General features: G+C 43.8%; 1 protein-coding gene and 3 long non-coding RNA genes across 5 annotated transcripts; 3 read left to right on the forward strand and 1 right to left on the reverse strand.

The window, feature by feature from the left end:
- The first annotated feature begins 30975 nt into the window (after positions 1-30975).
- LOC129526043 (uncharacterized) lies at positions 30976-78798 on the forward strand. The gene is made up of 4 exons (XR_010129453.1): positions 30976-31208; positions 74624-77194; positions 78259-78428; positions 78700-78798. It is a non-coding gene; the product is annotated as an uncharacterized lncRNA (long non-coding RNA).
- TMEM132D (transmembrane protein 132D) lies at positions 75070-900280 on the reverse strand. Its single transcript, XM_019039446.4, has 9 exons — positions 899318-900280; positions 702139-703027; positions 533578-533724; positions 342687-342870; positions 214430-214573; positions 87803-88008; positions 85068-85341; positions 81851-82042; positions 75070-78412 (listed from the first exon to the last, which is right to left on the reverse strand). The coding sequence occupies exons 1-9, from the start codon at positions 899394-899396 to the stop codon at positions 77228-77230; spliced, it is 3300 nt and encodes a 1099-aa protein (XP_018894991.3). The 5' UTR covers positions 899397-900280; the 3' UTR covers positions 75070-77227.
- Positions 112537-114847, forward strand: LOC109029258 (uncharacterized). 2 transcript variants are annotated; one of them, XR_008670627.1, is made up of 2 exons: positions 112537-112688; positions 114616-114847. It is a non-coding gene; the product is annotated as an uncharacterized lncRNA (long non-coding RNA). The 2 variants fall into 2 exon arrangements; XR_010129454.1 differs by lacking the exon at positions 112537-112688 and adding an exon at positions 112852-113218.
- Positions 214762-217370, forward strand: LOC129526042 (uncharacterized). Its single transcript, XR_008670626.2, has 3 exons — positions 214762-215176; positions 215266-215958; positions 216871-217370. It is a non-coding gene; the product is annotated as an uncharacterized lncRNA (long non-coding RNA).
- Positions 900281-1153433: the final 253153 nt, after the last annotated feature.

The raw sequence follows: 1153433 nt of genomic DNA on the forward strand, positions 1-1153433 counted from the left end.
TATTAGAATAATTGGCTCAGGCTGTGTTTTGGGGGCTGGGGTTACCTTGCAGGGGTGCTTCACAATTAGTATGAATTAAATCGTGTTAGAATGCATTCTCCTTTTTTTTTTTTTTTTTTTTTTGAGACAGAGTCTTGCTCTGTCGCCCAGGCTAGAGTGCAGTGGCATGATCTTGGCTTACTGCAACCTCTGCCTCCCAGATTCAAGCGATTCTCCTGCCTCAGCCTCCTGAGTAGCTGGGATTACAGGTGCCTGCCACCATGCCAGCTAATTTTTGTATTTTTAGTAGAGATGGGGTTTCACCATCTTGGCCAGGCTGGTCTCAAGCTCCTGACCTTGTGATCCACCTGCCTTGGCCTCCCCAAGTGCTGAGATTACAGGTTGAGCATTAATGCATTCTCATGGAAAGTGTTCCATAATGTTACAGAGTCATCTCTAATGAAGAAGGTAGGATCAAAAGTCATTGAGAACGTGACCTAAGGGCTATTCAGCCTCAACAATTTTTCAGGATAAAAACCACATCCAAGAGGCTGCAAGTAATTTCTAAGAGAATCTTTGTAGAGTAAAGGAATTTCTGGGAAAAATGAATACAAAAAAGGGGGAGAGGTTTATTAAAAGGAATGACTTCATCTGCCTCTGTGGCCACAATCTATTTTAAAGAGATTATTTTATAATTTACTTCTTTCAGACTCATAAATAGTCCTTAAAAATTTAGGCTGAGAGAATTGTCCTCCTAAAATATAACATCATTCTGCTAAATTACAAAAGCTTCAAAAGCTTTCTCCTTAGAAAAGAAGAAGAAAAAAAAACAACCATAGTCATGCCTTTTTCATTAGAGGCCTTTGAAATCACCCTAAGCACTTTGGAAAGCTTCAACTAGTAGAACAGTCATACTTCGTTGAAAACAGATTGTTGTCTTTAGCATCTGTATTTTCATTTTACCATCTAATATAAAAATATGGTAGAAAGGTTAATAGCCAGACGTTTACAAGAATCCAGAGATCGGGGTGCCAAGAAGTATAATTCAGCGGTCCCCAAACTTTTTGGCAGCAGGGACCGGTTTCATGAAAGATAACTTTCCCATGGACTGGGGTTGGGAGTGGATGTAGTTTGGGGATGATTCAAGTGCGTTGCATTTATTGTCCACTTTATTATTATTACATTGTAACATATGATGAAATAATTCTACAACTCACCATAATGTAGAATCATTGGGAGTACTGAGCTTGTTTTCCTGCAACCAGATGGTCCTATCTGGGCGTGATGGGAGACAGTGACAGATGATCAGGCATTAGATTCTCATAAGGAGCACACAACCTAGATCCCTCACATGTGTAGTTCACAATGAGGTCTATGCTTCTGTGAGAATCTAATACTGCTGCTGATCTGACTGGAGGTGGATCGTGGTAACGTGAACAATGGGGAGCGGCTATAAATACAGATGGAGCTTTGCTCACTTGCCTGCTGCTGCACAGCCCTGTTCCTAACAGGCCACAGGCCGGTCATTGATAGTACAGTCAACTATAATAGGTTTCTGACTCAGTATTTGGTGTAAATTCCTTGATTTTAAAAATATATGGAAAAATAGCTTACAGAGTCTAATGACCTGCTGGATTTGGATTTTGTGAAGAAAGTGTCCCTTTCTGTGTTTCTCTGTCGTGTCTCTCCCGATGTCTAAATGCACTCAAGGGCTCAGCCATTCTGTAAACAACTGCCAGTCATGAGAGGATTTGGAACAAAGCCACGTTTATGACTTAGACACCGTCAGATGGGGACAGTGCTCCACTTCTGTCCGCCACAGCAAACATTAACCGAACAGCTTCTGTGTGCCAGGCAGTGCTCAGTGCTGACAACACTGAACTTCCCGAGCTCTGTGTTGCCTGAAAAATACCCGGGTTCATTCACCCGGCGAGTTACAAATGATTCCATCACAATGTGGGTTTTGATCAATAGGAGTTTTACTACTTGACTGAAGTAAGGAGAGCCCTGGGAGGGTTCCTCAAAGCAGCATCTCCGTGGGGGGAAGTGACAGGAGGGCTTATGGGGTCGGGGAGAGGGGAGATGGTGCGTCATTGCATGTAGAGCTTGGGCCCCAGCTGCGAAGACACAGTGAGTCTCATGTCAGCACAGGTCACATGTGATGGTAATGAAGCTGTAGCTGCTCCCGGGATGAAGGCTCTAGCGTGGCACTGAGGAAGGCTCAGTCAGGTTCATCTATAAGTTACTGGGGCTGTCAGGAGAGGGTTCCAACCAACAAGGTGTCCGCATTCCACCCAGAGTCTGGGGAAGAACAGGCTGTGGGGCAGGAGACTGTAAAACTGGCTGATGCTCAAGTGGATTAACTTCCCACAGCCCCTGGGGATGTTCCCTGTCTGCTGACACCTGGAAGACAGCAAAGGTCAGGACACCCCTCACTGCAAAGAGCCCCTTCCCCGAATGGGAGGAGACTCACAGATACCCTTATGTTTACCTGTGACAAGGCCAGATACAGCCCCTTCAAAATCTCAATCTTTGCCTCATCAGTGACTGAGCTGAACTGTACCCCCATGGTGGACCAGAATAAAATGCATGTGAACTAGCCAGGCACGGTGGTTCATGCCTGTAATCCCAGCACTTTGGGAGGCCGACGTGGGCAGATCGTGAGGTCAGGAGATTGAGACCATCCCGGCTAATGCGGTGAAACCCCGTCTCTACTAAAAAATACAAAAAATTAGCCAGGCGTGGTGGTGGACGCCTGTAGTCCCAGCTACTCGGGAGGCTGAAGCAGGAGAATGATGTGAACCCAGGAGGCGGAGCTTGCAGTGAGCTGAGATCGCTCCACTGGACTGCAGCCTGGGCAACAGAGTGAAGACTCCGTCTCAAAAAAAAAAAAAAAAGGCATGTGAACCAAATTTTATTAAAGCTCCTCTCCATCTCCCAGGCCTGCGCCGCTCTCCAGCCTGAGATGCAGATGGCCCCCAGCAGATCCTCCTGGGAGCAGACGGCTCCAAGGCAAAACTCTGGATCTGCTGTCTGGTTTTCGCCACCCTCACCCCAGCTCCTCACACTGCACTGGCTCTTCCTAGCTTGTTTGTGCCTCCCCAAAAAAAGGAAAGTCCAGGCTGCCTGACCCTGGATACTGGCAGAGCTCACAGTTAGAGCCCTCTCCACATTGCCATCTTCCCTTCCTGCCCCCTTAAGGGATCCGTTAGAATAAAGTCCCTTCCAGGGTCCAGATTTGCTTCTTATTGGACAGTGTCTTATCCACAATAGTTCAGTTAATCCTCAAACCACCCCATACATTTACAAGTGAGAAAGCCAAGGCCCTGAACCTGGTCCTGAGACAGGGGGAGGAAGAGTGGGAGCTAGGAAGCACTGAGACAGGGGGAGGAAGGGCGGGAGCTGGGAAGCCTCTCTCTCTCTCTCTTTTTCTTTTTTTTGTTTTTTTGAGACGGAGTCTCACTCTACTGCCCAGGCTAGAGTGCAATGGCACAATCTCTGCTCACTGGAACCTCCGCCTCCTGGGTTCAAGTGATTCTCCTGCCTCAGCCTCCTGAGTAGCTGGGATTACAGGTGTGTGCCACCATGCCTGGCTAATTTTTGTATTTTTAGTAGAGATGGGGTTTCACCACGTTGGCCAGGCTGATCTCCTGACCTCAAGCGACCCACCCACCTCGGCTTCCCAAAGTGTTGAAGTTACAGGCGTGAGCCATGGCCCCCAGCCTACTGTGCTCTCTCATTCTCTCTCTGGTTCTCTCTGTCTCTGTCTCTCTCTCCCCCAACTCTCCTCCCTCATACAGTTGCCAGCTGTACCCTATGATATCCAGTTTGCACATGGGCTAGACAAATGTCCACGTCAGGCCAAAGGAAACCATTAGTTTTAATATTCTCACATTTACTTTGAATGAGGTGCATAGTATAAGCGTTACCAGAAAGGGGTCCTGATCCAGACCCCAAGAGAGGGTTGTTGGATCTTGCACAAGAAATAATTTGGAGCACAAATTATTTCTTCTTGCACAAGAAATACAGTGAGACAGACAGGTGGGAAGGTCTCTGGCAAAACTCCAGCTGGCCTGCATACTGGGAGGAGTGCACACTGGGGTGGAGCCATCGAAGTCTGCACTGTTTGCAGCAGGGAAGAGCCTGGCTCCTCTTCTGTAATGAGCCCCAGCAGGGACTCTGGCTTTGTGGAGGGTCCCTGTTTCCTCTTTTCTTCCTTTTCACCCAATAAAACCCTGCCCTACTCACCCTTCAAATAGTCTGCGAGCCTAAATCTTGTGCTGACCTCCTATCTCATCCTGTGACTTAGAATGCCTTAACCTCCTGGGAATGCAACCCAGTAGGACTCAGCCTCATTTTACCCAGCCCCTGTTCAAGATGGAGTTGCGCTGGTTCAAACGCCTCTGACATAAGGATTGTTATTTGTTGATAAGAGGCACGGAGAAGGAATTTTGATTATTGGGTTCTAAACACAATGAGACTTTATTGGTTTTAGAATGTCTTTAGTAGTCTAGAAATAACTATTCTTTGGATAAACCTCATAAGCTATGATACTGCCTGTATGTAAACGTTTGTTCTGTTTTTTAGTGGCAGAATAATAAACTCAGATATTAACTGGTAAGTATTTTGTTTTGCACACATACACACATACATGCATGTATAATTCACTATGAAAATTAGACCATTCTGAGCTTACTGCGTTTGGGGGTGGAGGTGGCCATCAACACAACCAAATTCAGGTCATCAAGAGTCAAATTCTTGGCTCTGAGTGCCTGAGGAGGCTTTTGAATGTTATGAGAGAGGAAACAATAGTCTTGAAAAACAAAGCTATTGAATGGCAAAGCAGGGTTTTTTTGAGAGAGAATGATTTTAATGTTCAAAATGCAAGGTCTAGATGGGTATTGGACTCAAAATCCTGAAGGACTCAGGCTTAACGTCTGTGCCTTAATTACCAGATTGGAAAGAAAATAGATGAATCAGGTCCCCTGGGTCTATGAGAAGGTGGCCCAGGCTGGGATAGGGGCGAGGGTGGGAGCCGGGAGTGGGATGCAGGAGGGGCAGGGTGTGTGCCACATCCCCTCTGTCACCCTCCCTGAGATCAACTAAACACAGTGATCTGAGAGTAGAGGACACAGCTGGGGGAGGTGTTGGGCCCAGTGACCTTGTGGCAAGAGAGGAAGAGATGATCTTGGTGCTGTCTGTTCTCAAGTACAGAGAATTAATAGGAAATTTTGGTTCTGGCAAGACCAACAGATCTGAGATGACTGCCATTCAAATGATAGCTGTCACTCACAGTTCCCAAGAGGAGGGGACACTTCTCACCCCACGGGATGCACCAGGGTTGCTCAGGAGACACAGAGAGAGGAATATGCAGGGAAGACCCTTTATTATGGTTTCCATGGGCAGGAACAAGTAAGGCTTAGTATTGACTCGCTTGAATAGTTTCAGTGGGCTCTGAGCATAGGGGCTGCCTCTAGTTGTCTGGTACCTGGCTTTGGGGTGATTGGGCAGGTGGATACTGACCTCTAGGGTATGAAAGCCTGATAAGGAAGGTAGTTGTAGATGTGGACTCTGGATTGGTTGGTTTGTATTTGAAAAGTGCTCCTAAGTGGTGGGGAGTGGTGGTGAGGGTTAGGGAATGAGGAAGGCAAGACAAGGCGAGGTAACCTAAGCACCTTAGACATCCTGTCCAGAACCAGGAGTGCCCAGCATATGCTTAGAGGGCAGATGTTAAAGCACGAATTTTACAGAAGGTAGAAGATTACCACATAAGCAATGTTACAAATAGAAATTTCAAAATGTTAAAAATATAATTCTACCAATGAAACTATGTTAAGTTTCATTTAACACCTTAATGAGGGGATCAGTGGAAAACAAAGTCAGTTTGAAGAAGATTGAGACACCAATGTCTATATGCTCAGTGAAGTTTTCAAAAACGGTCAAATAAGACCAATCAAAGCCATAATCTTTGTGGTTGACTGGTCTAGTCATTTGCATCACCATTTGACTAAGATCATGTTTAATATCTAATGTTGCAAACGTTTAAAATGTCTGAATTATAATCAAGAATATATGCATATATATATATTTAGTTATTGATATGGTTTGGCTCTGTGACCCCACCCAAATCTCATCTCAAATTATAATTCCCATGATCCCCACATGTTGAGGGCAGGACCTGGTGGGAGGTGATTGGATCATGGTAGTGGTTTCCCCCATGCTGTTCTTGTGACAGTGAGTTCTCACAAGATCTGATGATTTTATGAGTGTTGTTTGACAGTTCCTCCTATACACTCTCTCTCACCTGCCGCCATGTAAGACGTGCCTGCTTCCCCTTCCACCATGATTGTAAGTTTCCTGTGGCCTCCCCAGCCATGTGGAACTGTGAGTCAATTAAACCTCTTTTCTTTGTAAATTACTCAGTGTCAGGCAGTTCTTTATAGCCTGTGAGAATGGACTAATATGGTTATTAATAATATATCATATACAGCCTCTTCCTCAGAACCCTTCGTCTGGTCACAGTTTGTTGGACCAGGAGTAAATGCTTGTTTCAAGATAACAGGCAATTGGAATCTTTCCCTGACAATTTGGAGCCACAAAGGAGAGAGGAAAATATAATAAAGGTTACAGAAAAAAGCAGAATGTGAGAGAGGGAGAGATCCAAAGGCACTCCAGTCCCTGATTCTGGTCATTCCTGAGATAGTTCTTATCTTTCGGTTCCAACTGACCCCTCTTACCTTTAAAATAAATTACGCTTTTTGCTTACATTAGTATGGGTTGGACTGCAATGAAAGCAGCTTATAATTACTTGAAAGCTGTTGGTGAATGAGGCTATTTGGAAGTCTGGAATGGGATTAGTCCAAGGCACTGACAGGTCAAAGGTAAAGGCTTCCATCTGAGTGCAGTCAAGCTTAGGGTTTGGTGAATCCTGTTCACTAAATCCGTGGGTTTTGCTCTGGCTGTGACTGAGGGTGCTCTCATGCCTCTCTGAACCTGCTGTGAGATCTTCTCACTGGTGACCTTTTCTCACTGGTAACCTTTTTGCTTCCTCTGCGTGAATTCACCCTCAGTGGCAGAGAATGCTAATTGCATACCTAGTACCTACTGTCTCCTTTTTTCTTACCAACTAAACCCCAGTTTTGTTCAAAGAAGGCGATGTGTTCAGGTAACAATACTACATCCCTCCAGTCTGCCTGTGGCCATGAGTCACAGTCCCAGCATATATGTTATAAACAGAATTTACTAGATGTGACATTACCAGAAACAGATGCCTTTTACCCTTTGCCTATCCCTTCTTCCTGTCCAGAACTCAGGTGTGATGGCTGGAGCTCCAACAGCCATCTTGCAAGCATGAGGAGGTAGGGAGGTGGCAGCTGGACCATCTTGCAGGAGATTGGAGCAGTTTGCTGCCTCAGCCTTCTTTTTAAAAAAAAGTCTGTTATATTTTTCTAAACTTTTTGTCATGGAGAATTCTGAACATACATAAAGCATGCAATAATATCATGATATACTCATGTAACCATGCCACAGAAATAGGTGCCCCCATCCAACTTTGAGAAGAGTTTCATACAAGGATTACTTACACAGGTGCAGCAGAGTCTAGGAACATCGCATGGGTTGGTGCATCTCTGGGACTAATAGAGGGGGAAGCTTCAAATCTACAGACCCAAAGAGCAGGGGTGGGAGTGGTTCCCATACCTGGAGAGAGAAAGCTGTGTGGAGAGGGCGCTTTGATAGGAGCTGCAGCCTTGTGTGGAGGGGTGCAGCCTCTCCGGTCCCAGCCACAGTGGGGCCCCTGCAGGGAGGAACACCCACTCTCCTCCCCCTTCCGCTTGGCTGCTGATACTCCCCACACCTAGAAGCCACTGGATGAGCAAGCGGCTCATCCATCCTTACAAGCGAGTCCCTGGTGCAGAATGCAGGACAGGGAAGGTGGGACAGGCATCTGCAGGGGCCACAGGCACATTGAGGGACAGAGAAGGTGGAGTGTACTCAGGAGGCTGAGGCAGGAGAATCACTTGAACCCAGGAGGCAGAGGTTGCAGCGAGCCAAGATCGCAGCACGGCCCTCCAGCCTGGGCGACAAGAGCAAAACTCTGTCTTAAAAAAAAAGAAAAAAGAAAAAAGAAAAAAAAAAGATGTCATCACAACTTGGAAGCTTAAAACAACAGAGATTGTCACCCCACAGTCTGGAGGCTGGAATCTGAAATCAGGGGTGGCCAGGGCTGTGCTCCCTTCAGAGACTCTAGGGGAGGCTCCCTCCTGCCTCTTCCAGCTCCTGCTGACTCCAGACGTTCTTTGGCCTGAGGCCGCATTGCCACTATCTCTGCTTCTGTGTTCACGTGGCCTCCTCCCTGTGTCTCTCTGTCTTCTCCTCTTCTCTCTCTTGTCAGGATCCTCATTCTCAGCTTTAGGGCCAAATCCAGGATGACCTCATCTCAAGATCCTCACCTTGGCTGGGTGCAGTGGCTCACGCCTGTAATCCCAGCACTATGGGAGGCTGAGGTTGATCACTTGAGGCCAGGAGTTCGAGAACAGCCTGGTCAACATGGGGAAACCCTGTCCCTACTAAAAATACAAAAATTAGTCTGGCATGGTGGTGGGTGCCTGTAATCCCAGCTACTCCGGAGGTTGAGGCATGATAATTTCTTGAACCCAGGAGGCGGAGGTTGCAGTGAGCTGAGATCGTGCCATTGCACTCTAGCCTGGGTGACAGAGCGAGACCCTGTCCCCCCAAAAAAATTCTTGCCTTCATTATATTTGCAAAGATACGTGCTCCAGATAAGATCTCATGCTTAGGATTTGGGTAGACATATCTTTGGAGGGCCACGATTCAACCCACTACACCAGTGCAAATACATTTTAGCCAAGCTAAGACCATCCATTTATGTGCCAACCCAGGACCTCCATGTTTCCAGAATAAAATGTGCATGTCACCCTCCAGAGCTTCTCAACGCACCTGGGCCCCCTGCACGAATAAGCTGTCCATTATGTGGATTGCTTAGGCAATTAGCCACTGCTATAGCAGGGGTGGGGGTGAGAGGATGGGGAGTGGGGACATTTTACACCGAATACTGATGAAATCAGTCAGAGCATTTGCTCTCTGCCCTGTGGAATTAGAAGGCAGGTTGTTGGAAGAAAGGAAGACATCAAAGTGCCGGCTAAAGACACAAACACCTTAAAATCACCAAGCTCTCACGTGCTGCTAGGGGGATTGTCATTGGTAGTTTGGCACAAGCTTCCTTTAGAATTACTTGGTATATATATATATACACACACACACACACACACACATATATTTTATATTTATTATATAGAATAGGTAAACATGTATATATATTTATTGAAATGATGAATACATATGCATAAACCAGAGCTTGTAGTGGTACACACGTGTGTATTTGGGTGATAAGGTTATGAGTAATTTTTATTTTCTTATGCATTTTTTTGTAGTTTTTCAGGTTTTCCAAAGTGAGCATTTTTTGGTAGATTAAAAAATGATATTTTAAAATGAATTAAGGGAATGAAGCAGAAAACATAATTACTAAGTTCTGACTCATCCCTCAGTGACTGTGTCTCTGGTTCCTACCAGGTCCAAATGCCAACAGGAGGGGCGAATGTGTCATTTCTGGAGTGAACTAGCTGAAGGCATGGCATAACATGAAGGGCACCTTTCCCTCTTCTTCCCCGGCATCTCACTGGAGATATTTCATCCTAAAAAGTCATGAAATCTTGATCCAAAGCTCAAAACACGTTTTGTGTAGGTATTTCCTGGGCTTCTGGCTTAAGGCTGCGTTTTGGTCTTCTAGCCAGTACTTAATGAAATGGCAGAAAGAAAGAGTTGGACATAAAGGTCGGGCACACTTCAAATACAGCGCTCCAGGATTAAACGTGGAAATGTTCATTTCATACACAGACGGGCACATGACTTTAATCTGTGAGGGTTTTAAGAGGGAGATCGGGAGTAACCTCCCACTCAAATATGGCGTGCTGTTTAACGGATCAATACGGCCATTGCAGTTCTTAACTCAGTTGAAATTAGCTGTTTTGCGGCTGTCAGTGTATCAGCCATGCCAAGTTTTTTGAAGACCCTACAGAGTGAAATGCTGACATCCGGCGGCGAGTGTACTCAGCAGATTAATTGCAGCGATTTGGGATGCCAGCTTTAATTCAGAGTCAACCCGAGTGATCTAAAGACATAATGGCCAGCCTGAGAGTCCCAAATTAACCAAATGTGAATTACTTCTGAGCTCTCAGGGCTAAACTCGCCTTTTCTTGTTTAACAACCTCAGTTACTGAAATTTGAAAATCTCTCAAGAGAGGACTTTATTTTTTGCCGATGGAAGGTGGCAATGCTGAATTACTTGGGAAAAGGAAAACAGCTCTCTTTCTCTATGAGCAATTTATAACTCAAGTCAATTCAAAACATGTAATTAACAGCCCATTCTAATTGGAAGCGAAAGCATAATCCATCTTTGGATGTTCCTGTTCTTCCTCCGCTGGCTGAATCTTCACTGGTGAGCAATGAAGCTCACTGGCAAGGCTGCAGTCAAGGGAGGTCTTCTTGGTTCATCTTTTTCATCTCTAACATTTCTGTGGAAAAATAAGGAACAGTTTGTCACAAGCGATGGAGGCTTCCATGTGGAAATCAACTATTTAATGCCTCAGTGGGAACTGAGAATTTTTCATTAACTTGTCCGGCGTAATTTCATCATTCCAGGAAGTATCCCTCTTTCTCCTGTTCTTTCAGGTCAGATGCAAAGTCACGAGAAAGTCAACAGCTCTATCTGGTGTCCTGCTGAGTGGCCGGGCAGCTTTCTTGGCGTGAACTCCGAGCATTCGTCGTCTCCCGCTTTGGTCTTGGCTGACTCGTCGGTGTTTTCATGGTTTGTTCTTTCCCAGGGAGGTGGGTTATTATCCCCAGGCCCATTCCACCTCTCCAGTGCCCATCCTTTCTGATCTCATGCGTGCTTGCCTCAGAAGGGTTCACTCCTCCAGTCATTTGTTTATTTAACAGCTTTTGAGCACCTATTATGCATCAAATGCACTTCTGCACGTGAAGGAATCTGACATCAAGAAACGCAGGCTCCCTGTCCTCATGGGGGTTGTGTTTTAACAGGTAGAGTCGAACTATGAACCGGTAAGCCAGTACATTTAAAAAAAGATAATTGCAGGTAATGATAGGTTTTATTTATTTATTTTGGGATAGCATCTTGCTCTGTCACCCAGGCTGGAGTGCCATGGTGACCATGGCTGACTGCAGACTCAAACTCCTGGGCTCGAGCGATCCTCCCACCCCAGCCTCTCAAGTAGCTGGGGACCACAGGCACACGCCACCATACCCAGCTAATTTTTTTTTTTCTGTGTTGTAGAGACAGAGTCTTGCTGTGTTAGCCAGGCAGGTCTAGAACTCCTGGGCTCAAGTGATCCTCCTGCTTTGGACTCCCAAAGTGCTGGATTATAGATGTGAGCCACTGCACCCGGCCATGTTGTAAAAAAGATAAAACAGGGCTGGCCGGGCGCGGTGGCTCACGCCTGCAATCCCAGCACTTTGGGACGCCGAGGCGGGCGGATCATGAGGTCAGATCGAGACTCATCCTGGCTAACACGGTGAAACCCCATCTCTACTAAAAATTCAAAAAATTAGCCGGGCGTGGTGGCGGGATCCTGTAGTCCCAGCTACTCGGGAGGCTGAGGCAGGAGAATGGTGTGAACCCGGGAGGCGGAGCTTGCAGTGAGCCGAGATCGCGCCACTGCATTCCAGCCCGGGCGACAGAGCGAGACTCCGTCTCAAAAATAAATAATAATAATAATTAAAAACACAAAACAGGGCTACAGAGTGACTGGGGCGTGTAAGAGTGGGGTGAGACTTGGTCTCAGGTGATGGGAGCGGGTGCTTGGGAGGAGGGGCATCGCATTGAGGTGGAATTGTCATGAGGTCGCATGGGCACAGCTGAGATGAAGCTGTCCAGAGACAGGGAAGAGGAAGTGCAGAAGCCCCAGGCAGGAAGGGCTTGGGCTGTTGGAGGAACAGGAGAAGAAGGGCCTGCCCTGTGACAGGAGTGAGCGGTGTGGAGGCAGGACAAGTGCTCAGGGCTTACGGAGCTGAGACCATGGGGGGTCTGGATGGCAGTGGCCAGTTTGTGTTTCTAACTTACCTGTCGTGGGACGCCATAGGAGAGGTCTAAGTAGGGGAGTGGCTGCTCTGTGGACAGTGGGTTATAGGAAAGTGAGAGCAGCTGGGTCTCAAGTCAAGCAGCAAACGAAAGTAACCGGCTGCTCTCTACTCAGGGAGCATTTATTAGATCTGACAACACACATTTATCACAACGTCGTGCACTAAAGCACTAAGTAGGTTCTTTTTTTTTTTTTTCTTGAGACAGTCTCACTCTGTCGCCAGGCTAGAGTGTAATGGCGCCATCTCTGCTTACTGCAACCTCCGCCTCCCAGGTTCAAGCGATTCCCCTGCCTCAGCCTCCCAAGTAGCTGGGACTATAGGTGTGTGTCATCACACCCGGCTAATTTTTTTTTTTGTATTTTAGTAGAGAGGGGGTTTCACCATGTTGGCCAGGATGGTCGTGATCTCCTGACCTTGTGATCTGCCCACCTCGGCCTCCCAAAGTGCTGGGATTAGAGGCATGAGCCACCACATCCGGTCAGTAGGTTCTTAACAAAACACGGTGGAACTTAGGAATGGTAATAGGAATAGTTTACACTTACTGTAACGTCTCGGGGGTAGGGTAGCAGTGGGGACGCAGAGAGACGTGGGCAGGAATAGATGTATTTTGGGTGTGGAAAATTGGTGCATCCTGCTGTTCAATGAAGTGTGGAGGATGCAGGCAAATGAGCCAGAGGTGCTGCCGTGGTTTTGGCTGGAGCAGCTGGGGGTGCCGTTCATGAGGTGGGCAAGTCTGGGGAGAGGTGGCTTATAGGAGGTAGCTGAGAGAGGAGCGGTTTGGAGGGGGTAGCTGAGAGAGGAGCAGTTTGGAGGGGGTAGCTGAGAGAAGAATGGGTTGCAGGGGGTAGCTGAGAGAGGAGCGGGTTGGAGGGGGTACCTGAGTGAGGAGCAGTTTGGAGGGGGTAGCTGAGAGAGGAGCGGTTTGGAGGGGGTAGCTGAGAGAGGAGCGGTTTGGAGGGGGTAGCTGAGAGAGGAGCGGTTTGGAGGGGGTAGCTGAGAGAGGAGCGGTTTGGAGGGGGTAGCTGAGAGAGGAGCGGTTTGGAGGGGGTAGCTGAGGTAGGAGCGGTTTGGAGGGGGTAGCTGAGAGAGGAGCGGTTTGGAGGGGGTAGCTGAGAGAGGAGCGGTTTGGAGGGGGTAGCTGAGAGAGGAGCGGCTTGGAGGGGGTAGCTGAGGGAGGAGCGGCTTGGAGGGGGTAGCTGAGAGAGGAGCGGTTTGGAGGGGGTAGCTGAGAGAGGAGCGGGTTGGAGGGGGTAGCTGGGAGAGGAGCGGTTTGGAGGGGGTAGCTGAGAGAGGAGCGGTTTGGAGGGGGTAGCTGAGAGAGGAGCGGTTTGGAGGGGGTAGCTGGGAGAGGAGCAGTTTCGAGGGGGTAGCTGAGGGAGGAGCAGTTTGGAGGAGGTAGCTGAGGGAGGAGCAGTCTGGAGGGGTAGCTGGTACTGCTGTTGCCCCACTGGTGTTCCCATGTCCTCTCTTGGCCTCAGAGCCCGGCCTTTCTCAGGGGTGGCAACTTGCTGAGATCAAAAAGTCTGCACCTTCTGGCTTTCCTGGCAGTTTGGTTTAGGCATGTGACTAAGTCCTGGCCAATCAGATAAAAGTGGCATCTTCGGAAGGAACTTCCAGGAAGGGCCTTTAAAAGTTCTGGCTCAGCCGAGAGGGGCCCACCTCTTACCTCTCCTTCTGGCTACCTGGAATGGCTATATGGTAGTTTGAGCTTCAGGGGCCGCTTTGTGACCTTTGGGTAGAAAAAGCCTTGGTCCCTGATTACTTCATGGGGTCTCTGTGTCAGGCCTGAGCTGTCCATCTTTCAATGCCTTTTATGTGGGAGAATAAGGCCCGTTATGTTTATGCAGCTGTTATTTTGTGATTTCTGTTCTGTGCTACTGAGTCTACTCTTAGGGGGAGGAATGAACAGTAGAACAAAAACCAAGAACCCGTGTGGTTAGAATGAGTTACAGGTGCCTTTTAGGTACCCATCCAGAGGTGTGGAATAGATACTTACATACACATGAATGGAGCTTAGGGCTAACTCATTGATTAATTATTAATCCTGTTGCCACACAACAAGAAACAAGTCTCTTTTTCATGTCCTACAAATTACTTTCCTCATGAGCTTGCAAAGCCAAATAACAAGGACTGTCCTTCAAGAAATGTTCCAGACGAAATGTATTTGTACCATAACGACCATTACAAATCAACTGGTCACACCATTTGCATAGGTACAATATCTGCGTGATTTCCATTCCAGCCTTCCACACAGCGCTGACCACAGGGCACCTGAACCCGGGTGGGGGTGAGGAGAAAAGGGCCAGAGGGCAACACAGGGGGACACTATGGTGGGCTCTTCCTGGATTCCAGCAAATGCATGTTTCTCCATAGAGAAGGATGGGCATCCATGGGCACGAGGTGTTTTTATTTTATTTATTTATTTATTTTTTAATGTTTCTAGGTCTACAAGGGCTTTAGGGAGATGGCAACCAATGTGATGTCTAGCCTTTTACATGAAAAAATCTTTTACTTGTGTTACCCCTCTAGATAAAGGCCATCTGGAGTTTAAGCTTAATTCAATCATGTTTTAGTAGGCATCCAACAGGGTCTGAACTATTTTCAGAGATCTTTCATACCATAGAAGGGCCCAAGTTATTACTGGGGTCCAGGGGAAATAAAATAGAAAGCAATAACTAAGATAAGTGATCCGTCAAAAGTTACACATGCTAACAGGCCCACACAACACACACTTGTGCACAGATTGCTAAGGCTTGTACGGAGAAACGCTGCAAACCCAGGTTTGCAGAAGCAGTTGTTTCTTTTCTTCTCTCCTTGAATTTAATTAGAAATGGAGATACATAATACTAACACCAAGAACTGTCTTTCTTCTCAAACTGGTTTTCCGATCCCTAGAAATCAGGACATATTTTTTATACGTGCTGGAAACTGGAAACGCGTTTCATGTATTAATTGGCTAAATCCTTCTATCAGCGCTATGAGGCATGAGTTTGTATTATGCCCATTGTGTAGGTAAGGAAACTGAGACACAGGGGATTCAAATGGCTTGTGTGAGAGCTGGGATTCACACAGGCAGGCTGGTCCCAGAGACACTGAGGACAACCCCTGTGCTGGGCTCTTTCTTGACAGGAGTGGGGAGGCTGAGAACTGATGAGGGTATGCTGCCCCCATATCCATCTGTATTAGTATCTTACTGCTGCAGTGATAAATCACCACAAATCTGGTGACTCTAAACAGCATGCATTTATTATCAGACAGTTCCGAGGTCAGAAGTCCTAACATCAAGGTGTTGGCAGAGCTCCCTTCCTGCTGAGGACTCGGGGAGAATCAGTTTCTTGCCTCCTGCAGCTCCTAAAGGCTGCCCAATTCCCTGCCTTGTGGCCGCTGACGTGGTTTGGATCCATGTCCCTGCCCAAATCTCATGTAGAATGGTTATACCCGATGTTGGAGGTGGGGCCTGGTGGGAGGTGATTGGGTCATGGGTTTGGATCCTCCATGAATGGTTTAGCCCCATCGCCTTTGGTGCTGTCCTGGTGATAGTGAGTTCTCGTGAGATCTGGTGATTTAAAAGTGTGCAGCATCTCCCCCCTTCCTCCTGCTCCACCCACGGGAAGTGCTTGCTCTCCCTTTGCTTTCCACCATGATTGAAGGCTCCCCAAGGCCTTTCCAGAAGCCAAGCCAAAGCCACTCTGCTTCCTGTACCACCTGCAGAACCATGAGCCAATGACACCTCGCTTCTTTAGACATTACCCAGTCCCAGGTATGTCTTCATAGCAGTGCGAGAATGGACTCATACAGCCCCTTCTTCCATCTTTACTGCCAGCAGGACAGTGTCTTCAGGTCTCTCTGACCTCTGCGTGTCCTTGCATCTCCTATTGTTCTGGGACTCTGTCTCCCTATTATAAACATTTTGATTCTTGGGATAATCCCGGATGATCTGCTCACATAATCACCTGATGTGGTTTGGATCTGTGTCTCCACCCAAATCTCCTGCTGCATTGTTACCCCCAGGGTTGGAGGCGGGGCCTGGTGGGAGGGGATTGAATCATGGGGGCGGAGTTCTCATCAATGGTTCAGCACCATTGTCTCCATGCTGTTCTCAGGAGGGTGAGTGCGTGAGTTCCTATGAGATCCGGTTAGGTGTGTGGCACCTCCACCCGCCTTTGGCCCTGCTCCAGCCATGTAAGATATCTGCTTCCACTTCACCTTCTGCCATGAATCAAAGCTCCCTGAGGCCTCCCCAGGAGCAGATGCTACCAGGCTTCCTGTGCAGCCTGCAGAACTGTGCGCCATTTAAACTTCTTTTCTTTGTAAATTACCCACCCTCAGTTATTTCCTTATAGCAGTGCAAGAACAGACTAATACGTCACCCCTACAAAATCCGTTTGGCCATGTCAGTATCACCTCCACAGGTTCCAGGGATTAAGATGTGGACATCTCCGGGGTGTCATTGTATATTTACCACATAATCTAAAGAGTGTGTGTGTGGAGGAGGAGAAGAACATGGAACTAACCTTATTCATCTGCATTCCTGGCTTTTGCAAATCTGTTTACTGCAGGTCCAGAATGTGAATGTCTCACTTAGAAAGTCAAGCAGTGGCCAGGGTGGTGACTCATGCCCATAATCCCAGTACTTTGGGAGGCCAAGGTGGGTGGATCACTTGAGGTCAGGAGTTCGAGTCCAGCCTGGCCAATATGGCGAAACGCTGTCTCCACTAAAAATACAAAAATTATCCGGGCTTGGTGGTGCGTGCCTGTAAGCCCAGCTACTCGAGTGGCTAAGGCACGAGAATCGCTTGAACCCCAGAGGCAGAGGTTGCAGAGAGCTGGGCACCACTGCACTCCAGCCTGGGTGACAGAGCATGACTCTGTGAAAGAAAGAGAGAAAGAGAGAGAGAGAGAAAGGGAGGGAGGGAGGAAGGAAGGAAGGAAAGAAGGAAGGAAGGAAGGAAAGAAGGAAGGAAGGAACGACAGAAAGAAAGTCAAGTAGCAAACAAAAGTGACAGGCTGCTCTCAATGCAGGGAACATTTATTAAATCCCACAACACACATTTATCCCAACATCATGCACTAAGTAGGTTCTTAGTAAAACACTGTGGGACTTAGAAATGATAAGAGTAATAGTTTACACTTACACTGTCCTCCCTTTGTTCTAAGCACTGTTCTGCATGTTACCATGTTAGATTCACACAACTCCACACATTCTAGGAGGAAGGTGGGAAAAGCCTTCTGAGAGGGTGATGGTCTTCATATAGTGCCGAACTTCCGCCTCAGCTAAGGCTATTTATTCACTTTTTTCCTATTACCTTTAAGGTATGCAATCCATAGAATTAGCTCCTGATAGGGTTCAACTTCTAACTTCAGCTTCCTTTGATGACTATTTCGATGGGAATAAGAGCAAACAATAAAATTGGACCTGAATAGTTTGAATTTATCAGATGTCAATGAATAATTTCACTGAATAGCACTGGTGAAAGTTTAATTGTTCCTTTCTAGCCTTTGGCTTTCATTAAAGCAATCAACAAAGTCCTAGGTGCAAAGCTGGGGCAGAGGAGGGGGTAAGGCCACAAAATGAGTGCAGTGGCAAGGAAGTGAGGTTATTTTTGCAGCCTTATCACCTCCCCTGCCTGGGCTCCATGCCTAGGACTTCGTTTTCTATTTCCTCATGCCTAAGTGGAAAACACAGCCTGGTCGCTTGACTTGCTTTTGTTAAGAGCATGCAGTAGAACCAGTGTCTTGTGTGCCATTCTAGGCCAGCCAGCCCCCAGCCGACCAGGCATCTGACCACAGATATATGAGTGAGTCCAGTCACAACCAGCCGAGCATGACTTAGGTCAGCAGAACTGCAGACTCATGAGCAATAGTTATAGTAATTAATAAACCATCATAATAAATTACAATCAATAAACCATAATAATAAGCAAACTGTTTTCATTGTAAGTCACTAAGATTTAGTGTGTTATTTAGTTTTGTGATGCAATCATAGATAAAGAGAGGGTATCCTTGGGTGAGCTCCTCAAGCTGGTCTAAATGAATCACAGAGGGCTGGTAATTTGTGTCAACACAACATTATCTAGTTCTAATTCAGAGGTCATAAGATGATCTACAGTTATTACAATAAGCCGAGTCCATATTTTAAAATTGAGACACTTTATAAAGAAATCCCAAGTTTGAGCTCTTTCCACAAAAAGATGAAATATCTGTTGATGCTGAGGGTGGGTTTTCCAAGGACAGCCACGTGTGGAGCTGCTGCCTGCCGCATCTGCCCTCACGTCCTTGATCCTCACTCTGGTTGTCAGGTGCGGTGTTGAAAATGCAATATGGAATGTCAGGATTCTAACTCCTGGCTGATTTCCTCCACTTACGGTTGTGCATTCTGAACTGCCTTGTATTGAGTTCTGCTATTTTCTAGCTGTAATATCAGGTATTTTGCTCACTCTCCTTGTGCCTCAGTTTCCTCACCTGTAATATGGGGGATATGAAGGTAACCTACTTTAGAGGTGTGTTGTAAGGATCAAATACATTGTGAGGATCAAATACACTGTGATGTGGAAAGTCATTTGGCCAGTGAATTAGTCTGTTCTCACACTGCTATAAAGAATACTACCTGAGACCGGGTAATTTATAAAGAAGAGGTTGAATTGGCTCACAGTTCTGCATGGCTGGGGAGACCTCAGGAAACTTACAATCACGGCAGAAGGTGAAGGGGAAGCCACTTCTGAGCCTGTATGGCACTAGCCTCTCCCATACTGATGTCAGCCACCTGTGTGAGACATTGAAGCACGCAACATGCAAGATAGAAGAGCTGATACTGGGAACGTGTGACATCTCCGATGAAGGTTGTGAAGACATCGCCTCTGTCCTGGCCTGCAACAGCAAGCTGATACATCTCTCTTTGGTAGAAAATCCAGAAAAGGACAAAAGAATGATGTTGCTGTGCCCTGGAGACGCTGATGTTGATGTACTGCTGTCTCATCTGTGTCTCCTGTGAAGACATTTCCCACGTCCTTTTCTGCAGTAAATCCCTGTCCCTCCTTGACCTGGGGTCAAATTTCCTGGAAGATAATGAAGTGGCATCTCTGTGTGAAGCACTGAAGCACTAAGACGGAAACATACAGGAGTTGGTTGTTGATGGGCTGTTTCCTTACTTCCGTTTTCTATAGGGACATTGCTGCTGTTCTTATTTGCAATGAAACACTGAAGACCCTGAAACTTGGGCATGATGAAATAGGAGGCGCTGGTGTCAAACAGTTATGTGATGCTTTGAAGCACCCTCACTGTAGATGGGAGTGTCTTGCACTGCAAACATGGCCGATCACCCGTGCCTGCTGTGAAGACCTCGCTGTGGCACTCACTGCCTGCAAAACATTGAGGAGCCTGAACTTCGACTGGGTTGGTCACCTTGGATGCTGATGTGGTGGTGGTGCTGTGTGAGGCTTTGAGCCACCCGGACTGTGCACTGTGGATGCTTGGTGTCACTGTAGCTGAAAGGAAATTTAACCATCTTCCCTACTTCTGAAGATTTAAGGCTGCACAAATCTGCCTTTGATGAAAAAAAAAAAACTCAGAAGAGGCTGATGTCTGTGGAAGAAAAAAATCCCCACCTGACCAATTCACACGAACCTTGGACCAATGAAGAATACAAGATCAGGGGTGTGCTCCTCTGATGGGGAGCACCCTGAAGTAGTCTTCTCACAAAGGCTTTCCTTGGTCACAATGGGCTCTTCTCCTCCTGGCACCTCTGTCCTATAATTGCACGTCATGGCAGCAGGTCTGTGATTTCAGGGCTACTCCCTGACGGTGTTCTAGCAATATGATTATGGAGAGTGATTCAGTGTGTATGTGCTGGTTGTCTTTGCCTCGGTTCTTTATTCCCTTATCTTTAGAAATCCCATCCTACCTTGCAATATTTGGAAGAACAAGTACATTAAATTAGTGCTAAATGCTCTGGAAAGCTTGGCTTTATTTTTTTAATGGATGTCTTGGTGTGTACGAGCATGCATTTGCAGGCATCGCAATTCTCTGATACTTCTGATGTAGAAGTGATGATAGAATGAATGTGTCTATAGTTTGTATTGCTAGCACCCAAACTTTCTGTTTCCAGTTTGTCCAGATTTAGATTTGATCAGTTTTCTTGTCCAATTAAAAAAAACATTCCCAAATCTCTTATTCTTTCATATATGACACTCCAATAGATTTTTTCTAAAAATTCAGTATTACTCAAATGTATCTACACTGTTTATGTATATTTTAAAAGACAATATTAAACACCTCACTGCCATAACTTTTTTTAAAAAAACCAAATAGCATAAAGTAAACCTATATGTGCTAATATAGAATTCCATGACATACTGTTGTATAAAAAGTCTCCAGCAGTGGCCTGGCGCCATGGATCACACCTGTAATCCCAATACTTTGGGAGGCTGAGGTGGGCAGATAGCGTGAGCCTTGAAGTTCGAGACCAGCCTGGACAATATACAGAGACACTGTCTCTACAAAAATACTAAAATTAGCCCGGCATGGTGGCACACGCCTCTAACCCAAGCTACTCAGGAGGCTGAGGTGGGAGGATCACCTGAGCCTGGGAGGTCAAGGTTACAGTGAGCCAAGATCCTGCCACTGTACTCCAGCCTTGGTGACAGAGCAAGACCCTGTCTCAAAAAAAAAAAAAAATCACCAACAGGTATATTCAGTATATTATCATTTATGTTAATTCCCTCTTCTTTATGTATGTTCCATATAAATTTATAGGGAAAGGAAAGCACCAAGTAGTTAGCAGTAGTTACCTGATAAGGCTCAAGCATTCTTTGTTCATCCCTAAACCTGAATCCTGAAAACCCCCAATCCTCATACCCACCCACAGCCCTGGGACTGTGTTATCAATGTTGTCGTAGTGATACAGAATGGCTCCCAACTAAACTCCACCCTCAAACCTGGACCCTCCACCCTAAGTAAAAACAGCTGATCCTGATACAGAAGGGCTGGGCTCCCAGCTAAACTCCACCCTCAAGCTGGAACCCTCCATCCTAAGCAAAAACAGCTGATCCTGATACAGAAGGGCTGGGCTCATGACTAAACTCCACCCTCAAGCCTGGACCTTCCACCCTAAGTAAAAACAACTGATCCTGATACAGAAGGGCTGGGCTCCCAGCTAAAGTCCACCCTCAAGCCTGGACCATCCACCCTAAGCAAAAACAGCTGATCCTGATACAGAAGGGCTGGGCTCCCAGCTAAACTCCACCCTCAAGCTGGAACCCTCCATCCTAAGCAAAAACAGCTGATCCTGATACACAAGGGCTGGGCTCATGACTAAACTCCACCCTCAAGCCTGGACCTTCCACCCTAAGTAAAAACAACTTATCCTGATGCAGAAGGGCTGGGCTCACAGCTAAACCCCACCCACAAGTCTGGACACACGGCCCTAAGTGAAAGCAGCTGACCCCATTCCAAATGATTGCCTTTTTGGCTCACCCTGCCCCCTGTCCCGTGTACCTAAAAGCCAGACCAGGTGGCAGGAAAAAAAGAAGAGAGCAACACAAGCTGCTGATGGGCCAGGATACAAGCGGCTGAGTGGGGAGCTGAGAAACAGCAACTGAGCACAAGAGAACTTCAGATGGCGCAGCTTTGGAGGGGAGCTCAGCCAGAGACGGCTGGGCTTCAGGGAAAGATCACCTTCTTCCTGCACCATCTCCTTTCCAGTTCCCCTTCCATCAAGAGTCACTTCCACTGTTCAATAAAGCCTTACACATTCATTGTCTTTCAAACAGTTCATGTGACTTGGTTCTTCCTGGACACCCAACAAAAACTGTGTCAAAAAGGGCAGGTGCAGGAGTCTGTCATCCTAACTCTTCACTGAGCTGTTAACACTTAGCTGTCCACAGACTGCAGGCTGAGTGAAATGTACCACTCCGGAAGGGGGTCAAAGTCAAGGGAAAAATCCCATCTCCATAGAGTCTTCAACCTGCTCCCCAAGGGTCCCTGATTCTGGAGTATACTCCATTGGGAAGTTTCCCCCTGACACTGAATAGGGCTGACCTGTGTCACTAATAGGGTATTATAAATAGTGTGTGACATCCAGGGCCACACACACTCTCTCTCCTCTCTCTCTCTCTCTTGCATCACTTGCTCTGGGGGAAACCAGCTGCCACGTTGAAAGGACCCTCAAGCAGCCCAGTGGAGAGACCCATGTGATGGAGAACTGAGACCTTCTGCCCACAGCCAGGAACAGAGGCATCCTTCCAGCAGCCTGTGAGTGACCCACCTTAGAAGTGGCTCCCAAGCCCCATTTGAACCAATAGTGCAGCCCTGGCCAACATCTTGACGGCAACCATGAGGAGCCCTGAGCTGGACCAATGGCTACGCCAGTACCAATTTTTGAGCTACAGCAACTGTGTGCCATAATAAGTGTTTGTTGTTTCAGGCTGCTAAGCTTTGGAATAACTTGTTGTGTGGATGCATCAGTTATCTACTGCTGTGTAACAAATTACCCCCAAACATAGCAGCTGAACACAACTAACATTCAGTATCTCACAGATTCTGTAGGTAAGAGGCCTGGGAGCAGCTTAGTCAAGTTGCTCTGGCTCAGGGCCTCTCATGTTGCTGGCCAGGGGTGAAGTCATCTCAAGGCTTGATGTGGAGAGGGTTGGCTTCCAAGCTTTTTCACGTGGCTGTCAATGAGCCTCAGGCCTCTGTCACCTGGGCCTCTCCATGGAGCTCTTTTGTGATGTGGCTCCTGACTCCCTCTAGAACAAGCAATGACAGAGAGAGAGAGAGCACACCTGTCACCTGTAGGAGCACATTCAGGCTACCATATCAAGACACCATTGACTGTGTGGCTTACACAATAGGAAATCTATTTTCTCCCAGTTCTGGAAGCTAGAAGTCTAAGATCAAGGTCCCAGAGTGTTGGTGTCTAGTGAGGATTCTCCTCCTGGCCTGTAGATAGCTGCCTTCTCTCTGTGTCCTCACCTAGTAAAGAGAGAGAGAAAGCTCTGGTGTTGCCTTCTTTCTTTCTTTCCTTTTGTAAATAGGGTCTTTCTCTGTTGCCCAGGCTGGAGTGCAGTGGCACAATCACGGCTCACTGCAGCCTCAACCTCCAAGGCTCAAGCAATCCTCTGGCCTCAGCCTCCCAAGTAGTCGGGACTACAGGTGTACACCAGCATGCCTGGCTAATTTTTGTATTTTTTTTTTTTTTTTTTTTGTAGAATTGGGGTTTCACTCTGTTGCCCAGGCTGCTTTCCAACTCCTGGGCTCATGCGATTCTCCCACCTTGGCCTCCAAAAATGCTGGGATTACAAGCATGAGCCACTGCACCCAGCCATAATGTTTTAAAAAGTATTTTTAACAGATGGGGGCTCACTATGTTGCCCAGCCTGGTCTCCAACTCCTGAGCTCAAGTAATCATCCCACCTTAACTTCCCAAAGCATTGGGATTACAGAAGTAAGCCACAGTGCCTGGCTTCTCTTCTTATAAGGACACAATCCTGTCAGATTATAGGTCTACCCTTATGACCTCATTGAACCTTAATGAGCTCTGTAAAGGTCCTATTTCCAAATGCATTCACATTGGGAGTTAGGAGTTTAACATATAAATTGTAAAGGGACACATTTCACCTCGCATTGCTACCCAAGGTGGGAGTTACAGCCTTTTTATGACCTAACCTTGGAAGTGACATTTCATCACATGTGACATGTTCCATTTATTAGAAGTGAGTAAGTCCAGCTCACGTGTGAGGAGAGGGGATTACACAAGAGCATGAATGCCAGGAGGCAGGCATTGGTGGGGGCATCATAGAGGCTGCCTACTACATTAGCAGCTAACCAGCAGAAATTGCACGAAACATCTTTCTGCAGTCAACTTCATTTCAGTCTTTTAGAAGCATTCAAAAATGTACCGCAGTTTAGAAAATAGCAGTTCTTTCTTTTTAAGTTTAATCCCTGTAATAAACAATACATTCACATGGTACAAAAATAATACCTTCCCCTTCCTCTCTTCACCCCCAAAGAGGCCATTACATCTCTTCATTATTTGTGTATTATTACATGGTATCTTTATGCGAACACATGCAAATACAATGTGTATTCTTGTTTTCCACACTTTTTAACATAAATAGTTGCCTGCTGTAATACTGTATTGCAACTTGCTTTTTTTCATTGAAATGTATCTCTTTCTACATCAGTACAGTTTTCTCATTCCTCTTTTTCAGATGTGCTGCATTGCATTATTTATTCTGATGGATAGTATAATGTAATTTATTCAGTCAGTCTCCTACCAATAGACATATGAGTTACTTTCAATCTTTTTCTATTACACAAAAAAGCTGCAATGAATATTCTTATGCACAGGCATTCTCACATGTACAAGTATTTGGGTGGGATAAATTTACAGACATGTGATAGATGGGTCAAATGTATTTGTACTTGTAATTTTAATGGATATTGCCAAATTAACCCATATGGTGCTTGCATTGGTTCACATTTTCACCAGCTGCGTGTGAGAGACCTTGGGTCCCCACAGCCTCGACAATGCAGTGTGTTACTATGCTTTGAGATTTGTTCCAATCTCCTAGGTTAAAAAAATGGTATCTCAATATACTTTTATACTTGTGATATTATGAAGTCAGGTTGGACTCTTTTTTCATATGTTTAAGAGCAATTTTTTTTCCTTTCTGTGTACTGTCTATTCATGTGAAAATGACATTTCCAAGTTTCTGTGTTTTTTTCATACTAGGTCGTTAACTAGAGTATCTTAGCCTTCATCTTTAACTCAAATACTGTGGCCCTCAAGACTACCCCCAGGCTCAATGACTTCCTAGAAGGCCCATGATTCAGCAAAGCGGTTATGCTCACAACAACAGTTTATTACGGTGAAAGTGTGCAGATTGAACCCAGCATATGGAAGCAGGGCACAGGGTGGGCCCAGGAGAGTTCCAGTTGTCCTCTCCCGCTGGAGTCACAGGTACTGCACTTACTGCCCCCAGCCATGAAGCATGGCAACACACCCAGACTCCCGCCGGCCAGTGAAGCTCCCCCAGCCTTGGTGGGCAGAGTTCTGACTGGGTGATGGTCCTGTAGACTTACCTGACCACCCTCATGGCTGACCTTATTCTCCAGCCCCTACAGAGGTTGAGCGGATAACTGCATTGTCTAAGACCCCCACCATGGATCACATTGACTAATGTGGGCAAAAGGTCCCAGGTAAACAAAGATGCTCTTGTCAGGCAGGACATCCCAAGGACTTAGAGGCTGGCTGGTCAGGAGCCAAGCCTTTCTTGGGGCAAGGTTAGCCTCTACTGCACAATCCCCACCCATTTAGATTCTGTGCGTGCTTCAAGACCCAGCCAAAAAGAACCCCAAAAACCCACCTCATTCGTGCAGCCTTCTTCAACATCTTCAATGAGCATGAGTAAGAATTAATTTCCGAATTTCTATGCTCCCAAAGCACTTCCATAACCCTCTGCGACAGATATTAGCCTTGCATACTGAGATGTTGTGAAGCAGCCCCTTGTTGATATCGCCCTTTAGGTGTTTTTCATTATCAAAAAAAGTACACCCACCCCACTTTCAATTCCAAATATCTCATCATTCTCTGGTCTCCACTTCTCACCTGTGTAGCTCACTGGCCCCCGTTCTTCAAATCCTTCAGGTCTTTTATTGCACCTGGATCTGTACTCCGTTGCTCCTACTTCCTTCTCACGTTTCACTACTCTCGGGGAGGAAATGTTGACCTCCAATCAGAACACACACAGTTCATCTTCACCTCTCTCTGTGCTGAGCTTAGACACTGTGTTCCACGGTAATCATCGAACTCTTGTCTATACCCTCAGTGCTCTGGGCTCTCTCTTCATCTGTTAGATTCACTTGCAAAAACAGCAATTCCAGGTAAATCCAACTGCATCTACATCGCCCCTGCATGCAGGCAGCTGAAAGTAACTGGGGAAACACCCGCTCATGCCCACTGGCCTCGCTTCAATTTTCTTACCGTGAATTTCAGTGGATCCTCAGTGCAGTCTAGAAACCCCTTTATAGCTCCCAAAGCCATTTGCTTCCTGTTCACCAAGTACAAAAGAAGTAGTAAGAGAAGAATTTTGTGAGCTCTCAGAGCCATATCTCAACCTACAGATAGGTTCCATCCCGTTACAATGGATGAATGGTTTGTGCTCTGATTTAACGTCAACCCTTCTCCTTGGTCAGTGCATCCCATCTATCAACTAACTATGTGAGGACATTCACATTCCAGAAGTAGTTCTCTTGTCCCCTTGCAATATTATGTTTCTTCTCACCACTTGATCAGCCCTGCAATATCTTATAATATCTTTAATTTTTAAGAAAACTGCTATCCCACCTTTTCTCTTTCCTCCCCCTTCTTTATTTTAGCAACACCCATTAGAAAAACTGTCCACAGTATTTTCCTCTCTTCACTCTTGTTAAGCTACTCTTTTGCTCCCAGCACTCAAGAAAAGAAGTTCCTGTCCAGATGACCAGTGATCTCAGTGCTGCTGAAATTCATGTTCAATTCTCTGTCGTCATCTTGATCTGCCTTTAATCAGCATACAGCACCATTTATCGTTTCTTGCTTCCTGAATCAACTTCTTCCTTTGGGGACCCCACTCCCTACTGTTTCTTACCTCCCTCCACTAGCACCTCCCTCCCCATCTCCTGGGCAAGTTCTTTCTCGTTTTTCAATTCCTTAGGTCTTTTTTTTTTTCCTCTCTCTCCTGTCTTCCTTCTCTTTAAATACAATCCACAGGCTGATGACTCTCTAGTCTATGTATCTGGCCTGGACATCTACCTCGGACTCAAGATTTACACATGCAGCATCTTTTTGGATATCTCTCCTCGTATATCTAGCATAGATCTCACTTTAACATGCTTAAGGCAGAACTCATGAGTTAGTGCGCTCACACAGCCATCTTCCCCGTCTCCGTCAATGGCAACTTCATTTATCCCGATGCTCCAGCTGAAGACCCTGGAGTCACCTGGAATCTTCCGCTTCCATCACGCCGCACAGTCAGTCCATCAGCAAACCCTTCCCCACAGTCAGTCCATCAGCAAACCCTTCTGGCTCTGTCAGCCTCTGAGGACTTCTCACCACCCTCATCTCTGGGAATTATTGCACTGATTTTCTACCTGTTTTCCCTTGATCCACTCTTGCCCTGCTCCAGATAAATCTACTAAAAACAAGTCAGATTATGGCGCTCTTCTGCCCCCAAGCCTCCCCGGATTATTGCGATGGTCTGCTACCTGGTCTCTCCTCTTCCGTCTTTGACTCTCTCTCATGTATTTGTTGCAGAGCAGCCAGATTGTTTCTTTTAGGACATCCGCCAGATTGTGTCTCTCCTGTCTTCAGAATCGTCTGATTACTCCCATATCACTTAGAGGGAAAGTCAAACTCGCCCTACCCCATCCTTGGCCCCTGTCTGCTCTCTAATGTCACTTCCCACCGTGTCCTCCTGCCCACCCAGCTCATCACTCTTGCTTCAAACACTCTTTCCTGTGATTCTTTGTGTCTTTCTGCATCATTTCCTTCAGATATCTTGTCAAATACCCCTCTCTGACTACCACGTAAATAAGAGCACCCCTGCTGCAGGCATTCTGCTCGCCTTACTTATTTTGCTTTATAACACTTATCGCTCACACCCATACACACTCACACCCACACACATCCACATGCTCACACCCACATACACTCACCCCCACACCCCCACACACATTCACACCTGCACCCACACCTCACACACAGACTCACACACCCACACACACATCCACACCTCCACACACAGGCTCACATCCCCCCACACCTCCACACTTACACCTACACACCCACACACACTCACCCCGATACACTCACACACCCACACATCCGCATCCCCACACACACCTCCATACTCCCCCACAGACTCACACCCACACACACCCACATGCTCACACCCCCACACGCACTCACCCCACACCCCCACACACATTCACACCCGCACCTACACACCCACACCTCACACACAGACTCACACACCCACACACATATCCACACCCGCACACAGACTCACATCCCCCCACACCCCCACACTTACACCTACACACCCACACACACTCACCCCCATACACCCCCACACCCACACATCCACATCCCCCCACACACACACCTCCACACCCCCCACATAGACTCACACCCACACACTCACACCCACATGCTCACACCCACACACACACCCCACACCCCCACATACATTCACACCTGCACCCACACACCCACACCTCACAGACTCACACACCCACTTACACATCCACAAACCCACACACTCACATCCCCCCACACCCCCACACTTACACCTACACACCCACACACACTCACCCCATATACTCACACTCACACCCACACATCTGCATCCCCACACACAGACTCACATCCCCCAAACCCCCACACTTACACCTACATGCCCACACACACCCCCACACGCACACACACATTCACACCCGCACCCACACCCACACCTCACACACAGACACACACCCACACACACATCCACACCCCCACACACAGACTCACTTCCCCCCACCCCCACACACCTACACACCCACACACACCCCCATATACTCGCACTCACACCCACACATCTGCATTCCCACAGACTCACACACCTCCACACCCCCCACATACACTCACACACACACATCCACACCCCCACACACAGGCTCACACACCCACTCCCTCCCACACCCCCACAACCCCACACACAGACTCACACACCCACACACTTCCACACAGAATCACACCTCCCACACTTTTACACCTACACACACACTCACACCCCCCACATACACACTCACGCCCGCCCACATGTTCACACCCCCCACACTCATCCCCCACACCCCCACACACTGTCACACCCGCACCCACACACCCACACCTCACACAGACTCACACACCCACACACACATCCACACCCCCACACACAGACTCACATTCCCCACAACCCCACACACAGACTCACACACCCACACACACTTCCACAGACTCACACCCCCCCACACTTACACCTACACACCCACACACACATCCCCCCACCCCCACATACACTCATGCCCACACCCACACATCCACACCCCCACACACAGACTCACATCCCCCCACACACAGACTCACACCCCCCCACACAGACTTGCATACACCCACACACTCACACACCCGCACACACAACTCACGTACACATCCCTTGTATTTGTCTCTCTCCATTAGCATGTAAGTTCCAAGAGAGAAGAGACTTTATATACATATATAGTCTTTTTTTTTTTTTTTTGAGATGGAGTTTCGCCCTTGTTGCCCAGGCTGGAGTCCAACTGCACAATCTCAGCTCACTGCACTCTCTGCCTCCCCGGTTTAAGAGATTCTTGTGTCTCAGCTTCCGGAGTAGCTGGGATTACAGGCACCCGCTGCAACGGCCGGCTAATTTTTTGTATTTTTAGTAGAGATGAGGTTTCGCCATGTTGGCCAGGCTGGTCTCGAACTCCTGGCCTCAGGCAGTCTGCCCACCTCGGCCTCCCAAAGTGCTGCAATTACAGACGTGAGCCACCGGGCCCGGCCCAAGACTTTATATTTTTTCCATCACTTTCTTCCTAGCAACCTGAATGGTACCTGGCATGTGGCAGTGTTCAGAACATATTTGTTAAACAAACCAATGTGCTTCATGTTTTTCCTGTGTGTTCTTCAAATTCTTTAAAGGCCCTTTCTTCTCCCTAAGACAGTCAGACTTCTGAAAGAGACTGGCCACTCTAAGGGCAGCAGATGATCAATTCTTGTATACAAGGCCAACGGTACAAGAAAGCAGCAGAGGCACCTTAGCAGGCCAAGCTTTCTCTGCCCCTGTTCTGTGCACAAGGCAGCATGGCTGGGGGAGGAGCTGGCCTAGAAGCATCCTGTACACAGGAGCCAGATGGAGACCACGAGCACCCCCTGTGGCAGAGCCCGGGAGCCAGGGACAGCTGGGTCAGGGCTTGCTTTACTTCTCACCCTTCCAGTGAGGGCCGCTGACCGAGAGACGGTGGTGAGACTCCTCAGCGTGAGCAGTGCCCCAGACAGGCTCAGATGACTTGCAAGATCACCCGATGTGAGGACTCAAGACACTTGGAGGAGTTGTGGTGTGAAAAGAAAGCTTCCCATTCTTGGCTAAAGGGGGATTAGGAGAAAACTGAATTCCAACAGGTGTATGAAAACGTGCTGAACCTCGCTAATCATCAGGGAAATGCAAATCAACAGCAGAGTGAGATGCCACCTCACGCCTGTTAGGTGGCTGATATGGTTTGGCTCCGTGTTCCCACCCAAATCTCACCTCCAGTTGTAATCCCCAAAATCCCCACGTGTCAAGGGAGGAGGCTGGTGGGAGGTGATTGGATCATGGGGGCCTTTTCCCCCAGGCTGTTCTCATGGCAGTGAGGGAGTTCTCGCGAGATCTCATGGTTTCATAAACGGCAGTTTCCCGTGGGCTTCTCTCACTCTCCCCTGCTTCCTTGTAAAGAAGGTTCCTTGCTTTCCCTTCGCCTTCCGCCATGAGTGTAAGTTTCCTGAGGCCTCCCCAGCCATGCGGAACTGTGAGTCCATGAAACCTCCTTGTTTATAAATTACCCAGTCTCAAGTAGTATCTTCATTGCAGTGTGAAAATGGGCTAATACAGTGGCCACTGGTATTAAAACTGTATTAAAATGATGAAAGGTGTGTTGGCAAGGATGGGGGAAAAGGGAACACTTACACATTGTTGGTGAGAATGCAAATTGGTAAATTTGTACAGCCATGGTGAAAAATGGTATGGAGGTTCCTCAAAAAATAAAAAAAAGAAATAGAACTCCCATATGATTCAGCAATTCCACTTCTGGGTATGTATCCACAGGAAATGAGATCAGTGTATTGAAGAGACATCTCTACGCCCAAGTTCACTGCAGCACTATTCACAGCAGCCATGCCGTGGAATCAACTCAAGTGTCCACCAGTGGATGCATGGAGAAAGAAGATGTGGCATCTGTATACACACACGGGAGTATTATTCAGCCTTAAAGAGAAGGTAATGATGGTAATGATGCCATTTGGGATAACGTGGATGAACCTGGAGGACATTATGCTGAGTGAAATGAGCCTGACACAGAAAGACAAACATGGCGTGATCTCGCCCATAGGTGGGCTCTAAAGTAGTCAAACCCATAGAAACGGAGCAGAAGGGTGGTGACCAAGAGTCAGGGGTGAGGGAAATGGGGAGATGTTGTTCAAAGGATACAAACTTGCAGTCATAAGACGAATACGTTCTGGAGACCTAATGTGCTGTGTGCTGATAGAGTTAATAGTATTTGGGAAGAGAATAACTCTCAAGCGTTTTGACCACACAGAAGGTAACTATGTGAAGGGATGGGTATGTTAACTAGCTCGGTTGTGACAATCATCTCACAGTGTATACATATTTCAAAACCTCACGCTAGACACATTTGAATATATAATATTTTTATTTGTCAGTTATGCCTCCATAGAGCTGGAAAAAAAAAAGAAAAAAAAAACCCTGCTGTACTTCCTTCTCAGGAGACCAAATAGGCAAACACAGCCCCTTTGGGTAGAATTATGTCAGTTAAACATGGCCTTGCTGCCCCGAACTGGTGTGTGGACTTCTGGGGCTGAGACTGAGCCCATCTGACAATCTTTGTATACAGTGGCTGCCCATGAGTCTCTATCTCTGTGCCTTGCACCAAGTCGGTGCCCAGTGAATGCTTGATAAACTGCGAGCACTCACAGTGTTTGCTAAATACGTGAAGAGACATATGGTGTGTAGGCTGGTCCAGGTTAGAGGAGTATCTCAATTAGGGCACCTCGGGGGATTCTCCAATGGCTCAACTAAAGACACCTGGAATTTAGTCGGGGCAGCCCTGGGTCAGGGCCATGGTGTTAGGCAAAGTTGACTGCTGTAAATAGCACCTCAACACAGCTTATGTCCTACTCATATAATAGTGCCACTGCGTTGGGGAGCTCCTTCCACACGGTGATTCAGGGACCCAGGTCCTTTCCATCTTGGGACTCTGACCTCCTGTGTGGCTTCTTCATTCAGCTGGCAGATGGTGCAAGGGAGGGATCAGGTCGAGAAGGTGCTTATAAGCCAGGTCTTCATTCAACCATGAATTCACTCCCACTCACATTCCACTGGTGAAACCTCAGCCATTTGGCTTTGCCTAACTACAGGGGGGACTGAGAAATCCTGTTGAGCTGCGTTCCCAAGAGGAAAGGAAGTTGTTTTGGTGGATACCTCGCAGCTTCAGCCACAGCAGTGGAACGAAGCAGGTGCCTCTCCTTACTCCCTATCCACTCCCTGTTAGGTAGGATCCAGGTCGGCTAAGCATGCTGGCTTCAACAGCAGGGATGTGAAGTGAGGGAGGACAGCGATGCAGGAGGAGTGGAGATGCGTCTAACGCGGGGTCAGACGGCAGATTCGAGGGCTCCCTGATGAATGAGCAAACGCTGGCTCCAGCATCTTTACTGCGTCACCTGTAAGTGCATTCCTTGCTGGGCAAACTGTTGCTAAGTATTTTTAGTAAGGCCAGAAGTTCCCCTAAGCACCGTAATTATCTCGGTTGGAGATGTCAGGAGAGTTTACCGTTAAAGAAGGAGGCGGCTGCTGCAAGCGTGATCATAAGGTACACTCAGTGCTGCTTTTATGGCTGCGGAACAGAACATTCCCGCAGCCGCCTTTACATATGGATAGGGGACTCAGGTGTCCTTTGGGGAGCTGTGGAAGGGTAATTTCTCTTCAGTAGACCAGGGTAAGTTATTCTGACCCACACGGCTCACACCTCAGGAGGCAGGAAAATAAATCAGCACTCTGAAAATCTTCCCTCATTAGGCCAGGCTCTGATGAGACCCCGTGGGTCATGCTGGTCTGAAGGCAGCAAGCAGGCTGGCTTCCACAGAAATAGAATCAGCCTCATGTGAGAGCTTTCTTGGAATTGGGGGCAGTGTGAGGGGAACAGACCCTGGGAGCTTGGATCTTCTCAGGAAAGGAAAAGTCATTTTTAAAAAAGTGGGCTCATGGCCAGGCATGGTGGCTTATGCCTGTCATCCCAGAACTTTGGGAGGCTGAAGCGGGAGTTTGAGCACAGGAGTTTGAGACCAGCCTGGGCAACATAGTAAGACCCCATCTTTACAGAAAAAATTATAAAAATTAGCAGGTGTGGTGGTGGGTACCTGTGGTCCTAGCTACTCTAGAGGTTGAGGTGGGAGGATCGCTTGAGCCTGGGAGGTTGAGGCTGCAGTGAGCTGTGACCACACCAATGTACTCCAAGCCTGGGTGACAGAGCAAGACCCTGTCTCAAAAAATAATAATAAAATACCAAATGGGCTCAGAGAGAGGTGATCAAGTGTGATGCTCAACAAAGTATATTTGGGGTGTAGATTCCCCCAAGTCGAGGTCAGGCATCACCAATGACCGGCTTTGTGATCTTGGGCAGAATTCTTAACCTCTCTGTGCCTTAGTTACCTGCATGGAGAAAGGAGGTCATAAGTCCATATCAGTCAATTTAGTTTTATTTGTGCTGCAGAAACATAGGACCAACCCCCCCATCTCGGTGACTCGTCAGAGATTTGTTTCAGGGCCACATTTTGTGTCTATTGTGATATCACATCTTGTTCATTCTGTGAACTGTGTTAACAGAACAGCTCTTGCCTGGAGTGTTGCTGGTCTTATGGGAGAAGAGAAAGAAGGGAAGTGAGGGATCTTTTCATGGCACTTAAAACTCCTGGGAGCAGCAAAAAAGTCACTTCTGCTCCCATTCCAGTGGACTGAGCAAGTCATATGGCTGTGTCGATGTGGGCGGGGCAGTCATGTATGATTCTCCCATAGGGACTGTTGTTAAGGAAGGAACAGGAGTGAATGTTTTAAACAACTGCACAGTCTATCCCAGGTCCACAGTCATTCATTGAAAACCTTGGTGCTCAATTGAGCTTTAAGATTAAGAAATTTAGGCGAGGCGTGGTGGCTCACGCCTGTAATCCCAGCACTTTGCGAGGCCTAGGTGGGCAGATCACGAGGTCAGGAGTTTGAGACCACCCTGGCCAATATGGTGAAACCCCGTCTCTACTAAAAATACAAAAATTATCCGGGTGTGGTAGCAGGTGCCTGTAATCCCAGCTACTCAGGAGGCTGAGGCAGGAGAATCACTTGAAACCGGAAGGTGGAGGTTGCAGTGAGCTGAGATTGCGCCACTACACTCCAGCGTGGGTGACAGAGCGAAACTCCGTCTCAAAAAAAAAAAAAAAGATTTAGAAATTTTAAGTTTTATGCACATACACACGCACACACACACAATCTCTATTCATCTATCTTTCTACACATAGATGGATACATAGTGTATTAATTTATAGTATCATACTCAGGATTACCTCCAATCTGAGGTAGAACCCTATAATATAAAAACAATATTTCTGTAGTAAAACATGTAAGACAGCAACAATAAGTGTGCTACAAAAGCATTTTATATAGTTTTGCATTATTCCAGCAAGTTTTCCCACCAAATATTTTGATGCAAACCTATGAAAAAATTTTGAATTTGAGAGTGATTTTTTTTTCAAAAAAATTTCAGAATTGTGAATAAGATATTGCAGATCTGTTAGGATGATAAAAATACTGTATAAAAGCCCTTACTGCAACTCTGGCGTGTAGCAGGAACTCAGTAAATATCGATATTAATTTTTAAGAGGTAGAAGAGTTTGGAACATCCCCTTAGCAAAATCAACGACAGGTGAAAAGATGATTGAAGTAAGACAATGATGGTCTACAGAACACCGTATCCAAAACCCAGGATGTCCTCAGCTTGACGTGCTCCCTGCCCTTAGAGAAAGTATGATGTCTCTATTTTTCTTTTCCTCTGAACAAGGATAGATGAATTCATCGAATTTGTCTCTACTTTACTCTGGGGTTCTTCTAAATTATTAGTTGTTCAGCAAAGCCCTTTCATCATTACTGGAAAATTGTATCCTCCTTTGGATCTGGGGACCTCCACTGAGGCTTTCCCTTTCTGCTGCCTTTCTCGGCCCCCAAGGTGACCTTCCCAGTCCTCCGTGCCATGTTTCTAAGGCTTGCTGAGCAGTGACAGCCAACTGTATCAAGCTGTTTCAAAAATACTGGCCTAAAGCCGCTCTTCCCTGGAAGGACATTTGCATTCACATAGGACCGGAAGCACCTGAACTTAAAGGAATTTCTAAAGCAGAAATGGCTGGCCTCCAGCTACCTAGATGGAGGGAAGGATCATTTGAGTCTGAGGACTCCCTAAGGTCAGAAAGCTACCTTGGGAGAACATTTGATCGTCAATCAGGTCTCTCAGCTTTGCACAAAGACACATTTGCAGCCCACCACCAATGCCGCCCCCTCAGCCCTGGTCAGTGGCCTGGCTTGCAGCTGCTTTGCCAGGGAACCCTAGGGAACCTGAGAGAGAGGTGATTCTTCACAGCCCCTTTGTCCTACTAACAACCAGAAAATCCACTCAAAGGTCACCTTTGTTTTTGAAAGATGTGACATTTTTTCAGCGAGTTAATGACACACTGGGGAATTGCAGTGTGTAAGTCTGTGGTGCTTGGTTCTGGAAAGACACATGGCTCATATTTGAGTTTCAGACTTTGGGGAAATTAGTAGGATTTTTCACTGCACACGCTCAGTCCTCAGTTTGCCTCTGTGAGTCTCAGCTTGTAACATCTGCGTGTCAGTCAGCCCTTTCCGCAGGCAGCTCCCGGGTGGACAGCTGGGTGTTCCGCTTTCCTGTAGGAATTTTTGTTAAGGTAACGTGCTCTCTCTGGATGCACCTTGCAGACACAGTGCTCATATTCTTCCTCTGCAAAGACCCTTCTCAGCTGGTCTCTTCTTGCTGCCCCTCAACAGTGCATGCCCCCAGCACTCAGAGTGACCTGCAAAGGTTGCAGACAAGGTCCTGCCAACCAAGAGCTTCTTGCTGCACTTACAATAACATTCCAGCTGCTGCTGCTTTTTTTTTTTTTCTTTTGAGATGGAGTCTCGCCCCGGCTGGAGTGCAGTGGCACAATCAGCTCACTGCAACTTCCGTCTCCTGGGTTCAAGCGATTCTCGTGCCTCAGCCTCCCGCGTAGCTGGGATTACAGTTGCCTGCCACCATGCCCGGCTAATTTTTAAAATTTTTAATACAGACAGGGCTTCACCATATTGGCCAGGCTGGTCTCGAACTCCTGATCTCAAGTGATCCATTCACCTTGGCCTCCCAAAGTCCTGGGATTACAGGAGTGAGCCACCGCACCCAGCTGTGTTCCAGCTTCTATCACAGCCACCAGGCCCTCCGCATGTGTCCCTGCCCGTGGCTTCTGTCTCATCTCCCAGCATGGCCCTCCCTGCCCTCTCCTCCAGCCTCACCGGCCTCCCCAGACACGCTGCCCCTGGACCTAGCACTCCTGACTTCCTTCAACAACCTGCATCCCTCTGCTCACAAGGCTGGCTCAAATGTGCGTCCTCCATGCAGACCTTCATCAACTGCCTGTCCCCAGCAGCCACCAGCCCCAGGACTTTTTCCATAGAGCCACTCATCAGTTTTGAGATGACCTTGTTTATTTACACCCTTTTTCATTGTTTGCCCTCACTCCGCCCCTTACAATGGTGATTTCCCCAGAAGCCTCAGCCTCACGTGCTCCTAGTTTCAATCTCTAAAGAAAGGTTCTCTCTTCCTAGAATTCCCATGAAATGTCTAAGGATTGAGCCTTGTTGGCTGACAGAGTTGTGTGCTTATCCCTGAACCAATCACTGTGGCTGTTTAGATTCTATCTTCTGCTTGGACAGGTAGGAGCCACACCTCCCCTCCTGGTGGTGATTTAGGGATCCCATGCAAGAAGGGGGGTTTCCCAAAGGAAGTCCAGGGTGCTGCTACCAAGAGAAGGGGCAATACTGGGTTCGCTGCTGGATCTTGCACCGTGAGTGTTGCTGGGCCTATTGTAGGTGCTCAAGAGAGATTTGAAAGAATGAATAAATGAATAAGCACTCACAGGGTTGCTAGAGAATTGAATGAGATGGCTCATGCAACGTTCTCAGCAAGGCTTTCATGTGAAGCTGGTGTCCCATGAGCATGGACTATCATTATTAAGAGGGTTTACTGGGAGGTAGTGCCTGCAAGCTGGTAGCCTCCGGGTCACATCTGAGCCACAGACCAATTTGGTTAGGATTTCAGAATGTTTTAAAAAATGGAACCAACATGAAAACATTGGAGGGGTTTATGTTAAATCCTGATTTCTAGATAGTTTTCCATAGGCCTGCTATCCTTCAAAATCAGAAATATGTCAACGCCAGCCTCACCTTTCAGATGACCACCACTGGCTGGTGCCGAGTGGCACCTGCTCTTATCTGATGGCAGTATGTCTCCAGCTCACGGCAGCCCCCACACCTGTCAGTACTTTTTTTTTCTTGCCCAGGCTGGAGTGCAGTGGCACTGGGCTCCAGCAGTCTTTTCACCTTGGCCTCCCAAAGGGCTGGGATTAAAGGTGTGAGCCACCACTCTCAGCCTTTTCACTACTTTTTATCTGGCCCCGGTAGCATCTGAGTTTGTATGATGGATGCAGATGTGCCAATCAGAGTAGGACCTTCGATTCTTTCTTTTTTCCTTTTTTTTTTTGACAGGGCCTTGCTCTGTCTCCCAGGCTGGAGTGCAGTGGTGCAATCATGGCTCACTGCAGCCTCAACCTCTCAGGCTCAAGCGATCCTCCCACCTCAGCCTCCTGAATAGCTGGGACTGCAGGAATGCATCACCACACCTGGCTAATTTTGTTTGTTTTGTAGAGAGGGGGTCTTGCTCTGTTGCCCAGGCTGGTTTGTAACTCCTGGGCTCCTTTGTCAGCCTCCCAAAGTGCTGGGATTACAGGCGTGAACCACTGCACCCAGCCCCTTGATTCCTAAATGTTTCAGTTTCTGAAGCAGAGGCTGCCTTGGGGCATGGGGCCTGCAGTAAACCCAGACTCATTTTCTTGTTCCTCTGCAGCCACAGATATATTTTTGGACCCCACACAGCTCTCTATTCTGAGCTGTAGAGCACTGTCCTTTGGGTTTCTTTCTGCTTGAAGCGGCCCCAGTGGGTCCATGGATGTGGTGACGGTGGGTAATGTTGGCCGGCTGCCTCCCCTCCAGGAAGCTGCCAGCCACCAGCTCTCTGCACCCAGCTTGCAAGCGAGATGAGTCCACTCTTCCTGTAAATCCTAGTCGCCTTCCAGCTCTCAGATGCCTGGAAGTCTCCCTACCCGTAAGGAGGCAGCATCCCACCCTGACCTCCAGTGCTCCACGGTTAGCCTGGAGAAGGGTGGGGACAAATATGAGTCTACCTGCTAGACAGGAGGATGAACAAGAAGCTCTTGGGCACTGCTGTTCCCCATCAGCTATGACCAGGACTCGTCACCCCTCAAAGCAGCGAACAACAAAGAACTCCTCATCCCTAACTTCCAGCCCCTAGATCTCCCCCTAATTCCCCACCGTGCCCCACACATGTGGGCCAAGCCAGCCTCTAACAGCCGAATGATGGTTGTAGCCTTTCCGTGCACACGCAGTTTACAGTTCCTGCAGTAACAGTGGAGAGCCCCTCTGAGCAGGATTGGTCTGCAGAGCAATTAGGATGAAAAAGCGTCTGGGCTGCCGATGGCTATGAAGCTTTCTACCTTGTCACACAGGAGAATTTATGTTGCTGCAGGATGCAGCAACTGAATGGCTGGTGCAGGGCTCACCCTGTAACTCTTGGCTTGTTGCAAAGGCAGATAAATTTCTCCCTTTTCTGTGAAAAGCAGACAGGAATGAACAGCTCTAAACAGGCCTATTTTGGCCATGAGTCTTTTATGAAGGGCTAGTTATTATAATTAGCTGGTGTAATAGTCAGAAACCCTTAATGGAGGTGTATTCTTTGCAGATATAGTGGGATAAAGAACTGTTTTGTTTGTTTGTTTTGCTTTTCCCCGGAGTCCCATTCTGTCACCCAGGCTGGAGTGCAGTGGCGTGATCTCAGCTCACTGAAATCTCTGCCTCCCAGGTTCAAGCAATTCTCCTGCCTCAGCCTCCCAAGTAGCTGGGACTACAGGTGCGCACCACCACACCCAGCTAATTTTTTGCGTTTTCAGTAGAGACGGAGTTTCGCCATGCTGGCCAGACTGGTCTCAAACTCCTGACTTCATGATCTGCCTGCCTTGGCCTCTGAAAGTGCTGGGATTACAGGCGTGAGCCACCGTGCCCGGCCAGCACTGGTTTTCAGGAACTGTCTGTGGAGCGGCATTGAGTGCTGCTGGGAGAGGCAGTGTTCCCAGATTTTACTCTGAAATCGAGAGTGAAGGAAAGCACTTGCACAGTCAAAAAAAATGGAAGTATGATTCGTCCTCCTTGATTTGCTACCCTGTCCCCAGACACTCCCCCTTCACACACAGACTTAATGGCAACAGACATGCACACGCGTGCACACACGCACACATACACCCTCTCGGCACCTGTCAGCACCAAGAAAACAACTCGTCAGGGAAATGTCTTTGTGGCTACCAGGATGCAAAGTTCTAGATTGTTGCATTAGTTTCAGATTTTTGTTTGCTCCGTTTTCTTTGGAGTTTCAATATGACTCAGAGCCTGACAGCAGGACTTCTTATGTTTCTTCTGTTCCTCACCCCATACCACTCCCTTGACTACTCCTGGGCTTGTCCCTGTCTGTAATGGGTGGAATGTCATTCCCCCGAAAGTCATGTCCACCCAGAACCTCAGAATGGGGTCTTATTTGAAAATAGGGTCTTTGCAGATTCACTAGTTAAGGGTCTAGAGATGATATCATCTTGGATTTCGTGTGGTCCCTATATCCAATGACTCAGTGTCCTTATAAGAGGAGAAGGCCGGGCACAGTGGCTCATGCCTGTAATCCCAGCACTTTGGGATGCCGAGATGGGCAGATCACTTGAGGTCAGGAGTTCGAGACCAGACTGGCCAACATGGTGAAACCCCCAGCTCTACTAAAAATACAAAAATCAGCTGGGCATGGTGGTGCACGCCTGTAATCCCAGCTACTTGGGAGGCTGAGGCAGGAGAATCACTTGAACCCGGGAGACAGAGGTTGCAGGGAGCTGAGGTTGTGCCATTGCACTCAGCCTGGGTGACAGAGAAGGACTCTGTCAAAAAAAAAAAAAAGAAAGAAAGAAAGAAAAAGTCCGAAGGCCAAAGCCAGCAGGCCTAAGGATAAAAGAAGACACAGAGGGTTACCCAGGGAGAAGGGGGCCATGGGATGGCTGAGGTGGGGATTGGTGTGATGTGGCCACAAGCCAAGAATTCAGGGAGCCACCAGAAGCTGCAGGAGGGAAAGGCTCCCTCCTAGGCCCTTCAGAGGGAGCACGGGGCTCTGCTGACGTCTGGGATTTGGACTTCTAGGCTCCACAGCTATGAGGGAACACATTTCTGTTGTCTGTGCCATTTTGTTATGGCAACCCTAGGAAGCGAATATGCTGTCTGAGGAATAGGAGGAGCCTCGCTGGTGATTGAATTGTCATCCTGGCCCCGCCACCACCCTCCTTCACATGACTGTGTGCCTCTAGGTGGTTCTAATCATGGTGTGAAGCTGGAAGGATTTGGCGTTTGTTAAATGAGTAAGCAAGATGGTGAATGATGAGAGGGGGGTGGCTGGGGGCCTGCTGCACAGGTCATTGTGCAAATGGGGCCACTGACACTCTGCCTCCGTGCCCATCTTTTGGGCTGAGAACAAACAGGGAGAATGAAACTTGCTGCTGGCAGACCCCTTTTTCTTTTCTTTTCTTTTTCTTTAAATTTTATTATTATTATACTTTAAGTTTTAGGGTACATGTGCAGAACGTGCAGGTTTGTTACATATGTATACATGTGCCATGTTGGTGTGCTGCACCCATTAACTTGTCATTTAGCATTAGGTATATCTCCTAATGCTATCCCTCCCCACTCCCCCCACCCCACAACAGTCCCCGGTGTGTGATGTTCCCCTTCCTGTGTCCATGTGTTCTCATTGTTCAATTCTCATCTATGAGTGAGAACATGCACTGTTTGGTTTTTTGTCCTTGCAATAGTTTGCTGAGAATGATGGTTTCCAGCTTCATCCATGTCCCTACAAAGGACATGAACTCATCCTTTTTTATGGCTGCATAGTATTCCATGGTGTATATGTGCCACATTTTCTTAATCCAGTCTATCATTGTTGGACATTTGGGTTGCTTCCAAGTCTGCTATTGCGAATAGTGCCACTATAAACATACGTGTGCATGTGTCTTTATAGCAGCATGATTTATAATCCTTTGGGTATATACCCAGTAATGGGATGGCTGGGTCAAATGGTACTTCTAGGTCTAGATCCCTGAGGAATCGCCACACCGACTTCCACAATGGTTGAACTAGTTTACAGTCCCACCAACAGTGTAAAAGTGTTCCTATTTCTTCACATCCTCTCCAGCACCTGTTGTTTCCTGACTTTTTAATGATCGCCATTCTAACTGGTGTGAGATGGTATCTCATTGTGGTTTTGATTTGCATTTCTCTGATGGCCAGTGATGATGAGCATTTTTTCATGTGTTTTTTGGCTGCATAAATGTCTTCTTCTGAGAAGTGTCTGTTCCTATCCTTTGCCCACTTTTTGATGGGGTTGTTTGTTTTTTTCTTGTAAATTTGTTTAAGTTCATTGTAGATTCTGGATATTAGCCCTTTGTCAGATGAGTAGGTTGCAAAAACTTTCTTCCATTCTGTAGGTTGCCTGTTCACTCTGATGGTAGTTTCTTTTGCTGTGCAGAAGCTCTTTAGTTTAATTAGATCCCATTTGTCAATTTTGGCTTTTGCTGCCATTGCTTTTGGTGTTTTAGACATGAAGTCCTTGCCCATGCCTATGTCCTGAATGGTATTGCCTAGGTTTTCTTCTAGAGTTTTTATGGTTTTAGGTCTAACATGTAAGTCTTTAATCCATCTTGAATTAATTTTTGTATAAGGTGTAAGGAAGGGATCCAGTTTCAGCTTTCTACATATGGCTAGCTAGTTTTCCCAGCACCATTTATTAAACAGGGAATCCTTTCCCCATTGCTTGTTTTTGTCAGGTTTGTCAAAGATCAGATAGTTGTAGATATGTGGCATTATTTCTGAGGGCTCTGTTCTGTTCCATTGGTCTATATCTCTGTTTTGGTACCAGTACCATGCTGTTTTGGTTACCGTAGCCTTGTAGTATAGTTTGAAGTCAGGTAGTGTGATGCCTCCAGCTTTGTTCTTTTGGCTTAGGATTGACTTGGCGATGCGGGCTCTTTTTTGGTTCCATATGAACTTTAAAGTAGTTTTTTCCAATTCTGTGAAGAAAGTCATTGGTAGCTTGATGGGAATGGCACTGAATCTATAAATGACCTTGGGCAGTATGGCCATTTTCACGATATTGATTCTTCCCACCCATGAGCATGGAATGTTCTTCCATTTGTTTGTATCCCCTTTTATTTCATTGAGCAGTGGTTTGTAGTTCTCCTTGAAGAGGTCCTTCACATCCCTTGTAAGTTGGATTCCTAGGTATTTTATTCTCTTTGAAGCAATTGTGAATGGGAGTTCACTCATGATTTGGCTCTCTGTTTGTCTGTTATTGGTGTATAAGAATGCTTGTGATTTTTGTACATTGATTTTGTATCCTGAGACTTTGCTGAAGTTGCTTATCAGCTTAAGGAGATTTTGGGCTGAGACGATGGGGTTTTCTAGATATACAGTCATGTCATCTGCAAAGAGGGACAATTTGACTTCTTTTCGTAATTGAATGCCCTTGATTTCCTTCTCCTGCTTGATTGCCTTGGCCAGAACTTCCAACACTATGTTGAATAGGAGTGGTGAGAGAGGGCATCCCTGTCTTGTGCCAGTTTTCAAAGGGAATGCTTCCAGTTTTTGCCCATTCAGTATGATATTGGCTGTGGGTTTGTCATAGCTAGCTCTTATTATTTTGAGATACATCCCATCAATACTTAATTTATTGAGAGTTTTTAGCATGAAGCATTGTTGAATTTTGTCAAAGGCTTTTTCTGCATCCATTGAGATAATCATGTGGTTTTTGTCTTTGGTTCTGTTTATATGCTGGATTATGTTTATTGATTTTCGTATGTTGAACCAGCCTTGCATCCCAGGGAGGAAGCCCACTAGATCATGGTGGATAAACTTTTTGATGTGCTGCTGTATTTGGTTTGCCAGTATTTTATTGAGGATTTTTGCATCAATGTTCATCAAGGATATTGGTCTAAAATTCTCTTTTTTGGTTGTGTCTCTGCCAGGCTTTGGTATCAGGATGATTCTGGCCGCATAAAATGAGTTAGGGAGGATTCCCTCTTTTTCTATTGATTGGAATAGTTTCAGAAGGAATGGTACCAGCTCCTCCTTGTACCTCTGATAGAATTCGGCTGTGAATCCATCTGGTCCTGGACTTTTTTTGGTTGGTAAGCTATTGATTATTTCCTCAATTTCAGTGCCTGTTATTGGTCTATTCAGAGATTCAGCTTCTTCCTCGTTTAGTCTTGGGAGGATGTATGTGTCAAGGAATTTATCCATTTCTTCTAGATTTTGTAGTTTATTTGCATAGAGGTGTTTATAGTATTCTCCGATGGTAGTTTGTATTTCTGTGGGATCGGTGGTGATATCCCCTTTATCATTTTTTATTGCGTCTATTTGATTCTTCTCTCTTTTCTTCTTTATTAGTCTTGCTATCTATCAATTTTGTTGATCTTTTCAAAAAACAAGCTCCTGAATTCATTAATTTTTTGAAGGGTTTTTTGTGTCTCTATTTCCTTCAGTTCTTCTCTGATCTTAGTTATTTCTTGCCTTCTGCTAGCTTTTGAATGTGTTTGTTCTTGCTTCCCTAGTTCTTTTAATTGTGATGTTAGGGTGTCAATTTTAGATCTTTCCTGCTTTCTCTTTGGGGCATTTAGTGCTGTAAATTTCCCTCTACACACTGCTTTGAATGTGTCCCAGAGATTCTGGTATGTTGTCTTTGTTCTCATTGGTTTCAAAGAACACATTTATTTCTGCCTTCATTTCGTTATGCACCCAGTAGTCACTCAGGAGCAGGTTGTTCAGTTTCCATGTAGTTGAGTGGTTTTGAGTGAGTTTCTTAATCCTGAGTTCTAGTTTGATTGCACTGTGGTCTGAGAGACAGTTTGTTATAATTTCTGTTCTTTGACATTTGCTGAGGAGTGCTTTACTTCCAACTATGTGGTCAATTTTGGAATAGGTGTGGTGTGGTGCTGAAAAAAGAATGTATATTCTGTTGATTTGGGGTGGAGAGTTCTGTAGATGTCTATTAGTTCCACTTGGGGCAGAGCTGAGTTCAATTCCTGGGTATCCTTGTTAACTTTCTGTCTCGTTGATCTGTCTAATGTTGACAGTGGGGTGTTAAAGTCTCCGATTATTATTGTGTAGGAGTCTAAGTCTCTTTGTAGGTCACTAAGGACTTGCTTTATGAATCTGGGTGCTCCTGTATTGGGTGCATATATATTTAGGATAGTTTGCTCTTCTTGTTGAATTGATCCCTTTACCATTATGTAATGGCCTTCTTTGTCTCTTTTGATCTTTGTTGGTTTAAAGTCTGTTTTATCAGAGACTAGGATTGCAATCCCTGCCTTTTTCTGTTTTCCATTTGCTTGGTAGATCTTCCTCCATCCCTTTATTTTGAGCCTATGTGTGTGTCTGCACATGAGATGGGTTTCCTGAATACAGCACACTGATGGGTCTTGACTCTTTATCCAATTTGCCAGTCTGTGTCTTTTAATTGGAGCATTTAGCCTATTTACATTCAAAGTTAGTATCGTTATATGTGAATTTGATCCTGTCATTATTATGTCAGTTGGTTATTTTGCTCATTAGTTGATGCAGTTTCTTCCTAGCCTCGATGGTCTTTACAATTTGGCATGTTTTTGCAGTGGCTGGTACCGGTTGTTCCTTTCCATGTTTAGTGCTTCTTCTTTCAGGAGCTCTTTTAGGACAGGCCTGGTGGTGACAAAATCTCTCAGCATTTGCTTGTCTGTAAAGTATTTTATTTCTCCTTCACTTATGAAGCTTAGTTTGGCTGGATATGAAATTCTGGGTTGAAAATTCTTTTCTTTAAGAATGTTGAATATTGGCCCCCACTCTCTTCTGGCTTGTAGAGTTTCTGCCAAGAGATCAGCTGTTAGTCTGATGGGCTTCCCTTTGTGGGTAACCCGACCTTTCTCTCTGGCTGCCCTTAACATTTTTTCCTTCATTTCAACTTTGGTGAATCTGGCAATTATGTGTCTTGGAGTTGCTCTTCTCAAGGATTATCTCTGTGGCGTTCCCTGTATTTCCTGAATTTGAACGTTGGCCTGCCTTGCTAGATTGGGGAAGTTCTCCTGGATAATATCCTGCAGAGTGTTTTCCAACTTGGTTCCATTCTCCCCATCACTTTCAGGTACACCAAACAGACGTAGATTTGGTCTTTTCACATAGTCCCATATTTCTTGGAGGCTTTGTTTCTTTCTATTCTTTTTTCTCTAAACTTCTCTTCTCACTTCATTTCATTCATTTCTTCTTCCATCACTGATACCCTTTCTTCCAGTTGATCGCAGCGGCTACTGAGGCTTGTGCATTCGTCACGTAGTTCTCGTGCCTTGGTTTTCAGCTCCATCAGGTCCTTTAAGGACTTCTCTGCATTGGTTATTCTAGTTATCCATTCATCTAATTTTTTTTCAAAGTGTTTAACTTCTTTGCCATTGGTTCAAACTTCCTCCTGTAGCTTGGAGTAGTTTGATCGTCTGAAGCCTTCTTCTCTCAACTTGTCAAAGTCATTCTCTGTCCAGCTTTGTTCTGTTGCTGGTGAGGAGCTGCGTTCCTTTGGAGGAGGAGAGGAGCTCTGATTTTTAGATTTTCCAGTTTTTCTGCTCTGTTTTTTCCCCATCTTTGTGGTTTTATCTACCTTTGGTCTTTGATGATGGTGACGTACAGATGGGTTTTTGGTGTTGATGTCCTTCCTGTTTGTTAGTTTTCCTTCTAACAGGACCCTCAGCTGCAGGTCTCTTGGAGTTTGCTAGAGGTCCACTCCAGACCCTGTTTGCCTGGATATCAGCAGCGGTGGCTGCAGAACAGTGGATATTGGTGAACCGTAAATGCTGCTGCCTGATCGTTCCTCTGGAAGTTTTGTCTCAGAGGAGTACCTGGCTGTGTGAGGTGTCAGTCCGCCCCTACTGGGGGGTGCCTCCCAGTTAGGCTACTCGAGGGTCAGGGACCCACTTGAGGAGGCAGTCTGCCCGTTCTCAGATCTCAAGCTGCGTGCTGGGAGAACCACTACTCTCTTCAAAGCTGTCAGACAGGGACATTTAAGTCTGCAGAGGTTACTGCTGTCTTTTTGTTTGTCTGTGCCCTGCCCCCAGAGGTGGAGCCTACAGAGGCAGGCAGGCAGGCCTCCTTGAGCTGTGGTGGGCTCCACCCAGTTCGAGCTTCTTGGCTGCTTTGTTTACCTAATCTAGTCTCAGCAATGGTGGGCGCCCCTCCCCCAGCCTTGTTGCCTCCTTGCAGTTTGATTTCAGACTTCTGTGCTAGCAATGAGCAAGACTCCGTGGGCGTAGGACCCTCCAAGCCATGTGCGGGATATAATCTCCTGGTGTGCCATTTGTTAAGCCTGTTGGGAAAGTGCAGTAGTAGGGTGGGAGTGACCTGATTTTCCAGGTGCTGTCTGTCACCCCTTTCTTTGACTAGGAAAGGGAATTCCCTGACCCCTTGTGCTTCCCGGGTGAGGCGATGCCTCGACCTGCTTCGGCTCACGCACGATGCACTGCACCCACTGTCCTGCACCCACTTTCTGGCACACCCCAGTGAGATGAACCCCATACCTCAGTTGGAAATGCAGAAATCACCCATCTTCTGGGTAGCTCACGCTGGGAGCTGTAGACCGGAGCTGTTCCTATTTGGCCATCTTCGCTCCTCCCGCTATTGTTTATAAGAATGAGCAATCAAAACAAGCATGTACCACAGTTTCTTAATCTACTTGTCCATTGGCAAACACTTAGGGTGTTTCCATGTCTTGGCTAGTGTGAATAATGCTCATTTTTGTTAATAGGAGATCAATTTATGGTATCTTCTCTCTCTCTCTCCTTCTCACTCTTTGCCATGGGGTGATGCAGCAAGAAGGCCCTCCTCAGATTCTGGTCCCTCAGTCTTGGATGTTCTAGCATGATCACTAGGTGAGGTCTCACAATAGGCCATCTGCAAGCTGAGGAGCAAGGAAGCCAGTCTGAGTCCCAAATCTGAAGAACCTGGAGTCTACCTTCAAAGGCAGGAAGCATCCAGTATGGGAGAAAGATATAGACCTGAAGATAAAACTAGTCGCAGCAGACCCCTTTTTCTATCACAAAGTGTCAGATTAGTAACGCTCATTCTTGGGCACAGATGCCCAGGGAAGCCCCTTGAGGTCATTCTATGAATGAAGTAATGTTGCCTGCTGAAATCATGAAAAGCAACCCAGGAGTAAGTATATCTCCCATTGGCAAAAACTGCTCAGACTTCAAAGCACCCCATTCTATCACCATTGCAGAATCTCTATGGGTACGTGACTGCCCCAACCCCATTCAATTCTAAAATTTCCATGGCCACAAGCACCCCTTTTGGTTATTTAGTAAACACCAGATACTTCAGGCATGTTTAGCGGGGACTGGGGACAAAAGCGCAATATATAGTTGATGCTTCATTATTCTCTATTAGTAGATAATGAAACATCTATTATCTACTGCTGTTTACCTCTTTGGACATTTTTTAGCTCATGATTACTTAGATGAGAACAAGTTTTGAAAGGGAGAGGATGAAGGGAGGAGTTGAGTCTTTGGGGAGTGTGGTCCAAGGAGGCAAAGGGGACTAACAGGCAGGTGGGAAGGTGTGGCCGGTGAAGAGTCTCACACCATGGATGGCATTTGCTGTTTGAAGGAAAGGCACTCAGCAGGAAAGGCTAAGGAGAAAGACCCCTTCTGCTGTGAGGATTTCAAATCACACTTGCTTCATTTCACCCAGTTTGTAGGTGGTAGAGAAATAGGGAGATTTCAGGACCAGGCAAAATAATATTTGTTTCTCCTGCTTACAAGAATTATTGGCTAGGTGCGGTGGCTCATGCCTGTCATCCCAGCACTTTGGGAGGCCGAGGCAGGAGTATCACTTGAGGCCAGGAGTTTGAGACCAGCCTGGGCAACATAGTAAGACCCAGACTCTACAAAACATAAAATAAAGAAGTAATTGGGTGTGACGTATGTCTATAGACCCAGCTACTCTGGAGGCCAAGGTGGGAAAATCACTTGATCCTGGGAGGTCAAGGCTGCAGTGAACCATGATTGCACTATTGCACTCCAACCTGGGCAACAGAGCAAGACCCTGTCTCAAAAAAAAAAAAGGAGAAAAGAAAAATAATTCTTTATAAATCCAAGAAGGCGATTGCTAATAAGCCATTTCAGAAATGAACCATAGACCTCTCGTTCTAGTGTGAGGAGAGGCCAGTGGACATTTAAATTTGCCCTTTTTCTTGGTAATAGCATCCTGGCCTTCTTATGGGAAAGCCCTCTTCTTGCATGGGGCCTCTAGGCCACCCCCAGGAGGGGAGGTGTGGCTCCTACCTAACCAGTCAGAAGATAGAATCTAAATGGCCATGGGGATTGGTTCAGGGATGGGCACATGACTCTTGTTAGCCAATGAGGCTCAATTCTTGGACATTTCATGGAAATGCCAAGAGGAGAGAACCTTTCTTTTAGAGAATGAAACCAGGAGAACGTGTGTTGAGGCTTCTGGGGCAATTACCATGTTGGAAGAGGCTTCCTGAGAGTCATGTCATTTCAGAGGAAAGCTGAGCCAGACGACAAAAAGAATCTAAGTCTTGATGCCCTCCAGACACCGTTTTATTTTACATGTGACTATGAATTTCCTTTGCTACTTAAAACAATTTGAGCCAAGATTCTGTCATTTACAACTGCCTAGGTGTATCCTAATAAACGTAGGCATCATGAGTATCATTAATAGGAAGTTGAGGGTTGTTTTCATCAGGAAACAGAACAAATGTAGATAGACAGATGCCTCGAAGTATGATCACGCAAGCCTTTGAAAAATAATTTCTTAATAAAACAAGCAACAGTTTTTCTGCACAGTTCTGCATAAATATTGATTAAATTCTTCCCAGGCCTTATCTGGTCTGAGGCCCACACTTGTGACTCAGTATTGTATTTTCAACAGACATTTAATAACATGTTAAGAGTCTCATTGTTACAGACTTTTCTTCCTAGTTGATGCTTCCTGATGACATAGAGAGGCATTTTAATCTCATCAATAACTTGTCTCCAAGCTGTATTTTCAGGAAGGTTTGCTTTTGGAAGCATTCCTGCAGCCAGTTAATTCCATCTGTGGGATGTAACTTACTATTATCTCATGGATTGACCTATCATTTCTAGAAGACTAAGGGGCTTATATTTTAGGGTTCATCCAAGGTTCTTTGGGTTGCCAGTGACAGAAATGGACTTTGACTAACTTGGAGAGAAATGGGCTTTATTAGAGGGTATCTTACAAAATGGGAAAGTAGAATGAAAACGAGACTTAAAATGGGCAGGAGAAAACCAAGGTAGCAGAGCAGGAATAGGAAATAGAAACCAATGGCTGCTCTCTTGAGGGCACCAAGGAGACATCCTTTAGTGGAGGAAACTAAAGCATCCTGGTTGAGAGCTTCACCAGACTGCGTCTGACAGGGGAAAAGTGGCTGCCCCAAAGGAAATTTGGAATATCGTTGCCAGAAAAAGGCTGAAAAGTTGCTGACAGCAAAACAGGAGCTGACTACTCCATCCTCTTTCACCTCTTGGTTGACAGAGGGATTGCATTCAGAATTTTTAATAACTAGTATGAGCACTGACAAATCAGAATGGAACTGGCCGTAAACATCTGGGATACCCCTGTTGGTGTACGCGAGCTGAACATCAGTCACAACTGCAGGTGGACATAGTTTTCACTCGTAAAGAATTTAGTTTTCTTTTTCTGAAAGCTGGATAAGTAAAAATAAAAAACACTGGTTTCTTATTTACGTTGTCTTTCCTTCCTATACATTCATTTCTGGATAATTTTGGAACCAGTGTGTCTAACGAGGAGAGCCTTGGGCTAGGAATTCTGACATTCTGTCATTTCAATTCTTCTTCTTCAGCTGGGTCCTGCTGTCTTATCTTGGTCTGTTTTCCTACCATAAATGTGAGGCTGGGGACCTTTAAATTCAATGAAATTCAATTCCTGTTTGCCTAGCATATCTCAGCCACAAGTGACAAATTTATTAACTGTAAAAAAGCAACAGTCTCTGAATAAGACAGCTGCTTGTCTTTTGGTTGTTTTGTTAGACTGAGAAGCAAGATCGCCCAGAACTTGAAGATTTCAGTCTCTCACATTGATAAAAGTTAAAAGTACACACATGGGCTTCCTGTTTAGCATTTCTGCTGTCAGAGCCAGCTTTAGCTGGATGAAACCCCTCCCCAAAACAAAGCCAAACACTGTCTCTTTTCATCTTAGGGAACAACAGCTTAATTGCCTTCCCCATTTAGTAACCATTTAGTAACCAAATACATTGATATGTTCATTAATGAAATGTTTTATGCTATTTGGATTCTTTGAGAGGAGAAGAAAAAAAGCTAACCCCAATCTATAAATCAAGTTAAATAATTTCTATTCCCTTCTGCAGGCAACTTTTTCGCACTCTCTGTGTGTTATATTATCTGTGTGAAACAGACTCTGGCAGAGGGAAAAATGACAGGACATTCTAAGCTAATTTAATGAAGTAGCTCCAAATATTGTATCAAAATAAATGAAGTGAATAATGCAAGAGCTCATTGTTGGGTCTCTTTTTACAACAATAACCATTGTGTGAGTCACACACACCAGAGGCAATTCAGACGGATGGCTGAGTTCGAAGGTGCCACTGTAACATTACATAGCAAGAAACAATAGGCAGCCTCAATTGCTATATTTAATTTCAGTAATTATTTGAGTCCAGGAACTGAGAAGAAATGGGAGAGGAGTGAAGAAAAGTTACAACCCTTTCATGTTTAAGTTTTTGCTTTAAATTTAATCAGCTAGCAGCAGACCTGTTTTTGCATTTTAACTCTTCTAGATCTCTTGCTGGACTACCCATGGGAATTGTTTTTGCTCTAGGGAAGGACATTGCTCAGAAGCTAGTGCCTCTCATTCCAGTGGGATTTTGTCATTTTTTGACTGTTGAACACCAGTGATCCCTTTAAAAGAGTTGGAAGCTGAAGGTGGGAGATTCTTCTCACAGCTGGGTCAGTACATGGCTAGGGCTTTGTCAACCTGAGTCTTCTTCAGGAATTCTGATTCTTGAACCAGAAGTGCGGGGAGGCTGGGGGCTATAGGAGGTCACACCCATGGCAGGAACAGAAGTGGCTTTTGTTTCCTCTGCTGTGGTATCCAATATCTCACTCTTTGCTGTTCCCTTGGTTCTGTTCATTTCCCAAGCATTTATCCCCAGTCATTTGTTCTCTGAGCCTCTCATCTCTTTTCAATAATGAGTCAATTTCTGTTGCCCGCAACCAAGAAATCTGGCCATCTCCAACAAGCTTTGTAGTGGCAAATGCTATTTATTTTGGCTCAGACAAAAAAAAAAAAAAAAAAAAGCAAGGTAGCTTATAAACATCCTGAAGGGGCTTCAAGATAAGAAGACAATGTTCAACGACTTCATTTAACTCTTACTTTATTGATCTGTTCTAAATAGTTTATATCTACTCAATCCTCACAACTATATTTTGAGATCGTTCATTATTATTCCCATTTTGCAAGTTAGAAAGCTAAAGCAGAGGGATGATAAATAAATTACTTTGGTATATAGGACTGGAAGGGAAGGGCCGAGAATTGAACCCTGGTAGTCTGGTTCAAGTTTGACCTTTTAAGTGCCACATTCTATTACCTCTACAAAACAATAAAACTACCCAAACTCAAGATGATTGCAAACCACATATCTGTCAGTGGGAAGAGTCTCTTACCGTGTGGCCACAAGAATAGTGGTTGATTTGGTGGATACAGCTGATTTTGGTGCTACTGCGGTTCCCTAGACATCCCCCAAAATAAAATACCTGAGAGTAATTCTACTTCCCTATTGCCAATTGTATTTATACTCCATACTGTAACATTAATATAGCAAAGTAGACTAGATATATTATTTATTTTGGGAATAGTGGAGAAAGTATTTGCTGCTTTTAGCAATAATCTGGTGGCCATGGCAGTTCTGTGTAGGTCCTGGCTAAGCTTGCCATGCCCAGTCCCTCTCAAGCCCTGTAGGATTTGAATTCTTTCTGTCTTAAATAGTTCTTTCTTAAATAGTTGAAGCATAACTTTGCATAGGTGATGCTTTGTCATTTTCATATAATCTGTGGACAATATAGGGAAATACCTATAATCATACTCAAAATGGCATGTGAGATTTAGGAGCTGTGGTTTACTAAAGTCATTTGTGAAACCAGGAAAGGGAGTTATGAGGTTGCTACCTCACAGCTACTTCAGAGTAACATAGCTGGGGCTGCAAGAGCCTTGGTAAACCCCATTTGAGACTACCTGTAATCCTGGGCAGACAGAACACCATTTCCCACGGGGAATTAAGAGACTGTAATTAATGTCCTCCTGACCAGACCTATATAATCCTTTGCTGACAGTATATCATTTGTGCTTCAGAATTTGTAACTAGCATAAGATTTATGCATCAAATTGCTTTTTTTTCTTTTGATCTTCTTTCCTTTTTCTTTCTTTTCTTTTCTTCTTTGGAGGCAGGGTCTTTCTCTGTCTCCCAGGCTGGAGTGCAGTGGCGTAATCATGTCTCACTTCCGCCTCAACCTCCCAGGCTTATGCAGTCCTACCACCTCAGCCTCCCATGTAGCTGGGACTACAGGCATGTACCATCATGGCTGGCTAATTTTTTAATTCGCTTTGTTGCCCAGGCTGGTTTTGAACCCCTGGGCTCAAGCAATCCTCCACTTCAGACACCTAAATTACAGGCATGAGCCTCCAGACACCCTGGAATTACAGGCATGAGCACTGCACACTGCACCCAGCCAAAGTACTTTTTCTTAATTCTTTTTTTTTTTTTTTAATCAAGCCTCAACCTCTGTTCTTCATGGGTCCACTTAAGCCTTGCCTTGCTACCTTCTCCTCAAATACAGCTTTTGGAAAAGCTTAGCCAACTTCACCCTGATCTGGCTGGCTTGAAAATAGAATCCAATTCATCTCAAGTGGTCTTGATCCTAAACTCCTCCTCTTCAGAGCAAGGAAAAATACCAGAGCTTGCATCTAGATGGGCAGGAATAGCCTTGTTTATTCTCTAGTGAGTTAATCAGCACCATGGACAGATCTACCCATCAGCCCCTGCCTTGCTGTGGTAATGACCAAGTTGGGTGACTTCTGGGCTCAGCCTTGGTATCATAAATGCACGGTCACTACTCACCCAGCACAGTTAACAGATTGAGAAGCTGCAATTAATATGATAACTTTTCACACAGGACATTTAATCTATGGATGTAAATGACAGGAAATATGTATTGTTTTCAGCTGTGGAAAACTCTGAATCACTTAGAAGTTGTAGCCTCACTTGAACAGCTGAATGCTTTGTAAACAAAAATGTAAAAAGAGGAAATTAAATTGGGTCCTCTCTGTAGTGGGCATATAGAGATATAAGTTGAGTTTGTTTCCTTGAGGGTGTGTGTGCGAGAGTGTGGAGGCACACCACGTCTGTGCATAGGGTGGGGGTTACGAATGCAGGCTCTGGGGCCAGGTGCACTAATTTCGTAGCCCACATCTGCTGTGTATGAGCTGTATGAACTTGGGAAAGTTCCATGGCTTTTATGAACCTCAATTTTCTCATTTATAGATTAGGAATGGTAACATTTGCCACCATAGGGTAGTTGTGAGAATGAAATATGTGAACTATCCTTGATCAGTGTTTGGCACATAGTGCTCAATACATTTTGCCTATTTTTCTTTTTTTTCATATTTATAACATACAGTTGTTTATAGTTTATTATTATCACTATTGTTGTATTGATAGAACTATAATTTAAGTTTAGGAAAATGCACAGAACTGCATATTTTTATTTTTAATTTGTTAAAATTTGTATTTATTTTTATTTTTGAGATAGGATCTTACTCTGTTGCCCAGGCTGAAGTGCAGTGGCATGATCTTGGCTCACTGCAATCTCAACCTCCTGGGCTCAAGTGATCCTCCCACCTTAGCTTCCCAAGTAGTTGGGACTATAGGCGTGCACCACCACAGCTGGCTAACTTTTGTATTTTTTGAAGAGACAGGGTTTGCCATGTTGCCCAGGCTGTTCTTGAACTCCTGAGCTTCAGAAATCTGCCTGTCTCAGCCTCCCAAAGTGCTGAGATAACAGGCATGAGCCACTGCACCCAGCCTACAAATGTTTAAATATGTAACCACTCCTGAAACCACCATCCAGATTAAGATATAGGACATTAGCAGTACTCCTTGAAGGCTTTCTCATACCCCTTCTAGGCAATATAATCTTAACAGTAACCACTATTTGGACTCATATCATTATATATTATTTTGCCTGTTGTTGACCTTCATACAAATGCAATCATATAGTATATTGCTCTTTTGTGTCTTCTTTTGCTTAACATTGTGTTTGTGAGCACTCAATTCATTTTATCTGTTATTTTTATTTTAACCACAATGTCAAAGAGTATAACCTCCTTCATTTATTATTTCCTACAATCCCAACATGATTTATTTGTTAGATAGCTGCTAAGAATTGCCTATCTGAAGGTTTCACATACAGATTGAAACTTCCTGATTCTCCTGAAAATTTCAAAAGCTTGAAGACACTGGGCTTGCATTTCCACATGCCTGATGTGAAGGGGTGGTCACCCCTTTTGGAAAAACATCTCCTCAGTCCCTACCCCTTTTAATTGTCCTCCTGACACTAAACCCAATTGTCAGTTGCTATATATCATGATGTGTGCACTCATGTGCTTCTTATGGGAGAGTCAAGAGGGAAGCCAGTCATGCTTGTGTTCCAAGAACAATGGTAGAGAGGCTCATTCTCTGTGCACGTAAAGATTCTGTGCACCTGTTTAATATGCAAGCAACGTGCTTCTGTGCTGAAGAAAATGCAGTCAGGTATGACGACTCACACATTTCATTACCTGGCTGGCCCTGGCAGGTACTTGAGTTTTCTGCCCCAGGGGGACAGTATGGAGACAACATTGCCATCCAGATTCCAACCTTGTCTTTGCCATGTATCACCACTGGTGTAAACTGATGACAGTGACTTCCCTTGTAAACCTTAATATCCCCACTGAAAAAGCCGACCACAATGATAGCCACTGTTCTGCTGCCTCTGGATCACAGCTGCCCATGCCTTCTTCCCCAGAGATCATCATAGTGCCAGAGACACTTATTTTGATGATGGTGAGCTCTGAATCTTCTGCTTCTGAGGCATATATGGGGGTCCTGGAAGCCTGGGTTGACTTTATGTGTCCAGAGAAGAGACTCCACAGATCCTTTATACCATGGGACCTACAGAATGCTATGTGATAACAAGAAGCCACATTGACTCTATAATAAAGATTAGGGAACCACCATAGGCCCACCCAGATGTATCAGTTAGCTCCTGCTGCATAATATACAAGCACTAAACCCACAAGTACTAAACCCACTGTTAATAAACATTTATCCAATGCATGCATCTCTGCATTGGCTGGACAGTTCTTAAATCTTGGCTGAGTTTACTGATGTTTCTATGGTCAGCTGGCTGGGCTGTCTTATGTTTGCAGCCTTGACAAGGGCAACTGTTCTACATGACTCATTCCTCAGCAAGCTAGCCTGGGCTTGTTACTATGGAGCCAGAAAGTTCTAAAGAATGAGCAGGAGCATTCAAGGGTTCTTGACACTTAGGTTTGGAGCTGGCACAATGTTCCATCTACTGTATTTTGTGAACTTAAGGCAAGTGGAAAGGTCAGCTGAGATTCAAAAAGTGGAGAAATATACTCCCCCCAACCAATACAGTACAGAGATATATTGAAAATAACTACACAATGTATATATAATATCAAATTATCATGTTGTATGCTTTGAGTACATAGAATATCAATTAAATATTACAAACTGAAAAAAGGGAAATGATGTGCACATGGGGAGAAGAATTGGGGCTCCTCGCTGTAATCAACCCATTATACCAGTCCACACCACTAGACAATAGAGTCCACACTGGCATCGAAGCTTGGAGACACTTATGGGGTCCACACAGGGCCGGAAGAGCCCATATCAGCCCTTTACAGCCTTGGAAGCCAGTACTATGTCCATGGGGACTGAGGTGCTGTCATAACCCCACAGAAGCAGAGGGCCCCATGAACTCCTTAGCTGGCTTTCTACTGAAGGCCATTTAAGTTGTTCCCAGTGTTTCATCACGACAGTAAGCTCTGCAAGAAATACCCTTATGCCTTTCTCTGTTGTGCAAATGCACAGGTCCAATTGTAGGATAAATTACCTCATGTACTTTGAAGAGTCAAGTCTTGCCTTTTTTTCTGGGGGTCGCTTGGTGAGCTATCTAAGTATCTGCATGCAGGCTCCGTACAGGAGCGGAGCTCCTTGCAGCTGGCTTCTGGAGGCTCATTCGTCATCGGTGGCAGCAGTGTCTGCGGCCGGCAGCCACCTTCTGCACTGAATTCATTTGCTCGCCACACCTCTGCAGCATTCAGCACTGGTCTTCCCAACAGCATTCTACTGAGTGTGGCTCCCATCTCACTCTGCCACGCACACACAGAGCAGAGGGCTGCTTTAAATCCAATCGCCGCTGAATGGTTCAGGAACACAGAATCCTGCAGGTCAGCATTATTGTTTAAAGAGAAGATTCTTTGCCCATCACTGACCTTGAGAGCTTGCCCAGTGCATGAAGAGGAGTGCCAAATACTAAGAGGAGAACCATTGATCAGGACTGGAAGGAGGAAGGACGACAGAGAGTCGTAAATGCTTATTAATGGCTTGGGAAGGGACCAAGGCTGGGATTTCCAGCTTGAAGATAAAAGGACAGAGAGTGAAGTTAAAGAATTGGAATATAAAATTTTAGCATTGGAAGGCCAGTTCCCAAACCTGGCTGTACATCAGAATCAACTGGGGGAAGCCTTTACAAATACAAACTCCTAGGCCCTGCCCCTGATCAATCAACCGCGAATTCCTCGGAGAGGGGGGGCTCTTTTTAATCTAGATTTTGTAAAAGCTCTCCAAGTAGGTTTCAGGAACCACTGACCTAGCCCAGTGCTGTAATCCAGCCCTCAGCATCTGTGAAGGACTAACCTGGTGATATTTACAGCTGCGATAACTCCTGTTTACTGAGCGCTTCCTATAGCCAGCCAATGTGCACCATTTCCTCACCCCTCCTCACAACCCTATGATGTTTGAACAACTATCATCCCATTTCACATATGAAATAATTGAGGATTAGAGTGAAGTAAACAAGGGAATAGTCATTAAGGAATAGAGAGTCAGTAAACTTCCTCAGCTAGGAATTGGCGGAGCATAGATTCCAACCAGCGACTGTCCACCCTCAGAACCTCCACCCTTAAAACTTCATTGCGTCTTCTGTGCCATGCGGTTAGCACCAGCAGCAAGCTCAAATCCGTGTCCCTATGAGCCCAAAGCTCCTGCTCTGAACCCACTGGCTTTGCTGCAGCAATGGGGAATATACTTTTGCCCACCAGAGATGATGCCCACTGACTTTTCTTACAACTTCTCTATGTTCTAGGTCCCCCGTCCCTAGAGAACCCAAGAAACAGAGAGTATATATATATATATATATATGTTAAATATGTGTGTTATTTATGCATATAAGTATAGGCGTACGTGTATGCATTATGCACATGGGAGTTTTCTATGTATATATACATGAGTGTAAATACACATATAACAATGTACATACATGTATAATGTATATGTGTGGTATGTTACATAAACATAAGTACATGTATGTGTGCCTGTATTATGCACATGTATGCTTTATATGTGTGCTGTGTGTATGTGTGTTAAACACACATGCATATATAATTATTGCCACATATATCCAGCTGAGATAACCTGAATCCAGGCCTCTCTGCCCTGCCTCTTGTTGATCCCGTGAGAGGGGCATTTACAGTGGTCTGTCAGGACCTGTGACAGACTGCTGTTTGTTTCCAGAGCCTATGACTTCTCCCCGCAATTTAGTAAAAAGACCCCCTGTGCTTTAGCCAGGCCCATGCTGCTCAGCTGGAGGCACCTCCCCACCTCCCCTCCAGCTGGAGTGAGCTGGGGACAAGTTTGTGCTAATGAAGCAGAGGGAGTTGCCTGGCGTAGGCCAGGTCCTAAAGGAGCTTGCTCAGCCACCACTGCCTTTTATTTCCTCCTTTCTCCCTGTGGGTTGGAATGAGGGCACTGAGGTTGTGACACAGATTTGTCCCAATGGCAGGGGTGACTGGCTCTGGTGGGTGGAGGGGGTGACCAGCTCTGGTGGGTGGAGGCCAGGGGTGCTGCTACACACCGTATGATGCACGGGACAGTCCCCCCACAGAGGATCATCCACCCCAAAATGCCAGCGGTGCTGGCGTGGAGCAAGGCTGTAGATGAGGGCAATTCTTGGAGGAGCATCTCGGTAGAAGGAAGTGCATCCCTAGATGAGCTCTTGAGTCAGAGGCAGAGCCTCCCCTGGCCATGGACCATTCCTTTCTAAACTAGCACTTGAAATAAATGTCTCAGTTTTCTTTTCCCTAGAAGCCTGCCTTGTACCCTATCTGATATGGGGCCTTATCAAAATGTAGGGCATCAGAGATTCCCCAGCTGACTGTGGCCTGGATGTCACACTGGGACAACAGACGTCCTTTTCTTATCAGGCAGCATCTGAGAGGAAGACCAGTTTCATCAGATAGGATGTTTAGTTGTAAGCAAGAAATGGACCTCATTACTAAAGTAAAATACGATTTACTGGAAGGCCACTGGGAACTCGCAGAATCAACAGGGAGTTGAGAAATAGACAGGGAACAGGGTGGCTTTGGAGGCTGGAAGACAGACACTGTGGAATGATCCCAAGCAGGAACAACTGGGCAAGTGGCTCCTGGTGGGATGGGCGCATTGTTTTTTTTTTTTAAATAGTATCATTAATTCTTTTTTTTTATTATTATACTTTAAGTTTTAGGGTACATGTGCACAACGTGCAGGTTTGTTACATATGTATACATATGCCATGTTGGTGTGCTGCACCCATTAACTTGTCATTTAGCATTAGGTATATCTCCTAATGCTATCCCTCCCCCCTCCCCCCACCCCACAACAGGCCCCGGTGTGTGATGTTCCCCTTCCTGTGTCCATGTGTTCTCATTGTTCAATTCCCACCTATGAGTGAGAACATGCACTGTTTGGTTTTTTGTCCTTGCGATAGTTTGCTGAGAATGATGGTTTCCAGCTTCATCCATGTCTCTACAAAGGACATGAACTCATCCTTTTTTATGGCTGCATAGTATTCCATGGTGTATATGTGCCACATTTTCTTAATCCAGTCTATCATTGTTGGACATTTGGGTTGCTTGCAAGTCTTTGCTATTGTGAATAGTGCCGCAATAAACATACGTGTGCATGTGTCTTTATAGCAGCATGATTTATAGTCCTTTGGGTATATACCCAGTAATGGGATGGCTGGGTCAAATGGTATTTCTAGTTCTAGATCTCTGAGGAATCGCCACACCGACTTCCACAATGGTTGAACTAGTTTACAGTCCCACCAACAGTGTAAAAGTGTTCCTATTTCTCCACATCCTCTCCAGCACCTGTTGTTTCCTGACTTTTTAATGATCGCCATTCTAACTGGTGTGAGATGGTATCTCATTGTGGTTTTGATTTGCATTTCTCTGATGGCCAGTGATGATGAGCATTTTTTCATGTGTTTTTTGGCTGCATAAATGTCTTCTTCTGAGAAGTGTCTGTTCCTATCCTTTGCCCACTTTTTGATGGGGTTGTTTGTTTTTTTCTTGTAAATTTGTTTAAGTTCATTGTAGATTCTGGATATTAGCCCTTTGTCAGATGAGTAGGTTGCGAAAATTTTCTCCCATTCTGTAGGTTGCCTGTTCACTCTGAGGGTGGTTTCTTTTGCTGTGCAGAAGCTCTTGAGTTTAATTAGATCCCATTTGTCAATTTTGGCTTTTGCTGCCATTGCTTTTGGTGTTTTAGACATGAAGTCCTTGCCCATGCCTATGTCCTGATTGGTATCACCTAGGTTTTCTTCTAGAGTTTTTATGGTTTTAGGTCTAACATGTAAGTCTTTAATCCATCTTGAATTAATTTTTGTATAAGGTGTAAGGAAGGGATCCAGTTTCAGCTTTCTACATATGGCTAGCCAATTTTCCAGCACCATTTATTAAATAGGGAATCCTTTCCCCATTGCTTGTTTTTGTCAGGTTTGTCAAAGATCAGATAGTTGTAGATACGCAGCATTATTTCTGAAGGCTCTGTTCTGTTCCATTGGTCTATATCTCTGTTTTGGTACCAGTACATGCTGTTTTGGTTACTGTAGCTTTGTAGTATAGTTTGAAGTCAGGTAGTGTGATGCCTCCAGCTTTGTTCTTTTGGCTTAGGATTGACTTGGCGATGCGGGCTCTTTTTTGGTTCCATATAAACTTTAAAGTTTTTTCCAATTCTATGAAGAAAGTCATTGGTAGCTTGATGGGGATGGCATTGAATCTGTAAACGACCTTGGGCAGCATGGCCATTTTCACGATATTGATTCTTCCTACCCATGAGCAAGGAATGTTCTTCCATTTGTTTGTATCCTCTTTTATTTCATTGAGCAGTGGTTTGTAGTTCTCCTTGAAGAGGTCCTTCACGTCTCTTGTAGGTTGGATTCCTAGGTATTTTATTCTCTTTGAAGCAATTGTGAATGGAAGGTCACTCATTACTTGGCTCTCTGTTTGTCTGTTATTGGCGTATAAGAATGCTTGTGATTTTTGTACATTGATTTTGTATCCTGAGACTCTGAGGAAGTTGCTTATCAGCTTAAGGAGATTTTGGGCTGAGACGATAGGGTTTTCTAGATATACAATCATGTCATCTGCAAACAGGGACAATTTGACTTCCTCTTTTCCTAATTGAATGCCCTTTATTTCCTTCTCCTGCCTGATTGCCCTGGCCAGAACTTCCAACACTATGTTGAATAGGAGTGGTGAGAGAGGGCATCCCTGTCTTGTGCCAGTTTTCAAAGGGAATGCTTCCAGTTTTTGTCCATTCAGTGTGATATTGGCTGTGGGTTTGTCATAGATAGCCCTTATTATTTTGAGATACGTCCCATCAATACCTAATTTATTGAGAGTTTTTAGCATGAAGCGTTGTTGAATTTTGTCAAAGGCCTTTTCTGCATCTGTTGAGATAATCATGTGGTTTTTGTCTTTGGTTCTATTTATATGCTGGATTATGTTTATTGATTTTCGTATGTTGAACCAGCCTTGCATCCCGGGGACGAAGCCCACTTGATCATGGTGGATAAGTTTTTTGATGTGTTGCTGGATTCGGTTTGCCAGTATTTTATTGAGGATTTTTGCATCAATGTTTATCAGGGATATTGGTCTAAAATTCTCCTTTTTTATTGTGTCTCTGTCAGGCTTTGGTATCAGGATGATGCTGGCCTCATAAAATGAGTTAGGGAGGATTCCCTCTTTTTCTATTGATTGGAATAATTTCAGAAGGAATGGTATCAGCTCCTCCTTGTACCTCTGGTAGAATTCAGCTCTGAATCCATCTGGTCCTGGACTTTTTTTGGTTGGTAAGCTATTAATTATTGCCTCAATTTCAGAGCCTGTTATTGGTCTATTCAGAGATTCAACTTCTTCCTGGTTTAGTCTTGGGAGAGTGTATGTGTCGAGGAATTTATCCATTTCTTCTAGATTTTGTAGTTTATTTGCATAGAGGTGTTTATAGTATTCTCTGATGGTAGTTTGTATTTCTGTGGGATCGGTGGTGATATCCCCTTTGTCATTTTTTATTGCATCTATTTGATTGTTCTCTCTTTTCTTATTAGTCTTGCTAGCAGTGTATCAATTTTGTTGATCTTTTCAAAAAACCAGCTCCTGGGTTCATTGATTTTTTGAAGGGTTTTTTGTGTCTCTATTTCCTTCAGTTCTGCTCTGATCTTAGTTATTTCTTGCCTTCTGCTAGCTTTTGAATGTGTTTGCTCTTGCTTCTCTAGTTCTTTTAATTGTGATGTTAGGGTGTCAATTTTAGATCTTCCCTGCTTTCTCTTGTGGGCATTTAGTGCTATAAATTTCCCTCTACACACTGCTTTGAATGTGTCCCAGAGATTCTGGTATGTTGTTGAATCTTTGTTGTTGTGTCTTTGTTCCCGTTGGTTTCAAAAAATATCTTTATTTCTGCCTTCATTTCGTTATGCACCCAGTAGTCATTCAGGAGCAGGTTGTTCAGTTTCCATGTAGTTGAGCGGTTTTGAGTGAGTTTCTTAATCCTAAGTTCTAGCTTGATTGCACTGTGGTCTGAGAGACAGTTTGTTATAATTTCTGTTCTTTGACATTTGCTGAGGAGTGCTTTACTTCCAACTATGTGGTCAATTTTGGAACAGGTGTGGTGTAGTGCTGAAAAGAATGTATGTTCTGTTGATTTGGGGTTGAGAGTTCTGTAGATGTCTATTAGGTCTGCTTGGGGCAGAGCTGAGTTCAATTCCTGGGTATCCTTGTTAACTTTCTGTCTTGTTGATCTGTCTAATGTTGACAGTGGGGTGTTAAAGTCTCCCATTATTATTGTGTGGGAGTCTAAGTCTCTTTGTAGGGCACTAAGGACTTGCCTTATGAATCTTGGTGCTCCTGTATTGGGTGCATATATATTTAGGATAGTTTGCTCTTCTTGTTGAATTGATCCCTTTACCATTATGTAATGGCCTTCTTTGTCTCTTTTGATCTTTGTTGGTTTAAAGTCTGTTTTATCAGAGACTAGGATTGCAACCCCTGCCTTTTTTTGTTTTCCATTTGCTTGGTAGATCTTCCTCCATCCCTTTATTTTGAGCCTATGTGTGTGTCTGCACATGAGATGGGTTTCCTGAATACAGCACACTGATGGGTCTTGACTCTTTATCCAATTTGCCAGTCTGTGTCTTTTAATTGGAGTATTTAGTCCATTTACATTAAGGTTAGTATTGTCATGTGTGAATTTGATCCTGTCATTATGATGTTAGCTGGTTATTTTGCTCATTAGTTGATGCAGTTTCTTCCTAGCATCAATGGTCTTTACAATTTGGCATGTTTTTGCAGTGGCTGGTACCGGTTGTTCCTTTCCATGTTTAGTGCTTCCTTCAGGAGCTCTTTTAGGGCAGGCCTGGTGGTGACAAAATCTCTCAGCATTTGCTTGTCTGTAAAGTATTTTATTTCTCCTTCACTTAGGAAGCTTAGTTTGGCTGGATATGAAATTCTGGGTTGAAAATTCTTTTCTTTAAGAATGTTGAATATTGGCCCCCACTCTCTTCTGGCTTGTAGAGTTTCTGCCGAGAGATCAGCTGTTAGTCTGATGGGCTTCCCTTTGTGGGTAACCCGATCTTTCTCTCTGGCTGCCCTTAACATTTTTTCCTTCATTTCAACTTTGGTGAATCTGGCAATTATGTGTCTTGGAGTTGCTCTTCTCAAGGATTATCTCTGTGGCGTTCTCTGTATTTCCTGAATTTGAATGTTGGCCTGCCTTGCTAGATTGGGGAAGTTCTCCTGGATAATATCCTGCAGAGTGTTTTCCAACTTGTTTCCATTCTCCCTGTCACTTTCAGGTACACCAATTAGACATAGATTTGGTCTTTTCACATAGTCCCATATTTCTTGGAGGCTTTGTTCGTTTCTTTTTATTCTTTTTTCTCTAAACTTCTCTTCATGCTACATTTCATTCATTTCGTCTTCCATCACTGATACCCTTTCTTCCAGTTGATCACATCGGTTACTGAGGCTTGTGCATTTGTCACGTGGTTCTCGTGCCTTGGTTTTCAGCTCCATCAGGTCCTTTAAGGACTTCTCTGCATTGGTTATTCTAGTTATCCATTCATCTAATTTTTTTTCAAAATGTTTAACTTCTTTGCCATTGGTTCGAACTTCCTCCTTTAGCTCAGAGTAGTTTGATCTTCTGAAGACTTCCTCTCTCAACTCATCAAAGTCATTCTCCATCCAGTTTTGTTCTGTTGCTGGTGAGGAGCTGCGTTCCTTTGGAGGAGGAGAGGAGCTCTGATTTTTAGATTTTCCAGTTTTTCTGCTCTGTTTTTTCCCCATCTTTGTGGTTTTATCTACCTTTGGTCTTTTATGATGGTTACGTACAGATGGGTTTTTGGTGTGGATGTCGTTTCTGTTTGTTAGTTTTCCTTCTAACAGTTAGGACCCTCAGCTGCAGGTCTGTTGGAGTTTACTGGAGGTCCACTCCAGACCCTGTTTGCCTGGATATCAGCAGTGGTGGCTGCAGAACAGCGGATATTGGTGAACCGTAAATGCTGCTGCCTGATCGTTCCTCTGGATGTTTTGTCTCAGAGGAGTACCCAGCCGTTTGAGGTGTCAGTCCGCCCCTACTGGGGGGTGCCTCCCAGTTAGGCTACTCGGGGATCAGGGACCCACTTGAGGAGGCAGTCTGCCTCTTCTCAGATCTCAAGCTGCGTGCTGGGAGAACCACTACTCTCTTCAAAGCTGTCAGACAGGGACATTTAAGTCTGCAGAGGTTATTGCTGTCTTTTATTTGTCTGTGCCCTGCCCCCAGAGGTGGAGCCTACAGAGGCAGGCAGGCAGGCCTCCTTGAGCTGTGGTGGGCTCCACCCAGTTCGAGCTTCTTGGCTGCTTTGTTTACCTACTCAAGCCTGAGCAATGGCAGGCGCCCCTCCCCCAGCCTAGCTGCCGCCTTGCAGTTTGATCTCAGACTGCTGTGCTAGCAATTAGCGAGGCTCTGTGGGCATAGGACTCTCTGAGCCAGGTGCAGGATATAATCTGGTGTGCCATTTGTTAAGCCTGTTGGAAAAGCGCAGTAGTAGGGTGGGAGTGACCCAATTTTCCAGGTGCCGTCTGTCACCCCTTTCTTTGACTAGGAAAGGGAATTCCCTGACCCCTTGCGCTTCCCAGGGGAGGCAATGCCTTGCCCTGCTTCGGCTCATGCACGGTGCCCTGCACCCACTGTCCTGCACCCACTGTCTGGCACTCCCCAGTGAGACGAACCCTGTACCTCAGTTGGAAATGCAGAAATCACTCGTCTTCCACGTCGCTCACGCTGGGAGCTGCAGACTGGAGCTGTTCCTATTCAGCCATCTTGGCTCCATCCGGGATGGGTGCATTCTATCTGCTGCTTTGTCTCTGGGTCATTTGTTTGGGAGTCCCTAGCCCACAAAAGAGCATCTGCCTGGTTCCCCTGGATCAGGCTGCACCCACCTGCTGGCCAGACACCCAGTGCTGGCAGGAAGGCCCCAACCCTTTAACTTTGGTGGCAAAAGCTCAGCCCCTGGTCTTTACTGTTCTATCAAGAATGTGCTCAAGAAGGGCAGGTGATGCCCCAGGGAATTTGTGAAGGTAATAGAAAAGGGGTTTGGCCTGCATGTTGTGCACATGTACCCTCAAACTTAAAATATCATAATGATAAAATTTAAAAAAATGAATAGAAGGAATAAACTAGAAAAAAAAGGGGGTTTGGAAGCTATTGTGCTGTACCCAATAACTGCTGGTTATCCAAAACATGTAGCTTTGCCACTTCCTAGCCATGTGACTCTGACAAAATTCCTTTGACATTTGGAGCCTGAAGATCAAGACTAGAATCTTTAATGGACTAGAATCTCCAGTGATTCATATTCTCCAAAACAAAGTTACTGAAATCTTCCCAAGCAGGTGTATGATATGATTAATAGCTGCTCGTAGCAGATTATCCTCCTTGCCAAGATCTATATATTGACACTTAGAGCTCAGGCTATTTGTCTGTCCAATTATATATCAACAAATGGAAAATTTTAATTGCACATATTGATTATGTCTCAGTTATTTGAGGAGCAGCAAGACAGATGGGGAATTATTTTCAAAACCTTCGTATACTTTAAAGCATCTCAAAAGTTGGGAAGAAGCAGGGATTTGCTAGGCCATGGACCCAGATGATTTTTTGTTGTTGTTGTTAACCATAGTTATTTTCAAATACCTAAGGGACAACAGTGAGTTTTGCATATTCCTTGAGACTTTTTAAAACTGGGAGAACTTAGATTTTGTTTATTTATCAAAGGAGAAAAATATAATTTGGGAAGTCATCTCACTTACTGGTGCCTGAGCTCTGCACCAGGGTCCCTCCAGGCTCAGTGACTATCTTCCCCACGGTAAATCATAGGTGACAGTCATGGCTGGGAGAATGCCCCTTGGGAATGGACAGAACCACCCCAAGGGAGCAGCAAAGTCTACCTCATGTGGTGTCTGAAGCCACTGCAGGTGCCAGGGCAGGAGGATGATAGGAAGGAATCTCCTGCCCCTTAAGGACAGGGGGGCCCAGAAAACCCACCCTGAAGGTGGACAGGGATGGTTCTTTTTCATGGAACAATGGAAATTTTGAAAAGGGAAATTATGCACTGAAATATTTAGCTTAATCTGGTGACTTGAGAGATATTCTTGGTTTACATCCTCCTAAAATGATAGGGATAGAAGAAGGCGCTGGTGATTTTGTCTTCTATGGACCTGCTAGGAAGGACAAAAATATCTATTTTCATTGGCGTTCATCTCTTTTCTGGGGTGTAGCCTTCACTACCCTTCTTGAGGTTGGAAGACCATGATCTGTTTTGTTACAAGGCCTGGAGTTCAAGAGAAACCTGGCTTGAGGCCTTGGGCTTAAGTAACTCCAGCTTCTCTGCAGACCCACCAGGCTAGGGGGAGGCCAAGGGCTGGCCGAGGTAGAGTTGGCTCCTAGCCAGACGATGCCACATAACACAGTCTCAGGGACCCTTGTGTCCACTTCAAGACGGTCACCTCTGCTGAGTGTTTGAACAGCTCTTCCTGCGTGCATGCCAAGAAGAGGCTGCTGCTTGGTGGAGGTCTTGTGACTGCCCCTGTAAGGTCACTCCAGCCACCTTCCTGAGGTGGCCCGGACTTCTGGTGGGATGGGGCTCACCTGCTCTAGCAAAGGCTTGGCACAGGGAAGCAGCGGGCACAGACTGAAGCCGTGGGGCTGAGCTGGGGTCATGGAAGTGGAAGTTGGGGAGTAAAAAATGCTTTGGACATACAGATGAGAAAGGGTGTGTCTTAAGTAGCAGGAGTAACCGCCAACAGAACCACAGGAATTGGGGTCCACAGAGGCATGCTCAGGCAGAGCCGCCGGTATGTTGTGAAAAGTTGGGGGGTCCACACAGACCTTTACTGGCTGCAAGGCCTTTTCAAGGGGTGCACAGTCCGAGTGACATTCTCTGCACATTATAGTGATGAACTGGAGGCTCAGGGACAGAGTGGCTTGTGTTTGTTTCCTGGCTGTATTACGGAATCAACTCTTAACATCATAAAATACTTCAAAAACGAACGGGGAGCACAGGAGCCGTTGGGCAGCCTCCACTTTTCTTTGAGCAGCAGAGGCCACGCTGAGGTTTGAGTTTAGAAGGCAGCTCACATCTGCCACTCTCAGAAGGAGAGGCAGCTGGCACGGAGCTCAGGCCTGCTGTTTCCTGACATTAAGCTGCTTGCAGTGTCCAAGGAAGCTGTTAGGAGGCACGAGGACGTGCAACCCAGAAGAGCCTGACTCTTTGGAGCTGGGTCAGCACCTCCCACGCTAATGCACATCTGCATGGAGCAGAAGGAAGGAGGGCACGCAGGGCAGCTGGAGGACTGACCAGCACAGGGGCCTTCTAGGGAAAGCCAGGCTTCTGGGCAGCATCACTGCAGACAGAGCAAAGCAGACAGTCAGCGGACTAATGAGCTCACACCCGCCACGAGCACAAGGAGCAAGGCACGCAACTGTCGCTTTCCTGCAGCTGCTAATAAAAATCACAATGAGGCCTCTTCACGCTCAGGATGATGCATCTGTTCTGCTCCTTCAGGCCAAGACTTCATGGGCGCCCAGGTCAGGCAGAACCTTAAAAGGGAAAAGTAACCAAGTTTGGCCTGAATCCAACCCTCGCCTTTCCCACCAAGTTCCCGCTTCCACATGAAGACGTGCTTGTTGGAATGCAGCTACTCACTAAGCCGAGCAGCATCTGATAAGTTAATAAGTCTTGTATTCATCAGGTCAGGGGGCGGGCTGCTACAGTAATAAACAACCCAACATACCAGTGGTATTGCAGAACGAGGGTCTGTTTCTTGCTGAAAAGAGTCTGATGTGGACGAGGTGCTCTCCAGATTCCCTCCTGTGATGCCACGTGTCAATGTGCACATGGAGAGCTCACACTGGCTCTTACCTGTTGTCATTGGAAGTGACAGCTCTCATTACTGTTCATGGCCGTTCCCAAGAATTGGCTGCGTGCCCCCTCCTGAACTGCCAGGCAGCTGGGAAATGCACTGGGCAACACTGTCTGTGCCTCCACTCCCAAGCCCAAACATGTATCAAGTGCTGGAGGGGCTACAGAGGAAGAAGAGACCCCTCCCTTTTCGTGGAAACATGAACCAGCCAGGAAAATGTCTGCTTACCAGTAGACTGGAGTTATCAACTGTATGGAATATGACTGGCAGAAACCTGGTTAAGGGGAAGGCTTCCATTAAGTAAGCTTAATCTGAGGAGGAAGGGCTGTTTCTTTTAAACCGTGCTTCATTCACACAGGGCTAGGCCTAGAAAGAAAGCCAGCAAGGTTGCTATAGAAAGAGAGGGCAAGAGGTTTTATTTTCTGTGTCTCTTGAGGGAAGAAATTGCATCTAATTTATTTTTGTCTCCCCTGAAATGACCAGTACAGAGATGATGAAGGCTTGTCTTTGGCCCAGTGAAAGACTCTAGTGTCACGTCCATATAGCAGAGCAATTGGATTATATAAAATCAATCCTCAGGCAGCATTCAGTCTCCTGGTTCTCACTAGGTGGCTCACTTAAATTTATCAGATTGTGCTTTCATCACTGATGCTCTGTAAACCATTTATTATCTATCTGTCCATCCATCCATCCATCCACCATCATCCACCATCTATCTGTCCATCTAATCAAACTTCATCCATCCGTGCATCCATCCATCCAACCATCCAGCCATCTACCATCCATTTATCTAATGAGCCTTCATCCATTCATCCATCCATCCACCCATCCACCAATCCACCATCATCTAGCCATGCAACCATTCATCCAAAAAATGTTTATTGATTGCTGACTCTTTGTAGGCATGACTCTAGTCATAGGGTATATAGCAGGGAACAGATTCAACTATCTCCTTACTCCTCTGGAACTCACATTCTACTAGGGAAGACACACAATAAGCTAAAAGCAAACAGAACAATTTTAGGGCGCTCTAAATGCTATCAACTATATAAGATGATCAGAGTGGAAGAAAGTGGCATGGGAGGGGTGAGGCTGCTCTGATGTGTTCTCTTAGGAATAGAAGTATCAGCCGAGACATGCATGATGGGGAGGGGTGAGACCTTGAGAATCTGGGGGAATAGAGTTCCATAAAGAAGCAGTACGGGCAAAGGCCTTGAGGTGGGAGTACGCTTCTTTCTTTTCTTTTTTCTTTTTATTTTCTTTTTATTTTCTTTTTCTTGAGATGGAGTATCACTCTGTTGCCCAGGCTAGACTGCAGTGGCTCGATTTTGGCTCACTGAAACCTCCGCCTCCCAGGTTCAATCGACTCTCCTGCCTCAGCCTCCCAGGTAGCTGGGATTATAGGTGCCCACCACCACGCCAGGCTAATTTTTGTATTTTTAGTAGAGACGGGGTTTCGCCACGTTGGCTAGACTGGTCTCGAACTCCTGACCTCAGATGAGCTGCCCACCTCGGCCTCCCAAAGTGCTGGGATTACAGGCGTGAGCCACTGCGCCCAGCTGCGAGTGCGCTTCTTTTGACAGAGGAATAGACAGAAGGAAACTGGTGGGGTTGGAGCGCAGTGGGCGAGTGGGTGGGTGGTGGGCGTGAGGGTGGGTGGCAGGCAGCTCTGCATCACATAAGACCTTTTGGTCATATGATGGAGTCCAGACTTTATTCCAGGAATTATGGGCCTCTACTGGAGGGTTTTAAGCCAGGAGTGACATGATTTAAATCATGTTTTTTAAAGGTCACTCTGTTAATTTTCATTTAGAAAACATTGACTGCCTACTTAGAAGATACACCCAGGAGCCTCGCAATGCTCTGCCTGCAGGGGGAACAAAGAAGAGCCTGGCGGAAGCTTTTAAAGTCATGAGACAATCATGGGCCACTGGACTCCGAGTCCATTAGCATAATTGGTGAGTCAGGCTCGATTCAACATCAGGAAAAACAGCTTTGAAAAATTCAAGGTCTGGCTGTCCAAAAAAGAACAGCTACACAGAGTGCTGGCCCTGCGGGGGCGCTCACGGGGACTCGGCCAGACAGGACGGGGTCTCTGCAGTGGCCCCACAGAGGTTTTCTGTGAAGGGGCTGACTCCCACTCTTCACCATGGCCCAGCATTCTCTGGGGTCCCTTAATATTGGCTCAGGAGTCTTCTTGAATGTCTAGAAAGCAAAACTCGTGGGAATGGAATCTGGGGGCACAGAAGCCAGGAGGAGGCAATGAAAGGGCGCCCTGGGGTGCATTGCTTTGCAAGAACAGCATACATCTCCCCAGTTAATGGCAAAATGTCTCCATGCTGCCTTTGGAACCTCTCCTCTGAGTCTCTATGCTGTGGTTTAGATGAGGACTTGCTCCTCATTCTCCAGGTGCCAGGGCTGGGGCAAGGTACTTGGGACCAGGCCTGGGCCATTCCGTCAACAGATCTATGTTTAGCCAGTGACTCATGCCGGCCAATAGGAGGCAATGGAGGACTTTTTCTGAACATGCTGGGAGTTAACTGTCTTTGCTCTGTGATTGTTACCTGCACAACTTTAATAACAAGTCTAGAGCTTCCGGAGGCTGCTACGTAGAATGGGCTGTCCGAGAATGAAGACAAATAGGCAAATATAGAGGAAAACAGAGAGAGGAGAAGAGACAGGGAGCCCCTGGGCCAACCATCCGGGATGGATGTTGGATGCACTGCTGCTTGTTCCATCCTAGAAAGTAACACATCCTCTTCCTCACCCCTGCTATTTTTCCCTTAAGCCCACTTTATTTTTTTAATCACTTGCAATAAAAGGATTCTCTTTAAAGCAAACAGGAAGACAGAACTTCTTCTCTGCCATGGGGACTTCTTTTTCCCTGGAGTGGATGGGAATGTGCCCCCCAGGAAGATATGTTGAAGTCTTACCCCTTAATCCCTGTGAATGTGACCTTATCTGGAAATAGGGTCTTTGCAGATGTAATCAAGGTAAGATGAGGTCATACGAATTAGGGTATATCCAAAATCCAGCAACTGAATGTCTTAAGAAAACTTGGACACAAAGACTCACAGGGAGAGGGCCGTGTGATGACAGAGGCAGGGGGTAGAGTGATGTATCCACCAGCCAGGAGACCCCAGATTGTCACGAGCCACCGGAAGCTGGAAGAGGAGGCATGGAGCTGATTTGGCCTCATAACACCTGGAAGGAACCACCTCTGCCAACACCTCGACTTTGGACTTTCTGCCTTCAGAATGGTGAGAGAATAAATTCCGGTTGCTGTGAGCAGCCCTGTTCGCAGTGATTTGTTATGACGGCCCCAGGAAACCAATACATCTCCCAAAACACAGGTAGCCTTTGTACCCAGGACAGACCCTGCATTCTCCTCTCTCCGACTTTCTGATGAACAGATCAGCATGTTTTCCCATATACTCATATCGTTTGGGGTCAGATGTGGGGAAGGCGTGTCACAGTGTGCTTGAGAAGAAGGACCTGTTGGCCAGGCAGAGATTCCTCTGATCCAAGTCACTACTGCATCGGGCCTCTGGCCTGTTGCACTTCTCGCCTCTGCGTCCCCTCTCCACCCCCCGGATCAGTCATCCACAGTAATCACTGGCTCAGAGGATGCCAGTCTCCACTGGGGGACACCCCGGACTCACCCATCTTCCTGCCAGAGCATCATTTGCTGCTGCAAGGGCAAAACAAAGGGTGGCAAGGAGCTAATAACTGCACCTTGGGAAGCGCCAATTGAGTAACTAATTCACAGTTCTGAGCTTTCCCAGAAGGAAAAAGATAAATTGTTCACTTGCACTCCCAGGGTGTCCTAGCAGAGACTCATTTGTAAAACGGGTGTGAAACCGAGGGTAGGGCGAGGCTCTGAGGGATGAGACGCATTCCTGGAAGGCCAGTGGGCCCCACCAGCCCAGTGCCAGGGCAGTCACAACTGGCTGCCCTCGGCTTGTGCACAGGCTTAGCTGCCCAGGACCTTAGGACCAGAGGCTGGTGTTACGGATTGAACTGTGTCTCCCCCCACCCCAAATTCATAGTGGAAATCCTAATGCCCAGTATCAGAAGACAACCTTGTATGGAAATAGGGTCATTGCAGATGTAATTAGTTGAGATGAGGTCATACTGGAGTAGAGTGGGCCCTGGTTTCCTTGGGGAAATTTGGAGCCGGGCATGGTGGCTTATCCTGTAATCCCAGCACTTTGGGAGGCCAAGGTGGGATGATTGCTTGAGGGCAGGAGTTCGAGACCAGCCTGGGCAACATAGTGAGACCCCATATTTACAAAAAATTTAAAAAATTAGCTAGGTGTGGTGGTGTGTGTCTGTAGTCCCACCTACTTGAGAGGCTAGGGTGGGAGGATTGCTTGAGCCCAGGAGGTCGAGGCAGCAGTGAGCGTTGATCACACAACTGTATTCCAGCCTGGGTAGCAAAGTGAGATCCCTGTCTCACAAAAAAGAAGAAATTCGGACACAGGCACACACACAGGGAGTCTGTCACATGAAGATGAAGGCAGAGATCAGAGTGATGCTTCTACAAGCCAAGGACTACCAAGATGCCAGCAACCGCAGGAGTTGGGAGAGGCCTGGAGGAGTTTCCCCACAAACCCTCCGAGGGAACCAGCTCTGCCGACACGCTGAGCTCAGACTTCAGGCTTCCAGAAAAGTGAGGCAATACATTTCTGTTATTAAAGCGGCCCAGTTTGTGGTATTTAGTTATGGTAAAGTACCTGTAGCCGGAGTCCAGGAAGGGAACTGAGAAGCCGCGAGGGACAGGCCCCCAACGGAGATGCTGATGAGGCCGGCAGCCCTCCAGCTTCCAGCACCATCTTCCTTGGGAGTTTGGGAAACTCAGTGCCTCCAGGGGCCCCGCAGGTGGCGTCAAAGAGCGAACCAGCCAGGTGCAAGAGAAACCAAGCCGCATCACTTATTTATTCACATTCGAAAAGACACCTCGTGGACATTTCAGTTGACTTTCCTATCAGTTCTTTCTCAGATTCTGGGCACATAGATCACATGACGGTTTGCATCATAATGGCATCTTCAGTTGTGTTCTTTAGACATGACATTCTATATTTGCCTAGGAGACACACAGGATTTTTCTTCCCTTTTGTAAAGCAATGAGCTCTTTCTGAATGATCTTGAAAACACACGGCTCCTTCCCTCTCTGTTTCCCCCACTTTTGGGTAGAGCCGTGACTTGGGAGAAACACTTCTGTATTAGAAGAGTGGTGAGAGGCAGCATAAGTGGAGTTGGTCAACTCTGGGTCCAGAAGCCATCGTGGGTGGAGAGGACTCGAAACCTCAGTGCCACTCTGCCCCATCGAGGCCAAAAGTCAGATTGGAAGCCCCATTTCGCCAGTGTCTGAATTCTTAAGCGATGCTAGAAATCTAGATTTCTAAGGTGAAATCATCAAAGTTTTGAATGTTGTTGGCTCAGTTTTCTCCATTCTGCAACCGGTTTCATTGTCTTTTACAAAACTTATGGCTGGCTGGGTTCCGTGGCTCATACCTGTAATCCCAGCACTTTGGGAGGCCGAGGTGGGAGGATTGCTTGAGCCCAGGAGTTCAAGATCAGCCTGGGCAACACAGCAAGACCCCCCCATATCTACAAAAAGTACAAAAATTCACTGAGTGTGGTGGCATGTTCCTGTAGTCCCAGCTACTCGGGAGGCTGAGGTGGGAGGATCACTTGAGCGCTCAGGAGGCAGAGGTTTTAGTGAGCTGAGATTGTGCCACTGCACTCCAGCCTGGGCAACAAGACAGAGCAAGACCCTGTCTCAAAGCAAAAACAAACAAACACAAAAACCCATGACGACTATCTGAAATTATTTTGTTTGCTGTTTACTCCCCCCACCCAAATAGATATAAGTAAGGTTTTTGAGAGTGCATGTGCATTTGCTGTATGCGTGACTCTGTCTCTAGTGCTCACAGCTATTCCTGGTACAGAATAGAGTAGCTGCTCAGTAAATACTGGCTGAATAAATGATTGACCTATCAATCACTTGCTATTGTTTGCGTGAATATAAGGATTCCATGCATCTTCTTGTTTTGTAGAATTGTCTTGGGGCTGCAGTTGATAAAGGAATCGACAATCAACAACTTTTTAACCCAGTCCAGAGTTATTGTATGTACACTCGAGACCCAAAGGAAGGACAGAGAATTTTCCTCACCTCAGCCCAAACGGAGGCTGGAATGCATGCTTGCCTGCCACAGTTTCCACTTACTTACCACCATCAGTCAGCAGGCTTTTAGGAGAGAATTGCACGTGTGATTTAGTTGCAAATGCTTTCAGGTCCTGGAGGAGAGATACTTGGTACACAATGCACTTTGTCATCACGTGTCAACATCCCCTCAGTGCAGAGAGCAGCACTACATGATGTAAAGGTGGAATTGGATTGTGCTGGGATCCTTAAATCAGCATCTCATTTGCAGAGCCATTTGCAATTGATGCCAGCCCCTTGGAGGGGGTCAGCGTGTAGAAGACAAAGGACAGCCATAAAGCCACTGAATGCAAACTTTATATTTACAGTCAGTAAGTAACTTTATAAATATATATTACATTCTTACAATCTACAGTACATTCTACACGCAGATGGATTTGGAAGCGGGCAGCGGCTGCAGTATTCAACAGAACATGACACAGGTAAGAATGGAAAGAAATATGAGGACGTTACTGAAAGCAAAGGATTCTCATGGAAAAGGGGTGACAGCTTAATCACCCAACCAAACAAGGTAGGTAAGCTTGTGGACAGGAGCAGGTGACTTACTGGCTGCAGAAACCTCAGTCTCAAGAGCACCACAGTTGCAGGGGAGAGGGCTAAGGTTGAGAGGGTAAACTGGTGAAATTTACACACACATGATCTAAAGAGAATTCAATTCTATGGAGAGGAAGAAGGAGTAAAGACACACACTCAAAATTACAGAGATGGAGAGGAAGCAGGGAGAAGATAGGTTCAAAGGAGGAGAGAGATACAGAGACAGACACACAGAGAGACTGGAAAACAGACAACTGAAGAGCAGAGAGAGAGAAAGAAAATGACACAGAGGGAAAAATAGAAGATCAATTCAACAGCATGGCCTCTTCTGCCCACCAACCGCTGCCCCCGACCATCTTTCTCAGGATCCTATCTGGCTGGCAATCACCCAACACACCATTCTCTACCTGGAGTGAGCATGAGATGAGGCAGGAATTCTCTGATGTATCCTTGCCCCCATCTTCATAGGCTTCATAAGTGAAGGGATTCAGGGATATCCAGAGTCATGCTGATCTTAAGCAGTGCTGAACCTTTCGGGGCTGACTGCAGGACCAAGTGCTTGCAAACCTGCATCTTCACCACACACACTGATGCCCCTCATGCCTTCGCACCACGAAGATGAAGAAGGTTTCTGTGCTGTCCGGTGTGTGCGAGGCTGGGCTTCCTGCTGGACCCACCACTTTCACACCCAGAACCCCCCAACTCCACACGCCCTGCACGTTCCACACAGGCACCCCGATTTGTCTCAACAGCCTCGAGGCCACATTCTTGGACAGGAGATCTGCCATGAACAGTGAAAGACCCATCCCAAGTGGCCCTGTTTTCTTTCTAGTAAAGCAAGGGAATGTATATCCCCTGGTACGGAATTCACCGTGACTACCGCCCATGCCTAGAGACCAGCCTCTTCAAAGATGGACGGCGTGGGACATATGCCCAGGTTGCCAGGGGAGCTTCTCTACAGAATGTCACTTGGGAGTTGACACAAAACCCAGGGGGAGAAAAAAGACCCAGCAAATACTACAAACTGCCCTCTCCCTCCCCCACCCACAGGTGACCAACGGCTTTGGGGAGGATGGCAATGCAGTGGAGGAATAGAAATGGATACATTGTGAACTTGATATGAATCAAAAGAGCCTGGTTCTTTGAACCTGATTCAAATTCTATGCCCAGTATCCTTAGTTTACAAATAAAGAAGTACCCTGAAGGGCTCAGAGGATTTGCGTCCGTGTGTTTGTCCTTGGCATGTAGTTACAAAGGTATTTGTGGCCTGTTAGCCCACATGTTCCCTTTCAGTCCTTGTCAGCCACTTCCTTGGCCTGTCCATGATCTGAGCCAGCTCTGGCCCAGCCTTTGAGAGACAATGACTCACAATCATGCCTCCCACAGCTGACGGCGGCACTGGCCTGCCTGTGATCGCGCTCACAGCAAGATGTGCTGCTCCAGTTTCGATGACACGCTTCCTCCCATGGATCCATGGATGCGATCCATGGATGCTCCACCTGAGTTGCACTTTTCTTCCATAGTCTGCAATATTGAATATTGGAGCCATGTGGATTTTACAATATCCAAATTGCTTTGATTCGAGCGAGAGAGAGAGAGAGGCTGTTCTTTCCTGGACGCTCTCAGACGCTCAGTGATTCAGAACTTGTTTTTGTTTCAAGTCTTAAAAATCTTGCCATGCATGATAAACCTCTTTTAAGCAAGACACTGTACTCTGGAATGTGTGCGTCGACGCGGACTCCAGGCCTTGCCGCCGAGCCGGGGTCACTGGCTGAGGCTCTATGGATAGTGTCATCCTTATTTTGTCCTGCTGCTTTGTTTCTCTTCCGGGGGCACCGTTGCTACACATCCTGGAATTAAAGGCTGAAAGGTGAGTGAGAACCAATGTCTGCGTGTGTCTGGCTTACACATTTTCATGTAACCTCTCCATGTAGTTGTGCAGCTCTTTGCAGTCCCCAGGGTCCAGATCCTGGCAGACCCACTTAATGTCATCCTCGCTACTCATCACGATGGAGTTCCTGGTGGGGCACTCGTCGTCTGAGGAGACGGCGGTGAAGGTGGTAAATTTTACCCTTTTCCTTTTTGAGGTAGGGGATGTTGGGGGCTCACTTTTCTGATCTTTCCCATCAATGATGATGGGTCCCAAAGGTTTGAACAGCTGCCCGTTGATGCTTTTTTGGGAGTTTGTGCTGAGGAGATATTTACTTTCCTCGAAATCCATGCCCCTGTCAATGGCAGTGATTTGCTCATCTTGCGAGGAGGCAAAGTTGATGTGATTCTCCAACAGCTCTGTCCGGTTGCTTAACCCAACCCAGTCATGAGAGTGACTCATCCCTTCCTGCTCCTCGAAGGGAACCTGTTTGTGTCTGTATTTTAATGCAAAGGTCACACAGTTTATCAAGAAGACCAAAATGGCCAAACAGAAGACTCCCAACAAAGCATACATCCCAATTTCTAAGTCGCTCAGCCCTTTGGATGCCTGCATAAGGTCATTCCCATCCATTTCCCCATTGCTTCTGGGGAGGTCCACCTGGGCTGGGAAGCTGGTGAGGTCGCTGGGGATGGTCTGCAAGTGGCTGCTGTCATCTAAAAGGCTTTCCTGGCCTTTCTTCTTCTGCAGGATGGACCTGTCTGTCGTGGTGCCCCGTCCCTCCATGAGTCCCATGGAAGAACTGCCATAGTACTGTCCTTCCTGACTCCCCCATTCCTGCAAGGGTTTTTTGGGCCTTCTGTCACTGACATTGTTTTCCATGTGAACCCCTGCCCCTGTGTGTCTGCTGTCACTGGTGTTGGGGTTAGCATCGTTTTGGCCAAATTTAACTTTGATGTTTGCCGTTCCAACAGCTAACACGCTCTTCCGCTTGGATTTCTGGCAGGATTCACTGATAACCATTTCCACCTTGACCAGGGCGCCTTGTCCTTCTGTTTCCGCAGCAATGATAGGCCACTTGAATTTGGGGTCTTGGTGGATGGAGACTACCTTCTCATCCAAAGATGTGGCCATCAAGGAGAAGTCTTTCCCATCGTAAATATCCAAGGGTGTGACTGAGCCATCACTGAACTGGACCCAGCAACTGATGGCTGCTTCCTATGGAGAAAAATATGTAAGTTAATCAAATGGGCCAAAAAGCTCATTGAGCCCCAAGTCTTAGTACAGTAGACACACAATGGCAAAAATATTGCTACAAGAACAAAGACAAACCTTTCAAACAGTGTAGAAATAAGTGATAAGAGGTACCAAGAGTATAAAAGAAAATGAATTCTCACAAAGATGCAAAAAAGCAAAATAAAACAAATGACAAAACAGGGCCAGTATTAAACAATCCGTAAGAAGATTTGCTTTTTTTTTTTTTTTTTTTTTTTCTCCTCCTGTAGGTGTTATAAAAGGAAGATGGGCCCTTGGGCTGTTCAGAATCAACTTCTGAACAATAATAAATTGCACGACAAAGGAAATTACTGGTTAGTGGAATCATTTACAAGTGTTACACATTCAAATGGAAAATATTTATTACATTATTTTTAAGTTGTAATACTGAGTCTCCACTGATTACTGGCAATACAGATAAAAGCCTCTGATCTAGATGAGGTCCCACTGCAGGGCTGCAGGCTGTGGTTTTGCCAGCCTTGCCTTTTCTGGGTCTGCAGGAGTGGATCTGTCCTGGCCTCAGGCCATAGTCTTGGCTTGGAGGGAGGAGTTAAGCCTGACAGCAGGAGAGGGAGAAGCATCTTGATTGGAGAGTCTTCATCTCTTCCTCCACCCAACCCAACTGGAGGAAACTGGAAGACCAAAAAGCAGCCAGAGCTTGTTTTCACTTTGTTGATTTAGACCAACTTTCTTTGCAAATAGTTTGACCAGGCAGATCATTGGAGATAACCTCCAATTTCATGCCAGCCTTTAATTTTAGTGAAGATGTCATTATGCTTGACAGCAGTGGCAGATCCATTGCTTCCTCCCTCCCTCTCAGAGAACCTGCTCCGCCCCAAGCCCGAGATGATGAACGGCACTAGGTGGCCCATGACCCTGCCCGCTGGGCCACAGCAACAGCTGATTGGAATGAGACAGCTGCTGCCATTAGAGCCATCAATCTCAGCAATGCTGAGCCAGCCAGCATCACTCTCTCTCTCTCCTCTCTTTCTCTTTCTCTCTTGAATTTGAAACCAGAAAGACAAAACTGACAAAGCTATGCTTGGGAAGATGTGTAGTGGGGGCACATACAAAACTGGGGAACGAAGCCCTCTGATGGACTATGTATAAGCAAATGTTTGGGCATGGCATTTATCCATAGGAAGACAATAATGAATTAGACCAAAATAAAAACACAGGTGAGAGAGAGAGAGAGTGGGCATGAAAGTGTTGACCTTCCCTTTCCTCCAAGGTCTTGCAGCTGGGTTCTGTGAGATCCCTATAATCCTCATAACACATCCTTTGTTATTTAAGCTTTTGCTTGAGTGGATTTTTTTCTCTTATGACCTACTGGCCCCTGACCATGACAGAAGTAATTTTACACAGTTGTTGTTTAGTCTTTGGAAGTAAGAAGAAAGGCTCCTCAAATGTGGCTGGTGGCCTCTGCTCCTTCCTTCAGCTCAGCCAAGAAGTACTTATTCTGTTGGACACTGGCTTGGACTGCCTGCTAAGCGGATAACCTTGCCAAGGCACAGTGCAAAAGCTACTGGACATGACACTGACTTACCAGGTTCTCTCAATCTGCCATGAAATCTGAGCAGAGCATTCAAACGCACAACGGAGTTCTTGAAACTACCACTGTCAGAGCCAAGTTGCAGGCAGGGAGTAAGAGCCCTGCAAACCAACCATAGAGCAAATCTCAGGGTAGTGTGTTTAGCTCTGCATGTCAGGAACGGATTAGCCTTCTGGCCTTCTTCTAGCTGCATCTTATCCTTTCCTTAACGCCTAGCTGGTGGTCCGCTGATGTTATCACCCACAAAGACAGAGAAAAGCCTCAGGTTATTTCTTCATTGCTGTCTGTAACTTGCCTCTCGGCTGGCATCCTTCCTTGAGAAAAGGAGGTTTGCTTTGGCCAAGAATTTGATTCTGTTATTGGGGTCAACCACTTTCAAGTGTTTTCTAACCAAAAACTCTGCAAACAAAGACTGTAGTATAAGGACTAGGAGATTAGCTCATGCCTGAGAGGGAAGCATTATGTGACAGGTGCAGGCTGGGAAAATGGGAAGGCTCTTTGTGCCCCTTAGCAAGTCCAGTGTGGCACTCCTGCCTCCTCTGAACATGGCCACAGCCGCAGCTGGTGCATGAAGGCAGGGCAGGCCTGGTACCTCACCCTGCTGAGGAAGAGTGCGTAGAAAAGGCTCCTGATCCAGAAGGGAAGCAGTCAGAACAATGTCCCATATGGGCTGGAGGGATTCCAGCTGCCCCACATGAGGATGATCCCTTTTCATGGGGCAAAAGAACTAATGACCTGCAACCACCATGTTTTGTTATTAAGCAAGCTTCACCCAAATTCCTATGTTCTAAGAAATAATGTTTATCCACCTCTAATGAGGGAGAACTTACTACATTCAAAGGTCCCCTATAACAGTCCCCTTTGTAAGCCATTGTATCCACATACAAACACATGCATCACACACATATACACAACACACATACATATATACATGCACACAGGCACCTATACAACACAAGCATACACACAACAGAAAATACTCAAGACACACATGCATATACACACATGCATACAGACACACATAAAGCAAAAACATACATACACGACACACATAGACCCACAACACACATATATACATGCATACAGGTGCCTATACAACACAAGCACACATGCAACACACACAACACAAAACAAGCAACACGAAATACTGACACAAGACACACACATGCATACACAGACATACAAAGCAAAAACAACATATATGTACACAACACACATACATATGCACCCAACACACATACAACACACAAAACACACTCTATTAGCTCACACTGGTTCCAAATAAAGTAAAAGAAAATTGTGACTGACATCTCCATGAATTCTCTGTTTCTGCCTTGAGCTGAACAATGAATGGTCTGGAAGCGATCTCCCGCCACAGGCTCCCCACTCAGCAGGTCTGTCACCCTCCGCTCCAGCAGGACCTTGGCATCAGGCTGTGCACCTGCTCTGAGCCTGCACGTGCCCTCATGCCCTCATGGAAGCAGGAAGCGTGTGGAGAGCACAGGTGACCACCTGCATACACTTGCACTATGGTGGATGAGGGGCGGGCCTTTCCTCCAGGGCTCCTGCCCCTTAATGGCTTCTCATTTTTCGCATGTTGCAATCCTTATGTATATATGTATTTATTTTTTTCACCTCTGCATGGGGGAGCTGGGAAACATGAGGCAGAGCAGTCACCTGCTTCAGAAGAGCCCTCTGCAGATGGAGAAACAAACGCCCGATATATGATCCCACTCTATTGTGCAACCCACCTGGCGTGGTGCCTGCCTGGTGTGTGATCCACTTGGTGAGGGACCCTGCTGAAGTGTGTCTCAAGCCCTCCTCCATACCTGTTTTGGCCTCTGCAGAAGTTCCTGAGCCACTGCAGTGGCAAAGATGGCCCTGTTGCTTCCTGGGCTGAGCTGCAAGGAGAGTGACAGCCCTGTCACCAGCTGCACCCCGAGGTCTGTGATGGTCACCTTCTCGTCCAGCACAGTGATGGTCTTTTCAGCGAGGATGGTGTCTGACAGAGGAGACAGGATCTGGAGGGCAGAAGCGACATGACAAGGAAAGGCTTTCTGTGGTGCAGGAGGAAGTGCCGGTGTGCAGGCAGCGGCAGGGCAACATGTGAGCCAGAATGAATGAGAACAGGCCTTTCCCACTCACACCACCTTCTAAATCATATATATTGCTTGAGAAAATGTAATGCATTTTTTGCATAAAGCAAGGTGGTGTCAAGGAGTGGGCAGGTACGGCTTGGCCCTCTCCCCACACCCCACACATCAGCTCCGTTTCCCACCATGCTCCATCCTGGACAGGAGGAACTGACGTTTTCATTCGACTACTAGCTTTGTAATTCTTCTACAGCACAGTGTGCATTTTGTTTAAAATTATTTATTTTACTTAAATGATTTGTTTTTTTCAAAAGCCTTCCTATCACCCGTGAATAACAGGTTGGGTGTACTGGTTACATATTGATAGCTTTCGCTCTTGCACATAAAAACCAATGTGCAACTAGAAGGTGGATCCTGCTGGTCCATCTCAATCACGCGTGTCACTGGAGGCCACACTGTACACTTTGGGAAACGCAGCGCATGATGCCTGGTGATGAGGAATATCGTTGGGCATATTCTGATAAACGTAGGTTCTGAATGTCTACGCCTGATGCCCACAACCCAAAGCCTCATTTCTCCTCTGGACACCTGGAATGACCTGGAAAATGAGGCTTATGTGGAATTTAGACCCTGAGCAGGAAATCCTGCTTTTGAGGAACGTCTGTGGAATCACTTCTTCCTCCTCTCACCCTTCGCCCAAATGATAAACAGCTGTCTTCGACTCCTCACAGCCCTGTATAACTCAACCTTCTAGAAGAGATGGGCTTCATCCTCCATTCTCCTGCTTTCTCAACCTCTTTCTCTTTTCAAGTTTTTGGTGATATTTATGATGTAGGTCAAGACAGCAGTTTTCCCGGGACCCTTTAAGACCAGGAATCAAAGCTCCATACTTCTACCCGAATGCCACCTTCACTTTCTGGTCCGGTTGGGACAATTTAAATGGTGGCGAGCATGAGAGATGTGTCCCCAGAAGAAAGTGAACGAGTGAATTTATGACTCAGGAGGACACAGTGAGAAAAAAGAGAAAAGAACCAAGGCTCGCAGGAGTAGAGGCCTCACCAAAATAATGTTCATGTTTAATGTGTGGGAAGCTGGCCCACTTCCTCTTCCCTGACACCTGGTTTCAGAACGGTATGGCTTTTCCCCTTTGCACTTAAATTATCACGTAAGGGAAGATGTTAATACCAAATTCTCATCTCGCTGTGAGTTTCTGGGCATCAGTATCAGTTTAGCCTATAGATTTATGGTAGGGATTCAGGTCTTTCAACTTCTTAGTCAATTGTGGAGGTTGCAAGCTCTCATCTATGAGGCAGATATGTTTTATCTGACATAAATCATATTTTAAGGTAGAATTAATGACCATCATTTAGAGAGCCAGAAGATTTCATATAAAAACATAGACTTCCAGCTTTTCTGGAAAATTGCAACATATGGCTGCAGTGGACTTGCGTTTCTTCTTGGCAGCTTTTGGCTCTGAGTAAGAGCTTGCCCCTTTTCCACAGGCACCACCACTCCCTGTTGTCTCTCTAACACTCAGAGGAAAATCAGCTGCTGTCTGTCTTTCAGCACACACCCAGCCTACTCTCCTCACTGATGGTAGCTTCTCAGCCTTTAGAGATCATTAGAGCATGTGACTCCTGGTCTATGGCCCAAACCCATTTATTTTCCTCCTTGGATAAAATGAAGTTTTAGATATACCAGCCAATTTTCTAGAATGGATATGTTTTAAATCTTCCACGATCCAATCTAGTCTCAGTTATAATGATTCCTCATGCACAGCTGTTTTAGAAACCTCACAGATTGCCTGATAAGACAATCGCATTGCCTGCAGATGGGGCAGCTGCTGAGTAATACACTCTTCCTTTGGCTACAATGTACACTATTTGGGTGATGGCTACACTAACAAGGCAGACACGCAACATGTCCAGGTAACAAAGCTGCACTTGCACCCCTTACATGTACACAGAAAGAAAACAATCTCTTGCTTTGTTCTCAGCTGGGAGGTAAATGACCAAACCCTTACAAGCCTCCCAGAACACTGTTTGGTTAAAGTGTTTGTTTCAAAACCCAAGTGTTGCCACTGGTCCTCTCCATCACCCGCTCCCCAGCAGAAGGGGCCCACAAGACATATGGAGGCACAATAACTTCACTTCTTCCTTTAGCACATTTCTGAGTTGTTCAGGTTCTCATCAGGCCCGCGGTTGTGACTCGGTAGGGGCGGCCACAATATCCTGAAGCCGTGGGAAGGTTTAGGTGACCATGCTCAGTGGCGGAAAGTGGCTCAGCAGGAAGTTGCTGGCCGTGCCTGTGATTCAGATCAGGTAAGCTCACCTCAAAAGCTTGTTTACCAAGATGGTAACGCCTACCATGGCTTGGGCAAAATAATGTGTTTCAAGTGTGAGCCACCATGGGAGCCAGCCCAGAGTTTCTCACCTATAAGTAATATGCGAGGAATTTTGAAATTCTCATCACATCATTACATGGCTTGTATTGTGGTTTTGTCTGAGATGGGGTCTAGCTCCATCATCCAGGTTGGAGTGTAGTGGCACGATCTCAGATCGCTGCAACCTCTGCTTCCCAGGCCCGAGCGATCCTCGCACCTCAGCCTCCCGAGTAGCTGGGACCACAGGCATGCACCACCACACTCGGGCAATTTTTTGTATTTTTGGTAGAGATGGGGTTTTGCCATGTTACCCAGGCTAATCGCAAACTACTGAGCTCAGGTGATCTGCCCGCCTCGGCCTCCCAAAGTGCTGGGATTACAAGCGTGAACCACCACACCCAGCCAACATCACTTGTATCGCTTACTCCACAATTTCTTTGAATTTACCCATCCTAAAAATAGATACCATTCCCAGCAATGACAAACAGCTGATTTCTCCTCTAGGTAGAGCAGAGGTGGGAAGACAGAGAGATCTTGATTTGGGGATTTTTTTTTTTTTTTTTTTTTTACCTGAATGGTGGTCATCCCAAGCTCCTGCCCCATCAGGATCTGTCCACCTTGCAGCTTGGCGATCCTGGGCTCCTCCACCTGCATGAAGTCATTTATCAGCTCCGTGATGTCCACTTGCCAGTCTGAGCCCAGCAGGTGGGCCAGGTGTCCCCCAGGGCCGGCCGCCTCAGCCACAAACTGCGTCAGGACCCGCACCATGGCGTGCTGGTACTGCAGGGTGCAGCCGCGGCCCCTCCGCTCATCATCCTCCTCCTCTTCACTGTCCCCGGCAGGCCTGTGAAAGAGGCAGTGCAGTTTACAGACAGTTACTTGTTGGTCCTCTGTAAGGGGCTGTGTGTGGAGCCTGGTGGGGGCTGCAGAGGTAAGTAGGCCATGAGACTTCAAGGAGTTTACAGCCAGACATGCAGAGGTGAACTTCAGATACTAACCACTGCTCTGGCACGAGCACTGACCCATCAGCATGGCCGGTGCAGCCAGCAGAGTTTAAAGTGTTCACAGTGGCCCCTCACCTCCTGGTGAGGGGTTTACCACTTTGTGTAAACCTCTCCCCTTGAGTGTGGGCTGGACCTAGTTTCTTTCATCCAATGAAAAAGTTATGGCAAAAGTGATTGAATGGTCACTTTCATGGCTAGACTTGAAAAGCCTGTCTGTCTTGCTTGTGTTTTCTTTCCTTGGTTCTTTGCAGTTGCTCACTCTGATGAAGTGAGCTGCATGCTGTGAGCCAAGCTGTAGAGATTTCCACCCAGCTAGAAGCTGAGAGTGACCTCTGGCCAGCACCAGCGAGGAACTGAGACTAGCCAGCAACCGCACGAGTGAGCCTGCATGTAGATCCTTCCCCACATGAGCCTTGAGATGGGACCCCAGCCCCACTGACACTTGGGCTGCAGCCTGTAAGAGACCCTGCTCAGAAGACCCAGCTCAGCCACGCCTGGATTCCAGATCCACAGAAACTGTTTGATAATACATGTTGTTCTTTCTCTTTTTATGACAGGGTCTTGCCCTGTCACCCAGGCTGGAGTGCAGTGGTGCAATTTCAGCTCACTGCAGCCTCGAACTGCTGGACTCAAGCAATCCTTCCACTCCAGCCTCCTGAATAGCTTGGACTACTGTGCAAGCCACCATGCCTGGCTAATTTTTAAAATTTTATGTAGAGATGTGGTCTTGCTGTGTTGCCCAGGCTCAAACTCCTGAGCTTAAGCCATCTGCCTGCCTCGGCCTCCCAAAGCGCTGGGACTACAGGCATGAGCCACCATGCCTGGCTGGCATGTTGTTCTTTTAAGCCACATTAACTTTGGGGATAAGTTTTAAACCACTAAGGTTTGGGATAAACCACTACGTTAGACAGAATGGATAGCTAACATGACAAGGCTAGGGATGAGTGGTGTGGCTCTGTAACCCAGCACACAAAGCAGGTGAATATGTAACCCAAGGTGAGGCCAAATGTGATAAGAAAGGCAGAGAGGGCCAGGATGCTTGGAAGGAGACAGATGTCAGCTGCTCCCTCAACATCTGGTCCCTTCTGTGCAGTTTGCCCTTTGATGGCACCTTCTCGGTCTCCATCAGAACAGCAGCTGTTCCCTCTCACACTCACTCCACTGCCATGTCTGAACCAGGCAGCTGTGACAGCGTGTGGGATGCGCTGCAGTGAGACTCAGCCAGGTCTTTGGCGAATCTTCCCCTACAGTTTTCCCTCCGCAGCACCAACGGTCATTCTCTAATCCACACCCTCAACTCAATAGCAGAAACCCCAGAGGCTGAGAAAGAAAGAATCATTGCTGAAGCCAGCTCCCAACTGTCCCTGAGACCCACAGCCTTCGTCCTTGAAGCATCCCCTCTCCCAGGGGTCATGGGACCAAAGGAATGAGCTTGCAAGGAAGGGAATATAAGTTATCCCTCAGCTAAGCCCCAATTCTCCACCCCCTGCTGAGTACACAGACTCCAGAAATATTTCCTTGTCTCATAATGCATATACTTTTAGCAATCAACATGTCCCTAATACATGAATTCTTATACACGGTTTCTCTGAGATGACAAAGTCTTTGAATGAAGAGCCTGAGCTCCTACCACTCTCTTTACATGGTACTCATGTGGTTGCCCGATGGTAGATGGTGGAGACTCCTGGGGCTCTACCAAGCACCATCGGGGTAATGTACCAGACACTCAGTGGACAAGCCTCAGACCTCATTTCACCAAGGCAGAGAGCTCAGAGCTTCTGGACTGGAGCACAGAGAGGCAGTTCAGGTCAGGTTGACCCTGTCAGATGTCCTTCTAGGGAACATCTGCTGCCTCCTCCTTTCCAGCATCAATTTTCCCTTCTCCTAGAATTTGTTCATTCGTTCAGCCTTGGTGCACCTCTTCCTGTAGCTCCTCTGGCTCTAGGTGGGGAGTCCAGCCAGCCACTCAGTGTGTTTGAGGGCCTTGGCTACAGTAACTAGATAAGGGAGGCCACAAAATCCCAGTGAGGATAAGACTTAAATCCAGGACTTCGCTGGAACTAGTGGGAAGGAGAAGAGGCACTTTCTGCTGGAGTTGCAGAGAAGAGAGGATGAAAGCCTGGAACCTCCCAAAAAACGCTGATAGAGAATGAAGCCAACACAGGGCAAATCCAAGCTGAGCGGTGGAGGGAGGCTTGGTCCTTAGGGTACCACATGCATCCTCAGACCCAGTCATGCCCAAATTTACCACCCCGTACACTTCCTTCTTAGCCTGCCATGGAGTTTCAGGGACATACCCACCTCCTGCTGGAGATGATGGGCACTCTCCAACCCTTGATCTGATTGAGCTCGGTGTCAGAGACCTCGATCTGCAGCGGAAGCCGGGGCACCCACACTGTCATCTCCAGGGGGCTGCTCAGGTGCTGGTAGGTGAAGTTCACCACCACGTTGACCTTGCCTTTCATTTCTTTCCCATTGACAAAGACGTAGTCACATCTGTCAGAAACCTGTGAAGAGGTGAGAGAGAAAAGGGGAGGGAAAGGTGAGCTTTCATCCCGTTGCATGGCCCAAGGAGGAGGAAAGGGAAGTGCCCTGGCTGGTGGAGGTGCTTCCCTTTCCTCCCCTTACTGTGGGGAGGAGGTCCTGGTATGGAGCAGACATTGGGTGTTGCTTTTGAGTAATAATAGCAGACGCTGTTATGAAAGGTGCTCTCTGAGTACCCAGGCTTCCTGGGGTCCCTGTGGCTAGGTTGGTGGACTCCTCCCCAGCGGCTGCGTGTGTTGCCGACAGCTCCTGCCACATCTTCCGTAGAAGACTGCCCTTAGGTGAGTGGAGCTGTGTCCCTCAGAGTTACCCGGGAGTTATGTCCTGCTCACCCTGCTTCTCTGCCCAGTGACTACCTGGTGGGGTGAGAAGCCCAGGCTGTTTGCCTCAAGGAGGGACCCATGCACAGCACAGCTCATTCTTAAGAGCTCCTCAGGGAGCTGGCTGTGCTGCACCCGGACCTGACCTTGCTTAGCCCCTCTTCTTCCCCTTCTACTGTCTTCACTCCCATGTGGGTGTATCCTGAGAAGGTCCTCAAAAGGGCATGTGCAGACCACTTTCCCCTGCAGGCATGGGGTGGATTCTGAGGCCCGTCCTGCAGAATTCCCTAGAGGGGCTCGATGGGACTTCACAGAAGTTGCCCACCATGCGAGCTAGCTCAATGATGCACCTCCTGCTGGTTTTCCAAAATGTGTCCTGTCTTGCTGCTCACTCCCTCATTCTGCATCCAGAGATCATTCCCCAAATAAAGCACCTGTTCTCAAGTGCACGTCACAGGCTCCGCTTTTCAGGGAATCCAAACGTGGATTCGTTTCATCCTCAGAACAACCACAACGCTAGGCACCACTGCCATTCCCACATTCCAGATGAGGAAGCCGGCAGGAGTGGGGGAGCCTGCCTATGTTCCTCTACCAGGAAGGGCAGAGCCAGGATTTAGCCCCAGAAGTCTGGCTCCAGAGCTCAGGCTGCCAACTTCTACCTGCTGCAAGAGGGCTCCTCCATGCCAGCACTGATGGGAAGAACCAAGTTCAATGTAAGGATTTTGTTCTCCTGTCTTGTCTCCTAGCTTTCCTGGGGGAAGGCAATGAGTCCTTTAGTTTTCATCCTAAACAAGAATTGGGACATGTCTTTGGGAGAGTGTGGGAGACTAAATAATAGCTCCCAAAGGTATCCACATCCTCATCCTTGGTGTCTGTAAACGTTACCTTACTTGTCAAAAGGTATGTGACCAAATTAAGGATCTTTTCCCCTCCCAGCTTTACTGGCAAATAAGTACTTGGCAGGTACAACTGCATCACTCTAGGCTGTACATCTACAACATGATGTTTTGATCTACATGTGTACTGTGAAATAATTACAAGTTAGCTTACATATCCATCACCTCACATAGTCACGCGCGCACGCATGTGTGTGTGTGTGTGTGGTGAGGACATTTCTTAAAATTTGCATATATTTAGGGCGTCCACGTGGAGTTTTGTCACATGGATATAGTGCACAGTGGTGAAGCCTGGGCTTTTAGTGTAAACATCACCCAAATAATGTACATTGTACCTATTAAGTAATTTCTCATCCCTCAACCTCCCCCAACCTCCAACCCTTCTGAACATCCAGTGTCTATTATTCCACACTCTTTGTCCATGTGTCCACTGTATTTAGCTCCCACTTATAAGTAAGAATAAGTGGTGTTTGACTTTCTGGCTTTGAGTTGATTCACTTCAGATAATGACCTCTAGGTTCCACTCATGTTGCTGCAAAAGAGGTGATTTCATTCTTCCTTATGGCTGAAAAATATTTCATTGTATATTTATATATTGTATATTTATTGTATTATATATACATACTATATACAACATATAATATATAATACAAATTTGTATCATATATACAAACTTATTTTATTATATATACAATGTGTATTGTATATTTATATATAGCATTATATACATTGTATATAAATTTGAATCATATATTTATGTATATTGTATATAAATGTTATGAAAAGGTAACGTGTGTATAACATATGAGTCAGGTATTTTTTCAATGTAATGATTTTCTTTTCTTTGGGTAGATACCTGGTAGTGAGAGTGCTGGATAGAATTTTAGTTCTTTGAGAATTCTCTATACTGTTTTCCATAATTAATTTTCCATACTATGTTATATTCCCATCAATAGTGTATAAGTGTGAGAACATTGAAGACCCACTGTCTTTGCAAATCCTAAGTCTACCACACAGTATTATTAACTAGAGTAGCCATGCTATACATTAGGGCCCCATCATGTATTCAGCAGCATAACTGAAACTTTCTATCTTTGACCATCCTCTCTCCATGTCACCCACTTCCCAGCTCCTGGAAACCCCCATTCAACTTTGTTTCTATGAGTTGGACTTTTCCCCACATATAAGCAACGTCATGTAGGATCTGCCGTTTCGCGTCTGGTCTAGTGCACTTAGCATCGTGTCCTCCAGGTTCATCCATGTTGTTGCAAATGCTAAGATTTTTTTCTTTGTTAAGGCTGAATAGTATTCCACCGTGTATATACACCACATTTTCTTTATGCATTCATCCACTGAGAGACACTTAGGTTGTTTCCAAATCTTGGCTGTTATCAGTCATTAAATTAAGGGTCTTGAGATAGATAGGGAGAGCATCCTAGATTACTTGGGTGGGCCCTAAGTGGAGTTGACTGTCCTTATAAGAGGGAGGCAGGGAGAGATTTGACTGCAGCGGGAGAAGAAGGTCCTGTGACCACAGAAACAAGACACTGGAAGATGGAGGCAGAGGCCCAGGAAGGAAGGAGGCGGGGCTGGAAAATGCGAGGAAGCAGAGTCCCCACTAGAGCCTCTGGAGGGAGGACAGGCCTACCAACACCTTGATGTCGGCCCAGTGGAGCTGATTTCAGACTTTCGGCCTTCAGAACTGGAAGAGAATACATGGGTGTCCACCATCTCATAAAGCTGCTGGGTTTGTGGTGTGATGGTTTGTTATTGCAGCTGCAGAAAACAAATTCCAGGAGGGAGAGAATGACACACCGCAGAGCCACGGGGTGTCCTCCATGACCGGGTGTCCCCCCTGACTGGGGTGTCCTCCCTGACCGGGGTGTCCTCTATGACCGGGGCATCCTCTATGACCGGGGTGTCTTCCCTGACCAGGGTGTCCTCCTTTACCGGGGTGTCCTCCCTGACGGGAGTGTCTTCTCTGACCGGGGCGTCCTCCCTGACCGAGGTGTCCTCCCTGACTGGGGTGTCCACCCTGACCAGGGTATTCTCTCTGACCAAGGTGTCCTCCCTGACCAGGTGTCCTCCCTGACCAGGGCTTCCTTCCTGACTGGGGTGTCTTCCCTGACTGGGGTATCCTTCCTGACCGGGGTGTCCTCCCTGATGGGAGCCTTGCTGGTTAAGCTTAGAGGGGGATGTAAGGGGCTAGGACCCCTGCTTGTTGAGCCCCTAACACGTGTCAGGGTTGGAGGCTGAACGCGCTTCCTGCTCATCTCACCTAGTGTTCACAGCCACCCCAGCAGGCACTGTTATTGTCCTCATTTCACGGGTGAGGAACCAGAGCCCGGAGATATAACTTTTCACCAGGACACAGGGGGCAGGGAAGGGGCGTAGACCAGATTCAGCCCAAGTGGGCACCTGTGGCCTCCTGCTCCAGGACAGCTGTCTCTCCTGCCTGAGGGCTCTCTTGCAGTCTGCCTTTTTAGAGGATAAAAACCTCCTTTTAGCACTTAAAGGGGTGTGAGGAAAAGCACAGCAGAAATGACTTGGCTGTCCAAACATTGTAAAGAGCATTTCCTATGCAGGCCCCTTTCACCTTCACGATGAGGCAGTCAATGTATGAGAGCAGCCGCTATGAGCTTCCGTCTCCAGGGTGATCGATGGCGCTGAGGAGAAACGTGGGCCCAGGTCCGGTTATGAGTGGGAGGTGCTTGTGTCTTCAGTATCTACCACCAACAAAAGTCCTTAAATCTGATTGAAAAGCTGAATGGCACATGCTCCAGTGGCTTTATTATCATCTGTGGCCTGGCCACAGTTCTCCTTGCTTCAGGGTCCAGGGTGTCTTTAATAGGAGGCTTTTTCTCTCTCAAGTGTTCCATTTCTAACTCAGGCTGAATCCTCGTAGGTGAGCTGACTTCTCAAAAGAAAGAAAGGGGCTGGGCGCAGGCTCACACCTGTAATCCCAGCACTTGGGGAGGCCAAGGAGGAGGATCACCTGAGGTCAGGAGTTCGAGACCAGCCTGGCCAACATGGCAAAACCCCATCTCTACTAAAAATATTAAAAAAATTAGCCAGGCATGGTGGCATGCACCTGTAGTCCTAGCTATTCAGAAGGCTGAGGCAGGAGAATTGCCTGAACCCGGGAGGTGGAAGTTGCAGTGAGCCAAGATTGTGCCACTGCACTCCAGCCTAGGTGACAGAGTGAGACCCTGTCTGAAAAAAAAGAAAAGAAAAGAAAACGGGTTGCAGAATAGAGAAAATTGAGCCAACATTCAAAACTTTTATGATTTCACCTTAGAAATTTAGATTTCTAGCATCGCTTGAGAATTCAGACACTGGTGAAATGGGGCCTCCAATCTGACTTGGCCCTGATGGGGCAGAGTGGCACTGAGGTTTCCAGTCCTTCCCACCCCACAGTGTCTTTTTGACCCCAGAGTTGACCAGCTTTATTTATGGTCTACCTCATCACTCTTCTAATAGAGAAATGTTTCTCTCGAGTCATGTCTCCACCCAAAAGTGGAGAAAACAGAAGGGGAGGGAGCCATGTGTTTCCAAGACAATTCAGAAAGCGTACATTGCTTTATGAAAGGGAAGAAAATTCCTGTGCGTCTCCTAGGCAAATATAGAATGTTATTGTCTAATGAACACAACTGAAGATGCCATTATGATATTCCATCAGGCTGGTCTCTGAAGACCTTACTTATGCTCACCTGGGCTCTGGGAATCTTACCTCGGTTCACCTGGGCTCTGGGGACCTTACTTCAGTTCACTTGGGCTCTGGAGACCTTACCTAAGTTCCCCTGCCCCTGGGCTCTGGGGACCCTTCCTAAACTCACATGGTCTCTGGGGACCTTATATAGGCTCACATGGGCTCTGAGGACCTTACCTATCCTCACCTGGGCTCTGGGGACCCTTCCTAAGCTCACATGGTCTCTGGGGACCTTATATAAGCTCACATGGGCTCTGAGGACCTTACCTATCCTCTCCTGGGCTCTGGGGTCCTTACCTATGCTCAGCTGGGCTCTGGAGACCTTACCTATGCTCACCTGGGCTCCGGAGACCTTACCTATCCTCACCTGGGCTCTGGGGACTTTACCTAAGCTCATCTCAGCTCTGGAGAGCTTACCTATCCTCACCTGGGCTCTGGAGACCTTACCTATCCTCACTTGGGCTCTGGGGTCCTTACCTACCCTCACCTGGGCTCTGGAGATCTTACCTAAGCTCATATAGGCTCTTGGGACCCAGGTTCCTGAGCCTAGGTGAGCTTAGGAAGACACAAGCCTAGTCCCCCATGAGTGGACCTGGCCCCAACTCCATCCTGGTCTGGAGAGACAATCTGAGATGTGTTCCTCCAACAGCTGGATGGAGCAGAACTTCTTCCAGCATTCTGACATTCATCCTTGCCTTCACAGCTCTGTTCATTGCATTAGATTGTTAGACATTCCAAACTCCCCCTCTGGGAGATGAACTGGAGAAATGTAATGGTCTAGGTGAGCCGGCAAGACCTGTTCATTACTTCTTGTTAAAATATGACTAACTGTACATGTCATATAATTTATTAACTACCACGTTACAATGCTGATGGTTTGAAGGGATGATCTATTAAAACTCTTGAACCCCTTTCATAATCCATTTCCAGCCAGTCACACTGTTCCGTTATAGGGATATAGTTAATATTTCTGACTCTGGTGTGCATAATCCGGCACTTATGTGAATTTAATGCCATTTCCTTCTTTTCTGTTTAAATGCTGTATGAATTTAAATCTTATTTAAATATCACCAACATTCTTGGTTAAATTTATGTTCTAATATTTCTCTCTTTCCTTTTTTTTTTTTTTTGTTCAAGAGCTACAGCTACAGTTGTTGAAATTCTGTCTTTTTTCCCCCTCAAACTTTGCAGAAGTAGACATCCTACAGGAATGCTTGCATCCAATTCTCAAGTTAGGTAGCACCTTTTTGTGCTTAGTCTCTGTCTTGGATTAAAAATGTGGATCACCTGAGGTCAGGAGTTTGCGACCAGCCCGGCCAACATGGTGAAACCCGTCTCTATTAAAAATACAAAAAAATTAGCCAGGCGTGGTGGCGGCGCCTGTAATCCCAGCTACTTGGGAGGCTGAGGAAGGAGAATCGCTTGAACTCAGGAGGCGGAGGTTGCAGTGAGCTGAGACTCACGCCATTTTACTCCAGCCTGGGCAACAAGAGCGAAACTATGTCTCAAAAAAAAAAAAAGATAACATTAATAATAGTGGTAACAATAATAGTAGTGGCTAATATTCATTGTTTGCTACATGCAAGGTACTGTACTGAATGTCGATAACTTCTTCCACTTAATCCTCACAACATATCTATTACATTGGTACCCTTACCCCCATTTGCCAGATAAGAACATTGAAGCTCAGTGTCCTATAGCCATGAGGGGCTTGCCACACTGCGCTAATCAGAGGAGAACTTTAGCTCATTATACTAGGCTTATTTATTGGAAAACAACTTTCCCTAACTCAGGTATATTTGTTAATGAACAACACACCCTTTTCTGTCAAGAGATAAGCAAGTTTTAAATGGACGCACTGGAGGACACACTGGACACAGTTTCAAATGGATGCCGTGGAGGACATGCTGGACCAGTTTCAAATGGACTGGAAGAGGATGTGCAGGGACATGCCACAGATGGGCTTCGGGTCAGCAGGGCTGCTCCATGTACAGAGGGAAAAAGAGGCAACTTGAGCCTATTGTGGGCTGAATTTGGTTCCTTCCCTAAATTCTGTATTCAGATGATATGATTGTATATCTGGAAAACCCCATCGTCTCAGCCCAAAATCTCCTTAAGCTGATAAGGAACTTCAGCAAAGTATCAGGATACAAAATCAATGTACAAAAATCACAAGCATTCTTATACACCAATAACATACAAACAGAGAGCCAAATCATGAGTGAACTCCCATTCACAATTGCTTCAAAGAGAATAAAATACCTAGGAATCCAACTTACAAGGGATGTGAAGGACCTCTTCAAGGAGAACTACAAACCACTGCTCAAGGAAATAAAAGAGGATACAAACAAATGGAAGAACATTCCATGCTCATGGGTAGGAAGAATCAATATCGTGAAAATGGCCATACTGCCCAAGGTCACTTATAGATTCGATGGCATCCCCATCAAGCTACCAATGACTTTCTTCACAGAATTGGAAAAAACTACTTTAAAGTTCATATGGAACCAAAAAAGAGCCCGCATCGCCAAGTCAATCCTAAGCCAAAAGAACGAAGCTGGAGGCATCACACTACCTGACTTCAAACTATACTACAAGGCTACAGTAACCAAAACAGCATGGTACTGGTACCAAAACAGAGATATAGACCAATGGAACAGAACAGAGCCCTCAGAAATAATGCCGCATATCTACAACTATCTGATCTTTGACAAACCTGACAAAAACAAGCAATGGGGAAAGGATTCCCTATTTAATAAATAGTGCTGGGAAAACTGGCTAGCCATATGTAGAAAGCTGAACTGGATCCCTTCCTTACACCTTATACAAAAATTAATTCAAGATGGATTAAAGACTTACATGTTAGACCTAAAACCATAAAAACCCTAGAAGAAAACCTAGGCAATACCATTCAGGATATAGGCATGGGCAAGGACTTCATGTCTAAAACACCAAAAGCAATGGCAGCAAAAGCCAAAATTGACAAATGGGATATAATTAAACTCAAGAGCTTCTGCACAGCAAAAGAAACTACCATCAGAGTGAACAGGCAAGCTACAAAATGGGAGAAAATTTTCGCAACCTTCTCATCTGACAAAGGGCTAATATCCAGAATCTACAATGAACTCAAACAAATTTACAAGAAAAAAACAAACAACCCCATGAAAAAGTGGGCGAAGGATATGAACAGACACTTCTCAGAAGAAGACATTTATGCAGCCAAAAAACACATGAAAAAATGCTCATCATCACTGGCCATCAGAGAAATGCAAATCAAAACCACAATGAGATACCATCTTACACCCGTTAGAATGGCAATCATTAAAAAGTCAGGAAACAACAGGTGCTGGAGAGGATGTGGAGAAATAGGAACACTTTTACACTGTTGGTGGGACTGTAAACTAGTTCAACCATTGTGGAAGTCGGTGTGGTGATTCCTCAGGGATCTAGAACTAGAAATACCATTTGACCCAGCCATCCCATTACTGGGTATATACCCAAAGGATTATAAATCATGCTGCTATAAAGACACATGCATACATATGTTTATAGCGGCACTATTCACAATAGCAAAGACTTGCAAGCAACCCAAATGTCCAACAATGATAGACTGGATTAAGAAAATGTGGCACATATACACCATGGAATACTATGCAGCCATAAAAAAGGATGAGTTCATGTCCTTTGTAGGGACATGGATGAAACTGGAAACCATCATTCTCAGCAAACTATCGCAAGGACAAAAAACCAAACACCACATGTTCTCACTCATAGGTGGGAATTGAACAATGAGAACACATGGACACAGGAAGGGGAACATCACACACCGGGGCCTGTTGTGGGGTGGGGGGAGCGGGGAGGGATGGCATTAGGAGATATACCCAATGCTAAATGACGAGTTAATGGGTGCAGCACACCAACATGGCACATGTATACGTATGTAACAAACCTGCATGTTGTGCACATGTACCCTAGAATTTAAAGTATAATAATAATAAAATTAAAAAAAAAAGGATGAATAGATAAAAATGTCTTCATGTGGAAAAAAAATTCAAATGAATCTGACTGTATTTGGAGGCAGGGTCTTTATGGGTGCTTAAGTAAAAATGAGTCACTAACATAGGCCCCTAACACAATATGCCTGCTGTTTTTTTTTTGTTTTGTTTTGTTTTTTTGAGACGGAGTCTCACTCTGTCACCCAGGCTGGAGTGGAGTGAAGTGGTGCGATCTTGGCTCACTGCAACCTCTGCCTCCCAGGTTCAAGCAGTTCTCCTGCCTCAGCCTCCCAAGTAGCTGGAACTACAGGTGAGCATCACCGCAACCGGCTAATTTTTGTATTTTTAGTAGAGATGGGGTTTTGCCATGTTGGCCAGGCTGGTCTCAAACTCCTGACCTCAGGTGATCTGCCTGCCTTGGCCTCCCAAAGTGCTGGGATTATAGGTGTGAGCCACCGTGCCTGGCCTGGTTTCCTTTTAAGAAGAAGAGATCGGGGCATCAGGGCACACAGGGCAGAGAGACACCAGGGATGCACAGGGGAACGGTCATGGGAGAACACAGTGAGAAGCAGCTGCCCCCAGGCCAGGGAGAAACCAAACCTGCACACACCTAATCTCTGACTTCCAGCATCTGCAACTGTGAGAAAATGAAGCTCTGTTGTGTAAGCCACCTGCTCCTTGGTATTTTTTTTATGGGAACCCTAGGAAACTGCAATCAACTGTGCAGATAAATACAGTCAGCCATTCAGTCCCTAGAGCCTGCTTTCCTATTCCAGGAGGAAGTTGCCAGCCTGCATGGAGAGGAGGCTAGCTGGGAACCCAGGGGAGAGCCAGCTCCTGATGGGGGCGTCATAGATCAGAGGTGTTAAAGCTGCCATCGAGGACAACTGTCTACCTGGCAGCCTTCCCAGGTATGCACACGCAGTGAGTTGTTTGATTCTGACAGTAACCCAGCAAGGTAGGCATTATTACAATCCCCACTGTGCAGATGAGAAACTGAGGCACGATGAGATTAGGTGACTTGCTAAAGTTCACACAGTTAGGATGCCTTGGATCTGGGATTGGAATCCAGGCCGTTCTGGGTCCAGAGTCAGCCCTCATATGCCTCACATGCCACAGTGGGATCGTGAGGTCTCTGGGGAGCAGAGGCTGAGACAGAAGGTCCATTAGGCCGTGATATCTGTGAAGGAGGAAGGGAAGGACCCAGGATGGCAGCGGGAGCTCTTGGATCAAGAGGAAGACCCAACAACATTTCTGCCAACTCACCGGAGGGGTCTGGAGCAAAGACTGGGTGTTCAGGGAGGAGCCCCACTTTGGTGAAAGTGGCCAGACCCTTGAACCACCATCTTTGTCAATAGCTGGGGCTACCTGAAAAAGAGCGGGACTCAGCTCAAAACACAGGGACCCCAAGGAGTTAAGCGCTGGGGGCTGTCTGCTACCAGCACTCCTTGAGGCTGAGTGACAGTGCTTTCTGGAAGAAAGTCTGAGTCTCTTTCCCTGTCAGCCACAGTGGGCCTCTTAGTTATGACACGGAACAGGGATATTCTGGTGTTTTTGGAGTCATCTATACCAGAAGATTCCATATATAGTCTATATTCTATAGTCTATTTTCTTCTAAAATCAGAAATTCAAATTCCCAGGAAGCTCTGTTATTTTTAAATGAAAACAGAACATTTTTACACAACCTCAAATTTCCACTTTCAGTCCTTTCCTGGGTCAGAGGAAATAATGCATTCAGTGAATGCTCTCTTTTCTTTGTCCTCAAAACCGTCCATCATGTGGCCTGGGTCATAAGATCTCAGTTGTCTTCTCACAGTCACTGATGAGCAGTCTGACAGGAAATCATTTTAATAACAAGCCACCCAAGCCGCTCTTGCCACGTGCCAGGCGCTGGTCCTGGCCAGGGTTTCTCTGCTCCTGCCCTGTCCACATTTGGGGCTGGAGAGTTCTTTGCTGTAGGAGGCTATCCAGGGCAGTGTAGGCTGCTGAGCAGCACCCCTGGCCTCCACCTCCAGATGCCAGTAGCATCCCTCTCTCCAGCGGTGACGACCAACAGTGTCTCCAGACATTGCTAAAGAACCCCTGGGCAGCAAGAGCACCCCCGGTTGAGAACCAGTATTCTCAGCCCTGTTTGTAAATGTATTTGTTTAAGCCCCATGACACAGCTTTTATGACTCTCTGTTAGACAGATGAGGGGACTCTCTAAATGAATGCACATTCTTCTGTATGTTTCTTTTTCTTTCTTAAAAAAACAAACATATTTATGAACATTTACATCGCCTATATCCATAGAAGAAACTTAGGAATGAGTAACTCAAAGAGATGACTAAAATTTGAGTATATGTAGCATCTTCCACAAAGAACAATAATTTTATACAGAAATAACAGGAGAAGGGAAATGGCCTTAGGCCTCCAATGGTTGAGAAACTACAGAAAGGTAAATATATGGGGGAAACTAATGGAGAAAGGTTTGTTTGCAGATATTTTCTGTGTCAACTCTGGGCTAATCATAGTGTAGAGTTATCTCCAGTAAAGGAGAGTTTATATCGTCCATTTACATAGAAAAGGAGAGGGTAGACAGAACTTTTCCTGCCTTTGTTTCTTATTAATCACGTTTAACTCAACATAATTCTTATGTCAAAAACACATATTTTTGGGTAACATTCTGGTTCCCTTCAAGCTGAAAGCTTGTATTCACAAACAAAAACTGCATATGCAGAAGTGTTTAATTTTAATAAAGTCCAGGGAATCAATTCTTTCTTTCATGGATTACACCTTTGGTGTTGTATCTGGAAAGTCATCACCAAACACGATGATATCTAGAATTTCTCCTGCGTTATCTTCTAGGAATTTTATCATTTTGCATTTTTACATTTAGTTCTGTGGCCCACTTTAAGTTAGTTTTTGTGAGGATGCAACCCAGAAGAATAAAATCAGAGGATTGACGTGACTCAAGTTCAAGACTGCCTGGAAAACTGTAATAGCCAAGACAATGTGGCATTGCTGAAGGAATAGGTAAATTGATGAATAAGACAGAAAAGAGAGCCCAGAAACAGACCTGCATAAATGTGGCCAACTGATCGTTGACAAAGGAGTAAAGGCAACTCAATGAAGCCAAAGTCTTTGACAGCCTTTTCAGTAAGTGGTGCTGGAACAACTGGGCACCAAAATTCGTAAGAATGATAGTGATGATGATGATGAGATGATCTCAGAGCTTGCATTCTCATGTATTTTGCTTTTTCAAACCATGCAGTGACAAATGTCCTCGTGCCTACCTACTCGGGCACAGATGCCTTTTTTTCTAGGGTCTCTACCAAGACATGAGTCTTACAGTAAGATAAGGCAATATTTTAATTCCACTAACTCCACTGTCCTTCACAACAGCCCTGTGAGGTTGGTGTTATTACATCTCCATTTCTTCTAGATAAAGAACCTTGAGACTCTGGGAGGTGAACGTATGTGGTAGACTGCATTTTCCAAAGATGGCCACAACAGTCTCTCCTGCCTGCTCACGTCCTCGTCAAAGTGACCTTATTACGTCTCCACTGGAGAGGTGGAGTCTAATGCCCTTGCCTTGAATCTGGGCTGGCCTTAGTGAGTTGCTTGTGTTGAGGCTCAGAAACCAACATCTCAAAATATGTTCCCTTGACATGCTGAACTGAATAAGCAGCCTCAAGGTCTCTCTCACCTTCCAACCATCACCCTCCTACCCTCTCTTAATCCTCTGTCTCCCTTAAAGCACAGGATAAAGTTCTCTGAGGTTCCCTTTTCTGCCTAAAATCTGGACCCCACAGGAAGAAAACAATGGCCTCTGGTGCCTTCTCTGAGTTTTTATCCACTGAATTCATATTGCAGGAAGAAAGATGGAAATCTGTCAACACAGCCGGATAGACTTTTGTCACAAAGCATTTCCTGCTGTGCAGGCCCTACAGACTTTGCCCCAGGCCACTGCCCATTCCTCAAGCCCACTGAATTTCTCTAAAAATCATTTACTACCCCTCTAAAATCATCCACATTCTCCCATCTTCCTTTCCCCTAAGAAGAGGGGTCTATAACTGTCTGTATACCTTATTGCGTCAGGTTGGGGTAACAACTCTGCGATTTTCTCTCCATGCACACTGATTAATTTTTATGCCATTTCTCCTATTAACCTGCCTTTTTTGGGTTGATTTTTCAGCAAAACTTCAGAGGGCAAAGGAGAAGCTTTCCTTTGGCCCCCTGCACTCAGCCAACAGAATTTGACAGACGTCTGAGCTTTCTGGTGCCAGGTCACAAAAAAACCTTCCACCTATGCTCCTGGAACACTAGCCCTTCAGATGTCCCCTCACAGAAGCAAGCCTCTGCATCATGGGAAGCCCAGGCCAGACTGAGGAGCCACATGTGGACCCTTCAGGCCACCACCAGCAACTGCTGTTCACACGGGTGGCCGTGATGAACATCAGCACAGTTCCACCTCCAGACGGCTCTATGCAGTCTGCAGGAAAATGAAGGAACACAGGAACTCTCAGCAGGTGCGGGTCAGAAAACCTTCTTCCATGTTCAGTCCCACCTTGGCAGAAATCTGCAACATCCTGGAAAGGACAGATGTTGCATTCCATTAAAAGTTGGAGCGAAACCCACTCGATTTTTTATTTAATTTTATTATCTTTTTTTTGGGACAGAGTCTCGCTCTGTCACCCAGGCTGGAGTGCAGTGGCACGATCTTGGCTCACTGCAACCTCCACCTCTCCGGTTCAAGCAATTCTCCTGCCTCAGCCTCCTGAGTATCTGGAATTGCAGGCACCTACCACCACCCCTGGCTAATTTTTTGTATTTTTAGTAGAGACAGGGTTTCACCATGTTAGCCAGGCTGGTAACTCCTGACCTCAGGTGATCCACCTGCCTTGGCCTTCCCAAGTGCTGGGATTACAGGTGTGAGCCACCGTGCATGGCCAAACCCACTTTAATTAGGTCATTGAAGGTCAAGGTGACCCCAGCAAGTTGCAGAAGACTTGGAGAGCGTCTGAGAGGCTGACGGGTTGGCTCCAGGCCGTGCCTCATGGTGATCTGAGGTCAGTTCAGAGAATCTCCACCGTGGGTTTTTATGTCTGACTGATGCAGTGCAGTCAGCTGAGGATGGCAGTGAATGTGCAGAACTTATCTTTCTGTCTTTCCGAGGACAAAGTTACTTTAAAAAATCATCCAGCCCAATTCTATCTTCCAGCAATGCTTGACATATAATAAGGCCTCAATAATTTTTTTCTTGAGTGAATGAAGGTATTGCCCATGTCTTACAGATGAGGCAGCTGAGGCTAAGTGACTTGGATAAGCTATCTTGCTGGTTCCGTAGAGGTCTCCTGATGTAAAAAGTCTCATTAGTTAAGAAAACTATCATCTAAGACTCCCTTGGCCAGTAACTTTCTTTTATGCAAAGAGAAAAGGTCAATTTACAACTAAACCTAAATGAAATGGAATTCAAATGCTCAGGGTCAAATCCTAGGGGGAGGCACTGAGGAAAGGACAGCTGTCTGGGGGTCGGTGGCAGGGACTGAAGCTGCACAGCACTAGGCGGTGGCAGGGATTGAAGCTCTGCAGTGCCAGTCAAGGTAGGGATCTAAGCTCTGTGGCACCAGTTGATGGCAGGGTCTAAGCTTTGCAGCACCAGGCGGTGGCAGGGATCTAAGCTCTGCAGTGCAGTCGGCGGCAGAGATCGAAGCTCTGTGGCACCAGTTGATGGCAGGGGTCTAAGCTTTGCAGTGCCAGTTAATGGCAGGGATCTAAGCTCTGTGGTGCCAGTCGGTGGCAGGATCTAAGCTCTGCAGTGCCCATGGCCCATTGGTTCATCCTGGCCGAGCCTCCAACAAACAGCCCCGTGCAGCTTCTTTGCCTCGAGCATTTGTCAATTTGCCAATTCCTGTAGTACAAACACTCGTGATTTCATGCCGCCAACCCAAAGTCACTGAATGCAGAGTTGGGAAGAGATGTGCCACCATGGCTTTTGGTAGCTGGTATGACCAGCTCAGTGGTCTCCAGTTACTGGAGTCCCCACCATTCCCTCTTGTCTTGCCACCAGCACTTGAATTTGCAGCCCCTGGAAATGTGAGCACCAAGCAAGAAAAGAATCAACAACCCCAGCTGGCTCCAAATCCAGCATTCCAGGTTAGAAAACTATCTACAAGAGGAAACTGAAACTCCTCACAGTCAGAGCTACACTCTACGTTTCCCAAGGTTGCTTAGTAACTAAGCTGCAGATCTCGGGTTTGGAGGCAGGCTTTCTGGCGGAGGCTTTCTCACTCCAAGGTAGTTGCTTGTTTCATTACCTCATGCTGTTTTTTTTTTTCTACCTAGGCTGTGACAGTTCATTTATCATATATTCCAGGGACAATGGCATTTGTACTGATAGTGGAATCGTAGAAAATAGGAGGAAAAACACTGACAGCAACCCAGGTCCTTTGACGTATTTCTGACTATAAATAAAAACAATTAGATGCAAACAATATTTTTGAAAATATAGAGAAACCACCAGTCTTTTGGACTCCATGATTCATAATCCCCCGCTTCCCTGTGTAGATGATCAAATTTGTGATTCAAAGCTGCTGTTTTTTTTTTTTTTCTCTCTCTCTCTTCATGGAATGGAATGAAAATGGAAACAAGCCAGGTCTATGGACAGCCTACACACTTGGGGAGTGAGATGGAGAAGGTGGCAGAGATGACCCTTGCCTGGGTATTTTTTAGTCCATTTCCCTCTGTGCTGTTGATACCTTTCTAATCCCCAAGGAGCACAAAGGAAAGTAAACAGAGGCTGCCTTCATGAATCAGGCCAGTGAACTGGCAAATGAGTCTTGCATACCCAGAGACTCACTCTTCTCTTTCTGAGCCTGCTGGAAAAACACCCTTACCTTTAATCACACACATACACATGCACACACTTGTACACACTTACACATGCACACACATGCATTCGCATATGTACGCATGCACACAAGCACATGCAGGCACATGCATACACACACAATGCACACATGCATGCACACTCACACACTGGCATATGCACATACACACATGCAGGCACATGCATACATGTACTCACACAATGCACACACATGGACACACACACTTGCATATGCACACACACACGCACACACACAACACACACACATATGCACACACATACACACATGTATGGACAAAAATATAGATAAAGAGGAAAAACTGGAAACCTCAAAAAAATCTCTAAATGGACTGACGTTTCTTCTGCTACCAGGTGTTGAATTTTGTTTCTCCTTTTGCTAAAACTTTCTCTAAGCCTAATACTCCTTGGAAACAAAACCCACAATCCACTTTTGAAAACTGCTGAAGATCTTTTTCTTTTCTTTGGGATCATAAAATATTCTCAACCCTGAACCAGCTGCAAAAGTGAAGATGAAGTTAATACATGCTTCATATTTGGCCCAAATGTCCACTTTCCTGTTTACAGCCCTTGAAACTTTTGCAGAATCAAGGCTATGGTCTTGGGAAGATAGAGGCTGCATTGCCCAGCACATTTAGGGTAACCAGAAGCAGAGTGTGGCAGCACAGGGGAACAACAATTACTGAATTTTGTTTTGTAGAAATGAGACACAGGAGGCATACATATCAGCACATTTACGAAAGTACACATCGTGGAAGGCAGTTATTTGTCTCTGAGCTCCAAATCCACCCTTCCATGCTCTGTTTTGTGACCCTACAAAATCAGCATATGTTTGATTTACCAGCTGTTTTCTTGTAGGCTCTTCCAGGGAGGGAAATTAGAAGGAGGCCTCCAGGCTGGAGGAAGAGGAGGGATTTGCTCCTTCATCTCTTCTTCCTGGGCTCCTTGTCTTCTTGCTGTTCCCATGAGCATTAGGACAGTAATGCTTCACCCCACAGCATCAGTTCCTTCCCACAGCAGCAACTGGATCCAGTTCACAGTGTCTCCAGCACTTGCAGAACCAGCCTCATTTCACTCCTTCATGGACAATACCATCAGCCAGCTCATGCCCACCTCGGAGGCCTGGCTTCCACGCCAAGATTTGGAGGAGCCAGCAACAGCTGAGCAGCAAGCTTTCCTTGGAGGGAGCCCCATCCAGACACACAGGGCATCTATAAGCTTCCAAGTTGGGATAATTCCAACCTACTCTTTGTTCCCTCAGCAGCCGGGATGGTGGCTGCTTTATGCATCAGGTTCCAGAGTGTCACCCAGGCCTCTGCTTTCCCTCCTGACCTCGTGATCTGCCCACCTCAGCCTCCTAAAGTGCTGGGATTACAGGCGTGAGCCACCACGCCTGGCCTAGGTAGCCATCTTTATGCTAAAATATCTCTGTACAAAATCACAAGCATTCTTATACACCAACAACAGACAAACAGAGAGCCAAATCATGAGTGAACTCCCATTCACAATTGCTTCAAAGAGAATAAAATACCTAGGAATCCAACTAACAAGGGATGTGAAGGACCTCTTCAAGGAGAACTACAAACCACTGCTCAAGGAAATAAAAGAGGATAAAAACAACTGGAAGAACATTCCATGCTCATGGGTAGGAAGAATCAATATCGTGAAAATGGCCATACTGCCCAAGGTCATTTACAGATTCAATGCCATCCCCATCAAGCTACCAATGGCTTTCTTCACAGAATTGGAAACAACTACTTTGAAGTTCATATGGAACCAAAAAAGAGCCCGCATCGCCAAGTCAATCCTAAGCCCAAAGAACAAAGCTGAAGGCATCACAGTACCTGACTTCAAACTATACTACAAGGCTACAGTAACCAAAACAGCATGGTACTGGTACCAAAACAGAGATATAGACCAATGGAACAGAACAGAGCCTTCAGAAATAACGCCACATGTCTACAACTATCTGATCTTTGACAAACCTGACAAAAACAAGCAATGGGGAAAGGATTCCCTATTTAATAAATGGTGCTGGGAAAACTGGCTAGCCATATGTAGAAAGCTGAAACTGGATCCCTTCCTTACACCTTATACAAAAATCAATTCAAGATGGATTAAAGACTTAAACGTTAGACCTAAAACCATAAAAACCCTAGAAGAAAACCTGGGCATTACCATTCAGGACATAGGCATGGGCAAGGACTTCATGTCTAAAACACCAAAAGCAATGGCAACAAAAGACAAAATTGACAAATGGGATCTAATTAAACGAAAGAGCTTCTGCACAGCAAAAGAAACTACCATCAGAGTGAACAGGCAAGCTACAAAATGGGAGAAAATTTTCGCAACCTTCTCATCTGACAAAGGGCTAATATCCAGAATCTACAATGAACTCAAACAAATTTACAAGAAAAAAACAAACAACCCCATCCAAAAGTGGGCGAAGGACATGGACAGACACTTCTCAAAAGAAGACATTTATGCAGCCAAAAAACACATGAAAAAATGCTCATCATCACTGGCCATCAGAGAAATGCAAATCAAAACCACAATGAGATACCATCTCACACCAGTTAGAATGGCAATCATTAAAAAGTCAGGAAACAACAGGTGCTGGAGGGGATGTGGAGAAATAGGAACACTTTTACACTGTTGGTGGGACTGTAAACTAGTTCAACCATTGTGGAAGTCAGTGTGGCGATTCCTCAGGGATCTAGAACTGGAAATACCATTTGACCCAGCCATCCCATTACTGGGTATATACCCAAAGGACTATAAATCATGCTGCTATAAAGACACATGCACATGTATGTTTATTGCGGCATTATTCACAATAGCAAAGACTTGGAACCAACCCAAATGTCCAACAATGATAGACTGGATTAAGAAAATGTGGCACATATACACCATGGAATACTATGCAGCCATAAAAAATGATGAGTTCATGTCCTTTGTAGGGACATGGATGAAATTGGAAATCATCATTCTCAGTAAACTATCGTAAGAACAAAAAACCAAACACCGCATATTCTCACTTATAGGTGGGAATTGAACAATGAGAACACATGGACACAGGAAGGGGAACATCATACTCTGGGGACCGTTGTGGGGTGGGGGGAGGGGGGAGGGATAGCCTTGGGAGATATACCTAATGCTAGATGACGAGTTAGTGGGTGCAGCGCACCAGCATGGCACATGTATACATATGTAACTAACCTGCTCAATGTGCACATGTACCCTAAAACTTAAAGTATAATAATAATAAAAAAAAGAAAAAAATAAACTAAAAAACAAACAACCCCATCAAAAAGTGGCCGAAGGACATGAACAGACACTTCTCAAAGGAAGACATTTATGCAGCCAAAAAACACATGAAAAAATTCTCACCATCACTGGCCATCAGAGAAATGCAAATCAAAACCACAATGAGATACCATCTCACACCAGTTAGAATGGCGATCATTAAAAAGTCAGGAAACAACAGGTGCTGGAGAGGATGTGGAGAAATAGGAACACTTTTACACTGTTGATGGGACTGTAAACTAGTTCAACCACTGTGGAAGTCGGTGTGGTGATTCCTCAGGGATCTAGAACTAGAAATACCATTTGACCCAGCCATCCCATTACTGGGTATATACGCAAAGGACTATAAATCATGCTGCTATAAAGACACATGCACACGTATGTTTATTGTGGCATTATTCACAATAGCAAAGACTTGGAACCAACCTAAATGTCCAACAATGATAGACTGGATTAAGAAAATGTGGCACATATACACCATGGAATACTATGCAGCCATAAAAAATGATGAGTTCATGTCCTTTGTAGGGACATGGATGAAATTGGAAATCATCATTCTCAGTAAACTATCATAAGAACAAAAAACCAAACACCGCATATTCTCACTCACAGGTGGGAATTGAACAATGAGAACACATGGACAAAGGAAGGGGAACATCACACTCTGGGGCCTGTTGTGGGAGGGGGGAGGGGGGAGGGATAGCCTTGGGAGATATACCTAATGCTAGATGACGAGTTAGTGGGTGCAGCGCATCAGCATGGCACATGTATACATATGCAACTAACCTGCACATTGTGCACATGTACCCTAAAACTTAAACTATAATAATAATAAAATAAAAAATAAAAAAATAAAAATAAATGCAATCCCTATCCAAAAAAAATAAAAAAATTAAAAAATAGAATATCTCTGTACAAATGACTGATGCAGATTCTGTCTCTTGATTATACTCTGATGAATACAATGGAAACTGCCATTAGCAGGTGCAGTCACCATACCTGAAAGACGTCTGTGGGCTTGGGAGAAGGTTGAGAACGACCAGGCACAGATCTCCTCCCACTTTCCTCCCCTTCTTGGACAGATTGGAGGAGGGCAGGCTCTGCCTCCTTAAGTGTGGTATGGGCGTGTGGCGTGCTCTGGCCAGTGATGTGGGAGTAGAAGTGATGGGTGTCACCTCTGATTGGAAACACTTAAGAGCCAGTGCACACTCTTCTTGTCTCCTTCTCCTGCCCAGGAGGCCCATGATGTAGGTGCCTCAATATGAAGGCCATCTGGGATGCTGAGCCATCACTGCATGGGGAATGCCTGCCTTGGACAGTCACCACTGCTATCTTTGCCTGAACAATAGCGGCATGTTGTGGAAGGATGCTGAGATTCTGGTGCTGTTTGTTACCTCAGCATCCCCTAACTGATCCTGACTAATTGAGATGGCAGGCAAGACCTTAGCCGTTTTGTTTATCTACTGTATCATCTAGAACAGTGCTTGGCATATAGTAGGCACACAAGAAAGAGGTGATGAATGAATGGATAAAAGTGAGAATTCATGTGCAAGAGCTCTAATAGGAAAGATGAAATGGCACCAAATTTCTGAAACCATAACAAGAGAAAAACAAACAGAAAGTTTCTGAAACCAGTGGTTCTCAGTCCTATCAGATATGATATCTCCATTGCTAAATGAATGTTTTAAAGCTCCCCTTTTAGAACACTGAAATGGAATTCACAGATAATGTCACGTACATACAAGGTAATTTTATTAAGATTAATATAATGCTCTAACTGGATATCAAATCAAGTAAAATGCATTTGTAATTTAATGATATATATTTCAACATGCCGTTTGAGCATGACCACATGAGAAAACATCTCTTCCCAGTCATTGTAAATGATGCAGATTGAATGCAGGTTGACACTTAGTAGCTGCTGAAGACATTTTCCAGTGTGGGGAAGAACTCTCTATAAAGTTATAACAAAGACAAAATATGCCCTGATTAACCCTGAGTTTACATTTGTGAAAAATTCATGGTTCTGCATATTAAACTACAGTGCAGATAACTACAGCTTTCCCCTCTAGTTTGATGGGAAATTTACAAGTTGTGAATGACACAGAGCAATTTTTTTGAGACAGTCTCACTCTGTCACCCAGGCTGAAGTGCAGTGGCACAATCACAGTTCACTGAAGCCTTGACCTCCTGGGCTCAAGCAATACCCCCACCTCATCCTCCTGAGTAGCTGGGACTACAGGTGTGCACCACCACACCTGGCTAATTTTTTTTTTAATATTTGTAGAGATGGAGTTTCACCATGTTGCCCAGGCTGGTCTGGAACTCATGGACTCAAGTGATCCTCCTGCCTCAGCCTCCCAAAGTGCTAGGATTACAGGTGTGAGCCACTATACCTGACCAGAACACAGGACAATTCTTTTGTCACAAGAGCCTGTCCTGGACATTGCAGGGCATTTAGTACCTCTGACTTCTGACCATGAAATGCAAGAATATGCCTTGATCCTTGCAAAAAATAATCACTCCTGAAAATGTACCAGACACTTACATGGTGTGGGGACAGTTATGTCCCTACTGAGATCTGTGGCTCTAAATAGAATATTCTATCCCTGAACGTCCCTACATCACACACAGACCTTCCACCCATCTTAGTCCACAGAGGGCAGTGAGCCATCACATCGTGGCCACTGGCTTCTCCATGTTCACCGTGTGGCACCTAGAAAACTTCCTGAAAGTTTTATTTTCCTCCTGATTTTGGCAGGTGGGGCCGAGACAGGCTGCCTGCTTTATTTTCTGACCTGGTTTCTTGGTTGCATTCCTGGGTTTGGGAAGATGACTCAGATCTCAAAATCTTGGGTAGTAGACGACATACTTGCAGACGATGTCCCTGGTCCTGTTTAGGTTGTGGCTGTAATGTTCAGCAGGAGGGAGATGACTCGGCTCAGGTGAATCCTCCCCAGAGGCTGTGGCTGGCTCAGGTACCAGGGAATGTAATGAGCCGCTTGGTTCATTCAGACTCTTCTATCTCCTCTGCCAATTCTGGGGAAGCACTCCCTGGCTCTTATATAGACACACTCAGATGCATGCGGTATTTCCCAAACTTCAGCAGTGCTCAATCTACATGCAGAATTACTGCCATACCCACACATCGTCTTGAGTTCTCAATATTTTGATTGTTTCAAGACTTTATTATGAAAAATGTTAACCAAAGAGAAAGATAAATTGTACAGTGCCTACTCATATAGCCAATGCCTCGCTTCCGTAAGTGACATTCTGCTGTGTTTCCTCTATCGCATATCTGTCCACTTCCCAGCTCTCTATTCATCTTCTTTTCTGATTCATTTTCAAGGAAGTTGCAAACATCTGTTTACCCCTCGATGCTCTAGACTGCATGCTATTAACTAGACTTCAATAATCAATTTCTTGTTTTATGTAAAAAACACAACTTTGTACTATTACCAGAGATGGAAAACTACTATCACCGAACATGAACACAATTAAGTCCTTTTAAATAGGGATGGAAAAAACACAATAGCGTTAGAAGACACCAAGAGGATGTGTTCAGAGCTTATGTGGGAGGAAGAGACCCCAGGCCCAAATGGCCATGTGAGTTTTTCCTTCTAGATAAAGCTGAGGCATTGCTAGGCTCTGGATCTGGATGTCCTGGGTTAACATTGTTCCAGCTCCTTCACTCTCTGGCTGTGTGACCTTGGACAAGTCACTTAACCTCTCTGTGCCTTGGTTGCCTCCTCTGCAAAATGGGGATGGTGATCATGGTACCAACTTCATTGGTCTGAAGTGGTCTGAAGAGTAAATGAGTTAATATATACAAACTCCTTAGACTTTTGCCTGCACGTAGCAAACATCCAATTCATGCAGTCACCCTCTGATACGGTTTGGCTGTGTCCACACCATATCTCAACTTGAATTGTATCTCCCAGGATTCCTGCATGTTGTGGGAGGGACCCAGTGGGAGGTAACGGAATCACGGGGGCTGGTCTTTCCTGTGCTAGTCTCGTGATAGTGAATAAATCTCACGAGATCTGATGGGTTTATCTGGTGTTTCTGCTTTTGCTTCCTCCTCATTTTTCTCTTGCTGCCACCATGTAAGAAGTGCCTTTCGCCTCCCGCCATGATTCTGAGGCCTCCCCAGCCATGTGGACCTGTAAGTCCAATTAAACCTCTTTTTGTTCCCCGTTTTGGGTATGTCTTTATCAGCAGCGTGAAAACGGACTAATACACCCTCTCCCTACCAGCGGGTGTAGTCTGATGAGGTCTATGCGGCAGCGTTGGGTGGCAGCCATGGAGGAATGCTGTTTAAATGTCCCTTCTGTCCTCAGGGGCCTTCAGAAGCCACCTGGTCAGTGTCCGAGCATGGCCAAGGTGCAGGGTGGCTGCTGGGACTCCATGCAAGGCTCCTCTATGGGCAACCTCTGCGGCAGCATTTCCTGCTTGGCTGCCCGAGGATTCCCAGTGCTTCCTGCAGTCAGGCACTTCCTGCCCGGTTCTCCTTCCTTCCCATCCTCCTTTCCCAGGGACCAGACCTGCATCGCATCCTGAAGCTCAGCCTGCCTACTCCTGCTCCATCTTTTCTTTATCCTTCACAACTGCAGTCCTCAATTAATCTCTGGTGCACTTAACTCTGTCTGCTTCCTGAAGATGCTCATAGATTCTGAGGATTCCCCATGTGCTGTGATGTGAGAGTTAGGGGCAAGGGAGGAAAACAGCCAGCTCCACTACCTGTCTACCCTCCCTCCCGACCATTGAGAAAGTTCCCTGTTAGAGATTCATTCCTTTGGACCATGAAGCCTTTTGATTCCTATTAACCTTGAGTGAGTCACGCTTAAGCCTTTTAAAAAATTTTCTGAGTTTTTTGTTTGTGAAATATAACATATATATAAATGGGTTGTATGAATAATTATAAAGCAAACTATATACCAGCAAGCGAAAACATAACACACTGCCCCAGAAGCACCCACAATCCACGAATAATCACCTCCCTCCCCCTGAGGTGCGTAAATAAGGAGAGGAGGGGCAGAGGAGCTGCCAGGGGAAGGACCAAGGATGTGCTCTATAGGTCAGCCCCCTGGCTCTGCCTCTCCTTGTTGGCACAGATCAGCCTGAGGGCCGCGCCGCACACCACAGGCCCATGACCCTCCATCAGAGTCACCGGACGCTGGCTGAACAAGCACCTTCAGTGAACTCTGGATTACAACACAGCTATGAAAAGAAGTCAGCCGGTGCTCTCCCTACCCATATGGAGAGATTGCCAGGCAGATTCCAAAGTGGAAAAGTCAGAGGCAATACAGGAGGGCCTGTGTGCCCAGCTCCCACTGTGAAAACCAACCCAGCTGATGGGGATTCTTCTCTATTGCTTTCTAAGTTGTTGCTGCCCTCAGCCTCCAGATGCAGCCCCCTGCCACCTTCAGGACCCCTGGCTCTCCCCTGGACTCAGTAGCGAAAGGGTTTATGTGCTCGGAGGGAGTCCTTCAGGAATCTGTGCATAGAATGCCATAGTGCAGAGGAAAGTAAGACTATGCAGTTGTATTTGACTTAAAACCTCCAGAAAGATAAATAGGGAAGCAACAAAACCTACAGGGAACAGGGGAGGAAGAGGGATGGGGCTGCAAGCCAGGGGATGCCTGCAGCCACCAGGAGATGGGGGGAGGCAGGGAGGATCCTTTCCCAGAGCCTCTGGAAGGAGTATGGCCCTGCCTACAGCTTGATTTGGATTTCTGGCCCCTAGAACTGTGAGAGAACAACTGTCTGCTGTGAAAAGTGACCTAGGTTTGTGGGAATTCGTTACAGCAGCCCCAGAAAATGGAACAGCTGCTAAGTGAGACTCCTCAGCCAGGCCAGAGAATGTGCATTCTGATGGACTGCTTCTCATTTGCACTGATCACTGTGAGTGTCTGATGGGTGGGCATCCGGCGCCCAGAGAAGGAGTTGCTCTGTTATCCTGGCACTCCATAAAGAACAGGTAGAAATAAGCGCTTCTTACCAAGATGAAATCCACCCATCATTTCTGAATGGCTCAGTTTTGATTTCATCTCCCAAGGTGGGTGATAACTGATTATGAAAACCTTCCTCCCTCTCAGTCTCTCAACAAAAGCCTAGCTTTGCCGGTTGCTTTGAGCTGGAGGGTTCTTTGCTTAATATCTAGCAATGCTAGACAGTAATCTTTACTCAGCTAACAGGAATGCTGTCCAAAACGTGCATTTCGAACACAACCTCATGACATATTTTCAGTCCAGCATTACATATTTAATGCGTGTATCCAGTAAGGGTACCATCCCTGGTGGCACGGAGGTCTTGACCAGCAGTCAGGGGTCCCTGGCACTCTTCATCATGATGCCTGTGTTTTGCTGCTGGTGGAGGGGTGTGACAGTGTCAGGGCTAGAAAAGTCTGCTGTATCTCTGACATCATTCCTGGCTCCGTAGACTCTTTACCTGGTTTTCCACCCCTCTTGGAGATTCATGTTAGTCAATATCCTTTTAATAAATTGAATAAGTTCAATTTCTGCGTAAATCAGCCAGAGTTGCTCTCTGTTGCTTGCAAATGAGGATTCTAACGGTGACAAAGATTGGGTATATTATAGTGAGGCCTGCCTGGATGCATTCTGGGGTGAATGTATGAAAAGTTGGGAAGGACAGGCAGAATCCTCAGGCTTTGAGCCCATGTAGGAACCAGGGTTTACACCCGTGCTGTCCAAGGTAGTAGCTGCTAGTCACATGTGGTTCTATAATTTTAAATTAATTAAAATTAAGTGGCCGGGCACGGTGGCTCACGCCTGTAATCCCAGCACTTTGGGAGGCCAAGGCGGATGAATCACCTGAGGTCGGGAGTTCGAGACCATCCTGACCAACATGGAGAAACCCCATCTCTACTAAAAATATAAAAAATTAGCCAGGTATGGTGGCACATGCCTGTAATTCCAGCTACTCAGGAGGCTGAGGCAGGAGAATCACTTGAACCTGGGAGGCAGAGGTTGCGGTGAGCCAAGATCATGCCATTGCACTCCAGCCTGGGCAACAAAAGCAAAACTCCGTCTCAAAGAAAAAAAATTAAGTAAGATTAAAGATTTACTTCCTCTGTTGCACCAGCTACACTAGGAGACTAGGAGTGCTCAGAAGCCACAGTGGCTGGGGGCTGACATATTGGTCTGCACAGGTTCAGAACATCCCTGTCATCACAGAAGGTCCTGGTGAACAGTGCTAGCTTAGAGAATAAAAGAAAAACCTCTCTTCCTTGTGACCCAAGGAAGCCCTGAACCTCTTCTTGCTGTGAGTGTGAAGGGAGAAGCCACTTTGATTCTACTGTGTGAAGTGTCCCATGGTCCCAGGGTCTTGCAATCTTTGTGCTGTTGCTATTGAGGGCAGATGCTGTAATGATGTCTTAATTGACATGGTTTTCTTTTTTCTTCTGAGCCAAATGTTTTTACTTCTACTCTGAAGGTCTTCTTTCTGAAACCAGCCCAACTTTTCTCCCAGAGAGTATCACGGAACTGAACTTTCAGGATCATGGCATCTGGACGTCGAGAAAACAGAACCCTCATCTGGCCACCTGCTGCTTTTTGACCAATTCCCATATGAACCGCTAACTTCAGTCAGTTGGAGGGATGGATTTGAGATTTGCCTTCTGTCTCTCAGCTGATGTCACCAGCAATAAAGCCTTCTTCCCTGGCAATACTCAATGTCTCAGTGACTGGCTTTCTGTCCAGGGAGCAACTGGAGCTAGGCTGAACCCCTGGTGTTCAACAACACTCCCATTTCAAATAGTTAGCGATTCACTCACTCTTTTAATAAAAACCTCCCAAGAACCAACTATGAGCCAGGATTACATCTGGGCTCTGGAGATACAGGAGGAAACAAAATGGAAACAAAAATATCTGCCTTCATCGAGCTTACACACGGGGGGGGGGGGGGGGGGAATGACAATCAGTAATAAGATACATTAAAAAGACGTATTAGCAACAGATGCTAAGGAGAAAAATAAAGCAGTAAAGGGTGCTAAAGTGTTCTAGGGTGGAGAGTTTGTAGCTGTAGACCCATCGGCCAGCGAAAACCCCACTGAAAATGTGTCCTTTGAGACCAGAAAGGAGACAGGAAGAAAGCAAAGTAAGTATCAGGGGCAGAGATAAGAGTCATCTCCTTCTCGGTGGGAAAGGGCCGGGCTGGGTGGTCTCTGTAGAAGGAGAGCAATACATGGCCTGGGGCATTCTTGGCTCTGACATTCCAAAGACAGAGCCTGATCTTGACAGAAGACCAGGGGCCCACTTGCAGCAAGAGTTTCCAGCAGGTAGATGAGATTGAGACTCTCCCAGCTGGGTAGGGGATGGGGTGGACAGTAAGGGCTTCAGCAGGAGGAGACCTCTGACCACCACCCAAGCAAGCTCTGGGAAGTGCCTGGAGACCATTCATTTTCCCTGCTGTGAGGGCCAAGGAACTGTCCTTTTCTGGCCTCAGGTACAGACATCCGTCAGCAACAGACAGTCCAACATCAGTTGTCCATGCATAGAAGGTACACCTGCCTGATACCTGGGGCTTCACCCAGCATTGCATACACTCTTGGTCAGGGATCTTTGGATGGGAATTATTTGTTCCCTGTTCCCAGCGGACATATGGCAATGTCTGGGGACATTTCCATTGTTACAGTGGGGAGGGGGATGTTATTAGCATCTGGTTAGTAAGGACAGTGATGCTGCTAAACATTCTATAATGCACAGGACACCCCCACCACAAACAATTATCCAGCCTCCATGGTGTCAAGTTTGAGAAACAGTTGCAAACTCCTTCCTTCCTTCCTTCCTTCCCTCCTTCCCTCCTTCCTCCCTCCCTCCCTTTTCTTTTCTCATCTCTTCTCCCCCTCTTCCTCCTTTTATTACTGTAAAAAATCTTTTAGTTTATCCTTATTTAACTTTTTATGGCATAAAGCTAAGTGTACAAATCATGAACGTGCAGCTCAACGACATTTCATGAAGCAAACAAACTTACTTCATGCAGACCCACTTCAACAACCAGAACACTGTCATCCTGCCAGAAGCCCCTCGCATGCCCCTGCAGCCACTACTCTGGCTCTTATCCTCTAAGTAAACTCTAACCTGCTTTCTAATGTCGCCACCTCGTTTTCCCTGCTGTTGACCTTTGGAGTAAATGGAATCACACCAGATGTACGTGTTTTCCCAGTTCCTTTTACTTAATGGAATGTTGGTGAGATTGGTCGCATTGTTGTGTGTGGTTGTATTTTGTTCCTTCTCGTTGCTGGATAGCATTCCATTGCGTGAATATACCACAATTTATTTGTTCATTTTACTATTTCTGGACATCTGGGTGTTTCCAGCTTCTGTCTATGACTGATAATGCTGCCATGAACCATCCTGTACGTATTTTTTGATGAAGACACTTAGGTATTTCTGTAGAGTATATACCTAGGCGCGGAAAGGGTCACAGAGCTCGTATACATCCTCTTTTATTTTCACTCAAGCTGCTTTATTTCTGCAAAAGTGCCCAGAGCATTCCTTTAAAACATGAACTTATAACTACCAGTGAAATCTCATGTCGCTATCCAAAACACCAATTGTTTTCCATTGCTTTAGGACAAGACATCAAATTCTTAGCAGGACCCACAAGCATGATCTGGCTCCTGCTGGGATCTTTGAGCTCAGCCGACACGATTATCCTCCTGGACGATGCAATTCACCTTCTTTAGTTCCCTGAACTTGGAAGGATGGGAGAGTGTCTCTATCAAGACCCCAGGATGTGATGAAATCTTTGGGATGGAGGTCGGGTCTAGGGGAACTAGAAGGCTGTGGATATGAGAGAGGCACTGCTTGTTCAGGTGCAGGCATCAGGGACTCAGTGGAATTGGCTATAAATCTCTTACTAAAGAGGGCTGGCGTCAGGGCATATTCCTATGTTATTAAATAATGATACTCAGAGTATATGAAGCAGAAAGTATGTGTCCTGCCATGATGAAGATATATTTTCAGATGCAGAATAAAAAAGGACAGGGATTGTGAGTCAGGGCTGGGTGGACACTGGGATCCCCCAGGCACACTGGGCAGTCAGGACAAGTAAGCACTGCTCCCATGCCAGTGGAAGCCAGGGCCTGTAAAGCATACGTCACAAGCTCCAGGCAGAGGTGACTCATGGATCTCACCTGGATGAGTGTCTGCCACTTTCTGGCTGGACTGGCTGCAGAGGTCAACACAGGGAGCTCTCAGGGGGCATGTGGTGGTGGCCACATCTCCCCTTGGCCGGATACAGCCTTCTTGAGGACATGGAGGGACCCTCACAAAGGGGACAAAGGGAGCAGTACTGGACACAGGCATTATTCAGAAACCAAGGCACACACTCTTTTGTTTTTGGCTGAATTCAGGATAAAAATGCCTCCGTAGGCCATCTGCAGAGTAATTCCCCCTCATTGCCTCTTTGCAGGCACCCCGTCAGACTCCTGCCTCCAGCCAGGGCCTCCTCCAGAGGAAGACCTTACCCAGAGAAGTCTAGGGTTTGTCTCCATCTATGGAGCTGAGAAGCTTCACCTGGGGAGTCCAAGGTGCTCAACTGGCAGGTGAGTGGAAGAGAGGCTGGTTAAGGTGGGAAGACCTGAGGGAACATGGTGAGACCTTGTGGCATGGCACATGGAGGGAAATGATACGTGGTCACATCTCACTACTATTCTTCTCAGGGAAAGACAACAGCTGGCCAGTCCTAGTCATTTATTAGAGAGAAAGGCACATTAACACTGCAAATCTAAATCTGTATGCCCAGTGGAGAATGATAGTAATAAAAGCAAACATTTAGAAAGACCCTGGGAAGAAAATGTAAACACAAGCCACAGATTGGGAAATAATAGTTGCAAACACATATCTGATTAAAAAAACTAGTATAGAAAACATACAAAAATTCTTAAAACTCAACAATAAGATAACCCAATTAAACAATAGGCAAAGATTTGAACAGCCATCTTACCAAAGAATATATACAGATGGCAAATAAGCATATGGAAAGATGCTCAATGTTGTATATATCACCAGGGAATTTCAAATTAAAACAACAATGAGATGTGATTATATTCCTAGTAGAACAGCTACAATCCAAAATACTGACAACACAAAACGCTGCCGAGGATATGGAGCAACAGGAACTCGTATTCACTGCTGGTAGGAATGCAAAGTGTACAGCCACTTTGGAAGACAGTTTGGTAGTTTCTTATGAAATTAAACATATCTTGCCATTCAACCAAGCAACTGTCCTCCTTGGCATTTACCCAAATGAGCTGAAAATTTCCGCAAAAAAAAAAAAAAAAAAATCTGTACATGAATGTTTAGAGCAGCTTCTTTCATAATTGCCAAAAATTGGAAGCAACCAAGATATCCCTTAGTAGGTGAATGGATAAATAAACCGTGGTGTGCTATATAATGGAACATTATTAATTGATAAAAGGAAGTGAATTGTTAAACCAAGAAAAGACATAGAGGAACCTTAAATACATATTACCAAGTGTAAGAAGCCAGTCTGAAATGGCTATATTCTGTATTCTATATTAGATTCTGTATATATTCTGTATGACATTCTGGAAAAGGTAAAACTATAGAAACATTAAACTGATAGCTGGTTGCTAGGGGTTCAGGGGAAGGAGGGGGGAGGAATGACTAGATGGAGAAGAGGGGATTTCTAGGGCAGTGAAAATATTCTGCATTATATTATAATGGTAAATGCATGTCATTACATATCAATCAAGACCCTAGACTGTACAACACAAAGTGAACCCTAATTTGAGCTTTGGTAAATAAAAAAGGATCAGTTCAGGTCTGCCCCAAAAGCTGACATTTATATAGTATTTACTATTTTCCACACACTAATCTAAGTGTTTTCCACATATCGGCTTACTTAATTTTCAAGACAACCCAATAAGGAAAGCATTATTATCATGACCTTAAGGAAATGGCCCAAGGTCAAAGCTGGGACCCAGCCTTTCTCCTGGGGCTGCACTTTTAGGCATCGTATGACCCTGCCCTGGGTATTGTAACTCAAAAAGACCATTTGGCTCTGCAATGATGATGTGTGATCTCAGACTCTATTGCAGTGGAAGGAAGTATACTAATAACAAGACTACATGTCTCCTTCTAAGGATTTTTTTCTTTAATTCACAAAGCTTTGTCATATTTTACGAATGTGCCATATTTGCTTTTAAAGTCTGAATACCTCACTGGAGGCTTTGTTTTCCATTGTTAATTACTATTTGTCATAAAAATGGGGAGTTGGTATCAACTCATGGCTAAAATGAAATTGAACAGCAGGAAGCACGTGTGGTGACACGTCAGCCCCTCCTTTCCTGGCTAGAGCTCCCCAGCTCCCACCCTGAAAGTAACTATTGCTACTGGTATTTTGTGCATCTGCCCAGAGAGAGTCTATGCATATACCAGCACTTAACCATGTATTTTCCTCTTCTTTTAAAACATAATGGCCACCTTGGTATGTTCTGTGCTTTTCCCCTAAAAATACAGCTCAGAAATATTGCAAAATTCTTCTCAATAAGTTTCAGGATTCTAACATTCTGAAGTTGAACATTCAAAACCATACTTTTGACAATGATAGTTAGATAAATGGAAAATGGATACCAATTTTTCTTTAGACATAAGAGATGGAGATGGAAAAGGTGGTGCTTTGAGTTATTATGAAACATCCCTCACAGCTGGGGTAGGAAGCTGCCACAGGGCAGCCTCTGCCCAGCTCTGCAGTACATGGTCTTAGGCAGCACCTGGTGACCAGGATGCACCCCTCGTCAGCCCCAGCACTCCCTTGGAGCCAGGACAGTGTGTCCCTCTTTCATTGTGTGTGCCTTCTGCTGTGCTAGACTCCAGGGATGGCACCAAGACAGCTCCAGTTTCCATTAAAATGGCACATTTTCTACAATGCCTACATTTAGTGATCAACCCGTGGGACTTTTAGAGGGCACTGAATTAAACAATGCTACTTCCAATTAACATCAAAGCAAAACGTACCTGGCACTGCTGTTTTGATATCAAAAAAAGATCTTTAGTGAAATGCCCTTGGATTAATGGCCATGAAATGAATTGAATTCATTGAATGTCCTGGCCATTCCAGGCAAGAGTCCAAGTCTAACAGAGTGTGTTGCCTTTGCTGTAAGAGCGTTGGATGTGGCTGGGTGCTGTAGCTCATATCAGAGGGCATCTCTCAGGCCCTGGAGGGAAGAACTTCAAGGAAAGCACAGCGTATCTATTTCGGCTGCTCAGCTACTCACATGCAGCTCATGTGTTCTTTCTCCAACAGAGGGCCTTCTACAGGGCAGATTTGATGCTCTGACAAATGGAGTGCACTTAGAAAGGCTTACCTGCCCCCGGAACAGCCTTCTCAAGAGAGGGGCAATGACATCTACGCTGCCCTTGCCTTTTAAGCATTTTCCATTGGCTGTTTCATGAGAGGAGGTGGATACCATGACTAGGAGAATGCTGCTGAGACCACAGAAATGACAGAAAGAACTTCAGCTTATAAAGTCAAAACTTGGAAATGGTTTTGACTTTTTAAAATCTTTTTATAGATTTAGGGGAATGCATGCAGTTGGATTTAGGAGTACACGTGGATATACTGTGTAGTGCTAAGGCGGCACTATTAGTGCACATATCACCCAAATAGAGTACATATCAAAAACACACCCACACTCAGACGTTAGCCACGACACTATTCATAATAGCAAAGTCACAGAATCAACCTGGGTGTCCACCAGTGAATAACGGGATTAGAAATCTAGTGCGTATGGACCACAGAATACTACTCCACCATAAAAAAGAATGAAATCGTATCCTTTTCAGCAACACGGATGGAACTAGAGGCCATTATCCTAACTAAGGAAATGGTGTTTCTTGACCAGGCTTTATACAAAGAGACTTAGTTGCCAAACCTGAAGGTGCTAAAATTAGGAGTAACCTGAAAGTCTGAAAAAGGCAATTTGAATCAATAATATTAATCCAAATTCAGCACTAACTAGAGCTACAAACAAGACTACACAGGTTTAGTGTAGTTTCTTCATCCAACAAATGTCTGATGAGCACCTCAGTGGAGTCAGGCGCTGTCCTTGGTTCTGGAGATACAGCTGTGAATGGTAGGGATGAAGTTTCTGATTTCAAGAAGCTGAAGAAAGCTTAGTCAGGGAAACAGATGTAAATTCAACTACTGGTGGGCTCTAAGAAAAATAAAATAGGGCAACAAACTGCAACGGTATGAGGCAGGGGGTGCTGGCAGGAGGGGAACGAGACGGTGGAGAGAGGTGATATTTTCACTGAGACCCGAATCTTAAGTCACGTGTCAACTGTGAAAACCCTAGGCTAAGGGTATGTAGGAAGAGGAAAAATAAAGGGCAAGAGCAGAGAAATAATAAAAAAAAAGACACTATGGCTGGAGCCAAAGTGAAAGAGAGAGGAAGTTGGAGGGGCTTGATCACATGAATCCTGGACCATTATGGTGAGGAGGTTGTATATTATCAGAAGCACTGCATAAGACCATCAGGGTGTTTTGTGCATTAGAGTGAAATGGCTTGATTTACATTTTTAAGAAGCCACTACACCTACATGGTGAGGTACAGTCTATGGGGGCAAGAGCGAAAGACATCAGCGGATGCTAAATTAGAGGGTCAAAGTCTGAGAAGGAACAGGATGCTTGCATGGTGTCAGATTAATACCACCATCAAGTGATCCAGGCTAATCTCACCAATAATTAGTCATATTGGTGCCACATCTCAACATCACACAGGGATGTTCTTACTGGGAAAGTGTAAGTCCAGTCTAATCATGAGAAAGCACAAGATAGACCCAAACTGCGAGGCATTCCAAAATCTACCTGGCCATACTCTTCAAAAGCACGAAGGTTATGAAAAATTAGAAAAAGTTGAGGGGCTGTCCTAAATTGGAGACTTAGAAGACACAACTACTAAATGCATTGTGGGGTCCTGGATTGGATCCTCAAACAAAAAAGGATATTAAGTGAAAAACCAGCTTGTGGTTTAGTTAATAGTATAGATAGGTAAGTACAATATTCATATAATTCTCCTGGCTTTAACAATTGCATGATTGTTACATAAATTGTCAACATTAGGAAGATTGAGGTGAAAGGTACACATAAACTGTCTGTACAGTTTTTTCAAATTATTTTTTAATTTACACACAGTGCACTTCATTTTTTTTTTGTTTCTGTATTTGTTTTACAACTTTCTATTAGTTTAGAATTGTTTCCAGGTAAAATGCTAAAGAGTAAAATAAAAATGCTGATAAAAACAATAAGGCTTCTGTGGTAGGCAGAATAACGGCTCCCCAAAGATGCCCACATCCTCATCCTTGGAACCTGTTAATATGCTAGGTAGGTTACATGGCCAAGGAGAAGTAAGGCTGCTGAGGGAATTAAAGTTTACTAATCAGCTGATTTTATTTTATTATTTTATTTTATTTATTTGTTTTTTTTGAGGCAGAGTCTTGGTCTGTCACCCAGGCTGGAGTGCAATGGCACAATCTCGGCTCACTGCAACCTCCACCTCCTGAGTTCAAGCGATTCTCCTGCCTCAGCCTCCCAAGTAGCTGGGATTACAGGTGCGCACCACCACGCCTGGCTAATTTTTGTATTTTTAGTAGAGACAGCGTTTTAACATGTTGGCCAGGCTGGTCTCAAACTCCTGACCTCAGGTGACCCACCCCCATTTAGCCTCCCAAAGTGCTGGGATTACAGGCATGAGCCACTGCACCTGGCCCACTAGTCAGCTGATTTTAAAATACGGAGATTAGCCTAAATTATCCAGGTGGAACCCAGGGTCCTTAAAGTTAGAAAGGGGCAAAAGAGTCATTTGGGAAAGGAGACACGAAGATGGATGCAGAGTAGGAGTGAATAATTTTGAGAAGGACTCAACCCACTGTTGCTGGATTTGAAGATGGAGAATGGGGCCCCCGAGCCCAGCAATGCAGAGGGACTCCTGAAATTCAAAGCGGCGAGGAAGCACATTCTCTCCAAGACCCAGAGAAGGAAAATGCAGTCAAAGGAAACCAATACAGTACTACACCACACCCTGGCCACCACGGCACACAGACACAGAAAATATGTGGAGGGATAAAGATGATCAAAAGCCATGGTAAGCATCCAGGACACATTTATGTTGGTGGTTTGGACATTGGACGAGCTGTAGAGATAAAATAGATTTGATATTTTTAGAGGTGGAGTCAACAAAAACTGCAGCTAGACTGGATATTGAGGGTGAGAGAAAGGGAGGGCTCCAGAGTGAGCCTTTGGCTTTTGGCTTTAGGAAGTGGGTGGATGAAAATGGGCAGGTTGAGGGAGAGGAGATGGATGGTGGGCTCATGGAAGCCCGCCGATTCTGGCCCTGTTCTTCCGAGGCAGCCCTAGAATGCAGTCACTCATCTCCATGGCTTCCACCACTGCTGCAGAGCGATGCTGGGTGACCCGCCAGTGTGACTCCATGTGGCTGTCCCTAAGTTTAGATGGCTTTAGTTTAATTGTGTCCTCACTGTAAATTTAGCATGTGGGCCACACGGCCTACTGCCCTTGCAGAGCTCACATTCCTTCCTTCCAGAGCTGAATGTGTAGTGCCCATCTCTGGGCATATTGTGCACACCAGACATACCGGATGCTGTGGGGGAAAGCAAAGTGGGTGACATAGAAGGAAAGTAAAGTGGCTTAACGGAGTTTTTCTGCTCTAGCTGGGTAAAGAGGACACACTGGAAATGTCTTCAGAGTAACATTCAACGCTTACAACCTGGTACTACCATCAGTTTTGGCACCTGTGAATTTGCTGCTAGACACCATGAGCTCCTCAAAAGGAGGGACTCGCCTGATTTATCGCTGTATCTCCAGGACTTGGTATATGGCATTCACTAGATGATGAATAGATATCTATTGAATGATCAAGTCAAACCCCAAGAGGGTAAAAACTGAGGCATCAGAAGCTCGATTCCAGAAAATTGTTCCAATCATGCTCCCTGTGAAATTGGAAGTGGAAGATTCTATTCTCCTCTGTGCTTCGTAAGACATGAATTCCTTCTCATCAAAATTTACTTGATAATGGAGCATATGAAATAATAAATGGACCCTACATTTTCTTTTGTAGTGAGAATTATGCAAAATAGGTTTTATCAGAATTTCTGAGTTTAAATGCCTTACTTATTTGACATGAAATATTGAAGTTAACATAAAACTCATAACACATCACACCAAAGAAACATTGATGACAAACTGGTTATGGTGAATGATTGCCAGGAAAGTATGGAGTATTTAAGATTGGTCACCTTGCATAAAAAACTTGAAAGACCCTGAAATCTTACAGCTTACATATAAGAAAGATACTTGGTACGTTTTTCTCAAATCTGAGGATAATCATAAAATATATGTAACATTAAAAATACGGAGTTATAAAGCAGAAAGGAACTTTTCTAAACTACCAATAATAAAAAATAAATTTTTGTTGACTATGCTAAAATAAAAAATGAGCTATCTTTCAGTTCTTTCATGAATAAAGCAGTTATAAAATCATGGCCATGACTGTTCAAAGCCAATTTAGAAAAAGGTATTACATAGGTGGTTCAAGCTGTTACTTAATAAAGACATTGTGTTATATTTTATATATTTTGTGATGCCTATAGAATTTTCCAGCTTTTGACAGTTTGTAATTAGTTGTTGATTTTTTTTTCAACCTAAATATTCGGTAATTCCGTGTACATAATTTTGTGTTTATTTTCTTAGACATGTGCCCCCAGGTCAACTGTAGAAGCTTCAAGTCCCAAAGAACCTGGGTCTGCCTCCACCACATCCTGCAGTTTCTGGGGATGCTACTCTCCTCCTCTCTGTTCTGTCTATGTGGGGTCTCCAGGGTCCATCCCAAGCCAACTCAGGAAATGATCCTTCAGTGATTTTCGCAAAGGATACTGTGATGGTTGACTTTATGTGTCAACTTGACTGGGTTAAGGGATGCCAGATGCCTGGTAAAACATTATTTCTGGGTGTGTCTGTGAGGGTGTTTCTGGCACAAATTAGCATTTGAAGCAGTGGACTGAGTAAACCAGATTCATCCTCCCCAGTGCGGATGGGCCTCATCCAGTCTGTTGGGAGACTGAATAGAACACAAAGATGGAGGAAAAGCTTCTCTCTCTCTCTCTCCTTTTACTGGGACATCCATCACTGTCTCCCCTTGAACAGTGCCCCTCCTGCTTCTCAGGCCTTTGGATTCAGAATGCGAGTTACACCTTCAGCTTCCCTGTTCTCGGGCCTTTGGGTTTGGATTGGAACTCCACCACCGGCTTTCCAGGTCTCCAGCTGCCGAAGGAGGATCGTGGGACTTCTCAGCCTCCACAACTGTGTGAGCCAATTCCTATAATAAATCTCCCCATCTGTCTATCTATGTGCCGCCGACTGGTTCCGCTTCTCTGGAGAACCCCAACTAATACAGGTAGCCTCATGGTGAGTTTTCCACAAATTGTTAAACTTTCTGCAGATTTACAGGGTTACAGGGAGGGCTCTGTGGCTCCCATGTGGCCTCACACCCTCTCTTTCTCCACTTCTGCCTCTTCCCTCAAAATGAGAAGCCCAGAGCTCTCTTCATCTAATGAAGACTAATCTCACCCACATCCAGGACCCCCAAGACTCACCTTGAACGTAGAGGTACTTCTGTTTCCCAAAATAGGAAGCTGTACCTTAATATATTTATGTGCATAAATCTTAATTGTGCAACTCAGTGAATGTTTATATCTGTGCAGCCCAGTATCGTCTATGAGATCAAAACATGGAACATTTGAGCTCTCCTAAAGTCTCTCTAGCTGCTTACTTCCGTCCTTCCCCCATCCAAGTTAACCATTATTTTGGTTCCTCTCACCATAGGTCAGTTTTGCTCATCCTAGAACTTCACATAGAAGAAACTGTGCCACCTATTAGCTTTTGTTTCTGGCTTCATTGTTCAACTTCTGGCCTGTGAGATGTATCCAGGCTCTTGCCTTCAGTGTAGTTCACTCTTCTGTGTTGCTGGGTAGTATTTCATTGAATGGGCACAGAATGTGTTTGTTCACCTATTGATGGAGATTTGAGTCATTTCCAGCTCTGGGCTATTATGAATGAATTTGCGGTGAACATCCTTGTACATAACTTTTGGTGAGTATATGCCCTCATTTTTTGGAAACTGCTTGGTCTTTGGGAAGACCTATGCATCATCCCCAGAACTTTCAAGAGCTCCCCCTCCCTCTGAGCCAACAAACTCAGTTTCCACTCTAAGAGGAATTCCGGTGCAAGCTATTAATGTAATTACATTTCCCCACCTCATTACAATTAAGCGACTGCCTCTGTAACTAATCCTAAGAGGAAGACATGAAGAGATGGCATGTTTACCTTAGGGATAAAGCCCATTCTGGCAAGGCTGGAGGGGGGATGTCTGGCTTTTATTATTGATGTTTCATGCTCTTCTGCAAGTCTGCGGAGGTGATGATGCAAATACACTCAGAAATAATGTGACATGTTCCTGGAAGTGTGTTCATTTCCAGAGGAATTATGTACTTTAATATTTGAAACATTGAGACCATCTATTAAACACACTTCTGAGACGCTATCTCCTAATAGAAATTGTGTGTGATCAGAAAGGAGAAGTTGAGGAGACATTCTGGATTCCCTCCACCCTTTCAGAATTTCACCAGAATTGGTTCAGCAGTTCTCAGCTATTTTGATGTAAGACACAATTCCCCTAGCTCGAATCTTCTTAATCGTCCTGTGATTAAGAAAAAATTTCCAACCCTGTGTAGACTAACACTTTTGTACAATACAATAAAAATGTGTTTAGGTGATGTGACGATGTCGAATTACTGTGAATTTTTTTTTTTTTTTTTGAGACAGGGTCTCGCTCTGTCACCCAGGCTAGAGTGCAGTGACACAATCACAGCTCACTGCAGCCTCAACCTGCTGGGCTCAAGCTTCCTGTGTAGCTGGGACTACAGGTGTGTACAAACATGTTTGGTCAATTTTTCTATTTTTTTTTTTTTTGGTAGAAACGGGGTTTTGCTATGTTGCCTAGGCTGGCCTCGAATATCTGGACTCAAGCAATCCGCTCGCCTTGGCCTCCCAAAGCGCACTGTGAACATTTCTAAATACTCACTCTTGACTCTGTACCTGCCGCATTGAGCACCAGTCATGAGGAGCCTGCAAACCTGGGCTCATACACAGAGCATATATTGAAGAGCACTGTGATGTCGCCACTTTCTTGGTCAGAGATTTCCTCTTGAAACAGAGTCAACAGGGTGTTCCTTTCTTTTCCTAATTTTCCTGCAAGTTTATATAGCACATGGTCAGGCTGGAGAACATTCCCGGGGGGCCAGCTATGCCCAACCTGAGCACCCCTCTTTTTGAGATAAGGGGCACTTGGGGATTGCATGTGCTCAGATGCTTCTCTGCCTGTAAGTTTTCCCAACACACTTTCCTTTTGTTCAATGTGTCGCTTAAGGTACATGTCTTTAAAATTAGCCAAGGGAAAATGTACAGGGAAGTTAAATCCACTTATGTTAATATCTATAAATCTCTCTATATTTATATCTATGGATCCATATTCGTATCTTATCTGTGGCTTCTGTCTCAGAAGCATTACACAGCCAGTTAAAAATGTTTTGGTGGCTCTGTCACCTTGCAGCTATCACTTTCATTCTCTTGCCTCAGTTTCTCTCTCTCTTTTTTTTTTTTTTTTAGCAATAATCCTGTTTGCATTTTTTGGCCCCTTCAACCTTTCTCCCAGCATGGAGTACATATAAGGAAGAGAAACATCAAAAGCAGTAGAGAGCAGTGTTACAGTGGGTGTCTTCTATCTTAGTTTAATTAGCTCAGATAACATCTCATATACACTAACCCACTCATGGCTGTGAACATCCCATCTGCATTGGAGGGATCTGGCTAACTGAAGAGCAAAAATATGCCTGTGCCATCAGGGTGGGGGGGTGAATGGTATGGGAATAAACAGTAAAATACATATGCGTTTGGCAGGGGCTTATGTTACGTATGGAATTAGCATTCCTTAAATTAATGCAGGGTTCTGCTTTAATACATTTTCCAGGAGTCAGATAAAATGGGGTAGTAATGCGATGGCTTTCTCGTATATTGCTAGCATAGAATTGATCAGTTAACTAGGAACTTTCCTCCTTGTTATTAGCATCAGGCAATTACAAACAAGGGCCCAGTTCTCCATGAAGGGACATGTCATTATTGCTAACAGCTCTGACACTGGCATGCTGAGATGCCCGGAGGGGTAAAGAGCAGCACGTCTTCAGTGACGTTGGGCATGTGATGCCCTGCAGTTGGGGACAATCAGCTGAGAGACAAGGACGCAGTCTGAACTACCTTGTTTGCTTCAGAGAAACCTTTCGAGGGAAAACATTTTGTGCCAAGGAACGACGGACCTGCCCACCACTCATGCAGTCTGAGAGTGAGAGAGAGGGATTCATCAACGGATTGAACACACTGGCTTCAAGGCTGTCCTATCACACTGACACTACATGTACCAAAGCACACATTTTCTTGATTGAGTTTTTGTTTTTTTCAGTCACTCATAGCCAAAGGGCACTTTTCCTCCTCACGTTGTGATCTTTTAAAGAAAGACTAACGCACATTGTGGAACATTGCGCAAACAAACATTTGATACCTCTTTGTGCCAAATGCCTCATTGGCCCCAAATCCAAACAACTCCAGAGCAGCTGAGGCTAATTTCATTATAGTGGCTGGGACTCAATTAACAGTCAGATGTGAGTAGGCTTGGCAACCGCCCATCGCTTCCGGCAGGTCCAGAAGGTTTCCCAAGAGCCAAATTTTGTTCTTTGTTCACATACGAACGAAAGCAAACAAGCCCAATGCACAAGAAAATCTGCCATTTAAAAGACGATGTGAACAGCCCACTCTCTGGGCATTCGCTAAATACAGGGGCCTTTAAAAAACACGTCTCCATTTGTCACCCAGGTTTTTGGACAGGTTGAATGGAGTAGGCCACATAAACACTACTTCTACACCGAGAAAGAAGGAGCACATTCAACAAAACCATGACGGGTATTTGCCTAGATTGCAGCACCTAAGTTTCCAAATGTGAGATGCCTGTCTGACCGAGGAGCAGAGGACAGTGGTTGACACTTTGCACCCGATGCCTCTTGTCTCCCGTCTCACACTCCTGGATTCACCTTCTAACTGCAGTGGTTACTGCCAGGGCCAGCGGCCTGCAGACGAGGCCAGCACTCACCTCTGCTGCCTCAAGTATTTCTTGCTCCGCCCTGAGGCTTCTGTGCAGCTGTCAAATGGGTGCCTGGGGGAAGCTGCCTAGACTGTGACCAACTGTCCTACGTTACCCAGGCATGAAGAGTTTCCCGGGATGTGAGGCTTTCAGTGGTAAAATCAGGTCAGTTCTGGACAAACCAGGACAGTTGGTCTCCCTCTTGCTCAGCTAGAGGGCTGCATGTACAAACTTGGAAGGTAGAGAGTTCACGACTCTAGGCAACCCTGGAGTAGTGGAGACAAGAGCTAGTGAATGGTCACTGCCCATTTTGGTGGCTTGGGCAGACAATTCTTTTCCTTTTTTCCCAAATATTTTTATTTTAGATTCAGGGCTGTATTAGTCCATTTCTACATTGCTATAAAGAACAACCTGAGACTGGGTAATTTATAAAGAAAAGAGGTTTAATTGACTCACAGTTCCACATGGCTAGGGAGACCTCAGGAAACTTACAATCCTGGTGGAAGGTGAAGAGGAAGCAAGGTGGCATCTTACACGGTGGCAGGAGCGAGACAGTGACTGGGGAAGGGCCCCACTTCTAAACCACAAGATCTCATGAGAACTCACTCAGTAACATGAAAACAGCTTGGGGAAAACCACCCCCATGATCCAATTACCTCCCACCAGGTCCCTCCCTTGACATGTGGGGCTTACAATTCAAGATGAGATTTAGGTGGGGACACAGAGGCAAACCATACCAACGGGATACATGTGCTTGTTTGTTACATGGGCATATTGCATGTGGTAGGGCTTCTAGTGTACCCATGACTCAAACGGTGAACGCTGTACCCAATAGGTAACTTTTCAACCCTCACCCCCTCCCATCCTGCCCCCACCCTTGGGAGTCTCCAGTGTTTATTAGCTCCATTTTTATGTTCATGCGTGCCCATTGTTTAGCTCCAACTTATACATGAGATCATGCAGTATTTTATTTTCTGCTTCCTAGTTCACTTAGGATGATGGCTTCCAGCTGCATCCATGTTGCTGCAAAGGACATGATTTCATCGTTTTTCATGGCTGCATAGTATTCTCTGGCATATACGTGCCACATTTTCTTTTCTTTTTTCTACTTTACTTTTAGATTCAGGGGATGCATGTATGGGGTTTCTACCTGGGTATATTGCATGATGCTGAGGTTTGGGATACAAATGATCCCATCACTCAAGTACTGAGCATGGTACCCAAAAGTTAGTTTTTCAACCTTTGCCTCCCTTCCTCCTTCTCCTCTCCAGTAGTCCCCTGTGTCTATTGTTGACATCTTTAATTCCATGAGTACCCAATGTTTAGCTCCCCCTTATAAGTGAGAACATGAAATACTTGGCTTTCTGATTCACTGTTAGTTCACTTAGGATAATGGCTTCCAGCTGCATCCACATTGCTGCAAAGGACATGATGATTTCATTCTTTTTTATAGCTGCACAGTATTCCATGGTATATGTACCATGTTTTCTTTATCCAATCCACTGTTGATGGGCACGTTGGTTGATCCCATGTCTGCTGTTGTGAATAGTGCTGCAATAAACATGAGAGTGCATATGTCATGTTGGTGGAATGATTTGTTTTCCTTCAGATATATGCCCAGTGATGGGATTGTTGGGTTGAATGGTAGTTCTGGGTTAAGTTCTTTGAGAAATCTCCACACTGTTTTCCACAGTGGCTGAACTAATTAACATTCCTACCAACAGTGTATAAGAGTTCCCTTTTTGCACAGCCTCGCCAGCATCTGTTGTTTCTTGACTTTTTAATACTAGCCATATTCTGACTGGTGAGAGATGAAATCTCATTGTGGCTTTGACTTGCATTTCTCTGATGATGAGTGATGTGGGGCATCTTTTCATGTTCTTGTTGGCCGCTCGTATGTCTTCTGCTGAGAAGTGCCTGTTCATGAATGCAACTCTAAAGTGCGCTTTTTACGCCTCCTCAGGTCCTCAGCAGGATCGGGTCCCTGTTCCCCACAGCATTATTGATTAACACATCCTCATATTTGCTTCTCTCATTCCCTGATTTATTCTCCCTAGCCCAACCTATTCTTTGTGATTATTTTCCACGATAAAGTACCTGCATGCAAGCTCAAAAATCAAGGCTCTGCTCTGTGTGTGTGTGTGTGTGTGTGTGTGTGTGTGTGTGTGTGTATTTATGCAGTGGAAACTAGAAAGACATTTGCTGAAGTATTTATTGACCACTGGGGTGTTCACTGTGATGTGTCCCTGGAACCCCCTCTCTAGGAAGGGAGGATGGATTCCTTCAACCTCCAGGAGTTCTGCTGGAGGGTGACACCCTGCAGGCAGCATGCTAGGGATGGCCTCAGCTGAAGAAAACCACCCCACCCAAGGCCCCATCTCCTTCTGGGGATGCCCGTGGAGATAGAGAGGTTCAGCCTCCTCATCCCAGCTCAGGGAGGCTCTGAAGAGACCCCCCGCCCGCCACAGGACTTGCGGAATCCTTGCTCCTGGTGACTGCATGGCCTCGACTTCCCCCTGGATCCCATCCTGACTCTGCCCCTCCCTTCTGCTGCGGAGGAACCCAAGCGCATTCGGGAATGAATGCCCTAGTGCTAACCACCTTCCGGGGTCTGCTGCCTGAGAGGACCCACCTGCCACGTTCTAGAATGTTCTTGACACTTGAGATACAACAGATAAAACAAAAAGTCTTTTTCCAATGGAACTTACATTCTGGGAAGGGAGACAGACGATAACCAGAGACCAACAGGTTCAGAGCATAGTGTCAGGCAGTGGGACACACTATTGAGAAAGGAGAAGTGGATTTGGGGCAGTGAGAGGAGAGACAGGGTGGTCAGGGGAGGCTTTGAAATGCCATGACCTAGAGAAGAATTAGCACATCTAGATCAGGAGTACAACGGTGCATATTACAGAAATTAGCTGGAAAACATACCTATGGATTATACCAATGCATGCTTTGATGCTGACCAAAAATAAGATTATGTAGTAGCTTAGCCCACCAAGTGTGGTTCTCACCCATTGGGATTGTCTGGGGAGCTTTAAAAATGCCAGTTCTCAGGTCCCATTCCCAGAGGTTCTGATTCAACCGGGCAATAGTGGGGCCGAGGCATCAGCACTGTAAGTTACCAAGGTGTTTTTCTGTGCCCCCAGGTTAACACCAGCGACCCAAACACTCATTTGGGAGACCTATTGGCAAGATCATGGCATGCAGATCAAAAAGGGTGCTAATGAAAGACCTGAAAACCAAGTATGTTTTCACATGTAATTAGATATGCACAGTCATATGCATTACATGTATGTATGCATAAGTATGTATGCACACACACACACAAACAGGGCACTTAAGGGAGCATTTTGGACTCCAGTGCATTTTCCTGATTTTGGGGTCCAAAGATGACTGTTGTTGGAGAAAACAAACAACCACATACAAGAAATTATCCGACCAGGTATGGTAGCTCACGCTTGTAATCCCAGCACTTTGGGAGGCCGAGGTGGGCGGATTGCTTGAGGACAGGAGTTCGAGACCAGCCTGGCCAACATGGGGAAACCCCATCTGTATAACAATTACAAATGTTAGCTGAGCATGGTGGTGCATGCCTGTAATCCCAGCTACATGGGAGGCTGAGGCAGGAGAATCGCTTGAACCCAGGAGGTGGAGGTTGCAGTGAGCCAAGATCGTGGCCACTGCACTCCAGCTTGGGTGACAGAGTGAGACTCTGTCTAAAAAAAGAAAGAAAGAAAGAAAGAAATTATCCTAAAAGTTTTACTATCAGGTATGAGAATCCAGCATGCTCAAGATTGTTGAGTGAAGCATAAAGAAAGCTATGATAATGGGATCACCAGGTGATACAGATGACGTCACACTTAAATACCATCACACTCGACTTTTCTGAACTTCAGTGAAACCTGTTAGACCCCAGTAATTCAGTCAAATAATTAAATTCCCACTGAAAGCATACAATATGTGCTCTTGGAGACATTAATTGAAAAAAATTAAAAGCAAATATTTCCTTAATATTTTCCAAACTTTTATAGGAGACCACAGGGTAAACTTTCAGATAGGCTTGACTTGAAGGACTTTTAAACCTAACCCTCCTAAACTGATGAAAACAAGACTGCAGAGATTCACTGGGACAAAGTAATTATCTCTATTTACAAAAGAGTGAATTCTAAGTTTTATCCTCCACCTCACTGTTTTTTTATTTGCAATAAGTAATTTATAAGGCATTTTTACAGGAAAGACAATTTGGTGCAGTTAATTGCTCTAGACATTTTTTCTTTAAATATGCTTGCAGTAACCTGTTTGTTCAAAAGGAGACTCTATAATATCTATCTATCTATCTACCAACCTACCTATCTATCTGTCTATCATCATAAATTCCTAAATATATAAGGAAGATCTTGTTTTGAGGAAACAAGAATATGGTCCTTATGCCTTGCAGAGTATTTAAATTATGAGCAATCATTTCTCTGGTAAGTTCAAAGCAACAATTTCTATTTCAAAGACAAATAAGGGTTTTGTTGTAAACAAAAAAAAAATAGGCCATTTGGGAATGTAAGTAGGATTTACTTGTGAACACTTGAGATCTACTCTCTTAGCAAATTTCAAGTATATAACACATTATTAACTATGGCCATCATGCTGTACATTAGGTCTCCAGAAGGTATTTGTTTTAAAGCTATAAGTTTGTACCCTTTGACTCCAATCCCTGCATTTCACTCACCCTGGCAACTGGCCTTTTACTCTCAGTGTGTATGAATTCAACTTATAACTGTGAGCTGATGGAAATCTTAATTATTAATAGCTTGATTATAGTAATTGTTTTATAATGTACAGGTATATCAGCACACCACATTGTACACCTTAACTATGTACACCTTTCATTCTTCAATCAGACTTCAATGAACCTGGGAAAAAAGTAGCATTTAATTGACCCTGGATTAGCAGGCTTAGGCTGTGGTGGCCATGGGGATATGGAGATGAGGAGTCCCTTGGAGAGAGCTTGCCGCAGAGAGGGTAGCTGACTCCACTTCACTCCAGTTGCCGTCGCGTTGGATTTGACTCAGCATTCAGAATGTTCATGCAGAGATGGCTCTCTCCTCTGATGTCTGAATGTGGCAGATGCTGCCTGAGTGTGCCTCCTCCAAGCTCAGTCTTTGCTCCCAGAGTTCTCTTCTGGGTTCCTGAGACATCCTCAGGCTGTGCTGCAGTCGGGGGCTCCTCCCTAATCCTTCTTGCTTCCTGCTGTCCTTTCCCAGGCAGCAGATCTGCATCTATTTTTTTCTAAAATTGTGATAAGAACACCTAACATGAGATCTACCCTCAACAAATTTTTAAGCACAGAATAAGTCTTGTTAATTGTAGGCACAAGGCTGTAGCAAATGTCTAGGACTTGTTCATGTTGCATAACAAGAACTATACACCTGGTGAACAGCAATTCCCCATCTTCTGAGATCAAATGTCCATCAGTAGATGAATGGACCAGCAAAATATGGTCCACACGTATAATCAAATATTATTCAGCCTTAAAAAAGTAGGAACTATTGGCATTTGCAGCAATGCAGATGAACCTGGAGAGCACCATGCAGACCTGCTTCTTGATCTGAAGCCTCCCCTGCCTTTATCCTGCTCTTCCCCCTTTATGTTCCCAGTAAATCAATTAAACATGGAGGTCTGTCTTGGTATCTGCTTATTGGAAGACCTGAGGATAGATATGGGCTAGGTCTGATTATGATGGTGGTGGTGGACATCCATTGCTTTTGTCTTTCTTGCGTTTATCCCAGTTATTTTTTCAGACATTCTGCTTTCCACTATTTAGCCCAGGAATTTGGTGTGCGGTGGACCCCCAGTCCCTGCGTAGGCACTTGGCTCAGGCCTCACTTAGTGAAGTACCTCATTTCCTTGTACGCTCCAATTAGGTCAGGAATGGGCAACTTAGGCCAATATAAATTATATCCTGGCTATTTTATGAAGTAGTGAAAATAAGGAAATGCTCTTTCCTCCAGAGTTGGTACACTGGTAGAATGCACGCTTGGAGCTACTGAAGACCATCTCTGCCACCTCATGGGGAGGGAGCCCAACTGAGCAAGAAGCTGGCATGTAGGGAAGCAGAGTTAAGAGATGAAGATATATCTATATAGAGATATACAGATATATATAGATATATATAGATATATATAGATATATCTACATAGATATATAGATATATAGATATATCTATATAGATATATAGATATATAGATGTATCTATATAGATATATAGATATATAGATATACCTATATAGATATATAGATATATAGATATATCTATATAGATATATAGATATATAGATATATAGATATATCTATATAGATATATAGATATATAGATATAGATATATAGATATAGCTATATAGATATATAGATATATAGATATATAGATATAGATATATAGATATAGCTATATAGATATATAGATATATATAGATATATAGATATATAGATATATAGATATAGATATATAGATATAGCTATATAGATATATAGATATATATAGATATATAGATATATATAGATATATAGATATAGATATATAGATATATATAGATATATAGATATATATAGATATATATCTATATATAGATATATATAGATATATATAGATATATATAGATATATATATAGATATATATATAGATATAGCTATATAGATATAGATATATAGATATATAGATATATAGATATATATATCCCCAGCAATACCTGAAGCTCATAGGAACCCATAGAGTATTGTGTTGTGTGTGTGTGTGTTGTGTGTGTGTGCGTGTGTGTCTTTGTCTGTGTGTGTCTGTGTGTGTGTGTCTGTGTCTGTGTGTGTGTCTGTGTCTGTGTGTGTCTGTGTGTGTGTCTGTGTGTGTGTGTGTGTGTGCGTGTAAACTAGTTTGATAGTTTGAATTGGGTTTTTGTCACTTGTAAAGGAAAGTGTTCTCAAAACCCAAATTACAAATGACACAATTACATCAGGCACTGGACTTTCTTTATCCACTTTTGGATATGTTTGTTTTCTTTAAGGACATGGTTACAGACAAACAGCATGGAACTGTGGAGGGATGTGATTGATTGTTGTCCCCTGCTCACTTTGTGGCTCAGGGCTGGCTCTTCTTCTTTCTTATGTCAATATCCTCAGCTCAAGGGAAGTTTTATTCATTGACCTCGATGGGGGTGGAAATGATTTTGAGCCCCTATTTCTGTCAGGCATTTTTCCAAGGATCTTGTATATATTATCTTACAGAGGCCAGTTGACTAGTGTGTGAAATAATTTATATTATTCTCCCCATTTAATAATTAAAAAACTGAAGATCCAAGAGAACAATTTGTCCAATGTGATTCAGAAAGTAATTGATGGAGTCCAGTTTCAAAAGACAGACTGGGTTTGAGGCCTGGTGCTGTCACTTGTTAGAGGTGTGGTGTGGGGCACTAGGCAAAGACCTAAGTGATTCCTCTTGTGGCCATGTCTTTAATTCTCCTTCTTTTCCTAAAATAGATCTCATCCCAGGTGATATCTATTGGCACATATCACAAGCAAGGTCAATCATCATGGTGCATGTCATAGGCAAGGCCAATCATCATGCCCAGCATCAGTGACTGGTCTAAGGTGTGCCCCAAACCCACACTGGACCAATTAGAGTCCTCACGTGATATATTATTTCAAACTTAAGTCTCTATTTCCTCTTCCTTGTTGCTGGGGACAGGTGGAGGAAATCAATGGAATTGCGTGTGGTCATACCCCCTATGATATGGAAAAGTCTGTTGAATGTGGGAGGCAGCCCTGTGGGCAGAGACAGAGAGTATGTCAAGATGGAGAGGTTGGGAAGAACCACTGAGGCATCTGGAGTTGGGTTTGTGCATCAGGTAACCCCAGAGACAAACTTCAGATCTCCTCTGCCTGCAGTTTGGATATATAAACCAACATATTCCCTTTTTTCTGTTTCTCGAAGTCAAGAGTTTTGAGTGACATGGGAATGATGGTCATGACCTCATGGGAATCACTGATTAAGGGATGACTCCTCTAGAGTTAGACTCCTCTAGAGCTAGTTACATTGTTACCCAGGTAACATGTCAGAGCTCACAGGATTGACTCCAGGAAGGTGGCATTTCAGGGAGGCACTGTTGGGGAGATCATCTCTGCTCCCCTGATATCAAGGTTAGCAATTGCTGGCACAAGTGGGTGATGCATAAGGTTTTATCTGAGCATAAAGGCCTTTGCTCAGCATGACAGCTTTATAGATTAGTAAATTGTGTTGTATCAGTTTCTTGCAGCTTCTGTAACAAGGCACTATAAGCTGTGTGCCTTAGAACAAATAGTTTTTTTTGCTCCACAGTTGTGAAGGTCTAGAATTATGGAATTAGGATGTTAGCAGGGTTGGTTCCTTCTGAGGAAGTGAGGGAGAATCTTTTCCATGCATCTCTTCTGTCTTCGGGTGGTTTGCTGGCAATCTTTGGTGTTCCTTGGCTTATAGACCGTATCAGCTCAGTCTCTGCTTTCATTTCACGTGGTATTCTCATTGTGTGGGTGTCTGTCTCTCTACACAGCATTCTCTTTTATAAAGACACTAGCCATATTGGATTAAGGGCCCACCTTATTCCAGTAATTAACTAACTATATCTGCAATGAACCTATTCTCAAATATGGTCACATTCTAAAGTACCTGTGATTAGGACTTTAAAATATGAATTTTGGGGGACATAATTCAACTCATAACAGATGGCACATTACAAAACTCCCTCAGAGTACCTAAGAGCCAGGAAATGTCAGGAGCAATTTTTATTAAGTTCATACTTGGCACCACTTTTTATAATTTTGAAGTAATTTTAGAATTAAAGAGGAGTTGAAAATATAGAACAGAGAGTTCCTATATAACCTCTACTCAGCTCCACCCAAATTGATTGAATAATTTACAGACATTATTCAAATGCTGTTAATTGACACACTCATTCCATTACTGTTCCAGGATCCAATCTGAGATTGCCCAAGTGTCTTTACTTGTCAGAGCTCCTTATTCACCTTCAATCTGGGGCTGTTCCTCAGTCTTTCCCTACCTTTCTTGACCTTACCAGTTTTGGTCAGTTATTTTGTAGAATGTTCCTCAGTTTGGATAGTCCAATGCTTTCTCAGGATTAAATTGAGGTTAGGCATTTTTGGGAAGAGTACCACAGAGGTGATTTGCCTTTTTCAGTACATCATATCAGAAGGTACACTGGCACTACTTTAACAACACTATTTGAAAGCTTATGGCTTCTATTTAACTAAAACAAATTATCACCATCATCATAATCATCACCATCACAATCACCATCATCATCACTCTATCAGTACCATCATCACCGCCATCATCATCAACATCACCATCATTAATATCATCATCCCCATCACCACCACCATTATCATCATCACCACCTCCACCATCATCACCATCACCACCATCATCATCATCACCATCATCACCATCACCATCATCACCATCATCATCATCACCATCATCATCACATCAATACCATCATCATTATCACCACCACCATCATCATTATCATCACCACCACCATCATTACTATCATCATCGCCACCATCATCACCATCATCATCACCATACCACCACCATCATCATCATCATCGCCACCATCATCACCATCATTATCATCATCACCATCAACAGCATCATCAGCATCACCATCACAATTACCATCATCACACCATCAACACCATCATCACCATCATCATTACCACTATCACCATCATCATTACTATCATCACCACCATCACCACCACCATCATCACCATCATCATCACCATCACTATCATTGTCATCACTACCACAATCACCATCATCATCATCATCACCATCATCACAATCACTATCATCATCACCATCATCATCATCACCATCACAATCATCATTGTCAACATTATCACCACCATCAACATCACTATCACCATCACTACCATCATCACTATCACTATCACCATCACCATCATCATCATCATGTGCTATGCAAATTACTTCATAGTCACTAACTCAATAAATTCCCTGAAAATCTTACACTACAGGTACTATTACTACCCCCATTATCAAGGGAGAAACTGAGGGTCAGAGAGGCTAAGTCACTTGCTTAAGGTCACACTGGTGGTAAGCGGTTAAATTAGAACTTGAATGCCAGTCTTAGTGAATAAAAATTTCATCCTTCACCCCTCTTTGAGTCTGATGTTCAGTGCTGTGCTGCATGTTTCCAGCTTTCTGTAATCCTTTACAGGTGGTAGTGGCTCCGTGATACCTTCTAGACAGTAGGAAATGGCTTATCATCCATTTCCTGGGAATGTTTAGCTTTTCTGATTTATTATTTGCCCCTTCCTGCTTCATTCTTCATCCTTGGAATGTAGATCTGTGGCTGGAGGCATGATGGCTATCTTGCAACCATGAGGCAACAGACATGAGCAAGAAAACCAACCTGCTAAAGATGGTGCTGCAGAGATTAAAAATGGCCTGGCTCCCTACAAACATTGCTGAGCAGCCACAATAGCCCTGGACTCCTTGTCATGAGCAAATAAGAGGTTTTTTTTTCTTTTAATGCTATTATTGTCAGGTATTCTGGGAAGTATATTATTTTCAGCCATGTGTGGTGCTTACTGAGGCTTAAACACAAATAAAGCTCTCTTCTGCTCAAGGTTCGAAAGTTTAAAATTTTTTTTCTAAAATTTTAGTTTAATTTGGGGATCACAAATTCATACAACTATAGAGGGCAAATAACATAAATAAATGAGTTAAATGTGATCTAGAAGGTACCCTCTCAGGGTAAAGAAGGGCAACTGTTAGATCACCTTACCATTGCCTTGCAAAAAAAAAGGGTTCAGTCCTGCCAGGCATTCCATTTTCTAAGAGAAATGATGAAATCTATTTTTAATGTAAATTTTAAAGTAGTAATTTCAGATTTTCAAATGTTGGCCACTATCCAAAACCTAGAAGACCTAACACAATGTATGTATTGGCTAGATATGACCCAAGGACCTTCAATTTGCAAAGTCTGCAATTGCAAAATCATGTTTATTTATTTTAGGGTTATAGACTAAAGAAAATATTGCAAGAAAGATGGCTAGGACCAGGCATGGTGGCTCATGCCTGCAATCTCAGCACTTTGGGAGGCTGAGGCAGGAGGATCACCTGAGGTCAGGAGTTTGAGACCAGCCTGGCCAATATGGTGAAGAAACCCCGTCTCTACTAAAAATACAAAAATTAGCCGGGTGTGGTGGCAGGCACCTGTAATTGCAGCTACTCAGGAGGCTGAGGCAGGAGAACTGCTTGAACCCGGGAGGCAGAGGTTGCAATGAGCCGAGATCATGCCACTGCATTCCAGCCCAGGCGACATAGCAAGACTCCTTTTTAGAAAGAAAGCTGGCTAGAACTTTTTTGATCTTTGAACTGGTAATAAAAACAAACAGCAAAAACAAGCTGACAAATAGGATTTCCTCACATTGCCATCATTCATCAATGTGGATGCTGGAAACCATGAAACATGGTGACAGGAAGCTGGTTCGCCCATGCTCTGCAGCATCTTTAATTGTAGCACCCACCCCGTGATCCTGCCTTCATTCTGATGACAAATGACTACCCACAGACTCAACCTTGACATCCTGACTTTCAGCTCTGGAAGCAGCAGCCTCGTCAAACTATTTCAGGACAAGCACGTTAAAATCTTCCCTTCCCCCAGCTTTGAAATAGTGTTTGCAAAATTACGTGAGGCACATAGGGAGTAGGAGTGATGAATCCAAATTTACAGATAGGAAAACAGAGAGGGGAGAAAAGTCAACCCTCTCAAGTCTTAAAGGAGGAAGTTTGGTGTTGCCCCAGAGCAAGTGATGGGCTGCCTGACTCTCAAAATTCTTTCTTTCCAGTAGACAGCAAAACATTTCCAGTAGTCTCTGACTTCAAAGAAAGTGTGTGTGTTGAGAGATTTGAATGGTTTTTCAGTTGCTGTCACATGCAGTGGTGATTTACAAAATATTCAACTCTCAGTACAGCATGGGCATCAACCAGTTGAAATGACGGCCTAACCAATCAGACACCGGCCACAAACCCTCTGTTCAGCAGCACCAGTGCAATCCTGCTGAACATCAACCTTGCTCATAGGGTCATAGGGACTCCCAATGGAGTCAGGACAGCAGCAGAGAAAGGGATCTTTTTACCCAACCAATTCCACTGGCCACTAATAGAAAACACCAAGCAAAAGTACATTTCAAATCTTGTGTCTGCTGTGGATCTGGTGCCTGGTCAAATAAGCAGTTGACTACTCTGTTGTCTTTACACACCTATTTTATTACCTGTTGATGTCTGCAGATAAACATACGTCATCATAATAATAATTATTATTATTGAGACAGGACGTTGCTCTGTTGCCCAGGCAAGAGTGCAGTAGTGTGATCACAGATCTCTGCAGCTTTGACCTCTTGAGCTCAATCAATTCTTCTGCACTCAAATGATCCTCCCACCTCAGACTCCTGAGTAGCTGGGACTACAGGCATGTGCCACCATGTCCAGCTAATTTTTGTATTTTTTTTTTTTTTGTAGAGACAGGGTTTTACCATGTTGCCCAGGCTGGTCTTGAACTCCTGGGCTCAAGCTATCCTCCCTCCTCGGCCTCCCAAAGTGTTGGGATTACAGGCATAAACCACCACTTCCAGTCAGAAACACACATTTTTAAACCATCCTTGAACTTTTCCTTCTTTTTCATTTTTTTTAAGATATTGTTCACATACGGTAAAATTCAACAATCTTATGCATATACTTTGATGCATTTGGATAATTATACACAATTCTGTGAATGCTGCAGTCAATTGTATGGTGTACTAAAATTTATCAAGGGAGATTTTAGGCGCTGTTACCACACACACACACACACACACACAAAAGGTAACTATGTGAGAAGAGGAATATGTTAATTTGCTTGATTGTAGTAATTATTCCACTATGTACATGTGTATCAAACTATCATGTTGCACACCTTAAAGATATACAATAGAAAGATATGAGACGGTCTCCCCCCAAAAACGTTTCCCCATGCACTTCTGAGCTTGGTCCCCTCCCCAATCCCTGACCACAGGCAACTACTCGTTTGCTGTCACGGTAGTTTTATTCTTTTCTAGCATTTCATATAAATAGAATTTTACAGTATACAGTCTTTTGTGTGTGACTTCTTTCACATTGCATAGTGTTTCTGAGATTCACCGGGCATGGTGGCTCATGCCTGTAATCCCAACACTTTGGGAGGCTGAGACGGGCGGATCACGTAAGGTCAGGAGTTCGAGACCAGCCTGGCCAACATGGTGAAATCCTGTCTCTGCTAAAAATACAAAAATTAGGCAGGCATGGTGGAAGGCGCTTGTAATCTCAGCTACTAGGGAGGATGAGGCAGGAGAATCGCTTGAACGCTGGTGGTGGAGGTTGCTGTGAGCCGAGATGGTGCCACTGCACTCCAGCCTGGGAGACAAGAAGAAAACTCTGTCTCAAAAAAAAAAAAAAAAGTTTCTGTGATTGATCCATATTGTTGCAGGTATCAATAGTTCTTTCCTTCTGATCGCGAGGAAGCACTCCTTTGTAAGCCTGTGTCAGAACTTGTTTAACTGTCCCTCAGTTATTGGACATTTGAGTTTCTTTCAGGTTTTGGTTATTGGGAATAATATTAAAGGCCCTGCATTTTGGCTTGGTTTTAGCACTGCACACACTATAGATGATCCTGAAGATCTTAAGTTGCATCATTCATATATAGAAATAGAGAAGTGGAAAAAAGCTTTGCTTTGTGCGAACTCAACATTGGTATTGCTAGAACTCTTGCTACCACAAGAAAGTTGATGTCCTCAGCTTGTGGGATCCTTCTCAAGTTCAATGGTCAGCCTGGTCAGATGGGAAATTATTCATTCATCCAAGAGATGTTTACCGAGCACTTTTTATGTCAGGCCCTGTTTTAGACTTTGGGGACACAATTGTGAATTAGACCACGTGTCTAATGCTGTGGCTGTCCATGTGTTCTGATCACATGGAGATTATAAGTTAAAATAAAAGGTGGAACAGCAGATACATAAAGTGAAAAAATAGATGAACAAGATTGTTTTTGGTGTTCTGTATATGATGGAAAAACTCAAGCTGTGTAACATGATGATGAGCAGTGCTTTGTTTAGATTTGGTGGTCCAGGAAGGCTCCTTGGGGGAGTGCCAGTACGAACAAAATGTCAGAGCTTAGTGAACTAAGTTGGCGAGAACCTGTAGACTTTACTGAATTTGACTGAGCATGACCCAGAATAAGTGATTAAAAAGTAGGCCTAATGCAGGAACAGAAAACCAAATACTGCAAGTTTTCAGCTCTAAGTAGGAGCTAAGCATTGGGTACACACATGGACACAGAGTTAGAAGTGATAGACATTGGGGAATGCTAGAGCAGGGAGGGAGGAAGGGCGAGCAAAGTTTGAAAAACTAACTTTGGGGTACTATGCTCAGTACCTGGGTGATGGGATCATTCGTACCCCAAGCCTCAGTATCATGCAATATACACACGCAATAAACCTGCACATGTACCCCCGGAATCTATAATAAAAGTTAAAATTACTAAAAAAAACCCCCAAAACTCTAATACTTTATATATTTATAAAGTATTAGATAATATATAATAATATTAAATATATATATATAAATATATATATATTTTAAAAATAGACTGATATTGGCCTGCATTCTAGACTTTCAAAACAAGTACCCATTTGATGGAAAAGACAACGCTATTAAAAAATAAAAAGATTGGCCACAAATAATGAATCACATATTCCCTTCCATGTGAGTATACCGTATCTATAAAGAAAATCCTGTCCAACTGGTCACAGATTTGTGCAAGACCCTTGGAAGGTACAGCGAGCTTTCTGCCCCTATCTTACGTTGATGACCATCATCTGCATGTATGTCTTCTAACTCAGCTGAAAGCAACCCTGATTCTCTGGATAAGATGAATAAGATCATATCCCCCAAAGAAATAAAAACAGAAATTAGAGATAATGAACACATGGACAGTCACAGCATTAGATCTCATTTATATGCACCCTGGTCATCTATGGGCTGGCTTTATATCCTTTATATCCTTTGATTACTGTGTGTTATGTCTGCTTGTTAAGCTGTTTCAAGCATTTATGAAGATCTGATATATTAGACTTGTGATTCTAATTATATGTTTAGAAAATTATGATTAAGTCTATAATCAACACTTAAATTAAAACTAATCTTTAAAATTTGTTAAATTCAGCAGTTTTAAACTTATTTGTTGTGTGACTAACACATCATTGTTTAGAGAAATGTTCACTGTTTAACGACTGGTAAGTTGGACAAGAGACAAAATACAGGTAGTCGTGAGGACTGCTTTTCAAAACCAATGATGTCATCAGGAAATTATCTCTGTCCAAGCCTTTGTTGTTCTCTGGTCATAGATATTCTCAAGCAGGCAGGCCCCTTTTGGTGGAAGATGGCTACCAGCAGTTCTAGGTACTTTTCCCAAAGCATCCACTAATTTTCCAGATGGAGTCCCATTGGACCCCCTTGGGTGACATGACCATCCCTCAACTACTCATTGTGGTCTACGTAGGAAAAAAATCTCTCCAACCGTGTTTTCCTCTGCTCCAACCAAAACAAGCATCAACACAGAAGATGTTGTTTTTCCCACCCCCAAAGCAGCAGACACCAGCAGGGTAACCTCTAATTCAGTTCTGACACTGTCTACCCAAAGATAGCATCAGATCCCACAGGTTGAGGGCTCAGTCCCATAAGACTGTCCTCTCCTTCCCACCAGTGGCAAGTCTGGTCCTCTAGAACTTCTGATTGACTGGCTTCGACTTGGGGTTTCCACCATCCCCTCTTTGGGTTTGATTAACTTGCTAGAGTGGCTCACAAAACTCAGGGAAACACTTACTTACATTTACCGGGATATTATAAAGGATATTGCAAAGGATACAGACAAAGAGACACATAGGGCGAAGCATGGGGGAGGGGGCATGGAGCTTTCATGCTTTCCCAGGATGCCACCCTCCAGAAATCTCCACGTGTTCTGTGACCAGGAAGCTCCCTGAGCCCAGGCCTCAGAAGCTTCACGATATCAGCATTCCTTCTCCCAGCATATGTGGCAGGACTGTCTCTGGAATGAGGGTCTTTTGACCCATAATCAAGTAGAGTCCCGCCTCTGGGTGGTGAAAAAATGGCAGCAGAGAGATTCTGTTTCCTGAAGCCTAATAGATCCAACATTATAACGAAAGACTGTAACAAAAGCTATGGGAGTGATGAGCCTGAACTTGTAGATAAAAACCAATACATGTATGGGAAACTGAAGAGGAGTGGCCAGGCAGAGTCAATAATCCTATATTTACATAAACTGCAGAAAAAGAGAAAGGAATGCCATTTTGGGGTTGTGAGTTCTGGGTATACATGCAGATGGGAAACCTTTTACTGAATTCCTAAGCTGTGGCCTTGTTCTTGCTTTTCTCCTGAAGGTCGATACAATTTGAGAACTCAAATTGTGCCCTTCAGAATGAGGTGAGCAGATCTGCTAGAGGACCACGATGACCCTGCTCACTTTTGAACTCCCAGAGGAAGTTCCCTGGACCATTCTTGGGCCATTTAATTGGGAGCTGAGCAGCTGCCTTGATTTATTATTTAATATTTTTCTTGCGGGACCCTTATCTGCTCAAATAGTGTATCAGTGACCTGAGGGCTGAGACGTTACATCCTCCCCCACTTCTAGCCCTGTGGTTTAGCTTCAGATTCTCAATTAATGAAGTAAGGTAGGGAGAAACAAAAAAGAAGGGTGGGATCTAGGATGAAGGTTAAGCCCCAAACCGCTAGACCAAGCAGAACATGGAAAATACACACAAGGAATTATGTGCTTGTCACTCTGTGGTAGAGGTAAGTTAATGGTTCCAATAAATCATGTCTCCCAGTATCCAGACCCTTGTGCATTTCCTTCCTATGTTAACTCTGGGTGTAATGTCAAAACGATTTCTAACTTGCTTTGGTGAATCTGACATCAGCAAGCATCATAAGAACAGAGGCTTGGTAAGTGCTTGTTCTTTAGGAATCTAGGTGCCATGTGTTGAAGCCCAAGCTAGTCATGTGGTTAAAGCTCAGGGAGAAGAACTCAGACACCCACCCGACAGCCCTAGCTTAGACAGCCCTAGCTTACTGCTAGACATGGTGAGGAGGCACCTGGGACCATCCAGCCCTAGCTGGGCTTCCAAATGACTGTGGTTACTTGAGTCATCCCACATGAGACCAGCCCAAATTGCCAAATCATCCCTCTCTCTTGACCTATCTATTGAGCTTATCTATCTATCTATCTATCTATCTATCTATCTATCTATCTATCTATCTATCTATCTAGCGACCTACCTACTGACCTACGTATCATTCATCTAACATCTATCTATCCAACTCTATCTATCCAGCTCTATCTACCTACCTACCTGTCATTCACCTATCATCTATCTATCCAGCTCTCTATTGATTATCTATCTATGTATATATCTATCATTCATCTATCATCTCTCTATCTACCATTCACCTATTATCTATCCTGCTCTATCTATCTATCTATCTATCTATCTATCTATCTATCTATCTACCTACCTATCAACTAATCTATCTAAAGTGATTGTTCTTTTAAGTCACTTTGGGGTAGTTTTTCATGCAGTAATATGTGTATATATACACACACATATTCATATATATGTACATGTGCTTCTATATATGGAAACATATATGAACTATTATGTTAATTATTTTATGTATTCATAGATAAGACAGTATACATATGTATAAACACACATAATTAAAAGAAAAGTTATAAAAAGTAAGACTTCCTTTTACCACACAGGATGCCTCATAATAGTTTCGATTCCTTTCCTTTTCATTTCATTGTGTTCTCTCTCTTGCTTCTTCTATTTCTCTTACTAACTCTGATTAATAATCTACCAAGCTTGTTTCACAACTTACTACTGGATTGTTACTCCCAGCTTGAAAATCCCTGCCCTAGAGTACAGGTTTTTTACTTGGTGGGTGGGGGGTTCAGGGATGCGTTTCAAGGGGCAGTTCCTTCAGTTTCTACACAGTTTCTGTGAGCATGGGCAGGTGCATTTGCTAGGAGAGGCCACAGACTTCTGTCAGATGTGAAGAACTAACCACAGCTCCGTGCACTCTGCCTGGGTATGGCATCCGTGATCGCAACATCACAAGCTGTCAGGCGATGATCCCAAATCTCTGTCTCCTGCCAAGATCTTCTGCCTGAGCTCTGGACTCAGTGCCAACAGCCTACCAGACATTTCCATCTGGATGTCCCCAAGGCACCCTAAAGACATTCGTTTTCAAATCTTTTCCATTTTTGTGTTACCCACACCCTCTGCCAAAAACCCAGTTTTTTCAGTCACTTTCCAAGTCAGAAGGCTGTGAAGTCATTCTTCCCCCTCCCCAGCTTTATTAAAGTCTCATTAACAAATAAAAATTGTATCTATTTATGGTGTGCCCAGGGGTGTCCAAGAGAGAGAATACAGTCATGGGTTCTTAGCCAGTAAAGCCCCTTCCTCATCTCTCTTTTCCACTTATCACTAGAGACAGAAACTAAAAACCATGGCTTCAAGCTGCTAAAAGCCTAAAACAAAACAAAACTGAACCACAACAACAAAATAAGGTGGGTACACCATGATGTTTTGGTATGCATATACGTTGTGAAATGATTACATAAGCTAATTAGCATAACCATCACCTCACATACTGATCTTTTTTTTTTTTCTCTTGTGGCAAGAACTTTTAAGATCAACTCTGTCAGTGGTGTTCCAGTCTATCATGTTATTATTAACTGCAGCCATCATACTGTACCTCTCCAGAACATATTAGTCCTGCATAACTAAAACTCTCTCCCCTTTCATTCCTGGTATCTCCTCACCACTCAACACATCAAGGCAGTCACCCAAATTGTGTTGATCCCACTGATTCTACCTGCTAGATATCTTTCACATCCTTTTTTCTGATCTAGCCTTTCTGCAATTTTCCTGCTTGCAATTCTCTCATCTCTTTCCCAAATTGTCACTAGAGCTTCCCTACTGGTTTTCTGGTATGTAATTTCAATTGTCAGATCCATTTCTACCATGGCCACCAAAGTAGTCTTTGAAAATTATGTGTTATGACATCACATCAACCCTTAATGTCACCCAAATCCCAAATATAATCCACACACACTACACAGTAACAAATAATAGAAACTCCTTTGCCTGGGTGAGAGGTGCTTCGTAATCTGGCCACACATTACCTGTCCAGACTCAACACACACTGGTCATTTTCAGCAATATTTCCCTCAGCATACTATGTTCCTATAGGTTTGCACACATTTCCTGCAATGCTCTTACCCTGCTTACCCAGCTGGCAAACTGCTACATATCCTCCAGATCTCAGCCTATGTTTGACCCTTTCTGGGACTAATAACAACAGGTTACGGTGACAAGCATTTGCTGGGCGCAACACACTCTTCCAAAGGCTTCACATGGGTTAACTTGAGCCACACAACAGTCCTTTGAGAGGTACTGCTGTTATCTTCATTCTACAGAGGGGAAACTGAGGCTCAGAGGAATGAAGAAACTGGCCAAAGTTCACATGGTGAACGCGTGGGCATTGCAAAGATTCAAACCTAGCAATTTGGCTCTGGAATCCACTTGGTTAAGAAAAGAAAACTCACGTGAAAATGATTTCAAACCTACTGAAGAGTAGCAAGAATAATGCAAAGAAAAGAATACCTGGATGCACTTGACCCAGATTCAACTGCCATTTTGCCCATTTGCCTTATTTTTAAAATTATTCTCTCTCTCTGTATGAGAGAATATGTGTGTGTGTATATATATATATACACATATATATTTACGTATACGTATACACATATACACATGTGTATGTATATATACATATGTTTATGTATATATACATATGTGCATATGTATATATACATGTGTATATGTGTATATATACATATATGTATATATACATGTGTATATGTGTATATATACATATATGTATATATACATGTGTATATATACATATATGTATATATACACATGTATATATACATATATGTATATGTATATATACACATATATATTTTTTCTGAACAATTTGAGAGTAAATTACATATATCATGGCCTTTTGCCCTTAGAGGATACGTGAGCATAAAAATCCTCTTATGTAAGTATACACTCTTGCATGACCAAGAATAAGTATATTCTTTCATAACTACTGCAGTATAGTTATTAAATTCAGTGAACACTTCATTTAAATGTATCCATTCCTCCATCCAGTTTCCAATGCTGTCAACTAACCCATCATGTCTTTATGGTTTTTTTCTCCCTCCAGTACAAGACCCAGCCTTGGATTGGGTGCTGTATTAGATATCGTATTCGTGTTAGACATTGTATTAGTGTTAGGTACTGCATTGTTCTAGGGCATCATATCCTCAGGTGCAAGGTGTCTATTTGACCTTCAGTCATTTCGTTACTCTTGATCACCTGGTCAAGGTGTTGGCTGCTATGTCCACTCTGTAGTTGCTATTTATTTTTTCTTGTAAGCAGCAAGCTCTTTGTGGGACACACTTAAGCCCACAGGAACTCCTGCTACACCAGATTTCCTATTCCCCACCTTGGGTTTAGCATGAACTGACGAATCTGGCCTAAACCAACTTTCGTGTGATGGCTTCAAAATCAGGACATTCCATCTCCAGTACTTTCTCCGTGTTGGCCATGGGCGCCTGCAGAGCCCATGCTCTTAAACAGGATGCCATGGTTTCCTTCCTTCTCCCAGGTAGGCTTGGACACCCTCACCTACATCTCCAGGCTACCATAATAGTAATGGGCTGTTTTGCCATTGTTTTGTCTACCTCCTTCTCCATGAAGCCTATGAGCTTATTGAGGGCAAGCACCCCATTTTTTTCTCTTTGTATCCATGGCACCTATGAGGAGCTTGTCCTAAAATTGGTGCTCAGTATTTGCTTTTGACTAAGATAAAATCTATAGCCCCATGTGGGTGGCAGAATAATGGCCGCCAAAGAGGTCTACGTCCAAATTGCTGGAACCGGTAAATATGTCACCTTACATGGCAGAGGGGACTCTGTAGATGTGATTAAGGGTTTTAAAATGGGGAGGTTATCCTGGTTTATCTGGGTAGCCCAATGTCATCACAAGGGTCCTTAAAAGAAGGAGGCAGGAGGTCAGAGAAAACGGAGTAGGCTGTGTTGTTGGTTTTCGTGGGAGGTGCCATGAGCCAAAGTAAGTGAAGAGCCTCTGGAAGCTGGGCAAGGTTAGGGACAGAGCTCTCCCTAAGCGCCCCTGAAAAGGACCACAGCCCTGCCAGTGCCTTGATTTATTCCCCATAGGACCCAGGTTTGGACTTCTGACTTCCAGATCTCTAAGATGATAACTGTGTGCATTTTTTAAAAAGCCGGCCTGTGCGTGGTTATTTGTTACAGCAGCAATAGGAATCGAACACACCGACTTCAGTGGGAAATTTTCTCCCCATCCCCTCCTCCACAGCTGCATGCCAGGGCTGGTAAGGTGACAGAGGCTTCCTTGCAGGCCAGGGGACACCCCTCACCCCGCCCCCACCCTCCCCATGAGGACATCCCTGAGGGTTTCTAGCTCTCCAAATTGTCTTGCAGAACATCAGGCATCTGCCTAAACAGCCCCAGATGGGGCTGGCTCCTTTCTTGTAGGAAGGGAGGTGTTCACCAGTGTGGGTCTCCTCAGCTTAGACAAAAAGGGACATTTTTGTCATGAAAAATGCTGCCCCTCATATGCCCCATGGAATACTATGCAGCCATAAGAAAGAATGAGTTTATGTCCTTTGCAGGGACATAGATGAAGCTGGAAACCATCATTCTCAGCAAACTAATACAGGAACAGAAAACCAAACACCGCACGTTCTCACTCACAAGTGGGAGTTGAACAATGAGAACACATGGACACAGGGAGGGGAACATCACACACCAGGGCCTGTTGGGGGGTGGGGGGCAAGGGGAGGGAGAGCACAAGAACAAATATGTAATGCATTCGGGGCTTAAAACCTAGATGACGGGTGGATAGGTGCAGCAAACCGCCATGGCGCATGTATACTTATGTAAAAAACCCGCACGTTCTGCACGTGTATCCCAGAACTTAAAGTTAAAAAAAATGCTGCCCCTGAAAAGTAGAGCTCAAGGCTTTCTGTCCCTGAAACAAAAGCAGGAACATGCATACCCCACATTTTTATGACTGCTTGGGACTGAAGTTAGAAAACAACCCATCGGACAGTCAGACATTGCTGGAGAAGTCAGGAGACGTGTTTCTATTCTGTCCGTCTCCAGTGTGTGCGGCACCTCTCAGGGCACTGGGGACCGTGTAGATTTGCTGACTTTGATAATAAAACAAAAGGGAGAAGAGAAGAGTAAAACAGGGTAAAAGAAGAGATCTGGGCAATAACGGTAGGGCTCCAGCCCCGCTTTTCAATCCTGCCTCACTCACTCCAAGAACAGCTTGAGCTGCCCAACACTGGGGGGGTTGGGAGCCAACCACAGTGGGTGGTCACCTCATTCTGGTGTCTGGCTATGGGGGCAGACAGACAGCAGAAATAGAAAAGGAGTGAGACCAAGCTCCTGTGTGTCCTGAACACTCCTCCTGTAGCTAACTACCGGCTTCTCCAATGTGTAAGACTTTCATGCTTACTGGTTTTTCTTTCTGGGAATAGCCCAGTGCTCTTTGTCTGAAACCTAATGTATGCCCAGCAACAGAGGGGAACGATGACTGACGTATTCATTGCATTTCGTCAGATGTAAATTACAGATGGCAGCAGGCAGAAGCAGCGCCTCCTGCAGAGAAGGGTCATCGTGTCCCAGATGACAGCACAGGCCAGGGGCAAGCCCACATATGTGGGTGCTGGGGCTCACTCCCGGCAATCTGGGAAGGCCTAAGAACAAAAGGTATATTACAAAGCCATCTACTGCAGCATCTATTTGATGCTAGGGGAGCCCCATCCAGAGTGTGCTGGGTGGAGGAGAAGTCACTCCAGCTTCCCAGGACCCCGTGGGTGGGAGCTCCTAGAACAGCGATGAACAGGGGGGCTGACGACAATGCCGACGGCCAACACTCACTGGGGACTCTATTATGCCAGTGATTTTGCATAGTGCTTTACAAATCATCTTTATAATGTATTTGTGTTTTTATTACTTTTCATAAAAATAACTAAGTATGTTATAATGATTTATGGTTTATTACTTGTACATTATTTCATGTAGTCTTCAGAAAATACCCTGAAGTGAGGTGATTTTACTAGCCCCATTTCACAGAAGAGGAGACTGAGGCTTAGCAGGGTGAAGGAAACCTGCAGAGGCCACCCAGGTGACCAGCAGGAGGGGCAGAATTCAAAGCCAGGTGGTCTGATCCCAGAGCTTGTGCTCCTGACCCTGGGCTTCTCCAGTTGAGAGCCACAGACACTGAAGACGTGGCGGGTTCAGTCACAGAGAGGCTGGCAGGCTACGCCTTCAGCCAAGTCTTCACTTCTTTCGTTCAGTGTCCCAGAGCCTTCCCTGCTTCTCTTCTCACTGTCCCCGTGACAGGGTCAGCTGTGGTCCCGGACTAAAGTGATCTAGAGGTGGGGTTTGGCCTGCCAGGGGTCCCTGGGCTCACCCTGTCTCCTGTCCGCCCCAACCCCAGAGTGCCAGCTGGTGTCCTCTCCCCTGGCTGGTGGTGGCCAGGCCTGCCCTGTTCCCCTGCCCTTTGTGGCTGCCGGCTTGTATCTGTCCCCTGGAGGATCCCAGAAGCCCAGGGCTGCTCTCATGGATGTGGTCACGTCACTACCCGGGGTTTGCAGAGCATGCATCTGATTTCCCGACGTCACGAGGCACAACCACCAAGAAGCTGCAATCTCCCCAAGAGAAGACTATCGAAGCCTTTGTCCTAATGCAGGGCATGGACTACGTTGACAAATTAGTGAACACAGCCTGCCTCTGCCACAGCGATCCGGAGGTGTTAATAGTAGAGTATCTCTGGTGTCCAGCAGCATGACTCAGGCGGGGTTATTTGCCTAGGTTATTTCATTAAAGACATTGGAGAGAAGTGAGCCAGGACTCCCTTCAACTGCTGGTGATATTTGTTGGGGTTGCCTTATCCTGGGTTAGATACCCAGTGAGCATGATCAACTGAAGGGGACGTGAGGTGCAGAGAGGGGGCTGGGAGCGGCTGACCCTCGGTATCTCCGAGACCATCACACCCGTCTTGTCTCCCTGACATGCCTCAGTTCCAACCTGCCATCGTGATGCGACGCTCACCACACCCAGGGGTGGCATGCGGCTGGAAGGCACCCATATGGTCACGGCACGTGTAATATTATGGAATATTTCTCTATTAATTGACAAGTAGGCACAGCCCTCCATCTCCCCAAGGACTCCATTCACCTCCTCAGCTTCTTCAGACTCTTTCTTGGGATTCGCTAGACCTTCTCATTACCCAGCAGCTAAAAGGAAGAGCAGAGGGCTTTCCAGATGTTGCCCCCCATCTTCTGTCTGCTTCTCTTCTGATTTTTCTGTGCTCTTCTGGTTCCTCTGCGAATATTTGTATATTACCTGGACGAATCCACATGCCATTCATAATACTTAGTTAATGTGGACCGTGTGATTCAACCTTTTTTTTTTTTTTGAGACAGTCTTGCTCTGTTGTTCAGGCTGGAGTGCAGTGGTGCAATCTCGGCTCACTGCAACCTCTCCCTCCTGGGTTCAAACGATTCTCCTGCCTCAGCCTCCCGAGTAGCTGGGACTACAGGCGCCCGCCATCATGCCTAGCTAATTTTTGTAATTTTGGTGGAGATGGGGTTTCACCATGTTGGCCAGATGGTCTCGATCTCTTGACCTCATGATCTGCCCACCTCGGCCTCCCAAAGTGCTGGGATTACAGCATGATTATGGCCTTCAATGTACTTTTAAATCAACTCACCTAAAACAAGCAACCAAGAGGCTCTATGGCCAGGCTGAAAAGTTTTCTCCAGACTCCATCACACTGGGTAATGGGGGTGTTGTCACAGAGCATTTCTCCACATCTCTGCTAACCTAAAAATTCTCCCAGCCTGGGTTTTAACAAGGCAGAGCCCCACGTCTATCTCATCTCCAATTTGTCTTGTAATCAATGTCAGGGGAGGGAAGGCAGGAGCAGCTGGCTTGTTATCTCACTACTGCTCATCACCTTCCTGCTCAGCAACTCAGCAGCATAAAATGCTGCCCGAAAATCCCCCAGATTTGACCTGACATGAGCCTGGGCTCCTGTTTGGAGGCTTTTTAATAATGAGCAGTTTGCCTGGGCTGAGGGCCATTTCCATAATCTCCACCCGCCCCTGCAGGCATTTTGCTTACTAGATGGGGAGAGAGGTCTCCCAGGTGGAGGGAATTTGGAGCAATCTCAGGGAAGAGTCTGTGGGCCTGGGTGTAGGCTTGTTTTGCTCTTCTGTAATTTAGAGATTATTTCCTGGATGCCTGACATTGTTGGTCATTTGCCCTCACGTTCGTTTCTCTCCCTTCCCCTGCTCCGCTCTGAATCCCAGGCTCTGCAAACCGTTTCCCGGGCTTCCTTGTCAACTGGTGTCCTGGTAGTTTCAGCCAACAGGAGGCACTGGTGAGAGAGGGGAGATGCCAGGGTATCTTTCTCCCTCTTTCTTTCTGTGCTTTGGGCAGTGTCTCTTAGGAGCTGAGTCCTTCCCATCCCTCCAGCTCCCACCCGGCACTTCCTGCCAACTCTTCCGAGCTCTGGCAACACCACCTCCTCCCTTTGTCTTTGCAGCCTGGGCAGTCGTATTTGCTTCCTGCTATGACTATCTCTAGGTTTTCTCAGGCTCCCCTCTTTGTCCTTCCAGCCCATCAACACTGGCTCACATCCTAAATCCCAACCCTTGAGTCCTTTGCTGTCGTTTCTGTTGTCCTGACTGGACTTTGCTCCACACACCTATTTTGCGTGCAGCCCTGTGCCAGACACTGGGAGAGAAGGAGTCAGCCGTGATAGAATGCAGTAGCCGCAAGTCAGAGAGCTATGCCTGTGGTTCTTCGGGGAGTTGGTGCTCACCAAATGCAGAATTTAAGTGTGGTGTTGCTCATGGCATACAAAGGTTGAAAATGATGGAATGAGAGATTGCGGCCTAAATAAATGGGAATAAATGCTCTGAAGGTTTTGCTGTTTCCCTGTAATGCCGGGTCTCGGTGTTTGGGTCATCGTGAAATGTCAGAACACTCCAGGCTGTGCTGTGAAGAACGGAAGGAGAGCAGTACATACTAATTATTTCTACCTACAGCGTTTCTATGCCTCTCTTAACGATTTTCACAAGCTGATCTCATGAGGCATTTTCATACTCCAAAACAAATATAAAATATTCCACCTCAAAATTATATAAGTGACTTTTCAGAACTCCAAAATCAGGAGGGTGGCTTTTCATAGAACCCCAAGCTCAGTGGTTTGGGGTGCCTCCAGCAGTAGGGCCAGGGGCTCAGGTGTGCATCAGTGACAGAAGCAGAAGCATCAGGCGGACGTGATTGCAATGGCTTGCTGGGGTGGCGGTTCTGCAGCTTTTTCTATGTGTCCTGGATGACTCTGCTCTCATTTCAGCTGGGAATCATTTCCCGGCTCTGGAAAGTTTCTCCAGAAGTGCAGTGATCAGGAGCGTGGGACACTTAGATGGAAGGAGATGACACAGCGTGGCTGAGGCTTTTGTCCATTCCAGGCAAAACCATTCACGACATTCCTTCAGTTCCTGGTTCCTCTTTCATTTTCAAAATCTTCTCTGGAAATCACAATTACTCTTTTTTTTTTTCTTTTTTTTTTTTTTATTATACTTTAAGTTTTAGGGTACATGTGCACATTGTGCAGGTTAGTTACATATGTATACATGTGCCATGCTGGTGCGCTGCACCCACTAACTCGTCATCTAGCATTAGGTATATCTCCCAATGCTATCCCTCCCCCCTCCCCCCACCCCACAACGGTCCCCAGAGTGTGATATTCCCCTTCCTGTGTCCATGTGATCTCATTGTTCAATTCCCACCTATGAGTGAGAATATGCGGTGTTTGGTTTTTTGTTCTTGCGATAGCTTACTGAGAATGATGGTTTCCAATTTCATCCATGTCCCTACAAAGGACATGAACTCATCATTTTTTATGGCTGCATAGTATTCCATGGTGTATATGTGCCACATTTTCTTAATCCAGTCTATCATTGTTGGACATTTGGGTTGGTTCCAAGTCTTTGCTATTGTGAATAATGCCGCAATAAACATACGTGTGCATGTGTCTTTATAGCAGCATGATTTATAGTCCTTTGGGTATATACCCAGTAATGGGATGGCTGGGTCAAATGGTATTTCTAGTTCTAGATCCCTGAGGAATCGCCACACTGACTTCCACAATGGTTGAACTAGTTTACAGTCCCACCAACAGTGTAAAAGTGTTCCTATTTCTCCACATCCTCTCCAGCACCTGTTGTTTCCTGACTTTTTAATGATTGCCATTCTAACTGGTGTGAGATGATATCTCATAGTGGTTTTGATTTGCATTTCTCTGATGGCCAGTGATGATGAGCATTTTTTCATGTGTTTTTTGGCTGCATAAATGTCTTCTTTTGAAAAGTGTCTGTTCATATCCTTCGCCCACTTTTTGATGGGGTTGTTTGTTTTTTTCTTGTAAATTTGTTTAAGTTCATTGTAGATTCTGGATATTAGCCCTTTGTCAGATGAGTAGGTTGTGAAAATTTTCTCCCATGTTGTAGGTTGCCTGTTCACTCTGATGGTAGTTTCTTTGGCTGTGCAGAAGCTCTTTAGTTTAAATAGAAAAAGAGGGAATCCTCCCTAACTCATTTTATGAGGCCAGCATCATTCTGATACCAAAGCCGGGCAGAGACACAACCAAAAAAGAGAATTTTAGACCAATATCCTTGATGAACATTGATGCAAAAATCCTCAATAAAATACTGGCAAACCGAATCCAGCAGCACATCAAAAAGCTTATCCACCATGATCAAGTGGGCTTCATCCCTGGGATGCAAAGATGGTTCAATATACGCAAATCAATAAATGTAATCCAGCATATAAACAGAGCCAAAGACAAAAACCACATGATTATCTCAATAGATGCAGAAAAAGCCTTTGACAAAATTCAACAACCCTTCATGCTAAAAACTCTCAATAAATTAGGTATTGATGGGACGTATTTCAAAATAATAAGAGCTATCTATGACAAACCCACAGCCAATATCATACTGAATGGGCAAAAACTGGAAGCATTCCCTTTGAAAACTGGCACAAGACAGGGATGCCCTCTCTCACCGCTCCTATTCAACATAGTGTTGGAAGTTCTGGCCAGGGCAATCAGGCAGGAGAAGGAAATAAAGGGTATTCAATTAGGAAAAGAGGAAGTCAAATTGTCCCTGTTTGCAGACGACATGATTGTTTATCTAGAAAATCCCATTGTCTCAGCCCAAAATCTCCTTAAGCTGATAAGCAACTTCAGCAAAGTCTCAGGATACAAAATCAATGTACAAAAATCACAAGCATTCTTATACACCAACAACAGACAAACAGAGAGCCAAATCATGAGTGAACTCCCATTCACAATTGCTTCAAAGAGAATAAAATACCTAGGAATCCAACTTACAAGGGACGTGAAGGACCTCTTCAAGGAGAACTACAAACCACTGCTCAAGGAAATAAAAGAGGATACAAACAAATGGAAGAACATTCCATGCTCATGGGTAGGAAGAATCAATATCGTGAAAATGGCCATACTGCCCAAGGTCATTTACAGATTCAATGCCATCCCCATCAAGCTACCAATGACTTTCTTCACAGAATTGGAAAAAACTACTTTAAAGTTCATATGGAACCAAAAAAGAGCCTGCATTGCCAAGTCAATCCTAAGCCAAAAGAACAAAGCTGGAGGCATCACACTACCTGACTTCAAACTATACTACAAGGCTACAGTAACAAAAACAGCATGGTACTTGTACCAAAACAGAGATATAGATCAATGGAACAGAACAGAGCCCTCAGAAATAACGCCGCATACCTACAACTATCTGATCTTTGACAAACCTGAGAAAAACAAGCAATGGGGAAAGGATTCCCTATTTAATAAATGGTGCTGGGAAAACTGGCTAGCCATATGTAGAAAGCTGAAACTGGATCCCTTCCTTACACCTTATACAAAAATCAATTCAAGATAGATTAAAGATTTAAACGTTAGACCTAAAACCATAAAAACCCTAGAAGAAAACCTAGGCATTACCATTCAGGACATAGGCGTGGGCAAGGACTTCATGTCCAAAACACCAAAAGCAATGGCAACAAAAGACAAAATTGACAAATGGGATCTAATTAAACTAAAGAGCTTCTGCACAATTACTCTTATTTAAAATTTGTGACACAGGCGTTTCATCATCTTTTCTTTGGTAGCTGAGAACAGCTTGATAGATGGATGGTGGTCCCACAGACCTCATTTGGAGATGCTCTGAGGATCCAGTGAAGGGGAGTGAATGTGAGGTGGTGCATTTGTGGGATGACAGCTCAGTGGGACACAGCTCAGAGGGAGGTGAGGAGAGAGCATCAGGAGAAGAACCAGGCAGCAGACACAAGAGGGCTGTGCACTCTACTCACGTCAGAGTGCTGCCTTCATTCTCATTTTTAGAAACCACAGAAAATATGTTTACATTTCCCCAGTTTTGCAACTCAGGGAGCTAGGATGAGAGGATATTGATGTATTCATTAATTCAACAAATACGGACTGCTTAGCACCCACTGCGATACAAGGCTTCTAGAACTGTATAAAAATCCCCTGCTTTCGGGGAATGTGTCTTTGACATCCAGCATCCTGAGGTCATTTAATGAGTGTTTGGCGATTGAGTACAAATCATAAATTTGTAAATAAGATGTAATATTTTAAAACTGAATAACGATGATACTTATATTCCAAGGATGGATCATATTGTTTGTGATCGTTCCCTGTGATATCTATATCTGGTTCAGTAACAGATGGTTAGTCCCCTAAGCCATTTTTCTCAACCACTTGGTTCCTTTTCTTATTATATCTGTTTTATTTTTTAAATTAGAACTTTCTGACTCCTTAGAGATGGCAGCTAGAGTCTGTTGGTTCTCACAGTTCTAGAAGCTTGAAATGTCCACAGACCCAGAGCATTTGCCCTGGCTTTTAGTTGCCAATTGCTTTCTGAGAATTATGCAATTGCTGTTGATTTCTCTGTGCACGCCACTGAAAAGACACTTTCTCAGTATGTTTTAGATCATGTTTACACTTTTCTGGCATTACAGGATCAAGATCAGGAAACATATTGTTGACTAAAAAATAAAGAACAGAACGTGAAGTCAGCCAGCATTTCTGTTTCATAGATGTACAGTGCACAAACGAGAGATGCTTGGTATAAAGCACACACATCAATGATTCCTTACATTTGTAAAACAAAACATTTGCAAGAATGCACAGATGCCAGTAATTGGTTTCCAACATAGAATGCCATCTGATAAAGGAACTCACTAATACCATATTGCACTTTCTCTGCAAGCATCTCTGGCGTTCAATTTGCACCTGACTTTCCAAGCTTCTCCAGGCTGGTGCGATCTGTACTCATTTTATGCTACAAGGAGTACATGCATCTTGATGGTGATTATGGAGTGATTTTATTTTCTTTACCTTTAACCACAATGTTAGTTTTGTATAAAAAGCATTATTTTTCCTTACTAGAGAGGTACTGTTTTTGAAATGTTGTGAATATTGTCATGACTTTATGCTGGTTTAATAAAATCCAATTTTCAGAGAGTCATTATCATTCTTCCTACTCACTCTGGCTTAGGCATTTTGTGTTGCTATAACTGAAGGCTACAGATTGGGTAATTTGTAAAGAAAAGACATTTATGTCTCACAGTTCTTGAGGCTGGGAAGCCCAATATTAAGGTGCTGTCATCTAGCAAGGGCCTTCATGCTGCATTTTCCTACAGCAGGGGGCAGATGGCCAAAGGCCAAGAGCAGGTGGGAGAGTAAGAGACCGGAGGGGCTTGATGCATCCTTTTATCAGGAGCCCATTCCCATTATAACCAACCCACTCCCAAGATAGCTAACACATGTACATGCCTATGATAACCCACTCCGCAAATAACCAAACCACTGCTGAGGTAACTAACCCACTCCTGTGATACCCAACACACTCCCAATATAATGAATCCACTCCCCCAGTAACAAACCCACTCCCAAGATAACTAACATACTCCCAATATAATGAATCCACTCCCCCAGTAACCAACCCACTCCCAAGATAACTAACATACTCCCAATATAATGAATCCACTCCCAAGATAATCAACCCACTCTCATGATAACTAACCCATCCCCAAGACAACTAGCCCACTCCTGTGATAACAAACTCTGAAAATGACCAAACCACTCCCATGATAACTGACCCACTTCTGACATAACTAACCCACTTCCATGATACCCAACCCACTCCCAATATAATGAACATACTCCCACGATAACCAACTCACTCCAAAGAAAAATAACACACTCCCAATATAAACCAACCTATTCCCAAGATAACCAACCCACTCTCACGATAACTAACTCATCCCCAAGATAACTAACCCACTCCCAAAATAACCAAACCACTCCCATGATAACCCTCTCCTGAAGTAACTAACTCAGTCCTGTGATACCCAACCCACTTCCAATAAAATGAACATACTCCCATGATAACCAACTCACTCCCAAGATAAATAACACACTCCCAATATAATAAACCTACTCCCAAGATAACCAACCCACTCTCATGAGAACTAACTCACTGTTGAGATAACTAACCCATTCCCATGATAACTAGTCAATTCCTGAGATAGCTAGTTCACTCCCATGATAACCAATCCACTCCCAAGATAGCTATTCCGCTCCCAACATAAATAACCCACTTTTGTGGTACTCAACCTACTCCCCAGATAAATAACACCCTCCCAATGGAATGAATACACTCCCAACAGTAACCAGCCCACTCTCATAATAACCAACTCACTCCTGTGATACCGAATCCACTCACGAGATAAATAACACTCCCGAGACAACTATCACACTCCTGTGATAACCCACTCCCTCAATAACCAAATCACTTCCATGATAACTAACCCACTCCCAAGATAACAAACTCACTCCCATGATAACTCACTCTCAAGATAACTAGCCCACTCTCAAGATAACTAACCCACTTTTGTGATAAGGCACTTCTGAGATATTAACTTACTCCTGAGATAAATAACCCACTCCTGAGATCATTAACACACTCCCCAAATAACTACCCACTCCTGTGATAACTAACCCACTCCTATGATAACTAGCCCACTCCTGAGATAACTCATTCACTCCCATGATAATCAACCCACTCTTGAGATAATGAGCCCCCCCTACAATAATTAATCAACTTCTCCAATAACTAGCCCACTCCTAAAATAACTAGCCCACTCCAGAGATAACTATCCCACTTCTATGATAGCTAACCCACCCTTGAGATAACTCACCCACTCCCATCATAACTAGCCTACTCCCAAGATAACTAACCCACTCCTGAGATATCTAACCCATTCTGGAGATAATGGCATTAATCCACTTGTGAGGGCAGGGCCCTCATGACCTAATCACCTCTTAAAGGTCCCACATGTCAACAATGGTGCATTGGCTATCAAGTCTCCAACTCATAAACTCTGGGGGACACATTCAAACTAGAGCACATCCTATTATTTTCAATGCTTGATCATCATACTTGCAGATTCACCTGCCTCAGTACATTCCTATTTACATTTGAGATCTGTCCACTCTTTATGTTCACATCATCATTATGGACATAAAACTGACATCACTATCTTAGTTACTAGTTTTTCATTTCAGTTAACCTGTGTTAAGCCATTGATCTATTTTTATGAATTGAAAATATGATGTAAACGCAATGGAAGCAACAGACACTGCAAACTTTACAAATGCAAATGAAACACAGATTATATAAAATTCCATTAGCTGATAATAATTTTAGCCTGATAACTGAATGCTGGCTGAAAATAAAACCACAGACCATCTGGTCTTTGTAATGCCTACATAACTTTAAAATAGTAATGATTATTAAGAACATAATGTGGCTTCTTTGATAATCGTAATTAATCTTATCTTTCAAATTTATGACATATATAATTTCATTGCTTTTTCCTCTGCAGCTGTCAATCCACTTGCTAGAATGCTAGATATTCTCTATTAGGGAGTGAAGGCCCAATTAGGGGAGTGAATGTTTTAGCATGGCACGCTGGTGGAGGTATTGTTCAGTTTGGATGGAGAAATAGAATTTGTCAGAGGGGTGGAGATGAGATGCGAGATAAAGTAGGGCAACATCATGAAGCACCTGGTGCTGACAGAGGGGTCGGTGAGGTTTATATTTTAGAGAAAGATTACCATATGGAGAGTGGTTTGGGAAGGGTACCATTCAGAGACCAAAAAGTTACGTAGGGAGTTGTAGAAACGGAAGTGAGAGATGACGGTAGCAGGGCTTAGAAGAATGGTGATAAAGATGGAGAGGAGAGGACTGCTCTAAGATGCATAAGGAAACTGAATACACATGTACATTAGACCTAATGGCTGACTCTGTGTTTGCACACACGTGTGCATGCTTTGCAGGGGAGAGGAGGCAAAATGGATAAGAGGGAGAAATCACGAAGGACTCCTTTTTCCAGAAATGGAAAACACAGGTGCATGAGCAGGTTTTTGAGAAAAAAAAATAATGCATTTGCTTTTAGACATCTTGAGTTTAAGTTATCTGTGTGATACCAAGTTGGAATGTGGCACAGACAACTGGAGCTCAGAACATAAAAGTGGTTTGGAATTTCTTATTAGGTAATCATCTGTTGGCATAGAAGTATATCCAGGCATTGATTGAATCTATGCAAATGTACAAAATCCCTCAGGGCATCCTGAGGAATGAAGAGGCAGAGGATGGAAGCCTAAAGGATATCTGTCTTCACGTGTTGCCAGAGGAAGAGCAGCCACATGAAGAAAGTTAGGAGAAACACTGGAAGAGCACATTGGGGAATTTCAGAAAAAAAGAGTCTTTCAAGAAGAGGCAGTGATCAACGGTATGAGTCTATTTTCACAATGCTATAAATATACTGCCTGACGCTGGGTAATTTATAAACAAAAGAGGTTTAATTGACTCACAGTTCTGCATGGCTGGGGAGGTCTCAGGAAACTTACAGTCATGGCGGAAGGTGAAGGGGAAGCAAGTGCCTTCTTCACAAGGCAGCAGGAGAGAGGAAGCAAGGGAAATGGCCACTTTTAAACCATCAGATCTTGTGAAAACTCCTGCACTATCACAAGAATGCATGGGAGAAACCACCTCCATTATCCAATCACTTCCCACTAGGTCCCTGCTCTGACATGTTGGGATTACAATTCCAGATGAGATTTGGGTGGGGATACAGAGCCAAACCATATCATCAATTGTTTCAAATGTAGCTGAGACTTCAAGTAGATGAGGATGGACAACGTACTTCTTGGTTTTAACAGCAAGTATTTGGTTCTGTTACCCCGGGAAGTACAGTTTTAATTCAGTGATAAATAGAGTGCACTAGGTTGAGGCTGAGAGTGGATGTGGATTAGAAGGGACCACATGAGTGCAAGTGATGCATTCATGTTGATGAGCTGTGAAAACCTGAAACCGGGCAGTGGCTGGAGGGACACATTATATAGAAAGTCAATTCGTTTTTTCCTTTAACACAGAGGAAATGTGAACATGTTCATAACTGGGGAAGAAACACACGAAGAGAGATAAATGACATATACATAATAGAAAAGAGAAAACTGACCAGACACGGGCACTCACACCTGTAATCTCAGCACTTTGGGAGGCTGAGGTGGGCAGATCACTTGAGGCCAGGAGTTTGAGACCAGCCTGGCCAACAGGGCAAAACCCTGTCTCTACTAAAAAATACAAAATAAATTAGCCAGGCATGGTAGTGCGTGCCTGTAATCCCAGCTACTTGGGTGGCTAAGGCACGAGAATCACTTGAACCTGGGAGATGGAGGTTGCAGTGAGCCTAGATTGTGCCACTAGACTCCAGCCTGGTGGACAGTGAGACTTGAGCTCAAAAAAAAAAAAAAAGAAAATTGATAAGACAAGAGTAGTGGGGATTCAGAGGAAAACAGATACGGTTCTAAGAGAGGAGGGAGGCTGCCTCCTCCACTGTGATGACAGGGGAGAGTTAGAATGGCTGTGGATACAAGTGGGCAGCCAGGGAATCTGTTTCTGTACAACAGTTTCTCATCTCTCCATGAAGTAAGAGCTGAGATGCTGCCTGAGGTAGAAGAGATCGGATAGTAAAACTAGAAGAGCATGGAGCAAGGATGAAACACCCTCCATTGAAACGGGAGGAAAAAGCTTGTTGAACAGGGATGAGCTCTGATTTGGGGGCTGCAAATCACTTATCTCAGTGGATTGTGTTTCTGAAGGAATCTATGCTTTGCTACTGCATCAACTCCTGGTGTATGTTGGGGTCATATGGACACTTGTTTTGGCCTCAACCAGATCCATTTTGTCTTCTATTTTTCATAGAATTCAATTCACATTTTTCTTGTAGAATCATCTCTCTCCTACTCCCAGGCCAAGTGGGCTGGAATAGTTGGCTTGGGAAGTGGCATGTGGCCCAGGCCTCACCAATCAGTAAATCCCATTCCATCTGGTTGCACTGATTGGTTCAGAGACGGACAAATCACCCAAATTGAGCCAATAAGACTCAGTCTCAAGACTTTAGTTTGCATTAGTAGGTGAAACAACATCTCTTTCCATCGTGTTGCTGACACAGCAGATCATGGAACTGAATCTGCTGACATCCCTCTTGCTTAGGAATGAAACTAACATGAAGGAAGCCAGAGACAAGTGATAGAGAGGGACTGATTCCTGATAGTAGTGTGTGAACCCATGTACCCAGCCATTCTACGTAGCGCTTGACTTTTTAGTTACAAGAGCCAACAATTTCCCTCATGTTTAAGTTTTCTGACCTTACAAATGAAGAGTCTTGGATACTTTAGAAGGACATAGCCTGATAGATAGATAGGTCACAAAAATGGAAAGTTCTTAGAGGTTACTACAAAGAAAAAAGCAACAGGGCTTGGGGACTACTTGAGTATCAGAGATGGAAGACAGGAGTGGTCAAAGGTGGCTTTCAGAGTTTTCATGTGTGGGTGACCAAGATGATGATGATTCCATTTAAAGAAATTTCAGGCCGAGAGCTGAGGGAGATGAGTTTGATTTTAGATGAACTGAGTTGAGATGTGGTTGCATCACTCTCTGCAGAAAAATTCATCCAGCATTTGCAAATACTATTTCGATGGATTCTGCCCAGAGCATACTATGTGCTAAAAATGCATTGAATGAGTAAAAAAGCAATGTGATGAAAAACTCATAAAATAATTATTTAAATATCTCTATCTTCTGGTGTGTATGTGCCTGCTTCCTTCCCCAAACCTGTATGGAAACACATCTGAGGAACAGCAGGAAGGAGGGACGTCATTCTGGCTTCTTCCTGGGAAAGTCCAAGAGGAAAGACTGTGTACATATTTCGGGTCATCATTTATTCTCAATAAATGGTAAAAAGGACCTTGATTCCTTTTGTTTAAAATAATTCTGAAAACAAAATACCTGAGCAGAAGTATTTAACTGAACATCTCAGACTTTTAGAGTTGGTTTCCAAATATCAAAATCCAGGACTTTCCAGTGAACTGAGCTTTCCATGGACATTTAGTATCGTAACTGACTTATCTCAAGAAAATGTTTCAGAGGGCTGGGTGAAAACTTAAGATTGCAGCCGTGGGGAGATGGTGCAGGGTTGGAGTGAAGTACTGATTTACTTTTTGTACCCAAACAGCTATTAAAGTAATTTCCTAAATCTATCAAAATAATTTCCTAGACCCATCTTCTCTATTACGGCTTTCGCCTCTCTCTGAGTCCTTCTGCTGGACAGAGATTAAGTTGGAGAGTCATTGAAATTGTTACCCAACTTGTGCCAGCCTCTCCCCTGGCAAGGTGTAGTAGCCACAGGCCCCCTGGAGGCTGACCTATTTTGCCACGTCAGAATTGCTTAATTCTGAAAATATAGTGTGGGCAGGCACCTATGTCCTGAGAGTGGAGCATTGAAAACGCTGTAGTCTTCTAAAGCAGGATCCTCACACTGCCACTTTGTTGCTGGGGAGGAGGCAGACTTTGAAATCATATCGAAGTGTTGAATGACCCAGAGATGGGGATTCCTCTGGAGTGCAAAGCAGGTCTGCGCTTGCAGACCTGTGACTCTTGCTTAGCACAAAGCCCTGACAATTCTGTTGGGAAACATGAGGTTCCTCCTTTTGCACAGTGTGATGTCTTGGAGAATAATGGGTGAGGGCTATGGGCTGAACTGTGTCCCCCCTCAATTCCCTATGTTTAAGCTCTAACTCCAATCTGGCTGTTTCAGAGACAGGGTCTTTAGGGAAGTAATTAAGGATAAATGAGGTCATAAGGGTGGGGCCCTAATCTGATAGGACTGATGTCCTTACATAAAAATAAAAGAAAGGCCTCTGAGAGCTTGCATGCTCCATGCACTGAGGAAAGACCCTGTGAGGACATGGAGAGAAGGCAGCCGTGCACAAGTCAGGAAGAGAGCCCTCACCAGAAACCAACCCTGCTGATATCTTGATGTTAGACATCCAGCCTCCAAAACCGTGAGAAAATAAATGTCTGTTGTTTAAGCCACCCAGTGTATGGTATTTTGTTATGGCAGTCGGAGCTGACAAATACAGTGAACATGGAAAGTAAAGTGAGCATTAATATTAGCACCAGTGATGAGTGATGCAGTTTGGATGTCCCCTCCAATTCTCATGGTGAGATGTGATCCCCAGTGTTGGAGCTGGGGCCTGGTGGGAGGTATTAGATCATGGGGGTGGATCCCTTATGAGTGCCTCGGTGATGTGTGCTCTTTCTCTGAGTTCACATGAGATCCAGTCATTTGAAACTGTGTGGCACCTCCCCGACTCTCGTTCCTGATTTTACCAAATGATGTGCCATCTCCCCCTCTGCCTTCCACCATGTTTGGAAGCTTCCTGAGGCCTTCTTAGAAGCAGATGCCAGAGCCATGCTTCCTGTACGGCTTGCATAACTGTCAGCCAATTAAACCCTGTTTCTTTATAAATTACCCACTCCCAGGTATTTCTTTATAGCAAGGAAAGAATATTCTAACACAATCTGTCATTGTGCAGACTTGCCAGGGACCTGGGCTAGCACAGTCATCCCCCCAGCATCAGCCAAGTGGCCACCGGACTGCGCAGGACCAGCTCTCAACATTGACACTGTGTGGCTGCAAGGTGCAACAGCAGCAGGGAACCTCCGACACCACGTCCTGGGGGTGGATCCCCAAGACCTTACTTGCACCCTGCAGGCTCCTGAAATTCTTGGGCAAGACACAGAAGGGGTGGGCTTTGTACAGAAGATTCTAGATAAACTGATAAGGCAGGTGTGCCCTTAAGAAATTAGTTTTCAACAATACAAGTTGTAATTGTGTTTGTGTCTCAAAATTGATGAAGCGTTTCATGAGCTAACAATGCTAAAACAGCTGCAGTGATTCTTGTTTGAAATAGCATTTTTCATTTCTCCCTCCTACATTCAAACAACAGCTATTATGAGTTAAATGAGTTCTGGGACTCTGCTGCTTCCCCACCTTCTGCCTCTGCAGATTCATCCTCTGCTGTTCTCTTCCCCCACCTCCCCAAGGAAGCTGACTTCTATGGGTCGAATCACCAGATCCTCTCTTCCCACTAGATCTGGGGTTGGGTTTGGCCACTGGAAGGCATTGATAGGATCAGAGGCGGACAGAAAGGCCGGTGTGTTTGCTGCCTCCCCTTCCCCACTGCTGGACTGCTCCTGGGCAGTGGTGGGTGCCTCTAATTCTTCATGGACAAAGCTTCCCGTCCCTGGGAGGCTTCCCTCTCTGCTATTGCTGTACTGGGGCCCAGCACCAACTCCCGCTCCCTGCCCCTCCAGGCCTTGGGGTGTTAATGGCTTCCCATTGTTATGAATCCCTGGGTGCTTCCCCATCCCCACATATCCTCTGAAAATGCCCCTTCCTTCAATTCTTTCCAGTCACCTCTGTGAGGTTCCTGTCAGTCCAGACTGATACAGAGATAATTGGCTACTTTATTCTAATCCGGGCTTATCTTGTTTACTCCTTCATCCTCCTCAGCTGGAATTGCAATCTACTCCCTGGGAAGAGAAACACTGAGATGTCCCAGCCAGATGGAATTTGATACCAAATTATTGTCTTTTCTTTGTTCAAGTGCGTGACACCAGATGGGTTCCTAGGCCTTCCCTGGTGGGAACTGAGGATCCAAATACTGTGCATGACTTTCTCCAGCTCTTCAAGGAGTTACCCAGTATGCAGCTCGATTTATATGCAAATTCTTCAGAAAAAAACCACAACACAGCCTGGAAGCTGGTGGGAGATATTCCAGCCCCAGGTTCTGTGCCCCGCAGGAGTGCATTTCCCGGTCACTCATGTCAAAAGTGGAACGTGACAGCCTTTCCTCTGACCTTAGTCAAGGCTTAGCCTCACTGGTGCTGACTGCTGTCCATCGGCCTGGTATGACTAAAACAGGCTTGTCCCCAACAATGTGATACCACGACCAACCCACCATAATGGCTGCAATTAAACAGCTAAAATAATCAAATGTTGGCAAGTACTTGGAGCAACTGGAATTCTCAGGCTTTGACAGCATGAAGTCTGACAGTTTCTTGTAAAGTTAAACATATACCCAGCTGTATTGGTCCATTTTCATACTGCTATAAAGAACTGCCCAAGACTGGGTAATTTATAAAGGAAAGAGGTTTACTTGACTCATAGTTCAGCATGAGGAACTATAGTTCAGCCTCAGGAAACTTACAATCATGGCGGAAGGTGAATGGGAAGCAAGGCACCTTCTTCACAAGGCGGCAGGAAGAAGTGCTGAGTGAAGGGGAAAGAGCCCATTATACAACCATCAGATCTCATGAGAATTTACTCAGTATCACAAGAACAACATGGGGGAAACTGCCCCCATGATTCAATTACCTCCACCTGGTATCTCCCTTGACACATGGGGATTTTTGGGATTGCAAGATAAGATTTGGGTGGGAACACAAAGCCTAAACATATCACCAACCTATTCTACTCATAGGTATTTACTAGAGAACAATCAAAGCATATGTCTTCATGAAGGTTTGCATATAGAACGTTCATACCAGCTTCAGTCATACGAGCTAAAAGCTGGAATCCCCTGAGGAAAATAGATAATGGTATATTCATACATGGGAAAATTACTCTGCAGCAAAAAGGAAAGGACTATTGATTCACAAAATAACATGAGAGAATCTCAAAAATATGGCATGGAATGGAAGAAGCCCTCCATATGCACCGAATGATTTGATTTATATGAAATTCTAGGAATAGGCAGACTAATCTATTATGAAGATGTCAAAATAGTGGTTGCCCCTGGAGAGGGTAGGATGGGCTTGGAAGGGAGCTGAAAGAACTTTCTGCAGCAGTGGTAATGATGTACGTCTGGACGACTGTTTGGGATGCAAAGGTGTACATGTGTCTCAAAGCTCATCACTGTGTACTCTTAAGATTTGTGCATTTCATGGTGTGTAAAGTCTACATAAAAATGAACTATAAAAAACTGAACTCTACGTAATGATAGACAAACAAGTGTTTATATATAAAGTGTTGTGATGTCTGCAACTAACTGAAATGGACAAAGAAATGGGTCAGTTGTTTTAGGGATGAATAGATAGGTGTGTGACAAAACAAGCACAGCAAAATGTTCATTGCAAAATAAAACAAAACTTGAGCCTGTCTCTACTCTGTTTCTCTAACACCACTCTCCACATCTGTTCTCCCCTGAACTGGAAATTGACCAGTATTAAAAATAAAAATTTGGCCATGGGCAGAGCAGTGTCAAACACTTCTTCTTCTTTTTTTTTTTTTCCCTACAAAAAAGATACTCTGCCATGTTAAAAACAAAGCATGACAAAAAGTTAAAACATGATATGAAGTGTGTCATCCCACAGAGCCTTGACTCCTTGACTCCTTCTGGCTAGACTTTTTCTAGGTTGTTTTCCTTTGTGTAAGTATAGAAAAAAATAAATCACAAAAAGGATGCTGGCATGACCCCGGGCATGATGCTCACGATAAGAATAATAGTGGCTACTCATGTGACGCTGACAATGGGCTGAGCCCTGGGTTATCCTGTTTATATGCATTATATGCATCTTATTTTAGTCCTCACAACCACCATGGGAAACAGCAGCTATTATTATCGCTGTTTTGTGGGTGATGAAAGTCAGGTTCAGCGAGGTTACATAAGTTGCCCAGTTACAGAGCAAACCATTATGGGAGCTGGGACTTGACAACTGGTCTTTCTAATTTTCACAGCAGGCACCACAAACTCAAATGCCCACAGGGCTCAGGCGGGTAAAAATAAGTAATGTGGGCTCTATGTAAATGGATGCACCCGATGGGACCTGCTAACTCTCATTCGACTGAGTGTTGCGGCTACAATGGGGACGGGGGACTGTGGGAAGCTGGAGAACCCCTGCTCCGTCTAAAGGGCCACGTATATTTCGTCTCCGGCTACTGTTTGACATGCATGAATGTGGGCGGATCTCCGTCTGAAGGGCCACGAATGTTTCGTCTCCGGCCACTGCTTAACATGCATGAATGTGGGCGGAGCTCCATCTAAAGGGCCACGTATGTTTCGTCTCCGGCCACTGTTTGACATGCATGAATGCGGGCGGAGCTCCATCTAAAGGGCCACGTATGTTTCATCTCCGGCTACTGTTTGACATGCATGAATGTGGGCGGATGTGTCAGGCTTTTTAGTATCTCAAGTAAAGGCCAAATTTAGATTCTATACTGAAATGTGTAAGTATTTAAATGTTGTCAACTAATTTAATATTAAGACACTGTAAGTTAGCCAATGCTATGTGATTACTAAAACACAGAAACGAAGTCAAACCAAATGTGTATTGAAGCAGACTATGCAACCTCCAGTAAGAAGCTCATTACATAAACCGCCAGGCCATTCTGGGACTATGCAAGGACATATATATATATATACACACACACACACACACACATATATATATACACACACACACACATATATATACACATATACATACACACACATATATATATACACATATATATATACATATACACACATATATATATACACATATATATATATATACACATATATATATATATATACACATATATATATATATTTCAGTTGTCAACTCGGGAGACACAAGTACATTTTCCTGGGCTAGCTCAGCATCTTAGAAACCACACCAGTTGCTGGGCGCAGTGGCTCACACTTGTAATCCCAGCACTTTGGGAGGCCGAGGAGGGCAGATCACTTGAGGTCACGAGTTCGAGACCAACCTGGCCAACATGGCAAAACCCTGTCTCTACTGAAAATACAAAAATTAGGCGTGTTGGTGCATGCCTGTAGGCCCAGATACTTTGGAGGCTGAGGTGGGAGAATCACTTGAAACCAGGAGGCCGAGGTTGCAGTGAGCTGAGATCATGCCACTACACTCCAGCCTGGGTGATAGAGTGAGACTCTGTTTAAAAAAAAAAAAAAAAAAATCCAGTGCCAACATGGGTAGCAAACAGAGCTCAGGAACCTAGAAGTCTCCTGAAGCACAGAATGCTGAGACGAGGAGGCCTCACCAACTCGCAGCAGGTGGGATCACTGCAATTAGCATCTCCCAGGAACCGGGGGCCCACTTTCCATAGCAGGAAGGGCAGAAACGTTGATTTGCTAGAAGTCTCCAGCTATGTGGCTGTTGGCTTCCCCACGCAACTCATTTAAGTAGCTGGCACCTAAAACCAGACTGTTGGTGCCTGGGCAGTCTATTTGTCTACCAGGTGACAAGGTTGCTTTTACACCTGCCTGGGAAAAAGCTGCAGGAGTGACAGGAGTCAGGGGCCTCTGCAGGAGTACAGGAGCCACTGGTCCCGGCATGGGGTCTCCATAGGATGAAGAAAGATCAGGGGACCTTTGTCTTCTCTTGGTGCTTCTTGATTCATCATTTCCCTCACTGAAGACTATTCCTTAACACATACCTTCTGACACTGTGGAATTTGCACAATACTAGATACAGCTTAGATCTAGAGTATGTACATCTACTTAATATTAAAATAATTTAACAGTGAATTCAAATGGCAGTTTGCCCAATTGGGAGCCCCCCACCGCCACCCCACCAAGCCCCAGATTCAGTGTTTCTAAGATATGGGAGCTCCAGGAAGTGCAAAGAACCACACTTTATTCAGAATCCTAAAGGAGGGCTGCACTGAGCATAAGGACTGGTTCACTGTCACCATCGAGAAATGTTTACGAATGGTTGGAGGGAAGCTTTTAGAGGAAGAAAGCTGTCAAAAAGAAGTCTTTCTCTTCTGGGCTTCCTCTGAGTGGTTTCCAAAACAATCGAGCTTTTTGCAAAAGGTAAAAATTAGAGCCATATTCACTGAGATAAAATGACAAGTTCAGAGTTAATAGAAGGAACAGTCATGATGATTCTTGGAAAATGTGTTCCCTTTTGAAAACAGTGAAGGTATTGTCCCTGGAAAAATTGCAGCTTTCTCTAAGAGTTTTAACTATGGTTTCCACTAAGGAGTCTGCTATTTGGGCTCCTCATTCCATCTCCTCTTTTGGGATTTTTTTTTACCAACAAGAGCTTTATTGATATATGATTCACATACCATACAAATTATCCTTTAAAAGTATAAAATTAAGTGATTTTTAGTATATTCTCAGAGTCATGAAACCATGACCACTATGTAATTTTTGCCACACCCAAAAGAATCCCCATACCCATTATGAGTCACTTTCATTCCTGCTCCTGCCAGCCCCTGTGGACCCCTAATTTACTTTCCGCTCCATGGATTTTCCTATTCTAGACATGTCATATACATGGAGTCATATAAGACATGCCTTTCATGTCCAGCTTCCTTCACCTAATATGACGTCCTCAAGGTCCACCTGTATTGTGGTTCCCAGAGCTGTGATGGACCCTCAAGTTCACCTCCCCCAGGGGGGTTCCACCTGGGCTCTACAGACATTTAAGGTTGGATAATTCTGTGTTTCATGGGGCTGTCCTTTGAGTCATAGGCTGTGTAGTGTCATCTCTGTCCTCTTCCTTCCAGATGCTGGTGGTATCTCATCTTATTTTGATGGGAACCCAAAATGTATCCAGATATTGCCAAATGTCCCCTGGGTGGGGAATCACCCTTGGTTGAGAACCGCTGACCTAACTAACTCTCTTCTCAAACTCTACCCAACTCCCATCACCATTTAAAGAAACAAAACCCTGGAAGGTTGACTGACTTCCTGAAATCCCACAGTTAGCTAGTGGCCGATAGAGGGACTAGAGCCCTAGCTTTTGATATCTACTTTGTATCACTCTAAGAATCTACCTTTCAAATATACCTTTGCTGAAATCAGGCTGCTTTTTACCCAAATAGCATTTTCGTAAAGCCGTTTTTAAACTTCAACCCACAACCAAATCATCCAAAGGGCTTGTTAAAATACAGATCTCCAGCCCCCAGCCCTAGAGTTTGTGATTTTGTAGGTCTGTGGTGGGGCCTAAGAACTTGCATTTCTATTAAGTTCTCAGGTGGTGCTGATGCAGCTGGTCTGGGGGTCCCGCTCTGAGAACAACCACTGGAGCATTCACTCATCCTTTACTTGTCTGTGGACTCGGAGTCTCAAACACATTATCTGCTGTGGCCAGGCAGAAAACACAACTGTGAGACATGATGGTGTGAGGATGTTGTGGCTGGAGCTATGGCAGCCATCATGTGACAGTGAGGACTGAGTCAAAGGAGTTCCTGGGAAGCCAGCCTGGCTCCCCCTGCATGGCACTGCTACATAGCTGTATCTAGGACTGGCAATCTCTGAGCTTGATGTCATGAAGAATGGATGATAACTCCTATTATTATCCACTTTTACTTGGTTGTTCTGTTATCTTCTATCTGATTGCATCTTAAATGACACATTCCCCTCTTAGCATGCAAATACAATGGGACAAGCTACTTCATCGATTTTTTTGTTTATCTCTATATTTCCATCGTCAAGACGAGGGGCTGAGCAGAACTTCATCAATAAGAGGGGATTCAAGAAGCACTTAAATGAATGAATGAATTGTACTGCAGGGGCCATCTCATGCTTTGAGCATCTGTGTATAACATCTTCACATTTATTTTTATTTTTTCAAAATGCCATGTGTCTAAACACCACTTCCACTATTCTACCTTTTATTCTTTTACAAAAACACCCTTAAGCTTCTTCTAAGCAAAATATTTGCAATCCCAGTTTTGATATGTTACTTATATTTTCTAACACATTACATCAAATACACAAATGTTCTATTTCAACAAGATCTATTTAGCACCTGCAATCCTCACGCTTGCTGTGGTTCTGATCATGTCTACACTTTCAGATGCCACACTGGACCACGGCCAGGGCTTAATTGGGCCCAGGCAGTCTGACTTCTTTGTGAATAATCATAAAGTCTCCAACTCCCTTTCTCATCTAGAGCTGCTCCTTCCAGGTCAGGGGTGAGGCAAAGAGGAGGAGCTGTTCCCACATGCTCTTACCATATGCAAACTGTGAATAAATAAAAGATGATGAGATCTCAGGCTGGCAGCAAAGGTCCTTGGAGCAGAAAGTAATTCACCAACAGAGTTGGGGTATGAATTGCAGTGCAGAGAGCAAGCAAATAAGCCCTGAAAATATTTGTTGATACAGGCACACCTTGGAGATATTGTGGATTTGGCTCCACTGCAAGAAAGCTTATATCTCAATAAAGAGAGTTACAGGAATTTTTTGGTTTCCCAGTGCATGTAAAAGTTATGTTAACACTATACTGTAGTCTACTAAGCATGAAATTGCATTATGTCTAGAAAACAACACTCATGCCTTAATTTAAAAATATCTTATTGAGGGCCAGGCATGATGGCTCACACCTGTTAATCCAGCATTTTTGTAGGCCGAGGCAGGCAGATCACTTGAGGTCAGGAGTTTGAGACTAGCCTGGCCAACATAGTAAAACCCAGTCTCTACTAAAAATACAAAAATAAGCTGAGTGTTGTGGCGCACACCTGTAGTCCCAGCTACTAGGGAGGCTGAGGCAGGAGAACTGCTTGAACCTGGGAGCTGAGATTGCACCACTGCACTCCAGCCTGAGTGACACAGAGAGACTCCAAGTCAAAAAAAAAAAAGTGTTATTGATAAAAATGCTAATGATAATCTAAGCCATTAACAAGTCATAATCTTTTTGCTGGTGGAGGGTCTTGCCTTGAGGTTGATGGCTGCTGGCTGATCAGGCTGGTGGATGCTGAAGTTTGGGGCGGCTGTGGCAAGGACTTAAAATAAGACAACAATGAGGTTTGCTGCATTGATTGACTCTTCCTTTCATGGATGACTTCTCTGTAGCACGCGATGCTGTTTGATAGCATTTTACCCACAGCAGAACTTCTTTCAAAATTGGAATCATTCATCTCAAATCCTGCTGCTACTTAATGAACTAAACTTATCTAATATCCTAAGACCTTTGTTGTCATTTCAACGACATTCACAGTATCTTCCCCAGGAGTAGATTCCATCTCAAGAAACCACTTTCTTTGCTCATCCATAAAAAGCAACTCTTCTTCTGTTCAAGGTTTGTCATGAGATTGTGGCCATTCAGCCCCATCTTCAGGCTCTACTTCTAATTCTAGTTCTCTTGCTGTTTCCCCCACACCTGCACTGACTTCCTGCACTGAAATCTTAAACCCCTCAAAGTCATCGAGTGGGGCTGGAAACAACTAAGTTCTTCCAAAGCCCTGTTCATGTTGATATTCTGAGGCCCTCCCATGAATCACACATGTGCTTAATGGCGAATAGGGAATCCTTTCCAGAAGGTTTGCAATTTACTTCGCTCAGGCCCATCAGAGGAATCACAGTCTCTGGCAGCTATAGCTTTACAAAATATATTTCTTAAGTAGTAACACTTGGAAGTCAGAATTACTTTTTGCTTTGTAGGCTACAGAGTGGATGTTGTGTTGGCAGGTGTGAAAACAAGATTCATCTCGCACATCTCCATCAGCATTCTTGGGCGATGAGGTGCATTGTCATTGAGCAGGAATATTTTGAAAGAAATCTTTTCTTCTGAGAAGTAGATCTCAACAGGTAGGCTTAAAATATTTAGTAAACCATGCTACAAACAGATATGCTGCTATACAGGCTTTGTGGTTCCATTTACAGAGCACAGGCAGAGTAGATTTAGCATAACTCTTAAGGGCCCTAGGATTTGGGGAATGCTAGATGAGCACTGGCTTCAATAAAGTTACTAGGTGCATTGCTCCCTGACAAGACAGTCAGCCTGTCCTTTGGAGCTCTGAAGCCAGGCACTGACTTCTTCTCTCCAGCTATGAAAGCACTAGATGACATCTTCTTTCCCTGGAAGGTTGTTCTTGCTTAGTGTAGCCTCCTTCCCCAATGATCTTAGCTAGATCTTCTGGAGAACTTGCTGCAGCTTCTCCATCAGTACTTGCTGCTTCACCTTGCACTTTTATATTGTGAAGATGGCTTCTTTCCCTAAACCTCATGAACCAATGTCTGCTAGCTTCCAGCTTTTCTTCTGCAGCTTCCTCGCTCCTCTCAGCCTACATAGCCTTGCTCTGGATTAGGCTTTGGCTCAAGGGAATGTTGCAGCTGGTCTGATCTTCTATCTAGACCACCAAAACTTTTTCATATCAGCAATAAGGCTATTTCACTTTCTTATCATTTGTGTGTTCACTGAAGTAGCATTTTTAATTTCCCTGAAGAACTTTTCCTTTGCATTCACAACTTGGCTAACTGAGGCGAGAGGCCTAGCTTTTGGCCTATCTTGGCTTTCTATCTGCTTTCCTCACTCAGCTTAACCATTTCTAGCTTTTGATTTAAAGTGAGAGACTCTTCCTTTCATTTGAACACTTAGAGGCCGCTGTATTAATTGGCCTCATTTCTTTTTCTTTTTTGAGATAGAGTTTCACTCTTGTTGCCCAGGCTGGAGTGCAATGGTGAGATCTCGGCTCACTGCAACTTCTGCCTCCTGGGTTCAAGTGATTCTCCTGCCTCAGCCTCCTGAGTAGCTGGGATTACAGGCATGCACCACCACACCCAGCTAATTTTGTATTTTTAGTAGAGACAGGGTTTCTCTATGTTGGTCAGGCTGGTCTCAAACTCCCGGCCTCAGGTGATCCACCCGCCTCGGCCTCCCAAAGTGCTGGGATTACAGTGTGAGCCACTGCACCCGGCCTGGCCTCATTTCAATATTGTGTCTCAGGGAATAGGCAGGCCCGAGGAGAGGGACAATGATGGGGGAATGGTGGGTTGGTGGAGCAGTCAGAAGACACACAACATTTATTAAGTTTGCCATCTTCTATGGATGGGATTTGTGGGGCCCTAAAGCAATTATAATAGTAACAGCAAAGATCACTGATTGCAGATCACCATAACAGGTATAATAAAAAAGAAAAAGCTTGATATATTGTGAGAGTTGACCAAATGTGACACAGAGACATGAAGTGAGCACAAGCTGTTCGAAAAATAGTGTTGACAGACTTGCCTAACACAGAGTTGCCATGAACCTTCAATTTATAACAAATGCAATATCTTGGAAGCAGAGTAAAGCTAGGTAAGCCTATGTAAGATTAATAAGCTTTGGATATAAGCAAAGTCTTCAAAATGGGCTGTTTTCAGCAAAACTACTTTGAGATGAAAGATATGATACTTTGTACTCCCAGAAATATTTCTTACCTTGTACCTAAAATTTATAAAATAGGATATTCCCTAATGATAGGTTATTTCTCATATAGGCTTAAACAGCCTCTGTCTAGCTGGCTCTTTTTGTCCAAAGTCTCGCTTTTTCTCACCAAAGATTTTCAGCCTGAGGGATTCTTCGTCTGATGAGTGGATGATCTTTATAACACCTTCAGCTTCTGACTCTCATATTGCATTAAACCAATCTTCTTTTGTGATTTATGTTTACGCCAGTGTTCAATTCTAGCACCTTCTCCTTCCTGCATTCTCAATTTCCTCTCAGATTCTTTTTATCTCGATAATACCATTTTTGTAGCTAAGTCATAGGCTGTCACTTAGCATTTACGAACTGAGAGGTAATGCATGTGATTACTTTATTTTTGTGAATATCCATAATGACTAATGCATTGATTGGGTCCTTAGGATGGAGTCTCAACTTCTAGCCCACCCATCCCCCAGTTGCCAGCATTTTTAACAATCCGCATGTGCTGAGGAGGTGATGAAAATCTGTAATCCTTTTTCAGGGTTTTCAGATGTTCCGAAGAGAGACAGGAATATCTCCAAATTGCTCAAATTTTGGAGTAATTTTAAGTCGTGGTTCAAGAAAAGAGGGAAATACGAATTTATTTTAATAAAAATTGGACCAGAACAAACGTAGCCTGGTTACATAAATACTCAGCCAACATAATAATTAGGGCATCTGAAATAACCATGCCCTGCTTTTCTTTATTTTATTTTATTTTACCTTAAGTTGCAGGATACATGTGCAGAACACGCAGGTTTGTTACATAGGTATATGTGTGCCATGGTGGTCTGCTGCACTTATTAACCCATCCTCTAAGTTCACTCCCCTTGCCCCCCACCCCTCAACAGGCCCTGGGGTGTTTTGTTCCCCTCCCTGTGTCCATGCGTTCTCATTGTTCAACTCGCACTTATGAGTGAGAACATGTGGTGTTTAGTTTTCTGTTCCTGTGTTAGTTTGCTGAGGATGATGGTTTCCAGCTTCATCTATGTCCCTGCAAAGGACATGATCTCATTTATTTTTATGGTTGTGTATTATTCCATGGTGTATATGTACCACATTTTCTTTATCCAGTCTATCATTGATGGACATCTGGGTTGGTTCCATGACTTTGCTATTGTAAATAGTGCTGCAATTAACATACATGTGCATGTGTCTTTATAGTAAAATGATTTATATTCACTTGGGTGTATACCCAGTAATGAGATTGCTGGGTCAAATGGCATCTCTGCTTCTAGATCCTTGAGGAATTGCCATATTGTCTTCCACAATGGTTGAACTAATTTACACTCCCACCAACAGCATAAAAGTGTTCTTATTTCTCCACAGCCTCACCAGCATCTATTGTTTCTTGACTTTGTAATAATCACCATTCTGACTGGCATGAGATGGTATCCATTGTGGTTTTGATTTGCATTTCTCTAATGATCAGTGATGTTGAGCCTTTTTTCATAGGTCTGTTGGCTGTGTACATGTCTTCTTTTGAGAAGTGTCTGTTCATGTCCTTTGCCCACTTTTTGAGGGGGTTGTTTTTTTCTTGTAAATTTGTTTAAGTTCCTTGTAAATTCTGGATACTAGACCTTTGTCAGATGGGTAGACTGCAAACATTTTCTCCCATTCTGTAGGTTGCCTGTTCACTCTGATTGTAGTTTCTTTTGCTGTGCAGAAGCTCTTTAGTTTAATTAGACCCCATTTGTTAATTCTGGCTTTTGTTGCAATTGCTTTTCACATTTTTGTCATGAAGTCTTTGTCCATGCCTATGTCCTGAATGGTATTGCCTAGGTTTTCTTCTAGGGTTTTTATGGTTTTGGGTTTTACATTTAAGTCTTTAATCCATCTCAAGTTAATTTTTGTATAAGGTGTAAGGAAGGGACCCAGTTTCAGTTTTCTGTATATGGATGCCCCGCTTTTCAAGAGTGATGTGGTACATTGGAGTAAAGGGAGCCCAGGATTCGACACCAAGGGCCAGGGTTGGATACCACCACTTATTGCCAATCTGGTATTGCGTATGTCACTTACAGTATGTATCTCAGTTTCCTTATTTGTATTACAAATATTTTAAGTGAAAAGGTTGTAAGAGAAAATTATTCCAAATCATGTAAAGTTCTTATAAATGAAATCATTATGAAAAGGCCCCATCTCTACTAAAAACACACAAACAAAAATAACCAGGCATGGTGGCACATGCCTGTAATCCAAGCTACTTGGGAGGCTGACGCAAGAGAATCAATTGAACCTGGGAGGTGGAAGTTGCAGTGAGCCAAGATCACACCATTTCACTCCAGCCTGGGCAAAAACAGCGAAACTCCATCTCTAAATAAATAGGCAAAGCCATCTTGCTGTTGTACCTACTTAGCCTGTGTAGCTTACATAATTTATTACTGATGCAAATGCAATGGCACTTTGTCCATCTAACTTCTCAGAGTTAGTGTCCTTAGTTTGCAAAATTTATTTTTTTATGTCCAAAATCCTTCTAGGTTTAGTAGAGTTGAAACTCTTATAGGGTTTAAGACGTGAAGTAAAATGTCTGGCAGAGACCACGTTACCCTTGCATACTCCTTACTCCTCACCCTTGCAAAACATCAAGTGGAGTCTGGAGTAATTCCAACATATGTGTGCTCCCTTCCAGTGAACACACTGGTCATAGTTTCCTTTGGTTGAACTTGGGAGCCACTGAGGGGGCTTATGTTCAAGGACCACGTTGCGTGGAACTAGACATCTTCAAATGCACATGCAGAGAGATGTTCATACCTCCAGAGTTATCTGAGAAGGGAGACTGTCAGGAGGAGAGCAGAATTCAACTCCATTCTTGCCTTTGCCACCAGGTATCTGCTCAGTGTATGAGTGGTGGCAAAATCTCCCTCACTGTTGGGATTATTATTTATCTCCCTGTATATCCCACCCCCCCCCCCAAGCTTATGTAAGCAATTGGATTCCCACAACAAATTTACATACAGTGTGACTCCACCGTACTGTTTAGAAGAGCAGGTGTAATTATTTCACTGAAGAACAGAGGGATGTAGCCACCATTGGGTTGCCATAGGCTGTTGTTGGGACCCGTAATTCTAGCTCCTGGAACTTCAGGAAATTTTCCCTCTGCTTGGCCAAGGCCACAGAGGAAGGCGAATACCAAGAAGATGGTCTTTCCTTCTCTGATCTAGGGAGGGGACTCCTTGCCTCCTGGGATTTGCAGTATCCTCCCCAAATTGCTTTGATGGCTCTCGCTACCACACAACACTGCAGAGAATAATTACAGTGAATTAAAATCCACTTCAAGACTTTTGCCAGGGCCTCTGAGAGGACATGAAATGTCTTCCTGTTGGTAATTAACTTCGCTGAAGGGCAGCCAACGAGAGCAGGCTGGGCATCACTTATCACAGGTGGGAGGACCAAGTTGAGTGATTAACTCCTAAGAAATAGAACTCTGTCCCTGGCATGTGCCATGGGCATTGCCCAGTGACAGCTGTTAAGAAGTAAAGTGCCAGGCATGGAGGTGTATTTAGTCTGAGAACAAATGCTGCGATTTGGGAAAGATCCTGTTGAGCATATTGGAAGGGAAATGCAAACACAGCCAGGACTGCCCCCAGCCCTCTTGACCGCGCTTCATGCTGAGAACCTTCTCTTTGGTTTGGTGCATGGCTTGAAAATTCCTTATGGATGGAGGCACTCACAGTGCTGAAAAGTACCAGGCTAGCACAACCACATAAATTTTAGAAAATGGGGAATTAACTAGACAAAAGAAAAAAATGAAAATATTTATAAGTGGAATTACAAGTAAGAGTATCTCATTCTTGCTTATGACTTAGATTTTGAAGTCAGTGCGTTCATCTATTTTAAAAAATCACCGGCAGTGGCGTGATCTCCGCCCGCTACAACCACCTCCCAGCCGCCTGCCTTGGCCTCCCAAAGTGCCGAGATTGCAGCCTCTGCCCGGCCGCGACCCCGTCTGGGAAGTGAGGAGCGTCTCTGCCTGGCCGCCCATCGTCTGGAAAGTGAGGAGCGCCTCTTCCCGGCCGCCATCACATCCTGGAAGTGAGGAGCGTCTCTGCCCGGCCGCCCATCGTCTGAGATGTGGGGAGCACCTCTGCCCTGCCGCCCCGTCCGGGATGTGAGGAGCGTCTCTGCCCGGCCGCCCCGTCTGAGAAGTGAGGAGACCCTCTGCCTGGCCGCCCCGTCTGGGAAGTGAGGAGCATCTCCGCCCGGCAGCCACCTCGTCCGGGAGGGAGGTGGGGGGATCAGCCCCCCGCCTGGCCAGCCACCCCGTCCGGGAGGTGAGGGGCGCCTCTGCCCGGCCGCCCCTACTGGGAAGTGAGGAGCCCCTCTGCGCGGCCACCACCCCATCTGGGAGGTGTACCCAACAGCTCATTGAGAACGGGCCATGATGACAATGGCGGTTTTGTGGAATAGAAAGGGGGGAAAGGTGGGGAAAAGATTGAGAAATCGGATGGTTGCCGTGTCTGTGTAGAAAGAGGTAGACATGGGAGACTTTTCATTTTGTTCTGTACTAAGAAAAATTCTTCTGCCTTGGGATCCTGTTGATCTGTGACCTTACCCCCAACCCTGTGCTCTCTGAAACATGTGCTGTATCCACTCAGGGTTGAATGGATTAAGGGCGGTGCAAGATGTGCTTTGTTAAACAGATGCTTGAAGGCAGCATGCTCGTTAAGAGTCATCACCACTCCCTAATTTCAAGTACCCAGGGACACAAACACTGCGGAAGGCCGCAGGGTCCTCTGCCTAGGAAAACCAGAGAACTTTGTTCACTTGTTTATCTGCTGACCTTCCCTCCACTATTGTCCTGTGACCCTGCCAAATCCCCCTCTGCGAGAAACACCCAAGAATGATCAATAAAAAATAAAAAATAAAAAAACATAAAAAAAAAACTAAAAAAAAAAAAATCACCAATATTTATTGGCACCTAATGAATGCCTAATGAGATACATCCCCCTATGGGCTATGTCATCAATAAAACAAACAAAAACACAGCTCCAGCGAAGCATATATTCTACAGAGGGCAGGGAGACAATAAACAATCACTGAAATAAATCAGCAAATTACATAGTATGTCAGAAAGTGATAATGATAGGGAAAAGTAGATTAGGATGAGGTGGTTGCCAGTGTTTGGATGTTTAAAAGTATATGTGGCCGGGGATGATTGCTGACACCTATATTCTCAAAACTTTGGGAGGCCAAGGTGGCAGGATCACTTGAACCTGGGAGTTCAAGACCAGCCTGGACAACATAGTGAGACCCCATCTCTACAGAAAATGAGAAAGTTAGCCAGGCATGGTGGTGTGTACCTATAGTTCCAGCTACTTGGGAGGCTGAGGCGGGAGGACTGCTTGCACCCAGGAGTTGGAGACTGCAGTGAGCTATGATCGCACCACTGCACTCCAGCCTGGGCAATAGAATAAGTAAGTTCCCTGACTCTTAATTTTTTTAAATTTTAAGTTCTGGGTACATGTGCAAAATGTGCAGGTTTGTTACATAGGTAAATGTGTATGTACCATGGTGGTTTGCTGCTCAGATCATCCCATCACCTAGTTATTAAGCCCAGTGTCCATTAGCTATTCTTCCTGATGCTCTGCCTCCTCCCTCTTGCACCCTCTGATAGGCCACAGTGTGTGTTGTTCCCCTCCCTGTGTCCATGGGCTCTCATCATTCAGCTCCCACTCATAAGCGAGGACATGTGGTGTTTGGTTTTCTGTCCTGCATTAGTTCACTGAGGATAATGGCTTCCAGCTTCATCCATGTCCCTGCAAAGGATATGATCTTGTTCCTTTTTATGGCTGCATAGTATTCCAAGGTGTATATGTACCACATTTTCTTTACCCAGTCTATCATTGTTGGACATTTGGGTTGATTCCATGTCTTTGCTATTCTGAATAGTGCTGTGGTGAACATACATGTGCATGTATCTTCATAAGAGAATGATTTATATTCCTCTGGGTATATACTCAGTAATGGGATTGCTGGGTCAAATGGTATTTCTGCCTCTAGGTCTTTGAGGAATCACCGCACTGTCTTCCACTATGGTTGAACTAATTTAAACTCCCACCAACAATATAAAAGTGTTCCTTTTTCTCCACAATCTCACCAGCATGTGTTGTTTTTTTTTTGTGACTTTTTAGTAATAGCCATTCTGACTGATATGAGATGGTATCTCATTGTGGTTTTGATTTCCATTTCTCTAATGGAGATCGCTGACTCTTACAAAATTAATAAATTAAATAAAATAACATAAAAGCACATGTGATTTTAAGGAAAAACAAGAAACATAGGCCTTCTTAGGGTGATATTTGGGCAAACACTTCAAGAGGGTAAAAGATGGGGGCAGTAGAAATTACTGCTGAAAATCACTTAAACTGCTTTTACCAATTATAGTAATATGATGTGGTCAATTGCAAAAATGGCCCCAAATTCCTCCATGCCTATGTATACATGCTTGTGCAACCAGGAGCTTTACTGATTCTCCATCAGGAGGTGAAGTCTATGTCTGCACTCCTTGAACCTGGGTTTGGCCAGGTGGCTGCTGTGGGTCAAAGGAACACCAGCAGATGTAATACAAGCAAGGGGTTACAAAGCACATGTGCAGCGGGGCTTTTGCTCTCGCCACACCCGGGACTCTGGGACCACTGTGTGAATGGCCCAAGCTAGGCTTCTTGATCATAAATCATACAGCCACAAATCATACCCACACCAAATGGGGCCAAATGCCAGCTGTGTGAAAGAGGACATGCTGCCTGGGGACTACAGACAAACAGATGAGTGAGCCCAGAGTTCAGAGTAGAACTGCCCATCAGCGTACAGAAACGGGATGTTCAAAGTGTGATCTCAAAGGAGGATGGAAAAAGCCATTTGCAGAAGAAATGGGATGGGCAAGGGGTTAGCAGGAGGAGTGATTATCTATTGTATTGCTCCAACAATGAAATAAGCTTGAGACCCAACTTTGCAGATGTGGGGAAGGGTGGTCCCTCCCGAGGTAGCCTTTTTTTTTGTTTTTTGTTTTTTGTTTTTTTTCTAAGAAGGTCAAGGTGCAAAGCAACAGCTGTAAGGAGATTCCAGAGCCTCCCCAGTTTGGGAGCCAAGAGACAGGGGATCCCTGGTGTCTCTTCTGTGGGAGACAAGGGTGATGGGTGATGGAGTAATTCTCTCCAGTTGTTTCATATCCAGAGCTGCAGGGCGATATTGCTGCTGCTACTTTAACTTTTATTCCACTAAGGCTGGTAGGCAGTTCAAGGGTACTAAAATTGCTTCCCTATGGAAAATGAACTCACAACGAACCACAAAATTCACGGACTTTTCTACTTTTCAGTGCTCACAGAGAAACGTGGTTATTTATTTATTTAATGAAATGTGAACTTCGGTTGGATGATGGCCTGACAGCTTTTATGTTGTCACCAGCTTCAAAAAAGTGACACCGGCCGGGCCCGGTGGCTCACACCTATAATCCCAGCACTTTGGGAGGCTGAGATGGGTGGATCACATGAGGTTGGGAGTTCGAGATCAGCCTGGCCAACATGGCGAAACTCCGTCTCTACTAAAAATACAAAAATGAGCTGGGCGTGGTGGCTGGTGCCTGTAATCCCAGCTACTCGGGAGGCTGAGGCAGGAGAATGGCTTGAACCTGGGAGGCGGAGGTTCCTGGGAGCTAAGCTCGCATCACAGCACTCCAGCCTGGGCCACAGAGCAAGACTCCGTCTCAAAAATAAAATAAAAAAAAAAAAGTGACACCATGGAGGTCAGAGCTGCTGTCATAAATGGCAGAATCTGGCCTGCTGGACACCTGCCACATGCTGGGACTTTGACCACTCTCTATGGACCATTAACCCAGTAAGCACAATTCAACGGGCGTCCAGTGGATTCGTAAGCAGCACAGATAGTGGGGAGGAGGAGGAGGAGGAGGAAGCAGTCTGCACTTCATATTTGTTCTCACTCTGCATGATTTTCCTGGGGAATCAATCCACTCACGTGGTGTCCATAGCCAATTTACAGGATTGCAACGCCCAGCTTTCCATATGCAGTCTATGGTTCCGTGACGAGTCTCTGCCTCACTCACGTACATGGATTCCTGTGTGTGCATTTATTCATTTGCTCACATACTCAGTCATCCATTCATGTGTGTTTTGTTCAATGTTACCTACTGAGCACCCACTGTATACCCTGCAGGGTTCTAGCCATCAGGAATATGATGAATACGAGACAGACACAGTCCTTGCTTTCACAGACCTTACGAGAAACATTTCAGGCAGTGCTAAGATTTGTGAAGGAGATCATGGGGTTGAGTAAGGAGGAGAGTTAAAGAAGCAGGCAGTCAGGAAAGGCCTTTTTGAGAAGGTGACGTTTGGACCCAAATGACACAAAGGAGGCCGTTTCCAGATCTGCAGGAAGAACCTTCCAGACAGGAGAAAGACAGGGCTAGTTCCCTAACTGACTTCCCTTGTCTCCTCGTTCATCAGGAGTTGCCCTCTGATGGCCAGTGTGGCTGGGGCATGGTGAGCAAGGGGAACATGGTACGAATCAGGGCCGGGGAGAGCCATAGGGGCCAGATGATGCTGAGCCTTCCGGGCTAGAGAGAAGAGTCTAGAATGTTTTCTTGGTGGGATGAGAAGATTTAGAGAATTTCAACAGGGGTAGAACATGATTCGATGGAGGTTATGGGGCCAGGAGAGGAGATACGGAAACCAGTTATGAGGATGCTGCCATTATCGGGGATATGAAGGTGGTGGCTGGACTCAGGAGTCGCTGTGAAGATGGGGGATGTGGACAGATCCAGGAAATGCAACTGGCACCTCATACTCAATTCAAACCCAACTAAGTCCAATTTTTCTCTCCAGATTTGCTCCTTCTTTGGCTAAATGGCAGCTACTGTTCTCCGTTCTGTCTTCCAAGCCAGGCTTCTGAAAACAATCTGAAATTCCTCCTCCTCCATTTCTTCCAACATCCAATCAGTCATCAAAGATAGATTCTATTTTCCCCAGGCCTCTAAAACACACCCCCTTCTCTCCATCTCTACTTTATCAACTCTTGCCCAGACAATTGCAATCACATCCGAATTGATCTCCCTGCCTCTGGTTTCACCCTGCCACACTCCGCAGGGCAGGCTGGTAGGAGAGAGACTCAGGAAGAGTGGACGCTATAGTGCCATGCGGAAGGGAGCGTGCTGGCAAAGTCACCTCTTCCTGGAGAAAAGTTGGTTGTGTTTTCTGTGAAGGCCCTGGACTAATTGGACAAGTCCCACCCACCCGATGGAGGCTAACCTGCTTTTCTGAGTCTATGGATTTAAATGTTAATCTCATCTAAGTACACACCTTCCCAGAAATACTCGGGATGATGCTTGACCAAATGTCTGGGCACCGTGGCCCAGTCAAGTTGACACATAAAATTAACCAACACAAGGGAATTGGATCTTCCAGTTGTTTATCTGCTGCGGAGAAACAAATCACCCTAAAGCTTAGCGGCTATAACAACCACCACTGTATGATTTCTCAGGATCATGTGAGTTGACTGAGGCTCCTTTGGGAGGTTCTTCTGCTGGCCTTCGCTGGAGCTGCTCACAGGGTGGTGGTCAGATTGCAGCAGGTGTGGCAGGGATGGCTGAAGGCTGAGGCTTCTCTTTCTCTCTCTTTGGGGCTAAATGAGGCTTCTTCACGTGGCTGCTGGCTTCCAAGAATGACTGCTCCAAGAACAAGCCCCAGTGTGCAAGCACTTACCAAACCTCTGGTTGCATCACGTGTGTTCATATCCCTCTGACCAAAGCGGGCCAGGCCACATGGCCAAGACCAGGGTCAATATAAAGGAGACTCCGGAATGGCACAACCACCAGCAGGCCTGGTTAGTCTGGAACAGCCAAAGTAATAGTCTACCATACCAGTCAACACATGGCTGAGCCAAAGAGTCCTTCATGTCACAGGGGCCTATTACAGGTGAGAGTGGCCACTGTCGAGGGGTTGCTCCTAAAACAAGAGCCTGCTCCTAAAACAAGAGCCTGCTCATCCATCATTATCTTCTGCCTATGGTCAAAGCTCTCTGTGGCCAAAAGCCATTTCTAGCCCTTGGTTTTCAATTCTGTCTTGTGGGTAGGAGCTCAACTCACCCTTTCCTGCAGCCCAGGCGTATTTCCTTCTTCACGCCAGCCGAGCTCCTAGACAACAGGATTTCTAGAAGGAGCCTTGCTAGTGTTTTGGGTCTGAGGTTGATGCCAACGGTCTTTCAGCCACATGGGACTTGTTTTGTTTTTTAACATGCATTTGTTGGGGCTACCTAGAAGATGAGAGGTTTTGCCTGAAAGTCTGCATTTCTGTTTTCTCTTGAAGAGTCCCTAGGTCTAGTAGCACTGGGCCAGTGTCTTGTCAAAGGGACGATTCTTTGGAGCTGGGTGGTGGCTGTCCCCTTGGGTAGGGACGCAGATGATTCTTTGGAGCTGGGTAGTGGCTGTCCCCTTGGGTAGGGGCACGGATGATTCTTTTGAGCTGGGTGGTGGCTGTCCCCTTGGATAAGGGCATGGATGATTCTTTGGAGCTGGGTGGTGGCTGTCCCCATGCTGTCAGTTCAACAGAGACCCAACCACTCACTGTTGTCTCTGAAACAAAGGTGCCTGTCCATTGTTTCTTGTCATTGCAGTAATGCTGTGGCTTCCTTTCAGAAGGGGCAAATCTTTCTGTGGCCATGTTTTTACCACAGTGAGAAAAAAAAAGCTAGGCTGGGAGGACAGTGTGTTCCTTAGGAACGCCCTCTGAAGACCCACTATGTCACCCACTCATGTCACCGGCTCACCCCTGTCACCACCAAGTCTGCAGTTTCCGTTAAGACAACATCTGATCTAGGCCAGGTCTCTGCAGGCCACCCGCAGCAGCCATGCAGGCGGAGGGGCATGGGGAGTCTCTTCTTACTCATGCTCTCACTGTCAGAATTCTTTACCGCTGATAAATTACCAACATCAACCCAGAAATCGGTCACCTTCCAAGAGGGCCTGCCTGTGTGTGCATTTAAATAGAGGCTGGAGTTTTGCAGAGCTGTTCTCATCCACAGGCTGTCCTTCGTGCGGGCTGTTTACAAACAAAACAGAAAAGCACCTGCCTACGGGATGGGGTTGATTTCTGGGCCATCTGGCTGATCTCAGCACCCTGTCGCTCCAGGGCACATTTCATGGGATTCCCATACTCTATGGGACCAGCCCAGAAGGGCCGGGGTGGTGGATTTCGGGCTGGGGTGAGTAGCCCACACCGGATTTAGTCTCTCCGTGGCTATTACAACACGAAGTTCACTGCACTTCAGGCACAATCCACTCTCAGAAGATACAACTTGCGCTCCGGCGCCTGCGGCTGTTTTCTTTGTTCGGTGTTCCTGTCTCTTCCCGGTTGCATGGAGACCATTAATCTAGTTGAGGCGCTGAGCTCTGATCCCATGGGACACACTTTCTCTTTCTTAGACAATCACCTTTGGCTGTTTCATCAGAAATGTGATATTCTGGGTTCCAGGGGAAAGAAAGGACGAGTGTTTGGGGTGAGGGTGGGGGTGGGAGTGTGTGTTTCTGCTTCAGGCTCTGGGCTCAAGAATCATGACCCGAGCTGGCCCCAGAGCTGAGTCTCACATGAGAAGAGAAGGAACTAATTTGTTAAACAAACCAAACTGGACCTAGGTGGAAATTATTTCACTAAATCTCAAGTCTAAAACCAATTATCGTGAGCCGAGCTGAACCTGCGCTGAACTTATTTATTTTCTAAAATTCCAGAATATTCTCTGAATTAAACTTGCTGCTGAACTGAAAGGTTAGAATTTCCAGTTCTCCCTCCAGGAGAGAAGATCCTGGAGACCATCTGTATGACCTCACAGAACTACAGCAGAGATGAACAGACCATCCAGGGCGTGAGGACCCTGGCATTCCAAAACACATCTCTAAGCTTTCAAAGAAATGAGATTTCTGTGATCTGTCATCACCAAGAATAAAAATGTAGCAGTTACAGAAAAAAAGAATCCTATTTTCAATTCAAAAGAACTTTTGAAAACAAAACAAAATAAAACAAATAAAAATGGGTGAAAACAAGTGAATGCATGTTAAATTCCCGACTAATTTGTCCACCTATAAAGTGAATATTTTTCCCAGTTGTTTTGAAAGTCAGTTGTTTACAAAGTCATCAACAGAAGATGATTTGTTCTTTTATTTTTCATCACTTTTATTATTTTATTTTAATTTTATTATTTTTATTATATTATTTTATTTTCATCTGGCCTACAGAACAATAGATAATTTAGTATGACCAATATTCAAAATTGGCTTCTCAAAGTTGGTTATTTTTCTTTAGGAAATGTTAAAGTTTTATGTCCATATCTTATCTATCTGTCTGTCTATCTCTATCTGTCTATCTATCTATCTGCCTGTGTTTTATCCATCATCATGTCTGTCTATCTATCTATCTATCTATCTATCTATCTATCTATCTATCTGTCTATCTATCTATCTATCATGTTTTTCTCCTTACTAGTGAGGTTAAGCCACTTTGCTTTGAAATGGAGTGCATACAGAACTTCTGATACAATCCAGAGCCCTGGAAATGTTCTTGTTTTAATAAAGTTCTTTTGCTCTGACAACACCCTGGAAAACCTCTAGTTTGAGTTGCCAAAAACTATACTTTCTCAGATCTGCTGGAGGGTTGCACCAGAGAGTCAGAATGTGGCTCTGAGCTCCTTGACCCCTGCTGACCACAGACCACAGAGATGTTTGGATTCTGCCAGACCCTTCCATTAGGAGCCTCTGACTGTTCCGCTGTGGGGAGTCCACCCAAGGCCCCCATGGGGATGCTATCGTCTCATCTATTGACAGTGCAGAAGCTTCTGCACATGTAAAATTCAGGTGAGCAAAAGGCCACCTTGGTGCATCTCCAGCTCACATCCTGCTCCTCTGAAGTCCTGTGTAACTTATCCAGGTTGGCAGCTCCCTTGGCAGCCCCTGCAGAGACCCCTCAGCTTTGCCTCCTTCTATGCCTCTGCTGATGCAAGGACTCTGACTGTCATCCCTCCCAGGCCCCCTGGTTTCCTTGAGTTCCACTGAGAGGGGTCCAGATGTCCTCTATGTAGTAGAGGGGGCCCAGGCTTTACTTTCTTGCACCTCCCCACTTGACCTTCTGTACCATTCTCCAGTTTTCACTGGGCCCCTTTCCTGGCTTTTCCTTCCTTTGCCTCCTGGGTCATCAAGCGCTGTGCTTATTTGTGATGGGCAACCCTGTGAATCCTGGAGCCAGACTGCCTGGGTTCAAGCTTGGGCATACGACTTCACTTCTTTGTGCCTCAGTTTCCTCATCTGTAACACAGAACCTACCTCATAGGGATGTTATGAAGATGAAATGAGCTAACACATGTAAGCGTTTCCAACAGTGCCAGGATCAGAACAATCACTCCACAGGAGATTTAGCATTGGAATCATTCTTTGCTAAACGATAATAGCAACTACAACGTCATTGTGAAAGTGACAATTCCATTTTTTCAGAACTGATTTTGTCTAATGCTAACATTTCAATTACGAAATTTAAAAAACCTAAGTAATACATTTTAGACACACTATTTTTGCATATTATAAAAATATGAGGTAAATCATAAATTTCTAACATAATGCATATTGAACACCTATTGTCAATTTGATATAAATAATTAGCTGCTCTGGGCTCTCCTACTTCTTTGATCTCAATCCCCTCCACCCAAGAATATCTGTGTTCTACTTCTTCCCAGGCACATGGCTAGCCTGGGTTTCCCAGCCTCCTTTGCAGGAGCATCAAACACTGTGTGTGGTTTTCCACCAGAGGGCGATAGAGGAGTCCTAGGGGGATGGAGGAGCCATAAGATGGAAAGAGCTTGGATCCCTGAGTCACCAGGTGGAGGAAGACAAAAAGTACTGATATTGGACTGTTATACAAGAGGTAAATCAACTCCAATTGTGTTAGGCCACACACAAAATTGGGGGGATTTATTTGTTACAGAAGCAAGTCTCTCCCTTACAAATACAGGGGGAGGAGGAGGGATGGGAGAACATTAACTCAGGATAACAGCCAAGAACTTGGAGATAAGGTGAGTCTGGGAGGACTTGGCTGAGGGTGTCAGGGATGTGGTAGTGGAAGAGCAGGGGAGAACCAGAATGAAAGTCTGAAATATTATTACTTAAGAGTTACTTAAAAACTACCACAGGTTATCATCCTGTATCACAATTATTAAGCCAGTCATTTAATGTTTTCAAATTGTAATGGACCCAGCTGTGCAATGGGAATGTGTCTTCTTTGTACTGCTGCATAGTCACAGTGAGCAGGACGTCCTATTTCTCACCTCCTGCTAAGCAATGGTGAGTCATTCTGTGGCACTGGAACTTCCCTTGTTCCTTTTCCTGTGGAGTCATCCTTCCAAATAGGACAAAACGAAGCAATCACACACTTCCACAAAGAGATTTACCTGCACTTACTGCTGACAGAAACAGTTTCTCCACTCTTATGAAGTCGTATAGTAAAGAAGTATTTTCTGGCCACTTGTGTGTGACCCTCACTGTCACCCTATCCTGTATTATTACTTACTAATACGTTTCTTTACACCAACTACTTTTACAATTTAGTCTGGCCTAAAAGAAGAATATTCGTGAAATCATAGTTGGATGTACCAAATATATGTTGTCTTAACATGACGCGGCAGACTGACAGCAACAATGGCTGCAGTTTTAATCTCCCTCCCACAACCCACCCATCCTCTTTGCAACAGAACTTTGCAGCTTCTTCCAACAAGAGTTGAAGACTGTTTTCTATCCCTTGAATGTGGACATGGAGACAAATTTTGGCCAACAGACTTGTGTCAGCCCTGAGACAAGGCCCCACAAGCCTATGGAAGCTGTTCTTTCTCCAAGACTCTGCTGTTGCCTTGTTAGCAGGCCCCAGCTGGCCTCCTGGAGGGTACAGCTGAGGGGGCCCAGTCACCTCTCGACACCTAGCCTGCCAAAGCCACCAACGTATGCATGAGGACTTCCTGGATTGGCCAATACTCCAACTGACTGCAGATTCAAGCATAGCCCAGCTGACCCGCAGGCTTCTTGATGAAATAAATGCTCACTCTTTCAAGCCATCAGAGGTTGTGAGTTTTGTTATGTAGCATTATTGTGACAGATACCAGATACACATGGGCAATATGGCATGCTGGCTTCATGTGCTCTGACCCATGCATATCTTGCTAGCCCTGTGGTTTCCAACTAGGGACAGTTTTGGTCCCCAGTGGGCTTGTGGAGACACATACTAGCTGTCAGGCACAGGTGTGTCTGGAAGCAGAGGATGGATATTTGAAGGGCAAAAGATAAAACTAGATGATTGATAGATAGATAGATAGATAGATAGATAGATAGATAGATAGATAGATAGATAATAGAGATAAATGAGAGAGAGAGGGAAGGAGGGAGAGGGGGAGGGAGAGAGAGAGAGAGAGAAAGAGAGAGATCTCAGCTTTTATGAGCTTAATCAGAAATGAAAGTGTTGTTAGGTACTAACTGAGTTCCCATGTACCTTGAGTTGATTAAGGCTGTAGCAGAGTGTAAGGTTCCTGGCGTGCCCCGTTCTGACTTCTGAGTGCTTGAGCGGCTGAGGCCACCCACCTTCCTGGAGGACCCACACTGCCATTTGGTTACAGCAGAATTGATGCTACTCACCCTTTACTGGTCAACAAGGTCAACAAAAAAGTAGGGATTGCAGGATAAGAGAGGCTATTTTACAGGGAGAGGGAGGAATCCAAAAGGGGAAGTGCGTCTGGCCTTCAGGTCCCCATGAGAGAGGAGGAAGTCCCTGAGAGGTGATTTTCCATGAAGCCGTTGGAGGGAAGCCCTAAAGATTTGCTCATAGCCTTTGGAGGTAGCTAAACCACCACCCTTCCGCCTCAGGGACAGGGGACCAATTCCAGTCTGAAAGTTTGGGATCCCAGGCCATTATTGTACCAGACGTTGCCTGGAGATAATGAAGAGAGGGCAAAATGACAGGCTGATGGGAAAGCTCTCTTTCAAGTTTCCAATCCCTGGGAAGTAAGGAAGATGGACCTGGCTCAGCCCTCAGAATCAGGGCCAAGAGATTAGATGACTTTGTGGGGGGGTGAAGACTGCACATGGTGAGGAAAGAGGGCTACCCTCCGGGGTCATTGCCAGTGTGGCTGGCTGTGAGGGCTGCTGTGGCCTGGAGAGCTGTCCACGGCCCACCATGCATCTGACCCAGGGTGTGTGAGGTCCATCCGGAGGAAGGCTGGGCGTCCCCACGGGAAATCACAGGAGAATGCACTTCACATTTCCCTCTCCCATTTTGTCACCTCAAAACTGAAGAAGTTAGTCCACAAGGAAGGGTTCAGGTGGCACAACACCATTTAAATTTCAAGAGAAGCAAGTCTGGTCTGCTGGGATATTATTAAGGGAGTCTGTGGCAGGCAGAGTCAAGCTTGGCAAAGATGTCAGTGTCCTCATCCCTGCAGACTGTGAATGCGTTAGGTTACATGACAGGGGAAAGTGAGGTTGCTGATGGAATTGGAGTCGCTAACAGCTGATGTTGAGAGGGGGAAGCTATCCTGATTATTCACGTGGGGCAGTGTAATCAAAGAGCCCTTAAAAGTGGAAGAGGGAGGCAGAAAATGAGAATCAGAGGGAGGTGAGACTAGAGGAAAAAAGTCAGAGATGCAACACGGCTGGCGCTGAAGATGCAGGGAAGGGTCTTGGGACGGCCTGCAGATGGAGGGAGGGAGTCTCAGGCCTGCAGATGGAGGGAGGGAGTCTCAGGCCTGCAGATGGAGGGAGGGAGTCTCAGGCCTGCAGATGGAGGGAGGGGACTTGGCCTGCAGATGGAGGGAGGGGGTCTGGGGCCTGCAGATGGAGGGAGGGGTCTTGGGGGCCTGCAGATGGAGGGAGGGGTCTTGGGGGCCTGCAGATGGAGGGAGGGAGTCTCAGGCCTGCAGATGGAGGGAGGGGGTCTCGGGCCTGTAGATGGAGGGAGGGGTCTAGGGCCTGCACATGTGGGGGCCTCTGGCAGCTGGAAAGTCAAGGAGAGATATTCCCCTAGAACATCCAGAAAACAAGGCAGCCCTGCTGAGGCCTTGATTTTAGCCCAGCGCAACTCAGGTTTGTTTCTAACCTACAGAACTGTAAGATAATACATTTGTGTTGTTTTAAGCCCCTAAATTTGTGGTCCTTTACAGCAGTGGTGGGAAACTAATACAGATTCCGAGCCCATATCCTAGCTCTCTGTTCTCAATGGAACAGCCCAGAGCTCTTGCTGTCCTGCCGGTGAGACCCCCTCAGACCTCAGGACAGGATCCGGGTGCTGCCTCCGGGTACTGCACAAAAGGTGTAGTCTCAGGTGTGGCCTGTGGTCTCCAGCAAGCTGTTTCCCCTCCTTCCAGACCCAGCTCCAGACGCCCCCTCCGGGTCACTGCCAGTGGTGCTGATCTCTGACTTCTCAGACCTGGCTATTTCCCCTCCAAGGGACGTGGGCCTTACTTCCTGCCACAGTGCCTGAACTCTTCTTCCTTTCTGACCATCACATGACTTGCTCAGTTAGCCTATGTGGAATCTACTCAAAGCCACCTTTCCAGTGAGGCACATATGTTTATAACATATGCTATACATATATGCGTGCATACATACACATATCTTGCCGAAAAGACACAGTGAAGGGAAATAGGACACACACACACACACTTCTACATAGGATATGGGATGTATACATGTATATTTAAAATAGGTTATGTATAAGAAATTACACATATAGAATACAGAATAGAGAGATCTATATGAAAATATCTCCCATTTTCCTTTCTATGGAGGAAACTATATATATGAAACTATTATAAAGGATATATATGAAAATAAAATATATATAAATATAGCTATATATAGGTTATATAGGAGATGAGATATATGTGGATGTATGTGTGTATCCTAGTTTTCTCCTCTGTAAAGGAAACTACATATATGATACTAATTATATGATATAGGCGATATATATGTATATTTATATATATCTCAGTAGGAGATTATACATACATCTCTATATCTCCTATTTTTCTTCTCTAAAGAGGAAGCTATATATATGAAACTGTATCACAGGATATAATGAACCATACACACACACAAAACACACACACACACACACACACACACACACACACAAGAAATATCTGCTGTTTTTGTCTTCCAGTTGGAAACTCACGAGGGGCAGGGACTTTTTTATTACTGCTTAATTTCCAGCACTCTGATCAGTGGCTTGCATGTATCAGAAACTCAATAAACACTTGTTAAATTATTTATGTTTATGCCGAAGACTCTTCATTCAAATCAGTTACAAACATTTTAATTTTGAATTCTGTATGAAAGCCTCCATCATATCTTCTGAACCCTGGGTCTCTGAAGTCTGAACCTGGCCCTGTAGAAAACAAATTCACATCTAGTGGAGGCACAGTGTTCACTTCTGGTCTTCACCAGGGCCTGAGTCTTACTCTTGGCTGGACCTCGAATGGTTCCGACTACCTTGACCTCCGTCTGCACTCACTGGGGAGGTCTGGAAGAGACCCCCGGGGCCTCCATCCTGGGTGACTTGTCATGAGAAATGTTGCTCAAGAACATCAGAATCCAAACAGAAGTTCTCATTTGGAATTTGGAATCCACTGATTGTCTTCCTTGACTGTAGCCATGACCTCCAAAGTAAGAAGTGTATCATCACTAGTTTTACTTAGAAGAACTTTGAGCTTGGTTTTCATCTTGATCACACACACTCATTATGTGATACTTGTTTTTCCTCTCTTCTTGGATCAAAGACCTTCCCATGAGGGGAAAGATGGCAGAAGCTTCTGTAACTGACTCTAAAATTGAAATCAAGATTCTGTGGCAAATTCTTATAAGACACAAACTTTAAGGCCCTGAAAGACTAATCATGAAAAATACCCCTTTTGGATGAATATAATCTCAAATTTGGGTTGTTCACATATTTTTGCCATTGTTGTCTCTTCTTATTAATCTTTATTCTCTTGTATCAGAGGACAGGGCTGGCTGGGTACTAATTATCTATCACTGCCTCCACTGGTGAGATTTTGTGGCACAAATGGGGGGTTTGAATTACAGCGGGTATGTTGCACACTCAGATACATTTTAACTGTGATGTGCCTGGTGGTAGCTGGGTGCCTCGTTTTAGCACCAAAGGAGGTTCAAATCCTAAATCACTATATACAACACTACCATTCTAATGTTGGGCTTCAAAAATTATATAACAGGCCGGGCGCGGTGGCTCACGCCTGTAATCCCAACACTTTGGGAGGCAGAGGCGGGCGGATCACGAGGTCAGGAGATCGAGACCACAGTGAAACCCCATGTCAACTAAAAATACAAAAAATTAGCCGAGCGCGGTGGCAGGTGCCTGTAGTCCCAGCTACTAGGGAGGCTGAGGCAGGAGAATGGCGTGAACCCGGGAGGCGGAGCTTGCAGTGAGCCGAGATCGTGCCACTGCACTCCAGCCTGGGTGACAGAGTGAGATTCTGTCTCAAAAAAAAAAAAAAAAAGATACAACAGCTTTATGCCAATTACATGCACTCTCTACGTGACACACAGTGTTTAATTGCCTGCATGTTTAGTTAGAGGTTTTAAGGTGACATATGGCATATAACTCATGCTTTAATGCAGCTGTTGCCAATATGTTTTCCTTCTTCACATAGCAATGTTTTTTTTTTTGTGGTCACAGAACTGAAAGTAAATAATTCTCCATCACAGAAATGGAGACAAATCAGCACGTTAACCCTTACAGGCAGGTTGGAAACCCAGAAGGTGCTATGCCTGCAATTTGGGCTGCTGCCACCAGGTGGCACCATTGCAAATCCCTTGACCCATAGTATCTTGCCCATCATGCTTTTAGAGCATTTTGCAAATAACACACCCAAAATGGAATTTTACTAAAATAACCTATTAAACACAAAGTATGTGTGTTAAAAAGTCAGTTTAACTGGAAATACCATAAAAGGGAAATGAAGGATCTAATACTTTATATCTCATTGGATGTTCATCAATTTTTAATACAAAGATGGGTTTGTTGTTCATTCATTCAACAAATCATTATTTATTAAGCAACTGCTACATACCAGGACTTCTGGTAAGTCCAGGAATATAGAAATGAGTAAGACATGTCCCCAGTCTTGAATTCCTCCAACGCTATCAGATGTGCCCACTCATGGATAACTGAGGACTACAATGTGTGCTAAGTGCGATGAAGTCACATTTTACCTAAGAGTTAAAGTCTACAGAAAGGTAAAATTTGCCTATAGTGAAGATTTTTCTTGAACATCTCTTAAACTGAAGCTCTTCTGACCATGTCTCTTGTTTGGACTCTAAAGCCTGACTTTTGGCATTTTGACCTTCAGGGGTTGGGAAGCAATCATTTGCAATCCTCATGGTTTGCTTTCATTACCTACCCAGTACCTGTTAAAGGAACCCTTGGTCCATGGCTCCTTGTTTTCATTTAAGCTGATAAAGAATTTCAATTTGCTGTCCCATTTTGTTCCTCTCCATGTAGAAAACAGAAAATATGGAGAAGCAATTAGGGCTGGGCCCCTCTCTTCCTAACCTCACCCCTGTTTTCTTATCTTTACATCCAGAACATTAACCCTGCAGCTATTCTCACCATAGGTTTACTCTTTTCTGAACTGGACTGACAGAGCCATCTGAATATAATCCTAAACATTACCAAACAACAGAAATCCAAATAATGCATGTTCTCACTTATAAGTGGGAGCTAAACTATAAGAACTTATGAACACAAAGAAGGAAACAACAGACCTGGGGGTCTACCTGAGGGTGGAGGGTGGGAGCAGGGAGAGGAACAGAAAAGATCACTATTTGGCACTTGACTTAATTCCTGGCTGATGAAATAATCTGTACAACAAATCTTCATGACACGAGTTTACCTACGTAACAAACCTTCACGTGTACCTCCAAACCTAAAAGTTCAATAAAAATAAAAATAAACATTATCCATTAATTCAGCTCTTGAAACTTCTGCTTATTTTTATTTGGGCCTGGAGGGAGTCTCATCCAACAACCAGGGTATATTTTCACTTTTTTATGTGAAGGTTCAGGAAAAATCCACCGTGCAGTGAGTATACAGGTGTCTCCTTATCCAAATGAAGAAAATGTTCAGAGTTGTGTCTATGTTTTTTTCTACTGAAGAGAGGAGTCTTCCTCCTCCCCGTGATAACCAGAACCCTCTATGTGACAACCAAGAGAGATGGCCCTCTCCATCCTCATCTGCTGTGACTTCTTAGATAAGATCTTTCTTTCAACAAATATTGATAGCCCAGTGGGCAGCAGGCATTTTTCCAGGCACCGGGGAATCAGTAATGATCAAAACCAACCAGTCCTCACCCTTGTAGAGGTGGACAATGAACAGATAACAAGCAAAAAATATAGGAAGGCTTTGGTGATAAGTTCTATGAAAAAACATAGGGCAGGGAAGAAGGATGGGGAATGTCAGAGGTGGGGCACTGCTGTTGAAACTGGGGAGATTTGAGCAGAGACCTGAAGACAGTGAGGGGGAGCTGTGTGCATTCAGTAGGCGGGAGAAAGGCAGGGTGAGGTCTCCAGGCAGGCACAGGCCTGGGAGGTTCCAAGAGTCATCAAGAAGCCCAGTGTGGCCAGAAGGAGAGTTGCAGGAAATGAGGTGAGGATGGTAGGGGCTAAGAGGGAGGGTGGGGAGATGGAATAGGCCTTAGAGGCAGTTGTAAGGAACATAGCTTTCACTGGGCAGGAGACAGAAACCATGGGAGGATTTTGAGTGGAGAAATAATGTGATGTGGCCCATATTTTAAAAGGATCACTTTGACTCTTGGGTGGGGAGTGGATTTTGGGGTGGGGGACAAGATCAAAAGCAACAAGGAGAAGCTCATAGGAAATTCATATTACCTTGTGACCCTGACCCACTTATCTGGTTCTAAATAATTAAACCAGGGAAGGATTTGTGCAGACAGTCCTGAAATTAAGAACATAGCTGAAGGCATATTCCTACTTATAAGGGAATTTAAGCATAATTGAAGTGACTCTAACTGATTAATTTTCCAATGCAACCACATGTGTTTTTTTGTGGTCACAGAACTAAAAAGCTGTTAGAATCAAAGTTTGTCATCTTAAATGGATCATGTCCACTCAACAACAGAAAAAAACTGAGGAATAAAGAGTTTACGGGGGCCAGGTGCAGTGGCTCACAGCTGTAATCCCAGCATTTTGGGAGGCCAAGATGGGCGGGTCACTTGAGGTCAGGAATTTGAGACCAGCTGGGCCAACATGGTGAAACCCCGTCTCTACCAAAAATACAAAAATTAGCTGGGTGTGGTGGCACACACCTGTAATCTCAGCTACTTGGGAGGCTGAGGCAGGAGGATGGCTTGAACCCAGGAAGTGGAGGCTACAGTGAGCTGAGATCGTGCCACTGCACTCCAACCTGGGCGACAGAGTGAGACTCCATCTCAAAAAAAGAAAAAAAAAAGAGTTTATGGGTCTTGCCCTGGTTGTTGTTGTTTATAAATATCAGAGCGAGGATTTAAATCCGTGCAATTTGACTCAGGAGCTAAAATGCCTAAGCAGCATGTTATAATCTTTTCATGCAGCAACAGTCAGGTAGGATGTAGTTGTGGTTTTATCTCTAGAAAGGGCATGTGTCCCTCAGTCTGTGCAATCCTCATGATTCCTTATTGCTTTTACTCATTTAAATTATCTCCTGCCTCTTGTATTCTTCTGGGCTTGTGATTCCTGGTATAAATGTTCTCCAAAATCCTTTATATAAATTCTATATAAGTGGGGTAGCGTGGGGAGGTCATGTGGTTTCTTTCTAGGTCTAAGATGCCCATGATTGGCAGTATTGGGGATTGTCAACCAATGTCTCAGCACAGTAAAATGATGCCGTGTATTTGACTGGTGATGTCTGCCCTGGGTATGGTACTGGGAGGAGTATCTTGTGTGAGGTTTATTTGCTGATGCTGTTCTAGACTAACCTAAGATATACGGTAAGGTTGGTCCATCTTTGACCCATTTTCTCTCATTTTTTGATGTGTTCCTATTTCTCCAGGAGGTATAATCTCTGCTTGTCCAGATTTGACTATCAAAAAGAAAAGTGATCTAAACAATTCATTATGACAAAAATTTCCAGGAATTGATATATACAATCTCACCTAGAAATGCATTAACTTTAATGAAGGATTGTAGGGAGAGATTAATGCCTAATCCAATGGCATGAAGTCTTGCTGGAAGAATTGCAAGCATCTGTGGAGGAGTTACTTTTGGCTGGGGAAGTAGGGTGTCAGTAAATAATCATGTAAGTCACCACCCGTGAAGAAAAGGCCCAGTAGAGTCCATGAGCAGAGACTGGCACTTTCTCTACAGAGGACTGGATGGTAAGTATTTTCAGCATTGCAGGCCATATGATTTCTCTCACAACGGCTCAACTCTGCCCTGGTCACGTAAAAGCAGCTACTAACAAGATGTAAATGAGTGGGTGTGGCTGTGTGGCAATGAAACTTTCTTTATGGATACTGAACTTTGGATTTTATATAATTTTTATATGTCCACTCTGTCACTGTAGCACAAAAGCAGCCATAGACAATACTCAACAGGTAAACATGCCCAATCTCATCCCCAAGCAGGCAGAGTTTGCCGACCCCTATTCTAGAAGATGAGTGATAGAGCAAGATAGAAAAGGGTTGGAAATGGGTACCACGTATGTGATCTCTGATGATGCATCAGAACTCTCTGTGTCTCAATTCCCTCACCCCAAAAATGAGGATAAAAATAATACCACTTTCAATGGAGCAGAATGGAGAGCCTAGAAATGAATCCATGCTTGTAAAGTCCATTGATTTCCAACAAAGGTTCCAGGAACACAAAATGGGAAAGGACAGTCTCTTCAATAAATGGCACTGGGAAAACTGGATATCCACATGCAGAAGAATAAAACTGGACCTTTATCACACACCACATCCAAAAATCAACTCAAAATAAAGACTTAAACACAAAACCAGAAACTGCAAAACTACTAGAAGAAAACACAGGGGAAACACTGTATGAGTTTTGTCTGGGCAATAATTTCCTGGACTTGACCTTGAGAGTACAGGCAACAAAACAAAATAGACAAATGAAATTGAATGAAACATAAACATTTCTACACAGCAAAGGAAACGATTAACAGTGTGAAGATATAACCCATGGAATGGGAGAAAATATTTGCAAGCCATATATCCAATAAGGGTTAACATCTAAAATATATAAGAAATTCAAACAACTCAATAGTAAGGAAACAATCCAATTAAAACATGAGCAAGGGAACTGAGTAGACATTTCACAAAAGAAGAGCTACAAATAGTCAATAGATACATTTTAAAATGCTCAACATCACGAATCACTACGGAATGAAGATTAAAACCATTCCTTGGTTTTAATATCACCTCACATCTGTCAGAATGGCTATTATTAAGAATTGTTAAAATTATAAAATTATAAAAATCATTAAGAATTATTAAAAAGATAGCAAGTGTGGGCAAGGATGTAACGAAAAGGGAACTTTTGTACACTGTTGGTGGTACAGTCATTGTGGAGAACCATACGGAGGTTACTCGAAAAACTAAAATAGAATTACCATATAATCTAGCAATCCCACTTCTGGGTATATACCCCAAAGATCTGAAATTAATATGTCAAAGAGATGTCTCACTTCTATGTTCACTGCAGCACTACTTACAATAGCCGAGTTATGGAATCAATCTAAGTGTCCATCAACGGATGGGTAAACGAAATGCATTACATATAAACAATGGAATACTAGCCAGACATTAAAAAACATGGTATCATTTTTGACAATATGCATGAAATTTGAAAACATTATGCTAAGTGAAATTCACAAGGCCCAGAAAGACAAATACTGCATGTTCTCATTTGTGGAATTTAAACTAAAACAATGGATGTCATCAAAGCACAGAGTAAAATGGTCACTACAGACGCTGAGGCTTTGGTACAAGGCTTCAGTTAGCCAGAAAGAATAAGTTATTTTTTAAAAATCTATCTCACAGTGTGGACAATATCGTTAACAATAGTATATTGTACATTTCAAAAAGTGTCAAGAGAGTAAATTTCAACTGTCCTCACTACAAAAAATAAGTATCTGAAGTGAAGGATATGTTAATTAGCTTGATTTAATTATTTCACATTTTTTTCATAAATCTTAACATCACTTTGTGCTCCATAAATATATATAATTATAAACTGTTAATTTATAAGATAAAAATTAAAACAGAAAATATGTGTTAAACTATAACTGATAAAAATATCTATTTCATGGGGTCGCTGTGAGGATTAAAGAAGCAAATGCTTACCTGCTATGAAGTAAGCATCCAGTAAGTATTAAACATCACAATTTCTATTCTTATTGCTATAACATGTCCATCTACCTTTTTTTTTTTTTTTTTTTTGAAACAGGGTCTCGCTCTGTCATCCAGGATGGAATGCAGTGGTGCCATCATGGCTCACTGCAGCCTCAACTTCCCAGGCTCCAGCAATTCTCCTCCATCAGTGTCCTTAATAGCTAGGATAACAGGCGTGCACCCAGCTAATTTTTGTATTTTTGGTAGAGATAGGGTTTTGCCATGTTGCTGGTCTCGAACTCCTGAGCTCATGTGATCCACCCGTCTTGGCCTCCCAAATTGTTGGGATTACAGGTGTGAACCACCACGCTCAGCTAACTCTAATTACTTTTAATCTGCATCAGGAGTGAAATAATCCACTAACAATTCTAAAATCACACATTAGGTTTTAGAAACAGATTGACATAGCAGAAGAAGAACTTACAAGATGAGCCTACAGATGGGAACCAGAAATGTTGTTTTCTCTAAACTAATATATTTACTCCTGTATTATCCATTTTTAAACTGCTCTAAAGAAATACCTGAGACTGGGTAATTTACAATGAAAAAGAGGTTTAATGGACTCACAGTTCCACATGGCTGGGAGGTCTCACAATCACAGCAGAAGGTGTAGGAGGAGCAAAGGCATGTCTTACATGGTGGCAAGCAAGAGAGCTTGTGCAGGGGAACTGCCCTTTATAAAACCATCAGATCTCATGACACTTATTCACTATCATGAGAACAGCATGGGAAAGACCCACCCCCATGTTTCAATTACCTCCCACTGGGTCCCTCGCATGACACATGGGGATTATGGGAGCAACAATTCAAGATAAGATTTGGGTGGGGACACAGCCGAACCATATCAACTCCTAATCCAGCAATAACAAAAATCCTAACGTTAGGAAGTCAACTTTAGGAAAGAATCACCACTATTTGCTGTCCAAATAGAATGCCGTGATTAAAAATCAATAATAATGCCAGGTGAGTATGCAGAGTTTATGTGGTACAGTTCATCTTTATCTTCCCCTAACTCTCCCTGCCACGAATCCACTTGGATCTCCACTGGATGGAACGGGGACCAAGAAGGCCAATCCCTGTATCCCGCAGGTGGTCACTCCCACTCGTAGCTACAGACTCCTTTCCAATATTGAAGGATTACTATCAAAATGACCACCCTTTGCCACATGATGGATTGAAGAAAGTGTCTATTGGGAGGTCAGTCTAATCCATTACCCCTGCTGAATAAAAGAGCCTCAGAGATACTCCTTCACTAATCAAAAGTGCATCTCTTGTGTTAGTGCATCAAAGGTATCATGCTCATACACGGGGGATGCTATTGTTATGTGGCCAATCTGCTCCCTGAGAACTCTTCCCTGCAGGTGACACAGGGAAAGTCTTCAAAGGAGGCAGCAGGGATCAGTGAGGAGGCGCAATCCCTGCAGCTTCTCCATTCCTTAGCTGAACATTTGAAGCCATTTGGCTAAACTCTTGGGGTGGGGACAAAAATGCTGATCGGGAGTTATAGGATCTGCAGGTGGTGAAAAAAAGAAGGGACTATTTAGGAAACTGCCTCCTGGGGGCTGTCCCTGTGGCTGCGCAGGTTGTCGGGCGCCCAGCTGGATTGCTGAAAGAGAACTGCTGGTAGCCGGCTCTCCACCGCTCTCCTCTCCTCAGGAACAGGCTGCTGGAAGAGGAGCCAGGCCATTCAGGCCCCAACACTGAAGCACTCCACCAGGGATGCTGAAAATGGCTGCAGAAGAGCTTCTCTGATTTTCCACTCGTCTCTTCCTCCCAGTTGTTTACTCAGCTTGTTAAGCGTTGTGCTCCCATCCCCGAAATTACACTCCTTCTCCTCACAGCAGTTTGCTGCACTCACAGAAAGGTTCCACTTTGATCCACCTTAGGAGAACGTGTCAAGCTTTATACACCTGATTTCCACTGGTGTGTGTTTCTGGTGCAGAAGCAAGGGTGGATGTTGATGCTGTTGAAATGCTGTATAATAAAGCAGGTTCACCAAGAGCAGCTGTAATCAGGTAGGGCTACAGCCCCCTTTGATTTTTATCAGTGGACATTTCTGAAATATTTGGTGGGTACTGGTTTATTCAGGACCTGTTAATGAACACTTTAGTCTGTAAGTTGCAACAACAAAAACAAAAACCTCAGCAAATTTTTCAGGAGTAATACTTGAGCCCACGTCAATCTTCCTCCTAGTGTATTCAGTGTGGCTGGCTTTAGGAGAGAGTGGCTCTCCCACCAGCTGATCTGTGTGTTCTTACAATGTCCCCAACCCCGAGGCTATCCCACTCCTAAGTGGCTGCAGGGGACATGGGTTGCTTTTGCTGCAGAGAGTCCACTGCCCTTCTCTGTAGTGACAATACACAGGTTGGCCCTGGGGGACCCTACTCCCCAAACTCCTCATTGAGTTCATGTGCTTTGAGATGATTTAGGGCTTGGACAACCAGTATGTTTGGATCCCTGGGCTGCAGTGCTGGGCTCAAAGATAAGGTGACCTAAATAGGTCCCATAAGAACATATCTCAGGATTTATACAGGAATGTCCTAGAAGACAAATACTCTTTTCTATTGGATGTGAACCAGTTCTGAGGCATCCATCTTGCTCCCACAAGGACAGCTCTGTGAGAATGAAACTCATACAGAAGAAAGAGTGTCTATAAGGAAGAAAAAGAGAGAAAGAGTGGGGGTAGGGGGAGAAAGAGCGAGAAGGAGGGAGGGAGAGGAAGAGAGGGGATGTTCCGGTGATATATTTTGGAGTTCTAAATAAAACATCCTAAGCTAGCGCCAAGCTGGACTTTTCAATCATGTGACAATTTTTTTTTAACTTGTTGATGTAGGTGGCATTTTCCATTATTTCCAACCTCTGAGAATCACAGTGTATATTATTGCAAACATCGGAAATGCTTTCACTGGGGACCTGTTGCCTTCTTGAAAAAAACAAAACAAAACGAGCATCCTTGGGAGGCAGAAGAGAGCATGCCTTTACGCAATTTACAATTCAACGGGAATGAGTTTTCAGTGGATTTCCTGAGAGGAGGTTTTGATGTGGCTGGGGAAGCCCACACCAGCCTGTTGGGCTTTTGGCTGAGGAAAGAAGAGAAAGCAAATAAAAATAAAAAGACTGGGGCCTTTAAAGGCAGACCTTCTCTGCTCAGAGGCTTTCCAGGGGCTGCACAGGTGGCTGTGACACATCTCTGAGAATCCCTTGGCTTTCTTTCTTAACAGCCTCCAAATGACACCAAAACATCACACGTACCAGGTGACTCTTTATCAACATCTGTGATTCACAGAGCACCACAATGACAACTGTGTGAGCTGTGGGTTTTGATTTTTAAGTTGTGCATCGGGCTTTGAGGCTTATTGGTGGATGTAAAATAAATGCTGTGAGGTTTTTCATTTTTCATTGCACCCTCTATATTTCCAAGGGTGGGTTCATGAGTCATTCTCAGAAACAAAGAGAGGAAAAACATTTCTTTCTCAAGAATTCCTGCCCAAGTCTGAAGCCTGCATCTCATTGGCTCTGACTGGATAATGTGTCTATCCCTGAGCCAATGGCATGTCCAGAATTTGCCATGTTCTGATTGGCCACCCTGAATCACATGGCCACTCCCGGAGACTGGAGATGTGGCCACCTGCAGAAAGAACCGCCTCCTATTTCCCTTCCTCATGCCATTCCCTCCGCCAGCAGGGCATACTGGGTACAAATTCATCCTTCAGTTATTACACCTCCAGGGAAAACTTGAGTAATGTAGTTATGTTTTCCCTTCAGTGTTTAAACTACGTGAGGCAGCTTTAGGCTAAACGTTACACTAGGCACATAGTAGTTGCTCAAGAAATGTTTGCTGTCAAACATATTTAAGCAAATGTTTGCTGACAGCAAACATTTCTTAACCACCTACTACATGCCTAGTGTTAAGTTTAGCCTAAAGCTGCCACATGTAGCTTAAGTTTGGCCCAAAGGTTTCTCCGTGCCTACTGAACAGTAACCTAACTGCACGTTCAACCACACTGTACCTGCTTTTGTACCGATCACTGAGTGTCAGCCAAATACAGGTAGCCAACACCGCAAACCATGTTCAAATACAGCAGATGCTGAACTGTAACTAACCCAGCTGCATCTGCACCTCACTCTGTTTTCTGTGGTCCACTTTCCTTTTCCTGTCTATAAATATTATCTGACCACATGACAGCTCCAGAGTCACTCTGAACCTGCTCAGATTCTGGGGGTTCCCTAATTTGTGAATCATTATTTGCTCAATTAAACTCTGTTAAATTTAATTTGTTTAAGGTTTTTCTTGTAACACTAGTGTTGACTGACAGCCAGGAGGGCAATGCTTGCTGGAACTTCTGGTCCAGTGGCCCTGCTTCTGTGGGAACTCAGCCAGTGGGTGCAGCCTCCTGTGGTCCCAGGAAGCATGTGGAGGGCAGGGCAGGCATTGTTACCCACCCCTGCCACTGGTAACCAGGCAAGCCACTCCTGCTAGAGCTTCTAGCTCAATGGTCCTACTTCTGCCTAAATTTGCCAAGGGACACAGCCTCCTGTTGCTCTGGAAACATCTGGATGTCTGGGCAGGGAACTACACCCTCTCTTGCCTCCCATAGCCAGATGTGTCACACCCAGAGAGCTTCCAACACAGCAGTCCTGTTTCTGCCTGAGCTCTAAAGACAGGCGGGCACAACCCCATATTTCCCCAGGGAGCACATGGGCAGCAGATTAGGACCAACCTGGTAAGTATACAGCTTGTCTGCCAATTGTGCCTCCTGCCTGAGGGAGCCTCATGGACCAGAATACTGAACAAAAGAAATGTGGGCATGAAAACAGTAATCAGAGAGGGCTCCTCAGAGACCCAGGGGCAGACTAAAATTGAAGCCAGTCAACTGAACCCACCTTATACCATAATCAAACCCCCTAGAACCTCAAAGAAGAAAAAAGCCAAAAAACCCATCCAAAGGACATCAACTTCATATACTGAAGAAATATCAGCCCACACAAATGAGAAAGAGCAAACACAAAAACTCTGGCAACTGAAAAAGCTAGAGTGCCTTTTTTCTTCTAAATGACTGCACTAGTTCCCCAGCAAGGGTTCTTAACAAGGTTGAAATGGCTGAAATGATATAAATAGAATTCAGAATATGGATAGAAACAAAGATCACAGAGATTCAAGAGAATATCAAACCCAATCTAAGGAAATTAAGAATCACAATAAAATGATAAAGGAACAAAGTAGCCATTATAAAAAAGAAGGAAGCTGATGTGATAGAGCTTAAAAACACACTACAAGAATTAAATAATGCAATTGCCAAGTATTAAAAGCAGAATAGACCTAGCTGAAGAAATCTCAGAGCTTGGGGGCTGGCTGTCTGAAATAATTCAGTCAAACAAAAATAAAGGAAGAAAATGAAGAAGAACAAACAAAGCCTCCGAGGAAGGCTTATGGGATTATGTAAAGGGACCAGATCTACAACTCACTGGTATCCCTGAAAGAGACAGGAAGAAAGCAAGCAACTTGGAAAACATATTTCAGGATATCATCCATGAAAACTTCCCCAACTTTGCTAGATACGCCAACATTCAAATTCAGGAAATGTAGAGCACCCCTGTGAGATATCACACAAGAAGAACGTCCCCAAGACACAATCATCAGATTCTCCAAGGTCAAAATGAAAGGAAAAATGTTAAGGGCAGCTAGAGAGAAGGGGCAGGTCACCTACAAAGGGAACCCCACCAGGCTAACAGTGGACCTTTCAGCAGAAACCCTACATGCCAGAAGAGATTGGGGTCCTATATTCAACATTCATAAAGAAAAAAATTTCCAACCAAAATTTCATATCCAAACTAAGCTTCATAAGTGAAGGAGAAATAAGTCCCTTTTTCAGGCAAGCAAGTGCTGAGAGAATTTGTTACTACCAGACCTGCCTGACAAGAGGTCCTGAAAGGAGCACTAAATATGGAAAGGAAAGACCATTGCCAGCCAATTTGAAAAAACACTTGAATACACAGAACAGTGACATTATAAAGCAACAACACAAACAAGTCTATGGCTAACAACATGAAGACAGGATCAAATCTGCACATATCAATACTAACTTTAAATGTAAATGGGCTAAATGCCTCAATTAAAAGGCACAGAATAGCAAACTGGATAAAGAAACAAGACTTAATGGTATGCTGTCTTTAAGAGACCCATCTCACATGTAGTGACATCCATTGGCTCAAAATAAAGGGATGGAGAAAAATCTACCAAAGCAATGGAAAACAGAAAAAAAGCAAGAGTTACAATCCTAATTTCAGAAAAAAAAAACTGACTTTAAACCAACAAAGATAAAAAAAAGAAGGGCATTATATAGTACATGGTTCAATTCAATAAGACCTAATTATCCTAACTATACATGCATCCAATTCAGGGGCATCCAAATTCATAAAGCAAGTTCTTAGAGACCTTGGAAGAGACTTAGATCCCTATGCAATAATAGTGGGAAACTTCAACATCCCATTGACAGTATTAGACAAATCATTGAAGCAGAAAATTAACACAGATATTCAGGAACTGAACTCAACACTTCACCAAATGAAACTCATAGACATCTACAAAACTCTCCACCCCTAAACAATAGAATATACATTCTTCTCATCACCACGTGGCACATACTCCAAAATCAACCACATAATCAGACATAAAACAATCCTTAGCAAATTCAAAAAAAAAAAATTGAAACCATACCAACCATACTCTCAGACCACAGCACAATAAAAATAGAAATAAATACAAAGAAAATCACTCAAAATCATAAAATTACATGGAAGTTAAACAACCTACTCCTGAATGACCTACCCCTTCCTTACACCACATACAAAATTAACTCAAGATGGATTAAATACTTAAATGTAAAACTCAAAACTATAAAAACCCTGGAAGATAACCTAAGAAATACCATTCTGGACATAGAACTTGGCAAAGATTTCATGAGGAAGATGCCAAAAGCAATTGCAACAAAAACAAAAATTGACAAACAGGATCTAATTAAAGTTAAGAGCATCTGCAGAGCAAAAGAAACTCAACAGAGTAAACAGACAACCTACATACAGAATGGAAAAAAATATTTGCAAACTTAGCATCCGACAAAGGTCTCATATCCCGCACCTGTAAGGAAAATAAACAATTTTACAAGCAAAAACCAATCCCACTGAAAAGTGAGAAAAGGACATGAACAGACATTTTTCAAAAGAAGACATATATATGGCCAATAAGCATATGAGAAAATGCTTAACATCACTAATCATTTGAGAAATGCAAATCAAAACCACAATGAGATACCATCTCACACTAGTCAGATGGCCTATTATTAGAAAGTCAAAAAGTAGCAGATGCTGGTGAGGTTGTGGAGAAAAGGGAATGCTTATACAGTGCTGGTAGGAATGCAAATTAGTTCAGCCACTATGGAAAGCAGTTTGGTGATTCCTCAAAGAGCTAAAAACAGAACTACCATTCAATTCAGCAATCCTATTATTGGGTACGTACCCAAAGGAATATAAATCATTCTACCATAAAGATACATGCACGCGAATGTTCATTGCTACACTATTCACAATAGCAAAGACATGAAATTAACCTAAATGGCCATCAGTGCTAGACTGGATAAAGAAAATGTGGTACATATACACCATGGAATACTATGCAGCCATAAAAGAGAATGAGATCATGTCCTTTGCAGGGACATGGATAGAGCTAGAGGCCATTATCCTAACTAATACAGGAATAGAAAACCAAATACTCCATGTTCTTGCTTACAAGTGGGAGATCAACAAGGAGAACACATGGATACTAGGAGGAGAATAACACACACTGGGGTCTATAGGAGGGTGGAGGGTGCGAAGGGGAGAGGATCAGAGAAAAATACCTCTTGAGTACTGTGCTTATTACCTGGGTGATGAAACTACCTGTAATCAAAGCCCTGTGACACGCAGGTGACCTATTAATATATAACAAACCTGTACATGTACCCCCAAACCTGAAATAAAAGTTAAAAACACACAAAAAGGAAAAAACAAACAAAAAACCCCCTACTACTGTTGTGATAAGAATAGAGCGGCAAACAAAGTGGACCCAAATAGCACCGCCCTCACGGAGCTTAGGTTCCAACGAGGACAGTCAGAAGATGAATACAGCACCACCCTCATGGAGCTTAGGTTCCAAGGAGGACAGTCAGACAATGAATACAGCACTGCCCTCACAGAGCTTAGGTTCCAACGAGGACAGTCAGAAGATGAATACAGCACCACCCTCATGGAGCTTAGGTTCCAAGGAGGACAGTCAGACAATGAATACAGCACCGCCCTCACAGAGCTTAGGTTCCAACGAGGACAGTCAGAAGATGAATACAACAAACAAAAATATATAGTGTATCTGTGAATACATAAACGTATGCTACGTATGACATATACGCATATATGAATAGAAGTTCAGCAGGGATGGGGAAGGCAGTGCTGTGGGTGTCTGTGAAGATTTTGCTGACGCTGCTCAGAAAAGGCCTTGGGGAGAAGATGAGGCGAGGGAGCCGTACAGGCATCCAGGGAAAGAGAGTTAAAGGCAGAGGGAGGAGAGGGGATGCCTGTCCTGTTACAGGAGTGGCCAAGTCTCCAGTGTGGCCAGAGTGGAGGTAGCCAGAGGGGCTGTGCCTAGCGTGAGGCCAGCGTTACAGCAGTTATGGCTGCAAAGGTTTGATTCTGTCTCTGTAAACACTTTGGCTTTTACTTTGAGGAGGGGAAGCCAGTGAATTTTTTTTATATAAAAAACGTATTGATCCATAATTAATGTACATATTTTGGGGTCCATGTGGCCATTTAATACATTCATAAAATTTGTAAAGATCAAATCAGTGTAACTGAGATAGCCTCCACCTAAGATATTTGTTGTTTCTTTATGCTAGGAATGTTAGTATTATTCTCTAGCTATTTTGAAATATGTAATAGATTATTGTAAACTGTTGCACCCAACTGATCTATCTAACATGAGGTCTTATTTCTTCTTTCAAACTGCACATCTGTGTCCACTCATCAGCCTGAGGGGCCGAGCAGAGGAGTGACATGGTCATATTGCCCGTGACCGCCCTGGCTGTAGCACTAAAGAGGGGTTATGGGAGAGGAGGTAAGGACAGGCCCTAGGTCACCAGCAAGGTGGTCAATGCTTTGAGGTGATTGTGTCTGGGATTGGGGTGGTGGCAGGACCCGAGGAGGGCTGGATCCTGGCTATCCTTGGAAGGCACTGCCAACAGGATTTGATGAAGGCTTGGGTGTGCAGAGAGGGGAGAAATGTAAGATGAGCCTAGATATTGGCTGGAGTCAGTGAAGGAAGTTGCCCTGTGCTGATGTGAAGAAGATTCTGGAATGAGTAGGTAGGAGTGCTGTATGATGTCATGTGTTCCGCTGCCCTGTTGCTTTCTGACATCTCTGCCTTCTCTCTGAAACCCATAAGGATGGACGTCCATCTCATTTATGTGGTCCTAGAGTCTTGAACAGTACCTAACACTTAGTGGGGATTTGATTCGCATTTGTTGACTGTGTTTTAAGTGAGCAAAAATGCTCCCTGAAGGTTTGCTTCAGAGCAGAGTGGTTACACCAATTCCTGTCCGGGAATTGTCCTGTGCTCCAGCCATGGCTAGGACTCATGTGGAGGGAGTCTCCCGGAGCCTCGTGAAGCCCTTCTCGCTGTCCCGGGCTTTTGTTGGCAGCCTCCTCCTTTGAGGAGGTGCCTGCTGCATCTGTCACTGCAGCCCTGCCTCTGGAGTGGGCGGTGGCAGCCTGGGGAACCCATTTATCTCCTGCAGGCTGGAAGTGTGCTATGAGGTTCCTGGCAGAGCAAGACTCCATCTCCCCAGCCTCCTCCATCCGTCTCCCAGGGTGCCTTTGTTTTGAATCATTTTTGATTTCAATTTAAGAAGAGAAAGAAGAGGCTGAGATGAAGGAAGGAGGGGTGAGCGCTGTTCAGCCACATCCCTAGCTCATGTGGAATTTTGTGGGCTAGGCAGAGGAATGGAGAGTGATTTCCTCTTCCTCCCTTGGCCAGTACTGTAAATCAAAGCTGGGAGTGGTTGTATACCTTATACCACCGTTGATTTTACACGAATGCTGTGTGCTATAGAATCATCCCGGAGTGTGGCCGCATACCCATCCATCTAGGCTCTAGGGCTCCTTCCCTTCTTCTCCCCTGCCTGGGGTGGGTGGAGGGTAAGCGGGTCCCTGCCTCCCACGACAATCTCCCTGGGGATCTGGGAAGAGGCCAAGGGCATTCGGCAAACACAGAGTGTCAAGGGACAGCCTCCCAGACTCGGAGTCACCAGCCAGAGCACTTTTTCATTCTGTCCAATATTTGTGCCACGGAGAATGTCCTGATTTAAGCGGCAGGATAACCAGAATGGGATGGGAGGGATCCTGTGGGAACCAGAGGTCCCAGAGGTCCCAGAGGTCCCAAGCTGGTCCAGGAGCACAGAAGCTGACATGACAGCAGGTTTCTGCAGGGGCGGGGAGGTGTCAACTTGCCTTAATCACGTCTTCATCAGACGATCTACACTCCACAGACTCCAGCAGCTCTGTCACTGTGCCGTCGTCCTCCACTGAGACCACTTTCACCGGGACGGCCACCGTCTTCCCCGTGAGGATGGCTGTGTTCAGGATTTCTGCCTCCTGGAAGACCAAACACACCCTTCCATCACATCCCCTCCTGAGACGGCCCAGTCCCTGGGAGAATGCCACCTGCCTTTCCTCAGCCTCCCTGCAAACAGCACTGGCCTCTTCTGCAGGCTCAGAAATCCTGGCAGGCAGCACCAGCTGGGTGACCGTGGCAGCCATGAGATAATGTTCTGTCCTCACCCAGATTTCCACAGGGCAACTATGATGGGGAAGGGGTGGAGGACAGAAAAGGTGGCGGAGGAAATTTATTACTAATATTGTGTTTGGCAAACACTTATGTGTCAGGCACCCTTGTAAGTACTTTACAAATATCGGCTCGTCAATCCTCATAGCATCCTGATAAGACAAACATTCTTCTTCTTCCCAGTTTACAGATGGCACAGAGAGGTTTTGTCACTTGCCCAGGGTCACCCAGCTAGAAATTAATGAAGGCAGGATTTGAACCTGGGAAGTCCAGCTCCCGAGTCCATGCATCAGCGAACTCAAATAGGTCTAAACGTGGACATGACGACGGTAGCTTAAGCCGCCGAAGGATGGCCAGAGGGGCCTGGTGTTGTGAAAGAAGCTTGATGAGCAGCACCGCACCACCAGTGCGAGGTATGTGAGGGAGACAAAGGCAGGGAGAGAGCCCTCGCTCTCTGTGCTCTCTTGCTCTGGCTTGCTTTCACTCTGTTTCAATTTTCTAGGCTTTTACTGGGTCCTGGCCTCCAGACGTGTCTGGAATGTTACTGTGGCTCCAACAGCACGCCCACATCCCCACTGATGCGACCCACGATGCACCACACACATCCACACTCACCCAGACATGCATTTTGCTGTAAACCCTTCTTTCATTGAGCAGCTCAAGACATGTGTCTTTAGGGATGTCCCGGCTTGCCCCAAGTATTTGCTTTCAGAATTAAGAATGTCCTGAACCTTTCCCCTTGGTAGCACCTAACAGTTGCTGTTTTACTTTTACTTATAGTTATTTAATGCCTTTATCTCTCTTCCAGACTCTAAGCTCCATGGGGCTGTATCTGCTTTCTGCTCACCAGCACCTAGCGCAGAGCTTAGCTACAGTGAATGGTGTTAATGTCTGTTAAGTGCATAAATAGGCCTCAACAGGGAAAGGACTGGGATTTACATCCTCACCTTCTTGCTCCCCAGCCCCTCACGTTCTATGCATGAATCCCCTTTTTTCAGGCACACCTATGCCTCGGTGGTGTTTCCCAGACATCGAGCATCTCTGGATCTCATGACACCCTGCATCTCTCTCTCCAGTGCACCCATGCTCATCCTCAGTGACTCCTCTAGAATTCTTGTGATTTTTTAACTGGTGGGGGACAGAGAGATCATAGGAGCCCATTTTTCAGATAGAGAAAACTGAGCCTCAAGACCCGGTAAGTGAATCTCATTCTTCTCTGCGGAGATTGCATTTTCTATCACAAAAACGTAGAAGTCCCAATATAACCCCACATCTCTGTATAATACAACTTCCAAGTCCTAGCTCACAATGTTCTTTGCTCAGTTTCAGCTCATCACATGCCAGTGGTGTCCCTAAGAGGTGTTTTATCAACATGCCACGTTGCGTTTCTTCTGTTAACTCTGAACGTATCTCTTTTCCTTGACACAATAACATCAAAAGATCTGGGTGGGTGCTAGGAGCTGGTTAGGGTGGATCTAACACAATTGTCATTTTAGTTTCACTCATAGTTATTCAATCGCTTTATTTTCCTTCTAAGACTGCGAGCTCAGTAGGGCTGTATCTATGTCATTTTGAGAGATGAGCTTGCAAAGATTCTTGTTACTTTGATTCTCATGTGAAATGTAAAATGCCTGTTAGTAGAATGCCAGCAGAAGGAATAGAAGTTTATCATCTTAAAATTACATAACTATTTTCATTATGTTAACTATTTCTTAGATAAGATCTTATTTTTCCTTTATGGGATGAGATTTGTCTATAACCAGCTCACTGGGGTTGGGCTTTGGATGTAGCAATACATATATTATTCATTATTTTAATTCTAAAAGACAAGACTCCAATTTGGAATGCTCCTGAAGTTCAGAGACCATGTTTCAAACTGTTGGAATATGCATAGGCCTTCAAAGTCCCATTATCCATACGCTTTTTCTCCTCTTTGGGTTCCCAGTCTGATTTTATTTTAATTCGAATAAAAACATGGCACAAAAATGAAGGGGCAAAATCAGTGTATGATGCTATTTCCTGCTGCCTCTAGGCAGGAAAAATTAGCTTTAATGGCAAAAATCACCATTACTTTTGCACCAACCTAACTTTTTTTTCTACTCTGAAGGGGGAGGATCAAAAGGAACAAGTGGTACTCTGGAAAAAAGTGGCTTGTGTTCAGGATTTCTGCCTCCTGGAAGACCTGCTGTTTAACTTGCTGGCCGAAACTGGCTCATCACAAAGGAGAGAGACAGACGAGGGAGCAGGGTGGCCACTTCTGACATCAGTCTCAGGGGACACGGTTTCTCACATTCGTGGTTAAAAAGTGAAGAGCATCTCCACTCTAACGATAAAAATCAAAAGGCCTTTCATGTTTTTGCACATTCAGGTTAATATAATGAGAAATGACGCTGGGAATGACTGATGAGCAGCTGTAAGCCCATATGTCTGGGGTGTTGCCTTTTTCTCTGAATAGCATACGTGTTTCTGCCTACCAAGATCTCAGTGTGGCTGAGTGACTGAGCCTTCAGGCTTGGTATTTCCCTGCCTCCTCTGTGTATTTCCAATTCTTTGACGTCAAGAATTTTCTCTTTTGCACAGTTTTGCCTTTTCCAGGAGGTGAATGGTACGGGGATGACTCACAAAAGTCTTCAGATAAGAGGAGGAAAAAAGAGACCCTTGTTCAGTGGCAGAAGTACCTGCAAAGCCTTAGCTTTGCTTGAGATATGACCTATGACTGCTCCAATTTTTGGACCCCAGAAAACCCTTGAAAGCTCAGCTTCCTTATTGCTGTGTGTTCACCTTATCACAGCACCGCAGAGCCTAGGAAATAAAGGCACAGACTCTCTTTAGAAAACATATCTCCTTCCCGTCAGTCAGTCATAATCCTTACTGTCACTTCATACACCCTTTCTGCTACTTGGGCATTATCTGTGTGCCAGTCAGGATCTCTGACAAAGCACTACAGAACTTTAGGCACTCCAGAGTCAAGGAGGAGGTAGAATAGCAGAGAATAGGCTGGATGTGGCACTGAGAAAGGTGTCACCATTAAAGTGAGGCTTCAGATATTTTTCCTGGGGGCTCATTGTCATCCATTATAGGGAAACAATAACAGTCCCTGTCTTGCTAGAGAAATAATGACCCATGTCTTAGTTTGAGCCAGCCTGGAAATAGATCCTGGGACAAAGATTCAAGAGCAATTTATCTGGGACATTCAGGAAACTTCAATAGGAGAGTGTGCAAGTGCCACGGGGAAAAGGAGGCTACTAACAAGTTGTATAGATTAAACCAGTTATCACAGTGGGCACCTGGGGCTGATCCTGCAGGGGATGATGTATATCACGACATATATTGTATATTCTATGTGTGTCTTAGTTCATTTGTATTGCTATAAAGAAATACCAGACTAGGTGCAGTGGCTCACACCTGCAATCCCAGCCCTTTGGGAGGCTGAGGCAGGTGGATCACTTGAACCCAGGAGTTCGAGACCAGCCTGGGCAATACAGCGAGACCCTGTCTCTACAAACAAATAGAAAAAAGTTCATCCAGGTGTGATGGTACATGCCTGTAGTCCCAAATACTCGAATGGCTAGGTGAAAGGACCACCTGAGCCCAGCGAGGTCAAGGCTGCAGTGAGTCGTGATTGTGCGACTGCACCACAGCCTGGGCAACAGAGCGAGGCCTTCTCTCAAAACAAACAAAACAAAACAAAACAAAAAAACCTAGAGAGGCTGGGTAATTTATAAGAAAAAAAGGTTTGCTTGGTTCATGATTCTGCTGGCTGAAAGATTGGGCATCTGGAGAAAGCCTTGTGGAGGAGGGCGAAGGGAGCAGGCATGTGCAGAGATCACCTAGTAGTAGAGGAAGCAAGGGAGAAGAACAGGGTAAGTGCCAGGCTCTTAACAATCCTGAGAACTCCATCACTGCCCCACGCCCACTGCCAACCAGAGAGGGACTTTACCTACTCATGAGGGATTCACTCCCATGACCCAAATACCTCCCATGGCCCTACCTCTGACCCTGGGGATCACATTTCAACATGAGGTTTGGGGGAACAGACATTCCAACCGTAGCAGTGTGTAAATGTGTATGTATCTCAATAGATTGAAATCTATTATGATGTATTTCCCTGCAGGGGATTTCTCTAGAATATACACCTAAGAATAGTTTCATTGAGGGCTGAGGGAGCTGGGGTATTTATACACCAAACCTAAGTGCTGCTCCTAAACGGACCACTGCTTAGCACTTCCAGCCCACTGCATGTGCAGACAAAACAGACTTCTACTGTTTCAAAGGAAGCTCCCGATGGATGGTGACACTGGGACCTGGTCTGGAGAACACTGCTGTGCTAGGGTACAAGGGAAATGTGTAGGGCCCTAACTGAGTCTGCTACAACATAACTGAAGTAATCTGTCATGCAGTGGTCTGATGGATTGGAACCAGAATTAGAGTGTTTTTTTATTTTGATTTTTGCTTTTTAACTTTCCTCATGTTTCTGGTATCCTGATGTTACGCTTCAAGTATCAGCATAGTCATTTATTCATGTTGACCTTTGAAAATTAATTATAAAAGAGACAAGGAAAATAATCGATAGAGAAAAACACTGAACAAGGGAAGTTTTTAAACACCTTAAGAGATTGATCTCTGTGTTAGACAGTTTGTTGCCCATTCAATGTCTGTTCTGCCTTTCTTCCTAACAAAACCCCAATTTCATTTGTGGCTGTAACATGCCTAAATAAAATGACTACAGTTTTTGGCTGCCCTTAATCTCTGACACATTTCTGGCCCAGAAGATATCAATATAAGTCATTTAGTGAGACTTCCAGAAAATTTTGTGAAAAAACAAACAAAAACTCAAAAGAAGACAGACACGCAGCCAATACTCACATAAAAAAACTCAACATCATTGATCACTAGAGAAATGCAAATCAAAACCACAATGAGATACCATCTTACACCAGGCAGAATAGCTATTATTAAAAAGATTAAAAAAACCCACAGATGCTGGTGATGTTGTGGGGTAAAGGGAATACTTACACACTGTGGGTAGGAGTGTAAATTAGTTCAACCTTTGTGGAAGACAGTGTGGTGATTCCTTAGACAGATAAAAACAGAAATACATTTGACCCAGCAATCCCATTACCAAGTATAGACCCAAAGGAATATAAATCATTCTACCATAAAGACACAGGCATGTGCATGTATACTGCAGCAGTATTCACAATAGCAAAGACATGAAATCAACCTAGATGTCCATCAATGGTAGACTGGATAGAGAAAATGTGATACATATACACCATGGAATACTATGCAGCCATAAAAAAGAATGAGATCATGTCCTCTGCAGGGACATGGTTGGAGCTGGAGGCCATTATCCTTGGCAAACTAACACAGAAACAGAAAACAACATACCACATGTTCTCGCTTATACCACATGTTCTTGCTTATAAGTGGGAGCTAAATGATGAGAACACATGAACACATAGAGGGTAACAACACACACTGGGGCCTATGGGAGGGTGGAGGTTGGAAGGAGGGAGAAGATCAGGAAAAACAACCTATGGGTAGTAGGCTTAATACCTGGGTGGGGAAATAATTGGTACAACAAACCTCCCTGACACATTTCCCTTTGTAACAAACCTGCACATGTACTCCTTAATTTAAAATAAGAGTTACATAAAAATTAAATTAAAGTGAAAAAAATAAGAAGAACTAAGCAGATTCTGAAAGTTGTCTTTCCTTTCTTCCTGCCCACAAGGCACAGATAATGCTGGAGTTAAACTGCATCTTGTGACTCAAAGGTGCTGGTATGTGGTTAAAAGACACGTGGTTTCAGTGTAGTGAACTATTAATAGTTAAGTGCAGGGACTCTCTCTTGGATTGTGCATTAGGCTGTTTTCACACTGCTGATAAACAAGATATACCCAAGACTGGGTAATTTATACAGAAAAAGAGGTTTAATGGACTCAGTTCCAGGTGGCTGGGGAGGCCTCATAGTCATGGTGGAAGGTGAGGGAAGAACAAAGGCATGTCTTACATGGCATGGGGCAAAGAGAGAAGGAGAGACAAAGCAAAAGGGGAAACCCCAAATAAAATCATCAGATCTCCTGAGACTTACTCACTACCACGAGAACAGTGTGGGGGAAACCGCCCGAATGCATGATTCAATTATCTCCCACCAGGTCCCTCCCACAACATGTGGGAATTATAGGAGCTACAGTTCAAGATGAGATTTGGGTGGGGACACAGCCAAACCATATCAGACTGCCTGCGTTTGAATCCTGGTTGTGACACTACCAGCTGGGTGGCTCCAAGCAAGTTACTTAACTCTTTGTGCCTAATTCTCTTTGGCTATAACATGAGCATAATGATGGTATGTACCTCTTGGGTTTGCCCTAGATTTGGTGCGTTAATATTTGTAGAGTGTTTAGAACAGCACCTGGTAACTAATAAATGCCCTCCCAAATGTCTGATAAATAAGCACAGATGAATGACGACCATGGTGGGTTGAGTACAAAGTTCATGTCCACCTGAATGTGAGCTTACTTGGAATCAGTATCTCTGTAGATGTGATTAGTTGAGACACGGCCTTAATGGATTAAGGGGGGATTGTGGGTGTCCTTACAAGAAGAGAAAACACAGACACACACACACAGAGGATGGCACGGGAAGATGGAGCCAGAGATTGGGGTCATCCATCCGTAAGCTGAGGAATATCAAGAATTGGCACAACCCACAGAAGCTGGAAGAGGTAGGAAGGATGCTTCCCTAGAGCCTCCAGAGGGAGCATGGCCCTGGTCACACCATAATGTTAGACTTGCAGCCCCCAGAACAGTGACGGAGTGAGTGTCTCTCATTTTTAGCCACCGCGTTGCGTTACTTCATCACTTCAGTACAGCAGCACTAGGAAGCAAACACAGTGACTAGTCAAAAAGGAAGCACCTGGATGCCAGAAGCATGGCCACACTCACCCCAGGCATCCACCTCCAAGCATGTTTGCAGAGAGAATTAAGAGCTTGCTCATTCTAACCATTGATTTCCAAGTTCTGTTACTCACAGATAATCACCATCTTAACTGATGCAACCTGAAAGGGGACTGCCTCATGATTTCTTATCGGTCTTAAGCCAAAACGAGTAAGTTAAATTGACTTATTTTTTGTAATGGGAAAAAACATTTTTTGTTGTTGTTGTTGTTCTTTTTTGTCCCTAAAGTTATTACAGCCTCTTTAGAGACCACTTGCCATTTTAATATATGGTTGTGAAATGATCCCATAAACGTTAAAATAGATGAGTACGGTTAGAAGAAATAAAAATAGTGTAATGTGAGCTGCATCAACTGATTCCTTCCTAAACAAAAGCATCAAAGTGCTTAACTATACACCATGGAATACTATACAGCCATGAAAAAGAACGAGGCCATGTCCTTTGCAGGGACATGGTTGGAGCTGGAGGTCATTATCCTTAGCAAACTAACACAGGAACAGAAAACAACATAACACATGTTCTCACTTATAAGTGGGAGCTAAATGTTGAGAACACATGGACACAGAGAGGTGTCACAGAGAGGACACAGTGCTTAACATCACAGTGAGTAACGCACCCAATCTGAGCACCCCATTGGAGGAGGTTAGAGGGGGCAAACATTCCAAACAGCAAATGAAACGGAGCGCCAGCTGAACCTCCAGCCTTCCCTGCCCTGTGCAAAATTGGCTTGGGGAAGGCATCAGAGGAAGATGGAGGCTTATCCAACCAGAACAGCTCACAGCCCAACACCTCAACCTCCAAGCAGTGTGTTCCCATCACTTAACTCTGTGTGAGGCACATTTGAGAAAGAGGAATTTTGAAGAAATGGACATAAAAGCTAACTGGCCCATTAAGCTTGAAGACTTGCAAAAAGGTAGCATTTTTTACAGGGGTTAGCTGTTAATAGACATGAGACAGTAGGCATAAACTTTCAAACAAACATGATTTGCGTTACATACTGAGACATTTCCTCATAACATTTTTTAAGGAAAACAATGAGTCACTAGGATAGATAGTTTTTGCTTTTCCTACCTCCTTTTGTATAAGAGGACATCCATTTTCCTTTGGGAAGCTATCACTTCTCCTGTGCATGAAGCTTGGTGGGGGCACAATAACTCTCTCCCCTGGTCAAAAGTAGGCAGGCATATCCGGAGCTAGGACCAGCAGCCTCTCTCCCTGGGACTTGAATTACACTCAAATGGAGTGAGGCCGGGTCAAGAACAGCTGAATTTCATTTATCTCATTTGTGGCACCTGAAAAGTCTATGCCCTTTATCCTGATCTATCTCTAGCATTGTCCTGGTTCCTACCTTTTCTGAGGGCTTTTTGTCCGGCTTTTAAATTCATCCTCTGAGAGAGCCCGTATTCTTGCAATAAATTCATTTTTAAAAATGTTAGGTAGTGAGAATCAGTTTATTTTGCTTACAGTGAACAGTTATGGGTCACTAAGGATGGGGATACATTCCAAGAAATGCATTGTTAGGCGATTTCATCGTTGTGTGAACATCATAGAGTATATCCCACAAACCTAGAAGGCAGAGCCTACTACACACCTGGCCATATGGCATAGCCTATTGTTCCTGGGCTACACAACTGTATGGCAGGTGATTGCACAGAATGCTACAGGCAGCTGAAACACCATGGTAAGTATTTACCATGGTAAGTATTTGTGTATCTCAACATAGAAAAGTTAGAATAAAAATACAGTAGCATAATCTTATGAGACCACAGTGGTATACGCAGTTCATTGTTGACCGAAATGTTGGTATATGGCACATAACTGTACCCTATTGAATGAAGTTGACCAGCAAGGTGATTAGATCAACGTATATTGGTTTTTGAGGTTTCATTCTAAACTGTCATTGAGATGCAAACTTCTTGTTTCTTTAGCAACTAGCAATCTCAGTCACCAAAGTGCAACTTGGACATCTTGTTCATTTGCATTCCCCCCAAAACAGGCCTAAGACAAGTTAATCTCTTTGCAGGAGGCGGGAGTGAGGCGTAAGCAGCAGGAGACAGTGACAGGGGAAGCCAATACAATGGTGTGTTGTCAAGGTTGCAGTGGTGCCCAGAGGAACTCGATTTACAGAGGCAGGATTCTCCCAGAATTGTCTGACTAAAGGCTAGAAGCCTGCATTCCTGGGGTTACAGGTTTCCCCGGGTGTGTAAACTCCATGCTTGGGAATGGGCTCCCATGATGTCAGAAAAACCCTGGAGCAAAACATGGAAAGATGTCCATAATGCCTGGAGGTGGGGTCAGCTCAGGTGATATGGTTTGGCTCTGTGTCCCCACCCAAATCTCACCTTGAATTGTAATAATCTCCATGTGTCATGGGAGGGACCTGGTAGGAGGTAACTGAATCATGGGGGCAGGTCTTTCCCATGCTTTTCTTGTGATAGTGAATAAGTCTCATGAGATCTGATGGTTTTATAAATGGGAATTCCCCTGCACAAGCTCTCTTGCCTGCCACCATGTAAGACATGCCCTTGCTTCCCCAGTCATGTGGAACTGTGAGTCCATTAGACGTCTTTCCTTTATAAATTACCCAGTCTTGGGTATGTCTTTATTAGCAGTGTGAGAACAGACTAATACATCAGGGAATGACAAGTCTTCGCTCACATGGGTGCAACTGCCCAGCACGAACGAGGGCCAAGAGGGCGTATAAGGGCACCGGAGACAGCAGCTCTAGAAATGGACTCAGTTGCTCCCATGCAAGGAGAGAAATTCCCCATGATAAAGTAGGGAACAAAAATGTGACTTACTTTTTGAAAAGGGGGCACACTTGGGCCTGCAACTTGCATGGAGATGTGTGGCCAGCATTTACACTGATTTAAACAGCAGGTTTCAGAAGTAATTCTTCTTCACTCATGTGCTTATAAACCTTGGAGAGGCTGAAAGCTCACTTGATAAGATCATATCAAATACTTCATTAAATTAAGTATACAAACATGGTGGTAGCCCTACAGGTCATCCAGAGATCAAGGCTCCACATGCCCTGGATGAAGGCTCCACATCAGTAGGGCTGACACCATATAGGGAGCTGGCCTTGCACGTTTTGGGAGCACAGTTCACCTCTGTCTGCCATTTCCAACATTCTTACTCTCTTCCTGGTATGTGGGAAACTTCTTGAATTGCTAATATATTTGTTTTCTAAAATATGTACTTCATTTCTCATCATATTTACCCATTCTTCAAAACATCTTGCAAATAATATTCAGTTTTAAGAATATTGTATCAGTCAGGGATGTTAGTTGCAGACAACAGAATCCACTCTAGCTCTTTCAAGCGGAAAAGGATTTATTCAGGAATATGGATGGGATTGAAGAAAGAGATTTCAGCTGAGTTCCCAAGAGCAATGCCTGGAACCAGAGAGTGGGCCACCAAGAACCTGCTGCTTGTCATGACTAGAAAGCTTACAAATCAGACAGATGGTTCTAGAACCTCATTGCCTCTCCCACAATCTGAGCCAGCAAAATGGATGCCCACACACTTCCTTTTCCCCACACACTTCTTCGTTTCGTTGGAAACGAAATCTCACACAGGTGCATCCAGTTGGCAGGGACTGGATCGCAAGCCCATATACCCTCACAGACACTTTGCTGCCTTTCAGGAAAATCTGAGCCAAGTAGATTTTTGGAAAGTACCTTGGGGGGATGAGATTTACACAGTGGAGAGAGCTCTCAAAGCTCAGAGAGAGTATTTTGTGGGCAGCTGCAACAGTTTTCTACTACATGTGTCAACATTCCATGGCCTCATGTTCTCCTGATGTTACAGTACAGAAACTCATGTTCTGCTAAGTCTATTCATTCTCTTAAATATTGGAACTATGTACCCTTTATGCTTCACCCCATCTCCCAATGACATAAAGAAATGGTACCTTGTAAGATTCTTTTGTCCACCACAGACTAAATTTGAGGACATTAAATGTCAAACGGATATAAGAATTGTGAATTTACGTTTCATGGAAAAAGAAATAAACCTCTTAAAGACAGATGTCCAGATCAGGTATAAAAAGATTTTTTTCCTCCTGTTATATCATATTCAGATGTAATATTTAAAAATGAAAAAAAAAAAAGCCCAACAACCACCCCTGGGATGGCATAGCCACTGACCAATCAGAGGAGATGCCTGGCCAACCATGCTTGATGGTGTTGGGCCAGCCATGCAAGTGAATTCCAGTTTACAGAGGACAAAGGAATGCTCCGAGAATATGCCATTTGTTCCTTCATATTTTCCAGGTCCTTACAGTTTAGAAGAGACCTGTGAACACTTGTAGCCACTAAAATGTACGGGTCAATGTTGTTTGTTACTTGTGGGTTGAAGCAATACGGCTTTCATGTTCAATTGCCTATTCTTTCTCCTCACCTGACATGGCCACCAAGGAGGCTCTGTGTTCCAGATGATGCAGTGAGGAGATGCTGGAGCCTCCATTAGCCTGGTTACCTGAGTCACGCGTGGAGAAGAGCTTCCTCCTCACCCACACAGGACATATAGCAGGAGGAACAACTATGCTTTTCTTGTCTTAAGGCAATGTGATTTGGGAGCAAGTTTTTATTCCAATATAACCCAACTTATCCTGATTAATACACAACACTTTCCAAATTCAGCTTCAGCAACTCACTCTATACCTAATCATGAAATTCTGGGCTGTCCTTCCGGGCAGCAGGGTAGGTTGCTCAGATATGAAACCTCAAAATTTCCTCCATGGGCTGGGTGGCTAGCCCTTCATCTCCTGGTTACTGCCCTGATTTCTGTTGTAATGAGCTTGGGCAGGTCCAGCCTAAGTTAGTGTGAAGGTCTCACATCCCTTTCTTCCTCAACGTGTCCTCCTAACTGTGGTTGACTTCTTAAAAAAACCTTTTCAATCAATTTCCCAACAAAGATCAGTAACCTAATCAGTAGAAATAACAACTAATCACCCTGTCCTTGTCTTTTGCTTGTTTGGCCAAACTCTGTTATTTGAGCCCCTACTCCTACCCCTGGCCTCCCAAATAAATAGCAAATGCTGCGACAATGATGGGCTGTGGGTTTTTTATTTCTTCCACATTAAACATAAGAGCTATTAGTTGACCATAGAAATACTACATCTAATTAGCAATAATGCCGTGTTGCTATAAATAACCTGTGTGCTTCTTTTGACAAGTGCAGAGTATCAGTCAAATTGGCACCTCCATTGCAAACAGATTTATAAACCGCTCTGTTTCTTAAAGTACATCAGCTCTTGGGTTTCGTGGCTGTGGTATGGTATGCAGAGGGATTGCATTTTGGCACTCACACTAAAATGAAATAAAATAATAAAATAAAATAATTCTTCTACCTTTGGGGAGGCAGCAAGATTTTATGCTGCAGATCCCACATGAGGCTGGGCATGTGGTCATGCCTTCTTCCTGTGAGGCTGGCTTCTCAAAGCCATTGAAACAGCCAAATGCATGGTGCTCTTCCCTTCCTTTTTAACGTAAATTTCAAAATCTTATCAAGGTTATCCAAGCTCATTGTTAAAATGTTACCCTTCCAAAAGCGTTTACAATGAAATGCCATAGCAGGTATCCACCCTTTCTTAACTCCATTTTTGTTTCCTTCAGGCAATTGTTTTCAACTCTTCTATGTTATAAAGGTTTTTCCCCATATATTTAAATAATATGCTATATTCCCCTTTTTTGATATAGCAGTTTTAGACTTTAGCTACTGATTTCCTGGTATGATCAATGAAATTTTATCTCTGACTGCCTTCTATTTTCTCTCCTTTCTCAGGCAATATGATCATGTTCCCCTTTTGATTTCTCTATTGGCTGTATTTATAATTTCAAGGAAATACACCTCTAATCAAAGACAAACACTGCATCGTCTTACTTATAGGTGATATCTAAAGAAGCTGAACTCACAGAAATGGTGAGTAGAAGGGTGGTTGCCAGGAACTGGGTGAGGTGTTGGGGGAAATGGGGAATTTTGGTTAAAGGGTACATATTTTCAGCTATAAAATGAGTAAGTTTTGTAGACTTGATGTACAGCACGTTTAGTATAGTTAATAATAATATATCACATACTTGAAATTTGCTGAAAGCATAGATCTTAAACGCTTTCACTACCAAAAAAAGGTAACTCTGGGAACTAATGAATTTATAAGCTTGATAGTGGCAATCATTTCACAATGTATATATGTATCAAGACATCATATTATACACCTTAAACATACACAATTTTTATTTGCCAGTTATACCTCAATAAAGCTGGGGGGAGAAAGAGATAATGCCTTGGTCCCTGAATAGTTTAAGAACATGTCTGCAGATTCTTTGACATTCCTGCCATGTGGAAGTGGAGTCTGGTTTTCCCCCCTTCAACACAGGCCGGCCTTAGGACTCACCTCTAGCTGTATCACCTTTTGGAACCTAGCCTCGGAAGTAGCAAGCATCACTTCCTCTAGAATGCAGTGGAAGTGATGGTTGCTACTTCCGAGGCTAGGTCCTAAAAGCCAAGACAGTTTCAACCTTGTTTTCTTGCTGGGGGCACTTGCTCTTGGAACTCAGTCACCATGCTGTGAAGAAGCCCTGGCTGCATGGAGAGGCCACATTCAGGTGATCTGGTCAACAGCCCAGACTGTAATCGGCATCCCCCACAGCAGATGTGTAAATGCAGAGGCTTTTCAGAGACCCACGTAGACTCTACCTTGCTGCACTGAACAGGAGACCCTGAGCAGAAGCCACCTGGCAGAGTCCTGTAGACCCCCGGAGCCATGTGGCAGAACATAATATAAATGGCTGTTGTTGTAATAAGGATACTATGGTTTGCCAGTTTCTTGTGCAGCAATAGATAACTGATAACCCCCGCCTCCCGCTTTGCAAGATGAGAATATTAGCCCTGCTAAAGCTCCTCTTTGGTTCATCTCTGGTGTTAGCTTCCTAACTTTTCTCACTTCTAACTTTTACTTTTATACTCTCAAGGATGATAACGTCTACATTGTGTTCTGAAACATAATGAAGTCATCTGTGCTTCGTACAAAGGTTGGATCTCAGAGTTGAAATCCACTAACATATCTATTATACTCTTACAAATATTGTTCACTGTGGAGCAGGCTTTCTCAGACTTGACACTATTGATATTTTGGGCTGCATAATTCTTTGTTATCAGGATGTTCCATGCCTTGTAAGTTGTGCATTGCAGCATCTCTGGCCTCCACCCACTAGATGCCAGTAGCATCCCTCATCCCCCTAGTATGACAGCCCAAAATGTCTCCAGTCATCGCCAATGTCTCCTGAGGGAGAAAAATCACTCTCAGTTAAGAACCACTGCGGTGGGGCGAAGAATTGTCCTTGGATTCTATTTCTTTTCATTATAATACTTTGTGTCTCCTGGAGTTACTCATTGCCTTCCTTTTTTTCCTCTTTAGTTAATATAATTTACCTTGTTCATAATCTTAGGTTTTGCCAAGCTCTTCACTGACCTTGCCATTTTCCCGGGGATCCCCCCACCAGAATATTTTGTCTTCTGTTCCGATGAATATGCTCTCTAGACCTGCTGCGTAGATCAGGACTTCTTTTTACTTGATACAAAATTTGTTTTAAATATACACATTTAAAATGGGAGAAATTTTCAAAACGCAGAAACGAATGCAAAAATTCTTGATTTTCTTGATTTTCTTCATGTCACCAGCAAGTATGGACTCCACTGTATACAGTGAGCTTTGTGCAACCAGAGCTGGCTTTAGGTAACAGACAAACCTTTCAAAAACAGAATATAGTCTATTTAGAAATAATATTTTATTGTACTAGTGGAGCTTGCTATTAAAAATCAGACTAAGCAGGCAGGGCACGGTGGCTCATGCCTATAATCCCAGCACTTTGGACATCGAGGCAGCACATCACTTGAGGTCAGGAGTTTGAGACCAGACTGGCCAACATGGCGAAACCCCGTCTCTATTAAAAATACAAAATTAGCCAGGCATGGTGGCCACGCCTGCAGTCCCAGCTACTCAGGAGGCTGAGACATGAGAATCCCTTGAACCTGGGAGGTAGAAACTGTTTTTTTCTTTTCCATTTTATATTTTTTTTAATTATCCTAAGCAAACTCAAGGCCCAACTCAAATGCTACATCTTCCTTGATCTCCCCAAGTGGAAATAATCAGTGTGCATATTGTTTATATTTTATTAGAGACATTATATAAAATAAATACGGAAACAGGAGAGCTTAGGGTGAGGAGTGCGAGCTTTGGAGCCAGACAGCCTGGCTTTGAATCTCAGTTCCTATGCCGACTAGCTCTGTGACTTTCGGCAAAATAGTGACCGTACTGTACTGCACTGTGTCTGTTTTCTCATCTGCGAAATGGGGACTGGAAAAGTTTCCATGCTATTGGGTTGACGGGAAGGATTTCATACATGAAAGGTGGTTATTGCCATGACTGGCACATGCTAAGCAAAGCTACATGTTCACCATTGTTGGTGTCATCCATGCTGCCTGACTTTAAGAACTCCTCAACCAGCCTGGGAGTGGAGACAGGGACCTGGCCTGAGGGATCTGAGTCCTAGCTTTACACAGCATCAGATGTGGGAGTTTGGCCAAGGTATGTCAGTTCTTGGAGGCCAACTTTCCTCATCTTCACTGTGGAGTTAAATGAGATGCAGGAGAATCGCCACCCGCACAGTCTTTGGACTCGGGTGGCCTGCGTTCAAATCCCAGCTTTGTCACTTCCATGTTTTGTGACTTTGCAAGTTACTGAAACTCTCTGCAGCTCATTTTTCTTATCTGAAAAACAAGGTTCCAAGTAGTATCTACCACAGAGAGTTCTTATGCGGATCCAATGAGTTAACGCAGGCAAAGTGTTAAAGCAGTGCTTGGCATTATTAATTTGTAAATAAGGCTGCTTATTAGTAGTATCCTAACATATGCAATGACTTACATGGATTCAATTACGTTCCTGGCAAAAGGAAAAAGCAAGAGAGAGAGGAAGGGCAGGAGAGGAAGAGGAGGGAAGAAGACATAACCTGCCGTGCCTTTCAATGCACTCAAGTTTGTCCTGCAGTATAGGAGGCAGGAACCTGCTGTTTCCCCAGTGGCCCCCAACCCCCACAGCCACTCACAGTGTGAGCATCTCACTGCAGTCAGTAGCTTTAGTATTAAAGATACATATTTTTCACACCCAGGATCCCTGAGCACAAGCCAACAACTCCACTTGGTGCCCAGCCAAGGAACAATAATGTGTCAATGCTGAAAGAAAGACGGGAAGTTTCGAGCCGTACAAGCTGTATTTTATGAGTGGTTTGAGGGACTTTCAAGGGTGATGTTGATTGTGTGTTAGTTTCGCATCATGTGTTTGCTCTGGAAACTAAACTTCTTTCTGGAATGGGACTTCATTGCCAAGACCTGTGAACTCTCAGTGAAGCATTGCAGGCTTGCGATAAGAAAGGGTGAATGAACTATAGGAACATGAGTTCTTGGCCACCTTCATTTCTATGCAAATTGACACTTGGTTTCTCTCTGGAGGATTTGCCTGGCCAGGATCACAGGGCAATGCCTGTGGGCATGGGCCTTGAGCATCTCTTCTCATGCACACCTACCTATGCATGTGGGTTTGCAGAGCCCACAGGTTAGGACTTAAGAAGCATCTCAAGGGACAGGAAGGTTCTCATACCATTTGCCGCTGTCTGCCGCGGCACCAGACCTTGGCCCAGACAATCATCCCAGGATGTGCTGTCAAACTCCGGTTCTAACCCGGGGCCTTGGAGGTGGTAATGGTAACCTGGTAAGCTAGGACCTCACACCTAAGCCAGAGGGCAAAGTGACAGCTCCAGGTAATTGCTGCCTTATAGGAATGTGAACCAGACTGACCCATGTCCTGATTTTCCCAGAGGAGCCAAGAATCAATACTGGTAGGTGAGATCTCCTAACTTTTACATTTGGCTTACTTTTTGTGAAATGCGCTGTGAAGTTTGAACAAACACATTTGCAGGGTGCACTGGCCTAAGCGCTCCCCTTTGTGACTTCATTAGGAACTCTTGCCCTGTTGTCTGGACTCAACAACGAGGCGAATGTTTTCCCAGGACCCCCGATTCATTTCTCTGGGTCACCCCACAACCCCTGCTGTCTGGGAATAAGGTCTCCTTCATTCTGAGCCGCCTGAAGAAATCTCCTGTATCACAAAAGCACTGCTTCGTTTTGCATAACTAATTTCAAATCTTATTTAGCGTCAAGTTTCAGAATTAAGAAGCTAAATGACAGCTGTTTAACTAACTCCTTAAGCCGATTAGGCAGCGCTACTCAAATTCCCTCAAGGAGGAATTTCTAACTCTGGGGAGAACCTAGGCCATGTTACTGCCTCTGTTTAAATTTAGTAAGCTGCTAAACCCATTGACCACACGTTCCTGACATCCTCAAGCATGTGGCCAAATATGGATTTTTATTTATTATGTTAACTGCTACAGAAGATGCCAAGTGATAATAACAATAACTTCCTTTGATCCACTAAGAAAATCTGTCATCTGTCCTGCGTTAGGAAATATATATATATATATATATGGCGCAAGTCGGAGTTTTTCCGAAGACACTTGATTGTGTTATAAATCCCATGCGTTTCAATGCATTGTGTTAGGAGAGGGGTTTGGATTAACCTTGGGCCCCCACATAATGGGTTGTACATCCTTCTCTTCATTAATAAGAGAAAGCCACATGAATGAGTTTAAGACTTTAAGCCAGTTTTAGTCTTAAGATTGATGTTTTTAAAGTGGAATTTCCAAGGAAGAGGAAACCACAATATTTACCTGATTTTATTTTTATTTATTTATATATATATATATATATTTTATTATACTTTAAGTTCTAGGGTACATGTGCACAACGTGCAGGTTTGTTACATATGTATACATGTGCCATGTTGGTGTGCTGCACCCATTAACTCGTCATTTACATTAGGTATATCTCCTAATGCTATCCTTCCCCCCTACCCCCACCCCACAACAGGCCCCGGTGTTTGATGTTCCCCTTCCTATGTCCAAGTGTTCTTATTGTTCAATTCCCACCTATGAGTGAGAATGTGTGGTGTTTGGTTTTTTGTCCTTGTGATAGTTTGCTGAGAATGACGGTTTCCAGCTTTATCCATGTCCCCACAAAGGACATGAACTCATCTTTTTTATGGCTGCATAGTATTCCACGGTGTATATGTTTATTACCTGATTTTAAATGTGAGGCTAAGGCTGCCTGGGCATCCCAGGACATCGACGCTGTGTACAAGATGATGAATTTGTTTCCCCCTTTATAATCCTTAGCTGGGCAACATTGGGTGGATGGTAACAAAACATGGTGTAGACAGTGTGAAGAAGCATGAGATGTGTGTTTTGGAGAACCTGCCATTGATCTAAGGTTGTTAGAAACCGCAGTTTAACTTTTGAATTGAATTTAGCGGGATGGGTCCAGTAATCCAGTGGGGAGTGGTGCGGAACCCACAGATTTTGTGGGCTGGTTTTGTGTGCTGAAAATGTCAGCTCCTTGCTCAATACCTAGAGGTTTTCCATTTTTGTGTTGTTTTGAGTTTTTGTTTTGGGCAGCTTTATTGAGATAAAATTCATATACCATAAAATTCATCTGCTTAAAGTGTGCAATTCATTAGTTTTTAATATAGTCACAGATATGTGCAGTATTACCACAGTCAATTTTTGAACATTTTTATTGCCTTAAAAAAAATCCTGTGTCCTTAGCTACTTCCCCACCCCTCACCACCACCGTGCTTCAGCCCTGGCAATCACAAATCTACTTTCTGTCTGCCTGAATTTTCCAGTTCCAGATACTCAACCTGAATCTAATCATGTGATGTGTGGTCTTTTGAGACTGGCTGCTTTCACGTACTGTGATGCCATCATGGTTCATCCATGCTGTAGCACGGGTCAGTGTTTCGTTCCTTTCACAGCTGAATAATACTCCTCAAGGCACACATGTTTAATGCTTTCCATTTAACAAAAATCAATTCCAATGCTGTTATGATCAGTTAATCAACTAGGGTTCCAAGGACCGCATCCGGCCCATGGAAATGATTTGTTTGGACTGTACAGATTTAATTCTTTTTCAATGGATCACAACATTTGAAAATGAGAATATCTGCATAAGATCCGGACTTCTGGTTTGTCTTGGAAAATCAGAAGTTCAGCAATTCCGGGGCATCATTCAGTGAAGGTGTCCTTGTGGCCTCTCTCTGCTTCTCCAGAGCTGATTTCTCCATTGAATTGGGAGGTCCAGGATTCTCGGGGAGGGTCTGAATCCAGGCTCCCTTGCTGAGATGCCTCTAGACGAGCAACACACGTGTGATCCAGCTGTGCCAACGTTGTCCAGTTCCAACAATGTAGGCTAAAACTTATAAGAAATGTGACAGGCACAGGGTAAACACTCAGCTTCGGGTGTAACTTTTTAAAATAACAAGCTACTCTTTGTATCAGAAATACTAAATCTGGTGATTTGTCAGTCTCCCTGATAAGAAAAGTCTGACAATATGATAAAAATGCTGTTGACTACACTCAGCATATATCAAAGATCAACAACTACCGATGTTGATAATGAAGGTTCTTTTAAGAAATGTACACTTCATTTACAGCTTCCAAACATCAATTCCATGAAACCCAGCATGAATATTTAATTTGTGTCTGTTGATAGAGTCCTCTTGATAGCATAAAGCGTCTGCTCTTTGAAACTGGGGGAGGTTTTGCCTGCAGCCTCTAAGTAAATGGGTTCTCAGTCCTCTACTATATCACTACAGAAAAATGCATGTCAAATTGTCAAAGGCTACAGAATTTTCCGTCGGCTGGGAGAAGCCTATCAGTCTTATGGGACATGAAACTAAGGAATTAATTCCATTGGTATGGAAAGGACATAGAAAATTGATAAACATCAAAGAGCTGCTCTCAGACGTCATTTAACTAAATCAGTAAACCTAAAAGTGGGTCTTGTTTAGAATTTTAACCCTCCAGAGGCACCGAAAGTGCTTATAAGTCCTTTTTTAACCTGCAAGCCACAGGGATTTCAGCAAGACTTATTGGTGGGCCTGGGAGCCAAGTCTTGATCATCTGTGCTGATGAGGGTGCAGTGGTGTGGCTAATCCCAAATAGTGTAAAACCCAAAAGTCATTTGCAGTTTGGCCCTGGAATACATTAAGTGCATTTTCTTGCCTTCAGCAGACAACTTCTTAATTATGTTTCTTTTAGGCTAATGTAAAAATGAATTTACATGTCTTCTGCCCACACTAATTGAGAAGAGGGTGGATGCAATTAAGATTATTCTGGGAGGCGGGATAAAATCAATCTGGGGTTTTAAATTGGTCGCAGTCACCCATGCATTGACTTAGACTTCATAACCTGCTGACCAAGGAAATGCATCTGAGGTCTGTGCTTCCCTTTCCTGAGAAAGGAAGAACATCAGCAGTCTCTGCTACTTCCCCAGCCTGGTCATCCCCTTCCTCAGCTCCTTCTCTGTTCGGGGGTGCTCCCCAGCCTGGCCATCCCATTCCTAAACTCCTTCTGTGTTTGGGGGGGCTCCCCAGCCTGGCCATCCCCTTCCTCAGCTCCTTCTGTGTATGTGGGGCTGTGATTCTATGATTCATGTCCTGTCCTCCAACCGCACTGATGACAGATGAAAATCATGGGGACTTGGAGAAAATGAAGATGATTATTAGATCCTTCTTCAAAATGTAGCTCTGTGATCAAGATTATGGACACTGGTCTCATTCTCAACTGTCTGAAACTACAGAGAAATTTATGCTACAGCAAAGCAGCTCTGTTTTCGGGGTGTCTACAGGATGGGGTGAAGCCGCACTACTGTGGAGACCACACCCTAGAAGATGATCTCATCCAGTCCCAGGGTGTTGATGTTCTGATCAGTTCCAGATTCAGATCTCCCATCTGGAGTATTCTTCTGCCTAGCTGATGTCTCCACCGGGTGTCTCAGAGTCACTGGGTTCAAGAAGCAACTCTTGACATCCTGTCTCAAATCTGCTCTGCTATCAGTATTCAAATCTCAGCAAATGGGGCAACAGTGCCCTAGTTGCTCAATCTGAAACCTCAGGAGTGATGGCTTATGTCACATCCATGAGATCATCGGGTTAGCACTGTGCTCAATGTACTGCAAACCTGCCAGCCACTTCCCTCCATTCCATGATCATCACCTTCAATGAAGCCACCATGATATGTAGCCAGGGTTAGGAAAAATCTTTGAAACCACTTATCTTGTTTATTTACTCCATAGCATTCATCACTCTCAGAAATCCTCCCTTTTCTTTTGCTGTGAATTGACTGTCTGTTCAACCACATCAGAATATAACCTTTAGAAGGGCAGGTCTTTCATGCTGTTCAACACAAAGCCTAGGGCTAAGTTCAGGCAGCCTCATGCAAGCGCTTCCTGGCATGCCAGACTCAAGCGTGTCCTTGAACATAACACAGGGCTCTTAGGGCACTCCTTGAATCAGCATTGAAGTCTTTTTCAATTAACTTCCATTTGTAACAGAGAATGTGCATTATGGCCATGTTCTCTTTGATATTTTAATCCACGTTGGAAGCAAAATATATTATTGGTGGGTCCCTGTGCATATCTCCAGAGCTTTACATTTCCTGGCTGGAATTGGCAAATCTTGTCCCATTCCTGAAGCTAGAGGTATAAAATGTGTTATATGTTTACAGCAGTCAAATGTCATCAGATTTCCTCTAGTTCAGAGCAAGAAAATAACCAATTGTTCTTTTATTGGTTGGGAGGTCCACGCTATAACCACTTTGTGATACATCATTATTATTTTTTATTTCATTAAGCCGGGCTTTGGCAGAAGCATCCTAACTGACATTCAGCCAAGAAAGCAGCTGTAGCTGATGAGCTCAGCTGGTGGGAGCATGGTGTTAATGAGGATGAGGTCGTGGGTTCAATCCCCACCTGGCTATGGGTTTGTTGAAAATCAGCCAGCTGAAATGGTGACCCTAACTATGGCCAACAGCTTAATAATTACATGAGAAAACATGAACATAGAGCCAAACTATCTTTTCTTCCTAAGGTCCTGGGGCACCTGAGGTTGGTCCAGAGAAGTGGTTCTCAACCAAGTCTATAGAATATACTCCTCCATGGAGCTCTGACAAAATTTCAATGCCTTGGACCTGCTTCTTCCAATTATATCAGAACCTCTGGGGAGTGGGACACAGGCACCAGTATTTCTTTTTCATATCTTTGCAGGTAATTCTCACTCAGTGGTTCTCAAACTTAGCTGTACGTTGGAATCATCTGGGGAGATTAAACAACACTGGTAGTGGGTCTCACACTCTGATTCTGAATTTATTGTCATGGGTTGCAGCCCGGATCTTGGGAGGTTGAAAATCTTCCCACGAGATTCTAATAGGCAGCAAAGTGTGAGCACCACTGAGAGTGAGTTTTGTCCATGAAAAATGGTCACCTTCCTTAGTGATTCCAGAGTGCCTTCTACTCTGCTGGACCTGTGAACACACATGCACTCAGACATGGTTCAAGACAGATGACTGGACAGAGAGGGCAAACTAGTGTTAGGCAACATGTTTTCTGCTCGATGCTTAAGAAATGTTAAAAGACAATTATGGTGCCATAAAGTAAACACAGAAGTAAGGGAAAAACACTCTGCACAGAGCTGAGGTCAGAAAGCACCATGCCAGCTCTGCCTTGCAGGTGAGACTGCCTTCTGGTCCAAGGAGATTCTAAGTTGCCATCCACATGAGACAGGATGCCAGTGCAGAGCATGGCCTCATAGCTCAAATGTCTTCACCTCCCAGGGCCTCTGTGACCACCAAACGATTACTATTTGCCCCAGGTCCCCTGCTCACAATCACATTCTGTATTAGTTTGTTCTCCCACTGCTATAAAGATACCACCCGAAACTGGGTAATTTATAAATAAAAGAGGTTTTTATTAACAAACAGTTCCACGTGGCTGGTGAGGCCTCAGGAAACTTACAATCATGGCGGAAGGTGAAAGGGAAGCAGGCACGTCTTACATGATGGCAGGAGAGAGAGAGATAAAGAGAGAGAGAGCGCAAAGGAGGAAGTATCACACGTTTAAACCATCAGATCTCATGAGAACTCCCTCACTATCATGAGAACAGCACCGGGGAAATCACCAGCCTGAGCCAATCGCCTCCCACCAGGTCGCTCCTCTGACATGTAGGGATTATAATTCGAGACGAGGTTTGGGTGGGGGCACAGAGCCAAACCATGTCACCTCCCCATTCAATCTCCACCACAATGCCTCCTTTTTCATTTCTGTAGCACCTAGTTAGAAATTATCTTATTCTTATGTTAATATATGTATAAGTAAATGCATATTTATTTTGTTTATTTATGTTTAACTTACTTTTAAAATTGTCCATCTCCTGTTTTAGACTACAAGATATACGAGGGCGGGGGCCGTGTGTGTCCCCAGCAGCTGCTGAGTTCATCCCAGTATACGCTATCATCATCTGCACGCAACAGTTCTTGAGTGAATGAATGAATGAATGAATGGTACCACAGTTTCAGAAAATGGTTTCTTTCCCTGAGTTATTCTGCCTTCCTACATTCAAGCCCCTCAAATGATTATTTACCCTTTGAAAATTATGTTCTACTGTAGCAGCTTTGGAAGTTCTTATATCCTGCCGCGTGATAAGATGTATTTTTGGTGAGGTCAGGATTGATTCTATAAAACATGCTCCCTTGTACGTTGGAGGAAGTCTGAAAAGAACAAGGTGATTATGTCAATGGAACATGGAAGCACAGCTTGAAATCGCAAACTCATATTATTAATTTTTATTTTTTAACTTTTAAATTTTATTTATTGATTGATTTTTGAGACAGAGTTTCACTCTTGTTGCCCAGGCTGGAGTGTGGTGGTGTGATCTCAGCTCACTGCAACCTTTGCTTTCCAGTTTCAAGCGATTCTCCTGCCTCAGCCTCCTGAGTAGCTGGGACTACAGGCACCTGCCACCACGCCCGGCTAACCCTGGCCTATAGATGATATTATTATTATTTTTTACACGATTGGGTCTCTGTTTTCAACGGTCAATGGATTCAGTAAAAAAAAGTAAAGTATATATTTTTGGAAAAAATCACAACCTACCCAATTTTTGGAAAGGATGTTCTAAGCAAAAGAGAACGAAAACCACATCAAATGTAAAAACATATCCTGACTTTCAAACCACATCTTTAATGAGGGTTGTAAAGATTATTTCATTTTCTCACCCATTGAGTTAGATATGTGCATAAACACAGGTTTTGAAATGTAAATTCTCCTTGGCAAAATATGACTTTAGAAGTTGACATTTAGAAAACTTCATAAAAGTGATCGCAGGAGAAAATAAGAAATGTACTCCAACAGCTGCTTTAATGCAATGCAGGAAGGATGCTAAGAAATTAGGGAATGGAAATTAAAAGGAGAGAACAGGCATGGAGAATGCACTGCTGGTCATTTGCAAACCGAGGGGTGTTTGAAAATGTGGAACCCGAGAAGCTATTATGAAGAGACATGATCTGTCTTGTAATAAAATTCTTAGAATCGACGTGCAAGTAAAGGATTCCAATCCTGTCTCATTGCAGGCTCCGTAGCAACTGCTAAATAACTAATCTTTTCATACCCGTTCCAGGAGAATTTATGTTAATGCCCACTCTGTGTGTTCAAGAAAATAAATCTAGGCTTGACTTTGGCTTTCAAAGTGTGTGCCTTGAAAAAGCTACATTTCTCCACATCTGATTTATAATGACCTGCAGGCTTGTTCTCACCTGCCCCAAACACAAAACCAGTATATTTTTTCTGCTTTTACAAAAATGAAGCATAGTGCATGAAGTTCCCTGTTTTGTCTAAATCTCGTTAAAATATGGTAAGCTCACAAAATCACAAATCCACACAGGATGCCAATACTAATGACTTATATATGTTAATCTGATAGGTTTTAATAACTGATAGAAATATAAGTACTATTATTGTGGGAGAGTATAATGATTTTCATTCACAAAGGCAATCTATGTGGGTGAAATCCATTATCTTAAAAGTATTTTGATAAGGATAGATGTATGTAGAAAGAGTTAGGCATCTTATATGCAATTGTTAAACTCCATTAAACATGCTCAATAATTAGTTGGCCAAAGAACCTCATTAGATGTACATTAAATGTGTTTAAGCCATATTTGAGACACTTCATTAAAAGTGACACAGTGAGCTTTACTGCATAACTTTAATAAAAATTCTAGTCAAATTCAAACTAGAATTTATGCTACTCTCATTCTGTCTTTGAGGGCGGACTACTATATTGAGTTTTTTTCCACAGTACACCAGCCTCCGCCATGCTATGCATTCCATAACTGCTTTATTCAGGTATAGTTCACCTATAATAAACTCATCCTTTATAAATTGCAGTTCAGTGAGTTTTATTAAATTTATGCATTTTTTCCTTCTTCTAAGAGATCACTTTCAATAAAATAAGAATAAATAAAAATAAATGTACGCAGTTGTGCAACAATCACTATAATCCAGATTTAGAATATTCCATCACCTCAACAAAGTTCATTCACACTCTTTTGTGGGCAATTCTTTCTCTCAGCCCCTAATGGGTTTTTTTTTTATTATAGCTTTGCATTTTCTGGAAATTACATATATGTGTGATCAAACATTATATAGTCTTTTGTGGCTTTCACTTAGCACGATGATGTTGAGATTAATCCTTGCTGTTACATGTATCAGTGGTTGATTTTTGTCACTGAGTAATATTTTATTATGTGGTTATATCACAGTTTGGTTCCATATTCATCAGTTGATGGACATTTAGTCGGCCTCATTTAGGATATTATAAATAATGCTGATTTGAATACTCAACCTATACGTTTCTGTGTAGCCATATGTCTTCATTTCTTTTTGAAGGTGGAATTGCTGGGTCATATGGAAGTTTATGTAACTTTTAAAATCTGCCAAATGTTAGGTAGTGTGACACCTCTGGCTTTCTTCTTTTTGCTCAATACAATATTGTTTGGCTATTTGGGGTCTTTTGTGATCTTATATAAATCCTAGAATTAAAAAAAAAACATTTCTATGAGAAATGCCATTGGAATTTCAAGGGGGACTGCATTGAATCTGTAGATCACTTTGGGTAGTGTGAACATTCTAACAATATTAATTCTTTCAATCCATGAACGTGGAATATCTTTCTATTTATTTGCAGCATCTTCAATTTCTCTCAAATATGTGTTACAGTTCTCAGTGTACAGATTTTTCAACTCCTTAAGTTTATTCCAAAGTATTTTATTATGATGCTATTTTGTGTGTGTATGTGTGTGTGTGTGTGTATGTGTGTATGTGTGTGTGTGTGTGTGTATGAGAGAGAGAGAGAGAGAGAGAGAGAGTCACTAATGGAATGTTTTCTTTCTTTCTTTTCCAGATAGTTCAGTATTGGTGTATGGGCCGGGTGCAGTGGCTCACGCTTGTTATCCCAGCACTTTGGGAAGCTGAGGCAGGTGGATCACAAGGTCAGGAGTTCAAGACCAGCCTGGCCAATATGGTGAAACCCTATCTCTACTGAAAATACAAAAATTAGCCAGGCGTGGTGGCGTGTGCCTGTAATCCCAGCTACTCGGGAGGCTGAGGCCGGAGAATCGCTTGAACCCAGGAGGCGGAGGTTAAGGTGAGCTGAGATCGCACCACTGAACCCCAGCCTGGGCAATAGAGTGAGACTCCATCTCAAAAAAAAAAAAAAAAAAGAAAAGAAAAGAAATGAAACTGGCTTTTGTATGTTAATTTTGTATTTTGCAACATTACTAAATTTGTTTATTAGTTCTAGCAGTTTTTCGTGGCGTCTTTAGGGTTATCTATATATAAGGTCATGTCATTTGCAGAGACAAGTTTACTTTTTCCTTTCCAATTTGAATGCCTTTTGTTTTTTTAAAAAATCACTTCATTGCTCTAGCTAGGAGTTCCAGTACTATGCTGACTAGTGTGATGAGAGTGGGCATCCTTGTCTTGTTCCTGATTTTAGAGGAAATGTGTTTAGATTTTCACCCTTGAGTATGATGTTAGTTGTGAGTTTTTCATATACAGTCTGTATTATGTTGAGGTAAATTCCTTCTATACCTACAGTGATAAGAGTTTTTATCACAAAAATGTGTTGAATTTTCCAATTGTTTTTCCTGCATCTTCTGAGATGATCATGTGATTTTTATTCTTCATTCTGTTAATGTGGTATATCACATTAATTGGTTTGCATATGTTGAAACATCTTTGCATCTGGGGGTAAATTCCACTTGGTTATGTTGAACAATCCTTTTAATATGCTATTGAATACAGTTTGCTAGTATTTTCTTGAGGATTTTTGCATCTACATTCCTCAGGAATATTAGCCTGTGGTTTTCTTTGCTTGTAGTAGTTACCTCTTCTTCGATTTTTTGAAACTCAAAAGTAAAAGAATTCTTATTTTTCTCTTTTTGTCATGTCCTATCTTCCCTGAAGCAATATATATACAATAATCTCTTACCTAAATGTGAAGGATCACAGGACAGAGTTTAATGCATGAAAAAAAATTGATATTGAGTTAATTTTTATACATGCTGTAAATTTCTTTCTGAGCTCCGCTTTATTCCATAAATTTAGATCTATTGTGTTGAAATTTTATTTAGTTCATGATATTTTCTAATTTCCTTTGGGATTTCCTCTCTAAATCACTGGATATTTAGAAAATTATTGTTTAATTTCCATATGTAAATTTCCCAGATTTCTTTCTGTTACTGATCTTAAATTTAATTTTGATGTCATTGATATTATGCTTTGTAGGATGGCAATTTTTAAAACTGTATTGGTATCTGTTTTATGGCCTAGGATATTGTTTAACTGATGTTTTATGTGCACTTAAAAATGTGCATCCTGTCTGGGTGCAGTGGCTCATGCCTGTAATCCCAGCACTTTGGGAGGCTGAGGCGAGAGGATCACTTGGGTTCAGGAGTTTGAGACCAGCCTGGCCAACATGGTGAAACCCTGTCTCTACTAAAAAATTCAAAAATTAGCTGGGCACGGTGGCAGGAACCTGTAATCCCAGCTACTTGGGAGGCTGAGGCAGGAGAATCGCTTGAACTCTCCCCCAAAAATGTGCATCCTGATGTGGTTCAACGGAGTATTCTAAATACGTGAATCAGGTCAAGGTGATTGCTAGGCTCTCACTTTTAGCAAGGAAAGATGATGGGTTTTGCCTCCCCATCTCAGACAAGTTTGTCACTTCTGGCTGATAAAGGGTCTGATCCTCACCATCATCCCCAGATCAAATCTGTCTCTTCCCCTGTCCTAGTCCCTGTGAAATCTGTGGGTTTTGCCCTCCTGATGGTGGCGATAATGGGCACTACAGGTGGATGGGTGCACACAGGCAAGATGGCCCCAGACTTGTTGACATTTTTATTCAATGCAATAGAAGGTTTTTAAGACTAAAATCTTCTGCATTTGATATCTGAGTTTAGTCAATTTCCAACTAAACTTTAAATTATTATTTAAAACAATTTTAAAATTACGATAAAATACACATAAAAGTTTCCAATTTAACCATTTTCAAGTGTATAGTTCAATAATGATAAGTATATTCACATCGTTGTGCAACCTATCTTTAGAACTTCATCTTGCAAAACTGAAACCCTACTCACATTAAACAACAACTTCCCTTTACCTTTTCTCTCAAGCCCCTGGCAACCACCATTCCACTTTTTGTTTCTATAAATTTGCCTACTCTAGGTACCTCATATAAGTAGAGTCACGCAGTATTTATCTTTCTGTGACTAGTTCATTTCACTTAGAAAAATGTCCTCAAGCTTCACTTATATTGTAGCATATGTCCAAATTTCCTTATTTTTAAGGCTGGATGATATTCCACTGTATGTATAGACCACATATTGCTCATCCGTTCATCCACTGATGGACATTTGGGTTGATTCTACCTCTTGGCTATAGTGAATAAAGCTGCTATGAACATGGGTGTCCGAATATCCCTTTGTGACCTTGCTGTCAATTCTTTGGGATATATACACAGATGTGGAACTTCTGGATCATAGGGTTATTCTATGTTCAACTGAGGAATTGTCATACTGTTTTCCACAAAAGCAGTACCATGTTACACTTCCACCAATAGTGCACAAGACTTTCAGTCTCTCCTCATCCTCATCAACATTTGTTAATTTCTGGTTTTTTTTTTTTTGACAGTAACTATCCCAGTGGGTTTGAAGTAATATCTCACTGTGGTTTTGATTTGCTTTTCCCCAATGATTAAGGATGTTGACCATCTTTTCACGTGCTTGTTATTACCCATTTGCACATCTTCTTTGGAGAAATGTCTGTTCATGTTCTTTGCTCATTTTTAAATTTGTTTATCTTTTTGTGGATGAGCTGTAGTTGGAGGAATTGTTTATATATTCCAGACATTAACACTATAATGGTTAATTTTATGTGTTTAAGAAATCCTCGCCAAATCCAATGTCACAAAGCTTTTTCGTTATGTTTCTTTCTAAGTATTTTATAGTTTGAGAGGTTTTACGTTTAGGTCTTTAATGTTGCGTTAAATTTGTAGATGGTGTAAGGTAAGGGCCCAACTTCATTCTTTTGTGTGTAGACATACAGTTCTTCTGACACCATTTGTTGATGAAATGACTGAACAGTGTCCTCGCAAAAGATATGTGCAAGTTCTAACCCTCAGTACCTATGAGTGGGACCTTATTTGGAAACAGGGTCTTTGCAGATGTAGTCAAGTTAAGACCCTAATCTAATGACTGCTGCCCATATAAGAAGAGAGAGATTTGGGAATAGACACGGAAGCAGAGAGAATGCCATCTGATCACAGAGGCGGAGATGGGAGTCATGGATCTAGGCACCAAGGAACGCCAAAGATTGCTGGCAACCACTGGAGGTTAGGAAGAGGCAAAAAGGATCTTCCCCTAGAGTCTTAGGAGACAGAGCATGGTTCTGCTAACACATTGATTTCATTCTTCTACCTTGAGAAATGACAGAGGATACTTTACAATGCTTCAAGTGATTCAAGTTCGTGAAATTTCTAATGGCAGCCCTAGAACACCAATACCTTGGTGTAGAACAATTTTGATTTTAGTTCCCTGGTTCTGGGCCTAGATGTTCACTCTCAATGTCTGAGCAAAAGTGTTCTTCTCTTTGCAAGGAAAAGGGAGAAATGGCTGTCAGTTTTGCAATCAGTGATGTCTGCCTTCCAGTCTAAAGAGGTAGACTTCCATTTTCTAGCATTAGGGATAAAAGTTGACTCAGATTTATTGTAGAACACTTGGAAAATATACACAAGCATAAACAATAAAACAGCAATGAGCAGTAATCCCGCCACTCAGATAGAGCCACTGTAAAAGTTTCGTTGTGTATCCTACAGGGCCCTTTTAACATATGTGTGTAATTATTTGCTTTATGTATAAAATGACCCTCTGCCTCACTTTTATGCCACTGGATACCTTCCATTTTCCAATTTATTGCTAATATAAGTTTGTTCAATGATAGTCTTCAGTTTGAGAAAACTGGTTTAAATATCCCCCCACAGTGGCAATTATTATGATACTTAAGTAGACGCTATATTAAAGGCAGGCTGACATAGCTGGAATATAGTAAAATCTTAGAAAATTTTTGCTGAATGAATAAGAAGGTTAGAATTGTCCCAAATGAGGATGTATCAACTTAGACCATATATTGTTTTCATACTATAACAGCATATAAAGGAAGAATGAAGAAGGTTGTTAGGACCAGCATGCAGAATGATTTCTTTGTGATTTAAAAATCATAAAAAGCTTTATGATTTTGAATGTTAAATTCACTTGCGTTATCATTGTCCTTTTAAAGACATTGTCTTCCAAGACAGAACTCTTTAAGGTGGAGGCGCTGGAACGTATTTATATTTGCACTTAATGTCTAATTCCTAAGGCACTGAGAGCTCAATATACTCATGCCTCAGCCGATGCTCTTCCACCACAAACTTGGTCCACTTCAGGTTTTCTGTCTCAGAGGAAGACAACACCTTCTAGCTAGGTGTTGAAGCCATAGCCTGAGGCTTCTGAGACATCTCCTCTATCTCCCTGCCCATCCATCACCAAATCCTCTTTATCCTGCCTTCTGAATCCCAGTTTAGTCCAAACCTTTCCCTCCATATCCATCATGTCCATCGCAACCCACAAACTCCCTCATTCATGCTGCCATTTTCTCCTGCCTGTGTTTGGGTGATATAAATAGTTTACTAATTGGCATTTCCAACTCTAAATCTTATTCAATAATATGTTATTTATACTCCAGCCAGGAAAAGCCCTTACCATGCTTCAGCCCTCTTCCCTCAAAAAAAAAAAAAAAAAAAAAAGGAAAGAAAAAAACTCCAAAACAACCAACTTTCCAATCAACAAGTGAAGAGACAATCCATAGAATGGGAGAAAAATATTTGCAAACTATCCATCTTACAAGGGATTAATTACAAAAATTTATAAGGAGTTCAAACAATGCAACGGCATAAAACAAATAATCTGATTGCCTTGGAACGGCAAAATTCTTCCATGAGACCCTGAATGACACATATGTTTCGCTCTTCTCCATACACACCGGCACAACACTCTTCTTTGCTCTCTTCTTTGGCCCCACCGACCTGCTTTCTGATCTGTGTCTGCATGCCCTCTCCTACGGCAGATTCTTTGTGTATGCTATTTCCTCAGCCTAGAACACCGTCTCCCTCCCCTGTTATCCTGGTTCCCTCCCATTCATCCTTTACATCTCTGATTAAGCACCACTTCCTTGGAGAAGTCTCCTCTGACTTCTCTTAATAAGCCAACCTCAACGATGATAGTTCTTCTGGTTTTATATCTCTCCTTCATAGCACTTGTCATAGATAAAATTTTATATTTATTTCTGTAATTATTTGATTAAGATCTATCTTTCCTGCCAGATACTGTGCTTCACAAGGGCATAGACTATGCATGTTTTGTTTACATTTTGATAACAAAACAGTAGTCTTCAGTTCCTAATAGAATGCTTGGAGAGGAGATTATCAAAAATACTTGCTGAATGGATGGCACATATTAGGTGTCCATAATTATAAGATGAGTGCATGAAAGGGAGACAAAATTTATTTAAACAACAGAAAAAAATGCACTGGACCCTGTAATTGCACTATTCTGAGGGCTCTTGTGTGTGTGAGAGCAAAAATCCCTTGAATATTAAGCAACTGACCCTAGGGATTCGGCCAAGGGGCACTCAGTGGCATTCATTCTAAGTATTCTCAAGGATCTCCATTGAGACACTAGAGTCCCTAAACCATAATGCCATTCCAAAACTGGCCCTTGGCCCTATTTTCTTAGGTTTCTTGGACTTTAGAAGAATGGGGTTTTACAACTTCTCTCATTGACAATTTCTACAGTTTAACCCTCCATTATTCAACGGGCTTCCTTATGTCTAATAAAGTTGTTTTCAACCAAGAAGAGGAGCAAAGTTGTAGAAGCATATTATTTTGACATTTATGCACACAGTGAGTGCATACAATGCAGGCATATGGATAGATAGCTAGTGACCATCTTTATGTCTACGTAGACTTTTTGCTTTAAAGTCTGATTTTCTTGATAATTATATATTTACACCAACTTTCTTTTGGTTAGAATTTGATTAGTATAGTATATAACTCTCTAAGCTTTTATTTTCAATATTTTTATGTCCTTATTTTTTAGGTTTTTTTCCCTGACAACATTGATCTTTTAAATGTAGAATTTAATTCATTTTCATGGGTTATCACCACTTGTATATTTCAATTCATTTTTTGTGCTTTTCGATTTATTATTTATTTTTGATTTCTATTTACCCAGGCTTTTAAAGCTTAATTTATTTCTTCTCTGTTTTGTTTTTCTTTGGATGAAATTTTTCTCTCTTCCTTCAATTTTTCTTCTTTTTTAAGAAGTTACGCACTATTTTTTCTTATTTTCAGTAATTATCCCTGAGATTTTATTTCTAATGAAGTCCACTGATAAGTTCTTTAATCGTTTAAACTGTTATTGAGCTCTTCCAAAATGCTAGGAAATAAGAATATACAAGTGAATAAAACAACAGGCTTGAGGACGGGTTCAGTCCAGTAAGAGAGGCAGTATTTCTAAGCCAGAGGCAGCAAGTACAGGCTGCGGGCTGCCTGCTCCCATATCTTGTCTGTTTATGTCATTGCTAATGGATCCCATTTTTGCTGCAAAGTCTACATACAGCTTCATAATGCTGTTAAAAACCAGTGGTTGGAGTTAGCTCTCCAACACAAGGCAAAGCAAAGCAAACACGTATGTGTACACACACGTGTGCACACACGTATACTTTAGCCTTCTCAGGTCAAAAATAAATGAGCTATAGTACCAATCATTAAGTACTTTATCAGATGTAATGTAAGCAAATGGACCCTTCTATTTGTAGTGATTGAAAGCATTTTCATTTCATTATTCATTGTAGTATTACTGATTCTATTTTACACGAGGATTTTTAAGTTTGTATTCATGAGAATCAGACCTTGGATTTATGAACAAGTCTATTATTATTATTATTATTATTTTTACTATACTGCAATTGCAGGCTAAGCATACTTTGCATACATTTGCATATGTGGCATAATTACTTGATATTTATGGATATGTTTGTATAGGTTAGAAGCTCTGGGGGTGCAGAGTCCGGCTTAACCTTGTCCTATTCTTTACACATGCATGCAGCATGTGTAAACAATATTTTTTTTTGCAACAGATATATTTTTTGCAAACCAGATTAGAACGACTGGCAAGATTTTGGCCTTTGGCTTATTTCCTTCCTAACACAGGACTTCATCTCCACAATGATTTTGCTGCTTTCATTATTATCATCTGGCAAGATTTGATTTCAATTCTTGTAAAGGCGAATTTAATGCAAAGTAAATTAGATTCTTTAATGGGATTTTCTTTAGCACGAATGAGAAATATAAAACGTCAATATCAAATAGCAAATTATTCTTGATTAACTTTTTATTGGTTTAGTTAACAACTGATTGAATACATCTTAGATAATTACTTCTATTAATGCTACATCTTGGCATTTTAATTAACTGTTTAAGTGTTCTCATTTTCATTGATTTTATTTCCTTTGGTAAATGAAGTGGGTACCTGGCTTAGGTATATACCTAGAATCTCAGGGGGAGGAAGTGCGTTTGGGGGGTTCTGTGTTGGACGGGGGTGCTATGTTGATAGTCATTCTTCCAAGGACTGGAGCAACAGTGAGGGAAATGAGCCCATGAACAATGAAAAAAATTATTCCTGCCAGGTGAGGTGGCTGACGCCTGTAATCCCAGCACTTTGGGAGGCCGAGGCGGGCGGATCACGAGGTCAGGAGATCGAGACCATCCTGGCTAACGCGGTGAAACCCCGTCTCTACTAAAAATACAAAAAATTAGCCGGGCGTGGTGGCAGGCGCCTGTAGTCCCAGCTACTCGGGAGGCTGAGGCAGGAGAATGGCGTGAACCCGGGAGGCGGAGCTTGCAGTGAGCCGAGATCGTGCCACTGCACTCCAGCCTGGGTGAGAGAGCGAGACTCTGTCTCAAAAAAAAAAAAAACAAAAAACAAACAAAAAGGAACAAGGTCTCTTATTCATTTGTTCATTCAGCAAACTTCTTGCTCCTACGGTGCATAGATGACGCTTACGCTATGGCTAGAAAGATAAAAGTTTGAAATTGTAAACACCCATGCAAAGGCCTTGTGAGAGTATTTGTATTTAGCACTCATAAAACCCATCCGACTAAGTGGTGGTGTTTTTTTATGTTTGTTTGTTTTTTGTTTTATTTTTGTTTTGTTTTGTTTTCGAGACAGTCTTGCTCTATTGTCCAGGCTGGAGTTCAGTGGTGCAATCTCAGCTTGCTGCGATCTCCACTACCCAGGTTCAAGTGATTCTCGTGCCTCAGCCTCCCGAGTACCTCGAATTACAGGTGTGGGCCACCACACCTGGCTAATTTTTGTATTTTTAGTAGAGATGGGGTTTCAGCATATTGGCCAGGCTGGTCTCAAACTCCTGACCTCAGGTGATCCACCTGCCTCTGCCTCCCAAAGTGCTGGGATTACAGGTGTGAGCCACCACACCCGGCCTGGTGTTCTTTTGTGAGGACATTAGAGCTCACAGAATTTAATAGGAGCTTAGTTTACTTCAAATTCTAAGCCCATATTCTTTTATTTTAATTAATGCTTATTTTACAGAAAAATCAATCCTGATATATTACTAATAACTAGAGTCCATAGTTTATATTAAGATTCACTCTTTGTAGTGTATAGTTCTATATACACAAAGCATAGTATCATGTATCCATCATTATAGTATCCCACAGAACAGTCTCACTGCCGTACAAATTTGTGTTCCACCTATCCAACCCTCCCTCCCCCAACTCCTAACAACTACCGATGTTTTCATTATCTCCACCGTTTTATCTTTTCCAGAATGTCATATACTTGGATCAATACAGTGTGTAGCTATAGCTTTAGACTGGCTTCTTCCACTTAGGAATATGACTCTCAGTGTCTTCCATGTATTTTTATGGCTTGATAGCTTATTTATTTTTAGTGCTGAATATTATTCCACTGTATGTATGTACCACAGTTTATTTCTTCATCCATTAAGGGACATCTTGGTTGCTTCCAAGTTTTGGCAATTATGAATAAAGCTGCTATAAACATCTGTGTGCAGCCAATATTCTTTTTATTATATTAGAACTTTTTTTTTGGAATAAAGATTGCTCTCTCCCTTGGCAGATTTCTGATATCAGCTGAGACATTAATAACTTCCATTTTTCCTATATTTATGGGTTGTGATGTGTTTGTAAAAGGCAGTGAGAGTGGCCAGCAGGGCAGGCCCCAGCACCGTGGTGGCTAAAAATGAGTGGGAAATCAGACGGTAGAGAAAGAAGAAAACAGACAGAATGCAAACCAGAACGTGAAAACAGACATCCTGGAAAGCAGATCTGCCTGCAGATGTGTTTTGTTTGGTCAGCCTGGTGTTTTAAAAGAAACAGAGTTAGTCGCCAGCCTATAAATAAAGACGTTTCATGTAAAAATACACAATTCTGGCTTTTATGAAAAAACTAGAAAATCTGCCACTCTTGGGTACACTTCTGGCATGACGTCGTCTGTCTGCACTGAGAGGCAGCTGCCCCATGAACTAGAAGACGTAGTTGCGTGGTTTGTCATGTTGGACCCTCTCCCCACCCTGGCCCACTTCACAGCATCCACTGGCTCCTATAAGCACTCGAAGTTTTCCTATCACAAAGTAAGTCAGCACATCCACCGAAAGTTTGCTCATGTGCAGATTGTAAACCGAATATTGCTGCTGTCTTGAGTCACAAGAACAGAACCTGTTCCTTCTACACATACTCAACATCAACTGTGAGTATATAGAAGATAAAAATTTAAAATGAGGGAACAGAGGCAATACTCAAAACCTGGGGAGGAGTGTTCATGAGAAGAGAAAGGCGGAATGACGCATGCTGGCCTAACAGCACCAAGGCTGAGCACCACGGCCGCTCTGCTTTTACACATAAGAGGCCAAAGCTGGTGGAAAGAGAAGCTGAACCTGACGGGAAGGAATGGATTAATAACTCAACAGGTCACAGATGAAAGTGTGCACCTGGGGGCTGGACACAGTGGCTCACACCTGTAATCCCAACACTTTGGGAGGCCGAGGCAGGCGGATCACTTGAGGTTAGGAGTTTGAGACCGGCCTGGCCAACATCGTGAACACCTGTCTCTTCTAAAAACACAAAAATGAGCCGGATGTGGTGGTGCATGCTATATCCCAGCTATAATCCCAGCTACTCGGGAGACTGAGGCAGGAGAGTCTCTTGAACCTGGGAGGCAGAGATTGCAGTGAGCTGAGATCACACCACTGTCCTCCAGCCTGAGCGACAGAGCAAGACTCTATCTCAAAAAAAAAAGAAAGAAAGAAAGTAGGCACATGGTATCAAGAGGATTGATACGTTTTTATATGTAAGACAGACATATCTTCTGTGGCAATAGGAAAAAGTTACATACCCAATGCATTATTCTTCAGCAATATGCTAGTTGAGTTCATTTACTGGAAATGAAGGGCCTTTTTAAGGTTCAGAATAAATTATATACTCATCCAGTCATTTATTTTCTGTTCATTAAGCTGGTATCAAAGGTATGAAAACTGTACCAGCTATAATACGGATTTTCTTGTTATGTTTCTTCCTTCTTAATCAAAAAGATGTTTCAAAAGCCTTCTAAGTAGCTGATTTTATTTTCTGCAAAGTATATATCGGGATATTGCTAAGGTTAAAATTCTGAGAGTCAATGTACAGGTTTTCTTTGGGAAGTACAAAAATTGCTGTCAATTTATATCTTTCTAACTCTTCAAACTTGGGGTTAGTCGTTGGGGTTGGGATTTATAGAGTTTTTCTACATTTCGGGCCTTGGAGCATGAGTGGGCAGTTCTCACATTTGCCATGGTGAGTGTCACGATCTGGTTCCAAAATTGGTGCCATTTATAAGGGACAACTAGACCAACGCCCAACTTGTCCCTCTCTGGCTTTAGGGAATCTCAGCACACGACAGTCTATCTACCGTGGGAAATGGTATTGAAATAGGTCATGCTCTGGATTTAGCGACTACATGACTTTTCCAGCATTTGGATGACCATAAAAGCCAAATCCTCAGCAGCTTTCTCACCTGTAATAGTGTTCTGTGGCTTCTCATTCTGTCTTCACAAAGACAGGAGACAAGACGTTGCTACAAATCATGCTGGTAAGAGTCACACGACCGTGGAACAAACGAGAGACACAGTGTTCTTCAGAATGGAGAGAACAGTCAGGTTCTCAGCCCAACGAGGGTTCTGCTGTCCTTTCCCTTTGTAATGTTAATAGGGGGGTGCCCCCTCACCATCTGAAGTCCAGGTGAGGAGGTGGCTGGCAAGGAAATAGAAAACGATATGCCCCATAGCTTTTAATTCTGCCTGGATAGAAAAGCATTGCTGAAGTTGGAGGCTGCCAGCTTCAATGAGCAGGTTTTTTTTTTTTTTTAATAATAATAATAATAATAATAAAACTTGAAAAAACATGAAACTCGGGTACTTGGAAGGCAACAAAGCTCCCAAATGGCAATTATACCTTAATAGATAAGTAAGGTTGCAATGATTGAATATTTGCATGCCTTTAGCATAAAATTCAAGCCAAATCTATCATTGTTCTCTACCTCGATATCATTAACTAAGTCTTCTACAAAGAGTAGCAAAGTGCTTTCACATAGATTGGAATATCTAATAATTCTCAGTAATTTTAACTCGGAATTTTAAAACTGACTGCTGCTGAGGAATCTTTATTTGCTGAAGAAAATAGCGTTTGTTCACTTAATGCTGAAACCGTGTCATAGGTGGCTGATTTCTCTATCAACTTTATGATAATAAACTCAATATGATCTGCTGATCCCACACTAATTAACTGAACTCTCATGAAAGGACTCTGCAGAAAGTCTTAAAACAGGGATGTCATTCTTCCTTGCAAGTAAAATATCCAAAAAGTAAAACAAAGGTAACACTAATGGATTAACTTTCAAATCCAATGCATAACCTCCTGGTACTGTAGCATGGAAATTTCTGAAATTGCTAGATCCCCTCAATTGCTATTTACTGCTACATAACAAACATAGAAACAGGGGCTGATTTTTTTTTTATTAGAGTATCCACTTAAAATTTTTTTTTAACTTTTAAGTTCAGGGATAGAAGTGCAGGTTTGTTACACAGGTAGACTTGGGTCATGGGGGTTTGTTGTACAGATTATTTCATCACCCAGGTATTAAGCCTAGTATCCATTGGTTATTTCTCCCAATTTGCTCCCCTGCTCCACCCTCCACCCTCTGTTAGACCCTGGTGTCTGTTGCTCCCCTCTCTGTGCCCATCTGTTGTCATCATTGTGAGAACATGCAGTATTTGGTTTTCTGTTTCCACAATAGTTTGCTATAAGGATAACGGCCTCCAGCTCCACCCATGTTCCTGAAAAGGACATAGTCTTGTTCTTTTTTATGGCTGCATAGTATTCCATGGTGTATATGTACCACTTTATATACTCAAAGGAATATAAATCATTCTATTATAAAGACCCATGTAGGCATATGTTCACAACACCAAAGACATGGAATCAACCTAAGTGCCCAACAGTGATAGACTGGATAAAGAAAACGTGGCACTTAAAATTTCTTTTCAGGTGATGTCAGTGATCAGAGGAACTATCTCATCCTCAAAGATCCCAGGATATTGTATACAGCTCATTAAGCAATAATGAAATCAGCTTAGGACCTGCCAGGAGCCTGGGCCAGCGTAGATGCTTTGTAATGTTCTACAATATTGAATGGGCATTGAATTGTAAATTTAAAAAATCATGTTTATAATTGGCACTTCCTACAGATACGCTAAGGTGCCTTCCAAGTCTCCCTTGACTTCATGAGCTCCCATCCTGCTTCATATCTAGGCACCTTGCAGTTGCTTAAAGAATGCTTTTTTAGCACATACTATTATACTATCTGCAATTATCATGCCCATTTGTTAGTTTGCTCACCATCTGTCTTGCCCTCCTAAAGGATGCACAGACAAGAAAGAAGGGAGCAGAGAACACACAGTGAGGGAATGAGGTGGCGGGCACTTGGGTGACAGTTGTGTTGTCCAGGTAAGGTTGACATTCATTCATTCATTCATTCACTTATTCATTTAGTCATTCGACAAATATATATTGAATTCCTACTAAGTGCCAGTCTTGGTAATAGCGTAGGTAGACAGTCAAGGCTCCTGCCCAAGGGAGATTTATCCATTTCCATGTCAGTCAGGGTTCTCAGTTACAATAACAGATATTTACTTCGACCGATGGAGACAGAAAAAGAGTTTAATTGAAAAGACCCCGAGTAGCTCACAGAATCGCTGTGAACATCTGAGAACCACATTTGGAAAAGGAACCATGGATCAGCCAGGGTCCCAGCGGAAACAGACGGCACACTCAGGATAATTTGAAGCAAGTTTAACAAGAGCTTAACAAAAATGTTAGCAGGGTGTGACAAGGGCAGGAACAGCAGGCCCCGTGACCTTAAAGGGCAAGGGGAGAATGTCATTACCAGAATCCAGAGACCAGAGAGAGCCTTGTAGAGGAGGTGGGCGTACCCCGCTGAGACCTCCAATCAGAGGAACAAGCCACCCAGACGAGACTCTGCAAGGAGGTAGGCTGGGTGCCAGATGCCCCAAATGGAGACATCAAGGAGACAGCAATGGAGACGTCAAGGGAAACCCTGCAAGAATGCAGGCAGGGTAGCAAATACCCCAATTACAGCCTCCTCCTGCCCTCACACCTCCTCTGGCTCTTCTCAATGACCGAGCCCAACCGGAAGCCAACAGGGCAAAGGAATTCGTGGCTAAGAAAATGAGACTGACATCACAATGTATGTATCACAATTTTATGCAGATACGTTCTAGGTCCTTCAAAGTTCTCATCTGTTTCCATTAAAGAGAAAGTTATCTATTTTATTGCTCAATATATTCCTGGAAATTCTTCTTTTGGAATTACCTACAGAGTAAAACAATTTATTATTCGTGTAAATTGCGTGGAGACCAGCACTCATTTCAATTTCCTCAACAGCGCCAATCCTTCCTAACTCTGATCCTCCTGTATCTCTGACAAGGCTCTGGGATGAACCAGAACACCCCTGTGCGTGGTGGATAAACAGCTGTGAGGACTTCAACTGTCCTTCCTCTTAGATAGAACATCCACTCATGCTTAATACAATGCGTGATTCACTCATTTTCTCTAGGGGTTTGTTCAAAGTGAATTTAATGACAGAGCTGCCTACACGCATGGGATTGTTCCAGTGGCTGAGTCTGGGGAGGATGACCAAGCCCTCCAAAGACAAGAACATGAGCTCCACTGGAGTCTGGCTCTGGTCTTTTGGGGCAGTTCTTACCTATCCATGCTCACGAAGTGGGAGAATGTAGTGAGATACTAAATCATACTATTTCCATGCCCAGGATTTCCTTGTGCAGAGGAATAATATTTTACATAGAGGCAGTTTATGTCAGCAGGTGCGTACGGTGGTATTGTGTATAATCAAAATTCATTTTGAAGATGTGCTTAGTTGCACATACATTTCATTTTGCATGGTTCACTGTGCAGCCTTGCGCAGCAATCATCATGCATGCTAAAATTTGGAAACACTGAGCAAGACTAAAGAAGAGAAAGCTGGGCGCGGTGGCTCACGCCTGTAATCCTAGCACTTTGGGAGGCTGAGGTGGGTGGGTTGCCTGAGCTCAGGAGTTCGTGACCAGCCTGGGCAACACGGTGAAACCCCGTCTCTACTAAAATACAAAAAATTAGCCGGGCGTGGTGGTGTGTGCCTGTAATCTCAGCTACTTGGGAGGCTGAGGCAGGAGAATCACTTGAATCCAAGAGGCAGAAGTTGCAGTGAGCCGAGATCGCGCCACTAAACTCCAGCCTGGCAACAGAGTGAGACACTGTCTCAAAAAAAAAAAAAAAAAAAAAAAAGAAGAGAGAAAAGGGAAGCTGTTACGGAGACCCTTGGTCATTGAAACTCTTCTGCTTTGAGTGAATTATCATATCCCTTACCCGAGGAAGGATGGATAAAAAACTCTAAAGTGTTCCTGTTTGCCTGCAGGCATCTCTGCATTCAATTTTATACTAAGCCCCTAAACTTTAAAGCTTGTTCAAATTTATTTCTTTGTGAAGACTAAATAGGTTAGAGGAGTTGCATGCAGCATGAGTATTTAAGTGAGTGTTTTTGACAACGTATGGCTCTCAATTAACTCCATGCTCCTCTTCTTTCCGGCCACAAAGTTGGAAAACATTTCCCAGCTTCCTTTGCTGTGGGGTGTGGTCGTGTGTGTAAGAATGGAATAGGAGGGAATAATGTGTCCTATTTCAGAACCAGGGCCTTTCAGAGAGCAAGTGAGTCTACTCCATGTTCTTTTTCTACTTCTGCTAGTTGGACCTTGGATGCAGTGACCCCTTGATCATCAGGCAACAATGAGGTATTGTGGGAAGGCAGAAACACAAGGTGGAAGGAACCTAGGCTCTTGAATCACCCTGTGGATGGGAGTTCCTTGGTAACTGGAACACCCACCCTATACTTTTATGAAAAATAAACCCCTATTGTGTTTGCGACATTGCATTTGGGGACTTACTTGTTAGAGCAGTTTGGTTTAGCCTAGCTAAAATATGTATATTCAAATCATATACATGTTCAATAATAATTTGTGTATCTGGATCTACATGAGTAGTTAAGATCCTTTCTGGCTTTTATATTTCAAATTCACAAAACCTTAGAAATGTAGGACTGTTTAAAATAAAACCAAAAGATGGAGCTGGGACATAAACATACCATCTCAGCCTAATAAAGAAGGAGGAATAATACAGGCTGTGGGCAAAATGTTTTGTCTAAAAGCAGAGGATTGGGTGTGGGCTTTGCTCCTCCCACCTGAGGTGGAGCAGCAATTTCCTTGGGTGTTGGATAATAAAAGAGAGAAGATGAGTTTTGCTCCTCAAGCTTCCTGGTGAAACTTCTTCCTAAGTGGGAAGCAGCAAGAATCCAGATCACTAGCTGGTGGTGAAGCCAGGAAGATAAGACCCAGAATTGTCTCTCAGAAAGATTCTGCATTCTGGCGATCATTAAAAAGTCAGGAAACAACAGGTGCTGAGAGGATGTGGAGAAATAGGAACACTTTTACACTGTTGGTGGGACTGTAAACTAGTTCAACCATTGTGGAAGTCAGTGTGGCTATTCCTCAGGGATCTAGAACTAGAAATACCATTTGACCCAGACATCCCATTACTGGGTATATACCCAAAGGATTATAAATCATGCTGCTATAAAGTCACATGCACATGTATGTTTATAGTGGCATTATTCACAATAGCAAAGACTTGGAACCAACCTAAATGTCCAACAACGATAGACTGGATTAAGAAAATGTGGCACATATACACCATGGAATACTATGCAGCCATAAAAAAGGATGAGTTCATGTCCTTTGTAGGGACATGGATGAAGCTGGAAACCATCATTCTCAGGAAACTATCGCAAGGACAAAAAAACCAAACACCGCAAGTTCTCACTCATAGGTGGTAATTGAACAATGATAACACACGGACACAGGAAGGGGAACATCACACACCGGGGCCTGTTGTGGGGTAGGGGGGAGCAGGGAGGGATGGCATTAGGAGATATACCTAATGCTAAATGACGAGTTAATGGGTGCAGCACACCAACATGGAGCATGTATACATATGTAACAAACCTGCATGTTGTGCACATGTACCCTAAAACGTAAAGTATAATAATAATAAAATAAAATAAATAAAAATAAAAAATAATGTGATAATTGAAAAAAAGAAGATTCTACATTCCTCAGTATTGCCTAGAAACTACCAGAAAGCCTCTGTATCATGTGGCCAAGATGACTGAGACAGTGGTCGTCCAGTAGCTAAATGGCAGACAACTTGAGGACTAGATGTACGTACCCCACCCAAAGCCTGAGCACTATGAGCTCATTCACTTCAACCTTTTGCATGACCTCAGAAGCAAACACAAAGAGACTGAGGTTAATTTCCAGCCATCCCATAGAAAATAGCGTCTTAGAAAAGTAACTAAGTTGAGTTACAGAAAAACAAAGAAATAAATATTTCTTGATCAACTGTGTCTGTCCACTGGGCTTTATACCTACTATTTCTGACACTGAGCAAAGGGGATACCTTAGGTCTACCAGCCAGCAGTGAGTTTTCTCCTCCATGTCTCAACTGAACTCAGCATCTTGCAAAAGAAGCATAGGTTCAGTTGGATCATTTTTGGTGCTATCTGGGGGCTGCCTTTCTCTTTTCTTTTCTTTTGTGGCATGGGGAGGGACCTACTTTCATGTAAACTTAAATATTCCTAACTCAATGGATGCACTTCCAGGGGAGACTGGCTCTGGTGAGTCCTTCCACGGGAATTAACATGGGGAGAAATACAGGCACGGGAGCAAAAAATTAACTTCCTACCAAATCCTTTTGAATCTAAAAAGCTATCTGAAAAGAACTGGAAGTCAGTGAACAACGTAAGAGCCCAAAAGGAAAAAGGAAACCTTTCTGATTCAGAAGTGACCAGGCATAAGGATGCTGACTTCCTTGGATAAAGCAAAAACAGACTTGGTGTATCAATATAACCAACGTCTTAATTTACTGTGGGAGATGCAGGGCCCAAGATGCCTAAATACACGTATCCTCTAGCCAGGACTTTCTCCACATTCGGGGAGTTATGGACAACCAAAAAAATCAGAAAATTGAAAGAATATATCAGAATCAAAATAGGAGAAAAGACGTGTAGTGTTTCCAGAGCAAAGAAAACATAAATGTTGGAGGTGATGGACATCCCGATTACTCTGATTTGATCCTTACACATTGTAAACCAGTATCAATATATCACATGCGTGCCCAAATATGTGCAACTATTATATATCCACACAAAAATTAAGAAGGATTTATAAAACGGTGTCTGTGCTTCTTAGCGTCCTTGAGAAGTGCAGAGTGGTTAAGCAGGAGGTTCAAGTGACTTGGTTCAATCCCAGCTCTGTCACTTAGCAGGACTTGGTCAAGTTACTTAATCCCTCTAAGCCTCAGATCCCTCAGTAATCAAATGGGGATAAATATGAGTATCTAAATTATAGATTTGGGAGAGTATTAAACGAGATTATGTCTGTAAAGAGCTTAACGCCGTGCTTTGGGACATGCTAGGACTCAGTGAATGTTAGGGGGATTTGCTTATCCTTAGAGGGGTACATCTGTCGTGGAGACTGGGCTCTACTGACCACATCCAGCACAGGCACCGCCAAGGCACACTTCTTTGTTTCTCCTTTCTCATTTCCCCCCATAGCCTCATCCTCTTCTGATTTATATGATATTTCTTTACAGATGTTAGCCAGGTTGCATTCCAGTCTTCCTGGCCTTGAATTTTCATCTCACCCTAGGCTGTGCATATGCAGTAGTTAGGTGGTATGATTTGGATCTGTGTCCCCAACCAAATCTCATGTCAAGTTGTAATCCCCAGAGTTGGAGGTAGAGCCTGGTGGGAGGTGATTGGGTGGTGGGGGTGGATCCTTGACAAATGGTTTAGCACCATCCCTTTGGTGCTGTTCTCACAATAGAGTTCTCACAAAATCTGGTTGTTTAAAAGTGTGCGGCACCTCCCCCGCTCTCTCTTCCTCCTGCTCCAGCCATGTGAGACGTGTCTGGTCCCCCTTCACCTTCCACCATGACTGCATGATTGTAAGTTTCCTGGGGTCTCCCCAGAAACAGAGGCCGCTGTGCTTCCTGTGAAGCCTGAAGAACGGTGAGCCAATTAAATCTCTTTTCTTTATAAATTATGCGGCCTCAGCCATTTCTTTATAGTAGTGTGAGAATGGACTAATACATCAGGACTCTTTTTGGGGCAAGACACAGAACACCCAGCTCAAGCTTAAACCGACAAGAGAGTTGATTATTTCCTTTTACTGATGTGTTCATGCAAGGTTTGATCCAGTGGCTGAAGCTGGTGCCCCAGGAGGAATCTGATTTCTCTTCCTCTCATGACTGTGCCTTCTACGGTGTCAGCTTTATATAGTTGCAAATTCAGAAAATAAAAATATAAGATGCCCAGTCGAATTTCAGATGAATAATAAATAATTTTAATGCAATTATGTTCTAAAACTACATGGGACATTTTGCATGGTACATAAACTATTTTGTTTATCTGTGTTTGTACCTGGCAATCTTATGACTTTACGTGTCCTCAACCTTCACCTGTCCCTCACTCCACCCCCAAACCCATCCCATCTCTGTTCTACAGATTCAGCACTCAGCACTCTTGATAGTAAAACAGCTACAGCATTTCCAGATTCTACATTTTCAAACAACACACTTGGAGAGAGAGGGGGAAAAACAGAGGAAGAGGGTTCTCTTTTACAGAAGCATCAGGAGATATCTCCTTATCGCTCATTGACTATCACTGAGGTAAACACTATTCAGGAACCAATTGCTATGTCCTTGGGGAGGGTGGGGTGGCTTAGATCAGTCCAGGACCACCTCTGCAGTGGGCAGCGAGTTAATACCACCAAACCACATGGCTGGTGAAAGAAAGGAAGAAGTGCTATTCCATAAGGAGAGAGATAGATGGGTGTGGTTTCAAACAAAACATGTCAGGGGCTTGACTTGTACTATTGATTGATTGATTTATTGAGACAGAGTCTCACTCTGTCCCCCAGACTGGAGTGCAGTGGTGCAATCTCAGCTCACTGCAACCTCCACCTCTGGGGTTCAAGCGATTCTCCTGCCTCAGCCTCTTAGCACATACGATTATACTATCTGCAATCATCACGTCCATTTGTTAGTTTGCTCACCATCTGTCTTGCCCTCCTAAAGGATGCACAGACAAGAAGGGAGCAGAGGACACGCAGTGGTGGAATGATGTGGTGGGCACTTGAGTGATAGTTGTGTTGTCTAGGTAAGGTTGCCGTGTGACATAGCTGTAGCTAATTCTGGGTATCCAGAGTAAAATCCATTTATTTATTTATTTAGAGACAGAGTCTTGCTCTGTTGCCCAGGCTGGAATGCAGTGGCACAAACTCGGCTCATGGCAACCTCTGCCTCCCAGCATTCAAGCGATTCTCCTGCCTCAGCCTCCCTAGTAGCTGGGATTACAGGATCACGCCACCACACCCAGGTACTTTTTGTATTTTTAGTAGAGATGGAGTTTCGCGATATTGGCTAGGCTGGTCTTGAACTCCTGACCTCAGGTGATCCTCTTGCCTCAGCCTCCCAAAGTGCTGGGATTACAGGCGTGCACCATCACGTCTAGCTAATTTTTGTATTTTTAGTAGAGACGGGGTTTCACTGTGTTGGCCAGGCTGGTATCAAACAGGATCTTGACCTCAGGTGATCCACCCGCTTTGACCTCCCAAAGGGCTGGGATTGCAGGCGTGAACCACCACGCCCGGCCTGTTTATATTGTTTAATTCTCAACCGGAATTTTAGCTTTGAGCCTTACTGAGATACCAGGTACCATAAAAAAGCAATTTCTTGAGCAGATTCTTCAAGAGCCCACTCTGATGTTTTAGCAGCTGGCCAGAGAGCTATGGTGTGGCACATGGCATCAGACTTTCCCTGGTCTATCCGAGTGAGGTATATTAGTCCACACACAACATATCATGGGTGTCTGAGAAGAAGGGTGTTTCCCAGAGAGATAAACTCAAGGTAAACTGAGCTGGCCAGTGGCAGATGAGTCAATTGATCATGGAAGTAGGAGGCATTTTTATGGGCATCCCCTGTTTCTTTTTCTTTCTTTCTTTTTTTTTTTTTGAGATGGAGTCTCACTCTGTCGCCCAGGCAGGAATGCAGTGGCACGATCTCGGCTCACTGCAAGCTCTGCCTCCCGGGTTCACGCCATTCTCCTGCCTTAGCCTCCCGAGTAGCTGGGACTACAGGCGCCCTCCACCACGCCCGGCTAATTTCTTTTTGTATTTTTAGTAGAGATGGGGTTTCACCATGTTAGCCAGGATGGTCTCAATCTCCTGACCTCGTGATCTGCCCGCCTCGGCCTCCCAGAGTGCTGGGATTACAGGCGTGAGCCACTGTGCCCGGCCCATCCCCTGGTTTTAACAATGATTTGCCTTTCTTTCACTCAGGGCACCTGGATTTTCAGCTGAAGAAATACATCCCCTTCCCTTCTCAGTCTAGTCCAAGTGTGAGTGTGTGACTCAGTCCTGGCCAGTCAGGGCTTTGCATTCTTCTAGATGCAGGGGTGGATCTGGGGGTGGATATGCTACCCACGCAGATGTAGGGAAACACAAGAATTTCACTAGGGCTTCCAGGAAATGCCACTGCAGTGAATGTAGGAAGGTGTGAGCTTGACTTACAGCAGGCATCCCGATACCACGTGGGGAGATGCTATCTGGGCACGGAGATAACTCTGAGAAAGGGAGAAAAGCAGACCCTAGCGACATTGCTTGAGCTCCTGGGTCCAGCAACACCTGGTGTCAGAGGCTCCCTGGACAGTACCACTGCATGTTAATTTACATGAGATGTAGAATCACAGAAGCCTTTTTTGCTCAAGCCATTCTGGGTTGGGTTATCTGTCTCTTGCAACTAAACTGATGCAACAATTAAAAGAGGGATGCACAATCCCACCACCTTCCGTCTAAACAGGACCCGTTTGCTCATAAAACTAGACACATGTGCTGGAATTATTTGACTCTAATCCTTTCCGGCTGGCTGATCTTGGGCAAGTTATTTAAATGCCCTGAACTTCATTACCCTCATTTGTAAAGCTGGGCTGGTTCCCACTTCATTTACAGGGTTGTTTCAAGGATTCAAGAAGATAATCTATGTATAGCAGATAGTACATATATAAATATATAAGGCATAGAACATGCTAGCAAAGATAATAATTATTATTATAATCATCATTATCAATAGTAATTGGAGCATCAAGCACACATATTTGTGGAATGATACTATTCTTGATGTTTTCTGCAAAAATAGAAACGTTCCAGTCTACGCCTAGAAGTTGCTTATCCTCAAATTCAGAAATAAATCACTCATAATATACATTGGCTTGTGAACACCCATTGGGAGAAATATCTTTTGAGTGGTGAAGTTATGTGACTGTCCTAAATTAATTCAAATTGACATCTGTGAAGGGAAGGGTAACGACCCAGGCCATGTGTTCACTTTTTACCTTTGTGCCAAAAGACAGGCATTTTGCTAGTCAGTCACGTAATATGTGTGGCTGGCTTTGCATACAGTCTTTTGTTCATTCTTTCGTTTTCCCATGTAATATCATTGTGTACCAAGCACGGTGGTAGGCTTGAAGGGTACTGGACATGGATCACCTACTTTTAAGGAACTTATAGTGAGATAAGAGGACTGAAAATAAGCAAACAAATAAATCTACTAGATGAATTCAAATAATAATACATGCTGTAAAATAAACAAAAAGAAAAGGTGGGTGATGTGTGCCTTTAGTCCAGTTTCTTAGAAGCCTGGTCTGAGGTGGGGATTTGGGTGTGCATGAGTCATTGAGGGAACACTGTCAGGAAACAATTATAAGGATGTGAGATAATGAGGTAAGCCAGGATGTGTCTTGGGTAGAGTCTAGCCGTGGCTGAGCATTAGGGCTTCTGGAGCATTAACCATACAGCAGGGTTGTAGACACCCCAGGCCCTCTTATCTAGTCATCACCTTTCAGCCGCCCTCAGTAAGGCCATTTCCTTCATGGTTAGGTGGCTCCTGAACATTGCGAGTCATCTTCCAGAGAAGGTGGGCAGCTGTGTGCCCTTAACAGCCAACACTCACTGCAGGAGGATCTAGGCTGAGCATCAGCAGTATCCATACAGTGAATGTTGGAAGCTCATCTGGTAATGGTCAGCATCCTTGCCTGGGTGACATCTGAGCTGTTGCCTGAAGGAGAAGAACCAGGCATGAGCAAACCTGGGAGAACTTGTTCCAGGCAAGGGAGGAACCCATTGGTTACTGCAAAAGCCCTAAAGTATAAATAAGCTTGGTATGTTAGGAAAAAAAATGATCAAGGTTGGAGCATAGTGAAGTGCAGAAGATGAAGTTGGAAAGGGAGGCAGGATCCAGACCGTATCTTCCCTGTAGTGCTGGGAGTGTGTTTTTAATCTTAGTGGCAGGTTTAGGCATGAAAGTGCATAACCTATCTTACATATTTAAGGAGAACAGATGGTAATTAGAGTCAGGGATGGAGCTGGGAGCGAGGTAGGAGGCTCTTGCAATGGCCCAGGTGTAAAATGGAGATCATACAGACTAAATTGGCAGCTGTGAAGACAGGAGGTGGGGAAGTGGATAGATTTGGGAACCATTTTAGAAGAAAGGCTAATGTGACTTGAAAAGTCACATTATTTAGGAGCAAAGCTAATGTGACACTTGGGTGTGAGGGATCGGAGAAGAGTTCAAGTTGACTTCTTGTAATTTGACTTGAGCAATGGGGCTGAGGTTGGCGCAATTTACTGAGATGGGAAAGATGAGGGAAAGAGCCAAATTGGGAAGAACTGGAGCCAAGTGTTTTCATTTGTCCATGCTAAGTTTGAGATGTGTTAGACCATTAGACATCCTTAAGGAACTATCAGACAGGCAGTTGAGCCTGAAATGAGTCTGAAAGTCATGGGAAAGTTTGTGCTGGAGATAACATTTGGGAGTTAAAACTTAGAAATGGAAGAGGAAAGAGTCTACCACAGAGGCTTGGGACACTCTAAATTTGGGGGGTTGAGAAGAGATAACCAAGGAGACTAGGAAGTAGTCCTTGAGGTAGGAGAGGAAACAGCAAGAGAGTAGGGTGATACAGAAACTGAGAGAACATAGTATGTCTGACGGATGAGGGAGGAACCACTGGATCATATGCCCCTGAGAGGCGGGCTGAAATGAGCAAAGAGGAGCAACCACTTCCTTCGGCACCCTGGACAGCATTGGTGGCCATGAGAAGGGTGGCTTCAATCAAGTGGCTGGGGTGACAACTAGCCCAGACTGCACAGAGAAGAACATGAGAGCTGAACAAGTGACTAGAAGCTTGTTTTAAAATGTTCACAGGAAAATGGCTGTAGCTCAAAGAAGGAGGGATCTAAGGAGATTTAATTTTTATTTTTTTAATTTCAACAGTTTTTTAGGGTACAGGTGGTTTTTGGTTACATGGATAAGTTCTTTAGTGGTGATTTCTGAAACTTTAGTACATTTTCACTGGAGAAGTGTACAGTGTACCCGATATGTAGTCTTTGTCTCTCACCCCACTCTCAACCTTTCCCTGTGAGTTCCCAAAGTTCATTTTATCATTCTTATGCCTTTGCATCCTCATAGCTTTAACTCTCACTTATAAGAGAGAACATATGATATTTGGTTTTCCATTTCTGAGCTACTTCACTTAGAATAATGGCCTCCAGCTCCATCTAAGTTGCTGGAAAAGACATTGTATCATTCATTTTTATGGCTGAATAGTATTCCATGGTGTATATACACCACATTTTCTTTATCCACTTGGTTGCTGGGCACTGAGGTTAGTTCCTTTGCAATTGCAAAATGTGCTATTATAAACATGCATGTGCATGTATCTTTTTCTTATAATGCCTTCTTTTCCTTTTGGTGGATACCCAAGAGTGGGATTGCTGGATCAAATGGTAGGTCTACTTTTAGTTCTTTAAGGAATCTCCACACTGTTTTCCATAGTGGTTGTACTAACTTACATTCCCACCAGCAGTGTAAAAGGGTTCTAAGCGAGATTTTTTTTAAAAGGGCTGTTTATTAGTTTGCTAGGGCTACCATAACAAATACCATAGATTGTGATGCAGTTTGGCTGTGTCCCCACCCAAATCTCATCTTGAATTGTAGCTCCCATAATCCTCACATGTCATGGGAGGGACCTGGTGGGAAGTAATTGAATCATGGGAGTGGGTTTCCCTGTGCTGTTCTTGTGACAGTGAATAAGTCTCATGAGATCTAATGGTTTTATAAAGGGCAATTCATTTCCCTGCACATGCTCTCTTGCCTGCTGCCATGTAAGATGTGCCTTTGCTCCTCATTTGCCCTCCGCCATGATTGTGAGGCCTCCCCAGCCATGTGGAACTGTGAGTCCACCAAACATCTTTTCCTTTATAAATTACTGAGTCTTGGGTATTTCTTTACAGCAGTATGAAAATGGACTAATACAGACTGGATGATTTGAACAACAGAAATTTATTTTCTCCTAGTTCCAGAGGTTGGAACTTCAAGATCAAGGTGCTACCAGTGTTTCTTTCCTGTGAGGCCTCTCTCCTTGGCTTGCAGATGGCCTTGTCCCTGTGCCTTTGCAAGGCCTTCTCTCTGTGTGTGTCTGTGTCCTAATCTCTGCTTACGAGAACACCAAGCATATTGGATTAGGGCGTGCCAGTATGACCTCATTTAAGTTTAATTACCTCATTAAAGTCCCCATGTCCAAATACAGTCACGTTCTGAAGTCCTGAAGGGTAGTATTTTAACATAATGAATTTGGAGGGGAGACCCATTTTCAGCCCATAACAGGATACTAAAACATATTTTCTTGATAATAAAAAGGGATAAATCGATGATTCAGGAGAGAGGGAGAAATGTCAAGTGGAGGCATCATTGAGAGAGTATGGGCTTGGGGGCACCTACAGAGGGATGGGTCTTTTTTCTGGAAACCCCTGGCTGAAAATTTGCATCCAGAGCCTGCCCTTGGATGCCCCTGCCTGTGATGGTTTCTTGTGTTCTATTTGTAAAAGGATGCACCGATAAAGCAGAATATACGTCAGTTAATTTCTTATGGTAATACCCTCGATCAAGGCAAAGGACTGTAATTGAATAAGCAATTATCTTTGAAAATATTAGTGCACAGAAAAGCATAACAAGTGAATTTGCTAATTATTCTTTCCTGCCAAAAACATCAGCTGATTTAGTCTTTAGTACTAACATTATAACCCTCATAGATAGATCATTAGCTTGCTAGATACCTACTGAGTTTTAGGCACTTTTAAGGAATAGGCAGATGTCCCAAACTCAAGTTTTTACAGGGCTGGGAGGGGAGCATGGATGAGGACAGGCAGCCAGGTAAGAGCTGTGGGACTCTGGAGAGCACGTGCCATGTCTGAAGCAACAGCAGATGTTGTCAAGGAAAAGGTGGGCTCATGGCTGTCTGAGTGGTCTCGCAGGAAATGCCACAAATCTGTATTTTTATGCATAATCTCTTATGTTTTGAATACTGATGAGTAATTCCAACTTTCAAAACAAGGCAACATGGCCCAAGTAAGATGAGACTGTCTCATTGTTGTGACCCTAGAGTCTCCAGTTTGTAATCTCAGACACTGGGTCTTTATTGCTACTTTCGGCAGCCTGCAATCTGTAAGAAGGAGAGTGGTGTGGTCAGAAAGTCTATGCAAGAGGCACTCAGAATATAGGACAAAGGATAACAACAACTCATAGTTCAGTTCTAGATATCTTTTCCAGAACACTCCTACCCTCCCCTACCCTGTTCAATGACCAGGAGGCTGACAACATGAACCATCAATGGCACCCTTGGTCTCTGGCTTCTGGTTGGGGTTGGCCAATGGGGAGCTCCAACAATAGAGCAGACAGGAATGAGAAAGTCGCGTCTGAGAACGTATTCTCCATTTCCCTGAGCACTTACTCTCTGCAGGGTTACCGTGGGCTGGCTGTGACCTTTGTCTAAAGGCCAGAGCTCCCCTCCAGTGGTGCACTTCACAGAGCAATCTCTCTGGGTCAGAGCATCCTTTACCTTTGCTTCTTCAGACCTCATGGTGGGAAGTCTGCTTACTGTTCCTAATCCTGCTGCATAACATTCTCCTTTGTTGTGTCCTGATATTCCTTTACTATACTCTGTTCAAATGACCCAACTTGGGTATCTTTTGGTTTTGTTTTCTGGTAGGATCCAGAAAGAACTTGGACAATAAGGTTGACAATGTTCTAAGTGATTAGCTTACTTCACCAAATGCAATCTTATCTCTATTTTGCAGAAAGTAATACTGAAGTATAAAGAAGGCTAAGAGTTTGCCCAAGATCACCCAAATGTAAGAGGTGGAGCTGAGATTTAAACCCAGGCAATCCAGCTCTAACTTCTGTGCTCTTGACCATATATGGAGGGAAGTTAGGGAGAGAAAGATCTAAGGAGGCCACAGTGATCAGGAGGACCTTAAAGATTAAGAGAAGATCTAAACTGCATCTTGAAGGATGGGCATATAGAGACGGAGGGAGGAAGGGAGAATGGAGGAAGAGCAGATGCCATGAGCAGAGGAAGGCATTTTGGGGATGTGTGGCTACTGAGGCACTTGTGCTTCCAAAGGATTAAAATACACATCCCAAAGTAGAGGAAAAGAAAGCAGAAGGTGAGTAGCAAGCAGAAAGACACCTGCAGGCAGGGTTCTTCAGAATGGAAAGGAAGTGTCTGAATGTGAGACGGGAAGTGTATTCAGTACTGTGTGAGCTGCAAGTGACAAAAAATCAATCAAAAATAGATGAAGCAAGAGAAAAAAGGGACTTGGTTCCTGTAACTGAAGATAGGGGGAAGATGCAGCTTCAAGGATGTTGGCATCCATGGCCAAGGTAAGGTCATCAGGCTCCGTACTCTGTCTCTTGACTGAGTGCTTTCTTCAGTGCTGGCCGTCACCTGCAGGCAGCCCCATACTTCAGATGGACATTATCCTTAAGAACTTTTCTGGTAGGGCAAGATGGCTCATGCCTCTAATCCCAGCACTTTGGAAGGCCAAGGCAGGTGGATCGCTTGAGGCCAGGAGTTCGAGACCAGCCTGGGCAACATGGCAAAACCCAGTCTTTATAAAAAATACAAAAATTAGCTGGGTATGGTAACATGAGCCTGTAGTCCCAGCCACTTGGGAGGCTGATGCAGGAGGATTGCTTGAGCCTGGGAGGTGGAGGTTGCAGTGAGCAGAGACTGTGCCACTGCACTCCAGCCTGGGCGACAGGGCGAAATCCTGTCTCAAAAAAAAGAAATCCTACCCCAAAACCAGTACATTTTGGTGTGGATGCTGTGATCAGGGAACACTTCTACACTGCTGGTGGGAATGTAAACTAGTGCAGCCACTACGGAAACAGTGTGGAGATTCCTTAAAGAACTAAAAGCAGAACTACCATTTGATCCAGCAACCCCACTACTGAGTATCTACCCAGAGGAAAATAAGTCATTATCTGAAAATGATACTTGTACGTGAATGTTTATAGCACCATAATCCACAATTGCAAAATCGTGGAACCAACCCAAATGCCCATCAATCAATGAGTGGATAAAGAAATTGTGGTATATATATGATGGAATACTAATCAGCCATAAAAAGGAATGAATTAACAGCATTTGCAGTGAGCTGGATGAGACTGGAGACTATTATTCTAAGTGAAGTAACTCAGGAATGAAAAACCAAACATTGTATGTTCTCACTGATATGTGGGAGCTAAGCTATAAGGACACAAAGACATAAGAATGATACAATGGACTTTGGGAACTTGGGGGTAAGAGTGAGAAGGGGGTGAGGAATAAAAGACTACAGATATGGTGCAGTGTATGCTGCTTGGGTGATGGGTGCACCAAAATCTCACAAATCACCACTAAAGAACTTACTCGTGTAACCAAGGACCACCTGTACCCCAATAACTTATGGAAAAAAAATCCACCAAAACAAAACTTTTCTTTCATAATGGTTCCTACAAAATCCAGCAATGACCTCTGAGTTGCCGGGTGGGTCACACACTCACCTAGGGGACAATCATGATGGCCAAAGGGATGTCAGGCTCCCATGGACCAGCCAGGGTCATGTGACACACTGGAGCTGGGAAACAGAGTTACTCCCATCAGAACCATGTAGACTGAGGGTGGGAGTAGCCTGAGTCAATAAAGAAAAAGTGGTTTGAATGCTAGGAAGCTAAAAGAACAAATGTCCAGTGTTGTGGTAGATGGGGGAGCCAAGGTGGCTCTTGAAAATGGGCAAAATGTGGGGCAGATCTCCTGGGGAAATGTGATTTTGGTCCGAATTTGGCACATAGAACTATAAGCATGGTAAGTAATCCACCACATCCTCTGAAAGAACTGTCTGCACTTCCTCACCCACACACTCTCCATTGCCCTGGGAGTAAGCCCCAGTGTCCCTCCCGGCCCTCATGGCTGCGCACGGAGGGTCCTGCCGTTTGGGCTCCCCATGGCTTCTGTGATGCCACTCTCCTCTTCTCCCCTCATGTCTTCAACTCCAGCTGTCCTGACCTGCTTGGGGCTCCTCAACACCCTCCCACTTCAGGGCTTTTGCAGTTGCTACACCTTCTGCTTGTAGTGCTCTTTCCCCAGAAATCCACATGCTCAGTCCCTCTCTTCCTTCACATGTCATGTTCTCAGCCAGGTCTTCTCAAACCAGCCTAACCCAAATTTCTACCTCCTCCCCTCCCAGGCACAGCTGTCCCTCTTACAATCTTTCTCTTCTGCTTTGTAGCACACATCCCTCACAGGACTCATCTCATTCATGATCTCTTCCCAAGTATAATATAAGCATTGCAATGGGGGACCTTTGTCTGTTACATTTACTGCCTGGCTTGGCACGTAGTAGGTGCCCAATAAATAGGTGCACTGAGTGACTGAATGAACTCCCTTTTCAATCTGCTCTGAGAGATTTTTGTCTTGGCTCCTCTATGGAGACTCCTCTTGTGAAGGCCACTGATGGCCTTTGTGCTGCCATATTGGATGGTCATTTCAGTACTCGTATCTTTACTGACCAAGAAGCAGCATTAGGCATAGATGTCTCCTGCGTCCTTGAAATATGTTCTTGGCTTAGCTAATGGATGTCCTACGGCCACACTGGGGCTCCTCTCTGAGCCTCCTTGGCTCGCTCCTCCTCCTGTGCACAGCCTGTCAGGGGCTGGGTACCTGTGGATCAGGACTTGGCTCTTTCCTTCTATCCCTCTCCTTTCCTTTCCCCTCTTCCCTCCTCTCCCCTTCCTTTCTCTTCTCTCCTCTTCTCTTCTCCTGTTCTGTCCTTCCCCACTCTTCCCTTTCTTTTCTCACCTCTACTTCCCCTCCTGTTCGCTCCTTCTCTCCCCTCTCTTTTCCTTTCCCTTTCTCTTATCTCCTCTCCCCTCCCCTCTCGTCTCTATCCTTCCCTTCCTCTCCTTTCCTCTTCATTTTCTCCTCTTCCCCTTTTTCCCCTCCCCTCCCTTCCCTTTCTCTCCTCTCCTCTCTCTGTGCCCTCTCACCAGTGACCTCATCCAGTTTACCAGCATTAAACAGGACCACTCTGCCAATGAGACCAACATCTGTTATCTCCTATCTCAACTTTGCAGAGTTCTTATCAGTCAACCTCCCACATCCAATCCATTGCTCAACATTAAGATTGACCTCCTAAATGTACCACAGATCCCTCTACTCCCTCTGTCTCTGCTATCACCACCCAAATTAAAAGAATCATCACATCTCACCTGGGTAAGCAAATGTCTCCAAACAGAGCTCTACCTCCTCTCACTCTTGGACATCCCAGCCCCAGTCTGTTTTTTACCCAGCACCAGAATGGCCTTTAGATGGTTACCACTCCCTGGCAAAAAGTCCTTCAGCTGCTTCTGATCACACCTTGGGATCAAACCAAGGTCCTAGCAAGCCCCACAATCAAGCCCCTTCCTAAGTCTCTGGGCTGGTGCCATTTCATCCCTTCTCTTCCTCATTATACTCCAGCCACACTGGCCTTCTTTTATTCTTTGAACAGGCTCATCTGGTCCCTGTTGAGGGTTTTTTTCTTTTTCTTTTTCAGGCAGGAGAAAGAAATAAAGGGTATTCAATTAGGAAAAGAGAAAGTCAAATTGTCCCTGTTTGCAGATGACATGATTATATATCTAGAAAACCCCATTGTCTCAGCCCAAAATCTCCTTAAGCTGATAGTCAACTTCAACAAAGTCTCAGGATACAAAATCAATGTGCAAAAATCACAAGCATTCATACACACCAATAACAGACAAACAGAGAGCCAAATCATGAGTGAACTCCCATTCACAATTGCTTCAAAGAGAATAAAATACCTAGGAATCAAACTTACAAGGGATGTGAAGGACCTCTTCAAGGAGAACTACAAACCACTGCTCAATGAAATAAGAGGACACAAACAAATGGAAGAACATTCCATGCTCATGGGTAGGAAGAATCAATATCGTGAAAATGGCCATACTGCCCAAGGTAATTTATAGATTCGATGCCATCCCTATCAAGCTACCAATGACTTTCTTCACAGAATTGGAAAAAGCTACTTTAAAGTTCATATGGAACCAAAAAAGAGCCTGCATCGCCAAGTCAATCCTAAGTCAAAAGAACAAAGGCAGAGGCATCATGCTACCTGACTTCAAACTATACTACAAGTCTACAGTAATCAAAACAGCATGGTACTGGTACCAAAACAGCATGGTACTGGTACCAAAACAGAGATATAGATCAATGGAACAGAGCAGAGCCCTCAGAAATAATGCCACATATCTACAACTATCTGATCTTTGACAAACCTGACAAAAACAAGCAATGGGGAAAGGATTCCCTATTTAATAAATGGTGCTGGGAAAATTGGCTAGCCATATGTAGAAAGCTGAAACTGGATCCCTTCCTTACACCTTATACAAAAATTAATTCAAGATGGATTAAAGACTTACATGTTAGACGTCAAACCATAAAAACCCTAGAAGAAAACCTAGGCAATACCATTCAGGACATAGGCATGGGCAAGGACTTCAAGTCTAAAACACCAAAAGCAATGGCAACCAAAGACAAAATTGACAAATGGGATCTAATTAAACTCAAGAGCTTCTGCACAGCAAAAGAAACTACCATCAGAGTGAACAGGCAACCTACAGAATGGGAGAAAATTTTTGCAATCTACTCATCTGACAAAGGGCTAATATCCAGAATCTACAAAGAACTCAAACAAATTTACAAGAAAAAAACAAACAACCCCATCAAAAAGTTGGCGAAGGATATGAACAGACACTTCTCAAAAGAAGACATTTATGCAGCCAACAGACACATGAAAAAATGCTCATCATCACTGGCCATCAGAGAAATGCAAATCAAAATCACAATGAGATACCATCTCACACCAGTTAGAATGGCAATCATTAAAAAGTCAGGAAACAACAGGTGCTGGAGAGGATGTGGAGAAATAGGAACACTTTTACACTGTTGGTGGGACTGTAAACTAGTTCAACCATTGTGGAAGACAGTGTGGCGATTCCTCAAGGATCTAAAACCCAGACATCCCATTACTGGGTATATATCCAAAGGATTATAAACCATGCTGCTATAAAGACACATGCACACATATGTTTATTGGGGCACTATTCACAATAGCAATGACTTGGAACCCACCCAAATGTCCAACAATGATAGACTGGATTAAGAAAATGTGGCACATATACACCATGGAATACTACACAGCCATAAAAAAGGGGTGAGTTCATGTCCTTTGCAGGGACATGGATGAAGCTGAAAACCATCATTCTCAGCAAACTATCGCAAGGACAAAAAACCAAACACCACATGTTCTCACTCATAGGTGGGAATTGAACAATGAGAACACTTGGACATAGGAAGGAGAACATCACACACCGGGGCCTGTTGTGGGGTGGGGGGAGGGGGGAGGGATAGCATTAGGAGATATACCTAATGTAAATGACGAGTTACTGGGTGCAGCACACCAACATGGCACATGTATACATATGTAACAAACCTGCAGGTTGTGCACATGTACCCTAGAACTTAAAGTATAATAAATTTCTTCCCTCTTTTTTTTATTCTGCATTCTGATCTCTGTGTCACTGGTTCTTTCTTTTTACTTGGATCTCAGTTTGTATAGTGATTTTTTAGAGAAAACCTCCAGGCCACCCAGTCTAAGTTGGTCCTTTCTATCCCATTACCTTATGGTATTTTTTGCACAGTACTTTTTCTGATACTTTTTCTCCCTCCCTTCCTCCCTTCCCCTTTCCCTTCTCCTTTCCCTTGCCCTTCCCTTCCTTCTTCCTTCCTTCCATCTCCACTGTTAGATTCCTAGTTACATGAAAGCAGGACTTTTGCTAGCCCTGTCTCAACACTGGCTTAGAATGGTGCTTGGCACATAGACACTCAATAAGTCTTGGATGAATGAATGAGTGAATGTATTTGTTAGATGTGAGGTATGTTCACGGAGGCCGTGGTAGTGAGAGACAGAACTGGGAGACAGAGTATCAGGATAGGATGACCCACGAAGAGGAAAGATGAGCCTGGAGACCTTCTCACTTAACAAAACCCCCCAGTTACCACTGTTCTAGGGTCTGCTTTGTTCCTGCCTGTTCCGCTCCAGCTCACTTGCATCCTGGTCTCTCGTGTCTCATTATTTGGTCGCAGTTGCATGAGCTTCCTCAGAGCAGAGGCTGGATCTCATTTTTCACATTATATGCAGAACCTAGCTACTTGTTAGTAAAAATGTGGGAACAGGGCTTCAGCTATTGCCACTTAATGATGGATAGCAATGCAACCAAGGCGTCTGAAAGGAAAGGCAGTGACGTGAACCTGAGGGATTCCATCTGAGGAGTGAGTGACAGCGGCAGGCAGAACAGAATGGGAAAATCAAGCGAGCCACTCGGGAAAAGCCGCAGGCCGAGGACGAAGGGGTCTCCTAGGAATCTGATAAGCTCTGGCTTTTCAGAGTCTCAATTTGTCAGGTCTTGATTCCTTCATCGGTTCCAGTGTCCTGTATGCAGATAAGGTTGTCCTGCTTCTCCCTTTGTTCTTTTCTCATTTTTCTTCTAGCAATAATTTATCATCTGTGTCTCTGCTGAAAAGGTAAGTGTTGTCAAGAGTAGGTTCCTCTAAGCAAAGCTACAAAGCTCTATTGAGACCATAAGCTCAGCTCTCACAAGTCTGGTCTGGTTACCATAGAAACCCTGTAGAACACAGGGTACCACTTGAGTTTAAATTCTCAGACTCAAGAGTCAAAGATGACTTCTGGAAAATTAAAGTATTTAGACAATTTATTTGGGAGATGACTGTATCGTTATACAGGATGGCATTAGTGTGTAATGTAATCTTTCCACATATTTCCCCTGAAAACAATGCGTGCCAATGTACCGTATGTACACAAATGCTGTTTGAATCACGTCTAGACAAATCTCCATCAATTGGTAGAATGAAATGCAATTGCATATTCCAAGGGCTTCCCTTGGATCTTTGGGAGTGCATTACATCCTTACAGTCAAAGTTCCATATTGTTTGTGTGTGTGTGAGAGTGTGCCAAGAGAATGGCTGTATCAGGCAGCTTGCAGTTCAAGTTAAGTCACAAGAATTAGGCACTTTTTTGTTTCTCTGTGCAACTGGGTTCTAAAGTGTTCCATTAACAAAAGGCTGTGGTGCTTTCAAATCAGTGCTCATCCTCCAATTTGGTACATGTCAAAATATTGGCATCCCTTTGGAATTCATCACAGATAATTACAGTCATGACAAGGTTTAACTTGTATTGTTAAAAAATGGTTGTTGTTGAGTATCTTGCAATGGCATCTCTGTGTCTTGCTTTCTGATGGGCAGGAATGTTCCTGCCACCTGTGGTTGCACCCTGTGACGGCTGCCTCAAAGGCGTTATTGTTAGGAGTAGAGTAACATAACAACGTTTGTGTTTTATGATGCCAGATACATACATACAAAGATTTTTTTGGAGTGCATTTTCCCCAAAGCAATAGGTTTTAAGTAATGTTTGTGAAACTCACTTGAAGAAAAAAATCAGGCCATGTTTTGCTGGGACTGACTGATGGGGATTTGTTAGGAAAAAAAATAAGACACCCAGACAACTTGCTGCCGGAAGACTGGGAGCCCCCTCCATGGGTTTTCAAGATCATTAGTCTCAGCTTCGTAACACCAAAGCTAAAATCAGAACAGAACCCTTTCCTGTGATTCTCTGACTTGAAATCTTAGACCTCTCCTATAGAAGAGACCTCAGAACAGTTTTTCTTTTTTCTTTTTGATTTTTTTTTTTAATTTTACTTTGAGTTCTGGGACACATGTGCAGAACATGCCGGTTTGTTACATAGGTATACATGTACCAGGGTGGTTTGCTGCATCCATCAACCCATCATCTAGGTTTTAAGCTCCACATGCATTAGGTATTTGTCCTAATGCTCTCCCTCCCCTTGCCCCCCACCCCCTAACAGGGCCCGGTGTATGATGTTCCCCTCCCTGTGTCCATGTGTTCTCATTGTTCAACTCCTACTTATGAGTGAGAACATGCAGTGTTTGGTGTTCTGTTTCTGTGTTAGTTTGCTGAGGATGATGGCTTCCAGCTTTATCCATGTCTCTGCAAAGGACATGAACTCATCCTTTTTTATGGCCGCATAGTATTCCATGGTATATATGTGCCACATTTTCTTTATCAAGTCTATCATTGACGGGCATTTAGGTTGGTTTCAAGTCTTTGCTATTGTGAACAGTGCTGCAATAAACATACATGTGCATGTGTCTTTATAGTAGAATGTTTTATAATCCTTTGGGTATATACCCCATAATGGGATTGCTGGGTCAAACAGTATTTCTGGTTCTAGATCTTTGAGGAATTGCCACATTACCTTCCACAATGCTCCAACTAATTTATACTCCCACCAACAGTGTAAAAGTGTTCCTATTTCTCCACATAAGACAGTTTTTCTGCAGCAAAGTGGGGGTGATTGGATGCCAGGTACTAAAACATCTCAAGAGTGATGCTATAATGAAGAAAAGAATACCCAAGCCACACAGTGCTTTGCTATTCCAAGTGTGGTTTTAGGATCGGCAGGGACCGCATGCCCTGGGCACTTGCTAGGAATGCAGGATCCTAGGCCCACCCCAGACCTGCTCAATCAGGGTCTGCATTTTAGACAGATCAGTAATTTGTGTGTGCATCAAATCTGAGAATTACTCCTCCAGCAAGCCAGGGAACCAAGCCATCAGTAAGTCTTGACTGTAATACTGGAGAGTCACCTACAAGCTTCATTGGATGAATTCACTGGAAACATGTTTAATTAAGTTCCTAATCTGAAATTCCACAAATTTTAACAATGCAGTCCCACGAGGTTCTTGATAAATGGGGTATTTCTTTATTTTGTGAAACAATATTGTTATTAAGAGTATTTGCATTTTTTATATGTGTTGGCTGCACGGATGTCATCTTTTGAGAAGTGTCTGTTCATGTCTTCTGCCTGCTTATTTGTTTTTCGCTTGTTGATTTGTTTAAATTCCTTATAGATTTTAGATATTAGACCTTAATTGGAGGCATTAGGGAAATGCAAATCAAGACCACAGTGGAATAGTATCTCACACTAGATGGAAGGCTATTATTAATAAGTAACAAAATAGGCCAGGCATGGCGGCTCACGCCTGTAATCCCAGCACTTTGGGAGGCCAAGATGGGCAGATCATCTAAGGCCAGGGGTTCGAAACTAGCCAGGCCAACATGATGAAACCCCATCTCTACTAAAACTACAAAAATTAGCCGGCTGTGGTGGTGCATGCCTGTAATCCCAGCACTTTGGGAGGCCAAGGTGGGTGGATCACTTGAGGTCAGGAGTTCAAGACCACCCTGGCCAACACAGTGAAACCCTGTCTCTACTAAAAATACAAAAATTAGCTGGGTGTGGTGGCATATGCCTGTAATCCCAGCTACTTGGCAGGCTGAGGCACGAGAATCAATTGAATCTGGGAGGTGGAGGTTGCAGTGAGCTGAGATAGCGCCCCTGCATGCCAGTCTGGGTGACAGAGTGAGATTCTGTTTCCAAACAAACAAACAAACAAACAAACAAAAAACAAGCAAAAGAATAATAGACGCTGGTGAAGCTGTGGAGAAAATAAAATGCTTATTCATTGTTGGTGGGAATGTCAATTAATTTGTCAAGCACTGTGGAAAGAAGTTTGAAGATTTCTCAAAGAACTTAAGGAACTTAAACAGAACTACCACTTGCTCCAGCAATCCCACTGCTGAGTATATACCCAAAGGAAAATAAATCAGCCTGTCAAAAAAAAAAAGCACATGAACTCATACGTTCACTGCAGCAATACTCACAATAGCAAAGAGGTGGAATCAACCTAGGTGCCCAGCCATGGTGGACTGGATAAAGAAAATGTGGTCCATACACACAATGGAATATTATGCAGCCATAACAGAGAACGAAATCATGTCCTTTGCAGCCACATGGATGCAGCTGGAGGTCATTATCCTAAGCCAATTAATGCGTGAACGAAAAACCAATTACCAAATGTTCTCATTTATAAGCGGGAGCTAATCGCCGGGTGCCCATGGACATAAAGATGGGAACAGTAGATACTGGGGAATAGTCGAGTGGGGAGGTAGGGAGGAAAAAACTGTCTATTGGGTGCTGTGCTCACTTCCTTGGTGATGGGATCGATTGTACCCCAAACCTCAGCATCACACAATATACCCATGTAACAGACCTGCACATGTAGCCCCTGAACTTAAAACAAAAGTTGAAAAAAAAAAAGAGTGTTTGCATCTGATTTCTAATTCAGGAGTCAATATGTTTTTATGTTGCTACTTGTAGGTATGTGAAAATACTACTCATTTAGACATACCCTATACTTCCTGCAGTTAAGAAGATACATTCTCTCAGATGTGAGTTTCATAGTTGTAGGAAAAAAAAGATTAAATTGCCAGATTTATTCTAAAAAAATATGGAGCTGAGATGATGCCGGAAGTTTTATGCGCATGAGAGTTAAAAGGAACTGGGAGAGTCTCTGATCCCCCTGTGTCTCCATCCAGCAAGGGCAGTCTTTCCTCAAACCTGCCAGCTCTTCAGCGGATAGGCCAGAACAATGTGTGCTCTGATGTATGGAGTCCCTGCAGCAGCATTCTTGGGTCTAGAGTTTATCAGCAAATAGAATTAGAAGCAACTTTAGTTAGCACATGGATAGTGCATTAAACTAGCATTGAGATACATGGCGAGGTACAGGTCTTCTCTCCCCGATTCCAGCCATGGTTCTGAGTCTTTTACAGAGGTGGTATCAGTCTGGTGCCCATACGGTCTTATAACCCTTTAAACACTGCTCATCCTACCAATCCTACTTCCTCATCTTTTTTTAAACAAAGAGCAGTAGGCCTTTTCCTGGCAAGAAGATGCTCTGGAATTGTTTTACAATATATTTATTTTAACAATTATTTGGCCGGGTGCAGTGGTTCACGCCTGTAATCCCAGCACTTTGGGAGTCTGAGGTGGGCGGATCACAAGGTCAGGAGATCGAGACCATCCTGACTAACACAGTGAAACCCCGTCTCTACTAAAAAATACAAAAAATTAGCCGGGTGTGGTGGTGGGCGCCTGTAGTCCCAGCTACTCAGGAGGCTGAGGCAGGAGAATGGCGTGAGCCCGGGAGGCGGAGCTTGCAGTGAGCCGAGATGGCGCCACTGCTCTCCAGCCTGGGCGACAGACCGAGACTCCGTCTCAAAAACAAAAACAAAAACAATTATTTTACTACAAATGATAACAATAATGAAAGTGATGTAAAATATCTTTGAAAATATATTTATTAAATTAAAAGTTGAGTCCATTGGCCAGATACAGTGGCTCATGCCTGTAATCCTAGCACTTTGGGAGGCTGAGGCGGGACGATTCCTTGAGGCCAGGAGTTTAAGACTAGCTTGGTCAACAGTGTGAGACCCCACCTTTTTAAAAACTTAAACAATTAGCCAGGTGTCGTGGTACACACCTGTAACCCCAGCTAATTGGGAGACTGAGGCAGGAGGATCACTTGAGCCCAAGAGTTCAATTGCTGTAGTGAGCCATGATTGCACCACTGCACTCCAGCCTGGGTGACAAAGCAAAACTCAGTCTCTAAAAAATATAAAATAAAATAAAATAACAATAAAAATAACTCAAGTCTATTTAAAGAAGAGCACTAAGTTTATAACAGAAATAGGAACATAGAACTGCCCCAAATCATGAGACTTATATTTGAATAACTAAAATTTGGGTAATGCTGCTGTGAGGAAACAATGATATATCTATTCACTCTCTAGTAGAGACATATTTCTGTGCTTCTTGCTAACTCTGAAAAGAAACTAAAAACACAAACTACACGCTCAGAAAACTTCATATCCCCTGGAGCTGAGACACACAAAATAAGTCATTCTAGACAGATACCAGGTAGCCCAGACACCACAGTTCAGGGGATGCTGGAATAAGGAGATCAAGGTCAGGGCCGCCTGCATTCCATGTTTGTTCAGCAATCACTTTCTGGCTTCTCCCGGGCTCAGGTCCCATGTGAGTTGCTAAAGCAATGCCTGGAAGCGGGGATCTCACCTGCCTGGAGGAGCACCATCTAGAAGTGTCCCAGAAAAAATAAAGAACGAGAGCAGGTCCCAGAAATAAGAGAGAATAAGGTTGCTACGTTTGGGGTCTTGACATTTTCAGACACCTTCTAGAGTGACCCCACCAAGCAAGCCTAGAGGGCTGTGAGGTCGAGTTGGAAATCAGTAGTTATTTGGTAGATAGGAACAGCGTGGGCCATGCTGCAGTCCAGGCGTGTTTAGCAGGAGTTCAATCTCTTATCCCGCAGTCTGCTTTCCAGGCACGTGGATGCACAGGTTTGTTTGTTTGTCTGTTTTCTCAAGACAGAAGCAGGTCTTCCAATATTAACACATGATAGCCAGGTTCTTCCCCCAAACTAGATTTCACCTTCCACCCTCCCTAACCCCTAAAGGAAATTGCCAAGGATTTGCCCACTTGGGGAAAATGATACTTATGTAATTCATTGACCATTCTTCCACGTGGAATTTCTCTTCGTATTATTACCCAAAGATAAAACGCTTGCCACCTAAGGCACCATTTTCTTGAATAGCAGCTTTCATGGGAAATTCAGTTATCGGCAACTCTGAACGTTATACTGTCAAAGCGTGGAGAGCGTGCCAATTTTTTTCTCAGATAGCTTTCAAGGACACTTACAATAAATCTATGAAAGAGAGCTACTTATAAGCCAGGGATTTATGGAATTTGTCAGTTATTTGTGTCCCTTCCTTTGTCAATAGCATTAAGATTTGCTGTTTGTGCGGAATTATCCACTGACCTAAATCCTAGCAAGCTATCGAAGTCTGTTTCCCAGATAAAGTCGTGCAGGCGTGTGATACATTTATCAGTTCCAGGCATGCAGCCACTTCATGGAGGTGGCTTTTTGTGTCTCCTCTCAGCACCAGACAAAGAGGAAACTACAAATGAATCACAGCCCACTTACACCGATAGTTTTAAACAATTACTAAGTGTTTATTATTTAAAAAGGACAATAACAGGATCCTTGCCTCCTCGTTTCCTGCAAACTTTTAAAGTATAATGACATGCAATTTGTTTACCTAATGCACAGCCCTGAGAATTAATGACAAGGCCAAAGGGATTTATTGTTCTTACATTATGCAAAATGCTCTGGGTACATCATGCCTCATTATGCAAAATCAAAACCATTGCTATTCACTTGAATGTGTCTCAATGTGTCCGCACCAGGTGCCCTTCGTGACTGGCTGCTGTGTCTGTCAGAATCCTGCTGCCTAAAACTTCAAAGAAAGAAAGTAACCCAAGTCTTGGAGGAGATTCTAAGTCTGACCAAAGGCTAAGGCTTCCAAAGCCAGCATAAATGGACGAGCACAAAGGGGCTTAATAATATAAAGGTGAATTTCAGGGCCTTAGAACATGGGTGTGGGTGAGAACAGTGGGTGTGTGGAGAGCAAAAACTATGGAAACAAGCCTGGCTTTTTCCTTTTCTTTTATTTTTTCTCACTAAAGATATTTGTGCTTGTGTGTCTGGGTCTCTTTAGAAGAAGAGATGTATTTTCCTCAACAATGAGATCCAGACTTAGAGGTATTTGTGTCAAATTAAGGCTTCCACTTTATTTTGAAATGTTTGATATGAAAAAGTTGTATTCACATAGAGATCTACTCTTACTGCCACAAAGAATTTCAATATTAAATTTGTCGAGGAAAGAAAAGGATACCATTTCAACGGCTGTCCAGTTTTGAATGCTTGTACAAATGATTTTTAAATTTCTTTATCCCTTACTCATTGCTGCTATCAGGAATTTGAAAGAATTATTAAAAATGATTTGATGTAGCCATTTCAAGAATAAAGCCAGATATTTAAAAGTTGTGCTCAGTCATGCAAACCAAAGTTGCTCATTTAAAAATTTAAAAGATTACATTTGAAAGTTAGAAACAAATTTAGTATCTAAATTTTTTAAATTGCCCGTATTGTGTTTTTCTTATCAGAATCATATCATATGAAGAAAAAACCAACTTTCCCAGGAAGCCTCATAGATTCTCCGGAAGCCTCTCCTATGTCCTCTGGTGACACTCATGATGCGAATATGACAAAGTTTGGAAAATACTGACCCAGAGGATGGATCCTTAGGCTTAAGAACTCCCTGGTTCATCTCATGGCATCTTTTAAAACTCCACTCTCTATACAGAGAGCAGCAAATGTCCTAAATGACCACCAGTCTTCTGGTTGCCCACCTTTCTTTTGCAATGAGAAACTCCAAGCTTGAGTGAGAGATCGGGGAGTCCAGAACCAAGCCAGGAATCAGCAGAAAAGGACTGGGCCAAGGATGAGTCTTCTCAAAGACAGACCTCTCTTCAGCCAGCTAGGGTCTGGTTCTAGCTGCTCATTCCTTTACATAAGCCCCAAGCTCCCAACTCCAATGGAAACGATGAATGTGCATTGATTTGGGTGTTCCCTGTGGCCTCTCTGAGAAATGCAGCAGCCAAGTTCATATCGCGGTGATGGACTTCCTAGGTGCTGGGCAAGGGAGACCCAGGGCACAATCGTTTCCTGGCCTGGGAATTACTCAGTGGTAAATGGGTCACCATGCACATGAAACACAGACCACACTGAACATATACAGTCCAGGCTCTCCTACATCATGCTGTTATGTAGCTGCTGGGGACATCTGGAAGGTCAGTGAAAAATCTGGAGAAGCAAGGAAACGACTGGTTCAGAAAGAAGCCACCATGATCTTATCTCATGCCATGCACTCCAAGGCTCCATCTTAACCCCCGTCTTGCGTCCGGGTCTCAGCCAGGCTTGGTTTCAGGAGGAGAAGACAGAACTCTTGACTGTCTAGGGCCAAGAAGCCATTTGACTGTGTTTGAATTCCTCTTTAGGAAACATGAAATGACTGCTGTTCAAATGAGGTCCCTCCAGCATTAAGAACTTCTGTGGGCTTTGGCTCTGGGAGGAATAAAGACAATTTTGCCTTTTAAAAGGGATCAAGCTTCCTTTCCCTTCAAGGAAACTGCTAAACGGGTCCCAAACTGTCCAGAGAATAAAAGAAATGCAGAGAAATTAGCAGGAGACAGGATACGTGTCATGGGTGTTAACAACTAGCTTAATTTGGGGCAATATTTAGATATCATTTTCTTCTTCTTGTCTGGCTCAAAGGTCACAGACATAGGCCTGGATGGGGCCAAGAATGAAGTGGTTGTGTAGGTCCTGAGGCCAAATGCAAATTATAAGGACTGAATGGGGGTGCTTCTCCAGGCTTCAGGTGGTTGGTATCAAGCAGGATTCCAGGCGGTGTGGCAGTTTCTAGTTTTATAAGAGAACTCAGAAATGCAAACTTTATGTAAATTTTTCTTATGTTAAATTTAGCCATGAAATTTAATTAAAAACAAAACAAAACACACAAAAAGAACCTGTGCAGCCCAAATACAACATTTCTGACTCATGGGACATCAGTCTGCAGTTTTCAATTTAAAGGGAAAAGTTAATATCATCTAATTAATATTTAAGAAACACACATAGGAAATAGGATTTTCTCTTGGAGGATGGCAGTCAGTGCCTAAACTTCAGTGGAGTGATAACACGTTAAGTAAGTGTAACTCTAATGGACCTTGGCAAAATACTAAATTTTGTGGCAAAAGATTCTTTTTTCTACTTCCTCTTCTTCCTAAAGAATTTTTTTGGGAATGAGGACTTTTTTTTTTTTTTTTTTTTTTTTTTGAGACGGAGTCTGGCTCTGTCGCCCAGGCTGGAGTGCAGTGGCGCAATCTCAGCTCACTGCAAGCTCCGCCTCCCAGGTTCACGCCATTAGGGAATGAGGACTTTTTACTTATTTAGGAAAGAACTGAAACTTGCAACAGAAGTAGCAAGCCACATTTTACATTCTTTGAAAAAGAAAGTAAAAATATCGCTATTCTCTAATAGGGATATTCTTTAATATTTGATTTCCTTAACTTGATTTTTTTTTGAAGGGGGTATAAAATCGAAAACCTACAAAATCTTTCAGTGGAGAGATTTGGTAATGAATTAGAGTGAATCCTTTAAGGGAATACACCCATTGGCAATCCCACCATCCTCAAATGTGGAGCTATATTCTCACGAGTGAAAACTGGGAAACTGAAAAAAATCTTCTGTTCATTCTTCTCCCCAGCACTGCTGCACAACTTAGAAAAATCAATAATAGCACAAGCATCCGATGGTGATCTCATTTTTTACGCAGCCACGTGCAATTCACTTCTAAATGACATGACTTCATAAAGGACAGAGTCAGATAATTCCATTGTATCTGAAGTTAAGTACGTTAATGTGGCTGAATTAATTTTCTTGGTGTTAAAGTGCAAACTAGGCTAATAAAAGTGACACATTGACTTTTCCAGAGAATGATGTTCTGCTTATAAGGAATGGCAGCGTAAATGAAAATTAGCCTCAAGACAATGTTAATTACATTTTATCCATTAGTAGGAGGGTAATTGAATCACTCATTTCACAGCAAAGAAAACCCTGCTGTCTTCATAAAGGGAAACTATAGTATTTAATGTTCTAATTAAGGCCTAACAATGTAGCTGAATATAGAGGAAAGAAAGTGAAATACACATAGTGCAGGAGAGATGGAAACCATGAGTGCCATCTTGTTGAATTCTTTTAGTACTCTCTTCATCCCTCTAATTTGTAACTAGACATTTCATAAAAGGAGTGAAAGACAGGTGGGATAATTTTAACATAAAGATTCTGACCTATAAAACATGTGCAATATCCATGACACATGCATTTACCCTGGGAATGCACAAAATGGGTTTATTACTGCAGATACAATTTAAAACAATATAATTACACATAGTGTTTGCAGTGGATTCATAATATAAGATTTGCTTTTTTCCAAAACAAATAAATGAAAATCAGATGATTGTTTCCTTATACAACAGACTTTTCCTTAGGACGTTCACTAAGTCAAAAGCACCTTCCATACTCCACCACAGAAAGTGAGAAGTCAGGAACTATATTATTAGCTCTTATGGGTCTCCAGGTTAGTGACTGCATATTTTGGGATTTCTCAGCCTCCATAAGTATGTAAGCCATTTCTTTGTAATATCTATCTATCTATCTACCTACCTATCATCTATCAATCATCTGTCATCTATCTTCTATCTTAGCTTATCTAATTATCCATTTTGTCTATTCATCCACCCATTTATTCATCTGTCTATCTTCTATTATCTGTCATATATATAATATATATACACACAAACATATATCCTATTGGTTTTGTTTCTCTAGAGAAACCTAATACAGGATTCTAGTACGATGTCAACTTTTGGAACTTCCTAGGTCTCTTGGGGGGCTGGTAATATTTAAGGTCATTTTCTCCACAACATTTTGAAATTTATTTTCTTAAAATGTGGGCCATCCGTACTCTTTACTCCTTTCTCTGGCGAATATGAAACCCCCAGGAAATAAGACCATTTTCTGAGATTCTTCTTACTTCTATAGTACCAACCAGGCCTTCTTTGCTAATCAGAAAATAACTCAGGATAGCAATTGTCTTCGCCATACTCTATTCTCAGAGAAATGGAACAGTCATTAAGGCAGGTCAAGAATTAAGAGCTTTGTCTTTCACTGAATACATACCCAACGGATGCCCCATACTGTCCTGATCCCTACTTTATCTTACCCCCACTTCAGATTTATAATCTTAACCAGGAAGGTGTCATTTGTAACCTCCATCTGGTCAGGATGTGCACACTCACACAACTGCGGCACTTCTATGTTTCAGGTTTGTTTGTTTGTTTGTTTTACTGTCAATCAATAAATATTTTTTTTTTTTTTTTTTTTTTTAAAAAAGAAAGAAAATGAGAAGTCTGCTGAGCAGAGTTCCTGCCAAGGCTGCTTGTGGTTACGTCTTGACATCCCAGAGGCTTGTTCGTGAATTCTGTTGACGGAGAGGCATTTGTTTTGCACTCTTTGGCATAATATGGTTCATCTACATCATAAACTCATGGAGACCAGAAGGAATCTTCCTGACGCCCCCGTAGCCGACCACACTGCTTATCTGTATTCAGTTATCCTCTATGATTGCATAAACAGTATAATTAACTCTTCCCCATCCTCTCTGCATCCACTGTGAAAGTTGGATGATAACAGCTCCCAGCTCCCATTGGCCAAAAGCCAAGACCTGCCTTTGGCCAGCCAGTGGAAGCTGTTTCTCCTGGTATTACCTTGGAGGTTATGGCTCCCTCAAACCTCCCCAAACTACCGCCAAAGCCTGGTTGAAAGGGAAAACAAAAGACCAGGTGTCTTTCCTCAATGGGGCTCAACTCAGTGATGGTATCTATGCTCCAGCCCTCCCTGTGGGGTTGGTGGAGGGTAGACCTCCGTGAACACGCTCCATTGCCTGGTTTCCTGCCTTGCCTGATTCCCTTCCTTGTCTCCTTATAGGTTTCTCCTAAGAATACTCCCTCCATCAATCCCTTCCACAAGAAACCTCATCCCAGCCTCCACTCCTACAAAACCCAACCTAAGATGAAGTCAGAGCTACAACGTCCACAACCAAAAGATGAGATAAGAGTGAGGAAACACTGAGGTTTGCTGAGAAGGCAGCTACTACTTGTCTCAACCCTGGTCTGAATTCTAAGGGGAATAATGGCATCTCCAGGTGGGATTGGGAATATGAGACCAGAGGGAGCTTATCCCTCCCCCCAAGTTCCAACCCAGGCAGAGCCCGGTTGCTGACAAGGCTCATAGTACCCCTGGAAGACAGCAGCTGAGCACATAAAAAAAATCTGCATGAAAGTGAGGTTGGGGACAGATTCAGAGTTTCCTGCAGCTCCCAATGGCATAGCAGTGAAAGTCCTCACATCTGCAGATGGCACAGATCTGAGGTCCAGATGAACACCAGCTATATGATCCGGGCTGACTAAAAACCGAAGACCAGGTGGAACGATCTTCCTGGAGATTTGGCAGCCCTCTCCTGACCTCCATGTGTGGCAATAAGAAAACTGCACTGAGTTTATATTCAATCCTGAGGCAAGTGTGAGTTTGGATTTTGGATCATCTGGGAGGTAGGTGGAATGTAGGTGAAAATGGAAATTAAGTTGAAAATTAGAAAACTCCAGAGAAATTTACATTTCTTGCATATCTGAGTTACTGAGATGACGGTTGTACCCAGGAGACCTCAAGAGTGCTTCAGATCATGATAATCTATTGAAGGACATAGCGAAAAGCACGGGCAATGAAAAAGAAAGAATCTCAACTACGATTGCTGGACTGGTGATGCTCTTCTCACTCGTGGGGCCAGATGAATGCACTCTGGTCAGTAAAGTCTTGTGGTCATCATGTCTGCATTTCTGCTCATCTGTTCCAGAGTGCATGAGTTTTCTGGGTACGACAGGATAAAGAACTTCTGATTCCCAAGTCTTCTCAGGGACTCTACTTATACTAAGTATCTGAGGGGATTTGCCAGGCAGGAGCTGATACCTATAGATCTGTCATTCACTGACTCCTTCATTCATTCATTCACTCATCCATTCAATTTTTCATTTGGGCATTCAGGAATCAAATAACTGCTTATGGAGCATCTACGATAAACTAGGCATTCTTCTTGGCTCTGGGCATTCAGCAGTGATGACAACAGAAAAGGAGTGACTCTTGTAGAAATTACCTTCAACCTTCTCACTGCAACCTCTGCCTCCCAGGTTCAAGTGATTCTCCTGCCTCAGCCTCCCCAGTAGCTGGGATTACAGGTGCATGCCACCATGCCCAGCTAATTGTTGTATTTTTAGTAGAGACAGGATTTCACCATGTTGGCGAGGCTGGTCTCGAACGCCTGACCTCAGGTGATCCTCCCACCTCGGCCTCCCAAAGTGCTGGAATTATAGGCATGAGCCACCACACCCAGCCTTATATTAGCTATTTTTAAACTCTTGTCTCCTAAATGTTTTCTCATGCTTGCATAAATATAAAAACATATCTCTACTGAATTTTTTTCCCAAAGTATTGAATGATTTTCAAGACATGTCTTTGAAAATGGAATTGTCCTCCCTTCGACATGATGGGGAGACAGGGCAGGTGAGGCAGTGACTGCAGATGATTAGGGAGCAGGGCTCCTATACTCCAACACTCTCAGGCCGATACACAAGATGAGAATGTCCACTGCCCTAAGACAGAGGCATTTTGTCCAAGTGCTTCTGTTCTCTCCCTCACTGACACTGTGCCTCTGGTGGAAGTGAGCCTCCAAAGACAGCCTCCAACAATTCCTCCTCTCTGTGTACATGCACACTGTGGGGGAGGAGCTAACTTCCCCCTGACCCCTTGATTATGAACTTGCCCATGATCATTTGACCAATGGAAAGCACTGGGAGTGACATTCAAAACCTTAAGCCAATGAGCAGCTTCTTTCTTATTCTTGAAACTCATTGTTAGAATCCAGCCACGTGGGAGGCACCTGATGGAGGACAAGGCTCTCCTGTGCAGCCTTGGCTCAGCTCACAGCTGGCAGCCAGCAGCTGGATGTGCATATGAGGCCTTTAGACCATCGGGGACATTTCGGCCTAATCTAGTCCCCGGATGCCTGAAGATCCATCTACATCATCTGAAACAGGTGCAGCCTTGGCTCAGCTCACAGCTGGCACCCAGCAGCTGGACATCCACATGAGGCCTTTAGACCTTCAGGGACATTTCGGTCTAATATAGTCCCCAGATGCCTGAAGACCCATCTACATCATCTGAAACAGAAAACCACTCAGTTTGTCTCAGTCAACCTACAGAATCATGCAAGAATAATAAGAGTCATTTTAAGGCACTCAGTAATATTTAGCTAAAATAACTCTTTAATTTCTAGTGATGTCTCTGAACAAACTTGTAGGTTGAGGATTCTTTGACCACAAAACCATGACATCTGCCACACTGGCCTTCAGTGTAAGATGGAATGGAATATGGATTCGTATTTGTCCCCACAATTCCATGACAAGGTATATACCCTGAATAATTGAAAACAGGTGTTCAAACACATGTAAACGTATGTTCATGGCAGGACCATGTACAATAGGCAAGGGTGAAAACAATCCAAATGCCCATCAGCGGATGCATAGATTAACAAAATATAGCATACAAATACAATGGAATATTATTCAGCCATAAAAAAGTAATTAAGTGTTAATACATGCTACAACATGGATGAACCTCAAGGACATTATCATGGCAAGTGAAAGAAACCAGACACAAAAGGTTGCATGTTGTGTGATTCAATTTATAGGAAATATCTGGAATAAATAAATCCATAGAGACTGAAGGCAGATTGGTGGTTGCCAGGGGTAAGGGGAAGGAGTGAGGAAAGACTGCTAAGGGGTGCATGGCTGTACCGTGGAGTGATGGACACGTTTTGGAAAGAGATGTTTGCACAGCATTGTGAATATACTAAATGCCACTGAATTGTTCTCTTCAATGTTAATTTGATGTCATTTGACTTTCACCTCAATAAATTATATTTACAAAAGCAATGGAGGTTTTTTTCTATGCCACTGAGTCAACATCCCCAAGAGGGGATGTGGTCCTTTGTGTAGGAAGGACAGGAAGTGCTGCAATCCAAGATTGAGGCCATCATGCAGAAGCAAATCAACAGGAAGATGAGAGAGAGGCTCTAGGCTGGGTGTGGTGGCTCACGCCTGTAATCCCAGCACTCTGGGAGGCCAAAGTAGGTGGATCGCTTGGGGTCAGGAATTCAAGACCAGCCTGGCCAACATAGTGAAACCCTGTCTCCACTAAAAGTACAAAAAAAAAAATTAGCTGGGCATGGTGGCGCATGCCTGTAATCCCAGCAACCCAGGAGGCTGAGGCAGGAAAATTGCTTGGACCCGGGAGGCAGAGGTTGCAGTGAGCCAGGATCATGCCATTGCACTGCAGCCTGGGTGACAGAGTGAGACTGTGTCTCAAAAAAAAAAAAAAAAAAAAAAAAAAAGAGAGAGAGAGAGAGGCTCCCATTATTATCCCAGAAATGGGATAACCACTTCCAGACCAGCTACCATTGGTGTATTACTTGACTGGGGAAAAAATATACTAAAAGTGGAATGACTAAAATTTACTTTCATCATTGTTTTTTCAAATAAGTTTCTATTTTGATATAGCACAGCCATTTACATTTAAATCAAGCTGCCTAAAATACAGGTGTGAAAAGTAACTTTTTTTTCTCCTTCCATCACTGTAAAACATGTAATTTCAACCCACATCACTCTTCTCACCCCAGTAGTTTCTCCATTCCACTTCCCCCATCAGTCCATCACGACCTGTTGTCAGAGATGAGTCTTCCAATCTAGATTTGCTTTAGTCACAGTGTGTTGACGTAACTTTATTAACTACTTCTCACAGCCTCACATTTCTATTGATTCAGATAAGATGCTTTTTAAAAAAATATGCTATTAAATCCATGATTTTCTTCTTGCTAACAGGAAAGATTTATTTTAGATGAATGGTTTACAGAAGGCTGTGGCAACCAACCTCCTCAGTGTCCAATTCTGGAAAGAAAGTTTCTCTAGTTTTAGGTTCATTAGGAAGGAAGTTAAACTAAAAATAAGACAACTAGAATTTGAGTTTCAGACATACCAGCCTGCCACAATCTACTTTAGATCATTATAGGAAAAATAGCTGACGGCAAAGCAGAAGGAGTACAGAACCCAAAATATACGTGGGCATTGGTGTTTCATGTATGGTGTTTAATAAAATTCAGAAAACATATCACCATGGCTATATCTGAAGCTGTCCTCATCTTCTTATAGTTCAGCTGAGATATTTTTTAAGGACACTGGGCATGGGTAGTCTACTGGGATTGTGACCAAGGAGACAGGTTCAAATGAGTACATTGTAGGATTGTTTTTAGGCATGAAAAATTAAGAGCACAGTATATGGCTAAATAAATAGAAAGGTAATCACACTATGGGATTCTGTTGCAGAAGTGATAATGTTATGTGTTCATCACTGTTTGCCTCTTCCTGGGCACCCAGGAAAATAAGATTCCTCAGCCTCTCTCATTCGTAGGTTGGGAGCATGTGCTGGAGCTCCGGGTAATCAGGAATGTGAGCAAGGCTTGACCCGTCATTTCTGTTCAGAATCCATTAAGAGCAAATGTGTGATCTTAGCATCTAGACCTTAAAGTGTAAATAACATTGGCCAATAAAAGGAGACAGAGAGCCAAGCATGGTGGCTTATGCCTGTAATCCCAGCATGTCGGGAGGCCAAGGCAGGTGGATGGCTTGAGGCTGGGAGTTTGAGACCAGCCAGGCCAACATGGTGAAACCCCATCTCTACTAAAAATACAAAAATTAGTTGGGCGTGGTGGCGCATGCCTGTAATCCCAGCTACTTGGAAGGCTGAGGCACGAGAGTCACTTGAACTTGGGAGGTGGAGGTTGCAATGAGCTGAGATCATGCCACTGTACTCCAGCCTGGGCAACAGAGTGAGACTCTGTCAAAAAAAAAAAAAAAAAAAAAAAAGGGAGAAAAGGGGCCAGGGATTATTTGGAGCAATGGCTGATTCCAGCCTAAAACAGAAAATGTATGTGATAAGCCAGGACCTCTTATAGCACAAAACAAGGAAAGTGCTCAAAAAAAGAATGGTGGCAGAAGATGACTTGAAGTGCTACGAACTGATGAATCTGGGATACTTTGAGGAAGAAAATAAATAATGATAGTAATACTCTATAATCCATGGCATAAAACAAATATCCATGAGTTCAGAGCTGATGTAAGCACAGAATTGAAAGTGTAAATTAATAAACAGGAAGCGAATGATGGTAATACAAAATCACCCTTTGGCAAACAGCACAGCAATAATTGCTTTGGACAAGAATCATCAATAGATGCTAAAATTTGTGGGCAAAATATGGCAATTAATAGGATATTTACATAGCCTCAAAGCATTAGGTTAGTGCAAAAGTAGTTGCAGGTTTTGCCATTACTTTTACAATTATTTTAATTACTTTTGCACCAACCTAGTATCTCCACATTTATTTGATGCATAGGGAAAATAGGAACCTTATAGTGGAGAAATCTGGCAGACAGCACCTGAACCAAATGCTCCAAGTTAACCTCACCTGTAACAGGACATATTGGCATCATATTCCTTTTGATCTGATGCTCCGAGAACTGCCCAGCAAAACTTCCATGGTATTCATGTTAAAAAAGGTTGATCTTTTGTGTGTGGCTATCTACTTTTCCTAGCACCATTTGGTGAAGAGACTATCCGTTTCCCACTGGTATTTTTGACACCCTTATCGAAAAACAGTTCACTGTACATGCGTGTATTTATTTCTGGGCTCTTTGTTCTGATGCATTGGTCTATGTATCTGTCTTCATGCCAGAGACATATGGTTTTAAGCACTGTAGCGTTGTAATATATTTTGAAATTGGGAAGTGTGATGCCTCTAGCTTTGTTCTTCTTTCTCAAGATTGTTTTGACTATTTGGTGTCCTCTGTGGTTCCATGTAAGTTTTTAAAACCTGGATATCCACATGTAAAAGAATTAAATTGGACCATTATCTTGCACCATGCACAACATCAACTCAAAATGTGTTAAATAGTTAAATAGGGGAAAAGCTCCATGACATTAGTCTCAACAGTGATTTCATAAATATGACACCAAAAGCACAGGCAACAAAAGCAAAGACAGACAAGTGGTATTGCATCAAGCTAATAAGCTTCTGCACAGCAAGAAGAAAAATAAACAGAGGAAGAAGGCAATCTATGAAACAGGGGAAAATATTTGCAGGCCATATATCTGATACAGGGTTAATTCTTAAAATGGTAACCTCATACAGCTCAATAGCAACAACAACAACAACAACAACAAACCACTAAGAACCCAATTTTAAAATGGGTTAAAGACTTAAATAGACATTTCTCCAAAGAAGACATACAAACGGCCAACAGGTGTATGAAAAGGTGCTCAATGTCTCTAATCATCAGAGAAATGCAAATCAAAACCACAATGAGATATCATCTCATGCCTGTTAGGATGGTTATTAGTATGAAGACAAAGACGGCAAGCGTTGACAAGCATGTGGAGAAATTTGATCCCTTGTACACTCTTGGTAAGAATGCAAAATGGTGCAGCTGCTATGCAAAACAGTAAGGAGGTTCCTCAAAAGGATTACAAATAGAACTGCTAGGTATTTATCCAAAATAATGGAAATCAGGATCTGGGAGAGATACTAGCACTCCCCTGTTTGCTGCAGAATGTTCACAATAGCCAAGGCATGGAAACAGCCTAAATGTCCATCATTGAATGAGTAGATGAAGAAAGATTAGTACATACACACAATGGGATATGATTCAGCCTAATAAGAAAATTCTGCAACATGTGACAACATGAATAAACCTTAAGGACATTATGCTAAGTCAGATAAGCCAGTCACAGAAGGACAAATACTGTATGAATTGTATTGTACTATTTTAGAGACCTCCTGTGAATGGAGGTCTCTAAAATAGTCAAACTCATGGAAGCAGACAGTAGAATGGTGGGTGCCAGGGATGGGGGTACTGGGGGGAATGGGTAGATGTTGCTCAATAGGCATAAAGTTTAAGTTACGTAAAGTGAATAAATTCGAGATATCTGTAAAACCTTGTACCTATAGTTAACAGGAATGTATTGTGTACTTGAGATTTTGTTGAAAAGGTAGAACTAATGTTAACTGCCCTGGCCGGGCACCATGGCTCACACCTGTAATCCCAGCACTTTGGGAGGCCGAGGCAGGCAGATCACCTGAGTTCAGGAGTTCAAGACCAGCCTGGCCAACGTGGTGAAACTCCGTCTCTACTAAAAATACAAAAATTAGCCGGGTGTGGTGGCAGGCGCCTGTAATCCTAGCTACACAGAAGGCTGAGGAAGGAGAATCACTTGAACCTGGGAGGTGGAGGTTGCAGTGAGCCGAGATGGTGCCATTGCATTCCAGCCCGGGTGACAAGAGTGAAACTCCATCTCAATTAAAAAAAAAAAAAAAAAAAAAAAAAAGAGAGAAAAAGAAAAAGAAAAGGAAAAGCAAAAAGAACTAATGTTAATTGTCCTTGCTGCAATTGAAAAATCCAAAAAGCACAACCTGACTTCAATCACAAAAAAATTAACCAAACTCAAATTGAGGGGTAATATGCTAATTGCTTAGTGCTGATTAAATATGACAAAGTCAGGGGTCTAGCACCTTCCTGCAGTCCCAGCTATTTGGGAGATTAAGGAGGGAGGATGACTTGAGCCCAGAATTTTAAGTCCAGCCTGGACAACATAGCAAGACCTCATCTCTGTCAATCAATCCATCAATTAAGACAAGGCCATAGAAAACTAAGAGTGTAAGAAATTATTCTGGACTGAGAGAGACTAAGCAGATGCAGCCACCCTGCACAATGTGTAGCTCTGGATTGGATCACGCATGCCAGAAAAGGGATAACTGTTGGAATTTGAATGGGTCTGTATTTATTAATAGGTTCATATCAATGTTTATTTCCTGGTTTTGATCCTTGTACTGTGGTTGTGTAACATGTTAACATTTAGGGAAGCTTAGTAAAGGACCTCTGAGAACTCTACTATTTTTGTGACATATATTTAAGCTCAACTTATTTTAAAATGAAAAGTTCACAAGAGAGTCAATGTTTTTCCTCACTTCTTTGTTACCCTTCCAGGTTAATCCTGGAAGCCATGCATTGAGGTGGGAGCATCTTGAAATGGGAAAGCCTAGATCCCTGAGTCACTGCATGGAAGGGCATCCCGACCACCTAGACTCAACTTTACGTGAGTGAGAAACAGGTTTCTGCTGTGCTAAGACACTGAGACTTCAAGTAACAGCATAACCTACACTATTCTAATTAACACACCTGAGCTGCAGCTAGCAGTAATAAGCTAGGTCTTTGTGTACACACATGCATAGATCTCAAGAATTATTGTTGATCAAAAGAAAAGTAAGTTGCAAAACAACAGCTACAGAGGGAAACCATTTATGTTGAAATAAAATCATGAAAATTTGGTATAGGTTTTATGTGTGCACAAATGTGTATAAAAGTATAGAAAAAGGTTTAGAAGAATACACAGTTTGAAACTGTTCATTTCTAACGAGGGGGCAAAGTTTCAGGATGTGGGGTGGTAGCCTTATTTGCAATATTTTAAACATGATAATATATTCAGGAATCATTTCTGTAGTTAACATTCACAATAAAAGCAGACAGTCTGTTAAGTTGTTGACCTCAACTGAATGATTTGTAATCCATGGCAAGGATACATTTTCAGTGTAGACCTCATTAATTTGGTAGGGCCAGATTCTCTATTTACTGTATAATGAAGTTGCATTTTCCCAGAGGATTCAGTCCCAGAGTCAGAGCTTAAGGCAGAAATTGCATAAAGTTCATTACTCTTAAAATTTTCCTTAAATTGCCCATAAAGTATAGTGTCGAAGGTTTCATGTATCCAAAGCAATAAAGTGATTTTCCTGGACATGAATATTAAAGAACTACTGGACTACACTGAAGAGAGACACCAAATGGAATTTTCGTTGCAGGTATCTGGACTAAATCCTCTGATTTTAAGTTAACTATAAACTCCCCATCAGTCAATGGGGCATGGCTGGAGAAATACCTCTGCAGGATTTATTCTATTTTGTTTTAATATTATGCAGCTCTAATTTTAATGCATGCTAATAGATGTGTTCATTACTGAGGAATTCAGTTAAATAATGAGGTTTCATCTTCCTGGGTTTCATTTCTAGAGGCAGCTTGTAGGTTAAAAGTAATTATGGTGCAACTTCACTTTACTAGGCTTTCTTAAAGAGGAATTTATCTTATCTATAATCTTTCCATTTGGCTCCTCCTTACAATGATCTCAAATAATTGCAACTCTCCTGTTTTCTTCTTGTTCTAGATGTCTTTTCGCCTGAAACTGAGCTATTAAACTGAGACCGAGTCCTCCATCTCTTCCCTCTCCACCTGGATGGGTCAACTTTCAAGGAACTTAATTACTTTTGTAACAGAACAAAGGCTATGGAAAATGTCTGTAAAATTTGGAACACAGGCTATGGAATTAGAATCCAAGCTCTCTGCAAGGAAATCTTGATTTAGTTATTGTGACAGCACGTGGTCAACAGGTTTCTCCTCAAGATCCCCCTGCTTCCCTCTAGAATTGTGTATGGTGTGTGGGTGGAGGAGTTGGAAAGGGGAGAAACTCTAGGGGAAAAGGGGTTGGAAATGGCTATGGGGCTATTGAGGTTCAGAGAAAGAAAGCCTGATTTCTGTTCTAAGCAGAGGCTGGGAGGCTGGGGAAGGTCAAAGCCAACATCACAATAATGGAAGAATGGAGAAGGACATAAGGTTTGCTAGGAGCAACCAGAAGGATAGAATACATGGGTTTTAAGGAGGATGGGGGGAGTAAAATGGGAGACCGAACATGGGGCAGGAAAGCTTTTCATATGAGTCCACAGCCCCCACCTCCATGGAAGGGAGAAAGTATCATGGGTTGGTATGATAACGGCATGCCTATCATGTTAGGATGAAATTAATAAGCATGAGCTGGAAGAATATTAATAAAGCTCAACATTCACATCTATTGGCCCTCTTCACATTTTCCCCATGATTTAGCAAAATAAATTCATCCACATCAATAAGAAGATCCCTAAGTCTTCCTTTTTGTTACAATGACGGGCAAGAAGCTTGGTCTTCATAACAATATTTTCTCTGCTCTTTCCAAAATGTAGTCCTAATGTGCTCAGCAGAGAAACAATGGAAGAAGCCCATTAGCTCCCCATTAGCCTATCTGAAGGTAGCTGTAACTGACTCCCGAGGAGCCAAAGATTCTTACAGAGAAGAGGGAGCTATGCAAGCCTTTCATTGCTAATCAAATCACACCCACGAGCGCAAATGAGACTGATCCATCCTTTACGGAGAGTCCTGTAATTAGAGAAGGGCCAGGGTTAATGACCAAAGGAAAACAGACTAGCTCACTGCTACATTCCTCATGAGCATCTCAATTCAGTTTCGGATTTATAAACCTAACCTCTGGTTCCTCCTATCCTGCCACCTATTATTGTTAATATAGATGAGTATGGACACATGCAAGGATAATCACTCAGAAAGTGCAATTGATAATATTGAAGATTACAAAGAAATAACTTTTAATAGCACATAATTACCAATAACACAGACGTATTCATAGTTAATTATGCCATTGCGTGGGATGAGATTTGAGAAAGTAGAGGAGAAAATGAAAAAAGGAGAGAAAGACCTTTTCTTGGCTTTCGATTTCCAAAAGTCTAGAAAAAAGGTACAGGAAATGCTAAGGATCTGAATGAAGACTCAGTGCCTAATAACAAGGGCTGCTCCACATCCACAAGTTAGTCCTCAAACTAAAAGGGAGGGAGGGTAGTCAGTGGAGAAGTAGAGATATTGGTGGATCTGTTTCCCAGAAGGAGCCGAGGAGAGAGAGGATCTGAGGGCAGAGGGGCCCTGTTTTCTGTTCCCAGGGATGTGGAGGGTATCCAGAGAGAGAAATTGACAGAGACTTGACTAGCCTGACAGGGCTTTGCATATCATCCTGGAGATTTCCTGTGCCCTAGGGTGGTACGGAGGCAGTGTAAGCATCCTCATGTGCCCAGGAGTATTGCGGAAGTAGCCACAAGAGCCTCTGGACCCAAAAAGTCAGTTCACCATGTAGGTGGGGTGAAAGAGGTCATCCTGATGGCTTGGGAGCAGCAGAGCCAATGCATTAAAGCCAGACGGACACCTGGGTCTCAGAAGATGCTTTACATGAAGAAGTTATTCAGTCAGATATTTCCATCCCCACATGCTTTGGAAGTGTATTCTGGGGCAGCAGTCCCCAGCCTTTCTGGCACCAGGGACCAGTTTTGTAGAAGACAGTTTTTCCAAAGACGGGTGGCGGGATGGTTTTGGGATGATCCAAGTGCATTACATTTATTGTGCACTTTATTTCTATTATTCTTACATTATAATATACAATGAAATAATTATACAATTCACCATAATGTAGAAGGAGTGGGAGCCCTCAGCTTGTTTTCCTGCAATGAGATGGTCCCATCTGGGGGTGACGGAGACAGTAACAGATCATCAGGCATTAGATTCTCACAAGGAGCATGCAACCTAGATCTCTCCCACGTGCAGTTCACAGTAGGGTTAGTGCTTCCATGAGAATCTAATGCTGCCACTGATCTGACAGGAGGTAGAGCTTGGGTAGTAATGCGAGCCATGGGGAGCAGCTGTAAATACAGATGAAGCTTCACTCGCTTGCCCATCACTTGCCTTCTGCTGTGTGGCCCGGTTCCTAACCAGCCACGGACCAATACTGGTCCATAGCCTATGGGTTGGGGACTCCTGTTCTGGGGCTTCCCAGAGCATAAACACAACCAAAAATGAAGAGGAGAGGGCGGCCCCACAGTAACTGAGATTTCATTCCTGAAAATGAGCAGCATTTAGAAACTTGAAAAAGAAATTGGGTTGCACCCTTGTAAAGTTATAAAACTATTTATCTTGCATTTTTGTGTTTGTGGCACAGGACACTATTTCCATATATGGATCATCAATATTTATATAATTAGAACAGAGGGAAGTATATGAACTAAAGTTCAATGTTTTTACCATGATTCAGAATACCCTTCAAGATTTTTAATGCCTTGAATACAAATTATGGGTATTGGTAATCAATGGCTGGCAGGTCTTTATGTCTGTCCCCTAATCTGTAAAACAAGGTCATTAGATGAAATATGTTATAAAGTGAAACAATGCAATGAAGCTTGTAATAAAATCATCAATTGCCTTCCCTATCTGTCTTGGTGATTTGGGGCTTAAACAAGGAAGTTAGCCTGGGGGGAGAATCTCACCATCATATATGCATCTTTACAGCTGTGCCCCATGCTTAATACAGAGCCTCACCCAGTCTTTCAGCTGGGACAGGTGCCCCTGATGCCAGAACATCTCTCATTTACCCTTTCCAGAGGGCTACCTTCAGTCTTCCAGTGGGAGTTTAGGGGACAGGTGACTGGATGCAAGGGCTAAGAGAGGGGATCCGTGGAGTCTAAAATGTTTCTTACATACACTTCTAACTTGCCTTTCTGTTTTCAGCTCTATCATACACTGTATATTTCCAAGATACCAGGAACCTCCAGGTCCCAAGCATTTTTATTTTCTCTATTTTTTTCAATGTTTGCTCCCATCACCCCCCTGCAGGCAGTTAGCTACCTCTGCTCTGCTAATCTAGTTACCAAATGATAATGTACTTTCCATCCTTCAAAGTTTTCTGAAATATCTCCTATGACTGTGTACTGTTTTCTCCAGTTTGGTGGGATTTTTGATAAATAATCATTTCCTATTGTGATGGTTCATTGTGTCTGTCAGCTGGCCTGGGCCACAGGGTGCCCAGATATTTGGTCAAATGTTACTGCGTGTTTCTGTTAGGGTGTTTTTTTGATGAGATGAACTTTGAGTAAAGCAAATTGCCCTCCATAATGTGGGTGGGCCTCATCCAATCAGTCGAAGGCTTACATAGAACAAAAAGATTGGCCTCCTGCAAGGAAGAGAGAATTCTCAGCAGACTGCCTTTGCATGTTACCTGCAACACTGATTCTTTGTAGTTCCACAGAAGATGACCACTATGGAACACTGCTGGCTAGACACTACGGAGCACTGCCGCTAGACGCTACGGAACACTGCCGGCTACACACTACGGAACACTGCCGGCTACACACTACGGAACACTGCCGGCTACACACTATGGAACACTGCCGGCTACACACTATGGAACACTGCTGGCTAGACACTACAGAACGCTGCCGGCTAGACACCAGGGAACACTGCCAGCTAGACTCGTGCTGCAGATTTTGGACTTCCCTGCCTCTGAAATCATATTAGCCTTTTTTTTTTTTTTGAGATGGTATCTCGTCCTTCTTGCCCAGGGTGGAGTGCAGTGGCGCGATCTCGGCTCACTGCAACCTCCACCTCCTGGGTTCAAGCGATTCTCCCGCCTCAGTCTCCCAAGTAGCTGGGGTTACAAGCGCGCACCACCACGCCCAGCTAATTTTGAGCCAATTCTTTATAATAATTATTTTTGTACACACACTCACACACTCTCACACATAAAAAGTCATCCCACTGTATCCACAAGGGATTGGTTCCAGGACACCATGAATAGCAAAGTCGAGAATGCTCAAGTTCTTATACAAAGGTCTTAATATTTGCATATAACCTATGTACATCTGATTATACACTTTAAATCATCTCTAGATTACTTATAGTACCTAATACAATGTAAATGCTATATCAATACTTGTTATACTGTATTTTTACATCTTGTATTCTTTTTTATTGTTGTACTATTACTTTGTATTTATTTTTCTGAATATTTTCTACCTGTGGTTGGTTAATCCACCAATGTGGAACTTGAAAATACGAAGGGCCAACTATACTCACACACAAATGAGCACACACACATACACTCACATACATATATATGAACATGCACACACATATATACATATATATGAACATGCACACACATGTATATATACATATGTATATTAACATGCACATACACACACACACACACACATCCTGTTGGTTCTGTTTTTCTGGAGAACCCTGACTCAGGCAACTGTAAATATAAGTAAACATTCCACTATGCTTCACTAGCTTGAACAACACTCTTCTGATTGCTTTTTATGCACTGCGTGATTTTGAGTACGTTATCTCATTTAAACCTCCCAATGTTATTATGAAGAGATGCTCGGTGAGGTTAAATGGTTTGCAAAAAGGCAAAATGGAAGAACAAGTATTTTAATCTAAGTGCAGTGTTCTATTCACTGCAACAGAGTTATCTCCCTGGTTACTTCTAAGTCACCTTTAGTTCCATCCTAGAAGCAACAAGATGTTCTTCGTGCCAAATAGGAGAATACTTTGCATTACAGACTTTGCCTTTATGCTCTTCATGATCAGTAGACAAGTGTCAGCAGCTTCTGAACCCTATTCCTGTTTCTTTCCTCGAGTGACAGATAAATCTGGATATAGGCTGTAATTCTGTTTTCCTGAAGTTTCCTACACCTTCCCATCCAAGGTGTGAGATACGTTAAATGCATTCAAGAGAGATGAAGTGCCAGTTTCTCCTGACTAACTCATAAACAGTAGCTCAATCTGTGTTTCCTGGAAAACAGAGCCTGAAGCCAGCAAAGGTTATGTGCTATTAACGTCTGAGGGGGTGTCAGCCCCCAGAGCAGGGACTGGGGAAAGGAGGGGTGAGTCAGGGAATCAAGGAGGCTGGTGTGAGTATACACTACCAAGCTCCTTAGTATTTGGTATCAAGCACCAGACATCGCTCACTGTTGCCAGACTTTCTGGAACACAGTACAAAGGAATGCTTCTCAGAACTCTCCATTTGGGGAGGAATTTATCAACCAGTTTCCATTTTTCAATTGGTCAGTAGTTTGCTCTGCAGGGTGCTAATTCCTCTCTGCCTCTGGGTAAAATGTATGTGCCTGTCCAGAAAAAGTTTCCTGTTTCAGAGTCCACAGGAGAGCCCTAGGGAAGGACAGCCTGGACACGCAGGGAGACCCCCCTCTTTAGTGTCAGAGGAAAGTCCTCAGAGTCAATGTGGAGTTTGTTGCCACAGTAGCAGGGGGCTGGAAAAACTGGCTGAAGGTCCTGGAACCAGGTGGGGCAGAGAGAATCTGAAATAGAGCAAAGATGCATTTGGTGCACGTTCTTTAGTCTGGTTCTCTCATCCTGACCCCCACAGGCCTTCCCAAGTGATTCTGGCCTGGCTAGGCCTCACAGTGGGTTCAAGGCAAGCCATTTGCCGCCAGCAGCAGAAAGCAACTTCGGATCATTTAAGCAATACAGGGATTTACAGGAAAGATATTGGGACAAACTTGAGAATTTGAAAAATAGCTGAGAAAGCAGGTCTGCAGAAGGGCAAGAACCAGGACCAGAAAGGGATTCCAGCAGCAGGTCAAAGCGTCTGCCGTTAGTAAGAATTGGCTTCAAAGCACCCCAGGCTCTGTGGCTTTCCTTTCCAGTTTAAGGTGCTCGGGAGAGAATCTGATCGGGTCAGCTGCACAGGGTGTTTCTATGCCTTAATTACTTATCTGCGGCCAGGGCACGGGATGGCGGATGAAGGGGGTCCCTGTGAGCATCCTGCGTCAGACTGGATAAGCGAGGTTATCAGGTCGTTATCAAACGACCTCATCGCCCTGGTGCTTTAACAAAGGTTGATTTCCTCGTCAGGCTGCACACCTGTCACAGGTCGGCTGGGGACGCTGCTCTCCCCGACCCCATGTTCTGGGACCCAGGCTACTTAAGCAGCCAGTATCTTGAACATCATCAGACACCAAGCCAGACAGAAAGATCACTCTGGAGGCTTTTGAGCTGGTAATTAAATGTTTTTTAGGAAGAACTGGTTATTTGACTTACTCAACCACAAGAGAAAACAAAAGGATGATGCCACAATCTTACTAGGGTGGGGAGACATGGAAAGATTTGAAAAACAACATTAATATATATCACCAACTCATGGGTGGGATTCATACATATCATCACCAACTCATGGGTGGGATTCATACATATCATCACCAACTCATGGGTGGGATTCATACATATCACCAACTCATGGGTGTAGAGGGTAGGATTGTTTCCAGCAGAAGACAAACGAATTACAAGGCAGAGAAAATGATCAATGTCTATCATAAGCAACGACAGGCTTGAGGAAGACTGAATTCTTTATCTCAGAATTTTAGAGCTAAAGTAAACCTACAGCTTGCAAAGTCACACTTCTGCTTTTTAATGTTTTTTATTTTTTAAAATGCATCAACACCTTGCAATTCTATATATTTATAGGGTTCAGTTTGATATTTTGATACATATCTATGTTGTATAATGGTCAAACCAGAGTGTTTAAGCATATCCATCACACATTTATCATTTCTTTGTGGTCAAAACATTCAAAAGCTCTTGTCTAGCTATTTTTTAATATAAAAGGCCTCACTGTTAACCGTCATCACCCCACCATGCAGTAAAACACCAGAACTGCTTCCTGCTATCTGATTGTCACTGTGTACCCAGAACTGCTTCCTCCTATCCGATTGTCACCGTGTACCCATTAACCAGCCTCTCCCCATCCACCCCACAATCTTTCTGTCTGGCTCCCCTATTTCTGGGAACCAACGGTTCTACTTTCTGCTTCTGTAATACAACTCTTTTTATCTTAATTTTAGATTTCACATATGAGTGAAATCCTGCGGTATTTGTCTTTCTGTGTCTGGCTTATTTCACTTAATGTGATGTCCTCCAGGCCCATCTATAGAGACCCAAAGAAGGAGAATGGCCATTTGGTGGCTCAGTGACAGGCACTGAACAAGATGGCCCCGTCAAAGGCTCTTCTTTATGAGCACTCATTATTAAATGTGCTGACGATAAACCTCCTCTTAGCACGAGACTTAAAAGACACGGTCACTGGCAAGGGCTTTTGCCATTCAAAACACTTGTTCTATTAACAACTTTGATGTCAGAACCTCAACTTTCCTTCATAAAACCGACTTCACTGCACTTTCAGGCCAAGCGCTTCAGAAGGAAGTTCCCAAGGTCGATCTGTGACTCAGGTGTGGCTCATCAGAGCCAAAGTGGTTCAGATATGACATCTGATTTAGTCAACCAGAGCCATGAGATGTTGGTTGGAATTCTCGGGAGATAGGTTATTTTGTTTTCTGCAAGGACTGTGAATGGAAAGAATGGTAGGAACTTGGAGGTGCTGGGGTCAGCCTGTGGGTGGCCAAGGCAACCATACAGGGAAATCCAGAGCTAAAATGTGAGAAGAGCAAAACTGGTGCTGATGATACTGTTGGAGCTCCTGGATCAAGCCATACCTGAAATCCATATGCAGACTTTTTTATGGAAGTCAATAAATGTCTCTTTTCTGTTTCACATAGTTGAACTTTTTTTTTTTTTTTTTTTTTGCCAATTGCAAGAAAAAATTTCAACTGTTTTTCATTTAATTGATTTTCTCCAAAGCACATATGGGCTACTAAACGACTTAAAGAATCATTTACAGATAGCTAAGAAAGCCCAGAGAATGTTTTGTATGTGACAATTCATGGGAGAGCCCCACCCCACCTCTCATCAAACTGGACACATTGAACAATCAAGGCTTTTTTTTTTTTTTTTTTTTAACTCTTGGAACATGTACAGACTATTAACAACAAAATATAATTTTCACTGCTTTATTGGTATTAGATTTAATGTACTGCTGAGAAAAAAGGGAAATGACAATTACACCATTTCAGATGTCCTTCAGGGCGTTCTCATGGTGCTAAAAAAGAGGAAGCTAATATTTCTATGAACCTTTTGTGCCGTAAAGTTAAACAGGTCTCTTCAATGAACCATGCTGGACTGAATCCTTTCCAATTACGCTTAATCATTTTCACAGGCAAACTTCAAACCTCAAGGACTTTCCTTGTGCTTTTGAAATCTGATATTATTCAAAGCCATAAATATATCTTTGGTGCTTAAAAGGTTGATTTCTTTTAAAGGCGAAAAAGTGAAGAAATAAACCTCATACCTTTTCTTTTGTGAGTCTCCACATATTTGGAGTTTGGGCACAAAGGAGATTCTTGGAATGGTGGCTGTTCTAATGTGCCATTCAAAATGTACTAGGGAACCAAGTCATCGTAGAGGAGATGGAGAATACTTGATCCAGCTACTTAACTAAGATGCAGGAGTGTGTGGTCTGAATCCAATGCTCTCAAGGCCGACCAACACTCAGAGAAGTGATTAACCTGCAAAGCAAGGCAAGTTGCCACATAGGAACCCTATAAGAGGAGAGGGTTCTGAGAGCCATACAAATGGGAACGTCATCGATCTATTAAGATAAAAAGACATTTGATGACTGCTCAGTGGCCAGGACTTGGGATGAAGAAATGTGACGACGAATATCACTGAGCACCCACCTAACTTAGGAGTCCACACACGTGCAATGCACCTGTTAAGGTTTTTGCTATGGATGCTGTAACATGTTGCCACAAACTTAGTAGCTTGAAACAACAAATTACTATTTTTCATTTTGGGAGGGTAGCAGTATAAAACGGTGTGTTGGAAAGACTGTGTTCCTTCTGGAGACTTCGGGGGAGAATCTCTTCCCTTGTCTTTTTTTCTTTTTCCTGTCAATGCTGAGTATTTATTAACAAAGAGATACTGGCATTTTGACATTTCTAAAGACTTGCTTTGGACATTAACATTTGCCGTGGATGCTTTAAAACATAAACACTTTGAAGCGATACCTATAGAAAAACTAGGAAAATGTAATACAGAAACGAATAATTACATCAATTATAGTTGCTGTTAGAAATATTGTGTCAAATGTACCCAGAGGTTGCCTGAATCTCATAGCTCGTGACCTGTTCATTTCATTCCTCCAATCTGGTGCTTCACTTCAACCTTTCCTTTATCCTCACACTCCCTACTGTAGTTACCCCACTCCTGTCTCCCTCTTATACAAGGACTCTTGTGGTTACATACATACAAATGATCAAGAATCATCTCCTCACGACTCCAAATACCCTGCTGCCATGTAAGTCAACACTCACACGTTCCAAGGGTTTAGGATGCAAACACTTTGAGGGGTTGCTATTTAGTCTATCACTGTCCCGAGAGCAGAAGCTGGAAAGCAATGAACTCTCCCCTTCCAGAAAGGACTCTCCCATTGAAAAAACTTCCTGGTTGTGCTGTCCTGTTTATTTAAGCTTCTTGTTAATGCTCGACTTCTTCCAAGATTTGGTCTTATCTAGTCCCTATATTATAAATGTCTGAATCCCCCTTCAGAAGTTTGTATACAGCACAAACCTTATTAGCTATGGGGGCTCAAAGCTGCATCCTCTCACCTCCTTCTCTCCCTGTGTTTCCTAACATTTGCTCAGTAAATGTTGAACAAAGATGCCATTAGCAATGCTTAAAAAAAAAGAGGCTCACCTAGGAACTTTAAATGTCCATGCTAATTACTTCCTCATGCGACTTGCTTCAAAAGCATAGACATTACTCCAATTTTCCAAATTGGGAACTCATACACATGTAGGCAAGAGTATGAGGCCTTCAGTTTCATCCATAAGGACAGTCACAGCAGCAATCACAGCTGCAACCATGAGCGCAAAAGCTAACATTTATTGAGTACCCACTTTGTCTTGGGCACTGTTCTAGGTGATTTTATGCATTATTTAATTAAAGCCGCCCTCCTCCCCAAGTCTGGTGGGTGGGGGTCATTGTCTCCACTTACAAATAAGGAAACTGAGGTTTAGGGTGATTAAATGAAACGCCCAACACCAGAACAGACACAGGATTCACCATCAGCCTAGTCTGATTTCAAGGCTCTGACTCTTAAGCACCATATTCTATTGTCTCAGGTGGTGATGACACTGAAGGGAACATAATATTTTAGGCACGTACATTGGAAAAGACTATAATAGCACCAATAGGTCTTTTCTTTAAAAAAAATAACAAAACCTATTGTCTACAGCTTCTATCTTAAGGACATAAACTACAGCTACTGTGAATCCTAGTGGTTTTCTGGGCTCAAAATCTTGAGAAGCAAGAACAAGGTCTATCCACATCCACCAGGCTTGTCTGCCACTTTATTTTTTTATTTTGTTTTTTGACGAAGTCTTGCTCTGTTGCCAGGCTGGCGTGCAATGGCACGATCTCGGCTCACTGCAACCTCCGCCTCCGAGGTTCAAGCGATTCTCCTGCCTCAGCCTCCTGAGTAGCTGGGATTATAGGTGTGCACCACCATACCAGGCTAATTTTTGTAGTTTTCGTAGAGTTGGGGTTTCACCATGTTGGCCAGGCTGGTCTTGAACTCCTGACCTCAAGAGATCCAGCCGCCTTGGCCTCCCAAAGTTCTGGGATTACAGGCGTGAGCCACCACGCCCGGCCTCTGCCACCTTTTCTATGGCAAGGCCAGGATATGTCTCCGAGGGCTCTCCATTAGGCAGCCCCTGGCACACAACACGAAGCTCACCTTCCTTCCAGCCCTGATCTGTGGGCCAGCTGCTGATGCTGTGCTGCAGGCTGGAGTCTGTGGGTCAGCTGGGCTTAGAAGGCAGTGGGCCTTAGTTCCAGCTTTTGGGTTGGGTTCAGGCCCATTCCAGATGCTTCCTTTTTCTCCAGGACCAGCAGGCCACTGGAGCGTATTTTTCTCATAATCATGGCAGAAGCACCAGAGGGAAAACCTAACCCCATAAGCACGTGTTCAGCCTCGCCTCCTTTCACATCCACCAACAGCCCCTTGGCCAAAGCAATGCACACAGCGAAGCTCGAGCTCAAAGTCATTGGGAGAAGGAAAGGCTCCACCCATGTGAGACCAAAGCAAAGTTGTGGATATAAAGCAAGGGACAGAGGCCTGGATCCCAAAGACAACCCACTGCCAGCTGTGCATTTCTAGTCTCGTTTTCCTTGCTGTAAGGCTCTCAATCCTACGTCTGCTCCAAAGGCGGAAGAACTAAGGAGTAGAAACCAATGTCTTCTACTCCACTTACAAGCACGGGTCCTTAATTCCACCTCCCCACATGTATTCAATCCATCAGCAAGCATTGATGGCTCCATAGCCAAAACATCAACCGGTGCCACCCAGTTCTCACCATCAGGGTGTCCCTTGCAGCCACCACCATCATCACCCGCCGGGACTCTGCAGAGCCTCCACCATCATCACCCGCCGGGACTCTGCAGAGCCTCCACCATCATCACCCGCCGGGACTCTGCAGAGCCTCCACCATCATCACCCGCCGGGACTCTGCAGAGCCTCCACCATCATCCCTCGCCGGGACTCTGCAGAGCCTCCACCATCATCACTCACCGAAACTCTGCAGAGCCTCCACCATCATCCCTCGCCGGGACTCTGCAGAGCCTCCGTATTAGTCAGGGTTCTCCTGAGAAGCAGAGCCAACAGGATATACACACATGTGTACGAGAAGGTTTGTTATGGAAATTGGCTCATATGATTATGGAGGCTGAGAAGTCCCATGATCTGCCATTGGCAAGCTGGGGACCCAGGAAAGCTGGTGGTGTGATTTGGAAGCAGAAATCCTGAGAACTGTGGGTGGGTGGGTTGAGGGGGCGGGTTGAGCATAAATCTCTGTGTCTACAGACCTGAGAACCAGGAGCTCCAATGCCTGAGGGCAGGAGACGATGGAAGTCCCAGCTCAAGAATACAGACAGGAAATTCACCCTGCCTCCACCTTTGTGTTCTGCTTGCGCCCTCGATGGATTAGATGGTGCCAGCCCACACTGCAGAGGGTGGATCTTTACTTGGTATACTGATTTAAATTCTAGTCTCTTCTAAGGAAGAAACACCCTCATACTCATACCCAGCAATAATGTCTTACCGACTATCTGGCTATCCGTGAGCCCAATCCAGTTGCCAAATTTCAACCATCGCAGTCTGTAAGCAGAGTCATTGACACCACACAGTGGCTGGTGTGATCTTTCAAAATGTCAGCTCCTTTCCTGACAACTCTACACTTGCAACACCATGCAAAGGCCAGGTCATGGCCTGAATGATCCCATATCCTACAATATCATGCAAAGACCAGGTCACGGCCTGAGCGATCCCATATCCTCCAATACCGTGCAAAGGCCAGGTCATGGCTTGAACGATCCCATATCCTACAATACCATGCAAAGGCCAAGTCATGGCCTGAACAATTACATATCCTACAATACCGTGCAAAGACCAGGTCATGGTCTGAACAATCCCATATCCTACAATACCATGCAAAGACCAGGTCATGGCCTGAACAATCCCATATCCTCCTAGCTCTTTCCCATTTATATGGCGGCATCTTGCAAAAGTTCCCCTGACACACCCCTAAATACCAAACATACTTGGATCTTTTTTTTTTTTTTTTTGATGTGGTCTTGCTCTGTCAGGCTGGAATGCAGTGTCGCAATCTCAGCTCACTGAAATCTCCGCTTCCCAGGTTCAAGTGATTGTCATGCCTCAGCCTCTCAAGTAGCTGGGATTATAGGCATGCGCCACTATGCCCAGCTAATTTTTGTGTTTTTAGTAGAGACAGGGTTTTGCCATGTTGACCAGGCTGGTCTTGAACTCTTGCCCTCAAGTGATCTGCCCATCTTGGCCTCCCAAAGTGCTGGAATTACAGGCATGAGCCACTGCGCCTGGCCAAGCTCTTTCTTGGCCCTCAATGAAACCTTTGCCAACTACAATATCTACAAAACCATATATCCATTATACACTTTCCACTAACTAGACTGTTCTTATTTTATTATTACTTGGGGAATGCCAGTACATCCCAAGAAAGAAGTTTAACTGAGAGCAGGGACTTTACCAGCCTGATTCATCACTATATCCCCAATAGCAAGCACAATGCCAGTTTACATTAGCAGCCCCCTAAATATTGGTTGAATTGAAAAATAATCAGAGACAAATGAACACAAACTTCAAATGCACTCCAGAAAGCTGGAGAAAGAAATTGCTCAAGCCTAAAGAATATTGCTGTAAGTATTACTGGTTCAACAAATTCAACACTCTCCTGTATACATATCTGATATTTAGGAAATGGAAGCTTGATTGAGTTTCAGGGAGTCTAAGTGCCACTGCCTGTCCTGAGGCTTGGCAAAGGACCTCATGCCACCTGCAAATAGCAAGACATCAAATTATGTATTAGTTACAATGCAAAGGTAAAGGAATTGAGTATAAATGTATGCCCCCCAAAAACCCCACATGAAATTAGAAAAAGAAGTGGCCTGTTATAAAGCCATCCAAATGTATGGTATACTTAAAAAAATATATGCCCAGCAACAAATAGCTCAAGCAATGTATTGCAATGTTGATGAAAGGCTACATGCTATGAATCTGAGCTCTGGAGCTTGACTGCCCAGGTTAGGATTTTGATCAGGTTTCTTAATCTCTCTGAACCTCAGTTTTGCCATCATTAAGATGCGGATAATAGCAGTGCGTCTCTCACAGGGTGTCATGGACATTACAAGGTCCGGTCCACGCAAGGTCTTTGTGAGCAGTGCTGGGTGCATAGTAAGAATCCATCTGGGTTTGCTATTATTAGTATAAATAAATATTAATTTGGATCAAATTGTAGATACAAAGCAGAGAGAGAAAAAATCATAATTAGAACTGTTAAATAACACTTGTTATAATTTCCCTGTGGTGCCTTCTCAAAATAAGGTCTTCTGTAAATGCCACTTCAAATCTCAGAGCTCAGCAACTCACCCACCAGCCAGCTGTCAGGGAACGGGTTTAACTCAGAGAAGTGGTTCTGTTGAGCCACTTCTTTTTCTCTGACAATGTTATCTCAGGGCTCCCCAGTGGAAAAGTTACAATGCTTATTATAACCACACTATAAACAAGGCCCGGGTTTATATAACACCTCGGTTACCAAAAGCTAAAAAGTACATCTAAGTGTTGTAGTTATGTCTATTTTCACAACATCCATGCAAAATTAAGAAAGTTTGATAATATTATCTCATTTGTAGATGAAGAAATTCAAAAGAAATCAAGTGACTTCTTCTGGCTTATGCAGTAGATAAGTTGGATAGCTAAAAAGAGGTCTGAAGACAAGCCTCAGCATAACAAGCCTTCCATAATTTACCCAACTTAACATTTTAATCTATCTACTTACATTTCACCTCTTTCCAAAACATATTAACAAAGGAATTGGTATTATAACCCATAGTTCAAATATGTTCTCCCAGAATGCATTCCGTGGCACAATACAGATGTTGATTGTTGTGGCTTGGGAAACTAGGAATTCCACTGGCAAATAGGATTTTATGATAAAGAACCCTGTGCAACACAATACTTTAATTCCTCCTATGTGGCAAATGATCATTATTTATGGTTCTGAGTGGTCCTACAGCAGAGAAGTCTGCTGACTTTGGTTAACCCAGCATTTCGCATGCTTGGCAGAGCATTTTTTTAAATACAAAATCAATAATATTCAAAGCACCAGTGTTCTATGTCTCATCCATTTAGGAAATGCTGACTTAGGAAATCACAGGGCAGAGCAAATCTAGACAAGAATGAGAACTCCAGGACCAGGTTAGGGCACTAAAGACAGTCTGCAGACCTGGAAGTGAGTGCCCGACTGGCCAAGGAAAAGCGGGAACATGAGCAGTTCTAGGAATCCGCTAGTGAGCGACGGGTAGGTCTGGAGATTGTGGAGTTTTTGGAGATTTGATGAACCTTTAACTCAAATTGCCTCAAATATTTTAAGATTTGACATAAAGAAGTAACATAGGACAATAGACTGATTTTTTTTTTTTTTTTGTCTAAGCAAATTTAGCAATCCCAAATGTAAGTCATGACATTCTTAGAGGTACTATTCAAATTTGTTTTAAACTTAGTGCTACTAGTTCCAAAATGGGTGCATATGTTAATGCAGAAGGATTTTAAAGAGTTTCTAGGAGATTTAGAGAGAAACTCGAGCATCCTATGAAAAGAGTATAATCCAACCAAGTGACAGCGACTGGGAAACACCTACTGAACCCAAGGAAAAGTGGGAAATCAGTATCTTATTATCACCTGTCGTTATTACGGTTACTATTTTTTCAACATCAGTGAAAATACCACAGCTGAACCTTCTGCCTCATGCTTATTTGCTAATTCAAACCTGGAGATTTCTTTTCAGGCAGTGAACATATGATTTAAATGGAGTTTAAAACCTTAGCCCTTCTATTTCCTAGGCTTCTCAAAATGTACATATCCAAAACAAAATGCTTGATTTCCCCTTAAAACCATCTCATCCCTCTCTTCTCCTGTCCCATGCACAGGTCCTCCATACAGCTGTCTGCTTGAAATCAGACACAGAGGCTTCCTCAGACATTCTCTTCTTTCCCTCAGCACTCACATAACCCTGGAGGAACAAGTCTCCTGATCACTTCCTTGTTGCTGTAACTGCAGATCATTCGAATCTGCCCTCTTCTCTCTGCTGCACCAAGACAGTCCAAGCCACAACTGGCTTCTTAGCTGGACTCTGCCACAGTCTTTGCAAGTGGTCTTGCTGCTTCCATCCTGCTTTCTTTCAATGCAGTCTCTGCTCACAAATGATTTTTAAAAGCATAAAATATATGATTTTCTTATTTTCTCTTGATATCCCCCACATCCTAACTATTACACTAGGAGTAAAGTCTAGACACCATCTCCAAACTTATCTTGAGACATTTCTCTCGAACTCATTGCATTCTGGCCACACTGGTTACTTCCAGTTCTTTCTCTCCTTCGAGCTTCCAAGGTAAAATTCCCTCTATCTGCAACATCCATATCCTTTGCACCTTGCCTGACACCTCTTTAGTTCTTCAAGCCTCAGTTTATAGGCTGACCCTATCTGATCTTCCAAATGAAGGATTCCTCTTTACCTAATCTTTAATTCTCGATCACAATATTGTTATACGTTACAGCATGCTGTTTGATACCTGCAATTTTTACTGACTTATTCATTTACTTGTTCCTTATCTGTCTCCTACATCCTTACTGCTCACTCCATGGGAGTGGGAACCATGTTTTCTTTACCCTACATTCTAGGCATGATACGTAAACATCCATAAAGTATCTGCATGGGTGAATAAAGAAAACTCTACTAAGGATTTTTTGATGTGAAAGGAATCTAATTTGAATTTATGGTACATCGTGTACATAACTTGCAAAGCATCCATGAAAGGGCAACTCATTAATTAATTCCCTTCTATTTCTCTGCCACAGAAACTACTTTGGCCAACGTTTCAATAAACAAGCAGGGCTTACTTCCTATCACTTGCCTTCAAAATACTCGATGACCCGTTGCCTTGTTTAGAAATCATAAATTGAATATAGAGGCAAAATACAATGATCCTTCAGAAAGAGCAGAACACGTCTTAATTCTTAAATGAATACTAAAACACAATAAATAGCACATACCACTGAGATGGTAAATGGATTTATTAACTGGAGTTTGGGAAAAGAAAGAGCCAACATAATTCAGCCAATTTTGGGGCTATTCTTAGATACACACTTATAGAGAATATTTGATGGAATAAAAATGTCCTAGGTAAGATGTCTTTATCTGCCTGGAAGAGGTAAATAGTAGCTGCAGATGGATATTGATCAACTTACCATTTTGGATGTTAAATGACTGGAAGAGGAGCAAGTAACTATAGCTTTTAGTCTAAATTTGCAAAGAAGGGTACCTTAGGGTAAGCTGCTCATGTGAGCAAAACGCCAAACACCCTTGGTCTTCATAATCCATAGGGTACTCTTCACAGCCTCAGTTTGCTCACGCATGTAAAGAGAACTCTACCCTCCCTCTCTTTACCTTACTTATGTAACCTCTTGAACAAACACATTCAAAGGTCACTTATGTAGTTTGGTTCTTGATAGCAAAACACACTGTGAATATCTTCTTTAAATAGATAACTCTTCTTAGGTCTTGTATTATATTAATATATTCCCTCTGGTTCTTTTTGTAAGTTTAGTTGACTTTTCACGTTCTTTCTTTAGTTGTTGGTGGCATCTTTGTTATTGATGTTAAATGCAAAGGGAAAGCATAGTCCAATTATCTATCTAATTACTAGTTCAATAATTACTTTATCATTACTTAGGCACCAAATTATCTAAATAGCTTCTGTCTCTACAGTCCCCTCAGATTTGTCCCTTGAATATATGTTGGCCCTTTCTCTTTTATAATAATACACAAGGGAGTGGGTGAAATCCTTAGGAATAAAGGTATTGTAGGATTGTGATTGCTTTTAAAGATCCTGTGTAGACAGTTATCCAGCCTACAGTCCCATCTCACCAGAACTCCACCCGGATCACTCAGAGGAGAGTTGCACTTTATGCTGGGTCTGTGAAATGGGATCTTCTTTTCCATTGTTGCTGGTGTTCACTAACCAGCCTGCAAACATTAGGAGAGCAAGGTGTCGTATAGATAGAAAAATTTAGGTGTGTTCAATAAAGCTCTCGTTGGAAAGAGAAGCATGGTGCGTTTCAAACTCATTGAAGTTGAATAAGTGTAGGTGGTCAGGCCAGAAAATCGAGGAATCCTGAGGGAAAAAAGCAAAGCTACATTTAAAAAAAAAAAACTATAAGAAAATAGCTATAAAAGCCATGGTAGAGTCGTCCTCTGCAGCTGGAGCATTTCCACAAGACACCTGACTGAGCTGGAAGGGCCCGGTGTGGAAAAGTCATTTGTCACAAAGCATGGTCAGAAAAGGAAGCCAGACTCCTAAGCATTTCCCCCCAAAAAAGTTCTACAGCCAGAAAATCTAGATGAGGGCTGGCCGAGGAGTAAGACTCAAGTTCTGATTCACAACTGTGCGTGATCGCTACAGAAAGAAAAGCCAAAGGACTCCACAGGCCAGTGGTGGCTGTGAGGGCAAGGAGGGTGGGTGGGAGGTGGCAGGAACCAGGTCAGGAGGTAGGATGCCAGGGAACCGGTCAGGGCCTCCCCAGAAAACAGAAGGGCATTGTGAGGAGGATTTATTCAGGAACGGGGGATAGAGATGAACCACAGACATGCTTCAGTGACCTGGAGCTGGCAGCAGCTAAGCTGTTACCAATCCTTGGCCTGAGAGGGAGGAAAGGCAAATAATTTGCTGTTCAGTCGTGGGACAGGCCCAGCCCAAGGGGACCTTGCACAGAGAGAACCGGAAAGGAAAGTACTGTGACCTCACTCTCCTCCCTCCCTCTGAGCTCCTGCTGGGGCTTCCAGAGACTTTTCTTTGGCTGAACCCAGGTGGAAGCCAGAAGGCACTGAAATGCTTTAACAAAGATTGTGCAAGAGAGGGTGGAGAATGGGTGTTGGTAAGCAAAGAGAAGAAACTCAGTACATCCGGTAAAAGGAAGGCTTGAAGAACATGGTATAAACCATCCAACTCCTCATTCCCATTTAATTTGTCAGAGTCATCAGATTAGAAGCAATATTGATTAGGAAGGAATTGGACCCCAATTTAATGAGCAGTCTGCACACCTCAACCAGGCCTTTCAAAGTGAGCTCCAGCCTCCCCGCTTGCATGCATCATTGTCCCGAACAGACAGATGGAATTTGTAGTTGTGCTTATTGAACATGCGAGGAACTGGAGGGAGAAAGAAAGGTCCTAGGATAATTCTCATTGAACAAAAAGGAACAGGACAGAAAGTGATCAAAAAAACTGCGGATCAATAAACCTGAAGTCAGCATAGACACAGGTATATGTTGTTAAAAGTATCACGAGCACTTTAGCAAAGAACTGAAAATTAGTAGCACATGGTATGCTTCCAGTAAGGACACATTACCTATGAATAATCAGTTATTGGTTGCTTGGATTTTATATGTACCATTATGTGTTCATTCAACAAATATTCTGAATGCCCACAATGTTCCAGCTGATGTTCTGGATGTTGTGAATAATGCACTGAGCACAGTGGACAAGCTCCCTGTGTTTAAAAAATTTAGAATCGAGTGCAGAAGAAACTCTTCACAGGTAAACATAAAAATAAAGAGGGTAACTTCAAGTAATTAAAGGCATGAAATCATATAAGCCACATGACGGGAAATACAATGTTGTGAAGAAGTTGGTGGTGGGGCGACACTGATTACCTCATTAAGGAAAGCTTGCAGAAAGAGGATACCCTGAGTGATGAGTGGCTGTGAGGCATGCTGGTAGAAAACCCTTCAAGGCACAGGCCACCACTGGTACAAACACCCAGAGTAGGAGCAAATGTGGCTTGTTCCAGGAATATCGAAGGAGAGAGCGTCTAGGGCTCACCAGCAAAGGAGTCAGTTTTAGGAGATGAGATCCAACAGGCTTGTGGGGACCAGGAAATATAGGGGTTCTTGGGCCTCAGTAAGCACTTTGAATTTTATTCTAAGTGTGGACGCAATTGTGTGCAATGGTCTTCAGCAGAAAAAAAGGCTATGTGACTTGTATTTTGGAAAAGATCACCCTAGCTGCTATAGAGGGAATGGACCAGGTAGTGGAGGGGGGTTGCAAGACTGGCGAGGAGACTTTTTAGATAGTGCAAGAGATGAACATGTGTTAAACTTAGAAAACAGCACAGGAGATGAAGACAAATAGTCAAATTCAAAGGTGTACTGTGGAGACAAAGCAGACAGATGCGTTTATCAGTTGGCTTTGGGGAATAAGACAAATCAGCACCACAGAGAACTCCTATCTTGTTTCAGCAACTGGATGGAGTGAGGGACAATTTGCTGAGAGAATGAAGCCTTAGGGGGAAAAACACTTAGGGAAAATAAAAGATTTATTAAGTTTTAGAATATGGAAAGCATGTTATATCTGGAATAGTGGACAGGCATGTGATAAAATATGCTGTCTCTGTGGACAAAGGGAAGTGAGCTGAATCTGAATGAGAGGACATCTATCATTCATTCATTAACGTATTTATTCATCTGAAAACATTTTTGTACACCTACTGTATATTAAGAATTTTTTAGAATAGTTTTTTTTGTTTGTTTGTTTTTTGTTTTTTGAGACGGAGTCTCACGCTTTCGCCCAGGCTGGAGTGCAGTGGCACAATCTCGGCTCACTGCAAGCTCCGCCTCCCGGGTTCACTCCATTCTCCCTGCATCAGCCTCCTGAGTAGCTGGGACTACAGGCGCCCGCCCCCATGCCCGGTACTTGAACTAAATGTGTGAACAAAACAGACACAAATTCTTGCCCCCTCCATCCCCAAAGGACATACATTCTAGTTCAAGCAAACAGACAATAAGCAGAAAAATAAATAAAATAGATGAAGCATCAGATGTTGGCTTAGACCAGGGTATTTGCATGAGCAATAGTCAGATTTGAGGTATATTGTAAAGGTGGAACTATTAGGATCAACCGAGACTGAATTCATGTCTGAGAACAAAAAATTCCAGAGTGTGGGCCTGAGCAACCAGAGATATATGATTGACTGAGATGGGGAAGGTTCCAGGAATATGTTTGGAACATGAAGATCAACAGTTTGATTCCAGACACACTAGTTTGAAATGCTTACTAGAGAGCCAAGAGGAACTGTTGAACCTGGGGTTCAAGGAAGAGTTTCAGACAAGAGACACACATTTTATTTTATTTTATATTTTATTTTTCCATAAGCAATTTGGGTACATGGGGTATTTGGTTACATGAGTTAGTTCTTTAGTGGTGATTTGTGAGATTTTGGTGCACCCATCACCCAAGCAGTATACACTGCACCATATTTGTAGTATTTTATCCGTTGCCTCCCTCCTACTCTTCCCAAATCCTCAAAGTCCATTGTATCATCCTTATGCCTTTGCATCCTCATAGCTTAGCTCCCACATATCAGTGAGAACATACAATGTTTGACTTTCCATTCCTGAGTTACTTCACTTAGAATAATAGTCTCCAATCTCATCCAGGTCACTGAAAATGCTGTTAATCCATTCCTTTTTATGGCTGTGTAGTATTCCATCACATATATGTATATGATATATATATGTATACCATATATATGTGTATATATGTATACCATATATATGTGTGTGTGTGTGTGTATATATATATAAGTTTCTTTATCCATTTGTTGATTGATGGGCATTTGGGATGGTTCCACGATTTTGCAATTGTGAATTGTCCCACTATAAACATGCATATGCAAGCATCTTTTTCGAATAATGACTTCTTTTCCTCTGGGTAGATACCCAGTAGTGGGATTGCTGGAACAAATGGTAGCTCTACTTCTAGTTCTTTAAGGAATCTCCACACTGTGTTCCATTGTGGCTGTACCAGTTTACATTCCCATTAGCGGTGTAGAAGTGTTCTATGTTCACTGCATCCACACCAACAGGTACGGTTTTATGACTTTTTTATTATCGTCATTCTTGGAAGAGTAAGGTGGTATCACATTGTGGTTTCTATTTGCATTTCCCTGATCATTAGTGATGTTGGCATTTTTTCATGTTTGCTGGCCATTTGTATATCTTCTTTTGAGAATTGTCTATTCATGTCCTTAGCCCACTTTTTAATGGGATTTTTTTCTTACTAATTTGTTTGAGTTTGTTGTAGATTCTGGATATCAGTCCTTTGTCAGATGTATAGATTGCGAAGGTTTTCTCCCCTCTGTGGTATGTCTGCTTTTGGGTACTTGGTCATGAAATATTTGCCTAAGGCAATGTCTAGAAGGGTTTTTCCAATGTTATCTTCTAGAACTTCTGTAGTTTCAGGTCTTAGGTTTAAGTCTTTAATCCATCCTGAGTTGATTTTTTTGTAAGGTGAGAGATGAGGATCCGTTTCATTCTCCTACAAGTGGCTAGCCAATTATCTCAGCACTATTTGTTGAAAAGGGTGTCCTTTCCCCACTTTATGTTTTTGTTTGCTTTGTTGAAGATCAGTTGGCTGTAAGTATTTGGGTTTATTTCTGGGTTCTCTATTCTGTTCCATTGGTCTGTGTGCCTGTTTTTATACCAGTACCATGCTGTTTTGGTGACTATGGCCTTACAGTATAGTTTGAAATCAGGTAGGGTAGTGTGATGCCTCCAGATTTGTTCTTTTTGCTTAGTCTTGCTTTGGCTATCCAGGCTCTTTCTTGATTCCATATGAATTTTAGAATTGTTTTTTCTAATTCTGTGAAGAATGCTGGTGGTATTTTGATGGAGATTGCATTAAATTTGTAGATTGCTTTTGGCAGTGTGGTCATTTTCACAATATTGATTCTACCCATCCATGAGCATGGGATGTGTTTCCATTTGTTTGTGTTGTCTACGGTTTATTTCAGCAGTGTTTTGTAGTTTTCCTTGTAGAGGTCTTTCGACTTCTTGGTTCAGTATATTCCTAAGTTATTTATTTATTTATTTATTTATTTATTTATTTATCTATCTATCTAGCTATTTATTTTTGCAGCTATTGTAAAAGGGATGAGTTCTTGATTTGATTCTCCACTTGGTTGCTGATGGTGTAGAGAAGAGCTTCTGATTTGTGTACATTAATCTTGTATCCACAAATTTTGCTGAATTCTTTCATCAGTTCTAGGAGCTTTCAGGAGGAGTACTTAGAGTTTTTAAGGTAAATGGTCATATTGTCAGCAAACAATGACAATTTGACTTCCTTTTTACCAGTTGGATGCCCTTTATTTCTTTCTCTTGTCTGATTGCTCTGGCCAGGATTTGCAGTACTATGTTGAAGAGGAGTGGTGAGAGTGGGCATCCTTGTCTTGTTCCACTTCTCACAGGGAATGTTTTCAACTTTTCCCCATTCAGTATTATGTTGGCTGTGAGTTTGTCATAGATGGTTTTTATTACATTAAGGTATGTCCCTTGTATGCTGATTTTGCTGAGAGTTTTAATCATAAAGGGATGCTGAATTTTGTTGAATACTTTTCTGCATCTATTGAGATGATCATGTGATTTTTGTTTTTAATTCTGTTTATGTGGTGTATCACATTTATTGACTCACATGTGTTAAACCATCCCTGCATCCTTGCTATGAAACCCACTTGATCATGGTGGATTATCTTTTCGATATGTTTTTGGATACGGTTAACTAGTATTTTGTTAAGGATTTTAGCATCTATCTTCATCAAGGATTTCAATCTGTAGTTTTCTTTTTTGGTTATGTCCTTTCCTGGTTTTTGTATTAGGGTGATGCTGGCTTCACAGAATGAATTAGGGAGGGTTCCTTCTTTCTCTACCTTGTGGAATAGGATCAAAAGGATTGCTACCAATTCGTTTAATGTCTGGTAGAATTCTGCTGTGAAAGTGTCTGGTCTTGGACTTTTTTTGTTGGTAATTTTTAAATTACCATTTCAATCTTGCTGCTTGTTATTGGTCTGTTCAGGGTACCTAATTCTTCCTGACTTAGGCTAGGAGGGTTGTAATTTTCCAGGAATTTACCCGTCTTTTCTAGGTTTTCTAGCTTATGTGCATAAAGGTGTTCATAGTAACCTTGAATGATTTTTTGTATTTCAGTGGTGTCAGTTCTAATATCTCCTGTTTCATTTCTTCGTGAAGTTATTTGGATTTTCTCGCTTCTTTTCTTGGTTAATCTTGCTAATGGCCTATCAACTTTACTTATCTTTTCAAAGAACCAGCTTTTTGTTTCATTTGTCTTTTGTATTTTTGTTGTTGTTCTTTCAATTTTATTTAGTTCTGCTCTGATCTTGGTTATTTCCTTTCTTCTGCTGGGTTTGGGTTTGGTTTGTTCTTGTTTCTCTTGCTTCTTAAGGGGTGACCTTAAAATGTCAGTTTGTGCTCTTTCAGTCTTTCTGATGTAGGCGTTTAGGGTTACGAACACTCCTCTTAGCACTGCCTTTGCTGTATCCCAGAGGTTTTGATTGGTTGTGCCATTATTGTCATTCGGTTTGAAGAATTTTTAAATTTCCATCTTGATTTTGTTTTTGACCCAATGCTCATTCAGGAGCAGGTTATTTGATTTCCATGTATTTGCCTGGTTTAGAAGGTTCCTTTTGGAGTTGATTTCCAGTTTTATGCCACTGTGGTCTGAGAGAGTCCTTGATATGATTTCAATTTTCTTAAATTTATTGAGGCTCATTTTTATGCCCTATGATATGTCTATCTTGGAGAAAGTTCCATGTGCTGTTGAATAGAATGTGTTTTCTGCGGTTGTTGGGTGAGATGTTCTGTATATATCTGTTAAGTCCATTTGTTCCAAGGTATAGTTTAAATCCATTGTTTCTTTGTTGACTTTCTGTCTTGATGATCTGTCTAGTGCTGTCAGTGGAGTACTAAAGTCCCCCACTATTATTGTGTTGCTGTCTATCTCATTTCTTAGGTCTATTAGTAATTGTTGTATAAATTTGGGAGCTCCAGTGTTAGGTGTATATATGTTTAGGATTGTGATGATTTCCTGTTGGACAAGGCCTTTTACCATTATATAATTTCCCTCTTTGTCTCTTTTAACTGCTACTGCTTTAAAGTTTGTTTTGTCTGTTATAAGAGTAGCTACTCTTGCTCGCTTTCGGTGTCCATTCGTATGACACTCCTTTACTTTAAGTTTATGTGAGTCCTTATGTGTTAGGTGAGTCTCCTGAGGGCAGCAGATAGTTGGCTGGGTTCTTATGTATTCTGTGGTTTTTAGTGGAGCATTTAGGACATTTATATTCAATGTTAGCATTGAAATGTGAGGTACCCTTGCATTCATCATGCTCTTTGTTGCCTGTGTACTTTGGTTTTTTGTTGTTTTTGCTTTTTAACTTGTAGTTTTGTTTTATAAATCCTGTGTGATTTATGCTTTAAAGTGGTTCTGTTTTGATGTGGTTCCAGGATTTGTTTCAAGATTTAGAGCTCCTTTTAGCAGTTCTTGTAGTGGTGGCTTGGTAATGGCGAAGTCTCTCAGCATTTGTTTGTCTGAAAATGACCGTATCTTTCCTTCATGTATGGTGCTTAGTTTTCCTGGATACAAAATTCTTGGCTGATAATTATTTTGTTTGAGGGGGCTGAAGATAGGCCCCCAATCCCTTCTAGCTTACAGGGTTTCTGCTGAGAAATCTGCTGTTAATCTGATAGGATTTCCTTTATAGGTTACCTGGTGCTTCTGTCTCACAGCTCTTAAGATTCTTTCCTTCATCTTGACTTTAGATAACCTGATGACAGTGTGCCTAGGTGAAGATCTTTTGGCCATGAATTTCCCAGGTGTTTTTTATGCTTCTTGTATTGGAACATCTAGCTCTCTAGCAAGGCCAGGGAAGTTTTCCTCGATTTTCCCCCAAATATGTTTTCCAAGCCTTTAGAATTCTCTTCTTCCTCAGGAACACTGATTATTCTTAGGTTTAGTCATTTAATATAATCCCAGACTTTTTGGAGGCTTTGTTCATATTTTCGTATTATTTTTTCTTTGTCTTTGTTGGGTTGGGTTAATTCAAAGACCTTGTCTTCAAGCTCTGAATTTCTTTCTTCTACTTGTTCAATTCTGTTGCTGAGACTTTCCAGGGCATTTCACATTTCTAAAAATATGTCCAAATTTCCTGAATTTTGTTGTTGTTTTTTTCTTAAGTTATCTAATTCCTTGAATATTTCTCCCTTCACCTCTTATATCATTGTTTGGATTTCCTTGCATTGGGCTTTGCCTTTCTCTGGTCCCTCCCTTATTAGCTTAATAACTAACCTCCTGAACTCTTTTTCAGGTAAATCAGAGATTTCTTCTTGGTTTGGATCCATTGCTGGTGAACTAGCATGATTTTCGAAGGGGTATTGAAGAGCCTTGTTCTCTCATATTACCAGGGTTGGTTTTCTGGTTCCTTCTCATTTGGGTAAGCTCTGTTAGAGGGAAGGTCTAGGGCTGAAGGCCGTTGTTCAGATTCTTTTGTCCCATGGGGTAGTCCCTTGATGTAATACTCTTCCCCTTTTCCTATGGATGTGGCTTCCTGTGAGCCAAACTGCAGTGATTATTGTCTCTCTTCTGAGTCTAGCCACCCAGTGAGTCTACCTGGCTCCGGGCTGGTACTGGGGGTGGTCTGCATAGAGTCCTGTGATGTGATCCATCTATGGGTCTCTCATCCATGGATAACAGTGCCTGTTCCAGTGGAGGTGGCAGGGGTGTGCAATGGATTCCATGAGGATCTTTAGCTTTGGCTGTTTAATGCTCTATGTTTGTGCTGGTGGCACTTCCCAGTTGTAGTAGTGTGGAGAGGGACCAGCGTGGGCGGGACCCTAGATCTCCCAAGGTTGTATGCTATTTGTCTTCTATTACCAGGGTGGATAGGGAAGGACCATTAGGTGGGGGCAGAGCTAGGCATGTCTGAGCTAAGACTCTCCTTGGGTGGGTCTTGCTGCTGCTGCTGCTGCTGCTGCTGCTGCTATGGGGGATGGAGGTGAGATTCCCAATTATTGGAGTCGTGTACCTAAGAGGATTATGGCTGCCTCTGCTGAGTCACAGGAAAGTGGGGGAAAGCTGGCAGTCACAGGCCTCACCCAGCTCCCACACCAACCGAAGGGCTGGTTTCACTCCCATTGTGCCCTCCGCAACAGTCTGTCTCCAGGCGGAGGGTGAGATGGCTTGAAAACTTGCCCTGGGCTACCTGCCTTCCAGCTGCAGAAAAAAAGGTCTTGGTTCTTCCCCGCCTGTGAAGTCCGCAAGCCCTCTCCCGAGTTCTGGCCAGGAGGCTTCTCGCCCCATTCAAATTGTTACAAAGTTCAGCTAGAGAATTCCTTCTCCATGTGGAGTTTTACCCCCTGCTCCTCTGGCCACCCTCCCCATAGATCCTTGTGGTGCCAGGCAGGAATGGGCTGCTTGGGGACCCAGCGAGCTCCCAGGGCCTTTCTGCTGCTTCCTCTACCCCTGTATTTCGCTTGGCTCTCTAACTTGACTCAGCCCCAGGTAAAGTTAGAAACTTCTTCCACAAACAGACCTTCAGCTTCTCCAGTGGGGGTGTGTGTTTGGGAGAGGAGGGTCTCCCTTTCCCACTTTCACAGTTGGCGCACCCACAGTATTCGGGGTGTCTCCTGATCCTGCAGGAGCAGTCCGCTTCCTTCAGAGGGTCTCACCACTTATGTCCTTAAAGTGACTGTGAGTAATGTGATCACATTTCTGAATTATCAATAAATAGATGATATTTAAAGCCACAAGGAAGGATGAGATCACCCAAGGACTCGAAACAGGCAGAAAATCTGGACTGTTCAGAGCAGTCCAGTGTTTGTGGGATGTGTAGATAAGAAGAAACAAGGAAAGGAGATTTAAAAAAGAGAAGCTTATGAGGTTGGAAGAAGATGTAACATGCACATTGTCCCAGAACCCTTGGTATTCCGCGGAAGGTATTGTCCATTCCTGTTCCGAATGTCAGTTAATAAGCTAAGTGAGGAAATTGATGGCATGCGAATCTCAGTTATACATGATACAGAACTGAGAGTTATAATAAAAATGCTCTATCACAGATCCAAGATCCTAAAATATTTCAACAGGCTGCAATGACGATGGACTGTGTCCAGTGAGATGATATTTTAGAGAGAAATGCCAAATTTAACTCTCAGGCTCAAAATCCTCACTGTACAAGAACAATCACCATGAAGATTAGCTGAGGACCAGCCTGTGAAAAGGACAGAGAGAAACTTAGGAATTGGGAGTCAATAATAAAATGCCCCTTTCCAAGAAGAGTCACAGAGAGTTGGCTGGGGTTAATCAAAATAGGGTGCTTAAAATGATCTGCTAAAGTCTAGTTCAACTCTCTTCTTTGTCAATCCATACCTGGAACACCATTTTCAGTTCTGGGACTACAGATTAAGTTTGGGTCCAAAACTGAGACTGATAGACAATTTAATGCTGAAAAGAAGATAAACCATCATCTCTGAGGATACTAATCAACCCAAGAGTATCTGGAGAAGAATGTGCAGAGTAGCTACAGAATAATAATAATTAGTAGAACCAAGAGTTATTTAAACCCAAGAAAGAGACATTCTATGGGACACTGTGCAGGAGACTACTGTGACTTTCCTAACCCTTTTTAAGGAAGAAAAACTATACTTTCCAGTTGTCTCATAGTTAGGAAGGGCTAGAAAAAGATGATACTAGAAGAGACTGGAAATGTAGGCAGGGGTTAGACCACGTAGGCTAGGTTTTGTTTGCCATGTGAAGTATTCTGGTGTCTCATCTAAGAGCCAAAGAAAGTCATAGATATGTTTTAAGTATGAGATAAGGACATCATCAAAAATGAAGTTATAAAAGATTACCATCTACAGTATAGAAAATAGTGTGGAGAGAGATTAAGAGTAGTTGAAACATTTGTAGTGGTTTACACTAGAAAAAAGAATAGTTTGGAGTACAATAGGGGCAGTGGATACAGGAAGAAAGGGATGGATTTGAAAAATACATAAATCCATCTTTTTTCAGGTAAAATCAACAGGACTTGGTATTGGGTTGGATATAAGGACATGGGAAAGAGGAGTACCAATAATGACTTAAATGAATAATAAAATGAAAGCGAGCCACCCACTAGACATTATTTATACAAATCTATCTATCTATCTATCTATCTATCTATCTATCTATCTATCTATCTATCTACCTACCTACCTACCTAACTACCTGTCATCTATCTCTGTATACATAACATTTATAGCTTTATTATCTTTTTCTCTATCATCTATATTCATAACCATACTTTACCCACATATTTATCTATTATGTCTATTTATATAGAAAAGCATGGGTTTCCCTAAGAGGTAATGCATTATTTCCTGTCCCCAGAGAAGATCAATGAAAGCTAGACAATTTCCCAGTGGAGATGTTATAGAGAGAATTCCATTATATGATGGAAAATTCATAGGCTGTTTTAAAACATATTATCACTGATCTTCCTAACAAAAAGTCAAGAATTCTATTAAGTAGATGGGGTCATTGTGACATTATTTCACAGATAAGAAGAGGCCAATACCAAAATAGTAACTTCCCAAAGTTACTGTGATCGGGGTGACAGAAACATAGGTTTTTCTTCTTGAGAGCCTCACTTATTTTCTCCCATTATTCAGAAAGCTTCTAATATTCCATGTCCATCACTTAGTCATGCCCCAGCTCTGCTTTGCCATCCTCCATTTTGAAGATAAATGTGGTCCTCACGCCTCAGGACCATGGCATGAGGCAGACCTTTTCTTTTCTTTTTTGAGACGGAGTCTCACTCTGTGCCCAGGCTGGAGTGCAGTGGCGCGATCTCAGCTCACTGCAAGCTCCACCTACCGGGTTCACGCCATTCTCCTGCTTCAGCCTCCCGAGTAGCTGGGACTACAGGCGCCCGCCACCGCACCCGGCTAATTTTCTGTATTTTTAGTAGAGACGGGGTTTCACCGTGTTTGCCAGGATGGTCTCGATCTCCTGACCTCGTGATCCACCCACCTCAGCCTCCCAAAGTGCTGGGATTACAGGCGTGAGCCACCGCGCCCGGCCGAGGCAGACCTTTTCAATCCATCCATGCGTGGGACGAATGTTTCTTTCCTGCTCTTTGTCGGACACACAGACATGTCTATGTCTTTTGCTGCATTGGCCCTGTATATTCTTACTAGTATAGTTCCATGCTTAAATCCTGGTGGTGTAAAAGCATCAGTGCTGGAGTCAGACATCCATTTTAGTCATGTGACTTCCAGTAACTTATTTTCTTTCCATCAGCCTTAATTTTCTCATCTGCAAAATAGCCACGATGGCCATTTCTCTTGATGGTAGAGCATTGATACCATGACCTTTTCAATCCATCCATGCGTGGGACGAATGTTTCCTTCCTGCTTTTTGTCGGACACACAGACATGTCTATGCCTTTTGCTGCATTGGCCCTGTATATTCTTACTAATATAGTTCCATGCTTAAATCCTGGTGATGTAAAAGCATCAGTTTTGGAGCCAGACATTCATGTTACTCATGTGACTTCCAGTAACTTATTTTCTTTCCACCAGCCTTAATTTTCTCATCTGCAAAATGGCCATGCCATGATGGCCATTTCTCTTGATGGTAGAGCATTGATACAATGTTTTGTGAAGAGGCTGCATGGTGTGAACCAGGTAGCAACATACAACAACTGTCCAGACACTTAATAAAGAAGACATTCTGTTTATTTTGTAGAGCTGAATCGTTTCTCAGTGGTTGAATTGCATGTTTATTACTATCTCCCAATTTTATTACTACAAGGCAAATTCCTTTAAATCCAGGAAGGATTTTTTTCTAGAAAGATATGGGTTCTAGGTTCCATCATTACACCAAGGGTGTTACACTAGAAGGCTAAATTTGCCACCTGTTTGATATCTTAGGAAAGAATTTAACTTTTCTGTTTTTCAAAGATGAATCTGTTGCATACAGTAAGAGGTGTGTAATACTTAATACTCTCACATTAAGTAAAATAATTAACCGGCTAGTCACACACATTTTCAAAATGAGAATGACAGATTTAATAGATAGGACTCTCAGATCTCTGTTAACATGCTTTGCAAAATCCTTTCCTTAATCATTGCATTGCTTTTCCATATGCTGTCTTATTATACTTGCATATAACTGCAAATTCATGAAAACGAATAGGCTCCATTTCCATTTAAAAATTGTCAGGAAAATAGATCTGCATGGAACCATACAGTGCAGTTTAAGTATTTCCTTCCAGTTTGTTGCTGACAGGTTTAGGAAAAATAAGTTCTGTAAAAAGTCACTTTGAACTGTAACTACCATATCCCTTAGGTAGTAATTTTAAAGAATTCTACTGCAGGGAGGCCTTTCTGTTGTTTAATGATACAGCTACCCATAAGGCATTAAAACGTCCCTTCTTCCCATTCCTATTTACCTTACTCGTGTTTTTACAATTAAAAAAAAAAAGCGTAAATAGCAACTTTTCCCATCGTTTCTGATCTAGGCATAATATTCTCTGACACACACCATCGTTTCATTAGAGAAATTGATATAAATCCACCTGCTATAGCCTTGGGGATTAACACCAAACTCTGTGAACATGCTACAAAAAGAAAAACAAACAAACAAAAATATCTAGCATTAGATGAATTAACAAACCAAAAAACCACTGCTGGTGAACCAAAGAAAATTAAATTGATTCTGAAGAAAACTGCTGATTCTTTAGGAAAATGTGATTAGAGGGAGCCTGGCCTGGAGCTTAAGATTGTCAAAAAACACTGTTACATGTTTGTCAAATCCTTTTTGATGGGAAGTTCACAGGTTATAAAAAAAATACATTTCAAAGCTTTAAATCTTAGCTGAAGCCTAATCCTCAATGTTGCATATCACCCAACCAAGCACTTTGATTTAGGTATCAATGACCAGCTACAATGGACAGGTATGTTGGCTTCATTCAGGGTCACAGTGCTAGCCATGTCATCTTGAAGGCAGGAGTCATCTCTTCCCTGTCTAGCCACGTGTGTTTCATTAATGAGGAATAGTGGGTAGGTCCTTTCTTCACATGCCTCTCTATTATTTTGATTTTTCAAGCACATTTTCTATAGGAAGTAGGTTTTATTTTTTTTGAAGGTTTTAAGATTTGTTTTGTAAATACATGGAAAAGCAGTTACCTCCTTCACCCAAAATTCCATATAACCATATCTGTCCTGTGATTTTTTGGCTGAGGATTTTCTTTTTTTCAAACTTCATGTGTTTCCCAGCTTCTGCTCCTCTCTGTTGGAAGCCTGAATTTATCCAAGTATCCATCTTTTACTGACTGCATTTAGAGGGAGCGGATCTTAGCGAGTTATGGTGATACTGTCCCCACGGTTATGATGAGTTTTGGAAGTCGGTCTTAGCCTGGCCTGGGTATCTGGTGATTGTTACCAGTTTAGGGTAGGTTGATGGCCTAATTGGACAGTCTGACTGTTCGCATAACCAAGCGAATCCAGTTTTAAACAGTGGACCAATAAATTTTGATTTCTGCATAAACCAGTTTGGATTGAATTTGAAAAGGTCCTAACAGATGCAGCATTTTGCCATTTGGTGCCTGCCTGATAGAAGAGTTTAGACTCCACACACACAACACAGCCATTATTACTTACTATGTAAAATATCATAGATTTATTTAGTCTTTTCATCCCTAGAGGACATTCAACGTTACTTTTACCTTAATTTCTTGAAAAACTTGCAGAAGAAAAAAGTGATGGTCAGGGGCAGTGGCTCACACCTGTAATCCCAGCCCTTTGGGAGGCAGAGGTGGGTGGATCACGAGGTCAGGAATTCAAGACCAGCCTGGCTAAGATGGTGAAACCCCATCCCTACTAGAAATACAAAACATTAGCCAGACATAGTGGCGGGCACCTGTAATCCCAGATACTCAGGAGGCTGAGGCAGGGAATTGCTTGAACCTGGGAGGCAGAGGTTGCAGTGAGCCGAGATCGCGCCACTGCACTCCAGCCTGGGCAACAGAGCGAGACTCCATCTCAAAAAAAAAAAAAAAAAAAGGAAAAAAAGTGATAACTACTTTAATTTTTTTGCATGTGAATATCCCCAAACACGTCTTCTTTGTCATTGCTGTTAAGAGCAGCACACATGTATTTACTGTAAAGCCACTGAGTGGCAGACCCCGTTCTACGTGTTTGACTTCCACACTCATTACAATTTACATCACCCTGTGAAGTAGAGGCACCTTCATTATCCCCAGTTTGCAGATGACAAAAGTGAGGTGCAGAAAGGTCATCTACCTCACCCAAAGTCTGCTCAGTCACAGACTTTCAGGCCAGGTATCTGGATTGGCCCCATCTGATTCATTCCCCAGCACCAGCATGGTTACTGAGCTTCTGCCGCAGGATGGACAGCAGTCCAAGTGCTACAAACACAGCATGAACACAACTACCCCTATTCCCTTGGGGATCAGATGCTGGACAGAAACAAGGTTTGTCAGGTGCAAAGAAATACCATGGAGAAAAGGTAAGTGAGGATTAGGGAATACAGAATGTGGCAAGATATTCTTTAGACGGGGTGGTCAGAAAAGGCCTTACTGTTGAGGCTGGATTTTGTGCGCCATGATCTGAACCACACATTACAGAATACCAAAATCAAATTCACCCTAAAACATAAGCCTGGCAAAGCTGGATGGCACCTGCAAATTAGGTGGATCCAAAGGCTCGCTGGAATTTTGAGTTGGGCTTTAGGTGGTTCTTTCTTGTGACAAATACAAGTCTCACAGATATGAGAGAGGACTGTGGGCTTGGCAGCTGGCATAAAACCTGAAATATGAACCCCTCATGCACTCCAGCCTTCGTGAAAGGTGTTTTCACCTTCTGGTAGTTGCTGACAAGATTTTAGATGCTATGGAGTGAGTCAGTCCTTAGAAAGCAATTCAAGAGGCAAGGAATCATTGGCTCTGAGCAATCAGTCACATGAGGAACCCGAGAATTAGTCACAAACATGCCCTTAAATCAGTTTCCAGTTCTCCTTTCAGTTCTGCCTTCAACCCTTATATGAGTTTAATTCAAAGGTCATTGCCAGCTACAGAGCAAACAAGCTCGATGCTGTCCAGTGGACACCACCAAAGAGAAAGACGATGAAGTTCACCAAAGAATGTGGGGAACATTAAGAAAGATGAAGGAAGACTAGGCATCATGAGTGCTGGAGGCCCCCCAGGACTCTGAAAGGATGGAAGGCTACACCATCGGGAGGCTTCGCTCATGACAGGGATTAACAGGCTCGGGGCTGAGCTATCAAACCTGAGATCCCTTCAGAATGATCAAGCGAAAATGCAGCTCAAGCTACCTGCCTTGGTTAAACCCGTGGACACTCTCCATGGGGTGACATATAGTCAGAATTCATCTCTGTTCTCCGTGGAAAATACACTTTTCTCACAAAAACACTACTTTTTTATTTTTAGGGAACCCTTCATTCAAGGAGATAAAAGTTTATATCATAATTGGGGATTGTAGGGGGGGATTTTCAACCTCCAGAATGAGGAACTCAGGCCTGGATAAGCAAAGGCTACACTGACATTAGACCTGGGATAGGCAAATCACAGCCTGCAAAAGCTGTCATTTTTGTATGTCCTGCAGCTACGAATGCTTTATGCATTCATATACGTGGTTAAAAAAAAATCAAAAGAAGTACACTGCTTTGTGACACATGAAAATTATATGAAATTAAAGTTTCAGCTCTCACAAAGTTTCAGCTTTTTATTGGAACTCAGTTACATCCATTTGCTTACATGTTTACGGCTGCCTTCCGGCCCCACATGCAGGATGGAATCGTTGCATGGAGACCATGTGGCTTGCGAGGCTGAAAATATTTCGTACCTGTCCCTTCACAGAAAGTGTTTGCCAGCTCCATTGTTTTCAACTCTATTTGAGCTATGGCTCCTTTTATATAACAAATATTTATGTAACAAATAAAGTAGCACTTACTTTACTGTCCTGAAATAAGAACCATAATTAATGTAATCTACCAATACACATATTTTAAAAATTGGTATAATATTTTCACTGAATTATAAACTATAAATAAAAGAAAATAGTTTATAATAAAATAATAGGTACTCAAATACATAAATTTTTGGGGCAGGAACAGCACCGTAAGTCATAATGGTGCACTCAGATACTTGCGCCTCTATGTAGAAGGGAGTGAATGAGACAGCTGTAAGTGCAGACTGACACACGTGGCCGTGTTGACAACCCAAACATCACAACCGGCAGTGCTGCTGTTGCCTAATGAGAGGGTTCAGTGACAATAGTAGGTGCTTCTGATGGAGCGCACGGCCATCGACAAACTGTGTTTACTAGGGAAGGAACTTCTGTCTGACCTCCTCTCTCCTCTCAGTGCCTTACATTGGCTGAACTCAAGCAGAAGCCAGTGAGCGGGGTAGCCTGTTCCATGAAATCCATAAAGGAAAGACCCCAGGGGCACACAACAGGGTGGAGAACAACAAACAGTGGGTCCGCATGGCAAGTGGAGAGTATACCAACCGCCATCATCTCAGTAAACGATGTGAATTTCCCTGATGCCCCCAGCCAAACTTTTAGACACTGTCTAACCTGATAGCCACTAGCACACATGGCTGTTTATGTTAATATTAATTTTAGAAATTCAGTTACTCAGTGACACAATCCACATTTCTAGAACCCAATAACCCACATGTGGCTGCGGCCACCATACTGGATGGCTTAGATTATAGAACGTTTATATCATCTCGGAAAGTTTCACTGGACAGTGTCTAGCCTAGACTCACATTTGCTCTCTGCTGTTCAAACACACTCCTTGTCCAGTCTATAAGCAAGTGCTGGTACTATACTTAGGAAATACATCCTGACACCTTCCACTTATCTTCACCATCCCCATCATCACCCTATTCCAAGTTGCCATCCTTTCTACCTGGCCACCAAAGGAGCCCCGAAATGGTCTTTCTATTTCCATTGTGGATCTCTCCCTGCAAATCTGATCTCCTCATAGCATTCAGAGTGCTATTAAAAAATAAATCATGATCATATCAGATATAAACATCTTGAACCAGAAATCCCGCTGCATGTGCCATGCCTGATGGGGTCTCTAGTACCCAGCTCCCACCTACCCTGACCTCATCTCCTTGTACCATTTCCCCACTCACTATCTCCAGTTGCACTGGACCTTTTTCCACTCGAAAGCACTCAGGGCTGGCCCCTGCTTTGGGCTTCGGCACCCACTTTTCCTTCTGTCTGGAAAGCCACCTCCTTTCACAACTTCCCAGGCTGGGCCCTTCCTGGAGCAATGTCTGAGCTCAAATGTCATCTCTGCAGGAACAACCTAGTCTGAAAGAGCACATCTCAATGAGTCTTTCCCTCCATGATACCCTGTTCTATTTTCTTCCAAGCACGTATTAATTCTGAAATTATCTTGCTCAATTATTTTTGACACATTTCCCACCTGCTTCCCCTGAGTGGCATGAGCTCTGCTAAATCTCAAGACAAAGGCAAGTGCCCAGCACAAAGTGAGCTCAGGAAATGCTTTTCAAATGGACTGTGCTTCTGCGGTACCTCTAAAATGAGTTACATCATAGCTTATTTGTTCACTGATAGCAACTGGTTGTACAACAGCTAGGGCTGTAATAACCACACGGTGAGCAACAAAAGCAATAACTCTCCTGCATTTGTTTTGTACTATGGGCCTTTAAAAGCATTGAAGTTCAGCCGACACCGCCGTCTCGTTATAAATCACCTCTGGAGAGGATGGTTCGTTAGGGAACATCAGAGGCAACAGAGTGGGCTGAAAAGAAAAGGCAGTGGCTTTGTGCATAATAAATAATTCATTTTCAGATGACTTTTTCTATTTCAATAAGACTTCTCAATTTCATATTTTTATGAGCACACCTCCTTGCATTTGCATTTTCCAAAGATCTTTTTGCATATGGAACTGATCAACAGCCTACGCTCTGTTTCCCGTGTGAGAGGGATGGAGTGGACTGGTTATGAGCTTAGACTCTGGAGCTCATCCATCTGGAATCTAATTTCAGCTCAGCTTCTTGGCTGGGTAGCTTGGGGCCATTCTTCCAACTCTGTGTGGCCTCATCCATCTGTGAAATGGGGATAATAGTCATATCAACTTCACTGGTTCATTGTGGAAATTAAATTCTTTATATATATAAAGAATTTATATATATGTAAAGAATATATATATAAAGAATTTATATATATGTAAAGAATATATATATATAAAGAATATACTTTCATACATCTTGAATCAGAAATCCTGCTGCTGCAGGTACCATGGCTGATGGGGTCTCTAGAACCCAGCTCTTGCCTACCCTGACCTCATCTCCTCCATATATGTGTAGAAGTTCCTAGAACCATACCTGGTACCTAATGAACAGTAAGTATTTGGTGTAATTACTGTGAATGCTGTTTAGGGAGCAATGGCTACTCAACAAACACACAATGCAAGAAGGTGCTTTAGAGAAGAGATTTTTTCAAGGGCTGTCTTAATTTGCACTTGGTTGAGAAAGTATAAAAATGAAAGCCATAGTGTGCTGTGCAGTGTGACTGAATTTTCGAAAAGTCTGAGTAAAACAACAGAGGGTATCTGGCATATTAATTAACAGGCTCTCACAAGAAAAGAATGCTATGAACAGTCAAATAAAAAGAGCCAAGAATCTGCTTTTATACCAAAAATTCAACAAAAATATTATTCAAGCCAGGAAAGGAAGCTCCTTTCCCTAATTTGACAGCCTTTTCTTAAGTCCTGATCTTAGTGGGTGACTGTCACCACACATTACTTGTACTGACTTCAAAACTGCCGGGAGATAGGTGGCCTGGGTTACCATCTCCTCGCAAATCCATGTATATTCCAATGAGGGATAAGGCTGTTCTCTTACACGCCTTTACTGAGCATCTACTATGGGCTGGTCCTGTGCTTTCTGCTGGGGGATATCAGGAGGACAGGGGTTGAGCATAATCACAGCACTGGAAGGATGTAACACAAACCAGGAGAATACGTGTGCCAGGAGAATACATCCCAAAGATTCTGAAGATGAGGATAGAGTATGGTTGGTGAAAAGGAAGTTCATTTTATTTAAGAAGAGAAATGTACTTGATTCAGTGAAGCTTATTTAAAATGTATTTCATCAGAAGATTTACAATAGTAAAATTATATGGTTCTAAAAATATAAGTTTTGTCTGCTAAGATCACAGAAAGGGAAATTTTCTACCAAATCATAGATTTAAAAAACATGCCTTAATCGAGAAGATTTAGGAAGATGCAGGTGAGATAAGGAGGGAAGAGATTCCTTAACGATTACATGATTGTAATCCCAAGAATCAAATAAGGAAGGAACTCAGCATTCAACCAAGTAGGTGGAGGGTCAGGCCAAGAATAATCTGCTTAGCTTCACCTGTAGTTACCTGGGTTATGGAGTCCCCTACTCATGCTAATGAGAAAACAGCATCTGAGTATGAAATATCACACGTCAGGAGGGGTTTACTGGAGTCTAGCAGCTTCCAGTTTGGAAAAAAGGCTTGGAGATTGGACAGGTTTAGGTGGGTGCTATGGTTTGAATGTTCCCTCCCCAAATCATGTTGACACTTAATCCCCACTGTGGCAATACTGAGAGGTGGGCCTTTAAGAGGTGAATGTATTAATCCATTCGTGGATGTGAATTAATCCATTCATGGATGTGAATAAACCCATTCATGGATGAATGGATGAATGGGTTATCATGGGAGTGAGACTGGTGGCATTGTAAGAGGAGGCAGAGAGACCTGAGACAGCACATTAGCATACTCAGCCCCGCACCATACAACACCCTGCTCTACCTCGGGACTCTGCAGAGAGATCCCCACCAGCAAGAAGGTCTTCATCACCTGTGGCCTCTTGATCTTGGACTTCTCAGCCTCCATAACTTTAATACCTAATTTTCCTTATAAATCGCCCAGTTTCAGGCATTCTGTTGAAAGCAACAGAAAATAGACAAATACACCAAGGATCAAAGAATAAAATGAGACGAGGAAGGACTTAGAGTGCAAATCAAAGGGACATACTGAGCCTATGTCCTCCCAAGCTTCTTGGGTATGGCTCCTACTTAAGATGGCTCCAAACACATGATCGCAGCCAGCAAGAATAACTCAACAGTGTCAGAATCCTCCGACTTGCCCGCTGCCCTCATTGCGTGCAAGGAAAACATGTGTGCACAGAGTAGAGGAGTCAACATGGATCCTGTCTGAGCATGAGGATCAAGGAAGACCCTGTGGTGGATGAGGCATGGGAGCTGGGCTCTAACGAGAGAATTCTGAGATGCTTTTTCCCTTTCCATCAGAATCACGTTTGAGAAAAAGCTCAGAATATGATATTGAATTGCACTTCCTAAAGAGCAATGGCACATTTGATTCTTCATGTTTGTTTAAGAGCTCTGCGGTCTTCCCCAGGATCTTCAGGGCTGGGTTTGGCAGATGCGTCTGTATGTATCCTTATGCCATTGTGAATGCCACGTAACACCATCAGCACCAGGTCCCTGTAGGGCTGGAGTTTTTGATTTTTTTCAAGGATAATACAGACATTGTCTGTCCTGACCATGTCTCCTGATTAAGTTTTATCTCAAGTTTCAGATCCATTCTAATAACTAAAACTTAGTGGTCATAGCTGAGACCCAAAGCAAAATGAGAAGCTGGTCAAGAGACCTGCCTGGGAGGGCACGTTCTTAAAATCCCACAGGAGAGCAGAGTCATTCACCTCTACTTCCTGCACTTACAACGGTAACCACAAGTATAATATCCAAACAGCCACTACCCAAGAGGAAGAAAAGAGTTTGTTTTATTTTAAAATGAAGAGGACTTGTTACCATGTTTTAAAGGACTAGCTGATAAGGCATCCAAAAATTGATAAAGTATATACCTATCAGTGCCATGACCCCTGAACACTGGTGTAAACTTGAAACACTTGTTTTAGCCAAAACTCAGGAGGCAGTTAGGAGAGAAGGACGTTGAAGAACTTTGAGAAACGGAGACCTTTCTCCTTGGAAAGCTGAGTCACTACAAAGGGGACTCCAACTTTTCCAAGACATGCAAACACCAGGCCGGGTGCAATGGCTCATGCCCCTAATCCCAGCATTTTGGGAGGCAGAGGCGGGTGGATTGCTTGAGGCCAGGAGTTCGAGACTAGCCTGGGCAACATGGCAAAACCCCATCTCTACTAAAATATAAAAATTAGCTGGGCTAATATCTGGAGAAGAGTAAACACCAGTCTCCAGATTCAGACACTAACGTGGTTACAGATAAGCACTTGATAAATGAATGCTAATGCACCTTTAGTGAGCTTTTCCCTCAGAATTTGCCTCCCTAAAAACAAAACCATATTTACTTACAACATAGTAAGGCATGATTTCCTGAACTGAAAAAACAATGTAATAAATCTCATAAAAACCTACAACTGGATTAAGAAACTAAAAAGTTTCAAGACCCTAGACATTAGGGGAAAAAAAGGCAAAATATTGAAGAAGACTTCAAGAAAAAAATACAAAATATTAAAAAACAATTGTTTCTAAAAAGTAGCTTTCGATGCAAGCACTTGGCGGCATCTCATCCCAGAGCTGTCCTGGAGATGAAATTACACAGCACACAAAGAATGGAGAGGCCACAGCTTCAGCTCAAGTGGACCTCAGATCCTTGACAACAGCTTGAAGGTGCCACAACTGTGCTCCCTTTCAGCATTATTTTTGAAGACTGTTCATCTATTTACTTAGTTGTGCTGTGTGTGAATATTTTAATATTTGAGATTTTATGCCTTTTTTGTCTTGGATATAATTAGAGGGAGATGAGGGATTTCCATTATGGAAAAGATAATGGATTTGACTACATACAAATTACACAAACAGACAGAAGTCTGTGCAAGCCAAAAAAGTTTGACCAGCAAAGTTAGCAAATGGTAAACTAGTAAGAGTACCTGCAATATGTCAATGGAAAAGTTAGGATCACTAATATATAGAAATAGAAATGTGGTTACCAGTGTCTGGGGAGGAGGGAAGAGGGAGGAGGAATTTGTGTTTAGTAGCTATAGAGTTTCAGTGTGCAAGATGAAAAAGTTCTGGAGAGCCATTGCACAACGAGAAAACACTTAACATTACTAAACTATACACTTACAATGGTTAAGATGGTAGCTTTAATGTTATATAACTTCTACCATAATAAAAAAAGATTTATAACAAAGGTCTAAGAATAAATTGAATTTCCAAGGAGAAAAGAAAATGGGCAAAGAACAAATGCTTAATAGGAAATAAACATGTCATCTAAGAAGGGCAAATTAAAACAACATTGAGATATAAGTTTTGCTAAATTTTAATATTTCATGTTGGAGGAAGTTGCAGGAAAATGGGTATCACTATGCATAGCAAGTGGAATTTTAAATTAGTTAAGCTTTCTGGAAGGCAGTTTGGCAAACATTATAAAAAAGTAATACAATATTGCATATCCTTTGATTTGAATTTATTTCTAAAAGTTGACCTGAAGGAGTTCATTAAAAATGTGTGCAAAGATTTTTGTACAAAAATATAAACCATAGGTTATTTTATAACAAAAAAGCTCTTAAATTTTAATCTTGTGTAGTAGTGTCATGGAGATATATGGGGAACTTTTTGTTTGGGACTAAAGCTAGGATGCATCTTTTATTCCTGTGTTTTCTTCACACCTATATCCAATGCATTGGGAAGTCTTGTCTTCTAAGGCAGACGCTGCTGCTCCACTGCTATTATCTCAGCCAGGACAGTCCAGGACAGCACCAGACATTTCTCCATGTGCACTCCCTTCTCCCACTGTTGCATGCTTGCAGCTGGGCATCTGGCTCCTGGAATAGCTCACTCTCTCCAGCCTCCCTTGCAGCTAGATCTCAGCACTTGGCAGAGCTCCTAGACTGATGGGGTGGGAGCAGAGGTGGGGTGCTTGGGATGGAGAGGAGCACACTCTCCCCTTTCCCACTTATAAAATATAAACAATTATAGGCCAGGTATGGTGGCTCATGCCTGTAATTCCAGCACTTTGGGAAGCCGAGGCAGGTGGATCACATTAGGTCAGGAGTTCAAGACGAGCCTGGCTAACATGGTGAAACCCCATCTCTACTAAAAATACAAAAATTAGCTGGGCCTGTTGGCAGGTGCCTGTAGTCCCAGCTACTTGAGAGGCTGAGGCAGGAGAATCACTTGAACCTGGGGGGCAGAGGTTGCAATGAGCTGAGATCACGCCACTGCACTCCAGCCTAGGCGACAGAGTGAAACTCTGTCTCACAAAAACAGAAAATAAATAATGAAAAAAAATTTTAAATAATGTTTGCCTTAACTGCCTTTTAAATAATGTTTGCCAAACTGCCTTCCAGAAAGCTTAACAAATACAAAATTCCACCTGCTTTGTGTAATGATTCCCATTTTCCTGCAACTCCATCAACACGGAATGTTAAAATTTAGAAAATAGCTGCAACGTGGGTATGGTTGTCATTAATTTGGAGGAAGAGTGATTAGGTCAATGTCTCTGGGATCACTCAAAGCAACAGGATGGAAAGAGGCCACACCCTGGCCTGCTGGAACCACCTTATGAGTCCCAGGCTGCTGACATTTAGACAGGGTATCGAGAGCCAAGTAAACGTCAAGCTCTCTAGGTCAGCATTATAAGGTCTTTTTTTTCCAGCAGCCAGAATATAGTCCCCTAATGCTCTCTTAACCTCTTGAATTCATTCTCCACGTACAGCCATACTGATCTTCTTTTTTTTTTTTATTATACTTTAAGTTTTAGGGTACATGTGCACATTGTGCAGGTTAGTTACATATGTATGCATGTGCCATGCTGATCTTCTGAAAACGTAAGTCAGTCCGTGTGGCTCCCCTGCGGACCGCCTCGCGGGGCTTCCCACTGCACGTGACAATCCAACTCCCCATGCTGGCTTCTGAGCTCCCCAGAGACTCTGAACTCAACTCCCTCACCGCCCACCATCCAGGCAGGCTGGCTTTCCTTCTCTTTCTCTTATGTTTCAGGGATGTGTGACATCAATCAATCAGTCAATCAATGGATGCATGGATCTAAAATTTCTTTCACATATTTCTCAATAAAGATAGAATGAACAAAAGCAAAGTAATTTAATAACGGCAACCACATCCCCGGCATGACAACACTCTTTTACCAACCAAGTCAAGGTTAAAATAAGGCACCTTGCTCTGGGAAGACTCAGAACCACTACCAATACAAAAGGTAGATCAGACAGCACTCTGGCTCTCCACTTAGTTCGAAAGGAAGCCGCTCAGAGCCCACTGCTAACAACTCAGCCCACCACGTTTCGTTTTGTTTTGTTTTGTTTTTGAGATGAAGTCTTGCTCTATCACCCAGGCTCGCTCTGTCACCTCCGCCTCCTGGGTTCAAGCCATTCTCCTGCCTCAGCCTCCTGAGTAGCTGGGACTACAGGTGTGAGTCACCAGAGCCGGCTAATTTTTGTAGTTTTAGTAGAGACAAGGTTTCACCATGTTGGCCAGGCTGGTCTTGAACTCCTGACCTCAGGTGATCCACCTTTCTTGGCCTCCCAAAGTGCTGGGATTACAGGCATGAGCCAGTGCACCCAGCCCCACCAAGTTTTAATCCAATACATTTAATTCAGTTCAAGAATCAGTGGGTGCCTACATACTGCCTACCACTCTTCTTATATTGTAAAATATGGGAGCTGTGGATAAGTCCCTTACCTGAAAAAATTTATAACATTATTGCCGGAGTATTGCTTATATTTTAAATTCAGTAGTTAAGTAATCATAATATAGATAACATTTACTGTGTGTTTGCTCTAGGCTGGGAACTCTAATAAGTACTTTTTTTTTTTTTTTTTTTGAGGCAGGGTCTCACCCTGTCACACAGGCTGGAGTGCTGTGGTGCGTTCTTGGCTCACCGCAAGCTCCGCCTCCCAAGTTCAAACGATTCTCATGCCTCAGCCTCCCAAGTAGCTAGGATTATCGGCATGTGCCATCACACCTGGCTAAGTTTTGTAGTTTTTTTTAGTAGAGATGGGGTTTTGCCATGTTGGTCAGGCTGGTCTTGAACTCCTGGCCTCAAGTGATCTGCCCACCTGGGCCTCCCAAAATGCTGGGATTACAGGCATGAGCCACCGCACCTAGTCTAAGTACACTTTAATTACTGTTTTATCCTTACAACTTTATAAGTAGGTATTATCCCTGTAACTCCTTCTACAGATGAGGAAATTGAGGCACAATGAAATTAAGTATGGTTGCATGAATAGCTAGTGGAGACCATAATTTGTTATGTTATTCTTTTTCCTGGGAGACTCATAATGACCAATGAAAAATGGAAAACAGGTACTAAGATGAAGGACCTCTTTGAGCCTCAGTTTCCTCAAGTGGAAATAAAGGAGAATTGTTGCAGATGCTGTTCATTGCCTTAGAATACCTTTTTCTTGTTTCCTTGTAACAGAATTTGAGCAACCTTTCATGCAAAAAAGTAGGTTTCTCAGCCTTCCTTACAGTTAGATGTGGCTATATAACTAAGTTTTGGTGAATTGGATGCAACCAGAAACAGTATGTTGGATTCTTGTAAAGTTCTTTTGAAAAGGAAAAGAGACTGGCCCTGTTTGAACTTTGGCCTTTTTAAGTTTTGCTGGTCTGCAGAATATAGATGTGATGGCTGGCATCCCAGCAGCTATCTTGGACCATGAGGTAATCATGAGGATGGAATCCATGCACCTGACTGCTGAAGTAGAAGGAAAGATGGGGCCTGGGTCTCAGATGTCATGTAACACCAAACCAGCCCTAGATCACTAACCTTAGGAACTTCTTTACATGAAAGAAGAAATCTGTACTTAACTCATAATTAGCCAGAGGGTAAGTTAGGGTGCCTGGGCAGGGAGCTCTGTTGCTCTCAGCCAAATGCAATTCCTAATTGGTACACATGTCAAGGGGATCTCCACTGAGATTTTTGTTTCTAGCTCTACCATTATACATTCTTAGAACATTACATAGGGCTGGGCACAGTGGCTCACATCTGTAATCCCAGTACTTTGGGAGGCTAAGGTGGGTGGATCACGAGGTCAGGAGTTCAAGACAAGCCTGGCCAAGATGGTGAAACCCCGTCTCTACTAAAAATGCAAAAATTAGCCAGGCATGGTGGTGGGCACCTGTAATCCCAGCTACTGGGGAGGCTGAGACAGGAGAATCAACCCCGGACGGCAAAGGTTGCAGTGAGCCAAGATCGCACCACTGCACTCCAGCCTGGGCAACAGACTGGGACTCCGTCAAAAAAAAAAAAAAAAAAAAAAGAACATTACATGTAGCATAGCAAGAAAAGGTGCTGTAGGATGGGAAATGTTTCAGAGGCTGTTGAAGGACGGAGAGAGCAGTCTTGTGGGACTGAGGACTCGTACAGGCCATGAGGAACAATGGGGTTTAGAACAGGCAACAGCAGCATCAGGGCCACTGGAGGCAGGAGAAACACCGAGTGTGGAGTGTAGGAAACAACATGCAGCCAGGCCTGGGCCGAGCGCGCAGCAGGAGGTGCTCAGGGAGAGCTGCTCAGTCTCCTCAGACCAGAGGTGCGGAAAGGAGCAAATTCAAACCACTACTTGCTCGAGACAAACGGCGTTGCCATTCCCAGTGATAGAACCACTAAGAGTCCAAAGCAAAGGGCACGACCGTCTCACACAAAATAATAACCAGGGAGGCTCAGTGCCTCTCAAATAAAACAGTAAGAGCTCTTGTCAACTACAGTAACCCAAACACCTTTACATTTCCTAATGAACAACACAGTAACCAGTTCAGTGTCACCGGGCAGCTGTCCAGTTGCCTCGGACTGAAGACCTGATTTCTGGTGTTCTTTCAGCATGACAGAAGAACACTGGTCAATATTTCTAATTGGTGGTCTGGGGGACCAGGCGGGTGTTTGCCAAATGTCTCAGAACATTTCACTCCTATGCTTGATCTACATGGACTCCCCAGCTGTGTGTGTTCGAGATCCACAGGTGTCTACATCATATGCTACAAACACATCTATCGAGTCGTCAACAATTTTCACACAACAGCAGACCCAAATCTAATACCTGGAGTTTACTTTCTAAATAATACGTTAAGAAGATTGTTTTATATTTGTATAGATATATAGATGATATAGATACACACACGCACACACACACACACACACACACACACACACAACGATTGGCTACTGGCAGTCAACTTTGTGGTTTCGTTTCTCACTGTCCTGGTTCTTGGCTCCCCCACTTTTCCCCACCCAGCCTGGGTCTCAGTGCGGCGCCTTCCCCTCCCCCGAGTTCAGTTCTAACAGCCCAGGGCGGGGCTTGCTTACCATAGCCAGCGGCACAACTCCAATCAAGTCCTTTGGGCTCACATAGATCTTGGACACTCCCAAGTCAGACGTGATCTCTCCGGGGTACTCGACCTGCCACGTGACCAGCTGTGTGGCTGGCAGGTCACCGGGCTCTTCCACCTCCACATCGATCTGCATGACCTCGTAGGAGGCGCCATCCGCACTGGAGAGAAGACACAGAGGAGAACAGCTTTCAGGGACTGATGAGGCATAGCACGCTTGGCAGAGAGTGGGCAGCCCTTGGCCATTTCTCTATGTACCTCCACATGGAACCAAGCGCACACATCTCCGCAAAGAGCATTCAGAGATGCCATTCCAAAATGAACAAAGGAGGTTTAATATGCTCTGCAGCATTAGCCTGGGCTTAGATACTGTCACTCCAGGTTCCAAAGTCTTTCTGTTTGTGGGCTGCTCAGCTGCCCCAGAGCAGGTATTTGTGGATAATTATGGGAAACAGTGATTGCATTTCTTAAACACTTCCTTTCCCACTCTCCATTTAGGAGAACACTTTTCCTCACTCTCACAAATTTCTAGGCAACTTCCATTGGATTTTCCAAAGCCACAGCCAGATTGAGTTGGTTGCACAGAATTTTAAGGATGTCTGAGGGTGACACAGTTGTGTTATTGGCAGTGGTAAGACAGAATTGCAGAGAAACAGGCAACGTGTGCACAACAAACCAGGGTCAAGGGGGTCGCTGTGATGAGCATGGAGAAGTCACCAGATATTACGTGGAGATGGGAGTCACTGCGACAAAGACTGGTTTCTAGACACTCAATTTTCTATAAGCATACATCTAGAAACAAATCCACCTAGGACTTTCTGGATTATTTTTACAGCTATTTAAGTAATTAATTAGCTGCCTGCCTCATCATAGTGATTTTTGGTTTGATGTCTGCTCTTCTCTGTGTCAGGTAGAAAAATGTAGATTTGGTGCCTGCCTCTGCCTGAAAAGGAAGTGACCAGGGTGTAGGTGAGAATGAACAGAGGAATCTACTGAGAGAGGTGCTTTTTAAAACCTCAGTGGCCAAACAACGTCTACGTGTCAGATCTATTTCTAAAAGATTTGAATTTTACACCTTTGAGAAATGATCACTGAACTCTGACATGTAGAAGAATAAGGTTTGTTCTTTTATATGTGACAAAGCTATTGACATTTTTATCACACCATCAATCTCACCCAAGTTTACCAGTAAGAAGCTCAGAGATAAACGGTGGGACTTCCAGGGAGCCTTGTTCTCAATAGGAGGGATGAGATGGAAAACTAGAAGATCAGGGGAGATTCTAATGAACAGAGAAGGAGGGAGAGAGAGACAGAGAGAGAGAGAGAAAGGAGTAGGGAGGGAAAAATGGAAGGAGAGAGAGAAGTAGAAAGAAAGGAAAGATAAAAGCGATCACTTGAAGTCAGGAGTTTGAGACCAGCTTGGCCAACAGGGCAAAACTCTATCTCTACTAATAATACAAAAATTAGCTGGGCATGGTGGCATGTGCCTATAATCCCAGCTAGTTGGGAGGCTGAGGCATGAGAATTGAACCTGGGAGGCAGAAGTTGCAGTCAGCTGGGATCACACCATTGCATTCCAGCCTGGGTGACGAAACGAAAATATGTCTCAAAAAAATAAAAAAAGGAAAAGAAAAAGAAAGATAGAAGAGGAGGAAGGGGAGGAGGAAAAGAAAGAGGAGGGGAAGGAGGGGGCCAGAGAAATGAGATGGGAAGAACTGCAAAAAGAAAGAACCCCAGTTGCAGAGGTCAGCCTTCCACTTAAGCAGCCATCTCTTCCATGGAACGGGGTAGCTGCAATGGGCTGTGAGTAATGAAGGGGAAAAGACGACAGCTGGTTTTTGAATCCTACAAAACGCACTCCCTCTTGGCTCTTGAAAGAAAGTTGTTTAATTCTTTGAGAAGCAGCTGCTGTGATAAAAATCCCCTAGGCCACGGTGGGCTTTTTTCTCCCATACCTTTCTTTTCATAAGAAAAGGATGCCACTGTCTCTTTGAAGCCCCTGACTGGCATTTCTAGTCACAGCTAGAGGGAACTTGGAATTAAGATGCTAGAATGCACCTTTGTTTTTGTATTCGAACTCAACAAGAATTTTGGTATGACTTTCCCATTGATGAAATGGGATAATCTCCGTCTTGTCTGTGGGCCTCGCCTTCTGTTTTTAATCACAAAGAAAGGAATTTATAGAACAGAATTAGCATTACTTGCTTTTGAGCCGTGTGAACACCTGCATAAGCGTAGCTCATTGTACACGATAACTGCCCATATGTCCACATCACATTCTACCCCTATTTCCTTCCAGATTCCTTGACCTCGAATAAAAACCAACAATCCTTGCCTGCAGTAGAATACTGGATGCCTCACACCCCACAGCCCCATACTTCTGTTTTTAGAGTTTGTTTTATCAGGAAAACCTTATACATCTCCTCATATATGTAACTTCTTGCCATCCTAGAAGAGCCACCTATAATATCATTCAATAAATAGAAGGTAATAAGTGCTCTCTTTACTTCATCTAATTTTACTCTTCCTGTAACCTTACGTGATTGTTCTATACATTTAGATTTTCCCTTTTTCTTTAGATCCCTTTCCCAGCCAAGATGTAAAAGCAACAAGGTCTTTTTTCAGCCAACTGCCCTCTCTATGAAGTGGTGATGAGAATATTCTACGTTGGGAATTCTTTTTCTTTTTTTTTATTATACTTTAAGTTCTAGGGTACATGTGCACAATGTACAGGTTTGTTACATATGTATACATGTGACATGTTGGTGTGCTGCACCCATTAACTCATCATTTACATTAGGTATATCTCCTAATGCTATCCTTCCCCCCTCCCCCCACCCCACAATAGGCCCCGGTGTGTGATGTTCCCCTTCCTGTGTCCATGTGTTCTCATTGTTCAATTCCCACCTATGAGTGAGAACATGCGGTGTTTGGTTTTTTGTCCTTGCAATAGTTCGCTGAGAGTGCTGGTTTCCAGCTTCATCCATGTCCCTACAAAGGACATGAACTCATCATTTTTTATGGCTGCATAGTATTCCATGGTGTATATATGCCACATTTTCTTAATCCAGTCTATCATTGTTGGACATTTGGGTTGGTTCCATTACTGGGTATATACCCAAAGGATTATAAAACATGCTGCTATAAAGACATATGCACACGTATGTTTACTGTGGCACTATTCACAATAGCAAAGACTAAGTTGGGAATTCTCAATCCAGGACTATACCAACCTTCAGGAAGGTTGTACCTTGAACTTGTGGGGAAAACGTTGTATGCGCGTGATTTTCTGGAAAGATTCCTTAGCTTGCATGAGTTCCCCAATAGTTCATCTGCAGTACAGTTATGGACCGAGTTCCTGACAATTTCCTTTATAAATTCTGCACATGGTGATCTCGTTGGAATATCTCATCACGTGTATCTTAGTGTGACAGTGGGAATTTGAATTTTAATGCCCCTTTGTAAATATTTAGAACTTAACAGCTTCCCGAACTCTTGCATAGTAGGCAATATTTATCACTTCTCCATGTTTCACTCTAAAGACAAGGACTGTGCCTTTGCAGTTTGTGTGTCTGACAGATGGTACATGTCCTGAAAATGGTGGTCATATTTATCTTGTTGCATTTTGTGCTTATAATAGAGTGTAATTCCTGATATTCATCAGAAAGGAATCTGATGTATTGTAGGAGATAAATACAGTTGGTTAAAGAGAAGTTTATAAAACATATCTGGTTAAAGCAGTGATTTTTCCACCTCCCATGCATTCAAATTGCCTGGAGGAACTTTACAAATAAAGCAATGTCCAGGCATCATCCTTACAGATTTCTGATTGTTCCTCAGTGGAGCCAGGGTCAAAGGTGTTCAAACCAGAGTGACTCCATCCTAAATGAGGGCTGGAAAATGAGGCTGGCCCTTGCTGGGCAGCATTCCCAGAAAGTTAGGCATTCCTAGCCTCTAGATGTTTACAGTTAAGGGAACAAATTAATAATGTTTACTAAACAGACCCAGACTTGGGGGTGTCCAGATATCCCAATAGCTGGAGAAAAAAGACATTACTGAAGTTGCTTACCAGCTTGAGGAGATTTTGGGCTGAGACAATGGGCAGGATACAAAATCAATGTACAAAAAAAATCACAAGCATTCTTATACACCAATAACAGACAAACAGAGAGCCAAATCATGAGTGAACTCCCATTCACAATTGCTTCAAAGAGAATAAAATACCTAGGAATCAAACTTACAAGGGATGTGAAGGACCTCTTCAAGGAGAACTATAAACCACTGCTCAATGAAATAAAAGAGGATACAAACAAATGGAAGAACATTCCATGCTCATGGGTAGGAAGAATCAATATTGTGAAAATGGCCATACTGCCCAAGGTCATTTACAGATTCAATGCCATCCCCATCAAGCTACCAATGACTTTCTTCACAGAATTGGAAATAACTACTTTAAAGTTCATATGGAACCAAAAAAGAGCCCGCATCGCCAAGTCAATCCTAAGCCAAAAGAACAAAGCTGGAGGCATCACGCTACCTGACTTCAAACTATACTACAAGGCTACAGTAACCAAAACAGCATGGTACTGGTACCAAAACAGAGATATAGACCAATGGAACAGAACAGAGCCCTCAGAAATAATGCCGCATATCTACAACTATCTGATCTTTGACAACCTGATAAAAACAAGCAATGGGGAAAGGATTCCCTATTTAATAAATGGTGCTAGGAAAACTGGCTAGCCATATGTAGAAAGCTGAAACTGGATCCCTTCCTTACACCATATACAAAAATTAATTCAAGATGGATTAAAGACTTACATGTTAGACCTAAAACCATAAAAACCCTAGAAGAAAACCTAGGCAATACCATTGAGGACATGGGCATGGGCAAAGACTTCATGTCTAAAACACCAAAAGCAATGGCAACCAAAGCCAAAATTGACAAATGGGATCTAATTAAACTCAAGAGCTTCTGCACAGCAAAAGAAACTACCATCAGAGTGAGCAGGCAACCTACAGAATGGGAGAAAATTTTTGCAACCTACTTATCTGACAAAGGGCTAATATCCAGAATCTACAATGAACTCAAACAAATTTACAAGAAAAAAACAAACAACCCCATCAAAAAGTGGGCGAAGGATATGAACAGACACTTCTCAAAAGAAGACATTTATGCAGCCAAAAAACACATGAAAAAATGCTCATCATCTGGCCATCAGAGAAATGCAAATCAAAACCACAATGAGATACCATCTCACACCAGTTAGAATGGCAATCATTAAAAAGTCAGGAAACAACAGGTGCTGGAGAGGATGTGCAGAAATAGGAACACTTTTACACTGTTGGTGGGACTGTAAACTAGTTCAACCATGGTGGAAGTCAGTGTGACGATTCCTCAGGGATCTAGAACTAGAAATACCATTTGATCCAGCCATCCCATTACTGGGTATATACCCAAAGGATTGTAAATCATGCTGCTATAAAGACACATGCACACGTATGTTTATTGTGGCACTATTCACAATAGCAAAGACTTGGAACCAAACCAAATGTCCAACAACGATAGACTGGATTAAGAAAATGTGGCGCATATACACCATGGAATACTATGCAGCCATAAAAAATGATGAGTTCATGTCCTTTGTAGGGACATGGATAAAGCTGGAAACCATCATTCTCAGCAAACTATCGCAAGGACAGAAAAACAACCACCGCATGTTCTCACTCATAGGTGGGAACTGAACAATGAGAACACATGGACACAGGAAGGGGAACATCACACACCGGGGCCTGTCGTGGGGTTGGGGGAGCGGGGAGGGATAGCATTAGGAGATATACCTAATGCTAAATGACGAGTTACTGGGTGCAGCACACCAACATGTCACATGTATACATATGTAACAAACCTGCATGTTGTGCACATGTACCCTAAAACTTAAAGTATAATAATAATAAAATTTAAAAAAAAAGACATTCCTAATTTTGTTTTACAGATAATAATGTTGCCAGGCGTGGTGGCTCATGCCTGTAATCCCAGCATTTTGGGAGGCTGAGGTGGATGGATCACTTGAGGTCAGGAGTTCAAGACCAGCCTGGCCAACATGGTGAAGCCTCATCTCTTAAAAAAAAAAACAAAAAAAAAAACAAAAAAAAAACCAAATTAGCCGGGCATGGTGGCACATGCCTGTAATCCCAGGGGAGGCTGAGGCAGGAGAATTGCTTGAACACAGGAGGCAGAGGTTGCAGTGAACTGAGATCATGATCGTGCCACTGCACTCCAGCCTGGGTGACAGAGCAAGACCCTGTCTCAAAAAAAATGAAGAAAGATAATAATATTGATTCTTGCAAAACATAGTAATTAAGAAAACTAATCCTTTGTCACAAAACCTTGTAGCAGAACACATTTCTCCATATATACAAGCATTGTTCCTAGGGTGGACGCCTTCCTCCTCTTACTTTCGGGAATGTCCTACTCTGTCTGTGGAGTAGCTGTCCTTTCGCCACTTTACTTTCTTAATAAACTTGCTTTTGCTTTGCACTGTGGACTCGCCCTGAATTCTTTCTTGCGTGAGATCCAAGAACCCTCTCTTGGGGTCTGGATCAGAACCCCTTTCCTGTAGCATATTTCTGGTGACCACAGATGGGACTACAGTGCAGAAACCCTGGTCCAAGGACTACCTTTGGGTAAATGTTGGGGTCCTGTAACCTATTTCTGGCAAACCCCAAATGGATGATCCTGAAGAGACCCCCGCCCCAAAGGAAAATCATCTGCATGCACCAACTGGCTAACTTTGGGTAAGTGGGGTGCATATACCTGGGTAAAGAATGGGATTGGGTTGGAGGCCCAACTTAGGGAAGTCAGTCTCTCCTAAGACAGAGTGGGTTAGAGTACCCTCTTAATAAAAGGCAAGGATGCTTGAGCAACCTTGGGTTAGAGGCCTTGACCTTGGGTTAGGACCCGACTTAGTTGCTTCTAAGATTTAGGGGATTCGAGGCTCCTCTCAGTAAAGTCCCTCTCGGCTAAGAGCAGGTTTGGCACCGCAGGCTCTGCTCTTCATATTAACCTGCCTTTTTCTCTTGCTGCATGAATCAATTTCTTGGTTGCTGTCTCTGTTTCACTGTCATTTTCAGGAGACTTTATTTAACGGGTCTTAGGGATTTTAACTTACTCTTTTCCTATGTGCCTCCCGATTTCCGTCCGTCTGCTTGCAAAACATTGGGAGCAAAAAGCATTGACGGCTCCGTCTCTAAAATTGCTGATTGAGATTTGGTATTTAACAGCTACGAGCAGTAAGATTAGATAGATGTGGTTACGTTTTGTTGCCACTATGCCGACTAGGTGTGATTGAGAAGCACAAGGATGGAAATCAGGGGACTCTTCCCTTTGCTTTTTGTTTCATTTTGCACACCGAAAAAAACTTCTTTCCTTTCTTGGATTTGGGCAAACTGGCTTTGCTCATCCACTATTGCCCAGAACCTGCTTGCTCTGGTCCTTCTCCTCTCAATCCTCTTCATTTCCTTTGCCTTATTCGACATTTTTGTTAAAGTCCATGTTGTGGTTTATCTAAGATTCATGGCTCAGTTCACTTATGTTATTTGGATAATGTGAATAAGAGAATTCAATTTTTGGCAGGGATCCCCTCATTAATGCAGCTGGCCTTCAAAACCTGTCTTAACCTTGTTAGCGGAACTCGGCCAGTGGCAATACAATCTCGCAGGTTTGGAACTTTTCTTTCAGCATCACCTGCTTCCTTCATGGGAACCACAGCATCGATTCCAAAGAACTCACCACTAGAACGTATTCTCGAACACCGGGACCAGTTTCAACAGAATGGGCTTAAGAAGAGAAAACTGGTGTTTCTATGTAATACTGGTATTTGGCTTCAGTATTATTTGGAAAAGCAAGAGAAATGGCCTCCTGCTGGAACTATGGCCTTTAATACTATACTTCAAGTGAGATTTTTTGTAAGTGGGAGGGAAAATGGGATGAAATATCATATGTTCAAGCATTTTTGCTGCTCATTCAGGATAAAAACGTGCAGCAGGCGTGTGCATGTTTGATGAGAGGAAAAGAAAAAGAGCTAGACATGGTTCTGTTTATGTGATGGATTACATTTATTGATTTGAGTATGTTGAACCAGCCTTGCATCCTAGGAATGAAGCCAACTTGATTGTGGTGGATAAGCTTTTTGATGTGCTGCTGGCTTCAGTTTGCCAGTATTTTATTAAGGATTTTCGCATCAATGTTCATCAGGGATATTGGCCTGAAATTTTCTTTTTTTGTTGCGTCTCTGCCAGGTTTTGGTATCAGGATGATGCTGGCTTCATAAAATGAGTTAGGGAGAGTCCCTCTTTTTCTGCTGTTTGGAATAGTTTTAGGAGGAATGGTACCAGCTCCTCTTTGTACCTCTGGTAAAATTTGGCTGTGAATCCATCTGGTCCCGGGCTTTTTTTGGTTGGTAGGCTATTAATTACTGCCTCAATTTCAGAAGTTGTTATTGGTCTATTCAGGGATTCGACTTCTTCCTGGTTTAGTCTTTGTAGGGTGTGTTTGTCTAGGAATTTATCCATTTCTTCTAGATTTTCTAGTTTATTTTCCTGGAGGTGTTTGTAGTATTCTCTGATGGTAGTTTGTATATCTGTGGGATCAGTGGAGAAATCCCCTTTATCATTTCTTATTTTGTCTATTTGATTCTTCTCTTTTCTTCTTTATTAGTCTGGCTAGCAGTCTCTATTTTGTTAATCTTTTCAAAAAACCACCTCCTGGGTTCATTGATTTTTTTGAAGGGTTTTTCATGACTCTGTCGCCTTCAGTTCTGCTTTGATCTTACTTATTTCTTGTCTTCTGCTAGCTTTTGAATGTGTTCGCTCTTGTTTCTCTAGTTCTTTTAATTGTGATGTTAGGGTGTCGATTTTAGGTCTGAACATATCTCACACTAACAAGAGCTATTTATGACAAACCCACAGCCAGTATCATACTGAATGGGTACAAGCTGGAAGCATTCCTTTTGAAAACCGGCACAAGACAAGGATGCCCTCTCTCACCACTCCTATTCAACACAGTATTGGAAGTTCTGGCCAGGGTAATCAGGCAAGAGAAAGTAATAAAGCATATTCAAATAGGAAGAGAGGAAGTCAAATTGTCTCTTTGAAGGTGACATGATTCTATATTTAGAAAACCTCACTGTCTCAGCCCAAAAACTCCTTAAGCTGATAGGCAACTTCGGCAAAGTCTTAGGATATAAAATCAATATGCAAGTATCACAAGCATTCCCATACACTAATAATAGACATGGAGAGAACCAAGTCATGAATGAACCCCCATTCAAAATTGCTAGAAAGAGAATACAATACCTAGGAATACAACTTATGAGGGGCGTGAAGGACCTCTTCAAGGAGAACTACAAACTACTGCTCAAGGAAATAAGAGAGGACACAAACAAATGGAAAAACATTCCATGCTCGTGGATAGAAAGAATCGGTATCGTGAAAATGGCCATGCTGCCCAAAGTAATTTACAGATTCAATGCTATCCCCATCAAGCTACCATTGACTTTCTTCACAGAACTAGAAAAAAACTACTTTAAATTTCATATGGAACCAAACAAGAGCCTCTATAGCCAAGACAGTCCTAAGCAAAAAGAACAAAGCTGGCAGCATCATGCTACCTGACTTCAAACTATATCACAAGGCTACAGTAACCAAAACAGCATGGTACTGGTACCAAAACAGATATAGAGACCAATGGAACAGAAAAGAGACCTCTGAAATAACACCACACATCTACAACCATCTGATCTTCAACACACCTGACAAAAACAAGCAATGGAGAAAGGATTCCCTATTTAATAAATGGTGCTGGGAAAACTGGCTAGCCATATGCAGAAAACAGAAACCAGACTCCTTCCTTTATACCTTATACAAAAATTAACTCAAGGTGGATTAAAGACTTAAAAATAAAACCTAAAACCACAAAAACCCTAGAGGAAAATGTAGGCAATACCATTCAGGACATAGGCATAGGCAAAGACTTCATGACTAAAACACCAAAAGCAATGGCAACAAAAGCCAAAATTGACAAATGAGATCTAATTAAACTAAAGAGCTTCTACACAACAAGAGAAACTATCATTAGAGTGAACAGGCAACCTACAGAATGGGAGAACATTTTTGCAATCTATCCATCTGACAAAGGTCTAATATCCAAAATCTACAAGAAATTTAAACAAACTTACAAGAAAAAAACAACCCCATCAAAACGTGGGCAAAGGATATGAAGAGACACTTCTCAAAAGAAGACATTTATGCAGCCAACAAACATGAAAAAAACCTCATCATCACTGGTCATTAGAGAAATGCAAATCAAAACCACAATGAGATACCATCTCATACCAGTTAGAATGGCGATCATTAAAAAGTCAGGAAACAACAGGTGCTGGAGAGGATGTGGAGAAATAGGCACACTTTTACACTGTTGGTGGGAGTGTAAATCAGTTCAACCATAGTGGAAGACAGTGTGGCGATTCCTCAAGGATCTAGAACCAGAAATACCATTTGACCCAGCAATCCCATTACTGGGTATATACCCAAGGGATTATAAACCATTCTACTATAAAGACACATGCACACGTATGTTTATTGCAGCACTATTCACAATAGCAAACACTTGGAACCAACCCAAATGCTCATCAATGATAGACTGGATAAAGAAAATGCGGCACATATACGCCATGGAATACTATGCAGCCATAAAAGCAAATGAGTTCATGTCCTTTGCAGGGACATGGATGAAGCTGGAAACCATCATCCTCAGCAAACCAACACAGGAACAGAAAATCAAACACCACGTGTTCCCACTCATAAGTGGGAGTTTAACAATGAGAACACATGGACACAGGGAGGGGAACATCACCCACCAGGGCCTGTCGGGGGTAGTGGGTAAGGGAAGGGAGAGCATGAGGACAAATACCTAATACATGCTGGGCTTAAAACCTAGATGATGGGTTGATGGGGGCAGCAAACCATAAGGCACATGCTTACTTATGTAACAAACCTGCATGTTCTGCACATGTATCCCAGAACTTAAAGTAAAATAAAATAAAATAAAGAAAAGAAAAGAAAAAAGAAAAGAAAAGAAAAGAAAAGAAAACTGGCCATTGGGAGAGGGATTGCCCAGCATCCCAGAGGGAGCCATTGGCACCTGAACCAATGATGGCCAAAATAGCCAGGCAATCCTGAGTGACGGGGCCCGAGACCTTCCACCACAGCTCCCATTGGACAACTAGCCACATCTCTGGAGGAGCCTCGGGTAACCCTTGATGCGGCAGGTAAGAATAGTAACTTCCTTCTGGAATGCTTACTCGGTTTTCACCCATTATAATGGGCCTCAGTCATCCCAAAACTGTACGGTCAAGGGGATAGATGGACAAGTCCATGGATGCCATTTTACTTATCCTTTAAGCTGCTCTTCAGGGACTTTGGTTTTCTCCTGAATGCCCCACCCCTTGTTGGGAAAGGATCTGTTAACTCAGCTGCAAACAGTAGTATCTTTTTGAAATTATAAGGCAGACAGAAATTGCTCCTTCTCCTTTCCTGTGAACAAATACCAGGCTTTGTTGCTAGATGCTCCAGATATAACACTTGAAGTATGCCAGACTTTGAATCCAGCTACCTATTTGCCTGAACCCACAGGCACCCTAGGTCATTCTTGTATTCAAGTTATGGAGCAAGTTTACTCCAACCATCCATATTTAAAAGATGGGGCTCTAGATAATCCTGAGGTAGAATGGCTTACAGGTAGAAGTAGCTTTGTGCACCAAGGAAAAAGGACAACAAACTGTTAATACCAGGTGCTAATCAGTGGAAAATAGTTAAGCATTTGCATGACTCTACTCACTGGGGAAGAGAGTCCCTGTTTCAATTAATGTCTTACCTTTTTATAGGAAAAGGCTTATTTAAAACAGCAAAGCAGGTAACTCGGGCCTGTGAACTACGTGTCGGGAATAATCCAAATAACCAACCTTCACCTTCTGCTCTAGTAAGGCCTGTTCAGCACACGGGAACATACCCTGGCAAAGATTGGCAAGTAGGTTATACTCAGATGCTCCCATGTAAAGAGTTTAAATATTTATTAGTATTCATTGACACATTTACCAGTTGGATCAAGGCTTTTCCTATCCGGTCTGAAAAGGCAATTGAGGTTTCTAAACTCTTGCTAAAGGAAATAATTCCTAGATCTGGGCTGCCTAAGGGCTTACAGAGCAATAATGGCCCATCTTTCACAGCGACAATTACCCAAAACGTATCTTCAGCCCTAGGAATTCAGTACCACCTTCACTTGGCATGGAGGTCAGTCTTCGGGGAAAGTAGAAAGAGCTAATCAAACTCTAAAAAGGACTGTTGCTAAACTATGCCAAGAAACATCAGAAATCTGGCTGTCTTTATTACCTGTAGCCTTATTACGGGTTCGAGTGGTCCCTAAGGGAAATCTGCACCTCAGCCCTTTTGAAATAATGAATGGAAGACCTTTCTTAACTACAGGCCTCCTAATAGACATAGATACTTTCAAGCTACAGATTTATGTGATCAACTTAGGACAAGTGCAAAACACACTCCTTGAATATGGAAATCAAAGACTTCTCTTCCCCAACTAAGGAAGAGAACCTTGTTACAACCCAGCAGGGAAGTTGGATCCTATTAAATACTTGGAAGGAAAGATCCCCAGCAGATCAACTTTCTCCCAAAATGGAAGGAACCTATCAAGTTTTCCATAGTACCCCAACTGCGGTTAAACTTCTGGGAATAAATAGTTGGGTACACTTATCTCGAATTCAGCCTGTCTCTTATGAAGTCCCACAGGCCAACGGAACACAAGAGACTGATCCCGTTTATTCCCGTGAGCCAATCAGTGACCTCCGACTCCTGTTCAGGAGAAATGAAGGGGATGGGTAACGTAAATACATGGATTTGTATTCTACTTTTGGGTATAAGTTGGAATCATGCAGAGAGTGACTTATTTACTGAGTGGGCCCAGACTTCAGCCTCTCTGCATAATCAGACAAACTGTTGGGTATGTGGAGAATTGCCACTTTCCTCCACTTCCAGTTGCCCTGGCATATTCAACCAACCGACCCAACTTCATGGGGATTTTATTATGACTGGGAAACTGAACATCATAAACATAATCCCTCTTTTCCCATGTATCATAGCCACACGGGCCTTAGCCCCTTCCCCTCCTATAAAGAGACAAGAAGGCACCTTTTTAGCCTAATTAGAAAACAGCTAAACTCCACCCCAACTTTAGGTTATGCTATACATGACCAATGCGGGCAAATGACAGCTGTTCCAGTGCAGGTATCAGGCAAAGCTCCTGCATGTTTTAAAAGGCTCAATAATAGCCACCACCAGACTGAAACCCACGATATAGGATGGCTGTCACCTCAACAATGTAATCAGACCCTTCTTCTAACAGACCAGATGTGGATGGGATGGCAAGATAATCTGCCAAAAATGGATGACTACCCTTCTCTTCGGGGATGGTTATGGGCTTGTGGAACACATGGCTAGCCTGGCCATACTCACCTTATAACTGGACTGGAAGATGTATGTGAGGTCGTGCTTATCTCCCAGGATGCATCCTCACCAAATTGTACTCTCTCCCATCTAACTGGGAAATGGTAAAAGCTCACCATAGGTGACAAAAACGGGCATCTTAGTGGTTCTATCCGATGGCTATATTTTCCCCACAGGCACCTACAATCAGTATCCAGTTACAAGTTAAAGCCTTAGCCAAGCACACTGCTGCAGCTTTCAATAATACACGCCCTGGCCGTACCTCCTAACTGAGGAAACTTCTCAGATTAGGCAGGCAGGCTTACAAAACCCTATGGCTTTGGACATTTTAACAGCGGCCCAAGAGGGAACTTGTGCTTTGATTGAAGCCGAATGTTGTGTGTATGTTCCAGGCTATTCACATAAGATTACCCAGGCTATGAAAGCTTTAGACACTCACATCTCTGCCATTGCTGCACTATCAGTCAACCCTATCTCAGTTTGGTTCCAACAACTGCCCAGTTCTTGGAATGCCTTTCTGCTTAGTTTACTTGGAATGATTTTACTCATTGTGCTTTGCTGTTGTGGAATATATTGTGGTTGTGCTCTTTGTGTAAGAATGAAAGACAAGTTCACTCAACACTTTCTTAAATTGGACACTTGTTAATCTTCCAGATATCACCTTTTGTTGGAACTTGGAGTTAAGAACAACCCTCACCATACCAGTGCTCTCTGACTGAGCTTCTCTCTACCCTGAATGCAAGACACCCTCGCAGTTAGGCAGGAATATCATCACTCCTATTCAGCCTGAAGAAGTTACAGAAGATGGATCTTCATCCCTCTGCAACTCTTCAGATTAAGGATCCTGTTGTAAAGGGAAGGGGGAGATATGTCAGAGGCGTTCGAACCAGAGCGACTCCATCTTGAGAGAGGGCTGGAAAGTGAGGCTGGGACTTGCTGGGCTGCGTTCCCAGGAAGTTGGGCATTCCCAGCCTCAAGATGTTTATGGGTAAGGGAACAAATTAATAATGTTTACTAAACAGACCCAGAGTTGGAGTGTCCCGATATCCCGATATCTTGAGAACAAAGACATTCCTAATTTTCTTTAAAGATAATAATATCAATTCTTGCAAAATATAGTAATAAGAAAATTAATCCTTTATCACAAACCCTTGTAGCGGAACACACCTCCCCAAATATACAAGCTTTGTACCTAGGGTGGACGCCTTCCTCTTTTTACTTTCAAGAACATCCTACGCTGTCTATGAAGTAGCCGTCCTTTCACCACTTTACTTTTTTTTGTTTTTTCTAGCATCAGAGTGAACAGGCAACCTACTGAATGGGAGAAAATTTTTGCAATCTATGTATCTGACAAAGGTCTAATATCCAGAATCTACAAGGGACTTAAACAAATTTACAAGAAAAAAGCAAACATCTCCATCAAAAAATAGGCAAAGGCTATGAACAAACCCTTCTCAAAAGAAGACATTTATGTGGTCAACAAACATAAGAAAAAAGCTCATCATCACTGATCATTAGAGAAATGCAAATCAAAACCACAATGAGATACCATCTCATGCCAGTCAGAACGGCAATTATTAAAAGGTTAGGAAACAATAGATGTTGGCGAGGCTGTGGAGAAATAGGAATGGTTTTACACTGTTGGTGGGAGTATAAATTCGTTCAGCCATCGTGGAAGACAGTGTGGCAATTCCTCAAGGACCTAGAACCAGAAATACCACTTGACCCAGCAATCCCATTACTGGGTATATACCCAAAGGATTACAAATCATTCTACCACTTTACTTTCTTAATAAACTTGCTTTTCATTTGCACTGTGGACTTGCCCTGAATTCTTTCTTGTGAAAGATCCAAGAACCTTCTCTTGGGGTCTGGATCGGGACCTCTTTCCTGTAACTCCAGGAATCAGTTTCTGTCCTTTTCCCCTCTCTCCCTCCCTCCCTGCCTCCCTCCCTCCCTCCCTTCCTCCCTTCCTTCTCTCTTCTTTTTATCCAGGAAGATTCCAACATGCAAACAGGATTGTGAACAACTATGTTAGAGGTTTATCAAAGCTTAATTATATGGATATCTGTGCTCTTGGAAGTATTCAGTAAACAATAGCATTAGAGGTGGAATGCACTAAGTCTACTTGGGGGAGATGATTGGTAAAATGTAGGAAGCAAGGAAAATTTAAAAAACACGAATTTTAGATGTCTGTGAGAATTAATAAACAGGTGACAAGAACAGAGTTTCAGGCAAGGGGACATAGGGTCTGAAGGAACCCAAACTGTTCAAACATCACTTCCGAACAGTTTGGATTCAGAAACAAGAGTCCCATCCTGCCAGCCCCCCTCTTCTCCTCCCCATCGCTGAGTCAAATAGGTAGCTATCAGGGTGAGCAGGGCTTGATTTGGGGGCTCCATGGAGAAGGCAGCATTGCAGTTGAGGTTGGGCAGGTTTTGCTTGGAGGACAAAGTGCAGTCACCAGGAGAAAGGCACGGGGCTATGTCAGACTTGTGAACCTGGAAGCATTCTGGGAATGGGACCTGCCTGTAGTTTAGTTTTGCCCACAGGTGTGGTTGCTATTTTGTGTTTAGCATGGGTAAACCAAACATTTTCCTTCCCTGACCTGCTTGCCATCATCCATTGTATGGAGGGCAATGAAAAAGGAAGCAGAGTAGGGAGCCCAGCCTCTACATACAGCTCAAACACCTCCTGACTGACTCCACAAGTGTGGATTTGGAGGCATCTCTTGGAGGTCTAATCTTCTCGCACGGAGCCAATGAACAGCTCCTTCCCAACACAGACAGCTCTTCTCATTCCCCAATAATGCTCACTAGTGCAGACTCCTTTGGGCATGGGACTCAAAATCTAAACCTTTCCACCAGAAAGGGATGCACTTAAATAGATGAAGTCAAAACTGTTGGCCATAAGCAACAGCCTGAAATGTCCTTTTAGAAGACAAGGGTCCAGCTCAGCCCAGGCACAGACAAGGACCCTGTCCTTCAGGGCTGAGGCTCAGAGACCTGAGAACAAAAGCTAAAGTGAACCTTGCAGGCCCCCCTCAGCAGACCTCAAGGCCAAAAAGGAATATCTTTTCCAAAAGAATAAGACAAATCTTATTTTAGGATTCTCCTGCATCTATTTCCAGAGTGATGCCAAAACTAAACTTTATTGGGTATATATATATACATATTTTGAGTCAGAGTCTCGCTCCGTCACCCAGGCTGGAGTGCAGTGGCATGATCTTAGCTTACCGCAACCTCCACCTCCTGGGTTCAAGCGATGCTTCTGCCTCAGTCTCCTGAGTAGCTGGGACTACAGGTGCGAGCCACCACGCCCGGTTAATTTTTGTATTTTTAGTAGAGACGAGGTTTCACCATATTGGCCAGGCTGGTCTCAAACTCCTGACTTTGTGATCTGCCCACCTCAGCCTCCCAAAGTGCTGGGATTACAGCCGTGAGCCACCGCACCCAGCCTTTATTGGGTATTTTTTTAATGTGCCAAACACTGCTTTAAAAGCTTTTTATGTCTTACCCCATGTAATCTTCACAGTATTCCAATGAATAAGGTGACATTATTACTCCCAGTTTCCAGGTAAAAAATCTATTCTCCATGAAGCTAAACATTTGTCCAGGGTTACCCAGCTAATAAACGGAGGAGTCAAGAGATCTGACAGCAGAATGTCCACTCTTGATTTCTGCCTAATATGCTCCCACCTCTTCTTCCAGTGCAAGAACGTGCATGCTTATAAGAATGAAGACCACTGAAGCACCTTTCCATCCCCCACTATAAATGTAGGGAAGTATGTTATGCAGAGCTTACGTGAGACCCAGAAACTGATATGAATGCTTCAAATAAATTCTGCAGAAGCAAAGCTGGTACATTTTTGTCACAAGAGACTTTGCAATTAGCTTTGCCTTTAAAATCTTCTACCAACTCTTTAAGTCCAATGATGTGTCTAAAAATCAAATAAAGCTGTGGAAACTACCATATTAGACAGGAAAGCTTACCATTCATTCGGAGAGATCAAAAATAGACATTGTGGACTTTGTACGACAATGTAGACGCTGACCTCTGAGAATAAGAACTCTTTAGAGCTAAGTATTTGAGACGCAAATCAATGCATCTTAAAGCTACCTGTATGTTTTTTTTTCCAGAATAGAAACTCAACATAGTAGGATAGGTCCTTAAAAAGCACACCAACAATCAAACCTCACTCTGCAACCGCCTACGTGGGCAACTGGCTGCCAGCGCCTGTGTGAGTGCTTGGGGTAAGGTGGAGGGGTGGGTGGGGGAAGCAGAGAGTGAAATTCTGTTTCCAACTTAAGTTTTTCCAGATGGTACTCTAAAGCATAAATTGGTAAAATTTTGAAAACAAAAGTGAAGTTAGAGAGAAGGCGAATCTAGTATCTGAACGACCCTTTCCTTGGAGATGTTCTTCCAACAATTCAGAACACCTTCCAAAGGTTATCTGAATGAGAGAATATTTATTTTTAGGCAGCAAATTATGGTGGATAGTGTCAGCATTCCACTCAAATCTCTGCATTTCACTTTAAAAAGCCGTTCCCGTGTTCCTTCACACTGGCTTCAATGTGTGCTTTTGTTCTTAACAATCTGTACCTGCAACTTTCCTTGATGACTCTTTTTAGTTTCTGAAGCCTCCTTGCCCACAAGCGCAAAGAGCCTAAAGTGCCTGAGAGTTCCTGGCCCTTGGAGGGGCCCTCACGCAGAGTCCGATGCTGGAGGTGACAGCCCTGCTCCTGTGCCTCTAGCCGGGGTATCAAAGGCAGCAGGATCGCTTGCCCTCCAGAGCCACCCCCCATGGGATCAGGGTGAAGCTACCCTGCACGCGATTTCATCTGAAACTTCATCTGGGTTCTCCACCCATTCCCGTCGTACTTTCCCTGAGCAATTTACTGGGTTCTCCTGGAAGCGCTTCCTTCATAAATCAGTTGCACACAAATCCCAATCTCAGAGTCTGCTTCTAGAGAAACTGAAGGGATTTTTAAAGTAAGGCGGATGCCGAAGTCAATTAACAAATGCTACACGAAAGGTTCTGGCAATAAATAAGAAACGAGGCTGGGCTCGGTGACTCATGCCTGTAATCCTAACACTTTGGGAGGCCTAGGCGGGAGGGCTGCTTGATCCCAGGAGTTTGAGACTATTCCGGACAACATGGTGAAACCCTGTCTCTACAAAAAATAAATAAATAAATAAAAATACAAAAATTAGCCAGGCATGGTGGCATGTGCCTGTAGTCCTAGCTACTCAGGAAGCTGAGGTGGGAGGATCGCTTGAGCCTGGGAGGTCAAGGCAGCAGTGCGCTGAGATTGTGCCACTGCACTCCAGCCTGGGTGAAAGAGTGAGACAAAGAAAGGAAGGAAAGAAAAGAAAGAAACAAAACAAAGGAAGGAAAGGAAAGGTAAGGAAAAGAGAGGAGAGGGGAGGGGAGGGGAGGGGAGGGGAGGGGAGGGCAAGGCCGGGCCTCATGGCTCACATCTGTAATCCCAGCATTTCGGGAGGCCAAGGTGGGTGGATCACGAGGTCAGGAGATCGAGACCATCCTGGCTAACACAGTGAAACCCTGTCTCTACTAAAAAATACAAAAAGTTAGCTGGGCGTGGTGGCAGACGCCTGTAGTCCCAGCTACTTGGGAGGCTGAGGCAGGAGAATGGCGTGGACCCAGGAGGTGGAGCTTGCAGTGAGTTGAGATCGTGCCACTGCACTCCAGACTGGGTGACAGAGTGAGACCGTGTCTCAAAAAAAAAAAAAGAAAAGAAAAGAAAAGAAAGAAGGGAGGGAGGGAGGAAGGAGAAAGAAACAAAGAAGGAAGGAAGGAAGGAAAGAAAAAGAAAAGAAAGAAAGCGAGCAAGCAAGAGAGAAAGGAAGGAGGGAGGGAGGGAAGGAAGGAACGAAGGAAGGAAGGAAGGAGAAAGAAAGAAAAGAAGGAAGGAAAGAAAGGAAAGAAAGAAAAGAAACGAAGAAAGGAAAGAATGCAAGGAAGGGAGAAAGAAAGGAGAGAAAGAAAAAGAAAGAAGTGAAGTGGCAAGGAGTTTGTCATTATTTCAGATCGAAAGAAAGAGAAAGAGAGAAAGAAAGAGAAAAGAGAAAAGAGAAAGAAAGAGAGAGAGAGAGAGAAGTGAGTGATGTGGCAAGGAGGCCATTATTTCAGGTCCCAAGAGGTGCTAGCTCCACTTTGGAAGAATTTTCCAGACTGCGTCAATCTTCATCGGCAATGGCACTTTGGAAATCTGCATCAGACATACCCATAGGCTACCAAAGGTCTCCCCAGTGGAAGATCTGCTGTCATCCTCTCCCATTCCCGCCTTGACATCTCATTATCAAGATGAAAGTCAAGATGTTACTCAAACAAATTGTTTCCTCTTGGCCATTATCACAGGATTAAAGTTTCCCATTACTGACATCCTTTTTCTGACTTTTTCACCAGCATTTTCAGTATAAAAATTTTTCATTATGAAGTCAAATATGCATGATCCTTTTAATGTACGTACTTTATAATGAGATTTTTGTCATCATAAATTTGTCTTCTCGTGTCCTCTATTTCTACCTTATAATACCCTGAGGTCTGGTAACCAGAGTCATTCTGGAAAAACAACTGGAAAGGTTGTAGCTTGAGCCAAGTCGTGCTGCACATCTTCCTTTTATTTCTGGGTTTCATTGCTTGGTTTTCCTTTATTTTCCTCATTCATTCAATCGTTCAGTCATTCCAATGACATTTCTGGAACGCTTGTTGTTTGTTGGTTACTGTTCTTGGTGATGGAGATGTAGGTTAAAGATGAGCTAAAGAAGATGAAGATCAGGTGGTGGCCTGGGACTGGCTCCTGGGCGCTGATTCTGCACTCTCTCTACAGCTCCACGTGCAGCGACATTACTTTGGTAGTTTGAAATTGGCCACGGTGGAGTATTTATACTATGAAAATTGGCAGACACCACAAATCAGGGCTTCTTCATTCCAGCTCCCAGAGGACACTGCTGAAGACTGTCACTTTTCTAGAGCATACAGTCTGTCGGGGAGGTGGGAAGTGGACATTAAATAAACAATCACATCAACCAACATAAATTGGCAACTGTTAAGAAAAGAAGAGCAGAGGTATTTGGTGAAATAAGAGTCTATCTCAGAGGACCTGAGTGTAGCCAGGGAGGCCAAGGACAGTTTCTCAGAGGAGACCATGCTTGGGATGTGAACCCCAATGAAGAATGGGTAGAGGCAAAGGGAATTCCAGGCAGAAGGAACTGCAGGCACAAATGCTCTGTTGCTGGAGAGAGGAAAATGGACCAGAAAAACAAAGACAAAAAAACCCAGGTGGCTGAACTATCCAGAGGGCTTGGGATTGAGGAAGGAGATGCTGTTGAGCTGTGGGTAGAAGAGATTTCAAGCTTTTTTTTTTTTAAATGTCCATTTTAACTTTATTCACAGTATCATAGTAGCCAAAGGTGAAAACAACCTCTCTATTGACAGATGAATGGATAAACAAAATGTAGTATATCCACATGATAGCATATTATTCAGTTACAAGAAAGAAAGAAGTTCCGAGTCATAGTACTGCATAAGTGAACTTTGTACACATCGTGGGAAGTGAAATACGCCAGACACATAGTACAATATTGTATGATTCCACTAATATGAAACATCAACAATAGGCCAATCCATAGAGACAGAAAGTATATTTAGAGGGGCTGCGTCGGGGGACAATAGAGTTGCTGATGGTTACAGAGTTTCTGTTTGGGGTAATGAAAATGTTTCAGTGGTGATGGTGGTACAACGTTATGAATGTAATTAATTCCACTGAATTGCACACTTAAAAATGGCTGAAATGGCAAATTTGAAGGACATTTCAAGTCTTTTCAAGTCACATTGAGCGTTGTGTCCTTCACAGTCAGCAAACTCTGGCCAGTCAAATCCAAGCCATAGCTTGTTTATGCGCGGTTCCTGAACTAAAAATGGATCTTATATTTTTGAACTTAAAAAGAAAAGAATATGCAGCATAAAAAGTACATGGCTCACAGAGCCTGAAATATTGCTATCTCACCCCTTCCAGGAAAAGCTGGCCAATGCCTGGCCTTAACTGTATAAGAAATGGAAAATTATTAAAACTTCAAAAATAACCAAATAACATTTCCTTCAATAGGAAATGCTTCACTAGGAGACATTATGAGGTAGTCAAATACTTACTCCCACTGAGAATGAATAAGTTTAATTTTAAGAGTTAACTTGAGAGTATTCTGAATAAGAAGAAATGGAAAATAAATGAAAGGGCAGAAGTCACACAGGCACTGGAATAAAAATTGCCATAAGGATAAGAATTCATAGACCAGGCTTATTTGTATAGATAATAATAAGCACAAAATAATCTTAATTTAAACAGGAAAAAACAGGCCAAGCTAAATTATAACCTGTTGCAGTGGGAAAAAAATGAGAAAAAAAAACCCACATTTTTTTCAGATGAGCTATGGGTCCTACAAAACTGTCCATAGGAAACTGGAATGCCACACGGAGTAAGGGACAATTCTTCATGATATGAAACCACTGCACATGCTGCAGGACATCTGTCTACCCAGGCCCTGCCTATCTATAATGGCCAGCAGGAAACCCCGGTGATGATCACAGCCAGAGATACACCCCACAACCTCCAAAGAGATGATCACAGCCAGAGACATACCCCACAACCTCCAAAGAGAAGCTGGACTTGCTTCGTGTCTAAGACCCTTAGGTGAGTTTAACTGTTCTTAGGGGGGTCCTTCTCCGGCCTGGGTGGGCTTCTGGTCAGAAGTGGTCATTTTATGTTCTTTCTTCCAGCAGAAAATGCTACTTTTCTGCACTGAGATCTTTCATGTAAAGACCCAAAGGTGGGTTCAATGAGGATGGAAAGCACCAGGTGGGGAGTCTCCTTGAGGAATGGATGGGTTCTTAAAAGGGGAGGGGAGCAGGCAGGGATTCTTTGCTCTTTTCACAATGGGATGGTGGGACAGGCTCCACATGAAACTTGTAGCCACACCCACCTTCCATCTGATCACCCAGCTGGGGGCTCTGGCCAGGGATCTGATCACCCACCTGGGGACTCTGGCCGGGGATGCTGAGTGGGTTTGCAGCAGGAATGCTCTCTAGATCAGTCCATGGAAGGGTGAAGATCAGGAAAGGCTGCTGTCAGGAAGTCCGTCCAAACAGCGATGAGGTCAACATGGCTGCCATCCTCTTAGCTAAGCCATTCCTGACCCTTTTCCTGGACGTCTCCCACTGTGCAATGGCGGCTTTTTCCTGCCTTGCCCTGATGACGAAGGTGGCTTGTTGAGCCTGTGTCGCGACGCATAACTCCTCCTTGTGTAGGCTCACTGCTGGGGTCTGAAAAGGTGTGGCCAAGCAAGCAGTCAATCTGTGAATGGGAGCACTCTTATCTAGAAACACAAACGCAGCTTCCTGTGTTCACGGCATCCTGGGGTGCACCAGGACACTTCCACCTGCAAAGCAGTCCCCTTGAGTCCTCCATATTCAAAGGGATGTCCACTGAGCAGTTAATGGCTTGAAAACAGTGTTTGGAGTATTGGGAATGTATCAGAGGCAAACCAGAGAGGATGTATGTAGAGCAGCTAAGAAATTCAAATGAAATAAGACTGCGGGAGAGACACAGGTGAGCTTGCATGGACAGCAGGGGAACTGGCAGGACTGATGCTCATGGTGTATAGATATGAGATTCTGTTTAGATCTTTCTAAGCTCCTGTTGATAGAATCACCCTCTTCCTGCCCAGTGTCTCTCTCCACTGGCTACTGCTTACTGCAGATTTGCAAGGGAGCAGACACCACAGAGATATTCACTGTGCCCAGCTCCATCATCACAAAACTTTTAAAGCGTAGAGAGCAGCTTTCCCTGCAGAAATAAAGGGCAAATGGAGAAACTGGAGGCAGGGAAGACATATGAGTAAATACAGGGTTTTCTTGTATCTTAGTATGAGTTATGGAATGTGCCACTGACATAAAGTCAGGCCCCATTTAATGATCTCTTCCCACTTAGTATTTGTAATCCAAATGTCCATCGCAAATGCTATTGTTGACTGCTGCCTCTATACACAATACAGTATCATGCAAATATCACACAACTCTATTGCAAAGGGATATTTAGAATCTTTTAAAAGATGTCATACTTAATAAAAACAGTGAGTAAAATCTTGGAGAAAACCATTTGTACTACTTGATCCCCACATAAAATAGATTGACAAACAAGAATAGGGTAGAATTAAATATGTTAGGGCTCAAAAAAGAGGCAAATCAACAAGGATGATGACAAATTTGGCACTTCAAAACATGCGATGTGCCTGACAAAAGCTCAAGATAAGCCTTTTAGAAAACTTGATGAAGACATAGATTACTTTTTCAAAATCAATCAAAATTGAAGGAGCATTCACCATCTTGTTTACTTATTTATTTATTTTTCTGAGAGGTTGCTTCTCCAACGCAATCCATACTGGTTTCACTTAGTCTTTACCTAGGAATAAACCCATGGTTCTAATTATAACTCTTGTTTACGATAAAATACCTTATCTTTTCAGTTTCAAGTGTCATTTCTAAAGATAAGTCATTTCTAAAGATCGGTTCCCAATCAAATCTTGTTGATTCCTATTTTTATTACACTCTTTCAACTTGTCTTGCATAGAGTGACTTTAAATGGTCTTTCATGGATACCTATTAATCCTGGTTAAAGAGAGTTTCCAACACTCAGAAGTACAAGGCAGTTGGGGCTGTGGTGGGAGGAAGAACTAGGAGCCTCAAAAGAGAGGCAATATTCTATTTAAAAGTGAAATGTCCTTGAAGTCCTCTTGGAGCAGCCCCCACCCACCCACCCACCCCCGTCTGAAAGTGTTTTCCACACTTGAGCTGGAATCTCTGCTACAGACAAATACAGAAAGAAAATAAAGCTAACTCTTTCATCTCCACATCATGACATTAAAAAAAAAAACATATTCGCCTGGAAATGAAGATATATTTTATTTTTATATATTTCTTTTTTGTTGGGAGTCTTTTTCTTATTTTAAAAAAACAATTTGTATGCCACAGACACATTAGCATTCTTGCTAGGGCTGCAGACTGTTCGAGATCACATCCTACCTGCATAAACAGGTATGTGGGATGCCTTAAACTCTTTCTGCTCAGCATCTGTGATGAAGCCCTAGATGAGACTTGGGCAGAAAACACAAAATCAGAATACGGTAGAATTGGCAAGGAAGGTAAGCAAACCAATTACACACAATTAGTTTCTGAATATCTAAATCTCTCCACTTCAGGGATTAGAAAAAGGGTCTGTCTTTGAAGTACCAGCTCTGCCTGCAGACTCCTTCAACCTTCAACTTTAATTGACAATTGCACATGGTACAGCATTTCCCAGTTGACTTAGTTCTCAAGAATTTTTAATCAGAAGTTTTTCATCTGCTACATCTGGCAACTCAGTGCTTCTTCATACACCCCTTCTTCCATCTTTGTTTATTGTGTTAGTATTTTTAGAGAAAACACATTCGGAACAATTTCTCTACACTCCATCTAAGCAGAATACGTCACCAGGTCAAAAGAAGGCAGCTTTGCTTGACAAGCGTCTTTGGTGTCTAGCCTTAGGGAAAGCGACATCACTGACGCTCACATGTGATAGTAACTGGACTGTCTCCAGCAAGCAAGTGAGCTTGTGTCCCCAAACGTCTGCACCTGACAGCTAAATTGCATGTGGCCTCTGAAGCATGTAAAATCTAACACCGTCAGCTCAATACTGAAATAAATGACGAGCAAAGACCATTTTCCTGATGTAGCCACGATCTCTTTAAGCATGCAGTTGAATTGCTAGAGTAAAAGAAATGCTTTACATTCATTTGAAAATGCAAACAGGATTATTAATTGATAGTGATGATCATTGCTAAATCTACTAATGGTTTTCTCAACTCCCATCTGATATGACAAATGAAAGTGCTGAGAGGCTCAGATGTTTGATTCTTTTGTGGTAAAAAAAATAATTCCAATATGTATCTAGTTGATTCCTCATATGAAAGAGATGATTCTGTTTCTTTAGGCTTAGCTGTTAAATTCCCAAGTGAAAAAGCTATGCCACGTCTATGATCAATACATAATTGTGTTTCGGCCTTCAAGTGCTCAAGGTCTGAGGTTGAAGAATTAATTTGCTGGTTGAGGTTAATAGAATGTCAATTAATTTCTTGGTATAAATGTCAATACATTCAGTTAAGCCTTGTGATTTAAATATAATTAAAGATAAACTTTAAGTCAATGTTGCCTTTTTCGTTTTGGGTATGGTGAGTGATTTACTAAAATCTCAGAAAGCCACAGGGCAAAAGGATTTGATCAAGAAGTTTGCTTTTCTCATACAACCAGTTAGGCATGTTTGTTATCAGTTTCATGTGAAGGACACAGAATGAAATGCATCTTCTTTTATCTCAGGCTTCAAACATCCATCTATTAACCTTAACAGTTCATGTCACTCACGAAGAGTTTTTAGTGTGGAAAGTCATTTGTTCATCATGAACACTCTCCAGATAAGATAGCAGAATAAGCAGTGAAATGTAGTGGTTGAGTAAATGGACTTTAGAGTGAATTACACTTGGAATAGAATCCCGATATGGTATTAGTTGTGTTATACAATACTTAACTCCTTGAGCCTCAGGTTTTTAAACAATAAAATGGTCAATAATTGTAACTCTCTTTGAGTGATGGTCAGTCCTCTGGGTATAGTGTGCAGATGGTACACTGAACAACTCTAGGTGGTATCATTCACGTAGTTAATGTGGTACATCTTTAAATTGTTCAGTGTACAACCTGCACAACTGTATGAGGCAGTCCTAGCACTCGCAGTGTTGATGAACTGAGATCATTTATGCAAAGTATTTAGGACTATGCCTATGCAAAGCTTGTAGAGGGATTTGGGGAGACGTATAGTGTAATTTTGTAGTTGCAATCGGGAATCAAGCCTGACATAAGTTTTGTTAGTGTTTATGGGGGCTAAGGTGATGTTAACTGCTATTCCCAGGAAAGTTAGTGCTTTTACCTCACTCTGTCTGGCACTGGATTCTGACATCTCCCCTCACCATGGGCCCTTATACAAAAATGGAAGGAGTAGACCTCTTACTCCTTGAAGAAGGTGCATTCATTCCAGGCATCATTATTGCAGGTGTTGTTCAAGCTGCTGGAATGACCACAATCGGAAAGGTCTCTGCACTCATGGAGACCACATTCCAGTGGATATGAGAACTCTGATGGAAATACACTGAAGGGAAAAACTCAGTCTCACCCAGACTGGAGAGGGTAGCTTATGTTTATACAAACACTTTCACTTTCATTTGTCATGTCAGATGGGAGTTGAGAAAACCATTGTTAGATTTAGCAATGATCATCACTATCAATTAATAATTCTGTTTGCATTTTCAAATGAATGTACAGCATTTCCTTCTACTCAGGCAATTCAACTGCGTGCTTAAAGAGATCATGGCTAAAGAAAATCACCTTTGCTTGTCATTTATTTCAGTATTGAGCTGATGGGTGTTAGATTTTATGTGCTTCGGAGTCCACACGCAATTTAGTTGTCAGGTGTAGATGTTTGGGGACGCAAGCTCACTTGCTTGCTAGAGGCAGTCCAGCTGCCATCACAGGTCAGCTAAGGTATCTTATCTGACCTGTGAACACTAAAAACTTTCTGTGAGTGACATGAACTGTTAAGGTTAATAGATGGATGTTTGAAGCCTGAGATAAAAGAAGATGCAATTCATTCTGTTTTCATTCTCTTAGGTGCCTAATCTTTCCCTAAGATTAGGCACCAAAAACCCTTATCAAGAGAGAATTTGTCTTAAGAGACTTGACTAGTCCTAACCAAAGGTAAGGCCTTAAGAACAAATTGGAGAATAATAAATGCCCATCTTAGGAGGGTTTCTTGAAAGCAGACACTGGGGTGGCATTTTGGATGCAAGGTGTTTGTTAGGGATAATCACACGTCAAAGGAAGAAAGAGGAACCAGGATGGAGCAGGGGGAGAAGAGACCCCTTCTGCACTGAGATGCAAGCCCAACCAAGCCCCTGTCACCCCGCAGGGAGCCTTGGAGCAAGAACTGCGTGTAAGAGGATCCCAGAGGGCGAGGAGGCAGGCAGGTCTTTCTACCTTACCTCAATGTGTCAATCACTGGGTGTGTGCTTCTCTGGAAAGGGCATGACCTTGGATGAGGCAGCTACTGGCACTAGAGGTAGAACTGATGTCTGAGGGGAGCTGAATGGAGGCTGTCTGCTGAGCACACGTGCTGCAGGGGGGCAGCCCAGCCTTCCTGGACAGGGAATCCAGGCAGCGCATCTCCTTCCCCCTGCAATGTCCACCCAGCACTGTCCACCCGCCCCCCACACCCACACCTACCGAGAGAGCAGTCCCTTAGAGGGAACTTCCCTAAACTTTAGTCACTCAGGGCTTGATGTACTCATTCTATATTTTAATAATTCATATAAAAATAATTCTTAAAATAAAAACTTCTTAAAATTACTAAATAAAATAATTAAAATTCTTAAAATAAAAAAAAAAACTCACCCGGATATTATCATATCATCTTGTATATTTTGTTTTAGTAAACACAGTCTTAGGGAAAAGCCGTGTGCTATTGTTTGGTCTGTGTCCCCGCCCAAATCTCCTGTTGAATTGTAATCTTCAATGTTGGAGGTAGGTCTGGTGAGAGGAGACTGGATCACAGGGGTGGATTTCTCATGAATTCTTTAGAACCATCCCCCTGGCACTGTCCTTGCAAATATGAGTGAGTTCTCACAGGATCTGGTTGTTTAAAAGTGTGTGGCACCTCCCTGCTCCCTCTCTCTTGCTCCTGCTCTGGCCATGTGACATGCCTGCTTCCCCTTCACCTTCTGCCGTGATTGAAAGCTTCCCGAGACCTACCCAGAAGCTGAGCAGACTCCAGCGTTGTGCTTCCTGCACAGCCTGCAGAACCACGAGCAAATTAAACCTCTTTTCTGTATAAATTGCCCAGTGTCAGGTCTTTCTTTATAGGAATGCAAGAATGGACTAATATGCGTGTGAGCTCTAGGACCAGGCATCGCTGGGTTGCTCCTGTCATAAGACGTGATTTGACAGGCATTAACTGAGGTCTTCCGGTGTTAAAGGAGCCACAGGTATGCAAAGACAGGGCCAGCATGGCTTTGAGTGAGAGGCAGGGCAGGGTTCAACAGGAGGGGGCTGAGAATCCCTGTGCAGACAACAAATGACCCTCTTTCTCGGGGAACCACACACACAGAGAGATGGGCTGTCAACAGATGGGATGAATCTCTAGGAAGATGCTGTGGTTTTGGGGATTTAGGGTGGAATTCGCACTATGCCCAGTGGCAACGCTTGCCTGCTCACAAAAGAGCTGCAGTCCCGGAGGAAGCACGCAGTGAGAAGACAAGGATCTTCAGCCTCTGAGACAATGAATGGACTGTGCCACGCCATGCTGACAGGCACTGAAAACCAACTGCATGGAGGACAGCGGCTGAGCACAGGGTGGCCCATTTGACGGATGCGACTAGCAAGACCTGCACAAGACGACCCTCAGCCAAGGACGAAACATGGTGCTGAAGCCTCAGAACAATTGACGCCTTCATTTGCTGGTGTATAGAACAAAGTGCTTATTGTTTGTGGGATTTATTTACTTATTTATTTGCACATTATCTGTCTGTCTGTCTATCCATCTATCTGTGTACTTACCACTTTCAGGTGGCTAGTGGCGGGCAGGAAGGTATGAGTGAGAGAGGTGGCAAGAGAATAAACACTACACACATTTGCTTTCTTGAGTGTCCATGGATCCTTTCCTTTAGGGAACTTCCCCTCCCTGATGCATGTGCCTCAAATGCAGCAGCCAATTGCATTACAGGTGTGGGCACGGACCCAGGCTGTCCCAAAGACCCTGCCCCGCCAGTCTTCAGAGTCCCATGGGGAATACGGCACTGGTGTGGGTGCCGGGGGAGCAAGGGTCTTCTTCAGGTGTGACGGGCTGCAAGGTCAAATGGATGGAGCTGCTTGTGGCCATCTCTGTGGCCAAGAGGATGAGTGGTAGCCAGAAGCAGACAGAAAGGCCTGGGGACATAATTTGAATACTTGGATCCAGCCAGAACTGATGCCAGTCCCAGCCCTGGATGTTTTTAGTTAGATAGATAGGTTAAGGTAGCTGTTTCTTTTTCCATTTCTTTTCTTTTCTTTTTTTTTTTTTTCATTTTTTTGAGACAGAGTCTTGCTCTGTCACCCAGGCTGGAGTGCAGCAGTGCAATCTTGGCTCACTGCAACCACCACCTTCCCGGTTCAAGTAATTCTCCTGCCTCAGCCTTCTGAGTAGCTGGAATCACATGCACCTGCCACCACGCCTGGCTAATATTTGTATTTTTAGTAGAGATGGGGTTTGACTAGGTTGGCCAGGCTGGTCTTGAACTCGTGACCTCAAGTGATTCACCCACCTCAGCCTCTCAAAGTGTTAGGATTACAGGCATGAGCCACAGAGCCTGGTCTCTTTTTCCATTTCTTTAAAATTTGGGTTGCTGTTGTTTATAATTAAAATACCGAGTAACACTCCTGTTATCTGTCTGGTGGCTCAAAGCTAAAGAAGTGTAATGTCTGTCATACGCAGTTAAAACTCCAACTGAAGATCTACATATGCAAAATGTGTGTGTGTGTACACATACACAAATACATATGTATACATGCACGCATCATGTATAAATATACCTTACACATACGTCTGTATATCTGTGTGAAATATTCCTTAACCCCTTCCACATTCTCCATCCTTGTTTGAGCTTATAAACTGTGTCCTATAACCACGTCTTTTGCATTACCATTCTGTTCATTTGTTTAATTTAAATACCTATTTGCATATTGGCTTCTTTTAGCAGCGAGTGAATGCTTTGAGGATAGGGAGTCTCTCTCCCTCTCTCTCTCCCCGCCTTCCCTTCTTCATTCCTCTCCTTCCTTTCATCTGAACTGTTACTTATTATTATTATTTTTTTTACACTCAACCATACAGACCCCATAAGTTCTGGGTCCTCCATTGATGAGCATTCAGTGACTACCTGATTCGATGACTGTGGGCAGTGTTGCAAACTGTTGACTCAAAATCGGTTCCCTCTTTCCTCCTTACCAACAGAAACCAATTCATTCAAGTTGTCAACCTTTCCACCAAAAAAAAAAAAACCCAAAAGGCTCTGACATGAGGTCATGTGTATATTTCTGGCCAATCAGCTGTAAGCAGAAATCTACTTCACATAATTTTCAGAAAACAAGTTCTTTGCCTGATAAAGAGGTGCAGTTTTAGAGGACACGTATGCCTCTTATCCTCCCTCTTTCCTTGTTCCCACCTGGAATACTGATGTGATGCAGGAGGCTCAGCCGCCATCCTGTGACAGCGAGGCGGCACAGCAGAAAGATAGGAGGTTGAGACCCTATGGTATCAATCAGCTGTGATACCAGCCAAGGAGCAGCTACCTTCATCTTTTTGTCTGAGATAAACAAATCCCAAAGTTTAAAGGCTATTCGACTTGGACCTTTGTTCTATGCAGCTGACTGACATCCAAACAGCATAGAGGGCACATGCCTCTCTCTGTATCTGTGCATATCTGTGGTGTCTGTGTGCAGACCTGCCAAAATACAGGAAACAAAGCTGGGAAAATAACGTGTGTCTTCCACGACAGAAGGTGACAAAGAGCTCACTGCCCACCTCCCTAATCGATGATCCACCTCTTTAAAATTTCACTTGATTAAATTTATCGGTTCCTCATGCTGTTTTTTTTTAAATTAATTCAGATATCAGTCCTGCTGTATTCACAGTCGGACACCTCAGTCTTGTCAAGTGGATTAGGTAGGAATCATGGCACTCATCCTATGAAACACTACATTCATCTTTGCTGGAATGCTTGGGGATATGATGATAGGAATTGACCATCAGGTCTAAAATGCTCACAGGAAGCTGGGTCTCATCAGTGGAAGCTGGCTGCCCCTCTGTCTTTTATTCTTGAAACATCCCACCTAGCCATTGAGAGGCTGTTTGGGGCAGATTTAAATAGTGGGGCTCTGTCTGCCAGAGGGCTAATTTGCAAAGATTGCTGCGTGATGAAAGTGACATGAGACATGACAATTGGATCTTTCAGCAGCAAAGAGAACAACTGAAGTACAAACTGTCATCTGAAGCTACAAATAGGAAAAGGGAGGGGAGAGGCTTCTCTTAAAAAAGGGATTAAAGCCAGGTGAGATCAAGCAATTTTCGCATGCTTGTAAGCTCTCTGCGTCTTGTCACACATATAAGGATACGGTACCGGGGAAGGGATCTCAAATTCAAATGCTGCGGAAGCCAGGTGGGTCACACAGTGGGAGCACAGCCAGCGTGGGACAGTGGCAGGGGTGGGGGCTGTGGCCAACTGCGGTCCTGATTCATGGGGCTCCCCTACCCAGATCCACCTGTCATTCTTGGATAGAATATAGGGTCGGTGTCTTCTGGTGTTTTTTTTCCAGGAGAAAGTCACAAATCTAGTTCTCAAACATTGAAAGCCTTGATTTTTAAACACTGTTCACAAATTCAAATTTTCTTAAAAACACCATGCAGGCCAAACAAACAAGCCTTCACAGGAATTGACACAAAGTCCTCTGGTGTGCAATGTCTTCAGAGAGACATTGAGAAACATTTCATCCTTTGTTGCCCTGGAGCCATGACAGTTAACGATTTTTAAAGAATTGTCCTTATTTTCACAAATCCTTGGTTCCCAAATGAGGCCAGCCTGTTTGGTCTTTCGTGTGAGTGAATGAATTGCTCCTTCACTCTATAGTGGCAGCTCTGCCAGCTGTGAGGCTTGGTGGGAGGCGGGAGGCTGGGATTCAGAGCCCCTTGCACACAGAACAACTTGTATAGTCAGGTTCATTTATGAAGGGCCTCCATTAGGTTCCAGCCTTAGTGTTGAAGGTATATTCTTTCCCCTCCAGATTTTATATGAGTTCACTTTTCTTCATAAAGACTTCTATTCACAATAGCGAAAATACGGAATCAACCTAAGTGTTCATTAATGGATAAATGGATAAACAGATGTGGTTTATACACACAGTGGAATATTAGCCACAAAAAAAGAATAAAATTCTGTCATTTTCAGCAACATACATGGAACTGGAAGTCATTATGTTAAGTAAAATAAGCCAGGCAGAGAAAGACAAATATTGTGTGTTCTCACTCATGCGGGAGCAGACATAGTGTCTCTCATAAAGGTAGAAAGTAGAATAATAGTCACATGGGGCTGGAAAGGGAAGATGGGAGGGGAAATAAAGAGAAGTTGGTTAATGAATACAAAAATACAGTTAGATAGAAGAACTATGTTTTAGTATTTGATAGTACAATAGAAAAATTATAGTTAACAATAATCAATTATATGTTACAAAATAGCCATAGGAGAAGAATTGTAACATTCTCAACACAAAAAACAGATAAATGTTTGATGTGATAGACCCAATTACCTTGATTCGATCATTATATTGTTGTAGGTACCTCCAAAATATGTACAACTATGACAAATCAATAAAAAAGTACAAAAGACTTACTAAAACAAAGTCACACTGACTAAGTTTTCAAAAATATTACTTTTTAAATTATTGTTGTTACTGTGGTGATGATGATGGTGGCGGTGATGATGATGATGATGGAGATAATGATGATGGTGGTGGTGATAACGATGGTGATGATTATAATGATGGTGACAATAATGATGTGATGATGGTGATGATGATGTGATGGTGGTGGTGATTATGGTGATGATGATGTGATAATGATGAATGATGGTGGTGGTGATTATGATGATGATGATGGTGATAATGGAGATGATGATGATGTGATATTGATGATGGTGGTAATGACGATGATGATGTGATAATGGTGATAAAGATGACAGTGGCAATGATAATGGTGGTGATTATGATGATGATTATGATGGTGATGATGATGATGGCGATGATGGTGACAATGATGTGATGATAGTAACAATGATCATGGCAGATGGTGGTGATGATGATGGTGGTGATGGTGATGGTGGTGGTGATGGTGATGGTTATGATGGTGTTGATGATGATGATGGTGACAATGATGATGTGATGATGGTGATGGTGATGGTGATGATGATGGGGTGTTTAGAACTGGAAAACATGGAAGTCTATACATAGCTTTACATATCTGCTGAACCTAGTTCAGTGTGTGGTGATATCAAGAGACTTTCCAAGTCTTGTCTGTCCCCATGTTTCTTGCTGTGTCACATCCACGAGTTGTGAGGCATGTTCTGGGGAATAAGATACATGCTACAGCCCAGATCCTGAGATGCCAGCATTCTTGTTGTTGTGATAGTTAGCATGTGGACCAGTGTGATGGTAATTTTATATGTCAACTTAAGTTAGCTAAGGGATGTCCAGGTAGCTGATAAATGTTGTTTCTGGGTGTGTCTGTGAAGATATTTCTGGAAGAGATTAGCATTTGAGTTAGCAGACTGAGTAAAGAAGATGGACCCTTACCAGGGTGGGCAACCTCCAATCCAAAGCTGGAAATGCCAAGGAAACAGATTCTTCCTCAGAGCCTCTACGAGGAACTAGCTCTGCCAACAGCTTTCCTTTACCCCAATGAGACTGACTTCAGATTTCTCACTCTAGAACTGCAGGAGAGCAAATTTGCATTGTTTTAAGCCAGGGGTCCCCAGTCTGTGCACCATGGGCCAGAACCAGTCCATGGCCTGTTAGGAACTGGGCCACAAGGTAGGAGGTGAGTGGTGGGCTAGCAAGTGAAGCTTTATCTGTATTTACAGCTGCTCCTCATCATTCATGTTACCACCTGCATTCCATCTCCTGTCAGGTCAGGATCAGCAGTGGCATTAGAGGCCACATGGTAGGAGGTGAGTAGTGGGCTAGCAAGTGAAGCTTCATCTGTATTTACAGCCGCTCCCCATTGTTTATGTTACCACCCGCATTCCACCTCCTGTCAGATCAGGATCAGCAGTGGCATTAGATTTTCATAGGAGTGCAAACCCTGTTGTTTGCACTACAGGGATACTATGCTGTAGTGCAAACTATGCATGTGAGGGATCTAGGTTGTGCGCTCCTTATGAGAATCTAATGCCTGATGATCTGTCACTGTCTCCTGTCTCCCCCAGATGGGACCATCTAGTTGCAGGAAAACAAGCTCAGGGCTCCCACAGATTCTATATTATGGTGAGTTGTATAATTATTTCATTATATGTTACAATGTAAGAATAATAAAAATAAAGTGCACAATAAAGGTAATGTGCTTGAATTATCCCAGAATCATCCCCAAACGCCACTGGTCTGTGGAAAAATTGTCTTCCACGAAACTGTTTCCTGGTGTGGTTCCTGGGGACTGCTGCTTTAAGCCACTAAGTCTGTGGTAGTTACAAAGGTCATAGGAAAAAAACCAGGAACCCACTTGTTGTTAGAGAGACCGACTTCCTAGTTCAAAGCCTGGGATAACACGCTATTGCAAATACTTAGAAAGTCAGGTGCCAAGCTCCTGTGCAGGTGTGTGTACTTGAACAAGAACATTTGAAACAGACCTTTGGAACATGACAGCACTTCATCCTTTACGTGAACAAATCCTTCAAATGGACTTGACTCACCCCCACCCCACCTTCCAACCCTCATTCCAATAATAACTGCATTTAAGTGATAAAAGTTTGGGCCTCATAAAAAGTTAGAAACAGACTAGGACCTTGCTCTGAGAATCATAATTTTGTTTTAAAAAATTTAAGCCAGGCGCGGTGGCTCACGCCTGTAGTCCCAACACTTTGGGAGGACGAGGTGGGCGGATCACGAGGTCAGGAGATCAAGACCATCCTGGCTAACACAGTGAAACCCCGTCTCTATTAAAAATACAAAAAATTAGCCAGGCTCGGTGGTGGGTGCCTGTAGTCCCAGCTACTCGGGAGGCTGAGGCAGGAGAATGGCATGAACCCGGGAGGCGGAGCTTGCAGTGAGCTGAGATTGAGCCACTGCACTCCAGCCTGGGCAACAGAGCGAGACTTGTCTCAAACAAACAAACAAAACAAAACAAAACAAAAAAAACATTTAAAAGTGGCAGGAAGCATGTTTAAAGCAGGCATACACATTTCCTTCTTATGTTCAGTGGTTCCTCTGTACTTCATTTAGGCTAAGTCTGGAGAGAAAAGACCACGTGCATCCTTAAAAACTCCAAGATATAAAATAAAGCCAAACGGCCTAAGAATTTGGTGAAGTAACATTTTGGAAAAACTGATTATCATTCGATTTGCCATTCTTTCCTTTGCTGCACTGGGGCAGAAAAGCTACGTGGTGCTTAGTGCTTCTGGGAAGGCAAGGAAGAAATGAGTCAATCCCTGGCTTCTAAAGCCTAAGGCCTTAGGGAAATATTAACATAATACATAAATGAAAGAAATAAAGAATAAAAAGGAATGTGTAAGAATGAGTTTCCCTCATTCCCCAAAGAGTAAAGATGCTGTCTTAGTCAGTTAGAGTAGCTAATGAAATGCCATAGACTAGTGGCTTATAAACAACGGACATTTATTTCTCAGCATTCTGGAAGATGGAAGGTCTGAGATCAGGGTGCTAGCATGGTCAGGTGAGGATTAAGGCTCTCCTGGCTTGAAGGCAGTGCCTTCTCACTGTAACCTCACACATCAGAGAGAGAGAGAGAGAGAGATTGCCCCTTCTAGTAATGATTCTAATCCTATCATAATACGGTCCACCATCATGACTTCATTTAACCTTAATTACCTTAAAACAGCTCTATATTCAAATACAGTCACATTGAGGGTTAAGGCTTCAACAGATGAATTTGGGGATGGACACATTCAGTGCATAACAGATGCCTTGGGCTGGGAGTGGAAGGGGATTCAAAGGTGAATTTAGAGGGGATTCGGAGGTCTCTGTGGTGAGAAGTGAGAGGCTGGAGCTGAAGGGAGCAGGTGGAGGAACGGAACCACGGCATAGATGTTCAGCCTTGTTTTCAGGAAACAAGGTGCCACCCAAGGGCTGTGCTAGACATTTTCTAGAGGCTGCCCGTGAGTACTTCCCTTGACAGCCACAGCATGAGGCCTTCCACGTGGCCAGCAAGGACACCAAATTTTGCTCCGAGACTGTTAGACACAGCTTGCCTTACTCAACGTATATAACCTGCGGACCCGACAATATGTCAAGAAGCCTCAGAGAAAGAGGATGGAGGCTGGTATGGTGGCAGTGACTTGGAACACACTGGTGGAAAAACTGTACTTGGGTGGGGCCTTAAGGTCACTCCTTGGAGAACAGCCCACCCACAAGCCATGAAAGGTGAAATATTTCTAGCTACAGGACATCAGAGCAGTCCCTACCTGGCACCCTCCCTACCAGGGCACATTTCTCAGGGACCTGACCTAGTCTAAGCACTTAGGTTAACCATGTCCCTGCATGGCTGACCAGAGGAATTTTCAAAGTGGGGTAAATCTCAGCCACAACACTCTGCTCCGGGAACTTGGGCTGCGGTATAGCTTTCTTTATTTCACATCATTTCTTCCACAACAAATTCAACAGGAATGTGCCACTTTATGCAAGGGAGATGATAAATCAACATCAAATATGTTATGCTCAGCCTTATAATAATTCAATAAATTATTCAGTACAGCAGTTAGTAAACACAGAACAATTTACAAACAGCCCATTCATGAGATTTTATGGTTCAGGTTAAACATCTGTGGTTGTGTCTACACTGCAGACAAAATTCGTGTTTAGAACAGTGGTTTATGATGTTGGGTGCATATGCATATTGGGAATCATCTGTGTAATAAGGTGATACTGATGCTTGGAGTGCCACCCTGAATAGAGTTTGACTTAATTGGTCTGGGGTATGCATTGGGCGTGCCTTGGTATTTTAAAAAAATCCTCCTATGATTCAAATGTAAAGCAGTTGAGAACTACTGGGGTTTTGTTTTAGCTGTAAAGGAAATCAAACTGTATGGAGGAGTTAATCTTACGAGATTTGTGGAGGAAGTATGGAGAGCATGCCCTTTAAATCAGTTGTCCTCAACCTGGACGGTCCAGTAGAATCATACACCAGGACATCAGAACATACAGCAAATATATACCATGACTCAGCCTGGGTCTCCATCCCAGAAGTATTGATTTCATTGGTCTGAGATGTTACCTAGCATCAGGATTTCAAAAGCATCTGAGTGACTGCAACATGGAGCTACTGATTTAAACTGTGGTTCTCAGCTCACTCAGCATGTTAAAATAAGCTGAGAGTTTTACAAACTCATGTTTGAGCCCCAGCCCCAGAAGTTCTTATTTTAAATCGATCTGGACTATAGCCTTGACGATAATTATTTTTAAAGCTTCCCAGGGAATCTTACAAGCACCCAGAGTTGGAAACGAGTGGTGTTAAACATTTTTGGGCAGAAACAGTGATGCTTGGTTGGAACTAGGGTGAGAATGTGATGTTAACATTTCAGAGATAAATGTAGGCATCAGGGCTCTGGTTCCTGGAGAAAAAACACAGCTATAACTTTTCAGGGGGAAATACAACAATCCCATTTTTAATAGGGTGGCCAGGAAAGGTGCCATGGGCTCTGTATTAGTCCATTCTCATGCTGCTAATAAAGACATACCTGAGACTGGGTGATTCATAAAGGAAAGATGGTTAATGGACTCACAGTTCGGCATGGTTGGGGAGGCTGCAGAAAACTTAAAATCATGGCAGAAGGGGAAGCAAACCCATCCTTTATTCTTCCCATGGTGGTAGCAAGGAGAAGTAGAATGAGTAAAAGGAGCAAAGCCCCTTCTAAAGCCACCAGATCTCATGAGAACTCACTATCATGAGAACAGCAGGGAGGTAGCTGCTCCCATGATTCAATTACCTCCAACCAGGTACCTCTCACGACACACGGGGATTATGGGAGACACAATTCAAGATGAGATTTGGGTGGGGACACAGCCAAACCATATCAGGCTGAATTTGTAAGTTTAAGCCCTAACCCCCAGTACCTCAGTATGTGATGACTTAGAGACAGGGCTTTTAAATAAATAAGGGTAAAGGAGGTCATTAGGGTAGGGTCTGTTAAAAGTAAATTAAAATGGAGACTAGTCCTGAATAATCCCTGAGCAGACAGAAGTGGTTAGGCTTCATAAGTGACCTTAATCTTACTTGGTTTGCAATCATAAGTGAAACTTAACGAGTTATTTCTTGTAAATGTGTGTTAAAGAAAAACAGAACTTAAGTTCAACCAGTCAGAAGCAACCAATAGATATACAACCTAGGCTTTCCAATGGAATGGAACAAATAAGGCAAGTATACAAATATAACCCATTAAATGTTTCCTTTGCTTTACTTCCTTGTGTGTCCCATAAGTCTCCACCTTGCATTTGCTCAGTGGAATTCCTGAACCACTTCTGGTTTGAAGCTGCCCAATTCATGAATTCCTGTTTTATCAAACAAACTCTTTAAACATTGTATTGTGTCTCAGTTTACCTTTTTAACAAGTCCTGAGCTAATATGACTGGTGACCTTAAAAGAAGAGGAGATTAAGAGATAGATGCACACAGAGGAAAGAACATATGAAGGCATCGGGAGAAGGCAGCATCTACAAGCTTCAGAGAGAGGCCTCAGAAGGATCCAAACCTGCCTGTACCTTGATTTTGGCCTTCCAGCCTCCAGAACTGTGAGAAAATAAACTCCTGTTGGTGAAGCACTCCCAGTGTGTGGTGCTTTGTTTTGGCAGCCCAAGCAGACTCATACAGAAGGCTTCTTTGGGGTTTGGGCATTTCCAAGGTGTCATAATTCAAGATGGGGTGTGAGTCAAGGGGAGGTCTTAGAGAAGAGCATTCCAGGCTTTGAAAAAAGCATATGCAATAATTTCTCCATCTCCATCGAGAAATGCTGTTAAAACAAACAGCAGAATAAAATTAACTGTTCTTCTTACTTGCTGAGATGTTGCCCAGGGGACGGTCTACCATATTCCAGTGTCCCTTTTGTGAGAATCCACAAAAGGAATCTTGTTCTGGTCCTGATATTAAGAGGAACTGTGTATCTCTCCAGGAACCAGTTTGGTTTCATTTTGTGGTGAGTGTAAATCTTTGACTCAATTGCCTTCTTTTGTCTGTTGAGCATGAGGATATTTCCAAAGAAATACGTGGTCCACCTTCCATGACTGTGCAGACCCACATGCTGTGATTTCTGTTACGCATCCTGACTTAGTTTTCCTTTTTCCCATCCATATTTTCCTTCCATGTGAACACCCTTATTTTACTTTTCTATGGTTAAATATGGTAACCTAGTCACTTTAAATCATTTGTGGAATGAAGTCAGGTATAAGCGATAAAAGATTATCTTAGTATTTTTGACCTGGGATCACCATCTTCACAGAAAGTCAACACATCATGTTATCTTGTCATCTTGACAGCTTCTGCTATTGATGAACAAAGTCCTGAAATTTGCACATACCCCTTTCAAAGACATTTAATCACTAAAGCCTCTTTTCTCTTTTAAGGCCATATTGAAATAATCATTTCCTCAAAGTGAAACTTCAAAATATACTGGAGAACAATTAGGTGCCCTGCACCTGAAAGGGGATTGTAATTAAAAGATGAGAAGATGTTTCACTGGTGAGAACATGCACGTGGTCAGCTCAGTTTTGTAGAGGCAGGCGAGCCCAGCCTTTGAGGCATCTTCCACGTCTAACGTGGATATTCCAACGTTGATCAAAGCAACGCTACTTTCAGCTAGGCAGCTCTCTGGGAGCAGTTTCACCACCCAGCACTCTTGAAACTAATTGAAAGCTGTGGTCAGGCTGTGTTCTGAAATGCAGACACTTTTAAAGTTCTCAATAGCTAGGAGTAGATTTCTCAGGAGCTAATCAAAGGTTTTAGGGGGAACCTGAGATGAATAATTTCAAAGTAGTTGAAAGCTAGAGAGCTTTGGTTGAAACAGAAAATTAAATAATGGGGTCTCTCCATGCTTTGCTAGTTCCTTCTCAGGGCTGTCTGCCCTGAAGCACATATGGTCACAGCTCCTGGCTGGTTCTCAATGGAAGAGTGACGCTCCATTTTTCCATTCAGCCACCTGCAGGAATCCATTTACTTGCTATAGAAGCTCGGTGAACTGTGGCAGAGCTGAGTGATTTTAAAATGTAGCCATCAGCACCATTATTGCTTCTTGTACTTTTTCAATGGGGACTTAGATTCCATTGGAAAGTTCAATCAACAGGAATGGCGGCCGTTGACGGTGTAAATTTTGAAATGTCTTAAGCAGCTTCAGAGAGGAAAATAACAAATGCAATGTCTCGGCGTTCTTTTCAACCACAATGTGCCTGCGGATATTGTCAGGAGGTTATCACTCAGGAAGGGGGGGACACTTAATCAGAGAGGCCTCCTGAGAATATGCTTTTAATTCATCAATGGATTAACTTTAATGAACCTGATTATGGGTAATAAATCATGTTAAATATGTTATCCTGGGGAAAGTTCTCATTCTAATATGTGATTTAATGTCATGGAAATACTAGTTAGTCCTGTCTTTCAGTACTGTTTATTTGAGATCTGAATTTGGCCACGACTCTGCTGTCAATGATAAACACATGCACACACACAGAGTCAGGAATATATGGGTGGTTAAATCACAGGCTTAATCACCGTACTCGATAAGAACAGAAAGAAGGAAAGAGACTGCACAGTGTTTACAGCAGTGCCTGTCTCCTAGGAGGCAGCAACCACTAATGAAATATGAATACACGAATGAATGAATGAAACTGTGATAAAGATGTCTCTGTCCGCAGCAAGATATCTGGACTGATAGTAACTGGGAAACACAACTGTTGAGCTATTTGAGAATTAAACGTAAAACCTACATTACCTGACACGTCTGTAGTGGTAATGACCTATGTCCAGATTTCAGTATATCCTGGCCTGTCCTACCCTGGCATAGTTGAGTCTTTAACATCTGAACCTGGCACGATGACGTCTTTGTGCCTGTGTGAGTCTGACTGTTTTTACTGGTGCTGTCACTGGGCAACTATGACCCTTTGACAATGTAATCATCAACCCACTGCAAGGAAACTTTCAGGGAGGAGCACAAGTCCTGGTATGCTCTGAAATCTGTCTACTCACATCTCCTGTTAATACCAATAAAGTGCCAACATCTGACCTGCAGGAGTGGTAATTTCTGGGAAAGAAATTCTGAAGACAATAGTCAAGAATCCTTTTCACAAAATGCTGCCTGTTGAGGTAAGAGGGACACACTTTGGGAAATGGGTCATGATAATTTACAGTTGTGATTCAGAAAAGTTATACTCAGCGTGGAGAGGTTGGAAATGCCATAAGCAATTAACTTTGCTTTTTATTTTACTTTTATGTATTTATAAGAGTGACATATGTTTTAAAAAGTTGATTCTAAATGAGTCTAAAAGAGACCTTTTATTAAGTATAAAAATAAAACATGGTGTCATAGTTGAAATGACATAACTTTTGTCTTATTGGTGATCAAAGTAACAATGCATTTTATTATTGATGGCATTTTAGATTCAATAGAATATGGTAATAACAACATCCATTTACATGAAACTGCAATTAATAAATACAGCCTTAAAAACTTATACAAATGCATACTAAACTGCTCATTAGCCTCAGAATTCACTTAGCAGGCAAACGTCTAGAAAAAAAAACTTCCATTTATTATAAGAAGTGATTTTAAAATGATTGATACTCAAAGTCTCCACTTTCATCATATTGATAATTAAGTTTTTAATTGTAACTTATATTGATATAAGTGTAGTTTCGCATGATCATGTAAGAAATATTAGAAAAAGATCCGTTTGCCCTTTGCCCAGCTTCTCTCAATTGTAACATCTTCTAGAATTGTAGTGCAATATCACAGTCAGCAGATGGACACTAAGATAATCCACAGATCTTAGATTTCTCGGTTTTACTTGCAGACGTTGTGTGTGCATGTGTGTGTGTGTGCATCTCTATTTAGTTCTGTACCATCCCATCACGTGTGTTGGTTTGTGTCTCCATCACCACAGTCGAGACACTTGGCAGTTCTATCCCCACAAGGCTCCTTCCTGTGGCCTTTCCATAGTCACCTCGCCCTCTCCTGTCCCCCATCCTCATCCCTAATCCCTGGCAACCACTATTGTGTTCTCCATCTCTAAAACTTCACCCCATTTCAAAAATGTTACATAAGTGGAATTATACAGTATGTAACCTTTTAGAACTAGAATTTTTTTTCACTCAGCATAACTTTCTGAAGATTCTTCCAAGCTGTTGCATACATCATTAGTTCAATCCTTTTTTTGTTGCTAGATGAAATCTTTTTAAATAAATAAATGGATACTGAATCCTATGAGAATTGTGTCAGATGGCTGCTTGGATAAGTGTGTAAAGAATGTGATTTGTGTGGCCTCCTAAATAATCAAAGACCTCCTTCAAGCCTGGTAGTAGCAACTTTGATACAAATCATTCCAGTCATTTGATCACTCCAGTGAAATGAGAAAAGGAGTAAAGGATAGGGATAAAAATCCAGGTAATTCCAGAAGCCCACTGTATTCAAAGCCATCGTTGCTGGCTCTGCATTTTCTGTTTAAGCCAAAGTTGATATTAAGAGAAACTATGCCAATTAGAATTTTATTTCTTCTTTTCTCCTATGAGCTCTTATAGCTATACAAATAAGCAGTGATAAAGTTGCCAAATAAAACCTAGAAAAAGAGGGAGATTAGGCTCTGAATGACTGATGAAAGGATTATCTACCTTTGAGAATACTGGAAAACACTTCTTTTCACATTTCCAAGCAACTTGAAATTGCAGCTTTTCACTGTAATCAGGTTTGGGACATCCTTTTTGTTTTTAAGGCTTTACTAAAGAAACACTTCCAGAGTGCCTACTGCCATCTCATAGGTAAATTTTTATTGATTCCCATTTTGCATGAAATGTAAACTCAAACACAACCAGGTTGCGAGATTTTCCCCAACGTTCTGTGGCTTTGAAGTGGAAAAGCAGGATTAGATTCCACGCAGTCTGACTCAGAGTTCTCTGCACACTCCTTTGTATTTCTGACTTTTTTCTTTTCTTTTTCCTTTCCTTTCCTTTCTCTTTCTTTCTTTTTTTTCTGAGGTATATTAAACCTACAGGAAGGCACATGTGGTACAGGTATGGAGCTTGACAAATTTGCACCAAATGAATTTCTCTTGTAATCAGCATCTGCACCAAATCACAGGAAATTACCAGGGTTCCAGAGGCTCCTCTCCACTCACTACCTGCTGCCCAGCATAACCACTTCCTCGGCTTCTGAAAGCATCCATTGGTTCTGCCTGTTTTGGTACTTTATGTAAATGATTACACAGACCGTATGCTCCTGTGATTGGCTTCTTTCACTGTACATGAGCTATTGCTGTGTGCAATTGTAGATCATCAATTCTCACTCTACCGTGTCCTTTAAAAAACTGTTGTTGGTGGTACAAGTCTGAAAACCTATTAAATTTCAGCAGCAAGTGAAATTTCCATTCTACTACCAAAAAATAATTTAAATTCAGCAGTCCATTTAAATATCAAATCCTCTCACTTCTATCTGGTAACCAAACAAATTCAGAGACTGGTTTACAAGGCTCTGTCTTTGAAACTTACCACCTTTCAAGCTGCTCCCATTTTAATCAACATTAGAATATGTGATCACAGTTTTTTTAGCACTTAAATTCCTTCCCGTCCATTAAGTTGACAAGGAGTATTCAATTACCAAGTATTACTATAATCGTCACTGGAAAAGCATCTCTAGGCAATATTTACAGCTTAGAGACTTGCTCCAGCAAAATAATAATTGTTAGTTGTCCATCATATTGAAAGACGGTGCCAGATCTGAGGATCCTCCAGCAAGATGGCTTTTAGGTAGGTGGTTTGTGAAAGCTGCAGCCCGTCTACTGCAGAAATCCTGACCATTTGATAACAGACACCATACAGCCCTAAATCTCAAGTGTAAAAGAAAATATTGATCCAAGTGAACCGGCCAAAGAGGGAAGAGGGAGGCCCTAATTCTGAGCACCAAAAGTCCATTTTTACCCCATAGCATCTCATTTGTCTACCTCGCAAGGGATTTAGAAAGCTGGGCTCTTTTTTATGAATCCACAGGCTTTTGAAAAAGTCAAAAGTGAGATTTGAGGTGAACACATGTTTAGACCCCAGTCTATTGCACTGAGAGCCATATACCCGAAGACAGGCGGAGAAGTCCTAGTTTGATTTTACGGCTGGTGGTGCTGTTGCGGTCCGTGTTTCCGCTCAGTCTTTTGGTAGAATTGTTATTCAATCTGTACCTTCCTGTTTGTGTTTTCTGTTGGTCTGGGCTTAGTGGCAGAGGACATAACCCACTCTGTTTGTGGAAAAATATTAATGACACACAGGATCATTGGGTCGCTAGGCTGTTTCTAGCTTCTAGGAGTAAGTCCCAAAGCACACTGAGGAGTTTGCTACTCTGCTTCTGACCCCATTACAGAGCTGTGGAGTCCAGCAGGCTACCCACCAAATCAGGAGCTGCCCATCTGAGCCGCCCACTGTTGTGTGCACCATCAATGGAAGATGTGCTGCCTCTCTCCACATGCAACCTACGTTCCAAATGTAAATTTGTATGTGTGCATCTGGTTGGGGAAATCTAAATCACACCCAGAATGCCTCACTGCAAGGGACCCTGGGAAATGCAGTTCTTAGATGCTCACTAGAAAGGCTGAAGAACCCTAAGCCCACCAGCCCTCAGTGTGCAGGATTTAGACACATAATCAACAGAAACACAGAAATGCCCGTTTTAGCACCTCATGTAAACCCTACACTTTTACATTTCAAGTCAATCCTCTAGATAATCTTTTTGTTGTTGTTGAGGCGGAGTCTTGCTCTGTTGCCCAGGCTGGCATGCAGTGGTGTGATCTTGGCTCACTGCACCCTCTGCCTCCCGGGTTCTAGTGATTCTCCTGACTCAGCCTGGGATTACAGGTGCATGCCACTACACCCGGCTAATTTTTGTATTTTTAGTAGAGACAGGGTTTCAACATATTGGCCAGGCTGGTCTCGAACTCCTGACCTCAAGAGATCCATCTGCCTTGGCCTCTTAAAGTGCTGGGATTATAGGTGTGAGCCACCATGCCTGGCCTCTAGGTAACCTTTTATTTGAAGTTGAGATTTGCCTTGATTAGTACAATGGTTCTTGCCTTCATTGGGCATCAGATTCACATGGATAACTTAAGAAGTACAGAAGACCGGGTCCCAAATCCCAGAGAGCCTGATTCACTCAGTCTGGGCAGGCCCAGGTCATCCCTGGATAATTCCCATAAGGACCTGGAATTGAGGAACACTGGGTTAGACAACACCACAGTCACCCAGTATCCTCTGCCTCCCGAAAGCTGTAGAACCTCATAGACTTTGTAGAAGACTCTCATTGAGCTCAGGACTGAATTGCCGAAAATACATAACACATTGCAAAAAAAGATCCGAGAAATGCTCCGAAGGCTTGCACAACACATGCTCATCATGAGCAAAGAGAAGTTGCATCAACAGTGGAGGACATTTTAATTAGCCAAACCTTATGTATAAAAATGAAAATGCAGCACTCAGCTGCCAAGTCAACTACTGAACATTTAAAAGAGCTTATTGAAACTTTAACAGTGACTTAAACAAAACAAAACAAACAAGTGAAAATAAACAAACGGCGGCTGGCAACAAATTGTGTCACGGATGGATGGGCTCCACCACGCTGTCCGAGGTAAATCACAAAAGACAAAATAAATAAACAAACAAACAAACGAACAAACAACATTAGGCAGAACTCCCAGGGCCGCAGACCACTTTTTAAAGTCTTCAGACAAAAATTAAAAAAAGTCTCAGAACTCAAGGTACTCCATGGCTCCTGGAAAACAAATGAAATAACACTGCTCTGTGCTTTTTTTTTTTTGGCTCCGCAGATTGATGATGAAGTGGCCCAGGAGGGACTTCAACCACGTTGGCATTATTTCAGAAGGGCAAGGAGACCCATTTCACTTCTTCCCAAGCTAAGCCCCTGGCTACTCCAAGTGTGGTCCATGGGCCAGCATCCCTAGACCTGGTTAGAAAGGCAGACTTTGGTCCACTGCAGACCTCCTGAGTCAGGATCTGCATTCAAACACAGTCTCCAGGTGATGCGTTCACACGTACGCGACAGTCTGTGAAGCACAGGGCAACACTCTCCCGTATTCCCATCTGTTTACAGCACATGCTTCCATGTCAAAATCCTAGTTAAGAATTTGTAGTTTAAGAATTTCTAGTTAAGAATTTCTGAGTTTCTATAAAAGGAAGCACCTTTCCCATTTACTAGATTTGAGCCCATCAGCCCTCCTGCAACAGAAATGTTTGTTTACTCACGCAGTCTGAAACAGTCCCATTCACCTCAAATTGTCTATTATAACAAAACATCCTCTGAATCCACAGTTTTGTCCATCCTGCCATCCAAATGAGCATTTTAAACTGTTAAAGTGCTTCTTTTTTTTTTTTTTTTTGAGACTTCATTTTGCTCTTGTCACCCAGGCTGGAGTGCAGTGGTGTGACCTCGGCTCACTGCAACCTCCGCCTCCCGGGTTCAAGCCATTCTCCTGCCTTAGCCTCCCGAGCAGTGGGGATTACAGGTACGTGCCACCATGCCCAGCCAATTTTTGTATTTTTAGTAGAGATGGGATTTTGCCATATTGGCCAAGCTGGTCTCAAACTCCTCACCCCAGGTGATCCGCCCGCCTCGGCCTCCCAAAGTGCTGGGATTACAAGCATGAGCCACCGTGCTTGGCCCTAAAGTGCTTCTTAAACATACTGGATTATACATTTACTAGGACACTTAGAGGAAAAGAGTTTTACATCTTGGTTATTCCCAGTGACCTGAAAATAAACAGACTGTTCATTTACCTCCTGGCCACCAACCAGCCTAGTAAGTGCTATATAACTGGTTGATTTGCAAGATAATAAAATTGGAATTTCCTTCTCCCTTTAAATACGCAGCAAGAATTAGTTGAAAACACAAATCAGATCTTCTGTGTTCTGACAAGAGAGTAAGGAGATAAGATTAACTGCTAAAAATGTCTCTCCACTTTATCTTTAGGTTTAATAATTTAGAGTTTGAACTGTTTGCTCAGAAGGCAAACAATATCTTCTGCTGCATATTTTATGACTGTGAATTTCAGAGAGCAACAAGCCAGCAGCCAAACCCCTGGTGCATACTTAACTTACTCTCCAGAGAAAAGATCTACTGGGGAAGAGGCTGGGGATCAATTCTGACATTGCACACAGAGGCCCCAGAAAGATCAAAACCTTAGAGTGAGTGCTGGGACCTCTTAGCTAACATCCACTGCAGACGGGGCACCGTGTGCTGCACACAGTTCCCCACCTGCTCCTGCTAGCTACTGTCTCTGATTTGTCTTTACAAATGGCTTATTGGGACAGTCACTTTCCTGCTGGCTCACAGTGGTACTGGCCTGAATGACCAGCTAGCTTATGGCAGCATACACCCTTGATCTCATGTTAACATCAGGATATGTGACACTCTTTAATGGAACTGAGAACATTCTCTTGCCCAATTAATGGAAACTGTTATCAGTTACTAAAGTACCATGGAATAAGAACAACATAATTGTCTACTTCTCAACCCTAGGAGGGTACTAACACCAACACCAAAACCAATGCTAACACTAATGCTAATGCCAGCACTAACACTAAAACCAACGCTAAAACTAATGCCAACACTATTGACACTAACAATAACACCAGCTCCAATGCTAACACGAACACTAATCATAATACAAACACAAATACTATATGCCAACCCCAACACCAACAGTAACACTAATACCAATGCCAATGCCAACACTAACACCAACACCACCAATGCTAACACTATCACTAATCATAATACAAACACAAATACTATATGCCAACACCAACCAATACTAACACTAACACCAATGCCGATGCCAACACTAACACCAACACCAACTCCACCAATGCTAACACTATCACTAACACCAACACTAACAATATACTCACACTATACTAACACTGACAGTAGTACTATGTGCCAACACTAAGACAAACACCAAACACCAACACGAACACTAACACCAGCACCAATGTAATACTAACACTGACATGAATGCCAACAGCAACACTAATACTAACACCAACACCAGTGGTATGTGCCAACACTGACACTAACTCCAACACCAACACTAACAATAATACCAACACTAACACTAACATAACACTAACACTAATGCTAACACTAATAATAATACTAACACTAGTGCTGATAGTATGTGCCAACGCCAACACCAATACCAACACTAACACCAATGCCAGTGCTGACACTAACGCTAATACTAACATAAACACCAACATTAATACCAACACTAACAAACACTAACATCAACATCAACCATATCACTAACACTAACGCCAACACTAACAGCAATACTAACACTAACAGTAATACTGTGTGCCAACACTAACACCACTCTAACACTAACGTTCATGCCAACACTAACAATAACACTAACACCAACACTAATACTATGTGCCAACACTAACACCAATGCCAACACTAACACTAATACTAACATCCATGGCAATATAACACTAACACTAATGCCACCACTAACAATAATACTAACGTTAATGCTAATGCCATGTGCCAACACTAACACCAACACCAATACTAATACCGACACCAATCCAGCACTGATGATGATATTAACACCAACACAAATCCTAATATAAACACTAACAGCAACACTAACACTAATATTAGTACAAGCACTATCACCAAGACTAATACATGAACAGTAAAACCAGTACTAAGACCAACACTAATACTAACACCAACACTGACACTATATTAATACAAACCTTAAGGCTAATACTAACACCAACACTAACAAACGCTAATATTAACACAAGTACCAATACTAATACTAACACCAACACCAGAACTACTAACAGTAATACTATGTGCCAACACTAAGTGGAACACCCACACCAATACTAACAACAATACCAACACTAACACTTAAACTAAAACTAATATTAATATGAACACTAACACCAACAATGCTGACACCATGCCAGCACTAATGCAAATGCAAATACTAACAGTCATGCCATGTTATAAATCATAACAGCTAACAGAGATGGACCCTTTCCTGTATGTGGTCTAGGGCTAAGTGAGTATTTACTCACTTCATTCATAAACAGCTCTTTGAAGTAGGGACTATTACTTCTTCCACTAAGAGTTGAAGAGACGGAGGCAGAGAGTGGCTAGGTTTTTGTCCAAGGCCAAATAGCTGACCAGGAGAGGAGTAAAGATTGAAAAACAGTCCATTTGATTCCGTGGTGAGGCTTTTAGTTGCTCTTCTACCACGGGCAGTTTGAGCTGTGCCTTCATCGCACTGACTTGTTTCTAGGAGAGCTGTGATATGGCCGTTCCTGTCGGCGCACACTGGCGTTTTGTTGTCATCCTGTCACAGGACCAGCTGGGGAGGGAGAAGACTGTGTGACAGGGATTGTCGCTATTGTGTCCGGCAATTTCAAGTGCTCCTGGAAGCTCCTTATCTTTCCAGTTGCCAATAGCTTTTCTGTAGATCATGGTCTACACCAGTGGCTGACTGACCTTGGCCCATGGGCCAGTTCGGCTCCTTCGTCTGTTTTTGTGCCTGAAGTTCTACTGGAACACCGCTCCACCCTTCCATTTACAGATCATCTATGGCTCCTTATTACAATGGCCCAGTTGAGTAGCTGAGGCAGGAACCACGTGCCCCACAAAGCCCCAAATATTTACTCTGTGACCACTTCTTGTCTACAATTACCTGGCTGAATGTCCATCCTCTCACCTCCCACCTTTCCTTCCATGGCAAGCTGGAGTCCACACTCCTTACCAGAAACAGGTTTCTGATCTTTCTGAATTTGCTAGAAAGCATATGGATAAAAGGCCCATCAACTCGACTTAAACTGGCTTCAACCATAAAGAAAAACTGAGTGCTTTGTGTTCCTGAGAAGTTCAGGGTTATGCTGATTTTGGATATAGGAGCCAGAAGGTCCCCTGGTCTCCACAAGCCTGCGATTACCTCCTATCTGCTGCTTCCAAAGGCCTCTCTCCTTGGTCCTCCTTCTTCTTGCTGGTGACTCTGGGACCACTCGCTCTGCCCTGTCCATGTCACCTGACCCTACCTTGATTAACCCCCTCCATCCCAGGGCGCTGTATGGAGAGGAGGCCTCAGGAGTAAGGACATGAACTCAAGGGCCTTACTGCATTCTCACCCTGGCTCTATACTATTGGTTGGATGTAGGCTTCATAAGTTTCATTATCTCCATCTTAGTTTATTTGTAAAATATTGAGCTTAATATTCCCTCCCTCACAGGATTTGTGAGATTTAAATGATTTAAAATGCACTAGTACTCATACACACATGCACGTCTAGCACACAGTACAGTATGTACTCTATAACTGTTCATTCTTATAACTATTGAATCATTAGATCCTTATTCTCTTCACAGCTGCTTCCTCCCTTGTTCTAAGTCATTCCCAATCTTTTGTCATTAATGCACTTCTTGCAATTTCATTGTTTTCCTTAAGTGAGCTCGTTCATTCCCCAGCCCTCACTTTTCCTCACACGATGATAACAATAAGGAAATAATAATAAAATGATCAACAGATCACATTTATTGTGTGCTTGCAATATACCTGTTTAAACTTGAGTGCATTAACTGATTTGATTTCCACAACAAACTTCGGGAGATGAGGGAAGGCAGAGAAAGAGACACATGGAATAGGAGGAGAAGGTCCACTGTGCCTCTAACTGGAGTTCTAGAAGGAGAAAAGGCATGTGAAGAGGGACTGAGAGTTTTTAGAAAGTAAAGAAATGGCAATCTTCAGATTTAAGCCAGAGCAATGAGAGACAGAGAACCTCACCCTCGAAAGGTTCTCCCGCACGGGCGATGCCTGGACAAGCCCAGTGAGGTCTCAGAATTCAGAATTTCTCCCCCCGCCCTGTGGACTAAGATCTCATCATTTGTTATACCCCAGTCCAGTAGTTCTCAACACTGGTTACACATTAAAATCATCAGCAGTGCTTTAAAAACAAAAACAAAAACTCAACATATCCTTTTGGGTCCTACTCCAAGAGATTTTGATTAAATTGTTCTGGGGGTAGAGCCCTGGCATCAGTATATCTTTTTTTATTTTTTTTTAATAGAGTCTCGTTCTGTTGCCCAGGCTGGAGTGCAGTGGTGCTATCTTGGCTCACTGCAATCTCTGCCTCCCGGGTTCAAGTGATTCTCCTGTCTCAGCCTCCCAAGTAGCTGGGATTACAGGCACCCACCACCATGCCCAGCTAATTTTTGTAGTTTTAGTAGAGACAGGGTTTCACCATGTTGGACAGGCTGGTCTCGAACTCCTGACCTCAGGTGATCTGCCTGCCTCAGCCTCCCAAAGTGTTGGGATTACAGGCGTGAGCCACCATGCCTGGCCTCAGTATTTCTTTTTTTTTTGAGATGGAGTTTCACTCTTGTTGCCCAGGCTGGAGGGCAATGGCACAATCTCGGCTCACCGCAACCTCTGCCTCCCAGGTTCAAGTGATTCTCCAGCCTCAGCCTCCTGAGTAGCTGGGATTACAGGCATGTGCCACCACACTCAGTTAATTTTATATTTTTAGTAGAGACAGGGTTTCTCCATGTTGGTCAGGCTGGTCTCAAACTCCCGACCTCAGGGTGATCCGCCCACCTCGGCTTCCCAAAGTGCTGGGATTACAGGCATGAGCCACCGCCCCCTGCCTGGCCTCAGTATTTCTTAAAAGTTCCCAGCTGACTGAACAACAAGACTGGGGGAATCAGAGTTCCCTGGAGGCATTTCCAGAACCTGCACACTGGAGACCTTTCCTCTGATCCTTCCTCCTCAAAGAGATTCTGGTCTCATGGGCCTGCACATCCACATGCAGCATGCGCTTGTTGACAACACCCTCCCTGTAAAAAAGCTGAGAGGTCAGTGGTTCACAAAGTGTGGTCCCCGGGCCAGTGGCGGCTGTGTTGCTAGGGTCCTCGTTAGAAATGCTGACTCATGGTGCCCTACCATACATACAAAATCAGGGACCCTAGGCCAGGGCCCACCACCCTTGATGGAACAAGCCCTCCCCCAGCCCTCACCCCAGTGATTTTGATGCACATATATTCTGGGACCATTGTGATGTGATATTCCCATTTGTAAACATCTGCACTACACCCAATATGGCAAACTCGAATGTCTACAAAAACTACCAGGTAATTCAAGTGAACAGACAGGGCCAGATACAAGGAAAATAAAAGACAAGACCCATCGAGGATGCACGGCCCTCTTGTTGTCAATGTCAATTATGATAAACTTGGAGGGTATGCATCCCACCTGGAGAGAGCAACCTCTACTTGCCTCCAATCTACGTTACAGGTGCAAAGATAGTCCTAGAATGAACAGATTTTTTTCCCCTAAGGTGCTAGAAGCTCAGATATTTAAAGGGAAAGTTCCTGATTTTTCAAACAAGGCATGTAATTAACATTTCCAAATGGCTCAAACCACACTCTATAGGCCAGTCAAAGCTCTATCTGTGCAGCAAATTCAGCCCGTGGCTAGAAATTTCTGATTTGAAGGCAAGGGCCATGTCTTCCTTACCATCTTTGCCCAGTGTGTGTGCTTGTGAAGGTTTGCAATACACACTGGTTGAATGAGTGAGTGAATGAGTGAGGTGAGTGAATGAATGAGCCAATGCTTGCCCTATCCAGGATGTTGTTTAAAAGTGTCAATCATCTTTTTTGGGGGGCAGCCGGTTTAATGGATCAAAATTTAGATGCAGTGGCTTCTTGGGAATGCTTTCCTGTTTCTTTCCAGAATCACAGGGGCTGAAGGTGGTGGCTGAGAGTGCGTTAAGGGGTTTGCTGAAGGCACACTTAACCCTCTTCAGTTTAGATAGCAGCAGGCCAGTCTGTGACTTTCCTGTTTTCTTTTTGAGGAGAGCCAAATTCACATAATTGCCTTAGGCTGCTGTTCAGAAACTTGGCTCAATAAGAACCACTCTCTTTCACCTCCCCTAAGAAACTTTTCAAAAACTCATCCTGAAAAGTCCTGAGTGGCTTCCCCTCATGAAGATAAATAAATAAATTCCAGCAAGCTTAAACACTTGAGCAAGCACCTCACGCCAAACTGAGGTTGTTTTCCTCTTGCAGGTAATATTCATCACTCAGAAATGCCCATCAAAACTTGCAGTGACAGGTGTACAACAGAAAGAGCCAAGAAATGTTATTGAAGTTACTGTGGCTGAGACATTCCCTGGGAAACATAAACATCCCCCCAGAAACTCCGCCACTCATCTGTCAGGCTTCTCAGAAAAGACATCCACCACACTGTCAAGTAGAAATATTTTTCCTGACAGGATCATCATTTTAAAATTAATATTTAAAAAAGCAACGATGTTTTCATTGTCACCATTTCCCCCTTAACAAGGCAAAATTAGAAACGGAATTAAACAGCTTCATTCTCAAAGTGGTTTTGTGGCACTGCACGTTTTTCAGCAACAGGCAGAGGATGCTGTGCCATTGATCAAACTGTACAATCCTCAGTGATGGCTGGGAAAAAAACCTGGCCTCTGAGCGAGAGTTGCAGCTTTTACTGTCAATTACAGTTTCTGCTCAGATACATGAAGAGATTTTATCCTCTGCTGTCCACTGTTCCCCTCAATACATTTTTGTAAGAGCTGGGAATACAAACCCTGAACATGAAGGGAGCCCGTGAGGACTGCCTGCCTGGGCGGAAACACTACCCTGAAGCCCAAGTCCTTGACCCAGTTGGTCAATACAATTATTGAGATCAGTTGGCTCGAAAATGACAATAAGTGTTTTTCTCGCTAATCTCTACTAAGGAAACAGCTACACCTCTCCGGGCCGGCATGAGTTCTTAGAGACGATTGTGAGGTTCCTGTGAGAGGTAGAATAAAGAACTCCCAAATATAGGCCATCCTGGAGAAGGGGGAGACAGAGGGACACCCGTGAGGAGGACTGTGAGAAGCAGGGTCTAGCTGCGTAGACACTGGGTGGCGTGCAAGGCTCAGCGGTGCTGGACTGTGCACATACAATGCCCACAAATGAAATTAATGACATGTGACACCACGCCAGCTCCAACACATCACATTAAAAAGACCACATACTGTATGATTTCATTGACAGAAAACATCCAGAAGTGGCAAATCTATCACAGAAACTTTAGTGGTTGCCTGGAGATAGAGGTGACAGATTGGCTGCAAAAGCTCACGGGAATCTTTTGGGGGTGATAGAAAGGTTCTGAAATGGAATTGTGGCAATAGGTACACTCGTCTGTAAATACACGAACAGTCTTTGACTTGTATACTCAGAAGGGGTGAATTTTATGGAATGTAAATTATGCTTTGATAAAGCTCTTAAAAAGAACCACATGGAGGCTATACGTAGTCCTTCCACTATGCCTCTATATAAGTGTTCCTCCAAAAATGTGAGTACCCCCAAATTACCTCAAAAATTCCATCAGCAAATATAATGGGAGACACAAAATAGAAATTAATTTTCATTATGGAAAACTAGAGGTAGCAATTTTTACCCATTAGATGGGTGCAAATGGAAATGTTTGACACTATTAAGGATAGCGAGAATGAGGAATGGTGCTTGATATGAGGCTGATGGGTTTTTGAATTGGTAAAGCCACTTTGGAGAGGAATTTGTCAGTATTTGATAAAACAGAAAATACTCATAACCTGAAGTCTAGTAACTAAGTATATATCCATTTCTTATGGGCATCCACAATTAAATTAGATTTAATTGTGGTCTTGATGCCCAATCTAAATTATTTCTTATGGGTATATATTTGGTTACTGGACTTCAGGTTATGAATATTTTTGTAATGTTCTTATGGAGATTTGCACAAGGACGTTTACTGCAACGTTTTATCCTAGTGAAAAAGGGATAACAACAAAAATGTCCAGACAGGCAAACGTTCAATAAAAGAATGGGTATTCTTTTCTGTGGATTGCAAATGAATATATATATTTACATATAAAAAGGATATGAGATGTACTTATAAAATACTATTATGTCTGTATATGTATATCTACATCTACATACATGTACATAGATATCTATATATCTATAGATAAAATATATATCTATATACTAATCTATATATCTAGATATATTTCTATATAGATATATCTATAACATACTGCTATAGATATATCTATATTGATACACTGATATGTACATATGACTATAAATATATATTTATATAACATTTATAATATACTATATAATATATTATATTATACATATACTATATATAATATATTATAAAATAATATATTATATATCATATAAATATCGTATATATTATATAAAGTATATAATAAACAGTATATAAGATATCATATATAATTATATAGCTATACACTATATAGATATTATATGTCTATATATTATATATCTATTATATCTAGATACAGATATGGGTATGTCTTGGTATGAATAAATCTCAAAACCAAATTCAATAAAAAAAAGTGGAATGATATGTTCACTATCATTATTTATGTAAAATTAGCATAAACACATTTATGTAAAAGATACACATTAAACATACTGGCAGAAGTGCCCAATAGAACAGCGGGTAGAGGAATGGGATTGGAGATGACGGTTGTGGCGGACACTCTTAATTATCTCCCACATTTTATTTCCCATCCTCTCTTTTACTACTAAAGCCCCCACATTGTAGACTGGACACACATGCACTACAGTCACATGGTTAGGGGTGGACCCGTGACCAAGTTCAATGGAAGATGAGAATGAACATTTGTGCAATTTCAAAGTCACATCCATAAGAGAAATTGGCTTGTGTGCTACTTCCTCTTTTCCTTTCCTACTGGCTGCAAGGAAGACTCAACGCTGCTGGGCCATTGTTGTCTATGTCGACAAGGTCACTAAGAGACTGGAGGAGACCCGCAGGATGCAGGGAACTGGGGCTTTGGAAGTGGATGGAGAATAGACATGCTTTCCTTTGGTGGGGGCTTAGCAGCCTGGGCTTCCCTAAGAGACAGAAGTAAACCTGTGATTTTCCTCACTCATTGCTAATGATTCTTTCTTAAAGCACCTAAACTCAACACTCTACATAAAGGCATGGCATGTTTAAAGATGACTTTATACCCCCAATTTTTTATTTCTTAAAAATATCCAAAAGCAAATACAAAAAAGCCATATTCTTGTTAATTTTTATGGAGGCAATCTATGCCTATATTGCCTATATGTTTGCTATGTCTTTAGGTTTTTGTAACCCGACAATGTATCCAAGAAGTATGAAGGCAGTCACATTGCTTGCACACCTGAGATTGTGACTTAAAATTTGTTTTCACTAGGAATATATCACCTAAACATACTTACTTGTTTATGGGTGAATCTATTTAATATCTCATATCTTCTCCTAAGTCCCGAGCAGAAAAAATAACCCCATTCTTAATCTCATAGGCATATCGACAATATTCTCCTGTTTTTCTGGTTCAAAGATGTACATAGAGCCCATTTTCTACCTTCAACAGCTCACCTCTCTCAGAACATCTCAACATAGAGAACTTAAGAGATGTTTATTAATCTCTTCAAATGGTCTTTTGTAAATTCTTCTTTGCCCTGTGAGCTTTCAGAAGAGGATATTGCTTGTCTGGGAGACCGAGTTTGCCATACCCATCACTCACCAAGTGTGCATTTGTCACTTGGGTTCAGAAATTAGATTTAATTGTGGTCTTGATGAACAAGAGTCTTTAAAACATGCCCAGTCTAAAATATGTTATGCATGTAGACTTTCTGACGAACACTGTAAAACTACATGAAATCTAGCTCTGGAAAGCGATCACACTGGAATCCATAAGAAACTTCACATTTTCTCATTTGGGTCCAGATGATTGCATTAAGCCCATCTTTGGATGGAAGACAAGCAGAGAAAGGAAACTGGGAACTTAGAATTCAGGAAAACTATAAGAATGGTATCTTTCTATTTCTTCTCCGATGCCCAGAAATGTGTCTGACATAATCAGTGATTGTGATTGGTTGATTGAATGATTTTCACAAATAATTTTACTGTCGTTTATCTGTCAAAGCTTTTCTTTCCAAAATTTTCCTAGGATAGAACTGAAAGGAAAGTTCCACAGTAGTATCCAGTTTTGAGCATTCACACCTGCACTGGCTGCACTGAACTCTACTTTGATTCATCTCAGGCTGTAGAGCCAGAAAGCATTCAAGATATCAAAAACTCACAGGCAGAGGCAGAACCGACGGCCTTTGCAACTAGGGACTTTTATTTGGGGCCAAAGCCTCTCTACATGGGAAAATCCTAGAAAAACAGGTGTATGTAGCATCTGAAAGTTAGGTGCTTCTGTTCTCTCAGCCAGACCCTACACCCCATGTTGCTTTTATGCCACAAACACTAATTGCATTCCTATTGTTTGCTGAGCACTGTGCTGAGGACAGGAGACACGTTTGTGGGCAAACTGATATAAACTCTGCCCACCTCTGACACTTTTGGCTGCAAGTAAGAGAAAGCACAACATATGGTGGCTTAAATCATAGAGAAATTTTTTGTTTAAAAGAAGTCTGGAGATAAATGGTCTCAGCTCAGTGATACCATCATCTTTCTCTTCCTCTGAACTACTATCTTTAGTGCCTGTTTTCTTCCCCGTGAAGCTTGTCACTTCATGGTTGCAAGATGGCTGCCTAAGCACCAGACATCACTTCTCACTTGATTGTGTCTAAAATTGTAGGGAGCAGAGCAAGAAAGAGCTCTTCCCTGGGGCTCACTTCTCGTATGTGGGAAGCACAATCTTTCCAAGAAGACAATCAGCAGACATGCCTTTATATCTCCTTGGGCAGTACCAGGAAACTTGTTCATTCTATCATAAGGGATGATGGAAAAGTATCTGGGTTGGCCCGAATAATGTGGACAGGCAAAGGAGGAGGGGGTTGGCTATGCGTGATGAGGATCACATCTTCACCTTAGGGAAAGACACACGATATGTAAATTGTAATTGTAGTAAATATTATAGGTGGGGAAGATTGGATGTCCAAATAAAGATCTTCTGTTACATCCTAGCCACCAAGCAATTCATTCCATGGGGAAGCCTTAATTATGAAAAAATTTAATCTGAGAGTTTACTCCTCTCTCCCTAAGGAGAACACTTCTTAGGCAATGCATATCTATTTATGTATTCATCCATCCATCCATCCATCCATCCATCCATCCATCCATCCACCCACCGATTGTCTTAGTCTGTTTTGTGCTGCTATAAGAGAATACTTGAGAATAGTAATTCGTAATAAATAGAAATCTACTTGGCTCATGGTTCCAGAGGCTGGGACATCCAAGATCAAGGGGCCACATGTGGCAGGGACCTTCTTGCTGCATCATCCCATGGCAGGATGTGGAAGGGCAAAGGAGCACACACATGGGACAAGGGCATGGGGACTGAACTTATCCTTGTATCAGGAACCCATTCCAGTGATAACCAACCTACTTCTGCAGTAGCTAACCCATTCCCATGACAACCAACCCACTCCTGCAATAGCTAACCCACTCCAGTGATAACCAACCCACTTCTGCAGTAGCTAACCCATTCCCACAACAACCAACCCATTCCCACGACAACCAACCCACTCCTGCAATAGCTAACCCATTCCCACGACAACCAACCCACTCCTGCAATAGCTAACCCACTCCCATGATAACCAACCCACTCCTGCAATAGCTAACCCACTCCCACGATAACCAACCCACTCCTGCAATAGCTAACCCACTCCAGTGATAACCAACCCACTTCTGCAGTAGCTAACCCATTCCCACAACAACCAACCCATTCCCACGACAACCAACCCACTCCTGCAATAGCTAACCCACTCCCATGATAACCAACCCACTGCTGCAATAGCTAACCCACTCCCAAAAAAACCAACTACTTCTTCAATAGCTTATCCACTCCCACGATAACCAACCCACTCCTGCAATAGCTAACCCACTCCCACGATAACCAACCCATTCCTGCAATAGCTAACTCACTCCTGAAATAACTGCATTAATCCACTTGTGATGGCAGAGCCCTCATGATCTTCTCACCTCTCAAAGGTCCCACCTTTCTACACTGGTGCACTGGGGATTAAGTTTCCAAGACATGAGCTTTGGGTAACACATTCACACCACGGAACATATTTACCTGTCTAATAAAGAATGAGTACGTCTCAAAAAAAAAAAAATTCCAGTAAGATTTTACAAGCAATTTGAGAAAAAGTGGTTATAACAATTATATGCCTGAATAAGACATGCAGTTCTACTAAGAATTACACGAATTTTGAAAATAGAAAGCAAAGAGAGAGGAATTAACACATATTGCAAAGCCATAATAGGTAAAACTGTGTGGCTCGAAGGAACAAATATACACTGATGAACAGGGAAAACAGTTTGGAAAGAGTTGTGTGTGTGTGTGTGTGGGGGGGGTATATACATTTTTCATATAATGAATATTTATATTATAGAAGGTGATATCAAAATTAGTAGGAAAACATTATTTCATAAATATTTGGTAAAGTGTGATTGTGATGATAGATCATTGTGCAAAAAGAAAAATTACAGTTTTCTCAAATTGCATACAACAATACACTCTAGACAGAGAAATGTGGTTTCATCTAGTATTTTCCAAGAATAGGTTCCAAGGAATGAGGAGAGCCCTGACAGCTTACCTTGTGTCCCAGAAATAAGTGAGGCCCCAAATTCAGAATGGGGAAAAGGCCAAGTAGAGGGTGAGGTGGGAAGAAACACAAAAGGTCAAAACTCCAAAAATAGTATCCAGTCGCAGACACATTAGTCAAGAGCATGTCCTCTGAATTTAAAACCTGCTGGTATCTGCTAGGCCTGGCAAACCTGTAGCCTGCCAGTCGGTTTACAGTGCCAAGCTTGTCAAACCCAGCTAATTTTGTTCTTGTTCTGTTTTGTTTTAGGCTTTTAGCAGCCTGAAGCCATGGTTTTTAGTTTCTGTCTCCAGTGATAAGTGGAAAAGAGCAAAGAGGAAAGGGCTTTACTGGTCCAACCAGAAACAGAAACTAAGAACCCATGACTGTATTCTCTCCTCTGGACATCCCTGCCAGATACGGTCCTCCATCCTCTTCACATGGAGAGCTGCCTGGACTATTTTGACGACAAAAACTACTGGTTCTGCCCCTCAAAAATCCAATTAATGAACCTCAGCATCCAATTTACTCAACACCACCATTTTCCAATCAGTATGATAAAAAGAGAGTTGTAAAATTTATACTTTCTTAAAGAAAAATTCTTGGGGAAAATATATAATCTTTGTGCCAAGCTAAATATATAATATTTTTCAAATTAACTATAAGTTGTTCCATTTGAGTGGGAAAGCAACCAATATCTTGGTGTGAAAAATGTGAGTCATATCACGTTGGTCATTTAGAAAGTATTCAATGAAGAAAAATACAGCAACATGTATTCAGGTGTGATTTTGCAAAGGTGAAAAAAGTTTAGCACACACGATTAAGTGTATGTCCATTTGTGGCCCTGGAGTGAGGGGTTGTGAGACTCTCCTCTTCCATTAAACCACTGAAATGCACTCTGAATCTCACCATGCATTTCCCTTTCCCACACTGAGCCTGGCCGTCACAAAGCTGCATGGTTTTTGGCTGCAGAATTAAAGCATGTCATTCTCAAACTGCCATGTGTGACCACTACAGTCTACTGGGAAGGCTACAGTGAAAGGCTTGAGATTCTGCAGAAACCCTCAGAGCAGGTGTTTACATAAACGCAACAGTTACAGGACCACCCCATAGGCCAGCCTTGGCATAAGATGTGGTTTATAAGGACAGGGCATGGTGGCTCATGCCTGTAATCCCAACACATGAAGAGGCCAAGGCAGAAAGATTGCTTGAGGCCAGGAGTTTGAGACCAGCCTGGACAATATAGTGAGACTTCATCCCTACAAAAGGTTTTAAAAAATTAGCCGAGCATGGTGACATGAGCCTGTAAGTCCCAGCTACTTGGGAGGCCGAGATGGGAGGATGGTTTGAGCCTGGGAGGTGGAGGCTGCAGTGAGCTGAGATCACGCCACTGCACTCCAGCCTGGGTGACAGAGCGAGACCCTGCCTTAAAAAAAGGAAAAGAAAAAGAAAAAGGTGTGGTTTACATCAACTCATTTAATCCTCACCCTAACCGTATGAGGCAGGTTGGCTATTCTCCACTTTGCAAATAAGGAAGTGAAAACACAGAGAGGTGAAGCTGCTCCTCCAAGATCACAGAGATAATGAGCTGGGATTGGCGCCCAGCCCTCTCGCTCCAGTCTGTGTGCCCTTCTCTCCACTCCTCAACCCCCACCTCTGTTCTCCTGCCTCCTCACTCTCAGCATCTAGCACAGGGCCCTGTACTCTGGAGGTGTTCGATAACATGTAAAGATTTGAATTGATCCGGCCAGGGCAGCCTGAGGAATGACATGCTTCCTCTCCTCTCCACAGGTCCCCTGGCTCTGTGACAATGAGTGGCTGCAATTCAATACAACCAGGTACATGAGGGAGGGTGGCGCGTTCTCAGTGAAGCCTGGCCACGAGGGCTGCATTTTCTTCCATTTCAACAACCCAAGCTCTCCAAAGGCAAGAAGCGACTCCTTTAGGCTGCCAGGGTGAAATGTGCTGTTGAAGCCTCAGGTTTCCTATGCATACCTCGATAATCTGCTGTCGGAACTTGATGTTGCTGCATGGCTAGAGAATGGCAGAGAGAAAGACGGGGAACTCTTCTGAGAGTCTTGGTTATGAACTTCAGCAGCTTTCCCAGAAGCACGTCCCTGAGGTCTGCACAAAAGAAATCAAATCCAGGTGTTGTCTAGAAACAAACCTTTGTTTGAGCCTGTACAGCTCTGGCTCGACGGCATTTTCACAGGAAAGTAGGAAGATTGGCTGTAATCATCCGTCCCAGTAGGAAGATGGGCTACAATCATCCCTCAGAATCCCTCTGAAAAGGTGTCCAGTGAGGGATGGGTCACTGCATTGTACACGGGTCTGTGAGACTTACTTACTTCAGCACTCAGCTGGAAATGTTACATCTCAGCTCATCAGCATGCCCTAACCCTTTGGTACAAGGACAGGCACCATTTCTTTTTCTTTCTTGTCTTGAGACAGGGTCCCGCTCTGTCACCCAGGCTGGAGTGCAGTGGCGCGATCACAGCTCACTGCAGCCTCAACCCTCTGGACTCAAGTGATCCTCCCATCTCAGCCTCCTAAGTCAGTTTTTTAAATTGAAGGGTAGAGAAATTCTTTCTTTCTCACTGATGGTGATGTCAAGAGGATGGGTGAGGGGTCTGGTGGGACAGCCACCATCTGCAGCAATGGCTTGTGTGAGACTGAGGACTGGGTCCTGGGGTGGGACAACCACCATCTGCAGCAATGGCTTGTGTGAGACTGAGGACTGGGTCCTGGGGTGGGACAGCCACCATCTGCAGCAATGGCTTGTGTGAGACTGAGGACTGGGTCCTGCAGGGTGTTTCTCACAGCACCCACAGTCACCTTTATTTCTGAACTTTGACTTATGTAAAACAGTAAATTCTGCTTTGTTTTGCTTGTTTGGGCTGTGTTTTCAGCCACGGGCCACTGAAGAAGACTCCACTGACAGAAAAGTTTTCCAGGATTGTGGCAGGCACTTTGCAAATTCAAACTCAGTACTACATACAAATAATTCGAGGAATTAGTTATAACCAAACAATATTCTTCATCTGGAACTTTCCTTCCAAACCAACTCAGTGCCCAGAGGAAAGAGGTCCCATTACTTGAGTAATTCCTCTCCATTGATATCAAAGACTTGTCAGCGAAGGTGATTGCTCCAGCCCGCGGAGGTTAGAACATTCATCTAGAATGCCGGAAAACAACAACTGGCTTTCGAAAATACTCCCAGGCATGTCTCACTTAGGAGAATTTAGACACATACTTTAGAATACACACATAACTCGCTGAAAGAAGAGGGTACAGCAAGGACTAAACTTGCAACACAGATGTTAGGGGTGACTGCAAGGCATTCATGTGGAGTGAGTAGGAAACTACATTAATGCATTTAAAACAGATTTTAACCTGGGAAAATTCAGCTCACACACAATTTTGGAGGAACACATCTGTTGCGGAAATGCAATGAACTTGAAATGGCAAAAGCAAATCTCACAAAAGCAAGGACCCTTCCTGAGCAATTTGATAATATTCATGAAATTATCATTCATTGACCCTCTACTTTGTGCCAGGGAAGAACACGGGGAAAACGAGAGCAACAAGGCCCCTGCTACAGACATTCTGTTGACTCGCATGGAGTTAGAAAATTAATTTTAAAAAACTAGTAAATGATAGCAGTACATGTATGAAGAAGAGAATAATGAGGGTGCTTACTAGGAAGGTAGGCAGAGGAGACTCTGCAGAGGTGACATTTAAGCAAAGACCTAAATGAGGTGAGGGGTAGCCAAGGGATATCAAGAAGAGCTGGTTCCAGGCAGGAGGAGTGGCGAGAGCTAAGGCCTTGACGTTGGCATGTGCTTTGCGTGTTGGAGGGTCAGCAAGGATGCCCGTGTGCATGGAGAGAAATGAGAAAATAAGAGATGGATAGGTGATGGGGTCAGAGAGAAAAGGAGCCAGAAATTGTACAGCCTTGAGAAAGACTTAAGGTTTTACTTGAGTAACACAGGATGGGGATGCAGTTGGAGGTTTTTCTTTCTTTTTTAAAAAGAAAATTAGTAGGGAAGGGTATTAGGCCATTTTGCATCGTTGTAAATACCTGAGACTGGGTTATTTATTTATATATTTTGAGACAGAGTCTTACTCTGTTGCCCAGGCTGGAGTGCAGTGGTACAATCTCGGCTCACTGCAACCTCCACCTCCCAGGTTCAAGTGATTCTCCTGCCTCAGCCTCCCAAGTAGCAGGGACTACAGGCACCCACCACCATTTGGCTAATTTTTGTATTACTGGTAGAGATGGGGTTTCACCATAATGGCCAGGCTGGTCTCGAACTCCTGACCTAAAGTGATTCACCTGCCTCAGCCTCCCAAAGTGCTGGGATTACAGGCGTGAGCCACCATGCCCGGCCAAGACTGGGTAATTTATAAAGAAAAGAAAAAGGTTTAATCGGTTTGTTTCTGCAGGCTGTACAAACAGCATAGCACCAGCATCTGCTCCTGTGGACAACTCGGGAAGCTCCCAATCATGGCAGCAGGAGAAGGAGGCATCACACGGTGAGAGTGGGAACAAGGGAGAGATGGCGGGGGGCAGGGAGGTGTAGGGGAGATGCCATACTCTTTTAAACAACCAGATCTCCTGTGAGCTACCTGAGCAAAAACTCATTCATCACCAAGGGGATGGTGCTAAGCCATTCGTGAGAGATCTGTCCCCATGATCTGATCACCTCCCACCAGGCCCCACCCCCAACACTAGGGATCGCATTTCAACATGAGGCTTGCAGGGACACAGATCCAAACCCCATCAGGAAGCTACCTGACTTGCATGCTAAAAAGATCATTTATGTTTTTAACATGAACATGGATGTCAGATAAGCATAGGGCTATAAGATAAACTGACTGCGGGACCACAGGGTGGATGTGAATGAAATGAGGATAGGACTCCTCCATGTATATCTTTCAATATCATTTTAATTTTTGAAAATTTAAATGTATTTGTGTTCTTGTCAGCTCAGGCTGCTATAACAAAATACCAGAGGCTCGGTGGCTTAAGCAACAGAAATTTGTTCCTTAACACCTCTGAAGGCTAGAAGCCCGAGATCAAGGTTCTGCTGATTCGGCTCCTGGTGAGGGCTCTCTTACTGGCCTGCGGACAGGTGCCTTCTCGTTGTGTGCTTTCACAGGGGAGACAGACAGAAAGCTTTCTGGTGTCTCTCCTTATAAGGGTGCTAATCTCATCATGGGGCTCTACCCTCATGACCTTACCTAAATCGAATCACCCCAAAGGCCCTCATCTCCAAAAACCCCACACTGGCGTTAGGGCATCAACATGTAAATCTTGGGGAGACACAAACATTCAGCCCATAACTATTAGGGATTGAACAAATACATAAATATGAGGATCCCCTGGCTGCTGTGGGGCAAGCAGGCTGTGGGTCCCTGACAGAGGCATGGAGGTGGGTCAGGGGGTCCTGAGTGGCCCCACTGCAGGTGCTGTAGTGTGGACTAGGGGTGCTGTTGGGAGGAGATGATGAATGGCAGACTTGGGGTGTCTTTTTGGGAGCAGAAGCAGCAGGATTTTCTGTGGGCTTGGGGACATGGAGTAGTCAGGATGATTCCTTCAAAGACCTCCAGATTTCTTTCTGGTGCCCTTATGAGAAGAGATGGAGGATTTCATAAGGAGGACTAGTCCTGCTTCCATTGCAACCCCCCCCATAGTTCATTACTATAATATTTAGGTGACTGTCCTTGAATCTTAAAAAAACTGGGGGGCAAGATTTCATGAAAGATACCAGGTCTTTTTCTTTAGTAAGCTTTCTTTTGCCTGAAGGGAACATCTCATCAGATTCTCACTCATTTTTTAGATAATAGCATGTTAGACAAATCAATTAAATCCCTCAAACATCTATAAAACCCAATTCATTAATTCACTCCGAAACCTTATAAAAATAGAAGTATTCTTTCTTCATAAACACACATTCATTTCATGATGATTCGATTAAAATAAAATATTGTACATGTTAAGACATAAGTCAGATATTTGCATCTTAGAACAACTCAACTTCAGCTTTACAACATACACCTTTTGAAAACAGCACGTTTGTATACATTCACCAAGTGAATGAGACACAAAGAAAGTTTTGTAAGTAGTCTTCAAGACGTATTTTTTACAAAAATATATCCATATATAGACAAACACACATACATGAGCATATACGTGTGTACACATATGTATATGCAATGTAGATAGGAACACACGTGGGCTGGGCACGGTGGCTCACGCCTGTAATCCCACCACTTTGGGAGGCCGAGGCGGGCGGATCACGAGGTCAGGAGATTGAGAGCATCCTGACTAACATGGTGAAACCCCATCTCTACTAAAAATACAAAAAATTAGCCAGGTGTGGTGGCATGTGCCTGTAATCCCAGCTACTCGGGAGGCTAAGGCAGGAGAATGGCGTGAACCCGAGAGGCGGAGGTTGCAGTGAGCCAAGATGGCACCACTGCACTCCAGCCTGGGTAACAGAGTGAGAGTCCACCTCAAAAAAAAAAAAAGATATGTACAGATGGGTACACACATACACACCATGTACTGGGCAAGCACACGGACTTTCACTAAAGAGATAACAGAAAATGGGCTACTTCGTATGCCTCATAGGCTATGCCTTGTGTAATTAAATTAGACTCCAGTGTGGATGGCAGCCCTGCGCCTCCACTCACCCTGAACTGTGCAAGTGCACGGCTATCCTATAGCCTGTACGCCCAGCAGAAGTATCCCTGGTTATGCACAAAACTTAAAGATTTTGTTTGCAGCCTCTTAATTTTCCTCCCTGTCTCGTATCTGCCTGCTTCCAATCCACCGTGCATATTAATGACAGATTTATTTTCCTTTAACAATGGTCTCTGTTAGATAAAGCAGAAGGTACTTGATCAAAGAATAACCGCTACAGGAAAAGGCTACTCTGAATGAATTTTAAACCAGGTTCCAACATTTCAAAGTCAAAAATGAAAAGAAATTTTTTAAAGCTTTGATTAAGACTTGGACAATGAAGCTAAAATTATTAAATTAGTTTGCTTCATAGCACTTCAGCAACATTAGCTTATAATTACAACCGCAGGCTAATTCTTAGGAAAAACACAAAGACTGCAGCCCAACTCCATATCGAATTAATACAATGAATACAGAGGAGAAAAATGTTAATCTGTGAAGTATAAACCTTTAAAATACAACACAACACTTGTAACACTCTTTGTCACTTCTTCGTCTGTCAGAATTCTGGGATCCTTGGAAATGGGAAGTGGTCCTATCCTCTCTCCGTCTCTGGGTAGCCTAGAGGAAAAGTCACCAGGCGGAGCTTTAACTTCCATTATTTATTTTATCAGAACTAAGTATAAAAATTTCTAAATAACCTTAGTGGAATGACCTTCAATATCACCACTAATAGATACTAAATTATTAAAATACATGAATCTGTTTCTGGATTTTGAAAATCTAAGCCAGGGACCCATTTTTCTTAATCTTTAAGTTAAAAATCAGCTAATTTTGGCCGGGCATGGTGGCTCACACCTGTAATCCCAGCACTTTGGGAGACCGAGGCGGGCGGATCATGAGGTCAGGAGATCAAGACCATCCTGGCTAACACGGTGAAACCCTGTCTCTACTAAAAAAAAAATTAGCCGGGTGTGGTGGCGGGCGCCTGTAGTCCCAGCTACTCGGGAGGCTGAGGCAGGAGAATGGTGTGAACCCGGGAGGCGAGCCAGGATCGCGCCACTGCACTCCAGCCTGGGCGACAGAGCGAGACTCCGACTCAGAAAAAAAAAAAAAAAGCTAATTTTAAGGTAAATGACCACAGATGGACAGTGGTTTCCATACTGGAAAAGACTGGAGAGCTTTCACCTGTAGCCTAACTTCACCCCGCCTCCTTCTTACCCTGGGGCTTCACGATACTTTCACAGTCTTTCTGCTGCCTGTGTCCCTCCCTCTGCCTGTATTAGAATCTAAGTGATCTCGCCCCTCTGGCTTAATATTAGGACCCAGGATAGCACCTGACATGCATTAGCCTTTAACACACATCCACCAAACAGGAGTTTTTCTATCCCTGTATCAATGGCATGAAAGCATGTAGTTTTATAATTTATTTGGAGAAACTGCTTTTTCTTCATTATGTCTATTCTATAACTAATTGTGGCTATTTTAAGCATCTGTTTTTCTAGAGGAATTTTAGAATTATTTTGTTATTTTTCTGAAAACCCTGCTAGAATTTTTTAAAATTGTAGTAAGAACACTGAACTGCTAGCATTTGAATGAGTGTCACATTGCATTTATAGATTACTTCGTGGTGAGTCAATCACTTTTTGATAATAGCTTTTTTTATCATTTCAGAATAGGAAATGCCAATACCGATGTCTTAATCCTTATCCCCTTTAGCAAAGTTGGGGAGTGCTTTTTTTCTACTGTTTTCGAAAAGTTTTTCTTGAAGTTATTCTTTGGTAGTTTAAATTTTTATACAAGGCAATTTTTACATACCATTGAGAGCTATTCAGAAAAAAAAAAAATGCTCCAAGTCCATGGGTCGTACAATTTCGGGGTCATGAACCTATTTGAGAATAAGAGGGTTTACGATATTTATGAACTCTCTGTAATAATAAAGGTATGTATATATCTATCTGTGTTTGTATATACACTCATGTGCACAAATGTGTGTTTGTGTGTCATATTTTGTCAGAGTTTCATGGATTCCAAGCCTATTTATGTACCACACTTAGGTAAATCTGCTGCAATACTTTTTAAGGAGAGAGACTGGGACACATACAAAGAGAGAAATTGTCTCTGTTTTTGTTTTTGTTTTTTGTTTTTTTGAGATGGAGTCTTGCTCTTTCGCCCAGGCTGGAGTGCAATGGTGCGATCTCAGCTCACCGCAACCTCTGCCTCCAGGGTTCCAGCGATTCTCCTGCCTCAGCCTCCCAAGTAGCTGGGATTACATGCACCCACCACCATGCCTGGCTAATTTTTGTATTTTTAGTAGACATGGGGTTTCACGATGTTGGCCAGGCTGGGCTTGAACTCCTGACCTCAGGTGATCCACCCGCCTCAGCCTCCCAAAGTGCTGGGATTACAGGCATGAGCCACTGCACCTGGCCAGAGAAATTCTCTTTTATTTGAAGCGTTCATTATATAGGTCTGTCTGTATTCCAGCCTACTCAGGTCTCTCCTGGGACAAAAGAAAGGCATAAAGCTAAGGTAAAAATCTGTGTGTCGGACCCTCACACAACACTACATTCCCTTATACACACACACACACGTGCATGCACGCGCCTAGAAGAGGAAAAGCCTCTGACGCACTTCTGGAGAAAATGTTCAAAGAATGTGTAAAAGCTTTCTACGTTTTTTAATCATTTCCGTTCTAGCAGCTAAACACACCATGTGAGAGAAATTTTCATCCTGTGGGAGCTGAGAACCTGGTGGGTGAATCACTCGTGTAAATTATGAATTACCACTTTCAGCAATTTGAGAGGCTGATTTGTCACCAACATTATGAGATGCTCCTATATTGTTCTAACTCCTATAAAATAAATAAAAGCATTTCTTTGCATATAGAGTGTGAAAACAGGAGGTACTTATAAACAGGAAAGAGTAAATACACATATTTGAACACAATACTACTTCGTATTGTTATGTTACCGAGCTTCCCCATTGCCTATTCCAGGGAGCGTAAATACCTCGATCTGCAAAATCTTGCATGAGGAAGCTGCACCATGCTTGCATGAGAAAGCTGTTCCATGTCTGCACACGTGCAGACACAGCAGAGACTCTGCTTGATGGGGACTATGAGTTAATGTAGACTTTTGAATCTTAGTATGCGTATGCCTAGGAACGTCACTTAAAGGTTCTAAATGTTTCCTTAGAACATAAACCCTTCTCTAAAGAGAAACATGGATTCCTCTGCCTTGTTCCTTCTGGAGCACTGCTACCCAGTGGAACTTTGTTCCATGATGGGTGTGACCCAAGTGTGCCCATCCACTATGGCAGCCATGAGTTCCATGTGGATCCTGAGCACTTGAGACGTGGCCAGAGCCACCCAGGATCTGAGCTTTTCATTCTAGTTAATTCTAACTTAAATGACCACAGAGGGACAGGGGTTTCCACACAGGAAAACACAGTACAGAGTTTACCGGCATGCAACATTAGTGTATTCGTCCATTCTCACACTGATGTTAAAGACATACCCGAGACTGGGTAATTTAAAAAGAAAAAAAGGTTTTGTTTGTTTTCAGATGGAGTCTCACTCTGTCTCTCAGGCTGGAGTGCAGTGGCACAATTTCAGCTCACTGCAATCTTTGCCACCCGGGTTCAAGTGATTCTCCTGCCTCAGCCTCCCAAATAGCCGGGATTACAGGCATGCACCACCAAACCCAGCTAATTTTTGTATTTTTAGTACAGACGGGGTTTCGCCATGTTGGCCAGGCTGCTCTCAATCTCCTGACCTCATGATCCACCTGCCTCGGCCTCCCAAAGTGCTGGGATTACGGGCGTGAGCCACCGCCATGCCTGGCCTTCTCAATGAACTTCTAACGTACTTGTCTGACTCCAGAAAAAAAATTTGATGTTAATTTTATTGGAAGTGAATTGAATTTATATGTTATATTTTTTTAACTTTTAAGTTCAGGAGTACATGTGCGTACGTTACATGTGCATACTTTACATACATAAACTTGTGTCATGGGGTTTGTGGTATCTTAGGAATTGACACCTTCATGATATTAAGACTTCTAATTCAAGGACATGAATATCATCTCATTTCTAGCAGTTTTGTTGGACATTTGAGGGTATTTTATTAGCTTCTTATATTTAGGCTTTCAATTTTTTTAAGTTTATGATGAAGAACTTGATTTTAAATTTTTTTATCATTTTAAGTGGGGTCTTGTTAACTGTTTTGTTGTTGTTTATAAATATGAATGCTGTTAATTTCATGCTGATCTTTATCAACTCATTATTTTATTAATTTTTCTTTCTGCTTTTTAGTGTTTCCCATTGATTCCTGGCAATTTTCTGGGTACATAATTATGTCACCTGTAAGAGAGAGAGCTTTACATTTCCCTTACCCATTCTTATGCCCATAATTGCTTTTAATTATCTGATTGATGAATTCGTTATCACCAGCACAGTGTTAAATGATGGTGGAGAGAACAGCCATCTTTGTTATGTTGCTGACTTTAGTAAACTACTCTGCTTTAGTTAGTTATCGGTTTAGCTTTGTTTGGTTTGGGTTTGTTTTGTTTTGTTTTGAGACAGGATCTCCCTCTGTTGCCCAGGCTGGAGTGCAGTGGTGTGATCTTGACTCACTGCAACCTCCACCTTCCAGGTTCAAGGGATCTTCCTGCCTCAGTCTTCCAAGTAGCTGGGACCATGCCCAGCTAATTTTTAATTTTTTTTTTATAGAGACGGGGTCTTGCTATGTTGCTCAGGCTGGTCTTGAACTCTTGGACTCAAGCAATCCTCCCACCTCGGCCTCCCAAAGTATTGGGATTACAGGTGTAAGCCCCCATGCCCAGCCTAATTATTGCTATTTTAAACAGCAGATTTCAGCTAGAGGTGATATTTCTGAGCCATAACCTTCTCTGAGGCTCTGAGGGGACAAAACATCTCTCACCTCTTGTCTCCCCTCATTCTGTGACATCATCATCTCGCTTTCATCGGCAGTCCGTCTTCCACAAATATGTCGAGATCACTTCTTCCCTAATGTTCTCACTCCCATTGTTTTCATCGTGTTATCTTCATCGCTTTCTTCCTTTCTTTCCTGTATTGCATATGGTACCTTGGCCGGGTAGGATGTGAATAGGGTTGTTTAACCCTCCTCCTTCAACTAGAATTACCAAATGAAATTTTGACTGTAATGCAATACTCTAATAATCCACATTTTTTATTTTTTTGAAAATTACTCTGTTACCGGTAATCTACGTTAGAATGTTAGAACAATTAGCCAAGATATCAGAAAATCCTATTTCAAAGCCACTCTAAAAAAATACAAAATATTTCTCTGTCATTCAAATTTATTTTAAAAAAAAAAACACCCATTGCTTGTGCAGAGTCCAGATTCCTATCCTGAAGACAATATGACGGGATATGATGGGGCTGTCTCCTGAAGCATGAACAGCTTAAATAAATTGATTTGTTTATTCAGGAACCTTCTGTAGAAGGCATCGCTAGCTGTCTATGCAAAATCCATTTTCTTATTTTCCCCTTACTAAATGAACATTAATTTTGTTTGGGATGGCAATGAACCTAGCCTTAAGAAAAGCAAACAACAAGTGCCCTCTTTATGATGGGGGGTGGGCGTGGCTTTGCCTAATATTTTAAAATTCAGAAGTCTACTGGGAATTTTGAAAACATTTTGCTTTCCTGCTATAAGTGCCACCCCCTCCTCCTCATTCTTCCTACAGAGAAGGAAGAAGAGGGAGACATCTTAAAACCATGAGGGGCCAGGTGCGGTGGCTCACGCCTGTAATCTCAGCACTTCGGGAGGCCAAGGTAGGCAGATCACTTGATCAGGAGTTTGAGACCAGCCTGGTCAACATGGTGAAACCCCATCTCTACTAAAATACAAAATTAGCTGGGTGTGGTGGTGGGCACCTGTAATCCTAGCTACTCGGGAGGCTGAGGCAGGAGAATCACTCGAACCCTGGAGGCAGAGGTTGCAGTGAGCCAAGATCATGTGATTGCACTCCAGCCTGGGCAACAAGAACAAAACTCCATCTCAACAGCAACAACACCAACACATGAGGAAGAAAGCCACACTTTTAGGATGGAAGAATGGAAAGGCAGAGCCAACCTCCAATGACATTGAGGAACTCATGTGCCCGTTCTGAACAGTCCTCACCTGGACTCATTTCTGTGAGAAAAATAATCTTCTCTTAGGATAGAACACAGTAGTCCAGTTTCTGCCACTGAGAGTCAAATAGTATCTAATTAACACATTCTCTAGTAATTATTCAATATTCAATAGTTTGAGATTTAACATTTCTAAGGAACATAAGTGATATGGTCTGGCTGTGTCCCCACCCAAATCTCACCTTGAATTGTAACTCCCATAATTCCCTCATGTTGTGGGAGGGGCCTGGTGGGAGATAATTGAATCATGGAGGCAGTTTCCCCCATACTATTCTTAAGGAGTGAATAAGTCTCACAAGATCTGATAGTTTTATACGGGGAAATCCTTTTCACTTGGCTCTCATTTTCTCTCTTGCCTGCCACCATGTAAGATATGCCTTTTGCCTTCTGCCATGATTGTGAGGCCTCCCCAACCATGTGTAACAGTGAATCCATTAAATCTATTTTTCTTTATAAATTACACAGACTTGGGTATGTCTTTGTCAGCAGTATGAAAACAGACTAACATAATAAGTGACGTCATTTCCAACAATTTGGGCATAAAATGGATTTGGGAGGATGGTGTGATTTTCTCACCCTAGAGAAATATAGGTGATATTGGAGAGAATTAGATACATCCCTTTCTTTTTTTGGCAAGCACCCTCCTAGTAACATTAGTCTTTTGAAAATGATAATACATTTCCTAAGGTTTTGAGTTCCACAAATATTTACTGTGTGCCAGGTACTTTGCAAAATGAGTAAGAAACTCTTACCTTGATCTTGGGGAGCTTACACTCAATTCTAGGGGACAATCAAACCATATGGTAAATTTTATAATAGAGATTGGCACAGTGCACTATTGAAATATCCAGAAATAATATTCCTTTCATGAAAAGTCATACAAAATATTAGAAACAACTTAGCTGGGCATGAACGAACAATACCTCATACTCAGTGTGTGCTCATACAATTAAATGAAATTAAAATATTTGACCCTACTTCCAGCCAGAACACAACCTACACAAATCTATGAGTGCAAGGGCACTGTGGTGCTTTCTTATGCAGAAACAAAATCAGGTCACCAAAATTAAACTTCTTTGCCTTGCTAACTTCAACTCAGTTACCATGTGAGCACCCTGCTGAATCTCTCCGCACAAAGTGGGTGGCTGTGTTATTCTTTCTCTCAACACCATACGCTTTTTTCTTCTTAGCACTTATTGGCAATTTTAAATTATGCATTTGTTTTTGTGATGATTACCCTAATTAAATTGAAACCTTTATGAGAGAGAGAATGAATCTTCCGGCTCATTATGGTTTCCTAGCAGCAAACACATAAGATGCATTCAATAACTATACGGTGGATAAAATGAATTAATTTCAAAGTTGTGAATATGTGATAGTCATTTTTTAACTTATTCAGAAGTCACTCCTTCCTTTGCAACTAGAAGGTCTTGTTTGACACAGAGGCCATTTCCCCCAGCTTTACTAAAGAATGATTGACAAATAAAAATTGTATATATTTGGGTTGGCAATGAACCTAGCCTTAAGAAAAACAAACAAGTGCCCTCCTTATGATGGGGGGATGCAGCATGATGTGCTGATAGACACATATGCTGTGAAATGGTGACCACAATCAGGATAACTGACATAGTCATCACTTCACTTAGTTACCATTTTTCTTTTGGTCTGGTGAGAACACTTGAGATGTCCTCTCTTAGCATATTTTAATTTTACAATACATGACTATTAACTATCGTTACCATGCCACACATTACGTCTCCAGAACTTACTCATTTTATAACCAAAAATTTGCTGGACACTTTGACGAGCATCTCCTTGTATCTGTTCCCCCACCGCCCCCACCCAGTCTCTGGTAACCACCATTCTACTATTCTACTCTCTGTTTCTGTGAATTCAACTCTTTTAGATTCCACATATAGGTGAGATCATGCCGTATCTGTCTTTCTGTGCCTGGCTTATTTCCCTTAGCACAATGCGCTCTAGGTTCATCCATGCTGTCGCAAATGACATTTCATTCTCACTTCATGCTGAATAAAATTCCATCACGTGTGCACACTCCATTCCTTTATGCAACATCCACTGATGGGCACCTAAGTTGTTTCCGTATCTTGACTATTGTGAATTATGCTGTGATGAACAATGAGTGTGGGAGTGGAGGTGTCCCTTCAGCATGCTGATTTTATCTCCTTTGGAAGTCCACCCAGAAGTCAAATTGTTGGATCGTATGGTTGTTCTAGTTTTAATTTTGGAGGTAACCTACCTACCATTTTCTGTAATGCCTGTACCAATTTATATTCCCAGCACCAGTGTACAAGGCTTCCCTTTCCCCACATCGTCACCAACACTTGTTTCCTCTGTCTTTTTGGTAACGGCCATTCTAACAGGTATGTGAGGGGCTATCTCATAGTGGATTGGTATACGGGCCATTTTTGATAGAAAAATTGTCCAGGCCGAAAAGAAGTTCTGTTCCTACCATTTGAAAAATACATAAGAAACACAAGTGAATGGACATAGATATCTAATATTTTCTGCCAGAGACGAGATTTGCCTCTCAAACCACATCTGACCCACAGGAACTGTGACTCACAAGATGCCTGCTGTGATCAGGCCAAAGTGGAAGTGCTTTTCTTTCTCAGCAGTCTACCTGTGCACATCCCATCTGCTCAGGTCAGGGCTTAGGTGGTGCCACAGAAACACCTCCTCTGCAAGGATGTTCTCTATCTCGGTTTCCAGTCAGGTCACAAAGCTCACTGAGGATGGCAGGGAGGGCGAACAATGCCCGTCTTTAAGAACCATCCACACAGGGAAATCCGTTGATCAGACTGGCATGGTGGCTGACACCAGCACCCAACCCTCCCTTTCCTTTTCAACCAGAGCCTGGTTCTCCTTTGGGGAGTTCAGATCTTTGCTCTTCTCTGCTAATTATTGGCTATTCTCAGTTTAGAGGCACATTCTGCTCGGCTTAACACTGCTATTCTTCCCCCTTCTGTACTGAGGTGCATGGTGTCTTCCAAATATTCATGCCTACTCAGGACCTGAGAATAAGGCCTTATTTGAAAATAGAGTCTCGTGAAATTTAAAGTACATTTTTCTAATTCTGTGGAGAAAGTCAATGGTAGCTTGACGGGAATAGCATTGAATCTATAAATTACTTTGGGCAGTATGGCCATTTTCACAATACTGATTCTTCTTATCCATGAGCATGGAATGTTTTTCCATTTGTTTGTGTCCTCTCTTATTTCCTTGAGCAGTGGTTTGTAGTTCTCCTTGAAGAGGTCCTTCATGTCCCTTGTAAGTTGTATTCCTAGGTATTTAATTCTCTTTGTAGCAATTGTGAATGGGAGTTCACTCATGATTTGGCTCTCTGTTTGTCTATTATTGGTATATAGGAATGCTTGTGATTTTTGCACATGGATTTTGTATCCTGAGACTTTGCCGAAGTTGCTCATCAGCTTAAGGAGTTTTTGGGCTGAGATGGTGGGGTTTTCTAAACATACAATCATGTCATCTGCAAACAGAGACAATTTGACCTCCTCTCTTTCTATTTCAATACCCTTTATTTCTTTCTTTTGCCTGACTGCCCTGGCCAGCACTTCCAATACTATGTTGAGTAGAAGTAGTTAGAGAGGGCATCCTTGCCTTGTGCCGGTTTTCAAAGGGAATGCCTCCAGTTTTTGCCCATTCAATATGTTATTGGCTATGGGTTTTTCATAAATATTTTGAGATATGTTCCATCAATATCTAGTTTATTGAGTATTTTTAGCATGAAGGGATGTTGAATTTTATTGAAGGCCTTTTCTGCATCTATTGAGATAAACATGTGGTTTTTGTCATTGGTTCTGTTTATGCAATGGATTATGTTTACTGATTTGTGTATATTGAACCAGCCTTGCATCCCAGGGGTGAAGCCAACTTGGTCATGGTGGATAAGCTGTTTGATGTGCTGCTGGATTCAGTTTGCCAGTATTTTATTCAGGATTTTTACATTGATGATTATAAGGAATATTGGCCTGAAATTTTCTTTTTTGTTGTTGGTGTGTCTCTGCCAGGTTTTGGTATCAGAATGATGCTGGCTTCATAAAATGAGTTAGGGAGGAGTCCCTCTTTTTCTATTGTTTGGAATCGTTTCAGAAGGAATGGTACCAGTTCCTCTTTGTACTTCTGGTAGAATTCGGCTGTGAATCCGTCTGGTCCTGGGCTTTTTTTGTTGGCAGGCTATCAATTACTGCCTCAATTTCAGAAGAGCCCCTATAGCCAAGACAATCCTAAGCCAAAAGAACAAAGCTGGAGGCATCACACTACCTGACTTCAAGCTATACCACAAGGCTGCAGTAACCACAACAGCATGATACCGGTACCAACACAGATACATAGACCAATGGAACAGAACAGAGGCCTCAGAAATAACACCACACATCTACAACCATCTGATCTTTGACAAATCTGACAAAAACAAGCAATGGGGGAAAGGATTCCCTATTTAATAAATGGTTCTGGGAAAACTGGCTAGCCACATGCAGAAAACTAACACTGTACCCCTTCCTTACACCTTATACAAAAATTAATTCAAGATGGATTAAAGACTTAAACATAAGACCTAAAACCATAAAAACCCTAGAAGAAAACCTAGGCAATACCATTCTGGACACAGGCATGGGTAAAGACTTCACTACTAAAACACCAAAAGCAATGGCAAAAAAGCACCAAAATTGACTAATGGGATCCAATCAAACTAAAGAGCTTCTGCACAGCAAAAGAAACTACCATCAGAGTGAACAGGCAACCTACAGAAAGGGAGAACATTTTTGCAATCTATCCATCTGACAAAGGGCTAATATCCAGAATCTACAAGGAACCTAAACAAATTTACGAGAAAAAAACAAACCCCATCAAAAAGTAGGCAAAGGATAGGAACAGACACTTCTCAAAAGAAGACATTTATGTGGCCAAGAAACATATGAAAAAAAGCTCATCATCACTGGTCATTAGAGAAATGCAAATCAAAACCACAATGAGCTACCGTCTCATGCCAGTTAGAATGGCAATCATTAAAAGTCAGGAAACAACAGATGCTGGAGAGGATGTGGAGAAATAGGAACACTTTTACACTGTTGGTGGGACTGTAAATTAGTTCAAACATTGTGGAAGACAGTGTGGCAATTCCTTAAGGATCTAGAACCAGAGATACCATTTGACCCGGCAATCCCATTACTGGGTATACACCCAAAGGATGATAAATCATTCTACTATAAAGACACATGCACATGTATGTTTATTGCAGCACCATTTACAATAGCAAAGACTTGGAACCAACCCAAATGCCCATAAATGATAGACTGGATTAAAAAAAGTGACACATATACACCATGGAATACTATGCAGCCATAAAAAAGGATGAGTTCATGTCCTTTGCAGGGACATGGATGAAACTGGAAACCATCATCCTCAGCAAGCTAACACAGGAACAGAAAACCAAACACCACATGTTCTCACTCATAAGCGGGAGTTGAACAACGAGAACACATGGACACAGGGAGGGGAACATCACACACCGGGGCCTGTTGGTGGGTGGGGGACAAGGGGAGGGAGAGCATTAGGAGAAATACCTAATGCATGTGGGGCTTAAAACCTAGGTGATGGGTTGATGGGTGCAGCAAACCACCATGGCACATGTATACCTATGTAACAAACCTGCACGTTCTGCACATGTATCCCAGAACTTAAAGTATAATAATAATAATTAATAATAATAAAAGAAAGTGGGGCCTCTACAGTTGTAATTAGCTAAGTTAAGATGAGGCCATGCTGTATACGGGTGGGTTCCAAATCAACAGTCAGTGTTCCTATACGAAGGCCAGGTAAAGATGCAGAGATACAGATAGAGACACAGGGCAGAGGGCAATGTGATAGCAGAGTCATGCCGAGTGACAATCAAGTGAAGCAATGGCAGCCAGGACAGGCCAAGGGCTGCCCCACTGCAGCCTGAGGATGCAGGGAAGGAACCTCCCAAGAGCCTTCCACGGGAGCAGAGCCCCGCTGACACCTCGATTTCAGACTTCTAGTTTTCAGAACAGTGAGACACTAAACTTCTCTTGCCTTTTCCCACCCAGTTTGTGGGACTTTGTTATGTAAAAAATGAGTGGAGAAAACTAATACACCCTATTTCTTCTATTTCCTTGAGAGTCCCCAACTCCAAGCTACACCTTCAAGTTTGGGTGGGACTCAGGCTGTCCCCATGTTCTTGGGGGTGGGGTCACCGAACCTCTGCCTGGCCAATCAGTAATGACTGTGATGGGTTCAGAAATGGGAATGTGACCCGTTTCAGCCAGCAAGAGCAAATCCTAGCAATTCCATGGGACCTCCTGTAAGAGGCTCTTTTCCCTGCGTATCGGGGGATGAAGATGAGCGTGCAGGAACAGCAGCAAATATTTTGCCACCATGAGGGAGACAGGTACTAGGAGGGGCACTGTGCACAGTGTAAGGATGAAAACTTTAGCAGGAGGAGGATGGTAAGGGACAGAGGGAGAGAGAGAGACAGACTGTTCCTGATAACATCCTTTAAAATATTCATTAAAGTTTTGCTGGAAACCAGAAATACCACTTAACTTTTCAGTTGCATAAGCTAATAATATAATTTTTTATGACTAATCTGCCTCCGGTTGCATTTTCTGCTACTTACAATGAAGAGAATACTAAATATAATGTCTTTTGAATAAGTCTATATTGTGATGTCTTTACTGCATCTATAATTGAATCCTGCCCCATTGGAAGCAGTTGTCTGCTATATGAATATAAAATGCCAAGTCTATGGCCTTTTGTTTTAGATGTGGCAAGTTATGTTTAGAGATTTCATATAATTGTGTCTCAACTGATTTTAAGGTAAACTAATTTATGTGGGTGGGGGGCGGGTCACTTGAGGCTAATTTATTTTCTAGGAAAGTTTTTAAAATTTTCCCAGTTGACCGTAGCTCATCGTCTGCCCAAAATGAACTCAGAAAATTAACATTATTGTAAATATACATTTAAGGCACATTGGGTGAATCAGTTTCATCTTAAAAGGCCACACTTGGAGCTTGGTACTGAGGTCCCAGAGGGCTGTGTTGAGGAGGACCTGAGCCCACACCAGCTCAGAGGAAAGGTGTGCTGTGGGCAGCTGCTGGTGTCTGCGACAGCATCAGCAGGAAGAATGCTCCCACCGATGGTGTCCCGGCTATAGAAAACACACAGCCAAGACACTGTACCGTGTTTCATATTCTCTAAGTACCCCAAACAACATTATGAAGTTAATTTCAAATTATTACACGTTCTCTGTTTTTTTTTTTTTGTTTGTTTTTTTGCAATATCTGGGCCACTGCCATTTATAAGGATAACTGTCAATCATCTTTCCCAGAAAACCTGCTTCTGACAGGTTTACAAATGAGTGCTGTCCGGTCCCAAACCATCTCAAACACAGTGAAGCACAGTTTCCAGCCAGAGTATCATAGAAGGCTGTCAAATAAATGAAGAAAACAGCAGGGGAAAAATTCTACCCAACAGGACAGCCGCAACAGGCGAAAGGAAAGCAATTTCTTGTGCTGGATTGGTTGTGTGCTTCTCAAGAATCTGAAGTCCTGCAGGAAGTTACAAAGGCAAATAATTAACCCCACTGCCAAGGATGTGTGGCGCCCAACCAGCGCTCAGCAAGCTGGCAAGCGATAAAGACCCCTGGTGAACACCCTCATTTTTTGCTTCACTCTGAAATCTGTCTCCAACTAAAATCACACAAAGTTAACTGCAACCTCTAATACCTTTTGACATTGAACACTCCGTGGGAATGTATTTGCTGGTGAGACAACCCAGGAATGTTTTTGTGTTTCCAATATAGTCGTTAGGTATGGAATTTGATGTGGGTTTTTTATATAATCTCTAAGTAGCTAATTCCCCTCTACTCTTATTTATCTAACAGTCCGAGCTGTTAGTAGATCTACTTTTTTTTTTTTTTTTTTTGAGACAGAGTCTCGCTCTGTTACCCAGGCTGGAGTGCAGTGGCGTGATCTCAGCTCATTGCGACCTCTGCCTCCCGGGTTCAAGAGATTCTCCTGCCTCAGCCTCCTGAGTAGCTGGGATTACAGGCTCCCGCCATCACACCCAGCGAATTTTCATATTTTTTGGTAGAGATGGGGTTTCACCATGTTGTTCGGGCTGGTCTCGAACTCCTGGCCTCAAATGATCCGCCTGCCTCAGCCTCCCAAAGTGCTGGGATTACAGGCGTGAGCCACCATGCCTGGCCTAGTGGATCTATTTTTAAAGTGAGGAGATCATATTATGTATTACAAGAGAATTACATTCAGCATTCATTAAAATAACCAAAGGTTTCTTCATTTACTTCACAAATCAGCTACACTAATCCAGTGGTTCTCATGTGAGGGAGATTTTTGCTCTCCCTAGAGACATGTCTGGATACATTTGTGCTTGTCACACCCCATGGGGGAGCATGCTATGACACTGCTTGGGTGGAGACCAGAGATGTTCCTCAACATGTTTCAGTTCCCAGAACTACTATCCTCCTAACTCTTAGAAACAAGAACTACCTATTTCAAAAGGTCCACAGTGCTGAGATTAAGAAACCTGAATCAATAGATTTTCTACTAGTAGCCCTGATGTCCTAACGTTGACTTCCTAATGGGCTACATTCTAAAATAAACTTTACTTGGCTATATTTTTGATACACTGCTGGATTTGTTTGTTAATGTTTTATATATGGCTTTTGTACCCATGTTTATAAATGACTTAGCAAACATTTTTCTTCATTTTTGAATGATTGCCAAGTTTTGTCATCATGGTAAAGATAGACTCATACAGGAATGGAAAATCTTTCCTCATCTCAAATTTATTTAAAGCAAATTTTAATTAGCATGCAATAAAATTCAGTCTGAGTTGTGGCAAATGCACAGGTGTGTGTCTACCAAAGTGAAGGTACAGAACAATGCCATCGTTCCCCCAGATTCTTTCCTTCTCCTGTGCCTTTGCAGTCAAATCCTTCCCCATCTTCCCTTTTTAAAACTATAGTTTCAATTATAAAATTCACTCATGCTCATTGCAATTAAAACATACAGCAATGTTAAAAAAAAAAAGCTTTTCTACTTTTCTTCTCATCTCCTACTGACACTAATGTTAATATTTAAGGGAATGTTTACATATTTGGGTTTGACGAAACATTCTAAGCAAGAGACAAAAAAAGAATATCCATACAATTTTTAAAATTTTGCTGGCGAAAATTACCATAAACAAAACAGAAAGAGGGGTATATTATTGCCCCTCTTTGCTGAGAAGCAATGTCACAAATATTGCTTCTCACATAATAAGAAGAGAACACCTCCAAAGTGATAAAGATATACAACTTGATAGAACAAAAAATCAGCACACGATGTCATTGGGCAAGTCACAGAGGAGGAGATGCTAAAGGCCAGTAAACATCTGAAGAATGCTCTTTCTCATTAGTGGTCAAATAAATGCAAAATAAAACCACAAAGATAACAGTTCCCTCATCAGATTAGCAAGAATTAGATTAACATCTAGGTCTGAAAAGGTTGCAAATAAATTAGTGTCTTGCCAACAATGTCGGGCAAATAAATTGCATTAACTTTCTGGAAATTAATCTCGCCATGTCTATCAACGTCAACAATTTACATATTCTTTGAGCCATAAATCTCACTTGTGAATTTATCTACACAAAGAAAATCACCAGTAAGTAAGGATAAGTGCAGAATTATTTATACTGATAAAAATATCAGGAAAAGACTACTGTCAACAGGTAAATGATTGAATACATTATGATAAAATAATTCTGTTGATTATTATGCAGGTATTTCAAAGAGAAAGAATTCAATCTTTCTCTATACATACATATATGTGTATATATATGTATACATATATGTGTATATATATGTATACATATATGTGTATATATATGTATACATATATGTGTATATATATGTATACATATATGTATTATGTATATATATGTATACATATATGTATTATGTATACATACATACATATAGAATAAAACGGAGGAAAACTAGCATCAAACTAAGGAAAGTAAGCCACAGTGGAACAACACGGCTGTCTACAACCAGTGACAAGTGTGTCTTCACTGCCTCACCAGAGAAAGCACATATACATGTATATACATATATATATATCTGTACATATTTATATAAATATAGATATTTCTATATATTTACCTGGAAGAGTACACAGAACAATTCCTAAATTAAAAAAATAAATCTCAATTCATATGCACACACATACACACATATACAAACCCACATTTAGAGTCACACGTCTGACATTTTAAGTCTGAAATCTATCACGTGATGATTTCCTTTGTTTTCCTTTTCCTACACATAAACAGGAAACAGTGCTCTGCAAACTAGAATAAAACTAAGGAAAATCAGCCAAGGTGGAATAACTTGGCTGAGTGCCTACAGCCGCTGATAACTGTGTCTGCACTGCCTTGTCAGAGGAAGCCACTCTCTTCTGCAACATCCGGCAACACGCTCATTGGGGATCTGGTTCTTCTAGGGTTGGGTTAGCAAATGGATTTCAAGAGCCAAATCTGGATGATTTGTAGGGGATGTAGGGGTTGTAGGGCTCTATGGAAAAGGACACCATGATTAATTATCAATGTCTTCCACAGGAGGGGAAGGGGACTGGTGAATGAGAGTCTGCGTCACTCACCTAGCCCAAGATGCTGTTCAGGTAGGCATTCTATGATGGGAAAGGGAAGCGCTTGTACTCATGAGTAGAAGAGCTAGTATGCTAATACGGACAGACCCTTAGAAAATGCCTTCCTCAACATGAACTTTCAATATTATTTATGGTAATACCCATTGACTCGGACTAGAAATATGTCACAGCTTTTGACAAGGAAAACTACCACCCACTGCTTCCTAATTTTTAAAAAGCAATGTTTTCCAATCAGAGCAATTTAGAGCATGAAATAAATTTCATTAATGACAAAGAAATTATAAGTCTTAAATTCCTTCAGTTCGTAACAGCCTCATAGGTCAGGCCGCCTGGGTAGCTTTGGCTGAGAAAATATTTGACATTTTTAGAAAATTACATAAAAATTTTCCAGCCTTTTGTTACCCATTCAGCAAAGAAGCCTTTATTGTCTTCTATAAGTACATTTTTTGATACTAATGACAGTTGACTATTATTAATTAACATGTATCATTATAACTATAATTCATACTAATAATTCTAATGAAATGTAGGAGCATCTCTCTGTATGGATGATTTACTTTCAAAGAAGCGATCTGTAAATTTTTTTGTTAAAAAGAAAAAAATCTATGACAAATATCCCATGAGCGGGAAGCATAGTTTTTAAACACTGTTTCTCAATAAAGTATTAGTTTCTCCTTAGTTCACACCAAGAATGTAGGTGGTCACATTCTCTAGTCACGCACTCAAAATTTTTCCCATACATCCTCTTTTCCTTCTCCATGATTTTTGCTTAGGAAGGCATTTTCCACCCATTGGATGATACTCTCTACCTTGCAGGATGCTTTCTGTTTTCAAAGACATCTTGGGAGGCCGACACGGGCAGATCATGAGGTCAGGAGATCGAGACCATCCTGGCTAACATGGTGAAACCCCGTCTCTTCTAAAAATACAAAAAAATTAGCCGGGCATGGTGGTGGGCACCTGTAGTCCCAGCTACTTTGGAGGCTGAGGCAGGAGAATGGCGTGAACCTGGGAGGCGGAGCTTGCAGTGAGCCGAGACCGTGCCACTGAACTCCACCCTGGGAAACACAGCGAGACTCCATCTCAAAAAAAAAAAAAAAAAGACATCTCAACACACATAATGAACTCCTCACTTTGAATCTGTTTGAGGATTATAAAACAAGTGTATTGAGACATATTTAGAACATTATTTAATTATTTAAAGCGTATAAAAAGACTTTAAACTCGTCAACTTGTAAAACCATCATCCTAAGTGAATTTTAGGACGTTTTCATCACCCTAGAAAGATTCCTAATGCCAATTTACAGTCCATCCCTCTCCCCACCTGCAGCCTCAGGCAACCACTAATCAATGTACTTTCTGTCTCTATAGATGTGTCTGTTCTGGACATGTGGTCTCTGGTGTCGGCTTCTTTCCCTTAGGGTAATGAGTTTGAGGCCACCCATGTCAAAGGACGTATAAGTAATCCATTATTTTGTATTGCTGAATAGTATTCCATTTTATGGATATAACATACATCAGCTGAAAAATGTCTGTGTTCGTTCCAGTTTTCAGCTATTACGAATAATGGTGCTAAGGACGTTCATGCGCAGGTTTTTAGGTAGATCTGTAATTTCATCTGTTGTGCAGATATCTAGCACTTGAAACTGCTGGCCCATATGGGAAATTTTTGTATTTAATGTTTTAAGAAACTGAGGAAGCTTCCCAAAGTTGCTGCACCATTTTCCATTCCCACCAGCAACATACGTGGGCTCCTGTTTCCCCAGATGCTTGCACTTTTTTTTTTTTCTAATCCCTGCTTTTGCTTCCATCATAGTAGAAACATTTACAGTCTTCCTGACTTTACATTAATTGACATGACTGGCTTAATGTTCTTTGCAAAACATTTTGGAAACACAATAAACACGCATATGACTAATGAACAACCTGGCAGTCAAGAACAAAGTGGCCACACAACCCCCTAATACATCCTAAAATGCCTTCTGTTTCTGGAGTGGAATGTTGCTCCTATCTGACACAGCCAATCAATAGAGGTAACACTGGAACACTGATGTTGGGGAGAGTATGTGGTATTTGCAGCTGACATTTATTGAACGTTTTCTAAGAGCAGGTTTCTACTGAGGTCATTATCTGCTTCATTGTGTGTAATCAATAAAGATCCATGTGAAGTAGTGATAATCGTCTCTAGTCTACAGACTTGGAGACTAATGTTTGGAAAAGTTGAGTCGACTTCCCAACGCCACATAGGCAATGGAGCAACGAGCCAACATGGAAAGAAAAGCTGTTCTATCACGAAAGCTTTGGCAAGATAGTATGACAAATGGCAGATGCTTTGAGAATAGGATGTTGCTATGTGTAGTGCCCAGTATTTGCAGGACCCGTAACACTGGCAGCAGAAAGATAACCACTTCTCCAGCCAGCTGCACTGAAGATCGCTATTTGTATTAGATGGAGATTGTGTTCAGCTGCCTGTAACTCAAATCAGAGGAAGAACTCATTTTTCTCGAAGGGTCTGCATGGCAGCTCCTTCTGTCTACATGGCCTGCTGTCTTCCCCGCATGGTTTTCATCCCATGACTGCCTCATGGTTATGAGATGGCTACACCATCTCCCTCCCCCTGCCGATATTTAGGAAGGGAGATTATGAGGAAGAAAACAGCAGGAGAAAGGAGGTTCCCTAATCAGACAAGCAAAACCTCTCCAGAAACCGCTGGGGAACTGTTTCCTATGACCACACCTAGGAGCAAGGAGGCTCAGAAATAAATCAGTCTAAAAGCCTGTTATTCTCCTGCACACATTCAGGATTCTGTAAGTAAGAAGAAGGATAGCAGGGTTTGGAGAAAGCAACTGGCAGGGGTTGCCACACTGATGTCTCAGTCAGGTCATCTTCAGGCTCCAAAGGTCCTAGAACTATCTCAGGAATCTCCATCACTGTGCCAAGAGGCTGAGCACACTCCCTCTCCATCATGTCTCAGACGGTTAAGACGCTGGAGCAAGCACTTATTGAGCATAAGGTTCTAAATAATAATGATACCAACAATGGCAGCTGACACACGTGCTTACTGTAAGCCAAACTCTTTATATATATTAACTACATTTAAATCCCACAACAATCACAGGAGGGAAGGATTATTATCACCGTTTTTCAAAGAGGAAAACCGAGGCACAGAGAAGTAATTCCCCCAAAGTCACACAGCTAGGAGGTGGCAGAAGCGGGAGCTGTGGCACTGTGCATGCAGCACGCCTTCAAAGCGCATGTGTTACTCATTCTCACCCGTGGCCTCTCATAGGTGGAATGTGCAGGCTAGCTTAGAGATACACAGCTAGAGAGCTATAGGGCCTTGGGAAAGTCACTTTCCTTTACTAAAGCTTAATTTGCTCCTATAAGACAGGGGCAGTGGAGCCAACCTCAAAGGATGTTTGCAAGAAATAAATACGATCCCATATGGGAAGCACACATGCTGGATGATCCTTGCCTTGTCAGTGCTCATATACACTCTTGTTTTCATGTTTACCATCTATATATATGGATTTGAATCCTAGTTAGAGTTAAAACAAAACTATATGGACGGTAAAAGACAGGAAAACAAATAACAGGGGATGAAGCCTCAGGTGGGGCATCATAATCACGCAGCATCATTCCTTCTCTTTTTCAGATGAAGTCCAATGTTAAGGACGCATCAAGAAAGGAAGCCTCCTTCTCACTCACAGGTGGGAACTGAACAATGAGAACACGTGGACACAGGAAGGGGAACATCACACACCGGGGCCTGTTGTGGGGTGGGGGGAGGAGGCAGGGATAGCATTAGGAGATATACCTAATGTTAAATGACGAGTTAATGGGTGCAGCACACCAACATGGCACATGTATACATATGTAACTAACCTGTACGTTGTGCACACGTACCCTAAAACTTAAAGTATAATAAAAATAAATAAATAAATTAAAAAAAGAAAGGAAGCCTCTGTGTTGAGACTGGTCCTAGTCATTCGGATGCACTATGCATCCCAGTTTTTGTTAGTAAAAGGTAAAACTAAAGTGCACTTCAAAAAATCACATTCCTAGAAGAAAGAAAGTCTTGTAAATTTTCTAGAGGAGGAAAATTAAAAAAAAAACAAAAACAAAATCAAAACCAAAACCAAACCCAAACAAAACCAAACCAGGTCTTAAGGTACCGCAATGCAATAGATATTAAGACTGATTTTACTTTAAGGGAAAATTTTACTTTAATTGCTGTATTAACAGATCTTTCAGGTATTAAGTCCCGCTGAGTTGATCCGAAACACCTTCTCATCTTATCTCTGCTGCAGTTGCTCTGTGTTTTCAATCCTCTCTCGGATAAACAGAAATTTCTCCACGGGAAATTTACACTTCTATAAAAATTCATATATAATAATGAATTATTTCACCTACCCAATAAACAAAAACACAAAATCCATAAAGAGAAGAGAGGAAACAGGGACCACAAGCAAACAAAAACAAAAGAGAAAACCAGGAAGATGAAAGGTCAGAGGTGATGTCCTAGAAAATAAGAAATCTGTTCTTTCTTACAAATATGGAAATCCATTTTAAAATTGGATACTTTAAAAGTTATTGTTTAAATGGGATAATTCAGCATCCAGGTGTGCTTTACATAAAGATGTTACGGCACAACAGCATCTTTTTACTTTTATGAATATTCAGAAAAATCTGTTTGTTGTGTAAAACACCAACAACAGTAGTAACAAGAAACAAAAACCATCAGGGCTGGAGTGTGAAACTGAAAGGCTGAATGCCAAGGCACTGAAGGATTCCAATTTGCATTTTTCTATTTTGCAACTTTGTGTCTAATGTGACACATGTTAAAGAATTCTTAACCTGTGTTATTACTTGGAGGAGGAATTTCACCACTACGTATGCTGGAGAGATTTCAGAGACTTTGATTTTTTATTTATTTGTTTATTTGTAGCCCTGGGACAAAATTCTTATTTTCCTTAGCTGAGAAATATATTAGCAAGCATCAGCTCTCAATTTTACATATTCATGGTAGCTGATATAAAACGGTATTTGGCTTCCAGAGGCATTATGTGTTTTATGTAAATGTGTGTCTTGGGCATTTTCTCAAGGGAAAAGCTGTTTCATCACTTAGTCCTTACTCCCTAGGAAAGCACTTGATGAGATCCATGAATTAATATCACGACTGAGCGAGAGGGGACCAGGGAAAATTGCTTCAGCAATTGCTTGGAAGGCTCCCAGAATTTGGCCTGGGCATAGCTGCAGAAATCTTTGGAAACAGAAGACTCCTTGAAAGTAAATGAGGAAGTGTGAATTTTGCCACTTAGTTGCACTAAGCAGTTTATACTCTCACTGTAGTCCAAAGTCCTTCAAGTTACTCACTGTAGTCCAAAGTCCTTCAAGTTGGCCTGACCAAGTAGTTGTGGATTCTGCTCTGCACTTGGTGGGAAGAGCCTGGATTCAGAGTTAGACGAGCTGAATCTGTCAGTCAGGGGACAGCTGCCATTCACAGAAACCACTCTAGTAGTGTAAGCAGAAAGGGATTTAATAGAGGAAATTGCTTCATAGTTTTTTGTTTGTTTGTTTGTTTGTCATTGGTGTTGAAGAAACAGGCTATGGGTTGGGATTTAGGGATGACTTCTAGAAAAACCCCAAAGAAGAGGCCCCCCCAGGGAGCTGGTGCCTTGGCTTCCATAAGGAAACAGGAAAACTGGGAAACCTTTGTCTCACCTCAGCCTCCCAAGTAGCTGAGACACAGGTGTGTGCCACCACACCCGGCTAATTCTTTCTTTTTTTTTTTTTTTTAATATACTTTAAGTTCTAGGGTACATGGGCACAGCGTGCAGGTTTGTTGCATATGTATACATGTGCCATGTTGGTGTGCTGCACCCAGTAACTCGTCATTTAGCATTAGGTATATCTCCTAATGCTATCCCTCCCCCTCCCCCCACCCCACAACAGGCCCCGGTGTGTGATGTTCCCCTCCCTGTGTCCATGTGTTCTCATTGTTCAATTCCTACCTATGAGTGAGAACATGCGGTGTTTGGTTTTTTGTCCTTGCGATAGTTTGCTGAGAATGATGGTTTCCAGCTTCATCCATGTCCCTACAAAGGACATGAACTCATCCTTTTTTATGGCTGCATAGTATTCCACGGTGTATATGTGCCACATTTTCTTAATCCAGTCTATCGTTGTTGGACATTTGGGTTAGTTCCAAGTCTCTGCTATTGTGAATAGTGCCACTATAAACATACGTGTGCATGTGTCTTTATAGCAGCATGATTTATAATCCTTTGGGTATATACCCAGTAATGGGATGGCTGGGTCAAATGGTATTTCTAGTTCTAGATCCCCGATGAATCACCACACTGACTTCCACAATGGTTGAACTAGTTTACAGTCCCACCAACAGTGTAAAAGTGTTCCTATTTCTCCACATCCTCTCCAGCACCTGTCGTTTCCTGACTTTTTAATGATTGCCATTCTAACTGGTGTGAGATGGTATCTCGTTGTGGTTTTGATTTGCATTTCTCTGATGGCCAGTGATGATGAGCATTTTTTCATATGTCTTTTGGCTGCATAAATGTCTTCTTTTGAGAAGTGTCTTTTCATATCCTTCGCCCACTTTTTGATGGGGTTTTTTCTTGTAAATTTGTTTGAGTTCATTGTAGATTCTGCATATTAGCCCTTTGTTTTTCTTATTTTTTGTAGCGATGGGGTCCCCTGGTCTCAGACTCCTGGGCTTAAGCGATACTCCTGCCTGGAACTCCCAAAGAGCTAGATTACAGGATTGAGCCACCACAGCCAGCCCAGTTCTACTCTTTAACTAGTATGTAACATCCCTACATCCCACTCAGCCTCAGTTTTCTCATCTGTGAAATGGTGACATTAGAGGGTTGATTATGAGAATTCAGTAGTCCCTGACATCAGGCAGATGCATAATAAACGCTGGTGAACTTGGCCTTCCCTGCGCCTCAGAATTCCCCAGTTGCCAATAATTGCAGTCGATGAGATGGAGGCTTACAGAAAGAAAAAGGTGTTCTTTCATTCACTCCTTAATATGGCGGAGGTAGATAGGGAAAGAGCTCAGGAGAGTGGGGGAGGCAGGTACACTTTTAAACCAAATTAGTTGGATACCGGTATCATCCTCTGTCTGGGCTTCCAGGCACATGCCTGGTGGAGGGAATCTGCTCTATGATTAAATATCAATCACAGTCAGCTGAGGCCCATTGGGTGCAATCCCAGAAACGCAGACTTGTGTTCTCTGTCTTGTGCAGGGGGCTTCCAGGAATGGAGATGAGAGCTGCTGCTACGCATTGTTATAACAGCAGCTGGGATGGTTCCCTTCCAGCCTCTACCTCATTTAGTCCTGACAAGTAGCCCTTGAGGTAGCTCCTGCCATTATTCCCTGTTTACCGATAAGGACACGGAGCTTCAGTAACTTACTCGACAGTTCCAGCAGCTAAGCCTGGAGTCTGTGTTGTTCCCACTGCCATGTGCTACATCTCTGGATTTCCCAAATCGTTCTCCCTCTCTGCTTCAGATTTTCCAGAAGCCAAATTTCTTCCCTGTTTCTCTCTCACAGGGGATTTACGGCAAAGACACATCTGTCGTATCTAGGCTGAGAGCCTGCACATCCAGATGCTCGAAGTGTCTCTTGGCTTCTCCAGAACTATGCACATGGGATGCCTTTTGGGGACTGAGTTTCATACTGTGGGCTCTACTTCACAAAAGTAGATCCAGGTTCCAACCACATCGCACCAGCGTTATCACTCCTGCCCTGGTGCAAGCCAAGGTCATCTCCCTCCTGCATTTTACAACAGCCGCCTGCTCATGCTGCTTCTACCTTTGAGCCCAGCAATTTACCGTTCATGCAGCATCCATATATGAATTCTGATTATGCCACTCTCCTGCTGGAAACCTCCATGGGTTTCCCATCTCACTCTGGGTAAAAACTTAAACCTGCACAACCTGCTCAAGTCCCTATAAGGTCTGGTCTTTGCCTATGTCTTTGGTCCACCTCCCCTCATGCCCTGTTGCTCTTCTGCACCCTCCCACTGGCTTTCTTGCTTTCCTTGAACACACCAAGCACATGCCTGCCCCAGGGCCTTTGCACTTGCAGTTTCCTCTGTCTTTAGTGTTCCTCTCCCACATATATGCAAATCTTTTAGATCTCTGCTCAGATGTTGCAACATCAGAGAGAACTTCCCCTATCACTTGATACAACATTTCTCCTGGACCACAATTCTATATCATCACCTTGCTGTACCCATCTCTAGACTCTTATCACTATAATTATGTTGCATATGGATGAATGAATGGATGGATTGGTGGATGGATGGATGGATGGATGGTTGCATGGATGGATGGATGCTTGGATGGATGGATGGATGGTTGCTTGGATGGATGGAAGGATGGATGGATCAATGGATGGATGCTTGGATGGATGGATGGATGGATGGATGGATGGATGGATGGATGATGGGTGGATGGATTTTATTTCCATTTACTATAATGTGAGCTCCACGAGAGAAGAGTGGGTTTTTGTTTGTGTTTGTTCAATGCTGCATCTACAAGTGCCTTAAATCATGTCTGAGACATAGCAGTCATTTGCCAAATACTGGTGTATAAGTAAGACAACTTTTCTTCATTGGCATGGGCCATAAAGGAATGAGAGTGGTCTCAGCATTCCCTTATGTGACTCTGTAGTGGGAGACATCTTTGGCATGAAATTCAAGTAATATATACCAAGAGTAGACATTTGCAGTAACCATTTCTGGGCCACCTCCTTTTAATTAATTTAAAAAATACTCAAGTCTCAATTACCCATAGCCCAGGTAAAAGAAACGTGTATTAATTCTATGTGGGCAAATTAAGGAGGATACATGTTTTCTATGGAAACTTTTCTTTTTGTATAATAAACATATAATGCATGAATCATTAGTGTGCAGATGGATGGGTCAGTGCAAGGTGAACAATGTTACAGACCAACACACATACCTCGAGCTGAACTCTGCCAGAAACCCATGGCCCCTTGGGTCACCTTACAGGTAGAACCTACCCCCAGGGTAACCATTACCCTGACTTCTGGCAACATAGGGTAGTTTCGTCTGTTTAAAACTTTTATAGAAGTGGAATCACATGATGTGTACACTTTTGTATTTCGCTCCTTTGTACTCAACATGATGTCTCTGAGGCTCATCCATCTAGATTCCCATCACTTACACTTCATCTTTGCTGCATACTGTTCTATGCCACAAGTTACTTATTCATTCTACTGGTCATGGACTTTACGTTGTTTCCAGGTTTTAGCTATTACAAATAGTGATACCAGGGACATTCTTGCCCATGTCTTTGGTAAACAAACATACACATTTATCTTGGGTATATATATAGAAGTAAAATTGCTGAGTAATTGAGACTGCCTCTGTTTAACCTTAGTAATTATTACCAAACACTTTTTCAATGTTTAATACCAATTTAAACTCCTAGAAGCAGTGTATGAAGGTTCCAGTAATTCCGCACTCTCAATGAATTGGTAATATTTGATATAAAATTGTTTATTTCCCCTCATTGCTTTCTTTTCCTTCACCTGGTTCAAGCATTTCTCGTTGATCCTCCTTGTGTCAGGAGAGCTTGAGGCATTGGCAAAAAAATAACCCAAATACAATTTTTCCCTTGCTGGTACTTCTTTCTTCCAGTTTGGGCTTTTGTGGAGATTATACTTGTTGCCACTAAAAGAAACATCTAGAGAAGCAAGAGTATCCCCCAGAAATTAAAAATACATTCCCCAGAACTGGGGAAGCAGAGGGAAGACCCTGGGTCTCCAAGAGCAAGGCCAGAGCGTGGCTGCCAGGAGCTGCTAAGGGAGGTGGTGAAACCCCACAAAGGGATGCCCATCAGCAGGAGGGGACACACGGAGATGGAGTTCCCTAGTCTTGGATAACAGCTGCTCATGGCAGGAGTGCATCTGAGAGTTACTGGGCCTGAAGAGACCATATGCCAAACCAAACTGACAGTCAGAGTCTGGAAGCAGAAATTAATTTGAGTTGCAGAAAACAGAGAAATTGATATTTCTCGCACTGTTAAATTTGTGACTTGAGATTCAGAGCTTGTAACTAAGGAAGAAGAGAAGTGTCACTAGGGATACTTTCGCAGGGAAACAGGCTGGAACGTCATTCCTCATATTATTTCTAGGATTATGCAAACATGATCAACATTCTAGATCTCGTTTATAACAGAGGTGAGCGACCTGTAGGAGGAAAAATGTTCTACTTAGGTTGGAAGAGGAGGTCCAGTGACAGAAGAAGATGGAAGAGACAAAGTCCCTCCCTTCCGGGATTTCTCCCCCTAATGAATGAGAATGTTAAATAGACCAACCTGCTTTAATAGTGTACAAGAGATAACATCAGGTAACGGATGAGAACATGAAATCTGGAGTCAGGTAGCTTGAGCACAAATTGTGACTGAATGAACATGGCCGAATGAATATGGACGAGTTACTTAAAATCTCGGTGCCAGTTTCTTCATTTGTGTTTGAGAGTGCCAATAATGATACCCTCCTCATACCTTTGCTGTGACTACTACAAGTTGTTCTACATAAAATTCTTAAAACACAGCCTGACAATAGATGGCATGCTAAGGGGGCGTGTCTCAGTACTGACCCAGGCCACCTAACCCAGGGCTGCAGAGGAGGCTCCCAGAGGAGGTAAGTCCTGAGACGAATCCAGGATTTAGCCATGTAAAAAGGAGATTCAGACATTTTTAAAGTTGTAGTTTTTTAACTGTCGCATAATAATTGCACATATTTATGGGGTACAGTGTGCTGTTTGGATACATGCATACTTTGCACAACGATCAAATCAGAGTAATTAGCATATCCATCACCCATATCCATCACCCCAAACATTTGTCATTTCTTTGGTGAGAACATTCAAAACCTTCTCTTCTAGCTATTTTGAAATATACACTACACCATTGTTAACTATATCACCCTACAGTGCTACAGCACACCAGAACTTATTCCCCCATCTTACTGTAACTTTGTATTCATGGCCCAATAGCTCACCATCCCCCAGCCCCAGTACCCTCCCTAGCCTCTGGTAACCTCTGCCTTACTGTGTAATTCTATGAGATCAGCTTATTTAGATTCCACACAGGAGTGCGAATGTACAGTATTTGTCCTTCTGTTCCTGGCTTATTTCACTGAATATTGAGTGAATGTCTAGGTTTTTCCATGTTGCTAAAGATAGGATTTTATTCTTTTTTAATGGTGGACTAGCATTCCATTGTGTATAATATAGACCACATTTGTTAATCCATTGATCTGTTGATGGACACTTAGGTTGTTTCCATATCTTGGCTATTGTGAATACTGCTGCAATAAACACTGGAGTGCAGATAATCCTTTCAACATCCTGATTTCATTTCCTTTGCATATATACCCAGAAGTGGAATTGCTGGATCTTACGTGCATACCATTTTTTAATTTTTTAAGGTGCCTACATACTAATGTCCATAGTGGCTATACTAATTTACAGTCCCACCAACAGTGTATATGTGTCCTCATTTCTCCACATCTGTGCCAGTATTTGTTATTTTTTGTCTTTTTGATAATAACCATTCTGGGGTGAGACAATTTCTCATCGTGGTTTTGATTGGCATTGCCTTGATGATCAGCCAGGTAACCTCAGCATTTTCTGCTTGCCACCTCCGGCAAAGGAATCCTGCTTCTGCAGTACGATCTTTACCTCTGTTCCAGGATGATGAATCCCAAGCCTAGTTTTTCTCCCCTGAAGATTCTCCATGCTTCTTAACCTTCATTTTATGGTTAAGTCATTCAGTGCTGATATTTGTTGCTTGTACTTAAAATTCTGACCAATGCACTGCATAAAAAGGGAATGCCTATATTATTAGGAATGAGGACAATGCAGAGACTACAAGATGATTATAAAATATCATTTCTTCATGTATTTTCTACTAGGAGAATTCTGATTTTACTCTGATCAGCCAAAAACTACATTTTCCAGTGTCCCTTGTAGCTAGGAACAATTGTGATATCATTTTGGTCAATAAGATACAAGTGGGGAGACCACATTGGATGGATTTTAGGAACAGCTCTTTGAATATGGATGACTCAACTGACATGTGTAATTTACTCTTCAGTCTTTCCCTTTCTTCCTGTCTGAAGTGCAGCTGTGATGGTCGGAGCCACGGCAGCTATCTTGAGGGCACGTGGATAAGAATCTCAGCCTAAATCTGGCAGAGGAAAAAGCCACTATCTTCTCAGAATCTGGTATCCTGATGATTTAATGAAGACCATAAAACAGTCCTGGAATCCCTTGAAAGTTTGTATCCAGACTACTTTCATACGAGAGAATAGTATTCCATCACTCCATTTTCTAAAAAATTGTTATTTGGGTTTTCTGATACATGGTGTCAAAACTAATCATAGCTACCGCATGCATCATCGAAAGGTATGATATTCTCATATATGTAAAATTATATTTTATTTTATACTCAAGAGTTTTTAAAACAAGATAATATGGTCTTATTTGTATTTCAAAAGACCAAGCGTAGCAGTGGTGTGAGGCAGCTGGGTGAGGATGAGCACTGATATGCAAGACGTTTATCTGCAGCATTATTTGTGGTAGTGACGATTCAATAACACTGTAAGTTTCTATCAAGAGGGGACTTCTGAGTGGCATTTAAACAATTTATATAATGGAATACCCTTTAGCAGATGAAGGGAATGAATTAGATGCCTTTGTGTCCACATGAATAGATCTCCGAAACATATTAGGAGGGATGAAAGCAAGTTTTAAAATATTTTAACACGTCACTTATAGAAAACCAAGTGTGTGCGTTTGTGATTTTTCTATAATGGTACACATACATGTATACTGATATAAAAATGAACTTGAAGTATATACATTCAACTTATCATAGTTACCTCCTCAGCTTGGGTCAGGTGAGGAAAAAGCAAGAATGAGATTTAAAAAGTCTTCGTTTTTCCTATAATTTGATACATTTAAAAATAGTAAATAATATATTTACCACATTTATACACAGAACAATTACTGAAGATAAATGTCTATGATAGAGACTGCTCCATCACTAATCCCTTTGTTTCTTTTTCCTTTTCATCATAAAACCTCTTGGATTTAAGTTGGAGACATGTCTTCTAGCCAGAGTCCACATTTCCCAGACTTCTTTGCAGCCAGGTGTGGCTGTTGACAGAGTTAGGGTCAATGGAATGTGAGAATTTGAATCATTTCATGGAAGATAAGGTCCTTTGCCCAGGAAGTTGAGGAGGAAGATGCCCTCTTTCTGCCAGTTGGGAACGGAGCAACTATAATGACTTTGAAGCCACAGGTTAGGAATAGCAGAGCCTCCCCACCATCCTGGAGCCCTGAATACTCCCAGGGAGCAGAGCCCTTGCACCTTCCCCAAACAGCTCCATGACAGAGAAATACACTTTGTCTGCTTAGAGCCACTGCATTTTTAAGTATTTGGGGTATAACAGCCTATTTAAGCACGATGCCTAAATGTTAATAGAGGTTAAGTATGAATGAAGGGGCATGGCCAGTGGTTAATTCTACTTTGCACGTTTTCATACTTCTCCAATTTTCGAAATAAATTTTGGAAAATACCTTCTGACATGACGAAATGTTGGTAAGGATGTGAAGTGATAAGAATTCTCTTACACTGCTGGTGGGAATGTGAACTGGCATAACCACTTTGGAAAAGTGTTTGGCAGTACTAAAGCTAAACATCCCTATACCGCAGGATACAGACATTCCATTCCTAAGTACGTACCTTCAGGAGCTGAACGCTCATTTCTTTTTTTTTTTTTTTTCTTTTTTTTAATTATACCTTAAGTTCTGGGATACATGTGCAGAACATGCAGGTTTGTTACATAGGTATACTTGTGCCATGGTGGTTTGCTGCACCCATCAACCCGTCATCTACATTAGGTATTTCTCCTAATGCTATCCCTCTCCCAGCCCCCCTCACCCCAACAGGCCCCAGTGTGTGATGTTCCCCTCCCTGTGTCCATGTGTTCTCATTGTCCAACTCCCACTTACGAGCAAGAATATGCAGTGTTTGGTTTTCTGTTTCTGTGTTAGTTTGCTGAGAATGATGGTTTCCCGTTCATCCACGTTCCTGCTAAGGACATGAACTTATCCTTTTTTATGGCTGCATAGTATTCCATGGTGAATATGTACCACATTTTTTTTTTAAATCCAGTCTATCATTGATGGGCATTTGGGTTGGTTCCAAGTCTTTGCTATTGTGAATAGTGCTGCAATAAACATACGTGTGCATGTGCCTTTAGAGTAAAATGATTTATTATCCTTTGGGTATATACCCAGTAATGGGATTGTTGGGTGAAATGGTATTTCTGGTTCTAGATCCTGAAGACACATGTGCAGAAAGGTGCAGAGACAAGTTATGCATAGCAGTCCCACACTGGAAGCAACTCAAATATCCACCCACAGAATAGACAAACAATGTGTTGTATATTCATATAATGGATACTATGCAGCAACAACAACAAAATTAAAATACTCATTTATACAAAACACAGATACATCTCACTGATGCTATTTTGATGAAAAGAAACCAGGCACAAAATAGTATGTACTATATGACTTCATTTGTATGAGGTCCAAAAACAGAGACACAAGTCCCTGGATTTAGAGGTCGGGATACTTCTTTTCCTGGGGTGGGTGTAGGTACTGGCTTGGAGGGGACATGAGGGCATCTGTTGGAAAGAAGGAGATGTTCTGTCCTCGGATCTGACACCTGTATAAGTGATTGCATCATATGTTCCATTTCATTGCACTGCATACTTACGGCTTTTGTGCTTGTGTTGTACATGTGATAGCTCAGTGATTAGTAATTTTAAAAAATATCCCTACGTCACCATTCAATTAAGTGTCAAAAAGAAATAAAACTGCAAACAAAACATGAAAAGGATCACTGAGACATAATTTCACAGAGCAATAAATCTATTCATCAGTTCCATGTACAATAGGACACATGGAATCTGCTTTGAAGGTTTCTTATTGCAATTCTCTGCAGGATCACTTTGGCCATCTCTGCTGTCCGTGATCTTCTCATTCTAAGCCTCCAGGTTTTATGCCCAGCATAGGATTAAAAATAGTCCAGTAGCTACAAGATGTACACTTTCCTTGCAAGACTTTCCTCGACAGTCAATGTTGCTGGGAGCCAGGTAGAAAAGAGAGTGAAGGAGCATTTGGGACATTGGGAATTACTCAATAAATGAGAGTAGTCAGAGAGCTTCTGTCTAAACTAAATGCTCATATCTGGTAACAGACAAATCCCAGTAAGAATAGCTCAGCCCAAACATCTGATGGCCAATATTGTTTATATTTTATGATGAGTCGTTATTTTTAAACATTAATTTAGTTTTTCCCTCCTTTTTTTCTCTTTACCCCCTTTCTCTCCTCCATTCAAGCATCAACTATTCTATTCTGTTCTCAATGTCCAGCATAAAGGTGAATGGACATAAACTGTTCTCCAAGCACTGGAGTTGTTTTTTGTTTTTTATTTTTGAGATGGAGACGGAATCTCACTCTATTGCCCAGGTTGGAGTGCAGTGGCATGATCTCAGCTTGCTACAACCTCCCCCTCCTGGGTTCAAGTGATTCTCCTGCCTCAGCCTTCTAAGTAGCTGAGAACAGGTGCCCACCACCACAACTGGCTAATTTTTGTATTTTTTAGTAGAGACAGGGTTTCACCATGTTGACCAGGCTGGTCTGGAACTGCTGACCTCAAGTGATCCACCTGCCTCGGCCTCCCAAAGTGCTGGGGTTACTACAGGCGTGAGCCACTGTGCCTGGCCTGGAGTTTTTTTTAAGTGTAGTAAATTTTACTAAATTTTATTTTCCAAATATGTGCTGACCTTTCTTTGGTAGGATTATCCTTTTCTGCCTTATGGAAATCAGGCTTGGATGTGTGCTTTGCTTTAACCCATGACAGGTGAGCGAAAGTGACGTATGGCATCTGGGGCAGATGCTTGAAGGATTATGGCATGGTTCCAAGATCTCTGTTTTCCGTTTTCCCCAAGACAAACGTGTCCCCAATGGGAGGAGCTACTTTGCTCTCATCCCAGAATGAAAAAGAGGCATTATTTGGCGAAGCCTGACTAAGTATGGGTGTGCAATGAGAGGACAACGCCAACCTCTGTTGTCATGAGCCTCCGTGATTCCAGCACACTTCTTACCTAAACTCACTTTTACCAAAGCTAGTCCAAGAGGAAACAAAATGCTTCTGAGCACAGAAGAAGTAAAAGATTTTGGAGTATCCGTGATAACAAGAGAGTGGGACTTTCTGTTCTCAGGATGAAAAAACACTTCCTCAAAAGGGGCAAGGTGGATATTTGAGAGGAAAACAAGGGGATAATGGAAATGGTGAGTGTCTGAACCAAAAGGCCAGTTCTGTTTCCCTGTGTTCCAGAGAGAGGATGCTGCAAACTCTGAAGAGATCTGGAGAGTGAGAAGACGGCCATTCTGTGACTCACTTTTTCCTTAGAAGTCAGAACTCAGACAGGAAATGATCACGTGGTGCGTGGAGGCAAATAAGATCTTAAACAACAGTGTGGGGTTTCTCTAGGCTCGGTGACCTAAGAGCAGAATATACTTCTCATATATCCCATAATAGCATGGGCATATCTAAGAGGTTATTGGATTTGGTGGTGACTTGTGGATGGGAAATATCCATAGTGTAGATAAATCTGTACCAATCCACAGCTGAAGCCCAGGCAGACACAAGATGCCTGCTGATGTCTGCTGGCTACATGATGGATGCAGATACCCCTTTACTTCCCTCTTGAACGCTGACAATGGCAAGCTCTGCAGGATGTAGAGAGAGTTCTACACACAGGCTTGAAGCCTGGGTTGGCAGGGGGAGTGCGTGGAAGAACCTGAGAGAATGGAGACTGATGTGCATCTGGGCAACACAGTGGATGTTTGCAACAGAAATTAAAAATAACCATGGAAACATCATGTGAAGTCTTGTTCATGTGGGTTTTTAGATCGGATTTGCATCCATTATTATGGCATTTACCAATTATCGTTGAGGTCTCCACTTGTCCAGCTTTGATGAGTGCTTTGATGCATTCGGTGACATATAAGTCAGGGTCTAGTCGAGTTACCATCTAGAGTTCAATAGAGCGAATTTAATCCAGGGCACTGGTTTAGAAGATGCTGGATGTTCACTAAGATTTGCAAGGTTGCATGCACATACCTGTATATATGCAGCATTTCTGTAAAAACTTCCAAACAACCTCTTACCTGAGGTTTCAGCATCAGGAAAGGGTAGAGTCTCGTGACTCTTAAGTGCAGGATCATTTCCCCATTAACACATATGCAAGGAGCCTTCTCCCAAGAGTGAGTGCACTAGTTACCTGGGTAGATGTAGACCCAGGTGTTGCCCACATGGTATTAGAACTAGAAACCATAAGAGGAACCGTTAAGGCAACTTGTGAATGGCGCATCTCTAGTGATGAAGGCAACAGGCAGGAGGTGATCCCAAACCAGAAACTAGAGATGCCTGCGAGGAGCTGAAATCAAACCAGAGACTGTTTGCGGGAGCTGGAGGTACAGAGGAGATACAGCCATTGTGTGAGACACTGTCCAAAACAGAAAGAAAGAGAAATAGCCTGACTTCTGCTTTCTCCTTGCCCTTTAAACTCCCACTCTTTGATCCAGCAATCCCACTACTGGGTGTATACTCAAAGGAAAATAAGTTGTTCTACCAAAAAGACCCCTGTGCCCATATGCTCACTGCAGTACTATTCATAATAGCAGCTATGGAACCAACCCAGGTACCCAGCAACAGTGGAGTAAATAAAGAAAATGTCACACATATACACTGTGGAATCTTACACAGCGATAAAAAATAATGAAATCATCGCCTTTGAGGCAACATGGATGCAGTGGGAGGCTGTTGCCTTAAGCAAAGTGGTGCAGAAACAGAAAACTCAATAATGCATGTTCTCACTTATGAGAGTGGTGCACTGGGTACGCAAGGACATAAAGATGGCAACAGTAGACCTGGAGGCTACTAGAAGCAAGAGATAAGGAGAGAGGCAAGGCTTGAAAAACTACCCATTGGGTTCTATGCTCACTTCCTGGGTGACACATTCAATTGCACCCCAACCCCCAGTGTTACCCAATATTCCCATGTAACAAACCTACACATGTACCCCCAGAATCTAAAACAAAAGTTGCAAAAGAAAAACAAAAGCCTGCAACGCTTGTCTTTCATTGGCCAAATCTTTCCAGCAGCCAGTGGGCAATGGAGCCTGAGAATCAGAGTTTGCATTGACACATTCCGTTAGGTTCAGAGCAGAGAAGGGAAGGTGTGGAGAAGGGATATGTGAGCACCATGCGGGCAACACCTGGTCCTACATCTACCCAGGTAATTAGTGCACTTGCTCTTGGGAGAAGGCTCCATGCGTATGTGTTAATGGAGAAACGATCCTGGACTTAAGAGTCACAAGACTCTACCCTTTCCAGATGCTGAAACCTCAGGTAAGTCACTCAAGAGTCCCGACCTCCTGAGAGATGAAATATGCAAATTAAAGGGGGAAGCTAGGTCTCCGAAAGTGGTTAGTGAGTGGTAGAGTCTTCTGAATATCTACTGCATATGCATCCCATTCTCCTTCCGTCTTGTCACAGAGTATCTTGAGTGGTATGACCAGCATGGAGTGGGATGTGCTAGAAGTGGTTATAGTCTCAAAGCTCAGCAAAATCTAGAAAGACATTTATCTGATGAATAATACTGGAATCCATGCCCAGCCTCATGTAAGTCATACTTGGGTAAGATTGGATATAGCCTAAAACTGGACCAGAAAGGAGTCAAATACATCTAATGGATGACCCAAAGTCCTTCAAACGCCTTATGTGTATTCATCTTGGTGTCTGCAAGAGGTACTGTTTTGGATGCCATGGTGTGCTGCCAAGGTCACTCCTGTAGGAGGGAGGTGATGGTGGCTGACAACCTCCGAAATCTCCCCCAGCTGAAGACAGCATACCTCGCCCAAGATCATGCTCCCTCCCAGGTGAACACATCCTCCAGTGACTCCTCAGGGTGGGGTGGAGAGGCCAGGCACCCTTGCTTCAGGGTGGGGCATCTTTGAAGGGCCAGCCCACTCCAGAGCTCCCCTTGGGGTCGGCTGAGGCTGTTGTTGAAACTGCCTCAGAGTTCAGCTCCTGCCTCTTTCCAATCCGGCTTCCTCCTCTCCTCTACAAGTTGCTTCCAAGGGTAAAACCCCCAAAGCACCCTGCACACAAATCTCCATCTCAGAGCCTGCTTCCTAGGCAACTCCTCTGAAGACAAGTGTGTCTTTCAGCAGTGAGATTCTGAAGGTGAGCCGCCTCCCCGACCGTATCCCACACCTCAAGGTCTATGTCAATCTCTGGGCATCGCAAGTCTCTAGTATTTGAACTGTTAAGTCCCATTCTGATATCATCAAAAACTGCTTTATACACACTCTGATCTGATGATAAATATGAGAAGATAAAAGCTGAGTTTGGTGAGCGATGGCCCACAGCCGAGGAACCGTGACGCAAGGCTGTCCTTGGATACCCTCTCCATCTCCCTCCCTCCCGCTCCTGGACTTGTCGTCCCTGGCTCCAGTTCTGGCTCTCCCCCTTCTCCCTTCCTCTTGCTCTATTCTTTCCATCTCCATTTCCTTTCACCCCTCACTCATCTCTCTCCCAAAGTTAATGTATTTCTTAATTTCCTAAACAACATTGTTCTCCCTTTCCCTGCTCTCAGCTCCCCCTTCTCTGGAGTGCCATCTCTCCCTGCTTCTGTGCACGTAGCTCAGAGGATGTGTGTCCTTCTCAGATCCGAATATGAGTGTGCAAGCCAGGCCTGACCAATACACGTTTCACAGTCTTTGTCGGTAATGATTGTTTTTTGGTATGGCCACGTGGCTCAAATGACTGCAGTCATCAAAACTGCAAATTTTAGTTTTCTGAATTGACAAGGAAAAGATTTGCTTTCTTAAGAATAAGGGTACAACAAGGTTGCACACCTACAACTATCTGATCTTCAGGAAAATTGACAAGCAATGGGGAAAGGACTCCCTATTTAATAAATGATGCTGGGATAACCGGCTAGCCATATGCAGAAAATTGAAACTGGACCCTTTCCTTCCACTGCAGAGAAAAATTCACTCAAGATGGATGAAAGACTTAAATGTAAAACCCACAACTATAAAAACCCTGGAAGAAAACCTAGGCAGTACCATTCAGGACATAGGCACAGCAAAGATTTCATGATGAAGACATCAAAAGCAATTGAGACAAAAGCAAAAATTGACAAATGGGATCTATTAAACTAACAGATCTTCTGCACAGCAAAAGAAACTACCAGCAGAGTAAACAGACAACCTACGGAATGGGAGAAAATTTTTGCAACTATACATTCGACAAAGGCCTAATATCCAGCATCCATAAGGAACTTAAACAAATTTAGAAGAAAAACAGTAAGCAACCCCATTAAAAAAGTGGGCAAAGGACATGAACAGAGATTATTTTATTTAAGTTCTGGGATACATGTGCAGGTTTGTTACATAGGTAAACGTGTGCCATGGTGGTTTGCTGCACCTATCAGCCCATTGCCTAGATATTAAGCTGGGCACGCATTAGCTATTTTTCCTGATGCTCTCCCCCTCCCCGCCCTCCTCTGACAGGCCCCAGTTGTGTTGTTCCCCTCTCTTTGTCCATGTATTCTCATGAACAGACACTTTTCCAAAGAAGACATACATGCAGCCAACATGCATATGAAAAAAGCTCAACATCACTGATCATTAGAGAAATGCAAATCAAAACCACAATGAGAGGCCACCTCATACCAGTCAGAATGGCTACTATCAAAAAGTCAAAAATTAACAGATGCTGGAGAGGTTGTGGAGAAATAGGAATGCTTACACACTGTTGGTGGAAATGTTAATTAGTTCAACCATTGTGGAAAACAGTGTGATGATTCCTCGAAGAACTAAAAACAAAACTACTATTTGACCCAGAAATCCCATTACTAGGCATATACACAGATAAATGTAAATTGTTCTATTATAATGACTCATGCACATGAATGTTCATTGCAGCACTATTCACAAAAGCAAAGACATGGAATCAACCTAAATATCCATCAACGAAAGACTGGATAAAGAAAATGTGGTATATATACACCACGAAAGAACAATATCATGTCCTTTGCAGCAACATGGATAGAGCTGGAGGCCATTATCCTTAGCAAACTAATGCAGAAACGGAAAACCAAATACCACATATTCACACTTATAAGTGGGAGCTAAATGATGAGAACACATGGACACAAAGAGGGGAACAACACACACTGGGGCCTATGGGAGGGTGGAGTGTGGGAGGAAGGAGAGAATCAAGAAAAATAACTAATGAATACTCGGCTTAATACCCAAGTGACTGAATAATCTCCACAACAAACCCCCAAGATACAAGTTTACCTATCCTGCACATGTACCCCTGAACTCAAAATCAAATTAAGTTAAATTTTATAAAAAGGTACTAGACTATAAGCCTCTAGATTCTGGGGACTGTCTTTTCACTGCCTTGTATGTTTGTCTGAGACTGAAGCTAACCTAAAGGAAAGGGAGATGAAGGGGAGAGGTGAAATTATAATCTCATCCCATGAACCCCTGGATCCAGCTGTGCCTGAAGCCCCTCCCTCTGAATTTTTCAGGTCATGGGTCCATTAAGCCAGCATGGGTTGGACTTCTGTCACTTCCATCTTAAAGCCCTGGAGTTCACCCAAATAAACCACCCATAGTCACAGTTCACAGTATCACCTCCATTGGCAATTTGTATTCTTACTTGTTGCAGGTCAGGTTCCCAAGTAGCAGACACTGAGATGCATTTATGTGCAGGAAGTTATTGGGATAAACCTCTGCAGGGGAATGAAGGAAGCAGAACAAGGTAGAGGGAAAAATCAGACCGTGATGCAGGTGCAGCAAAGTCCTCAGCGTATCCCCGGGGAGGTGTAGACCTGAGGTGTCCCTGCAGGGTTACTCCAAATTGGTAGCAGGGGCTGGGACTTTATACAGCTCTACCAGTCGCTGGCTCAGAAAAGGGAGAGAAGCTTGAGCAAGGTGGCTCCCTGCTGTTGAGGGCAAGTGCAAAAGAGGGGCTCAGGTGATAGGTATTGGTTCTCAATGCTTCTAGCAGCTGGTGGATGTAGGGGGATTTGAGAACCAGAGTACTGAGCTGGTGGAACTGGGTGGTCACAAAGCCACTCACCCATGGTACGCTGAGTCCTTGAGGGCACACAGAAGGGGGCACTGTTAGAGAGGATGTGGTGTGACTTGGTTAGCCCTTCCATCCCTAATTCCTAGGAATATCAGGTATCCCTGCAGAATATTGATGTCTGGCTTTTTGCAACAGGTGTTGTGCACTGTACCCTCCAGAGCTGTGCTAATTCTTATGCAGAAACACTCTGGCATATTCATTCAAAGATACTTATGGAGAATACGATGTCTCAGGAATTGGGTCATAGCAGGAATGAGAGAGACAAGATCTCTGTCCTTATGGGGAATAAAGGCATTAAATCCTTACACACATAACCCATGTTTATTAATTGATGTTTAATGTCCATTTTGTCCCGTTAGCACTTCTCAAATCTCTGCTCTTGAAGATCTCAGTCCTCCCTACCTCCTGAGCAGAGATGAATGACAAAAATATTCACAGCATTACTGCTTCCCATGCCATGGTGAGGACAGGTGCTGCGTAAAACTGATTAAAAGAGGGAAATTAAGAGCTGCTGTCAAAAACATATTCCAGGCTTTGATTTTTCACAATTTCCCCCTCTCTTACTTAAAGGAGGAAAAAATGCTGCGGTGGTGATTTCTTTATTAGAAACAGCAATTGTGCCTGCCAAGTTTTAATCAACTCGCCTGGCCGTGAGACCCGGCTGGCATTAACTGTCTTTAGGAAATAAATGCCTCGGATATGGAGCATAGTATTAGCAAGCACACAGCAAAGTCCCCAAGTGGACCACACAGAGCATTATCTAACCATCACTTCAAATCTAAAACAAGCTAATCTGCAGTGTAGAGAATCCTGCTACTCACACCAGAGTCCCCAGAGCAGAACCTGCCCTTCACCAGCCCAAACCAACCATCTCTCTGTCTCTCTCCTCTCATCTTCCTTGACATTGGGAAAGTGACTTGGTGGAGTAGAAACAATTGCAGTCACACTCTCAATTTGCTTTTCCAACCACCGTCCAAAACCCAGCACTTTATCCAATTTTTTTACTGAAGAGGCATTTCTATCTCAGGAAATTGTCTAGGTCAGTCTTCTCACTTCAGTCATTGTAACTGACACTATTATGCAAACGTAACCCTTTCATTCAATTCACTTGCTTTCTTTACTAATACATTCATTTTGAAAGGAAGCATTATTACACTACTGTTAAGTGAAAACTGGTATCATTTGCAATAAATAGAAGGGAGCCCTAAACACAACCAATAAGAAAATAAAGCGAAGTTATTAATCCTAACTACATACTGCCTGCCGAGGGCTCCGCATCTGGACTCGTACTCTCCCATGAAGAATAACGTAAGCAAACATGAGGATTTAAAGACATCTTGTATGGAACAAGCCTTTCTCCTTGAGGAAACCAGAATGATGGGAAAAAAAGCTGAAAAGAGGTTAACTTTCTTACCAAAAGGTTCATTGCTATCTAAGTGATGTCTGCGCACTGTACAAATTAGCTCACTCTCTTTTGAAGAACACTGGGGTAGTAGTGAAGTTTTCTACATATGCAATAAAATAAATGCACGGTCCTTCCGCAAACCAGAGTGTGTGGTGATGTGGAAACAGCACCAGGTTCAGGAGACTTTGGTTCCTTGTCGACTCCACCACTAAGGAGCTTAGTGATGCTGGCTTAATCACTTGGCCCATCTGGGTACTATTTATCTGATTTGTTATAATCTGCAAGGTGTCTTTCAGCCTCCAGCAAACAGTGAGTGCTTGACAACAAGAATTATGTCTTATTTATCTATATCTTCAGGATAAGCAGGAAATGAGATCGTCTGTGGCGTTTTCAGCGTAGTGCTTGGCTTCGTAGATGCTCAGGAAGTTTCTGCAGAATGAATGCGTGAGGTAATATGGCCCACGGACTGTTGTCTATGTCAGACACTTCAGCAAGCACCTCACTCATTAACCTTTTTATTCTTTACAATCATACAGTGTGGTGCCCATAATGTTTGTTTGACGGATGCAGAAACTGAGGCTTAGGCTGGCTAAATGATTTTTTCTTTTCTTTTCTAAGTTATGGGGTATATGTGCAGGTTTGTTACACAGGTAAACTCATGTCACGGGGAGTTGTTGTGCGGATTATTTCATCATCCAGGTACTAAGCCTAGTACCCACTAGTTATTTTTCCTGATCCTCTCCCTCCTCCCACCCTCCACCCTCCAGTAGGCCCCAGTGGGTGCTGTTCCCCTCAGTGTGTCCATGTGTTCTCATCATTTAGGTCCCACTTATAAGTGAGAACATTCAGACAACTTGATTTTCTGTTCCTGCATTAGTTTGCTAAGAATAATGGAGTCCAGCTCCATCCATGTTGCTGCAAAGGACTTGATTCTCGTTCTTTTTCAAAGCTGCATAGAATTTTATCGCATATACATGCCACATTTTCTTTATCCAGTCGGTCATTGGTGAGCATTTACGTTGATTCCAATTTTTTTCAAAGTATATAATAAATAGTGAAGTATATTTTAAAAACATTCTTATTCTAAAAAACTTTAATCGTACAGGAAAAATAGAGGGGCTGATACAATGAACACTTGCCCTGCATGTTAACAGCCATGTGAGTTCTACCATGTTTGCTCATCTGATGCTCTAAGCCTAAAGTATTTTGAAGTAATTTACATGAAGCATATTAGTAATTTCTACACTATATTTACTAGTTGTCCCAATGCCAGTAACGTATCATAAATCAAATATTTTTAAATGCTCAAAAGTAGTGAGACATAGTAGGTGTCCTGGATCTCTGAAAGAAAGATAATGCCTCTTGGAATTCCACCCAGGCATCAGTAGTGAATAAGATAATGGTGAAGACTTTGCAGCTCTGCCTTATCTGCAGGCCACCTTCTTGTTTGTTTTTCTTTTATCTTCCGGATAAAGTGAGATTTCATGGTTCACAATGGGAATGGAGTATTGTTAAAAGGGAAGACCCTATGCATTGGCTTTAGGAGCTCCAGAGTTCAAATGTGAGAGCAGTCACCGCATCAGTGTTTGACCTGGGGAAAACTGTGTAAGCGCTTGGACCCTTACCTACTCGATGATATAAATGAAAATAAATCAACTTCTTAGGAATGCTTTGAGAATAAGTTAGGTGATGTTTAGGGCCGTGCTTAGTCCTGCCTGGTGTTAAGGAATGAATAATTAAGGAATGAGTAACCAACCAGCTCAGCTTCTAATCACCGTGCAGAGTTAGGTAAGGCTGTAGTCTAAGTTTCCACTAAACCCGCCAGACTTTCTGAGCCTGCAGAGCAGGAGTTCTAGGTACTGTGGTGCAACACATATTGACAGCAGAGTTTTGTAGTTCTCTCCTCGGTCAGGCTAGACAGCAATACGGGTACACGGAGTCTCTGCACATGAGTGTTTACTTGTCCAAATTCATCTTCAGATGGTATCGACCACCAAATCATACAACACCAGGAGTGACATGAGGTGGAAGTCATGTCCCATTTTCCAGCGTCTCATTGTGTGAAAAATCTCAGCACACCAAGTGTGAATCCAGTATTTTAAAATTTGTAAGTTTGATATTGTGTGGTCCTCAGGGAAAGCCAACTACTTCCTCAGGTACACACACAAAACACAGCAACCCCGACTCCCCAGACAGAAGCAGGGTCTGCTCGGTGCTGGATGACATATGGATATGTTGGATCAGTGTGAAGTGAGTCCGTGGGTATTGTGATCAAAAGATTTTCAGAAACAATTTTGACTCTAAAAGAGTTTCATTGTGGTTTTGATCTGCATTTCTCTAATGATCAGTGATGAGCTTTTTTCCATATGATTGTTGGCCACAGGTATGTCTTCTTTTGAAAAGTGTCTGTTCATGTCGTTTGCCCACTTCTGCACGGGTTTTTTTCTTGTAAATTTAAGTTCCTTATAGATGCTGGATATTAGACCTTTGTCAGATGCACAGTTTGTAAACATTTTCTCCCATTCTGTAGGTTGTCTGTTTACTCTGTTGAGAGTTTCTTTTGGCTGTGCAGAAGCTCTTTAATTAGATCCCATTTGTCAATTGTTGCTTTTGCTGCAATTGCTTTTGGCGTCTTTGTCATGAAATCTTTGCTGTGCCTGTGTCCTGAATGGTATTGCCTAGGTTTTCTTCCAGAGTTTTTATAGTTTTGGGTTTTACATTTAAGTCTTGAATCCATCTTGAGTGAATTTTTGTACAGTCTGTATAACAAACCCCCGTGTCGTAAGTTTATCTATGTAACAAACCTGTACTTGCACCCCTGAACTTAAAATAAAAGTTTTAAAAAAGAGTTTCAATGATGCTTGGATTTCATAGTCTAATCCCATGTAAGTGAAGAGGCTACATGAAATTTCAAGTAAGAGTAAAATGCACTCTAGTTTCAAAAGAAAAAAACAAGCAGTACTATGCTTCAAAAAATATTGACATTTATGTGCTATTTGCAGCATCAGCTGTGAAACCAGGATTTGCAAGTTCGTTGGCATCCCTGCAACAGGGTACCCATGAGAGCCCATTCAGGCAATCACTGAGCACCCAGAAGGGCATTTCAGCAACCAAAAGTTTCCATCACTTCTTCTTTTTTTTTTTTTTTTTTTTTTGAGACAGAGTCTCACTCTGTCGCCCAGGCTGGAGTGCAGTGCTGCGATCTCAGCTCACTGCAACTTCTGCCTCTCGGGTTCAAGCAATTCTCTGCCTCAGCCTCCTGAGTAGCTGGGATTACAGGTGCCTGCCACCACACCCGGCTAATTTTTGTATTTTTAGTAAAGACAGGGTTTCACCATCTTGGCCAGGCTTGTCTAGAATCCTGACCTCGTGATCCACCCTCCTCAGCCTCCCAAAGTGCTGGGATTACAGGCATGAGCCACCGCGCCCGGCCAATTTTCATCACTTCTTATGAGGCCTCCTTGGGCTCTGGAAGTGTGACGTCTCTTCCTTCCTGATGCACTGAAATCCAAATGACGGCGCTGCCCTCTCAGAAATGCTCAATTCATGGGCTTCCTACAATGTGAAGCTTGGCTAAGGTAAATAAAATGCACAGATGCTAGAAAAGAGTTTTTAAAAAATATACAACAGAAAGAAATCTGCCAGAATTTACCCAGCTGGCAAGTTAGAACTCTGATAAGCAGGCATTAATCATGGTAGATGAGTCGCTAAAGCCTAGGTCTGTGCAACTGCATAGCTGCACCCCTACACGTGTCTTGCTTTCTCATGTGAACATTTTGCTGTATATCTGGTTCCTGCAGAATGAGCATTAGTTACAGTGACTAGATGCTTTATAGAGAAGTTTGGGTAGCAATCACAGGGAAATAAATCATGTAAATTAATGAAATGTTGAAAAATAGAACTAGCATGTGGACACTAAGCAAAAAATCTCATGATAAAATATGTAAAGCCAAAGACTAAATTTGAATAATAAAGCAGAGGTAAAGTGGATTTATTAAAGATGTCAAGAACTAAAAACCTGACCACAGAGGCATGCCCAAATTGAGGTTATTCTCATGTGACAAGAAATCCAGAGAAAAGACAGCCAGGACTGATATGGCAGCTTCATGATATCAACAGAAACCCAGGCAGGAGGAAAGGGCAAAGGCAGAAAGTGTATGCCACTGAAAACTATCCCTCTAGAAGCCTCACCTAGAAAATTCCACCTGCACTTGATTGGCAAGAACTGGGTCACATGGCTATACTAGCTGCAAAGGAACCTGGAAGTTGTTTTACCTGGGAGCATTGCTACCTCTTACAGTGAGTAAGGATGAAGGGCAGAAAGGATGGTGGGTAGGTAAGTAGCAATCTGCCATAGAGACATAAAGCCCAGGATACACAGGACATCTTGAATCTGGGTTCCTGGAGGTCAGTTTAAAGAGATGAAATGCTATTTCTAAGCCTTGGTGAATTTTTCCCAGCTCCTCATCTCCTCTGAGACACCATGCAGGAATCATGATAGATGATACCTTTACACCGTTCCATTTGGCCCACTTTACAGAACAGTGAAGAGAATGATTGGATTTTGCCTGAGAAAAGGGCAGTGCGTAATAGCGCCTGTCTTGGAAAAAATAAATAGCATGCCAAACACTGGAAGAAAGGCATTTCTCTGTTAATTGTGAGAACCACTATGAACGTACTTGGGTTTGACAGATTGAGAACCAAACATTCCAAACCTACTTTCTAGTTGGTCAGTAAAACGTGGAAGCCATCTCTGAAAAAGTAGCTGCTGTTTCATCTTCCATGTTTACAAAGTGATTCGGCTCACATTCCTTTCTCTTAGTTTTAGTGAATGTTGACTTAATTCTCGCAAGGGACTTCATCCTTGTCACACCTCATCAGTGATACTCTGGGAGCCACGTCTACAACTGAGGGTCCCTGTCAATGTACAGGTAAATTAAGGGGGTTATCAGGTCAGCACTAACATTATCCTAATGTAAACATCCTGGGAATTCATAATTTGATAATTGTTCTTTTTCTAAAACCTTTGTTGATCCATGGCTTCTGGTGAGAGTATTTTTAAAAGAAAGGAAGAAAAAAAGAAGAAAAGAAAGAAGAAAGGAGGGGACAGAGAGAGACAGAGAAAAGGGTAGGCAGAAATTTGCAGATTTTTCTGCCAATGTAGTCTGATTTACCCTTCTCCCTGCACTTCCTTCTTGTGCAATAGTGAAATCAGGTATAACATATAGTTTCTTTCATAACATTTAAAAATTATCTTTGTATCCCAAATCTTAGTATAAATCCAGACATGTTGTAGATCAGGGGTCCCCAACCCCCGGGGCCATGGACCCATACTGGTTGGTGGCCTGTTAGGAACTGGACCCCACAGCAGGAGGTGAGTGGCAGGTGAGCGAGCCTTACTGCCTGAGCTCTGCCTCCTGTCGGATCAGGGGCAGCATTAGATTCTCATAGGAGCACAAACCCTATTGTGAACTGCGTATGCGAGGGATCTAGGTTGTGCATTCCTTATCATAATCTAATGATAAATGTAGTGTGCTTGAAACAGTCTGAAACCATCACCCACCTCTCTGCAGTCCACGGAAAAATTGTCTTCCAGGAAACCAGTCCCTGGTGCCAAAAAGATTGGGGACCGCTGTTTTAGATGATCTAAGAAGGCGTGCCTACTAAACGAAGCCCACATCTGCTGGCTTTTGCAGCATGGGCTACTGGCTTTTGCGCAAGTTGTCTCTTTGCCTGGAATTCCCTCCCGCAGGGTCCCATCCTTTCTAAATCCAAACTGCATTCAAAGAAAGGGCTAAGTCTGCTCCTTTCAACTGGAGAGGTCCTTTTCTACTAACAGCACATTTTTTATATTATTTGACTACAAATGATGGAAACCTCACACTCTCTGAAGTCAAAAAAGTAATTTATACAGGGATTTATTGACATGTGATGAAAAACTCTAGCAGTGGCTGGACCCAAAGGTTCTGGTTGTGTTGAGGATGTGCTAATCTTCTCTCCAACTTCACCTGTGCACAAACGCTGACTGCTGTGGGCAGGCCCCGGCAGCTGTGGGCAGGCCCCGGCAGCTCCAGGCTCCACCTTCAGTGATCTTGGATCCAGGGACTGAAGATGTCTCTTCTCTGTTTGCTCCCTAACAGTTTTAGAATTGATTCTCATTGTCTCTCCTTGACTTGGCTTGGGTCCTACGTTGACTCTTTGCCTCTTGAACTAATCACTGCTACTACTGTGTGTGCATCTGCGTGTTCCTGTGTCTGTGTATGAGTCTGTGTGTGATGTTCTGTTTGGTGTCACCTCGCTCTCACATCTGCCCTAAAACTTGTTTAGTGGCAGTTATCCCTTAACCAGATGAACTGAGGTAAGAGAAGGATGGTTTTCCAAAGACCAGTTGGAGTTATCTTCTAAAATGGGTACCAGGCAGCAACTACAGCAATGTTCACGTTATGGCACCACTTGGCTTACACCATGTATTATAAATCTCTGTCTAGTTTGATTATCCTTCTGCCCAGAATTTAATTCTTTGAGGTTAGCTTTTGTGTCCCATTGAACTTTGTTTCCTACCGAGTGCTAAGCAGAGTGCACTGAATACTACGCACTTAACTGAATGACAGGTCCAAGCATTGCTATTGAGACTGCACTATGGAATTATGGAAAATATTAGACTTCAGATTTAGAGGCCTTGGTGTAAGGCACTCCTCTCGGTATCAAAGTTCCATTTCCATGTTAAGGGTGTACAGGGTGTGGCTCAAGTGACAAATGTGGGAACCAAAGCCAACAGGATCAATAATGTCAGAGAGGAAGTCAAGGCGGGGGTTTCTTATTCAGACTTTTCCTTGTGAGAACATCCCATAAGGGGCTGTAACTGGCTTTAAGAAGTCTCCTATTTTTCTTCCAGTTGGGGGATAAAGGAGCTGTCAGATGGTTAAGCTAAGGCATCCAAGACACAATGATACTTTACAGGCAAGTGAACAATATTTTTAACAACATGCAAAACCAAATGGCCCTCGAGTTCGTGTGTAAGTCAAGCTTAAGAAGCCTTGCATTTGCATTTCAAAACAGTAAGAGGTCTCTCTTCAGAAATCACCTCTTTAGCTGTTGCAGGAGCCAAGGACAGCGGGGTCTACAAAAGAACTGATTCCACCATAAGAGGATTGACTTTCTGTCCGTGTCTCTGCCTCTCTCCAGTTTGTCATCACTTAGCTCTGAGCCATCCATAAGTGTCATTACAATCCAAGATGGCAAGCAGTCAGTCTGTTTTCCTTGATGAACTCCATGGCTGTATATCCTGGTAGTGACCTCCCTTCTCTAGTTAAGGACAACCAAATATAAGTGGAAGAAACCCAACTAATTAACAGTCAACCCGAAGAAAGCTTAAAAAGGGTCCATGAGAAAATCAACACTCATGGTTCAGCCCCGTCTCTCAGGACCACATGTGGTACATCTGCAGCAGACAGATGCATGTGACCAAAAGCTCAGAGTGTTCACCAATGAATAATTCTGTTGCTGATTGTGGAGGGGAAACTGCATGTATCCAATAAGCATGCTCTTAGGTTCCAGCATTATGAAAGTGTATTCAAAGACAGGCTATAAAGCCATGGGACTAAGACACTCAGAGCATTGAGACAAGAACAATGCCTTAAAGTAGTAGGAATGAGCAGAGCTCTGGAGGTAGACATCCTGGATCCAGACCCCAGCTCCATCATGTACAGGCTTTGCATCCTTGGACAAGGTACTTAACCTTTCTGAGTCTCTATTTCATCAACTTTAATTAAGGATAATCATAGCATTTATCTTATATCGTGGTTTTGAACCAAATGAGATGATGTATGTAGGATGATAGAGTTACTCTTTTAAAGAACACAGATTTGAGGGGGAAGCACATGTATATAATGTGATTATAATGCAATTTGATGACAAAACATAAATAGTAGTAAAAACATGAAAGAGAATGAAAATAGCTTTGGGAGAGGGAGCTGGGGAAGGCTTCTAAGGAGGGCACCATTTCACTGGGTATTGTATTATTACCAGGAATTCTCCAAGGACAGAAAGGGAAGGAGGGGACTGTAGACAGGAGTTACAGTGTGTGCAAAGGCACGGTGGCTCAGGAGCACATTATGTGTCTTGGAAGAAGCTCAATGTACAGCTGGAGCTTAGAAAGCATAAAAGAGCATGTCTGGAGATGCTGCTTGTAAAATGGGTTTAGACCATATTAGAAGAGACTATGTCTAATAAAAAGGAAGTTAAACTGTGTCCTCTGGGGAGCCAGAGAGTTTTAATACAGGGTTACACACTCACTCCATTTTTTAATTAAAGGACAACCCTACTCTCTATGTGAATAGACTCAAGAGGAGAGACAGTGGAGGCAGGGGGATGATTTAAGTGGCTATTGCAATAATCCAGGCAAGATACAATGGCAGGAGGTGAATAGTTTCAGGACATGTTAGCAGACAGAACCATGTGACTGGGTGGATGGGTAGGTAGGATATTGGAGAAGTTAAAACAAAACCTTTGAAGTAAAATAAAAAATTCTGTTTTAGACTTTGGTTTTGCCACTTGTTAATCGTGTGTGTATATATTACTCTCCCCACTAATGCCATTTCTGAATGTCTAAACTAGAGATAACTTTAGTGGTCCTTTCTCAGGATCACCAATAAGAGAGTATATGAGCACAGTGCCAGGTACATGGACATCATTCGGCAAACGTTACCTGCTGTTAACCACCAATTTTATCACTGTTGTCATTATTATTATAATCCAGTGACCATGGCTGAGGAGACAGAACAGATGGAAGTTGAGTCTCTAGTTCTCCCACTCCTGGTGAAGCTGTCTCCCAGGATGCTATGGCTTGACATTGACCAACCCAAATATCTTCACTTCTTTCTTACCGCTGGCTTCCCAGTGTCTGCCAGATTCTTCCAGGGGCAAATGGAGCTGTCTCTCCATGTGGCTCTCATGATGCAGGTAGAATAAAAACTGTTCTTTGTTCACAAAATTGACAATCTGAGTTTGTCCCAGAAAAGGGAAGTGGCCAAATCACCAAGCCATAGGTAACCATGTCTTCTTCATCTGCTCTCTTTTACCCATAAACGGCAGATGGAACTGTTTGTTTCTCTATTGATTCCTCATCCACCCAATGGTCATCCCAGTCCACTCTTGTTTTCTCTCCTCTACGGGCTGCATCTCTTGGGTTCCTGGTTTTGTGTTTCTGGTTGGTTTCAGCCAGAGGAAAATACTAGCAGGATATTAACAGGTAAAAGAAAAGAGAGTAGGGAGCATTGTATTAGACTTTTCTCATAGTGCTATAAAGAACTACCTGAGACTGGGCAGTTTATAAGTCAGGAAACAACAGGTGCTGGAGAGGATGTGGAGAAATAGGAACACTTTTACACTGTTGGTGGGACTGTAAACTAGTTCAACCATTGTGGAAGCCAGTGTGGCGATTCCTCAGGGACCTAGAACTAGAAATACCATTTGACCCAGCCATCCCATTACTGGCTATATACCCAAAGGACTATAAATCATGCTGCTATAAAGACACATGCACACGTATGTTTATTGCGGCACTATTCACAATAGCAAAGACTTGGAACCAACCCAAATGTCCAACAATGATAGACTGGATTAAGAAAATGTGGCACATATACACCATGGAATACTATGCAGCCATAAAAAATGATGAGTTTATGTCCTTTGTAGGGACATGGATGAAGCTGGAAACCATCATTCTCAGCAAACTATTGCAAGGACAAAAAACCGAACACCGCATGTTCTCACTCATAGGTAGGAATTGAACAATGAGGACACATGGACACAGGAAGGGGAACATCACACACCGGGGCCTGTTGTGGGGTAGGGGGGAGCAGGGAGGGATGGCATTAGGAGATATACCTAATGCTAAATGACGAGTTAATGGGTGCAGCACACCAACACGGCACATGTATACATATGTAACAAACCTGCATGTTGTGCACATGTACCCTAAAACTTAAAGTATAATAATAATAATAATAATAATAATAATAAAGAAAAAAGGTTTAATTGACTCACAGTTCCACAGGCCGTATGTGAAGCATGGCTGGGAGGCCCCAGGAAACTTACAATCATGTCGGAAGGGCAAAGAAAAAGGAAGCATGTCTTACCATGGCAGAGGAGGAGAGAGAAAGAGAGTGAAGAGGGAGGTGCCACACACTTTCAAACAACCAGATCTCATGAGAACTCACTCACTATCATGAGAACAGCAAGGCGGAAGTCTGATCCCATAATTCAATCACCTCTCAGCAGGTCTCCACTCCAACACTGGGGATTACAATTTGACATGAGATTGGGGCGGGGACATGGATCCAAACCATATCAGGCATGGATTCCCCACTTCCTCCCTGGTGCATCGCCTGATCTTGGACAGTAGCTGTGCTTCTCCATGGTTAGAGAAACACCTACCCACGGGCACTTCCTCCAGGCCTCCAGCTCTGATGAGCCTCTGATAATATCGTACTCTCCCCTGTCCTTTCAGACACAAAGGAGACAGCTCCTCTAGTCTCTGGTGCCTCAGCATCCCCTCTCAGGTCTTACATGGTGCCCACATCTCTGTAAATGGTCCCTCCACTAAATTTTCCTCTATTCCCTAGCTGAGTGTCTCTTCTCTTCTCTGCTGAGTTCTTGACTGCAACAACAATAAAAGCAGCAAAAGTCTCAGCTGGGCTCACTAATCTTTGGGTGTAAGTCCTCCCTCTCCACTGCAAAGGATATAAAAAATTTAAAATAAACAATAAAAAATGGTGTTGGCCTTTCACAAGCTAGCATTTGCCTATATCAGAGTGGACAGAGGTTTTTTTTTTTGTCTTTTAGATAGAGTTTAAGTTTACTGATAATGATACCATAAGACACAAGCTAAATTTGTTAAGATTTGCTGCCTTTTCTAAGAAAAGACCTTCTCAAATGGTTTAATTAGATGTGTCTGGTCTGATAAGGATAATTACACAGTGAGACTGTGGGCATCACACAGAGAGAGAAATAGATCTGTAAAAACTGCTAATGAAACTTGGACCTAAGAGGATTTGAACTCACAACCTTACAGCTAGGAATTAAATAGTCCAGGAAATTGGCAGTGTGCTAAACAATGGAATTCAGACAGGGCCCCTAGCAGGTGCTAAATTATTTCCCTGAGCAGGCTCATATTCGGCCGATGCGCCGAAGACAGGGAAGGAACACACACGTAAATCAGCTCTCGATTTCTGACACGGTTTCACCCAGTTGAAGTGGAGAGAGATGACACTCAGCTCACGGGGTGGTATCCAAGACCCATTGAATCTTGGATGTCAGAGCTGGAAGGCATCTCAAAAACCTCAGTCTCCACTCTCTCCATTATACAGAAAAAGAAAAGGCATTTTTCTCAATTACCAAGAAAAATCCTAAGGCTAGCTTTTGCTGAACTAGATTTGGAACATCACATGCTTCCAGAATAAGCACATCAGGGCTCTGTGCTCAGCGGGTTGTAACGGCACCAGAAACACTTGTTCCCTCCTCCCTGAAGGTCTCTGTGACTTTCCCTTCACCTTGGCTCATGGTGAGACCCTGCTTGACTAATGTTCCAGGACGGCTCAGCACTGCACCTGGAAATGAGGGCAGGGTGAGGCCTGGTAATCACTGGACTTTCATGAGAGGAGCCTGTCTGCAGTGAAAATATCAAGAAAGCATTTGTTTTGTGCAGTCTTCAGGTTTAGAAAATCTTTCCTCTTCTGCGATGATTTCTTTGGACACACTTAACAATGAGTCATGCAAAATCAGTCACTGATCTCTCCAATGTTTATGGAGCTCAGAGAACTTCCCAGGAGTTGTTCTAGGTACTGATGCTATGCAGGTAATGAGACAGACAGAGCCTTTCTCTCCTGAAGCTTCCATTCCAGTGAGCAAGACAGACCATAATAAGATGAGTTCCATTTCAGATGGGAATACTTATTTTGAACAATGAGAAAAGTGGGCCAAGAGGAATTCTGGAGAAGTGGTCAGGAGCAAGGCTCTGTGTTCAAGTTAGTGTTTCTGAATTTTAATGGATATAAATATTTGGAATTCAGAAAAGAAAAGGAAATTCCCGGGAATTCTCAAGGATTCATGAAATCATGGGTTATTCGTAAAACATTTTTAATGTTTTTCATATTTTTTACTCACTTTTATGCATGTATAACAGATCGGAAATATTCAATTAAGTTGCGTTTACAAATATCTGTAGCCTATAGTGAACAGGCAAACACTGTAAAACACCAGCACGCATTCAAACACAGTAAAACATCAGTTTCTAGAAAATGTCCGATTAGGATTTCATATTAAGATTAGCAGTAATGCATAGAAGCATAGAACTGGGTGTCAAAATTGCCAATTTAGGGACTTACTTGCTTCCAAGGTGTGTTATTTTTGATACATCCTTCCTGGAATGTGTATAAAGTATACTATGACTGCAAGTGTATTAGCTTTTCTTTTATCAGCAACAATGACTCACTGTTGGCAGCAGACAGAGCCACCAGCAGACATCATAGTACGGCCACAACTACAAGCAAGACTGACCCATGAAATCATACGGGTTCTACTTCTACGTGCTCCTGTCCCAGTGACCCCAAATGTTAACTTTGATGCTCGATGCCCTTCTCTGTGTTCCCTGTGCTTCTGTATTCACGTGATGTCTGTGGATTCTTCTGATCTAGACACATCTCTGTGGATAGTTAAGGTTTCATTCACACTTGAGAACTGCCACACATCTCCTCAATTTCTCCACTGATTATTTCCAGGATTGGAGATTTGAAAAAGCGGATAAGGTCCTTGAGAAATGTCAGGAAGGGATTCCTGCATAGGAACATGAACTCAGGCTGCCTGGGTCTGAGTAGCAGCTGTGACATCTATTAGAACACACCCGCTTTGTGATGATGGGCTTGTTACCTACCTCTGTGTGACTGTTCTCTCATCCATGAGATGGCATCATAATTAGCACATGTGGCATGAGACTGCAGTAGATTAAATTCTCTAATGTATATAAATGAGTTCTAACTGCGTTGGGCATCCAGTTAGCGCTCAAAAAAATGTTAGCTCCTATTAAAAAGTTTGCATTCGGGAGAGCCAAATACCACATGATGATGGCCAGGGATGGATCTCTGAAGACAGAGTGCTATATATGACATGTTTCTCATGTGTTTCTATGTGTGTGTGTGATTAGTCCTTATGCAATTCAGTTAGTTAATGGCTTAAGGGGATCATCAAGAACTTTTTTTTTCCCACTGGGGCACTGATGGGCACCTTCATTTACAGATGACTGTGGATTTAAAGGCAATCCAGACTGCCAGAGACACAGAAGCCAAAGTGCATCTGGGAAGCAAATGTGTGATGGCACATCACTGGATTTCAAGTGTGGATTATGTGGGTTATGCTGATACTGGCAGCCAGAGGTGGACTTTAGTGACCCTTGACATGGGTATAGGTTCCCAGTATGGGTTAGAATTATGGCGGAGCTGGAAGTTTTAATGCTACTCTGCTGATAAGGGTTGAGGGTAGCGGGGGCCACAGTCAACATGAACTATAAAGAGTAGAGGTGCAGAAGGAATGAGCTGGGTGGAGGAGGGGAAGAATAGAAAAATCCACCGCAGAGGCTTGCAGCTCAAGAGATCTTACCCAGGGTGAAAGGCTCAGTCCAGGAAGATGACAAGAGCCAGGAGAAGGACCCAGAAAGGGGACTCTGGGAACCAAGCCCAGGTATACAATTGTACCTGAGAATCTCAGGGGATGCAGATGGCAAAGAACAGGAGTAGAAATGTGGACTGAGAAACCAGACGGAAAGGCTCTGCTAGCCCAGCCGCCTAAGAGGGGAGAGGAAGGGTTTAGTTTGCAGAAAGATGAAGATGGACTGGTATGAAAAACTAAAGAAGACAAAGAGAGCCCAGGAAAACAAGACGGATTATTTTTCCTTGTATAACATGAATAGACTGATCTAGGATCTCATCATTGTTTTGACTTATTCATCTTCTTACAGGTCTCCACATCAAACTGGAAGACTAGAGAAGCTGAACATATGAGTGAGCTCAGCTAAGAGACCAAGGAAAGAGGAGAAAAGAGGAACCAAGTGATAGGTGATTGAAAGATATGAGTAGGCGGGAAGTTAGGTAGAGAGGTGGGTGGGTGGGTGGGTGGATGGATGGATGGACGGACGGGCGGACTGATGGATGGATGGGATAGCTAATTAGTAGATAGATAATCAGCAGGTACATAGATAGAGAAATAGCCACATGGGTACACACATGCATGAATACTGTTACCAAATACGGATAAGTTCAGGAAGACTAAGAAAGAACAAGGAGACATTCTAGGACTTCCACAAAGGTTATCTCCTTTGATGACTGAAAATCTTAGGGGGTAGGTATTATTATCTCATGTTACAGATTTTAAAAATTGGGCAAAGAGATTTAAATAACTCACTCAAGGCCACAGAGCCAACAGGCTGTGAGCTGTGATTTGAGTAAGTTCTAAATAATAGAAAAACCCAGGCTTTTCTACTATAAGAAAAGTCCTTAGACAGGAATGGTGGGAGAGAAGGGGAGAAATAAACAAACTGAGGCAGAGTGAATCTTTGGGGTAAGATTATTAAAGGCGCTTCTTGTTCTGAAGTTATTGATGAAAGGGAGTGTCAGGGATGTGGAATAAACACACACTTAGGAAGCACACTTCATTGGAAGAGACGCTCAGGGAAACACAGAGACAGGGAGACAGACTGAGTCAGAGACAGGAACACAGAAAGAGACGCTCAAAGGTATCCTGAAGAAAGGAGTATGGCTTGATTTTCACCTTAGACTCAGTAAGGAGTTTTAGAAATTAAAATAGTATTACAGACAAAAAAATTGTTACAATCTGAGTTCTAATTTTCACATTTGTAAGATAAAAATTCTACAGTGCTTAGGACAGGATTTTACCACTGCTCCTACAAGGACATTATTATCAAAGCTATGTAGTTAACAAACACTATTCACACTACCACTTTGACAGCCCTCTGACTATTGTGGGGGGAGAAGTATAACATACCCAATTAATTTCACAATGGCACTAAATATTCCTCTTTGTTATACAGAAATTGCTTGCACAAACAAGGCTCTGGCAATTAAATTTTGGCTACCCTTGGGATATGGTAGTAAATAATTATTTTGTCTAATTAATAATTTCAAATTGATTACAAACGGGACTTTGAGAATGGGAGGTTGAGGCAATAGAGAATTAACCCATTGGATTCCAAGCCTTCCACGTAATAAGACTTGTCTTCCATAAGCAGGCCAGTCTCGTGTCTCCCACTGCTTGTATGAGAAGGGCAAAGAGAGAGTGTAGGTTCTTTTGCCTGAGACTCACTGAACCCAGCCTGGGAGTTTTCGGAGCCCACAATAAACTCCAGAGATTTCAAACTGACCCTAACATTCGAAAGTCTTAAAGAATCTGATCCAAGGGACACACACAGGAAAACTGAATCTAGACAGCATCACTTGTTTCCAAGACAGTCTATCAGATTGTTCTGGAGAAGAGCGCTGAACCTACACAGTGCTGTCCAGAATCAAACTCTGCTTTTCTCTCTTATGAGCTTCTGAATAAGTGTATCTACTTAGAAGATGAGGGAACTGTGTGAAGTTGCACAACATCTTGGAGCCTCATTTCCTTATTTTATTTTATTTATTTATTTTTTTTGAGCATTCATGAGTGCCGTTTTATTTTGGGTCTCCAGAAATACTGACAGATGTAGTAATAATCATTATCTTTCAACTTCACATTCACAGGTAAGCCTATCTCAGCTTTCCGTATGGCAAAAAACATAAGCAACCCAAAATGGCCTATGTCCTGGGATCCCTGTCCTTTTTATTTATTTATTTATTTATTATTATTATTATTATTATTATTATTATTATACTTTAAGTTTTAGGGTACATGTCACAATGTGCCGGTTAGTTACATATGTATACATGTGCCATGCTGGTGTTCTGCACCCATTAAGTCGTCATTTAGCATTAGGTATATCTCCTAATGTTATCCCTCCCCACTCCCCCGACCCCACGACAGGCCCCAGAGTGTGATGTTCCCCTTCCTGTGTCCATGTGTTCTCATTGTTCAATTCCCATCTATGAGTGAGAACATGCGCTGTTTGGTTTTTTGTCCTTGCGACAGTTTACTGAGAATGATGATTTCCAATTTCATCCATGTCCCTACAAAGGACATGAACTCATCATTTTTTATGGCTGCATAGTATTCTATGGTGTATATGTGCCACATTTTCTTAATCCGGTCTATCATTGTTGGACATTTGGGTTGGTTCCAAGTCTTTGCTATTGTGAATAGTGCCGCAATAAACATACGTGTGCATATGTCCTTATAGCAGCATGATTTATAGTCCTTTGGGTATATACCCAGTAATGGGATGGCTGGGTCAAACGGTATTTCTAGTTCTAGATCCTTGAGGAATCGCCACACTGACTTCCACAATGGTTGAACTAGTTTACGGTCCCACCAACAGTGTAAAAGTGTTCCTGTTTCTCCACATCCTCTCCAGCACCTGTTGTTTCCTGACTTTTTAATGATTGATATTCTCACTGGTGTGAGATGGTATCTCATTGTGGTTTTGATTTGCATTTCTCTGATGGCCAGTGATGATGAGCATTTTTTCATGTGTCTTTTGGCTGCATAAATGTTTTCTTTTGAGAAGTGTCTGTTCATATCCTTCGCCCACTTTTTGATGGGGTTGTTTGTTTTTTTCTTGTAAATTTGTTTAAGTTCATTGTAGATTCTGGATATTAGCCCTTTGTCAGATGAGTAGGTTGCGAAAATTTTCTCCCATTTTGTAGGTTGCCTGTTCACTCTGATGGTAGTTTGTTTTGCTGTGCAGAAGCTCTTGAGTTTTATTAGATCCCATTTGTCAATTTTGGCTTTTTTTGCCATTGCTTTTGGTGTTTTAGACATGAAGTCCTTGCCCATGCCTATGTCCTGAATAGTAATGCCTAGGTTTTCTTCTAGGTTTTTTATGGTTTTAGGTTTAACATTTAAATCTTTAATCCATCTTGAATTAATTTTTGTATAAGGTGTAAGGAAGGGATCCAGTTTCAGCTTTCTACATATGGCTAGCCAGTTTTCCCAGCACCATTTATTAAATAGGGAATCCTTTCCTCATTGCTTGTTTTTCTCAGGTTTGTCAAAGATCAGATAGTTGTAGATATGCGGCATTATTTCTGAGGGCTCTGCTCTGTTCCATTGATCTATATCTCTGTTTTGGTACCAGTACCATGCTGTTTTGGTTACTGTAGCCTTGTAGTATAGTTTGAAGTCAGGTAGCATGATGCCTCCAGCTTTGTTCTTTTGGCTTAGGATTGACTTGGTGATGAGGGCTCTTTTTTGGTTGCATATGAACTTTAAAGTAGTTTTTTTCCAATTCTGTGAAGAAAGTCATTGGTAGCTTGATGGGGATGGCATTGAATCTATAAATTACCTTGGGCAGTATGGGCATTTTCACGATATTGATTCTTCCTACCCATGAGCATGGAATGTTCTTCCATTTGTTTGCATCCTCTTTTATTTCATTGAGCAGTGAGTTGTAGTTCTCCTTGAAGAGGTCCTTCACATCCCTTGTAAGTTGGATTCCTAAGTATTTTATTCTCTTTGAAGCAATAAAATTCAACAACCCTTCATGCTAAAAACTCTCAATAAATTAAGTATTGATGGGACGTATCTCAAAATAATAAGAGCTATCTATGACAAACCCACAGCCAATATCATACTGAATGGACAAAAACTGGAAGCATTCCCTTTGAAAACTGGCACAAGACAGGGATGCCCTCTCTCACCACTCCTATTCAACACAGTGTTGGAAGTTCTGGCCAGGGCAATTAGGCAGGAGAAGGAAATAAAGGGTATTCAGTTAGGAAAAGAGGAAGTCAAATTGTCCCTGTTTGCAGATGACATGATTGTATATCAGAAAACCCCATTGTCTCAGTCTGATAAGCAACTTCAGCAAAATCTCAGGATACAAAATCAATGTACAAAAATCACAAGCATTCTTATACACCAATAACAGACAAACAGAGAGCCAACTCATGAATGAACTCCTTATTTTATTTTATGAGACAGTCTTGCTCTGTCACCCAGGCTGGAGTGCAGTGGCGCTATCTCAGCTCACTGTAACCTCTGCCTCCCAGGTTCAGGTGATTCTTGTGCCTCAGCCTCCCATGTAGCTGGGATCACAGGCACGTACCACCACACCCAGCTAATTTTTGTATTTTTAGTAGAGACGGGGTTTCACCACGTTGGCCAGGCTGGTCTCGAATTCCTGACCTCAAGTGATCCACCTGCCTCAGCCTCCCAAAGTGCTAGGATTACAGGCATGAGCCATTGCACCTGGCCCTCATTTCCTCATTTTAAAGTGGAGACATTCATAGTATCTACGGCACAGGATTAATGTAAAGGGTGTTTGACACAATGCAAGTAAATTGCGTGGCACATTCCCTAGCACATAACAAGCAAGAAGAAGTCATCACTATAGATTTATTACTGATAATGCTTTTGTTATTGTTATCATTATTTTCTGCAGATTCACTCCAAATAAATGACAAAGAAGAATGTTTCTGCTGTCTCATGCAGGTCACTAGAAAGTTGGTGTTACACGGAGAACTGGTATAACAGTGGCTGGCAGATTTTTCCTTTCTTTTTTTTTTTTTTTTTAGAGATGTGGTCTCACTCTGTCACACAGGCTGGAGTGCAGGGAGTGGCACGATCATGGCTCACTGCAGCCTTGAACTCCTGGGCTAAAGCAATCCTCCCCGCCCCCGTCCTAAGCCTCTCAAGTAGCTGGGGCCACAGGCACGCACTACTGTGCCTGGCAACTTTTCCTTTTTAAATAACAATTATTTTAGCTAAGCCTCAATTAATCATTGCTCCTCATAGCAACTGTTATGAATCCTCTATCACCTATAATAACACTTGCCAATAATGTTCACTCATTAGCTCATTCACTTAACACACACTTATTAGGTACATTCCCTGGAGAAGACACTGTTCGACAGGCACTTCAGGCTCCAAGAGGGAACAGCACACAGTCTTCTGACTAAGATGAATGACTTGCAGTTTCCCATTCACTCTGCTCATTGCTTACTTGTTCTCATGTATTATTTCCTTAGGCTTGAATGCTCTTTCCATCCTTCCCCTGTGGCTTGTTTCCGGAGCTCATCTTCATCCTTCAACACTCAGCTTCAACGTCACCATCTCCAGGAAGACTATGCAGATATATCCAGGTTTGCATGAACAGAGTAAGTTCTCCAAGGTGTCTATTGACCTACTCTGCACTGCTGTAATTATTTACATCTCCCCCTTTGGTTGGATGAATAGTCCTTAAAAGGCAGGAACAATCCCTCAGAGCTGAATCTGTGATCTGACACACGGTAGGTGCCTAATAAAAATATACGTCAAATGAATAACAGAATAAAATTTAAAATATGCATCTGTAATTAAAGTCCAACAGATAAAATAAGTACTGTTTTTGTAAGTACTTGGAAGAAACAGACACTAATGAAACTCTGGCTTAGACCAAAGAATAGTAATTTGTTGGATTATATGACTGGGAAATTCAAAGGGTGGGTCTGGATCCAAACATGGTTGAATCCAGGATTGAAACTTTATCATCAGGACATATTCTTGGCTCTGCTTTTCTCTATCTCAATTTCCAAGCAGACTCTCAAAGATGGTGAAAGGAAGCTGGGGGCTTAAGAGAAACCAGTTCCAGGTCCCCACTGGAAAGATGGGTGGCTTCCCTATAGCTCCAGCCAATGCCCTGGGATGGAATTTCATTGGCCATGCTTGAGTCACATGACCATCCCTGACCAATCACTGTGGCTAAGAGGTTGAGCATTCTGATTGGCTGGGGCTGGGTGACATCACTTGCACCTGCTACTGTGGTGGAACCCAGAGGAGATTAAAAGGGAGGAGGCTCCTCTGCACCCTCGGGTATCACAGGAATTTGGGATGATGACAGAGCAGACATGCCAAGGTCAAGGCATTTGAATTTGGCTTGAAAACCAGAAAGAATTTAGGCACGTGGGGACACTCTGTGTGGGAAGGCATGGCAGAATGACCTGTTCTGTGCTTGAACAGCTGTAATGGACTAAATGTTTGGAAATACAGGTTAGATCCAGGTCCCAAAGGGCCCTGATTGCTAGGCACCAGGATTCCAATTTGCTCAGAAGGCAATGGAAGGCCACTGAAGCTTTTCACTCGGAAGGAGGCAAGCCCAGGACCACGCTTTAGAGGGATTAATCAAGCAGCTGTGTGTAAAATACCCTGGGTAAATATCCGAAAAGCATTTCAATAGCCCAGGTAACAGATAACGAAGCTCTCAATGTGCTGAGAAGAGCACACACGTGACACTTGGATTCAGGAACAGCTGAAGACAGAATTGACACTCCTGAAATATATTTTTCTACCCAGGCCAGCAACTCCACTTCAGCCACTCTGCATCTGAGGCTGGCATTTAGTAGATAAAGCAAAGACATTTTCAAGGGCTATCATTACTGTGCATTACACAAAGCTGTGTCTGTGTGTGTGTGTGTGTGTGTGTGTGTTTTCTCCCCTGGCTTCTGACTCGGAGGAGTGGCTTTTTTCTTTCTGTTGCAGAGAGAAAAGGGGTGGTGAGCAAAGAAATGAGCTCCATCTCTATCTGTAGACTCTGACCCTGGCTGATTCCTTTGTGCACTGTGACAAATGGAGACACAGAAGATGGAAAACCACATTCCTAATTTCTTTCCCTGACAGACAACTATTAGCATTCTGTACTGCAAAGAAGACCTGAAAGACGTGGATGCAAATATCATCAAGGCAGCATCTCTGCATCCACAGGAAGACAATTAAACACACACAAGTTGCCTACACCTCCAGCCTCAGACAAGCTCCAAGGGCTGCCCTGAAGTCCTTCAGTCAATAAGATTTTTTTGTTTTTGTTTTACCTTTTTGTATCCTCAAAATAAAAGTCACAAGACATTAATAAAAAAGCAAGTTGATCCATAAATAGTTCCCCAATTTTATCTCAGTGATTATACTCTTGATGCCCCAAGTGGCCTCTTCTTTCTGTCTCTCTACTTCATAAAATATTTTACACAAGATACTTTGAAAACAACTCTTCCCTCTGACAGCCATATATTTCTAATTGCTCCAAGCTGAAGGTGTTGGTGCCTTTTATTTTGCTTCATTTTTATGATTTGATAAATCAATTTTAATGTCATGTTTTTAAAATCAGGCTTCTTCCAGATGGAAACAGATGTTTTGGTTTCTTGACACTGCTTGTTTTCATATGGCATTCTCTGAAGGAAGCCAAGTGGTAATGACAGGTGGAGTGACAGACACTCTGTCTCCTACACTGTGCCCCAAACCTGCACATCACCTAAGACATTAAAGCAACAACAACAAAATAAATTTTTCTATTTTCAACTTAATGAAGAAAACTGGTACCCAAACCAAGGACCTTCAGATCTAAGAGAAAGAGCACTGCTGTTTGCCTCAAAAGTCTCTACTACCTGCTCAATAAATCAGAAAGCAAGAGTGACGTTCTGTTTTCCATTAGTGGAGCAGCCCTTTATTCACTCCTTGAATCAAGAGATGAAAAGTGTCTTCCATTTTTGGTTTTCATGCATGGTAGACATTTCTGGCTCTGACCCTTAAAACTTATTCATAGGATGCCAACTCTGTGATAACCTTTCTCAAGCTCTCAAGATGTGCCCCCAGTGTCACCTGGGAGCTTGTTAAAAATGCAAGTTCTCCATAACTACTGAATCAGAAATTCTGGAGGTGGGGCCAGCCATCTGTGTTTTACCAAGACCTTCAGGTGATATGGATGAATGTTAAATTTTGAGAACCTCTGCTATAGGGTAACTGAGAATTTTAAAATTAGAACATTCTAACAAGATAACACAATGTACATTCCATCCATCACTCAAGCAATCACTGAGCACCTGCTCTGTCTCAGGTATACAGCAGTGACCACCTCAGCAGACCCAGAGAGTGGGAGCCAGTAACTGGTCATTGCTGCCGCTCTGGTGTGGCACTCCCTCTTTTATAAGGGAAAAAGGAGATTTTAGAAAACAGAATGGACAAACTTTAGCTTCTGTCCTTTAGTTTTGTCCTTTGTGGTCTCTGTTGAAGATCTAAACCCCAGAGGCACCTTCAAAGTGAAATACAAAAAATATTTTGCATTGTGATACTAAGAAACTTGAAGTCAAAACCTTAGGTCTCTGTTGGATTCAAAGTTAACTTCTGTGAATTGCCTGCTCCTTTCCAAAGTCTGCACTGGGGGGTCATAATCCCCTTCAAGCCTTTGTAAGATATGCTGAGTGGAAAAGGTATTGACTATGTAATTTTCCAGAGGGATGGAATATGGCTGCCGGGCCTGTGTACAGTATGTGAATCAACCTAGAATCTATACATGGGGAGATATTGGACGGATCAATCTTTATTCCTAGGCAATCAAGCAGGGAAGCATCTCCAGATCTCCCTATAGACAGCTCATAAAATGGGGGTATTGATCAAAAGGTCTAAATTTGTGGTGTGGACTATAAAAGCGATTTGTTTTGGGAGAACAGTCACATAAGATGAGCGCATTTGGATGATAAACTTCACAGACAATCCCCCTGGGCAACTGTGCAAGATTTTGTAGGAGGTTTCTTTGTAAAGTTACCAAGGCAGCTTCTAAGATTTTGTTTTTTTAAATTTTTGGTGTGGTCGGTTATGTTAGGCAACTGAGGAGACTGCCAACACGTGTAGTGTAGTTTATGTAAGAGAAACTCTGAGGTCCTCGGAATGATCATTTGTGAAGCCCTCCCTACTTTGCGCCAGGCATATACTAGGGGTTGGGCTTATGTTTCCTGATTTACTTCATCCTCCTGGTGATTCTCTGCGATGGGTACTTTTTCTTGTCCTTATCTTTCAGGTGAGGACATCGCTGCTTGCACAAATAAAGTGGCTGTATTTGTGTCTCCAAAACTCCCCATTATTTAAGGGGGTTATAAATATTGTGCAAATCGTAAAGAGTTTCGGCATCATGTCTCATGACAACATGAAATTGACAACATGAAAATTATTTTTACAATTCTATAAACTGCTTCTGACATAAGAAATTGACATTTATGAAACTGGTTGCTCCTCCAAAGGCCTGAAAATGACCCACAAGTTGTCACAGCACCTTTTGTCCCTAGAAACACAGAGGAAGCTTGTCAGTTGTGAGAATTTTGAGGTAACCAGGATGGGCTACGCATAAGTCAATAAATAACCACAAACGTTGGTCTGTGGAATAAGAGGAAAGAAAGAAGTAGAAGAGAGTAGAGATGACATCATGAGAACACAGAGAGGCTCAGATAGAGAAAATAGGTGCATGAGCATTTCTGGGATCTAGGAAAGCTGACCACATGTCTTTGACTCATGTTTATTACCTGGATCTTTGCTCTAAATCCCTCATGGCATAAGCAAGCAGAAGTGAATTTCTCTTCCTTGCAATCAAATCCCACTTAATTAGGAATCCTAATTAGGCTCCAAGAAAAGCACCTCTTATTTTGTTGCACTTCACTTTGTCGTGTTTTATAGATATTGCTTTTTTTTTTTTTTTTTTTTTAACAAATTGAAGGTTTATGGCAACCCCGCATTGAGCAAGTCTATCGGCTCCTTATTCCCAGCAACATGTGCTCACTTTGTGTCTCTGGCACATTTTGATAATTCATGCAATATTTTAAGTTATTATTATTATAGTATCTGTATGGTGATCATTGATCTTCTGTGTCACTGCAATTCTTTGGGGGCACTATGAACTGTGCCCATAAGATGAAGAACTTAATCAATAAATGTCATCTGTGTTCTGCCTGCTCCACCAACCAGCTGTTCCTCCACCCTTCTCCCTCTCCTCGGGCCTTCCTATTTCTGACAAACAACAATAGTGAAATGAAACCAGTTACTGACCCTACAACGGCCTCTAAGTGTTCCAGGGAAAGGAAGGCTCCTCCATCTTTTACTTTAAATCAAAACTAGAAATGATTAACCTTCATGAGGAAGGCATGTCAAAAGAGGTGATAGGCCAAAATCTGGGCTTTTGTGACAAATAGCTAACCAAGTTGTGAACGCAAAGGAGAAGTTTTTGAAGGAAACTAAAAGTGCCACACCAGTGAATACACAAATGATAAGAATGTGAAACAACCAACCTTATTGCTGACTGGAAAAAGATTTAAGTGGTTTGGACAGGAGATCAAACCAGCCACAACATTCCCTTAAGCCAAAGCCTACTCCAGAGCAAGGCCCTAACTCTCTTCAGTTCTGTGAATCTTAGAGAGGTGAGGAAGCTACGGAAGCCGGAAGTTGGTAGAGGTTGATTAATAAGGCTTAACAGAATCAACTGTCTCCATGACATAAAAGTGCAACGTGAAGCAGCAAGTGCTGATGGAGATGCTGCAGCACGTTATCCAGAAGATCTAGCTGAGATCACTGATGAAGATGGCTAAACTCAACTACAGATTTGCAATGGAGAGGAAACTGCCTGCTGTTGGAAGAAGACGCCATCTAGGAGCTTCACAGCTGGAGAGGAGAAGTCAATACCTGGCTTCAAAGCTTCAAGGGACATGCTGACTCCCTTGTTAGGGGCTAATGCCACTAAGGACTTTAAGTTGAGTTCATGTCCTTTGCAGGGACATGGATGAAGCTGGAAACTATCACCCTCAGCAAACTAACACAGGAAGAGAAAACGAAACACCTCATGTTCTCACTCATAAGTGGGAGTTGAGCAATGAGAACACATGGACACAGAGGGGAACATCACATATTGGGGTCTGTCGTTGGGTTGGGGGAAAGGGGAGGGAGAGAATTAGGATAAATACCTAATGCATGCGGGGCTTAAAACCTAGATGACGGGTTGATAGGTGCAGCAAACCACCATGGCAGGTGTATACCTATGTAACAAACCTGCATGTTCAGCACGTGTATCCCGGAACTGAAAGTAAAAAACAAACAAACAAACAAAAAACAACCCCATCAAAAAGAGGACCTGTTTCTCATGCATGAAAAAGGTGGTTTGTGGACATAGTTGAAATGACAACAAAGGATTTACAACATTGCTTCAACTTAGTTGATAAAACAACAGGTTTTGAGCGGATTCTTCAATTTTGAAACAAGTTCTACTGTGAGTAAAATGCTATCAAATAGCATCACATGCTACGGAGAAATCTTTCATGAAAACAAGAGTCAATCAATGTAGGAAACTTCACTGTTGTCTTATTTTAAGACTTTTTTTTTTTTTTTGAGACAGAGTTTCACTCTTGTTGCCCAGCGCAGTGGCCTGATCTCGGCTCACTGCAACCTCCTCCTCTTGGGTTCAAGTGATTCTCCTGCCTCAGCCTCCTGAGCAGCTGGGATTACAGGCATGTGCCACCGCGCCTGGCTAATTTTTGTATTTTTAGTAGAGAAGGGGTTTTACCATGTTGGTCAGGCTGGTCTCGAAAGCCTGACCTTGTGATCCACCTGCCTCGGCCTCCCAAGGTGGTGAGATTACAGGTGTGAGCCACTGCGCCCAGCCAAGACTTTTGAGACATTGCCACAGTCAGCCTAACCTTCAGCTACCACCACCCGGATCAGTCAGCAGTCGTCCATGTCGGGTAAGACCTTCCAATAGCAAAACGATTAGGACCCACTGAAGGCTCATTAGCAGTTTTTGGCAATAAAGTGATTTTAGTTTTTTTTTTTTTTTTTTTTTTTTGAGACCAAGTCTTGCTCTTGTCACCCAGACTGGAGTGCAGTGACATGGTCTCGGCTCACTGCAACCTCCACCTCCCAGGTTCAAGTGATCCTCTCGCCTCAGCCTTCTGAATAGCTGAGACTACAGGCACTCACCACCATGCCTGGCTAATTTTTTGCATTTTTAGTAGAGATGGGGTTTCGCTATATTGGCCAGGCTGGTCTTGAACCCCTGGCCTTCAGTGATCTGCCCGCCTCGGCCTCCCAAAATTCTGGGATTACAAGTGTGAGCCACTGCACCTGGTCTGGTTTTAGTTATTTTTAGCTAAAGTATGTAATTGCTTTTCAGACATAACACTATTCAACACTTGATAAACTATAGAATAGTGTAAACATAACTTTTCTAGGTACTGGAAAACCACACACAAAAAATTGTGTGATTCACTTTAGTATGGTGATCTGGAACTGAACCTGCAGTATCTCCGAGGCATGTCCATAGCAGATCTTTATTTATTCACATGCCTAGCAAAACGCCTGGTGCATAGTAGATGCTCAACAAAAACGTACCAATGAGCAAAATTCATTCATTAAATACACATTTTTGGAAACCACATTCTTGTATAACCAACAAACCAGGCATTTATGAACCCCTGAGCTGTGTTGTTTTTGGAGACTTTCAACAGCATGGCTTGGGCTTTTAAAAATGCAGTGACTGGCAAAGCAGATCACTGCCTTTCACTTGTTCCTTTCTATAATCCCTCGCCTCCGAATAGTTCCAATATCTGTATTAATTCAGGTCAATGAGCAACACAGTCGGTTTTTGGGCACTAACCAATCTTTTCAAAGGCATCTGCATTGTCACAGGGGACTCGGGAACAGGAGTCTCCAAAACCATAGTAATATTTTTACTATTAATAAAGATGTATGCCCTTCTGCTCCCTCCTAACACATTACATATTTATCAATTTATTGAGTGCTTGCTCTGGGCCATGTACAATGGCACCCTAAGTACTTTATTACAATTAATTCTCACATCAACCCATTAACTGGGTGAAGTTATTGTAATGATTCTCAGCTGAGGGTTGAAGAAACCGAAACTCAGAGGTGAGCTATTTTGCCCAAGTTCACAGACCACAAGTGGGATCACTGGTGCTCAAAGGAGGTTCACAACATCGCAGTCTGCAGGCTTGACTTCCAGCCCAGTGTTCTTCTGCTGGGACTAAATCTGCTGTCCCTGACTGACTGACTGTCAGAAGTTGACAAGACCCAGTGACAGAGCACTGAACTGCCAGCCTTCTCGTCCCTTCGTGTTGACAGCTGAATATCCCATTGACTTGGATGCTGTCATCATTAACTTATAGGCCACAGCGTGGGTGAACTGGGGGAGTGCAAAGGTGAGGGCTGAATCATGGGAGGGCTCTGCAGGCTCAGTCTGCCCACTCATCTTGTCCAATTCTGGTCTCTGATAATGATGCCAGCAGATATTTTCTGGAAGCAATGACATTGACCTCCAGAGGATGACAGCATATTCTACTTTCTAAGCATCTGAGAGAAGCAGAAAAAGAGTGAGGCCTGGATGCACAGAAGGCTGGGGCTTTGGCCAGGCTGCATGCCATAATCCACTCACTCTGAATATTTATCCAGGATCTACTGTGTGCCTGAGATGGCCTGCTAGATGCAGAGACACAAAGATGCATAAAAGTCCTACTGAAGCTTGAACTTTGAAGGGGTTAACAGAAAACACACAAGAGGACAAAAACTATATGTATTACTATAAACTGGGCAATTACTATCAAAAGCCACTGTGAGATAGAGAATAGCTGTAGGACATCCAGTAATCTAGGATGATCAGGAAAGTGACATGGAAATTGAGGCCCAAAGAAGAAGTCAGACTCAGCTGAACACATAGTAGAGGTCCTGGTACTGGAAACAGCTGGATGTTTCTGGAACCACAAAGAAGGTCACTGTGGCTGGACCTTACTGGACCACAGTGAGAGCAGTGGGATACTGGACTTAGGCATTCCATCCTTGTGTGAATTTCATGCCTACAATTCTTCATGTAGCAGAATCTATAAAAAAGGGACTCCTTCCACAAACTGCTTCCTCAATCTATAAAAGATAGGAAGGACAGGTCTAAGAAACAGAGACAGAAAATAAAGGAGTCAGGTCTTCTTGAAAAAGAGAATGTGTTTTTAATCTGTCCAAGGCAATATTTCTCAAAGCAGTTGGATCCCATGCCACCTTATTAAAAACAAATATTTTGTTTTGCCTTCTTATGTCTCTACAATGAAATCTGTAGATAATATAATAACCTGCTTACATAATTCAAAAGAGGTATAACTGCTTCATCGTATAATAATGAATGAAAGGAAAGTGATTTATAACGAAGCAATGTGCATCCCACTCTGCAGGCGTCCAGCAGAGCTGCAGGACACAGTGAAGGGTCTGCACCATGTAAAGACAGATGCTGTGAGCACGACCTGGTGTGCAGTGATGGAATTTTCTGGAAAGTTGAACAACTTTTGAAAAAGTTCTAGACAAAGCAAAATACAATCTGACCTCGATTTAACCGGCAATTGCATTCCTTGACAATTTGACTGTATTAAAATTATGCAGAAATACTTCCTATTTATATAGAGAATGGAGTCGAGTCATGCTCACGTATTTGTAAGCGGGTGTTCCCTCTCCATCAGTATCCTGTGGGTGTCTGAGTACCATGTCGGGAAGCAGGACTGTGCTTTCTGTTGAATGGGACTGTCCTCCACACTGTGGGGGTTTAGTATCCCTGCTCTCTGTCTGCTCATACCAGTTGGCAACACCCAGCAAGTGTGGCAATCAAAAATAATGCCTCAGCCATGTTAATAAAATACCCCCAGGCATGTGTGTGTCCATCCACATGGGAATGTACACACGGTGGGAGGAAACATTCTGCACATTTGTAGGGCTATTGCCTTTGCTTGGAAATCACTATGCTGAGAAGTATTGCTGTCAGGGATCAGAATGAAGAAAGAGACAAGAGCAACTTCCCAAATTCTACAAAATCAAGTCATCCACAGCCATATTTAAATATCATTGCTGACCCACTGCACATATGCCAAGTGACTCCCAACAGGCTTATCTCTGTCTGACATTGTTGGTGCCCCACACCTTCCTGAGGTCACAGAGTTGCTTGCGTGTGCCGAGCCTGGGGTCAGGTCACTCGGACACTGATCTTCCCATCACTCCTTGGGTCCAGGGGATGGCCCCTAATGCCCAAGTTCACGCTGAGGCTCAAATTCTCTACATTAAAAAGGAGGACCCACCTGAGCCTGCCAAGTTGAAATACCATAAGGCGCGGTTTCTCCACCTCGACATTCTGGGAGAGACATGCATTTGTGGTGGGGGCTGGAGTGCACTGTAGGATGCTCAGATCCATTAAATGGGGACCAGGCTTGACAATCTCCTGGCAGATAAAACCAATTAGGCAAAGTAAGCAAAGCTTAATCTCGCTTCAATCTCAAATGCCAGGGAAGCCTAACTCAGATTATTTCTTATAAATTCCTCTGATAATCACAAACAAAACTTACGCTGCCTTCCAGTATAAGATGATCAATTTCTACCAATCGCCTTTTGTCCAAAAACCCTGATTGTGACAACCAACTTTTATAAAGGATAAACAACTTCCTCGTTCTTGCTTGATAATCCATGCCTGTTAATCATTTTTGGTTTACGATCTCCTGGTTTCAGGACGGTGCTTTTCTATGCACAAGAACTTTAAAAATTAGTTTCATTTGATTTTATTTTTAACAGGGATGTTTAGTAGCATTCCTGGTCTTCACCCATGAGATGCCAGCAGCAACCCCCTCTCCTCGGTCGTGACAATGAAAAATGTCTCCAGACATTGCTGAAGTGACACAAGCTGAGAAACACAGTCGTAAGATGAGACGTTTGATTTCTTTTGAAAATAAGGTAAGCTGACTCTTCAGTTCCTTTAAGACCCCCCTCCTCATCCTGTGTTTTGTAAGCTAAGCATGTTGAGATACGCCGCTGTCATCTAATGCTCTAGACCCAAAGGGAGAGGCCAACGGCAAGACCAATACACTAGGCATTTGTTAAAGTGTCCCTTTTGCTTTACTTGGTCTCCATGCTCTATTCCAAAAATACCTGCTCTTCTTAAACCTTGGTTTTAAGGCCTAAACTTGGAGAGAATCATGTTAAAAATAGACAAACAGGACTGGGTGCGGTGGCTCATGCCTGTAATCCCAGCACTTTGGGAGGCCGAGGCGGGTGGATCACCAGGTCAGGAGATCGAGACCATCCTGCCTAACACAGTGAAATCCCATCTCTACTAAAAATACAAAAAATTAGCCGGGCGTGGTGGTGGGCACCTGTAGTCCCAGCTACTCGGGAGGCTGAGGCAGGAGAACGGCGTGAACCTGGGAGGCGGAACTTGCAGTGAGCCGAGATCACGCCACTGCACTCCAGCCAGGGCAATAGAGCAAGACTCCATTTGAAAAAAAAATAAAATAAAATAGACACATAACACACACACATATACAGAGAGAGAGAGAGAGACAGAGAGAGAGAGTCATGTGTTGTTTAATGACGGGGACACGTTATGAGATATGTGTCCTCAGGCAATTTCATTGTTGTGTGAACATCATAGAGTGGACTTACACGAACCAAGATAGTCATGTCTACCACACACCTAGCCTATGGCTCCTGGGCTACAAGTCTGTACCACACATTACTGTACTGAATACAGCAGGCAACACAATGATAAGTACTTGTCTATCTAAATATGTCTAAACATAGAAAAGTTACAGTAAAAATATGGTATAAAAGATCTTTAAAAGGTGCGCCTGTATAGGCCACTTACCGTGAATAAATCTTGCAGGTCTGGAAGTTTCTCTGGGTGAGTCAGTGAGTGAGTGGTGAGTGAATGTGAGGGCCTCAGAGATTACTATACTCTACCATGGACTTCATAAAAACTCTACACTTAGGCTACATTACATTTATATTTTAAAAAAGTAATTGTGCTACAACATTAAGATGACTAGGGCATCACTGGGTGACAGGAATGTTTTGGCTCCATTATAACCTTACGGAACCACCATCTCATGTATGGTTGAGCTTTGACAGAAGCATCACTATGCATTGCATGACTATATATGTAGACTCAAGGAATAAAATTAAACAAGGCTGACTTTTAAATGGCCCTTGATTTTTGGAACAGTTCAGAATATCCAGCCAAGTATTTCATTTGGAAAGAGACTGGGGCAGATAGGGGTTTCTCTCCACCCCATATCCCAAACCCTCCTAGATTTGCTGAGAGAGAATTTTGGCACGTAGATTGTCTTGGTTTCAGACTTGGCTAGGTATGTTGCTGTGTTCAGTACATCCTTTTCCGCTCTTTAGATCAGAGGCTGGAATGTGCTCTGATCCCCTCCCTTCAAATCTGGGAGAGGGTTCTGCAGGATGCTGACACCTAATTTTAGAATCCGAGCTTTAGTTCCTTGAAAGGGACTGAAGCTAGAATAAGAAGCTACCTACTTGTCGTTTTGTATGTGTATTTGGCATTTTGCCCCTCCAAACTCACACTGACTTTTAAAATATGTTAAAAATAATTACAAAAAAGACCTACACATGCATGAAGATATATTTGTGGACTACTGCTGGAGCAGAATTAATTGTTCCCTCCTCTTTGTTCTCTTACGTTCTGCGTGGACTTCTAGTGCATGATTTTGTACTTTACACTATAGTTAGTTGAGACCATCTGCAGTACCCAGTGTTCAGACAGAGTTCTTTGAGGACAAGAGTGTTCTCTAAATCATTTTGAGCCCAACACAATTCCCAGTATAGGGCTGATGCTTAATCAATGGGCACTAAATGAATTTGATTTCATTTGTTGAAAGGCATGCTGAAGACCACTTTCTTTTCATTAAGGGGAGTAGAATGAGATTGTGCCATGTGAAAAAGCTTTGGTGAAAAAAAATTGGCATCAAATTTAAGGATCCTGGGCTATTGTTTATATATCCTGATTTCCAGAAGACAGAGAATCTTTATTACTAGTTGGACTTCTCTGGAGAGAGTGTCAGAATCTGGAATTTCTTGGTGGGGGGAATCCTGGCTGGACACGGCTGGCCTTCATTGCTCTCTGACATACGTCCTGAGATCCCACCATCGCAGGCGTGAAACTGAGGACACAGGAGCATATAAAAGAGCAAAATGCAAAATATGATAAAAACCAATGCCTGTCCTCATGGTGATTACATTTTATGAAGGTAAGAGCATAGAAAAGAACATGATAAATAAGTTAACCTTACAGTATGTGAGAAGCTGACAGTGTCATAGAAAAGTAAAGCCGATGTGAGGGTTTGAAGAACGCTGGGGGTGGTGTGAGGTTAAGGGAGGAGTGAAGAAAGTTCTCACTGTGTCCTAGAGATTTGAGCAAGCCTCCTGGCAGAGGAAGGTCCAGGCAGCGGGAAATACCAAGTGCAAATGCCAGAAGCCCTAGTGTGTGCGAGGGAGAGGAAGAAGGTGCATGGAGCTGCAGGGGGGTGCAGGGGGTGCAGAGGGCACCAAGCAAAGTCGGAGAAGGAACAGGGGAGCCATACTGTGCAAATCCCTGTGGACCACTGAAAAGACTTTGGTGCTTACTTTGAGTGCAGTGAGGAATCACTGAGGTCTGGAGCAGACAAGTGTCCTGATGAGAGTTTAACAGCATCCTCTGGCTGCTGTGTTGGGATTCAAATGCAGGGAGCAGACAGGGAAGGACAAAGCTCAGCTAGGCGGTCCTTTGTCATCCGGGTGAGTGATGCTCTGTGAATGAGCAAAATCATCAAAGTGCTCCGGGTAGAGCTTCGCAGCAATGCTGTCCCACAGACCTTTCTGCAGTAATAGGACGTTCTCTAGCATATGACCATCTGGTTCTGAGTCATACCTTCTTTGAAACCCCACATTCCATCTTCCTTAGGGACAGTTGGAGGATGACAGTTTCCAGGGACTCCAGATAAATGTGTTGCAAATATGAGAAAGTTGGGCAATGCTAAGTGTTGGCAAGAACGTAGAGGAACAGTAGCTCTTCTGCGTTGCTGTTGTAACTGGAAGAACTTGCTCGAATAAAGTGCATGTATCCCCTATGGCCCCGCAATCCACTTCTGAGATGTGTCCCAGAACAATTCTCACAGAGGACCAGAGGGCACATGGGCAAGAATTTTCATTGCAGCATCGTTTGTGGAGCAGAGCTTTGGAGACAACCTGGGTCCCTTTGCTGGGGAGCAGGTAAATGAAACATGGTGGATGAACACTATGGAATATTATGCAGCAGCTAGAAGCAACTAACCTGAAATGCACACAGGAATGTGAATCAGCCTGGGAAAGCACAGGGCCACATAAGAAAAGGAGGAAACAGAACAAGGTCCAAGGTGCCTCTTAAGTCCAGAATTCTAGAACAGGTCGTTCCTTTCAAAGTAGAACTTAAGGAAGAGTTTAACATACAAAAAAAAAAAAAAAGAAAGAAAAAATCTGCTGGGCATGGTGGCTCACACTTGTAACCCCAGAACTACGGGAGGCCAAGGTGGGAGGATCAGTTGAGACCAAACTGGGTAGCATTGTCTCTACAAAAAAATTTTAAAAATTAGCCGGGCGTGGTAAAGCACATCTGTAGTCCCAGCTACTCGGGAGGCTGAGGTGGGAGGATCACTTGAGCCTGGGAGGTTGACGATGCTGTGGGTTATGATACCACCACTGCACTCCAGCCCGGATGACAGAATGAGACCCTGTCTCCACAAAAAAAAAAAAAAAAAAAAAACCCACAAAACTGTAAGACAAACTAACCTATAAACAGAGAAAAATACAAAACAATTTACAGAAGAGGAAATGCAATTTACCAACACATACTTGAAAAGATTTTCAATCTTACTAATGGTAAAGGAAATGGGAATTTAAAAGATAGTTTTCATATGTAATATTGTCAAATTAGAAAAAAATAACATTTGCTATGAGCATCAATTTAGGAAATGAGCTCTCTTATACATTACTGGTGATAATGTTAATTGCCACAACCTTTTGGGAGAGTGATCTAGCAGTGTTTATAAAAATTAAAACTGCACATATCCTGGAACCCAGTAACCTTGTTCTTTTTGGCCCTTAATGAATCAAGCACCCCCTATTCACGCCATTAGGTAACCCTCCCAGGCCCCCCCACCGCCACCTACACACACACACACACACACACACACACACACACACACACACACACACACACACACACACACACACACATTGGTATTGGGCTTGGCCGTGAGGCCTGCATTGGCCGCTGGAAGTTTAGCAAGCGGGAAGACTCAGAGGCTTGATTTTCTCAGACCTCTCCCAACTGGAACCCCAAGACCACCATGTTGTTAGGAACACAGAGCCAGCCATGTGGACAGGCCATCTGTTGTAGAACAGAGGTACCCAGCTGACAGCCAGAAGGAGGTCCCAGCCACATGGCTCTAGCTGAGCTGTCTCAGCCAGCCCCCAGACACACGGGCATTCCCAGCTGAGCCCCCAGGTGCCATGGAGTACGGCCAAGCCATCTCCACTGTGCTTATGCGTTTATTGCATCATTGTGTGTAGCGTGGCAAAACACTGGACGTAACCAGAATGTCCCTCGGTTGAGGAATGGTTGAATTAATTGTGGTACATACATGCTATAGAATTCCATGAGAATTACAGTGATAGAAATCTTTTGTCTACCAATCTGAAGGCATAACAAAGCATACCCATGCTATATTAAACGAAAAAGCATATTGCAGCATCATATACAACTCTAGTTTTGTAACAATATGTTTAAATACTTAAGTAAATGGAAAATAAATGTTTGTAGAAGGGTAGAAAAAAATGGAAGACTTCACCAGGTTGTTGACACCATATTAGGAAGGTGGGATGAGGTGGAGATTGCTGAATTTCTAAAGAAGTTTTTAAAGTACTTTACTCATTATATGTACTACTCTGGTAATTAAAGAAAATCAAATGAAGAAAATGGTACAGAAAAATAGCTTTTTAAAAAGATCAGCATCTGAAAACTTGTCTATCAATTTCAAACAAATTCTGAGAATACATTTGAGGGTACTTGCAAAGTTATTTTACTAATTTTAAATACAGCATCTTTTTTTTTTTTTTTTTGCCAACTTTAGATTTAGGTTAATTCTGAAAAGTTGCATTAGCCTTTTTTCACCTGGGTTTTCAAGACTCATTTAATACAGTTACTTGGCTCTCTTCCTAGCATGCTCCTTTGAAAAGGGCAAACATCTGGTTTTATCTCTGAGAACATATTTACTCTGTGTGTGTGTGTGTGTGTGTGTGTGTGTGTGTGTGTGTGTGTGTGTGGAAGAGGATGCATGAGGCATGCCAAATGATCAAATCTTCAAAAACTCCTTTTACTGCGAAATTCAAATGACCTGAGAGCTTAACAAAAAGAAAGAAAATTGTGTTTTCTAAATGCCCTTCTCATTAAACAAATGACAAAAAACACAAAATCTGCTGTCAGATATCTGTCATTATGCTTCTATCGTGAACGTACAGTCTGCATGTCTGATAGAAGCTGGCCAAATTTGTGCCAGTGTGCTTGACTTTTTCTTTCTTTTGTCTAATACTGTGGTTCTCACCTTGGGCTTCCTATTAGAAGCTTCCAGAAGGCTTTGAAAAAGTACAGACGCTTGGGCTCCATCCCAGAAATTCTGTTTTAATTTGGATGAAGCTTACACCTTGCGATTTGAAAAACACTGATTCTAACACACACCCAGGGTTGAGAGACACGGGTCTGAGATGAATCTGAGTAACACGCATTCTCGAGGAACTCTTACAATATTCTAACCCTGTGTCTTCTGAATCAATGTGACACCATCAAATTATATTTCACAGTTTTACTATTAACCATACTTAATTGAAGTTGAGTCATCTGAAAATTGGTAAAAGAAAAAGCCAGTTAATCTGAATATTCAGTTAGCTTGGAACATCATTTTGAGTGAACACAAACGCTGCCAGCAATTGGCTTTTCACAGAGGCTGAAACGAAACGTGTGGCTTCTGCCAAAATACCCACGTCAACGCTCCCCTTCGTGGTGACGCAAATGTCAGGGCAAAACTCAGTGCCCCAATTAGGGGGCATTTCATGGCTGCGTGAGAGCATTTCAGCAGAATTGCAGTGTTTCATTCACAAAATCCCTTCCACAGGGTAATTCTTGATGAAAATATCTGCATTTCTCAATGATTTTGCTCTAATTTAGTTTGCACCTGCCAAAACATATGTATACAAACTATATTTAAAATCTTGAACTTGCTCTGAATTGATCTTTATTCAGTTACTTATTTCTCTTTTTTTTGAGGCAGAGTCTCACTCTGTCACTCAGGCTGGAGTGCCATGGTGTGATTTCAGCTTACTGTAACCTTCACCTCCCGGGTTCAAGCGATTCTTTTGCTTCAGCCTCCTGAGTAGCTGGGATTACAGGCGTGCACCACCATACTTGGCTTATTTTTGTATTTTTAGTAGAGATGGGGATTCGCCATATTGGCCAGGGTGGTCTTGAACTCCTGAGCTCAGATGATCCGCCTGCCTTGGCCTCCCAAAGCGCTGGGAGTCACCGTGAGTCACCGCAAGTCACCGCTCCTGGCAGTTACTTATTTCTAAAATCTTGGGCACTTGCTGTGTTGCATCAACTGTCCCTTAACTCTTCACCTGGACCAAAAACTTGTCCAAGGGTAACTTTATATTCTCTACACGGCTAGGCACACGATAGAGTAATTAAATATCTGCTCCCTTGATTCATATTTTTGCTCAGCAATTTTGTTTGCTATAAAATATCATTTCGTGCTCTAGAAAGGTCGCAAAGATTCTAGCATATTTGGAGAAAAGTCACCCAGCTCTCCATGGATTTGACAAGTGCCATATTTACTTTATCAGTGGTGAAATGGACTTCATTTTGTTACTTATCTCAAAAGATCTAACATGCTCTCTTCCAACACTGAATGTGGAGAAACAATGGAATCTTCTTTCTTCTGTCTTCAGTTTCTGGAAAAGTTAGAGGCAGTTTAGCCTTCTCAGCTCATTTAAGGCATGCTCTCCATGGAAACTTAAAAGAAGATTATTAACTAAAATCACACCCAAACACAGCTGTCTTTTGTTTATTAGAAATAACTGGCATGTATCAGAAAGAACAAAAGATAAGAATTCAAAACATTAAGAATTCAAAACTTTTTTAAGGTAGCAGTGATTACAAAACAATGACATTTATGGGTTCTTACTAAGCGGTTGGGTGGGGCTGCCCCTGGGCCAATGTTTTAGAGGACTCTGTTTCTTCACAGAGGGCCAAAGGGACGTGTTCACCTGCAGCCTCTCACCTCCTTCTAGCCAACATTCCAGGGGCCCAGGCCTGTTAAGACCATGAGATAAGCTTGCAGGTGCAAGCACTGAATTTGGAAGGTGATCCCAGAAACCAGTGCAGGAGAGTGTGGTGGTGAGATGGGAGGCAAACACACATACGTGGTACATTACTGAGCATGGGGGGTCACTGCAGGGTGCCAGGCTTAGTCCCACGGGGAAATCCAGGAGACAGTGGGAAACATACCTCAGACAACCCAACAGGAGGTGAGGAGGCAGGGATATTTATCCACCATCTCCTGTCAGTCACAGGTGGAAGGTGGCTCCAGGAGGCATTACCTCCCCACACTTTCAGCCTGCCCATGGATGAGCAGAATGGATTCCAGCCACCAGGGAAAACTCCCAGGAAAAATCACAGGCACTCGGATTTGGAGTCTGAGGTCCACATTCAGGGCTACAGTGAGTGCTGGGAGGCTACGGGTCAGGCACCATCAGTGTCTGCCATTGCAAGACCCTAAAATGTGTTGTCCAATGGGCCAAACCCACTTCCAAGTCTGTGCATCCCTCTTTCCTGGGTCCACCCACCTGAGGATGAGGCAGGCTGCCAGTGTACTCCCTACAGGAACAAACGCAAGACCAGGTGGCAGCTGTTTGCAGAGGGCACGCCAGAAGCCATCAATGCAGGCAGACCTCTCCACAGGCACATGCCCCTTTGTGTGGCAAGGAGGTGAGGCAGGAAAAGAGGTCAGCTGAGGCTGGTTCTTCTGGGGCCAGCAGGTTCAAAGGCAGAATCTGAGGAATTGAGTCCAAGAATTCTGAATCCTTACCTGGCATCCTAGGTAGTTAGGAAGGTATATTTGTCATGGTGGGAGGACAGAACATCTTTTATCAGTTTGTTAGCCTGATTTATAACTTCTGAGTATCTAGACATGTTGCGTGTAGCAGATGCTGTTGGTGAGCCTCCACATTCCCCAGGCTTCTCCACTTCGGTGCACCCAGCCTGATGTCCAACAGCGAGAGCTGCTTCTCCTGCCTCAGGGCTTCCTGTTGATGCTGCAATCTGCTTTACTGCCAGAACAGCAGGTGGGAAATGTAGAGGAACCAAGCTCGTGGGAGCCACCTCCCGTGGAAGACTGATGGGTGTCGGTATTACCTGTCCTCTTCCTCACCCCCAGGAGGAGACAGCCCTGAGCTGCTCCAGGAGGAGTGGAAGCTACAGCTGCCCGCTGCAGTCCCTTGCTACATCATACACCTTTTATCAGCTACAGGTTCCTTCTTTGTCTTTTTCTTTCCTTTACTGGTATTTTTCTTCATCTCCATAAAAATTTTAAAATCGCCCACTAACACTTGTCTCAGGTCTTTCTTCTGGGTGAATCCAAACCAAGCTGGCAGAGACCCGGTTATGTACTTGCCCAGACCCCATACATGTCAGGGGTGGGCCTGTGTGTTTACCACTTATTCTCCTACTCTTCACTGAAGCCAAATGAAGAGGGTGATACTATGATCCCCATATAAAACCGAGTCTCTGAGCCCTGAAGTCCCTTTTCCAAGGTCCCAAGCTAATAAATGAGATAATAATGATAATAATAAAGCCTGAAATCTTGGCTCTGTCCCCACTCATTGTGTGTTCAGGGATCATACACCCTAAGTCGTACCACGGATGTCAGGATTGTGATGTCCATGTGGACACGACCCCAGCACCATAGAATGAGGTGCTTACCTCCATGCCTGTGGTTCTTCTCACTTGTTTACCAATTCTTTCTTGCATGCTTCCTTCCCTCCCTCCCTTCCTCCTTTCCTTCATCCCTTCCATTATTAAGCACATGGGGGCACCTGCTATGTGGCAGGTCCTGTTCCAGGTGACAGAAACAGCCTTGAACAAAAAAAAAAGGAAGTCCTTGCCTTACAGAGAAATAAATGAGTGAATAAGCAAACAAATAAGAATAGTTAGCTACTGATAAATGCCATGAAGGATACGAGAGGCCTGTATTGCAGCGTGGCTGGAGAGTTGATGTCTGCGAATGTTTGCGTATGGAGGGGAAGGTGTGGGTGTAGGTGTGTGACCGTTGGTTTTGGTCAGATCTCTAAAGAGGTGATGTTTCAGCTGAACCTTGACAATAAGAAGCCACTCCAGCTGTGAGAAGACTAGCAACATTTTACAGGAAGTAAAGGATGTGCAGAACAGCCCCAGCGTGCATGGGAGAGACAAGGCGTGAAACTGTACCTGCACCTCCAGGGCAGAAGGAGAAGCAGCCCCAGATGCTGTCACAGAGGCAGGTGTGGCTGGATCTCCTAAGGCTTCATACACTGTGGTACGACGTTTGGCTTTCATAATGAATGCAGTGGGAACTGCAGGAGGAACTGAAGGAACAAGATGTAATTTAAGTTTTATAAAATCACTCACTGTCATATAAAAATGAGAGCAGGAGTGGATGAGGAAGACTGGTTAGGACAATCACCTCACCCTGGGACATCAATCATCCTGCATTCCCACGCTTTGCTAGGACGGCAGTGCCTGGAACTTCCTACAGAACCTGGTGAGGCCACCTGCTATGGTTTGAATGTGGCCCCTCCAAAGTCAGTGTTGAAAGTGAATCCCAATGTGGTGGTCTTAAGAGGTGGGGCCTTTCAGGAAGTCATGGAGTCATGAGGGTTCTGCCCTCAAGAGTGGATCTGTAATCCCAGCACTTTGGGAGGCCGAGGCGGGCAGATCATGAGGTCAGGAGATATCCTGAGACCATCCTGGCTAACATGGTGAAACCCTGTCTCTACTAAAAATACAAAAAAGTTAGCTGGGCGTGGTGGCAGGCACCTGTAGTCCCAGATACTCAGGAGGCTGAGGCAGGAGAATGGTGTGAACCCGGGAGGTGGAGTTGCAGTGAGCAGAGATTGCGCCACTGCACTCCAGCCTGGGCGACAGAGGGAGACTCCATCTCAAAAAAAAAAAAAAAAAGAGTGAATCTGGCCTAATCAAGGAGGCTTTAGGGAGAAACGGCCCCTTGTTGGCTTTTCCACCCCGTATGCCTCGTGAGGACATGGTGTCCTCAGCACAGCACCCAGGTGCCATCTTGGAAGCGAGAGCAGCTCTCACCACGCACCAATGCCGGCACCTTGACCTTGGACTCCCCAGCCTCCAGAACACTCAGAAATAAGTTGCTGTTCTTTGTAAATAACATGGTCTGTGGAACTTTGTTACAGCAACACAAACAAGCTGAGACTCCATCATGTCTCACCCTATGCCCCTTTCTGGGTTCATGTCCATGGGCCTGGTTTGTCTCCTGGCACCAGCCCTGTAGCTTCCTCTGGATGCTTGCATTCCAATCACTAAACTATATGATGTTAACATGTACTTTCAATTATCTTCTTATTGTCGGGTGTGGTGGCTCAGGCCTGTAACCCTAGCACTTTGGGAGGCTGAGGCAGGTGGATCACTTGAGGTCAAGAGTTTGAAACCAGCCTGGGCAACATGACAAAACCCTGTCTCTATTAAAAATACAAAAAATAGCTGGGTGTGGTGGCGTACGCCTGTAATCCCGGCTACTTGGAAGGCTGAGGCATGAGAATCCCTTGAATTGGGAGGCAGAGGTTGCAGTGAGCCAAGATCACACCACTGCACTCCAGCCTGGGTGACACAGCAAGACTCTGTCTGGAGGAAAACAAAAACAAAAACAAAAACCAGGTATGTTTGGTATTCAGCAGTGTGGCGGGGGAAACTTCTTCAAGATGCGGCCAGACAGGTGGGCAGGGGCTAGGGGAAGGAGGATATGGGATCTTTCAGGCCATGAGCAAACTTTGCATGGTTAAAAAAAAAGCCAAAACAATAAATTATCTTCTTCTCCCCAAAGCACCTTCCGCCTCATTTGGCTCCCTGGCCAGCCTGCCTGGGTGATAGATAGTGCTCATCACAACCAGGCCTTGTTATGTTCAGAGCAGCGGCAGTTCATGGGCCAAGGCTAAAGTTGCAAGCCCTCTTGGGAGTTGTCAGAGTCATCAATAATGTCAATAGTCGTCAATAGCCGTCAATAACAATACAGCCAAATGCAAATCAAAGGAAAATGTAAACTGAACACCAGGGGACATAGTTATTGACTCAGAATTTCTCTCATTCTGAACATTCTCCGAAAATTAAAATTATGTTGAAGGATTCCTTTTTCTCCTTAAGTAAGAGATAAGGCAAATTGGTCTTCTTGAATGACTCTTTTTTCTCTGTGTCACATCAATTGGACAAATATTGGGTCATTCTCCACCCTGGGCTCAGAGCCAATTTAGAACCGTGGAAATAGCAGACATTGGCATTTCTGGTCTCAAAGAATCTATGGGGTCTGGGGAATACATATCATCCTTGATCAATGTTTATTGCGTGTGGGGCAGTGTTTGGGCCTTGTGTTAGTCACTGAAACAAAACAATGGTGTAAGCTTTTTTCGCCTGGGTCATAATTTTGAGATACTGTTATACGCCTACAATAAAATGATAAAGAATACTTGCATACATTAGGCAACACACATTTACTGGGCCCTGTGGTATTGACAATTGCAGCTGTAAATGTTATTTGGCCTTGGCCTTTTAAATAATGTCAGTTTTATGTATTTTATTCCTGAGAGACCATTTGAGGAAAATGGAAATCATTATAGTAGAATGTAATTGTCTCTTTTAAAACTTTTATTATTTTCTAAAATATACAAATACTGTTTCTAAATAGTAAATGAGTTCATAATTACTGATAGCAAGTGGATTTTAAAAATCATTATTATATAATCCTACCATTCACAGATAATTACATTAATATTTTGGTACAGATTCTTCTAAAGTCTTTTCTAGCCATAATACAATAATTTTCCAGACAACTGGTTGACCTACCAATATGAGGAAAGAGACTAAGCTCTCCTGTTCACTATGCATCTGTCAATAACAGAGAGGAAGAGACGGAGAAATTGTCCAGTCAACAGGGACCCTTGGGGACACAGATTAAATCTATATGCCCCATGGAATTAGGGTGAGGGTGCTCTTTATTAAAATGCTCTGGCCTTAACCATATATCCAAAGTATTTTTCCAAATGTATGTCATCACAGCTAATGGACACACTGCATTCTGTTCAATGTAGCTACTATAGTTCATTTAGTCAATTTCATATTACTGGATTTTTAAGTTGTTTTTTTTTTCTGGTACCAAGCTACTCCACACAATACTCAAAACAAAACAAAAACAACAGCAACAAAAAGCTATTCTACATCCATCTCAGTGCACTCAATAATATTTGCCAAACTATTCAGTTTAGATGTCTATGTGTTTGATGTCTGAACTAGAGGTTACAAACTCATAACCCACAGGTATGTCTTGTTTGGCCTTGATGATATTATAAATATTTAAAAATTTCACCTGAACGTCATAATTTCCTTTTCTTTTTTTTTTTTTTTTTTTTTTTTGAGACGGAGTCTCGCTGTCTCCCAGGCTGGAGTGCAGTGGTGCAGTCTTGGCTCACTGCAACCTCCGCCTCCTGGGTTCATGCCATTCTCCTGCCTCAGCCTCCCGAGTAGCTGGGACTACAGGCGCCCGCCACCACGCCCGGCTAATTTTTTTTTTTTTTTGTATTTTTAGTAGAGATGGGGTTTCACCGTGTTAGCCAGGATGGTCTCAATCTCCTGACCTCGTGATCTGTCAGCCTCAGCCTCCCAAAGTGCTGGGATTACAGGCGTGAGCCACCGCGCCCGGCCCATAATTTCCTTTTCATGAAAGAACTCTGGTGACCCATGACCTCAGTCCCAAATAGCAGCAGCTGGCAGATCTGAGTTTCGGCGACCCCTTTAGTCTGTGCCCCATTTGCCACGACGCCATCCTCCCTGTAGCTTCACATCCAGTTTTTTTAATCATTTACATTTCCTGCCTAACCCCTACTCTGATCCGGCATGTTGCTGTGTGACCCCTGCTGGTTCCCAAGGATTTCTTAGTCCTTTAATGACACCAGCTTTACGGCAGCTTTTGAATGCTGGAATCTGGGCCAAAATATGGGGTCCCAACTCTAAACGTACCAGATATACGACTTGATACAATGGAGCCTCTTTGAGACTGAATTTTCCCTTCTGGTACCATCACCTGGTTAGGCTTACTTGCATGGGGCTTGTGAGCATCAAATGCGATAATTCATGATGAGCGCTGAAAAGTCGCCAACGAACATGTGGTTCACTCATCTGCCCAGGGGAGGCTCTTCCTGCACTGCCAGTATGCACAGTTCCATAAAAGGCCCACGGCAACAAACAACAACAACAAAACCCCACTGATTTTATCATATTTATTACACCAAAACTATTTGGCTGTTCACCAAAAACCATTTTCTTTTCGTTGTGGCCCAGAGCTAAACTCCAGTTTCTAGCCACCCTTGCGGTAGAGGTGGCCCCAGGACTGAGACTTGCGGATGGAGGATGGGGTGGAGGGAAGCCGTGCTCCCACATTTAAGTTGTGCCAACCAGCTTCCCCCGGTCCTCCTCGCTGTCTCCTAACCCTTCACTCCATGCGGTCACTTAGGTAACCATGGAAACTACGCATTGAAGACACTGGAACCAGCATTTGAAGAGGAGCTACCATCATCTTGCAGGAGCCTGGGTTTTTAAATCTTTGCTTATTGGGGCCAGGTGCTGTGGCTCAGGCCTGTAATCCCAGCACTTTGGGAGGCCAAGGTGGGCAGATCACTTGAGGCCAGGAGTTCAAGGACAGCCTGGGCAACATGGCAAAACCCTGTCTCTACTAAAAATACAAAAATTAGCTGAGTATGTTGGCACATGCCTGTAATCCCAGCTACTTGGGAGGCTGCGGCAGGAAAATCACTTGAACTCATGAGGTGGAGGTTGCAGTGAACTGAGATCGTGCCACTGCACTCCAGCCTGGGAAAGAGAGAGATTCTCTCTCAAAAAAAAAAAAAAAAAAAAAATTTGGTTATTGGAAAGCTATCTCTAAATACTTGTTTCAATTTTATACAAGTTAGAAAGAAACTTTACTTGGGCAAGTGGCATTATGAATCGGGTTTGTTTATTAACACAGCTAGTGTTCCTTACCTAAGAATTTGTAAGGTCTAAAAGAGTCTCAGGTTGACAAACTTCCTGGATGTAGTTTTAGTGTCTTCTCTTTTTCTTTTTTTCTTAAGTTAAAATTAGTACAGAAAATTAGCAGATGTCAGTTTCAAGCCAATTACAAACAGTTTTGGTTACAAATGCAGTACTTGGAAACTGACTGACTAGGAAATACTTCCTGGGGATGCATCATTTTGCTCAGAGTTTCCTGAATAGCAATTAATTTTTATTTTAAGAAAACATGAGAGAGATTTTCAGTACAAAGCAATGAAATCAAGAAAGAAATTTGTCTATAAAGTGATGGAACATCAGTACACTTAAATATATAGTAGAGAACATCTCATTAGACATCAGATCATTAAATACACTAATAGCATGACAATTGGTGCACAAAATGTAACTACATGTAGCCCCCATTCTCTAAATCACATTGCACACTCCACCCAAGTGGAGTAATAACATCTTGTAATTTTATTTTTGCTGCTTTGCTCATTAGAAGTTCTGTTTTCTCAAAAGAGCAGAGAAAATACAGTATACACACTGTCAAAAGTTGACTTTAGTAATGCTCCTGGTTGAGTTTTTCCCTTTCATCTGATGACAGTACCTTCTTCTTCTTTGTATTTGTTTTGGCAAGTGGGGAGTTTTCTGTTTTCCACTCTCTAGAGTCATGCAAGACTGCTTTACCCTCAAGTCACTAAGGTCTACACATGAACAAAGCACGGGCAATCGGGACTTTCTGTACTCTAAGGCTGGGGTTGGGGAGAGGCATGTGATCCAAGCCAGCTCACAGACATGTGCATCGAGAACTTTCGCTGGGATTGCTGCTAAATAGCTAATCCCCCTTTTCCTAAAATGACTAGATCGATAGCAGCGCCAAGTCACCCCGCGGAACCTCCTGAGAATAATTAAGCTGACAGGAAGAATTCTCAGCTCGGAAATAGGGAACCCACGCCCTCCTAAACCACCTGTGCCCCTGTATCCAGCTGTACTTGAAGGTCAACAAGTGCCTGTCGTTTCCGGGTTCTTGAACCAATAAATTCTCTCTCTCTTTAACTTCATGTCTCTCTCTTAATCTTAAGATTCTGTAACTAACAACTAAAGAATCCAAAAATTAATCCAACAGTTAATGGAAAAATATTTGCTTACAGCTACCATTATTGAGAGTCTATTAACTCATCACGATTAATACAACCCACTTTAATATCTAAGACAGCATTGAAGATGATATTAGTTCACATTTCTGAGACACTTGCTACATGCCAGGTATTATTCTAAGTGATTTACGTGGTTAGTAATAAATACACATTACTAAAATATCCAAACAGAACAAACTGGTGTCCCATTAAAAGTAAGTCAGGAGAAACCTCATTTCCTAGTTCTCTTCTTCAGAATCAGTACCATAACGAGTTACTCTGTATTCTTGTAGGTCTGTACAATAAATAGGATAAATAAACAAATGCTGTAAATAAATATGCATTATAATAATACAGCTATATGTATGCATGTATTGATTTTTGACACACACAATACCAGCTGCCATATGGATGGACTGGTTATCATGTGCTAGGTTCTATTCTAAGCACAAGACAGTGCACCTATTATCTTACTGAATCCTCACCACATGCAGGAGGAAGGTCATCCTGGAGGAAGCTGGGGCTGAGACACCGATTAATCTGGGAAGCCAACCAGGCAGGCTGCCTTCAGAGCATGAATTCTTCACAACCACCCTGCTCTGTTGATATGTTTGGGGATCTATAAATAATCCCAATTCTCCACCCGGGTTTGCAAGAAATTGAGAAAGAGAGAAAAGCATCAGAGACTCGAAGCTCAAACCGTGCTGTGTTGTGATTAGGGCTGGGTGGCAGGATGTGCCTTAGGTATAATGTCAAATGGGCATTCTAAGCTTCTTCCCTTCTGTGTTCCCTCCCACCATCCAGTCAGGAGCTCAGGAGTTCCACCTGGTGAAAAGTGAGCATCCACGAACACACGCTCATCCAACAAGCCTGCCTCACATTCCTGGGGAGTGGAGAGGACACTGAAGATATAAATCCCCATGGGTCAGGCATTTACATGGAAACTTGAACCAGTGGAAGTCAACAACCAAGCATGTTAGAGAGCCGCGCTTCTCTTGTGCCTCTGTGTGGAAACCAGGGTAAGCGATTGGCGTTTCTTTAGCATCATCTTGTTTGGTTTATGAGGAAATAAGGAGCAGAGGACTTAGATATGCCTAAGGTCAAGTGGCAGGATCAGAAAATCTCTGGCTCTAAAACGTGTATTGCTTCTACTGTGATGAGCTTCTTCCCAGAAATGTGCTGCGTGGAAAATCAAGGCCACCTGTAGGCACACTTTTTATTGCTGGCATTACTCATGCATCCAATTTTCTTAACATTACAAGCATATGCCTGCCATGTTGACAAGATATGTAAATTTTATAACATTTACATATTAAGAAATGTACAAAGCAGTGTAAATCGGCTTATATATAATAGATTTTTCAGCTTTGATCATTGGCATTGCCCCAATTTCTGTTCCTCTGCCTCTGCTGGTCTTTGATACTACTCTATAGTAATTACCATCTCCCCTCAAAAAAAGAGAATGGAACATGATATGTCCCTCCTCCAAAAGTTCTCATATCCTCCTACAACTGAATAAAATCGGAAGTCCTCATCCTGGCCTCTGAGTCCCCATGTGATCCAATCTTTACCTACCTCTCTGCCCTCTTTTCCTGCCTCTCTCTCTCCCTCTCAGCTACAATCATCCCGGCCTCTTTGGGATCCTCAAACACTTCAGACATATGCCCTGTACTCAGTAATGAATGCCAGTGTCTACAGCAGTAATGGCACATGGCACATGCTTAACACATCTCAGCTGAGCAAACGAGCAGTGAGCAGGCACATACGCTTGGTGTTGAGGGAAGCCCGGTGAGTTAGGGCTGACAAGAGGCTCTCTGTGCCAGAAACATGGGCTGCCTGATAGGGAAAAACAGAAGGGAGTCTCAGCAGAGGTTGGCTCTGGTCAAATTTTGAGAAGCCTTGTTACCTTTACAAAGGGAGAAGGAGTTTAGCCTTAAGATAATACAAAAGCTTGGCTCATCTATTAGATTCACACAAACAAGAGATCAAAGCCAATGTTAAGCCTTACTAATAATTTCAAGGATATAAGCAACCCATAAGTATCAGCAAAACGAGGTGCAGTTTAGGGCTGTTGGGTAGCTATCTGAGGTCTTCCTCCTTACTCTGCACACACCTGGCCTAGGCTGACAATGGAGACCTCCCAGTGGCGTCCACAGTGATGTCACTCAGATGGAAGGGGGAGATCGGTCCTCAAGCACCTCTGCTTTACATTCAGAGGGTTACACAGCAGATGGGATTTTCCAAGGAGCCATGCCCCATACATTCACACATTCTAGCTGATGGGGATTTGCCATCAGCTATCCTGGGCAACCTGCTAAAAGCATGAGCTAGACAAGGCCACGCCCACCAGCAGGTACAGAGAGGTGACATGAGTGAGCTGACAGAAGGTGACCCTGAGTCACCTCCCTTCCTCCCTGAGCTGCTCCCACCACTCCCCTCTAACACTGGGAGAGAACAGATTGTGAGCAATGGGTATTTCACAAGCCTAAGACAATGGTGAGTGCCGAAGGCTTTGACGGGGCGGGGACGGGGTAGTGATGGGCTCTGACTGTGTTTCGTGGGGATGTCTCTATCACTGCCTGAAGAGAGGCACTGTTTCAGGTTCCTGGAGGGGAGGGCGGGGTTCCAGGTGTGTCCCACTCCGCTGTAGGATTAAAACCACAGCCTCTCCATAAATGTCAGTCAAAGTGATTCCAAAGTAATGGGGAGATTCAGTTTTATTTTTACAAGTCCATTATAAAATAAATAGCAAACTCAGTAAGGCAGGGGGCTTAGAAATTCAATATGAACACAAAGAGAACCTCGCACCCTTTTTTGTGGTGGGAAGAGATTTGTCTGCAGGCTGCATTCATGAAGATATTGATTGGTTTCATTCACTTCACTATTCCTCATAGTGGAGTACCGGATGTAACATTACATGCAATGAATACTTTCTTGAGTGAGTTTATTAAGTGAATACCTGCACAAGTTTTTTAAAGCATACTAAGCTATTTAAGAATGAGAGCTGAGATAGTTGGAAGTATTCATAAGATGGACGGCAGGGGTGAGTTTTCAGGTATATGTGCACTCACAGAAATTACTAAGCACCTTAGTGGGGAATCTTTAAAAGCAGAAGAGCCATTCCAGACTGGTTTTAGAGAGCAATGGGCAGGATATCTATCACTGGCTATGACAAGGCTGGCTTGGTGAAGAAAGAAATGTTTGGCTGACTCAGCTGCGACTCCCTGATGTCTAAAGAGTAAGGGCTTAAGAAGATCATAAAGGAGGAAATTATAATATTCAACGTGGGAAGTGACTCAGGCATGAATAATGATCAAGGTAAGGATGGATTTTGGAAATGTTCCAAAGATGGTAATAGGCAAGTGGACACAAGAAATATTCACATGGGAGGAAAGAGAAATATATGTTTTAGTAGTAACAATATTATTATATTTCCCTATTGCAACTTACATTAAAAAAAAAAAGCATGCAATGAGCCACCAGGAGAGAGAAATAAAAATGCAAAAGGCTTGAATGCCTTTTTCAGAGTGAACACTACCTATGGACCGAACCCGAAGTGCAGAAGATGATTGACAATCACTCGTGCTCACTAATTACCCTGGGCTGCCCCTCACTGAGATTCATCCTCCGCCCTCTTTTGCACCCAGGGAGAAACCCATGTGGAAGACACTGCTGGGTCATACGAACGGGTAATTGGGCCTCCAGCTCCCCATGGGACTCTGCCAGTGGGAGTTCCTGTCAGGAGAACAGAAGGCCGGATGGGCTTGGGTTTTCCTTCTTGCGTCTCTGCATTGTACCATATTGCTGGCCGGGCGCAGTGGCTCACGCCTGTCATCCCAGCACTTTGACAGGCTGAGACGGGTGGATCACCTGAGGTCAGCAGTTGGAGACAAGCCTGGCCAACATAGTGAAACCCCATCTCTGCTAAAAATACAAATATTAGCTGGGCGTGGTGGTGGGCTCCTATAATCCCAGCTACTTGGGAGGCTGAGGCAGGAGAATCACTTGAACCTGGGAGGCAGAGGTTGCAGTGGGCTGAGATGGAACTACTGCATTCCGGCCTGGGCAACAGAGCAAGACTGTCTCAGAAAAATAAATAAATAAAAATAAAACATATTGCTGCTGGTGCCTGTATTCCTCTGAATTCCTTTGAAACTCTAGCTTGTGATAAGTGGCCCCTGCTCCACGACTCCACCTCTTACTGAGCACAGCAACGCTGTTCCCTCCCTTTATCCCTCCAGGCCTCAGGAGTGTAAGGGCTTTCTGCTGCTGCTGACCTCCAGGCACATCCACATGGCTGTTTCTCCTCCTTTAACCTCTCTAATTATTCTCTTTACTAAAATCATGTCTGATCTGGAAATGGCAAATGTCTATCTAGGGCTAAAAGCAGAAATCAGTTGTTCATTGGCTTTGAAAAGCTTATTAGAGCAATCCTGCTATTTGATTTTTTTTTTTTTTTTTTTTTGAAACAGGGTCTTGCTCTTGTCAAGGCTGGAATACAGTGGTGAGATCACGGCTCACTACAGCCTCGACCTCCCTGACTTCAGCAATTCTCTCACCTCAGCTTCCCGAGTAGCTGGGACTACAGGTGCACACTACCATGCCCAGCTAATTTTTTATGTTTTTAGTAGAGACGGGGTTTCACCATGTTGCCCAGGCTGGTCTTGGACTCTTGGGCTCAAGTGATCCACCCATCTCCGCTTCCCAAAGGGCTAAGATTAGAGGCATAAGCTACTGTGCCCAACCTGATTTTATTTTCCCCTTACACAGCCACAAAATACTGACGCATTTCCCAGCTCTGGTTGTTTTTTTCTCCTTTGAGCAGTGAAAATTAAACAGAGAAAAAAATTCACACTAACATCATTCCCTCATGGTTCACTTTCTCACGTGAACCCAGAGAGTAAACAGTACATAGGAAGCTTTAATAATGAAATGTTTTCAATGACTTCTCAGAGGGATACATATCTCCAAGCACTGTCAGAATGAAGAACTGCAGGGGTTTTAGCTCCAAGATGAGACGTATCTGTCCAAAATCTTTTATTTGTTTGTTTGTTTTTGAGATGGAATCTCACTCTGTTGCCCAGGCTGGAGTGCAGTGGCACGATCTCAGCTCACGGCAACCTCTGTCTCCTGGGTTCAAGGGATTTTCCTGCCTCAGCCTCCTGAGCACCCGGGGTTACAGGCTCACACCACCACCCTCAGCTAATTTTTGTATTTTTAGTAGACACAGGGTTTCATCATGTTGGCCAGGCTGGTCTTGAACTCCTGGCCTCAAGTGATCCACCCGCCTCAGCCTCCTAAAGTGCTGGGATTAGAGGCATGAGCCTGTCCAAAATCTTTATGAATAGAAACAATGCTAACTGTAATTTCCAACATCTTTTTTCCTTCTCAGAATTCTCTACTGGTTAACTTGGTCAGAACGCAGAGTTTTGGATAGATGCGTCAAATCCAAATACACTTTGGGGCAAATGAAATATTCCGCTTGGTGTAGGTGAATGTCCGCATTAAGATCCTCCTGTATGTCTTCATCAGTTAAGGTTCTTTGGTTGCAAGCAAGAGAATTCTACATAAAGTTGTTTAAGAAGTCTAACGTGAGAATATAGGACTACTACATTATGGAATCTAAGGTGGGGACATAGGGGCACTCCAAAAACAACTAAAATTCGGAGCTCCAAATGGGGAGGGCTCTCTCCCTCCTCATCTCTGCTCCCTCCAGGGAATCACTTCATTTCTCTCTTTCTCTAGCAGCTCCTTCTGTTACTCTACCTTGGAATAATATGCCTGCCAAATAGGGTAAAGTGCCAGCCTGCCTTCATTCCTTCAGAAATATATATGGATTGCCTATCATGTGCTCTGTAATATTCTGGGAGCTGGAACTAGTATAGGAAGAGAAAAAGGAAAATAACATTATTGCTCTGTGAACCTTATCTTCCAGTGGAAGAGACAGACAATACTGAAAAACAAAAAACATATGCAAAATATTGCACTTAATTTACCCTTATAAAACAAATAACATAATAAAAGCAGATAGTAGCATGTTGAAGGTTCACATGGTCTTTGCATTTGTAAAACCAACATCCCTGGAAAGAGGTGAAGAGGTGAGGGGTGGCATTACTCAGAACAGAAACTTGTTGAACCAGGGGAATGAACATAACAGGATCAGAAATTAGTACATAAAAGGAAAGCCATGAATATGAGATAAAGTATGCATCAGCTACTCTCTGTGTTTCAGTAATAGAAATGTGATATTCTACCATTTGATTTTGGCCAGTGAGATAAATGATGACACAGGTGAGATCAGGAGGACACAGAGTTTTGACCCCCTTTCCCCCACAGGGACACATACACTGAGTACACAGATGGAGTGGAGTCCCAGTGTGAGATTCCCTCCTAGGGCCCCAGTAATGGGCATCTTCCACAAGCTGGTGACATCACTAGGGAAATGAAATTAAACACACGAACAGGTGTTCTGGGACAGTGGAAACATGGCTTGGGAAACTCCAATTCAGAGGGTCTTTAGGTTAAATATGAGGAAGGAATTTAAGTAGAAAACACAGAGTAAGACCGTATGAGGCAGAGTCATGGGGTGATTAAGGAGTTATCCTGGCCTTGAGGGTTCTTAACGTTCCCCCTTCAATCAGTTACCTCCAACACATACTCTGAGCAGGGAGGCAATTCACCTGACCTCATCTGTCCCCCATCAGTCAGTTACCTCCAACAAACACCCTGAGCGGGGAGGCAGTTCACCTGACCTCATCTGTCCCCCATCAGTCAGTTACCTCCAATACATACCCTGAGTGGGGAGGCAATTCACCTGACCTCATCTGTCCCCCATCAGTCAGTTACCTCCAATACATACCCTGAGTGGGGAGGCAATTCACCTGACCTCATCTGTTCCCCACTTCAGTCGGTTACCTCCAATACATACCCTGAGTGGGGAGGCAATTCACCTGACCTCATCTGTCCCCCATCAGTCAGTTACCTCCAACAAATACCCTGAGCGGGGAGGCAGTTCACCTGACCTCATCTGTCCCCCACTTCAGTTGGTTACCTCCAACTACATACCCTGAGTGGGGAGGCAATTCACCTGACCTCATCTGTCCCCCACTTCAGTCAGTTACCTCCAACAAATACCCTGAGTGGGGAGGCAGTTCACCTGATCTCATCTGTCCCCCACTTCAGTTGGCTACCTCCAACTACATACCCTGAGCGGGGAGGCAATTCACCTGACCTCATCTGTCCCCCTTGTCTCCAGCTGGCTTGAGGCGCCTCTAGCCTGGAGGAAACCGCTCAGTCTATGGATGGCTTTAATAAGCTGCCTAGATTGCTAACAATTGTGTAGACTGCATTCTCAGTTGCTCTTTCTCTACCCTTGGCTGCTACCACAGCAGGTAAAACCTGCCCAAAGGGACCTGGATGGGGTCTACCTTAGACAGAATGTGATATTTACATGCCTCGTTCAACTTTTGATAAACAAAACATGGTATTAGGTATATATGGGCATCACTTTAGGCACAATGACCCACTTTTCCTCCTTCCCCCGTCCAAATGGAAAAAGAGAAGGAAAGTGTCTAATTGCTCCTGGGCTGCATTCCTCTGTGATAAAAGAAACTACACATTCAGTTTCTGAACAGCCCAAATGACCCAAAAGCTTAATTGTATTTGTGTTATTATGCATTTAATTCCTGCACCGATGACCCCAGTCCTTTGTAGGTACCTGATAAACCATCCACCAAGCAGTAATAAACTTTTTATGACGGATTCCAGTGGATTACAAGAAAACTGGGCAAGTAAAATGAGCTTCGCTTCAAAACATTGTAATTTCAATTATAACAGTCTTTACATGTTTCCTGGTCTGTCTTTAGTCTCCCCTGTAAATGAGGATAAAGTTTGAGCACCTTTTGTCTATGATACCATACATAAAGAACAGAATCTTGAAACTGCAGCATCAAGACAAGATTTATTCCCAGGCTATAGAAAAAGGTGCAAAATGAAATAAAGCTTCTAGGATTCAGGGGAAATTCATATTTAAAATGACAACCAAAGTGAAAAGCATTTCACAGAGATTGAAGGACTCACGATCTATCCCCTCAGATTAGAAAAAGGAGGCGGGAGAGAGAGAAATGGAAGTTTACTTAGACGATCCTAAAATACAATCTCATGTCTCATGATTTCTGAGGCTGCTAAGAAAAGTAGCTTAGGGAACCACCCTGCAATTTCTCTTTTGAAAAAAAAAAAATCTGATTCTATAGCAGAGATGTGCTCATTTCTCATCTTAAAACTTTCTAAAACTTCCAGATTTCCAGAATATCCTCATAGAAATACATGGGAACAATTATTAAAAGTTAGCAGCAGATTTTTTTTTAATTTTTTTTGAGATGGGTATCACTTTGTTGCCCAGGCTGGAGTGCAGGGTGTGACCATGGCTCATTGCAACCTTGACCTCCCTAACTCAAACGATCCTCCTGCCTCAGCCTTCTAAATAGCTGGGCCTATAGATGCACACCACCACGCCTGGCCAACTTTTGTAATTTTTTGTAGAGATGGGGTTTTACCATGTTGCCCAGGCTGGTCTTGAACTCCTGAGCTTAACCAATCCACTCACCTCGGCCTCCTAAATTTCTGGGATTACGGGTGTGCACCACCATGCCCCGCCAGCAGCAGCTCCTAAATTCAACAGGGGATAACAACCATGTGAGAGCTTGTCATCATCACCATCTTGGGTGTCATCAAAACTGGCTTCTAAAAATCTAGGCTCAGAAGAAAATCCTCAAACCGTTACATATTCAAGTCCTCCATCTGTGAAATGAACATCCCAGACTTATAATACCCATTCCCAATTTCTGTGACTTTTTTTTTTTTCTTTTGAGAGATGTAGTCTTGCTCTGTCACCCAGGTGGAGTGCAGTGGCATGGTCTCGACTCACTGCAACCTCCGCCTCCCGGGTTCACACCATTCTCCTGCCTCAGCTTCCCGAGTAGCTGGGATTACAGGCGTCCGTCACCATGCCTGGCTAATTTTTTGTATTTTTAGTAGAGACGGGGTTTCACTGTGTTAGCCAGGACGGTCTCGATCTCCTGACCTCGTGATCCACCCGCCTCGGCCTCCCAAAGTGCTGGGATTACAAGCGTGAGCCACGGCGCCCGGCCTTCTGTGACTTTCTTAATCCAAGTTCGCTACCATTGCTACCATCAAGATTGAATATCAATCATCAGATAATGGCTTCTCAATTAGGCATGCTAATTACTTAGCTGATAGTCAGAACTGCAGCATGGTGTATAGGACTGCACATGGCAGAAGCCCAGCGTCAACCAGTTTAAGCAAATATGTATTATTGACTCATGTACATGAAAAGTCTTGGAAAAATATTGACTTCAGGCATAACTGGATCCAGGTGTTCAAACATGGCCATAAGGATTCTCCACCTCTCTTTTAATTTGTCTTTCCTCTGTGAGTACCCTTTTCAGGCAGAGAGCAATGCTATATGATATCAAATTAATCTCTAGAAGCTTCAAGTTTCTATTCTACCAGCTCCAGGTAGAAAAAAGAAACAGAAAGAAAGAAAGTTTATTCCCTGCAAAAGTTCTGGCATTGATAATTCATTGGACCTAAATATATCACTCACTCGTCTACAGACCAATACTCATGGCCAGGGGAATTAGCTAGATTTGGATCATGCCACTCCCTCCCCTAGAGTCAGATGGTGAGGTTAGCTCTACCCCAAGAAAATGAACAGAACATTGGGGAGCTGTGGTTCCCAGGCTTATTTATTTGTTAGTCTGTCCTTTGCCACGAGAATGTAACCTTCATGAGGGCAAGAACCTTGACTGTCTATCTTATTGCTATATCTCTGGTATCTGCAATAGTACATATCACACAATAGGTGTCCAATAAATATTTAACGAGTGAATGAAAAGGGGAATGAGTGCTGGTCATTTATAAGTCATAGACGCCCAGTACTGCAGCAAATGTATAACCTCGCACTAAGAATGAAGAATCTTGTTCCAGCTGACAAACCTGTACTTCCTTCCAGGTCACAGAGGCTAAGTCAAAGTGATTTTATATTATTTACTATTTTCTTGGCACCTTTAATATTTATATGTCACATGTAGAAAGTCGACAGAAGAAATCTAAAGAGTCCACAAAACTATATAAGAAGATAAAAACCCAAAGAAGCAAATGGATTATGGATAGAGTATTCTGAAAGCAGGCAGGAAAAACAAGGTGCTTGTGTCTTTGTTTAGGGGACTGGGTGTTGGAGACTCTCAGAAATTAGGAATTTAAGCTGAATGATAAAGGATGAGTATATTTTGAGAGAGAAAGAAGAAAGGGAAGACATTCCAAGCAAAGAAAAAGCTTATGTAAGTACACAGCAACTGTTTTTTAAACAATTTAAAACATTTTATTCACATATTTTAAATCTAGAATCTGCAGTCATTTATAGATTGCAAATCACAGCACCATAATTTAGTCCCCACAGGTCATTCATCCTGTGAATAATATCCATAATAATCTACAAGGTTAACTTTTTAACCTACTTTACTAATTGATTAAGGATGGAGTTTAAACACAGGTTAAAAACAAGATGGGAGACAAGCAAAAAGATTGACCCCAAGCTTAGGGAACAATTATTCTTCTCTCTGCAGTTACATCTGAGCATCTAATAATTATTTCTTCATTTCTTTCAGTTTTGAAACACAACCTTCCAGATTTTCCTCCTCCTCCTCTTCTTCTTCTTATCACCATCATCACCATAATCACTATTGCCATCATCATCACCATTACTGTCATCATCATCACCATCATCACTATTGTCATCATCATCATTATTGTCATCATTACTGTCATCATCATCACCATCACTATTGTCATCATCATTGTCATCATCACCATCCCCATCATCACCATCCCCATCATCACCATCCCCATCATCACCATTATCACCACAACCATCATCACTGTCACCATCACTGCCATCACCATCACCACCCTCATCACCATCATCATCATCACCATCACCATCATCATCATCATCCTCTAATTCTTCAGTTGATTCTCTTATGTCCTTCGAGAATTCCAAAGTTTCCATACCTCCTAAAAATTCATCTGAAAGTCTATTGATTTAGGGAGGATTCCTTCTTTTGCTACCTTGTAGAATAGTGTCAGTAGGATTGATACCAATTCTTCTTTGAATGTCTGGTAGAATTCAGCTGTAAATCCATCTGGTCCTGAACTATTTTGTTGGTAATTTCTTTATTACCATTTCAATCTTGCTGCTTGTTATTGGTCTGTGCAGGGTATCTGATTCTTCCTGATTTAAGCTGGGTGGGTTTTATCTTTCCAGGAATTTATCCATCTCCTCTGCATAAAGGTATTCATAGTAGCCTTGAATTATTTTTTGTATTTCTGTGGTGTCAGTTGTAATATCCTCTGTTTCATTTGTAATTGAGCTCATTTGGATTTTCTCTCTTCTTGGTTAATCTTGTTAATAGTCTATCAATTTTATTTATCTTTTCAAAGAACCAGCTTTTTGTTTCATTTATCTTTTGTGTTTTTTTGTTTCAATTTCATTTAGTTCTGCTCTGATCTTGGTTATTTCCTTTCTTCTGCTGGGTTTGGGTTTGTTCTTGTTTCTCTAGTTCCTTGAGGTGTGCCCTTAGATTGTCTGTTGTGCTCTTTCAGACTTCTTGATGTAGACATTTAGGGCTATGAACTTTCCCCTTAGCACTGCCTTTGCTGTATCCCACAGGTTTTTATAGGTTGTGTCACTACTGTCGTTCAGTTCAAATAATTTTTAAATTTCCATCTTGATTTCATTGTTGACCCACTGATAATTCAAGAACAGGTTGCTTAATTGTCACATATTTGCATGGTTTCGAAGGTTTCTTTTGGAGTTGATTTCCAGTTTTATTCCACTGTGGTCTGAGAGAGTGACTGATATAATTTCAATTCTCTTAAGTTTATTGAGGCTTGTTTTGTGGCCTATCATATATGGTCTATCTTGGAGGAAGTTCCATGCACTGATGAACAGAATGTATATTCTGTGGTTGTTGGGTAGAATGTTCTGTAAATACCTGTTAAGTCCATTTGTTCCAGGGTATAGTTTTTTTTTTGAGACGGAGTCTACTTCTGTCGCCCAGGCTGGAGTGCAGTGGCGCGATCTCGGCTCACTGCAAGCTCCGCCTCCCGGGTTCATGCCATTCTCCTGCCTCAGCCTCCCAAGTAGCTGGGACTACAGGCACCTGCCACCATGCCTGGCTAATTTTTTTGTATTTTTAGTAGAGTTGGGGTTTCGCCATGTTAGCCAGGATGGTCTTGATCTCCTGACCTTGTGATCCGCCCGCCTCGGCCTCCCACGGTGCTGGGATTACAGGTGTGAGCCACCACGCCTGGCCTGTTCCAAGGTATAGTTTAAGTCCATTGTTTTTTTGTTGACTTTCTGTCTTGACCTGTCTAGTGCTGTCAGTGGAGTATTGAAGTCCCCCACTATTATTGTGTTGCTGTCTATCTCATTTATTAGGTCTAGTAGTAATTGTTTTATAAATTTGGGAACTCCAGTGTTAGGTGCATATATATTCAGGATTGTGATATTTTCCTGTTGGACAAGGCTTCTTATCATTATATAATGTCCCTCTTTGTCTTTTTAAACTGCTGTTGCTTTAAAGTTTGTTTCATCTGATACAAGAATAACTACTCCCGCTTGCTTTTGGTGTCCATTTGCATGGAATGTCCCTTTCCACCCCTCTACCTTAAGTTTATGTGAGTCCTTATGTGTTAGGTGAGTCTCTTGAAGGCAGCAGATAGTTGGTTGGTGAATTCTTATCCACTCTGTGAGTCTGTATCTTTTAAGTGAAGCATTTAGGCTATTTACATTCAACATTAGTATTGAGATGTGAGGTTCTATTCTATTCATCATGCTATTTGTTGCCTGAATACCTTTTTTTATTGTAATTTTGTTTTATAAGTTCTGTGAGATTTATGCTTTAAAGAGGTTCTGTTTTGATGTGTTTTCAGGCTTTGTTTCAAGATTTAGAGCTCCTTTTAGCAGTTCTTGTAGTGCTGGTTTGGTCGTAGAAAATTCTCTCAGCATTTATTTGTCTAGAATCAATATTGTGAAAATAACCATACTGCCAAAAGCAATTTACAAATTGAATGCAATTCCCTTCAAAATACCACCATCATTCTTCACACAACTGGAAAATACAATCCTAAAATGTATATGGAACCAAAAGAGTCCCCACATAGCCAAAGCAAGACCAAGCAAAAATAACAAATCTGGAGGCATCACATTACCCTATTTCAAACTATACTATAAGGCGATAGTCACCAAAACAGCATGGTACTGGTATAAAAATAGGCACACAGACCAATTGAACAGAATAGAGAACCCAGAAATAAAGCCAAATACTTACAGCCAACTGATCTTTGACAAACCAAAAAAAAAACATAAAGTGGGGAACGGATACCATATTTAACAAATGGTGCTGGGATAACTGGCAAGCCACATGTAGGAGAATGAAACTGGATCTTCATCTCTCATTTTTATACAAAAATCAACACAAGATGGATGAATGACTAAATCTAAGACCTGGAACTATAAAAATTCTAGAAGATAACATCAGAAAAACTCTTTTAGACATTGGCTTAGGCAAGGATTTCATGACTAAGAACCCAAAAGCAAATGCAATAAAAACAAAGACAAATAGCTGGGGCTTAATTAAACTAAAAGGCTTTTGCACAGCAAGAGGAACAGTAAGCAGAGTAAACAGACAACCCACAGAGTGGGAGATAATCTTCACAATCTACACATCTGATAAAGGACTAATATCCAGAATCTATAACAAACTCAAACAAATTATCAAGAAAAAAACAAACAATCCCATCAAAAAGTGGGCTAAGGATATGAATAGAAAATTCTCAAAGGAAGATATATAGATGGCCAACAAACATATGAAAAAATGCTCAACATCACAAATGATCAGGGAAATACAAATCAAAACCACAATGTGATACCACCTTACTCCTACAATAATGGCCATAATAAAAAAATAAAAAATAAATAATAGATGTTGGTGTGGAAGTGGTGAACAGGGAATACTTCTACACTGCTGGTGGGAATGTAAATTAGTACAAACACTGTGCAAAAAAGTGTGGAGATTCCTTAAAGAACTAAAAGTAGAACTACCATTTGATCCAGCAATCCCACTACTGGATATCTAGCCAGAAAAAAATAAGTCATTATATGAAAAAGATACTTGCACGTGCATGTTTATAGCAGCACAATTTGCAATTGCAAAAATGTGGAACCAACCCAAATGACCATCAATCAACGAATGCATAAAGAAAGTGTTGCACATAAATATATAATGAAATACTCAGCCATAAGAAGTAATGAATTAATGGCATTCGCAGCAACCTGGATGAGATTGGAGACTATAATTCTAAGTGAAGTAACTCAGGAATGGAAAACCAAACATTGTATGTTCTCAATCATAAACAGGAGCTAAGCTATTAGGATGCAAAAGCACAAGAATGACACAATGGATTCTGGGGACTCAAGGGGAAAGGGTAGGAAGGGGGTGAAGGATAAAAGACTACAAATTGAGGGCAGTGTATACTGCTCGGTTGATGGGTGCACCAACATCTCACAAATCACCACTAAAGAACTTACTCATGTAACCAAACACCACCTGTTCCCCAATAACCTATGGAAATAAAAAATATTAAAAAATAGAAAGTCTATTGATTTTCATGTCTAACACTGTATATGTTAGACACCAAAACTCCACCACATATTCTATTTGGTCCACTATCAACTCAGCATCATGGCCTGCACACTATCCTTCTTTTGTGTACTCCTGAGTATACAATTCCAACCCGTCAGATTTGTGATAAGCTGATTTATCCTATCTTTAGGAAGATGGGAACAGCAATGGAAGCTCTCACTAGATTTGGGAACAGCTGGCAGTTATGGTGGAATTTATGGGCAAAACATGTTGAACAGAGTATTAGAATCTAGACTGTAAAGAGTTATCAATATTGTGCTATAGAGTTTAACTTATATTACAAAATACTCTCTACAAGTTATACAATCCATTGAAACCATCACGCTTTGGAAATTTTTTCAAGTGTCAGCATGGAAGAAATATTTTATTAAAAAAGAAACTGGGAATATTTATGGAGAAAATAAATGTGGTTCAACAGCAACAGCAGCAACAATTAGGCATGAATTGTGTGCTAGCTGAAGCACTGGATAAGTGAAAATACAAAAGTATAAAGAAAGCAGACAATGACTATTAGCTCTTATTTGGAAAATATTTGCTCTTCTCCTTCTCTTCCTCTTCCTCCTCCTTCTTGTTGCAAACAGAAAGTATCGCAGAAGAGAAAGAGACTATTCAAATTCTACAACTAGGACATCCTGCCTCAGTGACCGTAGGAAAATTGCTTCGTTTCTTGTCCTTACATTTCCTCCCCATAAAGAGGAAATAAGAATATCGATCTCACCAGATTATTATCAAAATTAAAGGAGCTATTGCATATATCACACTTCTTGTAAATGTATCCCCCAACATACACATACTGAATAAACTAAGAGTCTCAAAAAAATCACATATTAAAAAAATGAGTGATGAATGCTGGGTCTAGGGGGATATGCATTGATGAAAATTGCAGTATGATTTCTCCTATGTAGGGTACCGGACTCCATTCCCACTGATGGTTGCTACAGCATGACAGACCCAGTGTTGCAGATCTTATCATTTTGCATGAGAAGCCAGAGATCTACATTTGGATATAAAATGTCCCAGTTTGAAAACATAGTGTGGGTGAACTAAAATGTATCTGAAGACCTGATCTGGCCTGCAGTTCACCATATTGCAATTCCTGATTACACACATTATTTACTGAACCTACCACTTTGAGCAATTGAGCCAATTGAATGATTCAGAATGCCTCAGCTTGCTGTGCAGAAATGTAGAAAGCTATGCCAGCTGAAATTTTCTGAGGCCACTTTTAGAGAAACTTGTTCTCTCCTACTTTTCTCCAAAGTGCCATTCTGAAGTCTCAGAAGGTCAATGAGGGCTTAGTTAAATATTAATTTACTTTCAAGTTAATTTTATTAAATTTATTAAATTAAATTTATTGAATCACAATTTACATATAAGTGCACACTTTAATTTTTAATTTTTGTGGGTACATACTAGGTATATATGTTTATGGGGTACATGAGATATTTTGACACAGACATGCAATATGTAATAACCACATCACAGAGAATAGGGTGTCCATCCCGTCAAGCTTTTATTCTTCATGTTACAATACAATTATATTCTTTTAGTTATTTTTAAATGTACAGATATGTTATTACTGACTATAATCACCCTGTTGTGCTATCAAATATTAGGCCTTATTCATTCTTTCTATTTTTTGTATCCATTAACCATCCTTACCTCCCCTTCTGCCCCCAACTACCTTTCCCAGCCTCTGGTAACCATCCTTATATTATTTCCATGAGCTCAATTGTTTTGATTTTCTGATACCAAAATAAGACGGAACATGCAATGTTTGTCTTTCTGCGCCTAGCTTATTCACTTGTAACACAATAATCTCTAGTTCCATCCATGTTGTTGCAAATGATAAGAGCTCATTCTTTTATGGCTGAGTAGTACTCCGTTGTATATATGTACCTCATTTCCTTTATCCATTCATCTGTTGATGGACACTTAGGTTGCTTCCAAATCCTGGCTATCGTGAACAGCGCTCCAAGAAACAGAGGACTGCAGATATCTCTTCGATATACTGATTTCCTTTCTTTTGGGTATATACCGAGCAATGGGATTGCTGGGTCTTATGGTAGCTCTAGTTTTAGTTTTCTAATGAACCTCCAAACTATTCTGCATAGTGGCTGTATTGATTTACATTCCCATCAACAGTGTACAAGGGCTCACTTTTCTGCACATCCTCACTAGCATTTATTATTGCCTCTCTTTGGGATAAAAGTCATTTTAACTATAGTGAAATGATATCTCCCTATAGCTTTGATTTGCATTTCTCTGATGATCAGTGATGTTGAGCACCTTTTCATATGCCATTTGTATAACTTATCTTGAGAAATGTCTATTCAGGTCTTTTGCCTATTTTTTAATCAGATTATTAGATTTTTTCCCTATAGAGTTGTTAGAGCTCCTTATATATTCTGGTTATTAACGCTTTGTCAGATGGGTGGTTTGTAAATATTTTCTCCCATTCTGTGAGTTGTCTCTTCACTTTGTTGATTGTATCCTTTGCTGTGCAGAAGACTTTTAACTTGATGTGATCCTATCTGTCCGTGTTTGCTTTGGCGTGTGTGCTTGTGGGTTAGTACCTTAGAAATCTTTGCCCAGATCAATGTCCTGGAGAGTTTCCCTGACGTCTTCTTGTAGTAGTTTCACAGTTTGAGGTCTCAGATTTAAGTCTTTAATCTATTTTGATTTGATTTTTGCATATGGCAAGAGATAGGGGTCTAGTTTCATTCTTCTGCACATGGATAATCAGTTTTCCAAATCCATGTAAAAGTGTTTAAGAAATAGTCTTCTCCCTATAGTTCTATTCCAGTGTCTAATAATTATTTTTCACAGTTTCTTTCAGCACAATCTACTGAAGAGACTGTCCTTTCCCTAATGTATGTTCTTGACACCATTGTCAAAAATGAGTTCACTGTTGGTATATGGATTTACTTTCGGGTTCTCTATTCTGTTCCATTGGTCTGTGTGTCTGTTTTAATGCCAGTACCATGCCGTTTTGGTTACTATAGCTCAGTAGTATAATCTGAAGTCAAGTAATGTGATTCCTCCAGTTTTGTTCTTTTTGCTTAGGATAGCTTTCGCTATTCTAGGTCTTTTGTAGTTTCACATAAATAGTGCACCCATTTTAAGCATATAGTTGGCCAAACTTCGATAAATGTATATAGTCATGTAAATACATCATAATCGTGATATAAAATATACCCACCAACCCACCAAGTCCTTTTGTGCACCTGTGAATTCAATTCCCTTCTCTTCTCTGGTCTCAGTAATTCCTAACTTGCCTTCTGTCACTATTGATTGGACTTCCCTTCTATAGAATTTCACATAAATGGAACAGTACAGTACATTATCATTTGTGTCTGGCTTCTTTCAGTCAGCCCCAATTTTTTTTTGCAATGCATCTGTGTTATGTGCACCAGTGTGTCATTCCTTTTTATCTTTGAATCTTATTCCATTTATGGATATATAGAAATTTGTTCATCAATTCACCTGATGTGGACACTTGGGTTATTGTGAAAAAACTACTATGAATATGCAAGTATAAGGCTTTGTCAGTCTTTTAAAATTTAGCCATTGTAGTGGATGTGTGATGGTAACTCATTGCAGTGGATGTGATAGTTTAAATTGGTATTTCTTTCATAGCCAAAGGTGCTGGGAGTCTTTTCATGTGCTTATTTGCCATGTGTATATCTACTTTTGTGAAATCTCTGTTCAAATATGTTGCCCATTTTTTAACTGGGTCATTTGTCTTCTATTCTGGATATGAGTCCTTTGTCAGCATTATGATTTGCAAATATTTCCTCCTGGGCTGCAAAATCAGTTTTAATACTGAAAACAAAAATATTCTGTGGTTTATATATTGTTTTCACTTTTATCACCTCATTTTATCCTTAGAAAAATCTTGCCAAGGAGGGAGAAGACATTTTATACCTTAATGTTTCAGATGAGGAAAATAAGACTCAGAAGAAAGTTGCCCATTTAATGTCACACAGCTGTTAAATAATAAATATGGGATGACTAGCTGCATTTACAGTGTGTTTAACTACCCAGAATTCACCCACTTGAATGTAAGTCCTATGAAATGTAGGCATTTTTGTTCTTTTGTTTTTTGTTTTACCGTACAGCAACTGCAGTGCTTAGAACTGTGCCTGACAAATGGTAGCTACTCAAATAATTCCTGATTAAACTCCTCCTTTCCTAATAAGACCATGATCCAACTGGTAGAAAGCTGCCTCTTACCCCACTACTTTTTGAGTTTCAGTGGCTCTCACCCCATTCCTGTGTCTCCGGCATGCACCTAAATTGCAGCAACAGGATTGGCCCAGGGAGAGGCACAGGACAAAGGCTGGTGTCATCAGAGTAAATCTCAAGATTTCTGGAGGAACTACTGGAGAAAGACTTTGTAGTGTCTTTTTTACTGAACTCAAAAATGGGACAGTTTGACGTCAGAACTGTTGTATTCCATTTATCATCAAAAGAGACAAGCCCTTCTGAGAATTATAGCCAGCACAGAGACGAACCAGATGACAGAGAGACATTGAACACTGGTGACATCTTCTAAGTCATAAACCCAGCAATATTGTAGTGTAACAAAACAACATAAATGTTTATTAGCTATACAGTTTCTGAAGGTCAAGAATTTGGGAGCAGCTTAGCTGGACTGTTTTAGCTCATGAGTTATCATCTGATGTTGGCCAGGACTGTGATCAACTAGGGGCTAGGTGCTCTGTTTCCAACCAGGCTCACTTATGTTTCTGGTCAGCTTGTGCTGACTATAGCAGGAGTCCTCAGTCCATCCCCATATGGGCTTCTCTACTGGCTACACACGTGTCCACATGTCATGGCAGCTGCCTGGCTTGTCCCAGAGTGAGTGTCTCAAGAAAGAGCAAAGCAGAAATAGAAATGTAGTTTAGGATCCAGCTTCAGAAGTCACATGCCATCATTCTGCTAGGAGTTCATTAGAAGCAAGTTACTACATCTAACCCGCATTCAAAAGGAGGGTTATTGGACTTCACCTTCTGAAGGCAGGAGTGTCAAAGAATTTCTAGATGTATTTTGAAACCACCACACCAGCAATACTTGAAGGTCAGTGTCTTAGTCCATTTTGTGTTGCTAGAAAAGAATATCTGAGGCTGGGTAACTTACAGAGAAAAGAAGTTTATTTATCACACAGTTCTGCAGGTTGAGAAGCTCAAGGGCACGGCCCTGGCTTCTGGTGAGGGTTTTGATGCTGCAACACAACACAATAGAGAAGGTCAAAAAGGGAGCATACATGTGTGAAGAGGAGAAAACTTCACAGGCTTTGTAACAACCCATTCTTAAGGGAACTTAACCACTCCCTCAAGAACCAATCCAGCCTTTTGAGGGTGAGAGCTTACTACCATGAGCACAGCACTCAGCCATTGATGAGGGATCTGCCCCCATAACCCAAACATCACCCACTAGACTCCATCTCCCAACACTGTCATAATGGGGACCAATTTTTTTTTTTAATTGACCTGGAAAGATGTTCTTCACGTAGTGGGAAAAAAAACAAAAACAGATTTTTTTTTTTTTTTTTTTTTTTGAGACGGAGTCTCGCTCTGTCACCCAGGCTGGAGTGCAGTGGCGCGATCTCGGCTCACTGTAAGCTCTGCCTCCCGGGTTCACGCCATTCTCCTGCCTCAGCCTCCCGAGTAGCTGGGACTACAGGCGCCCGCTGCCACACCCAGCTAATTTTTTTGTATTTTTAGTAGAGACGGGGTTTCACCGTGTTAGCCAGGATGGTCTCAATCTCCTGACCTCATGATCCGCCCGTCTCAGCCTCCCAAAGTGCTGGGATTACAGGCGTGAGCCACCGCGCCCGGCCAATGGGGACCAATTTTTATTTTTATTTTTATTTATTTATTTATTTTTTTGAGACGGAGTCTCGCTCTGTCGCCCAGGCTGGAGTGCAGTGGCACGATCTCGGCTGACTGCAAGCTCCGCCTCCCGGGTTTGCGCCATTCTCCTGCCTCAGCCTCCCCAGTCAATAGCTGGGACTACAGGCGCCCGCCACCACGCCTGGCTAATTTTTTTTTGTATTTTCAGTGGAGACCGGGTTTCACTGTGTTAACCGGGATGGTCTCGATCTCCTGACCTTGTGATCCGCCCGCCTCGGCCTCCCAAAGTGCTGGGATTACAGGCGAGAGCCACCGAGCCCGGCCAATGGGGACCAAATTTTAACATGAATTTTGATGGGTGCAAACAAACCATATCCAACCGCAGTAGGCTACTTCAAGACTTTTTGTTTCATGCACCCATAATTCTATCGCCGCCACCACTACCAGCATCTCCATTACATCTTTTTCTTCATTTCTTCTTTTTTCTCCCTTGAATAAACTAGTTGGAGCTGGATTTTCTGTCACTTTCAATAGACAGAGAGACTCATAAGTGATATAGAAATCAAAAATATATCTTCTCACTCTAACTGTCGTGTTCCTACTGATAAACCACAGCTGACAAATTACGGTCTGAGTTTTGACATTGAAGGGCTAGATTTTTATGTTGTGTGTAGAGCACAGGGGATTCTTAGAACATCAATAGTATGTGCACCCATCTGTGATCATGCTAACCTCAGTGAATTGAAATGATTTATCTGTGCATGTGAGCTGAATGAACATGCAGGACTGTTCATTCATCCCGAACATTCATCTTTGCATCCTTAGGGCCTAACAAAGTGTGTGGTGTAAATTAGATGCCTAATATACATTTGCTGAACAGGAGAGGACGGCTGCAATTTCACTGCGTGAAATGATCGTTGATGTTTAAGATGGTTAGAATTTTGCTTTTATGATCCATTCTCTTGATAGCTATGATTTGTCTGAAGCTGAAGCCCTCAGGAAGGAATGCAACCCCCTCCAACCCCCTGAAATTGCAGCACTGTTCCTATGGGAAAATAGAGTCCAGTGTAAGACAATATGCTCCATGATTAGTGATGTTCCAGAATGCCTGGTGATGGAAAACAAGGACTGCCTATAATAGAATTGCTCTTTAGTCATTCAGAGAGACTCATTTAATCAAAGCCTGCTAGCATAAACTGCTGCTTTACAGCATGAGGCCCTTCTGGAAGAACATTAACTCTTGCATCTCCCCAGAGCCCCAGTTCAGCATACTTCCAATCAATATTTGCTCCGTAAGCACTGTGTGTACAGGACTAGCCATTTTATTTTACTTATTTCTTAATCTAGATGCCCACTGACTTTCCCAGAAGAAACCAGGCAACCACAGACTTAACGTTCCCCAGAAATCGAAACGCTGTGTCTTGTTGCTGTCAGTACATTGGTTTTCAGCTCTGCACGGTTTTTTCAACTAATTTCAGAAAATTTGTACACACACCTTTCCCCACATATTAGTTACAAATAAAATGAATATGAATAGATAAATGAATGAACAAATGAATGAACAAATTGGTAGGGCACTACCAATGTGATTGAAAGTTGACATTTCAAACCCTTCTGGCCTTATAAAATCTTAGAGTGACTTCTATTACTGAATGTGGTCATGATCCTAGGGCCCAGAACATAATTCCCCAAAATATGGAACTTTGGCGATTGAGAATACTGCAGAAGCAGAAGAAGAAGCAAGAATGCCACTATGACCTGCTCCTCCCATTCTCCCCTGAGCCACGGTCATAAAGGAATTCTCTGACCTACCTCTCCAGAGAGAAGGTTGTAATACCCTCATTCCAGAGGGGTCCTGCCCTATATCTGAAGGCCAGGGAGAATCTAAACAAGCAGCCTTGCTATATCCCCAACCCCCTCCAGTCTATTACCAATGGACCATATCCCTTTCTGTCCAATCACCTTTCTGTGTAACTGTCCATTCCTCATTGAACCTATGCATAAAGCCACAGCTTTCCCTGGGTCTTTGGATTTTTATTTCTGAAGGCTCCCCTGACATGTAAAACCTTGGTTAAATAAATTCGTTATGCTTTTCTCTTGTTAATCTGTCTTTTTTTATAGGGGTGTCAGCCATGAACCATGCAGAAAGTGAGGAAAAGATATTCCTTTCTCTCCCCTACAATGACATTGACATCAGACAAGAACCACGCAAGGTGCTTTTCATGCATTCACTTCCTCCATCCTCAGGACTGCTTGATGTGTCATAATTACATCCATTCCATGTGTGTGGACATCAAGAGGCTACACATCCTAGACAATTGCACAGCTGATTGGTAGCAGGGCATGGACTTGGACTCAGACCCTGTGAACCCACATTAACATTCACTTAATCATTTCACTTTCCTCACTCCAGGGGATCTGACCCAAGTCCAAAAGTCTATAAGTGCAATGTCTGACTGACGGATCCAGCTCTGAACCTGCCTCCCCAGTGTTTGAAACCTAGTTCCACCATGTATTAGTCTGTTTTCATGCTGCTGATAAAGACATACCCAAGACTTGGTAATTTACAAAGAAAAAGAGGTTTAATGGACTCACAGTTCCACGTGGCTGGGGAGGCCTCACAATCATGGCAGAAGGTGAAAGGCACATCTTACATGGTGGCAGACAGGAGAGAAAATGAGAGCTAAGTGAAAGGGGCTCCCCCTTATAATACCATCAGATCTCGTGAGACTTATTCACTACCATGAGAACAGTACAGAGGAAACTGCCCCCATGATTCCATTATCTCCCACTGGGTCCCTCCCACAACATGTGGGAATTATGGGAGCTACAATTCAAGATGAGATTTGAATTGCCAAACCATAACACATCATCACTGCAGAACTGAACTAAGGGGATGTACTAGCTTCCGATGGCTGCTGTAACAAATGACCACAAATACAGAGGCTTAACATAATACGGATTGACTCCTTTATAGTTCTGGAGATCAGAAGCCTGAAATCAAGGTGCTGGCCAGGCTGGTTCTTTCTGGAGGCTTCAGGGGAGAATCCATTGCCTTGCTTTTTTCAGTTTTAGAGGCTTCCACATTCCTTGGCTCCCGGCCCCTTCCTCAAATCCATCAAACCTCCAGTTCCATTACCACATCTCCTACTTCTGACACCAAATCTCCCTCTGCCTTTCTCTCCTCTGTAATTACATGGGACCCATCAGATTAGTCTCATCTGGAGGTTCTCAACTTAATCACATCTTCAAAGACTCTGTTGCCATGTAACCTACATATTGACAAGCTATAGATCCCGGACACAGGCATATTTGGGGTGAGGGTGAGGGTGGGAGTGGGAGTGGGAGGTATTATTCAGCCCACCGCAGAAAGTAATGTAAGTTACCTAAATTTTGCTGGGACTCAGCTTCAAGATCCATCAAATGGTGATGATATTTTTCTTGCTTACCCTTCGCATTAGGAGAATCAAGTTGGTTAAATTGAAACAAGCTCTAGGTAAATCCCTTTGAAGAAGCTGGTACATATTTATCTATTAACAAATGTGAGGTATTAGCACTCAGATTACCAGTTCAAAGGGTCTAAAGGTAGATATAATACTTTAACAAAAAGGGGTGAGTCGGAGGGTCTGAGGCGTGTCTACAGATAGAGGGGGTGAGGGAGACAGAGAAGCCAGGGCCATTCAGTGGGGAAGACATTAGCTGCCTGCTGTTCCTACAGTCGGCAACTACCAACCCCTGAGCAGGGTGGACCCACAGGAGCATATTTAAGGGTGTCAAGCTGCATCATTACCTGATGTTAAAATAGCACTGGACAATAAATACTACATGAAATTTTCCCTCCCCATGCAAAATTCAATCCACATCTTCTTGTAAATCCTGCCGGAGGTTTCTGATACAACTTCTTAGGCTCATAAGCCCATCTCAAGGTCATTCCGAAGTTAGTTTGGAGGTAGTTTTCTATGTGGCAGGCATGGTTGAATAAGGAACAAGGAGAAATTACGCTCGGCTTCTTTCTGATGATACTTATGCTGTAAAAGAAAATTCGACTTCTAATACCATCCACTGCCTTGAAACTTATCGGTGTCCTTAGTTTCTTTGTATTATTTTAATATACAGCCTAAGATTATTGTACAATAGAATGGATTCATTCTAATTTACCTGGCAAAAAGATAGTCACTTAAATGCCAACACAAAAATGTATTGATGAATATAACTACAAGATCATCACAAGGCAGTAACTTTCAAAGAAAGGTTTTTTTCCCCCTAAGGAGGATAAACAATTTCATTTTCTAATACCTTGACAGTTCCCTTCATGTTAACCTCAATTTCATACTTGAAGGAAATGCATAGTTTTTCTGTTGTGAGTTTATAAGAACAATAGAAGAATCAAAACCCCTGCATATATTTTTCTAATTAATAAAACTAAGGCATGCTTATTGCAGTAGATTTGGCAAGTATCAACAAATGAAAGAATGAGACTCTAAGATCATGAGAACATACACTTTGTTTCGTTTGCCTTTGGTGTCCTCCTATACAGTACAGTGCCTAGCACAGGGTAGGTTCTCAAAATTTTATAGTTTGAATTCAGGAGGAAATAAATATCAGTCACAATTTCACTGTTATTAAACCTGTGTTCTATTTCACTTTTAGCCTCTTGACTATATTGTGTGTGTGTGTGTATATATATGTGTGTATCTACATATACACATGTGCGTATATGTGTGTGTATGCACGCACGTGTGCGTATATGTGTATATACACGCACGTGTGTACATATGTGTATATACACGCACGTGTGTGTACATATGTGTATATACACATACACATATATATAAAAATATGCACATATAACATTTTGGTTATTAACAAAATCATGTTGCTACTCTATACATTTTATTTCATGACTTTTTTAACATACCAGTAAATTGAGAGCATTTCCTCATGCCAATAAATCTTTTGAAACACTATTTTGTCAGCTCTGTTACATTTTGCTTGTGAAACTGCTATAGTTATTTAATCATGCCTGTATTCCTAGCACTTAAGGATTCTAATTTTTTCTATTATCAATAACAATGTGAACACCGTGCTTAGGTATAATACTCCTGATTATTTACTTAAGATAAATCCTAAAATGTAGAAACAAAAGGTTATTAAAAATTTAATGAAGATTGGCACACACTGACATATCGCTTTTCTACATAGGAAGTTCTTTGAAGCTTTCTGTTGGTTACAATTCCATTCATGTGAAGTTTGAATAGAATACACTTTCCCAGTTACAGCCCAAGGAGGTTTTGGCTTTTACATGTTAAAGATACTTTTTCCCTTTAATTATGTCTTACCCGTTTTAAGAAGTCCAAGTTCCTTTTAAGGAAGGGGTTATTAGTCTGGTGTGGATGGAGTTAGAATTCAGGGCTCTATGAACTCGGCAGGGGAAAAACAGCCCTTTATTTTTCCTACCCTGGAACTGAAATTTAGCACGTCCTTCAATGTTGAACCTCGGGGACTACCAGAGTAGCTGTGACTTTTCGCCAACAGAAGCCGCAGCGATCTTCATAGTCTATTGGATTTGTAAAAGGTATTTCAAAATGTACCCTGCCCTGAACACTTACTTGAAATCACAGTAGTTATTACACATGCTGCTAGGCTTTGTTTTCAGAGTTTTATTAAGGAAGCTCATAAAATACCTTATCACAATTTAGAAAATGTTTTGAAAGCCACATTTCAATATAGCTGCATTCCTCAGGATTCCTAAGAATTTTATTTTAGGAAATTAAAAACATTATTTTGAGGAAAGATTCATAAATGTCACAGAATTGTCAAAGCAATCTATGACACCAAAAACAGATAAGGATGCTTTTTTTTTTTTTTTTCTTTGAGATGGAGTCTTACTCTGTGGCCCAGGCTGGAGTCCAGGGGTGCAATCTCGGCTCACTGCAACCTCCGCCTCCTGGGTTCAAGCAATTCTCCTGCCTCAGCCTCCTGAGTAGCTGGGATTACAGGTGCCCACCACCACGCCAAGCTACTTTTTGTATTTTTAGTACAGACAGGGTTTTACCATGTTGGCCAGGCTGGTCCCCAACTCCTGACCTCAGGTGATCCACCCGCCTCCGCCTCCCAAAGTTATGGGATTACAGGTGTGAGCCACCGCGCCTGGCCAAGAATGCTTGTTTTAAAGGTATCAAGGAAACAATCAGGAGAAAACATAAATTTCCCATATAAAATACATTTTGCAACTTGTAAAGGGCTCTAGGAATATGATGTATGTGCACATATATGTATAGATAGATAAGTATCTTGTACAGTACTGTTTTTGTTAGTGTGAGGCATCTGTCACCATAGGTGTGCAAGACAGTGTTACGGTGAGGCCGAACTTGATTTTTGGTGGGTGTTTAAGCAGAACAGACATTAAATAATCTTAGGGCCTCCCAACTCCCCTACTCTCTTTCCAGCTGTGGGTTTAGCTGGAGAGAACAATAGTACACAGTGAAATGCTTAATACCATGACATTTTGCTTTCAATCCATTGATTCTCTTAAGGAGAAAGGCTTACTCTGGGGTGCATACGTCTTTAATACTTCTGTAAGACCTCCCAGCTATCTGTTCTAACACAGAAGAAAAAGCCCCCGGAACTGGCGCAAACAATATTCTCCACATGGAATTCATTAGTAGTGACTCCTTTCATTATTTGATTTTCACAATTAACTTCTAAATCCAAATTATCCTACTTTTTCCATTTTTATAACTTCCCTTTGGAATACATTTACTTGAATTCAAAAGTAAAAGGAGTTAAAGGAGCATGTAAGTGACCCTGAAAGTTTGATGTAGACACGATAAATATTGTGAAAAGATTGTTACTGTCAGAGTTTCAGGAAACCTGGACCAAGCTTCACCATTTTTACACCTTAAGCCCTCCAACTTTTTAATGATTTCAGGTAAAAGAATGATCAAGGCACGCCATGATTAAGCTGCACATGTTGAGATCATCTCTGTGTCTTGATATTAAAAACCAAATCCAATCATCCTCTCCCATCAGTGCTTTCAGACACCCACGTGGTCTCATTTCTTTTCAAGACCTTCGCACAGGTTTTCTGCCTGTAGATCTGCTATAATAAGGACCTATAGACCAAACAAAATGTTGCTCTCATCCACGTTACACTTGCCTCCAGGAGTGAGTAATCAAAACCACATTTAGCAAGTTTCCCAGACTTTGAGAGTTGTTCAAAAACAATGCTGAGTAATTATAGACAAAAAACACCCAGTGACTGAAATTGATATTGACTGAACTGAGGAAATACTTTCTTATATTTACACAGTCTCAGTTGATGTCCCTTGTAGACTTTGAATTTGATCCTGATACAATTACATCACATGTTGGTATTCTGTCCGCAAAACAGAAACCCATTTTACCCTGGAGGATTTTCGAATTCAGGTTATAGGAAAGGGGTCACTGGTCTTGTGATACGAGTTGAATTTACACCCAGCATCTCTTTTCTGTGGTAGAAAAACTGGATCTACCTTTAAGACAAAAGATTAAGTGTCTAGAACTACCTGCATTTATTAATTGGAATCATTTGTTTAAAGAAATAAACGTCTTCAAAATAGCAAGGTGAAAAAGCTTTTAATGCTACCCCTGATTAGAATGGCTGGTGAACGGATCATTTATTTCTTCTACTGCTGATCACAGAGCTTTTAAATGGAAGTTAAGTGTTCCTTTCAGAAAAAGTTCTAAAAGGAAAAGAGCAAGTTTATATAGAAAATAAAAAGAAAATAAAAGAGCAGTTGAGAAAGAATTAAGGTAACCAGGTACTTCGTAACTTAGTGTGTCCCATTGAGAAGCTGAAAATCTATCAATTTAAAATGCAGTCTAGAAACTGAATATTAGCGGAATCATAAACGTGTCCTCTTGTGTCTGGCTTCCTTCAGCATCACACTTCAGGCCTTATCTATGTTTTCTCAACGCTTCTGTCACTTGTTCTTTTTCATTGCTGAGTAGTATTCTGCTGCTTAAATGCACCACGGTTATTTATCCCTCACCAGCTGGCAGACATTTGGGTGATTCACAGTTTGGGCTATTATGGAAACAGCAAAATTATAGACAGAAGAGACCATGGCTTGCCTAGAATTGGGATAGAAATAAAAACTTCATGCAAATGGGTAAAAGCTGATTTTTTTTTCCGATGATGGAAAACTGGGTTGCAGTGATGGCTGAACAACCAAAGACATTCTTCTAAAACTCATTTAACTGTGTGCCTAAAATAGGTCAATTTGACAGTATGTAATTTATAACCCAAGAGCTTAACGAAGGTTCTAAGTAGGAATCTAAAGTCATATGCCCGTATTGCCAGTTTCTCTAACTGATGTCAGTTAGTCACCAGGGTTAAAGGACTAAGAAGTCACCAAAGAAAGTTCTTACACTGATTGACACACATCATGGCAGGTGAAAGCTGTCAGAAGAAAGTTGCTTTTAGAAATGATAGAAACCAAACTGTATATATTAATACTTAAAAAATAAGACATCCTGTCCATGAGAAACAACACTTAGAATGAAATTTTTAGGACATAAGAAAGATGATACTTTGCACCAGTTGGACTGTAAATAAAGCTTCTTCAGATGGATCCTATAATTTTTCTTTCATTTCTTTTTTTAATGTTCCATGAAATACTATTATCTTTCTGAACTGTTCCCCAGGCCTTCAAGCCACAGATCATCCACACACAGCATTTGTTCCATCAAGCTAAACACACCAGGGGAAACTGGAGGTTTCGGCAAGTTTGATAAAATACTCACGGTAAAGGGTTGTCATGGAGCGTGAAGGGACAGAACCGAGACCGTGCGGCCCACACAGTTAAGTGATCAAAGGAAATGGCTGTCGCAAAGAACACTCCCTCATCATCAAAAACATCGAAGACTATTTCGGAGAGATGCAGAAATCTATTCACTTGTTGACAATGAACACCCATCAGAAACAGTGACTGCAAATGTTCATGATTCTTAACAAATAAAAAAATACTTTTAGATTTTACGGTGTGTTTATATATATTACTAATACATATGTAAGTATAGATATTGGTATGGATAAGATATAGATATAAATATGGATCTGTAGATATAGACAAAGCTATACAGATTAGATATATATGTAGACACAGATTAGATATATATGTAGACATAGATTTTATATATATATATACATAGATTAGATATAGAAAAATAGATGTATGTAGACATAGATATAGATGCAGACATAGAAATTTTTTTCTGTGTAGGACTGCTACTGACCGTTTCCATGCTCAGAGAGGACACTAAGGGCTGCACATGTGTGCATACACACGCACGTGCACACACACACACACAGACACACACACACTTATTGAAGCTGCAAGTTCAGACATGTACATGAAGACAGATAGTAGCACATGGTTTTCTACATGGAATGTCATGTGTCACTTTAGATATTTCTGCCACTGCAGGTGTTTTTGGTAGTTCCATTGAAATGGGAGCTTTCTCTTTCCTCGAAGCAACATCTAGTGGCCTTCGTAGGACTCTGAAATCACAAACCGACAGCAACCAAACATTAGCCATGATCTACAACCCCAGAGTGTATTGATGAAGCATTTTGATGAACACCAGTAAGTGGCATAATGTAATTATTGTTGCTATTAGGTTATTATTGATGCCACACGCATGACTCTTGTAGCTGTAGCAAGAGAAGCAGTCGGTATTTTAGTATTACAGCACTCTGGAGATCCTATCAAAAAGCCACGGCAGCTCCCGCTAGCAAAGACGCGTGGCGGTAACTCAGTGCCGTTACTCACGAAAAGTGGATGTTCAATAATTTAATTCTAAATTTGGTGCTCTACTTGGAAACAGAAGATATTAAATACCAGATATATGGATATAATAAAAGCAAAGCAATACGAGGGTAAATTAAGGCAAATCTCACACTCCCTCATGCTACTGTATAATGAGATTGAATGAGCATCAGGAAATGGTGAGTGAGTCAGCCTGAAGTCTGATTTCACAGAGAATGGGGTTCATCATTCCCCCTTGACTGCCAGGCCATATGCTTGAATTACTGCTGCCTCCTGGCTGAGTTTAAATGTTTCTCAAGGAGGCAATGTAGATAAGCTTACATTTACTGGGACAAAACTCAGTGCTATCTTAGGAAGATTCTAAAGCTCTATTCCCCACAATGTCCAGAAAATATCTTTGCATACTTCACCTGAACTTGCATTTCTCAAACACTGGCTTTGAACAATGAGAACACATGGACACAGGAAGGGGAACATCACACACCGGGGCCTGTCGTGGGGTGGGGGGAGGGGGGAGGGATAGCATTAGGAGATATACCTAATGCTAAATGACGAGTTAATGGGTGCAGCACACCAGCATGGCACATGTATACATATGTAACAAACCTGCACATTGTGCACATGTACCCTAAAACTTAAAGTGTAATAATAAAAAATGAAAAAATTAAAAGGTGAAAAAAAAAAGAAAGAAACAGCCATGTCCTTATCCCATCTATACCTGTATTAACTCAGTATTTTTCTCTAAAACAACACATTGCTGGGGGGGTTCTCTTCATAATTACATGAGCGGTAACATATTGTACATGCTACTATTCAAGATTTTCTCCCATTCAACATTACAGTTTCAGGTTAATTTCTTGCTGATATACACAGATCAATGGCATCCCTCATAATTGTTGCATAACATTTATTACATGAACACAACTTTTTAAAATTAATTCACATCTTGATGGGCATTTAGGCTGTTTTTAACTGTCTGCTATTACCAAAAAAACGGCTGCAATTACAGCCCTGTATCCATCTCTCCAGATTGATGGCTAAGCTTTTATCTAGAGCATATATTTCTAGAACTGTAATTTCAGGGTCATAGGATGCAGGTTTTAAATCTTATTAGCCAGATACTGACAAATATATCTCTAAAGTGGAAGAACCATTTTACAAATCCCCAGAAGGGTATAAGAGTTCTCTGTTCTTCCGGGAGGCAGAGGTTGCAGTGAGCGGAGATTGCGCCACTCCAGCCTAGCGACAGAGTGAGACTCCGTCTCAAAAGAAAAGAGTTCTCCATTGTCCCTCATCCTCAGAAAAACATTTTATTATTTTCATATTTTTTTCTTTTTTTTTTTTTTTTTTTGGGGACGGAGTCTCGCTCTGTCGCCAGGCTGGAGTGCAGTGGTGCGATCTTGGCTCACTGCAACCTCCACCTCCCGGGTTCAAGCGACTCCCCTACTTCAGCCTCCTGTGTAGCTGGGACTACAGGCGCCCGCCACCACACTCAGCTAATTTATTTGTATTTTAGTAGAGATAGGGCTTCACCATGTTGGCCAGGATGGTCTCGATCTCCTGACTTCGTGATCTGCCTGCCTTGGCTTCCGAAAGTGCTGGGATTACAGGTATGAGCCACGGTGCCCAGCCGGGTTTTTTTTTTTTTTTTTTTTTTTGCTAATATAATTAATAGAAATGATATCTAGTAGTTCTGAAAACAACATCTTGGTCTGTTGTATCCCTAATGCAGAAGTTATTAAAACAAACTTGAATGGAAATGCTTCTGACAGATTCTAAATTTAAACATAATGGGGAAACTTTGTTATCTTTGGTACAGGCTCGGTATACCACTAATGTGATTCATCTTGTACTTTGGCAAATTTAAATTTAGACTCTGGAAATAAAAGCATCCTTCATGGTCTAGGAGGACTTGGGCATGTGTGCTGCATACACTACATGGATGTTTTAAGAATCTAAAAATGATGAAGAGATGGGTTTCTTTTAATGGTTCTGTGGATTATTTCAAAGTGTGTGCGCATGTGTGACTGTATTTGATTCTCACAACAGTCCAGGGAAGGCTGGCATTGTTATGCCAATATTACAGAAGAGGAAGTTGCTTTTCCTCTCTGGTCATCTGCCAGACAGACATCACTGCGACGCACAGCATAAAAATGAGAACGAAACATCACATTTTCTGGATCTCACATTTATGTTCTTCCCACTCTCTTTGCGGAATCATCATTCGGATGGTAATACATACAACTGTGGTAATCCATAGTCAATAGGGAGGATATGGAAACTATTTAAGGCATCATAAATCACAGTTGCCCACAAAAGGAAAGTCACGCCATTTTGATGACTTCATACCACTGTCTCAGGTTTGTTTTTGGTTTGGTGATACTCAGATTCTGGGTCTCAGAAGAGCTGATTGTTTCATTTAGTGGATAACAGCCTGCTGGAAAATTAACAAGCATTTCTTTAAGTTTCTAACATACACACAACTGTTCTGGTAGAGTGCTAATGTGAGTTTCCCCACCCTATTATATTGTACTGCAAATTTCTAAGGGATCCTAATAAAGTGAAGGAGGTAGTGAGGTACTATGCTTTTTTCATCATCCTATGGAAATCCCACATGTGTATTCTTTATAAATTGATGAAATAGAGGTTGGTTGCTGGTTGCCCCACTCCCCCAGGCTGCTCTTTTTTTTTATTTTTTTCCTCGAGACAAAGTCTTTTGCTCTGTCTCCCAGGCTGGAGTGCAATGGCATGATCTCGGCTCACCTCAACCTCTGCCTCCCAGGTTCAAGCGATTCTCCTGCCTCAGCCTCCTGAGTAGCTGGGATTACACACATGCACCACCATGCCCAACTAATTTTTGTATTTTTAGTAGAGACGGGGTTTCACCATATTGGCCAGGATGGTCTCGAACTCCTGACCTCGTGATCCGCCCACCTCAGCCTCCCAAAGTGCTGGGATTACAGGCATGAGCCACTACGCCCAGCCTCTTCTTTCTTTAGAACAGAACACTGATTTTGAACTGGGCACACTGCTGGTAATAAATCATGTTTCCTACTTTCTTTTGAAGTATGGTTTGGTCATGTGATTAAGTTCTTATCAATGAGATGCAAGAGAGAGAAATAGGGTTGAAAAGAGCTTCCAGGAAGGTTGCCTAAAAAGAGTCAACCCAGTTAAGAAGACCCTTTTCTGTCAGTTTTCTTTTGCCTGCAATGCTGATGCAATGACCGACACTCAAGCCATCTTGATCTATGAAGTTGTAAGCCCTCCATTCACATGGTGTTGAAGAAAGAAAGGTGCCTGGGACCCTAGTGATACTGGAGAACTGCCATTCCAGCCGTGGCCAGCCTTAAGCTTCCTTCATGTGAGAAAGAAAAAACTTCTGTCTTGTTTAAGATATTCCTATTTGTTTCAGAAAACAATCTATTTAAGGCCGGGTACGGTGGTTCATTCCCATAATCCCAGCACTTTGGAAGGCCAAGGCAGGTAGATTGCTTGGGCTCAGGAGTTTGAGACCAGCCTGGGCAACAGGGCAAAACCCCATCTCTACTATATATACAAAAATTAGCCAGGTGTGGTAGTGCACGCCTGTAATCCCAGCTACTTGGGTGGCTGAGGCAGGAGAATTGCTTGAACCCAGGAGGCAGAGGCTACAGTGAGCCAAGATCGCACCACTGCACTCTGGCTTGGGCAACAGTGTGAGACCTTGTCTCAGGAAACAAAACATTTGTTTTAAAATGAAACGTTATTTACAAAAAATGTAAAATCAGTATTACAATGAACAAATAGATAATTATGAAAATAGATTAAATTTATCTACGTACTCTTGCCTATCTACAATGTAACAGCTAAGGATAGAGGCTTTAAAGAGATACTAGCCCTTAAAAGAGATGAACTTCTCTTCAATCAAGTCTTACTGGAGAACTTACATAAATGTAAGTTTCTCTCATTCAAGTATACTGAACCTCCTTTCTACGTGACACCTAAAATCATTTACATATCAACCGTGGTGAGCTTTGGGAAACACTTGTCTATGGAGAGAACTACAAGGAAATGATAACATGTGGGTTTTGTTACATATTTATCTAAGTTAACATAGGAGTATACTGAGCAAGATTTTGCAAATGCAAAATGCAATTTGATGGACACAGCATAATTGGTTATCCTGCAGGCAATGCTTAGTCAAAACAGATCTGATAGCTGGGGTAACATTCATATGTTCATACTGTTATGATCAGATTCTCAGGAACCTAACTTCTTCAAACAGGGAAGGATGCAGTTAAACTTAGATAAGAGATCTTCGCTCACTCCTGGTGAGTTCATCACTAGCACAAAAGTGTCTCCTTAATACACAAAATTAAACCTGTCACAGTGACTTAACTTCATTAACGCAACTTCCTGATCCATGGCAAATTATTAGCAATACAAAAATCTATGACTCTCAAGCTAATTAACACTGCTTCTTTTGCATTATGATGATCAGATTCTGACTTTTAAGAATAACTGGAAAACACTCAAAGAGGGTAGGAGGAAATTATAAAGCAAAACAGCTTCTGAAGCAAAACCTACCAATATTATTAAAACATCTACTCTATAATCCATTTTCCAATTATCGTTAAGAAAAACACATCTCATCGCAGTCCATTCACTATCTGTAATCATGGAGCATGATTTCTCTTTGTTTAATTCTCCAAAGGCAGAAGTAAAATGAAAAGTTTCAAAGCGAGGATAAAAGTTGAATATATGAATGAATATATCATATTTTAAAAATCTCTATTTTAGTTGCAGATGTCTTGTGAAATAGGTAATACATGCACACAGCAAAAAAAAAAAAAAAAAAAATCAAACAGTTCAAATGGTTCACTGTAAAAAGTAATTTACATTCAGCCTTTTCTCCCAGCTTCCAGTTCTCTCCAGTAGAAATCGCAGTTGCCAGTCCTTTGTGTAGACTTCTTGGGACATAGTGTGCTCACAAAAGTACCCTTCTCTGGGTTTCCCCAAATGCAGCATTATACATGCAGCTATGCACCTTACTTTTTGAACAAGCATACAGACAACCACTAAATATGTGTGCATACAAATTTGTATCATAATATATATATACCAGAGATATGGCCTAATTCTAGAACAAATTATCAAATTGAACAAATATTTATAGACAGCCCACTGTGTGCCAGACACTGCTGTATGAGCTGGAGCATAACTGGAAAAAGACCTGCTCCCAAAACTATAAGACTTCCGTTCTAGAGCTTCCTCATTAAGCAAAGCCTTCCTAGCTGCTGTGTAAGATCCCTACATCAACACATTTGTCTATCAACAAAACACCTATAAAATGTACATCTATATGCATGCATGCATTTGCATACCTATATCACATATATATTTTCTATATGCATATATAATATGCTGTATGCATGTACACACATACAACATATTATACACATACAACATATTGTGTGTGTGTGTATCTGTATGTGTATAACCTTTTTCCATCATCCAGACCCATAGTATGAGGAAACATATCCTGGCCTCCAGAAGACAAGAAGAAAAAAGATAAAAAAGGAAACAGAAAACTGGCATCAGAATCTACAAAGAGATAAGGAATGGTCTTCACTTAGAATGAAGAATTAGGGCTTTTAAAAGAAGAGCTTTATATTCTATTCAGGGCCCTTGTTTCTTAAAGAAGATACTGACACAGATGAAAGAAAAATAAATGGCATCCACCATGCATTTCTGCATTTGGATGTCCTCTGAATGTGCTGAGATTCTGGAAGCCTCTGGAACTATAAAAAGGCAGCTTACATTTCAATGGGAAGGAGCCACCATTGGGCTCCCCATGCTCTCTCTCCGTGTCCAAGATGAACTGAACTATTTGTCAGAAGTTAACAATAAAAAAGGCATAAATATTTTCTAATGGTTCAACTCCCTCAGTCTCTCATAGACAAGACTACAACTACTGCTTCTACTAATACATAAAAAGAGATGGCAAAAGAAATCACAAGAGAAAATGAAAGTTCACTGGTTGAGATTCTTTCCCCTAAATTTATTCTTTTCTTCTGATACAGAATAAACGCATCTATTCATCCACCCTTTCATCCATCCACTAGTCCATCCATCCATTTGCCCATCAATCTATCCATTCATCCATCCGTCTACCCATCTGTCCACCCCCGTGTCCATCTATCCCAATTTTTGCTAACTACGAAACACAAAAGAAATATTTTATTGAGATAGCACCTGACTTCCAAGTTACTGGTACAGATGTGTTTCAATTTGTGTATCTATAAGTTCACCCAGTTCACCAGTTTGGCAGACTATCATCACTACATACATATCTAGGACTGAACTCAAATACACATTTTCTCTTTTCCCTCTCATTTGCTGTACAAGCAAATCTTCAAGAATAAAAAGGAAAGGCCCAAACGAGAGCTGCTGATAATCCAAATTCCTAAAAACCAACATCGAGCAAAGAAGTACAGAAAAGAATCCAAATCAAATCATCCCCACATTGGTTTCAAATGCTGCTTGATAATAAGCCAAAAAAAATCATAATAGTTATCAGCTGAGATTCCTGAGCTCCCTGCTAGAATAAATAATAAAAAATAAGGATATTTTCCAAACACTGAGCTCCGAACTTTAAAAATGCACTCCAGAAATAATGCATGGCATACCGGAATTCATCCTTTCATTATTGTCGAAATTTTCAATAGAATCCGGAGCAAAAAGTAACATACAGGTGACAAAAATATGTGACCAGACTAGGAAACCCCCAGAGCCACAAATGAGATTTCAGGAAAGTGCAATAAAACAAGAACTACTGAGTTTCCGAGCCTCCCTTTGCCCAGCTGTGAATTGATTGTTTCTAATTTGGTGGCTATCAGAGACAGATTCAGGTTTTAATTTCTCCCTAGAGTGATCCACAATTCCCTGCAATTCTACTGCAGATAGTTCACTGTACCATCAGAAAATGCCTGCCCGTGAATACAATCATATGCATTGAATTCAAATACACACTGCAAACATGGAATGCACCCATGTGAAGACAGACATATAGGCTCTGGTTTCTAACACTTGCAAAATGGGCCGTTTCACGAGACATGCAGAGTTTCAGTTCCTCCAGTAACATGGACTAGAAAGAGGTCATGTTGAAGAGGAACACGGTTTGTGGGTCAATTCCATCTGCATGGTGCAGTCCTTGCAGGTGATACTGTGCTCTGCTGGGGTTCTAAGTAGGTCTGCTGTGAATAACAGCCCACTTTTCCCAAATGAAAGATTCCATTCATCTACCCGGAGGCCCTGATAGAACAGACGACACACACCAAATGCAAACCACAGTGGAAATGGTTGTTAGCAATCTAGGAAAAAAAAAAAAAAATCAGGCCACATTTGCAGCTGATCTGAATATATCGGAGGCCAGTTGGGACTCACCTGTTTTCTGAGCCAGCCGCTTTCTTCTGACACACGATGACAGCTGGTGCATACTTTCCAGTATAATCCGTGCGCTCCTTGACATCCCAAATGGAAGGGCTGCTGGCTCGCACGCCGATGATGTTCACGCCTTTCTTCACCTTTGCCCTGTTGGAGACAGCACGTGTGGGTCTGAGTCAGCTCTGGGGAATCCCCGGGTCATGCTGGTTCTGGGAACACGGGGAGCTTAATTGCTCACCGTTGCCTGGCAGGTGTAAGCTCATGTATACTAGGATTTAAACACAAATTTGCAGTCGCCTTCCAAGCCATCTGCCCTAATTTCTTTCAGTTTTTCCTACCTTTACTAAAGAGCTAGAGATGGTAGACTGACAGCCAGCAAACATCAGTTACAGAAAGAAATAGAATATCCTTGCACTAGCTTGTATCTTTAAATAAAGCCAAGCCAAACACAAACACAGAACTACCTGAAAACCCTTAGCCTGGCCAAACTCAATAGAAAAAGGCAATGAAAATGCAAAAGTAAAGACTGAAATAAGAACGCACATTCATTGAATGTCTCCCAGTGCCAGGCACTGATGGACATTGTGTCTATATTATCTGATCATCCTAGCAAGGTTCCAAGCCCAAAATGAGGGGGCTGAGGTTCAGATAGGGGAAGGAACAATGATGGCCTCCAGTGATCCACCTGCCTCAGCCTCCCAAAGTGGGAGCTACTGCGCCCAGACCTGTTTGCTTTTTATAATCTTGTCTTCTTACTGTATGCTTTCCATTCCATACGTTCTTTCCAATTCAAGTTTCTTAAAGAAACATAGAATAATGAAACCCCATCTCGACTAAAAATACAAAAATTATTTGAGTGTGGTGGTGTGCCCCTGTAGTCCTAGCTACTTGGGAGGCTGAGGTGGGAGGATCACTTGAACCTGGGAGGCGGAGGCTGCAGTGAGCTGAGATCGACCCGCAGCACTCCAGCTTGGGTGACGAAGTTGAGATCCTGCCTCAAAAGAAAAATAATAATAAATAAAATAGAAAATAAAATAAAATGCAAACAGTTTGATTTTGATTTACAAGCTGGCCTAGAAGTTTGAAAAAGCTAATGTTTCCTGCTGTGTTTTCTCTTAGTCCCTCAGCGGAAAATAGGAAAAGTCTTGAAGCGAGAGTACCAAGGGGAACCTGGAGCACGTTGATGGTACCTGACCTGGGCAGAAGACGATGGCGGCGGCGGCCGACTTGGAGTTCCTCCAGACTTGTAATCATTGTGCCTATATAAACAGGCAGTAAGGCAATGGCGCCAGAGCCTACGTCTCAAAATCCCTCTCTGTCATGCCAGAGGAGAAAGTGAGACCATCTTCTGCTATTAATATTAGGGACAAAAGGCGAGGGGGAGATGACACTCATAGGACCAGGGCTTTGAGAAAAAGCAGGACACGTCTGTCCCTAACACCAGGAACACTATTTCCCATGGAACCAATTTTAAAATGTAGTGTGCACAAAAGACCTGAGGCTGCAGGCTTGAGACTGCCCTCCTTAGGAAAGCCTGCTGGCAAGGGTGGCTGGGAACTTGGATTTGGGGAGCGTTCCCTCCCTTTTCATGGTCAGAGGGGCTCACGGTGCCTAGACTGGGCAAATGAGGTGGTTTATGCTGGACACTTTGTTGTCTTCTAGGAGCACAGAATTTTGGTACGTGCCAGGCAGAGGGTGCCCCCATGAGCAGTCCCCAGTGAAAACCCTGAACTCCTGGGCTCAGGTGAGCTCCTCTGGCAGTGCTGTCCCAGCTATATGCTGGAGGAATTGGAGGAATTAAGCACATCCTGCGTGACTCCACGGGGAGAGGATTCCTGGGAGCGTGAGCCTGGTCTCCTCCCCTGTGCCTTTTCCCTCTGCGGACCATGCTTTGCTTTCCTTGGCTAATACATCGGAGCAGTGATTCTCACCACATGCTGAGTCCTGTGAGTTCTCCTAGTGACTCGTTGGACCTGGGGGTGGTCTTAGGAACCCCCAGCACACATACTGATTTGGCGAGTCCACAGAGAGAGAAAGAATTGCTTCTAGGTGTGGCCCTACTGCAAAAGTTAGCATTTTTAGAAAATGATCATCACGTATAACATTATTTCTGTGGGGGAAAATACATGTTTGATGTTTTAAATAATCATTATGCATGCAAACACTTTGAATGCAGTCGTTTAAAAATTGGGAATTGCATGCAGACGCCAAAAAGCCATCTGACCTTCCTAGATACTCAGGTGAGACACTGGGCGAATCGTTACGATTCCTGCCTTGCAGAAACTCATTTAAATTGTAGGCAACCAAGATGTGGCAGCGAACAAAAGTACAATCCGCTGTGGACAGCTACTATTATATTCAGATGAATTCTAAAGGCTGTCCCAATTACTCTGCAGTGGAATTTTATTGAATCAACATTGCTTTAAATAAATAGGCCATCAACCTGGCTGTGACAACCTTTTCATTATACAGGAGATATCAGTACATAGGCCTTTTCTGATATATCATGGGCTTATATTTTTCTGAAATTTTATTCATAAGTAGGCTATGTGGAATTCAGATGATGTTTCTCCAGCAAATCCTTTTCAAGTTCTTAAGAAAGGACACAGTGGCTTGTTTAACCCATGAAGTATTCAACATTTCTTGCTAATAATTCTCCTGTAGCAAATGAAGCTATAGTCGGTAGCATTATTTCTGCAAAAATGTTTTTTCCTGGAATTTTATACAGGACACTGGGAATTGTCTTTCAGAGACACAGAACATTTTCCTAATAGAACACACATTTCTAGGGCATGTTTTAGATGTTCAGAATTGGAGAAGGCATACTCAAGAGGTATCCTTGTGTGTGAATATCAAGTAAAATCTATGTAATAAACTGGATAGTCATTCTTCGGAGATGTAGACACAGTATTTACTGAACACGGTGTGTGTTGGGTTAATAATTTTGAAGCACGAATCTCAGAGCTGTCAGTGGCACCATTTGGAACCATTAAAGTAGTTCCTAGAACACATGCCCCTGGGCTCCACTGGGTCTGAACCAAATACTAATTTCTCCCTTTGTTTATGACAACTGAGTTACTTACATTCATTAATGGAAGTTTTATAATCTACTTGTGGTTCAATAAATACAGGTTACACTGACAGCCTCATTACACAGAGATAAACATAGCACTTGATTTTGAAGATACTTTGCTGTAGATTTATGCTTAATAATATATCTACCATGGTGATGGGGGAAAGCCATAATTTTCCCCATAGTATGCACATGCACTGTGATTGGGTATCAACAAAACCTGCCTGGGGTTAAAGGTATATTGTGTTTTTAAAACATAATAGAACTGCAGGGACTGTGTATATTTTATATACATATATATATAAATACAATGTGTATATACATATATGTATACGTAATGTAGAATATGCATATATTATAAACACACACACACAGAGTTTCAAGTACAGCATCCAGGGTTCGGAAATGTGGTGCGCAATTGTTGCTTTTGCTCCCCATACCCAATCTCTTTCCTGGATAGCAGCATCTTCATTTTGCTTATATGACCCACTCCTCTGCCATTCTATACCACCGTGGTAGACTGTAAGTCAAGAGTTTCTCCCTCCAACCCTGGACAAAAGGTGGACACATGACCTAAGCCAGTCCAGCTGAAAGATTCTCTCTGGAATATAACCTTGAACAAAGAGACACAGCAAATAAAAAAGGTTGGGGGAAATTCACCCAGCCTTGTGGCCCTGGTACAACTGTCTATTGCTTCCTTCTCTCTGGTTTGCAGGAATTAACACAGCTAACATTTCTGAATCTGGTTCTCAGCCTTCCCTTTAGGCATACAAATATTCCCCATCCTCCCATCCAGTCCCTTCTTGTTTAACGTAGCCTGAGTTATTTATGATCATTTCCAATTATATAACAAGGGGAGGCTAAGATTCAGTGACTTCAAGAACAAGGAAGTGTATTTCCTCCTCCTGTGAACATCCACTGCTGGTAACCCAGGTTGTTGGGTGTCTCTGTTCCACTCAGTCATTCGGGGATCAAGGCTGAAGGCATCTCTATTGTTTTTAATGTATAACTTCTAATGTCTCTGTGCTCATGACCATCCCAGCCAAGAGGAAGAGGGGAGAGCAGTAGACCAGAACAAGGGATTTCCTCTTAAGCAGGTGAGGTGGGCACTGCATGCCCAAATTCACTCACCTCGCATTGGAAGGAGCCTAGTCTCATGGCCACACCTGACTGCAAGAGCAGCGAGTGCTGGAAAGTCAGTCTTTACCTGGACAGCCGTATCCCCACTGTGACCCTGTCACTATAGTGGAAAGAGAGATGGATTTGGATGGAGGATTTGCATCTCCCTCCACCACAACCACCAGGCGACTCCAAATGATGGGATGTGTCAGCCTCCTAAAGACTATAAATTTGAGTTCATTCTCCAAATCACTGTGTACAGAGACTTAGGCTGGTGACAACATTGCCCCAAAGAGAAACTCCCTACTTACGCAATCTTGTCAGTGGAAGTGTTCTTAATATGCAACCTGAATACAGGCATATTCATGTATGAAATTCACACTGGGGCTATTGAACTAATACAAATGTGTGCTATGAAGAACACATAGAGACAAAAAGCAAAATTGATGAGATAAAAGTGGGATACAGGGGAATTTCAGTGTTTTGTTTGTTGGGAGATTTATTTAAGATTTGTGTGTGCATGTGTGTGTGTGTGTGTGTGTGTGTCTGTGTGTGTGTGTTGTTAGAAAAAAATGAAAGAGGAAGAGAGAGCAAAGAGAAAGGAAGGGGGGCAGGGAGAGAAGTTTTGCTATATAGAGTTCAAAGCCCAAGAAGAGAAATTTGGATTGCGTGTAAATCTCAGGCTATTTGTTTATAATGAACATAGTCCTGTTAGAAACTATTATTGGCTAATCAGCTATACGCAGGCTAATATTGGCTTTAATCAATAACTGACTGTAGAATTCCAGAGAATTGGAGGGAGGAAGATAGGAAGAGATCCAAACTTCTGGACTGCTTCTCTCACTTCTGAAATGAAAGATTGGTCTACATGTTTCTCCCCCAGAGATTCATGTGGCCACACAGTCTCTGAGTAGATCAAATCCTGGTAAAATCTGATATCTCCATTTTTGAGTCCATATAGGCTCAATCTATGGAACAATACACAGTGTGCACCCACCAAAGGGTGCCATACTCTTACGCATGTAGATTTGGTGATAGCATTCCTCCCAGTTAATTGATGGAAACATGCCCTTTGGGGTCACAACAAAGCTTTTTTGAATTGCTCTCTGTCTCCATACTTATTTTCTCTCATTAATAGTGACAGAGCATAAAATAAGCTTCATTTTTTTTATAGGTCATAGCTCTATTCACATATTTTGCAATCACTCTTGGCTTCTAATTTCCAGTTGACCAGAAAAACAAATTTATGGAAACGCTACTTTCCACTAAATCAACATGTTGATATAGCACATAACATTTTGCTTACATGATGAAGCACTTCCAGCCCGATCTGGACGTCTTGGCCCTGCCCTCGCCAGCAGTTACATGGATATGCCTGCTTACGATGCCACTGTCAGTATTTTAGGAATCATGTCCCACTTTTCACTTTGGGAGACACTAGGTCCCTCTTTCTATTACTGGAATATATTTGCTAAGTCTCCTTACTTTGTGACTATTCCACTATAGCCAGTTAAAGACCAACAGTGACGCAGAAGAAAGAACTAAGCCTAAAGTAACAATGTGAATGATATGTTTCCAACTTCTTTGTCATGCACCCCTATCAGTAAAAATATTTTCATATGCGGCCGGGCGCGGTAGCTCACGCCTGTAATCCCAGACATTTGGGAGGCCGAGGTGGGCAGATCACCTGAGGCCGGGAGTTCAAGACCAGCCTGACTAAGATGGAGAAACCCTGTCTCTACTAAAAATGCAAAATTAGCCAGGTGTGGTGGTGTATGCCTGTAATCCCACCCAGCTACTCAGGAGGCTGAGACGGGAGAATTGCTCGAACCCGGGAGGCAGAGGTTGCGGTGAGCCGAGATTGTGCCACTGCACTCCAGCCTGGGTGACAGAGTGAAACTCTGTCTAAAAAAAAAAAAAAAAAATTCATGTGCAACCTTTATATAGGTATTTATGTTCATAAACTTTACAGTTGAACCATGGGTTGGACTATTGAAATAATGTGTGCTACAAAATATACATGAAAATGCACATTTAAACCTTGAGACTAAAAATAATCAGTTGCCAAGTCCTGATTTTAGTTGATCCTCCAATGAATCATTTTACATTCCCCTTAGGATGTGCTCACCCCACGATAAAGGAGACCACTTGAATCCCCTAGACCCTTTAATTCCCAAGAACGGGGTGCATGACACACAGCAGCGGCAGCCATGTGACAAGGAAGCTCAGCTCTAAGTGTTCATATCAATATTCACATGGGGCTTAAATGCTCCTGCCAGCTCTAAGTGTTCACGCCTTCACTTGTACAAGGGAATCTGTTTTCCCACTGCCCTTCTGGTGGGTAAAGTTAAATTTAGAAGTAAGACCTGTGACTTCAATGCAACCCATTTTTGCTGTCTTGCTAACTGTGAGGCATTACAAGGGCTCTAAACGGACATAAGGAAGTAGAGAATAGTTCGAGGAGACCAAAGAGAAGAGGAATTGGTTCACAGAAGACACGGGGGGTCTCCACACCCCCACAGGGAGAAGCCAAGAACAGGGAAGCATGGGGGTGTGGCCTCCACTGCACTGAGGGAAAATGATGAGAACAGTTTTCAGTAACTGGTGGATTAATAGAACATTAAAATCCCTAGAAGCAAAGCTCAGCCTGTCATTAATTAGAAAGCACAAAATACACTAACGTTGAAAACTCAAAACTGCAGAGTCCTGGCCTCATCGACGGGGCATGCAGGCCAGGTGCTGCCAAAGACAAATCTTGACTTTTATGTGAAATTCCAACATTTGAAGACACTGTCCAAGACAAAAAGACATCTAAAGATTTAAAGCAGAGCGATGTCATCTGTCACTTCTGAGATTTACATGAGCTGTAAATGAGGAAGTGAAATATCTTCAGAATGAATTAATGCCTGAATCAATGGACACACACAAAGATACAAGGAAGAAAGCAAAAAAAAAAAAAAACCACCGGAACTTCCATCACTTTACACCTAAGCTATCCATAATTTAGTCATCATTCTTCTGTGTACGTTTCCACGCCCAATCTATAATTTTATATAAATAGGACCATGCCGAGGGCTGCCATATGGCCATGCAACCTGTGACTGGCCAACCCCAGGAGGCTTTATTCATATAGAGTATGATATGAATGGGGCCTCCTACAGTGGAGCAGTGTACAACCTGCACAGCTGTGCACAGTAGCTGTGATGACAGTAGTCCCACTCTATCCTTGGAGGATACAGTCCAAGACCCCCAGTGGATGTATGAAACCATGGATAGTACTAAACCCTATACATACTATGTTTTTTTTCTACACATACCTATGATAAATTAATTTATAAATTAGACACAGGAGGAGATTAACAATAATAACTAATAATAAAATAGAACAATTATGAAAATATACTGCAATACAAGTTATGGCAACGTGGTCTCTCTCAAAATACCTTCTTGCACTGTATTCACCCTTTTTCTTAGGATGACGATGAGAGGTAATAAAATTTCTGCACAATGAGATGAAGGGAGGTGACTGGCACAGGCCCTGTGATGCAGCGTTCTGCTACTAGTGACCGCTGGCGATAGGTCAGAAGGAGCGTTGGCTACTAGTGACCCCTGGTGATAGGTCAGAAGGAGCGTCCTCTGCTGCAAGTGATCCTGGAGCTGTGAGTCTTGATGTCGATGGCTGGATGTCAGGAGGAGACCATGTCGGTGACAAGGGGGCAGGTGTCTCATGCAGGGGGGTTGCGAGTACAGGACAAAGGAATGATTCACGTCCCAGGAAGGATGGGGCTGGCAGCACAAGATTTCATCACACTACTCAGAATAGCATGCAATTTAAAACTCGTGAAATGTTTATTTCTGGATTTTTTTTTTTTTTTTTTGAGACAGACTCTTACTGTGTCACCCAGGCTAGAGTGCGTGGCATGACCTCGGCTCACTGCAACCTCTGCATCCCAAGCTCCAGTGATCCTCCCAGCTCAGCTTCCCAAGTAGCTGGGACTACAGGTGTGAGCCACCATATTGGCTAATTTTTTCTTTTTTTTTTTTCAGACGGAGTCTCACTCTGTCACCCAGGCTGGAGTGCAGTGGCGCGATCTCAGCTCACTGCAAGCTCCACCTCCCGGGTTCACACCGTTCTCCTGCTTCAGCCTCCCAAGTAGCTGGGACTACAGGAGCCCGCCACTGGCTAATTTTTTCTATTTTTTTTTTTTTCTTTTAGCAGAGACGGGATTTTACCATGTTGCCCAGACTGATCTCAAACTCCTGGGCTCAAGTGATCTGCCTGCCTCAGCCTCCCAAAGTGTTGGGATTACAGGCATGAGCTACCGCGCCCAGGCTAGAATTTTCCATTTAATGTTTTCGGACCCCAGAAAGCAAAACCTTGGATTAAAGGATACTACTGTATATTAAACACGCTGCTTTGATCACAGATCATCCTGGTCTCTTTTCTCTACCAGCTCAAGAGACAAAGCAGCTCAAAGCCAGAAACGCGCTAGCCACCTGCCAACTCTGGGGAGCCCAGCGGGGAGAATGACCAAAGGCACAGAGCAAGTGACATGGCCCAGAGGGTGAGCCAAGCATGGTGTCAAGTCTCCGGCCAGGCTGGCTGCTGGCTTTGGGGACTCCTGTCTCTCCTGGAGTACATCTGAATCCACCTATTTCACTCCATTACGCCTAGTCTGTGGGCTTTTTTTTTTTTTTAATTGCCAGCACAGACAGATGTTCAATGGCTTTTAAAAGCCATCTTAGAGCTACATGCTTTCTGCACATCGTCTTTAGTCTTTCCAAGCAGCTGGTTTCCCTCCTGACAGTCAGTGCATGAGAAGGGTCCCCGAGGCCAGGTGTTTCTACAGGTGCTAGCTAGTTCATGGGAGATGTGGGATGAGTAGAAATAGGGAGAAGGGGCTGCACACCAGCCAGGAGTTGTGCCAGTACGATGGACAGGGACACCAGCTGTTAGGGGCTTTGAAGTCAATGGCCCCACCCCCACTACTAAAAATAAGTAAATAATAATCCGTGGCTATAAAGGACTGAAGTGAGTAATTCGAGGAGAGTAAACCAATCTGCCTCTGGGTGTGTTTGTTCATTCACTGATTCATTCAACAAACTTTTTTTTTTTTTTAATTGAGACAGAGTCCTGCTCTGTCACCCAGGCTGGAGTGCACTGGTGTGATCTCCGCTCACTGCAACCTCCACCTCCCTGGTTCAAGCAATTCTCATGCCTCAGTCTCCTGAGTAGCTGGGATTACAGGTGTGTGCCACTACCCCCAGCTAATTTTGTGTATTTTTAGTAGAGATGGGGTTTCACTATGCTGGCCAAGCTGGTCTCGAACTCCTGGCCTCAAGTGATCCACCTGCCACCTTGGCCTCCTAAAGTAATGAGATTACAGGTGTGAGCCACCATGCCAGCCTCATTCAACAAATACTTTAATTTTTTTGCAAAGATGGGGTCTCATTATGCTGCCCAGGCTGGGTCTCAAACTGGCTTCAAGCAACCCTCCTGCCTTGGCCTGCCAAAGTGCTGGGATTCCAGGCATGAGCTATCACTGTGCCCAGCTTCATTCAACACTTTTGAGTGCTCCCTCTTTTCAGATACTCTTCACCCACTGGGTATGCAGGTGAGAAGAAACATACGTTTTCTATTGCCATGGAACTAACATTCTAGTGGAGGAGATGGAACGCATGCATGCACACATTTATTACACTGATAAGTTCCATGAAGAAACAAAGCAAAGCAAGAGGTCAGAGGGCTCAGTGTAAGGAGCGGCTACTTAGAACCACTTACCTTATTTTATTACTCATGTTTCTGAAAAACGGTAAAGCCAGCAAGGAACACACGCAGGCAGGCAGAAGGGAAATACTTAGACATACACAGATGTCTTTTATGCCTGATTTGCCCTCTGCCTAATATGAGACTGGAGAAAGAACTCTCCTTGTTCCTACTGAACACAGACCACCACCCAACAACAGTCAAGGATGTTATTTAAATATTTTACAAATTGTTATGTGGGAACATTGTCTATGGATTCATAGGAATCGTTATGACTCCATGCAGACCACGTTTTCTCATTTGGAAAAACAGAACTTTAATATAGGCTGCACCCCTCAACACACCCTCCTAGAAATGGATGGCTAAATTGGGAGGGGATGGCGAGAGAGGGTAGAGGGACCTGCATTCATTCATCACCATTTCCAGAAACACAGAGCAAACTGTTTGCCTCATTGATACTAAACCAATAAACGACAACACATTCTGAACTGCCCACATGTCAATGATTGGGACGTGGCGGCCTCATTCTTCGCATGTCACTGAGTCTCCCATCATGGGGTCGTCAAACCAGCAGACAGGCAAAACCAGAGTCCCGCTCCTGTTGCACATAATGAACCCTAAGCCATGTCGAGTCCTTAACACGGTGTCTGGTAGAAAATCAATTTTAGCTATGATGATGATTATTACCATTATCTTCTTTGTTACATAGAAACCTGGATGCCCTGAATACCTGAATATAATTTTACCCTTTTTCCATCTCATCCACTCTTCTTAAAAACAAAGCCCTGACTCTTCTTAAAAACAAACAAACAAAAACAAAGCAAAGCAAAACAAAAAGAAACAAAGCATAATCCTTGCCTCCAATGGGAGATATCAGATGTGAGCTCAAAGTTCTAATCAGCCTCATAAGTTCCAAATGTAGCCAAGTCAATCATCTCAGCAGAGCCAGCAGGACAAATATTTGCAGACAAGCAACTCAGGGGGCCTCCCCAGCACCTACTATTTCAGAACACTCAACTAACTTCCATGTTCCCAGGGCTCCACGATTCACAGGGGGCTGAGATGTGTCTAGTTTTCAGGGTTTAGGATAAGACCTAATTTTACTGTCTGTTAAGAACCACAACCCCCTAATTTCATTACATTACATAATTGAACTGTATTGCTATTTTCTCAGCCTTCATGGTTACCAGTGTTTTAGAGAAATTGCTTAAATATACTTATTTAACTAAAGAAGGCATTCTAAATCAAAAGCGGAACTATGGTTAATAAACGTAAATTCTCAGGGATGTCTTTTGGGAGGTTGTTAATTTTTTTATTAACAATTTTTCATTGAAAAATAGTATAGAAATGTTATAAATATTCAAATGGCATGAATGAGGATACAAGAGAAGTTCCTCTTGCTACAGACATCTATCGTCCAACTTCTGAGTTTAGTGGGGCATTTTCTAAGAGATTAACGTACTTAGATACCTGGATTTAAAATATATGTACACCAATGACAATACACCGTACACACAGTTATACTATATATATGTATATGTAGGTATATATATAACGTATATACACACACGCATATACGTACATGCACACAGTCATGCACTGCACGACGTTTTAGTCATCAATTAACTGCATGTACAACAGTGGTCCCATAAGATTATAATATTGTATTTTTACTGTACCTTTTCTATGTTTACATATGTTTAGACACACAGATATTTACCATTGTGTTACAGTTACCTATAGTTTTAGAACAGGCACATGCTATATAGGTTTGCAGCCTCGAGCAATAGGCTATACCATACAGTCTAGGTGTGGAGTAGGCTATACCACCTATGTTTGTGTACTCCATGATGTTTGCAAAATGACAATATCACCTAATGACACATTCCTCAGAGTGTACTCCTGTCATTAAGCAATGCATGACAGTAGATTGGTGGATAGATGGATACATGGATAGATGGATAGATGGATGGATGGATGGATGGACAGCTGGACAGATGGATGAATGGGTGGGTGGGTGGGTGGATGGATGGATGGATGGATGAGTTGATGAGTTGGTGAGTGGGTGAGTGGGTGGGCGGGTGGGTGGGTGAGTGGGTGTGTGGATGGATGGATGAGTAGGTGGGTAAGTGGGTGGGTGGGTGGGTGGATGGATGGATGAGTGGGTGGGTGGATGAGTGGGTGGATGGATGGGTGGATGGATGGATGTAAGGATGGATGGATGGATGGATAGATAGATAGATAGATATTCCTCAACTTATGATGGGGTTACATTCCAATAAAACTTACTGTAAGTTGAAAATATCATCATTGAAAATGCATTCTACACTCTACCTAGTGAACATCAGAGCTTAGCCTGGCCTACTGTAAGAATGCTCAGGGTGCTTCTATTAGCCTAAAGTTTGTCAAAATCATCTATAGTGTTGAATGTCTCATGTAATTTACTGAAAACTGTATTGAAAGTGAAAAACAGAATGGTGCCATGGGTGGCCCAGGTATGGTTTGCACTGGATGCTTATCACTTTCACACCATTGTAAAATAATTATAAGTTGAACCACCATAAGCTAAGGCCATCCATATAAATATATACATAAAAACATATCTTGGGAGTGTATCGATGTAAAGCATTTTTGGATCCACTGCATTCTTTTTTCTACACATACTAATCCATTGTGTGCTAGTATTTGAGCAAAATCTGCTTGACTGGTGCCCCCTCGATGGACACAGAGGTGGTTCCTAATCTTTGATACCATAGCAAGTGCTTCAGGAAACCGCCATGTCCACACAACTCTGCACACACATATATGTGTAGAATAAATTCTTAAAAAAGGAATTGCCAAGTCAAAAGAGATGCATGTGTTCAATTTGTACAGAACTTGCGAAATTGACATTCAGAAAGATCCTATACACATTTATCTCCACTGACAGTGTCTTAAAGTCCTTGTTTTCTTTCTTTTTGATCTTTGCAATTCTGATGAACACAATTCTATTTCATTAAGTCTGAGTGGTATTGAACATTTTTTCACATATTTATCTTTGAATTTTTGTTTTTAAGTTAAACATCTGTTCAAATCCTTTGTCCATTTCCCTGTTGCTTTCTTAGTCTTGTTTTTATTGTTTATTAGGAAATTGATTTGTAAGGAAAATCCCTTGGTCCATTTGGAATTTGTTTTAGCATGAAATAAAGATCCAGCTTTATATTTTCCTGTATGGTTGTTAAAATCACACTGTTCATTAAATGATTCATCCAGTACCTGTTGGCATAAATGCCATTGGTAAAATATACTAAGTTTATTTGTGTTTTTAGGCTTATTTTCTTGGACTATCCACTTGCTTTTATTAATCTGTCTGCCTTCTCATGCACCAGTCCCTAAATGCTTTAAACACAATAGCTTATGACATATTTTAATATCTGGGAGGGCTATTTTCTTCCTATTGCTTCATTTTCAGGAATATCCTAATACCACATATTTTAGTAAGAACCGCTTCTGTTAGCACATTTTTAAAGATAAACTTTCAGTTTGCAGAAAGAAAAGAAATGAAGGGAAAAACAAGAGAAAGAAAAAAAAAAACTCACAGAAGACTATCAAAAGGTGCTACCAGACTTTGGGACAACATTCTTCCTAAAGATTAAAAGTAACACTTATCAGTCAGTTATGTGAGTGACAACCCACATTAGTAGTTCTCTGAGACTATGATAACTGGCAAATGTGTTTTCACAGACATCAGGGTGACTGAGTCACAACACCGCACCAGCGACCTCAGGATAGCTTCCTTTACAACAGCCGCATCCCTAAGTGACTTGTGGTTTGCGTTCACAGTATCCACTTTGGGCAACAGCCTTGGCTCAATGCATCCAATGAGGCTGGCCTCCGACAATGATCAGTTTTCTTCTTTCTGGTCACTGTGATTGGGTCCAAACATATTGATGAATCTTGGGAATTTTCCAGGAGTGACAAGAAAATTATTACTCCCTCCTTCCCAGCTTCCTCATTCCTGACTTGACTTGGGAGAGTGTGAGATTTGATCTACTGCACCATGAAGAGGCTGAGCATGAAGTCAGCCCATGGGAAGGGAGAAAAATCAAGTCCTACTGGCATTGGGGCCCTGGATTCAACCATTCCTGAAGCAAGATCTATGCCTGTCTTTTGTTACAGGAGACATCCAGTTCTCTGCTAGCCCACTTTTTAAATGTTTTAATCATTTCAAGTTAGAGTTTTTCTTTTATTTTTCATTTATTTTTACTTTTTCTTTTATTATATTTTTAATATTTATATTTCATTGTGGTAAGAACAGTTAACATGAGATCTATGCCTTCAACACATTTTTAGGTGCACAGTAGAGTATTGCTGACTATAGACACAGTGCTGTGCTGTGGATGTCTAGAGCTTATGCGTCTTGCATAACTGAGACTTCATGCCCATTGAACAGCAACTCCCCATTCTCCCACTCCCCGCCTCTGGCAACCAACACGCTACTCTCTGCTTCTATGAGTTTAACCATTTTCTGACACCATCAGCTGAAAGCATCCATTTAGGTGTAGAGAGTAAGTGTGGTTTCTTGCTGTCTTTACAACTTCTGAGCCTTCTTACACAAGTTCCCATCTTACAGTGAAGTGGGAACAAAACTAAATGTTCATTCAATAGGGTAGTTCCACTCTGGCGAGAACACTTGGTTTAACTCTTCAGGTAAAACCGTCTCTCGGAGCTGCCTCTCTTCTCTCCAGCAAGAGGACCAGGAATATGAGGAGGAACATGGTCTACATGCGAATCATAGCAGAAGGAGGGACATGTCCAGGTGCCTCTTGGACGTCTGCACTGTCTGTTCTCAGGTTGTCTGAGCTAGCGTGGGGTTCGATCATCACAGGTGCAATGGGGCACTCTGTTAGCATCTTCTGCAGAAGCCAGTGGCTGGGGTCCCCTGGGGTTTCATTTGTGTTATGGGATCCTCAAAGTCTGGTTAAGACTTCCACTGGCCTGACTGCCCCCTGTCCCGATGCCCAGGTACTCTGCCCTGCAATCATAACCAAGAATGTGCTTATTTTATTTAACAAATGTTTATATAACCCTTGTCATGTACCAAAAAAACTTCAAACATCCACTTGTTTTTTCTCATATGAATAAAATAACAACTTTGATTCATTCCTGAAACCCTGTTGCTAAATGAAATGCTGTTGAAAATATATGTCTGTGTGTGTATATTATTCGTGTTAATAGGGAAGATTATGACGGTTTCCATTTCAAATAGGCAGCTCCCTAGACATTAGAAACCCAAGCTATACCTGCATTCTCCTTTAGAGCACGTATATTAACATTGTCAAGCCCCAGTAATTCACAGCAAGCAAGGAGAGGATCCATTGCAAGGCTAGGATTTAAATTAAGAAGAAAGCTGCAAGGTGGGTGGATCACAAGGTCAGGAGTTCAAGACCAGCCTGCCCAACATGGTGAAACCCCGTCTCTACTAAAAATAAAAAAAATTAGCCAGGCGTGGTGGCATACACCTTTAATCCCAGCTACTCAGGAGGCTGAGGCAGGAGAATTGCTTGAACCTGGGAGGTGGAGGTTGCAGTGAGCCGAGATCATGCCACCGTACTCCAGCCTGGGCAACAGAGCGATACTCCATCTCAAAAAAAAAGAAAAGAAAAAAGCTGTAGACAAGGGTAGCTACCATTGTAAGGAGAATTTTGGAGACTTCTGAAAGACATCTTTGCAAGCAGCTTAGAACCATCTATTTCCATACAGGTTATTAATAAGCTAATTAGGATTCATACAGGTTATGTTAGTTTTCTAGCCTTGTCATAACAAATTCCCACAAACTGGGTGGCATAAAACCAAAGAAATTGATTTTCTCACAGTTCAGGAGGCTAGAAGTCAGAAATCACTATCTCTCAAGGCCTTGCTTCCTCTGGGACTCTAGGGAAGAATCCTCCCGTTGCTGCCTCCGCTTCTGGTGGCAACCAGCACTCCTTGGCATTCCTCACCCGGGGCAGCATCACTCCCGTCTCTGCCTCCATGGTTACACAGCTCCCTTCCAGCATGTCTGTGTCTTCATGGGGCCTTCCTTTTTAAATTTTTTCTAGAGATGGGGTCTCACTCTGTTGCCCAGCCTGGAGTGAAGTGGTTCAATCATAGGCCACTGCAGCCTCAAACTCCTAGGCTCAAGTGATCCTCCTGCCTCGGCCTCCCAAGGTGCTGGGATTACAAGAGTGAGCCACGGCGCCTGGCCACGTGGCTTTCTCAAAGGAATACTGGACCTTGGGTTTAGGGCCCACCCTAACTAAGTGTGACCTCATCTGAACCTAATTAAATCTGCAGAGAAGGTCACATTCACAGGTACAAGGGATGAGGGCATTTTCGGGAGCACAGGTGAACCCACAACACCGGTCATTTCAGTGGGTTCTCTGCAAACGTCAGTGGGCAGCCTTTCATGGATGCCATTTCCACCCAAACACAGTGCACGATTAAAATGTTCTTCTACCGGATGTTCTCCAACTAGAAAGTGTGAGATGAGTAAATCGCTTAAACCTGTACTGTTGAAATAGCACTTCTCAAAGTGTGCTGCTGGAGTGAAAAATCAATACCCTACTAAAAGAGTCTTGTCTGAAAACTGGTATACCTTTGCAAGAGTTGTTATGAAAAGAAGTTTTACCCCATGTTACAGATTAAGTTCTCTGCAGCACAGAGAGGTTGAGTAGCTTGCTCCAAGTCACACAGCTAGCGGGCGGCTGACTCCAGGAGCTCTGTTCTTACACACTGTGCTGTGCTGTTCCTTTTGGTCACTGGAGGGTCTCTGCTGGAAAATGTGACAATTTGTGCCCTATTTCCCGTCTCTTCATAGGGCGCATGGATCTCAGTACATGGATACCGCCAGGCTACAGGGTAGAGTCAGCCTGTGCTGATAGGAATTTAGATCTGGCTTCAATAAACCCTGCGTATTTAGTTGTTGCTTAATCACCCTGAGGGGCAATTTCCTTCCAGAGGAAGTCAATCCTACCACCCCCTCCCCACCCAGGTGAATGGATGTGTTGGACTGGTCAAGAAGAAAGTGGTTTACTCAGAAATGCAGAAGAGAAAGCACATTTAAGTATTTCAACAAACGACCTCCTTTCTCATTTTACAAACAAGAAAACAGATTATTTAAAAAGTTTCCAAAAACTGGATATTTCCTTAGCTCACCTGAGTAGACTGCCAGACACGTGAAAGAAAGGAGCACCTCTGAAATTTCACATCACTCGTTGGGTGAGGTGATTGGTGAGAATTGTATCACCATTTCCTCCAGACACACAGTGAAATTCACTTCCTGATATGGTTTGGCTGTGTCCCCACCCAAATCTCATCTTGAATTGTAGCTCCCATAATTTCCCTGTGTTGTGGGAGGGACCTGGTGGGAGGTAAGTGAATCATGGGGGTGGTTCCACCCTACTGTTCTCGTGGTAGTGAATAAGTCTCATGGGATCTGATGGTTTTGTAAGAGGAAACCTCTTTGGCTTGGTTCTCATTCTTTCCTGCCTGCTACCATGTAAGATGTGCCATTTCCTCCAGACACACAGTGAAATTCACTTCCTGATATGGTTTGGCTGTGTCCCCACCCAAATCTCATCTTGAATTGTAGCTCCTATAATTTCCACGTGCTGTGGGAAGGACCTGGTGGGAGATAAGTGAATCATGGGGTGGTTTCCCCGCTTCTGTTCTCGTGGTAGTGAATAAGTCTCATGGGATCTGATGGTTTTGTAAGAGGAAACCCCTTTGGCTTGGTTCTCATTCTTTCTTGCCTGACACCATGTAAGACGCGCCTTTACTCCTCCTTTGCCTTCTGCCATGATTGTGAGGCCTCCCCAGCCATGTGGAACTGTGAGTCCATTAAACCTCTTTTTCTTTATAAATTACCCAGTCTCAGGTATGTCTTCATCAGCAGCATGAGAATGGACAAATACACTTCCCTACTCCCTTTGACTTTGGGCATAGTCGCGTGTTTGGCCAATGAACTGTGAGCTGAAGGCCTGTTTGTCACCTTTGGTGGAAGCTAGAAGGAATAAAGCTTTGTTATGTCATCTTTTCCTTTACCCCTTGTGACCGTAAATGTTCTCAGAGGTGCCTGCTCTGTTAGCTCATGCCCTTGCTGAGGACAATCTAAGCAAGACATCGGCAAGTCTGTAATGTGTGAGGGAAGCAAACATTGTCGGCCTCAAAACACGAAGGTCTTCAGGTTGCTTGTTACTGAGGCCTAACCTGGATAAACTGTGTCTTAGGAAAACCTTCTCTGGCTCTCTTTCCTGTTAGGATATAAACATACAAACTAAAAGCTGGAATAAGAATATGTGGATGTTTACCCAGCTCTGATTATATAAGAGCCAAATTGACCTGGTTGTCATGAGAAAGATTAATTGAGTAGAACAGAGATAATTTTCCAGATTCTACAGCAAGCACTGGATGAAAAGGCAGAGGGCACATCTTATTTTTGACAAAGCTAATAATTATTCCATACTGGTATTTTTTTTCTATATTTTTACACTAAAAAACCCTGAAAGAGCAACTTGTGGATTTTGTAACTTCAGGAACTAAAGGTGAGGATTAATTCCTCTGCCTTTACAACTGTAAAATGGGATTTGTCTAACAAGGGATTAATCACTATGTTCCCCCTCTCTGATTGCCCCTCTGAAATGGTTCTTTCTTCCGTATTTCCCAGCCTCTTGATTGACTCCCAAGCACAATGCTTGGCAGCCCACTCCTGGGCCGCTCCTTTGTTGACATTGCATCTTGGCACTTAGCAGCCCACGTGCTCTAATGCGGTGATTTGTCAGAAGCCAGGTGTTCCACTCTGTACAACACTTAAGCAACCATTTCACAGCCATTACCAGTCTGCAGTAATGACACTGGGTGAAAGCTAAGTGCTAAACTGGTTGTAAACTGCAAAGAACACCAGGGGAGGTGAAGACAGACACTTTGATAAACAAGAAGGGACAGCTTGTACCTTCTAATTGATCAGTTTAAATCTCCACTCAGCTTTCCTCTCACCACTTCAGTCCACTTGGTGTTCAGCAGATTTGGCAGATTGTATTTCCAGAGATGACCACAACAGTATATATCTCCTAACCCTTGCACCCTTCCTCCCAACAGGCAGGAGGAGGAGGAAAGCTTGTGCCTGAGATAGAAGTCACACTATGAGGCTGTGAGTTCTGTTATGAGAGGAAGATCAGCCTCCACCATCCTCTTGTGATACTTAGAGCTCAAAGCCACCACTTAAGAAGCCCAAGGCCACCATATTGTGAGGAAGCCCCACCACAAAGTAGTGCCATGAGCCAGCCTGAAACCCCAACAGGGGTCCCAGGCAAGAGCCAACCTCAACCATTGCACATGTTTGGAGTGGGCCTTCAAAGGATCCCTAGCTTCAGGGATCTGCCAGCTCCTTCAAGACTTCCTGGCTGAGGCCCCAGCCATTGTGGAGTAGAGGCATCTACCCACTTTTGTCCTTCCAAGTTCCTGACCCACAGAATCCAGGAGCATAAGAAAATGGTGGTTGTTTAGAGCATTAAGTTTGTGTGCTTTGCTATGCAGCGAGCAAAAGTGGAACAACAGTGTTCTGAAGTGAAACTGGAAAATCATTGCCTGCCTGCCCTGGGTCTGCACAGAGGCCAGGCTGGGCTTAGGAAGGCATGTCTCTCTCTTGGGAGTCATTAAATAGCAGCTCAGGGGCTGAATGTGTCCTACAAATATTGTCCCTAATGTAATTTTACTCCATTTTGATCATCTGAGCCAATAATTTAAAATTAAGACATTTGCTTTAAAAAAATCCAGATTTTTGGCTTGTCTTGGAACATAACACAATAACACTTGACCTATCTACTTTAGTATAGCGCCAATCAGCTGGGGCTGCCACCTTTAAACAGTGCCTGATTTCTTCCATCTGTGCCAGCTCCCACGATTCATGGAGCACCTCCAAACACAAACCTCTCTCTTCTACACGCCCTGCCTAATTCATTTCATTGTATTACCTGCCTGTCTCACTGAAGGTCATAGAGTTGGGAACCTCTGCTTCTGCCCTTAGAATTCACCAAGGGTCCAAAGTGCTAATGCCTGAGTAACCACAGATTTTAATAGTTTGATTATCATCCCCTGATATTAAAAATAAAGAGAATAAAGAGAATTCAACACCCTCTGATATTTTGGTTGGGGTGAGGGATATATCACTGGGAATATGACAAGTAGCATATATGAGCAGAAATGAAGCTGATCCTCTTCTGACCAGAAAGTCCTTATACATAGGCGAGGGAAGGGTCTCTCTTGCTCTAAATTCCTTCCTACAAGATCAGGAAAGAGTACTAGTGTTGGGCCTGAGAGTGAATGAATAAGTTGTGTTCAGGAAGAAATATCACAAAGAAATGAGGGAGGTATTTCCATGTGCTATCAGGACAACTCCAAGTCAAACCATTTAAATACACTGTATGTAGATCAGCAATTGAAGGATTGAGTTTGCAACAAGAAAGTAACTTTGTAACTGTTTTCTTCCATATTAAAATCTATCTAACATATTGTCTACCTATGCATTTATGTCTATTATCTATCATCAATCTATTATCTATATATCTGGCTACCTATCTACTTATTATCTATGTACCTAACATCTATCTGTTTATATCCATTATCTATTATCTACCTATACATCTATCATCTACCTATCTACCTAGCATCTATCCATCTACCTACCTACCTAGCATCTATCTGTTTATATTCATTATCTATTATCTCTCTACATTATCATCTATTATCTGTCATCTACCTATCTACCTAGCATCTAACTACCTACCTATTATCTATCTATCTATCATCTATCTGTTCACATCCATTATCTATTTTCTATTATTTATCATCTATTATTTATCTGTCATCTACCTATCTATATAGCATCTATCTACCTACTTGCCTGATATCTATCCACCTAGTATTTATCTGTTTACATCCATTACCTATTATCTATGTACATTATCATCTATTATCTGTCATTTACCTATCTACCTAGCAACTATCTAGCTACGTACCTACCTATTACATATCTATCTAGCATCTATCTACCGGTTTATATCCATTATCTATTATCTATTTATATTATCTATCATCTACCTATCTATCTATTTATCAATCAGTCATAGCTAGTGACTCACTGTTCTCCAAGTATAAAGTGTCACCTTTTGATCCTGGCATTTAAGGTCATCCACGGTCCAGATCCAACAACTACAACATGCATGCCCCAAGTCCGAGTCTCTGGGGACAAGAAAGGTCACGCTACCATCTGAGCCCCAGCCCTGCTGGTCTGACAGCATCCACCGGAGCAGCTTCGGTTCCTCAACCTTTCAAGGCCAGGCTCTTCCCCTTTTGAGACTCCGAGAGCGTCGCACGTTTGCTCCCAAATCTGTCTGAGTCACTGCTTGTGGCTCATCAGTCAGGCTCCTTGCTGGTCGCTCTCACCACTGCTGCCCCGATGCCCAGCTCTTCACTCTGCCACAGTGGCCCGTGGTCCCTGGCTGCGTGAGTCCATCCTGGGGCTACAAGACTTTGCACCTGTGCTGCTGCTGCCAGGCTCGCCTTTCCTCTGCCCCCTTCCTCTCTGCTGTGTGCGTGTCTGTGCACTGACAGTTCCATGGTTTCCATATGTAACATTTACCCCATGATAGGCACTTTTTTAGGAAAGATTCAAGGAGAAACTACCACATTGTCACTTGGAAACACTGTTCGTCTGTGCCTTCAGGTAATGAGGCTGACTCGGTGGTGGGATGGAAAATGTTTTGCACCTGGCAGGGAGAGGAAGCGTGGATGCAAGTCTGATTTGTAACACCTGCCCATTTCCATGGTGTAAATGTTCCCACCATGACTGTTTTCAAGCTCCCAACATGACACCATTGAATGTGTCATTGGGAAGAGATGCACAAATTGGGCTCCCCCAATCTCCAGCACACCACAAGCACTCATCTTCCTTTCATCTCTAAATTTATCACTCCAGAAAGCCCGTCTATTCCGCAGTCCTCTTCCATTTTCCAGTTCACTGGTCATGCTATTTATGTTTCCTCATGATCACAGACACAACTCAGATTCTTTGCCCATGAGGATCCTCAACCCCTAAGTAAGTTAACGCAAGTGGACTCCATGGGAGAAATGTCACTTCCCATGCTCTGCGTATGTCCAAAAGCCAGGGCCCATCTCAAAGGAAACTCTCCAAGCTTTCTTTCCGGGTCTCTCCACAAATCTTTGATTATCCTTTAATCAACACTATCTAATTGGTCTTTCCTCAAAATTCTAGCTATAGTCCCAGTTTCTCCTCAACTAGGTATATGTCGGAATTCCTGTCTTCTCCATACTCCCCACTGTGTGATTACATCCCTTCCACAGTTTCTATTCCTTAAAACAGTGGTGCTCACAGCTCACACTGCATCATCACACCACTCTTTGGCCACACCAAGCCAGGGTCAGAGACCTCATCTGAGGACTGCCCTTTCTCATCTGGCTGGTGGCCTGTGGACAGTGATGACAGCTCAAAATGTTTAATCAGATTTGTTTCTCCCAATAATTTGAACCAAAAGGCACTAAGTAACGATGCCAGGTGGTGCTGGGTTTCAACATGGAAAATTCATGCAAGCATGGCCTAGGACGGACAGGCATCTGCAAGTGGAAGAGAAAGGTGGTCGAGAGAGAGAAGCATGGAGCAGAGACACTGAGAGAGAAAGAAAAAGGTGACCCTTGATTCCCGAGGGCATCACAGTTGCTTACTGTGGTTCCATGAGGCCTCATGGTACAATACTTTATGTTCATGAACGGCCATGTGATTTTCTTCCTTCTTTAGACAACCCTCTCTTCTGAATCTTGTCCACCTATAACCACCTTCTCTCTACTGTCACCTCTTACACAGAGACCTATAACATGGGACCACTTGTTGAACTGGATATTTTCCAGCCAGTGACTTTCCTTTATTGGGAAGATAAACCTGGAGACCTGCTTTCATGGGGAATCACATCAGATGCTGCAGGAGGGAGGCCAAAGGCTTAGGAGCACCAGGTGGGTCAGACTTGAGCCCAGCTTCCTACAACTTCTCAAAGAGGTGGACTCCAGCTAGACTAGATTCTCCTTCATCAGGCCACAAAACGTTTCTGAAATGCTGACGGCCTGGTCTCCTTTGGTGCCTTCTTCCTGTTTTTGATGGAGTTCCAGTCGCTTGCATAATTCTCTCCTCTAGCCCTACTGTGGCCTAAAACCTCCAGCCCTCCAAAGAACATATTCTCCCCAGCTATTTTAGCATCTCTCTGTCCTTCCAAGACACCAAATATCCTGCCAATGCTTAGGCTGTCAGTGAAAACAATGACAATAATAGGATTGTAGCACATTGCTAAATTGATTGCAATGCCTTCATTTCCACGTTGGAAAAGGAAGCTGATTGCACAGAATTTAGTCTCCTTTTTATTAGTACTCAACAGCCCGATGGTATTCACATACAGCTTGCTCCATAACGCCGGTGTTGAATGCATGGAAATGTACTTAGCCTACAACAGAACAGACTTGAATTTGAGAATACCCCAATGAAAAAGTAAGTCTGTTTCAGGCAGTACCTTTCACGGAACAAGCCTAAGGTGGGATGAAAGTTGGGTATACAGAAACGGAATTCCCTGGGATGACCCTGCTTGAGCACAGTTGGATTATCTCATAAGCAGAAAAAAATGTCAGGCCTTATTAACTATACATGTTAAAATAGCTAGGGAAGCAACCATACATTTATTTCAAAGAGTTTCATGCATAAAATGACATTAGAAAGGCATCAGAAGAAGAAAAATGTTTTTGGACCTTCTAAAACTTATTTTGTAGATCATATTTTGTTGTTGGTATTTCAAACTAATTGTCAGGGAAAGATAAGTGTGACATGCTCATCAATGTCCAGGCCTTTTAAAGTTATTAATGGGACTCTGCTAATTCACCACATATCCTTTTATAACCCGAATACAATAAAAAACAAAAAATAAAAATAAAGAAAACACTCATTGATTATATATATTAGTTGGTGCAAAAGTAGTTGTGGTTTTTGCCACTACTTTTCTTGGAGAAAACCGTAATTGCTTTTGCATCAACCTAATATTTAAGTTCACAGATTTTCTGACACTATGGCTTTCATTGTCTGTGTCTCTCTCTGTAGATAATTTAGGTGCAAATATAGAAATGTATAAGAAAGCTGGACATACACATCAAATCTGACATTCTTGGGTGATGGGTTACACGGGATTTATGTGTTCCGACTTATGGTTTTTCCATGAAAATGCCAGTTTTCTGTCATGAATGTACATGAACTAGACACCAACGCAAAGCATGGAACAGGCCACAGGGTGCTCCACACTCCCTTTGCCTTCACTACACGAGTATCAAGGTTGCTTTAATTCAGTCCCGAGGCAGGTGCAAGGCTTTGGGAAGAACAGTCATGCTCTGTTCTGTTTCATTCTCTAACACAAACATTCCACCGCTGCTCGTCTCACCCAGCAGCTGTCTGTGCACCAACATTAGAGAAAAAGGTGCTGTTTCTGCCTCTGCCACCACCCCTGCCAACACCTGCCCACCTGGCACCTGGATCGGCACCGAGCAGAGGCAGGTCCCGAAGACTCTGCTCCATGGGTCCAAGCTGAGCGCAAATCCTAGCATGTCTCTCTCCAGAACACTGGTTCTTATAATGTCTTCCCCTGGCAATGGGGTGGAGCTTTTTTTTTCCCCCCCCCAGAGGTGTTTTAGTGAGAAGCAGAGGGTTGTCTCAGTGGTAACTGAAAATGGTAGAAAAAACCTCAAATACTAATATAATAGGTTGCCTTCTTTTTAAAGCAGTGAATAGAAATAACTTTGCAATTTTACTTAGAGCTTTTTTATACCTGGTAGTCCAATAACCTAGTTACCTTATTTGCATACATCTGGGAAATCCAATGTCCAAAAGACAGCCCCTGGTAATGGAAATCTATTTAAATTTCAATTAGTTAAAATAAAATGAAGTAAATTCAGCTCCTCAGCTGTGCAGCAACACTTTAAGAAGTCACAGCCACATGTAGATGGGGGTTCCCATATTAGACGGTGAAGTTAGAGAACACTGCCGTCACCATAGAAAATTCTATTGGAAAGAAATGCTCCAGAATAATTTTGACAAAACTTTGTATCCCCAGGCACATTTTAAAGTTGACATTTAAAATTTTCCCTCCTAAGCTGCAAAGGTTGAAATTTTCAGTATATTGTAACTATTGACATTTTAAAATTAAACTGTTATATCCTTCTTTTAAAAGTATTCACTGGAATCTAAATACCATGGTGATTTGATACCCACCATTATTCACTTTTAAAGAAATATATAGACAACCTCTTCCTTATCAGAGTTAAGTTTTATAGCGGTTTACTTTTTTTAGCTTCCATTTTTATTTTACTTATGCCACAGAATTTTGCTCTAATGTGTTCTATTTTTACATTCAAATATCTTTTATTGATTACTCTGTCATACTTCTCAGCAGTAAAAATATGCATATAGATTCAAATTTATTTTTTATCTGTGCTTATAGGCTCTAAATGTTCACTCATAAATACAGACAGTATAATGGTGACTGCCAGGGTGTGGGAAATGAGAGAAATGAGGAGACGTGTTTAAGGGGTCAAGAGGTGCAAACTTTCAGTTATAAGATGAACAAGTTATGGCCGGGTGCCATGGCTCACACCTGTAATCCCAACAACTTGGGAAGCTGAAGCAGGAAAATCACTGGAGTCCAGGAGTTCAAGACTAGCCTGGGCAACACAGTGAAGCCCTGTCTCTACAAAAAAATTAGAAAATTAGCCAGGTGTGGTAAGGCATGCTTGTAGTCCCAGCTACTTGGGAGGCTGAGACAGGAGGACTGCCTGAGCCTTGGAGATGGAGGTTGCAGTGAGCTGTGATCACACCATTGCACTCCAGCCTGAGAAACAGAGCAAGACCTTGACTCAAAAACAAAACAAAACAAAAGCATGGACAAGTGATGGTTCTGACATTGAGCACGGGTGCTGATGGATGGGTAAATCTGATTGTGACAATGATTATACAACATATGCATATATCAAATCATTACGTTGTATACCCTGGATAGGTACAATCTGTATTTGTCAACTAAATATTTTAAAATAATTAAAGTTCTATGTTGAGATTTCATTATAATTATATTCAGTATACACATAAGCAAAAAGACAGTAAAATAAACTATATATTTTAAAGAGCAATTACTCAACATAATACAGTGAACCATTTATCAGAAATCAGTGCTATCAGGAATGGGGTTACATAGTCAGGGTGGTGTATATGCTGAAGTAACAACCCCAACTCTTGCTGGCTTAACAAAGATGCATCATTTGCTCAAATTTGATGTTTATAGGGACAGGCAAGAATCCAGGCTGATGGAACCCATCTTAGGACGGATGTTGCCCTCACTACACATTGCTTTGGAATTTCCCGACCAAATGAAGAGACAGCATGAAAGATCACATTCTGGCTCAGAAATGCTTCTACATGGAAGTGACACACATCGTTTGGGCCAAAGCAAGTCATGTGACCACAGCCTACTTCATGTGGTCAGGGAAGGGTTCCATTCCTATGGGTTTCATCTGGACAGAAAAACTAAAGCAGCTTTAGAATGTTTCAGTTAGAGAGTGTTTAAAATGAGGAATTAGAAACCACTGGCAAGCAAGGGGTAAGGATCAGGGGGCTACGGGCGACTAGATCAGCTCAGTGGGTGATTTCGAGCGTGGGCTCCTAAGCTGCTGGGAACGTGAGCAATCTCTGTGAAGCCACAGGACACAGTGACTTTCTGTCTACCTTCCAAAACCTCATGCCTCTCATTGGCAGACCGTAACCCAGAACCACACGGGAAAAGGGAATCTGGGAAAGTCAGGTGCAGCGTGCTCTTCTGAAATGCAGAAGAGAATGTAAAGGGAGTGTCAGTGACTGATAACTGATGTTCTAGTGCTGAGGCATTCTCCCCTAAGGAGACGGGTCCATGGACTGGAGAAGCGTTGCATTTACTCCAAGAGCAAGACAGCATAGCCTCAACTCAATCCCTACATTTCAATGTTATAAATGTTGTCCTGAGAAACACTGAATGGAGTGTACTTTGTCATAGTAATGGCACTCAATTATTGGAACTCCTACGACAAAAACTGTACAGTAATCCGTCATCAAGAGTGATGTTTCAAGATCTGACAATATGAACACATTCTCCTCCTACTTTGTTGAATGCAAAGAATCAGAAATTACATGGATGCCAAAGGAGTTGATATCCAGTCATTAGAGTAATCCACTTTCTCAAAGACCATTAAAGTAATCCACTTTCTCAAAGACATCAGCATCCCTAAATGTCTTACAGGGCTGTCAGCCCATAAGGTTTTACAACCCAACACAATCCACCTAGATAAGTGACAAAATGGCTTTATTTATAAAGCAGGTACAAAGGCAAATGTGGAGCTGAGTTCTTTAGGTATTTTTCTTAGGCAGATCAATTTTAGGAAAGAGAATACACAGAAGTAGAGAACTCAGAAAACAGATACTCTTGAAACTATTTACATCCATATATCCTTTGAATGGTTTTGCATAGCAACGGGTCACACGTAGCCCAATTTAAGACCTCTGCAATTAGCAAATTTCCTCAGGGGTCTAACAGGAGATGAGAGGTCTCATAGATGAACAATCACAGCACAACTCACCCACACAAACGGGAAGACGCTGGTTATTTTTTCCAGCAGGTACAAAAGCCTGTGAGTCTTACGCACATGTAATATTTTACGTGTGTGAGAGGTTTCATGAGTTATTACCATCTAAGAGCATAAATGGTAAATCTCTATTTTAATTTCATTCCTCTTCATCTAACATAGATGTCATGATGTAACCTAGAATTCTTCTTGCTTCCTGAATCAGAAGTGTTTATTAAAAGTCCTTCTACCTTGGGCTCTATGCTGGAATACAACCCCCTCAAAAAGTCAACTTGATAGAATCTTTAATATTAAGCCTGCCTTAATATACTTCAATTTCTTTACAATATTTATCGATGTAAAAATCACAAGCATACCCTTGCTTTCTGTCGTGTGAATCTAATCTAAATCCAACCATCCAAGGAACATGTTCACGGAGAAAACCCCCTGGGAAAACAGGATAGCATGCACGTGGAATACAGCTGCTGGCCTCCAGTGAAAAGAGTACTGTTCAGGGTAAGGAGGATTTGGATGGAAAACCAACAGCTGTTGAGGCCAGAACAATGTATGAATGTTGAAGGAAGCATATTTTAATTCAATGTGAAAAGTGTAACGCTGACAGCTCTATGGGCAACCACATAAAGTGTGTGGCAATATGTAGATTTCTAGGAGTGGGCTCAACTCTTCATAGGTGGGCACCAAGCAAGACATCCAGGGGTCTTAATGTACATCTTCTTTGAAAACACTTAACATTCAACATGCATCTTCTTTGTGTCTGACACTTGTTTTTTGTTGTAGTTTTTTTGTTTTTGTTTTCATTTTTTTTTTTTCAGACAGGGTCTCACTCTGTCACCCAGGCTGGAGTGCAGTGGCACGATCTCGGCTCACCACAACCTCCACTTCCCAGGCTCAAGCGCTCCTGCCTCAGCCTCCCGAGTAGCTGGGATTACAGGTGTGCACCACTACCACCCAGCTAATTTTTTTGTATTTTTATTAAAGACAGGGTTTCACCATGTTGGCCATGCTGGTCTTGAACTCCTGACCTCAAATGATCTACCCGCCTCAGCCTCCCAAAGTGCTGGGATTACAGGCATGAGCCACTGCGCCTGGCCAGCACTTGTTAATTGCTAGAGATATACAAGAAGACAAACTAGTCCTGGTTCATACTCTCAAAGAGCTTAACACCCAGGTAGGAATAAATGAGGCAGGTAGCTTATGCTGTGGTAACAAATACCACCTATAAAACAAACAACAAAAGTTTATCTCCCATTCAGGTACTTGCTCACCAAGGGTGGGTGACATCCTTCTTCAGGGAGAGTCAAGAGTGGCTCTGCCACCGGGAATGCTGCCAGACACCTCCATTGGAGAAGATGAAACTTTCATGTTAGTTGTACTTGTGTCTCCCTGTAAGCCACACGTCACTTTCACATTTATTTTTCCTTCCTTAGAGAAAATTATATGAGAATTTCTAGCTTCACAGTGATGGAGAAGTATGAACTACTTCTCTGCCCAGTGGATATTAGGGAATGGTAGCAACAGACTGCAGGGAGACAGGCATTAAACAGATAATTACTGGATGACAGATAATGGAGAGTGCAATGAAGGAAGGAAGGAAAAGTTAAAGGTGCCATGAGAAAGTAAATTGGGGACTTAATTTGGTTTGCGGGATTCAGGGAATGCCTCTCTGAGAGGTGATACTTAAGGTGGAATGTAAAAACATGTCTGTAAGAGTCTATGACCTTACCATCCTGAGTCTAACCAGACTAACTATCCCTAACTTAGGATAAACAGTCTGAACCACTCATCCAACCAATATGAGAGCTATGCATAGATCCTTCAAATGCCTTGCATGGGAGCCTAGGTTTTGAATCCTCCCTGACAGCAAGCACTGCTTTTCACTTGGCAACAGAGACCAATGTATGTTCTCCAGAACTAATTTCATTCATGGAACGCTAGGCGTGGAATCTCAGCTGTTCTTCATAGCAGAGGGCTCAGAGTTTCTTCATGTCACACTAATAGTTTCACTGATTGAAAATCCACAGCAGACAAGAATTGGGACTCCCTGAGATAGTGCTGGAGTTAGAATAATTTATGGAGAGCAGTCTAGCACAACATAAGCTATTTAAAGCTGCATAATATACCCACAAACTCTTATTAAGGGCTGTGGTTTTCAACCCTATGAGACAGAAACCAGTTATCATTATGCATCACCATGAAAGAAGATTAAAATTAAATCAATTTGTTTATCTCTGGGTTCTCTGCCCAATTAACATTTCAGAAAGAGAAACATTCTTTCCAGATAAGAAATCAGCCCTCATCCAAATTGAGATATTAAAAATATAAATCTCAGGAGGTTTTCAGAAATAAATTTAATTATCAAAAGGGCAGAAGACCAGTTAAGGCTCAGCTTATGAATTGTTGCTGCTGTGAGTTAGAGTCAGACTCTTCGGACACTATCTGTTTGAATTGAAGGAAGGTGAAAAGTTTCTGTGCAAATTAATTCAGAGCATTTAGGTGGACTTATCTCCCGAAATAGAAATGCCACTTTATTTTAATGACTGTTGTATTTTCTAAAAACCTTCTTGAGGAACATTTTACAGTGAAACACTGAAATTTTGTATAGAATACACTATGTATTGATTAATTAATTCATAAAATTCATGAAGGACTTGGGCTTCAGCTAAACAAGGATTTTTCCAAAATCCCAGGTATTTGAGTGTGGATAATCCATCTCAGTGGATTTTCATCATTTCACCAGATCCAGGTCATATTTGGGTTCATGTGTTTGAAAAGTGGCAATGTATTTGCAGATTATTCCATAGTAGATTGTAATGGATTTGGGGCACACTCTACTCTTAGTGAAGACCAGAGTGTTGCTGCAGACCAAGTTACCCAGCTCCAACACCATTCCCTACTAGCAAGCAGTTTTCCTTCACATCAGGTTATTAAACAGATCATTTTACAGGTAGATAACCTATCAACAGAGAACAGATTCAATCAGGGAGGTTGTGAACAAGCCCTGAGTCGCTGCATGGATTCTGGAACCTCATAGAAGGGTATAAATATCTGTACTCTTACAGAAGGAAAACCCAGACTCAAGATCTAGAGATCTGGCATTTACCAGCTCTTTCTCCTTGGATCATAATGTCTCTGAACCTCAATTTTCTAATATGGGAAATGGTAAGAACTTGCTTAGCCCAAACAACAGGATCAACTAAGACTCTGTGTGTGCAAGAACTTAACCACTGTACTCCCCGCCACTCCCCAAATCACCCATGCCCTCTATGCACGTTAAAGGGCCCTTGCTCATGCTATTCCTGGGTGTAGAATATCCTCCCAACCTTCGATCCACCTGGAGAAACCCCGTGCTTCCTTTAAGACCCGGTTTACAGAAAGTCCTCTTGGGAAGACTTCTCTGATTTAATCTGCTTTGACCAAATCAGATAAGCATGCCCTGTACTCCAGTAGAACTCTGTAGATAATTCTATTACGGCACCTACCATCTTGTGTTGTAATTGATATAAGCAAGGCCTAATTTATCATAGGAAACAGCAAGCGCCTTTATTTGTATACTTTTCATCAAGATAGCCCTGGCCTTGTGTGTACTGTGTGATCAACAAGTATGCTGATAAAATCATCACATTTGCATTTAATTTTTTTTGAGGCCAGGGGTGCTTTGGTCTATTCCAAACATACATCTGGAATGCTAAAAGTAGGCAGTAGAGAATAACTGCAAGATAAAACTCTCCAAAGTAATGTTTAAACATATTATTCTGTCTTCTCTTGTCCATTTTCATAAAACCTTCAAGATCTTGTTCAAGGGACACAGTGACATAAATTTCTGCTGTTTTAGAAAGCATACAGCTTTAGTTTGTTCTTTTATGTATTTCTGATCCTCAGTGCTCTTAGTTTTGGGTATGTGTGCACCTGTGCATAGCTGAGGATATAGATGGATATCTTTTCCCATCCCTCTTTCTTTGATCTCCCTCTTAATCTTTCTAAGAGGGGAGAGTGGGAAGACATGCTTAGACACATGGTGTTGGCAGTGTAATCAGGCACTGTGGTCAACCTACGAGGGAGGTGACAAGAGAGATGTGTCTGTTTCTGGTAGATATTTCATTCTGAAAAATCTGAAGTGCATAAAGGCTCCCTCCATATTAAACATCAAAGATCAAATAAAGTTGTCCTTTTAGGATAGATTCAGGACCCTGAGGGAAGGACAGCCTGGCTGGAAGAAGATCTGGGATTGTGGGGAAGACAAGAGGGAGGGTCAACCCACAGACATTCAACTCACAGACAGACATTCAACCCACAGAGAACACCCATCTGAGATGGAATCTTGTACCCAGTAATAATATTTAAAAAATACTGAACAATCAATACATTAAGAGACCAATCAGGATGGCCATGAATGCTGACATGGTGGTACTGCATTGTGCCAGATAAATGTTAGCCTTGGGACAGCGTTTGGGGAAAAAGGAAATGATACCAAAGACAGAATCAAACTCCTGGCTGATAGGAAGCAGCTTCTATTTCTGAAGATGGGCAACAGCTACTTTTAAACATTGAAAATATTTCAGGTATAACTAAGACGTTTCAGGGTATTTTCATTAATTAGTCCCAAAGTATCAGGCACATGGCAGTTGTAGTGAGCACCTAGCTGACCTGCCTAGGTAATCACTAAATCTTACATAGATGAGAGAACTGACACTCGAAGCTGATGACATGCCTAAAGTCCAGGTGCTAATTAAGGGCAGCTCTGGTCTTAGAATCTAAGTCTCCTTGACTTGTCAAGTCTATTAAAACAAAACCAGGGATTTTTCTGATATGTCATATGGCATAGTTCCTGCAAAACACATGGCAGAAAGTTTCTGCATGCTCATAAGATCTGACAGAATTAACAGACTAAAAGGAACATGATATGACAACCTGGTGCCTTCTGGCAAGGAAATCACTGAATCATCTGGGACAAGGTCATCTTTTCCCTCTTTTTTAAGCATTTTGTGGAGGAAGAAGCCCACAGTCTCCTTGGACTGTTATCTTGAGCGTCTGCTATTTTTGCCACTCAACTTTCTTTTACCCTTCTTTCATTAAAGCAATTCACTTGTATTTCTCCAGTGAACACGTCCCTCAGCCACTCTCAAGCCATGTGGATTGGCTGGAAATGACCCTACTCTTAATTATAAGTATGTTCTCGATGGCTTAAGTCAGGGATTCTCAATGAAATATCTGTGAACTCCTGAGGGAACCCCAAGATATTTTCAAGGGTTCTGCAAAGTCAAAACTATTTTCACAGTGAAACCAAGATGTTTTTCACATTTGTCACTGTGCTTCCATTTGTACTGATGGTGCAAAGGCAATGATGGGTACTGTTGTCAGCCTGGCATGACCATGGAAGGTAGCGAAACCCAACTGTGCTAGGAATTGGTGTACTGTTGGAGTAGGCAGATGACTAGGTATGAGAAAAGTGGGGAGCCCCTGAGAAAGGAAGGAGGGGAAATACCTATGCAGGAAGTAATGCCCCCAAATGTCCCTTAAGATGCTAATTACTCACTCTGTGGTTAAACTGTCAGAATGTGGCTAGCCACATGCTGATGAGAAGAAAAATGGGTGAAGGGGAAATTCCTAAGAGACACACAAGTGCAGAAAGTACAGATTTCCCTGCTCTATGCCCTTCCTGGGGTGGCAGCAAGGAGCAACGCCGCCATCAGATGAGATTCATATTGATCACCAGCCCCACACAGTTGCATCAGCTGACAGTAAATAAGAATCCCACAAACCTGGTTGGGAACTAGGTGGGACAAAGACGGAAACCTCACACAGAAGCAGGAAACTAGACCTAGACAAAAGCAGGGACTTGAGATAGAGGCAGGGACTTAAGGAAAGAGTTTGACCCAATAAAAACCACAGGAAAGAACTCTAAGGGCTGCTGTCATGTTGATATCTTATTGCTACAAAGAGTCTGTTGGTCAGTCCTAAGGTGTTGTAAAATTAATGCTCATCAGGTGTGCCTGAATTCCAAAGGGAGGAGGGTATCATGAGGCAGGTGCAAGCCCCTCTTTCCATTATGCCCTGAACTAGTTTTTCAGGCTAACTTTAGAAAGCCATTGGCTGAGAGGAGGGGGTCATTCAATGGGTTGGGTGGCTGAGAATTTTATTTTTGGTTTCCAGCAGCCCACTCTGCCTGGTCTTTCAGAGCAAACTGTCTCTTTTAAGCAAACTCTGTTACTACTTAACCCTCGCTGCTACTGCAGCTCCCAGCTGGGTCAGCCCGCTCCTTTCTTGGAGAGGAATCTTATTTCCTTAATAAACCTTTTGCTTGGTTTACTGATTGGTCTCTTGGTCGAATTCTTTCTCCTAAGAAGACTGAGAACCAAGGACCCACACTTCCCAGTGACAGTGTTAGTCACGGAAGCACACTCACAATGTGAGAAGTGCCAGTTTCACTTAGGGATGTCCTTGAAGATGCAGTAAACATTATTACTTTTATTAAATATTTGTCCTCAAATGCACGTCTTTTTACTGGTCTGTGACAAAATGCGTATAGCACTATACTGCACACTGAATTCCTATGGCTGTCTTGAAGAAAAGCACTTGGGTGATTGAGCTGTAAGCTAAGTTTGAGTTTTTCATGGAACACCGTTTTTACTGAAAAGAATGACTAAGAAATTATGGTTATTTTGATTAAGTATTTGACAAAGATTTTCTGAAAAATGAACAAACAAAGTGAGCTAGTAATGTCAAAAAATAATAAACAAATAAACTGGCAATATTTGTTACCAATGATCAAATTACAGGTTGAAGGCAGAAATCAGAATTTTGGAAAACTGGTATCTGCTACTGTGATTTTGAAAGCATCTCAATGTTGCAAACCAAAAGTAAAATTCTAAGCCGTCTAACCAACTGAATGAACCCCCTCCTCTTAGCCAAGGTCCTTCTAAAGTTGACCTGAAAAACTAGTTCAGGCCGTTATAAAAAGAGGGGGGTCAGACGTGCCTCATTATACTCTCCTCTCTTTGGATTTCAGGCAGAAATGACCAGCATTAATATTAAAATAGAGACTGTAAGACTGACAAAACAGACTCTTTGTAGCAATAAGATATCAATGTGATAGCAGACTTTGAAAGAAATCAAAGTATTTTACCCACTGATATATTTCTTGACATATTTTGAAATGGCCCTGCAAAGCTGTCTCTGGTGGGGAAAATCTACATTCTGTAGAGAATCCCCTTCCCTTTCCAGGTCTTTTCCTGATTGAGGAGAGAATTAACTAAGAGCCTGGCACCATTTTATGTCTGATAAAAAACATTTATAATCTATTTACCTAAGCCTCTAGGATTCATCTGTCTAGTAAGAACCTTGATTTCCACAACCCCTTATCTTAACTCAGACATTCCTGTCTATGGAGTCCAGGTCTTTAAATAATAACTCTTTCAACAGATTGCCAGTCAGAAAATCTTTGAATCTGCCTATGACTTGGAAACTCCTGTTTCAAGTTGTTCCGCCTTTCCAGACCTAACCAATGTACATCTTACGTGTATTGACTGACGTCATGTCTCCCTAAAACGTATAAAACCAGCTTGTAGCTGGACTACCTTGATGACCAGTTCTCAAGATGTCCTGGGGCTATGTAACAGGTCATGGTCCTCATATCTAGCTCAGAACAAATCTCTTCAAATATTTTACAGTATTTGACTGTTTGTCAACAATACTTGCAAGCTTTCCTGATGACATTGGTGCTGATATTTAAAAGAAAATGTGATTTTTTGATATTGTAAAATGAAACGGGTCAACATTTGGAAGTGCAACATTACTAGTGAATCAATATTTTCCAAATTACCAATTCATGGTATTATACAATCACGTGTGGATACAAGAACCATTCAAAATGCAAGATAGACCAGAAGTTCATTGATAGGATTTTAGAATCCGCATTGCAACTAACTGTAAGAAGCCACCACATGACAAGTTTTAGTGTAGTATTAAAAAAGTATATATGCAATAATCTGAAAAAGCTATTAAAATATTCTCTTTTCCAACTACATATATATGTGAGGCTGAATAGTCTCACTATACTTCAATAAAAACATTATTGCTACAGAGTGGATGCAAAAGCAGATATGAGAATTTAGCTGGTATCTGCTAAGTCAGACATTAAAGACATTTACGAAATTGTAAACAGTGCCACCTTTCACAGTAATTTTCTTTTGGGGGGGATATAATTGTTTTTCATAAAATTATATCATTTATATTACCATTTAATGGCTTTACAATTGCTTTTTAAAATAAATGTATAAATATATATTTTTTAATTTTCTCAGTTTTTATTTATAATATGGTGCACATCTGTAGGTATAACCTACGTAAACAAATGACCTTGCAGAATCTCCAATAGTTCTGAACAGAATAAAAGGAGCCAGGGACCAAAAAGACTGAGAACCACCAGTTTAAGCCAATCAGCATATCTCCCATATGTCTTGATGTCTGACCACCATAGGTGGTTTAGGGATGGATTGCCATCTGAGTAGTGAGCAGTTCAGGAGGGGTTCTGGGCATTTTAAAAAGGAAAAGAGTTTTCATTTCTCTCCCATTCTGTTCGCTCTGGCATGAGGTGTCTATTACAGGAGCTCTAAGTGGGGAGATGGAACCTGCTTGGGTGGCAGGAACAGTCTGAGGATACAGCAGCTTCCTGCAAAGGCAGAGTTCCTGCAGGCGTGCTGCTGCAGTGTGGAGTCCAGTCTCCTTAAAGCCACCTCACATTTGGAATTTTCAGTTTCCTAAGGCAGGCATTCCCTTGGCTAGTAAGTCCACTTGAGCAAGTTTTGTCACTTGCTACCAGGCAACTTACACGACAACCTGGAGGAGATCCTGTCACCCCCTGGTCCATAATCCAACGCACCGACAAACGCAATTCCCTGTGAGTGGAACTAGAGGAGAGTTTTATTTCTTGGGAGCAGACATACCCCAGAGTACTAAGAAACCATTGTTTTACGACACAATTTTCTGACTGTCTCTTGGGAATTATCTTTTATTATATCAACAGCATTATATGTGAATGCATCTGTTGCTTTCAAAAAAATCTCAAATCGAACTATTCTCTTCTGTAAGCAGTCCCACTTGCAAATCTGTGGAGAGGCAGGTCATTTCTTAAGAAATGTGTTTCTGAAACAAAGTGTTTAAGGTCCTTGAAACATATTAAGCAACACAAACTTCTTATGTTTGGTTCATTATTCTATATTTCATGTTATCTTATTGGTATCTCCAATTCATTATATTTAATGGTATGTTTGAAGAGAACTTGAATTTGCTTGGTTTTATTGTTTGGTTGGTTCAGCATAAATGAAAACCACATAGGAACACATTTAACCATAGATTTCTACAGTAACTGGAATCACAGGTCAGGAAGCTAAGATGTCAGTATAAATAGGGGCACAATCTCCACTCTTAAAGCAGTGACTCTCAAACCCTGGCATCCATAAGAGTCACCTGGGAGGGATTAAATCACAGAAGGTTGGGCCCCATCCCTGAGGTTTCTGAGTTAGCAGGTTTGGGGTGAGACAGGAGAATTTGTACATCTAACAAATGCTGCTGGTCCTGGGTCCACACTTCGAGAGCCACTACCCTGGAGTATCTTAGTGTGAGATAACATGGTTAGCTGCTGACTACTAAAGCTGCTGACAGCTACATTTGGAAAGATTTACAGTAGGTAATGGGAAGAACAGGCATCCTAACCTAATAACCTGATCAATGAGATCTCAAATGGGTTTACACAATGCTAAAGATCTTCTGACTTAATAGATCAATGTCTCTGCACTACAAGTGCAAAGATGCTCGGGGCAACCAGTAGCTGGAATCAAATTGAAGGTAAACTTGGATATCTGGGTAGAGATTTATTGCACAGGTACAAAAAAAATGGACAAGAGTTTTCAGGTTGACATTACGGTGCTACTCCTGCCACCAGGCTTAGCAAGTATGTAAGTGCCACCATCTCCTTGGATTTGATCTGTAATATAAATATTCATTGAGATCCTATCACGTGCTAGACTCAGTATGAAGTATGTGGTATAGAGAGGCAAAGTCAAATAAAGGCATTTCTCCTTTGTATTAAGACATTTTAGGATTCAAAGGGGTAAACACAATTTTATTAAAATTTTCACAACGTAATTTGCAAAAGATGTAAGCACAAAATACAAGTACTGCTCAAGGTTACACAGCGTGCCGATTTATGTAACACCCTCAACGCTGACCCTGCAGGCTTTATGAAATGACTCCACTGAAGCACCAGCCTAATTCTACCCAGCTCTACTGTGAGATAACTGGCTGCTGAGAACTGAAATCTGGAAACAAAAGTTAAATTATCACCCACTTGCTGCTACCGTATAAAAAGGAGAAAAGTTTTAATTTTTCTACTGGGGGTTTGGTGGTGGGTGGATGGAAACCGAACGTTTTTAGTTGAAATGGACGTATCCTACTTCAACTCTAAGTCCCTGCAGAACAGTGGGTGTGTGATTTTTGCTGAATGGCAAATAAAGCCAGCTGTTTCTTCAATTCTATGGGAAGAGACTCAAAGAAGCCGAGTGATGGAACCAATTTTTGGTAGTTTTCTGTTGGCTGATTAAATCAACCAGAAGTGCCATAGTGAGTTTAATGGCACAAGAGTCTGGAGCACGTGTCAGCAGACCAGTGAAGATGCTTGTGGCTTGAAGTAACAGAAGACGATCTAGAAGTTGCTTAAATAAATAATGGGTTTATCCTCTTACAAACCATAGAATCCAGAGGAGGAGCAGTATCACGGTTGGTCAATTCCATAGCTCAATAAGGCTCTACTCTCAGGTTCTCCTCCTGGTCCCAAGATGTCCACTGTAGTTCCAAGCATCTCATGGTGCCACAAGGACATCTACCTTCATGTAGTTCCATTCAAATAGATAGCCTGAGACAAGGACTCGCGTGCAGAAAGTTTTTTTAAGAGGTGAATTCAAGAATCACTGGGAAAGATGAGGAGTAAGACCTAAAAGGAACCACAGGTTCGTGACCAAGAAAATTGCCTCAATGGGTCACTGGAGGTTAATCCCACTGGGACCTCTGGGAGCAGGTGTGAAACACACACCTCAGAGCTACCCTAGGGCAAATGTGACTGCCACAGGCATCTGATCAGGGCTGCTGTTAGGGGTGATAATTCCAGTGCAATTCTGGGTCCTGGACTGGTGGTTAAAGACTGCACCCAGATTAAGATGAAGAGGTGGTTGATTCTGGTAGGATTCCATCTCTGCTGTTATTGGTGGTTGTTATTCATATTTATTTCTGAAATATTCAATTATTGTTGTTACTGGTGGCTGCAGCATTCATATTATGAAATAAGAAAACATCCCCAGAAGTCGCTCAGGTCACATGAAACTGGACCAATCACTGACATGAACAAGGAGATCCCTGAGATGGGCTTAGTAAACAACGACTCGTCTGCTGTGGCTGGGAGATCATGTTCCCCCAGCACATAGCCAGGGACAGGACGAATGCAGAAGCCAAGGGTGGCTGTGAAGTCACCAAGGAAGGGGAAGGGGCTGATGGGTCAGAAATCAATCATGTTAGCTGTAATTAGACTACGTTAGAGATAATTCTATTCCATTTGAATGTAGCCATATGTTAGAGGTAATTCTATTCCATTTGAATGTAGCCAAAGGGAAGTTGTCCTCTTTCCCGTCCCTGGATGGACACTGTTGAACAGGAATTTAATCCCATTCTTACCGCAGGGTGACCACAAAACCTCTATGAATGCTAGGAGTTATTTGCAGGCTACTCTTTATTATCTAAGTGTTAATTTGAAATTTAAGGCCGGGCGTGGTGGTTCACGCCTATAATCCCAGCACTTTGGGAGGCCGGGGCAAGTGGATCATGAGGTCAGGAGTTCAAGACCAGCCTGGCCAACATGGTGAAACCCTGTCTCTATGAAAAATACAAAAATTAGCTAGGCGTGGTGGCGCACGTCTACAGTCCCAGCTACTCCAGAGGCTGAGGTGGGAGAATCGCCTGAACCCAGGAGGCAGAGCTTGCAGTGAGCTGAGACCACACCATTGCACTCCAGCCTGGGTAACAGAATGAGACTCCGTCTCAAAAAAAATAATAATAATAAAAAAGAAATTTAACATGCACCTGAAGATGGAGGGAGAGGAGACACAAACAGCAGAAGTGGCTTGCATGTGCGCCATGGGGTCATTTCGAAAAAGGGGCACTGCCAAAGTGTGTCTTTCTGAATTTAGGAAGCAGCCAATTAGAAGTAAATTGACCCCACTTTTGATCTGCTATTCCCAATGCAAAGGGAAGAAAGTACACACTACCTTAGAGAAAGAAAATATTTAGGGATTTTTTTTTTAAAGACCATTGTGAATAAGGAAAAGTTTTTTTTTTTTTTTTAAAGCAAAAGCTCCTTCCTGATTATGGGTTTTAGACAGCACAATCCCAGAGGGTAAATGCTTGCTATTGGGAAATGAGGATAAAGCTCAGTTGCTACATGCACCATGAAAAGCAGCAAGGTGTCCCTGCCATGCATGCTAACGGGCTATCAAGAGGTGACCTCATCCGCAGATACTCACCCTGCAGGAACTCAGGATGACAGACTCCCCTCTACAGGAACCTTCACTGCCTGTGGGTGACAACGGGCCTCACTGCCCCTTCCCGACAGCGCACCATGGAATCCACGCTGACTCAGACACAGGGCACAGTCACATTTTAGGTGAACTAGAGTCACGTAGATTTGAGAGAAGGCAAAGTAACAAACGTGAGTGAAGCTTCATGCTGTGCACAGTTCCTGGAATAAGGTCGCGCTGCCTTGACGCCACCTGTTGAATTGTGTGGAGCTGGCGGGCAGAGGGAGGCCTGCCCTGGACGGTGCACGGTGTCCCACGCAGTGTCGAAGACAGGAAGTGGGGGATGGGATCTGGGAGGCAGGCAGGCCTGCACCGAGGGCAGAGGGTCTGTTTCTTTCTTTTCTTTTCTTTTCTTTTCTTCTTTCTTTCTTTCTTTCTTTCTTTCTTTCTTTGTTGAGACGGAGTTTCACTCTTGTTGCCCAGGCTGGAGTGCAGTGGCACATTGGCTCACTGCAACCTCCGCCTCCTGGGTTCAACCAATTCTCGTGCCTCAGCCTCCTGAGTAGCTGGGATTACTAGGCATGCGGCATCACACCCAGCTAATTTTGTATTTCTAGCAGAGATGGGGTTTCTCCATGTTGGTCAGGCTGGTCTTGAACTCCTGACCTCAGATGATCTGCCCGCCTCGGCTTCCCAAAGTGCTGGGATTACAAGTGTGAGCCAGCGCGCCCGGCCCAGAGGGTCTGTTTCTAAACTGGGGGTGCACTAACCCCAGGACCTCTGCTTGAAAATAATTACTCCTTAGGTTCTTTTCCTTGGATTCTGAGGAAAGCCAATTTAGTGGCTTTCAAGTAATTTCTTTCTAAAATCACTCTGATGAAAATTAAATTAATTGTGTAAATGTTTCTTAGAATGCGACTTCTATACTTCATTGAGAACTGTTGTTTCAGTGAATGGATGCAATGTAGGTAATGAAGGGTTAGACAGACACATTGAAAAGATGTTACTTAGAATATTACTCATATGCTATACAAATAAAAATAATAAATAAATCCATCTGGTGGGCTCAGGAGAGCAAAGCAGCTCTGTGTCGTGGTGCTAGGTGACTGCACAGCCAGGGGCAGCCATGGAGACCCTGCGCCTACACAAAGACATCTCTCCCAGGGGCTCATCAGCCAGCTGTGGACTCACTACTGTGAGGATGGTTGTGGGCCGGGCTGGGGATGAGGAATGAGCAGAGGGCGCTGGAGAGGAAGTCCACAGGGGACCACTCCAGGGAGAACTGAGATGAAAGCTCCTGCTTTTCAGAGGCCTGAGGAGCCAGACCTGAGAGAAGAGGGAGGCTTGATGCATCCATTGCCCAGACAACATTCATCCGTGCTTATCATTTCATCTTAGCAGCTTCAACTTACGGAGCATCCACCATGCATCTCACTCAGAGTGACCGAGGGAGGTCATGGGACTCGCGTGAGCTCACCCAGTTAGTAAGTGGGAGAGGTAGAATTTGCCCTTAGATCATTAGATCTCTCTGAAACAAATTCTAGAGTCCAAATTCTCCAATGAGTTTTTAAAATACAATTGCGGATCATGGTAATTTGGATGTGTGATTGTGTGTAGATTTTCTTTGTTCAAATATTCATAGTGACTTTATTTAGCATAGCCTCAAACTAGAAAAAGCCCACGTGTCCGCCAAGAAGAAAATGCATAAACAGCTGATGGCAAGGGCAGGCCCTGAACACTTCCACAGCAGGGAAAGATAACAGAGTGTCTTCCACATGCAACTACATGGATGAGTCTCAGGATATTCCGTGTGAAAGAAGTGTTACACAGAAGTGTGGATATTGTATCCTTCCGTTTATAAGAAACTCTAGAAAAGGCAAATCTACTCTAGGATGGAAAAAAAAGAGCAATAATTTCCTCTGGTTACCTAAGGACGGGAACTGATTAAGAAGAGGCATAGAGGAACTCTATGGGGCCCGGGTGATGATCTTTGTCTCAATCAGAGCTTGCATGTGTTGGAACTCATCAATTGGTACATTTAAGATGTCTGCATTTCATTGTGTGTAACATTTACAATAAGAGGAACAAACATTAAACTCGAGTTAGTGAGAGGCATGCTGAGATAGTTGGGTAGAGTATATTCATGCTTGCATCTTACTTTGAAATACATCAAAACTAAGATGGATTAATAGATGCAAGAAGGATGAACAGATTGATAGATATGTGATAAAGCAGACATGGTTTAAATGTTAATTATAGAATCTAGGTGATGGGTATATGGGTGTTAAGTGTAAAATCTGATAAACATGATAAACATTACAAAATAGTTTATTTTGTAATAAACTATTGGGGGATATATACATGCTGGGTTTCCTCTATGCTGAATCAGAATCTTTGGGAATATTAAAACCCTAAAAGTCAAAAAACAGAGAGCAAAGGCATCCTATGCACTAGAATTTGAATTTCTGTTTTGACTAGGGGCGAAATGATGCTACATTAGCCAGAGCAGCGATTGTGTGCAGAGCAAAATGCATTTCACGTTTTCATGTTTATTAAGTTGTTGAACAATGGTTAGGAGCACAGGGGTCAGATGTTATGAATGCCCCTCTGAGTGGAGAGAAAGCTGAAACTCAGAGAAGAAAGGTGAGGTATCCAGGCTCACATAAGCCGTCGGCATCCACAGCGAGATGAAAACCCGAGAATATAGCTCAGGGCTTTTTCACAATATCACGGTGGGTCCTACACATGAACAACTGGGAAATCTAAGATTTGCTGCGCCCCTCAGTGTTCTCAGATATCAGATGACAGGTGATGCAATACAAAATAAAGTCAATGAGAAAGACCTCCAACTAAGGAAGCAGCCAGGTCAAAATGATGGAAGTTCAGAAGCAGCCGGATTGCCAGGGAAAAGGAGATGCAGATGCCCGAAACTCCACCAAACACTCTGCCTGCTTGCAGAGACGCAGCCAGAAAAACAATGCAGCCAACGCTCCTAAGGAAGGCAGCTCACTCTCTCATCGGATCTGCTCGGCGCTACATATGGAGTCTAAGACCCTCTTACCACCTGGAACACATGAAGATGCTTTGCAGAAGGATAGTGGAAAGTAGGCCCTCAATCCCCTAGACCCTTTCTTATGATTTTCCTAGCGTTCTCTTTTCTCTAGCATACTTGATTCTAAGAATACAGTATCTGATACATATAACATACAAAATATGTTAAGTGGCTGTTTTTGTTACTGGTGAGGCTACCCATCAACAGCAGGCTATTAGTAATTAAGTTTTGGAGGAGTCAAAAGTCATTCCGCCGGTCCTGCTCAGCATGGCTGATGGCACCTGCGTTATTATGGCTCCCCAGCGGCTGTCTGCTGAAATAATTTATTGCCACTCGCTTGCATGCTGGTGTTAGACATCTCTCACTAAATAATGTGAAGATATCCTTGACTGCAATGGTCAAACCTGAAGTGATTGCCGGGGCCGGTTGGTAAGGTAAACAAACCGGGTATCAAAGAGAAGGCAGTGAGCGCTGCGTCCATGTGCCACACTGAGAAGTCCTGCCTTGCTAAAATCCGTAAATGCCAGAAAGCTCAGACCAATTGCTACCAAGGGGAAACGTGGGCCTAGTGGTCAGATCGGACTTTTTAATGAAAGACAAAAATTCCGTTTTTCTGGAATGAATTTTTTCTGGAATGAAACCTGTAGATTTGTGGATGGTTAATTCAATTACGTCTGCATATAGATATATTTTAAGTATTTTCCAGGCCAGTCCTCACATGTGGGAGCCAATTTCGGCCCATGCGTCTTTGCGTGCAAGCTCCGCTTTCTCTTTGGATACCCTCTACCTACACTGACCATCTCCGCGATAATGCTGCCCGAAAAATTAACTCCAAATGGTGTGGGTTGAAACTGTAACAATTTCTTCTTGAGTGTTGCTTGGGTTTTTCTTACTATAACGTTTTACAATTAATAATTATCTGGATTTGTAATTAAAATAGATTCACAGAATGAGCTCCATGAAAATGGTGACTGTATCAGGGTTCTCCAGAGAAACAGAACAACAGAACATATATATGTATATATTTGTATATGTGTGTCTATACGTATGTGTATAGGTGTGTATAAACATATATGCATACATATGTGTACATATATCTGTTTACATAAATATATACACATATATGTGTGTAGGTGTAGCTACACAAATATGTGGAATACATATACACACACACACACACACACACACACACATATATGCAGTTGACTTGAAACACCTCAGAGGTTAGGGGTGCCAACCCAAACTCCCCACATTCAAAAATCTGTGAATAACTTTTGACTCCTCCAAAACTTAATTACTAATAGCCTACTGTTGATGGGTAGCCTCACCAGTAACAAAAACAGCCACTTAACATATTTTGTATGTTATATGTATCAGATACTGTATTCTTAGAATCAAGTAAGCTAGAGAAAAGAGAACGCTCAGAAAATCATAAGAAAGAGAAAACACATTTCCAGCACTTTGCAGTATTTATCGATACTGTACGTTCGTGTCGTTTGTTTACAAGATGAATTGTCTGTCTGAAATGGTGGCAACCACGGCTGCAGACCTCAGTCTACAGCACATCCCAAGCAGTTCAACTTTCTCTTGCAATGTCGTAACTTTTCTCTGCTTCTTGGAAGCACTTCCAGCATCACTAGTGGCACTCTGTATGGGCCCCATGGTGTCACCGAAGGTTTACAGTATTGCACTAAGCACAATGAAAAATACTTGAGAACCACTAGAGATCACTTTTTATTGTGATATGCAATTTACTGGAGATGAACTGCCCATGCCAAGACGGTTAGCAGCACACAGGGATTTAAGCAGATACGCGCAACTCTCAAGCTTGCCAAAACAGCAGCAGGAGGTACCCACAAAATTACTACAGTAGTGCAGTGTATGCTGCAGTTAACTTTATGCAGTTGTGATATGTATTTCTATGCATATCCTCTTGGTTCAATTTTTCTAGAGAACCTTGAAATACATACAATTATATATATATATAATTATATAAATATATATCTATATTTATATAAATAAAATAGAAATATTCAACACTGCATCTTTACATTTGTTTACATTTCTTTTGACTATAAATGACACTGTGAAGGTCTGCCTGCATATGCAAAAGTTTTGATAAATGTTGACTTTTTATATTAGATTTGTATAGTTTTGTGGCAGTAAATACTGAAAAGAGACTAGTATCTGCATATATTATTTGCATTCATGACACACCTAACGTTCAGTTTTTGATATTTGTAGGCCACAAGGTTCATGCGCAACTTTTTTCAATTTGTCTCAAATGTTCAAAAAATTTCCACTATGTTTATTTTTAAAAATCTGCATGAGTGGACCCATGAAGTTTCAAACTGTGTTGTTCAAAGGTCACCTGTGTGTGTGTGTGTGTGTGTGTGTGTGTGTGTCTGTAGAGAGAGAGAATAGTTAATCGTATGTGTCAATTTGACTGAGCTAAGGGATACTCAGATAGCTGATAAAACATTAATTCTGGATGTGTCTGTGAAGGTGTTTACAGGCTGGAGAGATTAGCATTTGAATCAGCAGACAGAGTAAAGAACATCATCCTCGCCAATTCACCATCCAACCTGTTGAGGGCCAACACAGAAGAAAAAGGCAGACGAAGGGTCCATTTTCTCTCTCTCTCTCTTCTTGAGCTGCGACATTTGTTTTCTCCTGTCTTTGGACATTGAAGCTTTTGGTTCTCAGGTCTTCAGATTCCAGAACTTGGACCGGTGCATCCTCTTCTCCCCTTCCTCAGTCCTCGAGCCTTCGGTCTCAGGCTGGGAGTTACATCAGCAGCCCTCTTAGCTCTCAGGCCTTCGGACTCAGAATGAATGCACTGCAGGCTTCCCCGGGGCCCCAGCTTGCAAGTGGTAGATTGTGGGACTTCTCAGTCAACATGATCATGTGAGACAATTTCGTAATAAATTACCTCTCATATTTCTATGTATATCTGATTGGTTCTGTTTTTCTGGAGAACCCTGAGTAATACAATTATATGTGTGTGTGTGTGTGCGTGTGTATATATATGTATATGTATTTGATTAATAATATTATATATAGGGGATAATAAAATTATATATCTATTATACAATACACATGCACGCACACACACATACACATATATGTGTACATATATATATAAACGAAGAGATTTATTATGCAGTATTGGCATATTGTCCCACACAACATGGAGGCTGTTACATCCTACGATCTACCATCTGCAAGCTGGTGACCCAGGAAAGGTGGTGATATCACGTGAAGGCCAGAGAACTGGGGAGCTAATGGTGTCATTTCTGGGCTGGGTCTGAAGGTCTGAGAACCAAGAGTGATGAGGGCAGGAGACGACTGATGTTCCACTTAAGCAACTGGTCAGAGTTAATTCAACCTTCCTCAATCTCTAGTTCTATTCAGACCTTCAACGGGTTGGAGCATACTCACCCACTTTGCTGACAGGAGATCTCCTCTACTCAGTCCACTGATTCAAGTGCTCATCTCTTCCAGAAAAACCCACACAGACACACCTAGAAATAATATGTAACCAGCTATCTGGGCATCCCACGGTCCAGTCATGTTAACACATCAAAAATTAACCATCACAGGGACTTGGTCTTATTACCCTTGAAGGCTCACTATCCAGAAAAGTACTTGGTAGTAGGTGTTAAATATTTGTTGAAATAAATAAATGAATGGATCCCTCTTTAATATTAAAAACAATTTTCCAAGGGAAAAATGCTTTTGAACGATGAATGCTGATCCTATCCTATCAGATACCTTTTGTAAAGAGAGAAACATTGAATGTATGGGCAATATTGCCACAAGAGAAAGTTGACATCTCAATGAAACCTACCTTCCTTCACCTATCCTTAAAATTTACACAGATTTTTGTTTTTAGTTAGTGTATTAGTCAGGGTTCTCTACAGGGACGAAACTAATCAGATATACCTATAGATGGAAGGGAGTTTATGAAGGAGAACTGACTTACGCAACCACAAGGTGAAGTCCCACGATAGACCATCTGCAAGCTGAGGAGCAAAGAGGCCAGTGGTGGCTCAGTCTGAGTCCCAAAGCCTCAAAAGTGGAGAAACCGACATTGCATCCTCTGGTCTGTGGCTAAAGGCCTGAGAGCCCCTGGTAAACCAGTGGTGTAAATCCAAGAGCCCAAAAGCCAAGGACCCTGGAGTCTGATGTTCGAGGGCAGGAAGCATCCAACACGGGAGAAAGATGAAGGCTGGAAGACTCATAAATCTGCTCCTTCTATCTTCTTCTGCCTGCTTTTTCTAGCCATGCTGGCAGTCGAATGGATGGTGTCCACCCACATTAATGGTGGGTTTTCCTCTCCCAGTCCACTGACTCAAATATCAATCTCCTCTGGCAACATCCAGAAACACCCAGAAGCAATACTTTACATCATTCAATTCAATCAAGTTGACACTCGATATTAACCATCACAATGAGGACACATAAGCCTGGATTCTGCCAAAGGGAAAGTCTACGGTAAAGTTGGGTATGAGTGGTTTATTTGGAAACGTGATCTCAGGGTGCAGGAGGGAGAGGGACTAGCAAGAGCAGAGGAAGAGGGACAGTAAAGACAAGACGCATCATTACATTGACCGTCCAAAAAGGTAAGTGGCTACTTGGCCCATGGTACTTCCCAACAGGCCTTAAGGGGTCAGTGCAGAGCTGCCCACTTGAGGAATGAAAGGAAGGGAGGTTTATCTCTTGGCTCCAGCTCCCCAGTTAGTCAAGGTTGTCCCAGGAAGCACTTACTCCTCCACCTTTCTGGGATGCAAACACCTTTTCTTCAAGGTGAAAAAAACTCGGGTCGAAAATAAGACACACAGCCTAAGTGAAATGCGAAGCCATCAGATTACACCTGCACCCATCCAGCTGAAGCCTGTACAGGACTGGTCACCACATCCACGCCTGCATTCGAGTTGAACCCGAGAGAACTTGAAATAGTGCCCAAAGGTGTCCAACATGAATGTCCTGTGTTATTAAAGAAAGTTCCCCACATAAAATGTTGGAGGAAGGTTTGGTGGAATCTACAGTCATCTTCATTTAGTAACAGATGTCTACATCTTTTTAGTATCATCTTAAAAACCTACAGAAACAAATACTGAGATCCCTTTAAAAATCACAATTAGCTGGGCGTGGTGGCATGCACCTGTAGACCCAGCTACTCAAGAGGCTGAGGCAGGGGAATCGCTTAAACCCGGGAGGCAGAGGTCGCAGTGAGCCGAGATCGCGCCACTGCACTCCAGTCTAGTGACAGGGTGAGAATCCATCTCAAAAATAAATAAATAAATAAAAATAAATAAATAAATAAATAAATAAATAAATCACTGTCTGTTCTGAGCTTTATCCTGTTAGTGTAAATTAGATTGACATAGTTCATCACTGATATTCAGAAATTTCAAATCATGGGCAGGAATCTGATATGGAACTCTATACCTCCAAACTGACATCAGATAATGATTAATGATTTATAGTGATAGCCATCAATTGTACCAGTTTTCTCAATTGGCATTACTCTGCAATGCACGGACAACATTACTGGCAAATGCTGTAGTTTCGATATCTGACCCTCCAAACTTCATGTTGAAATTTGATCTGCAACGTTGAAGGTCAGGCCTGCCGGCAGGTGTTTGAGTCATGGTGGCTTGGTGTCATCCTTGCAGTATTGAGTGAGTTCTCCCTCTATTAGTTCCCTCGAGAGTTCTTTCTAGAGATGGTTTCTTAGCAACTTTTTCTCTTGCTTCCTCTCCTGCCCATGTGATCTCTGCACAGCCAGCTCTCCTTTTCCTTTGGCCATGAGTGAAAGCCACCTGAAGTCCTCACCAGAAGCAGACGCTGGCACCATGCTTCTTGCAAAGCCTGCAGAACCATGAGCCAAGTGTACTAGGGTTCTCTAGAGGGACACGACTAATAGGATAGATGTATATATGGAAGGGAGTTTATTAAGGAGTATTGACTCACATGATCACAAGGTGAAGTCCCACCATAGGCCGTCTGGAAGCTGAGGAGCCAGGAAGCCAGTCCGAGTCCCAAAACCTGAAAATTAGGGAAGCCGACAGTGCAGCCTTCAGTCTGTGGCCAAAGGCCTGAGAGCTCCGGCAAACCACTAGTGTAGGTCCAAGAGTCCAAAAGCTGAAGAACGTGCAGCCTGATGTTTAAGGTCAGGAAGCATCCAGCATGGGAGAGAGATGAGGCAGAAGACTCAGCAAGTTGGCTTTTCCCACCTTCTTCCATCTGCTTTATCCTAGCCGAACTGGCAGCTGATTGGATGGTGTCACCCAGACTGAGCGTGGGTCTGCCTCTCCTAGTCCATTGACTCAAATGTCAATCTCCTTTGGTAATGCCCTCACAGACACACCCAGGGACAATACTTTGCATCCTTCAATCCAATGACGTTGGCAATATTAACCATCACACCAAGTAAACTTCTTTCTTTATAAATTACCCTGCCACAGGTACTCCTTTATAACACACGCAGACTGAGACAGTCAAAAACAGACTTTGTTTGAACATGATTTGCAAGTCATCCCATTTGCCCAGAACACCATCACTGCCCACAGCATGTTTAACAGTGAGAGCATCAAAGAGATACAGCAGGTACAGACGGGAGGGTCAGTATCAGCTGTGCTATGCCAAAGAGAGTTGAGGTTTTCTCTGGTTTTATTTCCCGTCTTGAAGAAACATGTCCGCTTTTTACATTGTGTCAGAACAATGACTTACACATCACAGTCCACATGGCCGATCCCATGTATTTTTGACACTGTGATCACAATTTTGACAGCATCCCAAGTCCCCTTTCCTTCCAGATGTTTTGGGAGCACGTGGATGCTGTACTTCCCTCAACGTTGTTGGGTATTTGGCTTGTTTCTGTTTTAATCAGCCATGCTGCAGGGGAACTCATCTGACACTTAGTTTACTTAGGAGTGTGGTCCTGGTACTTACCCCCCAGAGATGGGGTCACAGACCCAGGGTTACAAGTAACTTTATTGCTCTCAATGCAGAGTGTCAGGCACTGGAAACGTATGCACATTCACCCATTTCACTGCTGAGTATCTGTGAGGCAGGGGGTGATGAGCTCTGCCTTGAGGGCTGGCTGCTAGGGTTTGTACATTAGCTTGGTACTTCCTAGTGTTGAGAACTTAGGTAAATAGTATTTGAACTACTTGTAAGACCTTAGACTCATTTTCTTTCTTTCTTTTTTTTGAGACAGAGTCTCACCTTGTCGCCCAGGCTGGAGTGCAGTGGTATGATCTCGGCTCACTGCATCCTCCGCCTCCCGGGTTCAAGTGATTCTCCTGCCTCAGCTCCCCAAGTAGCTGTGACTACAGGCACACATCACCACGCCTGGATAATTTTTTTTTTTTGTATTTTCAGTAGAAACAGGGTTTCACCATGTTGGCCAGGCTTGTCTTGAATTCCTGACCTCAGGTGATCCACCCACCTCGGCCTCCCAAAGTGCTGGGATTACAGGCATTAGCCACCACGCCTGGCCGAGTTTGTTTTTTGTTTTGTTTTGTTTTGTTTTGTTTTGGAGACAGAGTCTCACTCTGTCACCAGGCTGGAGTGCAGTGGCACGAGCTCAGCTCACTGCAATATTGGCCAGGCTGGTCTTGATCTCCTGACTTTGTGATCTGCCCACCTCAGCCTCCCAAAGTGCTGGGATTACAGGCGTGAGCCACTGTGCCCAGCCCTGAGACTCATTTTGATCATCTACAGAATGAGTGGGAAAAATTTAAAAGAGGTTTTAGGAGATTGTGTCCATATGAAACATTTAGAATAATGCTTGGCATGTGGTAAGCCTCAAAAAAATGTTCATCATGGCTACGTACTCTATGATTACCTTAACTTGATGGTCTAGAAATGGCAAAACTATAGTGATGGGAAGCAGATCATTGGCTGCCTGTGGTCGAGTGGAGAGGGAGGGAGGTGAGGATTTCACTAAGGAATGACAACATGAAGGAAGTCTTAGGATGATAAAATGTTTCGTGTATTGATGGTGGCAGGTACAGAAATCTGTGCATTTGTCAAAACTCACAGAACTATACACCAAAATGGGTGACGTTGACTCTTTGTAAACTAAAATCTGAATTTTACAATGGTAGTTTGCTTTTGTAGCTGAAACAAGCAGTCATCATTCTAGGCACTGCGGGTGAGAGGTAAACACACATGCTTCCACAGAGCTTGCACTCCAGTGAGAACAGACCAACAAACAAGACGAATGCTATGAAGAAAATAACCTGCGCTATGAGGATAGAGAAAGACCCGTGGGGGGTGAGCTTGCCTTAGACAGAGGAATGAGGCGGGTCTCTCTGAGCAGGGAATCCCTTGGAGACATAAATGGCGAGAAAGAATCACCCAAGTGCAGAATCGGGAAAAGGATGTAGTAGCTTCATAGGATGTTTGCCAACACACTCAGTGTTTTCATTTAATTATTTATTTCCTGATTCAACAGACCAAAGGGAAAACAGGTAGTTTGTTTTTGTTTTAAGTCGACCTCTTTGATTATTAGTTGATCAGAGTATTCTTACAAATTTTCTCTTTTATAAATATTTCAGTTTCTGAAACCTGTGAGCCTTTTGTTCAATAGGAAACAGTTAATTTTTTTATTAGACCTCCAGTTAAACATGTCTCAAAAGTTAGAAATTTTAAACCACACTGTGTAGTAATAGAAAGAAAAGGCTAATAAATAGTTGGTCACAATTCATCCCTACTTTGAAAGCTTTTGATTGCTATAGTTTTTGCTGAAGGAGTACAAGGTGAAAAAAAAAATGAAGTTGTCAAAAAGTTTCAAAGAATAGTAAGATCTTTCTTCCTCTTCCACCCAGTATCTCCCCAGATGCAATTTCTGTCTCTAGTGTATTGCTAATATAAGTGATAGATTTCTCTTATTTTCAGTACTAATGTTTTTACCCAATAGCAAACCCTAGAGATCGATACAGATTGTTCATACTGCTTCTTGCTTAAAAGAATAGCCTCCTTTCCACTCTTTCTATGCAAGAGGCATAATTTGCCACTTTCACGACCTTCGAGCATGGCTATATGACTTCCTTTGGCCTCATGGTGGGTGGGAGTTACTCCCCCTCCCTTTGACTTTAGGCTCAGCCATGTGACTTGCTTTGGCCTCTGGTTCGTGGCAAGCATGAAGCAAGCCACCCGGAGACAGGCTGGGGTGGCTGGACTTGCTTTATCGCACCTCTGCCATCCCAGTGGAGAGCACTTCTTAGCTGGCCCATTGCTCTAAAGAGGACGAAGGAACCAGATGGCCTAGACTAGGCTCCACAGGGCTTGGCTTCAACCTGCGAGTTGGAAACACTGCATTATTTGAAAGGACACTCTTAGTTTAGGAAAGACTGGCATGTTCTCAGATAGTGTTAAAAAGATCTCCAGCCATGCAATCATACATAATGAAATTACCGATGGAAAGAAAGAACAGCTCCACGTGTGTTCATATGCTAGCCAAAGAGAGAGGAATCTCTCTCATGTGGCAATAGGAGAGTGGGGACAGAGCCAGTATGGGGTGTTGCATGTGGAGTCTGCTTTAAATCTGAGAGACTTTGAGCTACTTATGTAAAGTGTATGTGGCAGCTTCCTCGATTGCAAAATGAAGAAAATACTAGTATCACTGAGGTACGGATTTGAGAATTAAAGAAATGGATACAAATAAAGTCACTAAAACAGTGCTGACATATAACACTGCTCAATACACAGTGTCTTCATTATCATTTTCATTAGGAATTAAGGAGAGGCAATGGCATTTCATCCATATTAAGGAAACAAATGAAATCATCAGAATGGTAGAAAAATTTAAAACATATGTTATTAAGGGAAAAAGCCAAGAGTGTTACATACACACTGTCATGCCCATGTTCTACATAGCCAAGGACGCCCACATTCTACATAGCAGGGATGCGGTTTTGTGAGGAAGAGAAAGAAGGTGGCCACACACTCAAATCCATCCATTTGTTTTGGAGGCACAATTCAGGAATCTGCAGAGAAGATCAGCAATTTTTCAACACATTTGAAAGTGGAGCAGCCGCAGGGCTGGCAGGAGCGCTGTCATTGGTTGGCTGCGTGTGGGCCGTGCGTTCCATGCGTTATTAACTGTAACTGAGGCACTTGTGGAGATTATTGGCATGTAAGGAGCTGTCTCAAATGATTCCTCAAATGCACAAATGACTGGGCAGTTGTGTGATTTGCTGACATGGATTTCCAAGTTTGATTTTCCAAAATTTCATTAATTTTTATCACATGTTAAATGTTCCCGGAATTCTTTCAAAGGGATTTCAAATTGGCCATTTTACAAGCATCTAGCACAAAGATGAGAAATATAAAAAGATTGATATTTCCTCAAAATGAAAGTATCATAAAATGCATTTCCAATCAAAATACCAATGAGATATGCATGCATGCGTGTGTGTGTGTGTGTGTGTGTGTGTGTGTGTGTGTGTCTGTGTGTGTGTGAGGGGGTATATCTTGATAAATTTTAAAAATAATTTTGCAAGAGGAAAGAGAAAAATATTTGGGAGGGGGGAAAGAAAAACATAATAGAGAAAGATTCATCCTATTATATGTCAAAATGCACTGCAGAATTATAATAATAATAATTAAAGGAGAATTGTGCTGAAATAAGAATAGACAAATAGTACTCTGGAATAAAATAGAGGGTCTAGCAGCAGAACCAGGCACACATTGTACTGTGGCAGAGACACAGCTATGTGTTCACCTTAGTTCTTCCTGTCTCCATTCACAGGACTACAAAAGCTCCCAGCCTCCTCTGCAGTTAGGTTGGGATCACAGGACTACAAAAGCTCCCAGCCTCCTCTGCAGCTAGGTTGGGATCACAGGACTACAAAAGCTCCCAGCCTCCTCTGCAGTTAGGTTGGGATCACAGGACTACAAAAGCTCCCAGCCTCCTCTGCAGTTAGGTTGGGGACGTCCAGCTGAGTTTTGCCTCCTGAATGTGATGGGAATCATGTAAGCCACCTCCAGCCTTAGACCTTATAGTCACGACTTCCATCCTGTGGCCAACTTCAAGGCAACCTTCAAGGCCACCTTCAAGGCCATCTGCCACAGATAGAATAACATTAAGATGAAACTGTGACCTATCTTAGATTGTGCTTGTGGGACAAATTCAGGGTTTTTTTGGCTATAGCGTCTTAGTCACTTTAGGCTGCTAACACAATGTACCCCAGACTGGGTGGCTTACAAACAACAGAGATTGACTCCTCAGACTTCCGGAGCCTGTGAGTCTGAGATCAGGGTGCCAGCATGGTCGGGTTCTAGGAGAGCCCTCTACCAGTCTGTAGACAACTGATTTCTCATTGAATGCTCGTGTGGCAAGGAGAAGAGAACTCTCTGAGGTACACCGGGCACTAATCCCATTCCTGAGGGCTCCACCCTCATAACCCATCTCCCAAAGTCCCACCTCCTAATAACGTGACGTGGAGTTAGAATTTCAACATATGAACCTAGGAGTGAACGTTCAGTCCATGATACACACCAATGATCTTCAAGGCTTATTTGTTACAATACCATAGCCTAGCCTATCTTGACTAATGCAGGTACATAACATGATGAAGGTGGCATTCCAAATCAATAGGGAAAGGATAGAAGACTCAGTAAATGGCTATACATGTTAAAAATAAGAAAATGTGAGATAGATACCACGAACCATAAACAAAGTCCACTGACTTCACACAGTCAAAATACATTAATCCCTCACAACACAGTAGGATATAGGTGTAAAGGTCATAAAATAAGTTGGAAAATGCTAATAAAAAATCAAATGAAATAAAAAATGTAAAAATAGTATGTGCATAGCAATTTCAGCTAGAGCAAAACATATCACTACAGCACTACTCACAACAGCAAAGACATGGAATCAACCTTACATGCCCATCAATGATAGATGGGATAAAGAAAATGTGGTACATATACACCATGGAATACTATGCAGCCATAAAAAAGAATGAGATCATGTCCTTTGCAGGGACATGGATGGAGATAGAGGCCATTATCCTCAGCAAACTAATGCCAGGAACAGAAAATTAAATGCCACATGTTCTCACTTATAAGTAGAAGCTAAATGATGAGAAAACATGGGCACGTAGAGGGTAACGATACACACTGGGCCCATGTGAGGGTGGAAGGTGGGAAGAGGGAGAGGATCAGGAAAAATAACTAATGGGTACTAGGCTTATTTCCTGGGTGATGAACTAATTTGTACAACAAACCCCCATGACATGAGTTTACCTATGTAACACAACTGCACATGTACCCCTGAACTTAAAAGTTAAAAAAAAAAACTCACTCCAGAGCCCTCAGGAAATGCATTCCCAAAGCTGTAAATATGGAACGGTTTGTACTTATGCAGATGCCTAGCTTTCTCCTGAGTCACATTTCCATTAAAATTCAAACGTGACACCTTGACATTCACCTTAGGCCTTCTCGGCTCTCACCATCCCTATTCAATGGGCAGTTTCCACAAAGGAGACGTATTTGTGTCACCACAAAGTATGACAACAAAACAAACAACAAAACATACCTTCAGTGAGATCAGGATGCTGGCCAGGGGGTATATTATTCTCCTATTGATGATATAAAAGATAAAATCGCAGGCTTGGTGCCTCAAACCAACAGCAATTAACCACGTTATAGCTCTGAAGGTCAGAAGTTCAAGATGAGTCTCAGTAGATTGGAATCCTGGTGCAGACAGACCTGAGCTCCTCCTGGAGACACCGGGGAAGAGCCACTTCCTCACACTTCATGGCTTCTGATGGCTGCCCAGACTCCTTGGCTGGTGGCCCCATATCACTCAGACAACTTGCCTTATTAGTCTCCATCTCTTACTCTGACCCTACTATTTCCCTTCTGTAAGAATGCTTGTGATTTCTGTGGATTTACATAAATCATTCAGAAAAGTTCCATATATCAAGATCATTCGCTTAATTCCATATTCAAATTTCCTTTCACTACCTAAAGCAGCACATCTACAGATTCTATAGGTTAAGCCACAGTCTTCTTTGAGGGGCTCTTTTCAGCCCTCACAGAGGACTGAGCTCGCTGGCTAACCAGCATGACTCACTTTTGCTCCGGAATCACTCAACGTGTTTATAATCTCCAGACCTGAATCACTCATCAATACATATTCACAGCTGTAAATGTTAAGTTTGTAATTACTGGGAACCTACTTTGGTGTAAATATAAATGCCTTAAGACAAATAAGAGAAATAGAAGAAAATGGGCCTGAAATAGGATGCATGGAGTTGCCAGAGAAGGTGGATGAAAGGTGAATTGTGGGGTTTTTTCCTTATTTTTATTGATTTATTTTTATTATTATTGTTTTTGAGACAGAGTCTTGCTCCGCCACCCAGGCTGGAGTACAGTGGTGCGATCTCCGCCCACTGCAAGCTCCGCCTCCCAGGTTCACACCATTCTCCTCCTTCAGCCTCCCAAGTAGCTGGGACTACAGGCGCCTGCCACCACGCCCAGCTATTTTTTTTTTTTTTTTGTATTTTTAGTAGAGACAGGGTTTCACCGTGTTATACTCATTTTATAAATCCAAATAATGTTTAATTTTAATATATTAATTATTTGCTTCTGGAATCATACCCCAAAATGGAAAGTAGCAACAAAATTACTCATTGGTACTATTCCTGAAAGCATTATCAGAATGCCTTTCTTCAGCCGTGCCTTGTGATACACAATCTGGGGTTTAAAATAGAAGAAACCTTCTTGCAGTGGTTCGAATGGCTTAGAAGCACTCATCTTTTTCTTTCCGTTTTTTAAACAAGTAGGAGACATCAGTCAGAAGTTCTTTATTTTGTGGGGTGATACGGTTTAGCTGTGTCCCCACTCAAATCTCATCTTGAATTGTAGCTCCCATAATTCCCACATGTTGTAGAGGGACCCAGTGGGAGATAATTGAATCATGGGGGTAGTTTACCCCATACTGTTCTCATGGTAGTGAATAGGTCTCATGAGATCTGATGGTTTTATGAGGGGCTTCCCCTTTCAGTTGGCTCTCATTCTCCCTTGTCTGCTGCCATGTAAGACGTGCCTTTCACCTCCTACCACGATTGTGAGGCCTCCCCAGTCACGTGGAACTGTGGGTCCATTAAACCTCTTTTTCTTTATAAATTACCCAGTCTCGGTTATGTCTTTATCAGCAGCATGAAAACAGACTAATACATGGGGGAAGGGATGGACAATTGGTACCTACCCGCATATGCAAGGACAAACGATTCAAGTATACAAATAAATACTCACTTCCAGCTGTCCTTCTTGCTATCTCCTGCTCCTACCCCGTGTAGACCCCCACACGTTTCAACCAGCAAATAATACCCTAGAGAAAGAACAGTGATGCAGGTAATATACATTCTCCAGGACAACGAGCTGATCTCCTTTGGTTGGCTGCTTGATGACTTGTGGGCAGGTGGACCAAAGCTTATCATCACGGGTGGTTGAGCAAATCTACAGCCACAGTCCCTCGGCGAGCAGACAGAGTTATCGCAGCTCAACATAAAAACATTTATTCTGTTCTTACCAGCAGGATTAAGTCCATCAAGTAGTGAATCTCCTGCTGCAAGATTAGTGTGATCAAATAGATTTCATCTCCTGGATTGTTCCCTGGACTTTTATAGTACATTTCTCTTTTCTGAATTTCATTGTTTTTACTCACTCCCCTCTGAGACTAAATTAAACCATCCCTTTCCATGTATCTTGTTTCTACCCTCTCAAATATGTTCTATTATGTTCTCTTTTAGTTACCACTTAGCCAGGAGTACGTATTTAGTTCCTTTAATCTTTCTTCATAAATCAATTCCTGCAGTACCTTGGTTAAAGTGTTGCTCTTTTTATATTTTGAATTTTTTTCATTCCTCTCCAAACCCTGTCCAATTTATCTGTGTCTCTCTGTAATGAGGTGCCTGGGATGAAATGTGTTTCTCCAGGTGCCGTCTCATTTGTGAGGTTGAGATGAGCAACCCCCATCCTTGCTATTTTGTCACTTTGCTCCTGAGACACAAAGGGCCACCACGTCAGAACCGCCACATTCTGACACCGCCACGGCTGGAACAGATCACTGCAGCAGGCTTGCCTCCACTAAGTCCCTTCTAATACAATCACCATGCAAGGCGCTTCCTCCTTTCAATTACCCACTTTTCATATTGCTGTTCCCACAGGTACACTGTTAAGTGGCAAATGCTTCCAAACGTTATTTCACTTTCTGCCCCTGTTTCTCATGGATCTTGTAAGAATCTGGCAACATGTCCAATGAATAGGACACAGAATTGTGCTTCCATTCTTTTTCACTGGTTGTGTAAATGAAGGGTGAGAAGATCGCTCAGAAGAAAGTTGCATCTGCTGCAGCAAAGACCAGAAATCACAGAGGCTTAAATGAGACAGCCATCTGTTTTTCCTTAGGCTGTCGGGATGCAAGCAGCCCAGAGCTCAATGGCAACAGGGCTTGGGCATCCTGTGTTTTTGCTTCACTATCTTAACTGTTTTGTCCTCCTTCATCCACACAGCCCAGGACAGCTCATTTTCTAACCAGCATGGAGGAGGGAGGAGGTCCTGAGACCTCACCCCCTTGTCATGGTCCAATTTGAAAATCGCAAGCATCATCTTCAGTCATATTTCCATTGAACAGACCACCAGCATCTGACTTCATCTATGCAAAAGAGAAGCTGAAAAGTCAAGTCTTTTATTCACAGTGGTCACGTTGACCATGTGAAGCTATGGATGTGTTATGGTGAGAGGAAAGAAAGAAAAAGAATATTGAAGACATCTGGACATCTCAAGAATCCACAAAAGGAATGAAGGCAGAACGTCTCCAAACCCAAGGCATGAAAGAAAGAGGTATATACAAACTCCGAATAGCAGGGAGAAGGAATGGAATGAAGGTTGAGGAAGAAGGGGGCATTGTTGAGGGCCCAGTGAGTCAGATCAAAAGGGTAGCCAATGGCATATCCTCATCATGGCTTCCAAAGATTCGTGGGTAACCCTTAAATGACAACATCAATTATCTACTATGCATCCCTTGTATCGGAGGATGGTGATGGTGGTAAAATTCCTAGAGCATGCATCATCCATATCATCAAACAGCAATAATTTCAGAACAGAGGAACTGTGCTTTGGAAGAAGGCTTCAAGAAAAATGAAAATCCATGCTGCACTTCGCAATGGCTTCATACATTCCATTCTTTCTTTCTGAAAATAGCATGCCAACGAAACAGAATGGATTCTGTCATTCAGTCAGCATTTTGAGTGAAATTGGCTTTTGTTTTTTTTTTTTCTCGGTTTTAGGAACTAGGGTGGGGCCACATGATACATTCACTCAACATGTATTTATTTATCAAGTGTTTATTCCAAGCCGTCACTGAAGGTACAGTGATAGCAAAATAATAATAATAATAATAATAATAATAATAATAATAATAATAATAAAGAAAGAAAGAGAAAAAAGAAACCTGACCTCACAAAGCTTTTTTCCCCCTCTAATGAGGGGGACTATTTGCAAATAAATTAGTTGGAATTAATTCAAAGAGAAATGAGAAAATGTAAAACATGAAGAATTTGGAGTTTGAGAGTGCAGGACATGATGCATATTTAAATGGATAATTCTGACTACTTAATAAATAAGCACAAGAATGAGTAGCAATTCATCTCTTTCCTTCAAAAATTCAAGATGGGTCCAATTGACAGTAAAATACAGCACTGATAATAAAAATAGTATTGAGTTATTAACCTAAAGATTTTGCACTAAATTGAAAACTTATCTAAATAACATATTTGAAAAAAGGCTAATAAAGTTTTTTTCTTTCTAAACCACAATAATTTGATCTGATTTCCATTATAAAAAGTACCATGTTTTATTAGAATTTAAACCCCACTGATTATAAGACATGTCTTAATTCGTGTAACACTAAAATATTCACCAAAACTCTGCAGAATATAATTGTAAGAAACTACTGAATATAATGTCCATCTGATTTTAGGGAGTAAAAAAATGGCTGACTTGGAACTTGGAAGATAGGGCTCTCTCTTTCCAGGTTCCACGGATCATCTTTCTAGATGGACCGAGATGTAGCAAGAAAAACTAAAAGGCACTCCCAAATTATTGCCATTTGAAATACTACTCTTGCCTATTCTAAGTACTATGTCATTATTTTTATTTTTGAAATCTTCCATTTCACAGGATAATCCAATTGGTCTATAGAATTTGGCAATCTCTTTCTTTGGCTCAACTTCAAAGCATTTAGGAGACAGATATGCGTACACACATACAATATGATATGTGCACAAAATACTTTTTGTGGCATGATATAAAATAAAGATTGGGAACAAGCTAAGTATATCCTAGTAGGAGACTGGTTAAATAAATCACAGTACATTTGCCCAATAAAATTATTTGTACCTATTAAAAAGAATGAGCCAGCTCTACACGTTATGATACAGAAATGCTGTGTAAGATGCATTTTTCATGGACTCAAAGCAAGATGCAAAACAAACAGTGTGTGCTATGTGAACGTTTGTGAAGATGGAGGAAGGATTATAGGTCTATGTGTGCAAAAGTGGGTCTCAGAAAGAAGATGCAGACAAAGGACACAGCTCCGAAGCAGGATTTCTGGAAGACACAGGAAAGACGACTATTTTATTAGTAAAAACCTCTGTAGTTTGTAATTGTTTTCATGTACATGTGCTGTCTATTCAATAGCAATGAGGAGGAGGAGGTTGAGGAGGAAGAGGAAGAGACACAGGAGGGTGGACACCTGGGTAAATTCCCAAATTGATATCACATGGAGGGATGGAAGGTACAGAGCCCTATGAGGTTCAGGTTTTCTGAATTTTCTTCCAAAAGCTAAAATACACATTCTATAAAACTAACCACTGTGGGGAAAAAAAAGGTTAATCGTTTAGAAACAAGGGTATGTAAAAAATCAGGGAAATCAAATGGTTGGAAAGTCCTTCTGACTTTCAAGCTTAGAAGCTGCAAGAATACTGGACTTTTTGTTTGTTTGGTTTGTTTTCTTCCTAGCACCGTCACGGTGAAGTAACTTTCTTCAATGGCATCCTGGCAAAACTATCCCAACTCAAGGAAACAGAAGATAAAAAATGTGATGTGATTCCAGATATTTCATTGTACTATAAAAATTCTATTACAAGCATAGAAGACAGACAAGTAAAACTGGTCACACATTGGCTGGGTCCAAGTGTGTTTTAATATATCCATGAAATAAATCAGGTCTCAGACACTTGAAGGCTGGGAAAGGTTTTGGACTGATTTTAAATGTGCTGAAAAGTGCGTGGGGAGCAGGAAGCAGTACAGATGTGAAGGCTGGGTTAAAAGAAAATTCTTGCTGACAAACCCTGAAATATTGCACTTTTGGCTTTTGGGAAAGACCAGTAATTGTCACCAAGGAATTAAGGCCCACTTTGGAGAGGAAGATGTTTTTCCTTTACTTGCTCAATACTCAGTATTGTAGACTAAAATAAATTGGCATTGTGCTGGATGTGAAGCCTGTGCTTCACACCTTTTAAAGCACTGGGAGGTGCAGAGAAATGCAGCTGGGATCAAACGTCACGGGGAACTTACTCCTCTTGACATGTATTATTTTTTAAATATCAAATTCCTTAATACTTGCAGGGTTTTTAAAGTTTTTATATTTCAGTTACAATTCACCCATGCCTTTTTCTTCCCCTCATCTTTGCACATATCATCCTGATATTAGGCAACCCCCTGTTATGTATCATTTAGTGTCAGACTAAGAGGTCTCATTTTGATAGATTTCCAAGGCATGCCAACAGAAAACCAAGGGGCTCACTTTTGGCTTCCGTGGTTCCTGTGTAAGCTGGCAATGCAAGAGCATATATCCCTTTGACATGGAGGGTACATGAAGCAAACAGGAATGGTTCAGAGCCACAACCACGGGGCGCTTCCCAGCACTTACCGTGGTTACGCAGAAGGGGGGTTAAAAGCTTTTTAAAGCTGATTTGGCTTAGCAACCCCATAAGCCATATGGCCTCATTTAAGACGATGATTCGCTTCCATGTGATTTGTACATTTCAGGTGAGTCAAGAGATTTTCTTGACAGTCATCACATAGATGGCCAGCTACATGCACACTAACATCACATCAAAGTCCAGGGGAAATGAATATGTTGTTTTCATAGCTGCCAGGAGGAGTGAAAATCAAGAGAGATCCTCAGTCATGCACAGTAAGTTGCTTTTGGTTTCTATGAGAAAAATGTAAAAAGGGATATTTCACATACTGTACATTAAGCCAAAATGTATAGACTGTTGGAAAGCATGGCCTTTACTCGAAAAGTGGCTAAATAATTTTTCACTAAGATTAGAGAACGCATGCATAGTCCAAAATGATGGTAGCAAGCAGTCATACTTGGCGTTGTAGCAATGTGTTCAAAGCTCTCCTAAGTCCTGTGGAAGTTCTCTCTCAGTACTGGGCACTTTGCCTTTTTATACTGATGTTTCACATTTGCTATTCCTGTAAGTTCCCGGTAGCAGGAGTGTTGCCTCCCTATCATCCACGGACTCCCCCTCCCCTCTCTAATGTGACCTCTGTATGTAGTAGGGACTTCATTAACACTTGCTGAGAAGGCTTGCAATATCTGGGACTACTGCTCAGTTTGTGGAAATACCACTTCCCATGGCACTCAGGAATGAACGCAATGCAAATATACCTTGTTCAATAGACTCAGGGTTTATAATCACAGACAGGTACAGCTGAAAGCAAAGTATGAACCTATATAGGTTAATGGCTTTGTTTTACATAGGAGGAAGCAAATGTGATAAAGAGGTGACTTGCTCCAAGACACAGATCATGTTAAAAGCAGATTCTAGACTAGAAACCTGATCTCCTCATTAATTCTAGGTGAAATCAGATAATATGCAAAAATTAATGTGAACAGGAAATGACATTTAAACCTATCATCCATTCAACAACACTGCACTGAGTGCTTATCTTGTACCTACACAGCTAAAGTTCCTCAGGGTAGATTTATGGACCTTATATTCTAGTGAGGTGGGAGGAACACAGATAGTGCATATGTAGACAAGATGATTTGAAGAAATAAAATACAGTGATATGCAGAGATATCCTTGATGCAATGTTACTTTAGGATAAGGATTACTTCTGTGAGGTGTCTCAAATGAGCTAAGAACTGAATGACCACAGGGGGAGAGAAGAGGTGTCGTAGCTTGAAACGGTGGACCTGATCCTTTACACCTCTCGGTACCCACAACCCTTGCTACTGTGACTTTCCAATTCCTCCCAGAAAAGGGGCAGGGGATATTTCTCCATCCCTTGTCTCTGGCTTAGACCCATGGGTCATGCTTTGGTCAACAGAATAAAACAGGCATGACTCTAAGCTGGTTCCCAAGCAGTCTTGTGCATTGCCATCTGTGTTCCTGCAATTTGTCTATGGCTGTAAGAACATCAAAGGGTAGCCTTCCGACCCTGGGGGCCAGATGATAGGTGTGTGGAACAGAGCCACCCGCAGAGGAGCTGACCGACTGCAGATATGGGAGGGAGCCCAGACAGGGCCAGAAGAGCCACCTCGCTGAGCCCAGCCTGCATGAGCCAGTTTCCAGTGGTCCCTCAGCCTCCCAGTGACATACGAGCTAGAGAAATGCTGATTTTTATGCTGTACATGTTTTGTAAACATTTATTCTACATCATTGTTTGGCCATATCTCACTGATACACTTGGGAAGAAGTTGGAAGCAGGTGTTCTAAAAAAAGGATTCAATAAGTTCAAAGGCTTGAAACAAAGTCCTGGCTAGAGTTTGAAGAATAGGCAGCCAGTATGACTGAGAAGCTCATTAAATGTGTGACAATGTGATAGTGCACAATTTCACACATGACGTACACAGGAGACAAATTGGGTATGGTTTTGTGGGCCATGGTGGAGATGTTATCAGGAGTACAATGGAAAAACACTGGAAAGTTATAAATTGAGAAACTAGCTGATCTATAGCTCTTACTCATGATAACGAGCTATTCTGTAGGGCATGGGACACTGGCAGGTGAGAACAGACCCAGGCAGATGAAAGGAGGCTATTATGATGGCTCTGGTGGACGATGTTCTTCTTCTTTTCCTTGAAGTATATTGTGTGTGTCTCTGTGTGTATACATATACATGAATATACATGTATACTCATATGTAATCAGATGTATTCTATGCATTTTTTATATACAGTTGTCCCTTGGTATCGGTGGGGAATTGGTTCCAGCACACCCTGCAGATACCAAAATCTGTGGACACCAAAATCTGAGGATGCTCATGTCCCTGATAGAAAATAGTGTCGGTCATATCGCATATAATGGCACACCCTTCTGTATACTTTAAATCATGTCTAGATTACGTGTAATGCTTAATACAATATAAATGTTATATAAATCATTGTTATATTGTATAGTTTAGAGAATAATGACAATTCCTACTTTTGAATTACTTCTTCTATTTCCCCACTCACTGCTTTTGATTGAATTCTGTATGCCTCTGACCTCATTCGAATGGTGTTTTTGTTTTTAAACTCCTGTTTGAATGTACCCATCACCCCATCCACCCCCTGCCAATAAAGCACTTCTAAATATAGGACCCAGTCTGAACTCGGTAGGAAATTCTGTGATTGTCTGAGCTCCACAGCTAGTCCAAGGCAGATGGGAAAATCCTACCTTTGAGGCATTTGATGATGTGAAGAGAACACTTCAACCAATGTACCTACACGTTCTAAATGCTATGTTATGGTTGAAACGCAGGTGAGAGTGTGAATACAATATTTTGGTTCCCTGACTATACATTTTTATTTTTAAAGGGATTTCTTTCATGTTTCACTTAGGGGAATGATATTTTCGTCCTTGGACTGCCTGAGGGAACATGTTCAGTACAGACTTTTTGTTTCCAAATATTTTCTATCCACAGTTGGTTGGATCCACAGACACAGAACCCACAGACACAGAGGGCTGACTGTATACAATCAAGATAGGAGAGGACATTTTTGCTGATCTCAGTGGGAGAGGTACTGAAACAAACAACAGTGATATACTCCTGTTTACTTTATTTGTACACATTGGTAACCAGAATGTCATAAATTATTTTTCAGGCCCTGAAGTGTTAAAAAAGTATTTATAAATAAAATAAAAACAACTTTCCTGTAATGAACACCCCATACTTACATCAAACAGAGCTGTAGCGCTTACCAGCATGGTAAGTAAAATGATTATAAAGGTAAGTGTTCCCTCAAGATTCCCCAGAAGCAAATAACATTCACGGAGTACAAGTAGGACAGTCCCCTGAGACAGTAATATTGTCTCTCAATCCATCATATAAGCATGTTCCCTCAGGCAGTCCAAGGACTAAAATATCATTCCCCTAAGTGAAACATGAAAGAAATCCCTTTAAAAATAAAAATGTATAGTCAGGGAACCAAAATATTGTATTCACACTCTCACCTGTGTTTCAACCATAACATAGCATTTAGAAAGTGTAGGTACATTGGCTGAAGTGTTCTCTTCACATCATCAAATGCCCCAAAGGTAGGATTTTCCCATCTGCCTTGGACTAGCTGTGGAGCTCAGACAATCACAGAATTTCCTACCGAGTTCAGACTGGGTCCTATATTTAGAAGTGCTTTATTGGTGGGGGGTGGATGGGGTGATGGGTACATTCAAACAGGAGTTTTAAAAAAAACACCATTTGAATGAGGTCAGAAGCGTAAGAATTCAATCAAAAGCAGTGAGTAGGGAAATAGAAGAAGAAATTCTAAAGTAGGAACCCAGCCATGATATGCTTGAAAAACAACAACAACAACAACAACAAAAAAAACAAAAAAAAAAACTACAAAGGAATTCAACTACAAATATAAATTGTACACATTTGGAAGGTGTAGAATTCTAGCACACTATAAGCCAGATTTCCTGGACAGATTCTTATAAAATTCAGAAGTGTTTTCACACATTACATCTTCCATGAGGAAAAGGCATCCTATAAAATGCTCCTTATTTTTTTATGAGCTATTGAGAAGCACAGTTTACTCTGGAATAACTCAAGGGACTTTCTTTAAGAGGGCTGTAAAGACAGGCAGGCTCCAGGTCAAAGCCCCTGGCCATATAAACACACCAAGCTTATCTCTGGTGGACGTGACTGACATCTGAAAAAAGATTTTCTATGGAATGTCCACCCCAAATGGAATCATCACTTCCTTCATCCCCTGGAGCACGTTCCCAGCTCTACTGCAAAATTAGAAATAGATTATATGTTTGGATTTTCTGTTGTTGTTGCTTCTAAGTCTTTACCGGCAATAGTGGCAGAAAATAAGTAAGAAATGCTATAATCCTAATAAATAAAAGCCAAAGAAACACTATAGATCCTAATAAATAAAAGCCAAAGAAATACTACAATCCTAATAAATAGAAGCCCAATAAATACTATCAAGAAAAGAAATTAAAAACAAAAACAGGCATGGAATAGTCACACCTCACAGAAAAACTGTATTGATTTGTAAAGATCTACGTTTTGGTAACGATTGCAGAAATTTGTTTTTCTGCTTTTCAAGAATTCATTCCCTCTTTCTCTGATACCACAAGCTGTATTTCCACCTATCCCTCACTGGGAGTCCATGTGGATGAGTGGGTTGATTCTATTCTAAGCTGAGGTGGGCCTTTGATTAAGGCCTGGCTGCTCAGACCATCTCATGGCACTGCATTGTAACTTGCTTAGAAATGAATATCTAATGACACTAAATCAATCACAGAAAATGCTTATACTTCTGAAGGAGTTTGGAGAGAATCTCTTTCCCCTGGGGTTGTTGAGAGAAAATGCAAGCCTAGGTTTCTGGCAGCCAAATTTCCATCAAAGAGGGGACCAAGCTGAGGATGCAGAGAGGAGAGCACAGCTGAGAAGTAGAAAATAATTTATGGGTGTGGCTCTGTTTAAATCCTAGAGGCAGTCATGCTGAAAGCAGCACCACCTTTGGAATTCCCAGTTTTATGAACCAATAAATTCCCCATTTTGCTTAACCCAGTTTGAGTAGGGTTTCTGTCACTTGCAATTAACATATCCACAACTAATACATTTCAGTGAATTATTAGCAATCCTTTGTTTATAATCAGACAAAAGAAATAATAAAATGTGATTTTGAATTACAGAGGCATTACACACCAGCCACTATCTATTCTGCAAACAGGGTTTCCTTCCAGTCAAATGACAGTGAATTTAAACCTAAAACATGACTACTGAGATCACACTTTGTTTAATCATTCAGAATTTATAATTGCTTTGAAGCTGTCACATTTTAAACATAACCCTAGAACCATAAAACTGTTGACTGTCATGAATCAGTGGGATTCATGTATTGTATAATTCACACATTTTAAGTGTGTCACATATATCTAGTGCATTCAGGCATATTTTCTAGATATTGTGGGTTTGGTTCCAGATCACCACAATAAAGCAAATATCACAATAAAGTGAGTCACACATTTTTTGGTTTTTGGTTTCCCAGTGCATATACAAGTTACATTTACACAATGCTGTTGTCTATCAAGTGTACAACAACATTATGTCTAAAAAAACTATGTACATGCTTTAATTTAAAAATACTTTATTGCTAAAACTGATCATCATGACCTGGACCTTCATCAAGACCTAATTTTTTTTGCTGCTGGGAGGTCTTGCCTCCATGTGGATGGCTGCTGACTAATCAGGTTGGGGACTGCTGAAGGTTGGAGTGGCTGTGGCAATGTCTTAAAAAAAAGGCAACAATGAGGTTTGCTGCATCAATGGACTCGTCTTTTGACAAAAGATTTCTCTGTAGCATGCGATGCCATTTGATAGCATTTTACCCACAGCAGAACGTCCTTCAAAATTGGAGTCAATCTTTTCACACCCTGCTGTTGCTTTATCAAATCATTCTTTGTAATATTCTAAATCCTTTGTTGTCGTTTCAACAATGCTCACACGTCCTCACCAGGAGTAGATTCCATCTCAAGAAACCACTTTCTTTGTTCATCCATAAGAAGCAATTCTTCCTCTGTTCACATTTTGTCATGAGCTTGCAGCCATTCAGTCACCTCTTGAGGCTCCACTTCTAATTCTAGCTCTCTTGCTGTTTCCACACCTGCGGTGACTTCCTCCACTGAAGTCTTGAGCCCCTCAAAGCCATCCATGAGGGTTGGAATCAGGTTCTTCCCCATTCCTGTTCATGGTGACATTTGGGCTCCTCTCATGAATTGCCAATGTTCTTCATGGCATCAAGAATGGAGAATCCTTTCCAAAAGGTTTTCAACTTACTTTGCCCAAATCCATCAGAGGAATCACTATCTCTGGCAGCCATAGCCTTATCAAATGTATGACTTGAAAGCCAAAATTACTCCTTGATCCATGGGTTGCAGAATGAATGCTGCATTAGAAGGCATGAAAATAACATAAATCTTCTTGTGTGTCTCCATCAGAGCTCTTAGGTGACCAGGTGTATTGTCAGTGAGCAGTAACATTTTTAAAGGCATCTTTTTTTCTGAGCAACAGATCTCAACGGTGGGCTTAAACTATTCAGTAAACAGATGTGTGCTGTAAACAGATGTGCTGTCATCCAGGCTTTGTTATTCCATTTATAGAACACAAGCAGGGTAGAGTAAGCATAATTATTAAGGCCCTAGGAATTTCAGAGTGGTAAATGCGTGTTGGCTTCAACTTAAAGTCACCAGCTGCCTTACCCGACAACAAGGAAGTCAGCCTGTCCTTTGAAGCCAGAAATTGACTTCTCCTCTCTAGCTATGAAAGTCCTAGAAGGCACCTTCTTCCAATAGAAGGCTGTGTCATTTACACGGAAAATCTTTTGTTTAGTGTAGCCACCTTAATCAATGATTTTAACTAGATCTTCTGGAGAACTTGCTGCAGCTTCTCTGTCAGCACCCTTGCTACTTTGCCTTGCACTTTTATGTCATAGAGATGGCATCTTTTCTTAAATCTCATGAAACAACCTCTGCTAGTTTCCAGCTTTTCTTCTTCAGCTTCCTCATTGCCCCCAGCCTTCATAGAACTGAAAGGTTAGGCTCTTGCTCAGGATGAGGCTTTAGCTTAAGAGAATGCTGTGACTAGCTTGATCTTCTATCCAGGCCATTCAAACTTTCTCCATATCAGCAAGAAGGTTGTTTCACTTTCTTATCATCTGTGTGTTCACTGGAGTAGCAGTTTTAACTTCCTCCAAGAACGTTTTCTCCACGTTCGAAACATAACTATATGATACAAAAGACCTAGCTTTCAGCCTGTCTCCACTTTCAACATGCCTTCCTCACTAAGCTTAATCATTTCTAGCTTCTGATTTAAAATGTGAGATGTGCAACTCTTCCTTTCACTTGAGCACTTAGAGACCATTGTAGGGTAATTAACTGGCTTCATTTCAATATTTTTGTGTCTCAGAGAATAGGAGGCGAGAAGAGAGGGAGAGAGATAGAAGAATAGCTGTCTGTGGGGCAGTCAGAACACACACATTTATAAATTAGGGTGAAAATCTTACATGGGCATGGTTCATGGAGCCACAAACAATAGTAACATGAAATATCACGGATCACAGATCACCATAACAAATATAATAATAATGAAAAGTTGAAATATGGCTAGAATTGTCACAATGTGACACAGAGATGACATGAGCTCATGCTGCTGGAAAAATGGTGCCAGTAGACTTGTTCAATGCAGGGTTGCTATAAACCTTCAATTTATCAAAAAAAAATCTGCAAATCATAATAAAGCAAAACATGACAAAATAAATTATGCTGATACTTTCATTATCACTTGTTTTGAGTGGTATAATAATGATTTATTTGTCTTTCTCATTGGAGTCCATTCACTTCTACCTTCAGTACGTAGGACAGGGTTTAGCAAAGATATGGTTCTTCATTGGCAGAACAGCTACAAGGGCCAACTCTATCATCAAAGACCATCAGGTAGAAAAGTAAAAACTGAAAACTAGACCGCCTGTATGCAAGTATTATATCCACACTATAGGCTAAGAATGTGCAGACATCTACCCATATCTCAGTATTCCACCTTTCCAAAAACAGAGTACCAAAAACTATGATGGATACTAGGAAATAAAAATGTCAATATAGCTATCCATGATCTCACTGAATTTCACTTCCTAAAGCAGATAGAAATGTTGCCTGGAATTTCACTGGTTTATTTAAATTGTGGAGAAAAGGCAACGGTAATATGCAAAGTAAGAGAAAAGAGAAAAAAACTGAAAAGTAGATAAAAAGACAGAGGGAGGAGAAGATGAACTGAAGATAGTAGATTTATACCTATCCCATCCAACTCCTGTGGCAGAAATGTGTTGGCCTGCTACTGATACTAGTCATAGGGGCATATGACTTTTGTTTTCAACAGACCTCGTTTTTCAGAGCAGTTATAAGTTCACAGCAAAATTGAGAGGAAGGTACAGAGATTTCTCATACATCCCCTTCCCCACACATACACAGCCCTCCTCCTTATCAACATCCCCCACCAGAGGTTTAATGTGTGTATTAGTCCATTCTCGCCTGCAAATAAAGACACACCCAAACTGGGTAATTTATAAAGTACAGAGGTTCAATTGATTCACAGTTATGCAGGGTTGGGTAGGCCTCAGGAAACTTACAACCATGGCAGAAGGGGAAGCAAACACGATGGAGAGTTGCTGAGCAAAAGGGTTGGAAAAGCCCCTAATAAAACCATTAGATCTTGTGATAACTCACTTACCATCACGAGAACAGCATGAGAGTAACCGCCCCCATGATTCGATTACCTTCCACCAGGTCCCTCCCTCGCACAACACATGGGGATTATGGGAACTACAATTCAAGAGGAGATTTGGGTGGGGACACAGAGCCAAACTATATCCATTTGTTACAACTGAGGAACCTATCTCTACATATATATCATTATCACCCAAAGTCCAAAGTTGGCATTAGGGTTCACACTTGGTGTTACACATTTTATGGGTTTGAACAAATGTACAATGACAATGTACCCACTGTTACCATATCATACAGAGTAGATTCCCTGCCCTAAAAAGCCTCTGTGCTCTGCCCATCTCTCCCCAACCCAATTCCTGGAAACCACTGACATTTCTACTGTCTCTGAGGTTTTGTCTTTTGCAAAATGTTCTACAGTTGAAATCTTACAGCATGTAGTCTTTTCTAATGGGCTTATTTCCCTTGGTACATTTTTTCTTTTTTAAGTTTTCCTCCATGTCTTTTCAGGGCCTGATAGCTCCCTTATTTTTTGCACTGAATAATATTCCACTGCCTGACTTCTCAACAGAAGACATTTATGTGGCCAAGAAACATATGAAAAAAAGCTCATCATCACTGGTCATTAGAGAAATGCAAATCAAAACCACAATGAGATACTATCTCACACCAGTTAGAATGGCAATCATTAAAAAGTCTGGAAACAACAGATTGTGGTGAGGATATGGAGAAAAAGGAACAATTTTACACTGTTGGTGGGAGTGTAAATTAGTTCAACCATTGTGGAAGCCAGTGTGGCGATTCCTCAAGGATCTAGAACCAGAAATACCATTTGACCCAGCAATCCCATTACTGCGTATATACCCAAAGGACTATAAATCATTCTACTATAAAGACACATGCACACATATATTTACTGCAGCACTATTTACAATAGCAAAGACTTGGAACCAACCCAAATGCCCATCACTGATACACTGGATAAAGAAAATGTGGCACATATACACCATGGAATACTATGCAGCCATAAAAAATGAGTTCATGTCCTTTGCAGGGACATGGATAAAGCTGGAAATCATTATTCTCAGCAAACTAACACAGGAACAGAAAACCAAACACTGCATGTTCTCACTCATAAGTGGGAGTTGAACAATGAGAACACATGGACGCAGGGAGGGGAACATCACACACTAGGGCCTGTCGAGGGGTTGGGGGTAAGGGGGAAGGAGAGCACTAGGAAAAAAACCTAATGCACGTGAGGCTTAAAACCTAGATGATGGGTTGATAGGTGCAGCAAACCACCACGGCACACGTATACCTGTGTTACAAACCTGCACGTTCAGCACATGTATCCCAGAACTTAAAGTAAAATTAAAAATATATATATTCCATTGTCTGGATGCACCACAGTTTATTTATTTATTTACCGACTGAAGGATATCTTGGTTGCTTCCAAGTTTGGGCATTTATGAATAAAGCTGCTATAAACATCCCTGTGCAGGTTATTTGTGGACATAAGTTTTCAACTCCTTTGGCTAAATGCCAAGGAGCACGAGCGTTGGATCCTACAGCAGCTTAGGTCATTTTTAATTCAGAACACTACAGATGTCATCATTTCCAGACCTGACCCAACTTTCCAGCCTCTGGTAATTGTTTTCAGTTGAATTAGACAAGAAAAGATGCTTTCAAATCACTGTAATGCACCTAACCAATTGGAAAATGGCATCATGGAAGAAACTCCTTCCCCTCATGCCTGAAGCATTATCATACTTAGATACTGAAGCATGAGATTTAATTATCATTATCATTATCTAAGCTTGACTAGCTTCAAATGAATTCCAAGTTCCAGAGACCCAGCCAAGACACAAAATTAAGATGCTATTAGCAGACTTAATATTCAACAATACAAACGCATACCTTACTAAGAAAATAGTTTAATTAAAATAGCCTTGGCCTTGAGAGAAGGGGCAGTGAACAAGAGGAGATGCGAGATACTTATTTAGAACCTCTTTTCCACTTTAGTAACCTCTCAGTATGCTAATTTTAGTATTTTCCTGTTCATTGTGTAGATATGTATAAAAGTAAGTCACTTACCCTTAAAAATATACTAGTGATATAAATCTGAGACACCTTCGATTTGGCTCATTTTTAAACGTTCTCATCATTGTTCCGGTTTCAGATTTTTTTGTCATGTATTTTGTAGTTTGTGTTCTCCTGTGTGACACCCAAAAACCCATCAGTGTGCCACCAAATGCTTGGGACATGACGGGCATGGTTATCAAACTGATGTGCACTTGTGGGGACATTAGTTTTACCATGGTATTGTAGATTGACTCATTACTGATTCATGTCTAAAAGATATATATACAAAACACAAAGGAAGAGGCAACTTATTCTCTGGAGAACACCCATGCACCCTACTTTAAATCTCTCACGTTATATGGAAGTTCTATCATCTCTCTCACATCCAGGAAAAAATAGTCTCGTCTGATCTTATATTCTCCTGAATAGTACTTGAATGACACTTGCATCCAGCACTAGAAAATCATACATCAGTTCCCCTTGGAATGATCTTATGCCCCACAAGCAGCCTTTAAATTATTATGGGAAATTAGGCATTATATATATATATATATATACACATATATATATATATATACACATATATATATACACATATATATATATACACATATATATATACACATATATATACACATATATATATACACATATATATATACACATATATATATACACATATATATATACACACATATATAACATATATATATACACACACACACACACAAATATACATATATATATATTTGTAGATAGAAAGTGTGCTGATGAGCAAATATTCATGTGGAAACCTTGACAGTCATTTTTTCCATTGTAAATTAATAAACTGGCAATGGGGTTTCTCATACATCATTTTTTCATGGGTCAGAGTTGTGGTTTGCAGTTAACAGCAGCCATATTGCAAGGGACAAGTAAACAAGCTTAGATTCCACAAAGCCAGAAACAATGCAGCCAAGAAAACAGCCAGGAACCTGGCTCAGCCGCCCCATAGAGCTGCTCCAGCTGCAACTCCCCTGCTGTACTGTGGCCTCCAGGGTGGCTGTGTATGCTAGAGAATTAACAATCAACATACCATTGAGGTGGAGCAAGAACTTGAACCCTCAGCTACTGTGCTTACTAAAATCAAAAAAACAAAAATAATACAAAAAAGACACTCTCTCTGCACAGTGTATCATTCACTGGGATGGTGCTCACATCTCTCCCTGGGTCTTCACAGGGGTGCCTTCAGGGTAGAACAGTACCTCGATTCTAGATGGAACCCTAGCTGTGATAGTCTTTGGGAAATGTCATTTTAGTTTCCATCCACTCTAGTTCAGAAAGCTTCAAAGGGGCTTGGGGCAATTGTTGATCGAGCCGGTCCACAGACTCCACAGTCTTCCTTGAGTAGGGCTTGGGGAAATTGACAAAAGATACATGAGGGGTATCTAGGTCTGTCATATGTATGTAGGTAGAGAGTCCCTAAGTTAGCTCAGAGTCTGCCGCAGCCCCGGAGCCACACAGAGAAGCAGCTAAGATCTCTTGCATCCCTGAGATGGTGTGGGCGAGCTCAGTGAGAGAGAGACCTGGCAAGTAACGTAGCAACGATAAGGCTCTCATGTGAGCAGGCAGACAGCTGAGGACCAGGCTGGACAAGATGAACCAGTGACCACACCAAGGTCATCCTCCATCACTCCAACCCCAACACAGGCACTACAGAAAACACCTGAAACTTAGAAGCAACTTTTGGGAAGGATAGGGAGAACTCAGAACTGACTAACAAAAAGACACTAAGTTACTTGTAACTGAGATAATTTTCTGCCCACTTGGGTAGAAAGTGGGCGGCAAGAAAAAAAGTTACATTAAATTGGAGGGAATAAAAACTACATATCTTAAACATCTGAGTATATTATCTGATTCAAGAACTCTCTACAAAAATGCTTGTTATATGATGTAACTCTCAAAATGCTACCTGATTCTAAAGAATGCATTTGCTCATAGAACAGTGAGAGGTGGCAGGTTCATTGTTCATTCTCTTGGATTTCCAAAGAGCATTTATTATGCTTTTCTGCAATTGTTACTTTCCTTGTCTATCTTGGAAATGAAGAAACTGTGTTCTCATCTCTGTGTCTCCACTGCTTAGTTTCTTTTTCTTTCTTTCTTTTTTTTTTTTTTTTTGAATAGTCACTCTGCAATTGGGGAGGGTTGCAAGATTACCTTGTTCAACAATTTGTTAGAAGAACTCACAGAATGTGGCAAAGCTAGTATCCTCACCATCACAGTTTACTATAGCGAAATGATACCGATTAAAATCAGCAACAAGAAAGAAAAGGTGCTTAGGGCAGGATCTCTGGGAGCCTGGGTGTAGAACTTCCAGTTCTCTCCCAGTGGGTCACGCAGAGCGGGCTCATTCCTCGCAGCAAAAACCTGTGATCACATGCACAGAGTACTGCTAACTGGGGAAATCCCTCTGGAGCTTGGCATGCAGAACTCCTACGAAGGGTTGCTCCCACAGTCAGGGCTGACCACCTGCAAGGCTGACCTCAACCTCTAGCTCCTCCAGAGATGAGTCAACGTTGGGTGGATCAAGCCTCCACTATAAATTCATTTTTAGCATAGACTATCTGTCTTGGCCCAAGGTCTCCAGATAAACAAAGACACTCTTAACAGGCAGGAAATTCCAAGGGCTTAGAGGCTACCACCCAGGAGGCCAGACAAAGGGCCAAGCCTTTTTCTGATGCAGTTAACCCTTGACTGCACACGCTGAGTGTTCATTCAATAAATAGAATGACCGACTACAGGATGAATAGATGAATAGAGACCAATTCCAAAATGAAGACGTATTTTTAAATGCCTTTTTCTGTGTTTTGGAGTACCTGTAGATTTCATACCAGCTTTCCCCCACTACCCTCTAAGATATAGAGGCTGCTTGCTGAGTTTCTCATGGCATAAATCCAGCTTTTAATTCCACCCATCAACTTATAGCATACTTTTCAAGCCCGGAATCACTATTGCTCAAGTGTATTGTACCAGATAATCACACTCAGCCCCCAGTGAATGTGCTGACTGCGGCGGGGGAGGAGCCGACAGATCAGCGTTGTTTCTGTGGAGTCTGTGAAATATTGATTGCTGTGGGGGAAAAACAGATAACACATTGCAAGAAGAACAGAATAATCACCCACAAATCCCTGGCTTTTAAACTAAAATCACTGTGAAGGAACAGCGAAGTGTGTTTTAAGGAGTTTTATCTACCCCTCTTCATCCTGAAGCAGCAGAAATAAGAACTCTGATGTTTACTCACTTGAAGTGCACTGGCTTTTCAATTAACGGACCAGAAGAGTTTGCAAAGACTATCCAAATACCAACTTTTCTGCAGGGAGTGAGCTGTGATGCCCAGACTAGGAGACAGACACTCTCCCTTTAGAAGCCCATCCTAATTTCAGTCTGGACTAGGACTTGTTGCTGTTTTCAATCTCCAAAAACGAGGCCTAACTATGTAGATGATGAATGAAGGTTCGGTTGTCACTAAAAAGGGTACCAAGGCTCTGAGACAGGTCAGAACTTAGACAACCAAAGCTCCTATTTGGCAAATCTCTGACACTGTTGATGAGAGACTGGCTTGCTCGCCGGATGGAAATGCAGTCAATTTTCTTCTGCAACCTCTAAGCATTCTCCTTGATATCCACTGTTTCTGAAAAAATCATGTCACGTTTACAGGTAAGAAAGAACCTACATATTCCGTAGAAAAGCAGGTAGCCTCTTTTAATGGGTAAGCCCAAAATATCAAAGTTGATGAAGCCATCAGCTCCGGCCTTTCTCCGTCTGTCATGCTTAGCATCCTCATTTCTTCCTATTCTACAATTACCAAACAAACCTCCTTCTGATTTGGCTGCCAAGGAACCTATAAGAACAGAGCGGTTCTCAAAGTTCACTCGCACTCAAATTGCCTGGTGGCCTTGTTCAAATACAGATTCCTAGGCCCCACCCCAAATTTTCCAGCTTAGTAGGTCTGGGCTCTGAGTTGGGCCCTCAAATTGTTCTTTTTTTTTTTCTTTGAGACGGAGTCTCGCTCTGTCACCCAGGCTGGAGTGTAGTGGCGCGATCTTGGCCCACTGCAACCTCTACCTCCCGGGTTCCAGCGATTCTCCTGCCTCAGCCTCCTGAGTAGCTGCAATTGCAGGTGCCCACCAACACACCCAGATAATTTTTTTTGTATTTTTAGTAGGGACGGGATTTCACCATCTTGGTCAGGCTGGTCTCGAACTCCTGACCTCAGGTGATCTGCCAGCCTTGGCCTCCCAAAGTGCTCGGATTACAGGAGTGAGCCACCATGCCTGGCCAAGTTGTTCACTTTTCATAGGTTCCAAGGTGATGCTAATATTGATGGTTGGGAACCACCTTCTGTGAACCACTACCTGAAAGAGTCATCAACACATCACGAGAAAGAAAATTCTACCCTTCTTAGAGTAGGACATAGTGCTACATAGAGTCTTGCCAAGGACTCATCCCATCCTTTAAAAACCCCCGTGGCATGGTTGGCATCCCGAAAGAGACAAAGGCCTCTTAAAAAGCGACAGGAAAACTGACAATGATGCAATGCCCGGGAAGTCAGTCCTGGTCATTAGCAAGGCTTGGACTCAGCCTTGATCAAATCTTGATCAAACCAGGGAAAGGGCTGGTGCTCTCCCAACTGCAAATGCTGGGCTGGCAGGTGAGTGTTTAAGCCAAGGTTCTGCACTATGTTGTTCATGCTCTGGTCCAGACACTGGACAAGAGCCAGTGTCTCCTCATCCCACGAAGAGGTCGGGCCCCTCTTCCCCAGTCAGATGCCCGCCCTTCTGGAGCTCTGTATGCTGCCCTGGACAGCAACGTGGAACGGAAACCACACCCCTGTTACAGCGTGGATCTGCCAGTAAAAACCCAATACGATTAAAGAGACAGACCAGGGCCTCAGGGAACACACTCCCCACTGGGGGTTTATCCCTCAAGCCTTGTCCTAGAAAGGGGCGTGGTCTACATACAGCTCATGACAACAGTGACATCCTCTCTCCTTTAGGACTAAATAAAGTGAAAAGAGAGGGGAAGGCTGGGCACAGTGGCTCACGCTTGTAATCCCAACGCTTTGGGAGACCGAGGCAGGAGAATCATCTGAGGTCAGGTGCTCAAGACCAGCCTGGCCAACACAGTGAAACCACGTCTCTACTAAAAAATACAAAAATTAGCTGGGTGTGGTGGTGGGTGCCTGTAATCCCAGCTACTTCAGGAGGCTGAGGCAGGAGAATAGAATTGCTTGAACCTGGGAGGCAGAGGCTGCAGTGAGCTGAGATTGCGCCATTGCACTCCAGCCTGGGTGACAAGAGCAAGGCTCTGTCTCAAAAAAAAAAAAAAAGAAAAGAGACAGAGAGAGGGAAAAGCAGTACATTACTGAATTGATTGAATTGACACGTGTATTATACGTTCTTCTGTCTTAAACCCTGTACCCCAATCTCCCTAAATAGCTTCAACAACTATATTCCCTAATATATTAAAGAGTCAATTTCCTGTTCTAACATAGGAGCTTCACTTCTACTTTCATCTTGTTCACCTACTTCCATAAAGCATTAAAACAACTCAAAATACCGGAGTTTCTTTTTCTAGAAGTCTGGCTCATTCTCACGGGGTTGGGTTTCTGTTGAAGGTACTCTGAGAAACCACCGTCCAGCCAACTGGCTGGGAGGAAGTAGCCCTGACTGCTTGCATACAGCCATGTCCAGCATCACTTAAATCGTCAGATTTATGAATATGTGGGCCCTATTCCTTGAATTACAAGCAAGTAAGTAATTGATGATGTTAACATAAAAAAAAAAAACTTTAGAAGGCTGCTCTCTTCTTCCTTAAGTGAATTACGAACTTGTTCCTAGGACATATTAGGAAGTAAACAGCATATAATCGCAGGGATTTACAGGGCAATTAGGTTAAGCACTGCAAAAGTGCATTAGTCTGACACTGCACAAACATTCTGATAACAGACAGATCAAGGCACTGGTCCAAACTGCTCCCCAGAGGGAAGCGTGCATTCACCTAGATCAGGCAGAACCATAATATTCATCAATCCCCAAACTCATGATTTTAGCAGCACCCCAGGAATCCAAAAAAATCTGTGGCAGAATTCAAACCAGGATTGCTTGAGAAACATTAGACGCCTGCTTGCCTCACTGCCTTCCTTTCTTTTTCTTCCCTTCTTTATTTTTATTTTTGCATTTACCATGTGTCAGACCCTATCCGAAGCTCTCTCCACATAGTTTATTTTAATACTTAGAACATCCTATGAGGTAGGTACTGTAGTGTCTAGATTTTACTTTTAAGAAAACGAAGACATGGAAAGAGGACCTAACTTTCTTTAGCGAGATCAGCTAACTAGTGTATTTTTCATGGTAATTAACACTAGCTACCCTCAGTTTGCATGCGGATGCTGTCATTCGGGAAGAATTCCCTTATCTGTAAATGTCCACAGCTCTTGGTATTTTGAAAGGTTCTTCCTTTTGCTGTGATCCTCCTTGTCGACATCTGAAATGGGGGTTGTGGATATTTTTCTCAGTTACTTCCTTACTCATGGAAGCTTGGGGTCCCAAGGCATATTTTAAGTGTAACTAGCTTAGCACAACAAACTTTTTTCACTTACAAGTCCAATGGATGTTGACTGGGGCTCTCCTCCATCCAGTGACTTAAGGATCCAGGCTCCCTCTACCTTGTAATGCCACCAGCTCAACACAGGGCTTCCAGGTTCACTCCATCATGGGAGGAGAGGAATGGAGGAGGCACCCTGATACTGAAGTGCCTTGAACTAGAGATAATTCATCATCGATGCTCACATTTCCATCCGCTACAATGTCATCTTGTGGCCTCAGCCCAATTGTAGGGAAAGTCTGGAGATGTAGGGGAGCACAGGGCTATTGGATGAGCATAAACCCTCAGCAAAGACTGTCTTCCAGCCGCTTCCCACACATTGAGGAATACACTTAACAGTTCCCATTCTGTTCCCACTAAGAGAAACATCCCCAAGTCTCATGCTCTCACTCCATCCAGCTCACAACGCAGACACTGGGCCGTGGCCGGTCGCAGTACCCTATGGAGGTGTGGCTCTTCATAGAAGGGAGACAACTGATCTCCACCCTAGACCCAACATGCAATGGTGGACCAAGGACAGAAGAAGGAAGATGCACTCATTTGCGAAAGGAGAGCTGGGGAGCACACAGCAGACCATGGGCTGTAACATCCATCACATTTCAATGACGGGCCCTGTAAGGTCTCCCTACACTGAGCATGGGGTGTCCTTGTTCACTGGCTGATCTTACTAAGGGGAGGAATTCCCTGTCCATCACTGCCTGCAGCTCTTTTCTCTGCTCTCCTGCAGCTCTGCCCTTTCCATCCTCCCCGTTGTCAACGTCCACAGTGGGTGTTGAGGAAGAAGGAACGCCTCCTGGCCAAGTTGCATAAATTCTGCAGCCTGCTTCTTGCTCCTGGACGCTTGGGGGACTAAGAATTGTTTCACATCTTAAGCAGTAAAAAAGTAAAAATAAAAAATCCTGTTAAAACTGGGCTAATGATTTCTCTGATAGGGCAATTCCCTTAAAAATGTAGTAACGTAGTAGACTTACTCTTACAGGTTTAAAGCTTAGTAAACTTAAAAACGTATTTGCTTCTGGTCTGTTCCATAATCTATTAATTATACCCAGAGTTCTTTTTAAAATATATATATATATTTCTGAGACTCATCTTATTTCTTTATTTATCAGTCCCATACCGCTCCCCAAAATGTGGGAAGACATGTTATTAATTTGGCCTTTACCCCCAGGCAATTCATCTGATGTACACTTAATCTGACCTTTTGCCCCTGAATCAAAGACCTGGGCTTTTCGGAAGGCAGAGGTTGCAGTGAGCCGAGATCACGCCACTGCACTCCAGCCTGGCGACAGAGTGAGACTCCGTCTCAAACAAACAAACAAACAAACAAAGACCTGGACTTTTGTTGCCCAAAGGCTTTGTCAATCTAATATTTTAACATTTCATGTCTAGACAAAGTCTGTTTTGCAACTTTGTAAGGCCCTGAATTTCAGAAATCCCTCTATCCCTCATTTCCTCTTGCAAACACAATTCCGTCCTGAGCCCATCTGTTCTGTTTAATAACTTGCCAAACATAAAATACTAACATTCTGATATTAAACCTTTTCTCCTAGAACTACGAGTTGGTTAGGCACAGGGTCCCAGTTGGTTAGACACATTTCAGGAAACAGCTCACCCCGTCACTTTGGCACGTAACTGCCAAGTCACTGCCTTGGTTTAGGTTTTTGTTTTGAAAGCACCTGACTTCTATTATCAATTTCTTAATTTGTCTGGTAATTTAACCTAAATATTATGAGAGATAAACCCCGAATTCCTGCATTGTAACAAAGGTCTCATGTAAGTTGATGGAGCCGCTCCTCTATCCACTGTCTCCTGGATCTGCTCCATCCTCGTGCAAACAGAGAATGACAGACACTCTCGTCTCAACAGGGCGTCTTCCCCATTTGCTGTGACTGGGGAAGATAAGACTGGAGAAGGCACACCCATTCTGACGTGCCCAGGCCCAGCAGCAATATGTCATTTTTGTTCACATCACTGCTTGCCAGAACTCAGTCACATGACCCCAGTTTAAACTATGAAGGAGGCTGCAAATGTCAGGAAGTATACGGATGTGGCTAGTGGGTGTGCCATCGCAGCAACTTCTAGGCAATTGAAAAGTCAGCATCAGAACCGAGAGGACTGTCTCCAGCACCCAGAAGACTGGCTCGAGAACCCAGGCAACTGCCTCCAGAACCCAGGTGACTGTCTCCAGGACCCAGGGGACTGTCTCCAGAACCAAGGTGACTGTCTCCAGAACCCAGGGGACTGTCTGCAGAACCCAGGGGACTGGTTCCAGAACCCAGAGTACTGTCTGCAGAATCCAGGCAACTGTCTGTCTCCAGAAGCCAGGGGACCGACTCCAGAACCCGGGGGACTGGCTGTAGAACCCAGGCGACTGACTCCAGAACCCAGGTGACTGTCTCTAGAACCCAGGTGACTGTCTCCAGGACCCAGGCGACTGTCTCCATGACCCAGGCGGCTGTCTCCATGACCCAGGCGGCTGTCTCCAGAACCTGGGAGACTGGTTCCAGAACCCGGGGGACTGTCTGCAGAACCCAGGTGACTGTCTCTAGGACCCAGGTGACTGTCTCCAGAACCCAAGGGACTGTCTCCAGGACCCAGGTGACTGTCTCCATAACCTAGGCGACTGTCTCCAGAACCCAAGGTACTGTCTGGAGAACCCAGGTGACTATCTCCAGAACCCAGGGGACTGGCTCCAGAACCCATGCTCTTGAACCCTCTATCAGTGAGGACTGCACTTGTTGCAAACAGCAGAAATCTAAGTAAAGTGGCTTAACCTAAGAGGGACTGATTTTTCTCACATCATTGGATGTCCAGAAGTAAGCTGTTTCTGAGATAGTTCCCATAGCTCAGTGAGCTCAAGGCCAGAGGGACTGATGCCCTGCTGCAAAGAGGACGGGAAGGTGGGTGCACTCTTAGTCATGAATGGCCTGGATCACCCTGAGTTCATTTGCAAAGGAAAAAGATAATGGAAGGCTTAATAACCAATACGGTCAGATGCAATCACTCTGCTATAATCCCTCTTAGTTCAAACAGTTCTGTCTGGAGTTTAAATCCCAATCACTAATATCTCTGAAGTATCTTTGCCATGGCGAACGGCAGTCCAAAATTCTTCAAGGAAGAAGCAAAATCTGATCCACTAGTTACAAACTCAGATGTCTACAGAGTCCAGATAAACAGAAGAAATGAGTGAAACCAGGCTGGGCGGGGACTGTGGAAAACGAAGACCCACACACACGCCCCGCCTAACCACAGCAGCAGCTGTAAGTCACAGCCATGCACACCGGGGAATTCCAGCTCTCCCCGGAATCCAAATGATATGAGAAATGTGGATTTCATGTGATATATCTTGATTCTTAAAAGCTAGCCGTGTCTAGTTAATTTTAATGTGCAGGGCAAACTAAATACCTCTCTTTGCCCTGAGAATCTTCCATTTCTAACCTCTAACTGAATCAATACATCTACCCTGGCCCCTGCATTCCGGTATTTATATCTCTTGTAATCAGAAGCACACTTGAATAAATGTCTCATGGATTCAATGACAATAAGCTCCCCTGACATACAATGTTACCTATCAGCGTATTATATGGCAACACAATAGCCACCGTGAGACTGGACACTACTATCTACTGTCACATGGCACAAACACAGAACAGGGAAATTTGGATTCTGTCTGGAAATGATTCACTGAATTATTTCACTCCTAGGCAGGCTCTAGAACAGGGAAATGTGGATTTTGTCTGGGGATGAATCACTGAATTATTTCACCTCTAGGCAGACTCTGGAGTCCATAGCAACCTCATCATCAGGGATGAATATTCCGTCAAGCTCACTTCTCCCAATATCTGGCCGTTTGTTTAGGTGAAAGGTTACAAAAGGAGGGTTTTCAGTTCATCGTCACAGATATGGTGACTTTGGCTCAGAAATAGCTTAATTTGTAATTACATTTAAATTATAAAAAAAAAAAAGTAAGGCCATGAGACCAGGCATGGTGGCTCACACCTGTAATCCCAGCACTTTGGGAGGCCAGTGTGAGAGGATCGTTCGAGCCCAGGAGTTTGGGATCAGCATGGGCAATATAGTGAGACCCCATCTCAAAAAAAAAAAAAAAAAAAAGAAGAACAAAAAAACAAAAGAAAAATTAGCTGGGTGTGGTGGTGTATGCCTGTTGTCCCAGCTACTTGGGAGGCCAGGGTGGGAGGATCACTTGAGTCCAGGAGGTCGAGGCTGCCGTGGGTTGTGATCATGCCACTGCACTCCAGCCTGGATGACAGAGCAAGACTCTGTCTCAATAAAATAATTAAAACAAAACAAAACAAAACAAAACAAAACAAAATAAAATAAAATAAAATAAGATAGCTGTGAGAACACAGACTTGCTACCCCCGTCCCAGAGCCAGAACTGGCTTGAGTTGAGTGGCAGCTCCTCTCTTCTCTACTGGCCCCTCCTACATTCCTGTCACCTGCCTGGCCCAGGAAGGCATTCAGATGTGCAGTGGCTGGTTTGAAGAAACAGACCACTAAGCAAAGTCAACCCTTACAAAACAGGAGAAACAAAACAACACATTAGAAAACAAGAGGCTGAGGCTGGGACACTTTTATTTTACTTCCTTGTTTGGTGGGTAGATACAGAAGACAGCCAAAATTATAGTTTCACTATAAATGGGATAGATGTCATAATGCCAGAAAACCTGCATGCTGAGACTCACAATGAATTAAGTGAAAGTTGAAGAAGTTGCGGTAGCCTTCAGCCATTTCTGATGCATCAGCGCCCCAATCTCATCATTCAGTATTTGCTTACATGAAACCCAAGGCAGACTGGCATGGAACCAGAGGAGGAATAGATATTATCCGGAGAGGGACACCATGCCTGAGGGGTCTTTGGCCTTCTTTTTCATTGAGGGGCACAGTGGTGTGGTTGTATTTGCTGATATGAGAGATGACATTATAGACTTAATTATTGATATGGTTTGGCTGTGTTCCCACCCAAATCTCATCTTGAATTACAGTTCTCATAATCCCCATGTATCGTGGGAGGGACCCAGTGGGAGGAAATTGAATCATGAGGGTGGTTACCCCCATGCTGCTATTCTTGTGATAGTGAGTGAATTCTCACAAGATCTGATGGTTTCATAAGGGACTTTTCCCTCTTTTGTTCGGCACTTCTCCTTGCTGCTGCCATGTGAAGAAGGACGTGTCTGCTTCCCCTTCCATTATGATTGTAAGTTTCCTGAGGCCTCCCCAGCCCTGCTGAACTGTGAGTCAATTAAACCTCTTTCCTTCATAAAGTACCCAGTATCGGGTATGTCTTTATTAGCAGCGTGAGAATGGACTAATACAATTATGTGCATTGTGGTTTTTGTTATTGTTGAAGTTTGTTCTGTATGAGCAAAAGCTGATGTAAGGAGGCTGAGTAGACAAGGAGATGAAGAACACTGGATTTTGTCGCTGTTGTATATTTGTTTGTGGGTTTTTGTTTCATTTTGTTTTTTTGTTTTTTGCATGCATCATTCATGTTCCCTACTTTTGTCTTCCCCAAATCAGCAGGGCTGGAGGCCAGGCAGTGCATTTCTCAGACTCCTGTACTGCCAGAGTTCTGAAAGCAATTTTTATTTTGTCCTTGAGATGCACTCACAAAGAATTTTCTGAATCCCATGGGTGTGAGTGAAGCCTGCAGGTGAGAACTGATGGAGAAAACAAGGCCATGGTGCCAACGATTCAGAACCACTGGCTCTGCTCACAAGGTTAATGGAAAATGAAGAATGGAAAATAATTAAAGGATCCTAAAAAGAGAAACCCTAGCCACCTGACTTGGTTGAGTGACAGGCATTCCCAGGAAGGTCTTCTCCCACCTACTCAACCCAGTTGTTGTCTCAGGCCTCAGCTCCTCACTTCACCTCCCTGTACCCCAGCTGTTCATCCATGAGATGGTGTCTTAGTCCATTCTGCCCACATTCACAGCATGCCACAGACTTGGCAGCTCATAAACAACAGAAACGTCTTACTGTTCCGGGGGCTGGAAGTTTCAGATGGGGCAGATCTTGTATATACCATTCCTGAGGGGTCTTGAGGCTTCTTTTTCATTGAAGGGAGCAGCAGTGCGGTTCTATTAGTTGATGCGAGAGATGGAGTCACAGGTGCCATCGATGAACCAGGAGATAAAGTCAAGGTGCTGTCAATGGTGCCTCACACCAGAGGACCTGCTTCCTGGTTCATCAATGTCATCTTCTCACTGCATCCTCACCTGGTGGAAGGGGGAGGCATCTCTCTGATGCCTCTTTTCATAAGGGCACTAATCCCATTCATGAAGTTCCACCATCATAATCTAATCACCTCCCAGGGGCCCCGCCACCTAATACATGGGGGTTAATATGAATACTAGGGGGATGCATATATTCAAGACACAGCAGATGGGAATGTGGCTTTGGAAGCAGACTGGCCTCATTTCAGATCTCAAGTCTGACGCTTTCTGGTACCTCGTAGCTCTGTGGCCTCGACATCGGCACTTCACTTGCCTGTGCTTTCACTTCCCAATCCGTGAAATGAAGAAAGCCACAGCTAGTGGGCAGTGTTATGAGGACCAGAGACAACCTAGGGAGCCTGCTAAACACAGAGCCTGGAGGCGTAAAATTTAATTACATAAGCCAACGTGAAATGCCATGAATATAAATGTTACAGATGCGAGGGTCCTATTCCAGTAAGTTTTTAAAAAGATTGCGTGCTCACTTGCTAATCTCTGGACCCATAATTGTGAGGGTTTTGTTTTTGCTATGTTTTAGAAAATCATAATATCTAAAATCATTTTTAAATTATTAAAGCAAAATAATAATGAGGTCAGAGTAGTAATGCTTCAGCCATCATACCAACATCAGAAAGCAATTGGAACCCTATTCCCTGACAAAATTTACCTGATGTGTTTGTTCGCTTAACAGATACTGCTTTTGCACTATGGTTTTGTACTAGTCAGTGTTCCATCCCATGGTTTGGCAAACCTTTTCTGTAAAAGTTGAGTTGCTATATTTGGCTTTGTAGACTATATGTTCTCTTAAAACTACTCATTTCTACTACAGATAACCTTCAAAAACCAGAAGAGAAGAGGAATCAAATAGTGAGAATCAAATTCCTTAAAAATTGTACAGCCTTCTGATAAAGTCACTGTGTATCTAAATTATTTAAAATGCACATCTATGTACATACATACAAATACATACTGTGAACCCAAAAGTATTTGAGACAGGTCAGGATCAAATTAGGACATTTATTTTGCCAAGATAAAGGATGTGTCTGTGACATAGCCTCAGGAGGTCCTGACATGTGCCCAAGGCGGTTGGGTACAGTTTGCTTTTATACACTTTAGGAAGACAGAAGACATCAATCTCGACATGTAAGATTTACATTGGTTCGACCTGGAAGGGCAGGACAACTCGAAGCGGGGGCTGCCTGGTCATAGGTGGATTAAAAACTTTCTGATTGGCAATGGGTTGAAAGAGTTGTTATCAGCAGAAAGGAATAACTGGGTTGAGATAAGGGGTTGTGAAGACCAAGGTTTTTATCATGCAGGTGAAGCCTCCAAATAGCAGGCTTTAGAGAGAATCAATTGTAAATGTTTCTTATCAGACTTAAGGTCAGAGTTGAGGTTAATGCTGGAGGGGATAATGAGGCAAGTCCCACCCCTTCTTCCATCATAGCCTAAAATCGATTTTCAGGTTAACTCTGAAATGCCCTTGGCCAAGAGGAGAGGTCCATTCAGATGGTCGAGGGGGGCCTTCGAATTTTATTTTTGGTGTACAATGCATACATACGCTCAGGAAGAGAATCGACCTGCATCCCTGTTGAAATTCTCTGATAAAAATGGTGCTGTAAAAGGGACAAGTTTTATCACACTGTGATAGCAGAGATCCCCACAGTGCTTTAAATGCGTGTGCAGAAATGTCCCTGCCAACGAACGACTTATGACCTCATTAAATATGGGAACACTTAGCCAATTTCCCTATGTCTAGATAATTTTCCAAACTGTCCCTATTCCTAAGGGATTCATTTGTCTCGGGTTATCCACTGGCTCCCCCAGCCCCACCACCCATTTGATTTTTTAACTTCAGCCAAATTGCCTTCATTTAAACTCAATTAACTTTTAACAGAAAAGGTATCACTGTAATCCCATTTGCAGAACTAAATTCTTTTAATGTCCCCATTATAAATTCCCGTTTCCAGTGTTTCAAATATGAGGATCATCTGACATTTGGCTTGAAGGTCTCAATCAGGAGCGTTAATGAAACTCATTAAACAACGTTCTTTGACTCACACCAAATTTTTCAGTAATCATTTTCTTCTTAACTTAAATATCATCAGAAATCGTTTAAAAGGACATTTCATTTTGCAATTGACTGTATTATCCTAACAGAACAGGAGCATTCAAGATATGAAAACCAGAGCTTGTCTCTAGAAAGGCATCCAGAATTAGTCCTATTAGGTTACAATGCCCTAACCACAGCCCAAAGCCATGCAGCCCAGGTCAGCAGTGTGTCTAAACCATACGCATCAATTTCTGCTTCTGTCCCTAAACCTGCTCATCCTCCAAGTGATCCGCGTGTTGCTGTCACCACATCGCCGGGGCCATCTTCAATTCTGCAGATCCTTTCAAGTCCAAAAGCAGGCTGAAGCTGGCAGCTCAACTTGGAAGATCACCACGGCCACTGCTCTGCCCAAGCTCTGTCTCCTGGAGGCTGGAATTACCGTGGCAGCCGCTTCCCTGCTCTTGGGCTTTTGCTTTTGCCCTTTCTAGTGTATTCTCCACACAGAAGCCAAAGACCTCCTTCAAAAATATTTCAGGCCTGCAGAAGCAGTGGCTCAGGCCTGCAATCCCAGCACTTCGGGATGCTGAGGTGGGAGGATCCCTTGATCCCAGGAGTTCGAGGCCAGCCTGGACAACATGGCAAAAGCCCATCTCTGATAAAAGTACAAAACCTAGCTGGGTATGGTGGCACATGCCTGTAATCCTAGCTGCTCGGGAGGCTGAAACTTGAGAATCACTTGAACCTGGGAGGCAGAGGTTGCAGTAAGCTAAATTGGGCCACTGCACTCCAGCCTGGGTGACAGAGCGAGACCCTGTCTAAAGAAAATGTGGTATATATACACCATGGAATACTATGCAGCCATTAAAAAGAACAAGATCATGTCCTTTGCAGGGACATGGATAGAGCTGGAAGCCACCATCCTCAGCAAACTAATGCAGGAACAGAAAACCAAACACCACATGTTCTCACTTAAAAGTGGGAGCTGAACGATGAGAACAGATGGACACATGGGGGAGAAAAACACACACTGGGGCCCTCTTGGGGGATGAGGTAGGGGAAGGGAAAGCATTAGAAAAACTAGCTGATGCACACTGGGGTTAATACCTAGGCAGTGGGTTCATAGGCACAGCAAACCACCGTGGCACACGTTTACCTATGTAACAAATCTGCACATCCCGCACATGTATTCCAGAACTTAAAACAAAAATAAAAATAAAAAATAAAGAAGTCAGGCCACGTCATGCCCAGATCCAAGCCCGCAGTGTCTTCCCAAGTGGTTCCAAGTGGAGGTTGACACCCCTCCATGGCTTTGGTGACCTTCAGTGTTTCTGGCACTCCCACTCCTCTGACCACCATCCCCCATATCCTTCCTCATCTCAGAACAAACACTGTACTTTCTAGAAGGCACCAAGCACACTCAGGCTCCATCTTTGCCATGGCTGTGCGCTCTGCATAGTGTGCCCTTCCTGATTGTCCCTCTCTCCCTTCCAGCTCTCTGTTCCAGGGGGCCTTCCTGCCCAAACAGCACCCGACTGTCCCCACCTGCCATCACCCTGGCCCTCTCATGCTGCCACAATGCTCTCTGGGGAGCTCAGCACCGCCACCCTCCCCCTGCCCCCACTGCCACATGTTGTCTGTTCATGCACGTTTCTCCTCTCTCTCCACTAGAACGTACACTTGAGGCCAAGACTTTGTCTCTTTCCTCACTGCCATAGCCCCACTGGCCAAAATGCTGTGCTTGGCACCACCGATGCACCCAGTGAATGTTTGATATTAACATTCTCTCCCCACTCCTCTGCCTTGGTGTCCAGATAAAGTGAGTGAATGCTTAGGAAGTGCTAGAGAGTGAGGCAGGTGGTGTCCCCAGAGCTTTAAAAGAGCGACATGTTAACTATTTCAACCATTATACCAGCCTGGTCAATTAACACATCACGTCTTCCAATGAAGGTAGGTACTATCACTATCTCCAACAAAGAGTCTGAGGCACAGAGAGGCTAAATGACTTGCTCAGAGACACACAGCTGTTTACCTGAGGCAGGTTTTGAACCCAAGTGGTCTGGGACTAGAGCCCCAGTACGTGTGAAACCACCTCCCTTTATGGATGCTCTTCCTTCAAGTTTTTCTTCCTTCTTTTCTCCTTCCTTCCTTCCTGTTATGTCTATGCTATGGTCTGTTCTCTCCCTAGCGCCCATTTGATTTTGGAAAAGGAGAGAAGGTTGTGCTCCTCTCTGGAGGGAAACCCTCAAGTGTTACCCAGTCTCAGTGAGGCAACTTCCTTTCGCAAAAAGAGCCTCAGTAGGTACGTGGGGGAACTCTCTCTTCTGAGAGACACACATAAAATCCAGGGAAAGCGGAAATGGTTGAAACAATAAGTGAATCGTTAGGCCACCCAAAGTCTGCATTTCGAAACGGATGAAAAAGCAGAAGCCAGCAAGAGTCCACAAGCCCCACTCGTCCACTAGCCCCACAGGCATAATCTGGAGAGACCAGGGAGCTTCGGTGTGGGCGATGACGAGAAGATGACGTTGCTGTAATCGGCACCGACAGTGGGCGCGTATGGGGCAGTCAGCACGCAGGAGGGGCTCTTACGCCTTGCAAGGGTCACTAGGGAATCCTTGGATATCTAATATACAATGTAAGAAATTGAAATGTGGATAAATTTTGGGGAACGTATACCTAGGTAGAGGTTCAAGGAAAAGTCCAGCTGACCAACTATATCCTACATCCTAGCCAGATCTAACTTCTCAACATATAGAAAAGTCCAGGTCACCACTCACCTCCCTGAGGAATATGTCCGTAACTACATCAGCAAACAGGGCTTTCCCTGTGCTCTGAACTCTACTATATGGTGTTATACAAGCCGGAGCGCTTTTCTGTTTCTGTAGTGCAGACATGCTTGGTTTCATCTACGTAGAACCTGGCGGGGACCATCCACTTCTTATCCATGTGGTCCCAAGGGGGCTGTCAATCATAGTGCCCTTCCCACCAGCCACAGGAGTGATCATGTGACTTTGGGTGGCCAATTAGAGTGACCCATTGTCATTGCCATGGTGATTGGTTCATACATGGGCAAATGAGCCAATCAAGGATGCTAAGATCCCTCCTTTAAACTCTCAGTTAAAGCTAGTGTGGTAAACCTGGTTTTGGCTAACGGGGGAATACAAATTGGGGCTGGAGGTGGCATCTCTCCAGATACGAGGTAATGTAAGTTCATCCGCAATAGAAGAAAATGGGAATAACACATAGAGGAAATCAGAGCTGAGAGGGAGGGGGAAGGGGAGAGAGAGATGGAGAGAAAGAGACTGAGATTTCTAAGGATAGCATTGGATTCATGGGATTTACTTGTCCCTGAAGCAAGGAGCATGCTTTTTGCTTAAACCAGTCGGATCTGAGTTTTCTCTCACAGATAATATGTAACAACAACCAACTACCTTAACTACACATTTTATTTAGCACTTTTTGTTACTGTGTTGTTCCTCTGGGTGAATTATTTGCTTTTTATTTTGTATTTTATTTCAATAGCTTTAGGGGTACAGTGGTTTTTTGGTGACATAGATGAATTACATAGTGGTGAAGGCTGGGCTTTCACTGGACCTGTCACCCAAAGAGTGTGCAGTTTACCCAATAGTTGATTTTTGTATCCTTCATCCACCCTCCCCTCTTCTGAGTCTCTAATGTCCATTATACCACTCTCTATGACTTTGCATACCCATAACTTAGCTCCCACTTGTAAGTGAGAGCATGTGGTACTTGGTTTTCCATTCTTCACTTAGGATAATGGTCTCCAGTTCCATCTAAGTTGCTGCAAAAGACATTATTTCATTACTTTTTTATGGCTGAGTAGTATTCCATGGTGTGTGTGTGTGTGTGTGTGTGTGTGTGTGTGTGTGTGTGTGTATATTCCACATTTTCTTTACCTACTTATCAGTTGATGGGCACTTAAGTTGATTCCATATCTTGGCAATTGTGAATTGTGCTGCAATACACATACACATGCCAGTGTCTTTATTATATAATGATTTATTTTCCTTTGGATAGATACCCAGTAGTGGGATTGCTGGACAGTCGAGAAACTCACAATACACTTTTGTATAACTCTCCATCTTAACCCTAGCGCACAGCACAATGTCATGCCTATAGGCCATTCCTAAATCAAATATTTGGTCGAATAATACATGAGTGACTTAGTCATATCCCCTGCCTTTGTTTATCTTGTGTTGCTGGGAAAACTATAGAGCAGAGACTACATAAGTCTCTCGGATCTGCATGTATTATAATCTACCTTAGCTAATTATCACTTGACGAATACATAAGCTGTTTACACTTTTTCACTATTTCAATACTGTTGTGGATATCCATCTCCATGTCTTTTAGGAGTCCAGTGCAAAAGCTTCTCTTTAAGAATGAATAATAAAAGGGTCAGAGGGGCTGCGTGCCTTCAACTTTCTTCAGAGACCCGGCAGAACAAAACTGGGACCCCCAAATGGGACAATTGTGAAGACTTTTATGAAGAGCCAATTCATAGACATGTGAGTGGAACAAAGAAGAACCAGTGAGGGCCAATGAGTCATCCCCAGGTTAGGAGCTGTGTGGGACCCAAAGGAGCTTGGGGAGATAATGGTCATCAGAGCTCAGCTGGACCAGCAGGACAAGACCACTGCAGACAGCACAGTGGCATCCAGTGAAGACTGCAGCCACTGTCAGCCCATGCCAATGAGGAAGGAGATGGGCAGACACCCAGTGCTCACCTTCCTCTGCCTTCTGATCTCCTGCCAGTGCCTCCCATGAGCTGAAAGCCCCAGAAACCAGACAGCAAAGGAGTCCATGCTGTGCTCCATGCAGGTCAGCCTGTCAGGCACAGGGCAGAGTGAACCAGACAGCAAGGCAGTCCATGCTGTGCTCCATGCAGGTCAGCCTCTCAGGCACAGGGCAGAGTGGAGACGGCATCTGGAGGCACAAATGGGGAGTCCCCTCCAGATGCCTCTGGGAAGCTGCAGTGATTCCCTCTGGCGACGTGTGAGCATTTCCATTGCTCCACACCTCACAACACTCGACATTATTGCTGGTTTGACAGATGCCTTCACATTTTTCAACCTGATTGGCATGGCTACTGCCTCACTGTGCAGGTAATTTTCCATGTGTCCCTGATCATCCCTAAAAGTCTTCATCTGTTCAGTCTCATTGGCTCTCCCAGGGCCCTCTCTGAGCTTGCCTATTCATACCTTTTGCCCATTTTCCTTTTGGTATTGATACTTTTTCATTCATTTTTAAGAGGTCTCTACATTTTCTCGATACTACTTAGCCATTCTTTTCAATATCATCAAGTTACGGCACAGGTGCCCAACATTTTTGTAAGTTTCAAGAAAAAGACACAAAACCTAATTTTCTCAAATAAAGTGACATTATTCTTTTAATCTGTTTTCCCTCTTTACAAAGTATTGTTCTTTCTTCCACCTTTGGCACCTGCACACCAAAAGGTTTGTTTTCATCATTTCCATACCCAGGGGAGCTGGGAAAGTGTAAAATAAAACCTCCTGAAGTCCAGAATTTTTCTCCTGGACTGACATGTTCACTAGCTCTGGTCTCCCCAATACGAGACACTTTCATTGCTCTAGGCTGACATTATGCTCACAGTTTTTACAGGCTGTTTCAGTGCACAGACCAGCAAAACAACTACTGTGTCTCTGACAGAGTGTGGATGAGATCTGTAACGCTTTAGGAATACTAGTCAAACATAAGGCATTTCAAAGGAAGCCCTGCACAGCACTTGCATTATTTAAAGGCAGGATTTATTACCTTCAACACAATTTGTCACTTTATACTTGTAGGATTTTTTTAAAGCTCCCTAATCTGTGCGGTTGCATTTAAATAATGCCCACTCAGAGGGGGTATGTGTAAAGTCTCAATTTAGGATGTTTACTGTTGACGGCTGTTGTCAAAAATTAGATACACAATTCAGTCCAACTTTAAACAACGTCACGTGTATGACTCTTCTTCAATTTAAGGTTTAAAAGCATAGAATAAACAGTAGCAGCAGGTGGCATACGGCTATTAGAAGCATAGTAACTGACAGTTGTTTTCCAAATGTGTCTTCTGGAAATCTTGTTCCTAATAGAATTTTAATTGGTGTTGAGCTGGGAAAAAAAAAAAAAAGCTCCACGGTCTATTAATTTTGAAAAACACTGGTTCAATAAAGCTCAGCAGGTTCTTCTCTGCTCAACTTCTCAGAGCCTTTACTGGTCCCAGGCTTTGGGAATCTCCAGGAGGAAGATAAGGAATGCATTATTCTCCAAACTTATTTAATGCTAACTTGTTTGTTTTTGTTCGTGAAACCCTTAATATCCCAAAGAACATAATCGAAGACAGGATGTCCAATTTTCCCAGGATTTAGGAATATAAATACTTAAACCAAGTTTTAGACTATTTTGGAAGAAAACATCAACATTCAACAGGCTTGTGTGTACAGTATTTGCATACTACTCAATTGTACTTTTTTTCCACTTTTATGTGCCAATTTTTTTTTTCTGAGATGGAGTCTCGCTCTGTTGCCCAGGCTGGAGTGCAGTGGCACAATCTCAGCTCACTGCAACCTCTGCTTTCCAGGTTCAAGCGATTCTCCTACCTCAGACTCCTGAGTAGCTGGGATTACAGGCACCTGCCACCACGCCCCGCTAATTTTGTATTTTTAGTAGAGACGGGGTTTCACCATGTTGGCTAGTCTGGTCTCAACTCCTGCCCTCAAGTGATCCGCCCTCCTTAGCCCCCATAAGTGCTGGAATTACATGCGTGAGCCACCAGGCCGGCCTAGTGCAAAATTTATTATGGCAATTGTTAAATTGGCTAATGTTTTTTCTTTTTAATTTTCTCATGGCTTTTATTAGGGAGCTATCCTCATCACTAAGGTTTCTGGAAGTAAAAGAGCAGTATCCATGGCCCCAAAGTCCATCGACTTGTAAGGTCAGCCAAGTCAGCATTGGCTAAGACTGATTTTTAATGTGGATACTCTACTTCTTGGCACTCAGAGCCACCTGTTTCAAAAAAGGAGGACAATATGCAATGAAGAATTGGAAAAGGAAGCATATTACGTTAGTGATTGTGACTAGTATGACAGGATCAAGCCAGCACAGGTGAATTAAGACGATGGCATCACTACACCCAAAATACGAGATCTTACACCATCTTTAGACATGACGAGAACTAGGCGAGAGAGCAGTTCACCTGACCTCCCCAAACAGTCATGCACTGCACAAGGACATTTCAGCTAACCGCAGACTGCATATATGATGGTGCTCACGTACGAATCATGTAAGAATATAATACCATATTTTGACTGTACATTTTCTATGCTTACACATGGAAATATTTACCACTGTGTTACAATTTCCTGCCATATTCAGTACAGTAACACGATGCACAGGTTTGTAGCCTAGGAGCAATAGGCTATACCATATAGAGTAGGTGTGTAGTAGACTGGAACAGCTAGGCTTGTGTAAGTATACTCCGTGATGTCTGCACATCAATGAAGCCACATTTCTCAGAGCATGTCCCATCCTTAAGTGACCCTGACTGTATACAAAGTATCCCATAACGCTGCTGAACACCAATGGGAGAAACCAGAAACCTTTTTTTTAGAGAATAAAAACTAACATATACACACAATATATACACACTAATATATACACAAATATATACACTTACTATGTTACCCACAAAAATAAGAAAATAAGAAAAATAAAATTTAAAAATAATAATTTAGACTGGGCATGATGGCTCCTGCCTGTAATCCTAGCACTTTGGGAAGCCAAGGCCAGGTGATCGCTTGAGCTCAGGAGTTCAAGACCAACCTGGGCAATATGGCAAAACCTGTCTCTACAGAAAATAAAAAAATTAGCCGGCCACGGTGGTGCACGCCTGGAGACCCAGCTACTTTCAGGGCTGAAGTGGAATGATTGCTTGAGCCCAGGGGGTCAAGGCTGCAGTGAGCTGAGATCGCATCACTGTACTCCAGCCTGCATGACAAAGTGAGATCTTGTCTCCAAAAAACAGTAATTTATATCACACAAAAGATTTCCGATAGGAATAACATATTATTATTGCAAGTGTTTTAAGACTAAATTGTAATTTTGGATTATTATTAATTTTGTTGATAAAATTCACTAGAAATCATTTGGTAAATGAGAGAAAATTTCAATAAAGCAAGTGTTAAGTAATGAGTATTTAACAAGAATATTACATGTGTTCCCAGAAGACTGTGGAAAGATCATGACTTTAGAATGTGTATTTCCAGCAATTTCAGAAAACCTTGATTAGAAAGAAATTGGCGGTTGCTACTTCTATCAGCCATAGGTTGTTGCTGAGTTTCTGAGTGACAGATCCAAGGCAGAGCAGGGCAATGTCACAGGAGGCAGGAGGGATGGGTGGATGAAACCCTGTTCAGCCAGGACACCTGGGATGTCTCGGCAGGGGCGGAGGTTTCTGTAACAGGGACGTGTCTGTGCCCTGCTGACCATTAGGCAGGAAGGCTTGCCCAGACATTCTCTTGCTTTTTCTTCATTCCACAAATAAACACAGAACACTACTATGTGCTGGGAACTCTGCTAGACTTTGGAGATTCCACAGTAAACCAGACAGACGCAGCCCCACCTTTGCTGAACACATTGCCTCATCGGGGAATCATTCAGTGGACAAGGAGAGAAATGAACAAACAAGGTAACTGTAGAACATGGTAAATGTTACTAAGGAAAAGCACAGTGTGGGGATACTCAGGGTGATGGCCACGTCTGTCTCCCTCTCTCATCTTCCCATGACCATCTTCCTACATACCTGCTGCTTTTAGAATAAAGACAGAATCCCTTACCATGTGGCCTGGCTTCCACCACCTTGCTATCCTCATCAGTTTCCTGTCCTTCTCCTACTCTGTCTCCCTCCCTCTCCCCATCTTCCTTCCTTCATTTCTATCTCTCTTTCTCTCTCTCTCCTCTCCTTCTCTCTCATGCCTTTTTCTCTGTTTCTCATTTCTCTCTGCCCCTCTGTCTCTCTCTCTCTCCATCTTTACCCGGTTCTCTCCCTCTATCCCTTCTCTCCCTCCATCTGTATGCCCCTTTCTCCCTCTACCCAAGCCTCACCCACCTTCGTGCCACCCTTGACTCTCACCACCTGCCTTCTACCATGGTGCCTTTGCACCTGCCACTCCCTCCATCTGGGATATTCCCTCCTCTCCCCTCACTGGCCTCTACTTCTCTTCCAGATCCTGTCTGCAGTATCCCTGCCCTTGGGAAACTCCTCTGCCCGGCCCATCTTCAGACCCTACTCCACATTCTCAGAGCCCCAGCTAATGCTCCCTGGTGGCACTTACCAGAATTATAATCTTATATTCAAGATCTTTATTCACCATCTCTGTGTTTGCTCATCATTTCAGCCCTAGCATCTAGCCCAGTGTCTGACAGAGTTATACTCAACAGAGATTTCAGAAATGAATCTTTCAAAGCTCAGTTGAAATGCTTTCTCCAGAAAATATTCTCCACCCTCCCCACCTAGGAGGCATCTTCCTTGATCCCATCTCGGTTTAACTCTGCCTCTCCCATGATGTCCATCTTCCATGTTCTTCCATAGAGTTACCGATCTTCAAGTGTTTCATTTCTTGTTACTTTATTCGTGGTGTTGCATTTTACTTAGGATTTAGGCCCTACAGTTAATGCCTAATAATAAAAAAAAAAAACTATACAAACAAACACTATCCGTGAAAATCCCCCGGACAGCCAATAAGCTCAGTATGCATGACCTTGTATACAAACCTTTGTGTACACTGTTTCTTGATATGGCCATTATGAAGGAGTTTTGTGGTGGCTGCCACATGACCTAGCTTGGCTTGTGTTTGGCACCTGATTTATATCTTTAAAGTAGCACATAGAATTGAATTTGTGTAGTCAAATGTGGATCTGGTAAAATTATAATCTATTACTCAAGATTAAGATGTGCTTCTGTTTTATCTTTGAATTGAGCCAGCACTTGAAAAGGAGCTTTGCAGGTAGCAGGAAGTTGATTCATATCTGCTGGATGGCTGGTTCCATTGTTGTTGTTGTTAAGTGGCATATGTGAATACAAAACAGACACACAAAAAGAACTTGCACATGACCTCTGCATGTAGATTTTCCAGATATCCCAGCTGGCCTGGACCCCTGGTTCACTCTATTCTCTTGTCATAAAAACGGGAGCTGTCCACTTTCATTTATAAGAGCTCCAGCATGGAAGGTAAGTTATATGTCACGTGTGTGTTTGAGAAAAACAGGCAGCTGTGAACAGTGGGGCTAAATGTTTTAAATTTGGACTTGAAGGCAGCTGGACATGAAGAGAAAGAAAGAAGAAAGAAAAACCACAGGACACAGATTGAGTAGATATCTCACCATCAGATGGGTAGCCAAGGAGTATTAAGGCTGAAAATGTCTCATTTTCACATTCTTGATATGGGGGTTGTTTTACCATAAACAAAAAGGATTGGTGGTTTTCTAGAACATTTCTTGGAGGTTTCCTGGAAGGTTTCTTGGAATATTTCTAAGAAGGAGAATAATTCAAAACACTGAGAGCTAGCAAATAGAGATAGGAAAAGTTAGCCTGACCCAGACATTGCCATGATATCTGTTATTCAAGTGATCATGGTAGGAATTAGTCATAACTGATATTTATTCAATACTCATGATATGCTAAGCAAAATAGTAAGTCCACTATGTAAATTATTGCTTTCTATTAACTTTCATTTTAGGTTCAGGGGTACATATGCAGGTTTGTTATATGGGTAAACTTGTGTCATGAGGATTTATTGCTCAGATTATTTCATCATCCAGGTACTAAGCCTAGTACCCAATAATTATTCTTCTGCTCCTCTCCCTCCACCCATCCTCCACCCTCAAGCAGGCCCCAGTGTCTGTCGTTCCCCCTCTTTGTGTCCATGAGTCTCATCATTTAGCTCCCACTTGTAAGTGAGAACATAAGGTACTCGGCTTTCTGTTTCTGCATTAAGACATGGAATCAATCTGAATGCCCGTCCATGACAGACTGGATAAAGAATTATTCTCTTAATCCTGATGATGACCTACCCCATATGGGGTAGGATGCTAGAATTATCATTATTATTCCCATTACATAGGTGAGAACAATGGGGTGCAGAGATGCTAATTAGCTTGCTCAAGGCCACCTGAGGAGGAGGTACAAAAGCCAGGATTCAGCCCGGAGCTGTCTGACATCAAGAACTGCTTCCTTCAGCGCTACTGCGTCTTTCTCTTTCATAAATGCTCAGGTGCTAATGGATAAAGATTAAAGAACTCTGGATAAAACCATGGGCACCATCCCCAAATTATCGGTCAGCCTATCTTATGAAAAAGAGCAGAAAGCAGCAAAATGCAACCTGCAGTCGTCAAGCCTGGGTTAACAGAGAGGGGCAGAAAGGATCCTGGGTTACTCATAATCTCACAAACCTCCAAAACAACAGAGGAAACGAATCCAGACCTGGCTCGAGAAGTTGCACACTAACAAATTAAGGTATTCATGAGAATTACTGAGGAAAAATTCTGAGCATCCAAACTGAGTGATTAATTTCCTCATACACTTAGAAAAGCAAAGAATGTCTCATAGGAGCAGAAGAAATGGGATGGAGAGAGAATCACATGACTGATGATCCCCGATGATGCGTCTGATAAACCCTTAGCTGGGAAAGGATCACCTAGAGACAAAGTGAGTGCCAGTGATTCTGCAAAGTCTTGTCTCCCAGGGAGCTGGAATCGTCACAGAATAGGTGTGGATTGCTAATACCTTTTTGATTGACAACCAGAGGGATACAGAATTGGTGAGCCATTGGCATCCTAAAGAAAAAGATCCCCCCACCACACCCTGGTTAATATGTTGTAACTTGACTGTAACTCCTGTACCTTGAAAAACCCAACAGATCCTCAGACTTACCACATAAGAGCCATATAATTTAAGAGTTAAGTTACATACACACAAAACAGGACCTATTCCAAGGAATAAGTAAAGGCAAAAGGGAGCTCCAGGAAGACGTTCACTGCAGCGTTATTTACAACAGGAGCGTTATACACAACAGGAGCATTATACATAAATACGCTAGGACTAGAAAATGACTTCAGGTATTTCGGTGCTGACTTATGAAAGACTATTAAAGGGTTTTGGAAATCATAATTAGGAATATAAGTTAGCACCTTAGGAAATGCTTATATGTAAGTGGAGAAGCTGAGCCTGAGCCCTGTGTATATATAATCATGCCTCGGTAAAAATCCTGCCCTGGGTGGCTGAGGACGGAAGGAGAACACAAAACAAGTGCCTACGGCTTGCTTAGTTGGAATGGCAGGATTGGGGGTTTCATTTTCTTTTCTCTGAAACCTTTTTCGGCAGTAAAAACAAGGAAGACATATTATACTCAGTTCTGATGAGATTAGTTCTCAGTTCAAGAGCTGTTCATGACCCTCTTTTTTGCTTCCTTCCTGTGGAATTAGATCCAGTCTTCGGAGTTCTGTCTTCAAGACCCATTATAAAAAGGTTCCGACCTCCCCATTCATTTTTACCTCCTGTCTCCTCCTGGCTGTGTTTTCTTCCACCTGGGTGGGCCACCGGCCTGCAGACACGGCTGTCCACTCTGAGCACTTTGCCAGTCCCTCCCTCGAGGCCACTCCATCTGCTTTCTTCTCTATTCTCAGCTGCGGAAATCCTACCAAACTGTCAAAGATAATCTTTGGATTCCCTTTTATTCCACCATCCACGCACGAGCTCCCTCTCCGCACCATCCCTTCCTACAGCCATCCTGTCTCCTGCAGTATGGACCCCAAGCTGCCTTATTAATACCTGAAGTCACTAACTATCGATGACCTTTGTCATCACTTGGGTGCCACCTTGTGACACTTTGTCAGCCACTTCGGCGCATTCACGCATCTTCTATGCAGTCCTCTCTTTGCTTTGACTGTCCCCCTCTATGACCCCTAAGTAGACAACAAGTTCATTCAGGGCCAGGACCATGTCTGATTCACTTTGAATCCCACATAGGGGTAAGTAGGATGCTTGGCTTAAATGTTTTTTTCTGTATTCAATACAACTAATTTTTTTTATCTTAACAGAACCATCATCTGTCCTCCAAAAGGAACAAAAAACTCCACTTTACCATCGCATTAAGACAAAGCAAAATTCACGTACAAAGAGACAAACATCTTCCCCATGGATATGGTTGGCTTTCCTCTGTATTTTTCTCCAATGTTTCATAACACTTATGAATTATAGATCAACCATCTACGGACATGTGGAAAATCAGACAAATCCAAAGTTTTTAAGATACATTGTTTCCAATTCTTACAAGGAGCTTTTACCTATTTAAATTCAAGAAACAATATAAATCCAATGAGCTTACTTTTGTGGGACTCCCGGCCATAGTAGGTAGAAAACCCATTACAGCTTTCTTATTTGTCACCTGAGAATGAACAGGCACGTAAGTAGAAGCAAATTCCCCAGGAAATTGAGCCTACTAAGGGTTTAGCAAATATTGAGTCTGCTGGTTTGTATTTCTTCATGTGCATTTTAATACCCTTTGAAGTCAAGGGGACCATGATTCACACCCGGAGCCTTCCCCCACTGGATTCGTTTTGTCAGCTCTTTGGGAATTTAAGTACATCTGAATGGCATCTGTCTTTCACGGTGAGAGTGTGATGGATGGCTGGAGACTCCCAGGCTGTCAGGACCCATCACTTTCCCCATCCATCTCCCATTTAAAGGCCCCCGGGCCTGACAGCTTTCTCTCACATTGGTTCATGTTCTCATTGCCAAAAACCACTAATGTTTTCTTCACAGGGAGCCAGAAACAATGGGAAGGCAAACACAGTGGATTTGGAGCCTTTTGCTCCTGAAACTTAAAAATATTCATTCCAATGCAGTTAAGCCAGTAACTTCTGAGACATGCCTTCCCACCTAAGTTAATAGAACAATATTAAAAAAAGAAAAAAAGAACAACACCTTCTCCCCCAACATATATCTCCGTGTTGCGGAGGAAGTCCTGGAGCTTTGCTGAGACTATTATGGCTCTCAGAACCCAGCATATTAATTCTTTCCCACTCCAAACACCCGCATCCCATCCTCCCTGGCGTTGTCACGTGTGGGAGAGCCTCCATAGCAGTGGTGTCCCCTGCACTCAGTTCAGTCCCCGGCACACACACTGGGTACTTAAGAAATTGTCCAGGCAGGGCACGGTGGCTCACATCTGTAATCTCACCACTTTTGGAGGCCGAGACAGAAGGATGGCTTGAGGTCAGGAGTTTGAGACCAGCCTGGACAACATGGCCAGGCTCTGTCTATACATTAAAAAAAAAAAAAAAAAATTAGCGGGGTATGGTGGCCTGCATCTGTGGTCCCAGCTGCTCGGGAGGCTGAGGCAGGAGGATTGCTTGAACCCAGGATGTCAAGGCTGCAGTGAGCTGTGATTGTGCCAATGTACTCAAGCCTGTGTGAAAGAGTGAAACCTTGTCTCAAAAAAAAAAAAATGAAATTGTTCAGGATGGCACTGTAGTTTAAAAGTTCTGAACTCATTGAATTATTTGTAGAGCCTTAATTGTATCTAAATCTTGGAAATAAACCTGATGCTTTTTATATGTCTTTCTTGGACTATACTAAATTATTCATGTGATCTATCATTTGTGTCTAAATTAAAATGCCAGAGACAAGGAAAATGAAACGTTGGCAGGTCAGAGTTCGAATATTGTATTTTAAAATTATGTTGTTATTTTGTTTTATAGAAAAGGTTTTATTATTTTTGCCTTCTTAGTATTCTCTGCACTAATTTTTTTTAAATTTTGCCTCTTTTAAAATTTGCCTTATAGTTTTATTAGCACCTAAGAGTTTACAAATATAAATAATTCTAAACTACTATTCTCTGTTTCACAATTTACTTATTTAGAAACATGCTGCTTTGAGGAACTAGAACCATTTTGTGTAAGAATTTTTATTTTCTGGGCTCCTTATACCATTCCTTTATTGAAGTGTTTAAATTTTTAAACAAACTCAAAACTGTAATGAAACACTTCCCCACAAAGTACCTACATCATTAGCATATATGGAATTACATCTACATAATAAACATGATCATAAAGAAGAACACTTCTAAATGTTTTGTCTAAATGTAACAGCCTCACCTTCCCTCGCTGTCCCAGCATCCACACACTTTGATGTGGTTTTGCTACCTCATTTGCCTCTGAAAATGTTTTTGACCTGAGGTCTTTAGTAATCATGGAAACAGCAAACTCCTCATTTCCTTCCCTCTTTCTTTCTCTCTCTTTTTTGAGAGCTGATGTCTATAACTTGATCTCTGTTGGGATCTCTATAACGGTAAGTCCTCAGATTACACAAACAACAAACAGACAAAAGAAATGGCAAGGAGAGTCATCCACAGAGAGGTGCAGGATGCTCACAGCGTTGTGCAGCAGCCTGAAAGGAAAGGGAGGGAAAGCATCCCTGTGCAGTCACCCTCCTTAACATCTCCAAGAAGCCTCAGGTCAAGGGAAGCTGCACTGTCTCTAGGCATCAGCAGACACCTGTTCCCCAGTGGATGCCTTTACTCCAACCACAGCTAACACTGAAACCAGTGCTCAGGGAACTTGTGTTCCCTTCCTTTGATGGTGGAGTGCTCTCATTACTCAAAGTCCAAGCAAGTTTTAGTTAATTAAGTTACGCAGAGATGACAATGAAATATTTGGAGAAATAGTATTGAGGAAAAGAGCCAAGCTCTGTAAAATATTTATAGAGGTTTATCCCGAGCCAAATGTGAGTGACCGTGGCCCATGACGCAGCCTCAGGAGGTCCTAAAAATGTGTGCCTGAGGTGGTTGAGGTGCAGCATGATTGGATACATTTCAGGGAGACATAAGACATTAATCGATACATGTAGGGTATACATTGGTTCAGTGCAGAAACACTGGACAGGACAACTGTCCTGATGCAGGGGCTGAGGACAATTACAGGGCATAAGTGGATTCAAATGTCTTCTGATTTGCACTTGGTTGAAAGAGTTATTACCTAAAGAGCTGGAATCAATAGAAAGTACTGTCTGGGTTAAAATAAGTATTTGTGGAGACCAAGGTTCTTATTATGTAGATGAAGTTTCCTGGGTGGCTATCCTTAGAGGCAATAGATGGCAAATATTTCCTGTTTAGATCTTTAAAAGGTGCCAGGCTCTCAGCTAACTCTTCAGGAGCAGAAAAAGCCCCGGAGAGGGAAGGGGATTATCTACAGAATGTAGGCCTTCCCCACAAGAGACAGATTTGCAGGGACATTTCAAAATACGTCAAAGAAATCTATTTTGGGTAAAATGCTTTGGTTTCTTCCAGGGCCTGCTATCTGTCATGCAATGCTATACTAGAGTCGGGTTAGAATTTGGTATTTCATTGCTACAAACAGTTTGTTTTCTCAGTGTTTATATCTCTGCGTTAATGTTGGTCAGTTGTCCCTGAAAAAAGGAAGGAGGGTGTAATGAGGCCTGTCCAGAGCCCGCTTCCTATCACAGCCTGAGCTAGTTTGTATAGGTTTCTTTTGAAATCCCCTCAGTCAAGAGAAGGGATTCATTCAGTCAGTTGGGGGGCTTAGAATTTTATGTTTGGTCTACATTTGCCAAAGCAAAGACTTTTGTCTAAATTCCTGTGATTTGGTTATTTCCTGACATTTTTCCAGGTAATGACCAAGTAAATTCATACAGAAATGTGTGTGTGTGTGTGTGTGTGTGTGTGTGTGTGTGTGTGTGTGTGTGTGAGACAGAGAGACAGAGAGAGACAGAGAGAGAAAGAAAGAGATATCAATTTGGTTCAAAAGACTGGTATGAACCTGACTGGTATGAACCTCCCTTTATTCAGAGTGAATTTTTCTCCATATTTGACAATTGGAATTGTCAAGATTTAGGACTAATGTGTACCAGTTACACTGGCAACCTGAATTTGTAGCACACCCATAATAAAGAATTATGTTATGTACATAGAAGAAACAAAACTCCCATTTCTAACTCCCCCAATATAAACACAGTACAAAATGATACACACGTAATTTTCAGCATGAATTGGAAATATGCATGCTAAATTTCCAGTCAAAGATGACTCACGTGTCGACAGTTTTAACTGCTTTAGGTAAAATCTCCTACATCACCCTACAACTGCTTTTTTCTTAAAGAGATTTAACTACAATAGCCTTTTTGAAAATGTCAACCTTATTGAAATAGAAATTACTCTGTTCATTTGTTTCAGGTATGTTGTATTCAAATCTATACTTTGTCTCTCTAAAATTTACACTGAAAAACAAATTTGTAAATTTGCCTTTGTCTCAGAATTTCATGGTGTTTTTGAATACACTGGGAAGAGTATTATTCACATGGTTTGAATCTGTGTCCCTAATCAACTCTCAGGTTGAATTGTAATCTCAGTGTTGGAAGAGGGGCCTGTTGGGAGGTGACTGGATCATGGGATTGGAGTTCTCACAAATGGTTTACTACCATCCCCCTTGGTCCTGTGTAGTGAGTGAATTCTCACAAGATCTGGTTGGTCAAAAGCGTGTGGCACCTTACCCCCACCCCCTTCCTCCTGGTCTGGCCACGTAAAGATGCCTGCTCCGGCTTTGCCTTCCACCATGAGTAAAAGCTCCCCAGCCATGCTTCCTGTACAGCCTGCGGAGACTGGGTAATTTATAAAAAAAGAAGTTTAATGGCCTCATGGTTCTGCAGTCAGTACAGGAAGCATGATGCTGGCAATCTGCTTGGCTTCTGGGGAAGCCTCAGGAAACTTACAATCATGTCTGAAGGTGCAAGGGGAGCAGGGTCTTACATGGCAGGAGAAGGAGCAAGGAAGGCGGGGGCGGAGGTGCCACATACTTTTAAACCACCAGATCTGGTTAGAACTCACTCACTCACTCACTATCGCAAGAATAGCACCAAGGGGTGGTACTAAACCATTCATGGAAAATCCACCCCCATGATCCAAACACCTCCTACTAGGCCCCACCTCCAACACTGGGGATCACATTTCAAAATGAGATTTGGGTGAGGACAGAGCAGGTATTGAGCTGTCACTCAATACTCACTCCCTGCACAATTTCTGTGTAAGTGAAATGAAACACGAATCAGCCGTCCAGCCAGGGGCTGGAAGAGATCTTCCATCACCATCCATAGAAATGTCAAAGTGATACAGTACAGCAGAAAGAATAGTGGAGAATGGCTGGAGCCATGTGTCCTTACCCGTTTTATTCATTTGGTCTGTTTGGTCTGTTAGCATCATCATGGTTTCACCGTATCACATGGGAAGCCCAAATATGCTGCCTACTGGCTGATAAAATTACCTCCAACCTTTACCCCCAAATTATGTGACACATCGGAGGGTAAGACAGACATTCTTCTAGGTTCAGCTCACTTACCTTGATTATACTACACATAAAGGTAAAGTAATAAGCCACAAATGGCAATTTAAAATTAAATTTCCTACTTTCATTGAAAAAAAAATCACACTATATATATAGTGTGATTTTTTTATATATAAACATATATAAATATATAAACATATATAAATATATATAAACATATATAAATATATAAACATATAAATTATATATATAAACATATATATATATGTTTATATATATATACACATTCAGCATAGATATATATATATGCTGAATCTCTGAAGGCGTTTAGAAAATGGACCCATGGAATTCTTTCCGCAGTTTCCGGTGTCATCAGTATCTCTTGCTAAAATGTCTTCTGAGCTTTGGCAGGGGAGTACATCAACCACACAGGTGCAATGTTTGTGAACAAGAGTCCCACTCAGGTCCAATGCTGTAAGCAGTCCCCGCAATTATGAATCTAAAAAGTAATTAACACCAAAGGTGGCCACATTGCTTTCCCACTTAGAGGGGCAAATGAGAGTGCACATTAGATTAAGTACAGACTAACACAGCATATGCAAAGTCGGGAGTTTCAAATGAAAAAAACAAACCCGGATTGAAGTATCCGAGGGGATACATTTCCAACCATCAAGATAATAAGGAAAAAGGTCAACTGGAAATGGACTTCAACAGGACCTGGCAGTTTCTAATTCTTTGAGAAAAGTATTAACTTTGAGACACATTAAAAATCAGGGGCGGGCATGGTTGCTCACACCTGTAATCTCAGCACACTGGGAGGCTGAGGCGGGTGGATCACTTGAGGTCAGGAGTTCGAGAGCAGCCTGGCCAACATGGCAAAACCCCGTCTCTACTAAAAATACAAAAAATAGCTGGGCGTGGTGGTGGGTGCCTGTAATCCCAGCTACTCGGGAGGCTGAGGCAGGAGAATCACTGGAACCTAGGAGGCAGAGGTTGCGGTGAGCTGAGATTGAGCCACTGCTCTCCAGCCTGGGTGACAGAGCGAGACTCTGTCTTAAAAAAAAAAAAAAAAAAAGATGTCAGGAAACATTTATATCAAATTTCAGTATGTGCATGAACACAATGTCCTTCTTTACTCCAAGGGCTTTAAATGATTCCTTCCTTGGAGTTCCTGCTCATTTTCTTTCTTCATACCTGTTCTGTCCAGCTAAGTGTCCCCAGTGGCCCAGAACATGGGGAGAACCTCCCACCTGTGGCCAGCATTTGCACCTGGGCCCCCTACAGACCATGTCTACACAGCAAACAACAAGCCACATTCATAAATGTGCAAGTCAGGGTGCATCTCCACCTGCTCAGGACCCTCCAGTGGCTTCTGTGCCCACTTTGAAGAAGATTCAAACTCCCCGAATGTAGTTTACATGGCTCTATATGGCAGGCACTATGAGAACCTGGGCCCAAAAGTCTGGCTCGAACCTGCCTTTCTTCAGAGTAAATTTTTTTTTTCTCCATTTTTTTACTGACGGCTGAAGACCATGTCAAGATTTGGGATAACTGTGAAACAGACGGTGAAGATAGTAATTTGCATTTATAAAGTGTCCATAATAAAGAAAAGGTGCTATGTGCCACAGATGTAAGACTGCTATGTATCATATCCCCCAATACTAACATAATGCAGAATGCTGCCACGTTTCTTGGCATGAAATAAAAACCACACGTGTGCACACACACATACACACACACACACACGTAGAAATTCCAAAGCAACTAGGCTATATGGCACAGCCTTTAAGGTCACTTGCCTATTAATATTTCCCCTACCATTTCTCCTTCACTTGCTTCAGCGGCCTGCACCCTTTTTCTGGAAAGAGCCAGATGGTAAATATATTAGGTTCTCCAGGCCAAGGAATCGTCTTTGTAACTATTCAGCTCTGAGAGTTTAGCAGGAAAAAAAAGCCACAGACACAACATAAAAGCGTGGATTTTCATAAAATCCACATCGGACAAAAACAAATATGCTTCATATTCACTGGCCTGCTGCTCTCGCTTGCCATAAGAATGGGATGCTTCTTCTACCCTCCATGTTCCCATGGGGGACCCCTTATCATCACCAGATGTCTGCTCAAATTCACCTTCTCCTGACCACATTACCCAAAGAATCTCCTGACCGTGCCACTTTGGAGCTTCACAGTGAGCTATGGGGGAAAGAACCATGGAAATGCTAAGATGTTGGGCACCCCCAGTCCCTGGGGAATCTAGGAGGGATCTGGAGAGGCCACAGCCCCATCTCTCACCTCTGGTCATAACCTGCTATATCCACTTCCCCCACTGTGACACACAGACATTAATTCCTACATAACAAGGGTCCCCAACCCCCAGGACCAGTACCAGTCTGTGGCCTGTTAGGAGCCATGACACATAGCAGAAGGTGAGTGATGGGTGAGTGAGTGAAGCTTCATCTGTATTTACAGCCACTCCCCAACGCTCACATTACCACCTGAGCTCCAGCTCCTGTCAGCTCAGCAGCGGCATTAGATTCTCATAGGAGTGCCAACCCTACTGTGAACTGTGCATGCGAGGGATCTAGGTTGCATGCTCCTTATGAGAATCTAACGCCTGATGATCTGTCACTGTCTCCCATCACCCTCAGATGGGACCATTTAGTTGCAGGAAAACAAGCTCAGGGCTCCCACTGATTCTACATTTTGGTGAGTTGTATAATTATTTCATTATATATTACAATGTAATAATAATACCAACAAGTGCACAATAAATGTAAAGTGCTGAAATCATCCTGAAATCATCCTCCCCACCCTGCCCCGGTCCATGGAAAAATTGTCTTCCATAAAACTGGTTCCTGGTGCCAAAAATGTTGGGGTCTGTTGCTATATAACGCACGACAAAAAGACAGTAGGAAGCCCTGCTCTATCCCACTACTCTTGGAAAAAGAAATAGCACTCACAACTTGTGTATTCATTTTACTTCTATTCATTCATTTATTCATTCTCTACCCACCTAGAAGGTAAGCTCCATGTGAGCAACCACCCCGTCTATTTCAGCTCAGCATCTCCAGCACCTAGAAGAATGCCTGTGAAAGGCCCTCACTAAATACCGTTGGTGAGCAAATCCTGAATCCTGAAAGCAACAGAAGGCTGCCATCCAGCAGAGATCACAAGGTGCTACTAACGCACATCCGTACAACTTCCAAAACTAGTCCAGGTCATCTCACAAATTTCATGTCATTTCCAAAAAGCCTTCCAGAGACCCAACAGAAAATGGTTCCAAATCTTATGTTGGCCTAAGGTGGTTTCATCCAGACAAATCCCTCTGTTCAGTGCATCTGCTCTGCCAGGGCCAGAGTGACACGGAGCCCTGAGACTCCCATTCCATGGGCTCTTGTCCCTGCTTCTAGAGCAGACGGGGCTGAGACAGGCTGAGATTCATCCCACCGCACTTGTCTTTCAGATGAGTTCGACCAGCTTGGAAGGTGCTTTTCCTTTCACAATGACAAGTCCTGCAGCAGCGCATCTGAAGGACCTATTATTCTATTTTCAGATTTTAACAGTGCAAATGTCTCATTGCAGCTCATTTTGTAACTTACTGAGCTGTGTGATATCATGCAAATTCTCCAAATACAAACCGAACATGTCTCATAGAACACTTTACAGCTCCATCCCATCTTAAACCAAGCAGAAAATGCAGCAGTTCAGAAGTGTGGGGATGACAGTATTCCTAGCAGAGAGAGGGGACGCTAGCCAGGAGGCCTGCAGCTACACGACCCAGGATTAATTGAGGAAGTCTAACGGAAGGGGCCTCTGCTGTCAGAGGGAGAGGGAAGACAGGAGAGATTTTATGACAGTCTTTGAGCAGTCACAAGAGTGAATGCAATCGTTTACCTTCCCAGTCAAACAAAATACTCCTAAATTCCACTTTCTGTGGTTGCTAAAAACAGTATCATCAGATATCAAGGCCAAGGGCCCTGGCAGGCTGCAATGTTATGATAGGGTTAGCCCCAGGTACAACACAGAGCCTGGTCCGGGTCCAGCATGCATAGCATTTGGAAGCGCACCTTTGAGAGCAGCAGAGTTGCTGCTTCACAGTGGCCAGATCAACCAGTAAACTCTCTCCTGCCACCCTGTCACTTCATTTCCACTCCTGACTCCTGGATCCAGCTCTTCCTTCCATCCACACTCAGACCTAGCCTCCAGTCCCCAGCTCAGCTCCCAGTTCACTCCTACAGATTGATTTCTCTCTATTTGGCTGTATCCTTTGGGGTAGGCCACCTAATTCTGAGCTTATTTTTCTTCATTTACCATAAAATGTGCAAATTGGACAAGAACGGTATTTTCCAAACCTTAGCTATTCAAATAAACCCGTCAAGATTTTTGAATCCATTTACTTTGCAACGAAACCTCACCTTAGTTCTTGTAAACTAAAAGTTGACGGCACTGTTAGAAAACTGTTCGCTTGGTGATGGTCTATCTTTATCTCCTGTCTTTGCTGCAATCAGAAATTACCCAAAGTCAGAGAAATGTTAAACACATTCTGACAACAATGGAGAATTTCTCCAAGACACAACCAAAGAATTTACAAATTTTTTTTTTTTTTTTTTTTTTTTGAGACGGAGTTTCACTCTTGTCACCAAGGCTGGAGAGCAATGGCACAATCTCGGCTCACTGCAACCTCTGCCTCCCAGGTTCAAGGGATTCTCCCGCCTCAGCCTCCCTAGTAGTTGGGAGTACAGGCACACTCCACCACGCCCGACTAATTTTCGTATTTTTAGTAGAGACGGAGTTTTACCATGTTGACCAGGCTGGTCTTGAACTCCTGACCTCGTGATCCACCCACCTCAAGCTCCCAAAGTGCTGGGATTACAGGCGTGAGCCACCACACCTAGCCACAAATCATTTTAAGAGGAACTACTTTCTTACTCCAGGCTTCAACTTCACCTATGCTATGTTGTGGCCCCATCTAAAATCATGTGACACACCACTAGCGCAGTGTTTGGCAAACTACAGCCCACTCACCAAACCCAGCCCGCCGCCTGCTTTGACGAATAAAGTTTTATTGGAACACAGCCATGCCTACGTGCTTACGTATGTTCTCCGGCTGCGTTCTCTGCACAACAGCAGATTTGCTGGCCACAGTAGAAACTGTATACCCTGCAAAGCCAAACCTATTTACTGCCTGGCTTTTACAGAATAGATTTGCTGACCCCCTTTCTAGTGGATGGACACAATTCTGTGAAAGGAAAATCAATCTTGGGGCCCCCAAATCACTAAGCTAAAGGGAAAAGTCAAGCTGGGCACTGCTGAGAGTAAAACTGCCCCATTCTATTCAAAGTCCCCCCTCTGCTCACTGAGATAAATGCATATTCAATTGCCTCCTTTCGAGAGGCTCATCAGAAACTCAAAAGAATGCAACCATCTGTCTGTTATCTACCTATGACCTGGAAGGCCCCTCCAGGCTTCCAGTTGTCCCACCTTTCCGGACTGAACCAATTCCGAACAGAACCAATGTATCTTTTTTTTTTTTTTTTTTGAGACAGAGTCTCACTCTGTCACCAGACTGGAATGCAGTGGTTCAATCTCTGCTCACTGCAACCTCGTGCAACCTCGGCCTCCTGGGTTCAAGTGATTCTCCTACCTCAGCCTCCCAAGTAGCTGGGATTATAGGCATGTGCCACCATGCCCGGCTAATTTTTGTGTTTTTAGTAGAGACAGGGTTTCACCATGTTGGCCAGGATGGTCTCCATCTCCTGACCTCATGATTCGCCCGCCTCAGCCTCCCAAAGTGCTGGGGAACCTATGTACTTCTTACATATATTGATTAATGTCTCATGTCTCCTTAAAATATATAAAACCAAGCTGTGCCCCAACCACCTTGGGCATATGTCATCAGGAATTCCTGAGGCTGTGTCACGGGCATGCATCCTCAACCATGGCAAAATAAACTCTAAATTAACTACGACATGTCTCAGATTTTCAGAGTTCACAATTCTTAGAGAATCTTCGCTTCTTCAAGTCCCTTCTCTGAGCAGGCTTCCTTTGCTCCACGTACATATTTCCATGACAGCTTCACTGTGGCCATAATTGTTTGTCCTTGCAGCCGTAATAGACTATCAGCCCCACGAGGGCAATGTGGACTCCTGGGAAGGCCGTTACCATGGGAATGAGACCAGGCAGTGTGAATGGGGACACACTACCCACCCACAGGAGACACCTCATCACTAAAAGTGGAACTGCAGTTACCATTTTACAGTGCCGTTACAACAATAAGAGAGTACTATATGTAACCATCAGACACAGTATAATCTCCCTCAATGAGTGTTCAGTGAATAAAATGAAGGAAATTAAAATATTTTACCCTGGGCCAGGAGCAGTGGCTCACACCTGTAATCCCAGCACTTTGGGAGGCCGAGGTGGGCAGATCACGAGGTCAGGAGATCAAGACCATCCTGGCTAACATGGTGAAACCCCATCTCTACTAAAAATACAAAAAAAAAAAAAAAAAAAAATAGCCCAGCATCATGGCAGGTGCCTGTAGTCCCAGCTACTCGGGAGGCTGAGTCAAGAGAATGGTCTGAACCCAGGAGGCAGAGCTTGCAGTGAGCCGAGATCGCGCCACTGCACTCCAGCCTGGGTGATGGAGTGAGAGTCCGTCTCAAAAAAAAAAAAAAAAAATTTTACCCCAAACATATTTTGAAACGGCTGCTGCTTGGCCAGCAAAGATAAGTAGCCTTGCAAGGCTGTCTTTTGTGGGAAAGTTTGCATCCCTGGAGAATCTCCATTAATGCAGCCAAGCCCCCTCAGCTTTCCATCCCTTTCCTGGATCCAGGAGAGATTGAGAGTCCGATACCTCTGAAAGTCTGAAAAGACACATTTACGATCTATTATCTCTGAAGGAGGCTTCACCTACATACCAAGGCCACCTGTGCTAGCCAGGCCTTTTCCTTTCTCTCTCTCTTAATCTGTCTTGCCCCTCAACCTGATTTTCCAACATAACCTGATTCTGGCTATGCTCTGAGTTTGCCTTCCTTGCTGTGGCCTCAGGGTGGTATAGAAGCTTCTATAACTTATTGTTTGCTTGAGTCTTCATTTGGAAGGCCCCCACATATACATGCTGAATAACTTTGTATGCCTTTTCTCTTATTGATCAATCTGTCTTATGTCGGTGATTTTTCAGACAACTTTTAGGGGGCCAAGTTTCTATGGCCCCCACAAAATGAATGAAGGAACAAAGGAATCAATCAATGTATTTTTAACTCACACTGACTTTTGCCTTCATTTCATGCTTAACACCCTTAGAATTATTGATAATTATAACCAGTGTTGAGATAGGAGTTCAGCAAGACTAGTTTCCCAATACCCAGTCAGAAGACCCCATTGATAAAAGAGGATGCAATAGAGAAGCCGGCCCAAATGCACTAAAACCAAGATGGTGACGGAGTGACCTCTGGTTACCCTTGCTGCTCATTATATGCTAATTACAATGTATTAGCATGCTAAAAGAAACTCCCACTAGTGCCAGGACAGTTTACAAATTCTATGGCAACTCCTGGAAGTTCCCCTATGTGTTCTAAAAGGGGGTAGAACCCCCAGTTCCAGGAACTCCCCATCCCTCCCCCAGAAAACTCATGAATATTCCACCGTTTGTTTAGCATACAGTCAAGATGCAACCATATATATGGCCAGTCAGCAGCGTATCGGGGTGCTCTGCCTATGGGGCAGCCACCCTTTTACTCCTTTACTTTCTTAATAAACTTTCTTTCACTTTACTCTGTTGGCTCGTTCTTGAATTCTTTCCTGCATGAAGCCAAAAACCCACTTGGCTTCCCAGGCTGAGCCCCAGCCTTGGGGAACTTTTGCCTATAACAGCTCCCATTACATTTTTCTGCCCCAGAGTTCACAAAAGTACATTTCGCACTGTCTCTTTTATTCTCCACAACCACCTTTCAGCAGGTATTATTTTACCCACTTTGCAGAGGGCGATGCAGTATGTCCAAGAGGATAAGGACTCCGTCTAAGGCAATGCTGGTAGGAATCACCAGTCTGATTCCTAACCTTTCTGCTACTCGGCCATGACTCTCCCAGCCATTGCATCAGCACCTCCTAGAGCTTCTTAGGGTATCTCCCATATAGGCTGTCAAGCTGAGACAGGGACAAAGGCTTTTGTATTAGGGGATATTTCAGGAATACAAAAGAAGTACAGAGTAGTATAATGAACATTCATGTCCCCCCTACCCAGAGATAAATACTCCTCCCAAATACTCTCTGGACTCTCTCTCTCCACTGAACTCTCTATTTCCCCCAAGATAATTACAATCATCAACTTGGGTTTATCATTCCTAGCTGTGTTCTTATACAAATGTGTGTGTATGCGTACAAATGTGTGTATATGTATATATATATATATAAAATGCATTCACGCACAAAGATATAAACACACATATAAATAACATGCATTTTTTTTTGATATGGAGTTTTGCTCTTGTCACCCAGGCTACAGTGCAATGGTGCAATCTTGGCTCACTGCAACCTCCGCTTCTCAGGTTCAAGCAATTCTCTTGCCTCAGCCTCCTGAGTAGTGGGGATTACAGGTGCTGCCACCACGCTTGGCTAATTTTTTGTATTTTTAGTAGAGACAGGGTTTCCCCATGTTGGCCAGGCTGGTCTCAAACCACTGACCTCAGGTGATCCACCTGCCTCAGCCTCCCAAAGTGCTGAGATTACAGGGGTGAGCCACTGCGCCCAACCACATGTTTTTATACATACATACATATATATATATATACTCACAAACAAAACAGTATTATTTTGCATGTTTTTCAAATTGTTATATTGTCATAACATATTTCTGCAATGTGCATTATTTGCTGTTCCTTTGTTTTTCCGGTTTTTTTTTTTTTTGCAATTTGTCCAACTTGTGTACATGCAGCTTTAGTTTATTTATTTTAACTCACATATATTGCTGTATTGTATGCACATGCCCTGAGACTTTGATGCATTCTTTCCTCGAGGGATGCTTAGGTTGTTTCCAAGGCTTCCTCACGACAATCAGTGAATGTTTTGTAGTTGCTTCTGACTTCAGATGTAGGAGAGCTTCTGGGTGTGTGTCTAGCAGAACTGCTGGATCATGGAGGAAGGCTGCCTTCTGCTTTTCTAGATATTGCCAGATTGCTCTCCAAAGTGGTTGCACCAATTTACACTGCCACGTGAAGAGTAGGAGAGTTCCCAGGATTCTTTTTGTATGATATTACCTTTGCCAATATAATGATTGTGGAATGGTATTTCTTATTTTGTATTTCCCTGATGACTGGAGACACTGAGCATTGTTTCATATGCTTATTGGCTGGTGGTATTTTTTATGTAAATTAATCCACACATCTTTTGCTAATTTTTCTACTGTGTTATTTTGCTTTTTCTCATTGATTTGTAGAAGATCTTTAAGCATCCTGGGTAATAGTGTTTGTCGTTTTGAAACCACCTTTGTAAAGAATGTAACAGTGAGAAAATTTTGATGGGAAAAAAGATCTGCCCTAACCAATTTGCCTTTAACCTCCAAGCTGACCTAGTTCATTTCTGGGCATAGGCTGCACTAACTTTGGGAGGAATTTAGTTCGTAGTTTAAATTTGAAACAAAGATGATCATAACCCCTCCCCAAAACAAAGTCCCTCCCTGTTTGGAGACCAGACCGCTTTGTAAAACCAATGCATTTTTCACAAGATTATAAATTACGGCTCAGGAGTCCTGCAGCCAGAGGCCACAAGGTTCCTAACCTTCCCAAACGCTCCCATGGATAACATCACTATGGACAAACCTGAGATTGGTGTTTGGGGTATTTTTCAGCCCTTGCATTCTGCTGGATCAGCTGGCACCACCCAGATTGGTACACTGCCTCATCCTGTCCTGTGACCTCCACCCAGGAGCTGATTCAGTGCAGGAGGACAGCTTTGACTCCCCATGATTTCATCCCGACGCAACCAATCCGCATTCCCTATTCCCTTGCCCCCTGCCCTAGAAATTTCTTTTAAAAAACCCTAGCCTCCAAATTGTTGAGGAGACTGATTTAAGTAATAATAAAACTCCGGTATCCTGTTTCGTGGCTCTATGTGTATTAAACTCTCCCTATTGCAATTCCCTCGTCTTCATAAATCAGCTCTATCAGGGCAATGGGCAAGGTGAGCCCACTGGGCAGTTACAGTTCAAGGCAAAGCCTGTTTTATGCTTCTCTTGTCACATACATTGCACATAGCCCGCGCATTAAGAAATATTTATCGATGAATAATTGTTTCACTCTTAACAATGTATCTATGTTCAATTGGTATACAAGTCAATTTTATTGGCAACAAATCACCAAAGTGGTGCCTAAACCACAGTATTTTATGAATACGCATTTGATTTCAATGAATAATGCATCAAATAAATGGGGAATTCAGCAGAAAAATGTTCATATGATATGCATTTTCACTCAAATACCATCTATAATAAATAGGGTTTTTCCTTTATAAAAATATATATATATAAAATTGGTAAATTAAAACCTCAAAATGAAGGAACTGTAGAATGCGGGCCAAACTGGAGGGGTCTCCCAAGCCCATGTTAAGCACACTTCAGAGTTCCAACTGATTCCGGAGGGAAGGAAAACATCTCCAGATGGCAGGATGCTGGGTGCTTTTGGTTTGGGTTTTCATTTCACCCTCACAATAATCCTGCAAAGTAGATGGTTTTTGACCCCATGTTCTCAAATGAAGAAACCAATATTCAGAGGGGATAAGAAACTTCCCTCAAGTCACTCCATAAATGATAAAGTCGGGATTCACACTCAGATCTCTCATTTCTTATTCAACAATAGTTTGTTTACTCCAGTCAGATACAGGGTTCTGACAACAGAGATGAACAAGGTGTCATCAGGAATTGAATTCCAAATTCCTTCACTTTCTCCTTGGTACCCATCTCCAGCTTGGAAGATGGTACAGAAAAACTTGGAATTGCTTTAATATAAAATGCCTCCACAAGCCACCAAGTAAAGTTAAATACAGATGTAACCTCAAGAAAGCACCCCCACACAGAGTAAAATACGGCATGAAATGAGACAGAAATTTTGTAATCATTTGATTGGGAACCTGATACTCCCCACCACTCTACCATCTTTGCAAAATAATTATGATAACTATAAATATTTTTCTCTCATCTCCAGTAAATTCTTAACTCTCATAAGTTATTGACTTATTTAAATTCTTTTCTTAGATTTGCAAAATATTTTAAACATACAATAGGGTATAGAAATATATTCATATATATGTAAAAAAACTATAGAATATACTATTCTATATAATAGAAAAGGTATATATACATGCATAATACATGTTATTCTATATAATACATAGAATAAGATATACACATGTGTGTGTATATGTATGTGTGTGTGTATGTGTGTGTGTATGTGTGTATATGTGCGTATGTGCATGTATTTGTATGTGGGTGTATATATGTATGTGTGTGCATGTGTGTATCTGTGTGTGTGTTTGTGTATGTGTATGCGCGTGTGTATGTTTATGTATGTGTGTGTGTATGTGTATGTGTATATACAGAATGATCACCCATATACCTAATACTCAGAGGAAATAGAATATAAAATATTGCAAATAGAACTGAAACCTCCATATAACTTGCATGGTGTTTGCTTCCCTCACACACCTCTCTGCCCACTGTAAGGTATTTTCTATCCTAAACCTGCCACTTGTACAGATACAAATACATTGTCAATGCACAATGCACACATATATCCATACCTGATTTTATATATAATTGTTTTGCAAGTTTTCAACATTTATATAAAGGCTATCCTATTGTATGCATCTACCTGTAATTTCATCTTTTTGCTCGATATTATGTTTGTGATATTGATACAGTTGCAGTTCATTCATTTTGCTACCATAGAATACACATGGAAGGAATATTGCATTATTCAGACATTGTATTTTTGATGAGCTTGTAAGTTGCTTCCAATGTTTTACTATTAAAAACAATGGTGTTTTGAGCATTCTTGTATTTATCATATTTTATGTGAGCAAGAGTTTCTTCTAGAATAAATTACTAGAAGAAACATCACTGGGTTATTTGGCAGCTGCATCTTCAAATTTACTACACAATGCCAAATCACTTTCAAAACGATTGTAACAAGTCATCCCTTCTCTGGCGGAAGGTGAGAGTCCTGGCTGCTTCGTTTCATCACCAACAACTGGTGTTTCCAGGCTTTTTAACTTTTGTCAATCTAATGGGTGTGAAATGGTACTTTGGCGTGACTTTAATTTTCCATTTCCATGGCTTTCATTTAATTTCTTTGTTAAACTGATCATCTCTTCTCAAGTCTGTTGGCAGTGCAGATTTCCTCTTTTGTGAACTGCCTGTTCATGTGTTTTTGCTCATTTTATTTCTAATATTATTCACCATAGACCAGGTGATGATAACTTTTGAACCATTAATACTTTATATATAAGACTACTACCTTATTTGCAGTTGGTAATGGCTGACTGACTTTTGGGTGGATAGAAAACTTAGAAGGAGGCATGTCTAAGCCCTCAGGGCTCTCAAAATCCATATTACCTTCTAGCTATTGAATCCAACTCATCATTTCAAAATATGTTATAAGCATCTGACTGTGGTGTTCCTTATCTATTTATCAATCCTGGGTAATGAATGAAGCTTTGACTAGTTGCTGTATTCCTTTCTGGATCTGCCAATAAGTTTGTTATCATGCCTGTGTGTGTATGTGTGTTTGTGTGTGTGATCATTTTGAATACTTAATCCTCTCTCCCATCCAGCAAAGCACAACCATGATGCAGAAAACACAGATTTAATTTTATTGGTTCAAAAACATAATATCCCTTTTTTAACTGAGCATATTCTTTTCTTTTGTGACCAAGTCGCATTGATACTACAGGGAAGTGGAATTGTATGAAAAGAATTGCATCAGTGCTTTTCAATTTATTTTTAACCTTGGTTCATTTAGGCAAATGACTCATGTTTCAGCTTGTTTCTTCATCATTTTGTACTCTCCAATGCGGGAACGGAGTGCCTTAAACTAGTAATAACCTTTGTATAAGCAAAACTTGGGGGAAATATATACACACCTCAAGCAAACATGGTACAAATACATTGATATTTAAACCACAACGTGTCTGAAAGAGCACCTAGTGGAAAGTTATAGGCTATTAAAGAAATAGTTTATCTGGCACCATAATCACTTTAAAGTTAAATAACTCCAAACAAATTAAGCTGATAATGGTAAAATTAGCACAGTTATTCATAATTAAGAAGCAAGGACAGCAGCAACTGGAAAGCACAAGCAACCCAAGACATCCTTTCCCTGCTATCCTGTTCACCTGAGCATCTTTGAGGAGTCATGCATGTATACAGTAGGAGCTCTGGGCATACATGTATACAGTAGGAACTCTGCAAAATTGCCAGGGGTCATGAAACTGTAGCCTTCCCAGGAGAATTGCAAAAGACTTCAGTAAATCGCAGTAAAATACCAATTTTAGGCTTTGAATTCCAAATTTCTGCAGTTCTGACAACCCACTTAGAAGATGCCTAGGAGGTAACCTTTAGTCCCATGCAAAAATGAAGTTGGTGAGACTCCAAATCATTTACCTGTGAGAACTAAAGTGAGGACCTGCAGCTCTCAGTCAGCCAGCATAGGAAGAGGCATGTATAATCTCCAATAGCACTTTAGGACTTTGAAAACTAGTTAATGAATCACTTGCACAACACATCTGCTTTGAATCAAGTCAGTACTTTGGAATCCCTTCAAGGTTCTTCCAACGTAGAAGAGCAGTATAGAACTTGGGTGTATATTTTCTGATGAAGTTCAGCTGGCAACCGTGGGGCTCGCTGCTAAGAATTGTTGATGTAGAGCACTCATTCATTCATTTGTTCAACAATTTTATTTTAAGCACTGGTGGCATGCAGAAAAAATGACTGTCAAAAGATGCTCACATCCTAAGCCCTGGAACCTGCGAATGTATTATGTTACCTGGCAAAAGAGAATTAAGGTTGAAGAAGGAATTAAGGTTGCTAATAAGCTGACCTCAAGATAAAGAGATCATCTTGGATTTTCTGAGTGGGCCTAATATAATGACAAGGGTGTTTTAAACGTGGAAGAAGAAGGCAGGAAGCTGGAGTCAGAGGGAGATTTGAAGATGCCACCCTGCTGGGTTTTAGGATGCAGGAAGGGGCCACAAGCCAGGGAATGCTGGCAGCCTCTAGTTGCTGGAGTGGCAAGAATGCAAATTCTTCCCTAGAGACTCCAGAAAAAATGCAGTTCTGCCAACACCTTGACGTTAGTCCAGTGAGCTCTCTTTCACACTTCTGATCCACAGAACTGTAAGACAACACGCTTGTGCTGCTTTCAGCCACCAAAGCTGTGGTAGTTTGTTACAACAACCACAGGAAATTAACATAAGCATCACTCTTTGCCAGACACGTGCCAGGAACTGGATGTAAAGTCATGACCCAATGTGTCTGTTCACATGGTCTCTGCCTGCCACACCACATCCCACCCACTGTCTCAGAAGGCAGATGACGAATGAGAAAACAATCACACGTATTTAAAATTGTCTTACATCTAGAAAGGAAGAGAACCCGGTGTTATGTTAAAGAATAATCCACCAGTGGGTGCATTTTAAGTCAGATGGTCAAGGAAGCTCTGTTGGATGGGGTGTTGTTGAAGCTAGCCCAACCGTGTGAGGGGAAGAGATTGGAATTCCACGCTGGAGGTCATGAGGTGCAGAGTCCTAAGGCCTCAAGGCATTGGGTGATTTGATAACCAGGATGAGGAGGGGCTGCATGGTTTGGGCATACAGGGAGGATAACGGCTCAAATGAAGTCTGAGAGGCAGGCAGAGATCACATGCCAGGTCAACATCATCATCACACAGCCAGGGCTTCCGGCTAAGTGCAACGTGAAGCTGCTGGAACAGCTAAGCCTGGTGATGGCCGATGGATGGTATGGGGCACGTGAACAATGACACATCAGGAAAGATATTTCTCCATGGAAGAAGCAGCACATTATCTTTAAATTCACTCTATTTTGTTACTTTTTCTTTGAGACTAACTGATAAGGGGAGAAAATAGAGAGCAGGAAATCTGGATAAGATAATTCATATCAGAGAAACCAGCAGCGACTTCAGCATTGGAATGAGTTGCCCAGCAATATGAACAGCCTATCTCCACGATGCCACCAATGGCAACTGGCTGTGTACATATAGCCATGTTTCCCAACCCTTATTGTTGTCATTATCACTCCCTACAGAGCTCCTTTTAAAAATAAACCTTTTTTATTTTGGAACCATTTTAGAGCTATAGAAAAATGGCTAAGATAGCACAGAATGTTCCCACACACGCCACACAGTTTCCTCTTCTTTTAGATCTTACGTGAGCCAGTACATTTGCTGCAATTAACGACCCAATAGTGGGAAGTGATTATTAACTACAGTCCATACATTATTCACGTTTCTTCCATTTTTCTCTAATATTCTTTTTCTGTCCCAGAATCTCATCCAAGGTACCAGGTTACATTGAGTCTTCCTATCTCTTTAGGAGGCTCTTAGTTGTGACTGCTTCTTAGACCTTCCTTGTTTTTGAGGATCTATGTAGTTTTGAGGATTACTGGTCAGTTACCTTGTAGAATGTCCTTTGACTGGGATTTGTCTGTTGTGTTTCTCATGAATAGACTGAGGTTATTCATCTTTGGGAGGAAGACCATAGGTGTAAACTGATATTTTCCTCACATTCTATCAAGGATACATGCCGAGCTTTGGCCACTGGGAGCTCTTGCCCTTGGCTCCTGTGTCTCTCAGACATGTTCCCATCAGTCTCAGTCTCTCTCTCTCTCTCTCATTCTCTCTCGTGTGTGTTTGTGTGTGTTTGTGTGTGTGTGTGTGTGTTCTGAGCACTTCCTTTTTGCCACTATAAGATGCTCCTGGCCTAAGAAACTTTGGTACAGGTGTTTTTCCTAATCACTCTTCTCGAGAAAATTTTAAGCCTAAAGATGTACCGTATAACTCTTATGTACTATAAATAGATCTATGCTTTGTACATGAAAAGAGTAAGATTTTCTGCCCCCCTAATAACCAATTTTATGCCTTTGGCGACTATTTCAACCCCACTGAAAAATGCATAATCAATATCTATGTTTACATTTACACTTTTTAACAGACATCAGAATGAGAAGCCCCCAACAAAATCCATGCTTTGTGACGCTAGGTCACTGTATAGTTTCCGGAGGTGGCAATCATTTGGACCCTCGGCTTCCTGAAAGTACACAACCTCCCAAGGTCAGTGGATAAATGCTGTTCTCTGGTCAATTTAGGGCTTCTCCTTTTTACTCTCAAGAGCTAGTCAAAGACTTTGGACATTTGACCCCTAGAAAAATTGTGTATATCTGACAGAAAGGAAAGGCAGCTCCTTCAAACAGAGAGAGAAACTTCTAAAAACACAAACAAACGAACACATTTTCATCCAAAAACATTGTCCTTCCATTGTTCTCTCATTTAATTTCCTTGAATTCCTTTTCTTTTTTTTCCTTTTTGAGACGGAGTCTTGCGCTGTCGCCCAGGCTGGAGTGCAGTGGCATGATCTCAGCTCACTGCAACCTCTGCTTCCCGGGTTCAAGTCATTCTCCTGCCTCAGCCTCCAGAGTAGATGGGACTACAGGTGCCTGCCACCATGCCTGGCTACTTTTTTCTATTTTTAGTAGAGATGGGGTTTCATCATGTTGGCCAGGAGGCTCCCGATCTCTTGACCTCGTGATCCATCCGCCTCAGCCTCCCAAAGTGCTGGGAGTATAGGCGTGAGCCACTGTGTCCAGCCTTTTTTTTTTTTTTTTTTTTTTTTTTGAGAATGAGTCTCACTCTGTTACCCAGGCTGGAGTGCAGTGATGCAATCTTGGCTCACCATAACCTCCGCCTCCCTGGTTCAAGCAATTCTCATGCCTCAGCCTCCTAAGTAGCTGAGATTACAGACATGCGCCACCATGCCCAGATAATTTTTGTACTTTTAGTAGAGATGGGGTTTTGCCATCTTGGTCAGGCTGGTCTTGAACTCCTGACCTGAGGTGATCTGCTTGCCTCGGCCTCTCAAAGTGCTGGGATTACAGGCATGAGCCGCCACGCCTGGTCCCTGAATTCCTTTTCTACTTACCCTTCGTGGGGGCGTTGCGGGGGAGTGCAGGGGACTCTGGGATTTCACACTTCACCTAAGGCCACCGAGAGGTGACTCCACAAAACCACAAAGATGCAGTGCTCATCCTCCCAGCCACTGCAACAAAGCCCCTCATTCGTTCTGTCATTGGCTGGAGGGCTGCAAATGAGCTGCTATCTGTTGAACTGGAAAATAGCATCATCTTAAAAGAGCCATTTCTGGCACAGAGCTGCATTTAGTCCTCTTTGGATAATGCTATATTATGAAAGAAATGCAAACACACAGAAGGAAGGGGACATGTTGGTGACTTCCTGCATTCTGAGCCCCTCGGGTTACAGACAAAAAACTGGCCATGGAAATACAACCTGAAGTGACCAAGCTTCTCTTTTGGTTCCTCTCAAGGCTACTTCCAGGCGTCAACGTTGCTAGAGCTGAAGCTGCTTCACCAAGCCCACATCAAACCCACTTTATCTTAAGCAATATATTTCCCATTCTATAATTAGAGTGCAACCCCAACCATTATTCACTTAGAAAGGCCATAAATTCCATTTACTATCCAGCAACTCACATTTCCCAAACATGCCCTATGATAAGATTTATCTGGTGTAGTTGCTAAGAATAAAAGATGAAAAGAAGGAAGATAGGAAGGGAGAAAGGGAGAAAAAGGAGAGAAGGAAGAAAAGAATGAAGGAAGGAGAAAAGGAAAGAAGGAAAGGGAAGAGATGGAAAGGGAAGAGAAGGAAGGAGAGAGGGAGGGAAAAGAGGAGGGAGAGAGAAAGAATGGAGGGCTTGAGGTCCCCCTGGCCCTGTGGAATCAGGATGTAGAACCAAAATCTTTATGGCAGAAACAGGTGATTATATAACAGCTGAACTCAAGGGTTTGAAAGCTCCATGTCTACAGGAGTCAAGGCATTTAAGCCCTTGTCTCAGGACACAGAGCTCGCTGGTTGCACTCAAGGACTCTAGCCTCATAGTCTGTTTTTTACACCTACACTAGGTGTGGTAAAGCATGACTCTGGCCAGATGTAATACAGTAGAGGGGGAAAGACCATCTGGATGCAAAGTATGTGCCTACCTAAAACTGGCAGCTACTTCTCAGCTCTAGATCACCATTGCCATGTGGAAATGAAAGCCTGGTGTTGAACAATAATTATCAAAATTAACTTTTGAGCACTTACTGTGCTTGAAACACTTTTTTTCTTTTGCAAATGAACCCATTTAATAGTTAATCACCTATAAGAGATAGGCACTATTATTTTACTAAAAAAATGTGGTCCAGACAAGTTAAGTATCTCATCTGATGTTACCCAGCTCAGACTCAAACTCAGCCACCCTCACTGTCTGATGGAGACCTGTGCTCCTAACCACCACAATAGACTATTTCTTTGAAATTTTCTCAAGAAGACACAAATCTGTCTCTTTTTGAAGGGTGGATTTGTAAATATCTACTGTCTCAAAGATATAAAACAGATGAACAGAAATATCATATGTGTCCAAAAGGGTATCTCTTTGATGTTGCCAGTTTGTAATCCCCAGCTTAGACTCACGGAAGTTAAAGTCCTTTAGGATAAACATGTTGGTAACTTCTAGTTCAGCTTTCATGACAAAGAGAATTCTCCTGAGATGCACGTGTTCACCAGCCCTCCAGTAACATGGTGCAACATCTGTACAGGAAATGATGTCTCCACTCTGCCAGTCTCTGTGCCACCCCAAGTACAGCCCCAGAGGCTCATGACTGAACAGAGGTAGCTGGCACTGGTAAGTCAGGGAACAAAGGGATAGGATGGGGCTGATCTCACATTTCCACCGTCAACTGGTTAAGTCAGGGAACAAAGGGATAGGATGGGGCTGATCTCACATTTCCACCATCAACTGGTTAAGTCAGGGAACAATGGGATAGGATGGGGCTGATCTCACATTTCCACCGTCAACTGGTTAAGTCAGGGAACAAAGGGATAGGATGGGGCTAATCGCACATTTCCACCGTCAACTGGTTAAGTCAGAAAACAATGGGATAGGAGGGGGCTGATCTCACATTTCCACCATCAAGAAGGAAATAAACAAAGTCTCTAAGCAGCCCCTTAACCGTCAGTCAAATACATTTTTTTAGTTAAAATAAATGCTGAAGGTCATCGTTTTAGAGGGCAGCCTCCCCTTCAAGGCAACAATGCCTTGCAGTTTATAAAAATGTATGGGTAAGTTAATGGCAAACACAATGGGCCATTTGCCTTTCTCTCATTTGAAAAGCACTTGGCAACCAGTCATGGATAGCCATGGTCTGCAGGAAAGCAGCTGTGGCCAAGGGAGAGAAAACTTACCAAAGTGTGTCCTTAAACTTAGACGCTGGATGTTTAACACAGGTCACTGAGAATGTTTAATTTTCTGAGCTTCTAGCTAAACTGCATTTGTTTCCGAAAAGGAGGCTGGTACTTGCATTTTACTTCATGCATTCAACTATTAATTCAGAACATAATCATGACATTGCCATTGTGCACTAAGCACAGGGCTAGGCTCTGAGTTGCAGAGTAAGCAAATCAGACCAATTCTACTAGTGGAACTTATCTTCCAGCAGCTTGGGACAGATGAGCATTGAAATCAAACACCATGCATAAATAATGCAATTTCAGCTAGTAACAAGTGCTTGAGAGAGTAGCCAGAAAAAGCTTTTCTGGGGAGGTGACATTTGAAATGGGACCTGCTCATGGAGAAAGTAAAAACTATGCGAAGACAATAGGGAATAAACTTTCTAGGAAAAGAAAGCAGCATCAGTAATCCAGTAAACCCCTGGTTGGTTAGAAAAACCACTGTAGTCTGAGGAATTTAGATAAACAGTTGCAAATAACTTACATAAAGTAACCTAGAAATGTCTTAGATATTTCTTCTTTCATTTCTCCTACAAAACTTCAACAAATCCCCTTAGCCTAAGAGGGGGTGTATTACTTGCTACAAAACAATGCATGATTTAATTCTATTCCTGTAACCTTCTTACTTAGTTTTGCATCTTTGTGTGCTATAAATGCTGCCTCTACAAACAAGCATTTACAGACTAGATTAGCAAACACCAAATGGTAGATTAAAGATGGCTTCAAATTCTCTGCTACTCTTTCATCCTCCCAGCAACACGTAGCGTCTGCCCTGAAACTTGGGGTGGCCTCAGAAAACTGCTTGACGAATAGAGTATAATGGGAGTGACATGCTGGGACTTCTGAGACTGCAGCCTAAGAAGCCTTGAAGCTTCAGCCTAATTCCTTAAAATATTCATTTTTGGAAGCCTGCAGGTTACTTGGTGCCTGCATTTTACTTTATGCATTCAACTATTAATTCAGAACGTAATCATGACTGCTCTGAGCCCACCAAGCTGTGAGAAGGTCAAGCCACATGGACAGGTAATGAAGGATGAGAGGCCATGTGGAAGAGAGAGAGGCCAAAGAGCACCAAGGTGCCAGATGTGTGACTTTAGCCGTCCTTTTAGCAATGAGACCCCTCTCTGGGGTCTCACTCTGTCATCCAGGCTGGAGTGTGGTAGTACAATCTTGGCTCACTGCAACCTCCAACTCCCGGGATCAAGGGATCCTCCTGCCTCAGCCTCCTGAATAGCTGTGAATACAGGTACATATCACAATACATGGCTAATTTTTTTTGTTGTTTGTTTGTTTGTAGAGATGCAGTTTCGTCATGTTGTCCAGGCTGATCTTGAACTTTAGCAGTCATCTTGGAAGTGGGTCATCCTCCACCAGCTGCCCCAGATGATGCCACCTGGAGTCAAGATGAACCACCCAGCTGAGCCCTTCCTGAGTTTTTGACACAACAAATTGTCAAGAAAAATCAATGGCTGTTTTAAATCACTAAGTGTGGGGTGGTTACTGATACAGTGATAGATAACCAGAATGCAAGTTTTTCAGCAAGAATTCCAGCATGACAAAGCTGGTTGTTCAATCAAGCTGCCACTCACAAAGAACCTTCCTCAAATGTCTGGCACGAAAACAAAAAACAGTCACTTTCTTATATTCAAACTTTTTGGAAATTCTCAAAAGCAAATAAGAGTTTACTCACATCTCATCTTCTGCTTCGATTGAGCATAAGAGAGTAGTCAGTTTGAAAAGTTGTTATTTTGTGAACGGAGAAGCAATTTGATTTTCTTCTAAAAATGAATAAATGATAAATGGGTAAAAAAAAAACCCAGTAACTCTTCTCTGTGAAGTGTTGTGTAATTAGTCATATGAATAAAGAATATCCTTTCTGTACAATATTTTAATGGCTCTTGCAATATTATCCTAAATGACACAGTGTGATATATTTTGTTCATAAGCATTTTTTCATGAAATATAATCTAGCTCTAAAAAATAGCTATTTTAGAGGATGGATTTATTTAATGGTATTCTCTAAATTTTCAGGGAAGTTACAATTTTCAACTGAGAAACAAAATTGTTCCTATCCCTAGGTCCAGACCGAGGAATTTTATATAAGTGCACCTGTGAGTTATGGGTAAAGTGGATGGGATTACCAGGAGGCACTAATGCAGAAGAAGAACCCCTTGGGCCTGGGAAGACACTGAACTGAGTTATTCAGTGAAATTATTGCTGGGTCATGGTTTTGAGTCACCATCTCTATTCCCTGGAAAGGGGAAGAGTTATGCCTGCCAGGAGGGTGATGGGAAAGCCCTGCAGAGTAACCGGAAAAGGAGATTAAGGCCAAGAGATGGATGACTTATGTATAGTAAAGAGAGAGAGAGAGAGAGAGAGAGGCTCAAATTACTGTTAGTGATATGATCATATGGGTACATGGGAAAGCAATAAACAAATGGGGAAGGCAATTCATTTTGTAACCAAATGCTCTGAGACCTCCTAGAGAAGCACACAGTGGTTAACTGTGTCCGGGATGCAAGGACAGCACCAGGGAAAGACGTCATGATGCAGCGTTCTTACCATCACCCCTAACACAGCCTCTTCCTTTCTCCTGCCTCCTCTGCTGGCCTCTCATGCTCAAAATACTCAAGACGGAGGTCTGATTGAATCAGCTGTGGCCACCTGACATGGAGAACCCTGTTGCGTGGACTGTCACATCCAATGTTGTCTGTGACATAACTCACAGATGTGTCCCCTTTATGCGCAGTCTGTCTTTTGTTGGTTTCTGCGCTGACCCCAAACTCTGGTTCACTTAAATGTGTCCAGGATGGCAGGCTCAGTCGCCATGAAGCCTGCATGTAAAAAACGGGGTGTCAGCAAAGCATGAGGAGTCACTCATGTGCGGGGGTACAGGAGCTAGTCTGCACACCTTGTACCAAAATGTACTAATGACAATACTCCTGTCTTGTGGGGCTAGGTGTGTGCCTGGTATTGGGAAGAGGCACACCTATGGGATTTGGCAAATAACTCTCCATGACAGATAGTTTCTATCCTGTGTTCTCAAATTCACATCCTCATGTTCTCAAATAGACACACAGTGGTCAGAGCCTCACTAGTGTCTCCAACAGGAGTGACGCAGAAGGTACCTGGGTTACTCAAATGCACTCCCAGTAACATCCATCCTACATAATTTATTTTTCCAAAACCTAATGTATTTCTCCAGTCTTACTGAATCACTTACAAATAACACTGCTGAAACATAAGCCACTCCCCTGGTAAACAGGGGAAGCATCTAAAAGGAGGGAAAACGTCACTTCTAGGAGATTCCGTCTGCAGCTGTGCTGGGCTAACGGGACCTCCCAACAGTGGCCATTTGCATACAGTTTCTTTATCTTGGAGCTGAGTGTTTTTAAAGCCATGGACGCAGGCATACTGGAGTGGCGATCTCAGGGCTGTTACATTTTCATGGAAGTGAGACTGCAAATGGTAGTGGTTGACTCCTTTTCCTCAGCAGCTTCTGGAGTTAACAACAAAAGAAACTTACTGAAAACCTACTTTTCACAGATCGCAAAACACATTTCAGAAACGGAAAAGGCAAAGGCAGAAAAGTTATTTGGTGCTCTGAAAACACAGTGCCTTAGTGAACTACTAACCTATCAGTCCCTGCAGCCCATCAGAAAGGAAAGTGGACCTCCATGTTATTAAACTTCCCTAAAGACCTAACTACTGTCCACATCTAAACAATGGAAGGGTGACTTGATGAATCTGATACTTATCTCAGATACTAGGTTACAGCGCAGCTACACTTGTCCTTAAAACATTCCCTCAAAAATAGCTCTTTCATAGGTGGTAATATATATCTCCACCTACAAAAATACAAGCGCACTGTCATCAATGGCAAGGAACAAGAAAAATTCAACAATAGTAATTTCATAAAGATGTCTTTGACATTTTATCTCTGTTTTACAAATCTGCCCTCATTTGATTGGTCAGACAACAAGATTTTATTGTGTCTGCAAGTCAGTACTGCCTAGGTGTGTTGTATAGGATATTCAAGCGTATAAAATATGGCTGGTCATATCTTCATAGACTTGATGAGCTGGAAGAGTAAATGTAATTAATAGTTAATAAACAGAAAAATGATTAAGCCTTGATTATTTAATTGATCTGTGGTACAGCTCAGAAGTGTAATAGAAGCTCAGAGTGAGGAAATATTTTGCTTGGATAAGAGCAGGTGGAGTAAGCTATACTAGCAGGGCACATACTCTGGGTCTTCAATCATACATGATCTGAATCAAGTGAAAGCAAGTGTGAGCTTTCTTTTTTCTTTGCAGCCCAGGCTATAAATCCCAGAAAGAGGATGAAGATATGTCTAACTTTGGGCTTAAATTTAGAGGTCTTTTTCATAGTGAAGATAGAACAAACTCACATTCAACTTGTGTCTGGAGGTGTTTCTGTTACAGGCAAGGAACTTTGCTGACTTATCCATGCCAGGAACCTTCTATTACCTGTTCCACCTCCAATCGCCAAGTTATTTACAAGGAGAAGGAGTGGCGAGGTTCAAGCATGCCAGCCTTCTTATTCACCACGGCTAATGACCTATGTGGATAAAATCCATAATCCTGGCTTTTTTTGGCCAAGACTCAAATCATCTGTCCTAATAATGCAGATAGAAATACGAGTTATTGGCCAGGCCCAATGGCTCACGCCCATTATCCCAGCACTTTGGGGGGCCAAGGCAGGCGGATCACGAGGTCAAGAGATCAAGACCATCCTGGCCAACACGGTGAAACCCCATCTCTACTGATAATACAAAAATTAGCTGGGCATGGTGGCACACGCCTGTAGTCCCAGCTAATCAGGAGGCTGATGCAGGAGAATTGCTTGAACCTGGGAGACGGAGGTTGCAGTGAGCTAAGATTGCGCCACTGCACTCCAGCCTGGCAACAGAGCAAGATTCCATCTCAAAAAAAAAAAAAAAAAAAAAAAAAGAGAGAGAGAGAGAGAAAGAAATATGAGTTATTAACAGGATTGCATTAGGCTGCAAGTAATGGACTTCAACACAGTGGTTTAACAAAAATAATGATTATTTTTCTCATTTAAAAGAAATTCAGAAGCAGATGATCTAGTTAGACCTACTGAGGTGAATTAAGGGAGTCTTCAAAGACCCAGGCCCCTTCCAGCTCCCTGCTACACTATTTAGATTCTGACTTTTAGTCGCCTCTTCTGAAGGTTATAGTCTTTATACCTAGTCAATAGGACACTGTTCCAGGCAGAAGAAAGGTGAAAGGCAAAAGGCATAGCCCAGCAACATCTGCCCTTTTTTTTTTTTCCTTTTGAGATGGAGTTTCACTCATTACCCAGGCTAGAGTGCAATGGCACGATCTTGGCTCTCCGCAGCCTCCACCTCCTGGGTTCAAGCGATTCTCCTGCCTTGGCCTGCCGAGTAGCTGGGATTACAGGCATGTACCACCACGCCCAGCTAATTTTGTATTTTTAGTAGAGATGGGATTTCACCATGTTGGTCAGGCTGGTCTTGAACTCCCGACCTCAGGTGATCCACCCACCTCAGCCTTCCAAAGTACTGGGATTACAGGCATGAGCCACCATGGCTGGCCACGTCTGCCCATTTTTATCCTGGTAACATTGGGGTCCACAAAACCCCTTCCAAAGACTTTCACTAAGACTTCACCAGGACATATTGAATCATGCAGTCAATCCTAGCCACAAAGTCCTCTAGGAAGTGGAGATTTTAACTGGACACGCTGTTCCCTGGTGTGTAGGCTAAAACAGAACTGTAAAAGCAAGGAAAAAGAGGGAAATGGATGTTGAGAACTGTTGGAAGCAGTTTCTGGCAGGGTGACCAGGAATTACTTCAGAATAATTGATGGCAAAGCAGTATGCCTCCATCTGTGGCGACCCAAGTAAAGAAACAAGAGGAGAAGAAAGACTTCTGATCTCAAGCAATCCTTCTATCCACCCTCCACAAAATACGCTGCTTTGCATTATGAGAGATCCTTGGAGAAAAACCTTCTCCATGTAATCATGTGGCACATTTTACCTTTCTCTTTGCAAAGAAAGAAGTTGCATGGAATTTAGAGATTTTAGCCATTATTCTCAAATTAGGAAAAAAAATCACTGTTTGGGGGCTCTTTAAAAAAGTGGCCTATACATTCAAAAGGGAGGAGAACTGTAACATTTACACACCTCCTGCATGGCGTTTTTGGTGAAGGAAATCATCATTGCTCGACTATTTCATTTCTATTTTTAAAAAAATAGAGAGAAGTTTGCTAACTGAGTTTAAATGGAGATAAGGAGACTGTAATTAGATGTATTAATGACTCACTAGAGCAATCTTCAAAAAATCAAGTTGTGATTGCGGAGCACAGCCCTCCTTGGAAGGGCAGCCCAAGCCTACAGCTCAGGCCACTGGCCTCTGGACCTTTTGGGCAAGTGAAGAATCCCACCTTTAAGGGCTGTATGAATGGGAACCAGCTTTAGCTTAGAACCAGATTTGGTAGAAAAAAAATGTGCTAATGGAGGGAAATTTAAACCCTTTTGAAATGCTTTTTCTATCTTGACATTCTACAATTACAAGAATTTTTTTTTTTTTTTTTTTTTTTTTTGAGACAGAGTCTTGCTTTGTTGCCCAGGCTGGAGTGCAGTGGCACAATCTCGGCTCACTGCAAGCTCTGCCTCCTGGGTTCACACCATTCTCCTGCCTCAGCCTCCCAAGTAGCTGGGACTACAGGCACCCGCCACCACGCCCAGCTAATTTTTTTGTATTTTTAGTAGAGACGGGGTTTCACCGTGTTAGCCAGGATGATCTCGATCCCCTGAACTCATGATCCGCCTGTCTCAGCCTCCCAAAGTGCTGGGATTACAGGTGTGAGCCACTGCGGCCGGCCTAGAAGAATATTTTTAAAATGTCAAAGAGTAAGCTTGTTCAGAGAAGGTAGAAATCCTTAATTTTGGTTGGTTCTGAAATACTGTGGAATAAAACTGCAGACACAGAATCACTCAAACCCTGGACACAAAAACAATGACAGCAATGACAACTAACCCTTACTGAACAGTTGTATGTGCAGGACACCGTTCTAAGTGAGCTGTATGCATTCACCACCACGAATGTAAATGCTATTATCCCTATTTTGTGGTTGAGGATCCGGTGTAGAGAGGACCCAGGCATCCTGTCTCCAGAGCCTACACGCTTAACTACTACCACATTATTAACTACTAACACACAGTTAGTGTTCACCAGTCGCAAAATTCTGTCATCCTCTGTGTGTAAAAATGGGCATGGTTTAGGCCCCAGATCCTACCCCAGACCCTACCTCAAACTTACCAGTGAGGTCCCCAGCTTGGTTGATGGGGAGCAGGTTGCGGGGGGCATCTTGGGGGTGGCAATTTCCTGCAACTCATACAACAGCAGTGATTCTCCAAGGAAAGCTGGCCCAAACCTCAGCTAATTAGAAAACAAAGAACCAGAAAGAGGTTTAGATGTACCAGCACTGGAAGCTGCACATGTCTTCAATGGAATTTGCAATTTTCAGAGCGATGCAAGCAGGGTTCAATAGCTCCTTAATAAATATGGGAGAAGAGCAGGAAATGAGCGCGTGGGCAAAGACGAAACCAGACAAAAGGCCATCTTTGCGGAAAATTAAAACTAGGAAGCAGAGGGTTTCTAGGCTTTTTTTTTTCAGTCAAAAAGGAAAACATGCTGCATTTGAACAGTCTACTTAAAATACTGACCTCTTTCATACATGGAGTCACTGAAGACTTCATTATTTGCTGAGTCATCTGCAAATGATTTCATAAGGGTTTCTAGACTTTGTGACAAGGCTAAAAGACATCTTTACGGGTAGAGACTTCCTATGTCACCTTTTTCTACCTATCTCGTAGGTACTTTATATTAACTTTTATACTATAGAAAACATGTATTTTATATACAGTGCTAGGCACCATAGTAGACGCTTAAATATATTTTGATGTCTTTATTGTCTAATAGTGAAGAACACATCATGATCTGTTTTAGCTATTTTGAAAATAAATCTGAATAACTGACATTTTATAACTTTTTTTTCTGTAATTGAGAATTACCTAGTTTACAATTGGGAAGCCTTGAGGGACCTTTAATATTTTTTCTCTTCTTATGTGAAATAAATTGTATTTTAATTTTCTTAAACTGAAACCACCTAAATGGGCCGATGGGCTTTGGGTTGCCTCGCAATGAAATAAATGCACAGTCGGTAAAAGCCCTGCGTTGTCTTCTCCCAAAGTATTTCCCTCCTCTTGGGGATCCAGGATCTGGTATAAAATGGCACCCTTAATTTTGGGGATCTGTCTTTGCCTTCAGCTGCGATTAGACCCCAGAAATGCATGCTTTCCGGGCCCTGTTCCTCCAGGGCTCCACCCTGAGCCAGTAATCAGATTAAGAAACTGGCAAATGAAAAATCTTACAACTGCTGAATCTTCCGTTTGTCTGCACTTGTGTGTGTTTTGTGTGTGTCTGTGATGTTTACATATAAAAGAGCTCTGATTAATTGGCTTAGAAAAATAAGTGCTTAAATCAAGTATTTTGTCAGAAAAATAGAAACTTTAATGCCTCTGTTCACAAAACTTTAGTAATCTTTTAGAAATAAAGATAGTTTTAAAGATTATTGGTAAAATAAAATGTCTTGAAAATGTAGGCATCTGGTCTAAATTAAGGTCAGATATCAAATCTGCTGAATGCTTTAAGGTCAAACTATTTCCTTGACTTTTGAAAATTGTCAGTTTACCTACTTTGGAGCATTAGATTATAGATGAGGCCTGGGGACCTGTGGATAGCCACGCCCGTAGCTATGCTGAAAACAGTCAGACCTTATCTTCATTTGTATCTGATGTCCTAGGCTCCACCCCAGTACATAATTAAAACTGCTTACTTATCAGGTTTTTCACTAAAAATAAAAGTTGCTAAGAGTTAACATTGTAACATGAAATTGAGTTACTGGAGAAACAGTTTTACATACAAGGTGTGGAGGGAATGTGTTTTTGGTAAAAGATAATAAGAAGGCATGATAATATGGTTTTTGTTAAAGGGAATGTAATTTTATCTAGTTCAGAGGGTTTCAAAGATTTTCTTAACTGAGTAACGGGACAAAACTGAAGGTTTAAACAAAGCAAAAAGGGTTCGTAAAGGGTTAATCTTATAAAAAAATTCTGTGGGTATAAACAAGGTGGCTAAGATTTAAAAGAAATTATTTAGGTTTTTTCCATAGGTTAAAACATTAAAATCATACTGATGTGGGGCCGGAATCTGGGCCCATGTCCGAATAACAGGGTTTTCTTAGAAAACTGATCTGCTGTTTGATGGAAAATTGTAAAGCGTTCTAAAAAGTTTATGAAAATCTTACCTTATGGTCAAACTAATTAAAACCAGACAGAGATATAAAATTTTATTTTAAAAACTAGCTTTAACATCAAAGATGCACTAATGAACACATGAAATTTGGTTTTCTCTTTTGAAGACAATTTTTCTATAATGTTAAAAGATAATGAAAGGGTTTTGTTTTCTCCTTTGGTTAAATGGCAGGGGGAACAAAAGGGAAGAGAGAGAAAAGACAAATTCAGTTGGCCTCATGCTATCTTTCTTGGGTCTCGTTTGGAAAGCCAAGTCTCCTATCAAAGTAAAGGTTTTTCTTTTAAGATTTTGGAGTTATCATTTTGGCCAAATGAATGACTTACGATGACCAGGGATTGTATTTTGTGATCTCTAGTGTTTTAAATCTTTAATATTTGACAAACTTTCCAAAATCAAATTATAAATTATGTCTCTTTCTAACCTAACATTTTAGGTTAGCAAAATATTTTTTTCTAACCTAAACTCCTAAAAAATTATTTTTCTAACCTAAAGTCCAAAAATAACATTTATTTTGTACAAAAATCATACAGGAAGCATTGTCAAATATGAAATGGTGCTTAGCTTTCATTGGGCTATATTTGTGCAAATGTGTTGTTGGTATATGGTCCAAAATTATGTAAAACTCCTATAATTCTAATATGACTTACTCTATGTTATCAGTAATAATTATAATTATTATGTTAACAGACTGTGTACCACAGAGGTAACAAATTTCCTTGTCCATCGTGTCTTAAACTGGCTACCCTAAAATGTTTTTGTTATCCACAGACCATTGTTGTCTCCTTTCGGTCCTCTTTAAAAGACAGTTTTATAATCAGCTATAAAATTTATCAGGTGCTCTTTAAATGCAGGATTCTAATAATACTGGAGATTGTGACATTAGAATAGAGGAAAAACTTTCAAATAGAAAAGCAAATGGCATTTGGTTTACTTTGGACTGTATTTGTATAAATATGTTATTAGTATGTGTCCTAAGATTATGGGAAACTTCTATAATGTTGATATAATTTAGTGTACATTATTAGTGTACCTTATTACACTAAATTATATCAACATTATAGAAGTTTCCCATAATCTTAGGACACACACTAATTATAATTGTTCTGTAAAATTGTTGTATGCCACAGAAATAACCAAAATTCCTAGTCAATTGTAGCTTAAATAGTGGCTATAGACTGTTGTCATCCCCAGACATTTTGTCTTGCTTTGGTCCTTTTCAAAAGACAGTTTATAATCAGATATACGACCCTGACTGCAGGTCTCAGCCAACTTTAAAAATTGTGCTGTTGGAATAGAGGAAAAAAACAAACTTCTAGGACTCTCATGGAGAGCTAATGTGTTAAACATTGCTAAACCTTTTGTTTTCAGAGTCGAGAGAACTTATTTCTTTAGAGCTATTTGCAACTTTTAACAAGTGAGTAAAATATACTCCTGTGAACAAAATTTGAAGCATATTTGTTCCTCTCTACCTGATTTCTCCAGAATTTGGAAACTATTTGTGAATATTTGCAATTTATGGCAGTATAGTTAATTGCATACGTGCAATAAGAATCTGTTTTCTTTTGTAACAGGGCACAATTGAAGAAAGTGGTTATTTTACCAAGGCTTTGACTGGAGTGGTATGCTCCCCTTCAAGAATCAAAGTTGACTTATAGAGCCAATTAAAGCTCACTGGGGAATCTGGCCTCATACCTTGTCCACACAGAGTCCCTGTACAAGGTTCCTGACCTGTGATAAGTAAAGAATGTCACTTTCTAACAGGCTCAGAAACCCCACATTATCTTAGGTCCTCAAGAGGAGAAGAATTTGCCCAACTCATAGGTATTTGAGGGTACAAACCCATGGCTGGGCTCAGCTTTTAAAAACTCTTATCTGAGATTCTTCATGGAACAGAGTTCTATCAAAGCCAATTTAAAAAGTCTAAGTGAAAAATAAGTATTCTTGCTACATTTTATGTAAATAATCAGGCCAAGTACAGTAAAGCTAAAGTTTATTTTGTAAACAAATAAGTTTTATCATGATTTGCTTTTAATAAAAATGGGGACTGGAGAGAGAAAAATTATGCTTCAAAAGAAAAACTTTAGTACACCGTTGTTAGCTGTTCTTGAGGTTTTTTCCTGCAGTTCAGACTAAATCCTAAATTCTTTGTGGGTTAGAAGTCCCCAAACTAATGCTTTCAAATCTTTGCTTTTAAAATTGGGAGTTGTGGCCAGGTGCAGTGGCTCACACCTGTAATCCCAGCACTTTGAGAGGCCGAGGTGGGCAGATCACCTGAGATCAGGAGTTCGAGACCAGGCTGGCCAACATAGTGAAACCCCATCTCTACTAAAAATACAAAATTTAGCCTGGCATGGTGGCTCGTGCCTGTAGTCCCAGCTACTCGGGAGGATGAGGCAGGAGAATCACTTGAACCCAAGAGGCAAAAGTTGTGGTGAGCCAAGATTATGCCACTGCACTCCAGCCTGGGCAACGGAGCAAGACTCCGTCTCAAGAAATAAAAATAAATAAATAAATAAATAAAATTGGGATCTGTACTCCTCATCCTAGGACTCATTATTTCCCTAATTATTTACTCATTATTTACTACATTATTTACAACAGTGGTCACTTAAACACTGGAGTAAAACTATAGATGAGGGTACTAATGTTTTTGCCATGCAAGTCTTGAACACCCAGCCAGGCCTGCATGAGTCGCTCAGACAGTTGCAAAGTGGTTTCATTCTTCTCACCTTGGAGTTCACTCCCATTCCCACTATGTCCCCTGTCAACTGGAAGAAGCCAGAGCGATCGGCTGCCTTTTCCCATCTTCACAGCCTACACCTTAAGATTAAGGTGTTATAAAACCCAAAGGGAGGGATTGAAACCATCTTTGCAAAATCATGACTGAGGCAGTGAAAGAGATCTAACTTAACCGACTCCACCTTGCTTCTAACCTCCAAGCTGTCCTTGTTCATTCCCGGGCTTAGGCTGAACTAACTCTGGGAGAAACTTAATTCATAGTTTAAACAAAGATGGTAACAGTCCTTTCCCAAAGCAGACCTCCTTCTTGCCTGGGGACTAGATTGCCTTTGTAGGACTAACATTAGCCACAGGATTAGAAATTATGGTTTAGGAGTTATGCAGCTGGAGGCTACAAGATTCTGACCCTCCCTAAGCTGCCCCTAAGATCAGGGCTTGAGATGTTTTGCAGACCCTGCACTTGATGAGTCAGCTGGCACCACCCAGATGGATAAACTGGCTCATCTGATCTTGTGACCCCCACCCAGGAACTGACTCAGTGCAAGAAGACAGCCTCGACTCCCTGTGATTTTATCCCTGACCAATCAGCACTCCTGGCTCACTGGCTTCCCCCTACCCACCAAGTTATCCTTAAAAACTCTACTCCCCGAATGCTTGAGGTGACTGATCTGAGTAATAATAAAACTCTGGTCTCCCACAGCAGGCTCTGTGTGAATTACTCTTCCTCTATTTCAATTCCCCTGTCTTGATGAATCGGCTCTGTCTAGGCAGTAGGCAAGGTGGATCCCTTGGGTGGTTACAAAACCAACTCTATAAAGAAATAAAACATTTCTATTTTAGGCACACTTCTGAAACAATGGCTCAAAAGTCCTCCTCAAAGTACCACCAAAAATCTAAACTGAGCTATGAGCCGGAGGCAACCAAGAGCTCAGAGAAAGCAGGGAGGATATACATATTTACATTCAGCAGAAGTTCGCACAATATTTCTTTCCCATTTCCAAAAGGAAAAGAAAAAATTTGAATTTGCAAGCTTTTGTTAAAAAATCTTGGAAATATTTTTGATGTTTTCTTCTGTTTTGAGTGAGGAGTCACTAAAAACTTCCTTTGGCAAGATGGGAAAAAAGCAAAGAAAAGATGAATATTGAGATAATATATAAAAAATAATGTTTAATAATATTCCTTGCAAGGAAAATGGAAAAGTAAAAAATTTATGGCCAGAGGATAGAAGTAACTTGTAAAACACTTTTCATCTTCAGGAACTTGTATTATTCTTGGGGGAAGAGAAGCAACTTAAAAGGTCTTTGGCATATCCTACTTTGTGAATGAAATACTTGTGCTTCCATCAGTTGTAAAACGGTAGTTGCAATAGGTTTCCAATATTAAATTGAAAATGAGTTTCCATGAAAAATATATGCCCTAATAAATGAAGGTAGATACATTTAAGAATAAGTAAATATGGCCAGCACCCCAACCAGGAAGGTTTTATTAGCACTCTCAGAACTCAAAACCCCAGCTGCTTAAGTCAATTAACAAAGGTTGAATATTGGTTAGGTGCCACAGGAAATGTAAGAATACGAGAAAATACAACTAGCCAACGTGGTGAGGGCAGCTATATGGAAAAGATAAGATGAGGAGGGCTGAAGCGTTTTTGAAACTTGGGGCAGGGCTGGGGAAGGGTGCATGATGAGAGGTTGGGGTAGGGGAGAGGAAACCCCAGAGCAGAAAGACACAGGCTGAGTGGGAGCACGGTGAGGAAGGCCAGCCTATGGCCCAAGAGAAGGGCAAGCTATTTAAAGAAGTGAAAGCTACTTTGTAAATTTAGGAGATATTGTCCTTGATCAGACCTTGAAAGAAGGAGAAAGGAAAACGCAAGGCAGCAAAGGGCAGAGTGGTAGAATGGCTTGGATTCTTACAAATTGCAAGCCTGAGGTACACAGCAGCACAGTGGGAATCAGACCGCCTAGGACTAAGGGTAAAATAAAAAGAAATGTTAAGGCTTGGGCTGAGCCTGGCCGCTGCGGACCCCAGGCTGCTCCAGCAAAAGAATTCTGCCTCGTGGTAATGACCTGATCATGCAAAAATGCAAATAAGGTGTACAGTGGTCAAGGGTGAAGACAGATTCATTTCATCGACCTTGGAAATCCAAGAACAAAGTCCTGAAGGATGTGAAAGAGAGGTTGGTAAGCACCAAGCCAGCTTCTCCTCTCTAAGCCCACAGCCAGGCCTCCCGTTTTCATGGCCTGTCAGGTACATGTAGCCACGTGACCGAGTTCCAGCCAAGCGCATTTGGGCAAAAGCAATGCCCACTTCCAGGATTGTAAAAACGTCCTACGTAACCCTGCGCACTCTCATTTCCTATCTACCAGCTGGATGTGAAGGATGGCAGAGCCCCAAAGGGAGCCCAGCTCATCACCTTTCCCACGGAAGGCTCCCCAATGAACACTGGACTTCCTGTGCCCAACAAGTGTACATTTATCCTGTTAAGCATCTGAGATTTCCGGGTTGGTGTGGTACAACAGTTAGTGTTCCGTACCTTGACCCAAACAAAGGGGAAGAATACGATGTAGGTAACCAAAGTTCCCCAGAGCCTGTACGTTTGAGGACGAAAGAGAACAGCTGGGTGAGGATGCGCTGGTGCAAGGTAGGTCAGTGTCAGGTAATAAAAAATGAGATTACACGATTTAAGAGTATGTGAGCTTTGACAATTTTATAGGCTCATACAATCTACATATGTGCATATATGTGTATATAAATATTTTGGTATACCGTTCCTTGAGTTTTTGTAGGTGGTGGTTGTTGTTTTGAGACAAGAGTCTCTATTGTCCAGGCTGGAGTGCAATGGCACTATCTCGGCTCACTGCAACCTCTGCCTCCCGGGTTCAAGCGATTCTCCTGCCTCAGCCTCCCCAGTAGCTGGGACTACATGCGTGCACAACCACGCCCAGCTAATTTTTGTATTTTTAGTAGAGATGGGGTTTCACCATGTTAACCGGGCTGGTCTTAAACTCCTGACCTCAGGTGATCTGCCCGCCACAGCCTCCCAAAGTGCTGGGATTACAGGCGTGAGGCACCGCGTCCGGCCAGTTCTATGAGTTTTAAGTTTTGTTTAGATTCCTGTAGCCACTACCACAGTCAGGATAGAAAACAGCTTCATTACCCCCAAAACTCTCTCATGCTTTCCCTTTTAGGAGAACCATTCCTCCTCTGCTACGCCCTAGCAACCATGAATCGCTTCTCCATTACTATATATTAACTCTTCCAGAAAGTCTCATAAATGGAATCATACAACATGTGGTCTTTTATGACTGGCTTCTTTCATTCAGAATGTTGCCTTTAAAGTCGACTTTTTAAAAAGTATTTGGAAGAGGAATAATGAAACAAAACTGGCAGACAATGACAATGACTGGATCTGGGTAACGTACAGATCCGTTTTTCCATTCTGCTTTCATACATGTATGGAAATTTCAATCATAAAAACTTTTTACATTTTGAGAAAAATAACTGTTGTACATCAGCCATGTACCAATCTGAAATTTCTGCTTGAAAGAAATCTGAAAAAAATCAAACATCCAGGAGTGAGAAAAAACTAGCCCCCGTTCTCCTAGTCTTCTCATGTCCGAATAACATTCAGAGCAGTCCAGGCAAAATGGTGTTGGAATTACACTTACATTCTTGCAAGAGACAGGGAGGAGACAGTCAAAGAACCATATTGACGATTTCTGGGTCTGCACCTGCAGGCTCTGACACTTCCAGTGTCTAATGGAGCAATCTGCAATGTCCTACTTCTCCTGGAAAAACTAATATCCAACCTTTGCTCCTTACCAATCTGAGAGTCCCTTAAGAGTGTGATTCAAAGGCTCTGTAGAACAGAAATAGGCCATTTAATTCTATAAAATGGATGTTAACTAAAATGATGGAAACCTTCTGTGAAAAGTGGGTTTTGCCCCTTTTCCAAGGTGACACGAGTCTACAAGGAAAAAAGACCTAATTCTAGGCATGAGTACGGTCACCCCGTCAGCTCAGCACACAGAGAAAACCCCCACTGACAGTTTGCAGATGACACATGAAGACTGAAATCAGTGCCTCCCAGCAATTCTCCAGCTCTACTTGTCTGAAATGCAAGCCCCCCTGAGTTTTCTTTGCTATAATACAGTCAAGAGTTTGAAAAGCAGAATTAAAATGAATCTTCCTCAAACCCATGCAAAGGGGCATCAGGTGCTAATTCCGGAGGCATCAAAGATTTGAAATAGGCTCTGGAAGGGACTCATTTTCTGAGCAGCACACTCAGCCTGCATAGATCTGAATCGAAGCAGTCTGCACAGATGTCCCTTCTGGCAAATCAAATGGAAAATTCACCTTAAAATGTGGCTCTTCGTGCACTTAGATTTCACTTAGGTAGAGAATGTCAGAAATTTCATTTTCTTCTGAGAATGTATATTTATCCTCACCAAAGTAACCCTATTTTCAGACATCTTTTCCCAACAAATCATGTCCATCACAGCAAGATTATTCTCTTATTTGTCTAATTTTTGGTTTAAAAGATATATCAAGTCTGAACTCTACATATGTTTTATGTTTTCTGTTTGTTTGTTTTTGAGACAGAGTCTCGCACTGTCGCCTGGGCTGAAGTGCAATGGCACTATCTCGGCTGACTGCGACCTCCGCCTCCCAGGTTCATGCAATTCTCCCACCTCAGCCTCCCAAGTAGCTGGGATTACAGGTACACACCACCACACCTGGCTAATTTTTTGTATTTTTAGTACAGATGGGGTTTCACTATGTTGGCCAGACTGGTCTCGAACTCCTGACCTCATGATCCACCCACCTTGGCCTCCCAAAGGGCTGGGATTACAGGCGTGAGCCACCACGGCTGGCTCGTTTTATGTTTTAACCCTTAGCCATATTAGTTTGGGGGACTTTCTCATGTAGGATTTGTATTGCAGTTCATTATAACAGAGCTGAGATTTTTCTGTTAAATTCTGATTGTTTTCAGCATGTATGTTTTGGATCCTGAATAAAGTTTACTCTATTTTTGTTTCCTCTCAACAGCATCTAGAAAATGGATAATATGATTGTCTTTAGAGCCAAATAAGCTTTACTACAGTAAAGAATAAGAAATGCAGAGAAAACACAGTGAGATGATAGTGGAAGAATTTAAATCACAAGTAGAAGCAGCAGCAAGAAAAGGGATACAAAGCTTATTGAAAATTATTGTATACATTACTGCAGCCATAAAAAAATGAGTTCATGTCCTTTGCAGGGGCATGGATGAAGCTGAAAGTCATCATTGTCAGCAAACTAACATAGGAACAGAAAACCATACACCACATGTTCTCACTCATATGTGGGAACTGAACAATGAGAACACATGGAGACAGATTGGGGAACATCACACACCGGGGCCTGTCAGGGGGTGGGGGGCAAGGGGAGGGAGAGCATTAGGACAAATATCTAATGCAGGCAGGGTTTAAAACCTAGATGATGGGTTGATGGGTGCAGCAAACCACCAAGGCACATGTATACCTATGTAACAAACCGGCACATTCTGCACATGTATCCCAGAACTTAAAATTAAAAACCTAAAAATAAAATTATCGTGTATGTTACAAAAGGAATCTGGAATTCAACTATTTCATTCCATGATAAGAAGGAAAAGTTTCCTTAGGGCAGTGATTTCCAGTGAGGATGATGTGGCCCCAGGGGACAATTGGTAATGTCTGGAGACATTTTTGGTTGTCAGGACTCAAGGGGGAGAAAGTAGTGGCTGCCAGCAACGCTGCCTAATATCCTACAGTGCTCCGAACACAACCACACACAGACACAACCAGGAATTATCCAGTCCCAGATGTCAGTGGTGCCAAGGTTGAGAAGCCCTGTGCTGGGATGGACTTGCAGGGAAAAACTTAACCACAGAGTCTGAGATCCATGAGCATGAGTGAAAAACAGTGACATTTTCACATCAGCAAACCCGGGCTCTCTTAACACACAGAGAATCTTCCGGTGCCTTCAAATTTGTCATGGCCTTTGGCTTTAAATTAGTCAAATCTTTCAGTCAACAGACACTTAGTGTGTGCTATGTGCCCAGCACTACACACTGTGGCCTCGAGAATATGCAAGGAAGACAAGGTCCCTGCTCACACAGAGCTCAGAAGGAGACCACAATGGCCAAAGCATAAAGGAGGCAAACCGCTGAATTTCAGGCAGTGTTAAGCTCTAGCAAAAAATAAACTACATCAAGATGATGGGGGCAGGGAGGAATGCTACTTGAGATGTAGTAGTAGTACCTGATATCTACCTGTCTGTCAGTCTGTCTACCTATTTATCTATCTATCTAATCTATCATCTATCTATGTATCTATTCATCTAATCATATCTATCATCTATCTAATTTAATCTATCATCTATCCATCTGTCTGTGTTAGTCTGTTTTGCATTGCTATAAAGGAATACCTGACACTGGGTAGTTTATAGAGACGATAGGTTTATTTGGCTCACGGTTCTGCAGGCTGTGCAGACATGGTACCAGCATCGGCTTGGCTTCAAAGCTTTTGCTTACAGAGGAGGGGGAAGGGAGCCAGTGTTTCACATGGCGAGAGCGGGAGGCACCAGACTCTTTTAAACAATCAGCTCTTGTGTGAACGAACAGAGTGAGAACTTACTTATTACTGCGGGGAGGGCACCAAGCCATTCATAAACGATCTAACCCCATGACTGAAACATCTCCCTCTAGGCCCCACCTCCAACATTGTGAGTCACATCTTCACAGGAGATTTAGAGGGGACAAACATCCAAACTGTATCACTATCTATCATCTCTCTATGTAATCTATCATCATCTATCTATGTTTATCATCTATCTACCTAATCTATCTTTCTATGCATCCATGTTTCCATCCATCTACTCACTCAACCACACATCCATCCATCCACCCATCTACCTATCCATTCAACTATCCTATCCCGCCTTTTGCACTTCACTTTTTTCCACCTAATGTTTTAGAAAATGTACATATCAGAATAGCTGTATAGTATTCTGTGAATAGTATCATGTGAATGTACATAACCAAAGTCCCTTTATGGATCACTTTGGTGATTTGCTGATTTTGCCCTATTATCTTCTGGCATTGAATGACAGTTAATAAGGTTGGGCTGTGACCCCACCCAAATCTCATCTTGAATTGTAACTCCCACAATTCCCACGTCATGAGAGGAACCTGGTGGGAGGTGAATGAATTATTGGGGCGGGTCTTTCCTGTGCTGTTCTCTTAATAGTGAATGAGTCTCACGAGATCTGATGGTTTTAAAACGAGGAGTTTCCCTCCACAAGCTCTCTCTTTGTCTCCCACCATCCACATAAGACGTGACTTGCTCCACCTTGCCTTCTGCTGTGATCATGAGGCCTCCCCAACCATGTGGAACTGGGAGTCCAATTAAACCTCTTTCTCTTGTAAATTGCCTAGTCTCAGGTACATCTTTACCAGTGGCATGAGAACAGACTGATACAACAGTGAATGTTGCTGTGAAGAGGTCTAAAGCCAGCATGGATTTCTATCTCTGGTAAGTGACAACTGACTTGGTTTTTCTTTCCAAACTTTAAAAATTTTGACATGTATTATATAAAAATAAACACACACAAACACAAGAACACACATACGTATATACGTATTAGAACATTAACAGAAATTCCATATATACAGTTTAAAAAGTATATATCATATATGAACAGTTTAAAGGACAACAATAAACATCCCATGAACTTAGCACCCGGGTGAGAACTAGAACACGTTTAGTATTCTGATGTCCCTGCATGACCCTCCCCAGTAACACCCTTCATCCTCCTTACCGGCTTCCTGTCCTAAATTTTCTAGTGATTTTCTTGTCTTTTTTTTTTTCTATAGTTTTACCTAAATGAGCATATTGGTCCATTATCCATGAACATTATATTGTTAGTTTAATGCATATTTGTATCTTTATATAAATGTATTTTCTGCAAATTTTAATTAAATATTATAATACAGAGATTGCTCATTGATGTGTCTAGCTGTAACTGAATTATTTTCACAAACATGTAAGAATTCTATTGTAGGAATATGTCAAAATTTATTTATCCAGTACCTTCTCAATGGTCATTTTGGCCATTTTCAGTATTTGTTGACATAAACAGTGCTTCTATGAATATTTAAGTATATCTTTTGGTGAACAAGTGTAAGAGTTTCTCTCAGACACCTTAGAAGTGGAAATATGGGGTCATATCACCAGGTCATTCCCAATTATTTTCTAGAAGAGTTGTACCATTTGTTTCTCCTACCAGCAATAATATTATGGTTTCCTTTTTCCACATCCTCAACAACTTATCTTGCTATTATCAGATTGCTTAATTTTGGCAATATGGTAATTATAACATTGAAGCATTATGGTTTCAATTTGTATTTACCTGATTACTAATGGGATGCAGTACATTTTTATATAGTTATTGGCTATTTTTGTTTTCGTTTATAAAATGTCTGTTCATATTTTTTGCCCATTTTTATATTTGGCTATTTGCTTTGAATTATAGGTTATTAATTTGAACAATAGTCATTTTTCATACATATTGCATTCTAATTGTTGGTTTATTTATTACAAATACCATCCCTAAACTTATGGTTTGTCTTTGATTTAAAAAGGGCTTATTTTACAAATGTAGTCAAATTTATTAATTTTCCTTCAGTGCTTAGTGTTTTGGTAGATTAAGAAAGTCTAAACCCTTTTCTCTCAGAGGATATAAAGATATCCTTTGGTATTTTCTTCTACACTGATTTACTTTTTCCTTTTAATGCCCAATTGATATGAAATCAATGCCTATAAATGGCATGAAGCAGAAATCTCATCCCTTTTTTCTCATTTCGATAATTAGTACTCTAGTGTCATTTTTGAAAAATATATTTTTTCTCACTGATCTGCAATAGTAGCTTCGTTATACAAAATCTCACATTTTCATAGGTCTGTTTTCGGGCTTTTTCTGTTCATTTGTTATTTATCTATTGTATTCCAGTATCATACTATTTTAATTTCTATTATTTTATAAAAAATTATAACCCATCTATATATTTTTCTCTTTAATGTCATATCTATTAACAGCCCTTTGATCTTCATATAAATTTAAAAATCAACTTGTCAAGTGCCCTAAAAAAACTAGTTTTTTTTTGTTGTTGTTGGAGTTACATTGGCTCTATGGATTAATTAGAGGTAAACTGACACTTTTGTGTCATTATGCATTTCTATCCCTGAACATGGTATATCCATTTCTTTAATTTTTTGTGAATGTTTATTCAACCTGAATTATTAGCAAATTATTTATTTTTAAAATGGTATAATCAAGATATGTTTTGTATTAATATTTTGTCATAAATTATTTTTCTATAACACAGGATACCCCTTCAATCTATAGATTTAGCTCTTCCTTAATATAGCAAAATCAAAGAAATAAAAAACAAAAATCCAAAAACTTTTATTCGTAAATATATTTTTTATTTTCTTTCTGGGATTCTCAGCTCCAAGGTCAGAATGTATTCCTATATTGGATCATCTCTGTTATTTGTGTCTGTCACCTTCTTTCTAATTCTTTTAATCCCTTTGCCTTTTTGCTTAAATTAACCAAGATTATCTCAAATTTTCTTTATGTCAATAATTCCATTTTTCACCAATGGCTATTCCTCAGTTTCAGTTTTTCTTTTGCACTGTTTTAGTCCTCAATGCATGTACTGGCTCTTTGATCTACTTTACTATCTCCTTCTTTGTTTTCTATCTTTGAACTTTCCATTTATTAAATTTATATTTAAAAAAAAATTCCACCCACTCTAAGAAGTTGCTTTTTTGTTTTTCTTTCAAAATCAATTATTTTTGTCTCTTATATGCTTTGCAGTTCTTCCTTCCTTCCTTTCTCTCAGCAATATATTTATATAAATGGGCTGCCATTTTCATTTTCTCCTGGTTCATGCTCAACTTGAACAACTCTGCTCAGAATTTCTTTTTGTGCTGGTATAATGTGTATAAATTGCACTTGTCCACGCTTTATCTTGCAAAACATGTATCAACACTGTCAATTATACTGTTTTACTGTTTGGTATAACTAAGTGCTATTCTCCCTTTCTGTAATGTTTTCAAATGTTCTGTGCCTGAGTTCACTCAACTCTGTGTGTGCACATGTGCTGAGAAGGGGAATGGAAATAAGGGCAAAAGGTTAGTATTATATTTCTTCCATGCGCTTGGATAATCTTGGGCTTCAGATTATCATTCCAATTTATCTCTCTGTCTCAGATCCCTGCTTTTGATACAGAAATACATCCTTGGATGATCTCTTTTTTTATTATCAATCCTACAACTACCCAAAAAGATAAAAGGGAAAAGAAATATAAAAATTGATTTCTCACCTTTGCATAACAAGTTCACAGAGTAGAAAGAAAAATATTAGCTTGTTCCCTCTGTGTTCTTTTTCCACTCCCTCTGGGTCTTTCCAAAGTTTGTATCATATTTATTATGTCTTCTGTTTGACTATATTCATTTCTGAATGCTTATGATACAGCTGCCTTTGATCGCAGCTGGGATTGACACAATGACAAGCCCAGTGATTGTCTCTGCCTCTGGCATAAGATAGAGTCAATCAGAAAAGAAAATATCTCCTCAAACTGTTATACCCTCATAGCCAAGTCAGGGAACAGGACCCATCCCAGATAACTGACAAGAAGAACTTTAGTATCGGTAAGTAGTTACAGAGGGGCTGGAATTGCTGAAACAGCAACTAGAGGATGGTGACGCAGCCCAAGTATGAATAAACACAGGAAGCCTCTGCTGTTAGGGTCAGAAGGACAAAGCAAAGAGGTTGTGTTAAAAGAGGCCAAGAGTAAGGTTTTCATGTAGGAACTGGAAAATTGGAGGCATGGCAAGGGCTACCTGGTGGGAGCTGGACCCACAGGTGGAGGAACAATTTGGCATGAGTAGGGACTGTGGCGTGAGAGAGGAGAGAATTATCCTGACTCCACCCCTTTTCCAACCCACAAGTTTCCTACCAGTGGCTTCAATTGACCAAATGTAATCAAAAGCCAGAGCTGGGTGATGTAGAGAACCTGTGAAATGTAGATTGCAGAGGTGTACTCAGTGAAAAGCACAGCACAGCAGGGTAAGGGTAGAAAATAGATTGAAGACAGACCACCAGCTGGTGTATCTACTCTCATCTGTCTTCTTGCAAGTGGGGCTTATTAGTGACACTTTTCATGACTACTGTTTATTTATCACTACTTATCTATTGCTGCTTCAAAAGCTACTTTGAAACCCAGTGGTTTAAAATGCCACAGCTTTATTCTATATCATAATTTTGTGTAGCAGGTATATGGGCAGGGCTCAGTTGGGAGATTCTTCTGCTACACATGGAGCTTGACGGAGGTCACTTGGTGGTATTGAGTTGCTGGATGGTCTGGTTTAAAGGATCAAAGACAGTCTTACCCAAGTGTCTGGTTGCCTGACAGGAGAGGCTGGAAGACAGCTCACCTGGTTCCTCTTCCTCTCCATGTAGTCTCAGAGTCTCTTACATGGTCTCCCAGAAAAACAGCTGGATTTCTAATATGCTGGCTCAGAGTTCCAAGACCAAGTGATCCTGGAGATGCTGGGAAAAAGTCAAAGCTTCCTTTGATCTATCCTCAGAAGTTCCAGATCATCACTTCTGCTACAGTCCACTGGGTAAGCAATTCACTAAGGCTAGTACAAATTCAAGAGCAGGGGATCAGAACCCATATCTCAACAGTTAGAGAGGGTCAAAGAATATGCAACTATCTCCAATCCAACACACTCTCATCCCACCTTGCATGAGGCCTTGAGTGGGAGGGGACTCTGCAGCTGTGATTGGATGCACTGAGCTGATTTTTGGAAACATCTGTCTCACTATTTAGCTGACTCCCTCCCCTAGTCTTTGTTCATGCTAATGTGTTTTTCACTTAAAAAAATCAGTTTACTTTTTATACCTTCCGATTTGAAGGAGGGACGGGAAGGTGACATCTCACTTTGCTCTGCTATCTTGCACTAGAATGTGCTGAGTTAGGTGTTTCCCTGAGTTATCAAAGAAAATGCCTCCTAAGCAGCTTTGACCATGGTCCTCTTTTTGTTTCTTCTTTATAGTTTAAGTCAGAGGTAATCTGCTACTTGTCAACATCAGCCCTCTTGGAAAACGAATCAACACTGCTTAGTTTGAAATGGCCTTAAGTAATCTGTTCACATTTCAGCTGGTCCCTGATACATTTCTTGGTAGATGGAATTGATCATGTACTGAAGCAAATGTGGTGCCACCAAGTGTGCTCAAGGTTCACCTTACTCTGTTTATACTCCACAACACCTGGATAAGGTAAGACCCCAGGAACTGAGGCTCAGTGAGCTTCAGTGACCCTCCCAAGTTGAATAAGTAGTGAAAGTGTCAAGACAGGTGCCCAGAGCTGCAACTCTGTGACTCCGGGCTCTTCCTCATAAACCCCATGTGGTCCCCAGCAGGCAAACACTGCCCTTTTGTTTTGAAAATGCCATTTCTCCTGATAATTATTAGGGTGTAAAGTGCTTGGAAGGGCCACTGCAGTGTTTAATGGCCTTTGGATGTCACTGTAATTTGCAGTGACAAATAAGACTTGCAGATTTTGTTGGGAGGCTGAAGTGGGTGGATCACGAGGTCAGGAGATCAAGACCATCCTGGCTAACACAGTGAAATCCTGTCTCTACTAAAAATACAAAATATCAGCCGGGTGTGGTGGCGGGTGCCTGTAGTCCCAGCTACTCGGGAGGCTGAGGCAGGAGAATGGCGTGAACCCAGGAGGTGGAGCTTGCAGTGAGCTGAGATCGCACCATTGCACTCCAGCCTGGGCAACACAGCAGGACTCCATCTCAAAAAAAAAAAAAAAAAGAGACAGATTTTGGTCATGGTAGATACAACTTCACTTGATCTGCTCTCAGAAGCACTGACTTAAGTTGGCACCTTGTCCCTCCAATGCAAACACCACATGCTCATCCTTACGGCATCAATCACTCAGGAAAGGCCTTGGCAGCGTGCTTTATTCACTGGTAATCCCCAGCACCAAGCTTAATCTTCAACAAATATATGTTAAATAAAGAAAATATTTTAGTTAGCTCAGTCTCTTTAGTGCTCTTAAAGAAAAAAATAAAAAAGGAATCTCGCAGTATCAGTGCCTGCCTTCCTATTTCACATTTATGAAGATGAATTTTCCAACACATGTGCTCTGGGGCTGCATGTTAGAAAGGGTAGGCTTTCAATATCTTAAATTAAATTCTCTTATAAACTATAGGGCCTCTGGCCAGTTGTTTAACCGTTTTTGTATTTCAGTTTGTGCCTCTTCTGAAAAATGTAAGTAATAATAGCACCTACATCATAGAATTGTTTTGAGGATTAAATGTGCTTAAAAAATTAAGCACTTAGAACAGTGCTTGGCACAAATAGATATTTAATGACTGCTGGCTATCATTATTGCATTCAGCAATCTCATGAAATTTCCCAAACCAAGCCCATGATCCCTGCATTCCTAAGAGTAACCCAGAAGTGGTACACAGGAAAATTAAACCTGGATGTGATGAGGGGATATGAAGACATTCCATCTACAACCTGGGTGGACATTCCCATGAGTCTACATGGACAGATGACATGTAGGACCCAAGCCCACCCCACTTCCTCCTTGCCATGACACTATATAGTCCTCCACCACTCCCAACCCCTCATCAACCCAGAATGTAGTAATGTACCTGAGATGGGGGCGAATTAAACTCTGATGACTGAGACTGAGTTCTCTCACAAACACACATCTATCCTTGCCCACTCAAATTTGCAGACCAGAATTCATACTAGCCATCATATTAGTATTCTACTGGATGCAGTGATGACCCAAGAAGGAACTAAGGGCCTTTTCCCCTTGGTTGCTTTGAGTCTTGTTGAAAAGCAGACTATCAGGTAGACCTATAGTACAGGGTGAAGCTATGATGAGCTACTCCTGCATAAATGAAAAGTCAACTCAAGGTTACAAAGTGTGAACATCAGTGACTGGATGTGGACATAGCCAAAGAAGACCATGAAGAAATTTAGTTGCAAAGCAACCTCTTCTGTCTATAAATCCCCCAAATAATTCTAATAATAATAAATTCCATTTAAACAAAAAAAGGCAGATATGGTTTGTCTGTGTCCCCACCCAAATCTCATCCTGAATTATAGTTTCCATAATCCCCATGTAACATCAGAAAGATCCAGTGGGAGATAATTGAATCGTGGGGGTAGTTACTCCCATGCTTCTCTTCTAGTGATAGTGAGTGAGTTCTCATGAGATCTGATGGTTTTATAAGGGGCGTTTCCCCCTTTGCTTGGCACTTTTCCTTCCTGCCATCATGTGAAAGAAGACATGTTTGCTTCCCCTTCCACCATGATTATAAGTTTCCTGAGGCCTCCCCAGCCCTGCAGAACTGTGAGTCAATTAAACGTCTTTCCTTTATAAATTACCCTGTCTCAGGTAGTTCTTTATAGCAGTGTGAGAATGGACTAATAGAATAAATTGGCACCACAGAGAGTGGGGTGCTGCTATAAAGATATCTGAAAATGTGGAAGCTACTTTGTATCTGGGTAACAGATAGAGATTGGAAATGTTTGGAGGGCTCAGAAGAAGAACAGGAAAATGTTGGGAAGTTTGGAACTTCCTAAAGAGTTGGAGGGCTCAGAAGACAGGAATATGTGGAAAAGTTTGGAACTTCCTAGAGCCTTATTGAATGCCTTTGACCAAAATGCTGACAGTGATATGGACAATGAAGTCCAAGCAGAGGTGGTCTCAGATGGAGATGAGGAATTTTTTGGGAACTGGAGTAAAAGTCACTCTTGCAATGCTTTAGCAAAGAGACTGGCGGCTGTTTTTCCCTGCCCTAGAGATCTGTGGATTGAGAGATTGAAATGATTTAGGGTATCTGGAAGAAGAAATTTCTAAGCAGCAACGTGTTCAAGAGGTGACTTGAGTGCTGTTAAAAGCATTCAGTTTTATGTATTCATGAAGATATGGTCTTGAATTGGAACTTATGTTTAAAGGGAAACAGCATAAAAATTCAGAAAATCAATGACCTGAAGATACAATAGAAAATAAAAACCCATTTTCTGAGGAGAAATTTAAGCTGGCTCCAGAAATTTGCCTAAGTAATGGGGAGCCAAATGTTAATCACCAAGAAAATGGGAAAAAATGTCTCCATGTCAGAGACCTTCACAGTAGCCCTTCTGAACACATACATGGAGGCCTAGGAGGAAAAAATGGTTTCTTGGGCTGGGCCCAGGGCCCCCCTACTGTATGCAGCCTAGGGAATTGGTACACTGCATTCCAGCCACTCTAGCCAGGGCTAAAAGGGGCCAAGGTACAGCTCAGGCCATGGCTTCAGAGGGTAAAAGCCCCAAACCTTGGCAGATTCCACATGGTATTGAGCCTGCAGGTGCACAGAAGTCAAGAATTGAGGTTTGGGAACCTCTGCCTAGATTTCAGAGGATGTATGGAAATCCCTGGATGTCCAGGCAGAATGCTGCTACAGGGGCAGGGCCCTCATGGAGAACCTCTGATAAGGCAGTGCAGAAGGAAATGTGGTGTTGAAGCCCCCACACAGAGTCCCCACTGGGGTACTGCCTAGAGGAGCTGTGAGAAGAGGGCCACTGTCCCCCAGACCCTAGAAGAAGACCACCAACAGCTTCTGCCGCATGCCTTGAAAAGCTGCAGACACAATGCCAGCCCATGAAAGCAGCTGGAAAGGAGGGTGTACCCTGCAAAGCCACAGGAATGCACCTACCCAAGGCCATAGGAGCCCACCTCTTGCTCCTCAGTGTGATCTGGATGTAAGACATGGAGTCAAAGTACATTATGTGGGAACTTCAAGATTAATTACCGCTTCATTGGATTTTGGACTTACATAGGGCCTGTAGCTCCTTTGTTTTGACCAGTTTCTCCCATTTGGAACAGGTGTATTTACCCAATGCCAGTACCTCCATTGTATCTAGGTAGTAACTAACTTGCTTTCGATTTTACAGGCTCCTAAGCAGAAAGGACTTGCCTTTTCTCAGATGAAACTTTGAACTTGGACTTCTGGGTTAAAGCTAGAATGAGTTAAGACTTTGGGGGACACAGTTGGGAAGGCATGACTATGTTTTGAAGTGAGAGGACATGAGATTTGGGAGAGGCCAGGGGTGGAATGATATGGTTTGGCTGTGTCCCCACCCAAATCTGATCTTGAATTGTAGTTCCCATGATCCCCACATGTTGTGAGAGGGACCCGGTGGGAGTAAGTGAATCATGGCGGTGGTTACCCCCATGCCATGCTGCTATTCTCATGATAGTGAGTGAGTTCTCATGAGATCTGATGGTTTTATAAGGGGCTTTTCCCCTTTGCTCAGCACTTCTCCTTCCAGCTTTCATGTGAAGAAGGATGTTTGCTTCCCCTTCTGCCATGATTATAGGTTTCCTGAGGCCTCCCCAGTCCTGCAGAACTGTGAGTCAATTAAACCTCTTTCCTTTATAAATTACCCAGTCTTGGGCAGTTCTTTATAGCAGCATGAGAGCACACTAATACAAAGACTAAACATTCTTAAAAAAATTCCTTTTATAAAAGCAGCTGGACTGAACCCCATAGTCTAAGGACACAATGGCAGATAAAGGTGTTTTACTCTCACATTTCGCCAAAGCAAATCCCACACAAGCACTCCCTGGGAGAACTTCCTAAAGCCACAATGGAGCCAGTAATACTATTTATGTTCACGTCCATTCATATTGATTTCTCTCTTCCTACATTTCTTGGATGTTCCGTCAAGAGGTGAATACTTGAAGATGAGGGTTGAGACTCTGCTTCCCACAGGACCCCATCAATGGCACTATCTCAACTCCCAGAGGACTGAAAAGACTGCGGATGAAATGTTTCTACACGCTTTTCGGGTTTTTCCTTCTAGCTGTTTTTCAATCAAATGGGTATAAAAATCTCACTGCACTAGACTCCTTTAAGGTTCCTCGGATGTTATAGGCTATGACTCAATAGGAGCAAACTGCTCCTTTCAAATGTGTTTATCTCAAATTCCTTGCAAGGTTGTCCTGAGTACTGTCTGTATCAGTCTGCAGAGTCTCCGGGGCCTTGTGGATGGCACAGCACTGAGCTACGGCACCTGTCTCTTCTGTACTTGCAACAGAAGTTTATGTAACATAAGAACAGTGGGGTCTTCAGGGATACTCATGCAACATTACACAAAGCATATAAAGGAGGAATGTGAGGTCGAATGTATGCAGGTACAAATGTCAAATCTCCTTTTTTGGGGGAACAAATTAATGTCAATTTCCTAATCTCTACCATAGAGAGGATAGTTCATTGAGGAGTCTGCAGTGAACATCTGTCATGTTTTAGTCACCCAGGTTCTATGCCTGCATCCTGAGAGTTCCTTGAATTATCTGAGGAGGGGTAGTAGTTGTCCCACATTGGTGTTGATCTTGGTGGGAGGGTGAATGCAGGAGCCACTTCCAACTGGGTTACTGGAAGAGTTAGGTTGTTTTCTCTTCCTCTGGCACAACCAGGGGGATGAAATGTGACTTAAGCTTGACCAGAGGACATTTTTTTCCTAGCACTCTGAAGTTTGAGCCACTGACAGAGGCTGGACAGATGTTCACAGGAGCATCTAGGGCTGCAGCAGAGGCTTGTTGGTATAGGCACTCCTCGCTACAAAACTCAGTTTAGGCTTCCGAGGTCTAGGGAGCAGTTTTGGGTCCTGCTTGGCTCTGCATCTTCTTCCCAGCCTTTCTACTCATCTCTGGAACCCCCAAGAGCCTGCCAGTTGGCCAGAGTGAATTTCTATTGCTGAGTAACAATGAACCACCTGTTAGGACATTGTAGGGAGATTACATGAAACCACAGAAAACAGACCCAGTACAAATTCAGGAAAATGGTAGGCACTCACTGTTATTACATTCCTCTCTCTTCCCCTTTCCCTAAGAGGATCAGAGCACTCACATTGTTTGACACATAAATGTGTGTGAAGCCATAAGCCTTGACCAAAAACATCTGACAGCTCCAAAGGAGCCACAGCAATCAACTGAGGGAGAGGGCCTTGAGCTGGAGCCACTGGGCATTAACATCCTGAAAAGAGAATTCATGAAACTGTGTGCAAAGAGGCTGTCCATATGGTTATATGGTGGCATTTTTCACAAACAGGCATTTACTTACATGAATCAATCATACAGGAGAGAGAGAGAGAAGTTTAAATAGTTTATTTAAATGTCTACTTTCCCAAACTACCTAATCAGTTTATCTCCATAATAATGAGTTGGTAGAGATGTAACCAGTGATTCTCAACTCCAGCCGCACATAAGAATCACTGCGAGAGCTTTTTAAAAACCCTGAAACCAGGGCCTCACCCCAGACCAAGGTTGGGGTCAGATGGTCCTAATGAGCTGTTGCTATTGAAAACAACTACCTCAGTGCATCTCAGTTCCTGAGCTCCTCTCATGGTGCAAACACCTTAATGTGCTTGCATTTGACTCTGGGTTATTTTCCACACATGGCCTTGAAACCCACACCACCGCTTCATGTAGAGCCTAGCCAAAGAACCTAGTCTCTGACCCAATGCTAAATGGAAAGTAGGTGGGGTGGAATTATGGGGACAATGACATCCACTCATCCTTCCAATATTTCATGAGTGACTGTAGTGTGTGAGGTATTATACTAGATAATGAAGAAACAGCAGCAAACAGATCAAGTCTTCTGCCTTATGGAGCAGACCTTCTAGTGAATGGAAAACTAAACGATATGTGCAATTTAAATAATTTCCAAGAAAAAATTGACAATACAATGTCACCTTAAATCCAAATGCAGAACCTTCCTCTATGCAAGAGGTGAATTTGCTCTATGAATATTTACTCCCACAACCATAATCTAGTCCAGGATTCTCTAACCAGAGGTTATTGTGTCCCTTTGGGGATATCTGGCAATATCTGGACATATTTTTCAGTCGTCAAATGGGTGGTAGCAGTTAACAGGCATCTAGTAGTCAGAGGCCAGAGATGCTTCTCAATGTCCTACAATGCACAGACTATCCTCACAACAAAATATTATCTGATCCAAATGTCAACAGTATGAGGTTGAGAAACCTACTCTACTCAAACCAACCCTACTCAAACTTAGCCTTGGGGGTTGCCTGACTTCTCCAAGGTCACATTGTGACCTTCTAGCAAAACGTGGAACAGGGGCAGCACTTAAATATCACAATTCCACTATTTTTACTTAAAAGCTCCTGCTTCTGAATTGCACCTTGATTCCTGATCAGATATAGAGAAAATATATTCTTATAGCTGAGAAAAATGGGGCACCAAAAATCTAGACATGGTTTAACTCTAAATATTATACAAGTTCTCAGAAGAAAATGTAGATTCTGTCAGCCTAGAATTGGCTTCCCTGCCTCTCTAAGTGAACACAAGCATGTCATGTCCCAACTCACGAAACCTAAATGCTCCCCAACTGCCTGCAGCATGACTCTTTGTAAACTGACTCCCAATTCTTCCAGTCACATTTCACATAACACTCCCTCTTACATCTGAACTTCAATTCTACCTATTTCTTGCACCTTTGATTTAGGGCATTGGATGAGTTTCTTCTAAGCCAATTAGCTTCTGGGTTCTAGGTTGGGATCAATACTGTCCTAGGGCTTCACGAGCCATACCAATGCCCTTATAATAAATTCTCATTTTTCTTAAAACTGATTCAAATCATGTTTCTGTAACTTCCAAAACAATGGTGTTAAGAAACACAGTCCTGGGAACTACTGGTTTCAGCTCTGATGTGTACATGGCTTGGAAGTCATCACAATTATTCTTACAAGAAAAAGGAGGAAAAACTGAAAAGCACTACATTTTCTTAGACTCATTGGAGAACTGAGGTTGTAGGACAAAGTGCCACTCCCAAATATGGAGAGACAGATACATTCAAGGAAGAAATAAATGACGGTAAAATAATTTTTTCTTTTTCTTAATTGATCAACATATACTGTTTGTTTAAGCAATAATAGTAGTGATGAATCACAGCAATGCTGCAAAGGACATGAGGGTAACCGGGAAAACTCAGTTGTAAGTTACCTGTGCTACATGGGAAGTATTACAGTGCTATATGAAATTGACTCAGATTAGTTAAAAATGTATATTAAAAATTTTAGAGAAACAATTAATATTTTAAGTAGAATCAGTACACCAAGAGAGGATAGCAAATGTAATCACATAAGATACTGGAATCAGGCAGAAAAAGGGGCAGATACAAAACAAAGAACACATGAAATTAATACAAAATAGTTAAAAACATGATCAATATTAATCTAACTATATGAAAAGCATTTAAATGTGAACAGACTAAATATACCAATTAAAGAGAGATATTGTCAAAGTAGATTAAAAAACATGATTTGCCTATATAATATGTACTGAAATTCCACTTTAGCTCAAAAGACTTTAACGAGTTAAAAGTAAAGAGAGAGAAAGATCATGCTAACGATAATAAATAAAAGCTTCAGTATTTACATAAATTCCAGACAAAGCAGATTTTACAAAAAGGAAAATTATCAGGGATAAAGAGGAAGCATTACATAATGACAAATGGGCTAATTATCCAAGAAGTTACAACAATCCTAAATGTGTATGCATCTAACAAATGCACAACAAAATATATGAGATAATCACTGATAGAACTTGAAGGAGAAATAAACAATCCCCCATTATAGTTGGGAACTTAGCACTCCTCTGTGAGCAACTGATAGATCAAACAGGCAGAAAATCAGTAAGGATGTAGATGACCTGAACCCACTATCAATCAACTTGATCTAATTGACATTTATGGAATATTCCATCCAAAAGAAGCAGAATACACTTTCTTCTCAAAATCACATGAAACATTTAACAAGAAAGACTACATTCTGTGCCATGTAGCCTTATATTTATTTACCAAGAAAGATTACATTCTGTGCCACGTAGACTTATATTTAAAATAGAAATTATGCAAAGTATTTTCTCAAGCCACAGTAGTAATTAAACTAGAAATCAATACTAGAAAGATAGATGGTAAGTCCAACAGATTTTTGTTAATTAAAAACACACTTCTCAATAACATATGAATCAAAGAAGTCTCAAAAAAAATTTAAAGTATTTTAAACTAAATTAAAAAGAAAATATAACTTACCCCCAATTTTGAGATGCAGAAAAGCAGTGCTTAGAGAAATATTTATAGCATTAAAAACATATATTAGAAAAGAAAATCTAAAATCAATAACCTAATCTAAAATTAATTAGTGTTAAGTGTAGACACCTAAAGAACAAATTATACCTGAATCAAGCAGAAGGAAATTATACAAATTAGAGAAAAAAATCAATTAAATTGAAAATAGAAAAGCAATAGAGAAAATCTACAAAACCAAAAGTTAATTCTTTGAAAATATCAATAAAATTGATAAAATCCTACTCAGGCTAACAAGGATAAAGAGAAGACAAAAATTACCAATAACAAAAATGAAAGAAGAGTCATCACTACTGATCCTATATAAATTAAAAGGTAAGTTTTCTTCTTTGAGATATATTGCACACCCTGGGGAATACAGTAGGTAATAATGCAGTATACATTTTAAATTGCTAAGATATTAAATTTCAAATGTTCTCACCACAAAAATGGTAAATATTTGAGGTGATGAATATGTTAATTAGCTAAGTATTCCACGTTGTATTCATAAACCATAATATCACTTTTTACCCATACATGCAACTATAATCTTTCAATTTATAATTAAAAATAAAAATTAAAACAAAAGCAAAACAACTCCTCTCAAAAAATAATACGAAATACAGCAGCTAACTCTATACCCACAAATTTTATAACTAGGATTTAAGATAGATGGATTCCTTGAAAGACACAAACTAACAAAACTCACACAAGGAGAAAGAAATACGTAGCATGAATAGCCCTATCTATTAAAGAAGAGTAAATTATTAACTCCCCCAAAAATGAAATCACCAGGCTCGGACAGATTCACCAGTGAAAATTTACGAACATTTAAGATATAAATAATACCATTTCTACACACTCTCTCCGAGCAAGCAGAAGCAGAGGGAAGATGTTCTAACCGTATTACCAAAACCATATGAAGACATTCAAGAAAAAACAAAAGTGCAAACTGGTATCTCTCAGTAACATGAGTATTAAAATTCTCAACAAAGCATTAACAAATTGAATCCAACAATATATAAAAAGAATTACACACCACACTCAAGTGGAGTTTATTCCAGGTATACAAGGCTGATTTCATGTTCAAGAACTAATCAGGATAATCCATTCACTGCATTCACAGGCTGAAGAAGAAAGATCATATGATTATGTCAACGGCATAGGAAAGAAACTGCCCACTTTTCAATGGGGTCGTTTGTTTTTTCTTGTAAATTTGCCTAAGTTCCTTGTAGATGCTGCATATTAGATCTTTGTCAGATGGATAGATGGCAAAAACTTTCTCCCATTCTGGGTATATACCCAAAGGAATATAAATCATTCTATTATAAAGATATATGCATGCGTATGTTCATTGCAGCACTATTCACACTATTCACAATAGCAAAGACATGGAATAGACCCAAATGCCCATCAATGATAGACTGGATAAAGAAAATGTGGTACATAGACACCATGGAATACTATGTAGCCGTGACAAGAAATGAGAGCATATCCTTTGCAGGGGCATGGATGGACTCGGAAGCCATTATCCTTAGCAAACTAACAAAGGAACAGAAAACCAAACACCACATGTTCTCACTTATAAGTGGGAGCTGAACAATGAGAAAACAGGGACACAGAGTGCGGAACAACATTCACGGGGGCCTGTCGGGGGAGGGCAGTGGGGGGAGAGCATTAAGAAAAAGAACTAATGCATGCTGGGCTTAGTACCTAGGTGGCAAGTGCAGCAAACCACCACGGCACACGTTAACCTATGTAACAAACCTGCACATCCTGCACATGTATCCTGGAACTTAACAATATATAATTTAAAAACAAACTTGACAAAATGTACAATAAGTTTTGATAAAGAAAAAACTCTTAGCAAACTAAGAAGGAAAGAGAACTTTCTCAACTTCATAAAGAACATGAACAAAAAGCCTATAGGTGATGTCGTACTGAATGTCGAGAAACTAGATGCTTACTCACTAAGAAGAGGAATGAGGCGTGACAAGCCCTTCTCACCATTACTATTTTACATTGTACTAGAGCCAAATGAAAGAGCTCTCAATAGCCAGAGTGGGAAAATTTGAGCAACAAAATTCATAAAATAATATTAGATTAAACCCAAAGTATAAAATAAATATCCAGGTGTTCTCACTGAAATAAGTACATTATTGAATAAATACATAAACGAGGGAAAATAAGCAAATGTCCCCTGCAGCATTCTAAATAACTTAAGCAGCTATATTGCCCTCAAGGGGGTGAAGTATCACTTCCCTCTTTACAATTGTGAGCTGGGCATAAGCACTTCCTTCCAAAGCATAGCCTTGGGAGAATGGGAAAAAAGTAACTTTACGGTGGAGAAACCTGACAGACCCAGCCCCAGCCCGGTGCTGGTGAGGTGGGATAGGTGGCCGAGGAAACGACCATGTCCTCAGGATATGGCAACCTTGGGACCTTACGATCAATAGAATAAACCTCCCCATTAGCACTGTAGTCAAGCTCATTGAGCAGAGCAATCTTCAGTAGGGAATTTCCCCTGTAGAGAGCATGCGTATTTTGATTTTCCCTGTCCTCAGGCAGACTCTTTGCTTATTATAATAGTAAAAAAACACACCCCTGGGTGGAGATTTCGGAGGCTAATGAGACATGCGACGTATGAACAAGCTTGTACAGCTACTGCGCATGTGCACCCAGAGGACCTCCCCCAGACATGCTTCTTAGTAACACCTCTTCCCACCCGCTCATGAATAATCACGTAAGGCTCCCATAAAGGGAGTCTCCCTAGTGCCCGTCTTTGCTGTCTCATCCTTAGGAGCAGCCTGCCTTGAATCTTCTCTCTGGTGTACTATCTATACTAAACTTAACTTTCAAAATATTTTATTTTGCAATACATTGTTCTATGGTGCATTTCCTTTGCTGTGTGTCTCTTGTTTAAATTCTTTTAAACTAAAAAGGCAAGAGAACTGGGGTCTCACAGCAGCCTTCAGCCCTGGAAGTGAACATCAACAGTAGCAAGTCGTATGGGCTGTACGCACCCTCGATGTGATAAACATGGCACTTTGCCTCTGTGGTTTTCCTCCCCCAAACCCATGATCCCAGTGCAATCAGGAGAAAGAGCATCAGACAAATCCCAATTGAAGGACATTCCTCAGAACAGCTGACCAGTAAGTCTCAAAATGGTCAAAGCCACCAAAACCAAAGAAAGTCTAAGAAATGGTCACAGCTACAGGAGTGTTAAAGCAAAATAAATATGGCCTGAGAAGGACTCTATTTCCATGTTTGAGTCCTTGTGGATGAACTGCAACCTAGCTTAATAGGCAGACAAGATTGAAAACCTAACTTCGGAGTATGCGCCTGTAACAGTGGCTGAGTCTTGGCCAATCCCAGTGGCCATACTTCAACCAGTCATAGACTGCTGAGTGTTCAAACTGTGTTCAAATAAGGCAAACACTGAGCTGTAACCAATCCAGCTGTTTCAGTACCTCACTTCCGATTTCTGTACATCACTTTACTTTTTTGGTCTATAAATGTGTTCTAGGCCGGGCACAGTGGCTCACGCCTGTAATCCCAGCACTTTGGGAGGCCGAGGCGGGCAGCTCACGCGGTCAGGAGATCGAGACCATCCTGGCTAACACGGTGAAACCCCGTCTCTACTAAAAATACAAAAAATTAGCCAGGCATGGCGATGTGAGCCTGTAATCCCAGCTACTTTGGAGGCTGGGGCAGGAGAATCGCTTGAACCTGGGAGGCAGAGGTTGCAGTGAGCCGAGACCACGCCATTGCACTCCACCCTGGGTGACAGAGTGAGACTCCGTCTCAAAAAAAATAAAAAATAAATAAATAAATAATGCGTTCTGACCACGAGGCACCCCTGCAGTCTCTCTGAATCTGCTGATTCTGGGAGCTGCCTGATTCACAAATCATTCATTGCTCAATTAAACTCCATTGAATTTAATTCAGCTGAAGTTTTTCTTTGAACAGGAGTTCCAGGAGACATGACCCCTATATGTAATGCAGTCTCCTGGATGGGATCCAGGGACAGCCGAGGGGGGCAGTAGATAAAAACGAAGGAAATTTGAATAAAGTATGGACTTTAGCTAATAATCGTGTGTCAATATTGGTGAATTGGGACAAATGCAGCACACAAATGTAAGGTATTAATAAAAGAGGAAACCAGCGGGGACATATGGGAACACTGCAATACGTTCACAGGTTTTTTGTAAAGTCATATCAGTTCTGAAATTAAAAGCCTGTCCGCCTCTCGCTCTTCTATTTCAAGCAGCTCTATCAATCCCCACTAGGGTAACAACGGGAAGTACAGTCCCAGGTACAGACCACAGGTCACTGGACATTGGTATAATTTGAATACACCAACATCTGTCCTCTTTGTTAACAGTGCCTCAGTCTTCACGAGAGGAAAATGCCTCATCTCATGGGATGTATTCTTAATGAAGGGTAATTCGAGGAACCATTTTACTTCATGGAAGCTGCATCTGGTCCCTCTCCTACCCCTGGCACAGCCAGCTAGCAGACAGGTGATTCAGCAGGGGCTGCATGGAGGTCTCTGCAGCTTGTGTGCGGATAACCAGAGGAACTATTGAAGGAATTCACTGTGAGGGCGGGAGAGAGTTGCTGAGAGGCTGCTGTGTCCACACGCAGCCACCAACCTCCATCAGACTCTGCATGGCCAAGCTGGGTCCCATGATATCCATCCAGTAAACTGTTTTATTTATTATTTTTTTCTTAAATTAGCTGGAGTGTGATTTATGACCTGCAACTTAGAATATCACTGGATACACCAGGGCATATTTTACCTGAAACAGAATAAGAAGAAATCCTATTCTGGGCCAACACAGGTTCAAAGGTTACATCATTCAAGTGAATTAAGCTCACAGGGTCAATTTCAAACCACCGTATTATTTCCTAACAAGCTGTAAGTCTTCGGCATATCTGGCTACCAAAACCACCAAAGAATATCGTCTGAGCCTCATCAATGCCAGGCTCACTTCTGCCCCTTGTGAAACACTTGTATTTTATTCTCTTGCTATCTCCTTTCTAAGCCTCACCTTTGCAAGAATATCTGCTTAGTAAGGTCTCATTCCAACCTGGTCTTAAAGCCAATCACAGTGCTAGGCATATGGCGCTTAACAAGTTCTTGAGCATTTAAAACTGCAGAGACCTCAGCAAAGTGCACATATTTGTTAATAATCAGCAATTCATTCATTCATTCAAGAAATTTAAGGATGTCTCTGCCTTTAAGAATAGCCCCTTCTCTGAGCTTGTTCCACTGTTCTAGGCCCCCCGGCTGACTGTTCTGGGCTGTTAGGTAACCAAGGGAATGCTACACCTTTACTGGGTTCCAGCCTTCCATTTGGATCTGAAGACCAGAGCTCTTTGGAAACGGACTCCCTGTGGTGAAAAGCAACGAAAGAATAACTGGTGAGGGCGTGAAAGAAGAGCCCCAGTTCTTATCTTCCTCCAGGCCCATGGCAGGTAAGTAGAGACTGGGATGCGTCTGAGCCTTGCTCTCAGTGGGGGAGGGACACAGGAGAATGTGTGGCTAGAAGAATATAGAAGAAAGGGTTCCAGTGCTGTGGGATGCTTTAGTTGTTCACTTGAAGGAAAACATTTTCTGGGATTGAATGAGATCGTTAGATGTCTCAGGAATGAAAGAAAGCGTTTTGCTTTTCTTTTCCTGCAGATGTCACCTTCAGAAGATAGAAGCAGCAGGGTAGAACAGAGGTTGTAAGATGACAAACAGCCCCACCTGGGTTTTCTTGTTCTTAAAGAGTGAAACACACACGCATATATACACGCATACAAATACACACACAGAAAGAAGCTAACTCCTGTGCTTCAGCCGTCGCATGCCCCTGAGTGCCCCTGAGATCACAGGCACGCTGCCGGGGAGGTGTACAGTGGGTGGTCAGTCGCTATCAACAAAGAACTCAAACCGCAGCTGCTGCATCAGTCCATGATTTGCAAATGTGCATGATGCATATTTGCACAGTCACAATTTGGAGAAAAGCACCCAAGGATACTTGGCTGGATCCTTGAGGGTTATTTATAGCAGATGGCCAGAGAGAACAGACGCAAACCAATTCTAAATATTTGGAAGCTATGCTAAATTAGTGTCAAATTGACTTCATTTAAAAAGATATACAGTTTTATTATTTTCTAATTATAGGGATTCAAGCTAAAGGATAATAATCTTGCCAGGTCCAAGTTAACCTCCGGCTGTTTACATAAACACATGAGACTCATCCATAATCAGAGCGTTTTAAGTATGCAGCAAGCACATTATTAATGCAACCTCTTAAAGAAACAGTGTGGCATCGTACCGAGGTAAACAGATATTCATGAAACATTTCCTTCATTGTTGTCTCATCTGGAAAACTGATTCTTCAAATTGAATTGACATTTCTAATTGATGGGCTCTGAACAAATATACTTTTGCTGTACTTCCCAAATTTTCCAAACTTTGACCTGCGAGTGGAGCCACCAAATTTAGAAGCTTCAAATGCATTTGCTTGTGAATTTGCCAAGACTTGGAGCCTCATATTGTGCAGCCACACATAGTGAATTTCTCTTGGTTTGGTTACAGACTGCCAAAGACAAAAGCCACCCTTGGACCCTAATGGATATGTTTAGTGTGTAATAAAGTCATGAGACACAAAGCTTTTTGTGAAATTCAATGCTACACACATCACTGCTTACACACGCACACACACACACACACACACGCTGCATGTAGCTATCATCTCCTGAGAGTCAAAGCTTCATGGGATTGCAGTGTTTAATCCTGCGTTCAGAAAATCAAGTCAGTCGTTGGCGGACCTAAAAAATGGCAGACGGTATGAAACAGTGTAAGATCAAAGCTCCCCTATTCAAACTTTTTGTTTCCACCACCAAAATATTTCTCTACGTAAGCAGCCATCCTCACAAAGAATACTATGTAAGACTGTTGAACCCAGAAAAGTAAAACACAAAGCTAGCAGAACTCATTGAGGACCTGTGGCCAGCTGGATCTAGATCCGATTTCCAGAAGGACGGAAGGGAACGCTGATGAAGGCTTGGCCAGCACAGATGTGTTCCTGTACCCTAAATCCCTGCAGCTATTCCGCGAATGGCACGTCCAGCCAGGCCAAGGGTTTTTACCTTCCAGGACTTAGCCAAGTTCAGTCATTAAATGCATGTCCATTAGGTGCTGTTTCTTTAGTTAAAATGGGCATTTCTAATACTAGGTCACAATCAAATAAACTTAAATGTGCAAGGTAGAATCAAAACGGTGATTTATTTTCTTAAACTCATCCACCCTTTAAACATAAAGGAAAAAAGGGGAGGGGAGAGGGGAGGGGAGAGGGGAGGGGAGAGGGGAGGAGAGGGGGAGGGGAGGGGAGAGGGGAGGAGAGGGGGAGGGGAGGGGAGAGGGGAAGGGAGGGGAGAGGGGAAGGGAGGGGAGAGGGGAAGGGAGGGGAGGGGAGAGGGGAAGGGAGGGGAGGGGAGAGGGGAAGGGAGGGGAGGGGAGAGGGGAAGGGAGAGGGGAGGGGAGAGGGGAGGGGAGAGGGGAGGGGAGAGGGGAGGGGAGAGGGGAGGGGAGAGGGGAGGGGAGAGGGGAGGGGAGAGGGGAAGGGAGGGGAGAGGGGAAGGGAGGGGAGAGGGGAAGGGAGGGGAGAGGGGAAGGGAGGGGAGGGGAGAGGGGAGGGGAAGGGAGGAGAGGGGAGGGGAAGGGAGGGGAGGGGAGGGGAGAGGGGAGGGGAGGGGGAGGGGAGAGGGGAGGGGAGGGGGAGGGGAGAGGAGAGGGGAGGGGAGGAGAGAGGGGAGAGGGGAGGGGAGAGGGGAGGGGAGGGAGAGGGGAGAGGGGAGGGGAGAGGGGAGGGGAGGGAGAGGGGAGAGGGGAGGGGAGAGGGGAGGGGAGGGAGAGGGGAGAGGGGAGGGGAGAGGGGAGGGGAGGGAGAGGGGAGAGGGGAGGGGAGAGCGGAGGGGAGGGGGAGGGGAAGGGGAGGGGAGGGGGAGGGGAAGGGGAGGGGAGGGGGAGGGGAGGGGGAGGGGAGGGGAGAGGGGAAGGGAGGGGAGGGGAGAGGGGAGGAAAGGGGAGGGGAGAGGGGAGGAAAGGGGAGGGGAGAGGGGAGGGAGAAAGAGAGAGTGAGAAAGAAAAGAATAGAAAAAAGAAAAGAAGAAAAGAAAAGCTAGAAAAAGCAGCCATAAATCCCATATGAAGGGGAATAGAGAGCTGGTCATTATTGGATGAAGTTTATAAGCCCACATATGAAACATGTCTTACATACAGTTACACTCCTCATTTCAGGAGTCATAACACACATTTCATTACATTGCACATCAGGTCAAATTGTTGAGTTATGTAGCAGTGCTAGGACATTTTTAATAACCCAAAAACACTTCTACTAAACAGCTGTTGTAATCAAACTTGCCTGTGTTGAAAATAAAACGAAAACTATATAATGAAAATACAGACAAGCCTAGGCAAGTAGCTTCTCTCATACGTTATATTCCAAAGTGAAAACCAGCCCATATTTATTCTAAAGTACACAGAGCTTATTTTCAATGTCTTCTCTTTGGTAAGTTCTTATATAAGAAACTCAACAAATTCTACTGTATATTCTTCACACATTATGCTCATTTATTTTTTTGAACACTAAGTTCTATTTCCAGGGAGAAACAAAATGATAACTTTGAGGTTGGTACCATATTATACTTAGAACTTACATATCTGGAATAGATTTTGAGTTGGCAAAACCGTGTTCCCTGTCCTTTCTGACAACTGTTGCCATTTCATTTGCAGTCTCATTTCAGCTGTGAGGCATTTAACTCTCCCAATTTTGAAAAGCCTTCTTGGATAATTTTAGCATTCCCAAAACTTGCTGATAATACCCTAAGCTAAGGGAAAAGGCGTACCATCAGCAGCCCCCCGGCTGCCCTATCAATGGCTTGGAAAATCTATTAAGACGAATATTCTCACAACCCAACTGACAACCCCGAACGATCAGACTGGTCTCTGTATTCCACGGTGCAGATGGAGTTTGTAAAAATGGGAAGGCCGGCTCTACTTCGGTGAGCGATAACACAGCTTTCCTGGTCAAACAGCTTCTGGAAAACACCACCTGATCGACGGGCGGGTACAGACAGACATTGGGAAACGACTTACCTCAACGTGAAGCGATCTTCAGTGGAATTTCTGGAGATGGAAACAGGAAAAGTCAGCACGTCCCCTTTCCTCACGGTCTTTGGTATATAGTGGATGGCCACGCTGTTGTCCAGACGCAGTTCTCTCAGGGAAGGTTTCCTGTGTGTCTGATAAAGGAAGATGCTCCCGATCCTCTGCAAGGGGGGCCCGGACTCATCGATGTCACTGTGGCCTGTCCGGATCCCACGGCTTCTCCTCGCATCTTCCCTGACGCAGTCCCCTCTCTCACCCCCTGGGTGCACGGTGTAGTAGAGCTCCACGGGGGTCCCCTCCGGCTGGTCCACGGACTTCTTCCTCCCGGCAACCACCGTGGGGGGGCTGAACCAGCTGGACAGGAGCTCCAGCTCGGCCACGCACAGCCCCAGGTCCCCCTGCAGCCGGCAGCTGCCCCGCACCTCTCGGGTCTCTCGGAAAGCAAAGACCCTCAGGCACGGCAGCTTCTCCCCGGCGCTGCGGTCGTCCCAGTCTCTGCCCACGATGTGGAACAGAACCTGCACTTTGGGCCGGCTCGGGTAGACTTTGTCCCGCAGGATGTGGGCTTTTAGTTTCCAGTTAAGAGAAAATTTGTTGGTGAATCCAAATGGGTTGGAAGGTAGCATTAAATCCTGGGGCACCACTTGCTCGATGGAGAAAGGCCCGTAGCTGGCATTGAGAACAGGCAGCCTCCTGGATTTGTAAATCAGAAATGACTCCACCCGCGACTGCAGGCTGGAGTTCCTCATGATATCCTGGTTGGCCTCCTTCAGGAAGAAGGAGACGTCCGCGTTGTTGATGTGGTAGGTCACGGGGAGGTAGGTGGGCAGCAAGGAAAACCTCTGGATGCTCTCAAGGATCCCTCGACCTTCCGTCACTGTGGGGAGGGAATCGCAGTGCAGGCGTTAGTAATGCTAAGGTCCTGTTACCAGCATTTCAGACATCTGCGTGCCCCCTTCATAACAGAGGACCCTGTCTTCGCGCCAATTATGCAATTCCTTATCCAAACCTCTTAATCCAATCTACTCGCTTCATATTATTTGTTTCAGAAGAAATAAATGCCACCAACCTAAGTAGAAAACCAGTATCATTTAACCTATAAAAAAGTTGAGCATGCAAATAAATACAATTCAAATAAAGTTTTAAAATTTCAACTCGTGGTAATGGTGTTTTTATGGGGTTATGGTAAAGACTTGCTCTTTTTCTGATCAAAGGAGAGATTAGCAAGTGTTAGAAAGCTGTCACAGACAAGCTACCATCGACAGAGAGGCACCGTCCCATTGACTCAACACAGACTGAGATTGGAAACAGGAATGACTTCCTCAACGCCTGGATCGATGCCACGTCCACATTCCACCTGGACATATTCTTTTGTGTTCCACCCATATGCACGTTCTGCATTTGAGGACATGTCCAATGGGAAATGCTAACAGACTTGGGGCACAAATACACGCAGATGCACCATCAAAAATCACATGGACAGTGGACACCCGCCGCCAGCTGGAGTTAAGGGGAGAGATGCAGCGAAAAGACCTTGGAAGGATATATTGGGAGGGGCCCTCTAGAAATAGATGAGATGAGGTGACCACGACACCAATGTGTCAGGGCCGGGCGTACAAAGCAATGCTCCAAGTCATCTGTGAAACACTGGACCCTGAACCTAAGAAGCACGGGAAGGGCAGCACCTCGCTTCCATGCCAGCCACATCCTGTGGACACTACGCCGTCACCAACGAACAAAATCCATTGTTCATTTTTCCGCACTGAACGTATCTCTCCCTCAGGAGGAGAAAAATCCAAAATGTTATTTTTACAAGTTGCCTTATATTCTGTAAGAAAAAATGCAGGCAGAGCAATTGCATAATCCAAAGAACCAATTTAAGGAGTTTTAGAAATGTAAACTATTGGCTGGGAACACTGACTTTCTAGGCAAAGCTCCACAAGTTATGCTGAAGCCCTTCTCATCAGTCACCATGTAATTATCTTTGATTACTCGGACACTCATGGCGCCACCTTTCTCAAAGGCCCACGCAAACACACATCTGGAAGCGTGATGCCTTCCCGAGTCAGGACCCTTCTTGGCAGTCATCCGCCAGCAGCTGAGAGAGCCAAGAGCTCGGAGGCAGGGGTCCTGCTCCCGGCTTTGTGAGACGATGAGCAGGTCACTGACCCTCGTTGTTTCCCATGGACCCATTGGTAGCATGAGGGGGCTGACTGGAGCACTGTAGCCTCAGCCCAGCTGTGATAACACAGGGTGTCAGGCTGCATCCAGTTTAACTTCTGGACAAGAAGTTCAACGCATGTATTCAACCTGAGTTTACAGAAAGCCCTGGATGAAAAAATCTCTCCAATCGTCGGCATGACCAAACTCAGAGCAGGCTGAGCTTCCATATCAACAACTAAGGCTTGTCTTGGACTGAACCATTTGAGACTGCTTATAAGTGAGCAGTCTGCATCCACCCAAATGACAATTTCCTAGGGTTCAACGTCATAAATATGGATTGTTTTCAAAAATCAAAATATCATAGATATAAAAAGGGACTCCATGCCTTAAAAAGATTACATGTTTTAACTTTATAGAAATAACTCCTGATTGATATTATCTCTAAACTTGTATCTTCACATGTGAGTTATAGTAAAAACAAAGAAGAGACAGAGAATATTTCATCCCCTCTCTGGGCACCCTCTCCCCATTTGCCTAGCCACAGTTCTGTGACCTCTCTGGCTGCATTATCAAAGTCACCTCGCTGGGATCCTTTCCTTGACTGTATGATTCTGGGTTATGGTCTCCATCTGGGTTTTTCTGTAGCATCCCCAGCTTCCTGCATCAAAACACGTTATGCTTTGCTGTAATTCTCTATGCACTCCAGTGTGTGATATGCCAGGGAGCAGAAATGACACGCAGGGCTTTTTTCTCCGCTGTATTCACAGTCTTTAAGAGAGTGCCTGGTAAATGTCAGGTACTCAATAAATATTCGATAAACACGTGAATGAATAAATCAACAAGTGGATTATGCTTTTTATGTCACAAAGAGCAGATTCTGTTTTTACACTAGGATGTTATTCACTGTCCTCTTGGCTTCCATCACTGTGATCGGAATCCTGGATCCTTTTATCCCATGAAGAGCTCCGTGTAATCCTGGTGATACGGCACTAAGGAAGATGGGCCTCTCCATGTAGTGAGACTGCTATAAGACCTACATCAATTGATACAGTGTCCCCTGTTGTTCAAAACACATCTTGGCACCACTCAGAACAAGTACCTTGAGCTGCCTCAGCACTCTTTTGCCATTCGTGCTAGAAACAGCCAAAGCCAGACAACCAAATTACAGATGCTTAAATGTTAATGCCAGACACCAAGGCTCCGTGAACTTCCCTGTTGAACATCTGACCCCGACTACTTGAGGACATGAAACCTAATTGTGCAGCTAATTACACATTCCAAGGGCAATGACATCGGGTCCTCTGATTTTATTCAGGAAAGCAATAAGGCAATCAGGGGTCACTGTGAACATCATTTGAAGGGAAGTAACTTCTTAGCTTTATTCCACAAATGGTCTATTAGTCATTTTGCCTGGTATCTGACCTAAATGTTTATTGCTTAAAATTGCTCCATTTTGACCTAAAGCTAGTGTCACTTCCTTTTTTTTTTTTTAACTAATACTACAAAAATAATGCCAATTATGGTCCGCGATGCACAGAATGAACGAAGTAAAACTCATTATCCTCTCATCCTTACAGGAGTGGTTACTGTCACTAAAGGACATGATTTTTATTTAACATAAAAATTAGCAAAGTGTTAAATTACAAAGAAGCTATACACAGTAAATCTCAGCTAATAATTCGCTAAGGACAAAAATTACTTTTTGATTGGGTTCCGTGGCTGTAATTCTTACTTGAAGGAGAGTGACATGTTCACAAGTTGAAGCAACTCAGTGCTCTGGGAGAGACTTTGTATTAATTTTAACATTTTTGAAAGGATCATTTTTCCCTGAATAATACTTTTTTAAAAAATAAGGGAAGAAGGCAATTTGAGCACAAGACTCTCAATTTTCCCCTACGTGGACTCAAAAGCAATAACTAATCGAATATGGTAATAGGCAAAAAAAGAAAATCTACATCCATGCTGAAAATTAGGTACAACCTGCATGCCATAGACTGCAAGAATTACTGGGACTCACAAGGGACTCAAATACCTCACATAGAAAACAGAATGATTAGGGCAGCCAGATAAAACACAAACACCTAATTATGTTTTGATTTCCAGTAAACAGAAATATTCCATAGGGCATGCTTATAATTAAAAATAAATATTTTTAAATGGTGTTTTTCTGAAATTCAAATGTAGCTAGGCGTCTTGTGTTTTATTTCCCAAATCTGGCAATCCTCAGCATGGTATTGTCATAGAAAGAAAATAGTTGTCCGCTGAGTAGATAGCTGTAAGATATCTGATATCTAGGCAGCTGACAAATCTACCCTGATATCTGCAAGAGCAAAGGCCATGGGCCATGTGGGTGCTCCCGCACCTGACAATATTCCCAGTGCTGGGAGCCAACCAGCTTTGCCATCAGCTGAATCAGAGACCCAAGCGTAGGGGGCGCCGCGCTGCACAGAAAGCCCTAAAACATCAAGGCGTCTTGCTGACGCTGTTCTTCCCTAACAGAGACAGTGATGGGGGCAGGAGTTTTGACATAGCCACACTGTGCTCCTGGAATGAGTCCAAACCTAAAATCACTTACAGGAAACCAGTGCCCATGTGGCCCCTGCACCCAACTCGCAGAAGGCACCTTGGAGCAAGGGATCTCCCCTGCTGGGCATGTCAACACCCCAGAGCATCCTCACCGTCCCCCCGGGGATGCTGGGTCATATGGTAACATGCAACGCCAATGCAAACAAGGCTGCCCTCGGTGAAGGATATGTAAATAAACAAAAACAGAAGGAGAACAGGACCTACGAATAAAAGCTGCAGAGTAACGAAGGAAATTCAGAAAGACATTCAAGAAGTAGAGGAATAACATACCTTTGAAGAGTATTTACCATAGAATATTGAAGTACCTTTTATACAAAATAACTTTGGAGCTCACCATCATCAAGAAAAACAGAGCCTTTGTTGTTTTGTAAGGAAATAAGACTGAGATGGAAGAAGATCCTGAAGTATTAAAAGTAAGGAATTTAAAATGGTTTCAGATGCAATAACACAGATTTGAAAAATGCAGAAAATTGAATTTATCATATGAGAATGGGAGCTTTTGAAGCTTTCCCTACAGCTAAACAGAAAAGGCGAAGAAATGGAAATGGTCAGTAAGAGGCTGTAACCCTGTGAGACGCACATTAGATGTTCAATATTCAGATGACGGAGCTCCTAATGAAGACACCAGGAAAATGCAAAAGCAGCAGCATGAAAAGGCAAAGAAGGAAACGAAAACATTCCCGGGCTTATATACATATACAAATTCAAAGTAGATCTTTACATTTCCTTGATTCCAGAGAAAACCGAAAACACCACCTTTTAGGTATTTCTAAAAGACACAGTTGCATCAAGGGTAAAAAGTAATTCTATAAGCATTTATTTAAAAGTAAAATTTTAAAAACTAAAAACTAAGAAAAAAATCAGATTGTCTTCATTTGCATCCACTGTACAAAATTAGATATTAAAAAATAATGATAAATATTCACAGAAATATGATGAAGGATGTTCTAACTGAACAATTATCTAATTGAACAATTATTTGCCCTGAGGATTTTTCTGGTAATTGTGAGGGCAACAGAAAGAAACAAATGTATACCATATCTTCTGCTGCTGAAAAGAACACTGAAGCATATTATCTGGGACACCAGAAGGTTAATCAAAGTGCAGTACTCAAGAATAGGAAAATCACGTTAAATGAGAACCAGATAAGCACTGAAAACATTTACGTGTAGAATACATTCAGATAGAGAGTTTCAAATACAGGCAAAACCCCACACATCGAAAATAGTAATAAAAAATTCAGAATCCAAACACTATAAGTAATTTAAAATTTATAAACTTAAAAATGCCAATAGACTTAGGGAACAAAAGAAAGTTAAAGTGGACTAAATTTGTATCTTCATAAGAGATATCAGTAGATATGGCTTTATTTTAGTCAATGATAACCAAATAAAAATATGTCCAACTATACTTTTCTGATAACTTAAATTTTGGTTTCTATGCTTATAGATTAGTGGGAAGAACTGAGGAGAGAGGACAGAAACAGTTTACTGAATAATCTATTGAATGCACAGATAAACAAGAAAAACAGAAAACAAAATATGACAGAAGAACAAATTTATGAGTTACGATATTATATATAAGTGGCTTAGATTATTCCATTAAAAGACTAAGAATCTCAAGCTGGCTCAAAAGTTAAAAGAAAAAAAAAGTTAAGCTATAAATTGTCTCCAGGAGAACTTAAATAAGTTGACTGAGGTATTTTAAAAATTAATGAATAAATAAACAACAAAAAGAATAGGCATAGATATTCTACAGAGAAAGAAAACTGGGGTCACAACTTTAATACAAAAAAAGTAAAATTCAAGATAAAAATAAGTAACTGAATTAAAGGTCTTAATTTTAATAAAAGACACAATTCACAATGCATAAATAGTTATAGATATTTTATGCAAGTATATACAGCCCCCAAATTAATGTAACAAAAATCTCTTAAAATTACAAGTAGAAATTGATAGTAACTAAAATTTGCTTAAATGTTACATACCTCCTTTTCCAGTCTCTGACTTATGAAGTATAGAAAAGTAAATAATGACATGAAGATATAAAGAACTAATGCTATTATAACCTCTATGGAGAATACACTCACATAAAGTGTTCATGGGACCTTTCCATAAACTAATCATATATAAGGCTACAAGGAGACAATAATAATAATAAAATACAGAAATAATTTAAATGATATTCCATGATCGTATACACTAGAATATAAATTCATAACAACAGCAAAATAGAAACACTGCTATTTACTTGGGAAGAGAAACCCAACTACTTAACAGTTCTTGAATCAAAATCAAAATAAACTTTTCCATTATACTATATTTACAAGCTGCTAATAATGGCAATACTACTACACATCAAAACATATGTGAAGCAGCCAAAGATGTAGTCAAAAGCAAATTCATAGTCTTCAATAGTATCATTATTAAACGAAATAAAATTGATCAACTAAACACACAAAATGAGAAATCCAAAACAAAATCTAAATGAAGAGCTCTAAAGAAGCATTAATAAAAACAAAAGTAGGAAAATAACAATGTAAGACAACAAAATTGAGAATTAAATCAAAGAGGTGTTGCATTAGGAAAAAAACTATATATAATATATATCTATAATATAATAACATTATAATATATAATAGTATATATTATATATGAATATAATACATGTATATATGTGTATATAATATTTATATATGTGATAGATTGTTAGAAAATGATCAAATCATACATTTATAGTAATAGATTGTTAAAAATGAACAAATCATGCATTTATATAGTCTCTCATACAAAAATTTCCATAAAATAAACAAAAAGGAAGGGAAAGAAAAAGCTTGTGTAATTCTAGAAAGCAAGTAAAAGTTAAAATCCAAAGACTGGTATGAAATTCTAAAAGACATACAGTAGCACAGAGGGGCTGTTTGGTAACTGCACTCTCAATTTTTCTATAGAATATCTTATTTTTGTCTGCTTTGTCAGTTTCTGAGAAAAAGAATGTGTTGAAGCTGTCCCCAATACTTTTGGAAAAGTAAAGTTCTTGTATTTGAAACAGTTGACTCATATGTGCCATCAATATGTTGGACAGTACACAAGTATCTTCACCATTATATTTGGAGACCATGAAGGTATCTTAAAAGCAAGATACATTTCTGTCTTTATCAATTTATGGTATCATTCCCAACACAGATATTTGTGCTGGACGCAGTGCTGGGTGCAGGGGAAACAGAATTCAACAGGAAGAGCCAGATCGCTATCCTCATGAGGCTGGCATTGGAGTGAGGGGGACTGATTAAATATCAAGAAAAAAATAAACACCTGTCATATAATTTCATAAAACTGTAAGTTTGAAATAAAACAGGGCCAGGCGCAGTGGTTCACACCCATAATCCCAGCACTTTGGGAGGCCAAGGCAAGCAGATCACTTGAGGTCCGGAGTTCGAGACCAGCTTGGCCAACATGGTGAAAGCCTGTCTCTACTAAAAACACAAAGATCAGCTGGGCGTGGTGGCATGCACCTGTAATCCCAGCTAGTCAGGAGGCTGAGGTGGGAGAATAGCTTGAACCCAGGAGGCAGAGGTTGCAGTGAGCTGAGATCGCACCAGTGCACTCCAGCTTGGATGACAGAGCAAGACCTCGTCTCAAAAACAGAAAAAAGAAAAAGAAAACAGGGTGAGAGGATAAAAAGTTATCTAGCCAATCAAATAAGCTGAAGACCAACTTGAGACAGGAAGAGGGGAGTGATATGTTCCCAAACACACTAATCCTATTTAGCCTTTGTGAGTCCTGACCCTTCACCAGCTAAATACAAAGCCTGGAAATTAAAGTGGAAACCACACACCCTCTGTGAGGGATTCTCAACCTCAGCACTGCTGAAGGCCAGCCTTGGTCGTGGGGGCGTCCTGTGCCTTGCTGAATGCTTATCAGCCTCCCTGACCCCTGCCTAGGTGCCAGCAGCTGCCACCCTCAGCCCAGCTGTCACAACCACAAATGTCTCCAGACCTTACCAAGTGTCCACTCCAAGTAGAGGCTCAGGTAAAAAGAAACACACACACACACACACACACACACACACACAGTGCACTCATTTAACTAGGAATTCCAGATTAAAAAAATGAATACTTTGTAGTGTATGTCCCCAATATTCCAGAGAACATTATTTTTTGTCTAAAAATCACATTTTACAGGACACCATGTACTTTTATTTGCTACATCTGGCAACCCAACTTAGGGAGAAAACCACTCCAGTTGGAGAGCTGGTGCTTCAGCTTTACAGTTGAGGAGACAGTACATACCTAGATGGTACATCATAGATAATACGTTGAAAAACCACATCACATGTCCTAACCATGCAGATTAGACAGGGAACGACTGTATCAGAACTTTCCAGAGTGAGTGTGGAAGACCTACTCAGATGAGACCACGGACATTAGGCGCTATTACACCAGACTTTCAAGATAGAAAGAAACGTCAAGCCAAGCTCAGAGTGATATATTTTTTCCTTAAAAATTAACCAAGAGTTTTTTAATGGCAATGGACTGCGCTGCTGCGAGTTTCATAACAGCAATGCTCTCATATGGAACTCAAGAAGAATCACGGTGGGGGTCAAATTTCTGGGAGATGATTTGACAATACCTAAAAGAGGCTTGAAATTTCCTGTCTCTCTGCCCCATTCATTGTATATCTAAGAATCTATTGTGAGGAAATACAGAAATACTCTGAAAACTTTATAAGAATGTTGAGTGCAGTGCCAGCCATAAAGCTGAAAAATCAGCTACAAACTATAGATCCAAAGAAAGGATATGTAACTATTTATTAGAATAGACAAGGAAACCTATTTCTTGTTAGAAAATAAACTACAATTTTTGTCTTATAAGACTGTAAAAAACTCTGTTCAGCATCCTCTTAACTACCACCTTCTCCTCAGATTCTGAATTTCTTTGCCTCGCACCAAAGAAGTAGAAGCAAAAGGTTCCCAAAGGAAAACATCTCAGAATGTTGGATTCACCGGAGTGTGCCTCCTTCCTCCTGACGTCTTGGATTTTTAATATCCTGTGTGCCTCCAAAGCTCTCTAATGCCTTTAATGCATGTTTTTTTGTTGTCATTTTCTTCAGCTTTTCTACTTGTTCTCAGTAGGAGGTTTGACCTAGTGGCCTGAAGCAAATATCACATAAATTATTATAGACTGAATAAAGAAAGAGGATGTTTAGCTTATAACACAAAAATGTATATCATATTTCATAGAATCTCGGATCCTATTAATTTTAAAGTAAACCATTATTTTATGTACCACTAAGAGGCTGAGCTATGACACAAAAATTGTAATCTCTTAGAATTTTTACTTTATACTCGTTGAAAATTTATTTTAAAAGCATTTACATATAGAAGTGCTTAAGACATGAACATTTATGACCAGCCCTAGCAAATGAACTGAATCCCAAGTAATTTCAGGACAAAAGAAATGTGAAAACACCATAAATTTTAAGACATATTCTAATTTCAGAGATAGCACGTATGAAAAGAAAGTCTCAGAATCAATGAAATGTATACAGTATACCCACATAAAGGAAAAACCGAAGAGAAGTATAGCAACCATGAATAATAGTTGTATCCGCCTGGTGGGATTTGGGGTGTTAATTTTCTTCCTAAGTGTTGTGTTTTCCTTTAAATTTTCCCATTATCGCTAATGGTCATTATTAATTTTTATTTATTTATTCATTTATTTATTTTTGAGACAGAGTCTCACTGTGTCACCCAGGCTGGAGGGCAATGGTGCAATCTTGGCTCACTGCAACCTCCACCTCCCGTGTTCAAGTGATTCTCCTGCCTCAGCCTCCCAAGTAGCTGGGATTACAGGTGCCTGCCACCACAACAGGCTAATTTTTTGTATTTTTAGTAGAGACAGGGTTTTGCCATGTTGGCCAGGCTGGTCTCGAACTCCCGACCTCGGGTGATCCACCCACCTCGACTTCCTAAACTGCTGCGATTACAGGCGTGAGCACCGCGCCCCGCCGATTATTTATTTTTAATTGGAAAAACGTTATGCAAAATATCTCTTGCCTATTTATTTTATCTATTTTATTGCAAACACTTAAGTGCATTTCGGAGTGTCTTTCTTAGGATCACTTTTAAAACTTGAATGTAAGACAAACTAGGTCCAGAGAGAGGCGAACACTTGAAAGCCCGCAGCCATGCTCGTCTCCCCTCAGGCTTCGCACCTTGGTATTCTTCCCTTCCGCCTCCTCCTCTCAATGTCAGTGTGTTCAGCCTTAGTGCGCGCGCTGCCTCTCCCATACCCACGCGCATTCCCTAGCTGTGTTCAGCCTCAGTGCGCACGCTGCCTCTCCCCTACCCACGCGCATTCCCTGGGTAACCACATCCACTCTCTAGGCTTCGATTTGCATCTCCAGACTGGAACTCTTCCTCAACCTCCACTAAAAAATCCCTCGTCCTTCTCAGCACCTTCCCTCAGAGATCTCACAAGCATCTAAAACTTGAAATGTAACGCTTCATTGGCCCCCTAAATACACGTGCATTGGTCCCTCTAAAACCTCTCTTCTCACCGATGTCCCAGCTCAGAAAATGCAACTTCCGTTGTTCCAGTATCACATGCCAAAACCTTGGCGCCATGCATGGCTCCTCTCTGCGTTTCACATCTGTGTACAATCCGCAACATAAGCTCTCGGCTCTATGTGATAAATATATCTAGAATCTGAACTCCTCTCCGCTCCCAGCAGCGCTCTGTATCAATCAGGTTCCAGGTGGAAAGCACTCAGCCTGCTCAAATGGGCGGTTGTTTAAAGATGGGATTATATAGGCCAGGCACGGTGGCTCATGCCTGTAATCCCAGCACTTTGGGAGGCCATGGCGGGCGGATCACCTGAGGTCAGGAGTTCGAGACCAGCCTGATCAACATGGTGAAACCCCATCGCTACTAAAAATACAAAAAATTAGCCGGGCATGGTGGCGCAGGCCTGTAATCCCAGCTACTTAGGAGGCTGAGGCAGGAGCATCACTTCAACCCGGGAAGTGGAGGTTGCAGTAAGCCGAGATCGCGCCATTGCACTCCAGCCTTGGCAACAAGAGCGAAATTCCGTCTCCAAAAAAAAAAAAAAAAAAAAAAAAAGGATGGGATTATATAAAGGATGTGGGATTATTATATATTCATATTATAAATATGTATTATATATTTACATTATATATTATATAAAGGATTATAAAAAATCCATGTGTATAATGAATGAAAATAGGAATATAACAGGTAAAAGTTGATAGTGTCCTTTGGATCAAAGTCCCAATGTTGTGCTAAGTGAGAGAAGTCGAGGGCTTCCTGAATGTTGAGCCCCAGAGTTGGAAACCACCTTGTGGAGCATCTGGGAAAGTCTTCAGTACATCCTCAGGTTATTTCTTATTTAGTAAATACCCTTGGCAGGGCTCTGTGGCAGGAACAAAAAGCTACTCCGCACAATATGTTTTCATCTTTATTATTTTATTATCATTATTGTTATTATTATTTTTTTGAGATAGAGTCTCACTCTGTCACCCAGAGTGGAGTGCAATGGCGTGATCTTGGCTCACTGCAACCTCTGCCTCCCAGGTTCAAGCGATTCTCCTGCCTCAGCCTCCCAAGTAGCTGGGATTACAGGCTCACACCTCCATGCCTGGCTAATTTTTTGTATTTTTAGTAGAAACGGGGTTTCACCATGTTAGCCAGGATGGTCTCAATCTCCTGAGCTCGTGATCTGCCTGCCTCAGCCTCCCAAAGTGCTGGGATTACAGGCGTGAGCCACTGCACCCGACCTTCATCTTTCTTCTTAACAACAGAACTCAAGTTTTAATTAGGGGAAGAGCTACATTTCCAAGTCTCCCTTGCAGGTGGGAGTGGCCACCTCCATCACTGCCTGGTGGAGCTTGTTGCGCTCCTGAAATGTCTTTGTGCAGTGCAGTGGAATGGGGCCACGCACCACCAGTGGTTACTGGGCACTGAAAGTATGGCTGGCGCTACCAAGAAACTGACTTTTAAATTTCAATTAATTCAAGCTTTGTGGGGAAAAGCAAGAGAGATCAGATTGTTGCTGTGTCTGTATAGAAAGAAGTAGACATAGGAGACTCCATTTTGTTCTGTACTAAGAAAAATTCCTCTGCCTTGAGATTCTGTTAATCTATAACCTTACCCCCAACCCCCTGCTCTCTGAAACATGTGCTGTGTCAACTCAGAGTTAAATGGATTAAGGGCCGTGCAAGATGTGCTTTGTTAAACAGATGCTTGAAGGCAGCACGCTCCTTAAGAGTCATCACCACTCCCTAATCTCAAGTACCCAGGGACACAAAAACTGCGGAAGGCCGCAGGGACCTCTGCCTAGGAAAGCCAGGTATTGTCCAAGGTTTCTCCCCATGTGATAGTCTGAAATATGGCCTCGTGGGAAGGGAAAGACCTGACCGTCCCCCAGCCCGACACCCGTAAAGGGTCTGTGCTGAGGAGGATTAGTATAAGAGGAAGGCATGCCTCTTGCAGTTGAGACAAGAGGAAGGCATCTGTCTCCTGCCTGTCCCTGGGCAATGGAATGTCTCGGTATAAAACCCGATTGTATGCTCCATCTACTGAGATAGGGAAAAACCGCCTTAGGGCTGGAGGTGGGACCTGTGGGCAGCAATACTGCTTTGTAAAGCATTGAGATGTTTATGTGTATGCATATCTAAAAGCACAGCACTTAGTCCTTTACCTTGTCTATGATGCAAAGACCTTTGTTCACGTGTTTGTCTGCTGACCCTCTCCCCACTATTGTCTTGGGACCCTGACACAATCCCCTTTTCGAGAAGCACCCACGAATGATCAATAAATACTAAGGGAACTCAGAGGCTGGCGGGATCCTCCATATGCTGAACGCTGGTCCCCCGGGTCCCCTTATTTCTTTCTCTATACTTTGTCTCTCTGTCTTTTTCTTTCCTAAGTCTCTCGTTCCACCTTACGAGAAAGACCCACAGGTGTGGAGGGGCAACCCACCCCTACAAGCTTGAATTTGAAGAGCCACATATGACCAGTGGCTACCATATTGGACGTCTCTAGTCAATGGGATGTGGGCAGCATGGTGTCTGGAAGATCTGAAAAGCGAGTGGGTGGGATAGCTGTGGGCTGCGTCCTCTCCTTCGCTTTTTTCCTTCCTGCTGTGTAGGAAGCAGACTGGACAGCTGCAGCCAGAAGGAACTTCTCAGACTTTGAGGAGGGAGCCTTATGTTGAGAAAAGAAGAGTGATGAGACAGAAAGGGGCTGCAAACCCAAGTGACCTTAGTGCCATCATGGGAGCCTGGATGCTTACGTGAGAGAAGGAATTTCTACTCCGATTTAGCCACTGTTACTTAGCAGCCTCGTCACTCACAGCTGAGCCTAACCCTGACTTTAAGACAGAGTCCTATTTTGGGGAACTATGTTCAAGCCACGAGATCTTCGTGTGTGGCCTTCACACAAGTAGCAGCAGCACCTGGGAACGCGCTAGGATGCACATTCTCAGGCCCCTCCCCAGACCCACTGATTCAGATGCTCTAGGGGCCCAACCTCCAAAATATTTGCTTTAACAATATCCCAAGAGTCTGATATGTGCTCAAGTGTGAGAAACACTATTCAAGCCAATTTCTGTACAGAGCAGTATGTAAACATGGATACCTGACTGCACAAATATATAAAAATCCATTTGCAGAAGAATGTTTTTGTTGCTTAAATGTAGGTCTCTCTGATCTCAGATTTTTGGTTTTTTGTTGGTTTTTTTTAAATAAAAATTGCAAGATTACCTCAAGTAGTGTATGCAAAGGAGCTTTGTGTGTTTTGGGAAGGAGGAGGGAAAATAAATCCAAGGCAACTTTTTTTTCTTAAACCATAACCAGCCAGACACAGCAGACAATCTGATGAGCAGCTTTGGTCTCATCCTCACCTTGTGTGTCTTGCTTGAGCTTTTACCTACAGATCTCACAGCTGCACTGATGAACTCAGCTGGTAACTGTCGGTGAGAAGCAGGTGTGTGAGTCCCAGCCACCATCTGTGAGATTGCAAAGAAACAAACACAGAGACGAAAACCTTCTGGTCTCCACTGAGTTCAGTGCTTCTCCAACACTGACCTACATGTGACTCATCTACCCAGCAGGCTTGCCGTGGCTGGGCCTCACCCCCAGAGCTTCTGTTCAGCAGGTTTGGGTGGAACTCAAGAATTTGCATTCTAACAAGTGATGCCGATGTGGCTGGTCCAGGGACCCTGCTTTGAGAATCAAGTCCTAATGCATTCCTAGGTCTAGAAACTCACCTCGAAATTGTTGAGAGAACATAGATGGATTTAGTGGCACCTTTGGGACCCCAGGTAAGGTGATGGACAAAGTCCACGGGAGGAAGCAGCTCTCTCTGACTGTGGCATCCTGCCCTTGCCTACCTCCCTCCAACCACACTGCTCTTCATCCTCTTCCTCACGGGCACTGAACTCAGTCCTGCCCCCGGGGCCTTTGTACTGGCTGTTTCCTGCACCTGGAGTGCCCATCCCCAGGCCCCCTGCAGCTTGAGCTCTTTCACCTCATCCAGTCTCAACACAAACGGCCCCTCCCCAGAGCAGCACTCCATGACCACTGAAGTAACCCTTCCTCCTGCTGCCATATGCCCTGGTTAGTTTATTCACATCTGAAATGGTATTTTCTATTTTTTTCTTGAGTAAAATCTGCAGACCCCCCTTTAATGGGTCAGTGGAAGCAGAGATTTGAATTGCCTCATTCAAGACTGTCATTCGGGCTGCAGGACAATGCCAGGGCACAGATGGACACTGGGCCAGGGTTTGAACAACACAGGTGGGAAAGTGGGGGGGTGTCGGTCAAACGGTACAAGCTTCCAGCCATGCAGGAAGAAGCAGTCCTGGACCGCTAATGTACAGCATAGAGACTACAGTAGACAGACTAACATGTATCATGTACTTGCCATCTGCTAAAGTATCAGATCATAATAATCAGCTTGATTTTGGTAATATTTCACAGTGTATATGCATACTAAAACATCACAATGTACATTGTAAATATATACAATTTTTATTTTATTGAGGCTAATTATGACTCAATAAATCTGGGAAAGAAATTTTAGAAATGAGTGGATAAAGGAAAAGTCATTGAAGAAAATAACTCAGAGTTCTGTCTCACAGTCAGAAGCCCACAGGCCTGCCCTTGGGAATGTCACCGATGCAGAATTTCCCTGAAAGCCCACTGAGACAAAGTCTAGTGAGGAGGGTGCAGTTTGGACACAGAGCGCTGACTTTATCTTGTCTCCAGCCTAACAATGCGTAAGCCGCTCCCCATCCTCACCCCCATCAGGCAATCAGTATGCAGGGAAAGAACTTCATTAAGCTGCTTTATATTAAAACTAGTAGAGTGTTACATCTCATAATTTTTTAAAAATGGTTTATATTAATGTTTAATTTGTTTAGGGATTTAACAGCTTAAAGAAATCCACAAAACAACTTTTTTCCTTCCCCATTTTCTAAGGGCAAAGTCATTTTGAGGGATGCAATCAATATGCCATAGTTCCTGAACAAATGTAAGCGAGACAGAGAAAGGTAAGGGGAGGAGGAAGAGGAGCATGAGCAGGAGGAGAGAGAAGGGACAAATCACACAACGGAAATGATACCAAGCAGCTACCTTCCCCAGGCCAAGTTCATGCTGAGGTCCAAGGCCAACTCAGGATCAGGAAAAAGGTCAGAGGTGTCTTATCGTTTCACGGGTGGTTCAGAGGAGAGTTTATTTACCAGGAGAGAATGAAGGAAAAATCTGTGCTTCAGTGAAAACTGATGCACACCTTTCTAAGTTTTCCAGTTCTGATTGTATGGGAGTTAAGACTCTGTAGATAACCGATACCAATTCAAAGTGATTCTTGCCTATAGTCATGCAAATCATTTCTATCTGGTACAGGGATAACCCACCTGTACAGGGTGGGATCAGCCTGCACACGTGCAATTCAACGTTCCTTTACTCCACGGAAATCTGTGCCTCTTCGACTTCTCCTTTGAATATGTTATAACATCTGCCTGACGTCCTCGATTAATGAGTTAAATAACAAAGTTCACATATGCTTATTTACATCTATATGAGATTCATGATTTTACCTTTTTGTGAATATCATCTTTTAGCAAAGAGGAGGAGGAGATGCTGGTGGCATCTTCAAGTGTCCAAGCCTAGGCTATGACGCTAGGAGTCTCACTCAGCTCTCTCCTGCCAGGCACGGCTGCACGTCACTGAATTACCCACTGGGGCCCATCAGGGACCTGCAGTTAAGGCCACACGCATCGCCACGCAGAGAGGGTCACGAAGCTAGCGACTGCAGGAGGCTGCAGACGATCAACCTAAACAAAAATCCTCTGAAAAACTGGACCAATAGGCGTCCAGGTAGAAAGCGGTAGATAAATCTCACTTTTTCACGTGCATTGTCCTAAAGTCTCCTAACTCCAGAGAAAGGCAGAATCTGGGGGAATTTCAGGAACTGCTTTTCTATTCTGAGTAGCTTCAGACTTGCAGTCTGAAGTGTGGTTTGAGTGCAATTTTAAAGAGATGAAACTTGGACAGAAGGAAAACAATGCCGCTTGGGAAATGGCCCAATCTCCTGTATGCAAGGGTGTCTCCCATGATGGATCAGATCTGCTCAGGCACATGCTCTGGCTCAGTTCCTTGGAAAGGTCAGTGAGCTTCCCATCAGCAAACCGCCTGTGAAAAGGGCTTCAGAAGTCAAGAGAACACGTGGGAACGCCTGTGAGGGTCAGGGCAACTCTCTCTGAACAAGCAGTTAAATTAGAGCATGCATCTCTTTGGAAACCACAGCTGAGCTACAAGGTGCACTGAATTTAGCCCAGAAATTAGAAACGCCAAAATGAATCCTAATATAATTGACCAGATTTCCTAAGAGTGGTGTGGTAGGTAGAATAAGGGTCCCTCAAAGACATCCACGTCCTAATCCCAGGAACCTGTGGGTAAGTTATCCTGCATGGCAAAGGGGACTTTGCAGATGGGATTAAGTCAGGAAAATAAAACAACAGGATTATCCTGGATTATCTAGGTGGGCTCATTGTAATCTGCAAGGGTGCTTAAGAGTGGAAGAGGGAGGTAGGAGTGGAGCCGGGACCTACAAAGCTGTAAGATAAAAAATGTGTGTTGGGTTAAACCACTAAGTTTGTGATGATTTGCTACAGAACCAATAGAAAACGAATCTAGAAGACAACTATAAACGAACAGTGGCACCCATCTTCATGGTCATAGGAATTTGTGGGGAAACACATTTAGCGTCTGTAGGTAGAAATGGTGCAGGCCAACGCTGAGGTGGAGTTGTGCCAGGCCTGCGGCTAACACGCAACACACCTTCATGTTGATTAGAAATAAGTGTCCTTGTATCCAGGCCAGTGCAGTCTCATGGCGACCAGCACAGCTCCCTGACCAGAATGTTGACTGGCCCTCAGCTCCACCAGCACAAAGCGCACTTGAGGCATGAACAACCTGAACAACCGTACATGACAGCCCTGCGAGGGAAGCACACCCGTCTTAATCCAGGAAGGCCATTTCTCTGTGTACAGATGAAGAAATTTAATCTACATTCTAAAAAGAAGGGTGTGTTCTGCTTCTTAAGTGATGTGACATCGTCATTCTGTGCTTCCCAATCGATTGCCTTGTAGCCCTCTTCATATTTGACACATGGATTCTTCATGTGTCTCTTTAAAAGTCTGCACTGAAGTTACACAGAAACGACATTCCAAGTATTTCATAAATGTTGCTTCTTCATTTGCCTTTTTTTGGGTAAAAACTGGCAGAAAATCTAAGTAATTTAAAAATTAGAAATTTATTTAATAAAATTTTAATAAAATTAATAAAAATATTTAACATTAATAATATATTTAATAAAATCATATTTTGATAAAATATTTAATAAATATTTCCATATGGGAAACACATAATATGGGAAACACAGAATATGAGGCCCACAGAAATGTGTCCAGTGTGATTCAATGTCTCCCTGGAAAAATAATCTTTTAAATTTTAATATTTTATTAAATTAAAATAATAAAATAGTTAACATATTTAATAAAATAAAATATTTAATAAAATTTTAGGTTTTATCAAAATCTAAAACACCCAGAGGTATCAAAACTTAGGATCCAAGAACTCTAGCAATGCCATCTCTTGTGGCCCTCGCAGGGCTGTCATGTACGGTTGTTCAAGTTGTGAATGTCTCAAGTGCGCTTGTGCTGGTGGAGCTGAAGGCCAGTCTACATTCCGGTCAGTGAGCCGTGCTAGTCGCCATGAGACTGCACTGGCCTGGATACAAGGACAATTATTTCTAATCAACACGAAGGTGTGTTGTGTGTTAGCTGCAGAGATTTCCTTCAAAATCAATGAATTTCTTATGAGAGTAGCTCACTCCTGCTAGGGCCCCTGAGCAGCTCCAGGTTGATCCCCTGCCCCTGCCAAGGACAAGTCCAGTGAAAACGAAGGCTTCTTTCCCTTAAAGAGATTCAGATCTGGGGGCTGATGATCATTAGCCCAAACTGGGTCCTGTGTGCAATATTAAGCCAATTGCAGTGGCCAGGGAGACGGAGCAGGCAAAGTGGCCAGGCTGGGTCACCCAGGCTGGGTCACATGCCCACCTGACCCTGGGGATGGACTCAGTCTCACCCATGTCCCTGGACCGAAGGGGAGGGGAGGGCGAAGGGGGCTCCCCAGAGGACATGGAGGAACGAGCTGACGCCTAACAAGACATTCACGTCTGGTGCCCATGTTACCGTGAAAGCTTTCTTCCCAGTTAAAGTCAATAAAACCTTTACTGGCCAGTTGTCCTTATTTTATTCTTTCTGATGTAGCTTCACACGTTTATATTTTGGTCTATTTGGAAATCGGTTTACTTATGAAGGTCTTTTATGGAGAAAGTGGGGAGAAAAAGGAAGAAAGCGATATTTACTCTGTTTTTGCAAATGTCAGACACCTTGATTTATTATGTTATTCAATGCTCACCATGATACTGTGGTGTTTTATTATCCTCATTTTATAGGTTAAAAAAATGATAACCCAGCAGAGCCATTTGCCGGCTTTCCCTCTTGCTAGCTGTGTAGCTTGGGCAAATCATTTAACCATTTTTATCCTCAATTTCTTCATTTATAATAAGGGGATAACAACAGTAGCTGCCTCACACAGTTGTTGGAAGAATTATACAAGTTATTCCATGTGATGCTCAATACGTTTTAGTTAGTATATTATTAATACTAATATTTTCAGAAATGATCATCTATCTTAATAAGAAAGCCACCCACGGGCTGGGTATGGTGGCTCATGCCTGTAATCCCAGCACATTGGGAAGCCAAGGCAGACAAATTGCTTGATCCCAAGAGTTTGAGACCAGCCTGGGAAACATGGCGAGACCTGCTCTCTACAAAAAAAATGAGAAAAAATAAGAAAAAAAGCTGGGTGTAGTGGCGCATTCCTCTACCTGTAGTCCCAGCTACTTGGGGGGCTGAGTGGGAGAATCACTTGAGCCCAGGAGGTGGAGGCTGCAGTGAGCCGAGATCGCACGACTACACTACAGCCTGGGTGACAGAGTGAGACCCTGTCTCAAAAAAACAAAACAAAACAAAACAAAAAAAACCTACCCAAAGCTGCCTGCATACTCCAGAGGTAACCTAAAAAATAAAGAGGTGGAAATTGTTACATCCAATTCAGCTCAGTAATATAAAAATACATTTCCTTGAATGGAAAAAAATATTCTAGAATCTAAATACAACAGAACTAGAGGCATACAGTGCTTGTACAGCACAATAAGAAAATGACTTATCTGTCAGTAGCTCCTGTCTATAAAGTTCCGAATTCATATGAGCGACAGATGCAGGGAAACCCTGTTTATTTTTCTAGGGAGACATTGAATCACACGGGACACATTTCCAGCCTTGAGAAATGGCCAATTGTTTCCCATATGGAAAACAGTTCTGTAAGTGCTGAATTCCATAAACATCAGGTAGCTGAGACACTTTGAAAATGAATCAGTAAATTCGTTATTCGACCAGAAAGTGCCTATTTCAGAGCCTTCAGCTCCGCAGTGAAGCATTTGCTTTAGATGGTAACCATCATCACCTTAAACTTTTGATGAAATGTTATGCCTCTCTGTGACAAGTTTATTTCACCCTGACAGAGGAAATATCTGGTTCTAAGCTTAGGAGAGTCTCTTAAAAATAGGGCTTTTGGGGCTCACTTGTTTGTTTACTGACTTCTTCAAAGCTATTTAATGGCTGGAATTTGCCATTCAAATTTTATGAGTGATCTGGGTGCCTTATTCCGCTTTAAAATAAAAATCTCAAGTGGGCCATTAAAGACTCAAGATCAAGAACACAGTAAACGTTCTGATAGAACCAAGTCTCGGAGTTGCCGTAAATGTGGAAGGGATTCATGTCAGACATGCAACACGCCATTATTTAGAAACGTGGTTTCTAAATAATAAATAAAACCTTGCACGCAGGAATGGTGTCTTTCCCTGGTGTCAGGCTAATTACAACAAAGTTCTAAACTAAAATAAAATATTAGAGTGACACAGCAACATTCCTAGTAACTCACACGGATGGACCATAAAATGTGTTATTCTTATACACTCTACCTTTCAGTCATTACTCAAGAAATTCACGGAGAGGCAGAACATTCCCATTCTGACTGATTCCTAAATATTCAACATTTGCACTCACTCATTTAAGGATTCTAGAACCTGCCCAGTATTGCTTGGTTGGAGCATTTTCTTCAGTAAATACTGGAAAAAATGAGTATAAGTAATGCCAACAATTTGCCAAAGTCTTAAAAAGTTGAAAAATTCTTCTGATTGAATTACTTTCAAAGGCAGCCTGTTCATCATTTTGTGAATGTTTAGATACGGAGGTTACCTATGCTTGCTCTGAAATGATGACAGTGCCGTGGCTGTGCCGTCTAGGGAGACGTTGGCACAATCTGGTTTACAGAAAGGGGCTGCAGATGTACCTCCTACATTAGACCTCCACTCCAGACACACCTCCCCAGTCATCGTCTCCGAATTTCTGCCAGCAATGAACAGAGAGAATCTGCTTAACAAAGCACTGTGATGCTTTCTCACTTCTAGATCTGGGATTCCACAGAGGTGATAATCAACGTATCAATAATCAATAATCATTAATCACCTATAAATCAATAATCAACTCGTCTAACAGAGATGAACTGAGTGGCCTCCCAGCCTGAGGGAAGGCAGTCTGCCCAGCTGAAGGAGGTAGAAAGGTATGCTACACCATGGGCACTGCCCTCCAGGAGCTGACAGCCAGGTCATGGCTTCAGAGGTGAGGAATCACTGCAGGGGAAGATGGGGCTGCATCTGCGTGTGGAGGGACCACAGGTGCAGAGAAGTCCCCTGAGGACATGGCATTTGAGCTGGACATTGGCATTCAGTTAGGATAGGTATTGGGGAGGGGTTTTTGAGGGTGATAAGTGAGTAAAGGGGTAGAGTTCAGGGACACGGGGCCATCAGGGAAGGTGGGCATGTGTGTTTTCATCCTACTTGTACCGTTACAAAGGATACCCACTCGTGACTCCAGGAGGCTGGCCTGGTGTTCCCTCTCATCACCAAGTCATCAGATCCACTCCCAGGACTGCCTGTCCACCAAGGAATCCAACCACAAGGGGGTCCTATCTGGATGTGCTTTGCACTAAATTTTATGGGATGCAAAAGAAGGGTGGGATGCCTTAACAGGGTCTTTCTCTTGGTGCCCAGAAATAACCACATTGTGGTGATACAAACAAGAACCTAATCATGCTCCTGCCCAGAAGGGGGAAGGTTCACCAATGCTAGCAGGTCCTTGAAACTAGCTCCCGGGGTCACCTGGGAGGGGCCAGTGGGCAGAGGATGTGCTGCTGGCGCCCTAGGTGAGCGGCCTCACTAAGCCCGTCCTCTCCCTGAGCCTTCCTGTTGATCTCCTCTGAGAACCTGGGGTCCAGGACTGCCTGCTGGGGGCTTCAATGACAGATGACCATAGGGGCATGGGAGGCAGACAAGCAGAAGCTCTGCCCCATGTGGATCCTGCATGTACGGACCCTCCAAACAGAGTCCTGGGGGTATCACCCATGGGCCTAATCCCAGAGAACCGACCCCAGCAAATCCATCCCATTAGAGAGCACATCCAGCCAGCCAGCTTCCGAGTGGGCTCTCCCACCCATCACCAGCCAGCTGGCCATACCTCCTATGCAGAAGGTATAAAGCCTACTTCTCAGATGTGGGTCCCAGGAAACCCAATCTTCTTAATTTGTCTATAACCACAACTTAATTGCCCATGTAAATTTTAATCCTGCAGCATGGAGTAAACTTAATTTCAGTCACTTTGCAGTTCCCTGCCTCACTGCTGTGGCCAGCTAAATGGTAGGTGTGTTGGAGATGGAGTGCCCAAGAGCCCATATGACAGAAAACCTGCTTAGGTCCCATGCTGCTTTTCCTGTCACTAACCTTATCAATTTTCCCCTCTCCCATATCAATAAGCCATTAGTTTCCTAACTCTTCCTTTCCAATGAGAAACTGTGGGCTCCTGAAGCACAGGCTGCTGCAGACGCACAATCTGTTGTCAGAACCCATCGGGTTGGGCCAAGGGAGCCACTGGCTCGCGGCTGTGCCTCTAGTACAAGTCGAAATGCCGACTGCCTGTCACTCTTGCCCTAGCTGGTGCCACACCAACCTGGGCCTGCTGCAAGCCCCCGTCACATCGGTGTGAAATTCCCACAGCTTTCCCAAATCGAACCCCAGCGCTGGAATTCTAAGATGGGAGAAGGCAAAGAACACCGAACATCTTCTTGGAGATTAGGGAAAGGCCTAGTCCTCTGTCTCTGGATTGGGATTCTGGACACCAGGACACAGACCTAAGCTGCTTCTCCCAGTTGTGTTAGGTGTAACTGGCTTCTATCCAGGCTCCGTCGGCCTTTCTCAATGTAAAACCTGCTGGGTCCCCAAAGTGAGCACTGTGGCTCTGTGAATCATGGTCCTGCTGGAGAACCAGAGTGATGACCACGTTTCTGGTTGTTTTCATCAATCCTGGCTCCTTTTTCTTTTTTCTTCTTTTTTTTTTTTTTGAGATGGGGTCTTGCTCTGTCACTCAGCCTGGAGTGCAGTGGTGTGATCTCAGTTCACTGCAACCTCTGCTTCTCAGATTCAAGAGATTCTCCTGCCTCAGCCTCCCGAGTATCTGAGACTACAGGCATGTGCCACCACATCCAGCTAATTTTTTTTTTTTTTAGTAGAGATGGGGTTTCACCATGTTGGCTAGGCTGGTCTTGAACTCCTGACCTCAAGTGATCCGCCCACCTCAGCCTCCCAAAGTGCTGAGATTACAGGTGTAAGCCACTGTGCCCGGCCGATCCTGGCTATTTCCAATGACCCTCTGTGCCAGGTAAGTGAGATGAATTTAAGTGGTCTCTGGAAACGGCTTAACATGGACTGGTAGGAAATAAAAATCCCTTTTCAATTACTTTTCCGTCACTCTGTTTAAGTCTAGGAGAACGTTACAGTTTGGTGCTAATATGTTTTTAATGCTTCCCCGACATTTGCTAATCTTTCATTTAACAGAAGATGGAGAAGCTCGGCATTTTGTCTAGACAATAGCAGCCAGCTCTTTAGTACCTCTGCGTTCTGGGACTGGTTTTCAGTGACCATGTTGGTAGCTCTGTCCATCCATGCAGACGCTCTCTCTGCCCCTCCTCTGCCCTGCTCTGCACCCAGGAAGCTGTCCTCTATTGATGCATCACCCAGGCCCTTTGCTCTCTGGCTTCCGGTTGGGTTTGGCCAATGAGAGGAACCAGCAGGCTGTCACAGGACTAGCGGACAAAGAGGTCGGATATTTCTCTCCCCTCCTGAGGTTTTGGCCACCATTGCAGACCCTAGAAATCTCAGCTGCTGCCAACAGTCCTTCCTCCATGGCTCTGTCCTCACTGGGGTCTGTGATGCAGCTCCCTGACCTTGTCCCCACCTTTGCTCACAGGGCTTATAACAGCCCCTCTTGTTGCTGGTCTCTGGACACCTCACAGCCCTTCTTCTTTAATCCTGTCAACATCTCGTCTCTCAAAGTAGTCCTTTCATTGAAGCTGTGGTCAGTTCTGTCCATGCCAGGAGCCAGCACAATGGAGTTACCATCCCTTGATGACAAAGGTGGACAGAGACACAAAATACAATGTGGTTTTCCTTTTCCAAGTGTGCCAAGCTGCGTAACGCCTGCCCTCCACTACCAAGACGTCCATATTCTAATGAATTCCAGAACCCGTGACTATGTCACTTACCCCTTAAATGGAACTTTGCGGATCTGATTATGTCAAGATGGGGGAGATTACTCTGTATTATCTGGGTGGGTCCAATAACATCACCAGGGACTTTATAAGAAGGAGACAGGAAAGTCAGAGTCAGAGGAGGAGATGCCACATTTGAGTAGAAGGCACATTTGAGATGACTATGCCCAACACAGTGGGGGCTTCATCAGCCTGGGTCCCTGAATATTTCTGCAGAGCCGACTATCATTAGATATGCACCTTGAGCAAGCAACACTGCTCTTCATTTGCTGTGGTGCAACTATCCTTGATGACGAAGGTTGGAAGCCCATCCCATGAGAGAGATTTGAAGATGAATGCTACAGGTACTGAAGATGGAAGAAAGGAACAGGAGACACAGAACATGGGTGGCTTTAAAGGCTGGAAGAAAAGAAGGAAACAGATTCTCCCCTAAAGATGCTAGAAAGACACAATCCATTTGACACCTGTACTTTATCCCAGGGAGAGTGGCTTTGGACTTTTGGCTTGCAGAACTATAAGGTAATACATTTGTGCTATTTTTTTGTTTTTTGTTTCTGTTTTTGTTTTTGTTTTGAGATGGAGTCTCGCTCTTGTCGCCCAGGTTGGAGTGCAGTGGCATGATCTCGGCTCACCGCAACCCCCGCCTCCCTGGTTCAAGCGATTCTCCTGCCTCAGCCTCCTGAGTAGCTGGGATTACAAGCACCCATCACCGCGCCTGGCTAATTTTTGTACTTTTAGTAGAGACGGGGTTTTGCCATGTTGGCCAGGCTGCTCTCGAACTCCTGACCTCAGATGATCTGCCCGCCTTGGCCTCCTAAAGTGCTGGGATTACAGGCATGAGCCACCGTGCCTGGCCTTGTGCTGTTTTAAGCTACTAAGTTTGTGGCAATTTCTTACAGCAGCAATAGGAAATTATACAGCTAGGCACACGGGAAGATAGCATTGCGAAGTCTCCCCTCCAGCTAGGTTGGGGATCATGTGCCTCACTTCTAATCACTGAGCTATTGATGAAAGTGATAGAAACTACTTCCAGGCCTGGCCCCAGAGCCCCTGGGCTACCCTCTGGTTGTCTCTTCCCTACTCCAGTAAGCACAGAATCCACATTTGAGATAACTGTGCCCAAGACAGTGGAGGCTTCATCAGCCTGGGTCCCTGAATGTTTCTGTGGAATCGACCATGATTAGATATGCATCATTGGCAAGAGACATGGCTTTTCATTTACTGTGGTGTAAAGGCGCAAGTATCCTTTAATAAGCTCATTACAGTTAAAAAGTCAATTTAAGGAAACAAAGTAAACAATGGTACAAGGAGTCCATCATTCACATCATTCACTATGTATTTCTATATGCCTACAGATAGTGTGCTAATAAGCCTGCTATCTGGAAACAAAAAATAAAAAATAAAAGCTCACTAATTTGTAGCATTTTCCAAGTTCTGTAGTGTAAATACCATCACTGTGACTTGTTTCAGTCAATGCTGGTGATGCCACCGAACTTGGATTTGGCAAGAAAGGCACATCATTGGCTCTCATGACAGGATAAGCTCGCCCCAGCCTGTCTATTAAGTGCTAGGTGTTGGGAATACAGCAGTGAGCAGACTCAACCCTCACCTTCATGGGACTTACACTGCAGAGAAGGTGTTACAAGGAAAATAGTTTCACAGTGTACATATGTGTGCCAATATATGTATAAACACATGCACACATAACAGGCAACAGTAAGAGTGGTAAGGACAAGATTTGGGGAGATAAAGAGAAATGGAGAACCACTATTTTATTTCCAATGGATAAGGCAGGCACCTGCACAGAAAAGATAACACAGCAGACCAGAGACTGCTTTCCTTGAAAAGGCTCCTTGCAAGGTTGGCCCTTGGCTGACGTCTGGGAACCTGGCTGGTAAGTGGTTTTCTGTGTTAATAAAAAATTTCCCTAAATGATAAGAGTGGTTCTCAATGTGCACAGGCTTTTTGCACAATATTTTCTATGCAGACGCAGGTCCAGACATACACTTGCCTTCTCAGAGTCTGGGATTTTGATACTTACCAGGTAGAGGGTATGCATGTCACCAGTCCCCAGTAAAAACTTGGGTGCTGAGCCTCTGATGAGCTTCCCTGATAGACAACACTTCATAGGTGCTGTCTCAACTCATTGCTGGAAGAATTAAAGGCCTCCTGTGTGGCTCCATGGGAAGAGACTCTTGAGAGCTTGGGCCTGGTTTCCCATGGATCCCCCATGCACCTTTTCCCCTTGCTGACTGTGCTTAAATCCTTTCACTGTAATAAATCACAGCCATGAGTACGGCCCCGGGAGTCCTTCCAATGAATCCCCAAAGCTGAGGGTGGACTTGGGACCCTGGACACAGTGTCCCTGAGGAGGTAACATTTGAAAAGAGACCCAGATAAAGCTAGGAGGTGGCCATGTAAATACTGCAGGAGGTGCCTTTGGATTGGGGAAACAGCAAGAGCAAAGGTCCTGAGGCAGGAACAGCCTCAGCTCATGAAAGGCATGGTAAAAAGAGAATGTGTGTGGAGGGAAAAGAAGAGGGGAGATGGGGTCAGAGACACGGTCATGGGCCAGATCACAAAGGGTCTGTGGACCATGGTGAAGATGCTGGACTTTAATCTACATGTGATTATAGAGCCAGAGAGTGAAGGGATTGAATTTATGACTTGAAAGATTGTCTTGCTGCTGTGTGCAGGATGGTAGACAGACGGGTGAGGGTAAAGTGAGGAGCACAGTTAGGAGGCAACGGCAGTAATGAATCCAAGTGAGTGCTACCAGTAGCAAGAGTTAGCATGGAGCCCTGGGGGTGATAAGTCACCAACTGTAGCAAGTTCACAGAAGCAGGTCTGAGAAGCTCCCTTAGCTGATACACCTGCTAAGAACAGGAGTTCTGTTCCCAACTCTGGCCCTGAATAGCAGCATCCCTGTCTATCAAGTGAGAGGAGTGAGCTATAGCAGGGATACTCAACTGTGGCTGTGTGCTGGACAGTTATAAAGAAATATTAGTGCCTCCCCACCTCAGTGTGGATTTATTTGCTATGGGTGCTATGGGCATGGTCCAAACACCAGAATTTTAAAAAATTCCCAGGTGATTCTAAAGCATAGTTAGGATGGATACCCATGAATTAGATGATCTCTAAAGTTCCATTCTAGATTTTTTATTTTGATGTATGATTGTCCCTATTTTGGTGACTTGACAAATGTCTTAGTCCATTTTCTGCTGCTATAATAGAATACCATACACTGGGAATTTGTAAGAATAGAAGTTTATATGGCTTATGGTTCCGGAGGTTGGGAAGTTCAAGAGCATGACACTGGCATCCTGCCAGGACCTCTGTGCTGTGTCATAACATGGTGGAAGGGCAAGGGAGCACCAAGGTGGAGAGAAAAATGAGGGCCGGATTTCATCCTTCTGTAAGGAGCCCGTTCCCAAGATAACTAACCCACTTTCACGTCAACGGTACCAATCCATTCATGAAGGCAGAGCCCTCATGATCTAATCACCTCTTAAAGGTCCCACCTCTTAATGCTGTCACAAAATTCGACATGAGTTTTGTAGAAAACATTCAAACCATAGAAATGACCAAAATTAACACTAAAAAGAAAGGAAGAAAGGGCATATATCCCAGGTCAGAGAGAGGGCAAGAGGGAGAGCTGGAAAGAACAGTGGGTCTCTCCTCCCTCTCTCATGAGCTTCCTGATGACTTACATTGCTAAGATCCAGTTACCCAGCATGAGAAATTGTCTTCCGAGGTGATTTACAGTCAAATTAATGATTCAAATGTGGAATGTGAAGTGTGGGTGGATTAATAGGTATCGCTGGAAGAAAATGTGAAATAGCAACCTTAAAAGCCTTACATATATTTTGAATGATGAACAAAAAATGCTAAGCTTACTGAGCAAAAGCAAGGAAAAAAGAGACCCCTATTAACATTGCAGACAGCTAACCCTGCATACGTTTATACAATCTCCCTACCCTCCCACTACCATCCTTTTCAATCAGGAAATTACGTTCTTTTCTGATCACCGGCTGTATCCAGCTTTTCTCTACCAGGTCCATTATGCTGTCTCTATTTTTGCATCTCTTTGTATTGCATGTTAAAAAAATATTTTTAAAAAGAGTGAGAAGCTAGAAGGATGGAGACCCCATTGACGGTACTGGGTTGGGGAGCAGGAGGGTCCCTCAAGAGTGTCCCACATCAATCCATCATGAAACAGAATATAGACACTGAATATAAAGAATGCAATAGGATAATAAATCAGGGGTGAAATCCATCAGCACAGAAAGTTCCTTAAAACCAGGACAGAAATAAAATAAACTGTATTTTATTTAATGCCTTATCAATGACAGAAATTCACATCTATTTTTCTTGTTTCCAAATTCATTTGCCAACACATTTTGCTTCTGAGTGAGAACAGCATATTTTTACTCCTTAATGTGAGTAATTATAATTAATGGGGTGTCCACTCAGTTTTGCCTGGAAATTCTTTCTTCTAGAACAATCAGCCACTTTCTCTTTTGAGGACTCAACCACACAGCCAAACTCAGTAAGGAACTGGGGAATATGAACAAAAAAGCAGCCTGCAGGGTGTGAGTCTCACTTAGAATTTCCAAGGGCTGAGCAGTAATGGCTCTTTTAATTTTTGGAGTAAATTCCGTTTCCCCAGGTTCAGGCTCTGGCCATGTGGAAGGAAAAATATTTCATTTCAAATCCTTCTTCGTCTTACCTTCTAATGATTAAACCCCAGGGTTTCCTTCACCTGGTAAAGGGGCTTCTGTAGTTGCGAAGAGGGAGAAACACAGCCCTGGTTCTTGGCCATCCCAAGAGGAAACAGACATTGCCCAAACTCCGTGCTTCGGAAGAAACCAAGGTAGATTGTGGCAGCCCCTCATGTCTTCATGTACTCCTTTTTCACAATGTCCTCACTGCCCACAGCAGATATTACCAGCTGAAGGCCCCTGAGCTGAATCCGGCTCCAAAGCTTGTTTTATCTGACGTTGCAGGGTGTTATTTAAATTTATAATTCATTTTTAACACCAGTATTTATAAAACAAAAGATTTTATGTAAAAATCTTGACTTAAGCTTTTACTTAAAACATGTCAAGATTTGTTAAATCTGTCAATCCATTTCCATATTGCAAAAATCAACAGAATAGCACCCTTTAGGGCTTGAACTCACTAATTTGCCACAGTCTCTACCCAGCCCTTATGCCTCATTTGTATTACCTGTTTTCCACCACAGACATTTTATTTTTAAAAAATCTCTGGCAAAAAAAAGTCACTGGCAAAAACACTTAGCTCAATATAATACAGTTCTATTCCCTTGTATATGCTTAATAACTCAGTCCAGGGTTTCTCAACCTTGACGCTACTGACATTTTTGACCAGATAATTATTTGTTGTGACAGGACTGTTCTATGCATTGCAGAAAACTTAGCATCATCTTTGGCCTCTAGTCAATACATGTTAGTAGCACCCCAGTCATGACAATCAAAATGTCTCCAGACATTGCCCCCAGAAAGCAAAATCCCTCCGAGATGAAAAAACCCTGGTCTAGTCATACTGGAATACATTTTTTTCTTTCTTGCCAAAGATTGCATTTTTTTTCCAGCTCTAAGTCTCCAACATCTGCCTGAAAAACTCCTAGTCATACTTCAAAACCCACCTCCAGAATTCCTTCCTCTGTAATGCTTATCCTTCTACTGGCATAAAGTGTTTGTTTCTTTGATCATGAGTAGAGCTATGACTTTGAGTTGTGTTACAGTTTACAAGGAAGTTGGTTAGGGTGTACACTGAATGTTGTATATGATCAAAATTGCCATTCAAATTATTTTAAGTAGTTTTAATCACCAGAACCTGATGCTTTGGAAGCCAAAACATTAATGTAAGTTCCGCTGAGCTGGCCGCACCATGGTCAAGCTATCATGACTTTCCCCTGCCCTTGTGATAATGTACTTTGTGATATTCCCTGCCCTTGGGAATGTACTTTGTAACATCCTCCCCAGCCTTGAGAATGTACTTTGTAACATCCATCCCCTGCCTGCAAAAAATTGCTCCTAACTCCACGGCCTATCCCAAACCCTTAAGAACCAATGATAAGCCCACCACACTTCGCTGACTCCTTTTTCAGACTCAGCCCACTTGCACCCAAGTGAATAAACAGCCTTGTTGCTCACACTAAGCCTGTTCAGCTGGTCTCTTACACGGACGTGAGTAACAATTAAGAAATGTCATATTTTTCCCTCCTAGTCTCTCAGTTATGTCCTTCCTTTCTCTGAGGAGCCCAAGGTCTAATCTGGACAAAGAGGGTGGCAATGAATTGTTCATAGTTTGTCTTTTTTGTCTACTTTATTTTAATGCTGTTATTAATTTGTATGCTGTACCTCCAGGAGATCTCCAATTTATATTATAAATATACTCTGCCATTGTAATTATGCATTTACAAATCCCCAGTCCAGGGGTGTGCTCCCTGAGGGTGGATGCTGTTTCAATTGGTTAAGAGCTTTATATAAACCTTCTATCACTCAGACCATGGTAGAAGGTTTATATAATGCTTTGTAAGGTCTGAATCACAGCTTGGCTTCCTGCTCATTCACTCATTCATTTATTCACTCTGCACACACTGATTGAGTATCTTGGTTAATAATGAGTGTCAACTGGATTGAACTGAAGGATGCCAAGTATCGTTCCTGGGTGTGTCCGTGAGGGTGTTGCCAAAAGAGATTAACATTTGAGTCAGTGGACTGGGAAAAGCAGACCCACCCTCATTCTCGGTGGGCACCATCTAATCAGCTGCCAGCACGGCTGGGATAAAAACAGGCAGAGGAACCTGGAAAGACTAGACTGGCTTTGTCTCCTGGCCTCCATCTTTCTCCCGTGCTGGATGCTTCCTGCCCTCAAATATCAGACTCCAAGTTCTTCAGCTTTTGGGCTCTCGGACCTTCAACCACAGACTGAAGGCTGTGCTGTTGGTTTCCCTACTTTTGAGGTTTTGGGACTCGGACTGGCTTCCTTGCTCCTCATCTAGCAGATAGCCTACTGTGGGACCTCACTTTGTGATCGTGGGAGTCAATACTCCTTAATAAAATCCGCTTTATATATACATCTATCCTATTAGTTCTGTCCCTCTAGAGAACCCTGATTAATACACCAGGGCTGTGCTCCCTGAGGGCAGATGCTATTTCAATTGGTTTAGAGCTTTACCACTCAGTCCACGGTAGAAGGTTTATATAATGCTTTGTACGGTCTGAATCACACCATGGCTTCCTGCCCATTCACTCATTCATTCATTCACTCAGCACACACTGACTGAATATCTTATGTGCCAGACTCAGCAATGACCCAAACACACGATTACTGCCCTCTCGAAACATACTGTCTTATAGAGGCAGACTTAAAAAAAATGCATAGTATCTCAGGTGTCTCAAAGTGCTGTAAAAAGAGAAAAAGCAGGTAATGTAGATAAGAGGGTATGGGGGACAGGGGTAAGAGGGTGCTATTTTCTCCAATGTTGCTAGCAGTGGCCATTCAGAGGACATGGCACTTGAGGAGGGACCAAAATAAGGGAGGAAGTAACCAAGGGCATATCCAGGGAGGACACTGAAGACCTGCCAGGTGTGTATGAATAACAGCAAGGAGATCCGGGTGGCAAGAAGAGTAGAGGGAAATGCAACACGTTACTGAAGGTGCAGTGAGCCGATATAAGGAATTTGAATGTTTTCAGACTTGAAGCCACTAGAAATTTTTTTTTTTTTTTTTTTTTTTTTTTTGAGACGGAGGTTCGCTCTGTCGCCCAGGCTAGAGTGCAGTGGCACTATCTTGGCTCACTGCAAGCTCCGCCTCCTGGGTTCACACTATTCTCCTGCCTCAGCCTACTGAGTATCTGGGACTACAGGCACCCGCCACCACGCCCGGCTAATTTTTTGTATTTTTAGTAGAGACGGGGTTTCACCGTGTGAGCCACGATGGTCTCGATCTCCTGACCTTGTGAACCACCTGCTTCGGCCTCCCAAAGTGCTGGGATTACAGGCGTGAGCCACCGTGCCCGGCCAGAAATTTTTTTTAGTATAGGAATTCATGATGGTTTTAAAACAGCCCCACGGGTTTTCAGATGCTACCATCCAGTATAGGCCGGCCTTAGTGGCTTGCTTCTAATTCGTAGACTCCTGTAGAAATGATGCTGACCAACTCCCAAGGCTGTCAAAATGGCACCTGCTGTCTGGGAACCCAGCTACCACCAACCCAGCCACTTGCCCTTCCCCAGATCGCATGGGGAAGCCACATGTGACAATGCTGGTGGTATTATAAAGAATATATCTGTTCTTTTTCCCTGTTCCTGGAACAAAGCTACTAAACACCTTTGGGATTTTCTGGGTGATAGGAGTGTCTTTGTTATGCTAATGAGGCAGCTCAGGGTGGCCCCAGGAGAGCGTTAGGATGGGGCTGGTCACCAGAATGACTGAAATAGTTTAAATATTTGTCCCTACCCAAACCTCACGTTGAATTGGCATCCCCAGTGCTGGAGGCAGGGCCTGATGAGAGGTGTTTGAAGCAGAGGGGCGGATGCCTCAGGGCTTGGTGCTGTCTTCACAAGAGTAAAGTTAAACGGCTAGATCTGGTCATGTAAAAGCGTGTGGCGCCTCCCTCCACCTTGCTGTCTTGCTCCTGCTTTCTCCACGTGAGATGCCTGCTCCCTCCCACTTCCCCTTCCACAAGGTGTAAATGCTTCCTGAGGCCTCCCCAGAAGCAAATGCTGGTGTTATGCTATCTGTACAGCCTGCAGAACCATGAGCCAATTAAACCTCTTTCTTATAAATTATCTAGCTTCAGGTATTTCTTTATAGCAATGTGAGAAAGGCCTAACACAAAGACCAAGACCTTGATTACAGCATGGGAATCTGGGGCCAGGCCCACATCCAGGGAGGGGATGGGGGCTGGGCTGGAGACTGAGTTTAATCACATGGCCAATGACATAATCAATCAGGCCGCTGTAATGAAACCTCAGTAAAATCTCTGGACACCAAGGCTCCGGGGAGTGTCCCATCTGGGGAACACATGGCTGTGCTGGGTACCATGGATCCCACGGGGACAGAGACAGATGCTCTGTGTCAGCCACCCCTCTGACCTCACACTCTTGGTTTGATGGGTCCTGATCTGTGTCCTTTACCATAACATTTTGATCCTAGGGACAGCATTTCCTGAGTTGTGTGCCTAGTGAATTTCTCGTCTAGTTTCATCCTACTGAATTATCAAACCTGAGGGGGTGTGGGAAGGCCCAGATTGCAGCCAGCTGAGTGGGAGTATGGGGGCCTTGGGCACACCTGAATCTGTGGCTGCCATCTGAGACTGGGGAGGTCTTGTGAAAAGATTTGCCCTTAGCCTGTAGGGTCAGTGCTAACTCTTGGTAGTTAATGTCAGAAGTAAATTGCATTGTAGGTCACCCAGCTGGTGACAGAGAATAGTTTTCAGAGCCTGATCCCCCCAGATAAGATCCTGATCTATGGCCAAAATCAACCACCAGTCATGCGGGTGAATGAGACTTCAGATAATTCCAGCCTCTACTCTCCCAGCAATGCCACCCCATACTGAAGAGAGCAGAGAAAAGCTGCCCCCATCACGCTCTGCCAAGATTACACATTCATGAGTCTAATAGATTTTGTTACTGTTTTCAGTCACCATGTTGGGGAATGGTTGTTTATGTAGCATTAGATAACTAGACCAGAGTGATGGGATCTGACATGTTGAAAACAATCGCTCTGGTTACTAAATGGAGACAAGGTGGGGGTGGGGGGAAGAAAAGTGAAGAAGGAAGACAGGTCGGGAGGCTGTCATGATAATTCCAGTGAGACAGGACGCTGCCCTGGACCGGGACAGTTGCTGGGCAGGTGATGAGAAAGGGCCGTAACCTGGGTCTGTTTCAAAGGCAGAGCCAACAGGATTTGCTGATGGATTAGACGTGCCGCATGAGGCATGTTCCCCACGGATGCAGCCAAGCTGGTCTTTGTTAGATTTAGCTTGAATTCCATCTTCTGGATGTATCTTCCTTCCATTGCAAGGTACAACGGAAGAACTAGAAGATGAAGAAATGGAGCACTGACTCCTTCGTTCCCACAGCTGCAATCCAGTATCAGAGAAGATGTCCTTTAAACAGGCTGCTACTAAGAACATCGTTTGCTCAAGACTGAAAAAGGACAATCTTGGCCAGCAAGGGGAGAGCTGAACCCGTTCCTCTGGAGGAATAAACAACCTGATACTTAATTGCCTGAATTAGCTGTCTTGCCCATGCCAATCATTCTGTTCTGGTATTTGACCTAAGGAAAGTATAAGATGTCATGAACAAAGAGAACATACTTACAGAGGCCACCATGATGTCCAAAAGAACCTTTTCCCTATTGTTTTTGGTGTTCCAGCTCCTCAAAGTGACTTTCTGCTCCTTTAACCAAAATCCTACTCTACTTTTAAGAATCAGGTCAAATGCCATCTCCTCGGTGAAGTACTTTTTTTCTGACCATCCCTGTTTTTCTCTAAACTTCTATAGCAATTATTCTTTGTTCAGTACATTGTGGAATTAGCCAGAGTTCCATGTGTATTCCTTCTATTACTATAGAACTATGTTTAGATTACTCATTGCTTCGAGTAACGCAATACTTTATCAAATCCATAAGCCCATAAATTCAACCAAAAGCAAGTTTGCCCAACTGAGGTCTTATATTAGTTGGACACATTGATTACAATCAAAATACTTATGTATATTAACAAAAATGGAAATAATTTGTTAACTAATTAAAAAAATTAATAAATTAATTCCAGTTTGTGTGATTGCTTCAGGAAACAAAAGCAAAGGGTTAAACTCTAAAGAATTGGAGAAGGTGGTTTCTTTAATCACAGAGAAGTAGCCTCCTACTGAAAGCATCCCTAAATTAAATTTCTGAATTTAAACAAATATCCTATTTCTCAGTGGTAACAGCATAAAAAGATCAGAAGACAAGTAACAAAGAAACTGGAACTATAAAAGGCAAGTAACCTGATAATCATAGAAACAAAAAGGATCAAGATTCAATGTTACTTCCATAGTCCATTAGATGCAGAAGTAAATAGGAATTGCCCATTTTACAGTACGACGACAAAAAGAATTAAAAGTTAAAGGCCAGAAAGATTTGAAAGTTAAATATTTAAACTATTACAATTAAAAAAATACACAAAATTCAGAGCAATTGTTTGGACACCTCTTAATTACAGAGCAATGAGAAACTGGTTAATGAAATTGTGTTACATTCCGTATCGCAGTCTTGATCACATTTTGCATGATTGCTTACTTAATGATCTGGGAACAGAACACTGAAAGGGCAATAACTTTACCTGTCCTGCTCAACATTTATTCCCAGTATCCTACACACCACCTGGCATTTAAAAGGCTCCCATCCAATATATAATTGTTGAATAAAGTACAGTACTTATGTATATTAGGGAGCCGTTCAAATTATACATTAGCATAAAACATGTAATGGTGTGGGAATATTTTCAATACACATATATGTACAAATGATACTATATTTTAGAAACAAAAATACAGGACCCTATATACTTATGAAAATAAACATGTATGAAGGAACAAATTATTAACAAAATAGAAAACAGTAATTTAGGCCAAAGATCTAAATAGACATAACAGCCTAAATAAAACTCTTTAAAAATAACGTAGAGTGTAAAAAGGTAAAAAGCCACAGAAAAAAGAGCAAATGCTGTAAGCCATCACTTGTATAAAATTCAAAACCTGGCAAAACTAATGGATGGTCAGAATAACAGTAATCTTTGAAAACAAGGGGTGGTTACTAGAATTGAGTGAGGGGAGGGTATCAAGGATATTCTATCTCTTGACCATGAATATGCGACTTTGCAACCATTTATCCATGCCATTGTCCTTATAGACCTATAAAGATCATCTTCCTGAGGCACAAAGCAAGGTGGAGATGGCTGAAGCATGAATGAGGGGGCAGCAACAGGATGCTGACCACCCCCAGTCCAGCACACCTGCCCACCTCCACTGTCTCCTGTCCTAGGCCACGCAACCTGGGCCATGGATGTCACACACTTTGCTTCCCCCTCCCTCTCCCTGCACTGAGAATGTACATCCTCATCTCGCCCATCTCCAGATATCCATTCTACAATGGTGTTTTCCTTTCATTGTTTCCTTTCTTTTAGGTAATAGACAATCTCAAAAACAAATTGTATTTATTGCTGTTTCTCTAAAGAGGAACATGCCCTACAAAAGTCTCCTTCTTTATAGATTTCTCATTTATAACAGTGTGATACTTCTTTTTTATGGTACATAGAACTATTTTCTCTTGATGTTGGTTTCACATAAACAGAAGTAAATATGACTTTACTGGCTACAGAAATACAACTCGTGGAGAGAAATGTATTTTGTATCTGAAGTATTGCTCTTCCCAAGTATTTTTATAAGCACCTTACACATAAAATAAAATGTCAAATAATTCAGAAACAAATATACTATGTTCCAGGGATTGCAAGGAAATTAACATGAAAAGGGACCTGGTAATTCAGGAGTCACTCACTGTTCAGGGAGACAGAAGGTCGGCAGCTGAACGTGGAGCTACAAGGCTTCTTGAGGAATTACTACTTTAAAGAAAAACAATGATGTTTTATAGTATTGAAAAAAAAACTTTCTAATTTGCCACATATAAATTTTAAGAGAAAAATGTTCTAGGAGAGACAAAAATGCTCTTGTTCATTGCCTCCCATAAAAATGAATTTGTACTTCTTAAGAGAGAAAGAAAATCTTAGGCCTAAATATTCAGAGGAACATTATTATATCTGTGATGCATGCATTAAGTCAACCTATGATGTTGCTTCTTTTTTTTCTTTTTTTTTTTTCTGAGACAGAGTCTTCCTCTGTCACCCAGAGCTGGAGTGCAATGGTGCAATCTTGGCTCACTGCAACCTCTGCCACCCGGGTTCAAGCGATTCTCCTGCCTCAGCCTCCCAAGTAGCTGGGATTACAGGCACGTGCCACCAACGCCAGCCTATTTTTGTATTTTTTGTAGAGACAAGGTTTCACCATGTTGACCAGGCTGTTCCTCAACTTCTGACCTCATGATCCGCCTGCCTCAGCTTCCCAAAGTGCTGGGATTACAGGCATGAGCCACCGCACCCAGCCATGATGTGGTTTCTTAACCTAGCACTACTGGCATCTTAGACTGGAGAATTCTTTGCTGTGGAGAGCTGTCCTGATGTTGTAGGATGTTTAGCAGCATTCCTGACCTCTACTCACAAATGCCACAAGCCCACCTTCAGGTGTGATAACCAAAAATGTCTCCAGGCATTGCCAAGTAACAATCTCAGATGACAACCATTGACCTACAGGAAGTATTGTTTGGCCCTCCCAATGCTTAATCAGGTGGTGTTTTAATGTTTCCTAATTAGTTGACAAGATCGAACACTTGAAATATTTCACACTGAAACCTTAATTTCTTCTCTCTCTTGGGTTATCAAAAGATAAGGAATCTCCAGGCTTGCATTCCACTGCTGTATAAATTGGCTAGACACAAATCCTAGCCCCACTTAGAAAAGGCATGCATCCTCTCATTTCCTACCGTCCACATCACTCCCTATTGTCTCACAACTGTGTCCACTGACACTCAGCACTCAGCTGATGTTGTCCTTTTCACCTTGCACCTGCCTGATTCACTCATGTACAGACCATCTCTGGCCCCTGTAAAATTTGAATTTGCAGCATCTACTCTAAAAGCAAAGAACGTAGAAATGTCTGCTATAAACAAAATATAGACGTTTTAGCAAATAAAATACAAAGAGCAGTAATGGGAATTATCTAAAGGTAACATTCAAAATACTCATTATGGTCTCACAGAGGCCCAGGATAGCTGCCCAGGATCTGATTTCTTGGGTGAAAATAAGCACCATGCTTTCACTGATGGTTCAACTCTTTGGTTTGTATCCATTGTGGCAATGCCACAAAGACTCACCTGCAACCAATATAATTATAATTAAAAATCTGTTGCCATCTGATAATTTATAAGGATCATTCATCACACAACAAAGTCCACAGCAATTCTATAGCCAATAATGCACCATATTGACTGGCCATTACTGAACAAGTTAAGGAGATTAAATGACTCCTCCATTCATTTTTCAAAATCTTATTTTAAAAGTCTCAGCTATAATATTCTACCAAATACCAGGGTGAAAAAAATCAATGAGATCAGAAATCTTCCTGCTACACTTAAGGGGCCATGTTATTCCTTGCTGCATAATGAATGGAATGAAAATAATCACTAGCTGCCTCCATAGTGCACACCTTCCTCCAAATACATACAGTGGACTCTGTTGCAGGAGGGGAAAAAAGGAGACAGAAGAAGGACGAAAGAAAGGGAGAAGAAAAAGGGAGGAGAGAGAAAAGGGAGGAAGAAAAAAGAAAAGGAAAAAAGGAAGAAAGGAAGAGGGGTGGAAGGAAAACAAAAGAGGCTGGTTGTGTGAATGCAACAACATACAGCAAGTCTTTGATGTGTAGCCTAAGACTGCAGAGATGCAGAAAAGGAGAAAACCCCAACACGCTGTAGCAAGACATGAAAACATTCATGTGGCAAGACACACTGTAAAACTTCACTCTCTATTGGGGGAGGAAATTGGAAATCTATAGATCTCTTCTTGGAGATAGAGCCAGCTGTCCTGAATGATTCAGTCAGACCCATTTTCTTTCAAACCAAGTCTCAGCGATTTAGGGCCTTTTATAACAAAAGGCAGCCCAGGACAGAAGCAAATACTCCTTGAGCACGGTAGCACCAGAGATGTTAATTACCAAAGGAGAAGGGTCAATGCCATCTTAATAGTAGAACCTGCTTTCATTCTGCGAGATAACTTTATCTGTAGAAGACAAACAACACGTGTCTTCTACACGTACATTATACCCAGGAGTATAATGATCCAGAAGGAGTATAATGATCCAGAAGGAGTGAGGTGGTGCCATAACTGGTAGGGAGATTTACTTGGAACAGAAACTCTCACAGTCTTACCCCAAATCATGGGGCCAGAGACTGTTCCATTCCTCTTAAGAAGACGACAAAAGCTCCATCAGCATCTGCTCCAGCCCAAGGGCAGTGTTTTTGAGCTGGAAAAAGGAACAGGACTGGTCTCTGCCCTAGCCCAGCTCACTCTTAGGCGGTGTAGTGAGGAGGTGGGTGGGTTATGGATATCAGCTCCCGGGTCCCAGTCCTGCATCCTGCCCTGCTCTGCTTTCAATTCTTGTGCAGCCTTTCAGAACAAGAATCGCTTCAACACACATCCAACTTCACGCTCAGGGAAACAGGTGTGGGTGGACTCCAGGTGGGGAAAATTCCCACCTCCTGATGAACTGATGAGCCTCTAGCCAAGGCAAGGCGAGGGGATGGAGGGAGCTGTGGCCAAAAAGACAGAGGAGACGTCAACTCTTGCCTGTGGATCACCAGGCAAGACAAGAACAGATGGATGCACGCTGGCCTACCTCAGCTTCTCTTCTGTCTCTCTCTAACAAAACAGAAGAAGAATAACCCTCTTCTGGGGACACAAATGGGATTTCCTGGACTGCTGGGTCACGCCTATAATGGTATCTAATCAAAATTCCTTTATGGCAAGGTATAGTGAGTTGCTGCTTTAGAAAGCTGCACTCGGTAAATGCATCCCAATGAATGAGATGGATATTCTGTGCATTCACGTTCATTCCTCAGAGGCCTGGTCCCCATGGACTGCACCAACTGGGCTTCCTCATCCTCTGGCTTCTGGCTGAGTTCAGGCAGTGGGAGGCGCTGGCAGGAAATATGAGGTCTTCTACAGATGAAGTCATCTAGCAAAATGCAAGCAGGTTCTACTATTAAGATGGCATTGACCCTTCTCCATTGGTAATTAACATCTCTGGCACTACTGTGCTCGAGGAGTACCTACGTTTCTCCTGGACCTTCTTTCATTCTAAAGAACCCTAAAAATAATGAGCCTTTGTCTTAATGATCATATCTCCTTGTTAGTTGCAGTTGTGGCTGAAACCATGTTCTTCAATGTATGGCTGCAGCTCCCATGGACTGGCCCCTCTCCTAATGTGGCCTCTCTCTTCTGGTCTCGGTATCCCATTCTCTTTCCCACCTTTTTCAGTCAAATGGTAGTGACTATTGACCACTCCTGCTACCCTGGGGTCAGGTTCCTTAACACTGACCATATCGTTGTAATCAGCCCCATCATCAAAATCTCTTCAGTCACCCCTTGGAAGATGTTGTCCATTTCTTTCTAGGATTTTGACTCAAACAAAAGTGCAGAATAATTTTGCGACTTTCATAGTTCAAGACTTGAAGATAGTCAGGTCTCTATATCTTAAGAAACCTGTCTACAATTCATTCAACAAACATTCATGCTTTTAGTAGTTATTATGGCCCAGGTACTGTTGCTGGGTGCTATACATTTAAATGGATAATGCAAGGTATTTGCCTGAAGGTGGTCATTGTCTATGCTGCAAATATTATTCTTCTCTCATGATACACATCCATGTCTATCTGACTAGCTGTGGAAATTTTAATCATTCAGGTGTAAGTATCTTTAATATTCTTGCACAAACTAGTTCTACTGATTGAAACCTAATCATTGATGACTGAAGAAAATATTCCAAGGCTTTCAAGGATGCCACATACCCAACATTACAAAGCACAGATTAAAACATGAATAGAACAGTACATTATTTTCTGGTTTGTGCTATACATTCTTTTGGTACCTATTGAAAAAAAAAATCACTTCAAAACCAATCCAGTTCCTTAAAAATTAGTAGGGTAATTGTATGATAAGATGATATAGAGCTCACACTGATAAAGTAAGTTGATGGTGCAAGAATGTATTTATACTTTCCTGCCACTTTCTGTTATCTCAAGGATTTCCTGTACACACTATTCAGGTGACCTCAGGCCTTTGAATTTAATTATGACATTAAAGATGTAATTTTAGCATTTTAGGGCCCTGAATTATGTCCAACAGAAGGCTTTATGGAGAGCTTTGGGGAAATTATTATTTGTGTCATTTCAGCCAAAGTGCCATCTCCTGAAGAATTTCTACATTGACTTTGATGTCAAGTGTTCCCCATGTGGCATGGCACAAATTCTTGAAATTCTGACAGATGTTACTTCATAACCCATGAACAAATACATACAGGGCAAATGTAGCAGGATACCATTTTTGAAACATCAAGAGATCTCTTCTCTTAATGGCCATAAGCCTTTGGCACCTTCAGCCTCAATTTTCCAGTGGGAATTAATATATTAATGGGATTCATATACCATTTCATGCTTATTGTCTCACACGAAGACAGATTGGAGAGAAAACAGCCTAAGAGTTTCTTCCCTGTATTTTTAAACATGTTTCTTTAGATATAGTTGACATACAAAGAGCTGCACTCATTCACATGCACAATTTGATGAGTTTGGGCAAATGAAAACCCCCATGATCCCATCGCCACAATCCAGGGCACAGATGCAAAGTTTTGGTTTCTGTGGTAAGAACACAATGTGAGATTTAACCTCCTAATGAATACTGAAGTCCACAAGCCCATCTTTAGGACTCACTCATCTTGCATAACCAAAACTTTATATCTGCTGTACACTAACTCTGTAATCAAGAAAACAGAAAGGGTCGCCAAAAGAGGAAAAGAAGAGAAAAGGGGCCGGGCGCGGTGGCTCACGCCTATAATCCCAGCACTTTGGGAGGCTGAGGCAGGTGGATCACCTGAGGTCAGGAGTTCAAGACCAGCCTGACCAACATGGAGAAACCCCGTCTCTACTAAAAATACAGAATTAGCCAGGGTGGTGGCGCATGCCTGTAATCCCAGCTACTCGGGAGGCTGAGGCAGGAGAATCGCTTGAACCCAGGAGGCGGAGGTTGCGGCGAGCCGAGATCGTGCCATTGCACTCCAGCCTGGGCAAAAAGAGCAAAATTCCATCTCAAAAAAAAAAAAAAAAAAAAAAAGGAGAGAAAATGAAAGGGTTGTTTCTCTAGTTAAAAGCCTCTAAAGGAAACGAAAGGAGCCACAGAGTGCTCCACAGATGAGGGGCAGTGAGGCGTCCAGGACAGGGAATAGGGGAACAGGGGACAGACTTCAATGGGAACTCCCTGGGAAGGTCCTATGCCTTGTTCCTAGACTAAGCCAGGAAAGGGGAGGGAAAAGTCCCATGTAGTTTTACAGGACCAGAGAGCAGAGGAGACCTGTCTTTGACTCCAGAGTACATCCCAGAGAGGGAAGCTCAAATGACTCCAAGAGGAAATGGCAACCAGTGCCTCAGAGAACCTCCAGGAAGCTCTCATGCCTTGAGAAGCAAGGATGCAGCTGAAAAATGCTCTGAAAGAAACTTGTGCAAATGAGGTACAATTTACAGGAAGATGCACAGATCAATGTGCAAGGATTGGGGTGGGGGTGATGAACATTCCAGAAGATGCAAGTGGAGACAAATGACACAAGGAATAAGACACTCACCCTCAGACACCCCATAGCACCCTTTGTATGTTGCCCAGAAATGAGACAAAGCCTTGTGGGCACGGAGAGACACTGGGGTGACCAAAGCCCTGGTCTCCCATCTCTGCCACCCATGTGAAATGGGGTACAGAATAGAAATGGCCTCAAGTTACAAGGATGGTATACTGCACAGTAGTTCATTGCATCGACCCTGGTACTACACTGCCTGGCTGCAAATCTTGGCTCTAGCCCATGTTTGCTCTGTAATTTTAATAATTTTCCTTGACTTCTTAGTTTTCTCATCTGTCAACTATGGATATTAACAGAGACTGGTTCCTAGGATTGTTTCATTGGACGTGTTAATCTATGAAAATTAGTGCCTGACACATTGTTTATTAGTCTTCAATATGTAGAAGCTAATATTATAGAACAATAAAGAAAAATGCATTCCTTAACCACCTGCTACTCATGAGAAAAAGAGGAGTAGCAGGAAAATAACAGGGTCTTGAGAGACTCTGAAAGAATCAATAGTATACTGAAGAATATGAATAAGTCAAGGCTCAACCACAGCAACTGTGAAGAATGTTCTCTCCCTGGATGGCAAGAAAATAAAAGGGAAGAAGTGACCTCACTGCAAACTCATATGTTCTGCAAGATGGCATCCCTACAATCAGACCACTGTGGCAATTAGGACTGGGATTTTTGAAAAGGTCACTGAATTGGAAATTGGGAAACAAGACTTTAAGTCCTATCTGTGTGACTTTAAATGAGTGATGCTAGTCTTGGGGGCTTCAGTAGCTTATTTACAAAATGAGGACAGTCTTCAAGGTGCCATTTTAGCTTTGAATGTCTGCGATGTTGATACACCAACTAGGGAGTCTTGAAGTTTCATCCTTAAGAGAAAATGGCAAATAATCACTGCTGACCTCAGAGGCTTTTTAGGGAAAGCTGAATCTAGGTCCATGATTGGGGTCATAACTTATTCCCAAACTAACAACATCTACGTCTTTAGCATACCACAAGGTATGCAAAATAATGACCCCAAGTAAGAGAATGTTAAGTGATTTGTTGGTGTGCTCTCCTCACAAAGGTTTAGTGTACTGTGTCAGAGACTTCAGAATGGCTTCCAATGAAACGAGTTTTAAGGTTCAAATACTAAACAGTTCTAACAATAGCCATCTGTGTTAGTCCATTTTGCATTGCCATAAAGGAATAGCTGAGACTGAGTAATTTATAAAGAAAAGAGGTTTATTTGGCACACAGTTCTGCCAGCTGTGCAAGTATGGTACCTGCATCTGCTCAGCTTCTGGTGAGGCCTCAGGAAGCTCTTCCTCATGGTGGAAGGTGAAGAGGGAGCCAACATGTCACATGGTGAGAGAGGGAGCAAGAGAGAGAAGAAGAGGTCCCAGACTCTTTTTGACAGTCAGATCTCATGGTAACTCATTAACAAGCCAAGCCATTCATGAGGGATCCACCTCCATGATCTAAACGTCTCCCATCAGACCCCACCTCCCACATCGGAGGTCACATTTCAACATGAGATTAAAGTACACACATTCAAACCATATCACCATCTGAAAAAAGTAGGTAACACAGAAAACATTTTCCTTCTGGGTCCTTAAACAATTAAGTTTTGCTCCAGGAGTAGCTGCAGAAAATATGATACTCACAACACAAACACTGTGTACCATGAGTCTACGTCCCTGGTGTGCCTGTGAGCTTTACCCCTCAGAGCTCCTTAAAACAAATTGCTGTCTGCATGCACCTGAGATAGACCCAGTGTCTTCCAGCTCTGTGACTCTGTTGATTGGCTCCATCCCTGTGATTAAAATTGATGAAAGTCCAGGTCTTTGAAGCACTGGGATGCAAGAATTTCATCAATTTCAATTGCCTTCTGGCTTCTAGAATAAGAACCCACTGGGAAGCCAGACCAAGTAATCTGACCTGGTAAAATTGAGAAAATGAACACATTGCTTTTGTCTAAATTGACTGAAGATCCACTGGGGGAATCACACTGTGTAAGGGTCTCAAGGAAAGTTTTTAGAAAGCACATCCCAATCCACAGGGAAGAATCTGCCCTCATGGCCTGGGCCTTCCATCCCAACCTCCTCTGCCCTCCTGGGTTCAGAAATCTGCTCTCTACATCTTCCAAAGTCTTCCCATGTCCACACAGCCTCTGTAGTACTGGAAAATTCCCAACTTGTTCCTAATGATTGTGGCAAATGGAATAATACTTCCCTGATATATTTGGCCGTGTCTCCATCCACTTTTCATCTTGAATTGCAGTTCCCATACTCTCCACGTGCTGTGGGAGGGACCCAATGGGAGATAATTTAACCATAGTGGCAGTTACCCCCATGCTGCTGTTCGCATGATAGTAAGTGAGTTCACAGGAGATCTGATGGTTTTATAAGGGGCTTTTCCCCCCTTTTACTCAGCACTTTTCCTTCCCGCCACCATGTGAAGAAGAACATGTTTGCTTCCCCTTCTTCCTTGGTTGTAAGTTTCCTGAGGCCTCCCCAGCCATGCTGACCTGAGTCAATTAAACCTCTTTCCTTTATAAATTTGCCAGTTTCAGGTAGGTCTTTATTAGCAGCATGAGAATGGACTAATACATACCCTACAACCAAAAAAAATATGTTCGTGCCCTAATCCTTGAAACCTGTGAACACGTTAGCTTACATGGTGAGAGGGACTCTGCAGGTATGATTAACTTAGGGATCTTGAGATGAGAGATTATCCTGAATTATCAGGATGGGCTCAAATCACCGAGGCCCCGACAGGAGGGAGACAACATGATGAAAGAGGGGACATCATAATGATGAAGGCAGAGCTTGGAACAGGAGCAGCCTCTAGAAGCTGAAAACAGCAGGGAAACAGATCTTCCCCTTGAGCTTCCAGAAGACACACAGCTCTGCCTATACTTCCACTTTAGCTCAGTGAGATGTCAGAGACAAAAAAGCGTGTGCTGTTTCAAGTCACTCAATTTGTGGCATTTTGTTACAGCAGCGGTAGGGAACCTATACAGCTATCTACAGTGTTGCCTCCCTGCTCAGGATGGGGACTGGGTGTGGATTCTGTCTGAGATGCCCACTAACTGTGTGGATAAGTGACCTCAATTTCCACACCTGTAAAATAGGGTGACAGCAGCTCCTGTCTCATGCATTATTTTAATGGCTATTATCCTTAAAACAGTATGCAGCTCATTTCAAGAATTACATAAATGTTAGCTATTACTGTGACATTTAATATCAATGTTCAACTGCTTACTATTGCAAATGTTACAATGTTGAGATGGCTCCAAGGATGTACTTTCCTCAACTCTGTACCAAAGGTATTATTGTTATAGTTTCCACTCCAGAATCTCATGTGCCCCAAAGATTCCTGTTTAATTATTAAAAGTGGGTGTGGGAAGGAGATTTCATATTGCCCCCAGCTGGAGCAGACAGTCTGAAATGGAGCCTTTGACAAACATATGCCTGTAGGTAATTATAAAAAGTAGTGCTGCATACAGATAGTATATATTTTGCAGCCCTGCCAATATCACAGTGTCATCAAGCTCTCCAGGCTTCTAGCAGATACAGGGCTGGGACTAGGGTGAGACTGAGCTGCTTAGGCCTCCAAATTTAAGGAGTGCACTCTCAGGCACACACGCTGGACTGCGTAAACTTGAGAGTGAGCACTTCCCTAAATTTTGTGTCCAGGTACCTCATTAGATTAATACACCCTAATCTAGGTCCTGAGCAAACACAAATGAGTAGAAAAGGCCTCAAACTGGAGATTCATAAAGTCTGCTAGGGGAAAGCATGCAATGACACAAAGGCAAGGAAATTATTAATATATAATTCTACTGATATGGTTGGGCTCTGTGTCCCCACCCAAATCTCATCTTGAATTATAATTCCCATAATCCCCACATGTCAAGGGAGAGACCAGGTGGGAGGTGACTGGATCATGGGGCAGTTTCCCCCATTCTGTTCTCGTGATAGTGAGTGAATTCTCATGAGATCCGATGGTTTTATTGCGTGTTTGACTGTTCCTCCTACACACATGCTCTCTCGCTGTCCTGCTACCATGTAAGACATGCCTGCTTTCCCTTCTGCCATGATTGTAAGTTTCCTGAGGCCTGCCCAGCTGTGTGGAACTGTGAGTCAATTAAATCTCTTTCCTTTAAAAATTACCCAGTCTTGGATATTTCTTTATACCTATTTGAAAAAGAACTAATACCCCTATACAACATCCCTTCAAAACCAATTCTTAGAGACGGGCTGGAAGTGCTGGGCAGGCAATATTCTACTTCATAGTATTTGCTCATTTTTAGAATATTTGCTTGTGGCAGTGACTCTTCCAAAGTCAATACCTGCAAATGCGGATGTGGTCATTGTTATAAAACCCCAAGTCCATAGATCAGAGATCTGGGGGGGTGATGCCTACCAGGTCATCTGGTTATATCCACCTTCTCATGACCAGGCCTCTAGACTGCCCTTTCACAACAGCCATCCCCCAAATGTCCTCTAACCTGTGAGTGCACGGATTCAACCCTCCTCTATCTCTTACTAATCTCTCCCTCCTTCATTTCTTTCATTTCAAGATGGAACTCATAACGCTATAACCCATTTCACAGGGCCATTAACACTAAACAGTTACCATCTGGGTCTGATGCTTAGGACTGTCTAGAGTCAGTTACTTGTATCACCATAAAGAATATCACCTGTTGTGTTCCTGCCTGGCGGTAACTCTGGAACAGAGCACCAGGTACATTTAACATGATATTTGCTAAATACACAAAACAAAAAGCAAGTAAATAAACGGAGGAACCAACGTGCAAAGAGTAAAAATGATGTAAACTATTCGCCTGTGTAGAGTGAAGGTCTCTGATTCTGTGTGGATCCCATAAACCAGTCTTCCCCACATGCAAACAGAGCCACCCCAGCCCTTCGGAAGGAGAATCCTGGAGAAACTCTTTGGTGACTCAGGCACAGGTCTGGGGAGGTCTCTTAGAAGGCTGACATTCATCCAGGGACCTGGACCATGAGACAGATCCAGAAGGAGGAATGAGCTTTCCCAAACAACATTGACGAATGAAGGATCAAAAGCCAATGAATCCACTTTCCAGGTAGAGAAGCAACACTTACAAAAGCCTTGGTGAAACAAAAGGTTTGAACGATGCAATGAGAGAGAGCCAGTGCAAAGGGAGCACAGTGAGAGAACTGGCAGAGGGTCAAGGTGGGCAGTTCCAGGGTGTACAAGACCTGACAGGTAAAGAGTCTGTGTCTCGTCTTTACTGCAATGAAAAGTTATCCAAGGATGTTAAACTAAAGAGTGATGTGGTTTCATTTGCATTTGAGATGACTCTTCCTGCTGTGAGAGGAACGGCTTGTAAGGTAGAATTGGGAGGACCAATTAGGAGGCTGATGAGAAAGAAGACAGCATCCTGGACCAGGGTCATGAAATTAGGAGATGGGAGGATGTCATCAGATTTAACATACATTAAAGGTGAGCTCAGGACTTGAAAAGCATTGTCAGGCGTGGGGGTGGCCAGTGGGTTGGAATGCTTTGTAGCACTGAACAAAGCTTGTTCTATTTTTCTCTCTCTCAGCAAAGAAATGCTATTTTTTATACACATAAGCCATATTTGGTGAGAGGAAAGGGATTTCAACATTTATGTAAACCTTTATCGAGGACCTCCCAAGACTCAAGTTTTTGGTGATCAGGGTAAAAAATTTTATGCCCTACAGAAGCGACAGTGCCATGGAAGAGACACTCCTAAGGAAGTTTTTCTCTGCACTCCTGCCGTCTCCCCTCCTGAATCTACCTTTCCCAGCCTTCCCGACTCAGCAGACAGCAACTCTATCCGTCCAACTTGCTCAGCGACCGTCATTCTCTCTTCTCTTTGTCTCAAGCTCCTCGTCCAATTTATCATCCAATCCTATCGGCTCCACATTCACCACGTCTGCCCACCTGCCCTGCTACAACTTCTCTGGCCCCGTCTCTCATCTGGGTGCCTTGCTCCTGCCCATTCATCCGACAGTCCCTTCTCCGCACAGCAGCCAGAGTGAATCGTTAAGAGGTCAATCAGTTCGTGGAGCCCAGGGCGCTCCACTTCCTTGAGAGTAAAAGCCAAGGTCCTCATAACCGCCCACAAGGTCCTGAGCCAATCCGGTTCCCGTCGCTTGTCCGATAGCTCTCCTTCTCCCTCCTCCCTCTCCTTACTCCTCCCTCCAGCCACCCTGTCCTCTTCACAGTGACCCGGGCGGGGCAGCCGCCAGCCCAGCTTGGACCTTTCCATCCGCCTCAAGTTGACTTTTCTTTGATGTCCACATAGCTCATTCTAAAGTCTCCTTCAGGACACTGCCCAATTGGTATTTTCTCACTTTTACACATTTGAAAGCTCCACACACACACTCAGACACACACTCTCAGACACCCTCTCACACACATTCAGACACACACACTCAGATACCCTCTCACACACACTCAGACACACACACACTCACACAGACACACATACTCTCAGACACCCTCTCACACACTTTCAGACACACACACACACACACAGACATGCGCTCACACGCACACTTGACATACAGACACACACTCAACACAGACACACACACAGTCAGATACATACACCAGACACAGACACACACAGACACACGCAGACATGCACTCACACACACTCGACATACACTCAGACACACTCAACACACACTCAGACATACACACAGACACACACACACACTTGACACACACACATCCAGACACACACACTCAACACATTCACACACTCGACACAGACACATTTGATACACACACTTGACACACACTCGACACACATTCAGACACATACAGACACACACACACGACACACACAGATTCAGACACACACACATTCAGACACACACACATTCAGACACACATACAGCTGAACTCATCTCCCTGCTTTGTTCTTCTTTCTAGCACTCATCACCGCGGACAGGCGATGCGTATTTGCTTATTTATTTGGGCACTGTCTGTTCCCCCTCATTAGGATGCCATGTCCATGCAGGCAAGACCCTGTTTTCTGTGCATTTGCAACAGGGCTTGGTGCATGGTACCTGCTTGATAAATATGAGCATTGCTCAGATACATGGATGACTCTTTAGACAGTGGTAAGCACTGCAATGGAGGTTTGCAGAACCACCTTGGCATAGAAGCAACAATGGCCATCTCTGCCTGCTGGAATTAGAGAATGATACAAAAAGGCATTTGAGTCTGAAGAATGAATTAGGATTTTCCAGGTGCATTGCAGAAAGAAAGATTCTGGGGGAGGAAAAGAGGGAGTCAAAAGCATGAAAATACCGACTGGCTTTGATCGACTGTCCTAGCAATGAGGACGGAGAATGAGACTGAGGAGGGAGGTTTTTCATTGTGGTGGTAAACCAAATGGGCTTTGAGGACACACCTGACAGGGAGGATGTGAGAGAGGGAGCACTTCATGTTTTTGAGCTTGTCTGGGCACATGTGATGTTCTTAAATATTAACAGGGAGAAAGGGTCCAAGGAAGAGAAGCAGGGCTCATAGAAAAATACAAGTTCATCTTGAGTTTAAAGTATCTGGGCACTATTTCAACGAGGATGTTCAATATATAGCTGGAAAGAAAGTTCTGGAATGAAGAGGAATGGGTGGATCCCGATGGAGGAAAAACAAAGTAAGAAGAGAAGAAAAACTAGGGCTCCCAGAGCAACAAAAACCCACGCCTGCTAAGCCAGTGGGCTGCAGATATGTGTGATTTGACAAGCACCTTCTCCTTCAGGGTTGCTCAAAATTTTGGATGTGAATAGGTGTTTATCCAAGAAAGTAAGAAATAAAAGTGAGTCCTTCACCACAGAGGGTTTGAGAAACAAGGCTCATGTTCACTGTACTCCTCACCAAACCCCTTACTTTTTGTACCTGCACCTCCAAACACTGAGGACACTTGCCTGGACCATTAGTTCATTTGTGTTCAGGACCTCTGAGCTAAAGAAACAACTGATGAGAAGAGGCTAATTAAGGAGACAGATGAGGAGTGATCACACAGGAGAGATCAGCAGAGAAGAAGGGCGGCAAAGGGATGCTGCTGCGCTCCATCCACGGTTCTTAAGTTGCTATGATTGGTTTGTAACTGTTATCACAGTTATTGATTATATTTCTAAGAATGTTCACACTTAGATCGATGCTAATTGACTCTGCATACGTGCACACTGACACACTGCATCAGAGTCAAAGTCCAGCTATAAATGTAGCCTCAGATAGAACGTGGCAGAGCCAGAGCTCATAGCACAGCTCTAGAGCCTCCACGCTGAACGATTGCCTCTGTAGCTGTGGAGGCCACACACACACATGCACAGAGGCAACCTTCAGAGAAGTAAAACTTTCATGAACTGTCATTAATCAGAGGTGTCTCTTCAGGTGAGGCAACAGCTTAATCTTTAGCATGTTTTGTTTACAAATGAAGTGAAAAGAATCTTCTTTTTTTTTTTTTTTTTTTTTTTGAGTCTCACTCTGTCACCCAGGCTCAAGTGCAGTGGCACGATCTCAGCTCACTGCAACCTCCACCTCCCACGTTCAAGCGATTCTCCTGCCTCAGCCTCCCAAGTAGCTGGGAATAGAGGTATGAGCCACCATGCCCGGCTAATTTTTTTTTTTTTTTGTACTTTTAGTAGAGATGGTATTTCACCATGTTGGTCAGGCTGATCTCAAACTCCTGACCTCAAATGATCTGCCCGCCTCGGCCTCCCAAAGCGCTGGGATTACAGGCATAAGCCACTGCGCCCAGCCTAGAATCTCTCTCTTAATGGGTGAAACTTCCTTCAAGAAAGACACAGAGTGTGTAGACCTGGCTCACGGTACTTGTAGATTCTTGAGAATTGTCCGTGTACCATTCTGTCATCTGCCAAGAAAGTCAGTTAGTGCATCTTTTCCAGTCTACATGCCTTTTAATCCTTTTCCCTTCCTGTGGCAGTGGTTAGCAAAGCCAGTGAATGTTGAAGGGAGTGGGAGAAGATGCATCCCATCCCCATTCCCTCTACCGGATAGAAAGCATTCAGTCCGTCTCTACTGACGATGATGCCTGTGGCTTGTCAGAGGATGCCCTTTATTTTTTTATTTATTTATTTTGAGATGGAGTCTCACTTTGTCACCCAGCCTGGAGTGCAGTGGCGCGATCTCGGCTTACTGCATGCTCCACCTCCTGGGTTCACGTCATTCTCCTGCCTCAGCCTCCCAGGTAGCTGGGATTACAGGCACCCGCCACCACGCCTGGCTAATTTTTGTATTTTTAGTAGAGACTGGGTTTCACTGTGTTAGCCAGGATGGTCTCGATCTCCTGACCTCATGATCTGGCCTGCCTCTGCCTCCCAAAGTGCTGGGATTACAGGCGTGAGCTACCGCGCCCAGCCAGATGCCCTTTATTATATGGAGAAAGTTATTTTCTGTTCCTAGTGTTCTGAGAATTTTCATCATAAATGGTGTTGGTTCTGCATCTACTTATGCTTTGACCTCTCTATTCCATTAATATGGTGAAAGACTATGATGGACCAACATTGCAGAATTACAGTATTTCCAAATAACAGGCCTATTCGTAAGTGGTAAAGAATGGAACTCAGAGGCCACAAGGTCCTGTGTCATGGTTATGGAATTGTCTTACTGGTTGACTTTTAAAAGCCAAGAGTTTCACTCCCTACCAGAGGGTGGGAGGGGAGGAGCAGGGAAAGCTGGGAAGGGGTTGGTCAGCGGGTACAAAGGTATAGTACTAGAGGAGGAATCAGTTCTGCTGTGCTGCGCCATAGTAGGGTGACTAGCGCTCACAATAATGTATATCTTGAAGTAGCTAGAAGAGAGGTTTTTGGATGTTTGCCTCATCAAAAAAAATATAAATGTTTAAGCCAATGAAAATGATCATCGCACAATGTATACATGTATCAAAACATCATGTTGTACCCCATAAATATGTACAATTACTATGTGTCAATCATACTTTAACAAAAAAGCCAAAAGTATCACATTTAAAATCTTTGATTTCTGGTTTCTGAAAATTCAGAAGGTTTGGCAGTGTTGGGCCCACATTTCCTCATTGTGGACATAATTCCTGCTGCCCTCTGGAGATGAGAGTGTTCCTGTATTAGTCCATTTTCACAATGCTATAAAGACATAACTGAGACCTGGTAATTTACAGAGAAAAGAGGTTTAATTGGCTCACAGTTCCTCAGGCTCTACGGGAATCATGACTGGGGGAGCCTCAGGAAACTTACAATCATGGCGGGAGGCAAAGGAGGAGTAAGCTAGTCTTAACCATGGCAGAGAAGGAGACAGCGAGCCAGTGGGCACATGCCGCACTTTGAAACCATCAGTTGTCTGTGACAACTCACTCGCTATTAAGAGAACAGCAAGGGGTAAATCCACCCTGTGATCTAATCACCTCCCACCATGTCCCTCCCCTGACACGTGGGGATTACAATTTGTAATGAGATTTGGGTGGGGACACACAGCCAAACCATCAGTCCCCACAGCATTTCCTGTGGCTCCCCCACCAGCCAGCCTCCATGCTCCCTGCATCCACCAGAGTCCCAGAAGGCACTGACTCAGGACCCTGCCCTTAAGTTGTTTGTTAAAACATAAAGATAACTTTGGAAGGCATTTGCTTTGGGGCTCCCCAGCCAAGGTGACAGATGTTTTCATTATCACTCGATAAACTGCAAAGAAGTGCATTTTTTTGGTGCATTAAACATGGATTGTCCAACAAAGCCATGTCTGCATAACAAACTAGGATTTGCAACTTCGCTACAAACACCAGGATGACTTTGTCTCCTGTTAAAGTGGAATCCTAGGAGAGTTTAAAGGCATTTCTAAATAGCGCTTTTGGAAATAAAGCTGATATTAGTACAATCTGACTCCTTTTCCCTGCACAATCCTCCCTTAATACTTTCTCTTCCTTGAGATCTTAATTAAAACTAATCTCATCAGGGACTCTAATTCATACAACATTAATGTTGTATAATGTGTCATCAAACTTCAACTATTATTTGCTTAACAAAATCCCAATTCTTTAAAATGATAATGAGAGAAATATCAATTTGCCAACACACCATCCCCTCATACTACTGGGAAGATTTTTTAATGGATTATAACCCCAGCCATTCAGACAGGGAGATAAATCTATATAACTTCAATATTTAATAAAGAAATATCAAAAAGGTGTGAAAATGTTGCTATATTTTAAGTGCAATGTTTACAATTTCACACACAAATGCACAGACACACACACCCCCCCCCCCCCCCCGCCAATGCATGTATAGCATTATTGGAATATAACTGAAAATATACAAATGTAAAAAACTCCAAGAGTGTGAGACTTAAGTCAAATGTCTCTTTGTGAATACTATTCCTCTCTTTAACTCAGATTAAAGGCCCTGATTTTGTCAACATCTCTATGCAGGAATTTCTAAAGAAAGCCAGCAAATTAAATGTTCAGGCCTCAAAACAGTGTAGAATAAGTCATAAGACCTTTACGTCCACATGAGCTCTGTCAAAGCATCCTTCCATGAGATTTGGAAATTTGAAACCTGTCTTATATTTCATCCAGAGGGTTTTACCTGATAATCTGTGCTTCCATTAGGACTGTCTAGCCGCACGCAAGAGCAGCAGTGCTGGCCAAAGCTATGCCATTTAGGGAGGAAGTTTCAGCTATGCTATGGACAATGGGCCCTGAAACAAAACTAAACTTGCGGGAAAGGACACGGCCCTGTGCAGCTTTGGGGATCCAGGTGTAAGAACCAGGAAGGATCATCTCCAAGATGTCACAGTTGTGATACATAAGCTCTTGTTGTGGCTGGTGGTTACATGTCATTCCACTGGGGACTGGCTCAGATGGGACCACTTACTACGTGGCGAGGAGGAAGGAGGTATCCTAATTGACATTTCCACCAAAACTTCATCCAAAGGAGGAAGGGTGGTCCCCCCAAAGCAACTTTGGTGAGAAGCTATTAGAAGAAAAGGGGGTGGATGTTGGACAGGCAAAAGACACAGATGTCCTCTGCCCTGTGCATAGGGATTTTAGTACAGTTTCATGCCCTTGTTATATGTGACTTTCAAGACCAAAAGTCATGGCTAACAGGACAAGTAAAGTGAAACATTATCTCTCACAAAGCTACAGATGGATGTTTAAACTTAGGCTTCTCTGTAAACCCGGGTTTACTAGAACCACGTCTGTTGGTGCAGCTATCCTGGGATTTAGGGATGTGCTCAGCATTTATATCAGAACCTCCTGGAGCGAAGGCCTCATGGGCGATATTCTTCATCATTGTCCAAAAAGTGTACAAGGGGTTGCAATATTGAAAAATTCACAAATGCAATGCAATGTGGAGAGGCTTTAAAGCCAACGGCTCTTGCATTATTCAGATCTAAAAGAAATCAGAAAGTATCTTTTTCTCGAAACTTAATCTAATTGATTAAAGCAAGAATTGTTTTGTACGAGTCTTCCAAATGTTCTCCAAATCACAAAAAGATTCCAGTAAAAACGCTGCAGCCCCAATCCTGGACTTTCACAAGTCAGTGAGCACATTTATTCAAACAATTTAGAATAATTTAAAATGCTTTTCTTATCCCCTAAAAATAAGGGTAGACTGACAACTTAATTGAAAAAAGACATACACACTCATACACAATCACACGATATTCAGCAAGTACTGGAAATGAAACACTTAAAATCCGTCAATCTCAACAAAAGGAAATTAAAATGGTACATTTTTTGCGTGTTTCCTATTATGCAAGACACATTTGCCACCTGATGACTCTACAGGATAGGAATCTCTATGCATGCAGGGCACCCTGCTAACCGTGCTGGGAAAATATTTTCAAGTATTACTTCATTTTTCCCCCTATAATTCTTTCTCATCTTTGTCATAACCTTTCGCTTCATTCCTTTTCCTGATGTCTTCCCCTATTATTCCTCCACTAGAGCCTGATAACCTCCAGCCTTCAAATTCCCCTTTATGTTCTAGCATAGGTGTGAAGAATAAAAAGCAACTTTGGCTTTTGAGTTTTAAACACCAAGGTCCATCCAGCCCTATGCAATAGATTTTGGAGAATACAGGCATTATCCCAAGTCTTAGAGATGAATTCTCTGGTTTGAAGAAGAGGAAGAGATATGAAGAAAAGAGCGGGAAAAGTAGGTGCTGGCAACAGCTTCTGAGAAGGATTCTTCACCCCGCCTGACCTTAAAGCTCCCTCCAAGGCAAGTTGGATAGAGAAGAAACAGAATCCCTATCAGATATCCAGGTCCAAAGCAGAAAGAATATATGCCATAAATTCATATGCAGAATCTTAGGCATCAAAAGCGATCAGAGTTCCCCCAGTCCAGCATAGCAAGACAATCAGAGAGTTGACATGTCTGGATGTTAAGTCTGGAACTTTGAGAGACTAAGGCAACAACACTCAGAATCTCATGACCCCAAGGAAGAACAGGAGAGCTGTTACCAAAAGAGTTCAGGCTCTGAAAGAATCCAGGTTGTGACTGATAGAATGAGGTCTGGACCACACAGCCAGGGACCAGACAAGAAGATGGGGTTCTTGGATGATGTCAACATGGAAAGGTTAGTCATGGCTGAGATCAGGCGGGACACAGTAGAGGGCAGAGGAGAAGACACCTTCCCTCCACCTGAAATTTAGACTCATTTTCAGAGAAAAAGAGATGGCCATAAAATTCTAAAGATTAAGTTTAAAACCAAAGTGCTTTTATACTTAAGGAGCCTGAAAAATCACATTCATTACATTAAGGCAGTTAAAAGAAAGACCAAAGAGACAGCGATTTTGCCTTTGATACCACACAGTCTAGACAAAGACTCAGAGACTAAAATAGAAAAACATTTCAACTTACACTTACATAGGGACTGAAGGCATCTTGTGTTATCTTTAGAAAGTCAAGCAGAAATGGGTTTGGAAAAGGCCACCACGTTTGTCACCACTACCACACGGTGACATCCAAGCATTTTCCTATAGCAATAATATAAAAAAATTCTCCAAAACTTGGAATCAAAGCACTTGGTGACTGCTGTCCTTTCAATGTGATTGTTTCTGAGGCTCCCCCGAGGATTATTTAATTATCTAGGAGAAAGGCACCTGTGTTTGACTTTGCTATTTGCCACTGGACTGGAGTTCACACACAGTGAAGCCACATGCTAACTTGTAACTATGGCTTTTTGCCCAACTGGACATTAACTAGTGTTGCAGCTAATTTAGCAAGATCAGTATCATATCCCTTTTCCAAATTGCTTATAAGTATCTACCTCTCCAAAGGTTTTTTGAGCCAGTCTTACCGTCTCTCTGGTTCTCTCGTTAATGAATGAGGTGCATAAAATCTTTAACACATACTGATGTTCTGTTTTTATGAAAAGTGTGCTATTACACTTTCGAGTAGTATGCTTTGACACTACAAGGGGGATAGGTTGCTGGATTAGTGCATTATATGGACAGCAGCTGGAATGGCTGCCCTCAGACTATCAGAGGTGATCTGGGTCCTGGGAGTGGGAGCCCCCTGTGACCCGATCGCTCATCAGGGTCTGGTGGTTTCAGAGGCAAACAAAGCAAATTGGTGCCACCAAAACTCATAGCTGGTCTCTAGGCACTAGTTATCTTTTTATGCCCCTTTTGTCTATTATTAGGTGAAGAAAGAAAGTAGACTGTTTCTCTAGCACCCTGTCATTAGTTTATTAATTTGAATCTGGAAAGATAGGGAAGAGAATGGGCTAGACTTTAGAGAGCATACTCTTTCAGAGAAGGTAAAGCAGACGAGGAAATCTCTCTCCACCTCCACCCGTTCCTGTCCCAAGCACCGGTAAAACCTACCTTTCACCAATGCCCCATCTATCCTCTTAGAGTCGAACTTTCTTACATTCTGGTCGTGCCCACCCTATCTCCAACACACATGGGGAAAATTCCCCAGTGTAGTTGAACTCACATAGAACCCAAAAATGTCCATAATACACAAATCTGAATAAAATCAAGAACAAGTGCCCTGTTTGTCCTGTGACAGGCCTATTTCACCCAGGATAATGAGGTGGACAAATGCTGTATGATTCTATTCATAGGAGATCTCTAAGCTGGTCAGACTCAGGGAGGCGAAGAGTAGAATAGTGGGAGCCAGGGGATAGAGGTAGTGGAAATGAGACATTGCTGTTGAACAAGTTTAACGTTTCAGCTATGCAAAATGTGTAAGTTCCTGGGGTCTTCTGCTGGAAGACATTGTGCCTAGAGTTCACAATACGATACTGTACACTTAAGAATTTATTAAGTGGGTAGCTCTCACGTTAAATGTCCTTACCATAATAAAGAAGAGAAAAACAAACTCTAAATCAGGCATATCCACACCATGGAATATTATTTAACTTTAAAAAGGAAGGAAATTTTGACACACACTATAACATGGATGACCCTTGGGGACACTACGCTAAGTGAAACACGCCAGTCATGAAGGACAAATATTGTATGATTGAACTTATAAGAGATCTTTAATCAAATTTATGCAGACAGAAAGTAGCATGGCAGCTGTCAAGGGCTGGGGAAGTCGTAAACAGGGAGTTTATGTTTAAGGGGTGCAGAGCTGCAGCTTCGGAGGATGCAAGGGTTCTGGAGATGGATAAGGGTGATGGCTGCACAACGTATGTGAACATGCCAAATGCCACTGAACTGTACACTTAGAATTAGTTAAGGTGGTAAATTATGTGGGATGTATATTTTACCAGAATTAAAATTACAATTTTAAAAAGAAAAGCGAACCAATTCTCTAAAGAAGAATTCTATTGAGTTTCAGAATAATTGAAACCTAGCTTGTTTACCACCTGCCTGGCTATGCAGCACAACTGTCCATGCCACTCCAGCATTCCGCTTTCTGCAACCCTTGCTTGCTTGCCTTCAGGCTGTGGAAGGTTGCGCCCTGATGTTCCCTTTTCTGGTGGATGTCAGAGTCTCTCTCCCTCCCCAGGTTTGTCTCCCTCCCTCTTCCTGTTAGCCTTCCCATGCCACCTCTCCAACCAATGCTATTCCTTAATAGATGCTAGGTCCTGTCATGGCAGATACTTGGGGGTTACAAACAAACAGAAAGGGAACATCATCTTTTGCAATAATTATGAAAAGGAATACAGGCTGAAGTTGGGGTCACAGGAAAAATGAGAAGAATGCTCTCCAATTCGGTTATTCATCTTTTATAACTATAAAGCATGTCTTAAAGTTTTCACATCAAAAAACAGCTTTAAATGCTGCCCCAGTTTACCAGCTTGCAGACCCTGTCATTATTTTAGAAATTACTAATGCTTGTGGGATGATGGAATTCTGCTATTAAAGAATAACCCATTATGAGATGTCTTTTTTTTTCTCCCCTTAATCTCATGTATTTGCAGAGGGGTTATTGCTTAAAGGTTGCCAGTTTTGTTTTTCTGACTGCGTATCTGTGGTTTCAAATACCATCTATATGCCAATTACTCAAAAATTCCTATCCTCAGCCAAACTTCTGCCATCGAGCTCCAGACCCTTGCATCTCACTGCCTACACACCAGCTCCATTTGGGCGTCTTGATAACTTCCCAGACTTCACGTGCCCAAAGCCAGCCCCATGATCTTTCCACTCCCACCTACTTCTTCTCCAGTATTTTCTTAGAAAAGGGTGGAAATCTGGACAAATCCTCATGACTTCCTCCAGAGCTGCCACCCTACAGCAGCCACCTCCAAAAGGGTTTCCTGAGGCCCTTCCTTAAAACTACTCGATACAGCCAGAGCGATGTTTGTGTGTTTAATGCAAATATAATCATGTCTCCACTTGGCTGGAAAGCCTTCAACAGGATCCCACAGCTTAGGAAAAAATCCAAAATGTGTCCACCCAGAACCTTGCTGACCTGCCCCTCAGCTCTACCCTCTCTGAGTCTGCCATACTGGCTTTATTTTTGTTTTATTTTATTTTATTTTTTTGAGACAAAGTTTCACTCTGTTGCCCAGGCTGGAGTGCAATGGCATGGTCTTGGCTCACTGCAACCTCCGCCTCCTGGGTTCAAGTGATTCTTCTGCCTCAGCCTCCCAAGTAGGTGGGATTACAGGTGCCCGCCACCATGCTTGGCTAATTATTTTGTATTTTTAGTAGAGACAGGGTTTCACCATGTTGGCCAGGCTGGTCTCGAACTCCCGACCTCAGGTGATCCTCCTGCCTCGGCTTCCCAAAGTGCTGGGATTACAGGTGTGAGCCACCACGCCTGGTCCACTTTTATTTTTTTAAGTGACACCACTCTTCCTCCTGCCTCAAAACTTTTGCCTATGTTATTCCCTCTGCCTGGCATGAAGATATTTCTTCCTCTTCAACTCGCATAATTCCTACTTATTCTTTATGACTCCACTTAAGTGGAAGTTACTCAGGGAAATGCTCTCTTATCCGGATTATAGCAGATTTCATGCTGTAAGCTCTCACAACTCCTCCTTAATAAAATTAAAATTAATTATTAATGTGAACCCTTCTAGCATGTTGTCTGTTGTTTTCAACACAAGAATAAACAATCCATGAGAAGTCACACGTGTTTTACTCTCCTATTCCCAAGAGTATTCCAAAGTGCCTGGTAATATATGCTCCTAGTATACACTTCTTGTATAAGAAAGTGAATGAATGTATCTAACATATATTATAGGTAGTGCCAATTCCTTTAATAACAGATATGAAATTTGGCAGCTTCTGTACTTGTTTAAAATCCTTCCAACCTAAATATCTTCTAAAGGGCTCCAGAATTAGGAGTATTAAAATTTCAGTACCTTGGAAAATTCTGCTCATAGTTATTGTTTTTGGAGAACATATTTTGGAAGCTCAGAGCAACACTGTATAATGTCCTAGCCTCAAATCTATTGAGGTGATCTAGTAATTTTATAGAGGTACAAACTGAATCAATTGAAAGGTAATAAATCCTTTGTGGTGTGTGTTTAATTTCTTTCTTTCTTTCTTTCTTTTTTTTTTAGATGTAGTTTCACTCTTGTCTCCCAGGCTGGAGTGCAGTGGCGCAATCTCAGCTCACTGCAACCTCTGCCTCCCAGGTTCAAATGATTCTCCTACTTCAGTCTCCCCAGTAGCTGGGATTACAGGTGTGCATCATCTTGCCTGGCTAATTTTTGTATTTTTAGTAGAGACAGGGTTTCACCATGTTGGCCAGGCTGGTCTCAAACTCCTGACCTCAGGTGATCCACCTACCTCAGCCTCCCACAGTGCTGGGATTATAGGCGTGAGCCACCACGCCGGGTCACGTGTTTAATTTCTTAGCCACTAAGCTCTGTTACTACATTGTGACTACCAATTTGGACAAAATTAAGAAAAACAATGTGTTGGGGTTTGGCCTTCAGTCATTTTTACATGCTGTTGATAAGAGCATAAATTAGGACAACTTTTATGAGAGAGAAATCGGCTCTAAGATCCAAAGGCCCTTTGAACTAGCAGTTGAGAATGGAAGGAAGCCTTACTCCCGTGACACTACAATGCTAACGCTAGATCAGGCACTTAGGCACCATGGGAAGATAGGCAGGTTCGTTCACTGCTCAAGCTTCGGTTTGCTTCTCTGTAAAAGAGAGTTTATTCCAACGCCTTGCTCGTTACATGAGACAGCAGGTAAAAGTCCCAGTGCCAGTGCCAGACATATTCCATCATTCAATATATTTTAGCAATTATTTGTATCCATTCTACATCTAGGAATCTATCCTAAATAGATCCTAAAGGAAAAATCAGAGATAGACAAATGTTGACGTATACCGCTATGTTACCAACATATTATTAACAATAAACACTAGAAGCAAAGTCATTTTCCTAAACCATGAAACCATAGGTTTTCTAGAGCAGTGGGAGAATACAAGATAAGCCATGAAAATCAGATTCTCAAGACATTTAAATATTTGGTGGTGCTGTGGGCCGTGGATGCCTTCTTATTTGCCTTTTTTTTTTTTTTTTTTTTGAGACAGGGTCTTGCTCTGTTGCCCAGACTGGAGTACAGTGGCACAATCATAGCTCACTGCAGCCTCTAATTCCCGGGTTTAAGCAATCCTCTGCCTCAGCCTCCTAAGAAGTTGGGGCGACAGGTGTTTGCCATCACACCTGGCTAATTTTTTAAATTTTATTGTAGAGATGGAGTCTCGCTATGCTTTCCAGGCTGGCCTCGAACTCCTGGGCTCAAGCAATCCTTCTGCCTTGGCCTCCCAAAGTGCTGAGATTACAGGCATGAGCCACTGTGCCCAGCCCATCTCCTCTTTTTGAACACACGGGAAGTCTGCCTTTCCCAGTATCCCCTGAAACCTGAATGATGTTATATGACTTAAGTCTTAGTGCAACAGACAGAAATGATGTAAGCCACTTTCTTTTTTTTTTTTTTTTTTTTTTTTTTTTTTGAGATGGAGTCTCGCTCTTTTGCCCAGGCTAGAGTGCAGTGGCGCGATCTCGGCTCACTCCAAGTTCTGCCTCCCGGGTTCACGCCATTCTCCTGCCTCAGCCTCCTGAGTAGCTGGGACTACAGGCACCCACCACCACACCTGGCTAATTTTTTGTATTTTTAGTAGAGACGGGGTTTCACCGTGTTAGCCAGGATGATCTTGATCTCCTGACCTCGTGATCCGCCCGCCTCGGCTTCCCATAGTGCTGGGATTACAGGCGTGAGCCACCACGCCCGGCCGATGTAAGCCACTTTCACACCTGGCCCTTAACACCATCCCCTTCTGCGTTTCCCACTCTTCCCCTTTCACTTTGCTCCTGGAAGCCACATGTCTCAGATGAATAACTTCGAACTTGAGCAGCCCAGATATCTGGGTCGGGGCTTGGAGGAGTTCTTCTCGAGACAGCCTTCAACCAGAAACTTTACATGCAGAAGACATTGCATAATTAAAAAGTAAATATTTGTTGTATGAAATTACTAACCTTAGGGGTTTGTTACCACAACACAGTCTATCCTATCTTCACTAACAGTTATGTCAAAATTACATACAATAAAATAGTAAGTAAATAAGTACTTATGATCCCAGATTGATAAAAAAGCCATAAATAGGCATAGAAAAAGGATGTTCAGCAAACCGTTAACAGTGAGGATTTCTGAGTGTTAAACTAAGTGAATTTTATTTTCTTGTTCGTTTTCTATATCATAATCATTGTCTATTATGCTGCATACAGCCGGCATAAACAACTCATATTTAATTTCAAAATAAATCATACCAATAATAAACACTCATAAAATCAAACCCAGGCAAATCCACTGTGCAGGGTAAACTTTTGGCATTAAATTCATCTGGGTCATTACGGTGCTAGGAGACATAGAGAGAAATCATGCATGTGGCTGTGAAGATGTGATAAGGAAGAATATCTGGGCTCTAAGTATAGGAATCTGAGTAATGAAACAGACACCCCCGGCAGGGGCCCATTGATCTAAGTGTACTGAACAGCATCTGGTACAGCGCACGGCACGGTGAAGGCATTTAGGAAACACTCATCACTGCATGGTCCATGTATCCACTTTCCTTCAGTCCATCAGGAGATAAATGCCCGACGCGCATTAAGTGAATAAGTCAGTCCACATGGGGTTGGAGGATCCAATCATAAGTTCTAACTTCTTTTTTTTTTTTGAGACGGAGTCTCGCTCTGTCGCCCAGGCTGGAGCACGGTGGCACGATCTCGGCTCACTGCAAGCTCCGCCTCCCGGGTTCACGCCACTCTCCTTCCTCAGCCTCCTGAGTAGCTGGGACTACAGGCCCCCGCCTCCACGCCCGGCTGATCTTTGTATTTTCAGTAGAGATGGGGTTTCACCGTGTTAGCCAGGATAGTGTCGATCTCCTGAGTTCGTGATCCGCCTGCCTTAAGCCTCCCAAACTACTGGGATTACAGGCGTGAGCCACCGCGCCCGGCCTTTTTTTTTTTTTTTTCTTTTTTTAAGTTCTGGGATACATGTGCAGAATGTGCAGGTTTGCTACACAGGTATATATGTGCCATGGTGGTGTGCTGCCCCTATCAACCCCTCATCTAGGTTTTAAGCCCTGCATGCATTAGGAATTTGTCCTAACGCTCTCCATCCCCTTTCTCTGCAACCCTCAACAGGCCCCGTGTGTGATGTTCCCCTCCTTGTGTCCATGTGTTCTCACTGTTCAACTCCCACTTATGGGTCAGAACATGTGGTGTTTGGTTTTCTGTTCCTGTGTTAGTTTGCTGAGAATGATGGTTTCCAGCTTCATCCATGTCCCTGCAAAGGACACAACTGTTTCTTTATAAGTTCTACACATACTGATTTAGTGTTAGTGGGGGGGAAAAAAAAAAGAAAAAAAAAAACAGGCGGGGTTTTCATTCAGCAGCAGACAACGGATGCGAGAGGAACTGGAGAGATCAGAAATGTGATAAACGCTGGTTTGGTTGCCTCCCATAAAGGACCTCGTTCCAGTGTCATCCTCCTCATCCCCAGAGTCACTTGGATCTGTAAGCCTTGACTGTTGGTTCAATGTCTCGGTCACCATCACCAGCCCTCATCTTAGACCCCAGGATGGACTCTAGGGCTGGACCACCATGATGAAAGACGGTGGGCACGGTTCCTGCACACTTCCGGGGGCGGGTACAGCACCATGATGGATCTGACCTCCCACCTGGCTGCCCCCAAAGGGCCACTAAGCGCCTGGAACTGCAAAGAAGTCACTGCCCACAGAGCTATGAACTAGTGATACCCGGGAGTCAGGAAGGAGTTGGCAGAACGAGCCATTCCCATCCTCCCAGGCCTCTGAGGGCCTTTCAAGACACAAGCACGTGAACAAGGCACTGCTGTGTTTTCTGGCGAAGGTCAGGCAGCTTCGCAGACAACGCTTCCCACTCACTTCCCTGTTCCCTGTCACTCTTCTGCTCTCTCTTGGTTCTCTGCAGTTGGCCACAGCTCCCCTCCCTTCCACAATAAAGTATAACATGTAAGTATTCCCACGCGGTCTGCTTTCACAGGGAATTTGGGCTAAGATAACTCCCAACAAGCCCTCCAATAAGCCTCTATCCCCTTTTAACTTCCAACTTCTGTTTGAAGCTACAACAGGTTCCTAGGAAGCTGCCTCCACACATCCCTACCCCAGAAATGAGCCTGCAAGATCTCAGCCAAGTCACCAGATTGTTTAATTCTCCTGACCAGCAGCAACTGGCACGCAAGTAAGCACATGGCCAAAATGGGTCCTAGGGGAGTGAATGTCAGGATGTTATATTCAAATACTGAATTAAAGTGCTCACGACACCTCGGGCCTGGAATCAGCACTGCAATTTTTCTGTCATGAGAAACTCCAGCCTGCAGATAAAGATGAGACATGAAGAAGACTAGGACAATTAGAGAAGGGAACCTGGGGCTCCAACTGCACACTTAAGCCCCTAGATCAATCTGTTCCTGATGCCAAAAGAGCTCTAAATGTTGCAATTATGTGTGTCCATTTTTTTCTACTGTCTAAACCGATTTGAGCTGCCTATTCTGTTATTTGCAAACACAACATCCTAGCTGAGGGAAGGGATGGATATGTGATTGACTGAAGTATTTCAAAACTAATTTCCTAGTCCCAGTGGGAACATGAGCTGCCACTCTCTGCTTGGTTAAGATGGGCAGATTGAATTTTTAAAAAAAATCAACTGATACTTTTCCAAAAAGATTTGTTTTGTAAAATCCCAGAACAAGACACTATTACCGCAGCGAACCCATCCGTGTACAGACCATCATTCCCATGATGTTTCAAGTCCCTGTTCTGTGTAGGTGTTTTGCTCTGTCTTCTTTTCACCCTTCTGAAGTCTCAGGCAGGTAGACTCATTTTAAGCGCAGCATTAGCATTCTGCCTTCATAAGCACGGAGGGGAAACAGACAGTACTAATGGCTGGAGATGCGTCATCAAAGCTGCAAACCCTTGGGCTTTCTGTCACGCATAACTTCTCCTGACATGGAACCTGGCCCGATTCACTGGAGCCAGGCAGTCTGTTTCTAGAGCCTTTAAACATATATTGTACAAATCAACGGGTTTATCCTTGTTTGGGGAGATGAACTGAAAGCAACTGTTATCACTATAACAGTTCTATGCACGGAGGAGCTGAAAAAGCTGTCTAATATGTTTTGTACCACCCGTGCAAACTCGCTAGGGTGGGTGGAGAGCAGCTATTGAACTCTGCAGTTGTTGTTCTTCCTACACCCTGCTTGAAATGTACAAAAAGAAACATTCTATGCAGATGGAATCAACAGCCCACTAGCTCAGAGCTCCACGGCACCTTTTCTCATATTTGCATGTAAAAGGAGAAATACGCCTCCTAGTTCTTAAATCAGAGAGTGTAAACTGGCCATCTTTAGCTTTTTGTTGTTGTTGTTTTTCTCTGAGACAGGGTCTCACTCTGTGGTCCAGGCTGGAGTGCAGCGATGCAATCTCAGCTCATTGCAGCCTTGACCTCCTGGGCTCAGCTGATCCTCCCACCTCAGTCTCCCGAATAGCTGGGACTACAGATGCGTGTCATTATGCCTGGCTAATATTTGTATTTCTTGTAGAGATGGGGTTTCCTCATGTTTCCCAGGCTGGTCTCAAATTCCTGGGCTCAAGCTATCTTCCTGCCTCGGTCTTCCAAAGTGCTGGGGTTACAGGCATGTGCCACCATGCCCGACCAAGAACTCAACTTTTAAAACTTGAGAAATTTCCAGTGAGGATCTAGATTTCTGGCTTTTTTTTTTTTTTTTTTCTGAAATAGTAAAATATCAGCAACTTTAGGTTTGGCACTTGGAACGCCAATAATTGACTGATATTGAGCTATAAGGCCTACCTGTCCGCATACCAGCTTGCTTCACCCCATGGGTAACTGGTCCCAGGGGTTATGTGAGTTGATGGCACCTTCTTTGAAAGCATGTTCTGTTAGTATTTTTTTGCTACTGTTTCTGGGTTTTGAGACGTTTGACTGCCCAGGAAAGTTTTCCCAATGACTTTATAACTACAGACTCAGTCCAATGGGGTTCAATGATGAGTTGCTTTACAGCCACCACGGACCCCCAGGCTGCAGGTCCTGTAACCTGAGTGTGCCCAGATGAACCAAGTGTGCCCAATCCATGACCTCAGAGCTGGCGTGAATGAAAAAGTCAACCGCAGGTGGAACGTAAGTGCTCAGGTAAAGGAACAGGAACCGAATTAAGAATCGAGAGGTGCCCTGTTTCATTGCAGTAGGAACTTTAGAACCAAGGATACGCAGAGCCTCTTGGCATGATTTAATCAGATCATGCCTTGTTGCATTTTCCTACCTTTCTCGTGGTTACCCTCTGCCTAGAGAACCTGCCCCCATGCTCCAGCTTTGAGTATTGCCTCATATCTCCTTGCCAGTTAACCTTTCAGTAAAGCCTTTGCTTTTCTCAAAAGCTTGCACCATAATGGTGTCATCAGGTAGCAAGCCCATCACTTGGTAACAACATTGCTGCTTTTAGAAACACAAAGCTGTGGTAATGTCATCATATTAATTTTTCTTTCTCTTGCCTCATAAGAAGTGTGTGACATATATAATTACAATTTGTGTTGATACCCTTTCAGCATAGGAAAGGAAGAAGGAAAAAGTGAAAATATAGGACGTCTTCCTGGACTTCCACCCAAAACTCAAACGACAATATTATAGTAGGGTTAAGAAAGGTTGAAAGCAAAATTACTTCAGCACAACAGGAAAATAATTGTAAAAGAGCTTCAAAAATTACAGGCTTTTCTTTCTGGTAACCTTTTCATTGGACACAAAAAGGTTATAGAGATTTTAGTAACAACCAGTTTCTGAGAAATCAATATCACATTCCTTGTTAAAAAAATGCTATTACGTGTGTGTGCACATGTGTATGTGTATTTGTATATGTGTTTGTATGTGTGTGTGTGTGTGTGTGTGTTTATGTGATTAGAAAACTCTGTTCATTGCCTCCTAATAATCAACCCTGCCTGGGCACAGTAGGTTATACCTGTATTCCCAGCACTTTAGGAGGTCGAGGTAGGAGGATTTCTTGAGCCCAGGAGTTCAAGACCAGCCTGGGAAACAAAGTGAGCTCCTATCTCTACAAACAAATTAAAAAATTAGCTGGTGTGGTGATACAAGCATATAGTCCCAGCTACTCAGGAGGTTGAGGTAGGAGGATCCCTTGAGCCTGGGAGGTTGAGGCTGCAGTGAGCCGTGATCACACCATCACACTCCAGCCTGGGGGCCACAGCAAGACCCTGTCTCAAAAAGAAAAACACCCCACTTATGTCCTGAAGAAAAACACCCTATTTGTTCACGCAGTGAGGAAATACAGTCTTTGTCAGGCAGCAGCTAGCCCTCCAGGAGCCCTAGAGTCAAATCACTGCTCTAATCCAATCACGAGGATTGCATCCCTCTTGGCCTGTGATTATCTAAAGGTGGGCTGTAGGAAAATATTTGTGCTTCAGTGGAAAAGTGTGGATTGTCTAGACTCTAGAGGGCATCCTTCAGTTATCTGATTCTGCGGAGGCAATTCTACAACTCTGAAAGTTGTAGGTAATTTATAGCAATGCAAATAATTTGTCTACAGAAATTCAAATTCTGGGCCAGGTGCGGTGGCTTATGCCTGTAATCCCAGAACTTTGAGACGCCAAGGGAGGCGGATCACCTGAGGTCAAGAGTTTGAGACCAGCCTGACCAACATGGAGAAACCCCATCTCTACTAAAAACACAAAATTTGCCAGGCATGGTGGTGCATGCCTGTAATCCCAGCTACTCAGGAGGCTGAGGCAGGAGAATCGCTTGAACCCAGGAGGTGGAGGTTGCAGTGAGCTGATATTGCACCATTGCACTCCAGCCTGGGCAACAAGAGTGAAATTGCATCTCCCCCCAAAAAAAAGACCCAGAAAAAAAAAAAAGAAATTCAAATTCTGTTCTGTCCACAAGAGATTAAACCAAATTCCCTCTTCCCAGCTCCTTTTGTGGATACCCTTGTGTGCTTCCTTTTTACATGTGTTTCAATATCACCCATCTATACTTGTACCTGTTCTTTGGATTCTCTTTTGTCCTGGTTATAACATCTGTTTGGTATCCTCATGAGTTAAATAAACTTTAAACCATGTTCATTTTGAAATCCACAGGAGAGTCATGATTTTGCCCTTCTTTGAAGATCTTCTTTTAACATGGCCAATGAGCTGTGAAGTGGCATGTGCTAGGAAGGGCTCTGCAGTAGGCTGTTCTGCTCACCAGTGTCTGCTTTCTGTTCCTTCTGGGAACATGGTAGAACTGCACTTCCTGATTTCCTTGTGGATGGGTGGAGCCCTTGGACTTGTTCTGGACAATGAGGTGGAGGCAGAAGTGCCCTGTGTGATTCTGGGTGGAAAGTTAAACATTTCTGCACAATGCTGCCTTCTTCTATTCCTTCCTACACATTGTCCAGGAAAGTTGAAATGGGGTGGCTGCTTCCTGGACCCCTACTGACTGCCAGGAACAGAAGCTCCCTGCTGACCCATGATGGACATGAAGCATGAGCCAAAATTAAGCCTTACTTGTTTTTAGCTACTACTACTGAGAGGTTATTAGCCCTGACTTCTACTCACTAGAATCCATTCCCTCCCCACAATAAAATGGTAAAGACTTTTCAGGAGAATTCTGTGTGCGTGTAACTTTTCACTCCTGTGTTCTTTGAAATTTTGAAATGTGTTAAAATACACATACCATAAAATTTACTATCTTCCTCATTTCTTGCATAGTCTAATAGTGTTAAGTACTGAAGGAAATCAGAATCTATCACCCCAAAATATGCCTCTCTGACACAAATATTTTTGAGCTGAAAGCACTTAAAGAAGCAGAAGTTATAAAAAGGGCTATTTGAGCTGCCCTTTCTTACCTATAGCAAGCCACAAAAATTCCTGAGGGAAAGCTATCTTCCCTGTATCAACACAGGGAGATAACGCTTGTCTCCAGTGGCTGGGAATTGGGTCTGCAATGGGTCTGTATAAATATACTGAATAACCCTTATCCTTTATGAGCTCTTATACCCCCTCTATGCACCTACTAGTGACTCTCCTGAAAGTCACTATCCCTAGCCCAGGCCCCTCTGTGTTGCCTTTGTGAGGTAAGAGGCAGGCAGGACTCCAGACTGAATAAAACCTGAAAGAGGTGCAGGAAGCCCCGCTCCATAAGAGACGCCCACCAGTACCATGACAGTTTAGTATTGCCATGGCAACGCCCGGAAGTTACCACCCATTTTCCAGCTAATACAGATTAGCTTGCCCTCTAATTAGCATATCATTAAAAGTGGGTATAAATATGACTGCAGAGCCGCCCTTGGGCTGTTGCTCTCTGTACACTGCCCGTGGAGTAGACCTGCTCTGCAGAAGCAGTCACAGAGCTGTTACCCAGCTGCCACCTCAATGAGGCTGTTTAATCCTACCACCTGGAATTCCTTTCCAGGAGAAGCCAAGAAGCTGCCCTGTATCAATTTTCCACAAAATGTATTGTTCTTTTTCTGAAAAGTATAAAAGCTTTCTGCTTTGGCTGTTTCTTTGGGCCTTCACTCTCTTGTGAGGGTTCCCATGTACCTGTACATCTATAATTAATAAAACATGCATGCTTTTCTCCAGTTAATCTGTCTCGTGTTAATTTGGCTCCTAGACCCAGCTGAAGATCCCAGTTAAGAACTAAGATGGGTAGAGGTGATCCACAGCTTTCCCTACAGTATATTCATACTGCTGTGTAACCATCACCATCACCCACCCCCAGGACTCTTTTCATCTTCAGAAACTGAAACTGTCCTCAGTAAAAAAACAAATCCTATTCCCCATGTTCCCTCAGCCCCTGACAACCATCACTCTACTTCCATCTCCACGCATTTGATCTCTCCAGGAGCCTCAAATGGCTGAGATCATACAGCATTTGTCTTGTCATGAATGGCTTTTCTCACTTAGCATAATGCCCTCCATGATCATCCATGTTGTAGCATGTGTCAGAGTTTTTGTTTTTAAGGCTAAATAATATTCCACTATGTGGACATGCCACACTTTACCCACTCATCCATCAATGGATACTTGAGTTGCTCCCACCTCTTGGCTATTGTGAGTGTAGTAGTCTGTTTTCACGCTGCTGATAAAGACATAAAGAATTACCAAGACTCGGTAATTCACAAGGAAAAAGAGGTTTAATGAACTCACACTTCCACGTGGCTGGGGAGGCCTCACAGTCATGGCGGAAGGCAAGGAGGAGCAAAGGTACATCTCACATGGCAGCAGACAAGTGAACAGAACTTGTGCAGAAAAACTTCCCTTTATAAAAGCATCAGATCTTGTAAGACTTATTCACTATCATGAGAACAGCATGGGAAAGACCCATCACCACGATTCAATTACCTCCTACCTGGTCCCTCCCATGACATGTCAGAATTGTGGGAGCTATAGTTCATGAAGAGATTTCTTTGGGAACACAGCCAAACCATATCAGTGAGTAATACTGCTATAAAATAAAGGTGCACAAATTTCTCTTTGAGATTCTGTTTTCAATTCTTTTGCATATATAGCTAGAAGTAGAATTGCTAGATCATATATTGATTCTGCTTTTAATTTTTTAAGGAAATGCCATATTGTTTCCATAGCAGCTGTAAATTTTACATTCCCATCAACATTATACAAGGTTTCTGCTGTCATCACATGTTCTCTTTTCTTGACAGTGGCCATCGTAATGGGTGTAAGGTGACAGTTATCTCATTGTGAGGAGAATGTGGTTTTTAATTTTTTAAGGACGGTTCCTTAAATTTTTAAGGAACCGTCCTTAAAAAATTAAAAGTAGAATTAATATATGATTTAGGAGTTCTACTTCTAGGTATATGTACAAAAGAATTGAGAACAGAATCACCTCTTCCTCTTTCCTCTGCCTGGAACGGGGCTGAGTTATACATCATCACTTCAAGACCTCACAATGACAGGATGAGAAGGAAATTAACATGAAAGATGGTAGAGCCAAAACAGGGACAGTGCTGGGGAGCCTGATGGCCCTGTCAGCAGCTCTGCCGATGCTGGCAACAGCCTCCCTCCAGACTTCTTGTTAAGTTAGAAAAATGCACTGCTGTTTACTCAAGCCACAAATAAATTGGGCTTTCTGCTATTTTCAGCCAAAAGCATTCTTACATACATCAGGTGATATAGATATATCGCGGATTTTCAACAAACTTTTAGGATACTGTGGGATTGCACCTGATGTTGGCAGTTCAGTTCTAAAGGTACCAGCTAAGGAGAAAATCACATTTGTTTCCAATTATCCTTGAAAAGCTCCTTGAGCCCACATCAAGTACAGTAGGATTGGTGCGTGTAGGCCAGCCTGTTCAGTTGTGGCCATGGTGGAGAAAATGCTTACAGACTCACAGTTTGAAGAGAAGATTTCATCATTTTATAAGAGCTTCACTGTAGGGAGGGAAGGGATGTACTCATTAGCCTGAAGTTGGTGCCCCCTCCCCTAGGTCCCTGTATTAGTCTGTTCTCAAACTGCTAATAAAGACATACCTGAGACTGGCTAATTTATAAAGAAAAAGAGGTTGAATGACTCACAGTTCCACATGGCTGGGGAGGCCTCACAATCATGGCAGAAGGCAAAAGTCATGTCTTACATGGCAGCAGGCAAGAGAGAATGAGAGCCAAGTGTAAGGCGAAACCCCTTATAAAATCGTCAGATCTCATGAGACTTATTCACTACCACAAGAACAGTATGGGAAAAACCTGCCCCCACGATTCAATTATCTCCACCTGGTCCCTCCCATGACACGGAGGAATTATGGGAGCTACAATTCAAGATAAGACTTGGGTGGGTACACAGCCAAACCATATCAGTCCCTGACATATCAGAAGGTCAGGCTTTCTTGCATACCTGCGTGCCCAGTACTGCCCTCCAAAGCAGCCTTGTTGAAGAGAGGGATAAAAGCCCCCTGACTCTCAGGAAAAGAGAGTCTTGGGGAAGAATTACCTTTTAAGTTAACCAATCCTTGGAAGGCTATTAAAAACAAGTGCTGGCCACAGGCATTTGAAAGAGGTCTTAACTGGTAAGGATTTTTGAATCTATTAAGGGGTGTTTATCCAGGGGTTAAAACATTCAAAGTTGTGAAGGACTCACATAGTTGTCCAGGGAAGCAGAAAACTAAGGATCTGCTTATGAGTTAGGATTGTACATACTCAGACTGGGATTTTTTTTCCCCTGGGACAAGGTCTTGCTGTGTCGCTGAGGCTAGGATGCAGTGGTGTGACCAAAGCTCGTGCCACCACACCCGACGAATGTTCTTTTATTTGTAATTTTTGTGGAGATGGGGGTCTTGATTTGTTGCTGAAGCTGGTCTCGAACTCCTGGGCTCAAGCAATCCTCCCACTTCCCAAAATGCTAGAAATACAGGTGTGAGCCACTGCATAGGGCCCATGAGATTCTTTGTGGGTTTTTTTGGTTGTTTTTTTTTTTTTTTTGAGATCAGGTCTTTCTCTGTCACTCAGGCTGGAGTGCAGTGGCACAATCTCGGCTCACTGCAACCTCTGACTCCTGGGTTCAAGCGATTGTCCTGCCTCAGCCTCCCGAGTAGCTGGGATTACAGGCACATGCCACCACACCTGGCTAATTTTTGTATTTTTAGTACAGACTGGGTTTCACTGTGTTGGCCAGGCTGGTCTCAAACTCCTGGCCTCGTGATCTGCCTGCCTCGGCCTCCCAAAATGCTGGGATTACAGGCATGAGCCACTGTGCCTCCCCAGGATTCTTTTGAGAAAGTGGGGAAGGTGCTTTTTTTTCAGCCATATTTATGCACCACATTGGAGATAGAAATTCTTCCAGCTCATCTAACATGGCACTGGAACACATTACTGAGAGTCAGGGAAATACAGATGCCACTCGACTTACAATAGGGCTACCTCCTGTTAAACCCATGATAGGGAAAATATCAGAAGTCAGAAATGCACTTGATACACACCTACGGAACATCACAGCTCAGCCTAGCTTGCCTTACGCAAGCTCAGAACACTTACATTTTCCTACAGGTGGGCAAAATCATCCACCATAAAACCTATTTTATAATAAAGTCTTGAATAGCTCATGAAATGTATTGGATACTGTACTGAAAGTGAAAAACAAAATGGTTGTATGGCTGCTCGAAGTATGGTCTCTACTGAATGTGTACTGCTTTTGCACCACTGTACAGTAAAAAACAACTTTAAGTCAAACCATCGTAAGCTGAGGACTGTCTGTAGTTGTCCTGTGTTTAGTTAAATACTCGGATCTCACTGAGTTCAGAGAGGCACAGGTGAAGGGAGGTCCCTGAGGACACGACCCTTTCTTGCCTTCCATCTTGCTCCCCTTCCAGGGTTTCATGAGCAGAACAGAGGGTGCAGCCCACACTCGGGCTCCGGCTGTGTTCCTCTCTCCCCAAAGAGCTCATGTCTGCAGAATGTGCGTACATGAAGCACGCTCACCACTCTAAGACGAGGGCGCTCCCCAGGCGGATGATGTACTTCTTGCCTTTGCACGTGTCATTCCTAAGAGGCAGCACAGGGCAGTGGTTCCATTCCTGGCTCTACCGCATACCAACTGTGCAGGTTTGAGGGGGTTAACCACTCTGTGCCTCAATTTCCTCATCTGTAAAATGTGGATAATAACAGTCCCTGCCTCAATGGGCTTCTGTGATGATTCCAGGAGATAACATACATAAGCTGCTTCACCTGTGCTGGGTGCTCAGTAATTGCCAGGTAAGCATCTGCTACTATCATTAGCATGACAAAACACAGCAATCGGTCTTAATTGCTACTTGAATGGATGTAGCTATTCATCTTGCCACTGCCGGTTGCCTATTTGCAAACTGGGGCCATGTACGTGCTTTGGAGTAATTTTGAGAGTTCATGTTTGCTAAAGGCACCTTGTTCCTTAACACCAAGAATCTAGACTCTCAAGAGCAAGAAGAGTATCAAAATGGTCCTGTGATCCCAGTGATCCAATGCACTTGGCATCTGACAGCCATTTTTATTGGGTAATCCCAGTTAACAATGGGACGTTTACTACCCTTGCCTTTGAATACAGTGTGGGGTTCTCTGATGATGAGAATTCAGGTAAACCTGTCAATCATATTCACACACATATACATGCATGAAAGTTTAACAGAACCTCTAGGACTTTACAAATATTAGCTCATCAATTTGCACAAAAACTCTATGAAGTCAGTACTATTATGCTTATTACACAGACAAAGAAACTGAGTCACAATAAAGCTTAAATAACCTAAGTTATATAAACAAAGGACAGCAGTGATATCTCCCCCAAGAAAGCAGAGTGCTGCATTTCCCCCAGTGGCAACCCTAGGGGAGAACTTGCCCGGAGGTATGCCTTTTATCATTCGCAAGTGGGATCACACAGTGGAAGAAGCCTTTTTTAAAAAAATTTAATGTATTGTAAAACTCCCTTTGTGTGATAAACCATTGACCTGTCTCATTTTTTAACAGGTGCACACCATTCCAAAGCATAGCTGCAACATAATTTTTCTTTGAGTACTTTCATACATATATAATTTAAATTTATTAAGATATGCATCAAAAATTCAATAGTATAATTTGAGGGCTTTACAGTAAGAAAGTACAACTCTTGTAAGAAGACAAACTGTATCTTTTTAATTTAATGATGCGGACTTCATATATAGTAAGAAATTTAAGTCATTTAAATGGGAAAAAGAGTCCAGTATCATATAGGGGGGAAAAGTTGCATATTTTAAAGAAAGTAAATGTGTATTTCCATTTTAACTACTGAAATCCAGCCCACGACTCCTGGAAAGGGCTTCCTATCAACATAACATTTGCATTCCATTTCCCATGAGTCATAAATCCCGTGGCATGGTCTGCAAAGGTCCCCTGAAAACAAGGCTCTCCCGCAGCATACATGTCAGCAAACCCATGAGTTATTGTCTGTTCCTACTCTGTCATTTCCCCCTGATAACAGTATCTAGATGTTTCTAAAAGCAGAACACAAAGTCAAAGGACATATCAGAGCCTCAAAAGAGAGCCTCTAAGCCAGCAGAGGCCCAGGACTGTGTAACCGCTTTGCCTCCATTTTCAAAGCTCATTGAGCCCAGGTCCTGGGGACCTGTGAGGGCGGAAGCTGCATTGCATTTAGGCAACTCCTGGCTCGGACTTCCTCCCACATCATTTATCTTTTTTAGCATCTTTGAGGAATGGAGAAGACACAGATGCTGACAGAGTGCGCAAGATTCATTGCTGTACCACTGAGAAAAGGAAGCAAGAGCAAACAGGACTCTTTTCATCCCTGCAGAGCAGAAAATCATGAGGGAAGAGTCAGGGGTTTGTTAGAACAAACAAGGGGGAAATACAGGCTGCTTTTCTGGGCAGCAGCCACTCCTGGGTATGCAAGGATCTAGGATACAAATGCCCTGTAGGCATTCCATTCCTAGGGATTCATGCTGACGAAATAATTTGCTAAATTAAAAAAGATACATTCACTTAATTACGCATTCGACATCGTGAGCCTCCTGTATGCTATGCAAACTTCAGGTGCGAGGGCGGCGGCAGTGAGCAAGGCAGACACATTGCAATGGAGTGAAATGGAACACAAACAGGTAGACAGCCAACAGCTTAACTGTGGAGGCTGCCACGTGTCATGAAGACAATAGCATGAGATGACAGATGAGCGGCAGGTAAGGGTGGTGGTGGTGATTTCAGTGGGATCAGCAGAGCCTTCACCCATTGGAGACACTGGAGGTGAGGGCTGGGAATGAGAAAGGTTGGTCGGTTGAGTGAAGATATGGAAGCAGCAGGATGTTCCAGGCAAAGGAACAATTAGTGCAAAAACCCAGAGGGAGAGACAAACTTGACTTCTCCCGAGAACAGAGAGAGGCTTGCGTGTCTGGAGGGTACATATTGAGAGTATCTTTTTCCACCGCTAAAGATGCTCGGAGCAGGATTAACTAGACCAAGGCAGCATAGGAGCACCCTAAATGTCTATGAATGGTTAAACAATAAGAGCACGTCACTGGATGGAATACTTCATATTCACCAGGACATTCTTGGTTGGAAGTAACACAAATCAACTTGGGCTGGCATACAGAACACGGGGCCTCACCGAGTGATATTTATTTGAATCCCAGCTCTGCCACTTACTTGCCATGAAGACTTGGGCAAATTTCTTAATGCCTCCATTTTCTCATTCACTAAATGAGAATGCTAAGATATACAGCTCTGGTTACTAAATGAGACAATGCATATAAACCTGGTCCTTGGTACCAGGAGCATAGGATACACTGAATACATGTTTGCTACTATATTCTAAGATGGTGGTTGCGGAAACCATGGTGAACCAAAAAGCAGGAGGCTATTACAATAGTCACACACAGAAATGTAAAATTCTATCTGTTTTCAGTTCTGTGGATGAGAATTGCAGGACAGGAAGAGGAGTGTTGCCTGACCAGGGGTGTGTCCCAGGCCCCCCCAAAGAAGGGGCAGTTTATTAATGGCCACATGGGAACACATTGTACATGGCCATTAGGATACATTTTCTGTCTTTCATCTCTGCCTCTCTGAGGACTTGGATTCATTTTTCTTTCTCTTTATGTCCTCATCTCCCTCTACTTCCTGGGCCCACCCTTCAGATCTCAAGGTGACCTGCCCTGGGTCCAACCTCATGAACAGTGACTGAACCTCTGTCTTGGTTTCAACTCTGTGTTTGCCAGGAAGGGATTTTCATGGCTGCTGCCTAGATCGGGTGTAACCCGAAGGTAAGGCCCATCTCCATCAAGCAGGTGGGGAGCCCGTTGCAATCACATCGGTTGTGGGATGGGGAAGTAAATACCAGAGATCATTGGTAACAGTGAGGGAGCCAACTGTAACCCGGGTAGAGACTCCAAATATAAGACTGCCACAGTTACACAGTAATTGTAATAAGAGCAGAAACTAAGACCAAGTCTCTGATGGAATGTGACGTGAACAAAAGCAGAAAGCTCCTGTACACAATGGTCACAGCTATGAGGCAGAATGCACAGATGTGGACCAAGACTGCAAAGGATTAGGCAAAAATGAAGACACCATATGGCACCAAAACTGTCCCTGGCTTAGTCTCTACAGTGAGTCTGTTGGGATTCTAACCAGTCTACCGCTTTCGGCAGCATGACCTTGGACACGCTGAGTAATGGATCTGTGACTCAGTTTCCCCGGCTGCAAAATGGAGATGATGACAGCACCAACCTCACACAAGTGTGAGGATTCAGTAAGTGTGGACAAATCAGGGGCAGAGAACCATGTCAGGCCTTCATAAAGCACTGGGGAAATGTTAACCATCATTGTTACAGACATTTATTTGAAGTATAGTTTCCTTTCTTCAGGTTTTTCTTAGAACACAAAACAATCTCAATAAATGCCTAGCCTTAATCCACATAAAAGTGTAATAATCTAAAGAGGAAAAGACGTATTCTTCAGCTGTTTAATCATTAAAAGTGTTGCTATTGATTCTGATTTTTATCATGTATTTATTCAAGGTATTCCTTCTCTTTCCTATCCATGCCACTCCTGATTTTCTGCAAGTAAGGCTTTGGATGTCAATGAGAACACCATGAAATATCAAACATTTGGGCGGAATGCCACCCCAGCTGCAGATGACAAGCAGCGACCTTGCCCAGTCTCCTACCAGAGTGAGTTTCCTGCTCTACCAGAACCAGGCATGGGAGAGCCACCAGCACTGTGCAGAGGCCCCTCTCAAGCTGCCAGAGAAAAGTACAAATCGCCCCTGTTCACTGGTGAGTGTCGCTGCAGTTTTCGAGGCTGTCACATTTCTGCATCCGTTAGCATTTCTGTGACAGAAACTGAGGCCAATTAACAAAGGGATGGAAGCAACAAAGGGATGGAAGCATCCCTGCAGAAGGGATGCGAGAAGATAAATAAAAACAGAAAAATGCACGAGAAAATCAAGGAAGAGAAAAGGATAAAACCGCCATAAATGGCATCTAGTTGCGACCTGTTAAAAGGGTTCTGACTTTATTCCTGCCTCCCAGGCCCCTCTTCCTACACTCTGTCCCCACAGATCAGCACCTACAGGCATTAAATTTGTTGCACAAAAATATGCACCTGCCATAATTCCAGAGTCCCAAATATGGTGAAAATATAATTATCTATTCACTGATCTATTTAACTGTAAAGGACTCTATCAATCGTCTATCAATAAGGAATTTTATGTACCAATCTATCTATCCATTTGATAATCAGTACCCCAGGCTATCCTGCTTCAATAGTAAGAAAAAAACATTCCCCTCTGTCTTGGTGAAAAAACAAGATTCAGCAACTAATGAGCCTTCAAATTGAGCTGTAATGAACATTGTGTCGTGCTGGTGATTTCAACCGAATAATTCCAGGAAGGCTGGAAAAGGGGTCTATCTTCATCCCTTTTGTCGCCTAAAAGCAAAATCATGAGAAAGAAGTCCAGAATAAAGATGGTAATCCTGGGCTGTAAATGCTGGAACCTCATCCATGATGCCAATTGCTCCATAACCACATGGACGTGAACCCCAAAAAGCATGAGATACAAGGTGAGAGTAAACACTGCCCCTGTGTGTACAGGTAATCCCTCTGCTAGCTGCGGGTTCTAAGGCCGACTGCTGAAAAGATTTGACGGAAGTTGCCACTTGGGAAGCTTTTTTTGGAAGTTAAAACAGAAAAACTCAGCGCCTTCCAATGATGCTTTATTTTATTTGTCAAATATTCATTGTCACCCACCCTCACCCCAATTTCCCAAGGCAACTCTTTTCTGGTTCTTTCTCAGGGACCAGTGGTTGACTACTAGTAAAAAGGAAAAAGCCGAATATTCACCCCTCATGCTTCATACGAAATCACATCTCTACTTTGCTGCTTGTATTGTGGAAAAATTGCTTAATCCATTTTTTCAAGCAGTAATACGCTTGGTGATAAACATATTTAAATTGAATACTTCAGCAACAAAAGACTGTGCTCCTTAACCATTTATGCAAGTTCTAGCTTCTTAACTAGGAAAGAAATACTGGCAACGACATGTCAGGTCTGTAGCTACATTTTTAAATAATGGGCTTCAAAAAAAAAAAAGAAAGAAAAAGAAAAATCCCTTCCTCTTAAGGAGGAAAAAAAAGACATCTTTTATCACAAAATCTGTTCCTTCTTTAGCTGTTTTTAATCGATATCTACACCTTTGGGTAGGAAAATAAATCTGTATCTTTGAATAGCGTCATTTCCAACAACAGAGCAAGGCTCTGAGATGTGTTCTTTTTTATTAACAAAGGTGTTGTTAAATATCTGCACCATATGCATTTGATTTAGTCACTTTAGAAAACCCTAGAGAATGGCTGAGGGTTGTTAGCAGCTGGGTCTATAAATTGTAAACCTTCCCCAGGGCAAAGTGCCACTTGTGATGTTTGCTACTGTTATTTCATATGACATTTATGTAACCAGGAATAGGAAACTCTTTCTCCTAGAGTGGTGATTCAGGGGTGGTCTGATACCACAAAGGTGAAAAGCGAGTCAGGCAGGAGGTGCCGAGAATTAGGGCACACACCCTGTCTCAGAGGAAAGTTGGGGCTCAGCCCTACTCGTTATCAAGAAGCCAGACAGACACCCATTTTTTTCTATGTGATATCACCTAGAATTTTTAAATTAGCGATTAATCCAAACTTTAAAACAGACTCTGCGTGGGAAGAACAGAATCCACTTGTGAGCTAGATTCAGGCTGCAAGCTCCTACTTTCCCAACCTCTGGTTAACAGCTTCCTTGTTGTACCAGAACGGCCACCCAGCCTACTTCATCCTGGCTCCTAGCGTCCAAGCAGCAACTTCAGCAAGCTACTGCAACTACTGCAGAAATAATAACAGACACATACAAGAAGAACCCAGCTCTGGAAATATGATCAGGGGTTTACTGTAAACATAAAGAGGACAACCACTTACCATGTATATATGGTAATCTGTGTGGACTTTATAGAACAACTCAGAGGAATTTCCTCTTTTCTTATGATATGCCAATTTTTTATCACCCCTTTACAAAACACAAGCATTATCAATTACTGCCAAGAGCACCTCACATATAAAACAAAAAAAATCAAACACAAATAAATTTCATTTAATTCAAAAAATAAATTTTAAATGACAGATCAGAAATCACTCTAGGCTGGGTATGGTGGCTCACCCCTGTAATCCCAGCACTTCGGGAAGCCGAGGTGGGAGGATCACTTGAGCCCAGGAGTTCAAGACCTGCTTGGGCAACATAGCACATCTCTACAAAAAATAAAAAAAAAAAAAATAGCTAGGTGTGTAGTCCCAACTACTTCTAAGGCAGGAGGATCACTTGAACCCAGGAGGTCAAGGCTGCAGTGAGCCATAATCACGCCACTGCACTCCAGCCTGGGCAACAGAGTGAGATCCTGTCTCAAAAAAAAAAAAAAATCACTCTTTACCCTTATATAATTTTTAACAATCTAAGAAAATAAGGAATCAGAAAAAAAAACACAAATATTTTTTATTTCTCCCATTCTTTAAAAAAAAATTACCAGAAATTGCCCCCTTTAAATTTCAAAATTTTCCTAATTTTACTGTGCCAGCCCAACTCTCATACCTCACTGATTATATCATTCCCACACCTGATGCTCCAACAACCCAGGGTATACTTTTAGCTCAGTCCTATAAAAGGCTTCATAACCTGCACTGATCTGGATTCAATGCAGCTGCCGATGGACGAGAAAAACACATCTGGAGACTCTGCAGCCGTTCTTTCCAGCTGTTTGTGACTCCCGAAAGACACGCGAGCACTTGGCACCATCAGGCACACATCAGTTCGGCTCTCTTCCACCCCCAGGCACAGTCATCCTGAGCATTGAAGATGCTTTAGAAAATTGTTTGCAAGTTGCTGTTGCACTGGGATAATTTTAGACAATCTGAGACTTTGACGCTAAAAACATGTTTGGAATTGGTGACTGTAAACAATAATCGTAGCTTGAACTCTGACCCCGGCATGGTTGTATTTTGACTTACTTGGGTAGGATGCAATATGGAGGGAGCTGCTATAATCCTAATACTGGGGTGCTTAAACTTTTCGACATTATTTTGCTTTTTGTCTTGGGAGGGAGGTATTCTTCTATGTCTCTATTAGCCACATCTGGACTTTTCCATCATCATTATATAGCTGCTTACCTCGCATGTGGCAACAGACTCTGGATTTGTGAATAAAAGGACAATGATAAAGGCTATGTGAGCAAAACGGAACAGCAGCTTAAAAAAGATAAAAGTTTCTTTCTCTCTCATGTAAATACTATCTAGTGCTAAGCACTCCTGGGCTAGAATTGTGCCTCCATGGCTGACAGGGAGCCTGACACCTTGCCTCTTTTTCCGTCAATGTCCTTACCGTTCTCATACGACGAGGCGACTGCAACAGCTCCAGACATCACATTCCAAATCCACCCAGCAGGAAGGATACAAGGCCTTAGGAAGGATCCATCTGGAAAGCCCCATTTGATGCTTTAACATGCAGAGTAGAACAGCTACACCCAGCTACAAGCAGTACCAGGAAATGAAGCTTTTATTCCAGCTGGCCATGTGCTCAGTGATTTTTGTTTGTTTGAGACAGGGTCTCACTTTGTCGCCCAGGCTGGAGAGCAGTGGTGTTATCTCTGCTCACTACAACCTCCACTTCCTAGGTTCAAGTGATCCTCCCACCTCAGCCTTCCAAGTAGCAGGAACTACAGGTGTCCACCCACCATGCCCAGCTAATATTTTGTAGAGATGAGGTCTCATCATATTGCCCCAGGCTGGTCTCAAACTCATGGACTCAAGCCACCTGCCTGCCTCAGCCTCCCAAAGTGTTGGGATTACCGGTGTGAGCCACCACACCCAGCCGAGGTTTTTGTTGTTGTTTTGGGTTTTTTTGTTTGTTTCTTTTGTTTCTTAAAGGAAGAAGAGCAGGTATTGGAAGAGACCATCAGAAGGCCCCTCCACAGTCAGGCCCCACCCATTTTTAGACACAGCTCTTGTTCTGGCAAGTCTCATTACTTATGGTTTATTCTGGGAACAGGATTTAAGGGGTCGCCTCCCCACTCAAACTCATGACGGCCTTAAGGTCTCTATGCCACTTGGGGAAGACAGAGAGAAATGAACTGAGCTCCGAGGACAATAATTAAAAGAATCTGCAGGTGAAGCACATTACTATTATTACCAACGTGCTTTTACGCATTGGCTCCAGAAATCCTTACGACCATCCTCCGAAAAAGCACTGTCAGCCCCATTTCATCCATGAGGAATCAGGAGCCCAGAAGACTAACTGCCCCAGGTTTCACAGTTAGGAGTGTGAAGAGCCGACTCCACACCCTGAAGCTAAGAGCAGCCTTCTTAGCTTCAACTAAGACGCTTCTCCCACACCCACCCGCAAAGGGGCATTAAGATGTGTCTCGCCCAAACCATCCAAGCCCGAGGACTGGTCGCTTTTCTGCCTTTGAGGTTTCTCACTTGAAAGACATAGTTTGATCTCCCCGTCCTGCTGTGTGCTGGGCACTGTGGACAGCATTGACCCTCCGCCTCCGAGCATGAACAGGCGAGTAGAGATGTCTGAAAGAGGACACTCAGGGCTTTGGCTTAGCTTGTAGAATTTGTTGGTGGGGAGGGGAGGCGGGGGGGCACAAAATGTTTTTAAATCTTTTGTGGAAATTATTTACCTTTTAAAATGGGAGATTTTTGCATAGAAATCTCGACATCTACCTGTCCTCAGGAGAGAGGAAGATCCAGGAACCCAGAGCCCTCATCCCTGGATAGCGACCTTTGTGGTAGCTGAGGGGCAGCTGTCACTTCCAGCCAGGAGGCATCTCTGTGGAGACCATGCTGCCATCTGGCTGCTTCCCCAAACTTTGCTTTACTTGCCTGGCTTTGAGGGCATTTGAGTTTATGACCCACGGGAAGGCGGGGCAAAGACACAGATAGTTATGCTACAGGAAATGTCCGTAATTGGTGAATTTCAGGCTACCACAAGCCCCCTGTACCTGCTGCATAGATAAATAACTGAAAAGGACCTCAGGGCCATTCATCCGGTACCTTTTTACCATCATTAAATTGAAGAGAAAATTGAAACAGTGGCTGGGATCTCTCTTTGATCTACAGCAAAGGGATGTTAATAACCATGTTTCTGGGGAGACAGCTGATTAACACGGAACTTAGCAGTATTCCAGTAACAGCCATAGTCAGGAACATTCGTAGTGAATTAATTTCTAACCAGCTCCTGAATCCATAAATGAGAGGATGATTTGAGTTGTCTGGCCACTCCCTGTTGGGGGGTGACAGCAGCTTGAGCTCTGTGGGCTCAAAGGCATCTTTTGGGGGCACAAAGTGAATGACAAGGAGTTATGCCATCAAAAGCTTTGTTGAAAAATATATATTTTAAATCTATAAACTCCTAAGAGCAGAGTTTGGTTTTAAGTCTCTTAATGATTGTACAGATGCTAACAGTACAGAAACCGCCACATCTCTTCTTCTTGGCTCTTTATGCATAAATGTTTAGGTGGTTCATCTGTCTTAATCTATGGTTGTGTCACAAGATTTCTGACTTGTGTTTCATAGAAATAGTTCTAAACACCAAATCAGACAGGCACTGCAAAGCAGGCTGAGAAAACTCTGACGATGGTCAGGTATGAGACATGTTTCTCAGTATGTTAATCGGGGTACCATAAACAAGTGATTGTAACATATTTCAAAGACGTTGTATATTATAAATGTATACAATGACTATTTGTCAATTTAAAATGATAATAAGGTGATCCAAAAACACAATAGCTTACATAAAACACAGGTTTACTGTTCTTTTCTCCCCCTCATGTAGAGAGTCCTGGCCTAGTAGGGCAGTTCTGAAACTCTCAACATATGGCTTCTACCTCTGGATCCAAAGTGGCTGCTTTGGTTACCACTATCACGTCTGCATCCCAGCCTGCAGGAAGCAAAGAACCAGAGAACACACACTTTGTCTTTTTAAAGGAAAGGCCTGAGTAGTACATGGGTTGCTTCTCACATCACATTGGCACCAGCTTCGTTGCAGCGTGGCTTCACTGAGATCCAACAGAGGCTGGGAAATGTCATCTTTAGCTGGGCATCCATGGGCCCAGCTAAAATCCGGGAGTTAACTTATTCAAGAAAATATGAGAAAAGATCCTGTCTGGCAATTAGCAGTCACATTTACACTGGAGACAGGAGACCTTGAATTTTTTTAAGAAGTTCAAGATGCTACCCTTTCTGCACACAACCTCGTATGTAATGCAATATTAACTCTTGGAAAACAGGATGGAGGAGCATTCATGACGAAGTTAATGTCTCATATGATCCCCAATGTAAGAATAGACACGTGAAAACATATAGCATAGTACAGGCTGAGTATCCCTCACCCGAAATGCTTGGAACCAGAAGTGTTTTCGATTTTGTTCAGATTATGGAATATTTGCATCACACTTACTGGTTCAGCATCCCTAATCCGAAAAATCCAAAATCTGAAAGGCTCCAGTGAAAATTTCCTTTGAGCACCACGTCGGCACTCAAGAAGTTTCCAGTTTTGGAGCATGATGGATTTCCGTTTTTCGGATCGGGAGATGTTCAACTGTGTTTCAGACCATGGGCTCTGGAATCGGAAACCTTGGTTTGGAATACTGCTTCTACTAGTACCTTGTGGCAGTTTGATCTTAGACAAGTTGATTTACCTTTCTGTGCCTTTGTTGTTTGTACAAATGTGGTGGGGTGCCCGTGGGCGTGGTGGCTGATTGTACCTGGCTTATGGGATATCATGAGAATTAAGTAGCACAATGCTTACAAAGGCCCTAAAATTGCGCCTGGCCTCAGCCCCATCCTGCCTGTGCCCCAGCCACTGGGAAAAGGGGAAGGGAAAAGGAAGCTCAGGTATATTCCTGATAAAGCCATGTAAGTCACACAGGTGTATTCCTGATAAATCCAGGTGAGTCACACAGGTGTATTTCTGATAAAGCCAGGTAAGTCACACAGGTGTATTCCTGATAAAGCCAGGTAAGTCACACAGGTGTATTCCTGATAAATCCAGGTAAGTCACACAGGTGTATTCCTGATAAAGCCAGGTAAGTCACACAGGTGTATTCCTGATAAAGCCAGGTAAGTCACACAGGTGTATTCCTGATAAAGCCAGGTAAGTCACACAGGTGTATTCCTGATAAAGCCAGGTAAGTCAGTCACACGGCCTCCCCTCAAGGCGTGGGAGGCAGAGAAGTGGCACCTTAACACTTTTTTTCCTTCTCAATATTCTGAGAAGGAGACAGGCTCTCTGTGATATGGCTCAATTCATGTTCATGATAAACCCCTACTCATATTTTCAGAGCTGGATTCTTCTTGTTTGTGTCTGTTATTTCTGTAGTAGTTGCAGTAGGTTGGTGAAGTCTTTGCTAGTAAATGTCGCCCTAAACTTAAAAATCATAACATCATTCTGCTTCTCTGAAACAATAGCTGCAATTTCTCAGGCTCTTGAAGCACTAGGATTTCAACATTAATGCAAGTGCTTTAGAGGAAGAATTGCCACCACATTTACATGCACAGATCTCTTTCCAAAGCTCTTTAAATGTACAACCCTGAGAGCCCCAGAATCAGTTTAAATCAATTCGGAATGTGCAGGTAAGTTAGCAGTGTTGAGCATCCATCTACCTTCGGAGGGTCAGAGGGTTGGAAACACACTAGAAAAAGTCTCATGTTCAGAGACACAAATGGTCAATAATATAGTTATAAATATCATCTTAATTCTGCAAATAATTTTACTATTAATAAATTCCTTTGCCACATACACATCCTCCTACAGTATTCTTAGAACACTCCCATGTGATGGTGTTGGACTTGCCTCTTTCCTCACAGGATCTATGTGTGAACAAACCAGAATTATATTCCAGGCGTACTTGTTTTCATTGTAGGGCCCTGATGTGCAGAGGGAGTGCTGAAGAGACAAATGCCACTGGGAAAAGTGGCCTCATTTATTCAAGATCTGATAGGTGTTTCCATTGGAACCAAATGTTCAGAACGTCTGCACATTAGAATATTTTGGTTTGAGCCCAAATATTTCTATTTGAGATTTATGGAAAATGAAGACAGTGGATGGCACTAGACCAGCGTGTAAGCAGGAGTAACATCCGTGATATTTAGCGACTGGCTAAATGCTTGCTCGCTGTAAGTTGTGTCCCCACATATGAGCAAAGATCACTTCTGCCTGTGTGGCAGAAAGGGTCATAAATTCTATCTGAAAGTCTCTGAGCAAGCCACACCATTCTAAACGATCATCACATCTTTGAGTAATTTGAACAGAATTTGATCTTTTATGGTTGTTTTTTCCCCATCCCGTTCCCTCTTCCAGCATTGAAGCCCTTGAAATCCTAGATGATTCAAGAGCCCTGGAAATTGGAGCTATTATTTCAGAGAAGCAGAATGATGTTATGATTTTCAAGTTTAGGGTGACATTAACTAGCAAAGGCTTCACCCACCTACTGCAACTGAAAAATAACAGACACAAGCTTTGGAAGACCTGGTAACTGAGGCCATCCCCCCATGAGACCACGAGCTGGCATTTAGGGCTCACTCTGTGGGAAAAACTCATCTTGAAATCCTGAAACTACTCTCTGAGTGGAGGAAGCTCATTCCAGGAATGTTAAGTGCAAACTTAATAATCAACACAGAAAAAAGCAAAACATGTGTCCCACCTCACGTTCAGTATGGGCCACAAATAGACGCTAGTGGAGGTCACCGACTTATTTTTAAAATTTTTTTTTCAATTTTTAAATTAACTTTTAAAAATCCATTTTATTTTTAATGTTTTCCAGACTTATTTATTCTCATAAATCCAGAGATAAAAGGCGGAGTACAAGATTCTTTGCATGCCTTAGGGCTAAGGTAAGCCCATTTTCGGCATCTGTGCTGGCCATATGTATAAAGCCCATATAATTTCCATCTCTTTTTCTCTTTCTCTCATCTTTGTTTTGTCTCTCCCCTTCCTTGGAAAGCACATTATTTGAAGTCTGTTCGGTTGAAAAGTGTATCATTCCATTCCCTGCTATTAGCAGGAAGCATCCCCTGGGTGAATTGAAGATCCATCCTTTTCTGACCTTCCCAGTCTTCTGGGAGGCTCGCCCTGAAGTGGGGAGTGTTGAGGTGTAGAGCAGAGGAATGTAATTTTCATGCCACTGTCCATACATGGTGAGGAAGCCATTCTACATAAAATGTCACGCTGAATGCACACAGGCAATTTTCTGAGGGATGGACCACAGCTTTCTGTCTAACCTCAACATCATCTATGGCACCAGCAATGGCAAACAAAGGCTAAAAATCAGCAGTGTGAATTTCATGAGGCCTGAGGGTGTTTCTCTGGGCCCACTCAGTGGCACATTTATTTTCGTTGCCATCGACACATCATGAACTTTCACAATCATGAGCTTTCATATTAAAATTCAACTTTCTTCATTCCCTTGCCCCAGCTGGGATCAGTGGGCTCCTAGGGTGAAGACCACTGAGTGCTGCTGTGTGTAGGCGCCGTCCTAGGGGCCAGGATTGCAGCAAGGAGCCAAGCAGACAGCGCCCTGGCCTTCAGGGAGCTCCCAGCCAGGTTGGTCATCCTCAGCCTGATGTACTCCTCGCTCTACTTACTATCAGACTCTAAGAACCACTGCTGCTACCGAGTTCCCATCTCAACTCTGCCACTAACTGGGTTTGATGTTTGCATTTATATAGCTTTAGGACTTGAGCTTTCTCATAGGCAGAATGGAAATAACAAAATCTACCTCTGTGGGATTTGTAAGGATTAAGATACCCTGAGGATCACGTAGCGCACAGTGCATGCTAAATCAACGTTATTTCTTGACTCCAATCACCATCATTCCCTCACTTCACAAATTTGTCAATGAACATTGTATGCACTAAACCAAGTAACTTTTAGAAACCACAGAGTCTGTTTAGATTTACAGCTTTCTTCATGTGGTGTTTGTGTGAGGGCCTTTGAAACGCAGGCCAGAAAGACAGCCCCAGCCAGGAACCAACCCTTCTGGTGCCTAGATCTCCAACTTCCAGTCTCTAGAACTGTGAGGAAATAAATTTCTGTTGTTTAAGCCACTAAGTCTATCGTATTTTTGTTTCAGCAGCCTGAGCTATCTTATACAACACCTTATATGGAATGTGTGTTAGCAAAAGGGACAACCTGACTCTTTCTTGTGGTCAGTATTTAAGCCAACTCTTTAAACCAAGTGCCACCATAAACATCAGATAAAAATAATTGTATCACTCAAAATAGCAGTTTATGATTGGCGCAGTTTTTTGTTTTCTAAATTTTAACCAGCCCTCTTCCCTGTCTTTATAAATCAGAATTCCTAAGAAATAGTTGATCAAGGTGACAGCAAAATATGGCTACTCAAATGACTGTGTGTCAAATGCATGGTGCCAGGCCCAGCTTGTGCCCCTGTCAGCTCAGCATCCTTCCGCCCCCCAGGCCTGGGCTATGTCCACCACTCCCTCTTCCTCGGAGGCTCATGCTGCCCTGCCTCCTCCAGGTGGAGGGCTGGATGCCCACCAGCTTCCCTTGCTCCCGTTATGGGAGCTGCAGCAACCCTGGGGCCCACATCCAACCTGCCTAGACCTGCAGAAGCTCTGGTTCCTCTGTCTAAATCTAGGCTCCAATGAGACCCTGTACTGTGGGTGTGGAGTTGAGCTTCCACAGCAGTGACCCCATAAGGCTCAGTAGCAATACAAATGCACAAGTGAGGTAACACCTGGTGGTGAAAATGACGCCTGGTTTTGTCACAAGCGAAAAAAAAAACCATACAGAAAAGGGAACTGTAATTAATCAGCTTCCTGAAAGGAGCGAAGACGAACCATCATGGGTATTACGTGTAATGTTGTGTTTCTTCCCACACTCCATGGGCATGAAATGCTCTTCATCTAACTGGATGGTTTCATGTTGCCATAAGAAATAAAGAGAGAGTGGCCAGGCATGATAGCTCACGCCTGTAACCCCAGCACTCTGGGAGGCCAAGGCGGGCAGATCACCTGAGGTCGGGAGTTCGAGATCAGCCTGGCCAACATGGTGAAACCCCGTCTCTACTAAAAATACAAATATTGGCTGAGCTTGGTGGCACATGCCTATAATCCCAGCTACTTGGGAGGCTGAGGCAGGAGAATCGCTTGAACCCGGGAGGTGGAGGTTGCAGTGAGCCAAGATAGTGCCACTGTGCTCCAGCCTGATCAACAGAGTGAGACCCTGTCTCAAAATGGGAAGGGAAGGGGAAGGGGAAGGTAATACAAAGAGAGCATGAAGAGAAACAGTGACAGCATGAGCTCCAGGGGCATCGGAATGTGACGGGCAAGTTGCAGAATGATGAGGGGCTGTGAGGCCACCAGGATCCCCGCTGGTGCAGTGAGAGGGTCTGTGCAGGGCACTGGGGGCTGTGAAAAGCTTTGCCCAAATCAGGTGAAATTCAACCAAGAAAATGCCACTCACCCTCCTCATTATAATTTCTATCCCCCTGCCAAAATGTGAACCATGCTACTCTGAAATTCCTTCATTTATTCTGTTTTGACCCTTAATTTATAGATATTAACATTTTGGCTTCTTACAGTTGATCAAAGCCAGGAGGGAGGAGAGACTAAAGGGAAGTAAGTAGAAGATAGGAAGGAGAGAAGGAAAAAGAATGTTTTTCTTTGAAAGGACCTTGCCATGTCATCGAGGGCATTAGAGCATCTCTGAATTCTAGCACCAGCTCAGCAGACAAGCTTTGTGACCTTGAGGATATTTTATCTCTTTTCTGAGCCTCTGTTTCCCCTTAGTTAATGGAAACGTTGCACTTAGATCATCTCTAAACTTCTGTCTCTTAATCTACAGAAAGAGCGAAGTTTTATTTGCCCGAATTAAATGGAAAGTAGAAACAATAGTTAATTCTCTTTCCCAAAACCTCAGTCCTATCCATTTCAAGAAGGGCCACTTTCCTCCAGAGAAATGAGTTACAAACCATCCCAGAGGTGTCTGGCAAACCAGGAGAGAATCCCTGAGTTCATATCAGCTCCCTCCCAAAATTTCATCAACAGGTCAAAGCATAACAGAGCTGAACGAAGTAGAGGCCACCAGGGCAAAGAGTGGGCATGAGGACCACACCAGATGCCTCAACACACCTGGGGGAAGAGAAATGCTAATGAGGCAGGGGCAACTGGGTTTCCGGAGCAACACACAGCAGCTGGATCCTGCAGGGAAGGAGGCTGCTGCAGGACAGAGGAGGGGCCCTTTGAAGGCCCAGCCAAAAAACCTTCAGATGAGAGGGCAGGCTGGACAAGGCAGGACTCTGAAAACAGAAGAGACGGTTAAACCTCCGCACTCAACCATCCAGACCCCTCGGACAAGGCCCCCACCCAGGCATCCTGGCCCAACCACTCGGGGCACAGGGGATGTACACAAGCTTGAATATGAGGGAAACCAAGACACTGAAATGGTGTAATCTCTGAATTCATCAACAGCTGGGGATAAAAAGCTGTGGCAAAGAGCAAGAATGTGGGTGAAAAGGAGTATTTTTGTTTTCTCTTTTACTTGCATGGACTCCTGAAATTGGACTTTCCAGAAAGGTAGCCTATGAGAGCTCTAGCATTCTCCGTTTAACCTACTATTGCCTGTGATCCCACAAACGCCCCGGGATCAATTCCAAATATCAGATTAGAAGCTTTGTGAGGGTAGGGATTTTGTCTTTTATATATTTATGTCTTCAAATGCATATTGTTCAGTTGCTTGCGCAGAATTGTAAGAAACATAAAGAATAAACCCATGACCCTCTGATCTCCACTTAACTATTTTTCAAAGGAAATAATCATGATTTTTCAGCAGAAGAGATATAGAGATATAGCTATAAATACAGATCATCAAACTGAAAGTAGAAGAAAAATCAACGTGGATGTCTCAAGTATTCAAAAAGAGTTTGGCACACAAAATATTTAAGCAAAGTATGACTAAGCTTATTTCAGGGAGGGAGAAATGTGAACTACAGGATGGGCTGATTGACTCATGCAGTGAACAAGCATTTTGAGCATAAATTCGTGCCAGACACTATACCAGGGTATGATGACTTACCAAGGAACAAGACACTGGTCTCTGCTCTTGGGGAGTCAAGACTCTTTCTGAGGAGCTGGCAATTGACATAAATGACAGGTAGTTAAGATAGGGAGGGACCTAGGAGAAGAGCCTCCCAGTTAGACGGAAGAGCCCTGGGCAGAAGGGAGTCTGGCGTGTGTGGGGAACAGGGGAGGGCAATGAGGCAGGGATGCCGTGAGTGACGGGGAACCACAGGAGATGTCAGAGAGAGGAACAGCAGCGCACGTGCTGAGCAACACGGAGGATTTGGGGTTTTGCTCTAAACCCCGTGGTTGCAAATCACGGATGGTTTTAATCAGGAATCAACAATTTTATTTTTATTTCAATAGTTTTCAGGGTGAACAGGTGGTTTTGGTTACATGGATAAGTTCTTTAGTGGTGATTTCTGAGATTTGGGTGCACCCATCACCCGAGCAGTGTACACTGTACCCAACGTGTAGTCTTTTATCCCTCACCCTCGTTCCACCCATCCCCCCGAGTCCCCAAAATCCATGACATCATTCTTATGCCCCTTTAAGTCCTCACAGCTTAGCTCCTACTTATAAGGGAGAACAAACAATATTTGATTTCCCATTCATGAGTTACTTCACTTAGAATAATGGTCTCCAACTCCACCCAGGTTGCTACCCATACGAAAAGAAGCCATTATGTGAAAAAGATACTTACACACGCACGTTTATAGCAGCACAATTTGCAATTGCAAAAATATGGAACCGACCCAAATGACCATCAACCAAAGAGTGGATAAATCAAATGCAGTATATGCAATATATACCGTGGGATACTACTCAGCTCTAAATGAAGGAACCAACAATTTCGATTTGTATGCTTTGAAAGATTTTCATTGCTGATCAGAGAAGACTGTAGAGGGCATAGGTTGAAGAAAGGAGACCACTTAGAGTCTCTGACGTGTGTCAAGCAAGAATATGATGGATTAGGTCAGAGTCCAGATGGGACCAAGGGCAGCAGGCAGCAGACAGGGATTGGGACACATTGAGAAGAAACATGATGTTGCCTACATTTTCACCCTTTAGTGACACCATAGGGAGCCACACAATCTTTTATCCATGAAAATTGCTCTGTAACCTTTCTAAATCTAAGAAACAATTTAATCTTTCTACCATAGGGTCATCTATTAGGACATCACTTGTGTCTGAAATCCATAAATTAGCACAGAGATTATTTTTTGCACTATTTATGGTATTATGATCATGAAGCAGGAAACTTCTCTGACCCCTTTGCGGAAGGGAACTGGAGTGCACAGGTGCCAGAACTAGCGGGCTGCTTCGGCGCCAGCAGGGATGGACTCCACTCGCTCAGTCCCGCTGTGTTCCACCCTTTGCAGGAGGGGGAGCGCAGGTGAGCAGATGCAGGAGCTGGAGCGAGTGCTTTTTGGTACCAGCAGGAGCAAAACTCTGTGTGGCCCCGCGGCAGCATCTAGGGGGGTGCCCACGACCCCTGAAGCCCCAGTAGGAGTGTTACAGCTCTTTTAGCTTTGCCGTCGGTGGATGGCTTAAGTGTTAACAGCTCAGTGAAGGGTCAAGTGTGGCAGTCTTTTGCACTCGCACCTGAATTTTTGTCTGGCCTCTAGGAGGAATGAGGTGACATGAACAAATTGGAGATGGTAAATGTGGGGGATTTTATTGCCAATGAAAGCGGCTCTCAGCAGGAAGGGGAGCTGAAAAGGGCCTGGAGTGGGAATATAATCTTTCCCCGGAGTATGGCTGTCCCCGGCTGGACTCCTCTCCAAAGCCACACCGTCAAGCCGTCCCTCTGAAGTCAAGCTGCTTCTCTCCGATGTCCAGCTGCTTCTCCTCTTCTCCTCTGCTCTCCATAGGTGGAGACTGGGGTTTTTATGGCACAGGATGGCGGGGGCAGGGCAGGCCACGGGTAGTTTTGGAAAAGGCAACATTTGAGCAGGAAAAGAGGAATGCATGTTCCCACTTTGGGCCATGGTATAAGGCTTTTTGGCTTGAGGGTGGGGCCCTCACCAGGGATCCACCCTCCTCTGCCCAGAATTTCCCTGCCTCCTGTCCTTATCAGTCATAATTCTGTTTTCCCTGCAAATAAACATCTTGTATCCTCCATAGCAAGCACAGTGTCTAAACCAGAAATATGTTTAATAGATGTTCTTTAAAATGCCTTTTAACAACTCTACAAATATTCAGGCTATCTGCATCTATAAATTGCTGCATTTGTTTTCAATGGAAAGAAACTGAAAGCTGGCAATTGTCAAAGAGTCAAAAGTACTAAGACCTTTAATATTTCATTTCTGATATCTATATTCTAGTGACATATCTTTATTTCATTCTCCACTGGAAGTGTTGTAAGTTTAATGTCAATTGCATACATTTAGTTAATTTCAATAGCTTGCATAATGCTGCCCAGCAAGGCACAATCAAATTAGGAGTGTCTGGTCAGAGGCAGGGCAGACAAGAGGAGGAAATCAGCAGGTCCTATCTCATTAGAATCACAAAAGCCTACATTTTTATGTGAGTTGTGTCAGGAAGCATGGCCTGAAAATATATTGGTCAAAAATAAAAAAGTGGGAATAAAACTATGGAAATACACCTGCAGCTTGACAACAAAAGAGAAATGGACCTCTAACAATTTTGTAGACTATTAATAGATGCCTATTAAATATAGCACATCAAATTACATAATGTTTCATCTTTTTAAGATAAATATTGGTTTTAGAGCAAAACAGTAGAGAATAATACAGCTATTCATTCTGACTCACTGTCAAGCAACAGAGGTGGTGAAAAAATTTTAAATGCCTTAAAAAGCTGTCATTGCCTTGAATTCTGACCACTTTAAAATATGCAAGAAACATATTTTAATTTAGATTCGCTTCGCCCTCCAATCACAAACATCCTACTGCTTGGAAGGAAGACACTGAACTAACCCCCACAGTCACCTATCCGCGCTTCTCCACACATTTCCAAGAACCAAGGTTATGATTTTTCAAAATCCAATTACTAAATGAATGTCTCCATTTCAGCCCAGCTTTGAGTTTGTTAGCTACTGATCCTTTGAATGTTGGCTGCAAAAAATCAATTTGAAAAGCAAATAGTCGAACAGCCATCAGCAGACTTAGACAATCCACAGACCTATTTTCCAGAAGGCTGTTTAACACACACACACACTCCTGCATTTCCTAAACATTAGGGCAAAGACCAAAAGAAGTTATGGAGCCTCCTCAGCTGATCTGCCCCTGACAGAGGAAAAGTAACCCATCTTTTATTTCTCAAGGGTGACACTGTGAGGGGGCAAAGCTTTGGGGGATAAGTGGATTGACATCTCAGGGGGCCATTCACATTCCAAAGCAAATGTTTGAATTGCTCTGAGTGAAAAGCAAGAGAGATACATGACTGATTCCGGGAGGGACTGAACATCCCACTGTCAACGATGCTCTTGCCGGGGCCAGCCCTGCTTAGCATGCATAGGTTGCTCTGTTGCTTTCCTTTTTATTGCACTGGAGACAGTAGGGGATAGTGGTTAAAAGCCCCCACTCTGGAGTTCATGTCAAACACCAACTACACCTCTCACCATTGATATCATCCTGAATAGGCTATTTCATCTCTACGGGCCTTAGCTCTCTCCCCTGTAAAATGGGATCAATGTGTATGTACCCGGTTATTGCTGGAATGAGACAGAAAGCATTAAATAAGCACGGGAGAGTAACTCAATCAATGTTAGCTATTTTTATAATCACTGAGTATTTATTCCATGGATTGTCTCATTCATCGTCCGGTACATATTTACCGAAAACCTGTGAGGCACCAGGCGCTGTGCTGAGGATGGGAAACAAATGAGACACAGTGCCTCCTACAATAGGGCGTTGACGGTCAGGCAATACATACATCAATCCACCAGTAAATACACAAATAATATCTCCGATACATGCTGAGACAATAAAAAAGTGGTTCTTTCCTTGAGAGCTTTGTAAGAGGACTCTAACTTGGATGCGGGGTTCCAAAAAATGTTCTTTAAGGAGTAAGTTTAAGGTGAAGACTAAAAATTGAACAGGCATTATCGAAGGGAAGAGCTGGGGAGAGCTTACATTTGGCATTTTTTTCTGACTACACCTATAACTATTGAATTTCCATTTAGGTGGTATGGAAAACACAGAACAAAAAGAAGAAAATTAATGCCACCCATAATCCTACTACCAGGAGGGAAACTGGTGTTCATTCTACCCAATATTTCTTTCTGGGACGATACAGATTAGACGATATTATGTGCACACACATACATGCTGATGACTATACATGAGTATGTGTGTATTAAATACATCATTTTTACATTAATGCTTTTTATTCTTTTTTTTTTTTTAAAGAAATAGAGACAGGGTCTCACTGTGTTGTCCAAGCTGGTTTCAAACTCCTAGGCTAAAGTGATTTCCCACCTCAGCCTCCCAGACTGCCAGGATTACAGGCGTGACCCAACTCGCCCAGCCTGATCTTCGTGTTATATCTTGAACAATTCCCCATGCCCTTAAGAATTCTCTAGTAATATAGAGAATATATTTGCAAATGGATCTTAGCATATCTTCTTGAGTTTTTTTTTCCCCATGAGATAAATTCTCCAGCTGGAGTTGGGAAATGAAAGGCTAGGAATTTTTACTATTATTTTTTGAGACAGGGTCTCGCTCTGTCACCCAGGCTGGAGTGCAGTGGCATGATCATGGCTCATTGCAGCCTCAAGCTCCCCAGCTCAAGCAATCCTCCCACCACCTCAACCTCACAAGTAGCTGGGACTACAGACATGTGCCACCATACCCACTTAATTTTCGTATTTTTGTAGAGATGAGGTTTTGCCCAGGCTGGTCTCGAACTCCTGAGCTCAAGTGATCCACCCGCCTTGGCCTCCCAAAGTGTTGGGATGACAGGCATGGGCCATCACACCTAGCCAGGATAGGAATATTTTTAAATCTCTAATAAACGCAGCCAAACTGCCTTTTAAAATTTTTGTACCATTTTCCAGTTTCCGCTTATCTGAAATTTAGGAGTACCCTTCTCACCCTTCTCCAAAACATGCCTTAAACTTGTCATAAAAATGGCACCTAGTTGGCCCACATTATGTATTGTCCGTGTTCTAAAAACGTCACAGGCCTGAAACTTACTTTTCATTTTGCGTATGGTGTTGTAGACACATAGGAACTTAATTTTTGTTTGTAAGTATTAAGAACTACCAAGATGTTTAAAAGGTGTTATTTTAAACACACACACAAATACATACACACACATATTGGATTTTTTAACTTATTCCATGGAGATCCTTATTCTTGAGTTTATACTGCAGTATTTTTTTTTAAAGTGTATGGGTTTTTTTTCTTTTTCTTTTTTTTTAATTTTTTTTTTGAGATGGAATCTTGCTCTGTCACCCAGGCTGGAGTGCAGTGGTGCAACCTCGGCTCACAGCAACCTCCACCTCCCAGGTTAAAGCAATTCTCCTGCCTCAGTCTCTGGAGTAGCTGAGATCACAGGTGTGCACCACCATGCCCAGCATTTTTTTTTTTTTTTGTATTTTTGGTAGAGGAAGGGTTTCACCATGTTGGCCAGGTTGGTCTCAAACTCCTGATCTCAGGTGATCAGCCCACCTCGGCCTCCCAGAGTGCTGGAATGACAGGAGTGAGCCACCACACCCAGCCTTTAGTGTGTTTTAATATCTTACAGTGCAGGTATACAACGCTCTTCTTCTTTTAAATATTTGCCTGGTTATACTTATTCATTTATATTTCTAGATAAACTTTAGAATCATTTTGTCAAGTTAACCTTAAAGAAAACACTTCTATTTTGATTAAAAAGGTAACATTATAGATTAATTCCAGAAAATGATACTGTATGATATTAAGCCTTCCATAATTTGTGTTATTTTTGCCCATTATGTTTTACAGATTTTAGCATTATTGGTCAGTTCCTTCAGTTTTGGGCATTTTATTACATTATTTCTGGATCATTTCTATTTTTACTATTTGTGAGTTTGATCTTTTTTCCACATTATTTGCAAAATAATTTTTGCTGTTAATGGGAAAATGATTATTGTGGCTCTGCTGATGTTTGTTTTTTTAAACTCTCTATAAAGAGAATCATAGCACTGCTAAGTAACGATTTTCTCCTGTGTAAACAGGAACGCAGACATGCACATATATGCATTTCCGGGGGAAATTTAAATCATACTAAAAGTGTGCCACACGAGCAGGCAGGCGGAGGGAACGTGGCTATCAGCTTCTCCTTTGGCACCAGGCTACCCAGGTTTGTTTGAATATTCTAAATTGTGTGTGTATTGCTTTAATACTTTTTAATGTTGAGGAGGTTGATTGACTATTTCATAGTGTTCTTCTTTATACTAAAAACCTCCTTACATTAAACACATTATTAACCACTTAACATGATACTCCATTTGAATTACAGTTTCTTTCATCCCTTCCAGGAGCTGGTCATGATTCTTTTCTTACATCACTGCATTGGCTATAATGAAGTGCCTTGGTTGTTTTTAACCTCGGCACCAATGCTATGGGATGCTGGCTCACGGAAGCCCTCCCAGCGTGCACTGGGCCTGGCTGTGGCTAAAAGCAGTGTTTCCCAAGCAAAAGCTGCATCTTCTCACCTGGGTGGGAATGACAAGGTCAGACAGACTCCACCGGATCCCCTAAAGTCAGTCATCTACAGACATTGATAAATATTTAAAAAATTTAATGTTGACCAAACTTACAATGGACTCCGACAAAACAGTGTGCCAAGGCTGCTGGCTTCACCTACAAACATCCTGCTAAATCCTGGGGCCAACGATAGGCCTCCTGCATTTTGTTGTCACTTATATTTCGCTGTAACATATAATGCCAGCTGCTGGACTGAGACAGACACCTTGTGTAATGTGGGGAAAGTGTCAGTCTACTCCTATCTTACAGTTTTTCTCTCTTTACATAAAAAATGTATGTTGGGTTTTATCGAAATTGTAGTTGACATACATCTAGAGGTCTCCTTTACTAACATGTTTCTTAATATGACATCATTCTTACATGTTTGTCAAAACCATTTGGTGTCATTAATGTGTTATATTATCCCACCTGACTTGTTATTATTTTATTGGAGGCTTTATGGATGAGTTTAATTATTTTTATGAATGAGACTTTTCTTTATGATTTTTCTTACTATCATTTTCAGATTTCAGTGCCTGGATTATGTTGGCTTCCTAAAATTCATTAAAATATTTTTTCTTTTTTTCCCATGTTCCATTTCTATTACTTTCTAATTACATCAAATGGAAATAAATATCCCTTTAAAAATTAAAGAGGGCCAGGTGCGGTGGCTCATGCCTTTAATCCCAGCACTTTGGGAGGCTGAGGAGGGTAGGTTGCTTGAGCCCAGGAGTTTGAGACCAGCCTGGGCAACATACTGAGACCTTGTCTCTAAATAAATAAATAAATAAAAATTAATGAATACTAAAATTAAAGGAAAACATCATATAAAACTCTTTGGGCTAAATCTTTTTGGGGGGGGATGATGAATGTAACAATATTTTTATTCAGTTTTAATCTTTCCCACCTACTCATTTGTTCCAATTTTTGTTTTTATTTTTTAAAAAAGTTAACCTATGGATAACATTTACTGCTTCTGTTGTTTTCATTTCTAGAAATACTTTTCTAATCTAATCCTGCTCTTTTTTCTTAATTTATGTATGTTTAAACATTTAGGTTCAGGAGTACATGTGAAGGTTTGTTACATAGGCAAACTCCTGTCACACAGGTTTGTTGCACGGATTAATTAATCCATGGAATACTATGCAGCCACAAAAAAGAAAGAGTTCATGTCCTTTGCAGGGACATGGATGAAGTTGGAAACCATCATTCGCAGCAAACTAACACAGGAACAGAAAACAAAACATCGTGTGTTCTCACTCACAAGTGGGAGTTCAACAATGAGAACACATGGACACAGGGAGGGGAACATCACACACCAGGGCCTGTTGGAGGGTGGGGAGTAAGGGGAGGGGTAGCATTAGGAGAAATACCTAATGTAGATGACGGGTTGATGGGTGCAGCAAACCACCATGGCACGTGTATACCTACGTAACCAACCTGCACGTTCCGCACATGTACCCCAGAACTTAAAGTATAAAATAATAAATAAATAAATAAATAGATCCAGCTCCTTTAATCTTGCTTTCATCTTATTCCACTACCTCGTCTCAATGACCATCTCTTGCTTTAGAAGGCCTCTCTCAAATGTTAGCTAGGCATCTTCTAACACCGGCTTGTTTTCTACAGGGACACTTTCTTTCCAAACTGTACCTCTTCTCAGCACTATGCTGTTCATCTTTCATGTGACCAAATCACTTCATATTTCAAAGTTCTGTTTGTTTCTCTTTCTTCAAAGGTGAGTAGAATTTCTCCACAGCCCAGGCATCACAGGAGGGTGGCAATGGCTTCTGAGGACACTGTCTTGCTGTCCCCTCTTTACTTTCAGGGTCTTCCACTTGCCTGTCTCCTGGGAGGGCTACCCATAGCTGAATGTTTTCAGTTACCTGTTTTCTGTGAACTCACTGCCCTTTGGAATAATTTCCCTCGTTCCATTGTATAGCAGTTTTTCCTTGAAGCGTGGAGTTTTAGTTGCAAACGATACAACATATGCCATGTAACGTTCATATTCCCTGCACAGGAACACCCAGAGCATGCAGTTTGCAGGGACCTTTTGGGCTCAGCCTTCCCACAGAGGTCACTGCGTACATCCACCTCCAGGACGCTTCACTGCACAGCTGATCAGACCCAGAGTGGTGCTCGTGGAGGGGCTCTGGGTTGGGAGGCAGGTAAGGTTCTGAAAGTCCCGGCTGTGACTTACATGAGAGACCCTGTGTGTGTCGTTACACATGGTTCTGAGTTATGGAAATCCACAGTCTTCCTGTGTGTTGTTCCCCGACCCAGGTGGGAAGCCATTGTGCCTGGGGGCTTCATCACAGCTTTGCCAACAGATATGTCCCTGGATAACCTGGAAGAGGGCAGGCATTCTGAATTCTGGGCTGCACACCTAGATGGCTAAGAATATCCAGTGAACACTTAGTGTGTAAATGAAGCTGGAGACAGGAGATTTTGGAGATACTAGTTGATCAATGCATCCTTGGTATAGTTGTTCCCTCTAAATCTCATGTTGAATTGTAATCCCAGTGTTGGAGGTGGGAACTGGCGGAAGGGGACTGGATCATGGGGATGGATTTCTTATGAATGATTAGTACCATCCTCTTAGTGCCATCCTCAAAATAGTGAATGATTTCTTGAGAGATCTGGTTGTTTAAGACTGTGTGGCACCCTCCTCCTCTCTCTCTCGATTGCACTCTTGCCATGTGATGTACTGGCTTCCCATTCCCCTCCTGCCATGACTGTAGCTCCCTAGACTCCACCAGAAGCTGAGTGGATGCCAGCACCATGCTTCCTGTACAGCCTACAGAACCGTGAGCCAATTAAACCTCTTTTCTTTATAAATTATCATCTTAGGTACTTCTCTATAGCAATGCAAAAATGGCCTAACACAATCCTTTAAAGAAAAACAGAGTGAGATTTTTTTAAAGGTCTTTCTCAATAGTTTAGCAAAAGACGTGGAAAGGGTTAAATGGATGTGTGTTTATAAACATTCTGGAAGAGCCAAGTAGGTTAACTGCTTTTCAATTCTGTAAAATAATTAGAAGCGCTAAGCTAATGTAGTAGAAACATATTATACATTTCTTTAATTTTTATAAATTTAACTATATGAAATCAGCTAAATTAAAGCAAAAAAAATTAAGTTAAATGGTGCAGGATTGTTGTCCTCTACCACACACTAATCTAATGGGTACATGCACTGTGCCCATTAGGAGATGAAAGATAAGGACCCACAGTGAGCTCCGTGGGTCTTCCTGCCCATGTTCCCCTACCTGGGCGAGCATCCTTGGGAGGGAATGAATGTGCAGAAGAGAGAAGGGGTGGAGGGAGATAAGACTGAGAAGGAAGTCAGGGTTCTGGCTTTCCAAAGAGGGCTCGCCCCAGAATTCCTAGTTTCTGGCTTGAGCAGAAGTTTCAAGCTGACATCTGAAGGCCAAATCCAATCTACCAACTGTTTTTGCTTGGTATGCACAAGATTTCAAACATTTTTGCAATTAGTCACAAACTCTTAACGACTGGAAGAGTTCACATAAAAATATGGATGTCGGCCGGACGCAGCGGCTTACGCCTGTAATCCCAGCACTCTGGGAGGCCAAGGCGGGCGGATCACAAGGTCCGGAGATGGAGACCAATCCTGTCCAACACAGTGAAACCCCGTCTCTACTAAATATACAAAAATTAGCTGGGTGTGGTGGCAGGCGCCTGTAATCCCAACTACTCAGGAGGCTGAGGCAGGAGAATCGCTTGAACCTGGAGGGTGGAGGTTGCAGTGAGCTGAGATCGTGCCACTGCACTCCAGCCTGGGCACACTCCACCCTGGGCGACAAGAGCGAGACTCCGTCTCAAAAAAAAAAAAAAAAAAAAATATATATATATATATACACACACACACACACAATTATATATGTGTATATATGTGTGTGTATATATATAGATATATGTATATATATACGTATATATATAGATGGATGGATGTCAAACTTCTTTCGGATGGAGAAAGTTCTGGGCTCAGATTCCGAGGTCAGCCATCACCTGGAGCTGCGGGTTTTCCTCGTCTCCACCGAGCATGTGGCCCACAGTGAGGCACAGATGGTGTTTTGTGTCAGCTGCCATGGGTCACCCAGTTGGCCCGTCGGTCTCTCACACTTGTGCACTTCACTTATTCTCATGATCTGCCTGGTCCTCGTTAGTACCTGTGTTTTCCATCCCTGCTGTAAAGGAATCTACAGGGTTTGGTACTGGGGAGTAGCAGGAAAACTGGCAGGACCCCATCGAAGGGTGGAGGGAGACTCCTCCCCCACAGACAGAGGTTGAGCACAGAAGGGACTGGGGCTTGTCCTCTGAAGATCTCACGTGTTAGACAGCTCTGCAGCCTGGGGGCACAGGCTGCCCTCTTCTCAGAAACTCTCCCTAGGAGTCTGTCATCTTTCTGCCAAAACTCATCCCATCCTGAGATGGTGGCACAGAAATACTTGGGTCACAGGACGTGCTGCCTCAGGCACGTGTGTACACTCATTATATGAGCTTTAGAGCTGAAAATGTCGTTGATCATCAAATCCTAAAAAAGTCTTCTAGATGACTTAGGGTCCAACCCCAGCACATCTCCCCTGCCATGCCTGAATTTCTCCTAACAAGAGAGTCTCTTATCATCTAATTTAATCTGTGGCTGGATAGGAATTGCCCCAGAAAGGATGTGGATTTAAGTAGGGCACAAATCTTGCTATAATCTTTCTGAGTTTTTAAAGGGGAAGAGGAAATGCATAGAGAACAGGGCATATTCAGAACCAAAAGTTTAAGTCCCAAGCTCCTAGCTTAAGGAGGTGCAGGCAGAGAGTGTCAAAAGGATGAAGAAAATCAAGGGTTAAAGCAGCAAAGGAAAAAAAAAAAAAAGGGCGGGAGAGCCATATATTGAGCCTATGATACACCAGGCCCTGGGCTAGATTCAGGTGCTCTGGAGATGAGAGCCCTGGCCCCTCTCCATGGAGCTATGCAGTTATAAATCCAGATATTGAATATGTAATTGTGTCTCTATTAGTGTTACAAAAGGGGAGCGGTGGAGGCCATAGAATCCTATAATAGGTGGGTACCCCTTCTAGAGGCTGGAGGACTCAGTAAAGGAAACATCCCTCCCCCCGAGCACCTTTGCTCCCAAACGTCACTGCAGGATCACTAGAACGTGATTTGCCTGTTTAAAGTAATTACCAGGCCAGGCATGGTGGTTCAGGCCTGAGATCCCAGCACTTCGGGAGGCCAAGGTGGGTGCATTGCTTGAGCCCAGGCGTTTGAGACCAGCCTGGGCAATATAGTGAGACCCCAACTCTACAAAAGTAAACAAATAAATAAAACTAGCCAGGCCTGGTGGCCACAGCTGTAGTCCCAGCTACTTGAGAGGCTGAAGCAGGAGGATCATTCAAGCCTGGGAGGTGGGGGTTGCAGTGAGCCAAGATTGCACCACTGCACTTCAGCCTGGGCAACAGAGCAAGACCCTATCTAAATAAATGAATGAATGAATAAATAAATGAATAAAGTAATTGCCAAATGAAAAAGAAAATGAGAGGATTTTACTTGAACATGCAGATTTTCTGAATTCCCTTGAGCACACAGGATGGGACAACATGACCACAATGGATGTCCATTCAGTCACGACCGTAATTAGCAAGGACCCTGGAGCAGCTACCCCTGTAGCCAGGACAAGCCTGTCCCCAGGGAGCGGAGTCCACCCGCATTCTCCCCAGTGCCTTGCTTCTGACCTCCAGCTGTGCCTGCGTTCTGTTACCGGCCTGGCCATGACAGGTTTGAGTTTGTGACACTGGCCATCAATGTCTCCCCCAGGTGGCAGCCACCAAAGAGGCCACAATGCTCTTCAGTCTCCACTAAAGTTCACAGGTGGGCAGACATCGCCATCCCAATCCCCACCACGGCCCGAGTCTCCAGACTCCTTTACTAAAAGAAAAATAGGATGTTCCTTATCCACTGGCCACACGCTGTAGTTCTCCTCTCTCTCAAGATGCTCATGTATAAACTGCTTATATTTGGCACTTGCTGATGCTTGATTTAATATGTGTATTTTTGCAAAGTTAAGAGACGATGCGTTGATTGTTAACATCTGTCTTCCGACTCCTTGTCTTCTACCTGAAAGCAATTCAGGTGTGAAAGGCGGGCAGGCTGGAGCAATTCCGATTAGGTTCGGCCAATCTAGATGGAAATAGCCCCATTTGGTTGAAGTCCAACTGCAGCTGATAAACAACCTAATAACCATTCACGTCCAGCCACCCTCCATTATTCCATTTCTACTCCTCTTAAAGCAATCTGTGCTATCTGAGATGGCACCCTGGCTTAGTATTCAGCATGATAGGAGGACGTTTACTTAAGGGTGCTGGTGAAAACTGAACAATGAGTTCCAAAGCAGCAGCAAGTCTTGGGAATTTGCATGAGAAAACCACAAGAAATGTAATTATTTTTGCTAGCAGAACTCAGAGTAGGGTTGTCTTCTTACTTAATACCATGTCATTACAAAATATAGAACTCAATTTAGGAAACGGTGATTTAGATTCTAAGCTGAAAGGAGCTAGTTGCACACCGAACATTACTGTTCATGATAAAAGAAATTTAAATTACACAAATATCATGGAGCACAGCTTAATCACACACGTCAACACCATTCTCTCTCATCGTCTCTAACGAATGAGCCCTATCCTTTATTCAAGTCATGAGAAGAGCAGAAGTCAATACTATTAGATCGAGAATCTAGATGCAGAATAAAATTGGGGACTCCACATTGTCATAACTCACATATTAAAAGAAAAACACTCTCAGGTTGGTTCAGAAAACAAACTCTTTGTGAAACTGGGACAGAATAAAAATAAAGACGGGTACAGGGATATTCAGGAAGCAGGGGTTGCAACAGTAATATCAGAAAAATTGAAATTCAAGATCAAAATAAACGAAGACCAAGGAAGTCACGTTATGAATGTGAAGGATAGAGTGTACAACGAAGATACAGTGAATATCACCTTGTCAGCATTTCCTTGAAGAGCATTGAAACGTATAAAGCAACAGCTGATAAGAATAGGAAAAGGAGAAATTGGCCGGAACACAAGAGAAGTTCTGAGTATTTTCAAACCTGAAACCAAGAAACCAAGAAAAAGTCCAGATATTTAACAAACTCCTTTCAGCTCTGATAGGTCATAGGAAGGCAGAACAGAATGAACAAAGGTGGGAAGGAAGGAAGCCACAGAGAACATGAATAAAATAAGCAATAACGTTGAGTGAATACTTTTTTTTTTTTTTACAAAGAACACAAAGATATTAGAGAATATGTTTTTCAGTGTCCAAAAACATTTAGAAAAATTGACCACAAGAAACATCAATAAATCTCTGAAGTAAAACTAGGATAGAATAAACTTTTGGACTGCAATGTGGTAATGTTATTTTAAAAGAATAAGGAAATAATAGCAATAAGCCAACCACTTAAAGTTTATGAATGTGGCTGGGTGCAGTGGCTCACGCCTGTAATCCCAGCACTCTGGGAGGGCAAGGCAGGTGGATCACCTGAGGTCAGGTGTTCGAGACCAGCCTGGCCAACGTGGTGAAACCTCGTCTCTACTAAAAATACAAAAATTAGCCAGGCATAGTGGCGGGCACCTGTAGTCCCAGATATTCGGGAGGCTGAGGCAGGAGAATCGCTTGAACCCAGGGGGCAGAGGTTGCAGTGAGCTGAGATCATGCCACTGCACTCCGGCCTGGACGACAGAGCGAGATTCCATATCAAAAAAAAAAAAAAATTTTTTTTTGAACGCTCCAAGCAAACCTTGGGTCCAGGTGGAAACCAAAACTGGAATGCAGGTTGGGGATAAATCACTCCAAGGGGAAGGAACACGGGAGCCGGGATGGACACCCTGGGGTGCCAGCTGGGTGAGTCAGTGCGTGAGGGGTTTCTGAGACGACTGTCTGGGCTGGAAGGTAACCTCCCGCCGCTTCCTGCATGAAGAAATGGGGCAGTTTTGCGCTAAGATTTAGCTTCTAAGTGAACACATCATCAACATTATCAAGTCCTTTGTTTTTGTGAATTTTCTGACCTTACTCTAGCTCATTTGTAAAGTGAATTTGAAATTCTGAGGAAAATGGAAGCTGATGTACATGTTTGTTTTTTAAAACAGAGAGTTCTTTAAAAAGTCTAATAATAAAAAATAATAAGCCTCCAGTTAGCCTAATCTAGGAAATATGAGCAGAAAATATACATGATGAAAATTAGCAATGAGAGAGGGTAAATAAACACAGATGCTCAGAAAATTTCAGGACTTATCATAAAAAAACCCTGTGTTAATAAATTTGAAAATCTGGAGAAAAGAAATATTTCTAGGAAACTGTAGAATACAAAAATGCACTCTGGAAAAGACATGACTAAAATGGAAAGTAAATGTCTAACAAATTGTAACAAGCTATCAAGGAGTCCTCGCTATGGAAAAGCACGTATAATTAGGAGGAGGAGGAGAAAGGGAAACCTCTAGCCAGCCAAAGGGAGAAGCAATTTTCCCAGCATGATCTACCAAAAACCCACAGCAACACACAAACATTAAGTTGGCGGTGCCGTATCACTAGCATTTTTATTAAGAACAAAAGCAGAATATCTCTAACGTCAGCACTCAGCATTGGAGGTTGTAGCGAAGACAAGAAACCAATAAAAAATAAATGAGCAACGTATGAATTTGGAAGATTAAAAAATTCATTATTTTCAGATGATTGTCCATATATTTTTTTTAAAATGCAAGATACTCCACTGACAAGTCTGAAATAGTTTTTCCTTATTTTAAAAAAATCTAAAGAAAAAAATTACAAAACGTTAACATTTATTCATTTTGGACGGTCAGTAAATGAGGGACGGCTACATTGTTTTTGGTAGTATGTGTGTGTAACATTTACCAAAAAAAGGTAATGAGGATGGGAAATGAGGCCCTGGTGGTTCTGCATATAAATTAATTCACATATTCAAGAAAAATGTATACATACACACACACACACACACACACACACACACACACACTCTTTAACCTGTGCCTTACCATACAGAAAGTAGAGCGGCCCCCAAAATACCAGTGCAAAGATGTGCAAAAGAAATAAAAGTTAAAAAAATCTAAGTAAGTTTCAGCAGTATCTTGACTGAGTGGTATCATTCCAGGAATAACAAAACATTCAAACAAGTATTAATTTATCTTTCAACACGTTAATAGGTTGAAGAAAAAACATAATCTTGAACAATGTCCAAAAAATCGAGTTGAGGAAAATCAAAATTATTCCTAACTAAAAATTAAGCCCTAAGCAAAATACAAGACATAGGTATTTGTCAAGAGGAAATAAATTCATTGATATTGGGCACTGATGGTATTGCGTGTCTAGAAAATTCAAAGTAACAGGAAAGTTATGGCAAATAAGATCATTCAACAAGGGCGTCAACACAACTAAAATAAAAGCAAGAACGTGTTTATCTAAAACCATAACCAGTTATAAATGCAAGGACAGAAAGATTCCATTTTAATATTCAATAAAAATACAATATCAATGAACAGATTTAACAAGAAATTTGTCATATCTTTTTAAGACAATGTTTAGACCTCACCGAAGAACATAAAATGTTTGGGGAAAATGACCTGGATTTATGTAAAAATGTACAATATTATAAAGATATCAGTTCTCTCCTAAGGCAATCTGTATGCCCAACACTTAGTGAGTGTCAGGGATGGGGTGGGGTGGGCTCGGTCCTGCCTCCCTCCTCGTTCTACCTCCTTGGAGGCTCACACCCAGCAGGCTTCATCCTGCTTCTGCCTCCGGCCCCTCCCTCCATCCCTCACTACCCAATGCTTGAAGTCCGGGCTTCCAGTGATCCGGACACTCCGGGACCACATTCTCAGGGACCTCAAGCAAGAGGACTCTCCAACTCATGGCTCTCAGTTCCTTCACCCCATCTTTATCATTTGGGGATGCAGAATTGGGACTCCAAGAAGGCTCCTGCCCAAATCCCAGGGCCTGTGTGTACAAAGATGCCACCTCTGTGAGTGTGTGACCTTACCTGGCAAGATGGACTTCGCAAATATGAAGAAAGTTACCGATGAGCTGAACTTAAAATAGGGCGATCCTCCAGGTTTACCCTGTGGACCTGATGCTGTCACATGAGCCAGGAGAAGACGCCAGACAGACACGGGGAGCAGGGCTCAGCATGCTGGATTTGAAGATGGAGGGGACCCCAGGAGAAGGAATGTGGGTGACTTTAGGAGCAGAAAGCCACCCCAGCTGATGGGCAGCCAGAGCACTGGGACCTCAGTCCCCCAACTCCAAGACACGGGATTCTTTCGCAGCTTCAGTGAGCCTGGAAGCCAGCTCTCCTCCAGAGCCCACAGCTCAGAGCCCACCCACCTGACACATATATTTCAACCTCGTGAGATGCTGAGCAGAGACCCAGCTGAGCCCACCTGGACGTCTGCCCTACAGAACTGGAGTTAATAAGCACCAGCTGTTCCAAGCTAACTTGGTGGTGATTTGTTACACAACAATAGAAAACTAAGACATCTTTACTTTCACAGTTACATTCTGAGAATGCACCATTACACAATCCTACAACCCAAATGCACACATTCCCATAACGTGTCATCACCATCAGCTCCAGTCCCAACCTTTCTCCCTCTTCTATTTATCTTTCTCTTCCCCCTTAACCGACCTCTCTCTGTGTGTCTCTGACAGTGGTGTTTTCACCAAAGAAGACTCTGCTATCACTGACACCACGTGCAACATCATGTTTGAAACCGTTCATTTGCTTAAATTTGCCAGGATGGCTTATCTCGTGGGCATCTAAAAACCTAACACAATCATCTTCTAGTGTTATGCAACCTTTCCAAACTCGTTTTCCCTTTAATACTCTGCCATTGTTCGATCATCTTTGGCAAACTTCTCTAAGAATCGTCTCCAGAAGCTGTCTCCATCTCCTCATTAGTCTTCAAAACTTTCCAATCTGGCTCTGTCTCCACCACATCATTGAAAGTATTCACCTGTGTCTCCCAATCAAACGGACAGTGTCTATCTTCTCTTGACCGCTCAACAGCATTTGACACCATTGCTTCTTTTCATTGTATTGATACGTGCCCCTCTCTTGAAATCTATAATGCCACAAATTCTTGGCTTTTCTTTTACTCCACAGATCACTGCTTCCCAATCTCTTTTCCTGGGCCGTTTGTGTGATCCAACCAACATGTGGCCCCTCTTAATCTCTCCATACTCTCTCCCTAAGAGTTCTTCCATTCTTTCACTCTTAAAACCATCTACAAGTTTTCACCTCTCAAATGTATGTCCCTAAGCCTGACAATTCTGCTAAACCCCAGATTTGTAAATTCAGTGCCTAGTAGACATACCCATTTGGATGTCACAGAAGTTTCTGAAATGACCACAACAAATCTTATGCATTTCTCCCTACTCCTGTGTCTTCCACTTCTTTCCGTCTCGGCACAGAGCCCCATCATAGCAACGTCTGCTCAAAGCAGAAATAGTTGAGTCATTCTTGATTTCCTCCTTTGCCCCACTTTTTCATTCAATCCTTCTGTAAATCTTATTAATTTCACCTGCTAAATATCTCTGGAATCTGTCCAACTGTGTCTAAATCCACAGTGGTCACTCTAGTCCACGCTGTCCTCATCTCGTTGGTGGATGTTGCTAAAATGTGTCACTGGTTTCCTCACATACCCCCGACCTCTGCCAAACACACACTTCACAACTGTCAGTGAGAACTTGAAACAAACATAAATAAGACCATCCAATTTCCCTGCTTAACACCCTTCATTGGCTTCCCATTTTCCTGTGAATAAAATCTAATGTATTCCTGCAAATAAAATAGAAGGCAGGCAGTAATGGATGCCGGTGAGGATGTGAAGAAAGATACACTGTTGGTGGGAACGTATAGTCAGTCCAGCCACTCTGGTAAATCTGCCCTCCCACATTCACTGCAGCCAACTCACAATAGGCGAAATATGGAATCAACTTAAGTGCCCAGCGAAGGATGGACGGATACAGAAAATGTGATATATATATATGTATATGTGTGTATATATATATGTATATATATATGTATATGTATATGTATATATATATATGTATATGTATATGTGTATATATATATATACATAAAAAACAGAATTTTATGCAGCCATAAAAAAGAATGGAATTCCATCATTTGCAGCAACATGGATGGAACTGGTCCCTATGTTAAGCGAAATAAGCCAACCACAGACATACAAACACTGCATGTTCTCACTCATACGTGGGAGCTAAAAGAGTGGATCTCATGGAGCTAGAGAGTAGATTGGACTGGCAATTACCAGAGGCCAGGAAGGGGTAAGAAACTAAGGAGAAAAAAGAATCAAACTGGTATCACCACTGAACTGTACACTTAAAAACTGTGAAGACGGTAAGTTATATAGGCATATTTCACCTCAATTTTTTAAAAACTAAGGCCAGGTGCGGCGGCTCACGCCTGTCATCCCAGCACTTTGGGAGGCCAAGGCAGGCAGGTCATCCGAGGTTGGGAGTTTGAGACCAGCCTGACCAACATGTAGAAACCCTGTCTCTACTAAAAATACAAAAAATTTACCTGGGCGTGGTGGTGAGCATCTGTAATCCCAGCTACTCGGGAGGCTGAGGCAGGAGAATCGCTTGAACCCGGGAGACAGAAGTTGCAGTGAGCCGAGATCACGCCACTGCACTCCAGCCTGGGCAACAAGAGCGAGACTCCATCTCAAAAAAAAAAAAAAAAAACTAAATAAAAAAACATCTGAAGTTCCTGATGTAGGGGTCCTATGAGTTTGTATTGAACTCAGCCAGGCTTCTTCCAAGCCTTCCTTTGAGCTGTCAACCGCTCTACTAACTGAGCTCTAACCACTCTGAGCTCCCTTTAGGTCCTCTAACCCACTGAGCTTTCCTCCTCCCAGGACTGTTGCCCAGTTCTCAACATCTAAGATGCCTTTCTCCTGCTATCCATTTAATTGCTACCTCCTTATCCTTCACGATTCAGCTTAAACGTTGCCTTCACAGGGGCTGTTCCAGACAAACCTAGCATAAGCCCCCACATGCCACATTCTCCATCAAATTATATCCTCATTCCCTTCCATTTGTAATTACTTTTTTATCTGTTTGTAAATCTGTCGTCAACCTCCCTCATGAGCTTAAGAGCTCCCTGAGATTGGAGCCTTTTCCTGGAACGTATTAGATGCTTAACGAATATTTGTCGTAACAATATTTTAAGATGTATTCAAGGATTTTAATTGCGCTAAGTAATTAACCTACGGGCATTTGTTAAGTCAAGGTTAGTATATACGTGTGATGGATTCATACGCAGCTATTAAGAGAGTAATTTAGCTCTTAGTTCTACCACAAAAAAACAATCCACAGAAAAAAAATCCAGAATGCATTGTTGAGTGAAAATAGCAGGTTTCAAAATAGTGTACATGTGACTCTTCCAGGCATCGCTTGAGAGACTCATTAAGCAACATAATAAATAAGTAATTCCCTGCCACTTCTCACAGCGGTACATCTACATAGAATTGAACATGTGTGCAGAAATCACAACCGAACCCAAGCCTACAGCTATTCTGGGGGGTGACTGTCTAACCATTCCAGGAGCCACCCCCACCCTGCAGGGGCCCGACTGCATTTCTAGAATACCATCTAGCCGATATTTTAAATCAGACCATTGCAAGCACATCTTTTCAATTAGACGCACGTGCAACAGATGTCAAGGACTTAATTTTTCTTTATTACAGGATGTGTTTATGTGTGCGGGGGATCTGTGTTGCTGTCTGAATGCTCCCCCGGTTACAAAAATTAGTTTTATTTTCTCCAAGTGATGAGATTTCAAGTATTATTTATTTTCTGCTTTCGGCTTGTCTACATTGTTGGAATTTTCTACAATTACGTTGTATTTTTTAATAACTAGAAATGGAAGCTACTTTCCTTTGGAAATATGGACAAATGTCATGATTGAATACTCGTATGAATTCAATGTAAGTGAAGGAAGGCTTAGTTCTTCATCTGAATCCAGATAGCCCGGGAAACCTTTAATTGGCAACTGCAAGCCAGATGACTGACGGCATGTTGTTGTGTTTTGTTTTTCCTCCCTTCCTTGCCCATGTTGTGTGGAACACGCTGGTGACCCGGTTCACCTGCAGGACTGCTGTTCCACTCATGGTGTGCACTTGCCTGTCATTTAATCCAAACAATAAACTTGCCATGCAGGCAACTAGAGTCAGGGGTGTAAAAAAAATTTTCCTAGTTCCACTTCAACACTTCAAAAATATATTTGCTAGGGCCATGTTCGTCTTTTTTGAGAATGTAGAAAATGATGTCAGTCAGAATGCAAATATTTATATAAAATATTTGTATAAAAACTTCAACATCTTCTGATTATCATTTATTACAATGTGTTAAAAGAGCTGTCATTTATACACAATAAATTCTGGCGAAGTGGAACCGGGAGGAGTATGAGCTCCACTTCGGACAGAACAGCTGGGTGACTTCCTCCGTATGCGAGATCACCATCGCCCCGCTTCTGAAAAACTCTGGGCCTATTTATTGCAAAAGGCCTGCACAACTGCCTATCCAGCTTATACCAAAGAAAGACTAAGTATTCATAACAGGAAAACAGGAGTAAAATAAAACACACACAGACAGAAAAGTCAAAATAAAACAGCAGCAATTTCCATCTTTGAGCCTATAAAAGAGAGACACAAATGATGAAAACCATAATTACGAGATGAAATGGAAGAAAGATCTATTTTGTAATCACAAGTCTTCCCGAGTCTTGGGGAAAAGGTTCATTTCTAAGACGTGTGTCACGGACTTATTGTGAATTCACCCTGACACCATTTATTCCATAGCTTATGTTTCTTCACTGATATGAGGACTTTGATTACAGCATTTGCTAAAACGAACGCAGATGATGTTCTCATGCGTGAATGAATATTTCTAAAATACCGAGATAGTTTCATCAAAGACAAGAATTCTGGAATTTAATCACAAACAGGAACATAAATAGATACCATATTTTCCTATTCAAATAATGAGTCAGCTTTTATTATAGTCATCTAATTTTACCAAGAATAGCACTTGGCTAATTAGACAGGAGTCAGTTTAATAACTAGCTGGCATTTATAAGAATAGAAATGGCTTCTATGAAAAATTGTTTATGACTGCAAAAGAATGGTAAAAGCTGGTATAAGGCATGAAATCGGAGCAATGATAAGTTAATGAGCAATATGCAATGGCTGCAGTCGAAGTTCCTGGCAGTCCAATCCCCACTGCACCTTAATATATTCAAGCATTCATGCACTTAGTGTGTATTTGTTGAAGGCCTGCTCAGCGTCAGACACAGTGGGCTTTTCCGTAGCTGTGCAGATGATGTCTTTCTGCAAGGACCAAGGAACTGAGCATTTGACCAGGTCCACAGAGTTCTGCTAGTCAGCCTTCACCGTGAACACACAGAACCAGACGCCGTAACAAGAAGTTCACAAACTTAGTTTCTGCAGTGGAGAGCATGGAGAAATAAAGTCTGACTCTGGGGCACCAACCGCTCTCTCTCCCCACTTCTCCAGGATCTGTTGGTAAAACCTCAGGTCTCACTCCTTCCATTTTCAGTCTGAGAACCCAAAGCCACATTTTAGCAAGCTGGGAGAATGGAAAGAATCACATCATAAAGATAAGATGGTGTGTGTGTGTGTAATATGGGGTGTGCCTCTGTGTAATGTGAGGTGTGTCTATAATATGGGGTGTGTGTATGTGTGGGGGGTGTGTATGTGTGTGTATCTGTGTGTATGTGCCTTGGGGTGTGTGTGGTGTAAGGTGTTTGTGTGGTGTGGGGTATGTGTGTCTGTGTGTATCTGTGTGTCTGTGGTTTGGGTGTGTGTGGGGGGGGTCTGTGTGTGTATCTGTGTGTATGTGGTTTGGGGTGTGTGTGTGTGAGGTGTATGTGTGTGTGAGGAGTGTGTGCATCTGTGTGTATGTGGTTTGGGGTGTGTGTGTGGTGTGAGGTGTATGTGTGTGTGTGTGGTGTGGGGGTTTGTGTGTGCCTATGTGTGTGTAGCTGTGTATATGTGGTTTGGGGTGTGTATGTGGTGTGAGGTGTATGTGTGTGTGTGTGGTGTGGGGGTTTGTGTGTGCCTATGTGTGTGTAGCTGTGTATATGTGGTTTGGAGTGTGTGTGTGTGGTGTGAGGTGTATGTGTGTATATGTGTGTGGTGTGTGTGTGGTGTAAGTGTGTGTGTGTATGTGCATCTGTATGTGGTGTGGGGTGTGTGTGTGGTGTGAGGTGTATGTGTGTGTATGTCAGGTGTGTGTGGTGTGGGGTGTGTGCGTTTCTATGTATGTGTATCTGTATGTGGTTTGGGTTGTGCATGTGTGTGTGTGGTATAAGGTGTATGTGTGTGTGTATGTGTGTGTGGTGTGGGGGCTGTGTGTGTGCCTATGAGTGTGTATCTGTGTGTATGTGGTTTGGGGTGTGTCTGTGTAGTGTGAGGTGTATGTGTGTATATGTGTGTGTGCAGTGTGGGGTGTGTGTGATGTGTGTGTGTCTATGTTTGTGTATCTGTGTGTATGTGGTTTGGGGTGTGTGTGGTGTATGTGTGTGAGGTGTGTGTGATGTCGGGGGTGTGTGTGTGGTTTTGAATGTGTATGTGTGTGGTGTGGGGGTGTGTGTCTATGTGTGTATCTGTGTGTATGTGGTTTGGGGTGTGTGTGTGGTGTGTGTATGTGTATAAGTGCGCATCTGTGTGTATGTGGTTTGGGTGCATATATGTGTGTGGTGAGGTGTATGTGTGTATGTGTATGTGTGTGGAGTGTGTTTGTGTGTGTGTGTATGTGTGTATGTGGTGTAGGGGGTGTGTTTATGTAAATACTTTCTTTCAAGACAGCAAGTTGCCTTTCATTTAACGGCCGTATCAGTGGGTGTATGTACCTGCACACACAGACTGTGGCTGAATTAGTGCCACTTAAAGTAGAATGTGCCGGGGCTGGTAGCTCACACCTGTAATCCCAGCACTTTGGAAGGCCAAGGTGGATGGATCACTTGAGCCCAGGAGCTGGAGATCAGCCTGGGCAACAGAGCGAGACCCTGTCTCTACAAAACATACAAAAACTAGCTGGGCGTGGTGGCCTGCACCTGTAGCCCCAGCTACTCAGGAGGCTGAGGTAGCAGGATTGCTTGAACCCAGGAGGTCGAGGCTGCAGTGAGCTAGGATTGCACCACTGTACTCCAGACTGGGTGACAGAGCGAGACTCTGTCTCGAAAAAAAAAGAGAAAAAGAAAATGTCCCATCTCTCTTTTCCTCCTCTGCTAAAGGCACACAACTGCTGTCTTGCGGGAGACAGCCTAGAAAAGGAACGAAAACATAGGTTCATGCTGCCCCGCATGAGAACACGCGCTTAGAGTGGAAATTCCATAAAGATAGTGAAATTTGTTCATCCCTTCTCCTACCCACCCCACAGTGCCAAGCACTGCACTTTGATCGTGGCATTTGATGAATGGATTCACGAGAGGATCAAAAGGAGCTAGAAAGGAGAATTGGCATCTGGTTTCCCCATCAATTGTGATATTTATAATAGTTGAATAAATAAGATATACTAAAATATCATAATACCATATATGATTTACTTTAGCTGCTAGGTCGGGGAGTCGCTATCTCTTCAGATCTCCGTGCAAGCAAGCCCCCAGTTCCACCAGGGATGGAGGGACAACTCCACACGCCCCAGGTTCTTCCTGCGGCATTCAGCACAAAACTTGCTTGTGTAGACTCTATTCGCTGTGCAGACTCTGGAGTCTGCGGACCCTGACCTTGAGTCACACTTTTGCCTCTTCATGCATCATTTCCTCCTCTTATGAAACGGGGATGAAATTAGCCCTCGTCGCTAACGGTACGTGTGGCATGCTCTGCAGTGCCTGGCACGTAGTTAATGCTAAGTGTTAGTTGCTGCTGGTAGTGCTGTTCGTGTTATTATTCCTAGTACCAGCACGATGGCCTGCTACTATTATTAACATAATCATCAATATTATTTAAACATGTTTTCCTCCTATTCTAGGCAGGTCTTTCACCGGATTCAACCAGAAAGAAAAGTGCTGCTGCTACCCAAAGTGCTCATGAGTGGGAGACGCAGTGTCCTGGAGCTGAGGCTGGAGCAGGGGACAGAATTCCAAGACCGCACGTGCACCGTGGACATGACTGCTCTCAAGAAGTTTGTTCATGGCAGCTGAGGTTTCTCTCAACCCTTCCTCCATGAAAAGCTCAGCACCTCCTCCTCCCCTGGTTCCTCTCACCTGGCACTCTTTTTTGTCTGAAGCTAAAGCAAGCTCCTTACCTTCCGCAGGGAAGTTCTCCATCTCTGCAACCTTGGCCATAGCAGAGACCAAGTCCCTCAAGCAGCCTGAATCCTTTTCAGGAGTTCTTTTCAAAGACCATCTTGCCTCCCTTAGGAATTTAGGGGCCAGTTGTTGCAAAGATGGTGCTCTTAACCCACTCAATGTCTTTGCAAGGCCCCTCTCCACCCATTATTCCATTTGCACGTCCGAACAACCCTGTGTGACAATGGGGGTCATCAGTGCTCTTTCGCAGGTAAAGTAACAGAGAAACAGAGAATCTACGTGGTTATTCGAGTCTGGCAGAGCTACGGCACAAGCCCAGGTCTTCTGATGCACACTCAGCATGCGCATCCCCTCTGGAGCAGTTAACCATACATTATAAATATCTCAAGCACAGATGCAGACACAAGGTTATTTCAGTGGAGGGTTCCTAATCAGAGGTATACCAGAAACCCATTTAATTCAAAATATATTTACTTATGTTTTCATGCCCAAAACTTTCAGCAGCCTTTTGGAAGCATCAACTGAAAATATATGGGATGAATGGTTCCATCATGAAGGAGCTCATATTTCAGGTGAAAAGAAATGATTTATATGCATGCAAAAGCTAGAGGAAAAGGCAAAATTGAACAAACTGTTCCTCAAATTTTATTTTATTATTTGTTTTTGGAGATAGGATTTTGCTATGTTGCCCAGGCTGGCCTCGAACTCGTGGGCTCAAGCCATCCTTCTGCCTTGGCCTCCCACGTAGCTGGGACTGCAAGTGTGCACCAACACGCCTGGCTGCCCCCAGATTTTAATTAAAAATTCCAAAGGGATGCAAGAAAGGCTCAAACCGAGTGCTGATAAATCTGACAAGTAGCAAAGATTATATTTCAGCCTCTCTGGCCTGCTTCTCAGCCACCTCTCTTCATTTTCTTCTCCCTCCTCCTTTCTCCTATATAAACCTGTTTTAACAATGGATCTGAAATTAGCCATTTTAAAGCAACATTCTCTGATTCCAATTCTGATTTTCTATATTCCAGGGTGAAAACATTCCATGATCAAAAATGTTTAAGAAATAGGGGGTTCGAGAAATTAAGACAGATTTTCTCACTGCAGGACTTAGATTATTTGACACAATGGTGTGTATTGTGTGTTTGCATTTGTCAAGCATCTTTGGGCACAGAGACCTTAATTTCCTGGAGAATTCCACGGTGTTGGTGTTCTCTGAAACACACGTCAGATGCTCCCCACAGTTGGAGAATGACTAAAGGACTCCAAAAGGTTGGCCTTCTGGGGGGTTTGAATTTTAACAGGTGGCAAAGCTGTCAGATGGAATCTTCGTTCTCAGAAAACAGGCCAATGGAACTACTTTGAAGGCACCAGAAGTCAGTCTGCCAGCCCATAATTTCAGGGTCTGCACATCGGTTGCCTGGAAAGGAAGCCACGTAAGGATTTCCCACAGGGAAAGCTGGACTACAGGCAGGCCTCAAAAACCCATTCGATCTGAAGATATATGGAAACACTGGAACAGTATTTCTGGCAGGGGCAAAAGTGCCAACCAAAACATGCAGCAGAACTCACAGAGCCCATTTTGGACAGTGCCACTCACCCTTCAACACACAGGTGCATCACCTGGGATCTTCTTAAAATGCAGCCTGTGACTCTGCCCGTCTGTGGGCTGGGGGAAAAGGACAAGAACTTGCATTTCTTGCCAACTTCCAGGAGATGTGATACTGGTCACTGGGCCACCCCTGGGATTTAGGGAATCATGAAGCCTGCTGGTCTTTGGAAGTGGGGAGCAGGAGTGCTGCTGGTAAATGGCCAAAACCACAGGTTTCCTTTGTTGAAGAAATATTTTTTGATCTCCTACTGTATGCTGGGCACCATGCTAGGTGCTGAGGATATAATACTGCAAAAGACAGACGTGATCTTTGTACTCATGGAGCAAATTCACTGGGGGGTGACAGGAAATAAATACATCAGAGAGACAATCTGAGACACACGCTGGAGGATCAAAGACAAAAACAAAACCAAGAGACGGGAAAGAGGACAGGAGTGGAAGAGTCAGCCATGGAGAGGGTGACCAGGGGCACCGTCTCTGAGGATGGGGCACTGAGCAGGGCTGGAGAGGAGAAGGGCTGAGTGGCTAGAGGAGCTGAGAGACCTGCCGGGGTCCTGAAGACCACCCTGAGGTTGGCTGTCTCACTGAAGGACTCACAAGACTCAGCGTATGGTTGCACAAACAGCTGGGACTTATTACAACAGAAGGTCAGACCACAAAACCAGCAAAGGACCAGGGTACACAGGCGGAAGTCAGGGCAAGCCAGGCTCAAGCTCCCAAGAGTCCCTCCCCAGGGAGTCACACAGGACGCACTTAACTTCTTCAGCACTGAGCTCTGACAACACCTACAGTGTCCCCTACCATGGAAGCTTCTCAGAGGCTCAGCATCCAGAGTTGTTGATATGGTTTGTATATCAGTCCATTCTCAAGCTGCGATGAAGAAATACCCGAGACTGGATAACTTGTAATGAGGTTTAATTGACTCACAGTTCCACATGGCTGGGAAGGCCTCAGGAAACCTACAATCGTGGCGGAAGGCACCTCCTCACAGGGCGGCAGGAGAGAGAATGAGTGCTGAGCAAAGGGGGAAGTCCCTTATAAAACCATCAGATCTTGTGAGAACTCACCATCAGGAGAACAGCATGGGGAAAACCACCCCCATGATTCAATTATCTCCACCTGGTCTTGCCCTTGACATTTGGGGATTATTGCAATTCAAGATATGATTTTCAGGGGACAGAGATTCACACTGACATGGTTTGGCTCTGCGTTCCCACTTGGATCTCATGTTCATTTGTCGTCCCCAATGTTGGGGATGGGGCCTGGTGAGAAGTGGATCATGGGGCAGATTTCTCATGAATGGTTTAGTACCATCCACTTAGAACTGTCCTCGAGGTAGTGAGTGAGTCATCGTGAGATCTGGTTGTTTAAAAGTATGTGGCACCTCACACATCTCTTTCTTGTTCCTGCTTTCACCATGTGATGTGCCTACTCCTCCTTTTCCTTCTACCATGATTGGAAGCTTCCTGAGGCCTCCCCAGAAGCAGAAACTGCCATGCTTCCTGTACAACCTGCAGAACTGTGAGCCAAATAAACCTCTTTTCTTTATAAATTACCTAGTCTCAACTATTTCTCTATAGCAATGGAAGAATGGCCTAACACAGTTGTTTTTGGGGGCTGGTCATGTGGACATTTCTCCCCAGCATATGCTGAAATTCCAGACTCCTAGAAGAAAAGCAGGTGTCCTGCATACGCCATATTTTTTATACAAAGAGTTTAGGCACAGTAAGCCCCTTTCATCAGTTAGGGAATGGTGGGAGTCCTCCTGAAATCCACATTTCCGTGGACCAGCCAAGGGCCAGCCTTGCCAGCAGCCTTTGTAAGGAGAGCAGGCTCAGGCCTGTGATGCAAACTCTTTTATGCACATTGGCCTTTCAGCCATGATGCTCCTTCTGTGCAAGGGCCCCAGGGAAGCAAAAGCCGGCTGGTCAGGAACACAGAGGCAGGTCAGTGTGTTTAGAATTCAGCTGTAGGAAGAATCGTGGAGAGGAAGGAGGTAGAGGTGGAAGTGAGAACAAATTTGCGGCTCCATCACTTGCTAGCTATGTCACATTTAACTTCTCCAAACCTCAGTTTGTTAATCTGTAAAATGGGAGCAATACCTATCTTATAGGGCTTAATATAAGGTATAAAGCAGAGTGCCCAGATATTTGTTAAAACATAATATAGTGTCTCTTATTATTGGTTTTAAATTGGGGGGCTGATTTAATCTCATTCCTGTTAAAATAACTAACATGAATAGAGGCCTTAGCATGAGCCAGGCGTTGATGTAGGAAAGTGCTTCTCATCGGTGAAGTCATCCCATCCTATGACAGCCCTGTGAGGGACAGACACTCTACCGTGGGCCAGTTTACAGGTGAGACAGCTGAGGCACAGAGCGCTGTGTCCAAGGTCACACAGCTATGGAGGGCTGCGCCAGAATTCGAACCCAGGAAGCCCACCAAAGCATACAAGAAACCAGCTGGATTACAAAATTTCAGTTCATAAGGTAAAGTTTTGAAGCAGTTTTAATCTTCTTCCAGTAACGACTCTCAACTTTATTCCATCAAATCTCTTTCTACTACATAGCAGGCTCCATCATCAACATTTCAGGCAACTCCATAATTTTTCAGGTGCTTTTTGAGTTTTGAAAAATGTTTATTATGGCTAGGAAGACTCAGTCCTGTTCAACCGTATTTTAAGCTATCAGCTCCTAACCAATATTAGATTGTGTTACCGACTCAATGCTTGTGCCCTCCCCCCCCCCCCCGGAATTCCTATGTTGAAGCCCTCGCCCCGAGTATGACGGATTCAGGAGGTGAAGAACTTAGGAGGTGATGAGGCTTAGATGAGGTCACAACGGTGGGGGCCCCCGGGATGGGACTAGTTCCCTTATAAGAAGGGAAAGAAACATCAGAGCTTCCTTTATCCACCATGCAAGGGCACAGCAAGGAGGTGTCCGTCTGCAAGACGGGGACAGAGCCCTCACCAGAAACTGAATCTGCAGGCACCTTGATCTGGGACTTGCAGCCTTCAGACCATGAGAAATAAAAGTCTGTTGTTTGAGCCACCCAGTCTGTGGCACCTGTTCCACCATCTGAGCTGACACTTACAGATTAGCCATTTGAAGGTCCGGATGGGTAAGAGGATCCTGCTGTCCCATCACCCTCCCACTATCCGGCAAGTATTTCTTCTGTTGCTGAGGCAGAGAGCAGGCGAGAGAGCTCTTTTTCCTTAAGGGATGGCCCCTGGATAACTGGTTGTTCGCTCTTGATCTTTAACAACTGTTCCTATTTGCTCACTTGGTTCCTTTAACACAGATGGGCAGTCTTTTTTTTTTTTTTTTTTTTTTTCCCTGAGATGGAGTCTCACTCTGTCACCCAGGCTGGAGTACAGTGGCATGATCTCAGCTCACTGCAACCTCCACCTCCCCGGTTCAAGCGATTCTCCTGTCTCGGCCTCCCAAGTAGCTGGGATTACAGGCACAGGCCACACGGGTAATTTTTGTATTTTTTTTTTTTTTTTAAGTAGAGATGGGGTTTCGCCATGTTGGCCAGGCTGGTCTTGAACTCCTGACCTCAGGTCATCTGCCCGCCTTGGCCCCCCCAAACTGCTGGGATTACAGGCATGAGCCACTGCTCCCAGCCCAGTCACTTTCTTCCGTGTCTCCCTGGGTGGGCGACTGCTTCAGGCTCAAGCTCCTCTCCCGTCCACCAGCTGGGCAGTGCACTCTGCTGCCTCCACCGCTGCTATCCCTCATTTACTCATCAATTTCTCTGCTAATAGGGTTACCGGCGAGAGGCTTGAGCTCCAACCACTTTCCATAATGTCCTCTTGACCCATCGGAGACACCAGCCTCCCCTGCCATGCCCTGGGAACACAAGGCCCTCCACCTGCACTCTCCCAAGCCCAGGGTCTCTTCTCTGCCCCTTGCTGCATCTGGAGCCACTGTGTGTGCTGCCGGGTGGGTGGAGTCATCACTTTCAGACAATTACCCAGGAGGGGCTGCATGGTATGGGGCGGACTGCGCCCTCGGAACGCCCACTGTGGCTGCCATCCAGGCTGCACACAAACATTCCTTCCAGGCCCACACTTTAAAGTGAGGGGTATAACCAGGTGCAGTGGCTCACACCTCTGATTCCAGTACTTTGGGAGGATGAGGCAGAAGGATCACTTGAGCCCAGGAGTTCAAGACCAGCCTGGCCAACACAGCAAGACCCTATCTCTAAAAAAAAAAAAAATTAGCTGGCATGGTGGCGCATGCCTATAATTCCAGCTATTCATGAGGCTGAAGCAGGAGAATCATGAGCTCAGGAGGCAGAGGCTGCAGTGAGCTGTGATTGCTTACTGCACTCTAGTCTGGGCAACAGAGCAAGACCCAGTCTCTAAAAAAATCAAGTTAATAAAATAAAAAGTATAAAGTCAGTAGTGGTCCTGAGACTTGCTGCATCCCTGAACTGTGCAGAAGGGCCACATGTCACTTTCAGGTGACAACTTCAAGGGCCGCACGTGTCTCCACTGTGACCACGGGAGCAGGGGCCAGGATACAGCCTCCATCGGCTTGAGTCCCTGAGTGACCCTCCTAAGAGGGGCCCATCCTGCTGACCAGAGCTGGGCACACAGCGTGGGTGAGAAGTACATCTTCTTTGGGTTAAACCGCCTAGAGGTGTCGTAGGGTTTCGTTTGATACAGCATGACATAGCTGATTTCTTGACAGAAAAGAGACAGGGAGAAACAGCCCACACTGCAAATGACAAGTTCCCTTGAGTCAGCCTTTCACCGTGCCTGTCGCTCCTCATGTCTCTAGAGGTAAATGCACTGAATGAGTTCAGCCCGCCTTGCTCCTGGGACACAAGAGTCTTTTATCAAGAAGAAAAAGGTCTTCTTTGAACTCAACTTTGTACTCATGAAGTGCTGGAATCCTTCCGCTGTGATAACGACCCGGTCAGTAAAATCATCCCAATGCCCCACAGCGGAAGGCTATTTACCTAAAGAATTTCAAAAGCCAACAGATAGGGATTGGGCTGGATTTTGTAGGTATGGACACATTCTAGCCTGGTAACCAGGTACGAATGGACCTGGGTCAGAGGCCTGAGACAGCAAGGTCCATCTGAGGACTGGGTGAAATGGAGGTGTGCAGAGAAGCTTCGCTGGTCAACCAGCAACAAGGATGGAGAAAAAAAGTACAAAAGGAAAAAAATCAAAACCCTGCTTTGACCTAGTTGTGAAAGAAAAATAGAGTGAAAAGCAGTTTGATGATGTCTTTTCTCAGAAGCTGACTAAATAAGTCTCGTCTTGAACTGAAATGCAAAAATAAAAAGGGGCTGTGCTAATAACTATTCTAAAAATTACACCATAATGAAATATGCAAAATACTAAATTATGAATTGATTTTAGTGATCATTATTTGGTGGTTCAGAAGGCAATTTAACATCTCATAACAATCACTCTTAATAATAGTAATTAATAATTAAGCGCGTCTCTATATTTGATCTTCTGCTAAGCTCTCCCCAGGCTTGACCTTTTAAATTCTTAAGGCTGTCTTATAAAATGAGTGCTATGATTATTCCCATTTTGCGGATGAAGACACTGAGGCTTGAAGAAACTAAGTAACTTGCCCAACAGCACTCAGTTAACAAAGGGTCCTCTCCAGTTTCTAAGCCCCAAATTCATGGTCACAGCCCCAGGCAGAACTCTGGAGCACTGGCTAAAAACTGTAAGCAGCTGAACCAAAACAGGCTTTCTTCTCCCTTCCATGGTCCTCATATAAGCAAGGAGTAGAATTTGCAAAATACTAATGGGTATTTTGCAACTTTTTAACTATTGTACTGCTATGGCTGATTAGACTGAGTCCACAGTAATTTCTGTCGTTCCTCATTAGTGGTTGCTGGAACCCACATTCTGAGCCTGCGGTGTTTCCTGCTGTGGCAGTTCGCTAAATTAAATTTCAAAACATTCCTTGCCATAGACCCAGACATCCTTAACAAACAAATTCCAGCAAGTCTCAAGTGTAAAAAGGTGTCTGAGGAAGTTCTTGTTTGTCACTGGAAGTTAATTTTTAGCCCCCTCACCTCAGTTAAGTGCATTCCGAGCTAACAGATGCAAAGTGCTTGGAATTATGTTTTTAATGTGAGTATGGAAACTGAGAAAGCACAGCCATTAAAAAATAAAATATGTATAAGCTGCCTGCTACAGCCACTAAGTGATTAAAACCATAATCTTCCTAAAGAAATGGGCCACATGTTTGTTTATATTAATGTTAATAACTTGCTAACTAATGACAAATGTATGATAATTTATTCTAAGTAAAATGAAGTGTGCCCTAAAGACAGACTCTGTAAATGAAAGCTTATGCTCACCCAGTTTAGAGGAGGAACATTAATAACTTATTCTTTTACTGCAATGAGAATGATTGTATGCAAATCATATGCAAAGATACCCACAGTAGCAAAATAAAGGCTAAGCAGGGGGCCTGGGACAGAGAATTATTGGCAGAGGTTCTGTGAAATGATCTCTCACCCTCTTTGCAATGGCTCAGGAATTCATCTCACAGAGCCAGAGAATTTTCCTTTGCTTGTTCTTTGGGCATGTTTAAGATTCAGGATTATTAGTCTTTGCTTCTCCATTACATAAATAGAATTAATAAAAGCCGCCTAATGTTATATTGCATACATTTAGAAATCATTAAGCCAAACAATCTTTGTGAATTTAGAAATTATGTAATTATTATCTCTATAAATAATGTTAACAATTCTGATTTATCCATGTAGATAAACCCCAAATATCTATTAGCATTCACAGCAGTCTTCCTTCCCCTCCCAATATCACAACCATTACCTATTATGTTGGTACAATATGAGCACTCAAATTAAATTCATGTTATTATTTGTGGGAGATATGGTTGGTTGGCTACTCGAAAACATTTTATCCTCCCTGTGGGCTAATGAGAAGTAAGGAAGAAGAGAAGAAAGGGAAGAAAGGGAAGGAAGGAAAGGGAGGAAAGGAAAGAAGGGAGGAAGGAAGGGAGGGAGGGAGGGAGGGAGGGAGGAAGGAAGGGAGGGAGGGAGGGAGGGAGGAAGGGAGGAAAGGAGGGAGGGAGGGAGTGAGGAAAGGAGGGAGGGAGGGAGGGAGGAAAGGAGGGAGGGAGGAAAGGAAGGGAGAAAAAAGGGAGGGAGAAGAGAAGGATGAAAGGTATCCTCTAGAGGAAAAAATTATTCCAAGAGAGAAACAGGCAAAATTATCTATCCCAGAGCCATCTGCACCTTGCCTTTGAAAGAGGTGGAAGGGTATAAAGCCATACTGTCACTATGAGGAGGTGGCTGAGGGAATTAATTGCAAGAAGCCAGTGTGAATCTCCAACACCACTGTGCTTCTGAACCAAGGATGCTGGCAGCTACCAATTTCTAGACTTCTTTTTATGTGAGACAAACAAGCCCAGAGATGGCTAAGGCTCTGTTGATGGAATTTTCTGTTACTTGCAGCCAGCAGCATTCCTAGCTGATATGTTATTCCTATAACAAACCAGTGGCATCAAAGCACAATGAGAACCAGAAAATGAAAAAAAAGAAAACCAGAATCACAGTTAGAATAATCGTGGTTATTATAGAGTTCAGTGGCTTTTCTGAAACACGACGGCCACAGGGAGAGGCATCACCCCAGAAAGGGACATTTCCTTCCTCTTCCTCTTCCCGGGAATTTAGGGATGGTGGCAATAAAACTTGTGAAATCCAATTCCACTACTGAGTATGGCACAATTTTTTCCATGACAAATGTGCTCTTATGGGATTGGCAAGGTGGAGAAGTTGGCACCCAATGCTCCCCTAAGGAATGAGACTAAAGCTTGCCAAGCACACCAGGTCACCCAAACTCAGAGCCTCCTTGTCTACAGAGGTCAATGTCTGTCCTGAGCCACTCCTGGAACAGTCTCCAGACCTGGGGTAACAGCTGAGTCACCTTAGCCCCTTGTTTTCCCTTCCTGCTTCTGCCAGGAAATGCCAGGACTAAGTCTCAGGTGCGAACTGAGATGAGGCTGGAAAGCTTCACTGCAGAGCACAGGAGAGGGGGAAGCTTTTGAAGCATCAACCTTGTTCCTGAAATAAGGGTAGGTGATTCTCCACACTTCATCTGAAATCATCCAAAGACAAGACAGCAAAAAATAAGGGTGTCTTTTCTGAGAAACCCAGAGCTTTTACCATCAATTAGAACGACTCACCCAGGTCAGATCCTGGACTGCTGCAACCAACTGAATCAAATCTCCAGCTAAAACCTCAGGTTTTAAGTTTGTTTGTCTCCTTTCAGGTTATATTTCATTACTTACTTGTGAAAAAGAATCTAGAGTGTGATCTCACTCAGCTCCAAGCCTCTCAGATAGAGTGGCACAGAGCTCAGGCTCTGAGCTGTTTCCTTAGACACAGTGCATTTGCACCCACACCTCCATCCTCCAACTGCAAATTAAGGCTGATGGCAATATCTACTCCATTCAGTCACTGGAAGGATTGAAGAACCGTATACATACATACACACATACACATACATACAAACATATGTGATACACACACATATCCATCAATACATACACAGCCACATGAGAGAGAGAGAGAGAGACGATAGATGACAACATACACACTCATATATCATCCAGAAGAGCTGTGAAAGGAAAATATCTTGGGCCCTCAAAATCACTAAAAGCTAAAAGGAAAATTCATGCTGAGAACTGCCCAGGACAAACCTGCCTCTCATTCTATTCAAAGTCATCCCTCTGCTCATTCAGACAGAGGCATATTCTGATTGCCTCCTTCGGAAAGGCTTAGTAGAAACTCAAAAGGATGCAAGCTTTCCTCTCTCACCTACCTGTAACCTGGAAGCCCCCTCCCTGCTTCCGGTGTCCCTGCCTTTCTGAATGGAACCCGTATCCTTCTTCCATAAACTGATTGATGTCTCCTGTTTCCCTAAAATGTATAAAACCAAGCTGGGCCCCAACCACCTTGGGCACAAGTTGTCAGGACTCCCTGGGGCTGTGTCACAGGCACTCGTCCTTAACTTTGGGAAATAAACCTCCCAAAATGATTGGGCCTTATCTCGTCATTTTTCTCTACGTAGAAAGCACTTTATAAAAGTTAGTTATTATTATTACAACGATTATTTAAAAACTCAAACCTAAGTGTTTAACTCAGGAGTTTCAATAATTGGTGATGGAAAAGTCAACGTAGTTGGGTGTTGAGAAGTGATTTTTCTACTGCATGCTACTCAAATTTCTGAGTCACGAGAATTCAAGTGTTGGAGACACCCCAGGACTCTCTGTCTGGCTCCCCTCCTCCCCTTCCCTCCCTCCTGGGCTCAGGCTAGGAGTTGGCTCCACCAACAGGCAGGCTCTCTCTTTCCAAGCTCCTTCTCTCCAGGCTTCTAGTTTCTAGAAGTTCCACCATGAGTCCTGAAATTGAACCTCATTGGCCTGTTTATTTCTGACCCCCTGGGTCACGTACCCTCCTCTGGAGCCAGGAACTGGGACCCAGCCCACTCACCAGCACATCACTGAAGGGGTGAAGAAAGCTGGTTTCCCAAAAGGGAACTCCAGACCCCGATACCCACAGAAGAGAGAACAGACGCTGACATGGGCACTGACAGATGACCCTTTCAAGGCTGGAGTCAGGGTAGACAGCCATTGTCCCTCCCACGCATGCACTCCACTGAATACGCAAATGCGATTGCGTGTGCCTGCTTCCGTCACAAGGCGCAATGATATTTTATATAGAAAGACTGTGGTCTTTGATGCCAAGTGAGTGTGGGTTTGAGAGGCGCTCTGAGGCCCGACAGCTTCTGATCCCGGATGGGGATTATGCGGCCGGTGCCTCGGCTGGCTCAGCCGTGAAAAATAAAACAGGGTGGATTCCAAACGAGACGACACACGTGAATGCTTTAGACCATGACCTAGCGGTTTTCTCTATTATTCTGTATTCTAAGGAATGAATACGCAGTTATAACAATGATTAGCCTCCTGCTTCTACTTTCAGTAGGAAACAGAGCTGGATTCAGAGCCGACAGACCTCACCAGCTCTCAGCTCTTCTACTGACCAGCAGAAAAACTGAGCAAGCCATTAAACCCAGGGTGCGCACCTTCCAGCCTCCCAACAAACCCCAGGCTGTTTGTGCATGACCTCCAAATAAGCACACTTTGAAGCATTTTTTTTTCTTTTTTCTTTTTTTTTTTTTTTTTTTGAGACTGAGTCTTGCTCTGTTGGCAGGCTGGAGTGCAGTAGCACGATCTCAGCTCACTGCAATCTCCGCCTCCCGGGTTCCAGAGATCCCCCTGCCTCAGCCTCCCGAGTAGCTGGGACGACAGGCACCCGCCACCATGCCCGGCTCTTTTTTTTTTTTTTTTTTTTTTTTTTTGTATTTTAGTAGAGACGAGGTTTCACCATGTTGGCCAGGCTGGTCTCAATCTCCTGACCTCGTGATCCGCCCGTCTCAGCCTCCCAAAGTGCTGGGATTACAGGTGTCAGCCACTGCACCTGGCCGTTTTGTAGCATTTTTAAAGGGTTGGAAGAAGGAAGAGGAGGAAGAGATATAGAATAACGGAAAGAAAAGAAGGAGAGGAAAAAGGGGGAGGGAAAGAATGAAAAGGAAGAGGAGGAAGAGAAGATGTGACAGAGGCCACATGTGTTTTACAAATTATATATATATATAAAATACTTTTGTAAAAGGATATATCATAAACATTATATATTATATTCTATAACATGGTATATAACATATCGAATAGGATATATATTTACTACGCAGCTCTTTACGAAAAAGCTTGCAGACCCTGCACTAAACCATGGAGCCTGTTTGTTTATGAAATGGGGAGATGACATCCTCACAGCTTCCCCCATAGGGCCACTGGGAGCATCAAACAAGATGATGCATATCTGAGTACTTTTGTGGCTTCTGCAGCGCTAGGTCCATCCCAGCATGGCCACCTCTGCCTCCTCCCAGGCCTCTGCCCAGCAGGTGAAGGGCTGAGGTGCGCAGGCTCAGAGATAGTCAGGGGACGCTACAGGCATTTGTTCCATTCCGCCTGTCACTGTTGCCGCAAACCCGGCCATGATCTGAGAGGAAGGCTTTCTTTATGGAGCTGTCACTTTTCTGAATCCTGGGGGAGTCCTTCAAAGGCACCGTCTCCAATAATCCCACTTTTACCTGTCAGAGAGCTTGTTTTGAATTTAGTTTCAACCCCTTCAATCCAAGTTCCACCTTGCTAAGAACTAGCAAACTCATTTAACTCTTTCTAGCAATCCCCCTCTACTCCCTACCTTAGCTGGTCACCCTCATAAAGTCAACCTTGACCTACGGGTTCTTCACACTGATGCCTCTCGCAAATCACAAATGCCTCTGGCCGATGTCCACACTTTGACCTTGAAGATGCTCGTGCCTGAGTGCAGGCTGTTCTGTGGTTTAGTGTGTGCTCCACACACAACTCTACTTGGCTTTCATAGACCCCGTAGATATTTTTCCAGATAAATTGTCCTTGCATTGATGTGTGACCCATGCAACTGAGTTGTTTTTAATGCAGACCTCAAGTAAGCTACACTCGGACACACACAAAGGCAAACCTTGTTCCCTTTCTGCCCTTGTAATTCCTTCCTACACCATTAAAGAATATTTCTGGGCTGGGTATGGTGGTTCATGCCTGTAATCCCAGCACTTTGGGAGGCTGAGGTGGGCAGATCATGTGAGCCTAGGAGTTTGAGACCAGCCTGGGCCATGTGGTGAAACCCCATCCCTACAAAAAAATGAAAAACAAAAACAAAAACAAAAACAAAAAACAGCCAGCTGTGGTGGTGTGCACCTGTAGTCCCAGCTACTTGGGAGGAGGAGGTGGGAAGATCGCTTGAGCCCAGGAGTTCGAGACTGCTGTGAGCTGTGATCACGCCACTGTTCTCCAGCCTGGGCAACAGAGCAAGACCCTATCTCAAAAAAACAAAAAACTCAGAATATTTGTTTCATTTCATTCCTGATTTTAATGTGAATTTGTGTTTTTCTAAGAATAAAGCTGTACCCATGTGAAATTCACAGCCCACTGCCACAGGCACTGTCCCCAATTTCAGCTCTAGTTTCCACTCCTCTGCCCATGGGCAAGGCATTTAACAAGTCAGTGTCGGTCTACAAGAAATTCCTCTCAAGCAAATAACGTAACTAGGTCTGGGGATCTCGGCTGTTGTTCCTAATGCCTACATGCCTAAAACTATTTTTTTTTTTAATTCAAGCATGTCGCATATGAGCAGTACCCAGGATTCCTCACTTTCAAATGTGCTCTCCACAAGATTCTGACACCCAGCCTGGTTGGGGAATCACTGAGGGGGTGTCATCTCGGTTCTTCCTCCCCAGGAACTTTCGGATCACTGTTCAAGGACTGAGGCCCATCCGCTCCATAAGGGATTGTAACCGAGTGGCCCAGACTTGAAACACATTTTACAGTTTTTCCTTTCCCTTCCTTCTTCATCTCAGAATGTAGCCTGGAAATGCACTTTAAGACTTCACTTCCCTCCTTTCCACCAGGCACTCGGATGTGCTATTCTCCCTCCTCCAAGTATGCACTTACTTAGAAATTCTAGGGGCTTGTTTTGAAACAAACCAGTCCCGAGACCCAGCTGCTGCTTAAACGGAGTTATGGACAATTAGTCCACCACCGCCATCGGGCCAGCATCAAGATAATGGCAACCAAACCTCCGGACAGGCAATTTCTCAAGATAGCCATTGGAACAGGGCACGTGGACCTACACCCCGCCCCCTCCCCCCCATACCACTCCTGCATATCTCCCATACAGTTTTCCTTCCTAAACCCCCTCATTCAGCCCTGAAAGAGGAATGGTCTTTTGAGGACATGAGCCTGACCATGCACCAGCTGCTAGCACTGGAATAAAGCCGCTTTCCTTCCACCACTCCTCGCTTCTGTTCTGGCCCCTGGGCAGTGAGCAGCAGGACCTGAGTCGGTTTCAGGATGAGCACGATTCCTGTGATGAAGGCATCAGGCGGCAGGGCTCACAGTGCAGACCCACAAATGGAACCCCATCCACAGAGGGCTCAGGCCAGCCCAGCGTCTTAAAATCATCTGAATCTCACCATTTTGAAGTGGAAACCACATGCTCTATTCCCCACAGGCTGCACATTGGGCCGTTTTATTCATCAGGAACTTGGGGCATGGTGGATGGAACCTATGAGCTTTTTGGTATCTGAACAGGAACTGATAAAGATGGTAAATGGATACTATGGAGAATTGAACAGAAGGGAGAGGAACAAACAGCAATGTGCCCAGATCTTAGGAAACACATGCTTACTGAATGAAGCAGGTAAAAAAGGAAGCCAGGATAGAGTGTAACATCAGCCGTATGCACTAGGACACATGCCCACATGGCCATCTGTCTTTATTTTACAAAGACACGGGATATTTGAGGCTCAATAGCAAAGGCATTAGGATCGGCACCCATGGGAGATGAGAAACGGCCCTAGTGCAAGGAGATGCAAGAAAAGTAGAAAATACATCAAGGAAAGGGCTTTGCTGGGGTTAATGACAGTCTGTCCTCAAACTGTTAGGTTAACTCAATTTTCTGTGCATGAGGTTTTGGGGTTTTGAGGGGTTCGTCTTTGTTTTTGTTTTGAGATAGGATCTTACTTTGTCACCCAGGCTGAAGTGCAGTGGCGTGATCTTGGCTCACTGAAGCTTCGACCTCCTAGGTTCAAGCGATCCTCCTGCCTCAGCCCCTCAAGTAGCTGGGATTACAAACAAGCGCCACCATGTCCCGCTAATTGTTTTATTTTTAGTAGAGACAAGGTTTCACCGTGTTGTCCAGGCTAGTCTCGAACTCCTGACCTCAAATGATCCACCTGTCTCGGACTCCCAAAGTGCTGGGATTACAGGCGTGAGCTACCACACCGAGTCTGTGCATGAGGTTTTAAAAAATCATGCGCAAAAAAGACTGTAATATGAAAAATTATTATGTTGGTTGGAAAAATGCTAAATCCTTGAAATGTATAGTATAGTTGTGTGATTAAACGGGGCAGGGACATCTGTGGCACACCTAATACTCACATGCCTTCCCATATTTTCCCAATGCCTTGCAGGGATGAGTCCCTGGGACCAGCTATGCTCCTACTCACTCTAAGCAGAAATGATCCAGCCCCTTCATTGCTGGAGCACCTCAGAGCTTGAGTCTGACCCTCTAGGGGCTCTCTTCCCCACCATGGGAAGGTGTGGAGCCCTCCTGGGCCAGATGGTACAACTCCCAGATGCTCAAGCTTCCATCAGCCTGTTCCCTGAGCAGCAGGACTCCACTGTCTTGTACTAAACATATAACTGAAATGAGAAATACAACTCTGTTAAGTCCTGGGATGTCCCAGTACCCAGCACATCCTAATACTCCCAACTCATGTAACTGTGTCAATGCATCAGTTGCCGTTGAATGGTTATATATTTACCTGTTAGTCATGTTTCATATGGAGTGTGAGTGCATGTCACATGTTTAATATGATTGTGATGGAGCCTCTCAAAGGAAGGATGGTTAGATCTTACAATCCTTTAAAAATCCTTTAAAAAGCCCTGTCTGCTCCAACTACCATTTCACATCTGGCTTAATCCTCCAGTCTAATGTGCTCCCTGACCTCTGCAGACATTTGGAGCTGAGACCTTGTGATCTCAGCATCCTCTTGAGACAGGAGAGAGAGAGAGTTCTCCATCAGCTGAGTCTCAGTATCTCTGCAGTGTTTCCTATGATCAGCAGAATTGGTATTTGTTAACTAAACGATTCTGATAACTAAGTGGGTTGCTCGTGTCTCCAGGAATGCAGAGTGTGTGTGTGCACGCGTGTGTGTGTGTGTACCCCCGAATACTGACTGACAGAATGTCATATTACCCAAGTATATGCTACATTTCATAAATGTAAAGATGTATACATTAGCTCTTTAAGTAAAAGTAGTGTTTCTATAACAACATAATGGCACTACCTTCCTTCTATGTGCATAAAATAAACATCTCGCATGAATCATTAAATCATAAAAAGGGCCCCCAAAACCATAAAAAGAGATGAATTACTGCAGTAAAATGACTCTCTAGGTGTGTGTTGATATTTACACATACAGCTACTAAAATCCAGCAGTCTGAGGCAACGATTATTGTACAGTACTTATATCTCTACAAACTTAAAGATTTGGACAGCTTGTTAAAAAACACATTGTAGCTACAGCCATTTACAGACTAATTAAGGCAATCATTAACAAATCTATCCCTCTAATTGATTCCAAATTTTGCAAAGCAAAGAAGACAATGTAAATGAAAAAGAAATCTATTCTTAACCTACAGGAGAAAGGAATTAGGTTCAAAGACACTCTCTAGGAAATGGAAACCATGACACGTTTGTTGTTGATAAACAGCGCTGTATGTGACCACTGCCACTTAAAGGAATGTATTCCAGAAATAATTATGTAATCCATGCAGTAGCATATGTGCTACCCAAGTCTAGTAATTATTTTTTTATAGATGCTGCTTGCATTATTTAAAATATGCATGTTTGTGGAAAGTATTTTGTGACAATTTTCTTTGTTGACATCTCCCTAAACGAATTTATTCTCAAGGATATTCCCTTTTCATGGGAAGTAAGCCTGGAAATACCAAAACTAAACACAGGTCCACAGTGCTATTTACAAGGCAGAGAGTCCTGTACTGAAGATCTTAGTACAAAATTCACACGTCCAGATGAATTTTGTTAAGTTGCTAGGTTTACAAACAATTGCTTTTTAAAACTTTCTACAGTTGCAGGTAAAATACAAACAAAAAACACGCACATACACAAAAAAGAACAGCATCTTTATCTTCCTCAATGAGGCAACTTCTCCAAATAGAAGCATTTATGCTTTAAAAGGTGAAAACCAAGGAGAAGTAATTTATTCCCACTCCAAACTTGCTCAGACCTTTCTAACAGTGATTTTTCCCCACCAAATGAAAAGCCTGCTTTCAATGTCTTCGATCTGCTGTTAATATTTTTAACCCAAAACATAAACGCAGATGATTTACTTCCCAACCACACACCCATGTCTCTCTCAGAATGAATGAGCTACAGCATCACAATAGTTCCTGGACTTCCTGCCTCTCCGGAGCCCATGAAATATACATGAAATGGTTTCGTGCCACCTGCAAATGAAAAAGTCAAATAAAATTTATAGTTTGGAGGCAGATTTCCAAAAACCCTGGAACGGCTAATTTAATACATCTGTCATATATAATTACACACAAAATGTAATCCAAAACATCTATTTTTTTCTTTCTCTCTTCAGACAAGAATAAAGCAATTGCCCAGACCTGAGCTTAAATAGCTGCCCCACCAAACAACGATATTCACCTCTGACGTTTTCATGCACCAATAAAATCTGATCATTCAACGTGCTTTTCAGGAGCAGTTGCTCTCTCCATTACACAAACTGCTGCACTGGATTCCTGGTCTTTTTAAAGGATGACCATAAATCAGGATTAAAAGCCACAGGTGAGCTGCTGTTAACTCAGAATGTCCACACTGTCTTTCCTAAATCACTCATCAACCCAGGTATGACCAAGGAAAAAGGACTGCCCAAGGTATGCTCTAGAATAGAAAGCATCTTTCCAACTCTCTTCCTAAAAACCTGAAAGACTGCATTTATGGTCTAGATGCAATTTGAGAGAATGCAACGGTTCCTTATCTGGAAAGAGAGAGACAAAACATTGATAAAACTTTGTCTGTCAGAGCGGCCAGTTCAGGCATTGCACTTTTCCCTAGATCTGATTCCTTAGTTACTTAAATTTTAAAAAGATTGCCCAACCCCCTTCCACTGAATCCAAAGAAAGAGGAGTAAGAAAAGACAGGCTTAACACAGATGTGGCTCTGTAACTCTTGGTTAAACTGGGTAAAAAATATTTCTGCCATATATGATCAAGTGTTATTTCAAATATAGAAAGAGCTCTTAGAAAGTAATCAAAAAGAGAAATACCCTAACATTGAAAAATAGTATTCATAGGATATGAATAGGAAAGAGTGATTCTCCAAAGAAAAAATGCCAGCGGCAAACAAGAACACTATTTAACCTAGTAGTAATCAAAGACAAGCAAATTAAAAGACTAATGAGATATTCTTTTTTCCCCTTAATTATAAAACTTACTGTTGGCAAGGGAACAAGGTAACTGATATTCCACACACTGCTATATTCCATTTAGCAGTATAAACTGCTGTCATTTTTTGGAGGTCAGTTAAGAATAGGAACTTTTAAACTTAAAACTCTTTTTTTTTTTTTTTTTTTTTTGAGATGAAGTCTCCCTCTGTTGCCCAGACTGGAGTGCAGTGGTGCAATCTCAGCTCACTGCAACCTCCACCACCAGTTTCGAGCGATTGTCCTGCCTCAGCTTCCCAAGTAGCTGGGATTACAGGCGTCCACCACCACGCCCGGCTAATTTTTTTTTTTTTTTTTTTTTTTTTTTGAGATGGAATCTCACACTGTCGCCTGGGCTAGAGTGCAGTGATGCGATCTCAGCCCCTGCAACCTTCGCCTCCCGGTTTCAGGCAATTCTTCTGCCTCAGCCTCCCGAGCAGCTAGGATTACAGGTGTGTGCTACCATGCCTGGCTATTTTGTATTTTTAGTAAAAACGGGGTTTCACTATGTTGGCCAAGCTGGTCTCGAACTCCTGACCTTGTGATCCGCCTGCCTCGGCCTCCCAAAGTACTGGGATTACAGATGTGAGCCACTGTACCCGGCCCTAATTTTTGTATTTTTAGTAGAGACGGGGTTTCACCATGTTGGCCAGGCTAGTCTTGAACTCCTGACCTCAGGTGATCCGCCTGCCTCAGCCTCCCAAAGTGCTGGGATTATAGACATGAGCCACTGTGCCCGGCCTTAAACTTCAGACTCTTAAAGTACATAGGTAGTTTTGGCCCCAGGAATTCCCCCTGTGGGAATATGCCTTAAAAAAAGACAACATATTTTTAAAAACATATATGAATATAAGGAGAGCTATCACAGCACACTATTGAAAACACTACAAACACTGAACCAGTCCATAGCAGGTCACTTGGAAGGCCTGAAGGGAAAGAGAATAGGAGCTTCAACAGAGGCGATCCGGACCCAAAGGAACCACTGGGTGCTGTGCGGTTACGTCTGAGGCCATCACCCGCTGCAGAGCCAAGTCTGCGGCGACTGGGAGGTGAGGTGAGCACTGATCAAACCCAGCTCCCACACAGAACGTCCGTGAGTGTCTGATTCACACAGGGTTCATGCAGTGTGTCACTCCCTGGCATCTACACTCCTCTTTGCTAAACTCAAATGCACCCCTGATCAGTAAAAACTATTTTAATACACCCCCTAAATATGTGTATTATTACACCTATGAATGTACTAATATATTATGTGCATTAAAAAATATAACCTCAATTTTTTAAGTGTTTAGGATAAAATGTAAATTACATATAAATCAAAGCTCTATTTTCCTTGCACACATCCTGGGTGAGAGACCGCCGCTCCCGGAGGCTCTTCTTCCTCGGCAGAACACACCTGGTGTGGTGAAAGGTGTCGGCTGAAGCATGGAGCACATCGCTGGGCTCTCCAGTGACCTTGGGCACTGACCCCCAACAGAGCTTCAGGCCCCTCCCCCACTATGGCCCCGAGGATGCCCCTCCCAGCCTGTCTGAGGAGTCACGAAAGTGCCTATGCCAAGTCCCTGGCACCCAGGGTTAAATTCCTTCATTTGAGCACACGTCCGGCGGCCCTTCATTGTAAGCTCTCAGTAAACGGTTCCCCGGAAATTAAAATACAAAAATTCTCCAACTTCAATCCATGAAATGAATTATAATTAGAGAAAAATAAAATATGTTTTAGTTTTAATTTTCTTTAATCTTAAAAAATATTTATGTATCTATTTTTTATGTCTCCGAGAATGCACACACAGAAAGTAAAAAGCCCAGGGCGGGGGCTGCGCAGCCTGCCCTCAGGCCTTCCTCCAGCAAGGAGGCTCCCAGTGTGGCCGCCCGCTTCCCAGGCCAACTCCAGACTGTGTTCCAGTCCCACCCTGGCAGCCTGGGCAACACCAGCGAGCTTCTGAAGCCACTAGCACCTCAGTTCCTCATCCTCAAACATCAAACAAGGACCCCCGCCTCATGGGATTTGTAACAATTAAATAAGACAATACTCGAATGCAATGGTTGCTTAATGCTTAATAAATACAGCATTAAAAGCTTAATGAGGAAAGCATGAAATGCTTAATAATTATCACCTAGAATTGTTATTGTCACTGATGACTAAATTTAAGAACAATCATTAGCTGAGTGTGCTGTTTGGTTACAGAACTGGGGGAGTCTCTGGCAGAGTATAGATTAAGTGTATTCAACTTTATCACAATAAAATGTAAAAAGAATCAAATTTTGGCACTGCGGATGCATAAACACGCAGAGTTAACACATTACATATTAAATACTATATCTGACATGTGCGCACCCCCGTGTATATACATAATTCTACTTTTTTAAAGCCTCAACAATGGAGTTACCAAAAGTTTTCAACGTGCTCTCTACTATCCTTTTCCCCCTTGGAGAGCATCAAATCTCAAAAGGAAGAAAGAAAAGATTCACATAATTCTAAAAAAATCTATTTCTAAGATTAAAAAAGAAAAAAAAAAAGAAATTGCCATAGGTGGTTGCTTCCAAGCCCTCGTAAGATTGTCTAATTAGATTGAATGAGTTTTTATTTCATTCATTCGGGGCTGAGACACGATGAAATCCCAGTTTAATCAACCCTTGGTCCCAGGGCTGCTCAGAAAAAAACTTTTCCTCAAAGCCATGAACTTCTGCCAAGAGCGTGTTAATTTTAGCTTCTGTATTTCCTTCTTCCCTCTGTAATAGTAATGAGGTGCACTGAAATGTTAATATTGCTTGGGATGTTCATTTAAACTCTTTCTTAAACTTTTGCCCTAAGTCTCTTTTTCTAATAGGCAAATGATGTTTTGCAAAGCGAGAGGCACAGATGGAGAACTCAACGACGAAGTTGTGAAGGTGAATGCGTCACTGCTAAAATATTAATTGTATTTAAATGAGAATGTCCTCTCTTTTCCCCAAAATACCAAAGCAATCAATTCAGGAATAGTCCACTGAATAAATGGGTTCTAGTCCTTTTAATAAAAATAAAATTAATATATAAGAAAATTAAGTAATAATAGTAATGGCTGATATTCGTTGAGCAGCTCCTAAGAGCCAGCCCCTGCTCTAAGCACTTGTGTTTTTTTTGTTGTTGTTGTTGTTGTTGTTTTGAGATGGAGTCTCACTCTGTCCCCCAGGTTGGAGTACAGTGGCGCGATCTCGGCTCACTGCAAGCTCCGCCCCCGGGTTCACGCCATTCTCCTGCCTCAGCCTCCTGAGTAGCTGGGACTACAGGCGCTGCCACCACACCCGGCTGATTTTTTTTTTTTTTTTTGTATTTTTAGTAGAGATGGGGTTTCACCTTGTTAGCCAGGATGGTCTCGATCTCCTGACCTTGTGATCCACCTGCCTCGGCCTCCCAAAGTGCTGGGATGACAGGCGTGAGCCACCGCGCCCGGCCAGCACTCATGTGTTTTAACCTGGATGTCTGACTCCACAATTGCAACATCTCATTTTCTCAACGTGATGGAGACCCCTGGGGACAGACACAGAGATTTCAGGTGGTTTAAACGCTGGCATTCAATAGTACTGGGTCGTTCTGTGAAGAAATTATTCTCTTTCTGATGTCTTGCCAATCCTACTGATGCCATTGAGGCAGAAATATTTCTTTTTTTTTTTGGTTTTGTTTTATATTTGTTTTGAGATAGAGTCCTGCTCTGTTTCCCAGGCTGGAGTGCAGTAGTGTGATCTTATCTAACTGCAGCCTCAGCCTCCAGGCTCAAGCAGTCCTCCCGCCTCAGACTCCTGAGGAGCTGGGACTACAGGCACATGACACCATGCCCAGCTTATTTTTTAATTTTCTGCAGAGACAGGGTCTCACCATGTTGCCCAGGCGGGTCTAGAACTCCTGGGCTCAAGCGATCCTCCAGCCTTGACCTCCCAAAGAGCTGAGATTTCAGGCGAGGGAGAGATTCCTGCTCCCTGCTGGTGTATCTTTAATTTCCCCAGCATTGCCGATCTCCCCTTTCAGTGGAGACAGAGCAGGACACGGTATCTACTAAGAGAAGAGTCATCCTGTTTGCTTTTGTTGTGTTCAATTTTTAGCCTCTATTTTTCATAAATAATCCTGGCTTTCCACTTATATTAGTTATGTAAAATTTTATGATAAAATATTTTATTATTGAAAAAGTGTCTCATTACAAAAGAGAACATTCAGCAAATAATGCACTGTTGGTTCCAGATATGGCAAAAAACGTAAAACACAAATGAGTTAAGTTTCGAAGTCTCTGACAATGTTACGAATATAGTATATTCTGTAAATAGTACTGCCTGTAAGATGTTGTTTAACTCTAACATTATTTTTTTCAATGTACTTGCCCATAGAGCCCATTTTTTGAAGGAGAATCTCCAGTGTGTCTAATCCACATAAGACTGTTTTCCAAAATAAAAAAACATTTTAATAAAAAAAGAATATGACCAAATAATAGATTAAGAATTTTCAGAAAGCCTCAATTAGAAGATAAATCTATCTAAAATATTAGAGTTTATAAATACATTGTCAAATATTTACTAGATTCTTCCTCATATAGACCATGTCAAATTTATGACACGATTCCACCCCATAAGTGATCATAATTGCATCGAATCACAAGACATAAATCAAACACATGGAATGTAGAATGCAAAAATGATTTATTGAAAACCACTACACGCTAAATGATATTGACAGATTATTTATGCAATCAAAAACGAAAAGGATCAAAATAACCTGCAGAAACAAAAATAAGCAAACAATCTCAAGAGGTGCTGACCTTGTACGAGCGGAAACAGGGACACAGGCAGGAAGGGACCTTCACAGTATTAGAGTCTATAATACAAATACATCACATTTGTAACAACAACAAAAAATACCAGCTACACAAAAAACTACTACTGACACACTAACAAAATAGATATTGAAAGACACTTTCACTACCATCTAACTGACCTCTCCCTGAACCTATCAGAACTTATCAAGTGGCCAGGCATGATGGCTCATGCTTATAATTCCAGCACCTTGAGAGGCCGAGGTGGGAGGATTGCTTGAGCCCAGGAGTTCAGGGCCAGCCTGGGCAATATAGTAAGACCCTGTGTCTACAAAAATTAAAAAAAAAATTTTTTTAATTAGTTGGGCTTGGTGGTGTGTGCCTGTAGTTACAGCTACATGGGAGGCTGAGGCGGGAAGATCACTTGAGCCCAGGAGGTCAAGGCTGCAGTGAGCCATGATCACGCCACTGCACTCCAGCCTGGGTGGCAGAGTGAGACTCTGTCTTGGAAACCAACAAATAAAAAGAACTTATGAAGTGCCATGGAACAGGCATTCTTCCATTGGGTCAATGCTAGCCCGCATATTTCAACACATCTGAAGAGGGGATTAATCTTATGAATGACATTTATTTTTAATGACATACAATAACTTATGCCAATTCATCTTTACATGCTTGAAACAATTGAGGGAAGGGGGAAGGAGAGGGAGCTTGCATGAGAAGCATATAATCTGGAGAAGAGGTGAGCCTGCAGGTCACTCTGCCAGGTGGGCATTTGACCTGGAGTGTGTGTGAGATGAGGTCTCATGCCTACCCCCTCCACTCTCCGGATCCCCCATATCTCTTGTAGTGTATCTTGCCAAGACAAATGTAATCCCAATGTTTAGGGAGATTATTCATCACTATTAAAGAGTCCAGCAATTTCACGGATGTTCATCTGAACAGACAAAGCTCATCGGGTTTAAAAGAAAATCTTGCAGTGCTGGACTTTCTAAGCAAAGCCTGTGAGCCCTGATGCACCTCTAAATAATGAGAAGAACGATGCTGTGCTTAGAGAAATTTCTTCAGTGTAAGCAGGTGTCTGAAGGCCACAGTAGTGAAATCAATGCTTTCAGTTCCAACAGAACCATAACCTCTCCCTTATATGGTCCCAGAACTCATCTTTTGCATTGTCAAGGGGCTGAATCACAGTCCTTAATGAACTAATAACAATAGGATTTTGAGTCATAAAATCCACTTTCCATTTTGGCTTGGAGTGGTGGAGGTCACACTAAGCACCATCCATTTGAAGGAAGGATAGAGTCATCTATTCATGAGACAGGAGGGATTTCAAAACATCTGGTGATGATTATGCTCTATAATCAGCTGACATTTCTACTTCCTTTACCTCTGATGCAAGTGCAGTGAGATCCAACAAACTCCCATGGAGCTAGCTGGTAAAATAATTAAAGTGCTACCTTACCCTGTGTTTTCAAAACGAGAAGTTTACCTTTTGGTGTACAGAGAAATGGTGATTTTATTTCAATATCTAGAAGAAAAACATATGTACTCAAGGGAAATAACATGAAATTAATATGTTTGGATACATATATTTAAAATACGCATACCAAGTAAATCTGTTTTGTGGCTAATATCCCAGGGCTAACTAATAATCAAAACAACACTTCCCTATAAGAATGTTTAAATGCAGATTTATGTTCCTGAGAAATGTTATAGCCTAACAGGAACTTCCAAAGGCAGATAAAACCTGAATGTCTTTCTTTGGGCCGCTGTTTTAGACGTATCAAGAGCAACACGTTTTACATTAGTCAGAAATAAATAACAACAAAACCATTCACAACCTTTTTGGGAAATGAAACACGTCTGAGACGGAAAGGGTCACGCTTGCAATACTATACTTGCTCTTTCTCTTACTACATGGAAATTCTAGAGATACTGACTGTGTTTAAATATTATCCTACAAAAGCCCCTCAGCTGCCCCACTGGTAAGGTCTGTCTCAAAATTTCATTACAAGTTCATATTAGATTTAACCCAAATTAAAGTGATTCTCAAAGCAAAATCACTATTATAAACAGTATCTAGTAAAATTCAAATCAAATTGACGCAGGGCAGGTAAGCCCCAAAATTGGGGCTTAACCCAGGAGGGTTCTTGGCATTGCCCCGGAAAGAATTCAAGGGTGAGCCGGTGGTAGCTTTTACTGAAGCAGCAGTGAACAGCAGCAGCAGAGGTCCTGCCCCTGGCAGAGCAGGGCTGCTCCACAGGCCGTGCTCCCAGAGCAGCAACTCAGAGGCAGCTCTGCAGTCGTACTGATACCCACTTTTAATTACATGCAAATTAAGGGGCAAGTTATGCAGAAATTTCTAGAAATAGAGTAGTAACTTCCAGGTCATTGGGTCGTTGCCATGGAAAGGGGAGGCAGCTTCTGGGTGTTAACATGGCAATGATAAACCAACATGGACTGGTGGGCATTTCTTATGGGGAGGTGCTTTTGCCTTGTCCCTGTTTCAGGTAGTCTTCAATCTGGTCCAGAGGCCAAGCCCCACTTCTGGAGTCAAGTCTCACCTCCTACCTCAAACTGACCTAAGTTTATCTAATTATTACTCTGTGTGATCAATTTTCATTTAATTACCCATGCACTTATCATGGCCTTTCATTCATTCCTGCATTTGCATGCTTTCTTAGAGCTGGTTTTCCTTCTATTTGAAAATGCCTTTAGCATCTCTTTCACTGAAGGCTGACTACGTCAAAGTCTTTCTGGTTGGTTTTTCAAAAATACTATTATTTAGTCTTCATTTTTAAAGAATATATTTTATATATATAGAATTCTAGGTCCTTGGGTTCTCTTCATCTTAAACACATCACTCCATTGTCTTCTGAATGTCATTATTTCTGTTCAAAAGTCAACTTTAATCTTACTGTTGCTTTCTTATAAGTTAATTGTCATTTTCCTCTTTTTAGCAAGTCCGTTATGATATACCCAGGTGTGATTTCCTTTATGGCTGGACATCATATCACTTCTTGAATCTGTGGCTTGATGTTGCTCACTAGCTTTGGAAAATTCTCTGTTTCTCTCTTTCATCTTTGCTCTTGAGAATATTTTCTCCTGACCTGTATTCCAGTTCACTCATTCTAATATTCTCTTAAGCCAAAGTATTATATTTTTAATTTTGGTTATTCTATTATTCAGTTCTAGAATTTTTATTTGATTTTTTGTATATATTTTAATTTCCTGCTAATCTTGTCATGTTTCCTTTTATTGATTTATTAGAGTTATTTTTAAATCCACTATGAAAATTCCAGTATCTGGATCATCCATGAGTCAACTTCTGCCCCCTCTCCCTTGGCCTTAGTTTCTTGTATGCCTGGGAAACTTTTCCACTGGACACCAGACAATGTATTACAAAAAATTATAAATACTGTGGATTACGTTAATTTACCCCAGAGAGAATTTATTTTGTTGCAAGCAGGCAATTAGAGTAAGAGGAGAGATTCTTAATCCAGCCTGTGCTTGAACTATTTCAAAGTAGATGTTGAGTTTCAGTGAGGATTAATCTATTTCTGGTTCACTTGTGTTCCTGGCTTCTGGCTGTTTGGCAACTGCAACCAAGAGCCTGGATGTTGACCGGCCCATCTTCCTGGGCAGGTCCTGAACTTCATTTTTGTCTCTCTAGGTCAACGTTATTATGAGCTGTTGCTTACCTCCTCAGCCTCTTTGCTGGCACTTTCTGTTCAATTCCCCAGCCTTTTGTCTGCTGTGATTAATTGGAAATGCTTCAAGAGAAACAGTGGTGCAAAACACTGGAATCACTCCGAGGCTTTTTCCTCTTCTCCAGGTTTTTACCCTCAGTCTTGGCTGCTGTGATAGCCTTGAACTTCAATTTTAGTCTTCCCAGGTCTGAGGGGCTTCCAACGGCTCTGGTCAGCTCTGTTCACCCTTGGCCACGGCTTAAAATCAGCAGAGGCATCAGCTCAAAAGGCGTTTCCGAATATTAGGAACACTGACTGCATTTCTCTTCTGTAGTGGAGTACAGATACCTGACACTCCTCTAATCCAGGGGTGAGGTCTACGTCCTTGCTCTATGACCGCTTTGACCTCCCTGCAGAATGGGACTGAGGTGACGTTCTGCTAGTCTCCTGGCTCAAGCCTTAGAGACTGGCAGCTTCCACTTCCTGTCTTTTGGAATACTTGCCCTGGAAAAAAAAGATGTCGTGCAAGAAGTCTGACAACCCTAAAACTATCACGCAGTGCGGAACCCCAAGGTCGCCACGGGAGAAGCTACCAGACATGCATGGGGCAGCCTTCAGAAGACCCCAGCCACAGCCACCACCTGCCCGCAATAGTGTTAGGGACTCCAAGCAGAATGACACAGCTGAGCTCATCGGCTCCAAGAACCTGAAATGGGGGTGTGTCTGCTCAAATTAAAAGCACTCTATGTAAGTTGTGGTTTAGCAATGACTTTGCATAATGTGTTGATTGATCTGTTCAATTAACTCCAATAAGTGAGAGTTGACTCCCCTCTGGATGCTGAGCATTGTGATTTCTTCCAGCAGGATTTCCTCTCTGAACCAAGGGTGCGTCCTTTGTATCTGACATCTATTAGGTTGGTGCAAAAGTAATTGCAGTTTTTTGCCAATAAAACACTCAAAAATCGTTTCCTAATGGTTCCTTTAGAAATCATCACAGCGATTCTGTAAATATTTCCAGTGCATATGGTCCCTAAAGGATCATCCTGAAATGAAGAATGAAGGAATTGGGACACAGAAGTGACAATTTTTGTTCTTCGATAGATAACAAGAACTGTCTCCCAGTACCAGAATGCTTCAGCTTGGTCTTAAGATAAAAATGTCTTGTTTGAGTAAGTTGGTCCTAGCACTTAAAAAATCTGAACATCAAAAAGACACGTTTTCCAATGGGGAAAAAGTAGAAAATTATATCAAGAAGGTAAAATAGTCTACATGACTCTTAGCAAGGACTATCCTGGGTAGAGGTGTAGGACAGTCATTTGCAAATTAGATATTTTCTGTTCAGGAAAATGTGGGCACTTTGGTCTTTTCACTGGGTTTGTCTTTTTGATGAGTTACTTTAATTTCTCCTGTTTCTCAATTTCATGAAAATTCAAAATAATTCTGAGGGATCATTTTAATTTCTCCCAAAGATTGATTCTTGGAGTCTCTTGAGTTGAAACCAATGAGATGTTCAGGTCCCATCAGCACATGTGAGTCAACACATCCCTGAAGTGGGAGGATATCCACGTGAAGAAGTGAATTCTTCTACCACCACTATCTGTCCTACTCATCTTCCTCTTTGCTTCCCTCAACTTCATCCCACTATTCCTGTTCACACCCTCTTGCCTCATCCCAGCCAAGTTTATTTCCCTTCCTGCCTCTCGTATAATTGCAAATTATCATTTTAAGGCTGGAATATTCATTCACTCCCAAGACTGGAGTAGGGTCTTAGTAATTAAGGAGAAACGTTCCAGAGAAAAACACGTTCTATGTGGTCACGGACAGGAGTTTATAATGCAAGCAGTCAGACCTTAAGCATCCCTGGTTTTCCAGTCTCCACTTTTACAAAGGGACGTCTCAGAGCTTCAATAGTGGTCTAGTCATGTTTAATCAATTTTCATTTCCCAAACCCAAGTATATCCCATTTTGACATCTCTATATATAAATACGCTGCTTTTTAAAACATTGTAAAGAATATAAGCAAGGTTTTCTAAAATATATGCCTAAATACCAAAAAATAGAAGCATAAACCATACTTGTTTTTCTAGGGGAAAAAGCAAATCTCCCCCCTCAGTTTGAGTCATCAATCCAAAACTGAAAATAAAAGCCTTGAGATGCAGTTTGCTCTGACTTTACAAAAATCGAATTCCTTTCTATATAATAATTGAATTTGAATCTACTAGAGTTGTGTGAACACAGCTATAGATGATGACTATTTATACCACATAATTACTAAATTACAATACCATTGACACTCCCACCAAAGAAAGGTTTTGGCTTCATCATTTACAAAAGCTAACTGGTCACCCCGTGACTGTTGCTGGTGAGGAAAGCAGGGGAGAGAAACTGCAGGCAAGGAACTGAGCTTTACTGAGGCCAGTTCCCTGCCAGGCAACGTGGTAGCCATTGCATACACATTCTCTCCTCTGAATCTTACAACAGTCCTATCAATTATGATATCAGTATACACGATTACACAGATAAGGGAGTTGAATCAGAAAATGTTCAGATTAAACAATAATAAATACCAGAGCCGAGGTTTTATCTTGGTGCTTGCTGCGTGACCCCTGAATATACCCAGGGGCTTCCCACCATTCCACACCACCTCACCCTGCCTGTCTTGTCAAATGGATGGGGATATTTGCATAAGTTCTTAACAGCAAGAGAAAAATGCTCACGCATATAGCAATAGTCTTCCATTTGGTAAGAGCCTCCACTGAAATGTGGAATTCCCGCATATTTGTAGATTTGAAAACTATGATCCTAGACTTAGTTTCTTTCTGAAGGTATTTTGTGTGAGAGCTGAGGAAGCGAAAGGCCCAAGTCTGAAAGAAGTGGTGAATCTCTCTCTCTCCTCTCTGTCTCCTGTGCTCACATTGACTTTTGCAAAGCTCCAATCTGGAAGGACGAGGAACACGTGACTCACAGACAGGAGGAAGGAGCTAGGGGAGTTCTTTCCAGTTCTGGGTGGAGAACACTCCACAGGGCCCCCAAGTCATAATTCAACCCTGAGCCCTTTAATAAATGTGTCTTTGACTGGGGCCAGGCCTGCCCCGACGGAGGATGTGCACCAGGCACTTAGTTCCAAGTTCACGGGAAACTTGGCCATGCAAAGATGAAACATATTAAGGGGATGTGGGTGGGGCAAAAATGTCAGCAAAGGCAACATCAAGATTCCTCTAAGTACACAATGCACACTTCAAGGGCCTCAGGGTGGGTGAGGGTTGGTTCCTGTAGTTGTTAACATTATCTTGCTTTGGTTTGTTTGCTTGCAGGGGTCTAGGTATGGACAGGGTATTTTATACATATGTCTTCTATAGGAATCAGGACGTTTTCTACAATACTTCCCAGAGTTGAATAAAGATCAGTAATTGGCATCATTCAATCAGGAAACTTTCTGCAAATCCATCAGCAACTTCCAGTGAGAGGACAAGCTGGGGCTACATGTTTAGCACAAATGCTTTTAATTGTTACCAATGATGATTTATTCATATTTATGCAATGCCACACACACTGGGGACTTTTCCATGTGAGGACACAAAATAAATACTTTTCTTAGAAATTAGATTCTTTTGAAAGAAAAAGCTCACCAAAAATAACAGCAGCCAGGCATTTTTTATTGGTTCCAGCAGATTCCACCAGGATGAACATCCAGTCATCAGCAGTTATTGGTGTGTGTTGATCAGAACACAGAAATAAAGGTGAAACTGAGGTCAATATTTACTTTGAAAAGGGAACGACATCTCAATATTCCTGCAAATATTAGCTCGGAAAATATAGCTTTCATTCTGAATGCTTCTCTCCAAATATCTAGCACAGACGTAGCCAGGTAGATGTTCCTATCCATAGGGAAAACTGACTTCTAGAAAGTTCATCAGCATCTAATTTGCACACACAGCTAACCCGAGCACATGAAAAGCTACATTTTCTTTATGCTGAATAGTTTCCCAATTATTTGGAAATTAGTTGACTTGCTTTTCACATTTAGAATTTTAAAATCTCCTAGCTCATTACAGAGACTCTTTTAAACCAGTCAGAACAGATTTCCTTCTCGCAGGCTACTATAATAAATATTAAATTGAAAAATTGTTCATTTACCACAAGTTGCCACATTGTTGATTAAATTGTACACACGCCAGCATTAACACTGCTCTCGGTTGGAGATAATTGGAACTGTAGTGACATGCAAAGGGCTGTACAAAAGCACAAGAATGTTTACTGCAGCATGATTTGTAATAGTGAAAAATTCAAGGCAACCAAAGTGTTAGCAGTAGTAAAATGAATGACAGCACATTAACACTGTTTTATTTTTAAGTGACGTGTGTACCCATGTTCACAGCACTGCTTCCCTACAGCAGTGCATGCTGCGCACTGCAAAACTCCAAGGGAGACGCCTGGAACACAGTCTATGTCAGGGGCCAGCAAACTTTCCATAAAGGGCCAGAGAGTCAATATTTTAGGCTTTGTGAGCCACAGGGTCTTTGCCACAACTACTCAATTCTGCCACCAATGTATGAGTATGGCTATATTTTAATAAAACTTTGTGTTTGGCCACCATAATTGGTATTTTGTGCAATTTTCACACTGTAAAACCTTATTTTGAATTTTTAACCATTTAAAAAATGTAAAGACTTTTAAACTCACAGAACATACAAGAACAGGTGGCAGGCTGGGCTTGACCCTCGAGCTGCAGCTTGCAGCCCCTGGTTTATGTGGAAGTCATCAACTGAAGTCATGCCACCCACAACCTGCACAACCTCACACAAAAGCCTTGTGCAAATGTGTAAAGCCTGAAAAACGCTGTGCCAAATTCCTAATACCTGTTACTTCTAGGGTCTGGGGAGGGGGAGAGAGGATGCAGAAGAGTTTACAAGTTTTATTTTATTTGCTGAGTGTATATATTTTTATCCATAGAAATACACAACCAAGGCTAGGCGCAGTGGCTCACACCTGTAATACCAGCACTTTGGGAGGCCGAGGCGGGCAGATCACTTGAGCTCAGGAGTCTGAGACCAGCCTGGGCAACATGGCAAAATCCTGTCTCTGCAAAAAATACAAAAATTAGCTGGGCTTGGTGATGCATGCCTGTAGTCACAGCTGCTCATAAGGTTGAAGTGGGAGGATTGCTTGAGCCCGGTAGGTTGAGGCTGAAGTGAGCTGAGATCGCACCACTGCACTCCAGACTGGGTAACAGAGCAAGACCCTGTCTAAAAATAATAAAAAAAAAAAACAATGCACAACCAATTCTTTGTAAAGACTCTGAAAATGGGTGGGTCTCAAGTCTATTGTGTATTTAGGGAGCAGAGATTCCCATGGCAGTCAGATCAGGGGTGATCTCTGGAGATGGGGAAGGAGTGGTATCTTGGAAGCACAACATCAAGGGGTGAGGACAAGGTTTCATTCATGACCCTGCATCAGGCTTATACAAGGGAATGCTTCATCATAAGTCATAAACTGTCATTTGTGTTTTATGCGCTTTTTACTGTGCCTCCAAAAGAAGACTCTGTGGTAGGCTAATCATTCCTCATTCTTTGGGAGACTTTCCAAACTTTTCTGAAGCTGAATCAGGATGCTGAGATTGACCACTAAAAATTATAATAAATTATGCAGCAATAAAATATCAAATCTAAAATATTACTCTTTAATTCACGTCACTGCCACGAAACTCCAGTGTAACATGACGGAAGACCAATGGTTACAAACATCCTCCACTCTAAACATCCCTCAGGTCTGAAGAAAGATCTGAGACCCAGTCATAGCTTAAGAAAGGCCTGTGGAAAAGCTGCCCCATCAGAGCATGTCTTTGCCGTTGGCACCACCTCCCTCCAACCCTCCCAGAGTCCACGGTCACAGAGGGAAAGGGGAGAGACTGATGTGCAGAATCCATTCTGGTCTCAATTTAACTTCAGAAATCGATGATGTTTCTAGATGAGGAGAATGGTTTCCTTGGACAATGAGGAGAATGTCGTGGTGTCCTAAATCCCCAAAGAGAAGCGCAGAGGATATTGACCAGAAACAAGAGGCTGTTTGAACCCACGGGAAGGACAGTGTCACGGGGCAATGAGCGAGGGCTCTCACCCAAGGTCAGCCTGCACCCAGCCGTGAGCCTCCAAGAACACTCAAGCCTTCAAGCCTTCCTGCTTGCCTGTAAGTTTACCTCCCTCTGCTTTAGTCTAAAGCTTCTTCCCATATAAACTAAAATCATGTGAACCCATCTGTTTCATTATACGAGTCTTAACTGGAACCGATGGTTTGAAAGCATGAATCCCATGACACTTGGCACATGGGAGGTCGTGGCTGAATGTTGGATTTGCATTTGTAGGGCCGACGTGCTCTCTGAGGAGTTATGGAAGACAGCTCCTGTGTAGTCGGCAGTTATCAGTGGGTCCCCTCTGAATGCCAGTGCCTTTGATCATTGGACTCAGTTTCCTTAGGAGTTGCATCTTCCAGGGAGTGGAGGATGTGTTCTAGGGGAGAGGGGAGTCTTAGGTTTGACTCATAAGTTTAGTGCAATACACTCGTCACGCAACTCCACTCCATCCCTCCACATGCAACAGGACTGAACCTATTGCAAGTCAAGAAACACACAGAAGTTTCCAGATAACAGAGTGCTGGATCAGAGTTCTGGGCAGGTTGGAAAAGCAATGCAATAACGCAAAGAAAAGCCACCTTGGGGGGATGGGCCTCCGTTTCCTCTTTGGTAACTCGAGGCGGGGATACTACTAATGCCCATGGCAGTCCTCGTCACTTTCACCCCACGTTTCCCATGTTACGTCACTGGCTGTTCTAAGTGCACAATGCTTAACGCGGGGAATAAACCGGGAGGTGGTTAAGGCTTAAACAGTGGTCCCTGGGGACACAAAACGTTCAGCTATCACTGAACTTTCACTATTTCCCAGGCACTGTCCTTAGCTGTTTCCAAATTTCACTCTTGAAATTCTCACCCCGGCCTCTGAGGCAGGCTTGATCATCACCTCATTGTACAGAAAAGGAAATGTGACACAGGGCCAATGTCACAGGCCAAGGAAGTCAGAGGAGCAGGATTCAGCCCCAGAACTCGGCACACAGTCAATGCTCACGAGTGGGATGTCAAGCCCTGATCGCCAAGAGGGGCAAGAAAATCATTCCCCACAATTCCCCACAGTCCTTTGGGAAGAGCACTGAAATGGATTGAGTTTTCTAAAAATAGTCTCATGAAAGAGTGAGAAAAAACTGACCTTGTGGAACAAAAGCAACATTGCAGTGAGAACGGCCCACCAGGAGAATGACGAAACTCTTTTCTCCCCACTGTCTGACAGTAACGTGGACTGTGTGCCAGCTGCGGGCCAGGAACTCTCTGGATCGTTGATACCCATCAGCTCCTCCTAAGTGGATGAGGTAGGTGTTGTGCTAGCACCCATTTTAAAGATATGGAAATGAGACACAGTTAGATAAAATCCCAGCTCATCTTCACACAGCTAGCAAGCACAAGAGCTGGGATCTGAGCCGAGCCATCTGGCTGGAGACTCCCTCCCTCCTGACTGCGCTGCCTTACTGAAACAGCCTCGGTCTACCAGATGACTTTTCAGAAGGCACCATCCAGCAACCTTGGACCTACTTTGTTTGCCCACATGGTATTTGCAACGACTGGATGTTTATGCCCCTCCCCCAAACTAATGCTGAGATCTTAACCAAGGTGATGCTATTAGACGGCGAGCCCTACGCAAGACAATCAGGGAACAGAGTCCGGGGGAACGGGATGGGTGCCCTTATAACAGAGTCCGGGGGAACGGGATGGCTGCCCTTATAACAGAGTCCGGGGGAACGGGATGGCTGCCCTTATAACAGAGTCCGGGGGAACGGGATGGCTGCCCTTATAACAGAGTCCGGGGGAACGGGATGGCTGCCCTTATAACAGAGTCCGGGGGAACGGGATGGCTGCCCTTATAACAGAGTCCGGGGGAACGGGATGGCTGCCCTTATAACAGAGTCCGGGGGAACGGGATGGGTGCCCTTACAAAAGAGTCCTGCGTGAGTGTGTTCATCCGTTCCACCACGTGAGGACACGGTGAGAAGGTGCCATCTCCGAACCAGAAACCAGGTTCCCAGCAGACACTGAATCTGCAGCTGCCTTGATCCTGGAGTCCAGGATAGAGACTGTGGTTGAGAACCATAGACATAGACCCTTGTTGTTTATAAGCCACCCGTCTATGGAATTTTATTAGGCTGGTGTAAAAGTAATTGCAGCTTTGCCATTAAACGTAATAGCAAAATCCGCAATTACTTTTGCACCAACATACTCGGCTCAAAATGATTAAGACAGTGTTCTCTTTTCTTTTCACTGAATTAATTGCCAATATTTTAAAATTACAACATGTGATGGTTAATATTGGATGTCAACGTGATTGAAGGATGCCTATAATACTTTGCATAGCTGGTAAAGTATCATTTCTGGGTGTGTCTGTGAGGGTGTTGCCAGAGAAGATGAACAACTGAGTCAGTGGACTGGGAGATGCAGACCCACCCTCAGTGTGGGCGGGCACCAACCAATCAGCTGCCAACGCGGCTAGAAAAAAGCAGGCAAAGAGGGTGGGATAAGCTGGGTTCCTGAATCTTCTGGCCTTCATCTCTCTCCCATGCTGGATGCTTCCTGCCCCAGACTCCAGGTTCTTCAGCCTTTGGATTCTTGGACTTACACCAGTGGTTTGCTGGGGTCTCTGGGGCCTTTGGCCACAGGCTGATTGGTGGTTGCACTGTCGGCCTCCCTACTTTTAAGGTTTTGTGATCAGACCGAGCCACTACTGGCTTCCTTGCTCCTCAGCTTGCAGACAGTCTATCATGGGACTTTGCCTTGGATCTTGCGAGTCAATTCTCCCTAATAAACTCCCTTTCATGTATACATCTCCCCTGTTAGTTCTGTCTCTCTGGAGAACCCTGACTCATACAGAACATTTCACATAAAAATGTGCATTTATACTTTCTCATGGAAATTCTGGGGTCCTGGTCACAGGGGACTCACACTGCCCTTGGCATTGAGAAGCAGCTGCCCCTAGACAGGACATGCACACCCTAGACTAACACAGCCCCACTCTGCCTCTGTGGATATTTGAGAATGCAACCTGCTAAGAAAAACTATGCAAAACTTGGAAATAAGGCAAAACGATTACTGCATGCCCCTTCAAAATCACGCTAGAACATTCGACAAGTCCACTGAAATGTCATGGGAGACTCTAGGGAAAGAGAACTTTATTTGACATACCATTTACTATTGATCGGGGCCCAAACTCTGTCAACTTAGATGTTAACTTGGAGTAGACTGATACATTACAAATGACTTTTGTCCAGTAGAGATGGGAATAATTTCTGTCTTACAGAAAAGAAAGCCTCAAAGGGGACTGTTCTATTGCCCCAGGGCATTAAACTCTTCTGCATCAAACTTCTCAATCTCTTGAAGCATTCTTTTTCCCTGTGTATATGTATGCATAAATATATATACATATGTGTGTATATATATAAAACTTCTCATAACCTAATTTTATCTAGCTATGTCATCTTGTTGGCTTCTGTATTAGTCCATTCTCACGCTGCTATAAAAACATATCCGAGACTGGGTAATATATATAAAGGAAAGAGGTTTAATTGACTCACAGTTCTGCAGGGCTGGGGAGGCCTCAGGAAACTTACAATCATGAAAGAAGGGGAAGCAAATGTGTCCTTTTTCACAGGGCAGCAGGAGAAAGAAGAATGAGAGCTGAGCAAAGAGGGAAGCCCCTTATAAAATCATCTGATCTCATGAGAACTTACTCAGTATCACAAGAACAGGACTGGGGAAACTGCCTCCATGATTCAATTATATACACCTGGTCCCCCCCACGACACGTAGGGATTATGGGAACTCCAATTCAAGATGAGATTTGGGTGGGGACACAGCCAAACCATATCAGTTTGCTTATCAACAAATGAAGCAATTATTGGAATCTCCTTCACTATGTTATGTTTTTAACCTTTTGAAACTCTTTCTGAAAATCTTTTTTATAGAATTATACTTTGAGAAATCTGTGACCGTTCAAGTGGAATGAAATGAAAAATGCTCTGCCTTGTAGAGTTGAAACCACTTTTGCAAACATTTTAACAGTTAGAAATTGATAACTTTGAGAAAATTATAAGAGACATAGAGGATGTGATCTAACCAACCCCCACCTTACCTTTAACCTCCAAAACTGCCCTTGGTTACTCCTGGGCTTGGACCAAGCTAACTTTGGGAGAAATTTAGTTTATAGTTGGAATGACAATAGCCCTTCCCCAAAATTAAACCTCCTCAGTAAAACCAGTGAAAGGCCACCAGGTTAGGAAAATGAGAGAAGCCTGAATTCCGCTAAGATGTAGGCTTAGTTAAATGATTACCAGGCTGGGCCCAGTGGCTCACGCCTGTAATCCCAACAATTTGGGAGGCCAAGGTGGGTGAATCACCTGAGGACAGTAGTTCGAGACCAGCTGGCCAACATGGCGAAACCCCATCTCTACTAAAAATACAAAATTTAGCCGGTCGTGGTGGTGCACTCCTGTAATCCCAGCTACTAGGGAGGCTGAGGCAGGAGAATCACTTGAAATCAAAGGTTGCAATGAGCCAAGATTTTACCACTGCACTCCAGCCTCGGCAACAGAGAGAGACTCTGTCTCAAAGAAAAAAAAAAAAAAAGGATTACCAGCCATTATTCTGGAGGTCACAAGATTTGCAACTTCCCCAATTTCTGGCAGATAACATCACTACTGTAGAACCTAAGATTGGCCTTTTGAGATGTCCTTTCAGGCTTTTGCATTTCTGATGACCAGATGGCCCCACCCAGACCCAAGACTCTTGACTTAACTGCTCCTGTAGCCACACCCAACACACAAGGGCCATATACCTACAATTGCATCCACAACCAATCAGCAGCATCCCCTCCCTAGTCCACTGCCCACCAAACTATCCTTGAAAAACCCTAGCCTCCAAATTCTCTGGGAAGCTCATCTGAGTCATAATAAAGCTGCTGTCTCCTGTTTAGCTGGCTTTACATGTGTGATACTCTTTCTCCTTTGCAATTCCCCGGTGGTGATAAATCAGGTCTGTCTGGGAAGTGGGAAAAATAAACCTGTTGGCCAGTTACAGAATGGTTTTGAAGGCTGATTTAGGAAGCCACACAATACAGATGCTCTCAACTCTAAATTTCAAGCCTCAAATCAGGTGGAAACCTCAAACTTGGGGAAATTAATCCTTGCTGGGGCTGGCTGAGGATTTCCATGCTGAAAGCAGACCCAGCCTTCAGGAGCCAAGAGCGAAGGCGTTCTCCAGGGGGCTGTGTGTTTGCTGACACTCCACTGCACAGGTGTCTCTCTGCACAGAGCAAACCTGCCCTTTCAATTCACTCTGAGCCACTAGTTCAATCTTTTCCATCTGTGCTCTCTGAACTTTCCATTTCCAATAGGTTCAGACTAATTCACGGCAGCCATGGGGGTTGATCAGCTATGCCTCTCCCATCACATCCAAGGGCTGCATGTTGACATCCTTAAAAGAACTTAGAAATAAATCTAATAGAGCGCCTTTCATGCTGGAGGACTGTTTATTTGAATTCCATTAAGAGCGGACACAAGTATAAGTAGAGAATGAGTCTGGGCTTCAAAACCACTTAGCCAAGCCATTTACCCCCATGTTGGATAAAACCATTCCATTGTAATAACATAAAAACACGACTGAAAGCTGACACAGCCTAGGCTAAAAGCTTGATGTTTAAGAAGCAGCAAGATGAGCTTAGTTAAAAAAAAAAAAAGCTATAGCAGCTCAGCCACAGAACAGAAACACATCACAACATGCTTTGCATGTTGATGGAACTGAACGGCGCTGGCTGGTGCAGTTCCGCCTTCCTCAGCGAGGGAGGGATTCCAGGGCAGATGTAAATGGGAACTTAAGGCCATTCATCAATTCATTCAGAGAACCGAGGCATTGAAAATTGTGGAGGAGCTTGGGCTTGGAATTGGGAACAGGCCGGTTATCAGACAAATGTGGGCTGTGTCACACTAAAGTCACTATAATTTTTAGCTTGGGCAAAAGTATAAATTACAGACCTTGGTGTCTGTCTTAGAGCATTGTGAAGCCTTTACAGAACAGGGAGGCATGGATTTGTGGACAGTGCTAAGGAATCAGCTAGCCAGCCACCCCCACCCCCAGCCCCCGATGGAAACTAATAGGTTTTCCAGATGCAAAATCATGTTCTTCCCAAGGAAATCAAAGAGTACACCTGCTCCCTGCACAGTTATGGGTGCAGAGACCAGGGTGCAAAGTGTACAGCATCTCACATTAACACGGCGAGTCTCGTATTTTTAAGTTCACTGTTGGTCAGCTATTTTGTAAAATGAAGAATTCTGTTTTTTCATACACCTTAATTTTTCTACCTTATAATGATGCTTTTTAAAACATCAACTTTGCTAAAGCAGGCCTTAAAATCTCCCATTCAAGCAAAATATTAGTGAGCCTTGCTAGTATTACCCTCCGTATAAAGCTTGTGTCCTAAGAGCTGATAGAAAATAAGAATTCAAAAACATTGGCATTGGGGTAAAATCAGCTGTCCTCCCCAGAAAAGAAGCAAGATTTCTGTGTAGTCTTATATCCCCACGATATTTTAATACATGAAATGCCAGCATCAGAACATCTAGGTATTGTTTGTTTCTGTTTTTGTTTCTTTTTGGGGGGCAGGGGAGGAAATTGTAACAGGAATCTTTTCTGCCATTTTCTGGTAACTGCCCACATGAACTAATATAGCCTCATCAGTCAGCAGTTTATCCCTCTAACAGCAGTGGTAAGTTTAGGGCTATGGTGGGTTTTAAAATAAGTCTGAAAAACTTTTTATCACTCATCCCTTTAAAGTGTGAGCCCAATTGCACTACCACTAGCACCAGTGAGGGCCAGACCTGCTAGTTCACTTCTAAAGAACAGCATGTAGCTAAGATGACAGAATGTGAGTTCCAAAGGTGGGGCATAAAAAGCACTGTCACTCCTATCTTACTCTCTGGGGGAAGCCAGCGCCATCTTGTGAGGAGACTCAAGCAGCCCTGCAGAGTGGTCCAGGTGGAGAGAATTAAAACCAAAGCATCAGTCATTTGAGCAAACCACCTTAGAAATGGATTCTCCAGCCCCTGTCAGGCCTTGAGATGATTCCAGACGTCAGCCTTGGAATCTCTCAGCAGAGGCCCCAGACATCATGAAGCAAAGACAAACCAGCCCCACAGGGCTGTGTCTGAATTTCTCTCCTATAGAAACAGCAAAATCATATGTAACTATCCTGCTTTAAGTCACTATCAGAGTTTTGGGGTAGTCTGTTATACAGCAATTGATTAATACAAATGCCCACAGGCAGACCCATAAGACTCAAGGAGTGGCTGTTTATTTTGACCACTGAAAAAGATAAGGTGTTTTTCCTGCTGAACCTGAAGTTTGGAGGATGTAATTGGAGACCTGCTGGAAGCCACCACATAAGGAGACTGCCTGAGAAGGAAGTCATTCCCCAGGACAGCAGAGACAAGAGATGGGGACAGACTAGTGGCACTGATGTTGGGTCCCTGGATCAAGCTACGCCTGAAGGTTATTCTGACATTCTTACTTGTTTGGGCCAATAAATCCCCTTGCCACCTGCATTGTTACCTGAAGTAAGTTTGGGTTGGATGTCTGTCATTAGGTATTCAATGTCCCCTGACACTGTACATTCAGCGTGCTCTGCACTGTCTCTCACATAGTACTCTAGATAGTCCGTGTCCTCTGAGTGCAATGGCTAGGTCTTAAAGTGGCCACAACCAATTAGACAAGGTTCGGTCGCGCAAGATGGGTCCACAGAAGTGAGCTCCATCCAAACTCTATGTGAGCTCATCATGAAGGCTGTAATCACAGAATTTATCATGGAGCCTCCAATGTCAGAACTTATTTTCCAGTGGAAAAAGTTGGAAATCCAGATAATAAGCAGACACACAAATAAATACCCAGGATGAGCTGAGGTGGAGGTAAGTGCCGTAAAAGTGATGCACTGGAAACCCCTGTGAGCAGGCTGGGTGGAGACGACCTCTCTCATTGGTGACAGTCTGCTGGCACTGGAGTGCTGAGGGGTAGCTCTGCAATGGTGCAGAAGCCTGCAGGACAGAGTTCCAGGCAGAGGGAACTGCAGAGAAGGAAATGAACTTGGAGGCAGGGGTTCCATGAACAGAATAATGTCCGGTGTGGCTGGAGCATAGAGAGCAGAAGGGAGAATACCAGGAGAATATGAGCAAACACAATCCTACTACTATGGTCACAACCAATTACACAAAGGCTTGGTTGTGCAAGATGGGTCCACAAAAGTGAGTTCCCTCCAAACTGCATGTGAGCTCATCACAGAGCCTGCAATCATACAACTTCTGCTCAACAGTTCTACGAACACTCCAAAAGACAGGAGTGATTACGTCTTGCAATGAGCAGGCATGGAGGGAATCTGGGTTTCATTGTGAGTGCAATAGTCTGACTTCTGAATTTTAAGCATCCTGGCTGTTGTGTGAAGAATGAACTGTGGGGAGCAAGGCTGTTCAGTCTGACACACGGAATATACTGAACGCATCGCAACTGATGACTGCTTGGGCATCCTCTGTGCCCGGCACTGGTCTACGTGCTTGATGGATATTATGTCACTTAATTCTTGCAGTCCCATGATGGAGGTATTTCATAACTTGCATTCAGCAGGCAAGGGAACAGGGGTACAGTGAAGGCAGTGGTCACGGGACTAATGAGTCAAGAAGCCTGGATTTGAACCAGAAGTCAGGCTCCAGAGCTACATCGTGGTGTGACTCTCTTGCAGTGCTATAGGTCTGGGGTTGTCTGGCTGTCTCAGATCGTGTGCCTAATGACTAAGACATTGTTAAGTTTGGTGTTTGTTTTGGTTTGGTTTTCCTCTCACACTGCTGTGGTTTTACTCCACACCCCCTGGGTTTAAAACTGTATGTTTATTCTCAAAAGATGGCAAACAAATGGCCAAGAAGTATATGAAAAAGGGTTCGACATGACTATTCACCAGGGAAATGCAAATCAAAACCACAATGAGATATAACCTCACACCTGTTAGGATGGCTATTATCAAAAAGATGAGAAATGAGTGTTAGCATATACACCATGGAATACTATGCAGCCATAAAAAATGATGAGTTCATGTCCTTTGTAGGGTCATAGATGAAGCAGGAAACCATCACTCTCAGCAAACTATCGCAAGGACAAAAAACCGAACACCGCATGTTCTCACTCATAGGTGGGAATTGAACAATGAGAACACATGGACACAAGGTGGGGAACATCACACACCGGGGCCTGTTGTGCGGTGGGGGGAGGGGGGAGGGAAAGCATTAGGAGATATACCTAACGTTAAATGATGAGTTAATGGGTGCAGCAAAGCAACATGGCACATGTATACATATGTAACAAACCCGCATGTTGTGCACATGTACCCTAGAACTTAAAGTATAATAAAAATATATTTAAAAAAAAAAAAGAAAAATGAGTGTTGGACAAGATGTAGAAAAGAGAGACTCCTGGCACACTGTGGGTGGGAATGTAAGTTGGTAAAGCCATTACGGCAAACAGTACGTAGGCTCTTCGAGATATTAAAAATAGAACTCCCATATGATCTAGCAATCCCACTCTGGGTATATATCCAAAGAAAATGAGTCAGCACCTTGCACAGACATCTGAACTCCCATGTTCAGAACTTCTGCTCATCATGCAGGGGGATTCACAATAGCCAAGATGAGTCAGCCTATGTGTCCATTAATGAACGAATGGATACAGGAAATGTGGGGTATATATATACATGGAGTATTACTTAGTCTTAAAAAAGAAATCCAGCCAGGCACAGTGGCTCATGCCTGTAATCCCGGCACCTTGCGAAGCTGAGGCAGGCAGATGGCCCGAGCTCAGGAGTTGGAGACCAGACTGGGCAACAAGGAAAAACCCCAAAACCCTGTCTCTACAAAAAAAAAATACAGAAATTAGCTGGGCACTACAGGTATGTGCCTGTAGTCCTAGCTACGTGGGAGGCTGAGGCAGGAGGATGGCTTGAGCCTGGGAGACAGAAGTTGCAGTGAGCTAAGATCATGCCACTGCACTCCAGCCTGGGTGACAGAGCCAGACTCTGTCTCAAAAAAAGAAAAAGAATGAAAGAAATCCTCCTATTTGCAACAATATATACATGACACTGAAAGACATGAAGTTAAGTGAAATAAGCCAGGCACAGAAACCACATGATCTCACTCATATGCAGAATCTAAAAAAGCTAAACTCAGAGGAGCAGAGTAAAATGGTGGTTGCCAGGGCTCAGCAACACTGGTGAGAGAATAGGGAGATGCTGATGAAAAAGGGAAAACCTTCTATTACGCCAGATGAGCAAGTTCTAGAGTTCGAATGAACCGCAGAAGGACTAAAGTTAATAATTCTGTATAGTGTCCTTGAAATTTACTGAGAGGATAAATCTGCAGTGTTTTCCTCATAAAAAGAGAAAGTAAAACAAAGAAAACCATCACTGTAGAAAGGGATAATGTGAACTAGCTTGACCGTGGTGACAATTTCACAATGTATACATACAGCAAATCATCAAATTGTACATCTTCAATAGATACAATTTTTTTTGTCAATTTTACCTCAATAAAGCTTAAAAGCTAAAATAAATTTTAAAAGATATATATTTAAGCCAAAACTAACCTAGTGAAAAACAACAGTTGACAGGGGCCAGAGATGGGTTGGGGTTGCTGGAAAAGGAGCAGAAGAAACTTCTAGGGCAATGGAAATGTCTGTGTCTCTACTGAGACAGCGTTTCTATAGTACACACACGAGGCAGCGTTTCTATAGTACACACACGAGACAGCGTTTCTATGGTACACACGAGGCAGTGTTTCTATGGTACACACGAGGCAGTGTTTCTATGGTACACACGAGGCAGTGTTTCTATGGTACACACGAGGCAGTGTTTCTATGGTACACATGAGACAGCATTTGTACGGTACACACATGTGGCAGCGTTTCTATGGTACATACATGAGGCAACATTTCTGCGGTACACTTGAGACAGCATTTGTATGGCACACACATGTGACAGCATTTCTATGGTACATACATGAGGGAGCGTTTCCATGGTACACGAGACGCGTTTCTATGGTACATACATGAGGCAGCGTTTCTAGGGAACACACGTGAGACAGCATTTCTATGGTACACACGAGGCAGCGTTTCTATGGTACACACACGAGACAGCGTTTCTATGGTACATACATCTGTCCAAAAAGCCAATAACTATATACTTGAAATGGGTACATTTTATGATATGCTAATTATACCACAACAAAACTGATTTAAATTTTTTCTAAATCAATACTAACTTGTAGTAAATAACGTATTAGGATTTGCTCAAGTATATCTTCCATGCACAGTGACAAGCCATATTACAGCCTCCAGCTGAACCCCCTAGAAGACATAATCGTGAGTCGAGGCTTCCTGCGTCAGCCGCTGTGGTCAAGTCAACTCCATCTGCACAATTTCATGCAGCAGCAGCACCTGAGTTGATTCAACCCATTCTCTATGCCCTGCACCCCTGTAAGCAGATGCCATCTGCACACTCAGGTGCTTCAAGTCAAACAGCAGGTGTTTCAAAAGTGTGGGACTGCAGAACTGGCTTTCTAGGGCCGGGACAAGCTGTTCTTCTAGAAGTTCACTGTCCAGCTGCTTGCTATGCAAGGAACACCGCCTCTCTTCCCACCCTGCCCCCAGGGTGTTTTGGCTACCATGCAGCAGAAGGAGCCAGGTTTGGAGGTGCCTCATCTGGCAATCACCAGGCAGGGAATAGGGCAAGAAGACGGACATCCAGGAAAGAGAAAACCAGCTTCGCATAACAGACTCAACCCCAGATGCAGACCTCCAAGAATCTGAACCCTGCTAAGCATCTGTGGGTTGCAAATTGGCTGGGTTTTCATTATATCCAGCCCTTAGAACCGGTTCCTCAGCCACTGTGTTTTTATTTTGCTTTGTGTTTTTTGTTTTTTTTTTAATATGAATGTCTTCAGGCAGCACAGAAACCTGGGGTTCCCACTGCACCCCATTATACATTGGCTTATGCCCAGCTGATTCCCATATTAAGCTGCATTCCTGGTGCGTAAATATCTTTGAGTTTCTCAGCTTTGGTTTAGACAAAGCATGTTCTTCTTGGGGCACAGGCACTGAAGCTACCAGACACCCAGTGAAAACGAGCAACAAGTTGTGAAATTACCTGCATTTTCAGCTTCAATCCCTTGGCATCCTGGGGGCATTGGTGGTAGGACCTCCATGGATACCAAAATCCTCGGATGCTCAATTCCTGATATCAAATGAAATAGTGTTTGCATATAACCTATGCACATCTTCCTGAGTACTTTAAATCATCTCTAGGTTACTCATAATACCAAACACAACGTAAATGCTATTTAAGTGGTTGTTACGCCGTATTGTTTTCATATTTGCATTTTTATTGTTATATTGTTATTTTTGTTGTTTGTGGTTTTTTTCCTGAATATTTTCAATCTGAAGTTGGTTGAATCTGCAGATGCAGAACCCACGAATACAGAGCACTGTCTGGAAAGTGAACAACAAAAGGTATTTTCCTAAGGAGTCATAAAAAATCCTTTTTTTGTCTGAGTTAGGAGCAATTATCTTGATGGCGCTTCTTGAGCTCTGCAGTATCAAGTGGAGATTTACGTAAGAGGAGGTTTAGATGTTTAATGATTAATCGTTCTGCCAATGGGTCGTTGCACAGTATTATACACATGAATATGTATGTCTCCATCTAGACATCTCTAGAGCCACATCCACTCGGTGACTGATATCATAAAGAACAGATCAGCTCTTTGTCACTGGTTCCCAGCAGAGAGCTTTAGAAACCCCTGGCACTTCCTGAGCGATGTGTTCTTGGTATTCATGAGGAGCCTCTTTCCACCACACCTGGGTTTCGTTTGTTTGTTTTGTCACCCAGGCTGGAGTGCAGCGGTGTGATCATGGCTCACTGCAGCCTCGAACTCCTGGGCTCAAGCAATCCTTCAGCCTCTCGAGTAGCTGGGATTACAGGTGCATGCCACCATGCCCAGCTAATTTTTGTATTTTCTGTAGAGACATGGTTTTGCCATAATGCCCAGGTTGGTCTAGAACCCCTGGGCTCAAGAGATCCACCCACATCAGCCTCTCAAGGTGCTGAGATTACAGGCATGAGCCACCGTGCCAGCCACGCCTGGGTTTACGCTAAGGAGGTGACTCATGGGTGAACCCTTAGATAATTTCAAGGGAGGGGCTGACAGCACCACAAAGACCATGCATGGGTTTACAGTTCCACTCCCCAAACCCCTGAGGAAGGGAAGGCCACAGTGATTTCATCAACTGCCCTTACATAATGAAACCCCACATAAAACTCTGGACTGCAGGCTCAGCAGAGCTTCCTGGTGGTGAACATCTTAACGTGTTGAGCATGATGCCCTGGATTCCATGAGGAGAGAGCGCAAAAGCTCGGCATCCCTCCCATCCATACCCCAGAAACTGCCCTAGCTGTCTCCTCCATGTGGCGCTTCCTGAGTTAAATCCTTTATCAGAAAACTGTAACCATAAGCACAGCATGCTTTTGGTGGCTTCTGTGGGCTGCTTTATTGAACCTAAAGAGAGGCTGTAGGAACCCCAAAATGTGTAGGCACGTTGGACAGAAGTGCAGGTACCTTGGGTATTTTGGCTCAGGTTTGGTTAAGGGTATAACCTTAAAATAGAGGGAATCAATGGACAAAGCCCCTCGCCCCCTACAGCTGGCATCTGGAGTGAAGGAAGTCTTGTTGGGGACCCAGCCATTAACCCACGGGGTCTGCACTAACTCTAGGTGGTCAGTGTCAGAATTGCATTGAATCGCAGGACACACCATTGGTATCAGAGCTGACATTAGAACACCTGTGGAGAGAGACACAGACAGCAGGCAGAGTCGCTCAAATGCCAACGAGGCTTCTGTCCCAGAAATCCTAGTCCTGTGAAATGTGCCCATTTCCCTTTGGAATTAGCCTGCTGACTGAGGGGTAGCAGAAATCTATTGTTCACCACACCTGCAATTTCAACGTGGGCCTTAAGCCAGAGAAAATTAATATGGAACTAAACAGTGATTCGTTCCAGGTGACTCCATGCTCCTTTCCAAATCCAGTGAGAGTAAAGTCAGAAATTCTTCGGAAACATTCTCTTCGTTTCATGCTGAAGTTGCTGGGAGGATGGAGGTCATCCTGAAGTTGACTGTCATCTTGATATCATGAGGGCAAGTCTGCCCAAGAGTGAAATCAACACAAAATAAAATAAGGCAAGCTGTGGAAAGAGGGTGTCTCGATGACATATTTCACACTGTGTGTGTCCAGCTGAGACAGAAGGCAGAGTACCTCAGCCTTGTAGTTAAAAAGGCAACGAATCCCCCTTTCTGTTTCATATAGTCTGAGCTGTGTTTTCTGTCACTTGCATCTGAATGGTTTCTGAAAAATACACCAAGTTGAAATCCACTTAAATGTTTCTAGCAAGCAGAAGCAACTTAGGAAGTGTCTCAATATTGGTTCTATTCTGTGGTATCCTGGAACTAGTTCATACTGGCTTGCAAAAGCCAACTGTAAAATCTTCAAGAATTTAGCAAGTCAGCTGCTAAACTCTTGGTAGTTTGAAATTAGCCATGTGGGTGTGAGAACCAATTTTTATTAAACATTTACCAGCACACCATGGGCTCCAGATCTAGGGTCAAAAACCTATCTTCAGAGGCTATATGGGAAGTTCCAAGCCAGTCTCTGAACCCCACTAAAAATCCCCCATGGCCTTTCCGGCCTGGATGTGATCTTTCCATAGGCAGCCTCCATAGGCCAGGCCTGCAGGAATGGAAGAGGAAAGGGATGGAACAGACAATGTCTGCAGGAAGGCGTGTGTGGGTCCACACTCCCCAGCGAGCTGCTTCCCTTCATTTACAGCTCCACTCAGCAAAGAGTTGGCTCCTTAATGCTATCAACTCTCCCATGCTTCCAGGACATACCCTGCCAAGTCCCTTCCACCAACCTCAATCACAGACCAATAAAAGATCACTTTCCATTTTAGTGACGTCTCAGTGTCAACAGCGGGTGACACAAATAGGATTAAATTCCTCTATTCAGTTGCTAAAGAGACAGACAACAAAGCCTCTCCTAACACCCAATCTCTTTTTCCTGATAGGAGTAAATCTCCCCAAGACAAAGTGGGCCTTGGGAGGCACAGAACTCCTAATCCAGTTTACACAGGGGGAGGACAAATAGGAGACACTGACAGCATCGTGAACGTGAACTTCCCGATGGAACAACTCTCCTGCTCTCCAGATTAAACATCATGATCCCCTGCCGTGCATCCCCTGCCTGGGGTCCCCAGCTGTGGCATTATCTCCTCAGCATTCACTGTTCACAAAGGCTTTTCATCTGACTGCAGAATAACGTTAAGAACTAATCTTCTACCAAGTCTAAAAGCTGTAAAGGTCAAACTTGCTCCCACCAAGGGAGAAAACAAATACGAAGGATGCTGTTTAGAAGAGTCATGTTGTTGGGGTCCATGTCTATCTGAAAGCCACCAACTAATGTGGTTAAATCTTTGGAGCGAAAGTCAGTAAGCAGCAATCCCTGCACCATTTTCAAGTACCTTTGTAATGTACCGACGTAAGCTCCAAAGTTCTGGGTTAAATGCCGCACAGGATGTTGACTGTCCATGCGTGAATGAGTAAGGTAATTTCTACCATGTCAACAAACCCGTTAATAAAACATGTACCTCATGCAAGATTCAAATATGTTAGAGCTGGGCAAGAGATTGGAAATGATGCTGTTCATACTTCACACAAGGCAGATGAAGAAAGAGAAGCCTAGGTGCCTCTCAATAAAAAGCAAAAAGCATTATTCCCTTGTGAAAAAATGATCCTTCATTCAGCGTGAAGAAGGCGGCTCTCCTATGAACACCTCACTCTTAATCTTGTTGAAAGACCCTGAGCAAGTCACGCGCCTGGAGTCTGATAGATACATTACAAAAAGAAAGGTAGGGAGACGCTATGAAATTCTTGTGCCCCAATTATTGCAGAGGGGACACCGTTTTGATTGAATTGCTCAGACGGTTATTTTTCTTTTAATTTATCTCATCAGACATATGCAGCACAGACTATCTTCAGGCCTCTTTGTTTCATGCTCTAAGATCTGATAGAAGAGGGGGCCTCTGAACAGATGCATTATTCTGATTGTGATTAACAAAATGGAAAGGAAGAGTGTGTGCCAAGGGGAGAAAGCTGTTGGGATTGTCATTATCACACCATTTCGCTGATTTGCTGCAACTCAAATAAGGGCAGAAATGAAGACAATTAAAAGAGAACCAGACTGCCGTCGCCTACATTACTATAAAAACAAACAATAGGAATTTAAGCTGATTCGTCAAAAGCAGCAGGAAATTTCAGCAACAGAATTTTTAAAATCCCAGTTCTTTGCGGAACCATTTCAATGGCTAGACACTGAACCAGCATGAACCTGGGCACAAAGCATGGATCTGTCTTGTTGAGAATCTTTACTACCTTGTTTCAAATTTACCTCTTTCACAAAGAGACTGAATGAGTGGCTCAGCCACAAGGGATCAAATGCACCAGAAGTAAAACTCACAAAGGCCCGACTTCACAAAAGCAAAACTATGCCCTTTGTTTTCATTTTTGTGGTTAAAAAACACACAGAGAGAACTAGAGAGGGTCTTTCTTGTGGACAGATTTTATATCATTTGCCAGAGAAAAGTATTCCAGGCTGAACTGAGAATTAATGAGACGATAAATTTTAAAAATGTAAACTGAATCAGGCAACTTTTAAAAAATCCTTCCACTGACTCCCCATTCATTTGCTCTAAGTGACTTGTTTCCACCCATCTTTGATTCCATGATCTACCACTCTTCCTCTCCCGCACTAAACCTCAGGCCCTGCTCAGACGGGGATTACAATAGAAGGCTACAAACTTTCTAAGATGAATACATTGTGAAGCATCAGCATGCAGCACTTTGACTGTAGGTAATGAGGCCATATTGTGGACTTGAAATTCACCAAGAAAGTAAATATTAAGTCTTCTTACCACAAAATACGATAAATATGTGAGGTAATGCATATGATAAATAGCTTGAGTTATCCACTCCACAATGTACACATATAGCAAAACATGATGAGGTACATCATAAATACATACAATTTTTACTTAGTTTAAAAATAAATCGGGAGGCTGAGGCAGGAGAATCACTTGAACCTGGGAGGCGGAGACTGCAGTGAGCTGATATCATACCACTGCACTTCAGCCTGGGTGACAGAGCGAGACTCTGTCTCAAAAAATAAAAAATAAAATACATAAATAAATTATTTTAAAAGTAACTGTGTGAGGTGATGAATGCGTTCATTAACTTGATTGTGGTAATCATTTCACAATGCATATGTATATCAAATCATCATGTCATCCTCTTTAAATATACATAATTTTGTTTGTCAATTATACCTCAATAAAGCTAGGTTAAAAAAAAAAAAACAACAGAGGTCAAAAAGCTACAGTCCCTGGACTAAATCCAAACTGACACTTACTGTTATACAGCCCCAAAAGTAAAAATGTTTTTTTTTTTTGAGATGGAGTTTCACTCTTGTCGCCCAGGCTGGAGTGCAATGGCGCAATCTCGGCTCATTGCAAATCCCGCCTCCCGGTTCAAGTGATTCTCCTGCCTCAGCCTCCCGAATAGCTGGGATTACAGGCGTGCGCCACCACGCCTGGCTAATTTTGTATTTTTAGTAGAGAAGGGGTTTCTCCATGTTGGTCAGGCTGGTCTAGAACTCCCAACCTCAGGTGATCTGCCCACCTCGGCCTCCCAAAGCGCTGGGATTACAGGCGTGAGCCGCCATGCCCGGGCTTCACATTATTTTAATGGCTAAAAAGAAATGAAAAGAAGGATGATATTGCATCACATATAAAAAGCATGTGTAATTTCAATAAGTAAATCAAGCTGTATTCTAGCAGAGGTACAGACATCAGCTTACATGTTGCCTGGGTGCTTTTGCACCAAGACGACAATTGAGCAGTAGTGACAGAGACCGCATGGCCTGCCTGCAAAGCTGAAAGTGCGTGCTGGCTGGCCCTTAACAGACAAAGCGCGCAAGGTCGTGGCTTAGAAGCCACATTGTATTCCCCCTGTAGGGCTTTCACACTGGCCCTAGAAAGCGCTGATGTCGGATGGCCTCACAAGTGCCTCAGGTGCTATCTGTTCAGGCTGCCTTAACAAACTGCCATAGACTAGTGGCTTAGAAACAACAGACATTTATTTCTCAGAGTTCTGGAGGCTGGAAGGCCGAGACCATGGTGCCAGCGTGGTTAGTTCCTGGTAAGGGCCCGGCTCTGCGTTGCCGACGTCCGACTGCTCTTGGTATTCTCACCAAGTCACGGAGCTGGTGCTATCCTGAGTCCCATTTAGAGAGGATTTGTAGGTTCAAATTTAACAAATGTTAAAGGGAGACACACGGACGTCCAGCAGGCATGGCGGGGAAGAGAGGCGTGGCCTCTGTGGCTACTCTGTGTCCTGGAGCTGCAGTTCAAGTCACAGAACAAGGGAGGCTGGCTTGGAGATTTGGCAGGGAGGCAACCGGAAAAGCATGCGCCTCATCCAAGGGAGGCAGTGAGAATGCCAGCCCAGCCAGGGCTTCCGATTTTCGAGAGACAGCAGAAATCCAAATTTATCTTAATTTTCTTGATTTAAAAAATGTTGACAACTCAATTAAGAAAACAACACCAACAAAATTCTGTTGATCAAACACAACATGTCCATCAGCAGCGGGTGGCTGACCAGCTTCCATTTTGTTAATTCTGGCCTGGAGATTTCCAATTTAATCAACATGGTAGTGTCCATCCATCCAGCCATCCGTTCATTATTTCCAAGAGCTTCAGTGTATTCTAGGCTGTGTTTTCAGCATTGTTAAGATGCTGAGACTTCATTCGAGAGACCTAAAACACGGTTCCTGGTCTCCAATAGCTCACTACCTAGTTCCAGAAACAAGACATATAAATAAAATACCTAAGGAAATCGACAGAAGGGAGGCCCTTAGGCTGCGTGTAGATTCTCACTACTAAAGCAGCAAGAAGTGAGCCGAGAAATGTTATTTCCATTCCAAATCCAATTATCTGGTGATCTAAACTCGGGTCTTAGCATCCTCATCACCAAATCCTATCATTGGGAAGAAGAACTGCCATCGTTTTGTTGATCCTAACAAAGTCCAAAAGAAAGAACAAGCAAACCATTATTTCCAATTCAGCAATCTTTCCATACCTGGAAGCTTGTTTTGAGATGCAGCAGAAATGATGGCTAAGGATTATTGGTTGACTGTGATTTCTCTACGGTAATCTCCACGGCTATTACTCTACCTCTTTCATGAACACATTTGTCAGGACCTTATCAGCAACAAGTAGCATAAACCCAAGACCAACTTGCTTAAAGAAAAACAAGAGAATTTATTGGCTCATGTAACTGAACAGCTCTGGAGGTATGGGTTATGGCTTCAGGTATGGCTGGATCAAGCCTCAACAACGATATCATGTTTGTCTTCTCTCTGTGTCTTTGTGTTGGCTTCATTCTCAGGCTCTCTGGGGTGGCTTCTAGCAGCTTCAGCTTGGCCTCATCCTTACTGCTATTAGTGTCCACAAAATGGGACCTTATTTCTTCCAAGATTTCCACCAAAAGTCATGAAGCTCTCTCTCCTCTACTGGAATTAGGTCAGGTACTAATGCCTGACTCAATCACTATAGCCAAGTCAATCTGTTGACTGCCCTTTCCTAGTTCTCAATCTCTGGAAGCAAAGATGGGCTGAGCCCAACCTCACTATATGAACTGATACAGAGGAAGGGAGGGTTCCCCAAAAGGAAACAAACTGTTGTTATGAGCGTGGGAAAGGATGCGGAGCGTGGGAATGGAGCGTGCAAATGCAACTTCTATCAGTGAAGAAGAGACTATATTCCCTCCCCAGCCCAAAACAAGACACACTTTACAAAGAAACAACCTCCTTCAGATGTTATGAAGAAAAGGAAACTATTAATATTAGTTTAACTATGAATATTATATTAATAATTATATTATAATTAATATAATTATGTAATAGTATAATACTATATTAAAACTATTAATATTATTCCAGAGCTGAGACAGAATGAAATAGAAAGTTCACCATGGCCGTGGTACAAACACTTTCAGAGAACCACACACTGTGGGTAAGAAGAACTTCAAAGAGATTTCTGTGACCTTTCTTAAATCTCAAGCATTTCATGTACACCTGTCAGACCAAGAATCCACCTGATCAACAGCTGACTCTAAGGGCCGCTGGCTAGCAGAAGGAAGCACCCATTCCTATTTGTTCAGCTGAGAAACATCCTTAAACGCGTAAAACAGATAAGGTCACAGAGAATCTCATTCATCTGGCTTCCCACAGTCAGCCTGCAAACAGACATGGGTCAGAACAGCAGGGACAGCAATTTGAGAACAGCGGCTTAATAATACCTATTAACCAAACACACACACACATACACACACAGAGAGAGAGAGAGAGAGCGCTATAAGCTGAAGCCCATCTTGCAGCCTCTCTAGAGAGCTCTTAGGCAGTGATGACAACTCCTTTTGGAAAGCTTACTCCTGGGTGTCTGCATACTGGCACAGAGGTAGCTGTTTCTCTTCCAGTCATGCCAGGATAAGTTATTCTAATGTCTTCATATTAACCACTCCCCATAACACACTGGTAAGGCTGCATGAAATGATCTTCAAGCCTGGAGTGATTCCTAAAGCACAGAATCTATATTATAGACTGGGGTCAGTTTGCGGCAATTTTGCCCTGAGAACTGAGACCATCTGCATCCACGAAGTGAGAACTAAGACCAGCTATTTAATATATCAAAATGCCTGTACTGTCTGTTCCAGGAAATTCCTGCCCAGGAATATAAGACTGTGAAATAATACATGATCTCACTGTTTGCTTCAGGAAATTTTTGAAAACGGATTTATTTAAACAATAAATGGCTCACCTGGGCTAAAAGCTCACTTATGAAAAGACTGTGCATCAGGATTCACCTCAAGTCCCTTGTTTTGGTGTGTCTCCTCTATTGAAGGATCTATCTTAAGCTACTTGGGCTCAAACCCCAAATCTCTTTTAAGTATCTATTCTTGACCTTCCTTTCCTGAAATCCTACTGAGATTCTCAGTGATTGCTTTACGTTACTGTAATTAAGCTTTGCTTAATGAAGGAGTCATACTATGGTGATCGGGAGGTGGACAGCTGCCACCTTCACTTTCTCTGTCCTATTCTGTGCTGTGGGTTCACTGACTCCTGCAAGTTACATCCCAAGGCTCCATGTCGCTGGTTTTAGGCTGGGATGGACCAATGACAGCTACTGGCAGGAGACTAGAGGATGGAAAAGAGAGCCCAGGGCTGTCCCCCTTGCCCTAGGCCTGGGTTGTCACCCCAAGTGTCTGCTGCAGATTGCTTTTTTTTTTTTTTTTTTAAAGACACAGTCTCGCTTTGTGCCCAGGCTGGAGTGCAGTGGCATGACCTCAGCTCATTGCAACCTCCACCTCCCGGGTTCAAACGATTTTCCTGCCTCGGCTTCCCCAGTAGCTGGGATTACAGGCACCTGCCCAGCTAATTTTTGTATTTTTAGTACAGAAAGGGTTTCACCATGTTGGCCAGGCTGGTCTTGAACTCCTGACCTCAAGTGATCCACCTGCCTCGGCCTCCCAAAGTGCTGGGATTACAGGTGTGAGCCGCTGCACCCGGCCTACAGATTGCTTCTTGGAAGCACCTGCAGGATACACCTGCCTTGGCACCTGGACCCTGGGAACACCATCTCCTCCCTCTGCCCTCCAGCCTAGAGAGGGCAGCAGCTCCCTGTTGTAGCTACTCTCTCAGTTTCTTCCCCTTCCACTGTTTGACACACAGCTTCTTCATCATTTGTAGAACCAATTTATTTTACCAAATTCTCTGTGATGGAAATATGTGAAATGCAGTCTATTTTCCTTGTTAGGCCCCAAGTGATATATTAAAAAACTCCACTGGGGAAATAAATGTCATAAAATCAATCCCAGACATCAGAGTTTGTGTTCCTTTCCTAGATCACAGTCTCATTTCACCACAAAGTCTATGCCTCAGTCCTACACATTAGAGTCAGATGGGAAGACTTTTAAAACACACTGGGGTCCCACCTCAAATCAAATACATCCGAATCTCTGGGTCTGCTGGCTGAAAACAATGTTTATTAAAAGGTTTTGTGTAAGATGCAGAGAACTGGAAAAAGTATCACTTCCATCCTAACACAACATCAAAGTGGGATAAACTACAAAATAATAGTTTCTTGAACACATCAAAGAGCTGAAGTTGCAGAGAAACCAATTAGCGTGAAATCAAAGGAAAAACAGAGTCCTGCAAAGAGAGAAGAAACGTGAGTAATGGCTCAGGTGCAGCAGGAGGAAGAGACTCCAGGTGCCACGCCAGGAGACAATGGTGGAAAAGGTGGAAAAGGTGGACAACTCTGAAACATCTAGGGGGAGTTTGGCGACGCCATAGAAACTAAGAAAATGCCAAGCAGAAATGCTAGAAATAATATAATCATGAAAACTCACAATCAGAGATGAAGAATACCTTCAATGGGCTGATTTATAGATTAAAAATGACTATGAACAGAATCAGTGGTAGGAAAGTAGGTCAATAAGAAATTATTAATAATGGAAATACTGAAAAAGAAGACAACCGAGAAAACAAACGGAACAGAGCATTGAAGACCCTCTGAGGCAATATGAAACAGTCTAGCATACATGCAACTGGAATTCCAACAGGAGGGGAGAGGAAAACAGGAAAGAGGAGCTATCTGAAGAGGAAACATGTGATGATTTTCCAAAAGTCATAAAAGATTCAAACCACAGACCCCAGAAGCTCAGAGAATCCCAAGCAGGATAACTAAATTTTAAGGGACATCTTGACACATCATGTTTAAACTTCTAAAAAAGAAAAAGAGAAAATGTTGAGGGCAGCAAAAAAAAAGACACATTACACACAAAACAACAAAGAAAAGAATTTCAGCAGACTTCTTGTCAGAAGCTATACAAGCCAGAAGGCAATGAAGAGATATCATTAAAGTACTGAAAGGAAAATCCTCAACCCAGAATTCTACACCCAGTAAAAACAGCTCTCAAAAATGAGGGTAAAATAAAAATATTTTCTGAAAAGTAAAAACTGAAAATGCATAACCATCAGACTTCTGATATAAGATATGTTAAAGGAGAGTCTTCAGACAGAAAGACTGTGTTACAGGCAGAAATGAATATCTGCACAAAGAACTGAAAACTTCCGGATGTGATTAAAATGTAGGGAGATATAAAATCCATTTTGTCTTATCTTGAATTGCTCTAAAAATAACTGTATGAAGCCAAAATAACAACAATGTATTGTGGGTTTATAGCATGCCCAAAAATAAAATAAATGGCATCAGTAAAACCAAAAGTGGGAAAGAGGAATTGGAATATGCAGTTGGCAGGTGATTACACCACACGCGAAGTAGTAATATTGCTCAGAAATTAGATTGTGATCAATTAAATGCCTGTATTGAACACCCTACGGCAACCACTGCAGAATTTTTTGAAAGATAAATAATAACCCATTAGTAGAGATAAAATAGAGTTATTAACCATATTCTAAGAAGCATGCAGAGAAAAGGGGGATGCCAGAAGGCCACAAAGAACAGATAGAACAAATAAAACATTGCTAGGAAGATGGTAGATGTAAATCCAAACATATAAAATTATATGAAATGCAAATTGTTTAATCAGACCAATTAAAAAATACAGATTGTCAGAATGAGTATAAAGTAATGCCCATCTACACGCTGTCTACGGGAACACATTATGAACACAAAGACATTAACTAGTTAAAAATAAAAGGATAGGGAAAATACACCAAGCAACCTGAAGTAGTTATATTAATAATATAAGAAAAATAAACTTCCAAATAACCAATAACACTGGGGGAAAAGGATATTACATATTTATAAAGGAGTTGATACACTTAGAATGCATAATAATCCTAAATGTATATGCAACTAACGACAGAACTTCAAAATACATTCAGCCACAACTCACAGAACCATAAAGAGAAACAAAAAAATCCATAATTATTAGAGCAATGCTGAAGAGGTACTCCTCTCAGTAATAGAAAATATACATAAACAAAATTCATAAGAATATGGACTATCTCGTATGAACCAACTCATCTAATTGACATTTACAGAGCACTCCTCACAACAGCACGAAATAACATTCTATTCAAGAGCACAACAAGCACTGAGCAAGGTAGACTGCATTCTGGAAAACTGAAAAAAACTCAAAAAAATATAAATGCATTAATATCCTACAAAGTATAGTCTTTGACCAAAATGATATTAACCTAAAAATCGATATCAGAAAGGTATCTAGAAAATCCCCCAAACATCTGAAAATTTATGACAAATATCTAAATAACATGAATCATAAGGAAGTTATAAGGGACATTAGGACACAGATAAAAGAGTTCCTAGAGAGAAATGTAGACTATTAGAAACTGATGTAAGTAGAAAAGTCTCAAAAACTGATCTAATCTTCCACATAAAGGAGCAAGATAAAGAGGAGAAAATTAAACTCAAAGTCACAAAAGAAAAAATAGTATTAGAGCAGAAATCAACAAAACAACAAAATAATAAAGAAAAATCAATGAAAATGAAAAGCTGCCTCTTTGAGTTAACAGACAAAATTCATAAATCTCTAGCCAGACTGACCGAGAAAAAAAGAGTAAAGAAACATATTGCTAATAACAGGAATGAAACAGGGAATTATCGCTACAGATCTAAAACTACAAAAAGGCTAATAAAGCAATATCATAAACAATGTTATTTCTATCTATTTGACAATGTAGATAAAATGAACCAATTCATTAAAAAGAAAACACTAACAAAATTCAGCCACTATGAAGTAGATAATTTGAATAATCCTGAAACTATCAAAGAAATCGAATTTACAATTTAATAGCTTCTGAAAAAAAATTCAGACCCAGATGGTTTCACCAGACAATGTAAACCAAACATTTAAAGAAGTTCTAGCTCCAAATGTGTAGTCTCTTCCAGAAAATAGAAGGAAATACTCCTTATCTCTTTTACGAAGCCCGTAGTACCCTAATTCCAAAAGTAGACAAGGACAGTATATAAAAGAAAACTACAGCAAATTTCTGTCATGAATTTAGACAGAAAAACCCTCAACAAAATATTAGCAAATCAAATATATCAATATATAAAATAGGTATATGCCATCACTAAATTGGGTTTGACAAGGAAAATAAGGATAGTCCAATATTTGAAAACAAATCAGTGTAATCCACCACATCATCCAGCTTACTAAGACAAGTCAGGAATAAGTTCTAGTGGTCTGAACCACTGTAAGATGACTAGTTAACAATAATATATAGTTTAAAATAGCTAGAAGAAGGACATTAAATGCTCCCAACACACAAAAAATCATAAACATGTGAGATGATAAATATGCTAATTATCTTGATCTGATCACTATACATTATATGTACTGAATCATCACTATGTACACCATAAATATGTACAATTATTATATGTCAATTGAAAACACACACAACATTGTTTTTAAGAAGAAAAACCAGATGATCATGGCGATTGGTGCAATAGAAGTATCTGGCAAGGTTCAATGCCTGTTTATGAAAAAAAAACTCTCAGCAAATTAGCAACAGAGCAGAACTTCTTCATTTTCACAAAAAGCATCTAAAAGAAACCCACAACTAACATCATACTTAACGTTGTAAAATGTGATGTCTTTCCCCTAAGTTTGGGAATAGAGAAAAGATGTATGCTCTCACCACTCTTATTCAACGTCGTTCTGGGGACCCTGGCCAGTGCAATACACAAGGGACAGGGAAAAGGGAAAGAAGGAGGGGTGTGGACAGGCATAAAGACTGAAAAGCAAGAAACACAACTATATTCAAAAATGACATGGTTGTACATGCAAAACATTAACAGATGTCTCGCAAAAAAATTACTAAAACAAGTGAGTTTAACACATAAGGTCAACATACAAAACTCAATTGCATATCTATAAAATTGCAATAAAGAATTATAAATTCAAATTTTTTAAAGACTATTATTCCCCAAAGCACCCAAAAATCTGGAAGACCAGTAGAAATCTAAAAACTACGTGCAGCATCTGTAGGCTGAAACTAAAACAGTGCTGATAAAAATCAAAGAAAACCTAAATAAATTGTCAGACATACCATGTTTATGAACTACAAAACTCATTATTATTAAGATGGCAGCTCTCATTATCATTGAGGTGGATTTTCTGCAGGTTCAATACATTTCCAATCAAAATCCCAGCAAGATATTTTTGTTTTTATTTGCTTTAGAAATTCACAAGCTAGTTCCAAAATTTCATTTCAAATCAAAAGATTTAGAATAGACAAAACATTTCTGAATAAGAATAAAGTTAAAAGTTTCACATATCTGATTAGCATTTCAAGATGTCTTATAAAGAAAATTAACCAGGACAATGTTGTATTGGTGAAAAGACAGAGACATACATCGGGGAACGAAAGAGAGCTCAGAGTATATCTACCATATACGGTCAGACAACCTTGACAAAAATGTAAAGTCGATTTAAAAGAGAAATAACAAACTTTACAATAAATTATGCCAGAGCAACTGGATACTCAAATGCAATAAAAGTGAATATTGTCCTATACACCCCACCATACACAAAAATTAACCAAGACTAGATTATAGACCTCAATGCAATAAAATCTATAACAGTGTTTATAAAATTAGAGACAGGATCTCGCTCTGTCACCCATGCAAGAGCACAGTGGCTCAATCGTAGCTCACTGCAATCTCAACCTCCTGAGCTAAAGCGATCCTCCCACCTCAGCCTCCCAAGAAACTAGGACCATGGGCATACACCACTATGCCTGGCTAATTTCTTGATTTTTTGTAGAGACGGAGTCTCACTATGTTGCCCAAAATGACACAACTATTAAACTTATGGAAAAAGCACAAAAAAGAAATGCTTTATGACATTTGGTTTGGCAAAGACTTCTAAGATATGGCAATATCAGTTACATAATAGAAAAGAATATAAACTGGATTTCTTCTAAATAAAAAGTCTTCTCTGCAAAAGACATGTTAAAATAAACAACATGCTATAGACTGAGAAAATATTTTCAAATCATGTATATGGTTTAAAGACTTGTCTACAAAATAAACAAACAATTCTCAAAACTGAATAGTAAAACCACCCAAATTATTTGGCCATTTTAAAATAGCAAAAGGATTTGAACAGATATTTTACCCAAAAACATCTACAGATGGCAAATAATCACACTAAATGCCACTCAACATCATTAGTAATTAGGGGAATGCAAATTAAAATCACAATGAAGTACCATTACACATGTATTAGAATGGCTACAATAAAATTACAATATGAAAATATCAAGTGTTGGCAAGAATGTGGAACAGCTGGAACCTTACACATTGCTGGCAGAAATGCCAAATGGTTCAACCATTTTGCAAAGTAGTTTGGCAGTTTCTTATCATGTTAAACACACACATCTCATGTGACCCCAGCAATGTCATCCCTGGGTATTTACCTACATACCTACGAAGAAATGAAAGCATCTGTTTACACCAAAACCTGCACACAAATGCTTATAGTGGTTTCATTCATAACAACCGATACTAACCACTCTGGTATCTTTCATATAGCTAATGGGTAAACAAACTCTGGTACAACCATACCATGGCATACTACTCAGTAATAAAAAGAAATGTACTACCAGCATACCAACGACCTGTAAGAATATTAGATGCATTAGGCAATGTGAAGTAAGCCTAACCCAAAAGGCTACATAGTGTATGACAGTTTATTTAACATTCTGGAAAAAACAAAACTATAGGGACAGAATCAGATGTGTGGTTCCCAGGGGATGAGGAAAAAGAGAGGGGCCCATTATCAAGGGGCAAGAGGAAACTTTCGAGGGTTACAGAAATGTTCTGTATCTTGATTTTGGCAATGGTTACCAGACCATAGGCATTTCTCAAAATTCACAGAACTGTTCAATAGTAGAGGGAATTTTACTCTATGCAAATTATACTTCAATTAGCCTGACCCTCTCCACTCACCACATCTTCTTATGTGAGTCTAATGTGTAGCCAGAGTGCAGAATCACTGCCTCAACCCTTGTACACACAACAGATGGCTTCCCTTGAAGGACCTGCTCCAGGATTCTCAACCTTGATTGCATATCAGAATCACTTTGGGAGCTTTGAAAACTACCAATGCTTGGATCTGATCCTGGCATATTCTGATGTCATTGGTCTACACCGTGGCTCAGGCGCTGACTGGACTGTTGCAAAACTCTAGAAGTGATTCTAATGTGTACCCAAGGCTGAGAACCACTCTTCTAAAAACAACGGTCTTCCCACACTACTGCTCCTGCAACTCCTAATAGAACACTTTTTAAACTCTGTACCCACTTGCACATTTCAAAAGTGGTATCTAATATTTTTCATCCAGTTTCAATAGTTGCTAAGGATGAAGTTTCTAGTGTATTGTAAATCTTGACATTTTAAAATGAAACTGTTACATCACTCTTTTAAATGTATCCATTGAAATATAAATAACAGAATGGCTTGACACCCACCACTCCACTTATAAAACCCATGAAAAACTCTTCACTAATAAGAAATGTTACTTTGTTCCATTTTCTCCTTGAACTCATGTTTCCATTCCAGTTATTTCACAGAATTTTAACCTAATGTAATAACCTTGAAAGTAACTGTCCATTACCTTATTATGTCTTCTTACCACAAAAACGTATGGTTATATATTGAACTTAAACTTTTTAAAGTTTCTTCTCACTGTAAGATTCCCATTATTCAAAAATTTCTTTGGATTGGTGCCATTACAATTATGTCTGTTACACAATCAAAACAATGAAAGGTAAATACATATATAACACATTTTAATAAATACCTTTTAAGATACAAAGCATTTTTGATTGCAAATGTATCTCTTAATGGGCTATGGGATGGTAGTGTTAAGCTCCTTGATTAAAGGAATTGTCTAATTGTACTTTTGCAACTGTGGAGGCTTTTACATCTGAGGGGAATGAATCATAGTAAGACCGGAGATGGAAGAGAAGTGTCTTCCTATTGTAAAATCAAAGAACTGTGTGAGAGAGAGAGAAGACGAGGATGAACAGGTGATTTTGAATTAACCTGGACAGATCATAAAATATACAGAATATCAGAAAATATACAGACGTTAAGGATGTAAAACAAATTCCCTTTAAAACATCCCCATTCCCAAACTCCTAGGAAGGTCTTTGCATCACCCCTCCATTCATATAACGTAGTTTAAACAGCACTGATCTACATAAATAACCTAACAAATCATTAAACAATCCTTCACACTAAAGGTACATAACTTGGTATTGCCATGCATCGCCAGGGCCAGGGAGAACACAAATGAGGGAAGCTCTTAGGAGTCAAGAAACACAAGGCACTCTTTGATATGGTCTGGCTGTGTCCCCACCCACATCTCACCTTGAACTGTAGTTCCCATAACCTCCACGTGTCGTGGAAGGGACCCGGTGGGAGGTACCTGAATCGTGAGGGTGGTTACCCCCATGCTGCTGTTCTCCTGATACTGAGTCCTCACAAGATCTGATGGTTTTATAGAGGCTTTTCCCCCTTTTGCTGGGCACTTCTCCTTGCTGCTGCCATACCAGGAACATGTTTGCTTCGCCTTCCACCGTGATTGTAAGTTTCCTGAGGCCTCCCCAGCCATGCTGAACTGTGAGTCAATTAAACCTCTTTCCTTTATAAATTACCCAGTCTCGGGTACGTCCTCATAGCAGTGTGAGAACAGACTAATACACTCTTGTATTTCATATCCCTACTTTTGAAAGAGATCTGAGTATAGAGAACTATTTCTCCACTCTAAGAAACACATGAGTTAAAACCCAGTGATCAGTAACCAGGGGGAAAACATAAAAACAGCACTGGCAGGAAGAGAGGAGCCTGTGCAGACCGCCCGCCCCTCCCTGTCTACCGTGGAGGCAGCTGCTCAGCTGGAGTGAATTACTCACACGTGGCAATCCCAGGCTAGTGCTGCTCCTACCTCCAGAGAAGCAGGAAAATCCACTTCTGTGAAAATCCCCTGGTTTCAAAATATTGACAAGACATTCACAGTGCAGCCACATTAAACATATTTGCAAGCCACAGTATAACACTTGACATTGTCTGCCAATCACAAACCACACCTCTGACATCAAAGTACACAAAGAAACTGGATGACAAAATAAAATTTTCTTCTCTATTTGTTGAACACATATTGCCCCATAGCCTCCACTGCTGCGAAGCTTTGGTTCCTACCCTTTTGATTCACATGGCACCACTTTAATTTTAAATTATAAAAGAATAATAATAATAGTTTCCTTTTCCTATCAAAAATCTCTTTAACACATGCAAACAATTCTAGGAAAATTACTTTAAGATAGTAAAAAATGTGACATTTGGTCCAAATGCAAGCTGCAAGTTTTTGTTCTTTCCAAAGTTTAAATATCAGGCTATCTATAATATCAGCATATCTAGGAAATCACTGTCCTCATTGTTTTAGGGTTGCATTTATCCAAACTACAGGCAAAAAAAACAACTCCCTAATGTATTCTCCCTAATTAAGTAAATCAAGCAAAAACTCCTTATTGGAATCATATATGCAGAACTTAACAAGATAAGGCAGAACTCATTTGTAAGCTGGGATGTTTTTTAACATAGCTGTACTCAAAATCACTGTTTTCCCTCCTATTGTTGACACTGTTCCCCTGAAAATGTAAATAATATTATTTGAGCTGTTCTCTCTCTTTCAATAGAATTCTCAGTAGTTTTACTGATCTCACATTTCAAAATATTGAATGCTTGTAAAACAAGCAATTGTGTGTTTTGATGCTTGCTTTTAACAGCACATAATGCAAATATTTAATTACAACAGTAATTTCCATTGTGCATAGTTTTCACATCTAATTAAGGACTCTGAAAAATTACAATCATTGAAAACAAAAGCTTACATTTCATTTACACAAACACCCCAAGGATAGAGTAACTTCTCCAGGAGGGTAAAATTCTACTCAAGTCACTATTGAGGCAACAACATAAAGCCCTCTTTTTGGTTAAATATTAGAGAAAATTTGAATATTTGAATCTTAGATTTAAAATTATAACAGCCCTCTCTGGGCGCGATGGCTCACACCTGTAATACCAGCACTTTGAGAGACCAAGGCAGGAGGATCACCTGAGGTCAGGAGTTCAAGACCAGCCTGGACAACATGGTGAAACCCCATCTCTACTAAAAATACAATAAAAAAAAATTAGCTGGGCATGGTAGCACACATCTGTAGTCCCAGCTACTCAGGAGGCTGAGGCAGGAGAATCACTTGAACCCAGGAGACAGAGGTTGCAGTAAGCCAAGATCACGCCATTGCACTGCAGCTTGGAGAGCAGAGCAAGACTCCGTTTAAAAACAAAATTCTAACAGCCCTAAGGGTGGACTGTTGCTGTCCTGTTAACCACCCAGTACCCACTACCCTCTCTTTGGTAACAGTGTCCCAACTTGTTTTCTATAATATAACTCTTCCCCTACTTTCATACCACGTGATTCAGGTAGGTCCTCCCTCCAGGCTCTAAAGTGAGCCGATTCTATTTATTTATTTCCTAAGTTTAAGCCAGTCATCATAACTAGCCCATCCTTCTGGCCACAGTGACTGAGTCAGGGAGGTCCCAAGGAGCATTGTGGTCCTATAAGAGTCAGGCCCAGAGCTTTGATGGAACTAAGAGAAACGTTCTTTCTTTTTACTAAAGTTAGGATAAGATGTAATTCTGAGCTAGGAAGCCATTTTGTCTAGATGAGGGAGAGTGTCTGAATAGAACACAGGAAGGACGGCTAAGAGATTCTAGGTCTGTAGAGCCTCACTTGAGCACCTGGATCAAGCCTTGCCTGATGCCATTTTTGTCCCCAGAATCTCAGTTACGTGAACAAATATGTCTCCTTTTGACTGGTAGTATTGACCAGATACCTATATGTTCTTCTACGTTCCCCAGTCCTCTCTGCAGTTGGATGGAAGTCACATTTCCGAATGCCAGCCAATGAGATGTGGGCAGAAGTAATAGAGCCCACATCTGGATGTTAAATGCATCCTACATGGTCCTTGAACCCTCCTTTCCCCAGCTGTGCTGACCTGGACTCTGAGTGAACAACAAATGCACCTTTCCCATATTAAGCCACTGAGACACCGGCATTACCTGTTCCTGCAGCACAGCCAACCTGGCCTAACTAATGTACCCCTTAGGCAATTTGAGAATTTCCTCTTCACCTGCTACTAAAACATTATTAGAAAAGTTTTCCTTAAATCCATGAAATGAGCTGGAACTCTTCCATTTAATCCACAGTTTCTTGGACATTATCTTATAGTTTGCTTCAGATTCTAAAGAAAGATCCTTGTAACGGAAGATCTGCTTTGCTTTTTCTCTTTATAGCATCTGTTCAATGCTGACCAGGACAGTAGTCCAGAGGCCTTTGGGATGACAAAAAAAAAGGAACAGTTCTTCCTCTTGAGGGCCTCCTGTTCAAAGAAACACAAAGAATACTTTGAAATGCTAGAAAAGTAAGAACCTATCTAGAAAAATCAAAACCAAATCAGCCATTTATTGAGTATGCATCTGTCAATATCATGAACAGGAATGCGAGAAACACAAAATTAGGATCCTTGCATCCTTTCCTAGAAGCCTCATGAAAAGAGAAACATGACATGTACGAGATATTCTAACGTGGCTTTTTGCAAGGTCAATAGTATCAAAAATCAACTTTAATAAGATGAGTATTTCTGTGAGTATGATGAGTATGAAGACTGGCACACAGAACACCAGTTCTAGGTCCCTTCTGGAATAACTCCTTGAATCAAAGAAGCTCCAGTCCTATAAACTGGATGTGCAGGGATCTCTCAGAGCTTGGGTTTTCGGCCTGGCCTAGGTCCTGTTGAGCAGGTGCATCCATCTGGAACTTGGAGCAGAGCAGTGAGTGACATGAGGCCATGGCTTCACATGGGATCCGCCCTGCTTACATATTCTAGAGTGCTGTCTTTGGTTATTTACAGGTAGTCCTGCCGGGCCCTATACCATAGGTGCTGAAAGGAAGGCAATGGTCCTATTGGGATTGGGGCCAGAATAGGAACACACTGTGGCTGGGAGTTCCCACTGGCTGCTGGTGTTCCCGGCACCCAGCCCTGGCTCCCTGGTACTCAAGGAGTCTAGCTGCTACCTCCTATGCGCTAATAAAACTGTCTCTACCACAGTGGGATCTGTTGTCAGCAGTGAAGACCATGGCCAACACAGAAGAAGCACAATCGTGGAAAAGAGATTTCTAAAGAGTTACACGAAAGCCAAAAATGTCAGTCCTTCCTCACATCATGCAATCAGCGAATTCTTCTGCAGCTGTATTATACAGCTTGCCAGAGATATTTATCACTGTCCATGCCTCATTTTCCCCCACTAGACTCTAATCTCATGAGGGCAGAGTTAATCTCATATTCATCTCTGCATCCTCAGAGCGTATCATATTATGTTTATAATTTGTCCTCAAAATGATTGAATAAATAGATTCATACGCTTGGTTCCTTATACCTCTGATGTTTCCTGTTGAAGATAAAATACTCGAACCAAATAGATCCTAGGACGGAACGTGAAAGTTTCATGCAGGCATTAAGGCAGCAGGGGCCTCCCGAATCCCATGGAAGTCACGGAATCAGGGAACTCTCATTCCAGATGAAAATATAGAGAAACCTGCGCTCTGACTGCTTGATAACAGCGACGCCCAAACAGCAGGTCCTAGAGGAGCCTCCTCTTCCCCAGTGACTCGGTGGCACCCTTGCCATTCCATCTTTAAATGCATCTCCTTCTTCCTCATAACCTTGAAGCCAAAGTCCCTTTACCTCCACGTCGTCTGTCCACTGACGTCCTCTCACTGGGGCCCACTTCAGAAAGCACACCTGGAAGAAACTGCTGGATGCAATTCTCGGTCCTCCTCACTGATCAGACTCAATGACCTCATCCACTCTAATCCCTCACCCCTCAAGAGCCAACTCATCTCGGGGCAAAGGACCACACTTTGACCAAAACAGAGTTCTGGGGGCCTTGAGAGCAACATCATCAAAGAGCAAGACCTCTATTCATGAAGACTTTTGAATAGTTTTCTAGGCATACAGAAGCACTGAGTAAATGCTGTTGGGTGCGGCAGAAATTGACACTCGCCATTACTAAGAGCATCAGGTTCAGCAGACTGGACACTTTCAAATCTGGCTAATATCTGTGCAAAATGGTGCAGCCCTTTCAGGAAAGAACTTGGCAGCAAAAGCTCTCCTCATACTTTTTTGGCCCAGAGATTAAGTAACTGTGAGTCTATCTAAGGAAGTAACTCAAAACTTAAATTATGCACAAAGATAATTATTTCTTATAATAGTAGAAAAGTATAAATTATGTAATTGTCCAGCAAACATAGAAACTTTGAAGCCATGATACAGACATTAAATTTATACTCATAATACATTTTTAAACATGAGGAAATACTTATGTAAACACATGAACTCGAAAAAGTTGAAAACAAATTATAGGTACCATATAGAGAGTGAACAAAACTGGCTTAAAAATTCATAGAAAAACAACTAGAAAGAAATATATCAAAAATGTGAAGCAGTCATCTTTGGGTAGTGCAATTGTTTCTTTTTACTTCTCATTTCAAACATAATTTGAAGTAGCTCACAAAAAATAAATGCAATGGGATAAATTAAGAAGGCAAGAAAACAGACAGAACAAGGATAGAAAAATCAAATAAAGCCAAGGAAAAAACTTATTCACAGGAGGCCTGTCTTAAATTCCATCCTCACAAACAGCAAATTTAGCTCTGAGAGTCCTAAAAGTTAAAGCAAAGCTAAACAGGTGACCACTTATAAAATTCACAGTGCTCACTGGATAAAGTATAAACTGTTTCCCAGGATTAATGCAGCTGTTTTTCTCCTGATACTAAGGCCCAAGAAAATTTTCTCCAACGTGTCCTAGAAGAGGAAAAATCTATGTTTAATAGACAATAGTCTTAAAACATCTCTACCAATCTTTCTTGACTATCACTCAATACTGTCTAATAACCTCATGCCAAAGTATAATTCAATTTAAAGAATTTTATGAGAGTCAAATTGCCTAGCTTTCTACTTTTCTGGCTTGATCTGAGTGAACAGATGGGCCGAAGGATATTTCTTCTTCTTTCTCTCCTCCCCTCTTCCCTTCTCCTCCCTCTCCTCCTCCTCGTTTTTTCTTACTACCTTTATGGACATTCTATACCTTTCATAAATGCACTTGCATAACTGTAAAATTTGGATTTTTTTTTCCCGACCATAGGAATTACTTAACTAAAACACAATCTCTATACACGCAGGCCACATCATCTCCCCATCATTTATGGCTACAAGCAGCTGTGTTGGAGATGCTACAATTTGTTACTAGGAGCCCAGAACCCTGGGCCATCCATGCCTTTGTAGTCTTTGCTTGGACACATTCAAAATGGACACACTCACGAAGTGGCCTGATTTATGCATAATGGCGCCTGTTTTAAGGACTCTGTTTGTTTGTTTGTTTGTGACAGAGTCTCTCTCTGTCATCCAGGCTGGAGTGCTGTGGCATGATCTCAGCTCACTACAACCTCCACCTCCCAGGTTCAAGTGATTCTCCTGCCTCAGCCTTCTGAGTAGCTGGCACTACAGGCACATGGCACCACACCCAGCTAATTTTTGTGCTTTTAGTAGAGACGGGGTTTCATCATGTTGGCCAGGCTGGTCTTGAACTCTTGACCTCGTGATCCGCCTGCCTCGGCCTCCCAAAGTGCTGGGATTACAGGCATGAGCCACTACGCCGGGCTTAAGGATTCCTTTTTGTTGACTTGGGCTAGTTATTTCAGATTCCTGTGCCTCAATTTTTGCCTCTGTAAAATGGAGATGCTACTACTCAAAGGATGGTGGTGAGGATTTCATGAGTGAATGAAAGTACAACATTTAGAACCCTGCCTTGCCTAAATGAGCATTCGATCAATGATAATAAAAATCAGGATTATGATTTCTTTTGAGTGAGAAGCTCTCCCCCCCTCCCCACCCTACCCACCCTGCTCAGCTTCCATTCATTCACAGGACCTTCCTCTGGTGTTCTGGCTGGATCTGCTTATGCTATCTGAAGCCACAGAGACAGGCACAGCCTTCTTTCAAAAGACAGACATCTCTGTAGTTAAAAGAAGTCATCGCTTTTCCAAGTCAAACTCATGGAGTTTCTTCAATATTACTTGCTATGATAAGGGGTCTAGGTTTCTCATTTTCTGAATGAGTTAAAATTTTCCATTTTTCCCCTTCAGCATAAGGATACCAATGTAGCACAATTCTCTGGATTTGATATCATCCATCCATTGCCAATGCAATATGGTGAAAATACTTTATTTGTCCTATAAATTATAATTGTGTGAACTGAGCCAGTGAGACAGCAGCCCTATTTTCTGTTCAGCCTTCACTCACACATCTGGAAACCACACCTGGTCCTGCCCTGGGTCCAGCCCTCCTGCCATGGGGCACTGGACCCTTGCTCCAGACCTTCCTATCCCTCAGTGGATGGATCGAAGGGGAGCACGATTTCCACGCCCTACAGAGCTAATCCCAAGGCTTGCCCACAGCAATGGGAAAGAAGCCTTCTCTGATCCCCACCAGCATCAGATGAGGCTGGGCATGAAGTCATTTGTCCATCACACTGTCCAGACCTGTATTATTCTGTCCTCATGCTGCCAATAGAGACATATCCAAGACTGGGTAATTTATAAAGGAAAGAGGTTTAACGGACTGATAGTTCCACATGGCTGGGAAGCCTCACAATCATGGCAAAAGGCAAAGGAGAAGCAAAGGCACAGCCTGCATGATGGCAGGCAAGAGAGCGTGTGGAGGAGAACTCCCATTTATAAAACCATTAGATCTTGTGAGACTTATTCACTCCATGAGAGCGTATAGGGGAAACCACCCCCAATGATTCAATTATCTCCACCTGGTCCCACCCTTGACACATGGGGATTATTACAATTCAAGGTGAGATTTGGGAGGGGACTCAGCCAAACCATATCAAGGCCCATCCACCAGTAGAGCAGAAACAAACAGGGTCTGAAAGGTAGAGAGAGATGAAGCAGGTTCTGGTGGGATCCCTAAAGACCCTGGGTCAGCCTCACCTAAAATCAGCACAACCCTGGACTCCTAAGTCTCTTAAGATAACTTGAAGCCTCATGTAACAGAGTCCTGATGGTGTGGAGTCAGGATAAAGCATGAGGATATTCCACATCCATAATGATAAAACTATGATTATTCATGAGTGCTCCTGGCCTTCCAGGCCTCCGCTTCCATAAGACACATTGACAAGACACCCCACAGAGCTCGCACTTTCCTTGTTGGTGTAGTTTCTCTTTTTTCTTCTCTAGCAGTTTCATGACTGTCAACTCTTATTAAGCTTATTTTCATACAAATCTCCAAGTCTTTTTACACGTGTTCCTCTCAAACTCCTCTCTCGTACCTCCCAAGTCAGCGTGTATGATCTACGTTCAGCATGTTGCAATATCCCCTTTGTCTCACATGTTAGATTGTCCTCATCTCAGGTGAGCTTTTGGTCACAATTCTGCCACGCAAAGCCCTTACCACTCCACCCCTTCTGTGTAGCTGCTCTTCTGAGGTTTGCACGAAGTAGCTCATCTGTTTGGACAGCCACCTCTGATACAAATGTTCACCGGGGCAGGGCTGGGGACAGAGTCCTGGGGTCTCCTTGGAACGTGCTCAAGGTTGACACCACACCATCTGCTACCATCTGAGCTGCTGGGAATCCACCAAAGCATAGCACCACCCAGGTACACGTCACCATTGTGTGGACAACAGTGCTGGGGTGAGCGCTAATCCCAGTGCCCAGCATCAGTAAGCACCGAATACAGACCTCTTCATTTGTTTGTAACGTTACTGAAATCTCTATCTTTATTCCACATTCTATCCAGTAGCAAAACAAAGCTCTGTAGATACTGCCACACTCCCACCCCACCCAGTGATTTCAGGGATCACTTCTAAGTTTTGAGAGGTTCGGAGTGACCACAACAACCAGGAGGGCTTTGTGATTGGTACAAATGACACCTTGTCTCCTGTGGTCAGTCCACACAGACTATGGTTTGTGCCTCCCTGGTCTTGACCACAAGGCCTCCTTGGGCCAATTGGGCTTCTCAGCCATGTCTGCACAGCCCTGGCTGCCAGGAAAAGATTCTGCTATTTGAGCCATGCTCGGGCATGCTGCCTGGTCACCTCATACGAACATTCCTTCTGCTTCATCTCCAGGCTATTTAGGACAGAGTGTCTTCATTTGTGGCTCTCCCAATATATTCACGAAGTCAATCTAGAATATTTTTAATTTGTCATTGGAGTGACGTGGCACAGAGCAGCTGAAAAGCCCGCCAGCATCTAAGCTGCCCTCCAAATTCTCCTGCCCTTTCCCCTAGTAAAAAAAAAATATTACTTGGTGAAGGAAGAAGAGAAAGGCTGAGAAACCATATGCCTGGGAAGATAGGTTCTTCCAAATCTTTTCTCTATTGCCGGATACCAGCTTTTGAAATCAAAAGTCAGGAATTTGATTTCTCTGTTTTTTGTTTTTTTTTTTTTTTTTGTTTGGAGACAGGGTCTCACTCTGTCACTCAGGTTAGAGTGTATTACATGATCACAACTCACTGCAACCTCCACCATCCAGGCTCAAGCAATCCTCCCACCTTAGCCTCCAGAGTAGCTGGGACTACAGGCACACACCACCGCACCTGGCTCATTTTTTTTGTTTTGTTTTGTTTTTGTAGAGAGGGAGTCTTGCTTTGTTGCCCAGGCTGGTCTTGAACTCCTGGGCTCCTCAAGTGATCCTCCCACCTGGGCCCCCAAAAGAGCTGGGATTACAGACATGAGCCATCATGCTTGGCCTTGACTTTCCTGTCTCGTGCCTTCTGCTGTTCCAAGAGGCAGTGGCTGCCAGGTGTTCACCTGCACGAGAAAGGAGAGGCCAGGGCAGCAGGGAATGTGAGCAGGCAGGGCAATGTCGCCATCTGTTTTGATATCAAAATACTTTATTGCCACAATATCCTGCCAAACACTCTTTGAGTCTCGGCAGGCTATTTTATCACTGAAGCATCTTCCCATCTACCAATATAGCTTTCCTGACCAAAACGCAAACAAACAAATAACAACAATGAAATCTGACAGACATCTTCTCAGTGAATCTGCAGAGGGAGATTCCCATAAACATAAACATTGAATGTCACTCTCGTGAAAAGAATAACTTAATGTCACTAAAAGTTAAACACTTTTTTGGAACCTCTTGTCTTTCCAAATGTACATCTGACTCTCCCTTTATTTACATACTTTACTTACTTCCTAAGAGTGGAACCTCTTGTCTTTCCAAGTGTACATCTGAATCTCCCTTTATTTATATACTTCACTTACTTTATGTACTTTACTTACTTCTTAAGGGAGGAGAAGTGGCTATTTGAATTCTCTTTCAAAGGCATGTTTTTACCTTTATAACTGTTGACTGATCTGTTCTAAAACTATGTACTTCAGTCGCTTTTCAGATGCATGCCACAGGTTTGTCTACTTTCAAGGTCAAGGGCCTTCCTTCTCCATCAATTCTTAATTTATGGAGGGGGTGCACCTTGGGTGACTCCTGAAACCAATGTTTAAGGACAGAGGTGATGGAAGCACCTAGCCTCTGACTGTTGTATGTACCCCTTAATTCTTCCTACAGCAGATTTTTCTTTTAAATAAATGACAAAGTCATCTAAAAATATTCCGAGTCTTTGGTCCCGTGTCACAACAAATCCATGCTGGTTTCCTCTTCATTTTGTGAGAGGCCCTACCATACCATCTCCACAATTCATTCAAGTGTGCTGTCTGGCGTCAAATATCAAAATCAACAACGCATATGTTCACAGCATTAAGCATCCTTCTTCTGCAAACAGGAAGAGTCTGTGTCTTCATTCCGCATGCTTCTTCCTCATTCTTTATAATTTCCCAGAGACCACTGATGTGTCACCTACACTTTTGGTCCTGGAAGACCAGAGGCCATGTCTTAGTCTTCCCTGCCCAGGACCCTACACATGTTAGGGACATAGATGAATAAACAGGTCCTGAAGACAGTCCACTGGGCATGTCTGCAAGTTCTTTAAGAAGCTTGACCTAGGGAGGTGGAGGAGGAGGAAAATAAAAATAAAAAAACAAAAAAGAAGCTGACCTAGGAGATAACCAAACCATTCCACACCGTCAGAGAATCTCTTCAACCTCCCTGGTGGTCTTGGAAGTAAATCCCCATTTTAATCCCTTTCAGGTGTTATTTCTGATTGCTGCTGGAAAAAATAATGCTGAGAAAACTAAATAACATGATGTTCATTTATTCATTTGCTCAACAAATATCAAGGGTCATCTGTATACCGGGCTCTGAGCTAAAAACTAAAATGGTCTCAAGACCTCTCTGCACTCAGCCCCTGGCAAGCCTGGCACCATGTAACGATTCTGCCTGACAAACTGCCTGGTTTCTAGTTATTCCATATAATTATCAGAAGTCAGCAGAATGGCCAGGGGTATGGGTTCTGGCATCAGAATTCAGACTCTGACTGTCTTTTATGTTGCTATGACTTGGAGAAGTTACTTAACATCTCTGAACTTCAACTTCTGGTCCAGTACATATCTACCCCATTGAGTTTATCTGCAAATTCACAAAAATTATCCTCGTAAGTCACTCTGCACAGTGCCTGCCATACAACAATTACTCAAAACATTAGCTGGTATTATTGACCAAAGTATTTCCTGCAGCGCTCTGAATTACTGGAAAAGGCAGCATCAAACCACTGCACTGTCAGGTAAATGATCTCCAGCAATATTTCACACTCTTGGAAGCATAGTTAAAAATTGTATTGAGCCCCTGCAATGTCCAAAGCACAAAGCTAAAAATACTGGAGAGAAATCAGAGATAGAAAAAATACCTATTTTTTTGTCCCCTAGAAGAACTTAAAATTTAGGAGAGGAGGCAGAAAATAGTTGTAGAATGTCAACCTTGTGAAAGGCAGAAGTGCACTCCCCCAAAAGATATTCACATCGAAATCCCTGAAATATGGGAATGTTGGTTACTTTATTTGGAAATGTTAAAAGGGGACGTGACTAAGTCAAGATGGGAGATTATGTGGATCACTTGGGATCCTCCCAGTCCATCCGGTAACGCCAGCCCATCCTTCAGACAAGGCGAGTCTTCCCAGTTACTCTAAGTCAACTGCCAAATTATCTGCATCCAGAGACACTCGCCCCATCCTCCAGAGCACACCCACAGTGCTAACTTTATGTTTTTCTGTGTAATTCACATGTTCCCCTATCTCTCCTACAAATGGCAAGTTCTCTGGGAATAGTAGCCATATCAACCTGTGCTTTTCCTCACTACGGTACTCCCTGTGCCCAGCACGGTATGGGGTGCATTGTTGGTGCTCAGAAGGCAGTTACTGTCATGAAATAGGAAAGGAGAGGGAACAAAGGAAGAGGGGAATGATGAATACGAAACTGCCCAGGTCTGAGCTTACAACTTAAAGCAACGGAGCAATGGTATGAGGCACTTTGACATCTAGAGGAATGACTGGCACTAAACATCCCTACCTAAGGACGCTTTAGTACCTGTCCTGTGTCCTCACAACACTTAGAAATAGTTCCTGCTGAGCTCTGTGTTCACTGAAGGCATGTGGCCTTTGACATTTGTTGAATGAATATGCAGATGGATGGAATGATGAATGGATGGATGAAATGATAGATGGATAGATGGAAGGATGGGTGGATAGAAGGATGGAATGATGAATGGATGGATGGGCAGACAGACAGATGGAAGGATGGATGGATGGATGGATGGATGGATGGATGGATGGATGGATGGATGGGTGGATGGATGGATGCATGCACGGATGGATGGATGGACGGATGGATGGATGGATGGATGGATGGATGCACGGATGGATGGATGGATGGATGGATGCATGCACGGATGGATGGATGGATGGATGGATGGATGATGGATGGATGGATGGATGGATGGACTGGTAGATGGATGGGTGGATAATGGATGGATGCATGGATGGATGGATGGATGGATGGGTGGGTGGATGGGTAGATGGACTGGTGGATGGACTGGTGGATGGATGGGTAGATGATGGATGGATGGACGGATGAATGAACAGGTGGATGGATGGGTGGATGGGATGATGGGTGAATACATGGGTGGAAAGATGGATAACACCTGGATTAACAGAAAAATTGATAGATAAATTCTAAATATTGTGTAGCATAGCTTCTATAATAAAATATTTTTGAAATTTTTGTTTACTCATTTTTTCTTAGCTCTTAGAATATAACTAAGTTAAACAGATCCTCAAACTTGGAATTCTACCTTTCTATGCACATAAATATTTTTAATAAAATCACATTTTGATTTAACTCTTTAATTCATACAAAACAAAACTTAGTGGTCTCTTCATTCTTTGTCTTTTCAATTTGACAGAATTTGAATGTAAGCAAAAAGTCACTCTCTCTCTCCCCCACTAACTGGCTCCCTTCTGATATTCTTTCCTCTCCCAAAAAGTTCCTGACCCCTAAAGAAGTTATCACTGTACTTTGAAGCTCTTTTTGGTCCACAGCTTCCTTCAATAAGGGTGGCGCTGTCCTACCCAGAAGCTTCACTCTGACCCAATTAATACCCCAGTGTCATCAAATTGTGTCAAATGGAATTTCATGATGCAGATATTATTTATAAGCTCAGGGACAGTTCAGTTCATGTCGCAATGTATTCATATCACCTCTCCTCTAAGATTCTCTGATCCCTTGAAAGTTCTCACCCAGCTGGAAATCGAATATGAACTATATTTAACAGGATTTTAATTGGAAGTAAACACACAGACACACCACACACACACAATGCAAAGTGCCTAAACTGTCTGGGGCTGATTGAAAAAGAATATTACCAAGTATTAAACATCCATTTCAGCATATTATTAGAGGCTAGAAGCTCTACACATGGAAGCAGCTTCAGGAAGGCACTCCAAGAAGCCCACTGCCCAAGCCATTGGCTGCACTCAGCTGGAAGCAGGCAGAGCACGTGCCCAGCACCACCCTAGGCACAGGGAGCACGACACTGCCGCAGCCCCACTCGCAATGTCGCAGATCTCTCAGCGTCTGCTTCTTTCCTACCAGCATGTGCAAAGGAAATAACTGGGAAGGATGCACGTGAGGACTGTAACAAGCAACCTAAATGTGGCAACCCTCTTGACTTTGTATTTAAAAATCAGCTTGCCCTCTGCCCATCTCCAATCTCCTCACCCATTTTCCCTCTCAGCCCACCCTCCATACACCTGCCCCCTCCCATAAAGTTCACAGTAATGCATTAAAGCTCATCTGCAGGCTAGCACCATTGCAAACTACATCAAGCTGCCAGCAAAGCTAGACCTTAAACATTTAAGGCCATTCCCCAGAAAAATTAGGGGCCATAGGACAAGGCTGCTGGGGAAACTCCGTGTGTCATACCATACTTCCTAGGTCCCAGAGGCATAGAAATACAAGCAACAAAACTTTATGTTTATTTGTTTTTAAAAAATATCTACAAGAGGGTGGGTTTGTTCTACGACTAATCATTTTCTGCTTATGAAATATAAACGTGTAAGGCTCAAGCATATTAACCTGGTATTAAAATCTGCATTTTGTTTCATTCAAAAATTCCTATTTGGAAAGACAATACAGTAGAAATGATAATATGTGGAAACAGATATTTAATACTTGATAATATTCTTTTTCAGTCAGCCCCAGACAAATGAGGCACTTTGGGGTATGTGTGTATGTGCGTGTGTCTGTGTGTTTACTTTCAATTAAAATCCTTTTCAATATAGTCCATACTTGATTGCAAGATGGGTGAGAACTTTCAAGTGATCAGAGAATCTTAGAGGGAGGTGATATGAACACATTGGGAAAAGAATGGCCCTGTCCCTGAATGTATAAATCACATCTGCATCATGAAATTCCATTTTATGCAATTTGCTAATAGGGGTGTTGATTTTTTTCTTGTTCTTTGACATATTGTGACTAATCCTGAATCATCTACCATGTGCTCAGACTCTGCTAATTGCTGTACAAAGTCTCCACACAGAACTGATTCACTTTTGAACTGTCTGGCTGACTTGTTTAAGTTCAATACACAAAATATGTCATATGCTAGGCTTATCGTAAACATTTTACGTGCTAATTTTTGGCCACCTAGTAAAGAGGCTTCCACATCACACAGTACCTCATTTAAGGATATGTTCAGTGTTCCCAGTTGAAAAAGTTCACAAGTATTAGGCTAAATACAATTCTCTTCAACACTGCTCAGTCTAATAAAGAAATCAGTAACAGACCTATGTACCTAAGTGAAAAAACACAATAGTGAGGTCCTATTTCCAAAGCTATTCTGTACCTTTCTTAATACAACCTTGTTATTGCAGCATAAACACAAAGAAGTCTGGACCTATTATAAAACCAAGTGAGAACCAACCCCCCCCAAAAAAATGCTGGGCTGTTGTTGCTGTGGATTTTGGTTTTTTTAACCTCACGTCTGCCTGAGTCAGGTTCACTGAATTCATCAACCTTTTCTTTGGTTTCCTGTGCACATTATAAATCCAGAAAGCTCTGATCCCAGGGATTGTTCTAACTCATAATTAGGAAACGTGAGCCCATTTCAACCACACTTCAAAGACAGGGAAGTAGGGGGAACGTAAATTCCTCTTTCTAAATCGAACCATCACAGACAGGCATTTCAACTGTCTTCATCTATTATCAGATCCAAAGCAACATAACCTCAGTGATTCTGGAAGAACTCAGAGAACAGACAATTCATGTAATTAAAAGACTTTGTGCGTGATAATTGGCTTTGAAGTTTCTGAGAGAGATCTCATCTCAAAAATCTTTGCAGAAAAATATGGGTACAGGGTTCTCGCAGCACGTATTAGAGACTGCTGAGACGCTTCACTCTCCTCCCAGTGTATCTATCTGCAGGAAAGGGGCACGGGTGGGGGAACCACACACAAGCAGCCCAGGTCAATCATGAGAAAGAATCTCCCGCACAAATCACACCATTTCTCTTCAAGGAAGAATGACTGTCCAGAGCTTCCAAACTTGCTCTTCCCATGACAGACAGGGATGCTTGCAGAAGAGAAGAGGAAACATTGAGGAATTCCTGCCTTGACACATGGCTTCAAGTCAGGGCTCCGCTGGGATAACTCGGGTCACAACTTGTAGCTGAAACTCCACGTGCACCCTGCGGGGCCGCTGCTGCTCCCAGCACCCTATGGAAGGGTGAGAGCCAGACCCTGTGCCCAAATCTCACAGCGGCAGGCCTGGAGAAACCCATCCCCCTTCTTCAGAGCTGCCCTCCAGGCTATATTTTTGGCAGCCTATAATACACAAAATAGTATTCCCATACAACAGGAGTGCTCCAAAATTATTTCCAAATAGGTCAGTGCCACCAGGGAAAGTCAATCCCAAATTCCAGAAATCTCCCTGGTCATCTCAATCCCCTCCTCCCCCGACAGCCGGCTCGGCCCTCCAGAGGCCACCTTTCCTCTCAAGGGTCCCCACGCCCTCTCCCTTTACAGAAAAGGCTTTCAGGAAACAGCCTTCCTTTCCTTTCGGCTCCTTAGTAGTCTCACCTAAGGCCTCCCACCCAAGTGCTCCAGGACAAGCACCTTCGGCCAAGGGGCGTCCGAGGAGCTTGGCTGCCGCACGAGCGCACGTTCACACGCGCGCACACACACATGCACACAAGCGCGCACACACACATGCACACAAGCCCTCTCTCCCGGCCGCCCCCATCCTCCACACACTCCCACACACTCACTCCAGGCGAAGTTAGTCCCCGGGCCCTGGCGGCCGCGGCGTCCTCACCTTTGGAAAACAGGGCGGCCAGGCTGATGAGTACAGGCGACCAGTGGTGCCACAGCGTCCCCATCTCAGACGGGCACATCCTGGAGACCCGGAGCGCAGATCCTCTGCTCCCCGGCGCCGTCCAGGCGAACAAGAGACCGTCTCAGTCCCCTAGAGGCCCGCAGCGGGGCCGGTGGCGAGGGAGCGCCCGGCTAGGGGCCCGAGCAGCCCGGGCGCCCTGCTCCCTCCTCCCGCCAGTCCATGGCCAGGCCGGGAGGCGACGACAGCGCGGGCTCCTGAGTTGCTCTCCGGAGTCCAACACGAGCGCAGGCAAACCCCACCTCCCTCCTTCGCCCCCAACAGAATTTTTTTTAATTTTAATCCACAAGGGGTATTTCCTTTCCTGTTTACCCGAGCGAAGAGTGGCCCCCGGTGGCCCAAGGAGGGGCGCCTCCAGGCGCAGGGCTCCGGCGGCTCCAGCTGCTCCCGGGCTGGCTAGCGGGCGCTGGCGCAGGCGGCGCCGGGGTGGCGGGGCTGCGGAGCCCGGGACGCGGGCAGAGGCGGCTCGGAGCCCCCCGGGCGGGTGGCCGGGCTCGCTGGGCGGCCCGGGGCTCCCTGGCCCGCAGCCCCCATCCCGGGCCGGCCGCTGCGCCTCGGGGCTCGGGCGCGCGCGCGCTCCGGCACCCAAAGTTTGGCGGGTGCGGCTGCTCCCCGGCCGCCGCCTCGGCCCGCCCGGCCCCGGGCCCGGCTGGGGCTCGCGGGGCTCTACGCGCGCCGAGCGCACTGCAGGCTCCGGAGACGCGGGGCTCCCCCCTGTGCCCGGGGGAGGCGGGCCAGATGTGCGCGGAGGAGGGCCCGCCGGCTCGGGGACGCGGCCGAGCAACGCAGCTGCCTCCTGCCAGCCGGCGCGGGGGCTCCGCTCCGCAAGGACCGCATCCGGAACGGAACGGAGGCGATCGCCACGGTGCCCGGAGCCGGCTGGGGCTTTCGCCTTAAAAATTTGTCTGCTTTTAAAAAGCCCCACCCTTTCGGAGTGACAGCTGTGAGCCCCAATCCGCAAAGTAAATCCCACCTCCCCCTGGCCGCCCCACGCCCAGCCTCCCGGCCACCCTCCTTGCGAGCGCGGACGCGCGGTGGCGGCGGGCGAGTGCTCTCAGCGCGGGCGCACCCCGGGAACGGAGCCACCCACTATCCCAACAGGTGTCCAGCTGGCCACCGGCCTCTTGTCGTCATCAAAACCTCAGGCCCAGGGGAGGTCCTCCAGCCCGGGGGCACCTGAGGCTCTTCGCCAGGGAGAGCGCAAGGATGGCTGGAGAAGGGCCCTCGCCCCGCCCTGCGCATCTCCCAGGGATCGGAGTGAGGAAGTCTCTGACACACCACACTGAGGTCATGCTGGCCCCAAGCCCCGTCCCAGAGCGATCCCCCAAGTTAGTGTCCCTAGAAACATTTCATGTGTGCTCCCCAGGGCTCACTGGGAACAGGAAATGGATCCATTAGGAGACAACAACATTGCTTTGAGAAGGTAAAAGACATGATCCTCACTCACACCGCCCGGAATCTCCAACTAAGACATCCCCACACCAAGATCCCTAAGCACCGTCCTATAATTTGTAGCCCAAGAACTGCTTTGCTCCACGAGAGCCTTTAAATTAACCCCATCAAAGCTCAGAGGGAAGAAAAGCATTCAGAATTTTTAAGGAATATTGTAAACCAACAAGCCCTGAATCTAATGAGGTGAATTCACCTCAGTAGATAAAAATGGGTCGTTATCATCTGACTGAGGGGGCAATGGACTTTTTTATCCTGTATGCCTGCAGTTGCAGAAATATACCAATGCTTTAAGAGTTTTTAGCTTTCAAAGTTTCAAGGAAGATCAAAAAAGCCACTGCTGTTCTACAGAAGATTGTCTTTCTGGGTTCATGTCCTTTGAGATGTGCTCTTGTCTTTTATTCTGTATCTACTTATCTGAATATACCTGTCTTTCTGTTTTTTCTTTTGTTTGTTTCTTAAACTTGTTGCCTTTTCTCTTTGTATTGCTCTCCTGTAAAATTCCTAAGAGTCGATACTGCAAAGACCCTAAGAGATTGTCTCTTTCACTGTTTCTGAAGTTTGAACCAGCAGGAGGGTCACTGGAAAATTTGTTAGACCTGGGTTGCTGGGCCCACCCCAGAGCTATCTCGGCAGGTCAAGGTGGGACTTCCGGTCTCCATTCCTAAAAAGTTCCAGGTGATGCTGATGCTGCCGGCCTGCGGAACACGTGCTGGAACCACTGGTCCCCTTTCTCCTTCACCTGAGTGATGAGAGAGCTGAGCTTTCGTCTCTTGGACACCTTCACCTGGTCTCTGAGTGTCAAAATTGATGCCCGCACTGAATGCATAATCCAGGTTCCATCCTTAACGCTACAGTGGGTCTGAGTCTATTTGTAAATCATCTATTTGTGACACTGAGTCTATTTGTAAAACGTTTCTCAAACATATTGACTAGAAACAAGTGGTCCCTGTTCTTTATTAAAAACAATCATTTTATGTTTCTCTAAATCAAATTGAGTTTTTCCCCTGAATTGCAATCATCAAATAACTTTTCTTTTTGCCATTGCAAAAGGTTTCTCTATCTGTAATGTGAAGACAAAAGGTGACTGTCAAGTTCCAGCTGCTGCCTAAAATGTTAAACGGTTTCTTCACTATGCGTAGTTGGCAAAACAAAGTTTTTTCCACTCTTTGGTATGGAAGATTTTTTGGGAAGATGCAACTTCAGATACCTAATCAGTGGCTAAAATGAGATGCAAGAATGGCTTCTTACTTTTACTCTCTCCAGTATGCCATTCTCCCTGGTACATCTAATCTTCTTTGGGTAATTAACACAGCTAATTGTGGGGAAGCAAAACTTAGAAAGACTTGGAGATGGACACTGAGGGCTCATAGGTCCCTAACTCCAGCCCCTGCCCCAGGACAACTTCCCATCAAAATCGCCTGCCTTGTCTCTCTCAAGTTAGTTGTAAGAAATCTGCTTTCCTCCAAGAATATGTGTTTCATCTGCGGGGCCATAAATCAAGCTGTAAGCCTAATTTTGTCGGTAATTAAATTGCACTAATTGTTCATGCTGTGTGGATGAGGCTTTTACACTAAGCAGTTTTTGTTGTTATTTTTCAATAAAACAAAAACATTCCCTGTAGCAGTTTTTGAGAAATGGCAACTTTGAGCGTTGATAAAGGCAGAAAGGAGCTGGAATTCAAGTACTGCAGGGGCTACGCCACTGGTGGATGAGAGGACACTTTCAGGCCCTCTAAAGATGGGGCCTCCTGTAAAACTGAAGCCATTCTCTTCCAGTCCTTCTGACTGCATCCAGGAGAAGGGCTCAGGCCTGAGCTACTCCGGAACAACCTTTTAGTAATTGCAAATGTCCATGTTTTTTAAACAAAAAGGGAAGCTCTTTCTGCACAATGACAACATCTAGCTCCAGTTACTAACATCGATTTGTTTTTATTTTGATTATTATTATTTTTGTTTTCTCTCCTTTTACTTGGTGATGCATTTTGTTTAAAAAATATCAAGTTATGTATGTTTATGAAGATGGGAAATTAGTAATGGATTTAGCAATCACTACTGACACGGGTGCAGGCACCATCTTCTCTCTATGACAATACTCCGGAAGATGGTGAGAAATGAAGTTTGGGAAACCTTAGCATGAAGTGAGAGCTACCAGATCAATCCCTCCTGAAGATGCAGAAGAGACTTTTTGAAACTCCCTGTCTTCCCAATTTTCCAAAATTCATGAAATGACTGGGAAATAGAAAGGCCTGGTTCAATCAACTGTCTCTTTCACTAGTGGGGAGAGCCTTCTGATGTTGAGGGCACTGTGAGCACTGGGAACATTGCACACCCTTCCTGGTAAGGCCAGCAGGAGATCATCTTTCCAGAAGGAGCACCTCAGCGGAATCCATGCTGTGCCCTTGAGGAAGGTGTGTGTTTGCCAAGACCTGTCACTCTCTCCTTCCCAGCGCATGGATGACTACTCTTCTCAGCCCCTTGCAGTTGACCAACTAAATGTGAGCAGAAGTCATGGGGGTCACTTCTCTGGTGGGGCAGTGAAAAGCTCACCTGTGACTCCTCATTCTGTACCTGCCCTGCCCTGGGAGCAGAGTGGACCCCGTGTTTGAGATGGTGCAGCTGGAAGGTGAGCCTTCCAGCCAGCAGTCCAGCAAGTTGATGAGAGAGCAATGTCCCCCATCAATCCACGTTAAGAAGTATGGTAAAAGAAATTAATTTTTATTGTGTTAAATCACCAAACTTCTTGGTTCTTCCAGGTTAACCATACTAAAATCCAGACCTACTTTTACTCTCCTCTCTCTGTCCTTCTCCCTTTCTCATCTCTTCCCAGAGCTCCACAAGCAGATGTTAAAAAGTTGGAATATTCGTGCTCTCCCAGGTGACCCATGGTGTCACCAGGTAACTGCCAGGTGAACCTCGCAGAGCAGCCTCTTCTGCAAAGACCAATAGGATAGTGCTGCATTTTCCTTAAGTTACTGATTTATGGATCAATACAGAAAGGTCAGCAGGCCTTGAATAGTCCTCTTTGAAGTCACATGCTGGACTTCTTGGTACAAATTATGTCTTTGTACCTCTAGCCTGATTAGTCCCTGCGTGTTTCTGGGTCAGGGGTGAGGTCAAGGAGAAGCTGCAAGGCTGCCTCTGCAGGAAACCCTTTGTTGTAAAGACTGCCTGGATTTTGCATGCACTGGAGCCTGTGACAGAAGCGTGTTCCCTCACCCCTGCTTCCTCTACCTGCTGGAGACACAGCCAGACCACATGCCCTGGCCTTCCTAAGGTTAACTGTCGCTATGGTTATGTCCAAAAGAACCTGGGAGGAAGGATGTGCCTCCCTTTCAGGGGGAGAGTTTGGGAGCCTGTGAAACCCCCAAACTCTCTTCCTGCCTTTTCAAGCTGAATGCAAAAATTCAAGGGAGAACCCCCAAGCCTTCAGCAATGGCAGAGTTGCAAGTTGGAATGAGTCTGGTTCCAAAAATGTGGAATGCCACTTCTTTTGCATGGAATTTTGGGGGAGCAAGAAATAAGATGACATGGTGTTAAGTCATGGAGGTTCAGGGCTTTGTTTGTTAGAATGAACCATTCCAGGCAATACAGGGTGTATTGATCTCATCACTGCCAACAGAAGCAGGAGTGGGATACAAGGAAACACCTCTATCAGCTCCTGAGACTACAGCGAAGCTTTGGCCCATTTTACGGTACGAAGAGAGTCCAAAGGAGGGAGGAACCACCAACCACCACCAGCTAATGAACGCATGAGGTGCTCTGTCCCCTGTACCAGGCACCAGGGAGAAGGCAAAGGATGCCCTTGGAGAGCTGGAATTCGATCTCTTGGACACATGAGGTGCTCTGTCCCCTGTACCAGGCACCAGGGAGAAGGCAAAGGATGCCCTTGGAGAGCTGGAATTCGATCTCTTAGGATCTTCAAAGAATATTGCAGAGAACAAGTATCATTGGTTCCAAGAGAGGGTCCTCCTGGGCTGGAGCAGTCTGAGGAGTGGGATTTATATGGATTCCTCCTTCCATTCAATACTTATTTATTCAGGGTGTACCGCTGGCCAGGCCCTAGAGGCTTCACAGTGAACAAGCCATTCATGAAATTTATTCCCATGGGGACAGACAGGAAACAAGCACACCAAAGAACAAGATGCTTTCAGGAAGAACCTGTGAAGAACTCAAGTACCATAATGACTTGCCCTTTGGAGAGGTCGAGAAAGGCTTCTTGGAGCAGCGTAATCTCTCTCATGAGAAGGATCCTCAGAGCGCAGGCCCAGGTCATACACCTGCCTGGTGGCCGGGACAGCATGTGCAAAGGCCATGAGGCATCACAAAGGGTGGAGGAGCAGAAAGCCCCATGTGGCTGAAGCTTAGTGAGCCAGGGAGAGCATTGTGGGAGGGGAGGTGCAGGGGAGGCGCAGGAGACAGAGGATGCAGGGGCCTCGTCAGGACTCAGGAAGCCAGAGTGAAGCTTCAAGGGGGGAAGTTGTAGGAGCCCATTCACATTTTCGGAAGATCTCTTGGCGTTCCAATAGTGCCACAGAGGCAGGGGCTAGGCACAGGTGCGTCTGGTAAAATGTAGCATGCCAGACTCCCATCCCTTCCATGGGGCCCCTGTTCTGCTTCCCACTGGGCCAAATCCAGAGGCCTCTGCGTATGCCAGGCAGGTGGCTGCAGGAACAATCACAGGCCCAGCCCAGGGAGGCCGGCCAGACAAGACCCGCACAGCTCAGAGACAGCACAACATGCCGGGGCATCCTGTCGGCGTTCAGAGCTATGAGTGTGTAGTGGCCCCTGGAATGCTGAACCTGTGTCTCCTTTCCACTCTGAGTTTTGGTCTCTCTCTTCTTTCTCAAGAACACCTGTATTAATTTCTCATCTAGCAAGTCCCGACCCTGCGGTTTCAGAACATGCCCTGTGCCGGGCCGGTGGGGTTTTCTAGGGTGGAGAAAATGAGGTGCTGGGGTTGACTGACACTGAGGTCCAGGCCGGACTTGGAAATCCATCTGCCAGCACGTGGTTTGTGTGAGCAGCTGTGAGCTCTGTTTAGGGTGTCTCCCTCTGTGATCACTGAGAACTGGCACTCTGCAGCCCACTTGCAGGGTGTGGGCCTTCCCTTTATGGGGGCTCGGCTAGCAGCACACAATAAGAAGGAAGAGGGGGTGTCCCACCAGAGGTCGGCCTCCCCAGGAACAGACTCAATCCCTGTCCATCCCTCCAAGAGGACTTGACCTCAAACAAAAGAGAAAACTGGCAATCATGTGGCCTGCAGCACGAGCCCGTAATGAGTCCATTTGACGTGCATCAGCAAGATCAATTTACTTCTCGGAGCTAAGCATCCAAATGATTTGATTTCTTTTGTCCGCTTAAAATCAATGTGTCTAATGGACTTGAAGGGCTGGGTTCTTAGATGACAGAGGCCTTTGTCAGGGAATCAATTAACCCATTGCAGAGATCTTCAGATCAGACGTACACATCCCACGATTATTGTTGAAGAAAATAGCTCCTCTGCTACTGTACCAAAAAGGAAAATTAAAAAGTGTCTATGAAATGGATACGCAGGGAGTTAATCTTGCCCTAGAGGAGCTCTTAGTGGCCAACAAGGGAAAGGGTTTATCCAGCAATTTGTTGAGTTTGCCAACATCAAAGAGAACGTAAACACGCAAGATGCTGTTGCTTGTCAATGTATACACCAGCTTCAAAGCTGAAGTCTGAGGATACTGTCAATGGCCCAGTTTAGACGTTATTAAAGGGTGCTTTGGGGAGTGAGCACATGAATTGAAATAAAAGGCTTGTGGCTACTTCTGGTTTAGAGGAACTCAATTTTTTCTCTTAATAAAAGCCCCCTAATTTCCTCAAGTAATTAACTTGATGTTCACTCCAATTTCTTTGTGAAAACTAACTTCGCTGAGCGGTGTGCCTTTCTTTGTGTGAGATTTCCATGGTAAGAGAGTAAAGGGCCACTTTTGTCCTCTCCCCTCCCCACAGATGAGCCAGTCCAAGTCGGAACGAAGAGACCCCGCCTCCACATAGCACAAACGTCTTTAAGAAGACTGCTTCTAACAATCTTTTTTTTTTTTTTTTTTATTCAGAGTCTCACTCTGTCACCCAGGCTGGAGTGCAGTGGTGCGATCTCAGCTCACTGCAACCTCCGCCTCCTGGGTTCAAGCAATTCTCCTGCCTCAGCTTCCCAAGTAACTGGGACTACAAGTGCCTGTGCCCACCACCACACCCAGCTAATTTTTGTATTTTTAGTAGAGGTGGGGTTTCACCATGTTGGCCAGGCTGGTCTCCAACTCCTGACCTCAAGAGATCTGCCCGTCTCGGCCTCCCAAAGAGCTGGGATTACAGGCATGAGCCACCGCGCCCAGCCTGCATCTAACAATTCTTACATGCCAGTGTTTGATTTTGTCAGAAAGCCTGTGTTGGCTTGGTGTTGAAATGGATCTGCTTGGGATTACTCCCTTGGGATGAAATATGACCAGTTCTCTGTCAACAAATGTTTGACTCATCACAGGAGAGATTCCAGTCTCAAAAATAGTGACTGAGGACAATAGTGAGCTCTCTGGGTCTGGAAATAAACGCAGCAGCAGGAGGGTATTCTTCTGTATTTGGCTTACAAGGTAACTTTAAGTTACCCCAAATAGTAGAATATGCGACACCAGATTGATGGTATTTGACACTAGATTATTATTTTAACAGGTCAGAAAGGTTGAGGGGGGCACCTGGAGATTGGATCCTCAAACATTTTCTTGTGCACAGCCAGGGAGAGCGGCCGTGCCTGGCAGTGGGACCCACACACAGCTGGCAGCAGACCTGGCGCGCTCAGGCGCCCTGCTCGCGGCATCAGTGGACCTGCAGTGACCCCTAGTGCTCCAGAGGTGGCAGTTCAGGACAACTATTTCTTCCTCCAAGAACAAACGCATTGACATCTCCCTTCATACCCAACATGCACACGTTGTCAGGTTTTCATGGGTGAAATTATATTTTTAAAAACTGGCAATGAGTCTTATCATCCCAAATTAATAAATAACATGGCCAAGCTCACACGCTTTCATTCGGGAAGTCCTGCAATTCCGTGTCTACAGCTATTATCTTGCACCCTCCATGCTGCCTAAAATATAAATTATCTTGCAATTGACTTAAAAATGGAAACATGAGAATTTATATCATATACATTCTTACTTGAGTTGAACTTCAGTCATTCTTTAAAATCTGCCAAACAACTGATCACTTTCCAGTGAGTACAGCCACCCAGCACTGAGATTTTATAATGTTGGTTATTCACATGGATCGTTTCCAGACAAGAGGCTGCCGGCAGGATCCTCCACTTTTCCCTTGTCCTCCATCACCACCCTACTGTCTTAGACTGCTCAGGCTTCTATAACAAAAATACCATGGCTGGACGGCTTTAAAAAAACAGACTTTAATTTATCACTTCTGGAGCCTAGAAGTCCAAGATCAAAGTGCCAGAAGATTCAGTGGCTGGTGAGGACCTGCTTCCTGGCCCGTTGACGGCACCTTCTCCTTGCCCTAACCTCACACGGTGGGAGAGGAGAGACCAGCGGGCTCCTGGACCTCTGCTTTCCTGACCTAATCACCTCCCAAAGCCCCATCCTCCTGACACCATCACACTGGGGCTTAAGATTCCCACAGATGAATTCTGGGGATACGTAGTTTATAGCAACTGCTTTCCAAGATAAAATGAGTCACTTGAATAAAAGCAAAAATACTGATTCCTTCAGTGTTGCATAAGAAAAAAGAAAAAGAGAAAGAGAGAGAGGAAGACGGAACAAAGGAAGGAAGGAAGGAAGGGAGGGAGGGAGGGAGGGAGGGAGGGATGGGAGAGAGGGAGGGAGGGAGAGAGGGAGGGAAGAGAGGGAGGGAGGGAGGGAGGGAAGGAAGGAAGCAGTGGGGAAGAGTCAGAGAGCACGCTGTGTCTTGGCCTGGAAGAACATGATTTTGCGTGTGAGTTAGAGACAAGAGGGTTTGTAAGAAATTCGGAATCATGCCAGTATTGTGGAGAATTTTAGGGTTGGAGCGTCCCAGCCATCACCTAATACAATCTTCTCACATTAGATCCGAGGAAAAAAAAACAGAAAGAGGAAAGTCATAGACACAGTTATTGTTGCCTTTTAAAAACACTGCCATAAGGATACAATAATTTAGAAAACAAAAATCCAGCCAGGTACAGTGGCCCATATCTGTAAACCCAGCACTTTGGGAGGCCAAGGTGGGAGAATTGCTTGAGTCCAGGATTTTAAGACCAGCCTGGACAACCTAGTGAGACCCTATCTCCATAAAAAAAAAAAAGGAAGGGAAATTATCTAGGTGTGGTGGTACACCCCTGCAGTCCTAGCTGCTCTGGAGGGCGAGGCAGGTGGATCGCTTGAGTCCAAGAGTTCAAGACCAGCCTAAGCAACATAGTGAGACCCCATCTCTAAAATAATAATAATAATAATAATAATAAGCAAAAGTAGCTGTGTGTGGTGGTACATTCCTGTAGTCCTAGCTACTTGAGAGGCTGAGGCAGAAGGATTGCTTGAGCCCAGTCATTCAAGGCTGCAATGAGCAATGATTTACTACACTCCATCCTGGGTGACAGAGTGAAACCCTGTCTGAAAAAAAAAAAAAATCTAACAAGAAAACACTTCTCATTGCCAAAACTGGCCTCTCCTAGTCAATATTTTCAGTTTGATCTGAAAGTGGCTATTCATGAGTATCCTTGGCTGTTTCTCAGGGACTGTTTCAAGTGAACTAAACTCCAAGCTGTTTAGGTTTGTTTTTCTCTTCTCTTTTCTTTTCGTTTTAATCTGGCATTCCTGAACTGGGACCACTTTGGAAATAACTTATATAAAATCCATTATGAAAAATCTGTGCTTAAAACATATGTATTTATCAGATATTTCAAAATGCTTTCTAAAATTAGCCTTCAAAAAATGACAATTTAGCTAAATATTCCTTGCTAGCAAAACTAGTGTTCATCACATATGTGCCTACCTTGAGTGGATGCCTATTAATAAATGGCAGATGCTCAGATCATCCACCTCCTCGTGCTGGATGAAACCCACTGTGTTTCAAATGCAAAACAGTGCAGTAGCTGAAGATTAATCTAGAGGTGGCACCTAAATCGGACCAAGTGCAGCACTGTCTGAGGACCTTTGAACCTGGAAGGAATGAGAATCTCCCTTTAGATATCTGGAATATATGAAGCGAAACAGGGACGTTGCTGCTCAAATTTCCTGCCCCAGGATGGAGAACTAGAGGAAGTAACACGTGAAGAAGGATATTTAAGAGACAGAGAAAGTTTGGCTGCCATTGTAGTGCCTAGTTCTCATCATTACTCATGTTCCATGAAACACTTCAGTTTCCACATAAATCCCACTTTTTTGTTTTTGAGATGAAGTCTCACTCTGTCGTCCAGGCTGGAATGCAGTGGTGCGATCTCAGCTCACTGCAACCTCCGCCTCCTGAGTTCAAGCGCTTCTCCTGTCTCAGCTTCCTGAGTAGCTGGGATTACAGGCGCACTCCACCATGTCCAGCTGATTTTTGTATTTTTAGTAGAGATGGGGTTTTACCAGGTTGGCCAGGCTAGTCTCAAACTCCTGACCTCAAGTGATCCACCTGTGTTGGGCTCCCAAAGTGCTGGGATTACAGGCACGAGCCACTGCATCTGGCCCATAAATGCCACTTTTTGCTTAAACTGGTCTAGATTGAGTTATCCTCTCACTACCAAAAGATCATCTCTCATCTGTCATCTCTCCTCTAACTCAACCTCCTTGCTGGGCTCCTGCTTCCATCCTGATTTAACAAATACTGGAGAAATAGGAGTCAGATCTTATCATTCTGGCTCAAAACTGTCCCCTAGCTCCCAGCCCACTCAGTGCAAAGCTGAAGTCCCTGCAATGCCCTGCAAGGCTGTACATGAGCTGCCTCCTGTTTCAGCCAGCCAGGCTCCTCCTCCATCAGACACCAGCATCGTCCTTGACAGACGCCTCTGCAGAGACTGCTCCCTCTGCTGGGAACAGCCTTCCAAGAGATACCCGTAAGATTCTCTTTTCTCACGTCATTCTAGTCTCTGCTGAATATCACTATTTATTTATTTATTTAGAGACAAGAGTCTCACTCTGTCACCCAGGCTGGAGTGCAGTGGTGCGATCTCGGCTCACTGCAACCTCCGCCTCCTGGGTTCAAGCGACTCTCCTGCCTCAGCCTTCCAAGTAGCTAGGATTACAGACATGCACCACCACCCCTGACTAATTTTTGTATTTTTAGTAGAGACAGGGTTTTGCCATGTTGACCAGGCTGGTCTCAAATTTCTGACCTCAAGTGATCCGCCTGCCTCAGCCTTCCAAAGTGCTGAGATTACAGGTGTGAGCCACCACACCTGGCCGATACCACTTTATTACAGATGCCTTCCCTGGACCTGACATTTGCCTGGCATCACCCATCTCTTTCTATCTTCTCCTGTGCTATATTTCATGACATTCATCAACACCTAAATAGCCTATTTGTTCAATGTCTCACTCCCCACTCCCCCAGAGCTAGAATCTAAGCTCCCTGAGAGCCATAGCTTTGGCTGTTTTGTCTACTGGTCTGTTCTTATGGCTCAGGACACTGGAGAATCATGCAGACCCCCTGTAAGAGTGTTAAAATCAATTCCTCAATCAATGGCTCTTCTTCTCCCACCTCCTTACTTAACCCAGCCTGAAAGAAAATGTGTTCTTCCTCGTATTTGAAGAGGAGATTTCACCTACTGTTTTTTGATGAAACAGTCGTTCAACTTAGTGAACATTCAGTAAACTCCAGTGTGAAGTTCAGTTCATCGGACCACCCGTTTCACTTATGGGGAAGCTGAGACTGAGAGAAGCAAATGACTTGCCCCGGTTGTATTTTTTCCCATGGAAGGGGAGTCCCTATGAAATTCACGATTGCTTATTATTTACCAGTTCTTCTTTCACTCAACGCATTTTTTTTTTTTTTTTTTTTTTGAGACAGAGTCCTGCTTACTCACCCAGGCTGGAGCACAGTGGCGCAATCTTGGCTCACTGCAACCTCTGCCTCCTGGGCTAAAGCGATTGTCCTGCCTCAGCCTCCTGAGTAGCTGGGACTACAGGCATGTGCCACCACACCCAGCTAATTTTTGTATTTTTAGTAGAGATGGAGTTTCACCATGTTGGCCAGGCTAGTCTCGAACTCCTGACCTCAGGCGATCCGCCTGCCTCGGCCTCCCCACTCAATGCAATTTTGAGGCAGTGCTGCAGGGTGGCCCAAGTGGAGCCCCTGCTGGGGATAGGATTAGCAGCTATGTGACTGCCAAGTTACTTCCCCTTTCTGAGCCCTACTTTCCTCGTCTTAAAAAATGTAGACTAGGCCGGGTGCGGTGGCTCACACCTATAATCCCAGGACTTTGGGAGGCCAAAGTAGGCGGATCACGAGGTCAGGAGATCAAGACCATCCTGGCCAACACTGTGAAACCCCGTCTCTAATAAAAATACAAAAAAATAAGCCGGGCCTGGTGGCAGGCGCCTGTAGTCCCAGCTACTGAGGAGGCTGAGGCAGGAGAATGGCATGAACCCGGGAGGCGGAGCTTGCAGTGAGCCGAGATCGCGCCACTGCACTCCAGCCTGGGCGACAGAGAGAGACTCTGTCTCAAAAAAAAAAAAAATGTAGACTGTACTTCCACGTAAGTCATTGGGCGGTTATACAATTAACTGAAGATATCATAGAGAACGCCTGCATGGCACCCAGCATATAGTTAGCCTTCAAAAGGAAAGCTATTGATAGTTACTATTTTCTACAGAAATAGGCATTTTTTTTTTTCAAAATGTTTTGTTTTCCTTTTCAGTTTTCTATTTGGCTATCATGTAACTTACTGGGTTTCTGCAGGGTCAAGTCCAGGCACAGATTTTCTTAGCATGACGTTAAATTGTCTCCATGGGGCTCGAACTCCTCAGTGAAAGTCTTATTGGTTTTATGCTGACATTCGATCTCTGAAAACATCAATGAACAAGAAGAGGAACAATTCCTATAAATCAACTTTACTCATGCTGGAGTTTGAAAATAAGTTTGATCTTTTGGCTAAAGTTTTGCTATTCTGCATAAAAACTTCCAAGGCTTGGAAAGTTAAAACACACACACACACACACACACACACACACACACACAACACCTTTATGCAATTGCGAATTTTCCATGATGAGGAGTCTGCGGCTCTCAGTTCTGTTTGTTGATTTTTCATTGCAGTGTACACGAGTTGGGAAAAAAATGCTGACTAGGATGTAGACCAGTCTGTGGTGTAATATTTTCAGGTTTCGTACTTGCGTTGTTGCACCTCTGAGTTCAAGTTGAGTGTCAGACTTACCATTTTCAACGGTGTTGCTGGGGCGTTTATGTAACACGTACAGCAGCAGGAAAACGCGGCTGCTCACATGGGCAGGGAGATGGTGCCCATTCCTCACCAGCTGGACACCAGCCCCGTCCCGTGATCAACTGACCCTGGAGCTAAAGATAGAGGTCCCCCTTGTTCCCTTCCAAGATCACTGAAGGTGCCCCCTTCCTTTTCCTCCTCCAAAGCGTGCTTCCCCAGGTAGCTCTGCCTTCATGCTGGGTGAGGGAAGCCAAGACTATGTGAACTGATGTTAAAATGAATAAGAAATGATTCCTGGCTGCAGCCCCAAACAGGTGAGTACCTGAGCCTTCAGAAACTGCAGGCGCCAGCCCACTGGTTACCCCTGCTTTCAAGTCTTCCCAATCATGGCCCAGTCAATGTGGAGGAGAAACAGCCCATCCCTCCATTGTGAATTTCTGACCCACAAAATACGTAATCATTGAAAAAAGTTATTTTTATGCCATGAAGTCAGATCAGCCTGACTCTCTTCACCCCAAATAGGAAGGACCATAGTCCCATTGCTTAATCAGTCCCTGAGACCAGAGTTTTGGGATCATCTGGTTGGATTCGATTTGAGTCACGGGCGTTAACCCACCACACCACAGGTACAGTGGGTAGGGAGAGCAGCTTCATTGGGAAAAACCATGATGTGGTTATGGAAACAGATGGCCTATGGGCATCCAGTAACAAAGTCCTGTATGTGCCTGAGCTGCCAGGAGAAGAGTATTGGTGTGCCCAAGGGCAGTCAACCATGTCCCACAATAGAAACCCTGAAAAGTCTTAGGGATACCTGTTCATTTTGCAGATGAAGAAACCAAGACACAAACATTTTAATGTCAGGTCAAGGCTGCAGGTTGCACCGTGGCAAAGCCAGGCCCAGATGCAGGTCCCCTGACCCCTGTGTCCAGCTCATCCTGCTGCTCTGTCCGGGCTTTCAGCTCTGCGTACTTCAGACACAACCTCGTGTGCTGATCTCCATGTGGAGATGGAGGCTCAGGCCTGTTGACTCCAACTTCGGATAAATGGGATAATAAACCAGAAACTAATTCTGTGAGTGCCTGCTGAATTTTACCTCCTCCAATTCAAATGCTGAAAGCCCCCAAAACTTGCAAGGTGTAATGTGAGGGGCAGAGGTGCCTAACTCATCCAGATGGTTCAAATCTCTGTCTTTGTTAGAGGAGATATAATCCAAGCCTCAGTTTCTGTACCTGCAAACAGAACTTGAGGGTGGGAATGTGGCTCCTGAACCTTTAGCCAGGAGGTATTTTTGGGTTAATGGGGTGTATGAGACATAAGCATTTATATTCCTGGGTTGATTTGCACAGTGAGGTGAAGCTGGCCAGGAATGTTTTCTGTGCAGCCTCTGATTGCAGAAGTAGGGAATGGATTGTGGTGGATTTTAGCAGGTGTATCCTCCCAGGACCTCCTTGATGATCCTCCTGTAACTGCCTGCCCCTGCCGTGGGATTGGGCACGCGGCCTGCACTGGACCTATCCAATGAGGTCATCTGCCTGTCCTGGGCAACAGTGACTGGTCCAGGGAGTGGAGGTGTAACTCAGGAGGGCCAAGCAGAGTCTTTCCCTGAGAATTTTCAAACTAGAACATGGAGACAGAAGCCTTTATTTCTCCCTGGGGAAAGGCTAAAAGGATGTAAGGTCTAGAGCCACCAGTAACTAGGCCCCCACCTGATCAAATGCATAGCCCAGAGATTAAGTCCACATTTAGTGGGGAAAAGGGAGCAAATCCTGAGCATTTGAGGACCTGATTCCTGTTCTTGACACCAAGTCTGTACCTGCTCTCTAAGCAGTTTTGCAATGTGAGCCAATGAATTACCACTTTGCTTAAGCCATTTAGAAATAAGTCTCCATCATGGGATGGCACAGTGTCTTCCCCAAGCCTACCCAAGAAAGGAGTCCTAGGGAAAGAGGTATCAGCAAGTAAGAGAAGAACTAAATGCAGTGTAATTTGAGCATTAACGTCTATGCTTTCATTTGTTCTTGGGGACCAGTGCAGCCTGGAGTTACAAGAAAGGATTAAATTGGAAACGATATATAAAGTTTCTGGCTCCTAAGAGTTATTCAAGAATATTCTCTCTCTTTTATTATATTAATCTCATGCATAAGTGGTATCATTTTGCATCAGTAATAGGCCTCTTTCAAAGGGTATTGACATTCCATTGGCTTTGTAGTTGCAGTTTCAACTACAATGGATATTAAATTTTGGTTATTAATTTTGTCATTAATCTGTAAATCGGGCTCATGTTAAATCTTTTGAAGAGTAGAAGCCTCACTCATTAATTGGCCATAGAATACAAATAATTATTTGTCCTTCATTGTCAGATCTAAGGTTTTTGTTGAAAATGTCTTTCATCTGCCAATTCTAAATAGATTTTTCACTCTTAAACCCAGTGCAATTTATCTTTTTCCCATTAGTCTATGGTAACCATTTCCAACAGTGTTGCAAGTGACCTGCTAATTGTACATCTCAAGGACGTGTTTGATTTCTCATTTGTCTTATTTTTCTATAACATTAACACTGTCTACTTGTTTCTTCCTGAGGCTGTGATCCCCTAGTTTTGTAACAATATTTCTTGTTTTTTTCCTTCTTTGTGATTCCTGAAATTCATCTGAAATTGTACTCCACATGAATGATTCAGAGTTTAATATTTGGCAGCCAACCCCAAACCAACTTGTTTTACTTTTCTAACCTATTATCCTTAGATGTAGAAAAAGTAATTGCTTCATTTCAAGTAACTCATTCTTTGCTACTACACAGACTGAGCCTATAACAATAGAATATTTTTGTATTTCATGGAGCTTTAATCAAAGCCGTTTCATGTGCAATGGCAGAAATAAAGCTTTTTCTTCTAGATCCTCATTGCAGAATTTTAATAGTCATATTTAATCTTAGTTTAACAAGTAGTAATCCCCCCAAATTTACAATTGCCATCAGAAAGCACTGTGAGATCTTGTTGCAATATTAAGGTTTTGTATTGTTTGGACACATGGCTGGTAAATGGTGCAATGAAATAGCTCTCATTAAAATAAGGAGGTGACTTGCAAGGTAAACTGGGTCCTATTGCCATTTTTATTTTATTTATTATGTATTTATGTTTCCAGATGCATTTATTTATTCCTCATTCCTTGGCAAGTCGGACTGAGGTGATGTTTGCTTCAGAGGAAAGTGGTCTTTCATCCTAGGAGCTCTTAATCCATAAGGAGGGTGGCCTTGTGGACAGGGTGTTTGTTTGGAGCCTGAGCATTTACAAGCCAGCCATGGAGTCTCAGGAATAATCTAGGCTGCCTTCTCACGACCACTGCCTTCAGCTAATGGATGCAGGAGGCACTCTGTGCTGCTCCCCATCCACTCAGAGTGATGCTTTCCCCCAAAATCCCTCAGGCCCAAACGTGCTCACTTTCTTCCTCTCTTATACCATCTGTCCTCAGCCTTTACCCTGCCCCTCCCTTCCACACATTGCCACCTACATGGTTTGCTGTAACCAATATCTTTTGAGGCAACCATATAGGTCTGAAGATCCTTGTAAATGCGTCTGCAGTGCCGGGCTCCTGGAAGGCACCTGTGCACGGGCGAGACTGCCTTTGCCCACGTGAGACCGGGCTCCTGGAAGGCACCTGTGCACGCGTGAGACTGCCTTTGCCCACGTGAGACCGGGCTCCTGGAAGGCACCTGTGCACGCGTGAGACTGTCTTTGCCCACGTGAGACAGGACTCTTGGTAGGCAACTGTCCCAAGCTGGGCTGCTCAGACAGCTGGCCTCCCCAGGTTGTGGAAGTGAGGCAGGAGGCAGGCTGTCTGTCTGAGGAGCTGCAGACAGGTGTCTTCTGTTGGCTACGTGAACTGAGCAGCAAAGGAAGAGAAACCACAGAGAAAGAAGTAAAGAACCGGTGGCCAGAGAGCAGTGGGCACACTGGCTTCCAGTTCCCAGTCCCTGTAATAAAGCAGGGCCTTTCTAGTTGCATTCCATGAGAAATTCCTGTAGATTGTAGTAGAGATAGAGACAGAGATAGAGATAGAGACAGAGACAGAGACAGAGATGGAGATAGAGACAGAGACAGAGACAGAGATGGAGACAGAGACAGAGATTGAGATAGAGACAGAGACAGAGACAGAGATAGAGACGGAGACAGAGACAGAGGTAGAGACAGAGATAGAGATAGAGACAGAGACAGAGACAAAGACAGAGACACAGAGATAGAGATAGCTCTGCTGAAGTTTTCTTGAGGTTCCTACTATTTCCAACCAAACATACAAAAATTCCCCACAAAATTTCCCACAAAACTCTTCCCATGATAAAACGACTAATTTGGCTTGCTGATCTATAGTGATGATATTAGGATTGCCAGAGAAATACTGACTGAGATCATCATCCAGTCTCCATTATAAAATCATAAACATATTTTATTACTATGCAAAGAGAATATTCCATTGTGATCTAGATGTACGTGTACATAGATGTTTATTTGAATTGGATAAATGGTGGCATGGGAGACTGAGAGACATGAAGCTAAATAATAGATTGAAAATTAAGCCTACTGTCTAATAGATTAAAATAAAAATTTTAAATAGCAAGAAATAACCAGTTAGCGAGGGAAAAAAAAAAAAAAAGGAGCGAGACCAAGACGCGGAGCAGCTGGGACTCTCCTGCATTCGTGGTGGGCTTTTAAAGTGGTGAAGCCGCTCAGCCAGCAAAAAAGAATGAAACAGGGACACCAGCTACAGCATGGATGAGCCTGGAAAACTCTCTGAGCGAGCAGCCAGGCTCCAAAGGCCATGAGCCATGTGACTGCGTTTACATTAAATGCCCAGAATGAGTAAATCTGTAGAAATAAGAAGTGGCTTCGTGGTTGCCAGGGATTGAGGGGTCGTGAAAAGTGGGCGTGACTGCTAAAGGGTATGAGTTTTCTTTTCAGCAATGATGAAAATGTTCTAGAGTTACGTCATAGTGATCACAGAACCCTGTGAATAAACTCAAAAGGGTGACTTTTGGCCGGGTTTGGTGGCTCATGCCTGTAATCCCAGCACTTTGGGAGGCCCAGACAGGTGGATTGCTTGAGCCCAGGAGTTCCAGACAGGCCTGAGGGACATACTGAGACCATCTCTACAAAAAAATAAAAAATACAAAAATACAAAAATTAGCTCAGCGCAGTGGTGGGCACCTGTAGTCCCAGCTACTCAGGAAGCCAAGGCAGGAGGATCACTTGAGTCCAGGAGGTGGAGGCTGCAGTGAGCCAAGATCTCACCACTGCATTTCAGCTTGGATGACAGTGAGACCCTGTCTTAAAAAAAGGGAGAGGTGACTTTTATATTGTCTAAATGATATCTTAATCATGTAAAAAGAATAAGAAAAATAAAGGAACCAAAAAGGAAAAGTACGTGCTGCTTGCTCATTGGGCTGAGCCCAGGTCTCTCCCTGTTCGGGGCCTTACTTCCTGCTGGGGGCCTCAGTCTCTGCGCCCAGGCCGTCCTGTGCAAATCTGCCTCCTGCCAGAGCCGGACCCTGAGCGCCTTGAGGTCAGAGGCATGTCTTGGGTTTCAGAACCCGCCAGCACCATGCAAAAGTTAGGACATGGCCTTTTTTTGCCGCCCAACTGATTCTCCGACTGAGATCCACAAGCGCAGTCACCCCGAGGACAGGGAAGTTGGTTGTGCAAAATAGGAAGACAAGATGGCAGAGGCAGACAGGAAGAGCATGTTTTCTTGGCAGTCAGAGGCGAAGCCCCAGAAAGCCCAGGTTCTTTGGGCTGGCCACGGGGAAAACGGGGTACACAGAAAAATGAAAATGGACTTCCCACAGACCCAGACAGACCCTGAAGTAGGGAAGAAACCAGGACTGGGAGAAAGCCAGAGCATCCAAGACTAAGGAAGGCCTCCCTGTTAAATACCCATCAACATCTTCAACCGCATACCTGCGCCCAGTGGCTTCCTTATCACCTGGAACACCTGCTGCAGGCGTTTCTGCGCACTGCAGTCATTCGACTAGGGAACGGGCTGCTGTTGGCATCTTGCACCCAGGAAGACGGATGCGTGGGATAGAGAAAGGCCATTGGCTCCAGAGTCCTCCGCTCCCCTCCAAGACCCCTCAAGTCGGTAGGTGACAGTTACAGAAATGACAAGTCAAATAAAAAACGAGCACCTCAAGTCTGTGCTTTCATCACAGATCCTAGGCAACCGCTTTAAGAACGGGAGCCCAGTGACTCACAAACAGAGCACAGCCACCAGAAAGAAAACAGTCCTCCACCCACACCCCGGCCTCCGCCACGGAGCGTGACACAGAGACAATGGAGCATGCTGGAATCTTCTGGAAGAGTGAGTCAAACATTGAAAGCTTAAGATATCATCAGAAATGACAAGCATTTAAACACATTTCTCAAAATTCAACAAATGAACATTAATGTGTTTCGGCTGCTCTAGATTCATCCTCAACATTCCTTTAAGAATGTTAACATTCCTTTAAGACAACACACTTTCCCCTAAAGCCGAGCATTTTTGGTGCTGCTGACCTCACTTCTAGCCCTTGGATGGGCACAGGGCCCAGGAATGGTTGGAAGACAGACACACAATCAGAGCCCATCAAACCTTCTCCTGGTCTTTTGCTGGAGGCATCAGAAGAGGCGCTCGCTGCTTGAGATGCTAAGAGACTGAGAGGTGGATTTGAGCAGCTCAGTTTGCCACCCCAGCATCATGAGGGGAAACAATGGTTGCAAATGGAAGCAACTCAGAGGAATGGGGAGCTTTCAGATGAAAAGAGGTCCGTTGTTTGAGCACCTGAATCCAGCCATGCCTGCAGCTCATATTTCCTATATGCTGTATGATGGTATGAACCAAACTGCTTTTTTTTTCTTAAGTCACTTTGCACTGAGTTTCTGTCATTTGCAACCAATTGTCCTAACCAATAAACCAACAGATTGCCCACTGGGGATTAAAAGCAAACTCATTGCATGACCATCAGTTGACACTGTATCCTTTCTCAGGAGTAATTCTGAAATGTGTCTTTACCATTGTATTTCTTCATTCATTCTCAAAGTAGAATTTTATCCAGTCATTATGATTGTCATTATGCTAGGTTTAGGGGAGGTTATTAAGGGGTGGCCAGGTGCAGTGGCTCATGCCTGTAATCTCAGCAGTTTTGGAGGCTGAGGCAGGTGGATCACCTGAGGTTAGGAGTTCGATACCATCCCGGCCAACATAACGAAACCCCATCTCTACTAAAAATACAAAATTAGCCGGTCATGCTGATGCACACCTATAATCCCAGCTACTCGGGAGGCTGAGGCAGAAGAATCGCTTGAACCCAGAAGGCGGAGGGTGCAGTGAGCTGGGATCACGCCATTGCACTCCAGCCTGGGCAGCAAGAGCAAAACCGTGTCTCAAAGAAAAAAAAAAAAAGGAAAAAAAAAAAGCCAGAGGCTGGAATGGCCATAGCCAATCGATTCATTGGACCTCTCTTAACCCTTAATTTGCAATCTTGCTGTGAGAATGAAATCAGGTCATATTTCTAACTTGCACTGCACGGTATTTTACACATGGTCTATACCCCTCAATGTGAATCTGCATTCTTAAAAAGAGGGTTAAAGTGCGGTTCCTGCTCTCAGGCAGCTTACAGTCTAAGAAACATTTTTGTAAGAAATGATGACATGGTCATTTTTTGATAATGACAAAGGCCACATATGGATTGCAAAACATGTATAAAATCACTTACCTTAATAAAAGCTATTATCACAAATGAAAAGTAATCCAGAAAAAATAAATATTGATCCAAAAAGTAATGAGAAAAGTGTTCTATTTCATTTAGGGATGGCTAATTGACTCCTGGCAGTCTTTAAAGGAAGTGAAAATGACACACAGCCTCAAAATAATTAAACTCCCCCTGCCCCAAATTAAACAATCCCATGAATAATTCACTCTCAAATCTGTTTTCTAAAACAAAAATGAAAAACAAAGGTCTGTTTCCCAAATGACATCAGACATGCACAGAAAGCTCCCAAGATATCAAATTAAATAAGCACCATTAATAAATAATTTAATTGCTTTGGCTAAGGTGTGAGGAAGCAGCGTTTGCATCCCAAAAGCTTGGGGGCCTTCAGAGAAGTAAGAAAAGAAAGAAATTCAGATCTCATGGGGGCACAGTTTATATTATAATAGTGTATGACTATAATCATTACATTTCCTTTTTATATTAAATTATTATCTAATAACAAAACATCTGGGTGCTAATGAGGCTTTCAAAAGTAATTTTTCTTTCATCGTGTCCATTCCGTGCAGGCCTCTGAGTTTCAAGCAGGGAATTGAACTCAGGGCTTCCCAGGCCCCCACACGGTGAATGAATTCTCTTCCTCCTGCCTCCCTCCATCCCGCACTACCACTGCGGTTGCCTCAGACTGCTCCCCTGCCCCTCCCCTCCATGCTCTGCTCTGCCTCAGTGATCCCGACCCTTGAAGCTTGCTTTCTCCAGGATGCCTGGCCTCCTGGTCTCTGACTAGGTTGGCCAGTGAGGGTTTGGGCAGGGGACTGGAAGACAGGAGGAGGGATGCCTTATGGGCGGCAGTTCTTGTTAAGGAGTGTCACTCTCTGACCTCACATTGTCCTCTCCTTGTTTCCCTGTTGTCCCTCCAGCCCTTGCATGGCACACGCTCCCTGGGTTTCCTCACCACCTCTGGCATTTCGGCTCTTCCAGTAATTCTCACTAGTGGCCCAGTTAAGTCACCCATGAAGGCACCTGGCGTGGACTCTGTTTTCCAGGTCAGACTCAGACTAAGGTGCTGATCCACCTTCCTCTTCCCAATGCACTCATTCCCCAGTGCCTCCAAATGCCTGACAGCAGACCTCTCTAGTTCCTGCCCTCACAAAACCTGTGTTTCCCCTGAATTGTGTCACTCTACTCAAAGTGACCAAAGGAAAAAAAGCAGTTTGGTTCATATCACCATACGGTTGATAGGAAATATGAGCTTCAGGCATGGCTGGATTCAGGTGCTCAATGAACTTCTTTTTATCTCTGAACAAACCCCTTCCAGAGCAGCCCGGTAGCCTGGGTGTTGCGCTCTTGCCCACACTGACCCCGGGCCACTTCATGGTGCTCAAGGTTGTCTTCCATCTCCTAGGTCACAGGGATCTCCTTCAGGTCGCTGCTCTTCCGCACGCAGACGGAAAACTTCATCTGCTGAAGCTCACACCTGTGGAGCCTCTTAAATTTTCACCTGTGAGACAACCCATCAGTTTTTTGAGAGCTGGTTCAATGTACCTCCTCTCTGCCATCATCTCCATGCTGGCTTTGGATCAGCCTCTGACAGGATGACTCAGGATGCCAGGTCTTCTTCTTTCCCTTGAATCCTTGCCCCTTAGAGGTTATGAACAGGGGGCTTTCATTACAGCTTAAATACCAGGTTTATGATCTTGGACACGTTACTTAGAAGCTCTGAGCTTGATCCAGTCTATCATTGTTGGACATTTGGGTTGGTTCCAAGTCTTTGCTATTGTGCATACATGTGCATGTGTCTTTATAGCAGAAAATTTGGCACATATACACCATGGAATACTATGCAGCCATAAAAAATGATGAGTTCATGTCCTTTGTAGGGACATGGATGAAGCTGGAAACCATCATTCTCAGCAAACTATCGCAAGGACAGAAAACCAAACACTGTATGTTCTCACTCATAGGTGGGAATTGAACAATGAGAACACATGGACACAGGAAGGGGAACATCACACACCGGGGCCTGTTGTGGGGTGGGGGGAGGGGGGAGGGTAGCATTAGGAGATATACCTAATGTTAAATGACGAGTTAATGGGTGCAGCACACCAACATGGCACATGTATACATATGTAACAAACCTGCATGTTGTGCACATGTACCCTAAAACTTAAAGTATAATAAAAAAAAAAGATGCTCTGAGCTTGGTTTCCTCATTCTTGCACCAAATTGTTCCTGACTTCCTACAATGTAGAAAGGAAAGAGTAGCCCATGAGATGACACAAATCGTGCCTCAAAGCAGTTAATATTCTAGCAAGCTAGATAAGTAGTCATAATTAGCCAGACTTGTGATGCTATTAATTATTCAATTATTATTGGAAGAATAAACACAAGAGAGAAATACAGGAACATATCACAGGAGAAAGAAGATAATGTTTTTCTTCTGAAGCCACCATATTCTCCCTTATATCTTAAAACATCAAAGCTTTTTGTCACTTATTAATGAAGGTAAGAAACTCAGTTCTGTGTATTGCTGCCTAATGGCTGAATTTGGTGTATCTCTAAACAAACAAACAAATAAACCCCTCAACCTAATTTCCATCGTTAATTCTCTCTGTGAAGGGGCAGGACTGCAAATGGCAGGGGGGAAGAGCTCTTTCATAATGATTGACGTAAAGGCAATTTTTTAAATTTTTAAAAAAATAAGTGGGTCATCCTTCCTCTTCGCATCAAGAAAATTATTCAAGCCAAACATCAAATGTTAACTTTTGCCATTTAATGTTTCATTCACAAATGAAACCTTCATCATCCAACACAAACTGCGTAAGGAAAAAGATAATTTGTTAAACCATGGAACTGAGAAGGCTCAGCTCTGTCTGTAGGGCTGGCTTCATCTGAGCTCAAACAATGTCATAAACAGCAGCTGTCTCTCTCCTTGTCTTAGCTGTTCTTCTGTGCAGACTCCACGCGCAAACAGGCTCTCTCTTTCCCAACACGCGGTGACCACAGAAGCCTCAGCCCCGTGTGCTCCCATCTTTATGTCCAGGGCTATCTTCTCTGAAGGTTCTTGCAAAGCCCTGGGCCTCGCTCTGATTGGACCAGCATAGGCCTCATGCCCGTGCCTGCACTTGTCCCTGTGGCCAGGAAGACACTGTGCTTTTCAGCCAGGCCTTTGTCTTTCATCCCTAGACCACATCTACTGAAACTGACACCAGGCTAGATCCACAAGGAAAATGTGGTGGCTGTTGCTGAAGTTTGGCAGTTTAGATCCTGGGAAGGCAAACCAAAATTAGCTACCCAACCTCAAAAACAAAACAAAAGTCTCGGGCTGGGCATAGTGGCTCACTGCTGTAATTCCAGCACTTTGGGAGGCTGAGGCAGGCAGATCACCTGAGGTCACGAGTTCGAGACCAGCCTGGCCAACATGGTGAAACCCTGTCTCTACTAGAAATACTAAAATTAGCTGGACATAGTGGCAGGCACCTGTAATCCCAGCTACTCAGGAGGCTGAGACAGGAGAATCACTTGAACCTGGGAGGTGGAGGTTGCAGTGAGCTGACATCGTGCCACTGCACTCTAACCTGGGTGACAGAGTAAGATTCCATCTAAAAAAAAAAAAACCTCTTGAAGGTAGAAATTTTCACTCTTGCTTCTAAGAAGTTCTCAATCTCTAGAAAAGTAAAAGGTTGCAAGTTAAGCAGGAGGCCCTACTTCTATCAGTCACTGTGCTCCTTGTTACCATAGGTGGTCACTGCCACTGAGCCTCCATTCAGGGAATGGGCTCCATTTGCACCTCTGCAGCTCTGAGCTCAGGGCACACCTAGCAGCAAATAAAACCTGCACGCAAACCACATTTTCAAAAAGCATCACCTGTTTTCTACTGACCTTTTGACAATGTAAGCAATTAATTCAGACAATTTTCTGCGCAATTAATCTTACAGACAGGTTCAAAAGTCTGTCATCTTGCAGCAGGAAAAAGCACTTCTGAAAAGTAAGGAAAACTAACCTTTAGTTTCAAGGGTGTATATGTTCTCCAAACTCACCAAATTGTATACATTAAATATATACAGAACACCTCAATAAAATGGTTTTAAAATAATCTATAACATTTCTGCCATTTTTTGGATAGGATACATCACATTTTCCCTAAAGAATATGAAACTCTGGGGACAGTATTCATCATCAGCTAGGGCTGCCGTAACAAAGTCCCAGAAGCTGGGTGGCTTAAACAGCAGAAATTTAGTTTTCCTCAGTTCTGGAAGCTGGAAGTCCAAGACCAAGGTGCTGGCAGGGCTGGTTCCTCCTGAGGCCTCTCTCCTAGGCTTGCAGATACCACCGTCTCCCTGTGTCCTTCCAGGGTATCATTTCTCTGTGCACGTCTGTGCCCTAATCTCCACTTCCCATAAGGACATCGGTCAGACTGGAATCGAGCCCACCTAATCACTTCATTTCAACTTAAGCACCACTTTAAAGCTCACATCTCCAAATGCAGCCCCAGCCTGAGGGGCTGGAAGTTTGGGCTTCCACAGAAGGATCTGGGGGACCCAATACAGCCTGCAACAGTTGGAGAACTTGCTCAGGACCCACCCCAGACCCTACCCCCAGAACTCCCCTGGACACGGCTCCCCACGGCCCCCACCTCTCAAGCCTGAACAACCCTGGTGCCCTCCTGGCTTCCAGCACCCACCCAGTCCTTCACACCAGGCTGCTGTTTCCCCAAACAAGTGAGTGTCCTGCTCCCTTCCAGCACCCCTGACCTTCTCCTGCCTCAGATTCTTTCATGTTCTTCTCGGCTCCTAAATTCAGGCTCGCCTTAAAGCTCAGCCCACATTTCCATGATAAAGCACTCTGTGATTATTTGTTGATTCCACCAATATTTTTTTGAGTACCTGTTGTGTGCCTAACACCGATGGCATTCAGAGCTGGTGCACAGCTGTGAGCAGAACACAGACCCTTAGGGAGCCCCTGGCCTGCTAGTGAGATGACCCAATCCAGGGAGATGTGGGAGCACTGAGGAGAAGCCCCAACCCTGGGGTTCATGGAGGGCTTCCTGGAAGAGGAAGCAAGGTGAAATCAGAGGCTGCAACGTATGAATTGGTTAGAGAGGAGGGGCTGGAGGAGGGAACCATAAGTCAGCCCATAATAAGGGCTTAGCGTTGGTACTCTTAAGAACAGTATCCTTTCTGTAGTAAGGAAAATGGTGATATAGTTTGGCTGTGTCCCCACCCACATCTCATCTTGAAATCCCAAGTGTTGTGGGAGGGACCTGGTGGGAGGTAATTGAATCATGCGGGCAGTTCTTTCCTGTGCTGTTCTCAGGATGGTGAATAAGTCTCACAAGATCTGATGGTTTTAAAAACAGGAGTTTCCCTGCACAAGCTCTCTCTTTGCCTGCTGCCATCCATGTAAGATGTGACTTGTTCCTCCTTGTCTTCCACCATGATTGTGAGGCCTCCCCAGCCATGTGGAATTGTAAGTCCCATTAAACCTCTTTCTTTTGTAAATTGCCCAGTCTTGGGTATGTCATTATCAGCAGGGTGAAAATGGACGAATACAAATGGGATTTCATTTGTGCTTAAAATTCTATAGTAGCATATTATTGCTTTTGCCTTTAATAGGAGGACATATTTTAACTACCCTTCCCTGAGGCTGATTGCAAGGGACATAAGGGGGATTCTGATTTAGAGACACGTACCCTCTGGCAGGATATGGAACCATGTGGCAAGGGCCTGGGGTGGACAGCTATAGTGTGTGTGGCCAGCGTCCCTTCTGGGAACAGCACCTGCTCTCCCTGGAAGAACCTCTTTCCCCATCGCACATGGCCTTGGTGGGCATGTGACACAGGCTAAGGCTGCCGGGTCATCTCTTCCAGCAACATGAATCTCTAGAGGCAAAGATGGGGAGTGGTTGGAATGGGTCCAAGCGGAAGGAACTGAGACCTTGATCCATGGACCTCTGTCCCTTTTAATCTGCCAAGGAAAGGAGCTGATAGAAAGGTAAATTGACCTAGGGTCAGGGCCAAGGGTGAGAGTGGAATGGGTGGGGCAGGTGTACCTGGCTGTGGTTTCAAACAGAAGCTGAGAAATATAGACTTGGGGAGAGATATTTACTCCTCAAGTGCCAGAGAAGAGAACCAAAGATGGCAGCTTGCCCTGGGAATGGAAATAGAGCCCGACAGTGATGGGGTCATTAAACCTGAGCTAACACCCAGAATAAAAGCAGTCCAGTTGTAGGAGTCGGATTGAAAGCTGAGCCGCAGAGCCGCTTGTAGGCCGCTGTGTGTAAATGGATATATTTCCAATCCACTCGCGCCGTGGGGGTTCCTCCATGCACCGAAACCACCTCTGTGCATTTTACAGCAGGAGACTCAAAGGGAAGGAATGAACAGCTTTAGAAAGCATGAAATCAAAGGAAGATCAGGAAGAACCTGTCTTTCTGTGGGAAAGTACTCCTGGCTTTTACTTTTGAAGAGTTGCATCTAAAAGGGACCCTTCACGGCATGAGGCATGAGGCATCTGGCTCCAGGCCAGAATCCTCCACGTGTCCCTCAGGCCCGACTGCACCAACCAGGCAAAAGCCCACGCGTGGCAGCGTCTGAAGGGAGCTGCAGTAGAGGGCTGGGCCCCGAGCCGGCCATGCTCACAGATGCATCTGCATCCGGGGGCCTCCCACCAGCAGACCACTTTTCTCTCCCTTGAATCCAGTCTTTTTCCACTTCTAACCCTTCCCTGTCTCCCTCTCCTCAAACCCTGGGTCCAAATGAAAGAGTTGGGAGCCTTTCATTTGGGGCTCCTGAGCTGACCCAGCTGAGCCTCGCAGGTGCATTTTGGTGAGGGATGGATCTTTGAGCAGCCAGCACGATTTTCCCTTTGCCTCTCTGCTGCACTGTCATGGTGCCTGATGAGGGAACGCTTGACACTGACAGTGGACTCATTTTCTAATCATCCATCTTGACACCTGGAAGTCTAATGAGACCCCATTCAGTGTGGCTTTCTCCCGCTCCTGCTCCACTCCCTACCTCCTCCTGTTGTCCATAAAGAAGGGTGTGCCAGGGAGAGTACACTGAGTCTGGGGAACAGGCATCAGGGGATGCCTGCAGGACCAGCGGGAAGACTGGGCACATCGTATGGACAGTCACCCACGGAGGACCCGGTAGCAGTGAATATTTGATCATCGTTCCAGGGACTTTCTGGAATGAATGAACGTTGGCCTCTCTTGGTCTTTTTATCAAAGAGTTCAGGATTTGGATTCTGGGGAAGGTCATCTCCCAAAAGACTTGGAAAGAACGGGTTAACAATCACTGGGTTTACAGGGATACTGAACTGCTTCAGTTGATAAATCAGTTGTTCTCAACGAGGAAATTCGTGTGCTACTTCGAAAAGAAAGCGAAGAGATGCTGAGCTGCCTAGAATGAAATATCCCACTGTAATAAGCTCCCTAAAGAAGGAGAACTTCAAGAGCCCTCGAAGAAACAATGCTGAAAGATTGGGATTCTCACCGACAGCCCTATTCCTTTCAAGCCTAAAATACATGAATGAAGATTCAGACCTGTGGGTGGAGGGAGAAGACTGAGGTAGATGGAAAGAGGGCAAAGGAGAGCATCTTAAGAAAATGTCGGGCAATGGAAGTCGTCATGCACCATTTTTCTTGCTTTGTTATCTTCCTGGAAACCATCGGTGTCCTCTTGCCTTGATGACGCTGTCTCCTTTCCTGCACTCAAGTTCCCTCATACTGAGGGCTGAGTGTCTCACAGACTGGTCTGCAGCAACTCTCCTCCTTTCTCCCCAAACACCAAGTCACTGCATCCAACTCACGTCAGTGGAGGGGTTCTCCTTTTCCCCTTTGAGAATGCAGTATGAGTGAACCACACACATTTCCACCAGTGTCTCCTTCAACCATCTCCCCCTCGACAAGAACCCTACCTCGCTCAGTATGCATAAATGCATGGCTCCAACTCTGGGGCATCAGATCACCCTCAAGAGATGCAAGGTGCCTAAGGGCTTGAGCTTTGTAAAAGCAGGAACCTGGGTCTGAGTCCCCATTCTACCAGGCATTAGCCTTGTGACCTTGAGCAAGCTATTAAACTTCTCTAAGCCCATGCTTCCTCAGGCATGAAATAGGGTTGACAACAATAACTTCCTTGGAAGATTACGTGAGGATCCAATGAGAAACCATGAGTTAAATACTTAGCACGGTGTTTTCACAGGAAGCATTAGTTGCTGTAATGCTATTATCTAGTTTACTTTTACCATACAGCAGAACAGTAAAATAATCCATCACTCTTTATCACTTTCTCCCCTTATTCTAATAAGTCATTTGGTTCCAGTAAAGAACACAGAAGAGTTTGCAGGTAAGCTGGGGACTTCCCAGTTTAACCCCAAAGTAGAGTTACAGATTGAAATCGGACTTGAAAGGCAGCTGTAAAAAGTGTTCCATAGACTTGCTATTACAGGTAAACACCAACTTACAATAAAGAACCCCAGAACACTTCAAGAGAGAAACTTAGACCCCAGACCTGGAATGAAAGAGAGACCCCCACATTGCTAGCATTGGCAATAGATTTATGTTGGAGCCAACAAAAACGCCTGAAAAACAAACACAATCCCCACGCAGGTTTCCAAACTGCACGCTGCAGGCTGCTACTGGGGAAGATAATTCATCATCATAAAAACAAACATCCATTTTACACTTGCATGGCAATGCGGATGTCCTTATTTGCATAATGATGGTGATTTGCATATGAGGAAAATTTGCCTGAGTGAGTCTTGAGCTCAAAATACATTCAACTATGATACCGTTGGTACAATTTTCTCAAGGATCCCAATTTAATACTATTTATCTAATGAAAGAAAAAAATAAATATTGGCTGTAACATCCCATTATGCTTGAGAGTTGGTTTTAAATTACACTTGAGTAGAGTGAGAGAGTGGTGTTTGTCTTCCTTTGAAGTGCATATTACAAAGGAGAGTATTGTCTAGAGGTGAGAATTTCTTCACTTTAACAGTTGCTAAAAATGGGCATCTTCAGCCACACACATGCACAATTATCTGCAGTAAGCATTTGGTCCACGAACGCAATTACTTCTACCCTAAGTTAGCCACAAGTTGAGAGCAAAGATTGTGTCTTAAAGATAGATGCTCTCTGAAAAAAAAAAAAAAAGAAAAGAAAAGTAAAGAAAAGAGAGACATCCTCAAGGTGAATTAGAAGGCACATTCGTCAGAAACCTGCAGCACAGGCAGAAACGCAAGCAGAGCTGGAAATGCTTCTGGACCCTGCATCTTAGGAGAATGGCATTGGAAGCGATCTTCCAGCTGGCTCACCAGAGCTGGCGAGTGCAGCGTGTGCCTCTCTGGGCTGACTGTGCCTCGTGAGCTTCCCACGTGGCCGTCTGAAATGTGCTGTGTGTCCCTCTTTGCTTCCTTCCCAGGGTGGGTGGACAGAGATGTTGCTGAATCTCCATTTCATAGGGAGGGGCCCTGGTGCCATCAAAGCCAAAATAGCCTGTGTCTCATGCCCACACGCCTACAGTGCCAGCCTGATGACCACACAGTTTTCATCACTGTCCTTCCCACTCAAGTGAATGTTGCTGATGGTCATCTCTTTGGCTTTGCAGCTGTGGCCAGGGCCAGGCGAAGGGAGGAGCAAAGATTCCTTCCATGTGACACAGGCCATCTGGACGACTGTCTTTTATACTTTATTGACTGCAATTCACAGCAAGAAATAGAGTATTCGACATTACTCCCTAAAAGGCACACAGATGCACATGTGCACACACACATGCAAGGCAGTAGGACCAAAGCTAAACCTCAGAAAACAAGGCTTACACTGCTGCATTCACATGTAACTTATTCTAGCATTTTCCATCTCATCCCACCCCACGCCATGCCATGCCATCCCATCCCACCCCATCTGTGTTAGGCGATTCTTGCATGGCTGTAAAGAAATACCTGAGACTGGGTAATTTACAAAGAAAAAAGATTTAATTCCTTCCACGTTCTGCAGGCTGTACAGGAAGCACGGTGCTGGCATTTGCTCGGCTTCTAGGGAGGCCTCAGGAAGCTTATCATCATGGCAGAAGGTGAAAGGGGACTGTATGGTCTCACATGGCCAGAGCAGGTGCAAGAGGGGGACTGTTGGGGGTGGGGCGGGAGGTGCCACCCACTTTTAAACGATCAGATCTCATGAGAACTCACTATCATGAAGACAGCACCAAGCCACGAGGGATCCACCCACATAATCCAAACGCCTCCTACCAGGCCCTACCCTCAGCACTGGGGATTACAATCCAACATGAGATTTAGGTGGGGACAAATACCCAAACTACATCATCATCCCATCCTCCGCTATATTAAATTACACTCTGCCACGCTTTGCTGTGTCATGCTATGTTATGCTGTTTCATTTATTTTTAAATGATGACCACATCCCATTAACATGAGTTCAGCACTCACTAATGTGCCGCAAAGCACTGACTGAGGTTCTAAAGGACAGGGGAAACAAAACACTAAAACAAAGATGTTGATGATAGTTTATTATATTCATATGATGGTTTAGATATTTATATGATGGCTTTTATATGATATTTATATGATAGTTTAGATATTTATATGTTGGTTTAGATATTTACATGGTGGCTTTGTATGATATTTATATGATGGTTTAGATATTTATATGATGGCTTTTATATGATATTTATATGATAGCTTAGATATTTACATGTTGGTTTAGATATTTACGTGATGGCTTTGTATGATATTTATATGATGGTTTAGATATTTATATGGCGGTTTTTTATATGATGTTTATATGATAGTTCAGATATTTATATGTTGGTTTAGATATTTACATGGTGGCTTTGTATGATATTTATATGATGGTTTAGATATTTATATGATGGCTTTTATATGATATTTTAATGATAGTTTAGATATTTATATGTTGGTTTAGATATTTACATGATAGCTTTGTATGATATTTATGTGATGGTTTAGATATTTATATGGTGGTTTTTTATATGATGTTTATATGATAGTTCAGATATTTATATGTTGGTTTAGATATTTACGTGATGGCTTTGTATGATATTTATATGATGGTTTAGATATTTATATGGCAGTTTTTATATGATGTTTATATGATAGTTCAGATATTTATATGTTGGTTTAGATATTTACATGGTGGCTTTGTATGATATTTATATGATGGTTTAGATATTTATATGATGGCTTTTATATGATATTTTTATGATAGTTTAGATATTTATATGTTGGTTTAGATATTTACATGATGGCTTTGTATGATATTTATGTGATGGTTTAGATATTTATATGGCGGTTTTTTATATGATGTTTATATGATAGTTCAGATATTTATATGTTGGTTTAGATATTTACGTGATGGCTTTGTATGATATTTATATGATAGTTTAGATATTTATATGTCAGTTTAGCTGAATAAACCATATTCCAAATGCTTCAGGTTTGTTTCTGCTTCCCATTTGGCCTCCTTTTTCTATGTCTTATAAAGAAGTAATTCTTTGGACCAATTACCTGTGAATTACTGTGCTAATTTTTATGGAATAACTAAGGCTTAGGCTCAGAGAAATGAGAGAATGAATCAATGAAGGCTTTAGAAAATGATTTAAGTCAAGAGCTTCTTAAACCAGCACTGTGGTACAAGCATAAGAGCTCTCCTCTGGGGTTTAGGATGAATCCAAGCTTTAATCTTTAAATGAAGATGCATTTTGCACTGATAAATGAGAAGTCTTCCCGTCCACAGTGAAATATCTGTATGCAAGCCAAACGGATGGAACAAACCATCCAAAACTGCCTGCAATGTCAGGTGTGTGACAAGGGTGATTAGGCTTAACCCAGCTTAGACTTTGGAATCCCTCTCAACACAGACCATCAATCAAACTTAGTTTTAAAAGTACATGAAGTCCGCGTGCGATGGTTCGTGCCTGTAACCCCAGCACTGTGGGAGGCCAAGGCCAGTGGATCACCTGAGGTCAAGAGTTTGAGACCAGCCTGGACAACATGGCAAAACCCCGTCTCTACTGAAAATATAAACATTAGCCGGGTGTGGTGGCGGACACCTGTGGTCCCAGCTACTCGGGAGGCTGAGGGAGAAGAATTGCTTGAACCTGGGAAGTGGAGGTTACAGTGAGCCAAGATCATGCCACTGCACTCCAGCCTGGGTGACAAGAGTGAAACTCCATCTCAAAAAAAGAAAAGAAAAAGTACATGAAATGTATTTGAACCTCAAGTCTGTGCGAAGGTAGATGTGAAGGCTTCCAAAGAAATATTGAGATGTGTGGTAAATCCTGATATAGTGAATATTGTTCTTTTTATCTGGGAGATTCTGGTGTTGGATAATCATGGTGATTGTGTGAAATGTCTTTTTCTTTAGGAGGAAACAAAATTTTGCACAGCAAGTAGATTATAGCTGTTCATGCCACAGCGAGTGGTGGAGAGGGGATGGGTAACTATGTGAGATGATGGATGTGTCCATTTGTTCCACTACAGTAACCATTTTTTTTTTTTTTTTTGAGATGGAGTCTCACTCTGTCCCCCAGGCTGGAGTGCAGTGGCGCAATCTCAGCTCACTGCAACCTCCGCCTCCTGGGTTCAAGTGATTCTCCAGCCTCAGTCTCCCAAGTAGCTGGAATTACTGGCATGTGCCACCACACCCAGCTAAATTTTTGTATTTTTAGTAGAGACAGATTTTCGCCATGTTGGCCAGGCTGGTCTCAAACTCCTGACCTCAGGTGATCCACCCATCTCAGCTTCCCAAAATACGGGGATTATAGGCGTGAGCCACTGCGCCCGGCCTATAGTCACCATTTTACTACATATATGTAGCTGATAACGTCATGTTGTAGACCTTAAATATATACAATGACATTGGTTTTTAAAAAAGATTAGATTACTGTAAATTAAAGAAAAGAAAAACTCTCACATATTGCTGGCAGTTATAGAACCTTTAAATTCCCTTGCAGCTCTGGCCTTCAATAATTAAACTAGAATCAAAGGTAGTGGTGATTTTTATTTCACCAAGTCCAATCATGGAAAAAGTATTGCTTAATTATGAGTAGGGGTATGTACTGATTTCTCCAAATCAACTTAACAATACTTACTAAGCACCTACTGCATGATTACCTAAGTAGCTTAGTTGAGCAATATTCACAGTTTATAGTCACCTTTCTAGTGGCTAAACGAGGCTCTTCGTTAAAGCCTCTCCGGAATAGCAGGTTTTTGATAAAAATATTTGGACCATGTGATAAAAATGAGCTGCAGTCTCTAAAAACAAGAAAGGTAGGAAAAGAAGCAGGTAACAGGTAGGAAATGAAACCAACAGGACCCTCTGGTGTGTCTGTACATTCTCATAGAGGACCTGATTAAACCAGGAAGGGGGATTGTGTCTGCCCTGAGTTGTCACTCCCACGCATGAACCAAATGCTGCTTTGGTCTCAAAGGCCAATCACACCGATGGGCTGAGTGAGCTGTTCAGCGGATTCCAGACGGGAACTCTCCCCCAGCGACATTTTGCTATTTCCATATAAAACACTGAGAAGACTCCCACGCCGACCACTGCAGGGAAGCTCCTTCCTCTTTCTGCAAAGTTTCACATGTGTGAGGCAGGGCAGGCTAACACACATGCTTCACTAATTCACAACCCTGAGACATGAGTGGCTGAAACAACAAAGCTGCATCTCTCCCTACCCCCGTCAGCATTTCTCCAGGATGGTGCCTGCACATCACTGAGACTTCAGAGTGAGGGGAAAGGGGCAGAGAGTCCGGCACCAGCAAATAAACACGCTCCATTAGGCAAAGAAGTCACAGGGCCATTCTTAACTTCATAAGGGTGGGCAAGTACGATGCAAAGTGGAGGAGGACCAGGGATTGGTGAAACACGGTAATGCTGTTACCCACGTACGTTCAGAGAGGCTACCTGGGACACGTCCACCTCCAGGTCACGCCTTCCCTTCCACTTTGCTCACGTCTTCAAGATTTAAACAGCGATGACACAGGGAGGGGAAAGCCATGTTCACCTTTCCATTCATTTAGCAAACACTTATTGGAGCGACTCCAGGAACAATTCCAGCCCAGAGGTAGAAGAGTAAGCTGCCTCTGTGGTACCAACAAAGAATCAACAAACACAAAAACGGTACCTACTGTATCAGCGCGGTAAGATGGTGTTGTTGAAAGGCGATAGGAAGTGAGGGAACAAGCCATGTGGATGTCCGGGGGGAGCAATCGAGGGCAGCAGAAGAATAGGGCGTGCAAACAGGCTGAGATGAAACATGGATGGGTTTTTTTTCTTTTTTGAGACTGAGTCTCACTCTGTCGCCCAGCATAGAGTGCAGTGACATGAACTCAGTTCACTGCAACCTCCGCCTCCTGGGTTCAAGTGATTCTCATGCCTCAGCCCCTGAGTAGCTGGGACTACCGGCACACGCCACCACATCTGGCTAATTTTGCATTTTTAGTAGAGATGGGGTTTCATTATGTTGCCCAGGCTGGTCTCGAGCTCCTGACCTCATGTGATCTGCCCTCCTCGGCCTCCCAAAGTGCTGGGATTACAGGCATGAACCACCACACCTGGCCTGTTTTGTTTCTTTAAAAAAGCAAATAGGTCCATGCAGACAGAGCCAGGTCAATGAGAAAATAACTGGGGGAACCATGGTCAGAAAGAGGGAACTGATAGGCGGAGGGGAGTGGGGTACACAGCACACGGGGTCGTGCAGCCCACAGAAGGACTTTGTTCCCCGAATGACCTAAGAGGTCGCTGGAGGGCTTTGAACAGAGTTGCAACGTTGACTGACATGGCTGTCTCGTGGAGCAGACGGCGGGAGGAGAAGGGCAGAAGCGTGAAGACCAGCGGTGGGAGATGGCAAAAATCCGAGAAAAAGACGGTGATGGCTGGACCAAGAAGAGCCCGTAGGAGTGCACAGGAGATAGAAAGTGGATTGGGAGGTAGATTTGCTTTATTATTTTTTGTTATAAAAGTCATTCCAGTGAGACATTGAACTTCTCAGAGAAATAGGTATTTACGCAGGTAGAGGCAAAGATGCTTATTGCCTATTGATTACCATAATGAGAACCCCTAGACAATCTCAATGTCAATCAATAGAGAAGTGGCTACAGAAAAAAAAACTCACAAAAAATAAAAACAACAGCAACAAAAACGATTGAAGATTTGAAGTATTCAATTCTGGGAATACTTGTAATTAATGCTCTACGTGTGACTACTTGGAAAAAATGCCACAACATAGAATGTGTATTGTGTTTTCCCTTATATATTTTTTTAAATGTTTTATTTTTAATTTTTATGGGTACATGGTAGGTGTGTATATTTACAAAGTACGTAAGATATGTCCATACAGGCATACAATGCATCATAATCATATCAGAGACAATTAAATTACTATCGATTATTCATTTTGACCTTATATTTTAAAAATTAAAGAAGCTCAACAAACTCCATCTTGGATGTGCAGGCTAATGTTTGTTATTAAATTTCGCAAGTTTTGGTAATTATTGCTTATAATATTTTTTCTGCTTTTTTCTCTCTCCTCTCCTTGTCAAACTCCACTCAGATTTACCGCCTCACTAATCCCTCAAAACAGTTCCTACCAAGACTTTCATGTGTCAATGTTTAGTCCTACTCTCGCCTGAGCAATAAGCAGCGTTTCGCATGGCTGGTGGCTCCTCCCTCCTTGAAACATCTAGGCTGGATGAGGTGGATCGCGCCTGTAATCCCAGCACTTTGGGAGGCTGAGGCAGGCTGATCACTGGAGGTTGGGAATTCAATTCGAGACCAGCCTGGTCAACATGGTGAAACCCTGTCTCTACTAAAAAGACAAAAACTAGCCGGGCATGGGGGCATGTGCCTGTAATCCCAGCTACTTGGGGGATTGAAGCACAAGAATCATACGAACCCAGGAGGCAGAGGTTGCAGTGAGCTGAGATTGCACCACTGCACTCCAGCCTGGGAGACAGAACAAGACTCCACCTAAGAAAAAGAAAAAAAAGAAAGAAAGAAAAAGAAAAAAAAGGAGAAACACTTCCTGCAACATTTCAGCTCAGTAAGGCTCCCTCCCGATTAGCCATTTCCGTCTTCGTCATTTGCGTTGGTTCTTCCTTCCCCAAATCCCTGCTTTCTGAAAGTTCCGTGAGGATTTGGCTATTGGGCATCTTTTTTTTTCTCCTAATCCACACACACTCGCCTAGATAATTTCTTTTGCTTCTTATGGTTTTAAATCTATGCGTTGGTAACTCCCAGATAGAGATCTTTTGCAGGGCCTTCCTCTCTGAATTGCAGATTCTCACATCCAGTTGCCTATGCCCCAAGCTTGGACTTCGAAATCTTGAACTTAGCATCTTCAAAATTGGTATTTTGGTCTTCCTTCTGTGGCCTTCTCCACCCACAGACTTTTCCGTCTCAATCCATAGCAGCTCCATCCTTTCGGTTACTCAGAATCTTTGCAATTATGCTCGACTCTTCTCTGCCTCTCACATACCACGATCCCAGGCATCAGCTAATCCTATCGGCTCTAGGATTCGACAATATTCAAAATCCCACCACTTCTCACCACCGTTCCACCACCCTGGTCCAGGACACCATCCCCTCATCCTGGATGGCTGAAGTTGCATCCTCAAAAGGTTCTCTCTGATTCAGTCCTTCAGTCCCAGATTCTATTCTCAGCATAGCAGCCAGAGTGGTCCTCAAAAAACATGAGTCAGACCTTGGCCCTTGTCTGCCCCAAAATCCCTTAATGCCTTCCATCTCATGCAGCATAGGATCCAAATTCCTTACAACAGTCTACGTGACCCTATGAAACCTAGCCCCTGCTATGTTGATGATCTCACCTCCCACCTGAACTGCAGCCTTACTGACCTCATTGCATCTTGCTCCTCTCTCTGCAGCTCTCCCCGCCAATGACTTGCTCTCTCACCTTCAGCTCTGTGATCAAAGGCCACCCTGTGTAAACCAAGCCCACCTCTCCTAGTACAGCCTCTCCAGTTTTCCCTGCGTGATTTTTCTCCATAGTGTGGTCAGTTATTCCATCTGCTATTTCTTAATTCATCTCTCACCTTCCTCCACTTGAATGTAGGTTCCACGAGGCCAGGGACTTCATCTGCTTTGTTTTTTCCTACCTTCCTAGGACCTAAAAACAGCATCTCACCATGACATGGGACTTTCCACAGGTTGACCAGGCACTTGCCACCCTTGCCTCTTCTGAGGACATCTTGGGAGACCCCGGGCCACAAATACCTCCCAACCTGGCACCTGCAGTTCCAGCGGCTCAGAGCCCTTGTCTGTATAAACAGCTGCCTCCTCCTTTAGCCTCTAATTAAAACGCAAATACTCTGAGTGAAGTAACACATTATTTAACATGTTACTTCTTTAACACTTCAGCAAAGAAGAGATCAGATACAGTTTTCTTTTGGCCTGAAAAAGGAAACTTAGAAGCAGAAAAACGAGGCTTGCCCTCCCAAAAAGAGAGATGGGGCATTGTTTCCATTGCAGGAGTTTACTCAGAGTTCCGTGTTTTTAACAGTTGCCAAATTTAGAGTGGATTTTTGGTGCAAACTCTTCGATAAATCATAAGAAAATTGAGGACGTCAGTGTATTCGTTTCCCAGGGCGGCTGTAACAGATCCCCACAAACCTGGGGGCTTATAACACAAATTGGAGCCCCAAAGTTCAAAACCAGCTTCATGGGGTATCAGCAGGTGTGGGCAGCCTGGTTGCTCCGTGGGTCCTGGGGGAGAAACTGATGTCTCTGGTTCCTGGAGGCCGCCTGCATTCGGAGACGTGTGGCCCCTTCCTAGGGTCACTCCAATCCATTGCTTCCGTCCTCATCTCCTCCAGTTCTGTTGTCAATATTGCTCTGTTTCCTGCTACTAAGGAACTTGAGATTGCATTTTGGGCCCACCCAGATAATCCAGGAAAATCTCCTCATCCTCAAACTCTGAATTTAATTGCACCTGCAAAGTCCCTTTTGCCATGAAAGGTGCAGTCACAGGTTCTGGGGGTTGGGACTTGGATGTCTCTGAGGGGCATTATTTGGGCCACATGGCGGAACTCTCCCATATGTGCTGAGGTTGATTTCTTACTGCTGACATTTTCGACACAGATGAAAGACTGGAGTAGCCCAACCCAAAAACTGACGGGGGAGATTTAGGATCTTAACTAAATCTGACATGGTTCTGGCAAGGAAAATTTCAGGGGTAACTTTCAAATAGAGAACATTAAGGTGTGGCACCAAGAGTTCAAGGAAAGAGTCATGAAGGGATGCTTCTTGAACATCATTGAAAAACCAGCTGCCTCGTCTTTATTTTTAGCACAGGAGGTGTTACTGGGATTATTATCGAGTCACCCAAAGTGACTGTTCTAAAAGGGACAGCCATCATTTAGCTACATAGTTTATTTCTGATACATTCATTTAGAAATCAGTCCCCATTGCTTGCCAATCACAACTTTTTTTTTGGTCGGCGGGGAGGCTGTGGCACAAGATGAAGTCTTTTTTGAGATGAAGTCTCTCTCTGTTGCCCAGGCTGGAGTGCGGTGGCGCAATCTCAGTTCACTGCAACCTCTGCCTGTTGGGTTCAAGTGATTCTTTCATGCCTCAACCTCCCAAGTATCTGAGATTACAGGTGTGTACCACCACACCTGGCTAATTTTTTGTATTTTTAGTAGAGATGGGGTTTTACCATGTTTGCCAGACTGGTCTCAAACTCCTGACCTCACATGATCCACCTGCTTTGGGCTCCCAAAGTGCTGGGATTACAGGTGTGAGCCACCATGCCCAGCCAATCACAACATTTATAAAGAAACAAACAAAAAAAGCCATGCAATTTTAATGTCGTTTGACTTCTTCAGAACAGTCCTGAGGTCTGTCCTCCGACAACCGTCTGTGTTTCAGGAACAGAAATGAATGTAATAAGGGGTTGCAAAGCATACAGTTATATTTAATATGAATATTTGATAGTAATGGACTTTTTGAATAATAACCCCAGTGAAAGAATCATAAAATATGGACATGTTAGACTGAATAAAACCTAACTTTTCTGAAGACTAATATGCACAGACATGCACACACACGTGGATACACACACACTAATGAGGGAAATGAAAACCTGCAGAAAATATTTTCATATGAAAAAGAAATCATATTTTTAATATATAAAGAGTGTTTGCAAATCAATAAGTATAAGATGGAGTCACATAACTGGAATTCTACAATTTTAGGGAAGGGATACTGCTGTCAGTAAATCTTCAGTGCTGTCTTAAGTTGGTTGTAGTTTTCAATTTCTAATAATTTTTGTCTGACAACCTCAAATTAATGTTAATTTAGCTTCATTATTGTCAATTTACTTTCCTATCAAGGAATAATGGTTAATGTCGTCATATGTATTAAAGCGCGCTTACTTATTGGGCCTATAATTTCTGACAAATGCTGTAGCTATCATTCATTCATCTGGGACATATTTATGTGCCCTTGTTAATCAAACAGATGCATATACAATTCATATCCTCATACCCAAAATATGCTTGCACAGTGAGATTTTTTGGCAATATATTTCTGTGTTATTTAAATGATGAGCAATATATTCTTACATGCTAAGTGTAATAAACTAAAGGCACAGAGCTATTTTTAAATTCCTAGGTCATAATCATGGCAAACGCTTACAAGCACTTATGATGTGGCTGGCTGTTTCCCCACCCAAATCTCATCTTGAACTGTAGGTCGTTATGATACGGCTGGCTGTTTCCCCACCCAAATCTCATCTTGAACTGTAGGTCCTTATGATATGGCTGGCTGTTTCCCCACCCAAATCTCATCTTGAACTGTAGGTCCCTTAATCCCCAGGTATCATGGGAGGGACCCAGTTGGAGGGAATTGAATCATGGGGTTGGTTACCTCCATGCTGTTCTCATGATAGTGAGTGAGTTCTCATGAGATGTGATGGTTTTAGAAGGGGCTTTTCCCCCTTCACTCTGCACTTTTCCTTGCTGCCACCGTGTGAAGAAGGATGTATTTGCTTCCCAATTTACTGTATTAGTCCATTCTCATGCTGCTATAAGGACATACTTGACACTGGGTAATTTGTAAAGGAAAGAGGTTTAATTGACTCACAGTTCCGCAAGGCTGGAGAGGCCTCAGGAAACTTACAATCATGGTGGAAGGGGAAGCAAACACATCCTTCTTCTCATGGCAGCAGCGAGGAGAAGTGCAGAGTGAAGGGGGAAAAGCCCCTTGTAAAACCATCAGATCTTGTGAGAACTCACTCACTACCATGAGAACAGCACACAGGTAACCAACTCCATGATTCAATTACCTCCCACTAGGCCTTTCCCAAGACACTTGGGGATTAAGGGAAATAGAGTTCAAGATGAGATTTGGGTGGGGACACAGTTGGACCATATCCTCTTACTAAGCCAAAGGCATTTTTCCAATCATCTGATATACTTTATTTGATTTTTGCAACTCAGTGAGGTAGGTAATGCTATTTTTCCCATTTAAAGATAAGGAGACTGAAGGCAGAAAGCTTAAGTAACTTGCCAGGGTCACCTAAGTAGAAAGTGTCAGGACAGGAATCCCAAGCAGGCTTTCTAGCTCTTGAACCTGTGCTCTGAGCTGCAGTGTCATCCTGTCTCTTGCAGGGCGTCATCTGGTTGTATCTAACCAGGTGCATGAGACCATGATCATCCCATAAACCAAATAACATACAGCTTAGGAATGTTTCTCTTCAATTCTTTTTTATTATCCAGTTCCCTTTCTATTGGAAAGTAGAAATAAGGGAGGCAGGTGGACTTAGAAGTCGTTTGCTGAAATTGGCCATGTGATGGCAGGGCATGGTGGCTCATACTTGTAATCCCAGCACTTTGGGAGGCCGAGGTGGATGGATTGCATGCGCCCAGGAGTTCAAGGCCAGCCTGGGCAACAGGGTGAAACCCCATCTCTACAAAAATACAAAAATTAGCTGTGTGTGGTGGTTTACGCCTGTAGTCCCAGCTACTCGGGAGGCTCAGGTGGGAGAATCACTTGAGCTTGGGAGGTTGAGGCTGCACGGAGCCTTGATTGCACCACTGAGCTCCAGCCTGTGGAGTGACAGAGCCAGACTTTATCTCCAAAACATAAAAATAAAAAATTGGCCAAGTGAGAATGGGTTGGAGAACCCACAGCTCCTCCTCACTGGAGTCTCACCTTGCTTTGGGCGGCTCTGCTTGGCTTCCTTGGCAAACAGCCAGGTTCCAGTTCCTCCCTACAGTCCTTTCTTCCTGGAAAGCAATGGTTGCATTTTTCCATCCTAGGAAAGGTCCCAGGGCTCCCAAGAGCAGAGCAGTTGAATCACTGGGCCCAGACAGGCAGTAGTGCCTTCTCACTTCCTGAGGCTCACGGCTTCCCTTCTATGGATGAGAAAGGGGGACCCAGGGCCAAAGGGCTTCTCCCCAGGTCACCGTCTCACTCCCCTGGTGCCTGATAATTAATTCAGCAGCTGGAGCTCCTGTCACCACCAAAGATTCATTGAACTCTTCCACGTGGAGCTTGCAAGCCAACTGACAAGACACCTTGAGCTTCCCCCAGATGTTCGCATCCCAGGGTTCCGTCATTAGGCGGGACGAGCTCCGTGCTTATTAGTAGAAAAAAGAGCAATCCACTGAAAGCCGCAGCACCATCTGGAGGAAAATCGATGTCTCTATATTTAGGCCAGATGGGAGCAGCATCAACGGAACCGAGCGGCACATGTTTGTACCAGTATGTGCCAACAGCACGCGTGACACCCCACATCTCATTTCATTATTTACCAACTTAGAAAAATAACGTGTAAGCCAGGCTACAGGCAGGGCCTGTTTATTGAGAATATGGACAGCAGCCCATGCAAATGACAATGTGAGACGTGACAGCAAACACCACCAACAGACATTACTGCCATACTGTTGCAACTAAAACGCAACTTTTGGATTCTGTCTGGAGCTCTGTTTTAAGGCATGACTCCAGTGGCCAGTTTTTGCTTCCATAAATGAAGGGATGTTTTGTGCCAGATGTCATTGTCCTTCTGGCCCTCAATGGGACCATTTAGAGCTTTGTGTCTGTTGTGCGAATGTTTATCTAAGCCCCTACTATTCTGGAGATATTTGTTAATTTATCCTGCATTCAATGCAAGAAATATTAATATGAACTATGAGTGAGGGAGCATTGCTAAGTGGACCACTGTATTTTTTTCTGTTCAATATTCATTGCCTGTATTTCTGGCAAAATAGTGTGTCAGTCTCTTTCTGGCAGGTTCACACCAACCATCATCAGGTCACATGAGTGGGTTTCTTCATCCCTTGCATTAGAGGTGGTTATTGTGTCAGCCCATCAAAGCATCCCATTGCCTTAGCCATGGTGGGTTTAGTCATGTTTCATGGCCCAGTGAGAGCTAAACAGGTGCAGTTAGACTTGTGCTGGGCTTTTAGGAGTGAGGCAGGTTCTTTCTTTGTCCTGAAGGGGAGAACATGTAGAGTTCTCCCCTGAAGCAGCCATCTTGTGACAATGAGGAGCATTTGGGGGAAATCAGACTCTGATGCTATTTTTTCCATGCTCGTAGATTGAACCATACATAATATGAAGATGATCCATGGAGTTTCCAACTGTATGAACCACAAAAATCTCCTTTTCTTCTTATGCCAGTTGGAGTCAAGTCTCTTATGCAATGGAGACTTGTCTCCATTGGAAATTTCCAATGGAAATTTGAGCACCAACCCAGTGATCAAAATATTCCTCCATAAGCAAAATAACTCTTGATATTAGTAAACTATGGATGGCCAACGTCAAAGAAAATAAATTATTCTGACACTTGTTAAAAATGATTAAAAAAGGGGCCAGGCACAGTGGCTCATACCTGTAATCCCAGCACTTTGGGAGGCCAAAGCAGGGAGGATTATTTGAGTGCAGGAGTTCAAGACTAGTCTGGGCAACATAGTGAGACCCCGACTCTTAAAAAAAAATACAAAATATTAGCTGAGTCAGGCATTAGCCTAGGACCAAAATGAAGTCTGTGAGGGTCGGCCCTGGCCCTTGAGCCGAAGATACGGTGGGAGAGACAAGCTTACCTTCCCAATGCTGATTTGAATGAGCCAGCAGAAAGACAACCAGAAGTGGCAATCACCATTTGTTCTCCTGAGAGACAGCCTGTCTTAAAATGAAGCCCGCATGAGGAAAGCAGTACTGAGGAATAGACAGCAGCACAGGTTTCTAACCACATCTTATGAGCCTCCAATTCCTACCCTCCCTAAAGCCAGGACTTTCTGAAGTCTACACTTCCCATTAAGTGAACAAGTGGATGATTATTTATTAAGCAAACTAGAGTTCATTGTCTATCATTTGAAAGTGAAAAGATTTTATTCATCAACACATGAATATTTCAAAAAACTCAATAGTAACCTTAGATTTAGGATGATCAACTGGGCTGGTTTGTTCCTGAATCCTCTAAGTTTAGTGCTGGAAAATCTCACATCCTAGGAAACCTCTCAGTCCTGGAATATCAGGATGGTTGGGTCCCCCCTAGGTCAGCCTGTTAAAAAAGGTTAAGGAAAACTGATTTTCACTTTACTGCAGGTGTGTATGTGGATAAAATGAAAACCAGAATCAGCTAGGATTCACTGAGCACTTATCATGTGGCAGATGTTCTGGTTAGAACTTCTCATATGCTACTTCAGATACACATGACAGCCCTGGAGAAGGGAATCTTAATATTACTCCCATTTTGCAAATGAGGAAATTGAGACACAGAGAGATTAAAAAATAAAGTTCTTAAAGATGTGCAACTTGTCCTCTTCTTAAACTGCTGGTTTCTCTAGAACAGATTAAATGGAAGCAGATGATCAATAGCTTTGACCAGAAACTTCAGAGTGTTGGTGGTAGTGCAGCGGGAATGACAAGGAGCTTGGGGCTCCTCCCACTCTGCAGGACCCAGTTTGATGTAGCTATTTTCAGTGGGAAGGCCATTGACTCCAGACAGTGGATTGAGCTCCAAGCAGGTTTGAGTTTCTGTTGACGCATGCTGTATTTGTTAGGCTGTGAGCTGCAAACAACAGAAACCAAGTCTAGCTAACTTAAGCAGAAGAGATTTATTCAGAGGACCTTGGGCAACTCACAGACTCTCTGGATTTAAAAGCCATGCAGACAGGAACAATGGCAGAGGTGATGTTGGGGATGTGGTGTGAGAACGAGGCATACATCCCAGCCGCTGTGCAGATGGAGTCCTGATGCAGTCTGCCTGCGGGTTGCTGGTGTGCACCCTCTGATCCGCAGCAGAATGGAGATGAGCCCACATTTTAAACCTTCTGGACTGGAGCCACACAATCTGCTTTTGAGTGTGCTAGCTGGACTCTCAGGCAAGCCTTCTCCTCATGGCGGCCCCAGCCAGCTGTTGGTTTACCTCTTTTTCTAGAGTAATTCCAGATGAAAGAGACCATTGTTTCCTATATTAGATGTAATGGTCCCCACCCCTCCCATCTGCCTAAGATATGTCAATCTGAAATCTGTGAACGTGAACTGATTTGGAAAAAAAGGGGTCTTCATCAATGTAATTAAGTTAAGGATCTTCAGATGAGATCCTCTTGGATTAAGATGTGCCTTAAATGCAATGACAACTGTCAGAAGAGAAGGCAAAAAAAAAAAAAAAAAAAGAGGCCACATAGAAGGGAAGGCATGAAAAGATGGAAGCGGAGATTGGAGTGATGCGTCTACATGCTGAAGAGTGCTGAGGATTGACAGCAGCCACCCACCAGGAGCTGGGAGAGAGGCATGGATGCATTCTCCCTCAAACACTCCAGGAGGAACCAACACTTACGCACCTTGATTTCAGACTGTGGGATGATAAATCACTGTTGTCTTAAGGCACCCAGTTTGTGGTAATTTATTACGGCAGACCTAGGAAATAAAGGCACTTCTTAAATGGCTCCTGCAAAATTTCCAAAATTGTATTTCATTGGCATGTTTGGGTAACATGCCCAACTTGGACCAATTCTGTATGGCCCTTGGATGTAGCTGAGCCACTGAAGTAATGCCTCAGCACTTCTGCTTTGTGAGAAAAATAACCAATTATATAAATTATTAGCAATGACTGTGTTTCTAATTAATACAAGTCTCCTCTCCATAATACAGAGGAGGAAATTGAGACACAGAGGGATGACGTGCCTTTTGCAAGCTGGTGAGCAGCTCATCCATGCCCAATAATCCAGGGTGCAGAATAGTCTGACTGGCCAAGTCTGGGATATGTGCCATCTTCTGGAGCCAGATGTTGGGAGTGTTTTAGCCTTAAACAAACGACATGAACTTGGCTTGGAAGTAAGGTGGTTCCCCAAAGTAAAAGCAAAGCGTCGTTGACAGAAGTAGAGAAAAGCAATGCTCAACAGCTGTTTTGGATTGAATTGTGCCCCCCCAAAGTCATAGGTTGAATCCCTAACCTCCAATGTGACAATATTTAGAGTCTTTAAAGAGGTAATTAAAGTTAAACAAGATCATAAGGATGAGGACCTAATTCAATAGGACTAATGTCTTTATAAGAGGAAGAGACATCAGATCTGTCTCTCTCTCTCTCCCTTTCTCTCTGTGCACACAGGGTTAAGGCCGTGTGAAGACACAGCAAGAAGGTGGCCATCTGCAAGCCAGGGAGAGAGCCCTCATTAGAAACCAAACCTGCGGGTACCTAAATCTGGGATTTCTAGCTTCCAGGATGATGAGAAAATACCTGTGTTGTTTAAGCTACCCAGTCTGTGTTATATTTGTTATGGCAACCTCAGTTGACTAATACCATAGGCAAGAATAATTAATGCATTTTATAAATCTCAAATAGCTAAGAACCGCCTCCCCCCCACTGCCCTGGGTAGAAGGTTAACAAGAACAGAAGATTGTGCAGCCACTGCAACTGCACCCCTGTCAATGTTCTTCTCTTCTTCCTGGGCACACAGCAAGACTACATTTCCAACCCCTCTGCCCACAGCCAGATGGAATCACCTGACGGATTATGGGTCAATGAAACGCAGAGAACTGATACACGTTACCTGAAGGCCTGGCCCTTAAAAGCTACTCATGCTTGGTCCCCTTAATCTTTATGGACTGGCTTGTGAAAGGGATCCGGAGAAGGTTCAAGCCACGAGTGGAAGGGGCCTGGGTCTTTGAGTGTCTACACAGAGAAAAGACTCTCCGACAAATCACGTTGTGTTGTAATGTGAAGGAGAACTAGACTTACTGTGTTAAAACACTGAGATACTCGGCTTTATCTGTTTTTCTAGCCAGTATTACTTATCTTCATTAATCAGAAATAATCCAGTCAATATACCAAATAGTCAAGATTTGGGGATTTTAGTTTTCTAGTCGTATGATTACCAGTGACATCCATGCTTGTTTCTGAGTTTTTCTGTGTTTTTCAGATTTTTAATAAAGGAAATGTTTTCAAGTAAGAAAAAACGTGTATTCTTATAAAGTTGGCTATGAAGGGTTTGTAATGACACAGCAGCCACTTCACCGTGCATGACTTTCTACAGGCATGAAATGAACTCTATTCCCATGCTGTGCAAAGCATCTATGAAGGTTCCTCATCTTTGTGTAGTTGTTTTTTTTTTTTTTTTTTTTTGATGGAGTTTTGCTCTTATTGCCCAGGCTAGAGTGCAGTGGTGCAATCTCAGCTCACTGCAATCTCCTCCTTCTGGTTTCAAGTGATTCTCCTGCCTCAGCCTCCCAAGTTGCTGGGATTACAGGCACCTGCCACCACGCCCAGCTAATTTCTTTTTGTATTTTTAGTAGAGACAGGGTTTCCCCATGTTGGTCAGGCTGGTCTTCTCAGTTGACCTTGTGATCCACCCGCCTCGGCCTCCCAAATTGCTGGGATTACGAGCGTGAGCCACCACGCCTGGCCCATCTTTGTGTAGTTTTGATTGTGAGGAACAGAATCCTGCTCAAACTAGCTCAACAAAAGGAATTTAGTCGAAAGCAGGGACCATCTTGCAGAACCCAAAGTTAAACTAAATAAAGAGAGCAGGGAAACTCCATGGCCTCCTCAGCAGGAGCCTGTGGCCTCTCACACTTGTGCCCAGCCGTCAGCGAGACTTCTCACCAACCCCCGTCACTTCCTCTCTTGAGGACCGCGAGCTGCCATGTGTCTCCACTACTCATATTTGAGGTTCCTCCTCCACCACCTCCAAGTGTACATGACTCTACAGGAGCAGAATCTCTGGGAGACTCAACCTCTGTGTCAGCTTACAGTCTCAAGAGAGAGGCCTGCATTGGGCTCTGTCTCACTTGAAGGTTGCTTCCTTCTGGGTTTGATGTCCAATTGTGTCCTGTGCAGGCATAATCTGACCTTCAGCTGCCAAAGCACACCCTTCAAAAGACCTGTGGGTGGGCAGGAGAATTCCAGAGAAGAGAAGGGTATGACAGCAATAATTGATATGTCTAGTACTTGGCTTGCCTAGAAGAAAACACACAAAATTGTAAGAGTGGATGTATCATTACTACCGCTGGTACTACCATTTACTAACAGTTGTCAAGCAATAACTACCTTCCTGGCACCATCCCCCACTGTAATGGAAAAAATAAACTTTAATAAAAATTTTAAAGGGATAAAAAGAGATCCCAGCAGTAGTAATAATATTTAGAGACAAGTTACTTAAGACATTAAGAAGTTCATCAAGATCTCATCAAGAATACATTAAACTAACATGATGCTGAAATACTGATCAGGCCAAAAATGCTATGATTCTGTGGAAGTATATACAACTCATACAATATTATGAATATCTACTAAAATGAGGAGAGGCATTTCTGGAATATCCAACATGAACTGTTGCTAGGCCAACACAACAACAATCATCAATAATTATCGAGCATCTGGGTATTTCACAAGTGCTTTCATGTAATCTTCCCAGGGCCATTTAGCTAACTCAAAATCCATTTTAACTCCCCCTTTTACTGCTGCTTCAACTAAGGATGAAAAAGTAGATATCTCTTTCCCTACAGCAAAGGGAAGCCTTGTGACCTTGTACTGGTCAATAACGTACAGCAAGTTTGGGCCGGGTGCGGTGGCTCACACCTGTAATCCCAGCACTTTGGGAGGCCGAGGTTGGTGGATCACCTCAGGAGATCGAGACCGTCCTGGCTAACATAGTGAAACCCCGTCTCTACTAAAAATACAAAAAATTAGCTGGGCGTGATGGTGGGCGCCTGTAGTCCCAGCTACTCGGGAGGCTGAAGCAGGAGAATGGCGTGAACCTGGGAGGCAGAGCTTGCAGTGAGCCAAGATCACACCACTGCACTCCAGCCTGGGTGACAGAGTGAGACTCTGCATCAAAAAAAAAAAAAAAAAAAAAGGTACAGCAAGTTTGCTAACGCTTGTGCTTTCTTATTTCTTATTTATTTTCTCATTTAAACAAATGGGGACAAAAAAGAGAGGAACAGTATGGCTACCACCATCCTCAATTAATCCTGCCTTAAACACTGATATGATGACAGGAGCTGTGGCAGCCATCCTGTGAGCACGAGGAAAGGATGAAGGGATGCATAGGCATAAGGCCCTTGGACACAGCTGAGCCACTGGAGCGATTCCTCAGGACTTCTGCTTTGTGAGAAAAATAACTCTTTACTTGTATAAACTATTAGCAACTAGTGTGTTTCTAATTAATACACATCTCATCTCCATATTGCAGAGAAGGAAACTGAGACAGAGGGGGGTTATGTGGCTTTCCCAAGCTGGTGAGTAGCTAAGCCAGTGCCCAGTCCAGGTGCATCAGGATCTGGAGTTTGTACAATTAATATCCTACTCTATGGAAAGAGATGAGTGGAAAGACAAAATTATGAGCATTTGTCCAGTCCTATTTAGAGCAGACTCATGTCACATTGGACGAAAAAAATTAGGTCACTAGAAACCATTCTTTTTTTTTTTTTTCTGAGGCAGAGTCTCGCTCTGTTGCCCAAGCTGGAGTGCAGTAGCATGATCTCGGCTCACTGTAACCTCCACCTCTTGGGTTCAAGCGATTCTTGTGCCACAGCCTCCCACGTAGCTGGGATTACAGGCATGCACCACCATGCCTGGCTCATTTTTGTATTTTTAGTAGAGACAGCGTTTCACCATGTTGCCCAGGCTGATCTTGAACTCCTGACCTCAGGTGATCTGCCCACCTCAGCCTCCCAAAGTGCTGGGATCACAGGCATGAGCTACCATGCCTGGCCACTTGAAACCATTCTGTATAGTGAAACAGGATAATCTGCCCTGCCCATCCCATTTGTGTGTCTGTGTGTAGGGGATGTAGCTGGCCAATGAATCAGAGAAAGAGACAGGTGTGAGCCTGCTTTCCTGAGGCTTCCATCTTAGAGGAAGGCAGGCAGATGGCCAATGGCAGGATAACACATATGCCAGATGATTTCAGAGTGAAGTTCCCCCGGGAAGCAGCAGGCGGAAGGGTGTGGACCTCTGCAAAGGGCTCTCCCGACTGTGAAGTCACAAATTGGCTTTCTCAAGTACCTGGAGCCTGGCTGTGGGGGATCACATCCCACAGCCGGGTGGTCCCTAAATGAGCTGATTCTCATCAAAGCTGAGAAGCATAGACAGGTGTGGTGGCTCACGCCTGTAATCCCAGCACATTCGGAGGCCAAGGTGGATGGGCCACTTGAGGCCAGGAGTTCAAGGCCAGCCTGGCCAACATGGAGAAACCTTGTCTCTAAAAATAAAAATAAAGAAGAAGCAGAACTTTGTAGAGTCCCTCCAGGAAGCAGTGCCAGGAGGCCTTGATGCTGCTTACTACAACTGAAGGAAGTGTAAGCGACCGTGTCTCTGAGACAGCCAGGTGGGAAGGGGTCCCCAGAGAAACTCCAAACTGCCTGCACACTGGGGTGGGGCCACAGAGGTTCACGCCACTTGCAGCAGGGAAGAGCCTGGCCCCTCCTCTTCCTGGGTGGAACCTGGGATTCAATCTGCAAGGCAGGAAGCATATACTAGCAGGATTCTTGCTTTGGCTTTTCAGAGAGTCCCTGTTACCTTTTTTTTCCTTTTCGCGCAATAAACTCTATTTTTATTCCCCTTCAAATCATCTGTGAGCCTAATTTTTCGTGGTCATGCGACAAAGACCCTGTCTTTTTTTTTTTTTTTTTTTTTTTAAGACGGAGTCTTCGCTCTGTAGCCCAGGCTGGAGTGTAGTGGTGCGATCTTGGCTCACTGCAAGCTCCATCTCCCAGGTTCATGCCATTCTCCTGCCTCAGCTTCCCAAGTAGCTGGGACTACAGGCACTCATCACCACGCCCGGCTGATTTTTCGTACTTTTAGTAGAGATGGGGTTTCACCATGTTAGCCAGGATGGTCTCGATCTCCTGACCTCATGATCTGCCTGCCTCAGCCTCCCAAAGTGCTGGGATTACAGGAGTGAGCCACCGCGCCCAGCCTGGCCCCTGTCTTTAGCTGAACTAAGGAGAGAGTTCTACAACATCTCAGGCAGTGATTCTTCCACAACATTCTGTAGAGATTCCTCCAGAACATTCTGTAGAGATTTTTCTAGAATGCTCTATAGGAATTCTAGAACATTCCATAGGGATTCTTCTAGAGCATTCAGTTACTAGGATAGCGGCCTATAGACACAGAGCCACTCTTTTACACACCTCTTGGGTTTAATGCATGATTCAATATATATTTCATAAATATGGAATAATATTGGTGCTCAGCAGAGACACAGCAACCTTGGATGCGGTAGAGGAGTTAGTTGGCTTCTCTTACATCTTTTCTTGCCAAAAAAAAGCCTGGAATTATCAAAGACACCAGTCACCCCTTCAGCTCACCTTGGGCAGATTCCAGAGACAGGAATGGAAGCCGTCCTGGTGTGGAGAGATTTTATTAAGGAGGAGCGTTCCTCACGTCCATGTCCACACTGCTGAGATGGGTTCACAGGAGTCCCTGCCTTTGAATTGGGGTCTCTCCTGTCTGCACAACAGGGAATTTATTGGCTCAGGGAATCTGAAGAAGGCTGTGTGATTGCCCAGCAGGAAGAGGGTGAATGTGAGCAGAACTGGAAAGGGGGCTAGAAGGCCAGACGGGCCCTTCCTCACCATCCCCCACCCCTCTCTGTGCACATCAGTCTTATCCTCTCTTACTGTGGACCTGAATTCTTTTTTTTTTTTTTTTTTTTTTTTTTTTTTTGAGACTGTTTCGCTCTGTCACCCAGACTGGAGTGCAGTGGCGCCATCTCAGCTCACTGCAACCTCCACCTCCCAGGCTCAAGCAATCCTCCCACCTCAGCCTCCCAAGTAGCTGGGACTATAGGTACACAACACCATACCTGGCTAATTTTTTAATTTTTTGCAGAGATGAAGTCTCACTACGTTACCCAGACTGATCTTGAACCCCTGGACTCCAGCAATCCACCTGCCTCGGCCTCCCAAAGTGCTTGGATTATGCGTGTGAGCCATTGCACCTGCCCCATACCTGAATTCTTTACTGAGTGGAAAATATGGCTGACCACAACGCCCAGATTTTATAGACAGTAGTTCCACTGCCTTTGGGAATCCAGTTCTTGTTCCCAATTTCAGGTATTAATATCCTAGGGAATTCTCTGATGTGCTTTTGGGTTTACCGGCCTCCCATGGACCATTCATGTGTAGGAGGCGTGAAGGCCAGGGCACGTGAAAGCATGCCTGCCGCCCTGGACACTGTTCAGCAGGTCCCAGAAGGAGCCTATGTTTCCAGAGTAAGAGGAGAGGCTGACCGGCAAACAGAAGGGTCTGATTCATCCCCAAATCACGAGACGAGCAAGGTGAGAGCATTCTCCACACTCTTCCCCTTTGTTGCATCTCTCTACCTCATGCCTCTCCAGCTCCTGTTTGCCTTCAGGCCATTCTCACAGGCAATGCTGAGTGGAATCAACTTCCAGACATAAGGCATAGAAGCCACACTATGTGTTGGTTGCTTGCATTGATAGAACAATTTCCAGAAAGCTGCTGGCCATCTCTTGTGTTATAGAGAGAAAGAAATCTCTTCATCTCATGTATAAGGCCAAAATGGGAGTATTATTAATGCATCTTAATGCTGACAATGCCATTTTCTGCCACCTACACTGACACTCATATTTGTTTTTGTGATTTATAATGGCAGTATTGTTTAATTAAATGTTAATTGCACCAGGACTACAAGCATATATTCTCTTTGAAATTCAGGGATAATGCTGAAGTTCCCATCAATTATTTCCTCAAACCCACATCTTCTTCTCTTTTCCCCAGGCTCAACCATTGATTTCTGTTTGTATTGTACCTTGTTGGACAGCTCTATAAAATTGCATACATGTACTGGGGCCTAGAACCTGAGAGGTTTAAGTATGTTGTGTGTGTCTGTGTGGGTCTTCTTTGAAAAGTCAATAAACTCTGGGTACTTTGGTGCAACTTTTTAATTCAACAATGTATCATGGATATTTTTTATGTTATCATATGTAGGTTTAGCTCATTTTAAACTACATTTCCCTGCTAATGGATATTTTCAATTGTTTCCACTTTTTCTTTATTAACCTGTGCTGAAATACTCATGTGTGGAGGAGAAAATTTCTCTTGTTGAAATTTCTGAGAAGTGAAATTGGTGTATGCTTTTAAAATTCCAAGTCCTGCTCCTACCAGGAGTGAGAGTGTGAAAAGATACCTGCTTCCGATACCCTCGTCAGCACTTGATACTAACAATCCTTTTAACTTTTATTACAATGTTCTCAAATGGTGGTTTAGAGACATGAAAGGCCATCTGTGAACACTGGGTTTGTACATTCCAGGCAGGTAATTGGCACTTGTAAGATGGGAAAATAGTTTGAGTAAAGCACAGCGTTTCATTAACAAAAGCTGACTTTTAAAATCAAATGATCTACTATTTGCAGGATTTTAGCCTTTTGCTCATCCCAACAGTTAATTGCAAAATTGACCGTCTTTGTAAGTTGTTCCCAAATGATATACACTCAGCTCCCAAACAAGATGTCATTAAGGAGCTTCACTTTCTGTGCTTGATGGAACAGCAGCTGCTTCTTTGTGAAAAAAAAAAAATAATAAATAAATAAATAAACAAACCCCACCACAGTATTCTTTTTGAAATGGTCTTAAAGTCGAGAAACGTTTGTGGGACATGATTCTGCAACAAATGGAACTTTGGATTTGTGTGTTGGGTGGAAAATTGGACTGGAAGAAGTTCAAAATCCTTTCCAACTTGGACAGCCTGTGTGCCTGTGGTTCCCTTGGTGATTCTCAATCATAAGGATGACTAATTCATTCAACAAAATATGACTTTATTTCCTGCCATCTGCCCAGCACTGCTCAGGATGTGGGGATGAACCAGGGAATGAGACACATGGACCTGGTTTCATGAGGCTTCCATCCTAAAGGCAGGCAGGCAGGCAGGCATCGGCAAGATAATGCACCTGCCAGATCATTTGAGAGACTGGGAAGTGCTCACGAGAGATAGGCAAGCTGTCTTGATGGAGACGGACTGGAGAAGGAGGTTAGGAAGCTAGGAGCTGACATGAAACTACATTTCCCTACTACCGGATGATGGTCAGGAGGATGCACTCTAAGGGGGCTAGGGATGAACATTAAATTCCAGGACGAGGTCCTGAGAGAGGCTCTGCTCTGTTACCTGACAGTCTAGGAGGGGACAGTCTATGAGGGGACCATCAACCTTTGCGTAAGGGCAGGACACCAGGCTGAATCATGTCAGCATCCCTTCCAGATTCGATATTCTACAGTTTTCTAAAATGTTCACAAATCTGAAATCTAAGCTCTTCTCCCCACAGACGCAGGAGTCCACGATGTGAGTGGCATCCACAGCTCCCCATGGTGATTTGAAGGAATGCCCTTTGGCATCACCAGCCTCATCCTGACTGTGGCCATCACGGGAAACTCATATGCAAAGAAAAGAGTCTTTCTTTTCTTTCTTCCTTCCTGCCTTCCTTTCTTTTCTTTCTCTCTTCTTTCTCCCTTCTTTTCTTTTTCTTTTCTTTTCTTTTCTTCCTTCTTCTTTCTTTCTTTATTCCTTTCTTTCCCTTTTTTCTCCTTCCTTCCTTCTTTCTTCTTTCTTTCTTTCGGTGGAGTTTCACTCTTGTCACCCAGGCTGGAGTGCAATGGGGTGATCTGGGCTCACTGCAACCTCTGTCTCCTGGGTTCAAGTGATTCTTCTGCCTCAGCCTCCTGAGTAGCTGGGATTACAGGTGCCCACCACCACACCTGGCTAATTTTTTTTTTTTTTTTGTATTTTTAGTAGAGATGGGGTTTCATCATGTTGGCCAGGCTGCTCTCGAGCTCCTGGCCTCAAGTGATCTGCCCGCCTTGGCCTCCCAAAGTGTTGGGATTACAGGCGTGAGCCACCGCACCCGGCTGGAAATAGCTTTCATTGTGTTTTACCAGGTTGGTGTGTTTCACTTTGATTGCAGTTTTTGAGTGACAGTGGAGTAGCAGGACCTGGAGGGTAGATTGTCAGCCACTCATAGCTATGAGACCTAGGAAAAGTTCCTCCACTGTCCCGTGCCTCAGTTTTCCTCTCTGCAAAGTCCTCATGGATTTGGGAATGGTGGGTTACTTCACGTAGATAAGGCATTTGATGTCCGCCGCACAGTGAGCCCTCGACTCAGACTGGCTCCCCTTGCCGGGGCAACCCTCCCTCTGTGTCCCGTGTGGTGCCCAGCTTCCTTGGGGCAAGGGTAGTGAGATTTAGGGTCCAGGTGGGTTGGCCTTTGGTTCTGTGTCCATGAAGCTTGCCTCACAGGTGGCCATTGAGTTGGTGAGCATCTCCCTGCAGGTCCATCCCTGGTACATGCAAATCTGCCTGTTGTACGGTCTCCTTAGGCACATCCTTCTCTGGGGTTTTGTCACCTTCATGATGATGCCAAAATACCCACACAGCACTTGGCCTGTAGAGAATCCCCTCCATGATCCCTCCTGCTTTTTAGTTTTTTTTAGAGACAGGGTCTGTCACCCAGGCTTGAAGGTAGTGATGCAATCATAGCTCACTGGGCTCAAGAGATCTTCCCACGTCAGTCTCCTGAGCAGCTAGGACTACAGGTATGTGCCTCCATGCCCAGCTATTTTTTTTTTTTTGTAGAGACAATGATCTCGCTATGTTGTCCAGGCTGGTCTTGAACTCCTGGCATCAAGCAATCCTCCTACCTTGGCCTCCCAAAGTGCTGGGATTACAGGCATAAGCCACCATGCCTGGCTTCCCCTCCTGCTTCTGAATTAGACAGTATTGATCTCCAAACCCTCTCTGGGACATTGATGTTTGGAACAAATTCAAGAAGTTTCCCAGGCTACTTTTGCTCTCTTCTCCATCATATCTATGTTTGAGGCTGACTTTCCGCTTGAAAGGGAGTGAGAGGGCACAGGGAAAAGAGAGGTGTAGAGAAATATGTCAAGAAGGGCATCCCAGCTATGTGGGAAAATGTGCCTAGGCAGCTATCAGGGCTGACAGCATGTTGCTCAGGGCCTTGCAGGACACAGATGTCACATTCCAAAGGGACGATGGAGGAGAGTTTAGTGAAGGCACCATTGTCAAGGGTGGAGGCAACATGAGACTAGCAGCAGTAAAGCCTGATGCCACCCCAACACCTGCAGAGTCAGGGGAGCCTTCCCTGCAGGAGCTGAGAGGATCCACAGTGAGATGCAGCCAACCCATGGAGGCCCTGCAGGGGAAAAGCCAGTGGAAGGAATATAACAGCCTCTCTACTCCTGCCCTCCGTCTTCTGCCAGAGTGTCTCATTGGTTGGATCCCAAATCCAACCAAAGACAATGAAACCTATGAATGCATTTATAAAACATCCCCCAAGGCATAGAGCAGTGAAGAGTCTAAGGGGTAAATGGGAAGTGTCTAGTGCAACAAGCTTGTGCTCTAACCCAAACTGATGAATGCTGGGGTCTTCTCTGCAGGAGAGAGTTTTTGCCACATTTCATGCAATTTATACATTTAAGGGACCAGACTCAGGAATCCAACTTTCCTGTCTCCCAGACTCTTGCCACCTAAAAATAGACTGATGAACAATTTTTGTGTAGAAAAGCCAAAATCCATTCAGTAATGGCTACTGCTGCCTTCAACAGTGGAAAAGGTGGGGAGAAGGAGGCAGCACCCTGAGAATGCATGAAGGACTGTGAGGAATGGGCTTTCTACTCACAGGTAGAATCCTATTTAATCATAAGCTCGAGAGCAGGTTTTGCTACCTTCCATAACATCCATAAATTATCCCCGTATATTTAAGAGTCGGGTTCATTGATTTATAATACAGTTCATTTATAAAAACCAAGCTTATTTCACAGATGACAGCAGCTACTTGAAATGCTCTTTAAAGGGAAGATGGCCTAAAAATTATCCAGTTTGGTCTGAAACAAATTATTCACAAGGAATGCAGTGTCAGCAGGAAATGGGCCACGTATTAGTCGCTGACAGGATGAGACCATATCAATATCTGATAATTATTCCAGCACTTCAGGATGGAAACACACTGATAAGATGGGGAGTGGGGAGCGCCAACGGAGGCCACAGATGCCCAGCAGCAGAGAGACATCATGCATGGTCTACCACCTGAAAAATATATTTCGGGGGCTACTGATTTTTCTCTTTTAAAAGAGGCAAAGTGGGTATATTGAAACGACCTGAATGTTAGGGTATCACCCAGAGTTTGTGGTCTCATGGCCGTGGAGAACAAGGACATGGAGATATGAAGAGTGAAGTTAAAAGTGGAAGTTTAATTGGCAAAAGAAAGAACAGCTCTCTGCTGCAGAGAGGGGTCCTGGAGAAGTGGGTTGCCGGATCCATGGTGAAACACAGGGGGTTTTATAGATCAGCTGGTGAGGAGGCAGTGTCTGGTTTACATAGGGCATGAAAAACTGGTTAGACCAGGTGTGCCATTTGCACAGGGCTCGAATCTCTGGCAGCCCCCACCCTAATCTTTTACTATGCAGGTGAGTCCTCTGCCTCAGCTGTGCCATGTTGCCCATTCCTTTACTGTACACCTGGTAACAAAAAAAGGGAAGATGGAGCCTCCACGTTGGACACACCTGGCCCCCAGGTAGCCCTTTTCTATTGGCACAGCTGCCGGCATTCCCCCTTGCAAGCTTCCAGCTTGCTTATCTATGTTTGCAGCTTGATTTTTCAGGCTGCTCTTTGTTAGACAAGAAATGTTTTCCTGGGCTGCTTTGTGTTAGAAGGGAAGCTCTGCTGAGGACTCTTTCACTCTATCTACCTAAATAATTTCTTTCTACCTCCTTTATCATCTATTGCTGTGGAATGGATGACCATGAGCTTAAGGTCCTAAACAACATACAGTTATTATCTCGTGGTTTCTGTGGGTCAGGAGACTGGACATGGCTTTGCTGAGTCTGCTGAGAATTATGATCTGATCGAGGTATCACTCAGGGAGGAGAGCTCATCTGAATGTGAGGCTGGGGAAGGAGCTGCTTCCAAGCTCACCTAGGTTATTGCAGAAGTTCCTGTGGGCTGCCCTCCTTCCTGGCCTCATGGATCCCTGACATGGCCTCTTGCTTCATCAAGCCGAGGAGAGAGTCCTAGCAACATGGGTCTCCCAATATCACACAATGCGAACATGCATATCCCATCACCTTTACCACCTTCACCTTTACCACCTTCTACGGGTTAGAGCAAGTCTCAGGTCCTGCCTGCCCTCTGGGAAGGAGACCACACAAGGGTGTGAACATCAGCAGGAACAGGATGGAGACCACAGTGAGAAAGGCAGAAAACTATCTTGGGGGAAGAAAAGGAAGCTGGAAAGAGAAAGGAGAATGATAGCACGAGACACAAAGATGGATATGTGAAAGTTGCAGGAAAGTGGCTTTAAAACATTTATTATTTCCGAATATCTGAGCCCTTTGCAGAAAGTAAAGCAATGAAATTTCACTGGAATAAAAGCTGAGAAGAAAGGCCCAGCCCTTATTTTATTGAGTGTTGTAAGAGCAACCAACACCAAGAGGTCAACCAGAGAATTCCCACTGACTTTACACCAAAGGGCTTTTCTCTGTTTTTTCCCAAGAAAGCCCAGGCAAAGAGAAATTGTTTTGCTGGCTCCTTCCCATTTGCATCTCGGGCCTCAGGGAGGCACCGGAGCGCCATTCAGACAGACCCATCAGCTCTAATCTCCTTTAATAACTGAGCGCTCCCACCCTACAGCGGCCCTGGGAAGCATTAGAATGAGCTGGGGATGGAAAGCATCCCCTCTGTTTTCCAGGATTTTAATGGAGTTGTTGAAAAGGAGGTTTTGTTCAGCAACTTACTGTGCCCCAGGAGGCCTGCAGCAGCCAGGCTGGCTACTGACAGAGGAAGGAGGAGACAGACTCAATATTGTAAATGTCCACTGAAAGCTCCGAGAGGAAAGAGAGGTAGCAGGGAGCAGGGAAGGCAGGAAGGCTGGGAGAGGGTGGTAGAAACACTGTCACGATGGTGAGTTCTGTCTGCTGGAAACCAGACAGGCTGTTCCTCCCAGTCTTAATTCCTGACACAGTAACTCAGCTCCGAGGAGTTTCAGGGTGATCCACCCAGCTCTGCTCTACTTATGTAAGGAAACAAAAAGAGAACTCCTCCCCAACCCCCATCATGTCACTCGATATTTCTTCAGAGCCCTTTCCCTTCCTGATCACAGGAGGTCATGCAGAAAGGCTTCTCTTTGGCTTCCGACAGCTTCTTTTTCTCCCTGAACTTCACAGGAAAGATTATGACAGTGCTGCCCCAAAGCAGGAGCTATGGTCCTCTGATTCTCTGTGGAGTAATTAGATCACATAGTGAGAGCATTTCTCCTCTGTAAACCCTCCAAGGTCAGAGTCTCTTTGGGCACTGGCATGGCTGTGATGCTCACGCTCTCGCTCGCCTCCCTTCTAGCACAGCAGGGCCAGGAGTTTGGCTTGCAGCCTTGGCATACAGCAGCACATATCTAGAATGGTGCTCATTGCAGTTATTTCTTATGGTTGACTTCTATTTATAAAACATTGTAATGACTGTCCAGTCAGGTAGCAGTAACATTTTTCTTTTACATTACATTTATGGAAGTTAAAACGGTGATTCTATGAAGCTGGAAACTCTGCAGGTTGTTAAACTTCCTATGTGATCTACTGTAAGATAAGTCATTATCTAATGGACCACCATGCTGGAGGGTCTGTTGTCAACTCAGCCCACCACCCTTCCAAGGTTGAGAACCTCGTGTCCCAGGATCCCTTTCCAGGCACAGTTCAAGTGTGCTAAAAAGGGGAATTTGCACAAGAAGGCACAAAAGAAGTAGAAGCTTGTATTCTCCAGGGTCAGTTGCAAGCAGGCAAGTAGGCAGATAAGAGATTCACAGTGGCTTCTGGACATACTGCTAAACCATTCACTTCACTGCAGCCAACTGAAGTGGTTGGTGGAGCTTGGTGGACTGTCTTGAAGCTTATAATGGTTCCTGAAAAGTCTTGGAGAATCACTGGCTTTGCTTCCACCAGAGGCGTTCAATGTCAGCTCCTCTCACCTTTCACAGCAGCCTCTCTACACACTCTTGGAAGGATATTTTAAGGAGGTGAAATAATTAATGGCTCCTCTCTAAGCAATATTGGGGGTGGTTGAGTTGGGTGGTTATGGTGAGATATTAATCGGTCAAAGGTCCATCCTCATTCAAACTCATTTCTGTTATCATCGGCAGCATCTTTAGTGGTCAGAAAGCACCTAGACACATGTCATGTCACAGGAGGTCAAGCACATGAGTGACCTGACACACCCACTCCACCAAGAGCAAAGCATCTCAGCGGCTTCTTCATTGAAGGATAGTCACTTGCACATTACTGGACACAGAGAGCATCCTGTTGGCCATTCTGCATCAGCAATGGCACGATGAATACACACTAGTGTTGAGTGGAGACCAAAGTGAGCTCCAGTCAGGGGTGTTGTGATGCTGACAGCGTGGGTCCTGCAGGCAGGATCAGCCTGAGGAGCAGGTTATGAATGGCAGGGCGTATTAACAGAGATGACTTTCTATTGCTTTGCTGGAATGAAACATTAAAATTATCTTCAGTAATAGTCACCAAACTTTCCTAACTATGAAAGAAATGTGTTTTACAGTCATCTCTCAGAAAAGTTTGCCTTTTAGGCACATTACAGGATTGCATTTTGCAACTTCTTCTTGTGCACGTGGGTCCAAGCATGATTAGATCTCACCCAGCACAGGCGCCAGTGAGACTCTCCAGTCCTGTTTTTCTGCAGGCAACTGGCAACTCTTTTGAGGCGGTATCTGCTCCCTCAACCTGGGTCCTGAGTGACACTGATGAGGAGAGCAAGCCCTGCTGATCAGTTACAAACTTGCAGCACAGACAAGCCATGAAAAGGTGTTTTTAAGCTACTGAGATATGGGGATTCTTTGTTATCACAGCATAACCTATCCTATGCTGATTGATATAGGTATGTGTCCATGTTGGTTTTATGTCAAACAATGCACTGATATTTGGCATTATATTTTACTCTCTTTCATTTACCTCTAAAATATTAGCTGCAATCCAGTGGTTCCATGACTCATGATGGGTATGAAAAACATAGTTGCAAATGTACATGTGTTTTTGTGATTGGTTGTTTGATATCTGCCTCCCTGCCTACACCATAGCACCATGAGGCTGGTGGTATTTAGTGAATGAATAAAATTATTCTATCTAGTTATTTAGATGTCCTGACCCCACCGATGATACTTTTCAAGTTGGCCTATAAGCCCAGCACGGACTAAGAAAATGAGCACCACCTCTCATGGGGAGAATGAGTCAATTTATCACTGAGAAGATGGGCATAGTGGGGCAGCAGGGCTGGGAAGACTATTAATAACAAAGCCAGGATTAACTGGCTTTAATTTTGCCTGTAGTTTTTACCAAATATCAAGAGAACAGAGCTCCTTATGTTACTTTGTTGTCTTGAGATGCTCACATATAGAGCTTCTCTTGGAAATAAGCCTGCACCTCCCTGCCTTGTGGGGAAATGGGCTGGGATCCATGTCCATGCAATAAGAAATTGAACATTAACATAATGTCAAAGAAGGTAAGCTTAGAATGAAATCCATTCAATTATTGTACATTCGACTTTAATCTGAAAGAAGCTTCTTAATTGCCTTGGCTGCACTGCAGGTAATGGAAAGGTAAAATTGGCTTTAAACTTTTATTTTATTCATTGTAAGATAACTGATTTCAAATATTGAACTTCCTTCAGAGAAACAATAAATTACTTTCTGAAATATAAATTATGCCAATAATGGATGAGCTGGATATAAATGGAATTCCATCGTCTTTGGAATGTATTCGTGTGTGCATTTTTCTACAAATGGAAGAAAAGAGAATTACAGTGGTGAAATAAAACAGTAGCACTGGTATATTATTATATGTTCTCTAAAGATATACAGCCAGTGTGTTGTGTGAATTAAATGAACCACAGAGGCTGAATATCCTCAGGAAGATGAACCTCAGACTTTAAAATAAAAAGGGAAACATGAGCCTCATCTTACTTATAAAATAAGTGAGTGCTACCACCTAGAACATTCCAGGCAGTTCTGCTCTGAGTTCCTCAAGAAGGTATTGCAGAGCTAGACAAGGTCCTAGTAAGACCAAGTGATTGGTAGAGTTAATAGCTTCCACAGAACAGTATAAAGGGGTTTCCCTTTCATCTTGTTTTCTGAAAAAGTACAGTGATGATGCAAAAAGAAGATGTCCTTTAAGAAAGGTACCTGCACTTTGTCCTATTCACTCCATGGATCTAAACAGAACTCATCAGTAGAATGCACTGTTTCTCTACTTGTTTTGCAGGTAACAGCTGGCCATTTTGGACAGGTGAAAGTGAAGCCCAGATTCAATTCTAAAAATAAGAAGTGGAGATAGAGGTGACAAACTTTTCTGTGTAAAATGTATTTTCTCATCCAAGAAATATTTATCAAGTACCTGCCATATACCTGGCACTTCTCCACACACTAGGGAAATGGCAGTGCACAAAATGAACAAAAGTCTACATCCCATGAAGATTTTCTTCTAATATTAATAGAAAGATGTCATACATTGGCCTAGGCAAAGATTTTTTGGATAAGAACTCGAAAGCACAGTCGACAAAAGCAAAAATAAACAAATGGTATTATATCAAACTAAAAAGCTTCTGCACAGCAAAGGAAACAATGGAGTAAAAAGACAACCTGCAGAAGGGAGAAAACATTTGCAGCCTCTGCATCTGACATGGAGTTAATATCCAGAATAAAAAAGGAATTCAAACAACTCAACCGCAACAAAAACAAACACTCGAGTTAAAAATGGCCAAAAGACCTGAACAGACATTTCTCAAAAGAAGATTTACAAATGGCCAAAAAGTATCTTTAAAAAGGCTCAACATCACTAATCATCAGGGAAATGTAAATCAAAACCACAATGAAATATCAACTCATCCCAGTTAGAATAGGTATTATCCAGAAGAAAAAATAACAAATGCTGCTAAGGATGTGGAGAAAGTGGAACTCTTCTGCACTGTTGATAGGAATGTAACTTGGTACAGCTATTATGGCCAACGGTACAGAGGTTCCTAAAAGACTTAAAAATAGAACATATGACCCAGCAATCCTACTACCAGGTATATATCCAAAGGTAATGAAATCAGGATGTTGAAGAGATATCTGCACTCCCATGTCTATTGCAGCACTATTCACGAGAGCCAAGATATAAAATCAACCTAAGTGTCCATCAGTGGATGAATGTATTTTAAAAATGTGGTATAGCTGCATACTATTCCATGGTGTGTATGTACCACATCTTCTTTATCCAGTCTATCATGGATGGGCATTTAGGTTGATTCTATGTCTGTGCTATTGTGTCCTTTGCAGGGACATGGATGGAACTGGAGGCCATTATCCTTAGCAAACTAATGCAGGAACAGAAAACCAAACACCACATGTTCTCACTTATAAGTGGGAGCTAAATGCTAGAAGACATGGAGACATAGAGGGGAACAACACACACTGGGGCCTACTGGAGGGTGGAGGGTGGGAGGAGGGAGAGGATAAGGAAAAATAATTAATGGGTATTAGGCTTAATACCTGGATGATGAAATAATCTGTACAACAGACCCGCTTGACACTTTACCTATGTAACAAACCTGCACGTGTACCCCTAAACTTAAAAGTTTTAAAACGTGTTCTATATACCCTATGGAATACTATTCAGCCATAAATGTAAATGAAATCCTGTCATTTGCAACAACATGGATGAAGAGCCTGAAGGACGTTATGTTAAGTGGAATAAGCCAGGCACAGAAAGACAAATACCGCATGATCTCACTCACACATGGAATCTAAAAAAGTTGATCTCATAGAGGTAGACAGTAGTATTTACCAGAGGCTGGGGTAAAATTATTATGTGTCAATTAAAAATAAAATAAGACTAAACAAAAAGATGTCATAGTATGTTAGAAGGTGATAAGTGTTATGTAGAAAAATATACTGGAAAAGGGGGACAAGGAATGTTGAGATGAGGGTGGATCCTGGCCTTAGATAGGATGGTCAGGGAAGGGCCTACTGAGAGGGAGACAGTCAAACAAAAACCGTATATTGATGCAGAAGACAGCATGCAGAAATCGGAGGGATGGACTTGCAGATAGATGCAGAGTTTTTCAAACCTAGTGCTGTGTGAGGCAGCTGTCCTGGGTACTGTAAGATATCCAGCAGCGTCCCTGTCTTCTACCCACTAGGTGCCATAGCACCTCTCCCCCATTGTGACAAAAATATCTCCAGACATTGCAGAATGTCCCCCAGGAGGCAAAATCGCCTTTGGTTGAGAACCACTGAGCTAGAAAAAAATAGCAAATGAGAAGGCGCTCAGTTGGAGACCTGCCGATGTTTTCCAGGAACAAGGGGGCTGGTTTGCCTGGAATAGAGTGAACAAGATAAATGCATGAGAGATGAAGTCAGGAAGACCATGGAGGCCACATGCATGAGGACCGTGGGCCATTCTGACACTGAGGTCTACTCCACATGAGGTAAGCAGCCATTGGGGGCTCTCAGTCTATGTCAGGTTGCAAGCAGTGCTGGACATCACTGCCTCTCCAGGTCTCGTCTCTACTCTTCCCCGCCCTCCTCCGCACCATTACCAATTGCACCCAAGGGCTCCTATGGCCTTTGGCTTCCTGTCAGACTTGGCCAGTGGTAGCCAGAGAGAGGCCCTCTCTACAGCTCCACTCTCTGGGCCCTGGCTACCACCTCCTTCTTTGCCTCTTCAGGTCTAAGATAGTAATGGCTCCCCATTGTTAAGACCCACAAAGCACTGCATCAGGCATGCCCTTGTTTCCTCTTGCTCCTGTCCAGCCCAGTGGATATCTATGCTCCTGCCCAACCAGTGGATATCTATGTTCCTGTCCACCCCAGTGGATATGTAGGCTCCTGTCCACCCCAGTGGATATCTAGGCTCCTGTCCACCCCAGTGGATATCTATGCTCCTGCCCAACCAGTGGATATCTATGTCATATGCCCTCTGTGTCCTTCTAGGACTCTGATGAATGCAAAATTCATGAGTAAACCTAGAAAAGAGCAAAAAGTACAGCTGGCTCCCCAGGCTTCCCAGGGTTGAGTCCAGCTATGGGGACAAGGTTTATGTCTCCATTTTGCCTGGATGCATCTAATTTGAGAGTTGTCTCAAAGAAGCAGACAGATCCACACAACAAAAGAACACGCTTGGGTTTTAAAATAAACTTTGTTAAATAAAAAGGCTTTAAACAAACTTTGTAGCTGGAGGCCTTCTGCCATATTTACAGGCACCAGCAACACCGTGGTGGCTGTTTCCAAGATTTGCAGCCTCCCAAACTCCTGCAGAGGCTGGTGACAGGACTGGCAGCTTATCTGCGATCTGGGGGAGGGCAGAGTGCTTCCATTTTGTGCCTGTGGAGTTCTAATTCCAAACACCACCAGCAGCAGCCTAAAAAGACAAAAGCAGAAATTAGAGTGGCCTCAGATAAGCAGGTAACTTGGGAAGAGAGATTGGAAGGGAAGGTTTGAGAAAATAATCTAACAGTCTAAAGTCCGTTAAAGTAAATATAGACCATGCATTTTTTTTTGTTTTTTTTTTTCTTAAATTATATAAAGTAAGTCATGGAGCAGGAGAGAAGGCTAGGTAATATAATAATGACATAATCAGTGTTGAGGCCAGAGAAATGTGGACAAGCCAGGCCATGAGAAAGTTTCATTCAATCCACCTGGTATTGTCTGAATGTAGAATTCTAGACTTCCACATCTGAGAGCTGGAGTAGATGTACTTTTCCCTATTCCTCCTGCTAAGTAGAGCTAACATCCATGCTTTACACTGTCTGTAAAGCAAACAGGACCCAAGGAACAATAGGACGGTGAGATATCTGGTTTCATTTTTGCCTCATGTAATCTAAATTGAGTGCTAGAGATGCTGATGCTTCAGAAACACCAATGGAAGCAGATGAAAAAGGCCCTAAGCCTGCTCTTTTCATGTCAAACATAAGGAAAGAAACAGACTAGCCAGACAGAAAAGTTTTAGATCATTATGCTGCTTCAGCCACATACCACAGAAAAAATGATGACCCATTCTACCACTGCCAGTCAAGATTGAGCCTTGACCTTCTCCACTAGTCACAGTGAAGGAGACCGACCTTCCTGTGGTGTCAGTGGGGGACAGATGAGGAGCAGCAACAAGGCCCACTATCCCCTTCCAGTGAGCGTGGTGCTGTCAGTGGAGCCCTGAGAGTTCAGAGAGTCTGAACTCCCACCCTCACCCAGCAGCAATGAGGAGCCCCTCTCCCCAGGGGTCAAAGGAGACAGGGTGAGGAACCTGGATAGAAATGAGGCAGCACTGTTCTCCTCCATCCCTCCAACCAGAATGACATCAGAGAAAGCTGCTGAAACAAGATTAAATTAATATCCAGAGTGCCGTAGCATAATGCCTAAAGTGAGCAGGTTTGAATTTTTAAAGTCCTTCATTATACTAAGAATCAGGGAACTATCAACTTGAACGAGAAAAAGCAACTAACTGATGCCAACATGTAGATGACACACAGAATTATGTGGCTAGGATTTTAAAACAGCCATCCTGAAATTACTTTAATAAGTGATTGAAAGCACACTTGAAGCAAACGAGAAATAGAAACTTCAGCAAAGAAATAGAAAATAAACAGCAAATAAGTAGAAGATACAAAGAGAACCAAATAGAAATTTCAGAACTTAAAAATAACTGAAATAAACAGCTCAATTAATAGGCTCAACAGCAAAATAGAGGTGACAGAGGAAACAAGCAATTAACCGTTATATAAGACAGAACAGCAGAAATTGCTCAACCTGTTCAGAGAGAAAATAGACTAATTTTTTTTAATGTGAGACCCAGAGACACACTGGGACTATACCAATAGATTTAACATTTATGTCTTTGGAGTCTCAGAGGGGAAAAGAAAAATGGTGAGGTTGAAAAGGTACTTTAAGAAAAAATGGCTTAAAAGGCCCCCAAATTTGGCAAAAAAACAAAAAAAAACACAAAAAAACAAAACATAAACCAACAGGTTCAAGACTCAGTTGACCCCAAACAGGACAATCTAAAGAATTTCATCCCAAAATGCAGTATAGCCAAACTTCTGAAAATGAAAGAGAAAAAAATCTAGAAAGCAGTGAGAGAGAAACAATACCTTATATATAGGGAGGAAACAATTTGAATAAAAGAAGATTTCTCACTAGAAACCTTGGAGGCCAGAAGAAAGTAGCAAAACCTTTTTCAAAGGCTGAAAGAAAAGAACTGTCAACTCAGGATTCTCTATCCATTTAAAATATCTTTCAGAAATGAAGGAAAATCAAGACACTCGCAGAGGCTGCAAAACTAAGTGAATCTGTTGTCAGCAAAGGTGTCCCAAAAGAATGACTAATGGAAGTTATCTTAACAGAAAGTGATGACAGAAGAGATCTTGGAATATCAGAGACAAAGAAAGAACAATGGAAAGAAGAAAAAATGGGTATGTATAATAGGCTTTCGTTCTCCTCAGTTTTCTAAATTATATTCGAGAAATGAAGCAAAAATTATAACACTGACATGGTTCTCACCGCATGTAGAGGAAGTATTTAAGATAATCATGTATGAATGTGGGAGGGTAAAGGACATGAAGAACATGAATGGAAGTAAGGATGACTTGAATGGGTAAAACCAGTAGACTGTGGCAAGTTATGTGTATAAAATAAAATACCTGGAGCAACTGCTAAGGTCTACACTGTGCAATACACTCAAAAACACTACAGAGAAATCAAAACAGAATTCTAAAAAATAGTCAAGTAATTCACAGGGAGTCAGTAAAAAGAAGACAAGAGAAATAAACAAACAAAAAACAGAAATTACAAACAGAAAACAAAAAATAAAATGAAAGACTTAAACCTTAATATCAGTAAAAGATGAGTTAGCAGATGAGTATTCGAAGGCATACAAATTGATATCATGGACTTTGGAGACTCAGAAGGTGGGGAGAGTGAGATTGGAGTATGGGATAAAAAAATTACATATTGGGTACAGCAAACACTACGAGGGTGACAGGCGCACAGAATTTGCCACTATGTAATTCATACATGTAACCAAAAATCACTTGTACCCTAAAAGCTATTGAAATGAAAAATAAAGACAAATTAACAAAATTGATTTATTAAATGACCCAATGATACACTGTCTATAAGAAATTTATTTCAAATATAGCTACATAAGTAGGTTGAAAATAAAGAATGAAAAATGATATGCTAAAGAAACATTAATCAAAAGGAAGCAGGTGTGCCTATATTAATATCATATAAAGTGGACTCAGGGGAAAAGAAATTTTCAAGAGACAGAGAGAGACATTATATAATGATAAAATAGTCAATCCACCAAGCAGATAGAGTAATCCTAAATGTTCATGCCTCAAACAACACAGCTGCAATACAAGCAAAACAAAAACCAATAGAATTAAAAGGAGAAATAGACAAAACGACAATTATAGTTGGAGACTTCAACAACCTCTCTAAACAACTGATTGAAAAACTAGGCAGAAAACCAGAAAAGATGTAGAAGAACTCAACAACATCATCAACCAATTGGATCTAATTTACATTTATAGGATACACCACCAAACAACAGCAGAATGCATGTTATTTTCAAGTGTCCACCAAACAAATACCAAGATAGGCCATTTCCTGGGACATAAAACAAACCTCAACAAATTTCAAAGAATTGAAATTATACTAGCTGCATTTTCGGAGCACAGTGGAATCAAACTAGAAATCAACAACAGAAAGGTAATGGGAAATTCTCTACACACTTGAAAATAAACACACCGAGAAAATCTCAAAGACTCTCAAAAAATACATTGGATTGAATGAAGTGAAAATAAACATATCAGAATGTGTGGCATGCAGTTAAAGCAGTGCTGTGAATAAAATTTACAGCACTAAATATTTTACATTACAGAAGAGAAAAAGTCTAAAATCTGTAATCTAAGTTTCCACTTCAATAGCCCAGAAAAAGTAGAACAGCGTAAACCTACATCATGCAGAAGAAAATAATAGAGTAGAAATAAAAGAAATGGAAAACAAAACTAAAATTAAAAAAAGAAAAGATAGTGAAAATCAATGAAACTAAGAGCTGGTTCTTTGAAACAACCAATAAATGCGACAAACTTCTAGGAAAACTGGCAGGGAAAACAGAGGGAGAAGAAAAAATCACCAATATCAGGAATAAAACAGGGACTAAAACTATAGACTCTGTACACATCGAAAGGATTAGGAGAAAACACTGCAGACAACTCTACACACATAAATTTGACAACTTGGATGAAATGGAATTTTAGGTATGACAGACCTTGTTGCCTCATAAAAGGAAGAAAGAGCTTTGTGCCTATGTGATGAGATTATATCTTGATGTACAAATTTGCGTCTTTTTTAAAATATTTTTTTATTATACTTTAAGTTCTAGGGTACATGTGCACAACGTGCAGGTTTGTTACATATGTATACATGTGCCATGTTGGTGTGCTGCACCCATTAACTTGTCATTTACATTAGGTACATATCCTAATGCTATCCCTCCCCCCACCCCCCACCCCACAACAGGCCCCAGTGTGCGATGTTCCATCATTCTCAGCAAACTATCGCAAGGACAAAAAACCAAACACCGCATGTTCTCACTCACAGGTGGGAACTGAACAATGAGAAATTTGCATCTTTCATAAGTAATTTCTTCACCTTTCATTTTCTCATTCTTCTAAGTGTCTGTGAATGCCAGAGACCAGCCCTGTGGCCAGCAATCTTCCGATGGCCCTGAGAATCTGCCCTGCAACATTATCTTCCTGCCCACTGTGCCATCATCCTAGAAAATCTGTTTTTTGGTATAAATTTAAGGGGTACAATTATAATTTTGTTACCTGGCTATATTATATAGTGGTGAAGTTTGGGCTTTTAGTGCATCTATCATCTGAATAATATATCTTGTACTCATTAAGTAATTTCTCATCCCTCACTCTCCTTCCATCCCCGCGCCCTTCCAAGTTTCCAATGACTATTATTTTATTCTCTATGTCCATCTGTACACATTATTTAGCTCCCACATGTAAGTGAGAACATGGGGTATATGCCTTTCTGAGTTGTTTCACTTAGGATAATGACCTTCAGTTCCATTCACTTTGCTGCAAAAGACATGGTTTTATTCCTTTCTATGACTGGATAGTATTCCATTGTGTATATATTACCACATTTTCTTTATCCAGTTATCTGCTGATGGAGACTTAGGTTGATTCCATGTTTCTGCTATTGTGGATAGTGCTGTGATAAACATATACGTGTAGGTGTCTTTTTTATGTAATGATTTTTTTCCTTTGGGTGGATGCTCAATAGTGGGATTGTTGGATCAAATGGTAAAGTTCTATTTTTAGTTCTTTGAGAATGCTCTACACTGTTTTCCATAGAGGTTGCGTTAATTTTAATTCCCACCAACAGTGTATGAGCATTACCTTTTCTCTGCATCTTTGCCAACATCTGTTATTTTTTCTTTTTAATGATAGCCATTCTGACTGGTGTAAGACGATATCTCATGGGGTTTTAATTTGCATTTCTCAAATGATTAGTGATGTTGAGCATTTTTTTCATATGCTTGTTGGCCATTTGTATGTCTTCTTTTGAGAAATGTCTATTCATGGATTTTGCCTACTTTTTAATGGGGTAATTGAGAAAATCCAGTGTTAAACCGACATTTTTTAGTTGGCCAAATACAAAACACAGGATTTAGATTTTTGGACATTTTGAAGGAATGATGGATGCATGAAGAAAGAGCTTTACACACAGCCAAGGTGGGACATGACTCTTTGGAGATTGCTCTGCAGAATTCACAGCAGTGACACATCACCTCTCTGTTGTGTTGGTGTAATACACTCTGCAACAGGTCACCCAAACTCCCAGGCATTAGAAATCAAACTCACCTCTATAAACCAAAGATTTACAAAGGAGCTACTAATATGAACTCTCTTCAGCATTTTAGATAAATATACCTTGTATCATCATTTAACATAATTATCAGCATATTGCTAAATAGGTCTTCTTTCCTGCTTGGTGTTGAGTAAAATTGAATCAAGATGGTGCAGTGGGAAGACTATGCACTTTGTGTAGGGTTCTCAAAGGACTGTGTCCTGACTCTGTCATTAATAAGCTACCTGGCCCCTTGGGCATAACCGAGCTCATCTGTGAAATGAACTGACAGTAAAAGGTTCTTCCAGATCTTATGCTTGATAGATCTCTGATGATTCATATTCTTACATAAAAGTCTAGATTGCCTGGAATTATTAATTTCTGATCTCATCCATTCCCTGCTCAGAATCTATGCATCGCTCCCCACTGCTTTTAAAATTACCACCCAAATCCTTAGCCCCAGCTTCAAATCATGCGATGACCCTCAACATTGTCTTTCTTCTTTCCTAGTGATGGGTCGCCAGTCTCATTTTTCCTTTGTGCCTGAATGAATATCCTCCCCTGTCTTGCCAACTCTTAGTCATTCTTCGGTTCTCTAGTCCAACATTTCTTACTCAGAAAATCTACCCTAACCACACAGAATGGACCAGCTGCCTGTGTTATAGGCTCTGGTACATATTGGTACTTTTCCACATAGCACATGGCAGTTTGTGTTGTGGTGGGTTTCAGCAGGTGTATTTGGATACTGGCTCTCTCATGCTAGACTGATAAGACTGCAAGCTCTTGAGAAATAAATGTGTCCATTTTGTTCACCATTGTACCCCGACCAGCATGGCACCTGGAGAATGAAAGGGAAGAGGGATACAGAAAGAAGGTGGGGGCAGAGATAGGGGAAACAACCTTCTAGACAAAGGAGGCAGCAAACACAAGGGTCCTGAGATAGAACAGATGTTAGTGTACAGACTGGAGAGTGAAAGAGGTAAAATCCAGAGGCAGAGAGAAGCCAGATCCATGTGGGGTCATGCAGGGGATCGTGAGGAGCCGGATTGTTTGACTAATTAAAACGGGCTGCCCCGCAAGGATGGCAGAAAGAGACATGATTTATGTTTCAAGGTCAAATAACCACTCTGGCTCTATGTGAAAACTGGATTGTGTGGAACATTCATAGAATCAGGAGGCTGGTGAATTTGCCTAGGTGAGAGATGGGCACTTAGGGGAGAGTGGTTAGCAGTGAAGATGGAAGGAATTGGGTAGTTAAGGTTAGATTTCTGAGACAAAGCCTATGGGACTTGTGGTAGTTTGGTTGTTGGTGTCAGGGAAGGGAAGCATCACAGAAAACTCCCGAGTAACACCTTGACAATGAAGAGGCTTACGGTGCCATTTACCACGTAGGAGAACCATGGTCGAGGGCCAGGTGATGGCATAAATCATGTCCCATCTCCCACCCAAACTCAGGTGCCAAGGCCATAATCCCCAATGTGACTGCATTTGGAGACAGGGTCTGTAAGGAAGTAGTTGAGGTTAAGTGAGGTCATAAGGTTGGGGCCCTAATCTGGTAGGACAAGTGCCTTGATAAGAGGAAGAGACGCCCGGGGTGCACATGCACAGTGGAAAGACCATGTGAGGACACAGCAAAGGGCAGCCATGTGCAAGCCACGGAGAGAGGCCTTGGGAGAAACCAAACCTGCTGACACCTTGACCTTGGATGTCCAGCCTCCAGAACTGTGAGAAAATAAAGTTCTGGTGTTTAAGCCACCCAGTCTGTGGTATTTTGTTATGGCAACTCTAGAAGACCTATACATTAGGTCTTGGAGGAAAAAAAATTGTTTTTAATATATTTCATGTAACATATTTTTAAACAATCAAATGGTGATGAGAGCCTTACTCTAGGTGAGACGCTCAGAAAAAGGTCTGGACTGTAAACAATAGGTGCTCAATGAATGTATGTTGAATGAATGCATGAACGAGCCATTACTGAAAACTACCAGAATGGCAGGTGTTTTCTTGCCACTAAGTATGTGGTTTTGAAGGACCATGACCTTGTATCCAGCCAAGAGAGGAACAAGTGAAACCGAGACCATCCAAATGTGTCTTTCTCTTGAGTCTATCCATGATGGACAAGACTCAGTGAGAGCCAAATTTAAAAACAGAACCCAGAGGATGCCCTAGGAGTCTACGCTATCAGCATCCCAGCACATGCAGGAGTGTAGCCAACTCAAGGGGCAGGCATGGTCATACTTAACTCACTTTTGTTCGTTCATGGTGCTATGACTGGTCAGTCAGTGCATGAGTCTGTCTTTTCCTAAACTTTAAGCAGTTCTCTGCTTGTGACTCCTACCAAAGACTGAAAGACGCAATAGTCCTCTGGGAAGACCTCTTGTATCCATTCTTCAGTGGTAAACCAGAGAAACTGATTTGGGCTAACTCAAGCAAGGAGAGAACATAGAACAGTGGTCCCCAACCTTTTTGGCACCAAGGGACCAGTTTCATAGAAGATAGTTTTTCCATGGATCAGGGCAACAGGGATAGTTTTGGGATAATTCAAGCACATTACTTTTATTGTGCACTTTATTTCTATTACTCTTACATTGTAATATATAATGAAATAATTTTACAACTCACCATCAGGTAGAAACAGTGGGAGCCCTGAGCTTGTTTTCCTACAACTAGATGGTCCCATCTAGGGGTGATGGGAGACAATGACAGATCATCAGAGGCAGTTAGATTCTCACAAGGAGCACACAACCTTGATCCCTCACATGTGCAGTTCACAGTAGGGTTAGTGCTCCTATGAGAATTTAATGCTGCCACTGATCTGACAGGAGGAAAAGCTCAGGCAATAATGCTCATTTGCCTGCCACTCATCTCCCGCTGTGTAATCCAGTTCCTAACAGGCCATGGACCAATACCAGTACACAGCCAGGGGGTTGGGAACTCCTGAGATAGGTGATAAAGTAGCTGAATAGTTAAAAAGCGTAAGAACACAGTTTCAAAGAGCACAAGAGCTAAGGAAACAACCGGCCATCTTCTTAGGATGTGGCCACTGGAATGAGTCTATTTTCCATTCTTGCATCACTCTGCTAAAGACTCAAAGTTGAGAAAGAGCTGATAAGACTAGAATGAATTTTAGGTTCACTTTTGGTGAGGGAGTACTAGGATCTTTGACTAACTGTCCCCCACACAAGACCACATGCATTAAGGAAGAGCTCATTCTTCAAAAGATAAATTGGAGTGTTACTACTGAAAGAAATTGAATGGATACAGGTGGCCAAAAATAGGTTGTCCACACAACCCAGGAGACAGGCAAATGGGACCGATCTATCACTATGTGAGCAGATCAGTTGACCACACCATGGTAGCTCAATTATGGGTGAGAGACAAAAACGTTCAGTAGCTTTACTGGCTGGAAGGACAGTGATTGAATGTGAGTTGATGACTTGCATAGTGCTGATGGAAGCTGTAGGAAAAGGCAAGGAGGAAGAGGGAACAGCATAGAGACAGGATTGTCTTATACCCTGGGGAGGAGGGTACTCTAGTGGCAGGTCTTCAGGAACCTGGTTTATTGTTGTTGCTGTTGCTGTTTTTCTACCCAACTATCAGTGAAATAGCTACTTTATTGCATATTCAAACTATCCATGAGTTAAAGATGGAGATAGGAATGGAATTGAGAATGAGGCTGCAGATTAAGACACAAATGAATGGGGAGAAACAGGTACAGAAAAAGATAATGTTGCAGTAATGCGCATCAACTGGCTCCTCCCTTCTCAGCCTCCATCTCCCCTTCAGGAACAGGACCCCACTCTTGGTCCATGTAGCTCCAGAGGGGTAACCTACATGAGGAGGCAGCCTAGTTCACTGCTGAATCCCCAAACCTAGAAAGGCACCCACAGCTGAACAATAATTTCTTAAATTTCCTCAATGAATGCCAAGATTAACAAATTGCAAACCATATGGATCACAAATTCTTAGATTATTTTTCTTTAGCTGTTTCTGTAAATCATGAACTCTTCTCTTGTAGAAGGCTTTCACCGCAGAGCCTGCAGAACAAAGATTCTTACTGTCGTTCTTTCCACAAATCTACTGACAGCTCTATTAGGGCTTGGTTCAGAAAATAATTACACACTGGCTTCCGCTCCACCAAAAATCCAAAGGAGTCAGTTTGGCAGGCGCCACAGCCCTGTCGGGCTGGACACTCATTTCTTCTTCTCTCTTCCTGAGTTAATCCCTCAACTGGCAAAATGTGCTGCTTTATCACTGGAGTTATTTATTTCACAAGGTCTGGAGAAGACAGGCAATGCCAAGTTGGTTTTGTCCCTGGCCAATTATGAATGAGGCTGCATATCTGGCCTCTGTGCCCAGCCAGCCTTGTTCTGCTTCTTGGCCTCTGCTTCTAGTGTGCTCCATCACGGGCGCAAAGGTTGGGTCCAGCCATCAGCTGAGGGTGAAGGAGCCTATTCATCTTCTCAGGTGAGCTGAAATTGAGGTCAGACTTGGACACGAGGTGGCTAATTAGAAAGAAGCCCAGCTGCTGGGGAAAATAACTGCTTAAGTATACGATGGTTCTGAGTGTGGGCAGCTCCCCAGGGTATGTAAGGGTCGCTGGACTCTTGCTGGTCACGAACAACTCTGCTCGGTTCCACCCCAACCAGTAGCCCCGACCCACTGAGCAATATTTTTTGCAAAGGAAGATTTTTCTTCTTACTGTGGTCATTTTACTCAGTGGAGTGGTTCTGCTTTTGTAGTGGAAAACAGTTCTCCACTGCCAAATCTGGTCCCTGTAAACTCCTCCTAGCTCAGCCAATTTAAGAAATTAAGTGACGGAAATCAAAACAGGAGGAAGGGAGAGAAACGTGTCATGAAGAGGAAAAAAGAGAAAAAAAAAACCACACACACAAGCATCACGTTTTTTCCCCTTCTTTGAATATCCTGAAAATTGCAAAAAAAAAAAAAAAATGTGTTTTTATGGGTGTGTGTGAAGTTGGTGAGACATTCCTCTTTCAGTAATTTGAATCTAAACAGCACATTGCTTTCAAGCTCATAATAGCCGAAATCTGAGGAGCCACTGCATATGTATGTTTTAAAAAGCTGCAAGTGTTTGGAAAAATAAGTGTCTTTTGCACCACGTGCCACACCTGAATAAGAAAGAAGCCCTGAGGGCAGGTGCAAAAGCCTCAAGAACATACTGCAGAAGAGGGCAGTGGCGGAAAATGTGCCTGAAGCTCAATTGCTCTAGAAACCAAGAAAAGAGGGCTGGCCCATGAATTCTGCTTGGCCAGAGCCAGCGGATGCAAACATTTCCTCCTCCTGCCAGCCCCCCACGCTCTGTGGGAGATGGTAGAAGGCCAGGATCTTCAAAGGGAGATCAACAATTGGCCCTCAACTCAATATCAACTAGAAGCCAGGATAGCTAATTTGTTTGGCTCATTCCCTGAGACCCTCTAATATTCAGAAAAGGAGGCCTGGGACATTTTTAAATGAAGTCCCAGAAGAGAGAATAAAGTATCTAAATCATTAAAGATTTCCCAGGAATTTCACTTAAGAGTTTGGGGATGGCTGGATGAGGTTCAAAATGACTTTGGAGAATGGGGAGAAAGAAAAAACCAAAAAGAAAATAATCTAGTCTCACTTTTTTTCGATTTTTTTTCCTTTGTGTTTTTAAAGAAATCATGTTCTACAGAAAAAGACAACTTCTAAGGCAGAAACTCAATTGGCATTTATTTCCTTTGCAGGAGGAAGGCTGGTGATTTAAACACAACTCATAATGGTGTGGGGAATCTTTTCTGTAAACATTCTAATGAAAATAGAAATTAAGCTTACTATTACTTGGTAGAAACACAAATATCAGCTTAGTGACCAACCAGCTTCTAGTTACTGGAATTGGCCAGTGTCTCCCTCCTCCCCATGTAAATTAAAGACCTCATTCATTAATGAATAATTAAATACATAAAAGTACATCTAAGCTGAGCATTACTGTCATCTTTGCTAAGTGTCTTTTTAGTTAGGTTAATCTCATTTTGATTTCATTAACACCATTCTCTCCCCAGTGGTCCCTATATTTTGTCAGAGGCAGGACACAGAAAACAAATACTTTTCTCTGTGCATTTTGCTGCATTTCTGTTTATTTTGAAAGACTCCATGAAATAATTACTTCACTTCTACCACCAAGGCCCAAACTTTTAGAATGTCTCCAGAGTACCAATCATATAGCAATTTAAAAATCATAATACTACTTATCACTTTAGTTTCCTTGACTACTTTTGGCATGGTCACTTTGAAATATCACTCATTTGGAAAAAAGCAAAACCAAGTACAGGCTGAATATCCCTAATCCCAAAACCCAAAACACTTCCAGCCCCAAGCATTTTGGATAAAAGATACTTAACCTGTACTCTGCAAATTTTCCCTCCATGTATGTGATCACAGTGGAATTGTGTTTTTTTCCCCCTCAAAAGCTTACAGCATATGCAAGTTAACCACAAATCTAGAAGACTCCATGAAGTCAATGAGCTGAAATACTGTGAGACAAATGGCACAGAAACATTAACTACAAGCTCAATTATGGAGAACACAGAACAGCAGACTCCTCTTGAGGTTATTAGTGACTGTGATGCTACCATCTTTAATTATGCCTCTGCTGCCTATTCCAGAACACTAACTCTTTAGAAAAGTAATGCACAGAAATTCTTTATTAATCACCAGTGGGAGATGCACTCACCCAAATAGTTGTAGTTTGCTAATGTGTTTACTTTCAAAATCTTGAAACCTATTAAGAAATCTGCCCACAGGAAAACTCACTGACTGCTAACACCAAATCAACTTTAATGATGGTAGAAAGCTTTGTTGTTACCAATTACCCAGGGCATAGCCTTCTAAGAAATGGTTGGGGGAGGGAAGAGAAGGCTGAATCCATGGATGTATTTAGACTGTCTATTGGATATTTGCATGAATAAATTCCTCTGCATTTGAGTTGCAGTTGAGAGAACTCACAGTTTCATAGGTGGATAGAGTCACATCGGGATGCCATAGACTCTATTCACACCTAAGACGCTCATCATCAGTTAAATGGAAGCAGGTGAAAGTGGAAAAAATCAATGCTAGCTTACCTATTCAGAACTTACAAGAGCTTTTTAAAAAGTGTGCATCAAAGAAGGGGGAAATAAAATGGGAGATAGGCGGACTTCATGGGAAGATGATTTTAATTCTATCAGAGGTAAAAGAAAAATGGTCCTCTCTGAAAAGGTAACAAACGAATGAAAAATATAGGACATGACAATTTGATAATCAAAGCCCCAAGGCACCCTTGGCTCTCATGCCCAAGTCTCATCTGACTTAAGGCTGCCATGCTGTAGGGAAGCCCTGTGTAGGTGTTTCCAGCTTAGGCAACAGACATGAGAGTGAAGGGGCCTTTAGATGACTTGATAATTTCAGTTCCTAGCCAGAAGTCTTCCCAGTTGAGACCCAGGACATCATGGAGTAGAGAAAAGCCACCCTTAAGGAGCCCTGTCCAAATTTCTGACCCATACATCCCATGGCCATAATAAAAAAAAATTAAAGTGCTGAGTTTTGCAGTACACTGCTATGCGGAAATTGCATCTGGAAAACAGGGGTTTCAAGTCTTGACCTGAGGGAAGGAGCTGAGATTGTTTTGAAGAACTTTGCAGTGTGTGTTCAGTTCTCAGGCTAATCATTTATAAATTTAAATGACAAAAATTGAGAGGATAGGGAATTAGTTCAAGACAACTTTTAGCCCTCTAAGAGATTCTTTGGGGGTATTTGGGGAAATTTAAATATAGACTAGATAATAGAAGATATTATGGAATTACTGTTATTCTGGTAAAGAGTGATAATAATATCATGTATTACGGTTATGCATGGAAAATATCCATTACTATTTTTAGGAGCTGTTTCTGAACTATTAAGAGATAAGGCACCCTGTGTCTTCATGTCTTCAGGTCACTTTCAAGTGTCTCAACTTCAGCAAGAAATGAGAGAGAGAGGAAGAAAAGAAGTAAACATGGCAAAAATGTAACAATTATTGAATCTAGACGGAGGGTATTTGGATGTCCAGTGTAGCACTCTTTCTCTATTTCATAGGGATGAAAATAAAATGTGGAAGAAAAAAAAGTGGGAGGGGAGAAGAATTTTCATCGACCTCTCAGAATTGTGAGAAGCAGAAGAATGAAAACGACTGCAGAATAGAAGACCGAAAACTCTCATAGAATTCCTGTCAGTCCTGGTCCAATACACTGATCAGTTTATTTAGAACCAAGACGACAGGCAATTAGCTATATTGATAACACCTGCAATTTAGCAAAATCGGCAATTAGTTCAATAATAGTGATCAAAACAGAGCCAGGGCTTATCTCTCCCCTAATGATTATATGACAGCAAACCTGAATGCCTATAGGGACTAGGAAAATCCCTGAATGCAGAAACTCAAAGGTTTAGGATGATAATGAAAGAAAATTGTAAGGGCTTTCTGGACCCAGCTCCAGTCCACTGTTACCATCCAGGGACATCAGCCAAGTGTTCTCTGATCTTCCAATGTTTTTCAAAGCCAAAAAGTTACAATTGTTATATAAGACCTTATAGTTTCAAAATGCTGACAATGAATTTAAAAATGTGAAAATACAGTGCAGGCCAAATAAAAGACAACTCCACGTCTCATTATTCAACCCAGAAGCTTTAGTTTGAGACTTATGCTACATTGCATCGTGGCTGATTGGTTGATTCCACTTTTTGCCCCTCACGGTAGTATTGGATACAGCTAAAATGCAAGCTGTCGAGGCTGAAGTGATGATTGCCTTGGTGTGACACCCTGCTCTCCTCTAGTGATGATACCTGCCTCTCTGCAGCTACACTCTGCAGAGTGTAAAGTGTCTCCACTATAGGTCCAGGACTCTCCTTTCCTCCATAACGTCTTCCCCCCTAAATGTCCAGGATCCCGTCCTCCTTCCCTGAGAGTTTAATTACGTCCTGGCACCAGCCAGGGGAAGTTTCGCCCACAGTGTAACTTGAGTCGTTAGGAGACAGATTGATGCCATTGCTGTGGAGTGGTCATTGAGTGATGGGTTGGAGGAAGGAAAGCAAGGGTGATGGCTGTGTGGATGACTGGTAGAGAGCAGGCTTCCTGGGGAGGCTGTGTGTAGCCCTGCCTGTGAAGTGGTGTTGACTGTGGTTCTCAAAGCCATCTCTCCCTTGTCACATCTCTTTGCTCTTTTCTCCTTTACCCCATTCTATTTCAGGGAAATACTTTCTAGTCCTGGTAGAAGGAACTCAGGATGTCATTTATTGTGTTTATTTTATACCTCAATTCCTCTTAGAGCCCAGCTTCTAAGGTTCAAACTCTTTTTTATGCTGCTACATTTCTTCTTTGAATTAATGCCAGTTGCATAGACACCCCCGACTCCATCATCCAGATGGAAAATAATGCCAAGTATAAAAAGATAGAAGATAGCATGAAGAAAAAAAAGATCAATATACTAAACAATATTTCATACAACATAAACAGAATAGATAAAAATTGGAAATTCAAAAAAGAGAAATCGAAAGTAGGAAAATAAATTCGGGAAAAAGATTAGTCCGTTAAAAAACTCACTTTAATTACTTTGGAGAGGGCCGTTGATTTAACTCAGAGCTTCTCAGAATCTATATTTACCATGAGATCCTACCTGTACAAACATCAGACTTCATGTCAAATGCAGATACCCCTTCCAAATAGAAGTCAGGTTCCAAAAAGGTTGGCTGAGGAAACCTTCAGGGAGATAGAACTATGTCATAGTTAAAGCTTGCTCCCTTTTGTTGCTGTTGTTGTGTTATTGTTATTCTCTAATTGGAGAACAATGGTCAAACCTATGACCACATGTAAGTCAGCAACCCAGAAGACTTGGGTCTACATCCTGGTTAGAGAGTACAAGGCTCAGGCTCTCAAAATCTCAGTTGCCCACCCCTTTGTGTACCAGGTACAAGCTGCCCTCCAAACATAAATGCCTCAAACCTATGACACTTGTTCTCCAGTTAGCATAACAAGAGAGTCTCTTTTCTCTAGACCCTGCTAGAACAATGGTCATAGCAGGGTCCAGAGATAAGAGATGGCTTGGTCTCCAGCACCATTTGGTAGCAGGGGAGAATGGAGGGAGAGGGGCTCAACAGTCATGGCTATGAAGCCATTATGTATGCTATGCTTTGAATGTATGTGTCCCTCCAAATTTCATATGTTGCAACTTAAACCCCAAGATGATGGTATCAAGAGATTGGGCCTTTGGGAGGTGACTAGGTCATGAGGGTGGAGCCTTTATAAATGAGATTAATGCACTTATAGCAGGACTGGAGGAAACTAGTGAGGCCCTTTGCCCTTCCGCTCTTCTGTCATGTAAGGATGCAGCAACAAGGCACCATCTTGGAAGCAGAGAGCAGCCCTCACCAGACACCAATCCTAGTGCCTTGATCTTGGACTTCCCAGCCTCCAGAACCATAAGAAATAAATTTCCATTGCTTATGAATTACTCAATCTCTGGTATTTTGTTGTAGCAACACAAACAGACTCAGACAGCATAAGTGGCCACACTGGGATGTCTCAGTTCAATGATCTAACCAGTTCAAACCTGGGCTTATGAGTCTACATTGGGACTGACATTCTATGGCTTTGCTACTGAGAGAATGTGCTGATCAGTAAATGCGGTTTATGGGATATCAGCAGATCTGATCTAACTGTACAAGTGGCACAGCTTATTTAGAGGTAGAAGCGGAAAGGTCTTTGTGAAGTCAGCACTTTTTTCAAGGTGCCAGAATCAATGAAATCTGGACTTATATTCACAAGACACACAGATGGTTCTCATGTGCATTTTTAAGATCTAGAGCTGTCCTGATAGTTATAACATCTCTTCTCTCTGGAAGCTGCAGATTTAGGTAGAAAGGAATCTGTTCTTGTGGCTCTTGGATGTGAAGCTTATGGTTCCATTTCTCATTGAGCATTTATAAATGAACCTTATGAATTATTATTTTAAAAAACAGATGCCAGGTTCCATTAAGATAAATATATACGTATTGTTGCTTCTTTCCCATATGTTGTATCTTTTTATTTTGTTTCGTTTTCTGAAGCTGTTACTTAAAGATTCACCAGACCTCAGAAACTTGTCGATAATAAGCCTTTTCATTTGCTTTTACAAGCAGCATGCAGCACCACCAAGATCACAAATAAGCTGCCTCCTGTCCCTGGAAGTCTCCCAGATCCTCTTCTGCTTTTCCTTCTCTCCCTGCTGATCTTTTCTTTCTGGGCCATGGCTCTAACTTCAGGCTCTCAGCCCCTGATTCAGATGTTTGGTTGGGAACAACAGTTTGGAGCCCCCTCTCTATGGCCTGCCTCCAACCACAAGCCCCTGCCCCCAAACTTCTCCAAAGCATATCACCTAAGGACACTAACACCAAGCGGCCCCTGGACTACCACTGAGGTGCCCTTGAGTGCCTTAAGTGCTGCAGCTAAAATCATATTATTTGGGTAAAAAATTACACAAAACAAAAGAGGCAAGAAATCAATTTCATTCTCCACTACCCTAAACACATGCACACGCACGCGCGCACACACACACACACACACACACACACACACACCCCAATTCTCCTCTAGTGAAGGTTTTTTATCAGCAGGTAGAGGTGGTAAACCCTCTTCATTCAAACACACATAAAGTCAAGACACTGAGGCTCCACCTCATCCCAGGTTTGGGGGAGGGCAAAAAAAAATGCCATGTTGAGTGAGGAGAGGGCATGGGTGGCCATGCTGGGTGAGGAAGAGGGTATGGGCAGCCATGTTAGGTGAGGAAAGGGTATGGACAACCATGTTAGCTGAGGAGAAGACATGAGTGGCCATGTTGGGTGAAGGGAGAGTATGGACAGTCATGCTGGGTGAGGAGAGGGTATGGACAACTTGTTAGGTGAGGAGAGGGTATGGGCTGCCATGTTCGGTGAGGGGATAATGTTGGTTAACATTTACAAGATCCTAAGCACATTGGGCTCATAATTCCATTGCATTGCCTATCTACTTCCCCTTTTCCCACTGAAGAAGAAGCTACTGATATAACCGTCTTTGTGCAACCACAATATTTTTCTTTAATCATTGTTTTGAGAAAAATGTATTAGGAGAAGCCTTATAGGTACCCGAGGAAAGGTCATCCAGGTAATGATAAAAAGCTTTACAGAAATCATGAAGCTCCTGAGAGAATAGAAAGTCCCAAGTGCTTTCTTCCTGAAGGGCTTAATAAACCAATCAATGGCTGGCTCTGGCCTCATCTTTTCAGCCTATTTGTTGCACAGATGATGGAGAAGTTTTGATACTTGCAGTGACAGGTGGCAACTCACAAGCTAATGGGAGCTGGCTGATCTGAAGGCAGAGGCTGTGCAGTGTATCATGTTCCGTGACATTTCGTGGCTATACTCTGCTCCAAATAGAGAACACCAGCCAATGAAGTTTCTTCTGAGGCAGGAGTCAGCAGACTTTTTCTGTAAAGAGCCAGGAAGTCAAAGCTTAGGCTTTATGGCCATATGGACTCTGTCACACGGATTCAGTCTGGCCATTGTGGCACCAGAGCAGCCATAGACATTAGTTAAACAAATGGCCATGGCTGAGTGCCAATAAAACTTTATTTACACAAACAGGCAACAGATCAGATTTGGTCTGTTCATAGTTTACTGACTCCTGTTCTAGGTCACCATTAACTTCAAGATATTTAGGGAGACATAAATATATACTGTATTTCCAGCTATCATTCAACTGAGCTGTATGGTAAAAAGAGTGGACAGCATAGCTGGTAGATGTTTCTGATGGAGGATAATACTTCGATTTTTTTTTTCCTTGTTTATCCTGAGACCCTCATGTTTTCAGAGAGTGAAAATAAGTCATCTATCACCTTAGGTAGGGTGGAGTATTACAACAGAAATAAATAACAGAGACACATGGCTAGCTTTTGTTTCTTCTTTAACAGTTTATTTTTTCTGAGCATTTTAAATGACAGAAGAGATTCTGGCTCCATCCTCAGATTCAGCATCCATGGTGGTAGCTGCTGAGAGAAAAAATGAGAGCCCCTCTTCCTCCTCTGGCCAAGGTAGTTTAGGTAGAGCACTAAGATGTCAGAGAAAAAGCTGCCAGGAGACTCGAGTTTCCTGGGGGAAGATGAGGAGTTCAAGTACTTCCCTCTGAAGACTGGGCTGGTGAAGATAAGAATGAAGATGCCCATGACTGGGATCCTGATGAGAGTGATGACAGCATAATGTATGTCTATTTCCATCCTTTAGAGCTGAATCAGAGAAACACATTGCAAGACTGGAACCCCATGGCATGCAGCAGAAGCACTGAAACAATACAAACTCAAGCTGTTTGTCTTTGAGACAAAGAACCCAGGATGGGACAACTCAGCAAATATGTTTCCTACCCATTCTACTGGGATTTATTATTGTCTTGTAACACAGAACTATCTGGCTAGAAAATAATTATAGAAATAATACACACTTATTTTAGTATATACATATATGCATGTGTGTGTGTGTATATATATATACACACACACACATACTTACATTCTTAGTTTTTGAGTTTCAAACTGAGATCTAGTAGCTGAAGAAAAGGATTGTAAACAACGTTGAAGAGTTCATCTCACCTTCTCTCTTCCCAGACTATATGCAGGTCCTATAAACTGAGGAAAATAGAAAATAATGAGGTAAAGGGTAAGTCAAACTCTCACTTTTGAATCACAGCCAGTGATCAGGAAGAGAAGCCTTCACCTCTATCACACATCTGGTTATTTTTGTTGTTAGGAAGCATGACTGCAGAGCTATGGGACTTTGTACCAGCCAGCTAAAGCTAGCTTATGATGCACTAACAAATAGCACCAAAATCTGATTAACAGATATGAGTTTCTCTTTCATAGGATACATCCCTCAAGAGTCAGCAACAGCCCTTCCTCAGTGTTCTTCACTCTTGGGCTCAGACCAAAAAAGCAGCCTTTTGAAGGGAGCAGGGTAGAGCCACAGCATGGTTCTCAATGCCTCCTTGCACGTGGTATACCTACGTCTGTTCAGGTTTCATTGGCCAAAGAAATTCACATGCCAATGCTTGTCATCAGTGAGGCAGGGATGGATCTTCCCACAGGGAAGGCAGAAAATAGTTAGAAAAAAAACTATATTCTTTTTTATACCAATTTGTGGCCAGAAAACTCCCATTTTGAATTGATTCATGCTCTGAATGTCTCCAAGGACTAATTCTAAATCATTGATTTTCATCCGGTAAAGCCAACTAATGTTCTTAGAATCTGGGACTGGAAAAGTCAGCAACCCAGAAGACTTGGGTCTACATCCTGGCTAGAGAGTACAAGGCTCAGGTTCTCAAAATCATGGTTGTCCACCCCTTTCTATAGCAGGTACAAGCTGCCCTCCAAACATAAATGCCTCTATCCTCCCAATCAGGGTTGCAACCAGCCTGGCCACATAAATTAATCTCACTGTGACAGACTGCAAATCCTCAGAGGAGGGCAGCCTAGAAAATAGGAGTGCAGTTTTTGTATGATTTGCTTGTTTTATAAAATTAGTCAGCCATGTGGCTGTGTGTGTCACACCATAAGATGACAATTCATAAGAGAGAAATTGTCATTTTTCATAATTCAGAGGCTAGAATGATTGCACTGTTCCTCCAAAAGATGAATATTCCCAGCCATTATAAAAGCATAATGGCATTTGACAGATGCACTGGAAACACCATGGAACCCAAGAGCCATTTGTCACTGCTGGCATTTAGATTGTCAGAGTCCTTGAGTTCTGTCGGACCTTAACATTTTGATTCTGATTAGAAACAATAAAATGAAAAGTGCCATGTTAAAAGAAGTACAGGTAACCATAGAAATGTGTAAGTTTCCTACTTTTTCAAAAACCTGCAATGAAAACCCACATGTACATGTCAGAAAAGCTTTTCCTGCATGTGGGATGGTCCCAGTTTGAAGTTTGAATCCTGAAGCCATTGAAAGCTCAGTTCTTCATGAGTACCCAGCCCCCCTCAGGGTTAGATCAGACATGCTTTAGACAATGACAACCAATGAGCCCGGAAAACCCCGTTTGTAGGGAAGAATTTGCTTCTAGGATCCAGGGTTGGAAAGAACCCTATTATATCCATGCAGATATTCAGAAAATGGTTTTGAAGGATGGTTGCAAAGAAGACAAGTAGGTAGTATGGTATCACAAAAACCGACTTGGACTAAGGTTATGGAGGATTGGGCTCTAGAACTATTTTTTCCCATTTACTATTTCTCTGACCCTAAGAATTTCACCAATCCTCCATTTCTTCACCTTGGAAGCAGAGGATATAAAAAGTGTTTGAACATTTGTAATTTGCAAAATGCATAACCATTTTCTGAATATCTGCATGGATATAGTAGGGCTCTTTCCAACCCTGCATCCTAGAAGCAAATTCTTGCCTACAAAGGGGGTTTTCTGGGCTCACTGGTGGTCATAGTCTAAAACGTATCTGATCTAACCCCAAATGGGGCTGCTTACTCACCAAGAATTGTGCTTTCAATGGCTTCAGGATTCAAACTTTGACCTATGGGTGGATATATCGGATCAGAATTATCCTCATTGTCCTGAGGATCTGAAGAATGTGTATGGAGGCGGAAGAGTAGGTGTCTGAAGAATTCGGTGATGGTCAGTGCAGCCACCAGCAAAAGGTTGGGAGCTGAGGTTCATCATCATCTCCCTCACCATCATCACTATCATCACCACCATCGTCATCATTAACATCGTCACTATCATCATCATCACCATCATCATCATTACCATTGCCATCTTCGTCACCATTACCACCATCATCACCATCATCACCACCATCGTCATCACCATCACCATCATCACTATCGCCATCACCATCTTCATCACCATGACCATCATCATCACCATTACCATCATCATCATAATCAACCATCACTATCTTTACCATCATCACCATCATCACTGAAGCAGAGAAGGGGGAAAACCTTGAAGCTTAATTTTCCCCATAAATATCATTCCCCTCATAAATATTTTTAAGTCCCCACCATCCATAAACAAGTACCCAAAGACCATTCCCAGCTCACAAACATATTTTATTTGCTGCACAGAATGTGGCCACCCTGATGTTGTTGTTGTTGTTGTTGTTTAAATCACTGCAACATTTTTAAAATGAGAGATTTCATGTCAATGTCCTAATTTCTCTTGAAAATTGGCATATTGAACCACTCTGGGCTCTTCCACTTGGCAAGCATTGGTTGCAACTGAGAAATCCTTGCATCCTTCAGAGAACATAATCTTTGGGATTCACTACAGTTATCACCACACGCTACTGACTGAGGACTATCAGCTGAAATAATCCCCATTGCCTGATCTGTTCTTGTCAGTGTATGGATGTTCTACTCCTAAATTTCAAAATTATTTGGTTTAAATGCTTTCTAATTTGCCAGTTTCTCCTTTGATGGTGTAACTGCTATAAATAAAAATAACATTTAAGATATTCATGTTTTCAACCCGACCAGCCCAAACACTTAGTATAATTTTAATTGAACAGCATTCAGGATTCAAGGTTTCTGTTCCCTTCCCTGGCTCACAAAGGCACAAATCTTTATTCCTAGAAGCCAAATCAACAATGATGCTTAACATATATATTGTTCAATAAGGGTGTTGTCTCCATATGGCAAATAAATGAAACTGCCTGAAAGGGTTATTCTATGCTCTCAAGGTAGAAAGGGCCTTTCTAGGTTAGACAAATGAATTTGATGATATAAGCAATATCAAAAGGCAAATGAAAAAATTGGAGAAATTTTACAGTTCAAAAATACAGAAACAAGGCTAAGTATTCCATATATAAAGATCTCCTACAAATCAATAAGAAAAAAAAGGTAAAAAACCCAATGACACTGTTTCACAGGGATGATTCAAGTGGAGAACATGTATGCTCTTCAGGACTGTATGTGTGCAATTCAGGCAGGTGTTTGCACCACACACACACAGTGAGACTTCTCACTGCCTTCCTTTGGATTCACAGGTCTTTGTGTAGGCTGATGTGTGCTGGAGAAAGTCACGTTATTCTTCCTGTGAGGATGTTTGTGCATTTGAATTCTAGCTGCCCCATGTGACCACTGATCTCCCAGATGGAAACATCTCATCCTGGGACCATTGAGAAATCCAGATGCCAGAGCTGGAGTCTGGAATTAAAAGCTTTAGCTAAACTGTTGGTTATCTGTAATGCACCCCAGCTGACTTAACTTGTCTCTTGGCTGAAAGTATTGGTGGGTTAGAGGCTATAAATGCAGACTGAGTCTGCACTCATTGGGCAGAGATTAACCAGACAGCTAGAGATGGGGATAGCGGGCTGGTCTCAAAGACAAAGCCAATACTTGATGAAAAGTGATAGGAAGCTGAAGTTGGCCTCAGGACACACATGCCCACTTGACTGTCTTCCACAGTAGTTCATGCTCCTCAATGCTCAAATGCAAGCAAGTCTCCCTGGAAGGCATCAGGCTTTCCCTCATCTTGCTACCTTTTACATACGACAGCTTCTCTACCCAGAACAAAGCTCTTTCCCTTTTCCCGCAGCCTGACTCCAACTCATCCAATGTTCAGGGGACAGAGACTGCTGGCTATTCCCAAGATATATGCTTCCTTCTTCTGTTAGCAGAAGAAGCCTAAAGTGTAGCTGGGAACATGGCTATTCTGCTCAAGAATATTTATTTCCACCTCCTTTGCAATTAGCAGTGGCCATATGCTGAGTTAAGGTGAATGGTATTCAAGAGCAAGGCCTATGGGCAACATCTGGGTCTTGTCATTAGAGAGAAGGGCTGTGGTGTGCCACCAAGATCTCCTATTCTGGGCTGAAGTATTTATCCTCCTGGCTGCTTGAAGAGAATGAACAGTGGAGTCCTGCCCTGGGAATTACTTTTCACTTAGGCAAGCAGCCTCACTCCACAGCCACAGACCCAGCCCACATCCAACAACTGGCCAATGTACAAAGACCCAGCCTGCTTGTCCAATTTGGGACATCTCTAAATCAGCTCAGGTCTTCCTGCACCTGCATCTTAGTTACTTTCATTTCTGTGCAGCCTTGCTTCCTTCACTGCCTTACAGGTGCTGTTCCCATGAACACCCCCAGTGAATGTCCTATGCCGGTATCCCAAACTTGGTATCTATTTCCAGGAAACTCCATCCAAGAAGGGAGTGGTAAGCTGTAACAGGCAAGGTGAGCCATCGTTACTGTGCAGAGGTAGCAGAGGAAGGAAGGATCGTGTCTCCCTAACACCATAATGCCACCTACCAACCCTGGGCCAGGTGCTCAGAGTGCTACAGTGGAGAGAAATAAGTGACTTAGGTTTAGTTTCTCTGTTTGGGGATCTCTGCAACAGCCTAGGCAGAACTCACTGATAAAACCTACCTCAAAGGTAACCTCCCACCAGCCCCAACCTACATTCATATACAAACTAAGGTATTCTTTGTAGGAATTTACATAACACTTGCGCACACTCTTTGCTGCTCTGGGTCAGGAATGATGGTATCTTGTTTGCCTTCCTAAGCAAGTGGTCAGCTCATTTTGGCCAGACCTGTGTCTTGTTCAGCTTCTATAACCCTAGCTCCTGCTAGTACAGAATGAATACTCCATAAATAATTATGAATGAATGCGTAACTTTCTTTCATTCAGGGTCTCCTATTTCCTAAGAACCCCATCCAATTTGCTGTACCTAAGCAGAAGTGTAAATTGATCAGCATCTCTTGACTCCTTGCCACATTGAAGAATAATCAATAAAATCAATAGCCAAACATTTGCTAAGGATGCTTCATGTGAACGTGTTTCAATTTCTTCTAATAGAAATCCTGTGAGATAGGCATGTGTGTTGTCCCCACTGACAGATAGGAAACAGGCTCAGAGAGAAGGTGATAAGACAAACCAGCAAGTTGAGAGGCAGGACTGGAAGTCAAATCTGCCTGACTGCAGAGCCCACATGTCTACTATTGTCTAAGATCTGACAAGCTCATTCACCCTTTTGTGATCACGCCATCTGCAACTCCTCCCAAGGCACAACATTGAAACCCACACAAGGAAGTTCCCGTGGTGACATTTCAAACACGAGGACCCATGCTTAAACAGAGAACATCTCTCTAATCTCACCAGCCCAGACCTGTCCTTACATAGAGAGTTGAGGAGAGAACTTCACAAGCCATAGTCTTTCAATACACACCCGCCATCCAATCCCCATATATACCAATCTCTTTAATACCAATTTCAGTGTAATTAACTCCAGCCACTACAGCAGATGAGCCTGAAACCTCAGTGGCTTAACACAATAAATGTTTATTTTGTGCTCACATCAGCGTCAAATGCAAGCCACCAGTCCACAAGGGCAGAGGTTCTCCAGTTGTGACTCAAGGATCCATGCTGTTCCCTGTGGAACACATTGCTCCCAAGTTTTCAGTAGCAATGATAGAAATAATTGGAAAAACTTGTAAAATGTTTTAAAGCATGGAAATCAATTGCATCTACAATGAGCAACATCGATTTGCATTACTGCAGAGAGGAAACATTTGTGTTGCTCTCAGATAAGAATCATATGCACTGCTGTATTCTCTAAGCGAACTTCTACAGTTTTAAAATAGTCCAGTCAATAGAAAGCCAAACACAGAGGCACACCTAAGAGTTAATTTTTGCCTATTAAGTTTTAAATATTTTTTTATAACAGATATAACATTGAATCCATACTGAGGTTATTCACTTTTTTTTTCTTTTCCTTTCTTTTTTTTTTTTTTTTTTGAGATGGGAGACTCACTCTGTCACCCAGGGTGGAGTGCAATGGCGCAATTTTGGCTCACTGCAACCTCTGCCTCCCAGGTTCAAGCGATTCTCCTGCCTCAGCCTCCCGAGTAGCTGGGATTACAGGCGCCCACCACCACGTCCAGCTAATTTTTGTATTTTTCATAGAGAAGGGGTTTCACCAGGTTGGCCAGGCTGGTCTTGAACTCCTGACCTCAGGTTATCCACCCACCTCGGCTTCCTAAAGTGCTGGGATTACAGTCACGAGCAACTGTGCCCGGCCTGGTTATTCACTTTTTAATTGCTTTTCTATTCTAATAATTTTTTTTTTTTTTTTAAGACAGAGTCTCGCTCTGTCGCCCAGGCTGGAGTGCAGTGGCGCGATCTCGGCTCACTGCAAGCTCCGCCTCCCGGGTTCATGCCATTCTCCGGCCTCAGCCTCCCGAGTAGCTGGGACTACAGGTGCCCGCCACCACGCCCGGCTAATTTTTTGTATTTTTAGTAGAGGCAGGGTTTCACTATGTTAGCCAGGATGGTCTCAATCTCCTGATCTCGTGATCCGCCCGCCTCGGCCTCCCAAAGTGCTGGGATTACAGGTGTGAGCCACCGTGCCTGGCCTTATTCTGATAATTAAATCAACAAGGAAGTCTCCTTTGGGAACTTGGGAAAATTAAGGGCCAGGCCTGGAATGGATTACGTCACTTCTGCCCACATCTCATTGGACAGAATTAGTCATATGACCTCACCCAGGTTAGGGCGAGGAATAGAGATGTGAGTTGCTGTCTCCACAATGAAACTCAGAGAAATATAAGTCAAAGGACTTGTAGAAGGCCTCTGCTTCTTTACTTGTAAAGTGGAGGGAGAGAATGGCTTCATCAAAGATTCCTATTTGGGAATATGCATCAAAATGACCCAGAGAGTTTTTTTGAAATTCGGATTCCTGGATGCTGCCCTAAAAGTTTGGACTTAAAATAATCAGGAATGAAGTTTTTGAATTTCTGATGTCAACACCCCTCCCCAGCCCTTCTCAGCATGACTTGGGTTGAGAACAATTAAACCAGATGAGTTCTAAACCTTCTTCCATTTTGTATGTTCTTTAATTCTGGGGTACTCTTTTGGATCTATAGGTAGAAAAACACAAAGAGAGGACTCACTCTCAGGGATATTAAAGAGCCACTTCTTTGTCACCAGGTTCCCAAAAGATAGAGGTGGGTCTTAGGACTCTGTATCTCTGCCTAGCAGAGCCTCATTGAGATTTCTGCATCTGCTTTCTCTACTAATCATTCTCTGGACCTCATCTTGTTTTTACATTTTGCTCAATTCACCAAAACTCTGTGCAGCATCTTGGTGCAAGCATCCTACCTAGAAAACCGCCCTCCACCTCCTTGCCCATAGTCTTTTATAGGACCCAAAATCAATCTGCATCCCCCTATCATTTCGAACAGCTCCACAATTATCAATATGCATTTATCCTCTACATATAAAATATTGAAATGTCAATAACGCTTTGTTCTATAAAACACAAGGAGTGCTTACATATTTTGTCAAGGTTCATAAAACTTTACTTGAATTGATAGATAACTGGCATAAAATTGATAATGGCAGTAGTGCTGAATCAGAAGAAAATTGTGATTTTTTTTTTATAGTGACCTGAGACGTTCTTCCTTTTCCTAGAGAAATTAGCCTGTTCTCTTTGACATTATCTTTCGTGAAATTAAACTACAGGAAATAAATAAATAACTGAAAATAAAAACAAAAGGAAGGATGAGAGTCAGGAAGGGCATGCGAGGGGTTAACGTAGAGCTATTGAGTAAGAGGAATTGTCTGGTTCCTGGGTTCCAAGGAGCCCTCTCTGGAAAATATAACCTAAGAACTAAAGGACGAGAAGACCTGAGCAAGAAGAGTGATGCATGGGTGGTGGGGGGTGTGGGTCACTTGCTCTCATTCCTTTCCATCCTCACCCTGTTAATAATAAGGAGCAATCATCTGCGTTCTGCTTACGTGTTGCATGTGGGAGACATGAAGCCCACCTCCCACAAGCTGCCTTTCCAAACCGGGACAACACTGGTTCTCTGGAATAGGTGAGAGACCAGAAGAGAGCGCTGGCATTTGCCATCCATAAAAACTGGGGATTCATCAATGATAGACTGGATAAAGACAATCTGGTACATATACACTGTGGAATACCATGCAACCATGAAATAGAATGAGATCATGTCCTTTGCAGGAACACGGATGGAGTTAGAAGCCATTATCCTCAGCAAACTAATGCAGGCACAGAAAACCAAACGCCACATGTTCTCACGTATAAGTAGGAGCTGAATGATGAGGACACACGGACACACTGGGGGGAACAGCACACACTGGGACCCATCAGAGGTGGGTGGTGGGGGGAGAGAGAGCATCAGGAAGAATAGCTAATGGATGTTGGGCTTCATACCTCGGTGATGGGATGATCTGGGCAGCAAACCACCACGGCTCATGTTTACCTATGTAATAAACCTGCACATCCTGCACATGTAGCCCTGAACTCAAAATAAAGGTTGAAGAAAAAGAAAGAAAACCCAGAAATTATCTCTCAACTGAGTCAGTAACTGCTCCAGAGGCAGAGTCTTCCTTTCACAGCTGATGCCCTCAGATGTACCCTCCTCTTAGGAGGCTCCTGCTGGAAGAGCACAGATCCACATCATACTTGATCAGGACCTGGTGTCCATATGTTTATGAACTTCAGAAATCACGTGGAATGCACATCATGGACCCAAGGAACTGCCCATCTCAAAGCCAACATTCACCTAATCTGCCACTGAGATTATTGTCTGCCTCTAACAGAAGACTCAGAAATGCTCAAGACCAGTGCAAAGATACCAGAAGTCACAGAGCTCCACTCCTGTGCTCATCACCCCTGAAAAAGACAATTCTTTAGCATGATATAGAAATGTAGGCATGCTAAGGGAAGCAATGCATATTGGCAAGAAGAGGCTTATCTACGTAGGATGACTTTGGCTGCAAGCAACAGGGATAAAAATGGCTTAGGGAATAAAAAGAAAATGTATTGTCACATATCATAAGAAGCTCACTGCTAGCGCAGGCTCTATGCTTGGTTAATTCACAGCCCAGTAGCATCATCAAGGACTCGTGTTCTTTCCATTTTCCCACCCAGCATCCTGATCCTCCCTTTATTTTAGTGACCCCGTGGTGACACAGCACAGTGGCTGCAGTTCCAGTGTATGTCCAGAAACAACACCATCGGCAGAAGAAGATGCAGCTATGTCTTCCTTGTTTACCCTTTTATGAGAGAGGCTACCTTTCCCAGACACTCACATGCATCCCCTCATGTCTCATTGTTTGGGACATGAACTTGGTCAAATATCCATCCTGACGAGGAAAACAGGAACAAGATTGGTTTAGCCAAGTGACTCACACACACGACACTACAGCCACCTTCTATCTTGGAAATTTTCGTTGAATGAAGGAAGACTTTTTTTGTCTTTTAGCAGGTTGGACAGAAGCACTTAAGTGTTAAATTGATATTACTAAATGTTAAAATTTATGTTGCTAAATTTCTTAGAGAGTTCAAGAATGACACTGATTTTTTTAAAATTGTGTGCATACAAATCAGGTTGGAAGAGACACGTCAGAGAGTCCACCCACGTCTGTCTTCATAGACTAAAAGGATACATTATCCAGAGTTTAGGTCTTCTGTCTGGACTCCAAGACAGTAAACGGTTACAGTAAGTTCACGCTTTGAGGTGACAGATGGCACCATCATATTCTTCCAGACGTAACAGACTCTAGTGACAGGTGACACCGACACAGATATAAACTCAGCTTCTCAGCCTCCGTTTATCCCTCTAGATCCATTCTTTACCCCTCTGCCTATTGCAGGTCCCAGGAAGCTGCATTCAATGGAAGTTTAGCCCATGGATGTACCTGACATGAGGCCGATAGATCAGAGGAAAAAGAGATTAGGTATTTTCCTCCCGCCCTTGCTGCCAGCCACATTCTCTCAGCACACCATCTCCTGCAGCTCACAGTCACTGGGCTCCAGAAATAGGCTCCCTCCCCAGCCCTTTCATCCTGGGGGATGGTCACTCCCCTTTACTCTGTGGGTGCCTCCTTGTCCTTCTGGGATTCATTAACTCTACTTGCTCCTCTGGACACAGTTCCTTCATGCAGCTTGCTCCAATGAACTCTCCAAGAGTGGGGTCTGTTTCCTTGCAGCATTTTCCTTTGGGAGGTATGAGGCTGGGAGATTCCTCTTAGCACTGTGTATTGCCTCATTCTGCTGACAGGAATGGGTATTATCTGTTCAATCAAAGCATAATAACGAACCTGGGCAGAGGTTCGTGGCAAAGAAGAGACCGAGCTCCAGGTGCTGCTTGGAAAACCAGTGCCCAGCAGCTCAAAGCTTGGAGGATTGCAGCCACTGAAAATGCATTTTTCATTTGAACCCGGAATCCTCATGATGAAATGATGTTCAAAGGAAAGGGCATTCTTTATTCTGTTGGGAGAATCTGGTTCATCCTGAGCTCCCAGCACCATGCTGATTTACAGGAACAGTCAGAAGAAGTTCCACAGTTTGCCCCTACAGTCCCACAAAGAAAATTTCCCCCAAGGCCCTGCTTTGCCCCCTGCTCTGAGTTTTATTACTGTGCTTAAACATGGAGAGGGATCTACGAGCATTGTCCAAATCCCCCCTCCTTGGAAAACTGTTTTACATAAATAGCTAGAATGACAACACGTCCGTGGACCGCTTCACATCAATGATTGGAGAAAGCTTCATCCTTACCACCAACTCCCCTCCAACACTCAGGTGCCTATTTTGTTCTTATATGCCTGAGTCATTCTGTCTAGTATAAAGGAGACATTTCTGGAAAGATATCTCAAAATGAAGGAAAAAAACTAGGACTTTTAAGGACTGGAAACACCAGCTACAGTGGTTTGGATGGGGAAAAATGGGACTGAGGACATGAGAAAACCTGACCTCTGTAAGCCCCATTCCCCCATCTGTTGAAAAATCAAGCAAAACAGGCCACAGGATGATCGCATGAATTCCATGTGATAACATGTGTGCAGAGCCAGGCATGCAGCAGGTGCTCAATAATGTGAGTTGAATTATAAACCTCTCTCCATAACTAAATCATTGTCATAATTATTTTAGTTATAATGGCTAAAAATAGCTCCCACTTATTTAGGAGTCAATTATTTGAAAACTCGAGGGATAGATGGGTTTCAGGAGCCGCTTGATCCAGGAACATCCACAGTGTCTCAGGGACTCAGTGTTCCTGTCTCCACATGAGCTTCTTCCCCAGATCCCACACGGTGGGCAGATGACAGCCAACAGCTCCAAACCAAATGCCATTCAGGTCAAGCCTGGGGGAAAGTGTGAGGGAGTGTTTCTTTTGCAATAGGTAAATAAAACAACAAAGTCAACTTAGCTTCGCTCGGTCCCATAGGTTCTAATTGATTACGTGCTTATCCCTGAACCAATATCCTTAGGGGCAGGAGATGCTGATTGATCAGGCCTGAGTCACATGACTACTCCTGAACCAATATCCTTAAGGGAATGTGAAGCTCTGATTGATCAGGCCTGTGTCACGTGACCACTCTTGAGCCAATATCCTTAGGGGAATGAGATCCTTTAATTGATCGGGCCTGAGTCACATGACCACTCCTGGGCCAATATCCTTAGGGGAATGAGATCCTTTAATTGATCGGGCCTGAGTCACATGACCATTCCTGAACCAATATCCTTAGGGGAATGTGAAGCTCTGATCAGGCCTGAGTCATGTGACCACTCCTGAGCCAATATCCTTAGGGGAATGAGATCCTTTGATTGATCAGGCCTGAGTCACATGACCACTCCTGAACCAATATCCTTAAGGGAATGTGAAGCTCTGATTGATCAGGCCTGTGTCACGTGACCACTCTTGAGCCAATATCCTTAGGGGAATGAGATCCTTTAATTGATCAGGCCTGAGTCACATGACCATTCCTGAACCAATATCCTTAGGGGAATGTGAAGCTCTGATTGATCAGGCCTGAGTCATATGACCACTCCTGAGCCAATATCCTTAGGGGAATGAGATCCTTTGATTGATCAGGCCTGAGTCACGTGACCACTCCTGAGCCAATATCCTTAGGGGAATGTGATCCTCTGATTGATCAGGCCTGAATCTTATAACCACTTGTGGAACAGGAGCTGGGTTCAGCTCCACCTGAAGCACATGAGCTGAGTGAGAGAAGGGGTGACCTTTGCCAAGGCAAATCAATCCCTCCGGCCTGGAGAAGAGCAAACGGATATCAGAAAACCAGACGACTGTTTTCCACTATAATCCACCACCCACAAAACAGTCTGCTTGGCAGAAAGTGTTGTTGGATATTTGTTTTTGTCTCCTTAACAATCCCCTTTGCCCAAGAACAGTAACCCCTTTCTTCTGGAAACTGGCCCTTGCCTCCCTGTCCTTGAATCTGGCTTACACGTAAGCTATATAGTGTTTTTTACTTGACGAGAAAAGGCTTGGCAGAGAACCATTTTCTAAGCCTCAGTTTCCTTATTTGTAACAGGAAATAAGAATAACCCTTGCCTCATGGCGCCATTTTGAAGATTAAATGAGATAATCTGTGTAGACCAATCAGAAGATTAAATGAGATAATCTGTGTAGACCAATATCCAAAATATTGGAGGTCCTTCATCAACTTTAGATGTTTTTATTATGAGTAGACGGATGACATTTGGAAAGAGTAGAACATAAAGATAATTCCAGGTGGGTTTGGAAACTTATTTCTAGAAACAAGGCAAGTCTTAGACTTACCTCCCATGTTCTATCTTCCAAATATTTTGGTGCAGCCTGATATTGTAATCAGTCATAGACTCTTAGATAGCTGACGTAAGATCATTCTTTTTCCCTTAGTCAACTGTTTTTGTGGCACCTTGTCTTTGTAGTGTTGCATGCTCTATTCAAACCCCCCTTGAGGAAGAATTGATGAGTTGAAGTGTTTTCAAGGACTATTATGGATCTCGAAATGTACAAGTGACCCAGGGATTTGTCATTCCTCTGCCATTATAGTCTCAATGTCTATGCAGAGAATGTTCCCATCTGAACCTCAGGGCACCTGGCAATGTCTTGCAAGGTGGGCTTGCTGCCCATGGCCTTGAGATGCCACAGTCCTGTAGGATGCACCTGTCCACCCTGTTAGGAACAGTGTACAGAGACAGCTCTCCCTACACCAAGGGAATGTCACATCTTCACCTTACAAGATGTGACACTTTCCATTTCAACTGACAAAACCCAACCCAGCCTCACCTAACCCAAAAGCTAACTTATTAACTCAGATAACCGTGAAGCCCAGGGGATGGCCAGATTACAGTGGCTGGACCCAGATTTCACATAATTCTCACCAGGATGTGGTGTCTTTCGGTGACATGGTTCTATTAATCGCTTTGGCTGTTCCAGGCTCAAACTCCACTTGGTGGTGGGATGCCTCACCCCACCTTTGCGTTCCCATCCTCATCCTCAAAGCCTCACCACCCTCGAGGGTCCTCAGTAGGTCTTTGGTAGCCAGATCTGCTGCTCTGGACTGTGGGTGGCTCTGGTCCAAGTTCCCTTGAGTTGCCAGTGTCCATGGCCTTCAGAAACAGACAGAGCTGTCAGAAGTGGCAGGGAGCCTATAGCTAGAAGCAAGGAGGGGGACCGACAGCTGAAGGCCACCAAAGAGACCTTTTGTAACCTCAATTAAAACAAAAACAAGAAGGTAGAGAGGGGACTCCTTAAAGCTCCTTGCAAGAAGCAATTAGAATGTCAGAAAATTGTGTGGGACGTGGAGCACTTGCTGAGTATTTTAGATCTCCATGTATTTTGCACAAAAAGAAAAGGTAGAAGCTTTTAATACCAGAAAGTTAGCCGTACCAGTGGTGCTAAGGAATGCTCTTCTCCAATCAAAGCTCCAGAGCCACTCTCCAAAGCTCACCTGGAACGGCTCATCAAATGCAGTGATCAGGGCTGGTCGCTGGGGCCTTCCCATCTCCTGTCTGCCGCTGGAGCAAACAGAGGGGCAGCTCTCTGCTGCCTTGAGGCTGAGAGGGGGAGCCTCCCCTTGAGGGTGGAGGGGGAGACCTTCCCCACCCACTCTCCCAGAAATATTCCTGGAAGTGCCTTCTCTCTACTCCGCCACTTCTGGCTCATCCCCCAAACCCAGCTCCTCCCTCCAGTCTTTGTGTCCCTCCCCTTCTTCAGGAGGCTAAGATGATAGACACAGCAGAGCTCTGGTGCACGATTTTACGCAGAGGGTGGCAGCCATTTTCAGCTGATGCCCCAGCAGTCTCTTAAGCAGCATCACGCAGTCTCCATGTCTAACGCTGCACATTTTCCCCCACGCGGCTTTGTGGGGCTACCCACCTCCAGCGCCGGGAACTGAGCCACGACTGGCTTAAGAGAAGCAGTGGATTCGTCTGACTGGTCACAGTTCACACAGGAGCAAACGCCACACAACACAAAGCTAACAAAACTTTTACTAGATATGGGGGGACGGGGCCTTTATTGACGTGATCTGCTTCCTTCCTATATGTGAACCTCTTCCTGGAAGCCTGGTGGCCCAGGGACTGCTGGCAGCCACTTTGGATGATGCCATGAGTGGGGGCGGAACGTCCCTGAGAAGGGCCTCACCCCCAAGGAAAGCAAAGCCAGGGGATGGAGAGAGGGAACCTGGACCCTACTGCTGACATTGGAGCCCTGGATTCCTATATGCAGGCACTAATCTCAATCTGGATTCCTACATGCAGACGCCAATCTCATTCTGGATTCCTACATGCCGGCGCCAATCTCAATCAGGATTCCTACATGCAGGCGCCAATCTCATTCTGGATTCCTACATGCAGGCGCCAGTCTCATTCTGGATTCCTACATGCAGGCACTAATCTCAATCTGGATTCCTACATGCAGACGCCAATCTCATTCTGGATTCCTACATGCAGGCGCCAGTCTCAATCTGGATTCCTACATGCAGGCGCCAGTCTCATTCTGGATTCCTACATGCAGGCGCCAACCTCATTCTGGATTCCCACATGCAGGCCCCAGTCTCAATCTGGATTCCCACATGCAGGCGCCAGTCTCATTCTGGATTCCCATATGCAGGCGCCAGTCTCATTATGGATTCCTACATGCAGGCGCCAATCTCAATGTGGATTCCTACATGCAGGCGCCAATCTCAATCTGGATTCCTACATGCAGGCGCCAATCTCAATCAGGATTCCTACATGCAGGCGCCAGTCTCATTCTGGATTCCTACGTGCAGGCGCCAGTCTCATTCTGGATTCCTACGTGCAGGCGCCAGTCTCATTCTGGATTCCTACATGCAGGCGCCAATCTCAATCAGGATTCCTACATGCAGGCGCCAATCTCAATGTGGATTCCTACATGCAGGCGCCAATCTCATTCTGGATTCCTACATGCAGGCGCCAATCTCAATCAGGATTCCTACATGCAGGCGCCAGTCTCATTCTGGATTCCTACGTGCAGGCGCCAGTCTCATTCTGGATTCCTACATGCAGGCGCCAGTCTCATTCTGGATTCCTACATGCAGGCGCCAATCTCAATCAGGATTCCTACATGCAGGCGCCAATCTCAATCAGGATTCCTACATGCAGGCGCCAGTCTCATTCTGGATTCTTACATGCAGGCGCCAGTCTCATTCTGGATTCCTATATGCATGCACCAATCTCAATCTGGATTCCTACATGCAGGCGCTAACCTCATTCTGGATTCCTACATGCAGGCGCCAACCTCATTCTGGATTCCTATATGCAGGCGCCAGTTGCATTCTGGATTCCTACATGCAGGCGCCAGTCTCATTCTGGATTCCTACATGCAGGCGCCAGTCTCAATCTGGATTCCTACATGCAGGCGCCAATCTCATTCTGGATTCCTACATGCAGGCGCCAATCTCATTCTGGATTCCTACATGCAGGCGCCAATCTCATTCTGGATTCCTACATGCAGGCGCCAATCTCATTCTGGATTCCTACATGCAGGCGCCAATCTCATTCTGGATTCCTACATGCAGGCACTAATCTCAATCTGGATTCCTATATGCAGGCACTAATCACATGCATGAGGCTCCACCCTCATGGCCTCATCACCTCCCAAAGTTCCTACCTGCTAACACCATCACCGTGGAAGGCAGGATTTCAACACACAAACTTGGAGAGACACAGACACTCAGGTCCTAGCCGTGCTCTGAGCAACAGGTCTTGATTCTGCAGGAGCGTCTCAGGAGCATGTGGAATGCCTGCCAGCACTGCCCGCACCAAGGGCAGGGTATCAGAGCATCTCTCCTGCAGCTCCTTCCCCGCTGGCTGAGTGGCCACCATGGGTGTCTCGCCCCTCACTTCTGGGACGCACCCCACATCGCACGTGGGTGCAGCAGGCTGAATACCCCGTGCTGGGCAAGGGCCTTGGCAGGTGCCTGGTGGGAGGCTTGCAGCTCCGAGCCAGACTGTGCTCACACACAATCACCCCCCTAATCTATGGCTGCAGAGCGGGCCCAGGGTAGAATACAGGCACCAGGAGGCAGGCATGAAGCATGAAGCACGAATGTCTCCAGGGCATGTCTTGTTGGTTTACCACTTAATAACCATCACCACCCCCCCCCTTCTTTCTTCCCATCAGAGTCTGAGTAGACCAAATGGTTGATTCAAAGTCTACTCAGTGAGTAGAACAAATGGCTGATTCAACGTATTTTCTGCCCCCACCTCCACTGCCTTCTCTCCTGGGAGGGCTATTTCTCCCGTCCATATGCATCAGCCTTGGACGGGTCCAGCACATGCATTGATGAGGCCCATTTTCCCCACTCATTCATTCAATAGCTGTTTAAGCTGTGATATGAACCAGGAAGGGCCGGGCCCTGCGTCTCAGACCACATAGGCTGGAGGAGGAGAGACGGAGCCGAGCGGACGATTGCAGAGAAGACCATAGGAAATGCAGGGGACCTCCCAGGGCCACCCCCTCCAGCTGCTGGGAAAGGAGGGCGGCAGGCAAGCCGGGCAGGAGGGAGTGAGGTTTTGGCTGAGAGCTGCCAGGGAAGAGAACATGGCCTTGGGGACCACTTACCTCGTGCCTCAAAAGCGCACTCTGTTTCAGAAGATTGAGAAGCCACGTGTCTTTAAGGACAGTGTTCTGGGAAGCTAGGCAGCCGCATTTGCTCTGCCTTTGAAAAGTTGAGGAAGCACGTTTTATTTCTATGGGAATGGTCTGACAATAACCAAGCAGTCAAATGATCGCTTTTTCTTAAAAACGTCCTAAAGGAACTAAGCTCCGGCCAGCACCACCACCTGGAGCTGCACCGTGTCTCCCGCGGCAGGACAGGAGTGCAGAACTCCCCTTGTCCCTTTGCCCAGTTCCCATCACGAGAGGGGCTGGGGTGGGCAAGCAGTGGGTATAGCAGCAGGTACGGCTACCCTCGGCCTTCCCTGGAGGGACCCCGCTGCCCAGAGACCAGCACCTCTGAGTCCTGATTCCGCCTGGAAGGTTGAGTCCTCCACATTCAAACCCGGCAGTCCTTTGGCACAATTACCCCCTCTACCCCTGACTCAGTCAGATGGAGGGGGAGAAACTAAGACATGGCAATATGAACCTTCTCTGGAACGTTCCAGGTCAGTGGTCACGTAGCCAGACCAGGGGGCCACTCTTAGAGACAGCTGGAGACTGAAAACCAAGGAGCGACACGGGAGTGTTGTTTCTAGAGATGCCTTGGGACTGAAAATGCTCTCAGGCATGTGAACATCTGAGGGACCCCACGGCCCGCGCTGGGAGCACCTTTCTGGCACCCACCACCCACCTCCAGGCTAAGTTCTAAAGAACGTTGCTCAAAAGGCACTTGAGCTCTCCCTCCGTTCCTCGAGTTTGCTGAGCCCCCTCTCTGGACCATGGTCCTCAGCTCCACAGCCTCTGCTGGATGAGGTGCCATTATTGTCAGGGGGGCCAGACCTCCCGTTTGCCCACCGCACACCTGTGGTCTCCCTGTGATTAACAAGAACGCCCCCTTGGCCTCTCAGGAGTGGTGTTCTGCTCAGGATAAATCCTATGTTGTCGCTGTCATTACTACCCCCATTTTATACAGGAGAACACACACCCTGGTTTTCCTTTAGGAAGCAACATCCGCCAAGCTCAGGGTGTGATTTAGGTGTAGATGTCTGGGCTCCAGGGATGTGTGCATGAGACAGGCTGGTCCAGTCAGCCTTTTCATCTGCACAGTCACAGGCGTGGCACAGAAAAGGCCGGCCCTGCCCTGAAGCCAACAGAGGCAAAGGGCTCAAGAAGATGGCAGAGACTTCTGCCCCGATAGGCAGCATTGCCTCAAGTCATCAACTCCTGACCTTTTCCACTTTCTGTGTCATTTAATGGAGCTGTGTATTTTTCCAACTCGATTTCATTGAATTTCTGCATTTGTAAAGGAAAGGGTGATTAGCACTGTGATGATGGATACAGAGATGGACTCGGGGGTTGCACGCCTCACCCTGGAGGTGCTCGCAACGGGCTCCCCGGCATCACCACCACGCAGCGCCTGTGCCGAGGGTGCCCACCCTGCAAAGCCCCACCATCCCCCCGGTGTCTGCTCAGCCCTCGCCCTGCACCCACGTGCCCCTGAAGCCTGGGTGGGCTGCCGCCTGTCGGATTTGTTTCAAGGTGCAAAGGAGCTGCAGTTGGAGAAGCTCTGCCTCGGTGCCTCCTCTCTCCTGAACACCAGGTTTTCCATAACTTGGCAGCAGCATCTGACTTCCAAGGACGGCCCAATCAGAGCCCTTTCTGGAGGTAATAATGCTTCATTTTCTCCCTTTTCGTGGAGTGGGGATCATCTCCCACACCCTCCTTCACAGCTACGCGCATCATCAAATTTAACTTCCTGCATCTGTGTGAGATAAATAGGGCTTTGCAGAAATGGGCTGCAAACCAATATTCATCTCTCTCCTCCAAAAAAGCTTAGGCCACCAGCCAATGGTTTTCTTTCTAAAGGAAAGGAGAGGAGAGGCAAACCTTAAAACGCCGTCTCACGGCTGATCTGCCCTGCTTCCAGGTCAAGGCCAAGCGAGGGCACGAGGGAGAAAGCAGGGGATGTGGAGACAGCCTGGCAAGAGCTGAGGCAGGAGGAAACGAGCACCTCTTTCTCCTTCCTGAGCATTGTTAGAAAGCAGCAGAGCAGTTCGTTTGTTTGTTTATTTATTTAGAGACGGAGTCTCGCTCTGTTGCCCAGGCTGGAGTGCAGTGGCCCGATCTCAGCTCAAAAACTCCGCTTCCCAGGTTCAGGCGATTCTCCTGCCTCAGCCTCCCCAGTAGCTGGGATGACAGGCACATGCCACCATGCCTAGCTACTTTTGTATTTTTAGTAGAGACGGGGTTTCACCATGTTGGCCAGGCTGGTCTCGAACTCCTGACCTCAGGTGATCTGCCCGCCTCGGCCTCTCAAAGTGCTGGGATTACAGGCGTGAACCACCGCGCCCAGCCACAGTGGAACATTTCTATCCGTGTCATACAATTACTCAATGAGCTCCCAACGCTGCACAATGGCCCCTCGGCATCATTTCCTTAGGAATGTGACACACTTGATTCTTTTGCTTATTATGTAAAATATTTTACAGGATTTAAATCATATCAACAAACTATTGATCCAAGATATGGGAGATACTTCCCCCAAATGATTCAGAACTGGTGCCTTGTAATTATTGAAGAAACATTGGTAAAATGTTCAAACTAACCAGAAGCATAAAAAGAAAAAGATGAAAGCCCCCTCCTGACTTCCTATGCTTCACTCCCACCTCCCACCCTCCGTGCACACACTCAGGTTAAGCACTGGACTTTTAAGGATGGATCTGTTTGGAAAGCTGGCTCTGGTTACAGTAATTGCAGTAATGAACGCAGAATCCCCCTTGTATGACTCTGTTCTCACGCTGCTGTAAAGAACGGCCTGAGACCAGGTAATTTACAAAGGAAAGAGGTTTGATTGACTCACAGTTCTGCATGGCTGGGGAGGCCTCAGGAAACTCACCATCATGGTGGAAGGGGAAGCAAACACGTCCTACGTGTCTGGAGCAGGAGGAAGAGAGAGCGGGAGGAGGCAACACCCACTTTAAAACAAGCAGGTCTCTCATGACCACTCACTCACTATTGAGAACAGCAGGGGAGAAGTCCACCCCTTTAATTCAATCACCTGCCACCAGGCCCCTCCGCTAACACAGGGGATTACAATTCAACAGGAGCTTTGGGTGGAGACACAGAGCCAAACCATATCACTCTGGCTGGAATTTTGTGGTAGAAGTGTAAGAAGAACCCATTAAAGAAAAGAAATTGGGTAGAGGCTAAGGCAGAAATGCTGAGGTCTAACACAACTGTCCTGCCCCATCCACCATGAGCCCCGCCGGCAGTGCCTCTTCCTGGCCCCCACTGGTGTTTCCCTCTTACTGTGAAATGGGCTGAGGTATCTAGGAATCTGTCTTTTCTCTACTTTCTCTCCTCTTGCCAGCTTTGCCATCCAGGGGCCCCTGTGTGTGCTGCGGATGTGAGTTAGAAAGCGCGTGACTATGGTGAGGCGCCTTTGAAACGTAGGGGCCTGTTGGTTACAGCAGCTGGTCCCTCCGTGCCCACACCAGGGTTGCTCTGCGTCCCACATTACACACAAAGGGCCCCTGTATGGGTGAGTTTTCCAGCAGGCTCTAACAGGACATGCACAATTGGTTTATAAAAACCCTCAACTTCTACAGACACCGCTGTCATGCCCGTGTGTTTAAAGTGATACGTCCTGTTTGAAAGTACTCTTCCAAGGGGGGAGAGCAGTTTTGTAGGAAGTGAACCATGTGGCGGGGGGCTCAAAGCTCAGGGTCCTCCAGCCTCAGGCTTCCTCTTGGGAACATGGCATGACGCCTGTATCAGGCAGGGTTCTCCAGAGAAATAGAACCCACAGGCGGCGAATGTGTGTGTGAGTTTGTGTGAATGTGTGTGTGTGTGAGAATGTGTGAGAGTGTATGAGTGTGTGAGAGTGAGTGTGTGAGTGTGAGAGTGAGTGTGTGTGTGAGACAGTGTGTGTGTGACAGCGTGAGTGTGTCTGAGTTTGTGAGTGTGTGTTGTGAGAGTGTATGTGAGAATGTGTGTGAGTGTGTGTGTGAGAGAGTGTGTGTGAGTGTGAGTGTGAGAGAGTGTGTGTGTGTTCGGGGGAAGAAAGATATAATGATAATGATGATAGATTAGATAGAGGGATCAACAGATACAGGTATAGGGAGGTAGGTAGATAATAGACGGATAGAGGTATATAGGTAGGTGGGTATACAGATGATAGAGGAATAGGTAGATAATAGACGGATAGAGGTATAGGTAGGATAGGTAGGTAGATTAGATAGATAGAGCTATCGATCGAGAGACAGGTAGATAGATAGATAGACAGGTGGATAGGTAGTTGATGAATAGATGATAGACGGAGATAAATGGCTAAGTGAAGAGAGATTTTAAGGAACTGGCTCCTGACTGTGGAGGCCGCCTTGTAGTGGTGACTTGCAGGGGACGCCAGCAGGCTAGAAACCCAGGCAGAATTTCTATGTTATAATCTTGAGGCAGGATTTCTTCCTCTTTAAAACGTAGGGGCCTGTTTGTTACAGCAGCTGGTCCTTCTATACCCACTCAAGGGGCTGCCTCTGTGCCCCATAATAGACACAAAGGGCTGGTGCACAGGTGAATTTTCCAGCAGTCGCTAACAAACGGTGCATGCACAATTTATTTTGTAAAATCCTAAACTTCTACAAAAATCCCTTTAATGCCCGTGCGTTTAAAGTGGTCTGTCCTCCGTTTCTTCTCTAACAGACTGGGAGAGGCTCATTCACATTGCAAGGGTAACCTCCTTTACTCAGTCAACTGATTATAAATATCAATCACATCTGCAAAATATCTTCATATCTAAATAGTATTGGGCCAACAACCAGGCACCACAGACTCGCGAAGTTAACGTGCAAAATTAACTACCCTCATACACTCCATAGCATTGTCAGTTCCTAAGATTGGTTGTGGTGCAAACTATGCAAAAATTAGTAAGTATCAAAACTTGACATTTTCTCCAGTCGGCTTCAAGGCGGAGCAAGTCAGACTAGGACGTGACTTACAGCCTGGGAAGTCTTCCGTGGAAACACCGGGCTTTCTGTGCATGAGGTCAGGGCCAGGACGGGCACTGGGGTAGAAGATCATCTTGAGCGTTCTAGACTCTGACAGAGGGTCCTTGTGTCCTTGGCTCTGCTGGTCCTGAAATAAACTGCTTGGGACTGGGGCTGGGAGTGGCAGGATTAGGGGAAAGGAAATTAAAGAGAGAAGGAAGAGGATGGTGCTTGAAGGACAAGGACAGGTCAAGGTCAAGCCAAAGCAGGGAAGCCTCCGGAAAGAGGGCAAGGAGAGTGGCGGGGTGCGAGCGGGGCGCTGCGGAGGAGGCTGCGGCGGCAGCGGTGCGGGCAGGAGCTCTGATGCGATGAGATGCGATGCGATGCTGCCCCCCTGTGTCCTTCGACGATATTGCTGCGGGAAGCTTTCTGTGCTCAAGACCTCGTCCATCCCTCCATCAGCTCAGACCTTCTCTGCGAATGGCTCTCCGGGTGGTAAAGAGATGCATCACATTTAAAACTTCGAGACGTCCTGGATTCACTTAGAAAGATGGGAAGAGGCTCACGCCTGTAATCCCAGAACTTTGGGAGGCTGAGATGGGAAGATTGCTTGAAGCCAGGAGTTCAAGATAAGTGGGAAGATCCCACAAAACTGGGAGCATCCCACATGTGGAGATAGCTAGACTGCCTGTTTAGATGGGGCACCGCTTCCCGTTCACCCCCGCCCTCCCCGCTCCCTAGGCACGCTGGAGGGTAACGCCGGGGATCCCCCGGCCTAAGGGCAACACACAATTCAGGTTAATTTCACCCATCGGAAATTAGGAATTCAGTAACAGCTCAAGCCAAGGAGAGAGAGGATGCCAGGTGGCGCTGTTACGTCCTTCTCGTGCCACGAACCCAGCCACCCTTAGACTGAGCTGGCGTTTACACAGCGACGGGCTCTGAAAATCAAAGTCACTTCATCAACACTGCAATCCTGCGAGGTGTGTCATAAGGAGCCCTTTCTCCAGATGTCAACAGTAGAGCTCAGACACGACCCCTAACATGCCCTAGACCACGCACCCCAATGACCTAAGGTGAAGCCAGCCTGTCGCCAGTCACCCTCCACCTCTGCGTCACCTGTCACTGGAGACCAGCCCTGTCCGACAGAAACACAACGCGAGCCACATACACGATGCTAAATTTTCCAGCAGCCACATTTTAAAAAGTAAAGAGAGGCAGGTGAAATTAACCTGAATTTTGTGTTGCCCTTAGCCTGGGGGATCCCAGGTGTTACCCTCCAGCGTGCCTAGGGAGCAGGGAGGGCGGGGGTGAACGGGGGGCGGTGCCCCATCTAAACAGGCAGCTGCTACTCTGTCTCCACATATGGGATGGGAGGGCCCAGTTTTGTGGGATCTTCCCATTTTTCTTGAAGTCCTGGCCTCAAGCAGTCTTCCCACCTCAGCCTCCCAAAGTGCTGGGATTACAGGCATGGGCCTCTTTCCATCTTTCTTTCCCTTTTTTTTTTTTTTTTTTTTTTTGTGAGAGGGAGTCTCACTCTGTTGCCCAAGGCTGGAGTGCAGTGGCATGACCTCGGCTCACTGCAACCTCTACCTCCTGGGTTCAAGCAATTCTCCTGCTTCAGCATCCCGAGTAGCTGGGATTACAGGCATGCACCACCACACCTGGCTAATTTTTGCAGTTTTAGTAGAGATGGGGTGTCACCATATTGGCCAGGCTGGTCTAGAACTCCTGACCTCGTGATCTGTCTGCCTCGTCCTCCCAAAGTGCTGGGATTATAGGTGAGAGCCACAGCACCTGGCCACCTCTTCCCATCTTTCTAAATGAATCTGGGACGTCTCGAAGTTTTAAATGTTATGAATGAATTCCAATTTTTCTCAAATCCTAGACAGACCAAACAAGCTGTGTGCATGTTGGTTTTGGCCTCTGGCCTGCCAATTTGCAATCTCTGTAGTGCAGTAACATCCCTGGAAAGGAAGACCAGCCATCTCTCGGGAGCCTTCGGGTGGGACACCCACATTTTAAACTGAGACATAAGTTTGAAGGGGGCTTGGCTTGCACAGCATCGGCACTTCCATGGTGCTGGCAATACATTAGGCACCGTTCTAAGTGTTTTACTCATACCAGCTCATCTAATCTGTGCAAACACACAATGAGGTAGATGCTGTTATCATCCCCATTATACAGACAAAGATACCAAGGCTCAGAGAGGTCCAATAACTTGCTCAAAACTACCCAGATAACCTGGGATTTGAACCCAGCAGCCAGCATTTATGCGCTTAGCCGCTATGTGTTAGTGCCCATCTGCTGAAAGATACCTGCACAGGCTCGGGGTGCCCTGGCACTACAGCCATGGCCAACAAGAGGTGTGAGGAGTGAGAGAAGGAGCTGGGGTGGAGGCCGGACAGCCTTTGATGGAGACAGAGCTATGTGTGTCCCCCAGGGTCCGGAGCTGATTCTGTCTTCCTCTCTGATTCCTGACTTGAAAGGGTGTGTGGTGGATTATATAACTGGATCCCAGCTCCTCCACCCCTCTCTCCCTCCCTGGCTTCTCCGTGGGTAGAATGCACCTCCCACTCCATTGCCCCTGGACTGCCCAGGGGATGCACCTTGGCGGATGGAATGCAGGCACCAGGACAGTGCGCTATCCCACCCCCTCCCCCCCCCCCCAGGGAGTGGCTGCTCCTTCAGCCTGGGTTCTGGGCCTGTTTCAGCTTGATAAGCCCCTCAGGGTCTGAAACCAAGCCAGCTCAAGTGCAACCAACCCACAGAGCTGTGAGCAAGAAATAAATTCTTTTTGGTGTTTTGTTTTGTTTTTGAGACAGAGTCTTGCTCTGTCACCTAGCTGGAGTGCATGGCGTGATCTCAGTTCACTGTGTCCTGGGTTCAAGCGATTCTCCTGCCTCAGCCTCCCGAGTAGCTAGGATTGCAGGTGTGCGACACCACGCCCAGCTATTTTTGTGTTTTTAGTAGAGACGGGGCTTCACCATGCTGGTCAGGCTGGTCTCAAACTCCTGAACTCAAATGATCTGCCCGCCTCGGCCTCCCAAACTACTGGGATGACAGGCGTGAGCACCGAGCCCAACCATAAATTATTTTGGTTTCAAGCTCCTGATAGTTGTGGGTTACTGCTATGAAGCAGTGTCGCAGGATAAACCCGCTGAGTCCAGGGAGGCCACACGTCAACTTGCATCACGGGACTCCTGGGAAAGAAAACCAACCTAAAACCACAGACTGCTGTGCATTAGAACCTGTTTGGTTCTTCTGACCAAAGCAGGCCATACCCAGTATGATCTCCACGCCAAGACTCGCCCAAAACTCATCGGGGCTAACAGATGAGCCACCTGTGAAGACACCAAGGCAGGCCGTGGGCCGGTCGCAGAGTTTCTGTAAAGCCTTCGCCACCGCCATTGCCATCGGGGATGATCTCCACTCCGTCCGCCCTGTCACAGTGGTGCCAGATTTCAGCCGCCAGCTTCGGTTCTTACGAGCGGGCTCTGACGGGCTCACGCTTGGCCACAGCAGCTGGTCAGTGTTTGAATATTAATAGGACATGGGTTCTCATATTTGATCCACTGTAAAATGCCTCTCTCACCCTTGCCCTTTTGCAAAGCCACTTCTCTGAGTCAGTAATTAATTTAAAGGATTCACAATAAGAGGAAAAATCATCCATGCCCGTAGGGCCAGGCAAGCAACGTAAACAGGTGAAGGAACCGGATGGTGGTTTCTGCACAGACACCCTCCGTCTGCGTATTAAACACGCAGGAATACTCTTCCCTTCCACAGAGAAAGAACTTTGCTGTCTCGCATTTTTCTGGTAACACCTAGCTGTCTCGAACTGAATCTCTTTTTCTCGTTGTTGATAGAAACAGGGACATAAAGAAAGCTTCTTCTCTTCTAGGAGGAGCTGCGGCCGAAGCACAAGGATGAACAGCTGCGGACACTCGGCTTTGGTGCCAGGAAGACCGCGGGGCGTGGCGGGGACGGGGCCCTGCGAATGGAGCAGCTGAGACTCAGCTCCGCGGAATGACACAAGCCTGCGGCTGCCAGCTCTTCCCATTTTTCAAAAGAAGCTGGAAATGGGTTTTCGTTTAAAATACCATGGTTTTCAAATCTTGGCCTGACATGTTTTTAAACACCGTATGAGCCAAGCAAAACACATCTGCAGTTTGTATTCAGCGCCACGGCCGTGGATTTGGGACCTCTTCTGGGGAGTCTAACAAAGGCACTTTACGTCCCAGCGTTGCTATTTCCTGGCTAAACGACCTTGGGCTACAAACAAAAGGCTCCAGGCTTCGGTATCATCCCGTGGAGAATGACGGTGCCTGCTTCGCGCAGACTGTCTGAGAATCAAGCGAGATGAGAGACACAAAGTATCTAAAAATCTACTTTTCTACCGGTGCACTTTCAGGTTTATTCAAATTGCAGAGAATGCCAGGCGTGATTCTACAGCCGAGTCTATGAAAAACAAGAAAAAGAAAAACTTAGCACTTCTTAATGTGTGCACAGCCAGACACAATGACAGGCTTGATGTTTTCTCAGTGAAATGAGTTATGAGTCATCTGACTCATCTGACAAGAGAATCTGTTGAGATGGAAAAAACAAAATATATGAGTGATCAGTGATGCAAATAAAGCAACACCGTCACCGGCCTTGCCCTGGAGCTAATGGTAATGGTGGCGATCATGATGATGATAATAATCAGAATCATAAAATATACTGAAGGTAAACATGTACCAGACACATTCTAAATATTTTACCAGTGTAATAATAATAATTATTATACAATGCTTACTTTGTGCTGGGGAAATGTGTGGGTATTAATTCATGTAATTCTCATAGCTACCTTAGAAGGCAGGTACTATTATTTTTCCCATTTTACAGATGAGAAAACTGAGGAAAAGAGAAGTGATGTGGCTTTTCTAAAATCGCTCAGTTGGTAAATGGCAGAGCTGGGATCTGAACCTGGGCGTCTTCCTCGGAAGCCCGTGTGATGGTCCTTACACCTCCCCAGGGAAGGGATTCGGCTAGCTGGTGGTGTTTCCACGCAAGGAGGGCGGCCAATCAGAGGCACCGCAGAACGGAACTCCAGGGGCAAGCCCAGGCCATCCGAACATGCGCCTGTCTTCGTGTCCACTTTGCTTTTCCCTCCCTTGTGGCCTTTTCACTGTCTTCTGATCATGAGCCCATAAACACTGTCCATCCACTGCAGATAGGGGCAAGCCACAGACCTGACTCTGGGAAGGCAGCTGAAGACAACCAGGAAGGATTTGGAGGCCCTGAAATCGACAAGATATGAAAGGACTAAGGGAGGTTCAGGATGCTGACGAGGAGGAAGAGGCTGCCTCTCACCTGTACGGGTGACAGCATCATTTAATACCTGTATAGGACACTGTCACCTACGCACAGGTGCCTTCCTGGCCATCAGCAGTCTCCCCATTCCCTTATATGCCCGTGTTATTTATTCAAGATCCACAGTGAAAGGGCATCCTCACCAGCATCCTCCTGGGTCTTGCGGGGAGAGGGAGGATCTAGCTCCTCTAAGGACCAGAGTGGGAAGTTGGCAGCAGGAATGACCCAGCCATAGAGCCGTATACTATGATGGAGCCGTGGGTCCCCAAAAAGAAACTAGGGGGCTGTTACCAAGAGGAAATAGATGCTGACCTGCCAAGAATGACAAGTGTCCCCTTGGCCATCATATCCACAAGGTTAGACAGCTTATCCATGGCATTTCTGGTTCTGTATTAAGAGCCCTAGCTATGCTGGGTGCCCACGCCTGTAATCCCAGCACTTTGGGAGGCCAAGGCGGGTGGATCACGAGGTCAGGAGATCGAGACCATCCTGGCCAACATGGTGAAACCCTGTCTCTACTAAAAATACAAAAATTAGCTGGGTGTGGTAGCAAGCACCTGTAATCCCAGCTACTCATGAGGCTGAGGCAGGAGAATTGCTTGCACCTGGGAGGCGGAGCTTGCAGTGAGCCGAGATCGCGCCACTGCACTCCAGCTTGGGCGACAGAGCAAGACTCCATCTCAAAAAACAAACAAACAAACAAACAAACAAAAAAAACAGAGCCCTAGTTGGACTCCACACAGGCATTGATCACCAAATTCTTGGTTGGAATATGGGAGGGGAAGCTCCACACTGAGGAACTGTAAGGCAGCCCAGCTCCGCTTGAGCATTGACATGGATGGGAGATGAGGTTCCAGGGCCTCAGGAGCTTCCATTCAATGTAACACTCTTCCGGAAACATACATTCAAGGAATTTTTAGCAAGAACTTATTCACATATGTGCAATTAGGAGAGAAGACCGGTGAAACAGTCATCAGCTCTTTGGTTAAATTATAACTATCAATCTTGTACATGATAAACATAACTTGTATTTGTCACTTAAAAATAAGTAAATACTTTTTTAAAAATACAATAATCTCATTAAATTATAGAGGACATTAGCTCCTTGGAAATGAAAATCTTTGAAATTATTTTGCAAAGAACAAAATTTTGTAAACTGTAATTTAACCAAAGTTAAAAAATATAATTTCAAATTAATGTGATCAGCCAGCTTTGGCTCAGAGGGCGGGTATCTGGAGAGAAGATTAAAGGAAACTTTCCTTTTAAAATGATGCAGTGCTGGGTATGGTGGCTCATGCCTGTAATCCCAGCTACTTGGAGGCTGCGGCGGGAAGACTGCTCCAGCCCAGGAGTTTGTGATCAGCCTGGACAATATAGTGAGACCCCATCTCTACAAAAACTTTTTTTTGTTTGTTTTTGAGACAGAGTCTCACTGTGTCACTAAGGCTGGAGTACAGTGGCGTAATCTTGGCTCACTGCAACCTCCGCCTCCCAGGTTCAGGTGATTCTTCTGCCTCGGTCTCCTGCCTCAGCTTGGGATTACAGGTGCCCGCCACCATGCCCACTAACTTTTGTGTTTTTAGTAGAGAAGGGATTTCTCCATGTTGACCAGGTTGGTCTGAAACTCCTGCCCTCAAGTGATCTGCCCACCTTAGCCTCCCAAAGTGCTGGGATTATAGTCATGAGCCACCTCACCCAGCCTACAAAAATTTAAAAAATAAAAATTAGCTGATCATGGTGGCAAACGCCTGTAGTCCCAGCTACTCGGTAGGCTGAGGTGGGAGGATCGCTTGAGCCCAGGAGGTTGAGGCTGCAGTGAGCTGTGATCCCATCACCACTGCATTCCAGCCTGGGTGACAGAGTGAAACCCTGTCTCTTAAAAAAAAAAAAAGAATATAAGCCCATGGTGTAAGAACAATTGATTTATACAAAAAGCAGACAGTTAAAAGAAAGTGACTCTCTCCAAACTTTTCATCCCTCTTTCTCCTCTCAAAGACTACCAGATCCTTACATAGACTTGTGGAAATATTCCAAGCATATGACTGCATGTATTCATACAGAGCTCCCTCTTGCCCATAATAAGTGTATTGCATATTATTTTGTACCTGTTCTCTTATTTATTTATGATTTATTTTGCACCCGCTATGTTGATTGATAAATTATTGATTGATTGGATTTTGATGCAGGGTGTCACTCTGTCACCCAGACTAGAGTGCAGTGGCCCGATCCTGGCTCACTGAAGCCTCCACCTCCACAGCTCAAGCGATCCTCTCATCTCAGCCTCTCTCTTGAGTAGCTGGGACTACAGATCCACACCACCACACTTGGCTAGCTTGTCATATTTTTGTAGGGATGAGGTCTCACTATATTGCTTAGGCTGGTCTTAAACTCCTGGTCTTAAGGGATCCTCCCACCTCGGCCTCTCAAAGTGCTGGAATTACAGAGGCCTACTGATTTAGCAACCAATAGATCAGTGGTTCTGGGCTACAGGCAACCAACTCCCACTCCACCTGTAACACTGGACTACAGGCAACCAACTCCCACTCTCCCTGCAACATTGGACTACAGGCAACCAACTCCCACTCTCCTTGCCAGACTGGGCAATGTCTGAAGACATTTTTGATTGTCACTACTTGGGGGAGAGGTTGCTATGGCATCTAATGGGTAGAGGACAGGGATTCTATTCTGTTAATGTCCTATAATGCACAAGACAGCCCCACAACCAAAAAATGATCCAGCCTACATGTCCATAGTGCTGAGGTTGGGAAACCCTAGCTTGGACCAATGAAACTGTGGGGGCCGTGTTGTGGCATTGGATAGGACACTGCCCTTATCGGGTCTCCTTTCCAGGATGGTCACTCTGGCAGGGAGAGAGTTGGATGGATTGGAGAGATTAGGGAGGACACACACACACACACACACACACACTTAAACTGTGTTTCTAATTATTTGCTCTTGGTTGGGATGAAAAAGATACCGTGTCTGTTGACTTGTGAATGGGGGGCATTCCTGAAGAGGGAGGGAGGAGAGAGACAGAAAGAGAGAGGAAGAGGAAGGGAGGGGGGAGAGATGGAAGGACTCATGAGTGACTGTCACAGGCAGGACACCCCAAGCATTTGCAAATCCTAGCTCACCTATTGCCCTCCTATTTTAAAACTCCTTACTCCTAAATTCTTAACAAGAACGTGTTACCAAAGAATACCATTTTAACTCCACCTAGGCTGAGTGACAGCACAGCACAGGGGTCAGGACCAAGGCTTACAGAGCAGCCCAACGACCTGCCCCCAGGCTCCAAATCTGAATCCTGGATTCAGAATATTCAGGTGTGTATGCAAAGAAGGAAAGGCAACTTCTGTGACTGAGCTACAGGAAATGGAAAGAAGGAAGCCCCCCCTCCCCACGGAAGTAGCTCACCCATATGCTAGAAAAGAAAACCAAATTCTATCTGGAACTGAAACTGATCAGATTGGATTTTCCTCTTTCGGCAAGTGGGGGCTTGGCATTGCAGAGAGAGGTGGAAGAGAGAGGAGGGAAACGGTGCCCCGGACGATTTTCTTTTCCCTCCTGTAAGCTGAGCTTCCAGAGTCACCCCCACTCACCTGTCATGGGCACCACCCGGAAGCTGCCGCTATCGGGCTGGTCAAAGCTACTGGGGACATGCAGGATTCATTCTGCTTTCATTAAGGACCCCTAAGCATCCTGGCCCAGCCAGACAGGAAGATGCAAAAGAAAAAAAAATCTGAGGACAATGAAGCAGTGAGTGAATCGGTTGCGTTAATCTAGGGAAGAAGCCGGTCCACTACCCTCCCCACCTTGGCCAGAACTGGGTAACGCAGAGAACTGAGTCACGGGAAGAGGGTGCAAGATGCCCCTTGGAGGGCACGGCCCTGGGTCCTCATTGGCAGCCGGTTGCACGGAGTCTCTACTCGTCTCTCCCAGGCGTGGAAAAGGCCTCCCGGAATATCTGCAGCTCCAAAGATCATGACTTCAACCTCTGATGAAAAGACAACTCCAACTTCATTTTGGGGCTTACCATTGTCTCCTTGTCATGGAAGTATTTTTTAACCTTAGGAAAGTTTAGAATTATATGTGGAACAGAGGCAACTATTGAAACCATAGTATCATGTTGTGTTACCTATAAGAACAGCTCTATGGCCAGGCGTGGCGACTCACGCCTGCAATCCCAACACTTTGGAGGCTGACATAGGAGGATCGCGTGAGCCCAGGAGTTAGAGACCAGCCTGAGCAACATAGTGAGACCCCGTCCCTAAAAATAAAATACAAAAATTTGGCCTGGCCTGGTGGTGCACGCCTGTGGTTTCAGCTTCTCAGGAGGCTGAGATGGGGGGATCACCTGAGCCCAGAAAGTTGAGGCTGCAGTGAGCCATAATTGCACCACTACAGTCCAGCCTGAGCGACAGAGTGGGATCCTGTCTCTTAAAAGAAAAGTAAGGCCAGGTGCGGTGGCTCATGCCTATAATCCCAGCACTTTGGGAGGCTGAGGTGAGATCACCTGAGGTCAGGAGTTTGAGACCAGCCTGGCCAACATGGCGATACTCCATCTCTACTAAAATACAAAAATTATCTGGTCATGGTGGTGGGCACCTGTAATACCAGCTACTCGGGAGGCTGAGGCAGGAGAATCATTTGAACCCGGGAGGCGGAGGTTGCCATGAGCCGAGATCATGCCATTGTATTCCAGCCTGGGCGACAGAGCGAGACTCTGTCTCAAAAAAAAAAAAAAAGAAAGAAAGAAAGAAAGAAAGAAAGAGAAAGAAAGAACGAACGAACAGCTCTATATTTGGTATAGAGTTTCTGATAATAGTCTGACTCCAGCTGAAAATGTGTGAGTGAGCATTTGATTTGGGGTTAGTAATTTTAAGCTCAAAAGTTTAAGAAAATGTGAAGTTTAAACCTGGTTACATGATTTGAGATGTTTAACAGAATTTAATATTTATTCAACTTTTAAGAGTTACGTATGTTAAGTAGTAAGAAAAACGGAAGTGTTTTTGAAAGATGAGATTATTCCATTAACATAAGCTGTTGAAAACATTTGATGAAATTTAATTAACAAAGTTGCTAATGTTTACTTCAAGCATAATGTGAAAGTTGGCTAGATTCACATGTAGACTAATGAGGTTTGTAAAATGAACATGCAAGATTAAAGGAGAAGTTGCTTTTTGTGTCTTTTTGGTTTTGTTTTTAATTTACAATTTAAAAAATTCAAAAGCTGGTCTCAAAGACACCACCTTGAGACCAGGTTCAGAGCTTTATCATAACCTTAATCCCCTATCCACCTACTTCCCGAGAAGTAAAAACCAACTCCAGAAAGATTAACACAGAAATGGTGTTTTAAGGGCAATTTGAGGGAGAAATAAGAAAGGGATTTGCATCGTATGGCAGGGTAATAGTTTACTGTTTCACCTTAGGCCTCTCACTGCTTCCCCTCACTGTGTCTCTCCTTTCAACGCCCTCTCCTCACCCTGTTTACTCTTCCTTGGTCATCTGTGGACGTGTATTCTTCCATGCATTTTTTTTTTTTTTTGAGACAGGGTCTTGCTCTGTTGCCCAAGCTGGAGTGCAGTGGTGGGATCATGGCTCACTGCAGCCTCGGACTCCCAGGCTCAGGCGACCCTCCTGCCTCAGCCTCCTGAGCAGCTAGGACTACATGCACGTGGCACCACACCTGTCTAATTTTTTTGTTTTTTGTTTTTTTGTGGAAGTAGGGTTTCCTGATGTTGCCCAGGTTGGTCTCAAACTCCTGGGCTCAAGCCACAAAACTTTTAAAGTAAGCTTATCCATTTCCCCAATGGATTTTCACTAGGATTCTATTGAACCCATAGAATAACTTGAGGGGGCGATGGCTTGTACTTTCTGTTACTTGCAAACCACAGCTTCCAATCAAGATGCTTCTCATCTCGTTTGTAAAAATAAAGATTTCTGGCTGCACTTTTAGCCCTTCAGGTGCAATGCGTCTTTGGAGGTTAAGCATTTAGTTCAGTCCCCCAGGTATAATTGGTGCTGGATAAATATTTGTCATATAAGTTAATTTCATATCTAAACTCATCCTACAAGAAGTTGAGGTTTCAGAGCAACTCGTCTCATCCTGGTATAACTTACCTGGAGCAGCTTAGCCTCTAGGTGTCACTGCAGAGCCGGAGACCTGAGTATCCAGCCTTCATGAAATAAACCATCTCAAAGAAAAATGAATAGGGAGTAATTTGGGGAGATTAGATGGCCTGGGCTGGGACTCCTATCATTGCTCTCGCAATGCTCCATCTCTGGAGCTGGGGGGAACGTCTCAGTTCAGAAATTCCAGAACCATTCATCAGCCCTTGGCGTTGACATGAAATGAAATAAAGTCGTTAGCTTGTAAAATACAGGATTTCGTTCTCCCTATATCTGTCAATCTGTTTTATGGTTGGTTCAGCCCTGCCATAAAATGTGAAGGAATTAGAATAAATGCTGGATTTACTGCTCCTTGAATACACTTTCTGAAATAATACAGCCACGCGATACGGACAGTCAGAGCCAGACAAGAACTTCTCTGTGCAGATTGTATACTCTAGTCCCTCCGGAGTTCATGAGCTTGGCCCAGGGGAGCTGCCTGTAGCATGTCTGCAGAGAAAATTAACACAAAACCGAATAAGTGACATCTTCAAGTGACTTCATCAAGGGGAGCTAAGTCATGCCAAAGTTGTCTACTTGGGGCAGCGTAAACAAAGAAAGAAGTGACATACACCAACATCGATGGAGCCCCAAACATTATTCTGAGCAAAAGATACCAGACCAAGAAGTGGGTGTGTATTCTATGATGTCATGTATTTAAAATTCTGGCAAAGGCAAATCTAATCTATAATGGCAGAAAAGAGATAGGGAGTTATCTACAGTTGGGAATTGGGGTGATGGAGGGGCACAGAGAACTTTAAGGGTGATGCTAATGTTCTTCTATGTCTTTATTAGGATGGTTACCTGAGTGTATACGTTAATCAAAACTCATGAAATCATTGCAATTAATGAGTTCAGGTGAGACTCACCTGAAGTAGGTGAGATTTATTGTATATAAGCTATACATCAATAAAGTTCATTTTAAAAAATCAGGATGTCTGACTTGGCACGGAACCTCCAGAGCCATGTTGCCCTGTGTGGACAGTAACTAATAGTGAATATGCTCAGAAACTTTTTAAAAAGTTGTTCACTTCCTTATTTGATAAAGTATTAATTATCAGCAAATGCCAGCAATGCAGGCCAAGGGGCTTTGGGCAACAGCCAGCAGTGTTCATTAGCCTTAACCATCTCTGAAATATTTTCAATAAATGCATAGTTTATTCTTCCTCTACATCCCTAGGCTGTGTTTCTATGAAAGGCTCCTTGTCCTCTAGGAGATGGCTTCATTAGTCTTGGTAACAACTAACTGGTCATCTGGAAGTCAGCATGAGCTGGACAGGAAGTCAAGGATGGTCACCATTCATTTATTCATTTATCTGTTTGTTAATTCACTATTTCCTGAGTACCTATGAGGCCAGCTCTGTGTTCAGCAATTTTATGACAGAAAATGAGTTCGGATCTATCCTAAGAAGTTCACATGGATTAATTTAGTATTTATTAAATACTAGCTGTCTAATTGTTGTATGTAGAAAAAAGTTCGTGCTTCAATGGAAAACTATTATTTGTCTCAGAGGACACCCATCTGATTATAGTCTTTCATTGTCTTTGAGCTATATTACAAATCTTTAAGTTGAAGATAACTGGCAGAAATGCAAAAATCATTCATATAGAAATGCAAATCCTATAAAGGCTGGAGATCCTATAAGAGGAGGACGGTCGGTAGACGTCCAGTTGACCTCCTTCCTCTGGAAGAATCAAGCTTGCCTTCATTTGAGCAGACATTTCAGCATTCCTGATCTATAAATGTGTCTGTTCTTAGGATTCTCTTTAGAACTGGTGGTAACATCTGTTGGGTTTCATCATTTACTAGTGAGCAGAATAGAATGTAATCATTAACATGCATTCATTTGTAAATCTGGATGACAGTCACGATTTTACCTTTTTTGAGAATTATCTTTTAACACACAATATACAGGGAACACTAACAATTAGCGCAGTTGGGGAGGTTACTGACATCCCAGATCACTGGGAATGGGGCGCTGGCTCCATTTGGTACCATCTCAGATTCTGGAACAAGGATTCTCTCCCCCACTGTCCCCACACCTCCAGTCCTCCAATCTGGCTCTCTGGGGCTTATGTTTTTCTTTCACGATATTGAAGGATACAGGCTAGGGTGGCCTGCACTGGCTAAAACTCCTAGAGGCTGGGGTGTCACTCCTGGTAGATGCTCCACAAGCAAAATCCTGGCTGCTGTCGTCAGGGGACCCTCAGTGGACCCCAGGGGAGGTGGCTTACACGGCGTCTCTGTGCAGGGCTCAGTGGGGGCACAGCAGAGGGTGGGCACGTGGGCTGCTGGCTGAAGGGCCCACGCTCATGGGTGTTAGGGATGACAAAGGTCACACAGGAGGCAGAGGTCCCATAGCCCCACGGTTCCTAGACCTGACTCAGGAAGCGAGCCCCATGTGAGGCCAGCCTGCGTTTCAAAGGCAGAGGTGCTAATAATCCCAAAGGAGGACCACTTTCTCCCCAAATCAGAGATCGTGGAAAATGACAAGGCAGCCCACCCACCGTCCACTCACCCACAGGCATCTCCACACCTGTCGTGGCCCCTGCAGCCAAGGCAGGCCTGTGTCCATCTGGCTGTCTGGACACAAAGGAGGAAGGGCCTGCACGTGGTCAATTTTCCACCCCTCCCCTCCCCTCCTCACTCTTTCCAACAGCGCACCCTTTGTTGGGAAGGGTGTGGTGGGGAACTGACCATGGGGGAGGCCCTTTCAAAGAGGAAATAAGGTGTGCCGGCACACCAGCACACGACGCTTGACCCCACACCACTCTGAGTCTGCAAATGCCCGTCCAAAGGCTTAGGTTGCAAATCACTCGCTCTTCAACACCTGTCTATCGCAAGCCTCCGATGCACCGTGCACTTTCTTATGGTTGCTGGAGTTGGATACACAAACCATCAAACAACAATCTTTTGACTTCTGCTCCTTGGTTGCAGAATTTGGGAACCTGTCATGACCTTTCACCACCAGAAAAGACCACCCTGACTGATGAATCTGGGCAAGTTACCACTGTACGGATTGTGAGGTCGGTGACCGAAACTGCTGTTGATCACATGAATATATAAATGAAGAAATAAATGACAGAGCCCATGAGAAGATGCTTGTTCGTGGATTTTAAATTTCCTATTGGCTAGTCTGGAATCACTTGGGGGTAGAACAAGATAAAGTTGGCTGTATCCCCTATGCAAACATGGTAACAACAGCACATTGACATTAGAAAGTAAAACACTCAGTATTCTATGCAACAAGTTGGCAGACTACAACCCATGGGCCAGCTGCGTGCTTTTGTAAATAAAGTTTTATTGGAAAGCGGCCATGCCCATTCATCTAATGTGTTATAGTGGCAGAATTAACTTGCTGTGACAGAGACTGTAAGTCCCCAAAAGCCTAAAGTATTTACTGTCTGGCTGTGTACAGAAAAAGTTTGCCAACCCCTGATCTATGCTAAATACCTATTACTGTCATTGTTTAACGGCTGGAAACGGAAGCCACCTTAGTTATTTTAGGGAGAAAGGGAATTTAATAAAGGGAATTGGCAGTTTATAAAAGCAGTGGAAGGACTGTAGTTGAGGACAGCACCCAAGACCTCCAGAAATAGCTCCTAGAACAACCCCACAGAACCAGGCAAGGCAGGGAGTGCCTCCCCTTAGGGGTGAGAGAAACAGTACATACTACACTCTGGGACCAGGAAGCCACGCGTATGGTCCCCATAACTGCCTCTGGGCACCCATGGATTTAGAAACTGTGCACTGGCCTCAAATGCAAAAAACAATTCCCATCCCCTCTCTAATGATGTTGCCTGTAGGAACATTACAGTGGGTAGCTAGTCGGGCATGAGCAGGCAGGAGAGGGCTCCCTGCCACACAGACACACACACACCAGGAGTGTTGGGGGCCATCAGGTGATGGTCAGGAGGTTGTTTAACTATCTCTCGAAAGTAATAACTGATCACAGCCGACACCAGGGAAAGGCAGGCTCCTAATAGAGAGAAAACAGGTGAAACTCATCAGCAGTTTCCCAATAAGATCCTGGGAGTGGGGGAATAGACATCAGACCCCAGGAGTAGCCAACAAATAAAACCCCAAGTCAAACAGTCAAGCTGCACACTGGTCTTTTGAGTCACCTGCTTGGCCCTATTCCAAGTGTACTTTCCTTTCCTTCTTGCACTATACAGTGTTTTGATCAACTTCCACTCCTGCTCTAAAACTTGCCTCTCTCTCTCCCATCTTGTGCCCCTCCTCAAATTCTTTCTTCTGGGGAGGCAAGACTTGAGGTTGCTGCAGACTCAGATCCCTTCCACGGCGAACAGAAGCATCACAAGGGCGGCTTTCTCCTATGTGAAGGCTGCAGAAGGAGATTTCGGCTGTTGCTCAGGACGGCTCCCTGGCATCACCGGGAGTCCTGAGAGCTCATCGGAATACCGATCACAATGCTGGTGAAACCAAGCGTCGCGTAGGGGCTCTGGGGAGAAGACGCCCAGGTTAACATAGAAGGTCGTTAGGCAGCACCTTCCCTTCCCGCATCTCCCCCCAAAAAAGCCTCCGAAAATGGCTCCGTGCCCACTTTGCAATAGAAAGTTCAGTGCCAAAACCAAAAAATAATGGATCATAGTGTCTTCTCAGAGTGGTGTTGGCAACACCAAAGGTTGCGGCAGAGGGGCAAGTTTTGCATCCTTTTCCTATTTTTGTTAACAAAACTGACAAACTATAGACCACACAGCAAGCAGAGGTGGGGATGAGGTTACACTCCTGATGTTTTGGGTTTAAATTTGTTACCATCATAATGCATGGCTCTCAAGCAACAGAGTGCTATACTAATCAGTGTAATAATAGATTTGAGCTTAGCGTCATAGGCTGTGAGAGAACAGGGTAGCAGAACCATACCTCTGTCCACCTCCAGGCTGAACACCAGGGGCTTTTCCCATCAGGGTCTCTGGGTCCACCTGCAGGTCAAGCACAGACTTTGAGAAACAGCTGCTGCTGCTGGCCTCTAGTGACGATTCTCGGAACGGGCACTCGGAGAGCGAATGCTGTTTCTTACCTCACTGCTGATGGGAAAATTAGATGATCAAAAACGCCAGAAATATCTTTGGCTTAACCTTGATTCAAATTAAGGTCAAAACTCCTGGCCACAGTTACTAATCACTTGAGGGAATAAAAAGCAATCGATGTAGCTTTTTTGTCAGTTGGCACAGGCTTTGAAAACGCAAAGCCCTTTTTGTAAGATTAGAAGGTTAGTAAATGTTTGCATATCAGTTAGCGTAACATTTAAGGTCAATATATACTTTTTCTGGGTTTTGGCATCAAATGTTACTTAGGAGACGAAGAACTTTCTCCTTCTCTTGAAAGATTTATTTATTCCATGAAGCATGCACTTACAACTTTCAATCTCACTGCCATGAATTTGCCTGAAGGGGAAAGAAAAAATGAGCTTCCTAAACATAATTTTATGTGTTTTTAATGTTTTTTTCCAGAACATTAAAGTAGTTAAAAATATTGAAAACTTGAAAAGCAGATATATGAACACTTACAGAAAAAACGTAAATATGGTTTTATGCCAAGATAGAATTCATTATCATTTTACTTCACTTAGATTAATTTAAAACCATTTAAGATCACCCCCAGTCAAGAGAAACTGTCAAACATGACCGCTGTCCCCATCGAAAGTGAGACAAGCAGAGAAGTCGTCTCTGAAGATATTTGTGGTGAGTTTGCTTCCCTGTCTTTCTTGCTGCCTGAGGTTCTGGCTGGCACAGCTCTCAATCAGCCCTTATTCAAAATGTTAGATTTTGAGCATCTTAGGTTTTTTGCATTCATTTTAAATTTTGCCCCTGAGGCAAGTGCGTTACTCACTTTCCCCGTGGTCTCCAAACTCGGAATCTTCTCACAGAAGATTATGCTGCACGGAAGATTGTTGTGGAACACTGTAATCAATCGTTATGTGTGATAACACATTTTTCATAAGAGATCAATTTTCCCCAACCTTGTGATCATTAACTTATGAGCTATGACCTCATTGATCTAACACTGTTAAAATCAATCAACCTAAAAACGATGTTGATACGGTTAGAATTAGGGACATAGCCAAGGCATTCTTCCTGAAAAATAACTTTATTTTCAAGGAAAAATTGACAAGGGACTCTAATAAAATGCTTGGCAACACAATAAGCCATTTGGATTTTTCCATGACAGCATTTCCATGCTTCATTGGTATAATAACAATAAACAAATGAGTCAATAAAACAGGCCACACAGATGATGAAAGATCGATTCAGTATTATTTTGCTGACATTTTAGATTTAATCTTCACATAATCTGGCTTTAGCAGAAGTCGCTGAAATCAATATGTTTCTTTTTAGCTATGTGGTTTTATTACCTTTTCTTGATTAGTTTATTAACTAGCAGATTAGAGCATACAAGATTTCCTACAATATATTCAATTCACAAAAATAATGTTTCCCAATTCATCCACTTCAAAATGACCTTAAACTCCTGTATAGGAAAGATGAATTGCTTTTTTCTGGCAGACCTGGGAGCTGTCTAAGGGGCTCTTGGATGGACTTTGCAGCCATATCACACTCCTAAGAGGTGTGGGTTTAGACATCAACCTCTCTGCCCTGAACCACATTCTCTGTTGAACTTCCTCACCATTGATTTTTTTTTTAAATCTGAGGGTCAAAGCTTTCTATTATTTTCATTATATTTTTATCTCACTAGTTCTAACCTAATGCTCCAGGCAGTTGGGAAAATATTATCTAAATATCTGCTTTCATGGGTCATCTCTAAATCGGATCAGTAGGCTGAGCCTTTGCTAAAATGATTGAAAAGAACAAGAACAAGGTGAGATCTGGGTGTCCCTGCAGCAAAGGCTGCCTCCAGGTGAATCTTCATTTAGAAACAGAGCAGCCAAGAACACACTGGAGCCATCGCTGTTGCTTGTCCTAAATGCATTATCTCACTTGCTAAAATTCAGATACAGGGGACTGAGGCATTCTCTCACTTGCTAAAATTTAGATACAGGAAACTGAGGCATTCTCTGATCAAGAGACTCATCTCTGAAAGAAAATGAGACTGGCTTCATTTTCAGGCTTTCTCTCGGGAAGTGAGAGCAAACGCATGCTTCCTTTGCATGAATGCCATCTTCCTTCTGAGGCTCTCAAATGGGGTAACTCTGCTTCCCTGTTAGTGAAGGACGTTTCCGTGGTCAGTGGCAGAAACCATACAAAATGCACTTAAGAATAAACAGAAGTGACAGGATTGCATGACTGAAAAGTTTACAAGTAGTTCTGGCTTCAGGCATCGCTGGAGCAAGGAGTTCAGAAATTCTCACCAGGACTCAGTCTCTCTCAAGCTCTTGTTTTTGCTTTCACAGGTGGTGACTTCATTTTCATTTCTAGGCAGTTTTGCCCTGTCTAAAAGCCAGATACGCAGTATATCTAGGCTTCATCATATTAGCTATAATTCCAGTGGAAAAGAGAGATAAAAAAATACCAAGAATCAATCCCCTTGGCCTGAGCACCCAGTTAGGATCAATGATCAACTCCTAGATCAATCACCATTGCTGCGTGTGGCAATGCTGTGAATGGCCCAGCCCCGGGTCCCATGCCACTGCTACAGGAGAGAGGTGGGGTTGGACCCACACAGGTCAAATAGGATGCTGCCTCCAGGAAAGGGGCACTAGGTTCCAGGAGGACAAAAACACAGATGTTCCCTCCACAGTGCGGTCAGAGCCCTGCCATGACCTGACAGCAAGCACTCAGATCTGTAGGTTTCCGAGACCACGTCATCTCCCTGTTGAGAGTGGAGTTCACATTCACTCACCTGCTGTTTCCTGGTCCCATGCTGATCCTCCTGGTACCAAGCTGATCCTCCTGACGGTCGCTCAAACATCCATCATCCAGCTTCTCAGTGACCACGGTCACTGGCATGGCTAGCACTGCTCTTGGTCCTCAGCTTCCTCAAGTCATTCCCTGTGTGTTTTCTGCTTTGATACCCTTCTGCAACTGTATTCACATCCTCTTTCTATATGCATGTATATGTTATAACTCATGGCTCGGTCATGCTCCTTTATGGAAGAGTTCCTTTTAAAAGAAATGGAGAAAATGCTTAGAAAAAGTGTATTTAAAATAATGTTTCCCCTACTTTTATCCCTTTCGGTGGCATTTCCAAAGAAAATCTAGGAGAGTCCACTTACTTCTCAATCCCTTCAGCAGAAAGAATTTCAAAACACTCGGCTCACACTTCTGTGGCATTTTCAGTCTTCTTCACATTGGAACTATTTACTCATGGTATGTTTGTGGGCGTCCCTGCCTTCTGTGGACCAGGAGCCCCTGGGGAGTCTTGTTCCTTGCTCCTGGTGGAGCCTGGTCAGCACCTCACTCCGCGGCTTCGCGCTTCGCAGACACAGCGCACCTGTCATCGGATGAATTGATTGGGAGTCTTGTCGAACACCAGCACGGGTTGTGCTAATGATTCTTAGCTCCATCGCAGCATAGCTGCAAATCAATCACCGTATTCCAGAATTCCTGGATATTTCTTTTTTTCTAATCAGAAAGACAGTAGCAACAGCTGGTGCCGAAGAAGTGTAGAGATGCTGACTTGTGTTTAGAGCATGCTCAGAGTTGACCTTCTCAAATCAAGAGGAAAATAAAGAGAAGAAGAGAGAATTCCTCGGCCCTGGCCAGAAATGGAGGGTGGACTTACAGCCAGGTGCTCAGGTACCAGATTGGTGGTTACTCTTCTGGCCTCGAGGGCATCAGCATTGCTGACATGAACACAGCAGCCCCTTTCAGTCAGGTTTTGCTTTCAGTTACCCATGATCAACCACCGTCTGAAAATATGCAGTGGATCACTCCAGAAATAAACCATTTGTAAGTTCTAAACTGTGTGCCATTCTGAGTAGCGTGATGAAGCCTGGCACAGTCCTTCTCCACCTTATCCCTGACATGCATTATTCCTTTGCCCGGCATGTTCACGCTGCAGACACGACACTCCGCGCCCACCAGCGGCTCAGTAGCCATCTTGGTGGTGAGCTGGACTCTCTCTGTATCACAGTACTTGCATCCAGGTCACCCTTATTTGACTTAAGGATGGTCCCAAAAGACCATGTGCACGTGGCAAAGGCAGCCGTAAAGCACTTTTTTTTTTTTTTTGTGAAAAGGTGAAAGTTCTCCACTTAATCAGGAAATAAAAGGAATGATAAGCTAAGGTTGCTAAGATCTTTGGTAAGAACGAACCTTCAATCTATGAAGTTGTAAAGAGGGAAAAATAAATTTGTGCACAACTTCCATAGAGGTCAGCACTATCCGAGGTTTCAGGCATTCCCTGGGGGTCTTGGAACTCGTCCCCAGCGGATAAGTGTATGACTGGGGCTCTGCTTCCACTGGAGATCAGGATGTCTTCAATGTCTAAAAGAATGCACAAGACCCTGAGAATGCACCGGGAACATGCTCCCCAAACATATCCTTGCTTGTAAAATCACCCACTATTCTCTGAATATCCTCTCTCCACAATTAGAGTGACAGTTCTAATTTATCACTCAGAGGATGTGGGGCCAAGTGCAGATATTAATTCTAAGAAATTCTTAGGCTGGGTGTGATGGCTCACGCCTGTAATCCCAGCACTTTGGAGGCCGAGGCAGGTGGATCACGAGCTCAGAAGATCGAGACCAGCCTGGCCAACATGGTAAAACCCTGTCTTTTCTAAAAATACAAAAATTAGCTGAGCGTTGTGGTGTGTGCCCGTAATCCCAGCTACTCGGGAGGCTGAAGCAGGAGAATTGCTTGAACCCAGGAGGCGGAGGTTGCAGTGAGCCGAGGTCGTGCCACTGCACTCCAGCCTGGGCAACAGAGAGAGACTCTGTCTCAAAAAAAAAAAAAAAAAGAAAAAAGAAAATAGAAAAAGAAAAAGAAAATGATAAAAAGAGAAATTCTTTGCAAACAAAGAGTGAGAAACGCCACGGAAATTCTCCTGCGGGGACCTGTGTGATGACAATCAGATGGGCCATGCGGCCTTGAAGTTGTCGCTCTTCTCCTAGGTGAAGTTACTGGCACTGTGAGCAGAACCTGCCCAAAATGGCAGATCTCCATGGGGCCTCAAGGTCCAGTGTGAAGCGCAAGTCCTGCTGGAAAGGAAGGCGATCAGGGCTGGCAGAGAGCAGCACGTCACATGGCTCGGCAGGTGCTCTGCTTATGACAGCGCCTGGGAGAAATGGGGAGATGACATGCATTGCAAGCTGGACACAGTCCATGCAGGCCCCACCTCAAGATGGGCTCCACTTTAGGGGAGACCCTACTTGCTTGCTAAGAAGGTCAATTAATGCCCCGTTTCTTTCTGCGGCCCAGAGAGCACCCGGCACGGCTCCCAATGCTGATGGCGTCTTCATCGGGCAGCTCCTGGGAGGGCACTGGGATGAGGAGGTTGGCCAGGGAAAGGTAGGCAACTGTTCAAACTGTCCAAATCATGCAAACACAGAGCTGTAACAAATCTCTTATCATGCCTATTTTTATGGTTATTTCTCGACGAATTGTTAAACAAGGGGTGGATTATTCCTGCCTCCCCTTTCTAGACCATATAGGGTAACTTCCTGATGTTGCCATGGCATTCCTAAACTGTCATGGTGCTGGCGGGAGTGTAGCAGTGAGGACAGCCAGAGATCTCTCTCATCGCCTTCTTGGTTTTGGTGGGTTTTAGCGGCTTCTTTACTGCAACCTGTTTTATCAGCAATGTCTTTATGACCTCTATCTTGTGCTGACTTCCCATCTCATCCTGTGACTTAGAATGCTTAACCTCCTGGGAATGCAGCCCACTAGGTCTCAGCCTCATTTTAACCAGCCCCTATTCAAAAGGGAGTTGCTCTGGTTCAAATGCCTCTGACAAATTTGGCTGTTTCTGTCCCTTACTTCTGTTTTCTGTACTTCACTTTCCTTTCTCTGTTGATAAATCTTCCGCCCCATGGCTGTGCTGGAGTTTCTGGGCCTAGCCTGGCTCAGGAGACTGCCTGACTTGTGAATCATTCTTTGCTCAATTAATCTCCTTTAAATTTAATTTGGCTAAAGTTTTTCTATTAACAACAGCAAGGGCTGACTGATGTATCTTAGAGCAAAATCATCTCTCTTCAACAAGGCCCTGTGTGATGTGGGCCCTGTCTACCTCTTCAACTCACTGTGTATGACAACACAGACCTGATGTCTGCAGCCTCAATCATCAAACCCGTTCCTGCTTCAGGATCTGTGAACTGGCTCTTCCATCCTCCCAGGAATCCCTCTCCCGCATCTCACCATTCTCCTGCATCCCACCGTGGCTGGTCTCCTGGGTTGATTTTGGTGCCAGCTCTCACATCTCCTCCTCCAGGAGCCCTCCCCAATGTCTCCGTCTAATTGTTCCCCTCCATGTTCCCCTGTCACCGGCCCTGTTCCAAGTTTCCTGGTAGCACTCATCACTACCACTTTTTACAGATGTCCTCACGTGTTTCCTCTGTATCCTGCGTCTCCTCCCTCCAGATCATAAGCTTTCTGAGAACACAAGCCATGTCTGACTTATCACTGCTGCTGGCTCCAGAGCCTGATCATAGCAGCTGTTCAATAATATTTTTTAAACTGAACCTTAACTAGTTTCCATCTCAAATATATATGCAGAGAAGATGGTTATTACACCCATAAGTTTACCTATGAAATCAACAAACTAGTATATATGCTTTGTTAAAGTCCAAAAAGAGAATGTTGTCAGGAGAATCAAAACAAAGCCAGCCCGAATGAGGAGTGGTTGTGAGGTCTCCATAAAGAGCCCGCCCTAGGAGGTGGGTTGATCTGGGGCCCCGAGAGCAGGCAGGAGCCTGGGCTCCCAGCAGCTGAGGGCCTCCAGGTCTGTTTTCATGTAAACTAGTGAACGATCCCAGCTTCTCAGGTCTGTTTTCATGTAAACTGGTGAGTGACCCCAGCTTCTCAGACCTCCTCAATCCTGCTAGGGAGCTTTGATGGTTTGGATCAGGAAAAAAAAAAAAAGTCTTTCTAGATGAGAACTGAAGAGATAAATCAGCCTTCAAATTGGGCATCTCTCTATACCTGTCCCACCTGCATGGAAGAAAATGAGTAAGTGTCCTCCCTCGGGAAGTAATAATCCAGATAATAACATGCTTGCCTGACACCATTCCTTTCATCTTAGCATCTCAGAGCACTTAGAAATATTAGGGATTTAATGCGTCACTGGGACGCAAAGCCATTCCAAAGCAGCCTGTATCTCAGGTTCCCATCTGGGAATGGGCTTACTCTGGTCCATTATAATGACAGCCCTGTAAGCAAGGTGCTATTAGCCTGTTTCACAGATGTGGGGGAGTGAGAGCCAGGCAGGGCTGATAACATTGCCACCTACTTCCTGCCCCAGGACTGCCATAGGGGCCAGTGACATCGTGGGTGCTTCAGGTTGGCAGGGACTCAGGAGGTTGGAGTCACAACTGAATGAAGAGGAATCAGAGCCTGGGGGTTCACATGCAGACCAGCAGGACAAAGGCAGTCCATTCACTCCACGAGAATGCACTGCACAAAAAGACAATCCAGTGGGAAAAAAAAGTGATCAAATGACTTGAGCAGACATTTCTCCAAAGAAGATATACAAATGGCCAATAATCACAGGCAAAGTTGTGTGTATTAGTCTGTTCTCACACTGCTAATGAAGACATACCTGATACTGGATAATTTATAAAGGAAAGAGGTTTAATTGACTCACAGTGGCCCAGGGCTGGGGAGGCCTCAGGAAACTTATGATCATGGTGGAAGCAGAAGCAAACACGTCCTTCTTCACATGACGGCAGCAAGGAGAAGTGCCAAACAAAAGAGGGGAAAGCCCCTTATAAAACCATCAGATCTTGTGAGAACTCACTCACTATCACAAGAACAGCAGCATGGGGGTAACTGCCCCCGTGATTAAATTACCTCCCACTGGGTCCCTCCCACAACACATGGGTGTTATGGGATTGCAATTCAAGACAAGATTTGGGTGGGGACACGGACAAACCATTTCAGTGCTCAACACCATTAAGTCACGAGAGAAATGCAAATCAAAACCACAATGAGATACCACTTCACATCTCCTAGGATGACGCTACTCAAAAAGGCAGAGAACAACAAGTGTCGAGAAGGATGTGGAGAAAGTGGGGCCCTCCTGCACGACTGGTGGGAGTGGACAATGGTGCAGCCACTGTGAACAGCAGTTTGCTGGTTCCTCAAAAAGTTCAATGTAGAATTACCACGTGACCTAGCAGTTCCAATCCTAGGCTTAGATCAAACAGAATGGAAAACAGATACTCAAACACAACATATTCACAACACATTCATAGCAACACTATTCACAATAGTAAAATGATGGATTAGTGGGTACGAATACGGAGTTTGATAGAAGAAATGGGACCTAGTGTTCGGTATATCAGTAGTGTGACTATAGTTTCCAATAATCTCTTGCATATTTCAAAATAGCTAGAAGAGAAGAAATAGAATGGTTCCAGCATGAAGACAATATTTAAGATGATGGAGATCCCACGTACATAGATTTGATTTTTACAAATTATTTGAATGTATCAAATTACCACATATGTCTCAAAACTATGTACACCTATTATGCATCAATTAAAAAACTTTTAAAAAAGTAGAAACAATGGATGAATGGATAAACAAATTGTGATATATCCGTAAAGTAGAAGATTATTCAGCTGTATAAAGGAATGAGGCTCTGATATGTACTACAAGATGAAGGAGCCTTGAAAACACCACGCTAAGTGAAAGAAGCCAGTCACAAAAGGCCACATGGAGTATAATGCCATTGATATGAAATGTCCTGAATTAAATAAAGCCACAGCGGCAGGAAGTGGATTCATTGTTGCCAGGGACAGAGAACAGGGAGAAACGCAGAAGGACCACTAGTGGGTATAGAGTCTCCTTTCGGGGTAATGAGAATGTTTTGGAAATAGGTAGAGGAGGGAGCTGTACAACATTGTGAATGTACTAAATGCCACTGAGTTGTCCACTTTAAAATGATTAACTATGTTCTATGAATGTCAATTTAATTTTTTTAAATGCAGAGTTTCTTTACAATAAAATGACAATCGCTGACATTTACTGAGCACTTCTATATGCTAGCCTCCATTATCATCACTGGTCTCAGATCAACTCAGTTAATCCTCCCAGCAACCCTGCCAGATAGGGACTATTAGTCTCACTTGCAGATGAGAAAATTGAGACACAGAAAGTTAATAAATTGCCCAAGTGTCCCAATATAATAAGAGGCAGAGCCAACACAGACCCAGGCATCTAAACAACCAGGGGTCCTTCACCAGTAACATTTGGCACTGGAAATTCACACTGATCACTGGGTGCCTGCTCTTGAGGTGCTTCTATTCTGAAGGGTGGGCACAGATGATGAACTAATTGCCAAAAAAGCCTCCTTGCAGGCTGTGAAAAGCCCTCTGATCAAATGCAAATACTAACTAAAGTTCAATTTGGAACAACACTCTTGCATCGATTGCAACTGAGATTGGCTAAAGATTCACGAGTTTGGCAAACATAACCAGAAGCATTCCATGAAGATTAACTGTCTCTCATGGAATGTATACTAAATATGATTGTATACTTTTTACTGTTTGTAATTTGTGTACTACACAGTTTTTATATTAGTAAAATTTATTATATATGTGTATATAGATGTAGGTATGCAACACACAGATGTATATATCATATGCACATCCCACCCCCAGCCTGGAACTTGTCATTAAACATTTTCTAGCAAAACTATTCCCTACTCATGGAATTTTCATTCTCCTGTCAGTCTCCAGGGTGAGCAATGTAGGGATCACAGAACAAATTCAACCTAAAGAAGAAAACCGTCTGAATATAAGCCCAAAGAAGGAAGTTAAAGAGACCATTCTTTGAGAAAAAAGCATTTAGTGTTGGGGACCAACCTAGGCTTTCATTTACCCAATAGCGTGAGTTTAGACGATCTATTATCTAGATCTATTATCTATTATCTCTATTATATTTAATCTCAGGAAGACTCAGTTTGTTTATCTGTAAAGTAGGGGACACAAGAGGAATGAGAGTTGTCATGAAGATTAATAGTCGCTAAAATATGTTGGTTCTAAGGGCTGACCCTGAGCTAGGCATTCTACATGCATTCTCTCTGAATCCTCAAAATACCCCTAATATCTACCCATCCCTCTGGAATGGGGAAGCAGCGGCAGAGGGAGGTGAGCACAGCCTGACCCCAGGGCGCAGAGCTGCACAGAACGCGTCCACGCTCTGACCACAGAGTCTGCTCCCAGCTGCTGGGCACACCCCCGGCTCAGAGGCGCACAGAGTCAAGCCTGATAAGCGGTATTATCCTGGAGGCAAGGCTGCTTACTGGCTCTGGCTTGGTCGCCTGCGTCCGGAACCTGAAATCCACAAAGGTGCACACAGATGTGGGTCGCTGCCTTCCCAACAGGCTCCTGCCCGGTTCACCTGGGGAAGCGCAGGGCTGCGGGCACAGGATTCTCCCATCAGACACCGCGAGAGCATCTCCGCGGCAGCTTGCAGGGCCCGCTGTCTCCACTAGGGGGCGGCGTACGCGTTTCTCTCGAAGCCGGGACCCGCGCGGGGAGGCTGCACTGGCTGGAAACAGCGCCTGGGCGCTCCCGTGGCTCCCACCTCAGAGATGTCCCCAGGTGCCCCACGCCCCCCGCGCGAGCCCCGGCACGCGAGCCCCACCGCACTCCTCAAGGGCTTGTGTGGATCCTTTTGTCCCCACCCCCAAGGAGCTCCTCTGACCCAAATTCCTGCTGAGCTCACTCCAGGCCAACACCCCGAGCCACGCGCTTCCCCAGGGAGGATTCCAGCCCCCTCCAGGACGGCCTCAGCCGAGGAGCTCCCGCTGGGCCGAAGGAGGCCCAGAAAACACGACCTGCCCGGAGCGGATATCATCCACACACAAACACACTGGTGCAAATGCATACACACATGCATACACACACTCATACACATGTTCATGCACGCCCATGTGCAAACATGCATATGGCATATGCACGCACACACATGCATACATTTACCCACACCTACACGCACATACATGAACACACGCACACACATGCATACATTTACCCACACCTACACGCACATACATGAACACACACGCACACACATGCATACATTTATCCATACCTACACGCACATACATGAACACACGCACACACATGCATACATTTATCCATACCTACATGCACATACATGAACACACGTGCACACACATGCATACATTTATCCATACCTACACGCACACACATGAACACACACGCACACACATGCATACATTTACCCATACCTACACGCACATACATGAACACACGCGCACACACATGCATACATTTACCCATACCTACACGCACATACATGAACGTGTGCGCACACACATGCATACATTTACCCATACCTGCACGCACATACATGAACACATGCACACACACACATACATTTACCCACACCTACACGCACATACATGAACACATGTACATACACACGCACGCGTGCATGCATGTGCACACATATATATGGACTTACACAGGCATGCACATATGCATGGTGCATATACATACACTACATACACACATGCACACACGCATATAGCTGCTTACATATACACACATGCACACAATACACCCACATATACACACATGCACACGTGTGCATATGTACACCTGCATACATATACACACATGCACACATGCACTATATACGTGCATACATAAAAACACATGCACATATATACACACATATACCCCTGAATACATGTACACACATGTGTACATGCATAATACACCTGCAAACATATACACATAACAAATGTGTAGCACATGCATTGCTCCAAATGCACACATACGCACATGCCTGCATATGTGTTTGTATGTGTGCACACACACCTCCCAAACAGTGGCTGACATCTGGTGCGGATGGATAAATATTTGCCAAATAGGTGAAAGTACACATGGACATCACAACGGAGGCCCTCTCCCCCACAGGGCCTTTGGAACTGCCAGTCCTCTGCCTGTTTACTGTTTTCTCACATGGCTGAATTCCACTTAGACAAGATGTTGCAACACGGGCCTGCAGAACACACCTGGCCTACAGTTGTGTCTTGTATGGTCCACTGACTATTTTAAAAAGTTACAAGTTGGCAACATTTAAAAACTGAGAAATCTGATACAAATTTGCAAAATCCTGTGACCTTGGAAGATCATGTATCTGGCAAGATAAACTCCTATTCAGATCCCAGGGAATGATCAAAGCTGGGCAGAGGATGCCTCCCCAGATGGCGAAGTTCCCTTTGCCACCGCCCGCGCCTTCATGCTCTATTGTGCCTCATCGCTCATGCGTCCACACTACTTGCTCAACACCTGCAAATGTGTGCATTTTTAGCCTCTGACTTCACCTTGCTTCCTCTTCCAGGAAGCCATCCATGAACCCCAGGGTTGGGGCTTCTCCTCGGTGCTCCCACATCTCCCTGGATGGGGGTCGTCTCTACCAGCAGGCTGGGGGATCCCTGAGGGTCTGTGTTCTGCTCACAGCTGGATCCACTCCCAGCTCTGAGTGCCGTAGGCGTCAGGCACACAACAGGTACTCAAAAAATGTTGGTGGAATCGGCAAATAATCACAGAGCACTTTATCATGGGAATCTGGGCTAAGCTTTATAAGGGGAGCTTGAATTTAGGAGCCGAGAAGAGAATGAAAGAATCCGAGGCAGGAGACGGTCAGGGCTGCCGGAAGGGAGTAGGACACTCACTCGTTTGGGGAAACAGTAGCCTGGTGTGGAGGTCCGGGCAGGTGCTGGGAACCGCGAGGGCAGCGAGGTCCTGGCAGAGTAAATGTTCGTTGTTTAGCCACCAGCCTGTGGTACTAAAGATGAAGCAACTAGAATCCTTGGGACAAAAGGGAGGTCTAAAAGTGTCCTTTGAAAGAGCCCATAAGAAATTCACACTAGCGTTTCCAGGAGCCGTGCGGCCAGTGGACCCAGGTGTGTGTGGCTCTGCCTTCCCCCACTGCCACCTGACTCAGGAGGTATAAGAAGCAGAAACAGCCAAGGCCTGGTGTCCTCAAATAGGTGGCAGAATGACGTGGACCCTGAATAAGACGATGAGGCAGGAGAGAAGAGTGGCCTGGTGACTCGGGAACAGTCAGTGGCTGCGGTCTGCATGCAGGACTGAGGGAGCTGCCTCCAACCCTCCCCACTCCTGCTCCCCGGGGGTTGGTGGAGAAGCTTCCAAGGGCTGTGCGCAAAGGCAGGAAGTCCAAGATCCTTTTAATGAGTTTACTCAGCCTTTGGAATATCAAGTATTTGTTTTCCTAAGACTGGAAAGAAAGGGTCAACAGCCGGCCCCCTCCTGAGCAGCCCAGCTGCTTTGTCCTCAATTTGTTTGGGCCTCTAAAGAGCTCACGTTTATCAAAGGCCGTTTCGCACCTGAGGCCCCGAGTTACTGCTGCCTGGAACACAGGGCTTTAGTAATCCGCTCAAATCCCCAGGCCAAACAGTGGCACCAAACAGATCTCCTCTGAAATCACTTTGAACTTCAGTCCCAGGAGGCATTTTGGCTTATGCAGGATGGTCTTTGAAGAGGAAGTTGCTCTCTGTCCTCTGTCGGCGGCGGGACAGAGTACGGATCCAGGCGTGACTGTGCTGCAGATTTGCCAGCCTGTCCTCCGTCGCGCCGGGGCAGCCTGTCCGCCTGGGCTGCCCTCCGGGGCTCCTTTCAAAGGCTCCACTTCCCAGGGTTCACAGGCTTCAGGGCAGGAGCTGACCTAGACCACAGGCGGTCGGCAACCCGACCTCGTTTATTCCTTTGAGTTTTGAGGGTTGTTTTGGGGGGATTTTTTGGGTAATTTCTTCTGACACACTTACAGAAAAGTTGTAAGACTGGCAGAGAGCATTCCTGGATCCTTTCATTCGAATACCCCAAAAAGGAACCCCTTACTACATTTAACTACATTTACTCCCTCTCTGTTTCACACCGTTTCTCTTTATACACACACACACACGCCTACACACACACACACACATAAAATTTTTCCTTAAGTGTTTTAAAATTTAACCTCTAATGATATAATTAAACTCATTCTCCTTGTAAAACATTAAACCCTTCCAGACAAGGAGAACATCCCGCTGACTCTACCTAAAGAATCCTTCGCTTTTCATTTTCCTGCATGGATGTGTACCCCATGGAGTGACCGCAGGGTGAAACTCAGAGCTGGAATCTCTGCCCCATCTCCTGTGACACATTTTCTGCTTGTCTGCCAATGCGTTTTTATATATCCTGCAACTTAGATCTCTCCCTCAGCAACTTATCTCAGAGATCTCACCAAACTGGTATGTAAAGTCTCTGCCATTCTTTTTTAGCTGGTGCCATTAAAAATGTTTTGCTCATCAGATTGGCAAAAATATTAAAGTTTGACATTATCATGTATGGGGGAAGGTGTTAGGGAAAGGTTCTCATTGGTGGGGGTGTAAATTGGAGCCACTTTAGGGCAATTTGGCGCATATATTAAAACTCACAGTGCACTCACTACGACCCAGCGGTTCCAGGTATCTGGATCTAAATGAGATCCCTCCAGTGGGCGGGCGTGGGCACATGGAGGCACGCAGCGAGCTTGCCCACGGTGGGGCTGGAGCAAAGAGTTGGAAGCTGGAATGCACCTCGGTAGGGGGTGACCGGGGACATCTCTGCAGTTGGGGAATACCATCAACCATAATTCTCAACGTCAGATTCCCATGAAGGTTTCTTTAAAAAAACAACAAAACAGCCGGGTGCGGTGGCGCACGCCTGTAATCCCAGCACTTTGGGAGACTGAGGCAGGTGGATCACTTGAGGTCAGGAGTTCGAGACCAGCTTGGCCAACATGGTGAAACCCCGTCTCTACTAAAAAAAAAAAAAAAAAAAAAAAAAATTAGCTGGGCATGGTAGCACATGCCTGTAATCCCACCTACTTGGGTGGCTGAGGCAGGAGAATCTCTTGAACCCAGGAGGCAGAGGTTGTAGTGAACCAAGATCATGCCACTGCACTCCAGCCTGGGCGACAGAGCAAGACTCCATCTCAAAAAAAAAAAAAAAAAAAAAAAAAAAAAAAAAAAAAAAAAAAGAGGAAGAAAGAAAGAAAACAAAACAAAAGCAACAACAAAAACCGAGACACCCAGTTCACATCCTTAGATTTTACTTGTTATTAATTTGGTCTGGGATAGGATTCAGGCATCAGTATTTTTGTTAAGTTCCTTAATGATTTTAATCGTCAGCTGGGACAGAACCACTGAGGTTCCCTGGCAGAAATGGCTCCAATATGATGCCAACAGAAAGTTTCCTGGCCGGGTGCAGTGGCTCACACCTGTAATCCCAGCACTTTGGGAGGCCGAGGTGGGCGGATCACGAGGTCAGGAGATCAAGACCATCCTGGCTAACACAGTGAAACCCCGTCTCTACAAAAAATACAAAAAATTAGCTGGGCGTGGTGGCGGGTGCCTGTAGTCCCAGCTACTTGGGAGGCTGAGGCAGGAGAATGGCGTGAACCCGGGAAGCAGATGTTGCAGTGAGCGGAGATCACGCCACTGCACTCCAGCCTGGGCGACAGAGCAAGACTCCGTCTCAAAAAAAAAAATAAAAAATTAAAAGAAAGTTTCCCCATTGGCCTGCAGGTGGCATGAGTGAGCAAGACTTCGGTAAAAAAAGAAAAAAACACGGAAAACCTCACTGGGTCATTTTCACTGCCCCGGCACTGCTACTATCCTGGGTGCTGTTCTTCGTGTTTGTGGGGAACTTTGCAGAGCTCCTTGATTAAGCCCAAGCCCCCACTGACCACAAACCAACACAGGGCCTCCAAACGGGGCCCCAACCCCACCTGCCTTGAGCAGGTCCTGCTGCACCGAGGCCCCTGATAATGGAGATGACCGCAATGCTCTCTGCTCACCGCTTTGAATGCATCATTTCATTTATTCCACCTTACAACCCTAGGAGGTCGGGACTCATACCCACCCCATGGCACGGATGCAATTTTCCTCTATGCAAATTACCAAAGAGGAAGCTGAAACAGCAATGTGGTGACTCTGAGCCACAACTTGAGGTTAGACGGCCTATTTGTTCCCAAAGTGTGTTCCTGAGGTACCACGGGGCGTGCAGCAAACTCATCATAGCACATGCAAATGTTTTCTTTTTTTAAGGAAAACAGGAACATCTGTCAGACACCTTGCAAATTACTTCTGTTAAGTTATTTGGACCTGAGGACTTCATAAATGAAACAGGTATTTCTTTCTCCTAGGGCACTATGAAAACATCACTAAGACACGAAGGTGCTGGTGGACTGAGAAGGTTTTGGGGAATGTCTGTCTCAGATCTCATGATCACACTACACCATAGCACTGGTGCCGCCCCTGCTGAGTACCTTTCCTGGTTCCCTACAGCCACAAGAATAAAGCCCCAAATCCACATCCTGGCAATCGGTACCCCCACGGGTGACAGTCCAGCATCCCGCAGCCAAGACCCTACCATGCCGGACCAGTGGACGTCCCCTCCTCTGCCAACACCATGCCACGCCAGACCACGGCTATTCATTCCCTCCTCTGAGACCCTGCCACACCAGACCACGGGATGTTCCCTCCTCTGCTGAGACCCTACCATGCCAGACTACTGGACATCCCCTCCTCTGCTGAAACCCTGCCACGCTGGACCACCAGCTGTTCCCTCTTCTGCTCTGACTTTGCTCCCTCCTCCTCCTGAAAGAATATGTCACCCTCTCGACTTGTCAAGATCTGCACTTGCCCCTCGAGGCTAGCTCAAGGCCCATCGTGGTGAAGTAACTTCCCAAGAGCCTGGCTCTGGAACCCAGGGGGATTTGCTTGTTCTTTCACCTGACTTTTGAGGACCCAAAGGGCAAGGGCCAAGCCCTGTTATCTTGGTATCCCTGCATGTGCTGTGTATTTCTCATTAAAATACAAGCTCCTGGGTTCAAGGCCTCAGTACAGTTGAGCAGGTTGTGCACTGCACAAACCTTGGCTGAGCAGAAAGCAGGAACTGAAGTGTCGAGTCTGTAGGCAGGAAAACATCTTATGACTAATCCACAGAGGTGTGTCATGGACTGCAGTGGCCCATCCATGTCAGATATCCTTGCCTTCCTCACCACCCTCCTATATTTTGGGCCCCCAACAGCACAAATCCTCACGCCTATTCACTGAATAAACAACAAAGTCGCATGTGTGAACCCTATTATGTTAAAAACTTGGAAATCTTCCACAAAATGCAAGCTTTTCTAATAATAGCTAAGTGACATCTACGCGTTACGAACATAACTTACTTCATCACAAGAAACCCTGAAAACCATAAATTAAGCACTATTATTTTCTTCTTCATGTTGAAATCGAGCAAATAGAGTCAGAGAGGTTACATAAGCTTTCAGAGACCACACAGCTCATAAGTGGTGGAGTCGTGCGAACATCCATCCAGGGCATGTGAGTTTGCACATACCATGAATTTAGAGCTGATGTTTGTGAGTCGGTGGTGGATTCTTCCTGACCCTCGGGTCATAGCCAAAGTGTCTTCTTCATGTGAGCAGACCCTGACTGTGGGAGAGGTCTCCTGAGGGGCCAGTTCTGCAGGATTCAGGGGCCCTATGCAACCAGGCCTTCCAGCAAGTGTGAGCACCCAATCCCCTGCATTCAATCCCTTCCTGTGTAAGGTAGCTGGAGTGACTTCTATTCTTGTAACTGAATCTTGACTGCTACATTTCCTCTCTCACCTCCAGAATCCCAGTCTTGCTGACACACGTCTTAACTTCACCCCTTTCCCATTGGCAAGGTCCCTGCCTTAATTCAGGTCTGCACAGCTCCTCCCTGGAAATCACAAGGCAACGCTCTTTTGATTCACTGTGGCTCCAGGTTTTCCACCTCTCCAATCCCACCTTGCAAACCCTGTTGCATCCTTCCCTGGGTGAGTTCAATCTTGCTGGGGAATAGGATCCAATTCACAAAGACTTAACACTATAAAAGGCCAACCTTATCTCCTAAGCCTGACAGCTGACGCATTGGCCACTGGCTGTCGGGCTTTCTCGTAAAGGTTTGCCATGTCTTGTCCTAAGGGCATCCTGAGGGAGGTACAAGTTGATCACTCCTCTTCTGAGGAGTCGGGGTTGGAGAGGGGGCGTGTGGTTGGATCTCACATGTATTTGGTAATGGGGGTCCCTGAGAGTCGAGATCCGCCAGTTTCATTTTACCTCAAAAGCACTTTTGGCTGCTTCTCAGAGAAAGGGATTCACTTTCTATCACAATCTGCAGACATCCAGTGACGCAGTGTCAGGAACCTACACACGTGCCGTGCATCAGCCCTGTGATATTTCCCATTCTAGTTTATTTCAGTCTGGGCAATTCTGTTCCATTCCAGCCTAGCCTAGCCTATTCTATTCTATTCTATTCTATTCTATTCTATTCTATTCTATTCTATTCTATTCTATTCTATTCTATTCTATTCTATTCTATTCTATTCTATTCTTCTATTCTATTCTATTCTATTCTATTATTCTATTCTATTCTATTCTATTCTATTCTATTATTCTATTCTATTCTATTCTATTCTATTCTATTCTATTCTATTCTATTCTATTCTATTCTATTCTATTATTCTATTCTATTCTATTCTATTCTATTCTATTCTATTCTATTCTATTCTATTCTATTCTATTCTATGCTATCCTATTCCTTTCTACCAATCTTACTCTACTCAATTTCACCCTGTCCTATCCCAGATTCTAACTTACCTTATTCCCTACTCATCTTTCCACCTTAGCTTTGCTTTTCTAGACTTTTTTTCTCAACCAGGATCCCGAGAGAATTAAGCTTGAACGTCCTCAGCCATTCATTGTATATCAATCATCAACCTTTATCCTAGGCACCTAGAGGGGTACTAGTTATAATCCATTTTTGTGAGAATTGAGAAAGTATTTGCTTAGATCATTTTCTACATGTTATGGTTCAGATAAGAAACTCTGGTTTGAAGTCTAAAATGATCTCACAACCACTAACAGGTCACTCACTCTATCTGCCTGCCTGCCTCTCTTTGAGGTTTATAATAGAGCCACACCCAGGCAGGGTTAACATTTAAATACGCCCCAGATTTTCAGAACGCTGTCTTGGCAGTTGTTTGTTTTATTAATATACAAGGAGTTCCCCAAATTGAATTGGCCTCACCCTCTCAACCTCCAAGATGCTCTGTCCCTGCCAAGACAAATTTGTAACTCCCTGCTTCTCAAAAAATAAAGGTCAGTCTCCATACTTCGATGTTGAGGATCTTCCGTGGCTCAGCCTCAACCTGCCCTCCTGGCCCAAGGGCTGCTGTGCCCTGCCCACCCCTCCTCTCTGTCCCCTGAGCACGTTGTTCCCTCGGTGGACTCTGGGCAGCCTTCCTCCTACAGCCCTGGCTTCCCCTCCCCTCCACAGCCCCTTCACACTCAGGTCACTCCCTAGAGGAGGGGACAACTGCCCCTCTGTCCTTCCAAAGCCATTGATGCAATGATCCCACAGCCATGTGTGTGCAGAGACTGTGCTGGGCAGTGGGAGATGCAGTGATGAGAAGGTGAGACCAGATCCTGTCCTCAGGGAGCTCAGAGTCTCATTACGGAATAATCATGGTAGATAGCATCTTTATATGCTACTGATTATGCTTCAGATACTGTTCAAAGCACTTTACACAGATGTGCTTACAAATCTTGGAAGCAAGCCCATGAGGCAGTACCATTATTCTTCCCAGTTTGCAGATGAAGACAGAGGCACAGAGAGGGTAAGCCACTTGCCCAAAGCCACACCGCTTTTCAGTCATCAATCTGAGATTTGAATCCAGGCAGTCAAGCTACAGAACCCATGGTCTGAAACAATTAAAAACCAGAGTCTGTTCATCAGAGAACCATAGCGAACATCTCTGTTATCTTCCAGGGGAACGTGACTTAGGCTTGAGGTCAGGAAAGGATTTTCTCTCTTTAGACTCATGCCCCGGGTCAAGACCATCTATAAACTGATGACTCTAAAGTTATTTCTTCAGATGCACCTGCACACCTGCCTCATCAGTATCGCCATGGGCATGCCTGAGAGGCCTCTCAAAATCTTCAAGTCCCCAAACAAACTCATAGTCTTCCTCCACACACCATCTCCTTCCACACTTGTCCCCATCAGAACAGTTAACACCCATCCTCCTGATAGCACAGCCCCAAGCTTCTGAATCATCTGACTCGCGCCTCTCTCTCTATTTCTCTCTCGCACACACCCCTGTCTCTTTTCCCACCCAAATATTGCTTCTCTGAGAGCAAAGAGTTTCGCGTGGGTTTTGGGGTTGTTTTTCTCTGTTTGCTTTAATCACCCTATGCCCGGCGTCTAGATCAGGGTCGGCATATGCATTCTCTGCATTCTCTGTCCCTGGTTAGATAACAGATACTTCAACCTTTGCAGACCCTGCGGTCTCTGTGGCAAGCATTCCACCCTGCCGCCAGGGCACACAGCAGCCACAGATGATATCTCAGTGAGGGAGCGCAGCCGTGTTCCCATAAAGCCTTATTTGTAGACACTGAAAGTTGACTTTCCTCTGAGTTTCATGTGTCACGAAGTAGTCTTCTTCTTTTGATTTTTTCTAATTATTTGAAAATGTAAAAATAGTTATTCGCAGGCAGACTAGATCTGGGTTCAGTCCCGGAGCCGTCGTCGGCTGCCCCCTAGCCTGCCTGTAATAGGTGCTCAATGAATATTTGCTGACTGAGTGGGGAACATGACCTTGGATCTCAAATGTGAGATAAGAGAGAATTGATCAGATGATGGAGAGAAATAACCATCCAGACAGAGGGGACGGCATGGGACAGGTGCAGGTGCGGAGGGGAAGGTGGCCCTTTCTGGTGCTTGAAGGAAGCTCAGGGCAGCTGGAGTGGAGAAAGCCAAGTGCTGAGGTTGAGGACTAGCATTAGCAGGGTCGCGAGGACCCTCTGTGCATGGACATTGTTGAACAACACTGGGTAATAACGACCAAGGCTGAACCAGGGCTGGCCCGTGTGGGGACTTTCCCACGCGCCACCACAGTCACTGCTCCCTGTCAACACTCCTGTTAGGTGGGCACCACTATTATCTCAATAGACAGATGTAGAAATTGGGTCACAGAGAGGTTGAGTAACTTGCCCAGGGTCACACAGCCTGTCAGTGGCCAAGCTGGGATTCAAACCCAGGCAGTCGGCTCCAACACCCTTCCCCCATTCATGGGACAAGGCAGGCTTGCCATAGCAAATAAAAATTCAGGGCCGGGCGTGGTGGCTCACGCCTGTAATCCCAGCACTTTGGGAGACAGAGGTGGGTGGATCACCTGGGATCAGGAGTTCGAAACCAGCCTGGCCAACGTGGTGAAACCCCATCTCTACTAAAAATACAAAAATTAGACGAGCGTGGTGGTGGGCGCCTGTAATCCCAGCTACTCAGGAGGCTGAGGTGGGAGAATCTCTTGGACCTGGGAGGTGGAGGTTGCAGTGAGCCAAGATCACACCATTGCACTCCAGCCTGGGGGACAGAGTGAGACTCTGTCTCAAAATAATAATAATAATAATAATAATAATAATAATAATAATTCAGGACTTCATGTTAATATGAATTTCAGATAAGCAATAAATGATATTTTAGTATAAGTATGTCCTATAAAATATTTGAGGCATACTTATACTAAAAATTGTTTCGTTGTTTATCTGGATTTCAAATTTAACTGTATGTTTTATATTTTCTCTGGCAATCCTGTGGCTAGGGCGAGCCCTGTAGATGCTTAAAGACATGAGGATAGGAAAATGTTCTTATCTGCACCCCAAGAATGCCAGCGGCGGCAGGAGACAGGCAGCCCACGTGTGGACTGCAGGATCCTGTTTCACAACCTGAGATGCTCAGAGAAGGGCAAGCTTGAGGCAGGAGCGTGTGCACGCGGTGGGCTCCCGGGGCTGCACCTGCTGAGGATCTAGCGCCCCACTTTCCTCTGCATTTCTCCATTTATCAGCCACCTGCCACCGTCTGTCATTCCCCAGGCTCAGGATGAGAGTTGGAGGTGGCTTTGTGAGCCACACAGAACAGGGAGGAAGCACAGCCGCCTGGCCTCCTGCTGTCGGCAGGGCGTGGCAGCCTCTAATTCAAACACAGGCAGGCTGGTCCTGGCCCTTGGGTGAAAGACAGCCGGCCCAGGGTTTTCATTAAGGAGGTAGAGAAGAATGCTTTCTTGGCCTGCTGCCCTTTCTCCTGCCACAGAAGAGGGGTCGGGAGCTGTGAGTGGGCTACAACTGCACCCCAGAGCTCCGGCAGGGAGCCCAGTCCCCGGCTTCCGGGCAGACAGTCCCCGAGACAGAGGCGGCCTTCATCCCTGGCCGTCACACTGGTGCTTCAAGGCAGACAGCTGCCTCTTGCCGGAGCAAAGCGTTTACTAACGAATTTGTCAATGGCCAGCCTGGAATTCACCCTCTTCAGCTTGATCATAAGAAAAATTTAGCTCAAATTTAGAACTGCTGAACAGTTTAGGGGCCACGGTGTCAAGTGCTACCTGGAGAGGTGGGGAGCTACCCACTCCAGTGGTGTTTTCCACTTCATGAGGACCCTGGTGGTACCTGCTCAGCACTGGGCATTGTGAGGATTCCTGGGAACCCACATTCACGTAGTGCAAAGTGGCCCAAACCTTGAAAAGGCTGGAAACCAGTATGTGTGTCAGCTGGGTTGAAACAGGTACATGATTCAGTGAGACCAGGTGTGTACAATAGGGAGTAGTGGAGACTGGGGCAAATTGGGACTGCATGCCCCATCTGAAAAGGTGAAGCCGCTGCTCCGTTCCGCTGAATGTCGCCATTTGGTGAACGTATGCTGGGACATATGACTTTTCACCGGTGTTGGAAATCTAGATTTAAAAAAAAATGTAAAGACTCAAATTCTGGGGAAACAGAAAACATCTATGGACCAGGTTTGGCCTAAGAACTGCTCATTTACAACTTCTGCATAAATCACACTGCAGTCTGTGTGTGGACTCCATACAGGCATACGCACGTGTGGACACCCAGGACTCCAACTCGTGAGGCCTGTGGGGAAATGTCACATGCAGGAGACACACACACACACACACACCACCACCACCACACACACACCACACATACACCACCGCAACCACAAACACACACAACCACACGCACAACCACACGCATACACAAATGACCACACACACAACCGCACACATATAAACACACACGACACACAAAACCACAACCACACACACAACCACAACCACACACACAACCACAACCACACACAACCACAACCACACACAACCACATACACATACAACCACACACAAGAACATACACAACCACACACAACCACAAACACAACTACACACACAACCACACACCACCATACCACAACCACACACAAAACCACACACAACCACACACACGAAACTACACACAACCACACACCTTCACAACCACACACAACCACACACAGCCACACACACAACCACAACCAAACACGACAACCACATACACATATAACCCCACACACAACCATCACAACCCCACACACACCACCACAACCACACACAAACGACTACACACACCACAACCACACACATATATACACACCACACAAAACCACAACCACATACCACCACAACCACACACGCAAACAACCATACAAAAGCACACACAACCACAACCACACACACCACCATACACACCACAACCACACACCTCTACAACCACACACACAACCGCACACACACATAGCCACACACACTGCCACACACAACCACAACCACACAACCACACACACAACCACACACCACCACACACACAACCACACACACACAAATCCCCACACCACCACACACAACCGCACACACCACGCACAACCACATACATACAACCACACACACAAATTCCCACACACACAACCACACACAGCACCACACATAACCACACACACCACACACAACCACATACATGCACACACAACCATACACAAATAAGCACACACCACCACAACCACAACCACACACCTCCACAACTACACACAAAACCGCACACACAGCCACGTACAACCACACACACAAACCCCACACAGCCACACACCACACACCACCACAAACACACACAAACACACACACCCAACCACAACCACACACACACCACCACAACCAAACAAAACACTGCACACACACCACAACCACACACACAACCACACACAACCAAAACACACACCACACACACCACCACAATCACAAAAAAACACAGATACAACCACACACACCCACACACACAAATAACCAAACATACACACCACCACATCCACACACAACCACACAACCACACACACAACCATACACACAGTCACACACACCACAACCACAAACACACACAATCACACACATGCAGACAACCACAACCACACACAGCCACATACACATCACCACAACCACACACAACCCCACACACACCACCACCACCCACAACCACAACCACACACACAACCACACACAGACAACCAACCACTCACTTCAGAGCAGACCCTGAGCTGGGAAAGCAAAGGTGGCCGATCCTGAGTGCCCCTACCTGCCAGGACGTACCCATGGGAGTCTCCATGCATCGGCCCCTCTCATTCTCTCACCAGTCCCAGCAGTGAGCACCATTATGATCAGCCTCCTTTTGCAGATGGGGAAACTGAGGCACTGAGTGGTCAAGTCACTTCCTAAGGTCTGAGAGCTGCTCAAGGGTAGCCAGGCTGTGGAGCCAGCTGAACTGGCTCAGTAGCCCTGCCACCTGCCCAGCTGCTCAGGGGCTGCTTGCGTCCTCGACAGTGCAGGGGGACTGGAATCTGCTCACTGTTCCCGGCATGGAGGGTGCAGCAGTGAGAGCAGTGAGGGTGGGTAAGGAGGCGCAGACTCAAGAGGTTGTGGGACCCGCCAGAAAAGAAGGGGCCAAATGCTCCCCTACAGTCCTGCAAGGCATACTTTTTTTTTTTTTTTTTTTGAGACAGAGTCTCACTCTGTTGCCCAGGCTGGAGTGCGGTGGCATGATCTCGGCTCACTGCAACCTCTGCCTCCCAAGTTCAAGCAATTCTCCTGCCTCAGCCTCCTGAGTAGCTGGGACTACAGGCGCCTGCTACCACGCCCGGCTAATTTTTTGTATTTTTAGTAGAGATGGGGTTTCACCATGTTAGCCAGGATGGTCTCCATCTCCTGCCCTCAGGTGATCCCTCCTGGCTAGGCCTCCCAAAGTGCTGGGATTACAGGCGTGAGCCACCGCATCTGGCATACAATTTAAAGGTTACAAAGGAAAAGGAGAAAGAGAAGAAAAGAGCACTGTCATCCTCAAGACATATAACTAAGAAGCCTGGAGAAGATCCCAGGCTCTGACAAGGACACTTGTCTTTCTGACTATAAAACCACTTGCTCTGTTTCTTGAGCACTTACTAGGGGCCAGGCACTGGGCTAAGGAAGCCCTAGGGGGCATCCACACTGCCAGGCAGGTTGTATTATCCTCCCACTTTATGGACGGTTCAACTGAGGTTTAGAAGGATTAAGTAAGTTGCTGGAGGTCACGCAGCCAGAAAATAGCAGATCCAAGACTCCTGCGTGGCAGTAAGATGCCTGGGCCCTCGGGGGAGCTTGGCAGGCTGGTCCAAAGCCATCCAGCCCACTGTTCTGTGATTCCCCATCCAAGGTGAGTGATGTGGTTTGGGTCTGTGTCCTCACCCAAATCTCATGTTGATTGATAATCCCCAGTGTTGGGGAGGGACCTGGTGGGAGATAATTGGATCATGGGGGGCGGATTTTCCCCTTGGTGTTCACATGATGGTGAGTACCAGTTGTTTAAAAGTGCATAGCACCTCCCCTTTGAGCGCTCTCTCTCGCTCTGTCTTTCTCCTGCCATCATGTAAGATGTGCCTGCCTCCCCTTCGCCTTCTGCCATGATTGTAAGTTTCCTGAGGCCTCCCCAGCCGTGCTTCCTGTACAGCCTGCAGAACGGTGAGTCAAGTAAACCTTTTTTCTTTATAAGTTACTCAGTCTCCGATAATTCTTTATAGCAATGCGAGAATAAATGAATACAGTGAGGCTTGGCTTAAAGGCAGCAAAGTCCATATTAAGGACCTTCTTCAAGGGAACTTGTTCAAGGAAGGCATCTCCAGCAGCCCAGATGACTACCACGGGACGCTATTTACACACGATTCCTCGTGATGCGTGTTATTCACCATTGCGCCGGGCTCGTCCACCGGTCTGTTGACTTCATGAGGACCAGGACCTCATCTGTTTCACTCATGATGATATCCCTAGCACCTGGCCAAATGCCTCGCAGCTGCTGAGACAGGAGACACTGCACATTGGGAGGGGTGGAGGAGTGTCTCCCAAAAAGATATGTCCAAGGAAGCGACCTTATTTAGAAATAGGTCTTTGCAGGTGTAATCCAATTATAGATCTGGAAATAGGATTATCTTGAATTGAGGATGGGCCCTAAATCCAGTGATTGGTGTCTTTATAAAAGAAAAGGAAGGAGGACGTGAGACCCAGGGGTGCAATGGGGAGGCACTGAGAAGACAGAGCAGAGGCGGGAGGGATGCTTGCCTCGGCCCAAGAATGCCAAGCACTGTCCGCAGACACCAGAAGCCGGGGAGAGGTGAATGCTTTTCCAGAGGGAACCAGGGCTGCCAACACCTCCATGTCTAACTTCGGGCCTCTTGAACTGTGCAAAAATAAATTTTAGCTGTTTTCACCCATCCAGTTTGTGAACAGTTGTTGCAGCAGGCCTGGGAAACTGATACATGTATTTTCTGACTGAAGAAACATCTAAAAAGAACTTCTGCTGGCAGAAAGCCTGTAGCCCAGGAAGTAGATCTTTGAAGAGCACCTATTCTATATTCAGGAACCACCTGGTGAAGTTCTTTCTGAGGAATTTAGATTTTGTGTAGCCAGGCGTCTTCCAGAAGTGTGGTGAGGGAGTCATTGCTGAGAGACTTGTGCAGTGAATATTCCAACTCCCGGGTTTGATGGCGTTCCTGGTTGGGGGTGGTGGCTGGCACCTGTAATCCCAGCTCTTTGGGAGGCCAAGGGAGGAAGATGGCTTGAGCCCAGGAGCTCGAGACCAGCCTGGGCAACATAGTGAGACCTTGTCTCTACAAAAATGTTTAAAAATTAGCCTGGTGTGGTGACGCATGCCTGTAGTCCCAGCTACTTGGGAGGCTGAAGTGGGAGGATCCCTAGAGCTTAGAAGTTCAAGGCTACAGGAAGCCAGGATCATGCCGCTGCACTCCAGCCTAGATGACAGAGTAAGACTCCATCTCGAAAAATAAAAACTGAAAATAAAACCTAAAAAAAAGAAAGAAAAGTAAAGGTGTTCCTCTTTCCTCCTGTGAAATGCACTAACCCTGACCACACTGAATGCCAGAGAGTGGTGGTACACTCACGCCCCTTCCACCTGTTTCTGAGACTTGGCTGTCTACATTCCCAAACCTGCTTTTGCCAGCTGTATCTGCAACTGGCAGTGTATGGTTTAATGAAATATAACCTCAACCAATGGGATATGAATGCAAAAATCATTTCTAGGAAAAATACTTTCAATGCTTTGGAAAGATTTAATAAAAGCAGGTTGCAAAAACAAAAACAAAAAAAGCCATCAAAGTACATGTAGGCCAGACAAGTGAAAGATTTGAGTGATAAATCACGAAATGCATGCAAGAACCCTGTGCTCATGCTTTTCCTCACAGATCCCTTTGCGTCCTCAATCCACGTTACATAAACAGACGTGAAGTCACACAGATACCTTTTGGATGAGGTTATGCAAGAAAGAAAAGCGGGACATCAATCAGGATGTGCACACTCAAAGAAAAGATCTTGTTTGTCTCTTGAACTATTGGCAAATAAATGCACATTTCTATGTTTTTATGTTAAAATAGAAGCCTTGAATCTTCATGGATTAACTCACCATCACAGATGCATCGGGCTTCTACTGTTTCCAAGTCATGGGTGGCCGCCTAGAATTTCTAGGCAGGGATAATGTAAAGCTGACATGGGCAGTGTAAAGATATTATTTTTGAAATCTGCAAAGTCTGCACACAAGTAAAAAGGAGTCTCCTTGACGGTTTTCTGTCAAGCGCTCCGGGGGAGGATTTACTGGACACAGGGGTTTCTCCGCACCGCCGTGCAACTCACCGTCCTGCTCACGATCTGGTGTTTGTTGTTCCATCCTCCTGGCTTCCCCACCTACCTGGTTCCCCTTGGTGTGTCTGGCTTACACCACCTGCCTGGCCTGCCCACCTGCAGAGGCCATTGGGAATACAGGTGCAGCCCAGCTGTGGCCAGGACGCAGGTCTCGTTTAGTGAATGTGTAATGATCTGAAGACAGAAAGGTCACCCTGGAGGGGACACCCATGCCAATACCCCATAAAAACCCACCGAATCTTCCTCTTCCTTTTCTTTTTTTTTCACAGATGGAGCCTCACTCCATCACTCAGGCTGGAGAACAGTGGCACAATCACAGATCACTGCAGACTCAACCTCCTAGGCTTAAGCGGTCCTCCTGTCTCAGCCTCCCCAGTAGCTGGGACTACAGGTGCACACCATCACGTCCAGCTAATCTAAAAAAAAAAAAAGTATTTTTAGTAGAGATGAGATCTCTATGTTGCCCAGGCTGGTCTCAAACTCCAGGCCTCATGCCATCCTCCCACTCCAGCCTCCCAAAGTGCTGGGACTGCAGGCAAGCACTGTAAGCCACTGTGCCCAGCCAGAATCTTCCTCTTAAAAACACAAACATGGGGACAGTAGATTGACATTCTTCCTGGATACCCTTGGAGGTGAACTGTGAACCACCCCCAAGAATATTAACTACATCGACAACCATCTTTGAATATTAGCCTGGGAACAGATTACAGGCAGGTCTTCTGGAGCAAAACGTCCATACCAGCCCTCAAACATCAAAACTTTTCCCCTTGAACCTTGCAGTGGACTCCCACAGGCACTTCAGCAATGGTGATTCAGATGTGCAGAGAAAACAATAATATTTTCTAGGAAATTCTGGGGGAAGTCTCTGCTGCGTTTCCGCTGCTGTCTGTCCTGCTGATAATAGTTTTGATGATGTGGCTTTTTTATCTGAACAAGCTCCAGATGAACGTAGCAGAGGTGCCACATGCCAAGATAATTTAAAGACGATTTTAAAAGAAATACAGAGATGAAAAATTTGTTTCTCTCTGCCCTGGACTCTATATGAATGCGATTTGAGGACATCCAAAGCTGAGTCCAGGGTGTTACCACTTAAGCTGAGAGAGAAAAACATTGGTTGGAGATTCACAGAAAGCCAGCATTTCCCCTTGTGGTAAGACTGTAGAAAGTCACGTCCCCTGAAGTGGCTTGAATAGTGTCATTCCCACACCCTAGATTCATGTCCACTCAAAGCCTGTGAATATGACCTTATTTCAAAATAGAGTATTTGCAGATGTGATTAGTTAAGGGTCTCTAGATGAGATCAGTTGGATTAGGGTGATCCAATGATGAGTGTCTTTATAAGGGAAAGGAGAAGGAGATTTGGACGCTGAAAGACAGAGAGAAGGAAGAAGCCACATGAGGACAGATGGAGCGATTGGAGTGAAGCGGCCACAAGCCAAGTATGCCTGGAGCCACGAGGAGCTGGAAGAGGCAGGAAGGATTGTGCCCTAGAGCCTCTGCAGGGAGCATGGTCTTATCCACACCTTGATTTTAGACTTCTGGCCACCAGAACTGTGAAAGAATACATTTCTGTTTTTTTAAGCCACTCAGTCTACGGTAGTCTGCAATGGCCACCCTGAGAATGAGTGCATCCTCTTGCTCTAACACGTATGCGTTTCCTCTGCCGATAATCTTGCGTTTGGTCCTCATAGGACTCTCCACCTATCCACCTCCTGTTTATCCTCTTCGTGTCTACATTTTTGTCTGCTCCTTCTTCCAGAGAAAATGTAGAATCACTCGGTTCCATGAACAGGACCATTGGTGTAAGACTAGGTCAAACCCTGACTTCACCACTTATGAGCTCCTTGGTGTGGGGCCACGGCCTTCATCACGCTGAGTCCTGATTTTCTCATCCATAAAATGGGCATAAAAAGAGTCCCCAGCATGGGATTGTTTGAAAGGTTACATGTGACACTGTGAGCCCTGAGTGGATGGACTGCCCAGCATTGAGCAAGTGCTTGTGAGCAGTCCTGCAGATGATGGCAGGTGTGTTGGTGGGATGGTCTACCCAGGCCCCTCCTGCCAGCACACACTGTGCCATGATGGGGCAGTCTCGTCTCATAGTCCTTCTTTTCCTCTTCCTCCAGCTGTATAAGGAGGAGAGAGTCGGGCCCATCACCATGCAGGGAGGTGATATGATTTGGCTGTGTCCCCACCAAAATCTCATCTTGAATTGTAGTTCCCATAATCCCCATGTGTCATACGAGGGGACTGGTGGGAGGTAATTGAATCATGGGGAGCAGTTACTCCCATGCTGTACTCTTGATAGTGATAGAGTGATAGATAGAGTTATCGTGAGATCTGATGGTCTTATGAGGGGCTTTTCCCCCTTTGCTTGGCACTTCTCTCTCCTGCTGCCATGTGAAGAAGGACGTGTTTGCTTCCCCTTCCACCATGACTGTAAGTTTCCTGAGGCCTCCCCAGCCAAGTGGAACTGTGAGTCAATTAAGCCTCTTTCCTTTATAAATTACCCAGTCTCTGGTATTTCCTTATCCAGTGTGAGAACAGACTAATACAGTGAATTGCTACCAGTAGAGTGAGGCGTTGCTGAAAAGACACCTGAAAATGTGGAAGTGACTTTGGAACTGGATGACAGGCAGATTGGAACAGTTTAGAGTGTTCAGAAGAAAATAGGAAAATGTGGGAAAGTTTGGAACTTCCTAGAGACTTGTTGAATGGTTTTCACCAAAATGCTGATAGTGATATGAACAATGAAGTCCAGACTGAGGTGGTCGCAGATGGAGAAGAGGAACTTCTTGGGAACTGAAGCAAAGGTGACTCTTGCTATGCTTCAGCAATGAGACTGGCAGCGTTTTTCCCCTGCCCTATAGATCTGTGGAACTTTGAACTTGAGAGAGATGATTTAGGGTATGTAGTGGAAAAAATTCCTAAGCTACAAAGCATTCAAGAGGAAACAGAGCACAAAAGTTTGGAAAATTTGCAGCGTGATGATGCAATAGAAAAGAAAACCCACTGTGGGGAGAAATTCAAGCCCGCTACAGAAATTTGCATAAGTAATGAGGAGCCTAATGTTAATCCCAAAGACAATGGGGAAAATGTCTCCAGGGCATGTCAGAGACCTTCATGGCAGCCCCTCCCATCACAGACCCAAAGGCCTAGGAGGGAAAAATGGTTTCCTTAGGCTGGGTTCAGAGTCCCCCTGCTCTGTGCAGCCTTGGGACATGGTGCCCTGCATCCCAGCTGCTTCAGCTCCCGTCTTGGCTAAAAGGGGCAAAGGTACAGCTCAGGCTATTGCTTCAGAGGGTGTCAGCCCCAAGCCTTGGTGACTTTTACATGGTGTTGAGCCTGTGGGTGCCCAAAAGTCAATCATTGAGGTTTGGGAACCTCCGCTTAGATTTCAGAGGATGTATGGAAATGCCTGGGCATCCAGTCCAGGCAAGTTTGCTTCAGGGGCAGGGCCCTCATGGAGAACCTCTGCTAGGGCAGTGTGGAAGGACAATGTGGGGTCAGAGCCCCCACAGAGAGTCCCCACTGAGGCACTGCCTAATGGAGCTGTGAGAAGAGGGCCACCATCCTCCAGATTCCAGAATGGTAGATCCACCAACAGTTTGCACCATGCACCTGGAAATGCTGCAGACACTCAAGGCCAGCCATGAAAGCAGCCAGGAGAGGGGCTATACGCTGCAAAGCCAAACAGGCAGAGCTGCCCAAGGCCATGGGAGCCCACCTCTTGCATCAGCATGACCTGAATGTGAGACACGGAATCAAAGGAGATCATTTTGGAACCTTAGAGTTTAATGACTGCCCTATTGGATTTTGGACTTGCATGGGGCCTGCAGCCCCTTTGTTTTGGCCAATTTCTCTCATTTGGAATGGCTGTATTTACCCAATGCCTGTACCCCCATTTTATCTAGGAAGTAACTAACTTGTTTTTTATTTTACAGGCTTATAGGCAGAAGGGATTTGCCTTGCCTCAGATGAGACTTTGGACTTAGACTTTTGGGTTAATTCTGGAATGAGCTAGGACTTTAAGGGACTGTTGGAAAGGCACGATTGGTATTGAAACATGAGGTCATGAGATTTGGGAGAGGCCAGGGGAGGAATGATATGGTTTGGCTGTATCCCCACCGAAATCTCCTCTTGAATTGTAGCTACCATAATCCCCACATGTCATGGGAGGGACCTGGTGGGGGTAATTTAATCATGGGAGTGGTTACCCCCATACTGTTCTCGTGATAGTGCATTCTCATGAGATCTGATGGTTTTATAAGAGGTTTTTCCCCCTCCTGGTCAGCACTTCTCCTTGCTGCAGCCGTGTGAAGAAGGACGTGTTTGCTTCCCCTTCCGCCATGATTGTAAGTTCCCTGAGGCCTCCCCAGCCATGCAGAACTGTGAGTCAATTAAACCTCTTTTCTTTATAAATTACCCAGTCTCAGGTATTTCTTCATAGCAGCATGAGAATGGGCTAATATAGGAGGGCTCTGAGCAGAGCAAGCAGGGTGTCCTAGCTGAGTGCACCCCTCAACTCTGTTCCACTGGTCTCCTCAATGGCAAGGCTCCGCCTGCCCCGGGGAGCCCCCTCTTAACTCAGGAGGGCCCGGCTGACTCTGTCTTTCTCCCACATCTCCAGGGCCACTGCTAGCTGGGTGCGGTGGCTCCAACTGGTTGTCTGGACCTGCCCAGATTATCAGGCAGAACCAGAACATGTGCCAGGCCCAGATAAGCATCTGTGTTTGCAAACAGACAAGCAGGGAGGCCTGCTCCCACCCAGCTCGCCGCCCCAGTGTTATCACCAGGCCTGAGATGCTCAGAAGTGCTGCCAGCATCTCAGGAAAGCAAGCTGTGAATTCCTGGGGCCACCTGGAGCAACTGCTGCCTGGCTCTCAGCTTCTGACCACGCTAGTGTCCAGCTCAGGTGCTGGGCAGGGACCAGGGGTGTCTGGGCAGGAAGCTCAATGCAGGAGCTTGGCAGCCTCTCCCAGGGCTAGAGCATGGACGTGGGGACTGTGCATCCCTTCCCACCCTCCTGTTGCCAGTGGGAGTTAGAAAACACAGCTAGTGCCTGGTAAACTGTCCCCACGACATCCAGGCTGTGGCTTTAGCAGCAGTGAACCTATAAATGGGGCAGCCGTGACGGACACAACTCCAATATTGTCCAGCTTCCATCCCTTGCTACCCAAGATTGGGAGCTCTGCTGGGTCCAGGGTGACCACAGCCTGGCATGGGAGAGAGATGAGGGACAGAGGGAACAGGGGAGGTTCTGTTCTAGGGTGTGGGAGGGACGATGTTATTACAGTGCAGAGTGAGGAGATCAGCCCTGAAGGGTTACGTGGGAGCCACAGGAATGAGAAATAACAATAATTATTATAGCTTACCAGGCACTCTTCCAAGTTTATCTTCATTAAATTATCTCAACCATTTTATGAAGTAGGCACTATTATGACCATTGCTTTACAGATGAGGAAACCGGGGCACTAGAAATCAACATAATTTGTCCCAAATTACCCAGGGAATAAACGCAGAAGTGGATTTTGAAGTCAGGCAGCCTGTCTTCAGACGAGGCTTTTAAATTTTACATCATACAGATGTCCCTGACGCCACAGCCGAGAGACCATGGGGGCTGGAATGTTGACCCCACAGGCAGGCAGCTTCCTCGGGAGCCACCACAAACTCGATACCTTTCTAGGGTTGGGAGCTAAGTGCCCCATCTTTCCTGTTCAAATCCATAGAGTCCTGTCCCCTGCAAACAGCCAACCACACATGCCCACTGCCCACCCTACAGGACTGATGCCCTCTGGCCTATCCTGCCTGGCTTGTCCTATGAACAACCTCCCTGCTTGACACTGTGGTGCCCCAAGGTGTCCCAGAGGAGGCGCCTGAGACCCTGGATGCCAGGAAGGGGTTAGGTGTGGAGAGGGGACCCTTTTCCTTAAAATGTGATTGGCTGAGCAGTGAAAACATTAAAGGAATCAATTATGGGTTCAGTTCATAATTTTGTTTCAATCTCTGAGTTATTGATCAAAATGAAAACAAATGTTTTGCACAAAATTCATCATGCATTGCTTAACTATGAGGAGACACTTTCTGAGAAGTGTGTCCTTAGGCGATTTTGTGGTTGTGTGAACCTCATAGACTGGATTTACCCAAACCTAAATGGTGTCACACACCACACACCTGGGCTGTATGGTGTGGCCTATTGCTCCTGGGCTACAAACCCACAACATGTTACTGCACTGAACACAGTAGGTGATTGTAACACAATGGTGAGTATTTCTGTATCTAAACACATCTAAATAGAGAAAATGTACAGTAAAAATACCATATAAAAGTTTAAAAATGGTGCATCTGTAGAGGGCATGTACCATGAATGGAGCTTGCAGGCCTGGACGTTGCTGTGGTGAGTGAGTGAGTGGTGAGTGAACGTGAAGGCCTAGGACATTCCCGTACATGACTGTAGACTCTGTAAACACTGTACACTTAATGATGCTCTGAATCTAACAAAAAATAAAGTGTGCCATGACATTACAACTGTTGCCATGTCACTAGGTGATAGGAATTTTTCAGCTCCATTGTAATCTTACGGGACCGCCATTGTACATGTGGTCTGTTGTTGAGCATATCGTTGTTCTGCGTAGCACGTGACCGGAGTTTGGGCAATGCTGTCCTTGTGACAGACAGGACAGAGAGAAAATAAACTAACATAGGAGTCTCCAGGGCAGTGATTTGCTCAAAATATCTCACACTGGCTCACTAGGGCCAAATGTTAAATTTTCAGGAATGTGTGAGTCTATTGTCATCACGTTGGCAGGATGAACTTGGCCATGCTGCAAGTATTTACACCATGGAAACTGGCAGGTGCTACAAACCAGGGCATATGGTTTTAGGGAGCTAGTTGTTAAGCACTGACCGGCACACCACTGACTCAGGGACAGGATAGGGATGGGGGCTCGGAATACCTGGGTTCCAGACTCAGTTGTGCCACTCATCCGTCATGACGGTGGCCTCCGTTTCCTCATCTTTAGAAAATAGGAACAGAGGCTGGGTGTGGTGGCTCACACCTGTAATCCCAGCACTTTGGGAGGCCAAGGCAGGCGGATCACCTGAGGTCAGGAGTTTGAGACCAGCCTGGCCAACATGGTGAAACCCCGTATCTACTAAAAATACAAAAATTAGACAGCTGTGGTCATATGTGTCTGTAATCCCAGCTACTCGGGAGGCTGAGGCAGGAGAATTGCTTGAACGTGAGAGGTGGAAGTTGCAGTGAGTTGAGAGGTCACGCCCTTGCACTCCAGCTGGGCGACAGGGTGAAACTCCGTCTCAAAAAATAAAATAAAACAAAATAAGAAAATAGGAATAGAAATAACTGATTCCACTGATCACATGGAATTATTGTAAGAAGCAAATCAAAGGCAGTGTTCTCTCTTTTTCTTAACCTGAAGGTTTATGGCAAGGAAGATAGAGAAAATGTTTTGAGAGAACAGATCCCCAGAATGTCTTGGGAGTGAGCCTGCAAGCCATGGAGTAGCACACTTTTCTAAATGAATCAATGTCTATGGCCCCGACCTGGAGCCAGTTCTACTACCTCCTGGAGCGTCCAACACCCCGCCACCCAGCCTTCCCTCTGCTCCCCTTCCAGAGTCCCAGGAGCTTTTCTGACACTGCTTGGCCCTGCCAAACCTGTAAAGGAGGGAGGCTGCAGGCAGCTGGGAGAGGAGGGTACTTGATATGGTTTGGATGAGTCTCCTCCAAATCTCATGTTGAGCTGTGATGCCCAGGGTTGTTAGTGGGGCCTGGTGGGAAGTGTTTGGGTCATGGGGGTATGTCCCTCACAAATGGCTTGGCCCTCCCCTTGGTGATGAGTGAGATCTTGCTCTGTTAGTTCACTGGAGAGCTGGTTGTTTGAAGGAGCCTGGCACCTCTCTTGCTCCTGCTCTTGCCGTGTGATGCACTGGCTCCCCTTCACCTTCCGCCATGATTGGCAGCTCCCTGAGGCCTCACCAGAAGCAGATGGCAGTAGATGGCATGCTTCCGCTACAGCCTGCAGAACCGTGAGTCAATTAAACCTCTTTTCTTTATTAATTGTCCAGCCTCAGGTATTCCTTTACAGCAACATAAAATGAATGAACACAGTAGTAAAAGCCAAGGTGTGTGCAGGCATTGGCAGCACAACCAAGGGCTGTCAGCTACATGGAAGGACCCAGGACCCAGTGTGGGCTTGGCTGCTGCCAAGTACAGGATCCTGAGGGTCTTGGTCATTTTTCTGCAGCTAATAAGAGAATACATGAAACTGGCTAATTTATTTTTAAAAAGGAATTTGTCTCTTACAGTTATGGAGACTGAGAAGTCTAAGGTTGGAGGGGCAAGCCTGGTGAGGTCCTTCCTGCTGGTGGGGCCTCTACGGTGTCCCAAGGTGGCGTAGGACATCCTATGGCGAGGGACTGAGTGTGCTGGCTTAGCTTTCTCCCTTTTCTTATAAAGCCGCCAGTCCCACTGCCAAGATAACCCATCAATCCCTGAGCAGATTAATCCATTCATGAGGGCGGAGCCCTCTTGGCCCAATCACCTCTTAAAGCCCCCACCTATCACTTCTGCCCCATCAGGAATTAAGTTTCTATGCTAGAGGAGACAAACACTCAAACTGTAGCACTGGGCTTCTCACTCAGCCTCCTCCAACCTGCTTCAATCCACATTTTCACAACGGGGAAAGACGGTGTGCATCAAGGACAGTCATTTTCAAGAAAGAGTGGGGAAAGGGCACGCGTGTCCATCACAGAAGGGGGCTGGGTCCCTGGCCACACTGGGATGTGGTCTAATTTGGAAGCAAACCTGCTCATTCGTGTTCATGCGTTTCCACGGTGAGGCTTTGGTGTTCTCTCTCTCTCTCTCTCTCTCTCTCTCTCTCAGTTTTAATGATGAGAAGTTGGTGATTTTGAGGCTGAAAAGGAGACTGACAGAGTAAAAGTCACCTTTCATCATCACAGTGGGTGCGCTTAACCAGTGTCTGAGGATACTGAGGCACCCGAGGGGCTTGTGGCAGGAGGGGAGGGGCTCACAGACTACCCACCCTCATGCACAGGGCCCCCTCTGCTCCGTGGGGGGCTGCCAGGCTTCGAGGGATTCCAGTGGGTATCTGCTGCCTCTTAAGAATATCTGTTGAGATAATAAGATTTGATAACCTGCCTGCATCTGTACAACCAGCACCCAAGTCAACACAGAGAACTTGAGCTCCCCAGAAGCCCCCGAGCTCCCTGCCATCACTGGCCCCCGGGGTCCCCACTATTCTGACTTCTGGCACCCTCAATCGGTTTTGCCCACGTGTTAATTTTATCTCAGTGGGTGGACTCCTGCAGGATGGACTCCTGCCTCTGGTTTCTTGGCTGGACTTCATGTCTGAGAATTTTCCATGTTGCCTCTAGTTGGAGGTAGTTCGGTTTCACGGCTGCCTTGTATAAATTCACCACCACTTACTTACCTGCGCACCTTCTGACGGGCATTTGTGTTGCGTCCAGCCTGGGGCCTGTGTTAGTCTGCTCAGGCTACCATAACAAAGTGCCACAGACTGGGCGGCTTAAAGCACGGACATGTATTATCTCACGGCTCTGGAGGCTGCAAATCTGAGATCATAGCAACAGCAGGGCTGGTTCCCTCTGAGGCTGTGTGGGGAGGGAGGACGTGTTCCAGGCCTCACTCTGTGGCTTGTAGGTGGATGTTTCTTTCTGTGTCTTCATATTGCCTTCCCTTGGTGGGTTTCTTTGTGCCCAAGTTCTCCCTTCTGATGAGGACTAGGGTCTACCCTACTGACTTCACTTCAGCTTGGTTACTTCTGGAAAGACCCTCCATCCAAATAAGGCCAATTCCGAGGTCCTAGGGTCAGGACTTACCGCAGCTTTTTGGGTGGGGGACAAAATTCAACCCCATAACAGGCTGGTACCAATCATACAGCGGTGGATCCCTCTATATTTTCTTTGATGAACACACATGTGCATTACTGTTGGGTGATGAGTCCATTTTATTTTTACTTTTTAAAAAAGACTGTGTTGCTTTCATTTGAAAGAGAGCTTAAAACAATCCCAGATCCACCTAGCACAAAATGCTGCATAATTGGTATCCCTAGGAAAGGCTCAAAAACCCTAATGTGTAGAAGATTGGGCCAAACATGGGTTGTTTTTATTTCTTCATGGCTACGAGCAACGTGTGCTTGGAAGATCCTGGGCTACGGAGCTCTGCTATGAGACTGGGCATGAAGTCTTTCAGACTGGTTGCCAACTTTGGGAGAGCTAACATTTATTGGCTGCTCGCTGGGCCGGGCTCTGTGCTAACGGCTCCACACGCTGTTCCTCCCATGATTCTGCCAGCGCTCTCCCTTATTTGGAGGCAGATGAAGAAACTCAAGGTCAGAGAAGCTAAGCCCAAGGTCACACAGCAAGTAGGTGGCAGAGCAAGGACCTGAACTCAGGTCTGTCTAAGTCTGCAGCCTGTGCTTTCAGCCATGAACTCTGACTTCCTCACTGCCCCCTATAACAGGAAGCTGCCTCCATGAGAAAAAACGCCCAGCTCAAAAAGGCTTACCCACGTGGATATTTATTAGCTCATATTACCAAAAGTCCAGAAATAGACAAACCCAGGTTGATAACCTCAGTGGGTCAGTGACCACTTGGGAACTGGTTCTTCCCATCATCTCTTGGCATCCTTGGCAGGTTGGCCTTGACCTCAGCTTTGTCTACACAACGTGGCAAGGCGGCTGCAGCACCCTCAAGTATCATCGCCTCAACCAGCAGCATCCACAGGTCCAAAGGTAGAATGTCTATCACCGGCCCCTTTAAGTGCAGCAGAATTCTTTCTCAGGAGAGCCTGCCTCACAGCAGACGTCCTCTCATTGGTCAAAATGATGTCACGTGCCCATTCCAAAGCCAATCACCGGCAAAGGGAAGTGAATAACCGTAATTGACTTAACTAACTCAATTCTTCCCCAGCCGAGGCTGGGTTAAGGCCTCACCTCCCGCAAGCACAGGCTCCCCGAGTCAGAACGTGACCTGGATTCCCTTAGCCGGGAGGACTGAGGGCTGAGAGCCTGGCAACAGCGTCTGATTGCTGCCCGTCAGCAGCTTCACCGCGAGCTAATCTGGACTGCAGTCCGACCTCCCGGGCTCCCTCATGCTCCACGTGGTTGCCATGGTCAGGAAGGCAGGAAGCAAAAAATGCAGCTCACCATCCAGACGCCCTGCCTCGTGCTCCCGCGGGCTGGCTGCGCCCCAGACTCGGGTTTCAGTAGAATCAGGATGAGCCTGCTGGGCAGCCGGGTCACAGGCCCCTAACTCACCTGCAGACCCACGCAGGTCAGTCTTCGCAGTGAGCTCAGGGCAGACCTCACCTTTGCTCAAGCCCGGCCCTGCCACAAACATGCCTCACCTCCTGCCACCTACCCTGGCCGTTCCTCCGGCCAACTGGGCATGAGAATGAAAACTCCTACAAGTTCCATGGGAATGCATATTTGATGAACTGGAAAAACATCAGGCTAACTAAATAAAAGTTGGATTTCCCTGAGCCTCACTTGCTGGTCACTGCCCTGTCACTTCTGAAAGTCATGTGGACTCCATTATTTGTTTATTTATTCTTTTGAGACGGAGTCTCGCTCTGTCGCCCAGGCTGGAGTGCAGTGGCGTGATCTCGGTTCCCTGCAACCTCTGCCTCCCGGGTTCAAGCGATTCTCCTGCCTCAGCCTCCCGAGTAGCTGGGACTACAGGCGCCATGTTAACCAGGATGGTCTCGATCTCCTGACCTCATGATCTGCCTGCCTCGGCCTCCCAAAGTGCTGGGATTACAGGTGTGAGACACCACACCTGGTTAATTTTTGTATTTTTTAATAGAGATGGGGTTTCACCATGTTGGCCAGGCTGGTCTTGAACTCCTGATCTCAAATAATCCACCCACCTTGGCCTCCCAAAGTGCTGGGATTACAGGCATGAGCCACCACACCCGGCAGGGCCCCGTTATTACATCACACACAGAGAGGGTTCTGAAAGGCAGCAGGGGCTGTTGAGGGTGAAAGTCAGTTGTCTTCTGGGTGCAGCTACAGCTATTCCACCTGTCATGCAGGTAACCATCCACAGTAAACCGTCAGCTTTTCTCCCTTCCATTTTTTTCTTTATACTTGAGAATTATGTTTTCACTTGGGCCATAAAGACATTTGGGCTAAGTCACAGGAAATAGGACGCTGATAAATGAGGACTGCAGTTTCTTCTCTTGAACCATTGAATACCCCCGGCAGGAAGTACACGGGAGAAAATAGGAGGGAGATGGTTTGCGGAGGGCTGCAGCTGAGCAGTAAGTCCACTTAGTAGCTTCTCCCTTATTCCTGCCCTGCAGGCAGATAAGCCCAACAAGTGAAATGAACCCCAGTTCCCAATCACAAAATTATGTTCTGGGACCACTAAACTACAATTGTGGAAAATGGGCCTTACGAATACAAGTTGCATTCATCTATTTTCATGCTGCCTGGAAAGACATACCCGAGACCGGGTAATTTATAAAGAAAAAGGTTTAATCAACTCACAGTTCCACGTGGCTGGGGAGGCCTCACAATCATGGCGGAAGGCGAAAGCCATGTCTTACATGGTGGCAGCAAGAGAGAGAATGAGAATCAAGCAAAAGGGGCTTTCCCTTATGAAACCATCAGATCTCATGAGATTTATCCACTACCTCGAGAATAGTTTGGGGGAGACCACCCCCATTATCCAATTATCTCCCACCAGGTCCCTCCCACAACACATGGGAATAATGAGAGCTAAAATTCAAGATGAGATTTGGGTGGGGACACAGCCAAACCATAGCAACATAAAACAAGCATGGGAGAAAAGATGTTTCCAAAGGGTCGTCCATATTTAGTTAGCCAAGACTATAACCACAGCTGAAATCTAAGGTTTCTGATGGAGAAGAAGACCTTAGTAATTTGGTTTTTGTTTTGTTTCATGGAAAGAACACTGACCATAAGATCTGCCCTCTTAACACATTTTTAAGAGCGTGATACAGGATTGTTAACAATAAGGACCATGGTTGTTTGTTTTTCTCTTAATTGCTTTTTTATTACGAAGCTAAATGATTTTTAAGAGCGAAATTTGAATATAAAGAAAATAATAGGGCTTTTGACTTTTCTACTACAAGAAGGTGGCTTCCTCAAGGCATATGATTGCAATCCAAGCGATGCTATTTCCAGATGGTAAACAACCCTCTTTTTTACAATCATGTTGCCTACAAGTCTAGGCAGACAACCCTTGGTACTTACATACACCAGGTACTAGAGAAAAGCTGGAAAATGTAGCCAGTGGTCTCAAGGCTTTCAAAAATGAGACCTTAATAAAGAGTTAATATGAACTGAGTGTTTATCCTTGAGCAGGTACTGTATAGACGGCATGTGGGTGAGCTCACTGACTCCACACAACAACCCTGTGAGGCAGATGCTATCAGCTCCTGCATTTCACAGATGTGGAAACCGAGGCAAAGTGGGTGCAGCACCTTGCTCAGGTGGTCCTGCTGGTCCACGACAGAGCCGGGTTTTGAAGCCGAGGGGCTTGGCTCCAGGGCCCAGCTGTCTACACTGTGCCCCAGTGCCTCGTGTTAGCATATTCAGTGTTATTTTAAGCAGTTCCACTCTCAGTCAGAATGACAGCATCACAGAGCAAACATCACGTAGGCATTGGTCTAAACCCAGTTGGCACAAAACGCCCCAAATTGAAGTCAGAAACTGAGTTCAAACCCAGATTTGCAACCACTGGCTTGGTGACTGTGGAAAGCCACTTAAGCCCTCTGTATCTGTATTTTTCTTATCTCTAAAAAGAGTGTAAACCTGACACGTGGCCCAGTGATCTCAGAGTGTAGCCCTGAGGATCAAATGTGGTCACGCGTGTGCACGCACTGTGAAGATGGGGCCAGCTTTCCCGGGGAGAAGCATGACAGTGGCAAACACTGTCCTACTTTTAACAGACACCACACATCGGCTCTGTCCCAGATACATGCTCGTGAATGCAGCCGAAAGTACAGAAACTTCCAAATGATAGAACCTCAGCTTAGTGCTGGGAAATGAGTGAAAACCAAACACCCTCGACACACACCCTTAAAGAAGACAGTCTTAATCTGTTAAGCGTTGCAGTCCCAAGTGAGAGCAAATGTTGAAGGCAAGGGAAAGGGATAGCTTGGATTTTCGGGTGGATCACCCGAGGTCAGGAGTTCAAGACCAGCCTGGCCAACATGGTGAAACCTCATCTCTACTAAAAATGCAAAAATTAGCTAGGCACGGCGGCAGGTGCCTGTAATCCCAGCTACTCAGGAGGCCGAGGCAGGGGAATTGCTTGAACCTGGGAGGCGGAGGTTGCAGTGAGCCTAGATCATGCCACTGCACTCCAGCCTGGGTGACAGAGCAGGGTCTTTCTCAAAAAAAAAAAAAAAAAAAGTAACTGAAAGAAAGCACCAAATCAATATTTTACTCAATGATTTATGTTCCTCTAAGAGCTCTTGCCATCTTGCCAGTACACATTGGCACGGGTGTGCACGCTTGTCATCAACGCATGCATCATCAGCTGTAAGCAAGAGCCTGCATTTGAATGTAGGTGTGTCCTGGCAGGCCTGAGAAAGCATCAGAGCCCAGAATAAGTTCATTTCCTTAAGGAGTTTTAGGAGAAACTTAAGCAATGAGGATGAGAGTTTTGCACTGGTGCCCAGAAGGTTTGGCGAAAGCAACAGGATGCCCTTCCCAGAGGTGGCCGTAGGGGCCTGTGTCTGGGCACTAGAGGATGGAGGCAGTGTGAGAGCCCTATGGGCACTGCTGAGGGGTGCAAAGTGGCTCTCCTTTTGCCAGTTAAGAAGGCGGCCGTGGGGTGCATGCCCATCAGCCCTGTCATAACCGGCATGAACGATGTCGTCCGACAGGCATGGGGGCCTACACAGGAATGAAAACAACTCCAATTTCAGCTACTTTCTATGTGCTGACCGTTGTACTGATGGCTTTAAATATTTTATTCTAAAGCTGTTTCTCGCCACGACCCTATAGATGTTATTGTCTCCATTTTACGGCAACGGAATCCCAAAAGGGCAGAGATAGGTGATGAGCACAGCAAAGGAAAATGTCAAGCAGTCATGAACACGGGGGCCCCAGGAAGCAGAGATCTGGTACTGGTTGTCTACTGCTGAGTCACAAATTACCTCCCAAACTAAGCATCTTAAACAACAAACATTCACTGCTTATTTCTGTGGGTCAGGAGTTTGGGAGCAGCGTAGCTCAGGGGTTCTGGTTTAGGGTCTCTCTGAGGTTGGCCAAGGATGGGCTACCGCCACTGAAGGGGGAGAAGGGGGATCTGCTTCCAAGATGGTGTGCTCACCGGGCTCTGAACACTTGCATGTCCTCGTGACATGGCCCCTGACTTCTCCCAGAGGGAGTGATCCCCAGAGAGAGCAAGAAGGAGACTACCCCGCCTTCCATGACCTAGTCACAGAAGTCACACACCATTGCTTCTGCCATGCTTTATATCTTAGGAGTGAGTCACTGAGTCTGGCCCACACTCAAGGGGGAGGAATTAGTTTTCACCTCTTGAAGGGTGGAACATCAAATAATGCATTGTATTTTAAAGCCACCAGAGATCTCTTTAGAAAATGGGGCTCCACATTGGCCTGTAGGGCTAGTGAGCTGCTGAAGGGCTCCCCCTCCACCCCCGAGGCGGGAGGGACCTGCAGAAACTCAGCGAGGTCACACGATGTGCACATCTCCACTCGACATGAGACACCATGGAGATCAGGGGCCGTAGTGTTTTCCCTCCTCCCTGTGCTTTGAGCAGTTTCTAGTCATTTCCTTGTCATCCTCACATTGCTATGAACACTTAGTAACGTGAACACAAACCTCCCAGTGGACTCACATGCTCAGAGGGCACTCAAGACTGGGGGAAGCAATGCAATCACAACAGCATAAATATTCCTGAAGTCTGGGAGCCTCAAGACAGAAACTAGGTCACCAGGGCCTACTAGTCCAGAGGAGCTGGTGTGCTCCCTTTAGTGTGCATGTGAATGAAGACACCGTCAGAGATATTCCTAGGGGCCACAAATTCTCCTGCATCCTTGCTTGCTCCTCCGAAGGAAGGGTCAGATGACGTGTGCAGCCTGGCCTCAGAAAGCTTGTAGGCCAAGTCGAATAGTTGCAGATGGGCTGGGACGTCCAGAGTCTGTTGCTCTGGAACAGTTGCTTACAAGTCAATGTATGTCTTTCATTCACCCACAAAACCACACCATGCAACTCCTATGAGCAATGAAATAAGAACAAGTAATAAGAGACAGTAACCAGGAGATCTGGGACAGAAACACTCACGTGGAGCTATAGTCGCAGTGGATGCTGTGAAGGAAGGGCATTGAGTAAAGGGACAGAAAGTGACAGAATGTGTTTCAGGTGGGATGGCCAGGGAAAGCCTTGCCACAGAGGAGGCCTTCAAGCAAAGGCCTGGTGGGTGGAGGGTTAGGGCTGGAGCAGCTAGGTGCCTCCCAGGGGAAGATGAGGACCTCACAGGCCCCCGCTGGGACTTCAATTGTGTTGTAAACGTGGTTGGGAATGGTGGAGGAGCAGAGGGAGCAGGACCTGTTCTAAGTTTTAGAGAAATTGCTCCCAGCAGAGAACTGGCTTTCAGGGCAAGAATGAGAGCAGGGAGACCAGCAAGGGGGTGTGGTCTAGAGAGGAGGATGAGTCTGAGATGGGGAGACAGAAGTGGAGGGAGACTTCGGTTCAACGGGGATCTGTTTACAGGAAAAGATGACAGGAGTTCCTGATCGATCCAAAAGACAAAAGACAGGGGGTGCAGATTCTGCTGGGATCATCCAGGGCCACAGGGTAGTAGGAGCAACTTCTGGAAGACAGAACTGAGACGGTTTAAGGGATGTCACAGGTAAGAAGAGTTATAGTGTGCAGTAGCTCATCCATTCCTCCCCATGATCCTATGAGCTCGGCCCTGCCATTGCACCCATTTCCCAGATGAGGACACTGAGTCCTAGAAAGGTTAAGTGACTTGCTCATGGTCACAGAGCAGGAGGTGGCAGAGCCAGGGCTCACATGCAGGTATCTCAGGGAAGGACACCCACGCTTTAAAAAAAAATTTAAAGGATACACTGTCATCCTATTTACTAACAAAATTTAACAAAATGAGACTACAATATTCCTTCTCCAGATGCTGTGGAGTAAATGCAGGACGAAGTCACATTTTCATAATTTTAAAACAGTTCCTAAGATCATCAGTCAGCAAAGTGAAGAATGAGAACCTATTGGAAGGTTCCCTAGGTGAATGTCCTGCATTTTCTTTTGTAATACTTTCCATCTCTGGTAAAGTAGATCTGCTTTAAAAGTACTTTATTGTGTTTTGTTCCCGATTATAAAAGTAATATGTATTCATCCTAGAAATAATCACCACTCACAGTTTGGTGTATTTCCTTCTAGTCTTTTTTCCCCTAAAGCATGCGTAAGTGCTTGTTTTTGCATGTGTAACTTAATACGCATTATAGTGTGTGTCCCATGAAAAGCACGTCTCAAGGAAGTGAGAAGTTGTCTTTGCAAACCCTGATGAGGTGTGAGAGCCCTGGCCAGTGCCAGACAAAGGCAGTCCCAGGAGCCCTCTAAGAATGGAAATCCTGCCCTAGTGGCCCCACGGCTCTACATGCAGACAATATCCGTTTGCTTTTCCTCTTTTACCAGAGAGATTACATCACCATCTACACATTTTTTTTTTTGGTTGCTGTTATAGACTGTTTTTGAAACAGTTTCCAGACTTCCTGTAGGCTGTTTGTTTTGTAAACGCTTATCCATCTGTCCTTCTCCTTGACTAAATGGGTCCAGGAAACACCCACCCTTTAGGAACCCTCCCCCGTCCACCACTGGGCTTTATTTAATGTGGAGCTAGATCTATATAAAGCAAAATAAAAATACACAAAATGAAAGTGATAGTGATAAGGATGGTGGTGGTCGTGGTAGATGCCAGTTTCAAACACAAGTCTATGGCAGGTGCAACGCACTAGTCCATTCTCACGCTGCTATGAAGAAATATCCAAGACTGGATAATTTATAAAGAACAGTGGTTTAATTGACTCACAGTTCTGTATGGCTGGAAAGACCTCAGGAAACTTACAATCACGGCAAAAGAGGAAGCAAACATGTCCTTCTTTACAAGGCGGCAGGAGAGAGAAGTGCTGAGCAAAGGGGGGAAAAGCTCCTTATAAAACCACCAACTCTCTTAAGAACTCACTCACTATCATGAGAACAGCATGAGGGCAACTGCCCCCATGATTCAATTACCTCCCACCAGATCCTCCCATGACATGTGGGGATTGTGGGAGCTACAACTCAAGATGAAATTTGGATGGGGACACAGCCAAAACATCATGCAGTGTTCAGAGTTTGGCATGCATTTGGTTATTTAAGAGTCATCACGATTTCCTTTTTCTCAAATGAGGAAACTGAGACATGAGCCCTTTGCCTAAGGCCACATAGTTGGGAAGAGCCATAAATCAAGTGACTAGTCTCTGCAATTCTCAAACTTAAGCTCCTAATCACTTATATAAATATTGCCTCCAATGAGATAAAGAGAAAAAGAGACAAATAGAGAAAAACGACAGAGATCGATTCAAAAAGAGAGAGATGGCAACAGAGACACAGGCATAGGATGCCTCTTGGGTTAGATGACCATAGAAGACAAGAGATGTATCCATGCACAAAAGCTGATGGTCCCAGTGCACAAGAGTCACCCCCACACACCAGGTAGTTACACAGTAAACTTGGGCAGAAGGTGAAAAATGCTAAATGAATGAGTTACTGAAGTTACCAGGAGGGAGAGATCAATAAGGGTTTGGGGTACAGAAGAAAGACTTATTAGAGGAGGTGGCCATGAATCTAGCTTTGGGGAATGGAGAGGTCTTAGGACAAGAAGGAAATCCTTTGATATTCTTCCACTGAGAGACGGAGTCTTCCTCTCCTACCCTTGAATCTGAGCCAGCTTGTGATTGGGTCCACAAAGCTGGTGTAGCTCCCACCTCATTTGCTGGAACATTCATGGTTGGAGCCCTTGGCTGCCGTGTAAGATATTCAACTGCCTCATAACTGGAGCTTTCACATGAAGATGCTCTGATAGACAGTCCCAGCCGAGCCCAGCCTTCCAGTGAAAGGTTTCAGAGCAAGAACGTTTTCAGTTCAGCAGCATGTTAATAACCACCTGAGCAAGACGCAATGAAAAAAGCAAGATGATCATTTAAAAATGTATTTATAGGGAGGCTGAGGCAGGAGGATCACTTGAGCCCAGGAGTCTGTGAACAGGTGTCAAAAAAAAAATGTGTACACATGCACACACATACACATATAAGTACATATATACACATATATATTTCTGCATAATCTGTTCTCACAGTCAGAGTTGGCACCATTGGAACTAATTATTGTGACTTAACTCCTAATGAGTTTACTTTCCTCACGTTACAAGAACTCTGGAGGGAGAACTATTCCAGCTGCTCTGAACCAAGCTCCTCTTCTCCCCTTGCATGGCTGTACTTATATGTGACTTTGTCTTCATGGTTGCAAGGTGACTGGGCATTGCAATCATGTTTCAGAAGGTGAAAGTCCAAGGTTAAAGGGACAACCCGATCAGCCTACACCCCTGAGAAGAGTTTCCCTGAAAGCCCCACCCCAAAACATCTGCTTGTATCTCATTGGTCAGATTTGAGTCACGTGACTTCCTTAAGCTGCAAGGAGTTATGGGAAATTGAATACTTACGTAACATTGTGCTCCCAAACCAATTGAGCTTCTGTTGGGAGGAGGAAGAAAAGACTGAATATTGTTGATTTGTCCTTTAACATTATTTTACTAGTTTATCCCATCGGAATTAAACTCCGTGGAAGCAGGAATCCTGTGCTTCCTTCTCTGCTTTTAGGGACCTGAACAGTGCCTGAGACATAGTACGTGCTCAATAAATATTTGCTGCATTTTGTCAATTAAATCCATACCAAGGCTCGCGGCAGTCGGGACTCGGTCAGGCAATTAAGAAGACTGAGATGAGGTTGGAAGGGAGGCTGGGGCACCCTTAAGTGCCCAGCTCTGAAATACCAAGAAAGTACAAACGTAGAAACAGTAAATATTTTTATGACTCATGAGTCAGGAACAAACTCAGGTCAGATTGGTTGCAACAGATCTAGAGAAAAAGCACATTGTGCTTCAGAAATTCATTTAAAGAATTAGAGCGATGAGGCAAAAAGGCCCCAGGAGTCTGCTTTCGGTCTTCTGTGTGGGGCGAACGCCTGTTTCCTTCTCTCAGATGTCCTTCTGAGTCGGGTTTGAAGTAGATTGCTGCCGAGCAGCAAGTCTTCAGAGGCTAATTGATTTCACTCTTGGGAAAATTATCCTGACATTCAGCCTAAAGTTTCCTTTCCTTTCGTCCCGTTGCTTCTAATAATGCCTCGTTGGATCAGCATGAAAAATTGGTATCCCTCCCTGATATTTACCCTGGATGACCCTTATCAAGTCAGCCTTCATCATCACAGCCCAGGCAGTTTAATGCTTGCAGTGGAGGATCGCGACCTGCCCCAGAGCCTGCTAAACCACTGGTGGGTGGAATTGAGAGGAGGCTGGGAAGCTACCAAAAGTAATTAAACATAATTTGGTTACAGGTAATAATTATGCCCCAGCTGCGTGACATTCTTCCCAGCCACACAGGGGGTTATGGGCGCACTCCCTGTGGCTCTAGAGGTGGGATTCAGGAATTCCAGAGGTAAGGAGCTGGTGAGAGGGTCAATGATGGCAAAAGCTGAGAGTAGTGATGAAATTCTGAATACAAGGCTTATGATCCTCTTGAGTAAACTCAGGGAGACCAGGTGAAGATGAGAGGAGAGACAGGTGAGGAGTGCAGTTGGCGTCATCATGGATCCCACGGGTCCCTGATACTCATGGACTCAGCCATCACTTCCTGGAGTATGCCCTATAAAGATCTCCACTAGGGATTGCAAAGGCGAATGCCTTGTTGGCTGACCTGGTGACATAATGAGAGCGTAGTCTGGGTTGGGAGGGAAGGGGTGCCCTGTCTACACAGAGTGCTGTTACCTAGGCCCCCAAGAGTCACCATCTCACAGTGAGGATGCAAAGGGGTAAATATTGGATGTTTCCAAGAAAAGGAGGGAGTCAAAATGTTTACTTGAAATTGAATGGTTTATAACATTAGACAATTTTTAAGACTCAAACAGTGCACGTCAAGCAAATATCCTAGGATAAATTTGGTTCAGGTACCACCAGCAGGCATTCCCTGCAGGTGCTCCTACCCACCCAGTATCCATTTTGATTTAGGAGGCACATGCCCTGGGGAAGCCTTTCTACTTCAAGAATGAAGGGAGTTTTTTGAATTTTGTTTTGTTTGGCTTTCTCCTGAGTTTAAGCGATCCTCCCACCTCAGCCTCCCAAATAGCTGGTACTACAGGCATGCACCACCATGGCCGGACGATTTTTTTTTTTTTTTTTTGAGATGAAGTCTGGCTCTGTCACCCAGGCTGGAGTGTAGTGGCACGACCTCGGCTCACTGCAAGCTCTGCCTCCTGGGTTCATGCCATTCTCCTGCCTCAGCTTCCTGAGTAGCTGGGACTACAGGCACCCGCCACTGTGCCTGGCTAATTTTTTGTATTTTTAGTAGAGACGGGGTTTCACCACGTTGGTGAAGGCTGGTCCTTGAATTCCTGGCCTTAAGTGGTCCTCCCACCTCAGCCTCCCAAAGTACTGGAATTACAGGCGTGAGCCACCACACCCGGCCCCTCCTATGGGTTTTAAGTTAAAGTAAGATATCTTACATTTGTGCAACACTTGTGCCTTTTAAAATGCTTTAGTATCTTTCATCACATTCATTCTTCACAAAATTAGAGGTAGGCTGCGTCATCCAGGCATGGTGGCTCACACCTGTAATCCCAGCACTTTGGGAGGCTGAGGAGGGTGGATTACCTGAGGTCAGAAGTTCAAGACCAGACTAACCGACATGGTGAAACCCCGTCTTTAGTGAAAATACAAAAATTAGCCAGGCATGGTGGCAGATGCCTGCAATCCCAGTTACTTGGGAGACTGAGGCAGGAGAATCGCTTGAACCAGGGAGGCAGAGGTTGCTGTGAGCCAAAATCGCACCAGTGACTCCAGCCTAGGCAACAGAGTGAAACTCTGTCTCAAAAAGAAAAAACAAAAAAACAAAAAGGGATAGACTTAGTCGTCTTATTGTCAGATAAAACATAAGCAACTTTAGGGACTTGGATGACACCCAGTCAACACAAGGTCCATGTCTAAAGCCAGGTAGCCTGTCCATCCCTGAGAATAGAATTCAGCGAGCCACAGACTCTTTCCAAGTCATGTGAAGACTCCTAATGCCAGTTCCTTCCTTCTGCACCACACCAGACATCTTTCTATGATTTATTCTCATGAAATAGACAAAAGAAGACCCAGGGAGTCCTTGAGACTGATACACAGAGCTGTGGCTAGCATTCTCCAGTCCATTTTCTATGGCCAATGACATATTACCAAGTTGGGTCAGCCCGGATTCCTTACAGTCCAGCCCCTATAACGTGAGCATTCTTTGCTTGTTGCTTGTAGCAACATCTTTGTCCAATTAAAGCAGACCATCTACTGGAACTACGTGAGAGAGCTCCCATCACCAACGGGATGGCTGGCCGACTGGACTTAGGGAAAGAAGGTAGCTCCCAGGGATTTCTGCAGCAAGAAGAGCTTGAGGGTCCCACCAACTGCCGCTGGGATTCACCTGCTTAAATCCATTATTTTTTTTTTATTTTTAGACAGAGTTTCACTCTGTCGCCCAGGCTGGAGTGCAGTGAGCAGTGAGTGCAGTGGCGCAATTTTGGCTCACTGCAACCTCCGTCTCCTGGGTTCAAGTGATTTCTCCTGTCTCAGCCTCCAGAGTAGCTGGGATTACAGGCGCCTCCCACCACAACTGGCTAATTTTTTTGTATTTTTAGTAGATACGGGGTTTTGCCATGTTGGCCAGGCTGATCTTGAACTCCTGACCTCGGGTCCACCCGCCTCTGCCCCTCAAAGTGCTGGGATTACAGGTGTGAGCCACCACCACTCCTGGCCAAATCCAGTTTTTTAATTTGTCCTGGACAACACCACTCAGATTCAAAAGTCACGGGAGGAAAAGTTGGCCAAGTTCGTATCATGTGCCTGTGCCTTGGTTAGAGGAGGCAGGGCAAGTTGCAACATCTCCTTTGCACTTTCCCCCGGCACTCTGCACCTTTCAGCTGACTGGAGTGGTGGATGCCCAAGGTGATCTTGGAAGCACATGTTAAAGATGGAGGAGACTCACTTAGCCTGGGGCCCCACCAGACCACATGGAGCAGAACGTTCCGCCTCCTCGTGCCTTGTCTATTGCATGAATGAGACACAAACTCCTTGGAGTTGAGCTATTGATTCTGTGGCCCATTCGTTACAGCAGCTTGATCTACCTTAAGCAATAAATGCTGTTACTGAAATATGTGTGAGCAGTGGCTCAGTGGCCAGAAAACAGCAAGTATCCACTATACTCACAGAAAAGAAACGAAAGTGAACCTTTAGGCCGGGCGTGGTGGCTCATGCCTGTAATCCCAGCAGTTTGGGAGGCCGAGGCAGGTGGATGACTTGAGGTTGGGCATTCGAGATCAGCCTGGCCAACATGGTGAAACCTTGTCTCTACTCAAAATATAACAATTAGCTGGGCGTGGTGGCGCACACCTGTAATCCCAGCTACTTGGGAGGCTGAGGCACGAGAATTGCTTGAACCCGGGGAGGCAGAGCTTGCAGTGAGTTGAGATCATGCCACTGCCCTCCAGCCTGGGTGCCAGAGCAAACTCTGTTGGAAGAAACAGAGAAAGAGAGAGAGAGAGAGGAAGGAAGGAAGGGAGGGAGGGAGGGAGGGAACCTTTAAACTCACTTGCATCAAAGTACCATGCTTCGTGTAATTCATTGTGTTAGGAAGAATTTGGCCGATTTGGGGAGCTGGAAGACCCAGCTTCTCCAGTGTCATCTGTAGCAGGTCACATGTAACCCAGGTAGATGACCTAAAAGGTGCCAACTACGGATATCACTGGGTTCTCTCTTCCACATCCTCCCCACCTCCCCAGCTGGTCTGTGAATTCTAGTGAATCCTGACTAACAGGGCTGTTATCTCGGCTAAGCATTCTGATTCTCCTCTGGGCACAAGATTTTGCCTAATCCAGTGATAACAGAAGCTAAAGGATTTACACACCTTTTCCCTTGCCCTTGAGGTTACTAAAAAAGCATAACTCAGGAAACTTGGCTCCACTGGGGAGCTGACACTCTGACACAGAGACACAAGATCTTTTTGAAAGCTTGTGGGAAAATCAGAAAGAGAAACGGCTGGCCCGTGCGAGCATTCCAAGCCCAAATACTATAATGAATTTTGCACACATCAGTGGGTTCTGACTCTGTTGCCAATTAAACCCTCTGTGGGGGAGATGCAGTCCACTTAATCTTCCCTGCCAAAGACACAATCCCCCTCCCGCAAATACCACAGTGATGGGGGCAGGGGGCCGTGAAAACCATGCTGTGAAGACAACCCAAATTCTACCTACTTTTCCAAAGTTTTGTCATTGCCGACTCTGCGCATCGGTAAGAAATGACCAGATAAACTGAAAGGAATGAGCCTCTCACTTACCTTTTTTGACAGAAGTTGGAGTCTGTGTATTTAAAATGCCCGAAAATCAACAGTCCAGCCCCACACAGGGTAGGTGTCTTGTGTGATAGGAACTCAAAGGGAGCTTCTGAAATGATAAGGAAGGGGATCGGGAGTTACCGGCGTTACGGCATGAAGTGTCGCTAACAATGCCATTCAGAATCAAAAGGTGGCTGAGTTTTCTTTCTTTCTTCCTTTTCATAAATAATACTAGCCAACAGATGATAAAGTCAAAAATTATATTTAAAACAATCCTCTTTAGAAACCCAGATTAATAAAAAAAACAGTGGCCCCAAGTTTAGCGACTGTGCCGAGCTAGGGGCAAACTGATCATACAGAAAAGCCGTGCTTTGGAAACAGGGCATTCTGGCTCCATGGCAGCCCTGCCCTGGGCTGGGCACCGGCGGCCACACAGCCTCAAGTTTCCAGCCTGTAAAATGCAGACAGTAATTCACAGACAGTGTGATGCTTCTGGCACATTGACTGTGGGCTTATCACTGTGAGCTGCCATCCTCATTATAACAAGGATGTTTAAACAGCATTCCCCTGCATTTCGTATGAGGACTTAGTTAACTAACTCCTTTTGCTTGTAGAGAAATGTGTATGGTTGGCCTGGTAAAGTCTGACAGAAAAGAAATAAATATTAACCAGCTTTCTATAGTATTGCTGTTTACACATGCATAAGAAATTTCATAATTATTTTATTCATTGCTCATGACAACCCTATGAGGATGGTAGAACGGGTATCTTTTCTGTATTTTCTCTTTACAGAGGAGAAAACTGATTGTATATGATACTCATTATGCATATATGATTGTATATTATATGTAATCAGTTTTCTCCTCTGTAAAATATTTTTACATGTATTATCTGTGTGTGTATACATGTGTGTTTATATGTGTATGTATGGGTGCATGTGTATGTGTGCATGAGTGTATAATATTTGTGTGTGCATATACCTACATGTGTGCACATGTGTGTATATGCATGACACTCTAACACAGAGACACAAGATCTTTTTGAAAACTTGTGGGAAAATCAGAGAAACGGCTGGCCTGTGAATGTGTATGTGTGCATGAATGTATAATGGATGTGTGTGTACCTTCATGTGTGCACGTGTGTGTATAACACACACACATATACCAAGGTCAAGTAGACAATAGTAGTGGTAACCATTTATTCACTGAACCAATAATGTTTGAGCTGAAACTTTCAAAATGAGTAAAACTGTCACGAGAGAGCACTCCAAACCAGAAACCAAATGTGGAAGACATAGCATTCATACAACCCAGTGTAAAACTCTGTAAAACTCTAGTGACCACGAACAAAAGGCAAGTTAGAACAGGAAGAAAGTGCTTGCAGGGTGTGTCACTGGCAAAGGCTTCGGACACAGATGCCTAATGTGCTCCAGTGAACCAGGAAGAAAAAGAAAAGCAACCCCAAACCAAAATAGGCAAGAGTATAAACAGGCAAAACGCTGAGGAGAAAGTACAGGCGCCCAGTCAATATTCCACTTTTCAGACTGGGGAGGATGTGAACGTCTAAGAACAGCCCCCGGTGTGAGAGAGTACGTGGGAACTCCTGCCGCGCAGGCACGGGGATGGGTCCCAGCAAACGCACAGTGTATTTCCACGTGTAAATCGCCCACACTCTGACCCAGAAACAACCCTTTCTGTTCAGTACCCCAGAGGTGTGCCCAGGGAGGCCTGTGCTTGGATTTTCTGAACCTGAGAAGGTCTGAGAATGCTGGGGGCTGGGTCTTGATGGGGAGATGGGGAGTTATGGGTGCGCGGTGCAGGGACGCAGAGACGGGGAGGATTTTGAAGAAAGAATCGACAGACGTGCGTTTAGAAAGATGACTCCATGCCATGTGAAAGACAGATTGACAGAAGCAAGGCTGAAGACCTGAGAACGCTGAGTATAGGACAGGGGAGTAGATTCTACCGGGAGGCAGGAGAACAGCTGGAGTGGTCTAGGGTGACAGCGAGTCCATCCATTGACTGGGTTTCCTAGCTGCAAGCAGCAGAGGCCGGCTCTGACTAAGCATCAGAGTTATTCATTAAAATGATATTGGTAGAGCTGGAAACCCAGGCCTCAGACTGAGCTTCCCAGCACAATGCCCGAAGCCACACAGCTGACCTGGCTGGATGAGAAGGCGCTACCTCTGAGCTGCCCCAAAGAGCACTAAAGAAAACCATCAGCTGCCAGGAAGTCTGACTGGCAAATGTCATGGCCCCTGGAAGCCGGCTGCCTCTGCAGCCACCTGGCCAGCAAACTGCCCCCAGCCCACGCCTCCTGTCTCCGATTGCTCTCGCTTCCAAATCAGAGTCATGGATGTATGGGATAGGTGGGTGCTCGGTCGTAAGCCCCATGCCCCAGCGGCAGGAGAAGCTGGGTATTCCAGCGTTGGAGGCACACTCTTGGGGAGAGGGGACTCCCAAGGCTGGCAGGCTCTCAAATGTAGTAAGAGTGTACAAAAGGTGTATGACAAGTGTCCTTTCCAGACAATGGGAAGTCAGAGGGTGCCGTTAGGCAGGAGCCAGAGAACTCCAACCTCCATGGGAGGAAAGATGGCAGGTTTGGTGCCAGCACCCCTAGCCCAAGGAGCCAGGGACCTCCAGGAGAAATGCACAGCAGAAGGTCACAGGACGCACGGCTGGGGATCGTTGAGAGCCAAGTGGAAGCTGAGTCATGGGTGTGGACGAGACAAGCCAGGAGGGGCACAGAGAAAGAAGATCAGGCCAGGGCCGCCAGCCTCACTATAAACAAGGATGTTTAAACAGCACTGCCCTGCATTTCCTATGAGGACTTAACTAACTCCCTTTGCTTGTAGAGAAATGTCTACATTTCTGGGAAGGTGCTGGGAAGGCCTGTAGCAGGGAGATGGGGCCCCAAGCAGGTCTGAGAAGGAGAGGTGGTAGGTGGTGCAGTGGTGAGCACAGCAGAGCAGGGAGAAGACTCTGGAGAAAGAGAATGCAGCAAGCCAGCCTCCTGGGAAGCCATCTTCTTCCAGGGCTGCTTCCTGGGCAGCCGTATGTAGCCCTCTGATTTCCATTCCTACATGGTAATGCTAGTGATTTCTTTGAGCTGGTGGGGTAGGGCAAGAGGGCTCTTGAGCAAGGGAGAGGAGCTTGGTTTTCAGCACAGAGCCTTGTCCTTGGAAACGAAGGCTCGGCTGCAGGTGATCATAAGCACCCCTCAGCTGCATGAAAGGTCAGGATTGACATTGTCACTACTACTGCTCGGGAACACACAAGATAAGCAGACGCTTTCCCTGGCATTTCTGGGTCTTGTATTCGATTGCATTGTTTTAGAGAGTAGGGCTTGTGGGCCTACCTGAGCTGCAGTCCGGGTCTCCATCCGCAGCCCTGATGACTCAGCACCAACATTGGAGAATTCCCCGTTCTGCAGAAAGACATGGGTCGCCAGGGCAGCTGGGCCTGCTTCCCTCACTGCTCCCTGACTCAGGATGCGATGGGCAGGTGCCCAGCCTGCAGCCAACCCTTAAGAGTGTGTCAATCACCGCCCTGGCGTGGGCTATGCAGCCAGATGGAGTGGGCTTCTATTTTGGCCTTTCTCTTCCCAGCAGTGTGATCTTGAGTTTTCGTCTTGGACCTTAGTGTTCTCAACTGTGAAATGGGACAGTAATGGCACTGCTGTCTGTGGTTGCCAGAGGGAGCGTGTGAGTCCATGGGTCTGGCTAGGACACAGCCTGGCACGTCAGACTCCACAACATTAACAGTCAGTCATCAGATTAGGGAGGGAGATGGAGCTGAAAGAAGGGACTCCAGGGCGGCTTGGGGTTTTAGCAGGGCCCTCTGCCCTCCCCTCTGCCCCCACGCTTCCCTGCACGAGGGCTTTTTGCTTCCACCCAGAGGTGCAGGGGGTGACTCCCGCCCCTTCACTCAAATGCCCCCAGGAGCCTCATTGCTCTCTGGTCGCCTGCCTGAAGCAGAAGGAGAGGCCGGGAGACTCTGGAGCACGTTAGACCTAAGCCCAGAGCCCAGGAGGGCCACCTGCTTTGAGGTGGCCAGGGGGGATTGCTGCTCAGACCCAGGGGCCTCTGTGGAGGGTCTGGGTGGCCCTGGGGGCAGCTCCAGGCTACCTGTGCCCAGTTTTCAGTTTGACAATGAGAGGAGGGTGCCTTGGAGGTGATTGGAAGCCAGCACGTGTCACCCAGCCCTGCAGAGAAAGGAATCACAGCAGACAGCCCTGCCCAGCCGAGAAGAAGAGCTTGGGCTAGCCAGGAAAAGAAGAGGCCAAATCCCAGCCTTCTAGCAAAGGTGCAGAAGTTTCCAGCGTGTCTTCCCTTTTCTCTGCTCTTCTTCACTCGTCCACATCTTCCGGGCAGTCAGGGGAGACAGCAGGGAAGGTTCTCCCACTCCCACCCCACCCCAGAGCCCCGAATTTCCCATTACTGTTTTGCTTAGGGATGAGATGTAGCTTCACTTCCTTCCTCCCCACCAAGGGAAGGGACAGGACGTTCGCTGCTCCCGCAGTCAAAGCTGGGGCTGTGCTCCTCTGCCTCGCTCGCTCACTGGCTTTCAAAGGCCGTTTGCTTTATTTTATGTGCGTTTCCTGTGCTTCTCACATTTTCCTGCCTTTGTCTTTCATGTCCAAACTGCAGAGATTCACGGGGACAGATTATAACTTTCTTCCGAGGTGAGATCAAAGGCTCTGTGAGAGGCCTGCTTGTCTTTTTCTGGCAAAGCAAACTTCCCCACATCTGTTCTGGCCGGCTCCACTAGGAAAAAAAAAAAAAAGCTATCAGGGTGCTGCAGAAGTCAGGACAACTTCCCAGGGATGATTCTCAGCTCCCGCCCTGCATGTCACAGTTTAGCTACAGAAACCGAGTGGCCCAAATATCTGGAGGCTGAAGATAAATTGACAAAGAGGCGGGCCACGCACGCTCTCACGCTTCGGCAGCTCAGATACCTGTTACCTGGCATTAATTGTGTTTACAGCAGGAGAGAGAGCTTGGGCTCTCACCAGGTACCAATTGCACATGTGTGTTTAACTTTTTATGGAGACTTTTATTAACTTTTCATTCTGGAAATGCATGCGTATCCTCCCTGTGCAGCTTGAAAAATGTTCACAGCGTGAACACCCGTGACCCCAGCGCTCAGCTCAACACACAGAAGATCACCCGTCCTCGGGAAGCTGCTTCTGTGCCCCAGCTTGTTTACTGAGTGTTTACATAAAATATTCACTGATTCATGAGTGTGGGTCAGTAATAAAAGCCACTCCACGTTGTTATTCCAAAGAGGAGTGAGTTTATCCCCAAGATTAGTTCTAGAGTCCCTGGAAGGAGAGAGAGAGAGAGAGAGAGAGAGAGAGAGAGAGAGAGTTTGAGAAAAAAGAAGAGAGCTTTCTCTCTTTCTGTCTCTCAAGTCAGGGACACAGACCTGGTAGAAAAGGCCTTGCTTTTTCAATTAACCAGGTTCTTGGTGCCCACACGAGGAGTAAATGCTATTGTTTTGACTTTCTCCACCCAACATGCCAGCCGCCACAGGAAGGAGGAGAAGCCCAGCCCAGCTGGCTGCTCGATGTGGCACCTTCATCGTCTGCCTACTGGCTCACTCACCTCCTCCTCCTACCTTTGATCTGGGTGGCGCTTCTGCTCTCAGCCAGGGAAACGATAGTGTGGTTAAGCAGCGCTGTTAGGGGCCTGGGTCCCGGGCTGGGACCGACCTCCCCACACCCAGAGGGTGCTTCCCTCCTAGCTTGGGCCCTGATATACACCAGGTCTACAAAAGTACGGCGTTGAGCCGTGTCGATCCAGGTGATGCTTTAAATATTTTCCAGCAAGGCTGTGAACGGTAAAAAGAGAATTCAGAAGCTGGCTGAGAGCTGGCCTGGGCAACTGGCATCAACATGTGCCCACTTTGTGCCAGGCTCTTTAAGTGCATGATGGCACTTCCCCTCACGTTGACTCCGTAAGGAAGGCAGGATCACACCAGCTGGAGATGATGAGAATCTTGAGGCTCCGAGAGGTGGCAGGGACCTCGTTAGGATCACACAGCTGCAGGTGACCAGGAAGCCCACGAAAAGCTGCTCAGCATCATCAGAGAAGTGGAAATGAAAACCACACTGAGGCAGTGGAAGCAATCGAAGGCCCACCACTGACGCGTGGACAGATCGGCCGCACTCCATCCGTCCGGTGGCGTAAGACTCAGCCATAAAGAGGGGCGAGGCGCTGGCACAGGCTAAAGCACGGAGGAGCCTCGGAAACACGACGCTGCGCAGAAGAAGCCACGCACACACGGCCGTGTATTGCGCGATTCCACGGATGTGACACGTCCAGAACAGGCAAGTCCTCGCGAACAGAAAGCACACTAGTGTTTGCCGGGGGCTGGTGGGTGGGGCAATGGGGAGTGACTGCTTACAAGGTGCGGGATTTCCTTTTGGGTATATGAAGATGTTTTGGAACTAAATAGCAATGATGGTTGACCAACATGGTGGATGTCCTCAATGCCACTGAATCACACACTTTTAAATGGTTAATTTTCTGCTGTGTAAATTCTATCTCAGTAAAAACATATGTAAATCAAAAAGGGAGAGAGGAAAAACCATACTGCGATGCCCTTTGACACACTAGAATGGCTAAAATGCAAGAGGCTGACAGCACCAAAGGCCGGTGGGAGGCGGGGCCGGTGGGAGGCGGGAAAGAGAGCTTGGGCTCTCACCAGGTACCAATTGCACGGGGCGGCTGTGCTCACACATGCCTGGCAGGAGTGGAAAATCCGTAAGTGCTGTACCAGGTCGTCAGGGCTACTGTCAAAAAGGACCACAGGCTGGGCAGCTGAAACAACAGACATTCATTCTCTCACAGTTCTGGAGGCTGGACGTCCAAAGTCAAGGGCGACTTCCCCTGAGGCCTCTCGTGTGACTTGCAGATGGCGTCTGCTCCCTGTTTCCTCACGTTGCCGCCCCTCTGTGCGTGTCTGCATCCTCATCTCCTCTTTAAAAAGACAATTTATGGATTGTCCTATGGGATTAGGGCCCACCCTAAGACCTCATTTTAACTTAATTACTTCTATAAAGACCCTATCCCCAAATATGGTCACATTCTGAGATACTGGAAGTTAGGACTTCAACATCTGAATTTTGAGGGAACCTGATTCAGCCCATTGCAGCCACTTTGAGAAATCGCTTGCCAAGTCAAACGCGTACTTACCATACAACCTATCGGTTCCACTCCTGGTATTGATCCCAAGAGAAATGAAAACATATCACCAAAGACTTATACATGAATGTTCAAAGCAGTTTTATTTACAATAGTCCCAAACTGGAGACCACCCCAATGTCCAGCAGCTGCTGAATGGACATAACTCGTGGTATGCGCATACAAGGGAACAGAGCTCAGAAGTTAAAAAGGAATGAACGACTGCTTCACTCCAAAACACGGATGAATCCCAAAGACACCGTGTTAAGAAAGCCAGGCTCACAAGAATTCATGCAGTATGACTCTATTTTTATGAACTTCTGGGACAGGCAAAACCAATCTAGTGACAGACGTTAGAATGATGGCTGCCGGCTGGGCGCCGTGGTTCACGCCTGTAATCCCAGCACTTTGGGAGGCCAAGGCCTGTGGATCACTTTGAGGTCAGGAGTTCAAGACTAGCCTGGCCAACATGGTGAAACCCCATCTTTACTAAAAATACAAAAATTAGCTGGGCATGGTGGTGAGCATCTGTTATCCCAGCTACTTGGGAGGCTGAGGCAAGAGAATCTCTTGAATTCGGGAGGCAGAGGTTGCAGTGAGCCAAGATCACACCACTGCACTCCAGCCTGGGCAACAGAGTGAGACTCCATCTCAAAAAAAAAAAAAAAGAGTGATGACTGCCAGGGGTGGTACATTGATTGGGATAGGGCAAAACGGAACTTCCTGGATTGATGAAAATGTTCCTCATCTCATAGGGTGTTGGTGACATGAATATATACAGATTTCAGAACTAATAAGGCTGAGGCAGGAAGATCGCTTGAGGCCAGGAGTTCAAGATCAGCCTGGGCAATATAGTGGGACCCCCATCTCTACAAAAAAAAAAGATTATCAATTAGCTGGGCATGGTGGAATGTGCCTGCAGTCCCAGCTACTCCGGAGGCTGAGATGGGAGGATCCCTTGAGCCTAGGAGTTCCAGGCTGCAGTCAGCTATGATCACGCCACTGCACTCCAGCCTAGGCAACAGAGTGAGACCCCATTCCAAAAAAACAAAAAACAAAACAAAACAAAACAGAAAAAACAGGTTATGTAGCAGGTAAGAGGTAAAATTCAGGTCTGTTTGCCCAAAAACTCATAGTTTGTGTCCTTTTTTGGTCCTTTTAAAGCCTGTTTTCCTGAAACAAAATATAGGACACCATGACTATCATTTTTCAAAATATTTCTCACTGTATCAGTTCATTTTCATGCTGCTGATAAAGACATACCCGAGACTGGGCAATTTACAAAAGAAAGAGGTTTAATTGGACTCACAGTTCCATGTGGCTGAGGAAGCCTCACAATCATGGTGGAAGGCAAGGAGGAGCAAGTCACGTCTTATGTGGATGGTGGCAGGCAAAGAGAGAGCTTGTGCAGGGAAACTCCTGTTTTTAAAACCATCAGATCTCATAAGACTCATTCACTATCGTGAGAAGAGCACAGGAAAGACCCATCCCAATATTCCATCACCTCCCACTGGGTTCCTACCATGACTTGTGGAAATTGTGGGAGTTACAATTCAACATGAGATCTGGGTGGAGACACAGCCAAACCACAACACTCACCAGCTCTCCAAAATGACCCCTGGCATGCAGGCATTCACTCACTTACTTGTTCACTCAGGTAGGTGCCTCTTGTGTGCCCACTGAGTGTCTCCTGCATTCCTACTGTGTGCCTACAGTGTGCCCACTGTGTGCCTACGGTCTACTGAGAGCCTACTGTGTGTCTACTGCATGTCTACTGCATGCCTACTGAGTGTCTACTTAGTGCTTACTGCATGCCTACTGAGTGCCTACTGTGTGCCTACTGTGTATCTACTGAGTGCCTATGCTGTGCCTACTGTGTGTCTACTGCATGCTGACTGAGCACCTACTGAGTGTCTACTGCATGCCTACTGGGTGTCTACCAAGCATCTACTGCGTGCCTACTGAGTGTCTACTGCATGTCTACTGCATGCCTACTGACTGCGTACTGTGTGTCTACTGAGTGTCTACTATCTACTGAGAGTCTACTGCATGCCTACTGAGCACCTACTGAGTGTCTACTGCATGTCTACTGCGTGCCTACTGACTGTGTACTGTGTGTCTACTGAGTGTCTACTGTCTACTGAGAGTCTACTGCATGCCTACTGAGCACTTACTGAGTGTCTACTGCATGTCTACTGTGTGCCTACTGACTGCGTACTGTGTGTCTACTGAGTGTCTACTGTCTACTGAGAGTCTACTGCATGCCTACTGCATGCCTACTGAGCACCTACTGAGTGTCTACTGCATGCCTACTGTCTACTGAGTGCCTGCTGATTGCCCACTGTCTACTGTTTACTGAGTGCCTACTGAGTGTCTACTGTCTACTGTCTACTGCGTATCTACTGAGTGCCTATTGAGTGTCTACTTTGTGTCTCCTGAGTGTCTACTGCATGCCTACTGAGTGTCTACTGCGTGTCTACTGTCTACTGAGTGCTTACTGATTGACTACTGAGTGTCTACTGCATGGCTACTGAGTGCCTATTGCAGGCCTACTGCCTACCGAGTGCCTACTGCGTGCCTATTGAGTGTCTACTGTGTGCCTACTGTCTATTGAGTGCCTACTGTAAGCCTACTGCATGCCTACTGCATACCTACTGAGTGCATACTGCATGTCTACTGAGTCTCTACTGAGTGTCTACTGAGTCCCTTGCCTGCTGCATGCCCGGTGGGCTCCAGGCACCTTAACTGCAGGTGAGGAGGGCAGCCCAGGTCCTGACTCCCACACCACCGGCATTCCAGGGGGATGACGACCAGCACACAAAGAAGCAGATAAGACCGCCAGACGTGATGCTATGGAAAAGGGAGCCAGGGGTGGCCCAGCAGGGCTTCTCACAGGGGGAGGGAGGCAATTTCGTCCCCAAAGGGCATTTGGTGATGACTGGAGATGTTTCAGTTGTCACACCTGGGAGCAGAGATCCTGGTATCCAGGGGTGGAGGCCGGGGATGCTGATGAATTCTCTGCAGTGCATGGGATGGCTCCCATCAGAGAACCACCCAGCCCCAAATGCTGACGGCATGGAGGCTGAGACACGGTGAGAGTGATGCAGGGAAGGGGGCTGGCAGGGAGGGCCAGGGTAGTCACAGAGGCCGCTCTGAGGAGCTGGGCTTTGAGCTGAGTCCAAGGCGTGGAGAGGCAGTATCCTTTCCCTGAGGGGCCGGAGAAGGAGCATTCCAGGAGGAAGGGCAGCTGCCTGCCTCAGGTAGGAGAGCTCTGGACTCTGTGATCAGAAAGGGGACGACAGGCAGAGAGACACCAGGTTCCTTGCTTTATATGAATTTAGCGAAGTTCTTGGCATATAAGTAAATGTTCAATATTGTTCCATCCAGTTTGGTTTCAGATATCTCAGTGGCCAGTGCAAATCTAGCCTCAGAATCTCAATGTCCCTGGATCTATTCAGAAGCAGCGCGCCTAGGACCGACCTGAAGACGGCTGTTTGAAAACCAGCAGGGTTATTCTATTCCAGGATTGTCATAAACCAGTTAACCTGCTACCTCCAAGTGTCCCGTATTTATATGTATTTTCTAAGGGAGGGGAATCCGCTCTCAGATTGCCAGTTCCGAATCTCAAGATGTCCTTTGTACTCAGAATGAAAACACGTTCTTCCGTTAAAGAGATGAAACAGAATGAAGACCTGGGTGCTCCCAAGGTCCCCGACTGTGTGTGTAGTAACAGCCGTCTAGGAGGGAATCCAAATGTGGGGGATGACAACTATCAAAAAGCACACACTGTAAAAGGTGCCATAATTTAAATTGCCGTTGATATACTCATTATGAAGCCAGGGATCAATTTCTCTGTAGTGGGCGAAAGACTTCAATGTAGTTTTGTAATTTAAATGAGAACTTGGGCCCTCTCATCCGGGTCCTTGAAAGATTTCCCTTTGAAATCGGAGCCCCTTGTAATACCAGTTTCATTTACTTTTATTGTTCCAATGTGCATCGCTGGTGACAAGACCCAGAATGCTGCCTGGTTATAACACTGGCTTTCAGGTGCAAGCAGATAAATCGCCTCCCTGGACTGTGGGGCACAAGCTCAAAGCTCAACAACCGTGTTGATGAACATGTGGAAGTGTGGCCACTTTGTTTGCTAAGAAAGGCTGGATTGTTAAAACGTTTGGGGTTGTGTTGAGAATAGACACCTTCTTCCCTCAATGACAGACCTAAAGTCTACCTGTGTATCACCTGCCTGCTTCCTGGGCCGCCTCCTGTCTTTCACTGTCTCCATGCTGTCTGTGTTGCGACTCAGTTTCAATGCCTCCTCCTCCATGCAGCCTTCCTTGAATTCCGCTGTTGCAGCTGGATCACATCGTTTTGTTATTGCGGGTCACACAGGTAGCCCAGGGGCATTTCTAGCTCACAGACATGTCCCTTTAGCTCACACATTATTTTATTTTTAACCTGAACTAAGTTGTCAACATTTTCAAGTTGGGGATGTCATATTTTAAAAACCCAGATTTCCAGTTTGTCTTTAATAATATGGAAGATTTGGCAAGATGGGATCACACTTCATTGAGCGAAGTCTTGATATGGATCTTACCACGCACCAGGAGCTGTTTCAGGGCTGGGGTTTATGACCTGCACAACAAATCGATAAGCAGGTGCTGTTAAAACCCCCATTTCCTGACTGGGGACGCAAAGGCCAGGAGAGGTGAAATGACTGGGCCAAGTCCTCAGAGTTTGGGTGTGAGTAGCAAAGCAGGGAGGAGAGCCCAGGTAACCATCTCCAGGCCTGTAGTCTTCAATGAACTGGGCCACTGTGCTCCCTCCCCGCAGGGCTACATTCGCTGGAGTGGATAGTCTACAATTTCATGTCTCCAGCAAAAGTGAGATGATAGGAAAATGGTGTAGCCACTGCAGAAAACAGAGTGGTAGTTCCTCAAAAAAATGAAAACTGGAAGTACCCTATGAACCTGCAACCAACCCCACTTCTCAATAAAACCCTGAAGAAGTGAAAGCAGGGACTTGAACAGGTGTTTGGACACCCGTGTTCACAGCAGCGTGAGTCACAAAAGCCGAAAGGGAGAAGCAGCCCAGTGTCCACCCCTAAGTCTCCATACAGAACCAAAATGTGATCCATCCTCACAGTGGAATATTATTCAGCCTTCAAAAGGACAGAAATTCTGACATGCTCTGTGACATGGGCGAACCCTGAGGCCATTAGGTTTGGTGAAAGAAATCAGACACAGAAGGACAAATACTGTCTGATTCCACTTACAGGAGGTCTCTAGGGCATCAGACTCATAGAGACAGAGAGTAGGAGGTGGGTGTGAGGGATTAGTGGGGAGAGAATGGGGAGATAGTGATTAATGGGGTAGAGTTTCAGTTTGGGAAGATGGGTAGGTTTTGAGATGAATAGTGATAGTTATACAACAATGTGACTATCCATACTGCCAATGAACTGTACACTCAAAAATGGTTAAAATGATAAATTTTATTTTAATTTTTTCCTGTTTTAAGTTTTCCTTTTAGTTAAATTTTAAATTTTTGTGGGCTGGGTGCGGTGGCTCACGCCTGTAATCCCAGCATTTTGGGAGGCCAAGGCGGGTGGATCACCTGAGGTCAGGAGTTCGAGACCAGCCTGACCAATATGGTGAAACCCCATCTCTACTAAAAATACAAAATGAGCCGAGCATGGTAGGCGGGCGCCTGTAGTCTCAGCTACTCGGGAGGCGGAGACAGGAGAATTGCTTGAACCCAGGTGGCAGAGATTGTGGTGAGCTGAGATTGCACCACTGCATTCCAGCCTGGGCGACAGAGCAAGACTCTATGTCAAAAAAAAAATTGTGGGTACACAGTAGTTGTATATCTTTATGGGGTACATGAGATATTTCGATACAGGCATGCAATGTGTAATCATCATACCATGGAGGATGGGTGTCCACCCACTCAAGCATTTGTCCTTTGTGTTACAAACAATCCAATTCTACTCTTCTAGTTGTTTTAAAATGCACATAATTTTACAGAATGCATATTTTACCACAATAAAACATTTTTTAAAGTGGGGCAGTGCAAAAGTAGTTCAAGGAGGTCACATGTTTTAATCAAAATAGTGTGTCTATGTTGAATAAATACCATCTGACCCATTCCACTCAGCTTTCACTTCCCCTGACCCTTCAGGTCTCTGCATTTCAGCTCCTGATGTAGCTGAGAGGAGAGTGGGTATAGCAGTGCTCATGCATGTGAGTGAGAGAGAGATCCCAGAAAGGAAAATCGCACAGGACAAAACCCGTAACCTTCAACAATAAGCCTAAGGTATCCCAGCCTCCAGTCTACGTGAAAGGCTGATCTTAGGCCGGAGCTATGGCACGCAAATCTGTAGGGGCTTATCAGGTAGGACCCCCACGTTGTGAGTGATAAAACACTATGCACCTAATTTAACCCAGCCACTTATGGGAGGCAGGTCTGCCCCGGGAAGGATTATGGGAATTTGTGGAAGTGTCTTTGTTTGGTGCAGTGATTGGCAGTGGCTACCTGCACTTGCAGGGCAGGGGCCAAGATGTTGGAGGTCTCTCGATGCCTGAGGAAAGCCCTCCCCAATAAATAACTGTCCCATCTTCCACAAGGAGAAAGGCCTGTTTATAATCATCTGACCCTACAACCAAACCCCATTTTGTAAATAAACACAAAGCATGTTTGCACGATTTCAATGTACATGGAGTTTCCGGCGTTGTAGTTACAATGGGAAAGGAGGGAAGCTTGCACTGTGTTTAGTTTGGAGTGGTGTCAACCATCAGCCACTGTTTTGAAAAACATCGTCATCCACGGCAATGCCCTGTGTGGCACTGGAGTTCCCAGCACCGTACATGGATACCATCTGCAGCCTGCGGTTGTCAGACATGCTGTGATTACAGATATGTACATCCTCAAAAGGACATATTTAGCCTTTACTGCAAAATGTCAAAGACAGATGAAAATGTCTATTTTAGCTGAATATGGTCCTACTTCCCTCATAGCCAGGTTTACTTTTTTCTTTTTGTTAACTTTATTTTTGTTTAATTGATACATAGGAGATCTCCCTAGCTTCCCACGCATGTGTAATTTAATACGCCCATCATTTGTAAAGGCCAAATCAGGTAGTTGGGATATCCGTCACTTTATATATTTGTCTTTTTTTAGGCTAGAAACATTCAAATCAATCTCTCCGAGATATTTGGAAATATACAAAAGATGATTGTAAACTAGAGTCAGCCTACTGATCTAGCAAACACTAGGTTTTATTTCTTCTGTCACACTGTATATTTGTATTCATTATTATTTTTATTATTCTTGAGATGGAGACTCACTATGTTACCTGGACTGGACCCAAACTCTTGGGCTCCAGTGATCCTCCCGCCTCAGTCTGCTGAGTAGCTGGGACTACAGGCAAGCCCCACCATGCCCGGCTAATTTTAACATCTTTTTGTAGACAGAGAGTCTCACTATGTTGCCCAGGCTGATCTTGAACTCCAAGCCTCAAGCAATCCTCCTGCCTCAGCCTCCCAAAGCACTGGGATACAGGCGTGAGCCACTGCATCCAGCCTTATCCTATGTTTTTAAATAAAAATAACTAAATAGAAACAGTAATAAATAAATACACATGGTAACATTTTCTTCCCACATCCTAGTGTTCTTCCCTGGGGTGTGGGGGACTATTTATAAACACTTCAGAAACCGTTGCTCTGGGGGGAAAATGTGCAGGAAAACTCCTTGTCCCATTTCCACTTACAAGCCTGTGTCTGATGTCCGGGCTTCACTGAAGCTCATGGAGGGAATGAACACAGGCACTCCCATCCCCAAATGACAGCAGTGCCTACCTAGCCCATCATGGGTGGGCTGGGATCTAGGCTCATGCCACAACGCTTACTCAGAACATTCATCACTTCTTCATGGTTATCTTTTCAGGTGACCAAGTCTGGAAGGGCCGTTTCATTCATTAGACAACAATGGGTCACCAAGAACCTGCAGATGTACCAGGAACTGTGCTAGACCCTGGGGGTGTCAGGGCGGCATCAAAGCAACGGTGGCCCTGGAGAAATTCCATCTTTGAGCTGCCTGGCTGTCCCTTGGCAAATGACGGGAGCACCTTGGCCCTCTCGTCTCCAGACAGGGGAGGAGAGAGGGCTGTTTCGGGAATTTCAAAGGCATCTTCCTGAGCTCTCATCTGGGAATCTCTTTAGGCTCAATTAAGAAGAAAGTGAAAAGTTACATGTGTTCAGCTGAGGGTGTGGAAAGAATGTGTTCTAAGAACCAAACGCTCTGAGGTGTGTTGGATTACGCATTCCTCGGGTCTGTGAGTGACAGTGAAACGCAGGACACAGGAAAGACGAAGTCACTGGGCTTATCAGTCCGCAGTCGCTGCTGAGGAGGAAAAGGTCCTCGGTGCTAGATAACAGCATTGCTGGGTGACTGCATTGCTGGGCATGACTTGCCTGACTGCACCGGCACATTTAACATTTGCCAGGTGCCGAGGAAGCAGGAGCTCCGGGGAGGACAGATGTGCCTTCTGAGAAATCTGATTCATCATCTGCCCTTGTGCCTGCTGCAGTGCCTAGGGCATGGTAGGTGCTCAGAAATGGAACAGGAAATGCCAGAGAGATGGTCAGGGCATGATCGTGGCTTTCAGGTAGACAAGGAGGAGGAGATTTGTTATTCCTTGAGCCATTCGCTGTTATTTAAGGAACACGCACTGCTGGTGCTTCCAGAGTCTGTAGATTTGACACAAAGACTCTTACTTATGGTTCTCTTGAAAAACAACCACGTCATGCTGCCCTGGGCCAACCTCTGCATGTGAGAGCTGTTAGGCAGAGCCAGCTTGCCAATGGTGCCTTGGTAGGCGACAGTCCTCACCACCCCTAGATGCTAGCCACCCTGCCCGCGGCGGGCCCCTTTATGTCACCTATCTGGACCCGGAAGCATTTGAGTTCACAACCCTTGCCCTAAAAGATGAATGAAGAATCCTGTAAAACTGACAACAATGCCCCAGAGGAGGCTGTTTCATATTATTTAAGATCCATTTCATAAACAGGAAGGGCACCAATTTGTTTGTTCTGGGAAAATGACTTTTCAGAGCTGAGCTCACGGCAGGGTGGCTACCCCCAGCATGCCCTGGAACCGCAGCCAAGCCAAGGTGTGAAGAGGGCCTGGAATCCCATCTGCCATCACTCACTGTCCTAGGTGTGCTAGTCTCCACAAGGCCTGTCCCGCCTCCTGGGATGCTGAGAGGCTGAGTGAGCACATATCTGAGAGACTAGAACTCTAAGGGGCTTCTGAACAATCAGCCTGCGCTCAGCAAAACTACACACTGCTGCACAAGCCATGGTGTTGATCGCAGTGGCTGAAAATAGGGAAAGCATCAACGATGCTGACCTACAGGATCCACAAATGAAGCCACAGAGAATGCTAACTTTATGTCATCAAACCACGAATGGCGGCCGGGCGCGGTGGCTCAAGCCTGTAATCCCAGCACTTTGGGAGGCCGAGGTGGGCAGATCACAAGGTCAGGAGATCAAGACCAGCTTGGCTAACATGGTGAAACCCCATCTCTAGTAAAAATACAAAAAAAAATTAGCCGGGCGTGGTGGTGGGCTCCTGTAGGCCCAGCTACTCGGGAGGCTGAGGCAGGAGAATGGCGTGAACCCGGGAGGTGGAGCTTGCAGTGAGCCAAGATCACGCCGCTGCACTCCAGCCTGGGGGACAGAGCGAGACTCCGTCTCAGAAAAAAAAAAGAAACAAAAATAAACAAACCACGAATGGATTGGATACTTAGTGACTGACATAGTCGAGACTCCAGCAAGCATTTCCGCTTGTCAGATTGAGTAAGACGTCCATAATTTGCTCTAATTGGCCCCGAACTTTGGTAGTGCCTGCCTTGGACTATACGTGGTCTCTGAGCACCCTCCTTGCCACTCCACAAAATACCCAAATGTTTTTTTGCAACTGGAATTGGCCAAGACCCTCCTGAAGGTACTCGACTGAAGGAGGTCTGGGGCTTTCTGGCCCAGGGTGGGACCATCTCACTTGCAGCTGGAGGTTCTGTGTCCTCTGATAGGGCATGCACATTCCTGAGCCTGCCTCCCTGTCTTAAGTGTTTCTGGTGGGTAGTGGGAATTAAGTGTTCCTGGTGGATAGTGGGAATTAAGTGTTCCCGGTGGGTAGTGGGAATTAAGTGAGACAATGTATTCAGAGTGACCAGTGCAGAGTTCACCCACTCTCTGGAGTTAATAATCACTCCCTCCCAATAAACAGGAAGCTGGAGGTCCCCAGCCATGAATCCATGAGTGCTGAGCCTTGTGGGGGTGAGAGGCAGTGGGAACCGGGAAGGACCTGCTGACGAGAAGGAGAATTCCTAATTCCTGAGCACCTACCATGTGCCTGCCCTGAGCCAAGCACTGAGTCCACTTTCTCCTGCCATCCTCACTGGTGCCTCTGAAATGCAGCTGATCTTATGCCTCCAAGGAAGCTGAGCCACAGGTGGCCTTGGTCAGGCTTTTCAGTTCGTTGTGATAGAACCAGAATTCAAACCAGACGCAATGTGTGTGTCCCCCAAAATTCATATGGTGAAACTCTAACCTCCAATGGGAAGGTGCTAGGAGGTGGGGTTTGGGGAAGGTGATTATCTCATGAGGGTGGAGGCCTATGAAGCAATAAAGTGCCCTCATAAAATGGACCCCAGAGAGCTGCCTCGCCCCTTCCACCATGTGAGGACACAAGGAGAAATTGACAGTCCAGAACCCAGAAGACAGCTCTCACTAGAATCCAGCCTAGCCAGCTCCCTGATCTCAGACTTTCATCCCCCAGACCCGTGAGGAATAAATGTCTGTGGCTCCTAAGCCAGGTAGTCTGTGGAGCTTTGCCTTAAGGGCCAGAAAGGACTGATGAGATATGTCGACTCCCAGAGCTGCACCGTTAAAAGACAACATCAAAATCTGAAGTCCCAGAGCAGCCTGATGAGACCTCAGCCCAGCCCAGAGGACGAAGTAGAAGCTGTCCTTATGGCATTTGGTAAATAAAGACATCAGTGCAAACCGAAGCACTTCAAAAAGATTTCCTAGAAAAGGCAGGAACTAGGCTAAGCCTAGACTATGTTGCTTTTGGATTATTCACTGAGCCTTGCTCCCCAGGAATCTATCTTGCCAGCCTGAATAATAAACTAGCTCTTTCCTCAAACCTATTTGTGTCTGGGCACTGCTGTTGCAATAGACAAGGAAGCAAAGTCCATTTTCTAAGGAAATGTTGACTATGAGAATAATTCCATTTAGGAGCAATCAGAGCCATCAACCTCTGGCTAGAATTCTACTCGGAACATGAAGATCTTTTAAAAATTTGCCTCTAGGCAAAAATAATTCAAGTCAAAGGAACCATTTGGATGCATTCATCTGTTCTCTTCCTCCCTACCTCCAGTCTGCCCCTCTCAAACCACACATTCTTAAAAACACCTTCCCAAATCATTTTCGACTGCCTCCATCTATCCCCACTGGCCTTTATGATTTTTAGACATGCAACCAAATGCTGCTCCCATGGCAACAGCCTGAAGAAAGTAAACTTTTAATTATGCCACATGAAAATGGAGAGCTCTGTGAGTCCTCTCTGCCTTTTCTTTTAGTGCAAATACAATTCCGGATTCCATGGGCGGTCTTGCTTTCTAAAATCTCCAGACGTTCAAAGGAGGATGATCATCACGCTTTATCTCTAAGTGCTTTCATGGAAAGTTTGCATCTAGTGTGTTTCAAAGTCCCCCAAAGAGAAGCTTTCATATTCAAGAGCAAAGTAACTGAATTTGAAACTTTTATTAATAATGTAAAAGGCTTGTGTGACACGCAGAAGCTGGAAAAATACGGGGAAATCAGAGGAGACTTTGCTTTATCGAAGAGCAGCCAAATAAAGGTTGGGCTTGCTTCTGGGGTGTGAGGAGGGGAGAAACGCCTCCAGGGAGGAGGTCAATGTCTTTTTCTCCACTTGAGTGCTAGGACTTTGGGACTGAGGACCACCAATTCAGTCCTAGGGAATGCCTAGGGGTTTTACAAAAATACACGTGGGTATCAATTTTCAATCCAGCCCTGCTGATACCCCCTGGGGGAGCGGAGAGGCTGTCTAAATGTTTTCCCGCAATTCCCAGGCATGACCTCCAGCTTGTACCTAGAGGGAAAACTGGTCATTTGCTTCTGGTTCTTAAAGCGGCAAATTGCTCATCTTAGCAGCAGGCCAGGCACTGAAGGCCCCTTGCAGAGGTCTGTGCCGACTTCTTCCAGATCTTTAGTTTGGTTTTAGAACTTGTGGCACGTTTGATTTTACGTTGTGTTTTCTCGTAGAAAAGTTCGGTTAACAGGTGGGCACCATAACTCCATTAACTTACATCACGTTTCTCTTTTTCCCAACCTAATCTCTAATTCTCTAAGTTCTAGGAATTTTTTTAAGTCTTTGAAAATGAGAAGAAAGAAAAAGAATCTCAATTATTGTGCCATTTAATAATGGTGAGCCTACTCGTGGAAATTTAGGTAAAGGTATGATTTGGTATGTTTTTTTAACCTAATAAGTATCGCATCGTATTAAGAAATTATTAGATTGAGTCACAGATTTTTTGAAGAATATTTATATATATATATATATATAATGGAATTTATATGGGTACTAGGAATATAATTCAGCCAGGGAGAGGACCATGTCTGGAGACCATCAGTCTTTTATTTCCATGTATTTCTCAAAAAGGAAGGCCAGGGGGCCTGCTCAAATCTAGACACCTTTATTCTTAACTTTTGGTTAAAGTATAACATACAGAGAAGTTATAAGTCATGAATGTGTCATCCAAAGATTAATCTCAAAGTAAACACACCTACGTACCCAACACCACTCTCAGAAAGAGAAGGTCACCGGCCAAGCACCTTCTAAATAGGTATGCATGTTGTCAAAATCACTCCCAAAGCATTTTCACCCATTGACCCTCCTTCAAGCAGTGGGAATGAGAGTTTGTTTCTCCACGTCTTCACCAGACTGGTGACAATCAAACTTCTCAATCTTTACCAATCCGAGAGGTCAAAAATGGTTTGTCAGTATCATCTTTTTATTTTTGCTCTTTGAGGCAGAGTCTCCCTCTGTCACCCAGGTTGGAGTGCAGTGACGCGACCTCGGCTCACTGCAACCTCCGCCTCCTGGGTTCAAGCGATTCTCCTGCCTCAGCCTCCCAAGCAGCTGGGATCACAGGCGCCCACCACCACGCCTGGCTGATTTTTTTTTGTATTTTTAGTAGAGATGGGGTTTCACTATGTTGGCCAGGCTGGTCTCGAACTCCTGACCTCAGGTGATTTGCCTGCCTTGGCCTCCCAAAGTGCTGGGATTACAGGCATGAGCCACCACACCTGGTATCCTCTTTATCTAGACTTTTAAAATGATGAGTGAAGCTGATTTTGAGTCAAGAAATTTCTTGTGTTTATTGACTTCTGTGATACACCTGATTCGTTGTTTTGTTATAACAACAAGTGAACAAAGCCAGCCTGATCTACCCATCAGGATCTGTTTAAATAAATTATGGGAACATAGTAACCATAGATGACCTCAAATCACTTAGAAAGAATGAAGTACAACTGTATTCTCCACAAAAGTACCTCCCAGGTGTAGATTCAATGAAGAAGGCAAGAAACCAAAAACATACAGTGGAGGATTCAGTCTTGTTTGTTTGTTTGTTTGTTTGTTTGTTTGTTTTTTGAGATGGAGTCTTGCGCTGTCGCCCAGGCTGGAGTGCAGTGATGCGATCTCGGCTCACTGCAACCTAAGCCTCCCAAGTGATTCTCCTGCCTCAGCCTCCCAAGTTGCTGGGATCACAGGTGTGTGCCACCACGCCTGGCTAATTTTTGTATTTTTAGTAGAGACGGGGTTTCACCACGTTGGTCAGGCTGGTCTCGAACTCCTGACCTCGTGATCTGCCCACCTCGGCCTCCCAAAGTGCTGGGATTATAGGTGTGAGCCACCATGCCCGGCCTCGATCTTGGTTTTAAAAAGAAAAAAGGATGTGTATATGCATCACAGAATTCTGGAAGAATATTCTAGAAATCGTTCCAGTAGTTATCTCTGTCAAATGGGGCAGGGGAAGGGGTGGGGGAAAATTTTCACCTTTAAATTTAAAACAAATGTATTTGGAATAGTTTTAGATTTACAGAAAAATTGTATAGATAGTACCGAGGCTGTAAACCTAAAACCACTCTTAAAAATAAAGTTTATTAGTTTAAATTTGTTAAAAAGTTAATACCGAGAACTCCCGTGTACCCTTTAGCCAGTTTTATTTCCCCAAATGTTATCCTCTCATCTTCCCATGTCCATTTGTCAAAGCTGAGACACCAGCCTTGGCACTCACTACTGTCTGAACCTCAGACCTCATTCCAACGTCCCCAGTTCCCCCTTAGGCTCCTGTTCCTGTTCCAGGGTCCCGTCGGGAGCTCATGCTGCAGAGGGTCATCCTGGCTCCTTCAGGTCCTCCTGACTGTGGCCACTTCTCAGTCTTTGTTTTTCAAGTTTGTCAGGCATATTACAGAACATCCTTCGGGTGGGGTTTGTCAGGTGCTTTTCGTCACAATTAGACTGGGTTTGAGGGAAGAACGCCGGAAGCAACGTGCCCTTGTCTTCACATCATATGGGGCAGTCACGAGGTGTAAACCTTGGCGACCAGGTGGCATCTGCCAGGTGTCTCCACTTTTCCCTTTCCCTGGGCTGTTCAGAAGTGAGTCCCTAAGTGCTGGGGGAGGGGGCGTAGGAAGGGTTAGTTAAGCTCCTCCTCCCCCGGGAACATCTACTCATTTTATTTGTCATTCTTCTTTTACATTTAAACCCTTCTGTGAGGTTTCCCTTTCAACCTATGCACGTATTATTCCATAATTTAAACATATAGTTCCCCAAACAAACAAACAGCTAGAAACAAATGTAAGTCGCTGGACAAAACTCAGGGGTCGGATTCCTTGGCCCTTAGCCAAAAGCAAAGCTTTCCGTTCTTCGGGAAAGAAAATAAACCCAGTCCCCTTTGAGATCCAGGGCAGGGGAGAGGAAAATGACTCGGAAACCCTGTTGTGAGAAGCACGTTGCTATCCCGGATGAAGGGCCATTTCAGCCCTAAGCTCAAAGCGGGAGCTCCGACCAGCATTCTCAGGACGCCTGGGTGCTGGCCACGTGGTTGAGCCAGGCAGGAGGAGGCGCTGTCAGGGGCACAGAAGAAACCAGAAACTCATTAGCTGGGACCCCAGCCGGGACCTTTGCCCCACTGGTGACCTTGGGAAAGCCTCTTAGCTTCCTTGGCCACTTCCGTGGTGGTCGAGTGAGGATTCCGAGTTCTGCCTGCCTGCGTGAAAAATATCTTTTGATGATTGATTAGCTAATGCTTGGAAACAGCTCCGGCACTGGAAGCCAGTTCCCCAGAAAGTGCTAAGCAGTGTTATTAAGGGATCAAACAGGAAGGCCTTTGTGTGTGATGCCAAGATGATTTTGTTAAATTATGAAACTTGCTTTGATAAACTGCCTGGAGGTGCCATCTGTGACATGCTTAATGTTTTTTTCCCCACTTCCCTGAGCTTATTGAATTATTTGTACACAATTTATTTTACTTTCATAGGGCATTAAATTACTCTGAGACCTTGAAATATTTTACAGCCAATTCAAGGCATCTGGATGCTGTCAGGAGAGTTTTTGATGGATTTTGTCTTTAGGAGATGAAACAGGGGGAGTATTCTACAAATTAGGGAAGGGGGGACCCGTTGCATGTAAAAGTTGCTTTCAACTCTGTTTAACATGGGTGCTTTAAATTTTCAGCTGCTGCGGAAATGCTTTTATAAAATAGATGAAGGAATCGAGGTACATTTAATCATCTCTGTATCTTAATCAGAAACATTTATCAAAGCCCTTTATTAGGGGAAATTTGAAATGTATACCAACGGAGAGAAAATACGATGGCTCCTGGTGGATTTATTACACTGCTTCAGCGATCCTCAAACTGAGGCCAGCCTCTGTGGTCTCTATGCCTACTCCTTCCATGAACCCCACGGGGAAGTCTGAAGCAGCTTCCAGATACCACAGCGGCATTTCATGAGTAAATAAGAATGCTATTTTTGAGTAGCCCAAGAGTTGTGCTGTTCTCACCGGGGATGCGTTAACTATGACCTCGGAAAAGCTCTTCCTCGCCCTGGCAGGGGTCAAAGTCGCTAGGAGGTGGGTCACTGGCTGGAACAAGCCAGGTGTGAAAAGTCAGCGCTCGCAGGGGACCCCAGTCCTGAATGTTCACCTTCCAGGACAGCGTCTTCTGACGGGTCCTGGGCATGAGCGCCGCGCTCCTCGGGAAGCACACAGAAGTGTTTTTATTGGATCATCTGTGATGTCGCAGAGTGGGGAGTCAAGTCGCCGGCGCTCCCTGACAGGCTGTGCTATTCGAGGCACCCTCCTTTAACCTCTAGCTGCAAAGCTCCCTCCTCTAACTTTCCTTCTGCTGTGCTTTCCCGAAGCTGACAGCAGCACCTTGACCGCAGTGTTATGGTTCTCAAAGTTTTCTGTCCGTTGGAATCTGCCGGGCAGCTGGCTAAAAATCTTGACTGCTCTCATACATCACTGATGGAAGTGCGGGCTGATACAACTTAATGGGGAATGCAATGGGGTCAAAACTATCCAACATTTCAAATGCATATACCATTTGACCCTGAAATAGGAAACTGTCTTAGACAGACTTGCCCACGTGGATTTTTTATTACACCAAAATACCTGGAAGCCATCTAAAATGGCTAGCCACATAAAAACATGGATGGGAGTCCCTCCATACGATGTAATATAATGCAGGCATTAAAAAGGAAAAGGGAAATTTTAAAAAAGAAAGGAGCAAGGTGCAGAACTATGCAAACAATGTCACCACGGGAGGAAGGAAGACAGAATATATATGTGTGTGTCCTTGTGTGTAGGTATCAATATATAGATACTGTGATGGTTCATTTCATGTATCAACTTAACTGGACTAAGGGATTCCCAGATAGCTGGTTAACATTCTTTCTAGGTATGTCTGTGAGAATGTTTCTGGAAAAGATCGTCATTTGAGTTGTTAGATTGAGCAAAGAAGGTCTGCTCTTGCTAGCGTGGGTGGCATCATCCAATGTGTGGAAAGTCCGAATGGAGCACAGAGGCGGAGAAGGGGCGAAGTTACTCGCCCTGTGTGATCTGGAACATCCATCCTCTCCGGCCTGCAGGCATCAGAGCTCCTGGGCCGCCGGCCTTTGGACCCGGATCAAGACTTACACTACCTGCCCCTGCTTCTCAGGCCTTCGGACTTGCACCAAATCACTCTACAAGCTTTTCTGGTTCTCCAACTTGTAGGCAGTAGATCATAAGGCTTCTTGGCCTCCATAGTCTCATAAACTACTTCCTATAATAAATAAGTAAATATTATATGTATGTGTATATAAATATATGTATGTGTGTGTATGTGTGTGTGTACATGTGTGTATTGGTTCTGTTTTTCTGGAGAAACCTAATAGAGATACACTTATGTGTCTATCTTCATAAAGGAGATGGAGTATATTTACACACATAGATTATATATATATAATAGACACCTACTTGCCTATACTCATATCCACCATTTAACCCTTTTCCCATTTGCACCGAGAATACCCGCCAGCAGCACTTGTGGGTTGGTGCAGCATTCGCCCCAAGATAACTTTGTCACGAAACATCTCACTTTTATTATCATTTTCACATCGCTCTAGTATATCGACGTTGGAAACAAAAGACATCGTTCTATTTACAGCATTCTGTTTTTAGCAGTGGCAATTCCATTTGCAAAATATAGTAATTCTCGATCACTGGAAATGTCGTATCCTAGAACACGTAGCATTTCCATGCGTGATGTTAACATTGTTCTTGAACAGTTATTGGCTGAGGATTCACTCGATGAATCTGATTTTTCTGAAGTAGACAATTCTGATGATTCAGATGATTCTGATGTTCGTTCTGTTTAGAAATAACTCCCTGAGGCCAGGCGCGGGGGCTCCCGCCTGGAATCCCAGCACTTTGGGAGGCCAAGGTGGGTGGATCACTTGAGGTCAGGAGGTTGAGACCAGCCTGGCCAACATGGTGAAAACCCATCTCTACTAAAAATAAAAAAATTAGCCAGGCTTGGTGGCCAGCACCTGTAGTCCTAGCTACTCTGGAGGCTGAGACATGAGAATCACTTGAACCTGGGAGGCAGAGGTTGCAGTGAGCCAAGTTCAAGCCACTGCACTCCAGCCTGGGCAAAATGAGATGCTAGCTGAAAAATAAATAAATAAATAAAAACTCCCTGGACAGGTTTTATATTTTATTTCCCCATGGAAAATCAGACAGACTTGCTTCAGCCTCAAAGAGTGTGTTTATGTAAAATTCAGTGAGTGCTGGCAGTTAGCCGCACATTTTTTTCTAAACAGGAAAAGTGTTTAACATATGCATGTATAGGCCTAAAATAGCTCTGTAGAGATACCCAAGCAATTGAACCAATGTCCAGTTGCTTCTGAGTAGGGGAACGTAGTGGCTGGAGGTCAAGAGTGAGTAGGAGAAAGACTTATGTTTTACAATATATTCTTTGGTACTGATAAATTTGGTACTATATGCATATATTCCCTTTACATAAAGATAAATAAAGTTATTTGTTTATGTCCATTGCCCGGACTCCTCTGCAGACCTACTGAAGCAGGCTCTTCAAGCATCCAGCCCAGGCATCCGTTTTTTTTTTTTTTTTTTTTTTTTTTTTTGAGACGGAGTCTCGCTCTGTCGCCCAGGCTGGAGTGCAGTGGTGCAATCTCGGCTCACTGCAAGCTCCGCCTCCCGGGTTCACGCCATTCTCCTGCCTCAGCCTCCCGAGTAGCTGGGACTACAGGCGCCCGCCACTGCGCCCGGCTAATTTTTTGTATTTTTAGTAGAGATGGGGTTTCACCGTGGTCTCGATCTCCTGACCTCGTGATCCGCCCACCTCGGCCTCCCAAAGTGTTGGGATTACAGGCGTGAGCCACCGCGCCCGGCCGGCATCCGTTTTTTTAACACACCTGTTCTTGTTCTCCTGACACACTCCCTCGTTGAGAATCTCTGCCCTCGGGCTCTGCACTTCTGATATAGATTAACATGCATTTACAGCGTGGGCAAGTGGCTATGCTTTGTCTCCCAAACTACCTAAGCTTTTGAGGGCAAGGACTGAATTTTTTACATTTATGCATGGAAGATGGGAAAATGTTGAATATATTCACTTTAATAAATGACAAGAATACAGCAGTACCATAGCCTGATACTCAAACTACTGCTTGGACCAACTGTGGTAGATAAAAAACGACTACAAATTCTTTGCTCCTTCTCCCATTGAGAGGTGGAATTAAATTCCCTTTCTCTTGAACATGAGCTGGCCTTGGTGATGATTTGCTTGATCCATAGAATAAAGTAGAAGGAATGCTCTGAGCCTTCTGGGACTATGGGATAAGAAGCCTTGCAGCTTTCACTCGGGCCTCCTGGAACACTCACTCTGGGAGAAGCCAGCTACCGTGAAACAAGTCAGTCTATCCTGAGCCCACCATGCTGTGAGGAAGCCCAAGAAGCTCTGTGGAGAAGACTATGTGGAAGGAGCAAAGACCTCCAGCCAGCAACCCCAGCTGAGCTCCCAACTGAGAGCCGATACCAACCTGCTGCCCACGTGAGTAAGCCATCCAGGTAGCAGATCCTCCAGCCAGATCAAGTAGCCCAGCCAACACTGCATGGAGCTAAGATGAGCGCCCACTACCAAGTTCCACCCAAACTGCAGATTCATAAGCAAAATAAATGATTGTTGTTTCTTTAGGCCACTAAGTTTCAGAGTAGTTTGTTTTTCATTAATAGATAACTGGAGTACTCTCTGCCCAGTACAATTGTATCCAAGTGTCCTATTATGCAATTTGTGTCAAAAGGTTCTATTAGTTCGCACTGGTGAATAATTACAACCATTTTTGGGCATTCACCACTTGCCAGCCTTCATGCCAAATACGCTCTTTAAAACTTATGAGATGCATATTATCTCCATTTGACAAATTCTACAGAGAACATAAATGCAGTGAACACCACCAAGAGACATCTACTCAGCCTCCCTTTTCTTGAAACAGGCTCTCTTCAACCATACGGTTGCAGCCAGGGGCTGCCAGTAACTGTGTTCAAACAGTGTGGACCAGCATCCACACACCAGCCAGTGACACCAGGAAAGGGTGTTTCACCTGAGTGGGACCAGAGTTTCTTCCCTGGGAATCGGGAGGTGGAGCTACGAGGTTGTAGGCTTGATTTGACTTGAAAAGAAGACTTGAACATAGGAGAGACGCTGGTGGCATTGCCACCCCGCGGACTGAGAAGCGATGAGGGTCAGGTCTGAACCGTGAGCGGAGTGTGTGGCAAAGACACTCAAAGAAAAGTGAAGCAAGAAGCCAGGCCCAGGTCCAGCCACTCCGCACCTCCTGGGTTTCCACGTTGGGTCCCCACACTCTTTCTGTGGGCTCTGCTGTTTTTTATCAGTTTTGAGGAAAGTGAATCTGCTTACATTCCAAGAGTAACATTTGCCCAGGACCCCACCGCCGACAAGCAGCAGAGCCAAGATGGGAAGCCCGGCCTGTGCTCCTGGCCTCCTGACCCCTCAGTCACTGTGGGGGTGGGTGGGCCCTTTTCTGCACTTTCTACAATTTAATGAAAATTCAGCGAAGTTCAAGCATCCACAAGAACACTCAGCTTTTCCTCTAGCACTACAAGTGGGAGCCCTCTCTCCATTCATCCTGCTGATTTTTAGATACATTTTAGATGAGGTAGCTGACGTCCATATCCTCCACTTGTAAATATTGAATATGCAGACCTTCCTCAATCTCCCTCCATAACAGAAACAAACACCACACATCCCCACTACTCAGTGCTGACAACTCTTCCTGCTTTGTTCCCGCTTGTGAACAGCAAGAGTTTGTAACCAGCAGCAGAACAGAGGAGGTGAACATACTCTTCAAGACCCTATCTTCACAGCATTTTACGACAGCAACTTTAAAACATGCATTCAAGTTGGAAGATTTACAGCACAAATACCCACTGCACCCGTGGGTAGCACGTACCCTTCTCACCATTAACACTTTCCCAGTTCAATCTATCACACGTCTCCCCATTATCCATCCCTCTATCCATCCATTACTGCATCTTATTTTTAATATCATTTCCCCGTCCTTTGCAGACCTCAGTCTCCTCCCCACCTCACGCATCAGCAAGCACCTTTCTTTGTGCTCTAGAACCGTGACCTCTGAGGTACCTCCCCACCACCCCATTGTCAGGGGCAGCTTTAAAAGGAGAAAGAAAAAAACAACTTTGGAGCAGAAATTTAGAAGAAACTATAATGTTTGTGATATAATTCATAAAATCATTGAGTGGATCGATTTCTCCTTGAGATGTCCTCCATACTAACTGTCCCTGTGTAAACGCACAATGAAATTAAAGGAAATACAATGTAGGTTTGCCTCTCTATTACCGCATGAAATTAAGTAGCAGATTTGATTTTTGCAAAAATTAACTTGTATTTCACTAGCGCCACATTATACAGGCAACTTACCAACTATACTACACTCATCCTTTTCTTCCCCCTCTAAGGAGCACTTTTATTAGTTACCAGATCTCTAATATAAAACATGTGCTTAAGAGAAAACAGCCCTATGATCCCTTCCCCTTTGCCTAAGGTCTGTCGTTGGCATCTCCGGACTGACAGAGATTAATGGGCCATTCCCCACGTGTGTTTTCCCTCTGTTTCATGCTCCACAAGTTTTATTTTTCTTAGCAGTTGTAAACGTTTGGAGATCAGATATGACTCGTAGACCTTAGCAGCACTGAGCTTAAAGAGCATTTCAGGAGAAAAATGGGCAGGAATACTTCTCACCTATAATCAATACATGATGTAATTCTCTTGAAGAGTATTGGTAATTGTCATAAAGATTTATGGAGCACTTACTACATGTCCAGTTCTATGCTGCACTTTGCACGTAGCTTCTTATCTAATCCTATCAAGGACAGGCAGGCTGTGAGCAAGTTGCTCCCTTCTTTAGGATCTAGGGCCAACCCATTAAGTTGAAATTAACTTAATAAAGGGACAATTTCTCTGTTGGCTGCACAAAATCAAGTTTAGGACTTTTGGTGAAAATGAACTTTTAGTGATACGCCTACCTTCGGAAAGAATAATCACAGGTAATATCCATTGCACACTTGCAACCTTCCGGGTGCTGGACCAAGCACAGAGCTTTCTATCTGTCCCATTGACTTTTGTGATGCCCTGAGGTAGGTCCTGGTGTCTTCTCCATTTTACATGTGAGGAAGGTGAATTCGCAAGAAGCTAAAGACATCTAAGTATCTCTAGAGAGTAAATGTTTTGAAAGCCGGCTATCTGGCATATCAGTTGGTTCCATTTCTAAGTTTGAAGAGGCCAGGAATGGCGTCATTCATTCCATTGACAGAGGTTGATCGAAGGCCTCCCAGGTGCAAGCAGGTGTGAATGCTGGGTGAGCTCAGACACGCAGCCTCACGTCTTCTCCCCGGCATCCAGCACAGCCGGATGGGTTGTGGAAGAGTCACTCATCTGTTTCTGTGCCGGCCCGCTGTACCTCCAGCCAGTGTAATTTATTTTGTTCCTCCTTTTTGATAATGGCTGCATTGCTCTTTGTCTCCAGACAGCATTTTTCACTCCTTCCTCTCTCTTGTCTGTAAATTAGTTGGTTGTATCTCCAGGAAGCAGAGACCAAACCAGAAAGCATCACTCCAGATGTCTAGCAGGGAGTGCCCCTGGGGTCAATACCCACGGCACATCGTATGTGCCAGAAATAGCCTCAGCAGTGTTTCCCATCCCAGCACTGGTGACTCCTCCAACAAGGGGTGGGGTCTATGCTCTATTGACTGTGTATTTTATTTTCTGTACCCTGAGGCTTTGACATCTGGGCCTTGCTGACCCTGAAGAGACTGGCCCTCCCGGGCTTAGCCAATGCCTAGCAGTAGTGAACAATTCACCGGCAAGTGGTGTTTTCAAATGCAAACCAGTCAATCCAGAGTCCATACCCCAACCACTCCTCTGCGGGGCTCTCACACCCTGGATCATTATCCACCTGTTCCAATCATGCCAAGACCAGGCACCAGACAACCAGGGAGGCTCCTAGGCCCAGTACCTACCGGAGTTACTCAGGCCAGTCAATGATGAGCACGCTTACCCTGCCTTGCCTGATGTATTAGTTCATTTTCATGCTGCTAATAAAGACATACCCGAGGCTGGGTAATTTATAAAGGAAAGAGGTTTAGTGGACTCACAGGTCTACATGGCTGGGGAGGCCTCACAGTCATGGCAGAAGGTGAATGAGGAGCAAAGGCACGTCTTACATGGCGGCAGGCAAGAGAGGGTGTGCAGGGGAATTGCCCTCTGTAAAACCATCAGATCTCGTGAGACTTATTCACTACCACGAGAACAGCACAAGACAGACCCACATATGTGACTCAATTACCTCCCACTGGGTTCCTCCCACAACACATGGGAATTATGGGAGCTACAGTTCAAGATGAGACTTGGGTGGGGACACAGCCAAACCCTATCACCTGCTCCTCCTACAGAAATCCCCAGAAAGGCTCTGGCCCACAGCTTCTCCCTCTGCCTCTGCCTCCTGCTCTATCTGGTGCTCCTGAGTGGCCTGGCGTGGCCTGGCATGGTGTGGCATGTCCCCTCCTCTTGGGAACTGTAACAAACTATCTTTTCAAAGGCCGTCATCTCCTGATTTGTTGGCCTTACTATACTTCAAATGTTCTATTATACACTGTATTTAAAACATGCCCTTTCCCCTTAAACTGGATCTCTGTGCCTGTCTTTCTAATGAAGTCTAGCAGGACCAGGGCTGCCTGGCTTCCAAGACTAGGCTGTGAAAGGTGACATATCCTCCGCCAGTGCTCTCAGCAGGCACACTTAGGATGTGTGCACCACCGTGCAGGGAGTCCAGGTGCTCTGGGGCATACTCCGGAGGTTCGCATGGAGTGGCTGCCGAGAGCTGGAACGGCCCAGAGAGCCCAGTGCTCCAGGCCCAGCTGCGTATTCCCCGGGGGCCAGCCCCACACCCTCTTTCTGCATGGAAACCACTCCAATGTGTCTAGAATTCTGTCATTTATAATAAGATGACTGTGCTCTAAGCCCCCAGAGTTTGGAAGGATTCTTTACACAGCCAGAGGGGTGTGGGACAGCACCTGCTGGGGAGGAAAGAGTCAGGCTGGGTGATGGGAAACATCGAGGTAGGTGCAGCCCCATGGAAGCAGCAGCAACCCCCGGAGGCCCTGACACCGGGCCCTGCAGAGTCCTCTGACGCTGAGGAGAGGGGATGCACCTACATGCCCCCAGAGGCCTGCCGTCCCTGCAGAGTAGCACAACCTTGGGGCAGGGAAGACTGTAGGGGTGACTCAGCCTCAAGGCCTCCACTGTCAGGTCAGCTGGGGAATAGGACTGTGTCCACAACCGGTGGGATCTGGTGGCATGGTGTCCATCAGCCCCAATGCTAATGGTGCCTCCTTGGCGGCGTCTGTTGGGGTTATACAGAGGAGTGCCCATGAAAGGACGGGTGTTTGCTGTGTGGAACAGTCTGGTGGTTTCTCAAAAGGTCAAACTCAGAAGAACCCCATGACCTGACCAGTCCACCCAAGAGAAATGAAAGCGCGTTTCCTCACCCAAATGTACACACAGAGGGATGTTCACAGCAGCACCATTCCCAGGAGCCAAAATGCGGAAACAGCCCCAAAGTCCTTCAATGGATGCCTGGATGAATAAACGTGGTGTACACATGCGACGGAATATGATTCAGCCACGAAAAAGAATGCATCACCAACACAAGCGACAGCCTGGAGGAGCCGGGAAAACATGCTTGGAGACAGAAGCCAGACACGGAAAGCCACATGGCCTGAGTCCATGTGTGTAAAGTGTCCAGAGGAGGGAAGCCTGTGCAGACTGGAAGGAGAGGGCTGCATGCCACGGGCTGGGTGAGGGGACGGGGACGTGGGGAGTGACTGCTCAGTGGGTACGTGGTTTCTTTTGGGTTTGATGGAAATGTTCTAAAGTTTGATAGTGCCCATAATCACCAGACCTGTGACTATTTTAAGAACCATGAGGAGTTCGAGACCAGCCTGGCTAACGTGGTGAAACCCCGCCGTTTCTACTAAAAATACAATTAGCCAGGCATGGTGGCACACGTCTGTAATCCCAGCTACTCAGGAGGCTGAGGCGGGAGAATCGCTTGAACCAAGGAGGCGGAGGTTGCAGTGAGCCGAGATCATGCCTTGCATTCCAGCTTGGGCAGCAAGAGCGAAACTCCTTCTCAAAACACACACACACACACACACACACACACACACCATGAAATTTTTACATATTAAACTGGTGAATTTTGTGGCTTGTGGATTATATCTTACTTTATAATAGATACAGAAAGCTCTGGTGGCAGAATGCCAGGGCTGGAAACCCGACTGCCACCCACAAGCTCTGTGACCCGAAGGAGGTTTCTCAGCCTCTCAGGGCTCAGTTTCTTCATCTGCAACGTGGGGGCAACAATTGGGCCGACCACGCAGGGCCTGGACTGAAATGGCTGATGTGTGCACAGAGTTTAGGGCGGTGGCGGGCAGGTGGGCTGTGTGCCCTCCGTGTCGGCCGTGACTGCCTGCCCTCCCTCTCTCCCTCCAGTTCCCATGCCCAGACCCTCCTCCCTCATTCCTGGGCAGCTGCGCACAACGCCTGCTCATCTTCCGGCTTCAGCTTCAGCCTGGTGGAGTCTGTTTCGTTTACCTGAGAAAGCATTTGCTCATAGAAGCCTGCGTGGATGCGGCAGGCAGCAGGCTCTGGCCAAGCCGCCTCCCGCAAGCCCCCTCTGCCGTCTCTCCCACTCTCAGACAGTAGATGCTGTCAGGACCCCTGCCCGGGACTTGGGGCGTGGAACTGTCTGCAGGTCTAGCTGGAGGCAGGGTCAGGATTCCGCTCACTGGGCTGGAAGGTCCGTGGGTAGGATGTTGTGTGGCTCTGAGCTGCACCCAGAACCTAGCCCGTCCCCGGCAGGCAGGAGGGGCTCCACAAACACTTATTGGATGAACAGGCTGCGACTTCAGCAACTGCCTGCACGAAGGTCCCTGGGGACAAACACTGTTCTACGGCCAGCTCTCCACAGTGGAGGGTACCATTGGGTGCTTCTAGGGGTTCACTCGGCTCGTCTGCAAGCTGGGCAGATGGGCAGGGCTCCGGGCCTGCCATACAGAGGCGGCCTGGGCTGTGTGCCTCATTCACACTATCTTCGAGCATGAGCCGGTTCAGGCTTCCCCTCACTGACCTGCCCAGCCTTTCTCCAGAGCTGCAGGGTTGAGGCTGTGGCTTCAAAGAGCAGGCAGGCCTGACAGAGCCCCTGCAGAGAGGCCAGGAGGAGTTTGGCATGCCCCCTGGGCTGGCCCAAGGGCAGGGCAGACCCTTGACCTCCCCATGGGGGCTGCTGACCCTGGAGCAGAGGCACCAGAGGCCGGGCTTGGCCTGGGTCCCTGCCAGCTGCAGGTCGTTCCTCTCCTCCGAAACACACTGCCATCTCAGAGCCAGAGCAAGGGCGGTGCGGGCTGGGGTCTGCGGTCCCCACTGGAAGGTCACCGGGGCCGAGGGCCTGCTCTCAAGTTTGTCACAGTCTGTTTAGAAAACAAAATATGGGGCCAGGCACGGTGGCTCACACCTGTAATCCCATCACTTTGGGAGGCCGAAGTGGGTGGATCACTTCAGGCCAGGAGTTCCAGACCAGCCTGGCCAACATGCTGAAACTCTGTCTCTGCTAAAAATATAAAAATTAGCCAGGCATGGTGGCGCATGCCTGTAATCCCAGCTACTCTACTCGAGAGGCTGAGGCAGGAGAATAGCTTGAACTTGGGAGGTGGAGGTTGCGGTGACCTGAGATCGAGTCACTACACTCCAGCTTGGGTGACAGAGCAAGATTCCATCTCAAAAAATAATAATAATAAATAAGTAAATAAATAAAAAGAACATGAAATACGGGCCAAAATAAGATTTCAAAATTGTAGTGTATTTTATTTTCCTGCACTCAGAAAGTGTGAGAGTTGACATGACTTTGCCCAACCTGGAACACCAGGGTTTCTTCAAAGGAAGCAGTGGTGTGCTCTCGGGAAGGTCTGAAGCCAACGGGGCTGGAAGGAGAGCGATTTGCTACTTATACCTCGAAGACTTAATTGTTTGAAGGCCACCCCTCCAGTGCCACTTCCTAGAGATAATCGTGCAGTTTATAAGGAACTATGAGACTCATTTTAGAAAGCGCTTCCAGGAGGCTGAAGCTGGGGGTCTGGGAGTTTGACAGGCCCTTCCTCCCACCTGCAGAGGCTGCAGGCGCAACCTCATTGCGGGATGAACAACCTTCTCTGGACGTGAAGCTGGGTGGGAGGGTGGGGGACGAGAAGAGGCTGCAGAGGAGGCGGGGGCTCTGAATCCACCCAGCCAGGCCAGCCCTGTCTCTATGACTACAAAGAATGTTCTGGAAGGGTTAGGGTGCTGTTTGCCTCAGGGGAGAGGGCATGGTGGGAGGGCTGCTGGGCTGGCAGAGTACCAGGGGGAATTCCCAGGAACTCCTCTGGCATCTCTGAGACCCAGCAGCGCAGAGGGTGGGCGGGGCTGCATGGCGCAGGGGCTCCCAGACCTGAGCTGTGGAGGTGGGGCCCTGTCTGCCCCCTCACTTTGGAAACCTAGTAGGGTTTGTTTGCTTGTTTTTTGTTGTTGTTGTTGTTGTTGTGTGTGTGTGTGTGTGTGTGTGTGTGTTTTAAGAAATTTGCTGTTTTCCAGGTAGCTTCATAGAAAGCCAGGGTCTCTTTCCTCTATAGTTAGGTTGTTTACATTGCAAAAGCCTAATCCTCCTGTTAGGTTGATATTGTGTCTCATGGGCTCCTTAATGAAAAGCATTTGTCCAGGATTATTCCTTCACAGCAAATGAGAGCCTCCAAGACAGCTCCACTCTGAGAACCGGCCTTGTGGCTGGGGCACGAGCACCAGGGGCTCCAAAGAGGGGGTCAGGCTCGAGCCACTTGTGTACGTGTGCTACTCATGGCCTGAGCACCCCAGGCTGGCTCTGAAATCTAGGGTGAGCAGAAAGGGAGGCAGATTCTCACTGTAAGAAGCACGGGGGAAAGACCCCATTCGAGTGGGCTGTTTCCCTTTTGGTTTTGAGCCTGTAGTTTCCCCCAAAGGATGTCCACATCCTAATCCCTGGAATCTCTGGACATGTCACCTGACATGGAAAAAGGGACTTTGCTGTTGTGATTAAGGACTCTGAGATGAGGAGATGATCCTGGATAATGTAATCACAGGAGTCCTTGAGGAGGAAGGCAGGAAGGTCAGAAGAGGAAGCAAGAGGCCAGAGTGATCCCAGGAAGGGGTCGAAAGCTGCGTTATGCAGGCAGCTCCAGAAACTGCAAAAGGCTGGAAACAGACTCTCCTGGGAGCCTTTGGAAGGAGCGCAGCCAGCCCTGATTTCAGCCCTGAAAGACTCATTGCAGACTTCCGGCCTCCAGAGCTGTAGGAAAATGAAGTTGGTTACTTTTTTGTTTTTGCTTCTAGAGGCAGGGTCTCGCTCTGTGGCCCAGGCTGAAGTGCAGCAATGGTGGCAATAGTGCAATGACGGCTCATGGCAACCTCAACCTCCTGGGTTCAAGTTATCCTCCCTCCTCAGCCTCCCGAGTAGCTGGGACCACAGGTGTGCACCTCCAAGCCTGGCTAATTTTTCTTTTTTAATTTTTTTGTAGAGACGGGGTCTTGCTGTGTTGTCCAGGCTGGACTTGAACTCCTGAGCTCAAATGATCCTCCTGCCTCAGCCTCCCCAAGTGCTGGGATTACAGGCGTGAGCCACTGTACCAGGTCAAGTTGTGTTGTTTTAAGCCATCCAGTTGGTGGTTATTTGTTACAGCAGCCACAGGAGACCCACGCAGCCAGAGTCCCTCTCCTGCCCTGCCCCCAGTGCCAGTCAGCCACTAGGCTGGGAGGGTCCTGCCCTGGGAGAGTCCGGCATGAACACAGGGACCAGGTGCAGCGACTGGACTCCAGACAGGAAGCACTCTGTCCTGAGAGCTGCCCATACCCAGATTAGGGTTTGGAACCCCAAGAAACCCCCATCCAATCTCTTCCCCGCCTCCTTTGGCCCCCAGCAGACCTGCCTCTCACTCACGTTCCCTTTCTGCCCCTGCTCCAGCTTTTTTCTAGACCGCCTGCCTCCAGCAGAACGAATCAAGAAGATTACAGGGCAGGCGGGTGTGAGAGCAGCTCCTGGGGCGAAACTAGAGGAAAATCCCCTGGCCCTGTTTCCCCAAACTTCCCTTTGATTTTTAATTTTTTTCAAAAGTTTCTTCATCACAAAATTTCCGGATGCGACATCCCTGGCAGCTCACACAGCAAGTTTCGGCAAAAACCAATGTCTTACTTCTCACTGGGCTGCGAGAAATTAGAGTAATCACCCCCAACACACAAAGGCATGAACTCCCGATGCAATTAAGGAGAGGTGAGGAATGAAAGGAATCATGGCTGTGGATGAACTCTCCTTCTCTCGTTTTCCCTTGAAAGTCACGAGAGGCAACTTGCAGTCTAGTTAGCTTGGGGGCACCTGGGGTTGGGGTGTAGCAATGTGGGCAGGAGATGGTATCCTTGGCCTCAGCAGATGGGGCCCCTAAGGTTGTACTTTTTGGCGTGGCTCTGCCAGAGATTATATGAGCTCCAAGTTCTGGAGCTCCCTTCCAGCCCCGCTCTTCACTTTGGCGCAAGAGGGCAGATAGGGCAAGTTCCTAGTTGTCCCCAAGGCTCCTCTGCCCCTCAACTGTGAAGTGGGATGGTGATACCACCTAGCTTGCAGGGCTGGGTGCAGGTTTAAGGAGGCACGATTGAAACCTCCTGCCTGGCACAGAGAAAGCTCAAAAATGCAGGGTGCCACCCTTCATGTCATCCTCACCTCCACCCCATCGGCACCGCCTCCCACGCAGCCCTCCTCAGTGACGACGGCGGGTTTGGCTTCATCCCCTTCTGTGAAGATGAGCGCGGCTCCCTCTCCTTTGCGTTGGATCTGGGGCCCTGGGGAGAGCTGGGCACACGGCTGGTGTGTAGTAGCGGCTCACTGCTGGGACACTGCTGTCTACTGAGGGTTGCTCACTTGGCTGTGGTTGCTGCTCTCAGGCCTCTTATGGAGCCACCGTGACACACCCCCCATGACACACCCCCCGTGACACACACCCCCGTGACACACCCCCCGTGACACATACCCGTGACACACACCCCCCGTGACACACCCCTCCAAGCCAGGGTGCAAGTTACATCCCATCGCCAGGCCCAGCACCATCCACACAGCAGCCCCACACGTGGGGAGCGTCGTTGTGGTTGTTATGGCCGACTTGCCGAGTAGGCTAAGATTGTTCCCCTTACACACACAGACATCCTCTCTCTCACACCCTCAAGCAATCCCACACTCGTATTCACTCCCACATTTACACACATACACGCTCACAGGCATGCATACAGTGGGGCATTCATTTACACACACTCACACCCATGCACACACATACATCCTCACACACACCCACATGCATCCTCACACACTGTGAAACACACACCCACACCCACACACTCTACGGGGGTCACACAGGCCTCTCCAGCTGCGCCCTCCCTGCACAGTGCAGACCCCCAGGTCTGGCCTCGGAGGGGACACACACGCCCCACTGGCAGCAGACCTCCAGGTCTGGACCTCGGAGGGGACACACACGCCCCACTGACAGCAGACCTCCGGTATCCTGTCCCCTGTCTGGGCTGGCAAAAGCGCAGGTAGCTCCTTGGCTGCCTGACCCAGTGCCTTGGATGCTGCCCGTGTGCTGGGCCGGAGGACACTGTTCCCTCGTGCACAACAAGGCCTGTGAGCCATCACGGGGGGGACGGGAGCTCACACCTCAACCTAGAGACCCCGTCTACTCACAACCACTTTTAAGGAATGCAGCTAAACAGGCGGCTCAGATCCCTGTTCAGGGCCCTTCTCACGATGCCCACCATAACAGCCCAGCCCTGCGGGTGCCTGGCTGCAGTCTCCTTCTCCCCAGCACTTCCAGACCTGGCAGCCCGGCCGAACACCGGCGGCCGCGGGGCCTGACCTGGACTGAACCCCAGAGCCCGGACAGGCTGGTCACTGCAGGGCGGGGCCTGAATTCTGCAGCTGCTCCTGAGGCCAAAAGCTGTTCTGAGGGTGGGGTGGGCTGCCAGGCTCCACCGACGCCCTCCCGCACTGCAGGCGCCTCTCTGGAGCCTCACATATGTCGACCATCAGATTCAGTGGTCTGCGGTCTGTGGAGACGGTGGGGACCGACTCTCTCAACACCTCTGTGTGAACTGGATCCCCTGGAGGACTGGGGGGAGTAACAGAAAAGCTCACAGAGTGCCCCTGAGCCCAGAGCTGTTTCTGATCTCTCCTTAAAAGCGATCTTCGTGGAAACAGCCCAGACGACCATCAGTGGACGAATAGATAACAACTGTGGTCCATCCACACAACAGAATATCATCCAGTCACAGAAAGGGAGGAAGCGCTGATCCATGCTACAACATGGGTGAACCCGAAAAACATGATAAGAGACACCGGATACAAAAGGCCACGGAGCACGTGATTTTACTTCCACGGAATGCCCAGAAGAGGTAAAATCTGCAGAGACAGAAGGCAGAGGAGCGGCGGGGAGGAGCTGGGTGTTTGGGAGAGGGGAGTGAGCAGTGACCGATCACAGGTTCAGGCTTTCCTTTGGGGCCATGACAATGTTAGGAAGTTGAGAGAGGTGTTTACACAACCTTGTGAAGGTATTAAATGCCACTGAACTGTGTGCTTTAAAGTCGTTCATTTTATGTTACATGCATTTCAACTCAATTTTTTTAAGTGACCTCTGATTTTTAAAAGACGAGTCAATATTCCCAGTGACTCATTTGACCATGGGAAAATCCACTCTTTTATGGGCCAAATGTTTGCAAGGCTAGAGTTCTGTCTGAAATGGAAACTTCATCAACAGCTGGGCATTCGGTGGCCAGGCTTTTACTTGGAAAATTGGACCAGATTTCTTGGCCATCATCTTAATTATGTGTTCGACACAGAGGGACAGAAATTTCTAAATCACAACTTCCTCTGAGTGGAGAAAATCAAGCCCCAAATTCTTAAAGGGATATAGGAAAGCAAGTTTCCCGGCCGTGCTTTTTGAGAGGGATGTTGGTGAAGGGCGTTTAGTCCTCCGCATCATAGACGAGGAGAATCTGGCCACCCAAAATGTGGGAACTGGGTTCTGTGGACTGGGAAGGTTCGAAAAGAGTATCAAAAACGGGGGAGGTTCACCTTTCCCAACTGCAGCCAGATGGCACACAAGGCTCTCCTGCATGTGCTTCCAGAATGTCTCCAGGCAGAAAGAATGTGTCCAAATGCTAGGAGAAAAGCAGAGTACAACAGTGTCAATGACCACAGCAGTAATGGAAACCATGCTAATAATCATAATACCCTCTACCAAGCCCAACCCCATGTGTCATCCTACATAGTAGCTAGGGCGACATTAGTACCCCATTTCATTCTCCCGTGTCTCAGTCCCTGTATCTGAACAACAGGACAAATAACAGTGTCTACTTCATTATGCTGTCATCATTATTGAATGAAGGTTCAACTATCCATATTCCATTTTTTAACAAAAGCTTCAACTCATATTTATTGGCAAATGTTGATGTCATCCAGGTCCAGTTCCATGCTGCCAACAGACGATCCATTCCTTATCTTCCAGCGATGCGCTATACTTCTGAACAGCTTCACCTGCATTTGGTAAGCAAGAGTCGTCAGTAGCCTGGAGTCAATGAGAAGTTTACAAAGTTGTTGAGAGGTCAGGCTTTTGTGAATGAATTATAAGAGGATAATACAAAACAAAAATAATAATAAAATGCCCTAGGGAAAAATAATTTATCCCATGCCAACTAGGTCTTGAGAAGGTCATTTCTAAATTACTGTCTCAAACTGAATTATAAACAACTACTGAAGGCAGAGAAAGGGGGGTGGGGAAGCAAGTGTGGACGGGGCCCAGAAGGCTTTAGGAAAGACAACACCAGGGGCAGGGAGTCAGACTCTGGAAGAGGAGGCTGTAAATCTGTGGGTCTCAGCCTGTTCAGGTTGCTGTAACCAGCTACCATAGACCAGGTGGTTTATAAGCAAGAGAAACTTATTTCACACAGTTCTGAGGCTGGACATCCAAGATAAAGGCAGGTTGGTGTCTGCCAAGGGTCCTTCCCACATAGACGCAGGCACCTTGCTGTGTGTTACACGGTGGGAGGGACAAAGGGGCTCCCTTGGGCCTCTTTTCTAAGGGCACTGACCCCATCCACGAGGCTCCACCTTCATGACTGATCACCTCCCAGAGGATCCACCTCCTAGAACCATTAGCTTGGAGGCGAGAATTTCAACATAGGAATTTTGTGAGGGACACAAACATTTGGACCATGGCATTGTGCCCTCTGCAGAGCTGGCTGAGGTTATAAACTGCCCACTGTGCAGAAAGGACCCGAAGCAGAAAGCGTGCCCAGTCTCAGCCAGGATGGAATAGTTACTGCAGCGTGGACAAGGAAGGCATGTCAGAAAAAAAAAAAAAAAAAGCCATTGCCATCACCATCATTATTATCACCATCATCGCTAGCGTTTCCTGAGCACTTGCTGGTTCCAGAGATGGTGGAAAGTGCCTTGCATGCATCATTTCACTTAATCCTCCCAACAGCGCCGGGACGTGTGTTCTACGGTTACCCCATCTGCTGGATGAGGAAACTGAGGCTCAGGGAGGTTAACAATTTGCCCAACGTCCGACAGCAGGTGGGGAGTGGGGCCCGCAAGAGCCATGGCAAGGCTGAATGGTGAATGCCTGTGCAAGGGAAGCCAGGCTGTCTCCAGGGCTCCCGACAGGGGCTGCGTTTCTGCTGGGAATAATTGCCAGATTCCATTTGCACTACGATGTGCGAACTCACTGTTGTTCACTAATTCTAAGACACCTTCTTCGTATTTAACACCCTCTAAAGTTGGGGTGCTGTGTCATGGTTTAGTCTTAGATGGCAACAATAAAGGAATCAATGGTATGTTAGACTTAATGAAAAGTTGGGTTCCCAGGCCCAAGTTCCTAGAACTGTTAAGTTTTTGTTTTATGGCAGACATTTATTTTCTTCTTGTGGCCACTAGAGGTTTTTTTTAAAAAAAAAAAAAAAAAAGAAAAGAAAAAGAAGAAGAAGAAACTTCTAGAGCAGGAATGTCCAAAATTTTGGCTTCCCTGGGCCACACTGACTGTCTTGGGCCACACATAAAATACACAAACACTAACGATAGCTGATGAGCTAAAAAAAAAAAAAAATCACAAAAATTTCTCATAATGTTTTAAGAAAGTTTACAAATTTGTGTTGGGCTGCATTCAAAGCTGTCCTGGGCCACATGCAGGCCATGGGCCACAGGTTGGACAAGCTTGTTCTAGATAAAGAAAAAAAATGTGTGTGTGTGTGTGTGTGTATGTGTGTATGTATACATATATATGGGCTATTAATAAACCACCCAGTTTATGGTGCATTGTTATATAAATAACCTAATGTTCAGATTTCAGATTATCTATTGCTCTTTAACAAATACAAAATTTAGCAGCTTAAAAACATGGTTTTCTTGCAATTCCATGGGTCTGGAATTCAGCAGGGCTGGGCTGGGTGACTCTTCTGTTTTCTTTGGCCTGGACAGGGCCCATGTGGAGGTATCTGGTTCTGAGAAGAGGCTGTTCCAGAGGGTCCATGTGACTTCACTCACACCCTGGCAGGGAGGGCTGGAAGGCTGGGCTCAGCTAGGACTATGGGCTATCCACATGGCCTCACCAGCATGCTGGCCTCAGGTAGAAGTATTTCTTCTGTGGTGGCTGAAAGCTCTGGAAGCACGTGTTCCAGGAGACCAGGCAGAGCCACAGGGCCTGGATGGTATAGCCTTGGAGGACATGCATCCTCACCTCCTGACCCTGTGTGGGAGAGGACAGCCTGGATGGTGTAGCCTTGGAGGACATTCATCCTCACCTCCTGACTCCATGTGGGAGAGAAGGATCTGGATGGTGTAGCCTTGGAGGGCATGCATCCTCACCTCTTGACTCCATGTGGGAGTGGACGGCCTGGATAGTGTAAACTTGGAAGGTGTGCATTCTTACCTCCTGACTCCATGTGGGAGAGGACGGCCTGGGGGGTGTAGTCATGGAAGGCATGCATCCTTACCTCCTGGAGACGCTCCAATGCCTAGCCTGGAAAGGGTCCCACCTGCCTCCTGACCCCGTTTGGGAGAGGATGGCCTAGAGTGTATAGTCTTGGAAAGCGTGCATCCTCACCTCCTGATTCCGTGTGGGAGAGAACGACCTGGATGGTGTAAACTTGGAAGGCGTGCATTCTTACCTCCTGACTCCGTGTGGGAGAGGACTTCACCAGGGCGCAGGTGCCAGAGGCTCCCACACCAAGGATGAAGATGGTCACCTTCACAACCCGTTCCGACTCACCCAGTGGCTACTGTTGGACACCTACTCTCTGTCAAGCATTTTCCTCGGCAACAAGTAAAAAAGACACTCAAATGATGTCCACAAGGCCGTTACACTGCAGTGACATAAGAGGCAAGTGACCTAAGAAAAACAGGATCCTTGGAAATAGTGATAATCACTCTAAAGAATGAAACAGGGGCTGGGGCCTGTGACTCATGCCTCTAATCCCAGCCCTTGGAAGGCAGGTGGATCGCTTCAGCTCAAGAGTTGGAAACCAGGCCAGGCGCAGTGGCTCACATCTTTAATACCAGCACTTTGGGAGGCCGAGGCAGGTGGATCAGGAGGTCAGGAGTTCAAGACCAGCCTGGCCAACATGGTGAAATCCTGTCTCTACTAAAAATACAAAAAATAGCCAGGTGTGGTGGTGTGCGCCTGTAGGCCCAGCTACTCAGGAGGCTGAGGCAGGAGAATTGCTTGAACCCGGGAGGCAGAGGTTTCAGTGAGCCAAGATTGTGCCACTGCACTTCAGCTTGGACGACAGAGTGAGACTGTCTCAAAAAAAAAAAAAAAAAAAAAAAAAGGAGTTGGAAACCAGCCTGACAGACATGGCGAAACCCATCTCTTTAAAAAGTACAAAAAAATTGGACGTGGTGGCGCGTGCCTGTGGTTCCAGCTACTTGGGGGGCTGAGGCAGGAAAATCGCTTGAACCTGGGAGGTCAAGGCTGCAGTGAGCCAAGATGGCACCATTGCACTCCAGCCCGGGGGACAAAGTGAGACCCTGTCTCAAAAAGAAAAAGAATGAAATAAATAGGAAAACATAGTGGAGGTTGGAATGTTAGAAAGAATGATCACGGACGCGTCCTGAGGAGGTGACCTGTGACAAGCAATCTGAATGATGGCGGGGAATGGCTGTGGGACTCCCTGGGAAAGTGCATTTGGGGACGGGGAAGAGCACGTGCCAAGGCTGCAGGGTGGAGGAGAGTGGGCCGGGGTCCTCCAGGGACAGAGGATGGGTCTGTGAGGGCCCTGAGTCAGGGGGGCTGGGACAGGGACCAGAAGGAGATCCTCAGGAGGTGAGAAGCCAGACCAGGGGTTCTCAGGGGCCATGGCACAGGGTGTGGGTTTTATGCCAGATGTATTGGGACCCATCCTAGCGCCTGCCTGGAGGTGGAGTCACTGAGCAGCTGGGTCATGTGTGGCTGGTGACCAGCAGGGCCTATCTGGAGGAGGGGCGGTGTGGCGAGCCCAGCCTGCCCTTAGCACACACACACGCACACAGGGGTGAGGCTGGGCTGCACCCACCCGCCTCCGGGCCGTCCCCTGCACCTCGGATGACTCCTCCTGGGCGTGTCATTCCTGCCCACGCTTGGCTCACGGACCTCACAGCCACTTGGGGCCTGTGCTTCCCAGCAACAGGAAGCCTCACGCAGTTTAGAAGGGGACCTGGGCCTCTGCCGCAGACAGGGCAGGGAAAGGCAGGGGTGGGGGTGGCCAAGCGAAGCTGGCTGGGAGAAAGCATCAGCTGGAGACGCTCCAACGCCCAGCCTGGAAAGGGTCCCACCCGCCTCTGCATTCGTTTGGATGTGTCTTTCATAAAAATCAAAGAAAGAAAGCGATGCTTGTTTCAGCTGACAACAGGGAGCTCCAGGGTTGCCCATAAGTTCAGGAGAAGCCGTTCTGTCACCCTTGATATTCCCAAAATATCAAACCTTCACTGGCGCAGCCTACTGCACTGGGTGTTTCATCAAGCTTTCTTGATTTTTAAAAACTTTTTTACAGCCCCTTTAACCCTCAACAAATATGAAGTCCACATCAAGTGCATAATAAATGTCTGCTAATTGAGTGACAGTGGTAGGCAGAATAATGGCACCCCTCACCAAAATGTCCACATCCAAGCCCCTGGGCCCGTGAATATGTCACCTCACATGGCAAAAGGGGCTTTGTGCATGTGAGTAGGGGTTAGGGACCCTGAAATGGAAAGGTTTTCCTGAATTACCCAGGTGGGACCAGTCTAACCACAGAGGCGCTAAATGTTGGAGGACTGTTCCCAGCTGTGGTCACACAGAAACAGGATGGCAGAAGAAGGGTCAGAGAGATGAGAACTTTGTGGCTCTGAAGCTGGAGGAAGGGGCCACACACCAAGGAACGTGGGTGCTCCTAGTGGCTGAAAAAAGAGGGCACGGGATCTTCCCTGAGAGCCTCCCCAAGGAACACAGAGCTGGCGACTCCTTGATTGCAGAACTTCTGACCTCCAGAGCTGTAAGAAAATAAACATGTTTATTTTAGTGGCTTGTTTTAAGCCACTAAATTTGCGGTAATTCATTAGGGAAGCCATAGAGTCTCGTCCAGTGACGAACTCATGCCTCTTCCCCCTATTCTGTGGCGAGATGCACATTCTCCTGGAAGACTCATTCTATCATTTTTGAGATAGGATTTTTTTTCTCCCCCTCAGGCCTTTTTCAGTTGCAAGTTCCTAAGACCAAACTCAAATGTCTAAAGGAAGAAAAGAAAAGAAATGCATTGACTCTGATGGCAAGAGAAGGATCTGGGCACGGCTAAATTCAAATGCAATCGTCAAAATCATCTCTCAGCCCTGTTCTCCTCCAGGTGTCCTCATTCTCAGGCAGTTTGCTCCCCATGATGTCCCTTATGCAGGCTTCCCAGCTGATATCCTCTGTGCTTCAAGCCCAGTGGAAATGAACCTTGTTTTTCTCGCCTGTGTGAATTGAAGTTCTCAGCCTGGTGGATATTGGCCAGAACTGGGTCACATGCCTATCCCTGACCCAATCACAGTGGCCAAAGAGATGCAGTGCTCTGATTGGCCAGGTCTGCACATGACCATCTCTGCAGAGCCATAGGGCTGAGAATAAGGGGAGATGAGTTTCCCGGAAAAAAATGTAAAACCCCTTTTCTGGGAGATGGGAGAAATGGATGCTCAGTGTCAAAACAAATGTCTCCTGTGGGAATATTGAGAATTCACTGGATTTGCAAAAGGCCATCTGGAAGCCCTTTGATGAGGCAGTGTTTGAAAATCTGCAGTGCCATTTGCAGAAATGATGCTCCCACTGAGTGTTTGGGTTCACCCGTCCCGGTCACTCCAGCACGAGGCATGGACGTCACCACCGACACTTGCTTCCGATGGGAATGTCTGCCTCCTGGGCCTGGGCATGGGCACCTCACCCTGGGGTCTCTCCCAGGCCTGGTTCCGCCCTCTGGGAATCCCTCCTGATTGTTTTCTGTCCTGCTGGGACTGGGAACATTCACTCTTGTGTTTGTTTTCACAGAGTTTGCAAACTTGAGCCTTGGCCTTGAACCAGGGAAATAATCGGCTTTTTCCATCCGCCCACTGCCATCCCCAGCTGGCCCCTGGAAGAGCCCTGGGAACGCTGTGGGTAGGACCTCTGCTCGGCTGGAGAGAAGGGTATGCCAGTCAAAGCTCCCAGCTGAGCGTGGCTTGGTCACCACCCCTCAGCACCGCCCGTCACGGCTGTGCTCTGTGACTGTCACCCAAGCCAAGTCCTTCCCTCCCATGAGCGATGATTTACACTCTTCCAGCTACCCCAAGACCTTGTTCAGATGCTCTGAAATGGCTCCGAAAGTGCGGATCCCGATGAGACTCAGAGGCCAGGGCCCAAGCCCCTCCCCACCCCATTTTTCCCATCAGTCTCTGTAATATCACCCCACTTTCAAGGGTCGGACGCTACAGTACTGAAGGCCAAACACACACACCCAGGGGACGTCAGTCCTTCAGCACAGCAACAGAAGGTGACTCACAGCTAATTCTGCTTAGGCTACACTAAATTGGCACAGCCAGACTAAAATACTTTTGACTAATTCATTTGGCAGGAGCATCAAAGGCCAAAAAGGATTGAGTCCAAGTTTCCCCCTCTTTTAAAAATAAAATAAAACAGAAACAAAAACAAATCCTGGCATGAAGAGAGGCAAAACTCTGACTATCTTTCATCTTCTGTGTTCACAAGAATTGAGATGCCACAGGGCATGACCTGTGTCTGGGCCGTTCACTGTGACATCCTGCTCCTAGCATCCTGCCTGGCCCAGAGCAGGTGCTCAAGAAGTGTTTGCAGGATGGTGTTGCTAGACAAGAAAACACCCTACACTTAATGGCATAAAACAACCGTGATTTTACTCATGGCTTCTGAGCAGCCAGAGCTTGGACAGGGCATGCTTGGGCTGTTTTCTCTCCGCTCCATGGTCTGGGGCCTTGGCTTTGAGCACTCGTGTGTGTCCAGGGCTGACTCAGTAGCTGGAGTGCAGACCTGGAGGTGTCTCCATTCACACATGTGGTGGTTGTGGCTGACTGTCTGCAGGTTGGGACCTCAGCTGGTTTGTTGACCACAGCACCTACTCACGTGGCCTCTCCATGTGGTCTCTCCGCATGGGCTAGCTTGGGCTTCCTGGCAATATGGCAGCTGGATTCCAGGAGTAGCATCTTCAAAAGAACCAGGAGGACGCTTTGTTACTGTCTATGGCTTATCCTCAGAAGCATCTTATCCTCATAGCATCACTTCTGTCGTCACAAGCCCACTCAAATTCAAGGGGAAGAAATACAGGCCCCTCCTCTCGATGGGAGACTTGGGGTCAGAGTCACCATTTGAGATGAGCCTGTGGGATGGCAGGTGGTGTTTCAGCTGGTTTGAGGAGCATGGTGTGCGACAGATGGTGGATGGATGAGACCCAGATGGGACACTAAGCCAAAGCGTCTTTGAGGTGACTTACTCAACGCCCCTGAAAGTTTTCGTATGTGGCCTTAAGTATAATGGAGCATCACTACAAGTGGTCAGATGGACCTAAGGTTTGGAGTTGAATCACCATCAACCTTTTAACCTGCGTGGCAAGGCAGTGTTGTGGTTAAAAGTGAAGCCAGGCTGGGCATGGTGGCTCACACCTTAATTCCAGCACTTTGGGAGGCCAAGGTGGGCAAATTGTTTGAGCCCAGGAGTTCAAGACCAGCCTGAGCAACATGGCGAAACCCTGTCTCTACAAAAAAAAAAAAAAAATTAGCCGCTAGCCAGGCACGGTGGCATGTGCCTGTAGTCCCAGCTACTTGGGAGCCTAAGGCAGGAGAATCACTTTAGCCCAGGAGGCGGAGGTTTCAGTGAGCCCAGATCATGGCATTGCACTCCAGCCTGGGTGACAGGAGTGAAACCCTATCTCAAAAACAAACAAATAAACAAACCCAAAACAAACAAACAAAAGTGACACTAGATCAAGGTCAGTGTTCTGGCCACGAGGCTGTGTTATCATTTTGCAAGATGTTATCATTAGGAAAACTGGGTAAAAGGTACATGGGATCTCTACATTACTTATGAATCTACAATTATCTCTGTAAAAATTTCAATTAGAAAAATGTGGAACCAGGCTGCCAGGAGGTGAGGCTCGAGTCTGTCACTCACCAGCTGGGCAAACCCAGGTCCACAACTTACTCTCTTTGTGCCCAGTTTCCTTATCTGCAAAAGGAGGCTAATAATAATAATAATAGTAATAAAAATGTAAGCTTCGTAGAGGTGTGGGGATACACAAAGCTAATCCGTGGAAAAGGATCAGGAAGAACAGCTCGTGCTGAAACATCCTCATGGAATTTCACCAGCTTCCTCGTGATAGGAGATGACTTTCCATGGAACCCACAGGCCCTGAAGATGACCCACATTAAAATTAGGAACAAGCAGGAAGAGGGAGCCGGTGATGGCTGTCTTGGAAAAGTCACACCCTGGAGACATCTGTCCAAGAGATCCACTGGAAAGTTGTGTGTTAGCCAAAGCAGTCCGCTGGCTGTAGGCATCGCCCATGACACGAGCAGAAAGAGCCAGAGTGGACAAAGATAGCAAGTGTTTAAAAGAGATGGCCTGTGGCGTCAGGAGGCACAGGTCCCTGGGACGGAGAGCCTGCATGCCAGGCCCTCTCCCAGACACTGAAAGGTCTGAGCGTGGAAAGGAAGACATTCAAGTTCATGATTTGGAGGGGCGTGCTAGGTGCCAAGCTCTCTAGCTTTTTTCCTCATATTTAATACTTACAGCAACTTATAAGACAGCTTTTATGACATTCCCCACTTGATGGATTAGTTTGCAGAGGTGCAGAGAGGACAAGAAATGTGCCTAAGGCCACGCAGCTAGGAAGTGAAGCAAAACAAGAGTTGAAGCCAGCTGGCTGACTCCTTCGTCTGCTCCTGGCTGCCTGCATCAGAGACGACCCCTCAGGCCGGAGGTGCACACCTGGCTCTCACCTGCCCCCGATACCTTGGTGCTAACTCCTGCCTTTGCGTTTTTGCCTATCCTGTGTCTTCAGATGAGCTACTTGCCCTGCTGTGTGCACGGATGGCTCACAGTGGGTGCAGGCGGCCTGCGGGCACAGTCCACGCTGTGATTAGCAGCAGCAGAGCCCCTGGGTACCCCTGCCCAGAGCTCCGCGGGGTCAGCCATGCAATGGCACCATCGGATGAGCTGGCAAGGGCCTCCCAGACAGGCAGAAAGAGGGCTTGGCAGCTGCACCATGTGTATGTAAGTCCCAGCTGGGTGTCCGTGGTCTCAGTTTCTCAGTCTGTAAAATGGGCATCATTTGGCTGTTCCATGGATTAAATGAGGGGATACATGCAAAGAACTTTAGATTCCTCAGAGAGAAATCCAGATAAAGTTCGCAAAAGAACAGGAGTGGCCAAAAATCCTGAAGGCCCTTGGCACCTTCTTCCTGTACTCTAGACAGATGCCATCTCCCTGGCACCATCTGTGCCCACGCCCACAACCCCACCCATCTGTAAGGGGGTGGGGGTGGAGGGCATTCTAAAGGTGTTTTGGGATCCTCCCCAACAAAATTGGAGCGGTTTGTTCATTCTCGAGTCCACTCCACACTCTCTGGGCCCTGCCGGGCATGAAAGGAAACCACCCTTCTTGCCTCCCTCACTGTCTGGCTGCTAGGTGGGGTCAAACCAAGGAAGCCCTAGCAGCAGAAATCTGGAGGCCAGGAGCAGGGAGAAGCCGGTGTCTCTCCTCTCTCTGCTCTGCGGAGGCAGCTTTTCCTCATGGGACAGGCGTCTTCCAGGGTTCCTGCTCCTGTCCAGGTGGCCGTGCTCGGCTCTAGCTCGGATGGGCCCAGGTCAGGTGACATAGCTCCTCCCGATGTCCCTCCAGCCCATGGGAGGTGGAGCTCCCTGCTTCTGCCTGTCTCCAGGCGCTGAACCAAGCCTACCTGTTTTCTCACTGTCCATCACTGTGCCTCCAAGGCCCTGGACTGGATACCCTGTGTTTTAGCTTCCTTAGAGTGACTTTTGATGTCTTCCCTGGACTCCAGACTTCCACTTAGAGGCAGCAGGAGTGCTTAGCATCCACAGACCTCCCCTAGTCCTGTGTGAGTTACGTTTCCTCTGACAGGAAGAGGAAACATAGAGCCAGGTGACTTCTTCCATTGTCCTTTATTTTTATTCATTCATATATTCAGCCCGACTGGCTGAGCACCCATAATGCGTCTATGTGATGCCATCTGGGAGCTTTTAAAGAGTTTATTAATAGTTTACACAAAAAGTGCTTACGGGGTGCATGGGTGTAACCCACAGACTAGTGGGATTGGAGCACAGATGGTGCTGTGTGTGGGTACTGAGGCCAGCCAGCGGGGAGGGGTCCAGCTGCTGACCAGGGACCCCTGAAGCCACAGGGCAAGGCAGAGAAAGCACCCTGGGCAGAGCCAGGGCTGTCTCAGCAGGACCGGCCAAATGAGCTGGTGAGTGCTCCTTCCTCCTTCCCAGAACATGGGTGGCTTTGAACAGGAGGCAGGCACGATCTGCGGCTGCCGTCTGTGCAGGCAGAGAGCAGCTCTTGGTGGGCCTATTCATTCTGCTTGACACAGCAGAGGGACAGTGCTCTTTGAAGACTCTGTTGGGGATCGTGAGAGGTGGATTAAGGGTCTCCCCAAAGATGTCCACACCCTCATCCCTGAAACCTGCGACTGTGTCACCTTACACGGTAACAGGGACTCGCGAATGAGCTGGAGAGATTTTCCTGGGTATTCTGTGTGGGACCAATGTCATCCCCAGGGCCCTTAGAAGAGGGAGGCAGGAGGGCTGGAGGCAGAGGAGGAGAGGCAACCAGGGAAGTGGAGGTCTGGGGGATGGAGGGCGGGAGTCAGGAACGTGGGCACCTCTGGAAGCTGGAAGAGGAAAGGAAATGGATTTTCTCCCGCACCCTGGAGCCTCCCTGGGGACAAAGCCCTGGTGACACCTGAGTTTAGCTCCGTGAGACCTGTTTCAGACTCCTGACCTCCGGGACTGTAAGGTGAGTCATCTGTGTTGTTTTAAGCCCTTGGCTTGGTGATCTGTTACAGCAGAAATAGGAACTCATTATATACGGGTAATAATGGCTGACCTTTACCGAGCACCTCGACTGGGAGCCAGCAGCTTAGAAATGATCCCTTTGATCTTACAGTGCCCCTCTGAAAGGGTATTGTTAGGCTCATTTTACCACAGAGAAGCTGAGGTTTACTGCAGATAAGCAACTTGCCCAGAGTCAGAGGAAAAGGAAGTGGGCACCTGAGTGAGACTCTGCCAGGCTCTGCTGGGAGCCCTTCATGTGTACAGGCTGATCCCAGGCTCGCAGCAAGCCCATGAGGTCCAGGCGGTCACCATTCTCCTCATGCTTACAGATGGGGAAACCGAGGCACGGCTCATCTCCGAGGTCCCCATGTTAGGAAACGTCAGAGCCAGGATTTGAACTTAGGCAACTTCTCGCCGGAGTCTGCGCTGTGGATCCCACGGGGAGGGGTGAGATGGAAGCCAGGCATTTACAGAAGCCAAGACCAGGGAAGATCATGGACCTTAGACCACAGCACCCCTGAACCATCGAGCCCCTGCCGCACTTCCTGGAATGCTCTTTGTGGAGCATTGAATAGTGTTCACCCAAAAGTCATGCCCTCCTCCGAATGTAACCTCATCTGGAAATGGGGACACTGCAGATGTCATGAAGGTAAGGACGGAAAAGAGCGCGCACTGGAGTAGGCTTGGCATGAAATCCAAGGAGAGAGTCCTTCTGGGAAGGAGGAGAGCAGACACAGAGACACACAGGAGGGCGACACGGAGGCACAGGCGGAGACTGCAGTGGAATCATGCTTCCACAAGCCGAGGAACGCCGACGGCTGCCGGCACGCCACACACCACAGCCGCACAGAGGCCTGGGACAGATGCTCCCATGGAGCCTGCACAAGAAGCCTCTCTGCCCACACCTTGACTTTGGACTTGCAGCCTTCAGAGCGGTGAGAGGAGAGGCTCCTGTTGCGTGAGGCCAGCAGCCCCAGGACACACACTCTTCCCCTGGGGCCAGCTCCTCCCTCCCCAGCACCACGAGGCGCCCTGGAGAATTGGGCTCTCGACTCGGGCCAGGCAGGAAATGCAGGCTTGCTCTTTAAAACACATTAAAAGGGATCCTCCAAAGGGTAAAAAAAATAAGCAGATGAACAAGGTAAGCGTTCCACTGGGACCTGAAAGACGCAGAAGAACAAGCTGCAGCTGGGTCCCGGCAAAGTTCTCCGGTTCTGCTCCCTCTGCCCGGGTGAGGTCCTGGCAAAGTTCTCCGGTTCTGCGCCCTCTGCCCAGGTGAGAGCCACCAGGTCCTCCTGTTTCTGCAAGCAACGGTCCCCAGCCCACTCCTCATGCAGAGAGCTCCCTCTTGGTGCCAAGGCCTATGGTGTGCCCCCGCCACTACCCAGCTATCCCTGCTGCAGAAGCACAGGGCGGTCAGGGCAGGCGGAGTTCTGCAGCATGCACCCCCCAAGCCTGGGGCCAGGCACACAGACAGCACTTCCCAGCATATCCCTGCTGATGCAGGCCTGGGGCCCGGGGGTTGTGGTGTGTGTGTGATGTGTGCATGTGTGCGTGTGTGTGTGTGCTGTGTATTACATGTTTGTTATTCAGTGTGTGTGCATGTGTGTACAGATGTCCGTGTTTATGTGTTTACACGTGTGGTGCACACATGTATGGTTATGCATGCATGGGTATGCATTTGCATGTGTGTGATGTGTGCATGCACATATATGTGTATCTGTGTGTGTATGCGCATGCCTGTGTATGTGTGTATATTTGTGATATATGTATGGGCAGTGCAAGTGTGTGTGCTGTGTATTATACGTAGGTAAATCTGTGTGTGTGCCTGTGTGCACAGGTGTGTACGTGTGCATGTGTATATGTGTGTACATGTGTGGAGCTTAACCCTGTGATTGTGCACATGCATGTGTATGTATGTGTATGATATGTGTTGGTGCATATGTGCATGTGTATCTGTGTGCATGTATGTGCGTGTGTGTGTTTATGTGTAGTGTGTGTATATTTGTGATATGTGTATGTGCAGTGTATATGTGTACGATGTATTATACGTGTGTGAATCTGTGTGCATGTGTGCATGTGTGCAGATGGGTATGCAGATTGTCATATGTGTGTGGTGTATACATGTGTGGTTGTATATGCATGAACATGTATGTGCATTGTGTGATGTGTATCCATGTGCATGCTTGTATGTGTGTGTACATGCTTGTATGTCTGTATTTGGGTGATGTGTGTATGTGCATGCATGTGTGTATGTGCCTATGTGTGTGTGCATATGTGTGTGCATGTTTACATGTCTGTATTTGGGTGATGTGTGTGTACATGTGTGCATGTGTGTGTGCACATGTGTATGTCTGTATTTGGGTGATATGTGTGTATGTGTGGGCATGTGTATGTGCACTTCTGTATCTGTGTATGTGCATGTGTATCTGTGTGCCTGACATGTACATAGAGGTACGTGAAGCTGTGTGAATCACATCAGCAAAGTCTCTTTTGCTGTAGAAGGTGACATAGTCACAGGTTTCAGAGATTAGGGCCTGGATGTCTTGGAGTCCACGGCTAAGCCTGCCACAGAAGGCATTCCACAACCCACCCCCCGCCCAGGTCATCCTCAGTTTCCCCTTTCTACGAGTCAGAAAAAACAAAATGACACTCAGAGGTTCAGCTCTGCCTACAGATGCCTCTGTCTACCCTAAGTTCTTAACAAATTCTGTTTTGTTACCAAGGTGTACAAATCATTTCACTCCCACGCCCAGTTGTCCAGCTTCCCTTGAGGAGTCAAGGCCTCAAGGCTCTGCTGGCCACCCTCTTCCATGGGAGTAACTGGCTGGGATTCCCTGGGGCTGCCCCTTAGAGGAGGCCTGGACAGTCCAGTTTGCCACAGACCTCACCGCTCCTTCATACTCCGTTCCTGAGAGCAGAAGTCTGCCAACTTTTCCCACACACTTGCACTTTCTCTGAAATGTCTCCTCATAGTGGAGTTAGGGAAGACTGGGGCGTTTCTTGCACGTACAACTCTATCCCAGGCACAACCCAAGCTGGATGTGCTGGGCGGGTGTTTTTAACCCAGGACTCAACCCTCCTTCATGCTCCCAGCTGGGCCCCGACGGGCGTTGGTGCCTGTGACCCCCCCACTCTCAGTGTCTGACTTTCCATATTCTTTGTCTGCTTTTCTAGTTTGACCAAGGAGCTTATGTTTTTAAGTCATGGAATAAAACATGGATTACTATTGTGGGTTGAACTGCATCCCCCAAAAAGATCAGTGGAGGTCCTAGAAACACAGGACTTCAGAATGTGACTGTGTCTGAAGACAAGGTCATTGCAGATGTAATTGTTAAGATGAAATCATACTGGAGTAGGCTGGGCCCACTCCGGTACGACCGATGTCATCATAAGAGAAGAGACACAGAGACTCCACGTGGAGACAGAGGCGGAGATGGGAGCAACGTGGCCACAAACCCAGGGTTGCCACAACCAACAGAAACTAGGAGGAGGCGAGGCAGGAGCCTCCCCTGTGCCTCCAGAGAGAGCCTGGCCCTGCCAATACCTTGATTTCGGACTTCTTTTAACCTCCAGAATTGTGCAAGAATAAATGTTGCTTGTTTTAAGCCACCCAGCTTGTGGTCCTCAGTTACAACAGTCCCAGGAAGCTAATACATCTAGTAAATAAAATGAGAGCGGTTTCTCTGCATAAACTGAAATGATGGCGGGCTCTGCAGGGGCAGTTCGCAGACATCTGAAAACAAATACTGTCCAAATTGTGGTAAACAGCCGTCTTTTATTTCGGCGAAAGCCTTTGGGCCAGTTTTCGTATGTTGTTGGAAGCACTAAATCTCTCGCTGGCAGAGATCTGCAAGCAGCTACAAGCCAGCAGCTCACCTGCAGCAAAACGCCTGGAGGCAGGTCCATGCAATGCCCACGTCTTGCATGTCACTGTGCAGTTAAACAGCTCCTGAACCAGAGAGCAGCTGTGCCCAGACAGCTTCCCGGGTGGTAAGAACTGTATTTGACCTCCTGGTAGCACAAACGACTGAATAACAATTAAACAAAACAGGACAGTCTCCGTGTTCCAAAATGCGCATTTAAACCTAAAAGAAACACGGTGTGTTTACTTTCTGAGCCTGGCCTTCCCTGGGTGCACAGTGAGCCACTTCTGAAAGCGTATGGGCACACCCGCTACAGAAACCAGCTTACACTGGCTCGGTTGCCAGTCCTGGGGCATTTCAGAAGAATTGAGTCAGAAAGGTGTTTTCTGTGGGTGATTCGAAGGCTCCAGGTCTCCAGAAATTTGTTGCATGAAATGGAGAATAAGTAGGCTCGGGCTCGGGCTTGGCCGCGTGCAGCTTCAGGGGTGAAGCTGCTTGGAGGCCAGGGGCCAGCCCCAGTGCTTGGATGCTGGGGTGCAGATCTGGGAATGGGATGATAGCCAGGTGGAAAGGGGGAGGTGGCTCCTGGGTCTTGGAGAAGAGGATGAGAATATAACCAAAGATTTGTCTGAAAGCCAGACAGTGGAGAGTCAGCTTGGCTGTGAATCATGCCTAGTTTGAGCATAAAGATGAGAAGTGAAAACAGAGATGGGGAGATAAAAAAGGAGGGGGAGGTGAACAGAGAGGCTTAGGTCCCCATCGATGACAGTAGCTAATGACACGTGAACACGGGATCTCTTTGCTTGCTTTTCTTTTTTTTTTTTTTTTTTTGAGACAGGGTCTTGCTCTGTCACCCAAGCTGGAGTGCAGTGGCACAATCAAGGCTCACTGCAGCCTCCACCTCCCGGGATCCAGTGATCCACCCATCTCAGCCTCCAGAGTAGCTGGGACTACAGGGGTGCACCACCATACCTGGCTATTTTTAGTATTTTTTGTAGAGACGGGTTTTTTTGCCATGTTGCCCAGGCTGGTCTCGAACTCCTGGGTTTAAGTGATCTGCCTGCCTCAGCCTCCCAAAGTGCTGGGGGATTACAGGTGTGAGCCACTGCATCTAGCCAAGGGATATCTTTTGAGATCTTCTTGCCCCAGAGCTTAATTTCAGAATCCGGTGTGACTGTTAAAGAAGAAAATAAACGGGCTTTTTCTGTTTTACCTGGAGCATGTCACCAGGACAATTTTCATCCAAAGACCTAGTTCAATGGGGCTCCTTCCCCAAGCTCCCCACACACGCTCCTGGGAATCGATTTTTTTTATGGTTGTCTGAAGTGCAAGTCAAGCTCTTGCAAACACACTGTCTCTCTTTCTCTTTTTCTCTGTCTTAAATTGCCAGAAATGTACAATTTTCCTAATGGAGAGTTTATTTCAGGCTCATCAAGATAAAATAAATTCCGCTGGTGTGCAGCCGGCCAGGCGCAGGGCAGAGCGGCGGCAAGCGGCCCGCGGGCAGAGGGGGCAGCGAGGGTCCATGCTCAGCGTCTGAACATTACATTGACATCTGGGGGGGGGGGGGCCCTCCATGTGTGGTCACGTGAACTCCGAGAACGAACCTGGCTGAGCACAGTCGACCTTGTCACTGTCATGACCCAAGGTGTCCTCTGTGACTGGACATGGGGCGGGGTGCGTTACGTAGGTGACCCGTTAAGCTCTAGTGGCTAACTCAGTGCATCCATGAAGGCTGTGCGGAGATGCGGCCGGCAGAAGGCAAACATAGATGACGCTGTGGATATCGGTGTAAATACGGGTATGGCCAGTTGGTCGGTACAGAAGGGTTTGTTTGAAGGCATTCACTCACACGATTGTGGCTGCTGGCAAATCCAAAATCTATAAGGCAGGCTGGCGGCTGGAGCCTCAGGCAGGATTTCTACGAGGCAGAATTTCTCCTCCTTCAGGAAACCTGCTTTCCCTCGGAAGGCCTTCTGTGGGCTGCGTGAGATGCTCCCATATGCTCAGAGGCAAGCTCCTTTATTGGCTGTAGGCGTCGGCCATGTCCCCAAAACACTTGCCCAGCAACCCTGAGATGAGTGCTTGGGTTCGTCTCCAGGTACGCTAAGCCTGGCCACATAAAACTGACTGCCACACATTGACGTTCTCAGATGAGAGATGGGAGACTCAGAGAGGCCACCTCCTTTGCCAGGGTTGTAGAGCAATGGAAGGGCTTGAGTGGTCAGGTCTTTGGGTCTCATTGCCTGTGGTTCTAAACTAGCAGAGTGTGGAACGCCTCGGCTTCCACTGACCCTGTGGCCCCGGCAGGGCCTCCACCATCAGGACCACCGAGCACGCCCTCCTGCCAGGAGCGACGTCCTCCTTCCTGAGAAGTTTCTCGTGGGTGGGAGGGTTGGGAACGGGACTCTTGACACCTCCATGGTGCCCCAGCCCCACCCTCGCATGACAGACCACCCAGAAGGTTCTTCCAGCCCCTTTTCCAAAGCCCTCCTGCCTCACTTAACCCAGCCCAGGTTAACTGATGACTGTGGGAAGAGACGTTTCCAGCAGCACACTGTCTTGTAATCCAAGGGGCCCTGGAAAAAGGGGGCTCGCAGCGGCACTGTGGTCTCAGAGTCCATGCGAGAGGAAACACATCTGTCCCTGTATTTTCCGCAGACACCCCCCCTCGCCTCCCCCACGTCCCCACAGGCTGTCATATTGTTTCCAGTTGTGTTTATGGTAAACTCAGGCCATAACACGCCTCTGTCGTTGTAAAAGATGGAAAGAGTCTTAGGAGAGAAATTTTCATGCCAGGCCTTTCAAGCGGCATTTTCCCGGTGGTAGAGGTGAATGGGAAACATGAAGCAGCTGCCTGCAGGAACGTTTTTCCCTCTGTGCCAAGGATAAAAAGTGAAAAGCGTTTGCTGAAGGTGGAAAGAGACACTGTGCAAACTCAATATGCACAGCTCCTGAGGCCAGTGCTGGGGGCCGTGGCATGCTGACGTCTCTCCAAATATGCAAGTCAGAGAAGGGCTGACTCACAGGTCATGGATTGCAAAAAATATGGCACAAGCCTGACTTCGAACTTTCAAAGGGACAAGGACGTGCACGCCACAGCCACAGCCCCAGACCAGGGTGTAGGCCATGGGGCTCCAGCTCCCTTCTGGGCATCACTGCTGTGTGTCCTTGGGAGAGTGTCTCCACCTCTCTGGCACCTCCCTTCACTCTGGAAACCTGTCCATCAGGCCAGGGGACTGGGGTGGCATGCGGCCTACCTCCTCCCACCTTCCGAGCCCAACCCCAAAACTGGATAAGCAGCCAGCTTGCACTCTGAACCCAGAACTGAAACGAGGATTAAGCTTTGCTTTGTGTGTGCCACAAACCAGACACCACATCCAACCTCCGCCTCTAGGGCCAGGAACTCCAATCACCAAGCATTTTTGGAAAACCAAATCAAAGCTAGATGGCTTTTCTAACATGTTATATTGTGTTAAAGATTGAAAATGACATTGAGACGTAAAAATAAATTGGAAATAACTAGAAAAATCTAAATGTCCAGTAACATTGGGGGATTCATTAAAAATTCTGACCCAATGGAACGTCAACGAGCCACCACAATGACATTTTTAAAGAATGTTCCCTGCTGGGCAAAGATGCTCATGAAATCTTACGTGAAAAATAAAGTAGGCCATGGAAAGGTATGTACAGTAAGATCACACTTAGGAAATTATATATAATCGGGGTGCTCAGGCTTTCAGAAAAAAGACCAGAAGAGGCACACGGAGTCACAGGGCACAGAGTCTGGGTGGCGGGCCTCTGTGAGATTTTCACTCTCTCTATGTATGTGTATTTTGTGTATTATACATTTTATATAATGAGTGTATTAATTCTGTGATGAGAAGGAAGTCAGTGTTTTTGTGTTTTGTGTGTGTGTGTCTCAAGGCAGCGTTATAAAAAGGACTAGGTCATCAGCTTCCTCAGCTATCCCACGGCAAACCGCCCTTGTTCTTTTTTTAACCTTTCAACAGCTCAGAAGCCAAACTTCAACTGCTCTTGTTAAGGGTTTTTTCCTTCACACTAAGCCAGAGACATAGCAAGGAACCCGGCCCTGAAGCAGTGGGCACAGGCTGCTGACCGGCTCCGCCCTGCCTCTGGGACCCTGGGCAGGCTGCTTGACCTCTCTGGCCTCAGTTTTCCGGACTGTGAAATGGGAGCATTAATGACAGGATCAACCTCTGGGAAGGGCGGGTAGGGTTATATAATGAGAACACCGGTAGGTGCTGGGTCATAATTGGTGTCACCATAACTAACATAAATGACAAGAGAGGCAGCCAGTGCCTGCACGCCCAGGCCATCTGTCTTTCATCCCTGGGCTGCATCGCTACCCAACCCTGCTCTAGGCTCCACAGAGAGATGCAGACCGCTCCCTCTCCCCACCAAATAAAGAAGAGAGATATTTTGTGTCTTTAAAGAGGCAATGTCTTCCGATGTCCAAGTCAAACAGAACAGAAAAGTCAGGCCACACTCCACCGCCTGACCCTAGGATGCAGATCACAGAAGTTCAAGGGAAGATAGGGGTCAGGGCAGACGCAGCCAAGGCTGGTTCCAGAGAGAGGGCAGGGCTGGGAGCTCAGTGGGGAGCTTCACCAGGCTGGAAGCAGAATCTCCTCTATCCTGGTGTCCTAGGACAGGCTTTTCATGACATATAGTGGCGGCACTAACTCACGCCACCCTCCACCCCTGGTTACAGCCATCATCCACTGCTTTGCCACAGGTGGCTTTGGAAGGACCTGAGCAGGGACCTGTTGTATAAGCTGTTCTAGGTGAGCTCACCTGAGCCCTAGAGTCCTGCCTTCTTGTTCCCAGCTTTAATATTGGCCCAGGGGTCAGCAGAGCCATTTCCTGTGTGTCCTCGGGGGCACGGCAGTGAGGAAGGAGGACCTCCACGGCTTACCCAGACACCTCCCTCCCTCTATCCGTGCAAATCCCGCGACTACTGTAATGTCCTCCGTGGCAAGAAAGGGCCCCTCAGTCCCCTGTCAAGGCGCTGTCTGCTGCAGGCGGTGCCAGCCTTGCAGTGCTGTGGTAAGAGGGGCATGCTTTGTGTTAGAATGCCAGCCTCTGCAGAGTTGGAAAGCACCCTCACCCGTGGTACACGGTCCTGTCTTCTCCAGTCAGAAACAAAGAACACCCACAGGACAGCCCAGGTTTCACCCAAGCAGCGCCCTGGAGAAGGGAGTGATCTTGTCTCCTTCCTGGGTCATCTTTCAAATGGAACAGGATCCGGAGGCAAGACCAGCAAATCGGAGCTGCCTGCCTGGGCCTGGGAACATCAGCGTGGGGTCTCCCGCCCTTTCCCCTGCAGCTTCAATCCAGCTAGGGCTCTGTTCCCTCTGGAAGGTGCTAAGTGGTTCTGGGTGTGATAACCCTTGTCTGGTCATCTGGCCATGCTGGGAGACCTCGCTGCTTAGTGGGATTTCAAAGGAGAGGGATGTTGGAAGTGGGAAGTTTATTATCATTACTACTACTGTTTTGGTGAAGTGCCCATGGCTGAGTGAGTTTTAAACATCCAAGAGTGGAGATTTGGGCCCGGCATCATCATTGCTTCTAAGGAAAGTCAGAAAACACCACACGTATATGGAGCATTTGTGTTAGACATCAGAAGCTAGAGGCGGTGCCCTTCTCTGCAGCACCCTCAGCTGCCCTGGGCCGGGGCAACTGCAGGGAAAATGCTTTCATGGTTTAGAGGCATAGACGAGCCACACAGCCGTGTGTCAATCCAGTGGGGCCAACCCTGCTCGGAGCCTGCTGCAAACAGGCCTGTTTGTGTTGGCCGATCTGTGCCTCCATCAGCCAGGGTGACTCACCTGCATTTAGCTTGGAGCGAGAACCAAAGGCCAAGTCCCGGTGAGAACCCTTTCCACAGATCCTAATCGAGTCATCTCACGGGGATTCGCAAGCAGTCATTAGGCTGAACAACTCCTGACTGTACATATAATTATGCTCCTCACACACAGGGAAACTGAGGCCAAGAGACTTCACTTTCTCAGTTCTGTAATTGGGCTAGCATCCAGACTCTCTTGTCTCGTTGTCTAACCCAGAAGCAGGGGTTATTCTGGATGAACCGGGAAGTTTTCTCCCAAGTCTGGTGTCTGGATCAGACATCACCTGCTCTCTACCAGGCAGCTGCGCCAGCCACAGAAGGGACAGTCGGGACAGTAGAACGGGGCTCATGAAGAACTGGATCCCAGCAGATGTCCTGTCTACGGCACACCGGGGCTACTCACCTGCAGCCAGACCTGTGCCCAGAAGGAGATTTTCTGAGAAGCCGAAAGCTCTGGTTTTTATGTGAAATATGACGATGTTTTAAAGTTCACTCACAGATTCAAATATCTTTAAAACACTGCACAGTCCAAATGCAGCAGGTGTGGAGTGGATTCAGCCCTAAAGAAATGAATATGGGGCCGGGCACAGTGGCTCATGTCTGTAATCCCAGCACTTTGGGAGGCTGATGGCCTGAGCTCAGGAGTTCGAGACCACTCTAGGTAACACGGTGAAACCCCGTCTCTACTAAAATACAAAAAATTGGGTGCGCATGGTGGTGTGCGCCTGTAATACCAGCTACTCGGGAGGATGAGGCATGAGAATCACTTGAGCCCGGGAGGCAGAGGTTGCAGTGAGCCGAGATTGCGCCACTGCACTCTAGCTTGGGCTACAGAGTGAGACTCCATCTCAAAGAAAAAAAAAAAAAAGAAAAAAAAGAATATGGACCATTTATCTAGATCAGCACAGTCTACTAGAAATGTAATGTGAACCACAAATGTGATTTTAAATTTTCTGGTAGCTACTTTTAAAAAGTAAAGAGAAGCGGCCGGAAGTGGTGGCTCACGCCTATAATCCCAGCACTTTGGGAGGCTGAGGCGGGCGGATCATGAGGTCAGGAGATCGAGACCATCCTGGCTAACACAGTGAAACCCCGTCTCTACTAAAAATACAAAAAAATTAGCCGGGCGTGGTGGCAGGCGCCTGTAGTCCCAGGTACTCGGGAGTCTGAGGCAGGAGAATGGCGTGAACCCGGGAGGCGGAGCTTGCAGTGAGCCGAGATGGCGCCACTGCACTCCAGCCTGGGCCACAGAGTGAGACTCTGTTTCAAAAAAAAAATAAAGAGAAGCATGTAAAATGAATTGTGATAACATTTTATTTAACTCGATGATCCAAACGATGCTCATTTCAATGCAGGATCCATATGAAGATTACTAATGAAGATTACTATTTCTCCCCGCCTCGCATCTCCATTTGGGCTGGCCGCATTTCAGGTGCTGAGCGACCGCCGGGGCCATCACACGGGCCAGCCAGAGATACCATCAGATCCAGCACGCGGGGCACCCGGCTCACACCAGAACTCCATTCACCAAACCTGAATCTCACCTACCAGGTGGAGAACATTTTCAAATGTCCCTTGAATGCCTGGGACTTCTGGCCATGCTGGGAGAACTCGCTGATTAGTTGGGGTCTTAAAGGAGAGGGATGTTGGAAGTGCAAAGTTGATTAACATTACAGTTTTGGTGAAGGGCCCATGGCTGAGAGTTCGAAACATCCAAGGGTACAGATTTGGGCCCAGCATCATTCTAGCTTCTAAGGAAAGTCAGAAAATGCTACATCTATATGGAGCATTTGCATTAGAGGTCAGAAAAAAGGACTTGGCCTTAGGTTCTTGCTTCAAGCTAAATGCAGGTGAGTTACCCTGACCGATAGAGGCACAGATCAGCCAACACAAACAGGGCTGTTTGCAGCAGGCTCTGAGCAGGGCTGGCCCGACTGGATTGACACATCCTTTTTTCTTCATCATTCTTTTCTTTCTTCATTTCCAAAGTCGTTGCCATCACCCTTGTTGGCCAGAACTGTTTCAGTGATACCCACGTGGCTTCTCGGTCTTCTCTCCACCTTCGCCTCCTCTCCTCCCAAAGCTACCAGTGTAATCTTTGGGACCCGCATCTGATCTTGCCACACACCAATGGCACCCCTGCAGATCCTCTTCCCACCCTAGGGGTGCCACGAAGCTTCAAGACACCGCGCCTTTGTGCATGCCGTTCCCTCACCTGGCACCCCCACCACCTTTGCTCAGGCTGAGGAATTCCTAACCACCTATCTACAGACTGCTAAATGTTGCCTCTTCTGGGAATTCTTCCCAAATAACCTTTACCTACCCCACACAGCAAAACGAATCCCCCCTTGCGTTCTAGACCCTCCACTGGAACACCTGCTGTGCAGTCCTGGGCTTGGCTCACATGCACTCCCTCTACGCCTCTGAGTCAGGGTTATCTGAGCACGTGCTCTGCACTGTCGCTGTACCTCTGAGGTCTACGTGAACTGTCCCCTGTGGGCTGTGGTGCAAAACCTGTGTATGTGGTGGGGTATTATAGCCTTTACATGCTGTTGTTCACAGAGTCCTCATAACAACCTTATAACGCAGCTACAATTATTATCCCCCTTTTGCTGTTAAGGAAACCAAGACTCAGAGAGGCTCATCAACTTGTCTACAGTCACACAGCTCCTAAGCAGTGAAGCCAGGATTCAAACCCAAGAAATCTAAGCATTCTGTTAGGCCAACTCTGAATTCCTGCATGGTGACAGGGACCATGACTTGTTAATATTCTAGCACCATGACAGGGTACAAGTGCTTCCTGGGTGAGTGCATCGACAAAGAACAACAGCACGAAGGCACAGTCAGAGCCTCACGGCCAGACCTTTGCCTGGCTGCCTTGCCCTCCTCCTTCAGCTCTCAGGGATGCGTCACCTCCTCAGAGCCAGCTCTGACCACCTCAGCTAAGCAGGCAGCCTCCCCACGCCCCACTGTCTGTCCCACTTTCCTTTTATTATCTCCACAGCACACGGCAGTGCCTGAACTTATCCCCCTTGCCAATTTGTCCATCCTACGTCTCCCCCGCTATGATATCTATCCTAGTGAGAACAGGTGCCAGCTGAGCGCGATGATTCATGCCTGTAATCCCAGCCTTTGGGAGGTTGGGGTGGGAGAGCTTGCTTGAACCTGGGAGGCGGAGGTTGCAGTGAGCCTAGATTGTGCCACTGCACTCCAGCCTGGGAGACAGAGTGAGGCTCTGTCTCAAAAACAAAAACAAAAACAAACAAAAGGAGAACAGGTGCCCTTTCTACTGGCCGTGGCTATATCTGCAGTTCCTAACACAGTGCCTGCACAGAGCTGATGCGTGCTGCACACTCGCTGAATGACTGAATGAAAGGGTGAATGAATGCATCCCTGGCTCCTCTCAGACGCTGCCTTCTTCACCAGGTACTGGCCTCTATCAATCAGTCTGGACAGAGCTCTCAGGCCAGACAGCTGAGACGTGGCATAGAGGCCACCAATATGTCACAGAGTTATAGCAATAAGGTGCAGCAAGGCTGAGAAATCTCCATAGGTAAAAGAAAATGGAGTCGCTTATCCCAGTGATGAAACTCCTCGCTCTAAAGCCAGCAAACATTTCCTATAAAGATCCAGATAATAAATGTTTTAGACATCCGGGCCAGACGGTTTCTGTGGCCACCACTCCATTGGAGTGAGAAAGTGACCATCTGCGAATTGTAAATGAATGGGTGTGGCTGTGTGCCAATAAAACTTTATTTACAAAAACAGGCATTGGGTCAGATCACAGGGCATAGTTGCTGACTCCTAATGAAATAGTTTCACATCAATGAAAGAACTAAGCGGACATCTAGCACAGAGTTTTGGAGGTATTGTATGCAAAGTATTTGTTTAGGAAGATTTTGCCTATTTCAAACCTGCATAATTCAAGGCTGATTTTTGCAAAGAAGCACACATCACTGAGGAATTGTTCTATATTTCTGTCGACAAGCTCGAATGGCACTGACTTTTCACGTTAGGGAAAATGTGGTTTATTATTAATATAGGCAGCCTGCTTTAAAGTCACATGTTTTTACTAATTTTAAAAATTGGGGTGTGTGTAGCATTTATTCCAATTTTGGTCTAGTGAAAGTCCATGAATATTTGTCATATTGCCCTAGTCCGAAATCCCAGAATTTGAATTCATATAAAAGGCAGCTCCGTGGCATGTGTTGGTCTTGCTGTCTCTCCCCTTTGCCCACGAGCCACTCAGTGCTCCCTTCCTTCTGATTTCCTCTGCATATGGAAGAGCGTTTTGATGTAGCAGGCACCCAACACATGACCACACAGAAGTAAAGCACCTGCTTTACCTCTCAGCTTGAGAAGGAGTTAGCAGAGCAGCAGGGACCTCAGTAAGACAGCGGAAAGCACTTTTCTCTTTTTTTGAGATGGAGTCTCACTGTTGTTGCCCAGGTTAGAATGCAGTGATGTGATCTTGGCTCACGGCAACCTCCGCCTCCTGGGTTCAAGCAAGTCTCCTGCCTCAGCCTCCTGAGTAGCTGGGATTACCGGTGCCTGCCACCACACAGGGCTTTTTTTTTTTTTTTTTTTTTTTTTTGTATTTTTAGTAGAGACAGGGTTTTGCCATGTTGGCCAGGGGGTCTCGAACTCCTAAACTCTGGTGATCCACCTGCCTTGGCCTCCCAAAGTTCTGGGATTACAGGCATGAGCCACCGTGCCTGGCCAGAAAGCACTTTCTGATTATAAAGAATGTGTAGCTGTGATGATAAAGAATGTAGAGCTGTTATTCTGATTATAAAGAATGTAGAGCTGTGATTCCAATTATAAAGAATGTATAGGTTCTGCAGTCTTTTCCCCTGGAAGTTTGTTTGTTTGATAATAGTTAGTGTGGACTCAGTCCTTCAGGAAGCAGGAGGAAAGAGCAGAGAATATTCCTGGCATCTTTTCACACCTGGCATCTAGGAAGGGAAATGTCCTTTACCAAGTATGACTTGTGCTTTTATTTTTCCATGCACTTTACCAAGCACTGAAAATTCACTGTGGCCTCACCGCTTAACCACATCAAAAGCATTTTGCAATGATGCTTTTTCCTCTACGAAACCTGAAGCTGTAAGTGGACCTGCTATTACACTGGTAATTAAGCCACTCCCTGGGCCAGTGGATACACATTCAAGAAGTCAAAATATGGTGCAACAGGTGCCTTCCTCAGTGGGGCCCTGGTGGCCTGACTCCCCTGTTCCCCTTGATACCTTGTTCCAATTCCCACAGATTTGCCTGGAAGTTGGTGGGGGGGCTACCTGTTGCAGTCACCGAGGGGCAGACAGTGGCTTTGGGACCTCACCCTTCCAGTTTCAACCACACCCATTCAGCAGCAGCTCACCCCAGCAAGCAGCTCACCAAATAGCCGTGTGGCAACCAGAAGAGATGGTTTCCTGGGGCACTCACTGGAGACAAAGCAACCACAGCCATCCAAGTGCTGCCATCCTGAGTTTATGATGCCAACCAGCCCTGGGTGGATTGAAGGAAGTCCTCTGAGTGACCAAAGGATGCCTGCCAGTCCCTGTCGTCCCCTGCCCGCTCAGGCCCAGCTCTGCTCAGATGTCTGCCGTCCTCCACGGGCTCTAACGGTGCATCCTAGTTAGTCTATGCCAATCCCAGTAGTCTCCTGCGATACTGTTCTGGCCAATGAGATGAAACAGAAAGTCTGTTGTGGGGTTTCTGGGAACGGTTTTCATGATTTAAAAAAAAAAAACATCGTAGAGACACAGGACAATGTGATTCCTTTTTGATTTCCTTTTGTTCCACTGAACAGGCACTGCTTGTGTATGTGATGGCAGGAGCAGAGGCAGCAATCATGAGCGTGAGGACAGCTGGCCCAGGCCAAGTCAACAGGCTGGAAATGGCACAGCAGAAAGAAGAAATGAATCCAGAGCCTCGATGAAGTTCTGAGTTTCCAAAGAAACCAACCCTGGAACCGTCCCAGCTGCAGAATTTCTCCTTCTAGAAAATGATACATCCCTTCTCTGTTGAAGGCATTTCCAGTCAAGTCTTCTGTTACCTGCAGCCTGAAGCATTCTAATCTACAGAGAGCCCACTCCTAGATTCTTCCTGGATCTGGTTTGTAAGAATTACTCAGATTTAATGACTTTGAGCCATGAAATGATGGAGAAACACCTTTCCTGGGCAAAAAAGGGAAGAGGTACCAGCTCTCCCCTTCTCTTGTCCCAAACCCAATGGCTTTAGCCCAAAGGGCAGAGGAAAAAGTGTGGAGCAGACGAAGCCCAGGAGCTTGAGCACTGGATGCACTGCATTTAATTTCCGAGTGCCACTTGTCCATTCACAGGCGCAAACCCCAACCCACAGGAGATGCTGGCTACTTTATGGTTGCTTAGCAACCAGTGATCACCCTTCTCCTGAACTGCAGTGCCCAACTTTACTTTTGGGGGTCCTCCTCTACCCAATTCTCAGTACAGTTAGCTCAGAGAGGTCTGACTTCTTCCTGGCTAATCAGGACACCCCATCCCTCTGGAAACAGTGGATGGTTCAGAACTAGGCACACGACCTGAGCCAGTCCAATGAGACTCCACCTCGGTCCTTGCAGGGCAGTCTGTGAAGGGTGAAGCCAAGACAGCGAGAGGCAGGGCCAGGAGCTGGAGAATGGCTCAGGCTTAAAAGCACAGCTGGATCTCAGCTTTTCAATTCTGCGAGCCAGTGAGTTTCTCCCTTTCTTTTCATAATCCCGCGTAGCTTGGTGTTCTACCCTACCTATCCAAAGGAATCTTAAGTGAGGCAGCTCCCCCATGAGGGACACTGACCCAGACGCTGGGAATTGGATTCAGCTTGCACCCCTCTCAAGACCATGCATTAAGACCGAGGTGCATTTCTTATGTATACCATGGTAGATTGTGGTAGTAATAATGTGGTTTCCCATAAAATTCCTTGTTTCCTTCTGGTAATGGAGCCCCTCTTTCTTCCAGGGAGCTGTACCATGTAGTAGAGATGAGGTTCAATGAATCTTCCCTCCCACACCCTCCCACACTCACCCAAAGAGTCCAAGACCACGGCCTGTCCAATTGGAACTAATCCATCCAGAGCAGCTGGTTTAGGGGCGAGCCCATGACCCAAACTGGGCCACTCATACTGCTTCATGGGACTTTTGCCGAAACACATGGAAGAAAGGGTCTTTCTTAAAAGGTGCTCTCAGCTTGGCATTGCTGGGGCCGTGTTTGCCAAACTGGGGGAAGCCTTGAAGAGAAGGACGCCGCACAGAGGAAAGCAGGGGCACAAATGTGCGTCCTCGTTTTCCAGAGCCAGCCTCTGCCGAAGCGTCACCCTTTATACTCCCAGACGCAGGAACCTTGTTTAGTGTAAGCCAATTTGAGTTGGATTTTTGTCACTTACTAACAAGACTCCTAACAAATGCATTCAATAACAAATGCAGAACACCAGCAAAGATCAGCACTTGTGAATGTCCCCGTGGTAGACACTGTGATAGGCTTTTCCCATGAATAATCTCTAATTACCCATTGAGGACACAACTCCCATCTTACAGATAAGGAACCGATGTTCAGAAAAGTGTCCTAACACATCCAAGGCTATCTACAAGGTAGCCACTAGCCTTTGTGAGAATTAGGAAAAGGTGCCCCCTCTCAGAGGAGGCTTCTGAGGGGCACAGGGTTAGGTGGATGGGATCTCAAGGTCTCTGTGCACATTGGAGGGAGGAGGGAACCCTTCCTTGAGCCAGACATAGACCCATGCCAGGGTGCACAGCCTAGGAGTGGGGTGTGGGCTGGATGGCAGCCCCCTCGCCCCAGGTAGCCAGGCACCTTGCTGCAGGTCACACTCACGCAGCTGAAAGACCCCCCGGCTCCCCAGACCCAAATGACCTCACTCATATGCTATACAACCAAGCCTGGAATTTCAGTCCTCCTCATCAGTTACGGTCCAGCCAGAGAAATACAATCTGCAATAGGATATAAATATATGAAAAGATGCATTGCAAGGAATTGGCTTATGTGATTCAGGGAGCTTGGAGGCAAGTCCGAAGTCTGAAAAGGAAGCTGGAAATTCCCAGGCAAGAGGTGACGCTGCGGTCCGGAGGCAACACTTCATCCTCCTCCAAAATCCTAGCTCTGCTCTCAAGGCCTTTCAGCTCACTGGACGAGACCCACCCACATTCTTGAGGATAATCTCCTCTACTGAAAACCAACTGATTGTAGATGTTAATGGCATCCAAAGACCTTCCCAACAGCACCTAGGTTCATGTTTGATGGGCTCACTGGGGACTGTCACCTGGCAGAGTTGACACATAATGAATGCTGGTGGTCTCGCCACTCAGATTCCTCTCCAGTAGTCTCCAGCCCTCATCTTCTGGTGTGGGGCCATGGCCTAGACTCGCCTGGCAGGGTCCTGGTTCACCCTGCCTGCCCCAGCGTAATTAGCAGCCCCCTTTACACTTTCGATAATGTCTCGCTTGCATTGTGGAAGACAGCGTGGCAATTCCTTAAAGACCTAGAGGCAGAAATGCCACTTGACCCAGCAATCCCATGACTGGGTATGCACCCAAAGGAATAGAAATAATTCCACCATAAAGGCATGCATGCGAATGCTCATTGCAGCACGACTCACAGTAGCAAAGACATGGAATCAACTAAAGCACCCATCAATGATAGACTCAATAAAGAAAACGCGGTACATATACACCATGGAATACTATGCAGACATAGAAAGGAATGAGATCATGTCCTTTGCAGGGACATGGGTGGAGCTGGAGGCCATTATCCTTAGCAAACTAATGCTAGGGATAATTGGGTGGAGGACACAATGCCACAAGGCGCTGTCCCTTGCACGGCCACGGCAGAGGGAATGAAGAGGCTCCTCTTTGCATTGGAGCCCTGGGACTCCTCCTGTTTTCCACATCCCTCCTCGGTGTGTAAATAGGTCAGGAGCCAGCTCCACACCTCCCAGCTCCGGAGACGGCAGGGCCGAGTGTGTGCAGTGTCAGAATAGGTCAGGAGCCAGCTCCACACCTCCCAGCTCCAGAGACGGCAGGGCCAAGTGTGTGCAGTGTCCGTGCAGAATAAGTCGTCCATTGAATGATTGAAGAAACACACAAGGGACACTGCCCTTGAACTGGGAACACGTGGAGGCTCCTGTTTGGTTCCTGCCTTTCTGCAGCTCACACTCTTAGGGGGAAGCAGGTGGGCAGAAGAACGGATGCAATGCCTCACACCCAGTGCCCTGCACAGGGAAGGGAGGGAAAGCCCGGGAAATTCCTAGCCAATTGCAAGACGCATGGATCCCAGCCCCAGTGAAACTTAGGACCCAAGGTGGTCACAGAGGGAAGCTACTCACTGCTCCCTTCACAAGCACAGCTGCAAGGAGCTAAGGCTGCCAGGCTGGCACCACCATGCTGCCGTCTTGGGATCCACTGAGCATGTTAAGGCCGTGCTCCCAGGCTGAGCTCAGGAAGAAGAGCAACACACCATTTTTGCTTGACTCCACTAATGGGAAACCTTGAAACCGAAAGACTGGCTTCCCTTGCCTTCTAGGCCAGAAGAACCACTCCCGGGCCCAGGAGAGATGAACAAGCATCCTTAGCATAGGCCGCAGGCCCCACGGGGAAAGTGGGTTCTCTGACCCCATGCAGTCTGGGTTGAAAGTCAGGCCTCACCATTGACTGGCTTTGTGCCCCAGAGCCTCCGTTTCCTCCTCTCTAAAGTGGAAAGACTATGGCACAAGCCCGGGAGAAGGATTCGATGACGTGACACTTGGAGACCACTTGGCAGAAGGTCTCGCCCTATTTGGGCTTCCCAGGGACACAGACTGGGTGGCTTAAAACTGCAGAAATGTATTCTCTCACAGCCCTGGAGGTCAGGAGTCCAAAATGAATATATCTGCCAGGCTGCGCACCCACCACAGGGTCCAAAGGAGGCTCCTTCTGCCTTTGCCAGCTTCTGGTGGCTCCAGGCATTCCTTGGCTCACGGCCCCATCACTCCAGTCTCAGCGTGGCCTTCTCTCATATCTTACATCTCCCTCTTTCTCTTACAACATCACCAGTCATTGGATGTCAAGCACAGCCGGATAATTCAGGGTCACGTCCTCTCAAGATCCTTAACATGATTACTTCTGCAGAGACGTAATGTAGAGCTTTTTCCAAATAAGATCACAGCCACAGGTTCCCAGGATCAGGACACGAACACGTCTTTTGGGCAAACACCATTTAACTCGCTAGAAGCACTCAGCGAGCAGCTCTCAGAAACAGTGGCTCTGAGGACAGCAGCTGTTAGGATTGTCAGTTCTCTGCCTGTCTCTACCCTCCCTAATTCTAGGGAGAAACTTCATTTACTCCGCAAACCCTAGGACTCCCTAAACCTAGCTGGGGTCTCTCCTGCATAGAATTTCAGAATGCTTAAAAATAAAGCTGTACAAACATGTAGATATGAAAAGTCGTGGAGTGGGTGCCAGCTTTTTGCCATTGGTCGTGGTGGTGTTTTATTGTTTCTCTCTTAGGGAAAACTGTAGGATGGAGTAGAAGAATGAGTTTTCTGGCAGGGTGCAGTGGCTCACGCCTGTAATCCCAGCACTTTGGGAGGCTGAGGGGGGTGCGGATCACAAGGTCAGGAGATCGAGACCATCCTAGCCAACATGGTGAAATCCTGTCTCTACTAAAATACAAAAAAAAAAAAAAAAAAAATTAGCTGGGCTTGATGGCACACATCTGTAGTCCAGGCTACTCGGGAGGCTGAGGCAGGGGAATCACTCGAACCTGGGAGGCAGAGGTTGCAGTGAGCTGAGACCGCACCACTGCACTCCAGCCTGGTGACAGAGCAAGACTCTGTCTCAAAAAAAAAAAAAAAAGAAGAAGAATGAGTTTTCCATCAAAATGGACAGCCTTGGTCCATGGCCAAAATGGACAGCCGGCCCAGGCTTGCCTGGTGGCTCTCTAAGCAGAATCCAATCCCTGCTGACCGTGGCCTCTTCTGCCTCCGGGGTCCAAGCCACCAGCCTGTCTCCTCTGAACCACTGTGGCTGTCTCCTGTTTCTCTGCTTCACTCTTTCCCTGCCACTATGTGTCCTTGATGCACTAGCCAGAAGGGTCCTGGGAAGACTGAAGTCAGAGCATGGCTCTCCTCTCTCCAGAACCCTCTGTGGCTCCCCATTTTACTCAGAGTCAAAATCAAAAGGCCCATAGACGCCATCATGGCCCGATTTCTTTCCCTCCCACTTCCTCTCCCCACACCTCTTCTGTCACCTACCTTCTGATGCTGGCCCCTATGCCCTGACTTCCAGCCATTGGCCCCATTGTTCTTCCTCAAAAACCCCAGGTATAGTGGCACTTCAGGGCCGTGGCACTGGCAGACACCCCATTATCCCAGCAGGCACTTCTAGAAGTGCCCTCAGCTCTCTGCACCCACTCCTGGTGTCTTTGCTCAATGGTCTCCTTCTCATCAAGGCCTTCCCTGCCCATCTTGCTAAAACTGCAACCCCCCTTTCCTAGCTCTCTGGATGGCATGAGCTGCTCACCTGCCCCGCACGCCACTCTCACTGTGGAACATGCTCTAGCACGCACATGTGCAGACCCCGGCCTATTGCCTCCTCCTACTGGAAGGTGAAATCCATGAGGGTGAAGACATCTGTCCTTCTATCCCCTGCTCTATTTTAACCATCTGACAAAGCAAGCACACTCAGCGCAGTACTTATTAGAAGGGAGGGAGCAGAACAACTATTCTGGGACTGACTTCCTGCTGGAGGAGGAACAGAAAATAAATACATAAGCAGATAAGTAAGATAATCGACGGGCAGAAAAAGTACCACAAACAAAAAAAAGAGTAAGACTGCTCCAGGACAAGGGGCTGGGGAGGGGGAACCTGAGTAGGAGGCAGCCTAGTGGACGCGTCACCCAGGAGCAGACATCGTTCAGCCATGAGGAGGCCGGGGACGCAGCCTCCTAATGTGTCAGCTCTGAAAGCTAATGACTGTGCCTGTGTGTGTGCGCGTGACATGCATGAGCTGGAAGTGCAGCTCCATAATTAGATTATATATGTGTGTGCGTGTATATATATGTCTGTGTGTATATATATGTGTGTGTATGTCTGTATAATATACATACACACATATGTGTACACATATATAACCTATATATCTCTCTATATATAGATTATATATGTGTATAGTATATATACATATATATTATATATGTGAATATGTGTGTGTATATATGTATATATGCGTATTATATATACACACACACATATATATGTATACATATATAATCTATATATCAGAGAGAGAGACTGACCTGCCAGCAGATGGGCAGACATTTGTCAAATGGGGAGAGAGTGGACATTTGTCAGACACGGAGAGAGTGGACATTTGTCAGAAGGGGAGAGAGTGTCTTTATTCCTAAAGTTGGTTTCTCAGCTGCAAGGGCAACGGCCAAGCCCTTCCCCAATCTTACCTTACGAAACAAGGGTGCCAGGCATTCAGGGATAGCAAAACGGTCTTTCCTATCCTATTTTGGGCCTTAGAGAAAAGTGTAATTGTGCATTTAAATTGTTGTTTGGGATGAGGGCAGCAGAGCACACAGCTGTTGAAACCACAGTTTCCCTTCATGCTATCACATGAGGCTGGAGCCTGAACTATCTCTGGGAGGCTGCAGAAAGTGGGAAGGGAGTTTCAGATCCATGCTGGAAGAACAGGGAAAGGCTCCCGAAGGGCTCCAGGTGGTGTCTGCCACTGATTCAGCAAAGGACTTGTCCTGGACACGGGGGATGTGGGAGCTGAGCACGGGATTTCAGGTCCTGCTTCGCCTCCTTCTCATAGGGAAGAAGCTGTCCACTGCTCACTCCTGGTTAAATTCAAGGAAGAAGGGACACACAAGTGAGGCACCCCTATAGAAAAGAGAAAGACTTGTAAGTGATGCTATTAGTAAACCATCTTGGCTTCCGGCCAGTGAAGACAAATGAATTTAACAAAGAAAAGTCAACTAACCAGAAAGTTTACAGACCAGTGAATCCCACAGGGCTAGCATTATGTGCCAACTCGGTTCTCAGAGCTTACTGAGTTACCTCACTTAATCCCTACCCTGAACCTGATCAAGTAAGTGTCATTGTTCCCATTTTACAGCAGAGGAAACAGAATCTCAGAGAGGTTAAGTAACTTGCCTGGGGTCACACAGCTGAGGACATGGGTAAACCAACACACATTAATACCTCCCACATTGCTTCTTCCACCATTTCCTCCCTGTTTGTGGCTCTAAAGAATCCCTTCAGACACCATCACGGGGAATATCAACATGATAGTAAAGTGGCAGCCTCGCCCCAGGCCAGGAGTCCCTGAACAAAGCCATAAACCAAGACTTGATCTTTGCCTGGCTCCAGACAGGACAGCAGAACGGGGTCCCATTCTGAAAGTCAGGCTCCATCACAAGTACCCACTGTGCTTGCATCTCCGTGGAGAGGCAGGAGGCCAGGCGTAGGCACCTGAGCCCCTGGGGGAGTGGAATGGTGTTGGCTCTACCCCCAGTAGTCCCGTGACCGGGGTCTAGTGACTCGGACTCCCCAGCCCCAGTTCCTCCTCTCTGAAATGGAAATCTTCTCTGGACCAGCTTCCTGGGGTACCTATGAGGAGGCAGTGAGCTGCTTCCTATCAAGGCTTAGGGCAGCACCTGTCAAATGCTTAGTCAGCCTTGGCTCTTGTTAGCCTTTTGATTATTTGCTTGCCTTGATTATCAGCTTGTATTACTGTGTGCCTGACACTGACATGTCCCCAAACTCCTCCCCACAAATGTCACATTCCAGTGCCTCTCCTTATTGTGCTCTCTCCTTCCATTTATATTGCATTTCAACAATAATAACCGCTACTCATCACTGAGCACTTATTTGGTGCTTGGTATTGCCATCAATGCTTCCGAGTGTGTTATGACATCATCCTCATCGTGCCTTGGGAAGCAGGAACTCTGCTGGTCCCATTTTGCAGATGAGAAAACCGAGGCAGAGCAATTAGAAGTGGCATATCTGAGGTCATGGGGCTAGAAAGTGGAAGAGGGGGATTCAGACCCATGCATCTGGGTCGTTTCCTCCCCAGCTCATCACTGTGGTGTGGGGCTGCTCAGGCGTTTGGTGAGTGGCTGCAGATTCAGCGCTCACCTAAGGTGAAAAGCAGGAACAGGGTTCCTTCTCATTTCTTTGTAAGGCAGAGCCAAGCTCGTGGGTGTCCCCGCTTTGTCCCTGAAGGGATAGTTTCTCTGTGTCATCTTTGCCTCCTCTGTCATCCATGCAGGGGCCGCAGGCCTGTGATGAGCTGACCCACTCAGCTCCCAGAACAGGCAAAAGGGTCCCAGGGTGCAGGAGGGAAGCCGAAAGAAAACAGATGGGAAGGGGAGTAATTAAATCAGCACATCCCAAACAGCTAAGGGAGGGGACAAGGAGCAAAGCAATTAAGACCAGGTATGAGGTCTGAACTCACAGAATGGGTACGTGCTTCCGATAAGCTGTCCGCTCAAGCTGTTTGGAATACAAACACCAACCAAAACAACACACGCACACACTCTTTTGTGTCGTGTTTCTGGAATTCTGTGATATTTCTTTTCTCATATATTCCTCCAAAAACAGTCCAGTACAGAATTGCAGGTTGAAGCACTGTGAATAGGCTCTAGGTTTGCCCCAGGTTAAGGGTTAATTTGTTGAGTTTCAGAACAGGTAGGCGAAGCCCTCCTGGATTTTAAACAGATAACGTCCTTGCCATGTAAGAGCACTTAGAAGGCTGGCTTTATCCCTTTAAAAAAAAAAAAATATATATATATATACACACACACACACACACACACACACACACATATACACACACACACATATATATACACACATATACACACACATACACATATACACACACACACATATATATACACACACATATATACACACACATATATACACACATATATACACACACACATATACACACACATATACACACACATATATACACACACATATATATACACACACACATATATACACACACACTATATATATATGATTGTGTTTGTTGTTGCAGTTGCAGAGATGAAAAAGAAATCTGTGTCTTTAAATGAGGAGGGGCTGCGTAAGGAGGCTTGGGCAGCAAAAAGGCTAATACGCTGTGGAAGAGAAGGAGTTTAATCTAATTTAGTTGGAGGGTGTCTGTCTGCGGTGTTGTTTTTTGGAGTGTGGGAATAGAGGCGGGAAGCTGCCCCCTTGAATGGTCCCTCCTGAGCCAGGAGCAGTGGGGAGCCAGTCGACGCCAGCGATCCAAAGCCCGGCCTTGAAAGAGGATTAAATCAATGCTCTGATTTGCAATTCACACTAATGCACCCCGTGGAACCTTTGGTAATATTTCAAACCACATTTCAAGGGAAGTGGCCTTAAAATAGCTGCCTAAATTGTGCTGGAGCCACACTGGACACCCCACTCATCCACTTTAGGATGGGGGTGCTTCGGGGTTCATTTCTCACCTTCCCCCAAACCTCCACATCTCACAGCCAGTGTTTTTAGGCGGAATTAAAACTTTTGCGCCTGTTGAATTCGCTGCAACTTGCATGGCCTTTCTGGTGGTACAAACTGTGTTTTCTTTGCTAAGTATCACTTCAGATCACTAAAGGTATTTTCCCTGGAGAAAAAGACGGGGGCACGCCACGGGGAGCATGCCTACTTGATCAGAAAACATAATTTTTTGTGCATGTTTTATATCTCATAAGTTTCTGCAGAAACTTGATACTAGATGAGGTCAGAGAAAATAAGGCCTATTCACATCAGACTTCCCTGCATGTGAAGCAATTATTGGTAAATAGATCAGTTTTCA

The sequence above is a fragment of the Gorilla gorilla genome, chromosome 10 (assembly GCF_029281585.2).
Source record: "Gorilla gorilla gorilla isolate KB3781 chromosome 10, NHGRI_mGorGor1-v2.1_pri, whole genome shotgun sequence".
NCBI classification, from domain to species: domain Eukaryota; kingdom Metazoa; phylum Chordata; class Mammalia; order Primates; family Hominidae; genus Gorilla; species Gorilla gorilla.

Coding starts and splice junctions, on each gene's coding strand:
- TMEM132D (XM_019039446.4), bottom strand. CDS start 899,396: ATGTGCCCGTCTGAGATGGGGACGCTGTGGCACCACTGGTCGCCTGTA. Junction 214,574..342,686: donor GAGTTGTGCCGCTGGCTATG/GTAAGCAAGCCC, acceptor TTGGTCTTCCAG/GAGGCAGAAATCCTGAACAC. Junction 85,342..87,802: donor CCCATCATCTCCAGCAGGAG/GTGGGTATGTCC, acceptor CCTCTTTCACAG/GCCTGCCGGGGACAGTGAAG.